At 47.0% G+C, this 961,125-nt stretch overlaps 7 protein-coding genes, 3 long non-coding RNA genes and 1 pseudogene across 41 annotated transcripts; 7 read left to right on the forward strand and 4 right to left on the reverse strand.

The window, feature by feature from the left end:
* Positions 1-72,190: 72,190 nt before the first annotated feature.
* On the reverse strand, positions 72,191-73,613 carry LOC127492313 (uncharacterized). Its single transcript, XR_016214176.1, has 2 exons — positions 72,927-73,613; positions 72,191-72,826 (listed from the first exon to the last, which is right to left on the reverse strand). It is a non-coding gene; the product is annotated as an uncharacterized LOC127492313 (long non-coding RNA).
* A 3,547-nt stretch (positions 73,614-77,160) lies between these two features.
* SEH1L (SEH1 like nucleoporin) lies at positions 77,161-95,814 on the forward strand. 2 transcript variants are annotated; one of them, XM_008261002.5, is made up of 9 exons: positions 77,161-77,403; positions 80,996-81,046; positions 83,395-83,541; positions 85,637-85,848; positions 88,106-88,204; positions 90,136-90,276; positions 90,999-91,156; positions 91,876-92,026; positions 93,020-95,814. In XM_008261002.5, the coding sequence occupies exons 1-9, from the start codon at positions 77,293-77,295 to the stop codon at positions 93,030-93,032; spliced, it is 1,083 nt and encodes a 360-aa protein (XP_008259224.1). In that variant the 5' UTR covers positions 77,161-77,292; the 3' UTR covers positions 93,033-95,814. The 2 variants fall into 2 exon arrangements, with proteins under 2 accessions (XP_008259224.1, XP_002713559.1); XM_002713513.6 differs by having other exon boundaries at positions 95,029-95,814.
* A 66-nt stretch (positions 95,815-95,880) lies between these two features.
* Positions 95,881-246,887, forward strand: CEP192 (centrosomal protein 192). 17 transcript variants are annotated; one of them, XM_089305389.1, is made up of 46 exons: positions 95,881-97,127; positions 97,906-98,076; positions 106,838-107,005; positions 109,404-109,529; positions 119,491-119,666; positions 126,645-126,700; positions 131,300-131,420; positions 133,215-133,363; positions 135,698-135,842; positions 138,382-138,497; positions 152,421-152,784; positions 154,951-155,094; positions 156,197-156,261; positions 158,007-158,216; positions 160,383-160,509; positions 161,225-161,355; positions 170,554-171,367; positions 171,459-171,585; positions 181,563-181,731; positions 184,230-185,154; positions 186,035-186,183; positions 188,517-188,747; positions 197,057-197,182; positions 197,360-197,503; positions 197,637-197,700; positions 198,111-198,250; positions 198,351-198,443; positions 199,295-199,413; positions 200,235-200,411; positions 208,690-208,780; positions 208,943-209,119; positions 214,187-214,447; positions 214,698-214,813; positions 216,213-216,322; positions 218,212-218,362; positions 221,548-221,726; positions 222,281-222,404; positions 224,894-224,999; positions 225,779-225,986; positions 227,824-227,903; positions 228,776-228,871; positions 236,458-236,577; positions 237,369-237,490; positions 240,581-240,710; positions 241,160-241,218; positions 246,458-246,887. In XM_089305389.1, the coding sequence occupies exons 3-46, from the start codon at positions 106,842-106,844 to the stop codon at positions 246,594-246,596; spliced, it is 7,641 nt and encodes a 2,546-aa protein (XP_089161515.1). In that variant the 5' UTR covers positions 95,881-97,127; positions 97,906-98,076; positions 106,838-106,841; the 3' UTR covers positions 246,597-246,887. The 17 variants fall into 17 exon arrangements, with proteins under 17 accessions (XP_089161515.1, XP_017199473.4, XP_089161518.1 ...); XM_017343984.4 differs by having other exon boundaries at positions 126,648-126,700; XM_089305392.1 differs by having other exon boundaries at positions 119,503-119,666.
* Positions 246,888-359,672: 112,785 nt separating this feature from the next.
* LOC127492483 (uncharacterized) lies at positions 359,673-509,469 on the forward strand. Its single transcript, XM_089304915.1, has 5 exons — positions 359,673-359,710; positions 359,835-359,896; positions 360,616-361,513; positions 418,820-418,906; positions 509,356-509,469. Exons 1-5 carry the CDS (start codon positions 359,673-359,675, stop codon positions 509,372-509,374), a joined length of 1,104 nt encoding a protein of 367 aa, XP_089161041.1. The 3' UTR covers positions 509,375-509,469.
* LOC149123810 (uncharacterized) lies at positions 462,663-480,384 on the forward strand. The gene is made up of 2 exons (XR_016214177.1): positions 462,663-474,293; positions 478,225-480,384. It is a non-coding gene; the product is annotated as an uncharacterized LOC149123810 (long non-coding RNA).
* An 18,680-nt stretch (positions 509,470-528,149) lies between the features above and the next one.
* LDLRAD4 (low density lipoprotein receptor class A domain containing 4) lies at positions 528,150-787,408 on the forward strand. Of its 9 annotated transcripts, XM_051852199.3 has the most exons (6): positions 528,150-528,290; positions 531,936-532,383; positions 589,708-589,848; positions 758,025-758,179; positions 775,581-775,634; positions 777,219-787,408. In XM_051852199.3, exons 2-6 carry the CDS (start codon positions 532,344-532,346, stop codon positions 777,750-777,752), a joined length of 924 nt encoding a protein of 307 aa, XP_051708159.1. In that variant the 5' UTR covers positions 528,150-528,290; positions 531,936-532,343; the 3' UTR covers positions 777,753-787,408. The 9 variants fall into 9 exon arrangements, with proteins under 9 accessions (XP_051708159.1, XP_089161527.1, XP_089161531.1 ...); XM_089305401.1 differs by lacking the exons at positions 528,150-528,290; positions 531,936-532,383 and adding an exon at positions 575,220-575,256; XM_089305402.1 differs by lacking the exons at positions 528,150-528,290; positions 531,936-532,383; positions 589,708-589,848 and adding exons at positions 673,890-674,063; positions 706,057-706,228.
* On the reverse strand, positions 570,725-573,549 carry LOC100348570 (E3 ubiquitin-protein ligase Mdm2 pseudogene; annotated as a pseudogene).
* On the reverse strand, positions 748,100-749,410 carry LOC138844060 (uncharacterized). Its single transcript, XR_011379452.2, has 2 exons — positions 749,217-749,410; positions 748,100-748,917 (listed from the first exon to the last, which is right to left on the reverse strand). It is a non-coding gene; the product is annotated as an uncharacterized LOC138844060 (long non-coding RNA).
* Positions 787,409-792,957: 5,549 nt separating the features above from the next.
* On the reverse strand, positions 792,958-829,479 carry MIMS1 (mitochondrial inner membrane structural 1). Of its 4 annotated transcripts, none has more exons than XM_089305407.1 (4): positions 829,352-829,479; positions 804,047-804,557; positions 797,811-797,922; positions 792,958-794,713 (listed from the first exon to the last, which is right to left on the reverse strand). In XM_089305407.1, exons 2-4 carry the CDS (start codon positions 804,520-804,522, stop codon positions 794,480-794,482), a joined length of 822 nt encoding a protein of 273 aa, XP_089161533.1. In that variant the 5' UTR covers positions 804,523-804,557; positions 829,352-829,479; the 3' UTR covers positions 792,958-794,479. The 4 variants fall into 4 exon arrangements, with proteins under 4 accessions (XP_089161533.1, XP_008259215.1, XP_089161532.1 ...); XM_008260993.5 differs by having other exon boundaries at positions 829,175-829,415; XM_089305406.1 differs by having other exon boundaries at positions 829,129-829,400.
* A 50-nt stretch (positions 829,480-829,529) lies between these two features.
* On the forward strand, positions 829,530-861,963 carry RNMT (RNA guanine-7 methyltransferase). Its single transcript, XM_002713472.5, has 11 exons — positions 829,530-829,563; positions 832,029-832,477; positions 835,032-835,167; positions 837,904-838,029; positions 841,715-841,827; positions 843,777-843,958; positions 844,515-844,679; positions 847,268-847,385; positions 857,035-857,136; positions 857,331-857,364; positions 860,779-861,963. Exons 2-11 carry the CDS (start codon positions 832,064-832,066, stop codon positions 860,814-860,816), a joined length of 1,428 nt encoding a protein of 475 aa, XP_002713518.1. The 5' UTR covers positions 829,530-829,563; positions 832,029-832,063; the 3' UTR covers positions 860,817-861,963.
* A 45,747-nt stretch (positions 861,964-907,710) lies between these two features.
* On the forward strand, positions 907,711-912,412 carry MC5R (melanocortin 5 receptor). 4 transcript variants are annotated; one of them, XR_016214180.1, is made up of 4 exons: positions 907,735-907,878; positions 908,956-910,041; positions 910,136-910,396; positions 910,803-912,412. XR_016214180.1 is itself a non-coding variant. In XM_008260992.5 (2 exons), the coding sequence occupies exon 2, from the start codon at positions 908,993-908,995 to the stop codon at positions 909,968-909,970; it is 978 nt and encodes a 325-aa protein (XP_008259214.1). In that variant the 5' UTR covers positions 907,711-907,878; positions 908,956-908,992; the 3' UTR covers positions 909,971-912,412. The 4 variants fall into 4 exon arrangements, 1 of the variants encoding a protein (XP_008259214.1); XR_016214179.1 differs by having other exon boundaries at positions 908,956-910,396; XR_016214178.1 differs by having other exon boundaries at positions 910,136-912,412.
* Positions 912,413-961,125: the final 48,713 nt, after the last annotated feature.

The raw sequence follows: 961,125 nt of genomic DNA on the forward strand, positions 1-961,125 counted from the left end.
TGATCATCTCCCATCACTGCCCGGGTTCGAGGGAAGGTTCCATTGTTTTCCATGCTGGCCTCAGTATGCCTTGGAGGACGGAGTGCTGCTTTGTCACATCTGTCCTAGGGTTTGGTGTTGGTAAATGACTAACTCAAGTATGTGGCAAGGCTCCCTAAGAACTCCTGCAACAGTGAACCCTGAGAAGTCTTAGGGCATTGGTGTGAAAAGACTTGAAACACAGGACCAAGAGCACAAAACAAGTGCCCAGGTGTCTGTGCTGTGCGTCCCATACCCCAATTTTCCCGTGACAGCTTTGCAAGCTCAGACTCACCTGGCTCCAAGTAGATCTGGTGATTTGGGGATGCTGGCCTGCAACTGGCTTAGACTTTCTTTTTATTTAAGATTTATTTATTTTACTTGAAAGTCCGAGTCACACAGAGAGAGGCAGAGAGAGAGAGAGAGAGAGAGAGAGAGAGAGGTCTTCCATCTGCTGGTTCACTCCCCAGATGGCTGCAATGGCTGGAGCTATGCCGATCCGAAGCCAGAAGCCAGGAGCTTGTTCCGGATCTCCCACATGGGTGCAGGGCCCAAGGACTTGGGCCATCTTCCATGGCTTTCCCAGGCCATAGCAGAGAGCTGGATCGGAAGTGGAGCAGCTGGGTCTCGAACCGGAGCCCATATGGGATTCCGGCACAGCAGGTGGAGGCTCTACCTGCTATGCCACAGTGCCAGCCCCTGGCTTAGTCCTTTTCTTAAGCTCAGGACTTCAGAAAGACCCCTCTGCCAAGAAAATATGCACACACTCAAAATTTTGCTTGGAATTTTAGGGTGCTCCTAGATTCTTCTCCACAGCGACCTACGTTCCCTATGTGAGGAAGCCCTGCTGTTGTCACCAGGCCCTGGTCTCACTCGTCTCCTTCCAGTCTGTGTCCTGGGGAAGACCACAGCTTACTGAGATAGCTTTTCCCTTCAAGCTAACTGGGGGCTTCCTGTTAAGGACAGAGTGCCCAATTATGTTGCTTCCTTAACCACGCATAACTGGGAAAAGGCCCACCATTTTCCCACTGAGCTTTGGGGTGGAACTTCCTGGTTTCCCTGATGATCAGCCCTTTCCTTAAAACCCAGACCAGGAAGGAGTGAGCCACTTTCTTATTTTGGCATGAATGAGATTTGCACTATTTGGCTTAGGCCCCAGGTTGGTAGCTAAATTGGGCCTTTTCCTTGCATATTCTGGACTGGTTAGGATGTAGTAGACCAGCCACAGGGTTTCTAGAAATACTGATTCTGATAGCAGTAGGTCTGATACTGCTTGTGTTTTTTTCAACAGTGTCTACCCCTAAATGGGCCCTCCTTTTGCTCCATTCCCTCTTAGCTGGACTTTTAAGCAGGAGGCAAGGATGTGCTGGGCCCAGGTTAAACTTGAAAATATGCTTGACCATTGTGTTCTCTGGGTCTTTAAGATCAGCATGGCTGCATGTTTTGGCTGTTGGGGCCCTGGAACATAGCTGTGAAATTGAGTTGGATGCCTTAAAATTGTGCCAGGATATGAGGTAATTAATTAGGTTGGTTGATTTCAGAGATCACCTGCCAGGGATAGACGTTATAGATATTACTCTTCTACTATAAAGCATTGTGAAACCAGATTACTCTAAAATGATGCATCACAAAGTCATGGAAAAATACAATTGTGCAGATTGAAGACTGGGTTTTGTATGCCAGATCTGTCTTATACTGAATGTGAAAACAGTGTTTCCTTGCTTACCTACAAAATAGAGCTAATGTCCTCCAGTCTGTCTGCTTCACATAGCTGTTAAAAGCACTAACTGAAATAATAATCTTTTTTATTTTTATTTTTAAGATTTATTTATTTTATTTGAAAGACAGACATACAGAGAGAAAAGGAATGAGAGAGATCTTTCATCCTCTGGTTCACTCCCCAAATGGCCACAATGGCCAGAGCTGGGCCAAGTTGAAGCCAGGAGCCAGGAGCCTCTTCTGGGTCTCTCTGCTACTTTCCCAGGCACATTAGCAGGGAGCTGGGTTGGAAGTGGAGCAGCTGGTACTTGAACCAGTGCCCATATGGGATAATGGCTCTGCAGATGGAGGCTTAAGCTTCTATGCTACAGCACAGGCCCCACTTATAGTCTTTTTTTTTTTTTTAAGATTTTTAAAAAATTTTTTTATTTGAAAGAGTTACAGATAGAGGAAGATACATAGAGAGAGAAGTCTTCCATCCACTGGTTCACACCCTAAATGTCCGAAACAGCCAGAGATGAGCCCATCTGAAGCTAGTAGTCAGGAGCTTCTTCTGGGTCTCCCATGTGGGTTCAGCAGGGAGCTGGATCAGAAGTGGAGCAGCCAGGACTCAAACTGGTGCCCATATGAGATGTTGGTACTGCAGGCCGAGGCTTTAACCCACTGCGCCACAGCCTCACCCCCCCCCCCACTGATATTCTTAATTTACAATTCTATATAATTAAAAGAGGTTATCATTAAGAAGAGGGAGGAGTGAGGAATGGCAAGCCATAGATAGAAGATATACAATAGACACTTGCAGTAACGAAAGCTAGCAAGCAAGTCAAGCCATGCTGAAGCATTCCAGAGGACAAAGGGTGGTGTTGCATTATGGAGCAGAGGACAAAGCCACTCTCTGTGATGCTGGCATCCCATATGAGTGCTGGTTCGAGTCCCGGCTGCTCTACTTCCCATCCAGCTCCCTGCTAATGCACCTGGGAAGGCAGTAAAAGTTGGCCCTAGCACTTGGACCCCTGCCACCCACCTGAGAGACCCAGATGGAGTTCCAGGATCCTAGGGGAGACCCAGATACAGTTTCAGGATTCTGGCTCCTAGCTTTAGCCTGGCCTAGCCCCAACTGGTGCAGCCACTTGGGTAGTGAATCAGCAGATGGGATGTCTCTCTCTCTCTCTGTCTCTGCCTTTCAAATAAATAAATAAATCTTAAAAAATAAACCTTTTGGAAGAGAAGCTGTCAGGAGGGCACAGATATGTAATTTACTACCTTATGAGGATGACTATCATGATTTTGCTTTGCTCAGTCATGCAAAAAGAATAAATAATGGATAAAAGAAAATGCTAAGTGACTTTGGAATTCTAAAATGATTCATTTTTGAAATTTTCATTACAACCATGTTCCCTTGTACATGTTGGATGGTCCTCAAGTCCCCTAAATTCTTGGAATGTAGAAGTTTTTATTTATTTAACTTTTTTTTTTCAGACATAAGCCAGTTTAATTAAGGTACAAGAGAAAAAGGAAATATGTTTTGGCTGTCAAGGTGGTAAATGGATCTCTCAGAACTGGAAGCAGGATCTTTTGGTTCATTGGAAGCTAGTGATCTGTGCCAAGAGTCCTCAATTACCTCTCAGGGCCTACCTTACCCCTCTCCACCTTTGCTCTACCTTGAAGACAGACCTGAAATGAATACAGTGAATACTCCCCTCCAACCCTCACCTCCACCCTCCAACTTACAATTGGATTTCAACTCAGTCAGTATGGAGCATTAGCAGAAAATCAGAAGGAAAGAATATGGCGCTATCAAGAAATTTATCCCCTTGGTCCACATCTTGCAAGGCCTCCATGAGCTAATTGCATCACCGCACTGAAACACTGCTCCTTTCAAGACCTTCAACCCCACGTGAACCTCTGCATCCGTCCTCTAGGAAACTGTTTCTGCCTGCATCCCTCCTTGCCTGGGTATGATTCCAGTGCAACTGGGACCAGCCCTATTTGTGTAACTTTAAGTTTGTATTTATCCGTGTCCCTGTGGGAAATAGGTGATATCCTCAAAAAGGATGATCAAAGAAAGTTTAAAGACAGCACGCTTTATGAAGTTGTGGGCAAGATTTTTTTTCAAAAGCAATAAAGCAAAAACAAAATAAATAAATAAATATCAATAAAGCAGGGTGAAACACCCCCTGTTAGTAACAGTGGAGAAATCCTACTTTCCCCAAGTCTGAAGGTGCAAGGGGCAGGAGCAGTTACTGAGCCCCAGAGAGGGACTAGCAAAACAGCCCCATGACTCCGTACCAGATCAGTTTCCTACCTCTGCTGTAACAAAGCGACACAAACTTCCTGACTTAAAACCGCACACATTTTTATCTCAGTTCTGGAAGTCAGAAGGCTGAAAATGAGGCTTTGGGGCTAAAACTGAGGTGTGGGTAGGGCTGTACTCTTCCTGGAGGCTCCAGGTGGGCAACTCAGTCCTTGCCTTCTCTGGGTTATGGAGGCTGCTTAGGTGCCTTAGCTAGGGCCTCTCCAGTAATCACATCACTCTGTCTTCTGTCACATCTCTCTTTTGAAAAACTTTCATTAATTTAGTTGAGAGGCAGAGAGAGAAAGGGAGAGAGAGACAGAGTAAGAGAGAGGGAACGAGCGCTCCACTAGCCACTCCTCAAATGCCCACAATCGGTAGGGCCGCAATCAAAGCTTGAACGAAGAACTCAATCCAAGTCTCTCATGTGGGTGGCAGGAACCAATCACTTGAGCCATCACCTCTGCTTCCCAGGGTCTCACTACCAGGAAGCTGGAGTCAAGAGCTGGATCCAGGAGTAAAACGCAGGCACTGGGAGATGGGACCTGAGTATTCTTAGCCAGCATCTAAGCAGCTGTGCCAAACGCCCATCCCTACTTCTCCATTTTGACTCCAACCTTTGGCTCTCTCTTCCCTCTCTTAAGGACCTTTATGATTACATTGGTGCCACCCAGATAATCTCTCCACCTCAAAATCTCTGGTTTAATAACATCTATATGTCCAGAAATATATTCACAAGTGCCTTCCCTCTAAACTTTTCAGGGTTGGTCTCTAAAACAGACTATTTCATTGGAGGACAAAGGTAATACTCAGAACAAGCCACAGCTGGGGTGGAGGGGTGGAAAGAGAAACAGCCCCAGAGTCACAGGCTCTGTACCAGGGTCTCTGCCCTTCTTTGGGATGGCCAGAGTCTTAGTCTGTCATCTGTTGCTTAACAGAACACCTGTGGCTGAGTAATTTCTCAAGAATAGAAGTTTATTTGGCTCACAGTGCTGGAGTCTGAGCCATCCAACAGCACGGTGCCAACATCTGCTTAGCATCTGGAGAGGGCCTCCTGCTGCACGGTAACATGGCTGAGGCATCACGTGTCTCTTCCTCATCTTATAAAACCCCGACAGTAGCCAGTGTTTGGGGCAGTGGCTAAGATGCTGCTTGGGATGCCCACATCCCATATTATGGTAACTGGGTTTTGGTCTCAGCACTACTTCCAATTCCAGCTTCCTGATAATGTGCACCCTAGAGTCAGTAAGTGATGGATCAAGTAATTGGGTCTCTGCCACCCATGTGGGAGACCCAGATTAAGTTCCTGAGTCCCAGGGCCAGCACTATGGAATAGAAGACTAAGCCTCCACCTGCAGTGTCAGCATCCCATATGGGCACTTATTGGGGTCTACGATGTTCCACTTCCAATCCAGCTCCCTGCTAATGCACGTGGGAAACCAGCAGAAAATGGTCCAAATCTCTGGGCCCCTGTACCCAAGTGGGATACGTAAATGGAACTCCTGGCTCCTGGCTTCTGCCTGGCCCAGCCCTGGCCATTGAGGCCATGTGGGGAGTGGGCCAGGGGATTGAAAAAAAAAAAAATTCCTGGTTCCTGGCTTTAGCCTGGCCCAGTCCTGGGTATTAAGGGCATTTGGGGACTAACCACAGTATAGAATATGTGTGTGTATGTGTGTGTGTGTGTGTCTTTGCCTTTGAAATATTTAAAAAAAAAATTTTTTTTTGACAGGCAGAGTGGACAGTGAGAGAGACAAAGAGAAAGGTCTTCCTTTACCGTTGGTTCACCCTCCAATGGCCGCTGCGGCCAGCCCACCGCGCTGATCTGAAGGCAGGAGCCAGATGCTTCTCCTGGTCTCCCATGGGGTGCAGGGCCCAAGCACTTGGGCCATCCTCCACTGCACTCCCTGGCCACAGCAGAGAGCTGGCCTGGAAGAGGGGCAACCGGGACAGAATCCGGCACCCCGACCGGGACTAGAACCCGGTGTGCCGGCGCCGCAAGGTGGAGGATTAGCCTATTGAGCCACGGCGCCGGCCCAAAATTTTTTATAATTTTTAAAAGATTTATTTATTTATATGAGAGGCAGAGTTACACAGAGAGGGAGAGAATCTGTTAGTTCAATCCCCAAATGGCCACAATGGCTGGAGGTGAGCCAATCCAAAGCCAGGATCCAGGAGCTTCTTCCTGGTTTCCCATGTGGGTGCAGGGGCCCAAGCACATGGGCCATCTTCCACTGCTTTCCCAGGTGGATCAGGAAGCTGGATCAAAAGTGGAGCAGCTGGGACTCAAACCGGCATCCATATGGGATGCTGGAGCTGCAGATGGCCGGTTAACTCACTGATCCACAGCACTGGTCCCTTTAAAATTTTTTATAAATAAAAATTTTTAAGGCCACCAATGCCATCATGGAGACCCCACCCTCATGAGCTCATCTAATCTCAATTACTTCCTGAAGGCCCCACCTCCAAATGCCATTAACATGAGTTTAGAGATTAAGTTTACAACACATGAATTTCTGTGGGACATGTTCAAACCACAACGCCCAATTATGTGAGCTAAAACATCTCTTTCTTGTTTAGACCAGTCTGACTTTGACTTCCTGCTATATATAGCCCACAGTATACTGGTTGATACCATGTTCTAACACCCAGTTACAGATCAAGACTTGAAATCTCACCCACCTAATCACACCTAACAAAGGAGAAAGATCACCTGTGGGTTTTGGGCAGAATGAGGCTCCAATATCTAAAAAGAACAATAAAGGAATTAATGTACTTTCTAAGCAAACTGAAGAGAGGTGCCCCATGGCTCCAAATATAAAATAATGACAAGGAGGGGAAAATGCTGATTTGTACTGACTTGATTGTACCTATCGTATTCAGATATTGGAATGTCACACTGTACCCTGTGGGGAGCAATCCGGACTGGACTAAGTTACTGGAATTAAGACTTATTCTATGCATCTGCTCTCCCACAATATGGCGCTGGGAGAGAAGAAAACAGCTTTTACACAGCTGCCTCCAGTTCAGTCAATAAACTGTAGGACTTGCTCCTGATTGGTGGAGAGCAGCGTACTCGGCGTGTGGGCAGCCGAGTTGGGATTGGCGGAGCAGGACTATAAAGGAGGAGAGAGACGGCATGCACCAGAAACATCTAAGGGGAACATCTAAGGGAACACCTGTGCAGCCCCCAAGAGAGCCGGCCGGCGGTGTGCTGCTCCCCCGTGGAAGTGGGGAAAGTGGCAGGGGGAACCGCCCTTCCACGGAGGTGGAAGGGATAGTAGCCAACCCGGGAAGAACCAGCAGCAAACCCGGGGAGGGCCGAGCAGACGAAAGAACAGCGCAGGGTCCTGTGTCGTTCCTCCACGAAGAGGGGGAGCGACATAATGGTGCTGTGACTCGGATATGAAGCCTAGGCAGGGCTTAGTGTCGTTCCTCCATGAAGAGGGGGAGCGACAGTACCCAGAAAATATGTACAATTGTTGTTAATCCAGAAATTTTTCTAATGCTTTAAAAGATATATTTTAAAAATCTGAAAAGAGGGGCTAGCACTTGTATGCCTACGACCCATAGCGGAGTCCAGTTCAAGTCTCAAATGCTTTGCATCTGATCCAGCTTCTTGCTAATGCATCTGGGAAGGCAGCAGAAGATGGCCCCAGTGCTTGAGTTCCTGCTACCAGCATCAGAGACCATGATGGAGTTCCTGGCTCCTCTGCCCTGGCTATTGTGGGCATTTGAGGAATTAGCCAGTGAATGGAAGAGCTGTATTTCTCTCTTTCCGTCACTCTGTTTTTCAAATAAATAAATAAATACGTAAATCTTTTAAAAATCTGGAAAAGGAAAAAATAACTGAAGTGGGGCAGACTTGTTCCGTGCCCTTAGGACTGCTTTGTGCTGCATTTCTTTCTTTCCCTTCCCACCTTTCCTCATTACCACAGAATTTCAGGCACGACAAACAGTCAAAGCAGAAATAAACTATCCTGGCGCCAGCACTGTGGCGTAAAGTAAAGCCGCTGCCTACATTGCCAGCGACAGTTCAAGTGCTGGCATCCCATATGTGCACTGGTTCAAGTCCCAGCTGCTCCACTTCTGATCTCTGCCATCATCTGGGAGAGCAGTGGAGGATGGCCCAAGTGATCGGACCCCTGCATCCGCATGGGAGATCTGGAAGAAGCTCCTGGCTCCTGGCTTCAGATTGGCACAGCTCTAGCTGTTGCAGCCATCTGGGGAGTGAACCAGCGGAGGGAAGACTTCTCTCTCTCTCTGCTTCAGCCTCACCGTAACTCTGCCCTTCAAATGGGTAAATACATAGGAAGAAAGAAAGAAAGAGAGAAAGAGAGAAAGAGAGGGAGGGAGGGAGGGAGGGAGGGAGGGAGGGAGGGAGGGAGGGAGGGAGGGAGGGAAGGAGAAAAGGAAAAGAAAGGGAAGGGAAGGGAAGGGGAGGGGAGGGGAGGGGAGGGAATGAACTATACTTCCCAAGCAGCAGCAGCAGCAGCAGCAGCAGCTTCTTTCCACGGTAGGGGAGGTATTTTAGGCAGAGGAGACATGTTAACCAATACCCTCCAGCCTCCCCAGAGTGGCCGAGTGTGGCCTGCCACTGAGATCTGGAGTCCTGGCAGCACCTTCCAGTTGTGTGAAAGTCAGCGGCCCCCAGCAGGGGGAAGGGAGCAGGGGCTGGAGGGAGAATGAGCAGGAAGAGAAGCATCCTTGAGATGCGGTGAGAGCAGTATGGGATGAGGGAGACCTGGAAACCTGGGGGGAAGAAACGGTCCTCAGAAGACTTCTGGGAGTATTTGCCCCGTGTCAGATGTTGTAAGAACTCCTGGAATAAGACATTAAAAAAAAACAAACAAGCAACAAAACAACGGATCCAGCACTGTGGCACAGCAGGTAAAGCCCCTGCCTGCAGGGCCGGCATCCTATATAGGCGTCAGGTTGAGTCCCAGCTGCTCCACTTCTGATCCAGCTCTCTGCTAATGATGGAAAAACAGTGGAAGATGGCCCAAGCGCTTGGGCCCCTGCACCCACATGGGAAACCTGGAAGCAAATCCTGGCTCCTGGTTTTTGCCTGGCCCAGCCCCAGCCGTTGTGGCCATCTGGGGAATGAACCAGTGGATAGAAGATCTCTTTCTCTCTGCCTCTCTGTAACTCTGCCTCTCAAATAAATAGTCTTTAAAATAAAAAGAAACTGTTAGAAAGACCAAATGTATTCTTCAAGTCTTCTGTAGTTGAATTTCTATTTCCTTTTTGAATGAAACTTCATACAGACAGTAACCAGAGGTCTTGGCTCATAGTCAAGTAGTATGAGGCCCCATAGAGGTTCAATGATGTTGAAGCAATCTATGAAAACTTCTCAAATTCATCCAGTCAGTATTCCAAATCTTATCTTTAAAACCTGCATTCTCTATCCTACTTAATAATATCACTCATTCATCTAAGCCACAAACCTGGAAGTCAACTTCAATGTCTGCCTCTTGGGGCAGGTGTTGTGCTGCAGGAAGTTAGACTGCCACTCTGGATACCTGCGTCCCTTAGCAGTGCCTGGTTTGTGTCCCATCTATTTGGAGCTTCCCATCCAGCTTACTTCTAACATATCTAGGAGACAGAGGATGATGTCCCAAGTGTGTGGGTTCCTGCCAGATGGAGTTCGTGGCTCCTGCTTTTGGCCGGGCCTAGCCCTGGCTCTTGTGAGCATTTGAGAAGTAAACCAGTGGATGGAAGTTATCTCTCAGATCTCTCTCTCTTTGTCTCTCCCTTCCTCCCTCTGTCTTTCAAATAAATAAATAAACATTTTTTAAAAATGTCTTTTATCTTGTGTCTGTAATAGGTGTTTTGCTTCTTGCCTTTTAAGAAATATCTCATCTATACTCTACTCTCTGTCTCCCCCTGCTGCTATCTTCATTCAGGATTCATTATCTTTCTGTCTCCTGCTCCACCAAACTCTGACATTCCATGGTATCCCAAGGACTAGAACACCACCCAGCATACATAGTAGGTGCAAAATCACTGTGACGGCTGAATGGATTCTTGTTGGACATTTTGATTGCTCTCAATTTTCCTTTTGCAAAACCTATAATATGTTTTTCAGATATATACTCTTCCATCCTTCTAAAGGTTTATTTCCTTTGGGTGACGACTCAGAAGTGAAATTACTGGGCTAAACGGTATCATGGTGACCTCCATTTGGGCTTTCCCAGAGGCAAACCCTGCGGTGGAGATTTGAATACTTTGTGTGGGAGGGGATGCCAGGAAACACTGGGAAGAAGAGGGAAAGGGGACTGGGGAAGAAAGGAAACCAGTAAAGGGTTTACTTAGTTTACTTTCAAGTAGTTTCCATGTGGGCAACTGGCTCTTGATCAACTGGGGAGCTCTGAGAGTTATTACAGAGCATAGGGTTTCATCTTCCAAGCCACGAGCAAAGAAGCTGGGGTAGCATCCACTGCCCCAGCTGTCATGGCTTCAAGTTTGCTTCTGGAACTTATTAGCTCTTTGGCACTCCCAGCTTGCCCTGTGTTTAAGCTGAGCTTGTTCCCGTGGCTAAAAAAATTAAACAGAAAGTAGTCTCTGGTTGTTGAGGTGAATGCCAAGAGTATATGGGGAAGGCATTTACAGTATCTGCTACAGATATTTTTATAGCTTTTGAAATCCACTGTTAAACTGCCTTGAAAAAGCCAAAGTATACTACAAGTACCAATTTGAAAACTATACGAGTTTGCCCACATCCCCATGAACCTTGGTGTGTAGAATTGTTCTTAACAAGCGGTATATCTGAATGCACTTCATTGCTTTTTATTTTTTTAAAAATTATTATTTTAAAGTCAGAGTTACAAAGAGAGGGAGATCTTCCATCTGCTGGTTTACTCTCCAGGGGGCCTCAACAACCAGGGCTGAAAAAGGACAAATCCAGGAGCTTCACCTGGGTCTTCCACGTGGGTGGCTGGGGCCCAAGCACCTGGGCCATCTTCCACTGCATTAGCAGAGAGCTGGATCGGAGGTGGAGCAGCTGGTTCACAAACTGTTGCCCGTGTAGGAATCCAGCATTCTATGTAGCGGCTTCACCTGCTGTGCCACAATGCCGGCCCCACCTCATTGCTTTTCTTTTGCTTTCTTTTATTTTACAACTACTCCTCTACTCCTACCATTTTATGCTTGTATGCATACTGAGCTGTTTCTATAGTGAAATATGTTTATGTTCACATAGAAACACAAAAGGGGCATTTGACCTAGAGGGTAAGATGTCCCCATTCCACATTGGAGCACCTGACTCCAGCTTCCTGCTACCACAGGTCCTGGGAAGCAGCAGTGGCGGCTCAAGTAATTGGGTGCCTGCCACCCACGTGGGTGACCTACACTGAGTTAACCTTTTCCTGACTTTGGCCCCAGCCAGGACCATTGTGGGCATTTGGGGATTGAACTACAAAGAGGGAGCTCTCTCTATATTTATCTATTTCTTTCTCTCTGTGTATTTTTGCCTCTCAAAAGAAACAAAAACATTTCAAATGTATACGCTTGCATTTGGAAAATGGTGGGCAGATACCACTGCTAGTTGCATCTGCCTCTGGGATATAGGATTGGGCGGGGGTGAACAAGTGGGAGAAATAACACTTGTTTTTCCTAAAGGTTTATTTGGAAGGCAGAGTTAAAGGAGAGAGAGAGAGAGAGAGAGAGAGAGAGAGAATATCTTCCATTTACTGCTTCACTCCCCCAAATGGCCACAACAGTCATGACTGGGCCAGGCTGAAGCCAGGAGTCTGGAACTCCCTCTGGGTCTCCTGGGTGGGTGCAGGGGCCCAGGAACTTGGGTCATCTTTCATCTTCCCCTGCTTTCTCAGGCACATTAGCAGGGAGCTGGACCAGAAATGGAGCAGCTGGGACTCAAACCAATGCTCATATGAGGTGTCCACGTTGCAGGTGGTGGTTTAACCTGCTACACCACAACACCACCCCTAATTTTTTTTTTCTTTTTTACTTTTTAAAAATTTTTTTAGAAGAGGAGCAACCGGGACTTGAACCGGTGCCTATATGGGATGCCGGTGCTGCAAGGTGTTGCAGGCAGAGGATTAACCTACTGCGCCACAGCACCAGCCCCCCCCCCTTTTTTTTTTTTTTTTTTTTTTTTTTTTTTTTTTTTTATTAATTTGAAAGGTAGAGTTGCGGAGACAGAGGTTCTCCCTCTGCTGGTTCACTCCCCAAATGGTCAGTCAGGGCTGGGCCACGCTGAAGCCAGGAGCCAGAGGCTTTCTCTTTGTCTCCCACGTGGGCCAGGAGCCCAAGCACCTGGGCCATCTTCCACTGCTTTTCCAGGCCAGTAGCAGGGAGCTGGATCATATGTGGAGCAACTGGGACTCAAATCTGCGCCCATATGGGATGCTGGTGCTGCAAGCAGCAACTTCACTTGCTATACCACAATGTCAGTCCCCCTTAAATGTTTTCTTGCTGATGTTTTTTTTTTTTTTTTGTGGGTTTTTAAAAAATGATCAGCTGTTATTTATCTAATTTTTAAAAGAACAAAAGAGGAAGACCGGCACTGTGGCCCAGTAGGTTAAGCTGCCATTTGGGACACCCATATCCCATATCAGAGTGCCGGTTCAAATCCCAATTACTCCCAATCCAGTTTCCTGCTAATGTAGCCTGAGAGGTAGAAGATCATGGCTCAAGTGCTTGGGTACCTGCCAGCCACGTGAAAGACCCAGATGGAGTTCCTGACTCCTGGCTTCAACCTGACCCAGCCTTGGCTGTTGCAGATATTTGAGGAGTGAACCAATGGATAGAATCTCTCTCTCTCTCTCTCTCTCTCTCTCTCTCGTCTCTCCCTCTTTCTTTGTTGCTCTTCCTCTCAAGGAAATGGAAATACAGAAATATTTTTAAAAATTTTAAGGGAAATATTGTGGCACTTCCCTTTGTGAAAAGCACAAGAAAAATTTAAAATAATGAATTTAAAGTAATGAACTTGAAAAATGTTTAAACCATGATGACAGATAATGGTTTAATTAAAAAATATCCTACAAATCAATAAGAAAAAAGAGTCATAAAATAAACACACACACACACACACACATGAATTAAGTGTCCACCAGTATTTGGGGAAAAGTTCAGCCAATGACATACAAATTTACAATAAAATACTGTTTTCAACCTAACATATTGGCATAGACAAGTAATAATACTACTTTCTATATTTAGGGGTGGGAGTTTTACAGTGGTTAAGCTACCTCTTCATATCCCACATCAGGGTGCCTGGGTTTGAGACCCAGTTCTGCTCTCTGTACCAGCTTCTTACTAATGCACACCCTGGGAGGCAGCAGGTGATGGCACAAGTGTTTGTGTCCCTGCCTCCCATGTGGGAGACCCAGACTGAGTTCTTGACTTTGGCCTTGCCCAGCCATAGCTGTTGCAGACATTTCAGGAATGAACCAGCAGACAGAAGATCTCTCTCTGACTTTCAAATAAGTAAAACATATTTTTAATTATTTAATGCTGTTTCTATATTTAGAGAATTGGTAGAAATAGGTATTGTCAGCCACTGCTTGTCTAAGTGTAGCTGGTCAAACTGAAGGCCATGTGCAGTGCACGTAAGGCCTAGGCACTCCATTTCTTGGAATTCATCTTCAGAAAGAGATCATGGATGCACTCAGAGATTTATTTCAAGGATGTTTGTAGTGTAACATACTGTAAACAATGGGGGAAATTATTAAATAAGCCACAGTTTATTTCATTCATAAAATAGAACATGTTGCAGTCATTAAAAATGATTGAACATTTAATGGTGTCTCAGGAAGATGCTGGTTGCTCTAAGCAAGGGGTGGAAGAGCTGTAGCTCCCTGATGACGGAGAACCGAGAGGAGCAGGCACACACATCGCAGTGAGATCCAAAGATATCCAAGAGGCTGCCTCTCTCCACCTGTGCTTCTGGGGTCCCAGGGTCTTTAACTTCTGCTTCCCTTGGGGCTGTCCTCTTCTCTGTCCAGTCCAGATTCCTCTGTGATGCTCTTACTTCTTACACGTGGCTTTGCGTTAGTTTGTTTTCTGTTGTGGTAGCAAAATACCCAAAGCTGGCTGGGTAATGTAAAAGGAAAAGAGGATTACATAGCTCACAGTGTAAAGGTCCAAGAGCCTGGTGCCAACATCTACTTGGCTCTCCTGAGGGCCTTCGGGCTACATTGCAACATGGCGAATGGCAACACAATGGGAGTATAAGCAAGAGAACGACAGTAGTCACCTGGTGAGTCAGGAAGTAAGGGAAATCAGGGACCAGGCTTGCTCCTTTTGTGACCTCTCTTTCTCTCTCTCTCTCTCTCTCTCTCTCTCTCTCTGATTTATTTTATTTATTTGAAAGGCAGAGTTACAGATCTTTCATCCACTGGCTCACTCCCCCAATGGCTGCAATGGCCAGGGCTTGGCCAGGCCAAAGCCAGGAGCCTGGATTTCCATCCAGGTCTCCCTTGTGGGTGGCAAGGGGCCCAAGTACTTGGACCATCTTCTGCTGCCTTCCTAGGCATGTTGGCAGGGAGTTGGATTGGAAGTGGAGCAACTGGGACTCAAAGTGGGGCTCATATGGGATACCAGTGTTGTAAGCAGTGGCTTAATCCATTGTACCACAAAACCAGCTCCCCAAAGTATAAATTCTTATCTCCCTTGGAAAAGCAATGAGTTCTTAGAATAGGACAGCTATAAGAGACCATAGAGATCTTACCAAAAAATACCACTCTGAGGCTTTTGGCTTAGAAGTTAAGATATCTATGTCTCATTCCATAGTACCTGAGTTTGACACCTCTGCTGATTCCAGCTTCCTGCTAATGTAGATCCTAGGAGGCAGCAGTGGACACCTATATGGTCCTGGCTTTGGTCCCCATCCATTGCAGGCATTTGTTCAGAGAACCAGCATACTTACTTTCTTTTTGCTCTCTGCCTCTCAAATACATTTTTAAAAATTAAATGCTATTTTATATCCAAACAATGCTGAAATTTATGACCAGAAATATAAACAGGAATTTTAAAAAAGATTTATTATTTGTTTGAAAGACAGAGTTATAGAAAGAGAGAGAAAGATCTTCTGTCCATTGGTTCATTCCCCGAATACCCACAGCAGCCAGGGCTAGGCTAGGCTGAAGTCTGGAACTTCATTCAGGTCTCCCAACATGGGTGGCAGGGGCCTATGTATTTAGGCCATCTTCTGCAGCTTTCCCAGGCACATTCGCAGGGAGCTGGATCTGAAGTGGAGCAGCCAGGACATGTTGAACTGTTGCCCATATGGGATGCTGGCATTGCAGGTGGAGGCATAAACTACTGAGTGACAATGTCAGCTCCTAGATATATTTTTTAAGATATCTTCCTGAAGGCATGGAAAATGCATCCCTACAGAATTCCAATATCCTTGATTCTTCCATGTTTTAACGTCACATGTTGCCTGGGACAAATTTGCAGCAAACATACAAAAATCACCACTGGTGTGGTGTCTCTTCATAATCCTGGTATAGCAAGAGGCTGAAGCTTAATCATCTGAAATGTATTCAAATTCTAAAGTTTTAGTTAAAATGTCAAAGCTCAATTAAAACTAATATTAATCAGGAAAATGAATAATCATTTGTAGTTCAGATGCATGAAGACGGGTGCTCTGGGGCTGTGAGAAGTCTGGGTAGCTGTGGCACAAGGCTGGCAGTCCTGGCTGTGGGGCTGTTGACATCAGAGCCGAGTTTAACTGGGGAATTAAGCAGCTCAGCGTGCGGGAATTACTCCCGTGATATCATCTGTGTTATGCTGCCAGTAAGTGCTCTGAAAATACTCTGCTCCGGAAAAGCTACGTCTGAATGAAAGAAGTCAGTTTTCCAAAATGATTCTCTCCAACTCCTGCCCCAAAACAACCAAGCGACATAAGCTAGGGAGCAGCAGACAAGCAGGATTTGCTGAAAGACATTCCTGAGGTGTCAGCCTGGAAGGGCTGTCTGCTTGGAATGCCATTTAAACGCAGTTGTCAAATGGATGTGGTTAGACAGGTGGCCTAAAATTGTGAATCCAGAACCTTCTATATTCTTTTTTCTTTTTTCTCTTCCCTGTCTCTCTTTTTTCTTTTCCATCTTTCCTCCTTGGAAGAAAATTAGAAGAGCAGAACTGCTTACATAAAGTTTTTATTTGAAAACTGATGCTAGAGTCTTAAAATTCAAGCTGGTAAAAGATTCAGAATTTTACTCTGTCTAAAATCTACGAAACGAAGAAATAATTATTGTTCACTCTCATAATATAGGGAAAATTTCCTATCAGCTTACAAGGAATAAACATTAGTTTAGAAAAAATTCCAACTCCTTCTTAAACAATCCTTTAAACCACACATTTTTGTTCAAGAAACCACTAGTCTTGCTTTAAAAGATTCCCAAAAATGCTATTGGGAGCATCTATAGAGCATTTTTCACAAACCTAGATTCTGAATTCTTTGTTTAAAATAAGTCATTACATATTTCCTGGAACTGTTACTTAAAAAAAAAAAACCATTCCTATCTATTTTGGCAAGCTCTATGAAAACATTAGCCTTCCTTGCTACAACCCTCTAACAAAAGTTAGTCTCAGAGTTTAGCAAAGGAAAGTAAAGGATCCAATAGTGTAAGAAGGAAATTTATAGCTAAAAAAATTAAGCATTTAAAGTTATTTTTAGTTGATGAGAACGGTGTGTTCCCCAACTTCCCCTTCTTCAGGCTATAAGCCACTACTGTGCTCTTGCCAACAATCTGGCTCAACAGAATGTTGAGCACCCCTGGTTGGAAAGCATAAAACTTTCCACATTTGCTCCCTACTGGTATTGGACCCACCACCAACGATGGTAATACAAACAGCTCCTCAGTCTCAGGACTGCGAAAGTCATCATTCAGTTGTTGCTGTGGGTGGCAGTCACAACTCTGCTTTCAGATACAGAGCCATACCTCAGAAGCCTGCTTTGTATTACCCTAACCAAAACTCTCATAGTCTCCCACGGGAGTTGGGCCAACTGAGTGGGCACCTTATGCCCACACTGGGGTCCCTCTTGGGTCTCAGCACCCATTTCTCATCTCTAGAACACACTCTGACCCCCCCTCCCTGAGTACAGCTCCCCAGTCCAAAGAGGTGGCCAGGGAAAGTGGGGCAGAGAGAACTCCTTGAGAGTGGGACAGTTCCAGGGTCTCCTGGCCGCTGCAGTCCCAGGAGGGGAGTAAGTGATGAGAACCCTTATTTCTTTCACAGAGTCTCAAGAGATTGGGCCACCAGTGTGGTTTGGTGATTCTCAACCACTTCAGACTCATGGCACGTTCGGGGCTCTGAGTCACTGATAGTTCATGTGTGTGGACCCATGTAACCCACCTGGGTTGGGTAGTGTCTGTGGTCAATAGGAGCTGAGGGCGGGGAAATGTTGCAGCAGTGTCCCTCACCTGTGCTCCCATCTCTGGCACACAAAGTGGTAACCTCAGCCCCTCTGTAGACCCCTTGCTGTCTCCTCTGGGGGTTTGCATGACCCATGCTATCCAACCCTGGCAGCAGGGCCTGCATTTGTCTTCACTTGCCTCCAATTACCATAGCCCTGTCTTGTTTTACCTGGTCAGCCTCAAGTCCTTCAGTACGAGTGCCTTGCCTACTCTCACCCTACTGGTGTCATGGTGTGGAAGGCAGAACTGGGTCAACGGCGACAGAATCACAAGACTGGAGTGATGATAGCCAAATGAGGTCAAGAGAAGACATTGCATCCATGGATGTCAATTACCCAGAACGTTTGTGTTGTCCATTGGTGAATGAAGAATGGGTTCTGTGGCCATCCTCCAAAATACTTAGAGTGGGAAGCAAGAGACATTTAGGGGGGCCAGTGCTGTGTTGTAGTGGGTAAAGCTGCCTCCTACAGTGCCAACATCCCATATGGGCACCAGTTCTAATCTCGGCTGCTCCACTTCCAATCCAGCTCTCTGCAATGGCCTGGGAAAGCAGTAAAAGATGGCTCAAGTCCTTGCACCCCTGCACCTGCATGGGAGACTTGGAAGAAGCTCCTGGCTCCTGGCTTTGAATCAGCACAGACAGCTTTGGCCATTGCCTGCAACTGGGGAGTGAACCAACAGATGGAAGACCTCTCTCACTCTACCTCTCCTTCTCTCTCTGTGTAACTCTGACTTTCAAATAAATAAATAAATAAATCTTAAAAAGAGAGAGAGACATTTAGGAAGTGAAGCACAGAGTCTACCCTGTGTGGCCACATTCAAAGCCTTTGTTGCCTGATGTAAGAGATAGGAAGCCCAAAATACAATTCACTCCCTATAAAATTTAGCCCACATCTAGAGCTGAGTTGTGTAGGGAGTAGACAACTAGTCCAGGTTGTCTGTCTTGGGGAGAGAAGGGGTTGACTTGAACATTCGTCCTTAGAAGATCTGAGGCCTTAGCCACTGTGCTTTCATTGGGCTGCAGCTGTCCATTTACCATTACCATTGGGCACAGGAGCACTAGACATTGTCCCAGAGAATCTCCTGGGTTTCACACGGTCCTCCCTGTGGCATTTTGTTGACTCAACCCTAGCTGCTCATGGTAGCCGGGTCAATGATCTCTACCAGGTTAGCAGCTTGCTTCTCTGCTGCAGCTCCACTGGCATGCAAAACACAAAGTAGTCTGTGATAGTTGTGTTTTTTTAAAGATTTATTTATTTACTTGAAAGTCAGAATTACACAGAGAGAGAAGGAGAGGCAAAGAGAGAGAGAGGTCTTCCATCCGCTGGTCCACTCCCCAACAGGCCGCAATGGCCGGAGCTGCGCCGATCCAAAGCCAGGAACCAGGAGCCTCCTCCGGGTCCCACACGCGGGTGCAGGGGCCCAAGGTTTTGGGCCATCTTGTACTGCCTACCCAGGCCATAGCAGAGAGCTGGATCAGAAGAGGAGCAGCCGGGACCTGAACCGGCGCCCATATAGGGTACGGCACCACAGGCAGCTGGCCTACCCACTATGCCACAGCACCGGCCTCAATAGTTGTATTTTTACATTCAGAGGAGCTGTTATTTTCTTCCTCATGGAAGCATTTCCTACCCTGAGGAGCCAAGACTTTTCATCAAGAATATCCATTGATTATGTATACAGGAGGCACACAAAATCTGTGCAAGCAGGTCATTGGAAATAATGGGGTTTGGGATGCCTGCACTCCAGCAGTTGAGGCACGACACCAGGTATCAGGTGGTGGTTCAACATTCACACCAAGTTATAAAGGACAGGGTTTCCATCCAGACTGTCATCCCCAAGGTGGCACCTTAAAAAAGACTTTACCAGGGCATTCTATTGTTTTATTTTATTTTTTAAAGATTTATTTATTTATTTGAAAGGCAATTACAGTTAGGCAGAGGCATAGAGAGAGAGAAAGGTCTTCCATCCACTGGTTCACTCCTCCAGATAGTCACAATGGCCAGCGCTCTGCCAATCTGCAGCCAGGAACCAGGGGCTTCCTCTAGGTCTCTCACATGGGTGCAGGGGCCCAAGGACTTGAGCCATCTTCTACTGCCCTTCCAGGCCATGGCAGAGAGCTGGATCAGAAGTGGAGCAGCCAGGACTCAAACCAGTGCCCATATGGGATGCTGGCACTGCAGGTGACAGCTTCACTTGCTGTGCCACAGCTCTGGCCCCAGATTCTATAGTTTTATATTAGATATATGGAAAGAACAGTGGACCCTGGGACCACTTGATCATTGCAAATCCTCCTTTACCATAGTGTGGATCCCTTGCAGGGTTTGAAGGACAACCTACTGACAGATGGGGTGTTGCTGTCCTGTCCATGCTGCAGAGTCCAGTGGAATAAAATTGCCATTAATTTCTGGCCAGGGTGTCCTCCTAAGACAGTGTTGCATTGAGAGCTCAGCACTGGCCTGCTTCTGCAGATAGGACATTCAGCGGTACAGAATGTAGCCAGGAAAGCCTTGGTGAGAAGGCTGTGCTTTGGGACCTGTCTGTAGCCTGCATTCCGCAAAGCCATCCTCTTTGTCAGTCTACTGAGTGAAGCCTGGAGTAACAGACCAGGTGTGGCTGTGAGTGCCTTTTCTCTCATAGATGTTGTCTGGTACACATTAATAGGAGGCAACTATCTGTACATGTTGGTACCCCTCCCTAACCTTTCCTGCCTCTGATCTTTGGATCTTACAGCTCCAAGATCCTAACAAACTAGCTAGCAACCAGCCAACCTATTGTTCACAGAGCTAGATTCAGGCCCCATTCTCCCTATACACAAATGAATGCCCAAATGCAATCCTTGCAGTTTCATGGACCAGGAGAATTTCACTTCACCTCTGTCCTCGACAAGGACCATGAGGCTGTAATGTTGCAGTGGCCCACTGACAGCTGGCACCAACATACCAGGCAGGCCTCCCTGTGAGCTAAGCCAAAGTTTCTTCCTCTTCCATCAGTTGATCATAGGGAACTCCCAGATGAGGCCAAAGTTGAAAAGAGAGGACGAGGCATTGCCATGAGAATTTAAGACACATGTGTATGCGACTGACTGTGGCGTCTTTCTTTCTTTCTTTCTTTCTTTCTTTCTTTCTTTCTTTCTTTCTTTCTTTTTTTTTTTTTTTTTTTTTTGTCAGGCAGAGTGGATAGTGAGAGAGAGAGACAGAGAGAAAGGTCTTCCTTTTGCCGTTGGTTCACCCTCCAATGGCTGCCACGGCTGGCGCGCTGCGGCCAGCGCACCGTGCCAATTCGAAGCCAGGAGCCACGTGCTTCTCCTGGTCTCCCATGGGGTGCAGGGCCCAAGCACTTGGGCCATCCTCCACTGCCTTCCCAGGCCACAGCAGAGAGCTGGCCTGGAAGAGGGGCAACGGGGACAGAATCCGGTGCCCTGACCGGGACTAGAACCCAGTGTGCCGGCGCCGCTAGGTGGAGGATTAGCCTAGTGAGGCGCGGCGCCGGCCGGTGTGGCGTGTTTTCTATCTGGACCCCTCAGGTCCAGCCTGGAATGTGCTTCTGGACATTCTGAATCCTAGGGTGTTATGCAGCCTCTGTTATGATGATTCTATAGCTCTGGAAATATTCATCTCGTGGTGGGCGGTCCTGTGGACACAGTCATTATAGATTCTATATTCATATGCTCCATCTTTATTAGAGCCAGGTAGCACCCTAGGATCTATTTTCAAAAAACAGGTAGAGGGGCCGGCGCTGTGGCATAGTGAGTAAAGCCACTGCCTGCAGTGCCAGCATCCTGTATGGGCACCGGTTCAAGTCCTGGCTGCTCCACTTCCGATCCAGCTCTCTGCTAAGGCCTAGGAAAGCAGGAGAGGATGGCCCAAGTCCTTGGGCCCCTGCACCCATGTGGGAGACCCCAAGGGAGCTCCTGGCTCCTGGCTTTGGATCAGCGCAGCTCTGGCTGTTGCGACCACCTGAGGAGTGAACCAGTGGATGGAAGACCTCTCTGCCTCTCTATAAATCTGCCTTTCAAATAACTAACTAACTAAATAAATAAATCTTTTAAAAAAAAGACAGGTAGATCTTCACAGATTCTCAGGTGCATGCCCCCAACTCTCCTTGTGGGGTCTGTCAGAGCCTTCAGATTGCATCATTATTAATTGTAGCTATTGCTAGCATAAATGGATCTTCTGAATTATGTCACCCATAATCCAAGCCACCACTTGGATTTGATGCTAAGCCCTGCCTTGCTCCACTCAAAACTGTAAATCTCCTGATGAATGAGTTCAAGTTGAATTTCTAAATGCAGTATATGATTCCTCCACATTTTAAAACAGCCACCAAATGCTTTGCTTCTAAGTAACTTGTACTTTCCTCTGGAATGTTTTTAAGACATCCCAGACCATCATATATTTTTTAAAACTTTAACATGTGGTGGACTTAATATTTCCAAAGCCTACCTCCTATGATCTGGTATCTGCATTTTACTAAGACAACCTAACTACTTGCTACTTTCTGCTCTCCAGGTCCAGTTAACATGACCAGATATTCTGCAGATGTCAAAAACAAAAGCCCAGAGGACAGAAAGGCCTAGAGCAAGATGGTAAATGTTTATTGCTGTTCATTCCAAGTAAAAACTACCTGCTTTTGATCCTCTTTATTGATTGATATCGAGAAGAATGGCATTAATGGTTCAATATTCACATAGCAAGTTCTGAAGTCTGTGTTGATTGACCAGTCCACACCACACTGGGCTTGGCACCCGTGAGTGGGGCTACTATTTATTTGGGCTATCAGCGGTTTGCCCTTGTCTGCCACGATCTGACTCTTGTAAGGGTCAGTCAGGTAAATTGGTGTGGACCACCACCCTCCATCTTGGAAGTCTCTTAGGGTGGTGCTAACCTCTGAAATTCCTCCTAGCGTTGCTTCTCATTTTTGTCTTCTTCCACATCCATCCTATTCTACATGTCAGTAAATAATTTTAAGGATTTTTCCAACAACTAAGTATGTGTCTACTCTAATTATACAAGTGGGAACTAAGAAAATAACCACAGGAAAGTTCATAGACCCAGAAGACCCATTTCAGGATGTACTTGGGTCAGAACTCCATTTATCATCTGCCCTTCATAAGCCCCCACACTAATTGGAGGAACAAATGGGATTTCAGGTCCTGTGGTATCTGTGTCAATACAGATTTTATATCCATTTCCTTAGGCATCATTATGCTGCTAAATGGCTATAGGTTCCACTAGGGAAGGACTGGGGTAATATTTATCACTCATACTTTTAGTGGTATTGCAGAATTCTTCATCATTGAGAACTGGCAGTCTTCCCTTGAATCAATGTGCTTTAGGTCTATGAACTGACTTTGCTTTGGAAACTGAATGAGGGATTGTTATTTTCCATTGCAGTGGCTAAATTCAAACATTAGCTTTCCATCACTTGATTTTGTTTTTCAATTGTTCAAGTGAAGTCACATCCTAATTAGCTGTATATCTACCTCACTCCCTAGAACAGAGCCCTGTGATTTCTTTTTATTATTATTATTTTATTTATTTGAAAGGCAGAGGGAGGGAGGGAGGGAGGGAGGGGGAGAGAGAGAGAGAGAGAGAGAGAGAGAGAGAGAGAGAGAGATTTTCCATCTGCTAGTTCACTCCTCAAATGGCTGCAACAGCTGGCATTGGGCCAGACCAAAGCCAGGGGCCCAAGCACCTGGACCATCCTCCACTGCTTTCCCAGGTGCATAAACAGGGAGCTGGATTGGAAGTGGAGCAGCCAGGACTCGAATCAGCATCCATACGGGATACCTAACCCGCTATGCCACAGCACCGGCCCCTAGCCCTGTGATTTCTTAGTCACCACCACAGACCCTTGCAGTCAAGGCAGTGGCATTGCTGGTCTGGCCTTACTGTCTATTGTGATAATTCCAATCCCCTGGGTTGCTACCTCCTCTCTGCTATTTCAGAAATGTTTCATCCCCATTGGTACTTGGCATCTCACTGGCAGTGCCTTCCACTGATCAGCTCTGGTATACAAAGGACACTCCCTAGCAAGCTTCTAAAAGGTATCCAGGCCTCCCCTACCAGTGGAGCTGCATCGATCTGAAGCCAGGAGCCAGGAGCTTCTTCGGGGTCTCCCACGAGAGTGCAGTGGCCCAAGGACTTGTGTCATCTTCTGTTGCTTTCCCAGGCACATTGGCAGAGAGCTGGATTGTAAGTAGAGCAGCTGGGATTCGAACCAACACTCATGCCGGAGGATGCTGGAGTCACAAGCAGTGGCTTGGCCTGCTGTGCCACAATGCTGGTCCCTAGAAAACTCTTTCTTTTCTTTTGTCTTCTTTCATTCTTTGATTTATTTATTTATGTGAAAGACAGAGTGACAGAAAGGAAGAGATGAAGAGAGACATTGTCCCTCTGGTGGTCACTCCCCAAATTGCCACAATGACTGGGGCTGGGTCCGGCCAAGGCCAGCAGCCTGGAACTCCATCTAACAGCAACCCCAAGCCCTTGGGCTGTCTTTCAGTGCTTTCCCAGGCACACTGGCAGGGGGTTGTATTGAAAGTGGAGCAGGTGGGACTCAAATCGGTACTCATATGGGATGCTGGCATGGCAGGTGGTGGCTTAACCTGCGGAACCACAATACTGGCCTCCTAGTGAATCGAATCTTTTCTAGTTCATTGAATCCTTCTTCTTTAGAGTCAAATCTGCTGTTAAATCTATTCAGTGAATTTTTAAATTTTTATATATTTTTTCATTTCTAGAATTTCCTATTATTCTTTGCAAAAGTTTCCATTTCTTGAAACACCCACATCTTCACTTGCATCTTTTCTGTAAATACTTTAGCATATTTATGATAGTTTTCTTGAAATTCTTATTTGCTAACTCCAAGAACCAATTATTTGTGGACCTGCATCTCTTCACTATGTTCTCTCTCTCTGAAAGATTTTATTTATTTATTTGAAAGGCAGAGTGAAAGAGAAAGAGAAACACACACACACACACACACACAGAGATGTACCAGCCACTAGTTCAGTCCCCATATGGCTACAATGACTGGGGCTGGGTCAGGGTAAAGCCAGCAGCATGGAACTTCATCAGAGTCTCCCACATGGATAGCAGGGGCCAAAGTGCTTGGGCCATGTCACAAGCATAGTAACAGACCGAGGCAGTGTTGGTTCCAATAAGGATTTTATTATGTAGTGGGGAAGTCACACATTCTAATTCACACAGCACACTGGGCAAACCGACCACCCAAGGTTCCCAAAATACCTCCAATGCTCCTTGCAATGTGTCTTAGCCAAAGAGGGTGAAGTCTCACAGCATTCCCACGGGTGGTGCCTCTGAGAAGAAGAACACAGATTTTGAAGGGCGAGTAGAGTGTCGGCTTCGGGCAAGCAGGGCTTCAACGTCAGGGAAGCCCAGAGCCTCGGCACTGGACAAGCTCGGGACTGGCTGGGAGATCTCTCCCGGGGGAGGTCTGGGTGCGGTGGGTCAACCTGGAGCTTTCACTCTGCAGCTCTCAGCAGAGTCTGTTCACAGAGTCTCGCTGGGCCTCTTCAGCCTGCAGTTTATATACACTTTGGGCAGTCAGTGGAGGGTCGATAAGGTCCCAGGGAGGGCGTGCGCAGGCCATGGGCGGTTCTTATCAAATCCATGCAGATCTCCAGTCAGCTTAGCTCTTGCCTATTTCTTGTTAATATTGTGGTAAAGCTGCTCAGTTTCTGCTCCTCACAGGCACCTTGTGCTGCCTTCCCCGGGGCATTAGCAGGGAGCTGGATCGGAGCAGAGCCGCAGGGACTTGAACTGGCATCTTGATTGTGTCCCAAGCAGCAGCTTAACCTGCTGTGCCACGACACCTCTCCGCTATGTTTTCTCTTAAGAATCACATTTTCCTTCTTCATGTATATAATAAATTTTGTCATATTCTTTACATAATGCCTAAAGGGAGGTTGCAGATAATTTTTATGGGTTATTTTGTTCTTTCCTATAGAATGCAAATCCTTTCTTGATCTGATTGTAAGGGCGGAGGTTGATCCTCACGCAGCTGGTTTTACTTGGCTTTGGGTCAAATTTCAATGATAATGAATTCACATGTGATCAGTATATCTGCACTATTCTATGAAGCAGACACTTTTAAAAAAAGTTATTTATTTATTTGAAAGGCAAAGCGACAGAGAGAGAGAGATAACGAGAGAGCAAGCTCTCATCTGCTAATTCACTTCCCAAATGGCTGCAATACCCAAGGCTGGCCAGGTCGAAACTGGGAGTTAGGGAACTCCATCTGATCTACTTGGTGGCAGGGACCCAAGTTTTGAGCTCTCTTCTGCTTCCCCAGGTACATTAGCAGAAAGCTAGACTGGAAGTGGAGCAGTGGGATTTGAACCAGCGCTCATATGGGATGCCAGTGTTGCAAGCAGCAGCTTAACCTGCTGCACCACAAGATTGGCCCCAAAAGACGCCTTTTTATTGGGTCAGAGTTGGACATGGAGGAGAATTGGACTCTAATTTTAGGTATTTTGATTCACCTTTTAAAATATTTTCCTTTACTAAGAAGTTTTTTGTTTGTTTGTTTGTTTGGTTGGTTTTTTTTTTTTTTTAAGATTAATGTATTTACTTATCTGAAAGACAGAGAGAGAGGGAGAGGCTGGGAGAGAGAGCTTCCATCCACCGGTTCACTCCCCAAATGCTTAAAACATCCAGGCCTGGAGCAGGCCAAAGCCAGGAGCCCAGAATTTCATCTGAGTCTATCACATGCGAAGGCAGCAGCAGGAAGCAGTTGGGCCATCTTCCACTGCCTTCCCAGGCACATTAGCAAGAAACTGGTCAGAAGTGGAGTGCCCAGGACTCAAACCAGCACTCCTATGGGATGCTGGCGTCATGAGCAGCTTAACCTACAGCCTCACAACACCAGCCCCGGATGCATCTTTTGTTTAACACCAGCAAAACCCCAGAATCCAAGAGCTGTGAAGGATGCATGGCTTGGGACTATATGATCACTCCCTGCCTCCTAGCCCTTTCTCCACTGCCCTTTATTTTCAAAATGTGGAGTCAGGGTAGAAGATTATTAAACCGAGTGGAGTCTATCCATGTTTGAGGAGGCTGTTACCGATTCTGACTGATCCCTCTAGCCCTGAATGCCACCTAAGGCTTAGCCAATTTCTCCTCTGCAAGTCTCGTCATTTGTAGCACGCTGATTCCTCTTGCTCACAGACCAGCTAGCTGCCTGCCTCCAAAATATGAGCCTTGATGCAGAGCTCTGGTGGCTGGTGACGACCTCTCTCAATCGGTTCACTGAGGCTCACTTCCACCATTGCTCACTAGTCTCATAGAAAAGGATTTGATTCATGTTTTTCTTGTTGTTACTATGACAAGTAGGGATTTTCATGTTCTTCTACATGCTAATTGAAGTCAGACATCAGAGTGTCTTGGTTTTCCTTGATTCTTTCCTTTCCTTCACTCCTCACACCCAGCTGCTCTGCAGATAACTGGCAGCTAAGTCTACAATGGAAATCCAAAGACTATCCACTACCCTGCATCTCCAAAGATTCTACCTCAGCCAGCCATGTTGCTAGCTTGGGTCACTGATTAGCCTACTGACTCATCCCCGTGTTTGCATTCTGGATGGATTTTCTCTCTGATCCGTTTCTCGCAGAGAAGCCAGAATGCTCATTTAGATGAAAATCAGATTCGTCTTCTCCAAACTAGCAAGGGTTTCTCCTGTGGCCAGACTGCGATCCAGACACCTTATCCCAGCCTGCAGTGCTCTACGTCATCTGGCCCCTGTCTCCATCTCTAATCACGTCTCATTCCACCCTTTTGTCACTCACCAAACTTCTACTTCCATCGGTTTCATTGTTTCTTTTCTTTATTTTATTTTATTTATTTGAAAGACAGAGTTACAGAAATAGGGAGAGAGAGAGAGAGAGAGAGAGAGATCTTCCAACCACTGGTTCACTTCCCAGATGGCTGCAATTGTGGGAGCTACTCTGATCCAAAGCCAGGAGCTTTTTCCAGGTCTCCCATGTGGGTGCAGGGGCCCAAGGACTTGAGCGTTCTTCTACTACTTTCCCAGGCCATCAGCAGGTAGCTGGATTAAAAGTGGAGCAGCCAGGACTCGAACCAACACCCATATGGGATGCCGGTACTGCAGGCTGAAGCTTAACCTACTGCGTCACAGCGCCAGCCCCTCCATTGGTTTCTTACTTTCCTATCACACACCAGGGTTTTTCATTTTGCTCCCCTACCCGCTAGCCTTTTTCTTCCAGTTACTTGCCAGGAAACTTCTTCCAAATCATCCCAGCGCTCAGATCCATTCTTCTCAAGGCCCACCCCCTTCCTCCCTGTATTGCATGGTAGTGAAATCTTCAAGCACATTTCCTGAGAATTCCCTTACCCGCTAGGTTTGGGCTAACTTCAGCCAAAGAGAGGCACTTGCGAGAGATTAACAGGAGGAAGAGGGGAGAAGGCATGGCATTCCCCTCCCCTCTCTGCTTCAGGAAGTGCCTGCAGCAGCGATTGCATCTCTTCTGCGGTCCCAGCTCTTGCCAGGCAGCGCCTGCCACGGGCTACGAGAATAATACCTCCTTTGTCTCTCTTGTGGTTAGGAGTGATTTCCTTCCTGCTCATCTCTGGGATGCTGTACCACACCCTGTTCGACTTTATGACTCTCCCAACACCCACATTAAGTTGCCTCTATGTAAGTACCTGGCATAAGTGGGGTTTTTCCTGCTGGAATCTGGCTGATGCACTTGACTAAATGTCATCGTTCAGATCGGAGCTCAGACACTACCTCTTCAGAGGAACATTCCCTGGCTACTCTCTCTACAGGAGTCTCCCAGTAACTCTCATCACATTGTGCTCACTTTTCTTCATTGTGTATGTGTGTTGTTGTTGTTGTTGTTTTAAGATTTATTTATTTGAAAGGTAGAGTTACAGGGATGGGGGTGGGGGGAAGAGAGAGAGAGAGAGAGAGAGAGAGAGAGAGAGAGATCTTCCATCCACAGGTTCACTACCAAAATGGCTGCAACAGCCAGGGCTACACCAAGCCAAAGCCAGGAGCCAGGAACTTCTTCCAAGTCTCCCACAGGGGTGCAGGGGTCCAGGTGATTGGACCATCTTTGGCTGCTTTCCCAGGTACATTAGCAAGGAGCTGGATCAGAAGTGGAGCATCTGGAACTTGAACCAGCGCTCATACGGGGTACTGATGTTGCAGGCAGCTTAACCCGCCATATCACAACACGAGCCCCATCATTGTCTATCTTCTCCCAATAGAATCCAGGTTCTCAGGGAGAACAGGTCCTGTAACTATCTCCTGGTGTGGTTCCTCATGCGGAGAATGGTGCCTGGAGCAGAGTAACAGCCCAATAGATATTTGTGAAAAAAATTAATTTTTCTAGTACTTTTATGATTCTGTTAAAATTTTAGTTCATCTAAAATTTATTTATTTAACATTTTATTTATTTATTTTCAGTTTATCTGAAAGACAGATCAGGAGGCAGAGAGACAGAGATCTTGCCTCCACAGGTTCTCTCTCTCTCTCTTTTTTTTTTTTTTTTTTTGACAGGCAGAGTGGACAGTGAGAGAGAGAGCCAGAGAGAAAGGTCTTCCTTTTTGCCGTTGGTTCACCCTACAATGGCCGCCACGGCCAGTGCTGCACCAATCCGAAGCCAGGAGCCAGGGCTTCTCCTGGTCTCCCATGCGGGTGCAGGGCCCAAGGACTTGGGCCATCCTCCACTGCACTCCCTGGCCACAGCAGAGAGCTGGACTGGAAGAGGAGCAACCAGGACAGAATCCGGCACCCCGACCCCGACTAGAACCCGGTGTGCCGGCACCGCAGGTGGAGGATTAGCCTATTGAGCCACAGCACCGGCCTTCCACAGGTTCTCTTTCCCAGTACAAAAAATAGCAAGGGCTGGGCCAGCCCGAAGCCAGGAACCTAGAACTCCATCCAGATCGCTCACTTAGTTGGCAGGGATCCAGCTACTTAAGCCATCACCTGCTGCTCCCAGGGAGGGTGTTATCCGGAAGCTGGAATCAGGAAAGGAACCCGGACTTGAATTCAGATACTGTATGTGGGATGCAGTGTCTTTTTTTTTTTTTTTTTAATTTATTTGACAGATAGAGTTAGACAGTGAGAGAGACAGAGAGAAAGGTCTTCCTTCCATTGGTTCACTCCCCAAATGGCCGCTACGGCTGGAGCTACGCCGATCCAAAGCCAGGAGCCAGGTGCTTCCTCCTGTCTCCCATGCAGGTGCAGGGCCCAAGCACTTGGGTCATCCTCCACTGCACTCCCAGGCCACAGCAGAGAGCTGCACTGGAAGAGGAGCAGCCGGGACTAGAACCCAGCGCACATATGGGATGCTGGGGATGCAGGCGGAGGATTAACCATGTGAGCCACAGCGCCAGCCCATGGGATGTAGTGCCTTAACCACACTTCCAAATGCTCACCCCTGTTTTAATTTTTTTAAAAAGATTTATTGACTTATTTGAAAATCAGAGTTACACAGAAAGAGAAGGAGAGGCACGAGAGAGAGAGAGAGAGAGAATCTTCCATCCACTGGTTCACTCCCAAGTTGGCTGCAACAGCCGGAGCTGCGCCAATCCGAAGCTAGGAGCCAGGAGATTCTTCTGGGTCTCCCACGTGGGTGCAGGGACCCAACGACTTGGGCCATCTTCTACTGCTTTCCCAGGCCATAACAGAGAGCTGGATCAGAAGTGGAACAGCCGGGACTCTAAACTATATGGGACGGCGGCACTGCAGGCGTTAGCTTTACCCACTATGCCACAGTGCCAGCTCCATGTATTCTTTTTTCTTTTTTAAAGATTTATTTATTCAGGCCGGCGCCGCGGCTCACTAGGCTAATCCTCCGCCTAGCGGCGCCGGCACACCGGGTTCTAGTCCCGGTCGGGGCGCCGGATTCTGTCCCGGTTGCCCCTCTTCCAGGCCAGCTCTCTGCTGTGGCCAGGGAGTGCAGTGGAGGATGGCCCAGGTGCTTGGGCCCTGCACCCCATGGGAGACCAGGAAAAGCACCTGGCTCCTGGCTCCTGCCATCGGATCAGCGCGGTGCGCCGGCCGCAGCGCTCCGGCCGCGGTGGCCATTGGAGGGTGAACCAACGGCAAAGGAAGACCTTTCTCTCTGTCTCTCTCTCTCACTGTCCACTCTGCTTGTCAAAAAAAAAAAAAAAAAGATTTATTTATTCATTTATTTGAAGGTCAGAGTTACACAGAGAGAGGAGAAGTAGAGAGCGAGAGCGAGAACAAGAGAGAGAGGTCTTCTTTCCACTTGTTTACTCCCCAGATGGCCGCTATGGCCGGTGCTCCGACGATCTGAAGCCAGGAGCCAGGAGCTTCTTCCAGGTCTGCCATGCAGGTGCAGGGGCCCAAGGACTTGGGCCATCTTCTACTGCTTTCCCAGACCATAGGAAAGAGCTGGATCAGAAGTGGAGCAGTCGGATGGGGCCGGCGCCGTGGCTCACTTGGTTAATCCTTTGCCTGCTGCGTCAGCATCCCATATGGGCGCCTGGTTCTAGTCCCGGTTGTTCCTCTTCCAGTCCAGCTCTCTGCTGTGGCCTGGGAAGGCAGTGGAGGATGACCCAAGTGCTTGGGCCCCTGCACCCGCCTGGGAGACCATGAAGAAACACCTGGCTCCTGGCTTTGGATCGGCGCAGCACTGGCCGTAGCGGCCATTTGGGGAGTGAACCAATGGAAGGAAGATCTTTCTCTCTGTCTCTCTCACTGTCTAACTCTATCTGTCAAATTACAAAAAAAAAAAAAAGAAGTGTAGCAGTTGGGACTCGAACCAGCACCCGTATGGGATGCTGGTACTGCAGGCGGCAGCCTAACCCGCTATGCCACAGTGCCAGCCCCATGTATTCTTATAACTTTGGTTTCAGGTAAGAGCCTTCCTCTCATTGTGTAATTTTCCTAGGTTGAGAGAGGGAAGTATGATGTTGTCTGAAGGTGGCTTCTGATTCCACGAGCCTGGAAGGCATTACTTTCTCAGTGTAGTGAGAAATAACAATAGAAATCTCACAATTGTGTGGATCACTCTCCAGACACGAAAGCAATTGCCTTTACCCTTAAGGGCTATTTTAAGGTGCTGAGGCTTTATTTCAAGCTGTCTCATAAACTTCATCTCTCTTCTTGATGTTTTTTCGGGACGTGCTAAGCCTGTTAGCAATGCCTCCGCTATGCTCTGGAAACTGCCAGCATCAGGCAGAAACGGTGACAGCACGGAGAGGCGGTGCCTCTGCTGGCACATAAAGCTTACGGGTTTCTTTCTTGCTCCTTCTGGCCCAATGCTTGCAGAAATTTTATCATTTCTTTCTTGCTTATAATAAAATACTTAACACCTGTTTTTCATAGCATGTATGTTACCAAAAAAAAAGGTGCTTTTTTCCCCTTGGTAATTATGATTATTCTTTCTTTAAGAAAATTCTATCCCAAGGATTATCTTTATGATTTCCACACATTTTTAATAATCTCAACTCAGAGTTCCTCCAAATGAAACTGACTTCACCACTCCTGTACGCGAATGGCTTTATGTAGATTCACAGGATTGGCTGGTGTTCCTGAATTCAGGCAGGTAGTGCTGCTGCATTGAAAGCCTGAATTTAGCTGATGGTCCTTCCAACTCACTTCGTTTGAGAATCAGTTAATAATCTGCCAGCTTGGTATAAAGTTTATAACATTTATTAAATTTAGATAAATAAAGTTAAGAGCACTGTTCGGTCTGGGAATTCACACGCATGCATAATCTATTACTAACGTAGAGAAAGGTGCAATGAATGTGATTTGGTAAGATGTTACAGTAAAGAATCCTGTATACATTTTGAGGCTTTTAATAAAAGCTCCTGGAGATCACTGACTCCTTCATAATGAAAGAGGTGTTGTGTCCCTCACGCCCATTTGCAAGCTTTGTGCCAACCTACATGTTAGCAAGAACAGTAAAGAAAAATTTCAGTGCCAAACCACAAGCCGTGCTCAGCAAGCATGAGACGGTAAGGTACAAAGTCAAATACAGCCAAACTGCCCAAGGCACTGTGTACCGGGAAAAGCTGCGGGCTGCAGCCAAACACACTTTCCCTTCCGTGGGCTCTTCTGTACTCAGGGACTGTCTTGAGAAGGAGGGTGTCTGGCCACTCAGGGCCCAGGCCCCGGCACTTCATGGCTGTGGGCAGCACAACAGAGGGTGTTGGGGAAGATGGAGCATGCATGTCACCATGAGTGGTAGCTGTTGACTTTCCTCTCTGAATCTGCACCAAAAAAGTCGCCCGGCTGCCTTCAGTGGTCTCTAAACGGTCAAAGTAAATGGTCAAGGAGAACAACCCGAAGTAACTACTTCCCTGATTTTGCCCAAGTCACATTTACAAGACACCTGATGTTGTGAAAGGGGTAGTAGTTCCCAAACAGGTAGCACTGATTAGGGAAGAAGAAAAAGACTCCATTTGTGCCAGCAAGTTGCCCCTTTTAGAATAGTCTGCGGGGCCAGCGCCATGGCGCATTAGGTTAATCCTCCGCCTGCGGCGACGGCATCCCATATGAGCGCCAAGTTCTAGTCCCGGTTGCTCCTCTTCCAGTCCAGCTCTCTGCTGTGGCCCAGGAGGGCAGTGGAGGATGGCCCAAGTCCTTGGGCTCCTGCACCCGCATGAGAAACCAGGAAGAAGCACCTGGCTCCTGGCTTCGGATCAGCGCAGCTCCAGCAGTTGCAGCCAATTGGGGAGTGAACCAACGGAAGGAAGACCTCTCTCTGTCTCTCTCTCTCTCACTGTCTGTAACTCTACCTGTCAAATAAATAAATAAAATCTTAAAAAAATAGATTTTAACAAAAAGAATAGTCTGCTAGATATTTTAAGAGTGAAATAGGGGATATTTACCAAGAAGTTTTCGTAAGGACATGAAATTCCACATTTTAGATGCTTAAGAATAAAAAATAACCATGGGAGATTTCCATGAACAGCAAACTTTTTTATTTTATTTTATTTTAAAAGATTTATTTATGTATTTGAAAGTCAGAGTTACACTGAGAGAGGCAAGGCAGAGAGAGAGAGAGAGAGAGGTCAGTCTTTCATTTGCCGGTTCACTCCTCAATTGACCGCAACGGCTGGAGCTGAGCCGATCTTAAATCAGGAGTCAAGAGCTTTTTCAGGGTCTCCCACATGGGTGCAGGGGCCCGAGGACTTGGGCCATCTTCTGCTGCTTTCCCAGGCCATAGCAGAAAACTGGATTGGAAGTGGAGCAGCTGGGTGGGATACAAACCTGAGCCCATATGGGATGCTGGCACTGCAGGTAGCGGCTTTACCCACTATGCCACAGCGCCAGCCCTAACTTTTTAATTTAATGACTTATTTTCCAAATTCAACATATCATTCAAGGAAGTGAAGTTTGCCATTATACAATTCAGGATCATATAGGAAGACCTGTACTTAAAATCAGTTTTCAAGGCCAGCACTGTGTGGGTTAAAACCTTCTCCTTAAGCACTGGTGTCCCATATGGGTGCCGGTTCTAGTCCCGGCTGCTCCTCTTCCAATCCAGCTCTCTGCTGTGGCCTAGGAAAGCTGTGAAAGATGGCCCAAGTCCTTGGACCCCTGTACCCATGTGGGAGACCTGGAAGAAGCTCCTGGCTCCTGACTTCAGATCGGCGCAGCGCCAACCGTTGCGGCCATCTAGGGAGTGAATCAGAGGATGGAAGACCTCTCTCTCTGTCTCTACCTCTCTACCTCTCTCTGTAACTCTGTCTTTTTTTTGGCCAGGCAGAGTTAGTGAGAGAGAGAGACAGAGAGAGAATTATAGACAGTGAGAGAGATACAGAGAGAAAGATCTTCCTTCCGTTGGTTCACTCCTTTAATGGCCGCTACGGCCGGTGCTGCGCTAATCCAAAGCCAGGAGCCAGGTACTTCCTCCCGGTCTCCCATACAGGTGCAGGGACCCAAGCACTTGGGCTATCCTCCCCTGCCCTCTCGGGCCACTGCAGAGAGCTGGACTGGAAGAGGAGCAACAAGGACAGAATCCAGCGCCCCAACCAGGACTAGAACCCCGGGTCCCGGTGCTGCAGGTAGAGAATTAGCCAAGTGAGCCACAGCACCAGCCCATAACTCTGTCTTTCAAATAAATAAATAAGTAAATTCTCCTTGGAGAGACCCACTGGTTAGGACATCCGTGTCCTACATCGGAGTACCTGAGTTTGATACATGGCTCCAGCTTCTGATTCCAGTTTCCTGCCAGTGTAGACCTGGGGAGGCAGCAGTGATTGTCAAGGAATTGTGCTGCTACCACCCACATTGGAGACCTGGATTGCATTCTTGGCTTCCATTGGCTTCAGTTCTGGCCATTGCAGACATTTAAGGACTGAACCAGCAGATCCCTCTCCCTCTCCCTCTCCCTCTCCCTCTCCCTCTCCCTCTCCCTCTCCCTCTCCCTCTCCCTCTCCCTCTCCCTCTCCCTCTCCCTCTCCCTCTCCCTCTCCCTCTCCCTTTCCCTCCCTCTCCCTCTCCCTCTCCCTCTCCCTCTCCCTCTCCCTCTCCCTCTCCCTCTCCCTCTCCCTCTCCCTCTTTCTCCCCCTCTCTCATATTGCCTTTCAAATCAATAAATCCCTTGAAGTGGAACAGTGATGCTTAGTGATGTAAAGAAGTGATTACTGAGGAGCCTGTGCTGTGGTGCAGGTGCTTAAAGCCATGGCCTGCAATGACCGTGTCCTATATGGATGCTGCTCCACTTCCACTCTTGTTCCCTGCTAATGTGCCTGGGAAGGTCAGTGGAGGATAGCCCAAGTGCTTGGACCTTCACCAGCGTGGGAGACCCAGAAAAAGCTCCTAGCTTCTGGCTTCAGCCTGGCCCAGCCCAGTTGTTTCAGCCATTTGGGAATGAACCAGCAGATGGAAACTCTCTCTCTGTAACTCTGCCTTTTAAATCAATCAATAAGTCTTTTTTAAAAAGTATTTACTGAAAAATATCACATGGAATGAATTTTTAAAAACTATTCACTTTTTAAAAAGATACATTTATTTATTTGAGAGGCAGAGTTACAGACAGAGAAAGGTCTTCCCATCCGCTGCTTCACTCTCCAAATAGCCACAACAGCTGGAGCTGGGCCAATCCAAAGCCAGGAGTCAGGAGCTTCTTCCAGGCCTCCCACGTGGGTGCAGGAGCCCAAGCACTTAGGCCATCTTCCACTGCTTTCCCAGGCCATAGCAGAGAGCTGGATCAGAAGAGGAGCACCTGGAACACTGAGCAGCACCCATATGGGATACCGGTGCCACAGGCAGAAGTTTAGCCTATTACACCACAGTGCTGGCCTCTATTCATATTATTTATAATACTAACTAATGGTAACCTAAATACCCATCAATTGGAGACTGGTTAAAATGCCTGGCAGATAGTAAATGATTATTAAATGCTTATTGAGTGATTGGTGTTGTGGCATAGTGGGTAAAGCTGCCGCCTGCAGTGGCAGCATCCCTTATGGCTGCCAGTTCGAGTCCCAGCTGCTCCACTTCCAATACAACTTTTTGCTAATGGCCTGGGAAAGCAATGGAAGATGGCCCAAGTTCTTGGGCCCCTGCATCCATGTGTGAGACCTGGAACAAGCTCCTGGCTCCTGGCTTCAGAATGGCCCAGCTCTGGCTGTTGTAGCCATTTGGGGAGTGAACCAGTGGATGGAAGACTCTCTCTCTCTCTCTGCTTCTGCCTCTCTGTAACTCTTTCAAATCAATAAATAAATTTTAAAAAATGCTTATTGAATGAATGTGTGAATGAATGCTACAGTTTCTACTGCCTCCAAATGGCTCTTGCATCCCACCTATCTTTCAGGTCAGATCTTCCAGCATACTGTTTTTCCTTGAACCCTTTTAGCTCTCTAATAAATTTTGTCTGTGCTTAAGATTGCAGCTTCAAAAACAGATGAAACACATTAAATGTGGTAAAAATCACTTTAAACCAAATTCCATCTATGGCAAACAGTATTACATTTCAGTTGTAGTATACTTATAAAAGTACATATGACTTTCAAATTGGTTTGGCCACTTGCTGATATATCAAATCCCACATCAGCCCCTAAGTGGTTTTAAAATAGAGTATCTCATCGCCTGACCCAGATATCAGAATGGGGCACCAGTAATTAGGAGGACTTCTTGGAAGTTATAGGCATCAACTGACAGAGATGCCCCAAATGTCCACAAAATGAATAAAGCCGCATCAGTGGGGGTGGGGGGATTGGTGCGGTGGTTAAGGCACTGCTTGGAAAGCTTGCATCCCATACTCAAGTGCCTGACTGAGTCTCAGCTGAGCTTCTGACTCCAGCTTCTTGTTCATGTGTACCCTGGGAGGCAGCAGGTGATGGCTCAAGTATTTGGGTCCCTGCCACCTGTATGGGAAAGTTCCTGGCTCCTAACTTCAGCTTGGCCCAGGCCTGGCTGCTGCAGGTATTTGGGGAGTTAACCAGCAGATAGGTGATCTCTGTCTATATGTCTGTCTGTCTGTCTGTCTGTCTCTCTCTCTCTCTCTGTGTGCCTCTCAAATACACAAATAAAAATAAAAATTAAAAAACAGGGCAGGGGGAGAAACCCAATCAAAATCAAAGTTATGGATTTGTCTTAGCTTGGAAGCCTACCAGGCAGAGGCTGAGATGAAGGCCACTGGGTTGTGTTCTCTTAGGGAGCCCAGTCCCAGGGCACAGGAAGGAAGGCCAAGGGCAGTGTGATGTGGTTTTTGAGCTAGTCGTGCTCCATCACACTGAAAGAGAGCTCACCTACCTTGGAAGTAAGGTCCTTATCCTCCAGGGTGTGCATATCTGGGCACTGAGGGCAAATTTTGCACATCTTCCACTTCATTGTCACCAAGGACTCTGGGCAAAGGGTGCATGAGGCAAGGTGCTATAAGTCTGCACTTGCGCATGGTCAGACTGTCTGAGACCAGAGAACAGAGGTGGAGCGGAGCAGCAGTAGTGCTCAGGAGGTGTCTGCCACAGAGCTGTGTGGCAGGGTCAGGAATCTCTTCCGGGTTTCCACTGTGTCTGGATAATGGCTGCATCTACAAAGGTGAAGGAGTTGATGGTGAGTGACCCAGGCTGTAGAGTCCAGGATCCAGGAGAGATTTTTAGCATATCAGAACCCCAGGTGTTATGGTTGGAACATGACTTGGTTCCCCGACTCATGTGGACATTTAAACCCCAAAGTCATGAGTTAATAGCACTAAAAGGGGGGAAAACTTAATCCAATTATGGTATTTGGAGATGGGGGTCTTTGGGAGGTGATTGGAATAAATGGGGTTGTGAGGGTATACCCCACATAATTACTGCCTGGTCACTTCAGGAGAGACCACATTGACATGGACTAACACATTCCCTCTTGCCACGTGACACTGTGCACTGCCTGGGGACTCTGTTAGCAAAAATGTCATCACCAGAGGACAGGTCAATAGGGCCTACCCAGTTTTGGATTATGAAGCTCCAAAATTGTGAATTAAATAAACCACTCTTTTCTTCATCCATAGCTTGTCTCAGGTATTTCATTACAGTGACCAAGAACTGACTAATACAGCAGATGAATTTCTAGTATGATGTAGGGCTTTCCAAAGTCTTATTGCTTCTATCTTGGAGGCACAAACTTTATGAATCGTTTACACAGGAGATTACAATTTACAAGTTTAGGATGAAGGAATATATGGGGCTGAATTTCATTCATTTATGATTTTTAAATTATATTTGTCCATAGAAACAAAGAATTATTTTTTAGAAGATATAGAAAGTCAGAGTTATGCAGAGAGAGAAGGAGTGGCAGAGAAAGAGAGAGAGAGAGAGAGAGATCTTCCATCCGCTGGTTCACTCCCCAATTGGCCACAATGGCCACTGGTTCACTCCCCAGTTGGCCACAACGGCCGGAGGTGTGCTGATCTGAAGACAGGAGCCTGGAGCCTCCTCCGGGTCTCCCATGTGGACACAGGGGCCCAAGAACTTGGGCCATCTTCTACTGCTTTCCCAGGCCATAGCAGAGAGCTGGATCGAAAGTGGAGCATCCGGGACTCGAACTGGATCCATATGTGATGCCAAGACTGCAGGCGGCAGCTTTACCCCCTACACCACAGCACTGGCCCTAAGAATTATTTTTTTGAAAACTTGTTTTTATTTATTGGAAAGGCAGAAGGACAAAGAGAGCGGGAGAGACACAAAAAGACAGAGATTTTCTGTCTGCTGGCTCACTCTCCAAATACCTGTAACAGTAGGGGCTGGGCCAGGATGAAGCCAGGATCCGGGAATTCTATCCAGGTCTCCTGCATGGGTGCCAGGGATTCAAGTACTTGAGCTGTCACCCACTGTCTCCCAGGGCGTGCATCTGCGGGAAGCTGGATTGGAAGCAGAGGTAGGACAATTGGAACAAATACATTTGCAGTTGCCAAAATGTATTAATTTGCATTTTCAAAATAGATGATGGTCTAGGAGCAGTTGGAAATGAACTCACTGGCCCAGAGCTGGGACACGTGCTTTCGTGTGGCTCAGCGCTAGGACAGTTGTATCTGGGTAGGAGCTCCTTATTCCAGACCCTGAGCCTGGCCATCCACTTCGATGGCTGGCAAAATATCCCTTCTCACCCTCATCTTCCGCCCAAGGTATATGTAGGGTTCCCACATTAAAAATGTTCTTAATGTAATGTGAGAAATAGAATAAGTATCATGATGGACGAATCAAAAAAAATGTAGGCTGAGGTTTACTTTTGAATTTAATTTCATTATTGCTGCAGGCTACTCAATGAATATTGAGTTATTATTCGCAAGTTCTGTGAGTTGCCTGGAAAACATCCATCACGAGGCAGTGCAGCCACAGTGGGCAGGAACAGGAGCTGCGGAGGAGAATCCTCTGCATCGTCCTCCAGCGTCACGGGAGAGAAATGACTGCCTGGTAATTCATTGTGAGGCCCGGGCTCCAGGAAGACCTTACAAGTAACGAAGTCAGCATATCCATTCATCACAGACACTGGCTAGTATGTATTTTTCATGCAACTTTCTAAGAATTAAAATGTATTCCGATAGAAAAAATACTGGTCATTTATTCTTGTTGGAGGTCTAATTTATAATCATGAAATCAATCATCTAATTTGAATTTACTTGCTCTTCTTACCATCATCTAAATCGTTATTAAATGAAATCCAGTGAGATGCTTCTCTTCATCTCTAAGTGGAAGTGCACATTCAATTTATTTTAAAACATTTTGCAAAGCAACATCACTTTCGGAAAACACTTAATAATTGCCTGGCAAATTATCCTCTGGGGCCCAGAGCTATTCTTGCTGTTTCCAGGAGTATGTTGACACAGGGAAACCTCAGGGGCCGGCTGAGCAACCAGGCTCCTTCCTCTCGCTCCCAAAACTTTCACCTTAAAATAGCTGAGCTCCCTAATTTAATTTGCCTGCCTCTCCATCTGCAAATGGCTTGGTTTGCTTCCCTTCTCTGTTGTACCAGGAGCTGAAGGTGCTCCCCACGTGCCATAGAGACACAGACATGGAGAGGCAAAGGGGCAGATGGGCACCCCCTGCAGGGGAGTCCAAGGCTTCAGCTACTGTGTGCAGGGCTGGTGCTCAGCAAGGCCTTTCCTCATTCAACCTGGAGCTGCTTGGCCTCCTTCTGCAACCCCGAACCTAGGGGAGAAATTCAAAAGATGCATAGGCCAGTCTGGGCTGGCACTTCCCAGCTAATGGCCAGCCCTGCTCAGATCCCTAACTCGCCTCCTGAGCTTTCCATCCACCCTGGTATCAAATAGCAGCCAGAACACACCAGGAGACGTGGCTAGGGCTAGAAATGTGGGAGCTGAGTCTGGTCTGGACAAATGACCAGGTAGGGTGGGCATCAAGGAAGAGAACAGGAAAAGAGGGAAGTGCCAAAGAAAGTAGAAAAAAAAAAAAAAAAACAACAGAGAGTGGGACACACACACACACACACACACACTCCACTGAAACATGCTGGTGGGCCAGACCTTCAGGGACTTCTCGGATCTGCCCTGGCTACTGCCAGACAGCTGCAGTTGGTCTGACTCAGCTGGCCGGCAGTGAAAGGGCTACTGTTTCACACATTGCACCTGGATGCACAGTCCCTAGGAACAGGCAGCAGTGGGCAAGGCAGGTAAAGCCTGCTCTGAAGGTCAAACGGCATGCTTCTGGTGCCTGACTGTACCCTCTTCTGGGAGGGGCTTTGCATTGGCAGCTGCGCATGCTGGGGAGGATTTGGGAATCTGCACATCCGTGTGTGGGAGGTGCCCTTGGTAGGGTCGTTGGGGATGGACAAATTCCTATTGCCTTTAGAGAACCCGTATGCCACTGCACTCGGCTTGCATCTTATTGTTGCTCACTCCCTGTTGTGACCCCAGCACTGTGCTGACACATTTAAAGGTAGGTTCCAGGGCGAGTGCCCTCCTGCCAGGCTGGAGAGACCACATCTTCCATATTACGTCTTCTCCCCTCCTGTGAGGAAGAGGCTGACTTACTCCATTCATCCAACCACTCCTCTTGGAGAATGATGGGATAGGGTGTTTTCTGGTACAGAGCACTCATGTACACCTCGACACATTCTGTGGCTGTGTCTCCCCTCGGTCATCCTAGGAAAAGAAGAGCGCAGCTCAAGGAAAACAAGCTGTGGTTTGGCTGATCAGTGGGACTTAACCTTGGATGGTGATTCCTGGCTGGAAGCCAACCTCTGAATGATTGCTGTCCAGAGGTCAGTAGTATGTCATGACGACTGTTGAAGAATGAGTGTGATGCAGTGCCTGGCCACTCAAAGTAAGGTGCATGCATCATAACACGGAAGCTAACCAAGAAACAGGAACTTGCCTTCTTCCCCTAGACCTACTGCTTGAGAATCCGCATTTCAACAAGACCCACGACGTGAGTCATTGATGTGCTCGGCAGTTTGAGAAGCCTTGGTGTGGTGGGTAAGGCACTGGACTCAGAGTTGGGAAATCCGACTTCTTGTGCCAGCTCTGAGTTTTACTGACCATCTGACCTCTGAGCCACTGCTTTTTAAGATTTATTTATTTATTTAAAAGGCACAGTGTCAGGGGAGGGGGAAGGAGAAAGATAGCGCAAGAGAAAGAAAGAGATAGACAGAGAGAACTTCCATCTGCTGGTTCACACCCCAAATGCCTGCAACCGCCAGGCCTGGGTCAGGTCACAGTTAGGAGCCAGGAACCCCATCTGGGTCTCCTATGTGGGTGCAGGGACCCAAATACTTGGGCCATCATCCACTGATTTCCCAGGGTGTGCATTAGCAGGGAGCTAAATTGAAAGTGGAGCAACCCGGGACTAGAACCAGCACTCTAATATGGAATGCTAGTGTCACAAGAGGTGGCTTAACTCACTGTGCCATATTGCTAGCCCCACCCCTCAGCTTCTTTATCAGCAGACTGGCCATGATCCTCTCCATTCTTCCCTCACAAGGTTGTTAAAAGAAAAATTAAATATACAAGATACAGAAAAGCATTCTGCAAACTGATATCACTCTAATTAGCACTGTAAGAATACGGCCACAGACATTTAACGTGGATTCTACTCCCGTATTGATGTTGCTGAAATCTGTATGTTGTCACAGACTTAGAAGTTGCCCTGCAGATATGAACCTTGATTCAAAAATAACCCAGGTATGAGAGTGAGGCAGTTTAGCACCACTGGGCACGTGATGTTCCTTGAGCCAATTTCAGTCTGGAACTTTTGCATTTTGAATTCTTGCAATGCTGGGCTTTTGGTTACTGTGAGTTGACAGTGCCCGCCCCCGTCTTTGTTCTTCACCTCACTTCCCTTTTCAGCTGAAGACCATCTGAAGCACAGGGCGTTAATAAACAATTCAAAACCCAGTGGAGGGGGCTCCCACTGTGGTGTGGAGCAGCAGATTAAGACAAAGTTTGTGACCCCAGCATCCCATATTTGTGAAGTCCCAGCTGCTGATCCAGCTTCCTACTGATGTGCCTGGGAGAGCAGCAAATGACCCCTGCTGCCATGTGGGAGACCCAGATGGAACTCTTGGCTCCTGGGTTTGGCCTGTCACAGCCCTGGTCATTGCAGCCGTTTGGAGATTGAGCCAGAGGATGAAAGATCTCTCTTTGTCTCTGCATATCTCCCTGTCTCTTTGTCACTCCGCCTTTTGAAAGAATGAATGAATGAATCTTTTTTTTTAAAAAAAAACAGCAACAGCAACTCAGTGGGGGATATTATTTTTAAGGACTTCCTAGTATCACTAAAGCTTTATAATAGATCCTTCCACCACCTACCCAGGGCTCTCAGCTGGGACTAAAACCAGGCACCCCAAAAGGGATTTAGGTTTCCTAAGTGGTAGAGTAACTGTGCCACAATTCCTGTCCCTAGTATGAGAAATTTTAGGGCAGCACTGTGGCATAGCAGGTAAAGCCACTGCCTGCAGTGCCAGAATCCCATATAGATGTGGGTTTGAGATCTGGCTCCTCCACTTCCAATCCAGCTCTCTGCTGTGGCCTGGGAAGGCAGTGGAAGATGGCCCAAGTGCTTGGGCCCATGCACCCGCATGGGAGACCCAAAAGAAGCTCCCGGCTCCTGGCTGTGGATTGGCACAGCTCTGGCTATTGTGGCCATTTGGGTAGTATGCCAAAGGATGGAAAATTTTCTTTCTCTCTCTCTCTCCCCCCCTCCCTTCCTCCCTCCCTCCCTCTCTTTCTTTCTCTGCCTCTCTAGAGCACTGCCTTTCAAGTAAATAAGTATTTGGAAAAAAAGAAAATTTAAATTGAAAACCTGATAATGTCCTGAAAATAGCATAATCCATTCATATGACCATACTGAAGATTCTGCTAATGATCACCTTTAATTTTAATAGTCCTATTTAAATAATTATTTTTTTAATTTATTTGAGAGACACAGAGAGAGAGACAGGGTTCCTATGCACTGGTTCACCCCCAGATGACTTGGCGTCAGGAACTCAATCCTGATCTCTTGGGTGAGTAGCAGAAGCCCAGTCACTTGAGCCATCACCTCTGCCTCCAGGCATTAGCAGAACACGGTAGTCAGGAACCTGAGTCAGGAATCAAACGCAAGTACTCTTACGTGGATGTGGGCATCCGAAGTGCCAGGCTAAGTGCTGGCTCCCCGTTCTATTATTAACTCCATTTTAGAGGTAAGAAAATGGCAGTATGGAGCTATTAAGTGACTTGCCTAAGGTCACCGAGAGGCGAATGTAGAAAAGCCAGGTCAGAGCCAGGAGGTTTGACTCCAAACCCTGCACACTGCAGCCCAATTTTTTCTTCCTAGGATAAGAAGAAAATAGGTACCAGGCCAGTGGTTTCAACCTTGGCAACACGGTGGAATCATCCAGAGAATACTAATGCCACGTAAAATGAGAAAATATATTCATACTAATTTAGCTGACGAAGTCTTGCATTCAAAATTTATAAAGAATTCCTACAAATGAATAATGAAGACAACCCAGAGCCAGCATTGTGGCACAGAGGGTTAACCTGTTGCCTACAATGCCAGCATCCCATATGAGAGCACTTCTTCCAATCCCAGCTGCTCCACTTCCAAACCAGTTCCCTGCTAATGTACTTGGGAGGGAAGCAGAAGATGGCCCAAGAGGCTGGTGCCATGGCATAGTAGGTTAAGCCTCCACCTGCGGCACCAACATCCCATATGAGTGTTGGTTCAAGTCCCAGCTGCTCCACTCCAATCCAGGTCCCTGCTAATGTGCCTGGGAAAGCAGAAGAAGATGGTTCAAGTTCTTGGGCCCCTGCACCCATGTGGGAGACACAGAGGGAGCTCCTGGTTCCTGGCTTCAGATCGGCCCAGCTCTGGCCGTTGCTACCACTTGGGGAATAAACCAGTGGATGGAAGACCTCTCTCTATCTCTCTCTCTCTGTCTGTAACTCTGCCTCTAAAATAAATAAATAAATAAATAAATCTTAAAAAAAAAAAAGGAAAAGAAAATGGCCCAAGTACTTAGACTTCTGCCACCAACATGAGAGACCTGGATGGAGCTTTGGCTCCTGGCTTCTACCTGGCACAGCCCCAGTTGTAGCAGGCATCTAGGGAGTGAACAAGCAGATCTCTTTGAATGTCTCTCTCTCTCTCTCTCTCTCTCTGTCACTCTGCCTTTCAAATAAATAACTAAAAGATGTTTTAGTGTTTAAAAACAGTCAAAAGTGGCTGGTGCTGTGGTATTGAGTGGATTAAGCTGCTGCTTACAATGCTGGCATCCTATATGGATGCTGTTTTGAGTCTCTGCTACTCCAGTTATGATCCAGCTCCCTCCTAATTCACCTGGGAAAGCATCAGAAGATAATCTGCGTGAGACACCTGGATAGAGTTCCCGGTTCCTGGCTTGGGCCTAGCCCAACCCTGGCCATTGTAGCCATTTGGGGACTGAAACAGCAGATAGAAGATGTCTCCCTGTCTCTCCCTCTCTCTCTGTAACTTTGTCTTTCAAATAAAAAAATCTTTAAATAATAATAATAATAAAAATAAAACAGGGATCTGTGTTGTGGCAGAGTGGGTTGGCCTGCTGCTTGTGAAGCCAGTATCCCATACAATGCCAGTTCAGGTCCTGGCTGTTCCACTTCTGATCCAGCTCCCTGCTAATGAGCCCGGGAAAGCAGCAGATGTCCCAAGTGGTTGGGCCCCTGTACCCATGTCAAAGACCTAGAAGAAGCTCCTGGCTCCTGGCTCCGGCCTGGCCCAGCCCCACACCCCAGTCATTGTGGCTATTTGGGGAGTGAACCAGTGGATGGAAGATTGATCTCTCTCTCTCTCTCTCTCTCTCTCTCTCTCTCTCTCCCTCTCTAAGTAACTCTACCTTTCAGATAAATAAATAAAATTTTAAAAACTATAAAAATAAAAACAGGCAACAGACTTGAGCAAAGGCTTTATAAAAGAAAATACTTCATGAAAGTACTTCATAAACTTCACAGTGTGTGTTTAGCCTAACAACGAAGATGCCCATGTCCCACATTGGAGTACCTGGATTCAGTCTCCAACTCTGGCTCCTGACTCCAGCTTCCCGCTAGTACAGACCTTGGGAGGCAGGTAATGACTCAAGTAACTGGGGTATTTTCTCCCATGCAGGAGACACAAATTGAGTCTCAGGCTCCTGGCTTTGGCCAGGCCCATACCTTCTGCTGTGGGGTTTTGGGGGGTAGATGGGAATTCTCTTTCTCTCTCTCCATCTCACAGCCTCTCAAAACATCTATTGTGGAAAAAAATGGAATTAAAAAAGTAAGTTCCTTTTGGTGCACAGATTTTTTCATAATTCGCACTCCATGGACTTTTTGAAGTCCCCTGTATAAATGGCCATTAAGCACAAGCAAAGATACTCAGCATCATTGGTAATCAAAAGGCTCAAAGTAATACAGCAATGAGATGTCTTTTGATAACACTAGGAGGGTTTGTCAAAGAGTCCAGTAACAGTAACGCTGGCCAAAATGTGGAGCAACTGAAGCTCCACAGATACAGATGCTGGGAGTGCAGAATCTGCAGGACGCCCACACGGGAGCACTGGGGCAAATGTGCATCCTGCAGCATTGACCTTCGACCTAGAAGTTCCACTCTCTGCAAAGGCTCCCAAAGGGGACTTCTCCAAGAATGCTGCAGCAACATAGCTCCAGTTATCCCATGTTACAAAGACATACCTCCCCAAAGTCAGGGGCAGGAAATTAACGGGTTTCATGCTCCCAGATTCTGAGGTCAGGAGAACTGGGAATGGACACAGTGGAGCAGCTCTTAGCTGCCCCAGCTAGTCCCAGACAGCTCATTCACTCTCCTGCCTGGCCTCTGGGCTGTGAGGTTGAAGTATGTACTCAGCGTGGCTTTCGACCTGTCTGTGGGCAGACTTTTTCCATGGCAGCTCAGTTCTGTCTCCCCTGAGAACTCTCAGCTCTCGGAAGCTGCCCTACCTTTTCTTATTTGCATGTTTGTGACAGCCCCAGAAGTAACACAGTGTCTATACTGTCTGCTAGGGCTGCTGTAGCCAAACACAGAGACTGGGCCCTTCAGCGGCAGGTGTTTGTGTTTTCACATTTGGGGAGGCTCAAAGGCCAAGATCAGGTGCTGGCAGGGCTAGGTTCTGCAAGGCACTTTCTTGCTTGCACTCACACAGCCTTTCCTCTGTGCATGAGCAGTGAGGGCAGGAGAGGGCTGTTGTCTCCTCCTTCTCCTTTTCCCCTTTTTAAAAAAGATTTACTTATATTTGAAAGACAGCAACAGAAAAAGAGAGAGAAAGAGAGACAGAGGGAGACAGAGACCTTCCAGCCACTGATTCACTCCCCAAGTGGCTGCAACAGCCTGGGCTGCTCCAGGCCAAAGTCAGGAGCCTGGAACTGCATCTGGGTGCCACATATACATGGCAGGGACCCATAAATCTGGGCCACCATCTGCTGCCTCCCAGGGTGCACATTAGCAGGAAGCTGGATCAGAAGCAGAGGTAGGACTTGATCCCAGGCTCTCAGACAGTGGATGCAGGAGTCCAAAGCAGCAGCTTCACCTGCTGTGCCACAATTTATGCCCCACCAAGTCCTACTACCTTAATCTCCTCCCTACAGCCCAATCTCCAAATATAATAACATTGGGGCTTAGGGTGGCAACAGTGGAATGTAGGGGGGCAATTCACTTCATAATGATGTTGCTTTCACTATTCTGTATTGAGGTGACCGCAAGCCTGATCGGCTCCAGTGGGAAGGGGCACAGAGACTAGCCTTGATAAAGGAGTGTCAACGGCTTTGAAATCACTATACAGCCTGACTCCTGATGGCCCCAAACTGTAAACAGTCCAAGAAACCACTGGCATCAGATGCATAAGTAACTGGTGATGCAGTCACATGATCAAATGCTACTCAATCATAAAAAGGAATGTACCACCACATGGATGGATCCCAAAAGCACTATTCTGAGCACAAGAGCCAGACCCACCAAACAAACAAACATGATTCCACTTATGTGAGGTCCAAGAACAAGTAAGACTCACCTATGATGACAAAAGCCAGCAAGTCGTTGCTGCCTACCAGGTGGAATTCCCTGCAAAGGGACATCACGTAACTTCCTGCTGGGACAGACGTGTTCTGCATCTTGTTTTGGATGCTGGTTACTGGGGCATGCACACTGTCACACCTCTCTGAACTCAATGCATTTTATTGTCATGTGGATTATGTTTCCATTTACCAACACAGTAAAAACAAGAAACAAAAATGTATGGTTCCCTGGGTTTCGCTTCTGGATATTCCTTTTTTGTTTCTTTTTTAATAAAAAATTCAGAAGTTTAAAATTTATTTTGGGGACTGGTGTTGTGTATAGTGGATAAAACCACTGTCTGCAATGCTGACATCCCATATAGGTGCCAGTTTCTGTCCTGGCCACTCAACAGCTGATCTAGTTCCCTGCGAATGGTATAGGAAAAGTAGCAGAGAATGCCTACCATCCACATGGGAGACCTGGATGAAGCTCCTGGCTCCTGGCTTTGGCCTAGCCCAGTGCTGGCTGGTGCAACCATTGGGGAGTGAATCAGTGGATAGAAGATCTCTCTCTCTCTCTCTCTCTTTCCCTTCTTCTCTGTAATTTTGACTTTCAAAATAAATAAATATTTAAAAATTTATTTTCATGTTATTTGAAAAGCATATAAATATATACATATATATGTGTGTGTGTGTATATATATATATATATATAGAGAGAGAGAGAGAGAGAGAGAGAGAGCAAATCTTCCATCTGCTAGTTCACTCCCCAGAATGTCCACAACAACTGAGACTAGGCCAGGCCAGGAACAAGAGTCAAGAACTCCAATGGGTTCTCCCATGTGAGAGGCAGGGACTCAAGTACTTGAGCCATCACCTGTTGCCTCCTAGGGTTTCCATTAGCAGGAAGTTGGAGTCGGGAGCAGAGCTGGGACGTGAACTAGGCACTAGGATATGGGATGGGGACATCCCAAGCAATGTGTTAACTGCTATACCAAACACCTGCCCTCCCCAGGATTCCAATTCAATTAATCTGGGCCAAACCTTGGGCAAGAGGATATTCACAGTTCTCCACGTGATTCTGATGCAAAGTGCAGTGAAGAACGATAGCCCAGGAGCCAGCCCCAGGTCCTCAGCCAGAAGGGAGACCTATGCATCAGCCTTCTTTAGAAACCAGTGCTTGCTGTATGACATGACCAAAATGTAGCTCGACAGAACTCAAGCTGATGCTCTCACAGTTCTGGAGACCAGAAGCTCCAAAGCAGTCTAAAGAAGCAAAACCAAGGTGTTGGCAGGGCTGTTTCCCTTCTGCAGGATCCAAAAGGAGATCTCTTCTGTCTCAGTGCATTACGGCTGCTGTAACAAAATACTATAAACTGAGTGACCTACAAGCAACAGAAATCCACTTCTCACAGTTCCGGAACTGGGAAGTCCAGGATTGAGGTGGATTCACTGCCTGGGGAGAGTTCAAGTTCTCACTGTGTGCTCACACAGTGGAGATAAGAGCTAGTCCTTTGCAAGGAGTCTGCTACATAGCACCTGATCCTAACCATGAGGCTCCACCCCCAGGACAGAACTGCCTCCCAAAGCCCACCTCCTACTACCTTCAATCTGTTAGTTAGAATTGAACACACAGGGGATGGCACTGTGGCATAGAGAGTAAAACTGCCCCCTGCACTGCCAGTATCCCATATGGGCACCGGTTCAAGTCCCAGTGGCTCCACTTCCAGTCCAGCTCTCTGCTATGGCCTGGAGAAGCAGTGGAAGATGGTTCAAGTGCTTGGGCCCCTGCACCTGCATGGGAGACCAGGAAAAACTTCCAGGCTCCTGACTTCAGATCAGTGCAGCTCCAGCCATTGTGGCCATTTAGGGAGTGAACCAGCAGATGGAAGATACATCTCTCTCTCTCTCTCTCTCTCTCTCACTGTCTCTCTTTCTCTTTCTCTTTCTCTCCACCCCCCTCCTGCCTCTCTGTGACTCTGCCTTTCAAATAAATAAGCTCCTGGCCCTTGGCTTTGCCTGGCCCAGCCCTGGCCATTGCTGCTATTTGGAGGAGTGAACCAGCAGATGGAGGATCTCTCTCTCTCTCTCTCTCTCTCTCTCTCTCTGTATGTCTGCATTTCAAATACATAAAATAAATCTTTAAAAAATAGAATTGAACACATGGATTTTGGGAAGACACAAACATTCAAACCATAGCATCTCTCAGTCTCCTCTAGTTTATAAAGGCCGTCCACATTGCTTCAATTTATGCTTCTCATCCCGTCATCTGCTCTTCTGACTCCAACCCTCCTCTTCCCCCATACAAGGGATGTTGTGCTACATGGAGCCCACCCAAAGGAGCCAGGACAATCTCTGCACCTCAGATCCTTCCCGTAATCCCTTCTGCCTCTGCACAGTTCCGTTACCATATAAGGTAACCTACTCACAGAATCTGAGGATTAGGATGTGGACATGTTGATGGGGGTGCTGTTTTTCCACCTACCACACTGTGCTGTTCAAAATGTACTTTTTCAGTTGCCAGAGAGAGGACTAACTCCTCACCTAGAATATTGGAGCCCAAAGGGCTTAGGAAGTTTCCACAGCCATCTTAATCTATTTCTTAAAACTGACCTACAAAAAATGTTCCAGGTCTCCCTAGATTATAGCATTACACATCAGCTGCCCCAAATAACCAGGCCCTTGGGTAGTGATCGCATTAACTGAAAACTCAATTTTCTTTCTCAGCTCCCAGGACAACAAGCCCCATTATGCTGTGAGAATTTGAGAACAGCAAGTGCCCAAGGAGGTGCAGGTGTTAATCACAAGGCAGTGAGGAGCACTGTGAGGTGCATATCCTCATCCCCTGCTTCACATCAGGATTGGAAGTGGGTACCAGCAGATTCTTGGAGCCGTCTGTGTTGGCAGGACCCCATCGTGAGACTCCTGCACTGCCTCTCTGCCCCAAGGCCTTTCCAGGAACTTACTGTTACCCAGCAAAAAGTGCTTGGAAAGACACAGCTCTTCCTTCCTCACTCTCGTTCTTCCTATTTCCTCTGGAGGAATGTTCCTTCAGCTGCGTTACAGCTGTTGACAGCTGCTTCTTTGCACGTGGGCAGATGCTGTTGTCGCTTGCTGTCCTCAGCCCACAGGAGAAAGATCAAGGCCCCAGGCTGGCACCTGGACTCCATGCAGCACCTCTGAACCTGGGCGCTCACAACATGAATCATGTGCTCCAGCTGCCAAACCAACCACAAGAAACCAAACCAAACCAAACAGGGATGTTTCGGTTTTTTCTATGGCATTGCTTAGGTAACCAAATCTTTCTGCAGGTCATAGTTGATGCTGAGCTGCTGGTTCCCGTGGTCACCACAGTGTGCGGTAGCTCGAGACTATCTCCCTGGCCAGGCCCTCATCCTTCCTCAACCTCAAGGGCTGCTTTCTTATACCTGGCAACAGCTGTTCATGCCGGACCTCACCGACCTCTTCTTGCCCAAAGTCCTTGACCACTCTGTTCTGTGATTTAACTGTCTGCTGGGAATGGTTTGCTTCTGGTCCAGTGACAAACTTCATTCAGCAGGCTCAAATGCATCACAGGAGAAGTTTGGACCCTGAAATCATCCATGGAGACCTGAGCATCCCACGGTCTCCTTTATGAAATGAATGGCATGGGGCTGGGACTGTCGCATAGTAGGTTAAGCATTCGCTTGTGGTGCCACCATCCCATATGGGTGCCAGTTCAAGTCATGGCTGCTCCACTTCTGATCTAGCTCCCTGCTGATGGCCTAGGAAAGCAGTAAAAGATGGCTCCAAGTGTTTGGGCCCCGTACCGCGTAGGAGACCCAGAAGTTCCTGGCTTCTGGCTTCAGATCGGCTCAGCTCTGGCTGTTGTGGCCATTTGGGGAGTAAACCAACAGATGGAAGACATCTCTCTGTGTCTGTAACTCTACCTCTCAAGTAAATAAATAATTTAAAAAAAGAAAGAAATGTTACCTGGCACATGACTATAGTTGGAATCACAGTGTGTAGCCTTAAAAAAAAAATAGAATCAACTGGCCTAGGCCATCTCTTTCTACCAACAGAAGTCTGTTACTCTGTAATTTCACTCCAAATTTGTCCTTTTAATACATAATGTAAGTTACAGTGGGAGGCAGAGATCCTAGGGAAGTAACCAAGGAAGATGTACCCTTCCCTTGTCCCCAGCCACCACAGGTGTCCCAAGCCTAAAACACACTCCTTTCAGCCATTCAACCCACAGTTACCCTCTGGTCCACCCCAGATGGTGCTGCTTGCACGCTGAGATGACAAGGGTTTCCCTGTCAGTATGAGTAGACGTATTCACCAAGCCTCAGTTGCACTGAGGTAGGAGCTGGCTGTCCGGGCTCCTGTACCTCCCTCCGTCCTTCCTGACGCCACTTCCGCCTACAGAAGAGTCATCCATCTCTTTCTCTGTCTTCTACCTCTCTTGGAGAGGAATCCTTGACTCAGGGCTGCCCCTGATTCGGGTAGGCCCTCCTGTCCAGACCTCAGGGGTGTGAGGCCAAGGATACCTGCCTGACAGCCTATTCCAGCACCTGTGATAGGGGTGTGAGAGGAGGAAAACCACGTCCCAAGCCCCAGACCCTCCATTACTGCCCTGTCTGTAGGTTCCTGGCCTGAGCAGCGGGTGCTCATCCTCAGAAGGCCCTAGAGAACTCTTTGTGGCCATCTCCTCCATCCTCTTTCTTCCCCACCAAGCAGGGGCCACCCTGCCCTCCACTCTTCCCTCTGTTGTGACATGAGTCTCCTAGGCCATCACACACCTGCATCTCTTACAAGTAAGACACTGCTTCTCTTTGTTCTGGATTATCTTTTTAAAAAAATTTATTGGGGCTGCTGTTGTGGCATAGCAGGTAAAGCTTCCACAAGCAATGCTGGCACCCCATATGGGTGCTGGTTCCTGTCCCAGTTGTTCCATTTCTGATCCAGCTCCCTGAATAGCCTGAGAAAAGCAGCAGAAGATGGTCCAAATGTTTGGCTCCTACCATCCATGTGGGGGACACGGATGAAGCTCCTGGCTTCAGCCTGGCCCAGTCCTGGTCATTGTGGCCATCTGGGGAGAGATTCAGAGGATGGAAGATCTCTCTTTCTCTCTCTTTCTCTTTCCATATGACTCTGACTTTCAAAAAAATAAATACTTTTAAATTATATTAATTTTTTAAATTTGAGAGGGAGAGAGAAATATGGAGAGAGAGAAAGAGAGTGCTCTCGTCCACTGGTTCACTCCCCCAAATGCCTGAAATGGCTAGGACTGGCCAGGCCAAAGCCAGGAAGCAGGAATTCAATCCAGGTCTCCCACATACATGGCAGGTACCCAGTTAAATGTGTCTACACCAGCTGCCTCTGAGGATATGCATTAGCAGGAAACTAGAGTCAGGAGCAGGAGCCAGGTAGTGATCCTGGGAACTGTGATGTAGGACATGGCATCTTAGCCCACATCTTAACCACTAGACTAAATGCCTACGTCCTGGATTATCTTATTAAGAATGCTGGTTAAGCTGCTCCTTACAATGTTGGCATTTACATTGGAGTTTCAGCTGTTTCAGGTCCTGGCTGCTCTCCTGATCTAGCTTCCTGCTAATGCACTTGAGAAAGCAGCAGAAGATGGCCCAAGTGCTTGGGCTCCTGTCACTCATGTGGGAGACCAGGATGGAGTTCCTGGCTCCCAGCTTTGGCCTGGTCAGACCTGCTGTTGTGGCCATTTGGGGGAGTGAACCAGCAGAGAGATCTCTCCCTCGATCTCTCTCTCTCTTTCTCTCTCCTCTGTGTGTGTGTGTGTGTGTGTGTGTGTGTCTTTCTCACCCTTTCCTTTTTGCCTTGCCTTTCAAAAAAGAAATCTTGAAAAAAAAAAAAAAGTATGGACCAGGCTTTGGTGCTGTGGTTGAGTTACTGTGTGGGTAGTTACTGTCTGGTAGGGCTGTAATCCCTACCAGAGTGCCTAGGTTCCAGTCCCAGCTCTGCTCTCCATTGGTTTCCTGCTAATGAGCACCTGGGAGGCAGCAGGCGATGGCTCAAGAAGTCAGGTCCCTACCATCCACATGGGAGACCCAGATTGAGTTCCTGATTCCTGCTTCACCTGACCTCGCCTTGGCTATTCCAGGCATTTGGGCAGTAAGCCAGTAGTTGGGAGACCTCTCTCTGTCTCTCTTTGTCTCTGTGTTTCTCTGCATTTCAAGTAAAATAAATAATTTTTAAAAAAATGCTTGTACAGTAAACAGCCTTGGAAAGATAAACAATGGTTTCTTTCTCCAAAGGGAAGAGCAATTTGCTTACATCCTCGGAAAACAGAGGATGGTCCTCTGGAACAAAGGAGTGGGCAGGCTTTGCCACCCATTGTCAGCTAGCCCAGGTTCCCAGGCTCAGAGATCCCTGTGAACTACTCACCACTACACATGCACATGCCCTCTGGCCCCATCATGTTGGGGTTCTGGGAGGCTGGGCAATCAAATGTGGGTCATCTACCTACTGCTGTTGTTGGGAATATTATGACCACTGCCAGCATCCACAAGGCTGAGAAGGCTCACTCATTGGCTGGAAAGCCAGGTGAAGTCTCAGACCTCTCCAGGCTGTCGGTAACTCCCCCGCTACTGAACTTGAGGAAGTGTGTGTGTCAGTGTGTAGGGATCTGTACCAACTTCTGTGCCCTTTTCTGCCTCTGTTCTGAGCACTTCAAGTTTACTGCGTCAACTGGCATCAGATTTAGTCATATAAAGGTTTCATTTCCGATTTGCCAGTATGTCGTCTGCTCTATTGCAGCTCCCTGCTCCACCCCCAATTGCAGACACTGCTGACACCTTGCAATCTACGGTCACAAGGCGTTCACAAGTTCTGTATGAGATGTTTTGGTGCCACCTACTGGCTACTGTCTAATCAGCAACACTAGACAACCTCCCTCGATTCCATTCATCAGTCCATTCAACTAAGCACGGACCAACTGAAAAGAGGAGTGAATCTCACAAGCAGAATGTAGAGCCCAAGGGTCCAGCGTTGTGGCATAGTGAGTAAAACCACCGCCTGGAATGCTGGCAGCCCATATGGGCACCGGTTCCTGTCCCAGTTGCTCGCTTTTTTTTTTTTTTAAGATTTATTTATTTATTTGAAAGGCAGAGTTAGAGAGAGGCAGCGGTGGAGAGAGAGAGAGAGAAAGACAGAGAGAGAGAGAGGTCTACCATCTGTTGGTTCACTCCCCAAATGGCCGCAATGCTTGGAGCTGGGCCAGTCTGAAGCTGGGAGGATGGAGCGTCTTCCAGGTCTCCCATGCAGGGGGAAGGGCCCAAGAACTTGGGCCATCTTTTACTGCTTTCCCAGGCCATAGCAGGGAGCTGGATTGGAAGTGCGGCCTCTGGGACTCAAACAGGCACCTATATGCAGGCAGCAGGTTTACCTGCTATGCTACAGCATCGGTCCCTGGCTGCTTACTTCTAATCAAGCTCCCTGCTAATGGCCCCGAGGAAAAGCAGCAGAAGATGACCCAAGTGCTTGGACTCCTGCTACTCACATGGGAGACCTGGAAGAAGCTCCTGGCTCCTGGTTTTGGCTTTGCCTGGCCCTGGCCGTTGAGGCCATCTGGAAGATCATCTGTCTTGCTCTCTTTCTGTAACTCTGACTTTCAAATAAATCCTAAAAAAAAAAAAAGTAGAGCCCAAGAAACTAGATGGAAAAAAAATCTATTACGCAATTTCAGCACAAAATCAAGTGAAACTATTTGTATCAGGGAAGCTTTTCTAAAAAAAAAAACAGAAGTTATAGGAAATATATAGATATATTTAAGATTTTAATTAATTTATTTGAAAGCAGAGAGATAGGCAGAGAGAGAGAGAGAGAGATTCCATTTGCCAGTTCACTACCCAAATGCAGGCAGTTGGGCCAAAGCAGGATCTCATTCTAGGCTTCCCACATAGGTGGCAGGACCCCAATCACTTGATCTGCTACTTCCCAGGTCTGCATCAGCAGGAAGCTGGAGTCAGGAGCTGGAGCCAGGCGTCAAACCCAGATATTCCAAAGTGGGACATTGGTGGCATCTCACCTGACCTATTTTTCAGGGATTTACTTGAAGGAACAGATTCATGTGACTGTGGAAGCTGGTGGGCCTGAAATCTGCAGCTCAGGCTGGGGAGCTAAAGATTCTGGCAGGATTTCTGCATCACAGCTAAGAACTCCGACAGAAGTCCTTTTTCCTGGGAAACCTGCTTCTCTATTCAGGCCTTCAATTGAGATGAGGCCTACTCCCTTGACCAAGAGTAATCTCCTTTACTGGAAGTCGTATGTATATGTTTTCACATCTGCAACATACCTTCACACCTAGACTAAGGTTTGAGCAAATAACTGGGCACCATAACCTAGCCAGGGTGACAGAAAATTAACCATCACTAGTCAATCTCTTGTTAAATAGGCACCTGTATGCCATACTTAATCTCCAAATAAAGGCAAAAACAAAACCACGCTTCCCCCTAACCTGCTACAACTGTGCTGGGTACGACAAATAATGCATCAAACGTTTCCCAAAAGATGATACACAGTCCTTGGGAGAGGGGTCAGCATTGTATGTACAGTGGGTTAAGCCCCTGCCTACAACACTGGCATTCCCTGTACAGTACCACTTCTGATCCATCTCCTTCCTGCCTACAACACTGGCATTCCCTGTACAGTACCACTTCTGATCCATCTCCTTCCTAACATGCCTGAGAAGGCAGCAGAAGATGCCCCAAGTACTTGGGCCCCTGCCACCCACCTTGGAGACCTAGATCCAGCTCTCTGCTATGGCCTGGGAAAGCAGTAGAAGATGGCCCAAGTCCTTGGACCCCTGCACCCATGTGGGAGACCTGGAAGAAGCTCCTGGCTCCTGGCTTCGGATCGGCACAACTCTGGCTGTTGAAGTCAATTGGGGAGTGAACCAGCAGATGGATGATCTCTCTTTTAAAAAAATTATTTATTTATTTATTTGAGAGATAGAGTTACAGACAGTGAGGGGGAGAGACAGAGACAAAAGTCTTCCATCTGTTGGTTCACTCACCAAATGGCCACAATGGCTAGAGCTGAGCTGATAGGCCATAGCAGAGCTGGATTGGAAAAGGAGCAGCTGGGACTAGAACCGGTGCCCATATGGGATGCTAGCACCACAGGCAGAGGATTAACCTACCACACCAAGCACTGGCCCCTACAGCCATTTAAAAAAATATATTTCAATTATTTACTTGAGAGGTAGAATTACAGAAAGAGAGAGGGAGAGACACATCTTCCATTCACTGGTTCACTCCCCATATGGTCGCAATGACCCAGGACTGGGCCAATCTGAAGCCAAGAGCCAGGAGCTTCTTCTGGGTCTCTCATATGGGTGCAAGAGCCCAAGCACTTGGGCCGTCTTCTGCTGCTTTCTCAGGTGCATTAGCAAGGAGCTGGATCAAAAGTGGAGCAGCCAGGACTTGAAATGGTGCTCATACAGGATGTTGGTGCTCATACAGGCAGAGGCTTAGGCTACTACACCGCAGCGCTGGCCTGTTACAGCCATTTGGAGAGTGGACCAGTGGATCTCTGTCTATCTGTATCTCTCTCTGTAACTGCCTTTCAAGTAAATAAATTAATCTTTATTTTTTAAGTCTTTAGGAGAGGTTTACCCTTCTCTTTGATATCCCATAACTTAGATACAAGGCTTCAAAACCAGTACATCTTACCTTATGAAGGGGAATAAACACACAATGTATGTATTTGTGAACCAAACAAGGAAGTATTCCTAGCCGTTACAGTCCTCATTTCTGTAATGGTCGTGGAGTCATAGTTGGCATCTGTAACTACCTTCTGCTATCACATACTCCATACTCCCTTTGCCCTCAGCAAGTATGTCAGCTGGTGGTGTTTCTTTATCTGGTGGGGTGACCCAAATCTCATTACTGAAGAGCCTGGACCATTAGTAGTCCTGCCTGAATTAGGTTGTTGTGGCTTTCCACTGACCTTGGTAATACTGGGAGATGTCCTAAGGGATCTCTTGTATCTGGACCTTCTCTTCCTTACCTGCACTGTTGAGGAGCAGCCCTATTTCTCCCTGGTGGTCTGGATCAATCACCCCAACTAGCAACCAGCACAGAAACTCCTTTCTTTGCCTGTTGACTCAGATCCATGAGGAACTGCGGACTCGTCCTGCAAGGCCCACGCTGTCGGAATGGTGGGGTGATAACGTTCTTTCACAAGAAGCATCAGAGACAAGTTTTGGTGAACATGTCCATTTATTAACAATCAAGCATGAGTTTTAGAGGGCAGGCAGGGGGGCTTAGCTAGTTCAAGGCAACGCTAATTCTACAGGATAAAGCCGATACTGACTCTGCTATGCTTTTCCCATCAGCTTGAAGGTCACGTCATGTAACCTACCTATGCAGCCTTCCAGGTGATCCTTAAGTGTTCACCTTATGCGTCTGGGAACTGTTTACCTGATAGACAGTTACAAGGCCCTTCAGCAGGAAGCAGGGGTGGGGGAAATGTGCCTGGGGCTCCTGCCACCTGCCAGCAGTCAGGTCATAGGATCCTTCCCGGGAGGCATGGTGTGCCTTGCATTGGCTAGGCAGGCAGTCTCTCAGCCAGGCACAGGATCACCCACAAGGAACCCAAAGTGTTTGGGTGCATCTTAACTCCCAGTTCAATGGAAACTTGTGTCATCTGGCGGAAGCATTCCTCCATCTAGTAGTATGACTGCTAGATCAAGAGTCTCAGGAAGCAAACATTTAGCTAGTGGATCACTAGGGATAATCAAGAGCAGTGCCACCCCCATTTCCACCCCTGGGTTCCTGGGCCCTTGAATCCTAGCTATGGGAGAAGCAGCACGATATACTGGATGCTGACTTAACGCACCTACAGCCTTGTGGAGATCCTTGTCCCAGACCTGCAAGGGTTTGTCACTTCTCTGGTGCTGTATCCGAGTTTTCAAAAGGTCACTCTGTTATTCTATGAAGCCAGCTGCTTCAGAATGATGGGCAACATGGCTGGTAAACATGTACATGGGTCCAAAAACCACACTTCATTTGCTGCGAAGTGAATCCCTTGTCCAGAAGCAATGCTGCGTGCAATAGAGCATGACAGTGGATAAGTCATTCTGCTAGTTCATGGATAGCAGTTCTGTAGAAGCATGCAGGGTAACTGTGTATCTCAGAAAGGACAAGATACTGACCCTACCATGATGAAAGCAGTGCTGTGTAATTGGCCTGCCACCTGCTGGCTGACTGATGACTCTGGGCAATGAAGCCATATCAAGGACTTGGTGCTGGTCTCTCCTGCTTACAGGGCATTCAGCAGTGCCCACAGCCATGTTAGCTTTGGTGAGCAGAAGTCTACGTTGTAACCTCCATCCTTGCTGCCATGCTTATGTAGTCATGAGCTCGTGGTGCAATGACAGGGGTGTCTAGGGGATGAGGTTAACTAGTATCCTTATAAGGGGTCCCTCCTGTCTACACAGTTATTAAAATTCTCCTCTGGTGAACATTCACAGGAAATGTAAATATATTCACATTTCTTGGCCATCGGAGAGATTTAATCACGTCACCGATTTTTCCAAAAATGTGCCTTCCAAGTCCATGACCATCAAGCAACTAACCATTCATGCTTGGGTATACAGTTCTACCTCTCTCCATTTCTTTCTAAGCAAAAGGAGACACCAGGTGCATGGCCCTGAGTCATCATTGTTCCCTTCACCACTGACCCTCAGGGCTATCTGAGAAAGAGACTGTAGAGGACCAGCCCTGTGACAAAGCAGGTAAAGCCACCGCCTGCAGTGGCTGCATTCCATATGGGCACCAGTTCAAGTCCTGACTGCTCCACTGCTGATCCAGCTCTCTGCTATGGCCTGGGAAAGTAGTAGAGGATGGCCCAAATCTTTGGGCCCCCTGCACCTCTGTTAACTCTGCCTTTCAAATAAATATGAAAGAAAGGAAGAAAGGAAGGAAGGAAGGAAGGAAGGAAGGAAGGAAGGAAGGAAGGAAGAAAGAAAGAAAGAAAGAAAGAAAGAAAGAAAGAAAGAAAGAAAGAAAGAAAGAAAGAAAGGAAGAAAGGAAGAAAGGAAGAAAGAAAGAGGCTGTAGTGGGGCAGCTGGTATGCACATTTGAGTGGCATCTGCATATTGGGCAGAACCATCTGTACTCCTGGTCTGAGTTATCTGAATTAGCTGATCATAGAAAACTTCCCAGAGTTACCTTTCTCGGTTAGCTGATTGTAGAAAACTCCCCTTGAAGTTATAGGTAGGAGCTGGAACAGAAAAGACAGTATAGTAGGACTGAGAGCAAAGGGCTCCACTCAAAATCAGCATCTTTTAAGGCCACTCAGTAGGTGGGCAGGAGTGACACACCCCAATGTGGAATGTGTTGCTTCCAAAATCCAATGGGGCCCAGGAGTCATTGTCCCTCTTTTTTATGGTTGTAGAAGCTATATGCAATAACATCCTTCACTTTATAGGAACTTTATTGTTTTAAAAAAGCAAATAGGGCCTGTGCTGTGGCTTAGTAGGCTAAGCCTCCGCCTGTAGCACTGGCATCCCGTATGGGTGCTGGTTGATGTCCTGGTGCTCCTCTTATGATCCTACTCTCTGCTTATGGCCTGGGAAAGCAGTGGAAGATGGCTTGGGCCCCTGCATCCATGCGGGAGACCTAGGTGAAGCTCCTGGCTTCCGAATGGCCCAGTTCCAGCTGTTGCGGCCATTGGGGGAGTGAACCAGAGGATGGAAGGCCTTTCTCTCTGTCTCTGCCTCTAAATAAATAAATAAATAAATAAATGCAAATGTGAATTATTTCTTTTAAGTGCTATTTATTTATTTATTTGAGGGGGGAAGGGGATGGAGAAGAGGGAGAAAGAGAGAGAGCTCCTATGTGCTAGTTCACTCCCCCGGTGCCCACAATGATCCCCAGCTGGAGCCAAAGCTCAGCGCCAGGAAATGAATCCACAGCTCCAGCAAGGATGACAGAAACCCAATCACTCAAGCTATCACAGCTGTCTCCAAGGATCTGTATTAGCAGGAATCTGGAGTGGCACTGAATACTGAACACAGGCATTCCGATATGGGGTGCAGGTGTCTGTCTTAACTACTAGGCCTAATGCCTGCATCTACAAGGGATTTATTGATGTGTCCCATACCACTGGGTTTTTAGCAACTTCACTGATGTAAAAATTTCCTTTATTTTAGTTGAATTTATTTCCTGCTCCCGATGTACAAATGTCTTACCAATTAGCCTAGAATAGTTGCTATTTCTTACTACCTAGGTCCAATCAGCTTAATGTCTTCAATGTAGTGGGCCAGTGTGCTATACTATAGAAGGAAAGGCAAGCAAGATCCCTGGAAACTAAACTGTGGGATAAGGCTGGAGAGCTGATACATCCCTGAGGCTGTATCATTGTTATGGACTGAATTGTCTTCTCCCAAACCCTTAGTCTGATGCCTTAACCCTCAATATGACTGTATTTGGGGCCCTGGCTTTGGGGGAAGGTAATTAAGGTTAAAAGGATGGGTGGGATCCAGATCTCCACTATAGCCTGGAAAAGCAGTAGAAGATGGCCCAAGTCCTTGGGGCCCCTGCACTCATGTGAGAGACCCAGAGGAAGTTTCTGGCTCCTGTCTTCGGATCACCCCAGCTCCAGCCATTGTGGCCATCTGGAGAGTGAACCAGCAGATGGAAGATCCCTCTCTCTCTGCCTCTGCCTCTCTGTAACTCTGCCTTTCAAATAAATAACTAAATCTTTAAAAAAAAAAAAAAAAAGGTAGGTTGAAGCCAAAAGGATGAATTTTTTTAAAACCATTTGGGCTTTTACTTTTTTTTTTTTTTTAAAGATTTATTTATTTGAAAGTCAGAGTTACACAGAGAGAAGAGAGGCAGAGAGAGAGAAAGAGAGAGGTCTTCTATCTACTGGTTCACTCCCCAGTTGGCCGCAACAATTGGAGCTGCGTTGATCCGAAGCCAGGAGCCAGGTGCTTCTTCCAGTTCTCCCACGCGGGTTCAGGGGCCCAAAGACTTGGGCCATCTTCCACTGCTTTCCCAGGCCATAGCAGAGAGCTGGATCGGAAGTGGAGCAGCTGGGTCTCAAACCAGTGCCCATATGGGATGCCAGTGCTTCAGGCCAGCCCCAAGCACAGCACCAGCCCCAAGGATGAGTTTTTGATCCAATAGGACCTGTGACCTTCTAAGAGGAAGAGATGCTAGAGATTTTTCTCTGCACACACATAGAAGAAAGACCACGTGAGGACATAGCAAGAAGATGGCTGTTTGTAAGCCAAGAAACTTAATCTTCTGACATCTCCATCTGAGATTTCCAGCCTCAAGAAGCGTAACAGAATAAATTTCTGCTCTTTAAGTCGACTAGTCTGTGAGATTTTATAAGGCAGCATGAGTAGATTAATACAACAGTGAAGGCTGACCTTGCAAATTACCTCTTGTAATCTTTACTAACAGGTATGAGGACAAAGTATTGGCAAGGGGAGCCAGTATTGTAGCATAACAAGTTGAAACATCGTCTGCAGTGCTGGCATCCCATATGGGTACCAGTTCAAGTCCCAGCTGCTCCCCTTCTGATCCAGCTTCCTGTTAATGTGCCTGGGAAAGTAGTGGAAGATAGTACAAGTGATTGAGCTCCTGCCTCCCTTGTGAGAGACCTAGATGAAGCTCCTGGCTTCCACCTGGCACAGTGCTGGCTATTGTAGCCATTTGGGGAATGAACCAGTGGATGGAAGATCTCTGTCTCTAACTCTGCCTTTCAAAAATAAATTGCCAGATTTTATTTTTTAAATATTTATTTTACGGGGCCAGTGCCGTGGCTCACTTGGTTAATCCTCCGCCTGTGACGCTGGCATCCCATATGGGCGCAGTCCTAGTCCCGGTTGCTCCTCTTCCACTCTAGCTCTCTGCTGTGGCCTGGGAAGGCAGTGGAGAATGGCCCAGGTGCTTGGGCTCCTGCACCTGCATGGGAGACTGGGAGGAAGTACCTGGCTCCTGGCTTCGGATTGGCGCAGCACACTGGCTGTGGTGGCCATTTGGGGGTGACCCAATGGAAGGAAGACCTTTCTCTCTGTTTCTCTCTCTCTGTGACTCTACCTGTCAAATAAATAAAAAAAAATTATTTTAAAGGCGGAGTTACAGGAAGAGAGAGAGAAAGAGATCTTCCATCTGCTGGTCTCCCCCGTCCCCTCAAACAGCTGCAATGGCCAGGACTGGGCCAAGCTGAAGCCAGGAGCCAGGAACCTCTTCCGGGTCTCCCAAGTGGGTATCAGGGCTCCAAGGACTTGGGCCATCCTCCGCTGCCTTCCCAGGCATATTAGCAGGGAGCTGTATTAGAAGTGGAGTAGCCAGAAGTTGAATCTGTGCCCATATGGGATGCCAGTGCCACAGGTGTCGGCTTAACCCACTGTGCCACAATGCCACCCTGTATCCTGGAATTAATGTCAGTGCAGAATCAGTGTTCAGTAATCCCTGAAAATCTTTATTATTTCCTTTCCCCAACATATAGTTATTAAGGCCAAAAAGAACCACACCTTAGGTTTCTTTGGAGAATGCTAAGTTGAAAATTAATAGTTCCAATTTTTGGCAGTAGAGTGGGCATTTAACTTAGCAGTTAATATGTGGGCTTTTCATATTGGAGTATCTGGGTTCATTTCCTGGTTCTAGCTCCTGACGTCCAGCTTCCCAACAATGAAGACCCCATGAGGCAATGGTGATGACTCAAGTAATTGAGTTCCTACCACCCATGTGTGAAACTTGGATTGAGTTCCCAGCTCATGGCTCCAGCCCAGTCCAGTTCTGGCCACTGTGGGCATCTGAGGAGTAAACCAATGGATGGTAGTGCTTACTCAAACTCTCTCTCTCCCTCTCTCTCTCTCTCTTTCTCTGATAAATAACACTTTGGTAGTGTAGCAGGCTTCTTCCTCAGGCAGACTTGGCTTCCCCTGCATTCCAGGGGTTCTGGGTCTATTCTGAGTGAACTGTGATTGTTTTTGATTCAAATTTGTCTCTTGTTAACTTGATCTTCCACTTATATAGATAAATCAGAATTAAATAGGCTAAATCATTTATTTTCTTCTAGGGACACCATGACCAACTAGCCAATGGCTTAGGTCTCCATCACTCAGAGAATTCTGACTACTGGTTTGACTCAGCTGCCTTACTGGTAACCACATCCACTTTGCCTTAAATGATTCAGTGCCACAACTTGTCTCCTGCCACCTGGGACCCCTGTGCATGCAGGGGCAGCAGCCCCCACTGTAATTCCTGACATACAAAGAGGAGCACCCACAGTGCCCTTCATGGATGCCTGGGCTCCCCTCATACATTTGCTTCTCACCATCATGATGAAAGCTGTGTCCTCTGCACCCCTGCAGACTGGGTGAGCAGACCTCCCACAATAAATCCACTCTAGCATTCCAGTCTCCCTAAGCCTCTGGGTCTCTTCCTCTGCAGTGAATTAAGGCCCTTTTGGCACTTCAACCTCACTCTGTGTTGGCCACCTTCTGGTCCATGTTTCAAGCAACCAACCAAATCAGCCCTCTCTAACCCCTCAAGTCACAACACAATCCAGAAGCTCTGAATAGGTCCATATTAATAAATTCAAATTGATCCAACTTCCTGTTCTTTCCCATATATGTATCTGTAATACATGGGAAATTATTATTATTTATATATGGGAAATAATTATTTATATATTATATATCTATTTATCATATATTGTGTATTTATATATTATTATATATAGTTATATATCTATTTCCCACTTATATATCTATATACTTATTATATATGGGAAATATACAATAACCTAACCTTATATAAACAGTTATCTTAATACTTATTTCCATACATATCCCACTGACTTCTGTCTGCATAAATTGAAACACTCATGCAGTTTTAAAGACAAAATTTATTTTTAAACAGATTTTTTTTATTTTTAATTGATGCATAGTAATTGTATATACTTCTAGGGGTATAATGTGACATTTCAATAGGCAGTTTTTCAGGGGGATAGCTCACCTTTCAGGGCCTGCAGGGACTTGAATCTTAGTTCTAGAAGCAAAGAGGGGTGGTGGAGGTAGGTCCCGAGGACAATCTGCAGTATCTTTTGAGGTGACAACCTCAGAAGAGGCAATTGCAGGCTTCTCAGGGAAAGCAGGGCTAACGTCCTCAGACACAGTGGAGGTGCTGCTTCTGCTGGCAGAGGAGGCTCAACAGAATTTGGGGATTCACTGACCCCAGCTTCCTCAGGATCTGCCCTTACTTTAACAACAGAGGTTTCTTGTGGGGCTGGAAAATCAATTTATATTCTTTTAAAAAAAAAATTTATTTTATTTATTTGAAAGAGTTAGAGACAGAAAGAGAGAGAGAGAGGTCTTCCATCTGCTGGTTCACTCCCCAGTTGGCCACAAACCAGAGCCAGGAGCTTCCTCTAGGTCTCCCACGTGGGTGCAGGGGCCCAAAGACTTGGGCCATCCTCTGCTGCTTTCCCAGGTACATTAGCAGGGAGCTGGATCAGAAGTAGAGCAGCCAGGACTCCAACCAGTGCCTTTATGGGAAGCTGGCACTGCAACCAGGGGCTTTAACCTGTTGTGTCATAGTGCTGGCGCCTCAATTTATATTCTAATTCACCACTTGCAGTTGAGACTCTAGATTTGATTTTCAGAAATTTTAGTTCCATGGCTTCAGGGGATATGTTTATCTTGGGGCAAATATAGACATTTCCAGCCAGTTATGTGGTAGTTGAGCTAGAAATTTGAAGCCTTGAGTTCATCTTTTTGTTTCCCCACATTGTCCAGCACATTTAACCAAACAATCTTAATATATTCATTAGTTTGACAATAACGTTCAAAGGTATTAAATATAAGGCCATTCAGAAATTTGCTGGTCATGAGTGTTTGAGTATGAGCATCCAATGGTGATATTTGGGGTTATTTGTCCATCATAGCATGTACTATCATTGCCCTGTTTTTATTATCATGACTGTTATTATTTATTTTGAGAAAGACAGGTTAGAGAGAGATCTCACCCATTGGATCACTCCCCAAGTTCCTATAATGGTTGAGGCTGAAGCCTAGAGCTGGGAACACAGTCTAGGTCTCTCACAAGTGTAGAAGGGATTCAACCACTTGAACTATCAATACAATCTTCCCAGATCTGCATTAGCAGGAGTTGGAGTTAGGTATCAAATCCAGGCAGTCTGACGTGGGACACAGGTGTCTTAACCACTAGGCTAAATGCTTGCCTTTTGCTCCCCCACCTCTTTTTTTTTTTTTTTTTTTTTTTGGACAGGCAGAGTTAGAGAGAGAGAGAGAGAGAGAGAAAGAGAGAGAGAGAATTATAGATAGTGAGAGAGAGACAGAGAGAAAGGTCTTCCTTCCGTTGGTTCACTCCCCTAACGGCCGCTACGGCTGGCGCTGTACCAATCTGAAGCCAGGAGCAAGGGTACTTCCTCCTGGTCTCCCATGCGGGTGCAGGGACCCAAGCACTTGGGCCATCCTCCACTGCACTCCTGGGCCACAGCAGAGAGCTGGACTGGAAAAGGAACAACCGGGACTAGTACCTGGCGCCCCAACCGGGACTAGAACCCGGGGTGCTGGCGCCACAGGTGGAGGATTAGCCAAGTAAGCCACGGCACCGGCCTTGGTTTCCACTTTATCACTGGAAATGGAGTCATTAGTGTCTTTAAATCTAACCAGAAATCAATTCCAGAAGCCAGAATCTATTCAGAAAATTCACCCTTAAGATTCTGTTCCTCTAGAACCATCAAGGCTCAAAATTTGAGTCTGGGTGCTCCAGATACAGAACAGATGATAACACATATCTCTTATCTATAGGGACACAAAAGGGATTTATTTTATGCAAGTGGCTCATGTCATTATGGTGCTGGTTAAGTGAACAATCCTAAAGACAAAGCAGTGGGCACTGATGCTGCAGTTTAGAGTCTAATCTACAGGGTAGACGGGCATGTTAGAAACTCAGGCAGAATTCCTTCTCTTTGCTGGGGATACCTGCGTTTTCAATCTTCAGGCCTTCAATCAAATGAATGAGGCTCCTTTAGGTAGAGACAGAATGACTGTAGATATTAATCACATCTAAATAGTGCCTCCACAGCAACATCAAAGTTGGTGTTTGAACCAACAACTTGCCACCAGAGTTTGCCCGGGGTGACAAAAAATTAGCCATCATATCACCCCATGGGCTTAGGAATGAGGATGGTGCTCACCCCTGGGGGCAGGAGCTTAATGACCATAAGTCCAAGCAGGACTTCGTGATCTGATGGTGGTTGGACAGTTGTGTTCAGTGTGTGAAAATCCAGTGAGTTGTGTACTTGTGAAATAAATACAGTTTGGAATGTATATTATATTTCATTAAGAATAAAATGTCAAGGAAAGAGGTAATAAGGGTGTTTAGCTTAGGTAATAAGGTGTTTAGCTTAGCAGTTAAAATGCTCATGTCTCAAATCAGAGAAGCTGAGTTTGATTCCCAGCTCTGGCTCCTGACTCCAGCTTCCTACCAGTGTAGAGGCTGGGAAATAGCAGTGATGACTGAAGTAGTTGGGTATCTGCCACCCACATGGGAGAACTGGATTGAGTTCCTAGCTTTAGGCTTCAACCTTAGTCCAGCCCTGGCCACTGTGGGCATTTGGAAATGAACCAATAGTTGGAAACTCTCTTTCTCTGCTACTACTTCTGCTTCTTCTTCTTCTTCTTCTTCTTCTTCTTCTTTTTTAAGATTTATTTACTTGAAAGATAGAGTTACAGAAGGGAGAGGGAGATAGATACCTTCCATCTGTTGGTTCACTCTCCAGATGGTTACAATGGCTAGGACTGGGTCAGGCTGAAGCCAGGGGCCCAAACACGGGCCATCCTCCATTGTCTTTCCCAGGTGATTGGCAGGGAGCCAGATTGGAAGAGGAATAGCTAGGACTTGAACCAGCACCCATATGGGATGCTGGCATTGCAGCCAGTGGCTTTATCTGCTACACCACAATGCTGGCCCCAATTCTCTTTTTCTAGTTAGGTTCTGCCTATGAGAGACACAGGTATGAGAATGGAATGTGGGAGAGAAAAACCTTTCCCCTCTATGGAACCACCTCAGAAAGCTGCAGTTGTGCTGGCAGTGGGAAAATGGCTTCTTACTGAGTGGTATTTTTTTTTTAAGATTCATTTATTTATTTGAAAGTCAGAGTTACACAGAGGAGAGGCAGAGAGAGAGAGAGAAGTCTTCCATCTGCTGGTTCACTCCCCAATTGGCCACTACAGGTGGAGCTGCACCAATCCAAAGCCAGGAGCCAGGAGCTTCTTCCGGGTCTCACACATGGGTGCAGGGGCCCAAGGGCCAAGAGCCATCGTCTACTGTCTTCCCAGGCCACACCAGAGAGCTGGATGGGAAGTGGAGCAGCTGGGACTAGAACTGGTGCCCATATGCCGGCGCCTCAGGCCAGGGCGGTAACCTGCTGCGCCACAGCACCAGCCCCGAGTGGTATTTAAAAGCAGCACCTAGCTCTGGCTTCAGCACAGCAGCAAAGCTCCAGGATTACCTGCTGACCAGAGCAGGTGGGCCCTTGCTCCTTTGTTACTAACTAACTCCTGGCTTCCTGTCTATTGGTGGTAAATGTTTCACTATCAGCAACCTGAGAGGGCCAGTGCTGGTTAGCCTTGGGTAAAACTATTTTCCATTTCATTCTGCCAGCATAAAGAGGTTGCCGGGGTGGGGGGGTGGGGTTCCTGTAGTTACTTATCTCTGGATAATCTCACATGATCTCTTTTTGCTCTTAGCTAACCCTTCCAATATATTTATAGCCAATTTTCTATATTAAATTATTTTAAATGGAGGGGATACTTATTAAAATTATTACTGACTGATACAAAGTATATTAAACATTATTTGCAGATGATATAATTTTTATTAAAAATGTTTTATAGGGGCTGACATTGTAGCATAGTGGGTTAAGCCACCTGCAGTGCCAGCATCCCATATGGGTGCCAGTTCAAGTCCCAGTAGCTCCATTTCTGATCCAGCTCCCTGCTAATGTGCCTGGGAAAGCAGCAGAAGATAGCCCAAGGACTTGGGCCCCTGTATTCATGTGGGAGACCCGGATGAAGCCCCAGGCTTTGGTCTGCCTAGCCCTGGCTGTTGCAACCTTTTGGGGACTGAACCAGTGGATGGAAGATTCTCTCTCTCTGCCTCTCCTCTCTGTTACTCTTTCAAATAAATCTCAAAAAAATTTTTTTTATATAATTGAGAGGCAGAGAAGGGGGGATAGGGGACTCCCAGACTCTTGTTCGTTCATCAAAGTGTTTGCAGTATCTGGGGCTGGAACAGGGCCAAAATTGGGAGCTGAAACCACAATCCAAGTCTCACATGTTGGTGGCAGGAACCCAACCACTTGAGGTATGAGTGGTGTCTCTCAGGGTTGCCCTGGCAGGAAGCTGCAGTTAGGAACTAGAGCCAGGAATAAAACTCAGGCTGTCCAATGAGGGACACAGGCATCTCAACCAGTAAGCTAAATGCCTGTGCAGCTGATAAAATTAAATAATAAAAAAAAAAAATCTGCCCAAGATAATCAATTCTGAAGCTAAGTGAATCAAATAAGGAAGAGATTAAAATGAACACAGATGCAAAAATCCTCCACAAAATACTAGCAAACTGAATCCAACAGTACATTAAAATGATTAGTTGCCATGATCAAGTGGGATTCATACTAGGATGAAAGGATGGTTCAAAATATGGAAATCAAGAAATGTGATATGCAGTATCAACAGAATGATCAAAATCATGTGATCAACACTAGGAATATTTATGGAAAATAGCAGGACCAAGTCATTGCTTATCAATAATAATCTTGAATGTAAATGGCCTAAGTTCTCCAAGTAAAATAGACTGGCTGAATAGATTAAAACACAAAACCTATTTATTTACTACCTACAAGAAACACACCTGATCAACAAAGATACACACAGACTGAAAGTGAAAGGATGGAAAAAGATATTCCATGTTAATGGAAAGCAAAAACGAACAGGTATAGCCACCCTAATATAAGACAAAATAGACTTCAACACAAAAACTATTAAAAAGAAACAAAGAAGGGCATTATGTAATGATTAAGGGATCAATTCAACATGAAGATGAGGCTAGAGTAAATGTGTATGCACCCAATGCCAGGGTGTCTGGCTATTTAAAACAAATGTTAATGGATCTAAAGGGAGACACAGATTCCAATACAAGAATAATGGGAGACTTCAACACCCTACTTTCATCAATGGACAGATCAACCACACAAAAATCAACAAAGAAACAACAGAGCTAATCTATACTATGGACCAAATGGACCTGATATCTATAGAACCTTTCATCCCATAAGTGCTGAATACACATTCTTTTCATTAGTGCATGGAACTTTATCTAGGATAATACCATAAGCTAGGCCATAAAGTGAGTCTCAACAAATTAAAAAAACTGAAATCATACTGTGTATCTTTTCTGACCACAATGGAATTAAGCTGGAAATTAACAACCTAAGAAACAATGTAGACTGAACAATTTACTACTCAATGAACAGTGGATCATAGAAGAAATCAAAAAGGAAATAAAAAATTCCTAGAAATGAATGAAGATGACAAACCAACATATCAAAACTTATGGAATACAGGAAAAGCAATGTTAAGAGGGAAGTTTACGGCAATTAGTGCCCATAAAAAGGAACTGGAAAGACATCAAATAAATGAATTATTAGTGAATTTCAAGGACCTAGAAAAAAAGAACAAATCAAACCCAAAATTAGTAAGAGGAAAGAAATAATTAAAATCAGACAATAAACAAAATTGAAATAGGGCCGGCGCTGTGGCCCACTTGATTAATCCTCCACCTGTGGCGCCGGCATACCATATGGGCACCAGGTTCTAGTCCTGGTTGCTCCTCTTCCAGTCCAGCTCTCTGCTGTGGCTCGGGAAGGCAGTGGAGGATGGCCCAAGTGCTTGAGACCCTGCATCCATGTGGGAGGACCGGAGGAAGCACCTGGCTCCTGGCTTCGGATTGGCGCAGCACTGGCTGTGGCAGCCATTTTGGGGGTGAACCAAGGGAAGGAAGACCTTTCTCTCTGTCTCTTTCTCTCTGTATGTAACTCTACCTAAAACAAACAAACAAAAAATTGAAATAATAAAGAATACAAAATATTGTGAAAAGAAGAGCTGTGGTTTTTTTTTTTTGAAAAAATAAACAAAAAAAGACACAAGTTAATAAAACCAGAGATGAAAAAAAGAGATGTTTCAATGAATACCACAGAAATAAAAATAATCATCAGGAATTTTCACAAACAGCTATGTGCCAACAAATTGGAACATCTGTAAGAAATGGATAGATTCCTGGAAACATACATTATACAAAAATGGAGTCATGAAGACATAGAAAACCTAAACAGACCAATAACCAATTTGAGGTTGAATCAGTAATAAAGACCCTCCCAACAAAGAGAAACCGAGGACTAGATGGCTTTACTGCTGAATTCCACCAAACCTTTTAAGCAAAGACTAATTCCAATCCTGCTCAAACTATTCAAAACAGTTGAAAGGGAGGCCATCCTCCCAAACTCCTTCTATGAGGCCAGTTATCACCTTAATTCCAAAGCAAAAAAAAAAAAAAAGATACAAGGAAAAAGAACTATAGGCCAATATTTCTGATGAACACAGATGCAAAAATCCTCAACAAAATAGTAGGTAATCAAATCCAACAACACACCAGAAAGATCATTCACCTGGACCAACTGGGATTTATTCTTACTATGCAGGGATGGTTCAACATATGCAAATCAATAAATGTGATACATCATATTAAAAAATTGAAGAATAAAAATAATAATTATATCAACAGATGCAAAGAAACCATTTGAGAAAAATACCTTTTCATGATAAAAACCTTAAGCAAATTGGGTATAGAAGGAACATTTTTCAACACAATCAAGGCAATATATGACAACCCGCAGGGGTCATCATACTGAATGAGGAAAAGCTGGAAGATCCAGAACCAGAAAAGGATACCCACATTAAAAAAAAAATACTTATTTGAGAGGCAGAGTTACAGACAGAGAGGGAGAGACAGACAGGTCTTCCATCCGCTGGTGCATTCCTCAAATAGCCACAACAGCTGGAGCTGCATCAATCCAAAGCCAGGAGCTTCTTCTGGGTCTCCCACATGGGTGCAGGGGCCCAAGAACTTGGGCTATCTTCCACTGATTTTTTCAGGCCACCAGCAGAGAGCTGGATCAGAAGAGGAACAGCCAGGACACAAACTGGCGCCCATATGTGATACTGGCACTGCTGGTGGAGGCTTAACTTACTAGCCACAGCAACCATGCCAAGGATGTCCATTTTAACCATCGATATTCAATATAGTCCTGGAAATTTTAGCCCAGAGCCATTAAGCAAGAAAAAGAAATCAGAGGGATACAAACTGAAAAGGAGGAAGTAAAATTATCCCTGTTTGGAGATGACATGATTCTATACGTAGGGGAACCAAAAGACTCCACTAAGAGACTATTAGAACTCATGAGAGGTTGGTAAAGTTGCAGGATATAAAATCAACACACAAAAATCAATACCCTTTGTATATACAAATAATGCAATGACTGAGAAAGAACTTACAATATCAGTCCCATTCACAACTGCTACAAAAAACATAAATACCTTGGAATAAATTTAACCACAAATGTGAAAGATCTCTACAATGAAAATTAGAAGATATTAGAGAAATAAATAGAAGACACACACAAAAAATGGAAAAATTTCTATAATCATGAGTTGGAAGAATTAGTATCATCCAAGTGCCATAGTACCAAAAGGCATTTACAGATTGAGATTCCATTCAAAATACCAAGGTGACTTTCTCAGATCTAGAAAAAATGATGTTAAAATTCATATGGAAGCACAACAGATCCTGAATAGCTAAAGCAATCTTAAACAACAAAAATAAAGCTGGTGGCATCACAATCCCAGATTTAAACATACTACAGGGAAGTTATAATCAAAACATCTTGGTACCGGCACAAAGATAAACATGTAGACCAATGGAACAGAATAGAAAACCCAGAAATTAATCCATGTAGCTACAACTAACCAATAGGTGACAAATTATCTAAAATCAATCCATGGAGAAAGGATAGTCTCTTCAACAACGGTGCTGGGAAAATTGGATTTTCATGTGCAAAAATATGAAACAAGACCCCTATCTTATACATTATAAAAAATCAACTCAAAATGGGTCAAGGATCTAAATCTATGACCTGATAACATCAAGTTACTAGATGAAAACTACAGGGAAACCCTGCAAGACACTGGCACAGTTGTATACGATCTTACATAAAGAAAACTCCAAAGATTTCATCAAAAAATTATTAGGTGGCTGGCATTGTGGTACAGCAGGTTAAGCCACTGCCTGTCACATTGGCATCCCATTCAAGGTGCTGATTCTAGTCCTGGTTGCTCAGCTCCAGATGTAGCTCTTCCTGCTGATGTGCCTGGAAAACAGAGGATAGACTCAGTGCCTGGGCCCTTGCCACCCATGTGGGAGACTCAGATGCAGTTACAGGCTCCTGGCTTTGGCCTGGAGCAACTCACCCTGCTGTGGCTATTTGAGGAGTGAACCAGTAGAGGGAAGATCATTCTCTTTGTTTTCAGTCATTCTCCTGTCAAACAGATAAATAAATCTTCTTAAAAATGTCGCTCCCCGTCTTCGTGGAGGAATGACACAGGACCCTGCGCTGTTCTTTCGTCTGCTCGGCCCTTCCCGGGTTTGCTGCTGGTTCTTCCCGGGTTGGCTACTGTCCCTTCCACCTCCGTGGAAGGGCGGTTCCCCCTGCCACATTCCCCACTTCCGCGGGGGAGCGGCACACCGCCGGCCGGCTCTCTCGGGGGCTGCACAGGTGTTCCCCTTAGATGTTCCTGGTGCATGCCGTCTCTCTCCTCCTTTATAGTCCTCCTCCGCCAATCCTAACTCGGCTGCCCACACGCCGAGTACGCTGCTCTCCAATCAGGAGCAAGTCCCACAGTTTATTGGCTGAACTGGAGGCAGCTGTGTAGAAGCTGTTTTCTCCTCTCCCAGCGCCATATTGTGGGAGAGCAGATGCATAGAATAAGTCTTAATTCCAGTAACTTAGTCTAGTCCGAGTTGCTCCCCACAAAAAAGATTAAAATAAATGGATTCAAGCAAATTGTAGGACACAATGTCAACATATATAATACTTACCTGGCAGGGGAGATACCATGATCATGAAGGTAGTTTCCCCAGAGCAAGGCTTATCTATGGCAAGGGTCAACATACAACTATTACCATATCCAATAGTGAGTTATCTTAAAAAGAAATCAAGAAAGCATTTCTGGCCGGCGCCGCGGCTCACTAGGCTAATCCTCTGCCTTGCGGCGCCGGCACACTGGGTTCTAGCCCCGGTCAGGGTGCCGGATTCTGTCCCAGTTGCCCCTCTTCCAGGCCAGCTCTCTGCTGTGGCCCGGGAGTGCAGTGGAGGATGGCCCAAGTGCTTGGGCCCTGCACCCCATGGGAGACCAGGATAAGTACCTGGCTCCTGGCTTCGGATGCGGCGGCCATTGGAGGGTGAACCAACGGCAAAGGAAGACCTTTCTCTCTGTCTCTCTCTCTCACTGTCCACTCTGCCTGTCAAAAAATAAAAAAAAAAAGAAAAGAAAAGAAAAAAACTGAAGAGATCACAGAGAAATGAAAAGGCATCCTATATTCATGGATTGAAAAAAAATCAGTAATTGTTAAAATATCCATACTACCCAAAGTGTCTTTTAGATTCCATGGAATCCTTGTCAAAATTATGACATTTTCCACAAAATTAGAAAAGTTGTATGGAACCACAAAATACTCCATTAGCCAAAGCAATCCTGACCTAAAAAAAAATCACACAGCATGTGGCATTTTACTATTTGACTACAATGATTAAAACTGCACAAAACTAATCTTACCATTTAATTCAGCAATTAGGCTTCTTGGTATTTAACCCAAAGGAGCTGAAAACTGTCTACACACACAAAAACAATTTTATTATTTACTATTAACTGTTTATAGCAGTTTTATTCATAATTCTCAAAACTTGGGAAGTGACCAAGATGTTCTTTAGCATGTGAATGGATAAACTGTGGTATGCAATTCAGAAAATATACTCAGCACTAAAATAAATGAGGGACAGATGTTTGGTGCAGCAGTTATGATGCTGGATAGGTTCCCTATGACCCATAGCAGAGTGTCTGGCTTTGAATCTCAGCTCCGCTTTCCATTCCAGGTTCCTATAGCTGATGGCTCAAGTAGTTTGGTCCCTGCCACTCATATTAGACCTGGATTGAGTTCCCAGCTCCTGGCTTCAATCTGGTCTTAGTCCCGGATTTTGCAGACATTTGGAGAGTGAACCAGTATACAGATCTCTTTCAAATAAATAAAAAAAATTTTTTTTTAAAAAGAGCTATCAGCCGGCGCCGTGGCTCACTAGGCTAATCCTCCGCCTTGCGGCGCTGGCACACTGGGTTCTAGTCCCTGATGGGGTGCCAGATTCTGTCCCGGTTGCCCCTCTTCCAGGCCAGCTCTCTGCTGTGGCCAGGGAGTGCAGTGGAGGATGGCCCAAGTCCTTGGGCCCTGCACCCCATGGTACACCAGGATAAGTACCTGGCTCCTGCCATCAGATCAGCGCGGTGCGCCGGCCGTGGCGGCCATTAGAGGGTGAACCAACGGCAAAGGAAGACCTTTTTCTCTGTCTCTCTCTCTCTCACTGTCCACTCTGTCTTTCCCCAAAAAAAAAAAAAAAAAGAGCTATCAAGAGGAGGAACCTAAAATGTATACCACTAAGTGAAAGAAGCCAATCTGAAAAGTCTACATTCTCCATGATCCTAATTGTATGATATTCTGGAAAAGGCAAAACCATGGAGACAGTGGAATCAGTGGTTGCCAGAGACTAGGAGAAGGATGTATGGGCTCATAAAGGAATTTCAGGGCAGTGAAACTATTCTGTATGATACTATAATGGTGGATACACATCATTATACATTTGCTCAAGTCCACAGAATGAACATCAAGAAAGAACTCTAGGGGCAGGTGCTGTGGTCCAGTGGGTGAAACCACCACTTGGTTTCACATCCACTGAGTGCCCTGCCCATTGAAGATCCAGCTACTCTGAAATAATGCACCCAGGAAGCTGCGGATGATGGCTCAAGTACTTGAATTGCTAGCTCCTTGTGTTGGCCTGGCCCAGCCCTGGCTGTTGGGGCCCTTTTTGGAGTCAACCAGTAGATTAAAAGATATGTCACTCTACTTTTCAAATAAATATAAATTTTTAAAATATGAACCCTAATGTAAACTAGACTTTGGTGATTTTGCGCTGTCAACACAGCAGTCAAAACAAACATACCACTCTGATGTGGAATGTTGATAGTGGATGATGCTGTTTGTATGTGTGTAAGTGGGATTGTACATGAGAACTCTATTCTTTGTACAACTTTGCTGTGAATTTTAAAGTGCTGTAAAAACTATTTTAAAAAAATGACATATATAACCTATGAAATACTCCATTGCTGCTCAGATAATGTCTTGGCAACTACTGATATGTTCACTGTCTCTGCTTAAAAATTTTAATTAAAATTTTTACAATATATTTTTTGTAGGTTGTTTGGACCTTGTATGAAATGAGCTTAGGTCACAGCTTATAGAAGTTAATTATCTCCAACTCACAGCTTTGGAGTCTCCTTTTTTTTTTTTTTAAAGATTTTATTTATTTATTTATTTATTTGAGAGGTATAGTTAGACAGTGAGGGAGAGACACAGAGAAAGGTCTTCTGTCCACTGGTTCACTCCCCAAATGGCCGCAACGGCTGGAACCACGCCGATCTGAAGCCAGGAGCCAGGAGATTCCTCCAGTCTCCCACACGGGTGTAGGGTCCCAAGGACTTGAGCCGTCTTCTATTGCTTTCCCAGGCCATAGCAGAGAGCTGGATTGGAAGAGGAGCAGCTGGGACTAGAACCGGCGCCAATATGGGATGCCAGTGCTGCAGGCGGAGGATTAGCATACTATGCCACAACACTGGCCCCCAAGGGGTCTCCTTCTAAACTAGCAACAGAACCTCAATTTTAGTGTAAAAAAAAAAAGCAAGAAAATTTCAGAAAAGCCAGGTTATCCCCCCCGCCCCGTTTTAGATTTATTTATTTAAAAAGTAGGGTTACAAAGAGAGGAGAGTGGGTAGACAGAGAATAGAAACAATGTCTTCCACCCTCTGGTTCCTGCTCCAAAGGGCCACAACAGGCAGAGCTGGGCCAGGCTGAAGCCAGGCGCCAAGAGCTTCTTCTTGGTTTCCCACATGGGTGCAAGAGGTCAAGAACTCGGGTCATCTGCTGTTTTCCCAGGTGTAACACTTCTTGATGCAACCCATCAGGAGAAAGATAGGACTAATAATTTTGAAAACTCTGCATATCCTCTCTTCTCCCTCAACCTCATCACCCCGATCTCTTTTTAAGGCCAATGAGCCTGGACTTGTGGCGTCATCTCCTAGTGTCTGCCCTTCGGTTGTCCCGACAGATCTCTGTTCCTGACGTTTTGACTTCGCCATTCGCTCCGTTCCCGAGGCACTTGTCTGGAGGGAAATACATCCAAATGTTCCCCCAAATTGATTCAGGGCCGAACACTGAGGCTGACACTTAAAACGTTTAAACTGTCCTTAATTTCCTCACTGCTTCCACTGCAGTTCAGGTAACGCCAAGCGCGCACAGCAGGATCTGCCGGCCGTTCAGCCTCCTCACGGACGCGCCGCGCAGACGCACTGGCGGCTTCGCGGGGCATGACGGGCAGGGGGCGGGGCCTGGCGCGCGGACAGCACGCGCCGTGCCCGTTCGGGCGGCGGGGTCTCGGCGGGCTGCGGGTTGCGCGCCACAGCCCTCCTCCGAGGCGGGAGGGGCGCACGGAAGAGGCGCGAGCGGGCGGCAGCCATGTTTGTGGCGCGCAGCATCGCGGCGGACCACAAGGATCTCATCCATGATGTCTCTTTCGACTTCCATGGCCGGCGGATGGCGACTTGCTCCAGCGACCAGAGCGTCAAGGTGCGCGCGGCGCCTTCGGTCGGGGCCGAGCCTCGAGGAGGGGGCGTGGAAGGGCTGCTCAGAGAACGGGCACTAGTCCCGATCTTAGGGCACGCCGCCAGGCACCAGGCCTTGAGCCAAACAGTCAAGGCGGGAAAGCCCCAGGCGCGAGGCCTGGGTCACTGGGTGGGGTGGCATGCGAGCACCCGGCGCACGCTGTCATCTCCGGGCGCCGGGAAAGCCCTGTCCGCCGTCTTATTGTGGGGTCACGGCTGTCTGGCGGGCCGCGCCCCCGTGTGTCTGCGCCGCGCCGGCGTCAGCCCGCGTGCGCGCTCCCGCCTCCTGCGGCGCAGGGTGCGTGCGACGGAAGGCGGTGGGTGCCGGCGAGGTGCGCCTGCGGTCGGTCCGCACCGCGCCGGGGAGTCGGGGGCTTCACATTCTGGGTGCCTGTGGGGTCCCCTCAGCTCACTGATTACGCGAAGAAAGAAAAATACAAATCGTTTTCATCCAACGGAGTTCTCTCGTTGCTATTAGGAATGGGAGTATTTGTTGCTTTAAGTTACTGTCAACGGCCGTAGGTTTCTGACAAGCGGAATGTCTTTGATAGGGGGACATTTAGGATTTAGACATCTAAGAGATACAAGATACGTGATAATAAACTTGAAGATGAAAACTGGAGTCTGGATTATTTGCATTCTTGACAATTCCAAAATAGCTGAACATCTGAAGGGTAGTTTTTTAATATTCAAGTTTGATACCAGTGATCCTTAAAAAACAATTACTATAAAAGTAAGTTACTGTTGAAAAACCATACTGTTGAGAGTAAATACCACATGAAAAAATTATTTCAACTACATAACTTTTTTTACAGTGTATAATTCTGTGACAAGTACACTATTTACCTTGTTGTAAACCTTTTCATCATCCTAAATAGAAACTACCCAGTAACCTATTCTTTCTTGTCAACAGCCCCTAGTAACCACTGTTCTACTTTCTATGAATTTACCTATTCTAGTTATCTGGTTTATTTCACTTAACATAAGGTTAAAGTTGCGATGGTAGCATGTTTCAGAATTTTATTCTATTTTAAGTCTGAATAGTATTCATTGTATGTACTTAACCGCATTTTGTTTGTGCGTTCATCCATATGCCCTTTTGGCTGTTGTGAATAAGGCTGCTACGAACATTGGTGTACAAATACCTGTTTGAGTCCCCAGTTTCCAATTTGGGGAAATGTTTCTTATATAGTCATATATGAAAGTCATAAATCGGATGATAGGCATGGTCTCAGTATATTGATTAAGTATGTATTTAATTTATACTCTATATAACAGCATGAGATGAGTTGTATTGATTTATAAAGAGGCTGTAAGGGAAGAGGTTTTATTCCCAGAAAGTTTATTTTTTAAAAGATTGATTTATTTTACAGAGAGGCAGAGGAAAAAAAAAGAGAGACAGAGGTCTTCTATATGCTGGTTCACTCTCCAAATGGCTGCAGTGCCTGGAATTGGGCCAATCCGAAGTTAGGAGCCAGGAGCTTTTTTTGGGTCTCCCACGTGGGTCCAAGGGGCTCCAGGACTTGAGCCATCTTCCACTGCTTTCCCAGGCCATAGCAGAGAGCTGGATCAGAAGAGGGGCAGCTGGATCTTGAATCGGGCCCATATGGGAGGCCGGCACCGCAGGTGTCGGCTTTACCTGCTGTGCCACAGTGCCAGTCCCCAGAAAGGTTTTTAAACTTAGAGTAATAACAAATTATATGTTTATATTTCATTAGTTTTTCTTCATTGTATTATGGCCTTATGTCCATTTCTTTCAGAGTGCTTTTTCTTACTAAAGAACCATGTACTTATTTTTACATGTGTGAATGTACACTTGCATTTGTACAATGTATATATATGTATTTTTCTGTTTATAAGTTATAAACTTTTCTACCATTTTAGAAAGAATTACAGGCTTATTTCTATCTTACTACTCATTAATGTTTATTGATTTCCTCTGTTCTTTTTCTTTTAGTGTTTTAAATAGTTATGGACACACACACATGTGATCCTCACATACAAAATTTTATATTGCTGCTGTGTCATAATGATTACCATTCCTAATGGCTTAATGTTTAATAATTGAACATACCACACTTTTTTTTGTTAGCTACCTATTACTGGGTCTTTTAGTTCCATTTGTAGTTAATGTCTGTCAGGAATAGCTTTGCAATGCAACTCTGCATTAATTTAATTTAGCATTTTATATGTTTTGAATGGTTTCCTTAGACTAAGGAATTGTGAGATTGCCTTTTTGTAGGTTGTACCATTGACACTGCCAGTGAGAATATTGATTTGATGTGTGATTGCCCATGTTGCACATTATCACCACTTTTTTTAAAATTTACTACCTTTTTTTAAAAAGATTTATTTATTTATGTATTTGAAAGGCAGAGTTAAAGAGAGACAGAGAGAGAGAGAGGGAGAGAGGTATTCCATCTCCTGGTTCACTCCAAATGGCTGCAATGGCCAGAGCTGTACTGATCCCAAGCAAGTTTTTTCTGTCAGTTGTGGATGTGTGCAGAATGATGACAGTTTGAGTAGCCAGACATTCCTTACCAGCTGAGGTGGAATAGGGTGGCTCTCTTATTTTAGCTCCACGGTTTTTGCATTTGATTCTTGCTGTTGATGATTTCACTGTTTAAAATGGTATTCAAGTGTAGTGCTAGTTGCTGTCTAGTGTTTGTAAGAACAAGAAGGCTGTGATGTGCCTTTCAGAAATAATGTGTTACATAAGCTTCGTTTAGAAGGTATAGTGCAGTTGGCTGTGATTCAGTGTTGATGAATCAACTATATATATTGAATAAGGTGTCTATAAACAAAGACACAGAAAATAAAATTATGTATTATTTGGTTGACAAAACTGTTAAACCAGAGGCTCACGGGCCCCAACTCTGTATTCCCCCAGGGTCAGTGTTTCAGTGGTCAAGGTGATTTAATAGAACATAGCCGCTGTGAATAACGAGACTCGACTATAGCTGTCATAATCTTTGTTACCTGCTAAAGTTTAGGCTCCTGGCTTCTTCAGTGCTTGGCCCAGTGTCCTTTACCTTTTTGAAGTTCTTGATACTTTAAAGTTGTTGTTGTTGTTTTTTATTTTATTTACTTATTTGAGAGGCAGAGAGAAAACACAGAGAAAGACACAGACACACAGAGTAGAGCTCCCATCTTTGGTTCACTCCTCGAATACGAGCAGTGTCCTGAATTGGGCCAGGCCAAAGCTGAGAACTCAATCCAGGTGTCCCATTTGGGTGGCAGAAGCCTACATATTCGAACCATCATTGTTTGTTACTAGTGTCTGCATTAGCAGGAAGCTGGAGTTCAGAGTCAGAGGGAAGTATTGAACCCAGGCACACTGGTACAGGGGACATGGTTGTCTTAACCAGCATCTTAACTACTGGACCAATTGCCCGCAAATTTAATAAATATTTGATTGAAGGAGTTTTTACCTACTGGTTATATTCTTTTGTGATTTTTACCTCCACTTTGCTCATATGCCCATTCATTCTAATATAGTTTCTATCAACTTATGGAAAGTTTTCTGTATAAAATACTTGCTTTTTCTTTCCTTACAGGTCTGGGATAAAAGTGAAAGTGGGGATTGGCATTGTACTGCTAGTTGGAAGGTTGGTATTTATCATTACAGTGATTTTTAAAAGTTAAAATTTTTATCATTTATTTGATAGTATTAAGGACTTGCTGTTCAGCTTTGAAGAAATTATGAAATTTATACTCTGGAAAAGTTCTAGAAAGGTATTTTATATATTTTTTGAGGATTTATTTTGTTTGAAAGGCAGAGTTAGAGCAAGCAAGAGAGAGATCTCTGTCCTCTGGTTTACTCCCCAAATAGCCACAATGGCTGAGGTTGGTGCTAGGTGGGGCTAGGCCAGGCAAGGCTGAAGCCAGGAGCCAGGAGATTCATCTGCGTCTCCCACATAGATGCAGAGGCCTAGGGACAAAGGCTGTCATCTGCTGTTTTACCAGATGTATTAGCAGGGAGCTGGATTGAAAGTGGATTAGCTGGGATTCAAATTGGCATCACTGTTGCACCACAACGCTGGCCTCTATTTTACATTTCTTAAAGTACAAATACATTTCGGGGAATTTTAAGTGTATGAAAATCTATAATTCTGTAGCCTAAATAATTATTAGCTTTTTAGAATATATTTTTTACTTTTTCCATTACATATATATATTTTAAAGATTTATTTATTTATTATTTGAAAAGCAGAGTTACAGAGAGGCAATGGGTAAAGCTGCCACCTGCGATGCTGGCATCCCATATGGGCACCAGTTCATGTCCTGACTGCTATACTTCCAATCCAGTTCCCTGCTAATGGCCTAGGAAAAACAGCAGAGGATGGCCCAGATGCTTTGGCCCCTGCTATCCACATGAACAACCTGGAGGAAGCTCCTGCCTCCTAGCTTCAGCCTGGCCCAGCTCCAGCCTTTGTGGCTATTGGATGGATGGGCCAGTGAATGGAAGACATCTCTCTCTCTGTGGCTCTTTCAAATAAATAAATCTTTTAAAAACAAAAGTTTATATATTTGAAAGGCGGAGTAACAGAGATGGGAAGACACATACACACACACACACACACACACACATCTTCCATCCAGAGAGGGAGAGGTCTTCCATCCGCTGGTTCACTCCCCAATTGGCCGCAACGGCTGGAGCTGCGCCGATCCGAAGCCAGGAGCCAGGTGCTTCTTCTGGGTCTCCCACGCGGGTGCAGGGGCCCAAGGACTTGGGCCATCTTCTACTGCTTTCCCAGGCCATAGCAGAGAGCTGGATCGGAAGTGGAGCAGCTGGGTCTCAAACCAGCACCTATATGGGATGCCAGTGCTTCAGGCCAGGGTGTTAACCTGCTGCACCACAGCGCCGACCCCTCATAAGTGTTTTTTTATGTCTTTAAAATAGCTTCATAAAACATCCTATAAAATTTGCTTAATGGGTCTTTTTGTTTTTTTTTGTGTTTTTTTTTTTTTTTAAGTTTTATTGATTTATTTGAAAGAGTACACAGAGAAAAGAAGAAGAAGAGAAAGAAAGGGAGGGAGAGAGAGAGAGAGAATTGATTTTCTATTAGCTGGTTCACTCCCCAAATGACCACAATGGGCCAGGCTGGGCATCCTGTGGGTCTCCCATGTGGGTGCAGGGGCTCAAGCACTTGGGCCATCCTCCTCTGCTTTCCCAGGCTTATTAGCAGGGAGCTGGGTATGGAAGTGGATCAGCTGGGACTCAAACCGGTGCCCATATGGGACGCCAGTGCTGCAGGCAGTTTCTTTCCCTGCTGTGCCACAGCTATAATTATCTACAATTTACATACTATAATACTTAATTAAAATGTGCCAGTTGGTGATTTTAAGTATATTCCCAAAGTTGTGCCACCATTGCAGCTTTCAGAGCATTGTCATCACCCAAAAAGGAAGCCCATTTAGCGGTCTCCTCCCAGTTCCTCCCCCCTTCAGTTCCTGATAATCACTAATCTACTTTCTATCTCTGGATTTTGAAGTGAATAATTTTGATTAATCTGATTTTACTTATTTTTTTAGGTTAATGTTTCCTATAGAAAGAATTTAAGAGTAAAAAAAAAAGTATGGACTCACAAGAATCTCTGTTTCAAAAGTTGATTAGGCTAAATTCTGAAGCCGGTGTCTAACTCTTAGTATTAGAAGTAATCAACTTTATCCTGCTGGGTTTTTCTTTATTAGTAAAAAGCTGGAGGAGCTTGACTCCAGAAGAGCCACAATCCTAAATATAAAATGACTTTGAAAGGCTGAAAAATTCTAGAATTGAACTTTTATTTAAATAGCTTTCCTTTTTGAAGTCAAAATATCTGTATGTTTCCTCAAGTAAAACCTTGTACATGTGAAATATAAGTTCAATGTTTGCATTTGTCGGGGTGTGGGGAGGGGTGGTGGTGAGAAGAAAAGCACTGGGATATTGATTACTTGTTTGATTTTTACTCTGCAGACACATAGTGGATCTGTATGGCGTGTGACCTGGGCCCATCCTGAGTTTGGACAGGTTTTGGCTTCCTGTTCTTTTGACCGAACAGCTGCTGTGTGGGAGGAAATAGTAGGAGAGTCAAATGATAAACTGCGAGGACAGAGTCACTGGGTAAGACATTTGTTAGTAGTCTGGGGTGGGTGGTGAGGTGGGGGCCACCTGAGCAGCCAAGGAGCATCAGTCCTACCAGTACCTCAGGCTCTTGATGCAGTGTCTGCTGCTACCTTCTCTTTTCTTTCTCCCTTATTGTTTTCTACTTGCCTATTTTATTAATTTGAAAGGCTGAGAGAGAGAGAGAGAGAGAGAGAGAGAGAGAGAGAGAGACAAACAGATAAACAGACACAGCAATAGACAGAAACCTTCTGGTCAGTCCCTAAATGCCTGCAGCAGTTGATTGGTCATGTAGAAGCCAGGAGTCCAGTTGACCATATAGGGAAGAATTATTTCTAGAATCTGTTCTATTACGTTGTTCTGTAAGTCCTTCGTGCCAATACTGCTCTGTTGTGAATACTGAGCTTTGTAGCTTGTGTGCTATTTATACTGTTTCACAACTTTTGTCTTACTTAGGGAGCAGTTAGTTTGATTGCCTTTGTACTGGGGAGTTTTTAAGGCTAACAGCTTCTTGCAAAGAGAAAAAACAGGAAACTGAGAAGGGATTTTTCTAGCATTCCGTTTGAGGTGTTTCAGTTTAATATTCTACAGATCGGGTTTAGGAGTCGTGGCATATAAAGAAATTTTCTTCTAACTTTAAGGTATTTATTTATATTTAAACAACTCTCATTAGTACATTTATTTCCTCAAAATTATGTTGATATTCTCTTTGTGGACAGAAAGTTTTCTAAGATTTTATCTTTGAAGTTTATGTGATACTATTTTTTGAAGATTATTTATTTGAAAGGCAGAGTTTCAGAGACAGAGGGAGAGACAGAGCGAGCGAGATTCCATCTACTGGTTCACTGCCCAAAAGGCCACAATGGCCAGGGCTGGGCCAGACTGAAGCCAGGATCCTGGAACTTCATCTGGGTCTTTCTCGTGGCTGCAGGTTTTTGCTGCTGCTCTCCCAGGAGCATTAGCGGGAAGCTGGATTGGAAATGGAGCAACAAGGAATTGAACCGGTGCTCATATAGGACACAGATATCACAGTCTGCAGTTTAACTTGCTGCTCCACAACACTAGTTCCATATATGTTATTGTTTTAATGTTGAAACTCCTTATTTTGGTAACAAAGTCAGTAAATTATTTGTAAATTTTATTGACATTTTCACTTAAATATCCTATATACTGCTAGAAAGTAGCTTTTAAATATGATGTTGGAATTCTGCAATTATTGCCAAAGCTGCTTTGTACAATTTTCTTGGTCTCTATTAAATGCCTTCATTTAAAAGGATAGTAGTGGTCCAAGTGGGATTAACTGACATTTTGTGCTTGAGAGAAGAGAAGTTAAATGCTCTCCATTTATCCATTTATTGATAAAGGATCTTAGTTAATTAAATATATTACGTGCAGCGTGCTTTGCATTACAGTTGCCCATAAGAAAATTCAAACATTTTCTGGTTTTGTGATCTATCTGCTTAAGAGAGGTTACTTCCATAAAGTTAGGTTCTTTTGTTTTTTTTTTTCTTTACAGGCAGAGTGGACAGTGAGAGAGAGAGAGAGAGAGACAGAGAGAAAGGTCTTCCTTTGCCGTTGGTTCACCCCCTAATGGCCGCTGCGGCCAGCGCACCGCGCTGATCCGAAGGCAGGAGCCTGGTGCTTCCTCCTGGTCTCCCATGTGGGTGCAGGACCCAAGGACTTGGGCCATCCTCCACTGCACTCCCAGGCCACAGCAGAGAGCTGGCCTGGATGAGGGGCAACTGGGACAGAATCCAGCGCCCCGACCGGGACTACAACCTGGTGTGCCGGCGCCTCAGGCAGAGGATTAGCCTAGTGAGCTGCATTATGTTAGGTTCTATTAGACTCACTTTCTTTAGCTTTAAAGGGAATACTTAATTATAGCTAACTAATTTTTAGTGGTTGCCCAGTAGATATGCAGTATTTTGCCATGAGCTTTGTAGAAATTGAGGCTTAGACAGATGTTAAGAAACTTTTTTGAGGTTATATACCTAGTAAATGGTTGTGTTGCTTCTGTGTGATTCCAGAGCCTATGTTCTTTCCACTCTGTTGTGCTTGCTTTCTGTACATAATTTAAATTGTTTATTTTTTTCAGGTTAAGAGAACAACTCTAGTGGATAGCAGAACATCTGTTACTGATGTGAAATTTGCTCCCAAGCATATGGGTCTTATGTTGGCAACTTGTTCAGCAGATGGTATAGTGAGGATATATGAGGCCCCAGATGTTATGAATCTTAGCCAGTGGTCCCTGCAGCATGAGATCTCATGTAAGCTAAGCTGTAGTTGTATTTCTTGGAACCCTTCAAGGTAAGCTTACATATCAAACCTCTGGGACAATATGATTCAAGTAAAACAAATTAGTAATTTTTTCTGAAATTTATTTATTTGTTTGAAAGAGTTAGAGAGAGGGAGAGATAGAAAGAGAGATCTTCCATCTGCTGGTTCATTCCCCAGATGGCTGTACTGGCCAGCCCTGGGCCAGGTTGAATCCAGGAGCTTCTTCTGGGTCTCTGGGAGTGGCAGGGGCCCAGGCATTTGGACCATCTTCCGCAGTTTTTTCCAGGCCATTAATAGGGAGCTAGTGGAGGTCATTAGTGGAGCAGCTAGGACTTGAACCAGTGCCCATATGGAATGCTGGCACTGTAGGCAGTGGCTTTACCTGCTATGCTGTGATGCTGGTCTCAAATAAGGAATTGTTAAGGTAGGGATTTCATGGTTTATTCTCAAAAATAAAATATGTAGAGTAAAACCTCTCCTTTTCCCAACCCTTTGTGTGTCATGTCTCACCCTATTTCCATTCCACAGAGGAAGCTGACCACTGTAAAAACTTTAGTGTGAACCTTCTGGGCATTTTCTGTGTATATAACTAAACATTTAATGTATTCATAAATGCACAGATAATATTCAGCTACTTCTAGGGTATATACTAACATGTATAGAGAGACACAGAACACACAGATGCATATATGCATTCATATTTTCATTTTTGAAATCTGCTTTGTTTACTTACAAGCATACTATGGGGCATTTTTCCATATATTAGTATAGCCAGCCCCATTACATTCCTTTTTGACTGCTATGTAGGGTGTAACTGTATTAATATAGTTGCTATTGTTGCTTTTTTTTTTTAAGATTTATTTATTTACTTGAAAGGAAGAGTTACAGATAGGCAGAGGCAGAGGCAGCAAGAGAGAAGTCTTCCATCTGCTGGTTCATTCCCCAAATGGCCACAATGCCTGGAGCTGGGCCAATCCAAAGCCAGGAGCCAGGAACCTTTTCTGGGTCTTTCATGTGGATGTAAGGGCCAAAGGACTTGGGCCATCTTCTACTGTTTTCCCAGGCCATAGCAGAGCTGGATCGGAAGCAAATCAGCCAGGACTTGAACTGGAGCCCATATGGGATGCTAGCACAGAAGGCAGTGGCTTTACCTGCTATGCCTCTATAGTTGGTATTTATTAGTCCATTTTTAAAGGGTCATTTGGTGAAAAAAATTGAAATTCAAAAGAATACAAAATGAGGGGCCGGCGCCGTGGCTCACTTGGTTAATCCTCCGCCTGCAGCACCGGCATCCCATGTGGATGCCGGGTTCTAGTGCCGGTTGCTCCTCTTCCAGTCCAGCTCTCTGCTGTGGCCCGGAGGGCAGTGAAGGATGGCCCAGGTGCTTGGCCCCCTGCACCCGCATGGGAGACCAAGAGAAAGCACCTGGCTCCTGGCTTTGGATCGGCGCAGCGCTGGCCGTAGTGGCCATTTGGGGAGTGAACCAACGGAAGGAAGATCTTTCTCTCTGTCTCTCTCTCTCTCACTATCTGTCAAAATAAAAAAAAAATACAAAATGAAAGAAATTTTGCCTATCTTGTAAAAACAAAATGCTGTTTATAGTTCTGTTTTTAGACTTTAATTATGATCATCCCGGTTGTATTTTTAAATGACTTATTCCTCTTGTTCTTACCATGTTATCTTTTTATTTTAAATATTTATTTATTTGAATTCAGAGTTACACAGAGAGAGAGAGAGAGAGAGAGAGAGAGAGAGAGATCGTTCGATCGATCGATCTTTCATCTGCTGGTTCACTCCCCAGATAGTCACAACAGCCAGTGCTGAGCCAGGCCAAAGCCAGAAACTGGGAGCTTCCTCTAGGTCTCCCATGTGGGTGCTGGGGCACTTTCCCAGGCACATTAGCAGGGAGCTATATTGGAAGTGACGAGGTGGGACTCGAACCAGTGTCCACATTTGATGCTGGTGTTGTAGGCAGTGGCTTTATCTGCTATGCCACATGCTGGCCCCAGTGACCAAATCTTTGAGAAGGAAAATTGCTAAGACCTCTCAGTTATCTTTCTTTTTAGGAAGATGAGGTTAAAAACAATCTAGAAGATAGTGTTTTCAGTTCCTGTGTGTAACGTTGCCAAGTACAGACGCTTGCAAAGGTGGCTGCATTGAGGGTGTGGCATCTCATTGTAGCAACAGGATGACTTACAGTTTGTCTCAGCTCCAGTGTTTAAATTGTCTGAATTAAAGGTATTGTGATTTTATAATTATGTAAACCTACTTTATTCTTCATTTCTAGCTCTCGTGCTCATTCTCCTATGATAGCTGTAGGGAGTGATGACAGTAGTCCAAATGCAATGGCCAAAGTTCAGATTTTTGAATATAATGAAAACACCAGGTTGGTACTGCTTTTATTTTGATTGTTGAGAACTGCATTTACTTTTTGAAGTGTTGTTTCTTTATTCAGTAACAATTCATTACATATTTACCAATTTCCTCTCATGTGCCAGGTTCTGTGCTGGGTTCTGGTAATACAGGGTTGATTAACAAAGAGGAAAGGATAATTGCTCTCTTAGTGTTTACCATCTTGGTAGGGAAGCCAAAAATAAAAAGTGAATTTTATGAACTCAGAGAATCAGTGTGTTGAGGAAGTTATATATAGGGGGACCACATCTAGTTTTGGGGCCAGGAAGGTTCATTTAGAAGATAGCTGTAGGACAAGTAGAAGTGAGCCAGAGAGGGCTGAAGCATTCCAAGTGGGTTGGGGCTGAGGTTCTGAGTTTGTCAAAAACTTCCAGACTGCTGGTTTGTTCCCCAAATAGTTAACTGGAACTGAGTGGATCCAAAAGCCAGGAGTCAGGAGCTTCTTCTGGGTCTCTCATGTGGGTGCAGAGGCCCAAGCACTTGGGCCATCCTCTTCTGCTTTCCCAAGCGCATTAGCAGGGAGCTGGATAGGAAGTGGAATAGCCAGGACTAGAACCAGTGCCCATATGGGATGCCTGCATTGCAGGCTGGGGCTTTAACCCACTGTGCCATAGTGCCAGCCCTCTACCTCCTTTCTACATGTAAGGTTATGTGCTTCTATTTTGTCCATGATATTCAATGGAAGACACAGAAGAACCTGTTCTAGTTATAGATCTAGAGCCTGAACTGTGGGATGAAATGGACTTCGGTATAGTTGCTTTTTATCACCACTTAACAACAAAATTCCTATTGTTATCATTTTTACTTTTCTGTTTACATTAAAATATTTTGGAAATTGAATATTCCTTTCTTAAAAGGTGGCAGTGGGCATAGAGAGAAGTAGACCATTTGAGAATCAGAAGTATTATCAGCAGATCTAGGGAATGATTGGGTGTGGACAGTGAGGGAGAAGGGAAAGGTATCAAAATGATTGCCAGGATTCTGACTTACTTCAATTGGTAGTATATAGAATAAATTTTGGAAATGGGTAATTTGGGTGGAATATGGCAGCATGTGGAAATCAATTAATTTTGTCATACCGATATGTAAGTTTGTGCAAAACCTGAGAGCCATAAGCATTGTGTCAGGGGTGCTTATTCTTATGGGAGAAAAGATGGATCAGCAGGGGAATCAGGTGGATTTCACAGGTGCTAGGTAGATTTCCTGGGTACTGGGTAAGGTAGGAAGCAGAGGAAAGGAATTAGTGCGATCCACAGCAATTTAGAATGCTACCATTTGGGTTTCCAAGGTGCTGTCCAGTAGAACTTGCTGTGGTGATGGACATGGTCTATATCTGTGTCATCTTATGTAGTGGCCATTAGCAGCTTGGATCTATGGAAACTTGAAATGTGGCCAGTGCAACTGAGGAACTGAATTTATTAATTTTTATCAATGGCAATTTAATTTTAAATAGGCACATGTGGTTAGTGGCTACTATACCGACCAGCCAAGTTCTAGAATATAGGAACCTCCTGTTAGAGCTCTGAGTTCTTCATTCTTTTTGGTATGAAAGCTGAGAGCCAGCATCTGGTGGTTCCAGGAATTTTTGGCTTGTGAGAGCATCATTCTAGTCTGTTTCTGTGTTCCCATGTCTACCTTCTCTTCTTTTTTTCTACTGGTCATTGATGATCTCATCCTGAGATCCTTAATTACATCTGCAAAGACCCTTTGTCTAGGAAAAAAAAAGTTAACATTCCCTAGTTCTGGGGGTGTGTACTTTGACATACCTGTTTTGGGGCCATTGTTCACCTCAGTTACTACTTGATTATGAGTAGTCTGAAAAATGACTTGAGGTACATTGATGGATGGATTTTTATGAATTTTGTTTCTGAAATTTTTGAGGCAAACTGTTGTTTTTTTCACTAGGAAATACGCAAAAGCTGAAACGCTTATGACAGTCACTGATCCTGTTCATGATATTGCATTTGCTCCAAACTTGGGAAGATCTTTCCATATTCTAGCAATTGCAACCAAAGATGTGAGGATTTTTACACTAAAACCTGTGAGGTGAGCTTTGAGGATTGGATTCTTTAATGAACATTTTGTGTATAATTGACTTTGCAATGGGAAATTAAGTACAGATTTATATTCTCTTGTTCTGTTTAGGCTAATACTAACCATGAATTGGATCATCACAATATAATTGATACTCTATAAATACTTATTTACATATTTATTATTAAAGATTTATTTATTTGAAAGGCAGAGTAACAGAGAGGGAGAGAGACAGAATCTTAAAACCTCTGGTTCACTTGTAAATGGCTGTAACAGCCAGGGATGGGCCAGGCTGAAGCCAGAAGCCAGGAACTCCGTCCAGGTCTACTACATGGGTGGCAGGAGAAATACACTGCTTTCCCAGGCATATTATTAGGGAGCTGGATTGGAAGCAGAGCAGCTGGGACTCAAACCAGTGCTCTAACATGGGATGCCAGCATTGTACATGGCAGCTTAATCTGCTGTGTCAGTGCTGGTCCCTTTTATTTGTTTCTGTCATGCAGCAGTCACTAAATATAATTTATGTGCTAGGATCACTCCAGGTCCAGGGAATCAGATAAAAAAGACACCATCCCAGCTGAAAGGCTAAGGGGTAGGGGAATCTAGATATATACGTTATTATAAAATAATGTGGTAACTACATGAGACTATTTGTATTTTTTACTTAGCAAGTATATATATTAAGAAAAAGAAACTTTACTTAGAATTCCTCAGAAAATTATTTTTATTAACAGGAAAGAACTTACTTCATCTGGTGGGCCAACAAAATTTGAAATCCATATAGTGGCTCAGTTTGATAATCACAATTCTCAGGTCTGGCGAGTGAGCTGGAATATAACAGGAACAGTGCTAGCATCTTCAGGAGATGATGGCTGTGTACGATTGTGGAAAGGTAAGATTTAGGAAAGGAGTGATTATTGCTTCATATTTCTACTCAGACTTTTAACTTAAATGTAAACTCTGAAATGTTTTGGAAAAACTCTTTTGCAGTTACTTTTTTCTTTGTTTAAGAAATTTTTGCAGTTGCTTTTAAATTAGTCTAATTAATTTATATTATGTTGAACATCATTTCACCTAGTTCATAGCAATTAAGGACTGTGTTGCTTTTCAAGTTTTGTATGGTGCAAAGGAACTTCTAAAACTAATTAACAGAATATGTAGTATCTTCCATAAAAAGATACCATTGCCCACATAGGCAACTAGAGTATCTGCTCTGCAAATTCAGGATAGGACTAGAGTCATCTTTTATTTTATCAAATAATTGCTTTAAAAAATCAGTTCTTAGTAGGAGACAGTGACTTCCTATTTTCTCTTTACAACTCCCTAAAATTTAAGAACCTTGGGGCCCTGATTGTAAGTTTCTTTGGATACCAAGCTGAGGCAGCAGTCTGATCAGCTGACACTGTGATCTCTGGCTTCTTGGTTCTGTACTTTTCCCTGGGTGCTTATCCACCACTGTAATGGGTGGGATCCTCTCCTTCCTATCTGGAATTAGAGCTAAGATAATTTACCCTGTGCAATTACTGTTTCCCAAGTGTAGTTTGGCTAAGCTTCAAGACATCCCATGTTCAATTCCTTTCCTGCTAATACATTTGACCATTTCCCTTTCAGCTAATTATATGGACAATTGGAAGTGCACTGGTATTTTGAAAGGTAATGGGAGCCCAGTCAATGGGAGTTCTCAGCAGGGAAATGTAAATCCTTCCCTAGGTTCAAATATTCCAAATCTTCAAAATTCATTAAATGGATCTTCTGCTGGCAGGTAGGCTATTTTGTGGGAAAATTAGAAATTATCCTTTCAAAATCATTGTAGTAGTTATTTTAAAGGTGTCTTATTTCATAAAGTTTAGGATGGAATGAAGAAATGTACCCATAATTATGACAGAATTAAAAATTTACTCTTACAACTCTGTATTTTGCTTACCTAATAATATTTCTAGGTTGAGATGTCATTAAGCTAAATTTTATTTTGAAATTTAGTGGTATAGAAGTTGAAATGTTTAACAGCCTTAAGATTTTACTTTGCTACTGCAGCATTGAGAAGCGGAAATGCAGTTTAATATTGAGGGTTTTAGTCCTAGATGAGCACTAGTGGTTTTTAGTGCTTCTGCTGTGTTCTGCATTAGGTAAAACTCAAATTTTAAATAAAGGCTTTGTAGAAGAGATTAAGTTAAATGATTTAGCTTTTGTGTTTTTTCGAGATTATAAAAAGAAATGATAAAATGTGAGATCTTGATTTTTAGAATATTTATCATGTTACATTCTTGTTTACAAGAATAAAGAATATTTGATGTGACCTAGTCATTCTTTTTGCTTTCATGTTCAACTTTAAAATATGTATTTGTGAGATAAAATTATTTTAATATGCCTTCATGAATAATTTGGAATAGACTTTAGGAAATTTAATAAACTGTCTTGTTATCTTAAGTAAAAAATTGTGTTTAAAATTTCTAGAACTAATTTTGTTACGTTTTTAGAAAGAAGGTACTACTTAGTTGATTTTGAGGTTTTAAGTATTTGTATCAAAACAATTTCACTTTACCATAGACGATACCAGATTATAATAATGGTTTCATGAAGCAGAGAATGTAGAGTTTATCAAATTTTTTTGTTTTTGGTTTTTGGTTACTGCCTGTACTGCACATTTTTCTAAGTAGCTTTGGGATTTTGATCTGTATTCTTACTGTGTGAATAACCATCTGTGTTAGCTCTGTGATGCATTTCCCTTCTCCATTTGTATTATGTCCTTTAACAGAAAGCACAGCTGAGTACAAGCTAACTGGAGTGACTTTGCTGTTTTGCTGCTTGTTGCATGCACACAGGAATGGAAAGCAAGCTCCTTTTCCCCTTCCCCAGCGCCGTTTGACCTCTCCCAAGATACACCAGCAGCCTGCTTACTACTAAACACAGTTCAAAAGGCCTTTAAACATGCAGTGGAGATAAATTTTTTTTGTACTAGTTTATTGACACTATTTGAAACTTTTGAGATATAAATGCAGAGGCTTTTTGTTGAGACATTGTCACCAAAACAATTTTTTGAAATGTTCTTGAAACTAACTTGGCTTAAAAATTAGAAGAATCATTACTATCCTTCTGAGTAGTGGGGAGGAAGGAAAATACCATTTTACTCCCTTTGGAGAATGTAGGCATGTTTCTTTTGTTTTCTAAAACAGCAAAAATGATGAATTTTTATAATTTTAATTTGAAGATTGAATAAATATCTTTCATAAAGATTGTTTTGAGTGCTAATTTATTTATCTTTTGTAGAATTGCTTTATACATATTCAGTACAACTTTGTCATTTCTTTGTAATATTTAAAAATATTAGTAAAAGAGTAATTAAGTAGTAGTAAGATGAAAGTAATTTGACTGTACAGTTTGTAGCCAAGGTAAGCGTTTGGCATTATTTCATAAAGAATTTGTTAGTAAAATGGAAACATCTTTATAAGTTTCAATTCATATTCACTAAGGAGATAAAAAGTTTATAATATATGCTTGTATATTTTTATGGTTTGATTCCGTAGCTTAATGTTACGTCAGATCAAAATTTGGAAACATAAGAGAAGCAGTCACAATTTTGCTAAAACTGTACATGCAGATTGACTTAACATTCTGTGTCTCAGGATTTTCTTTTTTTCTTTTTCTTTTTTTCTTTTTTGACAGGCAGAGTGGACAGTGAGAGAGAGAGACAGAGAGAAAGGTCTTCCTTTGCCGTTGGTTCACCCTCCAATGGCCGCCGCGGCAGGCGTGCTGCGGCCGGCGCACCGCACTGATCCAATGGCAGGAGCCAGGTACTTCTCCTGGTCTCCCATGGGGTGCAGGGCCCAAGGACTTGGGCCATCCTCCACTGCACTCCCTGGCCACAGCAGAGAGCTGGCCTGGAAGAGGGGCAACCGGGACAGAATCTGGCGCCCCGACTGGGACTAGAACCCGGTGTGCGGGCGTCGCAAGGCAGAGGATTAGCCTAGTGAGTGTGCCGGCGTCGCAAGGCAGAGGATTAGCATAGTGAGCTGCGGCGCCGGCCAGGATTTTCTTAATTTAGTTTGCTGTTTCAATTAGTTCATATCCTCAGCTCTGACCTTGATGACAAAGCTATAAATTCTTACGTTTGCTAAAATTCATTACGGGTAAGTTCTAAAATAGTAAAAGAATAATAGGGCGTAATAATTCTTTGAACCCTTTTACTTATCAAAACTGTAGCAATTCTAAGGTTTTGATTGAGGAATAAATATGTTCGATGATTGTATTTCTTCGGAGTGTGTTGGGAGAGCTAGCCATGCTATGTAGAAGTGTATTTCAGTTGGTTCTCAGTATCATGTATGCACTTAAAAAAAAAAAAAGTGCCAGCTGCTGCTACAGATGGAGCATTGCTCAAAATAAAAAGATCATTGGATTTGTAAATTTACAGAATAGCATCCAATATGTTTCTGAGAGATTACAAAACGTTTTAAATTTATCAGATTAATGTCTTTCTTTGTAACATTCATACTGATAATTTTTTTGACATTTTAACAGATTGTATTTCTTTCAACTTTTCTACACTTGCCTAAGCAATCTTGATTTGAGGCAGGGTCTTGATTTGTGCTATTATGTTCTGTTAGTTTGGCGTGAATATACTAAAGCTTTTTTTTTTCCAGCATGTGTTTTCTCCTTGGTTCTCTTTGTATTTACTACTTTTCTCTTTTTCTTGTGTTTCTTTTTTCTTTTTTTTCCCTGTTGTTTTTGTTTTGTTTTGGTGTTTTGTTCCTGTCTTCATTGTTTCAGGTATTTCTTTCCCCCTGTGGATTCCCCACAGGCTGGATCGAGATGGTCCAGTTATGCCCAGCTCCTTCCTCCTCCTCCTCCTCCTCCTCTGGTAGAGCACTCTTGGGATGCTGACACTGCCAACCTCCAGTATCCTCACCCTCGCAGACGATATCTTAATCCCTTACCTGAGAATGAAGGGGTTTAAAACACTGATTTAACATTAAAAGGCCTTATTCAGATGCTTGTAAATGCTTTCATTCCTGGCCAATTTTTGTTTTTCTTCATTTTCTTTTAGAAGAGTTTTCTAATTTAGAGTCTGTCTTGCATGTATTAGAAGCAGAACACAGCATTTGGAACCTAAACCTGTTTGTGCGTCTGCATTAAAGGCCAATTTGCCTCACTGGTTGCTAACCTTGATGATATGTACAAGTAACATTAACTGAGTTACACACAGTAGCTGACTTCAAAGTGCCTGTTTTGTAAATTTTATTTTGAACTGTTACCATAGTAGTCTTAAAAGTTTTTCATGCGTTATTGTACTGGTTAATGTGAAAGTATATCATTATAACATCTACTTGGCCTTTGAGACATAAGAAATGTTTTTAATTTTACAGGCTCATGTTGCAACTGACTAGTATGTAAAATAAATCATTCCTGTGTATGAAGCAGCAAAACATTAAATGGACTTTTTGGTCTTTTCTTTGTTTCCTTCTAAGTAAATTACCTTTCACTACTTGGAATTACTGTTTCAATCATTAGTGATTATTATCCAAGTAGGTTATTTAAATAAAATATATTTTAAAATTTGTGAATCTGTTCCTTTAAAAAATGGAATATACTTTATTTAAGATAGCTGGTGGGGTTTCCTCTCTTTAGGGCATGAGCAAGCATAACATTTATGTAGTCCATTTGTAAACTAACATCTAATCAACATTAGATTATTTTCTAGATATTTTAAAATTAGAATGCACTTGGTAGAAAAGGGGCAAATACTAAGTTTAGAGGCTCTCAAGAGAGAGAACTGCAAAACATTACTAACTTTGACAGTTAAGTCATTCCTGATGAAGTATGTTAAGTAATGCCCAGGACCAAGCTAGATCATGTTGAGTGAACAAAAAGGAGTAAAAATGAAGAACTGGAGGCAATTTTAGGAAGGACAATCAAGGAAGACTGGTGGTGTGTGTGTATGTATGTATGTGTATGGATGGATGGATGGATGGAGACGTGACAGCACTTTTATAGGCAAAAGGAAAAGAATCAGTGGAAAGAATACCCAGAACAATAGCTGAACAACTTGGAGAAGTCAGAAGAGTGACTAAAGAAAAGGACTTCTCCACTAGGTTAAAATTCAATAATACTGTTAAATTCAACTCTGTTAAACTCAAGTACCCCGCTATCTTAAATACTGAGTAACTGGGAATGAATGAACTTTGGGAAAGAGGGACTGCCATTGAGGCTACACGGAAGAGATTTTGAAATAAAGGACGACTGTACAGGAAAAATTTCTAGGGTAAATTCTGAGTGAAAGCTGTGAAACTGAATTATCTCTGCCCTCTGTAAAGTTGTAAAAGGCTGGTGCCAATGCAGGTGGCGCTGAGGGTGGTTGCGTATGGAGAATGAGAGGAGGGAGGAAGCTAACTGGGGAAACATGATGACTCATCTCACTTTCCCGACCAGGACCACGAAAGTAGGATCCCGAGGAATGATTCAAAGCCACCATGGCCCTTTTCAGCGTCTACCGCTCGGTCGTAGGGAAGGTCTCCATCTGCTCACCTACGGTACAAACAAGTCAGGTGGTTGTTGCACGAGAGCATTTCCCGTGTATCCGGCGACTTACGGTGCTTTGAGAGTCTCAAGCTAAGAAGGCAAGCGTTATTTTCACGTTTTGCGAAGCGGCTTAAAAAGGGACCTTGAGCTCAGCTGCCGAGCAATGCAAAGCTCTTCCTCTCGGTCCGTGAGGCCGCGGTTTTCTCGCTTCAAATCCAGAGACGCAACGTCCAAACCAATCACCGGGCTCCTGCCCTCTTGGTGCCTTCGCGCTGTCCAATCCAAAGCTGGCTTCGAGTTCCCGCCCCTCGCCTCGTGCCGCGAACCGACGTAAACCCGAGGAACGCGCGGTACGGCAGGATCGGGAGGCTGAGGGTGTGGGCGCTCGCGCATGCGCACTTGTAGCACGACCGAGGCTCCCGTTTACTCTGCGGGCTTTCCCGCTTCTCGGCTCCCGCGGCCGTGGTTGGGGGCTCGGTGAGTAAGGGCGCTGCTTGCTTGGTGTACTCTTGGGCAGCAGGCACGTGACTACTTTTGGCCAGCATTTCTGCGGCCGGGCGGGGAGGACCGTGACGGTTGGGCTGGGTTGGGGGCGCAGGCCTCGGGCTGGGGGCTGTGGGGCGGGCCGCCGCGCTGGGTCAGCTCCTCCACACCCACCCAGCCTGGCCTCTGAGTTGATTCGGATCGGTGAGGTTAATTATGTGCCTGTGTGTCCAAGGCTTTTGCCGGGCCAGACGGTTTAGACTTTGGGGGAGATCACATCCTTGTTTCCTCTCCTTCCACTCGGTGACTTATAACTCTTGAGCGAAGGGCGCTGTCCGTGTTTTGCTCTGGAGTTTTTCCTTGCAAAGTTCTGTGTTGACGCGTGGTGTTTGCTTTTTGTGCCTTTGTTGGACAGTTCTATTTTTCTTTTTGTTTGAAACTCTGACCCAGGAAGTTACATTGTTAACTTGATGCTGCGGGCTCTGCCGATGACACCATTCCTCCTGGTTTGCTTTCTGCTGGGCTGAGTTCACATATCTTGCTAATATCTTACCTGCATTCCTTTCTTGTGATTTCATTGTGAACAGAACGTGAAATGGGGTCATGTTTATTGTCAATCCACTTTTGCTTTGTTCTTCATTTCAGATGTTGTTTAGTGAAATATGAGGCCACTTTTGATGCAGTCGTTTGGAGAACAGCTGTTTATATAACAATAATTCCATTGGTGGTTACCATTTTGAGGTCATTCAACTAGTGTTTGTACTGCTCCAAGATCAACTTTTTCTCCAAATATCACTTCTGTGGGCAACGTTTAAGGTAAGCTTTTAAAAGTAATATACTAAATGCCTAACTCTAAAATATACAGTATCTAATGAGTTTTGGGGAAGTTTGACTAGGTTTTGGGTTGCTGACTTTTACTTTTGAATGTGTTTAATTGTGCACATAGACTTAAACTAGGACCTGCATCTAATAATCTTTTATATGCACAGAATTGTAATTAAGATAGTAATAGGAAACTCGTAAGTGAAATTTAAGGTTGCTGCTTCAAGGAAATAGCAGGAGAAATGGCAGATGACTCCTTAGTTATCTAGTGGAGAAATGGGTCACATTGCATTTCTCCAGCTGATAGAGGAGGAGTAGGTAATGTGATGCGGAGGGGAGCTAGGGAGCTTTCCCGTGAGCTGGTGAGAACAAGTGTGATCCTGTGTGGAAGCAAGGGAGAGGAGGTGCTAGGTTACATCTTGAGGAAGCTTCCCGTGGATTGTGTCACCCTCACACAGAGTCACGCTCTATCGAAGGACTCTGGTGATTAATAGTTACTGTTAGCTTCCTAAGAGGAACTGCCTTAATTACTTTTTTACATTCCTGGTGTCCTATATGATTTGCATTTGATAGTGACTGTTGTATAAATGATTGGTGCAAAATATCTGAGTTTTTTTTTGGAGTTAACCCCTTTAAAATAGAGATAATTGTTGAAGTTTGGTGTATATTTAAGGTGATCTGTGTGTCTGTGAATGAATGAATAACTTGGTAATTAAAGGCTAGGCTCAGGGAGGCTAGTGAAGAGTTGAGATTAAAATGTGATGTGGGTAGCTGGCGCCGCGGCTCACTAGGCTAATCCTCCACCTAGCGGCGCCGGCACACCGGGTTCTAGTCCCAGTCGGGGTGCCAGATTCTGTCCCGGTTGCCCCTCTTCCAGGCCAGCTCTCTGCTGTGGCCCGGGAGTGCAGTGGAGGATGGCCCAGGTGCTTGGGCCCTGCACCCCATGGGAGACCAGGAGAAGTACCTGGCTCCTGCCATTGGATCAGCGCGGTGCGCCAGCCGCAGCGCGCCTGCCGCGGCGGCCATTGGAGGGTGAACCAATGGCAAAGGAAGACCTTTCTCTCTGTCTCTCTCTCTCACTGTCCACTCTGCCTGTCAAAAAAAAAAAAAAAAAAAAGTGATGTGGGTCACAGCTCCAGCTATGTGTTTGAAGGTGGAAGCACTAAAGTTTGCTAAGAGAGCAGGAGTGGGATCAGGAGGTCCTGGTAGTCTAGCTTCTGCAGACAGGGAGTAGGGATGACTGTCAAGACTAAAGATAACAGGAAGAGTGAGTGGAGAGGAAGTAACAATCTGTTTTTTTATATTATTTTAATTTAATTTTTTTGAGATTTCAAAGTATTTATTAGACTCAAGGACCTCCAACCAGAGCAGCGTGGAGGGGGGTTTCCAAGAGAGGAAAACCCACCACTTTGGTTTTGTTTGTTGATTTTGCACTGCTGTCTGAGGTGAGGTGCAGCATTCAGGGATAAGAGAGATGTGAGACAGCCGTTTGGAAGTACAGGTCTGGAACAGGACAGAGGTCTGGGGAGTTAGAGCAGGAGAGAAAGAGAGAGAGAGGAAAGAAGAGAGATCTTCCATCTGCTGGTTCATTCTCCATATGGCCTCCACAACCAGGGCTGGGCAAGGTTGAAGCCTGGAGCCAGGAGCTTCATCCGGGTTTCCTATGTGTGTGCAAGGGCCCAAGCACTTTTCCCAGGTACATTAGCAGAGAGCTGGACTGGAAGTGGAGCAGCCAGGACTCCAGTTGTCACCCATATGGGATGCTAGTGCTGCAGTTGGCGACTTAACCTGCAGTGCCAAGGGCTGGCCCCTGGAAAAAATCTCTTCATTTTCTTGTTCAGCCTCAGTTTTCTTCAGAATAGGGACAGTGGCTACCTTACAGATTTGACTCAGGGATTTGAAAAATTGTATGTAAAACATTTAACACATAGGGCAGGCATTTGCTGCAGTGGTTAGGATGCCGCCCGAGATGCCCGCATCCCATATCTGAGTGCCTGGGTTTGAGTTTCATCTCTGCTCCCGAGTCCAGCTTCCTACCAGTGCACACTCTGGGAGGCAGCAGGTAACGGCTCAGTTAGTTGGGTCCTTTCTACCTATATGGGAGGTCTGGATTGAGTTCCAGGCTCTTGGGTTGCTTTGGCCCAGCTCCATTTGTTTTGGCACTTGGGGAGTGAACCAATGGATGAGAGATGAGCTGAAACAACATTTTCAACTGGGATGTAATAACCTGATTTGCATTTTCATTGCTGTGTGGAGGATTAATCATAGGGTGGCAAGAATAGAAGAATGGAGATTTGGTCCAGATGCTTTTCTCTGAGCTCAGCTTGTAATAGTAGACACAGGGAGATGTAGCAGAGACACAGATTTGTTTTGCCTTCTGGAATGGACTTTACCATGTTTTGTTTGGCAGCACTGTTTTTTTTTTCAAATTTATTTCCAGCTGACATTAGTCCTTCTAGTCCTGTTTTCCAACAGTACTCATAAATATGAATTTCAAAATTGTTTTCACCAAAATAAACTTATCTTTTTTTTTTTTTTTAAAAGGTATATTTATTTGAAAGAGTTACACAGAGAGAGAAAGAGAGGCAGAGAGGGAGAGAGGTCTTCCATCCGCTGGTTCACTCCCCAGTTGGCTGCAACAGCTGGAGCTGTACCAATCTGAAGCCAGGAGCCAGGAGTTTCTTCTGTATGTTCCATGCAAACGCAGGGGCCCGAGGACTTGGGCCATCTTCTGCTGCTTTCCCAGGCCACAGCAGAGAGCTGGATCGGAAGTGGAGCAGCCGGAACTTGAACTGGCACCCATATGGGATGCTGGCACTGCAGGTCGTGGCTTTACCCGCTGTGCCACAGTGCCGGTCCCAAACTTACCTTTTAATTTAATTTTCCATGAAATTTTTGAAGGCTCTTCATATTTACCTCTGAAGGCATTTGAGATTTAAATGTAAATTGCATAGTATAAAGTCTCTGAGGTCAGAATCTTGGGTAACCTCTAATGCAGGAAGAGAATGTCACATGATGTGGCAGTAGTTAACTCCAGAGTGTTCTCCTTGGATACTTGGCTGAGAAAGGAAGGCAAGGAGGTGCAAATGAAAGGTCAGGGCAGGTTGTTCCTCAGCTCCCCTCCTGATAGGGGGAAGCTTTGAACATGTTCATGGTAATCAAGAGAGAATAGCTAGAAATACCAAAGAGGAAATTGCTGAGGATTGGTAGGAGAGGAGGGTGCTCATATGTTAGTGGGTGATGAATTTGCTGTGTATTGACTAGTGTGAAAGCATTCATTCATGCATGCACCAAATGTGTTGAGGATCTGTACTCTGCAAGCATCGCACAGGAATGCAGTGGCAAACTAGCTTGGTGGAGTTCCTGCCCTCATGGAGCTGACATTCTAATGTCGGGGGGATAAAACAGATGAAGAGAAGCATGATAGGGGCCAACATTGTGGCGCAGTAGGTTAGGCCACGGCCTGAGATACTGGCATTCCATGTGAGTTCTGGTTCAAGTCCCAGCTGCCCCACTTCTGATCCAGCTCCCTGCTAATATGCCAGTGCTTGGGCCACTTCCACCAGTGAGGGAGACCCAGATGGAGTTCCAGGCTCCTGGATTTAGCATGGCCCTTCTCTGGCTCTTGTGGCCCTTTGGGAACTGAACCAGTGCATGGGAAATCTCTGTCTCTCCTTCTCTCTCTTTAACTCTGCCTTTTGAATAAATAAATCTTTAGAAAGCTGAATTATGTAGGCTGCCAGGTGGCAGTCAGTACTAAAGAAACAAGAAAGTAGCATAAGGAGGTTGGGAATGCCATGCCCAGCTCTGTAGTGAACATTTGCACAAAGATCTAAAGAAATGTAAGTGCAAGATAACTGGATACCTGGAGCATCAGGGACTCTGCTGATTTCAGAGCAAGGGCAAAGGCCCTGGGGTAGAGACTGTTCCATGTACTTCAGGACAACAGGGAGTTCAGGGTGGCTAGAATAGAGAAGAGTAGTAGGAAACAAGGTCAGAAATTATGTGCTTGTTGGCATAAGGACTGCAGATTATTCTGAATGAGGTAGGAACCAGTGGAGGGAGGATTTGAGCTAAGAAGTGACGGTATTTGACTCATTTTTCAGGGATAACTTTAGTGTAGAGAATAAGGAGGAAGAGTAAAGGTGTGGAGATAGTCGGTATCCAGGCAGGAGGTAGTGTTGGCTTGACCAAGTGACTACAGTGGCAGTCACGAGGAATAACAATGTGCTAGCTGCATTGTCAGTGTCAGGATTTGCTAAGGTTTTGCTTATGGCTGTGAGAGAACTCAGCAATGACTAATGACTAAGGGTTTTGGCCTAAGCTGGGTGTGGGGAACATCCAGCCTGCAGGCTGTATAAGGTCCATGAAAACATTTTGCTCTGGCCCTGACAAGGCAACTACAGGCAGGACTTGAAATTCAGTAAATCTATATAGCAAGTTAATTTCTTTTTTCAAAGATTAATTTATTTATTTGAGAGGTAGAGATACAGAGAGAGCGAGAGACAGAAAGGTCTTCCACCCGTTGGTTCACTCCCCAGATGGCCGCATGGCTGGAGCTGGGCCTATCTGAAGCCAGGAGCCAGGAGCTTCTTCTGGTTCTCCCATGTGGGTGCAGGAGCCCAAGCACTTGGGCCATCTTCTACTGCTTTTCCATATACATTGGCAGAGAGCTGGATCAGAAGTGGAGTAGCCAGAACACGAACCTGCACCCATATGGGATGCCGGTGCCTCAGGCAGAGTCTTAGCCTACTACACCACAGCGCTGGCGCAGCAAGTTAGTTTTTTTTTTGAAGATTTATTTTTTTGAAAGGCAGATATCTATATATCTCTATCTCTATCTCTATCTCTATCTCTATCTCTATCTCTATCTCTATCTCTATCTCTATCTCTATCTCTATATCTCTATATATAGAGAGATCTGCTGTCTGCTTGTTCACTTCCTAAATGGCCACAATGGCCAGCACTGGGCCAAGCTGAAGCTAGGAGCCAGTAGCTTCATCCAGGTCTCTCATGTGGGTGCAGGGGTCCAAAGATTTGGGCCATCTTCCACCGTTTTCCCAGGCTTATTAGCAGGGAGCTGGATTGGAAAAGGAGCAGCCGGGACTCCAACCAGCACCTATCTGGGATGCCAGAACTGCAGGTGGTAGCTTTGTGGGGAGCAACTCGGACTAGACTAAGTTACTGGAATTAAGACTTATTCTATGCATCTGCTCTCCCACAATATGGCGCTGGGAGAGGAGGAAACAGCTTCTACACAACTGCCTCTCACCAACTTGACAAGCTGCAGGAGCTGCTCCTGATAGGAGGAGAGCAGCGTACTCGGCGTGTGGGTAGCAGAGTTGGGATTGGTGGAAGAGGACTATAAAGGAGGAGAGAGACAACATGCACCAGGAACATCTGAGGGAACACCTGTGCAGCCCCCGAGAGAGCCGGCCGGCGGTGTGCTGCTCCCCCGCGGAAGTGGGGAAAGTGGCTAGGGGGAACCGCCCTTCCACGGAGGTGGAAGGGACGGTAGCCAACCCGGGAAGAACCAGCAGCAAACCCGGGGAGGGCCGAGCAGACGAAAGAACAGCGCAGGGTCCTGTGTCGTTCCTCCACAAAGACGGGGAGCGACAAGCTTAACCTTCTATGCCACAGTGCCAGCCCCTGCAGGCTAATTTTTAAGTGGATAATTTTGTGTAGCTTGTGAATAATTTTTTTTTTTATTTGACAGAGTTATAGACCGTGAGAAAGACAGAGAGAAAGGTCTTCCTTCCATTGGTTCACCCCCCAAATGGCTGCTATTGCTGGCGCTGTGCCCATCTGAAGCCAGGAGCCAGGTGCTTCTTCCTGGTCTCCTATATGGGTGCAGGGGTCCAAGCACTTGGGCCATCCTCCACTGCCCTCCTGGGCCACAGCAGAGAGCTGGACTGGAAGAGGAGCAACTGTGACTAGAACCTGGCGCCCATATGGGATGCCGGTGCCACATGCAGAGGATTAACCAAGTGAGCCACGGTGCCGGCTGTGAATGATCTTAATATCCAAATGGCCCTTGGCAGAAAAATGGTTCCCCACCCTGGCCAAAGCTACTAGGAACTGGGGTTGTCATTTTCCCTGGTGGTATGACTAAAGGGCAGACTTTTCCTGAGGTTGAGAGAGAAGTGGAATTAACATTTAAGTTTTAGATGTATTTACCAATACTCTAAGGAAGGCTTTTCACATCTGGCTCCAGTCTATTACTGTAGTTTCATTTGCCATGTTATTTTGTACATCATTGCTGTCGCTTCCCTACTCGCGGAGGAACGACACCGGACGCTGTTTTCTTTCCCTGCTCCTTCCCGGATTTGCTGCTGCTTCCCCGCCTCCGCGGAGGAGCGGCACCAACGAGCTCTCTGACCGACTCTCTCAGGGGGCCCCCACATGTTGTCTCTCTCCCTCTTTTATAGTCCTCTCCCACCAATCCGTGCTCTGCTGCCCATGTGCTGAGCACGCTGCTTTCTTCCAAACAGGGGTTGGGTCAGGAATCAGCTAATTAACGAAGCAGCTGTGTGTAAGATTTGTTTACTCTCTCTCAGCGCCATATGGTGGGAGATCAGAGGCATAGAGTTAGTTTTAGTCCACAGTCTCAGTACTTATTTGTCTCCCGGGTGCCCCGCCATGTTGTAGGAGACGGACCCTGCTCCCCACAATTGCCAAATCTGTAGTATTTGCTGCTGCCACTTAGCACTTAGAGTGGATTTTTGGGTCACACTTGGGTTTGAACTTAATTGTATAATCTTAGGGAGACTTAGCTAATTTAGTCTCTTGAGTTTGTGTTTATATATATATATATATATATATATATATATATATTTTTTTTTTTTGACAGGCAGAGTGGACAGTGAGAGAGAGAGAGAGAAGGTCTTCCTTTGCTGTTGGTTCACCCTCCAATGGCCGCCGCGGCTGGCGCGCTGCGGCCGGCACACCGCGCTGATCTGATGGCAGGAGCCAGGTGCTTCTCCTGGTCTCCCATGGGGTGCAGGGCCCAAGCACCTGGGCCATCCTCCACTGCCTTCCCGGGCCACAGCAGAGAGCTGGCCTGGAAGAGGGGCAACCGGGACAGAATCCGGCGCCCCAACCGGGACTAGAACCCGGTGTGCCGGTGCCGCAAGGCGGAGGATTAGTCTAGTGAGCCATGGCGCCGGCCTATATTTGTTTTTATAGATGTGTTTATTTATTTAAAATGCAGAGTTAAAGAGAGAGGGAGAGAGATCTTCCATCCACTGGTTCACTCCCTGCATAGCTGCAATGGCCACGTCTGGCAAGGCCAAAGTCAGGAACCAGGAGCTTCCTCCAGGTCTCCTTTGTGGATACAGCGGCCCAATCACTTGGGTTGTCCTCTGCTGCTTTCCCAGTGCCTATAGTAAGCTGTGGCTGCAGTGGCTCAAGCTACCATGCTACAATGCTAGCCCTCGTGTTACATTTGTAAATGAAATAATACCTATAATATATGGCTTTCTTTGGATCCAGTGAGTTAAGATAGTAGAAAGGTAGTGAATTTGAATCTTCTTCCCCCTTTGCTCATGTTTATTTTTCATCCTAAAAATGCCATCATACATACTCTGCCTGTAAAAGTTTTGCTCATTCTTTAAGATACAGTGCTCATATCTTTTCACTTTTAGAGCTTTTTCTGACTTAATTTACTTCTCTCTTTGTCATCCCTCTCATTATTTTCTTCACTGAATTCTACACAGTGCTTATATGATAGGCATTCTGAAAGTTTTTTGAGACTGAGTAGTGGCATCTCTTAGTATTGTGTTGTAGGTCAGGTTAAACTGAGAGGCCGTGTGGGCTTATAGATTCTTTTTTTGGTTTGTGTGCCACTTTTTCCATTTTTTTTTTTAACTCTGAAGTGTTATTTTATTTTTTAAGATTTTATTTATTTATTTGAAAGGTAGAATTAGACAGTGAGAGGCAGAGAGAGAGAAAAGGTCTTCCTTCCACTGGTTCACTCCCCAAATGGCCACAATGGCTGGAGCTGTGCTGATCCGAAGCCAGGAAGCCAGGAGCCTCCACTGGGTCTCCCATGTGGGTGCAGGGGCCCAAGCACCTGGGTCATCCTCTACTGCCTTCCCAGACCATAGCAGAAAGCTGGATAGAAGAAGAGCAGCCGGGACTAGAACCAGTGCCCATATAGGATGCTGGCACCATAGGTAGAGAAATTAACCTACTGTACCACAGTGCCAGCCACGACTTTTTCCATTCTTGCCATGTCTGTGTGCCAACTAAACTTCATTGAACTGGAATTTTTCTTTGAGTGGACTCACTTTTAAAACTATGTACTTGTCCTAATAATCTCTGAGATTAGGGGCTAGATTTTGCTAGTTCTACTTTTTTCTCTCCTGTGCTGGAAGAGTATGTAACTGTCAAATATTTCAGTACACCCTGAAATGATCTGGATATCCTCCCAGGAGTTTGCCTTTTTCTTTCTTTACTGGGTAAAGTGGTAATTGATATTCCTTGGTATACCAAGCCAAGGATAAGTTACATTTTATGGTATTTCATTATTATGTTAATTTTAGTTTAATGTTTGATGTTTATATTCTCAGCTGTAAAGTAGCAAAGTATTATGAGAATTACTTTATCTAATGCCAGTTGTATCCCCTCTTAGTGATATTCTAAGATTATTTTTTTTCTCAAGATTATCAGTTTTCTAAGACTGTAAGACTTGTAACTTAATCGTTTGGAAAACTTTTATAGCAGTGTTTAATTTGTCAATATACTTTCGTTACAGTGAGATGGAAGATTTTCGAGGCATAGCAGAAGAGTCATTTCCAAGTTTTTTAACCAACTCATTGCTTGGTAATAGTGGAATTTTGGAAAATGTCACACTTTCTTCAAATCTTGGCTTGCCCGTTGCTGTTTCCACACTTGCTAGAAATAGACCCAGCACTGATAACAGGTAAGATTTGTTTGAACAGAATCTTTTCAGGTTAAAAAAGTAAAACCTATACAGACTGTAAAGTTTCTTAGTCAAATAAGCTTCATCTATTATCTGAGAGGAAGATGGCCAAATGTATAAAAATGATTATAGAAAAAGGTGGAGCTTATTCTTTCTCATTCCATTGTCTTATCAAGGGATGTGTTGGCTGAGTTTGGAATTTGAACACCAGTGACCTTTTTTTGGTCTACTAATTGTTTTTTCTGTCTGTGGTGTTTTGGAATTGTATTAGTTCAGATTTACTAGTGGTTAGAAATATACCAGTTTGTGCTGGTAAAGTTCAAGAGGAAAATTAATCATGAGGTACAGCAATATCTTAGGAAAATCAAGGGCAGGATTGTGGAGCTGCGTCACAGGAAGGGATTGGAGTTGGGATCTGGGAAGCATGAGGACCTGGGTTTCTGTCTTCTCACTCCGCTTGTTGTGTCCGGTATGAGACCCTTCCCAAAACAGTTCACAAAAGGCAGGCTGGATGCAATAGCAAGAGGATTTTATTTCCAGCTAGCTGGGGCTCTTACCGCACATATGATGCAGTGCAGTGCTGAGGCGAGAAGCCCCGTCGCTTCCCCTCCCAGCATTTTATGCACTCGAGTAAAAGTACATACGTCACTACACACGCAGGCGAGTTCCTTATTCCTTATATGGCAATTACCTAAATTTATGCATTTTATTGGTGCATTTGAGCAACTTAGGGGCTAGGCATCACACAGGAAGGCGGAAAAATCTAAATTTCAGGCATAATTTCACTCCCGTACCCTTAGGCCTATCTTTTCTGGCTTAAAATAAGGCCTGTCATGGAGAACAGCGGTTCTCGTAACAAGTCCTAAAAGCTCCTAAGAACAGAATTTAGCTTGACTTTAATATGTTGCCCGATATTTTATATCATTTAATCTTAATATATTATACATTAAGTCTTAATTCCAAATGTATTTAATCTAAGTTAATTTAGGGTTTGAATTAATTACTTATAATTGAACTCCACACACTCTTTCAATATGCTTGTTTTATCTGCTTTTCTGTTCCATAGTGCACTGTGTGGCAACACAGACTCTGAAAAGATAACTTTGAATGTACATTTCTGGTTATACAAGGAGACTAAAGAACTGTCTCTTGGGGTCCAGTGTTGTGGTGCAGTGGGGAAGGCTGCTACCTTATATGAGTGCCGGTATGTGTCCTGGCTGCTGCTCTTTGATCTAGCTCCCTGCTGATGGTCTGGGAAAACCAGCAGAGGATGGCCCAAGTGCTTGGACCCCTGCCACCTATGTGGGAGAGCTGGATGAAGCTCCTGACTTCAGCCTGGTTCAACCCTCGCCATTGTGGCCACATGGGGAGTGAACCAGTAGATGGAACATCTCTCCCTCTCCCTCTCCCTCTCCCTCTCCCTCTCCCTCTCCCTCTCCCTCTCCCTCTCCCTCTCCCTCTCCCTCTCTCTCCTTCCCTCTGTCTCTGTCTCTCTCTCTATCTGTATCTCTAGTTCTCAAATAAATACATTATTCTTAAAAAACAAACCTGACTCTTAAAATCTTGAGTTATTGGTCCAGCTTGGGTTAGACACCCATCCTAAATGTAGTCAACTGTGGTGAGGGTTTGGGTTCATTTGGTATGTTTAGAGCATGATCTCTGTTGCTAACTCCTGAGTTTACTCTTTACTGGACTTGCATGGCTACCTGTTTCTTCCAGCCTTCAGTCTGTCATATTCTTCAGGAGTAGCTTGGTTTTACTCTGATAATAACTTTCATTTCCTAAAGTTAAGTTCCTTGTTCTAGGCAACTTATACCAGCTTTTGTTTTGTTTTGTTTTGTTTTGTTTTGTTTCAAGATTTTATTTATTTATTTCAAAGTCAGGAGTTACACAGCAGAGAGAGGAGAGACAGAGAGAGAGAGGTCTTCCATCTGATGGTTCGCTCCCCAATTGGCCACAACAGCCGGATCCGTGCTGATCTGAAGCCAGGAGCCAGGAGCTTCCTCTGGGTCTCCCACGCGGGTGCAGGGGCCCAAGGACTTGGGCCATCTTCTATTGCTTTCCCAGGCCATAGCAGAGAGCTGGATCGGAAGTGGAACAGCTGGGTCTCGAACTGGCATCCATATGGGTTGCCGGCACTTCAGGCCAGGACATTAATCCACTGTGCCACAGCACTGGCCCCTGAAAGGTCTTTACCCTTAAGATTTCTGTGTTGCTGAACATGGATGAACACCTCACTGCTAGTCACAGGTCTGAGCTTTGCACTGAGGATGGTGATGTTGAGAAGTGAGCTCCATTGTCTTTACCCTCTGGTGGTTGTTTCTACAGTTTATAGCTGTATGTCTTGGTGAATCTTAAATGTATGCAATTTAATTCTCAATAATTAAAATTTTTTTAGGTATCCTGATGTCCAGGCATCTTATTTAATCGAAAGGGGGTATTCAGTTCCAACTGAATCATCTCCCAGTTGCCAGAGTGATATTGAACTGAGAGAGAGGTTACATCTTAGCTTCCCAGATGAAGAGTAAGTATATCTTTTTATTTATTGAGCTTTTTAAAAAATTAAAAAAATATATTTATTTTATTTATTTGAAAGAGTTACAGAGAGAGACAGAGGGAGAGGTCTTCCATCTGCTGGTTCACTTTCCAAATGGCCACAATGGCCTGAGATGAGCTGATTGGAAGCCACGAGCTTCTTCTGGGTCTCCCATGCAGATGCAGGGGCCCAAGGACTTAGATCATCTTCCGCTGCTTTCCCAGGTGCATTAACAGAGAGCTGGATTGGAAGTGGAACAGCCGGGACTAGAACCATTGCCCATATGGGATGCCAGCGCTGTAGACTGGAACTTTAACCTGCTGTGCCACAGTGCTGACCCCTATTGCCGTATTTTATTTATATATATATATATGTGTGTATATATATATATATTTTAAAGTTTTTTATTTATTTATTTGAGAGGTAGAGAGGCAGGGGAGGTAGAGGGAAGGGGAGAGTGGAGCGGGGGCAGAGAGAGAGAGAATATATGAATCTTACATCCTCTGCTTTTCTACCCAGTTGTCTACAAGAGCTGGGACTGGCCCAGGCTTAAGCCAGAAGTCTAGGACTCAAGCTGAGTCTCCCACATGGGTGTCAGCAATCCACGTACTTGAGTTGTCATCCGCTGCCTATCTGAGTATGCATTAGCAAGAAGCTGGAATTGGGGCAGAGCTGAGACTCAAACTCAGGCACTCCAATAAAGAATACAGGCATCCTAAGTGAAGTCTTAAGTGCTGTGCCCAATTCCTGCCCCTCACTCTTTTTTTAATGGCTAAATAATGTTCTATTGTGTATAGAACATTCATTTGTCAATGGACACCTTGGTTGATTCCACATTGAGGCTATTGTAATAGTGCTATAATAAACAAGAGAGAGCTGATAACTTTTTGATACCCTCACGTTCATTTTTTGAAAATATTTATTTGAGAGGCAGCGTTACAGAGAGATAGGGAGAGAAACAGAGAGAGAGAGAGAGAGATCTACAGTCTTCTAGTTCACATGGCCGCAGTGGCCAGAGCTCGAGCTTCCTCTGGGTTCCTCATGTGGCAGCAGGGGCCCAAGCACTTGTGGTGTTCTCCGATGCTTTCCCAGGCCATCAGCAGGGAGCTGAATCAGAAGTGCAGCAGCCGAGACATGAACCAGTGCCCATATAGGATCCCAGCGCTGCAGCTGGAGGCTCAACCGATGACGCCACAACGCTGGCCCTCATGTTCATTCTTTTTTTTTTTTTTTTTTTTTTTTTTTGACAGGCAGAGTGGACAGTGAGAGAGAAAGTGACAGAGAGAAAGGTCTTCCTTTACCGTTGGTTCACCCTCCAGTGGCTGCTACGGCTGGTGTGCTGCAGCTGGCGCATCGCGCTGATACGAAGCCAGGAGCCAGGTGCTTCTCCTGGTCTCTCATGGGGTGCAGGGCCCAAGGACTTGGGCCATCCTCCACTGCACTCCCTGGCCACAGCAGAGAACTGGCCTGGAAGAGGGACAACCGGGACAGAATCCGGTGCCCTGACCGGGACTAGAACCCGGTGTGCCGGCACTGCAGGCGGAGGATTAGCCTAGTGAGCTGCGGCGCCAGCCTGTTCATTCTTAAGACAGGGAATATTGCCCTATTTTAAAAGCCAGTCTTCGTTTTATGGAAAATGAAATTGTGATGTGACTCTGATTAATTCTTAGAATATTTAAGAGTTTTTTAAAATGTATTTTTCTCAGAGATTTATTTATCTTAAAGGCAGAGTTGGATTGGGTGGAGAAAGATATTGCATCTACTGGTTCACTTCCCAAATAGCTGCAACAGTTAGGGCTGGGTCAGGCTGACGCCTCCTACGTGGGTGGCAGAGGCCTAAGTACTTGAGCTTATGTACTTATGCTGCTTTCCCAGGTGCATTAGAAAGGAGCTGAATCAGAAGTAGAGCAGCTGGGACTCAAACTAGTGCTCCTATATAGGATGCCATTGTTTCAGGCAGTGGCTTAACTCACCACAATGCTAGCCTCATTTTTATGTATTTTAATCATAGTTTTGTTATTTCAAAACATTTTTAAAAAATATTTATTTATTTGAAAGGCAGAGTTACAGAGAGGCAGAGGCAGAGAGAAAGAGAGGTCTTCATCTGCTGGTCCACTCCCCAGAAGGTCACAACAGCCAGAACTGGGCTGATCCGAAGCCAAGAGCCAGGAGCCAGGAGCTTCTTCCAGGTTGGCCACGCAGGTGTAGGGGCCCAAGCACTTGGGCCATCTTCTACTGCTTTCTCAGGCCAAAGCAGGGAGCTAGATTGGAAGTGGAGCAGCCGGGAATTGAACCAGTGCCCATATTGGATGTCAGCACTGCAGGCGGCAGCTTTACTCACTACGCCACAGCGCCAGCCCCCTGTATCTTTTTTTTAAAGATTTATTTATGATTTGAAAGAGTTATAGAGAGAGAGGGAGAGACACACAGAGAGAAATCTTCCCATCTGCTGGTTTGCTTCCGAAATGTCCTCAATGGCTGTGATTGGGCCAAGCCAAAATCAGGAGCATGGAGCTTTATCTGGGTTTTCCACATGGGTGCAGCAGCCCATGTGCTTGGGCTGTTTCCGCTGGTTTCCCAGGCGTATTACCAGGGAGCTGGATTGGAAGGGAAGTAATTGGGGCTCCAATTGACATTCACCTGGGATGCCAGCATTGCTAACCCACTGTACTGCAATGCTCACCCTTGTTTCGTTTCGTTTCTTTTTCTTTTCGTTTCTTTTTCTTTTCCTTTCCTTTTCCTTTTCCCTTTCCCTTTCCCTTTCCCCTTTCCTTTCCTTTCCTTTTCTTTCTTTTTCCTAAAAATATTTATCCATTTGAAAGAGTTACGCAGAAATAGAGATATCCATCTTTCATCTACTGGTTCACTCCACAGATGGCTGCAATGGCCAGCACTGTGCCTAGTCTGAAGCCAGGAACCAAGAGTTTCATCTGGGTCTCCCACATGAGTGGCAGGGATTCAAGTACTTGGACCATTGGACCATCTCTTCTATTTTTCCCAGGCTGTTAGCAGGGAGCTGGATTGGAAGTGGAGCAGCTGGGACTGGAATCAGTATGCTCCTGTCGCTCCCCGTCTTCGTGGAGGAACGACACAGGACCCTGCGCTATTCTTTCGTCTGCTTGGCCCTCCCCGGGTTTGCTGCTGGTTCTTCCTGGGTTGGCTACCGTCCCTTCCACCTCCGTGGAAGGGCGGTTCCCCCTGGCCACTTTCCCCACTTCCGCGGGGGAGCGGCACCGTCGGCCGGCTCTCTCAGGGGCTGCACAGGTGTTCCTTCAGATAGATGTTCCCCTTAGATGTTCCCGGTGCATGTTGTCTCTCTCCTCCTTTATAGTCCTCTTCCGCCAATCCCAACTCGGCTGCCCACACGCCGAGTACGCTGCTCTCCTCCAATCAGGAGCAGGATCAGCTCCTGGAGGTCATCACTCAAGTTGGCAAGAGGCAGCTGCGTAGAAGCTGTTTTCTCCTCTCCCAGCGCCATATTGTGGGAGAGCAGATGCATAGAATAAGTCTTAATTCCAGTAACTTAGTCTAGTCCGGGTTGCTCCCCACATGCTCCCAGGTAGTGGCTTAACCTGCTGCGCAACAATGCTGGGCATCCACCCCTATGTGGTTCTAAAAGTAATGTAAACTCTCTGGGGAAAAAAAAAAAAGGAGCATGCCTTTTGCCTGTGTCCCACATTGAAGTGCCTAGGTTAAATTCTTGTCTCTGGCTCCTGACAACAGCTTCTTTCTGATGTAGATCCTGAGAAGCAGCAGTGATGGTTTAAGTAATTGGGTCCTTATTAGTCATGGGAAAGACATGGATTATGTCCTAGCCATAGTTGTTGCAGTCCTTTAGGAAGTAATGTATGGGAGTTCTGTCTGTCTCTCTGTCTCTCAAAAATAAAAGAATTTAAAAAATGTTTTTAATAAAGACAAAAGTCGAGAATAGAATAATTATTAGGAAGGGGCCAGCATTGTAGTGCAAGGGTTAAGTCACTGTCTGCAACACCGGATCCCATATAGGAGATTTTGTTAGAGTTCTAGATGCTCTGCTTCTGATCTAGCATCCTGCCAACAGACCTGTGAAGGTCACCTACATGGGAGACCCTGATAGAGTTCCTGGCTTTGGCCTGACACAGCCCTGTCAACAGCCATTTGGGGAGTGAACCCGTGGATGGAAGATCTCTCTCTTTCTGTCTCTCCCTCTCTCTTTCTAACTCTGCCTTTCAAAGACATAAAATAATCTTTAAAAAAAAATCATTAGGAAGATGATAAAGGTCTGTAACTGCACTGACCACAGAATAGCCATTGACTACATTTTCATCTATAGTCCTCTAGGCTGAATACATACTTGAGTATAATGCAAAATGATGAAACTGTATATTATTGAAAAGAGTTACTGAAAGAGGAGGAGAGACAGAGAGAGATCTTTCATCTACTGGTTCACTGCCCAAGTGGTCACAATGGCCAGGGCTGAGCCAGACTGAAGCCAGGATCTTCATCTGTGTCTCCCCTGTGGGTGGCAGGATCCAGTGCACTTGGGTCATCTTTCACTGCTTTTCCCAGGCCATTAGCAAGAAGCTGGATTGGTTGCGGAGCAGCTGGGACAAGAACTCGCACTCATAAGGGATGCTGGCATTGCAAGTGGTGCTTTATCCACTGTGCCACAATGCTGGCCTTAGTATAACTTTAAAAAAATGTGTTTGTGGTTGGCATTGTGGTATAATGGATAAAGCTGCTCCCTGCAGCACCGGCATCAAGCATGGGGACTGGTTCAAGTCCTGGCTGCTCTGTTTCTGATCCAGCTCCCTGTTAAGGTGCCTGAGAAAGCAGCAAGCATGGGAGGCCCAGGTACTTGGGCCCCTGCCACCTGTGTGGCAGACCCTATGAAGCTCTTGGCTCCTGGCTTTGGTCTGGCTATTGCAACCATTTGTGGAGTGAACCAGTGGATGGAAGACCTTTCTCTCCCCTCTCTTTCAAGTAAATAAATAAATCTTTTTAAAAAATTAGTATGTTGTGTTCTTTCAATTACAATTAATATAAATATCATAATGTTAATGCCTCTATATTCCTTGGCAATTAGATTATTGCAGTTTTATTATTACAAATGTAATAACTTGTTTATACATATGCATTTATACATAGATTTTGCACACAAGTATATTATTTTGTTAAGATAAATTTAGGGTTTAGTGCAGGTTAAGCTGCTGTCTGTAATGCTGGTATCCAGTATGGGTGCTCCTTTGAGTCCTGGCTGCTCCACTTTAGATTCAGCTCCCTGCTAATTGCCTGGGAGAGCAGCAGAAGATAGTCCAAGTGCTTGAGCCCTTGCTGCACACATGTGGGAGACCCAGATGAAGCTCCTGGCTCCTGGCTTCAGCCTTGTCCAATCCTGGCCATTGTGGCCATTTAGGGAGTGAACCAGCAAATGGAAGATCTTTCCCTCTCTCTCTCTGTAATTCTGACTTTCAAATAAATAAATAAATCTTAAAAAAAAAAAAAACAAAAAAGAGCTGATGCCAACTAGGAATATCCAGTATGGATACAAGCTGGGTTTCTGGAATAAAATTACTGTAATTAGCATACCTATTTGCATCATACATCTGACACTTCCATAATTTCCAAATAGGGCATGGAAATGGGTGGTACTCAATCTCTGTCCCAAATTTCATCACCATTTGAATATTTGATTAGGCACTTCCCCAGACAACACCCCCATGCCTCCAGATCCTATAAAAGAATGGCCCAGGGGCCAGCATTGTGGCAGAGCAGTTAAGCTGCTGCTACCTGCAATGGCCGGAATCCCAAATGGGTGCAAGTAAGGGGAAAAAAAAGGTAAATTCATAGGATTTAAGTTATTGAGTTAAAAATATTTCATTTGGAACATCATTTTAAATTAACACATTATATTTAGGAAACTGGTACCAGTTTACTCCCACTGGATGTGTATTAGAATGCCTATTTCTGGTTGGTGCAGCAGCTCACTAGGCTAATCCTCCACCTGTGGTGCCGGCACCCCAGGTTCTAGTCCCGGGCGGGGTGCCGGATTCTGTCCTAGTTGCCCCTCTTCCTGTCCAGCTCTCTGCTGTGGCCCGGGAGTGCAGTAGAGGATGGCCCAGGTGCTTGGGTCATGCACTCGCATGGGAGACCAGGAAAAGCACCTGGCTCCTGCCATCGGATCAGCACGGTGCACCGGCTGCAGCGGCCATTGGAGGGTGAACCAACGGTAAAAGGAAGACCTTTCTCTGTCTCTTTCTCTCTCACTGTCCACTCTGCCTGTCAAAAAAAAAAAAATTAAAAAAAAAAAAAAGGAAGAATGTCTATTTCTGTGAGCCCTATCCAACATTTGGTGGTGTTATTTTTAATCCTTGGTTTTAGAGGTAAAAATAATTTATACACATGCATGTATGCATGGAAGAAAATCTGGAAGTCTGTTACTGCAAAAATGTAAATGATGGTTACTTCTTAACTTGTTCTGTGTTTAAATTTGTATCTGAGAGTCAGGTTTGGCTTAGTATTAAGCCACTGATTGAGATGTCCTCATTCCATATTAGAATGCTTGAGTTTGAGTTTTGGCACATTCCTGATACCAGCTTCCTGCTATTTTGTACCCTGGTAAATAGCAATTGATGGCTCACATAACTGGATTACTGCCATCAACTTGGGAAATCTAGATCTAGTTCCTGGCTTCCAGTGCCAGTTGGGCCTAGCCCTGGTGATTGTGGTTATTTGGGGAGTGAACCAATGGATGGGAGCTGTGTCTGTGTCTCTCTCTCAAAAAGAAAAAATACATAAATAAAAATTAAAAAAATTCTCCTATTTGAGTTGTTATGAGAGTGGACATAATTTAATGTCTAATTCATTACTTATATTTCTGTTGTGAATTGCCTCTTTCTTTCTGTATATTAAAGATGTTAGCCTGTTGTATACTCATCATTCAGTGTGTATTTTTGAGTGAATGCCTGCTATGTGCCAAGCATTTTTCCAAATCCTTAGAAGATAACAGTGAACAAAACAGTTGTTAAGCAAAAGGCATTAAAAAATTCCAATTTTATAGTATATTAGATGGGAAAGGTATTAGAAAATAAACATGATAAAGAAGAGTTATTAGGTGGGCCAAAATGATGATAAAGAAGAGATTTATTCAGCTGTGTCAAATAATGTGTTGACTGAAAATAGGCCGTTTAGGGTAACATAGAAAGGTCATTAATAACCTGACTAAAATAGTGTGATGGAAGTAGGGAGAGACACAACAGCACACTTAGAGTTTACGAGAGAATAGTGAGTTAATATTAGAGGCAGACTAGACAATTCCTGGAGTTTTGCTACAAAGAGAAATGGGCTTGTAATAGCTTTTGAATGAAGTGAACCAAAAGAAGTTTTACCTTTTTTGTGGAAGAGAAGTTGCCACATGTTTGCAGGCTGATAGGAACGATCTCCTGGGAAGAGAAAAGAATTGCTGGATCAATGTCTGCATAAACAAGAGAGGACAGGTTCTAGGGTGCAGTGGGGGGAATAGTTTACATGGGCAGGACCATGGACAACTCCTGAGTCTGAGTAGGTGGTAGGTATGTGTAGTGGTTAGAATCTGCAAGATGCCCTTTTCAGTTAAAATAGGCTCAGTCATATGAGTGTGTGGAAAAAGTGAATGGATAGGAAATATTAGGAATGCCGAACAGCTCAGCTTGAGGATTATGTCATGCATTTAGTGTGAGGCTGTTCAATGTGGTTGTGGTATTTTAGCCAATCAGTGAGTTGTGGGTATGTAGATGATGAGTAGGTAAGAAGTTGAATTTAAAGAGGATTGTAGTTTTTTCTTACAATACTTAAAGCGTAAAGTCCTCCCCCTTCCCCCCTTCCCTTTGCTATTTGAGACGCAGAGAGGTAGGTGGAGAGAGATCTTTTGTCCACTGTTTTAATCGCCAAATGCCTACAACAGGCAGGACTGGGCCAAGTTAAGACAGGAGCCTGGAATTCAGTCCAGGTCTCCCATATGGGTTTCAGGCGCCCAACATGTGGGCCATCATCTGCTGAACTCCTAGGATTCATTAGCTGGAAGTTGGATCTGATGGGGAGTAACTGGGATTCAAACTGGTGCTCTGATACGGGATGTCAGTACCCTAAGTGGTGGCTTATCCTCCTGTGCCACACAGCCTACCCCTCACTTTTAAATTCTGTGCTTAAGTGTTAATTCCATGAGTGCACCTTTGGTTTAAGCTAGTGGTTTTTTATGTACTATGGCCCCAATAAAGAGATGCAGAAACTGGGAAATAAATTGTATTCTTAGTTAGGGTTAGAGAGGTGCCTCAGGCTCAGAGAGTTGGGGTTTGGGAAATGTGGAAGTGCTGTTTTCTTTCCATTCATTCTGGCTGGAGTTAAACCTGGCCCTAGGTATCAGTTTGTGAAATGATGGGTTCGTTGCATTTGGAGGCTTTTCCCAACAGTCACATCCCTACTCCTTGGCTGTGGTAAGCCACTCTAAACCCAAGAGCTTACAATAGATTGGGAGAAAAATTGCTTTTAAGGAAATGTATTTCTTTTATGTGTTTATTGATTTTCAAAGAATTATTTAATTATTTGAAAGGCTGAGTGACAAAGAGATCATCCAGCTGCTGGTTTACTCCCCAAATGGCTGCAACCGCCAGCTCTGGACCAGGCTGAAGCTAGGAGCCAGGAATTTCATCTGAATCTCCCACATGGGTGGCAGGGACTCAGGTACTTGGACCGTCTTCCACTGCCTTCTCAGGTGCTTTAGCAGGAAGCTGGATTAGAGTGGAGCAGCAGGACTTGAACCGTCATTCTAATTTGGGATGCTTGCATCTCTAGTGACAGCTTAACCTGGTATACTACTATGCTGGCCTCTCTTTATTGATTTTTTTTTTTTTTTAACTTGTGAAGCATTAGAGAGAGAGAGCGTGAGAAAGAATATACGAGTTCCTATCTGCTGGTTCACTCCCCATATTCCTGCAGTGGCCAGCATTGGGCTGGACCTGAGCCAGGAGCCAGGAGCCAGTTCTGGGTTTCCCACATGGGTGGCAGAAACCTAATGACTTGAGGTACATACTGGACTAACAGGAAGCTATAATCAGGAGCTTGAGCTCAAACTCAAGGAATTTGAAGATCATACTCAAGCATAGCAATGTGGGATTAGGTATCTTAGCTAGCATCTTAACCACTCTCACTAGGCCAAATGCCTGCCCAAAGGAAAAATATTTTCATCTCTATATAAAACAGCATAGGTACTTGCAAAGATTGTAATAACATCAAAGGCAGGGGCAATAATGTAAAATGTTACCAAACTTTATTAATTCAGAGGTATAAGGTATTCTTTGAGTTTGTCTTGTTTTTAGAAAGCTGATGTTTTCAGGATCCTTTTTTGGAAAAGAAATAAGAACTCACTACTTGGGAGGCAGAGAAGTAATATATTTATTCTTTGCTTTTGGTGGACTATATATCCCTTGACCTAAATTGTTGAGCTTCCCAGAATTTGCAACAGTGTCACCAACTGTAATTTCTGGTTGGGCCCAGAAATCTTTTTTCACTGTTTCTATTTTTTTTTTTCTTTCTGGGAGAGGAAATACGTAACTGATTAATAGATATCAGGGTGGGTGTTGTACAGTAGATTAATCTGCTGCTTGAGACACCTGCTTCGCTTGTTGGGTGCCTGAGATCAAGTCCCACTGTTGTTTCCGTCTAGCTCTCTGCTCCTTGCATCTGAGGCAGCAGATGATGGCCCATGTACTTGGGTTCCTACCACGCACAGTGGAGATTCAGATGAAGTTCCTGGCCTTGGCCTAGCACAGCTTTACTGTTGTGGGCTGTTGTGAGCAAGCCAGCACATGGAAAATAGGTCTCTTTCTAGCTTTGTTTTTCCCTCTTTACCTTTCAAATAAATACAACTTAAAAATTAGACATTTTATAGATAAACCTGAGGTAATTAATTGTTCTATTCCTGTATATAATAAAGTTCTATCTCTAGGAAAAAGAACTATATGAAAAGTGAGCATTTGTCAAGTGGTCTTATGAAGCAGTCGGCTTTTGAAAGTGATACAACAAGAGCAGCAGAGAACCAACCTAAAACTACAAAATACTTTCAGAGCCAAGATCCTTTTGATTCAGTTTCATCACTTGAACAAGTGCAAGGTACTGAATTGTTAGACATTTATTTCTTAATGTATATATTTAATTTCCTTTTTCATTTCCCCATCTTTGGACTGGTATTTGTGTTGTCATATGGAGAACTGAAAATGTTTTGGCATGAACATAATAATAATACACTCACAGAACTTTTCTAGGAAAAGGTGTCCTGATTTCCTGCTGTCTTAACGGGTTTCAGCCAAAATCTTCTTTCCTTTAGCAGCTACGCTCTGGAGGGCCAGAGTATGCTGTTTGGAGCCTATTTCTGTTACACCTTTCATTTTTCCTCATACCCATTAATTTGTATTCTTATAAGAATAATTTTTATTCCTAAACTTATATAGCTAGTGAATTAGAAGTTCTAAAAGAAATTATTGTTTCTAAGAAAATGAAATTGAATGCTTTGGAAATAAAGGTAAGTCATTTGAGAAATTGCTCTCAAATTAGATATGGCCAGGACACTATATACATATGGAGGAAATTGTTAAAAAAAATTACAGGTTTGTGTTGATTCCTTTGAAGTACTGTACACTCTCTTTCTTCAAGGAAATCAAATCTGGAAATTGAAAACTATATGTTCCAGGCTTAGATATAGCAATGGTTTCATGTAACTCCAAACTGTAGTTCAGTACTTAGAAGATCTTGCTCGATCATCGGCTATAATATTGCTAAATGAATGCACATTTGTTTACCTAAAAAAATTGCTACAGGATATGTATGTTACCTTTGATGAAAAATACCAACTTTTTTTTTTTTTTTTAAGATTTATTTATTTATTTGAAAGTTAGAGTTACACAGACAGAGGAGAGGCAGAGACAGAGAGGTCTTCCATTCGCTGGTTCACTCCCCAGTTGGCCACAACGGCCAGAGCTGCGCCAGTCCGAAGCCAGGAGCCAGGAGCTTCTTCCGGGCCTCCCACATGGGTGCAGGGGCCCAAGGACTTGGGCCATCCTCTACTGCTTTCCCAGGCCATAGCAGAGAGCTGGATTGGAAGAGGAGCAGCCGGGACTAGAACCGGCGCCCATATGGGATGCTGGCGCTTCAGGCCAGGGCATTAACCCACTGCGCCACAGTGCCGGCCCCGAAAAATGTCAGCTATTTAAGAAAGTAGAAAGAAGAGTATTAATACCCAAACTCAAAAGCAATAAAAGAGAAAACATTAGATAAATGAGATTTTTATCAAAATTGAAGACATCTGGTTTCTGTGCTTGGCTTAGGAGCCAGTGAGACAGAACTACACTTTGTGGGATTATGTCTGATGCATCTTAGAACCCCGCTTGGGAAGAATGATACAGCAGCTCCAAGGAGATGCAGTTAGTCTTGGGTAGCTAGTTCCCTATGTCCCTGCCAGCAGACCTCTGTGCACTAGGACTTGGGGTCTGGTGAAGAGAGCTCTTTGTTTTGGAAATAGGGTACATCCAAAAAGGGGGCCGTCCCTCATCTGTCAAACAGAGCACATTTGTGGGGAATTTGGTGCTAAACCATTCCTGGAGGACCTGCTTCTGGTTTGGGTTTTGTAGGTAGCAGAGCAGTTCCCTTCCTGTGATCTATTGATAGCCACCAACACAAGCATTTGTGAAAATAACAAAGAAAAAAATCAAAACTTTCGTGTTTCAGATGATATTATTGGAGCTGGTGCTGTGGTGTAGTTGGCAAAGCCACCACCTGCAGTGCCAGCATCCCATATGGGTGCAGGTTTGAGACCCGGTTGCTCCACTTCCAATCCAGCTCTCTGCTATGACCTGGGAAAGCAGTAGAAGGTGGTCCAAGTCCTTGGGCTCCTGCACCTGCATGAGAGATCTGGAAGAAGCTCCTGGCTCCTGGCTTCGGATTGGCACAGCTCCTGCTGTTGCGGCCATCTGCAGAGTGAACCAGAGGATGGAAGACCTCTCTCTCTCTGCCTCTGTCTCTCTGTAACTCTGCTTTTCAAAGAAATAAATAAATCTTTTTTTTAAAGACATTATCAAGAAAGGGAGAAGACAACCCAAAGAATGGGAAAAAATAAAATATAATTAGAAATCATGTATATAAAAATGGACTTATGGTGAAAATATGTAAAGAGTTCTCGTAACTCAACATTAAAAAGACAGATTAGCAAAGAATTTGAATAGACATTTTTCTGTAGAAGTTGTACAGATGGGCAATAACCACATGAAAGGATACTTAATATCATTGGTCATCAGGGAAATGCAATTCAAAACCACAATGAAGTATCATTTAATACCCACTAGGATGACTAATCAAAAAGATGTAAAGCAGTGTTAATGGGGATATGGAGAAATTGAAACCCTCATGCATTGTTGGTGGGAATGTAAAATAAGCGCAGCTACTTGGAAAAGAGTTTGACAGTTTTTCAAAACATTAAACATAGAGTTACTAGCAAGTTCACATTTAGGTGTATACCCAAGCGAAAGGAAAACATGTACACAAAACCTTGGACATCAATGTTCATAGCAGCAATATTTGCAGTAGCCAAAAAGTGGAAACATCTCAAGTGTCCAGTTGCTGAATGGATAAACAAAATGTAGTATGTTCTCATGGTGAAATATTCATCTGTGAAAAGGAGCAAAGTGTTGATGCATGCTACAGTATAGATGAATCTGGAAACTGTTATGTTGGGACTTGCATTGTGGCAGAGAGGGCAAAGCTACTGCCTGTGATGGCTGACATCCAATATGGATGCTGGTTTGTATCCTGGCTGTTCCACCCTGTTAATGCACCTGGGAAAGCAGTGGAGGATGGCCCAAGTGATTGGAGCTCTGCCACCCAAGTGGGAGACCAAGTTGAGGCTCGTGACACCTGTCTTTGGCCTGGCTCAGCCATGCCTGTTGTGTCCACTGGGGGAGTGAATCAGTGGATAGAAGACCTTTCTCTCTGTCTCTCTTCCTCTTTCTCTGTAGCTCTGACTTTCACAATAAATAATTTTTTTTTTTTTTGGACAGGCAGAATGGACAGTGAGAGAGAGAGAGAAAGGTCTTCCTTTGCCGTTGGTTCACTCCACAATGGCCGCTGCGGCTAGTGCACCATGCTGATCCGAAGCCAGGAGCCTGGTCTCCCATGCGGGTGCAGGGCCCAAGGACTTGGGCCATCCTCTACTGCACTCCCTGGCCACAGCAGAGAGCTGGACTGGAAGAGGAGCAACCGGGACAGAATCCAGCGTCCTGCCCGGGACTAGAACCTGGGGTGCCAGTGCCGTAGGGGGAGGATTAGCCTAATTGAGCCGCAGCGCCAGCCCCACAATAAATAAATCTTTTTGGGGCTGGCGCTGTGGTGTAGCGGGTAAGGCTGCTGTCTGCAGTGCCGGCATCCCATATGGGCGCCGGTTTGGGACCCGGCTGCTCCACTTCTGATCCAGCTCTCTGCTATGGCCTGGGAAAGCGGTGGAAGATGGCCCAAGTCCTTGGGCCCCTGCACCCACGTGGGAGACCTGGAAGAGGCTCCTGGCTCCTGGCTCTGGATCGGCGCAGCTCCGGCCTTTGCGGCCATTTGGGGACTGAACCAGCGGATGGAAGATTCTCTCTCTCTCTCTGCTTCTCCCTCTCTCTCTGTGTGTAACTATGACTTTCAAGTAAAATAAATAAATCTTTAAAAAATAAAAAAAATACATATTTTTAAAACAAGTTAACGCTAAATGAAAGAATACATATAAAATATCACAAAATAGGGCCAGCATGGTGTAGCAGGTAAAGCAGCTGCCTTTGACCCTGGGATCCCTTATGGGTGTGGATTTGTGTCCCAGCTGCTCCACTTCCAATTCAGCTTCCTCCTAATGGCCTAGGAACAGCAGCAGAAGATGGCCCAAGTGTTTGGGCCCCTGCCATCCCCATCGAGACCCTGATGAAGCTCCTGCTTCCTGGCTCCATCCTGGCCCAGCCCTGGCAGTTGTGGCCTTCTGGAGAGTGAACCAGTGGATTGAAAATGTCTGTCTATGTTTCTCTCCCTCTCTCTCTGACTTTCAAATAAATAAATAAACCTTTAAAAAAGTCACTAAATGTGTGATTCCATTTATCTATAGGCCAATATATAGGTACAGAATAGGCTAATTCACAGAGACAAAAAGTAGAGTGATTTTCGTGGTTGGTGGGAGAGAAGACTAACTAGGGAGTGATGGCTAATAGATATAGTATTTCATGGTGAAGGTATTCTGAAAGTAGGTAATGGTGATGGTTGTACAACCTCAGTAATGCACCAAAAAAAAAACACTACTGAATTGTGTGCTTTAAAAAGGTGAATTTTATGGTGTGTGAGTTATATATCAGTTTAAAACTCCTATATATCTGTTAGTTTCAGTTGGCATAAGATTTTGTCATTTCTGCTTCATCTCCTTTTTTTCCTGATTAAAAGAAATTTCAGATGCAATTTTATTCCTCCATTTTTTATGATGTATTTCTAAAAATGGATTTTTTTTTTTTTTTTTTTTTTTTTTTTTTTTTTTTTTTGACAGGCAGAGTGGACAGTGAGAGAGAGAGACAGAGAGAAAGGTCTTCCTTTTGCCGTTGGTTCACCCTCCAATGGCCGCCGCGGCCGGCACGCTGCGGCCGGCGCACCGCGCTGATCCGATGGCAGGAGCCAGGAGCCAGGTGCTTTTCCTAGTCTCCCATGGGGTGCAGGGCCCAAGCACCTGGGCCATCCTCCACTGCACTCCCTGGCCACAGCAGAGGGCTGGCCTGGAAGAGGGGCAACCGGGACAGAATCCGGCACCCCGACCGGGACTAGAACCCGGTGTGCCGGCGCCGCTAGGCGGAGGATTAGCCTAGTGAGCCGCGGCGCCGGCTTAAAAATGGATTTTTTAAAGATTTATTTTATTTATTTGAAAGGCAGAGTTTTGGACAGAGAGAGACAGAGAAAAATGTCTTCCATTCCCTGCTTCACTCCCCAGATTCCCACAATGGTTGTAGCTGAGCCAGATGGAAGCCAGGAGCCAGGAACTTTTTTCCGGGTCTCCATGTGGGTACAGGGGAGGTGCCTGGGCCTTCCTCCACTGCCCTCCTAGGCCCATCAGCAGGAAGCTGGATTGGAAGTGGAGCAGTGCACATATGGGATGCTGGTACAAACGGGATGCCATCATTGCAGGCAGACTTTAGCTATTTGACAACACTGGCCCCAATGGATTGATTGATTTTTTTCAAGATTTATTTATTTTGGGGTGCGGGGCTGTAGTGCAACATGTTAAAGCCCCGGCCTGTAGTGCCAGCATCCCATGTGGCTGCCAGTTTGAGTCCTCGCTGTTCTACTTCTGTTTCAGCTTCCTGCTGATGCTCCTGGGAAAGTAGCGAAGGATGCTCAAGTGTTTGGGCTCCTGCACTCACATGGGAGACCTGGAAGAAGCTCCTGGCTCCTGGCTTCAGATCGGCTCAACTCTGGCTATTGTGGCCATTTGGGGAGTGAACCAGCAGATGGAAGACCTCTCCCTTTCAAGTAAACAAATAAATCTGTAAAAACAAAAGACTTATTTATTTCAAAGGCAGAGTTACAGAGCAGCAGGCAAGGGGGAAGACAGAGATCTTCCATCTCCTGATTTACTTCCTAAATGGCCACAACAGCCAGGGCTGAGTCTGGCCAAAGCCAGAAGCCAGGGGTTTCTTTTGGGTCTCCCACATGGGTTCAGAGTCGTAAGGATTTGGGCCATCCTCTGCTGCTTTCCCAGGCACATTAGCAGGGAGCTGGATTGGAGATGGAGCAGCCAGGACTCAAACTGGTACCTATATCAATGCCAGTGCTGCAGAAGATGGCTTAAGCTGCTGAGTCACAAAACTGGCCCCTGGATTTATTCTTTTTTTTTTTTTTTTTTTTTTTTTTAAGATTTATTTTATTTATTTGGCCGGCGCCGCGGCTCACTAGGCTAATCCTCCGCCTAGCGGCGCCGGCACACCGGGTTCTAGTCCCGGTCGGGGCGCCGGATTCTGTCCCGGTTGCCCCTCTTCCAGGCCAGCTCTCTGCTATGGCCAGGGAGTGCAGTGGAGGATGGCCCAGGTGCTTGGGCCCTGCACCCCATGGGAGACCAGGAAAAGCACCTGGCTCCTGGCTCCTGCCATCGGATCAGCGCGGTGCGCCGGCCGCGGCGGCCATTGGAGGGTGAACCAACGGCAAAGGAAGACCTTTCTCTCTGACTCTCTCTCTCACTGTCCACTCTGTCAAAAAAAAAAAAAAAAAAAAAAAAAGATTTATTTTATTTATTTGAAAGACAGGGTTACAAGAGAGAGGTAGAGACAGAGAGAGAGAGGTCTTCCATTCGCTGGTTCATGCCCTAGATGGTTGCAACAGCTGGAGCTGCACCGATCTGAAGCCTGGAACTTCTTCCAGGTCTCCCACGCAGGTGCAGGGGCTCAAGGACTTGGGCCATCTTCCACTGCTTTCCCAGGCCATAGCAGAGAGCTAGATTGGAAGAGGAGCAGCTGGGACTCGAACCAGTACCCATATGGGATGCCGGCACTTCAGACTGGGGCTTTAACCTGCTGCACCACAGCACCGGCCCTCCCCCACACTCCCAGATTTATTCTTAAACCATAGTGCTGTTATGCTGTTAGTACAGTTAGCAGCCAACAATTCTTATCATCTGCTGTGGCTGTCTATATTGGTTTGCTTGATTTGGGTCTGAGAAGGTTACACTATGATTGGTATATTTGTGTCTCTTATGTGAGTGCTTTGATGAAATGGGTTGGACCAGTGATTGTTGTTTGTCCTACTGTTTTCAGTATCTGTTTGATTACTGAGGGTATTATTGCTCTTATTTCTCTTTCCCACAGTTCCTTGCAAAGCATAAGTAAGCTTTAATGTTTTGATATATTCAAGTTTTTTTGCTTTTGTGTAATTGATTTTTGATTCCTCAGCCTAATATTTTAAAAAATTTAACTAACCATTGATGGATTTCTCTACCATCATTTAAAAATGCTTCTATTCTAAGCAATATGTTAACTTATTTACGATTTTTAGGTAGTTGGTAAAATAACCTAGTCCCTGAGTTTTTGTTTTTGTTTTTCTAAGCAGATTCATCTGTTGACTTTTGTTTACAACCTTGGATGAGTAACAAGGAAAACAAGGTAAACTTTATATTTTTTTTAGCAATTTTTAGAGTTTTGTGAGAATAAGTTCATATTTCACATATCCTATAAATGTTAAAAGGTTTCTATATAGGTATAGCAGAACTCCAACTGAGGTAGTTTCAGGAAAAATGGGAGTTTATGTCACGTTATGAGGAGTTTCAAGGGGGGGGGTGTTGTCATAGGGTGTGTGTATTCTTTTTTCCTTTTTTTGGGGGTGTGTGTGTGTATTCTTGGGATTGATGATATCATCAAGGCTCTCTGCATCTCTTTGTTCAGCTTCACTCTGTTCTGTCTCATCTAGCATGTTAGCTTCATGAAGGCAAAGATTTCTCTGTTTGCCCGTAACAGTTCTTGGTACATGATTTTCTGTTAATAATTTGTGAGATTGTTAGTGAGTTGTCTTCATTTGTAGAAACCCAAGTCTACACTCTTAACATTCATTGTCAAAAAAGAAGAGTATGATTTAGGATAAATGAGAAAGAGAGTTCTAATGGACTTACCCAGGTTATACATTCTTCTCTATGATAATCACTGGGCCAGTGATTGGGTTGGGATAGGTATAGATGTCCCTCAGTATCTGGGTGGGATTGGTTCCAGGACTCATGCAGATTCCCAGAATCTGCAGATGCTCAGCCTACCATGAGATGGTGTAGTGTTGGTATAGAATCTATGTACATCCTCTAGATTTCTTTTTTATTTATTTATTTATTTATTGGCAGAATGGACAATGAGAGAGAGAGACAGAGAGAAAGGTCTTCCTTTGCTGTTGGTTCACCCTCCAATGGCTGCCGTGGCCGGCGCGCTGCGGCTGCCGCACCGTGCTGATCCGATGGCAGGAGCCAGGTGCTTCTCCTGGTCTTCCATGGGGTGCAGGGCCCAAGCACTTGGGCCATCCTGCACTGTACTCCCGGGCCACAGCAGAGAGCTGGCCTGGAAGAGGGGCAACCGGGACAGAATCCGGCGCCCTGACCAGGACTAGAACCCGGTGTGCCGGCGCCGCTAGGTGGAGGATTAGCCTAGTGAGCTGCGGCGCGGGCCCATCCTCTAGATTTCTTATAATACTTAATATGTTGTAAATTGTATGTAAATAGTTTGTATTGCTTAGGGAATAATGATAAGAAAACAAATCTTGGGCTGGCGCCGTAGTTCACTAAGCTAATCCTCTGCCTGCGGCACTGGCACCTGGGGTTCTAGTCCCGGTCGGGGCGCCGGATTCTGTCCCGGTTGCCCCTCTTCCAGGCCAGCTCTCTGCTGTGGCCCGGGAGTGCAGTGGAGGATGGCTCAAGTGCTTGGGCACCTGCACCCGCATGGGAGACCAGGAGGAAGCACCTGTCTCCTGGCTTTGGATCTGCATAGCGCGCTTGCTGCAACGCACCGGCTGTAGAGGCCACTTAGGGGCTGAACCAACGGAAAAAGGAAGACCTTTTTCTCTGTGTGTGTCTCTCTCTCACTGACCAACTCTGCCTGTCAAAAAAAAAAAAAAAAAAAGAAAAAGAAAAAGAAAAAGAAAAACAAATCTGTGCATGTTCAGTACAGATGCCTTTGTTTTTCTTATATTTTCAATCCACACTTGGTTGAATCCTTGGATATGGAACCTGTAGTTACAGAGGCCTACTGTAATCTGATGTTGGATTCTGGATCTGTGTATGTGCTTGTGCATTGTGCATATGTGCACAGAGACAGCAGAGGGACTGACAGCTCTACCAGGACCAAGTCAGGTAAAAAGTGGTAGGTTCCTCCAAGGCAGCAGGGATGCTGAGGAGATCAGCAGTTTCTGTCAGCTTAAACAGCCTGGACGTGAGGTGTGTAGTCTCATTTTATGAGCCTTAAAATATATAATTACTTGTAAAACTTAGAGAAAGGGGATGAGATTTTAAAAATTTTACTTTTCATAAGGTTTTGGAGGATTATTTTTGTAAATGATTGCAAAAGGATCTAAAATAAAAGTTACTTCATGTGTCAGGGATTAGCAAACCAGAGCTCATGGTCCAAATCCCCTCCCCCCCCCCCCTTTTTTTTTCCTAACAGGCAGAGTGGACAGTGAGAGAGAAAGAGACAGAGAGAAAGGTCTTCCTTTGCTGTTGGTTCACCCTCCAATGGCCGCCGCGGCTGGCGCGCTGCGGCCGGTGCACCGCGCTGATCCGATGCCAGGAGCCAGGTGCTTTTCCTGGTCTCCCATGGGGTGCAGGGCCCAAGCACTTGGGCCATCCTCCACTGCACTCCCGGGCCATAGCAGAGAGCTGGCCTGGAAGAGGGGCAACTGGGACAGAATCCGGTGCCCCGTCCGGGACTAGAACCCGATGTGCCGGCGCCGCAAGGCGGAGGATTAGCCTAGTGAGCCACGGCGCCGGCCCTAAATCCCTTCTAATACCTGTGTTTGTAAAGTTGGGAACACAGCCAGGTTCATTTGTTATATTTATGGCTGATTTCATGTTAGAGCAGCAGAGTTGAGAAGGTTTGCTAGAGATTGTACAGCTCACAAAACCTCAAATGTATAACTCTCTAGTCCTCAACAGAAAACACATCAATTCTGCCCTATCCACTGGCCCCTGTATTTAAGTACAGAGAGTTTCAAGTGTGAGGGATGTTTTATAGAGGGAGTCCAGGTGTTGTGAAGTTGAAATTAAGCCAGAAAGCATGATTTCTTAAAACTTCAATCAAATTTTACAGAAATATACTTATTTTCAAAAAATAAAAAGTTTCTGAAGGAGAACATAAATTTTCCCTCTGGAAGATAATTTATTTTCATAGGATAGCTGATTGATTGACTTTCTAAAAGTATTAGAAGTAATTTGATAATAACAGTATTATAAAATTGGACAGCAACAGTTAGAGAGACATGAGATGCTCAACAAAAGGGAAAGAAGTGAGAGTATGGAGAAATAAATGGATTAGAAAACTGAGAGGCCGGCGCTGTGTCGCAGCAGGTTAACACCGTGGCCTGAAGCGCCTGCATCCCATATGGGCATCGGTTCGAGACCCGGGTGCTCCTCTTCCGATCCAACTCTGCTATGGCCTGGGATAGCAGTGCAAGATGGCCCAAGTGCCTGGGCCCCTAGAACCATGTGGGAGACCCAGAGGAAGCTCCTGGCTCTTGGCTTTGGATCGGCACAGCTCTGGCCATTGCAGCCAATGGGGGAGTGAACCAGTGGATGGATGACTCTCTCTCTCTCTCTCTCTCTCTCTGCCTCTCCTTCTCTCTCTGTGTAACTCTTTCAAATAAAAAAAAAAGAGAAACAAAACAAAAAACCAGGACTTAATGGAGCTACTACTGTGCTGTATTTTTGCTAGATCTTGTCTAACCTGTAGAAGTGTAACCACTTTAGCAGAAGAGAGACATTCTCTGGAGTCTAGCTTTAGTTGTCTAGTATGTAAGGAACCGAGTATGGTAGAGGGATAGGTTCTCAAAGCAGATGTGACTAAAAAAGCTGGGATGTTTCATGTATTATTTCTCATAGATTTTCCCCCCAGCTTATTATGAAAAATATTAAAACACAGTTTTTATATTACACAGCTGTCTTATTTTTCATGGACTATCTAGGTGAGCATCTAGTTTAAATAGTAGTGTGTCACAGTAGCCCCTTGGTGCCCCTGTGCCTTAGAAATATTTGCGACTAAGCACTAACCCTTTGTGAGGGTAAAAATCACTTTGAAGGTCCATGTTTTCATCTTAAACATTAGTGTACATTTTGCAGTCTAGTTCTTATGCACATATTGTTTTAGTGTGTGTTTAATATTAGTCTGAAATAAAATTGACACTTAAAGGGAAATGTTAGATTTTCATTCTGGTCCTTGAGCATCCTTAGCATACTGCTATTCACCCTTTGGAGTTCATAGTCACTGGGTTAAAAAGCAAAGAAATAAGTTGTTCCAGTATGACGATGAAGAATTACTTGGTAAAGCTTGCTGAGCCCAACTTTTCTATTATTTTCACTTTGTTCTCTGAGCCTTGTGTTGCTCAGATTCAGTTGTGTGAGAGTGAGTATACTAAACATGGTACTAGGTTCTCTACGTATGTGCCAACAATTTTAAGATTTTTTTTTTATTATTTGAAAAAGTTACAAAAACGCAGAGGCAGAGAGCAAGGGAGATAGAGATCTTCCATCCGCTGGTTACTCCCCAAATGGCCACAACAGCTGGAGCTGGGCCAATCTGAAGCCAGGAGCTTCTTCCCGGTCTCCCACGCAGGTGCAGGGGCTCAAGGACTTGGGCCATCTTCCACTGCTTTCCCAGACCATAGCAGAGAGCTGGATTGGAAGAGGAGCAAGCTGGGACTCAAACTGGTGCCCTTATAGGATGCTGGCACTGCGGACTGTGGCTTCACCTGCTACACTGCAGCACTAGCCCCAGTTTTCAGGCCCAGTTTTTAGGCCTTCAATTTTCAGGAGTCTCACTTGGTAAGAGGAGCAAGGAGATCTGGGAGCAGGAAGGAAGGTTATTAATACACCTACAACAAATAGCCCCTCATTGTCTGCATTGTGATTTACAGATGCTGAGCACATGGAAAGTTGAGACAGCTTTTTGGAGCCTTGTACTATTCTCTTCTAAGTAGTGAATGTGCTTCTCTTGTTCACCTCACTGTCGTCTTTCTTTCAGGTTGGTGTGCCTGGAGATGGAAAACATTTTGAAAACAAAATTCCCAACACTGATTTAAGCCATACTAGCTTCTTAGAAAATGAGAGACTTACATCTCTGACCAGCTTGGAAGATTCTTCTGGTACTGTAATTTGATTTGCGGTTTCCTGGTTCCTTACTTTCCACTCTGCTGCTGCTTTGCCAACTTTCTGGTTTTTTTTTTGTTTGTTTGTTTGTTTGTTTTTGTTTTTTGACAGGCAGAGTGGACAGTGAGAGAGAGAGACAGAGAGAAAGGTCTTCCTTTGCCATTGGTTCACCCTCCAATGGCCGCCGCGGCCAGCGCGCTGCGGCCGGTGCACCGCGCTGATCCGATGGCAGGAGCCAGGAGCCAGGTGCTTTTCCTGGTCTCCCATGGGGTGCAGGGCCCAAGCACCTGGGTCATCCTCCACTGTACTCCCTGGCCACAGCAGAGAGCTGGCCTGGAAGAGGGGCAACCGGGACAGAATCCGGCGCCCTGACCAGGACTAGAACCCGGTGTGCCGGCGCCGCTAGGCGGAGAATTAGCCTAGTGAGCCACAGCGCCGGCTAACTTTCTGGTTTTTTACCTTCACCTTTTCTTCCTACCTTTCAGCACTCAGATGGTCATTTCCTATAAGTGATGGGATTTAAAAACTTAATTCTGTATATCTTGATATGATTATTATCCTACAATTTAACATCATTGGATACAAAGTAGTCACCTAAAGGTGCCACTTAGTTAAAATTCCCGGTCGGGGCGCCAGATTCTATCCCGGTTGCCCCTCTTCCAGGCCAGCTCTCTGCTGTGGCCAGGGAGTGCAGTGCAGGATGGCCCAAGTCCTTGGGCCCTGCACCCCATGGGAGACCAGGATAAGTACCTGGCTCCTGCCATTGGATCAGCGCGGTTCGCTGGCCGCAGCGCGCTGGCTGCGGCGGCCATTGGAGGGTGAACCAACGGCAAAGGAAGACCTTTCTCTCTGTCTCTCTCTCTCACTGTCCACTCTGCCTGTCAAAAAAAAAAAAGAAAAAAGTACTATGTGAAGAAATTAGGTAGCCGATGACATAGTTAGCCTCTACTCTCTCCAGAACCTCATCTAAGAGCAGAGAATTGTGTAGCTAAACTTTAGATTGTACCTCAACAGTACAAGAATCCTCTGGCCGTGTGTAGCAGGTCTGCAGCACATGTGGGAGGCCCCATTGGCAGATACACTTGGAAAAGTAGCTGGGGCCAGCTCATTCATGGCTTTGAAGGCTGGGCTGTTGAGCTGACTGGGCAGATAGAAACCATAAAGAGTGTCAGGACAGGGTTTGCTGAAAAAAGACATTTTCAATTGTTTTTGGATTGTGGAATTGTGGATAAGGAATTACTGAATTTATAAGATTTTTTGTTTCAATAGGTTTCATTCTTAAAGGTGAAATTATTAAATCAAAGGCTTTTTCTGTTGATTACTAAATTAACCTCTAAAAAGTCTGTGTCAGTTTATTATACTACTACCGTTATGATATTCCTGGTTTTATCTTGCCCTTTCAGTGTCTCGTCTTCTCTCATTCATTCATTCTTTATTTTTATTTCTTCTATGATAGGCTTATCTACCCTGTTTTGACAATGTTAACCACTTGCCACACCATTTTATGAAGAGCCTCTTTCCCTTTGCTTTCTTATGCTACATTGTCACTTGATAATATTCCAGGGTCTGTTTCTGCTGTCCTTTCACAGAGGTTAAATCCTCAGCTTGTATTAAAATGTTCTTAATGACTTGCAAGTGACTGAAATATTAGTAATTTTCTCATGTCAAATGTGAAAACAAAAACCGTTCATTGAACCATTTGTATCTTTCCAGGTTTTTTTGATTAAAATTATTTGTAGTTGAGTCACTACCTCAAAATCTTCTTATATTTTTGTCTATTTTGTCAATAGATGATGATATCAATGATGAAGAGTTTTATGATGATCATTTGGAGGCTTATTTCGAACAACTGGCAATTCCAGGAATGATATATGAAGACCTAGAGGGACAGGAACCTCCAGAAAAAAGTTTTAAGTTACCTACAAGTGATCCATGTCAGGTATGTTTAAATCTTTATGGTATTTCAAAAGTCTGGCCTAGAAAAATTCCCATTCGTTTCATTGGCTGTTAATGTTAAATTTAAGCCTTTGGTTTTCTTTGGACTCTTTTATCCAAATAAGGGTTGATGAGAAATACCTGTTTGTTCCTAATTCTTCTTTCTTACCTTACTCTAATCTACAACAAATGAAAAGATAGTACAGTGAGGGCTGGCGCCGTGGCTCACTTGGTTAATCCTCCGCCTGTGACACCTGGCATCCCATATGGGCACCGGGTTCTAGTCCCAGTTCCTCCTCTTCCAGTCCAGCTCTCTGCTGTGGCCCGGGAAGGCAGTGGAGGCTGGCCCAAATGCTTGGGCGCCTGCCCCTGCATGGGAGTCCAGGAGGAAGCACCTGGTTCTTGGCCTCGGATCGGCGTAGCTCCAACCGTAGTGGCCATTTGCAGGGGTGAACCAAAGGAGGGAAGATCTTTCTCTCTGTCTCTTTGTCTCACTAACTCTATCTGTCAAATAAATTAAAAAAAAAAAAAAAAAAAGATAGTACAATGGATGTTTGTATACCTTCCATCCAGTGTTAACAAATTTTTTTTTAAGAATTTATTTATTCATTTATTTGAAGGGCAGAGTTAGAGAGAGAGAGAGAGAGAGAGATCCTCCATCTATTAGTTCACTCCCCAGATGACCAAAATGGCCATAATTGGACTGATCTGAAGCCAGGAACCAGGAGATTTTTGGGGTCTCCCATGTGGGTGCAGGGGGCCAAGTACCCAGGCCATCCTCCACTGCCTTCCCAGGCCACTAGTGGGGAACTGGACCAGAAGTGGAACAGCTGAGACTCAAACTGGCACCCATATGGGATGCTGGCGCCACACTCAGTGGCTTTATCTGGTATGCCATGGTTCTGGCCCCGGCCATTTTTTCTATTTTAAAGATTTATTTATTTATTTGAGAGAGAGAGAAGAAGAACCAAAGAGAGAGAGTCCTTCTGCTGTTTCCCTCCCAAGATGGTGGCAACAGCTGGAGCTGGGCCCAAATGAAACCAGGAGCTTCTTCGGGGTCTCCCACATGGGTGCTTGGGCCCAAGCATTTGGGCCATTCTCTGCTGTCTTTCCTGGCCATTAGCAGGGAGTTGGATTGGAAGTGGAACAGCCAGGAAATGAACTGGCACCTGTATAGGATGCCGGCACTGTGGGCAGCAGCTTTACCTGCTATGTCCCTAACCAGTTGTTAATGTTTTCCAGTTTTGTGGTTTTTTTTCTCTGTCCATAAATGCTTCCTCCCTGAATCATTTGAAAATAAATTGTGGATAGCATAATGTTTCCCCCAATAAATCAACATTTATCTCTGTGAATAAGAACATTTCCCTTCATAGTCACAATTCTGTTACTTAACTTTGACACACTTATGTCCTTGATTGTGTCTGATCCAGAATACGGTCAGAGATTACACTTGCCTTGGGTTGTCCTGTTTTTTGTTTTGTTTTGTTTTGAGATTTGTTTAGTTTATTTGAAAGGCAGAGTTACAAAGCGAGGGAGACAAAGAAAGAGAGATCTTTCATCCTGCTAGTTCACTCCCCAAATGGCTGCACTGAGACCATCTTCTGCTTTCCCAACCACATCAGCTCCCTGGATTGGAAGCTGAGCAGCCAGGACTTGCACCATCATGCTAGCTTCATAAGTGGTGGCTTAACCTGCCGCACTGCAACATGGATACCCTTTTTATTCTCTTTTAGGAGTAGATTTGGAGCAGTTCTTTCAGGAAATTAAACACTGTATATAGTCTTGACTTTTTGTCTTGTAGAATGATTCCTTATCTAGATATATGTGACTTTTTTTTCCTCCTGAATTAGATTAAACATTTTGTCAAAATTTCAAATTAAACTTTTTTCTCATGAGTGGATTCATATTAAGTACTGGGAATGTTGTATTACCTCACATAAGGAGAAGTGTAATCCTATTTGTCCCACTATTGGTAATTGCTATATTTGATAGTGTTGGTTAAGATATTAATGGCTTTGTATATATGAAATGCATGAAATTTGTATACCTTAAATTAAAAGTTTCTAGGACAAAAAAAGGTAGTACTGGCTACATGTCTCCTCATGAAAGCACATCTTCCACTTTGTTGTGAATAAGTCTACGGGGTGGCACAGGAAGATCGTGTGATCATCCTGCTCTCCTCAGCCCTCCCTGAACTGGTTATAGTATCTTTGCAGAAGCCTCCCTTCTGCTTTCATGACCTGGCTTCCTTCCAGGAAACAGCTGTTCTCTGCTGCCCATGTTTGCCCCCTCAAGATATATGATTTTAATGAATACAGCTAACATATTCTTTTAACAGGAAAATGAAAACAATGCTTTAACCTGTAAATTTCAATCAGAAAGTAACAGCTTTCTGATTTCCCATGGCTCACATTCTTCAGAAAATTCTGAAACAACCCACAAAGAGAGTGAGGAAGGCCATGCTGTTTGTCATTCTGGGATCAGTAAGTACTGAAATAGGATTCCTAGTTCTTTTTTTTTTTATTGTTGTTGTTGTTGTTGTAGATGTTATTTTTAAAGATTTACTTTATTTATTTGAAAGATACAGTTAAGGCCGGCGCCGTGGCTCACTAGGCTAATCCTCCACCTTGCGGCGCCGGCACATCGGGTTCTAGTCCCGGTCGGGGTGCCAGATTCTGTCCCGGTTGCCCCTCTTCCAGGCCAGCTCTCTGCTGTGGCCAGGGAGTGCAGTGCAGGATGGCCCAAGTCCTTGGGCCCTGCACCCCATGGGAGACCAGGATAAGTACCTGGCTCCTGCCTTTGGATTAGCACGGTGTGCCGGCCGCAGCGCGCCAGCCGCGGCGGCCATTGGAGGGTGAACCAACGGCAAAGGAAGACCTTTCTCTCTGTCTCTCTCTCTCTCACTGTCCACTCTGCCTGTCCAAAAAAAAAAAAAAGATACAGTTACAGAGAGAGAGAGATCTTCCATCCTCTGGTTTACTCCTCAGATGGCCGCAACAGCTGGAGCTGTGCCAATCCAAAGCCTGGAGCCAGGAGCTTCTTCCAGGTTTCCCACACGGGTTCAGGGGCCCAAGGACTTGGGCCATCTTCTACTGCTTTCCCAGGCCATAGCAGAGAGCTGGATCGGAAGAGGAACAGCAGATACTAGAACCGGTGCCCATATGGGATTTTGGCATTTCAGGCCAGGGCTTTAACCCTCTGCACCACAGTGCTGACCCCAGGATTTCTAGTTCTTTTTTTTTTTTTTTTTCTTTTTTTAAAGATTTTATTTATTTGGGCTGGCGCCGTGGCTCACTAGGCTAATCCTCCACCTAGCGGCGCCGGCACACCGGGTTCTAGTCCCGGTTGGGGCGCCGGATTCTGTCCCGGTTGCCCCTCTTCCAGGCCAGCTCTCTGCTGTGGCCAGGGAGTGCAGTGGAGGATGGCCCAGGTGCTTGGGCCCTGCACCCCATGGGAGACCAGGAAAAGCACCTGGCTCCTGGCTCCTGCCACCGGATCAGCGTGGTGCGCCGGCTGCAGCACGATGGCTGCGGCAGCCATTGGAGGGTGAACCAACGGCAAAGGAAGACCTTTCTCTCTGTCTCTCTCTCTCACTGTCCACTCTGCCTGTCAAAAAATAAAAAAAAACGAAAAAAATAAAGATTTTATTTATTTGAGAAGTAGAGTTACAGACAGTGAGAAGAAGAGACAGAGAGAAAGGTCTTCCGTCATTTGGTTCTCTCTCCAAATGGCTGCAATGGCCGGAGCTGTGCCGTTCTGAAGCCAGGAGTCAGGAGCTTCTTCTGGGTCTCTCATGCAGGTACAGGGGCACAAGCACTTGGGCCATCTTCCACTGCCTTCCCAGGCCACAGCAGAGCGCTGGATTGGAAGAGGGGCAGCTGGGACTAGAACCATCACCCACATGGGATGCTGGTGCCTCAGGCAGAAGATTAACCTACTGTGCCATGGCGCCAGCCCCATGATTCCTAGTTCTTAAATTGTGTATTTGACTTCACCTTTTTCTTTAAAACAACTTTTTCCTTAAGATAATTTATTTGAAAGACAGTGTTACATGAAAAGAAAGGGATCTTACATCTGATGGTTCACTCCCTTGATGGCCACAGTGGCCCAGGCTAGGCTAGGCCAAAGCCAGGAACCTGGAACTCCATCTGAGTCTCCTACATGGGTGTCAGGGGCCCAAGCACTTGGCTCATCTTCCACATTAGCAAAGAGCTGGATTGGAAGTGGGGCAGTTGGGACTCGAACCAATGCTCATATGGCAGTGGCTTGATTTGCTGTACCACTGCACTGCCTGCCCACCTGCTCCCCCACCCCCTTTTAAAAGAGATTTTTATTTGAAAGGTAGAGAGAGCGAGCGAGCGAGCGAGTGCTCTTTGATTTGCTGGTTCATCCCCCAAATGCCTGGAATAGCCAGGTTAGACTGGGCTGAAGCTAGGAGCCAGAAACTCTGTCTCAGTCTCTCACATGGATGGGAGGAATCCATGTACTTTGGCTGTCATCTGCTGCCTCCCAGAAGCATTTGCAGGAAGCTGGATTTTGAAACAGAAGCAGAAGTAGGATTCTGTCCCAGGCACTCCAATATGGGATGTGGCTTAACCCACTGTGCCACAATGTGCCCTCCCAAGATTCATTTCTTTTTTATGATTGATTATATATTAATCTTTCTATCTTTTCAAATTTTTAGATAGTTGAAAACTTTTCAGAAGCATTTTTGATAGTGTCTAAGTAAATTGGTATCATTATTAACACTGGCATATATTTCTTGGTTGACTAATATGAATAATTTTCCTCTGACAGTTGAGAATTAGAAATAAATTCTGTATGATAGACTTTGTCATGTTCATTATTGCTTCTTAATGCTGTTTTCTTTCATATGCAGTTACTGAAGTTGTCAATGAATGCCATAAATGCTAGTCATTTTGTTTATGTAAAATTTGACTATCAGTAAGTAGTTTTACATTAGATTACCCAAACTTTGACACTGTTCCACTTTGTTTCTTTACTTTTCGGGTAATTCTGTAGGATCTGGGAACAGTAGAACACATGTAGATGGTTCATCACAATTTCCTTCTAGTACCTGGAGAACTGAGAAAAAAAGGACAGAAAGTTTGAAGGGTATTGTTCCAGATCAGAGCAGGGTAAGTTCATATGCATTGTATTTAAATTTGCTGTGAAAAGAAATGAATCTTTTGTGTTGTATGATACCAATTTTTTTCAAATAGTAGTTATTGTTGACTTCTGGAGAATAACAGAATGCATTAATGTCTCTGATAATATTTGTGTGTATGTATCTTTGATAACAGTATTGTACAATTGTATAATTTTCTTGCATTTAAATATTTAATAACTTGAATTTAGATTATTCACCTAAAAAGTTCTTCAGTTAATGTTTGATCATTAAGGAAAAAGTGAACTGCTTTTATCTTACTCCAGCATATTTATTTTTGTTTTTTAGTGTTTCTATTTGTTAATGGTTAATGTTACCCATTTCTCCTATGGTTGAAGCTTGGTAGTAACTTTTGACACTCTTCTATCCCTTTTTTAGTAATATGTGGGTCAGGATTGTAGGATGGTTTTTACTGTTCAGGTGGAGTATGTATGTGCTTACTAAATATGTGGAGAAGACAGTCATTTTATTCTTAGAGCAGTCCTCTGAGTATATTACAGCAGCAGGTGATGGAATTGTCAGTTCGGAAGACTCATTCTTGTTAGAAAGTTCTCAGGCTTATGTCCTGGAGTTGTTCTCTCCTGTTTATTTCTTTTACCCCTATTCAAGTTCAAGGTACTTATTCTGTCATGTTTCCATCTGATCAGTTTTGTTGGCTTTTTTTTTTTTTTTTTTAAGATTTATTTATTTTTTTGAAAGGCAGAGAGAGAGAGAGAGAGAGAGAGATCTACCATTACTTTTGCACTTCCCAAATGATTGCAGTAGCCAGGGCTGGGCCAGGCTGAAGCCAGGAGCCAGGAGCTTCTTTTGGGTCTCCGTGCAAGTGCAGGGGCCATAAGACTTAGGCCATCCTCTTCTACTGCTTTCCCAGGCCATGGTAGAGGGCTGGATTGGAAGAGGAACAGCTGGAACTCGATCCAGGGCCTGTATGGGATGCTGGTGCTGCAGGTGGTGGCTTTAACTGCTACGCCACAGCGCCGGCCCTGTAGTGGCTTTTTTGTACTTAATATTCTGTCTGTTATCTATCATATTAATACTTCTTGAGTGCTATATAATCTTGACTCAATGTTATCTGTCTCTTTTACTCTTGTACATTTCTTCTACAAATCCTTGTTTCTAGTTTTTTTTTCCCCTTGCTTTCCTAATCCAGATTATGACCATCTTTCTTACTTTAGGTCATATACCTGGGTACTTTTAAATAATTGTAAACTATGTTTATTTGTCTGAACTCCTGTTATATTAATCATTCTACATATTTTACTTATCCAGAATTAGCTCTTCAGCAGATTCAAGAATTTGCAGCTCATTCCAGAAATCACTTAGGTACAAATAAAGTACAAAGCCCTTCTGTGGTCACCAGAACAGGTATTCTAGAATCTTTGGGTTTTTTTTCCTAGGACTGATTCGGAGAGAGATATCAGTGGTATAGACTTAAACAATTCTTTTTTTTTTTTTTTTTTTCCCGCAAGAGGAGCAGCCAGGACACGAACCAGTGCCCTTGTGGGATGCTGGTGCTGCAGGCAGAGCAGACTTAATGTAATTCTAAAATATTTCTGTTATCTAATATGTTTCTAGCCCTCATCCAATTGGAACTAACACATTAGGGGGAAAAAAGCAAGAAGAAACAACATTTATTAGTCCTTTTGACTTTTGTCAGAATGTGTTAGTTTATAAGTTTTATAAATATATCAATCTGTGGTATTTAATTTTGGGCTAGGGATTTTGTTCTGTTACAGTTTAGTAATCTTTTTTAAAAAAGATTATGTATATGCGAGGTAGAGTTACAGAAAGAGGGAGAGACAAAGAGAAGAAAGGTCTTCCATTTGCTTGTTTACTCCCCAAATGGCTGCAAATGCTGGAGCTGTGCTGATTGAAGCCAGGAGCTTCTTGTGGGTTTCCCGTGCAGGTGCAGGGGCTCAAGCACTTACACTGCTTTCCTATGCAGAGGAAATTTGTTTATGCTTTCTCATAAGCAGAGAGCTGGATTGAAAGAGCAGCAGCTAGGACTTTTACTCGTGCCCATATGGGATGCCAGCACTGTAGGCAGAGGCTTAGCCTACTACACCACAGTGCCAACTCCATAGTCTTCATTTAATAGTGACTGTTTGCCATTAAAAATGGAATATGTTGGGGCCAGCACTGTGCCATAGTGGGTAAAGCCGCTGCCTGCAGTGCTGGCATCCCATATGGGCGCCGGTTCGAGTCCAGGCTGCTCTACTTCCAGTCAGCTCTCTGCTATGGCCTGGGAAAGTAGTAGAAAATGGCCCAAGTCCTTGGGCCCCTGCACCTGCATGGGAGACCCGGAAAAATCTCCTGGCTCCTGGCTTCAGATCAGCACAGTTCCAGCTGTTGTGACCCACTGGGGAGTGAACCAGCAGATGAAAGAGCTCTCTCTCTCTCTCTCTTCCCTTCTCTGTGTAACGCTTTCAAATAAATAAATAAATAAATAAATATTTTAAAAATGGAATATATTGAAATTATTATTTATTTGAGAGGCAGGGCAAGCGTGAGTACCCACTTCTGCTGGTTCATTCCCCCAAATACCTTTAAAGGCTGGGGCTGGGACTGGGCTAGGGCTGAACCTAGGAGTTGGGAATGCCATCATGGTGGCAGGAACCCAGTACTTGAACCATGGTCCCTGCCTTCAGGGTCTGCCTTTGGAGGAAGACTCAGCAGCCCATGCCAGGAATTGAACCTAGGTACTCCAGTCTGGAGTGTGGGCATCTTAACTGCCCCATTTCCTTTTAATATGGGTAAGCACTCAGAAATTGCTGGGAACCTTGAGTAGGTCATTTCAGCTGAGAATTACTGGGGATCTTCTCAGTGAGAGTTAAGTACTTGATGCACAAGTCATGCAGAGATAATCCTCTTTACTTGGTAGGAAAATAAAAGAAGTACTTAGATAATTGTAAAGTAAAGCCAAGTCCTGTTAAACTGCATGGCACTTCCTGTAGGAAGCCCCCAAGTTCTGATTGTGTTGTGTTGCAAAAATTTTTTGAAGGTGGAAATTTTTCCTGTTGTAAGCAAAGACATGATCTGATGATTCATTTCTGGCCCATCTTCTCAGGAAGTATTGAATACCTAAGACAGCTGATTCTGTAGGAGCCTAGGGATTCTCAATGCTGAAACCCCACAGAGGCTGCTAAGGAGGCTGGTGCATATGGGACAGGATGTGTGAACTTGTTCTCACACTTCTTAAATGGGGAAGAAATCCCTGCCTGCAGGTCACCCTTCAAATACATTATTGCATGAAGTGTCCATAGTTTTTTTTGTACTTGGAGTAGTACAGTTTGTGTTACTGTGAAGCAACCTAGTGGTATCCTTCATTTGGCAAGATCTGCAGCCCGTTTTTTTCTGTTGTGTGAAGTCTGTAGAACACAAATACAAGCTACTATCTTGAGTTAATCGAATTCTTTCTGTTTAATATGTTACTATACAAGGGTACTTTTGAAAGTTTTAGGAAAAATTAAAATCTATGCATAATATTTTCATACTATACATCTCCATGAGCTTTTTGAAGAATTCGTATGCATGGATTTAAAATATCTTGCAGTAGGTATACTTACCTTTAATTCTATTTTCCACAAACTTTTTGAAGTACTGGCTTATCTTAGAAACAAATTGTTTTACCACTAAAATAGTGTAAATTTGGGGGAGTTGAAGGTGCATGGGTGCCATCTGGTGGTGAAAACTCTCCTTACCTAAAAAGGAAAAAATTAAAATAGCTAAATAAATAATTGAGGGTGTCAGCTTAACATTTGTTTGAATTCTTTTTATAGCTGGATTGTAAAACTTTGGGCCCTTTTTGAATCCTTTTATGTGTATCTTTTATTACATCCTTGTTCCCTGCACTGTTTATTACATCCTTGTTCCCTGCTCTGTTTCTTCAGTAATCAGGATATGTTTTCATGCTGTCCAGCATTGCTTTCTAATAATCTGGTAATTCTGCAAACCATGGTGTGAGTTTTGTATCTGGGATACTTTTTCTTTTTTAACTTTTATTTAATGAATATAAATTTCCAAAGTACAGCTTATGGATTACAATGGCTCCCTCCCCATAACTTCCCTCCCACCCGCAACCCTCCCCTTTCCCGCTCCCTCTCCCCTTCCATTCACATCAAGATTCATTTTCAATTCTCTTTATATACAGAATATCAGTTTAGTATATATTAAGTAAAGATTTCAACAGTTTTCACCCACATAGAAACACAAAGTGAAAAATACTGTTTGAGTACTCGTTATAGCATTAAATCACAATGTACAGCACATTAAGGACAGAGATCCTACATGAGGAGTAAGTGCACAGTGCCTCTTGTTGTTGACTTAACAAATTGACACTCTTGTTTATGGCATCAGTAATCATGGGATACTTTTTCTAAACGATACCCACCTTGCTTGCTCAGGGTGGGCATTTAGTATAGCAGTTAAGATGCTGCCTGGGACACTTAGGTCTGATATCTGGGTGCCTGAGTTCAAGTCCTGGCTTCTCTTCTAACTCCAATTTCCTGCTAATGTACACTCTGGGGAGGCAGCAGGTGATGGCTTGAGTAGTTGGGTCCTTTGTAACCAACCATGTGGTAGACCTGGATTGAGTTCCTGACTCCTGACTTCAGGCTGACCTAGCCAGGCTGTTGTTGGTGTTTGAGGAAGATGAAAGCTGATGGAAGATCTCTCTCAATATGTGTGTGTGTGTGTGTGTGTGTGTGTGGCTATTTGTCATCATCATTTTCTGATTTTCAAATAGAAGGAAAAGAAAAATAAAATTCTTTTTTTGCTTCTTTATGCATCTCTATTTTCATGTTTTATATTTTTAAAGTGTGATAAAATATATACAACATAAAATTACCATCTTAACCATTTTTAACCATTTTTAAATGTATAGTTCAGTAGTGTTAAGCATGTGTACATCATGCAGCCAATCTCTGGAACTCTTTTCACTTTGCACAAGTAAAACTCTATCCCCATTAAGCAACATTCCCCTCTTTCTCAAAACTCTGGCAGTTTGTTTTCTATTGCTATGAATTTGACTACTGCAGGTAACTTCATATAAGTGGAATCACAATATATTTAACTTTTCTGTTTCTGGTTTATTTCACTAGGTGTGATATTTTCAGTGTTTATTCATGTTGTAGCATGTATCAACATTTTATTTATGACTGAGTAATATTCTATTATAGTACATTTTATCTATATCCTCATTGATCAGTGGAATCTTAGGTGTTTCTGCCTTTTGGTTATTCAAAGTAATGATGTTGTGACCATTCCTGTGCAAATATTTGATTGAGTCTCTGCTTACAAGTCTGGGATATATATATCTAAGAATGGAACTCTTGAGTTATGTGGTAGTTCTAACTTTAATGTTTTGAGAATTGCCTTCCTTACTGTTCAGTGCCTCTTTTTGGCATTAAGATGATTATATAGTTTTATTAATGTGATGTAGTACATTGAGTTTTTTATATCAAACCAGCCTTGCATTCTTGGAGTACATCCCAATTGGTTATGGTGAATACTCTTATAATGTGTTGTTGGATTGAATTTGTTAGTCATTATTGAGGATTTTCCCTTTCTGTATTCATGAAGGATACTAGTCTAAAATATTCTTGTGATGTCTTTATCTTACTTTGGTATCAGAATAGTTGTGACCTCATACAGTGAGTTAGGAAACATTCCCTCTTCAGTATTTTGGGAAGAATTTGAGAAGAATTGTTTGGTGGACTTCACTAGTAAAGCCATCTGGTCCAGGATGTATTTGATTCTTGAACAGTTTTTGATTACCAGTTTAATTACTTTACTCATTACAAGTCTGTTGAGATTTTCTGTTTATCTGTGTTTTAGGAACTTTATGTAACTTAGACTTAATTCATTTCTTTTGGGTTGCTTGATTTATTGGCCCACACAAATGTGCAGAGTTCTCTTATTATCCCTTTTATCTTTGAAGGTCAGTAGTAATGTCTACTTCAATTTCTGAATTTAGTCACTTTTTGTTGCATATCATCTTTCATCTGTTTAGTGAATGAGTTTTCTATTTTGCTATTTTGAAAGAATCAGCTATTTTTCTCCATTTTTAAAATACTCTCTCTAATCTTTTTTTTTTAAAGATTTATTTATGTATTTGAGAGGTAGAGTTATAGACAATGAGAGGGAGAGACAGAGAGAAAGGTCTTCCTTCTGTTGGTTCACTGCCCAGATGGCTGCAACGGCTGGAGCTGAGTCAATTCAAAGCCAGGAGCCTGGTCTCCCATGTGGGTGCAGGGACCCAAGGACTTGGGCCATCTTCTACTGCTTTCCCATAGCAGAGAGCTGGATTGGATGAGAGGCAGACCAGACTAGAACTGGTGCCCAGATGGGATGCTGGTGCCGCAGGTGGAAGATTAACCTACTGTGTCACAGTGCCTGCCCTGTCTCTCTAATCTTTATCATGTCCTTCATTTGCTAGCTTTCAGTTTAATTTGCTCTTACTTTTTAGTTCCTTAAGACGTAAAGTTAGGTTATTCATTTGAGATTCTGCTTCCTTTATGTAGGCATTTACAACTATAAATTTCACTTTTAACACTGCTTTTGCTGTATCCCATTTTTTTTAAAAGATTTATTTATTCTATTTGAAAGGCAGAGTTAGAGAGAGAGAGAGAGAATATCTTGGATCTGTTGGCTCACTCCCCAAGAGGCCACTGAGCTGATCCAGAGCCAGGATCCAGGAGTTTCTTCCGGATCTCCCATGTGGGTACAGGGGCCCAAAACTTGGGCCGTCTTTCCCTGCTCTCCCAGGCGCATTAGCAGGGAGCTGGATCAAAAGTGGAGCAGCCAGGGCTAGATCTGGTGCCCATATGGGATGCTGGCACTGCAGGTGGTGGCTTTATTTGCTACACCACAGTACCGGCCCCAGCTTTGTAAGTTTTAGTATCTTGTGTTTCCACTTTCATTTCTCTTAAGTATTTTGTAATTTTCTTTGACCTATTGGTTGTTCAGTATTATGTTTAAATTGTATATATTTGTGAATTTTCTAGTTTCATTTCTAACTTCATCCTATTATGTTTAGAGAAGATATAGGGGAGTCTTCAACAAATTTGTGGAAAATATATATTATGAAAACTATGCATGGATTTCAAATTTTTTAAACAAAGTATTTTAAACTTAAACTTAAATTTCATTTTTCCATGAATTTTTTGAAGTACCCCTGTACTTTGTATATCTTTTAGTGTTTCTGAGACTTGCATTGTGGCAGAAAATATGATCTGTCCTGAAGAATGTTGCACATGTTCTTATGAAGACTGTGTCCTGCCATTGGTGGTAGGGTGTTTTGTGTATGTCTGTTAGGTCTAGATGATTTATTGTGTTATTTATGTCCTGTATCTCCATCCCTATCTTCTGGCTGACTATTTTATTTTTGAAGGTAGTATATTGAAATTTTCAACTAGAATTATAGAACTTCTTATTTCTCCCTCCAGTGCTGTTAATTTTTACTTCATTTATTTTAGGGGTCTGTTATTCTGGATGTAAATATTCATAATTGTTATATCTTGTTATATTGACTTACTAATATATGATGTTCTTCTCTGTCTCTTGTAATCCTTTTTGTTTGTATATCAATTTATTTGATGATATAGCTACCACCACTGTTTGGTTACTATTTCCGTGGAGTATTTTCTTTCTTTTTAATTTTTAAAATTATTCATCTATTTATTTGAAAGACAAAATGGCAGAGAGAGAGGAAGAGAGATTCCACCTGCTGATTCACTCCCTAAATGGTTACAACAGTCAGTTCTGGGCCAGGCTGAAGGCGGAGACAAGAACTTTATCCTGCTGAGTATCTCGCTTCCTCAGCAGACTCATAGAATGGCGGATGTCCTAAACAGCACTCTGGCCTCAGAATCAGCCCTAAAGGCATTCCAATCTGGCTGAAAAGCCCATGAGAGTATTTCAGGCATGGAAAGCCAAGACACTCTGGCAAAAAAACAAAAAAACAAAAAAACAAAAAAACAAAAACACAACACCTAAATGAAAGATCTCTGTGAGTGAGATCCCAGTGGAAAGAACGGTCTTCAAAGAAGGAGGTACCTTTCTCTGAAGGGAAGAGAGAACCTCCACTTTGACTATGACCTTGTCTAAATCATCTATTATTTTTCACTTTATGTTTCTGTGTGGGAGCAAACTGTTGAAATCTTTACTTAATGTATGCTAAACTGATCTTCTGTATATAAAGAGAATCAAAAATGAATCTTGATGTGAATGGAAGGGGAGAGGGAGTGGGAGAGGGGAGGGTTGCGGGTGGGAGGGACGTTATGGGGGGGAAGCCATTGTAATCCATAAGCTGTACTTTGGAAATTTATATTCATTAAATAAAAGTTAAAAAAAAAAAAAGAACTTTATCCTAGGTACTTGGGCCATCATCTGCTGCCTTCCCAGGTGCTAACATAGTAGGAAGCTGTATCAGAAGCAGAGTACCTCAGAGGAACTCCAATATGGAATGTCAGCAATGCGAGTTGAGCTTAACTCATTGGCTCCAATGCCAGCTCCTTCTTCAGTTCTTATTTTTAACCCTTTTGTGTCTGTATCTAAAGCAAGTTTCATGTAGCCAGCCTGTAGTTGTGTTATATGTTTTTTCTCATTCACTCAGTCTGTGTCTTTGATTGGAGAATTGCATCTATTTACATTTAAAATGATTACATATCAAGAGGAAATTACTTTTGTCACTTTGTTGTTTGTATTCTGTGTATATAAATTCTGTAGCTATTTTCTTTGTGGTTACCATGGGGATTACGTTTAACATCCTGAAGTTACAAAACTCCCATTTGAATTTGTACTAACCCAACTTCAGTCACAAACAGAAGGTCTGCTTCTCTGTGTTGCTGTTGATGTCACAGATAACATTTTTACACATTGTGTGCCCAGTGTCATAGATTAATGGTTTTTTGTGTAGTTGTCTTTTACATCATGTAAGAAATAAAAAGTGGAGTTCCAAATTAAAATTTCATTAATATTAACTTTTATTATTGCCTGTGTAGTTACCTATACTGAAAATCCTTGTGCAATTTTGAATTGCTGTCTACTTGTCTGATTCTGATGTTAGCTCTGTGTTCAAACTGTTTTCTGACTTCTAGTATGCCATGCAACTTTTTTCTTGATGTCTGGGCATGATGTTCCAAGTAAAAAGAACCGCTTTAAATTAGCCTTTAGTTGTGTTGTAACGGTTGAAGGGGAACAGAAGTGTTCTATAATTGGATGGTTAGATCTCACTGTTTTAGGGTGCCTGTGGCTGTAGACTGAATTTCTCAAGTGTTTCTCCGTGTTTCTCTTCTCCTTAGGCTGGCTGGGATAGGAAGAGGAAGCTGGGGTTTGGCATCTCCTGTTTCCCAGTTTAGTTTGGCTCTGATCAGACCCCTCAGGGTGAATAGTTTCTCTTGTGGGCAGGGTTTCTAGAACAGCTAGTCCAGGGAATTGTGAAATGCCTTCTCTCTCTTTTTTTTTTTTTTTTTTGACAGGCAGAGTGGACAGTGAGAGAGAGAGACAGAGAGAAAGGTCTTCCTTTGCCGTTGGTTCACCCTCCAATGGCTGCTGCGGCCGGCGTGCTGCGGCCGGCGCACCGCGCTGATCCGGTGGCAGGAGCCAGGAGCCAGGTGCTTTTCTTGGTCTCCCAGGGGGTGCAGGGCCCAAGCACCTGGGCCATCCTCCACTGCACTCCCCGGGCCACAGCAGAGAGCTGGCCTGGAAGAGGGGCAACCAGGACAGAATCCGGCGCCCCAACCGGGACTAGAACCTGGTGTGCCGGCGCCGCTAGGCGGAGGATTAGCCTAGTGAGCCGCGGCGCCGGACCGAAATGCCTTCTCCTAACTTCCCCCTGCTGGAAGCTCAAGAGATTGTTCTGTGATGCTTGATGTGAGAACCTGCTTGAGCCTCTGGAGGTAAAACTCAAAGAAGCATTGGTATCACACTGTGACAGAGGTCCCCCTTGAGTGTTCACCTCTTAGACTGTCCACACTGAGCTGTCGTTTCCTCAGTGACAGCTCCTGTTTCCTACCCTGGCCTTGGTTACCGCTGGAGGTTTGTGCTTAGGAATTGTATGCTTAGGTTTGCTATATCCACCCGTCTCCTGGTTTTGGAGGGAGTAGTTTCTCTATGCCATCATTCTGTTACAGATCTAAGAAGAATTCTTGATTTGTCTGTTTACTCATCTTTTGATTTGTTAGCACAGAGTGGTAACTTTGAAGCTTCTAATATATGGATCTGGAATCTGGAAGTCACATCTGCATTCTTGGTTCATGATTGTTATAAATTGCTCTATGCATGACAGAGCTGGTTTTCTTCATTCTGGTTCCTTTTTTTTTTTTTTTTTTTTTTTTTAATTTTTTTGACAGGCAGAGTTAGACAGTGAGAGAAACAGAGAGAGTTAGAAAGTGAGAGAGACAGAGAGAAAGGTGTTCCTTCCGTTGATTCACTCCCCTAATGGCCACTACGGCCAGCGCTATGCCGATCCGAAGCCAGGAACCGGGTGCTTCTTCCTGGTCTCCCATGCAAGTGCAGGGACCCAAGAACTTACTTGGGCCATCTTCCCCTGCCCTCCAGGGCCACAGCAGAGAGCTGGACTGGAAGAGGGGCAACTGGGACTAGAACCCGGCGCCCCAACCAGGATTAGAACCCAGGGTGCTGGTGCCCCAGGCAGAGGATTAGCCAAGTGAGCCACGACACTGGTCCATTCCGGTTCCTTTTAATCTTTGCTAATGTCATATACAAAAAGTAGTTCTCTATTTTTAAGTGGCATTCCTTTTTTTTTTTTTTTTTTTGACAGGCAGAGTTACACAGTGAGAGAGAATGAGAGACAGAGAGAAAGGTCTTCCTTTTTCCATTGGTTCACTCCCCAAGTGGCCGCTACGGCTGTTGTGTGCTGGTGTGCTGCACCAATCTGAAGCCAGGAGCCAGATGCTTCCTCCCAGTCTTCCCAAGCAGGTGCAGGGCCCAAGGACTTGGGCCATCCTCCATTGCCTTCCCGGGCCACAGCAGAGAGCTGTACTGGAAGAGGAGCAACCAGGACAGAATCCGGCACCCCGCTTAGGACTAGAATCCAGGGTGCCGGCGCCACAGGCGGAAGATTAGCCTAGTGAGCCTCGCCTCCAGCCAAGTGGCATTTCTTTTGTCTTTTTTCTATTGGGTATTCATATTTTAACTTGATTTTATAATGTCCTTTTGTTACAGAAATATATTGATTGATCTTTATGTGTTTTAGGCTTTTGTGTTTATGTTACTTTAATAGGGCTAGCAGAACAAATTATTACTATCTTGCTGATTTGAAACAATAGAATTACATTCTTCTGGTTTCTGGAGGCCAAAAGTCTAAAATCAGGGGTACTAGCAGAGTGGTGCTCCTGTAAAGGCTTTAACAAAGAATACTTCCTGCTCTTTCCCAGCTTTTGGTGGCTTCTGGTGTTCCTTGGCTTGTAGCAGCGTCACTGTAATCTCCCTGTGTTCACTGTTCTCTGTGTCTGAAATCTTATTTGTCTTATAATGAATTTAGTCAGTGTTCTTAGGGTCCACCCTCCCAGGATGATCTCATCTCAAGATCATTAAGTTAATTACATGTGCAAAGACTATTTCAGAGTAAGGTCATAATTTACAGGTACTGAGGTTAGAACTTGGATATGAACTCTCTTCTGGGGGAGGGGGACACAAATGAAGATACGACATATATGTTAGAAATTGTTTTTCTCTGAACAGTATGAAATTACTCATGTATATTTTCTTAGTACTTTCACATATAAATCTTTTAATTTATGTGGAGTTTATTTTGATAAAAGGTGGGGCCGGCACCGTGGCTCACTTGGTTAATCCTCCGCCTGCGGTGCTGGCATCCCATATGGGCGCCGGTTTCTAGTCCTGGGTTCTAGTCCTGGATGCTCCTCTTCCAGTCCAGCTCTCTGCTGTGGCCCGGAAAGGCAGTGGAGGATGGCCCAAGTACTTGGGTGCCTGCACCCACATGGGAGACCAGGAGGAAGCACCTGGCTCCTGCCTTCGGATTGGCGCAGCGCTCTGGCCATAGTGGCCATTTAGGGGTGAACCAACGGAAGGAAGACCTTTCTCTTTCTCTCTCTCTCTCTCTCACTGTCTAACTCTGCCTGTCTAATAAAAAAGGTAAAGATGGAAGTTTATTTTTATATTACAATGTTGACAGACCTTCCATTTAATAACTAGTAGCCGTAGGACTTGAACTTAGGTCTTTCTTATTCCAAAGTCATCATGTTTTAACTATCTCCTTTTAGTAGTCTTTTTTTTTTTTTTTTGGACAGGCAGAGTGGACAGTGAGAGAGAGAGACAGAGAGAAAGGTCTTCCTTTGCCGTTGGTTCACCCTCCAATGGCTGCTGCGGCCAGCGCGTTGCAGCCGGCGCACCGCGCTGATCCAATGGCAGGAGCCAGGTACTTCTCCTGGTCTCCCATGGGGTGCAGGGCCCAAGTACTTGAGCCATCCTCCACTGCACTCCCGGGCCACAGCAGAGAGCTGGCCTGGAAGAGGGGCAACTGGGACAGAATCCGGTGCCCCGACCGGAACTAGAACCTGGGGTGCCGGCACCGCAAGGCGGAAGATTAGCCTAGTGAGCCGTGGCGCCAGCCAGTAGTCTAACTTTTAAAATCTTTATCAAAGGGCTGATGCTGTGGTACAACAGGTTTAATATCCGGCCTGCATTGGTGGCATCTCATATGAGTCCTGACTGCTCCATTTCTGATCCAGCTCCTTGCTAATGTGCCTGGGAAAGCAGTGGAGGATGGCCCAAATGTTTGGGCTCCTGCACCCACGTGGGAGACCTGGATGAAGCTCCTAGCTCCTGGCTTTGGCCTGGCCCAGCACTGGTCGTTACAGCCATTTGGGAGTGAACTAGTGGATGGAAGACCTCTCTCTCTCAACCTCTTTCTGTAACTCTGCCTTTCAAATAAATAAAATCTAAAATCTATCAAGCAGCCTGTTTTTGGTATTATACATCTTACTATAGCAAAAAGGACTGCTGTTCTTGGTTTTATTGGCAGTTGAGATAAATGTCTTAAAACAAAATTGCAGGCATTTGAACCCCCTGTCAAGAGTGGTTGTTTTAGGAAGGAATAAGAAGTACTGTTTGGCAAGTGTAGTGGAAAGCATAGTTTTGAGGCACTGGCATAGTTTGCTGAGGCTGAACAGTTGAAAATGGACTCCTCAGGGCATTGTTAGTATTTGCTATCTTTTTTTTTTTTTTTTGGACAGGCATAACTAGACAGTGAGAGAGAAAGACAGAGAGAAAGGTCTTCCTTTTCTGTTGGTTCATCCCCCAAGTGGCTGGTACGGCCGGCGCGCTGCGTCGATCCGAAGCCAGGAGCCAGGTGCTTCTCCTGGTCTCCCATGCGGGGGCAGGGCCCAAGGATCTGGGCCATCCTCCACTGCCTTCCTGGGCCACAGCAGAGAGCTGGACTGGAAGAGGAGCAACCGGGGCTAGAACCCAGGGTGCCGGCGCTGCAGGCGGAGGATTAGCTTAGTGAGCTGCAGCGTCGGCCAGTATTTGCTATCTTAACTGCTATTAAAAGATATTTATGTTTTCATGAGCTGCTATTCATATTAATTTTATTAAGCTTGTTACTTTAATATGCTTACTACATTGTGGAGACTATTGGTAATCTTATAGTTTTATCAGCCTGTAATATAACAGACATAGAGAACCCATTTTAATATCTAAAATCTGATTATCATGTTAGAGAGTTTGGTTTTGGTGAGTTGCTTACATTGGTTTATATATAGTCTAGAATACAGTGATGTGTATGTAGGCTGTTCCTTCACATAATGAATACTTTTTTTATCAACTGCATGCTTTTTTTTTCCTATGAAATTTTTGAATGAGTTTTGAAAAACAAAGCTTACTGTTGGTCTGTTACTGATTTTTAAAGGAAAGCACAAGAGAAGGTGTTCTAATGAAGACTCTTGTGGCTACCAAAGAGAAACTTAACCCTGTTCATTCTCAAGATGCAAGTGCTGATGATAACAGCAGTTTTGACCTGAATGATCCTATAAAACAGGGTGCAGGGGCTCCTCAGCAAAGTAAGCATTTGGTGTCGGACTCAGAAACAACTCTGCACGTGGATGGGTGCTTAGACTCTGGGACTTCTGCAGCATCTGCTCAAAAGCCTATGGACATGGTGTCTTTGAAGCCTGTTAGTAACGATGGAATTAATTCCAATGCTATCCTCTGGTCACCAACTTGTGATCGGCGAACCTGTGCATTTTATGAGTCTATTGGAAAGAATAAAGATCGTAAGTGTACTTTTTTTCTTCTGATACGATTCAGTAATAAGATGTTTGTACATTTTGAATAGGATATTTTCCACATTGAACTTGCCAATATCTCTTGTTGAAATATTTGATGTTTCAGAGTTTAAAGATTTTTAAATATGTTGCAAAGAGAAATAATATCTATTTATTTGTAGTATTTTATTTTTTATTTTAAAGGCAGAAAGATAGAGTTCTTCCATCTACTGGTTCATTCCTGAAATGCCTGACACAGGTGGGACTGGGCCAGGCTGAAAGAAGGAGCCTGGAACTTGCTCCAGGTCTCCTGCATGGGTGGCAGAGACATAAGCTCTTGAGCTTTTGTCTGTTGCCTCCCAGGCTGCATGTTAGCAGAAAGCTGGATTGAAGGTGAAGGAGCTGGAATTTGAAATCAGGCACTCCAGTGTGGGATGTGGATGCCCAAAGTGGTGCCCCAACTGCTGCACCAAACACCCATCCCAGAAATAGTTGTCATTAATCAGAGATGTAGTAGAAGTATATATGTCTTTTTTTTTTTTTTTGCTTTTCTAAGATTTATTTTCTTTTTTCCCTTTTTTTTGTTTTTTAAGATTTATTTATTTGAAAGTTGGAATTACAGAGAGAGAGAGAGAGAGAGAGAGAGAGAGAGGTCTTCCATCCGCTGGTTCACTCCCCAGATGGCCGCAACGGCTGGAGCTGTGCTGATCTGAAGCCAGGAGCCAGGAGCTTCTTCCGGGTCTCCCACATGGGTTCAGGGGTCCAAGGACTTGGGCCATCTTCTACTACTTTCCCAGGTCATAGCAGAGAGCTGGATCAGAAGAGGAGCAGATGGGAATAGAACCGGCGCCCATGTGGGATGCCGTTGCTTCAGGCCAGGGCTTTAACCAGCTGTGCCATAGTGCCAGCCCCAAAATTTATTTTATTTTTTTGAAAGGCAGAGTTATAGAGAGAGATATCTTCTGATAGAGAGAGAGAGAGATCTTCCATCTGCTGGTTCACTACTCAAATGGCCACAACGGCCAGGCTGAAGCCAGGAGACAGGAGCTTCTTTCAGGTCTCAAGGGGCCCAAGGACTTAGGACATCCTCCATTGCTTTCCCAGGTACTTTAGCTGAGAGCTGGATTGGAATTGGAGCAATCAGAACTCAAACTGGTGCCCATATGGGATGCGAGCATTGCAGGCAGCAGTTTAACCCTTTACTCCATAACACCAGCCCCATAAGTATATATTTCTAAGTTTTTGTCTTCCTCCCCTTTATTCCTCATTCTCCATTATAGGCTTTTACTATGCATCAGGCTTGTTTTGTTTACCATTAGGAGATATTTTTCTTTTCTTTTTCTTTCTTTTTTTTTTTTAGCGGCAGAGTTAGACAGTGAGAGAGACAGACAGACAGAAAGGTCTTCCTTCCCTTGGTTCACCCCCAAAATGGCCACCATGGCCAGCATGCTGCACCAATCTGAGGCCAGGAGCCAGGTGCCTCCTCCTGGTCTCCCATTCGAGTGCAGGGCCCAAGCACCTGGCCATCCTCCACTGCCTTCCTGGGCCACAGCAGAAAGCTGAACTGGAAGAGGAGCAACTGGGACAGAATCCGGCGTCCCGACCGGGACTAACCCAAGGTGCTGGCTGCGCAGGTGGAGGATTAGCCTAGTAAGCCGCGGCATCGGCCTGTTTTTCTTTTATTTTAGGGAAATGTATTTTCCTTTCTCTCTCTCTCTCTCTCTCTCTCTCTGTCTCTGTCTCTCTTTTTTTTTTTTTTTTGGAAAGGTAGAGTAAGAGAGATCTTCCATTTGTCAGTTCATTGTGCATTCCCCAGATGAATGGCTTGGGCTAGGCTGGGTCAGGCCAAAGCCGGGAGCATGGATCTCTATCCGGGTCTCCTACATGTGTGGTAGGGGCCCAGGTACTTGGAGCATCTTCTGCTTCTTTCCCAGGCCCATTAGCCAGGTGCGGGGTTGGAAATGGAACAGCCATACATGAACTGGTGCCCACATGGGATACTGGTGTTGCAGGTAGCGGCTCAACCTGCAATGCCACAACGCAGGCCCCTTTCTGTTTTTTAGCCAGCTTTAGTACTATTTATAACTAAGGCAGTCGAATAAAATTATTTGAGAATACTTTATCATTTTAGTTGTTTAATATGCCATTGGCTATTTTGGGAATTTTATTTTGTAGAAACACATCTCTCCCAGAGTGTGATCTATCAAAATGAGGACGGTAAATGGGTCACTGATCTTGCCTATTATACATCTTTTAATAATGAACAAAATTTTAATATGTCTCTAAATGAGAAGATGAATGAAGACTTCAAATCTGGTTGTAAGTATATAGTTACCCAATTTTATTATATGGTTTCATTGTTTCTGATGATTGTCTGAGATTACTCTTTTTATATTGGTGAGGCACATCAGCGCCTTTCTGGAATATAATTGTATTCTGGAAATTCTTTGCTTGTTTTTGTACAAAGGTTTTTTTTTTTTTTTTTTTTTTTGTGGAATGAACTGGTCTGTTTCTTTCAGCAGGGACAAGGAATTAGACCAGCATTCCTTTTTACTTCCATTTGGGACCCATAGTATTGCTGGGTTTGAAGGTTACATTTAGGATTTATTTGGGTCACTTTTAATATTCTGTCCTGAGTAAAAAAAGTGTTCTGATAAGCCAGTCCATTTTGGAGGGTTTTCTACAGCTGGATTTTTTTTTTTAAGATTTTATTTATTTATTTGAGAGGTAGAGTTACAGAGAGAGGCAGACGCAGAAAGAGAGAAAGCTCTTCCATCTGCTGGTTCACTCCCCAAATGACCACAATGGCCAGAGCTGGGCCAATCCAAAGCCAGGAGCTTCTTCCAGGTCTCCAACATGGGTGCAGGTGCCTAAGCATTTGGGCCGTCTTCTATTGCTTTCCCAGGCTATAGCAGAGAGCTAGATTGGAAGAGGAGCAGCCAGGACACGAACTGGCACCTATATGGGATGCCGGCACTGCAGGCTGAGGCTTAGCCTATTATGCTGCAATGCCGTTCCCATATAGCTGGAATATTTTTGGGTGAACAGGTACCTGGGGTACCTTAGCAGACATCTTTGTGGTGATCTTGCATAGTGTTGGTAGTCTAATTGTTCAGGTGAAATTCCTCAAGTATTCATGGACATGTACCTAAACTCAGGTGTGTCAAGCTCTTCAAAGCTAAAATTAATTTGAAACTTTTAAAAATGACAACTTAAATTTTTCTTTAGTAAACTAGGACCAGTTAATAAGTGATAAGATAATCATAGCAGTGTGTTCGGACCTAAGTATTCAACATAGATGCATTTATAAACAGTGTATGTCCTTCATATTTCATTTTCTTAACTAGCTCAATTATGTTTGTGTGCTAGTGTTCAATTAGGCATTGGTGTAATTAGTTATATGAATTTATTGTTTTTTAAGCTGAAGCATTGGATTTGATTGCTCAAGATGAAGAAGAATTTAATAAAGAACATCAATTTATACAGGTTTGTAATTATTTCTTTAACCAAAGTTTTAAATTTTTCTGGGATGTAAGAAAAATGTTCATTCCTTTCTGAATAGAAAGAATTAATTAATATAGAATTTTTATTCTCAAGTGTATGCAACTTTTCTTTCATATTCTAAAGTATTAATTGCTTACTGAAATATTGGAATAAATATTTTTTAAAAATGATGTTTGTATTTATTTATTTTATTTTTTTAAAGATTTTTAATTTATTTGAGAGGCAGATTTACAGAGAAGGGTAAAGACAGAGAGAGGTGTCTTCCATCCTCTGTTCGTTCCCCAAATGGCTGCAATTGCAGGGTCTGAGTCGATCCAAAGCCAAGAGCCACAACCTTCTTCCAGGTCTCCTAAGTTGGGCTGTCTTCCACTGCTTTCCCAGGCCATAACCAGGGAGCTGGATCAGAAGAGGACAGCCTAGACACAAACCAGTATCTAAATAAGGATGCCACTGCTGCAGGTGGAGGTTTAACCTATTGTGCCACAGTGCTGGCCCCATGGGTTTATTTTCTTTTTAAAACTTTTAATTAATTTTTATTTATTTGAAAGACAGAGACAGAGATCTCCCATCCATTGGTTCCCTCCCCAAATGCCTGTAATAGTCAGGACTGGGCCAAGATAAAGCCAAGAACACAGAACTTAATCTGTGCACTCTGACACAGGCTGCTGGCACCAATACGTGCCATTGAAATAAGCCTTTAATTCACTTAAAGTAATTTTAATCGCTTTTACAGATAGTTCCATAGTTCTTAAAATATGTTTTCCTAATAAAATAATCCTGTTTGTTTTTAGTAACAGTATATCCATTTCTAAAGATTCTTACTTGTGACAACATTTAAGCAATATGTTAAGACAATGTTGGGGCTGGCACTGTCGTATATTGGGTAAAGCTGCCGCGTACAGTGCTGGCATCCCATATGGGCGCCAATTCAAGTCCTGGCTGCTCCACTTCTGATCCAGCTCTCTGCTGTGGCCCGGGAAAGCAGTATAGAAGATGGCCCAAGTCCTTGGGACCCTGCACCTGAGTGAGTGACCTGGAAGAAGCTCCTGGCTTCTGGCTCCTGGCTGCATATCAGCCCAGCTCCAGCTATTGTGGCCATTTGGGGAGTGAACCAGCAGATGAAAGACTTCTCTGTCTCTGCCTCTTTATTTCAAATAAATAAATCTTAAACAAAAAAGAAGTGCAATGTGTTTTATAGCTCAAGTTTTCAAAAATCACTTTCTTTTTTTCTGGAATTCATTAGCTTTAGTAGCTACTTATATTTGAATTTGTTCAATTATTTTTGCCTAACTTTTCAAAAATTGATTTTTAAGTTTTCTTAGTTAAATTTTTCCAAAAAATTTTATTAGAGAGGGAGAGAGGGAGGGAGGGAGAGAGAACCAGCTATCTTTTAATTCATTCCCCAAATGCCCACACTGCTCAGGGCTGAACCACGGCCAAATCCAAGAACTGCAAACAAAATCCAGATCTCCCATTTGGATGGTAGGATCCCAATTACTTGAGCCATCACTGTTGCCTCCCAGGGTTGGCGTCAGTGGGAAGCCAGTGTCAGGGGCTGCAGCCAGGTATTGAAACTAGGTACTCTGACGTGGGACAGAGGTGTCTTAATCAGCATCTAGCTGCTAGGCCAACTGTTTACCCTGTTACATCTTTCTAGGTTTTATATTAGAATAGAAATTAGGCTTGCTGGTGGAAGAAATGGAGTAATAGCTTTTTTTCCTTCCTAGGAAGAAAACATAGATGCTCAGAACACTTCTGTTGCACTAGGGGATACATCCTGGTTAGCTACAGTTAATTACAATCTGTTGAAGAAATCATTTAGCACATCTGATCTGAACAAAGATGATGCCAGTTATTTACGACTATCTTTAGGAGAGTTCTTTGCTCAAAGATCTGAAGCTCTTGGTTGCCTTGATGGTGGTAGCAATGTGAAAAGAGTAAGTATAAGATGTGTATAAGTTGTTAAAGTGATCAGATGTAGTAGTCCGTTTTGTGTTGCCATAACAAAATACTCAAGACTGAGCAAGTTATAAAGAAAAGTGGTTTATTTTGGCACAGTTTTGGAGGTGACAGTGATGAGGATTGATTGGGTGGGGTATCTGTGTTCTTGTGAGGTCCTAGTGTTGCAGAAACTTGTGTCAGAGAATCAGGTTTGTGCAGAAGGAGCACATGTGAGAAAGAGGAAGCAAGAGAATGCTGAAGAAACTAAACTTGCTCTGAAACCAGGTTGGGTGCTGTACCAGGTGCTGGGCGCCTTGGGCCACCAGCTGAGGGAGAATGCTCCAGGCCCATTCCCTGAAACCACACGGCCCTTCTAGGTCTCTAGGCCTGTGGTAAGAGGGGAGGCTTGGGAGCTTTGAGACAAGTCCCTGGGTTCTGATGATTAGTATCTTGCTCCGTTTTAGTCCTGAGCAAAGTGTTGCTTGCCAGTTTTAACATTCTCTGCAGAGTATGCTTTTTCACTCCGTACATGGCCTGATAATTTTTCCAAAAATGTTCAGTCTTCTTTATCTTTAAAATTGTTTGTTTTTTAATAGAATGTTTATTTTTTTACTTATTGTCATCTGCTTGAAAGGCAGAGGTACAGAGATAGAGAAGGAAAGATTTTCTACTGATTCATACCCCAAATGCCTGCAACAGTCAGGGCTGGGCCAGGACAAAACCCAGATTCTAGGACTCCATCCAGGTCTCCCACATGGAACCAAAACACTGGAGCTATTGTCTGTTGCTTTCAAGGATGTATTAGAAGGAAGCTTGTTTGGAATTACAGTAGCTGGGATGCAAAGTAGAACTCTGATATTGGATGAGAGCATCCCAAGTGGCAGCTAAACCTGTACCACAATGCCTACCCCTACCGTTTAAAATATTTATTTTCAACTTGGAAGGCGGAATCATACATACACATACATACACACGCATACACACAAAGTGTAGCAGGTAAGGAGAAAGATCTTCCACCTTCTGCTTCACCCCTAAATGGCCACATTAACCGGAGCTGGGCCAGGCTGAAGCCCGTAGCCTAGAACTCCATCCAGGTCTCGCACATGGGTGGCAGGGACTCAAACACTTGAAGCATAATCAACTGTCTCCCAGAATGCATTAGCAGGAAGCTGGGTTGGAAGCAGAGTGGCTGGAACTGGAACTGGAACTCTGATATAGGATGGGGCCTTGCAAGTGGCAGCTTAACATGCTGTGCCAAGATGCCTGCCTCTGCTTCCTTTTTACTTAAAAATTCTGCCTTTAGGTGATTCCTTTCCTCTCTTACCTTAGTGCAGCCCAAATGCTTTTCTACTTAGATAGTTCTCTTGCCAGATCCTTAGTTCATCAATCTTAAGCTTTTGAGAGAGGTGGGTTTTTGTGCATAGCTTGATTGGGATTCTTGAGATTGTGAGAGAAATTGAGAAGTGAGTGAATTATTTTAAATCAGATGAACTGGATCATGCAAAAAGAGATCTGTTATTCCGATTTTAAATTTTGGTATTAGTCATGCATTTTTACTTGCATTCAAGTTATTGGGCCAAGGAAAGAAATTCCCAAGTGATGGAGAGTAAAATTGATTTTATCAGGCAAATACACATTTTAGATCGCATATACGGAAGTTAAATAAGAAAGACAAGTGGGAATTTATTTCCTGTCCTTCAGCAGGCTCCTTGGATGTCACCTTGTCTGAAACTTTTGTACAAGTCAGTAGGAACATACCTAATCTTAAAACATATTTTCAAGGATGTGTTTAGTTTGTAAAATAAAATACCTTTATACTCCATAAGTTCTAGGAGGCAGGAATTTTTATATTTTTTCTCACTGAATGTCACTGATGATTAGAACAGTGCCTAACATTTAAGTATCATTTCTGTGTTGTTTTAAATCTGAATTTCTTAGGGCAATTTATTTGACAATATTAATTCTAATGATTAAAAGGTAGGTTGCATTAAGGAAATAAAAGTTTATACCTGGACTTTTTAAAGTACATCTTATAATTGGATGTTAAATGGGATAAACAGTTTTGATGAAGCCATTTATCTGTTTTTCCAGTATAAGATAGCCTAGAATTTCTCAAAGCAGTTGAGAATTAAGCAAGTAATTCACGTTTAATTATTTTGTAGCCATCATTTGGTTATTTTATTAGATCACCGGAGAAGACAGAACCCATTGCTTTAATAAGAAAGTCTGACCTATCAAGAAGTAATATGGAAAAAGAAATGACTCATCTTAACCGTGATCCATTTTCAGGTAAAGGATTAAATGCAAGAATTTTAGGAACCTTTATATTAAAACTTGTGACTTAGTAATTGTGTGATCATGTTCAGTATGAGTGCAAATATATATGCCACTTTGTGTATTTTCAATAATGGTGATAGATTTTACTCATATGTAAATCCATATTTCCTTTTCAATCTGAAGTAGAAACAAATCAGCCAATATCCTCCTAAATCCTTTTGTGAAAGCCAGAGTAAATAAAGTAATATCAAATAGTTAGTTAATTTTGGCCTTTTAAATGAGTGAATTAATTAGTCATAGATATTGAATTTATTATTTAGATAGACTTAAATAGATTTTTAAGATTTCAGGTATGATTGTCTAAATATGCTATTTATAAAAGTATTTTATTATGGCTGGCGCTGCGGCTCACTAGGCTAATCCTCTGCCTTGCGGCGCCGGCACACAGGGTTCTAGTCCCAGTCGGGGCGCCGGATTCTGTCCTGGTTGCCCCTCTTCCAGGCCAGCTCTCTGCTGTGTCCCGGGAGTGCAGTGGAGGATGGCCCAAGTGCTTGGGCCCTGCACCCCATGGGAGACCAGGAGAAGTACCTGGCTCCTGCCTTTGGATCAGCGCGGTGTGCTGGCCTCAGTGCGCCGGCTGATCATCATTTTGATTGGTCCTTATCCCACAGATGGTTTCTGTGAGAGAGTATATAATTTTAAATTGACTGTTGTATATTTTCTGCAGGAGATTTAAATGAACAGTCCGAAGCACAACTAAGTGAAGGATCAGTTACACTTCAGGTTGAAGCACTGGAGAGTACTTCACAAATGGATGAAAATGATGTGACATTAACTGCCAGTAAAAGCAAAACAGAGGTAGCTTAAGCTTTCATGAAAGAAATCTAAGATGATCTTGATATATTTTTTGTGTAAGATTGAAGTAAGATCACCTGAGCAAAATATACAGTTTCACATGGATTTTTTTCTGATTTCAATTTTATTGCAAGTATTCTTTAGAAGTGTAAAACAAAAAGCTATTTCATCAATGTAATTATACATACCAAAGAGTTTATAAAAGAAACAGATTTAATGAATGTTTATATATAATTTATACACCTGTGCACATCCCTTGTCAAGAAAGTATATTGCTAACAGCCCTGAAACTATTTTTTGCCCCCTCCCAAATACCATTTCCTTCATTGGTACCTTGACCTCAAACACTGTATTTATTTCATTTTTTGAACTTCATGTAAAAGAAACCATGTGATAATACTCCTTTTCTTAGACTTTTTCCTCTTCATCTTCTGTTAGATGAGTATGACAGAAACCTATTTCCATTACTGTATAATATTCCATTACAAATATTCTACAATTTACATATCCATCCTATAGTTGATGAATGTTTGGGATAGTCACAGTGTTGAGCAATTATAAAAGAATGCTGTCTGAACAGCCATCCTAGTACCCTTGTCTTGTTGATGTTGTCCACACATCCATGTGTCAGGTGTTTCTAAGAGTAGAATTGCTGGGTCATAGAGTTTGTATACCTTCACTTCGATAATTTTAACATTGTTTTCCCAAGTGTTTGTATCAATGTAGATTTCTTCCAATAGTGTATGATAATTCCTGTTAGTACATTTCCTCACCCATTCTGGGTGTTATTAATCACTCTGGTAAGTGTGTCATGGTATCTCCTTGTTTTAATTTGCATTTCCTTGACTGCTAATGAACTTGAGTACATTTTTAGTTTATGGTCATTTGGATAGCTTCTTTTGTGGAGTAGCTGTTCAGGTCTCCTCATTTTTCTAGTGGGTTCTTTGTCATACCGATTTGTAGTTCTTTATATGTGTTGGATAGGAGCCTTTTGCTAGTTACAACTGTTTTACGTATCTTCTCCCCATCTGTAACTTGCCTTTTTCACTTTTAATGGTATCTTAATGGTCCAATTAGGCCATGCTTTCTCCATTCCTCTAATACACCAACTTTGTCATTAATCAGATACCCGTGATTTTATATGTCTATTTGTAGATTCTCTATTGTGTTTCTTTGGTCTAGTTGTCTGATTGTGTCAGTATGGCAACGTTAAATATTCTGTCTTTGTAATGGGCCTTGCTATCTAGTAGAATAAGTCCTATAAGTCCTTCCATTATCATTTTTCTTAAGTATCTTGGCTATTTTTGGCACTTTTCATTTCCGTAACATCAAACCATCAGATTCTGCATAGCAACCAACTGACCTTTTCTGTTTAATCTGTAAAACAGCAAATTGACATCTGTGTGATCTTGAATCTTTTAAAGGTTATTTCATTTTTAATCAAAAGGCAGAGAGAGAGAGAAATCTTCCATATCCCTCAATTTGTTTCCTTCTCTTTGTGTTTTATGTTTGTGTGTGTGTATTTTTCATGTCTCTTGTTAGATTTCTTCCTAAATTATTGAAACATCATATTAATGTTATCTTTCTTCATTTTTTATTTGTTGTGGCTAAAGCAAAATGCAGTTTGTTCATATATATAAGTATATATACTCTATATCCAATAAATTATTAACTAATAATTACAGATTCTCTGCATTTCCTATGTATAATTATGTCATCTGGGAATAACAAGTTTTATTCCTTCATTTCTGTGTTTTGTTTCTTGTTTTGCCTTACTCAACTGGACTTCATAACAGTATTGAATTTAAGTGATGATACATTATTTCCCCAAACAGTGGGAAAGCTTTTCGGTATTTTTATCTTTACATTTGATGTATACTGTAAGTTTCTGTTTATCACTGAATTAGTAGAGTTCTCTTCTTTGCTCACTATTTTTTTGTTCTGTTTTCATTTTGTTTTTTGCTTTTAACATGTAAGGCAGTTGCCTGTTGTCACATGCTTTTCTGAATCTTTCAAGATGAATATGAGGCTGGCACCGTGGCTCACTAGGCTAATCCTCCTCCTGTGGCGCCGGCACACTGGGTTCTAGTCCCCGTTGGGGCGCCGGATTCTGTCCCGGTCGCTCCTCTTCCTGTCCAGCTCTCTGCTGTGGCCCGGGAGTGCAGTGGAGGATGGCCCAAGTACTTGGGTCCTGCACCCGCTTGGGAGACCAGGAGAAGCACCTGGCTCCTGGCTTCGGATCAGTGTGGTGCGCCGGCCGCAGCAGCCATTGGAGGGTGAACCAATGGAAAAGGAAGACCTTTCTCTCTGTCTCTCTCACTGTCCACTCTGCCTGTCAAAAAAAAAAAAAAAAAAAAGATGAATATGAACTATCTCTTATTTTGTGAATTACATTATATGGAATAAACCTGATTTGTCATGATATCTTACATTGGATTTGGTTTAACAGTTTGGTTAGGACTTTATATCTTTTAAGATTAATGCCTCCTCTTGGGGTATTATCTGGTTTTGATCTCATTTTTGCTATTTTCTGGTAGTTTTGATAAGATAGCTACTTTTAAAAAATTTTTGCTAGAATACCTTTTTGAAATCATCTGGAACTGGTATGTTCTTTATTTGGTGCTTTTTAATTGCAAATTCGATTTCTTTAATTGTTATACAACTCCTAAAAAACAAAACAAGAAAAAGTTATACAACTCCTGATTAAAATTCTTAGTGTCATGTCACTTTAAGTAAGTTGTAGTTTTCTAGGAATTATGATGTTTGCTCTTTACCTGAAAACCTATTGTAGTAACGCTGACTGTAATGTTCTCTTGTTGTCTTATGTTCTTTAGCTATGTCTATTTTGTTCTTATATTGACTAGGTCGCCTGTTTTCCTTGAGGTGTCTTAATTGTGTGAATTTATCAATTTTATTCTCTGTTTCTTCTATTTCATATTTTCTGGTCTTCATTTCTTTTAATTTCTGTGAATTTCATTTGCTGTTTTTCTGACTTCTTCAAATGAGTAGCTAGTTGATTTTTCTGTCTCCCTGCTTTTCTAATTTAATCAGGCATCTAGTGGTATTAATTTCCATAGTAGAATTTTTGTTGTAGTCCACACAATTTTTCATTTATTCCATATGTTTTGATATGCCATGTTTTCATTATTCATTGAGTATATTTTTAAATTTCTTTTGCTCATGAGTTCTTTGTTGTATTTATTTATTTATTTATTTGACAGGTAGAGTTACAGAGAGAGAGAGAGAGATACAGAGAGAAAGGTCTTCCATCTGATGGTTCACCCCCAAGATGGTTGCAATGGCCGGAGCTATGCTAATCCAAAGCCAGGAGCCTTTTCCTGGTCTCCCATGCGGGTGCAGGGCCCAAACACTTGGGCCATCCTCCACTGCTTTCCCAGGCCACAGCAGAGAGCTGGACTGGAAGAGGAACACTACCAGGACTAGAACCTGGTGCCCATCTGGGATGCCGGTGCCGCAGGCAGGAGATTAACCTAGTGCACCATGGCACCGGCCCCTCTTTGTTTTTTTTAAGATTTATTTGTTGGGGCCTGGCCCAGACCTGGCCATTTTGGCCATTTGGGGAGTGTACCATTACATGGAAAATCTTTTTTGTCTTTCCCTTTCTCTCTCTGTGTAGCTCTGCCTTATTAAGGCCAGGCTTCCAGCTCTTCCATGTCTTCCAGGTGGGTGCAGGGGCCCAAACACTTGTGTCATCTTTCACTATTTTCCCAGGCACATTAGCAAGGAGCTAGATTGAAAGTGGAGCAGCTGGGATTTGAATTGGTGCCCATATGGGATGCTTTTTTTTTTTTTTTTTTTTGACAGGCAGAGTGGACAATGAGAGAGACAGAGAGAAAGGTCTTCCTTTTGCCGTTGGTTCACCCTCCACTGGCCGCCACGGCCGGCGCGCTGCAGCCAGCGCACCATGCTGATCCAAAGCCAGGTGCCTCTCCTGGTCTCCCATGCGGATGCAGGGTCAAGGACTTGGGCCATCCTCCACTACACTCCCTGGCCACAGCAGAGAGCTGGCCCGGAAGAGGGGCAACCGGGAAAGAATCCGGCGCCCCGACGGGGACTAGAACCCGGTGTGCCGGCACCGCAAGGCGGAGGATTAGCCTAGTGAGCCGCGGTGCCGGCGGGATGCTATCTTAACCTGCTGCACCACAATACCTGCTCCCCTTGAGTGTTCTCCCCCTTGCCCTCCCCTTCTTCTTCCCTCTTCCTTTCCCAGTTACTTAACAAGTTAGAGAGAGAGGAGAGACAGAGATCTTTCATCCACTGGTTCACTTCCCATATGGCTGCAACAGCCAGGGTTGGGCCAGGCCTAAGTTAGGACACAGGAGTGTCTTCCAGGCCTTCCACATGGATAACGGACCGAAGCACTTGGGCCATCTTCTGCTGCTTTTCCCAAGGCATTAGCAGGATCAGAAGTAGATCAGCCGGGACACAAACTGACACTCATATGGGATGCTGTCGTTGCAGACAGCGGTTTTATCCACTGTAACACAGCACTGGCACCTCCCCTTGAGTTCTCTAAAAAACGTGTCACCTAGTTTCCACACATTTGAGATTTTTGGTTTTAGGCCTAGAGATTCTTTTTGTGTTTATTCTTTTGTCATTTATTGAGATATGTTATGTAACTCAGCGTCTGTACTGCTTTTGAAAATGGTCCCTATGCACTTGACGGAAATGCCTGTCCTGTGACTGGTGGCTGCACTCTTGTGTTTCTTTTCAGTGAGATTTGTTTAGATCAGGCCGCTCAAGCTGCTTGCATTCTTAGAATCATTGTGCTGTTGTTTCAGTTATTTAGGTTTTTAAATCTCCCACTATGATTGTGGAATTTCTAGTATTAATTATGAGTCTGTATATTTGCTAATTTTATTATGAGTTTATATTTACTATAAATATTTTTAAAAATTTTGAGGCTATATAAAGTCAATACAAATTAAAATTGTTCTCTCTGGTGAATCAAATCTTCTATCAGTCAGTATATGTCTTCCCATCTCTATTGATGCTTTTTTTCCCTCAGTCTTGTCTGACATGAGCATAGTTAACACCAGCTGTCTTTGATTAGGGTTAGCAGGTTATATCTTTTCCCATGATTTTCCTTTTAAGCTTTCTATGTCGTTGTATTTTAGATGTTTCTTTTGTGAGAACATGGAATTGTATTTTGTTTTTCAACCAATCTCACAATCATTCTTTCCACTTTTATTTAAGATAGTTACCAATAAATGACACTTTCACGGTGATGTCTTCATTTGCTTTCTGTTTCCTTCATTTAGACTTTATTCTTTTGCCAGTTTTTTGGAGTAAATATTTAAAATATTTTAATTTTTCTCTATATTAATTTGATTATACATAATAACTATATTCATATTAATGTAGTGGTTTCCCATGTATTATAATCTGTATCCTTGACTTACTAATGTTTAATAAAAATTATTTTTTGTTTTTATAAAAGTTCTTATTATACATAGTAAGGATAATAAAATACTCAATTTACTGCCCTCCAAACTTTAAAACTAATATTGTGTTAAATTTTAATTGTCTCTATATTTAAATACCATGTTATATGATGATAAGGATGGCTACTATTATCACATCCAAACAGTGTACATCTTAGCCCTCTCATATGAGGTTGATTTTCTTCTAGTTGAGGGATATCCTTAATATTTGTTTTAGTAAGGGTGTGCTAGTAATGAGTTTTCTTTTTTTTCTCTCCAAAAATGTCTCTGTTTCCCCATCATTCTACAAGTGTATTTTTCTTGGTAAGAGTTCTGTTGTGAACAGCTTTTGCACTTTAAAAGCTTTTGTTTCATTTTAAATGTTGACTGAGTCTTACTGTTAATTGATTAAAGATAATGATATCTCTGGCGGCTTTAAAATTTTTCCTAGGGTTTTTATTCATTTTACTGCAATGTGCTTAAATATCTTTTTTTTTTTCCCCTGAGTTTACAGGGAAAATTGTTGAAATAATTTGAGGCTAAGGGAGGTGCTGTCTTCCAGACTGATTTTGTTTGCCCCTGATAGGGAGTAAGGGGAACTGGCAACCTCTGTAATTCTGTTACTGGCGTTGAGCTGTGTAGAACCGTGCTCTGGTCCTTAACAGGCCAGTCCAGTGTTAGTTTACCTTTGCTCCCACCATGTGTCCCTTTGTGGTTTCTCCCTGAATCATTGAGGTTTTCTATGATGTCACTCACAAACACACTCACACCCAGGCAAGCCCTTAACCCCAAACCCCATCATTGTCAGACTCTGAACTCAATTTTTGTACTCTTATTTCTCACTTGAATAGCTTTGCTCAGCCTCCTGAAGCAGCAGGTCCTCAAAGGAGAAACATTCCCACTGTTGGGCTTATTACTCTGAGGTGCTTTCTTCTCTTAGATTTTAGCCCCATGTACGTGGACTGTCCTAACTCTCCAGTTGATCAGAGATGTTTTTGAAGATGCGTCCTGGTTCTAATTGCTGTTGGCAACAGGTTGTTTTGTATTACCTAATCTGTTACTAGAGGCAGAAGTCTTTACCTGAATTTTTTTGTTAAATAGTTTTATATTTCTTTGCTGTTGGGCCCATTTCAGTTTTTAATTCATGGTTCTGATTTAAATAATTCTAATGATTAATAAAAATGTTGAGAATTGTACTAGTAATCACAATGGCTAGCTACCTCTTCAATATCAGTAGCTTAGTTTTTTGGTTATAAATTATTCTTTAATTAAATTTTAGCATCTTTAATTCCTCATTTTGCTTTCTTTTTTAAACCTGACAATTTATATATAACCTGACACTGTGTGATTAAAGTTAATAACAGCTGTCTTTTTCATTAGGCTGTTAAACTGGTATACCATTCATTCCTTGGTGCTGTTATATCTTACATAATGCTTGTACATTAGTCCCTTCTTATCTAAGTTTTAGTTTCTGTAGTTTCAGTTTCCTGTGGTCAACTGTGGCTCTAGAACATTAAATGGCAAAAAATTTTTTAAAGATTTAATTATTTATTTGAGAGAGTGACCAAGAGATGGAGCGATAGAAAAAGAGATCTCGGGCCGGAGCCGCGGCTCACTAGGCTAATCCTCCGCCTTGCGGTGCCGGCACACTGGGTTCTAGTCCCGGTCAGGGTGCCGGATTCTGTCCAGTTGCCCCTCTTCCAGGCCAGCTCTCTGCTGTGGCCAGGGAGTGCAGTGGAGGATGGCCCAAGTGCTTGGGCCCTGCACCCCATGGGAGACCAGGAGAAGTACCTGGCTCCTGCCATCGGATCAGCGCGGTACGCCGGCCGTGGCGGCCATTGGAGGGTGAACCAACAGCAAGGGAAGACCTTTCTCTCTGTCTCTCTCTCTCTCACTGTCCACTCTGCCTGTCAAAAAAAAAAAAAAAAAGATTTCTCTGCTAGTTCACTCCTTAAATAGCTGTGATGGCTGGGGCTGGACTGGGCTGAACTCAGGAGCACAGAAATCCATCCAGGTTGCCCACATGGATGACAGGAGCCAAGTACTTGGGCCAACTTCTGCTTTCCCATGTGCATTAGCAGGGAGCTTGATCAGAAATGGAGCAGCCAGGACTCAAACTTGTGACCTGATATGGGATACCAGTGTCAGTGGTAGCTTAACCTGTTGTGTCACAACATTAGCCCCTAAATGGAAAATTTTGAGAGAGACTGATTGATTCACATAAGACGGGTAGGGAATGTATGGCCTGTGGGCCACATAAAGCCTATAGAATCATTTGGTCTGTCCCGGCTAAGGCAATCACAGGCAGGACTTGAAATTTAGTAAATCTATAGCAGGCTAATTCTTTTTTTTTTTTTTTTTTTTAAACAGGCGGAGTTAGACAAGTGAGAGAGAGAGACAGAAAGGTCTTCCTTTTGTTGGTTCACTCCCCTAATGGCCACTAGGGCCGGCGCTTTGCTGATCCAAAGCCATGAGCCAGATGCTTCCTCCTGGTCTCCCATGCAGGTGCAGGGCACAAACACTTGGGCCATCCTCCACTGCACTCCCTGGCCACAGCAGAGAGCTGGACTGGAAGAGGAGCAGCTGGGACTGGATCCGGCGCCCCGACCTGGCCTAGAACCTGGGGTGCTGGCGCTGCAGACGGAGGATTATCCTAGTTGCCGCAGTGCCAGCAGCAGGCTAATTCTTTTTTTGACAGGCAGAGTTAGAGAGAGAGGGAGAGAGAGACAGAAAGGTCTTCCTTTTTCCGTTCGTTCACCCCCCAGATGACTGCTACGGTGCGCTCTGCACCAATCCGAAGCCAGGAGCCAGGTGCTTCCTCCTGGTCTTCCATGCGGGTGTAGGGCCCAAGGACCTGGGCCATCCTCCACTGCACTCCTGGGCCACAGCAGAGAGCTGGCCCGGAAGAGGAGCAACCGGGACAGAATCCGGCGCCCAGACTGGGACTAGAACCCAGGATGTCGGCGCTGCAGGTGGAGGATTAGCCTAGTGAGCTGTGGTGCTGGCCGCTAATTCTTAAGTTGATAATTTTGTATGGCTCCCAAATGATAGTATAAATATCCAAATGGTCCTTGACAGAAAAAAGATTCTTCACCCCTGAATAAGACATTCACGTAACTTTTATTTCAGGGTGTTGTTTTAATTATTCTCTTTCATTGTTAGTTGTTCCTAGATTTTACTTTAAATTTTATCATAAGCATATATATTTAGGAAAAAACTTAGTATATGTATGGTTATAGGCATCCTCTGGAAGTCTTGGGGCATATAACCCATGGATAAGTGGGGGACTACTATAAATACAGATTAAACTAATATGTTCAGCTGGTGCTATGGCTCAGCAGGTTACGCTACTGTCTGTAGTGCCAGCATCCCATAATGGGTACCAGTTTAAGTCTTGGCTGCTTCATTTCTGATCCAGCTCCCTACTAATGTGGCTGGGAAAGCAGCGGCGTATGGCTTGAGCCCAAGTGCTTGAGCCCCTGCACTCACCTGGGAGACATGCAGGAAGCCTCTGGCTCCTGGCTTTGGCCTGGCCAAGCCCCAGCCATTGTGGGCATTTGGGGAGTGAACCAGTGGGTGGAAGAGCTCGCGCTCTCTCTCTCTCTCTCCCTCCCTCCATCCATCCCCCCTCCCTCCCTCCCCTTCTCTTTCTGTATTTCTGACTTTCAAATGAACTTTTAAAAAAATATGAACTAATATGTTCATGTCTCTGGAAATGAAGTATAAACGTATCTCTTGCAAATTTTTTCAATTCCAGGACACTTTCTTCAGGAACAACAAACTCCAAACAAACGATGAGATGTCAACTAGTGGTAGTGATTCTGTCCTTAGGATAAGCACCATTGCCTCAGCCATTGCAGATGCATCAGTCAGTACCGACCCTTCCCAACTTGTTGCCATGATTAAGGCACTTACAAATAAAAACAGAGACAAGGCTTTACAGGAAGATGATAAACGAGAGATCTGTTCCAGTGTATCCAATTTCTCACCAAATGATTTAGAAAAAAGCAGTGCATCTAATGCATTTGATATGGAGAAATATCTTACAAAAACAGAAGTCAATAGACAAGTAGGTAGATTGGAAAACCTTTCCAGAGCTGGTATGTCTGGTATCTGGGATTTGTCTTTGCCAAAAGAACAAAGTATTCAAGACATGAACTTGGGAACTACTAATGTAAGTGGAAGGGAACCAAGAGAAAATACAGCAGCTGTTTTTTATGGTGAAAATGGAGACAGTGGGAACCAGGAATCAGCTGGAGCAGTAAACTCTTCAAACTCAGTTCTTACAAATGTAAGAGAGAACGAAGGTGCAGTAGTGGATGTGAAGATACACACTGTTGACAAGGTATCAGGTGTTGGTGATAGTGAGAAAGCTACCTCTGCTTCCACTCCAACATCTCTTTCATCAGTAAGGAATCCCAGAATAACATCTGTTTGGCTGCTAGAAGGGCATGAAGAAACGGAAGATAATGGAGAATGCCGTAGACAAAGTGAACATGTTAGTGAAACAAGCAACAGCGAAAAGCATGTGACCTTTGGAAAACATTCCGTAGTCTCACCCAAAGCTGTTGGTAAGTGTCTGAGTAACTGATCACACTCACAAAATTATGCAGGTTTTTTTTTTTTTTTTTTCTATTCTCATTGGAAATACTTTCCTGATAGATTTGAAAGATGCCTCTCCTGAGCGAGGTGCACATGGCTCAGAGGAAGACCAGGAGAGCTTCAGACCTTCTACATCACCACTGAGTCACTCTTCTCCTAGTGAAGTTTCTGGAACCAGTTTATCAGGGTAGGTGCTTACCTCTTTTTAATAATAAAAGGATATGCTCAGTGTATAAAAACTGGTCAGAAGGTTTAAAGAAGAAAAATTATTAACCTACAGCAGAGGTGGGGAACTGCAGGCCTGTAGGCTGCATAAGGCCTGCAAAATCATTTGGTTTGGCCCTGTCAAGGCAGCTGCAGGCAGCACTTGAAGTTCAATAAATCTATAGCAGGCCAATTTAAAACAAATTTATATTAATATAAAGAAAATAGATTCCATGTGTTTCATAGATACAATTCTAAGAAGATAACCATACTTCCCTCCCTCCCTCAACCACCCTCCTTCCTACCTTTTTTTCCCTTTATTTTTTACAATAACATATTTTCAGTTTACTTTATAATTATAGGCTTCATGTACCACCAACCATAATGTTCAGCAAGTAAAAAATAGAAAGACCCCTGTTCTACAAGAGTATAGATAAGAATAGCACACTAATTTTTAAGTTGATAATTTTGTTTATTTATTTATTTGAGTGGTAGAGTTACAGACAGAGTGAGAGAGAGGAAGGTCTTCCATCCATTGGTTCACTTCCCCATAATGGCTGCAACAGCCAAAGCTGGGCCAATCCAAAGCCAGGAACCAAGAGCTTCTTCCAGGTCTCGCATGTGGATACAGGGTCCCAAGCACTTGGGCCGTCTTCCACTGCTTTCCCAGGCTGTTAGCAAAGAGCTGCATTGTAGAGGAGCAGCCGGGCCTCGAACCAGTGCCCATATGGAATGCTGGTGTCACAGGCCGAGGCTTAGCCTACTACACCACAGTGCTGGCCCCACGTTGATAATTTTGTATAATCCATGAATGATATTACAAATATTCAAATGGCCCTTGGCAGAAAAAATGTTCCCAACCATTGATCCATAGATTCATTTCTCAGAAGTAATCATTTTAAATACTCACTTTTTCAGAGCTGTTTTTCTGTGCAAATTTTTATACTCTTATTTACAATATCTTCTAAAGATTTGTTTATTTATTTGAAAGGCAGAGTTACAGAAAGGCATAAGCAGAGAGAGAGAGCGTGCGGTCTTCCATCTGCTGGTTCATTCCTCAAGTGAGTACAGTGACTGGAGCTGTGCCAGTCCAAAGCCAGGAGTTAGGATCTTCCTCCGGGTCTCCCATGCAAGTGCAGGGGACCAAGGACTAGGGCCATCTTTGCTGCTTTCCCAGGCTATAGCAGATTACTAGATCAAAAAGTAGAGTGACGGGACTTGAACTGCAGGTGATGGCTTTATCCGCTATGCCACTGCTCTGGCTCAAAGTTGGTAATTTTGATGATATTATAAATATTCAAATGGCCCTTGGCAGAAAAAAGTTTCACCACCACTGATGTATAGATTTATCTCTCAAAGGTAATCATTATAAATACTTATGTTCTAAGATAGCTGTTTTTCTGTGCAAATTTTTATACTTTTTTTTTCACTTAAAGTAATTTTCTGTATTTTTTAAAAGAAGCAAGCTAGCAGGCCAGTATTGTGGTACAGTGGGTTAAGCTGCTGCTGGCAATGTTAGTATCCCCTGTCAGTGTATCAGTTCAAGTTGCAGCTGCTCCATTTCTGGTCTAGCTTCCTGCTAATGCATGCGATGGCAGCATAGGATGGCTTTAGTACTTGGGTCCCTGCCATCCATGTGAGAGACTTGGATGGAGTTCTCGACTCCCAACCTGGGCCTGGCCTAGTACTGGCAGTTGTGGCTTTTTGGGGGCATGAACCAGCAGATGGAAGATCTTTCTGTTTCTCCCCTCTCTTGCTGCTGTGCCTTTTAAATGAATAAATAAATATATATTTTTTTAAAATAGCTGGTAATGTTACAGATTGTATAATGGGTCTGTTTTAGTTTATTTACTTGATGCTTCTTGGGGAAACTTAGTGTCTTACATGATTTCTATTTTAATACAACTGAAATGAATAACTTCACACAGTTTTAACTTTGTTTTATGACTTTTTATAAGAATTTCTTATGTTTCTTTATTGAAGTGTTATTAGGGAATATGAAAATTTGCCTTAACCAGTAAAATTGTCATAAAGATACAGATTTGATTTATTTCAAAATGGTATATTTTAGAATTACCTATTAACTTTGCTGTGCTGCCATTGAAGTGTTCCAGTTTCATCTGAAATGTGGTGTGGGTCACTGAGAGCTTGATATCAGCAGAGAGCTTAGTTCTTTCATGTATCATGGACTCCTTATAGATGCCTCATTTTAAAATAGCTTTTTGGCCGGTGCCACGGCTCACTCATTTACCAGTAGTACTGTATTCTAAAGGATATTAAAGGTCATTCACCGCAACCAAATTTGAAGGTCATCTGGCTCATGGCGTGTCGTAGTGTGTTTTCAATCTGTAACTTACACTTCTCCACAGAGTGTTGGAGAAAATCAGAGTCTACCTTAATTCTTTTTGCCTTTGAATTGACTTGATGTTTGTAAGATTTTGCTGAAGACTCTTCAGTTTTGAAGTTTACTGATTTTAGTAGGCTGTCGTTGTATCTCTGTTAACTCTTCATAGTTACTTTGCCCTATATACAGTATACCCATTCAACATTGTGGATTCAAGCATTCTTTTATTTACAGTAAGTTTTTTGGGGGGTTATTTCTGGAAATATTAATCCTACTGCATTCCCTTTCTCCCTGCTCCACTCTCAGAAGCCTTTGTGATACATATACAGGGCCTATTTTGCTTGATTTCTGCAATTTATTATCTCTTTAATCCTTTTTTAAAGAAGATTTGTTTTATTTATTTGAAAGGTAGAGTTAGAGAGAGGGAATGGTCTTCCATCCACTGGTTCAGTCCCCAGATGGCTGCAGTGGAGTTTCATCAGAGTCTACCACGTAGGTACAGGGACCCAAGCACATGGGCCATCCTCTGCTGTTTTCCTGGGTGCATTAGCAGGGAGCTAGATCAGAAGAGGGGTAGCCAGGACTCGAACTGGCACCCATGTGGGATGCAGGCACTGCAGGCAACTGCTTGTCCTGCTGCACCATGGCGCCAACCTCCTCTTTAAACCTTTCATAAAACATTTTTACTTTGGAAATAATTATAGATTCACAAGAAGTGTACCCTCACGCAGTTTCCCCAGTACAGTACTACAACTGTAGCTCAACGGGAGTACTATGTGTGGGTCACCATGTATTAGTAGAATTAATATTAATTATAGGTTTGCTTTGTGTATCTGCTCTTGAAACCAAAGCTCCTGAGCTGTTTCATCCCTACAATAGTCTGCCTCTTTCTTAATTTCTATCTTGTTTTGTTTATATTTCACATTTTTATGTGTCGATTCCTTCCTGGACAGTATTTTTTGCAGTGTCCCTTTCCTATTGTGTATTTTCCAATTTCATCTTTTGTTCTTTGGTTTTATTTTTTATTTTTTTTGCCAGGCAGAGTTAGACAGTGAGAGAGAGAGACAGAGAGTTACAGACAGTGAGAGAGAGACAGAGAGAAAGGTCTTCCTTCCATTGGTTCACTCCCCAAATGGCCGCTATGGCCGGTGCTACACTGATCCAAAGCCAGGAGCCGGGTACTTCCTCCCGGTCTCCCATGCGGGTGCAGGGACCCAAGCACTTGGGCCATCCTCCACTGCCCTCCTGGGCCACAGCAGAGAGCTGGATTGGAAGAGGAGCAACCGGGACTAGGACCCGGCGTCCCAACCGGGACTAGAACCCGGGGTGCCGGCGCCACAGGCAGATGATTAGCCAAGTAAGCCACGGCACTGGCCTGGTTTTAATTTTTTAAAAAATATGTATGAAGGCATTCAAATAAAAATATAAATACTCTATGATGACTTACTTTATTATAAGTTTCTCCTTCAAACTGTCCTTTACTGCATGGTCAGACCCCAAATATTGGGCTGATTGGTCTTAATCTTGAACCTACCAGTTTTTTTTCTTGAAGTCTTAAGATAAATATTTGTATGCTTATACATTCAGTGTAGGTAACATGCTTAAAGGGGAAATTGAGCCATCTCTTGATCATAGCATATGGCCAGATATTTTGAATGAGGGTCACTTTTCTAAAAAGTGACCATGAAATTGGTAAGCTCACACAGTAGTAAACTAGCAAAGTATCTGTACCTTCATTTTGTTGGCTGAGTCAGAACCATGGAACTTAATAAGAAAATAAGAAAAGGTTGACTTGTGAGAGTGTAAGTGTGCCATGAATTAAAATTGCTGGAGAATATGATAAAGAGAGTTAATTGTGTTTTCGAGTAGCTTAGCGTACACTTTATGCTTCCATATTCACTAAAGCAAATACAGTTGAAATTGCTTGATCAGTGTGTAGCATATAGATTAATCTGTGCATTCTTCAAGAGTAAGGTTTAGGGACTGGCGTTGTGACATAGCACATCAAGCCCATTGCTTGGTGATGCTGGCATCCCATACAGGCACTGGTTTGAGTCCTGGCTGCACTACTTCTGATCCAGCTCCCTGCTAATGCTCCTGGGAAAGCAGCGAAAGGTGACCCAAGTGCTTAGACCACTGCAACCACATGTTTAGACTGGGAAGAAGCTCCTGGCTCCTGGCTTCAGTCTGACCCAGCCCAGGCTGTTGTGGCCATTTGGCTAGTGAATCTGTGGATGAAAGTTCTATCTCTCTGTCTTTCCCCCTCCCTCCCTCCCTCCCTCCCTCTCTCTCTCTCTCTCTCTCTTTCTCTCTCTCTATCTTTAATTCTATGTTTCAAATAAATTAATTTTTTTTAAAGAGTAGGGTTTAGCCTACTAGCATGTTTATAGTCAAATTTTCTCCCCCTCCTAATCCAATTTTGCACTTTTCCAATATAAATTTTTTTAAAATATTTTATTTATTTATTTGAGAGGCAGAGTTACAGATAGAAAGAGGGAGAGACAGAGAGAAAGGTCTTCCATCTGCTGATTCACTCCCCAAATGGCCGCAACGGCCGGAGCTGAGCCAATTGAAGCCAGGAACCAGGAGCTTTTTCTGCGTCTCCCACATGGGTGCAGGGATCCAAGCACTTGGCCATCTTCCACTGCTTTCCCAGGCTATAAACAGAGAGCTGGATTGGAAGAGGAGCACCTGGGAATCGAACCAATACCCATATGGGATGCAGGCATCACAGCCTACTATGCCATAGCTCCAGCCCCTCCAGTATGAATTTTTTATTATGTTTTTATTGAAGTATAATTAACATACAGTAAAACACACATATCTTGGGGGTATCAGTGAATGAGTTCTATTTATTTATTTATTTAAAGATTTATTTATTAATTTATTTGAGAGTTAGAGTTACAGACAGTGAGAGGGAGAGAAAGATCTTCCTTCTGTTGGTTCACTCCCCAAATGGCCAGAATGGCCAGAACTGTGCTGATTCGAAGCCAGGAACCAGGTGCTTCTTCCCGGTCTCCCATGTGGATGCAGGGAGCCAAGGACTTGGGCCATCCTCCACTGTCCTCCCAAGCCACAGAAGAGAGCTGGATTGGAAGAGGAGCATCCGGGACTAGAACCAGTGCCCATATGGGATGCTGGCGCCGCAGTCAGAGGATTAAAGATTTATTGATTTGTTTGAAAGAGGTACAGAGAGGCAGAGGCAAAGGCAGGGAGAGAGAAAAGTCTTCCATCCGCTTCCATTGGGTTCACTCCCCAATGGCCGCAGTGGCTGGAGCTGTGGGATTTGGAGCCAGGAGCCTCCTCCAGGTCTCCCACATGAGTTCAGGGGCCCTTTTGAACTGCTTTCCCAAGGCATAGCGGAGAGCTGTATTGAAAGTGGAGCAGTTGGGTCTTGAACTGATGCCCATATTGGATGCTGGCACTACAGGCGACAGCTTTACCTGCTATGCCACAGCACCAGCCCCTGAATGAGTTTTTGACATATATATGGATGCACATAAAACATTTTCATTATTCCATCAACTACTTGCCTGCTGCTGGTCAATTTCTTTCCTTATCCTGGAACCCATTCTCTGTAATTTAGTTTTGTCTGTTCTTGGATTTTATATAAATGGAATCACACAGGATGTTGTTCATGTTTGTGCCTGGGTTCTTCCACTATACTGTTTTTGAGTTTCATTGCCATTGTTGCACAGACTAGCAGTTCATCATGTTTACTAAGTAGTACTATTGCATGAATCTACCACCTCCTGTTTATCTGTTCTCTGCAATACATAGTTTCATCTAAACCTAAACTGCTGGGTCCTTTTTATGTTGCTGTTGTTTTCCCTGTGTCAGCTGCTTTTGGCTAATTTTCCTGGAATATGGTAACCTCTGTATGTGCAGTTTTTTTTTCCTTAAGGTTTCATTTATTTATTTGAGAGGTAGAGTTACAGACATTGAGAGGGAGAGACAGAGAGAAAGGCCTTCCATCCACTGGTTCACTTCCCAAATGTCCACATCAGCCAGAGCTGAGCTGATAGGAAGCCAGGAGCTGGAGAAGCTTCTTTGGGGTCTCCCATGCTGATGCAGGGGCCCAAGCGCTTGGATCATCTGCTGCTGCTTTCCCAGGCCACAGCAGAGATGGATTGGAATAGGAGCAGCCAGGGACTAGAACCAGTGCCACATGGGATACTGGCACTGCAGGCGGGGATTAACCTAGTGTGCCACAGTGTTGGCCTCTGTGCAGTTCTTTTTTCTGCTAAAGAACGTTTTAATTTTTATCACCTTTCATTTGGCTGCGTCCAGCTTATTCTCACCTCCTTTTGAGTACACCCATTACCCTTCTCTGGTTATCTAAGACTGTTCCCTTTTTCTCATTTTCCTTTTCTGTCAACCTTCCTTCTGTATCAGGGATAGTTTTTCAGATGTTTATCTTCTGTACCAGTGATTTTCTACAATATTAACTGTGCTTTTCATTGCTATCAATGTGGGTTTGGCTTTAATTTTGTATTTATTATCTTTACTTAAAGCTTCATACTTTTTTTTCAGGTTCCTGGTGGTTCAAATTCTATTTCCTCCTGATGCCCTGTTTCTTCATCTATTTTTTACTTGCTAATTTATATTTCTCCTGTGTGATCATTGTTCATAGAGGTGATTGCTTCATTGTGTGTGTGTGTATGTGTGTCTGTGTGTGTGGTGAAATGTTGGTTGCAGTTCTACTAGTGGTAATATTTTCTGGCTATTATATTTGCTTGGTGAATTTTGCTGCTCCTTGGCATTCCTGCACATGGGTCTTCTGGCTCCTGGCTGGCTTTCAGCTGGTCCATGGAGCTGATGTAGAGTTTCTAATCTAGAACTGATTTTGAATCTTTGTGTGCTGTGTACTGCACTTTTGTAGTTTGACCTCTCAACTGAAATGTCTCCTTTTTTTCCACATGTGCTTTTGCAGTTCACTTGTTATTACTTGAAGTAATTTAACCTAAATGGATTTATTCCTGTCAACCAAAGGAACTGAATTAATAGAATACATCACTCTAGTGACCCAGAACTCTTTTTCATGCCTTTATCGTGGTTTTGTGTGTGTATAGCTATGTCCAAGCATGTATATATGTGCAGGAACCCTCTAGGTGCATGTCATGCAGTAGCCAAAATACAGAATGAAAGCAATTTGGTTAATAATATTTTGTCTATATTGGCTAGTATTTTACTAACTGATATTTTGACAATACTGTTTTGATTAGAGGCTTTTTACAGATCAGAATTCCAATTTGAATTTTCTGTGTTTTGTCCATTGCTAACATGAATGTTCAGAACTTTGTGTCAAAAATGATGGGGTAAGATCCTGTCAAGTTAGGGGCTAAATTGAAGCTCAATGGCAGAGCCTTCTGTAGTTGCAGAAATTATCGGCAGTGATAGCTCGGTATTTTCCTATTGCCTGTGCTGTCGGCACTGTGACTTTTGCCACTCACCTTGGGAGGTACTATCTGCTTCTCCTATCACCTACATTGATGGCCCTGAGACAGGTACTGACTAACAGAAGAAAGCAATAAACACTGAGCTCCCATACATATTGCACATATTTGCAGATGTGCAATATGTATGGGAGCTCACTGTTTATTGCTTTCTAATTTTTAAAAGACATTATTGATTTAAAAGAGCAACAGAGAGAGAGGAGAGACAGAGAAAAAGATCTTTGATTTATTGGTTCACTCTGCAAATGGCTGCAACGGTCCATGCTAGTCCAGGGTTAAGGTCAGGAACCTGGAACTCCATCTGGGTCTCTCATATGGGTGGCCAGGGCCCAAGCACTTGGGCCTTTTGCTGCTGATTTCCCAGGTGTGTTTGCAGGGAGCTGGTTTGGAAACAGAGCAGCTAGGACTCAAACTGGTGCTCCGATATGGGTTGCCAGCATCGCAAGTGGAAGTTTAACCTGCTTTCTTTTAACTTTTGTTTTATCTTTTAACTTATCATAGTTTTTTTTTTTAAAGATTTATTTTATTTATTTGAATATCAGAGTTAAACAGAGAGAGAGAAAGAGAGGTCTTCCATCTAATGGTTCACTCCCCAGTTGGCTACAACAGCTGGAGCTGTGCTGATCTGAAGCCAGGAGCCAGGAGCTTCTTCCGGGTCTCTCATGCAGGTGCAGGGGCCCAAGGACTTGGACCATCTTTTATTGCTTTCCCAGGCCATAGCAGAGAGCTGGATTGGAAGTGGAGCAGCCGGGACTTGAACTGGCATCCATATGGGATGCTGGCACTGCAGGCCAGGGCATTAACCCTCTGTGTCACAGCGCCGGCCCCATAGTTTTCAGTGGCTGCAGTGTTTTATTGTATGTTTGTGCCAGAATTTCGATAGCCTCGTTCTCCCTATATGACATGTGAGAGTTCCCACTTTATTATTGATAGTGGTGACATGTAGTTTTTGTGAACTGTTTATTGTTGATTTTTTTCTCCTGAGGATGAATTGCTAGATGCAAAATATCTGAGTCCAGGAGTTTTAAAATATCATTTGCTTTTATTTATTTGAAAGGCAGGGGGAGACAGCAAGAGAGCTTCTGTTTACTGGTTCGCTCTCTGAATGCCTGCAATAGCTGAGTCTGGGCTAGGCTGAAAGTAGGAGCCTGGAATTCAATCCAGGTGTCTCCTCTTCTGGTGGTAGGGCCCCAACTACTTGAGCCATCATTTGCTACTTCGCAGGGTGTGCATTAGCTTGAATTGGAATTGGAAGTGGAGCTGTGTCTGAAACTCAGGCACTGCATTATGGGATGTGGGCATCCCAAGCCTCCTCTTTACCACTCTGACCAATGCCAGCCTCTCACCGGGATTTTGACATGTACCACTTACTTACTTATCCAAAAGTTGTACTGCTTTACACTCCCTGTCATTGGTATGTGTGTATGACTATTCCCATTGCTTTGCTCTTTAGAGGCAGTAATATTTGAATGCTTTTATTCATTGCTCTTTATAAGGTACTCATAAGTTTTTATTGAAAGATACCATTGTCAAGTGTCTGTATGGTTTTCTTTTTTTTTTTAGTAAGATTTATTTATTTATTGGAAAGGCAGATTTACAGAGAGGCAGAGGGAGAGAGGGAGGGAGGGAGGGAGGGAGGGAGGGAGAGAGAGAGAGAGAGAGAGAGAGAGAGAGGTCTCTCATCTGCTGGTTTACTCCCCAGATGGCTGCAATGGCCAGAGCTGGGCCAATCGAACCCAGGAGCCAGGAGCTTCTGGGTTTGCCATGCATGTGTAGGGGCCCAAGAACTTGGGCTATCGTCTGTACTGCTTTCTGAGGCCATAGAAGAGAGCTGGATCAGAGGTGGAGCAGCCTGGACTCAAACCTGCACCTATGTGGGATGCCTGCGCTGCATGTGGTGGCTTTACCTGCTACACCACAGTGCCGGCCCCATGTGTATGATATTTATTAGTGAAAATGCTGTGACATTTTTATTTCACAAATAGCTTATTAGGTTCTTCATTCAATGAGAACCATTTACCATTTTATATAATTAAATGTAAATGATGATTCTGTGGTTATTTATAAGATTATAGACAAGCAGGAATGGCTTTTTGCTGATGCAGATAATACTAAGTAAAGGAATGGATCACTGTAGTCAGAACGTCTTGTCTTTTTCAGGTATGCCTTAGAATCTTTTTGCTCTACAGCTCAACAGAAGCCTCCCTGTGAGAATGAGCAGTCTCGGCTGGCCAGTTCACTTGCCAGTGTGAGCAGGCTGACTTACGTGTCTGAACCAGAGAGCACCTGTCCTACCACAGCCATGGAATATGGCCCAGAGGACCGTAAGGTGGGCAGACCTTTGGAATGTTTTTATAGTAAGAATTTCAGCTGTTGGGCTGGCGCCGTGGCTCACTTGGCTAATCCTCCACCTGTGGTGCTGGCACCCCAGGTTCTAGACCCAGTTGGGGTGCCGGATTCTGTCCCTGTTGCTCCTCTTCCAGTCCAGCTCTCTGCTGTGGCCTGGGAGGGCAGAGGAGGATGGCCCAAGTGCTTGGGTCCCTGCACCTGCATGGGAGACTGGGAGGAATACCCGGCTCCTGGCTTTGGATCAGTGCAGCGCTGGCCGTAGTGGCCATTTGGGGAGTGAACCAATGGAAGGAAGACCTTTCTCTCTGTCTCTCTCTCACTGTCTGTAACTCTCTCTCTCTCTCTCTCTCACTGTCTAACTCTGCTTGGCAACAAATAAAAAAATAAATTAATTAAAAAAAAAAAAAGAATTTCAGCTCTCAAGATAGGACTGTTTGATTCAGACTGAAGTTCTGGCCTGTGTACCCTCTGAATTGCTGTTTGTGTATGTGTACATATTAAACAGTGCTGATGCTGGAGAGGCACTAGAGTTACAAAGAGAAGTTTATCTCTGCCTAGTATAAGACATGCTAGATAATGAAGTGCATTGTAATACACCTATGGCTTGGGGATTCAGAGGGAAATGACCAAACGCTGGCTCTGAGGGGCGTTAGGAGATAGTTTAGCCAAGGCTAATGGGGACATTGTGAAATGGTGGGTTGGACACTGCATCAGAGGTATGCCAAGAAGTTCAGAATGGCTGTGGTGGATCTTGTATGTGGGTAGAGGAAATGAGGCTAGAAAAAGAGGAGGAATCAAACTGTGTGGTCTTGGCTGTAAAATATGACCATTTTCAGACTTATAAGCAGGACACTGACCTCATCTGATTTGGTGTTTTAAAAGCTGACTCTACCATGAGCATGAGATTTAGGGAACAATATTGAAACCCGGGGGATGACATGGGACAATAGCCATTTTAAGCAAGAGACAGTATGGGCCCTTACCAAGGTGGGAGCTGTGGAGAGAGAGAAGGAATTCTGAGAGATTTATGATGGTGAAGCTAGAGCATGTGTGTGAATGTGTTGTGTGACAGTGTGCAGTTTTTAGTGAGCTAAACATGACTTCCGTGGGTCTGCTCTGCAGGTCTCTTCCTGAGCACTAAGTGTGTGCTGTGAAGTCATTGAGCATGTGGTGCATTAGACAGAGTCTCACATCCATCCATGAAAGCTGTCTGGCAGTGGTGGTGTTAGACATTGAATCTCTGTTTAGTGTGGTAGGTAAGAGCTGAGTCAGTTACTTCTCCTTGCTTACTGAACCTCCATAAACCTGGTTCTTTGCACAGAGGAGTAGTGTATGAGGGCAGTGCTTGCCATCTGTAAGTCACCCTGAATACATACTATTTTTTACTATTCAAAACCAGCAAATAATCTGGTCTTTGTTTATTAATATCTTTGTTTCTAAAGCTTTGGTCCAGGGGAACCTTCCAGACAGACAAGTACTAGAAACAGTGAGGCTTGTATGTCTTACTTTTGTGCATCCCAGCTTGTCCCTCCTGCAGAGCTGTAGATGTTACCCTTCAGGTTATACACTATCAAGAAATGAGTATATAAACATTCACTAGGACAGTTAACAGTATTTTCATACTTACAAAAACAGAACCATACAAGCCAAGATACTGGAAAAGGCTTAGTACATATAAAAATCTGCATCTTTAAATTGTCATGCCTGTGCGGCAGTCTGGACATGTAATGGGGGTGGGAGGAGCTGGGAACTGACTTTGTATCTCCAACCTAATGTTCCTCTCATTTGAACGCTTACTTCTCCCCACTCCTTTGTTACTAATTTAGATTTCTATTACAAAGTTTACAGAAATAAATCTCCTAAATTTTCCAGAAAAAAAATCACATGATTGTAGTCTTGTATCTCTCTGAATTTTTCAGATATAATTGGTTTATACCTCCTATTTATTTTCCTCCTAAGTCTTTATAAAACTGTGAATGCAAATTTTCTAACATAAGCTTGCATTTCACAGCTATATAGTTCTTTTTTTGTGTGTAAACCAATTTTTTAAAAAAGATTTATTTATTTGAAAGTCAGTTACACACACACATACAGAGATATCTTCTATCCACTGGTTTACTCCCCAGGTGGCCACAATGCCAGGACTGGACAGGCTGAAGCCAGGAGCTTCATCCAGGTCTCCTAAATGGTAACAGGGGCCCAAACACCTGGGCCACCTTCTGCTGCTTTTCCCAGACCACTAGCAGGGAGCTGGATCAGAAATGGAGCAGCCAGAACATGAAGTAGTACACAAGTTATATGCTGGCATCAGTGACAGCTTAACCTGCTATGCCACAACATTGGCCCCATACCAATTATTTTTCAGGGAGATAATGTCATGGAACTCTTTATCTTTTTATGTGAGATTATACCAGCACAGGGTGAATTTGTTATATGCATTTTATTTATGGATTACTCAACATTTTTTTTCACACTCAGAGTGATATCACCAGTGAATTGAGCACCACAATTATGCAAGCCAGTCCAGCTTCATCAGAGGAACAAGCTATGGAAAAGCTGAGAGAAAAAGTTCCATTTCAAAATAGAAGACAAGGAGCATTATCATATATTATCCAGAGTACCTCTGATATGGAAAGAGTGACTGAACCTACTTCGATGAGAAGCAACCCTGAAGATGTAGAAACTAATTTTAGATCAAGTGAAGATCCTTCTTCTAAAAGTGAAGAAATATTGGAGACCAGCGAGGTAGGTTTGACATCAAACTTCAGTGAGTTGGACCCAATCCATCTGGCTCTGCTGAGCAAGTCAGATCTCAGCCATCAAGCCAGGTCAGCCACAGCACACCTCCCCGTGTCTTGCCGTGAGTCTGAGTCTGTGAGTGGAGGTCAGAGGATCACTTCTGAAGATATGTCAACTGGCAGCAGTGAATTCAGTGGCCATATTAATTGCAGCACCTCTGGAAACCAGCACATCCCTGTTCCTGGCATTCTGGTTCATGGTTCTGCTGCTGAGATGCAGAACATGCCTGCTGTGCTGCCTACACTCTTGCCTCGACCTTCTTTTAGCACAGCTCCCTTTGCCCAGCAGTATTTGGGGACTCTTCCTGTAGCTGGAAATGTTGCTGTGCCTCAGTGCTATGCTAGCAGCACCTCTGTCTGTGGATTCGCGGGATGCTATCCCTATCCTGCTGTCACAGGAGAACATGTTCAGAACTCTGTGGCCCTGGGGATTTGTCTAGGACCAAATAACAGCTCTGGATTGATGGGTACCAGCTCCCTGGGTAACCCATATTCTAATGCCGTACACCAGAACCTGCTAAACACAGCAAAACCCTTTCCTGCACAAACTGCTGCTGCAAATTGTGGAACTGAACCATGGGACTCAGGAATAACATCAGGATTTGGTAAGAGATTTTTTCTGTCATGTTACTGTTGCTTGCTATTATTTCAAAGTTGAATTTTCTCAAATGAGATCACAAAACGTGTTTGAAGGAAATATTGGTTGGCTTTAGGTGTTTGCAAGTTTTTTTCTGTGTTCTAAATTGAGAACACTGTAATGTATTTTCTGTGCAAGAGTCCCTGTAGTTACTTAGAAAAACACTAAAACTTACACAGGTAAAAAGCTCTCTGTGCCTTTGTCTTCCTTATCTTTCTTTTCTTGGATTTTCATTACTCTTTCATTTAGGAATATCCAGTTTAGAGTTGAATCCCAGGATGAATGGGTAACCTTCTACCTTCTGAGTCTTCAGGAGGTAATACTTTGGTGGTGACAGAGTGCTCATCAACTCCCACCTGTAGGGGCTGATCTTGTGCTACAGGTTGCACAGAGCTGGGTCCTCTACTTTTCCTGACCTGCACACCTGCTTGCTGGGGTGCTGTATTTGAGTCTGCTCTCGCAAGTATGGTAGTGGGAAGAGTGGTGATGGTGTTACAAGTGTACACCTATGGAAGGCAAGAGCCTCTGCAGCTGCTTTTTACCTAAGCTAATAGCTTGTTATTTGTGAAAGGAAAAAGAGGTTATGAACTGATAATACAAAAGATTTGGCTAGCTGTTGATTGTAAGTTTGGTTGGTTCTGTATTTTGTTCCTGGGCTGGGTGGAACAGGAATGAATTGTTAACAGGGCTCCACCATGGCTTGCACCACATTAAGGACTCCTATACATCTGGGTCTCTTACACTGTGGGTCTTGGGTCTAAACAGATAGTCTTACATAATGATTTCCATTTAGCAAGTTGTGCTTTTAATCAGTGTCGCATAGAGCTTCCTTTTGACTTCTTCCCCAGGGAATGTCAGAGTGCCTGAGGAGCTGAAGTTCCCACATGCGTGCTGTGTTGGTATTGCTTCACAAACCCACCTTAGCCTACTCAACCCGACTGAGCGTTGGCTGCAAGTCAGCATTGGGGTTCTCAGTGTTAGTGTTAATGGTGAAAAGGTAAGTTCTCATTTGGCTTAACAATTGCATTGTGATCAAGTGCTTGATTTCTGTGACCTTCTACACTCTCCCCCTCCACACACATATTCTCTGAATGACATCTCCTTCACTCCCCCTTTTGTTGTAGTATGTACAGTTTAAAAAGTAAAATTGAGGCCGGCGCTGCGGCTCACCAGGCTAATCCTCCGCCTGTGGAGCCGGCACACCGGGTTCTAGTCCCGGTCGGGGTGCCGGATTCTGTCCCGGTTGCCCCTCTTCCAGGCCAGCTCTCTGCTGTGGCCCGGGGGTGCAGTGGAGGATGGCCCAAGTACTTGGGCCCTGCACCCTATGGGAGACCAGGAGAAGCACCTGGCTCCTGCCATCGGATCAGTGTGGTGCGCCGGCTGCAGTGCGCTGACCGCAGCAGCCATTGGAGGGTGAACCAACAGTAAAGGAAGACCTTTCTCTCTGTCTCTCTCTCTCACTGTCCACTCTGCCTGTCAAAATAAATAAATAAATAAATAAAGTAAAATTGAGTGCACAAGTTATTTATTTTTAATTTATTAATCATAATTTGTTATTTGTGATATTACATAAATATGCTGATACTTTTCTGTGAGTCAAATAAGAACATATCAATTGTTTTTAAAACTAGCAGCAAATTTATATTCTGTTCTCTGCCAGTTTTTGTTTGTTTGTTTGTTTTTTGTTTTGTTTGACAGGCAGAGTTAGACAGTGAGAGAGAGAGACAGAAAGAAAAATCTTCCTTCTGTTGGTTCACCCACCAAATGGCCGCTCTGGCCGGCATGCTGCACCTACCCGAAGCCAGGAGCCAGGTGCTTTTTCCTAATCTCCCATGTGGGTGCAGGGCCCAAGCACTTGGGCCATCCTCCACTGCCTTCCCTGGCCACAGCAGAGAGCTGGACTGGAAGAGGAGCAACTGGGACAGAATCTGGCGCCCCATCCGGGACTAGAACCCAGTGTGCCGGCGCCACAGGCGGAGGATTAGCCAAGTGAGCCACGGCGTCGGCCCTGCCAGGGTTTTTATTATTATTATTATTTATTTATTTGAAAGAGTTATGGAGAAACAGAGGCAGAGAGAGAGAGAGAGAGAGACATCTTCCATCTGTTCGTTCGCTCCCCAGATGGCTACAAGAATCCAGGAGCCAGAAGTTTCTTCTCGTTCTCACACATGGGTGCAGGGGGCCCAAGGACTTGAGCCATCTTCCGCTCTTTTCCCAGGCACATTATCAGGGAACTGGATCAAAAGTGGAGCAGCTGGGACTCGAACCAGTGCCCATCTAGGATGCCGGAGGTGTAGATGGCAGCTTAATCCACTGAGCCACACCAATGGTGCCTTTCTGCCAATTTTGTTAAATGTGATGAAATACAGGTTACTGTGATTTATCTGGGAAAAAAAAAGTTACTCTTCATGTAATTTGTTTTTCATTTACTTAGGAGGGTATCATTTTGGCTAATTTATCTGCTCATTTTCTTTCATGATCTTTTGAAATATCTGGAAAAAGAATTTTAGCATTCTTAGTAGTGGCCCTCACACGTCAATTACCGCTGCTATAATTCTGGGCTCTACATCTCGTTTGCTGATTGCAGTGACCATTTGAACGGCAGAGTCGGGAGGGTAGGAAATACGATCAGCGGGTTTGGTTTTGAAATGCCCTTGCTCTGTGACTGCTCCTGGGAAGCAGCACTGGCTCGTGGGTTCGCTTTTCTTCTTCCCTGCTAGCAGCATTTATTTTGCCTGCTCTCCATTTCCTCGCTTTTCCCTCTGTATTCAGGTCCTCAGGTTGTGTTAAAGCAGGTGATTGAGGAAAGGGTTGAGGGTGGAAAGTGAGATTTGAGGATACTTTCAGGGACAACTAGAAGTGTGTGAATGAAGTAGTATTAGTGTTGTTTGTGGAAAGGGTGTGTAGAAAGAAGATCTTCACTTACTGTAAGGGGACAGGTGGTTGGGGCCACAATCAGAGGCTTTGGGACCTTTCGAGCACTCTCCCCTCCCTACCAGCAAAAAACACATCCTGGAGAGATTCCTGGGACTGTGAAAAGTGTTCTCAGTGCCCCTACTAAGAAAAATGAGGATATTGACCAGTATGTTTGTTTTAAAAATACTAGGAGGACACAATCTTTATGCAATGAAAACAGTTCAACTCACAGAACATTCTGACTGATTGTTCTTTGTAGATAATGTATTGTCAGATTTGGGTATTTCTGATCAATAATAAATATCTAGATTTGGTAGCTGAAGTGATTACAAAAAGGAATCTTAGACTAGGTGGTTCTACTTGATTTTCATTGTGAAGCCCTTTCTTAATGAATTATGTGGTTCTTTTTTAAAGGTGGATCTTTCAACATATCCATGTTTGGTTTTCAAGAATAAAGTCATCATAAGACCTCATGCCACAGAAGAGATAAAAGTGCTTTTTATCCCTTCCAGTCCTGGGATTTTCAGATGCTTATTCAGTATTTCTTCTTGGCCATTTTCGGCAGATGCTGAAACAATAGTGCAAGCAGAAGCCTTGGCAAGCAGAGTTGTGCTCACTGCTCTTGCTGAGGTCCCTGTTATCGAGGTAAGTATTTGTAAATGAATCTTTGTCATACCAGGGATTTTATATGGAGATTGTTTAACCTCTGAAGTAATAGTTGGAAAAGATGGATTTGGGAACACATGGTTTAAGTTCAAGCCAAACATTGATCTTTAATATCTTCTCATAGAAAAATTTAAAATATTTCTGTTGTTTCATGGAAACATAAATATACTTCCCAAGATGTTTATAAAGCAGAATAAAACATTAAACCCTGTCCTCCAACTGGTTTTCATTGTGTACTTATATATCCATTTAGGAAAGTACCAGTGATTCATATTCCTTTCTCTTTTCTATACCTTTAGATTAGATGCTACCTAGAAACATTTCTCTCTGCAGTCACCCATATTCTGAAAGCAAGAGAAATAAATTAGCCTAGCCTAATTAGGATAATAAGCATTCATTAGATTATTGCCCACTTGGGACAATGGCTCTCAACCCTGAGTGCATGATGGAGTAACACTGAGAACCTTTAATTCTATCCCAATCCCTGAATCCCACCGAGACCAACTGAATCAGAGTTGAGGGTGACTATGTATATCAGTAATTTTTAAATCTTAGATAATTTGAAATTACAATTTTAATTAACAACTGCTTTACAAGAAGTGTCTCTTTTTAGTTGATGGTAGGTGAAGTCAGAACCAACAGAGTGAAAAGAAAAGGAATATGGGGTAGTTATGAGGGAAGGTACAAAAAAGGAAAGATAGAATACCTTCTCATGATAGGTAAAAATTAGTTCATTTCTAACGCGAATTAAATCTAGGATGTTTATGCAAAATTAACAAGTGTTGCTGAGCTTTGACTATAAGGGTAGTTCAGAGGTGGATGTGGTGAAGGAAGGGCAGGGCAGCCTCCTTTGAGGCTGTGGAGTTTAGGGTTTTCCCATGGTGCAGTTGCACTAGGGGCCAGCTTAGCCACTTGGTGCATTTTCTGGAGTATAATAGAGGAAATAGAGTTTGTAGGTGTTCTTGTAGTATAATCTCTTAATAATCTTTTCCTTTTTACTGAAATGCCATTTTATGGACTGTTCAATGAGCTCTGCGGTGCTGGCTGTCTTCTAGAGCAGGGGTTTTCAGCTTTAACATCGTTGGCATTTGGGCTGGACTGTTATTTGGGGTGGGTGGGTGTGCAGGAGAGGATGTTTGGCAGCATCTGTGGCCTCCAACCACTAGATGCCAGCAACCCCTCTTACCCTGGTTGTAAAAACCAAAACTGCCCCCCAGATGTTGGCAAATCACTGTAGTTGAAAGCCACTGACACCCAATTTCAGTAATTTTCTGGATTTCAGTATGTTCCACTCTGGTCAGCTTTTGGACTCTGCCCTTAAAGAAGCTAACATTTTTGTTGCAGACATGAAAAATTTCAACTACTCAGTATTTGAAGTTGCTGTGTTGTGAGTGGCTAACATTCGTGAAACTTAGCAGGGTAAGGCAGTGGTTCCCAGTATGCTCATTGGAATCAGCCCACAGACTTCCAGACCTACTGATGTCTATGTCTGAACTTTGTGACAAAAATGAGCAAGTTTGGCAATCACTGGTGTTAAAGGGTCATTCAGTAGTAATTAGGCCAGTTACCTCCCGGAGGGATGAAACTTAAAGGTATTAGACCTAAAGGCCGGTGGGATTTGAGTGGGGAAAAGTATCCCCTGTATGACATAATGTAGGAATTTTATACAGATTTTTAGTAACCTACTGTAGACATCATATTTATCAGTGTATGGACCTTTGCTTTAGCTACATATTTCTAAGTTGTCTCCAGTTTATGTTCTTAGAAGAAATGGATAAAAGTTTATATTGCTAACACTTGTTATTATTAGATTTTTAATTGCTTGCTTATTTTATTTATTTATTTATTTTATTTATTATTTCTTGGATGCTGAATAACATATATTCTAATTTGCTTGCTTGGATCACTAGTGGTATTGAGCATCTTTTATATTTTTATTAGTCATTTTCTTTTGCACTGGCTGTTCGGACTTTTTTTTTTTTTCTCTGTTGTTTTGTGTATCTTTGGCAATTTTTGTAGATGTTCCTTATAATTCTGCATTTTAATTCCTTACTACTTATTATGCTTTGGGATTATTTTCTCCCATTACTTGGCTTTTTTCAACTCAGTGTTTTTTGTTTGGTTAGACAACAAAAAGTGTAACATAGATCAGACCCTGTATCCCAAGTATAAGACAAGGGTTGTTTTTCTTCCTCTAAAAAGTATCCCTCGGGAAAGAGGGAAGGGCCTGATACTATTCCCACAGATTCACTCCTTAGGATGAAGTGCTTGTCTGTAACTACTGCAGTGGTGTTGGTTTGGATGTTCTAAAAAGTCACTTGACTTAAGTGGTTTAAAAAAAGAAAACTAAGAAAAAAGTAGTTTTAAGATTTATGTATTTATTTGAAGTACAGAGAAAGAGAGGGAGAGCCAGAGTTCACTCCCTAAATGACTGCAATGGCCTGGCTTGGGCCAGGCCAAACCCAGAAGCTTCCTCTGGCTCTCCCACATGGGTGGCAGGGTCCCAAGCACTTGGGTCATGCTCCTTTGCTTTTTCCCATGCCATCAGCAGGAGCTGGATCGGAAGCAGAGCAGTGCCCACGTGGAATGCCAACATTGCAGTCAGCAGCCTTACCCACTATGCCACGATGCTGGTCCCAGAAGACAAATTTTTTTTTTTTTTTTTTTTTTTTTTTTTAAGATTTATTGCTTCCTGGCCTTTTGGCTAAGATCAAGTATTGTTACTTATTTGAAAGGCACAGTTAGAGAGAGGGAGAGACAGAGAGAAAGAGTGATCCATCTGCTTCTCCACTATTCAGATGGCCGCAATGCCCCTGGCTGAGTCAGGCCAAAGCCAGGAACTGCATCCAGGTCTCCCACATGGGTGGCAGGAGCCCAAACACATGGGCCATCTTTTGATTTTCCCAGGCCTTTAGCAGGGAGCTGGATGGGAATTAGAACAGTGGATCATGCCCATATGGGATGCCAGCATTTGCAGGCGGCCATGACTTTACTTGCTGTGCCACAACACTGTGACCCTAAGAACAAGAAGTTTAACCCAATTTAATGATGATTACTGGTGGTGTGTAAATATTAGATGTTATACATTAACCTTTTAAATATTACTTTAAGAAACTGTTAAGTGATTAGGTGGGGAAATCTTGACCATATGTGTACAGAATAAATAAAAACAAGTACTGTGTTACCTGGATGAGCGTTTTGGCTTCAGTGACTCAGTGGCAGCATCACATTAGAGAATTCATAAAGTTTGTGGAAAATAAAATTAAAAGCAGGAGTTTATTTTGTGCAGATTGTTTTTCATAACATGTGGCAGATGAATTAGGAAAAAAAGCTGTGAATTTAAAAAATGTTGTGCACCAAAATAAACTCATACTTTTTTTTTTTTAAAAAAAGTGTATTTCTATCTACTTGAAATTTCACTCTCCAAATGCCTTGCAACAGCAAGAGGTGAGCCAGGCAGAAGCAAGGAACCCAGAACTCCATCTGGGTCTCCCACATAGCGGGCAGAGCATCATCTCTTATCGCCTGCCCCCTGCCACCACACTAGCAGGAAGCTGAATGGGAAATGGAGTAGTCAGGGTAAGAATCAGCACTAAAATCTTATTCTCCCTATTTTTCCCAAACTTTTTAAATTGCCTTTGTGGATGAAAATTGCTATAAAATCAGTTTGGATACACATGAAGATAGCTTTTTGGATACCTGTCATAGCAGATCAGAAAGTATCTCTAGTGATGAAGAAGCCACTGATAGAATCCTCATCTGATTTTGAAGACTGTTGTTTACTGACTGAAATCTTTCTGCCAGGGGTGGCAACACTTCACTCTCATTTTCTCTGATCTCTGCTGACATTTAAAGAATGGAGGCCCCCAACTACCCTCTCCCCACATTCTCACTGCCCTTTGTCCTAATTCTCTGCTTTGTGCTTTTTGCCATTTATATGCTAAATAGCCAGTCTCTATTATTATTTGATCCTTCTTGCCCCCCTCTCCCCGCTACAGTACAGACCCCTTAGGTGCAACAGCTAGTCTGAAAGTGTAAGCAGGCATATTTCTCAATTAACATGGTTTTTAAAATTCTGTATCACATAACTGGTGCATAGGGAGATTACTGATGCCATAAACAGGAGTGTCAATTGGTAAAGTCAACAACAGGAGTCACTGTGCACTTACTCCTCATGTAGGATCTCGGTCCTTAACGTGCTGTACACTGAGGCTTAATGCTATAACGAGTACTCAAACAGTATATTTCACTTTGTGTTTCTATGGGGGTGCAAACGACTGAAATCTTTACTTAATGTACACTAAACTGATCTTCTGTAAAAAAAAAAAAAAAAAAGAAATTTTCAATTCCCAACTTGACTCTCACTGGGATTAAACATGACAATAGGTCTGATCTGATTTCATCATCATTTTAAAAAAATCATCTATTATTTTTCACTTTATGTTTCTGTGTGGGAGCAAACTGTTGAAATACTTACTTAAGGTATACTAAGCTGATCTTCTGTATATTAAGATAATCGAAAATGAATCTTGATGTGAATGGAAGGGGAGAGGGAGTGGGAAAGGGGAGGGTTGTTGGTGGGAGGGACGGTATGGGGGGGGAAGCCATTGTAACCCATGAATCGTACTTTGGAAATTTATATTCATTAAATAAAAGAGAAAAAAAAAAAAATTCTGTATCACATATATATGCACCAAAACCAGTAATTATAGTCAGTTAGGCATTCCCCCCCCCACATTGATAAAGGCTTATGTATTAAAGTTGGTCAAAAAAGACTTTAAAGTGTATCTGTAGTTTCTAAATGGGAGAGTTTGGCCTGTCTTTCTCTGCCTCACCCCCTCCCTTTCTCCCACTGCGGCCAGAGTAAGGGATGGAGATAGACTGTGTAGTCTAGTACACCTTCATGCTATGTTGATGCTCACTGTGTGCTTATAAAGAAGCTCTGAGTTACAGAGTTCTTATGTGCCCTTTTGCTCTGACTTATCACTCTGTAATTTAAATCTTCTGTGTAATTGCTGAGGTTTTACTTTATTATTACTAGTATTTTTGTTTGCTCATGGTCTTTCAGTGTCTGAGAGGTGGCTGCAGATGTGAAATGTCTTTAGTAGGGAGACTTACAGTGTAGCAGTTTTGTCTTGAGTGTTCTGCAGCTGTATTGCTACTTGTGCTTAGGCTCCCAATTGTTTTATCTTTTAAGTGAAATGTTTTATCTTTCAAGTAAGAATTCTCTTTATCCCTTTTGTCTTAGAGTCTGTTTTGTCTGGTATTGATATTGCTGTGTCATCTTTGTTTTGTTGACTAATTTGCTGGCATATCTATTTCCATCTCTTTGCTTTTCTGTTTTCAACATCTGTTTCATTATGATATCCCTTAAAAACTCAGCTACATTTTTCTCCATTTATTCTCCCCTCTTTTTTTTTTTTTTTTTTTTTTTTTTTTTGATTTATTTGAGAGGTAGTTACAGACAGAGAGAGGGAAAGAGACAGAGAGATCTTCCATCCGCTGGTTCACTTCCCAAATGACCATAATAGCCAGAGCTGAGGCGATCTGGAACTAGGAGCTAGGATCTTCCGGGTCTCCCATGTGGGTGCAGGGGCCCAAGAGTTTGGGCCATTCCCCACTGCTTTCCCATGCCATAGCAGAGAGCTAGATCAGAAGAAGAGCTGCTGGGATTAGAACAGGTGCTCATATGGGATGCCAGTGCTGCAGTTGGAGGATTAACCTATTGTGCCACAGCGCCACCGCCTCCCCTTTTAAGATTTATTTATTTATTTGAAAGGCAGAGTTACAGTGTGGGGAGGGAGATCTTCTGTGTATATTTTGGTTCACTCCTCAAATGGCTACAACAGTGAGAGCTGAGCCAGGCTGGAGCCAGGAGCCAGGAGCCTCCTCTAGGTCTCCTACACTTGATCTTAGCCAAAAGGCTGAGAAGCAGTCCTCTTCCAGGTCTCCTACATGAGTTCAAGGGCCCAACCACTTGGGCCATGTTCCGCTGCTTTCCTAGGCCATCAGCCAGGACTCATGGGATGCTGGCGCCACAGGTGGCAGCTTTACCCTCTATGCCACAATGCTGGCCCCTTCTCCCCCTCCTTTCTTGATGCCTTTTGGGTATATTACATTTTCTTTTTCCCTTTTGTGTTAGTTTAAAAGTTCCACATTTCCATTCCCATTTTTTTTCAAGTTGATTACCTAAGTCTAAAGTTAGTCAGGAATTCTGTTTCCAAGCAACACAGTAAGCTTTGATAATTTTTAAAAAAATTTTCATCTACTTGAAAAGCAAAGTGAGCAAGAGAAAGAGAGCGCACTTTTAGCACTTTTATCTGCTTGTTCGCTTCACAAATACTTACAACAGCTGGAACTTCAAGGCTGGAAGCTCCATCCAGGTCTCCCACATGAGTGGCAAGGGCCCAAGCACTTGAACTGCTTTCCAAGATGCGTTAGCAGGGAGATAGAATGGAAGCAGGACACTCAGGACTCAAACCAGCACTCCAGTATGGAATGTGGTATTGGCAAGCGGCTGTTTAACCTACTGTGCTAGCAATGCCTGCTCTAGCTTTGATCATTTTCATGCTCATCTTTTCCTTCCATATTATCTTTGACTAACATTTTATTTCACAATGGTTCTTAAAATCAACATTAAATTTTTTTTAAAGATTTATTTTATTTATTTGAAAGAGTTACAGAGAGAGGTAGAGACAGAAAGAGAGGTCGTCTTCCATCCGCTGGTTCATGCCCCAGATGGCCACAATGGCCGGAGTTGCACCAATCTGAAGCCAGGAGCCAGGAGCTTCTTCCAGGTCTCCCATGTGGATGCAGGGTCCCAAGCACTTGGGCCATCTTCTACTGCTTTCCCAAGCCATAGCAGAGAGCTGGATTGGAAGAGAATCAACCGGGACTAGAACCAACGCCCATATGGGATGCTGGCACCTCAGGCCAGGGCTTTAACCCGCTGCACCACAGTGCCAGCCCCAACATTAAATTTTTTAACAGATTGGTCTTTATCATAGTTCCTGTTGTTTTGCTCACCATTGCTTCATGCTTCATGAATCTTCTGCTTTTCCATCACTGACTCTATTTTCCTACCTGTATTTAAAATGAACTTACTTTGTAATAATAAATATTTCTGATTATTTCTAGTTCTTGGGTTACTAGTGCTTCTACTTGTTCCTTTTGCTTGGTTATCCTACTTATTTTCTTCATGTGATTTCTCATTTTTTAATTGATACTTAAAAATTTTAATTTGAGTTCACATTTTTCTCTGGGGACCCCATGTTTCCTGGATTTTGAAAGTGTCCCTAAAGAGTACATTACAGAATGACACTGAAATGCATTCCAGGCCCTGAAGGTTCCTTTGAGTCTCAGCTTGGGGCTCCTGTGCTTGACATGGCCTAGGCCTGGGCTTTCATGTTCTTGAATGTGACCTCTCCATGCCTCCACCTTCCTGTATAGGCTCCTTGTTGCCTGCCTAGACGTGTGAACAGAGTTTTTCCAGTTCCCTTTTAATTTCTAGAAAGGGCACTTTGAAATTTTGGACTTTCTGCATGGAGTTTAGATTCCATCTATCCTCACTCTGCCCATAACAAGCCTGACATCCTGTCTTCTGTTCACAGGAAGATGTAAACTTGACCTCCTTGGAGGCAAGTCTGGACACCAGACCTTCATGTGTCACCACCAAAGTCAGCTCCCTTTGCCAGTCTGCCTTTGACTTTCCTGTATTTAATATTTGGCTCAAGTAAAAAAAGAAAAAAGTTTGTGTGTGTAAATGTTACCCTACATTTCTGCATGTGTGGGTGTAGGAGCTCTGTTTTGTTGGTCTTCCAGGTTTACAGAAATCAGTCTTCTGTGGTAGTAGGCACTTACATTAAACCTTCTGATATGTCTATTTTGATATGATTTTAAACATTTTCAGTATTTTAGAAGTTTTAATTAGATATGAAAATAACTAAACATTCAGATTTCTTTTGAAGGCAACTGAAAAGTCAGTATTCTATTAGCAGAAGTATTGAAGGGAGATTGCATATTTTATGAATTGTCAGTTTATCCTAAGATCTATAGTCTTTTCAAAGTAGTGGCAGCTAAGATATTGCTTTATTTTATAATATATTTGGATATATATAGTACCTCAAAAGAAGAATTTAATGTTTGTTTTTGTAGAAGATAAACAATTGTAAAATAGTCCTACTGACTCTCAATTTGTAGTTAGTAAAGTCAATGATATGAATATAAGGTGAGATATTTACTAATATGTTGCTTTTCATAAATCCATCTCTTTTTCCTTCAATAATTAGGTAGAAACAGAAAAAAAAGATGTTCTTGATTTTGGTGACTTGACTTATGGAAGCTGGAAAGCTCTCCCGTTAAAACTGATAAACCGGACGCACGCCTCTGTGCCAATCAGACTGATGATTAATGCTGTAAGTACTAACATGCAGTGAGACACCATGGGCAGACTACATGGACTTGGAATTGTAGGCATTGCTAATATAATCCTTGGTTAATTTTTGTTTTCCTTATTTTCTTAAGGATTCTGTGAACAAATTTAACATTACACTATCAGCTTTACTAAAAGAGATTCTTCTGTTTCTGGACAGGATGCAGTAGCCTGGCGCTGCTTCACGTTTTCGAAGGAGCCCATCCATGCTTCTGTGAAAGCTGCTCCTCGTGCTGATGTGGTTTCTCAACTGGCAGCCCCTTCTGTAGTCAGTCACCTGATTCCTGCCAGTTATGATGGACAGGTAGGTCGGGCATTGTGAGGAATTGGCTTAGAGTTAAAAAGAAGGGAAAGTTTTCACACTGCTTTTCTTTCATTAAGATTTCAATCTTAATACCAGTATTCACTTACTAAAGAATTTTTTTTTTATTTTATAGGATCCAGAATTTCTGATAATTTGGGTTCTTTTCCATAGTCCAAATAAACTAATCGCTTCTTCAGGTATTATGTTTACATTGTCTGGGAATTGCTTTACTCAGCTAAATAAACTACAGACTTCAGGTTTATTTCTCTGTCAATAAATGTGCATACTTTGAATGATTTGTCACCTACTTTATGTTGTTTACAAAATGGGGTGCACAACATGCTGTTTTGGCGTGGGTAACCTGAGCAAACAACACAGAAAACCTTTGGAAATATTTTCTCATAATTGATCTTATCACATCTACCAGTTGGATGTTTCCCTTCTTTTTCCACCTCTCTCCACTCATTTCTGTTCCTCTTTTTATTCTTTTAAATAGTCTTACCTAAATTTTCTTGTGACTCCTTTTAAGGGTATTGTGTTAAACTGCTAGTGGCATTTAGAATTAAAATAACTTTGGTCTGTGAACTAAAAGAATGAACTTTTATAGAGATTCTAGACTCAGCAGAAGAATTCTTGGCAAGAATTGATATAGAAGTTGACAGCCCAAACCCTACACCAGTTCTTCAAAGTGTTGCTCTCCGAGCAAGAGCAGGAGTAGCTAGGATACATGCTCCAAGGGATTTACAGGTACCCTCACATGTCTCTTTGCCGTTACCATTTTGTGTTAAGATTGATTTCACTTTGTGACTTTTTTTTTTTTAAGTACCTGTATTGCTCCATCCTCTAGACTATGCATTTACTGTCCAGTGTGAATTCCTCAACACACCATCACTTACCTTTGAAAAATGCTGGGAATATTGAAGTTTATCTAGATATCAAGGTAAGAATTCCTGTCAGGGTGCTATAGAGTGGTCTCAGGTCATCAGAGTCTCCCCCTGTCTGGAGGCTGCTGGGCTGCCTGACTCATCAGAGCCATGAGGCTCCAGTGGAAGAGTCGCTGCCAGTGCCTTAATATCTGGATTATACATATACATGCTAGGGTGCTTTAATTCTTTTTTGTGTGTGTGACAGAGTTAGTGAGAGAGAGACAGAAAGAAAGGTCTTCCTTTTCCGTTGGTTCACCCCCTAGATGGCTGCTACAGCCAGCGCACTGCGCCGATCTGAAGCCAGGAACCAGGTGCTTCCTCCTGGTCTCCCTTGCGGGTGCAGGGCCCAAGCACTTGGGGCATCCTCTACTGCCTTCCCGGGCCACAGCAGAGAGCTGGACTGGAAGTGGAGCAACCGGGACAGAACCTGGCACCCCAGCTGGGACTAGAACCTGGGGTGCCAGCGCTACAAGCAGAGGATTAGCGTAGTGAGCTGCAGCACCGGCCAGGGTGCTTTAATTCTAAAATCTAATGTTTTGAATTTAGGCATCAAGTTCTATATTAGTTCCTGAGAAATGTGTATGTCATCCTGTGGCTAGGTAGTGTTGGAGAGGAGTGCTCTATGTATGTCGACAGTATTTCTGAGACCCAAGAGTGAGAGAGGTGTCAATGATGGGAATTGGGAAGGGGTGGGAGAAAAGGGGACAGACTATCCTTTCCAAGAGAATAGGGTGAGTTGGGATAGTGGTGGGCATGAGGAAGGGTTAAATACCCTGCCGTAGAAAGTGACAAGGAGAGAAAGAACTGGAGGGAAAGCTGTACTTGTTTAGTCAGTATTTAGTGATGCTTATGTGTCAATGTTTAGGTCTCAGTACCAGGAAGTCACTTTTCAGTGGATCCAGAGAATCTATTCCTTAAACCTGGAGAAGAGCATGAAGTTAAAGTTTCATTTACTCCAAAGGACCCCAAAGCCCGTGAGGAGAGGTAATTTGCAAATATTTATAGTGAGAATTGTAAATGAGAAGCATTCATTTAGATGTGCTTCACTTGCAGGCTCAATAATAAAGTTAACATGTTTTGCTTTACCTAATAGTGATAATGGTAACATGTTCTGCCTAATAACTTCTCTTCTTTTTGTTACTAAAAATCTTTCAAATGAGCTGGAGAGAAATTAAGAAATCACTATTTTTAAGTCTGTTCTGACAAGAGAAAATGATAAAACATCAATTTTGGTTTTTCTCCCAGGAAGCCTTAGTTGACCTTGTCAGTTAATTTAAAATTCTCTAGGCTTATGGTTTTTTGGCACCTGGATGAGAAGTGAATATGAACTTAGTCAGAACAGCATTGTCATTAGTATTTGAACTTGTTTGCCTCAACCTAACTTGAAGTACACCCTTCTGAGACCCCTATGGCTCTCTGCGCAGCCCAGGTTGCATAGGACACTCGTGTGCTTGGTCTGCTGCTCAGACCCTGCAGAAGAAGCCAGGAATCTGGCTGTACCTGTGCACGCCTTGTGCCGGAAATGCTTGCTCTCAGCGTGTCTGGGAGGCCTTCCTCAGCCCTTCCCAAATCTCTTGCAAATCGTGTTCTGTAGCACTGTGAACTTCTCATCCTTCCATGTGGATGTTATTCTGATCATTTTTTCCTTGACTGTTTTTCTCTGGAACATAAGCTCCAAGGGTGGGACAATCACTGGATCCTCAGCACCCAGTACAGTCTCTTGGACAAAGGAATCATGTAGGATATAGTTGCCAAAAGAATTTAATACAGCTGAGTTTTTTTCTTTTCTTTTTTTGCTTTGTTAGGGTCTTGACAATATTTGTGCAGCCGTTCGGACCTCAGTACGAAGTAGTGTTAAAAGGTGAAGTAATTTCTTCAGAAAGTAAACCTCTGTCACCTGGATCTTGCTTCTCAGATATTCCATCGATTTTGTCCAACAAGCAGTTTTTGACTTGGGGTGGTGTCCCTCTTGGTCGAACACAGTAAGTATACACACTGCAGCTTGGGGAGCTAATATTTTGTTATTTAATATTCTAATGTTACTCTCTGTTAATTGTGACCAAGTATTGATTTTAGATTGAGATAAAGCTATCTTACATGTGCTTAATCTTCAAATTGTGGATTTTAATTAAAAATTTCTCTTTTGAAAGTGTATCCTTAAGAAATAGGTTTCAGTTTTTCTAGACTCTTTGATGAATTCTCTATTGCTAATGACATTTAGGTAATTAAGGGGCTGGTGCTGTGGCATAGAAGGTTAGGCTTTTGCCTTCAGTGTACCCCATATGGGTGGAGATTCAAGTCCTGGCTGTTCCACTTCCAATCCAGCTCCCTGTTAATGGCCTGGAAAAGCAGCAGATGACTCAAGTGTTGGGTCCTTGCACCCATGTGGGAGACCTGGAAGAAGCTCCTAGCTTCAGATTTACCCAGCTCTGGCCGTTGAAACCATCTGGAGAATGAACCAGCAGATGGAAGATCTGTCTCTCTCTCTCTCTTTGTAACTCTGCCCTTCAAATAAATAAATAAATCTTAAAAAAAAAATTTTTAGGTAATTAAGAGATTACATTTTCTTGTGTTCTTCCTATGAAAAGTGTTATGGAAAGGTAGGAAGGAAAAATCAGAAAGCTTATTCCTTTTTTTTTAAGTCATATTTGTTTATATGAAAGCCAGAGTGGGAGCCAGGTAGAGACCAAGAGAAACAAAGCTTTCATCTGCTGGTTCGCTCCTCAAATGGCTGCAGTGGCTGGGGCTAGGCCAGGCCAAAGTCGGGAGCCAGGAACTCCATCCCTGTCTGTCTCCTGGATGGCAGGGACCCGAGTACTTTGGCCATCTTTTGCTGCAATCGGAGTCTATTAGCAGGAAGCTGAATCGGAAGCAGAGTAGCCAGGACTCCAATATCACAAGTCGTAGCTTAACCCGCTGCAACACCAAACTGTTCCCCGACCTTGTTCTTTTTAACACATAGTTGATCCTATAGTGGATCTGGTCCTTTAAGTCAGAGATACAAAGAAGCTGAGTCAGAACCACAGGCAGTCTTGTGTGGATCCTGACAGAACTGTCCGTGCTGTGACAAAATCTGTAGCAAATAATTAATACTGCAAAGATGGCTGTTCTTAAAACCCAGATGTTCCTTAGATGCCATATATCCTGAAATCTTATTTTCAGTTCATTATGAATCAAATTAACATGTGCTAAACGTTCTTCAAAAATTATATTAGGTAAATTGCATACAGGAACACTGTGATGCTTTTCGGCTTTATAGTGGCAAGGTTTTTTTTTCTTTAATTTGAAGAGAGTATGCTTCTATTTGCTGACTTACTCCTCAAATGCCCAACAGCCTTAGACTGGGAGCTTAAGATGGAGGCCTAGAAGATCCACCCTCAATGTGGGCGTGCACCATCCTAAAGTTAAAAACTGGAGGAGAGGCACTTGCTTGATCTTTGCTCCAAAGCTGGATGGTGCTGCTCTTCTGTCTTTGTCCCTGTCAACCTCATCTTTGGCCTTTGTTCCTACGGACTTTACCTGGCAAGTTCCCTGGCTCTCGGGTCTTTGACCTGGGACTGAGAGTTCTTTGGTTCTGAGCTTGCTCTACTTGGACCAAGATACGCTACAGGATTTTCTGATTCTCAACTTTGCAGAGGAGTGTCTCCTGAATGTCCGTCATATTGGCAGACTTTTGTATCCTGACACGGGAGCTTTTGCTCCAAAAGGCAGAGTGGACAGTGAGAGAGACAGAGAGAAAGGTCTTCCTTTTTCCATTGGTTCACCCCCCAATGGCCGCTGCAGCCAGTGCACCGCACTGATCTGAAGCCAGGAGCCAGGTGCTTCTGGTCTCCCATGCAGGTGCAGGGCCCATGGACTTGGGCCATCCTCCACATCCCTCCCGGGCCACAGCAGAGAGCTGGACTGGAAAAGGAGCAACCGGGACAGAATCTGGCGCCTCGACCAGGACTAGAACCCGGGGTGCTGGCACTCAGGCGGAGGATTAGCCTAATGAGCCACGGCGCCGGCCCAGAACAACTACTTTGTGACACTTGCCAGTATGTACTAAAGTGAACACAGGTAGAATGTTCACAAAGTTGATAAGAGACATGTATAATGAAAAACCATGTGTGAATTTCATTATTTTTTGCACCAAAATAAACTCATGTTTAAAAAAAAAAAAAAAAAAAAAGATGGGGTCCTAGAACTCAACCCAAGTCTCTGATGTGGGTGGCAGAAACCCAATCATTTGTGGCATCATGACTGCATCACAGGGTCTGTGTTAACAGAAAGCTGGAGTTAGGATCCAGAGCTGGAATTCTACCCCAAATACTCCAGTGTGGGAAGTGGGATGTGAGCATTTTAACTGCTAGATTAAGCACTCGCCAACCCATCAGGGAAATATTTTACCTCGTTTCTTCCTGAGTGAGGAAGTAGTAATTATATACTTTCTGAGTGACACATAGTAATTATACATACTTATGGAGTGTATTTCAGTGCATATAATACAATGAGTGAAGGTCAGATTAGAGTTACTGGCATAGACATAGATTTAAACATGTATTACTTCTTTGTGTTAGAGACATTAAAACATCTTCTCTACCACGTCTATGAAACACACGATTAATTGTTGTCAACCATGGTTACCCTACTGGGCCCTAGAACATTAGAAGTTCTTCCTCCTGTCCTACCGCACCCCTGTACCCATTGTCCGTCCTGTTTCCATCCCCTACCCCTATGCCCTCCCCAGGCTCTGGTAACCACTGTTCTACTCTTAACTTCTAAGAGTTAAGTTTATTTTGGAACAAAAATATCTTTAGTCTGTGGCTGGTTTCTCCATAGAACACATTTTCCATGAATATTTTGAAAACCCTTGATGTGAGAATATGCTGTATTTGTCTTTTTGTGCCTGACTTATTTCACTTAACAATGTCCTCCAGTTCTATCCATGTTGCTGCAAACAACCTCTATCCCTTTTTATGGTTTAATAATATTCCATTTTGTATATATACCACATTTTCTTTATTCAGACGTCAAAGGCCACTCAGGTTAGTTCCATATCTTGGATGTTGTAAATAGTGCCACAGTAAACCTGGGGGTGCAGACGTCTCTTTAACAGAGTGACTTAATTTCCTCTGGATACATACCCAGTAGTCAAATTGCTGGGTCATGTGGCAGTTCTATTTGTAGTTTTTAACGGAACCTCTATACTGTTTTACATAGACTGTCCTACTTTACATTCCTGCTAATAGGGTATGAACATTTCCCTTTCTCCACATTCTAGTCAGCATTTGTAATTTTTTTAAAGATCTATTTTATTTATTTGAAAGACAGAGTTACAGAGAGAGGTAGTGTGGGGAGCAACCCGGACTAGACTGAGTTACTGGAATTAAGACTTATTCTATGCATCTGCTCTCCCACAATATGGCGCTGGGAGAGAAGTAAACAGCTTCCGCACAGCTGCCTCCAGTTCAACCAATTAACTGTAGGACTTGCTCCTGATTGGAGAGCAGCGTACTCGGCGTGTGGGCAGCCGAGTTGGGATTGGCGGAGGAGGACTATAAAGGAGGAGAGAGACGGCATGCACCAGGAACATCTAAGGGGAACATCTAGCTGAAGGAACACCTGTGCAGCCCCCGAGAAGAGCCGGCCGGCGGTGTGCCGCTCCCCTGCGGAAGTGGGGAATGTGGCCAGGGGGAACTGCCCTTCCACGGAGGTGGAAGGGATAGTAGCCAACCCGGGAAGAACAAGCAGCAAACCCGGGGAGGGCCGAGCAGACAGAAAGAACAGCGCAGGGTCCTGTGTCGTTCCTCCACGAAGAGGGGGAGCGACAGGTAGAGACAGAGAGAGAGGTCTTTCATCCGCTGGTTCCCTCCCCACATGGCTGCAACAGCCAGAGCTGAGCCTATCTGAAGCCAGGAGCCAGCAGCTTCTTTGCGATCTCTGACGTGGGTGCAGGGGCCCAAGGACTTGGGCCATCCTCTGCTGCCTTCCCAGGTGCTTTAACAGGGAGCTGGATCAGAAGCAGAACATCCAGGACTCAAACTGGCACCCACATGGGATGCTAGTGCCACCGGCTGGGGCCCTAACCCGCTCCGCCATAGTGCTGGCCCCGAGCATTTGTAATTTTTTATCTTTTTGATAAAATCCATTCTAACTGAGATGAGATGCTATACTTTGCATTGCCCTAATCGTTGGTGATATTGAGCATTTTTTCATATATGTGTTGGCCATTTCTAACTTCTGTTTCTTCTTTTGAGTACCATTTGTTTAGCTCCTTTGCCCATTTTTTTGTTGGTTTTTGTTAAGATTCATTTATTTTGTTAAGATTAATTTTTTTGAAAGAGTTACAAAGAGAGACAAACACACATCTTCCATCTACTGGTTCATTCCCTTAGTGAACTGCACTGGCTGGGGCCAGGCCCGGCCAAAGGTAGGAGCCTGGTGCTTCATTTGGGTTTCCCATGTGGCTTCAGGGGTCCAAGCACTTCGGCCACCCTCCTTCCCAGGCCCCAACAGGGAGCTGGATGGGAAGTAGAGCAGCCAGGACATGAACAGAGACCCATATGGGACACTGGCATTGCAGGCGGTGGCCTAACCCACTGCACCACAAGGCCTGCCCTTTTTGCTCTTTTTTTTAATCAGTTTTTTGGGAGAGTGGGTTGTTGATTACTGTTGTGCTGTTTGAGTTCCTAATATATGCTGGATATTAATCCCTTACCAGATAGTTTGCAAATATTTTGTTCTATTCCCTGGGTTGTATCTTGTTGCTTGAGCTGGATCAGAAGTGGAGCAGCCGGGACTTGAACCGGTGCCCATATGGAATGCTGGCTATGCAGGCGGCAGCTTTACCCACTATGCCACAGTGCCGGCCCCTCATTTTTCTTATTTCGATCTCTCCTTTTCTCTTGATTAACCTAGCCAGAAGTTTGTCAATTTTGTTTATTCAAAAAACCAACTCTTCATTCCATTGATGTTTTGTTTATTTGTTTTTCATTTATTTCTGCTTTGTTTTTTGTTACTTCTAGTAATTTTGGGTTTGCTTTGTTCTTGTTTTTCTAGTTTCTTATGTTGTATCTTTATGTTATTTATTTGAGATCATCCTTCCTCCATTCCTTCCCTCCTTCTCTGTTTTCTTGCCTATTGGCTATAAACTTCCTTCTCAGTAGCTTTTGCTGTATCAAAGATTTTGGCATGGTGTAATTCTGTTTTCCTTTGTTTGAAGAAATTTTTAAAATTCCCTTTGGACTTTTTCATTGATCCACTGGCTGGATAAGAGCATATTGTTTAATTTCCATGTATTTGTAAAAAGTCTAAAATTCTTTTTGATATCTTGTTTTATTCTATTGTGGTCAGAGAATATGCTTGCTATGAAGTTGTTTTTTTTTTTTTTTTTTTTAATTTGTTGAGACTTTATTTGTGTTCTAACAGATATATTCATTCTATCCTGAGGGTGTTCCATGTGTTGATGAAAATGTATATTTTGAAGTGGTTGGATGAAGTGTTCTTTAATTGTCTGTTATGTCCTCACTTACTTCCTTATGAAGATTTCATCCAGCAGATGCCTGATGAGTCCCCGTACAGTGTAGGGAATTGATCTGGAAAGCCTGTGGTGTTCGTTATTTACCTTAGTCTATAGGAACTTCCAGTCCTGTGAGAACTACTCTGCCTATAGTTAGTTGATGGCACGCACTCCAAATGATGGTGAGAATTTAGCTTCTGAAAAGAAAATCCCGAAGCATTAAGTGGATTTTAAATATGCTTTTGTAGATACTATTGTGACTTGTTTTTTTATTCTGCTCATTCCTGTCTTGGTGGCCTGCCTAGAAAAATTTTTTCCATCACAAAAAGCTTGTACTCCTCTAAGTCTTATAGCAGAGTTCATGATAAAGGGGTACACTTTATGTTCCAAACAGAGTAGTCTCCACGAAGGCAAAGAGAGGGCTCAGAAACAGAGGGCCATCGTATCATGGGACTGCTGGGAACTGTCTGGGCTGTGCTTTCCCCTCTTGGCCTGCCTTGATGGAGAAGGGTGACTGATGCAAAAGGGAGATTTGAAGTGAGCAAAGTTCAGGCTGTGGAGTACAAATTAATGAATACATGATTTGGGAGTAGTACGAATTATTCTTTGAGTTTTGCTTTACTTACAGGCATGAATGATGACTGGTAAATTGTAGTTCTATTTTCCAAGTGTAAAATGATTCAAAATCATATTTTATTTCAACTTGAAATTTTTGGATTTCCAGTTGGAGTTCTATATTTTTCTCTCTACCCTTTTATTCATTCTAGTTTCTTTCTTATGCATTTACTTCTCTCTCTCTTTTTTTTTTTTTTTTTTTTTTGGACAGGCAGAGTGGACAGTGAGAGAGAGAGACAGAGAGAAAGGTTTTCCTTTGCCGTTGGTTCACCCTCCAATGGCCGCAGCGGCCGGCGCATCGTGCTGATCCGAAGGCAGGATCCAGGTACTTCTCCTGGTCTCCCATGGGTGCAGGGCCCAAGCACTTGGGCCATCCTCCACTGCACTCCCTGGCCACAGCAGAGAGCTGGCCTGGAAGAGGGGCAACCGGACAGAATTCGGCGCCCCGACCGGGACTAGAACCCGGTGTACCAGCGCCGCAAGGCGGAGGATTAGCCTAGTGAGCCGTGGCACCGGCCCGCATTTACTTCTATACTTTAGAGCTGTTGGTTAGGATTTTAGTATTTTTTCTTAATTTGTATGGACTAAAGATGTTAAAGTCTTTTTATTTTGTATAGTTCCATTTTAAAAACTAGAAACCAGATCAGCGCAGTGTGCTGGCCACAGTGGCCATTGGAGGGTGACACAATGGCAAAAGGAAGACCTTCCTCTCTCTCTCTCTCTCTCTCTCACTGTCTACTCTTCCTATCAAAAAAAAAAAAAAAAACACCTAGAAACCAGGCGCTGTCACCCCCATTTTGACAAGTCTGCTACTAAAATCATACCTATCTATTTACAAATTAAAAAATGAAAATTTCACAAAATGGTATCTCTTCCAGTCTTTCAAGTCAGTGTACCTATGGAAGGCTTTCTCCAGAGGTGCTGAAGCCAAAGGTCTTAGCTTTTTAAAAGATGGACAAAGCATAGATCACAATTGAAATAATTTATTAACTGATGATCTTCAAATTTGAATAAAATAGAGACTCCTGTATTCTATATTCTCCAATGAAGAGAGGACTCTCATACACTTACACCGTTTAAAAGAGATATCTGGCCAGCACAGCGGCTCACTTTGCTAATCATCCGCCTGCGGTGCTGGCACCCTGGGTTTTAGTCCCAGTTGGGGCGCCGGATTCTGTCCCAGTTGCCCCTCTTCCAGGCCAGTTCTCTGCTGTGGCCCAGGAAGGCAGTGGAGGATGGCCCAAGTGCTTGGGCCCTGCACCCACATAGGAGACCAGGAGGAACCATCTGGCTCCTGGCTTCAGATTGGCGCAGTGCGCTGGCCATAGTGGCCATTTGGGGAGTGAACCAACAGAAGGAAGACCTTTTTCTCTCTCTCTCTCTCTCTCACTGTCCAACTCTGCCTGTCAAAAAAGAGACGTCTTTGTAGGGGTTGGTATTGTGACGCAGTAGATTAAGCTGCTGCCTGCAATTCTGCTGTACCATATTAGAGTACCAGTTTATGCCCAGCCTCTCTGCTTCTGATCCAGCTTCCTGGAAAGGCAGTGGATGATGGTCCAAGTAGTTGGGCCCCTGCCATCCATGTGGCAGATGCCGATGGAGTTCCTGGCTCCTGCTATTGGTCTGGCTCAGCCCTGGCTGTTGTGGTCTTTTGAGGAGTGAATTAGCAGAAGAAAGATTCTCTACCTCTCCCTCTCTCTCCCTCTTTCCTTCTTGCCCTCTATCTGAGATGCTCTGCCTTTCAAATAAATAAATAAAGCTTAAAAATAAAACACCTTTGTGCAAATGAGCCTTTCCCCCTTGTTTACCTGAAAGCTTCTTGTTGAACTGTGTATTTCAGCTGGGTGTAGTATTGACTGATGACTTACTGAGTTTCTTCACCTGGGTTCTCATTGATTTATGCTTTTACAAGACAGCATACAAAATAAAGTCAGCTGAGGAGCTCTAATTCGAAAGGGATTAAACCAAAAAGCTTCTCTGCTAAGGTCAGTCTTGAGCTGATTTTTAGAAACAAAAGTCCTGGGACTGTGGAGAGGCAACTCTGGCTTCTCAGCTAGCATTGCAAAACACTGTGGTTGGTTTTGATTGGCTTTGTTTTTATAAGTTTAGCAATATCCACATTTACAATATGTAATTGTTTTTAGGCTTCAGAAACTAGCTTTAAGAAGTAGTTCTACATCTACAACCCAACACTTTCGACTCCTTATCAGAGGACAAGATCAGGATTGCTTTCAGGTTTGTAGAATGTGTAGTCTCTTGTTCTGATGTTTCGTCTGGGTCCACACATAACATAGGCAAACCATTTTGTGTTATTCATCATGTAAAGAGTTTGTGTTAACAGTACGTTTTATTTGTGCTACCACTTTGTTTTATGCAGTCAGTGTTTTTAAATTGTAGCTTCAGAATACTTTTGGTTCAGAAGAGCGATTGACCAGTAACTGTGAGATCAGAATTCGCCCAAAAGAAGACATTATCGTCTCTGTATTATTTGCACCTACTCGATTATCTTGTATGTTGGCTAAACTAGAAATCAAGCAACTTGGAAGTCAGTCACAACCAGGCATTAAGTTCATGGTAAGATTGTTTTATTGCCTTTATATATTGGTGTATATATACTCCCTTGGTATATATAATATAACAGTTGGTTAATGTTGGTAAATTATATGTACTCTAATTTTTATAAGTCAAAATATGATTATCTAGGCTTAAAAACAAGTTAGTAACTGTCAAGTTACAAAATCAACTATCATAGTATTATGACTAACAAAGTCTTTTATGTATTTTATTTTATTTGTTTTGTTTTAAAAGATATGTTTATTTCAAAGATGAATGAGAGAGATCTGCCATCTATGGGTTCACTCTCCAAATGGCTACAATAGCCAATACTGGACTAGGCCAAATCCAAGAGCCAGGAACTCCATGCAGGTCTCTCACATGGGTACAGGGGCCCAAGTACTTGGGCCATCTTCTACTGCCTTCCCAGTCACATTAGAAGGAAGCTGGCTCAGAACCAAGCAGCCAGGACTTGAACTGGCACTCTGATAGGGGATGCTGATGGCACAATTGATGGCTTATCCTGCTGCATACCAACTTTGACCTCTTCTGAAGTTTTTAATCTTCATTTCAGTTTGAAAATTTTGAAATGTTCCCAATGTTTCAGGAATTGATTTTCGGGTAAATCCAGGTAGAGCTGTTTAAGATACTGACTTTCCAAGCATTTTTTAAATTATTTTGAGCAAAAATATTGTATTACTCTTTTCTTTTTTTTTTTCTTTTTTTTAATTAATTAATTAATTTTTTTTTTTTTTTGACAGGCAGAGTGGACAGTGAGAGAGAGAGAGACAGAGAGAAAGGTCTTCCTTTGCCGTTGGTTCACTCTCCAATGGACAGGCAAAGTGGACAGTGAGAGAGAGAGACAGAGAGAAAGGTCTTCCTTTGCCGTTGGTTCACCCTCCAATGGCCGCCACGGCCAGCGCGCTGCGGCCGGCGCACCGCACTGATCCGAAGGCAGGATCCAGGTGCTTCTCCTGGTCTCCCATGGGGTGCAGGGCACAAGGCCTTGGGCCAGCCTCCACTGTACTCCCTGGCCACAGCAGAGAGCTGGCCTGGAAGAGGGGCAACCGGGACAGAATCTGGCGCCCCGACTGGGACTAGAACCCGGTGTGCCGGCGCCACAGGCAGAGGATTAGCCTAGTGAGCCGCGGCGCCGACCTTGTGTTAATTTTTTCAGTCTGCTATAACCTAGTTCCACAGATTGGGTAGTTTATAAACAGAAATTTGCTCACAATTCTGGAGGTTGAAGGTGCCCACAGGTTGTCTCGTGAGAGCCTGCTTCCTGATCATAGAAGGTTGTCTTCTCAGTGTGGAAAGGACAAGACACTCCCTTCATCCTCTCTTCTAAGAATATTCAACTCCATCCTCAAATGGCCACACCTCTAAACACTGTCACATAGGGGATTAAGTTTCAACGTGTGAACTTTGGAGAGCTATCAACATTCAAACTGTAGCAAATATCTGTTAATAGAATTTGCTAGATTCTATTCAGATACTGGAAATACAAAGATGGGAGTTTCATGTCATTTTCCCAGCATAATTTTTAAAAAAATATTTGAATACATTGCTATAGATACATTTGAAGCAACTAGAGACAAAAGTGCTTTCCACTGAGGAAAGGAAATAAGGGCAGGGTGGTCAAGTGAAGCTCATGCTCTGTAAAAGTGCATACCTTGGGCCAGCTCTGTGGCTCACTAGGCTAATCCTCCGCCTGTGGCGCCGGCACCCTGGGTTCTAGTCCCAGGTGGGGCGCCAGATTCTGTCCTGGTTGCTCCTCTTCCAGTCCAGCTCTCTGCTGTAGCCCGGGAGGGCAGTGGAGAATGGACCAAGTGCTTGGGTCCCTGCACCCGCATGGGAGACCTGGAGGAAGTACCTGGCTCCTGGCTTTGGATTGGTGTAGCGCCGGCCATAGCGGCCATTAGGGGAGTGAACCAATGTAAGGAGGACCTTTCTCTCTGTGCCTTCTCACTGTCTTTAACTCTCTCTCTCTCTTTCTCTCTCTCACTGTCTAACTCTGCCTGGCAAAAAAAAAAAAAAAAAAGTGCATACTTTGGACAACTGCACTGTTGCATGGCACTGTGGCCAGTAGTAACTTGGGTTCTGCTTCCTAATGTCAAAGAGGGAATGTGATACATTATAAAATAAACAATATCTAAAGGCTTTAAAAATAGATATTTATAGTAAATGTAGAAATGTGGCTTTATGTGACACAAGCTTGACATTTTCTCTGTGGAGCCATCCAGTCGGCCCCATGTGCTATGTTTAAGTAACTGATCATTTAAAAATCTAGCATCCTTATGTGAGCCCATGGGTACATAGCTCTCTGTTGATCTGGTTTCCTGTAAGGATAAAGTTTGGTTTGGGTGGAGGACTAAATGGACTATATCTCTCAGATGATTATGATTATATATATAGATTAGTTTCAGGTTTACTACCCAAGACTTGAAGTTATTGTTAAGGAAGACTTTCTGGAGAACTAGTAACTCTCTGGTGATTTAGGGTAGAACCATTTGATTTCACAAACAAGTAGAAGTTAAGGTTTGACATCTTCTGAGGACAAACCAGGCCCTTAATGTGATTCCTGCCTGTGTTGCTCTCTTTTGTGGTTTCTAGGGTGCTGCTTCTTACCTGCAGGGGACATCTGGCAATGTCTGCAGACATTTTTGGTTGTCATTGCTTGGAGAGGGGAGTGTTACTGGTGTTTAGTTGATTGAGCACAAGGGTGCTGCTAAATTTCCCACACTGCACAGGACAACCCTTTACATGCTTATCCAGCTCAAAATTTCAGTAGTACTGAGGTTATGCTCTAAAGCAAATAGTTTTTCCTCTTTAATCTTTGAATTTTTTGACATTAGATTGATTTTATTGAATCATTATTTTTCTTAACCTTTTTACTTAACTGTAATTTGTGATTCTTTAGGCTTTGAAAATACAGTTGATCCTCTGTATCTGCACATTGTGAATCAGCAGGTTCAACCACCTCTGGGTTGGAAATATTTGGGAAAAATAAGTAGAGAGTTTTTGTTCTTCGTTGTATTAGATATTATAAGTAATCTAGAGATGATGTAGAGAATATGGGAGGATGTGTGTAGGTTCTGTACAGAGGCTGCATCATCTTCTATGAGGGACTTGCGCATCCTTGGGTTTGGGTGTCTGAGAGGATCCTGGAACTGATCTCTGTGGATACAAAGAGATGACTGTACAGGGAGAATTCTTATATTGAGTGTTTTCAAAGCTACTTTTTTGTTTGTTGGTGTCTTTCTGTTGAGTGTGATACATAAAATTTACTCATAAGTCTCTGGGGGAAAAAAGAAAAATTACAGACTCTTTTGGCTATTGAAATTATCAGAGGTTACACTTTGAATGAGATAGGATTGTAAGCACTCTGATGCAAACCCTTTCAAATTGTCTTCAGTTATATCAAAAGGCAACCCAATATAGATTTATGAGGGGCCTATATTTAGTTTTTTAAAATATCATTGTAATTAGATATATAATTAAATAACTTGTAGATGTCTTCAAATCTACAAAGGATTCTTTGGAACCTATTTTAGTAACTAGGAATGAAAGATAATTTTTAAAGACATGTATTTTAAAGAGCATGAAAGTTAGTTTTCTAGCTGAGCAGATATTTATCTTCTTATGTATGGAATGTATTTTGTGAGCCCTTCTTTCCTGGAAGGGTAAAGGCCTGTGGAAGCAACCACAGACGGCCTCCCAAAGCGTGGTTCCAGCGTATTGCTTCTCCCACAAATAGTGTCTGTCCCTGGAGAGTTGTTTGAGTTCTTGTCTTCACTTTATAGCTTTTGGTATAGTTGTCTCTGACACTGGTTAGACAAATGCTATAGAAGATAGTAAGTAGTATATTTTCCCTAAAAAGCATTTTAGTTAGAAAATTTTCAGAATTACCACGTTCAAAGAAATATGCAGTAAACACCCACATACTCTATCACTTAGCTTCTACAATTCACATTTTGCTATATTTCTTTCACTGTGTATCTAACCATTCAACAATTAATTTTTTTTATACATTTCAAAGTAAATTAATAACAAATTAAATTACAAGTAATTGTAAAGTAGATTTCATCCTCAAAACTATTTTTTTAAGGATTTATTTATTGGGGCCAGCACTTCGGCACAGCAGATTAAGCCATAATCTGCAGCACCAGCATCCCATAAGGGTGACAGTTTGAGTCCTGGCTGTTCCACTTCTGATTTAGTTCCCTACTAATGTACCAGAGAAATCAGCAGCAAATAGCTCAAGTCCTTGGGCCCCTGCACCCACCTGGGAGACCCAGAAGAAATTCCTGGCTCCTGGCTCCTGGCTCCGGCCTGGTCCAGCCCCGATCGTTGTACCCTTTTGGGGGGTAAACCAATGGATGGAAGATCTCTTTCTTTATGTCCCTCCTTCTCTCTCTCTTTGTAACTCTGCCTTTCAGATAAATAAATAGATCTTTAAAAAAAAAAAAAAAGTCAGAGAAAGTCAAAGATAGGGCAAGAGACAGAGAGACAGAAAGATATCTTCTATCTGCTAGTTTGCTCCCCAGATGATAGCAACAGCTGGAACTGGGCCAGGCCGAAGCCAGGAGCTTCTTCTGTGTCTCTCATGTTGGTAGCAGGGGCCCAAGCATTTGGGCCATCTTCTGCTGCTTTCCCAGGCACGTTAGCAGAGAGCTGGATCAGAAGTGGAACAGCTGGGACATGAACCGACTCCTATATAGATGCCAGTGTTGTACATGGCAGCTTTACCTGCTACACCACAATGTTGGCCTCCACCCTCAAAAGTTCTTAAGCATATCTCTGTTAGCCTTTTTATTATTCCTCTCTCTTCAAAGCTTGGCTTATGTAACATTAAAATAATTGCTAGATATTGGAAGGTAGGTCATTTGCAGCTCTTTGGTTTGTTTTTCCTTGAAACAAAGTGTTTAATATAGCAATGGCCTGTGAGTGGGGATAACTATTAGCAGAAAAACAGAAACAGTAAAAGTTTAATTCTATTAAATATTTCTGTATTTTCTTCTGAGGCAAATTAATATCTTCTGCTTTCTTCTTATGTAAAAATGATTTTGGATGTGTCTGTTCTTTTAGATACCTTTGTCTGGATATGGAGGAACAAGTAATCTTATTTTGGAAGGTGTTAAAAAATTATCTGACAGTTACATGGTAACAGTGAATGGCTTAATACCTGGAAAAGAGAGTAAAGTTGTTTTTTCTGTCCGTAACACTGGATCTCGAGCAGCTTTTGTTAAAGCAGTAGGTTTTAAGGATTCTCAGAAAAAAGTTGTGCTGGATCCTAAAGTATTGAGGATTATTCCAGATAAATTTGTACTCAAGGAAAGAACCCAAGAGGTAAGTATAAAATCTCTACTATAAAAAGGAACTCATTTTTAGTTTAATAATTTTTAGTGTAATAATTATGTATCTTATGCCCTAAAACTAAAATTGTATTTGAAGGTAATGTGGAGTGTAAGTGCTTACCTGGGCTTTTTGGAAATGCTGTGCATATGTGTTTGTGTCTATATTAGATTTTAGAATCGAAGACCATTTATTCAAAATGAAATTACTCAGAGTTCACTCCTTTGTTTTTTCTTGGCATTAGGATGTTACTTTAATATATAATCCATCAAACAGAAAGAGCGATCATAAAAGTGCAACAGAACTATCAACTATATACTTCTTTGGTGGAGATGAGATTTCCAGACAGCAGTATCGAAGGTAGATTACTTACCTCAAATAATATTGGGAACTATTCCGTAGAACTAATAAAGACTTAAATAGTTTGAGAATTGGAATCTCTAGAACATGCTTCCCAATTTGTTAGTGACCTGGTAGATGAAAAGTTGTAAAATGAAAAGTTGTAAAATATGTGCTGATAAACTACCCTAATGTGTAGGAAACACACCTGTTTCCTCACAGTAGGCCTTCTTTTCTAGATGAATGTATCCAGTCTCTTTTCCTTGACTTAATTGAAGCATTGTCCTGCATACTAGGATCATATGTAGCTCAGTCTCAGAAAAACTCAAGAACTACTGTAACATTATATTGTATAAACCTGACTCATTTGAAATATTTAGGGAATGCTGTGAATTATTTGAAAAGCTCAAGTCATATTTTAGAGATGTGTAGGAAATTTAACTTGTAACTACTTAAAGCATGTACTTCTATACAATTTGTTATATTTAATTTACATGTTATAGTATAATAATGTACTGAGCTGTTGCCAAATATAGGATATTGATTTAGGTTTGGATGTTGTGTGTGTTGAATTCTGGATTCTTCTATCATAGAAGACCCAAGAAACTAATATAAGTGCAGCTGCGGAGGTTTTTCTGTTAGCAGGCGAGTGTTCACTCCATAGGGCGCAGGTCTGTCCTTTTGCAGTCCTTCCTGCTCTGCTAGGTTTTAGTCTGACACAGAAGTTGGGCAGTGGTTTAATTTTAATTTTTGAAGATCATTGAAATGTTTAAAAAGAGAGAATTTGATGATGACTGGCCGAACATGAAGAACTCATCTTAGTTACATGTTTTAGAAGAAGAAACTGACATTTGGAGAAATCAGAATACCAAGTTTCTAGGTATTTCTTTCAACTGGGATATAAAAGTCAGTATATTTTTTAGAAATCTTTTTTTGCCATATGCTTAAAATAATGAGATTTTCTACTGTGAACATCTGAGTATTGTAGAGAAATCTACATTTCAGTTTCCGCATCTCCGAGATCCTCTAGAAGAGACCCTGGTAGATAGTTATATGGTCATTTAGTTTCCTTTTGATGTCTTACCATTGTTTTATTAGCGTGTTCCTTTTTTTTTTTCTGAGACATTTGTAACTATGACCAAGTTATCAGAAGTAATGAACGTGTAAGACCTGAAAAGAATCTAACTTACTCTTGTATTAGGGAATTCTTTTTCAATAATATTGAACTGAAATTCCTGATTTCACTACCATGTGTAACTAGTAAGGGAACTTCCAAAAGAGGTTTCTTTTAAAAAGGACTTATGTCAGGGCTCAGGGCTTGAGATTTGTGTACTACTTGATTTGCTAAGTGGGTTCATGAAAATCTAATTAGTCATTTTTGTATATAAAATCACTTTTGACTAAATCTCTCTCCTGGCAGAGCCCTGTTGCATAAACCAGGGATTATAAAACAGATACTTCCAGAACATAGTGTGCTACAAAGTATTAATTTTGCTGAAGCATTTCAGGATGAGCTGCTAGTAACTGAAGGTAAGAATTTTGAAGGTATTCTAATATGGGTTGTGTTAACAAATCCAGCGTCTAGCTCCAGGAACCTACTGGGATCACCCCTGGAGATGGGTTGAATTGGGACTCAGGCTGGTCTTTGGGACACATGAATTCCTTCTTAAGGAGCACGGTGTCCCCTGAGGTGGGACATTCATTGTCCTCATGAATGAAAAAAAAAAAAATAGCTGTACTTATTTTGTGTTGATTAGTGCTATGGATCATATAAAAGAATATTATAGTTTAATTTTTTAATGATTATTTTGAATGACATTTGTGGCAGATATCTTCATAGTTCACTTAAAGTTTTACAGTTAGATGTCTTGATTAATATAAATGTAAACTTATGGGATTCTTTTAGAATTTCCATTAAAATATAATTCTTTTTTTTTTTTAAGATTTATTTGTTTGAAAAGTAGAGTTACAGAGAGGCAGAGAGAAAGAGAGAGAGAGATTTTTTTTTTTTTGACAGGCAGAGTGGACAGTGAGAGAGAAAGGTCTTCCTTTGTCATTGGTTCACCCTCCAGTGGCTGCCACGGCTGGCGCGCTGCAGCTGGCGCACTGCACTGTACCCAAATTTCTCAGTTGTTAACATTTGAACACATTTATTATTTTATTTTTTGGGATTCATTTATTTATTTCAAAGGCAGAGTGATGGGGAAAGCAGGGAGAGAGAAGAAGAGAGGGAAAAGAGAGAGGAATTGATCTTCCATCTACTGTTTACTCCCCCAAAAGCTGCCCATAGCCAGGACTAGGCCAGGCTGAAGTTAGAGCCAGGAAAGGCAGGAGCCAGGTGCTTCTCCTGGTCTCCCATAGGGTATAGGGCCCAAGCACTTGGGCCATCCTCCACTGCCTTCCCGGGCCATAGCAGAGAGCTGGCTTAGAAGAGGGGCAACCGGGACAGAATCTGGCACCCTGACTGGGACTAGAACCCGGTGTGCCGGCGCCGCTAGGTGGAGGATTAGCCTGTTGAGCTGCGGTGCCGGCCGAGAGAGAGATCTTTCATCCGCTGTTCACTCCCCAGATGGCCGCAACAGCCGGAACTGAGATGATCCAGAGCCAATAGCCAGGAGCTTCTTTTGGGTCTCCTATTCGGTTTCAGGTGCCCAAGGACATAGGCCATCTTCAGCTGCTTTCCCAGGTCTTAGCAGAGAGCTGGATCAGAAATGGAGCAGCCAGGACTTGAACCGGTGCCCACATGGGATGCCGGCACTGCAGGCAGCTACTTTACCCACTGTGCCACAGCACCAGCTCCTAAAATACAATTTATGTTTAGAATGCAAATGCTTGTATATTCTATGAGATTTCTTGTATGTACAGATTCAGATGGCCTACTCTAGGTTCTTCTTGAGCACTATTTTATTATCTATAATTATTTAGTTAATTATCAGTACCTAGTGTCTAGATTTGTTTAAATTGCACATCTATGAGACTGCCACGATGAAATTGTGTGCCCTTAACCTTTTGCTGCAGATTTCTCCTTTTTTAAGTATATTTACCTGTTTCAAAGAGGAGTTCTAAAAATTCGTTAATACATATTTATAAAGGATTAAAACAGTGCCTGGAGAATGGGAAGGCTTCTATTTGTTTATATCTTTAAAAAATTTCTTATTTTACAGCTCTCAGCAATCCCTAAGATAAATTGTTACTCCATGTTAACATCTAGAGAGGTTAAGTAATAAAGCTAGTAAGTGGTAGGGTAGTTCAAAATCATAGACCCTCAGCCAGTCAATGATAATAATAATCAAAATGTCACTTACCCTAGCCTAGTAAAATCATATTCTGCAGTAATAAAATACATAAATTTATCTGTTATCTTGTGGTGGTCTTATGTTGAAGATTCATGTGTTTCAAAACATTGTTTTCTTTTTCAGTATATGATCTTCCCCAAAGGCCTAATGACATTCAACTCTTTTATGGAAACATGCGTAAAATTATACTTTCAGTAATTGGTGAATTCAGAGAGTCCGTTTCTAGCAGAGAATTTCTTCAGCCTTCTTCCAAAGCTAGCATGGAATCTCAAAGGTAGTACAAACAAAAGTCTTTGAACAGATTTTAGGATTATTGATAAATAGTAGTGCTGATCTTTTTCCCGTGTACTTTATTATTAATTTTTCTCAGTGTTTTTATTCTTATTTTTTAGTTTAAGTTGAAATCATTTCAAACTTTCAAGAGAGTTTTAAAGTAATAAGAGAATTCCTGTAAACCCTGTACCCAAATTTCTTAGTTATTAACATTTGAACACATTTATTATTTTATTTTTTGGGATTTATTTATTTATTTCAAAGGCAGAGTGATTGGGAAAGCAGGGAGAGAGAAGAAGAGAGGGAAAAGAGAGAGGAATTGATCTTCCATCTACTGTTTACTCCCCCAAAGGCTGCCCATAGCCAGGACTAGGCCAGGCTGAAGTTAGAGCCAGGAATCCATCCAGGTCTCCCACATGGGTGTCAAGTGCCCAAGTACTTGGCCCATCTTCTGCTGCCTTCCCAGGGGCATTAGCAAGAAGCTGAATGGGAAACGGAGCACCCGGAACCTGTACAACACTGCAGTATTCAGGGATGCCAACATCACAAGCAGTAGCCATAAGGCCGGCCCCACTGCATTTATCTTACCATTTATTTCTATGTAAATTTTTTTCTGAATCATCTAAGTAAATTGCAGGCATGATGACTGATTAGCCCTAAATTTCCGAAAATCACTCCACAATGTGTGCATGGTAAACCAGTTAAAATTAGAACACTTAATATTCATTCAGTAATGCTAGTTATCCCACAAATTCCATGCATATTTTGCTAGTTGTTTGAATAATGTCCTTATAGTTAAACCGTAAAGCCAAAAACTTCCTCCCTGGGCTAGAATCTAATCTGTAAGTACATGATATTTAGTTAGCTTGTCTCTTACCCTCTCTCATTATAGAACAGTTCCTCAGTCTTATCTTTCATAAGTGAGGTGACACAGAAGATTGGGTTATCAAGTCAGAACCGCAGAATTAAAGATACTATTGAGAATCGAGCTTTGCTAGTAATTTCAGGTGAAACCAGGAACAATCTGGGATTGCCACATTAATTCTTGTGTTATAGCTTACACAAAAGTTGGAACCGTCTCGAGCATTGTTTCTAAGACCATCTCAGCTAGGAAATCTGTAAATTAATATATAAATCCACATGCATCTATATCTATTTCTGCTTATAACCATGAGTTTGCACTGATACCTCTTTACAGTTCTAATCTAACACCATAGAGTTGGATGCTTCTGCTCCAGTAGTGGGAATCTTGGCCCCATTATCTTTAATATGCTTGCATTTTTACTCAATCCCACCCATCCCCACCCTCCCCTTTTTAAGTAATCTTTCACCACACAGGCTGTCTCCCTGAGCCTGGTGCTCTGGCTCATGCCAACATTTCTTTTTCCTACACTTTTTTTTTTTTTATTAAAATTTATTTATTCATTTGAAAGGAAGAGTCACAGAGAGGCAGAGTCAGAGAGAGAGAGTTTTTCCATCCGCTGGCTCACTCCCCAAATGGCCCAACAGCCAGAGCTGGGCTAGACCGAAGCCAGGAGCCAGGAGCCTCCTCTGGGTCTCCCATGTGGGTGTGGAGGCCCAAGGACTTGGGCCATCTTCCACTGCCTTCCCAGCCCATCAGCAGGGAGCCGGATCAAAAGTGGGGTAACTGGGACTGGCACCAGTGCCCATATGCGATGCCAGCATTGCAAGCAGTGGCTTTACCTGATATGCCACAGCACCAGCCCCTCCTACACTTTTAATGTTGATCTTTCTTCAAACAGATTCAAAGAAATAATTAGAGTGTGTGTGTGTGTGTGTGCATGTAATCTTGAAATCACCTAAGTTCTGAGGAATTGGTTTTTAGCAAGAAAAGCCAAGAACCAACCTTTATAAAAAACATTTATTTCTGACTTCTGGTCCTCTTCTTTGAGGTAGTAGAGGTCTGACTTGAGGTTGAGAAGGCATGAGTGCCAGACAGTTATTTCTGTGTCTGCTTATCGTGGACTTGAAATAAACAATTATATAGCCCCACTGAATGTAGGAGAATTTGGCTACCACATAGCTAAATTTCCGTTTTCTCATGTGCTTTGGTGATGACGAAGTTCAGTTAAAAGAGCAGGCATTTAGCCCAGCAGTTAAGATGTCTATGCCACATTTTGGAGTGCCTGGGTCTGATACACGTCTTTGGTGATACCTCTTCAGCTTGTTCTATAATATGAACCCTGGGAGGCAGCAGGTGATGGCTCAAGTGATTGAGTTCCTGCCACCATGTGGGAGACTTGGAGTGAGTTCTTAGCTCCTGACATCAACCTGGCTCAGGCACAGTCTTTTCATTTTATTTTTATTTTTTTTAAAGGTTTGTTGATTTGTTTAAGAGACAGAGTTATAGACTAAGAGAGGGAGAGACAAAGAGAGAGGTCTCCCATCTGCTGGTTCATTCCCTAAATGGCCACAATGGCCGGAGCTCAGCCAATCTGAAGCCAGGAGCTTCTTCCAGGTCTCCTACGTGGGTAAAGGGGCCCAAGTATTTGGGCCATCCTCCACTGTCATGCACAGTCTTGATGGACATTTGGGAAGGGAACCAGTGGATAGCAGCTTTCTTTCTATTTTCTTTCTAATTTTCTGTGTCTCTCTCTGCCTCTGCCTCTTAAATTTAAAAAAAAAAAAGTAGAATTCAGTTGAATTATTATTTTTATAATTTAAGATTTATGAGAAAACACTTTGTTTTGACAATAAAACTCTTCCTAAATTTCTTGCTGTATGTAGTATTTTGCCCAGAAGACACTCTGGTGCCAGCATCATGAAACCAGTTATCATTGTGCAGATATAACTACATCAAATGTTTCATTTTTTTTAAATTTCTAATATCAGCCTGTTTCGTTTTAAATCTTTCAAGAGACTTTAGATGGCATGCATAAATCAAGGCAAAAGAACAACTTAAATCAGTGAATGTTGTAATTAAAATTCTTGTAATATTTTACCTATATTGTGTTGTGGTTTTTTTTGTCCACTACTGTTGAGTATACTCATACACAACATGAGGGGTTTTATTCACTGAAAAATACACGGATTGTAATGTACTTCTAGTTTCGTCTTTTTATTTTTATATTTATGAATAAATATCCAAAAATATATGACACAATCTGGTGCTTTATATTTTTAACTTCCCTCTCTGATTTGTTGAATTTTAAATCATTTTATTAGTGAATCAGGAGCTTGTGGAAAACACGGTGGCAATGTGTCTTTGGACGTCTTACCTGTGAAAGGCCCTCAGGGTTCTCCATTTCTCGCACAAGCTGTTCCCCTGCCTCAAGATGCGTCAGCTTCTGAAGAGACATGGACTGTTCAACCTGAACACCTGGTCTTGGTAGCTCCTTCTTCTTGTGAGTGTATCAGCCGCGAACATGTCACAAGTATATCCTGGAGTTGGGGTCTGTGTGCTCTCTGCCCTGTGGCTCTGCTAAAATGTGCAAATAGACTAGATGATTTTTGGCTGGTAGTTTCCACACCTCTGAGACTGGACTCAGACTTGCCTCGGGCTGTGTCATGATCCTGAAGCCACATTCCACAGCTGTGCCATACGCCTACGCAATTGCTCACTGGGCACGTGACCTCTTGTTATCCATAACACTGATATCATTGGCTCACAATGGCAGTAAATCTGGCACAGTCATACATGTCAGAGTTAAGACCAGGCAATAACGACGTTCAGGTGCCCATTTTTCTCCAACTGTTCACTATTGCCAGTGTCTTTGTAGTTTCCAGGGGTAAAGGGTAGGGTTGTCCTGTTCAGGATTTGAAATGCTTGGAACTGAGCAGTGTAGGGAGCAGATAAGGTTATATACCAGTGTCTTTATTAGAAGAGTTGTTTTTATGATTTACTAACTTTTTTTTCCACTATTGCTAAATGTAATATTCTATTTTTCTGATTCAATAGGTGATGTAGCAACACCTGGACGTTTTCAGATCATAAATAGTTCTGTTAGGTTACTGAAATTTGAGCTATACTGGCCAGCCCATTGCCTGACAGTCACACCACAGCACGGATTTATTGCACCAGAGTAAGTGTGATTTCTGTGTTGATTATTGGGTGTTTTTCAGATATTGTTGTGATCTTTTTTTTTTTTTTAGTATTTATTTAAAGGCAGAGTGACAAGGAGAGAGATCAATCAGTCTTCCATTCACCGGTTCACTCCCCAATATTGCCTCCACAGCCATGTTTGGGCTGGGCCAAAGCTGCAAGTTTGGAAGTCCACCTGGGTCTCCCACATGAGTGTCATGAACCCAAGCACTTGTGCCATCTTCCACTACCTTTCCAGGAGCATTAGCAGGGGGCTGAATTGGAAACAGAGCAGCCGGGACTCAAAGCAGCACTCTGATATAGCATGCTGGCATTGCAGGTGATGGCTTGACTTACTGTACCACAGTGCCAGCCCTATGTGGTGGTGATTTTTTTAAGGATCGAATAATACATCATTTTAGTTTACTCACTAAAGTTTTGCACTGTGCTGACTGTACAAAGCTTGTGCTTGGTTCTATGAGACAACAGTGAGTTCAGGACACACTCATTAGTGGAGAAGAGGTCATACACACATTCAGTTAGGGTGTGGCCCAGGACAGTGAGGGAACACAGAGTCTTCAGAGGGAAGACCTCAAAACATTTGCTGACGTCCCATCCTGCCCACACAATTATAAGCAAGGAATACAGCCAGAGCATGTGATAAAGTGGTCATAGTGGCTCTAAAGCCCCAGTGATTATGCAGTGTGTTTCCTTGGTTTGGATTGTATCCTGCTGATTTTGCGTAAAGGATACTTTTCAGACAGAATTTTCTGATTTGATGTTTGAGCCATAACCTACCTTCCCATTTTCTACATAGAATACTCTGGTACTAGGGCCAGCATTGAGGTGTAGCAGGTAAAACTGCTGCCTACAATGCCAGAATCCTGTATGGGTGCTGATTCAGTTCCCAGCTGCTCTATGTCCATTCCAGCTCCCTGTGAATGGTCTGGGAAAGCAGCAGAGGATGGCACAAGTGCTTGGGCCCCTGCATCCATGTGGGGAGACCCAGATGAAGGTCCTGGCTTCTGCCTGCCTAAGCCCTGACCATTGTTGCCATTTGGGGAGTGAACCAATAGATGGCAGATCTCTATGTCTTACCCTCCTTTTCTGTAACTCTGACTTTCCAATACATAAATAAATACTTAAAAGAAAAATGAGAATTCTATCAGAGGGAGCCTTTGGAGATACAGCTGCCTTTGATACACAACCTAGTTACTAAAAGAGGAATCCACAGCTCCCCAGCTTCCCAGGGGCTTCATCTGATTCAATGTAGACCTCTTACTTCTGGAAGTTGCTTCAGATTTGGGATTAGCTGTTTTGCAAAAGAACGTGAAGTTTCTTTACTTGTGCAATATGCTGAGTGTGCATTTAGGAGTGTGTACTTTAATGAGCCTATCAACCAACATACGTATGGTCAGGACCACTCCACGTAAGTATTGCTGGGACCAGAGTAGTCAGTTGACCAGGTACCAAGTGTGCAGCACTTTCAGCTAAGTTTGAAAGGATGGGGTATAATGGACCAGGTTTTTCTTAAATAACTTTTTCCATAATGCTTTTTTTTTTCCTTCCATAGCTATTAGCAGTGAAAAATAATTTTGCCTTGCCATTTTTGGCATGTATGACTGGTGATTTCTTTTAAGTCATATATCTGATCACACTGTCCACATTTAAACTTTTTTTTTTTTTTTTGACAGAATTAGACAGTGAGAGAGAGAGACAGAGAGAAAGGTCTTCCTTCCATTTGTTCGCTGCCCTAATGGCCGCCACGGCCCGGCGCACTGCGCCGATCCAAAGCCAGGAGACAGGTGCTTCCTCCTGGTCTCCCATGCAGGCGCAGGACCAAAGCACCTGGGCCATCCTCCACTGCCCTCCCGGGCCTCAGCAGAGAGCTGGACTGGAAGAGGAGCAACTGTGACAGTGCGCCGGCACCACAGGCGGAGAATTAGCCAACTGAGCTGTGGCGCTGGCTCACATTTAAACTTTCATTGGCACTCCATGGCTCTTGAAGAGAACATTCAGCACAGAAAATTTGAACTACTGGCTAATAAAAAATTTTTTTCCTTCATTTTTTTTGAGGCCCCCTCCAGCATTTCTTTCAGTTTCCTCCTTATCTGTTACACTCTGTTTGTATCATGACTGTATCATTCTTAATTATCAAGTTCCTTGGAGCTTTTATAGTATTAATATTTGCTCCAGAAATATCTATTTCTGCTTTCAGAATGATATTTCTATGACAGTTTGTGTTCGCATGAGTTTTGCTCTTAGCTTCCAGGGTTTGCGCCATTCAACTCTGTTGGCCACTGAGAGGGGACTTTGAGGCCAGGTAAAGTGTGTGTAGAGCTGTGTGGGAGGCAGTCGCTGTTCTCTACTGATTCTGAGCAGTAAGGAAATAGTTACTGGCTGTATTGTTCCAGAACAGTATTTATAGCTCTTGTGATTACTGCTATTATAGATTGTCCTTGGGTTTTATTGTTAAATTCTTTTTTTAAGGAGTAAGCTACAAATTCTTGTGAGTCCTAATTCGTCCTTATCCACCAAACAGTCGATGTTCCCATGGAGTGGTTTGATTTATATACACTGTGACGATGGACAGAAGGTATATCTTAAGTGTTGTTTTAAGCAACATTTCTTTTACTTTGTTGCATGATTCTTATCACTATTTATATTATAGAAATCAAGTGAAAGTGTTTTTTTTTTTCAGCCCGGTTGTGATTATTTAGTTAGAGCACTTAGTATAGAATTTTGCTGTGAATATCCTCTCTTGAGGAATGGGGGGGGTGGGCGGGGAATGGGCAAGTGGAGAGCAGGGCTTAGAAGCTATTGCTTATAGGCGAAATTTCACATAAAGAAGAAAAATAGTTAGGGGAGAGGAGAGGATACAGAGTCACAGTTTTACTTTGGTTTGAGATCTGAACAAAGCACTACATTCATTAATATTTCATTTGTCTGGAATTTGTTTTGTCTATCATGATTTAAAAACTGGAACTGGGGACCAGTACTGTAGCGCAGCTGGGTAAGCCACCATCTGTAGCGCCGGCATCCCGTATGGACACCGGTTCAAGTCCTAGCTGCTCCACTTCTGATCTAGCTCCTTGCTGATGTGCCTGGGAAAGCAGCAGAGGATGGCCCAAGTGCTTGGTCCCCTTCACCCACATGGGAGACCTGGATGAAGCTCTTGGCTCCTAGCTTCGGCCTGGTCCAGCCCTTGTCATTGTGGCCATTTGGGGTCTCTGTCCTCTTTTTTCTCTGTCTTTCCCTCTCTTGCTATAACTCTGACTTTCAAATAAATAAATATATCTTTTTAAAAAATAAAAACTGAGATTATTTCTTTTAAAATGGTAGTAACATTTGTGTCTTATCTCTGACTCATTTCAGAAAATTGTGAAAGTTCAAATTCGAGAAGATCTGGCTCAGGAAGAACTTCTGCCCCATCTCACCTCCAGCACATTTGGAATTCTTACCTCTGCCTCAGAGCCTTCAGTCAGTCATTTGGTAAAACCAATGACAAAACCACCTTCCACCAAAGTTGAAATAAGAAATAAGACTATTGCTTTTCCTGTAACAGAACCTGGTAAAACTTCAGGTATTGTATCACAAAAATTATGCAGCTGAAATGTCTGCTGTTACATTGAATCTAATGCTTTGTTATTAGTTAACCATTAATTAATGATCAGTGCACATTTTCCCCTTGATTGTGGAAAAAAAAAATACAGCTAGCCTCGATGACAGGCTGGATTTGGACATTTAACAATATTAAAATTTTAGACTGAAGCATATAGTAATTCTATATTTTCCAGGAATCTTAGATTTATATGATGACCTGAGCCATCCAGATCACTGACTGGAGTTATTAGTAAGTTGTAAATGAAGACGAGAGGCTGTGGCTGGAGCCTGGCTCCATCATAGGCTAATGTGACTTTGAGACTCATTTCTCCCTGTCACAGACCATTGAAATGAACTCTGTCCACAGAGGCTTTGAGGATAAGACTGATTCATGTATTCAGGAACAGTTGTAAAGTGTCTGTCATGTCACAGGCCCTCTGCTTTGCTCATATGTGTTCCTCAAAAGTCCTGCGATAATTTTTTGTCTCTGTCTCCATCCTTCTCTGTCCCTCATATTTTCCTCCCTCCTTGTCTGTCTCTTTCTCTGTCTCTCCTTCCCTCCTTCCCTGCTTCTGTCTCTCACATTCTATCTCTTTCTCCATCTCTCTGTCTTTTTGCTGGCTCAGGCTAAGTGTGTAGTGGTGCAGATGGGACTTATTAGAAGGAATTTGGCCCTCTAGCTCCTTGCAGGTCACCCCCAGGAGGCACCATGTTGTTGCTCTCAATTTCTAGCCCAGTGCTTCCTGACCAGCACCTTCTTCTCCAGCTCTCTTGGTCTCATGATTGGAACAGCCCTCTGACCTCATTGTGATCTTCAGTCTCCCAGCCCTGCCGCCTTTGCTGTTTCCACCACCTACTGGTGGCAGTCTTCTCTCAGAACCCCCTTGAGTCCTGTACTCCCTCATTTGTGATCACTGCCTCACACACTCTCCACATTCCTGCCTGGCAAGTCCACCTGGTGAAACCCACTGTCTAGGCACTGCATGTCGCCGTCCTAGCAGCAGTACTTTGCTGGACTGCCTTGTTCATGGGTTCATGGTCATAAATCTCACCATGAGGCTTTCTGTAGACCGCCTCACTGTGTCCACAACCTCCCCAGTGGTGTCCCCTTGTTGCTTACTGGAGCTCCCCTTCTCCCCTCACCTGTTCTTGACTTTGTCTTGTATAGGGAAAGTAGAGAAGGTATTAGAAATGGTGACTGTTTCCATCATAAGACAAAGCCCTCTGCTTGGAACATGGGCCCTCCTCACTCCTGGGCTCCCAGCCATCAGTTTCTCGTGTCTGCACACACAATGCTGTACCTTCACAGTTTAGGAAATACCTTCCTTTCTTGCCCCACCTGATTGTTTTATTTTTATTTTTTTAAAGAATTATTTTATTGATTTGAAAGAGTTAACAGAGAGAGGTAGAGCCAGAAAGAGAGGTCTTCCATTCTGCTGGCTCACTCCCCAAATGCTGAAACGGCCAGAGATTAGCTGATCCGAAGCCAGCAGCCAGGAGCTTCTTCCAGGTCTCCCATGCAGGTGCAGGGGCCCAAGGAGTTGGGCCACCTTCTGCTGTCCCAGGCCACAGCAGAGAGCTGGATTGGAAGAGGAGCAGCCGGGACTTGAACCGGAGTCCATATGGGCTGCCAGCACTGAAGGCTGGGGCTTTAACCTGCTGTACCATAGCACCAACCCCCTGATTGTTTTAGAAAGCACTATATTTCCAAGAGAGCTCCCGTAAGGGCCTCTCCCTGTGCTACAGAGGTGGGTCTGTCACAGAGGTCAGGTGAGTGGCCCTCTGTTGGGCAAATTGTGATGCAGTTTTCCTTTTAGAGAGCTGTCTGGAACTGGAGAACCATGGTCCCACAGCCGTGAAGTGGCACCTATCATCCTTTGCTCCGCCTTACGTCAAGGTCAGTAATGATTACCTCCCATATGTCTGTTTTAGTGTTTAAACATTATGCAAGATATTTAAAAAATTGAGTGTGGGTGTGGCCTGGTTTTGCTGGTTACTTGTTCTACCAGTTCATTTACTTGGATTTTCTGTGTAGATGGGGTAATAGAAGGTAAATTAGACATTATATGTAAAATCTGTGCTGCTTCCATTTAATTCTGTCCTCTAGACCTGATTTTCATCTGAAATAACTTTATTTTATTACAGAGCATTGTGTGTGTACATGCCCACATTCCTCTCTGTGTTCAGAGCGCTGCTGTGCTTTCAGCTGGGGTAGGAGGTGGGGTTGAGGCCTTCTGAGTGCTGCTTTCTGGCCACAGCAGGAGCCCTTGCTGGTGGCACCATCTGAAGTGAGCGTGCTTGTCATTTGTGTTACTTGGAACACTCCAGTCTCTCTGCTGTGTATTCAGTGTAAGGGTAACAGTGTTCAGCCAGAAAGTGCGTGCTAAACATGGTCGCTGGACCTACTGCAAACAAATAAAAAAAATGGTGTTACAGGATATGTGAAATGAAACCACACATTCAACAGTGTCCTCAGGGTCATTGAGGAAATGACAGCCATTTGACATTATGAGTAGCAGGTCGAAGCTCACTGTGGCCAGGAAAGTCAGAAAGATGAGCAAGCTCGCCTCTGCAGTGGTGGAGACAACGTGATGGGCCGCAGAGCTCAGGCAAGGGGCACCCCTACTCCTGAGGTGCTTTAAGCTCTCCCTGTCTGCTGCTACCTGGTTTTGGTGTGTCTCTCATAACCATAAAGCTGATGATGTCCCTGTGGAATTTGTCTGTTGTGTTACTGGTTTTAAGTTGATTGTTTGGATCGTTGCTTTGCAGGGAGTTGATGAAAGTGGCGATGTGTTTAGAGCTACCTACACAGCATTCAGATGTTCTCCTGTCACTGGAACACTGGGAAGTTGTGGACTCCAAAAGGTGAGTTCCAACATTTTTTCCACAGCCAGCTACAAAAAACCTGCTGTTTACTGTCTGGTAGTGCTTCGTTTGACTCCAACCAGTTTAGTGTCTCTCACCTAGCTCTGTGCTACACGCAGAGCCAGTCTGCTCATGAGACAGGTAGCCTGCCTAGGTGTGAGGCAGCATGCTCACGTTGCACTCAACAGAAAGTTTTGCTATGAATGAATTTTCAGTTAAAGAAAACACCATGCTTAGTGATAAAGGTTACAGGTGCCATTGATCCAGATGACAGTTTTGACTACCAGCTGGAGCTAGAAAAACTTACCACTGCTCAAAAGCAACTCAGTGTTTGTGGCTTATTCGATTATATTATCTTCATGGATGACAGATCCCTCCAGCTACTGTGACCCTCTTCGGTCTGGATTCGTTTTTAGGCCTGACAGTCCCTTTATTTTTTATTTATTTATTTTTTGACAGGCAGAGTGGACAGTGAGAGAGAGAGACAGAGAGAAAGGTCTTCCTTTTGCCGTTGGTTCACCCTCCAATGGCCGCCACGGCCGGCACACTGCGGCCGGCGCACCGTGCTAATCTGAAGGCAGGAGCCAGGTGCTTCTCCTGGTCTCCCATGGGGTGCAGGGCCCAAGCACTTGGACCATCCTCCACTGCACTCCCTGGCCACAGCAGAGAGCTGGCCTGGAAGAGGGGCAACCGGGACAGAATCCGGCGCCCCAACCGGGACTAGAGCTCAGTGTGCTGGCGCCGCTAGGCGAAGGATTAGCCTGTTGAGCCACAGCGCCGGCCCAGACTCCCTTTATTTGTCTCCTAGTGATACTCATCGTCCTCAGGGCCTCAGTAGTCTACTTCTTCGATCTAATTTGCCGAAAATCATCTAAACTGTAGCACTTACATGATATTGGCCCATTTTTCAGACTTTCAGGCTTCTAATAAGCTTTAGAGTATAGCTTTAACTTAGAACTGATTGTATAAACATGCTTTCAGGGTTTCAGATAGTTTTGCAAGTGTAGTTTATTCCATTATCCAAACCACAAGAGAAGCAAAGCAGAATAGGACACATTGCTCAAGAACAGTTTGACATATGAGGAGGGATTGCAGAATGAAGAAATCCTGCAGGAAAGACATCCCAGGTCTGTAGGTTGGAGACTGGATGTGTTGAGACAGTCCTAAACCTGACTTGACTCACAGGTTCGATAGAATCCCATCAGCCCCGGCTGGATTAACACCACCCGCCCATTTTGTTTGTTTTATTTTTATGTTGAAATTGGCAAGTTGATCCTAAGATTCATATGGATATACAAGGGATCCAGGATAACCAAAATAATCTTGAAAAAAGAAAAAGTTAGGGGCTGATGTCGTGGCACAGTCAGTAAAGTCGCTGCTTGCAATGCCAACACCAATATGACTGCTGGTTCGTGTCTTGGATGCTCCACTTCTGATCCAGCTCCCTGGGAAGGGTAGTGGAAGATGGGGCAAGTGCTTGGGCCCTTGCTACCCACATGGGAGACCTGGAGGAGGCTCCTGGTTCCTGGCTTTGGCCTTGCCCAGCCCTGGCCGTTGCAGCCATCTGAGGAATGAACCAGCAAATGCAAGATCTTTGTGTAGCTCTTTTCTTTTCTCTTCCCTTCTTTTCTTTCTTTCTTTCTTTTTCTTTTCTTTTTTTTTTTTTTTAAAGATTTCTTCCTTTATTCAAAAGTCAGAGTTACACAGAGAGTGGAGAGGCAGAGAGAGAGAGGTCTTTCATCCGATGGTTCACTCCCCAGTTGGCTGCAGCGCCTGGAGCTGCACTGATCCGAAGCCAGGAGCCAGGAGCCTGGAGCCTCTTCCAGGTCTCCAATGTGGGTGCAGGGGCCCATGGACTTAGACCATCTTCTACTGCTTTCCCAGGCCATAGCAAAGAGCTGGATCAGAAGTGGAGCAGACAGGTCTCGAACCAGCGCCCATATGGGATGCTGGCACTTCAGGCCAGGGCATCCTGGCCACCCACTGGGCCAGAGCGCTGGCCCCTCTGTAGCTCTTTCAAATAAATAAATCTTAAAAAAAAAAAAAAAGGAGAAGAAGAAAAAAGTAGTAGGACATACACTTCCCATTTCAAAACCTATTATAAAGCTATAGTAAAACTGCGGTATTGACATGAGAAAGACATACAGAATTCTATAGGCATGGAATAGTATTGAAAGTCCCAAAGTAAACACTGATATGTATGGCCAGTTGGTTTTTTAAGTAAGGGTACTGAGACAATTAGATGGGGAAAGAATATTTTTCAACAAATGGTGCTGAGACTGCATATTCATATGCAAGAGAATGAAGTTGTACCCTTATCTACATTAAAAACTAACTCAAAATGGATATTAAGTATAAGAGCAGAAAGTGTAAAACTCCCTGGAAGATGAATCTAGGAGTAAACCTTCATGACCATGGGTTAAGCATTGGTTTCTTAGGTATGACACCAGTAAATAAAAAAAAGCCACACAATACAAAATAGGCCAGTTGGCCCGCGCCGCGGCTCATTTGGCTAATCCTTCGTCTGTGCTGCCAGCACCCTGGGTTCTAGTCCCGGTTGGGGCCTCAGATTCTGTCTCGGTTGCCCCTCTTCCAGGCCAGCTCTCTGCTGTGGCCTGGGAGTGTAGTGGAGGATGGCCCAAGTGCTTGGGCCCTGCACCCGCATGGGAGACCAGGAGAAGCACCTGGCTCCTGGCTTTGGATCTGTGCGGTGCGCTGGCCGTAGCAGCCATTTGGGGGGTGAACCAATGGAAAGGAAGACCTTTCTCTCTGTCTGTCTCTCTCTCACTATGCACTCTGCCTGTCCAAAAAAATAATAACAATAATAATAGGCCAGTTACCAAATTTAAAATTTAAAAGCACTTGTACATCCACAAACACTGTCACAAAAGTAAAAACATTATTTACAGAATGGAAGAAATTGTCTTCAAATATTAGATGAAGCACTTGTATCTATAATATGTTAAGAACTTTTATAGCACCAAAAAAAAAAAAAAAAAAAAAAATGACTCGGCCAGCGCCATGGCTCAATAGGCTAATCCTCTGCCTTGCGGTGCCGGCACACCAGGTTCTAGTCCCGGTCGGGGCACCAGATTCTGTCCTGGTTGCCCCTCTTCCAGGCCAGCTCTCTGCCTAGGCCTGGGAGTGCAGTAGAGGATGGCCCAAGTCCTTGGGCCCTGCACCCGCATGGGAGACCAGGAAAAAGCACCTGGCTCCTGGCTTTGGATCAGCGCGGTGCGCCAGCCGTGGCGGCCATTGGAGGGTGAACCAATGGCAAAAGGAAGACCTTTCTCTCTGTCTGTCTCTCTCTCACTGTCCACTCTGCCTGTCAAAACCAAAACAAAACAAATGAATCAGCTTTAAAATTGAGCAAGATTTTAATAGATTCCTCCAAACAGGATATACAGGTGGCCAAAACACAGTAAAGATGCTTAGAATTCTTTTAGCAAAATCAACCAATACTGGAAATGACACATCAATTCATATACACTAAGATGACTGTGTTTTTTGTTTTGTTTTGTTTTTGTTTTTGTTTTTGTTTTTGTTTTTAACAAAATCACAGTGTTGGAGAGGAGATGGACAAGTTGGAACTGTCGTGCATTGCTGGTGGGAATGTAAAGTGGTGCAGCTGCTACAGAAAGTCCTCAGTAAGCTCAGCATAGAGTTCTGTGTGACCCAGCAATTCCACTTCTGGGTATAGACCTAAAAACTTACAATGGCTGTTCAAACAAAAAACCTCTACAAAAGCTTAATAGTAACATTATTTTTAATAACCAAAAAATTAAAAATGAATAGCTCAAATTCACTGATGAACAGATGAACAAAATGTGATATATCCATACAATGAAATATTATTTGCCCATGAAAAGGAATAAAATTACCAGTATATGCTCCAACCTGACGGATGAGCCTTGACAACATTATGCTAAATGAAAGAAGCCAGTCATAATAGACCACACATTGAATGACTTTAATGTGAAATATTTAGGATAAGCAAATCTGTGGAGACAAGAAAATAGATTAGGGACAGAGAGTAAGGGTGGAAAATGGGCAGTGACTGCTAATGGTTTAGAATTCCTTTTTGGGTTGTTGAAAGTATTAAGATGAGATTGTAGTGATGGTAACACAGTTATTTAAATGTACTAAAAACCAGTGACTGTGTACTTGGAACGGGCAAATTTTATGGTGTCTTAATTTCTTTCATGTGATGGTCAGTCAGGTGTAGCCACAAGAAGAGAAGCACAGAAAACAAAGTTTATTGCACTTAAGATTCCCCGAGAGGAGGAGACTGTCATATAGGATCACGGGGATGGTCAGATGGCAGAAGACAGGAATGAGGAGCGGGCTTAAGATTGTATCTTTTCTTGGTAGTCTCCTTTGGACGAGTAAGGCAGTTTCAGATTGGTGGATTTAAGCTACTGGAGAGGTATTTAGGCACCTTGTACCCAGCTTTGGGATGATTAAGTGAGAGAAACTTGGCTCCCTAATGTGGCAGGCCAATACAGTGTGACCCCACATTGGTGGGTTTATACATCACAGACCAGCTCCTGCCTGTTGTCTTTTTTTTTTTTTTTTTTTTTTTTGAATAGGTAGAGTGGACAGTGAGAGAGAGAGACAGAGAGAAAGAGAAAGGTCTTCCTTTGCTGTTGGTTCACCCTCCAATGGCTGCCGCGGCCGGCGCGCTGCAGCCGGCGCACCGCGCTGATCTGATGGTAGGAGCCAGGTACTTCTCCTGGTCTCCCATGGGGTGCAGGGCCCAAGCACTTGGGCCATCCTCCACTGCACTCCCTGGCCACAGCAGAGAGCTGGCCTGGAAGAGGGGCAACCGGGACAGAATCTGGTACCCCGACCGGGACTAGAACCCGGTGTGCTGGCGCCGCAAGGCGTAGGATTAGTCTAGTGAGCCATGGCGCCGGCCCCTGTTGTCTCTTAAGAATTAACTACCTTCACTGGCAAGTTTCATTCATTTATTTATTTATTTATTAAATTTGGAAGGCAGAGAAATATCTTCAGTCTTTGCCTCACTCCCCAAATGCCTACAACAGCCAAGGCTGAGCCAGAGCAAAATAAGGAACCTAGAACTCCATCCAGCTCTTGCTCATGAATGGCAGGTACCTAGGTACTTAAGCCATCATCTGCTGTGTGCTGGGATGGGAAGCATGGTAGCCAGGACTTGAACCTGTCACCCCAATATGGGATTCAGGCATCCAAAACGGCATCTTAAGCCACTGCATCAAATGCCTGCCCTCCAAAGAGATTTATGTTAAAATATGCACAGCAATGAAAGCTACATATAATACATACAAGGGATATTAAAAAATTATGGAGAAGATATATTAAAATGTGTATAGAGTAAAAAAAATGTAATGACTCATTTCTTTGAAAGGCAGACAGAAAGACAGAAACATATATCTTCAAATTATTGAGTCACTCTTCAAATGCCCACAATAGCCGGTGCTGCGCCCAGCCCAAAGCCAGGAGCCTAGAACCTAATGTAGATCTCCCGTATGTTTAGCAGGGACCCAACTACTTAAGCCATCACCATTGCCTCCCAGGGTGTCTGTTAGCAGGAAACTGGAGTCAGGAGCAGAGTAGCTGGTACTTGAATCAAACAATCTGATGGGAAGACAGGTGTCCCAAGAGTATCTTAGTTGTACCAAATGCCCTCCCTAGATTTCAGAGCGTTTTACACCGTAATAAGCTTTCCTTTTCTATTTTCATGAGGTTTTTTTTGTTTGTTTGTTTGTTTGTTTTTTGACAGGCTGAGTGGGCAATGAGAGAAAGAGACAGAGAGAAGGTCTTCCTTTTCCTTTGGTTCATCCCCCAAATGGCTGCTGCGGCCAGCGCACTGCGCTGATCCGAAGCCAGGTGCCTCTCCTGGTCTCCCATGCGGGTGCAGGGCTCAACTGCTTGGGCCATCCTCCACTGCACTCCTGGGCCACAGCAGAGAGCTGGCCTGGAAGAGGGGCGACCAAGACAGAATCCAGCGCCCCGACCGGGACTAGAACCCGGTGTGCCAGCGCCACAAGCGGAGGATTAGCCTATTGAGCCACGGCGCCAGCCCATTTTCATGAGGTTTTTAAAGTACACTGAAATGGTATATAGATTGTTTCTCAATAAAGCTGTTAAAACAGAAACAAGAGAGCAGGGCTAGACTGTCTCCAAAGAACTTCTCCTTTTTACAAAATACAGTCATGATTTTTTTTTTTTTTTGGTTGTGTGCATCACTGTAAATCCTGGACTGAACTAACTTTTTGCTACATTTTACATACCCAGTGTGTGAAATGTCTTTGTCAGATGAATTCTAAGTCTGGTTACTTAATTTATATCAGAAGCAAAAACCCAGAAAAACACATTATTCTGAGACCATTTAGAAAAATATTACCTAATAGCATGGTTAGTGATATATACAGTAGTAGCCCAGAAGGAAAACAGAACAGTTTCTTAGTTATAACATATTTATTAAAGTGACAAATGTACTCAGTAATTTTTTTAAAACATTGAGCAGTTTAGTAAGAAGAATAACCGAGATCGTGAACATTCACATTCCCAGTATGTACCTATTGTTTGATATGTGATGATAATGGATTTTTTCTCTCCTCTTTGTCTTGCTTTGTGTTCAGTGTTTGAAGGGCTATGATTGGGATTATGTGATACCATAGTCCCAATTGGTTCCAAATCAATGGTGTATTTTGCTCATGGATGCAGAATGTGGTTGTTTCTACCCTTTTCTTCCTTTATCATATCATGGCCCACTTAGTTAGCAGCTTAATTCCCTCCTCCTGATGCTCTCATCTCTTGTCCGGCCTTTGCCTTCAGAAGCTGTCAGCTCAGGCTTACTTGGCTTTTACTTCTTACTTTTCTGCCTGGGCAGAAATTAGGTCACTTGAGTTTTTTAACGTTTGAGTCCAGAATCACAATACTGACTCATAACCTAACTTGTGACTGGTAATCTTAACACTGAATTCTTTGATAAAGCTTAGACTCTTTAACACTGGTAAATGTTATAAAGTGCTATTTTTAAATATTACAGTTTTCTCATTACTGAGCTTTTAAGCACAGATTGTACACATGTATGTAACTTTGAGCTGTCTGGTCAGGGTGTAAGTAGCCCTCAGTAAGAATCTGAAGTTAACCATGATATGAGCTATGGTTAGTGTCCAGGAGCTTGTCCTGTTGTACCTCCTGTTACCACCACCCTCCTCCACGGTCAGCTTCCACAGCTTCCTCCTCTTACTGTGGCCAGTGAGGGGTCCGTGGTCATTGCCTCTGCAGAGTGGGTTACTTTCCTGCAGTGGGTCCTTCCTCATGTGGGCCTGTGCTTGACGGCTGTAGTACATTTTGACAACTTATTTTGTCTCCAAAAATATTTTACTGTACTTTTTAAGAAATATGTAAAATAAAGCTGTAAAAATGCATTTTGAATTTGGTATAGTTACAAGCCCATATAAATAAACTTGTTCAAATTCTTTTTCATTTAGTGTGAAAGCCAGCCAGTGGCAAAAGTCCAAAACTTTGAATTGGTAACCTGAGTACATGTAAACGATGATCAGTGTCTGAATTTCTCTTCTGCATGTGCATCGTAGGTCTCTGTCACGTTTTTGCCCAGGGAGAGAGGGCATTATGCCCAGTTTTGGGATGTTGAATGTCACCCTCATAAAGAGCCTCAGAGGAAACACACATTGAGATTTCAACTCTGTGGACAAGTGAGTATCACTTGGAATCTGAGTGAATTATTCTGTCTGTATTAAAAACACTAACACGGCCGGCCCTGCGGCTCACTAGGCTAATCCTCCGCCTTGCGACGCCAGCACACCGGGTTCTAGTCCCAGTCGGGGTGCCGGATTCTGTCCCGGTTGCCCCTCTTCCAGGCCAGCTCTCTGCTGTGGCCCGGGAGTGCAGTGGAGGATGGCCCAAGTGCTTGGGCCCTGCACCCCATGGGAGACCAGGAGAAGTACCTCGCTCCTGCCATCGGATCAGTGCGGTGCACTGGCCGCAGCGTGCTGGCCTCGGCGGCCATTGGAGGGTGAACCAACGGCAAAGGAAGACCTTTCTCTCTGTCTCTATCTCTCACTGTCCACTCTGCCTGTCAAAAAATTTAAAAAAAAATAAATAAATAAAAAACCCCACTAACACAATACAAAACTATTTCCTGAAAATACAAAATATTTCCCTATGTTCTTTTAGTTTTACTAATTTCATTGTCTAGCCCTTGATCATAATTTTGTTTGTCTCTATTGATTTGCACATTTGTGTTCTGGGTTTACTTCTAGTGTCCTTGCAACACAAAAAACCTACGTGTGAATTTACTATATAAGATTCTCTGAGGCTAGACAGTATACAGAAATAATATTTGCAGTTTGGGACTTAAAAATCTTAAGTCTTCTTTTAAAAATTTTCAAAAAGAATTGGTAAAATTTAAAAAGGTAGAAGTCCATATATTTTCTTAATGTTCATTTTGCCTTCCCCATTCTGGTGATTTTTTTTTTTTATGCAGAGCATCAGAGCAGAAAATGAGTCTGAAAATGCATGCACTTCCTCAGATGTTCTTGTTAAAATAGACAATGCGGCTACACCCCGAAGACGAGCTATGTCGGAGGCTTCTGCTCTCATACCTGGGTATGCTGTTTTTGTGAATTTTCTCCAGTGCTTAGTGAGGCGTAGTCACACTGAGTAAAATGCTTAGTGACTGCCTATGAGTGCACTTCGTTTACTGCCACTCAAGTCAGGGTGTTTCTCTCACATACCAGGTTCTTATGTGTCCCTGTGCAGTCTATATTTGTTCTGCTCTGATTTCATAGATTAGCTTTGCTTGACCTTCATATACATTATGCATTATTTGTGTCTGGCTCCTTTCAGCACAATTTCTTTTTTGTATCCATTCATATTATTGAGTCTGCCTATAGTTTGTTTTTAATATTTAGTATTATATGAACATATGACACTTTATTCATTTTCCTGTTGACCTTTGCATATCTTATAATTTGAGGCTGGTTTGAATTAAAGTGCTGTGGACATTATTTGTGAATTCCTGAGGACAAACATTTTTTTCATTTCTTGTTGAATCTGTCACATGGTAAGCATGTGTTTAATTTTAAATTAAGCTGCCAAATAGTTTTCCCAAAGTGACTGTGTCACTTTACCGTAAGTGATGCATGAAAGTAGATTTTTTAAAAAATATTTATTTATTTACTTGAAGGTCAGAATTACACAGCTAGAGAAGGAGAGGCACACAGAGAGAGAGAGTCTTCCATCCTCTGGTTTACTCCCCAGATGGCTACAACAGCTGGAGCTGCGCTCATCCGAAGCCAGGAGCCAGGAGGTTCTTCTGGGTCTCCCATGTGGGTGCAGGGGCTCAAGGACTTGGGCCATCTGCTGCTGCTTTTCCAGGCCATAGCAGAGAGCTGTAACAGAAGAGGAGCAGCCAGGACTCGAACCAGAGCCCATATGGGATGCAGGCACTGCAGGCAGCAGCTTTACCTGCTACGCCACAGTGCCGGCCCTGAAAGTAGAGTATTAAAAGCTTTAAAATGTATGGGGGTGGGCATTGTGGCACAGTGGATTAAGATTTTCCTTGGAATGCTACATTCCATACTGGAATGCTAGTTCAAGTCCCTGCTCTTCTGCTTCTGATTTAGTTCCCTGCTAATGTACCAGGGAGGCAGCATGCTGGCACAAGTACTTGGCCTCCTTCCAGCCACATGGGAGACCTAGATGGAGTTCCTGGCTCCTGGCCTCAGTCTAGCCTCGCCCTGTTGTGACATTTTGGGAGCAAACCAGCAGATGGACGATCTCTCTGTCTCTCTCTCTCTCTCTCTCTTTCTCTCCCTCCTTCTGTCATTCTGCCTTTCAAACAAATCTTTTTTTAAAAGCTCTAAAACATAAATTTTATACTAGCAGCTTATACAGTTTTAATGATAATATTTAACTGTCCTATCTAATGAAATGTTTCTAATAATCCTGATTAATAAGGTCTAATTTAATTCTGGAAGAAGATGCTTGAAAAAAAATACTCATACATGTTCAGTACTTGTTGAATTTAAGATAAATTTGGTCATTCCTTTTCTAATAGGAGCAAATAATGCATTTTGGAAGAAGAACTGTTTAAAGAGTATGTAGAGAAGCACAATGCCTCTCTATGCTGGCTTTTATCCATTAACCACATACTCAACAGGGGCTCAACTGTGTGCCTGGCTCTGGAGATAATCAAGTATGCAGGGCTGCCCTGGCCCTGTTTCTGGGGCCTCCCTTTGAAGAAGTCTCATTAGTCCAGACATTACACTGTGTGGATGGAAATAGGAGTTGTGGGAAAGGGTGACAAGAGGCAGCTTGATCTGTGACAGCTAGGCAGCACTACCCTATAAAGGGACATTTAAGTTGAGGAAGTTTAGTGGCATGGTCATGGTACAGAGGCTAACAAAGTTTCCAGTGGTGTCAAGAACTGGACAGCAAAGATTGCTGGCTCTTGAGGTGCCCAGTGACTCCCAAAGGGGTCCAGAGTGCAGCCTGGGAAGGGGTAGTAGTGTGAGCTGAGGCTGGGGAGGGAGGTGGTCAGATGGGAGAATTGGATCCTCTGGCTGCAGTATGGACTGACTAGAGGGGCCCAAGGATAGATGCAGTAACACAAGTCAGCACCTGTTTTTAAGTTGTCCAGGGGTAAAATCATGTTAAGAAATATGAAGAAAAATGACAGGCTCAAGAAGCGGACAAAGGGACCTGAGAGAGAATAGGGTGTCGCGGTGGCTCCCAGATCTGTCCTCCAAGATAGGACATGCAAGTGGAGGCTCAGGATTGAGGGAAAAGATCAGTTTAGCTTTGTATCTGTGGAGGTGAGGTGTCTTTGAGATGTATAGAGGAGTGGTTGTGTTGCCTGGAGGCAGAGGGAGGACTGCATAGGGAGAGTGTCAATGAGCAGTTAGGACATAGACGGCCAAGTTTTGGGGAGCAGCAGCAGACATGTGGGGAGTGGAGATGAGCCTTCTAGGCCAGGAATGCCTGAAGAAAGGAGTCACTGGTGGACCCAGAGAGGCCACAGTGGAGGAAGTGCTTATCTCCACCAGATGCTGCTAATGCTCACAAAGGCATCTATATCCCTGTAATGGTGCGGAGCAGTACAAAGTGTGTCAGAGGTGATAGACAGCCAAGTCCCCACAAGAGAGGGGAGAGTGCACAGCCTGGGGGGGCATCACCTCACCCTGTGCTCTTCACAAGAGTGTCCCTGCTGTTGTTCACATGCATTAGACAAATTGCCATGACAAAACCATTATTTAAAATAAATTATGGGAATGGTGTTATGGTGTAGCAGGTTAAGCTGCCACCTGCAATGCTGGCATCCCATATGGATGCCGGTTCCATTCCTGGCTGTTCCACTTAAGATCCAGCTCCCTGCTAATGCACCTGGGAAAGCAGCAAAAAATGGCCCAAGTGCTTGGGCCCCTGTACCCATGTGGGAGACCCAGGTGAAGCTCCTGGCTCCTGGCTCCTGGCTTCAGGCTGACTCAGCCCTGGCTGGTGAGGCCATTTGGAAGATTCTCTGTCTCTACCTCTCTCCCTGTAACTCTGTCTTTCAAATGAAAAAAATCTTAAAAAAAAAAAAATTTTGAGAGAAAACACAAATCATAGCACTACATAATTTAATGTATAAAACCAGTTTAAATTCAAACAATTAACTTTTTTTTTAAACAATTAACTTTAAGCTTATTCCCTAAGCAGGCAGCTTGATTTGACCCACCGTGGAATTTATGCCCCAGAAGACATGTACAGGTTTCTGCCAACTAAAGTTGGGGAATCAAGGACAATAAAAGTCAATCTGAGAAATAATTCTTTTATCACACACTCGGTAAGTTGGAAATATAAATGTGGGTTTTGGGAAATTAAGTGTATTGAACTGGTAACAGCTTATTCCTGCTGATTACAAAGAAGTGTTATATAGACTATATTTAAGTTGTAATAATGTGTTAATTTTTAAATGCCTTGTATTTGAAGAGAAACTCATTGAAAGTTCATGACCCTGTACTTGAAAATCACAAGTTTTATTTTCATATTTAATTTCTTTTTTCCCTCTTTTTTCTGTATTATTATAGTTCTAGATAACATTTACTTTATTTCAAATTACAAGAAATTTATGTTAAAATTCCCTTTAATGCATTTTTATTATGTGAGCATTTGTTCATAATTTTGTGGTATGCTGAAATTTATAAAATGTATGTTTAAAGAAATAGTGTGTTTTATATATACTATAATTCCTAATTTGTGTAACTGCATAAAGTGTTTCCTTTTAAATTCCAGCTGAAGTTTTTAAGTCCCAGAGAACCTTTCTACATCAAACATTCCAAATATTCTTTGAGGTGAGTTGATTGTAAATCAGTGTTCTCAACAGTGGTGCAGGCTTTATCTCTTGGGGATTTGGACTGAGGAGGTCTTCTCTGTTGCATGCACACTCCATTTCCCCAGCTGTTATTCCCATCTCTGTCTTCACTTCCGTCACCAAAGAGCATTACGCACGTGCATTCGCACAAGTGACCAAAGAGGCCCAGGAGCTTGAGGGGAAATAGTCCTTGACTATCTGCCGAGATTCCAGCAGTGTAGCAGCCCAACAGTGTTTGCACCTGGCTTGTGATTTCTCTTATCCAGGGTTTTTCCAGACACATAAATCCATTAAGACCTTAATCATCTTGTGATTAACTTCTAGAATAACTCCTGCCTCATGTGTTATTTTCAATGATATGTTCAAGAACTTAAATTTTCACTAATTGGGACAAAAACTTTCCCAGATTAATCAGGAAAATTTTTATTGTGGTATTTTTCAGTTGTGATTCTTTAAATATATTGTTCTTTAATTGGGTCTTTTTTTTTTTTTGTCCTTGCTAATTTTCTTTTCTCTGTGATGGACAGTTAGTTTGAAATCTCAAGCTGGGTTGTCATTGTTATTTAGAATTTAACAGTCTGGTTTTGTTGAGCTTCATGCTGATGAATAAATTTAACTCACCTTTGAATGTTTAAGCCCTTTAATTATTACAAGATCTTTCACTTTAGCTTAGGAGATGATTCCAGAAACGTGGGATAGTCTGAAAGTTTGTACCACTATGCGAACTTACTAAGAGAGATCAGTAGCTCTGTGATTTACATACTTCTGTTTCTGGAGCACTGGGAGGATGACTTGGTTCAGGGCTGTTCCCCAGTCTTTCAACCCTTTTATGTCTTCCATTACCCCTTCCTCCTGCTGTGTACTGTCAAACATATTACATGTTCCTGGAGGGATGAACTCTTCCTTCTCCTCCCAAGAGACTGACCAGAAGATGCAAACTGTAGATTTCATTTCTGTAAATTCAATAATGAGTATATCTAGAAAACTTTCACATACATCTAAGCCACAGTTTCTCTGTTTGTAAAATGGAAGTGCTACTGCTGCTGACAGCATAGACTCATGAGGAACATGTAAGAGACATGTGGTATCTGGTACCCAAACATGGTAGCAGGTGCTGGCATCTTGTGATCTCATGAGGTCTCTGGTAGGTGGCCCATATTGGTGACTTTATCCATACTACAGGTTGTGGTAAAAATCTGTCATATCAGTGCCTCCTGTTTCAGCCCCTTCAACAGCTTTGAAAAAGAGAAAGGCTCATGTATGAAAAGTAACTGAAAGTTTTCAACTTCTGTGCCCTGAGTTCTAGTTTGACAGTAGTCTGTGGCTCTCTCCAGTGAATGTGGGCTGCCCCTGCTGATGGAAGTGTTGCAGTGTGAGTTACGGGAGTTAGACCTAGTGCTTCTGAATACATGCGGCACTGTAACAGAGCAGTGATGTGTTCAAAAGAGGGCATTCGATTCCTACTTGTGTTCACTATTTATAGTAACTGAGTACAAACAGATACTGAATAAGTTTTCTAACCCAAACACATTTTAACTCAATTCAGAATTTATCATAACTGCATTATTAATTCTTCCTGTTTATTCTCAGACTGGTTCACACCCCTAATTTTTTTTTTTTTTTAAGATTTATCTATATTTATTTAATTGAAAGGCAGAGCCACAGAGAAGAAGGGAGGGAGAGAGACAGCTTCCATCTGCTGGTTTACTTCTCAAATGGCCACAACAGCCAGGTCTGGGCTAGGCTGAAGCCAGGAGCCAGGAATTCTTATCTAGGTCTCACATGTGGATGGCAAGGACCCTAGCCCTTGGGTTCACTTTTGCTGCTTTCCCAAATGCATTAGCAGGGAGCCGAATTGGAAGCAGAACAGCCAGCACTTGGATCTGGCACTCTTATAAGGAATACCAGTGTTACAAGCCTTGGCCAATGCCAGCTCCCACACCCCTAGTCTTTTTTTTTTTTTTTTTTAAGATTTATTTTTATTTATTTGAAAGGCAGTTACATAGAGGAAGAAATGGAGAGGAAAGACCTTCCAACTGCTGATTCACTTCCCAGATGGCCAGGAGCTAAAGCCAGGAGCTGCTTTTCAGATCTCCCATATGGGTGCAGGGCCCAAGAACCTGGGCCAATCTGCTGTTTTTCCAGGCACAGGAGCAGGGAGCTAGATTGGAAGTGGAGCAGCCAGGACTCAAACCATCGCCCATATAGGATGCCAGCATTGCAGGAAGTAACCTGCTGTGCCACAGCTCTGGCCCCACCCCTAATCTTAACTAGCTCTTTGCAGGTGTGTGTGTGTATATATATATATATATATATATTTTTTTTTTTTTTTTTTTTTTTGAAGGCAGAGTGGACAGAGAGAGAGACAGAGAGAAAGGTCTTCCTTTGCCGTTGGTTCGCTGGACTAGAAGAGGGGCAACCGGGATAGAATCTGGCGCCCCAACCGGAACTAGAACCCAGCGCCGCAGGTGGAGGATTAGCCTATTGAAATATTTCTTTATAAACTAGCATCCCCCGTCACACATTAGAAAGACTTCATATTTTTATTTCAAGGAGTTCCTATACAATAAGAAAAAGGGTTTAGAAAATTACTTTTTTAAAAATATTTTTTCTACACTGTGTTTAATATCTTTATTGCTTTTTTTTACAAAGATTTTATTTATTTATTTGAGAAGTAAAGTTACAGACAGAGGGAGAGACAGAGAGAAAGGTCTTCCTCCATTGGTTCACTTCCCAAATGGCCACAACGGCCAGAGCTGCACTGATCCAAAGCCAGGAGCAAGGTGCTTCTCAGTATCCCATGTGGGTGCAGGGGCCCAAGCACTTGGGCCATATTTTACTGCTTTCCCAAGCCACAGCAGGGAGCTGGATTGGAAGAGGAGCAGCAGGACTAGAGCTGGCACCCATATGAGATGCTGGTGCCGCGGGCGGAGGATTAACCTGTACCATGGTGCTGGCCCCTAGAAAATTACTTTTAAAAATCTTAGAAGCCGGCGCCGCGGCTCACTAGGCTAATCTTCCGCCTTGCAGTGCCAGCACACCGGGTTCTAGTCCCGGTCGGGGCGCCGCATTCTGTCCCGGTTGCCCCTCTTCCAGGCCAGCTCTCTGCTGTGGCCAGGGAGTGCAGTGGAGGATGGCCCAAGTGCTTGTGCCCTGCATCCGCATGGGAGACCAGGAGAAGTACCTGGCTCCTGCCATCGGATCAGCGTGGTGCACTGGCCGCAGCGTGCTGGCCGCGGCAGCCATTGGAGGGTGAACCAACGGCAAAGGAAGACCTTTCTCTCTGTCTCTCTCTCTCTCTCACTGTCCGCTCTGCCTGTCCAAAAAAAAAAAAAATCTTAGCGCCTAGTATCAACTTAAAAAAAGACAGTATTTAATACAAGTCAGCTATAGTTTTGGTAGAGAATCATTATTTTTTTTTTAAGATTTATTTATTTATTTGAAAGAGTTACACCGAGAGGGGAGAGGCGGGGGGGGGGGGGGAGGGAGGTCTTCCATCCGATGGTTTACCCCCCAATTGGCCGCAACAGCTGGAGCTGTGCTGATCCGAAGCCAGGAGCCAGGAGCTTCTTCCAGGTCTCCCACGTGGGTGCAGAGACCCAAGGACTTGGGCCATCTTCTGCTGCTTTCCCAGGACACAGCAGAGAGCTGGATCGGAAGTAGAGCAGCCGGGACTAGAACTGGCGCCCATATGGGATCCGGCACTTCAGGCCAAGGTGTTAACCCACTGCGCCACAGCACCGGCCCCAAGAATTTAAAATAATTGGTTAACATTGCTTATTAAATTGTGAACTGTCATTTGGTACAGCAATTAAGATGCCTGCAACCCATATTGGAGTGCCTGTGTTCATGTCCTGGCTCGGTTTCAGATTTCAGCTTCCTGCTGATGTGCACCCTGGGAAGCAGTGATGATGACTCTGGTACTTGGGTCCCTGCTACCTATGTGGTAGAGCCAGTGTATTCCTGGTTCCTTGTTTTGGCTTCACCCAGGCCTGGTTGTTGCTGGCATTCTGGGAGTGAACCAGTAGGTGGATGATCTCTCTCTTGCTCTTTGTCTCTCTGCCTTTCAAATATAAATAAATAAATATATAAATAAAGTGTTAATTAATTGTTCAGCTTTATATCACTGTTCTGCCTTTTATGACTAGAGGATAAAGTGGTCAAAACTTGATGGGAGTTAAACATTCTTTTTCCAGTACTTGAAAAGTCATCTGCTGCCTCCTTGGCACATTAGCAGGAAGCTGGTTCGGAAGTAGAGGCATGTACAATCTCAGGGACTCTGATATGAGATAATGGTTTCCCAAACAGCAGATTAACACTGTGTGCCACAACACCCTCCCCTAAATCTGCTATTTTCTTAACTCCAGAAATAGACTCTAAATCTGTTCCTTAACAGTCGTGGTGCAGTGTCTATTTCTGATACGGAGTGTGGGAATCAGGTCCTATGTTGGAGTGCTGATTCAGGTCCTGGCTACTCCTCTTCCAAAACAGCTTCCTGCTAATACACCTGGGAAGGCAACAGATGATGACCTAAGTACTTGGACCCCTGTCACCTCTGTGGGAGACCAGGTTGGAGTTCCTGGCTCAGCCCCAACTGTTGTAGGCATCTGAGCCATGAACTAGTGGATGATAGATCTCTGTCTTTTCCCCTGTCTCTGTCAGTCTGCTTTATCAAATAAATAAATTTTCTTTAAGCCCCCAAAATATTTTAACAAGGCACTCATTACTTGCCTCTATATAATCTGAAGGTAAAGTTTCAGGAAGACTTTTGACGAAAGTTTCATGAATTTTCAAGCAAAAACTGCAGTGTCCTGTTGAAGACAGGAATGGGACATGTGTTAATGTTCTTTCCAGTGGAGTAAATGAAGGAGGGATATTTGGGGCATTCTTCCACCCTTTCTCATTTAGATGCTACCTGCTTTTTGCAGATGTAATACAAATGTCTATATAAATAAGTCAGCCTCTTACTTACTTTTTCTGTTTTTATCGCATAGCCAGGAATATATATACAGTACTCTTTTAACCTAATTTTGGGTTTTTCTTCTCTTTGTGCCAGTTTCTTATTAAATAATACCATCAAAGAAATTAGAAATAGATTTAAGCTGCACATAACTAGACCAGATGTTCTCATCCGACCCTGTGCCAGTCATTGAACTGACTATAGCAGGTGGTCACTTGCTGCTGTCGTGTCACTTGCTGCTATTTCTTTCTGTTTGCAGAGCCCGACATTATATTCACATCCCTGTACACTTCAGACCAAAGTCGGTGGGCAAGTTTGAAGGTTTACTTGTTATTCAAACTGATGAAGGCAAGAGTGTTGCTATTCGACTAATTGCTGAAGCTCTTGAAAAAAATTAGCTAGACTACATTTTGTGTAAAGTAAATTACGTAAGTTATATTTTGGTAACTTCATTTTTCTACACTACAATTATGCTCTTGTACTTATTTTGTATGATAAATTGGCTAAGTATAACTGTAGATGTTTGGTTTTGAGAAGCTAATACCAAAAACCTAATATATCATGTAATTAGTAAAATATTAACTTTTACAGGAGAGAAGAGAGTTATATTTTTGCATTGATTATGTTTTTCTAATATTGTATATATTTTAATGCAATATGTCCAGAAATAAACTTAATTTTCCACTGTACTTGTCTTTTTATCTGATGTCATACAGAAGTTAGAATATCACCTTGTTCTGCCTTTTTCTTCATTCTGCTAATTGTCTTCAAGCTTCCAGGTCTGTTCTGTGATTTTTCTCCTCCATTACGGTTTCCTTTCCCCCAAGAAGTTCCTCCTCCTAGCTAATCGCCTAAAGGTCATCTTACTTAGTTGTTTTAATGTTGCCATTTGTCATTAAAGCTAGACAGGCCTTCTGCTCCAGAATCCAGTATAGAAGGGTCCTCTGTTAGCAGGAACTTGAAGACACAGGTGAGGGGGGAGGGTGGTGGCCTGCAGCGGGGGTTGGGCTGTAGCGAGCCATGAGTTGAAGACAGCCAGATGATTCCACACAGCAAGAGCCATGGTGAGTGGTTACTTCTCTGACATGACTTAAGAGTCAGGATGTTTTTCTCACATGAAGCAGCACAATCCTAGGCTGTGAAGTTGTGTAGTGGCTTATGGGGATCACATTTGGGTGTTCTGTTAATGGAGTAGAAGACTTGAGGGGCTTGGGAAAAGCTGTCCTGATGACAAAAACACAATTACATTTTAAAACCAGGGGCTCTGAGTCAGAAAAAAAACAAATATCTTCTTCCATCTTTACCTCATGTATCCTTTGCCTAGAAATCAAATTGTAAAAGCATTTTTCACTCATTAAACAGGTGGTGCTTTTGCTGACATCACCCAATTTCCGTGGTAGATTTTGTACATCACATGTGCCGTGTATTCAAGCTTGAAGGTGTATTTACTTGACAACACTTAGCCTCAAAAATGTTAGAGCGCTTTTCAAAAATGTTTGCCATTGTCTTTCAATTCCTAAGGGTTGTGATATTTCTGTTTCTGTGTAACAATTTCTTTGCCTTTGAAGTTATACTTAAAAGGTCAAAAAAAAAAAAAAAAAAGAAAAGAAAAGAAACAACAACCAAAGAAACACTTTAAAAAAAAAGTGACTCTCCTTCCATAGACCATGTACTTAAATTTTTTTTCTTTTTTTTTTTAATTTTTAAATTTGAGAGGCAGAGAGACAGAGAATGTGTAAGCTCCCACCCTCATCTGCTGGTTCACTCCCCAAATCCTCACAACAGCCAGGGCTGAGCCTGGCTAAATCCAGGAGCCAAGAGCTCAATCCGTGTCTGCCACGTGGGTGGCAGGGACCCAGGTATTTGATCCATTACCTGTTACCTCCCAGGGTCTACATTAGCAGGAAACTGGAGTCAGGAATGCAGCTGGGGTGCAAACTGAGGCACTACCTTGTGGCTTGTGCGTATCAAAGCTGGTTCTTCAACCACTGAATGGCTGCCCCGACGAGGTACTTTTTATGGATTTGTGTTCTTCTCCTGCCTCCGTGTTTTGGGAACACGATGCGTGGGAGCTTAAGAGCAAGTGGATGTGAGTGAGTGATTCCCTCAGGCAATCGTCACCAGGCCAGTGGCCTCTGTTCTGTCTGCCGATCTAGCAAGCGTGGAATAACACAGTTACAGACTAAGCTTTGCTCTAATCAGCTCTCCTTCTGGGAGCTGTTTCCTTCTTCCATTCCTTCCTTCCCCACGTGGACACCTTGAGTCTTATCTCTCCTGAGCTCCAGGCTCCTGTGTCCATCTGGACATTGTCACATGGTTGTCAGATAGGCATTTCTCTTGATTCTTGTCTGCTGCCAACCTGCTTTGCCTGTTTCCTTGTCTCAGTAGATGTCACTCACCAGTACCCTAGGTTTTGGTATCTTTTTTTTTTTTTTTTGACAGGTAGAGTTATAAACAGAGAGAGACAGAGAGAAAGGTCTTCCTTCTGTTGGTTCACTACCTAAATGGCGACTTTGGCCGGTACCGTGCCGATCCGAAGCCAGGAGCCAGGTGCTTCCTCCTGGGCTCCCATGCGGGTGCAGGGCCCAAGGACTTGGGCCATCCTCCACTGCACTCCTGGGCCACAGCAGAGAGCTGGACTGGAAGAGGAACAACCAGGTGCCTACCTGGGATGCCGGTGCCACAGGCGGAGGATTAACCAAGTGAGCCACGGCGCTGGCCCCGGTTTTGGTGTCTTTTAAACCCTCAACTCATATCAAGTTTCTCAAAAGGATATCTAAAATAAATCTTCTTAAGTCATTTCCCATAGCCTAGGCCTCCATCAACTCTCTAATGCCTTACCAGCTGCCTGTTCTGAGCTCTAGAACACCTCTGCTCACCAATAGGTAGAGCTACGTCTTTTAATATGCACGCTCCCTGCTTGTGCATCAATAGAGTTACCTGTTCTAAAGCCCATTCTCCTTGCACAGGGAGGCCCTGCCTCCTCTGGCCTAACGTCTGAGCACCTTCTCCCAGGCCAGTGCCTCCCTCTTCATGTCCTCACACTGGCTTATTTGCACTGCAGTCCTCATCTCCACTTTGTTTGTTTACTGGTTAGTAGTCTCCCTCCTGTAGCATGTGATGTGAGACCATGGTTCTGGCCCGCCCTGCCCTCCAGGAATCATCACTCCTAGACAGCACCTCCATGGCGTAGATCTTGCCACTGTTCCCCTGTGCGCTCCTGTTCTACAGGGTTCTCTGTCCACTACCCCAACACGGGTTTCTGGCTGTACTTCTTCCCATTCCCCATAAACAACGGGAAGCCCTGTCAGGAGAGCCTCTGTCCTTCTGCCAGAACTCCTTACCTGGTTCCTCTTGAGTCCCTTGCACACATTGCCTAGGAGGAAGAGCTAAACATTGAGTGCTGCCCATGTGCCCACTATTGTACTTCATTTTCAACAGCTTAAGAGAGATTAGCCTTTCACTGGGCAGGGCAGCTGTGGAAGGAGAGGAGAGACAGAGCTATTTGGGGGTGGGGGTTAAGGTAGGGATGGGGTGGGATAGTTGTGTAACTGTAGAAGAGACTGAGCTCACTGAGTGTAAGTAGTTAGCTGAAATGGTTTGAGCTGGGATTCAAACCTTGGTTTTTCTGATTTGGGTGCCCAGTTAGACATCATCGAAACTACTCTTGATGTAATTGGAGAGATGTATCAGTAGCATGTGGCTGCTTTTAAAGTTTGATTCCCTTGGGGCTGGCGCTATGGTGCAGCAGGTTAAAGCCCTGGCCTGAAGTGCCGGCATCCCATATGGGCGTCAGTTCTAGTCCCGGCTGCTCCTCTTCTGATTCAGCTCTCTGGTATGGCCTGGGAAAGCAGTAGAAGATGGCCCAAGTCCTTGGGTCTCTATACCCACATGAGAGACTCAGAAGAAGCTCCTGGCTCCTGGCTTCTGATCAGCGCAGCTCCTGCCGTTGAGGCCATCTGGGGAGTGAACCAGCGGGAGAAGACCTCTCTCTCTCTCTGCCTCTCCTCTCTCAATGTAACTCTTTCAAATAAATAAAAATAAATCATTTTTTAAAAAAAATTTGATTCCCTTTGATTATAAAGCAACCCTTAGATTGCAAACTAACATTTCCTGCTGGTATAGCTCGCTGGAGTCCACAAAAGTGACAATGTCTCTCTTTTCAAGCAGGTTTGAGTTTTTGCAGGTTTTGCATGGGGCTATGCAGAACTTCTTGCTGGAACCACTGTTGACTTCATTAGTCCAGACATGAACCTTGCTGAAAAGCATCTGTTTCTAGTCTTCCATTACACTTGGAGGTTGGGATGGCTTTATATCTACAATATAAATATGTATTCTCTGGGTCTATGAGTACCATTAAATTGGGCTGTTTCTCACAGTTATGAACTTTTTGTTTCTTAAGTGGCTTTCCTCCCTTCTCAGTTCAGTATTAATTTTCTAAATTTCAACACTACGCACAATATATTCTATATTTTTAGAGCGATTTGATAAAAACTTTGTTCTGAAATCAAAAATTATTTTCCCAGTCTCTTCCTAAATAGTGTTGTTTTTATGGATCTTTTCTATTCAGTGAAAGCTAATTTATGAACCCTCATGAAGAATCATTTGCTGTACGTTGCTCATTCTGAATGTCCCAGATGTAGGAGGACCATGCAGGTCTCATCTGGGTTCGTAGTCTCGTCTGGGTTCGCAGACTAGCGGCAGACTCCTTTGGCATCTGATCCACTTTACTCCTCAGTTTTTATGCAAGTTGTATCTTTTTAGGTTTGCTAGGTTGCTTTCATTGAATTTTAAAATGCCGCTTTGTGAAGTCCCACCATCCCAGGTCTCCCTATGTGGTTCTGTGCTGCCTTCCAAACTTGAGACTCCTTGCTCCCCAAATTCTCCCACAAAAATGCCACAGGACATTTTTCATAGAAAATCTGATGACACTGTTTCCTCTGGCGTTATTAACTGGGCAGGCCAGTGCCATGAAAGTAGTGAATTAAATGGGTCAAGTGTTAAATTTCTTTTTAGAGAAAGATGAGTTTACTTGTTTTGGATAGGAGAATAAGCAAATAATTTTGTAAATGTTCAGGGCTATGACATTTATATAAACAGTTTGTAAATGCATGTTATTAAAGAATGTGGTGGATGTAATAAACAATGTGTTGGCTTTTAAAAATGACTGAGACAAGGGAGTTTATCTTGCTCATGAGTTTATCTTGCTCATGATTCTGTAGGTTCAAGTCCAAGATCAGGAGGGCCGTTGGTTTGGCATCTGTTGAGGGCAACAGATGGCGCCGGCAGATCATGTGCAGAAGAATCCAATGGTGAGCCAGGAAGCAGAGTGAACAGCTGGGCCTGACGCAGGCTTTTACAACCAACCCTCTCCCAGGAACCGCCCAAGGGCATATCTGCAGTGACCTGAGGGCCTCCCACTAGGCCACCTCCTCAGTGTGATCATTGGCCCAAGCCTCCACTGTCCCAGTACCATTATGTTATGACTGGAATTTAAGGTCTTGTGTGAGTTCAGGAGCTAAACCATGTTCAGGCATAGCAGGCTATTCTAAGACTACCCGTAGTGCACTGTCCCTACTCCTAGTGTTCATCACTTTGTGCAAGCCCCTCCTCTTGAGTAACTTGTTTCTAACAGTAGAATGCCTCAACAACAATGGAAGTGTCATTTGGCTCTTGCCAATAGACTCCCTTGCTGCCTTTAATGGAACAAATCACCATTCTGGGGAAGGCCATGTGGCAAAGCATCAGGATAGCCTCTCACCAATAGCTGGCTATGAATGAATCTTCAGTCCAGCAAGCCAGAAGAGAGTCTGTCGCTCTCCCATTCGCGGAGGAACGACACTGGACCCTGCGCTGTTCTTTTGTTTGCTCGGCCCTTCCCGGGTTTGCTGCTGGTCCTTCCCGGGTTGGCTGGCAACCCCTCCACCTCCGTGGAGGGGCGGTTCCCCCTGCCACTTTCCCCACTTCCGCGGGGGAGCGGCACACCACAGGCCGGCTCTCTCGGGGGCTGCTCAGATGTTATCCGGATGTTCCCTTTAGATGTTCCCGGTGCATGTTGTCTCTCTCCTCCTTTATAGTCCTCTTCCACCAATCCCAACTCTGCTACCCACACGCCGAGTACACTGCTCTCCTCCAATCAGGAGCAGAATCAGCTCCTGCAGGTTATTGGTTGAACTGGAGGCAGCTGCGCAGAAGCTGTTTACTCCTCTCCCAGCGCCATATTGTGGGAGAGCAGATGCATAGAGTAAGTCTTAATTCCAGTAACTTAGTCTAATCTGAGTTGCTCCCCACAGGAGTCCCTTCAGGTGAGACCCCAGTCTTAGCCAACATCATGATTGCTGCCTTGTGACAAGCCCAGAGTAAGGATCCAGTGGGCCACCATAGAAACTGGAACAGCAAATGCTTGTTTTTTGTTTTTGTTTGTTTGTTTGACAGGCAGAGTGGACAGTGAGAGAGAGAGAGACAGAGAGAAAGGTCTTCCTTTGCCGTTGGTTCACCCCCCAATGGCTGCTGCGGCCGGCGCATCGTGCTGATCCGAAGGCAGGAGCCAGGTGCTTCTCCTGGTCTCCCATGGGGTGCAGGGCCCAAGCACTTGGGCCATCCTCCACTGCACTCCCTGGCCACAGCAGAGCTGGCCTGGAAGAGGGGCAACCGGGACAGAATCCGGCACCCCGACCGGGACTAGAACCTGGTGTGCCGGTGCCGCAGGCGGAGGATTAGCATATTGAGCCGTGGCGCTGGCTGCAAATGCTTGTTTAAAGCCGTGAAGTTCACAGTAATTTGTAATGCAGCAGTAAATAACTATTAACAATGCTTAATGGGGAAAAAATGTAACAAGCTCTTACAAGTCAGCTGCATCAATAAGTAATTACATACAAATGTAGAGACAGTTCAACTACTGACCTTTTTATGATTTAAAAGCTCCTTTAATCTTAAATGGACATTCCCCTTTTGTTTCATCTTTTAAAGTTTTAATTCTGTACCTAGTTAGAAAGCTAGGCATACTGGCTCAAAGAATCCTGTACATTAGTGTTCAGATGCTCACTAATTTACAGGATGATGAGCCTTTGGAGCTTGTTGGACACTAAGGGAATCAGCAGGAATGAGAGTAAATGACACTTCTGTGGACCTTGAGGATTGGCTTGTCTAGGCAGGAGGGACAGTGGGTACCAGTGCAAGCTCGCTGGCGAGCCAGTACCCTCAGAGCAGCAAGGTTAACGTTGTACAGCTATGGCCTTGAGTACGGCATTGAGGTGAAGGGTTAAGTGAGCAAAACTGTTTTCATTATCCTATATCCAGTGCCCACCCCCAGAAGCAGATGTGTGTGAATGTCTGTGGGTTGAAGGCTAGAAGGCTGATGTATACTCAGATAGCCAAACTGGGCAGCCTTGATGAATTTCAGACAGTGCAGGATGCTGCCAGCCACCACGTGGTCCAGTAGATTCTTTTCACCTTCAGTATGACCCACAGGGCTGCCCTTCTGTCCAGTCAGCATTAGTTACCATCTGGGCCATGTGAGAGACAGACGGATCCCTGAACTTTGAAGCAGGGCATGAAATCTCTCTGTGTGGCTCGCAATGGGCATCCTCAAAATGTGTCAAGGGTGGAAATGAAGATGGGGGTTTGGGGAGGGCATCAGCACGTGACCTTGCCATGGCTCAGTTTTGCAGAGGGCATCTGTGGCTCAGCATAGCACCTATATTTCCACTGAGAAGTTGAGCAGCTGCTTTGGGAGGGTCTTCATTAAGAAGTCCAGAGAGGTTAGTTTGCTCTGCCTGAGCCAGACTTGTCCTCACCTTGCCTCCCTCCAGCCTCACTCCTCCTCCCCTTACTCTCATGGCATGTCCTCTGGTCTCCTGGGTCCCCCTGCCCCTCCTCCCTCCCACTAAGACACTTTCCCTAGGATCTTAGGCCTCTGGGGAAGACAGTCCACTTGAGTGATAAGTAACTGGTGGATGATCCTGTTGAGGGCAGGAACTAGGCTGTGTTCCCCTCAAGCCTCTGTGCCTATAGGAGGCCAGTGGGTTGTAGACTCCAGTGTGTGAATGAACGGATGCCCCATCAGCTGCAGCTGCTGTCTTTGGTAAAGGGAAATATCCTGAATGTACGCACAGTATAACCTAGGGATAGGTGGACACTTTCTTAGCATAATAATTTCTCAAGTCAAAAGCAAACCAGGCTAATGAGCAGACACTGGAAGCATGTAAGTCAGGATCAGACCAGGGCAGTTCACCACAGCTGCATGCAATGTCAGAAGAGGGGCCTCCCGTGGCCACGTGGACAAGAGAAGAGACAGACTCATTAGATCCAAAATGTGGCGGCTGATATCTTACTCTTTATAGGTGGTCTAATTGTTGATAGAGAATTTCTTCTAAAAATTATAAACAATAAGGGAATTGCACCTAGTAACTAGCACTGGCTTCACATGGTGTGCTGTGTCACAATAGGTTGTGATGGTTCCAGCTGCGTTTGTCCTGTTGCTCATGAAGGGGTGTGACTGGGGCTTAGCAGTGCTTGTCGGGAATTCTCCACAAGCACAAGTCGACGGCAGCCACCACTGGTCTCTGCCATCGCTCCACTTTGAGCATGACTTACAGTGTCGGTCCACCCACAGTTTCTCTGCTCTTGTCTCAACCTCCCTGGAGCAACTTCCATCCATTTATCCACTCTTTATATATATATATATATATATATATATATATGATCCCTACATTTATCACATTTTTTTTAACTTTTATTTAATGAATATAAATTTCCAAAGTACATCTTATGGATTACAATGGCTTCCCCCCCATAACTTCCCTCCCACCCGCAACCCTCCCCTCTCCCTCTCCCCCTTCCATTCACATCTTTATTAGGATTTTACCTGTCTTTGTAATTGTCCTTTTGTGAACATTCACCTAGCAATTGTTCTTCAGTTCCGAGGTTGCATAGGTTTTGAGTAGTCTTCCCCAGACACTCCTTTGCCCATTAGCTCCTGTTAGTGGGGGAGTTGGGAGGCTTATTAGGAATGCATTATTTTGCATTGGATCAAAGCCTGGCTGGAAGAGCAGTTTATTTGGAGGTCAGCATGAGTTTGTAAGTCTGGAAGCAGAGCAGGCTGCTTGGCAAGCTTTTGTTTGGTTACAGGTTTTATACTCTTCCTTACAGGGTGGGGACGTGTACTGAGTAGGGTTTAAACAAGGCAGATCTGTGCCATGATCATGATTACATTAAACATCCAAGATTACATTAAACATCCAAGGATAGTAGTGACAGTTACAGACGTGGCTGCTGATCAAGGGGCTCACTACATTCCCACACTGGGTGTTAGCTCCGCGCAGCGACGGGCCAACGACGGATGTTAATATTCTTGTAATGGCCCTAGCACACAACCTGAGGGATTGAGGTCGGTGCACATGCGTGTGGTCGTCTAGAGCGCGCGCGGTCAGGGAAGCCCGGGCCCCAGTCCCCTGCCCGACAGTGTCGTGATGCTGCGCGAAGCCCGCGCTCCCGGTGAGGAAGGAGAGCCGGTCAGGGACGCCGACACTCCTCATAAACCAGACTCTGGAGAAAGTGCCTGCTCGGGACTGGACCAGGCTGAGCCCTGAGGAGGAGGAGCGCGAGGGTGCCCTGAGGCTCCTGGGCTGGACCCAGCCTTCGGGACTCTGCCCCTGATGCTTCTGGTCTGGTTCTGCCGTTTTCCATGGTCGCTTGGCGCCGGGGAGCCAGATTGAGTGCAAATCCCCACACTGCCTGAGCCCCTGCCCACAGCGGCACTGGGAAGGCGGAACCACTTTGGTCCTGAGGGAAGAAGTGCACGAAGCTTGAAGCTCAGGTGAGACTGCTTCGGAATGTATGGAAATCCAGGCTGTGGTAAATGCAGCATTTCAGGGAAAGAACTGGCAACCCCCCCCCGCCCCGCCCCGCCGTGGTATCCTTCAGATGGATCACGTGTTAAAGAGTCCCTGAAGAAAACGTGGAAAAACTACCAGTTACTCAAATCTAATTCGAAACTGCACGTTGTATAGGAAAGACTGATGATCAACCACATACAAATTAGATTTTTCTGGGGAGAAAAAAACAGAACGACAGTCAAAACACACCTGACACATGGGGAAGAATATTTGTAAGACAATGTAAAAGAACTTTATGAAAAGGAAAAATCAATAGTCCAATAGAAAAATAGTTAAAGCACATGAGCAGGGGCGTTAATAGGAAATACAAATAACCTGCGGTGCTCGGCTTTCAAGTCTCAACAGTCTTGGGTAAGTCCAAGGTGGCTGGAGGCGGCCTGGGTGCAGGCTGTGGCCTCTCAGGTGGCCTCTGTGTCGCCCATTCTTGGAGCAGTAGGTGTTTGGGTCCTGGCATTCTTAAGGGGAATGAGCAGCCCATGACTCTTTAGGTCTTTTTTGGAATCAGCATATGGTGATTTACACTGAAGCCGGAAGTGATTCACAGGCCCGGCCTGAGCTGTGTAAGCCACAGGGAAGGCCCAGAGTCTCTGGAGGAAGGTGTAATTCCATTACGGGAGGACACAGAATGTGGAAGAGCAAGGCAGCTTAGCAGAGCACAGCTCCTCATGGGTGGTTCATGCACATGGTATGAGAGCCACAGTGTGTGTGGTAACAACCTGTCCACTGACCTGGTGATCACTGTCCTCAAAAGCAAATGATGGTGCCAGTTCCTGATCTCTTCACTGAATGTGTGGTGTGTATGTGAGAGAGAGAGAGAGAGACAGGAACAGAGAAACAGGAAGGGGGGGGCTGTCACGACTAACACCCGATCCTCTCCACTTACCAGTTTTGGGCAGATTCGACCTGATCTTCATATTTCTCATCACTACATTAAGGATAACCATGCCACTTATTTTGTAGGTGAAAAATGACAAGATATAAAATGCTTATGACAGTGTATTTGTCACATAAGTTATATAAAAGTTATATATAAATTAAAAATTTATAACACATATCGGGGCAAGCATTGTGGTACAGTGGGTTAAGTTGCCACTTGAGATGCCTGCAGCTCATATTGGAATGCTAGTTTGAGTCCCAGATCTGTTTCGTTTCTTTTTTTTTTTTTTTAAAGATTTATTTATATATTAGAAAGGCATAGTTACAGGACAGAGATAAAGAGAGGTGTTCCATCTGCTGATTCACTCCCCAGTTGGCAGCAATGACCAGGGCTGGGCCAGGCCAAAGCCAGGATCCAGGCATTTTTTTCCCATTTGGGTGCAGTGGCCCAAACACTTGGAAGAGGAGTAGCCAGGACTCAAACTAGCACTCATGGGATACTGGCATTGCAGATGGCAACTTGACCTGCTATGCCACAGCACCGGCAGCTCCTGGGCTTCTAATCCAGCTTCCTGCTAACATGTCTAGTAGGCTCAAGTACTGGAGGCCCTGCCATCCATGTGGAGTTCTAGGCCACTGGCTTCAGCCTGGCCTAGCCCTAGCCATTGTGGCCATTTGGGGAGTGAACCAGCCGAGGGTATCAATCAATCTCTCTCTCTTCCCCTCTCTCCCTCCTCCCTGTCTCGTCTCCGTCACTCTGCCTTTCAAATAAACTTTAAAACATGCACATATGGGACCAGCGCTGTGGCACAATGGGTTAAGCTGTGGCCTGCAGTGGCAGCATCCTGTATGAGTGCCGGTTCCAATCTCGGCTGTTCCACTTCCAATCCTGTTCCCTGCTAGTGCACCTGGGAAAGCAGTGGAAGATGACCCAAGTTTCTGGGCCCCTGCACCCACGTGGGAGATCTGGAAGAAGCTCCTGGCTCCTGGCTTTGGCCTAGCCGAGTTCCAGCTGTTGCCACCCATTAGGGAATGAACCAACAGATCTCTCTGTCTCTCCTTTCTTTCTGTAACTCTACCTTTCCAATAAAGAATTAAAAAAAAACTTTAAACACGCACATATGTGTTAATATAATATACCTTGTTTTTTTAAAAACACTATATATCTGAAATCATTGTTTATTAGCACAAAAACTGCCTCATTATTATAAACGGCTGCCTTACATGTCGTTGTATGGCTGTTCGTTATTTAACAATCATTGTTTGGGCATGTTGGTTATCTCAGGATTTTTCTGTTGAAAAAAAAAAAAACTAAGACTAGATCCACCTTTCATATATGTTCAAGGATATTTGTAGGGTAAAATACTAGAAGTGTGGAATTTCTGAGTCGAAGACTATAAGCACTTTTAACTTTGACAGACATCGTCAAATTGCCCTCCATGGTAGATGTACAAGTTTTTACTTCCAAAAATCTGTGAGGCACACCAGTTTCTCTACATCTTTGGCAACATAGCATATTAGCAAACTTTTATTTTTTCCAACATAATATGTGAAAAATGGTATCTGATTTAATGTGCACAAACAGCTGTTAGCCCTCAGAGCAGAGCCACTGTTTGTAGGTCCTGTCACTTGCCCAGCCAGTGGCTAGTCTCAACACCTTCCTGCCCAGCCTTCCCTGCAAATGGGTTCTAGAGACTCCTGGGAATGAGTCCTCATCCTTCCTTCAGGCTTTGGATGCTGCTACATGAGCAGTCATCTGTGACATAAACGTGTGGCTGGCTCAGCCTTCCTGCTGGCCTGTCAGGATCCCCACACAAGTGGGGATTGAACATTGGAACATTAACTTAGCAATGTTCACGACAGCCTTATGCAGAGAGATTATTATCCCAATTTGCAGAGGCAGAGATAGAGGCACAGAGGGTTCACGTCGCAACCCAGCTACTGAATGGCAGATTCAAGATGAGGAGCCAGGCGGTCTGGCTCTAGCTCGGAGGCTGGGGAACTGAAAATCTTCATGGTTGAACCACTACTCATCAACGGGTCTGCTGCTTGAAAAGCAAGGCCAATCACTCATCAGAGAGAAGGAATTCAAAGCCACAAGAAGGGGAAAATTGGATCTTAGAGTGGCGTTTCAACTTCTCTGGGATTGTTTAAAACCCAAGAAGTTCTAGAAAACTGTCCAGTCTGCCCAAGAGGATAGCACGGTTGAGAAAGGCAGCTTCAAAAGAGCATGGCAGTACAGGGCTGACATTACTGAAGAACCACAGCTGTCGGTACAACACTGTGGACAGGAGGCCAAGGGAGACCGAGACCCAGGCAAGAGGAATGCCTACTTGTCACTGTTTTCTTTTTTGAAAAAAAAGAAAAAGAAAAAAAAAAGACCCTAGTTTAATGGGAATATAGACAATGGCTACAGACAATAATTGAATGGGAAAATGACCATTTCACCCATATACAGTAAATTTTAAAGTCACAATAGATCCTAAAAACTATAGTAGTATAACATTCTTAACCATTGGTTTGACAAAAGTGTTAAAGTTGCACAAAACTATATTTGCAGCAATACTTATGCTCACAGGCATTTCTTTCTTTCTCCTCCCTTCCTTCCTTCCTTCCTTCCTTCCTTCCTTTCTTCCTTCCCTCCTCCTTTTTAATTTTAGCTCCCACGTATAAGGGAGAACATGTGGTATTTATCTTTCTGTGTCTGGCTTATTTTATTTTTAAAATATTTACTTATTTGAAAGGCAGAGTTAGAGAGAGAGAGTGCCAGCCAGAACATGCTTCCATATGCTGGTTCACTCCCCGAAACAGCCAAGGCTGGGCCAGGCCAAAAGCAGGAGTCTAGAACTCTATCTGACTCTGCCACATGGGTGGCAGGGGCCCAAGCACTTGGACCATCTTCCTACTGCTGTCCCAGACACATCAGCAGAGAGCGGGACTGGAACCAGTTCTAGCCCAACCCACTGCACCACAACACTGGCCCCAACCACCTCCATTTTCTATTGTGTTCAACTATCTTTGTAATAAATAAATAATATTTTTCAAAGTAAACTTAAATGCAGTTGTTCTATCGAGAAATTTTAAAATCTGAACATCACTTTTTTTTTTTTTTTTTTGCTGAAATTCAGTGAGCTTAATGGCATGCGTCACTGTTAATGAAAGCACTTAGGCTGATTTATTGGGCAGTCCAATACTGCCTAATGGTGGTGGCATTTTTCAGAAGGCTTTAAAAGACATCTCCCAGTCAAACTTTAGGTCCATTTTCCCTTCTGAAGAGCTTGAGTTTGGGATCCCTAGATATCTTCACAGGTATCCCTGATAAACAGAAACAATTTTTCTTGCTAGGGCAGTGTGTGAATTCCCAGATGACAGACTTCACCAGGCAGCTTTATGTGGGGATGTATGTTGGCTTTGCTTATAAAGTGTTCTAGGCCGGCACCGTGGCTCACTTGGCTAAACCTCTGCCTGCGGCGCCAGCACCCTGGGTTCTAGTCCCGGTTGGGGTGCCGGATTCTGTCCCGGTTGCTCCTCTTCCAGTCCAGCTCTCTGCTGTGGCCCATGAGGGCAGTGGAGGATGGCCCAGGTGCTTGAGCCCCTGCACCCACATGGGAGCCCAGGAGGAAGCACCTGGCTCCTGGCTTCGGATCGGCACAGTGCCAGCCATGGCGGCCATTAGGGGGGTGAATCAACGGAAGGAAGACCTTTCTCTCTTGTCTCTTTCTCACTGTCTATAACTCTCTCTTTGTCTCTCTCTCACATTGTCTAACTCTGCCTGGCAAAAAATAAAAAAAAAAAATATATATATATATATATAAAGTGTTCTAATTTAGTGTTCACAGGAAGGAAACTGGGACTAGGTGATTTAGTTGCCTCCAGGCCAGTCCCCCTGTTATCTCCCTGTGAAAGAGACCTGGAAGGGCTTCCTTATCACTCCTAACACAGAGCTACTCTTGGGCACTTCCCCATCTCTGGGAACCTGAATTTGAACTATGCTGGGCCCCCTCAGTGAGTCACTGATAGTTGCCATGCTGCATTATAAATATGGTTTTCTCTTTTACCTTAGTATTGCTCTCAAGACCATCTAAGAGGTCTAAAGTGTTTCCACTTGTTCAAGGCTTTAGACCGTGAAGAAACCCAGTGTTTCCTGGGTGCTGGGCGGGGGCAGGAGGAGCCAGGGGCGAGTGCCATTCCAGAGTCCACACCTGAGCTCCCTCCCAAAGCTGATGGAAGATCAGTTCCCAGAAATGCCCACTGTGCAGAGATGGACTAGACAGGGTAAAAACCAAAACCATAAAAGAAAAATCATGAATACTGGATGTTAGCAATGGTGCAGAGACCATATGGGAGAACGTGCTTCCTTTGGGAAGGTAGATGGTTGGAATCTTTGCGCTCACAGGATGTCTTTCTGTCATGCTTGATGTTTGAATCATAAATATCATTTCTCTAATCTAAAAGAAGAATGGGGGAGAAGACAGAAGTCAGAGTTTGTAATAATCATCCCAGTGCTCTAGAGGCTGGGTAAGCCACCTGCCTGATGCCAGAGTCAGTTCTGATGGGCAGCACCCGGGCTGGAGCTCCAAATCCGGCTCTGTGGCTTTGGGACTTCTTTGTGGGGCCCAGTGCATGGGCAGTTTAGGGTATCTGCTGCTCACACAGCAAGTCCACAAGGGTTGCTGCACAGAGTCCATCTACACAGGGCGTGTGTACACGGCATGCACTGAGCACTGGGCTAGACGTGTGAGGCTGCTCACCCCGCCTAAAGAGAGAAGACAGGTGAGGCCACGCACTAGTCAGTTCCTCACTTCCCACTTTGTTGTGTAATGACAAACCTAGCAGGGGTGCAGATGTGTGGTATCTGGGCAAGAGTAGCCGAATCAGGTTGGCTGTGTGTGATGTCCCTGTTTCCTAGGCTGGGCCCTGAAGTTAAAGCCAGAGTCCCCGGGAAGGCCAGGGTGGCCGCATTGGGCCGCCTTGCACCTTACTGCCTGTTCCCTGTGCGGCCTGGGTGCTGAGACTCATCCCACAAAGGCCGTCCCACATTGTGGCTACCCTGTCTCCAGCCTAAGCTGTCAGGTATGTCAGTCATGCTGCTTTGTGGCTGTGTCACTGGCACAATCAGCACGATGAGGTGGCCACAAAGAGCCATGAATGAGGTGGTAATTGCGTTCAAGGGAAAAGAGCGTTAAAGAAAGGGAGACTTGCCTTTCTCACAGGTCCCGTGAAAGAAGTGACAGCTAATATTTTAAAGCTGGAACAAGATAATTGTGGTAAGAGATCTTTGTATGTTCTCGTAAAAATGCTGCATGCTCACAATAAATATTCAAATGCTCACTTTGTGGTGTGAATACCAGATTATGCCTACAGTGGAGCCACTTGTATTGGCCTATTTGAAACATCACACCCATCCCATGCTATGTGCTATCTGCCTGTGCAGGCCACGCAGCCCGGCAGGACTTGTACCAGGTGGATCACCTGCGTCTCCCTGTGAGAATGCACAGAAGCCTGGGCCCCTTTCAGGGACACCCCAGTGCTCCATGTGCAGATGTAACAGGTGCAGCTTCATGTGTGTGAACCCCGTGCCTTACTTCCCGCTTGGATAGAATCATACAAAATGCTCTGCAATCAGTCACCTTGGAGGAGAAACCCAATCAACTTGTTTTCTGGCATAAAATGAGTAAAATCATTCCCAGAAAGGTACCCCAATTTTTCAGTATAGAAGCTGTTCCCAACAGTGTCTCATTGAGATAAACCAGTCTGTTGCCTGGATTGAGGGATTGGCAGGCTGCGTCTGGTTCCAGGTGACATTGTCCCTGCAAGTAAATTCCAGCTGGGCTCACCGGGCCACCCTCTCTGCGTAGAAAGGAAAAACCCGATGACAAGACAAAACCACACTGAAGACCATTCAGCAAATTCTGCTTGCTTGTTTCTGTGCATTTTTTCTTCCTTTTTTTTCTGAACATCCTAAATTGAGCCTTTGGACACATTGACAGATGACAAATTTAGTTTCTCACATTTTCATCACAATCCTTTATCAATCCTTCAAAGTTTCTTTTTTATTTAGAGTTGGCATCTCTAAAGTTCCTGGTAACTAGAGCCATGCGTGCGTCAAAACCACACACAGACTTATTGAGCTTGTGAACAGGCTGCAAAGACCCCGTGAGTTTTACAAGCTTTTATGCTCCTGCAGGTTTCATAGACAAAAAACTACAGGGGTCCCATTTAGAGTCTTCTAGCAGCCTCAGATAGGAGGGGGCAGCTTTTCTAGCTGAAGTGCCCTCTTCTGAGCGCATTGAAGCGATCCCATGTGCTTTCCACTCCCAGGACTAGAAAATGCCCAGAGGAGACGGCCCTCCTGCAGCCTCTCCCATCCTCACGGAGGCTCTCATAGCTGCCCAGGGTGCCCTGAGCGCCTTCTGGGGAGTGTCTTCCTCTTTCTTTTCTTCTGTTTTTTTGTTTGTTTGTTTGTTTGTTTGTTTGTTTTAAAGATCGATTTGTTTGTAAGGCAGAGTTACAGGGAGGTGGAGAGAGAGAGAAAGAGAAAGATCTTCCATTCACTGGTTCACTTCCCAAGTGGCCATAATGGCCATGGTTGAGCCAGGTTGAAACCAGGAGCCAGGAGCTTCATCCAGGTCTCCGACATGGAGGCAGGGACCCAAACACTTGGGCCATCTTCTGTCGCTCCCCCTCTTCGTGGAGGAACGACACTAAGCCCTGCCTAGGCTTCATATCCGAGTCATGGCACCATTATGTCGTTCCCCGTCTTCGTGGAGGAAGGACACAGGACCCTGCGCTGTTCTTTTGTCTGCTCGGCCCTCCCCGGGTTTGCCGCTGGTTCTTCCCGGGTTGGCTACTGTCCCTTCCACCTCCGTGGAAGGGCGGTTCCCCCTGGCCACTTTCCCCACTTCCGCAGGGGAGTGGCACACCGCCGGCCGGCTCTCTCGAGGGCTGCACAGGTGTTCCCCTTAGATGTTCCTGGTGCATGCCGTCTCTCTCCTCCTTTATAGTCCTCCTCCGCCAATCCCAACTCGGCTGCCCACACGCCGAGTACACTGCTCTCCTCCAATCAGGAGTAGGTCCTACAGTTTATTGGTTGAACTGGAGGCAGCTGCGTAGAAGCTGTTTTCTCCTCTCCCAGCGCCATATTGTGGGAGAGCAGATGCATAGAATAAGTCTTAATTCCAGTAACTCAGTCCAGTCCGGGTTGCTCCCCACAATCTTCCACCACATTTCCCAGGCTACAAGCAGGGAGCTGGATGGGAAGTGGAGTAGCCTGGACTCTAAATGGTACTCATGTGGGATGCTAGTGTCGCAGGTGGCAGCTTAACCCATTATGCCAGAACACCAGCCCCGGGACAGTGTCTTATATTTGATTGCAGGATTAAGTGAGGCCCTGTGTCCATCTGCCTTTGTGTATTCTGAGGCAACACTGATGAGACCCTGTAAGGCAATGTGGAATCCTACACAACTCAGCCCTGGCTGGAGGTGCTTGGCCTCAAACTGGCTCCCACCCTGTGACCCTTTTCTTTTTCTTTCTTTCTTCTTTTTTTTTTTTTAGAATTATTTATTTATTTGAAAGTTAAAGTTACACAGAGAAAAGGAGAGGCAGAAAGAGAGAGACAAAGACAGAGACAGAGACAGAGAAAGGTCTTTCATCCGCTGGTTCACTCCCCAGATGGCCAGAGCTGCACCAATCCGAAGCCAGGACCCAGGAGCTTCCTCCGGGTCTCCCACATGGATGCAGGAGTCCAAGGACTTGGGCCATCTTCTACTGCCTTCCCAGACCATAGCAGAGAGCTGGATCAGAAGTGGAGCAGCAGGGACTTGAACCAGTGCTGGCACTGCAGGCAGCGGCTTTATTGCCATGCCACAGCGCTGGCACTGTGACCTTTTTCTTACAGAGAAACACAGTAGTACAGGTGGTTCAGGATTCCTGGGCAGAGACCCAGGCACAGGACTGGGGAGTCCTACCAGGTTCTAAATTTGCATCAGAGCCCCGAGCAGGGGAGAAGGGTGAAACTGGAAAATATCTTGAAGGGGACACCTGGAAGGATGGAGGTGGTGAGAGGAGCAGACGGTTGGGGTGGGGGAGGGGGAAGAAACTTCTACTTCATGGGCAAAATTACAAAGAAGCCCTGGTCATCACTCCAGAATTAGAAACTTGGAACATACTTCCAATCTGCTGCTTCCCCACCCTCCTTGCATTTTGAAAGAAAGGATAAGTGGACATATCTCTTGTTTACATCATATTTTAGCCAAAAGCATGCAATTTACATTGTGCAGGTATAGTACAGGCCCAAGTATTAGCAGGGTGAAGGTATTTTGCTGGCTGGTGGATCCAGGAGCTGGGGAGGGGCCAGAAGGTGTGTGAGCTACAGCTCCAGATCCTGAGCCTAGCCACCACTCCAGTTCTCCCGCTGCTCATTCCTGCTAAGTGAGCTTGCATGGGGAAGGGGCTGATGGATAAGACTGTGGCCTGCAGCACTCCCCGAGCCTCACACCTTGGCTGATGATGCCTAACCTGTCTGCTCCCCTCTCCCTTGCCTAGCCTCCCATTTCTCACCCCTGCCCTGTACCCTTTCCTCCCTCTCTCTCCTCCCCAATCTCCTTGATTTCTCCTCAGTTTCCCCAGGGGGCTGCTGATGCTCTGAGCCCTGAGATACAGGGTGCAGGACAGTGTGAAGAGGAGCAGCTCTGCACTGGCTTCCTGGGTTCTAGAGCTCACCCCATCCAACCTTGGGACCTTACAATTTTTTTTTTTTTTAATTTTTGGGCTGGCACTGTGGAACAGCTGGTTAAAGCCCTGGCCTACAGCATATGGGCACTGGTTTGAATTACCAGCTGCTCCACTTCCAATCTAGCTCTCTGCTATGGCTTGTGAAAGCAGCAGAGAATGGTCCAAGTGCTTGGCCCCCTGCACCCATATGGGAGACCTGGAGGAAGCCCCTAGCTCCTGGCTCTCTACCTCTCTCTCTAACTCTCTCTTTCAAATAAATAAAATAAATCTTTTTTTTAAAGGATTTTTTTTTTTTGACAGGCAGAGTGGACAGTGAGAGAGAGAGAGAGACAGAGAGAAAGGTCTTCCTTTGCTGTTGGTTCACCCCCCAGTGGCCGCTGCGGCCGGCGCACCGCGCTGATCCGAAGGCAGGAGCCAGGTGTTTCTCCTGGTCTCCCATGGGGTGCAGGGCCCAAGCACTTGGGCCATCCTCCACTGCACTCCCAGGCCACAGCAGAGAGCTGGCCTGGAAGAGGGGCAACCAGGACAGAATCCGGCGCCCTGACAGGGACTAGAACCCGGTGTGCCGGCACCGCAGGTGGAGGATTAGCCTAGTGAGCCGCGGCGCCGGCCAAAAAAGGATTTATTTATTTGAGAGGCAAAGTTAGAGAGAAAGGTCTTCCTTCCACTTGTTCACTCCCTGAAGTGCCACAATGGCTGGAGCTGAACCGATCCAAAGCCAGGAGTCAGGAACTTCTTCCAGGTCTCTCTTGTAGGTGCAGGGCCCAAGGACTTGGGCCATCTTCCACTGCTTTCCCATGCAATAGGTAGAGAGCTGGATCTGAAGAGAAGCAGCTGGGACACGAACTGGTGCCCATATGGGATGCCAGCAGTGCAGGTGGAGACAGCCCACTATGCCGTAGTGCTGGCCCCTCTGTCATGTGAAAAACAGAGCTCATAACAGCACTGACTTCAGAAGGGAAGCATCAAATGACTCTACAAGGAAACAGTCCCAGAAAGATTGCTGGGTACACTGTCCCAGTTGCACAAATCCTTCACTGTCATGAAAACATTTTAGGAGGGCAGGGTTAGGCCACCCAGGATTAGGATCTGCCTCTCTGAAAGTGTTGGTGCTATTTGTTTTTTTCCCATTTGTTTTATGGGAGTTGTATGGGAGGGGCGTAAAGTGATACAGACACTGCAGCCCAACCCCGTCCTAAGTTCTTGCACTGAGCATCTGCTTTGCAGTGAGTGCCGGTGAGCCCGGGTGTGTGGCCAGCCTGGCTGCCCAATGCATATGCATCATCATTCTGTTCAGGTGGAAATGAAGGTGCAGTCAATCCTGAGACTCTGTACCATGTGTGTGGTGGACAGGGTGTTGTCTCTGGTGTCCATGAAGTGGGTTGGCCCATGGATGGTGCAGGTGGGAACGCCAGCATCAGAAAGGTGATCAGCAGAGTGAACCTGGTTCAAAAGGGACGTAGGGACCCAACAGAACCAGCTGTGGAACCTTGTCTAGATCCTGGCTTGACCAAACCACCTGTAAAAAGACTTTTAAGACAAGGGCAACTGAGAAATGGACAAGGGATTAGATATTATGGGACACTGTTAATCCTGTTGGTATGATAATGATGATTTTTAAAAATTTTCCTAGTGGCACTGGTAAATAAGGAAACATTTATGTCTGAAATGCTATGCTATCTGGAATTTACTTTTTTTAAAAAATATTTATTTTATTTATTTGAAAAATTTACAGAGGGAGGTAGAGACAGAGAGAGGTCTTCCATCCGCTGGTTCACTCCCCAGATGGCCGCAATGGCCAGAGCTGTGCTGATCCGAAGCCAGGACCCAGGAGCTTCTTCCGGATCTCCCACATGGGTACAGGGGCCCAAGGACTTGGGCCATCTTCTACTGCTTTCCCAGGCCATAGCAGAGAGCTGGATTGGAAGAGGAACAGCCAGGACTCGAACCAGCACCCATATGGGATGCCAGAGCTTCAGGCCAGGGCTTTAACCCACTGTGCCACAGTGCCAGCCCCTGGAATTTACTTTCAATACTCTGGCAAAGCAATTGACAATAGCTGCGGGGGGGGGGGAGGGTAAATGAAGCAAAACTGAGGAATACTGATAACTACTGAAGATGGGTGATAGATATGGAAGGGTTCCTCTTGTCTCTCTTCTCTGCCTTTGTGTATGTTTTGAAACGTTCATAATCAGGGGGCAGGCATTTGGTGCAGTGGTTAAGGTGCCACTTCAGACACCCTTATCCCATATCAGAGCACCTGGGTTCCAGTTCCAGCTCAGTTGTCAACTGCAGCTTCCTGATCATGCAAACCATGTGAGGCAGCAGTGATGACTCAGTGCTTGGGTACCTGCCACCCACATGGAGACCTGGAATGAGTTCTAGGCTCCCAGCTTTGACCTGGCCCATCCCCAGCTATTGTGGGTATGTCCACCTGTCTTTAGCTATCTCTCTCTCTGTCTCTCTGCCTTTTGAATAATAAATGAATTTTGAAAAAAATATTTATTTATTTGAAAGCCAGAGTTACAAAGAAACAGAAGCAGAGACAGAGAGAGATGTCTTCCATCCACTGGTTCACTCCCTAAATGGCCATAATGGTCAGAGCTGAGCCAATCTGAAGCCAGCGCGAGGAGCTTCTTCCAGGTCTCCCATGCAGGTGCAGGGACCCAAGCCCTTGGGCCATCTTCTGCTGCTTTCCCAGGCCACAGCAGAGAGCTGGAATGGAAGCAGAGCGGCCAGGATTCAATCCTGTGCCAATATGGGATGCTGGCACTGCAGGCGGCGGCTATACCTGCTATGCCACAGCACAAACCCAATAAATAATTTTTAAAATGCCTATAATAGGGGCTGGTGCTCTGGCATAGCAAGTAAAGCTACCACCTTAGTGCCAGCATCCCATATGGGTGCCGATTTGAGTTCTGGCTGTTCCGCCTCTGATCCAGCTCTGCTGTGGCCTGGGAATGAAGAAGATGGTCCAAGTCCTTGGGCCCCTGCACCCACATGGGAGACCTGGAAGAAGCTTCTGGCTCCTGGCTTCAGATTGGCCCAACTCTGGCCGTAGCAGCCATTTGGGGAGTGAACCAGCAAATGGAAGACCTCTCTCTCTCTCTCTCTCTCTCTCTCTCTCTCTCTTTCTCTCTGCCTCTTCTTCTCTGTAGTTCTGCCTTTCAAATAAATAGTAGTTGGCTATGACTTTTTTTCTTCTATAACGCATACTAAATGATTCAGAGGCACCGAAAGCTGCTTCATCTGCCTGGGCAGTGAGCCCTCCCAAAGCTCCGGGCCGGCATCAAAACTTGGCCAGGAATGGTCTCACCCACGGCCCAGTCTGTGGTCTGCCCTCACCTTCCCCAGGTCTTTCCTCACATCTCTTCCTCATGACTTCTTTCCTGATTCTCCCCAGTGAATTAACAATCTCTCCCCACCCCCTTTCCTTTTATGCTATAGCACCTTTCACTCACTAATAGCTGTAAAGAATGAAAGTCCATGAGGGCAGGTTTTTGTTTCTTTCAGCCATGTGTGTTCAGAGCCTCAGCTGGCATTTGGCACATAACTGGCACCTAGTATGTATTTGCTGAGTAGGTAACAGAGTGGTTCGGGTTCCAAGCACCCAGGGTCTCTGAGTTCTATAAGTGCATGGCCTGCCAGCCTCGGGCATCTCCTTGTCACGCAGGAGCTGCCCCTTGGCCCTCGCTAGGCTTACAGGAGACTTGCAGGGCTGCGAGTGCATTGTAGAGCCAGAGAGCCCTAAGTCGTTTGGGAAAGGGAGGTCACCGTTACTGTCTCTCTCTGGCTGGTCTGACATGGCCATCAGTGGGTTGTGTCTCCAGAGCACCCATGCACTCGGGCAGCCCCTCTGGTGCTACGAGAAGTGTCTGCTCCATCACGGGCAGACTGACTCAGTGCTGGGGAGGTCTGCCTTTTCTGTTAGAGGACTGTCAAGCCTCAAGCCTGTGTGTTGTCGTCCGTGAAGCAGTCTGCCGGGAAGAAGCACTGGGGTTGTTTCAGAAGCCTTAGCCTGTGTAGGCTCCCTGCTCAGTGAAAGGAGGCTGAGGCTTCCACTGGGGCCCCCTGCTCTCCACTGGGCCACTCTTAGCTCTCCTTGTAGCTCGAGAATTCCCTGTCCTTCCCGCAGAGTCTTAGGAGGTAGGGATGTGGGGAGCAGTAAGGCCTGCTGATATGAATGTGGGTGTCTGGAACTGAGGGGACTAGAAAGCTGTACTCCCACCACACTCACACCTGGGCATTTCCTTTCAGAGTTTATCCTGCATAGATGCTCACACAAGCTCTCATGACCCACAAGGAACCTCACTGCAGCAGTGTGCACAGCCCCCAGACCCACAGAGGCAGCTACATGGCACTCCATGGGGTACAAGTGAAATGCATGATACTTCAGTACAACGAAATGCCACGCAGATGTCACAAAAGTATCAGTGGGTCTGTGTTTTGACTTCAATTTTTTTTTCTTCTGACAGGCAGAGTGGACAGTGAGAGAGAGAGACAGAGAGAGAAAGGTCTTCTTTTTACCATTGGTTCACCTTCCAATGGCCGCCACGGCCGGCGCGCTACAGCCGGCACACCGTGCTGATCCGATGGCAGGAGCCAGGTACTTATCCTGGTCTCCCATGGGGTGCAGGGCACAAGTACTTGGGCCATCCTCCACTGCACTCCCTGGCCACAGCAGAGAGCTGGACTGGAAGAGGGGCAACCGGGACAGAATCCGGCGCCCCGACTGGGACTAGAACCCAGCGTGCCGGCGCTGCAGGCGGAGGATTAGCCTATTGAGCTGCGGCACCAGCCTTGACTTCAAATTTTAGCAATAATATTAAATGAGAAACCCAAGTTGCCTACCAATGGGTAAAGCACATTTTATTTTATTAATAAATATACATCGAAGAAGAGAAGCATGTACAAGGGAACTTCAAAAAGTTCATGCAAATGCATATTATGGAAAACTGGATGATTTTCAAAAATTTTTAAAAAGATTTATTTATTTGGAAGGTAGAGAGTTAAAGAGAGACAGAGACAGAGAGATCTTTAATTCACTGGTTCATTCCTTCAATCCCTGTAACAGCCAGGGTGGGTTCAGTCCAATGCTGGGAGCCAGAAATTCCACCTGGTTCTTCTACATGGGTGGGAGGGACCCAAGAGCTTAGGCCATCCTCTGCTGTCTTCTCGCGCACATTAGCAGGAAGCTGGATTGCAAGCATTGCAGCCATGACTTGAACCAGTATTGCAATATGGCAATATGGGATTCTGGCATTTCAAGTGGCAGCTTAACCCACTGCACCACAACATTGACCCTTGAATTTCAAAATCTTTTGCTCCAAAGTAAATGTATGTTTTAACTCCATTTTCTATGAATTTTTGAAGTACTGTCTTATTTTTAGCACCTCACATTTAGGAATAAATCTAAAAAGTATGGAGTGGGTGTTTGGAGCAGTGGCTTAAATCACTTCCTGGGGTGCCACATCCTATATCAGAGTGCTTGGTTAAAGTCCCAGCTTCCTGCTAATTCACAACCTGGGAGACAGCAGATGACGGCGCAAGTACTGAAGTCCCTGCCACCCGTGTGTGGATTGAGTTCTGGGCTACTGGCTTCAGCCTGGCCCAGTCCTGGAGGCTGTAGCCATTTGGGGAATATATCAGCAGATGGGAACATGTTTCTCTCTCTCTTCTCCTCTCCCTCTCACCATCTCTCCCTTTAAGAATCAAATATAATAAATAAAGAATAAAATAATTAAATTAAATAAAAGAATAAATAATAAAAATTTAAAAATAACAGGTAATGCCAGCGCTGCGGCTCAATAGGCTAATCCTCCGCCTTGAGGCGCCGGCATACCGGGTTCTAGTCCCGGTCGGGGTGCCAGATTCTTTCCCGGTTGCCCCTCTTCCAGGCCAGCTCTCTGCTGTGGCCCGGGAAGGCAGTGGAGGATGGCCCAAGTGCTTGGGCCCTGCACCCCATGGGACACCAGGAGAAGCACCTGGCTTCTGCCTTCGGATCAGCGCAGTGCGCCAGCCGCAGCGCGCCAGCCGTGGCGGCCATTGGAGGGTGAACCAACGGCAAAGGAAGACCTTTCTCTCTGTCTCTCTCACTATCCACTCTGCCTGTCAAAAATAATAATAATAATAATAATAATAATAGGTAAGGACAGGGGGTGGATTCTGACATTTGGCATAGTGCTTAGGATGCCAACATCCTATATCAGAGTGCCCAAGTTCAAGTCCTGACTCCAACTCTCTATTCCAGCTTCCTGCTAATGAGCACCCTGGGAGACAGCAGATGATGGCTCAAGTACTTGGGTCCCTGCCATGCATGTGGAAGAACTGGATTAAGTTCCTGGCTCCTGGCTTTGGCCTGGCCCAGCCCCATTTCTATTGAGAATTTAGGGAGTGAACCAGCAGTGGGAGATTTCTATCTGTCTTTCTCTTTCTGTGCAACTAAAGTGCAATAATAAAACAAAATAAAATAACAAAAAATAAAGTAATAACAAATGAAATAAAAAACCAAGCCAAACAAAACAAAATGTAATAAGGGCCGGCGCCGTGGCTCAATAGGCTAATCCTCCACCTTGCGGCGCCGGCACACCGGGTTCTAGTCCCGGTCGGGGCGCCGGATTCTGTCCCGGTTGCCCCTCTTCCAGGCCAGCTCTCTGCTGTGGCCAGGGAGTGCAGTGGAGGATGGCCCAGGTGCTTGGGCCCTGCACCCCATGGGAGACCAGGAAAAGCACCTGGATCCTGGCTCCTGCCATCGGATCAGCACGGTGCGCCGGCTGCAGCGGCGGCCATTGGAGGGTGAACCAACGGCAAAGGAAGACCTTTCTCTCTCTGTCTCTCTCTCTCACTGTCCACTCTGCCTGTCAAAAAAAAAAAAAAAAAGTAATAAAATAAAACCTTAAAATTGAATATAACTAGTATAGTGGTGGCTCATTTTATTCATTGTTTCTATAGGGCCATAGAATAGGTCCAGATACCAACCAATTTCCTTGCATTCATCTCATTGTTTGTCATAGCTGAAAATTATGCCTCATATAAGAATATAGTTTTAAACAATAGTAAATTTTCTACTTTTTTTCTTATATTTTTCTTTTATTGTAGAGACTTTAGATTTCTGACTTTATTTTACTTAAAACTGAGTTGTATTCAGTGGGTTAAATATTGTGACAAATCTGGAGATGATTCTGAAGTTTGTCTCCTTTATAATTCATGAGATTGTTATTTAGGTGATTCTCAAAGACATATCAAATCCAGTATGACTCCAAAATGTGTTATTCTTCAGGGATAGTGTGGTCTTTAAAAATCCTAATTGCTCTTCTGAGTGCTCATCAAGTGAATGTTTCATTCTGGAAAAAAAATTATTAAATGTTTATACAAATTTAAGGCAGTGGTCATAGTCCCTGGAGGATCATAGTTAACTTATTTATTTAAGGTGAAATTTGCCTGATTAACATCTTTTCAGTCCATTATTTTTGTGTAGAAAAATTTGGTAAAACTCTAATTCTTTGTTTAAGATTATTTTAAGTTCAAATTACATTTGAGGTAGCTAATTATTTCTGCATGAAATAATAAATGCACCTGTTTAGACCTCTGTTTCACAGAGAAGGCAAACTTGTTCATTCAATGCAGTGCTCTTAATAGATTTATAAACTGTGCTCACTGTGTAAGAGTTTCTTTTCAGCAGAGAGGTCACTTTGCTCTGAATATCTATGGGAACTAAGCAACATGTAAATTTCTGTCTTCCTCTGATAACTTACTCAGTTTCAATATTGTACCAGGGATTCCTCAGGATTCCACTCCACAATTCTGTTCACCAACTCAACTTGGCATACCTAGTCAGACATAAGTTATGGAACAGAGATGTTTTATTGTGTATTCATAAATTTAAATAATGTTTTAAAAATTAATTGTTGAGATAGCATTTCAATGCAGAAATATTTAAATGAAGCAAAATATGTACAGGATATGTATGATGAAAACTATGAACTCTTTTTTTGTTGTTTTTGTTTTTAGGCTATATGCATATGGTTTGTTTTTTTTTCCCAGAGAAACCTTTTATTTAATGAGTACAAATTTCATATGTACAACTTTAGGAATATAATGATTCTTTCCACCCCCGCTCCCATGCCACCTCCTTCTCCCTATCCCATTACCAAATCCCATTCTCCATTGAGAGAAAAAAAAAAAAAAACTGTTCCTCCACAGTCAATACCAAGCACTGTTCAAGTCATTGCTTCTCTCTTTTTTTAAAAAATATTTATTTATTTGTTTGAAAGTCAGAGTTGCACAGAGAGAGGAGAGGCAGAGAGAGAGAGAGAGAGAGAGAGAGAGAGAAAGGTCTTCCATCAGCTGGTTCACTCCCCAATTGGCCGCAACGGCTGGAGCTGTGCCAATCCAAAGCCAGGAGCCAGAAGTATCTTCCAGGTCTCCCACATGGGTGCAGGGGCCCAAGGACTGGGGCCATCTTTTACTGCTTTCTCAGGCCATAGCAGAGAGCTGGATGGGAAGTGGAGCAGCCGGGTGTCGAACTGGCGCCCATATGGGATGCCAGCGCTTCAGGACAGGGTGTTAACCCGCTGCGCAACAGCGCAAGCACAGGCAAGTCATTGCTTCTCAAAGTGTCAATTTCACTTTTACAGATTTCCTTTTAGGTCCTCAATTAGTTCTCACAGATCAGGAGGGAGAATATATGTTTTTTTTTGTTTGTTTGTTTGGTTGGTTTTTTTTTTTGGACAGGCAGAGAGTGGATAGTGAGAGAGAGAGACAGAGAGAAAGGTCTTCCTTTGCCGTTGGTTCACCCTCCAATGGCCACCATGGCCGGCGCGCTGCAGCCGGCACACCGTGCTGATCCGATGGCAAGAGCCAGGTACTTATCCTGGTTTCCCATGGGGTGCAGGGCCCAAGTACTTGGGCCATCCTCCACTGCACTCCCGGGCCACAGCAGAGAGCTGGCCTGAAAGAGGGGCAACTGGGACAGAATCCGGCGCCCCAACCGGGACTAGAACCCGGTGTGCAGGCGCCGCAAGGCGGAGGATTAGCCTAGTGAGCCGTGGTGCCGGCTGAGAATATATGGTATGTGTCCATTTGGGACTGGCTTATGTCACTAAGTATGATGTTTTCATCCATTTTATTGCAAATGACCAGATTTCATTTTTTTTTTTACCACTGTGTAGTATTCCATAGAGTACATATCCCATAATTTCTTTATCCAGTCTTCAGTTGACGGTCATTTAGATTGGTTCTATGTGTTAGATTCACGATCATTAGCAACTGGCCAGGAAGCCAACGATGGGTTCAACAAAGGAGACTGAGAAGACTCAGGTACACACCTTAAAACTCTTTATTATGGCATCTAGAAGGAGAGACTACTCAGCCAAACCCCTGTGGGCACAAGGAGCTACAGACCAGGAGAGTCCCCGAGGGCACAAGGCGCTATGGACCGGGAGAGAGGCTGAGCAACCTCTGCTTACAGAGTCTGAGGGTCCACTTATATACAGTTTCTAAAGGTCAGCCCCGCCCAACCGCCGTCCTCCGAGGGTCTCGTAGTATGGTGATGCGGTTTTGCCTTTTGGCAATTTCCTCTTGTAGGGTCACTTAGAGTGTGGCTTCTTCGTCTTCGTAATTCCCTGACACTAGGTCTTACATTGTGAATTGAGCTGCAATAAACATGGGGGTGCATGTTTACTTGCTGTTTACATTTCCCTTGGGTAAATTCCCAGGAGTGGGATGCCTGGGTCATATGGTAGGTCTATATTCTGATTTCTGAGGTATCTCCAAATTGTCTTCCATAGTGGCTTTACCAGTTTACATCCCCACCAAAAGTGAATTAGGGAACCTTTTTACCCTCATCATCACCAGAATTTGTTGTTTGTTGATTTCTGTTTGAAAACCATTCTAACTGGGGTGAAGTGAAATCTCATTTTGGTTTTGATTTGCATTTCCCTGACAGCTAGTGATCCTGAAGATTTTTCCATGTGTCTATTGGCCATTTAGATTTCATCTTTTGAAAAAATGTCTGTTTAAGTACTTTGCCCATTTCTTCACTGGGTTGTTTTTTGTTGTTGTGGAGTTTCTTGATCTCTTTATATATTCTGGTTATTAATCCTTTATCAGTTGCATAGTTTGCAAATAATTTCTCCCATTTGTCCATTGCATCTTCACTCTGCTGAGTGTTTCTTTTGCAGCACAGAAACTTCTCAATTTGATGTAATCCCATTTATTAATTTTGGCTTTGACTGCCTGTGTCTCTGGGGTCTTTTCTAAGAACACTTTGCCTGTGCCAATGTCTTGTAGGGTTTCCCCAGTGTTTTCTAATAATTTGATGGTATTGGGTCATAGATTTAGGTCTTTAGTCCACCTTGAGTTGATTTTTGTGTAAGGTGTAAGGTAAGGGTTTTTTTTTTTTTTTGACAGGCAGAGTGGACAGTGAGAGAGAGAGACAGAGAGAAAGGTCTTCCTTTAGCCCTTGGTTCACCCTCCAATGGCCGCCGCGGCCGGCGCACCACGCTGATCCGATGGTAGGAGTCAGGTGCTTTTCCTGGTCTCCCATGGGGTGCAGGGCCCAAGCACCTGGGCCATCCTCCACTGCACTCCCTGGCCACAGCAGAGAGCTGGCCTGGAAGAGGGGCAACCGGGACAGAATCCGGTGCCCCGACTAGGACTAGAACCCGGTGTGCCGGCGCCGCAAGGCGGAGGATTAGCCTAGTGAGCCGCGGCGCCGGCCCAGGTAAGGGTCTTGCTTCATACTTTTGCATGTGGAAATCCAGTTTTCCCAGCACCATTTGTTGAAGAGACTATCCTTGCTCCAGGGATTGATTTTAGCTCCTTTGTCAAAAACAAGTTGGTGGAAGATGAGTGTATTCATTTCTGGTGTTTCTATTCTGTTCCATTGGTCTATTCATCTATTTTTGTATCAAAAATTTTGATTATAACTGCCTTGTAGTCGGTCTTGAAATCTGGTATTATGATGATCCAGCTTTGTTTTTGTTGTGTAGGATTGCTTTAGCTATTCGAGGTCTTCTGTGTTTGCATATGGATTTCAGCATTTTTTCTATATCTGAGAAGAATGTCCTTGGTATTTTGATTGGTATCACATTGAATCTGTAAATTGCTTTCAGAAGAATGGACATTTTGATGATCTTGATTCTTCCAAACCATGAACATGGAAGATTTTTCCATTTTTTGTATCTTCCTCTATTTCTTTATTTAATGTTTTATAATTCTCTTTATACAGATTTTTGACATCCTTGGTTAAATTTATTCCAAGGTGGCCAGCGCCACGGCTCACTTGGCTAATCCTCCACCTGTGGCACCAGCATCCCCGGTTCTAGTCCCAGTCGGGACACCGGATTCTGTCCTGGTTGCCCCTCTTCCAGGCCAGCTCTCTGCTATGGCCCGGGAGTGCAGTGGAGGATGGCCCAAGTGCTTGGGCCCTGCACCCCATGGGAGACCAGGATAAGTGCCTGGCTCCTGGCTTTGGATCAGCACAGCACGCTGGCCACAGCGTGCCAGCCATGATGGCCATTTTGGGGGTGAACCAATGGAAAAAGGAAGACCTTTATCTCTGTCTCTCTCTCTTTCTCACTGTCTAACTGCCTGTCAAAAAAAAAAATGCTTTCTCTGCATCTATTGACAGAATCATACGGTTTTTGTTCTTTAGTTTGTTAATATGATGTATCACATTGATTAATTTGTGAATGTTGAATCATCCCTGCATACCAGGAATAAATCCAACTTGGTTTGGGTAGATGATCTTTCTGATGTGTTGTTAATTCAATTGGCTAGAAATTGTTGAAGACTTTTACATCTATGTTCATCAGAAAAATTGGTCTGTAGTTCTCTTTCTCTATTGCATCATTTTCAGGTTTAGGAATTAAGGTGATGCTGTCTTCATAGAAAGAATTTGGAAGGATTCCCTCCATTTCAATTATTTTGAATATCTTGAGAAGAATTGGAGTTAGTTCTTCTTTAAATGTTTGGTAGAATTCAGTACTGAAGCCATCTGGTCCTGGGTTTTGTTTCTTGGGAGGCTCTTTATTACTAATTCAATTTCCATCTTGGTAATGGGTCTGTTTAGGTTTTCTGTGTTTTCATGGCTCAATTTATGTAGGTTTTATGTGTCCAGGAATCTATCCACCACTCCTTCTAGGTGTCCCAGTTTGTTGGCGTACAGCTCTTTGTAGTAATTTCTGATGATTCTTTTTATTTCTGTGGTATTTATTGTTACATTTCCTTTTTCATCATTAATTTTATTGATTTGAGTCTTCTTCCTCCTTTTTTAGTTAGTCAGGCCAATGGCGTGTCAATTTTGTTTATTTTTCAAAAAACTAGCTCTTAGTTTTGCTGATCTTTTGTATTTTTTTGGGTCAAATTTGTTGATTTCTTCTCTAATTTTAATTGTTTCTTTTTTCCTACTAGTGTTGGGTTTGGTTTGCTGTTGTTTTTCTAGATCCTTGACATGCATTGATAGCTCATTTATTTGGTGCCTTTCCAATTTCTTGATGTAGGCTCCAATTGCTGTAAACTTTCATTTTAACACTGCTTTTGCTGCATCCCATAAGGTTGTTTTTTGTTTTTTGTTTTGTTTTGTTTTGTTTTTGTTTTTGTTTTTTTTGACAGAGTGGACAGTGAGAGAGGAGACAGAGAGAAAGGTCTTCCTTTGCCATTGGTTCACCCTCCAATGGCCACTGCGGCCGGGCTGCGGCTGGCGCACCGCACTGATCCGAAGCCAGGAGCCAGGTGCTTCTCCTGGTCTCCCATGGGGTGCAGGGCCTAAGTACTTGGGCCATCCTCCACTGCACTCCCGGGCCACAGCAGAGAGCTGGACTGGAAGAGGAGCAACTGGGACAGAATCCGGTGCCCTGACTGGGACTAGAACCTGGGGTGCCAGTGCCATGGGTGGAGGATTAGCCTATTGAGCTGCAGCGCTGGCCCCCATAAGCTTTGATATGTTGTGTTGTTGTCTTCATTTGTTTCCAGAAATTTTTAGATTTCTCTTTTGATTTCTTCTATGACCCACTGTTCACTCAGGAGCATATTGTTCAGTCTCCATGTGTTTGTATATGCTCCAGAGATTCCTGAGTTGCTGATTTCCAGCTTCATTGCCTTGTGGTTCGAGAAGATGCATGGAATGATGTTGATTTTTTTTAATTTGCTGAGACTTGCTTTATGGCCTAGCATGTGATCAATCTGAGAAAAAGTTCTATGCCCTAGTGAGGAGTATGTGTATTCTGCTACTGTAGGATGAAAAGTTCTGTAGATATCTATTAAGTCCATTTGGTCTACAGTGTTGATTAACTCTGCTGTTTCCTTTCTGATTTTCTGTCTGATTGATCTGTCCATGCTGCAAGTGGGGTCGCAGTTCCCCATTACTATTGTATTGGAGTCTATGTCTTCCTTTAGATCCCTTAACATTTCTTTTAAATAGCCATGTACCTTGTAATTAGATGCCTGACCATTTACATTCAAAGCGACTATTGATAAGTAACAACTGTGCCCTGGCATTTTCCCAAAAATATTCCTATTTTTTACTTTGAATTTCCTTTGAACTTTTACTGTGAGATTTTCTTCCTTTAGCTTATTTTGTAATGATGACCATGTTTCTGTGTGTAGCACATCCTTAAGCATTTTTTGTAGGGCTGGATTGATGTTGACAAATTCTTTCAATTTCTCTTTGTTATGGAAGGTCTTTATTTCTTTTTTTTAACTTTGATTTAATAAATATAAATTTCCAAAGTGCAGCTTATGGATTACAGTGGCTTCCCCCCCCAAAAAAACTCCCTCCCATCCACACTCCTCTCATCTTCTGTTCCCTCTCCCATTCCATTCAAATCAAGATTCATTTTCAATTATCTTTATATACAGAAGATCAATTTAGTATATATTAAGTAAATATTTCAACAGTTTTCACCCACACAGACACACAAAGTGTAAAGTACTGTTTGAGTGCTAGTTATAGCATTAGTTCACATTGTACAACACATTAAGGACTGAGATCCTACATGGGGAGTAAGTGCACAGTGACTCCTGTTGTTGACTTAACAAATTGACACTCCTGTTTATGGCATCAGTAATCACCCTAGGCTCTTGTCATGAGTTGCCAAGGCTGTGGAAGCCTTTTGAGTTCGCCACCTCCGATCTTATTTAGACAAGGTCATAGTCAAAGTGGAATTTCTCTCCTCCCTTCAGAGAAAGGTACCTCTGGAAGGTCTTTATTTCACCTTTATTCATAAATGAGAGCTTTACAGTGTATAGTATTCTGGGTTCACAGTTTTTTTCTCTTACGACTGGAATATATCTCGCCATTCTCTCCTAGCCTGTAGGGTTTCTGATGAGAATTCCGCTGTGAGTCTAATTGGATATCCTCTGAAAATAATCTGGCATTTCTCTCATGAACATTTTAGAATCTTCTCTTTATGTTTAACTATGGTGAGTTTGATTACAATGTGTCGTGGTGAAGGTCTTTTCTTGTCTTGTCTATTAGTTCTATGTGCTTCCTCTACTTGGATGTCCCTTTCTTTCTCCAAATTAGGAGATTAAATTCTCCAAATTAGGGAAGTTTCCTGTTTTTATTTCACTAAAAAGGCCTTCTATTCCTTTCTCTCTTTCCACAACTTCAGGAACTTCTAGAACACGTATGTTGGGTCATTTTATAGTATCTTATAGATTCCCAACAGTGTTATTTAGTTTTCTGAGTTCCTCTTATTGTCTTTGGTTTGACTGTATAATTTCCTGTGCTTTGTCTTCTAAGTCAGATATTCTTTCTTCTGCTTCACTGATTCTTTTGTTAAGGCTCTGCACTGCATTTTTTATTTGTTTTATTGAATTCTTCATTTTATTTTGAGTTCTCTTTAAGATCTCAATTTCATGGGGGAAATTTTCTTTCATGTCCTGTATGGATTTTAGTAGTTCCTGCTTTTGCTTCTGATTAGTTTATGTAATCTTATGATCAATTTTTTGAATTTCATTTCTGGTATTTTTTCCATCTCATCATCTTCACAATCTAGTATAGAAGTGTTGTGTTTTCTTCTTTGTTTTTTCGCTGTGGCAGCTTTTATCTTTGTACTATGCCTCTGTAGATGAGTGGAGTGTCTGCTTTCAGTGAATATCTAGAGGATGGTGGTGGGTGTTGCCAGGGAGCTCTGTTCAGTTCTCCTGGGTGAAAGGCATGTGTAAGGTGACACACCTGAGTTTGGCTTGGTTAGTCTCATCTTTTTTTTTTTTTTTTTTTTTTTTTTTTTTTTTTTATCAGAAGGGGAGTTCATTCACTCAGCAGACCTCCTCTCCTCAAAGGAGACAAGTACCTGAGTGCTAGCCCCAGTGGGTATAATATTTGTCTACTCTATCCAGGACCACACAATGAATCTGTGCTGTCCTCAGTTTAAGCTCAGATTCATCAGCAATGTCGAAAATGGTGCCCACTCTTGTTACAGGGCACTGTTTGTAAGGTGTAAGGTGATTGGAGAGAGAGAAATATGTCCCTCCTTTTTTTTTTTCCTCCTCTAGTTTGGCTGGTACACTATCTGCCACAGGGCTCCAAGCTGGGTTCTCTCTAAGCTCTTCCTGCAGCTTTATCACTAGTGGGTTGGGCTGCTCCAGTCTGGTCTCACCTCACTCTCCAGTGCTAGTGCCCATGTAAACACTTTATAACATTACAAATCAATACCAACTTAAAAACTTTTAAAGAGACACATAAAAATGCATAAAAATAAAGATAAATGAAATGTACTCTGCTGAGTTATGGCTTAATACCACACAGGCAGAAGTTATTTCAAATGAGTATAGATTTCAGTAACTCAGTTGTACATCCTTAGGGGGAGATGCCCAGTGGGCAAAAATCCCATCAATAGTCATATTGTGAAAAATTGTATGTCAAGAGTATTACTAAATGATTGTTACTGCTAATGTGATTCAAAGGCTTTTATATATAATAAGATAAAACAAACAATTATATTAGGACCCAAGATTTTGTGGGTTATGCTGCTGCCTGGGATGCTCACATCCCACTTAAAAACAGGTTTGACTCTCTGTTGCTCTACTTACAATCCAGTTCCCTGCTAATATACCTGGGAAAGCAGCAGGAGATGGCCCTAGTGCCTGGGCCCCAGTTAACCACATGGGAGACCTAGATGGAGTTCCAGGTTCCTGGCTTGCGCCTGGCGCAGCCTGATTGTTGTGGTCACTTGGGGAGTGAACCAGCAGATGGAAGATCTCTCTGTCTCTGTCTTTCCCCTGTTTCTGTAACTCTACCTTTCAAAAACTAAATAAATCTTTAAAAACCCTTCAAAATTAAGTTTTAATTGGGAATATTAGAAAACCCTTATGATGTGTTCTTTTGAAAATATATTTCCTGGCTCTGACCACTGAAAAATACTGAAATCTCTATTAACCCAGTAGCTCCGTCTGGAGACAGGGCCAGAGCTCCCTGGAGAAATGTGCGGTCCAGGCCTGGGAGGGACATCTGGAAGAAAGACGCTGGAAGCTTCTCTTGAGATGCTGATGCGACCAGGTTGTCAGAAAGACTCAGATGCCCACACGAAGGAGTTTCTCCAGGACAAACTGTGACCATGTGAACATTAAGGGGAATAATAACTTTAAAAGGACACTAGCTGGAGTGGGTGTTTGGCACAGTGGTTAGGACGCCTGTGTCACACATTAGAATGCCTGGGTTCTGTCTTGGCTGTGTTCCTACTAATGCACACCCTGGGAGGCAGCAGTGATGACGCAAGCAGCTGGGTTCCTGTCTCCCCTGTGGGAGACCCACGTTGAGTTCCCTGCTCTTGGCTTCAGCCTGGAGAGGGCTGTTGTGGGCATTTGAGGATTGAATCAGCAGATGAGAACTCTGTCTCTCTGTTTCTCAAAAGAAAAGAAAAAAAACACTATCTGCAAAGGATTAAAACATAGGTGATACATCTAAATCCTTGGTCTCAGAATAGTAAAACACACATGCAAAACACAATTCACCTCTTCCCTTCAGATGATGCTAAGGAAGTTTATTTTTCTGAAAACTCATCAATAAAAGACTCATGCATTTATCTTTTTAAAAATATTTATTTATTCAAAAGGCAGAGTTACAGAGAGGGGGTGGAAATTGATCTTCCATCTCTCCAATGGACATAAAGCCCCAGCTGGGCCGGGCTGAAACCAGGAGCCCAGAACTCCATCAAAGTTTTCCACATGGGTGGCAAGGGCCCAAGTGTGGGGAGCAACTCGGACTAGACTAAGTTACTGGAATTAAGACTTATTTTATGCATCTGCTCTCCCACAATATGGAGCTGGGAGAGGAGGAAACAGCTTCTACACAGCTGCCTCCAGTTCAACCAATAAACAGCAGGACCTGCTCCTGATTGGAGGAGAGCAGCGTACTCGGCGTGTGGGTAGCAGAGTTGGGATTGGTGGAAGAGGACTATAAAGGAGGAGAGAGACAACATGCACCAGGGACATCTGAAGGAACACCTGTGCAGTCCCCGAGAGAGCCGGCCGGCAGTGTGCCGCTCCCCTGCGGAAGTGGGGAAAGTGGCAGGGGGCCCGCCCCTCCACGGAGGGGAAGGGACGGTAGCCAACCCGGGAAGAACCAGCAGCAAACCTGGGGAGGGCCAAGCAGATGAAAGAACAACGCAGGGTCCTGTGTCGTTCCTCCACGAAGACGGGGAGCAACATAATGGTGCCGTGACTCGGATATGAAGCCTAGGCAGGGTTTAGTGTCGTTCCTCCATGAAGAAGGGGAGCGACACCCAAGCACTTGGGCCATCTTCCATTGCCTTTCCAGTTGCATTAGCAGGGAGCTGACTGGAAGTGGAGCATCCAGGACTGGTGCTGGTGCTCATATGGGATGCTGGCCTCACATGGGTTGCTGGCTTAACCTGCTATTCCACAACACCGGCCCCTCTTGCATGTATCCTGCCTTGGTGTTATAAACTGTAGCTCAAAGCAATCAAATGGTTGATCGACAATTATTTCCTATAGAACAATTCTAGCTTATCATATATAATGAAGAAGGAATGAAAAATTAGGAATATTTTACAACCTTTAATGAAAGAATGGATGGAAGCAATTAATCATCAATGGTTGCTAGGTTAGTCTTAGTCTCATAAAAAGAAAAACAGATACTCCGTCATTTCTGGCCTGGTGCAATGGGAGGAGATCCACACAAATATGGCTTGGTTACTCCCCCTAAAAAATCAAGGGGAAAGTGTTTGGTGTAGTGATTAAGATGCTGCTTGGGACACCTGCATTCCAAACCAAAATGCTTAGTTTTGAGTCCCGGCTCCATTTCTGATTCCAGTTTCTTACGAATGCACATCCTGGGAGAGAACAGGCAATGACTTAAGTAGTTGGGTTCCTGCTACACGAGGGAGACCTGTTGAGGTTCCAGCTCCCAGTTTTGATATCTGGGGACTCTACTAGCATATGAGAACTTTGTCTGCCATCACTCTGCCTTTCAAATAAATAAATAGAAGTTTAAAAATAAAAATCAATCCTGAATGTACTCAAACCTCTAGAATAGTGCCAGATTACAGGAAACACAGGGATGTGTCATATGGCATTGTGGTAGGCCAAAGATGCCTACAGCCTTGCAGTGTCCCCTGAACCTCACATGGAAAAAAGAAATTTACAGATGTGATTAAAGTTAACACCCCAAGTCTTTAAAAGCAGAGAGCCCATCAAAGCTGTGGTCAGAGAGAGGCATCATCATGGAAGAGGGTAGGAGAGAAGCAACATGAGAGCCTTGGGCCTGATGGGGCTGGCTTTGAAGATGAAGAAAGAAGGCATGAGCAGTGGCTGTCAGTGGCCTCTGGAAGCTGAGCGAGGCCCTCAGCTGACAGCCAGCGAGGAGATGGGCTTTTCGGCAACCACAAGGAACTGAATTCTGCATGAATACACAGATCTTGCCCAGAGCTTCCCAGGAGGGACACAGCCTGGCCAGAACTGTGGTTTTAACTTGGCAAGGCCTATGCAAGAATTCTGGGCTCCAGAACTGTAAAAGAAGAAATTTGTGTTGATTTAACTGCTAAATTTCTGGTGGCTTCTCCCCTACCCTTTGTCACTCCCCTATTCTACTTTCCCCCTCCCCTTTTCCCAGGAAAATCAACTTTATTTACTACCAGTATATAAGTAATTTATACACAGTAATTCTTTTTTGTACACAAGCTGTTTTCTAGTATGTTTCTATTTTTATCCAATTAAAACATTTTTGGGTGGCCAGCATTGTGGTTCAGTGAGTTAAGTCACTGCCTGTTACACCAGCATCCTATATGGGATCCAACTCCCAGCTAATGTGTAGGAGGCCAGGATGAACCTGGCTTCTGGCTTCAGCCTGGCCCAGCCCCAGCCATTGTATCCATTTGGGGAGTGAACCAGTGGTTGGAAGATTTTCTCTCTGTAACTCTGCCTTTCAAATAAATAAATAAATTTTAAAAAATTTGTGTTGTATACAATTTTTAAAAAAGATTTATTTATTTATTATTTGAAAAGCAGAGTTACAGAGATAGAGGGAAGCACACACACATATACACACAGACACACACACACACACACACACACACACACGGGCTGGGAGTGTGGAGAGACAGCAATCTTTCATCCAAGTGGCTGTAATGGCCAGGGCTGGGCCAGGCTGAAGCCAGGAGCCAGCAACTCCATCCAGGGCTCCCATGTCGGTGGCAGGGACCAAAGTACTTAGTTCATCTTCTGCTGCTTTCCCAAGTGCATTAGCAGAGGGCTGAATTGGAAATAGAGCAGCCAAGATATGAACCGGCACCCATATGGGATGCTGATGTTCAAGATGGCGGCTTAACCTGCTATACCATGCCACCAGCCTCTGAAGTCTATTTTTCTGATGTAATTATGGCCACCACTTTCTCTCTTTTGGTTTTTCATCCTTGACTTTCAGCCCATGTATCCTTATATCCAAAATGAGTTTCTTATAGAAACATACAGTTGGATCTTATGTTTTTTACTTTTTTAAATTAGTTTTTGCCAAACTCAATGTAATTTGTAGATACAATTCTGTTTTTTTTTTTAAAGATTTATTTATTTATTTGAGAAGCAGAGATACAGACAGAGAGAGGGAGAGAGAAAGAGAGCTCTTCCATCTGCTGATTCACTCCCCAAATGGCCATAATGGCTGGAGCTGAGCTGATCTGGAGCCAGGAGCTTCTTCTGGGTCTCCCACGCGGCTGCAGAGGCCCAAGCACCTTGGGCCATCTTGTACTGCTTTCTCCGGCCATAAACAGAGAGCTGAATCAGAAGAGAAGCATCCAGGACTTGAACCAGCATCCATACTGGATGCTGGTGCCGCAGGCAGAGGCTTAACCTACTGCACCACAGCATTAGCCTTGGGTCTTACTTTTAAAATCTATTCGATCATTTTATGTCTTTTGGTTAGAGAGTTTAATCAATTATATGTAAAATAATTGCTCATAGAGATAGACTTACTATTGCCATTTTGTTAATTACTTTTTCTATGCCTTACAGTCATTTTGTCCTTCCCCTCTCTTTCTGCCTTCCTTTGTGTTTTGGTGATGTATTTGTATTGACATGCTTTGATTCCTTTCTCATTTTCTTCTGTGAATCTTCTCTCTATGTATTCTTATAGTGGTAACAAGCTATTTTAAAGTGATATAGGCTAATCCTCCACCTTGCGGCGCCGGCACACCGGGTTCTAGTCCCGGTCAGGTCGCCGGATTCTGTCCTGGTTGCCCCTCTTTCAGGCCAGCTCTCTGCTGTGGCCTGGGAGTGCAGTGGAGGATGGCCCAAGTGCTTGGGCCCTGCACCCCATGGGAGACCAGGAGAAGTACCTGGTTCCTGCCATCGGATCAGCGCGGTGCGCTGGCCACAGCGCGCCGGCCGTGGCGGCCATTGGAGGGTGAACCAACGGCAAAGGAAGACCTTTCTCTCTGTCTCTCTCTCTCACTGTCCACTCTGCCTGTCAAAAAAAAGAAAAAAAAAACACACAAACAAACAAAAAAAAAAAACAACAAAAAAAAACTTAATTTCAATCACATTTTGGTTGATTCCCCAGATCTGAGCCAATCTGAAGCCAGGAGCTTCTTCTGGGTCTCCCACGTGGGTCCAGGGGTCCAAGGACTTGATCCATCTTCCACTGCTTTCCCTGGTCATATGCAGAGAGCTGGATCAGAAAAGGAGTACCCAGGATTTGGACCATTCCCCACATGAAATGCCGATGCTGCAGGCAGAGGCTTAGCCTACTATGCCACAACTCTGGCCCCTCAATCATATTTCAAAACTCTACTGCTTCTCATCTCCTGTCCTTACTTTATGTTATTAATGTCACAAATTGTATTTAATTTTATATTTTGTATCCATTAGCGATTTTATAATTATAGTTATTTTTGTGCTTTTATCTTTTTAAATTCCATCCCAGAATTTGAAGTGATTTATGTACCATCATTGCACTAATACATAATTATATATTTGTTTGCATCTTCACCTTTAGCAGAGAAATTTATATTTTTGTATGCTTTCATGTTGCTGTCTAGCATCCTTTTGTGTCAACCTGAAGGACTCCCTTCAGCATTTATTATATATAGTTTTAAAAGCTTTCTCTTCTGTATTTGAAAGGCAGAGCTACAGAGAGAGACAGAGACAGAGAGAGAGAAAGAGAGAGAGAGAGAATCTTCACTCCTCAAATGGCTACAGTAGCCAGGGCTGGGACAGACTAAACCAGGAGCCAGGAGCTTCTTCCAGGTCTCCCAAGTGGGTACAGGGGATCCAAGCACTTGAGCCATCTTCAGTATTTTCCCAGGCACATTAGCAGGGAGCTGCATTGGAATTGGAGCAGCTAGAACTCAAACTGGCTTAATCTATTACATCATAGCGCCAGCCCCTTACCTACATCTTTTTTTTTAAAGATTTATTTATTTATTTGAAAGTCAGAGTTACACAGAGAGAGAAGGAGAGGCAGAGAGAGATAGAGAGAGAGGTTTCCCATCCGATGGTTCACTATCCAGATGGCAGCAACGGCCGGAGCTACGCTGATCCGAAGCCAGGAGCCAGGAGCCAGGAGCTTCTTCCAGGTCTCCCACTCGAGTGCAGGGGCCCAAGGACTTGGGCTATCTTCTACTGCTTTTCCAGGCCATAGCAGAGAGCTGGATTGGGAGAGGAGCAGCTGGGACACGAATCGGAGCCCATATGTGATGCCTGCACTTCAGGCCAGGGAATTAACCTGCTGAGCCAGAGCACCGGCCCCCACCTACATCTTTTGACAGTTTTTCTAGGTATAGTATTCTTGGTTGGCAGTATTTTTTCCCCAGCACTTTGAATACATCATCCTACTCCTTCTGACCTCCATTATTTCCTCTGAGACATCTGCTAATAGTCTCATGAAACTCTCTTTCATATAACAAGCTGCTTTCTCTTTATGCTTTTAAGATTCTTTAAATTTTGACATTTTTACCATAATATGTCTTTTTAAAAAAAAAAAGATTTTTGTCTTTATTTGAGAGTTATAGAGAAAGAGGGAAAGACAGAGATCTTCCATCTGCTGGTTCATTCCCCAGATGGCTACAACAGCCAAGGCTGAGCCAGGCAAAAGCCAGGAACCAGGAGCCTCTTCCAGGTCTCCCACCTGGGTGCACGGGCCCAAACACTTGGGCCATTTTCCACTGCCTTTTCCAGGCCATTGGCAGGAGGCTGCATCAGAAGTGGAGCAATCAGGACACTAACTAGCACCCATTTGGGATGCCAGTGTCTCAGGTGGCAGCTTACTCACTATGCCACACCAGCCCCCTTCCATAAGGTCGCTTAATCTGTGCCTCTTTGTGTTCATTCTTGTTGGAAGATGGAATCCTTTGAACTTCTTGAATTTGGATCTCTACTTCCTCCTCCCCTCCCCACTCAGAACCTGGGAGTTTTAAGCCATTATTTCCTCTAATAAGCTCTCTGCCCTTCTCTCTCTCTCTTCTCTGAGACTCCCATAATGCATATATTGATCAGATTAATGATTTCCCATAATTCCTGTAGGCTTCCTTTACTTTTCTTATTTTTTCTCTTTGTTCCTCTGACTTAATGATTTCAAATAACCTGTCTTCAAGTTTGCTGATTACTTCTGCTTGATCAGGTCTATTGTTGAATCATTCACTAGCTGCAGAATCTCTTTTTTTCCCCACACTTTGTTCATAATCTCATTTCTTTCATGCATTGTTTTCCTGATTTCATTTTTTTATGTTTTATTTATTTGAAAGGCAGAGTTACAAAGAGAGAGGGGAAGAGAGACAAAGAAAGATCTTCCATCCACTGGTTCACTTCCCAAATGACCATAATGGCCAGAGCTATACCAGGCTGAAGCCAGGAGCTCAGAGCTTCTTCTGGGACTCCCACATGGGTGCAGGGGCCCAAGCATTTGGTCCATTTTCTGCTGGTTTCCCAGGCACATTAGCAGGGAACCGGTCAGAAGTGGAGCAGCTGGGTCTTGAACTGGTGCCTGTATGGGATGCAGACACAGCAGGAAGCGGCTTAACCCACTCTGCCACAACACTGGCTCTCTCCTGATTTCATCTGACTGTTAATCTGTGTTGCAGCTCATTCAACTTTTTGTCAGGTAACTAATTGGTCTCTGTTTCTTCAGGGTTGATCTCTAAAGAATTTTTTTTTTTTGTTCCTTTGTTTCAGTCATGTTTTCCTGTTTCTTCATGTGCTTGCTGGGTTTTTGTTTTGCTGTGATTTGTGCTGCTGTCTCCCACAGTCCTTAAGGATAGGCTTCATAAGGGGAAGACCATCAGTCAGCCTGGCTACAGAATCTGGAGGGCCTCTCTGGGCTTCTTCATGTCATTTTCCGTTTAGAGAAGCTCATTGGTTTCTTTTCCAATTTGTAACAATCTCTTCTTCCCCCTGGTGGCTATCTATGGTACTGCAGGTTCTCTATTGCTGCAACAACTGGCTTCCAAGCATCCAGAGTATACCACTTCCGTCAGTTCTCCAAATCCTGCAAAACAGAAGCCAATAGTCTGGGCAGCCCCTGAAAAGTCTGAATGTTGTACACATGTTCTACTCTCCTGAAGGAAAAACTGTGCACTGGATACTTTCTTCTAATTGTGCTGCTTTGTGGAGTAATTTTGGAGTTGAAATTGCTTTTTAAAAATACTTATTTAGAGCCGGCGCCGTGGCTCAATAGGCTAATCCTCCACCTTGCGGCGCCGGCACACCAGGTTCTAGTCCCGGTTGGGGCGCCGGATTCTGTCCCGGTTGCCCCTCTTCCAGGCCAGCTCTCTGCTATGGCCAGGGAGTGCAGTGGAGGATGGCCCAGGTGCTTGGGCCCTGCACCCCATGGGAGACCAGGAAAAGCACCTGGATCCTGGCTCCTGCCATCGGATCAGCGCGGTGCACCGGCTGCAGTGGCGGCCATTGGAGGGTGAACCAACGGCAAAGGAAGACCTTTCTCTCTCTGTCTCTCTCTCTCACTGTCCACTCTGCCTGTCAAAAAAAAAAAAATACTTATTTATAGGGGCAGTGCTGTGGTGTAGTGGGTAAAACCACACCTTTAGTACCAGCATCCCATATGAGTGCAGGTTCAAGTCCTGGCTGCTCCACTTCAGATCCAGCTCTCTGCTATGCCCTGGAAAAGCAGTAGAAGTTGGCCCCAGGTCTTTGGGCCCCTGAACCTATGTGGGAGACTTTGAAGAAGCTCCTGGCTCCTGGCTTCAGATCATCACAGCTCTGGCCATTGAGACCAACTGGGGAGTGAACCAGCAGATGGAAGACCTCTCTTTCTCTTACTCTCTTTCTCCCTTTTTCTCTCTGTAACTCTGACTTTCAAATAAATAACTCTTTTAAAGATTACTTATTTCTTTTTATTTGAAAGGCAGGGAGAGAGAGAGAGAAAGACAACACTTCCATCAATTGGTTCACCTCCCAAATGTTGCAACAGCTGAGGCCTGAAGCTAGGAGCTGGGAACTCAATCCAGATCTCTCACATGGGTGGCAGGGACACAACTGGTTGAGCCATCACTGCTGTTTACCAGGAAGCTCTAGCTGGGAATTGAACCCCGATACTCTGATATGGAATGTAAGTGTCCTAACCAGCATCTTAATAGATCGGCTGAATGCCTGCTGCTAAAATTGCTTATTTTTACCCATTTCAATGTAGCTGTTTTTATTGTTTTGTTTTTATTTGACAGGTAGAGTTACAGACACTGAGAGAGAGAGACTGATAGAAAGGTCTTCCTTCTGTTGGTTCACTCTCCAAATTGCTGCCACGGCCGGTGCTGTGCCAATCCGAAGCCAGGAGCCAGGTGCTTCTTCCTGGTCTCCCATGTGGGTGCAGGGGCCCAAGCACTTGGGCCATCCTCCACTGCCCTCCCAGGCACAGCAGAGAGCTGGACTGGAAGAGGAGCAACCAGGACTAGAACCCAGCGCCCATATGGAATGCCAGCATCGCAGGTGGAGGATTAACCAAGTGAGCCGTGGCGCCAACCCCAATGTAGCTGTTTTTAGACTTGGGCTTGATAGGGTTCTGCAACTTTTTAAGTGGTTTCTGGAGATTTCACAAAGGATTTTTGGACTATATGTTGTTAAATTAGTATCTCTGGGGAGGAATATATCTGGGGCTTCCTCTCCCAACTGTTGTGATGTCATTTCCTTGTGACTTTTTATGATGCCAATAGAAACAGATACAGAAAATCAAGGACAAAAGTGACTCCCTCCTAAGGAGTCATGTCCATGGCAGGCCTGAGCTTCACCTCCCTCGTCACTGTGAACAGAAAAATTAGCAATTAACCAATATGCATTGAAGGCTTCGCTAATATAAAGTGCTGACCAAGGTGGTAGGGATCTCAGTCCCTGAATTCTGGCAATTGCAATATTGCCAGGGAGCCAAACAGTGCCTAGTTGTTAGAATCACCACTGGTGACAGGTGTCCCGACGACAGGGAGGCTGGCGTTGTCCTTGGCATGGTGCAGGCTGTGGAGGACTGCAGGAGGCCAGGACTTGGACCCCTGCTGAGAAACTCCAGCAGGGACAGGAAAGCTCAGGTTGGGAGGGGAAGGGGGGTGCTGTGTGTGTGTTAAAATAAACCTACTGTTGGGCTGGCACTGTGGCACGATGGGGTAAAGGCCTGGCCTGAAGCACCAGCATCGCATATGGGTGCCGGTTCTAGTCCTGGCTACTCCTCTTCTAATCCATCTCTCTGCTTTGGCCTGGGAAAACAGTGGAAGATGGCCCAAGTGCTTGGGCCTCTGTATTTGCGTGGAAGACCCGGAAGAATTTCCTGGCTCCTGGCTTCGGATCAGTGCAGCTCTGGCCATCTTGGCCATTTGGAGAGTGAACCAGCGGATGGAAGACCTCTCACTCTCTCTCTTTCTGCCTCTGCCTCTCTCTGTGTTACTCCGACTTTCAAATAAATAAGTAAATATTTTTTAAAGTGGTTTTGGTTTTGAAAAGGTGGTCCAGTGCTGGCTTTTTCAATGGCTCAATTACTAGAATCCTTTCTGAGAAAATAACTACAGGAGGGCTACCTAACAGGTAATAAACCTAGGAGCCATTGAACATCATTTGTAGTATTGGCTAAGAAAATAACAATTTTATTTGCCTATCTTGCTAAATGTATTTATCATCGTCATCATCATTATTATTCCCATTTCCCAGTTAAGGAAATTCAGGGTCAGGTTAAGTGACCTGCTGCTGTCACTGCACAGTGTGAAGCAGCTCTCCCAGGCCTGGAACCTAAGTGTTTGCAGCCTTTCCCTAGACTTCTCCTTGAGAGACAGCTGCCCCCAAAACTCTCTGTGTAACAAAATGACCTTCCCCAGGAAAACTGGATGCCAGGGCTGGTTAGCAGCAGGTGACAGCAGTGATGGGACTCTGAGCCACTTAAGTTGGACATTTTGTCCTTAAGTTATCCCTGCTTCTGTGCTAGCTGGCTGCAGGAACTTGGTTCAGTGCCAAGTAGAGAGGCATGAGTTTCACATTTGTGTGAATTCTGTTTGTTGGGAGGCACTGACCCTCCATTCCTGCCATCCGCAGAGAGGCAGTCTGTCTAGCGCTGATTGCCAGTGGCAAGATGGGCCCAGGAATCTGCACACCACAGTTGGCATATGGCAGTGGGGAACCCCAAAGTGTGAATGGCCTGCTGGCTAACATGCACTGAGCCAGAGAAAAGTCCCAAGAATAGATCTTGGAAGCCTGGAAGATGTGTGCAGCTCTGTGGGAGCTGAGAGCCACCATAAAGCTCTGTGGGAAGAGCTCCTTGAGGTCCCTTTGTGGAGGTCATGCAACTGGAATGTAGTCAGCCTGGCCTTGGGGCCGGACACACTCATGGCCATGTGACGCGGGTCTGTATGTCCAACCAGAGCTGGAGCCTGGCGGTTCTTTTTTTTTTTTTTTTCTTTCTTTTTTTTTTTTTTAAGATTTATTCATTTGAGGGTCAGGCATTGTGTGGCATAGTAATTATAGTAAGCCTCCGCCTGCAGTGCAGCATCCCAGACGGGTGCTGGCTTGAGTCTCGGCTGTTCTACTTCTAATCCAGCTATCTGCTATGGCCTGGTAAAGCAGGGGAGGATGGCCCAAGTGCTTGAGTCCCTACACCAACATCAGATACCCAGAATAAGCTCCTGGCACCTGGCTTCGGATCGGCGCAGCTCTGGCTATTGTGGCTATTTGGGGAGTGAACCAGCAGATTCTGTCTGTAACTCTGTCTCTCAAATAAATAAATAAATCTTTTCTAAAAAGATTTATTCATTTGTTTTTTTTTTTTTAAGATTTATTTATTAGGGCTGGTGCTGTGGCACAGCGGGTTAATGCCCTGGCCTGAAGCACCGGCATCCTATATGGGCACTGGTTTGAGACCTGGCTGCTCCACTTCCCATCCAGCTCTCTGCTGTGGCCTGGGATAGCAGTAGAAGGTGGTCTAAGTCCTTGGGCCCCTGCACCTATGTGGGAGACCCGGAAGAAGCTCCTGGCTCCTGGCTTCGGATCGGCGCAGTTCTGGCCGTTGCGGCCACTTGGGGAGTGAACCATCTCTCTGCCTCTTCTCTCTGTGTAACTCTTTCAAGCAAAAATAAATAAATCTTCAAAAAAAGATTTATTTATTTATTCATTTGGAAGGCAGTGATACAGAGAGAGAAGGGGGGAGAGAGAGAGAGAGAGATCTTTCCATTTATTGGTTCATTCCCCAAATGGCTGCAACAACCAGTGCTGGGCCACGACAAAGCCAGGACCCAGGAGCTTCTTCCAGGTCTCCCATGTGAGTACAGGGGCCCAAGTACTTGGGCCATCTTCCACTGCTTTCCCAGGCACATTAGCAGGGAGACAGACCAGAAGTGAAGCAGCAAGGAGTTGAACTGGCACCCATAAGGAATGCTGGCAGTGCAGGCAGAGGCTTAACCTTCTATGCCGCAGCACCAGCCTCAGACTTATTCATTTGAAACGCAGAGTTACAGAGAAGAAAAAGGAGAGATAGAGAGGACAGATAGACAGGGATAGAGAGAATCTTCCATCTACTGGTTCACTCCCCAGATGGCTGCAATGGCCAGGGCTGGGCCAGGCTGATGCCAGAAGTTTGGTACTTGGACCATCCTCAGAGTATCTGGCATACATAGCAGGAGAGAGAAAAGACCAGAAAGATCAGGTAGGGCCACATCACATAGTCCCTTGTAGGCCACACAAACCAGTAGGACTTCTGAACCTGTGGCAACTGAGAAATGTTCATTACTTTGTTTTAGAAGTAGAGACAGAGATAGAGCAGCAGAGAGAACTCCTGTCCACTCGTTTGGTACCCCAGTGCCCACAATTGCTGAGGTGGTGCTGAGCTGAGCTGAGCTGAAGCCAGGAGCAAGGAACTCAATCCAGGTTTCCCACATGGGTGGCAAGGACCCAGCTACTGGAGTCATCATGGCTGCCTCTCAGTTTGCTCACTAGCAGGAAGCTGGAATGGACAGCAGGGCTGGAAATCAAACCCAGGCAGTCTGATGAGGGATCTGGCCAAACACCCACCCCCTGAGAAAGAATTTTTATGAGGCAAATAGTATGATGCGGTTTGCATCCAGAAGCTGGTGCTTTGGGAGCCCAGGCACAGATGGCTGCAGACAGAGAGCCAGGAGGGAGAGGAGCAAGACTCACAGCAACAGAAAACAGGACCAAGCGGAGGTGCCTGACGGAGAATAGCACGGAGCAGGGGCCTCCCTGGAGTGTTGTCCGGGTTTACTGATGGGGATCACTGGGCGAGGTCCCTCCCCGCCTGGCCACCTTGGAGACATCTTTACCTCTGCCCTGCACCTTCTCTGCCAACACCACATACACCCCTCCTCTTCAGGTGTTCTCCAGGGGGAGGCCTTGGAGGCATGGACACCACATCTGAAGTTCAACCCTTGTTCCTCAGTGATAAGTTTATTGCATCCCATCAAACTAAATTATTCCCAAATAAACACCTTGGAAAATTAAAACAATTTGGTCACAAAATCAATTTTTCCAATTATATCCTGAAAGGGGTGGGTGTATGGCATAGACGTTAGGCTGCCACTTGGAGTATCCACATCCTGAATTGGGAGGAGCAGAGAGAAGTTGGCTGCACTCTCTCCAGGCCCTCAGGGCCCACACAGTGAGGACAGACTCAGGTGCCAGCTCATCCTCTCACTTCCTCCTCATGAATGCTGGCCAGCAGTGGCTCAGGCCATCCCAGACCCACAGGCAAGTAGTAGGAGCCTCCACGGACCTGTCCCCCGTACCTTCTGTCCATCTGGCACCTTCAAGGCCTGTCCCCCTCGAGTGTGGAAAGTTGAGCCTCTGTTTCCACAGCTGGGAGCCTCCTGTCCCCTAGACTAAGATTGTCTTAGCTGCCAGACTAGGCATGCCTTTGCCTTTTTTTTTTTTTTTTTTTGACAGGCAGAGTGGACAGTGAGAGAGAGAGACAGAGAGAAAGGTCTTCCTTTTGCTGTTGGTTCACCCTCCAATGGCCGCCACGGCCGGCGCGCTGTGGCTGGCACACCGCGCTGATCCGATGGCAGGAGCCAGGTACTTCTCCTGGTCTCCCATGGGGTGCAGGGCCCAAGCACTTGGGCCATCCTCCACTGTACTCCCGGGCCACAGCAGAGAGCTGGCCTGGAAGAGGGGCAACCGGGACAGAATCCGGTGCTCCGACTGGGACTAGAACCTGGTGTGCCGGCGCCGCAAGGCGGAGGATTAGCCTAGTGAGCCGCGGCGCCGGCTACTTTTCTATAATTTTAACTCCTGATTCCTTGCTCCGACTCCTGATTCCAGCTTCCCATCGGTGCAGATCCTGGGAGGCAGTGGTGATGGCTCAAGTAATTGTGTTCCTGCCCACCGCCATCCCCAGCACCCCCCCACACACACCCACACACACCCACACACACACACATGGGAGACACAGACTGTTTCTAGCTCTCAGCTTCAGCCCCACTGAGCCCAGGCTGCTGTGGGCATTTGGGGAGTGAAACAGCAGATGAAAGATCTGCCTGTCTGTCTCTGTCTACTTCTCTGTTTCTGTCTGCCTCTCAAAGAAATAAATACAAAATTTTAAAATAATAATAGTAAATTTTAGTTCCTAGGGTGAGTGTTTGGCACAGCTAATAAACAACACTGGGAGTGCCATCATCCCATATTGGAGTGCCAGGATTGAGTCCCAGCTTTGTACCGCTTCAAGCTTCCTGTTAGTGTGCATCCAAGTGGTCAGGTTCCTGCTGCCCACAGGGAAGACCTGAATTCCCAGCTCCTGCGTTCCACCTGGTCTGTTGCAGGCATCTAGGGAGTGAATGAGCAGACAGATAGAAATCTCTCTCTCTTTCCCTCTCTTTCAAATAAATGTAAAAGAAAATCAAATCCTGGTTCCCAACACATGTTCTCTCTCTCTCTTTCTCTCTCTCTCACACACACCACATGCCACTCACATACTCACATAAGTTGTTCAATTTTCTGTGACTTTGAACTATAACTAATTAATTTTTCTGGCATTTAGAATTTCAACATTGTTGTTAATTATCTATGTTGATGTCTTCTTGTTATAGTAATTTTTAAAATATTTATTTATCTATTTGAGAGGTAGAGTTGTATAGAGCGGGAGAGACAGAGAGAAAGGTCTTCCATTTGCTGGTTCACTCCCCAAATGGCCACAATAGCCATAGCTGAGCCGATCCAAAGCCAGAAGCCAGGAGCCTCTGCAGGGTTTCCCATGCGGGAATCTGGCTGCTCACTTCCAGTCTAGCTCCCTGCTACTAGGAAAACAGAGGAAGATGGCCATGTGCTTGAGCCCCTGAACCCACGTGGGAGACCTGGAAGAAGCTCCGGGTTCCTGGCTTCAGATCAGCCCCGTTCTGGCCATTGTAGCCAATTGAGGAGTGAACCACCAGATGGAAGACCTCTCTCTCTCTCCCCCTCTGTCTGTAACTCTGCCTCTTAAGTAAATAAATAAATCTTTTTTTAAAATATTAAATCCAGAGGATGGCATTGTGGTGCTATGGCTTAAGCTGCTGTCTTTGATCCTGGCATACCATATCAAAGTGCCTGTTCTAGTCTTGGCTACTCCACTTCTCATCCAGCTTCCTGCTGATGTGCCTGGGAAGGCAGCAGAGGGATGGCCCAAGTACTTGGGCCCCACGTGGAAGATCAGGTTGTTGTTCCTGGCTTCTGGCTTCAGCTTGGCCCAGACCTAGCTGTGTAGCCACCTGAGGAGTGAACCAGTGGATTTAAGATCTGTTTCTGTCTCTCCCTCTCTTTCTGTTGCTCTGCCTTTCAAATGAGTGGCTAAAAAATCTTAAAAAAAAAAATCCAACATCAGGGCTGGTGCTGTGGCGTAGTGGTAAAGCTCCAGCTGCTGCGGCCAACTGGGGAGTGAACCAGAGAATGGAAGACCTTTCTCTCTGTCTCTCCTTCTCTCTCTGTGTAATTCTGACTTTCAAATAAGTAAACATTTTTTTAAAAATCCAACATCTCAAATTAAGGAGCTTAGAAATTATATGTAAAATGACAGACCACAGAGTATAATTAATATTAATATAATGAACTTTATTGTTTGTTTGTTTGTTTGTTTTTTTGACAGGCAGAGTGGACAGTGAGAGAGAGAGACAGAGAGAGAAAGGTCTTCCTTTGCCGTTGGTTCACCCTCCAATGGCCACCGCTGCAGCCGGCGCACCGCGCTGATCCGATGGCAGGAGCCAGGTGCTTTTCCTGGTCTCCCATGGGGTGCAGGGCCCAAGCACCTGGGCCATCCTCCACTGCACTCCCTGGCCATAGCAGAGAGCTGGCCTGGAAGAGGGGCAACCGGGACAGAATCCGGCGCCCCAACCGGGACTAGAACCTGGTGTGCCGGCGCCGCAAGGTGGAGGATTAGCCTATTGAGCCACGGCGCCGGCCTCTTTATTGGGTTTTTAATTTATTTTAGTCGAATATTTTTTTTTAATTTTTATTTTTTTTGACAGGCAGAGTGGACAGTGAGAGAGATAGAGACAGAGAGAAAGGTCTTCCTTTTGCCATTGGCTCACCCTCCAATGGCCGCCGTGGCTGGTGCACTGCGGCCGGCGCATCGCGCTGATCCAATGGCAGGAGCCAGGTACTTCTCCTGGTCTCCCATGGGGTGCAGGGCCCAAGCACTTGGGCCATCCTCCACTGCACTCCCGGGACATAGCAGAGAGCTGGCCTGGAAGAGGGGCAACCGGGACAGAATCCGGCGCCCCGACTGGGACTAGAACCCGGTGTGCCGGTGCCGCAAAGCAGAGGATTAGCCTAGTGAGCCATGGCGCTGGCCGAATATTTTATTTTTTATCCAAGACTATACATGGAAGTAATATCTTCTTGGGTCAGAAAATCAATATAAGTTTAGAAAGATAACTATCTTCTAGACTATGAAGATAAAACAAAGACAAATATTTATTATGAAAAATAAAATGTCTTGATTATGTTATTCCCCCATATATAAAATCAAGAAAAAGGCATATTAGCTGTTTTTAAACCAAACTTATCAAACCAGTCTAATTCATTTAATATATTTGTTTGTGTTAACTTAATTTCTCATAGAAAATAATGCTATAAGAGGTAAGAATTTTGAGGAAAATTTTATTTTTTTTAAAGATTTGTTTATTTGTTTGAAAATCAGAGTTAGAGGAGAAGCAGAGAGAGAGAGGAGAGAGATCTTCCATCTGCTGGTTCACTTCCCATTTGGCTGCAATAGCCAGAGCTGCACGGATCTGCAGCCAGGAGCCGGGAGCTTCTTCTGGGTCCAAGGACTTTGGCCATCTTCTACTGCTTTCCCAGGCCAAAGCAGAGAGCTGGATCAGAAGTGGAGCAGCTGGGACTCGAACCAGTGTCCATATGGGATGCTGGCACTGTAGGCATTGGCTTTACCTGCTATGCCACAGTGTTGGCACCAAAGATTTTCTTTTTAAAAGCTAGCACATTTAAAGTATTAGAAGTGCAGTTTCCATATTTTCTGGAAACTTCAAGTGTATTAAAGTTAAATAAGCACTGTTAATTCTATAAGCCAATCAGAACAAAGCTGATTTATTATAGTAAACTTTATGGTCTATTAATAAACTCTTGATCTAAAATATGTTTCAAACCCAGGAGAGGAAAAGGCTTTCTCAGTCGGGAACACAGACCTGCAGAGCACTTGTGGCTTTTATCCCATCCATATCCACAGGTTAAACCAACACGGAAATACAACAGGTCAAGAATCCAGATCTTGGGGCCTGTGCTGTGGCCTACCAGGTAAAGCCACTGCCTGTAGTGCCGGCATCCCATATGGGTGCAGGTTTGAGCCCTGGCTACTCCACTTCTGATCCAGCTCTCTTCTATGGCCTGGGAAAGCAATGGAAGATGGCCCAAGTGTTTGGGCCCCTGCACCCACTTGGGAGACCTAGAGGAAGCTCCAGGCTCCTGGCTTCGGATCGGTGCATCTCCAGCTGTTGCAGCCAATTGGGGAGTGAATCAGCAGATGGAAGATTTCTCTCTCTCTCTCTCTCTCTCTCACTCTCTCTCTCTAAAAAGAAAAAGAAAAAGAATCCAAATCTTAACAACCCATTCTCTTTAACAAGGGGCCCAATATGTCCTTTTGATGGAGGTGAGCTCTTAAACAGAAAAAAAGGAATGAGCCAGGTCTTTTTGTCCTGCAAACAGAGCCCTCCATTCCCAATAGATTGATTCCAACAGGTAGATCAGAGAGCCTGGCCCTCAGTGCAGCTGCTGCCAGTGGGAAAGAAGTAGTAATTGGGGCCAAACCAGAATCTGCACCAAAGTTGGGCAAAATCCAGAAACAAAAACAGATGTTCAGACTCAGGATCAAAGGAGAAGCAGTGACAGTGACAGCGGCGGTCTCCTGCCCTTTGGAATTCGCTCTGGAGAGTGAACAAAAGATCTTTCTTACTTTTTTTAAAAAAAGATTTATTTATCTATTTGAAAGTCAGAGTTACACACACACACACACACACACACACACACACACACAGAGAGAGAGAGGTCTTTAATCTGTTGGTTCACTCCCCAAATGGCCACAATGGCCAGAGCTGGGCTAATCCGAAGCCAGGAGCCAGGAGCTTCCTCTGGGTCTCCCACATGAGTGCAGGGGCCCGAGCACTTGGGCCATCGTCTCCTGCTTTCCCAGGACTGGCGTCCATCTGGGATGCTGGCATTGCAAGTGGCAGCCTTACCTGTTATGCCATAGCGCCGGCCCCCAATCCATGTTTCTTTAGCCGTGAGCACACTCATCAGCAGCTCTGCTGGGTGAGTCGCGAGGCTTCTAGGTGGGGCATCTGGAATCCTCAGACTAATTTTCAGAAAGATTAAAAATGTAACTTTCCTTTAAATACAGTCAGCCCTCTGCAGCTTCTGAATCTGCAGGTTCGACCAGCTGTGGTTCGGAAATGTTCGTAAACCGAAGTTGTGTCTGTATGGAGTATGTAGACTTCTTTTTTTGTTGTTGTCATTATTCCCTAAACAATGGAGTGTTAAAGCTATTGCGTTAGATATTATAAGTAACCTAGAGATGATTTAATCTATATGGGGAGATGTGTGTAGGTTACATACAAATACTACTCCATTTTTTATAAGGGACTTGAGCATATTTTGGTATTTATTTATTTCATTTGAGAGGAAGAGAGACAGAGCTCCCATCTGTTGGTTCATTCTCCAGTTGCCTAAAATGGCAGGGGCTTGGCCCAAGCCAGGAGTGGAAGAACTCAATCCAGGTCTTCCCTGTGGGTGACAGGGACCCATCTACTTCAGCCATCAATGCTGCCTCCCAGGGCAGAAAGCTAGAATCAGTAGCAGAGCCAGTACTTAAACCCAGGCGCTCTGGTAGGAGACGTGAGTATCACTCCTGGTGGCTTAACTGCCAAGCCAAACAGTTACCCAGGTGTTACTGAACTGGTAAACGAGGGAGACAGGAAGGCGAAGCTGGTTCCCATGGTGCTCTTTTGAAATGTTTTTCTGCTGAGTGGGACTGCATCTCTTTGTTTATGCAAGAACAAGTCCTACAATCTGTATACAATGACAGAGCACTGGCGAACTCCTTAGCCACAGCTCTTGACCTGGGCCTACCAGTGCCCTTGATACAGTTAGAAACGAAGGATCGCACAGCCACTCTGAGGTTGCACGCACAGAAACAGCACGTGAAAACCAGCTGGTCACTGCCCCAGTTTTCTGAAGGCTGAGAGCCTTCCGGGGCTCATGTTCAGACATGGGTGCAGAGCCAAGGCTGTCCTTGAGCATCACCCACTCCCAGCTCCCAGGGACACTGAAGAGGTATCTCCATGCTTGCGGTGAGCTCTGCCCACAGCTTCACAGACGCCTTCTCTCCTGAAGAGTCAGCTCCGCTTTTTTTTTTTTTTTTTTTTTTTTGGTCAGACTTTATCTCATTGAACCAGTGCAGAGGTCTTTCTGCGTAACAGAACATTACCAAACTTTCACTGTAGATAAAAAATAAGAGCTGCCCACATCAACAATATGTTCCCCCAAGCATAGTTTGTTTCACAATAAGTAACAGCGCAGCCTCATGATGGGCTGCTGGACTGCGCTGATGGGACTTCTCATGGTGTGCACGGTGCACACGGGAGGCCACTGATCAATTCTCCAGTTCCTTTAGGACAGCGGGGTCTCCCAGCCCGTCAGATTTAGGGACCCACACAGTCCAGGACTACTGGTCTGTGGCATTTTCCTTTCTGGGGTTTCTGAGCTGCCCAGTTCTGTTCTTTGGTTGTTACAGATGATAAAGGTGCAAATTCTCTATTCAGATTGCTGCCACCTTTGCTTTGCACAGATGGGGGTTGGGGGCAGGAAGTGGTCTCTGGGCCAAAAGCAATAGAAAACAAGAAACACCGTTTCCTCTAGGGTGGTCTACTCTGAACTCTGTCCAGTGCCTCCCACAGCTGTTTTTGCAATTTGTCCCAAGTTCATGGTTGTTGCCCGAGGGTGGGTTTGTCAAGAAGATGCCACTCCTCCGTGGCTAGACAGCCCTGCAGGTCAGGACACTTGCAGTCATCAGGCTGAGGCTGGGAGCCCTTCAGCCCTTGGAAAGTGTCATTAGGATGGGAGGAGCGGCGTCTCAAAGCCTCTGAGCCCAAGACGACCTTTGTACCAAGTTTTCTTCTTTCTCTACATTAGCACATGTGCCAGCTTCTTGTTTTCAATCAAGTGTTTGTCAGACCTCCTGCTCGGCTCTCCCCTCCCTCCTCCCACTGCCTTGGGCCTCACCTTTAGAGAGCACTTTACACCGGACAAGGGCTTCCCCACAGATCGTCTTCATCTGGTGAAACTGCAGGGCAGACTTCACTGTGACTTGTCAGAGAGGAGCATCAGAGGTTGAGGGACCTGCTTGGGACTTGGGGGGATTTTCCCAGGACTGGTCTCAGGCCTCCTAACAGGGTTCCCAGCACCAAGAGGTGGCATTTTGTCCCAAGTACTGATAGTAAAAGACAACATCTGGGTCTGCATTAGAAGCACAGACTGCATTTTATCTAAATGCATTGCTCTTCACAAAGTTAGTATGTTGTTTGGACTTTAGCAAGGCACGTGTGAGTAGTGTTGTCACTACGTGAAGGCAGGGAGAAAGAGGAGCAAAGGAGCTGGAGGGGCTGCTGTAGCAGCTCAGGGATATATATATTTTTTAAATTTTTGTTTATTTGAGAAGTAGAGTTACAGACAGTGAAAGAGAGAGAGAGAGAGAGAGAGAGAGAGAGAGGTCTTCCATCCACTGGTTCACTCCACAATGGCCGGAGCTGAGCTGATCCAAAGCCAGGAGCCAGGAGCTTCTTCCAGGTCTCCCATGCTGGTGCAGGGTCCCAAGTGCTTGGGCCATCTTCTACTGCTTTTCCAGGCCACAGCAGGGAGCTGGATTGGAAGAGGAGCAGCCGGGACTAGAACCAGCACCCATGTGGGATGCTGGCGCTGTAGGTGGAGGATTAACCTTCTGCATCACAGCACCGGCCCCACTCAGGGATATTTGAGGCAGGACTTTTGGGAAACAAGCCACCCACATGGGAAACCGGTTCAGGGTGCCAGAAGTCTGAGGAGGACTTGGGTGCTGGTCTGTGTGGGAAACAGAAGAGGAATGCTTTAAGACTGCCCACTGCTGGGTCTGGCTGCTTGCTTCTCTGCGCTGCACAGGCGACAGCACCACAAATGTACACATGCTTCCTGACTTATACTTTTTGTGACTTCAACTTCACAGTGGTGCGAAAGTGAGTCCCGTTCATAGAAATCACCTTGAACAGTGGGTGTAGATGTTCTCGCGGGCCGGCGCTGTGCAGTCAGCTCCTCTCATGGGCAGTATTAAGTGCAGCTCCCGGTCAACTCTAGGTCATGAGGGGACACATGGCCAAGACTGCAGTGCACTGGGCTGCCAAGCTGGGTGCTTGGGAAACGTACTTCCCGCTTGTGATATTTTCGATTACAATGGTCTTATTGCGCTATGACTTCTCCTAAGTTGAGGAGCACCTGTCTGAAGGTTTGGTTTTGCTAGTCCTTGTTCAAACTGGCTTTTAAAATTCACTTACACATTTTGTAAGTTTAATCAAGATAAAGTCTTCATATATATATATATACACACATATTTAATATATATATTATTCTTTTTTTTTTCTTTGACAGGCAGAGTGGACAGTGAGAGAGAGAGACAGAGAGAAAGGTCTTCCTTTTGCCGTTGGTTCACCCTCCAATGGCCGCCGCAGCCATCGCACTGCGGCCGGTGCACAGCGCTGATCCGAAGCCAGGAGCCAGGTGCCTCTCCTGGTCTCCCATGCAGGTGCAGGGCCCAAGCAGTTGGGCCACCCTCCACTGCACTCCTGGGCCACAGCAGAGAGCTGGCCTGGAAGAGGGGCAACCGGACAGAATCCAGCGCCCTGACCGGGACTAGAACCTGGGGTGCCGGTGCCACAGGCAGAGGATTAGCCTATTGAGCCGTGGTGCCAGCCTATATATTCATTTTTTAAGAATTATTTTTTAAAATTTATTTGAAAGAGAGTTACAGAGAGAGGTAGAGCCAGAGAGAGAGAGAGAGAGAGAGAGAGATCTTCCATTCTGCTGGTTCACTCTCCAAATGACTGCAACGGCCAGATCTGAAGCCAGGAGCCAGGAGTTTCTTTTGAGTCTCCCACGCGGGTGCAGGGGCCCAAGAACTTGGGCCATTTTCTACTGCTTTCCCAGACCATAGAGAGTTGGATCGGAAGTGGAGCAGTTGGGTCTCAAACTGGCACCCATATGGGTTGCTGGCACTGCAGGCGGTAGCTTTAACCCACCGTGCCACAGCGCCGGCCCCATATATATATATATATATATATATATATATATATATATGTATTCATTTGATATTTGCGATGTGACTATATTTTCTTGATAACATCTTCCTATTTCTTTCTTTCTTTTTTTTTTTTTTTTTTTTTTTTGACAGGCAGAGTGGACAGTGAGAGAGAGAGACAGAGAGAAAGGTCTTCCTTTGCCGTTGGTTCACCCTCCAATGGCCGCCACGGCTGGCGCGCTGCGGCCGGCGCACCGCACTGATCCGATGGCAGGAGCCAGGTACTTCTCCTGGTCTCCCATGGGGTGCAGGGCCCAAGCACTTGGGCCATCCTCCACTGCACTCCCTGGCCACAGCAGAGAGCTGGCCTGGAAGAGGGGCAACCGGGACAGAATCCGGCACCCCGACTGGGACTAGAACCCGGTGTGCCGGCGCCGCAAACGGAGGATTAACCTAGTGAGCCGCAGCGCCGGCCTTTCTTTCTTTCTTTCTTTCTTTCTTTCTTTCTTTCTTTCTTTCTTTCTTTCTTTCTTTCTTTCTTTCTTTCTTTCTTTCTTTCTTTCTTTCTTTCTTTCTTTCTTTCTTTCTTTCTTTCTTTCTTTCTTTCTTTCTTTCTTTCTTTCTTTCTTTCTTTCTTTCTTTCTTTCTTTCTTTCTTTCTTTCTTTCTTTCTTTCTTTCTTTCTTTCTTTCTTTCTTTCTTTCTTTCTTTCTTTCTTTCTGTGAGAAGGAGAGAGACAGAGAGAAAGGTCTTCCTTTTCTGTTGGTTCACCTCCCAGATGGCCGCTACGTCCAGTGCGCTGAGCCGATCTGAAGCCAGGAGCCAGGTGCTTCCTTCTGGTCTCCCATGCGGGTGCAGAGACTCAAGCACTTGGGCCATCCTCCACTGCCTTCCTGGGCCACAGCAGAGAGCTGGACTGGAAGAGGAGCAACCGGGACAGAACCAGTGCCCCAACCAGGACTAGAACCCGGGTGCCTGTGCTGCAGGCGGAGGATTAGCCTAATGAGCTGTGGCACTGGCCATCTTCCTATTTCTACTAGAACTTCAGTGATCTTTTTTATTTTTTTATTTTTTTTTTTTTGGTAAAAAATTCTCTCTGCAGAATTACAGAGAGAGAGAGGGAGAGAGAGATCTATCCATTGTTTCACCCTCCAAATGGCTGCAACAGCTGGGGCTGGGCCAGGCAGAAGCCAGGAGCTTCTTCCAGATCTCCCAGGTGGGTATAGGGGCCCAAAGAATTGGGCCATCTTCTGCTGCTTTTTCCCAGTTGCGTTAGCAGGGAACTGGATTGGAAGTTGCGGAACCAAGACTTGAACTGGCACCCACATGGGATGCTGGTAATGGGGGCTGCAGCTCAACCTGCAATGCCACAGCACTGACCCCCAGTGATCCTTTTATTGCTCCTCAGGTGACCTATCATGTATACGTGGCTTCTTTTTTAAACGTATACACGTCTTTTGTCTTTTGTGTTGACTTACAAACTCAATGTGTGGTTATCATCAGAGACTGGTCATTTTGTTTCTGTGTTTTCCTGTCCTTGTGGAGTTCCGAATTATGTTAAATTTTTTATGCTTTTAAAAGTTTATTCTTTCATGAATTTAATTTCAAGTAGGACAAGAGAATTGAATCTACACAAACTATTTGGTGTTATCCATTGTTTAGAGTTCAATAATTGTCACCCATATGAAATGGTACAGACTTCATTGTTAGGTTGTGATTTGTTAGCCTTGGATATTTATGAGTGTTTTCTATTGCCTTTAGCCTTTCTAGCAATAAGAAACTATTGACCATGCCACATAGGAGGATACAAGATGTTACTAAAACTTCCAAGGGTTTATAAGTGCTGTGGACAGATATTTGTTTCCAGATTGAAGTCATTTCTTGTCTGCACATGAAAGTGGGGTTGACTTGAGTGTAAAGAGCTTAGTCTGGGGCCTGCTCTGGGTGTCCCCAGGGTAGGCCCACTCTAAGCTGCACACCTGGCTCAGAGGCACTACAGGCGATCTGCATGTTACACACTTTTTCTCCTCCACCCACCAGCACCTCCCCTCCAGGCTCCCGAGTGAGCCTCTCCCCATTTCTGAGGTCCATCCTCTACTCTGCTGCGGGGAGCCAGCCCGACATGACCACAGACATCTTGCCCACTAGTGACCTTGGCGGTCACCCCAAACCCTATGATAGGGTGAACAAAGTCATTAAGATAATCTGTGCACTTACATGACACCTGGAATGTCTCTTGTGAATGTTCCGATTTCTTCAAGAAGTCCAGATGCATTCCAGTTAGCCACGGGCCCCTCTGTCCATAATCCCCTTTTCTCCTGCCAGATGGTGTGCAGGCGAATGCGAGGCCTTGCAGCTGCCTCAAGCCCCAGCTTGTCCACAAGTTCCCCCAGTAGATTCCCTTGTGTGTAACCCTGGGCTTGCCCCTCTCTTGCTTCGGCGAGTGCACCTTCTGCTTTCAGCTGCCTGTTCTTGTGTACTGGGTTTCCCCAAAATACATGTCTAATTCCAAAACATTTTTTAGATATTTCTGAAACAATTTTTACAATATTAAGACACAAGGGCATAGCATTCTCACACAAAAGTATAGTACAGGCATCTTTTAGAAAGAGGGGATGTATTTATGACAAGGACTAATGTATCCTTGGGGAGGTGATCATTTGTTTAGACAACTTTATTAAAACACAGCTGCTAATACAGTTAACCCCACATAATTAAAATATGCTGTTTGATAAGTTCTGACATGTGTGTACGCTTGCATCACAACCACAGACCATCACCACATCAGAGCAATGACCACACCTATAAACCACAATTAACTCTCACTTGTTACTATTAGACAGCAGTTGAGGAAACACAGAAAAAGGAACGATTTTCAGGGCAGGAGAAACATCCACACAAGATGTGTAGTATGTGAGGAAAACAGACACTGATACCAGCAGGGAAATGCAAATCAAAGTCAAATTCAGTTATACCTACTAGAATAGTTGTTCCAAAAAATCAGATAATAGCAAGGGTTGGTGAGGATGTGGAGGAATTAGAACCCCCATACATTGCTGGTAGGAAAGTGAAAGGGTACAGCCACGTTGGAAAACAGTATGAAAGTTCCTCAAAAAGTTACACACAGTGTCACCAAATGACTCAGCAATTCCACTCCAAAGTAGATAGCCAAGAGAACTGAAAATGTACATCTATAAAGAAGTTTCCATCCAAACGTTCAAGGCAGCATTATCCATAATAGCCAGGGCTGGATCAACCCAAATGTTCATCAGTTGGTGAATGGGTAAATAACATGGGGTGTGCAAATGTGAATTTGATTCAAAAATAAAAAGGAACAGAGCCCTGGTAAATGCCATGCCATGAGTGAACCTTTAAAACACCATACTAAGTAAAAGAAGCCGCTCACAAGAGACCACATATGATTCTGTTTATGTGACGTGTCCAGAATAGACAAATCCCTGGAGATAGAAAGGAAATTTGTGGTTGTCAGGAACCAGGGGGAGAATGGTGAGTAGGGAGATGGCCAAAGTGTCAAGAATTCTTTTAGAATTCTTTTTTAAAGATTTATTTATTTTATATAGAAAGGCAGAGTTAACAGAGAGACAGAGTCAGAGAGAGAGAGTGTAAGAGAAGTCTTCCAACTGCTGGTTCCCTCTCCAAGTGGCTGCAACAGCCAGAGCTAGGCTGATCTGAAGCCAGGAGCCAGGACGTTCTTCCGGGTCTCCCACACAGATACAGGGGCCCAAGGACTTGGCCATCTTCTACTGCTTTCCCAGGCCATAGAAGAGAGCTGGATCAGAAGTGGAGCAGCTGGGACTCGAACCAGCGCCCATATGGGATGTTGGTACTGCAGGTGGCAGCTTTACCTGTTACACCACAGCACCAGCCCCAATAAAAATGTATTAAAATTGATTGTGGTGATGGTTGCACAACTTTGTGAATATGGTAGAAGTCAATGCTTTAAATGGGTGAATTCCATGTTATATAAATGATATATAAGGAAAGCTTTTATTTGCAAAAGTGATGATGATAATAACACCCACTAGTACTTGCAGGTCACTCTGTGAAGTCCTTTCTGTGCATAACCTCATTTAACACTTAGCAGTCCTAGATAGCAGGTGCTGTTATTTCTTTTTTTTTCTTTTCTTTTTTAAATATTTCATTTATTTATTTGAGAGGTAGAGTTACAGACAATGAGAGGGAGAGACAGAGAGAAAGGTCTTCCATCCACTGGTTCACTTCCCAAATGGCCACAACGGCTGGAGCTGGGCCGATCCAAAGCCAGGAGCCAGGAAATTCTTCCAGGTCTCCCACACAGGTGCAAGGGCCCAAATGATTGGGCCAACTTTTATTGCTTTCCCAGGCCATAACAGAGAGCTGGATTGCAAGAGGAGCAGCCGGGACACAAATAGGCACCCATAAGGGATGCTGGTGCCGCAGGTGGAGGCTTAGTCTATTACACTCAGCACCAGCCCCAGGTGCTGTTATCTCTAGGTGAGAAAATTAAGGCTTAGAGAGGCCAAGCGCTCACCCAACATTCCACCACTTAGCCAGTGAAGGACAGACCTGATTTAAGGAAAAAACAAGGAGTGGGCATTTGGCCTAGTGGTTAAGATGCCTGTAAAGACACTCACATCCACATTGGAGTACCCGGGTTTGCTTCTTGGTTCTGTCTCCTGATTCCAGTTTGATGCTAATGCTGACCCAGGGAGGCAGAGGTCATGGCTCAAGTGGTTGGGTTCCTGCCACCTGCACAGGAGACCTGGATTGAGTTCCTGGCTCCTGGCTTCAGCCTGGCCCAGCACAAATCATTGCGGCCATTTGGGGAGTGAATCAGCAGATGGGCTCACTTGCTCTCTCTCTCTCCCCCTCTCTCTCTTTAAATAGTACATTTGATGGGTTTGGGCCTGTGTGTTCACCTCTGAATCCATCACCATAATCAAGATAATGAACAAGTTCATTCTCCCCAAAAGCTCCCTCGTGCTCATCTCGTATCTTGTGCATTGCCCCACCTTTATCCCCACTCACTGATCTGCTTTTAGTTGCTAGAGAACAGTTTGCATTTTCTAGAGTTTTATATCAATGGAACCATGTGATATTTACTCTTTTTTGTCTGGTTTTCTTTGCTCAGCATTATGTGAATCCACAAAGTATTATGGATATGTAAATGATATGTAAATCCACAAAGCATTCATTTTTATTGTTGAGTAGTATTTCATTGTATCAATATACCACAATTTGTAATGGATTGTTCACAGTTTGAGGCTGTTACAAATGTGGATGCACAAGCCTTTGCAGGATATATATTTTCTTTACTCATGGGTAAATACCAGGGTGGAGCAACTGGATCATAAGGTGGGTTTATGCTTAACTTTTTAAGAAATTGTGACTGTTGGCCGGCGCCGCGGCTCACTAGGCTAATCCTCCGCCTAGCGGCGCCGGCACACCGGGTTCTAGTCCCGGTTGGGGCGCCGGATTCTGTCCCGGTTGCCCCTCTTCCAGGCCAGCCCTCTGCTGTGGCCAGGGAGTGCAGTGGAGGATGGCCCAGGTGCTTGGGCCCTGCACCCCATGGGAGACCAGGAAAAGCACCTGGCTCCTGGCTCCTGCCATCGGATCAGCGCGCTGTGCCGGCCGCAGCGCGCCGGCCGCGGCGGCCATTGGAGGGTGAACCAACGGCAAAGGAAGACCTTTCTCTCTGTCTCTCTCTCTCACTGTCCACTCTGCCTGTCAAAATAAAAAAAAAAAAAAAAAAGAAATTGTGACTGTTTTCCAAAGCAGTTGAACCATTTTACCTCCCTACCAGCAACATGTGAGAATTTGGAGCTTGATGGGCCAGATCCAAAGCCCTTGAGCAGCTGTCACCCGTGGAGTGGGAGTGACTGCTGCAGCTGTGTGTGCAGAACCAGCAAGCTCTGCACCTGCTCACTAATCTCACTAACACCCAGCAGCGGCCTCCAGGTTCAGAGAGGGCAATGACTCCCCTCTTCTCATTGCTCTGGCGGCAACTTTTGCTTGTCTCTTACTGACTACTAGAAAACAATAAAACCAATGAATGAACCAGCAGCAAATGAACCTGAGTTAAAATGAGAAATTCACATTTAGTGCGATGCTTTGTTATTTACCATTAAGTTATGATTATGACTTTATATTTCACATACATGATGTGCTGATCTTTGTAGATGTTCTTTTCAGAGCTGCACAATTCCTTGTATGAAGCCAGAGGTGGACATAGGGAGCCCCGAAGGCCTCTGGGGAAGGGAGTGAGCCAAGAATGGGAAGGATATGGTGCTGCCTTAGTTATGATCTGACAGCAGTGACTGAGTGCCCATGTGCCCCAGGCCCTGGGTTAAGTGCTGGAGATACAGAGACAAATACATATAATTCTTGTTTCATAAGTTATTAGAAAGACAGATGGTGAAAAGTAAGATAAATGGAAGTAGGTGCACGTGAAAGTAATTGCTACATAAAAGGGTCAGGAAGATAAAAAGATGAGACAGCAGTCTCAGGGCAGGGTGCTATTGTAATCTTAGTGGGACCATATAATTTATTTTCTAAACCGGAATGATTTTAAAAAGTTTTTGTTCATTTATTTGAGAGGAAAAGAAAGAGAGAGGGAGAGAGAGAGAGAGGGAGGGAGAGAGAGTGTCAGAGAACTCCCATCCATTGGTTCACTCCCCAAACTGGCTGGGGCTGAAGCTGGGAGTTGAGAACTCCATGCAGGGCTCCCACGTGTGTCAGGGACCCAGTTACTCCAGTCATCCCTGCTGCCTCTCAGGGTCTGTCTTAGCAGGAAGCTGCAGTAAGGAGTGGAGCTAGGAATGGAATTCTGATGTGGGATATGAGTATCTTAACCGGTTGGCCAAATTCCTAGAATAATTTTGCAAAAATGTGTATTTTGAGATAGTTGTAGAATTGTACAGTTGCAGGAATTAGAGCAGAAAAAGCTCCAGTTTAATCCAGTTTCCTTAAAGGGGACATCTCACATGACTAGTCCAGTGCCACAGCCAGGTACATCAACCCCCACCCCCACCCCCATCAACCTGATGCAGTTCTCACCAGTCTTACACCCAATCGTGACAACAGTGAGAGCCTAAGAGAACACACTATTGTGATTCTACTGAATGACAGATGTAAGCTGTGAGTGTCCTGGGCAAATAAGGGCCCATGATCTGCCTTGCTTTTCCTAGGCTCCTTTTTTTTTTTTTTTTTTTGGACAGGCAGAGTGGACAGTGAGAGAGAGAGACAGAGAGAAAGGTCTTCCTTTGCCATTGGTTCACCCTCCAATGGCCGCCACGGCTGGCGCGCTGTGGCCGGCGCACCACGCTGATCTGATGGCAGGAGCCAGGTGCTTCTCCTGGTCTCCCATGGGGTGCAGGGCCCAAGTACTTGGGCCATCCTCCACTGCCTTCCCGGGCCACAGCAGAGAGCTGGCCTGGAAGAGGGGCAACCGGGACAGAATCCGGCGCCCCGACTGGGACTAGAACCCGGTGTGCCGGAGCCGCAAGGCGGAAGATTAGCCTCGTGAACCGCGGTGCCGGCCCCTAGGCTCCTTTAAAACCTGTTCAGGGAGATAGAAAGGAAAACAAGACATGGCAATTCCTACCACCAAGGACATTCTGTCTGCCAGGAGGCAGCTCAGACAGCTCTGTACAAAGTGGGATGCATTAAGTGAAAGACCTGAGATATGGGGTGTGGACAGTGTTATCTCCTTGAAAGGCTGGGGAAGTGTCATGTCGAATAGGACAGTTGAATCACTCCTGGCCCATGGTGGCTGCCTCCCACAGCTACTTGCACAATACAGAGGTTATTGAAGAAACATGGGGTGAAATCTGGCCTTCCTCTTACTAGCTGTGTAATTTTGGGTACACGCATACCCTCTCTGTGTATCTCTTTCCCACACCTGAAGCCTATTGCACCACTAACTGGGCCTCTGGCACTCTTGAATCTCTTCATAGGCCTCAGTCTCCTCAGTTGTGAAATGGGGTTGATAATAAGAGTGTCCCTCCCTGTGGAGATGATGGGCAGCGAGCTGGGATAATGGACACAGCATGGTGCACATGGAGAATTTAGGACTGAGTGCTGGCTCTCACTATGCGTGTTGTGGTTCTGGGTGCCCCATTTAGCGTATGCTCAGCCAGAACTGAGTAGCTCTGCTTTAGCATCCTGATAAGCAACCTTCAACCCCACAGCTACCATGCGAAACTTCCCTCCTCAAGAATGAGGGCTGCTGAAGGCAAGGAGGAAAATTGAAGAGCAGAAGGCCTTGGCCGACAACGACCTTCACTTCAACAACAGACTCTGGGTCGACATTGACCAACACTGCAGCGGCAATGCTGAGCCCTAAGTTCAGCCTTCAACTCCTTTCCACACACACTCACCTGATCCAGCTGACCACTCCTCGCTACGCTGGGGCACGTGGCAGCCTCCACAGACGTCCCTGCTGAGACAGTTGCGTTTGCTCTGGGACTATTTTTAATTCTGCAACTTCCTATTCAGTGTTCAGTAGCTCAGGAAACAGGCTGACTCGACAAAGTACCTAGGAATGTGTAAGATGAGTAATCCTTACATTTTTTTTAACTTTTCTATCTATCTATCTATCTGACAGAGTTATAGACAGTGAGAGAGAGAGAGACAGAGACAAAGAGAAAGGTCTTCCTTCTGTTGCTTCACTCCCCAAATGACCGCTATGGCTGGCGCTGCGCCAATCTGAAGCCAGGAGCCAGGTGCTTCCTCCTGGTCTCCCATGTGGGTGCAGGACCCAAGCACTTGGGCCATCCCTCCCTGCCCTCCTGGGCCACAGCAGAGAGCTGGACTGGAAGAGGAGCAGCCAGGGCTAGAACCTGGTGCCCATATGGGATGCCAGCACCGCAGGCGGAGGATTAACCAAGTGAGCCACAGCGCTGGCTCACATTTTCACTATGCCTTCATTTCAAAGACTATGTTCATCCTAAGTTTTTCACTTTAAAAATCCAGTGATGTGAGGTAGGCATTAAGCCTACAGGTCTAGATGTCCATATCGCATGTTGGATTACCTGGGTTTGACTCCCAGTTCGACTCCTGATTCCAGTTTCCTGCTAATGTGTGTCCTGGAGGACAGCAAGGGAGAGGCCAAGCGACTGAGTCCTTGTCACCCTTACGGGAGATTCAGATTCAGTTCCTAACTCCTGACGGCTATTACGGGCAGCTGAGGAGTAGACCAGTGGATGGCAGCTCTGTCTGTCTGTCTCTTCCTGTGTCCTTGCTTCTCAGGAAAACAAACAAACCTCAGCGATGATATCAGAAAAATTACCTCTGCTGTTGAGATGAGGAATCCAAGGCTGAGATAGATGATGCGCTTTGAAGTCAAGCCACAAACAAGCCTGAAACCCACAGCCTTGCCTCTGAGTGAACTTTGCATCCCCTCCCCCAGCACACCCCAAATGAAGACAGTGTGCCCCTTCCAAAGCTGAACTGATCTAGGTTCACTTCACTCCTGCGGGCCGAACATGAGCCAGGTGATTTTGCCATGAGAAAATCACTCCCCCTGAACTTCGGTACCCTGTTTTGTTGTTGTTGCTCATAAATGTCACGTATGCCTGTGGGCTTCTTGTGCAATGACTCCATTGTGAAAAAGCTGCTGCATATTTATTTACTCATTAGTGTGCACAGGCCTTGTGCAGGGGGATATGGTGCCTGAAGGCCCACCATCAAAGGAACTGGAATTAATAATTCTTACATGTGTTTTTAAACAAAAGCCCATGGCGTAATCCACAGGCCAAAGGCCATCAGAGAAAGGAAAAAAAGAAATTCAATGAAACAGAGGAACAATACCATTTTCCAAGTTATGCTGTGAGCTAAAAAATTCCCTTTTATAATATATTCATAAAATGTAGAAATAGTGATGCAATGCCAAATATAAATACCATGATGAAGAATTTCATTCATACATATGCATTGCATTTTGTGAATTATATCATATGTGCTTTCTTCTTTGTATCTATAGCTCTTCAATAATTATTACCTGGCTTAAGGATGTGAATTATGTCCAAGTTGGAACCTAATTTCTTTTTTTTCCCCAGAAACCTTTTACTTAAGGAATACAAACTTCATACATTTCATAATCACAACTTTAGGAACACAGTGATTCTTTACACCATACCTGCCCTCCCAACCACTCTACCTCTTTCTCCTCCCTCTCCCATCTCCATTCTTATTTTTTACTAAGATCTATTTTCAATTAACTGTATACACATATGGTTAAAAAACTATGTGAAGTAAATAGTTCAACAAACAGTATGACAAAAGAGCTGTTCCTCAACCAACAGTTGAGACAAGAGCTGTTCAAAGTCATTACTTCTAAGAGTGTCAATTTCACTTCTATAGATTATTGTTTAGGTGCTGTATTACTTATAACAGGTCAGGAAGAACATACGATATATGTCCTTTTGGGACTATCTTATTTCACTAAGCATGATATTTTCTAGTTTCATCCATTTTGTTGCAAATGACCAGATTTTGTTGTTGTTATTTTTACCACTGTGTAGTATTCAATGGTGTACATATCCCATAATTTCTTTATACACTCTTCAATCGACAGGCATTTGGGTTGATTCCATATCTTAGTTATTGTGAATTGAGTTGCAAAAAACAAGGAGGTACAGAAAAACCTTTTGTTTACTGATTTCATTTCCTGTGGGTGAATTCCCAGGAGTGGGATGGCTGGGTCATATGGTAGGTCTATATTCAGATTTCTGAGGTATCTCCACATTGTCTTCCATAGCGACTTTACCAGTTTACATTCCCACCAAGAGTGGATTAGGGTACTTTTCCCCCACATCCTCACCAGCATTTGTTGTTTGTTGATTTCTGTAAGAAAGCCATTCAAATGGGGGTGACATAAAACCTCATTGTGGTTTTGTTTTGCATTTCCCTGATGGCTAGTGATCCTGAACGTTTTTTTTCATGTGACTGTTGGCCAGTGGATTTCCTCTTTCAAAAAACGCCTGTTTAACTCCTTTGTCCATTTCTTCACTGGGTTGTTTGTATTATTGCTGTTGAATTTCTTGGTCTCTTTATATATTCTAGCTATTAATCCTTTATCAGTTGCATAGAGTGCAATAGATTGCAAATTTCTCCCATTACTGAGTGTTTCTTTTGCAATATAGAATGTAATTCCATTTGTTAATTTTGGCTTAAATTGCCTGTGCCTCTGGGGTCTTTTCCAGGAACTCTTTGCCTATGCAAATGTCTTGCAGTGTTTCTCCAATGTTCTCTAATGATGTAATGGTATCGGGTCATAGATTTCGGTATTTAATCCATTTCCAGTGGATTTTTTGTGTAAGGTGTAAGGTACGGGTTCTGCTTCATACTTCTACAGTGGAGATCCAGTTTTCCCAGCACCATTTGTTGAAGAGACAGTCCTTGCTCCAGGGATTGATTTTAGCACCATTGTCAAAATAAGTTGGCTGTAGAAGCATGGACTGATTTCTGGCATTTCTATTCTGTTCCATTGGTATATTCATCTGTTTTTGTACCAGTACCAGTCTGTTTTGATGATAACTTCCCTGTAGTATGTCTTGAAATCTGGTACTGTGATGCCTCCGGCTTTGTTTTTGTTGTATAAGATTGCTTTAGCTATTCAAGGTCTCCTGTGCTTCCATATGAATTTCAGCATCATTTTTTTCTAGATACGAGTAGAATGTCTTTGGTTTTTTTTTTTTTTTTTTGACAGGCAGAGTGGACAGTGAGAGAGAGAGACAGAGAGAAAGGTCTTCCTTTGCCGTTGGTTCACCCTCCAATGGCTGCCGCGGAGGCACGCTGCAGCTGGCGCACCGCGCTGATCCGGTGGCAGGAGCCAGGAGCCAGGTGCTTTTTCCTGGTCTCCCATGGGGTGCAGGGCCCAAGCACCTGGGCCATCCTCCACTGCACTCCCTGGCCACAGCAGAGAGCTGGCCTGGAAGAGGGGCAACCGGGACAGAATCCGGCGCCCCGACCGGGACTAGAACCCGGTGTGCCGGCGCCGCTAGGTGGAGGATTAGCCTAGTGAGCCACGGCGCCGGCCTGTCTTTGGTATTTTGATTGATATCACATTGACTCTGTAGTTGCTTTTAGTAGTATGGACATTTTGATGATCTTGATTCTTCCAATCCATGAACGTGGAAGATTTTTCCATTTATTGATATCTTTTTCTATTTCTCTTTAATATTTTGTAATGCTCATCATAGAGATCTTTGACATCCTTGGTTAAATTTATTCCAAGGTATTCAATTTTTTTGTAGCTATTATGAATGGGATCGATCTTAGAAGCTGTTTCTCAGCCATGGCATTGTCTCTATTTTCAAAGGCTATTGATTTTGTGGGTTGATTTTATACTCTGCCACTTTACCAAACTCTTTTATGAGTTCCAATAGTCTCTTGGTGCAGCCTTTTGGATCCCCTATATCTATATATCATGTCATCTGCATATAGGGATAATTTGACTTCCTCCTTACCAATTTGTATCCTTTTGATTTCTTTTTCTTGCCTAATGGCTCTGGCCAAAAATTCTAGGACTATACTGAATAGCAATGGTGAGAGTGGGCATCCATGTCTGGTTCCGGATTTCAGTGGTATTGCTTCCAACTTTTCCCCATTCAATATGATACTGGCCATGGGTTTCTCATAAATTGCCTTGATTGTGTTGAGAAATGTTATTTCTATACCCAATTTACTAAATTTTCATTATAAAAGGGTGTTGTATTTTATCAAATGCTTTCTCTGCAGCTATTGAAATAATCATATGTTTTTTGTTCTTCAATACAGTGTGATGTATCACATTGATTTGTGAATGTTGAACCATCCTTGCATACCAGGAATAAATCCCACTTGGTCTGGGTGAATGATCTTTCTAATTTGTTGTTGGATTCTATTGGATAGTATTTTTTTGAGGATTTTTGCATCTATGTTCATCAGGAAAATTGATCTGTAGTTCTATTTCTCTGTTTTATCTTTTTTAGGTTTAGGAATTAAGGTGATGCTGGCTTCATAGAATTTGGGAGAATTTCTTCCCTTTTAATTGTTTTTAATAGCTTGAGAAGAGTTACAGTTAGTTATTCTTTAAATGTATGGTAGAATTCAGCATTGAAGCAGTCCAGTCCTGGGCTTTTCTTTGTTGGGTGGGTCTTTATTACTGATTCAAACTCTGTCTTGGTTATTTGTTTGTTTAGGTTTTCTGTGTCTTCATGGCTCAATTTAGGTAGGTTTTATGTGTCCAGGAATCTATCCATTTCTTCTAGGTGTCCCAGTTTGTTGGCATACAGCTCTTTGTAGTAATTTCTGATGATTCTTCTTATTTCTGTGATGTTTGTTGTTACATTCCCTTTTTCATCTCTATTTTATTGATTTGGGTCTTCTTCCTCAGTTTTTGGTAAGTTGGGCCATTTGTCAATTTTGTTTAGTTTTTTTTAAAAAAACTAGCTCTTTGTTTTGCTGATCTTTTGTTTTTGTATTTTTATTCAATTCTATTGATTTATTCTTTAATTATTTCTTTTCTCCTACTAGTTTTGGGTTTGGATTGCTGTTATTTTTCTAGATCCTTGAGATGCATTGCTAGTTCATTTATTTGGTGCCTTTCCAATTTATTGATGTAGGCACCAATTGCTGTAAACTTTTCTCTTAATACTGCTTTTGCTGTACCCCATTAGTTTTGATATATTGTTGTCTTCATTTGTTTCCAGAAATTTTTAGATATATCTTGATTTCTTCTATGACCCACTGTTCATTCAGGATCATGTTGTTCAGTCTCCATATGTTTGCATATGTTCTAGAGATTTCTGAGTTGTTGATTTCCGGCTTCATTCCATTGTGGTCAGAGAAGATGGATGGTATGATTTTGATCTTTTTGAATTTGCTGGGACTTGCTTTATGGCCTAGCATTTGGTCTATTCTGGAGAACATTCCACACACTGATGAGAAGAGTGTGTATTCTGAGACTATAGGATGGAAAGTTCTATAGATATCTATTAGGTCTATTTGGTATATAATGTTGAATAATTCTTCTGTTTCCTTCTGGATTTTCTGTCTGGCATCTGTCCATTGCTGAAAGTGGGGTATTGAAGACCCCCATTACTATTGTATTTGAGGCTATGTCTCCAATTAGATCCATTAACATTTCTTTTAAATAGCCAGATGCCCTTTAATTAGGTGCATATACATTTATAATAGTCATTCTTTCTGTTTAACTGATCCCTTAATCATTACATAGTGCCCTTCTTTGTCTCTTTTAACAATTTTATGTTGAAGTCTATTTTGTCTGATATTAGGATGGCTACACCAGCTCTTTTTTGGCTTCTGTTAGCATGGAATATCTTTTCCCATCCTTTCACTTTCTGATGTGTGTATCTTTGTTGGTGAGGTGTATTTCTTGTAGGCATCAAATCGATCTGTTTTGTTTTTTAATCCATTCAGCCAGTCTGTGTCTTTTAACTAGAGAATTGAGGCCATTTACCTTCAAGGTGACTATTGATAAGTAATAACTTTGCCCTGCCATTTTTCCATAAATATTCCTGTTGTTTACTTTAGAATTTCTTTGTACTTTTACTGGGATATTTTCTGCTTTTACTCTCTTTCTAGTGATTACCATGTTTCTGTGTTTCTGTGTGCAGCACATCTTTAAGCATCTTTTGTAAGCCTGGACGGGTGGTGACAAATTTCTTCAATTTCTGTTTGTTATGAAAGGTCTTTATTTCATCCTCATTGGTAATTGAGAGCTTTGCAGGGTGTAGTATTCTGGGTTGATTCAGTTATTTTCTCTTAAGACTTGGAATATATTTTGCCATTCTCTCCTAGCCTATAGTTTTTCTGATGAGAAATCAAGTGCGAGTCTAATTGGAAATCCTCTGAAAGTAATCTGGTGTTTCTCTCTTGCACATTTCTGAATCTTTTCTTCATGTTTCCTGTGGAGAGTTTGACTACAATGTGTCCTGGTGGCGATCTTTTCTGGTCATGTCTGTTGGGAGTTCTGTGTGTTTCCTGTACTTGAACATCCCTTTCTTTCTCCAAATTAGGGAAGTTTTCTGTAATTATTTCACTAAAAAGACCTTCTAATCCATTCTATTTCCATGCCTTCAGGAACTCCTAACACCAATATATTGGATCATTTGATAGCATCCCATAGATCTCCAACATTGTTTTTTAGTATTCTAATTTCTTCTTTTTTAATCTGACCGTAAAATTTCCAGTGATTTGTCTTCTAACTCAGATATTCTTTATTCTGCTTCAAGGAGTCTGTTGTTAAGGATTTCCACCACATTTTTTATTCTATTGAATTCATTTATAAGATTTTATTTTGATTTCTCTTTAAGATCTCAATTTCATGGGAGAAATTTTCTTTCATTTCATGTATGGATTTTATTAGTTTGTGGATTTCACAATAAGCTTCTGCTTATTTCTAAGTAATCCTACAATCAATTTTTTGAATTCCGTTTCTGGCATTTCTTCAATCTCTTCATCTTCACATTCTAGTATTAAAGTGTTATGTTCTTTTGGGGGTGTCATGTTATCTTCCTTATTCTTGTTTCTTGAGTTGCTGTGTTTAGTATTTGGCATTTGTGGAGATATTTGTGCTGCCACAGGAACCATACAAAGGACCTGTGCATCCTCAGTGTAAGCACGGATCCCACAGCAATGACCCTCACCAGGGAAGGAGGAAGCCCTGAGTGTGTGGAACTGCCCATGGTGATTGCCCAAAGTCCCATCCACACACTGCAACCTCCCACACAGCCACAGTGTTTTTCACAGTCCAGGCACATATGCCTTCCATGGTCACAAGCACCCAGCCCCCTGTCAGTTGTCCTAGCCAGACTCTGGTATCTCCGCTCAGCTGGTTGCTGGGCATGTGGACACAAGGGGGTACAGCTGTTATGTATGTCCAAAATGGCACCCGCTCTCTCTCAGCTTGTTACAGGATGCTGGTGCAGGGTGGTTGGGGAGAGAGAAACATGCACCCTTTTTTCTCCTCTAGTTTGACAGGTACACTGCCCCCCACAGGGCTCCAAGTCAGACTTGTGCCAGGCTCTTCCTGCAGCTTTATTGCCAGTGGCTTGGGCTGCTGCAGTCTGGTCTCACTTCACTCTCCAGAGCTGGTGCTGAGGCTTTCAGTTGCTGGGGTTCTGCTTGTTCATGGCCACACCCTCCACGTGGGTCCACAGTTTCCCTCTAATTTGCGTGGATTTTCCTCCACTGTTTTCTTTATAACTCTTCCCTGAAACTGCACTTTCTCCACTTTTTTTAAGATTTATTTATTTATTTGAAAGTTGGAGTTACACACAGAGAGGAGAGGCAGAAAGAGAGAGAGAGAGAGAGAGAGAGAGAGAGAGAGAGAGGTCTTCCATCTGCTGGTTCACTCCCCAGTTGACCACAACAGCTGGAGCTGCACTGATCTGAAGCCAGGAGCCAAGAACTTCTTCTGGGTCTCCCACATGGCTGCGGGGGTCCAAGGGCCATTTTCTACTGCTTTCCCAGGCCATAGCAAGAGCTGGATCGGAAATTGTGCAGCCGGGGCTCAAACTGGTGCCCATATGGATGCAGGCACTGCAGGTGGTGGCTTTACCTGCTACGCCACAGTGCCAAACCCATCCACTTTTTAAAAATCTATCTTCCCCTGTATTAGAGCAGTAAGCTCCTTCTCTATTCTGCTATCTTGGATCTCTCAGGAACCTAATTTCTGAATCTTTTCAGCTCACTTCTTATATTATGAGAGATGATTTTGTGTTTTGCCCCTGAGGCATCTCCCAGAGATGAGCCATCTCCACTCCACTCACTACCACACGAGATGACCCCAGGCCAGACTGGAGGCAGAGCACTGTGCCGCCTTACGTGCAGGATGATGGCTCCAGACCCCAGTGGGGAGCCAGGAAATTGTGCATTCTGTGGAGACACATTGAAGTTAAAGGGAAGAGAAAACATTTTAGGATATGTTAGTCTCTAAATTTTGAGATTCTTTTAGCTATCACATATTTTTTATTTATTTGAAAGATGGGGAGGGGATGGGAAAGAGAGAGAGAGAGAGAGAGATCTTCTATCCACTGGTTCATTCCCCAAATGCCTACAACAGCCAGGACTGGGCCAGGCTGAAACCAAGAACTGGAAACTCATTCCAGGTCTCCCACATGGGTGGCAGGGATCCAAGTGCTTTAGCCATACTTTGCGGCTTCCCAGGGTGTGCACTGCCGGAAGCTAGAATTAGAAGTGGAGCTGAAATGTGAACCCAGGTACTCTGATAGAGGATGCTGCTGTCCCAAGCAGAGTCTTAACAACTACACCAAATGCCTTCCCCTCTTTTAACTATTAGATTCCCCTAAATCTAATGTTAATAGAAGACTGTTCCAGGAATCTATTCTAAAGCTCATGGGCAAAAATGCAAGATAACTTGGGCACAAGCATATTTATTGTGGCATTATTTGTAATTATGATACCAACCCAAGGTCTTTTGACTCACACACAAAAATAAACGGACACAAGGCCAATGTGTAACTCGGGCGAGGTTTACTGGGGGCCTGTGTTCAAACACAAAGGAGACAGTGCAGCGGGAAGAGGTTCCAACCACTGCCTCGCCAACAGAAGCTGAACAGTTTTCTTAAATAGGGAGGCATGACTGTGTGTGGTCTCAGGCTCTGGCTTATCCCCCTTGGTACACAACACTTCAGCTTGCAGCCAGCCCGGTGTTCTGCCCAAGTGCAGTTGCTTCTTTTGCAAACAGACTCAAAATGGCAGTGTAGATCATTACACCCTGGTAGATCAATACACCCAGGAAGGCCATATCTCTGTGATACTCAGCTATCCTGGGTGGGTGTATGGGTTGGGCAAGTCCCTAATTGGGCAGTAGGGGATCTTTTGCAATTAGAGCCTGGATGTTCCTTGTTCCTGATGGGTTTGGAGATGAGTGGGGTGAGCTGTGGTGGGAGACGATCCACACTGGGTTCAGAGGGGCTTGATTTTGTGAGTCCTGGTTCCATCCGGTCTCAATTGCAAACGCTGTCCACCAGCAGATTTCTGGCAGAGTAAATCACGGTTTACCCACTGAGGATAGGAGAGGTTGTGTGCATGACTCTGACAGGAATACCAGAGCACTTGGTTAAACAGGACAATCCAGATGTATGCGGAATGCATGCTATGCTCACCTGTGTAAGAAAGCTGGAGAAACACGACTATGTGCCTATGAACCTGCTTGGATTTATGAAAAGGAACAGAGGAGGGTGAACTAAGAGCTGCAGAGGAACGAAGAGGCCAAGGACATGGAATTGAGGTTTCCCTTAACAGCATATGGTGCAGTTTGGGTCATGTAAATATCAAACAGTTTTTCAGTGGAAAAAGCAACAAAAGAAATCCTTGAAAATTAAAAACTGAAATGAATTAACCCAGAACACATAGCTGTTTACAGAGATCTTAGATAGGGCCAGCACTGTGGCGCAGCAGATCAAGCTCTCACCTGTGATGCCAGTGTCCTATCTGAGCACTGTTTAGAGTCCTGGCTGCGCCACTTACAATCCAGCCCTCTGCTAATGCGTCTGGGAAAGCAGCAGAAAGTGATGCAAGTGCTTGGGCTCCTGCCACCCACGTGGGAGATGCGGATGGAGTTCCTGGCTCCTGGCTTCAGCCTGGCCCAGCCCTGGGCTGTTGTGATCATCTGGGGAGTGAACCAGTGGAGGGAACATCTGCTCTCTGTCTCTCCATCTTTCTCTGTAACTTTACCTTTCAAATAGAAAAGTCTGAGAGAGAGAGAGAGAGAGAGAGAGAGAGAGAGACAAAAGAGAGAGAGACTTCAGAACCCAGAGTCAACATTGTCTATCTTCAATGGAGGATCTCAAAGCAGGGAGCTGCAAAGCAGTCTTCAACAGCACGCGGTCGTCCTACCATTCATGATGATGTGAGATTACTAACTGCTGAACCATTCTGTATGCACATGACGGAGACATCATTTTATACATAAAATATGTAGTGTAAATGTAGGTTTATATGTTTCTTAAATATAATTTTAAAAGCTTACACACACACACACACACACACACATATGGCTAAAGCAGATTAGTAATTAGGGTAAGGTTGTCAGCAACCAAGGCTTTTAAAGGATAAAATAGTTTAATACAAAGATAAAATCAAGGTTTTAAGTCCCTTTGAAATTAAATTGGAACTATTAAGTTGCAGTCATGATTTTTAAAAAAGATTTACTTACTGATTAGAAAGGCAGATTGCACAGAGGGAGAAACAGATAGAGCGATATCTGCTATCTACTGGCTCACTCAATCGCTCACAACCAGGGCTGGACCAGGCTGAAACCAGGAGCCAAGAACTCCATCCGTGTCTCCCATGTGGGTGACAGGATCCCAAGGATCCCAAGGGTCCCATGGATTTGGGCCATTATCTGCTGCATTAGCAGGAAGCTGGATCAGAAGCAGTGCAGCTGGGACTCAACCAGTCACTCTGATATGGGGATGTGGGTATCCCACGCAGTGGCTTAACCTGCTATGACACAACACCTGCCTAGTGATTTTTGTTTACAAATTGCTATCTTTGTCCACTGAAAATGCCCACAAGCAAGTGTAACTCGTTAACATTGGCACCCTTAGAAAATAGGTCTGATACATAGATATAAGTGCTATGTTTCTACACTTTTAGGTGTCATTTTTTTTAGAGATTTATTTTATTTATTTAAAAGACAGAGTTACAGAGAGAGGTACAGACAGAGAGAGAAGTCTTCCATCCGCTGATTCACTCTCTAGGTGGCCGCAACGGCCAGAGCTGTGCCAATCCGAAGCCAGGAGCCAGGAGCTTCTTCTGGGTCTCCCATGTGGGTGCAGGGGCCCAAGGACTTGGCCATCTTCTACTGCTTTCCCAGGCCACAGCAGAGAGCTGGATCAGAAGAGGAGCAGCTGGGACTCGAACTGGTATCCATATGGGATGCCAGCGTTTCAGGCCAGGGCTTTAACCCACTGTGCCACAGCGCCAGCCCCATGTTATTTTATTTTTAATCTTATCATATTATAATTAAGAAAATAAAAGCATGAGGATAATATTCTAGAGTTATAAGGTCATGTCTACAATATATAAATTGAACTGGATACCTGTAATTATTATAGTTTAGTCAGGGTGAATGATGGAAGTATCAACATACATTTTGTTTTATTGTTTTTATGATTAATTGTCATTCATTTTGGTTACGTAAGTACAAACTTTTAGAACAATACTCTGTTTTGCATATGTAGGAGAATGCAGGTTAATAATCTAAAGAATAACTTCACTAGGTACGATTTCTTTATTACTTTAAATTTTATTTATATTTCGTTATTTGGGAGATAAAGTGACAGGGAGAGTCAGAGAGAGAGAGAGAGAGAGAAAGCTCCCATCTGCTGGTTCACTCTTCATATATCCACAGTGACTGGGGCTGGACCTAGCTGAAGATGGTGAGCTGAGAACACAATTCAGGTCTCCCACATGGGAGTCAGGAACCAGAGTGGAGAATTGAACCTATGCACTCTCATGTGGGCCACAGGCATCTTAACCACTAGGCTAACCACCCACTCCCTAGCCATTTTAAGTGTACAATTTTAAGTGGTACCAAGTATGTTTACCTTGTGTAACCACCATTACCATCCATCTTCAGAAATTTTCCTTTTTCCCAACAGATGTATTTTTACACATAAGATATGATTTTGAAGAACAAAATATATTATAAGCAAAATCAAAAGATAAATAATGTGTTAAGTAAAAACTTTGCAACACTTGACATTGCTAGCACACCAAGTTCTACAAATTGGTAAGGAAAGGCAATGCAAGCAGAACAGTGGATAAAAGGGCATACACGCACACACGCACACAACTCTGGTGGCTAATATACATTTGGAAATTGGTTGACAACATGTAAATTAAAGCAATAATGAAATACAACTTATGGCCGGCACCGCGGCTCACTAGGCTAATCTTCTGCCTATGGCGCCGGTATTCCGGGTTCTAGTCCCGGTTGGGGCGCCAGATTCTGTCAGCTCTCTGCTGTGGCCAGGGAGTGCAATGGAGGATGGCCCAGGTCCTTGGGCCCTGCACCTGCATGGGAGACCAGGAGGAAGCACCTGGCTCCTGGCTTCGGATCTGCGCAGTGCCAGCTGTTGCGGCCATTTAGGGAGTGAACCAATGGAAGGAAGACCTTTCTCTCTCTCTTTCTCACTGTCTAACTGTGCCTGTCAAATAAATAAATAAATAAATAAATACAACTTTTATAACCCATCAGATTGACAAAAACTAAAATGTCTCTTACATCCTTACATTGCTAGTGAGTATGAATTAATAGAAATTAGTGTGAGGAATGAAAATTAAAGATACCATTTTCTGACTCATCTAATTGACAAAAGTTAAAATGAATGTATGAATGAAATATCATTATACTGCTTGTAGAATGATAAATAAAAAAATAAATAAATAAATGCTAAAGCTCTTGGAGAATGTAATATAAAGGGATGTGTTAAAAATTAAAGTTATTTGACCCAGATTCAATCAATCGAGTCTATTTCATAAAAGTTACAGCACTAGTATGTGTGCATGTTTCTGTATACAAGGATTGCAGCATTGTTTATAGTGGCAGAAACACCCCAAGCAGCTTGTCTACCAGTAGGACTATATGAGTTGGGATGTGCTAATTTATCCAAAAGGAATCATTGTGACAAACACCTCAGCACGTCAATGGCCCAGGACAGCAAAGATCTCTTTCTTGCTGACACTGCATGAACAACACAACCCTGCAAGAGAGCTGTGCTCAGCACGAGCTCAGGACGCTGGGCTGAGGGATCCTGGGATTGTGCACCACACCTGCCACAGGCAGGAGTCAGATGCTGCCGCAGGCAGGAGTCAGATGCTGCCGCAGGCATGGGCAGGCAGCACTTTGGAAGGGAAGCCCCTGGTTCCCTGTGCCAGACCTCAAGGCATGTCTGCACAGAGGCTAACAGGGTGCTGAGGAACTAAAAATCTCTGCTCCATAGGGAATGATTGCATAAATTATAGCTCCATCCAACTGTGCAATATTGTGCAGTCCTAACAAAAGGAGTTGGACTTGGACCTGGGGCCTGGGGCCTGTGGCCTGTAAGCGATCAGCAAGGGTCAGGGTAAGACGCTCAGTAGGATCCCAGCTTTCCAGAAACAACCAGCAGCAAGTATGGCCTGTGTGAGTGTTTACATTTATACATGTTTGTGTCAGCATTCAGAAATAGGACACATTGGTTACACTGGGAAGGGAAAATTGAATGAAGCCTGGAGAGTCTTTATTAATTTAAAAAATATATTTCTGAGTAGTTTCATATCAACATACATGACTTTTCTGATGTCAAAGAAAAGTTATATAAAGACTAAATAAATTAAGACAAAAATCCCTTAACATTTCTAGTTGACACCCTTTTTTAAAGATTTATTTACTTACTTGAAAGTCAGAGTTAGAGAGAAAGAGAGAGAGAGAGAGAGAGAGAGAGAGAGAAGAACCATTGACTCCCCAAATGGTCACAACAGCAGGGGCTGGGCCAAGCTGAAGCCAGAAGCCAGGAGCCAGGAGCTTCATCCAGGTCTCCTACATGGGTGCAGGGTCTCAAGCACTTGGGGCATCCTCTGCTGCTTTTTCCAGGCCATTAGCAAGGAGCTGGATCCAAAGAGGAGTAGCTGGGACTCGAACCAGCATCCATATGGGATGCTGGCATCACAGGAAGTGGCTTTACCTGCTATGGCACAATGCTTGTCCTCTAGTTGAGGCTCTTTTGACGCCAAGACCATGCTAATCAATAAACAGCTGGAGTCACTTCGTGGCATGTTCACTTGCATTGTGCACCTGCCACTCTTCCATCAGGCGGTAGAATTTACTTCTCTAATCTTAGCATATGGCAGAAGCAATGCTGTGCCAGGCCCAGGTACAGCCCTTAACTGGCCTCAGAAAAAGAAATGCAAATGCCCTGAAATCCTTTTGGGAAAAGTCTCATTCTGCTATTTCCTTAACACAATTTATTTCTTTTTCATTTAACACATTTGTGTGTTTTGCCTTTTTTAAAACCAAAAGTCTATATTCATTTATACAATCAATTTAAAATAGGAGACAAAAGAGAAAGTTAGGTTTTGTGTAGAAAAGTAGTACTGTTATGTTTGGGGAATAAAAACCATAGCCAGAGGCAACAATCTCCCTTTTACAAAAATAAGCCGCACTGCCTATTATTTTAGTAGGTAGTACAGTGTAATTGCTTTGGTTTTAGTTTCCTTGTACATGTTTTAAAACTCTGCCAGCAAAGCTTTACTAATCTGCTGACCAGACACTTTTCCTGTTTTGCTTGGCTGTGTTTGCTCTCTGAATTAAGAAAAAAGAGAAGGGAGTAAAGGTTCTGTTCATTCTTTTCTTTCTCTCCCTCCTCTTATTCTCACTCCTCCTACTTTCCACTTTCCTACATCCCCCTCCTGCTTCCACCCTAGTCCATGCATCAGAGCCCTTCTGTGTAAGCAACAGGATCTGACCTTTGCTCTCGTGGGAAGAAAGGACATTTATTAGCACATATTCTCTGTGTCAGAATAAGGAAGCGGTCCAGAGGCCAGGCAGGCCTCATCTGGGTCGAGTGTCCCATTGGATGAACTTGCCTTCCAATTGTTGCTACTTCCTTAAACCACACTGTGGTGTGGCTCCAGCTATGTGCTGTCTCCCTGTTGAAAGGAGGAGGAGGAAAGATTTCTAGCTGGAAGATTATCCAAAAGAGAGATGGAGTTGCTGGTAGGAAAGTTTTGGTACACACACGATCCCTGAAATTTAATTCCATAGAAATGAAACAACCAGAAATTGAAGATGAACTTATCTTAACACCCAGAAATCTCACCCTTACATGGGCACTAAGAACAAATCTCACACTGTATACAGAGACACTGTGATACTGTGGTAAGAAGTCCAAGAAATGGAAATATCTGAGTGTCACCAACAGGAAAATGGGTAAATACATTGGGATTTAGTCACACAGCGAGATACTATAGTCAGTTAAAACAAATGAATGGGGCCGGCGCCGCGGCTCAATAGGCTAATCCTCCACCTTGCGGCGCCGGCACACCGGGTTCTAGTCCCCGTCGGGGCGCCGGATTCTGTCCCGGTTGCTCCTCTTCCAGGCCAGCTCTCTGCTGTGGCCAGGGAGTGCAGTGGAGGATGGCCCAAGTGCTTGGGCCCTGCACCCCATGGGAGACCAGGAGAAGTACCTGGCTCCTGCCATCGGATCAGCGCGGTGCGCCAGCCGCAGCACGCTGGCCGCGGCGGCCAGTGGAGGGTGAACCAACGGCAAAAGGAAGACCTTTCTCTCTGTCTCTCTCTCTCACTGTCCACTCTGCCTGTCAAAAAAAAAAAAATCACCTTGGTAGAGAGAAAGGCACCACTACTGAGGTGTGGTTCTCCACTGGTCTTTACATGTCAGGCTGTCTTCAGTCCAGCTGCTGATGCCTTTGTCCCAGGACACCTGAAGAATGTTTGTGTGGTCACCAGGTGTGGAAGGCGCAAGCAGTGTCTCCTGTTGGAGCACAGGCCAGGCAGGCAAATTGCTCAGGGTAAGACTCACTCCCACAATCTAGGACTCTTTTCCTACAATGCAACGGGCTATGCATACAGATGTCATATGGCGCTCTTTGCTTTGTCCTGGGGGAAATGGGGCTCAGAATAGGGGTCCAAAAATGCTGATACTGCTATTGCGCTGGAACACATTGTCCCTAGTCTCTGACCAGAAGTCTCATGTCTTCCGCCAGCATCTAGAAAACAGTAATGTGCAAATATATTCGTTTACAAATGTGATAAAATTTCAAATTCATCATGGCTGTTGACACTACCTTCAGGAAGAGAGTTTTCATTAGGAGGAGGACCAGGGAGAAAACAAGGGGGTGGTGCTCAAAGGTGGGCCCCAGCATTGACTTTTTTTTTTTTTTTTTTTTTTTGACAGGCAGAGTGGACAGTGAGAGAGAGAGACAGAGAAAGGTCTTCCTTTTTGCCGTTGGTTCACCCTTTCACCCTCCAATGGCTGCCGCGGCCAGTGCAGCTGGCGCACCGCGCTGATCCGATGGCAGGAGCCAGGTACTTATCCTGGTCTCCCAAGCACTTGGGCCATCCTCCACTGCACTCCCGGGCCACAGCAGAGAGCTGGCCTGGAAGAGGAGCAACCGGGACAGAATCCGGCGCCCCTACTGGGACTAGAACCCGGTGTGCTGGCGCCGCAAGGTGGAGGATTAGCCTAGTAAGCCGCGGCGCCGGCCTAGCATTGACTTTCTTAAGAAAAAGCTCTAGGGGCCAGCACCATGGCATAACAAGTAATGCTGCTGCCTGCAGTGCCGGCATCCCATACGGGGGCTGGTTCAAGTCCCAGCTGCTCTACTTCCAATCCAGCTCTCTAATATGGCCTGGGAAAGCAGTAGAAGATGGCTCCTGCACCTGCGTGGGAGACCCGGAAGAAGCTCCTGGCTTCGGATTGGCCCAGCTCTGGCCATTGCGGCCATCTGAGGAGTGAACCTGGATGAAAGACCAATCTCTCTGCCTCTGCCTCTCTGTAACTCTGCCTTTCAAATAAATGAATAAATAAACCTTAAAAAAAGAAAAAGAAAAAGCTTCAAAGCAGATTGGCAGCGTGCTCATCTGGGTAAGTGCTACTGGTCGTGGAGGGCGGTTGCAGAAACAAGTTTCCTGGGTTCTTTTCCTCAGCTCAGTATAGAAATAAAAAGCCAGGAAACAATTTATAAAGAGGCAAATACTTTTATTTGATTGGCAAGCAACACAAAAAACATCTGATCCAAGTAGGAGACCAGGTGGAGTGCCTGGACACCGGCTTTCAGGAAGTGTCCAGGGTTTTCAAGGCATTCTATGGGGTGCCCATTGGTCGGGGGGTTTCATACTGTATGTTGATTGGCTTGCGGCTCAAGGGGATCGTGGGGGTCTCTTGGAGACAGCCTGTCTCCTCAGGGGCTTAGCCCCCTCCTCTGCTGGCTCTGGGTGGAAGGTTGCAACTAACTTGAAGGCATGGTTTAAAACCTCAAGGTCACGCATGCAGCGCAAGAAGCTATAGTTGGGAGAGACCGGCCAGTCTGGAAACAAGCTTTCCTGCCACAGCTGACAGCCTGCTTGTGAAGGACATTCTACCTGCATCTGAGGGGCCCACAGACCCCCAGCCCCACTGGACGGCCTCAGTAAGTGTTCATTATTTCTTTCTGCATGCCTAAAATATTTTATATAAAAAGAGAAAGTGCATTTTTGAAAAGAAGCATCTCAGAGAAACGAAGGCATCGTTTTTGTTTAACCGTGACTCTGCTTCTCAGGTAGAGTGGCAATCTTTGGTTTTCCCTGAGTATGAGCTACTTATTAATAGAAAAACAAACAAGCAAAATCATCCCTGCAGAAAATAGTACATTTTCGAGGTTGACTGAGGGTACTTCAAAAGGTTCATGGAAATGCAAATTATCTTTTAATTCCATATTTCCATGAACACTTTGAAGTACCCTTGTATTTCCCTCTGTTTTTTTGTTCCTAATCCATCAAATGAACATAAATGCTCCACCATAACAAGAAAAGGATCTGCTCAGTTTCTTGGGGTGGCTGGTACAGGAGAAGGACCTATCAGCAAACGATTCATACAGGAACCTGAGAAACGGAGAAGTTCAGGTGGGCTTTCTCTGTGCCTCAAAGGGCCGTTGCAAGCACACATTGCTTCCATCTCTGCAATTGCTTTTGAGCCTTGTTAACAGCACCTGATTTATACTACACATTTCTTTTTAAAATACACGATGATTTTTATTTATTTTAACACGTGCATTTATTTATTTTTACTTATTTGAAAGAGAGGGAAGGGGGGAGAGAGAGAAAGTCTTCCATCTGCTGATTTACTGTTCAAACACCTGTAATAGCATTGGTTCGGCCGGACAAAATAAGGAGACTGAAACCCCATTTGGGTCTCCCGTGTGGGTAGAAGGGACCCAAGTACTTGTGCCACCATCTGCTGTCTCCCAGGGTGCACTCTAGCAGGAAACTTGAGCAGAACTGGAGGTAAGAAACAAACCCAGGCATTCCAATATGGGATACAGGTATCCCAAGCGGCAGCTTAACTGCTGTACCATTCAACACCCATCCCTGCAAATTTCTTGTTCTTGAGTATTTGTATTTCAGTTGTAGTACAAATTTATAATACATTTATACATATTATGTGTTATATATTTAAATAATTCAAGAAGAATACTTGAGAAATCTATTTCCTGAACCCTTTTACAATACATAATAACTACTTGACTGGTTAAAGAATTCTGCCCGGGGCTGGTGCTGTGGCACAGTTGGTTAAGGCCCCGGCCTGAAGCGACGGCATCCCATATGGGCGCCGTTTCTAGTCCTGGCTGTTCCTCTTCCAATCCAGCTCCCTGCTGTGGCCTGGGAAAGCAGTAGAAGATGGCCCTACTGCACTTGCATGAGAGACCAGGAAGAGGCACCTGGCTCCTCGCTTTGGATCAGCGCAGCTCCAGCCATTGCAGCCATTTGGGGAGTGAACCAATGGATGGAAGACCTCTCTCTCTGTCTCTCCCTCTCACTGTCTGTAACTCTACCTCTCAAACAAATAAATAAAATATTTTAAAAAAATAGAATTCTGCCCTCTAAATCTCTGAACCTACTGTGCTGTTTCTCCTGAAACGTCATGCTGTGAAGAAGTCTGACACTACCCTGATTCTTACTCTTTTGTAGGAAACTAACTTGTGGCTCCCTGACTGTGTTCTTATAGAAGTTTTCTCTTTGTTCTTAAATGTAAAAATGTCATCAGGAAAAGTCCGAAAGGGGACTTTGCTCATGAACTTTACCTGGAATGTGCTTGGTGCTCTTAACCTGTGAATCAGGTCCTGTTTCTGCTGGAATTTTTTTTTTTAAAGATCTGTTTATTTATTTCAAAGGCAGAGTTAGAGAGAGAGAGAGGAGAGAGGAGAGAGAGAGAGATAGAGAGAGAAATTTCCATCAGCTGGTTCACTCCCCAAATGACCACAACAGCCAGAGCTGGGCCAATCCAAAGCCAGGAGCTAGGAGTCTCCACATGGATGCAGGGGCCCAAGGACTTGGGCCATCTTCCACTGCTTTCCCAGGTGCACTAACAAGAAGCTGGATTGGAAGTGAAGCAGTCAGGACTCAAACTGACACCCATATGGGATGCTGGCATTGCAGGAGATGTCTTTGCTTGCTACACCACAGTGCCAGCCTCTGGAATTTTTTTTAGCTTAAAAAAACCTTTTTTCTTATTGGTGTGATGATTTCTTATGGCTTATTCTTTCTTGGTTAGTTGTCAGAAAGCCTGTGATGTGGGTAGGCTCTTCTCCCATCTCCATGTTATTTTTCATCAAATTCATCTATGTTGTTTTTTTCTGCACATTCTCTTTTTTTTAAGTTGATTCAATTTTTTTACTGAGATGAAAGTTACATAAAGTTAACTATTTTAAAGTGAACAATTTAGTATCTTTTAGTACCTTCAAAATGTTGTGCAGCAACTGCATTTTATTCACACCCATAGCATTTCCATCTCCCCCAAAGAAAACCCAATGCCCCCGAGCGGCTTCTCTTCGGTCCTCTTTCCCCTACTCTGGCAGCCACCAGCGTGCTTCCTGCTCCTGTGGGTTTACGCACTCCAACAATGTCATACAGATGGTACTAAACCACATGTGTCCTTGTGCGTCAGGCTTCGTCCACGCAACAGAATGCTACCAAGGTTCATCTGAATTGGACTTAAATTGCTCTCTGGGACCACTTGCTTTTAGCCTGAAAGACTTCTTCAGTTGTTTCTTGCAAGGTGAGTTGGCTAGTAAATTCTCCCATCTTTGTTTAATTGAGAATATCTATTTTACCTGCTGTTTTGAAATACAGCTTTGCTGGATACAGGACTCCAGGTTGGCAGAGTTTTCCTTCAAGCACTTTGGAAATGTTATTCTACTGCCCCTGGCCTCCATTGTTTCTGCCAAGTCAGCTGTTCATCTTACAGGGCCTCCCTTATAATAAGATGACTCACTTTCTCATGCTGCTTGCAAGATTTTCTGCATGCCTTTGATTTTCAGCATTTTTAATGCAAAGTGTCTGTTTGTGGGTCTCTTTGAGCTCATCTTACGTGGAGTTTGATGATCTCCCCAGATATCTAGGTTAGGGTTTTTCAGTACATTTGGAAGTTTTCATCCATTATTTCTTCATATATTATTTGTGGCCTTTTCCCTCTCCTCTCCTTCTCATACTTCCATTATGCATTTGTGATGTGCTTAATGGTATTTGTTTTAGTCAATTTTCTGCTACTATAACAGAACACCACAAAGTGGGTAATTTATAAACAGCAGGAGCTTCTTTGCTCATGGTCTGGAAACTGGGAAACCCAAGAGCATCATTCTGGCATCTGGGGATGTGCTGAATCATCTCTGCTGTGTCATGTGCTAACATGGCAGGAGGACAAGTGAACGAACACACACAAGATGGAGGAGGAGCGTAGGGACTGAACTCACCATTTTCATTACTGTGACATTGGCCTTAATCCATTCATGAAGGTGATGCCCTTCTGACTTAATCTCTCCTAAAGATACTAATTCTTTTAAAAATGATTTGTTTATTTGAGATGGAGGGAGGAGAAGAGAGAGATAAACAGAAAGAGAGAAAGAGAGAGACAGAAATATCTTTCATCCACTGATTCACACCCCCAAGTGGCTACAACTGCCAGGACTGGGCCAGGTGAGCGTCAGGAGAAAGGAACCCTATCCAGATCTCTCAGGTGAGTGGCAGGAACCCAAGTATTTGGGCCATCATCTGCTGCTTTCCCAGGTGTATTAACCAGGAAGCTGGATCAGAAATGGAATAGTCAGGACTTGAACCAGCACTCTGATATGAGATATGGGAGATGCAAACAGTGGCTTAGTGGCTTAACCCACTGTACCACAAGGCCAGCCCTGGACCCACCTCTTAATATGGTCACAATGCCAGTCAGCTTCAGCATGAGCTTTGGGGGAAGGTTGCATTCAACCCATAGCAGTGTCTCACCTTTCTCTGAAGCTCTGTTCATTTTTCTTCATTCTTCTTTCTCTCCATTCTTCAGATTACATGATTTCTATTGATCTATTTTCAAGTTCACTAGTTCTTTTCTTCTGTCAGCTCAAATAGACTGTTGAGCCCCTCCAATGAAGTTTTTAATTTCAGTTATTGTATTTTTCAACTCCAGAATTATTTCCATTTGGTTGTTTTAAATAACTTCTATCTCTTTATTGCTATTCTCTATTTGATATGACATGAGTGTCACATCTACTTTTACTTTTTTAAGCATGGTTTCTCAGTTTTTTGGAACATTTTCTGTAGCATGCTTTTTACCCTACGTATGAGCCATGCTTTCTTATTTCTTTGCATGCTTCCACTTTTTTTGTAGAAACTGGGCATTTTAGGTAAGATGTTGTAGCAACTCCATACTGGTCCTTTCCCTCAGGGGTTCCCGTTGTTATTTGCTTGTCTGTTAAATGGCTGGCTGGATTACTTTAGTGGAGTTTCTCTCTCTCTCACGCACACACACACACACACACACACACAGTGCTAAGCCTCTGAAGTTGCTCCTCACAGAGGTGTGGATTTGGGTATTCCCAGTGTCATAGTCTGTTTTCTATTGCTATAATAAGACACCCGAAGCAGGGTGCACTCTAAAGAAGAGGTCTGTTTAACACAGTTTCGGAGACTGAGAATGCAAGGTCAGGCAGCCTTATTTGTTCAGCTTTTGGTGAGGACGCCCTGAAGCACATCACATCTTCACAGAAATGTGTGCAGGAAGGAAAAATCACCTGGTGAGACAGGAAGTCAGAGAGAGCCACTCACTCTTTTATAACAGTTTGCTCTGGGCCGGCGCCGTGGCTCAATAGGCTAATCCTCCACCTGCGGCGCCAGCACACCAGGTTCTAGTCCCGGTCAGGGAGCCGGATTCTGTCCCGGTTGCCCCTCTTCCAGGCCAGCTCTCTGCTGTGGCCCGGGAGTGCAGTGGAGGATGGCCCAAGTGCTTGGGCCCTGAACCCCATGGGAGACCAGGAGAAGCACCTGGCTCCTGGCTTCGGATCAGCCCAGTGCGCTGGCCGCGGCGGCCATTGGAGGGTGAACCAATGGCAAAAGGAAGACCTTTCTCTCTGTCTCTCTCTCACTGTCCACTCTGCCTATCAAAAAAAAAAAAAAAAATAACAGTTTGCTCTGGTGGGAACTAAATGTGGTCCTATGAGAACTACATTAATCCCTTCAGAACATGATACCCCAATGTTCTAATCACTCTCCAGTAGGCCCCCTCTTAAAACTTGCACCTCTCACATCAGCACACTAAGGACCAAGTTTCTACTACAGGGACCCCTGGGGCACACACCTGTACCACATCCAGACCATAGCACTGTCACTCTTGGCATCTTTTACCTACCACCTTCCTGTCTATTTTTTACTAAGCAGTCAGAGGAAAGTCATTTGACTGGAGTGCTCTATACCTTCCAGTAAACTCAAGATCCTGACTATGGTCTACAAGTCCTGGTTCTCCTGCCCCTGATATTTCTCCGGCTTCATCTTACCATCCTACGACACTCACCTCCACGTTGTCTCCACTGCAGTCACCAGCCCAGCTGCTCCCTGTACCCTGCCAGCTGTCTCGGTCCGCCATTGCTGCTTTAGTTAGCCAGCACGTATTTGGTGGCTTCAAACAGCACAACTTTATGGTATCAGGTTTCGGAGCTCAGAAGTGTTTGGGGCTGAGCTCTTTCTAAATGTTCTAGTGGAGAATCTGTTTCCCGCCCTTTCCAGCTTCTGGAAGCCTCCTGCTTTCCTTGGTTTTTGATCCCTTCCTCCATCTTCAAAGCCAGCCATGTAGCGTCTCCTGTTCTGAGCCTGGTGCTTGCCCTCTCATCTCTTTCTTTGAACTTGACCCAGACTCTAGCTTTCCTCTTCGAAGACCCTTGTTGTGACTCTGTTGTTCCTACATTGTCTGAGATAATCTCTTCATCTCCAAGTCCTTAACTTCATCACATCTCCAAAATCCCCTTTCCCTTGTGAAATAGCATACTCATGGACTTCGGGGACTAGGTCAAGGGCATCTTTCGAGACCCGGTTGCTCCACTTCCGATCCAGCTCTCTGCTATGGCCTGGGAAAGCAGTGGAAGATGGCCCAAGTGCTCGGGCCCCTGCACCCACATGGGAGACCCAGAAGAAGCTTCTGGCTCCTGGCTTCGGATCTGCGTAGCTCCGGCCGTTGCGGCCAATTAGGGAGTAAACCATCGGATGGAAGACCTCTCTTTCTCCTCTCTGTCTCTCCTCTCTGTGTAACTCTGACTTTCAAATAAATAAATAAATCTTTTTAAAAATAATAAATAAATTAATTAAAAAAGAATATAGATCATTGGGGTGGGTGTAGTGTTGCTGCAGGTTTAGCTGATGCTTTGGACATCCAATTCCCACATCAAATTGTCAGTTCAAGTCCTTTCCACTCCACTCCACTTTTTTTTGAAGATTTATTTATTTATTTTAAAGTTGGAATTACACAGAGAGAGAAAGAGAGGCAGAGAGAGAGAGGGGTCTTCCATCTGATGGTTCACTCTCCAATTGGCCACAATGGCCAGAGCTGAGCTGATCCAAAGCCAGGAGCCAGGAGCTTCTTCCAGGTTTCCCATGAGGGTGCAAGGGCCCAAGGACTTGGGCCATCTTCTATTGCTTTCTCAGGCCATAGCAGCGAGCTGGAATGGAAGTGGAGCAGCCGGGACTCGAACTGGCGCCCTTATGGGATGCTGGCACTGTAGGCGGTGGCTTTACCCGCTATGCCACAGTGCTGTCCCCTGCCCTCTACACTCCACTTCTGATACAATTCCTTGTTGATGTGCCTGGGAAGCAGTGGATGACGGTTCAAGTACTTGAGTTTCTACTACCCATGTGGAAGACCTGGATGGAGTTCCTGGTTCCTGGCTTCAATTTGACACATCCCTGGCTGTCATGGCCACTTGCAGAGTAAATGGCCAGATCTCTGTCTTTCAAATAAAGCTGCTGCTGCTTTCTCTTTTTTCTTTTTTCTTTACGGAAGAATACATATTAGGTTTGTGATAGGTTGAATTTGAAAACCGCAGCAACAAATCTAGCATTACAAGTGCTGAATCCAACATGATAAAATGACTATTGGTGATCTGGATGCCATTGGCCACACCCCTGAATTTGGCTTAGAGAGTAATGATCATCCCTGTGTTGTGTGGATAACTCTCTTTGATATTGGACATCTTTTAATTTGTAAATGTGTCTGCTAATGGAGATGTTGAATTAGTTTCCTGTCAGTCTGTTTTATGAGTTGGGTAGAAAGAACTTAGATTTATTTTAGTGAATAAACTTTTTTGTAGCACTTTCAGGTTTCCAAATTTGAGTGGAAAGCACAGAATATTCCCACATATCCCCTCACCATCCATTCCCTTCTAGTTTTCTGTGTTGTTAAGGTCTTGCATGAGTGTGACATTCTAGTGATACAGAGAAAGGACCAATACTAGTACTTCATGACTAACTCAAGTCCCCAGTTTACACTAAGGTTCACTCTTGGTGTTGCGCATTCTATGGCTTTGGACAAATATGTGATGCCCTGAATTCATCAAGACAGCATCACACAAAGTAGTTTCATGCCCTAAAAATCCTCTGGGATCCACTGAGTCACCCTTCCCACTCCACAGCCCCTAGTAGTCACTGATCATTTTACTATACTGGTATTTCTGCCTTTTTCAGAATGTCATAGAGCTGGAATAATATAGTATGCAGCTTTTCAGGTTGGCTTCCCTCATTGTATGGTATGCATTTATGTTTCCTCTGTATTTTTTCATGGCTTGAAAATTCATTTCCTCTTATTGTTGAATAATATTCCGTTATCTTAATATACCACAGTTTATTCATTCACCTACTGAAGGTCTTGGTTGCTTCCAGGTGCTGACGATGATGAACGAAGCTGTTGTAAATGTCCACAAGCACTGGAAAGTATTAAGAAGCATGCTACTGGACCGTATGGTAAGAGCTGTTTTCTGTTTTGTTTTGTTTTTTAAGGTTTATTTATTTGAAAGGCAGAGCTACAGAGAGAGACGGAGAGAGAGAAAGAGTGTCTTCCATCTACTGAGTCACCCCCAAAATGGCTGCAAGGGCCACAGTGGGGCCAACCTGAACCCAGGAGCATGAACTCTCTGCTGGTCTCCCTGTGGATGACAGGGGCCCAAGCACAGGGACCGCGCTCTGGGCTTTCCCAGGCACATTAGCAGGGAACCTGGAGAGAAAGCAGAGCAGCTGGGACTTGAACTGGTACTCACATGGGAAGCCAGCAGCTTAACCCCCACACTTGGCCATTTTTTAAAAATTATTTATAAAGATCTCATTTAGTTGTCATTTAGTGCACTTGTCTTTTGTCTTTTCCTTTTTTCTTTTTTTAGATTTATTTTATTTATTTGAAAGGCAGAGTTACAAAGAGAGGGAGACACACACACACACACACACACACACACAGAGAGAGAGAGGTCTTCCATCTGCTGCTTCACTCCCCAAAAGGCCACAATGGCTGGGGCTGCACCAGGCTGAAACCAGGAGCCAGGAGCTTCTTCCGGGTCTCCCACAATGGGTGCAGAAGCCCAAGCACCTGGGCCGTCCTCCCCTGCTTTCCCCATTAGCAGGGAGCTAGATTTGAAGTGAGCAGCTGGGACTCAAACCACCACCCACATAGGATGCAGGCACTGCAGGCAGCAGCTTCACCTGTTACGCCACAACGTCGACCCCTGGCGCACTTGTCTTTATTTTAGTTTTTGGAACATCTTGTCCCTTCATTGCTAAATTTTTTTTAAAAAATTGTCTTAAATTAACAAAGGACATAAACACTTTTTAAAGCTGACTCTGTATATCTTAATACTCTTTTTTGTTTGTTTGTTTGTTTTGTTTTATGACAAGCAGATTTAAACAGTGAGAGAAAGAGACAGAGAGGAAGGTCTTCCTTCAGTTGGTTCACTCCTCAAATGGCCGCCACGGCTGGCGCTGTGCCGATCCGTAGCCAAGAGCCAGGTGCTTCTCCTGGTCTCCCATGCGGGTGCAGGGCCCAAGCACTTGGGCCATCCTCCACTGCACTCTGGGGCCACAGCAGACAGCTGGACTGGAAGAGGGGCAACCGGGACAGAATCCAGCGCCCCAATTGGACTAGAAACCGGGGTGCCAGCACCGCAGGCGGAAGATTAGCCTAGTGAGCCATGGCGCCGGCTTAATACTCTTACATATTGTTTGAGATTGTTAACTTAGGTTTACCTGGGATTATCAGCTCCTTCCCTTCAGATTTATTATGACCCCCTGGGTTTTTTCAGATTTAATGTGTGTCAGTGGACATAGTGATCTTTTTTTGTGTATAATATGCAGAGCCTCACAGTCTGACCAGTGAGGATCCTGTTGTATTCACCAGTAGCTCACAGTTTGCAAAACACTCACTGACAGTCAAAAGATGTGCTGGGCCCATCTTGATTTTCCCTGTTCTCAACATGATATCAGTGACTTTCCAAGGATTTCTCTTTTTAAAATATTTATTTATTTATGGGGCCAGCGCTGTGGCTCACTTGGTTAATCCTCCGCCTGCTGTGCCGGCATCCCATATGGGCACTGGGTTCTAGTCCCGGCTGCTCCTCTTCCAGTCCAGCTCTCTGCTGTGGCCCAAGTGCTTGGGCCCCTGCATCCACATGGGAGACCAGGAAGAAGCACCTGGCTTCTGGCTAAGGATCAGCACAGCACCGGCCGTAGCAGCCATTTGGGGAGTGAACCAACGGAAGGAAGACCTCTCTCTCACTGTCTATATATAACTCTACCTGTCAAATAAATAAAAAAAAATTATTTATTTATTTATTTGACAGGCTGAGTGGACAGTGAGAGAGAGAGAGACAAAGAAAAAGGTCTTCCTTTTGCCATTGGTTCACCCTCCAATGGCCGCTGTGGCCGGCACGCTGCAGCCGGAGCACCGTGCTGATCCGAAGGCAGGAGCCAGGTGCTTCTCCTGGTCTTCCATGGGGTGCAGGGCCCAAGGACTTGGGCCATCCTCCACTGCACTCCTGGGCCACAGCAGAGAGCTGGCCTGGAAGAGGAGCAACCGGGACAGAAACCGGCGCCCCGACCAGGACTAGAAGCCGGTGTGCTGGTGCCGCAGGCAGAGGATTAGCCTATTGAGCTGCAGCGCCGGCCAAATATTTATTTATTTAAAAGCAGTGTGACAGAGAGACAGATGGGGGGGGGGGAGTATCTATCCACTTTTTCACTCCCCAAAGGGCAGTAAAGGCTGGGGTTGGGTCAGGCTGAAGCCAGGAGCCAAGAACTACATCCTATTCTTCCATATGGGTGGCAGGGACTCAAGCACTTGGCCCCAAAATACTTTGAAAATTAAATTTTATTCCTCTTGAACACATAGATTTTTAAAGACTAACATCTATCTATCTATCTATCTATCTATCTATCTATCTATCTTCTTATTTACTTGAAAGGTGGAGAGAGGGGGCCTTCACTGTGGTGCAGAGGGTTAACGCCCTGGCCTGAAGCACCAGCATCCCACACAGGCGCTGTTCGAGATCCAGCTGCTCCACTTCCGATCCAACTCTCTACTGTGGCTTGTGAAAGCAGTAGAAGATGGCCTAAGTCCTTGGGCCCCTACACCTGCATGGGAGACCCTGAAGAAGCTCCTGGCTCCTGGCTTTGGATCAGCACAGCTCTGGCTGTTGTGGCCAATTGGGGAGTGAACCATTGGATGGAAGACCTCTCTCTCTCTCTCTCTCTCTCTCTCTGCCTCTCCACTCTCTGTTTAACTCTTACTTTCAAATAAATAAGAAAGCAAGAAAGCAAGAAAGCAAGCAAGCAAGCAAGAAAGAAAGAAAGAAAGAAAGATGTAGAGAAAGAGAAAATCTTTCATTTGCTGGTTCACTCCCCAAATGCCCACAATAGCCAGGGCTGGGTCAGGCTGAAACCAGAAAGTAGGAACTCAATCTGTGTCTCCCTTATGGGTGGCAGGGACCCAAGTACTTGAGTGAACACCTGCTGCCTTCCAGGGTGCCATTAGCAGGAAGGTGGAGTCAGGACTTGAACCCAGGCATCTGTCCCTCCCATAGGTTTTTCAAAAGCAACCCCTACAAAATAAATTTAGAGGAGTCTTCAGTTAAGCATCTTTGACCACTTATTCCTTTGCCAGCTAATATCCATTCTACAACCTTGAGACTTTCAAGGTCAATTTTTAAAGCTTTAATAATTATAACAGACTTGCAGAAATCACACAGTTCTAAGTCACAGCTTATTGGCCAAAGGTACTATTAAAGCAGAGGGTTTAACGCGCAGATACTAAAATAGAATTACTCACAGTCAACAGTGATAATAGTCAAGCAGGGAGGCCATTAAAATGACATTTTCCTGTAATTGGTCTCCTTTGTGGTCTACAGGAAGGATTTAATCTCTGGGCTTGTAAATCTTTTCTCAGCTCTCTTCCTCCTCCTCTTTCTCAGTCGAGGGGAACTCTCGTTTTATGTGTGGGCAAGTCCCCAGTTGCTGGGAAACCTGGGCTTTCTTGGGGAGTTGGTGGAGGAGCTGATGCGTCGCCCACTCCTGTGACTCCTTTTGTATTGAATCTTCTATGCAAATCATGTGTCTCTTCTCATGCCTTGTGGCTTATTCTCATTTTCAGTCTTCCATACATCTAGTGCAACAAATCCTCAGGGAACATCCTTCCAGATTCATATGCTGAATTTTCTAGAAGCCCCTAGAATCCCCCAGCAGCCAACTATCAATGCCCCTGACCTGGGGGATGGGGCTCAGCCTCCTCACTTTCATGTCACTTCCCAAATACCATCATGCCATTGAGTTGTAGTGGACACGTGAATGGTTTGAATTGGTTTCTGTTGGAAAAGCTCTGCCCCAGAGTTTAAGGAAAGAAAATCTTCATTTTATTAAAGAAGCAGATTGTATTGTTGGGGGAACTATTTGCCAGGAAGGCACATTGGCAGCAGCTTCTTGGAGCCCCCCAAGTCCTGCCTTGGCTAGAACAGTCTGCGGGATGCGGCTCCCGGCATGAGACATGGCTCCTCTTGGAGTCCCCCACCTTGGCACAGGGTAAAGTGGCTGCCAGTCAAAGTGCTGGGCACTGTTCCTCAATGTGGCTCCTTTCTGTACAGTACATTCTGTGCCTCTTGCCTCAGACAGAAAGATGCTAGGATGACTATGGAAAGTTCATCTATGTAGGTTGAACTTCCCGTTTAATGTCCAATGTCCAAACCTGAATTTGAGATATTCCTCTGCTGCCTGGTTCTTCCCTGGTGATGCACTGGATGAAATGGTGGCATTTCCATCTGTTGGGCAAGTCAGAGGCCCGGAGGGCATCCTGTTACCCCTACCCCACCTCTGCCACCACCATTCCTGTCCGGTGTACCTTATCTCCACTGTGTTCTGGCCTTTCTCCCCAAATAGCTCTCAAGTGCCCCTCAGGGCGGGGATTTGGTGCATGGGTAAAGATGCTACTTGGGACACCTGCATCCCATATCAGAATGCCTGGGTTCAAGTCCCGGCTTTGCTACTTTTAGCTTCCTGCTAATGTATATCCTGGGAGGAAGCAGATGACAGCTCAAGTACTTGGGGCCCTGTCACCCACGTGGGCGACCCAGATGGAGTTCCTGCTCCTAGCTGAGGCCTACCTCGGCCCCAGCTATTGCAGTTATTTGAGGTGTGAACTAGTAAGTAGTAGATCTATCAAATCAAATAAAAATAAAAAAATAAAAATTTCAAAAATGCTATTCCTCACTCACCCACAACCCCTGTTCCCTTGGCTGCATTCTCACAACCTTGCACATGGCCCAACACCGTAGCCTTATGAAGGGCCTTCTGAATCCACAGGCAGTTACTGTGTGGCTTGAGGTGTTGGGCACACAGTCAGATCCTGAGGCTTCAGCTGCAAACTCTTGGCTCTGCTTTAGTGGAGGAAAGAGACTGACACCACGCATACGCTTCTGTGTCAGGTAGCGATGGTGCCATGTTGGGGATAGCACAGAGGGAGGGGGTGGAAGGGAAGCGACAGGAGTTGTGTGAGTGCTCTTTTACTTCAGCTGGTCACAGAGACCTGGCTACCGGAGTCAGCCTACTGAGCACTGCAGAAAGATGCCAGAGCCTGGGCACTGCAGGTGCAAGGGTGTGGCTAGGAGCTCGCAAGGGCCAGTGTGTGTCAGGGGGCGGGGTGGGAGGTGGACTGAAGGTGAGGGCAAAGGGGCAAGCAGGGGCTGTGCAGACCCTGCACATGATTTGGGGTTGGATTGCCAGTGCAATGGGAACCAGTGGAAGTTTTTATAAAAATATGTTTATTTCTTTGAAAGGCAGAGAGAGAGAGTGACCCAGGGAGATCTTCCTTCCCCTGGTTCACTCCCCAAATGCCAGCAATGACTGGCTTGGGCCAGGCTGAAGCCAGAAGTCCAGAAACCAGTCCAGATCTCCCACACAGTGGCATGGATCCAAGAACTTGAACCCTCATCTGTTGCCTCCCAGAGTGTACATTAGCAGGAAGCTAGAATCAGTGGAGCTGGGACTTGAATCCAGGCCCTTTGATATGGGATGTGGGTATCTCAAGCAGCATCGTATCTGCTATGCCCAATCCTTGCTCCCAGTCAAGGTTTTGAATCACTCAGGGGCAGGTGTTTGGCCTAGTGCGTAAGATGCCACAAAGGCTGGGGCTATGCCAGATGGAAGCCAGGAGCTTCTTCAGGGTCTCTCGTGTGGGTTCAGGGGCTCAAGCACTTAGGCCATCCTTTGCTGTTTTTCCAGGCACATTAGCAGGGAGCTGGATAGGAAGTGGAACAGCCAGGACTCAAACAAGTGCCTACCTGTATGGGATGCCGCCATTGCAGGCAGCAGCTTAACCCATTGAACCACAACTCTGACCTCAGACATGAGATCTTGAGAGGTCAGATGATTTGTTGCATTCCATTTAATGTGTGTGAGACCCAAGTTTGCTTTAAGGATGAAATTCGAACCTAGCTTCTCAGCATGGCAACTGTATCCTCATGGCTACTCAGTGAATTGCAACTGGCCCAGAATTACTTTAACCTAATTGGCCTATTCCTTCCTCTTGTAAATAAAGACTATTTCTAAAAATCCCAACTTCTACTTTAGTTTCCCACTGTTATTTTGAGACACTATAAATAATATGGAAATATCAACCACTCAGCTACCAGTCACTCTGGTCTTGAGTATGTATGGAGTTTTAGTACTGATTTGACAGCTTTCCAATCAGCTTATTGATGCCTGAAAGGTCAGAATCAGGGATTAATTTATGTACCTTTGTTTACTGCTAATTAATCTCCTTGGATTAAACCTTACATTCATATAGTGTGAGTGGTCTCATTAGCACTTTCTCTAAAAGGGAACGGGTGGGCAAATGGGTGAGCTGTGGAGGGGAAGTGGTGCTGGACCCAGAAATGGGGTGAATGATGGCATCTCCCCAAGCCACAGCGTTGAGGGGCGTGTCCTTTGGGAAGAGAGGAAGCTGTGAAGGCTCCTTTTGTAAGGCGCTGGTGTCTTAGCAACGTCGTTGAAGGGGGCGCTCTTAGCTCTCTGCTGTCAGGAGGCAGCGTGCCTGCCTTCCTGCCAGTGAGGACGCAGCCAGGAATCGCCATCTTCAAAGCTGAGCAGGCCAGCCCCAGGCACTGGGTCTGCCGGTGCCTTGTTCCTGAACTTCCCAGTCCCTGTAACTGTGAGCCATTCATTTCTGTTGTCTGTAAACTACCCAGTCTGTGGTGTTTTGTTTTAGCAGCTCAAGAGGATGGAGACATAAGGGTGCCACATGCTGTGCCTTCTCCCGACTGTTTTGTCCTGGGCGCTCTTATGTGAGAAATTACTTGCTCACAGCCTTCAGAATTTAAGTCTGGGGATTTCTAGTCAACATCTGCAGTTGTATTTTGTGCTTAGTAATCCAGTCACTGAGCTAGCTAGGATCTTGTTTATTTGTTTTGTTTTTAGATTAAAGCGACCACTTTACTCCCACAAAATGTAGAATGGAATAATCTTTCTGCAAAATCACTTGGTAATATACATCAAGAACTTTTTTATTTTTTATTTTAAAGATTTTGTTTATCTTTTTGAAAGAGAGAGCAAGCAAGCGAGCAAGCGCTTCCATCTGCTGGTTCCCTTCCCAAATGGCTACCACATCCAGGACGAGGGCAGGCCAAAGCCAGAAGTCTGGAACTCCCTCTGGGTCTCCCAGTTGAGTGACAGGGGCCCGAGCATCTTCTGCTGCTTTCTCAGGTGCATTAGCAGGGAGCTGAAACTCAAACTGGTGCCCATTTGGGATGCCAGCATCACATCGTGGCTTAACCTCTTGTGCCACAATGCCAGCCCCAAGAACTGTTTTTAATTTTTTTGAGAGGCAGAGACAAAGAGTGTGAATGAGCAAGTAAGCTCCCAATCACTGATTCTCTCCCCAAATGCTAATAGGTGAGACTGGGCCAGGTCAACGCCGGGAGCCCAGAAGTCAGTCTGGGGCTCTCATGTGGTTGGTAAGGATGCAACGACTTGAACCCTCATCTGCTGCCTCCCCAGGGTGCTCATCAGCAGGAAGCTGGTATGGGAAGCAGAGCCAGGACTTGAATCCAGGCCTTTCTATGTGGGATGTGAGTGTCCCTGGTGGCATCTTAATGGCTAGGCCAAATACCTACCCTTATATCAAGAACTTTAATATTTAAGAAATATTTTTTGACATATTTATTCAACTTGCAGAAGTTTCTTGTAAAGCAATATCAGAAATTAAAAAAATCATAGTAGTGTTTTTTATTTAAAGAAGAAAGCAAGCAATCAAGAAACAAGGAAAGATGATTCCTAACAACAAACAGTTAAATGAGTGATGCTTCCTCCATGAAACAGGGCACTACTTCGATTTGCAAATATGCCCTAAAAACTAAAGAGTTTTTGATGATTTGAAATATGTCTGCTGTACTCATAGAATGGCAGATGTCCTAAACAGCACTCTGGCCTCAGAATCAGCCCTTAAGGCATTCGGATCTGGCTGAAGAGCCCATGAGAGTATTTCAGGCATGGAAAGCCAAGTCTGGCAAAAAAAAAAAAAAAAAAAAAGGACCTAAATGAAAGATCTCTGTGAGCGAGATCCCAGTAGAAAGAATGGGGCCATCAAAGAAGGAGGTACCTTTCTCTGAAGGGAGGAGAGAACTTCCACTTTGACTATGACCTTGTCTAAATAAGATTGAAGTTGGGGAACTCAAAAGGCTTCCATAGCCTTGGCAGCTCATGACAAGAGCCTAGGAAGATTACTGACACTATAAACAAGAGTGTCAATTTGTTAAGTCAACAACAGAAGTCACTGTGCACTTACTCCTCATGTAGGATCTCTGTCCTTAATGTGTTGTCCAATGTTAATTAATGCTATAACTAGTACTGAAACAGTATTTTACACTTTATGTTCTGTGTGGGTGCAAACTGATGAAATCTTTACTTAATATATACTAAATTGATCTTCTGTATATAAAGAGAATTGAAAATGAATCTTGATGTGAATGGAATGGGAGAGGGAGTAGGAGATGGGAGGAGTGCGGGTGGGAGGAAAGTTTTGGGGTGGGGAAGCCATTGTAATCCATAAACTGTACTTTAGAAATTTATATTTACTAAATAAAAGTTTAAAAAACATTCTTAAAAAGAAACAAATAAACGCAAACACTTCACATGTGAAAAAAAAAAAAGAAATATGTCTACTGTAATGTTAAGCAGAAACAAAAAAGAGGTTACAAAGCACACTCCATCCTCTCTGTTGGCAGCCAGTGATCCCCTGAGGCAGGCACTGGTTTGTACTGCTCCTGTGCCCAAGATTGGCACCTGCAGAGGTCAGGATATGTACGTACATATGTCTGTCTGTCTGTATGTATGTATCTATCTATCCATCTAGAGAATCAGAGAGACAGAGACAGCAGAGAGACAGAGATACACAGAGAGAGGGGACAGAGGGGAGGAGAGAGCCCTCCCATCCACTGGTTTAACCCCTAAATTTCCCCAGTGACTGGGGCTGGGCCAGACCTAAGCCAGGAGTCAGAAATGTAATCCAGGTCTCCTATGTGGGTGGCAGGGACCCAAGCCCTTGAGCCGTCACCTACTGCCTCCCAGGATTCACTTTAGCAAGTTTTGGAATTAGAGGCTGCAGCAGCACTCAGACGCAGAGGAAATACTTGAATGAGCGGCCGACGTACTGGAGTGAACATTTACGGCTCCTGCCTAACTAGCTCCTTCTCCCCTCCTGTGCTTGTAGAAATGCTTTTTCCCCCAAGGAACCCGTGATGAGAAGGTGGGCTTGGGACTTGGCCCTGGTCCGCCAGAGTTCCCCGTGGTCCTGTGTCGGTGCCTGGATCTCAGGTGAATGTGGAATCCTCCGTGCTTGAGTTCTTCGGGGACCTTTCTGCCAGGCTTCTTGGCAAAGACGCACTCTTTGACTGCAGGAGTTGAACGGCCTGCAGGAGGGGTGGCTGGGGCAACTGGGGGCCCCATGGCAAGGACTCAACTGAGAATCAGGTCCTGATGAGACATGAGTGAGACAGATGAGGCAGGGGAAATCCTTAGAAAAATCTGGCTTGCTGCAGGCTTTTGGCCCCATCTGGGGTGCCCACATCCCCTGTATTAGAGTCCCAGCTCCTGGCTCCAGCTTCCTGCCAATGGGAGACAGCAGGTGATGGCTTAAGTGCTCCTTGCTTCACCCTGGCCCACCTCTGGGTGTGTTGGGGGCATTTAGGGAATGATTCAGCATATGAGAGCTGTCAGTCTCTCTGCCTTTCAAACAAAAAACAAAACAAAGCAAAACAAAAACAAAAATCCCCAGAGAGTCTGTCTGCAGATTGCCTAAATCCATAACCAACCCTTGAAATTCACAGACAAAGTAAACCAGGAAATTCCATTTTCTGTGGTGGTTTGAGCTGTGTTTTATCATCAGCAGTCAAAAGAATTTAGTTAGAAAAGGGCTTTGGGGTTTTGATGCTCTGTGGGAGGCTGCTACAGCAAAGTAATTCACGTTAGCTTGTGCTAACCACTTTGCCACGTCCATCAAGGCGACCCAGCTGGTTTAATCAGCAAATACCACACACAGCATCATCAGGCTTTCGGATTCCATGCTCTAAGGAAGGCTGGGCAGCCGGAAGTGTCCAGGAGACAGTGTCCAGGATTATGAGGGGACTCAAGCCTACAGCACGTGGGAAATGCTTGGAGGAACCATGGCTGTCTGGTTTGGAGAAGGCTTGCAGGACGGGAGAGCTGCCTTCCAAATCCTGTGGCCCAGGATTTGCTCTGCACATGACAGTGGGCTGTAGGAGGCAGCCTGCGGAGCCCAGGTCTAATTGACCACAAGAACGAGCTCCCGCAAGCACAGTGTGGTTCCCAGGTAGCAGAGGCTACCCATGGTCACGTGAGCTCGAGGAGAACTGGAAAATGCCCTGGCAAGGATGTCACGGGGAGGTTCTGAGCCCAGCTCACCCTTGCGGGCACTTCCCTTGAGATTCTGAGATTTATAACCATGATGAGCTATTGACAGTGCTCTCCTCAGGATAGCTGGCAGCTAACTGACAACAAGTTGCCTGCTTCTGAACTGTTTTGGCCTCATCAAGGGTTGGCCTTGCTTCTCAATGTTTTTATCACTCCCTCAGTAGCCAAGTGAATTGAAGGGAAGCGTTTGCCCGACGTGCTGAAATAGAATGAGCCACCAACCCTTTCCTCACAGCCCTTGTCCTTGCAAATCACCCGTGGCCACTCGGGCTCTCCTTTGTCATTTGTGACAGGCTGTGGTGTCGTAGGTCCCATCCTGGGGTTCTACCCAGGAAAGGCAGGATGGAGCCAGTGGGGCTGTGGCAGCCCAGAGCACTTGCTGACTTGCAAATGGGACCATTCTTAGCTGAGTCCTCGTTATGTCTGCACTGATTGCCAGAGGGTCTCATTCCCCATGAAATGTTAGCCCACCCACTGTGCCTGATTCACACCATGTCCCCAACACCTCTCACAGGCCAAGTGTACAGTAGGACTGCAAAAAACACGTATTGCATGAAAGAATGGAAGGTCTGAAATGGACCCTGAGGTCCTCTGATCTGTTTTTCATGTTCAGGATGAGGCGTTGTGACTCAGAGAGGTAAAGTGACTTGCCCAAGTTTGCACAGCTAGCTAGTGGCTGAGTTGAGTTTCCTGAATCTCAGTGTTCTCCATTGCACCACAGGATCTGAGATGGAATGGTGAGACTTACAGTCTTGCTGTCTGAAGCTGTAGTCTGCTTCTCAGTACCTCTGGCTCTGGCTCTTTCCTTCGGCAGCAAGATTCTGGGGCTCTGGGGCTCTGGTCGACAGCCCCGACCCACAGCCTGGCATCTCGGGCTGCATCCGTAGGCCTTTGCATCACCTCTCTTCCCTTTGAAAAATGATAAATGATTGTGTGTGTGTGTGTGTGTGTTTGGGAGGGGACAACACACACACACACACACACACACAAACATACACACAGGAGAGGGAGAGCGAGCGAGTACATACTCCCATCCAGTGAATTATTTTCCAAATGCCTGCAATGGTCAGGGCTGGACAAGGGCTACAGTCTGGAGCTGGGAACACATTCAGGCCTCCTGCGTGGGAGGCAGGAACCCAATCCTTTGAGCCACACTATTGACTCCAAAGGAAGACACTGGCAGGAACCTGGAGTCAGGAGCCAGAGCTAGGGATCAAACCTGGTACTATGCTGCAGGATGATGGCATCTTTTTTTTTTTTTAAGATTTATTTATTTATTTATTTGAAAGGCAGAGAGTTACAGAGAGTCAGAGAGAGAGAGAGAAGAAGAGAGAGAGAGAGAAGAAGAGAGGGGAGAGAAATGAAGTCTTCTAGCTGCTGGTTCACTCCCCAAATGGCTGCAATGGCCGGAGCTGGGCTGATCCAAAGCCAGGAGCCAGGAGGTTCTTCTGGGTCTCCCACACGGGTGCAGGGGCCCAAGGACTTGTGCCATCTTCTACTCCTTTCCCAGGAGCATTAGCAGAGAGCTGGATTGGAAATGAAGCTGCCGGGACTCGAACCAGCACTCATATGCCAGCACTGCAGGTGGCAACTTTACCCGCTGTGCCACACACAGCGCCGGCCCTAATGCTGGCATCTTAACTACTAGACTAAATGTATACTCTCAGACAATATTTCTATGTTAACATAGAACATATTGCATCTGTTTTCTATTGCTGAGCGACAAATTATCACAAACCTTGTGACTTAAAACAGCACCCATTCGTGAGTTCCCAGGGGTGTAGGTTGTGAGTCTGGGCAGGCATGGTGGGGGTCTCTACTCAGTCGTACCTGAGGCTGCAGTCCAGATGTCTGCAGGGGTGGGGGTCTGGAAGCAGACTTCCTTTCCCTGTGGTTATAGGATTGAGGTCAGCTCGGGGCTTCCCAGCTGGGTGGGGTTTTCTCAGCTCCCAGAGGTGCCCTTGCTTCACAGGGCCCCTCCATCCGCACAGGCAGCACCAGAGAATTCCCTCACCCTGTTGGCTTGTGTTTTAAATTTTATTTTTACTTATCTGAAAGGGAGCGATATCAGTCTTCCATCTGTTGGCTCATTCCCCAAGTGCATTCAACATCCAAGACGATGCCAAGTCTAAAGCACGGAGTTGGGAACTCAATCCAGGTCTCCTATGTGTGTGGCATGTGTTGTAGGGACCCAAGTACTTGAGTTGTCACTTCTACCTCCCAGGACACGCATGAGCAAGAAGCTGGATGGGAAGTGGAGTGGGGAATCGAACTAAGGGACTTTGATACGGGATGCAGGTGTCCCAAGCTTGTAACTTGCATCAGATGCCTGCCCTTCCCTTGCTTTGAAACACCTTCCTGTGGATCTCTGATTTCTTCTTTTTCCTGCAGCAGAGAAAACTGCATTTAAAAGGTTAAGATGCCCTTGGAAGGGCTGCCTTATGTTAAAGTCAAAGGTCCCTGAGTCACACGTGCTGTCTCACCTGAGCCCAGCCCCCGCCCCCCACACCATGGTACAAGGGCCCGGGTCATTTGGGTGTCACTTTAGCCCTCTGCCACCAGGCTTCTTTCACACACAGACTCCTGTGTTTTCTTCCACCCCTCGCCTTCATTCGGGCTGGTGATCTGCTTTGCACTTGCATGGAAACGCACGCAAGGCATGCGAAGTGTCAAGAAAAGCAAACATCCTGTGAGTGTTTCTTCTTGGCTTCCGTTTACAAAATTCCAGACCTCTGGGAGAGCAGGGAGATGCCTGGAAGAGGCAAAAAGGAGAAAGTGTGTGTGGATGAAGGCAGTGTGCTTAGAGACTCAGGAACCAGAAGGGCTTTCCCATCCGGGGAATACTGAGAGAGCTGTCCTGGGGAGTGCAGGTTATGGCAGATCACTGACGAAACACTGAGCTGCTGTGGTCACAGGTGGCCTCCAAGACACCGCTGCCACGTGGACAGGCTGTGGCAAGTGCTGTTCCCCAGGCGGCCACATGCACGGTGACACTGGACATCACAGCAGACGTGGGTGGTTTCCAGGGCAGTGTCCAGCCCTGGGAGGGGCAGTGCCAAGGAGTTGGTGCAAGATTCCCACCCGCTCTGCGGAGGGGAAGCACTGGTCAGAGATGACACTGAGTTACAGGAAATACTACCGTGTCGTTTGCACATCTGGGCTTGTGGACTGGGATTCACACCTCCCTACCCAAACCAAAAAGATAGGAGGGCGTTTTTGGGGAAAATGTGCTCATAATGGTGTATCGATGTGTAGAATCAGAAGGCATGTGTATGTTTGGATATAGTCCTCATAATAGCAATATGAATTCTCATGGGCGCGTGCACACACACACACACACACATGCTCACACTCATACTACAGTATTTCAAAAAGTTCATGGGAAGTGGAATTAAAAGATAAGTTTAGGGGTCAGCATTGTGGCGACCGCCTGTGACACCAGCATCCCATATGGGCACTGCCAGCATATCTCATAGGCACTGGTTCCAGCTCCCTGCTAATGGCCTGGGAAAAGCAGTGGAAGATGGCCCAGCCCTGTATGTGGGAGACCCAGATGATGCTCCAGGCTCCTTCCTGGCTTTGGCCTGGCACAGCTCAGGCTGTTGTGGCCTTCTGGGGGACTGAATCAGCAGATGGAAGATCTGTCTCTCCGTCTCTCCCATTCTCTCTGAAACTGTGAATTTCAAATAAATAAATAGATATATCTTTAAAAAAAAGAGGTACGTTTATCTGGGCCAAAAATTTTTGAAATCCTTGCGTAGTTTTTTCATAATATGAGTTTTCATGATATTTCGAAGGGCCCTCATATATCAGGGCTATGATTCGCCTGTTTGTGTCCCTCCAAGGTTCATGTTAAACTTAATCCCCCATGTGGCAATGTTAATGGCGAGGCCTTAGGGAGGGGATGGGGTCCTGAGGGCTCTGTCCCCATGGATGGGATCTGAGTTCAGCCCCTTCTTCCCTGTCCTCACGTGAGGACACGGGCTTTCTGCAGACACCACCTGCCCCTTCATCCGTGGGTTTCCGCTCTCCGGATCTGTAAGAGGTGAATTTCTGTTGTCTACAGCTTAATCCAGCCTAAGGTATTTTGTTATGGACTAAGACAATCAACACACTTACGTGTATATGTCAGCAGTGCTGGTGTACTCATATGTATCTGCACGTAGGCTCTTCACATTTTTTTTTTTTAACTCTAAGCACTGAATTTAATCACTGCCATCCAACAGCCAATTTATAACTACTGCTGCAATAGAACATCTGGTCCTTTAGCCTTGTAGTCTGAATCAGACACAGCAGAGAAACCCTGAGTGTGGAGTCTCAGACTCAGGCATGCAGTCCTACTCTGTGTTCCAAGTTCTCCAGGTGCTGTCAGGTTACAAGAAAATCCAGGGCAGCTCCAAGGAGGAATTATGGTATGGAGTGGGAAAGTGCAGCCCGGGGAGGGCGCAGACAGATGCTTGTCTTGATGCTACCCTGCGAGTGTCTGGTGGGCATGTGGGCTTAAGGTTGTTGTCAGCACTGGCTGGGCATTCGTAGGAGCCCATAGGAGTGAGGTGGGGTGGGAAGGCACCTTGCGAGGTATGTGGAGAGTAGGGTAGGCATCATTCCTCTCCATCCAAGAGAGGTGGACCTAGTTTTGAGTGACCTCACCTTGCAAAGGCCCTCTTACTTACAATAAATCCCCATTTTTCAAAAATTTTAAATTTTACTGTATACCCATACACAGCACACACAGACTTGTGTAATGAAGGGTCTTCAAAATGTTTGTGGAAACCACATATTATTAAAAAAAACTACGGGGGCCTACAATGTAGTGCAGCAAGTTAAGCCACCATATTGGAGTGCCAGTTCAAGTCCTGGCTGCTCTGCTTCTGATCCAGCTTTCTGCTCATGCACCTGGGAAGGTGGCGGATGATGGCCCAAGGGCTTGGCCCCTGCCACCCTTGTGAGAGACCCAGACAGAGTTTCTGACTCCTGGCTTTGGCCTGGTCCAGCCCTGGCTGTTGTGGGCATTGGGGAGTGAAATAGCAGATGGAAGATCAATCCCTCTCCTTCCCTTCCATCCCTTCTTCTCTCTGACACTCTGCCTTTCAAGGAAATAAATTAGTCTTAAAAAACTATGTATGAGTTTCCAGAATTTTTTTTTGCAGCAAAATAAACTTGCACTAACTTGTTATATCATGTCTAATGGGATCTAGTTTGAGGTAGTAAGTTGGATCAGACATCAGTTTGAAAACAGTCCTTACCAGAGCAACGCAAATTCTATAAGAATTGAAGCAAGAACAAACATCAAATTTGAAATTTGAATTGAAATGGAAAATTGAAGCTTGGATGGAAGAACGGTTAAATCACTGACAGCTTATGAAAAGTTTATAAAGACAGTTCCTGCCCCCCACATCAGCAGTTTACAGATGGATAACCAATTTTAAGAAGGGGTGAGGCAACGTTGAATATGAAACTTGCAGTGGCAGATCATCCACATCAGTCTGCAAGAAACATTTAATCTGTTCATTCCCTAACTGAAGAGGATGGAGGATTTACAGCAGGAACAACAGCCAGCACCACAGGCACCTCAATTCTGACCAAAAAATTAAAGAGAAGTCAACTTGCTGCTCATTGGTTGCCAAAACTGATGTGCCCAGATAAGATGCAGACAAAGCAGAGCGCCCCATGGAAATTTTAACAACTTCGATCAACGCATCAAGAGTTGAAACAGGAGATGAAACATGGTCTTACCAGTACAATCCTGAAAACAAAGCACAGTCAAAGCAATGGCTACCAAGAGGCAGAAGTGACCCAGTCAAGGGAAAAAGCAGATTGATCCAGAGTGAGGGTCAGGGCAACAGTTTGTGGGGTGCTCAAGGCACTGTGCTTGTTTACTTTCTTTAGGACCAAAGAACCATTATCATCTGCTTATTAGAAAAGTATTTTTGAGAAAGTAAGCAAAGCTTTCCTAGGAAAACACCTGGGGAAAACTTGCTGTAGTGTCCTTCTTCACCATGACAAGAGCCCGGATTATTCTTCTCCTACAACAAGGGCAATTTCGTGAGAGTTTTAATGGGACATCATCAGGCGTCCACCTTACAGTCCTGACTTGACCCCCTTCAACTTCCTTTTGTTTCCTAATTTAAAAAAAAAGTCTTTTTAGGGGCCTGCACTGTGGCATAGTGGGTAAAGCCGCCGCCTCAGTGCTGGTGTACCATATGAACTCTGTTTCGAGTCCCAGCTGCTCCACTTCTGATCCAGCTCTCTGCTATGGCCTGGGAAAGCAGTAGAAGATGGCCCAATTCCTTGGGTTCCTGTACCCACGTGGGAGACCAAGAAAAACCTCCTGGCTCCTGGCTTTGGATTGGCCCAGCTCCAGCCATTGCAGCCATCTGGGGAGTAAACCAGCAGATAGAAGATTCATCTCTCTCTCTCTCCCTCTCCCTCTCTCTCTCTCTCTGCCTCTGCTTCTTTGTAACTCTGCCTTTCAAATAAATAAATATTTTTTTAAAAATTTCAGGGCACCCATTTTTCTTCAGTTGATGATATTAAAAAAGTGCATTTGGGATCCAGTGCTGTGGTGTAGTGGGTAAAGCCAGCATCCCATATGGGAGCTGGTTCCAGTTCCAGCTGCTCCACTTCTAATACAGATCCCTGCTAATGTGCCTGGGAAAGCAGTGGAAGATGGCCCAAGTGCTTGGGCCCCTGCACCTCCATGGGAGACCTGGAAGAAGCTCCAGGCTCCTGGCTTCTACCTGGCCCAGCCGGAGCCGTTGCAGGCATTTGGGGAGTGAACCAGTGGGTAGAATACCTCTCTCTGTCTCTCTAATTCTGCCTTTCAAATAAAATATTTTTTAAAAAAGAGTGCATCCATATAAATTTCCTTCAGTTCTTTGAGGATGGACTAAATGGCTGGTAATATTTCCTACAAAGTGTCTTGAATTTGAGGGCGCTTCAGGGAGCTTATGTTGAAAAATAAATTTCATATTTTTCATTTTTATCCTTTAACTCCATTTTACCACGTACTCTTTGACATTCTCACATATGCATGCACGTGTGTAGTTAATTTGGTCATTGTTAATGTATAGTTACTGGATTCTTACATATGCATATATCCCTGAAGCCACACCAAGATCAAAATACAGATAAAGTTCTCTTTCGTCTTTCTCCACTTAATACCTCCAGAGGTTACCACTGTTCTGACGTCTACCACCGTCAACTGGCCTCTCTTGTTTTGGAGCATCACATAAACAAAATTGCATGTTGCTATTCAGCTGCACCTATTTCAATGCCATTCACTCACATCTTGTATGACAACAGATCAAAGTTTTAAGGCTGCTGGGTAGTCTTCCATTACATGGGTGTTCCAACATTTACTTATCCTGTATCCAATGACGGACATTTAGGTTGTTTCCAGGTTTTTTTTCCTCTTGAATTTCATGAAAACACTGGTATGACCATCCTTATACCTACCTTTTGCTGGACATTTGCACTGAGTTCTCTTGGGCCTTCTTGGTAGTGGCGTCTCTTGGTATGCAAGTTCCAGTGACTTACATCTTTGCTAATATTTAGAATTGTCAGTCTTTGACGTTTCAGCCACTACAGTGAATGTACTAGTTTGTGAATTCCATGAAGATTGAGCATCTTTTCATGTACTTATTGGCTATCAGATGTCCTTGCCTTCTGTGAGTACCTTTGCAAGCAGTTCTCCCATTTTCTCTGGGACTCCTCTCTTAAGAAAGTGAGAACGAGGATTTATGTTTTCTATGTCTGCACATCTCCCGCACCACAGAGGGCTACACATACACATGTACAAATCTGGGTCAGTCATCAGGGATTGATCAGAAAAGCAGAACACTTGTTAAGTGACAAGGAATGGAGGATTTCTTGTAGGCTGGTTAGAAGTGACTCGGAGGGGCCTGGCACTGAGGTGTAGTAGGTTAAGCTTCCGCCTGTGGCGCTGGCATCCCATATGGGCACTGGGTTGTCCCAGCTGCTCACTTCCGATCCAGCTCCCTGCTGATATGCCTGGGAAAGCAGCTCAAGATGACAAGTGATGGGGCCCCTGACACCTACCTGGAAGATCTAGATGGAATTTCTGGCTCCCGGTTTTGGCTTGGCCCAACCCTGGCCATTACGGTCATTTGGGGAGTGAACCAGCAGATGGAAAACCTCTCTAGATCTCTCCTTCTTTCTCTGTATCTCTGCCTTTCAAATAAATAAAAAAAAATCTTGAAAAACAAAAATCAACAGACTTAGGAGTCATAGGAGCTCCGAGATGACTGGTGAACTTTTCAGTAATTTAATATTTGTAAATGATTTGAAAATACATGTGTCACTGCTCTGTAATTACTTCTTCACTTTTTCTAGCTGGTTGTATTAGTCATTTTTTCATTACTATAATGCAATGCCCAAGACAGGTTACTTTATAAAGAAAAGAGGTTTCTTTTGCCCATAGTTCTGGAGGTGCAAGTCCTCAGGCGGCCCAGAGCATTATATGGGGAAGAGACAGGGAGCATTTGTGTCTGTGTTTCTCTCTGCTCTTCACCCTTCTCATAAAGTCACCAGGATTCAACCATGGGGGCTGTACCCTGATGCCCTCACCTAATACTAATCACTCTGCAAAGGCCTCACCTCTAAACACCGAAGTCTAGTGAGGATTAAGTTTTAACACATGAAGCCTTGGGGTACACAGCAACAACATCCCAACCAAGCACTGATGTAGAGAAACCTTATACACATGTTTCCAGATGGTTATCATTTCTTTTTTTCATTGCTGCATTTTTCCTTTTCCTTCACCCTCAGCTCTTTTAAGGAGAGAGCAGGCATTGTTTCTTGGCCAAGGAAAAGATGCAGTGAGGCTGAGAGCAGACATTGCCTGCAAAATATTTCCCTTTCTGTCTTCTGTGATCTTAAACCTGATTCCAAAGGAGGAGTCAGGGTAGTGGCTCCTGGAGCGGTGGGGGCAGCAGGATCCCAGGGAGGGCCAATAGATGCAGCCACCTTGTGACCAGTGTCCCAAGATCCCAGGAGGTGGACATTATTGTTGTCTCCAGTTTAGAGAACACGAAGGCATTATAATGTGGGGGAATAGGGTGCACACACCATGAGGCCATCCAGGTACTTGAGGCAGGCCCTGTCTGCTCCCCCGTGGGGTCTGGTCCTGGCTATCTATCTAGATAGGGGGTCTCTGTCTCCAGTACCAGGTGTTCCACAATGCAGGCTTCTCCTTCTCATTCCCACCTGTTGGCTTCTCTTGTGAATTCAAGTGCAGCACAGGATGGATCATTTTGGACGGCACAATTCTTATCTGACTTTATGTGTGGGATTCCAACAGCAGAAGGATATTCTCTGACTCCCAGGAGTCTGTGGTCAGTTGGGGCCCTGGGTTTTTTTAAACATTTGGTAGTGTTTGCCTTTTCCAGTTCCGTCTCCTCCAACAACTGACTGGCAGCCTTCTCTGCACTAAGTGTGGTCAGGTCTGACACCATGCACTCGCAGTGGAACTTTCCTCACGTCCCACTCCTTGAAGCCAACGTCAGCTGATTTCCACCCAATTTAGTGATATTTTATCTCAATTTGTTGCTCACTTGTCTATCCTACTCCAAGTTTCCATTCATTCCATAACAGTTTCTTAAGGGGCCAGTGCTGTGGCGTAGTGGGCTGAGTCTCTGCCTGTGGCGCCAGCATCCCATATGGGTGCTGGTTCAAGTCCCAGCTGCTCCTCTTCCCATCCTGCTCTCCGATAGTGCCTGGGAAAGCAGTAGAAGATGGCCCAAGAGTCTGGGCCCCTGCACCTACGTGGGAGACCCAGAGGAAGCGCCTGGCTCCTGGCTTAAGATGGGCCTAGCTCTGGTCATTTTGGCCATTTGGGAAGTGAACCAGTGGATGGAAGGCCTCTCTCTCCCTCTGTCTGTGACTCTGCTTCTCAAAAAAAAAAAAAAAAAAAAGAATAAATATTAAAAAAAATTCCTTGAGCCCTCGGGAAGTGTCAATCCTTGTTCTGTGTATGGGGGCTACAAATTCTCCCCTGGACTAGGTCTCTGCTCTCCTGAGCTTCCATCTGGGCCCTGGCTCCCATGCTGTAGATGGATGCTGTAGGAGGATGCTGGCACACCATTGTATTGATTTTACGGACAGCAGGTACACAACAGAGCTTTAGAAATTTCATGGAACATGGAATTAAAAGATAAGTTTATTTTAGTGCAGAAAATTAAAATCCATGCATAGTGTTTTCCTAACACACATTATCCATGAAATGTTTGAAGCCTCCTAGTATATCTAAGTGCCCCCCACTCTCCCATTGCTGTAGTATGTGTGTGTGTGTGTGTGTGTGTGTGAGAGAGAGAGAGAGAGAGAGAGAGAGACAGAGACAGAGAGAGAGGGAGAGCAGCTGAAGTGGAAAACAAATACAGGGAACAGACAGTGGAAAATCCTCTGATAGGTTCCTCCATGGCTGTCTTCTAGAAATGGAAACAGATCTGCAGTTTCTAGTTAAAATTAGAGAAGACAACAAGAAAAGACAGAGCCAGATTAATTGAGATTCATCACAAATGGTAAAATTGAGGTTATGATTTTAAAATTCAGCCCTTGACTTAAAGGAGTTAAGTTATGCACAAGGAAATCAGGCACAAGTGAAATGGAAGAGCAGATTGCTTTTTGGCCTTGGAAAAAACCTTTTCTTCTTCACTGCCCGTGGGGGACTTAGAAGGCAAAAGCCATTTTGCTTTCTACCCAAAGAGGGCAAAAACACAGTTGTCCAAGCCCACCCTCGCGAGCTGCTCTTAGCTAGCACTAGATGGACGTGACGTACTGGCGCACATTCAACACAAACCAGTAAGTACACGCTTATCAGATATCAGATGCAGGCGGCTGGTATTGAGCACTTACCAGTCCACTTCTCATTTTAAAATGTTCACCTTAGCAGCCAGATTCAGAGCCCCCCCCCCCGCTCTATTAGACCCGACTCAGCAGACGCTGCCAGTTGTGACTGGGCTGAGCTGGATGTCCAAGCTGCCGAAGGTAGGTGGCAGTGTGGTCTGCTGGTTCAACTCCCAGCTCCGTGTTTAGCCAGACCCTTGTCTGTGGTCTGGGGACAAATGACCAAATCTTCGGAAGCCTCCACTTCCTCCTCTGTAAAATGGAGACAAGCTCCCAGTTATTGTGAGGACCAAACAAGACAATGCACGCAGCGCTTCCTACACAGCTCTCAGCAGAGACTAGCTGCTATCATGAAATTACCCATGAGCACCGATAAAACGCAACAGCCATTATTACCGGGAGTGGAGGGAGGAAGCAAACTCAAGAGATGCAGAACAAAGCCGACATCGCACGAAATCAAGCCACTGAGGAATGAATCACAGGTTTCCAGATTCCTCTCTGATACGATGGATGCAAGAGCTGGGCAAATCTGGGGGGAGGTTGAGAGAAGTGAAAATTGTTACCACTTTGATTAGCTGCACCTCTGTTGACCGTGAAGCCCCGTGCACTTTGGTTAGTCCGCAGGTTTAGTTTTGGCAGAGGGAACTAACTGCGGCGACTGTAATGCAATTGGGTTACCATTCTCACACGCTAGGGCAGTCACCAGCTCCCATCCAGTACGGCTGCAGGGGCTGGTGTCAGTGCTGGCAGTTGTGCGGAACACAAGGGCGCATTGTTAAGGGGAGTCGAGTCCCAAGTGGCCCTTCAAGGAGACGGGGGCACAGCGCGCTAGGAAGCATCCGTCTCCTTCCCAGCCTGAGGGCGGAATCCTGAGCGCGACCTCGCAGGTCTCCCGAGATCCCCCGCCCTGCTGCGTGTCCCGTGGCCCTCCTGCCTGTGTCCGCAGTCCCTCTGCGCGGGGCAGACACGCCGGCCCGGTCCCCGGAGACTGCCCCCGGCTCGCAGGCGCCAGGTCGGCTCCTGCGGGGGGCGCTGTCGGCAATCTCCGCGTGGCCTGGAGTTCCCGGGGCTGCCGGCGGCGGCGCGCGCCCCGCTAGCCCGAGCCCGGCGAGCCGGGGGCCGCAGCCTGGGCGCCCGCACGCTCCCCGCCTCCGGGCGCGTGTGGGCCGGGCGCGCCGGGACCCCCATCGCGCCTCCGCCGCGGCGGCCCCCCGCCCCCCGCGGCCTGGCCTCGCGCCGGGTCCCCGCGGCGGAGTGGGGAGGAGGAGGGGAGAGACTGGAGGAGTTGGCGACAGACGCAGCCTCGGCGCGCACGGTTCCGGCTGCAGACAGACGGCGGCGGGCGGCGGCTACCTCCCCCGCACGGCCGCGGCACCGCTCCCTCGGCCCCCGCCCCCAGGCAGCGGACCCGGACCGGAGGGACGAGCCCGCGAACGCGGTGGGCCCGGCCCGCCCCGCGTGCCGCCGCGGCCGGCCGGGGATCCCCTGCGAGCCGGGGAGGAGCCGCCGCCACCGCCGCCGCCGCCAGACAGCCTGCGAGTCCCTGGGAAAGTGCAAGGGGGCGGGGAGCGCGGGGGCGGCGCGGGTGTCAGGTCCTCGGCTCTTAAAGAGCCCGGCGCGCTGCGCTCCCGGCCAGCCCGCCCGCGCCCCCCGCCGCCGCAGTCCGCGCCCCGCGCCCCTCCCCGCGGCCGGCGGGGCCGGGTGGCCCGCGAGCCGCACTGCGGGCGCTCCCCGCCCCGCTCGGAGCGGCGGCCGCAGGTGAGTGCGGACCCGGCTGGCTGCCGTGGTCGCGGCGGCTGGCCCAAGTTCACCACCGCGCTCGGGCGGGAGCGGTGGCCGAGGGGGCGGGGGACGCGGGGACTGGACGCTCCGGGAACGGGACGTCCGCGAGCCTGCGCCGTCGGAGGGGTCGGAGGGAGCGGCAGGCGCCACGCACCCTCCCAGCACGGCGCGTCCCCCGGAGACAAGGGCGCGAGGTCTGTGCGCCGGGTCGCGGGTGGGCACGGCCGGTGCCCCGGGGCGCTCGCCCAGGGAGGGGTGCTTGTGCTTGTAGCAGTCGTGTCGCTCCACCTTTACCCCCAGCCCGTTTTCTGTTCCCGGTGCCCTGGGCGCGGGCGTCCCGAGGTCGCAGGACTCTAATTCTGCAGCACTGGAAGCCAGGATGTGCGCGGGGCTGCCCCGGCAGTTGCCACCCCTTTAGGCCGCTCGCGGACCCCTGCGGGAAAGGGGACTGGAGGTCGGCGAGAAGCGGGAAGATCGCGCAGGACCTTGCCGGTAGTTTGCAGGGAGGAAGGGGGCGCGAGCGGCCCGCATCCTCGCCCTGCGTGCTGCCCCCTGCACCCCACACTCCCCAGACGCTCGGACCCGCCTTGCCCGACGTCCGCCGGGTGCCCCCGCACGCGTTGACGTCGGTCGCGGGGCCGCCCGCGCTCCCTGCATTGGCTGGGACGTGGATGTCTTGGTGGCTGCTGCTGTGCTCAGGCTGAGTCCAGAGCCCCGCAGGAAGCAGGCGTGTGCTGCATTTCTCGGTGACCCTCAGCGTGGAATAAACAGGAAGCGACGAGCACTCGGCAGGGCCGGCACTGGCCTTGTTGCGGGGTCTGCTGCCCCGCACGGCCGCCAGGAGGCTTCCTCGGACCCCTGCCCGGTGCGCAGCCCGGAGTGGGGCTGGGGCGCGCCCTGTGAGTACGCGGGCGGCTCTCAGTTGGCTCTGTGGAGGCTAATTTCGCGAGGACGGAGGGGAGGGCATTTGCCTGCTTTTAAACTTTTTTTTTTTTTTTCATTTGAAAAAGGAGGAGGTTTCCCAAGGAGGCAGAGGTTTTCAGGGCAACGGGGACGCGTGGGGCTGGGGGTGGTGGGCGGCACCTGGAGAAGGCGCTTCCGGGAGCGCCCTGGTCTCCAGGTTACCTGGCAGGGCCGAGGGTCCGCCTGTCAGGACTGGGAGAGGACTCTTTAAGGGAGCAGAGCTAACTGGGGGCTGCTACCAGGCACAGGAGTGAGTGCTGAATGGCAACGGCCACATGAAGCCAGCGTTAATTTTTGTTTTCCCCAAAGAATCTTTTAATTAGCTAGAATTGGATAATTTTGATTTGCTCCTCTTCTTTTCCTCTAACCTCCCCGCCCCCCATTCTAATTATTTTTGCCACATTCTTATCCCTGGACCCCTCAGGTGCAGGTCAGCCAGTGCTGGTTTCTCAACCTCCCTTACAGTTACTGCAGACCTACTGTGTGCTACGTTGTGGGCTGCAAGGTGGGGTTAGCTGTGTGGAACGTTGATTGCAAGAGCTTCTGTCACTAAGTTCTGAGCAGCAGAGATGACTACAGATGGTGTGCACAGCGCCGGCTCTTAAAAATAGGGTTCCGTGGCTGGCATGGAGGTTGGCGCCTTCCCGCAGAGCCAGCGCTGGGAAACTTCCCTTTAAAAATGGCCCTTTCTGCTAGTTTGGCTGGCCAAGAAGGGCATTCTCCTGTCTGTGTCTGCCCTGGAGCCTGGGCACTGAGTATTAAATTACAGGGAAGGCTCTGTAAAGTCTACACGGAGCAACTAGCACTGCATTAAGTCATGTCTGCACTCTGCAGATGAGGATTCAGTCTTCCCTTGCTCCTTAAAATTGTTTACTGTAAACTTGCCTTCGTTTTCTGTACAGTTCTCTCCCACTGTAGTTTTCGTGTGCAGTAAAGGATCCTCGTGTTGAGCTGAATTGATTGCATAGGCAGATGAGTAGATCTGAATGTCACCCATGTGCACCTACTGAATTGCGACATGTGGTTCATGATCAGCCCCTGAAATGTCATTTGATGGCCCTTGCACAAGCAGGTGCATTTTAAAACGTGGGGGTAAATGCCTCATGGTCTCTGAAAGCTTAATTCTTTTAAGAGCTCCACTTTGCTGTTGACATTGTACACACTGTTGGGAATCAGGGCTGAGACTGCGAATGCCAATAAGGGATTTGCTGTGATGGAATTGTAGCTACCTTCCCTCCCTTGTTTTAAAAGACCTTGCCAATTCCTTAACATCCTGCTGTTACCCTTGGAAGGGTTCGCCCTCCCTGGCCATGGGTCTCCCTGGGCTCGGCTTGCGTTTGCCTTGGAGAAGACTTTTCCCAGCAGTTTTTCAAGGCTGTCTCTTGAATCCTTGGGGGGGGGGGGGGGCGGTGGGCTCAGTTTGCATGACCACAATCCTGCAGTGGCGCCCAGCCAGGACCAGCTGCTTATTAAGGGATTTTGTGCCAATTTGTTGGCACATCATTTGAGATTCAACAGTCCTCACCCCCCCACACACACCCAAGTATATACATACATAGACAAATATTTATTTTCTCCCAACTGCTGACAGTGTTTTAAGAATAGTTTTCTGAGAGCAAGGTCCTTTCTGCAGAGGTGTTTACAGTTTGGGACTGTGCTGTATGTAGTCTTGGTTGACTTAGCAGCCTGGCAAGGCAGCCTTGCCTGCTCGGGAGATGCTGTCTTTCATCCTGGCTGCTAGAGGGGCGGCTCTCCAGCCTGCCAGGAGAATGTAGAGTCGGAGACTGACTTTGGCTCCGTGGGAGTAGTTTCTGGCTAGAGACCCCTGAGCTCTGGCCCCCTTTGCATTGACCCAGCATCAGGTCACCGTGGTGGTGCACCAAAGGTGTCACATAAAATTAGAGCCACTCAGGGCTCTGATCGAGCATCCTTGTCGCCGGTGATCCGGTCACATTTTTCTGGTCACCTGTGCCATGTTTCTTCTCACTCTTTGTCCAAATCTAGGCTTACCCAGCCTTCTCTGTGAGGAAACTGTCTTCAGAGTTAAGAGAGAAGAAATAAACCCTAGAAGCAGATCTGCCAAGGAAGAGCATACCGTTTTAACCTGGAAAAAAATTTTTAGAAACATTTAACATAATTTATGCAGGCACATGGATATTAAATGTGAACAGTGACAGAATTGCTATGTAATCCTCAACTGCTCTTTCCTTTCTTTGTTCCTCTCCTCGTCTCTGTTCCTTCCTTTTTTAGGTCTCAGAGAAATCTCCTGGAAGCCATTATTTTCTGTGTCAAAGTGACTTTCTGCCTACATGGGCTGTGTTAGTCTAGAATTACATCTTGACCTATATTATGGGTGCACATGGAAGGTGAATCTTGAGTTTTAAATTAGGAAGGTAGGGGTTCTGCCTCTGTTAGCGAATTCAGACCACAAGCCCTGCCACCTTTTAGGGAGGGGTGTGTGTGTGTGTGTGTGTGTCATTTCTTGCATCATTGTTAGGCAACCAAAGGAAAGAAGCAAGCACCTGTGCTATTAATTGCTGGAGAAATATGGGGTTAAGATCCCCAATTCATGTCATTATTTTTCCCTCTGTCACGGGAGGACTTGAAAATAATGTCTCTGTTGTCATGTATCCACGTGATCTAAGTGTGCATTGCTTTTCTTTGAATTCCCACTAAAAATGGTCCTCTGGCCTTTTGAGCTGTTTTTGTGCGGACTTTTTCTTTCCACTAAGCTTGCTTTCCAGATAGGTCTTGGAAATTACGAAGAACATAGCTATAATTTCTCCCATGATTGGCAGCTGAGAGCTTTCCCGGACAAAAATAAGGCTCCACCGTGCCAAATGGTTGACTTTTCTAGAATAAAAACTCTAAAGGGTATGCAAAAAGTCCTCTGGTTAATATATTGGCATTCCCAGAACCCACTAAAACTCCGGCAGCCTGCCAGACTCCACTTAATGAGGATGCAGAATGTCTGGCTCGAATCCCCACGAGCAGAAGGGGGTGGGGGCTGGATGTCCACACCCTTTATTAATTTTTAATGACTGTACTTTTGTTTTGCAGATTTTGCTCTGCACCCCCCCCCCGCCCCGCCCCACACAAGTGACCCCCACACCACCACCCCTCCCCCTCCCCCTCTCTCTCCGCTGCATTTATTTACTCATTTACTTGGTATTGGGAAAATGTTGAACTTCCAAGGTTAAGAATCCTGCCGAGGGATCCTTTCTGTTCGCATGGCTTCTTTTGTTTTTGGTTTTCTTTGTTTTTCCTCTTTTTTTCTTCTTGGAAGAGGAAGAGAGAAAAGGGAATAGAAGAGATGACAACTTCTTATTTTTTTTTTAAATGATGCTTTATTGTCTGCTGGAAAAAGAGAAGCATTTACGAAACTTTAAGTTTGTCAGACAGTTTATATGACAGTGCAAGTTGGTGCTTGCCAAGCTCCAGACAGATTGTTAATGTTACATGACAGGGATAAATAAATTACCGCTGTCTGCAGCACGCTTGCACTGCAGACACCCTCTGCAGCCGCGCTGCTCACCCGGGGCCTGCGGGGTGTGCAGCTGCAGGGGAAGGCCTGCGCTGCTCCTACAATGCTGGGACTCGGCTCAGAAACAAGGGTGTGTCTCTCGCTTTTATTTTTGGCTGTGCTGCGGGGCACAGAATCCACATAGCAGCTCTCTGTGTTTTACTTTGCTAGGCTGCTCTGCCTCCTTGGCTGTGGGCTGTGGTCCCTCCCTCCCCTCCCCCGACCCCCACACACAACCACATCCTTCCCCCACACCAGGGAACATGGCCCCCAGTCTCCTTCCCAGGAGACCTCAACTTTGTTCTTAGCGGCTCAGAGCCCGAGGTGTCTCAAAGCCAAGTTTCAGGCTGTTTACAATTGTGTTCTTTCTGCAGGTGCAGACACTGAGAACAAATTGTCTGCGCCAGATAAGTGTGTGCGGTGGGGAGGGGGCTGGGTGGCACTCCTTGGGCATAATGTACTTTCATCGCGGGCAGTTCGGAGACTCAGCTGGCAGAGTGACAGGTGTAATGAACTTAATGGTCCTGCTCTAGTTGTTAGTGGACACACCGCTCATATTACAAAGCCACCTCCTACCGGGGCCCCTGCCAAATGATTTGCTCTTCTCCCTGCATACTGCGACTTGGGGCCTGCAGGGCTCGAGTGACATTAAGGTCAGGAATGGCATGGGTGTGAGCAACATGTGTGTGCCTCATCTGCCTGTTTCTAAACGGACCCTGAGTTTCTCTTCAGAGTCCAGGGCCTCATGCTTCACGGTGGGTGCGGAGGGGCGGGTGTCTCCTTCCTGCCTCTGGGGTGGCAGAGCGGCTGGTTTCCTGCCGAGCCCCGTGGGTTCCTGTGCACAGCGGCCGGTGGGTGGGGGTGGGTGGGCGGCTGCAGCCAGGAGTTGTTCCCTTTGTCAGAGGCCTCAGAGGCCTTAGCCTGTGCCCAGAGTGGGGGCGGGAGCTCCCATGGTGAAGTCTCACCGCCGCCCCAGGCTGGAGCTGGAGCTGGAGTGTGGCCAGCAGGAGGCCGGACTTGCCTCACCCAGGGCACTGGGTCAGATAATAGGAACAGCAGTTCCGACAGTCACAGAGCGAGCGTTTACTGTATGCTGGGCTGTTAACTGATTAATCCCAACAGCAGCCCTGTGAGCTAGGTACCGCCGCCAGCACCGCTCCCCTCCCCGCCTTACAGGTGAGGCAGGAAGTCCAGGTCACACAACGTGGAAGTGGAGGGTGGCACTGTGGCCTGCCCGGTCTAGCATGAGGCTGCAGCCACGTGAGACAGGGCCTGGCGCAGACATTCATCACCAAGGACCCCTCACCAGCTGGTGACATGTCTCTCCTTGGCCCCGCGGCCAGCCCGCGAGCTCGGGGATCTCTCCCGCCCCTAGTGTGTGAGCTGCCCCCTGCTTTGAGGACAGCTTTGTCTTTGTTCACGTCGCACCTGGAGTTCCTTGGAGACAAGATGCACTAACAGTCAGCATTGTTGTGTCCCAGGCAGAGTTCATCTGCACGGTCCCCAGACCCCTGTGCTAGCATCCCCCCCCCCCCCCGCAGGGTCTCTGGGGGGCGTTCCGGGAGGTGGCAGGGCCGCTGCATTTGCCCCGCAACTCAGCGCCGCGGCCACAGGCTCCCTGTGACTCACACATTTGGAAAAAAAATGAGGAAAACAGCACAGCCCTATGGGGTGGGGGAAGATGCTCCCTCTGACCCCATGGTGGGGGGCATCTAATAATAAATCTCCCACATTGACGCACACTTCCTGTGAGGTTTTGTCCCTCTTCGACAAACTAAATGTCCCAGGCGATGGGACTTAAAGTGAGCTCCTGATGGATACAAACAGGAGATGAGCTGGCTGTGCGGGTCCGTTCCCTGCCCTTGGTAAACCTTCTGTGGCCTAAGCGCTTGGGTCCCCAGTAGGGCTTCCTGTGGAGACCCACGCGGGCCGGCCAGGCCTGGCTGGGACAGCTCTAGACGGAGACCCAGGACCCTGCAGGGTCCTCCGTGGCCCTGCAGCACCATCCGCACCTGGACTGTGGTGTGTGTGGAAGCAGCCACCTCTCAGCGGGGCAGGAGTAAAGCTCTCTTCTCCCAGTGGTATGTTTCCTGGAGGTGATTGGGAAGCCCAGAAAAGAACAAAGAAGGAAACAAAATGACTGAAATGACCTAGGATTCCACCAGTTGAGTAGGTTCTTTCCAGGATTAATGATTAGGTAATTATAAAACCGTATGTAGCCGGCTAATCCTCCGCCTTGCGGCGCCGGCACACTGGGTTCTAGTCCTGGTCGGGGCGCCGGATTCTGTCCTGGTTGCCCCTCTTCCAGGCCAGCTCTCTGCTGTGGCCAGGGAGTACAGTGGAGGATGGCCCAAGTGCTTGGGCCCTGCACCCCTTGGGAGACCAGGATAAGTACCTGGCTCCTGCCATCGGATCAGTGCGGTGCGTTGGCCGCAGCGCGCCAGCCGCAGCGCACTGGCCGCGGCGGCCATTGGAGGGTGAACCAACGGCAAAGGAAGACCTTTCTCTCTGTCTCTCTCTCTCACTGTCCACTCTGCCTGTCAAAAAATAAAAATAAAAAAAAAATAAAAAAAAACCATATGTAGAACTTATACACTTTAAAAAACCATTCTATCATGAACATAATTTCATTTGTTGAATATTATCTAAGGGTACCTCTTTTTTCTTTAAAGATTTACTTATTTATTTTGAAAGGCAGAATCATAGAGAAGGAGAGAGAGAGAGGAGAGAGCAAGAGAGAGCGAGCGAGCTTCCATCTCCTGGCTCACTCCTCAGATGGCCATAATGTCCAACACTGGTCCTGGTGGAAGCCAGGAGCCAGGAGTTCCATGTGGGTCTCACATGGGTGGCAGGGCCCCAGACACTTGGGCCATCTTCCTTTGCTTTTCCCAGGCCATTGGCAGGGAGCTGGGTTGGAAGTGGAGCAGCAGGGACACAAACTGGTGTCCATACGGGATGCCAGTGTTACAGGTCATAACTTTACCTATATGCAATGCCATCCATACGATACCACTTAAAAAATAAGCTTTAGAGTTTATTTATTTTTATTTATTTAAATGGCCAGGTGAGGGGGGATATCTTCCTTATAGTGGCTGATTCCTCAGGTGCCCACAATAAATGGGGCTAAGCCATTCAAAAGCCAGGAGCTGGGAATAGGAATGCAATCTGGGTCTCCCACATGGGTGGCAGGGAGCCAGGTACTTGAGCCATCGCTTGCTGCCTCCCAGGGTGTGCACTAACCGGAGCTGAATTGTAAGTGGAGAGGGGACTTGAACCAAGGCATTCCAGTATGGGTTTGTGGATAGCTTAACTGCTAAGTCAACCCCCTCTCCCCTCATTAGAAAAAAAAAAAGCTTTCTATTATTTATTTGGAGAGAAGGAGTTCCCATTTAGTAGTTTATTCCCCAATTGCCTGTAGTAGTGGGGGTGGTCTGGGGAGCCAGAGCTGGGAGCTGGGACCCCAATCCAGATCTCCCATGTGAATTCAGGAACTCAGTTACTTGAGCCTTCACTGCTGCCCCCCAGGGTGTGCACTGGCAGGAAGCTGGAGTCAGGAGTCAGAGTTGGGAGTCAAATTTAGGTTCTCCGATGTGGGATGCGGGCATCTGAACCAAAAGAGCAAATGACCACCCCAAGGTACCACTCGTGGTGACTCTGTGGTTACACTTTTTTTTTTTAACAACTTGTTTGAGGACAATGAAATGGTTACCAGTTTTCTGTGTTATTAATAATGCTTTCCCAGGCACGTTAAATAGTTTTATTACATCATTGGTTGTATTAAAAGGGAAATCGGTGTATAAGAACTTCCAAGTGCCCTCCAAAGGTGTTGCCAGATTGCTTTTCTGAATGGATGGAACAATTTATGCTCCACCCTTGTGAATACTGAATATTATTATTGTTTTAAAGATTTATGTATTTGTTTGAAAGGCAGAGTTACAGAGAGAGAGAGAGAGAGAGAGAGAGAGAGAGACATCACCCATCCAGTGGTTCACTCCCCAAAGGGCAGCAATGGCTGGGGCTGGATCTGGCCAAAGCCAGCAATCTGGAACTCCATCTGGGTCTCCCATGTGGGTGCAGGGACCCAAGCACTTGAGCCAACCTCTTCTGCTTTCCAAGACACATTAGCAGGAAGCTGGACTGGAAGTGGAGCAGCTGGGACTCAAACTGGCACCTATATGGGATGCCAGTGTCGCAGGTGACACTGCACTACAATGCTGGCCCCGCTGAATATTATTATGAAGAGAATCTTTGCAGATTGGATGGAAAAGTAAGATGACACTGAAATTTTCCTTCCCATCCTTACATATGAATGCCTGGGTTGTGTCACTTCGAGCATTGCTGTGTGCTGGAATGTTGTTGGCAAATGCAGAGGTGTCAGTGGATGTCTTCATCAGGAGGAATTGAGTCCTGTTTTAAATTTGAATTGAATTCTACTCAGGTAGGTTAAGGGCAGTAAATAGTCTCATTACATGTCTCTATAGGTAGACAGGTATAGATATTTTATTTGTTTTTATTTATTTGAAAGTCAGAGCAAGAGCAAGAGAGAGAGAGAGAGAGATCTTCCATCTGCTGAGAGAGAGACAGAGAGGTCTTCTATCCACTGCTTCTTTCCCAAATGCCCACAACAGCTTGGGCTGGGCCAGGCCAAATCCAAGAGTAAGGAGGTCCATCTGGGTCTCCCACACGGGTGGCAAGGACTGAAGTTCTTGTTGCTTCCCAGGTGCATTAGCAGGAAGCGGAATTGGAAATGGAGGCGAAACTGGATCCCAGCCTCTGATATGGGATCTGAGCATCCCAAAGGGTAGCTTAACTTGACCGGTCACCCCTGTATATGTATTTTCTGCCTCTGTTCTGACTGTGGGCCTGTAGGGGTACCCTTGAAGTCAAGATGGAGGAAGGAGGCCAGGAGATGTCGCATGACCACGGTGACAATTGCTTAGTTGTTTCTGTTCATTATCAATTGCTACTCTTTGGGATCAGACTCTTTTCTGGCCTTGTCCTCAAGTTGCACCCATAAATGCACTCTCATTGGTGTCTCTTCCGGGTCTTCATGTCCTTCCTTTTGCAAATGTTCTCCCATTTTCTGCTCACGGCCAAGGCCTCAGCCTTCCAGAGTTGCATGTCGCAGTTACAGCACCTGCCCTCTTAAGCTGGTTGATTGCTCCTGAAGTTTGAGAGGAAATGAAAGACCATCTTAGTAGGCTGTGATTCACTCTTCAAGGCAGTCCTTTTTTTTTTTTTTTGGAAAGTTGCAAATGGCGAAAGGGGAGAATGTTCACAGTGCTGGTAGGAGTGGGTCGGGTGACACCAGCCTCTGCAGTGTGGCTACAATCAGTGTGGTTGTAATTACCTGCACTCTTCCAGGCTGGGAGCCCCCATGTCTCTACAGGGGTTCGCGTGCTGTGTAGCTGTGTTCAGGTGCACTCCTCTGCCTGGTGTGACCTGGTGGTCAAGTTTTCTGTTCTTCCCTTTGCTCTTGCCCTTGCGGCTTGGCTTGCTGATGCAGTGTGTTGCTGAAATGCCTACTGCTTGTCAGGAAGGGATGGAGGGCCTTTGGGAAATAAATTTTGCAGGGTCTCCACATGCAGGTTATGTTGACAGTGGTTGACCTGGCCACTTCTACTGTTACAATGCATTTTGCACTCTTAAAACACTCAGCTTTCATTCTGTTGGTGTTTAAATGAGATTCAACTTTTTTTTTTTTTTAACTTCTAAACTAGAGGTCCTGGGATTTAAAGTTTTTTTTTTTTTCATCTGCAGAGTGATGAAAAAATCATAACCAAATATTGTATACATACAGTCACGCTAGCTCTCCGTAGTAAATTTAGTTTAGGAAAAGCGTGTTTGCTTTGTTAAGTGTTAAATGGAGGTGGAGCGCTGTCATTCAGTGAGATTCCTAGTGCATTGCACTGCCATGGGAATCCTTACCTCTTCACTGTCATAGCGAGGTTATATATTGGACATTAAGAATTGGGGCACATTTACATGCCTAGCAGGATGGCTGCTGTCCACCATCTGCATGGGGAAGGCTGTCCCCACTTGACCCACTGAGGAAGCCAGCTGGGGGTGGCCAGTACGGGCTGACTTGCTGTCCGTTGTCCATTTGGAAGTATTTGAGCGAGGGCCGGTTGTATCTGGATTTCTCAAAGGCCTGAGCACAGGCATTGTTTTGGTCTGCTGCCCCTACCTGTCTGTCCCTGGGTGTGCCCTGTCATGCTCGTCAGCAGCTCTGTGACCTTGGGGAGGACACGGGCACTCCAGCTTGCCCTTTTCTAAGATAACTGTTTGGCCGCCTCTTAGATTTCTTAAAAATAATTGTTTTATTTGAGAGAGAGAGAGAGGTAGAGAGATAGGGAGAGAGAGAGCCTCTGTCCACTGGTTTGCTCCCCAGATGCTTGGTCCTACCTGGGTCCTAGCTGCTTGGGCTGTCACTGCTCCTCCAAAGGTGTGTGTCAGCAGGAAGCTGGACTCCAGCGTGGAGCCAGGACTGGAACCCAGGCACTCTAACGTGTGATGTGGGCATCCAACCTGCATATCAACCACTGTGTCAGAGCCCCCCCCACTTAGATTTATTGGGAATAAGATAATGTGAATGTCAGCCAGTGGGAGAAGGCCACCATGCGTATTCTGCAAAAGGGAGCAATGAAAAATATAGGAAGGTACTTCAAAAAGTTCATGGAACACGGAATTAAAAGATAAACTTAATTTGGTGCAAAACCAATTTGAAGTCCATGCATACAAGATTTCTTCAGAAGGATTGCAGAAACGCATATTATGAAAAAAATCATGCATGGATTTCAAGATTTTTTTTGCACCAAACTTTGTTTTCTTTTAGTTCCCTTTTTCTGCAGAGTGTGTGAAGCCCCCTCATCTAAGTTACTGTGGACCACCTGCCCAGCACCTGCATGATGGGAGACCTAGTCCCTGGCCTTTGGGGACTTAGAGGCTATGGAGAAGAGGCAGTATATGTGGGGGAAGCAGCTAGCCCAGGGGCAGCGCCGTGAGGATGTCACAGCATGTCACAGCAGCTTTGTAACCCGCTCTCAGAATAAGCAGCTGTTCAAGACAGGCTGCCTGGAGGAGGCTGAGGTCCTGGAGCCCAAAGAGGGTGAACTCCGACAATGCCCTTGGTTCCTCCCTTTCCCTTCCTCGTTCTTGGGAAGCACTCCTGACATCCGAGCATGAGGCGTGGGGGCTCTGCCTCCAAGTTGGTGGGAGACAGGTGTGTACCTGGCTTCCCGATGGGGCTCAAGAGACAGGAGTCTCGGTCTACTTTGGTCAATCAAGGGAGGCTTCAGGATGGAGGTGTAATGCTTGTGGTCTGAATATTTATGTCCCTCCTGTTTCCCTTGTTCAGAAATTGAAACTAATTTCTAGTGCGATGATATTGAGGGGGGCTTTAGGCTATCATTAGGTCATGCAAGCACCTCCCTCATGGCAGGGATGAGTGCCCTTGTTCACACAGCGAGCACGTGAGGGCACGCACGAGGGTCACCTGACCCTGGGGCTGCTGGTGCCTTGATTTTGGAAGCGTGAGCAGTGCATTTCTGCCATGTATAAGTCACCCCATCTAAGGCATTTGGTGACAGCAGCCCCAGTGGGCTTGGACGCTGACTTTGCATTGGAACTTGGTGGAAGATTTGAAGTTTGCCAGTGGACAGTTGTGGCGAGGGTGTTCTAGGCCAGTGGATGGCTGAGAGAGAACACTAGAGCTTAGCTATTCATTTCTACTCCATTTTAAAAGCTTCTTTTGTGCATAGTGTGTCCAGTGTACTATCAGTCATAGCACCTACATGCTTAATGTCTCAGGGTGTGTGCACACCCACTGTTTTGCTCACAGGAGTGTATGCTTAAGGGAGTTGGGGGCCCACCGAAGGTGTGTACAGATGGAGGTGGGGGTGAGGGGTAGGTGCGTGGGTCTGTGGGTGGGGAGGGTGGAGGGACTCTGGTTATGCCACAGGTTGTGCTGGGATACGAAACTCAACTTCTCAATTATTCTTGAGGCTTTTGTGTGTCGTAAAATCAAAATCCATGTCCCACATTTTGCTGATTTGGGGCTCTGACTTTTGTGGCCCCTGTTCCTGAGCTTCCTGCCGTCTGGGTGCCACAGGATAATTCTGGTGCAGCTGTGGGTGGCAGTGGACGTGTCGGGCAAGGTGATACGACATGCTCATGGGACCGTTGTATTGGCCCAGAGAAGTGATTGTCGAGAAGTGGAGATGACTTATTCGTGCTTGGACCTTTTTGCAAGAAAGGTGAATTCTAATAAGGTTAAGGTTATTTCTGTATGTCCAGGGTGCTGCGGGGGCCACAGAGGGAGTGAAGGGTCCTTGCCTGCCATCAGGAGATGTGCATCCTGGGCACATGGAGGGGTTGGTGCACGAGGCAGAAGGTAGGATGTGAGGGAGCCCCGTGATGATGCAGGAGGCCTCTCTGAGGAGGATGGCAGGGCCCCTGGGGTCTGGACAGGTTGTGTAGGGGGAGTGACAGTTGCCTCATGCCCTGGATCAAAGCCCGGATGAAGAGCACCTTGAGAGTGTGAATCAGGAGGGGGAGGTGGGTTTGGCCAACATCAGCCGTGGGTCATGGTGTCGGTCATTCTGTCCGTGTCCTTGTAGCTTTGTGGCACCGGACGATGGGAGCACGAGGTTCGTTCCGGTGTGGAGCGCCAGGTGAACACCTTGCTGAGGTCATTTCACGGGAGCTCTGTCTCGGCCGTCCTTCTTTGATACTTGCTGTTTGTCCACATTTCACAAAATGCTGAAATTTCAGGTTCTGGGCGGTTCACGCCAGGAAGCCAGGTCAGTCGCTGTCCTCTGGGAAGAACAGTGCCTTCTATTGGTGAGACACTTGTGACTTTCCAAAGCTTTCCACAGACAGCCTCTAATTTCTTGTTCCTTGGTTTTAAGGAACAAATAATTCATGAAATGTCCATGGAAGTATAATTAATGGCTTTGTTCCTCCTTCTCTAGCGCGGCTATTAACCGGCAGTGGAATTCAGGTCAGAGTTTGTTTTATGTTAATGTGCCAAACCAAATTGGAGAGTGATGTCCCCCTGGGTTTCCAAGCCGCACAGCTGGGTGTCTGCTGAAAGCCACTGGGTTCAAGGCGGTGCCGCGTGGCGTCCAGGCAACATAATTCTGAGAGGTTCGGGTGCAGCTCGAGAAGTTGAATTTGAGAGTACAGATCATTCAGCAGAGATCTGGGGCGTGCCCAGCAGAGAGGACCCTGCAATGGCGGATGCGGCGCAGGCTGCGGGGAGTCCGGGAGGCTGCTCCCCTCCCACTCTGCGTTAGAGGATTGTTTGCTGGGGAGCTCTGTGGGACTTGGCAAAAATGATGTAGCTTCGACCAGGCGGGAAGATTTAGCCTCTGGCTGGTCCTGCGTGGGGGCTGCAGCCCAGCCTCTCCTCCCACGTGTGTCCAGCTCAGGGCAGCTGCCAGGCCCTGCCTTATTGTGTTTCGGCTTCATCGTGGTGCAGGGTGACCACTGCAGGTGCACGTTGACGCCCGTTCTCTTTCTCCCCCTTTAGCCCTGCGCGCCGGCCCGTTGTGGGGCTGCCTTTCCGGGAGCTGTTGCATCCCTTCCCTGCCCGGCTGTTTGCAGCTGTGAGCGCTTCTGCTTTGGGTGCCCAGTCTTAGGATCTACTTCTTGCTTTCCAAGGGGACAGCCTCAGCTCCGCCATTCACACAGCTTCCTGCAGAGAAGCGCTGCCTTCAACTAACGCCGCCTGCAGGTGCATGGCGAAGCCGCAGGGGTACGTGCTGGCTGCCCCCCCTCCCCCAAAAAAAACAACAAAACAAAAAAACAAAAAACAAACTGATGGTATGGAGACACAAGGCTCAGTTGCTCGCCTGCTTCCGCCGGCGTGGCGTCTCCTGGCTCCCGAAGGATATTCCCACCAAACAGTGTTTTAGATAGTGGTAGATTGGTCGGCTTGCCATTTACCTACTGCGCGGTTAGGTCTAGAATTTGTGATGCGGCTCCATCCCCGCGGAAACCGCGGATGAAATGTGCTCCGCGCATGTGCATAGGACCAGGAGCAGGCTCTAAGGAGGGCCCCCGTCGTCGTGTCTCCTGCACAGCCCAGGCGTGCTCTCTGTGTGACCGTAAGCTCACCTGCTTGCTTCCCCTACGAGAGATTGGCAGCGCTAGGGGAGTGCCTAGCAGAGCCCCGGGGAAGGACAGAAGAGCTGCTTTGGGAAGCTGGCCTCAGCATGGAGTGACCCCACCTGGCATGCCCTGTCCACCGTCACCTGCCCCTGTAGCCCCAACCTCCACCTGCCCGCACCGTCTGCCTGCCCCCAGCTGTCCCCACTGTCCCTCGGATCCTTACCTGCCCTGCACTGTCCCCCAGACCCCACCTGCCCTAGCTCTCCTCCTGCCCATCCTGTCCCGGATCCCTCTCTCCCACCCTCTCTTGTCCTGTTTCTGTGCTCAGCCTTCAGCCTTCCTGTCTGCCCAGCATTCCAAGCCTACTACATCGGACCATTCCTGTAATCCTTGTTGCCCCAAACCCTAACCTCTGAGTCAGAACTCCTGTATCTGCGCCAGCGTTCGCCCCGCATCCGTCGGCTCCCAGCACCCCCAGTGGCACTTCGTGCTGTCTTCCTGGCTGTCTGCCGGCTTCTCTGCCCTGCCCTGTGGTCTGGTCTGGACACAGCAGCAAGGGTTCTGAGACCCTGAGCCAATGGGTTGTGTGCTTTGTGCCCTCTGGTCCTGGGGTGTGGCCACCTCCTTCTGCGGTTCCTCACTCGTCCTCCTGTCCCGTGGGAGCCTTGCTCGACTTTCTGTCCCCTGGCTTCATTCAGGCTCCTGGTCAGCTGTCCCTCCTGCTTCACCTAGCCTGTGTCTCTCTGTCGCAGTCTAACGTAGCCTATAAGTAGTCCCTCCCTCGAGGGCACATGTCACCTCCCGCTCCTCCTGTCCAGCACGTGGCCGTGCGACGGCCCCAGCTCAGCCCAGGAGGGTCAGTTGCACAAATGAATGAGGGTGGCAGCCGGGGTGCCCTGCTGAGCGGGAGGACGGGCATATCCTCAGGACTCAGGCCAGTGAGGCGCAGGACAGAGCAGCCTGGGTGCTCCCTGCTGCCCAGTCCTGGCGGCTGCAGGGCTGTCCTGCCGCAGCTGCCCCAGGGCCGGTGGAAGCCTGTGTAGACAGACAGTCCTGCGGGACAGCTGGAGTGTAGCAGTCGGCACGAGAGGGTGCACACGGGAAGGCTGGCCCCCTGCTGCCACCGCCTACATTCACTGCTCGTTTGACTCTTTCCCCACGAAGGAAGCTACCTTATAGAGGCTAGGAGAGGCTGTTGGTTTCATGACTGACACTCCCCGCCTCTACTCCCCCCAGGAAATTCTGGTTGAATTAGAGATTATTTGCTAAAGCAAGTTTATCAAGTCGTAATAGGTCATGAGACTTATTAGTAAGTTTTATTAAAACCGTCATACGCAGATGTTTTTTTCTTTACACAAGATGTCTGTGTAATAACCTTGGTTCCCTAAGCTATTTTCCTCCTTTCTTGGGATCAGGGAAAGTTCAAAGTAGAGAAAATTATGGTGTGTGAATCTCTTCTCCATCTTGCAAAGAAGCCTGAGTCTCAGCGGTTACCTGGAAGCCTGACTCATCTCCCAGACATCTGACTGTGCTTTTATTCGGGCCTTAGGTACGTTTTCTCGAGTTGAGTTTGGTTGCCTTGGATTTAAAATCCACAAGGATTGTGAAAACCAGCTACCTAGTGGAACGAGGAAGGAAAAACCCGAAAAAGACACATTCCAAACAGCGATGAGTAATGCAGCAATTTATTTCTACCGATGGTTTTCAGCCCGAGTGTAATAGATCATCACGCCCCAGCCATGCCATTGCGTGAGAGCAGCCGAGACAAGGTGACTTCGTGTGCTCCTCTGGCCATGTGGGCCATCCTGTCCCAGCCAGGGGGAGGTCCAGCCTCAGGTCCGGCCCTTGCCAGCATTAGGACTCTCCGGTTGGTTGGCACAGGCATACGGACCTCACCTAGAAGGCACATACCAGACTAGTAAAACTAGGTGTTTTCCAGGGCAGTGCTCAGTCAGGGCAGTTTAAAGAATTCTGCCTTTTCATCTTTCCCGTGTCTTCCACAATGATCACATGTTACTGTTTTCATAATGAGAAAATTCCCAGTAGGTTGAATTTACCAAGGGTGTGGAATAAGAAGTCAGTTTCTGAAAAATTGTGGAAAACAATTTGATGCGTGTCTTTTCAGGCGTTTTGGAAGCAGGGATGAAGTTGCTATGGGGATGCGGAGGTTTGCTCTGAACAGAGAGTGGTTCCATCTGGCGCCACAGCGCGCCCGGGCCTGAGCCGGGCGGTCCCTGTAGAGCAGAATTCCTCCTTAGAGGTGGAAACAGTTACTCACAGAATCTCGGCTCCATCTTCCTTCCCCTTAAGTTAACCCTTTTGCTGTGATCTGACAATAGAACAAATTCTAGGGTCCTTCCTGTGGCCCACTGAGCCTGTGTGTGACTTGGTCTGAAGGGTGCCAGCCTCTGATCCTGGAGTGGATGCATTTTCCTGCACCTTGCGGACTGTGTGGTCCCCTCGGGTTGCAGGTGCAGCTGGGTTGCTTTGGCGCTGTTTGTGCCCCTCTTCCCTTCTCTTCGTGCCCTCTGTGTGGAACCATGTGGTCCCATCTGAGCCCGGCTGCCACGTCTGCCCCAGGGTGGGGTGGGGGTCTAATGCGTGCACACCATGCTCAGATAACGTTTGGTGGGGAAGGAAGTGTGGCTTACAGAAAGCAGTCGGCTCTCTCTGGGTCTCCGACTCTCGGTGGGATACTTGCTCACGGGGGGATGCTGCAGAGGTGGGACCCGTGGGCCCCAGAGGCTGGCTTCTCAGGGTCGGGGGCCCTGGAAGGCCTGGGTGCTGATGCTGTAGTCACTCGCTGACTGGTTTTCCCTCCCTTGGAAAGCGGTGGGCTGTGGCACTTGCCTGGCAAGTGGGGCTGGTGCCTTGTCCCGAAGGCTGGAGGGGCTTGGCACATCGCCTTCATCCTGACTGTTGCAGGGTCATGGCTGTCCTGCTGTGTCCTTGCCCGATTCCTCTTGTGATTTTTCTTTCTTTCTTTCTTTTTTTTTTTTAAAGATTTATTTATTTATTTGAAAGATGGAGTTACAGAGGCAGAGGGAGTGAGAGAGAGAAAAAGAGAGAGAAGGAGACAGGCACAGCACAGAGAGATATTGTCCATCCGCTGTTCACTCCTCAAATGGTGACAGTGGCTGGAGCTGGGCCAGACCGAAGCAAAGAGCCAGGAGCTTATTCCAGGTCTCCCACACTGGTGGCAGGGACTCAACTTCTTGGACCGTCTTCTGCTGCTTTCCCAGGCTCATTAGCAGGGAACTGGGTTGGAAGTGGAACAGCCAGGACTTGAACCGACGGCTATATGGGATGCAGGCACCTGCTACACCAGAACATGGGCCCCTCTTGCATAGTTTTACAAATTAAAATAATCTATTTATTTGGGAAACAGAGAGGTAGAGAGTGCATGAGAGAGCTTTCATTTGCTGGTTAATGCCCCGAATGCTCTCAGTGGAGATGGGGACTCAATCCAGGTCTTCTCACTGTCTTTTTTTTTTTTAAGATTTATTTATTTATTTGAAAGGTAGAGTCACACAAAGAGAGAGGTCTTCCATCTGTTGGTTCACCCCCGAAATGGCCGCAATGGCTGGATTGGGCCGATCTGAAGCCAGGAACCAGGAGCTTCCTCCAGGCCTCCCACGTGGGTCTGGGGGCCCAAGCACTTGGGCCATCCTCCACTGCATTCCCAGACCATCAGCAGGGAGCTGGATCAGAAGCAGGGCAGCTGGGACTCAAAGCAGGGCACATATGGGGTGCTGGCGCCCCAGGCAGGCTCTTAGGCCACTACCCCACAGCACCAGCGCCTCCACGCTGTCGTAGGCACCGTCCTCTGAACAGCTCAAGATCCATTTCCTCACAGGACACCGACGCATCACTCAAACTGGGTTCCCCAAAACCCCCTTCAGCCAGAATTGCAGGCTAGCAATTTTCTGTGTAATATTTCACTTGGTCCATTTAATTCATTTATGGGGTTGAGAACTGTAGTGATCATTCCCATTTTACAGATGAGGAAGCTGAGGCCTAGAGAATTTTAGCAACTTGTCCCAGGTCACACGCTGTTAAGATCTTGCCTTTAAAGTGAGAGGTTGGGGTAGAGCAGGTGGTCCCCAAGGCCCCTGCCGGTTCTCAGAGTCAACAAGTCTGCTTCCCCAGGGAGTCCCAGGCTCTTGGACTGATGATGAAGGAAATGGACAGCAGAGGGAAGGCTGTGTCCAGTCCATCCTCACCCACCAGGGCCTTACTCTGAAGGTCACCTAAACCCCAGGAGCCACTGGGAGCTGCAGACTCAGTGCCACCGCCCTGACCATCTGCTCCTCCTGGGTCTGGGGGCACAGCACCTGTGCTGCCTGTGCATTGGGGCAGACCCAGGCTTTCACTTTCTTATTGTCCAGGGTAGGAACTGGAGACAGAGCTCTCAACGACCTGACATGGTCTATGGTGAAAGGAGGCAGAACCACTGCTCAAAAACCTGCTGTCTCGCGGGTTATCCCTTTGCTCATATGGAACGACGTTAGAATTGCCCATGCTGTGCGATGTTTTACTTCTCCGCATCTGTTCTTGTTATTCCAAGCACTTTCCGATGGAATCGAAGCTGCCTTTCTTTGGGCTGCCCGTGTTCCCAGAGGAGGCAGACTTCGAGATCTCCCTCTGTGGCTCGATTTCTGTGATGAGCCACGCTGCTTTGGAGAGAAGGGTTAGCGTGAGAGACCAGCACATGTGGTGTTGTGCACGGGGAGGTGAGAGATGTTGTGCACAGATGTGGGCTTGGGAGCCCTGTAGCCTGGCTTCCGGTATAACCCAAGGTGTGTTACCCTTAGGGTCTTGGAGAGACTCACGGGGCCGCTGCTGGGGAGGGGCCAGCACGTGGGAGGCACAGTGGGAAGGGGTGGCTGTGCGTGTGACTTAGTGTGGACATCCATGTTTGTGACGTGGGGCTCTCAGGCCAGGCTCCCTGACGTGCACTCTGCTCCGGGAGCTGGCAGGCCACGGCGTTTCTGACGGGAGGCTTGGCGTGAAGGTTGCTGCTTGCCACTGTGGATTTTACGGACCGTTTGTGTCCTGGACTGAGCTTGCTGGTGGGGAGCCTGGGGTTGGGGGAGAGGGTGCTGGCAGTGTTAGTGCAGCTAATCCAATGAGATTAGCCCGCTGAGTGCAGGGATTTGCCCTGGACAAAGGGTATTGAAGGGACCACTTAGAAGTTTAAACAGACTCTCTCCCTTTTCACCTAAGTCTTGTACAAGGATTTCAATAGCTCCTAAATGAGCTGGTCTGAATGGCAGTGGCACCCTTTTAAATTCTAATTAGCTCATGAATTAACTAGTATGAATTTTGATTAGTCAGAATGAATTACAGGTATTAATGATTGTGCAAATGAAAAGTGGTGGTTATCCAAAGGGGACTTGGGCCGGCCATCCGGCCCCAGAGACTTCAAGTAGTCCAGAAAGGCTGCGCTCTCTTTCATGCTCCATTCTTCACTCTTGCAAAGCCCCCACTGGACACAGCGTGGGCTGGGGACAGGATGAAGACATCCCGGCTGTCCTTGGAGGCCCTAGGCGGCACCAGTTGGGGGCTGGCAAGCCTCTACCAGCAATAGTGGTCCGTGGTGGGGGCCCGATGTGTACACCCCGTGATGTGTACCCCACGGGAGGTGCCCCACGGTCTGTCTCTGCTAATGCGGGCTGTGTCAACTCTGTGACGCTGCCGAGCCAAAGGCTGAGACGGCAGCTGTCCCTGCCAGGGCCAGTCTCACCCTGCTCCTGGGGCAGCACATTGTTGTTTGCAGTAGGTGCTTCTGGGGACAGCCTGGCGGCGTGCTGGCCTGTGTTACCCTCCCCACGCCAGTCATCCAGGGTCCTGCTCACGACTGGCCGAGGAAGGGAATTGGTAAGTCTCTGAGTGTTTGTTTGTCATGTTTCAGACAAGCCTTGGGCGTAGAATGCCTTGCTCGATAGTGAAATCCATGGGCTGGTATTTTAAAAAGACTCAACCCCTGGCCCATTTCCACGATGGAGATGGGCATGGGCCTGGCCAGGGTGCTTTGGAAAGAGTCACAGGGTCACTTGTAAACAGGGCAGGCTGTGACATTCCTGGTCTGGTGGGGTCCAGTGCATTGAACGCTTGGCTGCCTAGCCTGGCAGGTGCTGTGTTTGCAGGCTCCGTGCCCCCTGGGTCCTTGTGAGCAGTAGTTGGAGAACTGGACGGGGCTTTCACACTGTCCCGCTCCTGCATGCCTGCTCTTCTTTGCCTACTGCAGCTGTGGACAAAGGAGCTGCTGCCTCACCTTTCCCCTCCCTTGAGGGGCTCTAGGACAGCGCCAGCACCTGCCTCCCGGGTGCTTCCTCAGAGTTTGGTCATAGTGTGTGGGTGTGTGCACTTGCCTGTGCACGTGTATATGCACACATGCACGCACGTGTTTGTATGCGCTACACGTGTGGCACTATTTTCTTATTGTGCGGCGACTGCCTCCCTTCTGTGCGTGAGCCCTGAGCAGTCAGGGACTGTACTGCCCACTTCTATATTACAAGTCCCAGCATAGCACCTGGCACATCCTGGCTTTGCAGGGACTTCTGGGGACACAGAGAAATGCAGCTCTGGGGGGCTGGGGCAGGTTGTGGTCTTGTTTCTTAGTGTTTGCCTGGGGAAGAATTAGCCCCATTTCAGGCTGGTTTCTTGTGCGTTGGACACCTCACGTGGCCCCTTCACAGGCGCTTCTATGTGAGGAGCTAAAGAAGCATCAAGTTCCAAGTTCAAGCTTGAAGCCAGCAGTCGGCCTTTGTGTGTACAGGAGAGTTCAGCCAGGATGCCCTTCAGGGTGACCTCCGGGAGATGCCTCAGCGGTTCTGTTGTTCATCATCACTCTGAGAAAATGTCTGGGTACTCAGGACTGAGACGGAGCCAAGAGCTAGTCTTCAGATGGGCAGCACTGCCTCGGCTAGGTTGACCTCAGTGTGGTGGAACCAGGGCATAGCTGAGGGGCAGTAGGTGAAGGCCAAGGCATTTGTGCCCCTACCTGTCACGTCCACGGGCAGCCTAAGCGCTTCCTGCTCCTGGCTGGCCAGCTGGCCAGGCAGGTCGCAGGTGTCCCCCCACCCCCCCACCCCATGCTGGAGGGTGCTCCCCTGTCAGCCACAAAAGTCTGCTCCTCCATTGTGCCCCGTGGATGAGCGGTCTGGACGCTGCTCTCATGGGGCCATGTGGGAAGCCCGGCCTCTCGCGTCTTCTGGCGCATCCAGTGCCTTTGACTGTGATCAGAAATAACCGCTGCGCCATGCAGGTGTCACATTCTCAGGTCCTGCCCTCCTGCCACCTGCCTGTTTTCTGAGCTGGACCCTTGTGCAAGGGAAAGGGCTCTGTGGCCCCGAGACTCGGGTCTCCAGGGCTGAGGCAGCTCGCACCAGTGTCTTCCAGGGAACCCAGCCTGCAGGCAGTCTCTCCTTGTGCACCAGCTGCATTGTATTCATTTTGTGTGCAGCCCTCGCTTCCTTCCAGAGGTGATTTGAAGATGACTATGAACTACAGACAGTGTAAGAGAATAATCCAAGGTGGGGGTTTGGGGAAAAAGAGAAAATTGGGAGTTTAACCCAGCGCTGTTAAATGAAGGCAGTGCTCTGGACAGGCCCACTCACTAGACTCCTTCATTTTCACACCCCCGGGAGAAAGTCCACCCATGAGAACAGTAGTGCTCTACAAGGAAGGTAACTTTGAAATGACCGATCCACTTTCTGCTCTTCTGTGTCTGCTTTCTTTAGCCTTTTCTAGCTGTTAACCTGGAGCTTTTGTGGACACATTGCCGAATTCTAGAATCTTTCAACAAATAGCACCCCCTTCCCCAACCCCAGTTTTATTTAGGATCCCGGGAGGGTGCTAGAGGTGACCCCAGCCTCGGCATCCAGCTGCTTGCCTTGGGCGTCCAGGTCTCGGGAGAGCCCTGGAGAGGCCGCTTACTCGCTGGAGCTGTATTTGGGTGATTCATGACATCTAATTAAGCGAGGGCAGCAACAGCTTTCTAGACTCTATTCTTGCAGAGAAAAAACTACCTTCAAGCACTTACTAATGATTTTCATTAAGAAGTGTTTTTTTTTTTTTGAACAACACAACACAGAATGAGAATGCATTTCCCTATAAAATATCATGTAGTCTGTACAGTATGTAGAAAAAGAAATGAGACTTGAGTGTGGCCGTGGTATTGTTTTGCTTCAATAATAGAAATTTTCAAGTCGTTTAAATCTCACCCAACAGCTTTATCTGGTCCTCCGCAGAGCTCCAGCTCCAGCTGTCCCAGCTGAGTTTCAGCCTTCAGCAACGCGGGGCCTCCTCACATCTGGGCAGCCCCCTGCCTTGCTGGTCAGAGCACCCCACCCCTTGCTAGGAACCCCCCCCGCCTCAGCACTCCCCGCTCTGCCTGGGTGCCTTTCTCCCAACTCCCTCGCTTCTGTTTCCCTGCTGGAGGGTCCTGGGCTGTCTTCTGTGCTGGAAGCACTTGCAGGAGTCTCTCTCTCCTTTTTTTTTTTTTTTTTTGACAGGCAGAGTGGACAGTGAAGAGAGAGACAGAGAGAAAGGTCTTCCTTTTCCATTGGTTCACCCCCCAGTGGCTGCTGTGCTGATCCGAAGCCAGGAGCCAGGTGCTTCCTCCTGGTCTCGAATGTGGGTGCAGGGGCCCAAGCACTTGGGCCATCCTCCACTGCCTTCCCGGGCCACAGCAGAGAGCTGGACTGGAAGAGGGGCAACTGGGACAGAATCCGGCGCCCTGAATGGGACTTGAACCCGGTGTGCTGGCACCGTGGCTCAATAGGCTAATCCTCTGTCTGCAGCGCCAGCCTTGCAGGAGTCTTTGTCTTTGACCCCAGCGGATCGTAATTTCTCAGTCAGGCCATGTCTTCTTCCGAGATCAGAGGAGAGCGGGCGCATTCAGGGTGGTGTGGCAGTAGACTGGGCCGTGTCTTCTTTGAGAGCACTTCACAGCTCCGCTTTCTCAGGGGTGTGGGGGCAGGGCCTCCAGAGGGGAGAGGTGAGGACCTCAGCTGTTCTTGGTCTCTGCCACTTTGGGCTTCCATGTTGGGCACGTTGCTGACTTCTCTCAAACTGTGAAGATGATTAATGAAAATATGTGGGTCAGGAAAGAGTTTTATAGACCTGATTTTTAGGGAGGAAAATTATTTTCAAGAAGAATTTTTATCAGCATCCATCCATTCATCCATCTATCCATGCATTCATGCATTCACTCCGCCTACTCATCTACACACCTGTCTCTCCATCCAGCCCCACTGCTCCCCCATCCAGCTGTCCCCCATCCACTCACCCAGCCCGCCCGTCCACACATCGCTTCATCTGGTCCACCCACCTAACCACCCCTCCATCCATTCCATCTCTCTCTCTCTCTCTGCCAAATATTAAACTTCATCTCTTAGACAAAATTAATTTTAGGTAGAGGCCCCAAATTTTCTGCTACCTATCTATACATCTTTGTTATTACAATTATTATTTAACATATGACTTTTTAAAAATTTTTTTTCTTAAAAATTTATTTATTGATTTGAAAGAGTTACAGAGAAAGAGGGAGAGAGTGCTCCATCTTCCATCCGCTGGTTCACTCTCCAAATGGCTGCAACTGCCTGGGCTGGGCCCAGACGAAGCCAGAAGCCAGGAGCTTCATCAGGGTCTCTCACATGCGTGCCACACTTGACCCAGTGCCAGTACAGGGTGGTGTCGCAGGCGGTGGCTCTACCCTCTGTACCACAACGCCCGCCCTTCCTTTGACATTTTAAAACCCATCCTGGATTCCCATGGAGTGTGTCATGGTTAATATTATAGACAATTACATTTTTACCCATGAGTGTTGCTATCAGAAGCTGGGGCTTGCCTCCTGGCTTGCCCTAACAGACGGGCGCACACGCAGGAGCACACACACCCGTGTGCACCCCCACGCCCACCCCCCAGGGCTTACTCCCGAGTGTCCCCCTGGGAAGCGTGAGCATTTGACAGAGTTTCTGGATGGACCCCGTGGTTGGGATTTTCTGTGTTCATGGATTGCACGAGTTCTCATTTTAAAGTGAAATTTACTAAATATTTAGAAAGCAGGTATCATATGCCTCATTAGCAACTGTGACAGGCACTCCGTGGGGGGAAACAAACAAGCGCCCGGGAATAACCTCAGGCAGCCTCTGTGGTTGGGGAGTTCCTTCTGACACTCCCAAGACTGCAAGAGATCAGGTTTTTTTCTGGCTACATTTGGTGGAGGCAGTGGGTTCCTCTAGGTGCGATTTATGCCTGCATCAGAGCCATGTGAGAACTGTGGAGCAGGGACCTCAGGGGTGACATCCTGCAGCCGCATCCACGCGCACCTACACTGGGAGGTACACCTACACTGCTGCAGGGGCCCAGTTCCTTAGAAGGTGCTTACTGAATGCCAGAGGGGGAGACTGGAGGTGTGAATTGGCAAGCGAGGGAGAGTCTTTTATTCGTGCAGGGGATATTAATGATGTCAGTTTGGTGGTGGTGGGGTTGCCTGAAGGTTTTTCTGAGTTTATTTTAGCAGGAAATACCATGGCACCTAATGAATTTTTGTAGAGGACTTTGCCAAGTGCTTATTAACGCCGGATGCTGTCGTTATCCTCACTTTCGGAATGTGGAACTGAGGTTCAGATAGGTTACGGGTCGTGCCCGGGTCAGCCTGGGTCAAGTGAATTGGGGTTTTCAAGCCCACATGCTTGACCCTGGCTCACTTTCTTGCTGTGGTCCACACGTCCTTAAGGGGATCTGGACATCAACTTTTTTCCAGCAGAGTGGACAGCAGCAGGCAGCAAAATTGTTTCTGCTTCAAGCAGGGCCCTGAGAATCAAAGTCCCCCAGGTCACTCTACACGGGACAGCAAGCTCCTGGCTCCTGCAGGAGGTGGGGGCCCGGGCTCTGCCACCTGCTATGTGAGAGTGGCCTGTCTTTGGCCTGCCTCCCCCTCAGTTTCCTTGCCTGTAGCTGACACTTGCCTGTGGCCTGGTGGAGATGATGGGAACCCAGCAAAGTGTTGAGCCAGTGTCTCCCGCGGAGCAGGGCTCAGGGCTCAGCACTGCGGCTGCTCCGGCTCGCTGCTGTAGTCGGTGTCTGCCTGGAATTATACGGCAGGCAATGACAGATGTATAAGTAGACACTCAAGAGCAAATTAAAAATGCATTGTTAAAAATGGATGCAATGTGTGAACAAAGATTGGCATGCGGGTTGGGTCCCTGTATTTTTAGAGGCTAATTAAAGTGCATGAACAGTGATAGATTCAGATAACCCAGATCCTCTGAAATCGCCCGAGAGCGCTCGCTGGGGAGCCGACTGCAGCTCGCAGAGGCTTGGATGGCTCCGCCTGCCACCACCCACGCAGGGCTCGCACTGTGCGCCCGGGGCAGTGGCATCAGCGGCGGTGGTGGGAGGGGTGCTGCTGCCCCAGTGCCTGGTGTTACTCATCGGGGTGCACTCCACATTCTGAGCTTGGGACAGGCCGGAGCACGTCAGGTTACCACTCAGCACGCCACCACACGCCACCTGTCTGAGTCACTCGCAGGCTCTGTAGTCAGGTTTCTGTAAACTCTTGGCTGGCACTGGGGAGAGGGCAAGCTGTCATGGGGAGCTTGCACTCGGGGCGGGTGCCATGCTCCACGGGGCCCCTGCCACCCTGTAAAGTGGACACCGCGGCTCCTGCTGGGGCGGGGCTCTGCAGAGAAACATGAGCCCCCGGGGTAGAATTCCCCGTTTTTTGTCAGTGCCCGGGACACTTGGCCTCTAGAGGTCACCTGTGATGTGAGCAGTGGAGGTTGTTGTTGGCTGGGTCGTGCTCAGCCAGTTCCTGTGAACCTGGTGGCCTGTACTCCCAGCTTCCCGATGCTTCTACTTAGGCCTGAGGATGTGCCATTAAAAAACCTCGGGGTTGGGACTGATTTTGGCATGGCTTGGGACCCTGGCATCCCGTATCCACGTGCCAGCTCTGCTTCCAATCCAGCTTCCTGTTAATGTGCCTGGGGAACCAGAAGATGGCTTAAGTCCTTGGCCACTGCCGCCCAGGGTGGAGTTCCTGGCTGCCAAGCTGGGCCTGGCCCAGACCTGGTCTGTAATGCCTTTTGTCTTCAAGTTTTTTACTTTTGCTATTTTTAAAAACTTCCAAGCGGTGAATATTCATTGAACACAGATGCAGTAGTGGTGTGAGAAGGACAGAAAAGACCTCTTTTTAAAAGAAAAAGATTTTTATTTATTTATTTGACAGGTAGAATTACAGACAGTTAGAGAAAGAGACAGAGAGAAAGGTCTTCCTTCTGTTGGTTCACTCTGCAAATGGCTACAACGGCCGGAGCTGCACCTATTCGAAGCCAGAAGCCAGGTGCTTCCTCCTGGTCTCGCATGTGGGTGCAGAGGCCCAAGCACCTGGGCCATCCTCCACTGCCTTCCTGGGCCACAGCAGAGAGCTGGATCGGAAGAGGAGCAACCGGGACTAGAACCCGGCACCCATATGGGATGCTGGGGCCGCAGGCAGAGGATCAACCTAGTGCACCACGGTGCCGGCCCCCCAGTCTTTCATATTGCAGCCCTCTCTGCTTGCTTTCAAGGTGCTGGGAGGTAGGAGATGTTATGGGCTGTTTTCAGGGTGGCTGCAGGATTCCACAGTCCTTACACTCCCCTTTCTGTCACTAAGCCATTCCTTTAAAAATCTTCATTTTAAAATAATAGGAAATTTACAGAAGAGTTGCAAAGATAGTGTAGAAATAAATCCCTGTATACCCTGTACGGCGCTCCACGTGATATTAACATCTTATATAACCTTGGCGTGCTTATGCAACTAAGAAATTAACATTGGAACAAAACTGCTAACGAAAACCACAGACTTGATTTGGGTTTTACTAGTTTTTCTACTGTGCCACATTGCATTGCATTTAGCCACTTCGCTTTAAGAAAAATTGCTTGAGGAGAGGGAGAGAGACAGACAGACAGATTTCGCTTCCTTCGTTGGCTGCTCAGATGCCCACTATAGCTCAGGCTGAAGCCAGGAGCTCACATCACCTTCCGATCACTTGAGCCACCTCTGCTCCCTTCCAGGGTGTGCATTTGGTGGAAGCTGCAGTTGGGAGCCAGAACTGGGGCTTGAATCCAGGTCTCTGACACAAGATGGAAGTGTCCCAGGAGGTGTCTTAACTACTACACCAAACGTGTATGATTTTTTTATTCTTCAAACACTTTGACTTTCTAATTTTTATTTTAGTAATAAAAACGATCGTGAGTCGCAGCTGATGGTTGCTTAGTTGATTATCAGCATGTGGTTGATCCCACTTCTTACTGGGCAAGGTGCCCCTGAGGAGTGACTGGGACCCCAAGCAGTGACTCCGTGCACGTGAGACTGCAGGGCATGCAGCATGGGGACCTTCTGCATGCTGGTCCTGTTTGCTGCTGTCTCTGCTCCGGAGCTGCCACTGCAGCCCCTCTAAGTAGAATCAGATCTTTTCCCTGCTTTCTGCAGCATTTTCCAGGCCGCAAGGGATCTGCCTTGGGGTTTGATGAAAAACTCAGCTCTGGGCCTTGATTCATCACTCCCAGTTGATGTGTATCACTCAGCTTGCCCTAGTGGTTCAGAAAACGTCTCCAACTCCACAGAGCCCTGCTTTTCTTGAGAAAATTTCTAACAGGAAAGAGACTGCTCCTTTGATTTTGTAATTCATTGTGAATATTTCACCACATGCCACTCTACCTAGGCACCCAGGGTTCTCCATCACCCCTGGGTGCCTCTGGGTTGGGGAGTTACCTGCTTACTTGTGATGTTGCCTTTCTCCTAGCAAAGCAATCTGGTTTCCTGCCTTTTGCCTTTTGTTGGGCTGCACTGGCACAGTGATGATCTCATTAGGTGTCCCTTGGTGACTGTTGAATGAGTGAATGGATGAACTAATGCACCATAGGCTCACAAGTTTATTACTTGCTTCACATCCAGGTGTTAGTAGCTCTTAGTGGTTTTCAGTGTGAACCCCTTGGGGTTACTTCCATTGTGAAGAGATTGTATCTTGGGGAACAGTTAGTTAACCCAGACAGAGTTCTTGCCAAGCTACTGCAGGAGGCTGTCGGATTCTTGCCCTCCTTGGTCTTCTGAAACCAGTCAGTGGCTTCTGCAGATGGAATGCGATGTCATTAATAACAACAAATACCGTTGTTGGAACCGACAAACTGTCTGCAGAATTGTCTCAGATCACAATAAGTCTCCTCGCCGTAAGTGAAGTTCTTAATGAAGACTTGACGTCATTCACATTCTGGCCGTCGGCAGATACTGCCCTGCCAGGTGCATCGTAGATGCTGGGGACCCAGGGCAGGGCCACAGTTCCATGTCTGATCAAGGGGACTAAGCTCGGGTAGCCTTTGACTCACAAATGATAAACTTCAGTAGTCATTGCTTATATCGTTACAACCGTGAGTAGACGCCACAGGACTGATGCTGGGGTTGCACTGCAGTTCTGCTGTCAGAACGTGGTGGGTCCCCAGCACGGTGTCTGGGATGGTGGAGCTGCCTGATGCAGGTGGCAAAGGGTCCATCCCTTGGCAACTGAGAAGCCAGTATGAGGACCTAAGATGCCTTTGGATGCTACTGTCAAGGCCTCCTTGTACAAAACATCTAGAAAGAGCTGCATTTGCTGTGCCTCCAGCGTGCCTGCAGTCGCTTCTGCATGGAGACCTCTGGCTCTGAGCCTCCCTGCGGAGCAGCGCGGTAGTGCCCTATTCTGGGGACAACGTCCACGGAGTCTTGCTCAGCTCTTCTGTTTATTTTGTGTCTTGGCATTTGCTAGTTTTCCAAACCACTGGCTGCACCACGAGGCTCTAGTGAACAGATGGCATGAGACAGACGCATGCTTGTGTGGCAAATGGGGCCCCGAGGGTCCAAGGTACAGCCTGCTTCCCTCTTGGCATGCTGTCCCCTGTTCCTGCACATACGTCCAAGGGGTTTGCTATGCCAGCCTGGGCTCCAGATGTGTGACCAAGGCTGGTTTCAGAGCAGCCCCTGGGGGTGGATGTCTACAGTCTTGGTGCACTGTCAGACCCCGAGCAGTGATAGGAGAAAGGGAGGAGCTGAGGAAAAGTGTCAGACATTGCACCTGCCCACACGCGGCCAGGGAGCTGCCGTGCTGGGGAAATGGCAGCAGGAGCCCGGCAGAGTCTCCACGTGACAGGTGGTTGTGGGAGAAGCTAGACAGCCTCCTGCTCTCTGCCACCCGTGGCACAGAGAACACCCTTAGCTTTATGCTAAAGTGCATCATCTCCAGTTCTTTCTGGAAGCTTAATGTGAATCCAGGAAGAGTAATGTTCTAAACATCCTTTCTTCCTTATCCCTCGTCTCTTCCCCTTTGAAGGAATTCCTAAGCCTGCAGGTAAACCAGCTTGGGGATGGCTAAGAGCTTTATCTTACGACAGATCTAATGCCAGCAGGCAAGGCTTCCTTCTTTTTGGATAGATCATGTTGCAGGGCACTGATGGGTTAATTTGTAATGGGAAGTGCAGTGTGTGACCCATCAAATTCTGCAAATGAAGGTGGGAGGGGGGATGTATCGAAAGAAGACAGAGAAGTCTGGAATTCAGAATAAACTGTTTGGTATTTACTTAAGGCATAACAATCAGAATGGATCACATTTTTATTTCTTCTCTTTACAATGGACACAAACTCTCTTGATTGGGGCATCTTTGGACACAGGCTCCTTTACACTCAGGTATCTCTGACATGAAGCTGTCGGTGAGCAGATCTCCCCTAGCAGGGAGACTGCACCTGCTCGCCCACACACTCGCTGGCTCTCTTAGCAGATGTTCCCCAGGTTGAGCACAGGCTCATACTGGAGATGAGGCCACGGAAGGTGTGTGCTCAGTGGTCTGTGTGAAGCCGGGGGGAAGCCAGGAATCAGATACTTCAAAAGGTTGATGGAAAATGGGACTAGAAGTGACTTGCTATGGGACCAGTGTTGTGGTGCAGTGGGTTAAGCTGCCTGTGACTCCGCATCCCATATGAGCACCAGTTCCTGACTGTTCTACTTCTCATCCAGCTCCCTGCTAACGCACCTAGGAAAACAGCAGAAGGTGACCTGAGTTCTTGGGCCCCTGTACCCATATGGAAGGCCCAGATGAAATTCCAGGCTCCTGGCTTTGGCCTGGCCCAGCCCTGGCTGTTGTAGCCATTTGGGGAGTGAACCTTTGGGTGAAAGATTTTCTCTTTCTCTCTCTCCTTCCATAACTCTGCCTTTCAACTAACTAATTAAATAAATAAATCTTTTTTTTTTTTTTTTTTAAGTAAGAGTTTACAGGGTGAACGTATGGTCAAGTGGTTAATACGCTGGTTAAAACACCCATGGCCCATAACAAAGTGCTTGAGTTGAATCTGGGTTCTGGTTCCTGATTCCGGCTTCGGTCAGTGCAGACCCTGGGAGGCAGCAGTGATTGCCCAAGTAGTTGAGGTCCTGCCACCCAGGTGGGAAACCTGGATTGGGGTCCTGGCTTCTTGCTTCAACCCCTGTTCGGGGCTGTTGTGGGTGTTTGCAGAGTGTTCTCTTTCTCTTTGTGTTTATCTTTCTTTCTCTCAAAAAGTGAAAAAAAAAAAAAAAGCATGAGTTTATTTTGGTGCAAGAAAAATTTTTGGTACATTTTTTTCCCATAACACATGAAAAATGCATATTATAAAAAACTACAGATTTCAGAATTGTTTTTTCACCAAAAGAAACTCCCACTTAAAAATTTTAAAAAATGTATTTGAGAGTCAAAGAGACAAAGAGGCAAAGTGTCGCTGGTTCACTCCCCCCAAAATGCCCATAACAGCCAGGACTGGACTGGGCTGAAGGAGGGAGCCAGAATCTCAATCCAGGCTCCTGTGTCGGTGGCAGGAGCCCACTCACTTGAGCCATCCCCGCTGCCTGCCAGGGTCTGCATTAGCAGGAAGTTGGAGTCAGGAGTGGAGTTAGGACCCAAACTCAGATACTCACACATGGGACATGGGCCTCCCAGTGGGTGTCTTAACCGTTAGGCTCTGTGCCTGCCCCTACTTTTAATTCCACTTTCCCTCAAAACTGTTTTTTTTTTTTTTTTTTTTTTTGACAGGCAGAGTGGACAGTGAGAGAGAGAGACAGAGAGAAAGGTCTTCCTTTTTGCCGTTGGTTCACCCTCCAAAGGCTGCCGCGGCCAGCGCGCTGCGGCCGATGCACCACGCTGATCCGATGGCAGGAGCCAGGTGCTTCTCCTGGTCTCCCATGGGGTGCAGGGCCCAAGCACTTGGGCCATCCTCCACTGCACTCCCTGGCCACAGCAGAGAGCTGGCCTGGAAGAGGGGCAACCGGGACAGAATCCGGCGCCCCAACCGGGGGTAGAACCTGGTGTGCCGGTGCCGCAAGGTGGAGGATTAGCCTAGTGAGCTGTGGCATGGCCTCCCTCAAAGGTTTTGAAGTACCCTTGTAGACCTGCACATGGGACGCAGCTGGGCCTGGGCCTGGGCCAGGGCCAGCATGTGGCTCCAGGGAAGCATGACTAGGAGAGAGGTTCAGGGCGTGGGGACGCTCGGGGATTTGCAGAGGCAAGCAAGGGTGCTGAGAGCGGCCAGGAGCAGGCAAGGGCGAGCTCCTTCTGGGCCATAGGAGCTGCCTGAGGAACCTTGGGGCTGAGGGCGTGGGGGAGTGAGGGTCGAACAGCTGCGGAGAGAGTTTCTTTTCTGAGACTTAGCTAGGGAGTCTTGCAGGTCCTGGGAAACCACTGGAGGGATTGACGCAGCAGGTGATCTGGTCTGTTTTCACCTGGCTGTAGTCTGGAGGCTAGCAGGGTGGTCCAGGGAAGGGCTCCCCCTGTGTGGGAGGGGAAGGCTGGGCACAGAGAGGCTGAGGCTGCTTCACAGTTAATCCAGGCCATGGCTGGGTCTGCTACTGCAGTGAGCTGCACATTTGCTCCTGCATATAAATTCAACATGGCTGTCCCTTCATGCCCATTGCACAGTCAGGAGTCTTCCTAGTTTGAAGCAGACTGAGTCTCAAGAAGCAAAAATGGGGGCCGGCACTGTGGCATAGTGGGTAAAGCTGCAACCTGCAGTGCCAACATCCCATATGGGCTCTGGTTTGTGTCCCAACTGCTCTGCTTCCTATCCAGCTCTCTGCTATGGCCTGGGAAAGCAGTAGAAGATGGCCCCAGTGCTTGGGTCCCTGCACCCGTGTTGGAGACCTGGAGGAAGCTCCTGGCCCCTGGCTTTGGATTGGACTAGCCCCAGGTTATTACAGGCATTTGGGGAGTGAACCAGCATATGGAAGATCTCTCTCTCTCTCTCTCTCTCTCTGCCTCTCTCTCTCTCTCTGCCTTTCAAGTAAATAAATAAAAGAAACAAAAATGTCCACCTGTTAACAGGCATTAAAGAAGTTAAACGTTTAGAGGGGCTTTGGGACTAGAAAGTAATTGGACGATAAGATGATAGCAGAGTGTACCAAAAAGTGTGTTGCTCATCCAGATGTGCTTTTATGGTATCACATCTGGAGACTCCGGCTAGCTTCTTTCATTCTTGTCTCCAAAGGCCTAGAGGGAGGGCCCAGAGTTCGGATTTGGCATTGAAGGTTTGATGAATGAACCCGTGAACAAGTCACTGAACCTGTGAAGAAGCGAGGGAGAGAGACACACAGCCAGCATGACTGGGTTCATTGGAAACCCCAGAATGCCCTGCAGGGTGCCAGGCAACCGGGTGCAAAGACAGATGCCCCCTGCACCTGCTTCCAGCCGCTCACACCCCTGGGAAGTGCTGCCAGGCAGAGAGGGCCACATTCCTTTTGGGTGCTAAGGTGTGCATTTTGAGAGACAGACAAGATGAGAAAACAACTCCACTCTTGGCAGATAATGGGGTTTAATGTATGGGGACAGGAAGGTCTCACAGATTGGTTGACAGTGGAGTGGGGATGACATGGGTGGGCAAGAGCTTGCCGAGTGTGTGTGTGTGTGTGTGTGTTTATATGATGCTCAGAGTGGTTGCAGGGTCACGTGCTTCCATCCAGGCCAGGGTGGCAAGGAGGAGGTGAAGGATTTGCTGAGGATGGATGTGGGCTGGGGAGGACCAGGCATTCCAGCTTCTGCTGAGTCCCTGATGTTGTATTTTATCACCGTGGAGACAGTTAGGGAAGGAGCTGAACATTGCTTTCCTTGTGAGGAGGCAATTTATTATTAATAATTAGTCATAATCATAAAACATAATTACATAAAATACAGTTCTTAATAACTAATGTTCTTCTGGCCTGACTTTGCTTTGCCGTTACCTTGCTTTCGTATAACTGTTGGGCTTACTCACCTTTTAGAAAGTGACACTCTGCTTCTTTAGGACCCTAGGAGCCTTGACTGTTGCCCAGAAATCAAACCGAGTTTCTTTGCAGGAAAGACTCGCTTTAAAGCACCCTAATTCTCCACGGGAACCTGTGCTGCTGTGCACACTCAAGATTTGAAGTCCATGTTATCCTCTTGAAAATTAAAACATCATTCTTGTGGACAGGGCTCAGATCCATGAAGTGCATTGGACATGGTGGGAAGTTTGGGAAGTTTGAGGTGGGTCCTCTCCACGTCTGGAGTAGAAGTAGCCACCTCTTCTACTTAGAGTCCCTCTCCTGGCTCTGCTGTCTGAGTTTCCCTCCTGGGAGCACAGCTCAGCCTTGCATCCAGGTTGAAAAATGCATTCTCAGCTCCAGCCCTGACCCCCGAGATCAAAACCTGCCTTTTAACAAGGTCTCCAGGGGATTCGTCTGCACTTTAAAGTCGGAGAAGCACTGGATCAGAGTAGTTTAGAGTTCCTGGATCCTTCTTGCTTCAGGATCAGCATTTTATTGGGGTGGCTGGGGTTAAGTTCGATGAACGCCAGCAGGTGTGTAGAGCTGGTGTGAAGGGTGCTGGGGACGTGGGTCAAATTGCAGATCAGCCCCTACAGCATCTCCCGCAATCTGGTACCTTACAGATGCTTTCTTAGAGAGCCCTTTGAAAACAAGACTGCCCCGACCAGTAAGCCAGCGTGCATGCTGGCCTGGGACAGAGGGCTTTCTCTTTTCTAAGGAGAGGCCAGCAGAGCAGGTGCACCTGCGGTGGGCGGCGGGGAGGAAGTTCACGTCGCTGAAATGAAGTAGCTGTTTGATGTAAGTTGGTGCACTTATTTGGAAAACATTGCCCCAAGATCTCAGAACTGTTTGTTGGCTTTTCCTTAAACATTTCTCTTGTCAGAATGATGAGAAAATTGCGTGTGTGGGAACTGGAGAAGTGCAAATTTGTTAATACCTCCTTTGACAATGGTGTGTATTCAGAGCTGTTTATGAGCTGTCACAAATCATTTCCAGTTAAAGCGTGCTGCTGTTAAATCACACAGCAGCGGAGGAGACCGGAGGACGGATGGCTTACAGCCTGGTGGCCGCAACCCAGCAGGGCCCAAGCACATATGGTGGCGGCAGCCCCGGTTTTGAAGTTGGTGAATTGAATTGTAAAGAGTGAACATGTTCCTGTGGAAAAGCTCTGTTTTGAAAATCTTCTCCCTTGTAATGATCTTCAGAAGCCCAATTTTAAGGCATACATTTGAGATGTAAGCGTTCCTTTGATGGCTTTTGTTCTTTTATGGTAATGTTTGCAGGGCGAGCCTCTTAGAACTTTGGTAGGACTCGTCTTTGATAGAACTTGGACGTGCAGTTGCTTCTCTGTAAGTTGTGGCGGGTCTCTCTGCCCTGTCTGTCTTGTGCTCGGGCACACGGGCAAGGTGGCAGTCTGGGGTCCTCGGATTGCAGCCCGTGTCCTCGGCATATGATCACCTGGGGTGCGTTTCTGGTGGCTGTAGCAGTGGTTCTCTTCCACGGCACTTTTGTCTCCCAAAGGACATCTGACAGTGTCCAGAGACATTTTTGGTAGTTACAGCTTGGCAGTGGGGGATGCTACTATGGGCAGAGACCAGGGAAGCTCCCTAGAGTCCAATAGGACACAGGCCAGCCCAGCCACAAAGAGTAGTCTAGCCCCAAATGTCAGTAGTGGCCAGGCTGAGAAGCCCTTAGCAATAGTGGAGTTTTGATAGCTGGATAAAGGTGACTAAGCAGTCAAAGGTGCACATCGTGGTTGATCAGGAGTCAGATCTCCAATGTCTGGTTCTGTGCCTTTTTCTTTTCCATCTACTTACTTAATATTCAGAAAATGAGTTCTGTTGTTCTAAATCCGTCTTTTAAAAACTTATTTGTTTGAAAGAGAAAGACAGAGACAGGAAGAGCTGTCATTCTCTGGTTCACTTTGCAAATGCCTGCAGTGGCTGGTGGCAACCTGTGGGGAGAGCAAACCCGGAGCAGGGAACTCAGTCCAGGGTGGCAAGAGCCCAGCCAGCTGAGCCATCTCTGCTGCCTTCCAGGGTCTGCACTGTCAGGAAGCTGGAGTCGGGAGCCTCACCTGGGATTGAAGTCAGCCTTTCCAAATGGGACGTGGGCATCTCAACCAGTATCTTTTTTTTTTTTTGACAGGCAGAGTAGACAGTGAGAGAGACAGAGAGAAAGGTCCTCCTTTTGCTGTTGGTTCACCCTCCAATGGCCGCACCGCGCTGATCCGATGGCAGGAGCCAGGTACTTCTCCTGGTCTCCCATGGGGTGCAGGGCCCAAGCACTTGGGCCATCCTCCACTGCAGTCCCTGGCCACAGCAGAGAGCTGGCCTGGAAGAGGGGCAACCGGGACAGAATCCGGCGCCCCAACCAGGACTAGAACCTGGTGTGCCGGCGCCGCTAGGCGGATGATTAGCCTAGTGAGCCGCGGCACCGGCCTCAACCAGCATCTTAACAGCAAGGCCACATGCCTGCTTCCAAATAAAGGAGACAAATAATAAAAAATGACAAAGTTCTCAGTGGGCACACACACTGAGTAGCCCTATTTGCCTTGCAGAGAATTTTTCTGGAAAGCAAAATAAATGCATGATAGGATTTATTTCTTCATCTTTGTCTTCTTTTTGAAAGATTTATTTATTTGCTTCAGAGTCAGAGTTACAGAGTGAGAAGGAGAGAGGAAGAGAGAGAGAGAGACTGAGAGAGAGAGAGAGAGGTCTTCAAGCCACTGGTTCACTCCCCAGATGGCTACAATGATTAGGGCTGGGACAGGCCAAAGCCAGGGTCCAGGAGTTTCTTCCAGGTCTCCCACCTGGGTGGCAGGGACTCAAGCACTTGAGCCGTCTTATGCTGCTTTTCACAGGCCATTAGCAGGGAGCTGGGTTGTAAGTGGTGACCTTTTGGCCATGCAGTCCATCGAGTCTCAGTCCCTTTTCTTTAAAATGCGTGCAACAGGATCTCTCCAATTTCTCGGGCATTAGGTGACATAGTGCATGTAAATTTTGTAGTGCAATGGGTGCTCCGTCTAGCTCTGTAGCTTATTCCTACCCAGAGAAGACTGTAATTTATTTCTATAATGGTGTTTATTGACGGCCATTGCTTTGACCTACTGCTTTTCAGTGGCAGCTGGGTGACCCATGTGCCATAACTATGACCCACGCCCTTTGCTGTCAGGAGCTGCTCTCTGGCTGGTACCCAGCCTGTCCTCTTTGCTGCCTGCCCCCTCAATGTCTGTGGACTCCGCCCCTTCTGTAGCTTTCCAGTAGCCCCGTGGAGATCCCTGCAGCCGTCCTTTGTCTCGGGATCCTGGCTCTCGAAGATTTTCTTTTGTGTACTGTCATAACTGACTTCAATGCATTTGCGTGCTTTGTAAATCTTTCTCTAATTCATTTGACAAATAGCTGAGTAGCATCGGCTTTACAGAACTTGGCAAAAATTTGTTGATGGGAGGGGTTACGGGGACATAGGACAATTGGCAGGAGATGGAAGGGTGCTGAAGTATAGCATTTCTCGGGCCCAGCCGATTCTTCCCCCTTGCTATTCCTTGTCCTACACTTTCCTTCCTTCCTTGCACCTGCCTGTCTTTCTAGAACCTTCCTTGGCTTCTTTGACCCCTGCCTCTGTCTTGTGGACAGTCGTGTGCTTGAATCTACACTGTTAGGTCAAGGAGCTAGCAGCTAGTGTGAACATCTTTAGGGGCAGGGAGCTAGCTCATCACAGCTGAATGCAGCCCATGTGGAGGGCAGTGTAGGAACCGTACTAGACACAGTCGAATTACAGTCGAATTGTGGTTGAATTGTGCCTCCCCAGGTCACGAGTCAGAGCAGGGCGCACTTTCCTTCCATTTGTTCCGTGGACAGCCCTGCCTGCAGCTGTCTCTGATAGCCCAGCTGAGCCTTCCCTCTTCTGGCTTCTTTGACATGGCGCCAGCACCTCTGTTCCCGTGTTCACCGAAGAGTGGGGGCAGCGCTTCCCTGAGCTCAGCTGGGGTAGACTGAGTCTTAGCCCTTCCGACATTAAGAAGGGATGAGCCCATCGGCCAGTGAGAGATGGCGCGGGCACATGGGTCCTGCAGACTAGTGACCAGGAGAACTCCGCCCCTGGTGTCCCCTTTGCTGCTGGACAGACAGACCTGTGGATTCTCGGCTGTTCTACTTGCTAGATGATGGATTTTCTTCATCTTGTTTACCAAGAAAGAATGTGGTTTCTTAGCCAAGGACTTGGATTCCTGGTTCCTGGTGAACAGTTTTTTAGAATGCTCTGAATCTCTTAATTTATAGAAAGATAATTTTGACAAAATGCTCAGCACAGTGCCTGCCTGGGACAGAGCAGATTTCAGCAAATGTGTGTAAAAATCCCAGCTTGGTTCATGTTGCAGGCTAAGACTCCTTGCTGTTGATTTTACTTTCTCAACCTCAGACCTTCATAACCTTCGGTGGTTATTGTATCATTCCCCTCGGCTGTGTCCTAAAGGCTGTCAGAGGCTCCTGGGGTTTTCTGGGCTGCGTTGCTGTCACCCAATCATAAACTGAAAATACAGTAGATTGAAGGTGCATTTAGTACACCTGGTGTACTGAGCACCCCAGCTCAGCTGCACAGCGCACGGCAGAGCCTGGCGTGTTCCCCTCTGGGACTGCGGGCTGATTAGAAGCAGCACTCAAATGCATTCAGCGCCCAGCAGTCTAGGAGAGGATGGGACCTCATATCACAAGTTTGGGAAGAGGTCCAAGTTCACCATTGCAAGTGCAGTTTAACTGTCCAGTGTGGATTGCTTTTGTTCCACTGTGAAGTCGAAAGCTTGTCAGTGGAGCCCCGCTGAGTTGGAGAGCGTCTGTACTGGCCTGGTTCTCAGGGCTGACGAGAAGCCCCCTTGGCCAGTCCACCTGGTGGTTAGAAAGCGTAGTCTTCCTGCCCTACCTCCTCTGTACGGAACACTGCCCGAGCCATGACTTACCTGGCTAGAGGCATCCTTCCAGGCCCAGGGATGCCGAGGGGGAGAGGGTGGAGGAAGCCACGGGGGTGGCGAAGCCCCCAGGCAGCTCTGTCCACAATAGCTGCAAGCCGCATGCCAGCCTTGCACTGGCTGTTGCAGGGGTGCTCCCAGCAGCCTGGTGCGGACAGCAGAGGCAGTCGGTGGAGAGACCAAGACCCACAAGGCAGCACGTGACCCAGGTAGGAGCTTTTGCTTACAGGAGCGAGGAATGGAGGTCTTGTTGCCCCTTGCACCTTCTCTGGGCCAGCCTCCCTGGGTCAGGTCCCGAAAATCTGCCCATTCCCAGCTGTGGGATCTGGAGTGCTTCACTCACCCATCCTGAGCCTCGCTCCCCATCTGTGATAGGCAGATCTTGGTAACAGTATCACTTGCGTCTTTCAGAGGTTGGAAAGATAGATCTGGGAAGTGGTTAACACAAGACTGGTCTCTCCTAAGTGTTAGTTGCAAGTGAGGGAGTCAGGACGGGGACCCTGGGCTATGTGGCCACGTGGCCCTTCCACCTGAAGGTCATCACTGGGTCATGGCTGGAACTTCGGCTTCTCCTGTATCTGTGGGCTTCTTTCACTCAATAAAGTACAGTCAGCGTAACAGGGCCCTGAAATGGGGCTGGAAAGTGGTGTTGGGTGCTGGATGGCCCCAGGAGGGGAGGGGCCGAAGGGCACTGAGATGAGCCAGGGGGAGACTCTGCCCCTCTGTCAGCCCCTGCAGCGGATTGCACTCCTCCCCCGCGCCAAGGCCCCAGCCCCCAGACGCTGTCCTTGGTTGGGTGCCCTTTCAAAGAACCAGGGCAGTGGCTGTGAAGGACTCCACTGCCGAGGGTGGGGCCTGTGAGCAGACCATCCTGCCACGTGCCACACTCTGCCCTAAAGGCCAGGGGGAGCCTGGAGGTGCTGGGTGCCTCCCAGATCCCCGGAGTAACATTTTCAGAGTGGGGCCTTGCAACCTTTCCAAAAGGAAGTTTCCAGAACGTTAGACACATGCCTATTTAATGATAAATACCACAACACTTTGTAAAGCTGGGGCTGGACTTTTTTTTTTAAGTGCTTGCCATTGCTCAGTGGTACAGCATTCCTCTGTGTGTATAGCTGATTAAAAACTGACGATTTTTCTTAGATACCCCACGCCCGGTAGCTTAGGTTAGTAATGTTCCCATGCCCAGAACCTTTCCCCTGTGTTCTGTGTTAGACATTGCACTGTGCTTCTGCCTTGTTGGAACTGTTATGAGCCTTCCAGCATTGTTTAATCCTGTTCTCCGCGCAGGGCCGTGCCTCGGATGAAGTCATTTCTCTGTAGCCTTTCCCTGTTTCCAAGACTTTGCATCTGGATTGATTTCTGTTTATAAAGCTTTCCGGGATGCACCGCTGCAAAGAGTAGTTGAGGAATGTATCTCAAGTAGGCGCACGGGGTGTGTCAGAACTGTGCAGTTTCATAAAAGCATTTAAAATACAACCTCCCCGAGTCTGGAAGATTCCGAGTTGGCTTGTAAACAGACTTGAGTGCTTCAGGGTTGAGGCAGACGCTGGCAAATGGATCCGCAGCATTATGTAAGAGTTCTCTTTTCCTTCACCTGATTTAAGGCTGAGCTGCCCAAGCCGCACACCTACAGCTGTTCTGAGCTCCCACCCCCGGCCTCTTGGCTTCTCCATGTCACCACACCCTCCGATTTTAAGTGTTTGTGCAGGAGACTTCTCCCCATCCCCGTTGTCATCCATCTCTGCTGCCTTGACTTTTGCAGCACCTCCACGCGGCTCGCCCTGCCTCCGGCCCCGCTTTGGCTCCCCTCTGCTGGTCGCCTGTGTCCCTCCCTTGTGCTTTAGATCAAAGGCTCTCAGACTGGAGGCACCGAATCACCCGCGGGGCTCCTTAACTTGCGACTTTCTGCTGGGTCGGGGCACAGCTGGGGATGCTCCTGCTGCTCTGGATCCTCCTCTGCCTCCTCCTGCCCCCCCACCAGGAACCACTCCGGTCACCTCCCTTCCTGGCCTCGGGAGGGGAAGGCTGGACGTGCCCGGGTGGGCTACCTTGGGGTCTGCAGCCTCCTCCCTCCTTGCCCGCCCACCCCCATTTCACTCCGTTTCTCTGGTGACAGCTGACAGTCTGCTGCTTCCCGGTGGCCTTCCCTTCCCACTCCTGTCCCTGGAGCGTGGCTGCCTCTGTCACGTGGCACAACCATCAGCTGGCCGAGGTGAGCGCTTTTCTGGGCTCACTGTTTTCTCCTGAAATGCGTAACAGGGGTGCATTGTTCCATTGTGCCCAGGAGCAAGACACGTTGCATCTCTTAACTTTTCCGTGGCAATTAAGTCTCATGTGAGCTGTGACTCCTCAGAAAAGGCCAGGTGGCTGATGTCAGTCATTTCAGGGATGGCCCTCCTGCCCCTGGGGTGTACACTGGAAGACTTGTCACTCACTCAGGGCTCCACCCTTCAGAACTTGGTTGGCTGTGGCTGCTACTTGCTTGGCTGGTGGCTAAGGGCTGCTAAAGTCAGCCCCCATAGGCGTGGCCCTGGACTTCAGCCCTGGAGAGCCATCCTTGGCGGCTCAGCCACTCTGAGCTCAGGCCCCTGTAGAGTCACCTCTGCTGCCCCGCTGGGCCGTGTCCCTTCTGCTTGCCGCCTGTCCCATAGCTGTCTGATCTGGGTGGACACCTCTGTTCTCCTGCTGTTGGCATGTCAAACATTTGCTCAGGGATTATCCTTCCTAAAGACCTTCTTAAACATGCACAGTCCTGGGGCTGGCATTGTGTCCCAGCGGGTTAAGCCACCTGCTGCCTGCAATGCCAGCATCCCATATGGGAGCTGGTTCGAGTCCCTGCTTCTCCACTTCCAATCCAGCTCCCAGCTAAATAGCCTGGGAAAGCAGCCGAAGATGGCCTAAGTGCTTGAGCCCCAGCTATCCACATGGGAGGCCCGGCTGAAGTTCTAGGCTTCTCACTCTAGCCTGGCTGTGGCAACCATTTGGGGAGTGAACCAGCGGATGGAAGATCCCCCCACCCCCACCCCTCCCTGCCCCGTCACTCTGTAACTCTGCCTTTCAAATAAACAAATCTTATTTTTTTAATTTTTTTTTGACAGGCAGAGTGGACAGTGAGAGAGAGAGAGACAGAGAGAAAGGTCTTCCTTTGCCGTTGGTTCACCCTCCAATGGCCGCCGCGGCTGGCACACCGCACTGATCCGATGGCAGGAGCCAGGTACTTGTCCTGGTCTCCCATGGGGTGCAGGGTCCAAGCACTTGGGCCATCCTCCACTGCCTTCCTTGGCCACAGCAGAGAGCTGGCCTGGAAGAGGGGCAACCAGGACAGAATCCGGCGCCCCGACCAGGACTAGAACCCGGTGTGCCGGTGCCGCAAGGCGGAGGATTAGCCTAGTGAGCCGCGGCGCTGGCTACAAATAAATCTTAAAAAAGAAGACAGCCTAGAGTCCTAACCCAACCCCAAGGCCCAGCTGCAAGAGTGCTGTGGGAGCGCCAGGCGCTTGGGGTCTGTGGCTTGCACAGCGAGTGTCGCTTGCCCAGCTCTTACAAAGGCTTCTTTAGGATTTGTTCTCAGGACTTCTCTTGACCCCTCCCTCGGGACCCAGAAGCACAGAGGGGCCTTCTGTCGCCAGTACCCTTCATGGCTCCCCCTGCTGCCCAATTCTGTGCTCAGAACCAGCCTGGGCAGGCCTCGAGGACAGGCTGTGCCGTGGGCATCCCGCACAAAGCCTGGGGCCTGGCCCTTGCCATGGAGCTGGTGGGCACAGTCTTGGGGATGGCCACACACAACAAACCAAGGTGGGCAGCACACACAGGGCTTGGCTTTTTCTTTTCTTTGTGGGGCCCTGAGGGAGATGGAATCTGGGATTTCTGAGGGCTGCCTCCCCTGGTTCTGAGCTTAGACCAGCCATGGCTGAGAATAGTATTATTTTTTTAACTGGCAAAGTGATCATCTTAGAAGTGGCTTTCACACTTGGCCGGTGGCTGGGGTGGGTTTCACCAAGAGGAGAAGGAATGGCTTTACAGCAGCTCAGTGTTCCTGGGCAGTTCATCCTGGGCAGGCCCCTGGCCACAGCTCCAGAGCCCCGTCCCCACCCCACCAGAGAGCTGTTAGTTCCAGCTCCCGTCACAGCCTCCAAGGGTAGCAAGTCACAGACTTGTGTAGAACTGCAGTGAACAGAAATCTGAGTGATACTCCAAGTGGCAATTTTTATATTCCAGAGTGAGATTAAAAAAACACTTTACATGGATTGATGTCAGAGATCGATGATGAAAAATGGGTGGATCCTCTTTCACAAGAAGTCTCAGCATAACAATATTGTTTTTTGTGTCCTGCCTTGGCTGGAACCGGCAGGGTGGCCATGGCAAGGGGAGGTTGGTTAGACTATTCTCAGCCTGCGGTTCTGTTATGCAGGGAACAGCTAACATGGCCACGGCCTTGGGTTATTTGCAAAAGGTACTTTTCCTTGCCAGGGCCAAATCATTGATTATATTAGGAACATTTTCTGGTGTAGTCATGTTGAGTCATGCACTGCACCCCATCCTGTGTACTTTTAAATTATGAGAGATGGGTTTGGTACTTTGAAAACTCTGCATCTGATTAGTGGGGCTGTGTGTGTGTGTGCGTGCGTGTGTGTGTGTGTGTGTTTCTCGTGTGTACACAGGCCTGTGGCTTTAGCATTTAGTAGCGGAGTAGTCTGTCCTGTTCGTTGTAGAGCCAGCAGCACCAATTCCACCTGTCAGATGTTGTGCTGAGGTTTGCGAGAATGAGGACAGCTTTAGCAGGATTGTGAAGCTGCCCAGCGCACTTCCTGCGGATGATAATTCACTTTCTGAAAGCAGCTTGTTGGCATGCTTGAGACCTGCTGGCTGTTTCGTCCGGACCCAGCCCCCACTGCTAGGTAACTTTGGGAGGCACAAGCCCCCTTTAGATGATGTTGGAAGCTCAGTGACTTCATGTGCTTTTCTGGAAGGTTTAAGCCAGCAGTAGAGCCACCTTGTTTAGATTGACTGGAAACTACCCCCATTTAAGTACAAGGGATTACTTCAAAAACTTCATGCAAAAATGGAATTTAAAGGTAAGTTTTTTTGGGGGGAGGGCAGAGATTTTTGAAATCCATGTATCGTTTTCTCATAATACACATTTTCTTAAATGTTTGGAGACCCCTTGTAGGTATGAATTTCAACAATTTTTACACTGAAATAAATTTGCTCTGAATGCCATTTTCCGTGAACTTTTTTGAAGTGTCCACAGCTTTCCTGGTGACAGCTTCACTGTGACAGGACTGACACTGACACAGACTGGGAGTCACCACCTGTTCCGTCTGAGCTCCAGCTTAAGGGAATGCAGGCAGAGCAGCTCCCTGTCTGAGTAGACTTGGCTGACTCCTCTGCTTTTTGAGATGTGCACAGAGTTTCCTCCTGAGGCTCAGACCACAGATATGTTTTTTGAAATGCAGGAAAACATGCAGAGAGAGACAGACAGACAGAGCTCCCATTTGCTGGTTCACTCCCTAGATGCCTGCAATGGCCGGAGCTGGGCCAGGTCGAAGCTGGGAGCCAGGAAAGCAATCCAGGTCTCCCATGTGGGAGGGAACAACTCAATTGCTTGAGCTGTTACCCTTGCCTCTCAGGGTCTGCACTGACAGGAAGCTGGAATTGAATCCAGGCACCGTGATAAGGAACCTGGGTCCCTCAACCAGCATCGTGAGCAGCAGGCCAAACAGCCCCCATGGAGCACAGTTAGCACTAGTTTGCGTTGTTTCCATTGGCACATGGCAGAGTATTTGCTGTCCCTTGATGGCCTGCAGATGAAGTTGACTCTTTCCCACCTACCCAGCCCCAGACCCTCCATACTTTCTCCTGGGCCCCAGTCTGTCCTTGGTGTCCCCTCTCCACTCTTGTCCCTCTCCATCCTCCCTCTTACTCCTCCCCTCTCCTGTTCTTCCCTCCGGGCCCTGACAGCCCCTAGTCATTGGAAGCTGGCTGACCACATCGTCTGTGAAGGTCTTGGGGGGTATGTGCACGAGTTTCCTTATGTTCTTAGCACAAAAGCTTGAGCTATTAGAATTTCCCAGCTGTGTGGTCGCTGGCTAAATGGCAGTGAATTTCCCCTGAGCATCTGAAAACATGGTGCTCATGGCTCTTTGTCTGCATATCTGAGTTTTTCACTGAAGACCGAGGCAGGAGACATGTTAGAAAGAGAGCAGATGCAAGATGTTAGGCTTTCAAAATTGGTCCTGCCGCCATCCTGAACCTATCTGAACATCTCATCCTGCCCTTCGGCTTGGTTTTCTCCTGCAATGTAGTGTTGTTGAGAGTCGCTTCAAGCTTTTCCCCCCTGCCTTCCTTTTCTCTTACCTCCTGCCATTAATTTCAGATTACCCTGCTTTGTTAAGGCTAAAGTAATGTGCAAAGTAAAACCCTAAAATGTTTAGAAGCTATGCAGTATTGTATCGTAAACCTGTAAAAATTCTTAGCTAAGTTAGTGGTTTGGAAGGAGTTCATGAGAACTCTTTCAGCTAAAAGGTAGTAAAGTAAATGCCTTAAAATAACTGAACTTTGGCTTATAACAAGGCCATTGTTTGGCAGTGTCTACCTTTTAAAAACTTTCCAGAACTTGGAAGAGGAAATGATTCTGAGACAAAGTAGTGACTTTAAAAAAAAAGACAACAAATTAGCGCTGACATTATTTGCCGACAATTGATTTCTTGTCTTCCAGTGTTTTACCCAACACATTCTGAGTACATTGGACCACGTGAAGAACTGGAAGATTAGCTTTGCTTTTTCTTTTCTTTTTTTTTTTTTTTAAATTGAAATTGGTTTTGCAGAAGTGGAAATTTGGCAGCAAGTATGGAAACTAGCAAGTCAGTTTACAGTGTTCTGTGCTTCGTGGTTTAATGAAACCCACAAGAATGAGGAAAGGCTGCATGGCTCTGGATAGGAGAAGGCTACGCTAGTACAGGGTTTGCCTTTTCCGGAAGTTCATTTTGCCCTGATTATTTTGGTAGCATTCAGAGTGGCCTGCTCAGACATTACCTGGTTAATGATGGCTTCCAGGATAGGCAGGATTTCCACTTCAGTAGTTATTTTTCGATGGTCTCATGGAGAAAGTGCTTCTGACAACAGTGTAAGACATTTCCAAGAACAGTGTAAATGAAGAGGAACTTGGTACTTTAAAAAAAATCTGTGACCCAACAGAATGACAGCAATTGGCTTACAAGGCAGTGGCCATCTTAACAAGTCAGATGCTGTGTTCTGAACTTGAGCTTGAATGACATGGTGGAAGCATATTTCTGTTTTTGTAGTGAGAATAGTTGGAGCATCTGTGTAGGGGAAGCCCATTTGAATGATGGTTTCAGCCAACATCATCATTGTGGGTTTTCCAGCTTGCTGGAGCCCTAAACCCATTTGACAAGCACGCTTCTGCCTTCCTCCAGCCCAGTGGGCAGTGCGGGAGTTCCTTCTGAACATGGCATCACCTCTTCCTTGGGCAGTTTCTGGGTTTCAGCACCAGGCCTGGTCCTGCTGTCCAAGTTGGTGTCCTCCAATGAGTTCCTCTATCCGACTCTTCCCAGATGGCCCTGTCTGTCACTACAGCTGATGACCCTTTCCACTGGCAGACGTCTACGTTAACATGCTCACCCACGCCACCTGAACGCCTGGCTTCATGGCAGGCTCTCCCTTCTGCGGGTTCGAATGTGCATTAGGGGAGTTAAGGCACCTTGATCTGCAAATGACCAAAGTGTCCAGCGTGCTTTGTTCCTGTGCCCCTGGTGGGGTCCCCTGGGAGCTTGTTAGGAATGCAGAGCTTTGGGGCTCACTGCAGTGTAATGATCTGAATGGTCTGTTCTGCGGTGCAGAGCCCTGCTCGTAGCACTTTGTGCCAGACTTATTGGGATGGCCACCGCCAGGTTTATCAAAGCAGTGGGAGCCAAGCAAAGATCTGCTGGCAGTAGAATGTATTTTCACTAAGTTGGAGCCCAGGCTTTATTTGGAAAGTTCGTGGACAGGTAGTACAGATGGGGAGTTGTGTTTGGCTCCAGCAGAGAACACTGAGCTCCTGCCTGCTCTCCAGTTAGTTCCTGAGGTTTGCAGGGCTGTGCTGTCCACGGCCGTCCTTCAGCAAACCTGAAAGCTCCATTGGGAGGCTAGAGCCTGCTTTCTCTGTAGGTCGAAACTCAGTGGTAGATGATGGACTCATCTTAGCAGATCACAGTCAGCGCTAATGAACTCATCTGCAGGGGCAGGTGTGGAGTCTCGTGCTTATGACACTGGTTAGGACACCTGAGTTCTACACTGGAATACTTTGGTTCGATACCAGGCTGCAGCTCCCGTGTTCAGCTCTCTGCTAAATACAGACCCTGAGAGGGAGCTGTGACAGCTCAACTAATTGGGTTCCTGCCACCATGTGGGAGAGCTGGATTGTGTCTCCTGGCTTTGGCTCTGCTCCTGTCCTGGCTGCCAGGAGCATTTGGGGAGTGAACCATCAGATGGGGGCTTTCTGTCTCTCTGCCTCTCAACTAAGTAAATGAATGAACAAATGAAAAGGTGATATACTATGGAAAGGAAGACGTATATATATATATATATGTATACACACACACACACACACACACATACTGTGGCTAGGTATTGTTTTTAGAAGCTTGAAGTCCATTACCTATGTGATGAGTGTGTGTGTGTGTGTGTGTGTGTGTGTGTTTAAATATTTCAACTGGCCAGCGCCGCGGCTCACTAGGCTAATCCTCCGCCTTGTGGCGCTGGCACACCGGGTTCTAGTCCCGGTCGGGGTGCCAGATTCTGTCCTGGTTGCCCCTCTTCCGGGCCAGCTCTCTGCTGTAGGCAGGGAGTGCAGTGGAGGATGGCCCAAGTGCTTGGGCCCTGCACCCCATGGGAGACCAGGAGAAGTACCTGGCTCCTGCCATCGGATCAGCGCAGTGCGCCAGCCGCAGCACGCTGGCCGCGGCGGCCAGTGGAGGGTGAACCAACGGCAAAAGGAAGACCTTTCTCTCTGTCTCTCTCTCTCACTGTCCACTCTGCCTGTCAAAAAAAAAAAAAAATTTCAACCACTGTGCATGTGGATATCTATGTGCAGGGAGACTTCAAAAAGTTCATGGAAAAAAGGAAGTAGAAGTAAATTTTCATGTAAAAATTTGAAATTAATGGATAGTTTTTATCATAATATGCATTTCCCGTGAACTTTTGGAAGACCCCGCATATCAATCTGTATATGTATATATGTAAGTCTACACATGGATATGTTGCATGAAAATGTTTGAAAGTACAAGGGGCCAGTCTTGTGGTACAGGGAGTTAGGGTACTGCCTGTAACACTGACATCCCATAAAGGTGCTGGTTCGAGTTCAAACTGCTTCACTTGCTATCCAGTTCCCTGTTAATCTACCTGAGAAAGCAGGGTGCCTTAAAAACAGCCCAGGTACTTGGACCCTTGACACCCATGTGGGAGACCCAGATGGAGTTCTAGGCTCTTTGCTTTGGTCTGGCCCAGCCCTGGCTGTTGTAGTCTTTTGGGGAGTGAACCAGCAGATGGAAGATCTATCTGTCTCTGCCTCTTCTTCTCTCTCTGTAACTTTGCCTTTCAAATGAATAAATGAATCTTTTTTTTTTTATTTGACAGGTAGAGTTATAGACAGTGAGAGAGAGAGAGACAGAGAGAAAGGTCTTCCTTCTGTTGGTTCACTCCCCAAATGGCCACTATGGCCAGCACTGCACCGATCTGAAGCTAGGAGCCAGGTACTTCTTCCTGGTCTCCCACACGGGTGCAGGCGCCCAAGCACTTGGGCCATCCTCCACTGCCTTCCCGGGCCACAGCAGAAGAGGAGCAACCGGGACTAGAACCTGGTGCCCATATGGGATCCTGGCTTAGCAGGCGGAGGATTAACCAAGTGAGCCATGGTGCTGGCCTAAATGAATCCTTTTTTAAAAAAAATGTTTGAAAGTACAAAATGACCAGCATCATGGGGACGTGTAGAGGAAATATTAAAAGACATGGTCCGTGGAGTTTAATGGAGAACAGTCAAGTATAGATGTTTATTATTGGCTTAGTTTCTTAAAACAATGAGCAAGTACGTATTTAGATATCAATAACCGGTAAGGATTTTGCCATTCAGAGAAGTTGGGAAGTAGTGTTTGGATTCTGAAGCCATTCTGTTGTATAATACCACCGACAGATTAAAATCATTAGATTCCAGTGAGGTATACTCAAAGACTAAATGGTTTTGCACCCAGTTTGGTTTTTTGCCACTAATTAGGGAAACCTTAGGACCTTTTATTTCTGTGGCATTATTAGGGTAAATGTTCAGTATCTGTGGGTAAGCAGCAGATGGAAAGGGATCCTCTGAGCTCACAGAATGCTCAATTTCAAGTTCTCATGTGAGGTTCTCCTGGTACTTGGTCTACTAAGTCTTAGTGTGCTGAGTGAAGACTGAGCGTCTGGTTTTCACCCCCCCTTCACCTGCTTCCTCTTCTGGCGTCCTTAGTGTCTGGCACGGTGCTTGCCTAGTTAGCACCCGTGTTTCATGTCGTTGAACAGACGCATGACCTCCAAGCAGTTCTTCATTTCTCTTTGAGAAAGCGCCAAGTCCTTACAGTTGCACACAAGGCCAGCGGGACCCGCCATGACCGCTGAGTGTGTAGATTCTCTCTGTCCATTCTTTGGCAGTCCTGCTTCCTTGTCGTTCCTGGAGTCGTCTTTCTCATCTCTCTGTGTCTAAACGTTCTGCACCTGCTGACTCAACCAGCCACAGAGAGACGACATTAGAAACCATAGTGTTTGCCCCGTCCTGAACATGTACAGACTTTTTTCCTTGTCCCTTTCCCCTAATCAAAATGACCATTTCCATAGCATTTACACTTACGACCACAATCTATGTAACGTTTGGGTTGCACTGAGTATTGTAAGTAATATAGAGATGACTTGAAGTACACTGAAGGACGTCTGTGGGTTGTGTGCAACAGTATACCAGTTTATATAAGGAACTGAGCACTGATGAGTTCTGCTGTCTGCCTGGGGGTGCTGGAACCAATGCCCCAGGGATGCCAAGGGCCAGCCCTGCTGCCTTCTCAGCGACACCCTCTGTGGCCGCTGCTTCCTGCAGCCCTGCACTGGCAGTCCCTGTGCCAGCTCTACTCCTGTGTCTCTATGCTGCCCTTAGCGCCTCCTGGCACACTCCTCACCTCACTGTTGTGTAGGTTTCTTGTTTGAGTCTCTAACCTTGCTTTCTAGCTCCTGGGGGTGAGCTCTTTGGTCTGCCATCAGAGGTAGCCAGTGCCTAGAGTTGCGTCTGGCACTCTGGCCACTCCCTGCAACTTGCTGGCGGGTCAGGTGAGTTCCAATGTGGATCTTGACACACTCCGGTTTTTTTCTGCATTGCATGATTTAGTTATTTCTCTGATCTCCTGCACTGGCTTTCTCCTAGTACCAGGGATTCGGCACACAGAAATGCAGCTCTCTGCAGAGTGCTGTGTCTGTATTAATGTTAAATATTAATAGGGGGTCAATAAAACAAACATAATTTTTTGTCTTTGGGTTATGAAAACAAGTCTTGAGATTTTGTTATTACAGCACAGACTTATTTTTCTTTGTCCTGTTTTCCTAATAAGTTTTAGGTTTTTAGAGAAATGACAATTTATTTTCATTTTCTTTTATGTTTTTAAAAAGCCAATTATTTCTTTATTTAAGAGGTGGGGTAAAAGAAAAAGGGAGACAGAGAGAGAAAGTGGGAGAGAGGGAGAGAGAGAGAGTGGGGGGGGAGAGAGAACGCGAGTGAGCACTCCCATTGGCTGGTTCGCTCCTCAAATGCCCACAGTGGTCAGGCTGGGGTGTGACTGAAGCTAGGAGTTGGGAACACAATCCAGATCTCTCTGTGGGTGTCAGGTTTATTTGGACCATTGCTGCTGCCTCCTAGTGACTGCATTGGCAGGAAGTTGGGGTCAGAAGCTAGAGTTGGGATTCCATTGTGGGATGCATACATATTAACTGCAGGGCTAACCACCCACTCCCTGTTTTATTTTCTAATAGTACTTGCTGGAAAGTTAGGGACATAATGAGTTTTCTGGAACCTTGCTGCTCTGCCGGTCTGCAACCGAGTTGTCTCAGTGCCTGAGACGTCCCTGTTGTGGCCTGTCACTGTGGCACAGTGTCCATGTTCATCTCTGTCCATGGGGATCTGGGTCTTCAAGAAGTCTGCCTGTGGGGCTGGTGCTGTGACATAGCGGGTACAGCAGTGCTGGCATCCTATATGGGCACTGGATTGACTCCCAGAGGCTCCACTTCCGCTCCAGCTCTCTACAATGCCTGGGAAAGCAGTGGAAGACAGCCCAAGGCCTTGGTCCCCTGTACCCACATGGGAGACCTAGAGGAAGTTCCAGGCTCCTGGCTTCGTATTGGCCCAGCCCCCCTCACTACAGCCATTTAGGGAGTGAACCAGCAGACAGAAGATTCTCTCTGCCTGTGCCCCGCGAACTCTGCCTTTCAAATAAATAAATAAATCTTTTAGAAAATAATAATAACAAAAAAGAAGTCTGCTTGTGGGTGAAGGACTTGCAGCTTTTCTCAAATGGAATAATAAAGTCTGAGTTTGGAGAAGCTCTGATAGATAGATACCTTTGGTTTCATGGTCATTCCCATGACCAAAGCATATTCAGTTTTGATAGCAGCCGGCAAAAACGGAACCATTTCACTGTTGCTTCTGCTTTGTAGAGGCCCCTTCGTTTCTATTTTGGGATAAGAAAACTCGAACTAAGCCAGACACCCAGCAGACGGAGTCTGGCTGCGGATCTCTCTCGCTCCTCCCGGCTGAGCTCGTGTCTGCCGGGCACTGCCTGGTGCCGCCCTATCTGGTTGGCAGGGCATTGGTGAAATGTTGCAGCGGCTTTGTTCGTACTGCACCTTTTTTTATTTTTTTTTTTATTTTTTTTTTATTTTTGACAGGCAGAGTGGACAGTGAGAGAGAGAGACAGAGAGAGAAAGGTCTTCCTTTGCCGTTGGTTCACCCTCCAATGGCCGCCGCGGCTGGCACACCGCACTGATCCGATGGCAGGAGCCAGGATCCAGGTGCTTTTCCTGGTCTCCCATGGGGTGCAGGGCCCAAGCACCTGGGCCATCCTCCACTGCACTCCCTGGCCATAGCAGAGAGCTGGCCTGGAAGAGGGGCAACCGGGACAGAATCCGGCACCCCGACCGGGACTAGAACCCGGTGTGCCGGCGCCGCAAGGTGGAGGATTAGCCTATTGAGCCATGGCGCCGGCCTCGTACTGCACCTTTGTGTGGTCACCCCACCGGGGTGGCCGTGGGCGGGGGCACGTACTGTGGCCCTCATGTGGGGAGATGGCTGGCCGTGCTTCCTGCTCTTCTGTGGCTCGGGCCGCCCTGACCCTCTGCTCTGCCCCGCAGCCCAGCTCAGTGAGTGTGAGAGCAGCTTCCTGGAGCTGAGGAGGTGTGGGTCCTAGAAAAGACAATGCTCCGTGCTTCCTATCTCTCGGCAGTCCATCTCCTCTGGGAGAGAATGGCCCCTGAGAGATAGGGACCCAATTGTGCTGCATCAGCCCATGAAGATGTCATAGAATCACCATGTGGCATTGACGGGTTGGATGAATAAGTGAACACACACAGGAGGTCCATGAAATGCATACCAAAGTGGGCCTGATGGATGGATTCCAGTGCATCCCTGCGCCTGGGGTGGGGGTGCAGGCCCATCTCCAGTATTCCCGGAAGAATAGCATCAAGCCAGACGGTGTTGGGAAAGATGCCTCTGTTTGCTGTTTCTTCCCCATAATCTCTGTAACACTGAACCTCACAGAGACTATTGTGTGTACTCCCCTCACCTAGGTGATAATTTTCATAAAATGGTGCTCTCTTCCTGTCTCTAGGCTGCCTTGTGTTTATTCGTTCTTAGGAGTTATTTATTAATTTGAAAGGCAGAGTGACAGTGAGAGAGACAACAGAATCTTCTATCTGCTGGTTCACTCCCCCACATGCCTGCAATAACCTGGGGCTGGGCCAGACCAAAGCTGGGAGCCTGGAACACCACAGGGTGGCAGAGACTTGAGTACTTGAGCCATCTTCTGCTGCTTCCCAGGTACTTCAGCAGGAAGCTGGATTGGAAGTGGAACAACTGGGACACAAACTCCCACTCCAGCATAGGATGCACATCTGAGGGGTGACTCACCTGCTGTGCCATAGTGTCTGCCCCTTCCTGGTGTTTGAAATGGGCCCATTTTCCAGACACCCTGTTCCAGAGAAAGGAAGGATGCCTGTGACCATGGTACTCTTTTCACCTTGGTCCCAGACACATTTTGTGTTTACCTGGGGTGTGAGAATGTTGTGGATATGGAGCAGGTGCACCTTGCTCCCCTTGGTCGCCGTTTGTCTCCTGCCACTCGTGCCTCCCTGTCCTGGGGCAAGGGCCATCGTTGCCCCGTGCTCCTTCTCAGGAACGCTGCCTGCTGCCTGCTCTCCTTCTTGCTGTGCCCTGCAGGAGCTCTGGGCTCCTAGATGCATCAGGAGTGTGTCATTCCGGAGATGGTTTGGGCTGTGTGCAGCCGCCAGCGCCCTGGAACTCTATCATCATTTTGGAAAGCCACGTGTGGCTTCCTCAGACCAGTCGCGCCATGATGTATGGGGCATGAGGGATTCAGGATTCAGGCAGCACCTCCTGGGAGTGTCTGTGCTGATTCACTCTCTTCCGTGCCTTTCTCTGGAGTGAACTGTTCTTCCAAAGGCTTCATTTCTTTTGTGCAGGCCCAGGATTCACAGGCAGACAGACTTTGTGCGAAGCACAGGGCTTTGTGTGGGGCTTGTGTTTTGTGAGCTTATGGAAAAGGCATGCACTTGCTGGAGCCGGGGGAGGGGGAGCTGCTGGGGGTGGTGGTGTCAGGTCTGCCACCTGGGGCCAATTATCCCTCCCCTGCCCGCTTCTTCCTCTGCACGAGGCCCCCTGCCAGGTCCCTGCTGGCCCCTAGGGAAAGGCTTCCAAGCTGAGGGGCCTTGGCTATTTTCACAGCTAGAGATGGGCTCAGGAGAGCTGCGATTCTGCTGGGAAGAAGGGCCGAGTTTGTTGAAATTCTGTGCCTTGTGTCGTGGAACTGCTGTTTTTAGTTTTTCTTGGCTGCGGTGTGAGACTCCTGCTGCCGGAGAGGCTGAGCAGAAGGGGATAAACCTTGGCGATGACGCTCACGTTCCCTGAGTGATTTATGAAGGAGCGAGAATCTGTAATAAATTCCTGAATATAGAATTCAGGGGAGCATGACAGGTTTCTGTAATGAATGAAGTTTTCATTTTGGACCCTTAAGTAATTGAACTGAGTTGAATATTTTAAAATATCCCTGTTATTAAAGCCAGTTCTTTCAAAATCTAAAATAGACACAACATTAGTCACAATATTCTTTGTAATAAAAACAATAATGTATCTCCTAACAGCAGCAGGAGAGGAATTCAACTTTTATTTTAAGCTAAAACCCTTGCCTAAAAGAATTAAAAATGATTATGTTAAAAATAAAAAAATCCTAAAGAACATAGGGAAATAGGTTGTACTGAGAGTTGGATTAGCATTTTGTTTTAGAGTTTTTTCATTTTGGTTGAGAATGAAACATTTATTGATCTGACTGGAAAGTTAGGACCGAATCACCAGTTCTTCCTTGGGAAACTTTCTCAGGGAATTTTTCGGTTTTGACTTTGAGCTGTGAGGCGGTGCAGGGGCCGGGGAACAGCACGGATATTTGGCTACAGTGGTAGTTACTGAGCAGCGTTTCCCAGCTCCTGACTCAAGTTCACGGGTTCTGGAGAAATGTGCATTCATGATTCGGGAGCAGAGCATGAGGCTGTTTGTCCACCTGTTTTGAAATTAATTTTGAACCTCTGAGCTCTGCTTTGAAGGCGTGAATAAATTCAGTTGCTGTGGCCTTCCTGCCATAACCAGACAGTGACAGACCCGAGATCTTTCAGTTTGGCTTAGGAAATTGCTCCCCCAACCCTGCATGCCACACAGCCCTGCAGAGTGTCCAGACGCCAGGGTGATGGCGAGGCGGTTCTCTACCCACAACAAGCTCATTGTTGACGAGGAGAAATGAATTTTCACTTCTGGTGGGTGAGGCAGGGAAGGGCTGTTCTGTTGGACCATCAGTGCATGCACCGAATATGTCCATGTATATCTTCTATCTCCCATATTTATTTATTACTAGTAAATTAAGTGTATTTGTTTTCTGTTACCACATCACAAATGATCATACACTTAGTCGCTTAAAACCACACCTTTTTTTTAAAAAAAAATTTATTTATTTGAAAGGAAGAGTTACAGGGAGGCAGAGGCAGAGAGAGAAAGGTCTTTTATCCGTGGGTTCACTCCCTAAATGGGCGCAGTGGGTAGGGCTGGGCTGATCTGAAGCAAGGTCTTCTTCCAGGTCTCCCACGTGGGTGCAGGGGCCAAAACACTTGGGCCATCTTGCTATCTTCTGCTGCTTTCCCAAGTCATAGCAGGGAGCTGGATTGGAAGTGGGGCACCTGGGTCTTGAACCAGTGCCCATATGCGATGTTGGCACTGCAGGCAGCAGCTTTACCCGCTACACCACGGCACTGGCCTCAACACCCATTTTCCCCCCCTAAAGAAACCTTTTATTTAAGGAATACAGACTTCATGCATTTCAAAAGTACACCTTTAGGAACACAGTGATTCGTCCCACCATACCCACCCTCCCAGCCCACTCTCCCACCCCTCCTCCTCCTCCCTCTCCCTTTCCCATTTTCTAATCTCACAGTTTCTGGCTCTCAGGGCTGTGGTGGAGGCACTGGCTTGGCTGTGTTCTCCCTGGAGGTCCGAGTGGGAAGGAGTCTGCCTTCAGGCTCATACTAGTTCTAGACAGACTTCGTTTGCTTCTAGCTGTAAGACAGATGTCCCTGTTTCCTTGCCCGCTGTCAGCCGAGTACTGACCTCAGCTACTGGAGCCCCCGTGGACCCTGGCTGTGTGGCCCCCCTCCCATGGGCTGGGCCAGAAGCCGGCAGCTCACTTCTTTAGAGCCACTATGGGAGCCCCTCGCCGACTAGCCGCAGATACGGAATTGTACACAGCAAGGCCTGAGCCAGGCGGTGGCCACTTTTGCCCTACTCTGTGGGTTGGCAGCAAGTCTCGGGTCCTGCCTGCACTTGAGGGTGTGATGGGTCATGCCTACTGGGTGATGCTTCTGGTTATTGCACTGACTTGTGTTCCCTGAGAGATCTGAACGTTTGAGTCCCTGGAAGACTGATGAGAACTATCCTGGTTGAGGAATCCAGACTAAGATCTAGAAAATCAGAAGTGCATTGTTTTCTTCTCTTAGTAGATAGAAAACAGGAAAAAGATGTCCGTGGAGCCACGATACTGATAGAAAGGAGTTGGGTGAAAACGGTCGGGTGCGTGGCTCATGGGGTTTGGGGTGGACGTCCATAGGAATCTCACCGGGTCCCCTCGCCGGATGTGGTTATTTCGCATCCTGGTGTGTTGGCGTTGGCTGGTGGTTCAGGAGTGACATATGGCAGGAACGTGCCTTGAGGAGCATGTCTCCTGGAGTGCATGAGCTAGACAGATGGTGGCTCATTCAACCTTGGGCACGAGCGTGTCCTCCACACCGGCGGTCTGGGTATCAGAGGCAGAGCAGTCAGCTGCTGAGGCCTGGCCTGGCCCCACCTGGGAGGCTGTGGCGCGCATAGAGTGTATGCTAAGTTGGGTTGAGGATGCTGGCGGCAAGTGGTGGGCACTGCACAAAGTCTGGAGCACCAAAGCGAGGGATGCCCCCGCAGAGTAGAGGCCACACAGGGTCACGCACACGACCCTCCTGGCAGGCCCTCTGCTATTGTAGGGATTGCTGCTCCCACCAGATGCATTTTGGGAGAGGAAGCAGGTGCAGCAGGGCCTGTCTCCCTGCAGGTAAAGATTGGATGGCTCCGCCTGCTGTGTTGTCTCAGAGCATTTGCATTGTTAAGAAAATGGCCTTTTCACAGACTGACTTGGGACGTCTGAATTAGCAAGAACAAGGTACCCACTCCACAAGGACGCTGTCCATTGGGTGTCCGTGGCCTCTCGCTGCAGGAAAGATGCATGTCTTTGGGGGAACGAGTGCGTGTCCTCTGACTGAAACGAGCACTCCATGGGGCCCTGTGGCTGCCAGCCGCCGGGAGGGGGATCTTGTCCCAGTTTAGTCACATCCCTTACCCCAGATTTTTTGCTATAATTATTCACTCGTCATTCCCTTTATTACTTGACGCCTATCTTTCTATTTTTATTTTATTCATCTTGATATTTGTGCCTTTTACTGGGACAGCCCTCAAATATATTTTTTGAAACTTAGGGAGGGTTGCTAATGCATTCAGGTAAACTGAAATCCCTTTTCTCTTCCTTTCCGGGCAGCTCCAGCTCCACGCTTGCGACCTCGGACCTCTCTGTCCCGTCGGGCGGATTTCAAGCTCTGACATCAGTCTTCCGGCCCTTTGAACGGTGAGTGGCGTCTGTGCCTCTCGGCTCCTCACTGCGCGCGCCTGTCCGGGAGAGGTCGCCTCCTGGTTGGCTGCGTCCGCGTTTGGCGCTCTCGCGCCTTTGTGCGCAAGTTTCCTTCTGCGGGAGGCTGAAGTGTACGTGGCGGAGGCTGAAGTGTACGTGGCTGAGGCTGTGGGTGTGTGGAGCTTAGCTGGCTAAGCCGTGCGTTCTGGTCACCTCCGGAGCCCACCGCAGGGTCAGCCCTAGGTCTGGGAGGGGTCCCGGAGAATCCTCCCGGCCCCCGCGCGTCCACCGTCCACTTTCCACATGAGGCACACCCCTTCCCCTCGCCAGGCCTCTGTTTGGTAACTCTTAAGTGATTTTGGTGATTCCTGACCTGCCTGATTAATTGTCAGGCTTCATTTGGTGTCAGGGAACGTCCAATTACAGAAATACACGAGAAGCTTCCAGAAGATAAGACATGCTATCAAGCATAAGATAGAAACTTTTTATAAATTGTTAACACGCCAGGTGGTATGACTCACGGTATGGCAACTCTCTGACTAGAATGTGAGCTTTATTAGTTTTATTCCCTCCTGTCACCCCTCCCCCACCTTCTAGAACAATCTGGCCGTGTCAAAGGAATTTCAGTTAAATTTTTGTCAAATGAAGTGAATTGATGAAGATCCCCCCTGGAGACCCTCAGGGCATAAGCAGGCCTTTCTTTTGTGGTTGCTGTTGGGGTGAGATGAGGCAGTTAGAGAAACATGGACAATTTAATGTGCATTTGCACACAGATCCTTGCAATTTAAAAAATTGTTGATTTATTTTTACTTATTTGAAAGGCAGAGAGGCAGAGACAGATAGAGATCTTCCATTTACTGGTCTACTCCCCAAATGCCCACAACAGCTGGGGCTGGGCCAGGCTGAAGCCAGGAGTCTGGAACTTCATCTAGATCTCTCAGATGGGTGGCAACGGACCCGGGTACTTGCACTGTCACTGCTGCCTCCCAGGGTGCACGTTAGCAGCAAGCTCATGAGAAGCAGAGCTAGGTCTTGAATTCAGACACTTCGAAATGGGGGGTGGGCATCCCCAGTGCTGTGCTCACCACTGCACCCAACACCCTCCCCAAACAGACCACATTCCGGGTCAGTGCTGGGTGCAGCTCCTCTGAATGGCTGAGCTGAGGTAGCCCCCGTTGTGTTTCACTCCTGAGTGGATTTCACTGTTGTGGGTCTGAAAAGTCGGAGTCTGTTTGATTGGTGTTCATGGGGCGTGTGGGATGATTTCACAGCAGTGTGCCTCACAGACGCTCAGTGAGCTGATAAGATACTCCTTGTTCATGGGATCCCCATGAGACTGGCAGAGCAGCCTGATGTTTGAGAATCCCGTATCGTGGCTGGCTTGGGTGTGGATGAACTGCAGTGTTTTTCATCCCTGGTTTGGCGCAGCCGCGGTGAGCACGGAGTGGGAGGCAGCCGCGCATCTCCACCGGGGCGGGTGAAGGTGGAGGGCAGTTGGTTTTCTCTGCCTCGCCTCTTGTGCAGTCCCCATTGAATTTACTCAGCCAAACCTAAAGTTGTCTCCAAGTGGAATGTTTTACTGAGTAGCTGAACATACCAGTGCACTCTGCCCCCGAGGATCCTGGGACTTGGTTTTCAAAACTTTGGGAAAAGCAAAAGTACTTCTTGCAAATTATATAAGTACCTGATCTCCCCCTCTTCTACAGCGTTGCCTCATTCTGTCAGCTATTTAAAGCAGCTTTTCAAACTTGGTAATGGAAAACTTTTCTTGACTGCAGTACTGTGTGTGGATGTAAAATTAACCACAAAGCTGCAACGCTCCTGCCGAACTTCCCCGTATCTGCAGGAAGGACCACGTGCCGCCTGGAGCATCACGGGTAATTTTCAGGCACAGACTTGGATCCTGAGGTGTTGCAAGAACTTTCGCACCTCTAAAATAGGCTGTGACAGCTGAGGGTCCTGGAATGTGTATTTGCTGTGTTCCTTGTAAAATTCTGTCCCTTAAACAGCTTGCAGCTGGACTGTGAGACATTCCTAAGTGCTGATAGAATGGACAGGTGGCATTACCTCGCTTCTCTGTCGGCTTGCCTGGGAAAGGCCTCGGGCATTCACCACACAGCGTGCCTGTTTCTTTATGGCACATTTATTTGGGCTTGTTTCTAAAATGAGGTTGGGTCTCTATATTTAGGGTTTTTCTTTTTTCTTTTTATAAGATTTATTTATTTTATTCAAAAGTTTGCATGACAGAAAGAGAGACAGAGAGGCAGAGACAGAGGTAGAAATATCTTCGGTCTGCTGATTCACTCCCCAGATGCCCACAATGGCTAAAGCTAGGGCCAGGCTGGAGCCAGGAGGCAGGGACTCCACCTGGGGCTCTCATGTGGGTGGCAGGAAACCAGGTACTTGAGCCATCATCATCTGCTTCCTCCCACGTGGTTTAGCAGGAAACTGGATCATAGGTGCAGAGTAGCCAGGACTGGAGCCAGCCCTCTGACATGGGATGCAGACCTCACAAGCAGTTACAACAAAAACCCCTCCACCCCCCATATGATCAGGTTGTGGCTGCATGTGTGTTTAGATTTTAAGATGTGCCCCCCCTCCTTTAAAAAAAGATTTATTTATTTTGAAAGGCAGAGATATATCTATCTGTGTGTATGTGTGTGTGAGAGAGAGACACCAGAAGCCTGGAACTCCCTCTGGGTTTCTCAAGTGGGTGACAGGGGCCCAAGTACTAGGGCTAAGTACTAGGGCCATCATCTGCTGCCTTCCCAGGCACATTAACAGGAAGCTGCATTGGAAGTGGAGCAGCCGGGAATCGAACCAGTGCTCCGATATGGGATGCCAGTATCACCCACTGCACGACATCACCTGCCCTGGCACAGCCCCTTCCCTGTACTGTGTCTGTCTGTAAGGTGCAGCCAGAAGACACAGATTTTGCCCAGTTCTTCCCCTGCCCCTTGGTCTGTTACCCTCTCTGAGTCTCAGCTTTCCTCCTTTGTAAATGGGGTACTGAGTTTCCTGTGGAATCATCAGAAGGTGCCTGATTCACCGCTGGAGGCCCAGCAGGTGCTGTGGGATGGAGGGAAGACTTTGAGAACTGTCTGGTGCAGTGGCCAGAGGGCCCTCAGGCTGAGGTGTGGCAGCTGGTAGGGAAGAATCCCCCCCACACTTTGGGTCTCCTTCAACGCCCTTAGGGGGCTGGAGTAGATGGTGCAGGCCGAGGTGTTGTTGAGTTTTCTGCTGAGTATGTATTTAGATTGGGCCTCCTCTCCGGTTCTGAAGGCACAGCCCCTTTGCTGTACCATGCTGTGCCCTTTGTCCCTTCATGTGAGACCTGGAGTCCCAGTGGAGAGTGCTCTGTAATGAAAATGTAGCCTAGACAGAGAGTGGTCTTCATCCGCTGTTTCACTCCCCCCATTAGCTGCAATGGCTGGAGCTGCGCCAATCCGAAGCTAGGAGCCAGGAACTTCTTCCAGGTCTCCCACGTGGGTGCAGGGGCCCAAGCTCTTGAACCATCTTCTACTGCTTTCCCAGGCCACAGCATAGAGCTGGAGTGGAAGAGGAAGAGCTGGGACACAAACCGGCACCCACTTGGGATGCCAGCGCCACAGGTGGAGGGTTAGCCCACCATGCCACAGAACTGGCCCCAGTCATGTTCTTTTTCCCTGATGTGTATACAAAGGTACAGTAAGAGAGATTAAATCATGAAAATGTGATCAGACCAGAGCAGTCGGAGCTGTGCTTTAAGTGACATCTTGTACCTGGGGTTCCTTGACTTGCAGGAGAATGTAAACTCCACCTTAATGTTAAGATGCAGGAGCAGCTGTGTGGTGGCGGGCGGAGCCCCTGCCAGCCATCTAGGTTGTCATCAGGGATGACAAGGCCGCCGGTGCTGGGAGTCCAGGGAGAGCCTGTAGGTGTGTTGGTTCAGGGGTTCCCTGGGTTCCTGAGCTTTTTGGGCTACAGTCAGATGCTCCTCTTCTCCTCTCCCTGCCTCCCTCCTGCCTGACCCGTGTCTGTGTTGTGTCCGGGGACTCAGCTCCCGAGCTGCATCTCACCACTTCCCCGCAAGCTTCCACTCCAAGATGGAGAAAAGACAGAAACAGAGCAAGGGTGTGCAGGGTGCTGTGTGAGCAGGCGTCCAGGCTGCGACAGAAACAACCTGCTATACAGATAAAGCCAGCAGGTGGGAACTCTCAGAGACTGGGGGGGAGCGTCTTCGACCCGGGGGCCTGGGGCCAGGGGAGTTTTCTCAGCGGGCGTCTTGGGTTCCGTCCTCTGTCGCGAGGTTCCGTTGCATTCCCGCGACGTGGATGAGCACCTTTGCATTTTGTCTTAAACTGAAGCGTGCTAGCAGTGTTGTCAGTCGGTGCCTAGCACAGTATTGTCAAACTGCTAAAAAGCCAGCGAATTTTCCACCTAAAAAATCTTGTGGGGGAGGCTTGGGTGGAGGTGTAGGGAGAATAGTATAAAAATAACCCTTTCAGAGATTCTGGGTTGCTCGGCAGTGTGTGTGTGTGTGTGTGTGTGTGTGTGTGTGTTTTTCCATGGTGCGGGAGGTTGGAAATAGCATTGCTTTTTATGGGATTCGCAGCAGCAGCTTGGGAGTTTGGCTCGCTCAGCTTGGTCTCTTTCTGTGGGTGAGGCGAGGTTTGCAGTGCTGTGTGGCACCTCCTCGGCCCCCACTCGGTGTCGCCCGATGCACAGCCCTTGAGCATAAAACGCGCTCTGCGAAGGTCAGGGTGTTGTGATGACCTCGCCTGTGGCCCCTGATGCCAGTTGTGATGTCCGACGTCCATCTCAGTGGTCCCGGACTCCGGAAAGTCACTTTCATGACTCTGGGAGGGCGGGCGCTGGGAGGGGCGGCTGGCAGAGACCCGGGATCCCCTCCCTCCTTGAGTCCTCCTGTGAGCCTGGTGCTTGGGGCACCCTTTCAAAAGGAGTCCTTGCAGATTCTTGGAGTTTGTCCAGTTACATAATGCTCACAAATAGGAGGCAGGTCGCCAAGAAGGTTTTCTCAAATCCCACACGGAAAGGCAGGGGTCAGGCATGGGGACTGGGATTTGTGAGCCTCCAGGGCTTGTGAAGTTTTGCCTGTTCCTGGGGGAGAATGTCGGCTCTGATGGGATTCTCTGTGAGGTTTTGACCTCCCAAAAGGTTAAGAGCACCGGCAGTACAGCACGAGGTGTGAAGCGCGTTTGACTTGGATTGACTTGGAGAAATCATTTTTAGTGATCGCCAGACTGGAAGTGTCAGGAGCGTGCAGGAGCAGGGGGAGGGGAGGAACTCAGCAATAAACAGGGCAACCTAACAACACAAAAAGGGGCCTGGAGGGGGGCTGCTGCACCTTTTTTTTTTTTTGGTGAGCTTCCTTGAACTTCATACAACATACGTTGTGGCAGGTGCGATTCTGCTGAAGGCTGCTTGGTGACGCTTGGTTAACTTGGCAGGCCCAGGGCTGGGCAGAGGTGCTCAGAGCTGGCCAGACATGTACGGGTATCTGGGGTGCATCTGGGCCCAGCCTGACAATTGGTACACGGTTGCCTGCTTCTTTTCCTAGGTCTGGTTTTCCTCCAGGAAAGTCAAGGTAGTGTACTTGTCCTGGAGACTGGGGATTTGGCTTTCACGGCCCACTGCAGGATTGGGGGCTGCTCCAGGGCCTTCAGTCTGACCAGGCCGGTCACGTTTGGGAGGTGGAATTGCTGACCATGTTTATGGATAACTTACAACTCCACAGTATTGTAGCTGCCTGGTAATCATGTTGGAGGTGCTTTGGGCAGGTCAGGAGTGGTACTGGCCCTGCATGGGCCATGAAGTCCATGTTGGAACAGATTTTCCTTTTTCTGTTGAGTCTACAAATGGAGCCCAAGAAAGCCGTGCTGCTGCCTCCTGGTCTTCCGGAGCGCAGAGCCGAGACCGTCCTTTGGAGATGGGGCGTTGGGTGGGGAGGACTTGGCCTCCGTGCTCTGCAGCTGAAGTCTGCATTTCCTTGTCAGGAGTTCCAAAGCTGCGACCTGTTCCGCAGGTGTGAACGTGTGACCTGTGCATTACGTTCCAAGGACAGTGCTGTGGTAGGCTTTACTTCTAGACATCTGTGGAGCAGCACTGACCCAGTGCAATGATGGGGCAAGGAGGCCCCTGTGCCTGTGGAATCAGTCTGGACACGGGGACACCTGCCCCCTCACCTACTGGGTACTCCTGCAATAACAAAATGTGCTGATATTCTTGAGTTGCTTGAGAAAAAAAATGTTTTAAGTGGGTTTGTGAAGTAGTTCTTGGTGCTTGGATGCACGGGTGCTTGTGAGCCATCATTAAAGGAACTTGTCACCACTTAGTATTGTGGCACTTAAGTCAGTTTTTTGATCTTTGATTGTCAGACTTCTGTCCCTCTTTTCCCCCATAACATTGTAGTAAAATATACACAGCACAAATAAACAGGAAGCCCTGTGTCTTGCTGGTGGAAATGTAAAGTGGTTCACCTGCTAAGGAAAACAGTATGAGGGCCAGGCGAAGCCTTCTACTTGTGGCACTGGTATCCCCTTTGAACACTGGTTCGTGTCCCGACTGTCCCTTTTCCAATCCAGCTCTCTGTTTGTGGCTTGGGAAAACAGTGGAGGGTGGCCCAGGTGCTTGGGCCCCTGCACCCATGTTGGGGACCTGGAGGGAGATCCTGGCTCCTGGCTTCTGATCAGCCCAGCTCTGGCCGTTGCAGCCATTTCGGGAGTGAACCAGTAGATGGAAAACCTCTCTCTCTTTCTCTCTCTCTCTCTCTCTCTCTGTGTATGTGTCTGTAGCTCTGCCTCTCAAATAAATAAATAAAACATTTAAAAAAGGGAGAAAACAGTGTGGCCTAGCCATTTTACAGGGTGTAGTTCTGTTGCGTTGAGTACATTCACATGTTGTACATCCATCACTACCTCCCGCCTCCAGAACTTTTCATTTTGCAACACTTCAGTTCAAAGCTCTGAACCCTTTGCATCCTGACTCCTCATGTGCCCTGCTTCCAGCCCCCAGTTGCCCTGGGCAACCACCATTCTGTGTTCTGTGTCCATGAACTTGAGCACAGTACCTCATCTATGTGGAACCGTGCACTGTGTGTCTTCTGTCAGTTAGTTAACTTAGCCTGATGTCTTGAAGGTTCATCTACGCTGCAGCTTCTGTCAGAGTCCTGCCTTCCCAAGGCTGAGTAACATTCAGTGTAGACAGTACAGTGTTTTATTTATCCATTTGGCCTCCCTTGGAGACTTGCGTTGCCTTTGCCCTTGGACTGTTGGGAACAATGCTGACATGGACCTGCGTGTCCAGGTGACTCTTGGAGTCCTTGCTTTCAAATGTTTTGGGACTCTGTCCAATTAGACACAGTTAGGAATCCAGAATAAAGGTGCTTGTGTTAGTGAACTTTCCATTGCTTGGACTAAAATACCCAGGAGGAGCAACTCAGGAGGGGAGGGGCTTATTTTGATTTACAGTTTGGAAGTTTGCAGTCCAAGATTGGATGGTTCCATTGGTTCAGGCATCTGGTGAGGCTGGAGGGTGGTGGAGGGGTGAGCACATGGGGACCAAGGGAGCAGAGAGGCATCTACCCTGCGAGAGTCCACCATGGGCCGTGCCTTACAACCCAATCCAACAGTCACTTCTCAAAGATCCCACCCTCACACGCTATCCTTGGGTCAAGTCTCCACCGTGTCCATCAACTGTTAATCCATTGACCATTCATTAATTTTGGGGTTTAAATGTCTAGATGAGTTTGGGCAGCCAAATCCTATTCAAACCATAGCAACGATCTACTTGAAACTGCAAGAATAGAATTGAGGGCTACACAGAGTTGTGGAGATAGTAAGTGGTTGCAGGGGCTGGCATAAACATTAGTATGCAACCTTTGCACGTGTTTCTGAGTGAGGTGTTATTCTTCACTCAAGGCTCCTGGTGCGGCCTGGCATCCAGCTCGCAGAAGCAGCCCACGTGACCCACTGTCCTTCTTGTATTATCAGGGCTGTTGATGGCAGAGACTGTTAGGAAATGGGTAGATGGGAGATGTCCAGGTCGATCTCTTGTTTCCCCTGAAAACTGGAAGCATTTGTAACAGTACACTCTTCACAATAAGAGTACATTATTTGCGGTGAGAATTCTGCAGGTTTTCTCTGGAATGACTCCTGAGTCACCGGCTACAGGAAGATCTTTGTGTTATTTGCACTGTCAAACCACTGCATTGCCTTCTGGGAGCTGGGGCAGCTCGGACCCTTGCAGCTCTACCTGCCGTGTGTCTGTGCTCTATAGTGCACGCCCTGCCCCATCACATCAGGAAAGAAAAACAGCTTGTGAGAGGATGGAGAAGTCTTAATCCTTGGCTTAAACCTTCCCTTTCAGAAATATGTGAAGAAGCTTGTAATTAGTCACCCACACAGTGAGACTGTTGCTGGGGGGGGGGGGGGCGCAGGCAAACCGGAAGGGCTGCTGCAACCAGCTGTTTGTGATAAAAATTTATCTCCAGTGTGCAACTACAGAGGTCTGGCTGTGTGCTGGGCACTCTGCCAGGGGGCTTGGGCACCAAATGAAGGGGAAACAAGCTCTGCCTCATGTGGGGCACTAGTGGTCTGCTGGAGGAGACCGCAGGGATGTCCTTGCTCCTGGTCCATGGTGGCGGTGCCCAGTGCAGGGTGCTGAGGGGACCCAGACTGGAGACCCCTGTGTCTCCTGCCTTGGAGCGTTTGTGGTTCTGTTCCCAGAGGTGGTGACGCTTCAGCGATGATGGGCAGCAGCAGCACAGAGAGGCGGGCCCTGAGCAGGGCAGTGTCGGGTGAGCCAGGCTGAGGACTGCAGATGGGAGAGTGGGGGCGGGGAGAAAGTAGGTTCCAGAGGGACCTGTGCATGCACAGAGACGGGCAGGGGAGGAGGCGGAGCTCACACAGGGTTGAGACTCCCTGGAGTGACACAGCTGGAGGTCAGCTAGACAGTGGTCTGGGCCTGGGAGAGACCCTGACTACAGATGGCGACCTGGGCGGGGGGTCATCAGCACATGGCACTCACCCCAAGAATGTGGAACAAGCAAGAGAGCCGGCCTTCGGGAAAGCATGTGAAGTCTGCAGCTACCTGGGTGTGTCTTGTTCTTTTGTTTATCTTAACACAAGGATGACCTGTTGAGTTGTCAGTTTTCTGTACGTCTGTCATGATTTGCCAAAAAAACAAAAAGCACCCAACACCACAGTTGCTAAGCTTTTTAACATTTCTTCCCCCCTTGGTGCGCCCATTACCCAGAGTATTTCCTGTACCTGTGGCTGTTGCAGCTTACCTGCTTGTGTTCATTATATCAAGGCATAGAGACAACTCTCATGTTGAAGTCAACCTTCAACTTGATTGAGTTTGGCCAGTGAATCCCTGGTTTCAAAATCCACCCAACCTAATGCTTGTCTTCTTCCTATAGCCAGTTAGAAGCACTTTACAATTTGTAAAATTTATTTTTATTTATTATTTTTATTATTTTATTTTATTTTTTTGACAGGCAGAGTGGACAGTGAGAGAGAGAGAGAGACAGAGAGAAAGGTCTTCCTTTTCTGTTGATTCACCCCGCAATGGCCGCTGTGGCCAGCGCACCGCGCTGATCCGAAGCCAGGAGCCAGGTGCCTCCTCCTGGTCTCCCATGGGGTGCAGGGCCCAAGCACTTGGGCCATCCTCCACTGTACTCCTGGGCCACAGCAGAGAGCTGGACAGGAAGAAGAGCGACTGGGACAGAATCTGACGTCCCAACCGGGACTAGAACCTGAGGTGCCTGTGCCGCAGGTGGAGGATTAGCCTATTGAGCCATGGCGCCAGCCTTATTTATTATTTTTAAAAAGGATTTATTTATTTATTTGAAAGAGAGAAAAAGAGAAAGAGAAGGCTTCCATTCACTGGTTCACGCCTCAAATGGCCGCAGTGGCTGGAGCTGGGCTGATCTGCAGTCAGGAGCCTGGAGCTTCTTCCAGATCTCCCTTGTGGGTGCAGGGGCCCAAGCACCAGGGCCATCATCTACTACTTTCCCAGGTCATTAGCAGGGAGCTAGATGGGAAATGGAGCAGCTGGAACTCAAACTGACGCCCATATGGGATGCTGGTGCCTCAGGCAGTGGCCTTTCCCACTACACCACAGTGCTGGCCCCTCAGAATTTATTTTTATTTACTAGGGGTGGGTGGGGGGAATGCAGAGAGAGAGAAAGAGAAAGAAATAGCCCATCCTCTGGCTCACTCCCTAGATGCCTGGAATGGCTGAGCTAGGCTGTGCTGGGCTGGGCTGTGCCAGAGCTGGGAGCTGGGGAACTCAGTCTGGTTTCCCACATGAGCAGCAGGCACCCAGTCACTCAGAAGTACTTTTAAGAATTTCAGCCCATTTCCCAGGTATTTGCAAGAATCTCACCGTTGATGCTTTTAGGAACTAGGAACCCTCCAAAGCTTTCTAGTTCATCTCCCTCACAACTCCATTTCATTAAGGATTACTTTATTCCTGGGTCAAAACATAAGGATAAAATGGACTTATTTAATTCTGTATCTCTTGGGTTGGAGCTGCTGTGGACAAGTGGGAAGCGACCCGGTGCGTCACTCTGGAGGGGGTTTGGGGTGCGTCACTCTGGAGGGGGTTTGGGGTTTGTCACTCTGGAGGGGGTTCAGGGGTGCATCACTCTGGAGGGGGTTCAGGGGTGCGTCACTCTGGAGGGGGTTTGGGGTGCGTCACTCTGGAGAGGGTTTGGGGTGCGTCACTCTGGAGGGGTTTGGGGTGCATCACTCTGGAGGGGTTTGGGGGTGTGTCACTCTGGAGGGGGTTCAGGGGTGCGTCACTCTGGAGGGGGTTGGGGGTGCATCACTCTGGAGGGGGTTCAGGGGTGCGTCACTCTGGAGGGGGGTTGGGGTTTGTCACTCTGGAGGGGGTTCAGGGGTGTATCACTCTGGAGGGGGTTCAGGGGTGCGTCACTCTGGAGGGGTTTGGGGTGCATCACTCTGGAGGGGTTTGGGGTGCGTCACTCTGGAGGGGTTTGGGGTTTGTCACTCTGGAGGGGTTTGGGGTGCATCACTCTGGAGGGGGTTTGGGGTGCGTCACTCTGGAGGGGGTTCAGGGGTGCGTCACTCTGGAGGGGTTTGGGGTGTGTCACTCTGGAGGGGGTTTGGGGTGCGTCACTCTGGAGGGGGTTTGGGGTGCATCACTCTGGAGGGGGTTTGGGGTGCATCACTCTGGAGGGGGCTTGGGGTGCATCACTCTGGAGGGGTTTGGGGTGCATCACTCTGGAGGGGGCTTGGGGTGCATCACTCTGGAGGGGGTTTGGGGTGCATCACTCTGGAGGGGGTTTGGGGGTGCGTCACTCTGGAGGGGGTTTGGAGTGCGTCACTCTGGAGGGGTTTGGGGTGCATCACTCTGGAGGGGGTTCAGGGGTGCATCACTCTGGAGGGGGTTTGGGGTGCATCACTCTGGAGGGGGTTCAGGGATGTGTCACTCTGGAGTGGTTTGGGCGTGTGTCACTCTGGAGGGGGTTTGGAGTACATCACTCTGGAGGGGGTTCAGGGGTGTGTCACTCTGGAGGGGTTTGGGGGTGCATCACTCTGGAGGGGTTTGGGGGTGTGTCACTCTGGAGGGGGTTCAGGGATGCATCACTCTGGAGGGGGTTTGGGAGTGCGTCACTCTGGAGGGGGTTTGGAGTACATCACTCTGGAGGGGGTTCAGGGATGCATCACTCTGGAGGGGGTTTGGGGGTGTGTCACTCTGGAGGGGGTTTGGGGTGTGTCACTCTGGAGGGGGTTTGGGGTGCATCACTCTGGAGGGGGTTCAGGGGTGCATCACTCTGGAGGGGGTTTGGGGTGGTTGACTCTTGGCTCAGGTGCACCCACTGCATCCTGTCTCAGGCCCTGAGGCCCTGACCACAGTGGTGCAGCTCTCCCCTGCGGGTGCATACAGCCTTCTGCACCTCTGCCTGCCTGTAATGGAGAGTGCCTGACTCCTCATCACTGTTTACAGTTTCCCGTGGAACTTAATGTATGTGAGTAGAGAGGGAAACACTTATCATGAGGGGTGGAATTACTCCAAGTTAAAATCTGCTAATCAAATACTTATTTCAGGGAAACTGCTAGTAATTAATGTAAACTTCCTGCAATTGAGAATGATTAATGGAAAACCAGTTAAAGAAAAGCTGATGGGCTGGTGTTGTGGCCCAGAGGGTTAAATGGTTGCTTGTGATGCCAGCATTCCATATTGGAGTGCTGGTTCAAGTCCTGGCTCCTTTGCTTCTGATCCAGCTTCCTGCTAGTGTACCTAGGAAGGCATTGGAAGATGGCCCAAGTGCTCACGCCCTGCCACCCACATGAGAGAACTGGATGGAGTTTCTGGCTCCTGGCTTCAGCCTGGCCCAGACCTGGTTGTTGCAGATACTTGGAGAGTGAACCAGCAGATGGAAGATCTTGCTCACCCCCAGTCCTGCTGCTCTGCCTTTCAAATAAATAAATCTAAAAAACAAAACAAAATAAAACCGTACTGATAACATCGGTTCAAGACAGAGAAAGATGTTATAAACCTTATTTCAGAGCACGCAGAGATCAAGGCAAAATGTAGCTGCATAACTAGGTTTAGTGAACATGCAATAATTTGGGTTTTTCGAAAAGCTCATGTAGACTTAGAAGCCACCAGATATGTGACCAGGTACTATCTGTCATCTCCAAAGTGATCAGTCTATTCCGTGAAGAAAGTAGCATGGGAATAATTGTAATTATAAATTTGCAGTCCTTTCACATTTTGAACTGGGGAATTCTAGTTGTGATCTGTGGGAGTTTTACAGTCATGCAGTTAATTGTAAGTGGAGGAAGGGCGTTTGGCTTAGTGGTTAAGATGCCCACGTCCCACATTTCAGGGCTTGGGTTCAAGCCCTGGCTCTGACTCCTGACTGCAGCTTCCTGCTCATGTGGACCCTGGCAGGCAGTGGTAACGGCTCCAGCAGCCATCCGTGTGGTGCACCTGGATTGAATTCCTGGCTCCTGGCTTTGGCCTGGCCCAGCCCTGCTGTTATGAAGATTTGGGGAATAAACTGGCTAATGAGAGCTCTCTCTTTCTGCTCCCCAAATAAATAAATAAAGAATACATAAAAGCAGAATATAACACAGAATAAAATGGACAGATACCCCACCCTCAATTTCAGATAAATAAAGTAATCTCTTGTAGCCACTTTCCATCAGCTTGGCCACAATTGATAAAGGTCTATTCCATATCTGTCTGGAGGATAGGGGTTTATTTAGAAACTGAGAGATTTATTTTCGCCCTCTGTATTAGAGTTGTTTAATGTTTGCAGCAAAGGAAAATCTAATTGATGATAAGACTGCATATAACGACGCTGGCTGTTTCCGCTCTGGCTGAAATAATACAATTCCACCAATCTAAAAAACAAGTCCATAAAGGCGTTAGCACAATATTGTGACTACGAATGAAAAGTACTTGAGAAGCCACTGCTACAAGGTGAATCAAGGGCTGTAATAACAATCCCAGGGACCTTGGCACTGCACTGCACCTTCTGCCGTCTGATGACACTGGCACCGCTTTAGGATTTACTGATACAACTGTCTCACTTAGGAGCATTTAAAACACCACCTAAAAAAATAAACAAGGATAGAACTTTGGCAGAAGAACTAAGACGCTGTGGAAACAGAGCAGCGTCCAAGCCTTTGGGCTTTTTGGCAGTTGGGGGGTTTTTGGAAATGGCAGTGGAGGCTCCCAAGGAACTGGGGCTCTGTTCCACTTTAACACCTCAGAGGGCTGCGCTCGTGGTATCGTCCACAGCACTGCCAGGGCCCCAACTCTTGACACCTGCGCGGTGGGTGCTCTGAGTAGGCACCGAGTGTGTGCCGTAGTCTCCCGAGTTCCGGAAGCAGAAGAGCCCCGTGCCGCAGAACTAAATCACGTGTCGTCATTTTTTCCTTTGTCTCCGTTGTATAGTTGGATAAACTGAGGGAATGAGAAATTACATGAGGCTTATAGCAGTATTTGTGATGAATCTTGGAAAGAATTAATGAGCATTGTAAATCCCAGGATGTTGAAATAATCAAGGGTTTATCAGTGTGTAAATATAAGTGGAGTTTGTATGAGATGGCCGGTTAATGGTCTAACTGTTTAACTTCAAGCCCTCTTCAGGAATGCCATCAGCTGAACCAAAAAAGCACTGATCTGTCTTTTGGAACCTTTAGTGGAGAAACCGTGAATAAGACTATGACGAAGAATCAGTAGTTGGCCACTGCAGTACTTGGCAGAGTAAAAGAGGAGTCACTGGTAGAATCATCTGGGGTCCTTCTGTCCTTGACTTAGAGAGCTCTGCTCAGCAGCAGAGCCAGCTGTGCCCAATCCCAGGTCCTTGAGAATGCCATGGAGAGCTGGGTGGATTGCAGGCGACCAGATGTCACCTCTTCCTTGCTGCACTTGGTGTTGGGCTTTCGAGGGAATGAAGACTCACGTTCTAGTACAGGCTCCCTCCTACCTCAGCAGTCACTGCGGCTCAGCCTTTCCCGTGAATGCTGGGGTCATGGGAGAGGGTCAGCAGCTTCTACGGGAACCAGAGGGAATTCGGGGTGTGTAGACCAGAACAACTGGCTCCCAGCCCTTCCCGTGCTCTGTTGTGTTTTTCTGCTGTGTGGGCAGACATGGTGGGCCAGGACATGGATATGGCTGCACTCCTGGGAAAGGCCTCGGTGCCCCTCCCTGAGCTTGCGAGGCCTGGATGGTTGGTGCCCCCTCACCTGGTCATCACAAACTGTGTGACTTGGTTTCCCTAAGATTCTCAGGGGTCTGTGACCCTTGGAGACAAAAAGGAGCTGTGTGGCCGGTGCCGCAGCTCACTAGGCTAATCCTCTGCCTTGTGGCGCCGGCACACTGGGTTCTAGTCCTGGTTGGAGCGCCGGATTCTGTCCCGGTTGCCCCTCTTCTAGGCCAGCTCTCTGCTATGGCCCAGGAGTGCAGTGGAGGATCGCCCAAGTGCTTGGGCCCTGCACCCCATGGGAGACCAGGAGAAGTACCTGGCTCCTGCCATCGGATCAGCGTGGTGCATCGGCCACAGCGCGCCGGCCGCGGCGGCCATTGGAGGGTGAACCAACGGCAAAGGAAGACCTTTCTCTCTGTCTCTCTCTCTCACTGTCTACTCTGCCTGTCAAAAAAAAAAAAAAAAAAAAAAAAAAAGCTGTGTATCCCTTCCTGTCCTTGGTTCTCCATAAAAACAGGTTAACCTTTTGGGTACCTAAGATGTTTAGCTTGCAGTGATTTAAGAATGTGTGGAACTTTCTCTTTGTTAACCTTGCTTTATTTCTAAGCATTCTCTGTCTTAATATAGTTAACTCACTCTGGGGTAGAACAATGCTGAAACCATTAGAACACCAAACCAGCTGATTTTTGTTTTGTCAAAAAGAATTCACAGCCATTTAAAAATTACTTATTTATTTATTTGAGAGACAGAGAGTGTTCCCATCTGCCGGTTCACTCCCCAAATGCCTGAAACTGAGGCTGGGCTGGGGCCAACACTGGGAGGTGGGAACTCAGTCAAAGCCTGAGGGTGGCAGGAACCCAATCCCTTGAGTTGTCACTGCTGCCTGCATCAGCAGGAAGCTGGAGTTAGGAGCTGCAGCCGGGAATCAAACCCAGGCCCTGTGATGGGAGAGGTGGGTGTCTTAACCATTAGGCTGCGTGCCTGCTCCCTGACAACTGTCTGACGTTTCCATTTCTTTTCTTTCTTCAGCTACCTATTTTTCTTTATTCATTCACTAAACAGATACTCTTAGAGAAAGAGGAGAAAGATATTTCTTTGTGTTAGGCTTTTTCCCCCACCTTATTCCTGTATCAGAATGTGCACGTTTCTTTTTTGATGAGAAGCAAAGTCAGGATATTTTGAAAGAGGTTTGCTCTCTGCTGTCAGTGTGATCTACTCCTTGCTGTGGCCAGCTGTAAAACATTTAGTGAGATAAAAAAAAAATCTAAGAAGTCAAACCCTGGATACAGTTAGAGCATACCAGAGAAGTAGAAAAGTCTTTAATCTACTAATTTAAATTACAGTTCAGGCCAGCATCATGGCACAGCAGGTTAAACTGCTGCCTGTGATGCTGGCATCCCATACGAGCAGCGGTTCAAGTCCTGGGTGCTCGGCTTCCCATCCGGCTCCCTGCTCATGCACCTGGGAAGGCAGCAGATGATGTCCCCAGTACTTAGGCCGCTGCCACCTACATGGCAGCCCTGGATGGAGTTCCTGGCTTCTGGCTTTGGCCTGGCCTGACCATTGCGACCCTTTGGGGAGCAAGCCAGCAAGGAAGATCTCTCTCTCTCTCTCTCTCTCTCTCTCTCTCTCTCTCTGTCTTTCCCTCTTTCTCTATAACTCTACCTTTCAAATAAACAAAAAATAAATCTTTAAAAGAAAATCACAGTTTTCTTGTCCCAAACCTTCACTTTGATGATCCTAGGCCTATAAAATCACGCGAGGATCCAGTCTGCCGGGCTGTCTTTGCCGGCTCATTGAGCAGAGCTGGGAGACCTTACTCTGTCCTTGGCTTCCTGAGAGAAAGGCAGCCCCAGGCAGGCCCCCATCCTGCCCTTAGGTTGTGACACATGGGGATTTTTAGCTTCCTGAGGCGAACCAAACTCCAAGGTGAACTCTTAGGTATTTTCTCTGTTTATGGGCAATAAAAAATGAAATGAAAGTGAAACAGACTGTTCAGGACAGGATGGAGTTGGGGCCTCTGCGACACGCTCCAGCAGTGTGTGTGTGCATGGGTGTGCACCTGCCTGCCCCCTCCCGTCCCTTTGCCTGCTGTGCTCGCTGCTGGCTACTCCTTCCCAGCCGAGGCAAAATGGTCAAGGGTGGAAGCAGCAGCAGCACAGCTCTGGCCCCCGGGGGGCACTCGGAAGGCAGCACCAGGTTTCTGTTTTTATTCAGCCATTTGTTCATTGATTCATTCATTCACTGAATACCTATTGCGTGCTTGTTGATTGGTCCTAGAAGAAGCCTTTACAGAGTGAACTGTAGGATTGGAGAAGCCCAGGTACTCACAGCTGCAATGATCTGGCTGTGATTACAGAACACCCAGGGGGGTCACAGTGCACCTCTCATCTCGTTCAGGCTCAGCCCTTCGTTCCACAGCAAACGCCGTGGCCTGGTCTGAATCACAGCCGAGTTCCTCTTTTTTTTTCTTAAAAAATTATTTTATTTTATTTGAAAGAGTTATAGAGCGAGGTAGAGACAGAGAGAGAGAGAGGTCTTCCATCTGCTGGTTCATTCCCCAAATAGCCGCAATGCCGGAGCTAGGCCGATCTGAAGCCAGGAGCCAGGAGCTTCTTCTGGGTCTCCCATGTAGATGCAGGGGCACAAGGACTTGGGGCATCCTCCACTGTTCCCAGGCCACAGCAGAGAGCTAGATTGGAAGTAGAGCAGTTGAGACTCAAACTGGCATCCATATGGGATGCCTGCAGGCCAGGGCTTTAACTCCCTGCACCACATCGATTTCTTAACCTTAGCCCCTGGGTAAGACTGAAGTACGAGGTCACACTCAGTGTCAATGTGATCTATCTTGATAAACTCCTGAATTTTAAAAAAGCCACTGCACGAGTAGTGTAATTTCATTTTATATTCTTAAATATGCAACTTTTTTTTAAATTGTGAATTGAGATTTTTGGGCTTCAGATTGGCCAGGTATCCTAAACAGATGCCACAGCACAGAGGTTGCTGTTTCCCAGGGAGTTATTGGATGCATTGATTAGGACCCTTTTTAAGCCAATCAAATGACATTTTGGAAAGCGACCCAGTAAAGCAAAATTTCCCCTTCTAGGCAGCTGAAGGGAAGTACCCGGCACTGGGTGTTTGCTCCTTCCTCACACACGTGTGTGCAGTTCAGCGGCTCAGGTGGGTGGCAAGGAAGTCCAAAGGGCTCAGAAGGCTCTTGGCCTCCAGGGGCTCACCAGCTATTTGGACGGCGAGGTGGATGGAGATGGTGAAGGCCTGTGTTTTCCTGGGTTAGTGTTGTCTGGGGAGTGTACGCAGCACACGGCAAGAGCAGTGGCGTTGGGTGCAGTTGATGGGCAGGTAGCTGATGGGGTAAAAGGAGAGGAGGAGGACGTTGTGGTTGCTGCTGGCAAGCTTTGCCTTGTTGACTGACTCAGCCGGTCTCGTGTGAGTGTGTGTGCTCGGTGCGTTCTCTAAATCAGCAGTCCGTGGCTGTGATTGTTTTATGGTTTCTGTTTCCCCTCTGCCGTCTCTGCAGATACTGAAATTATTTAATTAAGTTTAGATGCACGATGCAAACACCTACTCATTCGTGTTGACATTGTGCAATACGTGAACGATCCTCAGAGGAGCTGGCTGGGCGGGAACCTCACATTTCACCAGGCCTGATTCCCATAAGTACCTGTAGGATACCTTTTCTCTGAAAATGTCTGACTGCCTCACTGAGAAGTCTGGGGTAGGTGCCGCCTTTCCCTCTCCATTTTTGCACATAGCCTGTGAGTTGTCAGGTGACCGTGTCAGTCATTAGTCACCGTTACCTCCACTGATCACCCTTTGAAACTACTCGGAATCTTACCTTTAAACTTTTTTTTTAATACTATCTTTCACCTGGATTTCTGTTCCAGAAAATTGTTTGTGAATGGCACTGTCTGGAGCTGGGTGTGTCTTCTTGAGGTTCACAGGCTAGTGGGGGCCAGGGGAATCCTGTGGTACAAGTTTAGTGCAGATCCATACTAAGTTACTTCTGCGTTGCAATGATAGGCTTGTCCCAGTGACTCTCCTTTTAACTTCTGGCTGTGTAAGTCTATAAAGTGAGCTGAGAAATGTCCCCGCTTAGTGCAGTTTGTGCCCATGACAGAAGAGCTGATGCTCAAGGTGACTGTCCCTTTGCACTTCAGAGGGACTGACCAGAACAGCTTCCATTAGAGTCAACCGTGATACACGGCCCCTTCTCAAAAAGCCCTCAGCACTCACCCCGAGAACCCAGCAAAAGCTTTTTGTCATCAAAAGGATGAGATCTGTAGTCGCTTAAAATAAAGCTGTTGTTCTAGAAGAGCAAGTTGCATCTTTTTCTTTAGACCTAGAAGCAATCAAAGGTCTCGTAGTTAGAACCCTTCAGTCCACGAGAGGAAATATAGGGGCCCAGAGCCTCCCTGCCCGAGGTCACACCCTTTGTCAATGGGTGGGAGAGGGGGAGGTATGAAGTGGGCTCTCTTCCTGGCTGCCCTTTTCCTTTTTTCTTTTTAAAAGATTTACTTAGGGACATGTGCTGTGGCGTAGTAGGCTGAGCCTCCGCCTGCAGTGCCGGCATCCCGTATGGGTCCCGGTTCGTGTCCCGGCTGCTCCTTCTCTGGTCCAGCTCTCTGCTTATGTCTTGGGAAAGCAATGGAAGATGACCCAATGGCTTGGGCTCCTGTATCCACAGGAGAACTGGTGGAAGCTCCTGGCTCCTGGCTTCGGACTGGCCCAGCTCCTGCTGTTGCAGCCAATTGGGGAGTGAACCAGCAGCTGGAAGACACCTCTCTGTGTCTGTAACTCTGCCTCTCAAATAAATAAGTAAATATTAAAAAGAAAGAAAGAAAGATAGTGTAGGCCGGCGCCGCGGCTCACTAGGCTAATCCTCCGCCTAGCGGCGCCGGCACACCGGGTTCTAGTCCCGGTTGGGGCGCCGGATTCTGTCCCGGTTGCCCCTCTTCCAGGCCAGCTCTCTGCTGTGGCCCAGGAGTGCAGTGGAGGATGGCCCAGGTGCTTGGGCCCTGCACCCCATGGGAGACCAGGAAAAGCACCTGGCTCCTGGCTCCTGCCATCGGATCAGCGCGGTGCGCCGGCCGCAGCGCGCCGGCCGCAGCGGCCATTGGAGGGTGAACCAACGGCAAAAGGAAGACCTTTCTCTCTGTCTCTCTCTCTCACTGTCCACTCTGCCTGTCAAAAAATAAAAAAAAAAAAAAATAGAAAGAGTAATCACATGGCATTCCCCGGGGATCCCTACTAAAAAATATTTATTTATTTAGTTGAAAGGTGAGTGACTGAGAGTGGGGATAGGGGAAGACAGAGAGACAGATCGTTCAGCTTCTGGTTCACTGCCCTGAATGGCTGCAATGGCCAGGCTGGGCCAGACTGAAGCCAGGAGCCAGAGACTCTATCCTGGTCTCCCACATGGGTTTCGGGGCCCAAGTACTTGGGCCATCTTCTGCTGCTTTCTCAGGTGCTTTGGCAGATGCTGATTGGAAGCAGAGCAGCCAGAACTCGAACCAGCTGTTGCGTGTGGGATACCAGGTATGCAGGCATCGTAACACTGGCTCCTGCTCCTTGTCCCTTCCAGTGCTCTCTCTCTGCATTGGCGGTCAAGGATGCATAATGGAAGATGCTGCAAAGCCAGTTAGAAATGGTAGTCACCAGGAAAATTCTGGTTGCATGCTTCTTTACATCATACTTGATGTTAGGACAGCTGGCCTACTTGTTTGAGTGTCATTTGGTTGTGTAGAAAGTAAAAAAATAAAAACAAAACAAAACAAAAACCCCTCTTTGTACTTTGGCTTCCCACGTGGGATAGATCAGAGATTGTTAGTAGAAAAGCTGAGAGGTTGTCAGTACTCTCAGTGCACAGAGAAGTGAATTCTGTCTTTAGGAAAGGCGAAGGAGTGAAGAACTCAGGGGCTGGGGGTGGGGGGTCAGGCTTTAGAGACATGCACACATGTGCAGTAGTAGTCCAGCCTGGTGAAAAGCAAGCAGTTGACTTACAGGTATCCTAAGGGACAGTTAGGAAAATGTGTTGTGTTTTTCTTGCTGCAAAAGAAGTGAGTTGTGGAATCTTTGTTGTGGTGATCCTGTGTCTGGTGGGAGACTGCCTGCCTAGCCCATGCAGCAGGTTAACCCACCATCCCAACAGTGTGGGACTTGCAGGACAAGTCCACACTTTGTCAACTGAGAAACTGAACTCACAGCTTTCCTCCAGGAAGGCGCTTCCACAAACAGTATCAGCAGTGTTGAGACCCCTTTATCGGTATATGGGCCATGTGCAAATTCAGGATATTTTCTCTCTTGCTTGGAATTTTCCCTTAGGATTTGCCGTGTGCATCCCAACACGTGTATCCTCGCATAACGGGCTCACATATTGGAAAACAATGCTGGGCCCTGTGACAGAGGAAACCTCAGAGTTGATTCTTCCTTCAGTTCCTCCTTTAGAATAACTCCCCCATCGGTCACACGGGGCTTGAACCCTGGGAAAACCAGTGGCTTCTGCACTTGGAAACCTGGGTATGAATGTGGGGCTTCTCCATCTCCCCACCAGTCACCCCTCTTTTGTGCATGTCACCCAGTGTTAATAATCTCAGTAAACATAGCCACACGTTTCCAGATGGCTTGTGTACAAGCTCAAAGCTGCAGAGAAAGTAGAATGAGAGGATCAACTGGCACCTTGAAATTCCCGCATCAGATACTAAGTGCATTACAGAGGTGGTGGGGAAAGTATCTTCATGTTGTTGTTGCAAGTGATGCATGTTCTCCAATACCTGAAACAGATAATATAGTTGCTGTTGCTTAAATATGTATATTCCCATGAGGCCATAAGACTTCTAGTAGGAATTGCAATTATAGGGACTGGTGTTGCAATGGAGCAGGTTAATCCGCCACTTGCGATGCTGATGGTTCAAGTTCCGTTTCTGACCCAGCTTCCTGCTAATGGGCCTTTGAAGACAGCAGAAGATGGCCCAAGTGCTTGGGCCTTTGCCACCCAAGTAGGAGATCAGGATGGAGTCCCTAATTCTTGGCTTCAGTTTGGCCCAGCCCTGGCTGTTGTAGCCATTGGGGAATGAACTGGTATGTGGAAATTCTTTCTTTCTGTCTCTCCCCACTCTCTGTCACTCTGCCTTTCAACTAGCTAACTAACTAACTAACTCTTTAAAAGAGAAAGAAAAACTGTAGGATGAGTGCCATAGTCAGAGTCCAAATCCAAAATGCTCCAAAATTCACAATTTTTTCAGTGCTGACATGATTTGCTTTCTTTTTTTTCTAAAGATTAATTTTATTTCTTTGAAAAGCAGAGTTAGAGAGAGACAGAGAGAAAGATCTTTCTATCTGCTGGTTCCCTCTCCATATGGCTGCAACCACTGGAGCCGGGCCAATCCGAAGCCAGGAGCCAGGATCTTCATTGGTCTCCTTTGTGAGTGCAGGGGCCTAAGCACTTGGGCCATCTTCTACTGCATTCTCAAGCACATTAGCAGAGAGCTGGATTGGCAGTTCAGCAGCTAGGACTGAAGCCTACGCCCACATGGGATGCCGGAGCTGCAGGTGGTGGCTTAACCCGCTACACCACGAAAGCGGCCCCTGACGTGACTTTGAAAAAGTTCCAAGTTTTGGATCACTTTGGGTTTCAGGTTTTTGGATTAGGGATGCTCAACTGGTAAAGAGTATACATATCTTCTAAAACCTGGAAAAAACATGGAACTCCGGTCACAGCATTCCAGATGAGTTATTCAGCCTGCATAGGGTATATTTTGATATGAGTACTTTTATGCTTTATGAAGAGGTGGAGCACTGCGCGCCGACACAAACAGAATTCACAGAGTTGGAGTTTCAGAGTGCTAAGTACCCTCAGTGGTCATTGATTTTCCCTTTTGCATTGTACAGAGAGGAAAAGCCTGAAGCCTGCAGAGCCAGGTGCGGAGCCAGGCACAGAGGCAGCCCAGCAGCTGGCGCCTCCTCTGTCTGCAGCCCAAGTCTCCTCTGGGGAGCTGGGAAGCTGTCTCTCCTGCTGTCTGTCCAGCTCAGTCTCACAATGCCGTGCCCAGAGTAAACACGAAGAAGGGAAGGGCATGACCCTTGTATTACAGCAAGAATAGAATCCAGTAGATGCTTCTGCTTTAGCAAGAGGTGACTCCCAATCCAAACAGTGTTGTAATTTTTAAAAGATTTTTTAATTTATTTGAACGGCAGAGTTATAGAGAGACGGGGGAGAAAGAGAGAGAGAGAGAGAGAGAGAGAGGGAGAGAGAGAGAGAGAGGTCTTCTATCTGTTGGTTCACTCCCCAAATGGCCACAATGGTCAGGACTGAACCAGGCTGAAGCCAGCAGTCAGGGGTTTCTTCTGGGTCTCCCACATGAGTGCAGGTGCTCAAGAGCTTGGGCCATCTTCCACTGCTTTCCCAGGCACATTAGCTGGGAGCTGGATAGCAAGTGGAATAGCCAGGACTTGAACTGGTGCCCATATGGGATGGTGGCTTTACCTGCTGCTCCACAGCGCTGGCCCCGTAATTCTAAAATACAAGCCTGCAGCATGGTTTAGGGTTCTCTGTGTTAGATAGATTTGCTGTTTTAGTTTGCACTGACAAGGTGGCTTAAACAGCAGAGGTTAATTTTCTATTCCATTTGGAGTCTCGAAGTCCAAGATCAAGATGCTGTCAGGGTTGGTTTCTGGTGAGGCCTCTCTTTGAGGCTTGTAGCTGGCTGCCTTGTTCCTGTGCCCTCTTTGTGCACACTCAGGAGTGGGGAGAATTGATGCTATGATGTTTCTTCCTTTTCTTTCCTTTTTAAAAAGCTTTATTTATTTGAAAGATGGAGTTAGGCTGGCGCTGCGGCTCAATAGGCTAATCTTCCACCTGTGGCACCGGCACACTGGGTTCTAGTCCCGGTCGAGGTGCCAGATTCTGTCCCGGTTGCTCCTCTTCCAGTCCAGCTCTCTGCTGTGGCCCGGGAGTGCAGTGGAGGATGGCCCGAGCGCTTGGGCCCTGCACCCGCATGGGAGACCAGAAGAAGCACCTGGCTCCTGGCTTCAGATCAGTGCGGTTCACCGGCCGCAGCGGCCATTGAGGGGTGAACCAATGGAAAAGGAAAACCTTTCTCTCTCTCTGTGTGTGTCTCTCTCTCTCACTGTCCACTCTGACTGTCCAAAAAAAAAAAAAAAAAAAAAGGAGTTAGGGAGAGATCTTCCATACTCTGGTTCCTAACAGCCAGGACTGGGCCAGGCTGAAGCCAGGAGCCGGGAGCATCTTCCAGGTCTCCCACGTGGCATGTGTACAGGGGCCCAAGCACTTAGACTATCTTGCGCTGCTTTCCCAGGTGCATTAGCAGGAAGCTGCATCAGAAGTGGCGCAGCTGGGATTTGAACCGGCGCCAATATGGTAGGTATGCCTACGACGTCACAGGATGCAGCTTAACCCGCTACACCACAGCGCTATCCCCCCTTCCTTTTCTTAGGACAGCAGTGGGGCCGGCGTTGTGGTACAGCAATTTAAGCCACCTCCTGCAATGCCAGAATCCCATATGCACGACACTTCAAGTTCTAGCTGCTCCACTTTTAATCCAGCTCCCTGTTACTGCACCTGGGAAGGCAGCAGAAGATGGCCATGTAATTGGGCTCTTGCACCCATGAGGAAGTCCTGGCTAAGGTCCTGGCTCCTGGCTTCTTCTTGGCCCAGCCCTGGGTCATTGTAGCTATATGGGGAGAGAATCAGTGGATGGAAGATCTCTCTCTCTCTTTCTCTCTTTCCCTCTACATCTTTCTCTGCAATTGCCTTTCAAATAAAAATGAAATTAAACAAAAAGGGCATCAGTGTCATTGGATTATAGTCCTACCCTGTGACCTCCCTACATAATCCTAATTATCTCCCCAAAGGCCTTATCTCCAGAGGGATTAGGGCTTCACCCTATGAATTTTGGGGAGGGGTACTGTGGGGATATATTGCTAGTAAATGATGCAATAAGAGACAACTGAACAGCAAAAAGAGATGATTTCCTCGTCGTGTTGGCACAGGCACCCTGATCTTAGTGGTCAGCTGAGGCTGCCTCTCGACACGTCCTCTGCAATCTCTGGAGGGCTGGGACCTCCTGAGCACACAGTAGAAGGAGCAGTGTAGGGGGACAAGCAGCCCTGTTTCCCCATGCCCCTGCCTGTTCCCCCTGCACTGCTCTGACTCCGGCCGTGTGAGCAGGTGATTGCATTGAGGCCGAGTGCTCTGCAGGGCCTGGGAAAGTGAGGGGCAAACACTGCTCTGCTGGCCTTTTGTGTTAGGGACCTGACCTTGCCTGGGCCCCGGGGGTGGGGAGTGGGCCGTGGTGCAGGTGTCTGGTGCCGACACCATGCAGTGTCGCTGGCTTCTCTACTCAGCCTTCTTTCTCCTAAGCTTGTCCCAGAGAAGTTCCTGGAAGGGCCTCATTGCTTCTTTTTGGGAGGGCTAAGAAGAACCGGCCGTGAGGCGAGGGCTCCAGTGGCAGCAGGGTAAGGGCCCTTGGTGTGTTTATTGCAGCCACAGGTAGCCAAGGTCATTCACTCTGACCTTGATTGCTGAAGGGAGCAAGGGGCACGTACCCTGTTGCATTTTAATGAGGGCTCCAAACTGGTGGTTTCTCTTCGGAGATCTCGTTTGAGCTCATGTTCCTAAGGCCACAGACATCTCTTGTCATCAGGGGTGGAGTGTGCAGTGTGGGGAGGAAGAAAGTGTGGTGACCTGGGAGCTGGCCACCAGCACTCACTGCGAAACCAGCTGGTGGCCAGCTGCGCGAGGAGCTTACCTTTCAGCGTCTGACTCCTCCACTGTGTGTGCTGTGAGGAATGCGGGTGGTTTTTCTGATTTTCTGTCCTCAGGCTAGGCTGTGTTGGAGTTGTCCAACAGCTGAAGAGGAAGTTGGGTCCAGCACCTGGCCAGCGTGTTCAGAGGGAATTGGTGTGAGGGGGTGGGGGAGAGATCTTTTTTTTTTTTCTTTTCTTTTTTTTGACAGGCAGAGTTAGACAGTGAGAGAGAGACAGAAAGGTCTTCCTTTTTCTGCTGGTTCATCCCCCAAGTGGCCGCTACGGCCAGGTGCTTCCTCCTGGTCTCCCATGCGGGTGCAGGGCCCAAGCACTTGGGCCATCCTCCACTGCACTCCCAGGCCACAGTAGAGAGCTGGCCTGGAAGAGGGGCAACTGGGACACAATCTGGCGCCCCAACCGGGACTAGAACCCGGTGTGCCGGTGCCGCAAGGCAGAGGATTAGCCTAGTGAGCCGCGAGGCGGGCCGGGGAGAGATCTTAGAGGTGAGGCACCTGGCTTTATAAATGCCACCAGTTTCCTCCCTCTCTTGGGAATTCTTTTTTAAAGATTTATTTATTTATTTGAAAAGCAGAGATACAGAGAAGGGGAGAGAGAGAGAGAGAGAGATGGAAGTGAAATTGGAAGGGACCTTTACTCAAAATTTTGAGGGTCTTGCCGTATATTTAGCTAAGAATTCTAAGTACCGGCTGCTTATAAATGAAACAGGCAGCATGGTACAGTTTTTAGCATTTATTCAGTGAGAGAAATACGCAGGAAAGTGAGGGCTTTATTTAGGGGAGAAAGAAGTCTAGAAACTAAGTTGGGTCCACACCAGGCAGAGAGCAGGCCGGGAGCCATGTGGAACAAGCATGCGGCATGAAAAGCAGAGGCAGAGTGGCGCCAAAAGGCCTCGCGTCCGAAGGTTCTGGACAACAAGGGGGAGGGCCCACTGTGCCCCAAGAGTGGTTACGTAGTCTGATTGGCAAGTGGGCGCACAGGTGAGGCCAGGTAGGGGTGTGAGATCACAAAAGCGGCAGGGCAAAGGCCTGGTCTCCAGCTCACAAATCTAATCAGTTTAGTCCTGTCTGCCTGCCTGAATCAGAGGAAGGGGGAGAGAGAGACAGCTTCCATCCTCTGGTTCACTCCCCAGATGGCTGCAAGCCAGGAGCTGGGAGGTTCTTCCTCTGGGTCTCTCATGTGGGTGCAGGGGCCCAAGTACTTAGACCATCGTTTGCCACTTTTCTAGTTGCATTAGCAGGGAGCTAGATTGGAAGTGGAGCAGCTGGGACTCGAACCGGCACCTGTATGGGATGCTGGCACTGTAGGCAGATGCTTAACCTGTTACACCACAGTCCTGGCCCTGGGATTCTGTTCTTTTCTTTTTTAAAGATTTATTTATCTGAAAGGCAGAATCACAGAGAGGGAGCGATTAGGCAGGAAGAGAGCTTCCATCTGCTGTTTCACTTTCCAGATGGCTGCAGTGGTCGGGACAGAAGCCTGGAGCCAGCACCTCCATCCGGGTCTCGAACTTGGGTGGCCGGGACCCAACACTTGGGCCATCTTCTGTCACTTTCCCAGGTGCATTAGCAGGGAGCTGGATTGGAAGCAGAGCAGCTAGGATGCCAGCCTTGCAGGAGGTGGCTTAAGTGTTATACCATAAAGGTCCCCTCTTGGGGATTCTTAATGCACAATGTGTTGGAGACCTTAGGTCCTGTGCTCAATAAAACCTTAGTGTCCTTTAACCTAGAATTTCTTACACTTGTCTGAACCAAGAACACACTTTTCCCATAGATTTGTTAGGTCCCAAGGAACTGGAGCTGGTCCAGATGCCCTTGAAGGAAAGAGACCTCCTGCTGGAGCATGGGGGAGTTTGGAGAAAGGGGTAGTTTAGATTTGAGGTGGGGTGGGGGTGGGGGTGGGGGATTGTTCTTGAAACTGGGCTTCTACTCCAAATGGTAAAATTAAATCCTGTGGGCACCCTCTGCATCCACAGTGCAAACAGGGACCTGGGGAGAGATATTAACCTGCCGCCGCCGCACCCGCTCGTGTGAGAGAGAGGGTTACAACTTGTTCTCAGGGTGCCAAGGGCAGTGGCCTGAAAGGACCACACATCTTTTCCCTGTTCTTTCCTTAGCAGAGGGCAAGTTTCTTCAAGGCAATGTTCTTTCTAACCTAAATTTGTCAAAACTTTGTCCACATTGCTGCTGCTCATCCACCCATGGGGTGGTGCTCAAGAGGATGGATTTCCTCTGTCTCTTTCCTTGGGGTGTACCCAGTCACTAGGGGTCCCTGCTCTCATGACCCCCCACTCCTGTCTCTGACCCTCCTAGATAAGTACATACAAAAGTGATTATGTTTAGAAGCTGAAGCATTTGAATACATCAGATGCTTTTGCCCAGCCCTCCAATAAAGGCTGCAGTTATTTTAACAACAGCAACACAAATCCTGCAGTCTTCAGCTATTTCTGGCGGGGGACTGGTAATTAGCATGCCATTTGTAATTCATCACTGTCTCTGGCTGTTTGTTTCCTGTTCCAAGGCCGCCCAGTTTGGGAGACTGGGTTTATTTCATTTGGAAATGTGATTTTGTGGAGACCTCTAAAATGCCTTCATGGGATTAATAGTTTTTTTTTTTTTTTTTTTTAGCCAGAGTTTGCCCAGCTTGGTGTCTGCAGCTCAGCAATTAGTTTGCAGCAGTTCTGGGCAGGGAGGGTATCAGCTTGCTAGCATGGTGTTTAGTTTTGGCGAACACTGTTAAAGCCGCTACTTCCAGAAGGATTGACAGTTCCCCCGGGGAAAGTACTGCTCCGGAGGACCGAGAGGTTTGGGGACAGGTGGGAGACGTGGCTGGTTTCGCCTGTTCCAGCATTAGCCATAGAGGTATTTTCCATTGCTAGTGTACCTTCTTGTGTGCACAGAGGCCCAGTACAGATGAGGGCCTTTCCTGGAATTACGATTGCCCTTAGAGAAGGGAAACTGTTGGCATGGGTGAGTGGGAAGGCTCCCCGGCGGCCCCCCAGGCCCCCTGGGTCAGGCCTGGGCCCCTCTCCAGCTGCAGAGGAAGAGGGAAATATGCAGTCACCCTGGCTGTTCGGAGTGCGGGGCCTGCTGCTGACTGTAAAGTGAGACCTTGGCCGTGGTCCAAAAGGAAAGCTTTTGGTTCCTTCTTTTCAGAAAGATTTATTGGGGGCAGTCTTTAATGAATAGACTAATTTTCTAGATTTCTTCAGCGCCCCGGGATCGCCTCGTCCTAGCTGCTCTGTCGACCCCAGCCTTGCCAACCATGCAGGCACCAGGAGGGCTGGAGCGCAGCGTGGTGGAGCTGGTGCCACAGTGAAGTAGGCAGGCGTACAGGCTAAAATTGATTAGGTTTGGAGCTGGAAGACCACGCCTTCACCACACCCCTGTGTGACCTCACACCCTACCTGATACTTTCATCAAGCCCCTGTGTGACCTCATCACCCTACCTGGTCACACCTGGGTGCCCAGCAGCCAATCAGGTTAATTAACCACTCCCCTTTGGAAGTGGGTTAAAAGCCTGGGACACAGTGTGTTCAGCGCTTCTCTTTTCCCTGGCCTCTTGCCAGGAGGGGGCTTGCTGTAGCCCTGCGCCTCCCAAAGGCCACGTGCCCTAGGCTTCCTGGCCTAGTTGCTCCTCCACGTGGCTGGTTCCTGGTGCTCGGTATGAACCCAGATTTCCTCTGTCTCTTAAATAAAGCTTTGTGGCTGGTTCCTGGTACTCGGTATGAACCCAGATTCACCTCTCTCTCTTAAATAAAGCTCTCACTCTCCTATGCACCTTTTGCACTAAATAAAAGCTTAAAATGTACCATGCAGCCTTGTTTATCTGTGCTGGTATTTAGAATTCTTCTCTAAATATTAGGCAAAAACCCTCTTGGGCTTATTAATATTGGGGGGTTTATTAATAAGCATATGGTGAACTCATATGGCACCCCAAATTCCGGTAGCATATGTGGCATCCCAGATAGCACTTCTGGGGAACTCTAAGGGGCCACATTTTTGTATAAATTTTAGGGGGTCATCTCTGATTTCATATGGCGACCACGAAGGGACAGCATTCAGCACCTGGGCCCTTGGTGCTGGGTGGACCCAGGTGTCACCACTTACTGCCCTGTCTTCTTATTTGCACAGAGGGGGCAATAGATGAACTTAACTTTCTGAAGACTTTGCTTTTGAAGAGTAAAAATGGGAGCCATTATATACATGAGCTAAACCTTTTAAAGTTATCTCTTGACCTTCACTCCCCCAAAAAGAGGAAGCTAAAACAGTTATCATCCCTCCAACCCCCAAAATAAGGCTTTCTTTTGACGGAGAAGCTTGGGTATTTGTCGGTGGCTCTCTTGGCACAAGGGATTAGAGAGCTGGGCAGTTGGCTCTTATAGCTAAAGAATCAAAGTGATCCTAACTGACCCGCAAAATACAGAGATAAGAAGGAACCAGGGCTGGTGCTGTGGCACAGTAGGTAAAGCCTCCACTCATGGTGCTGGCATCCCATATGGGCAGCAGTTTGAGCCCTGGCTGCTCCATTTCTGATCCAGCTCCCTGCTGATGTGCCTGGAAAAGCAGTGGAGGATGGCCCAAGTGCTTGGGCCCCTGCACCCACATGGGAGACCTGGATTCTTCTCCTGGCTTCAGAATGGCCATTTTAGGAGTAAGCCAGCAGATGGAAGACCTCTTTCTGTAACTCTGCCTCTCAAATAAATAAATAAATACAATCTTTAAAAAAACAAACAGAAGGAACCAGCTTATATTCTCCCCCGGGGCCAAGGAGGGGTGCACAGACTGTGGTGGGAAGCAGTGAAAGCCACTGCAGTTTGTCACCAGGGGAGAAGTCATTTCTGGAAGCTGAGGCACAGTCAACAACTGGAAGGATGTGAGTGCTGTCCCTGCACCATGCAAGGGTCTACCAGGTCTGCCTTCCAGGAGGGCAGTGGTCATCCTGGTCTCTGGGACAAAGCATTTCCTGCCAGGACCTCTGGGCCACTCTGAGGCTTTCACAGGCAGGGCCAGTCTTGGTCAGGTCAAGGAATCAGACCTTCAGTGTTCCTGGAGGTCTGCTTCCTCTCATTATCCCCGCCTGGGGGCGACCCCTCTGTGTGATGGTGTGGGTGTGCGGAACAGGCAAGGAGAGAGAGGGAAGAGGAGGAGTGTGGTTTGCTAAGGCCTGCGGAGCTCCCAGTTGATCTGAACCACCAAGCACCACGTGGTGTAGACCACAGAGGTCGGGGCTGTCTCACTGCCAGGGCTGGATCTCTACTGACACTGGGCCTGCGCGGCAGGGCTGGTTTCCTGGGCAGGGGCCTGCTCATGCTCACCCCCGGGGAGCCCCAGGCGGGTTTGTGCTGCCCAGGCAGAGGGCCAGACCCCCTGCCAAAGTCCTAGGGGAGAGGCCTGGAAAGGTGGTTGGTTGCCTTTTAGGCAGAGTGGTGAGATCGTCTGATTAAAGCCAGAGGCATCTGGCCTCAGCAGCCGCCCCTTTTTAGGTTCAACCCAGCGCAGGTTTAGGAACACAGAATCCACCACTTTAGTTCCAGATCGTGACATTCTGGGACAAGTTCCAGTTTCTGGACCTGCTTGTCGTGGACATGCACTTGAGGATAGACGATTGTTCAGCCCAGCGCTGGGAGGGGATATTAAAGATCCTGCCTGGGGGGGGGGGGGGGGGGAGGGTATAGTGGGAAAAGGAATCAGCCAAGGCAGGCAGACTCGCAGGCCTTGCACCTTAGCTTGCTGGGAGAGTCTGGTAAGAAGGAACATGTTATGTGTCCTGCTGTTAAAAAATTACTGTTATTTCATTTTTTTGATAAATAGAAATCAGTTATGAAAAGGTATTGATTCATGAGTCTACTGTGGTGCACTCTCTCTGCAATCCTGTTCATTCCTCATATATCTTTTTAGAATTTCTATCTGAAAATTAAAAAATGTGTTATTAGCTATCCCCTCCCCCTCCCGCTTACCCGAAATATGTCATATCCATTTTCCTGCACTTGCTTTACTACTTCAAATGTCTTGGAGATCCTTCTACATCCTTGCCTCTTTCTTTACCATTGTCTGGTGTCCCACTTAATAGCTGTACCATCATTTATTTAAATAGTCCCCTTTGGTGAACATTTGACTTACTTCCGAATTTTGCTTTTACAATGAATAAAATATTTCACTTTTCACTTAATTTTAACACACACACCGAGCAAGGGTACCTTTAGGATAAGTGTATGCACTTGTAGCTTGGGCTGACGTTGCTGAGTTGGCCTTCCTCAGGTTGGACTGGCGACTGGTGAGGGGGCCTCTTGCACCACATCCTCACCTGTAGATCGTGTGACCACATTTCTGGAGTTTACCAACGCGCTGGGTAGAAAATGGTACCTAAGCGTGGTGTGAATTTGCATTTCTCTCAGTACAAGGGAGGTTGCGTGTCTCGTGTGATTGTGGACTGGTTAACTTCTCGTGGCTTTTCAGCTCTGTGTGTATTGGGAAAACAGACTTTGTGATAACACTTGCACATACTGTCTCCAAGTTTTTGTTAAGTTTGTTCTTGCATTTGTCTTTTAACTCTGATTTTTGCCAGGTTGAAGGAGGTTTTTGATGTTTATGTGGTCATATGTATCAGTCTTGCATTTGTGGTTTCTGGATGTTGAGTCATACTTAGGAATGGAGTTTCCAGCACAGCTATTAAACCAGATGGTTGTTTAGAATTCCCCAATTTTAAAGATTCTCTTGGTTTCTGTCTCTTAGATTCCGGAGACAGCTGGAAAAGGAAAGCCCAAAATGACACGTTATTCAAATTATATTTGCTTTTTGTTTCATGTATTTTGCTTTGATCCTGTCATCATGTCATTATTATTTTGTCCTCGTCACTGTTTATTTAAAATAATATGATGTACTTAACTACAATTTCCCATTTTTCGTAACTGGAAAGAGATTGCAGTGGCTGTTTCCAAAGAGGAAAAACTAAAGGCATTTTCTCAGTGAGGGTGGATGAGACTCCTCAGAGCCCTGCCCTTGGCCCTGGGGCCTGGGAGTGACGTGGCCCTGCTTTCCACGTACCCCTGGCACGGACCGTAGGGTGTTGTGGGAGAGACATTCAGCTTTGCTGGCAGGTGGGGCACAGCTCCCAGGGTGTCCGTCCGGAAGACCTCAGGATACCGGTAGCAGATGCCTGTCAGGTGGCCTTGGATGGGGTTGACAGGGCTAGTGAAGATCGAATTCTAAAGAGATTGTTTGCTGTGGACTCTGGTTCCAATTTCTCTTGTAAGTGATTTTCCAAGGCACAAGGCCTGCTATGTTTATTACTTCCAGAATTGTTTTTCTCTGTGTGAACTGAGGATTAGGGGGTTGGTTTGTGTTTGGAGAGGAGTCCCACAGTGCACAGCACCCCATCTCCCATGGGTGGTACAGCTCTCTTAATAGTCATGAATTAAAGATGTCAAAGATCTTTCTGTTTCTTTTTTAAATATTTATTTTATTTATTTGAAAGGCAGAGTTAAAGAGAGAGGGAGAGGGAGAGAGCGAGAGAGAGGGAAAGAGAGAGAGAGAGAGAGAGAGAGATCTTCCATCCTCTGGTTCATTCCCCAAGTGGTTACAATGGCCAGGGTCGGGCCGGGCTGAAGCCAGGTACCAGGAGCTTCTTCTAGGTCTCCCTTGTTGGTTCCAGGGCCCAGGTACTTGGGCCATGCTCTGCTGTTTTCCCCTGCACAGCAGCAGGGAGCTGGATCGGAAGTGGAGCAGCTGGGACTCGAACTAGCTCCCAAACAGGATGCTGGTGTTGCAGGCAGCGGCTTAACCTACCAAGCCTTGAAACCAGCCCCAAGACCTTTTCATTTAAGCAATTAGAGTCATCTGGTAAACTGCTTAGCGTGATCACTTAGAATGAGATTTTATGGTGGTGCGTCTTTGTGGAAGGAAGTACATGGCTGAGAGTGGGTCTGGAGGGCCTGGCGAGTGATGCAGGAGAGTAGGGAGAGAGGCCCTTCTGATGACTGCATTTAAGACAGAAAGTGCTGGCCGGGTCCCACACCTGTATTTCTGAAAACTGATTTGATGCAGACATGGTCTATCCTAGTGGAGCTGTTGTCCGCTTGTAGTCTGCTTGTACCGGGCATTATTTTCATTGACTGTAGTGAAGCTGTCTTGCCATGCATTTCTGTTAGCTGATGGCAGACTTACCTATATCTTTTAAGCAAATGCCGTGACAAAGGAAGTGAGGTGATTTCTCAGCCTTAGGCCTCGAAATCCTGCCGTAGAAGAACCAACACTGAGTACTGTGCACAGTTGGGTGTTAGCTGCAGAGTTGCTGGTTACACAGGCACGGGTGAATGGCCTGTGGGTTTCTACTTCGTCTTCTCTTCCTCCTGTCTTCCCACTGATTGCCATTCATCGTTCCTTCTCAGGTGAGAACATTCAGGTAAAGTCAGTAAAATTCAGGCCACATGATTTTGCTGAGGTTGGTGCCTTAGACAGCAACAGCTTTTAGGAGACCAGTGGCGGACGAGGTGATGACCTTTGTGGACATCAGGGATGATGGTCAGGGAGGGACCAGGAGAATGGGGCCTGGGCACTGTGGGGTGACAAGCAGGTGTTGTCAGTGTTTCTGAGAGGCCAAATAAGATGGGGATCGAATGATAGTCATAGGATTTGGAAATTAGGAGGACATTCTAGAACTTATTTTAGAATTTATTTTTATTAAAAAAATCTTTTTATTTATTTGAAAGAGGCAGAGACATTCAGAAATCTCCCATCTGCTTGTTCACTCCTCAGATACCTGCAACAGTCAGGACTGGGCCAGGCTGAAGCCAGGAGCCAAGAACTCAGTTTGGGTGGCAGGAATTCAACTACCTGAGCCATCGCTGCTGCCTCCTATGGAACACATTAGCAGGAGGCTGGAATTTAGGAGTGGAGCCTGGACTTGAACCCAGGCACTGTGATACAGGATGTGGGTGTTTCTAGCAGTGTCTTAACCTCTGTGCCACATGCTCTCCATCCGAATTGTTCTTTCTCAGAGTAGTTTAAGAAGCCCGGCTGTGGGCTGAGAGGTGAACATTCTGCTCAGATTTCGTGAGTTCCTTCCCCACAGACACTATTGAATGGGAAGGCCGACCCGCGGGAAACCGTTGTGCATTTAAGAGTTGTGTGTGCCCAATGACCCACCCTATAAATTGTCAGAAAAGTTGTACTTGTTGGATCTGCTGGTGTGATATGCAGTTCTTACATGACTCCCTGAACGACAAATGATAAAATGTAATTGTTTTATTTATTTATTTTAAAGATTTATTTATTTGAAAGTCAGAGTTACACAGAGTAAGGAGAGGCAGAGAGAGAGAGAAAGAGAGAGAGAGAGAGAGAGTCTTCCATCCACTGGTTGACTCCCCAGTTGGCCACAATGGTTGGAGCTGCGCCGATCCAAAGCCAGGAGCCAGGAGCCAGGAGCTTCCTCTGGGTCTTCCCATGAAGGTGCAGGGGTCCAGGACTTGGGCCATCTTCTACTGCTTTCTCAGGCCATAGCAGAGAGCTGGATAGGAAGTGGAGCAGCTGGGTCTTGAACCAGTGCCCATATGGGATGCTGGCACTGCAGGCAGCAGCTTTACCCATTACGCCACAGCGCCGGCCCCAATTGTAATTGTTTTAAAACAATATTTTATGCTGAGATATCAGGATACCCAGGAGTACATTGTTGAGACGGATGGTGGACATTGTCCTTTTGTGACTGAAGCCATGTGGTCTTTATTCCACAGGGTCTGCCTTCTCCAGAGAATTCCATCACTGAATTTAAAACAGTTGATAGGACAATAATGCAATCCTTTAATGGTGCATCAGGACAAAGGATAGAGCCGGGTGAATGGCTAAGAGTTAGTATTCGTAGTCTGGAGGCTGGCCTCCCACACTTCTTTAGTATCAGAGCCGAGAGAGGAGATATTATTGGTAGGCCTGCTTGGGCTTGCAGTTGGATAAAGGAAAAGAACAGAGCTGTGTTTAGTGTGATGACAGTGTGATCAAAAAGAAAAAGAAAAAAAAAAAAAAAACCATGGTTCTTGGGCTCAGTGTCGTCTGATCAGAGAAGCCCGCAGCACTGGTGTGCGGTAGCCCTCTCAGGCCTGGGCAAAGCCCATTTGTCCCCCTTTAAGGAGGGGTGGGGAGAGGGGAGGCAGCCGCAGCTGGGTGGGTCCTTTCTCAACCACTTGACTCCTCGGTCTTCTCCCCGTCCTGACCTTAGCTCCTCCCTGCTGAGTCTGAGCTTTCCAAGCTTCATTGCCTGTTTCCATCTGCAATAACAGCTTCCAGATGGGCTCTGACCTTCAGTTCAGTTTTGTGTTTTGTCATGTTTTGGTTTATATTATTTACAGTGGGCCGTCTGAGAAATATTTTCCTTTAATCTGCAAGTTAAAGTTATATTTACTTGTCCTTGCTTTCAAACTCTTCTTGGGCAATTTTGCAGAGTCAGACTTTGCTTAAGGAAATGAGTTGGAAGTATTGGAAAGACGCAGGCTCTAGAACCAGAGAACGCTGCTCCTTAGCATTGCTGTGGCCCTAGGGAAAGTCTTGGACTTACTGAGTGTCAGTTCTATTCTCTGCCTTCAAGGGCTATTGTAAAGGTAAGGATCACTTAAAAGCTATGGCTGTCACTGGGAAAAGCAGAGGATTGGTAGGATCTTCCTTGTTTTGTATTTCAGATAAATCCATTGATCCATCCACCCATTGATCCATCCATCCATCCATCCTTCCTTCCATCCATCCACTCACCTACTGAGTCAGCCAGAGCTTATTAGCTGTTTCCTGGATGCCAGGCTGTATAATGGGTAGGATATAAAAATAAATACAATTCCATCCCACCATCCATAAGCCACAGAACGAATTGACTTCAGTGTTTTTCAGGGTGGAGCAGCAGAGTCCTCGGGGCCCTCCTGACACCCTGCTTACAGATGCCAGCCTGCATGTGTCCTGGTGGCAGTGCTGGGAGGTGGCAAGAAGATCTGATGTCACCCCGGGTCTTGGCTTTCATGGACTTACAGGGACTGTGCTCTTTTTGGCTGTAGGTGGCATTGGTGGCACTGGCCAGCATCATCCTCAGAAATCCAGCCGTGTTGATGATGCTGTCAGCTGGTTATTCCAGTGTTCTGGGTGGAGAACTTTCAGAATCATTGTGACAGAGGTCTACAGAAGCCTGGCCATGCCCGCTGACTTCCTTGTTGTCCTTTTTAGGGAAGGTGGTGGATGATCCTGGATGTGGAGAGAGTGCTCACAGGTCTGAGTCCTAGGGGAGGTTCTTTTTTTTTTTTTTTTTTTTTTTTTTTTTATTTATTTGACAGGTAGAGTTAGTGAGAGAGAGAGATAGAAAGGTCTTCCTTTTGTTGGTTCACCCCCCAAATGGCCGCTACGGCCAACGCGCTGCACCAATCCGAAGCCATGAGCCAGGTGCTTCCTCCTGGTCTCCCATTCGGGTGCAGGACCCAAGCACTTGGGCCATCCTCCACTGCCCTCCCGGGCCACAGCAGAGAGCTGGACTCGAAGAGGAGCAACTGGGACTAGAACCTGGTGCCCATATGGGATGCTGGCGCCACAGGCGGAGGGTTAACCAAGTGAGCCACGGTGCTGGCCAGAGGTTCTGTGTTTTCACATGGCTTTCCACAAATCCCAGGCTCATCTGGCTCAGCTGGAAAGGAAAAATCCCGCTGTCACTGTTACATACTCAAAGGAGCCAGAGGAAAGCACCATTAGGAAAGGAATTCAAGGTTAAAGATAATTCTGCATAGTTTTCCTCCTACAATTATACAAATGAGATAGCTTAAATAATCATAAAACCAACCTTGTTAACCCGAGGCTGGAGCTGGGCTGCTTTCACAGCAGCTGTGGGACTAGGTTGACATAAGGAATTTTGCTAATCAGGTGTTAAAGAGGGTGACGTGCTGCATAGAATTTTGGGGCTGCCAGAAGGCTCTGTTATTTAGTAAATTTTCTTGTTGTCTGCAGCCTTTGGATGGAAGGACAAGCTTACAAAGACTTGTGCCTTTATTTGCACAGAGACCCATTTGAGTAGGGATTGTCTGTGACCTGTGACTGACCTGCTTGGATGGGGACCCTCTCGCCTTGTTCAGCCACACCGCACAGGCTGAAGTCAGTCAATTATTCCCTAGCCCAAACTGTCCAAGAAGCAGATCCCACCCCCAAAGCCATCTGAAAGTCAAGTCCTCTGGTACGTCAGCTGCCTCTGGTGAGCAGAGGGGACTGGGGCTTTAAGAGCCATTCAGTCCCGGGCCTGAACATTTCTTCCTGTTTCAAAAGTGCGAGTTCAGGTTGTTTTATTCCCGTGGTGAACCTGGTAAACAGTTATTCAGAACTGTAGCCCCCGGTCCAGAGCTGCAGTGCTTCCGCCCCCAGCAGCCAGCCCCCCCCCCCCCCCCCCCCCCCGGCACTGGGAACACAGAACTAGTCTTCTTGGCACTTACGTGTGCATTGTATTTGAACAAGAACATTTTGCACCTGTTGATGCAAAATGTTTTTAATTGTTCAAAGCTGTTTTCTTTGTTGATTGCCCCCTCCCCCAACTCCAGACTAAGTTGTCGGTGCTGCTCCGTGGACAGGGATGGTTTCTGCCTTTGCCTTCCTGCCCCGTGGCCGCCTGCCAACTAGAGCTCATCGACCCCTGCAGACCAAGTGTGTCAGAGGAGGGCCTGCTCACCGCCCTGGCAAAAGCACATCTTGTTGTTTGATCAAGGAGAATAGTTTTCTTTTTGCAATTCGTGCATTTTGAAGTCAGAAAGGAGGGAAGTAGGAGAAACTATTAATTTGTTGTGAATGAGATGGCGACCAAAACATCTTTCCCGTGATCTCAGCACATGCTTTAGTGAGATTGCCTGAAGACATTTAGCACAAAGTCAGTGTTTGGATGTCTGTTTTCAAATTATTGCTATCAGATGAAGAAGCAGCATCTTTAAGTCAGCCCAGTAATGAATTTGGCAATCAGAGGGGCTGACAGGTTTTTGTGGTTTTGGCATATTTCCTAATGGCTCAGGATTTCTCAGCGAGTGGTGGATCAGAAAGGAGACTTTGAAAGGGACTGTTTTGACCCAACTCCATGGAATATTTTATGAATTTTAGATGGAGCAAAGTGCTATGAGCTGTTTTCTGGAAAAGTTATAACTAATGTTTTTGGATGTCAAATGATTTCTTTAAAAAGTGATTTCTTAATTTTGACGTATTTCTGTGATGTGGTTGTTACTCTTTTTTAAACAAAAATATGTATGTATGTGTATAAGGATTACAAGTGACAACTATAATTTAAAAATTAACATAAAAATCACACATTTGTTGTAAAAGTGCCAACAACTACAGTTAGTAACCCCCTTGGCCAAGTGCATTTTAGAACTGCTCTAGTCATAGCTCAGGGAGACGACTGAGTTGGACACATTCTGGAGGATCGGGGAACCAGTGTTTCAACTTCGGATTGGAAGGTTTCACCTGCGTATCTAATCAGTAGACCCTTTGCTTGGTGGAGGGCACAGCTGACATTTTCTCTAAGCGCAGAGCTATCGCCCTTGCCAGATGCACTTAAAGCAGACAGCATCTCCTGCACTCAGAGGGCCTGGCTTGCAAGAAGAAAGTGTCTCCCACTTTCTCTTGTGCAGTCCCATGGTTTGTAAGGGCTGCTCAAGAGGCATAGGCCTTCAGCGCCCCGACGGCTCAACCCCCAGGTACCCCTCATTCTGTTTCCCATCATATACAGGGCCAGCTTGGCAGCCACAGCTGTGCTTGTGTAGCAAGGTGGGTTCATTGCCAGGGGAAACAGCAGTTCTGGAACAATGGGCCCTGAGGGTGTGTGCTCCTGGAGTCCATGTGTGGAAGAGGCCTTGCTTGAAGGGCAGTGCATAGTCAGCCTTGTGCCTTCCCCCCTCCCCCCGCTTGCCCCAGGAGTGGGTGGGACAGGCAGGAAACCACTGTCTAGAGTCGTAAAGGAAGCCTGCATCTGTTAACCCCCAGCCGAGACAGTTCAGCCAGGAATTTTTCCATCTGGATGGAATGGACTTGGATTCATGCTTAGTTTTAGTTTCTTCTCTTTGTTGTGTGTCCTAGATGACATTTTAGAAACCCTGCATCTTGCCCCCAGCCCCAGTCTTCCTCAGGCTCACCAGCACCTTCAGTGTTTTTCTGAACACATGTTGCCTTTCTGGAGCAGTGTTGCAGGGCTAGTGGCAGGAGGAGGCTGTGACTTGAATTACTCAGGTCCAGGTCTCATCCCCAAGAAATGTGGCAGATTCTTCTTTTCTCTGGGTGCTTTAGAAACAGCACAGCTCCCACATTATAGTGTTGCAGATTTGTGTTACAGCTCTTTAAGTTACAGCCTTTCCTCTCATTTTGGGTCATAGATTCTCTTCTCTGCTGAAGTCTTGTGCAGACTTGAGTTACAGCGTCTCTTCCATGCCAGGCTATTTGTCTTGTGATCATGAAGAATGAGGCACACAGACAAGAAACAGTGAGCAAGGTGAAGGAGGTTTATTTAAAGAAGCAAAGAAAGCTCCGGGCAGTTGGGACTGCCTGCCCCAAAAGGGGCTGCCCATGCTGCAAGGGTCTGCTTGTCAGAATGGCCTGGTTTGGATTTTTTTTTTAAGATTTATTTATTTATTTATTTATTTGAAAGTCAGAGCTACACAGAGAGAGGCGAGTCAGAGAGAGAGAGAGAGAGAGAGATCTTCCATCCTCTGGCTCCCTTCCCAATCAGCCACAACTACTGGAGTTGTGCAGATCTGAAGTCAGGAGCCAGGAGCCTTCTCTGGGTCTCTCCAAGGACTTGGGCCATCCTCCACTGCCTTCCCAGGCCTTAGCAGAGAGCTGTACTGGGAGCAGAGAAGCTGGGACTCGAACTGGCGCCCACATGGGATGCCAGCACTGCAGGCCGTGGCCCTACCCGCCACGCTACAGCACCAGCCTCCTGGTTTGGATTTTTATGCATTTCTGCAAAGGAAGAAGTTCACCTAATTGGTCGAGGTGTATGATAATGAGGTATTTTACGTGAATGTGATTGGTTAAGCCAGGAACCAATCAACAGTGTCCTAAGATGTTACCCAGGGACTTTAGGATGTCTGGTAGCTGCAGCAGTATCTGAAGATTACCTTGCATATGTGCCTCCCTTCTCGGGCTCCTGGAGGGTTGTATACCATCTATGTTTCTTCCTTTCCTTTCCAGGGGCCCCTGGAGTCCCTGTCAGTGGCTCTAAACTCTTAAGACCTTGCCTGCCTTGTCGTTGGCAATGATGAAGGGCTAATGACGTGGCCGACAGGAGGCTCCGGACACCTCTCGGGGTTGTTTGTCTGAAAGACTGCCCGGTTCAGCCTGTAACCATCTGGGGCTTCAGATTGTCTGATGGCTTCTCCTTTGCACATTGTTGCCTCTCTCTTGACCCCGCCCATAAGAAACATTTGTTTTCCTTTGGGATCCTTGCAACACACACATTTCCTCTCAGATAGAGGCCATTCAGGACTACACAGTTGGTGGTCTTGGGTACCAGTGTCGGGGCAGCAGCTGTGTCCACAAATTTACAGAATGTAGAAGTTGTCAAGGCCCTGGAGATAATGTTCTCAGAAGCGGCCATGTGATAGGTGAGGAGCCTGAGTGGTGTGCTCGGCGGGAGAGGAATGCGTGACAACTGCCGAGCGTAACTTGGCTGATATGAGACATCTTCTGCCGAGTGCCGGCTTCAGAGGAGCTGCTGACCCGTGAGTCAGCCTCCAGCCTACGGCTGACCCCCGGGAGGGGCAGCAGGACGTGCCAACCCCGTAGTGCCCATCTTGGGCCTCGCGTCACATTTGGTTGTGGTCCTTGGAGAAGCAGGAATGTTCTGTACCTTTGAGTGCACGTGTCTGTCTAACAAGGGCGCCCCAGAGCAGCTGGAGGCGTTCTGCCCAGGTCAGGGGGAGATGCCAAACTGCAGGGGACTGCAGAGACAGGGAGAGATGCTGGCGGTGGTTGGGAAAAGGTCTGTTCCGGAACCTTTACAAATGAGAACCTCAGAGAACTTTGATTCTGCTTCCTTTGAACTGCACCCGATTATATGGCAACCCTGGAAGGACTGACCTGAGAATCAGCCTTGCTTTAAGGGTTCTGTGCCTGCAGTCCCCCCACATCAGCTCTGGGCTGATGCTTGGTCATTTCTGGGTTACCTGACTTTTGCTGCAGTCTTCCCAGTGCAGCCGGCACGACAGCATGGCCTGCAGATCTGCTCATGGGAGGGCACGTTCCCAGCACCCCAGGGAAGCGGCAGCATGGCACAGAACTCTCAGGAGTCCTTCTGACAAAGGAGGGTCTTTGTCTCTGACAGCCGCTGTGGCACTGAGGACCTAAAGTCAGCTGGGGCTCTTGGGCTTAAGGAACGTACATCAGGGCTTCAAACGATTCCTGTCTGCAGCAAAGGCTGGGGCCGAGCTCAGCAGGGCTGCCCTTAATGAGATCTCTGCTGTTGGCATCAGCCTCCACACTCTGAGTGAGCAGCTTTGGGAAAGCCTGCAGTGGAGTGTGCTGCAAAAGGCTAGTCTTAAAAATCAAAAGAAATGGGGTTTAAGTTTGTGTGTTTGCAAGAAAATGTCATGACCTATTTGATGTAAATAGGGAAAATTTGGCAAATTTGAGAATGCAGTTGCTCTATAATATATAGGTTAAGATACTTCGTATGTTACAAATGATACAATCATTGTTATTTATTAAGCATCAACTGGGTAGTTTATTACATAAAGAATGAGACCACATATTTTCTGAGATAAAAATGCCTTTTGAAGGAATATGTTATAAATATATATAATTTATATAATAGAAGATAATGCTGGGGCCAGCGCCATGGCTCACTTGGCTAATCCTCCGCCTGAGGCGCCAGCATCCCATATGGGTGCTGGTTCTAGTCCCGGCTGCTCCTCTTCCGGTCCAGCTCTCTGCTGTGGCCCGGGAGGGCAGTGGAGGATGGCCCAAGTGCTTGGGCCCTGCAGCCGCATGGGAGACCAGGAGGAAGGGCCTAGCTCCTGCAGTGCGCCGGCTGTAGCGGCCATTTTGGGGGGTGAAACAATGGAAGGAAGACCTTTCTCTCTGTTTCTCTCTCTCACTGTCTGTAACTCTACCTCTCAAATAAATAAATAAATAAAATCTTTAAAAAAAAAGATAATGCAAAGTTATTTTTTATTTGGCTTTGGAATTCATTATGATTTTTTGAAGGAAAGAGTGTCTTTTTCAGTTGTTTATGGTTAATAATAATAAAAATACTTTTGTGTTTCTTTTATACTCAAGTTTGTGATTTTTTTTTTAAAAAGGGCTATTATTTATTTAACGTATATGAGTGAGAGAGAGAGAGAGAGAGATCTCCAATCTACTGGTTTAGTCTCCAAATGCCTGCAGAAGCTGGGCCTAGGTCAGGCCAAAGCCAGGAGCCAGGAACTCCATCTGGGTCTGCCATGTGGGTGGCAGGGAATTGAGGACTTGGGCCGTCACCTGCTGCCTCCCAGTGTGTGCATTGAAGGAAGCTGGTATTGGGAGCAGGTATACCTGATGCAGGCATTCCAAGTGTCTTCTTAACTGCACAGCAAATGCCCACCCCACTTACGCACTTTGAACTGACGAGTGAGTGGTGGAGGATGAAAAGCAAGGGAACCCCTGAACCTGAAAGAGGGGGCACAGAGGAGCCGCTTAGAGATGAACGTTTCAGTGTGAAAAATCTGAAAAGCAGCGAATTGTTACCCTGGTGTGTTAGCTTTTCAGTACTTTAACCTTAAAAAAGACTTTGCCTTAAAATACCCGAGAGGAGTTTAACTTAGAAGTCAAGCGGTTTACCTTGCCTCATAGTGGTGGAATTTCACAGTGAAAAACTGGGGAGCCCCATTGGTCTAGCATCTTACGATGGCAGTGGATGGCGGAACACGTGCACAGGGAGGATCCCATGGTGAGCTGGGAGGCAGAGAGGATTCGTGCTCGGCTCATAGAATCAGCCCTCAGATACCTGCTGGGGGCAAGTCTCCAGGGACCAAAAGGCCTCCCCCCAGGTGTTCTGCCCAGATGTCATAATTGAATAACACTTAGGTCACCAATTATTAAGATTAATTCATTTACAGTTAAGACTTTGGGGCTTAAACTTTTGCATGATTTTGGAGTGCCAAATTCTGTTCAACCCATAACAGCAGGTACCTGAGAATCCGCGCTATCCTTTCCAGAAGAGTTAGAGATGTAGCTGCTGACAGAAGATTGGTTTGCCTTTGGAGAAAGCTGGAATGCGTGGTCCCCCTGAGAGGTGAGACTGTCTGTGCTGTCAGAGCTCCTCAGTGAGACTGGGGAGGAGGAACACAAACACTGGGTTTGCTGGGCATGGGCCAAGAGCATAGGCAGATTCAGTGGGTAAACCTGAGGCCTCTGGGTCTGGTTGCATGGAGTAGTGACTCAGAAGGAAGAATTTTCTGTAGGTCAGAATAGGTTGGACCCAGACTGGGCCACCACGCGTAGTAAGAGGAACCCAGAAGTGGGATTTGGCAAATCCAAGTTGGTCAAAAACCAGGAAGTGTTCAGATTTACAGCAGGAGCAGAGGAGCCTATGTGGTGGGTAGGCAGAATTCTGATGGATATTTGGGATAATTGGATGCTGTTTATGTTGGCTTTTAAGTCAGCTGCCATTTAACTAAGTGCCTCTGAGGGCTTTTAGAGCAGCTTTTAACAAAAAAAGAGGAGTTACCCGGGTAAGATACAGGATCAAGAGATGAAAGCCGTAGTTCATTTTATCCTAAAAGGATTTTTGCTTTTAGTGAAAGTGGAGTAGCTTACAGACCAGTTTTCTGTGCAAAGTTTTAGAGAACCTGGACAAAGTGGCCAGGGCTGGAAGGACCAGGATCCTGAAGGAGAGGGGATCATGGATGAAGCCTGGCTTTCCAAGATGCCTTTCCCCTTACTCTGCTTGCTGGTTCCTAAGGGACTTGTGGGTGGAGAGGCAAAGACACTTTAACAAAAGTGGTGTCAGAAAATCTGAGACCATGCATAGAGCTTTGGGAGGATTTATGGAGCTGGGAGACAAAACTAGGGGATTTAGCTGTGAAGGCAGTGTGGAACAGGCAGCAGGGAAGAACACTAAGGTGAGCCTGCTGCTCTGCACTGCTGTTCTCTGTAGGGGATTCGCTGCTGAGTTGATATCTCAGGGGTTCTGATGCAAAGAGAAGGCCACTCTCAAAGCCTGGGAGACTGAACTGGCAGGGTCAGGGAGGAGCTGCGGGAAGCATCCTGACTTCTTATGAGGGCCTGGCCCTGACTGAGGAGTAGGAAATTTGAACCTGAAATGGGCAACCTTCCTAAAACACTGAAACACAGCTTTGAACCTGTTTACTTTAGTTCTCTAATTATTACTGTAGTAATTTGTCCTTGTACTGTTTATCAGAAATCAAAAGCAAATTCTCTCTGAAGATTGTAACATTTGCGAGAGCGTCAAATTATCTGATTAGTTTTCTTTTATTTATTTATTTATTTGACAGATAGAGTTAGAAAGTGAGAGAAAGAGACAGAGAGAAAGGTCTTCCTTCCATTGGTTCACTCCCCAAATGGCTGCTATGGCCGGCGCACTGCACCGATCTGAAGCCAGGAGCCAGGTGCTTCTTCCTGGTCTCCCATGCGGCTGCAGGGCCCAAGCACTTGGGCCATCCTCCACTGCCCTCCCGGGCCACAGCAGAGAGCTGGACTGGAAGAGGAGCAACAGGACTAGAATCCAGCGCCCATATGGGATGCTGGCGCTGCAGGCAGAGGATTAACCAAGTGAGCCACGGTGCTGGCCCCCTGGTTAGTTTTCTTAAAATTTTTAATTTATTATTTATTAGAGAGTTGGAGAGAGCGTGCTCCTGTCCACTGGGTTACCACCTCCCAAGTGCCCTCAATGGCCAGGACTGGGTCAAGCCAAAGCCAGGAGCTGGGAACATTCCAGTGCAGGTCTCCCATGTGGGTGGCAGGGATTCAAGTCCTTGAGCCATCACCTGCTGCTTGTGAGGGTCATACTGGCAGGAAACTAAAGTCAGAAGTGTAACTTGAGTGTCTCACCTGGAGTCTTAACCACTAGGCCAGTGCCTGCCCCACATCTCACTGGTTTAGATGCACACTGACTACTGTCCAAAAGAAACTTGACAAGAATGCCAGGAAATATTGCCATATCATTAAAATAAGAAGAAGAAAGGGAAAAAGCACATAAAAAATGATGATGGAAATGGCAGTAGGTGATGTAGACACTGGAATAGTTAGCTATGGATCTAAAAAGCATGGTCATTAATATAGTCAAGAAAGTAGATGACCAGATGGAAAATTTCCCAAGTAAAACAGAATGAGTAAAAAAGACTTAAGTGGAAATTCTGGGAGTGAAAAATACAATGACTGAAATGAGGAATTAAATAGATTGAATAGCAAATTGGACATAAGATATCAACAAACTTTTTAATCTAAGTAAATTTTTAAAAAGTAAGGAGTGAAACAGAGAAAAGAGAAATGGGGAAATAGAGAAGAAATAATAAGAGCCATAGAGACATGATGAAAAGGCCCAAATTCTGCAAATGAAGGGAACAGTGAGAAGTGAGAGGGCGAAGAGGCAGTATTCGAAATGATGCAGACCAAGGTTTCTCCCAAGAAGCTTTGCCAACTCTGGATGTGTTCAATACGGAGAAGACCACACCTGACTCATACATTGTGAAACTGAAGCACAAAGAGGAAGTGTTCAAGTCAGAGCAGAACATTGCCATCAAGGGATAGCTGGAGGACTGACCACTGACTTTTCAACAAAAACAATGGAAATCAGAAGACAATGAAATGACAGTTTCTGCAGTTACGAAAGAAAGTGATTGTCTACCTAGGATTCTATTTGCAGTGAAAAGATCGTTCAAAAATGAAAACAACCAAAGGAAGTTTTCAAGCAAACAAAAGCAGAGAGACCTTGTCTTCAGAAGACCTGCAGTAGAAAAAAGGCCAAAGGGAAGTCTTCAGGCCAACAGAAACATGGGCCTGGATGGAAACTTGAAATATAGGAAGGACAGAAGAGCAACGAAAGCAATAAAGGACATGAGCGCTGACTGCAGAACAACAGTGTCTGTGGGGGTGTGCTAGAAGTAGAAGTAGAAGTAAATTACATGATGGTAGCATGAGGGCTGGGGGTGGAGTGCAGATCCTACCACTGTCCAACAAACTGCTGATGAACTAATTTCTCTTAGACTCTGGTAAGTTAGGGGGCACGTGGTCATCTCCAGAGTCAACACTGCAACAATAGTCGTGTGTAATTAGCATTTTAATAGGAGGCGGGAGATTGAAATGATGAGTTACTCAGGAATCCAAAAGAAAATCAGAAAGGAGAGATACAGAAACACAACAGATAGGACACACTGAAAACAAATAGCAACACAGTCATTTTTCACTCATATAATTACATAAAATGCAACTGGATAATAATAGACAGAGGGTGTCAATCTGGATAGTTAAAATTGTCTGCTGCTTGCAGTAGACATCCGTTAGATGAAAGAATAGAGAAGGGGTGAAAGTAAAAGCATGGAAGAAGACACAGGATGCAAACACATCAGCCGAAAGGCAGCTGGGGTAGCTGTGATGCCAAACATCACAAAAGTAGACTTTAAAGCAAGGGTCAATGATAAAGATATTTATCATAATGACAAAAAGTCAGTTCTCAGGGAAGCAGTGTTCCTTAAATTGCCACCGAGAGATATTCCGTAAATCTCACCCAGATGTGCCCTAAGCCCTTGGGGAGTTTCAGTCGGTGGACTCCTGACTTCTACCCACAAGTGTGGTGTACATGTCCCCAAGAGATTTGATGGAAAGTGCTCACCTGATCAACTACTCAGATGATTGTTTTTTCTTTTTTTAAGATTTATTTTATTTATTTGAACGACAGAGTTACAGAGAGAGGTAGAGACAGAGAGAGAGGTCTCCCATCCGCTGGTTCACTCCCCAGATGGCCGCAACAGCTGGAGCTGCACTGATTTGAAACCAGGAGCCAGGAGCTTCTTCTGGGTCTTCCACGAGGGTGCAGGGGCTCAAGGACTTGGGCCATCTTCTACTGCTTTCCCAGGCCGTAGCAAAGAGCTGGATCAGGAGAGGAGCAGCTGGGTCTCGAACTAGCACCCATATAGGATGCCGGCGCTTCAAGCCAGGGCTTTAACCCGCTGCACCGCAGTGCTGGCCCAGATGACTGTTTTTTCTAGAAGAGTGTTTCATGTTTGTCTGATTTCACTTTGATGGATTTAGATGACATTTTAAAAATATATTTATTTATTTATTTATTTGAAAGGCAGAAAGACACACACAGATGGCAGAATCTCCCATCTGCTGCATTCCCCAAATGCCTCAATGGCCGGGACTGGGCTAGGCTGAAACTAGGAGCTCAGAACTACATCCAGGTCTCCCACATGGCTGGCAGGGGCCCAAGCACTTGGAGCATCTTCTGCTGCTTCTCCAGGTGCATTAGCAGGGACCTGGATTGCAAACAGAACAGCCAGTCTCGAACTGGCACTCCATATGGGATGCCTGCATTGCAGGTGGTGGCTTAACCTGCTGTGCCACAATGCCGACCCCATAGGTAGAATTTTTCACTGGAAGACATCCATCACTTAAACATTAAAAATTGAAATGGATTATCCTCCATCTTTTTAATGTGTGTGTAACACAGATTGGTTGAGCCACTGTTGCTATACCTGTATAGTTTCTCTGGTGCCTGTAGAAGAACTTGTTGAACTATATTTATTGAACATGGAAAATGTTGAATTAAAGAAAAGCAAGTTGCAAAACAGTGTGTACACTGTGATCCCACTTCAGTTGAAAATGTATATATTTATTCATATAGGAAAAAAATCTGGAAGAATATACAAAAAATAAGTAATGTTTCTGTCTGAATAATGGGATTATGGATGATTTTATCTTTTTTTCTTTTCTGTACTTTTTATATTCTCCAATAAACATTTATTGTACAATGAAAATAAAAGCTATTTAAGAATGAAAACTTCATTATAGGAAAACAGCTATTTCTTTCTGCCAGGGGAGTCTCTCTTTTTAAAGGCTTTGTGAGTGTACACCTGAATTTCATACCAGGTTTCGTGTTCTCCTCTTGATGTCATTTGGAGTTGACTTTTCCATTCTGAGATGTAGTGACTTGGTCACTTGGTCACTTGGTCAGTGAACCTTGCTATCCTTGTGTGCACTGTTAAGGCACTGTCAGCACTAGGCGTGTTCTCTCCTGCAGAGGTGAGGCCATACCACCTGGAGCCCCCTACCTGTGAGGCAGTACCACTCCCTGCTGCCACTTATGCCTGTGGCCAACTCTGATTTCTGGGAATGAGAATAAACTCATGGTGAACCACACATGTGTTCTCGAAAACTGAATAAATGCCCATTAGTGAGGCTACGCATGCGCGCGCGCGTGTGTGTGTGTGTGTGTTTCATTTGAATTTAACCTGGCACTGTATAACTGTGGGAACCTGAACACCACTTTCAATATGAGGTTAGGTATTCCGTGATTCCAGAGCCAATGGAGGAAGGGCCAGTGACATCTCCACGTATCTGTCTGTGGTGCTGTGGTGCTGTGGTGCTGGCTGTGCCACGGGCCCAGGTTTTGTGGGGGATAGGGATTCCCCAGCTGGATTTATTCCAACTTCTCGTGTCTGCCTCAGAGAGGAATTCAGAGCTGAGACATAGATGAAGTGCAGGAGCAGAAGCAGGATTTATTTAAAGAGATTAAAGGGATAGTACACGCTCAGAAGTGAATGCGGGAGAATCCCAGGCACCCGTGTGTGGCTGCCCCCTTTTTTGGGTAGGGGTCGTGTCCTCATTGAATATACAGAGGAGGTGGAGTTTGGGTGGGGTTCAGTGCACATGATGATCCTGGGAAGGATCCATGCAGTCTTCACATGAAGCGCAGCATACACGTGTTCATCATGGCGTCTTCATGGTGGAGGAGGCCCGGGTGCATCACGGGATGGTGGGTGTGATGAATTAGCGTGTAAGGGGGTGGACTTTTTAGCAGTGCAGAGCTGAGGTACAGAGGCTCTGGAATCCTGTTGGCTCCTATGTTCACTAACCCCCTGCCCAGCCCACAGCACAGGGAGGAACTTGGTGTTGAAGCTCCTGTCTGATGGGCTGTTGGTGAATATGAGTGACTCTGCAGTCACCCATGGTAGCTTTGTGGTAGGTTGTGTTTCCCCTTCCCTGTTGGCTCAGTGTCCCTGTTCTTCTCTCTGGGGCATTGGAAGCTTGCCATTTAGCCTCCTCTCTCCTGGTATCTCACCTCCTGGAGCAGGGGTTCACACTTAATCCAGTAAAGCTCTTTGTATGCAAATGATGGAGGAAAATCACTTCCTTTGTAAAATAATGGTTTTATTGATTAGGTAGCCTGGCCCTGGCTCAGCTGTGCATCCACCCTGGCTTGGAGTCCTGGGAGGACTCATCCATTGTACAAGGTTTTCAGATGCTGAGTGAGGAAAGCCTATGATTTCAGAGAGAAGGATGAATACTTGTAATAGGAACCCAGACTCTTCCTGGACTCAGAGCCTACTGCTTCTGTTAAGGCATCAGGCCATGAAGTGCGTGAACCCCTGCACTGCTCAGTTTTAAGAAATGCCACTGCGGCTCTTCCTGTGAAGCCCTTTACCCTGGGTGCAGACTTCCTGTGCATGGATCACTGCTCCTCTCTCTGCTACCACCTTCAGTCCACGTGGACTTTCCGGTTTACACAAGCACAGATTCCTTCTATAAAGAAGCCGCAAGAGGCGTCGTTCGTCCCAGTTCATCGGCAGGAAACAGAAGTGTTCCAAGGCGGAGCGGCCTGCCCAGGTCCACAGCTGCTGAGTGTGGGCCAGGGCAGTGCCCAGGCTTTCTCTTTGGTTCGATGGTATTTTGTTTGCAGCTGCCCCTCTGCTTCCCTGGCCTTTGGAGGATCAGGAAAGGTAGAGTTTTAGAAGCTGATGGAGCCAGGACTTGAAGTTTCCCTTCAGGAAATTATTGAGACACTTGTTAAGTTAAATTCAGTTTTGCTCCCTCAAGTTATTACAGGATGACATTTTCATTGTGGGTTTTTTTTTTTTAAGATTTATTTTATTTATTAATTTGATTTAAATTGGTTATCACTCCCCAGATGGCTGCAATGGTCACAGTTGGGCCAAGCCAATGCCAGGAGCCTGGAACTCTATCCTGGTCTCCCACATGGGTGCAGGGGCCCTGGCACTTGGGCCATCTTTCAATGCTTTTCCCAGGCCAGTAGCAGGGAGCTGGATCTGAAGTGGAGCAGCCGGGACTTAAACTGGCCCCATATGGGATACCAGCCTAGCAGGTGGTGGCTTAACCACCTTTTTTTAATTTTTAATTTGCTTTTAATTTATGACCAATGATACTGGCTTTCTGTTGATGGTAGTCATATAAATTGTCCTTTTTTTTTTTTTTTTTTTTTTTTGACAGGCAGAGTTAGACAGTGAGAGAAAGAGAGAGAGAAAGAAAAGTCTTCCTTCCGTTGGTTCACTCCCCTAATGGCTGCCACGGCCAGCGCGATGCGCCGATCCGAAGCCAGGAGCCAGGCCCTTCCTCCTGGTCTCCCATGTGGGTGCAGGGCCCAAGGACTTAGGCCATCCTCCACTGCCCTCCCGGGCCACAGCAGAGAGCTGGACTGGAAGAGAAACAACCAGGACAGAATCCAGCGTCCCAACCGGGACTAGAACCCAGAATGCCAGCGCCACAGGCGGAGGATTAGCCTTGTGAGCCTTGGCGCCAGCCATAAATTGTCCTTTTAAACAAACTTATTTTCAGTCAAAAGACTGACTTGAATTGTAGAAACATGATCAGTAAATAGCACAGAAGGCCTGTACATATCAAAACCACGAAGAAGGCCCTTTAGTGGCTGAAAGTCTGGAGACCCTGACTAAGATGGCCTTTCAGTGTGTGCATGATTGGCACCTGGCTCTGAAACTGGTGTGATTGCATGCTCAGGTCATGAGACATTCGTGATTTTATAATAAAAATCTTTTTGACCCAAATGCTCCCAAATGGAAGAAGGAATGAAAAGTAAAGCAAAAAAAAAAAAAAAAAAAAAAAAAAAAAAAAAAAAAAAGTATGATTCATTGACCATAAAAATGTTTTGCTGTGACTTGGAAACAATGTTTTGTTGTGAATTGGAAGCCAGTCACCTCTGACGGTGCTGAGATTTCAGCTGGGTGATAGGATGATGATGCATTTCATTACACATCTCATTAGAAGCTCTTCTGTAGCTTTACATAGCTTTTCTGTTTTCAAGAGAGGATGCTGTGCCTTTGATGGAAAAAGAATCGTTAAATCCTTAGCTGCATCTCTGACTTGGGCAACTCTGCTTTCAAGTTTATATTAATCTAATTAGGCGGAGATGAAGTCCTGTTTTGACATAATCTTTTTTTAAAGAAATTTTGAAAATGTTTATTTTCATCTACTTGAAAGGCAGAGTGACAGATAGATCTAATCTTCTGTCCACTGGTTCACTCCCATGCACAGAGCAGCCATGACTGGGCTGGGCCAAAGTCAGGAGGCTAGAACTCAATCCGGGCGTCCCACATGGTGGCAGGTGCTCAGGCACTGGAGCCCCTTCTGGTGCTCCCCTAGGGGCATTAGCAGGAGGTTGGATTGCAAGCAGAGGCTGCGGCAGGCCGCCATCCCAGGTACTCCAGTATGTGATGCGGGCATCCCAAGCTGTGGCTGAACGGGCTGTGCCACAAACCCTGCCCCTGTTGCGTCTTTATTTAGACTTGTCTGTTGCTTCTGGCCCGAGAGGGAGCCCTATGAACTAAGGCATCTCAGACGAGGGAGGGGTCTGCTGCTTGCCTTGTAGGATTGCACTGGGAACAGTGCTCCTGAACCCCTTCATGCAGTTCCTGGTGGATGAATGAATTGGCCAGGGGTGACCCTGACTGTGCCTGAAGCCTTCCAGGAACAGAGAACTCCCTACCTAAGAAGGTGGCACTGTCCTATTTCTGGACAACTCTAATTTTGGAAACCTCTTTATATGGAGCTGAAAAAATCCGTCTGCAAGTCGCGCTGCGTAGGCTCCGTAAAGGCTTGAGGAACGCTGCTCCCTGCTGTGACATGGCCCCGGTGGGAAGCAAGGTGATACTGAGCTGGTGGAGCATGTGTCTCCACCTCAGTGTGCTTTGGCGTTGCCCCCAGTGTCAGGTAGACTGTGTTCAAGTTCAGCTCGGAGATTCCAAGCCTAACAGGATGTTGTGGGTTCCCCATTGGGATTTCCTGCACATGGGCCCCTTTCAGTTGCTGGCCGTGCAAGCCTTGCTTGTGTCTGCAGCTGACCTGATTTCAGTGAATCAGTGGGGAAGAGTCAGTGGGAAGTAGTGAGTAAATGAACTGTTTTAGGGAGCCAGAACGAGTTTAGCGGAACAGGGCTTGAGATATACTTGATTCGGCAGCTGCTTTTTCATAGCCCCCTTTGGTCCTCCTCTCATCATGCAGAGGGTGTTCATTTCTCTTTCTTTCTTTCTTTCTTTCTTTCTTTCTTTCTTTCTTTCTTTCTTTCTTTCTTTCTTTCTTTCTTTCTTTCTTTCTTTCTTTCTTTCTTTCTTTCTTTCTTTCTTTCTTTCTTTTTTCAGGCAGAGTTAGAGAAAGAGAGAGACAGAGAGAAAAGTTTTCCTTCTGTTGGTTCACCCCCAAAATGGCCAATACGACCGTCGCGCTATGCCGATCCGAAGCCAGGAGCCAGGTGCTTCCTCCTGGTCTCCCATGCGGGTGCAGGGCCCAAGCACTTGGGCCATCCTCCACTGCCTTCCTGGGCCACAGCAGAGAGCTGGACTGGAAGAGGAGCAACCGGGACAGAATCCGGCGCCCTGACCGGGACTAGAACCTGGGGTGCCGGCACTGTAGGTAGAAGATTAGCCAAGTGAGCCGTGGTGCCGGTCGAGGGTGTTCATTTCTATCTACAGGATCCTCGGGGGTTCTGAGAGGGTGCACTCCCCAGTCTCGCCTGCCCCAGCAGACAGACTCTTCCCTGAAGGTCAGGTTCGTGTTCTGTTCCCACACCTCTGGGTCTGCCCACCAGGAGCTGCTTCTCATCTCAGTAGTCTGCTCGTGTGGTGGCTTCCTTCTGAAAGGTATCCCTGTGACTTCAGCTGTAGCAGCAGACAGTTCAGATCGTGTCTGTAGGCCTGGAAAAGTGTGATGCTGGAAAATCATCATTCATTTGGCCGTTAGCGGCAATTCAGTTTTTCTCTTTTGCACTCTATTAAGCTCCCTCAGTTTTTAAGTGCTTGTTGACTGCTCTGAAATAGTTTCTTTGTGTTTTCCAGGCGATTTTACAGCTGCTGTATTTGGATAATTACAATGGTGCCTCTTCTTCCAAAGATAATGTACAAGAATAAACACAGAAACTTAAAATCCTTATTTGCGAAGACAGCAGTTGAAAGTGCCTGTTGTTATATCTAGAAGGGTTTTTATATATATTAAAAAAAATACTAGCTGTGCTCGCTTCTTTTAGTGAAACGTGGGAGCATTGACTTACAGTATAGAAAAGTTTAAGAGGAAAACCAAGCGGTACAGTCAGATTCTGTGTTGTAGTCTCCACACTTAATGTAATCTGACAGTTACTGCTCTCTGAAAAATGCAGGTGTGTTTTCCTCTTTAATCTTTCTTTTATATAAGGAATTGTATTTCAAACCTGGTTTTAAACATGGCGCTCACTTCCTTTTGTACGCAGCTTTAGATATCCCGATCAGTTTGCGGATGATGTAAATTTGCATCCTGTCAAGGCTTCCACTCCCCGTGCTTCTTCTTCATTGTGAAGTCAGTAGCATCACCTCTTTGAATTGCCACTTTTCCGAAGCCTGCTTGTTGGGGAACCAGTTGGCAAGAGGAGCAGTAGGAAGAAAGCTCCTTTCCTTCAAAGGACAAAGCTTGGGAAAAGCTTTGCCTTTGTTCTTTAGAAATATATATATCTTTATACAGTTTAATGTCTCTGCATACATCTTCTTTGTGTGTTTGCCTTCGCCAGTGGAATGTCTTTCTTATGAGAACCTCCTGGAAGTGAGATCTTGCACCATAAAAATGGTGAAGGACTGGCAATCAGGAGAGGAATGGCAGCTTTAAACAGAATAATGATTTAATGCAAAGATTGTATGGCTGCATCAGTTTTTGTGTCCCAAGCAGGAAATAGAAAGTAAATATGTTAAAGCTTTTTTCTCTTCTCTTGCTCCAAAATCAGGCCCTCCGCTGGCAGAACCAGGACTAGAATGAGGTGCCACATTTAAGGAATAATCAAAAATGCAAAAACAAACCCCACAAATCCTCCAGTAGTTAAGGTCCACAATATTTTAATGTAATATCTTATAAAATAAAAAATCTGATAAAATTCCACAGCAAACAAAGTCTTCAGTCTTGGGAATGATATTTAATGTAGATAGGTGTGGGGAGCAACTCGGACTAGACTGTTACTGGAATTAAGACTTATTCTATGCATCTGCTCTCCCACAATATGGCGCTGAGAAGGGCGTAACAACTTCTATGCAGCTGCCTCTCGCCAACTTGAGTGATGACCTGCAGGAGCTGATCCTGCTCCTGATTGGAGGAGAGCAGCGTACTAGGCGTGTGGGTAGCAGAGTTGGGATTGGTGGAAGAGGACTATAAAGGAGGAGAGAGACAACATGCACCGGGAACATCTATCTGAAGGAACACCTGTGCAGCCCCCGAGAGAGCCGGTCGGCGGTGTGCCGCTCTCCCGTGGAAGTGGGGAAAGTGGCAGGGGGAACCACCCTTCCACGGAGGTGGAAGGGACGGTAGCCAACCCGGGAAGAACCAGCGGCAAACCCGGGGAGGGCCGAGCAGACAAAAGAACAGCGCAGGGTCCTGTGTCGTTCCTCCACGAAGACGGGGAGCGACAGATAGGATCTAAGAGTTTCCAGTGAGTATTTGAGAATAATTTATTAACCTTCTCCTAGTGTTGTCATTCCTTAGTGAGGTTTCCATCATATAGAAGAAAAGAGTCAAGTTCGGGGAAGGAGATAATCTTTAAAGAAATCATCCAAGTTAGTATACCATGTCTTGAAGATGAATTATATGTAATTAATCTCTGTTAACCATATTGGGTTCTCGTGTATATTTCTTTGACAAGGTTCTGGGGTAATTTAATTTATGGAGTATCTACTCTGTGTAAAGAATGCAAGGGCAGAAGTGGAGGAGACCGAGAAGCCTGGCTTTCGGTTTGAGCCTGCTGATTTTGAGTTGATGGTGGGAGTGGCACCCTCAGGTGGTAACAGAGCACAACCAGACGCATCTCCCAACCTGTGAAGTGAGACTCCCAGTCATGGGTGGATCTCCGTGGGAGATTGGTGCTAGAGTTTTGAGACTGAGAGCAAGACCTCAAGAGATGGAAAGATCTGGAGCATGCAGTAGGCCTGTGAGAAGGCTTTACTCAAAACTCAGCCCGGCCTAACCCAGCCCAGTGGAGTCGTAGGTCGCAAACCAGCAGGCACCAACTCCTCCCCTCATCCTGTGGACCACCTTGTTAAAAGAGAGGTTGAAGCACTCGCTGCGTGGCCTCATTCATGTTGACTTCAGCAACCGTGGACTTCTAGTTACTCTTCTTGAAACTGCTGGGTGCTTAGGGGCTAAGTGTAGTTTCCTTATCTACACAACGGAGATAGACAGTAGATTTTGCAGGGTTGCATGTGATTAAACGAGACTAAGCGGTTAAAAAGTGCAACACAGCAGGTGTTGAAGTAACAGGTAGAGTCTTATCTTTATCATTATTACTATCAATAATACACGGTCTCCTAGGTAGGTGCCCATTTCCACCTTTGTTTACTGGGGAATCATCTCCTGTTCTTGGAAGCCATCATCTGTTTTTTTTTTTGTTTGTTTTTTTGTTTTTTTTTTTTAAAGATCAATTTATTTATTTATTTGAAAGTCAGAGTTACATGGGGCCTGTGCCATGGCTCACTTGGTTAATCCTCCGCCTGTGGTGCCAGCATCCCATGTGGGCGCTGGGGTTTTAGTTGCTTCTCTTCCAGTCCAGCTCTCTGCTGTGGCCCAGGAAAGCAGTGGAGGATGGCCCAAGTGCTTGGGCCTTGCACCTGCGTGGGAGACCAGGAGGAAGCACCTGGCTCCTGGCTTCAGATCGGTGCAGCGCCGGCCATACCGGCCATTTGAGGAGTGAACCAGTGGATGGAAGACCTTTCTTTCTGTCTCTCTCTCTCTCATTGTCTATAACTCTGTCAAATTAAAAATTAAAAAAAAAAAAAAAGGAAAGCGTTATAGAGAAGAGAGGGAGAGACAGAGAGAAAGACCTTTTCATCTGCTTGGTTCGTTCCCCAGATGGCCATGATGGTCAGTGCTGGGCCAGGCTGAAGCCAAGAGCCAGGGGTCTCTTCCAGGTGTCCCACATGGGTGGCAGGGGCTCAAGTACTTGGGCCATCCTCCACTGTCCTTCCCAGGCCATCAGAAGGGAGCTGGATGGGAAGTGGAGCAGCTGGGACACAGACTGGCACACATGTGGGCTGCTGGCACTGCAGATGGTGGCTTTATCCTCTACACCACAATACTGGTCCCAGAAGCCAGTCCCTTGTGCCAGGTCTGTTGCTTTTCTGTTGTCCAGTGCAGAGGTCTCTCTCTCTAGACATCTGACTGATCATCCAGTTGTCATCTGAGCAAATGCTGATGACAGTGAAAGTGTCCAATCATTTTGTAAGTATTAATTCATGAATCCGCACACAGCTGGGTGAGGTTATTTCCTCCAGCACGGTGCCTGGCCCTCAGCTGATTCTAAGTGTCTGTGCCATTGAAGACCATAGTGCTGTGAAACTAAGGAAGCAACTTCAAGTAGTGCACAGGCAGCAGCCTCACTGTGCTGCAGGTTTAAAACTGGATAAGGACTGACTGAGAAAGCACCATCAAAATAGCAAGACGGAGTCCTTGAAGAGCACAATGTCAGGCAGGTCTTCATATCAAAACCGGGTGGCGAGGAAAAGAGATATTCATGTGGTGCGTGCGTTTTTTGTTAATTAGTTTGTTTGTTTTTAATTAAAGATTTGAGGGTCCAGCGTTGTGGTGCAGCGCTAGCATCCTATACAGGCACAGATTCCAGACCTGGCTGCTCTACTACTACTACTACTTCTTCTTCTTCTTCTTCTTCTTCTTCTTCTTCTTCTTCTTCTTCTTCTTTTTAAGATTTTATTTATTTATTTGAGAGGTAGAGTTACAGACAGTGAGAGAGAGAGAGAGAGAGAGAAAGGTCTTCCTTCCATTGGTTCACCCCCCAAGTGGCCACTACGGCCGGCGCGCTGCATCAATCTGAAGCCAGGAGCCAGATGCTTCCTCCTGGTCTCCCAGGAGGGTGCAGGGCCCAAGCACTTGGGCCATCCTCCACTGCCTTCCTGGGCCACAGCAGAGAGCTGGACTGGAAGAGGGGCAGCCGGGACTAGAACCCGGCGCCCATCTGGGATGCTGGCGCCGCAGGAGGAGGATTAGTCAAGTGAGCCATGGCACCAGGCCCTACCTTCAATTTTTGAAATATGACCTTAGTCAAGTGGTTGGAAAACATAAAAATATATAAAACGTAAAATATATATCTCTCTGTTCTCCATCTATCTAGTCCTCTCATTTCCCAATATCTAACCATGCTTAATATTTTCCTATTTATGCGTCCTCCAATTTTTGCTTAAAGATTTATTTATTTACTTGAAAGTCAGAGTTACACAGCAAAAAGGAGAGGTAGAGAGAGACAGAGAGAGAGGTCTTCCATCTGTTGGTTCACTCCCCAATTGACTGCAACTGGCGGAGCTGTGCCGATCCAAAGCCAGGAGCCAGGAGCTTCTTCCAAGTCTCCCATGCGGGTTTAGGGGTCCAAGGACTTGGGCCATCTTCTACTGCTTTCCCAGGCCATAGCAGAGAGCTGGATCAGAAGTAGAGCAGCTGGGTCTCAAACTGGCACCCACTTGGGATGCTGGCAGTGCAGGTAGTGGCTTTATCCACTATGCCACAGCACCGGCCCCAATGCCTCCCCAAATTTTAAGCATGTAAAATCAAATAAAAATGCATTTTTACTTCTGTGCCCAAAGTTTAGATTCTATACACCCTGTTTCACACGTTATTTCACTTAACAATTTATCTTAGAAATCTTCACTTACCAGTTTGGGAGAGCTGCATGGTTTTGACCAGATTCAATGAATAGATCAGCTCCCCCAAATCACATCATATAAATTGAATAACCATATGTAGACATATTTATCCACATGTGAACATACATTTGTAGGAAAAGTCCCCAGAAGTGAAATTGCTGGGTTAAGGGTATTGGCATTTGTAGTTTTGAGTTATTATTACCAGTGCTCACCCTCAGAGTGCACCAGTTCACATAATTGTCAGTGATATACTGTAGTCTTGTTTCTCTGTACCTTTGCCAACAGCGTACATTAGCAATTTGTTTTCTATTTCTATCAATCTACGAGGTGAAAAAAATGTAAGAGTAATTTAATTTGCATTTCTTTTTATTATGAGTGAGACTAAATGTCTTGAAGAGTTATTAGCAATTGATTTTCTTCAACTGCATGTTAATACTGTCCCTATTTTCCTGTTGGATCGTTGATCAATTTGTGGATCCTGTAGTCAAATTTCTCAAACTTTTGTGACTTCTGGTTTTAGAGTCTTAGTTAGGAGGATCTTCCATAGTTATAATGGAATTTCCTCACCCTATTGCAACTTTTAAATCTTTTATATACTTAGAATGTGTCATGCTTCAGTGTTACTGATCCAGTTTCCCCCCAAGATAGTTTTTTGATTCTAATATTACTTATTGCATAACATAACTCTTTAAAAATTTTATTTTCCTTCTTTGTAAGGCAGAGTGACAGAGCAAGAGAGAGAGAAAGAGAACATGTACTCCATAGAATACTATACAGCAGTCAAAAACAATGAAATCCAGTCATTTGCAACAAAATGGAGGAATCTGGAAAACATTATGCTAAGTGAATTAAGCCAGTCCCAAAGGGACAAATATCATATGTTCTCCCTGATCGGCGACAACTAACTGAGCACCAAAGGGGAAACCTGTTGAAGTGAGATGGACACTATGAGAAACAGTGACTTGATCAGCCCTTGTCCTGACTGTTGATGTACAATGTAATACTTTATCCCTTTTTGTATTTTTGTTGTTGTTGTTCTAGTTCTGTTGGTTGAACTCTGTAATTAACACATAATTATTCTTAGGTGTTTAAATTTTAACTGAAAAGTGATCCCTGTTAAATATAAGAGTGAGAATAAGAGAGGGAGGAGATGTACAATTTGGGACATGCTCAATCGGACTTGCCCCAAATGGTGGAGTTAGAAACGTGCCAGGGGATTCCAATACAATCCCATCAAGGTGGCATGTACCAGTGCCATCTCACTAGTCCAAGTGATCAATTTCAGTTCACAGTTGATCACACTGATAGGTCTAAGAGTCAAAGGGATCACACAAACAAGACTAGTGTCTGCTAATACTAACTGATAGAATCAAAAAGGGAGAGAACAATCCAATATGGGAAGCGGGATACACAGAAGACTCATGGAATGGCAGATATCCTAAATAGCACTCTGGCCTCAGAATCAGCCCTTATGGCACTGGATCTGGCTGAAGAGCCCATCAGAGTATTTTAGGCATGGAAAGCCAAGACACTCTGGAAAAAAAAAAGAAGAAGACCTAAACGAAAGGTCTCTGTGAGTGAGATCCCAGTGGAAAGAACAGGTCTTCAAAGAAGGAGGTACCTTTCTCTGAAGGGAGGAGAGAACCTCCACTTTGACTATGACCTTGTCTGAATAAAATTGAAATCAGCGAACTCAAAAGGCTTCCATAGCCTTGGCAACTCATGGCTAGAGCCTAGGGAGATTACTGACGCCATAAACAAGAGTGTCAGTTTGTTAAGTCAACAACAGGAGTCACTGTATACTTACTTCTCATGTGGGATCTGTCTTTAATGTGTTGTCCAATGTGAAGTAATGCTATAACTAGTACTGAAACAGTATTTTATACTTTGTGTTTCTGTGTGGGTGCAAACTGATGAAATCTTTACTTAATATATACTAAATCGATCTTCTGTATATAAAGAGAATTGAAAATGAATCTTGATGTGAATGGAATGGGAGAGGGAGCAGGAGATGGGAAGGGTGCGAGTGGGAGGGAAGTTATGGGGGGAAAACCATTGTAATCCGTAAACTGTACTTTGGAAATTTATATTTACTAAATAAAAGTTAAAAGAGAGAGAGAGTGAGAGAGATCTTCCATCTGATGGTTCACTCCGCAAATGGCCACCTTGGCTGGGGCTGGGCCAGGCTGAAGCCTAGAGCCAGGAACTCCATCTGGGACTCCCAGATGGGTGGCAGGGGTCCATATATTTGGGCCATCCACTGTTTCCCCAGGAGCATTAGCAGGAAGCTGGATCAGAAGCAGAGCAGCCAGGACTTGAACCGGCACCCATGTGGATCACCAGCGTCACAAGCAGCAGCTGAACTCGCTGCTCCAGGACTCCGGCCCTGCATAATCCTTTACCCACTGACTGGAAAAGTCACCTTTATCATACATTCAGTTCCCCATTTGCATTTGGATTTTGTTTTGGATTCTTTAGTCTAATTTGTGGGTTTATTCTTTTAATCATTATTTTTAATTAGTGTACAGTTAGTAAGCTCTTATACATGTATCAATATCTGAGATGACTTTCCACTTACCTTTAATTTCCTTGGTTATACTTTTTTTTTGTTACTCTTTCCATTTTCGTTTTAGAATAAAGCTTGTCTGGGTTTTCTCCTTTTTAAATATTTATTTATTTATTTAAAAGGCAGAGCTACAGAGAGGACGAGGGAAAAAGAGAGAGAGAGAGAAGGGATCTTCCATCTGCTCGTTTACTCCCCAAATGGCTGCAAAGGCAGGAATTGGGCTGATCTGAAGCCAGGAGCCAGGAACTTCTTCCAAGTCTCCCATGCAGATGCAGAGGGCCAAGCACTTCGGCCATTTCTGCTACTTTCCCCAGCCATTAGCAGGGAGCTGGATCAGAAGTGAAGCAGCTGGGATAAGGATTGGCACCCAAATGGGATGCCACCATTGCCACCATCGTAGACAGTGACTTTACCTACTATGCTGCAGTGGCCGCCCCAAGGTTGTCTAGCTTTAAAAGTGTATTTTTATTGGAATCATGATACATGAATCCATTTCATTTATAGTGTTGAGTCTTCCTGTCTTAGATCATGGTTTATCTTTCCACTTGTTAAGATTGTCTTTTGTGTTCACCATTTGTGTTTTAAAGTTTTTTGAAGAAAATTTTGCAAATCTTGCTGGTGTTTATTCCTGGAAGCTTAATCTTTTTTATTGCTACTGTAACTAGGACCTTAGTGTTTGTAGCATGCAATTGAGTTATTTGCAAATAGCCATCATTTTACCTATTGTTTATATATATACCTATTGTTTATATATATATACATATATATATGTATATATATATGTATATATATACAATTTCTTACTTGGACCGTTATCTGATCAATCATCTGGTTTCTCCAGCACAGTGTGATGGGGCTATACACGTCTTGTTAGTGTTTCATTTGGTGTTTCTTTTTTTAAAATTTTTATTTATTTGACAGGTAGTTAGACAGTGAGAGAGAAAGAGACAGAGAGAAAGGGCTTCCTTCCATTGGTTCACTCCCCAAATGGCCACTATGGCCGGAGTTACGCTGATCCGAAGCCAGGAGCTAGGTGCTTCCTCCTGGTCTCCCATGCGGTTGCAGGCACCCCAGCACCTGGGCCATCCTCCACTGCCTTCCTGGGCCACAGCAGAGAGCTGGACCGGAAAAGGAGCAACCGGGACTAGAACTCGCGCCCATATGGGATGCTGGCGCCGCAGGCGGAGGATTAACCAAGTGAGCCACAGTGCTGGCCCTCATTTGGTGTTTCTTTTCTTTTCTTTCTTTTTTTTGACAGGCAGAGTGGACAGTGAGAGAGAGAGACAGAGAGAAAGGTCTTCCTTTGCCATTGGTTCACCCTCCAATGGCCGCCGCAGCTGGCGTGCTGCGGCAGGCGTACCGCGCTGATCCGATGGCAGGAGCCAGGTGCTTCTCCTGGTCTCCCATGGGGTGCAGGGCCCAAGGACTTGGGCCATACTCCACTGCCTTCCTGGGCTACAGCAGAGAGCTGGCCTGGAAGAGGGGCAACCGGGACAGAATCCGGCTCCCCGACTGGGACTAGAACCCAGTGTGCCGACGCCTCAAGGCGGAGGATTAGCCTAGTGAGCTGCGGCGCTGGCCCATTTGGTGTTTCTTAATTAAGCATGGTTTATATAATTTATTATAGTACTGTGCTTCTGATACTGAACTGTTTGCATTTCCTAAATAAAGTTCTCTTGATCATTTTATACACGTAGTTAACTTTGGATTTTGCTTGTGGTGCTTTATGATTTTTGTGTTGAAAGTAAAAATTAATAGTATACCTTTTGGGGCCGGTATCTCATATGGGCGCCGGTTCTAGTCCCAGCTGCACCTCTTCTGATCCAGCTGTCTGCTATGGCCTGGGAAAGCAGTAGAAGATGGCCCAAGTCCTTGGGCCCCTGCACCCGTGTGGGAGACCTGGAGGAGGCTCCTGGCTCCTGGCTTCGGATCGGCGCAGTTCTGGCCGTTGCATCCATCTGGGGAGTGAACCAGTGGATGGAAGATCTCTCTCTCTGTCTCTACCTCTCTCTGTAACTCTGTCTTTCAAATAAATAGAATAAATCTTCCCAAAAAAAAGCACACCTTTTCTTTGCTCTGTCAGTCTCACATTTGTTTCATATACAAAATTAGAAGTTTCTCTTTTTCTTTCTCCTGCAGAAGTAGAAATGGCCTCAGCATAATTGCTAGTAGTTGACCACTGCAGCAAAACTCACTTGGCACTCCTGGAAGGCATTAACTCTTTGATAATATTTATTATTTTATCTGTGAGAATTAGTTCTTTCTGTTTTGGAAAATTCAATTTTTACTAGAAATTTTTAAGTCCATCCAGAGTTTAAAAATTTAATTGTAGTGTGTTGAAATTGTAAAAAAATCAACTTTTTTGGGAGCAATTTGAAATTCAGAGGAAAATTAAGCAGAAGCTACAGACTTTTCCACATACTTCCCTGCCCTCACATACCACTGCTTTCCCGGTTCTCAGTATGGTGCGCCAATCGACATTTATTTTACATTCTGTTAGCCTATCCAGAAACATCACCCAAGGCACGTAGTTTACTTTGGGTTTCGCTCTTACTGATGGGCGTTCTGTGGTCTTCAGCAAACGTGAGATGGCAGGCATCCGCCCTTGCAGCGTCATAGATAAGTTAGTTCATGCTCCTAAAATTCCTTTCTGTTCCATTCATCCATTCCTCTCTCCACTCAACACCTGGCAACAGTTAATTTTTTAAAAAAATATTTGTTTATTTGCTGGAAGGCAGATTGACAGAGAGAGGGAGAGAGAGTTCTTCCATCTGACAGTTCACTCTCCAAATGGCTACAGTAGCCAGGGCTAGGCCAGGCTGAAGCCAAGAGCCTGGAACTCCATCTGGGTCTCCCATGTGGGTGGCAAGGGCCCAAGCACCTGGGCTATTTTCCGCTGCTTTCTCAGGTGCATTAGCAGGGAGCTGGATCAGAAGTGGAGAAGGCAGGATTGAGACTATGCTCATATCAATATGGGATGCCAGTGTCACAAGCAGTGGCTTAATCCACTGCACCACAATGCCAGCCCCTTCTTCTGGGTTTTCTGAAGACAGTCTTGTATCTGTGAACACAGTTCTGTTTCCTTCCAAGTCAACATACTTTTTTTTTTTTTTTTTTTTGACAGGCAGAGTGGACAGTGAGAGAGAGAGACAGAGAGAAAGGTCTTCCTTTGCCATTGGTTCACCCTCCAATGGCCACCGCAGCCGGCGCGCTGCGGCCGGCGTACCGCGCTGATCCGAAGCTAGGAGCCAGGTGCTTCTCCTGGTTTCATTTTATTTTCTTATGGCATTAGCTGGGACGTACAATGTGAAGATAAAGTAGTGGTAAGAAGGGCATCCTTGCCTTGTTCTCACCAGGAGAGACTAGTTTCTCACATCGAGTATCGTTTTAGCTGTAGGTCTTTGGTAGATTTTTTTTTTAAATCAAGTTGAATAAGTTCCCCTCTAATCCTAGGGTCCTGAGAGTGGATTGAAATTTAGGTTCATGGTTTCCTCTGAAATTTTTTTGATTTGTGAATTTATCTCATTTGTGTGACTAATATGACAGTTCTGTTTGGTATAAATTCTGTCTTTTTTTTGGGGGGGTATAGTTTTCTTTAAGTCTTCTTCATTATTTATCTTATTTATGTTCTAGTGTTTTGTCTGGGGGGCTATTTTAAATTTATGTTTTATTTTTGATATTTGCAAATGTTTGTGTTTTTTCTATAGGAACCTGGTTGACCACACCTTTATGAATTCCTTAATGACCACACCTTTACTCCCCGGCTTGGTGGAGGCAGGCTCCTGCCCAGAGTCAGGCTCCTGCCCAGAGTCAGGCTGCTCAGCACCTGTCATCTTTGTCCCCATTCCCAGTCTACCCTCCCCTACTTGGTTTTAGTCTCCTTATAGGCTCTCGTTAGGATTTATCTTTGCACTGTTAGCCGTGTATGTATGTACTGCTCGTGTCTTCACACTTGAAGGATATCTTTTTTGATTTCCAGCTATGGGGGAGAAACAGCATTACCCTATCCCTTCCCTATTGCACCAGTGTTTGCTGGCTGCAGTGTCACACCTTCTAGATTTGGTTTATCACTTTAATTTTTGCATGTGCTCTCCGTCTTAGTTCTACAGCTAAATGAATGCATTCACCAGTTTGTTTTGCTTTTGTTTCCCTGATTGTGGGAATTCATTGGGACAGCCATCCCTGAAGGCCCAAATATTTGATTGTTAGTCGCTGGTCTTTCTACTTGAAAGAATGCCTGGCTGGGTAAGCAGTCTTTGGCTCATATTTTATTTGCTGAAATATTTTAAGTGTCTTAAAGAAATGCTGTGCTGAGTTAGGGCATGGGAAGTTACTGTGAAGAAATAGGAGTCCAGCTTTATGTATTCCGCTCTTACAGATGACTTGATTTCTTCTGCTGTTTGCCTAGCTATCCCGAGGAGTTGTCTGTTGTTTTTAATGCCAGATTCAGGAAGTCTGCTTGTGCTAGATTTATCTGTATGGCTATTCAGAGGCAATTTCCCTTGTCATAAGGGTGCCCTCAGCTTTTCTTTCAATATATACATTTAAATCTGTTGGCATTTTGGACATTTTTTACTTTAGAAAAAAAGATTTTATTTATTTATTTGAGAGGTAGAGTTACAATGAGAGGGAGAGACAGAAAGGTCCTCCATCTGCTGGTTCTCTCTCCAAATGGCCTCAACGGCCAGAGCTGAGATCCGAAGCCAAGAGCCAGGAGCTTCTTCTGGGTCTCCCATGTGGGATTAGGGGCTTGAGCCATCTCCTGCTGGTTTCTCAGGCCACAGCAGAGAGCTGGGTCAGAAGGCAGCTGGGACTAGAACCGGCACGCCTGTGCCGCAGGTGGAAGATTAACCCAGTTCACCGGCTCCTGGACATTTTTTCTTGAACAGTATCTCTAAATATTTGTTTCATTTCATTGCTTTTATTTTTGGGGAATTCCAACTGTACATGTGTTGGCCATCATCTGCTATTCTTCAGAATCTATGATTTTTTTTTCTCCCCAATCATTTCTCTCTCTCTCTTTTTTTTTTTTTTTTTTTTGACAGGCAGAGTGGACAGTGAGAGAGAGAGACAGAGAGAAAGGTCTTCCTTTGCCGTTGGTTCACCCTCCAATGGCCGCCGTGGCCAGCGCGCTGCGGCCGGCGCACCGCGCTGATCCGATGGCAGGAGCCAGGAGCCAGGTGCTTTTCCTGGTCTCCCATGGGGTGCAGGGCCCAAGCACCTGGGCCATCCTCCACTGCACTCCCGGGCCACAGCAGAGAGCTGGCCTGGAAGAGGGGCAACCGGGACAGAATCCGGCGCCCCGACCGGGACTAGAACCCGGTGTGCCGGCGCCGCTAGGCGGAGGATTAGCCTAGTGAGCCGCGGCGCCGGCCCTCCCCAATCATTTCTATCACTTTCTTTAGTTCAGTTTCATTTTCTTGGCTTTTCTAAACCATACCTCCACTCACCTTTGTTTTCTATGCTGTCTATTCTATTTCTGGCTCATTTCAACTTCATCTTCAATTCTAACTCTTTTTCCTCTAAAATTTCTTTCTTTTTTTTAAATGTTTTTTTTTTTTTTGAGATTTATTTATTTATTTGAAAGGCAGAGTTACACAGAAAGAGGAGAGGCAGAGAGACGAGAGAGAAAGAGAGGTCTTCCATCCATTGGTTCACTCTCCACTTGGCCACAATGGTGGGAGCTGCGCCGATCCAAAACCGGGAGCCAGGAGCTTCTTCTGGGTCTCCCAAGCAGGTGCAGGGGCGCAAGGACTTGGGCCATCCTCTACTGCTTTCCCAGGCCATAGCAGACAGCTGGATCGGAAGAGGAGCATCTGGACTAGAACCGGTGCCCATATAGGATGCTGGTGCTTCAGTCCAGGACATTAATGTGCTGCGCCACAGCGCTGGCCTCTCCTCTAAAATTTCTTTTCCGATTTCTTCCAGCCTATATTGTCCCTTCTTCCTTGAGTTCTTCTGTCTGTGCCTTGTGGTTATGTCTCTCTGTCTCTCTTTCCTTAGCGATGACTGCCTCCTCAGGTTTTAAACGTTTATGCCAAACATTTGGTCATAATTGTCATCTGCTCAGTTGCACTCTAGGGAGTTTCTTTGTGGGCTCATCTTATGAACCACATGTTTTTTCATAGAGGCGGTTTTCGTGGCTTTTTTTTTCTTTTGTTACTCAGCATTGCATGAGTTGGGTTTTCCAGAACCAGCTTTCCGAGAGGTGTTGTAGTGCTGAGAAGCTCCCAAGCGCTGCAGCTGGAGCCTCCCTGTGTCTCTGGCCCATCAGAGATACGGCTGTCCTGCAGCTGTGCTTCTTCCGTGAAGTTCTCTGAGCCTCTGACACTGTGCAGCTCCTTGAGGGCTCTACTTGCTGCAGCTCCTCAGTCCCTGCTGCACTGCGCCCTTGACCTTCCACACCCGCATGTCACCTGCAGGTTCCCTCTGTGCAGTCTCGGTGGTTTCTCCAGTTCTTACAGGTGTTTTGAATTGTTAATATTACATCTCTCTCTCAGTTCCATGGAAAGTGGACTTTGAAAATTCCATGGAATAGTTTTGTTGGCTTTTTACTTCTGTTTAACAGCCAGCGGGGACGGACACACTTCTGAGTCCATTTTTACATGGAAGGAGAGTAGCTTCACCAAGCTTCTTGCCAGGCGGAGCCTGCCTCCCTCCCTCCCTCCTTGCCTTATCTCTCGCCTCCCTGCTTTCCTTCCCTCCTGTGGGCAGACAGAGCTCTTTCTTGTCACCTGCTTGCTTTCTACTTCCTGAATGCAGTTTGTGTTTCAAATCATCCACCGTTTTTCTTCCTACTCTGCCTTGGTTTTTCCTTTTCAGAATGACACCTGCTGATATATGATATGGTAAGATATATGATATATAATATAATATAATATAATATAATATAATATAATATAATATAAGTGTTCTCACAAGGGGTCCTGTGGCCAGGCTCTTTGTGGAGGTAAGAGGGTGAAATGGAATTGCATCTCTCACCACGTCTGGCTTCACAGGTTTGTCGTGGTTGAGCTTCCAAGTGCAGAGAGCTCTAAAAGGAGCACCTGCTGGTGTTGACCAGGACAGAGAACCTGGAGCCCCTCTCGAATGCCACGTTGACGGATTTGTTTGTGAGCGGTCCTAAGAGAGCAAAGAGCACACATATGTTTATTCTGTAGAGATAAGGCTCTGATGACAATAAAACTGAACCGTGGTCTCCAGCTTGGCATTGCTGTCACGGGGACTGTTCTTCTGTATGAGAAAAAATAGGCTTAGTGGACACCACCTAAGGACTTGGCAGGGTCGCGTTTCATTGTTTGAACGTGTGAGTCTGTACCCAGATCCTGACCTGTGTCTGCTTTTTTGGTTTTAGCTGGGTGGATTTGTGGGGAACTCGGGTGGAGAGTCGAGAGAAAAGATGGTAGTGTTTTAAAAGGACTTCACTTTGCTTCCTCTGAAGAGGATAGTGTTGAGTCTAGGAGCTGTTGTTTTCCTGTTAGGCAGTAGGGGAGGGAAAAGATGTGTTTGTTTTAAAATTCATAAAATGAATTTTTGTTTATGCTTAGTTTATGATTTCAGAAATGTGAAATTTGATCAAAGGCGGCGTATTTTGGTTGGGGAGAGGGAGGCATTTGCTGGTTTTAGTTCTCACACTTTCGGGACCACTCTCCTTTGCAGTGTGAGAATGGCATTCACTGAGTCAAATACTGGCTTCTCAACAGATAGTGCATTGATTGTATGCTGAATGCATCACCTCTTTAACTCTGCCTTACTTCTGTGTATCTTTCTCAAGGTTGGTATCTTTTTCCTGTATAAAGGTAAAAAGTTAGTATAAAATATAAATAAATCTCGGACGGGCACCCTGGTGTAGTGAGTAAAGCCACTGCCTGCAGTGCCAGCATCCCATATGGGCGCTGGTTCGAGACCCAGCTGCTCCACTTCCAATGCAGCTGTCTGCTATGGCCTGGGAAAGCAGTAGAAGATGGCCCAAATCCTTGGGCCCCTGCACCATGTGGGAGACTTGGAAGAAGCTCCTGGTTCCTGGCTCCTGGCTTTGGATCGGCGCAGGGGAGTGAACCAGTGGATGGAAGACCTCTCTCCCCCCTCTCCTTCTCCTCTCTGTGTAACTCTAACTTTTAAAGAAATAAAAAAATCTTAAAAAAAAAAAAAAAACCCTTATCAGATGGGTATGTTTTGTAGACATTTCTACCATTCTGTAGGCTACCTTTAAACTTTCTTTCTTGGTAGCATCTTTTGTTGCTCAAAAGGTTTTAACTTTGATGAAGTTCAGGTTGTTCCTCTCTTTTTTTCCCCCGTCTGTGCTTTTGGTGTCATATCCAAAGAACCATGGCTTATCCAGTGTCATGAAGCTTCCTCTCCATGTTTTCTCTAAGAGTTTTAGCTTTTAAGTTTAGATCTTTGATCCATTTTGTCTTAATTGTTGTGTGTAGTGTAAATGTTCAACTTCATCCTCTCGCATGTGCATATTCGGTTTTTCCAACCCACTTGCTGAAGGGATGGTGTCTTCTTCATCGAATGGTCTTGGAACTGTTGGCCAACACTTGACTCAAGTGTTTGACACAGTGGTTTACGAAACTTTTTGGGACTCCCACATCTTGCATCAGGGTCCCTAGGATCGAGCCCTGCCTCCGCTTCCTAGCCATTTTCCTTCTTATACTCACTCTGAGAAGCAGAAGATGAGGGTTCAAGTGCTTGGGTTCTTGCCATGCTTGTTCAAGGCCTAGACTCTTCCAGACTCCTGGCTTCAGCCTGGTCCAGCAGGAATGAACCAGCAGATGAAAAATTGCCTGTCTATCTGCCTCTCTCTGCCTTCAAAATAAATAAGAAATTAAAATATATTTACAAAACTCATTTGGCCATAAATGTGAGGTTTCATTTCTGGGATCTCCTGTTCTTTTCTTACTATCCTGTATTTGTCTTTATGCCAGTATCACACTGTTTTAATTATTGTAGCTTTATAATAAGCTTTAAAATTACAAAGTGTGAGTTCTACAATTTTGTTCCTCTTTTTCAAGATTGTTTTGGATCTTCAGGGTTCCTTACTGTTTTAAATGAATTTTAGAATGGATTTTTTTCTATTTTGCAAAAAGAAAAAAGTTGGGATTTTGATGAGGATTACACTTATCTGTGTCCCACTTTCTAATTTTAGTAATTTGAATCTTCTTTTTTTTTCTTTTCTTAGTGTAGCTAAAGGTTTTTTAAAAATGTATAGGAGCAGCTCTCAGTTTGATTGATTTTCTCTATTATTTTTCTATCCCCTGCTTTATTTAGCACTATTCTAATTTTTACTATTTTCTTTCTTCCCCTAGCTTTAAGTTTAATTTTTCCCTTTTCTGGTCCTTAAGGTGTTAGGTTAGGTTTTTTCTTTTCTTACTTTTTTTGTTTTTTGAGATCTTTCTTCTTTTTAATGTGCATTTATAGCTATGAATATCTGTCCTAGCACTGCTTTTGCTGCATTTGGGTTGGTTTGTGTTTTCCTTTTCATGTGTCTCAAGATATTTTCTGATTCCCTGTGATTTTTTTTTTTGACCCATTGGTAGTTTAAGATTGTGTTGTTTAGTTTCTGTAAGTGGATTTTCCAGTTTCCCTTCTGGTATTGATTTCTAGTTTCATTACATTGTGATTTGAAATACTGCTTTATATTATTTCAGTCTTTTAAAATTTATTAAGATGTATTTTGTGGCCTAACAAATGGTCTGTCCTGTGTGGTGGGGGAATTGTGTGTTCTGCTGTTTTGTGGAGAGCTGTATATATGTATGTTAGGGTGCAGTTGGTCCTCAGTAGTTCAAGTCCCCTGTTTCCTTACTGGTCTTCTTTATAGTTAGAATCCATAATTGAAAAAGGGGTACTGAAGTCTCCTGCTGTCATTGTAGAGTTGTCTGTTTCTCTCTTTTCAATTCTATCCCTATAGCGTCATATGTTTTTGATCCCTCATATTTGCTTTAATGTATTCATACTTGTTATAGCAGATTGTATTGACCCTTTCATCAACATATAATATCCTTCTTTGTTCCTTGCAGTAGTTTTTGACTTAATACCTATTTTGTCTGATGTTAATATAGCCACCCTTGCTCTCTTTTCATTACTTTTTGAAATATCTTTTTCTACCCTTCCACTTGTCCTTAGATCCAAAGTTAGTTACTTATAGATGTAATATAATTGGATTTTTTTAAATTCCATCATGCCAATCTATAACTTTTGATAAGGGAGCTTAATCCATTTACATTTAATGTAATTAATGATAGAGGAGAACATATTTTTGTCATCATCCTAGTTTTTTTCTGTTTGAAAACTATTTTGTCTTTTGTATTCTTCATATTTCCTTTCAAAGTTGATTTTTTTGTGGTGACATACTTTGATTTTTCTCTCATTTACTTTTGTATATATTCTAGAGGTTTTTTTTTGTGTGGTTACCCTGGGTATTTTTTATAATCTTTTAAAAGTCATAACCGTTAGCAATTTAACAATAATCACCTAAGAACTCTACTTCTTTATGGCTCTATCCCCTGGTTTATGTTATTGTTGTCAGATTACATGTTTGTGAGCTGTGTATCTGTTAACATGCACTTATAATTATTGTATGCATTTGTCATTTAAATCTTTCGGAAGAATGAGAAGTGGGGCTCAGATCAAGATTACAATAATACTGGTTTTTAGATTTGTCCATGGAGTTACCTGTACTGGAGAACTTTTTTTTTTAAGACTTTATTTATTTATTTATTTTTGACAGGCAGAGTTAGTCAGTGAGAGAGACAGAGAGAAAGGTCCTCTTTCCGTTGGTTCACCCCTCAAATGGCACTACGGCCGGTGCTGCGCTGATCCGAAGCCAGGAGCCAGGTGCTTTCTCCTGGTCTCCCTCGCGGGTGCAGGGCCCAAGCACTTGGGCCATCCTCTACTGCCTTCCCGGGTCATAGCAGAGTCTGGCGCCCCAACCGGGACTAGAACCCGGGGTGCTGGCGCCGTAGGCGGAGGACTAGCCTAGTGAGCCGTGGCGCTGGATGGGGAACTTTGTTTTAATATGGCTTCAAGAGATTCTCTAGTGTCCTTTAATTTCAACTTGAAATATGCCTTTTTAACTTTTTTTTTTTTTGGTTGGACAGTTCTAGTAGTAATGAGCTCTCTCAGCTGTTGGTTGCCTGAGAATATCTTAATCTGTCCCTCATTTCTAATGGTAGTTTTGATGGATAGAGGATTCTTGGCTGCCAGTTTCTGGTGGTGGTTCCATTGCTCCTGGCCTGCCAGGTTTCAGCTGCACAGTCTGCTGATACACCACTGAGGACAGCGCCATGCGGCAGGTCCCTTCTCTTGCTGCTTTCAGTACTCTCTTTCAACAGACGTCTTCCGATGTGTGTTCGGATGGGTGTCTTTGCATTTTAACCTGTTGTGGAGTTTGTTGAACTTCTTGAATATGTAGATTTGCATGTTCCTTCAAATGTGGGAAACTGTACACTATTATTTCTTCAAATAATATCATTTCCTTTCTTCTCGGTTTGCGTCTCCCATAATATTTATGTTGGTTCACACACATCTCAGGATCTGCTCACTTTTCGTCATTCTTTTTTCCTTTTTGCTTCTCAGACTCAGAAGTTTTAGTTCACCTGTCTTCAGATTCTCTGATTCTCTCTTCTACCTGCTAATGCACTCGTGTATTTTTCAGTTCAGTTGCTATGTGTTTTTTCAGCAGTAGAGTTGGTTTGGTTTTATGTTACAGTTTTTGTTTGTTTGTCTTCTCATCTCATCACTTTTTTGATTGGTTCTTTTTTCATGTTTGTTTTTTGAGCTCTTAGAGCATATTTGAGACCCATATGGTAGAGTCTTTGCTAGTGCATCCAGTGCCCATTTTTCTTCAGGGACGGTTTCTCCTGCTGTGTTTCCTTTTTTTGAATAGGCGACTTCTTCCTTTGCTGTTGTTTGACTGCCTTATGTATGTGTGTTTATGTGCTGCTGTTGTTGAACATTAGGCATTTGAAAAAGATAGCTACTTTCTCTTTTCCTTTTAGAGTGGCTCTATGTCAGGGAAAACCTACACTGATCGCTTAAGCTTTGGACTTAAGCCCTTTAAGCCTTGGGAGGGCTTAAGGTGTTGCTAGTCCTTTTCTGAGCCTGTGTCTTTGTGTCTTGCCTCAGCCTGTTTATGTACTTTTTGATTCCCTCACATCCATGGTGGCTTTTTTTTTTTTTTTTTTTTTTTTTACTTGAGAGGCAGAATTACAGAGAGCGGGTGAGACAGAGAAAGGGGTCTTCCATCCATTGGTTCACTCCCCAAATCGCTGCAATGGCCATAGCTAAGCTCATCCAAATCCAGGTACCAAGAGCTTCTTCCAGGTCTCCTACATGGGTACAGGGGCTCAAGCACTTGGGCCATCCTCCATTGCCTTTTCTGGCCATCAGCAGGGAGCTGGATCTGAAGTGGTACAGCCAGGACTCAAACTGGCGACCATATGGGATGCTTGCCTACCACGCCACAGGACTGGCCCCAACATGGTGGCTTTTACTTAGTTTCTTTTCTTCTCTTTTTTTATTTGAAAGTCAGAGTTACACAGAGGAGAGGCAGAGAGAAAGAGAGAGGTCGCAACGGCAGGAGCTGCGTCGATGCAAAGCCAGGAGCAGGGAGCTTCTTGCGGGTCTCCCACGCGGATGCAGGGGCCCAAGGACTTGGACCATCTTCTACTGCTTTCCCAGGCCATAGCAGAGAGCTGGATTGGAAGTAGAGCAGCCGGTCTTGAACCGGCACGCATATGGGATGCTGGCGCTTCAGGCCAGGCTGTTAACCCACTGTGCCACAGCGCTGGCCCTGGCTTTTACTTAGTTTCCCTTAGTTTTTCCCTTGGCTCCCCAGCCTTAGGTATTCCCTTGTGTCCCTCTGGTTACAGTCTCTTGCCCTGGAGGGGGCGTCTGTGGGTCTCACTGTGCCTTTCAGTACTGCTTCCTGCTTCCTGAGTCTGAGCTCTGTCTTGGCAGACAAAGGGACCAACCTCAAAGCAGCTGGTGGACAGGTGAAACTGTTTTTTTTTTTTTTTTGACAGGCAGAGTGGACAGTGAGAGAGAGAGACAGAGAGAAAGGTCTTCCTTTGCCGTTGGTTCACCCTCCAATGGCCGCCGCGGCCGGCGCGCTGCGGCCAGCGCACTGCGCTGATCCGATGGCAGGAGCCAGGAGCCAGGTACTTTTCCTGGTCTCCCTTGGGGTGCAGGGCCCAAGCACCTGGGCCATCCTCCACTGCACTCCCTGACCACAGCAGAGGGCTGGCCTGGAAGAGGGGCAACCGGGACAGAATCCGGTGCCCCGACCGGGACTAGAACCCGGTGTGCCGGCGCCGCTAGGCGGAGGATTAGCCTAGTGAGCCGCGGTGCCGGCCAGGTGAAACTGTTACCAAAGAGATCAGCTCTGCTCCCTCCTGAGAGAGGAACCTGGGAGCTGGACCAAGGTCTCGCCAGGCTGGGACGAGAACGGGAGTAGAACACCAGGAAGTTGTGTGTGATTTGAATGCGGCCACTTGATTTGGCATTTTTGCTTCTCTGCTGTAGAACTTTGTTTTCCAGATGTCTTATAAAGTTAATGTGACCAGTCCCTAGTTGTTTTTCAGTTTCTCTGGGTTAATGAGGGCCTGGAGCCTCATGGTCTGCTGTCTTGCTGACATCACTCCCTACAAAAAATACTCTTTTTGTCCCTAGTTAATATAACTGTGATGTAACTCAGAGAATTAAAAATGTTTGCAGTTTAATGTCTTCAACTACTTTGAAAAATGCAATAAGAACTTGTCTTTTTTTTAATGCTGAAAAACCTCAAATTGAATTTGTTCTGATTCAGTGGCAGCGCGACGTTTTATTCATGAACAAGAAATCCACTCTTAGAAGCGCTGTGATCTTGGGGTGAACATCAAGGAGTGCACATCAGTGGGGAGCATTCCTTCCTTGCTGTTGGGTGCACACTCTTGAATTTTGACACAGACGCCTGTGATTCAGGAAGCACAACATTTGTCCCGCAGAGGGAAAGATGTTGGGGACTAGAGGCAGTCTGAGTGAACACAGAGCTCCTTAAGTTGGCATGAGATCGAGCTGGGCCTGAGAAGACACACACCTGCCTTGCTGGAGTTAGGGATGGATGATGACCGCCTGAGCCTCCTGGTTCTGAGTTTTGGAGGTGATCCAGCTGGTGTGCAGAGCTCAGAACCCATTCGTAGAGCTAAAGTAAACTTTCTCTTAAGTGCGTTCCAAAGTGGCTTTAAAGAGATTTGCCATCTGTCTCCTCGGTGTGCATTGTGGCCAGCATTGGAGGCAGGGGCATGTGTAGGCAGGTGAAGATGGATGAGCTGTGCACTTTCACTGGTTAAGGTAGACCTTGTGCCCTGAGGCCATCTCAGTGTCCCTAATGTCCACCTTCAAGGAGGCCCTTCTCTAGAACCTTCTGTCAACACACAGAGGCTTCCAGTTTGATACATGTAGACGTCTGGGAGGGAGGTGAGTGGGAAGAGGTGCTAGCTCCTGTCCTAGTTCCATGTCTGTTTGACACGTTGACAAACACAATGGACAGACAGATTGAAATTGTCACCCTGTGGCGAAGAGCACCAGGCACAAAGTCACCGAGGACCCTTCTGATGATTGGAATGCTCCTGCATGTCAGTGTTCATGGTCGGATTGTCCTTACTGGTGCTTTGAAACTTTGAGACCCTGACAGCGCTCAAAACCTAGGAAGAACTGAAGAGCTGATGCATGTGGGGATTTGGACAGATGCCCACTTTGTCTTTGTTTCTGGACAATGTGGTTGATTCCTGACTACAAGTCCTAGCAGTTAACTAGCAAGAGGAGACTAGGATCCTTTGCTATTTGTCCTTTGTAAGGTATAGCTGTTATAAGCCACCTTTAGAATCTTTCTTAGGAGGGAGTCAGTGGCTGATCCACATAAAGAAAAATAATATCTGGGGATGTGCTGATGGCATTTGGTGTTCCTCGAATGGCAAATGCCTGGTAATGGTGACTCTTTACTGATAGTAATTCATCTGTTACGCTAAAGTTGCTTTGGTACTGCAAAAATGCCCCTCCGCCTTCAAGAGTCTCAGGTGTTCTAGAAGGAGGACCTGAGGCTGCAGTCGGGTGCTGTGAATGATTGAGGATGTGGCTTTGGGGGCAGGGGATTGAGGACAGCAGGACTGGGTTGGTGTGGGGGGCTAAGCGAGTCGCCTCACTTCAGCACAGCCCGGGGGCGGGGGGCTCCAGAGCGTGGATTGCTCTATGGATTTGGTCTCACTTTGAGGGGTATCCAGTATTAGTCAGGGGGTGCTGGGCTTTGGGCAGGCTTTGGGCAGGCTATCGGGCATAACTTCAATGGGAAGGTGACTCCCATGCAGCTAATGGCAGTCTCCTTACGAGGGGGGCAGCTGTGAGCCTTTGGCAGCCAGCCCCCAGCCCAGCCCCCAGGATGTGTGCACTGACGCTACACCAGATCTGTAGTACCACATGCGTGCCTTGTTTCAAGCTAGCTGAGCTTATTTGATTTTGGGGGGAGTGGGAGAAGCCAAAGCTCTTCTTGTCCATTTTTAATATCTATCCCATTAAAGGTCATATGTGGAAGATGCAGATAGGAGGAAAAGGCAAGAAGTGTTTTATTTCAGGTTCTGAGTCTTCCTCTAGTCAGAAGTTTCCCCTTTTTATTGGAAGCATAAAGCGCAGATGCTGAAGGCACGTGAAACAGGCAATGCAGTGAGTGATTCTGAGGCACAACCCCCAGCAACCACGACTCAAGTCTGGCCTGCATGTGTGTCCTTTTCCCATCATAGCTCATTCTTCCCCCCGGCCTCCCCTGCCTCCCACGGTAACCACTGTCTGGACTTTGATAATAATGACTTCCTGACATTCTTCATGATTTTTGTCATCCTGATTTGATTATAGTTCAGTCTTCCCCTTGATATGTCGTATAGTTTATTATTATTATTATGCAGGTTTTCCTTTTTATTTCTGTCCTTTCCTTGAAGTTTATTTGTTAAAAGATGCTGGGCCTGTTGACTATAGAGTTCCTTCCCGCTGGGCTTTACTGATGACACACTCGTGCAGCAGTTCAACATGTTCCTCTGTCCCCTGTATTTCCTGTAAATTGGTAGCTGTATTTGGAGACTCGATCACATTTGGTCTCTTTAGCAAGTTTGGCATTTTTTTCATCAGAAGGCATGCAATATCTGCTTGTCTATGTGTTTTTTTTTTAAATATTTTATTTATTTATTTGAGAGTTGGAGTTACAAACAGTGAGAGAGAGAGAGAGAGAGAGACAGAGAGAAAGTCTTCCTTCCATTGGTTCACTCCCCAAATGGCCGCAACGGCTGGAGCTGCGCCAATCTAAGGCCAGGAGCCAAGTACTTCTTCCCAGTGTTCCACGCGGGTGTAGGGGCCCAAGCACTTGCGCCATCTTCTGCTGCTTTCCCAGGCCATAGCAGAGAGCTGGATTGGAAGAGGAGCAGCCAGGACTCGAACCAGCACCCATATGGGATGCCGGTGCCACAGGCGGAGGATTAACCTACTGCGCCACGGCACCAGCCCTCGTCTATATTTTTTTATTTTTTTAAATTTTTTGACAGGCAGAGTGGACAGTGAGAGAGAGAGAGACAGAGAGAAAGGTCTTCCTTTGCCGGTGGTTCACCCTCCATTGGCCACCGCGGCCAGCGTGCTGCGGCTGGTGCACCGCGCTGATCCAATGGCAGGAGCCAGGTACTTTTCCTGGTCTCCCATGGGGTGCAGGGCCCAAGGACTTGGGCCATCCTCCTCTGCACTCCCTGGCCACAGCAGAGAGCTGGCCTGGAAGAGGGGCAACCAGGACAGAATCCAGCGCTCCGACCGGGACTAGAACCCGGTGTGCCGGCGCTGCAAGGCGGAGGATTAGCCTAGTGAGCTGGGGCGCCGGCCTATATGTTTTTTAATGTTAGTGTCCTAGCTGTATTAGCTCATTAAGGATGACAGCCTGTGCCTTTGGAAATCTGTGATTTTGCTTTGGAATGTTCTCACAATCTAGCTGCTGTTTGGCTGCCCAGTGGTAGCGTTGGTGTCCATGCGTGGTGTGCCTTTTAGCTAACAAGTTTCCCTGCCATCTTCAAAAGGTGACTGTTTAATTTAACATGTTTGCTGGGCTTCAGGCCATTAAAATTGCTATTATTGAAGTTAAACTGTCCTGTACTTGACTAACGAGAGTCTCTCCCAGTTGTTAGTGGAGTAATTCTGACAGGATCCTGGTGGAGTTTGATGGCTTCTCTGCTATCTGCTGTGACAAGATGTTCCAGACTCATCCTGTATTTTTTCCACGAGACCTGAAGTCAGCTATTTTAAAAGAATATTTTGCTTTTGATGAGAAATGGCATTGTAAGAGCATTGTCTGAATACTAGAGATGTTCACTGATACAAATGTATTATTTCTACTTCTTTTCAGTGTACAAAGCTGGGAATGTGTGTTTCCCAAGTTAAAAGGTTTTTTGAAATCCAATTGAGGGGCTGGCGCCGTGGCATAGTGGCTGCAGTGTTGGCATCCCATGTGTGCGCCGGTTCGAGTCCCGGCTGCCCCACTTCTGATCCAGCTCTCTGCTGTGGCCTGGGAAGGCTGTGGAGGATGGCTCAAGTCCTTGGGCCCCTGCACACACATGAGAGACCCAGAGGAAGCTCCTGGCTCCTGGCTTCGGATCAGTGCGGCTCCAGCCATTGTGGCCAACTGGGGAGTGAACCAGCGGATGGAGGACTCTATCTCTCTCTGCTTTCCTTCTCTCTCTGGATAACTATTTCAAATAAATAAATCTTTTTTAAAAAAGAAATCTTATTGAAATATCCAATTCAAACGTGTTAACTTATGTATATAGTAAATCCTGGTTTTCAAGGACATGGTGATGATGGTTAGAATATCTCATTAGTAATCATTTGATTGATGCCATTTTACACGTACAGCAGAGTGAGGAGAAAAATACCATTACTGTCACCGCCAATTCTGATCTACCAAAGCATTTTTACCTCAGAGGAAGAGAGTCCTCTTTGGAGTTTTTCAGTAATCAATGTTTAAAAGGTTGGCTTATCATATTTCCAGCTAGAAACAATAAATATTTTATAACAAAATCATGATTCAGAGACATATTGAGGGGCTAACAAAATCAGTTAACACAAATATGAAATTTAATGAGGGTGAACATTTTGGTTCAGAAACTCAGTGTTACATAATTTCAGGATGGGAAGTGAAAAATTCTCTGGATAGGAAAAGGGTTGGTAGTAAAACAGACACAACAGGCCCCCGACTGTCATGTACACCCAGTGTGAGGCAGCTGAAAACAAACAGAACTCCTCTGCTGGATTTTCAGGCTCGCAGAGGACTGATGTTTACAAGGGCTCTGCAAGGTGTTCTGGAAGATGTGTACTAGGAAAATACCACTTGTGAATTTCAAAAAAAAAAAAAAATTTTTTTTTTGCACCAAGATAAGCTTATTTAAAAATTTTTTTAAAGATTTATTTATTTATTGGAAAGGCAGAATTTTACACACACACACACACACACACACACAGAGCGCGCAAGATCTTCTGTCCGCGGCTGGCACCGTGGCTCAATAGGCTAATCCTCCGCCTGTGGCGCCGGCACCCAGGTTCTAGTCCCAGTCGGGGCGCTGGAGGCTCCTGGCTTCAGATCAGCGCGGTGCGCTAGCCACAGCGCACTGGCCGCAGCGGCCATTTCGGGGTGAACCAACGGCAAAGGAAGACCTTTCTCTCTGTCTCTCTCTCACTGTCCACTCTGCCTGTCAAAAAAAAAAAAAGATCTTCTATCCGCTTGTTCATACCCCAAATGGCTGCAATCGACTGGGGCTGGGCCAGGCTGAAGCCAGGAGCCAGGAGCTTCTTCCAAATCTCCCACATGAATGCAAAGGCCCAAGCACTTAGGTCATCTTCTGCTTTCCCAGGTCATTAGCAGGGATCAGAAGTGGTGCAGCCGGGAATCCAACTGGTGCCCACGTGGGAGGCCAGCGTCCCAGGTGTGAGCTTGACCCACTACGCCACATCCCAACGCTGGCCCCCAGCTTACCCTTTAATTCCATTTTCCACAAATTTGTTGAAGTAGCCTTGTATCTGTGCTCATTTTCAGGATTTGTGCTAAAGTATGTACATTGACACACTAGAGATGGTTCAGAGGGAGGATCTCTGGTGGCTCAGAATCTAGACATTGCCACACAAGAAGCAGTTGTGGTGCTGAAGGTTGGCGAGGCCTCTGTGTAAGACAGAGGCCTTCAAATACATGGAGTGGCTCCTCCATGGAGGGCGCTGCTTGAGATGACCAGAGTAGGCCTACAGGTACCAAGTACAAGGAGGCAGCATCCCGTGCCATCATTGGACAGTGGTTCCTAGCATCTGGAATTGTTCAGCAGTGCGGCAGGCTGTGTTCAAGTCGTGAGCTTCCCCTTCCTTCTAGTTGTTTAAGGGAATTTGAAAGTTAAACTGTGTTGTTCGTGGTTACTTCCAATATTCTACTGTCTCATTTGAGATGTAATATTAGGAAGGAAGGATTGGAATTTTCTATGGCACGTACATGTGATTGTGAACTCATTCTGGGGAATTTCTTTCCCTGGGCGTTGCCTTTCATGGGGACCTGGTTAGGAGACATTGCCAGGGGATTAGATTTTGTAATCTCAAAGACGATGTAAGGTTTGAATCTTGGTACTTGGTAAGAAAGGTTGTTTCTGAGAATCAAACTGTGATGTCAGCTGCATTAAACTTGTCTTGATACAGCAGGAGTGGCGAAGATGCAGCCCATGGACTGTATAAGGCTCACAAAAGCATTTGATCTGGTCTTGCCAAAGCAACAGCAGGCAGGATTTGAAATTCAGTAAGTCTACAGCAGGCTATTTTTTAAAAAAAAAAAATTATTTATTTGAAAGACAGAGAGAGAGAGAGATTGATCTTCCCTCTGCTGGTTCACTACCCAAATGGCCATAAGAGCCAGGGCTGGGATGAAGCCAGAATCTCCATCCAGGTCTCCCATGTGGGTGCAGGGGCCCAAGCACTTGGGCCATCTTTCAGGTGCATTAGTAGCAAGCTAGAACATAAGTGGAGCAGCCAGGACTTGAATCAGCACCCATGTGGGATGTGGGCCTTGCAGGCTGCAGCTTAACACACTGTACCACAACACTGACCCCATATAGGAGGCTAATTTTTAAGTTGTTAATTTCGTATGGCTTGCAAATGACGCTATAAATATCCAAAAATGGTCCTTGGATTAAAAAATTTCCTCACCCCACATAGGCCAAATACAGTGATTGCAGAGGGCACTAATCCTTTCAGTAACACAGATCTTGGCTTGTGGGTTCTAAAGACTTCCATTCAACCATCAGACTTGTGAATGTGCTTCAAAAAATTCATTGAGTGGCTCTTGTTGTGGTGCAATGGGGTAGGCCTCTGCTTGCAATGCTCATATCCTATATCAGAGCGCTAGTTCAAATCCTGGTACACCACTTTTAATCAAGCTCTCTGTTAATGTGCCAGAGAAAGCAACAGAAGATGGCCCCTGCTACTCATGTAGGAGACTCGAATGGTGTTCCTGGCTCCTGGCTTCAGTTTGGCCCAGCCCCGGTCATTGCGGCCATTTAGGGAATGAACCAGCGGATGGAAGATCTCTCTGTCTTTCTCTCTATAACAGCCTTTCAAATAAACAGATAAATAAACCTTTTTAAAAAAGTTTATGGAAATGGATATTATCTTTCAGTTGCATTTTGCAAGAACTCTTTGAACTACCCTCACGTGGCAAAGGCACGGTTGGACATGGATTAGTTTTATCTCTGGGTATCTTTGGGTTTTGAAATCCATGCGATTGAGGAGTTTTCAGCCTTTGGTGGATGCAGAGAATGTGAACTGTGGGTAGGCCGTGGAGTGCAAGCATGCTAAGCATCATGCTGAAGCTTGGAGAACAGCCTTTCTTGAGTGATGGACAAGCGTGGCCACCGTGGTCTTGGCTTTCAGCTTTCCTGCTGGTCATTTTTCTTGTTATCCATGAAGACCAAAAATTTACATCTTGAGCTACTTTGTAAATAGGTTTAGTTTAGGGTCAGACACAGAATAAGTTCCTTTGGAGCTTTGTGTCTCAGAAAAATGTGCTTCTGCCCACAGAGAGGTTATATTCTGCTTTGCAGATGCAGCAAGAGGAATATAAGTAAGGAGATGCACATAAGTTGCCAGCATCAGCTGGGATGGTTAGTGATAATCCTGTTTAGTTTTTGCTCTCAATGCTGCCATGCATTTTTAAAAAGGATTCATTGTATTTGAAAAGCAGAGAGAGAAAGAGAGGGAAAGAGGGAGAGAGCGCAAGAGCGACCATCCCTCTGCTGGGTCACTTACTCCCCAAGTGGCTGTGACTGCTGGGGATGGGCCACCCGAAGCCTGGAACCTGGAATTCCACTTAAGTGTCCCACGTGGGGGCAGGAGCCCCAGTATTTGAGCCACCTTCTGCTGCCTTCCCAGGTGCATTAGCAGGGAGCTGGATTGGAAGTGGAGCAGCCAGCACTTAAACAGGTGCTCCAGGCCGGCGCCGCGGCTCACTAGGCTAATCCTCCGCCTAGCGGCGCCGGCACACCGGGTTCTAGTCCCGGTCGGGGCGCCGGATTCTGTCCCGGTTGCCCTTCTTCCAGGCCAGCCCTCTGCTGTGGCCAGGGAGTGCAGTGGAGGATGGCCCAGGTGCTTGGGCCCTGCGCCCCATGGGAGACCAGGAAAAGCACCTGGCTCCTGGCTCCTGCCATCAGATCAGCGCGGTGCGCCGGCCGCAGCGCGCCGGCCGCGGCGGCCATTGGAGGGTGAACCAACGGCAAAGGAAGACCTTTCTCTCTGTCTCTCTCTCTCACTGTCCACTCTGCCTGTCAAAAATAAAAAAAAAAAAAAAATTAAAAAAAAAAAAAAAACAGGTGCTCCAATATGGGATGCTGGTGTTGCGGGTGGTGGCTTAACCCACTGTGCCACAGTTCTGGCTCCTTTTCATTCATTCATTTTTTTTTCTGATTGGACCTTGTGCCTCTGTAATAAGTATCAGTACCGAAAAATTCAGTATGACAAAAGATCTCTGAATTTTTAGGTCATGAAATTTCCAAGACATGCATAATAACTGAATTAGCCATGGAAGGGACCTAAGTAAATACTTTGTTGATTTCTAATTTCTGCCACTTGCAAAGATAACTTGATTTTAAAATAAAGTCTCTAAGCATCACTTTTCAAAAGGTAAAAAAGGCCTCCCCAAGAGGTGGATGCTTGGCACAGTGGTTAAGGGACCACCTAGAGTGCCATCAGCCCATCTCCTGATTCCAGCTTCCTGCTCATGTGCACCCTGCGAGGGCAGCAGATGATGGCTCGAGCGGCTGGGTCTGTGCTCTCCATGTGGGATTCCTGGATTGAGTTCCCAGCTCCTGGCTTCAGTCTGGCCACCTTGGCATTTGGGGAGTGGGCCGCTGAGATCTCTGTGCCATTCCCCGATCTCTGCATCTCAAGTAAATGAGAAAAAAGGCCCTGGAGAGGCAAGGCACTAATGATATCTACTTAGAAATACATCCCTTTTTTTTTTAAAAAAAAGATTTTTATTTATTTATTCAAAAGTCAGAGTTACACACACACAGAGAGCGAGAGCGAGAGCGAGAGAGGTCTTCCATCCGATGGTTCACTCTCCAACTCCACAACAGCCAGAGCTGCACCCATTGAAGCCAGGAGCCAAGAGCTTCTTCCGGATCTCCCATGTGGATGCAGGGGCCCAAGGACTTGGGCCATCTTCCACTGCTTTCCCAAGCCATAGCAGAGAGCTGGATTGGAAGTGGAGCAGCTGGGTCTCAAACCGGCACCCATATGGGATGCTGGCGCTTCGGGCCAGGCGTTAACCCGCTGTGCCACAGCACCAGCCCTGAAATGCCTCCTACAGAGTGGAAACTGAGTACAGGAGGAAGACTGGTGTGCACACTGCTTTTTCACAGTAGAAGTAGGAGGGATTGATTGGAAGTGGTCTCATTCCTGCCCTTCCTTCCCCACCCTATTGATTTTCCAACTCATCTCCCCCCCCCCCCCCCAACAGAGAAGGAGACAGATGGGTGGGGACTGGTATGAAACTCCCTCCAAATTTTGCATGAAGAATTGCCTTGAAGGTTTGCACCAGGTATTTGGGTATGGAATGTGCCTCGCAGGCGTGAGCTTAGAAAGGCAGGGTATGGGTTCGTAGTACATCTACCGCGCTGTGTACCAAAGCAGCACCTGCGAGAGGGCCCCTTGCTCATCACAAAGACCCCAGAAGATGCTTTGCTCAGAACAGCTGTGGAATGCCGGTCGCTGGCTCCTGTTGTTCCCGTGTACACACTCGACCAGCTTTTGTCCTGGTGATTGCCAGTCAGGGAGAGATGCTGGCTTTACGGCAGACTGCATCACTCTTGCCTTAGAAAGTTGTGCATGCTTCTTATCACACCTCTCTCTAGGCGGTGGTTCCCCGGCTCTGGGCCCACACCCCCAGACGGGAGAGCCAGTTTCACCGTGGTTCTGAGCCAGGCTCGTGTTGCCCCGTGTGCTAGACGACAAGGTTGCCTGCCGGCCTTTTCATGCAGGTCCCTTCATTGGCTTAGGTGCCTGTCTTGTGGGCGGTCTGGCTGGCGTCATCCCTGCCCCCCACCCTTGCTGGCTCTTCCTGCTGGAGGTAAGACTGCACTGACAGAGCAGAGCAGAGCTGCCAGAATGAGAAATAATGAGTGGCATGTTTTCCATTGAGGGCTTGTCTGTCCTGGTATGATACCAACTACCCTCGCGCCGTCCTTGGTGGGATCTGCCCTCAGCCAGTGAGAGCAGGCTCACGGCAGAGCGAGGCATGCCTGCTCTGAATTCTGTTGGCATCAGGTGTGACGTAGGTGGCAAGTTTTGACTGTATGGTAATTTAATGGGAGCATAAACTTGTAATTGTTACTTATTCAGGTCTGTGGGCAAAGACGTGTTTGGAATGTGAGCAGAGGTGTGAGCGAGAGGAGAGAGGCTGTCTTTTAAATTTTCCATGGTTTCTTTGTTTTTTTTTTTTTAAAGATGTATTCATTTTATCTTACAGGCAGAGCAGCAGCGGTGGTGGGGGGGAGAGAACTTCCATCAGCTGTTTCATTCCTCAAATGTCTGAATCAGCCAGGGCTGGGCCAGAGCCAAGCCAAGAGCCAGGAGCTGTATCCGTGTCTCCCACGTGGGTGGCAGGGGGCCCAGGTACTTGGGCCATCTTTTGGTGCTTTCCAAGGTGCATTAGCAGGGAGCTATGTAGGAAGTGGAGTGGCCTGGACTCAAACTGGAGTTCTGATGTGGGATGCCGGTGTCACAGTTGCCAGTTTAACCCATCATGCCACATCAGGCCCTGTTTCTTTGTTTTATACACTGGTTTTCTGTTGAAGCTTGTTACCTGTTTTGCTACTTCTGTAGGAGTCTTTGTTCTAGAATGACAGCCTCACAACTAACACTGGGACAGCTCTTGGTTTTTCAGCATGGAGTCAAAATTGTACTTTTATACAATGGTATCAGTGTGTAATGACCTTACCATTCTAAGTCTTCTGCGGTTGGAATAGTCCTTGCGTGTGGAGCTTTGGAATATGCCAATGGAATCTGGAGATGGAGGGCATTGATAAGGAGGAAATCAAGGTGTGGTTTGGAGCAGCTGTTGAGTGTTCATAACAACAAGTATTGTGGCTGAAATAAAGTAGATTAAATAAAGTGGATAGGGGCCAGTGCTGTGGCATAGCAGCACCAGCATCCCATATGGGTGTTGGTTCGGGTCCTTGCTGCTCCACTTCTGATCCAGCTCCCTGCTATGGCCTGGGAAAGCAGTAGAGGATGGCCCAGGCCCTTGGGCCCCTGCACCCCTGAGGGAGGCTTGGAAGAAGCTCCTGGCTCCTGGCTCCTGGCTTCAGGTTGACCCAGCTCCAGCTGTTGAGGCCGTTTGGGGAGTGAACCAGTAGATGGAAGATCTCTGTCTCTCTCTGTCTCTGTCTCTCTCTTTCTCTCTCTGCCTCTTCTCTGTAACTCTGGCTTTCAAATAAATAAATGTCTTAAAAATAATGAAGTGGATAAAATAAGTAGGACACTCAAAAGTGAGGCGTGGAAACCACTGGCACAGCCATGAGAGGGGGAGGCAGCACAGGTCGTCCGCCAGGGTTCTGAGGGAGAGGTCGCCCTTGTTTGTGTTATGGGCCTGGAAGGGACTTGTGACTCTGGTGATGGAAAACCCCTGAGAAGGGAGGCAGAGGCCTAGATGGGGCCTTGCTGGTCACTTTTAACTTGACAACTCCTATAGTTTTTTCTTTGCTTGCAGTCTGAGAGCCTGACTCTTGGGAAAAACCCAGTCGTATTTCTAACCAGTTCTGTGGGCCGTAGTTATCAGGTTAATCATAAAAATGCCAACTCAAAGACTTGAGAAGAATAAGAACAGAGAACGGGGGTGGGAGGGTGCGCAGGCTGCTGGTCGCTTCCCTTCGTAACAGTCTTTAGGACTGCACCAGAGGAAGCGGGCAGTGGAAATTAAAGTGCAGATCGCTCAAGTGCATGTGTGTGCTGTCATTATTCCGGCGCTGGAAAGAACTCTGAGCAGAGCAGAACCTGCTCGGGCGTCGTGTCGGAGGAGTCTGAGGTGGGTTCTGCATTTTAACCATCACATTGTTTTTGGGTTGGCGTTGGCTGATGACCTTGGCTTTCAGGAGCTGTTTTGACAGCTGACAAAGATAATGTGAGTTCTCATTTCCATGATAAAATATGTAGTGTCAGGAGTAGTACTTTTAATAAAAGTGAAATAAATATTGATTGTGGTCTCGAAGATACCTTAAGTCTTTATAATTATAATCAGTCTCATTTTTTAAAACGTGAAACATTTTAATTGCCAATTTAACAGCACCAGAGCTCTCTGTTACGTGGGATCATAATACAGTTGACACTTCACTGTCAGAATTAAAAGCCTGTAAATAATTCTGAGTGCCGTGCGTGTATCTCTGCTGGGCCCAGTCTTCTTGGCAGCAAGTTGTAAACCAGTGATGGTGAGTTTTACCCTGAACGTCAAAGATTGGTCTCAAATAGACCGAATTTATGTAAGTGTTCTGTTCTAAAGAGCAAGTATGAGTTAGTCTAGAATGCATTTTAGTATACAAGAGTACTTCAAAAAGCTCATGGAAAGTGGAAATAAAACATAAGTTTATTGTGGTGCAAATATTTTTTGAAATCTATTCTTTGATTTTCATAATATGCATTTCCATGAACTCTTTGAAGACCCCTTGTATGTTAAATGAAAATATTGTGTGATAGGGTCTGTGATATGACAGTGGTTGTGATAGAGTTTATATGCATAGTCGTGTAATCTGAAGAATACATGCCAAAATAGTAATACTGGGTAACTTTGGCGAGGTGCTTCTGAGTAATATAAAATTAGTTTTAAAATTAAATTTTAATTAATTTTTCACTTGTCTATATTTTCTGTTCTTCTTCACAGTGAACATTATTCTGTTTAGGGAATGACAGGTATTGTTTGATGATTTTGTGTAGGGGCACGAGCCTTACAAACAGTAAGAACATTTTTTTTTGACAGGCAGAGTGGACAGTGAGAGAGAGACAGAGAGAAAGGTCTTCCTTTCCGTTGATTTACCCCCCAAATGGCTGCTACGGCCGGTGCACTGCGCTGATCCGAAGTCAGGAGCCAGGTGCTTCCTCCTGGTCTCCCATGCAGGCGCAGGGCCCAAGCACTTGGGCTATCCTCCACTGCCTTCCCGGGCCACAGCAGAGAGCTGGACTGGAAGAGGAGCAACTGGGACAGAACTGGCGTCCCAACCGGGAAGAACCCGGGGTGCCGGTGCCGCGGGTGGAGGATTAGCCTAGTGATTTCAAGGTCCGTCGTGGAGGCCCTATGGTGTTTCCCACCCCTCTGAAGAGGTGATTCTTTGAAAAGTATTATGTGCATAGGGGTCTTCAAGTGACCAACACACCCAGTGGGTAAGGAATGTTAAATCAGGTGTTTTCTGGAAAACCCAGGGTCCTCTGAAGTGTGTGAAGGGCTATGAGACGGTGGAGGCCAGGAGCATGGGACAGGGTCCTGGACCATAAGCGGCCTGCACTTGAGCTGGGAGCCAGGACCCGAGCAGCACAGGAAACAGGGAGGACAGCTCCTGCGCTGTGCACCTGTGCCCCGGGGCTGCAGAGGAGACGGAGGCCGAGCTGATTGGAGGCAGGGTCCTCGGCACTCTTCAGCGAGCCCGTGCTTCTGTTTTCCCTGGAGTGGAGCCGGCCCCTGTCATCAGCACTCTCCCATCCATCTTTTGCTATTTAACTTGAACGTTGGTCCTTTCAGGGGGACTAGGATAGAAAGCACTAGTAAATAAGTCTGGCCAGCACTTGGAGAACTTTTGCTTCTCTCATGGTCTTTGTTGACACCGCCCGATTGTAGAAGCTGGACCGAGGGGAAGAAGTGAGGGAGACGACAGCTGTGTGTTTGCAGTGCTCTGAGGCCAGTGGGGAAGTTCAGGACATAGAAGCTCTCCTTCCGCTCCTGAGAAAATCCGGCAGTGTCCTTGGAAGACAGCTGGTGCATGAGCCCCACCCAGAGACAGTTTCACTTCCTGCCTACCTCAAAGTCACCATGATTACGTGAGCACTGGACATTACAATTTTTTTTGTGACCAGAAGGGGACACTGATCTTTTGAAATTCGAAGTCCATATCTGTTTCTGTAAGTTCTGAACTCCCAGTAAAGGGCGTGTTTATCTCCCAGTCAGGAACATTCTGGAAGAGACCCCGGTGCTTCTGAGGAGGAGGCAGGGTAATCCAGGGCATGGCTTCCTCTTTCGCAGTCAGCGAAACAGGGGTCTCAGGGTTGTCTGTGAAAAATCGGCCTCGCTGGTATTCCGGCAAAATCGAGTAGTTATCTCCTGAAGGTCAGGATCTGGGATGTGTTTACATGATTTTTATCAAAAACACAGACCGAAAGAAAATCCTTCTGAGTAAACATGAAGGTCGTTTGATCTTTGTCATCTCATTTCTGTCTTTGGTCTGATGACTCGTGGAAACCCTCACGGCTCTCGGCTTCTAATAGCAGGGACACCTGGGTTCCATGTCCAATTTTTAAGGCAACATCGAGGAGCACCGGCCTCTGTCTCAACGGCTTCTGGGGGGCACTAGCTCATGGCTGGTGATTGTGGTTGGGCCTGGAAAGAACCGCTCCTCTTTGTGGGGTGTGTCCCTGAGGTCGCTGTTGGCAACAGGGCTCTTAGTGCGCTGCCCCAAGGGTTAACTCAGTGCCCAACTCCTGCTTTTGTCAAGGCCTTCAGAGGCGAGAGGGATTTCTTGGTCATCTCCTGTGGCCCAGGGGCTGCCAGCCTGCCTTCTACAGCGCAGGGATGGGAGTGTGTTCGGCGCCCGGCGCAGCAGCCCATTCCAATTTTGCCTGGCTCTTAATGATCCAAGAACCAGAAGAACACGGTCATGTTTCTCGCTGATGAGTGTGGGGGCCTGTATTTTTCACATGCTGGTCCTAGTTCTGACCATCAGACCAACATGGACCCACGTACCCTTGATGGAAGCCATTATAGCCCACCCCAGACCTGCCTCAGCCCCGTGGAGTCACAGTCTGGAGAGAGGGAACTTGGGATCTTGGCTTTGAATAAACTGCTCGTGTGATTTTGATCCACGCAGAGTCTGAGACCCGCTGTGTGGTGGAGGAGAGTAGGGGGTGGTGGCCACGTGTCAGTGGTGTGGGCGGCTGGTGCTGGGCAGTGGTCTCACACGTGAGGGCACGCTCCGCACAACATGTAGGAATGAGTGGGCGGCAAAAGAGTGGCAGGGTGGGGGTGGGTCTCAGGAACAGGCCCTGGTAGGTCATTCTGCAGGACATGAAGGAGCCTGGTGGGTTTGGGGGTGGCTGATTGTGGGGACCCGGTAGAGGGTGAACTGGGAAGCTGGAGAGGTAAAGTCAGATCCTCCAGGGCTCGGTGGGTCACATTCAGGGTTACTGAGGACACCATAGGCGCTGGGTGGGCGTGGATTCCCTGCAGGAGGGGAGCCCTGGGTGGGGGGTGTTTTAGGAGGGAGCTGTGGTGGCAGGAAGGGAGTGGGCTGAAGGGGGTTGCAGGGTACTCAGATGGCCCAGGGTGCAGGTGAGCAACCGCGGGGTCTGGGGTGACCACACCTTCTGTCGGAGGAAGGGGTTGTTTTTGATATCTCAAAATTGGGTATGTGTGGGCAAATGCAGGTGAGGCTGTCTAGGAGGCGACTAGACATCTGTCTACCCCTGAGAGCACCTCCAAGATGGGTTTTGCTGTTTCCTAGGCATGCAGCCCTCAACTAAGCCTTCAACCTCCCTGACTTTCCTTATTACCTGTCGGTAAAGGAGAGGCGTAAAATGACCTGACTGTGGGGAAAGACCAGCCTCATGATAGCTAAGCATCTGGAGCTCAGGGAGTGTTTGGGTCGTTAGCGCAAAATGGTTTTTGTGAAGATGGGTCGCCGTGGGGAGACAAGGTGAGCCAGGGAGGAAGAGGAGCAAGGAGAGGAAGAGGAACAAATGTGTCAGGTCAGGAGCAGTCCTAGAGAGTGCCTGTGGGGCAGGTGCCCCAGGCGCACGGGGAGGGCGGGGTGGGGCTGAGGGGGTTTGCCCCCCACCGCCCCCAGCCCTTCTTAGTTACGCCTGTTTCCTATTTAAGGAGCTGCAATTACTAACAGCCCAGAACTTCACTCTAAAAGTCACATTTGAACTGAGCAAGTATCTTACAACAGACACAGAAAAGCAGTCCTTGCACCTCAGGCGCCTCTGATTTTACCCACCTGTCCGTCTGTCTTCTCTGCAGGTGGGTGAGAGCCTGCCGTGTGCCAGGTGTGCTGTGAAACACTTCCGTTATGCTTACCTGCGTTCACTTCCTGTGCATGATTTCTCTAGGCCCTTGTGGGTACTTTCTGGGGCCAGGTTGTTTAGGGACACCTTGAGTTTTAGCAAGTGCTGCCCACCAAGGACCTGTCCCAACACTGTGTAGGCTACAGAGAGCCACCTGAATTGGTACCATTCATCGGCTTCCTCCTTGCTGCCCTGAGGGCTGAGATGTTCTCTGTCAGAAGTTGAATTAGTAGTCCAGGGACACGGGGTAGGGCGGGGGGAGCCCAAGGCTCCATGAACTACCTCAGCCTCACTGCTCACCAGCCGGGCACCATCTGTTCTCCTTCCTTCCGAACCTGACCTTGTGATTTAACTAAGCCCTGGGACACTTGTTAAGGCTCTCTCACATCTATTTCTGTTTTCACCTTTTCTGAACGCTAACTGGGAGGGATGGGAGGACAAACTGGCTTTCTTGGTCTGGTTGTGTTTCGTGTTCATCGTCGGTTATTGTAGGCACTGGGTCTGCCCGCGCAGCTTCTGGGCATGCATGGTTGCATGGCCCTGGCTGGGGTCAGGCAGAGAAGGGGACTCTTGTTGGTGGTGAGGATGTTGCATGGGGCTGCAGCCCTGGCCTGCTTTTCTGGAGAACCCCCCTTGGTGCAGCATGAAGAGGCTACCTTTCAGGTACCCCTGAGAGCACCTCCAAGATGGGTTTTGCTGTTTCCTAGGCATGCAGCCCTCAACTAAGCCTTCAACCTCCCTGACTTTCCTTATTACCTGTCGGTAAAGGAGAGGCGTAAAATGACCTGACTGTGGGGAAAGACCAGCCTCATGATAGATGAGAAGTATTACATTGTCAAGGTATGTGTGCACTTACCATTTGCTTTTTTGAAATATTGTTTGGAATCCCCATCAGAATGAAATAATGACCCTTTCATCTGTAGAGTGAATGAAAGGTGCAAGAGTTGGAAGTCCTGTGATTTGGGAAGGCAGGGGTAGGAGCGTCAGGGGTGACAGCAGGTACCAGGGAGGCAGGACTCAAAGGGAGCAGAGTTGAGCTCCTGACCTGGGGCAGGACTGAAACTCCACTCTCCACGGAGGAGGTGGAGAGGTTGTGAAAACAGTACATGTGGCAGGAAAACAGCTGCTCTTTGGGACACCAGGCACTGGCAGACGTGGGGTTGGGGTGTTGCAGTTAAGGGCAAGGGCAAGGCAGGGTTGGGACTCTGAAGAGGCCATCGGCCTTCCTGAATGTGCTGCTGCTAGTGTGCGGGAGAGACAAGCCTGTGGCTAGGCCGTCTCCTTGTGAAGCACCGACTTGTGAGGTTGCTAGAGTGCTCTGAGTTTGTGGCCGATCTGCTGCAGTGTGGGCACCGCGTGGGCGTCAGCTCTAACAATGGAAGCTCCCAGTCCTTCTGTCTCCTGGGGCTGGAAGGAATGTGCTGTGGTCCAGGGGATGAAGCAGGCGGATGTCCCTGTGGGGGTGCACCGGGCCAGCAGGTGGGCAGAGATGGTTTCCTGTCTCGCTCCGACGTTCTCCAGTTTGGGAGGAAAAGAACCTGGAGCCTGAGGCACCTCTGCTTTGTTTTTCTTTTTTCTTTTTTCTTTCATTTTAAAAAAATCTTTTAAGATTTATTTTTTATTTATTTGAAAAGCACAGTTACATGCGTGCACACACACACAGAAAGATCTTCCATCCAGTGGTTCCCCAAATGGCAGCAATGGCTGGGGCTGGGTCAGGCTGAAGCCGGGAGCCAGGAGCTTCTTCAGGTCTCCCACATGGGTGCAGAGGCCCAAGCACTTAGGCCATATTCTGCTGCTTTCCCAGGCACGTTAGCAGGGAGCTGGATTGGAGGTGGAGCCGCTGGGTCTCGAACCAGTGTCCATTTGGGATGCCGGCACTGCTGACGACAGCTTAACCTGCTATGCCACACTACTGGCTCCCCGGTGTTTGTTATAACTTCACAGCGGTTTGTGATTTGGGGGGGACTCATCAGTGATTTGAGGTGAACTGAGTATGTGTGACTTTCCTCCTGTATATTGGCTTAATCCCTCAGTACCCATGGGGATGTTCTCTGTGTGTGTGTGTGTGTGTGTGTGTGTGCACACTCACAGGCACCCTCTCTATAAACAAGTGATTAGGGTCTGGTATCATGGCCTAGCGGGTTAAACCATCACTGCCTGCGAAGCTGACATCCCGTATGAGTTCCAGTTTGAGTTCCTGGCTGCTTCACTTCCCATCCAGCTCCCTGCTAATGCGCCTGGGAAAGCAGCTGGAGGATGGCCCAAGTGCTTGGGCCCCTGCCACCCATGTGGGAGACCCAGATGGAGGTCCAGACTGCTGAGTTTTGCCAGGCCCAGCTCCAGCCATTGTGGCTATTAGGGGGAGTGAACCAGCAGATGCCTTTCCCTCTTTTTCTCTGCCTTTCAAACAAAAAAATTGATCTTTAAAAAAAAAAAAAAAGCCAGAGGGGACAAAGGTAGAAGCGGTGGGCTGGGGAGGGCACTGTTACGGTGTCCAGAGAGCAAGGAAGATTCAAGGCAAATAGCAGCAGAGATAAAAGGTGAGCAAAAAAGAAGAGTGATCGATGACTCATATATGGCAGATATGGTGTACACAGCTGGTGTTCACTACGCATTAATCTACCACAAGATGTGTTCACCTGGTGTTTGTAGCAGAACCTGCAGAGAGCATCCCTACCTGCGAGCTGCCTGCCCTCCTTCTTACCCTGCAGAGTTAGGGCTGTGGCTCTGCCTGAAGGGATGTGGGGCAATGCAGGAGCAGGAAGGCGTTACAGGCGGTCGCGAGTTTTCTGCCACTAGAAGCACAGTCAGTGTGTGCGTGTGCATCACCAGGGAGCTGGGCATGGGGTTAAGAATGGGAGGGCCAAGGCTGGCTACAGGCGACGCAGCCAACAGGCGACACGTGAAGTAAATAGGAATGGCCGTCCGCTCTGCTTCTGAGGGCAGTTTTGTCTTTTCTCCTTCAGTCAACATCTGTGGAGCAGCACCTTTGTGTGGTGCTGGAGGTACAGGAACGAAGTGCATTTTCTGCCCGCAAGGAGCTGCCCAGCCTGGTGGAGACAAAGAAGTGAAAATTGTGCCTAGAAAACAGGTGCTTTACAAGAAGTCTGTATATGGGCTGGCGCTGTGGCGTAGTGGGCTATGGCCTCTGCCTGCGGCGCTGGTTCCAGTCCTGGCTACTCCACTTCTGATTCAGCTCTCTGCTATGGCCTGGGAAAGCAATGAAAAATGGCTCAAGTGCGTGGGCCCCTGCACCACTGTAGGAGGAAGCTCCTGGCTCCTGGCTCCAGATCAGCCCAGCACCAGCTGTTGTGGCCATTTGGGGAATGACAGTGGATGGAAGACCTCTCTTTGTGTCTATTCCTCTCTCTGTAACTCTGCCTCTCAAATAAATGAATAAATCTTTAACAAAAGGTCTGTGTGTGACAGGTGCTGGGAGGGCCTGGGCCTAGGCTGGCTGTGGAATGGGCGGCCAAGGTCTTGGTGAGGATGCTCAGGTTGGCTGGAGCTCTGGATTCACCCTAGGAGAGGAAGGAGATGAGGAAGGTAAAGGAGGCTGTGACTGGTCCCTGGGAGGCCATGGGTGCTCCTCAATCTGAACTTCATCCTTAGGGCCGTGGGAGCCACTGAAGTGTGAGCAGGGAAGCAAGCGAATCAGGTTTGCCATCAAGAGAGCAGCTGTGGTACCACCACCGCTTTGACAGATGCTCTGCTAGCCTCTTCGTAAATACCGAATGTGACCTTATTTTTTGGATGCATTTCCTTTGCTGAGTGCCTTCTCTCCTGATGACAGGCTTCTGTTCAACACTGAGTGGGCTTCGGCAGTTAGCACCTTCTCTCGCATCTTCTGCTTCATTCACATGCAGTTGGGGTGATTGGGAGGTAAGACAGCCAGGCATTGCAGAGCAGGGGTTAGGGCAGCCAGGCATCAGGGAGATGGGACAGTCAGATATCAGGGAGGTGGGACAGCGAGACGTCAGGGAGGTGGGACAGCGAGACGTCAGGGAGGTGGGACAGTGAGACATCAGGAAGGTGACACAGGCAGACGTCAGGGAGGTGATACAGCCAGAGGTCAGGGAGGTGGCACAGTCACATGTCAGCGAGGTGGCACAGTCTGAATGTTGCCTGGCTTTGCCTGCCAGCCAGGACCAGTTGTGGGGAGCTTTTGAGTTGTTGTCACTAGAATGTTTCCATTAGCTCAAATAGTTTGTGCATGGTTCCAGTGCTCTGATGACATTCCTGGTGGCAGATGGCTCTTCACACAGGGAGGTCTCTTTTATTATTATTTTTAGTGATTTGACAGATAGACAGTGAGAGAAAGAGAAAGGTCTTCCTTTCATTGGTTCACCCCCCAAATGGCTGCCATAGCTGGAGCTACGCTGATCTGAAGCCAGGAGCCAGGTGCTTCCTCCTGGTGTCCCAAGCAGGTACAGGGACCCAAGGACTTGGGCCATCCTCCACTGCCTTCCCAGGCCACAGCAGAGAGCTGCACTGGAAGAGCAGCAACCGGGACTAGAACCTGGCGCCCATATGGGATGCTGGCGCAGCAGGCGGAGGATTAACCAAGTAAGCCATGGTGCTGGCCCCAGGGAGATCTCTTGATAATCTGTGCTGACAGCATAATATTTCTCAGTAAGAAATGGGTTTTGTGTCATGACCTTGACTCTCAGTAAGAACTCAGTGTTACGTGGAGAGCCACACGCATGCCAGTGCACGTGTGTATATCATGCACAGAAGGTCCTCACACTTCCGTCCTGAGAGGATCTGGCTATGACCCACCACAGCCAACTAATGACTTAACCATCCAGAGTTTGAAAAAAGCTATCCTGCAGGAACTTATCCTGTGGTCTCTACTCCTGTGCTGGGTGGGCACAGAGGGCCCAAGGCAAGGGGTGGTTGTATGGAACTGGTAGAACAGGGAGCCTTGGTTAGGATTCAGCATGCTCTTCTGCAAGCCCTGTTTGATATATTTATTTTAAAACTAGCCTATGGAGTGGGCATTGTGGCTCAGTGGGTTAAACCATGTCTTGGTTTCAATGGCATCCCATATCTGAATGCCACTTTGAGTCCTGTCTGTTCCACTCTGATCCAGCTTCCTGCTAATGCACCTGGGAGGTAACAGACAAAGGTCCAAGCACTTGGGTTCCCACCACGCACATGGAAGACCCAGGTGGAGTTACTGGTTCTTGGCTTTAGCCCAGCCCAGCCCTAGCTGTTGTAAGCATTTGAAGAGTGAACCAGCGAAAGGAAGATCTCTCTCACTCTGTGTCTCCTTCTCTGTCATTGTGCTTTTCAAATTTATAAATAAACTGTTTTTTTTTTTTTAAAGAAAACCAGCTTTCACTTTGCTTTAGTTTATATGAGCTGACCATGGTGATGTCCTTAATGTGTGACGACTCTGCTCATTATAATATTACAGCGCCTGCTGTGTCAGGACTTCACACAGACTCCAGGTAGTTTAGTGTCCCCATCACGCCCCTAAGGTAAGTTTCATTATTCACAGTAATAGAGACGCAGAAAATCATGCTCTTTCTTCCCTCCCTCCCTCCCTCCCTTCCTTCCTTCTTCCTTCCTTCCTTCCTTTCTTTTTTCTTTCATTTATTTATTTTTATTTGAGAGGCAGAATTACAGAGAGGCAGAGAGAGAGAGAGAGAGAGAGATGGCTTCCATCCACTGGCTCACTCCCCATATGGCCGAAAAGGCCACAGCTGTGCCTATCTGAAGCCAGGAGCCAGGAGCTTCTTCCAAGTCTCCAGCTGAGAGCTGGATCGGAAGTGGAGCAGCCAGGTCTCAAACTGACACCCATATGGGATGCAGGCACTGCGGGCGGCGGCTTTACCTGCTACGCCACAGCGCCGGTCCCCGTGCTTTTTCTACTTCTTGCTCTGCCAGAGTGGCTGAGGAGAAGGGCTTGGAAGCTCCTGGGTGCTGCTGTTTTCTGTACCCCTGGGCCTTTCATTGTTTTAGATGGAGGCAGTGTCACCTTTATGTTTCTTTTTTTTTCTTTTTTTTTTTTTGACAGGCAGAGTGGACAGTGAGAGAGAGAGACAGAGAGAAAGATATTCCTTTTGCCGTTGGTTCACCCTCCAATGGCCGCTGTGGCCGGCGCACTGCGGCCGGCGCACCGCGCTGATCCAATGGCAGGAGCCAGGTACTTCTCCTGGTCTCCCATGGGGTGCAGGGCCCAAGCACTTGGGCCATCCTCCACTGCACTCCCTGGCCATAGCAGAGAGCTGGCCTGGAAGAGGGGCAACCGGGACAGAATCCGGTGCTCCTACCGGGACTAGAACCCGGTGTGCCGGCGCCGCAAGGCGGAGGATTAGGCTAGTGAGCCGCAGCGCCGGCCACCTTTATGTTTCTTGATCTCTACCTTTTCTCACCAGGAAATGCTACCATGATTCTCAGAACAAGCCAGGGACTCTAAGAAGGTTTTGCTGTCTTTGAGCAAGTGGGTTCTAGTGGGAGAGGAGGCTCGAGGGCTCCATGAGGCAGAGGGAGGCAGAGACCACGAGACCACAGCAGACAGCACCTTGGTTGGGGTACCTGGCTCCAGACTTCCCTGCACTGCTCATCTCGTGGCTGGAGCTGCAGGACAGTGAGCTACAGAGCCCGTGAGCCTGAGGAACCAGGTCTGCACCATGTGCCTGAGACGTGGAAGGCTGCTGCAGGAAGTGCAATGATCCAGACCCTGCTGCTGCTGGTCCCCGAGGCACAAGCTTTATTTTTATTTTTGTAATTTTTACTATTTATGTGAGAGGCAGAGAGACACACAGAGAGATACAGACAGAACTCCCATTTGCTGGTTCACTCCCCAAATACCCTCGGCAACCATGACCGCTCCAGGCCAAAGCTGAACATTGGGAAACCCAGTCCTGATCTAATCACTTGGGAGGCAGGGCCCCAATGACTTGAACCCACTGCTGCCTCGCAGGATCTGCATTGGCAAGAACTGGTGTCAGGAACTGTAGGTGGGGCTCGAACCCAGGTTGCTCCCATTTGGGGTGCAGCGGTCTTGACCGGAGTGTTATCTCTAGACTGGCATACCAGCTGCGGGCAGGCACACACTTGAAATGAACTCTGCTGCCTTGTCATGGACGTTCAGCCTCTCTTGTGCAAACACTGTGCGTGCTCACTGGTGCACCTTCCTGCAGGAGGACTGAGCACAGCAGAACTCGAGTCAAGGGCTGCTGTTGCAGGGAATGAACACGTGCTTAGTTTACCGTATAGCTCATGGGACTTAGCCTCGCCACACGCAGTCCCTGCCCTCGGAACGCTCTAGTGACTGCGTTTGTTCCGCACTTTGCCTCCCAGGGGAGACCTGGAGACCTTGCTCTCTGCCACGGGCATGTTGAGGGTAGACATTAAGGATATATTACCCCCGTCTAGCTGTAATTTTGCCTAATTTTTTTTTAGAGGAAGGAAGGAAGTGCTTGTTGGCAATATCTTTTGCTGAACACTAAGCTAAATTTGGAGCCAACAATGCAAATAAGAGCCTTGCCCTTGGAGCTATCAGAATGAAGTGAGGGAGACAAGATAAACGCAAGAAAAATACAGAGAATGCAAACAGCGCGCAACACTTAATTATTAGGTATTGATTCATACCAGCTGCACAGAGCTGGTGTGTAAGTGCAGGGAAATGCTAGAATGACCAGGGGATTGGGAGCCCAGGGATCCCTGGGGTGGCTGAGAAATGGAAACGAGGCTGACCTTATAGTATCGTCTTATGCTTTCTCTGAAGTTGTGGAGTAGACGTTTTGGCTAGAGTTAGCGTCTTGTCTAGTGGTTGGCAGATTATGACTCATGAGCCGTATCCTGACCTGTGCAGGTTTTTTTTTTTTTTTTTTTTTTTTTTTGACAGGCAGAGTGGACAGTGAGAGAGAGAGACAGAGAGAAAGGTCTTCCTTTGCCGTTGGTTCACCCTCCAATGGCCACCACGGCCAACACGCTGCGGCCGGCGCACCGCGCTGATCCGATGGCAGGAGCCAGGTGCTTCTCCTGGTCTCCCATGGGGTGCAGGGCCCAAGCACTTGGGCCATCCTCCACTGCACTCCCGGGCCACAGCAGAGAGCTGGCCTGGAAGAAGGGCAACCGGGACAGAATCGGCGCCCTGACCGGGACTAGAACCTGGTGTGCCGGTGCCGCAAGGCCTAGTGAGCCACGGCGCCGGCCCCCATGCGGGTTTAATAAATAAAGTTTTATTGGAACTTGACCATGCTCATCCATCTGTGTGTTGTGTGTGGTGGCTGTCACAGCAGGGTCGGGGGTAGGGACAGAGACTTCGGGGACTTCCACAGAGCCCTTTCCCACCTGGCCCTTCATCCACAGTCTGCCAACTTTGTGTAAACACACACAATAAATGCCAACAACTGATTTTCTGGCTCGGGTCTCACAGACGAGCTGACTTCAGGGGAGCTACTTGTGAGCACATCTCAGCACCTAGCACCCATTACTCTATCAGTGTTGGGAGAGCCCTTGGCAGCTCATACTCCTGTGGCATCCTCTGCCACAATGGTCTAATTTGTTATCTTACACGTGTGTGTGTATGTCTTCTAAGCACATGTAGAACTCTCCTATTTTTATTTTATGTTCTTGTCATAGCAACTGTAGCTTCATTAGCTTTGGAACTCTAAAAAGCAACTGGGTCTCAGTATTAGCCCATGGATTTTGAGAAAGTTTGTATGTAACATCAAACACACACATATACAGATCTGTATGTATATTTTTGTTTTAGTGGAATGAAAAATGTACATACAGACACGTAGTTTGCTGTTTTTTGTTGTTGTTGTTGTTGGTTTTTTTTTTTTTTTTTTTTTTTGACAGGCAGAGTTAGACAGTGAGAGAGAGAAAGACAGAGAGAAAGGTCTTCCTTCCATTGGTTCACCCCCCAAATGGCTGCTATGCCCGGCGTGCCTCGCCGATCCCAAGCCAGGAGCCAGGTGCTTCCTCCTGGTCTCCCATGTGGGTGCAGGGCCCATTGCTTTTTTTTAAAGGTTTATTTATTTGAGAGGTCGAGTTACAGACAGAGAGAGGAAGAGACAGAGAGAGAGAGGCCTTCCATCTGCTGGTTCACTCCCCAAATGGCTGCAATGGCTGGAGCTGGGCAGATCCAAAGTCAGGAGCCAAGAGCTTCCTCTGGGTCTTCCATGTGGGTGCAGGGGCCCAAGCACTTGGGCCATTTTCTACTGCTTTCCCACGTGCATTAGCAAAAAGCTAGATTGGAAGAGGAAGAGCCGGGACTTGAACTGGTGCCCATATGGGATGCCGGTGCTGCAGACAGTGGCTTTACCCACCATACCACAGCGCCGGCCCCTGTGCTATACTTTGTGAAGAAGGGATAGAATGTATTTAATGGAACAAATTAAAATACCTTCCCTTTTACATATGCATTTTTATATATATTTAAATCTGTATATAAATGAAATGGTGATTTTTTTAAAATAGAAAGTAACTTGCTTCTGAGTAACACACTGGCATTTTTTGTGACTATTTTGCAGTGCAGTGTAGATATAAACATTACTTTTGCATTAGTCTGCATATTTTTGGCTGAAATGAGCCTACCTTCATTGTATACATTTTCTTACATGACTTTAAGGTGACTTGATTGGTTATTTTTTTGTAATAAATTCCAGAGTTTTCCAAAGTTCTTCATTGTTTGTTGCTGTAAAGTGATTTGACCCTTAGCCTTGTAGAATTTGTTTTTACCCTCCTTGGAGAATCTTGGAGAAATCATATTTGAAGGAGACTGTTGTGTTTACCCAGTGATCCTACATAAACCCGATGGTTCTGTTACTTTCTGACCCACACAAAGCTGTCTGTAGGAGCTGAGAGAACAGGTTGAGGAAGGGTGTTGAGAAACACGGCCTGACTCCTCTTCAGCCGCTCTTAGCAAAGCACTCTGTTTCAGAGGCCTGCCCAGCTGCTGGACTGATGGCTGAATGTAGGAGTTAACTGCTTCTGCAGAAATGACCACAGTGTCCATCTTCAGAGTGTGGAGAACGTACCGGAACCAAATTCACTGGACTCTAGAATCTCACTCTTGGATGGCTCCAAGGACCATCAGCATTGGTACCTCCTGGGAGCTGGTGTGGAATGCCCTGCCCCAGGTCTGCCAAACCCAAAACTGAAATTCACTGAATCCTCTACGTCATTTGCAGGCTCCCTGGGGCAGACATTTGGCATAGCGGCTAAGTGTTTGGTTCACGTCCCCCGGCTGCTCTGCTTCTGATCCAGCTTCCTGCTAATGCACACATTGGGAGGCAGTAGAAGGTGGCTCAAGTCACTGGGTCCCTGCCACTCACATGGGAGTCCAGATGGAGTTTCTGGTCCATGGCTTCAGCCTGGCGCGGCCCTGGCTGTTGTGGGGTATTTGGGGAGTAAACCAGTGAATAAAAGATGCCTGTCTCTCTACCTTTCAAGGAAAAGGAAAGAAAGAAAGAAAAATCCGGCGCCGTGGCTCAATAGGCTAATCCTCCACCTTGCGGCGCCGGCACACCGGGTTCTAGTCCCGCTCGGGGCGCTGGATTCTGTCCCGGTTGCCCCTCTTCCATGCCAGCTCTCTGCTATGGCCAGGGAGTGCAGTGGAGGATGGCCCAGGTGCTTGGGCCCTGCACCCCATGGGAGACCAGGAAAAGCACCTGGCTCCTGGCTCCTGCCATCGGATCAGCGCGGTGCGCCGGCTGCAGCGGCGGCCATTGGAGGGTGAACCAACGGCAAAGGAAGACCTTTCTCTCTGTCTCTCTCTCTCACTGTCCACTCTGCCTGTCAAAAAAAAAAAAAAAATTTAAAAAAAAAAAGAAAGAAAGAAAAAAAAGAATTCATGTGCATCTTACACTTTGGGACGTTATGGTCTAGATCATCACTTTCCCAGGATGGCTGTGCCGTGCAGCTACCTTTGCAACTTAAGAAATTCAGTGGAGTCTGAGTTGCAGCCCCCAGGGACTTTGACTCAATGGGTCTCGGGTGCTGCTGCTGCCCACCTAGATGTCTACTGAAACGGACATCTCTGGTTGGCTGAAGGTGACTCACCTGGCTCTGTTCACGTCCAGCCTGACCCTTGCTTCCTCTGAGACTCTGTCCTCGAGTGGACGCTTCATTCTTGGAGAACCCTGGGCCTGGCGTGGCAGCATCGGCTGGAGCCCGGTGCAGGCCGTCTAGCTACCCAGCCTCCCTGCCTCCCTCTTCCAGTTCCCATGGAAACAGATTGCGGGAGAACGGGCATGGTGCTATCTTTACCATGTTTTTGGCCGTCTGAGGTCCGTTTCCATGGGAACTAGGAGGGATAGGGATGGTCGTGGAGCATCTAGACTGCTTTTGAATTTCAGTGGCAGCCCCTCTGTCCTCACCATAGAACCCACTTTGCCCCAGTGTACCTCTAGGTCAGGGCGTCTGCGGTGCGCTGAGCGTGGTCATGACTCATCTGTGGGGAGGTGCGCAGAGGAGGCGGGGAAAGAAAAGAGCTCTTAAAATACCTTGAAAATGCCAATGATTCTCTTCTGCTCCAGGAAGCCATTTGTAGGTGTTGGTGTAAGTTATCTGAATACCATTTTCAGCTATTATTTCTCGTATGGGTTTATTGAACATAATAACATGTTTTTATTCAAAGGAAATGAGGGGATGAGTCATTTTAATAGGAGCAATCTCTCGATGTGGGGAATCCCGACAGTCAGTCGGTGCATGGTGGCCACTGGCTGGCTCTGGGTGCTGCGGGGCCGTGCGGGCTGGGCAGGCTGAGAGGGGTCTGGCTTTCAAGGACAGGGCGCACACTGGAGTGAGAACAGGAGGCTTTGGTCTGTGGTAAGGAAAAGGCAAAACCCCACGTGGTGTCAGCTTGTCTAAGTGATTATTTGAAGATGAAAATCTTCAGGTCTAATCTGAGCAGGCCCTGGCTTTCGCCCTGAGTGCTGTGCCACAGAGTGGAGTTCCCTGGCTCTGAGTACTATGCGCTCCTTTCCTTCCCTCTCTCCCCGGAGCACACGCCTCCTCCCGCCCCCAGTAGCCCGGCCAGCACCCCTCCACGGAACCCCCTGAAGATCTGAAGCCTCAGGCTAGCACCGCTGCTCTTAGCCCTGTTCCCTTCACTGCCCTGGCCGTGAATGGGGAGACTGTTACACAGGCTGGTGCAGGCTCACGCCTTCCGTGCCTTTTCTCAGTTAATCCACCCCGCTGTCCCAGTTTACGAGGACAGGCCTGAGGCTCAGGAAAGCTGGGTCACGTGCCTGAGCTGCTCGGCAAAGCTGGCATTCGAATCTCGGTCTTTATCCTCCGGAGCCAGGCATACCCTCCCCACTCCCACAGTGCCTCCAGGGAGCCAGGGACTGTGCCAGTGCCAGGGGGACTTGCAGAGCCCTGGCTGCGGGAGCCTGCCCCTCGTGGGAGCCCCTCTCAGCACCCCCCGCCTAGCATCCTCTCTGCTTGCTGTCTCCTCCAACCAGAGAACCCTTTCTCCTTTGTGGGTTAGGCTTGTGTGCATTTACCGGTGTGTATTTTCCTATTTCATATGATGTATGCATCCGTATATTTAGCTTTAGTCCAAACAGACAAAATGTGTTTTCTGGTCATTGCATGGGATGTCTGGGATATTTGGGGAACACAGGCCTGGAGCAAGGTTGTGGTGCAAAGCAGTGACAGCTTCCTTCCTTGTGAAGAGTGAGAGCCAGTGCTGGTCCTGGCTGTCCAAGGGGACTGCCTTCACTTCACTGGCCCACGGGAGGTGGGGCTGGGCCAAGGCCACTGCACAGGGCTGGCGTCCTCACCTGTCCTGCCTCCCACCTGCCCCTCCTTCCTGCCTCTCCCAGGGCTCTGGAGGACCTGGCCTCTGTGTGAAGAAGTTTGTGGAGGACTCCATGGCAGAGCAGGGGTTAGAATACGTAGATTCCTGCTTGTCAAGTCCAGAGGGGAAAGGGATAAATAAGGGCCAGGTCTTATTTATGAGCTGAAAAAGACAGGCTCTTCAAGCAGAGGAAGCTGCCCACGGTGACTCCTGCTCCCACATTTGGTGGCCGGGGGCTTCTTCCTGCTGCGGTTTGCTTTTTGGTGGCGTCCCAGGGGTTCTGTCACTGAGGTCTGCCGAGGGAAGTGAAGACAGGCATGTTCCCTGGGCACCAGGCATGTCAGTGACTCTTAGCCGAGCTGGGCGCTCTACACATGACAGGTGGTTTCTGTAGCCACAGCCCGTGCCTCTGAAGCTCTGGGAATTTAGCAGACACAGCATCGGGTGCTGCGAGAGACTGCCCTGATGCCCTGGGTTTCCAGAAGGCCTGCCTGTCCTCCACTGGCGGGACCTGTGTGTACAGCTTCCACTGTGAACAGTGCTCCTTTGTTGGCACCGTGGAAGAGCACACGCATAGGCCTCTGTGACCAAGGCAGTGGGATTTGGTCTAAGGAGCTCTTTCTGCTTGGCCAGAGCCCTCCAGGGCACACAGGGAGGGGGTATGTATAGTCTTATTGGTTCAAGACCAGGCAAGCCGTCCCCGGAATCCTCGACCAATCCTCCATAGCTGCAGTGCAAGATAGATTCATTTTCACAGCTGGGCCTCGGCCAGCCATCCAGGAAGACGGGCACCTCGGCCAGGGTCTCCCTAATGTGTGCACAACTGGGTCTCCTGGGTGGATGACACGGTGCGCAGGAGCCTCCCGCAGGTATGGTGCTCCTTACTCTGTGGGACCACACAGAGGGCCCACAGTTCCAGGGGCCGAACTCAGACAGTGTCAGGCAGTTTGGGATCATCCAGACATCTGCTGAAGCATACATCCCCTTGCATGTCTGGGATCAGGTTAAATTGTCCCACCAACATGAACTGTACTGAGACCACTTCTGCTTCCAGAACCTTGCAGAACCAGGTGTGCCTCCGATGACAGCATTGCCAGTGGAATCCCATGTGATTTTTGGGAGGCTGTCTGGAGATTACCTTGGAGCCCTGATGGGAGAACTTGTGGCTTCTCCAAGGTGGCAGCTGAGCCAGTGATCCTTCTAGGATGCTGAGAGATTAGCTGCATGTTGTATTTTCTTCCGGATCCCTTCGTTGAGGGAAGAAGCAACAGAGGGGTCGTGTGGAAGTTCTGGTTCTGGGAGGATGTGGGCTGAGTGTAACTGTGTCTGCAGCAGTGGGAACACCCCCACCCCACTCCCCCGCCCCCTGGAGGGAAGTAGGACTTCTCCTAAACTTTATTTCCCTGGCCACATCCAGGCTAGGGGGTGAGTCTGTGTGTGAGTGTGTGACCCACGGTCGCACCTACGTTACATTAAATTGAGCGATGGCTTCTACTGGCCAAGGGCACAGGCTTGCAGGCCTGGCGTGGGGGAGGCGCCCAATGCTGCGCGTCTCCCTGTTCCTGTGTGTGTTGTAGACCACACAGACTTTTCTTTGGAAAGATCTAAGAAAAACATGATTGCAGCATTTCTACCCACCACCACCCACCTTCAACTGGATATTGCGTTGTGAAAAATCATCCAGTGGAAAGTTTTTCTCTTTCCTAAAGGAGTGTTTGGTTCAGAAAACACATGTGAGCAAACAAGACACAAGTCCGCAGCGAAAGATCAGGCGTTCCCCGTGTGTTCTAGGAGGCAGGCACGCAGCAGGTCTGGGGCTTTGTAAACAAGGAACATTTCAGAAACCTTTGCTCACGCAAACAACTGAAATCAGGCAGACTGTTCGTTCCTGTCGGGAACACTGGTTGCTTTATTGGTGATCAATTTTTATTAGCTTTTAGGGGCTGGTGGTTGTGTTCCAGCACCTTGTGGCATGTAGCTGAGGGCGCTGGATTTACCCCGTCCTCTGAAGAGGTTGGGGGGACATTTGCTCTGGGTGGGTTCATTCTTGGGGGCTTGTAAAGGACCTAAAAGGTCAGCCCATGACTGAAGGGGGCAACCCAAAGAGGGGAAGGCGGGAAGACCAACTGGACCCAGCGTGATCATTTTCTAAAATGATGTAAAACTTTGGTTAAGTTTGTTAATTCTTTTCTATTGGCTGCTTTCTAAAATTGACATTTCAGTATATAATCATGAAAAAAGACTGGTGGGCTATCAAGCAGTTCTTTTTCCTTTTAAAGGCAAGTTTCTGTCTTATCATTTTTTTTCTCTTCTACTATTCTGCCTTATTCCATATCAAATACCACACCCACACATTTTCTCTAATTTTGTATTCTTTCGCCTGTTCCCCTCTGTTGTTAATTTTAGCTGATATGGAATGATGTTGAGCCTTGATTTTTTTTAACCTATTGAGAACATTTATTTACTTATTTATGTATTTTTAAAGATTTTTATCTATTTGAAAGGCAGAGAGAAAGAGAGGAGGGGACAGTGGGCAGAGAGAGGTTCCTTCCAAATGCCTGCAACAGCTAGGCAGCCCGGGCCAAGAGTCAGATCTCAATCCAGGTCTCCCACATGGGTGGCAGGGACCCAATGCCTGCTGCCTCCCAAGGTTCACATTAGTAGGGAGCTGGGATTTAAATCCAGGCTCTGATAAAACAAGATGTCGGGTGGGCATCTTAAGGGCTATGCCAAACGCCCACCTCCTACCTAAGTTTCTTGGGATGAAATCGGTTTTAAATGAGCATGACAGGCAAATAAGAAAGGGGTCACACCGGGGCCAACGAATGTTAGCAGAAAGGGAGGGGTCTGTCTCACTTTCTGGTGACAGTGGAAGAATCCAGACCGACAGGCTGTTTGTAGGAAACAAAGGTTGTCGCCCTGGCTGGCCACCCACCCCTGGCTTCTGTTGGACACCCATGCCTGGCCCATGGTCCTCCCTGCTGCTTTGACCTGTCAGGGTGTGACCACGGTCTGCTTTGGGCCTTGAGCAGTGGGGATTGTCTTAGTCTTGACTCCCAGCAAGCAGGTCAGTACTGGTACGCATAGCTCCTGACCTCGGCTGCACACGCACCCCCTTCTTTGGTCTGATTTGCATGTGCCGTGGAATTTGGAACTTGGGCCTGGATCCAGACCCCTGGCTGCAGTCCTGGCTCTGCATCTGTTGGCACACTCACCTTGCCTGTGTCCCTCTCCCAGAGCATCCACAGTCTCCTCCCCCAGCCCCCAGATGACTCGAGGGGTCCAATAGGTGACTCCTGGTGGCTTCCTCCGTAAGGATAGTATCCTATTTATTTATTTGTGTGTGGGGGGGGGGCTTTTGCAACTTAGAATGAGTGAAGCCTTAGCTCCTTTAGGCTTGTCAGGCATCGTATTTGGCAAGGTGACGTTACAAAGGAAGTTCTAATGTGACTGCTGCTGTTTCTCTTTCAGCTTCTCTCCGTGTTAGAATCTGATGTTTTGGGTTTTGTGCTTGTTTCCTAAATCAGCACCCTAAATCGAGGTCCTGCCTTTCTACTGAAAAAGTAAACCGAGTTCCTTGAAGAGAGAGACAGAGAGAGAACCCGGCCTATTGCCCAGGTGTGTGCAACAGTCCCAAAGCTGGGATCCTGGAACTCAATCCAGGTCTCCCACATGGATGGCAGCATCACAAACACTTGATCCAGCACTGCAGCCTCCCGGGGTGTGCACTGGTAGGAGGCCGCAGTCAGGAGCTGGAGCTTTGCCTGGAGCCCAGGTCCCCCAGTGTGGGACACAGGCATCTTTTTTTTTTTTTTTTTTGACAGAGTGGACAGTGAGAGAGAGAGACAGAGAGAAAGGTCTTCCTTTTGCCGTTGGTTCACCCTCCAATGGCCGCCGCGGCCGGCGCGCTGCGGCCGGCGCACCGCGCTGATCTGATGGCAGGAGCCAGGAGCCAGGTGCTTTTCCTGGTCTCCCATGGGGTGCAGGGCCCAAGCACCTGGGCCATCCTCCACTGCACTCCCTGGCCACAGCAGAGGGCTGGCCTGGAAGAGGGGCAACCGGGACAGAATCCGGCGCCCCGACCGGGACTAGAACCCGGTGTGCCGGCGCCGCTAGGCGGAGGATTAGCCTAGTGAGCCGCGGCGCTGGCCGACACAGGCATCTTAACCACCATGCGGAGACTGGCCTAGGATGACCCTGAGGTTGTCACAGATACTGCACATTGCTTACACGCCCACGTCACCAAGATGAAAGTGTGAGGAATCCCTCACGCTCTAGCGTGGCCCCCGGGTGCCACAGCCTCTGTCCCCTGCCTGTGTGAAGTCACAGCAACCTCTCTGTGCACCGTTCTCCTGTCTCCCCGGGTCAGAGTCTCAGCCATGGTTGGATGGGGTCCAAAATGAGGAGAGGAAAGGAAAGGAGGGCCTGAGAGACATGACCAGAAGAGGCCAGGGGTGGGACACCCACGGTGGGGTGGGGGTCTCCACCCACTGCTGCCTAGGGGGCAAGGCGCACGTTTTTTCTTAGGGTCTCCTTTTATTTTCCTGGTGAAAAAAGAGACTGAGTGCCCCTGGCCAGGGTGTAGACTGGCTGTCCACGAGGTGAGCGGAACTCATGTGTGGGCAAATGTGACATCTCTCTCCCAGGGGGACACCTGACTCCGGCTCAAGCCAGAAACAGATCCTCCGTTTCCTCAAGAATGTCTCCCCTTTGCCACTTCTTGGAACTTTTCAAAGTCCTTGCCGCTTGGTCAGAACATCATGGGAAGCAGTGCCAAGTCGCAAACGCCACAGCTGTTTAGTTTCTAAGTTCTGCAGCTCTCCCTTCCTCTCTCAATGCTGCTTTCTGCCTGCTCGTTCCTGGAGAGGAGAGGAGGAGGGATCCTCAGACCCGGCCGGCTTGGGCTGGGCCAGCCTGCGGGGCAGGAGCCGGGCTGCGCCTCGCCGTCTCCTAGGCAACCGACACTCGGCCAGCCAGACGGCTGTCTGCGCCGGAGAGGAGAGAGAGGGCACGGCGGCGCGGCGTCTTTATGCACCGCAATTTTTTTTCTTTCCTGACTGTTGCTTGATTTTGAGAAAAGGTTGTTTCACTTCCCTGTTGGGTTTTGGCCTCTGTGTCCGGTGTGTAACCCTCGCGTCTCCTGAATTGCATATGCGTATTTTCCCAGTGGTTTCTTAAAGAAAGCCTTGCTGTGAATGCGGTCAGGTTTCCATTCCTGAGTGATCCCTGGGAGGGCCACAGCCCACATAAGTTTTTATGGACAGTGGTAAGGCAAACAGAGTCTACGGCTTCCTCGGTTAGGCTCTGTGCACGTTCATGTTTTGTAAGCCGTCCCTTCCTGTGGGGGTGTTTTTCCGTTTCATGTGCTCTATTTCCTTAGTGACTGTTGCTCTGTTATGGGAGGGACTTAATGACATCTTTCAAGTGCAATATTGAATTAATTTATTTCCTGGTTAGTCCTGCCCATCTTTAGTATAAATAGAACATGTGTGTGTGTGCGTGCGTGTGTGTGCATGTGTGTGTACATGGCAGAGTGATGGTAGCGTCCAGGGTGGGCTCTTGAATGTTCGGCTCAGGCTGACTCCGTGACCTTGCGACCTGGTAAGTTAGCAGTTACCTTCTGTTTTTACTCTTCCTCTCTTCTTTCCCCTTTGGTTTTCCTGATTTGTATAATATCAGGTGAACTACTGGAGCCTTGGCAGTATGGTGGGCCAGGCTGTGGCCGGAAGGCAAGAGGCAGGTGCAGATTGGCCGTCCTGCCCGCCGGTTGTTGGCGCTTGGCTACTTCAGGCTGTGCGGTAGAGCTTTCTCTCTGAGGAGATGTGAATCAGTGACTCCTGAAGGCCTTTCCTAGAGAGGGCCTGCTATGAGGCATGACATCCCGGTAAGCGGAGGACCAGAGATCAGCAGAGCTGGGGAGCCAACCTGAGAAACGCCCCGTATCAATTCAGCGCCGGAGCTGGCTTTTATTTGTTGGTGTTCGCCGAACCTTCTCCATGCAACCTCTGCTCTCGTGCTGGACGCAGGCAGTAGTCCTGAGAGAAGCTTGACACAGTGGCTTCATTCACTTAACCCGTTCATCCAGGAAGGACATTTTTACTGAGCCCCTACCAGGTGCCAGGTGACGCCCTAGGAGCTGAGAAGTGCACAATCACAAGGGCCAGTCTCCGTCCTTGTCCTGGTGGTGCTTACAGTCTAGTGGGAGAGGACATCTGCCTGGAGCTGCAGCCACAGGGAGTGCAGGAAGCTGGCTCTTAGCGGGGCTCAATTTCTGGGGGACCATCACAGAGGCATCTGTGGAGGGTCCTTTGAGCTGAGCCTGGAAGAGCAGGTGGTGTGTCACAAGCTGCAGGCATGGAGCTCAGAGGACAGGAGGGCCATCAGATGAGGCACTTTGTTCACCTTTCCTGCAAAGATACACAGCATGGCCGTGCTGGTTGTGGGTTGGCTACTGAACTCTGGGTGCCATCAAAAGCAGAGCCAAGTTGCGTCTGCTGACCAGGCTGGTAGCTGGTGTTTCCTGTGGGTCCTGCTTGCCCGTCTCTGCCCAGCCAGGGGGTCAGTCACCTGACACGTGCTCCCGAGCGCTGATGGCTTCTGGCCCATTCCTGTTGGCCAGGCTAGCTCACCGAAGAGAACACAGGCTGCAGGTTCCGGCATCCCACGCCTTGTTGTTGTTTATGTCTAGAAAGGGCATCACATCTGTGTTGTTGGCAGTTGGGAAGAGAACATCTGAGGGTGCTTAACAGTTTCATTTTAAATTGCCTGAGGAGCGTCAGTGTGCACGGAGGCACAGGCGAGTCATCCATTGGTGCGGTGACATCAGCAGCCTCCCTCCTACCTCTAATGGGAACCCCAGCCCCTGGTAACCTCCATTCTGCTCTCTGCTTCTATGAGATAAACTTTTAAAAATTCCACGTAAGTGAAGTCAGAGAGTCTGATGCTTGGCTCATTCCACTGAGCGTCACATCCTCTGGATTCCTCATGTGGATTCCCACGTTTTCCTTGTTCACCCATCCGCTGGCAGACACTGAGGCTGCTGCCATAGCTCGGCTATTGTGGGTAAGTGTCGTGGTGATCAGCGGGGTGCCAAGGTCTTCTTGTCACTGATTGCCATTCCTGTGGCTATGACGTGGCTGGATCCTACGGCAGTTCTATCTTTAGCTTTCTGAGGAAGCGGTATCCCGCCTTCCACCAGGAGGGCACCGATTTAGACCCCACAGCAGGGTGCAGGGGTTCCCTTTCCTCCGCATCCTCACCAGCACTTGTTACTGCTCATCCTTCGGATGACAGCCATTCCACTAGAGAAGACATCTCAACAACGGTTTTAATTTGCATTTCCCTGATAATTAACACAGTTGAGCCCCCCCTTTTTTTTTAAAATTTCTTCATTGGCCATTTATAAGTCTTCTTTTGAGAAATGTCTGTTCAGGGTCTTTGCTCACTTTTAAATCAAGCTGTTTTCTTGCTGTTGAGGTGTTTGGGGAAAAATACTTGCAAACCACATATCTGATAAGGGGCTAAAGCAGGAACTCAAACCATGGGGTTATATCTTTTCTCTGTGCTTGTTTCCTTATGATAACTTGACTTTTAAAACAGCAAGGTAGCTTTACTTCTGCAATGAAACAGAACAAAATAAAAACCCCAGAATGAAACAACTGCATTTGAAAAGTCTCATCGCAGTTCATTTTTCTGAGTTCAGTGAAAGAGAACTAAAAAAAATCTAGCATTTCTAGCAGGGAAACCGTCATAGAAAAGGACAGAGAAAAATGAAAGTTTTAGGGTAGGTGGCGCTTGTTTTGTCTGGCAGGATACGTTCTGTTTCCTAAAACTGGTGAATATGTGCACTAGATCAGTTCACTGTAGAAGTTGGTATAGGACTTCGGGGTTCAGATACTGTGTGTGTTGGTTGTTTTTAGATGGGCTGTTTAAATTCTGAGGAAAAATGTTTTCTCACGTTTTTAAGCACTTCAGAACCACTATTTGCATAAATAATTGATTCTAAATTAAAACAAAATTGCATCTATTCATTAAACTTAAAGACTCCTACTGGGCTATTCCTTATTAACTGAATATCTTAATGTAATTAAGGTGCTTTATTAATTTGTAAGGTATTCCTTATAATTAGTCGATGTCAGTGATGTTTTACTTCATTACCTTGTGTTTACAGCAACAGGAGGTGTTAACAGTGGGTTTCTTTCTACTATGGGGTCTGTTTACTCAAGTCCTTTTTCTTTTCTGTAGGTTAGCAATAAATAAGAGGAGTAAAGTTACATTTTCTACAGAGTGTTGTAGCAGGAGCATCTGAGCGATTTAGACGCTCATGTCCCGGTATTGAAGTGCCAGGGTTTGATACTTGGCTCCGGCTCCTGACTCCAGCTTCCTGCTGGTGCAGACCCTGGGAGGCGGTGGGGATGGCTCACCTGACTGGGTTCCTGTCAGCCACACGGGAACCCTGGATTGCATTTCTGGCTTCCAGCTTTGCCCAGGCTTGGGCTTGTTAACTGGCATTTAGGGAGTGACCCTGTGGGTGAGAACACTCTCTGAGTCTTTCAGATAAATAGATGACATTTAAAAAGTATCAACTTAGAAAAATATTGGGCATAAAGTGAATAGGATGAAGTTTCAAGGGAAAAAGGGTTTCTTTTCCCCAGTATAGGAGATTGATATTCAGGGTTGGTTTCAGAACTCCAGGTCTTTGAGCATCTCACATTCTTGTTAGCATTGCCTCACATATGACGTTAAAATAAAACATTAAAATATCTGAAAAGTATTCTTTAAACTGTTTTCACTGTTATGCACTATATGGACCAATTTATAGATCAAATTTGTTTTGTCCTTCCCACCCACTCTCATTGAAAAGCTATGTGGGCCTTTGTCCCCCGCCCCTCTTAAGAGTCACTCTCACAGACTGCTGGGTCGAAGTCCGGATTTCTCCCTTCCGGTGCGCTGACGGTGGTGGGTCCACACCCCAGACTCTGGGACCCGCTCAGGAGATGGGTTTCTTCTGGGTGTCTGCGAACTCTCACTCTATGCTCGCTGCAGCGACTCCTAGGGGCTCCGAGGAATGCAGGTGGAGGTGCAGGTGGAGCCCCCCCCCCCACCCCCCATAGAGCTCTCCCAGTGCCATCGGTGGGGTCATGGGCATGGCTCTGAGTGGCTTTGTCTTTGTGGCCTCTCTAGCTCTGCTGGCGTTAATGCTCCTATAGGTCTTCAGGAAAGTGACCTCTTTCTTTTCAATTTCAGCAAAGGGAGAGGTGAAGTGCGGAGCGGCTGATCAGACGCGGCGGGGCTGCCTGGGCGCTGTGACTGCCGAGGGTGCCGGCTACCGCGGCGGCGGAAGAGGACCTCGTTCCGAGGTGGGGAGTAGGTCTCCGCGGGACAGCTTCTCCACGCCCCGGCTCGCCATGGCCTCTACGCTCTGGCTGGACGGCTGACGGACTGCGTGCACCGCTGGACTGCGTGCCGTCCAGGTCCTGCCTGCTCGCAGGGCGCGGGAGCCGGGCACGTGGGCATCCGATGCTCCCCAGAGCCGGACTGGCAGAGCGATGGACTTGCACAGGCTAAGATGGAAGTGACCTGAGGCCTCGGCCAGGCGGGTCCCTCGCGAAGGACAGCTTGAGAGTCGGCGCACGGGCTTGTCTGGGGAGCAGTATGCAGGAAGCTGGCTTTCAGGCCACAAATGCTTTCACAGGTGAGCGTCCACGTGCCTAAGTGGAGTCTTTGTTCCAGCTCTTAGCAGGTCTGTAAGGAAGCACCAACCACCTGCAAGGAGTGTGCACCCTAGGAGCGGAAGGCTGCGCAGCATCAGGGGCTCAGGCTGCACGGTGGCTGTGATTGCCACAGAACAGTAGTGCGTTTTCCTTCTCTCTGTAAATAGGAAATTGAAGTGTTTTATGTTGTATGATTCTGGCTTGTTTGTCTGCTTGCGTTATAGGACACACCCAGTATCCTGCAGTAAGTGTAGAGTTCCTCCAAGCCCCTGTGCTCTGGGGAAATTGTGGAGCCAGGTATGGGGGATTTTTGTTTCTTTTTTTTTTAAATTTATTTATTTATTCGAAAGTCACAGTTACGCAGAGAGAGAGAGAGAGGTCTTCCATCCGCTGGTTCACTCCCTGTTTGGCCACAACGGCCGGAGCTGTGCTGATCCGAAGCCAGGAGCCAGGAGCTTCTTCCGGGTCTCCCACGTGGGTGCAGGGGCCCAAGTCTTTGGGCCCTCCTCTACTGCTTTCCCAGGCCATAGCATAGAGCTGGATGGGAAGTGGAGTGGCTGGGGCTTGACCGGCGTCCATATGGGATGTTGGCACTTCAGGCCAGGGTGTTAACCGACTGTGTCACAGCGCCGGCCCTGGATTTTTGTTTCTTAGCAAAACTCTCCTGTGACGTCTCTGAGGGAAAAGTTACCGTTCCCTCCCTGGCATTGGTGTGTTCCTCAGATCCCTTCTTGTGAATGTGGGGGCTGGTGAGGGCAATTTGACTGAACTCACTCTGCCCCGCTCTTATAAATAAGCTCGTGGGAAGCTGGGCATGGCAGTGTGCTGTTGGTTTGGCCCCTGGCTGCCAGGTTGCACACTTTGCAAGGAACCACCCAGCCTGGCTGGTACCCAGCACGGAGGCTTTTGAATCTGACTCCTGGCTTTTTGTCTGATTTGCTTATCCTCCCAGGAAGCCACTTAATCCTGAGCCTGTGGCTCCCTGTTTACAGACCAGTAACGGTGAGGTTGGGGAACCTCTCGGAATCCAGGGCAAACATCTTGGCCTCAAAGAGGCTTTCTTGGTGTCAGTGTTTTTGTGTTTTATTTCACAGGAAAGATGGGAGAAATAGTCACGAGCAGTGACTGTCTTCTCTGATCCTGTGAGTTCTTAAAGTGGGCAGCTTTTCAAATTTTGCAGAGAGAGAGAGAGAAAATAGGCCAGGTTGTGGGGGTACCTGGGGTAGGAGGGTGAGATTAGACTTGGGAGCCACACTGGCTGGGACCGGAATCAGCCTTCTCCAGGAGTTAAGTCTCTGCTCTTTGATGGGTCTTTCAATGCCTGTCCATCTATCTCCTTTTGCCTGTTTGTAAATAAGGACGATCCCACACTTGTCTCCTGTGCCTCTCTGAGCTGCTGGTCAAGTGTAGAGCCCTGGAGTGCTAGGCCTGGCTTCTTGCTGTGTGGCCTTGCAGCGTGGAGTTGGGCTGCCAGGCCCAGTACTGGCTATGCAGGTCCTCCCCTCCAGCTGTGCAGGTCCTTCCTGTGGCCCTGGGGTGAGCTCTCAATTCTGTAAACACAGGAGCCTCAACGCTGGCACACCTGTGCTGGGCAGGGTGGTCTTATGGCCCAATGAAAATGGCCTCACTGCATGTAGGTTCAGAGGACACGTGAGAAAGTTGAGCTCTTGGCACCATCTCTGGATTGCCAGCCACTGTGGATGGAACCCCTGTGCTCTGACTCCAGATTGGGTACACTTGGGCTGTCTTGGTCCCATGAGCTGTGTCTTCCTGGCAGGGCCCCTCTGGGTGGTGGGTGGTGACACGAAGCCCCTCTGTGAGGTGGCGGGCTGTGTGCTGCTAGGCCTCTTCCTGTTGGTGCTGGGGAGGAGAGGCATCAAGAGGCACCCAAGTGAAGCTTTGCAAAGCAGATTTGAGAGGCGGGGGAACAAGCAGAGGAAGAGAGGCAGGAACAAAGAGAACCTTAGCCAGACGGGGCTCAGAGCTGAGACCTGCCCAGCCCCCAGCCCAGGGGTGAAAACTTCCTGCAGTTGTCACCTCCTCCCCTGGACTCCAGATGCTCCTGCCAGGCTGGGCGGTCAGCCCATCAGAGCCACCTGAACCTGGCTGCCCGGTGGAGGTGGCTGGGCCATCCCTCGAAGAGCCCAGACTTCTGAGCCCTGAGATGGCCACGTCCAGTCCTCAGCACTCTGTCCAGGCCAACCTGAGGCCCTGTTGGAAATAATCAGAATCCAGGTTCTGCCTGGAGAATTCTTGGTGGCAAGGCAGTGCTCTTGAATATTCAAGCCCGAATAAAAGACATCAGAATTGTGTTGATGTCCAGAGCTCATCGCAGCCAGCTCCGAGCACCATGTTCTTCTTTGTCGCACCCCTCCCTACTTTTCATAACCACCCTCTCATAACTCCTTCTCAGCTTATTTTTCTAACTTTAACTCCAGGTTTTCCCAGAAACTCGTTTTCTTACCATTTGGTGTGCTCCCGGTTGTGTCAGCCTACCTGAACAGCAGTCTTGCTGTTGGTCTAGTAGACATGGGGAACTGGTGTTTCAGAGCATTGCTGGTGTGCCAGGCCCATGCGCTGGTCTTGGGCTTCCTCTATGTCTGCACAAGAGCTCTGATGCTGGTGTTACCATGCATCTGTGTTACTGGGCCACAGAGCACACTCAGTATAGTCAGGGGCTGGCTGGTGCTGGTGAATCTTGGAGCTCCACGTGTAACCTCACCTGCCCACTGGGCTCACCTGGAGACTGAGACCTCTGTGTTCTGTAGATCTTCTGCAGTCAGGACCTTCATCTTGCCAGGATCCCTTGAGAGTCTGGGAAGCACTGAGGACCAGCACCGTCCAGAGTGCAGAGAAAGCCAAGGGTGGGTTGGGAGACTCAGAAGAACTGATTTCTACTCTCCTGCAGCAGGAGTGGTCAAATTCACTACTCTGCCCCTTGCAAGGAAGCTGTCAGGTGCTGAATGTCATTTATTTGTCACAGCCAGCACACGAGTGCCTGTGGGTGATGGTTTCAGCTTCCCTGCATCTCTCTGAGAAATGATGAATGGTAGTGTTAAGGAGAGGTGCACAGCTGGCCTCCTCCTGGTTGCCTGTGTGCTTTGCCTGCCCTTCTCATCTCTGTTTGTGCACATCATTTGTAAAAGGTGCCTGGGTGGGAGGCTGAAGGGGTGACTCTGGGTGAAGCTTGGTCTCAGAAGGTGGGAGCAGGAGCCTGGTGCCCACCCCTTTTGTGGGTGTCTTCTGTTTTCCTCCTAGCCTTCTGTTTTCCTCCTAGCCTTATTCCAAGACAACAATAAATGTGAACGTCTTAGTTTTTGGAATTGAAAATAGCAGAATAACAGTGTTTGTGTTGATTCTCTGAGCTGATATAAGGAAAATCTTGCCTAAAATAGCCCAAACAATGGAGGAATAGAGACAGTTTTTCTTGGATTTAAATTCTGTTTTAGGGCAAAGCAAAAGTCACTATGCAGTGACTGCCAATAAGAGCTTATGTTCCAAGTCTTGGGAGGTAGAGACTCAGGGCTGCTGTACCAGGAGGACGTAGGGTCTGCAGTCTGGCTGCTGAGGGGCTAAAAGACTGGTTGTGGAGCTGCCTTGGCAGGGCAGGCCTGCTGTTGGGTGGAGCTGTGGGACATTGGTGGTGGAAACTAGGAAGGCTGCTGTCCCCTGCCTGTGAGCCTTGCTGGCCTCCTGGGTGCTTAGAAACTCTGCCTTTGTATGTTGCTTCCTGGATGAATATCCAGATACCCACATAGTTCCATATTGCAGATTTAACTTCCTAATTGTGCTTTTCCTGGGACAGGAATTGATACATTGTTTTTAATTTTTTTCAGCACATAGAATTAAGAGCTGATTTTAGTTATTTAGATTCTACTTTGTAACAAAAAATCAATTTTCCCCTTTTACAAGGAACATGTGCTCATTATAAGAAAGTTTGGAAAGGACAAGAAGTCAAAGGAAGAAAAATGATTACCCATATGTAATCTTGCCATCTGAAGCTAATTTACATCCTTTCAATCTCATTCTCTGTGCAAATTTCTTGTAGAACTGTGTTCATAATATGCATCCTGATCATTCTCTTTTAACATTACCTGACAGACATTTCCTTTATAAATATGATTTTAAATTGCTACATACTAATCTTTGATGCACATATACTTGAATTTGTAAATTATGTTCATATTGTTGGATAGTGCAGTTTCTGACAGTTTTTACTGATAAATAATGCTCCGATGAACACCTCTGTGCGTAAAAGCTCTTCCGTATATTTGATTATAGGATAAACTCCCAGAAGCAGAATTCTTGGATCCAAAGATGTGAACTTTATTAAGGCTTATGATTGAATTTCCAAGGGGGATTGGTTGATCTTAACTTGTGAGACTTCACTGAAATCAATTTCTTTCAGCTGCCAGCTGCCTCTTCCTAGCCGTGTGTTCAGAAGGAGCGGCCCGCTCCCCAGTCAGCGGAGGGGTGCAGCGGCTGGTGTTTGTGAAGCTGTTTGCAACCTGCTGCCGCAGAGGCTCCCTGAGAGCCGTGGGGCGGGGGCGGGGGGGGGGTCTCAGTTTGCTGTTTTTGTGCTTCCAGGCCATCTTTCTGCTCGGCTCAGGTTCATTCAGGCAAAGCTGTAGATGCTTGAAATATCACTGTCGTTAAACAACCCCCGCCCCCAAGGCTGGGTCAGCCCTCATCCAGAAAGAGCCCCAGTGGTGTGGGGTTTTGCTGAGGTTGGCTGTACTTTGGGTGACTAGGAAGCACCTTGGGTGCTTCCTGGTTTGGAATTCTGCTTTTTCCCTGCCCTGACACCATCCTTCCACATCAGAGGTTTGCATGAGACATACTCATAGATTTGTTAAGTTGCTTCAGTGTTAGAAAAAACGTTTAACCTTGGATAACTAGGCAGGTGAATGTACAGCAAGTCTTTCTTGTGAAAAGGATAATCAGAGCCAATTTACAGAAATCTGGGTTTTTCACCGATAAAGGAAGGTGAGTGGACTTGCTAGCCTGCAGGCATCTGAAGGAGAGCTGTTTTCTGGGTGCTGGTGCCAGGTGTTTTGCAGCCACTGCTGACCCAAAAGGAAGAACCCCCTGAACTGGAGCATGGAGGGTGCCCTTTGCTCCCATGGACCCTGAAAGGGCGGGTGTGGTCTTAGGGGCGGGGTGGTGGGCTCCGCGTGTGCAGGACCCCCACGGCTCCCAGGACTCTCAGCCCCTTCCACCATCCAGGCCTTCAGCATTCAGCTCAGCACTGTCGTCTTCACAGTTGCACCCGCAAGCTCACCCATGGATGACCTTAGCCCATGCTTTCCAGGACTTCCCGGAGAACCCTTGTTGACGGGATGTGGAGAGCCGGTTCTCAAGAAAGGGGCCAGATGTCATGGCCAACTCCCGGGAAAAGATGTTTATAAACCACTGTCTCGACTGTGGAACTTTTCTAAGTCTTTCATAGGGGACTTTGCAATAGGAAGCTTGCAGATGGGCTGTCAGGGGACGGTGTTTCCCAAATGACCAGGCCTTGAAGACTCATTAGAAAGAAAGACCAATGGAGGAGTCTACCACTGGGGTGCAGCAGGCTCAACCGCTGCCTGCAATGCCGGCAGTCTCATAGCGGAGTGACAGTTCAGGTCCTGGCTGCTCTGTTTTTCTAATGCACCTGGCAAAGCACTGGATCCTGGCCCAAGTGCTTGGGCCCTGCCAGACCAGGGTGGAGTTCCTGGCTTTGACTTGGCCCAGACCTGCCTGTTACAGGCATTTGGGGGAGTGAACCAGCAGATAGAATTCTCTCCGTCTCCCTTTCTTTCTCTGTCACTCTGTCTTTCAAATAAAGAGGAAGGAAGGGCGGGCAGGAGGCAGGAGGAGACCCTTGTGCTGGGAGCAGCGGCTGGCTTCTGTGTGGTAGCCTCCTTGCTGCCTGGCCTTCCGGGCTGGTGCAGCACAGCCGGCTGCTTTTAGTGAGCCAGGATTGACCATGCTGTCCACACTTGCTTGTGAGCAGAGTCAGGTGATGGGAGAGGGACCATGGCCTTCCTGCCTCTACGCCTCCCTCTCTTGTTCCACCACTGTTTGTCCAAGTATAGTTGTGATGATAGATTTCCCTTGGCACCAAACTTGCGGTAGCTTCTTCTTGCTTCCTAAGAAGGCTCCAGACTCCTCAGTCTGGAGTTCAAGGTTCCCCAGTGTTGTCTCCCTTTGTTCTCTTGCTGTGACCAAAGTGCCAGCAAACCGGCCTGCTTGCCCAGCCCCAAGGAGTTTCTTGCTGCTTTTGCTATTAGCTTTTCATCTCCCTTTGGGGCTCTCCTTGTACCACCTTCCTCTCCATCTTAAGGCTCTCCCAGGTACATGGAATCTTTTATGATACATGTGCAAGTCCCGACAGTCTTCCCACTTGCAATTTAGTAGATGTGGAAATAATGACTTTTCATAACTCTCAAATGCTCTTGCTTGAGGGAAGTTAGATTTTCTAAACAGCCATCAGGACACACTGTGATATGTGTGTTTTTTATATTGTGCTATTTTGCCTGGCTTTGGACCCTCGGTTATAATCTTAACCACAATAATTTTGCTTCATTGTGTGACTAATACATAATTGATGTTGTTATTCCAACAAATCCCAAACTCATTTCCCTTTTAAACAATGTATTTATTTGACATACAGAGAAAGAGAGAGAGAGTGCTGTTTCACTTCTCAAATGCCTGCCAAGGTTTGGATTGGGTGAGGCTGAAGCTGGGAACTGGGAACTCAATCTAGGTCTCCGTGCGGATAACAGGAGCCACCACCACTGCCTCCTGGGGTCTGCATTAGTAGGAAGCTGGAATCAGGAGCCAGAGCCTGGGACTGAACCCAGGTATTCCCCATGTAAGACTTCCTGACTGACATCTTAACCACGAGGCTGAACACCCACCCTCTCATCTCCGCCCTCTTCCCTAAAATCATTCCAAGGTTTTCCTGCTGTGCCATATGTGATTACTTTTTTTTTTTTTTTTTGAGAAAATGTGGTAGCCTCATGTCTGAGGTATGTACATAATCATTTTAAATGAGGACAGTAAAGAATTTCTGTGTTGCCTGAAATCATATTTATTTTAAGGATACTTAAGTACGAAGTTTAAAATGCTTGTGGCAGAACAGAATCAGAAGACACGGCGTCCTTTTCCGTGAACTTTTTGAAGACCCACAATATAAAGCTAGTTATAAACACCTGGCTTTTATAGCTCTTAAAGAGCTGAAACATCCAAACAAATGAAATAGAAGAGCCGTAAAGCCAGAAGCATGCCAGTTGATGTTTAATCTTGCAGATGCGTTTGTTTGGACGGCAGCCTCCCATTTCCCAGCTCTTCCTGTGTGTGCTTAGAGCATCCCACAGAGGGACCTGCCATGCCAGTGGGGCCTCCTGGGCATCAGGGCTTACGCAGCAGCACTCAGGGCTGGTTTGAGTGCTGGCTCTGCCGTCAGCTCACTGTCAGCCCTGGGTTAAGATGAATCTCCTCTCACTGAGCCTCCAAGGTCAGAACGACCTATGGATCTCATTAGGTTCTTTGAAAAATATTGGCTTTTGTCCATCCTCCTTCTGCAACGTGGATGTTAGGGTCACCCCTGAAATGGAAGCCACTTAGCCCCAGAGAAATCAGACCTGTGCTTGAATACACGGCCCCTCTGGTGGTTTTCTTCTTGGGCCCTGGACCCTTGTTGTGTTCCTGCATGCAGATGTCTCTGGAATCCTTGCTGTTGGCTCCTGGGAGATCATGCCACAACCATGAAGAGCCCCAGAGGGACTGAAACAACCTGGGAGCTCACAGTCTAAAGTGTCCTGTGGGGTGCTGGAGCTGGGGGCGGGGCTAGAGGTTGCCAGCCACCAGGCTCTCAGCTCAGGGGAATCCCCAGGATGTGGGTTCCTCTCTCATTCATCCTATCCCATCCCATCCCAAAGGTCTGTCTGCCCTTGAATCCCTCCCCCAGCCTGAGCTGATGGCCATTGGATGGTGGTTTCTCCTCTAGCGTCCCATGCTGTCATCAGCAGTCACAAGTCCTCAGACGTGGCATGGGATAGAGTCTCAGTCTGTGTCTGCTTATCCCAGGACACTGTGTTTAAATATAGGAGCCTCAAACAAGATGCAGAAACAAGTTTAGCATCTGAATGGTGGCTTAGGGTCACATTTTTTCTAAAGATTTATTTGAAAGGCAGAGGAATGGCGGTGGGGGGATGGGAAGAGAGAGAAAAGGGGGGGGGCGTAGAGAGAGAGAAAGAGAGAGAGATCTTTCATCTGCGAGTACAGTCCCCAAATGACAGCAACATCCTGGCCTGGGCCAGGCCAAAGCCAGGAGCCAGGAACTCCATCTGGGTTTTCCCAGGTGCATTAGCAGGGAGTTCAGAAGCCAAGTAGCAGGAACTTGACCCAGCACTCCTGTATATGACGCAGGTGCCCCCAAGCTGTAGCTTAACCTCCTGTGCTGTAGCGCCCACCCTTCCATTTTAAAATTTTAAGCAAACAGTGAATATGTTAATGTGGATAGTTTTTTCCTTTCAGTTAACTTTGGCATAAGTAGAATAGTTCCAGATGGGTGTCGGAAGTCATCTCTTGGTTCAAGATTTGTTCGGGGTAATAATAGCAGTACTAGAAGAATGTGATGATGGTGATGGTGATGATCTCACTCGAGCTGGGCATTTAGCTCTGTGCTCTGTTACGATAGTACTGCTTTAGGGGCTGTACAGGAAAAATAACACACATGCAAGTTTTTGGGTGCCGTGTTAACACAGCCCTTCTCCAGTTTCTAAGGAGACCACTGCCTCCCCCCAGGGGACAGGGAGTTGTGCTGGCCTTCCTGTGGAGTGTTCGGTCTTCCTCAGGCCGGTCGGGGGTGCCAGCCCCAAGAAGAGACTGGCCTCAGCTGCCATGGGGTTTGTCTGACTTAGGGGAATCACACCGAGTGCAGTGCTTCAGAATCCACCATCTGTTTCCTGTTATCTTGTCTGGATGGCCCTGGAGTAACAGGACCCATGTGTGTCCTGGGAACTCCTTAGAATGCCTGCTCACCGCTTGGCTGGGTGCTGGGGACCAGCACACGGCCCCACAAACTGCTCAGTGCTCTTTCTTATCAGGAGTAGGATGGCAGACCCCAGTGGGCTTCGCACCTACACTTCTGTTTTTTTTTTTTTTTCTTTTGTGAAAAAATTTCAGAACGTTCGGGGTGTTTTCCTTGCCCTTTTGGAATGGCACAACCGTGGATCCCAGCATGTGATATTTCACAGAGCTACATAAGGAAGAAAGATCGTCTGCCATGCCAGGTGCTCTCGCATCTGTGCTCTCATGCGATCCTCGAGACAGCCCTGGCAGGTGTGGGCGTCGCCCGAGGTTTGTGGGTCAGCAATGGCGCAGGCTCGGAGAGGCGCTGCCCGGGGCTGCGTTGACGGCTGGCCAAGCAGTCCAGAGTGCAGATGTGGGTCTCCCGGCCAGGAAGTGTGGACCCGGGTGTCTCCTCACTGTGGTGTCGGGGGAATGGGAGAGAAAGGGCTGTTTTCCTTCAGAATCCAGCTCTAAATGCGAGGGCTGGACAGAAAAAGATACAGGAAGTTGGAGCTGCAGCTGAGCTCCCCTTTTAAGCATGTGTCTAAGAGTGTGGTCTGTGATCTGATCCAGAAAACAGACTTTCACGTGCTTCCTTCTTGTCGTAACCCTGCCAGCTTTTGTGTCATTCTGCTTTTAGAATGCCTTGGAGTAAAAGCGAACAGGACCCGTGGTGGTGATGGCTGCACCGCCGTGTGAGCACACCGCACACTGCAGAATCACCCTCCTGAGGGTTGAACGGCTGCATTTCATGTCATGGATATTTTACCACAATACAAATAAGCAGTTTGGAATAAAACTGAGCTTATCACAAGAGCTCATATTTGAGTGTGGGTCTCAGTTGAGAGAAGAGAGGGTAAAAGTGGGGGGGATGGTGGGAGAGATGGTGTGTGCGGGTGGTTGGGAGGGTGAGGGTCTTGTCTCAGCTTTGGGACGAGACTAAAAGGGCATGGGTGTCCCTCCTGCTGACACCTGCTTGTGGGCTTGGGAATCCTGCCCCCACGGCAGTGGTCAGGTGCTCCCTGGGTACTGGTGCCATAGGTATGTGTCTCCACTCTGTTAAGCAAAGGCCTTACAGGCGAGCAGAGACAGAGACAGGGAGAGGAGGAGGAGGGGGAGGGAGGAAATCCCTCATCTGCTGGTTCTCTTTCCAAAGGCCAGCACCAGCCAGGACTGAGCTAGGGCTCATGCTGGGAGCCAGAAGCTCAATCCAGGTCTGCCATATGGGTGGTAGGAATCCAGCTACTTGAGCCATCGCTGCTGCCTCCCCAGGGTCTCCATTGGTAGACGCTGTAATCGGGAGCTAGAGGCAGGCCTCACACACAGGATCTCTGAGCCACTAGGCCAATTGTCCACCCCTGAATCAGTCTTTCCCCTGGGACTCTTAAACCCAATGTCCTTGTTTGCACCCTGAACCTTGTGTGTGCCCTGGCTGCCTCTACGGCCTGGCCCATGGGTGTGTGGGGTCAGCCGTCTACAGTTTGCAACACCACATGTGCACGGATCCCTTCTCCCCTCCTTCTTGCAGCAAACTTCTGGGGACAAGAGTCCCCCTCACTCTCCTTCCGCTTCCATGCACCCTGAGGCCGCCTCTCTGCCTCTGGGCACCTCCTGTCGGCTCTGAGCCCCCCACCCCTTGTGTCTGCCACACGTGAGTTGAACTGCTGCTGTCCCTCAGCTGTGGTGCATGGCTGAGCTGTTTCTGCAGAGAATGGGGCAGCCCCTGCTGTCATGCGAACCCTACAATAACACCAACTCTGAGGCTACAGACAGCTGGCAGGAGCTACAGGCAGGAGAAGAACTTGGAAAGGGGAAACAACATCATCAAATAAGAGGAGTTACAAATTCAAGAGGAGAGCGGAAATTAAGTTCCTCTTGGAAAGTTTTCTGATGAGATCAAGCTACTCCTGCCCCTCTTTCTTGTCTAGGAGGTCTTCCCTGTTCTATCTGTAGCTGGTTAGGAAGAGAGCCCTTTCTCTTTCCTGCAACCTTCCTTGTAAGCCTCCACCTGTCCTATCTACCTTCTTCCCTTCCTCCCTCCCTTTCAGGAAAACCCTACTTTCTGCTCACATGTCTCACCCTAGGGGGCGATCCCTTTGCCTCTTGCGGCCGGCTGCAGGACCCCTGAACACCCTGTCACATGCACTGTTGTCAATGGCACAGGGTAGGTGGTGGCCCAAGTGCACTGCCCTTCAGGGGGTCTCAGCTATTGGGAGCTGAAGCCACATGCTGTGTTCTCCTAAGTCTTCATTTTCACCTGGGTCACGTCTGGACACAGGTGCATACACACTTGGCACATTTCCCAAGGTCCCCTGGGTTTTGGGTTCTGCAGGCAATGGATCCTGTCCAGATCCCCCTGCCCTGGGACCCCCGGGCGGTGCATCACCACGTGCCTCCTCTCAGTGCTTCATCTGCTTCCCGCTCACGTCCACAGCCTGCGGGCGCAGGAGTAGAGCAGCCTGTAGAGCAGAAGAGGCCTGCAGGAGCTTCACAGTGAGTTTGTTCTTTACCCTTGGCCACAGCACAGTTCCATCATATTTGTAGCCTCTCTGCGTCAAAACAGTTTCTCACCGGATATTTTTACCGGATAGTATTTCTCATTGGATAACGATTGGAACCAAAGGATCCAGCAGCTGTCCAGGGACTGTGCATAGCCTAAAACGGAGAGGCTTTGGACAGGACTCTGCAGAACATTGCTGATAAGGGAGAGCGTGGGTGCGGGAGCCAGCTCCTTGAGGAGAGTGTGTGTGCCTGGAAGGGAAGTGCCAGGATGTGTTCTGAAGTCTCAAGGAAGCAGACACAGGCAGTGTGCACAGCTTTTGGTAAAGAAATTTGGAAGAGGGAGAAAGGGCCAAAGGGAGGGAGGGTGCATGGAACAGGCTGCCTGAGATGTTAGAGAGAATCAAATGGAATAATGGCAGGTTGTAGGGGGGATGCATCCTCAGCTCAGTGGGATGACCGGGGCCAAAGCCATTGCTGTCTCCACAGAGGAGCTAGGGGATGGCAGTGAAGCCAGTGCAGGGGTCTGGATGCCCAGGAGAGGACTTGGGGCCAGGCAGGGTCCTGTTGCCTTCCTCCCGTGCCCAGAGGATCCGCAGGGGGAACAGAGGGACTGTGGGAGGGGAGGAGCACTTGAATCTAGACTTGAAAGCAAATTCTGGAAGCGCTGTCCTAGCAGACAGGCAGCGAGGGCGGGGGCAGCAGCAGGGGATTCAGCACGGGGGTGGCCCAGGCTGTCTTTTAAGTTAGCTGTGGGGTCCTGCCTCTGCAGCCATGACAGGTGCACACCTTGGCTTCCGGACCTCTTCCAGGGAGCTCCCCGCCTCAGACACTGATGTTCTCTTAGCAGAAGTCCAGCTTTACCAGTGCTGGAGCTGTGGGGACTCCTTGAGTCGGCTCCTTGCTTGGCGCTGGGTAGGAAGAGGCTTGGTTCGTGTGTCAGTAGTGACCACCTGTGCTGGCCCATTCCTGAAGTGTGGGTAGTGCCAGGGTGGTTGTATCTGAATCTGCGGAGCTGAGTCTGAAGGGCGTGGAGCGTGGCCCCCTGGGAGGGCCAACTCCTCTCTGTGCCCCTCCGCACGCCCCCTCAGCCCCCCACTGCAGCTCCCTCTCCCTGTCTCCTTCTCTCTCCTTCCCTTTCCCTGTTTCCCTCTCTCTCTCTCTCCCTCTTTCTCCTTCCCTCTCCCTCCCTCTCCCTGTCTCTCTCTTCTTCCCCCTCTCCCTCTCCCCCTCTCTCCCTCTCTCTCTCTCCCTCTCCTTCCCTCTCTCTGTCTCCTTCCTCTCCCTGTCTCACTCTCTCCTTCTCTCCTTTCTGCCCCCCCCCCCCCGCCAGTGGGTTTACGTGCAAGCCTGTGTCTTCCGCACTGCCTGGGCTCAGTCCTACTCTGCCCTGCCAGCCTGAGTGGACAGGGGAGCAGCTGAGTTCCTGGTGCCTCACTGTCCCGGTCCAGAACATGGGGAGGACGGCGGCAGTGAGAACTGCAAAGGGTCGCTGGGGGAAATGCACGCGTTGGTGCAGAGAAAGCACTGGAGCTGTGGTGGACCCGCAGTCCTGCAGTGAGTACCGTGATTTCCGGGCTGCTGCCGCCTCTCACAGCTGACGTGATGGCAGGGAGCAGGCGAAGGCCAGCAGCCCCCCTCGTTGTGATGACCTTGGCCCCCAGGGGATATTTGTGCCTCTGAAACCCCAGTCCTCTTGAGCATCCCACCCGTGGCTGGAGGGACTGAGGACGTTTCAGAGCAGCAGCAGCTGCCAGGCGATCTCAGGGGTGGCTGTGTCGCTGGGGTGCATGGCGTAAGCTGTGCCCTTCCAGTGCGTTTGTTAAACTGCAGCCACAGGGCATGAGCCTCTGCGTCTGGTCTCCCCGGTGTCGCTGAACTTGATGTTCCCATATGATGATTGCTTCTGAACACATTTAGCGAGGATCGATTTCTCTCATGGAGACAATCTTTTGATTTTTTTTCTTATTTGTCAGACATAAATTTTTTTGCTTTGTTTTATATCAAAGCAGAGATATAACTTATAAGTGGTGCTAAACAGTTCCTTGTCTTTGTGTTACTCTTTCCCCGTTGTCTTGCTTGATGGGACAGAGGAACGTTCTCAGGCCTGCAGAGCTGTCGGTGTCGACTTCTGTTGCATTTTACTCTAGGTACTGCACAGGTGCCAGGAGATTGCTTCTAAGACAGAGAAACGTTGCCTTGAGTAAGACAGCGTATGGTTTACCTGCGTGGTAGCTTCTTCAAGCGCATGTTCATGTCATGAATGTTGTGAAAATTAAGCTATTTTTTGGTGTTGAGGAAAAAAGAAAAGAGGAAAACAACCAAGATGTGATTTTATTTCTGCACATAAAAACGTGCCATTAGGGTGTTTTATGTCCCTCCCCATGTGCCTTTAAGATCCTAGAGGCCTGAGGGTATTTCTGTTTCTAGCAGACATTTGGGCTTGGGTCAGTGTAACAGGGAGCAAGGACAAGGTCCTGTCCTCTGTGGAGCAGGGACTCCTTGCTGCTGAGTGTGGAGCCCAGAGTTGCTGATACCAGGTGAATCTCAGTGTTGTGTGTGTGTGTGTATTTAACAGAGAGAAAGGGGGGGGGGGGGAGAAAGAGAGAGATCTTCCATCCTCTGGATCACTCCCAAATGGCTGCAACAGCCAGAGCGGGGCCAATCCGAAGCCAGGAGCCAGGAGCTTCTTCCAGGTCTCCCACATGGGTGCAGGAGCCCAAGCACTTGGGCCATCTTCTGCTGCTTTTCCAGGTGCATTAGCCGGGAACTAGATCAGAAGTGGAGCAGCCGGGACTGGAACCTGCGCCTGTTTGGGATATCAGTGGGCATTGCAGACTGCAGCTTAACCCACTAAGCTGCAATACCAGCCCCCAATGCTTGTGTTTTAAGGCAGAGAGACATAGAGAGAGAGATCTTCCATCTGCTGGTTCACTCCCCCAGATACCTGCAACATCCATGGCTGGGCCAAACCAAAGCCAGAGGCCTGGAGTTCAGTCTGGGTCTCCCACATGGCTGTCTGGGATCCAAGTACTTGAGCCTTCACCTGCTTCCTCCCAGGTGCACTAGAGCAGGAAGCTGGAGGGACCAGCATTGTGGCACAGCAGGTTAAACCTCTGTCTGTTACAATGGCATCCCATATGGGCATTGGTTCAAGTCCAGTTGTTTAACTTCTAATCCAGCTCCAGGCTAATGGGCCTGGAAAAGCAGCAGAAGATGGCCCAAGTACTTGGACCCCTGCTAAGCATGTGAGAGACCCGTATGGAGTTCCAGACTCCTCACTTTGGCCTGGCCCAGCCTTGGCTATTTTGCACTTAAGGGAGTGAAGCAGCAGATGGAAGATTCTCCTATTTCTCTCTCTGTCTCTGTCTCTGTCTCTGTCTCCCTCTCTGTGTGTCATTCTGCCTTTCAAATAAACAAATCTTTAACAACAACAAAAAGCAGGAAGCTGGAGTCAGAAGAGGAGCTGGGTCTTGAACCCAGACGCCCTGATATAAGATGTGGGTGTCCCAAATGTCTTCTTAGCTGCTGTGCCACATGCCCGGCTCAGGCATTCGTGTCTGTGAGGCCCAGGCCACAGGCGAGCAGCCAAGACTCTTGGAAGGAGGCCCTCCAGCATGGCGAAGAGAGTATTCCCGACTGGTGCCTGTGGCTGGGAAGGACACAGCGTGGTCACGAATCCAGCTGTGTCCGTGGTGGGTACAGTCAGAGCTGCGAGCACGTGTGTGGGAGCCATCTTCCCTTTCTCATGCATTCTGTGGAAACACTGGAATGGGAAGACTCCCTACTTTAGAGTAAGGATGGTGGAAGAGAGGACGTGGTTCATTGGTGGGTCTGTAGGTCCACTCCTGGTTGTGTCTATTTAACATACGTTTATGGAGCACCTGCTGTGTATCCAGCTCTGTCATTGGTATTGGGGATACCGGGGTGAACGAGACAGAGGACAGCTCCCATACTCACGGAGTTCACACAGTGGCCTGGGAGACAGATGATTAGATAAACAAGCAGAGCTGTGGAGTCTTACAGAAAATGACGTATGGGGAGAAGACGGGGGTGATGGAGCACAAATGCTGCCGACAGGGTGGCTGGGCCAGGAGAGAGCGCCGGGGCAGGGGAGCAAGAGAGGCCTCAGACTCGGCCTTGCAGCCAGGGCAGGGCCTGACGGCCACAGGCCCGGGGCAGCCGGCACATGGACAGTCACTGGGCTTTGGTCTTCTCCCAAGGGAGGGAGACCCTGGCTATCTAACTTGTAGCTGGGTCTATTTGCCATGTACTTAGCACATTTAAATTATGTCTTAAAAAAAAAAAAATCCTTGCTTTTGAACAATGTGTCCATTTCCCAGGCACTAACTCTGCTAGATGGGCTTCCATGTTCAAGGTCAGTTCAACTGCTGAGTTTTCTGTCTCTTTGTAAGCACATTGCTCACATGAGATGGTACAGGAGTGAGAGGAACAGCCCAGGCGGCCAGGGTGAATTCTCATTGCTTGTCACCCAGGGCTGTGACACAGATGGCCAGGCCGACAGGAGGGGAGGGGCGTGCTCCACGTGGGGAGCTCCTTGGGTCTGTGGACAGCTCTGCAGTGCTCTCTCCCACAGCATGGTGGGGAGGGAAAGAAGCCACAGAGGTTTGCACAGTCCTTGTCCCTCAGGGGCAGGCTGCAGCATGCCAGGGGAGGGGTGGGGGACAGGCCTGGCACGACTGGGGTCTGTTTTCAACCCCCCATGGGGGCTGAGCTCACGAACACTGTTGCTTGTTAAGCCCCCTGGGCACAGGCCACCCTCCCAGCAGACTTTATCCTCACGCCCGCCTTGGGTTTGTGGACTGACTGCCTTCCCAGGCACAGCTTCCCCGGGGCAGCTCGCCCTTCTCTCGGGAAAACCATGCAAGGAAACCGTGATGGGAACCAGCAGGGCACTTTGCCAAGGCAGTTTTTAATCTTGCCACACTTTGTCTCTTCTCACTTCAAATGAGAACATCTGATGCACTTTTCATGATATTTTCAGCATTAAATACCGCCTCTTAAAAAGACAGGAACCCAAAACGTGCTTTTTCCTTCTTTCCAACCTTCTTGGGCGCGTTCTGCCTCCGGCTGGTTCTTGCTTGCTTGTCTTTGTGGGTTTTCTTGTTTTTGCACCATCGAACACAGCCTGTTGTCCTTTCTTCAGACTCAAAGCTGCTGCTTTGGTTACAGGGCCTGAGTGCATGCGTTTATTACAAACAAACGTACTGCCTAACATTAATAGTTTCCCCATAGCTGGCTTGGGGATCTTCAATCATAGGACTTCTGTCTCCAGCAACTTGAACAGTTTTTATAATCTAGTACATTACCAAAGCAAATCTCAGTACTGCGGGGATTTTTTTTTTTTAATTAAAAACAGACATGAAGCCGGCGCCGTGGCTCAATAGGCTAATCCTCCACCTTGCGGCGCCGGCACACCGGGTTCTAGTCCCGGTCGGGGCGCCGGATTCTGTCCCGGTTGCCCCTCTTCCATGCCAGCTCTCTGCTATGGCCAGGGAGTGCGGTGGAGGATGGCCCAGGTGCTTGGGCCCTGCACCCCATGGGAGACCAGGAAAAGCACCTGGATCCTGGCTCCTGCCATCGGATCAGCGCGGTGCGCCGGCTGCAGCGGCGGCCATTGGAGGGTGAACCAACGGCAAAGGAAGACCTTTCTCTCTGTCTCTCTCTCTCACTGTCCACTCTGCCTGTCAAAAAAAAAAAAAAAAATTAAAAAAAAAAAACAGACATGAAAAAATTTAAAAGCTCTTAAGGTTTTTAAGGGAAAAATATTGCAGCTTTTGGGACTGAATAGATTTTGGGTGTGTTTTTGTGACTGAAGGTTATAAAAGTTCTCACATATGTAAGTATCACTAATACTTCACAGCCACTTTCAGAGCCCCTAGGTCAGTGTTGTTTAAATAAATAACCATTAGTATATATAATGAATGAATGGAGCACGAACATTTGTGATAATTTGAGGATCCTTCGATAATTTGAATTCTGAATTGGCAAATGCAAAGAATGGATGAATCACAACCAAGAGGGAACTCTGTAATGGATGTGGCTCCAGGCTTTTATCAAGAACACGGGGGAACAGATGAAGTGCCCGCCAGTCAGGTTTGCAGCTGACAGGGAGAAGAGGTTGATGGGATCGAAGCTTAAAAACAGCAATATTAACGTATGGTAAACTAGGTCTCAGACAACACAAGGCTAAATGGCAATGCTACACCCGTACTTGGATACACTTGCTGTAGCCATTAAAGTGGTTCTTTGAGAAAAGTATTTCCTGACCTTGAGAAGTGCTTTAATTTTAAAATGGAACAAAGTAGGTCATAAAAGAATACGAAGAAAATGATCCTTTGTTTAATAGTCAAACAACCAAGACTGTGTTGATAGATATAATGGCATTAAAAGTGAGTTTACTCTCTGTACTTCCTTATCTGTTTCTTCTAGTTTTTTTTTTTTAAGATTTATTTATTTATTTGAAAGGCAGAGTTAGAGAGAGAGAGAGAGAGAGAAAGAGAGAGAGAAATCTTCCATCTGCAGCTTCATTCCCCAAATAGCCAAAGTGGCTGGGGCCCGGCCAGGTGGAAGGCAGGAGCCAGGAACTCCATCTGGTTCTCCCATGTGGGTGCAGGGACCCAAGCACTTGGACCATCTGCTGCTGCTTTCTCAGGCACATTAGCAGGGAGCTGGGTCAGAAGTGCTGGCATAACAGGTGGCAGCTTAACCTGCTACACCACAGTGCTGGCCCTCAGCTTTTCTTTTTTAAGTAAAAAAAGTTTTATAAAACCCATAGATCAGTCACAATTGTTCATACTTTTGTGGTGAACAACAGATCGATTGCACATGTTCAGTCTGTGCACCTCTGGTATCACTGAATATATTTAATGTGCTGGGACTATGATTCACTATTGCCCTGTGAAGTCTCACTAAGAGTGCATCTGAGAGCAGAAAGTAAAAGCCATCCATTGGCTTTGGGAGGGAAGGACAGTGAGGTTGTTCTCTATACGGCTGTGTAAGCCTGGATGAGTTCGTTCACTGCTCTGTCCCTCAGTTTCTCTATGAGACCAGGAGGTAGAATGGTCTGTGAGACCCTTGCTGATGGTGACCCAGATGATGTGATGAGGTGCCCCTGGCCTCCAGCAGCAGGTGTCTGGCTGCTTTGCAGAGACCTCATGGGTCCCTGTGTCTTTCTAGGACCTATGAGCAAGCACACAATTAAAAGTGGCCCTAGTGTGTTTTTCCTCTAAAAGAAGGGCTTGAGTCTGTGGCCTTATAGTGCATTTCTTTTCCCTGTGGTCCACAAAACCCAGGATGATTGGCAAGTGGCAAGGGGCTGGAAGAAGATGCTGGGATGAATGGGAGCAGGGCACTCACACGCCCTGTGCCAGAGAAGCAGGCACACAGTCACGGGTGAAGGAAGGTGATGTCCAAGGGGAATGAGCTGCCCTGAGCTGAGCCAGTGTGAGATGGAGATTGCCGGTGCCTGACCCCTCCAGGGTGGTGTGGCTTGGGGAGTGACTTCTCCTTCTCCTTCTAAGGGTATTTTAATAAGAGGCTAGTGGTTAGCGAGGGGCCTTGGAGCCTGGAGTCTTGGCTTTGATGTGTAGTTGACACCCTGAACTTGACCCGGCTGGTCAGAGCGTGTGGCTTCCCAGGCCGCCCTTTCCTGTGGTAGCTTTGTCAATTCCGCATTTGCACTGAAACAGGCATCCAGCTGTGTGCAGGGTGTGCTGGGCAGGAGAGGGTGCCATGAACTTGGCCTGGGCTTCATGCATCCACAACACAGCATGCCACTGTACAACCGTCACACATTGGCACTGCCGGGTTCCCTGGTGCGTCCTCTATGCCAGGCCATGTGCTCATCACAGCCTGAGCAGAGCAGACACGACCCACATTTAACTTACAGAAAGTGCGAACTCCTGATGCTGCGCACGTGAGCTACTGCTAAGCAACATTCTGCAGCCTCCTGCCCCGAACAAGTATGCGTTGGTTGCTATTTTCAGTGTATGTTATGAAAATTCAGGGTCTCTCCATATCAGTTGTTTATGATACTTGAAAAACACGTGCAGAGGAACTGAAATCACAAAATGTGTAGGTTGTTTGAGTAGTGAAAGAAAAATGCAGTTTGAGCAAAAACCTAATGAGGAGCCGCGATCTGACGGCAGACGGGACGAGCGGCCTCTCTGAGCTTCTGCATCGTACTGGGTGCCGTGGGAAAAGCTGTGGATGTCCTAAGCAAAGCTTCAGATTTGTTTTCTCACGAACAAGTGGCAAGAATAGTGAACGCATGCAATATTGTTAGCTGCCATTCAGTGATTTATGTTCCATGGGTCGGTCACTGTTCCAAGCACTTTAGCATTTTTGGTTTAATCTTCACAACTTTAAGAGGTGAGCTTTAAACCCATCTCACACATGAAAAACGACAGCTGACAGAGACAACGCAACACAGCTTGTTTGCAGCAGGTTAGGCATTTGTACCAGGTTATCTGACTCCAAAGTTACGCCCTTAACCAGCATGCATGATCTCCAAACATCACGTTCAGAAGGGAGGAAGCAAACTAGCAAGTTCATTGCTACCATTTTTAAGAGCAAAAACTGTCAAAATAATTTGATCTTAGCCATAAGACTTTTTTTCCTATCTCACCTGTCAGTATCATGGGCCCAAAAATGAATTTGGATGCGAGAGAGAGCATGTCTGCCATTCGAAGGGTTTCGCTGTTTGGCAGTTCCTGTGCGCTGTGTGCGCTGCCCTGGGAGCCCTGTGAAGGAAGCGGGTGTGCGAACGAGAGCACAGGGCTCCAGGACCCTCCCTGCTTCCTGGTGAGAGGCAGTTCCTCGCCTAAGTCCTTTTCCTTGGGCTGAGAAAAGGTTTTGTGGCAGTTCTCACTGTGTGACTTCTCACATTTCTTTGTGGCTGATGAAGTCACCTGTAGTCTTGCAGCAGTCTTGTGCTGTGGTCTAGCCGAGCTGCGGCCCCACGTACCCTCAGAGAGGTGTGCCTGGGACTTCTGCATAACCCTGTCCTGGACTCTTGCTAACCAGCCCCCGGGGGAGGTGACCTTGGCACCTTCAGCAGGTGACAGTCTTGCGTCTCAGTGGGGATAGCGGTGCCAGGGTACCAGCTGCTGCTTCTTGCAAGTTGCTTGGCTTCCTGGCAATGATCGTGACCTATAGGCAAGAAGCTGGGAGCTGCACTTACTGAGAAGGGACGTGAGCAATGCTACATAAGCACTGTCCTTGTTCCAGAGAAGGAGGAGGGGCTGGCATCACGCAGAACCACAGATAACACAGTAAAGAAGACACATTCTCCTTTGCCCGTTACTGTTGGGGATGGAGGACGGTTTTGCTAACTGGGGACGATGCTTCCCCTTCACACTGAACAAGCCTGCTCCAGAGTTCTCAGATGTGCTTAATCATTCTGCCTGCATCTGCAAGCCAGACGGGCTTGGGGGTGGGCGGAGTGAGAGGCAGAGCCAGCCACGCAGCAGGCAGTGTGTGCGGGTGCTGGGAGGGGCCGGCGCTGTCTCCAGCCAGCGGGAGCTCGGGTTAGTGGTCCCCTAGCGCAGTGGATGAGGGAGCCCCACCTGCTTACAGGGCCGACCATCTGTGGAGCAGGAATATGATCGGCAGGGTTCAGGGTGGGGTGGTGTCGTTAATGGAGGTGAATTGGAGTTCTTGACCTTTAGAGCCCAGACACGGATTCATCAATAAAATAAAATGACTTTGTTAATGGTGAGTTAAGGCCGGGGCTGCTGGCCTCTGCCCTTTCATGTGTCCCCATCAGCTGAACACACTCTGACGGGCTGCAGGAGACAGTCAGGAGCCCAGTCCATGGTGGGTCAGGGGCGGGGCGTGAGAGAATAGGATTCAGGCTTTGCCTTCTGACCCTTGTGGTGAAGGCACACGTTAGCACGCGTGCCCTCCCGGTGTCACCACGCAGAGAGGTCCGTCTGCCTGTGGTCACAGACCTTCAATTCCGTTTCTTCCTGGAGACGTACGCGTGATCTGGCTTACAGGGAAATGTCGTTTTCCCGGGAGGACAGTGTGACTGCCACAAGTACATCTTACCCAGTGTTCTTAGAGCCTGGCGTTGGCACCGTGATCAGGTGTAAAGGTGAACGAGGCGCAGTGTCACCCCAGCGTCCCCTTAGAGGGCTTCACTGTACCCAGGTCGCCTGAGGGTACTGATGCCCAGGGTAATTTGTGCCAGCAAAGTCCATCCAAGACTTTTACCGGGCAGGGGTCAGAGAGCCACTGCCTGGCCCAGTGGCAGGGCTGCGCCCGGCTGGTGGCCCCAGCATAGCCTGTGTACCGTCAGGGCGCTGGGCCCGCAGACTTTGGCTTCTCCTCCTCACCATAGTCTCTGATGGTAATGTTTGTGAGTTTCTTTTCCTAGGGGTCTGTCCCATCGAGTTCCCGAGATCAGGACTAGTTCCCACTGTGCTCATTACTCTAAGAATTCTAGCCCGTCCCGCAGAGTAGGGGCTCAGTAAGCATCGATGATTGAGTGAACGAGGGCATTCTTTTCTGGGAGTAATTTGGCAGTGCGTATGAAAACACACAGCCGGCCGGCGCCGCGGCTCAATAGGCTAATCCTCCACCTACGGCGCCAGCACACCGGGTTCTAGTCCCGGTCAGGGCGCCGGATTCTGTCCCGGTTGCCCCTCTTCCAGGCCAGCTCTCTGCTATGGCCCAGGAGTGCAGTGGAGGATGGCCCAAGTGCTTGGGCCCTGCACCTGCATGGGAGACCAGGAGAAGCACCTGGCTCCTGGCTTCGGATCAGCGCAATGTGCCGTCCGCTGCAGCCATTGGAGGGTGAACCAATGGCAAAGGAAGATCTTTCTCTCTCTCTCTCTCACTTTCCACTCTGCCTGTCAAAAAAAGAAAACACACAGCCGTTGACTGTGACCTGGGGAAGGCCCTGTTATAGCATGGAGGGGTAGGAGATCAGAAGTTTCCAGCATGGGGCAGATGCTTTTCCCGGTCTCACCACCTGTGACTTCCAGGTGATCAGGTATTGTCACTTTAGACGCAACTGAATGTGGCGCAGTAAGAGAAACAGCAAGAGTAAAAGCGGGTGAACTCCTGTCCCTGGAGGGTGCACGGCTCACTCACAGCTCTTCTGGATTGTGAAGTTCAGGCTTCTTTTCTATGCACTCCCTCTTCTCCCTCCAACCTTGTAAGATTGATTGATTTGAAAGCAGAGTTACAGAGAGAGAGAGAGAGAGAGAGAGAGAATCTTCCATCTGCAGTTCACTCCCCAGATGGCTACTATAGCCAGGGCTAGGCCAAGCCAAAGCTGGGAACTCCTTCCAGGTCTCCCACATGGGTGCAGGGGCCTGAGTATTTGGGCCATCTTCTGCTGCATTCCCAGGCCATTATCACGGAGCTGAATTGGAAGCAGAGCAGCCAGGACTTGAACCAGCACCCATATGGGATGCTGGCATTGCAGGCTGCTTAACCCACTATGCTACAAAGCTGGTTCCTCCCTTTTAGCCACTTTTATTTCCTTTGATTTCTTTTTTTAAGGTTTATTTATATGAAAGGCAGAGAGAGAGAGAGAGAGAGAGAGAGAGAGAGAGGTCTTCCATCTGCTGGTTCAGTCCCCAGATGTCTACAACAATTGGGGCTGGGCCAGGCTGAAGTCAAGAGCCTGGAACTCCATCTGGGTCTCCCACATGGGTGTCATGACCAAGTACTTGAGCCATCTTCCAGTGCTCTCCCAGGCCTTTAGCAGTGAGCTGGATTGGAAGTGAAGCAGCCAGGACTTGAATCTGCATTCATATGGGATGTTTGCATTGTATGCAGCAGCTTAGCCCACTGCACCACAATGCCAGCCCCTGTTTCCTTTTCTTTATCTTCCCTTTTCTTTTATTTTTATAAAGTTTCTCTAGATTGTGTACCATATGGATTACTTTTTGTACTTACTGAAAGTAATGATTGCATTCATCTGTGTGAGGAGATTTCTGAAAACATTGCACTGAGAGTTCAGAGATGTGAAATTCTGCCTGCCTATGATGGACTATGTTCTGCAGGTTGTTGTCATATTTATTTATTTTTTATTTACTTAAGAAGCAGAGAGACAGATAAATAGACAGGGAGTGCTCCTATCTATTGGTTCATACCTTCAGTGGCTGGAGCTGGGCCAGGGAGCCATGAGTTCAACCTGTGTCTCCCACAAGGATGCCCGGGAAGCCACCATTACTTCCTCCCAGGGTGTGCATCAGCAGGAAGCTGGAACTGTAAGTGGAGCCAGGACCTAGTTCTAGACACCTGGATGTGAGATACAGGCATCTCCCACAACATCTGCTCCAAACCACACACACCTGCCTGTTTGCCACTTTACCTTTAGAACTGGGCCACTTCCACAGTACAGCTGAGACCCTGCCCCATGGTGAGTGACTGGGGAGAGAGGCCAGTGCCTCTCCTCCCAGGGAAGGGAACACTTTTAGTCCCCCAAGGACACTGTGTAAAGTGCTAGATTGCCCTCCAGGGATCTCTCCTTGGCTAGAGATGATTTTTCTTCACGTCGTGTGTGGTTACTCTGCCTATAGATTATTAAATAACCGTGCCTTTTATTTATTGCTAATACACACAGGAAGACTTTAAGCTATTGATAGGTCAGACTGTTAACCTATTGTATCATATATGGAACTTACATTCTTAATAGTCTCTGTCTGCAACCACTTTTTATCGTTTAGTTATAGAACGTATGCAGGTTTTTGCATTATGTATTACAGCGTGAATATTCTCTCAACTAATTCTTAATGGACTCTTTCATTCTTGGATTAGGGCCAGCTCGAGCCGTTCATAGGAATAAAAGCATTAGCGTGGAGGAGAAGGGAAAACTCTTCTTACAGAATAATTCCAGTTAATGCGTAGAATAATTGAGGGAAATAGACTCACCATGAGTAATAATACTCACCTAGTAATAATTGCTGTAGGGAAGATCTCTTACTGGGTGTTAAAATTAGTCAGTGACAGTTACAGAGAAACAGTATTTGAATGGTCCCTAAGACGCTCACCAAATAAAAATGTTGATTAATTACAGATAGCAAAGGCTTAGAGTGCAGGAACCTGGTTGACCTGGACCCTCAGGTCAGTGTCATCCGTGATGAGTCTGTGTCTGTGCCCCTGGAGCACTGAGAGGGGTTCCTCGCACTGAGCTTTCCTCCCCAGTGAGGCACCGAGTCATCAAAGCCCAAGGCTCTTCACTAAGCGCAGACAGAAGGACACTCTACAAAATACCGGGCCAGTACTTTTCACCAGGGTCAAAGACCTGAATGACAAGGAAAGGCCTGTTGGAGCACGCGGGAGACTAGGGAGGTGGAGCAACTGAAGGCACCGTGGGATCCTGCGCTGGATCTGCACTACAGGCAGGCAGGCAGGCCACCGAGAGAAACTGGGCAAGTCCAGTGCCGGTGGTCTGGGTAGTAGTGTTACGCCCACGTCAGTTTCTTAGTTGCTATGATTGTACTGTGGCTGTCGGATGCTAACACTAAGGGGGGTTAGTGTTAAAGATACACAGGAGCTTGGGGCTGGCACCGTGACTCACTTGGTTAATCCTCCGCCTGCGGCGCCGGCATCCCATATGGGCGCCAGGTTCTAATCCCAACTGCTCCTCTTCCAGGCCAGCTCTCTGCTATGGTCTGGGAAGGCAGTGGAGGATGGCCCAAGTGCATGGGCCCTGCACCCCATGGGAGACCAGGAAGAAGCACCTGGCTCCTGGCTTTGGATCAGCGCAGCGCTGGCTGTAGCAGCCATTTGGGGAGTGAACCAACGGAAAGGAAGACCTTTCTCTCTGTCTCTCTCTCTCACTGTCTAACTCTGTCAAAGAAAAATAAAGGATACACAGGAACTAGAGTATTTTTGCAACTCCTTCCGTGAGCCCAAGATTATCTCAGAATATGATGTTACAATAAGAAAATTATGGGTTTTTAATTGACACACAATTTTGCTGTCGTTTATACGGCCACACCTAATCTGCATTAGTGGATGGAGGACTAGCACACAGGAAGGCTGAACTTACAGCCAGAGGTTCCTCCTGGACTTGGAAATGTACGGTCTGGAAGTGCCCCACCAGATGTGCTTGTGAGTGGTAGCCTCACAAACGATGAGGTGAGGCCCGTTAAATCAGATGCTAGAAAAATTCATCAAACTGTTCAGCCTTTTTTTCCCTTATTCCTGAAAGCTCTATTTCCAGAAGGCTAGCTTGATTCTGATGGACGACTGGTAACTCCTGGGAGGTGGAGCCTCAGCTCCCAGTGCAGGGATAGATCTTGTGGAGCACAGCAGCTGCCCCTCCAGCTGTGAGACACACCCGGTGGGACACACCCTGTGGGTCACAGCCTCATGGCTGCACAGAAGGATGCACTGCACTACTCCAAGAAAATCCATGCAGACTCCTTCAAAAGCTGGAAAATCTTCATTAGTCCCCTTACATCACAGTTTTGACAAAACAAATGCCTAGTACTTGATTAAAGCATGACTAACACAGTATTTTTTTGGTTACTATAATGAAATGCCTGAAACGAGCTACTTATGAAGAAAAGAGGTTTATGTTGGAGGCTTACAGTCCACGATGGGGCAGTCCCATTGGTTCATCATCTGGTAATGGCATTCTTGTGGGAAGAGCCCCAGGGGGCAGAGGGAGTGTGGGTGGAGGAAGGATCATATGGTACACCAGGACACACACACACACACACACACAGGCTGGCCCCAACTTGGGATTTTATAACTGAGTCTCTGAGAAGAACTGTCTTGTGACAGCATGCTCCCAGTGATCTGAGGACCTCCCACTGGGCTCCACCTCTCATCACCATAGTTGGATTATTTCTACCTTAGTATAATTCACTTACGACTGAGCTTTAACATCTGCATGAAATCAGGAGGCAAACCTTGTTTATATCACAGCAACTAGTATGTTACTGCTTCCATGTAAAATACCTGATTTTTTTAAAGATTTATTTTATTTATTTGAAAGAGTTACAGAGAGAGATAGAGGCAGAGAGAGAGGTCTTCCATCTGCTGATTCACTCCCCAGATGGCCACAACCGCTGGAGCTGTGCTGATCCGAAGCCAGGAGCCAGGAGCTTCTTTTGGGTCTCCCACGTGGGTACAGGGGCCTAAGGACTTGGGCCATCTTCTACTGCTATCCTGGGCCACAGCAGAGAGCTGGACTGGAATAGGAGCAACCGGGACTAGAACTGGCGCCCATATAGGATGCCGGCGCTTCAGGCCAGGGCGTTAACCCTCTGTGCCACAGTGTCGGTCTCAATACCTGATTTTTTTTAAAAAACAAACATACATACGGGTCTCCTGAAGACGCATTGACTTCCAGAGCAGGTATTTCAGGTGCTTTCATAGGCCAGTGACCAGTATGTTTCTGTTTCGGTTGTCACTAGGAGACCCTAGACCTCACCCGAAGTCGGCCAAGTTCTTAAGTTAGTGTGGCTCAGGTAGCTTTCTAGTTCCCTGCCAGTATCTGATCTGTGCACAGCCCTGCCTCGGTTACTGCAGTGCCTGTATCTTCCTCGCACTTGGACTCCATCTGCCCACTGCTCCCACACTGTGCCGCACTGTGGTCTCCCAGGCCACGACTCGGCCTCTGCCCTTTATTATAGGATGCACCATGGTGTTCCCATTTGAACAAACTCAGTTCATTCATCCTCACATCTATTCATGCAACACTGAGTGAGTGCCAGTGATGGGCTGGGTACCTGAGGAAGTGGGGAGAGAGCAGCGATTGGACAGATGGGTCCCTGACTTCATGGACCTCCATTCTAGCAGGCGGGCAGACTTAACCAGTTACGTAGTTACGGTTGTGCACCGATGATCTGTTTACTTTGAAGGCATTCACTGTTGTCTTCCCGTTGCTCTATCCCAGGTGTGCAGAATAGCTTCCAGCAGTTATAGCACTCCATAAATGAACAGGTGAGCACTCCACGTCCCCATTCACGCAGCCTCATGTGGTTGATTGCTTTGCTCCGGGAAACTCCTCGGTTTTTGCTTTCGTCATCTGGGAACTGAGCTAACCGAAGGAAGACCGTGATCGGTCCCTCCCCTCATCTTTCCCAGAAGTGCTGTTTCCTTCTGGCAGATGGCGACAGTGGCCTGTGTGACAGGGCCGGGTCACGTCAAGGCTGTGCATCGGTCAGGACTCGTCATGCAAACGGCAGACACGGCCAGCAGCAAGGGCTCCTCGTGACCCTTGCTATCTCATATCTCTAGCTCTAGGTCAAGCCCCAGGTGGTACACCAGCTTGGGACTTGGGTCACTGGATTGCACTGTAGCTGCAAGGGAGGCTGGAACCCAGTGATATGTTTGCATTTTCTGTAGCAAAGGCACTCTCCTTCCCATAGAACTTAAGCAGTGAAGGAGGGAGTTTTTTTTTTTAATTTTTTTTTTTTTTTGACAGGCAGAGTGGATAGTGAGAGAGAGAGACAGAGAGAAAGGTCTTCCTTTGCCATTGGTTCACCCTCCAATGACCGCCGCGGCTGGCGCGCTGTGGCCGGTGCACCGCGCTGATCCGATGACAGGAGCCAGGTACTTATCCTGGTCTCCCATGGGGTGCAGGGCCCAAGGACTTGGGCCATCCTCCACTGCACTCCCTGGCCACAGCAGAGAGCTGGCCTGGAAGAGGGGCAACCGGGACAGAATCCGGCGCCTCGACCGGGACTAGAACCCAGTGTGCCGGCGCCGTGAGGCAGAGGATTAGCCTAGTGAGCCACGGTGCCGGCCGAAGGAAGGAGTTTTAAAAATTGATTAATTAATTTTTGAAAGGTTGGAGGGAGTTGGGGAAGAGATCTTCCATCTACCAGTTTATTCTCCAAATGCCTGCAACAGCTGGGGCTGGGCCGGGCCAAAGCCAGAAGCCAGGGACTCAGTGTGGGTCTCCTGCATGTGTAGCAGGGGCCCCAGTACCTGAGCCATCACCTGCTGCTTTCCATGATGCACGTTAGCAGGAAGGTGGATCAGAAGTGGAGGCGGCGCTCAATCCAGGCACTCTGATGGGGGATGCAAGTGTCCTGTGTGGTGCGTTAACACTGCATCAGATGCCTCAGGTCTGTGACCAGGAACTTGCAGTCATTTTTCAAGAACAAGGCCTTTTACAGGAAGCAGCAGGGAAAATGTAACTTGGGAAAAGGGACGGTGTCTCTGATAGAGTACAGAAATTATGTCTTTAGAGATCTGGGAAATGTGTTCAGTCATCTGACCCACACTGGATACCCAGTGTTCACTGCGCCCTAAAGTTTGCTGTGTTACAATTTGCATTATTTAGTAAGTTTTTCCAAGATATTTTGTATATTTTTGTAATTTTATTTATTTATTTTTGTTTTATTTGAAAGTCAGAGATATATAGAGAGATCTTTCATCTGCGGTTCACTCCTCAAATGCCTAAATGCCTGCAAAAGCCAGCACTCACCCAGACTGAAGCCAGGACCCAGGATCCTGGGTCCCCCACATGGGTGCCAGGGGACCAAGCACATGAGGCATCTGCTGGCCGCCCAGGGTATGCAGTTGCGGGAAGCTGGATCAAAAATCGAGGAGCCAGGCCTTGAACCAGGCACTCAGATATGAATGCAGATGTCCGGAGTGGTGTCTTAAGTGCTGCACCGAACATCTTCCCTGTATATCTGGAGTCTATGAAGGAACACAGTTAGCATGTGAAAAACTCTCAGCAGGATCAGATCGTTATGCAAGAGTGTCCACTTTTCTAGCCGCGTCCAAGGTCATGCAATGAACGGATGGTGTTGCTCTGCTGGTGTGCTGCGTGTCTTCTCTCAGACGAGAGTGGACTGTACGGTCGGCTGCCCTGCGTCCGGCAGATTCAGACTGGATACCTCCCTGAGGCCTGGTTCTGCGACAGCCACAGAGAAATCTGGAGATGAGCAGGTTGGGCTGTCTCCCGGGCGGATGGGCCTTGGAGCTGAGCAAAGCTGAGACAGCCTCTCCAGCGTCCCTGGTGTCATTGTTTTCAGCACGTCTTGTGGCCTCGTGGAGCCGGTTTCGTTCTGTCTTGGTGGGGTAGAGTCATTGACAACCACCTCAGTGGATTAAATGTGCCAACCACCTCAGTGGATTAAATGTGCCAGTGCACGTCCAGTTCAGTACCTTGCACAGCCAACATCATTGTCACTGTCACTGAGAGATCAGAGGGCAGGCGGGACTTGGTTCCTGAGCGTGCTCCCCACCAGGCTGTGGAACTTGCATTTCTCTGAGGGGCTTCGGGTTTCAGTTTCCTAATTGTGTGATTAACTGGGAAATGCGATGCAGTCCCCATTGACACCGTGTGACATTGCCTACTTATTTCTGTGTTTTTTGTGTTTCCTGCAGCCCAACAGGAGGTGCAGTAAACCAGAAGGCCTCATTATGTCCTGGGGACCAGAATGGGGGAGGAGAGGTGGGCAGGCAGGAGGCGGCTTTCAGACACCTGCCCTTGCTCTGTCCGCATCGGCAGTGTTGGGTGAGGTCATGGCAGGAGGGAGCCTGTGGGCAGTGTGGACTTTCTCAGCGTGGCCTCATCATGCACTGGGAAGTCACCTCCCTAGTGTCAGCCACATCTCTGTGCAAAGGGACATCCACACACTCCCTGCAAAGCCTGGGCAAAGGGTTTTTGAGGGGATCACCTTTGCTACTAATTTCATCTATGACCATGGATAATTGAAATGTGCCTGTGCTTCAAACTGGAGAAGAGATGTGTGGGGGACATCCCTTGCACAGAGGTCTCTGGGGTAGAAAAAGGTAGAACCTGGGGTCTCAGCAGTGATGGTGATTCCTCTTGGAACATTGTTTCCTTTTCTACCAAGAGATTACTCAGATTTCCCAAACATAGGCAGTCTCTCAGTGACCTGAGGAAATCTATCATTTGCATGTGCCTATTCAGATGGGCAGTAGGGGGTGGGCATTTGGTGCAGTGCTTAAGACACTGTTCGGATGGGGCTGGTGCTGTGGCGCAGCAGGTTAACGCCCTGGCCTGAAGCGCCAGCATCCTATATGGGCACTGGTTCTAGTCCTGGCTGCTGCTCTTCCAGTCCAGCTCTATGCTACGGCCTGGGAAAGCAGTAGAAGATGGCACCAACCCCACTGGCTGGGAAGAATAACCAGCCAGAGAAAGGTCACTTGAGTCTACTACCCATCTCTCTGTCTTTCAGACTTTTGTTCGTATTCATTTTATTTGAGAAGCAGAGAGACATAGACAGATGGAGAGAGATCACCCATCCACTGTGCCACTCCCCAAATGCCAGCAACAGGCATGGATGAGCAGAGCTGAAGCTGGAGCTGGGAACTCAATCCAGGACTCCTACGTGGGTGGCAGGGACCCAAGTACGTGAGCCATCATCTGTTGCTTCCCAGGATGCACGCGAGCAGGAGGCCGGGCTGAAGAGGAGGAGTTGCCTTGCTAATGGCCTGGAAGAGCATAGAGGACGGGCTCCTGCCACCCGTGTGGGAGACCTGGAAGAGGCTCCCAGGTCCGGACTTTGGCCTGGCCCAGGCCCTGCTGTTGTGGCCATCTGGGAAGTAAACCAGGGGATGGAAGATCTCTCTCTTTCCCTGTCTCTTCTGTCTCTGGATGTAGCTTTCAAATAGATGAATAAATCTTAACAAAGAAGGAGGGAGGGAGGGAGAGAGGGAGGGAGGGGGGAGGGAGGGAGGAAGGAAAGAGTTGAAACTCAAACCAGTCACTCTGACATAGGATGCAGGCATCCTGAACAGTGTCCTTTTTTTTTTTTTTTAAGATTTATTTCATTTATTTGAATGACAGAGTTACAGAGAGGCAGGGAGAGAGAGCAAGCAAGAGAGAGAGAGAGAGAGAGAGGTCTTCCATTCACTGGTTCACTCCTCAGATGGCTGCATCGGCCAGAGCTGTACCAATCCAAAGCCAGGAGCCAGGAGCTTCTTCCTGGTCTCCCATGTGGGTGCAGGGGCCCAAGGACTTAGGCCATCTTCTACTGCTTTCTTAGGCCATAGCAGAGAGCTGGACTGGAAGAAGAGCAGCAGGGACTAGAACCGGCACCCACATGGGCTGGTGAGAGGGTGTGATTCTTTGCGGTGATGGAAGGAGCGATAAAGGAGGCGGAGTAGGAGCAGGAGGGCGGTGTCCAGGCAAGCAGGGCTGTGAGCTGAGACAGGCAATGCTGTGGGTGCCCTTCAGGACAGAACTAGGGTGCTGATGCTGAGTGCCGTCGAAGGCTGAGTGTGAGGCGAGGAGCATCAGCAGCGTGTTCTGGCTCCATCTCCTCACTTTCCCTGCAGTCCTGAGAGTTTCCAGCCACACAAGCACCTAAAGCAGAGCCCGTACTGCAGCCTGGAGCCCTGACCCTCGGAGGTGGGCCTGGCCGCTGGCTGTCCTGAACTGGTAGGGCCTCGTCCTCAGCCTCTCCTTGGTAAAATGGGCCCTGGCATGGCCTCCCAGAGGTGCCTGCTGGGGGCCTGTTGGGAAGCCTCTGTGCAGTTACCACTGGAACGTGTGTGGCCGCCGGCTTTACCAGCCGGAGTAGCAGCAGCGTGGTTCCCTTCAGTGCTTGCTTTCTCTCAGTTGGGCTGAATGGGATTATCCCAGCATGATCACCTGTGGAAGCCCTGGTTTGGTTTTCCAATGACAACGGTAACTTGGTTTTTAGCGGTTTGTGGTTCCACCTTCACCCATGAGTCCATTATCTCATTTGATGCATGAGATCAGCAGAGCTCATTATCATACCCGTACCGCCTGGACAAATAATGAAAAGAGGCCTCATCAGAGATCAGTGGTTTTAATTAGACAACAGCTCAAGGAGGTCTGTCTGCCTCCGACGCCTGGATTTCCTGGCGGGATGCTGCCCCCCTAAACCATCTGTGCCTGTAGTCAGTAACACAGGCATCCATTCACTCACTTATCCAGCAAGCTTTTATTTCCTGTTTGCAAAAATGTTCTTTACTGGGGCCGGCGCTGTAGCTCTGCAGTTTGTTAAAGCCCCAACCTGCAGCACCAGCATCCCATATGGGTGCCGTTTCAAGTCCTGGCTGCACCACTTCTGATCCAGCTCCCAGCATATTTGCCTGGGAAAGCAGTAGAGGATGGCCCAAGTCCTTGGGCCCCTGCAGCCATGTGGGAGACTCAGAGGAAGCTCCTGGCTCCTTATTTCAGATCGGCTCAGCTCCTGCTGCTGCCACCATTTGGGGAGTGAGCCCGTAGATGGCTGACCTCTATCTCTGCCTCTGCCTCTCTCTGTAACTCTGACTTTTAAATAAATAAAATATATCTTTTAAAAAAAACATTTTTTACTGTAACAATAACAACAAAAGCTATTCTAAATGCAAAGGGGTAGAAGATATGGATAATACAAAACTCTTAATAAAGGGGAAAACATTTGTTATAGTTGAACATACCAGTAATTATAACATACACTTATATAGAACTGTCTATACCATACCATTCCTGGTGCTTTCTATTTATTTATTTCAATTAATTCTCACAGCAGTCATAGGAGGAACGTACTAATTCTAACATCTTTTTGTAGCTTAAGGAGCTGAAACACAGAGAGGCTAAGTGACTTGCTCAGTATTGCACAGCTAATAAGTAGTGGAGCCATGCTTCAAAATTGAGGCAGTCTGGCCGGTGCCGCGGCTCACTGGGCTAATCCTCTGCCTGCAGTGCCGGTACCCTGGATTCCAGTCCCAGTTGGGGCGCCAGATTCTGTCCCGGTTGCTCCTCTTCCAGTCCAGCTCTCTGCTGTGGCCCGGGAAGGCAGTGGAGGATGGCCCAAGTGCTTGGGCCCTGCACCTGCATGGGAGACCAGGAGGAAGCACCTGGCTCCTGGCTTCGGATCGGTGTGGTGTGGTGTGCTGGCCATGGTGGCCATTTGTAGGGGTGAACCAATGGAAAAAGGAAGATCTTTTTCAAATGAAACAAAACAAAACAAAACAAAATTGAGGCAGTCTTAGATGGCCGGTGCTGTGGCTCACTAGGCTAATCCTCCGCCTGTGGTGCTGGCACCCTGGGTTCTAGTCCCGGTTGGGGCACCCGATTCTGTCCTGGATGCTCCTCTTCCAGTCCAGCTCTCTGCCGTGGCCCGGGAGTGCAGTGGAGGATGACCCAAGTGCTTGGGCCCTGCACCCGCATAGGAGACCAGGAGAAGCACCTGGCTCCTGGCTTCAGATCGGCTCAGCACACCGGCCATAGTGGCCATTTGCGGGGTGAACCAATGGAAGGAGACCTTTCTCTCTGTCTCTCTCTCACTGTCTAACTCTGCCTGTCAAAAAAAAAAAAAAAATTGGGGCAGTCTTAGAGCAACGCGACCCTCACCATTGTGCTCCACTGCCGCACGGATTAATTGTTGCATTAGAGACATGAAGGCAGACAGTTCTGAATGGGGAATGGCTTGTAGCTGAAGCTTCCATAGTTCACGTCTGAGTGCAAAGCAATAGACCATGTCAAAATCTGGCCAAGATCTGAAAGCTGGGAAAAGTGTTTTAAGAAGATATTTGCATAAATTGATTGCTTCCCTCTCAAGTTTACCTGTCATAATTTACAAGCTCTGCACACACACACACAAATCATTGTAGGAATAAGGTGTTAAGAAAAACCAAATGATTTGTTCCACTTGGTGCAATGCTCCAAACTCGTCTCTTTATTTATTTGAACATATACTATTTGCAGTGATTTTATGGTTTGATATATTTCCAAGTGCATAATAACGCCCCCATTATGGTGACCTGGAGTTGTCAGTATTTCTTTTTTAAACATTTTGTTTATTTATTTGAGGAACAGAGAGAGAGAGAGAGAGAGAGAGAGAGAAAGCACACCTGCTCCCACCTGTCAATTCTCTCCCCCAAATGCCCACAGTGGTCAGGAAGCCAAAGCCAGGAGCCAGGCGCTCAATCCAGGTCTCCCACATGAATGGCGGGGGCACCTCAGCTCCTCGTGGAGGCCCTCGCATGCTGGGTCCCTTCTCCTTCTGTAGTCTCTTCCACAGTCAGGTTCTCTTCTAACTGCCAGCCCAACCCTGGCTGTGGAGGGCACCTGAGGTGCCTGAAGTAGGCCCTTTGTGCCCCCTGTCCCCTGGCACTGGAGCTGCACAGACCTGCCAAACACACCTGCAGTGCCTGCCTGTGCACTTGCCTCTGGGGCCTAGCTCAGTGCTGTCTGTTGCAAGTCTCGCGTGATTCTAGGAGCCCACATGTGTCTGTGATTCTGTCTTACTCAGCCCTGAGACACTGAGATTTCTTGCCAGGCCTATTCCAGATCATCTTTCTTGTCTGATGGGGCTTTAAACTGCTTGTCTCATTGCTGTCCTGGAGTCTCCTTGTGTTCCTGTATCTCCGGCCTCATCTCTCAGGGTCTCTGGGTCTTCATTCCATTGTAGACACTGTCCTCAAGTTCATATGCTCAGTTTTCTTTCTTTCCTTTTTTTAAACATTTAATAAGTCATTTATTTGTAAATCAGTAAATAATATTTAGACAATCTAGACTACACTGGTAATCCAGAAGCACACAGAGCGACTCCATGTGCAGAGCTGAATGTTACGTGGATAGCAGCTGTCGCATAGGTATATCCTAACAAATACCATCTAGCACCTCGTTTGTACCACCAACTCTCAGAGTGACCGTATACAGCTCTAGCTGAAGAATTACAAATCACATATTAATCAAGCTTTTTAAAGATAAAATACTGCTGGTTGTTTGCCTCCTATTTAGATATGCACATGTAAGTCATGATGAATGTGACTTCTGTTAATAAAGTTTATACCAACAACGTTCTGTTAGTAATCAGCTGTACAGATTTTCCCTCAGTTCTCAAACTTAGTTCAGTTGGTTTTATTGCCCTCGTCTGAATCTGCACAACTGTCACATATATGGGAGAAAAACACTGGGATCTTAAGTCAATAGTTACTTTGAATATTTGGTGGAGACTCATACTTAACCATAATAAGTTAGTCCACACAGTCTGAGAGAGATGTTATAATCCCGTGTTCTGACCCTGTCATTCTTAGAAGGAACATAATGAATAACTTCTGCGTAACTTAAAAATTACAACATTTCCAGCCAGTTTTTTTCTAAAGATTTATTTATTTATTTGAAAGTCAGAGTTACACAGAGAGAGAAGGAGAGGCAGAGAGAGAGGTCTTCGATCTGCTGGTTCACTCCCCAGTTGGCCTCAACAGCCGGAGTTGCACCAATCCAAAGCCTTCTTCCTGGTCTCCCACGCAGGTGCAGGGGATCAAGGACTTGGGCCATCTTCTACTGCTTTCCCAGGCCACAGCAGAGAGCTGGATCAGAAGTGGAGCAGCCAGGACTCAAAATGGCGCCTATATGGGATCCCGGCACTGCGGGCAGTGGCTTTATCCACTACGTCACAGCGCCGTCCCTCCAGCTGGCTTTAAAATGAATAGTTCTGTTTACCAAATTTTGGAATTCACTAGTTTGTAAAACTGGCATCGAGCAAAGGTCTGAAACCTAGGCAACTGCCAGGAAGCATGTACCCCAGCCCAAGAAGATCATTCAAATGTGTCTCAGACTTCTTTCCAATCTAGGGGAAACAAGAGAGCCCACTAAATGCTGAATGTGAGTGTGGAAAAGGCCTGATGCACCTGCTTACCCAGAACAATCACAGAGTCTACTGCAGAGGCTTAGAAAGTTTTGTGTGTCGGTGAATGAGGGCTGTTTTCTCAACTAACATCATTACCACAACTGCTCCTTACCACAAAGTTACACTGCAAAGACTAAGAACATTTTTCATTTACAGAGCACCAAATGTAGCTACCAACCTCTTTACCTGGAAAAAGTATTTTAAGTTCTGAGAGTAGAAAAACTAAGGCTCTGATGATTTAAGAGTGTTCAGAATTTAAATATTAAATCTTTCACAAATATTTTCTCTCCTTACACAAAAGATACTAAATCTACATTTCAGTGTCCTATTTATAGATCTATTTTTTTTTTTAATAAGAAACTTTCGGCCGGCGCCACGGCTCACTAGCCTAATCCTCCGCCTTGCGGCGCCGGCACACCGGGTTCTAGTCCCGGTCGGGCTACCGGATTCTGTCCTGGTTGCCCCTCTTCCAGGCCAGCTCTCTGCTGTGGCCAGGGAGTGCAGTGCAGGATGGCCCAAGTGCTTGGGCCCTGCACCCCATGGGAGACCAGGAGAAGTACCTGGCTCCTGCCATCGGATCAGCGCGGTGTGCCGGCCACAGCGTGCCAGCCGCGGCGGCCATTGGAGGGTGAACCAACGGCAAAGGAAGACCTTTCTGTCTGTCTCTCTCTCTCACTGTCCACTCTGCCTGTCAAAAATAAAAAAAAAAATAAAAAAAAGAAACTTTCATTTACATTTAGGAGAAAGTGGCAACTATTTAAAGTCAAGAGTAAGGGTAAAGGACGAGCCATAGTCATTTATTCAACACAAATCACATTAAAACCCAAATATAAAATGGAACAAAGTGAAATTTTCCTTTGAAAAAGTAAATATTCACTTTCCCCCTCCCAGAGTTAAGTTACACCATTAAGGAGCAATGTATGTGGACTGAGACAATGCCTCACTTTGATATATGTAAATAAAAATAGATCTCACTTTGATATATGTAGATAAAGATAGATCTCATGTTGTCTAAATTTTTAGGGCTTTATAGTTAGAAATATATGATTAAGAGTCAAAGGAATTACATAAAAAAGACTAGTGTCTACTAGTACTAACTGATATAATTAAAAAGGAGAGAATGATCCAACATGGGAAGTGGAATACACAGCAGACTCATAGAATGGCAGATGTCCTAAACAGCACTCTGGCCTCAGAATCAGCCCTTAAGGCATTCGGATCTGGCTAAAAAGCCCATGAGAGTATTTTAGGCATGGAAAGCCAAGATACTCTGGCAAAAAAAAAAAAAAAAACTAAACTAAATGAAAGATCTCTGTGAGTGAGATCCCAGTAGAAAGAACGGGCCATCAAAGAAGGAGGTTCCTTTCTCTTAAGGGAGGAGAGAACTTCCACTTTGACTATGACTTTGTCTAATTAAGATAGGAGTTGGTGGCCGGCGCCGCGGCTCACTAGGCTAATCCTCCGTCTAGCGGCGCCGGCACACCGGGTTCTAGTCCCGGTCGGGGCGCCGGATTCTGTCCCGGTTGTCCCTCTTCCAAGCCAGCCCTCTGCTGTGGCCAGGGAGTGCAGTGGAGGATGGCCCAGGTGCTTGGGCCCTGCACCCCATGGGAGACCAGGAAAAGCACCTGGCTCCTGGCTCCTGCCATCGGATCAGCGCGGTGCGCCGGCCGCAGCGCGCCGGCCGCGGCGGCCATTGGAGGGTGAACCAACGGCAAAGGAAGACCTTTCTCTCTGTCTCTCTCTCTCACTGTCCACTCTGCCTGTCAAAAAAAAAAAAAAAAAAAAAAAAAAGATAGGAGTTGGTGAACTCAAAAAGCTTCCATAGCCTTGGCAACTCATGACAAGAGCGTAGGGTGATTACTGATGCCATAAACAAGAGTGTCAATTGTTAAATCAACAACAGGAGTCACTGTGCACTTACTCTCCATGTGGGATCTCTGTCCTTAATGTGTTGTACAATGTGAATTAATGCTATAACTAGTACTCAAACAGTATTTTACACTTTGTATGTCTGTGTGGGTGCAAACTGTTGAAATCTTTACTTAATATATACTAAATTGATTTTCTGTATATAAAGAGAATTGAAAATGAATCTTGATGTGAATGGAATGGGAGAGGGAGCGGGAGATGGGAGGGTTGCGGGTGGGAGGGAAGTTATGGGGGGGTGGAAGCCACTGTGATCCAAAAGCTGTACTTTGAAAATTTATATTTATAAAAAAAGAATAAAAAAAGAAATATGTAATTCTATGACTGTGGACAGGTCAACCAGTTGAAATAAGTTAACACAACCATTTCAATTGGTCGTCTACATACTGGGCAGGGCTTGTTCCTTTTCTTTAGCTTTTTGGCACATGTGAAGCATGGCATCAGGTGTCCTGTTTGGCCATGAACAGTGCAACCATTTTTAGGTCGGCCTTGGCAAATCACACAAGGTTCAGCAGCATTGAGGGGAATGTTAGATTCCATACCTCTTGTGTTTCTTCCCTCTCAAACTCTGTGACATCTTCTTGGCTGCTATAAATAATGCTGTTAGAGGTTGACGGCTGAGAAAAGTCCTCACTTCGTTGTGACTGAGAGGCTTGTGTGCTTTTATCATCATTTGCCCCAGTACATGTCTCTCTGGAATCATCGGCGGTAATTTTTTTTACAATCAGGAACATCAAAGCCTTCTGTGTGTGTTGAGTTTCCTAGTTCGGCTTTCTCGGGGATTCCCCCTTTGTCTTTCCCCTTGTCTTCAGGAAGCCAGTTCTCACGGAGGGCCCGACATCTGTTGCGATGTGGTGGAAGGGGAGTGTTCATTTCATTGCATGGAGTTCACTTCCAATAGTCAGCTAAGGAAATTTCAGGATCTTCTTCGAATGAATCTGTCTCACTCTCCCCTGCCTGATACACAGTAACTCGATAGACCTCATCATCTTCGTCTGAGAGTTCTTCTCCTTCTTCACTAAGGCTGTAATCTTCTGGATCTAGGGATTCAACCTCAGATTCTGCACTAAACACATCAGAACCTGAATCCTGCCAGGCAGTCACCCGCGTGTTCACGGACACCATCATCAAGATCCAGATTTGATGGTGTCTGTCGACTCACTGCCACTGCTTCTTTGACAGCGCATCTCCCTTCTACGCACGGAGCCCGGCTTTCATCAAAGGAAGGGGAAATGCTCTCCGATGTGTGGCGCTTTCTTTGCTGTTCACCAGATAACTCATCTGGATTTTCTTCTGTCTCACTAATTGATCTCCCTCTAGCTAAGGTAGTTGGTCTAGAAACCATACTTGCAGATGAAGGTGTCTCTGCCTGCACTCTTGACCAGGGTCCCTTTGATCATTCCCACCTTCACGGTGACACCTGTTCTCACTCGCAGATGTCCCTGAGTCGGATGGTTCTGTGCTCTTTCACAGAGAAGCTTGTCACTCCAAACAGATCTCCAAGAAGACCATTTGAACAATACACAATATGTTGTTGCTTCTCATCATACAATCGCTTAGTCATAATGTACTGGCCAAGATAAAGTGGAACCTCTTTCATGATGTAAGTGTCTTTTTGCGCACCAACAGATGTTAGCAACAGCAGAGGCAATGGCTTTGGTCTAACCAGGGTCTCTTGTTCTGAAGCTGGAACCTGTGAGGTGCTTACAGCATCGTCAGTGGACAGAGACATATTGGTGCTGCATATTTACCTGGATCAGCCCAGAACACCTACTGTACTGCTATGACCACCCCCTATCTATCTCCTTTCGCCAGTGAGTGCAGCTGGGAAAAGTCAAGGTTTAAATGCCCCCAGCTGGAGACAAGTCAGGACTTAACTCCCTTAACTACAGACTCAGAATGTGTCCGAACTTGACCAGACTGTTAGGAAAAGCTGAGTTGACCTGCCGGCAGAACCAGCCCAATCTCGCCCAGACTTGGCATTGTGTTCAGACAGGCAAGCCGACAGGCACCTGTTTCTCATCCTGGCCCCCTGCTGGGAGACTGCCAGCGGCCTCACCGCCCCCGGTCCATGTGGCCTCCAGCCCGGGCTCCAGGGCAGACCTATATGCTCAGTTTTCAAATGACCTATATTTTGTACATTGCATCTGGAGGTACATAAACCACCTTTGGTGGGTCAGGTGCAAAGTTTTGAACAGCTAATGAATAGGCATTGTGGACTGTAGTTTGCTGGCACCACTGGCCAGCCCGTAAAGTAATTTCAGAAGCATTTGCTTATTCAGTCAACATTTATTCTGAAGTATTTATGTAGTTCCAGGTTCCTGGTTTCAGCCTGGCCCAGCCCTGGCTATTGCTGAAATTTGGGGAGTAAACCAGAGGGTGGAAGAGCTCTCTGTATCACTCTGCCTTTCAGATAAATAAATAAGTGGGTGAGAATCTCTGTGGTGTTCTGCATGCACTTTCCAAGGAGAAACAACTTTTGTCCCTTGTTAACTGCCTACCACACTTGATGATTTATAATGAAAACGAACAAACAAACAAACAAACAAGACACATGCAGTATTGAGACCCTTTAAAAGAGGCAGAGCACAGAATGTCTTTTTAACATCTTAATTAAAGATAAACTAAATGAAAGCCTATTTGGGGTTGGTTGCAGAATGTGTATAAGTGACAAAGCTAAGATGATTTCTTTATTAGAGACACAATAAACAGAAATATAAATAGCAAAGTCTGTATTAAAAACTGTTATTAGATTGGATAGAGCATCACACACTGATTGTTGCTGTTGCTCCTGAAACTTCACTGTAAGATAAAGAATAAGGGGTGCATATGCTCTTATCGAAGGAAACTGCCACCAATAAAGACGTGAACATTGCCGTTGTTTGGCAGTGAGATAAGCTGCTGCTGCAATGCCAGCATCCCACACTGGAGTGCTGGTTGGAATCCTGGCTGGTCTGCTTCCGGTCCAGCTCCTAATACCCCTGGGAAGGCAGTGGACGCTGGCCAAGAGCTTGGGCCCCTTCCATCTATGTAGGAGCCGAGAATGGAGTTCCTGGCTCCTGGCTTCTACTTGGCCCAGGTCTGGCTGTTGCGACCATTTGGGAAGTGAACCACTGGATGGAAGATTCTCTCTCTCTCTCTCTCTCTCTCTCTCTCTCTCTCTCTCTCTCCCCCCTCCCCCTCTCTCCCTCTCTCTCCCTCTCTCTCCCTCTCTCTCTCTCTCCCTCTCTCTCTCTCTCCCTCTCTCTCTCTCCCTCTCTCTCTCTCTCCCTCCCCCTCTCTCTCCCTCTCTCCCTCTCTCCCTCTCTCTCCCTCTCTCTCTCTCTCCCTCCCCCTCTCTCTCCCTCTCTCCCTCTCTCCCTCTCTCTCCCTCTCTCTCCCTCTCTCTCTCTCCCTCTCTCTCTCTCCCTCTCCCTCTCCCCCCCCATTCCCTCTCTGATCCTCTGCTTGTAAATAAGTAAATCTTTTTTAAAAAAGATGTTAACACTAATAACAGCTAGCACCTATGGGGCCCTCCCTTTGCCAAGGTGTATTTTGGGTGTTTCATGCACCTCATCTCCCTGTGTTGCTTCTGTGGGATATTTTACACATCAGGAAAATGTGGCTTAGATTTGCAGCCTGGGCTAGCATTTATTCATAGTGCAATCAGGGTTTAAACTCCAAGGCCAGCACTGAGCCCAGTGGTTGTCCTATGGGAGATGTCCAAGGTGAGCTGCTGCTCGCACTGCAGAGCCCAAGTGCGAGCCTTCTCACCTGGGTACTGACTGCAGCACTTCCCGAGTCTCCCAGCCCTGACTCAGCCCTGACTCAGCCCTTCCCGAGCCTGCCAGCAGGTGAGGGATGATCGTGCAGCCTGGTCTGGATGGGAAAGAAAGCTTCCATGACGCTCACAGGTGCAGGGAGTCAGCACGAGTACTGGCTGTGCCGTGCGCCCAGGGGGACCCAGTGCCGCTGGTGGGGCTTGCGTCAGCGAGGTGCCCTCATCCAAGAAGCTGCACGTGGCAGTGGTGGCGATGGGGAGGGCCCTGAGGCCTCTTCCTCCACAAGACACAGAGAAAGCTCACCTGGCTTATCCGATCAGATCATCGCTGCTCATTCAGAGGAGCAGCAAGCATCTTTCTGAGTTCAGAGCCAGAAGCTTGCTCTCAAGTCTTGGTCGAGCAGATCGCTGTGCAGAATGGGCTGTTCCAGCTGGTGCTTTAAACCCTTGCTGGGGGGAGGGGGGCGCAGGGAAAGTGTGGGCAACTGAGCTTTGCACCCTGACCCTTTGGGCTTCGTGTGCTGTGATTCTGACAGTGCAGGAGCATCCCTTCCTCTCCCTCCCCTGCCCACCACACACCACAGCCGGGGTGGAGGGGTGGGCCACAGGCCCAGGCAGAAGCGTGGGAGTGGGGGCCTGTGAGAAGCAGGTTCCTGGCTCCTCCCCAAGTGACCAGGCTGCTGGCTTAAGCCTTGTGAGCCCCAGCTTCCTTGTTTCAGCGCGTGTGTGGAGAGCCCCTAATCCAGTCCCTGGCCTGGAGTATTTGTTGGCTGAATGACAAATGACTGAATACATAGCAACAGGGGTGCCGGAAGGAAAGTTAAAGGCCGTCTCATGCGTGGTGGGAGGAAGTGGGGGAAGTGACTGCTTTAATTTTGATCAGTCTCATGGGGAGGCTGAAGCTGGTCCAAGACTGGGGAGAAACCAGTAGGAGGCCGCAGTACCCAGGCAGGGGTAAGCTGCCCACTCGGGAAAGCCCAGGTTGCTGTTCCCCAGTCCAGCCCTCTTCAACATGGGAGAGTCTCGAGGGGTCGGTGAGTCTTTGCAGGCCTCCAGTCTCTGAGGATGGGAACTTCTGGGATTTTCCTGCACTGGGTGCCTCGTCTCTGCCTCCCCTGCTGTTGTGTAGAGAGGCTGCTCGCAGCAGCCCCAGCACTTGTCTTCCCTAATTGCTGATTGAAAAATTAAGACACCTTGGGCTCTGAAGGGGAAGCAGAAATGCAGGTCTTGGCCGGCGCCGCGGCTCACTAGGCTAATCCTCCGCCTAGCGGCGCCGGCACACCGGGTTCTAGTCCCGGTCGGGGCGCCGGATTCTGTCCCGGTTGCCCCTCTTCCAGGCCAGCCCTCTGCTGTGGCCAGGGAGTGCAGTGGAGGATGGCCCAGGTGCTTGGGCCCTGCACCCCATGGGAGACCAGGAAAAGCACCTGGCTCCTGGCTCCTGCCATCGGATCAGCGCGGTGCGCCGGCCGCAGCGCGCCGGGCGCGGCGGCCATTGGAGGGTGAACCAACGGTAAAGGAAGACCTTTCTCTCTGTCTCTCTCTCTCACTGTCCACTCTGCCTGTCAAAAAAAAAAAAAAAAAAAAAAAAAAAAAAAAAAAAAAGAAATGCAGGTCTTCACAGGAGCTGCTTGGTTGCTGGGAAGCTCACTTTGCTGAGTGTAGTGAGGCCGACCTGCAGGTGCACCCGCAGCCTTGGTTCATGCACCCTGCAGTGACCTGTGTCATAGACACCTGCAAGTGCCTTGAAATAGTTGCTGACCTGGGGCCTAGGCAGTAAGTAAGGTGACCAGTTGGTTCTAATTAAATGCTGACCCAGGCTAAAAAAGAATGCTTATTTATTTATTTGAAAGGTGTGAGAGACAGAGAAACAGAAAGGTATCTTCCACCTGGCGATGCACTCCCCCAGTGCCTGCAACAGCCAGGGCTGGACTAGACCAAAACCAGGAGCATGGAACTCCTTCTGGGTCTCCCATATGGTGCAGGAGCCCAAGTACTTGGGCTACCACATGCTGCCTTCCAGCATGCATTAGCAGGAAGCTGGATTGTCAGCAAGCGGAGTACCTGGGGCAACTCAATCCTGGGCATTTCTATATGGGATGTGGGTGTCCCAAGTGGTGACTTCACCACTGAGCCACAGGTGCCCACCCCTGCCCCATTCTTTGGATGCTCAAACAAATTCTTCCCTTGCCTGTGCGGGAACTCGTTTCCAAACATGCTCATTTCTGTTGTGATTAACAAATTACCTGCTAATCTCTTGAGTGCTACTGAATTGATAGCAATTTTTTTCAACGTGTACATCCTTAATAATTCATTCCATTGTTTTATCATCCCCTTAGTCGTCAGGCGTTCACTATTATCAACAAGAAACTCAGAGCACAAGTCCCAGGGGAGGCTCGCACTGTGCAAAGTCAGCGCTGTGGGCGAGGGGGAAGGCAGACGGAGGAAGAGAACTGCTGATGCGAGCCTCAGCCTTGCAGGCTCCGAGACCCCCCAAAATAGACCCCCTCTCTCTAGCCCAGTAGGACCTTTCTATTTATTTTAATTAACACAGAATGTACATATTTGTGGGGTGCATGTGATCTTTCCATACATGGTACTAGTGTGTAATGATCAAATTGGGATAATTTGCATTACCATCTCCTTGTCATTTCTTTGTGTTTGGAGGCTTTAAGTACTCCCAGCTGTATTCTCAGATATACAGGAGGTTATTGTGCACTGTGGCCACTCCACTGTGCTAAAGACTGCTAGAGCTCTTCACTCCTATCTAACTGTGTGTGTGTGTTTTGAGTTTTGAGAGAGAAGGAGAGGCAGAGATAAAGATAGATCTTCCATCTGCTGGTTCACTCCCCAAATGGCTACAATGGCTGGAGCTGCACCCATCCGAAGCCAGGAGCCAGGAGCTTCTTCCAGGTCTCCCACACGGGTGCAGGGGCCCAAGGGCTGGGCCATTTTCCACTGCTTTCCCAGGACACAGCAGAGAGCTGGATCAGAAGTGGAGCAGCCGGGACTCGAGCCGGTACCCATATGGGATGCCGGCACTGCAGGTGGCTGCTTTACCCGCTATGCCACAGTGCCAGCCCCCAATTATCTTTTGACACCCGTTATCCAACCTCCTTCTGTCCGACCTCCCCCCACCCCTACCAGGGCCTTTGTAATTGCCACTTGCAAATAAACAGAGACACTGCTGCAAATGTATGTGTTTTAAAAAGCAAACACCACAAAACGATGCTTTCTGGCTTATCTCTAAGCAACATATCTATTTTTTCCTCTTCCGTCTCAGCAAGCTGTGCGCCAGGCCTTCTGTAATGAAAAGAGCACTCCAGTGTGTTGTTAGGCACAACTGCCTCAGTGCGCCAGGGCCCGGCTCCCCTTTAACTGGCTGTGCCAGGCTGTGGGCCAGAGCGGTGCCAGCGCAGCCTTGGTGTGCTCTTACCGTGCTCTCCAGACAGCGGAAGCTGAAAGCCAGTGTGGAGAAGGAGGGTGGCTTGGGGTTACTGACAGCAGCCTGGGGGTGGGGGTTGTAGCGAGTTTTAAGTTGAGGTTGCCCCTGCCCATCCTCACTGAACCTGCCGCCAGCAGTGGTGAGCGGTGGCCTGGGACCCCGGGGGTGTCCAGAAACCTTTCCTTTTGCCTCATTGGTATTGGTGTGATCATGAGTCAGCTCTTGTGTAGAACTCTGCAATTTTTGACTATTAGGGGGACGAAGTTTCTGATTTTTAAGGAGATTTAGAAAAAGCTCCATCTCTTCCATTTCCCCTTGAGCTGTGATTTCAGCTGCTTCTGGGAACTTGGAGGGCCGAGTTGTGCGTTCCCGCACGCACTCCTTCCCCCACCTGCATTTCTAGCTGCTGACTGATTGTCCTAATTTCACTACACAAGTCTTCGGTAGCCACTTCTTGCGTGGAGTCCTGTACACACAGTTCCTGTCACAGTCTCCGAGGACACCTGTGTACAATTTCTGTACAGAACCTGTCCAAAGGTCTCGCAGATGGGCATTTTCAGGGAAGGGGATTTCATACAGGGTGGGTGACGGTTAGAGGGCCCCCGAGAGGTACTCTGAGGGGCACCAGGCAAGAAAGCGAGACCTTCTCTGCCCTGACAGGAAGACAGTCAGCACCTGCCGGCGAGCGCTCTGTGAACTGGTGCCCACCTGCCTGCTGCGCCGGCTCTGACTTGGCCGAGTCATAAGGGAGAAGTCAGATTGTTCCCCTTGAGCTGAAAACCAGGACAGGTGGAGCAGTCAGTCGGTCTCCACGCCCGGTTCTGGGGGCGCTGGAGCTATGAGAGAAGGCGCTGGCTGTTTGCTCAGTAAACAGTGCTCCAGCCAGACAATGGGTTTCTCTCCCAAACATGCAGGTGCCGCCCCAAGAGAGAACATTGTGATTTAGGAGTTGAGCCAGACAACAGGGAAGGGCCAGATGGAAAAAGCCTAAATATTTATGACGTTGAGGACTAGCAAGGACAATGACATCGATGAAGACCACAGGTAGTGAAACGATCTGGCCGATAATTTTAACTAACTCCTTACAAAACCCTTCACAATTTGCTAGTGGTAAGTTTTCATTCTGTTCCTCGTTTTGTGTCCTTGACACGTCACTTCCCAGGTGAGCCCTAGCAAAGAGATTCGCTCAGCTAGACAAACCCGCACCACCCGCACGGACGGCACGGGGTGCTCACGGTTCATGTCTGAACCTCCCGACGAGCATCTACTTCTGGGCATGGACTTGCTTAATAATTGTGTACTGGAAGCTTATGCTCTGTACGGCTGTGTTGGAAACAGTGGGGAATTATCAGTCAGACACGGCAGACAAAATTCCTGCTCTCATGCCGTTGATGTTCTCATGGAGGAACAAAGGGCAAGAAGCAGGATGCGTGTGTTTAAACATGATGTTAGGTGGAAATAAAAGGAGTGGAGAAAAACAAAGCAGGAATGGAGCCCTAGATGGGCCAGGCACCTCCCGGGGGCGGCGGGCTGGGGGCGATGGTGATATTTGAGCCAAGGCCTGAGATGCGGGAAGAGAGGTCTCCAAGCAGGTGTCCCTGGGGAAATGCCCTCCAGATGGGGGAACAGCAGGTGTGGGTGAGCCTGTGTGTGCCGGGATAGCGAGGAGGACAGGGCACACTGGGTGACTAGGGAGGAGGTGCAGAGCCAAGGGGGCCACTCAAGGAGGGCTGTGTCAAGTTCACTAGATAGAAGGACCTTGAGTTGCCCTTGGAGGAAAGTGAAAGCTGTTGGAGAGTTTGGAGCAGAGGAGAGGCCTGACCTGGCTTCCGTGTCAGCCGTAACGTGTGCCTGCTGTCCTGTGAGTGGACTGTGGTGGAAGGAGGTGGTGGCAGGGCAGGTGGATGCTGGTCAGGACTCTGCTGACGTCGTCCAGGGGAGAGTTGATTGCACCTGAGGAGGGGGTGGTTGCAGTGGGATGGTGAGAGGGAGTTGACTCCAGATGTCGTTTGCAGCTGGAGCCACAACAGGCTTTGCAAATGGCTTGCAGGGCAAGAGACAAGGACAAGTTAAAGGTGACACCAGCCTGGTGAGCTGCAGCACCGGCCTATCTTTTTTTTTTTTTTAAGATTTTATTTATTTATTTGAGAGATAGAGTTATAGACAGTGAGAGGAAGAGATAGAGAGAAAGGTCTTCCATTCCGCTGGTTCACTCCCCAAATGGCTACAATGGCCAGAGCTGAGCTGATCCGAAGCCTGGAGCCAAGAGAGTCTTCTGGGTCTCCTATGCGGGTTCAGGGGCCCAAGCAGCTTGGGCCATTTTCTATTGCTTTCCCAGACCATAGCAGAGAGCTGGATCAGAAGTGGAGCAGCCAGGACTTGAACCAGCGCTCCTATGTGATGCTGGCACCGCAGTAGGAGGATTAACCCACTACACCACAGCGACAGCCCTTGCACGACTCTTATAGGATGAACTAACGCAGGGATGAGTAAAGGACCAGAGATAAGGCGCCTCGGGGTCTGGTCCGTGGCAGGCCCCGGGACTAGCATCCTTAGGTTGACCCTGCCAGTGGAGTGTGGTCCTCAGAACCCACATCCCTCAAGTATGTCTGCAAAGGACAAGTTGGTGACTATTTAGGGCTTTTCAGCAGAGCAAAGTCACCAGACAGTTATGCAAGGTTAGTCCCAATGAATTGTGCATGTTAAGTGCTTGCTGGAGTCAAGTTCCCATTACATCCAAATCTGTGTATTTAAAACCTTAACACAGCCTGTATGTGCATGGAGACATCCCATGGTACCCCGCGAATATTGACAGCTTTTTTTTTATCTACAGTTTTTATATGTTGGTTAAAAACTACAAAATCATTTTAAAAATTCAAGCCTATACATTGAGAGCTGTGAGTGATACCCAGCCAGGCACACAAGGCCTGTGACAGTGCAAGCTAGGGTACCCCAGAGCCCCTTTGTGCACTGCCTGTATCTGGGCCCAGTGCTGGATATCCTGGTGATTTTTTTTCTTTGCTTAAACTCATCAAGCTGGACTTTCTGACACACAATAACATACACACACACACATGCATGCTGTCCTGCAATAAAATTATGATTTCAACATCAGTGAGTTTATGTCCTTGAGCTCAAAACCCTTCAGTGCCTCTGGCCTCACATCCTAGCTGTAGTCTGCCCAGTGGTGTCAGCTCTGCAGGACCCCAGACTGGTCACTCTCCTCATCTCCTCCCTCTCCCGCTGAGTACTGTCGCTGTCAGGTGGGACCCTGTGCTCCCACTCCCCCCATGAGAGGTGCTCAATGCCTGTTTCTCGAGATGACAGGGAATGCATCTGAAATAGTGCTCATCCTGCTGGGCTTGGTGCAGGGTTCGGATTTCTGGAGGATGCAGGGCTGGGGAACTTTTTCTCTGCCAAGGGCCATTTGGATATTTATAACCTCATTCACAGATCATACAAAATTATCAACGTAAAAGTTAGTCTGCTGTAGGTTTACTGAGTTTCAGATCTTGCCTGTAGTTGCCTTGATAGGGTCAAATCAAATGATTTTCTGGGCCGTTTACAGCCCAGGATCTGGACATTCCCCACCCCTGTGGGATTAGGCACTTGGTCGGTGCTTTTACAATTAGGATTGTGGGGTCAGCTCTGTGGTGCAGCAGATTAAGCCCACCAGCATCCCCTGTGGGCACGAATTTCTGTCCCGGCTTCTCCACTTCTGATCCAGCTCCCTGCTAATGCACCTGGGAAAGCAGCAGAAGATGGTCCAAGTGCTTGGGTTCCTGCACCCATGTGGGAGACCTGGAAGAAGTTCCTGGCTCCTGGTTTCAGCCTGGCCCATCCTCAGTTGCGCCCATGTAGGGAGTGAACCAGCGGATGGAAGATGATCTCTCTCTGTCTCTCTCTCTCTCTCTAACACTGCCTTTCAAACAAAGAAGCAAATATTTTTAAAAAAATTAGGATTGTGATGTATTTAGAATTCTTCTTCTTGTTAAGATTGTTTATTTATTTGAGAGACAGAGTTACAGACAGAGAGGGAGAGACAGAGAGAAAGGTCTTCCATCCTCTGGTTCACTCCCCAGATAGCCACAATGGCTGGAGCTGAGCCAACCCAAAGCCAATAGCAGAGGCGCTTCTTCTGGGTCTCCCAAGTGGGTGCAGGGGCCCAAGCACTTAGGCCGTCTTCTACTGCTTTCCCAGGCCACAGCAGAGAGCTGGATTGGAAAAGGAGCATCGTGATAGGAACCCTCATGCATACAGGATGCCAGTGCCATAGGCAGAGGTTTAGCCTGCTACACCACAGCGTGGGCCCCTGTATTTAGAATTCTATAAATATTTGGTACTCACAGATGTTTTCCCTCTAAAAATAGACTTTTTAAGAATTTTTCCCAATTATATAATCACATGTAAAATTCCCAAAGAAACTGAAGTCCTCGTTGACCCAAGCATGCAGAGATAGCCTCTGTTCATATATTGGTCACATCCTTTTAAATGATTTCCTGATACAAATTGCTTGTGCTGATAGACCTTTTTTTGCTCCTCAAAGAGTTTTGAACATGATTCTTACCTACTTCTGGTCAGTATTGTTCTAGAATACCTCCTTACATTTGTGTACAGAAAACCACAGGAAAAAATTCATCCATTCATTGGTTTATTATTTTTTTAAATTTTTTGACAGGCAGAGTGGACAGGGAGAGAGAGAGAGACAGAGAGAAAGGTCTTCCTTTGCCGTTGGTTCACCCTCCAATGGCCGCCGCAGCCAGCGCCTGCGGCCGGCGCACCGTGCTGATCCGATGGCAGGAGCCAGGTACTTCTCCTGGTCTCCCATGGAGTGCAGGGCCCAAGCACCTGGGCCATCCTCCACTGCACTCCCGGGCCACAGCAGAGAGCTGGCCTGGAAGAGGGGCAACCGGGACAGAATCCGGTGCCCCAACCGGGACTAGAACCCGGTGTGCTGGCGCCGCAAGGTGGAGGATTAGCCTAGTGAGCCACGGCGCTGGCTGGTTTATTATTTTTTAAGAATTATTTATTTATTTGAAAGGCAGAGTTACTGAGAGAAGGAGAAACAGATCTTCCATCCTTTGGTTCACTTCCTAAGTGTCTGTATGGGTCGGTCGGGACTGGGCCAGGCTCAAGCAGAAGCCTGGAATTGCATCCAGGTCTCCCACATGGGTGGCAGGGGTCCAGGTGCTTGGGCCATCTTCCGCTGCTTTCCCAGGCTCATTAGCAGGAAGCTGGATTGGAAGTGGAGCAGCCATGGCTAGAACCACTGCTCCCACATGAGATGCCAGCGATGCAGGCAGCAGCTTAACCTGCTGGGCCACAGTGCCGGTCCCCGTTCATTGGTTTCAAACATACAGGAGAAACGGAGTGATCTGCCATTTCAGGTCCCAGCTTCAGCGACTCTGGAAGGGACTGGTGGTGTTCCAAAGGAAAGTGGGGTGGTTGATTCTTTCTGCTCTAAGAGTAATCACAGGACTCAGTGTCTAAAGGCTTGAGAGTGCTTCGGCCTTCTTCAGAGCAAATTGTGCATTCTTCCCTTACGATTCTCAGGGAATTTGAGACCCATTAAAATCATCTTTTCAGCACCATAATAGGAACGATAAATAGGAATGATAAACCATGTCATAAAATGGGTAGTTTTTTTTTTTTTAATGTTATTACTAACTTCAGTGGGAGGCTCTTCTTTGCTAATCCTATTACTTGGGCAGATATCCTTTTATCGTGTCCTAGTCATCTTTCTGAAGGACAAGTACAGTTTGAGTAGCACCACTTAAGATATAACTTTTATTAAATGCTCTGGGGTCACTTCCTTCATTACACAGCATATAAACCTTCCAATTAGATTCCCCTTGCTTCCAAGTTTATGACCAGGAACGCCAGGCTTGTCTTTGAGCGAGGCTAGGGTGTCATTCGTGACGCCCGTGCCTTTATTTCAAGTTCTGGCAGAGTGTGAATGCAGATGGCCACGTGGTGCCAGGTGACGGGCAGCAAGCTTCTTCTCCACCCGTTTCAGGTTTCCAGATACTGAGTCTCTTCCAGGTGACTCAACATTATCTATTTTGCATCAAAAACTTTCATAGTGGCCGGCGCTGCGGCTCACTAGGCTAATCCTCTGCCTGCAGCACCGGCACACCGGGTTCTAGTCCCGGTTGGGGGGCTGGATTCTGTCCTAGTTGCTCCTCTTCCAGTCTAGCTCTCTGCTGTGGCCCGGGAAGGCAGTGGAGGATGGCCCAAGTGCTTGGGCCCTGCACCCCATGGGAGACCAGGAGAAGCTGGTCTCCTGGCTTCGGATCAGCGCGGTGCGCCAGCCGCAGTGGCCATGGGGGGTGAACCAACTGCAAAAGGAAGACCTTTCTCTCTGTCTCTCTCTCTGACTGTCCATTCTACCTGTTAAAAAAAAAAAAAAAAACTTTCATAGCAAAATGTGTACACATGTCATCCTTATGTCATTCATGCACCGGCAAAAGCTGACATGGAAGAGAATCATTCTGAGGATGAACTCTTAACTCTTCGTTTCTGAAGACCTTCAAAGCCTTACCTTCATGATTAGCAGGTCAGCCTTTATAGAAACCACTCCGATATTCCAGCATCACTGAGGGCTCATAGAGGGGACAACGGTGTGGGCAGTCCTTGTCCATTTGATGCAGTTGATACCTAAGATAACCTCTGCATCATTGAACAGCATTGCTCCATGAGAAGAGTGACAGGCCCTCCCGGGTTAGAAGCAGAGAGTCTGTTTCTGATGAACTAGGACACTGACCATTGTGGGCCCACCTCTCCATCCCTTGTGGTGGTGTTCTTGGCTTATTTGCTTGGAATTCATTTAGTGACTGCCACCAGAGCTCTCTGCAGTCATCCTTTATCACCTCTTGTTTCACTGCATGCCTTGGTTCCTGCTTTCTGTTCACTGTTTTCCATCTTTGTTGAACTTTGCTTTTATTATAGGAAACCTTGTCCCCTGCAGGGGAATAGGCAGTGTGTCTGTGCATCAATAAAAAGGTTGTTGTGAACTCTATACTAGGATATGCAAACTTACACTGATTTTGATAGAATGATTTATCCTACTTTTAAAAGCCTGTTAGTTCTTTACCAACACTAACGGCTAAGTTCAACCTCTGGCTAATCTCAACAGAAGCACATTGAGAAGGCCCCATTGCTGAGAGCAAGTTCTAGATTTTAATGTCAGAAATGATGGAGCCAGAATCACTCTCAGTTTTCAGGTTTGTGAATGATAGAAGTGTGAACTAAATGAGTCAGTGTTGCTATATGAATTTTAACAGAAATAACTAACGTAGACTACTTTGCCAATTCACAAGAAAGGCTGATTTTACAGCTGAGATGGAATGCTGTATATAGGTCCTTATTTTGTGACTGAGATCATATCTGTGAAAACTAAGGCTTTAGCAGAGTGTAGGAAAAATCGAGAACAACTTTGTGTTGCCTTTTAACTAATAGAATGTTGACTCTACCAAGTGGATTAAATTTAGCCTCTGTGAGGCAGATTTATTCTTCTGGAATTCAAGACTGAGCATTTATCTTAGAATTTCATCCAAGTTTAGATTTAAAACATTCAAATTGTTAAGCTACTGGTCCTTAATTTAAAAAAAAAAGTATAGCTTTTTGTATATAAGTTTGGAATTCACAGAAAGCCCTAGGATATTCCATTTATTTCCTGGTTCCTGGGCTTTTAAAATTATTTTTTTCCCAAAGGTTAACAAAACACTGCGGCATTCTCTTACTCCTAATCGTTCTTTTTCCTTCTTGTCTCTCGTGTGGTAGACCCCAGCTACGTGGTATTAGTCTGTGCCTCGTTAGAATGATGTTCAGACAAAAAGGACTTTTTCTCTCAATTGGATAGAGATGTTGGGTTTTCTGTCCACACAGGGGATTTGTCCTCTGACTTTGGACGGATCAGGATTCCCCACTGGACCGTGTCCTGGACTGTGAGATGAGCGGCTGGTCCAGTGCACCAGTAGGTCCCTCTCAGTGTGAAAGCTTTGTGAATCTAAGAGAGTTTCAAAGCTCCAAATGATTCCTCAGAAGCTTTGGTGGAAATGTAGAGAAGCTGAAAAAGACTCCAGATTTGGAGAGATTTCTTTTCCTAGAAGCATATACAGGGGTTCTAAAACTTGTTATTGAGTCCGGCAGTTTTTTCTAATAAATCAAGTAGGGAATTGTGGCAGAAAGCAATGCCATTTTCTTCATTTAAAAAGTCTCAAGAAGATGAATTACTTAAATATTACAAGTGGTTTTAATAAGTCCATGGCTCCCAAAGGAAATTCTGGCCCCTGTGTCATTCCTTCTGTACTGCATTCCAGTATTAAACATCTGAAATCACCAGAATTCATGTCACCAAAACGTTTCTAATGTTGACCAGTCCTTGATTTCCCTCAATTTCTGGCTTGGCAAAAATATTTAACAAGTTCCATAAAAACAAAACAAATATAATGGAGAAAATGTTGTAAGAGAACATATTTTCTTTTTTTTTAAAAGATTTATTTTATTTATTTGAAAGACAGAGTTACAGAGAGAGGTAGAGACAGAGAGAGAGGTCTTCCACTCACTGAAGAGAACATATTTTCTTTATTCTTCTATCTTCTTTCACTGACTTCAGTTTTACTCTATTGAAGCCAGGTTCCTGGTTTTATGGACAAAATGTTGATTAGTGGTCAAAACTGCTTTGGAAAAGTTTCTGACATAGTTTAGTGATATAACAGAGTTGTAATGACTAGGCCCTATATCCAGGAGTTAAATAATACCTGTTTGTAATAAAAAATAAAAAATAAAAAAAAACCTGTTTGTTTTTACAGGTTATGTTTTTAGTCTTCTTCTTTTTTTTTTTTTTTTTTAAGATTTGCTTATTTATTTAGTTGAAAGGCAGAGTGAGAGACAGAGAGAGAGAGAGAGAGATCTTTCATGAGCTGGCTCACTCCCCAAATGGCTGTATCTTCCAGGGCTGGGCCAGGCTGAAGCCTGGAGCCAGGAACTCCATCTGTGTCTCCCCCATGGGTGGCAGGGGCCAAAGCACTTGGGCAACATCCACTGCCTTCCCAGCCACATCAGCAGGAAGCTGGGCCTGAAGAGGAGCAGGCAGGACTCAAACCGACTCTCTGATATGGGATGCTGGTGTCACAAGCAGCAGCTACACCCACTATGCCACAATGCTGGCCCTCCGTCTTTTTTACAAATTAGAAAATATCAACTAAACCTTCCAAAAAAGCTGGTAGGTAGTGAGAGGGCTCCATCTAAGTGAATGATCTACTTCTCAGAAGGCTGTGGTTGTCCAAGTTGGCTGCCTGGCAGAACCATTGTGAGGAGCCCCAGTGGCCGGGCTGCCACTCGGGCTGTGAGCGCTCGGCAGCCTGGGCTGGGGCTCCGGCAGCAGCAGTGGTGAAGACGCCCAGCTGATTCCCAGGTGCAATCTGAGGTGAGAGCCTTTCTTCTGGGATTATGAATCTGTTTGAAATACACAACAATCTACTTATTAGATGATCCAAAGCACTGGGCTTTTGGATAACTCAGAATCAACTTGGAAATCTGCCTCTGTCAGCACCAGTCTTGGTAACTTGGACAGATGTTTTATTCTGGTCTGCAGGTTCATTGCAGCTAGGCATGAACTTTTAACACTAAGTAGCATAAGGGTGATTTTCCATATCACATCAAGAAACCAGTGAATTCAAATTTTCAATCCAATCAATTTGATTTGAGTGGCTGTGTGATGGACAGACCTTCAGTTTGATGTCAGGCTAGTGACTCCCCGTTGAAGAGATGTAGATTTTACAAATTTGAAATTTCATGAATTGAGGTGGGTAGTCTCACTCTGTAAGGAGAAAGAACTCTCTGGGCAGGTCAGCGTTTCCTGAGTCATGTTAAGCCTACTTAGGAGATAAGCCTGTCTGAGAATTTGGTCATGCACTGTGGACATGTTTGAGTCTCACACATTCATGAGAACAGATTTGGAAACTGAGGCAGCACGTTGGAATGGGGGTCACAGGGGAATAACATCACCCCCTCACTTTTTCACAGGGTTCTTAGGAGGCTCAGCTTACATTATTCATTCATTCAGCAAACGTGGTGTTCACTGGGTGCCTGTTGGGGGCTGGGTGGCTGTCTGGCTGTGAAGGACATACAGAAAGGACATGTGTGGCCTTGGAAGGAGCCAGCAGATGCGTTAGTATGGCTAGAGTCTTTGTGTTGTGAGTTCTGTGCGGAGGCCTAGCACCTCACTCACTACTACTTCTGTCCCAGCACCACATGAGATAGAAGGGGCCACAGTGCTGGTTGTTGTGAATGAATGAATCCCATAACTCATCTGCTGGAAAATAGGTTGTTATGCTAGATCTGTCTCCCTTGAGCAAGCTGACATGAGTGCAGTTTGGATGTGGTTTCATTTCCGCTGGTGTGAAGATCCACACGAGCTTGAATGTGGCCGCCCAACCTTAGATCTTCGCAGACCGTAGCAGTGGTTGGTTTTCCAGTTAGAGCTGGACTCAACGCGGGGTAGTATTCCCTTTCGTTCCATCATCATTCCAATAACACCAGGAGCACCTGGTTTGGGCTGACATCTTGTTAGTGTTTGGTGTTAATCAGAAGCCTAGTATTTCTTCTGGAAAGGAAGATAAATTCTTTCCTTGACATCCTTCCCCTCCCATTAAAATATCTCTTCCTAAATGTGATTTCAAAGAGCTGGAGTTTAGCCTTGCCACCTCGGGGGACAGGCGGGTTTGGCTGCAGTGGTGCCGCTCCCCCGGGGCCAGGTCACACCCAGCATATAGATTTCCATCCCGGGATGGTGCAGCCGCCCGAGGTCATGGGTGTGCCTCCAGGCTGCATCCCAAGGTGTTCTAAGGCAGTTCCTGCTGCTTTCTTTTTCTGTACTCTCTTGGGAGAATGTGAACTGTTGAGTGGTGCAGTACCCCTCACACGTGTCCACAGAACTCCCTTGAGGGCTCAAGTTCTCTTTACAACACTTTATTCTCCTTGTGGGCTGCCGGCAGCCCCTCAGGAATGAGCAGGCTTGTCCAGGGCAGCCCCATGCGTGGATCGCACGGCTAGAGGAGGCCTCAGTGTGCCGATGCCTGGGCTTTGAGTTGAAGAGTGGAACTCTGGAGTTGAAAGGGCCCTCCATGCAGGGCCGGAGAGCTGTGCTCATCAGGGAAGGGATGGGGGAAGGATGGGGTGGGTACCTGAGATTCTCCCTGAGGCTCCGTCTAGTACTGAGTGGGACGTGCTGTGTGGACCCTTCCAATTCCTGGAAGAAAGAATGCAAGGTGGTGTTCACCATAACAGATGCTCCTGCATCCATGTAGTACATAGAATCGTGCGATTCCCTTTCTTTTCACTTGCTTCCATTGAGAGGATGTTAATTTGCGAGTTCAAAGTCCTTCCAAAGGGAATCCTGTGTTCAGATGTTGATTTGTGTTCTATGTGGCTATAGGCACTGGATGTGGGCCCCCTTCTGTGTCTGATTCACCATCGTGATGCTTGGCACGGCTGTTAGGTGGTGGAGGACACTGTGTGATGCATTATAGAGTCAGTGCCTACCCTTGCTTGGCGCTGCACCTGGGTTTTCTTGGGCGTGAGGTGAATGCAGAGTTTTGCCCAGAGTCACCACAAGACAGTGGAAGCTGGAAATCAGGTTGATGAGCCCCCTTTAGCCAAGCCGGACGCCTGAGTCCAGCCAGAGGCCCTGCCACTGCTGCACAGGCACAGGCACTCCCTAGCATTGGGGGTGCTGGGGGCGGGGAACTGCCAAGGATGTCCTCAAGCCCAATGACAGAGCCCCGCGGCCATGCCTGTCCCGAGCAGGTCATGGGAAGAGAGGGCAGCTGAGTTGCTCATGGTGCAGGTCAGGCTGGGGCTCAGAGCGCCCCTGTGCACTTCACCCAAAGGAGAGCGTTAGCCAAGGTGAGTCCCCGAGGCCCCAGACCATCATGGCACACAAATGGGGGGTGGGGGGAGGGCGTCAAACCGACAGGAACAACTCAAGAGCACCCTGCTGGCTTGCACTGACTGCCTCGTACTTCTCATGTTTTTTCAGAGTGCAAATTCACCTGCACCAGCGGTAAATGCTTGTATCTTGGTTCGCTGGTCTGTAACCAACAGAACGACTGTGGGGACAACAGTGATGAAGAAAACTGTCTCCTGGTGACTGAGCATCCACCTCCCGGCATCTTCAACTGTAAGTCCCCGTGCCCGCCTTGCTGGTGTTATATCTGGTCGTGTCTGAACCGTGGTTAGGAGGTGGGGTCACATTGTCTGGCTTTCTCGCGAAGGAGATGTTTTCTGTCTGGATAGAAAGATGGCATGTTGAAAGTGGGAAATCCGTTGTGTTCTCAGACGTGCCCAGCGGCGCTGTGTTTTGGAATGGCACTTTTGTAGCTTCTCTGAGAGGCACCGGGTGATTCCAAGCAATCATGTCTTGATTTATTATTCTTCCCACCACTGGTATTGAGTTTTGTTTTGCTTTTTTTTTTTGGAGTGCATCAGAAGTTACATAAGCAAAAAAGATATGTGCAGGGTCTGTAATTAATCAAGAAAGTGGAAACATCCGTGCGGGACTTTTCAAGGCTCTCACTGTGTGTTTTTCTAATAGATTCTGGATGGAAGCAACTGGAGTGGAGTCTTTAACGTTGGAGCACTTCTTACCTTGATAAGTGAAGTCAGCATCTGAACTTCACTTACTTTTTACGTGAGAAGGAAGGCAGCTCGGGGACACTGCCAGCCTTCTTACGGGTAGTGGTGGCCTGTTTGCTGTCGCCATGAGGCATGCAGGCAGAGGGTGAGGATCCCGCAGTGGGGTGCCTGGGCCAGGGTTGCTCCTGGTGTGGACCCGTTCCCCGGGGTCGGCTTCTTGCCTCAGTGCTACTGAAACGATTTTGGGGAGTGTTACTTGCTACAGATCTCACAAGGTTTTTTATGGAAATAAGACTGCATGAATGCCAGTGACACAAACGTGAGAATGGAGAGTACGTAATGAAGCCCTGGCCCGCTGGCCCTGCTGTGTTTTCATATTGAGCCCAAGCTACCCAAGCCCCAGTATAAAGTGAGTGTGCCCTGGCGAGTTCTGCACCTGCTGCTGATGCCAGCTAACTAAGCGTCTCAGCAGTTTTCCTTCACTTGTGTCAATTTGCATTTGCTTCTGCCGAGCATTCTTTTCAGTCTCATGTCTGCACTGAAGAAGCTGGCTCTCAGAGGTGCGGGCTGGGAGACTTTGGTTGGCTCTGGATCCGTGCTGTCCCCGGCTTAGCAGAACTGCAGCTCCCTCGCACAGGCCGTCGACTGTGCTGCGACTCTGGTTCTCTCCAGATCTGGCTTGGCCTCGATGCTCTCACTCTCCAATGTCCTCCCAAGTGTGCAGGAACCTACTCAAGTGGTGGTGGTGGAATTAGAAACAGAGCCAGGACTCAAACCCAGGCCCTCTGACATGGGCTGTGGGTGTCCCAGGCAGCATCTTAACCATTGTGCCAAATGCTGCCAGGTGCCATGAGGTTTTTATTTTTTAAATATTTTATTTATTTATTTGAAAGTTACAGAGACATCTGCCATCCACTGGTTCACTCCCCAGATGGCTGTGATGGCTGGGGCTGGACCAGGCCAGACTCCATCTGGGTCTCCCACCTGGGTGGCAGGGGCCCAAGTACTGGGCTCGTCTTCTGCTGCCTTCCTGGTTGCCTTAGCAGGGAGCTGGATAGGAAGTGGAGCAGCAGGATCTCAAACTGTTGCTCATACAAGATCCTGGTGTTGCAGGTGGCACCTTCACCCAGCCCTGGCCATGAGGGTTTAAATGAGATAGTACATGTGGGAAGCATAGTCTCCATTGTTGCTGTCGTCATCACAGCTCAAGCTTGGCCATTCCTTGGGGAGGTGATCCCCACGACTCTGTGATGTTTGCCTTTGTGTTGAGGTCACTCTTCACGTAGAACAGGGGTCCCCAAGTGTAGAGAGGTAAGTGCATCCCCAGAGGTGCTGAGATTTCCCCACCCTTTCTGTCCCCTGAGGAAGTCTCCCTGGGAGGCCTGCCAGCCAAGGTCGGCTGTTGTGACCTGGCCAGCAGCTGCCCCTGTGCTGCTTCCTCTGGGTTTCCACAGGCGCATGAGTTACGCTTCCTCTGGGTCTGTCGGAGCTGGTCTGTTCTCCGTGGTTAGGAACCTCCTTGCCCTTTGCTGATGAGTGGCTATTCTAATCCTATCAGGAGACAGAGATGGGGAAGAAAGGCCGTGTTCCTTCTTGATAATAGCTGCACGGCAAGCCGTAGACGAAGTAAGTGGGTTTTAGTTGATGATGCCTGTTTTCTGTTAGGTCCTCTACCAGTGCACCCCTCCCCTGTCATACAGATGGACACTGTGCCTTTCACAGAGGGCTAACGCTGACCCCAAGGTTCCCCCTCTTCTCCACCTTGAAGAAATCCAGTGTCATAGGAGTCCTTGCCTGCAAAATGCCACTCTCCAGAAAAACAAATAGTGCCTCTTCCTTGTGCCTGTTTGAGAACAAGATTGGCTTATTTGATCTGCTTTGTTCCTGCCTGAAGGAAATATTCAGTGCCCTGCTGTTTGAGTGCACTCAGGTTGAAGCAAGGTGGACGCTTCTGGATTTTCAGATGAGTTGGAATGAAGTTTCTGTCCATGCTGATGGCGCTGGGCACAGGCCATGGCTCAGATGGCCTGGTCATCTCTGTCTCTCATTTGATATTTGCTGCAGCTAGAGATCCTAATGATAGCAGAGGCCCCTGCAGGGACTTGAGTGACTCATTGTAGCTGGACAACACTCAGGGTGCCTTCATGGAGGCAGTGCGTTGGATGGCAGGAGGGAGGGATAGAGTGCCAGGGCCTGAAACAGCGGGAGTGTGGAGTGGCAGCGAAGATCGGCACTGTCCTGGGACAAGAGCAAGGCAGGCCAACCTGAGAGGAGGCGGGGGCAGCGTGAGATAGGGTGGGAGAGTGGTAGCACCGCAGAGGAGCCCTACCTCTGCCTCCAGGCCTGCTCTGCCAGGACACCTGGCCCTGGCATTGCCACACCTCGGCTCCCCTCCTTGACCGCTGCCTGCCATTCCTGCCCAGTCCCCAGTGCCCATGGTGCTGTATTTTCAAAGCCCCTTTGCCCCATGTTGGGGGGGGGGTGGTGGGCAGAATTCCTCCTGCTTCCCAGAAGTGATCATGGAGGAGTCAGTACAATTTGGGAAGAGCTGTGTGCGCCAAAAGTCTTGGCAGCCCCTCCCCAGGCACTCACTGCGGGGAAACTGGTGCCACTGGACCTCACTGGGGGAGCCCAGGGTTGAAAAGCAGCTGCTGGCGGTGGGAACAGCTCTGCACTTTCAGCTTCAGTGGAATTTCCAATTAGCTGGGAGGATCTGATTCAGGAAAGTGGGGAGTGGAGCGTGCGTGTCCTTGGGGGGGGGGGGGGTGCTGCTTTCTTCACCGGAGGCCTCATAAAGCTGATTCTCAGAATCAAATGAACTGGAGCTAATAAAGTGTACCCAATTAAGCTGGGATCTTAACTTTACGACTGTTTCCAAAAAGGAACTCTCTCCACCTCCAAAAGGTCATTTAGGGTAATAACCAAATCCGATACAGTCTAACGTATTCCAGTCTAAGCTGATGGTCTCCGCTCCCAGACCCTCCCGTCCCACCTTCCTCGTTGCCCTGGCAAAGGGTCACGCACTGCACTCATCACGGAGGCTCGAGACATGAGCCAGCTTTGGGCACCCCTCTGTGACTGCCCTCTCCTGCCTCCTTCTAGGTATTGGGAGCATTTTGGGACCCCAGGCTCCTGGCCACATAGGAAACCTCTGTGTGAGCAGGGCTCACAAATGCCAGACGTTTCCCTTCTTTGCTACAGGCATTTCGGTGAATGTTCTCAGGGATTCTCTACTGCCCTCAGATGACGCTTCTAGAGGTGGTTTGACTGTCTTGCAAGTGTGTGTTTTCATTTGCTGTGTTTGCAGCTTGCGTGTTTGGACCGGGATCCAGGGCAGTGCCAGGCACTGTGTTGGGATGATGTGTTCCTCCAGAGGGTTTTGCTCTAAAGCTTCTTCCTCCCTGTGTGCCTCTCTTCCCTTGGCTCTTCTTCCTCCTTCTCCCTTCCCGTTCTTCTTGTTTGTGGTGGAAGGACCTGGACTGTCTGCTCCACACTCTGTGCTTTGCTGCCTGCTTTCCCAGGGAGTCACCAATGTGCTCCTCTGTCCCCTTATTGCTCCTGCCACTAGGTCTAGAGGCCGGGAGAGATCAGGTGTGAATGTCGTGTGTGTGTGTGTGTGTGTGTGTGTTTATGACACACAGAGGGACAGAGAGACAGAGACACTACTCACCAGGTGCAGCCACCTGTCCTTAGGAGACATGTGGTCCTTTCTCTGCTGTGTGACATTACCTATGTCGGTCATTAGGGGCTTGCTTGCAAAACTGTCATACCCATTTCTCTTTACTACATTAACGAGTGGGAGGGTTTCTAAGGACAAACTTCCCAGGGCCATACTGGAGAAGGTCCCCATTCTGTGCTAGAGGGAGGACATGTTCTCCTGTGGATGCAAAGTAGTGAATACAATTAGGTTCCCAGGCTGTCAGCTGCAGTGTAGACGATTAGGTCCTGAGTTTCATTCCTGCAGCCGCTGCTTGCTGAGGCTGGGCCGGGGATGAGATGGGATAGGTGCTGGTGTTCGTTGTACATGCATGATTTTATCTCTCTCTCTTTAAAGATTATTTTATTTGAAAGAGTTACAAAGAGGCGGGGCAGGGAGGGTCTTCCATCCTCTGGTTCACTCCCCAGATGGCCACAATGCCCAGAGCTGCACCAATCCGAAGCCAAGATCCAGGAGCTTCTTCCAGGTCTCCCATATGGGTGCAGGGGCCCAAGAACTTAAGCCATCTCCCACTGCTTTCCCAGGCCATAGCAGAGAGCTGGATCAGAAGTGGAGCAGCTGGGACTCAAACCGGCGCCCATATGGGATGCAGGCACTGCAGGTGGCGGCTTTACCCGCTATGCCACAGTGCCGACCCCTCATCCCTCTTTCACAGCCATCCTGCAAGCTTTCCCATGAGCACAGTGCTCAGTGAGCTGAGGTCATTTATTTGGAGCCTCTGGCCAGAGCACACAGCTGCTGGGATATTGAACTCGGGCCATGAGTTTGAGTTTGGTTTTCCTTTGGGTTTTTTTGCTTGTTTGGTTGGTTGTTTTTTTTTTCTCCCATGGTATTTTTCTCATAAGCGGGGTTTGCTCATCAGTTTCTAAAAGGTTTTTAGAGTCAGGGTAGAGATCAAACCAACTGCCATCCTGAGAGGCCATGGAAACCAGTGCTCCAGGAGCGGTCCTCTGATTGATACCGAGATCATGATCGTCTTGGCTCCATGCTGGATTTTCAAGTAGATTTTGAAAGATTAGCTTCGGAGCCCGTGTGTCAGGGATCATTGATTATGCAGAGTTCCTGGAGGCTTCCTCTGCTAATTGATAAACCGTCTCTTCTTCTGTCTGTGCACATATTACCTATGTGATTGGGGGGAGGGGCACCCAGGCCCCCTCCGGCTCACCTTTCTCATCAGGAGGATGGGTGCAGTGACTTTGTGAAGCTGAGAGAACTGAATGACAACACTCCCCCTCCACCTGCCATGAGCAGCCAGAGCCTGCCCTGGCCAGACATCGGGGCTTAGCTCCAGACCCTCACTCCCCCTTGGCTCCCGTATGAGCTCTGCAGGCCCCTTGGGTCTGCTTCAGCTGTGCTAATAGAGTGAGTGCCTGCCTCCTGGGCCTAAGGCAGGGCGGGCTGTAGGATGAGGGTCTTCCAGTTTGTGGTGCTGTCGTGGGAGTGGGGAACGGGTGGGAGCTTGAAGCTGCCACCTGCTTCGTTCCCACTTGGTGGAGTACAGTGGCAGCGGCCACTGGTGTTGAATCAGGCTGTCATCCAGAGCAGGCTGTGTTCTTTTGAAAGGCTCCCCTGCCCCCTTTTGCAACTTAAGAGAAAAGAATCCGCATGGAAACACTCATTGACTAGTGTGAAAATGATCCGAGGTGGTATTTAAACAAGGTCAGGTGGGGCGGGGCATGCACGTCTGTGGGCTCCCTGGGAGCCCTGTGGGGTCAGGTTGCAGAGGGTTGTCATGGGCAACAGGCTTCCACCTGGGTGCCAGGGGTGGGGGGAGCCAGCCTGGCCCCAGCTCCTTCCCCACATCCTCCCCTCAGCCCCCTCTGCCCCCTCGCCCTGCCCCTTTTGTTTGCTGCCTTTGTTTCCCCGAGTTGCTCTTCGGATCAATTAAAATCTTGTAGGGGCTTGAACCGTAATTCTGCCTTTTCAAATAAACAAAAGCAGAGAACAAACGGGAGGGAGAGTTTTAATAAACCCTAGGCATCATTTCCTCCTGCTGTGACACTAAATTTACACAGATAAAAACAACCTCTTAGATTTACATTTTGATTTTGTGACTGCTTTCATGTGTGCAGGGCTGTCCCACTTCAGATGAAATTTATCCACTTCTTTAAATATTTAGTAGTCTAGCGTGGATGTTAATGAAAGTCTGGTGGTGCTATTTTGAGAATTGCAACAATGATAGTAATTTTCAGTGTCAGATTCCTGCTTTGCAAAGGGAAAAAGGGACGGGAGGAGGAGGAGGGAAAAAATGGTTTCAGTTCTAATAGAGTTTGCCATCCGCTGGGCCGTGCCAGACAGATGGGTCATGAATACTGTCTAGACGCTCTCTGCCTGAGCGGTGCCCCGGTCTCCAAGGACACGCATTGAGACGCCAGCGTAAGTAACTGGGGAAAGTCAGGGCAAGCTCTCCTGTAATCAGATAGAAATCAATGCCAATCCCGCCTCCTGGGGGAGGCAGCGGGGCTGGGAGGTGACTCAGGGAGGGGGAGTTCAGAGAAAAGGCCCTCTGTTACTGATCAATTTTGGTGCAAACTTGACAATTATTAGGCGTTGAGGAGAGTGTGAAAGGACTCAGTGGTAATATGGTAAAGCTCGTGATGCAATTGCGCCCCTCCACGGCATGTGCAACGCCGTGGTCCAGGCCTGGGCTCCTGCAAAGGGCTGTGGTAGGGAGGAGGGCGTTGGCATGTATCCTTAGAACAGGTACGCAGGCCAGCAGGTGACCTAGGTTAATGGTGTCTATTGATGAACCCAGTAATGCTGTAGTCGAAACTGCTGGGCTTGACTGTTCATTTCCTAGGGTTTAGTCTCTGGGTTTGGAAGCTCTCAGGCACCCATTGGCCAGCTTTCTCCTGCTAGGGATTTCTGAGAACTTCCTGAAGCTGAATTGCACCTGTAAAAGTCTCCTAAGTGCCATGCTTGGCTGCGCGTGGATAATCGTGACAATGCTGCTCATGATTGCCTGGGTGCCGGGAATGGAGCTTCCGCAACGTCATCAGTCGGTGTCTCCTCACAACAGCCCCAGCGTGGGGGTGGCTGGGGGTGGGATGTCGCCGTCAGGACAGTGGGGTGAATGGCTGGGGGCCCGCGGCCAAGGTGATGGGTCTTTGCGAATAAGATGGGGAGAGCTTTGTTGTTTGCTTTGATAGTCATGTGTTATGTGTGTGAATATGCCTCCAGAATTACCCAGAAGAGTACATAGTGAGGGACTCTGAGTAATTGCAAAGACAAAGCTACAATTCAGAGCCAACCCCAATGTGACATGCAGTGTGGAGGCACGGTGCTCCCCTGAGGGCCATCCTTCTGAATGGTGGCTCTTCCGGTCGGGTCCCAGTGGAGACGCTGGCATAGACTTCGGATATGGAAAGGCGGGCCCCTCATGTTTGGAGTGTTCATTCTTGTTGTGTCCCAAGAACTAGCAGCAGAGGGAAGAGGTGTTTTTGTTTGTTTGTTTTTGCGCCTCTTCCTTCCTAGGAAGAAAAGGGAAATCAGAGGCGACAAACACTGTGAACGTGGACAGTTACTGGGGAGGAAGGAAGATGCGGTATGGTTCAGGAGCCCACGGCTGTAAGCAGCGAGTGAGTCTGGCGCTGTTCCAGAGGCCCCCTCGAAAGCACAGTGGCCTTTCGGGAAGGTGTCTTCTGTCCCCAAGGCCCTTGCCCTTGGCTCTATTAGGATCACTGTAGAGCATACATGCTCCCACCCTCGGGATGACACACTGGGAGCAGTGAGGTGCTGTGCCAGGATGTGAGCTGGGCCCCCGGGCATGGACGGCCTCAGGAGCCACCTGCACAGCCAGAAGCCTACGCCTCTTGGTTGTTGTTAACTTGTGCGTGGAGGAGTATGAGGTGGAGCCGCCATGTCTGGCTCCTGAGATGGGGATGGGGTGAGCCCTGTGTGCCTCTTGGCTAGCAGAATACCATGTCCCCCGTGCCTCTGTGAGCAGGGCCCTGCCAGCAGGTGGATGCGTGCTGCTCCTTCCTCTTTTCATCTTTAGTTGGTCTGGGGTGTGTTGCATGGCTGTCATTTCATTCTCAAAATTGGGAGAGAAAAGAGCTTGAGCTGACCCTCTGAGCCTTTTTTTTTTTTTTTTAAGATTTTATTTAGTTGAGAGGTAGAGTTATACATAGAGAGAGAGAGAGAGAGAGAGAGACAGAGAGAGGTCTTCCATTTGTGGTTCACTCCCCAAATGGCAGAGTTGGCCCAATCTGAAGCCAGAAGCCAGGAGCTTCTTCTGGGTCTCCGACATGGGTACAGGGGCCCGAGCACTTGGGTTATCTTCCGTTGCTTTCCCAGGCCATCAGCAGGGAGCTGGATTGGAAGAGGAGCAGCTGGGACAAGAACCAGCTCACATATGAGATGCTGGCACTGCAGGCAGAGGCTTAGCCTACTACATCATAGCATCATACCCGACCCTCTGAGCCTTTTATGCCCAGGTGTCTCGGGAAGGCCGGGTAGGATTCCTGGCACAGTACAGGTGAAAGCTGGATGCCCAGCAGGCTTTTCTTGGCCCTGGGGACAGTGGTGAGCAAGGCAGGGAAGCCCATTTCCCTTCTGTCACTTGGGCTGAGTCTGACTTTGCATGGTTGTCCCTAGAACACAACCAAGGAGAATGCAGTCCACAGAGGTGCCTTCTTCCTCTTACCTATGCTTAGAAGACAGCTGTGCCCAGTGTGGCCAGTTCCAAGGAGAGAGGGGTTGGAAGAAACCAAGCTATTGCATGCCTGCCTCCTTTTAAGTGTCTTGATGGTTTCACACCTCTGGGTGTCTCCTGCTCGCCCCGCCGAGAGGCCATCAGAAGCCGGTGGTCCCTGCCTCCTCAGGCGGCTGTGGCCCCCTGTCTGTGCCCACGTTCTGATATTTTAACCGTAAATGACAGGAACTGGGGTCAGTGCCATTTGCTTCTCCTAGCAACAAACAAGACTTCAGGACTAATTCCTTGGAAGTTGTGGGAAGATAGAGTTTTGTTGAAAGTTAGTGTCTGGGGGACTGGTGCTGCAGTGTGTTCAGGTTAAGCCTCTGCCTGCGACACTGGCATCCCATATGGGCCCCGGTTCAAGACCTGGATGTTCCAGTTCCAATTCAGCTCCTTGCTGATGTGCCTGGGAAAGCAGTGGAGAATGGCCCAACTGCTCACGCCCCTGTACCCACGTGGGAGACCCGGAAAAAGCTCCAGGCTGGAGAGTGTCATAGTGAAAACATGAGTGGGGTGGTTAGGGCAGAAAGTGACATTCTGAAGAGCAGCAGAATGTCACTTGTTTACATCAGTTGCATGGAGGTGTTTTTGTGAGTGTTGACCCTGCGAGAGGCCCAGGGCTGGGCTAGGTGCATGGGTACAGAATGTGCAGGATGTCCACATGAGACCTCTGGCTTTTTCCGCACTTGAGATGATCCATGAACGTGCAGGTCAGGATAGCCATGCCCATGGGTGGCAGACAGGTGTGGACAATCTCTGGGAGCCTGGGTGTTCAGGAGAGACATCCTCGTGGGTGGGGGTGTGGAGGAGTCTCACCACCCCCCAGGCAGCATGGCAGGAGGGACAGGAGTCCAGCTGGGGAAACAGGTGAGCAGAGATGCCACAGTAGCAATTGTCACATTGTAGGGATTGCCATGGTGAGCCAGCTTACATGGAGATGAGACTGGTTTGGAGGGGCAGCCCCAGGAAGGTGGGTGGGGTCAGGGTATGCATAGCCAATGAGGTGATGCCAAACAGTATTTTTTTCTCCATCCTGAAGGAAGGTATTGAAGGGTTTTGAGCAAGAGGGTGCGGCAGGGACACAAAGCAGTGATGTGCTGGGAGATCTTTATGACCACCCCACAGACAAGGAAACGGGAACCTGGAGAGGTCAGATCACCTTCTCAAGGTCACAGCAGTCCTTGGCCGAGACTGTAATATGTGTGTGTGGCTGCGTCTGAGCTGCCATCACAGAACGCCCGAGACTGGGTGGCTTGCAAACGTTTGCCTCCCCCTCCCTGGAGGCTGGGAAGCTGGTGCGTTCAGGTCTGAGCAGGACCTGGCTTCTGCTGCATCCTCACGTGGGGGCCAGGTTGGGGAATCTCTCTGGGGTCCCTCTCATAAGGGCAGTGATTGCACTCATAGGGGCTAAAGCCCTGCCTCCTAGTACCGTAGCCTCCTTGAGGTTTGAAAATTTCAGTGTATGGATTTGGAGGGGGGCACATTGCCACTCTCACAGTGCTTCCCGTCTCCTAGGTCAGTCCTCTTCCCGCTGTCCTCTCACTCTCTCCAGGTCAGGCAGTGACAGAGACAAAAGAACTCATCCCTGTAGAACAGGCTAGGTGGCCTCCAGGTCAGCCCAGTGCGAGTATCCTGGGAGCGGGGAAGGTTGGCGGAGGGCCGTCCCCACCACCTGCACACGCACCAGGCGCAGCACCTTTTTAGCAAGGTTTAGAGGTCGTGTTGTTGCCCAGACCGATCGTGTCAGAGCGTGTCTAGAGAATCAGTGTGAGAGCCCTTCAGGAGAGGAACGGGGAAGAAGCCCGAGTGCACCTGTCTAGGAGGTGTCGCCAGGAGTGGAGCCTCTGTGGCTCCCTGGCCATCCCTCACTTCTGTGCTCTCAGGGCCCAGGCAGCACCTGGCAGCATGCTGGGGCCCTGTGCTTGGGAAGGAAGGCATCCCTGTCATCACAGCCAAAGATTTATTTATGTATTTGAAAGGCAGAGCAACGGGGGGGGGGGGGGGAGGAGAGGGAGAGAGAGAGAGAGAGAGAGAGAGAGAGATCCTCCATCCACTGATTTATCCCCAAATGGTTATAAAATTCAGGGCTGAGCTAGGCTGAAGTGGAGCCTGGAACTCCTACCAGGTCTCCTATATGGGTGGCAGTAGCCCAAGCACTTGGGCCATCCTCCGCCACTTCCCTAGGCATGTTAGCAGGAAGCTGGATTAGAAGTGGAGCAGCTGGGTCTTGAACCAGCACTCTGATAAGAGATGAGGGGTTTTGCGGGCACTGCCTTAATCCGCTGCACCAAAATGCCAGCTCCTGTACTTTGTAACTTTCCAAAGCCCTTTCTGTGCACTGGAACTTCTCTCCCGACAATTGTGTGAAGTTGAGATTTGCTGAGCGCTAGGGGCTTTATCTGATGCAGCTCAGTTAATTGTCACGACAGCCAAGTATTAGGGGAACTCGCGGTGTCCCCTCCTTACAGCAGGGAGAGCAGCAGCAGTGAGTCCAGTCTCGGCCTCTGGCCATGAGTGAGGGTGACCTGCATGAGAATGTCCAGAGAAGGCTGGAGGCAGTGGGGTCCCAGGTCCCAGTCAGCGATGGCATTGAGGTGGCTGTGGGGATGCCTGCCTCTCAGTGTGAGTGACCAGGGGCAGTGAAAGGGTTTTGGGATGGGATATTTCCTGAGGCCAGAGGTGGGGCCCCAAGGCAGGTGTGCAGAGGAATGAATGCATGTGTCATGGTTTTTTTTTGTTTTTTTTTTTTTTTAAGATTTATTTATTTGTTTGAAAGGCAGAGTTAGAGAGGCAGAGGCAGAGACGGTGAGAGGTCTTCCATCCGCTGGTTCACTCCCCAGATGGCCTCAATGGCTGGAGATGCCCTGATCTGGAACCAGGAGCCAAGAGCTTCTTCCGGGTCTCCCATGTTGGTGCAGGGGCCCAAGGACTTGGACCATCTTCTCCTGCTTTCCCAGGCCATAGCAGAGAGCTGGATCAGAAGTGGAGGAGCCGGGACTCGAACCAGCACCCACATGGGATGTCGGCACTTCAGATGGCAGTTTTATTGTGTGCATGTGGGGTTTTATTATGTGCATAAGAACAGCTGAGCAGCCAGGGAGTTGGGGTCTAGCTGTTAATGTCCTTTACAAATACAAAGTGGTGGCCTTGTTTTGCTTTGCTCCTGTCATTGGGTATATGAACACCTGCATGCCCTGTGGAAATCAGCAGGCATGGGAGTTGTTCTGGGGTCCACATGTGGACTTGGGGTGTAAGGCTGGGGGGTCGCGGTGGGACCCTTCATGGTATTTTTCTTGGAGACCCAGCACTGAAGCTTGTTTGTTTCGCTGATCACAGTGGAGTCTTGTGTTCGCCGTGTCACCAGAATGAGTTAAAATAAAGATGCAGCAGCTCTGCTCCCTGTGCAGTGACCTTCGTGCATTAACACTTGCGGCCTGGGTTTTCTCCGTCTGCCGGTGACGCAGGCAGGTTGATTCCCCAGAGTCCCTGGTGACTCAAGGACACATTCTGAATCAGTGACTTTACTGGTAGTAACTTTAATGAGATAAATATTGCACGCCACATTTAGCCAAGAGAGGTGTTTCTTTGTAAAGAACGTGATCATTTTCAGGTTTTCGGGAGAGGTATTCATCAGGGCACAAAGCGTCTACCAAGTAGTGGGAGCCTCCTCCGGCGCCCATCCCTTCCCCGCGGTGTGCCAGGCGCTCCGTCTGCCTTTCCCGCTGTTAACCCTTCTCACTGCCTCGCAACCCCATCCCCGATACTGCTGTGTCATCTGTTCACTGGGGACAGTAATGACGCAACGTGTGAATCTGGAGTCTGGCGCCTCAGAGCACCTCGGTGGGAATAAGAAGCTGCGATCGCAGCGTTGAAATGTGCGAACGGCTGTGGGAGCTCTCGGGCGGGTGCTGCAGATGTTCGTTCCTGCGCGACTACTGCGTGCACACGGCATGGTGGCTGTGCAGCTCGCCGCCGCTGCGTCCGGCTCCTCTCTGTTCCCTGCCTCCTGGCTCTCCAGAAGGGACATCTGCCTGCCGTCCTGAATGGACTGCTGTGCATGTGAGCAACCCCTGCAACCGGACTGTTGGCATGCACATGAGGACAGTGTTTATGCAGAGATGGTGGCATGCATTTTTTTTTTAAAAGATTTGATTTATTTGAAGGGCAGAGTGACAGAGAAAGAGGGAGAGACAGAAAGAGAAAGAGAGAGAGAGGTCTTTCATCCGCTGGTTCACTCCTCAAATGGCTGTGTCCGCTGGTGCCAGGCCAGGCAGAAGCTAGGAGCCCAGAACTCCATCCGAATCTCCCATGGAGACAGCAGGGGCCAAACACTTGGGCCATCTCCTGCTGCTTTCCCAGGTGTGTTAGCAGGGAGCTGGATCAGAAGTGGAGCAGCCAGGACTCAAACCAGCACTCCAGTATGGAATGCCGGTGTTGCAAGTGGCAGCTGAGCCTGCAGCCCCTCAATGCCAGCCTCAGATGCGGTTTAATATCTGATTAAACTCAATTAGATTGTGGGGCTGGCATTTCAGTTTTGTCCTGCATGGGTTTCCTGGCTCATATTGACAAATGACTCCATTCTCTCAATCATCCCTGCTCTTAATTAGTTCCAAAGCACTCCACCTCTGTATTTATGTGCTCTCACTGTGCAGAAATCAGATTGTGTGAAACACACAGAGTGAGTGGAGAAGACAGCCAGGTGCTTTCTGTGGCCGGGGCTGGCAGTGTCTTGCACGCTGCAGGGAGGGCGGGTGGCAGTACGGCGTGCCCAGCCCAGATGGGGAGTTCAGCTAAGCTCCAGGTCCAGGCAGCTGGCACAGGTGAGTGAGGAAGGGCCTGGCTTCATCCAGAAGGCACTGCGTTCCTGTGGCAGACGTCGGCACCCAGAAGGTTGGTGTTGCCTTGGGACCTGGTTCAACCCTGAGTCCAGGGAAACGGCCCATGCTGCTTCTGCCTTCATCCCTTCATCAGGTACCCGCGGAGGCGCAGGCAGGGCTGGATGTGGCGTCCTCCATCAGTTTGTTGAGTGGTTGAACACAGCATTCCAAGCAGTGTGAATTGTGTACCTCCAAAGGAAGTAGAGACCATGCTGGGAAACCTGAGCTGGGGCTGGAGAAGGGGAGCATTGCCTGGGAGGGACCAGCAGCTTGGCAGAGGAGCTGCAGTGCCAGTGCCTATCCTGGCACCAAGACCAGGGTGTTTGTTTTGGGAACTTTAGTAGGTCTCCCAGTTTTTTGAAGGCCTACACAAATATTATAGACCTGGGGAAAAAAAATCACACTGTTTCCAAGGTAGGAAGAGACAACTGCCAAGTTATAATGGACACTTTTTATGAAATCTGATCCAAATGTAAAAGCACAGGGACTAATGCCGTGGCGTAATAGGCTTAACCCTCCACCTGTGGTGCTGGCATCCCATATGGGCACTCGTTTGAGACAGGCTGCTGTTCTTTTTTCTATTTTTTAAAAAGATTTATTTATTTATTTTTTGAAAGTCAGAGTTACACAGAGAGACAAGGAGAGGCAGAGAGAGAGAGGTCTTCCATCCACTGGTTCACTCCCCAACTGGCCGCAACTGCCAGAGCTGTGCCGATCTGAAGCCAGGAGCCAGGAGCTTCTTCTGGGTCTCCCATGTGGGTTCAGGGCTCAAGGACTTGGGCCATCTTCTACTGCTTTCCCAGGCCACAGCAGAGAGCTGGATCAGAAGAGGAGCAGCCGGGTCCCGAACTGGCGCCCATATGGGATGCCAGCACTGCAGGCAGTGGCTTTACCCATTATGCTGTGGAACCGGCCCCTGCTGTTTTCTGATCCAGCTGTCTGCATATGGCCTGGGAAAACAGTGGAAGATGGTCCAAGTGTGTGAGTCCCTGCACCTGCATGGGAGACCCAGAACAAGCTCCTGGCTCCTGGCTTCCGATCAGCTTACTTCTGGACTTTGCAGCCATTTGGGGAGTGAACAGCGGATAGAAGACCTTTCTCTCTGTCTCTCCTTCTCTCTGTCTGTGACTCTGCCTCTCAAATAAATGAATAAATCTAAAAAAAAAAAAAAAAGTGAAAGCCCAGCCAGCAATTCACTGTGTTGTGTGTGATGTGGGTGCTTTTTACTGAGTTTGACATGATATCTGCAAAGCCCAGGACAGCCCTGAAAATGGACTGGACAGCCGAGTGAGAAGAGGTGCAGCCCACAGTACCACCTGCGCCTGACCAAGTAGGTGGAGAAATACGAGGAGCATCTCAGCATCCTTCCATGGCCCGGGCATCTCCCTCTGGGTTCAGGGACTCCTACATGTGCTTAAGGCTGGAGTACAAGAGCAGGGACAGAGTCACTACCTCTCCCTGTGACTGGGGCGGAGTGAACACCTCCTCCCCGCTGCTGTGTACCTCCAGGGAGGACGCCAGGAAGCCTGGCCACCAACTCCCTTTCTTCTACTGAGTGCCGACTGCGGTGATGTAATGTAAACTGAACAAATGCTGGTGCTGCGAAGATGAACGGATGATAGATTACAGCTGTGTATTTTCAAATGATAAAGCAAACATATTTGAAATAAGCCTATTTAATAAGCCTCCAGTATGTGATTCCTTTCATTTCCATGTGACGTGTGGACAGGTCCCCTTACAGGAGCACCTGTCCTCCCAGAGCCCTCTCCATTATTAGAAGGAACATGTTCTTGCTGGCTCCCACAGTGTGGGGAGCATTGAGTGTTTCACTGATGTGGGAAGAACCCATCTTCCATCTTGTCATGGACTCCTGGGCAAGACACTGGTCAAAGCTCCAGGTGGAAGTTGTGTCAGATGGTCACAATGTTGGGGAAGTGAGGGACTGGCATAATTTTTGCCTGGGAAGGGGGAGACTACAGAGTGGACACGAACACAACCCACCTCTTTCACAGCTGGCCTTTCTCTGAGTGTGCAGGCCCATGTGAGGTGTCGCCCCTGAGCCGGGGTGCTTATCCCCGCCAGCATCTGCTCTGAGCAGCTATGGGTGAGCAGTGCCACTGAGAAACCATGTGACCCAGCTACCCTGGCCTTTGGGCCGCCCTGGGTTCTTTTCTTTCTCCCTTGCTCCTCTGTCACCCCTTGCATTTCTCTGCCCGTATCATGTTGAGTTTGCTCAATTATTTCTCTCCTGCTAGATTGTGAATCAATCCTCCCAGAGCATGGTCTGTGTTTTATGCATTTTTTTTGGTCCCTCTGTGTCTAGCACATAGCCTACTACATAGTCGACACTCTGTGCATGTTGGTTTTTGATGTAACATTCATAATACATCTTGTGTGTCTGCTCACACGTACACTTGTAAATGAACACATACAGTTTTCTTTTTAAAGAAATCAGTGATATCCATGAGTTGGTACTTTATTTATTTATTTTTATTATTTTATTTATTTGAAAGGCCAAGTTACAGAGAGAGAGAGAGAGAGAGAGAGGTCTTCCATCTGCTGGTTCACTCCCCAGATGGAGGCAACGGCCAGAGCTGAGCCGATCCGAAGTCAGGAGCCAGGAGCTTCTTCCGGGTCTTCCACATGGGTACAGGGGCCCAAAAACTTGGGCCATCTTCTATTGCTTTCCCAGGCCATAGCAGAGAGCTGGATCAGAAGTGGAGCAGCCGTGACTAGAACTGGCGCCCATATGGGATGCCGGTGCTTCAGGCCAGGGCTTTACCCCGCTGTGCCACACAAACACTTATAAATCAGTTATGAACCACATACATTTGTTTTAATTTCACTTTATAAAAGCATTCCAAACATAAATGGGAAAACGTATTATATATGCATGAAAATACCTAGTTGGTGCTGTCGGTGTTGGTTTGGGTACACCTCAGGCTGAAGACAATAAATTGTGGGCTGGCAGGGCTGTGGCGCTCACTACGTCCTGGAGCCACGTGGCTTTTTCTGAATGCTGTGGCTCACAGCAGGACCTCAGATCACCTCTGCAGCGCCTGTGACTCTTCGTGGCCCAGCTCCAGGCCTTCCCTGGGGAAGCCTCCCCAGGACCCACCGCTGTATGAAGTGCTTGCTCTGCTCCATCGCGTGAGACTACACCCTCTGCTTTGCAGCTTGCTTGTTTCAGTGCTTTTTCGTGAGAAGTGTTCCAAAAATCAGTGCAGACTGTGAAAAAAAAAACACCTGTACATGGATTTCAAAATGTTTTGCACAAGAGAAAACTTGTAATTATGTCTTCCCACAGACTCTCTGAAGTCCCACATTACTTGCCCTAGTGCTGGGAAGCCCCTGAAGGAGGGAGCTGCACCGTGGGGGGCCTTCTGTCCTGCTGTGCTGCGAACTTGGCTGATGCTTAATCCCTTGTCTGTCAATTGAGTGAGCGGATCCATGAGCGTTTTTGACAAACAGTGTGTTCCAGCACCACAGCATTTGCTGTTAGTATAGGTTCCAGCGGTTGCTTTGCTTTCCCTCCTGGTGAGAGTTGTGATCCACTCATTACTTGTTGAAAAATGAAGCAGTGGAACTGAACCCAGACTGAACCCCAACTGAACCCAGACTGCAGCAGACAGAAGATGAAGGTCCTGGCTGGGAGGGTGCACGAGGGAGGGGTCTGGTGGCCGGGAGCAGTGGTACAGTTGTGCTGAATCTGTGTGATGAGGGATTCAAATGCCCTTGGTGCAAAATAACTTGAACATCGGAGAAGAAAAGCTGCACATTACTTTAACAGTGCCGTCTGCCTGTGTGTGTGGCGCAGGGCTTCACTTCACATCTGCAGCTGAGGGAGGGGAATGTGTCTTAGGCACGGATCATTCAGCCAGGTGTTGTCCTGAGCTTCCTACTGGACCAGACTCATCAGCAGGGACTGGGTGGGAGCTTGTGCCCGGTGAAAATCAGACACACATCCATGAGAGCAGTCCTGTGTATTTTGAAATACATGACATTTTTTTTTATTTAATCCCATAAGATGTGTCTCATGCCTTTTATGGCCCAAAGATATTCCTGTCTCGACCCCTGGAGCCCGTGAATATACCCTCTTACTTGGCAAAAGGGACTTTACAGCTATGATTCATGTTAGAGATCTTGACACACTGACCATCCGAGTAAGCCCAAATACAGGAGTCCTGCAAGGCTGGGAACCTTTCCTGGCCGTGATCGGAGGGGAGACGTGGAGAAAGGGTTGGAGAGATATGAAGTGGAGAGAGCGCCACTTCCCACTGCCGACTTGGAAGATGGAGGAAGGGGCCAGAGCCAAGGAGCGTGGGCACCTTCTGGAGGGTGGAGGAGGCCAGGAAACTGTGTCCCTGGAGCATCGGGAAGAAGCACCGTCCTGCTGACTCCTGGTTAGCCCAGCGAGACGCATTTCAGACTCCTCAACTCCAGAACTGTAAGGTCATCCATTTTTATGTTAAACCACTAGGTTCCTGTTCATTTATTTTAGCAGCAAGAGAGAGCTAGGTCCAGAGCCACAGCCCACATGCACAGGTGCCACTGCCAGTTTCTCAAGGGTCCTTTCAAAGAGGAGCACAAAGAGGGGGTGCTTTGCAAGGGTCTGGAATGCAGAGGAATGAGGTGCATTAAGATCATAGTTAACAGATGCTGTTTTTCTAAATGGATGGTTTTGGAGTAGTTCATCAGAGTGGACCCACATCATGTGCACTTTTTTTTTTTCTTTCTTTTGTATTTGCTGGGTTATTTGCTGCTGAGTAAAGAAAAAAGAAACAAAAATCTGTTTGTCTTGTGAGGCAATGCTGCTGTTACAACAAGAGAACCTGAGGGAGAACTGCTGATGAGAATTCATAGCCCCTGACTTTTTGAAACATGAGCCTCCTTTTTTAGTAAAGATCTAGGGGGTAATCCCCACTGGATGTGTATTCGGTTAGTTTAAAATTACAGACACGCAACTATTAATCCTACTGTGAACTTTTATAAGATGAATACAAAATTAGAGATTTTACCAAAGAGTGAGAGAGCAATCAGATCATTCTCACCTTTGCTTCTCTCCAAATGACTGAATCCACAGAGCCTGCGTTGCTCCTAGTGGCTCACTGTGCCACGGGAAAGCCCTCTGTCTGCTCGTGAGGCCCCCACTCAGCCTGTGGCGGCGCCGCCCTGGGCATCGGTCACTGAGTGACAGTTGCTCCTGTCATGCTGTGCCAGGTTGGATTGGTCCTCTTGTCTGCACAGGTCCTGTGAAGCAGAAGCTGACTGGTCTCACGCCTCCTGTATGTCACACACTTGTCCATAGAAGGTGCTCCAGGGACACCTGCCCAGCACTGAATGGATGAGCTCAGGACCACCCGACAGCTATCGGGAGCGCTCCGTGGCTCATGGCTGACGAGAACAGAGGACTGTGAGGAATACCCAGAATCTGAGGGTTGTAGGGGAGCATCCCGAGGACGGGTCAGGGAACATTGTGAACAACCGCACAGAGCAGGGGGAGACCTGGGGGATGGTGACAGTCACGTGGCTGAGGGGGAAGGGTCTCGTAGGGATGGAGATGACACTGAAGACGTCGTGGGGGGCTAGCTGGTTTGGCTGATGCGATTGTGTGTCATTCTGTGGAAATCAAGGTTTCTGTACAGCAGTTGTGAGCTGTCACGGCTACAGCGGCAACAGAACAGCTCAAGCTTGTGGAAGACTCACCGTCCTTACAGAAAGTAGACAGTCTTGTCCACAGTGGGTGTGATGCACACAAAGAGTATTATAGTTTGGAGGTCAGAGGTGAGGTGTGAAGCCAGCAGAGGCAGTGAGAGCAGGAGCACAGACAGGTGACTGTGGAGCTGCAGGGACAGAAGCCAGGTCTGAGTGTGCAGCCAGGGTGAACGGTGACGCAGCTCCAAACCACACTCAGGGGCAGGGTTGCTTACTGGGTAAGACTCCAAGTTAGGTCTAAGGTGACGTTTAGATAGGAGGTAGCTCTACTGTTAAGATTTACTTTTTTATTTGAGAGTCAGAGTTACAGACAGAGAGGTAGAGGCAAAAAGAGAGATCTTCCATCCACTGGTTCACTCCCCAAATGGCCACAACGGCCAGAGCTGGGCCATTCCAAAGCCAGGAGCCAGGAGCTTCTTCCAGGTCTCTTATGTAGGTGCAAGGGCCCAAGCTGCTTGGGCCATCTTCCACTGCTTCCCCAGGCTATTTGCAGGGAGCTGGATCAGAAGTGGAGCAGCCAGGACTTGAGCAGGTGCCCATATGGGATGCCAGCGCAGCAGGAGGATGCTTAACCTACCACACCACAGGGGTGGTCCCAGCAGGTAGCTCTTGGAACTGCTTTAACTGTCTGTGTAAAGGAAGCTGGGAGCTCCATAGTTAGGATTTGTCTTCTTCACTTAACTGATGCAAAATTCTTCATGATGGAAAGGCTCCCCAAGGAAGGGGCTCAGTCAGCACAGCAGGGAAGCCCAGATGCATGGAGCCCCATTGGAGAACGTTTTCTATAAAGAGGGAACCTGAGGGATTCGCCCTTTAGTGAGGAGCGGCTTTCTGCCCAGCCTGGAGGAGTGCAGTAGTGCTTTGGCGAGCAGGCGCATTGGCGGGAGACAGGGGCATGTTGGGTGGCCTTGCTGTGGCTGCCTTCTCTGGGCTCTTGGGGAAGACCTGACAGGCAGGTCCAGGCTGCCGGCGGCACAACTGTATGGCTTTAAAGGGAAGTGCAGCATTTTTCCTACGGGTGGCTGCTGTAGCAACCCCTTTCCTGTGAGTTGAGCGTTGGTGCATGCGTGTTGTGTGTGCGCTCTGGGAGGGGCTGCCCTGTGGGTCGGGCTTTCTTCCTGCCAGGGGTCTTCCCAGTGTGAGCCTCCCATTTCCCTCCTCGCAGAGGGCGCATACGACGGCCCATGGACCCAGGACCCTGCGGAAGAGAGCAGGATGCGTGCCTTTTGTTGCCCGGTTCTGTTATTTTTATGCTCCAGAAGCAGCCTTACAAACCGTTGGGAGCACAGCTCCCAAGTCCTCACTCCTCTGAGATGGCGGGGGACGCAGCACGCCTTCAGTCCATCCCACTCAGCCGGGTCCGTAGCCGCAACCTCCATAATTAACTGCCCGCTCCGATGCTTCAGGAGAGCTGGGCCTGGAACCCGGCGTGGGGGCAGCCGCCGCATCTCGGGCCATCTCGGCAGCCATCCCTTGGGCTAAGCCTTGCAGAACCAGAGAAGAGAGCCCAAGATTTCTTTGCTAAACATGCGTCTTAACTCGTTCTCTGGCGTCATTTCTGCATTTATGGATGGTGCTTCTCAGCCTTTCGTGAAATTTCTGCCTCTTATTTGTGGAAGAAAAACACAGAGGCTATTTTAAATGATAAAGGAACGCTTTCATCTAGCCCAGGAAACTAGGGGAAATAGACTTCTTTTCTCACTTCCAGCCCCATTTCCCTACCTAATGTTAAATATGGCTATTTCTCCCAATTTAGAGGGTTTGCTTTGTAGAATATGAATGAGCTATTTACTGGGTAACAAAAAGACAAGCCTTTCAAGTACAAATGGAGCTTTGGAGATCTCTCAGTTTGAAAGACTAATCTCTGCATAAACACAACTGTTTCTCCATATTGCTGGGAACACTCCATCTATGTGTTTGGCCACATTTTCTATTATGGTTTTTATAAAATGAAACTATGGCTAATAGCTCAGTAGAGAAGCCTTTGGGCACGGCAGCAATAAGGATGTGTTTACATTGCCTTAAACGGCATGGATGAGCAAAGAATAGTCATTTTCTATAGAAATTGCTCTAATCTGAAACATAAAATTAGGCATTGTGTATTTTCATTCCTGACATCCATCTGAGCTTGTGTCAACCAGTCACCTCATTTCAGTGTTTCTGGCTTTACTTATTAAATGTTTGGTTATACCTGTTGCCTCTGAGTTCCAAGTCTTATATTCAGGCCTTCCTTTTCTTTATGTCAATGAATGGCATCACAGAAGCACTGTCTGCCCCCGGGAGTGGTTTGACAGGTTCCTGTGCATCCAGCATCTCCACCAGGAAGTGTCCCTGGATAGAGAAAGCTACTGCTCTCAGAAATACCCTTTGGTGGTGCAGGGGCCTGACTGCTGTTGAATTTCCCCACCCTGTGGATGTGGCTTCTGAAATCCTCCTTCCCCTAAGCCCCCATGCCTACCCCCAGGGTTTGAGGACAAAACTGGATTAGTGAATTCATGGCTTGACAGACTGAACAGAAAAATGAGGCTCTGTGCTCCATATTCATGTGCATCTGCCCCTCCTGGTGCCATGCTAATTGGTTGGCCAGGGCACAAGAGGAGGAAGCACAGGTTTCCTGTTGCTCACACAGAGCTTCCTGTCTGCTCCGATGGGAGAAAGGCGAACACAGGAACAGGAAACCGTGCTCAGCCCAAGATGGCAGCCTCTCGGATACCAAGTCAAACAATGTCTTCTCTGGGAAGCTCTTTGTTAGCATTTGTGTGGTTTTAATGACCATACTGCTCTTTTGTAACCTAAATTAGGTCTTATTTAACCTTTGTAGTATTTGGTTTAGAAAGCCTACAGTATTTTCTTTTTATTCCTATGGTTTGGTTGCGTTGCGTTTAGTTGCTGTGTATGTATTAAAGTCAGGTTATGCTCTCTCTTCATTCTCATGCTGCATTCTCGTTCATTCTCAAGGTCAGACAAATAGGTTCAAATTCTGCCAGTATGCTGAAGTCAGAAAAGAGAAGACATTTCAGCCTCTTAAAGCTATTTAAAGAGTCAACAGTACCAGGAAATTTATCTGTAGGAGTTAAGGACAAATGCACATCCCAGCATCCTTTCAGCCCTCTAACAGACATAAAGAGGAGGCAGGTTAGGAAGGCAGTGTGTTGAAGCACTTGATATTGGGGTACGACTCATTGATCATCTGATGGAAGCCGCAGCCTTGCTCCGGTTCAAGAGGGCGGTCTTTGGGCCCTTTTCCACTCCTCGTTGGCTCATAGCACCTGAAAATCACACTGAATTTGGCATCGGAGCCATATCTGTTAATGGAGGCCACAGAGCCAAAAGGAAGTGGGATTTCCTGGTTAGGCTGTGGCTTGGCAGAGGATTGCTGTGGGAAGGGCACTGGGTCCATTTAGGCAACGGCTTCCTCTTGACCAGGAGGGCCTTCTTCTGTTTCTGAAACAGTGCTAAGTCAGGGACACAGTGCGAGCTGCAGGTGCTGTCTCGCAGCCTCCCTCTGCCCTCTTCCTGGCTTTATTGTTTTTTCTCATCACTTGTCATTGATGAACTGGCCATATATTTTGCTCATCTTGCTTATTTTCTTCCTCCCTTCCCAGAATGGTAGGACAGGAGGCTAGAGATGACTGTGTGGTTCACCGTGTACCTTCAGTACTTAGAATAATGCCTAGGAGCAAAAGAAAATATATTTTGAATGAAACCAATAACAAAGCATTAAAATGGTGCTCTGAGCATAGTTTTCACATATAATATATATTTTAAGCTAGTTGTCTTTTTTAAAGATGATGGAATCATGGGTCAGCATAAGAAAATCAAACAAGGCGAGACACCACATTAACAGAATGAAGGGGAAATGCATATTATTTCAGTAGGCATAGAAGAGACATTTGACAAAATCCGTAACAGTCAAAAAAAGAAAAAAAACTGGGAGTGGAAGGGAACTTCCCCACAAGATTAAAGGTACATTTTGGTCCATTGATGCTGCTTTATCAAAATAGCATAGAGTGGCCGGCGCCGTGGCTCACTAGGCTAATCCTCCGCCTTGCGGCGCCGGCACACCGGGTTCTAGTCCTGGTCGGGGCACCGGATTCTGTCCCGGTTGCCCCTCTTCCAGGCCAGCTCTCTGCTGTGGCCAGGGAGTACAGTGGAGGATGGCCCAAGTCCTTGGGCCCTGCACCCTATAGGAGACCAGGAGAAGCACCTGGCTCCTGCCTTCGGATCAGCGTGGTGCGCCGGCCACAGCGCGCCGGCCGCAGTGGCCATTGGAGGGTGAACCAACGGCAAAAGGAAGACCTTTCTCTCTGTCTCTCTCTCACTATCCACTCTGCCTGTCCAAAAAAAAAAAAAAAAAAAATAGCATAGATCAGATGCTTTTAAATGGCAGGAATTTCTTTCTCACAGTCTGTAGGCTGAGAAGTGCTTGAGAAGATCAAGGCGCTGCTCTGTTTGGGGTCTGGGGAGGGCCTGGGTCCTGGATGGTGCCTTCTGGTTGTGTCCCGTGGTGGAAGACCTGGCTGGCTCTCTGGACTCTCTTTCATAAGGGCACTAATCCCATTCACGAACGCTCTGTGCTGATGACCTAATCTCCTTCCCAGAGGCCATACTTCCTATTACTCTTTCATTGGGGATTAGGTTTTAACAGGAATTTTGGGAGCACCCACACATTCTGGTTATTAGGCATTTATGAAAAGCCTATAGCTAAGACCATGCTCAGAGGTAAAAGGCTGAAAGCTTTCGCCCCGACATCAGAATAAGACAAGAAGGCCCACTTTCACCACCATTCTTTGATGCTGTCCTGGAACTTCTAGCCAAAGCAACCAGACAAGAGTAAGAAAAGGCATCTAGACCCCAAAGAAAGAAAGAAAACTATCCATATTCATAGATGACATGCTCTTATGTATAGAAAAGTTCAAAGGATCCATAAAAAAGCTACCAGGTTTAATGAATTCAGCAAAATTGCTGGGAACAGGATCAACACACAGAAGTCAAGTGTATTTCTATATATACATATATATATATATGTGCACTGAACAATCTGAAAAGGAAATTAAGAAAGTGATTCCATTTAAAATAGCATCTAAAAGAATAAAATACCTAGGAATAAATTTAACCAAGGAGGAAAGACTCATACACAGAAAGCTACAAAACATTCCTGAGAGAAAGTAGAGAAGACTTAAATAAAGGGAAAGACATCTCATGTTCATGGACAGGGAGACTTACCACCATCACTGAGAGGTCAGTATTTCCCAAGGCAAACAACAGAGCCTGTGCAGTCCCAACCCAGATCCCAACAGCCTTTTTTGTGTGTTTGGAGCTGCAAATGCCAGTCCTCAATTCATATGGAATTGCAAGGACCCCGACTAGACCAGACGATTTTGAGAAAGGACACAGTCAGAGAACTCAACTTCTCAGTCTCACCATTTTCAGGGATGCAATAATCAAATCAGTGACATAAGGACAGATGTGTAAACCAACAGAATATAATCGAGAGTCCAGAAATTTGCGCCTCAACATTTATGGCCAGCTGATTTTTGACAAGAATGCCAAGTCCTTTCAGTGAGACAGAATTGAATTTTTTAACAAACAGTGCTGAGGCAACTGGATTTCCACACATCAAAAGAATGAAGATCTGTGTGTCATATCAGATACAAAAACTCAAAATTCATCAATGACAACTATTAGAGCTAAAGCCATAAACCTGGAGTGGGCATTTGGTCTCGCAGTTAAGATGCCCATGTCCCATATCCGAGTTCTCTGGTTTCCTGCCAAGGCTGACCCTGAAAGGCACCACTGATAGCTCAAGCACTAGGTTCTTGTCACCCATTTGGGCCCCCAGGATTAAGTTCCTGGCTGCAGCTTCAGCCTGATCTCGCTGTTGCAGGCATTAGGGGAGGGACCCAGTGGATGGGATGTAGTGCACTGTCTCTCTCTGTCTCTCTGCCTCTCAAATAAACAATGTAAAAATACTGACTAAAACCATAAAACATCTTGAGGAAAGCACAGGGTAAGATTTAGTGACACTGGTTATGGCAGTGGGTTCTTGGATATGACACCAAAAGTGTGACTAGGAAAGGGGAAACAAATATATAAATTAGATTGCATCAATTTAAAAACTTTTATGCATCCAAAGATGTTTTTAAGGAAAGGAAATGACATCCTACAGAATGGGAAAATATTTTCAAATCACATACCTGATAAGGGTTTAATATCTAGAATACATAAAGAATTACTAAAACTCAATAGCAAAAAGGCAACCCAATTTTAAAAAATGGCAAAATACACGAGTAGACATTTCTCCGGACAAGCAAATGGCCAATAAACATTTGAAAAGATACTTAGGATCTTTAGTCACCTGGGAAATGCAAATCAAAACAATGAGACCACTTTATACCTATTAGAGGGGCCACAATAAAAATTTGGAAATTCAGGAACATTGGCAAGGGCATAGAGAAACTGGAAGTCTTGTTTATTGCTGGCAGGACTATAAAATGATGCAGCTACTGTGGAAAACAGTTGGATAGTTCCCCTCATGCCTGACTGTAGAATTACCACATGACCCAGCAATCCCACTCCTAGGTTTATACTCACGAGAATCAAAAACGCATGTTTATACACCGGTGTTCATTATTGCATTCACAGCAGCCATTCAGCCTGTGTGCTGACAGCCTGTGTGTGTCAACTGATGAAAAGATAAACACTGTGCTATACCCATACAGTGAAATACAGTAATATTCAATAATATTCAACCCTCAAAAGGAATTTGGAAAACATGATGTTAAGTTAAAGAAGCCAGTGACAAGAACATAATATGAAATAGCTAGACTAGGCAAATCCAGAGAGACAGAAAGTAGATTGAATGGAGGCCTTTTTTTTTTTTTTAAGATTTTATTTATTTGAAAGGCAGAATTACAGAGAGAGAGACAGAGAGAAAGGCCTTCCATCTACTGGTTTGCTCCCCAAACAGCTGCAACAGCTGGATCTGGGCTAATCCTAAGCCAGGATCCAGGAGCTTCCTCTGGGTCTCCCATGTGGGTGCAGGGGCCCAAGGACTTGGGCCATCTTCTACTGTTTTCCCAGGCCATAGCAGAGAGCTAGATCAGAACAGGAGCAGCCAGGACATGAACTGGCGCCCATATGGGATGCTGGCACTGCAGGCAGAGGCTTAACCCTCTTGCCACAGTGCCCGCCCTAGAATGGGGGCTTTTGGCTTAATGGTTAAAGAGTTTCTCCGCAGTGTGATGGAAAAGACTGGGAAACGGGTAGTGGTAACAATTATGTAACAGTTTGAATGCAATTAATGCCACTGAATTGTACACTTACTGTGGTTAAGTGGGCCACTGGGTTGCTCGAAGCTGGTCCAAGATCTGTCAGTGCTGTGGTTACTCTGTGCGGTAGGTATTGCTTCTCAAGAATGGGATTTGAAGTGAGAGCAGTCTTAGGAGTGCATGCTGGGGAGTGCAATGACACTCCTCCAGTAATGGTGCTTCGTCTTTGCTGTTCTGGAGCGGCAGCTGCAGCTCACAGCTCTGTTGTCTTCCACCAGGAGGTTATCTCCTGCTTCCCCAGATGGTCTTCAGCCCTCGGCTGCACACGGCACCTTCCTCACTCCTCAGTGCTCTCCCTTGCCCTCATCCGTTTCCCCCGGTTTCTTTTCTTTCTTTCTTTCTTTCTATTTATTTATTTGACAGGCAGAGTGGACAGTGAGAGGGAGAGACAGAGAGAAAGGTCTTCCTTTGCCGTTGGTTCACCCTCCAATGGCCGCCGCGGCCGGCGCGCTGCGGCCGGTGCACCGCGCTGATCCGATGGCAGGAGCCAGGAGCCAGGTGCTTTTCCTGGTCTCCCATGGGGTGCAGGGCCCAAGCACCTGGGCCATCCTCCACTGTACTCCCTGGCCACAGCAGAAAGCTGGCCTGGAAGAGGGGCAACCGGGACAGAATCCGGCGCTCCGACCGGGACTAGAACCCGGTGTGCCGGCACCGCAAAGCGGAGGATTAGCCTAGTGAGCCGCGGCGCCGGCCTCCCCCAGTTTCTTGTGTGCTTGCCCGCCAACACCATTGTTAGTGACATATGCCAAGGCCTTCCTAATGGCCCCCTTCTTCTTCACTGGCCACCATTGACTCCACAGCTATACTCACCTCTCCAAGCTCAGACTAACTTGTTTAGAAGAAGCTTGCTTGCAGACGATGTGTTGGAATGTCATTACTGGGGTGTGTGTGTGTGTGTGTGTGTGTGAGAAATAGCAAACCTGGAGACCTTTTGGAAAATTCCTGGAGATGTTATTAATGCTGCTATAATGACAGTGCAGTGCTTTCAGTATGTCCCAGAGGTTAGTTCTACACTCTGACCTTTCTCACTGGTTTGTTCTGATTGAACTCCAAGCCTGCCTGGCCCTCTAAGACCAATGAATGCATTAGACTGAAGACTGCCCTTTGTAGCCTCCCAGTGGCCCAGCGTAAATAGGCATCTGTAAGAATCAGACTCTGGTTGGAGCTTTGTGTAGGTCATCATAGTAGTGACTGTGCCCAAGCCCTCACTCTGCTGTAGTGTCCTCTCACTGTGTGTCTGTTACACAGGGACAGGGATGAGTTCCTGGTGGCAGCACCCAGCAGAGGTCGCACAGTGTGTTTCTCACCCTTGGGAAGAGGCATAGTGTGGTTCTCCTTCTTTACTAGGACAAGGAGGGAGCAGAAGCCAGACCCGGGCAGCAGGCCTAAACTGTCGGTGCATAGAACCAGTCGGTCCTCTGGGCTGGTCTGGGAAGAGTTTGTGTTCTTACAAGTTTGCAGAGGGTGATGACCATGGTGCTGTTTCGGAGTGGAGGGCCTTGCAGTGAGCGAAGTCGGGGGCGCCTGAAGAGAAGGGTGGTCCAGGCAGCAGTGCATGCCCGCAGCTGTGCCTGGAGCAGCTCCGGTGGACTCTGGGAAGCTGCTCCTATTTCATGCTAATCACTCACTGGTGAAGCTCCATCTTTCTTAACAGCGGTTGTTTGTTTTTCTCAGGCTTGTATGATCTTTGGCACTACAGAAAAAGTTTACCAAATAATTGATAACTTTATTGTTCCAAGGGAAGATAGGAATCAGCTCGATGGTAAACACACTGATTGTGACCTTCTGTTCGGAGAAGCTGCATTCCTAGTTTTAGGCAGAGGACGTAGTTTGGGTGAATTCATCGTAGCCATGGACATCAAAGCAGCCTGTGAGGACAGAGGGTGGAAAAGAGCTGTTGGGCGAGGCCTGACTCTTCCATTCAGCCACTGCCAAGGCCACAGCCCGGCCAAGGGCAGCACTTTCGCCCTCACCCAGCCGTCTTTTGAACAACTGCTTTCTGAAGCCCCCGCAGCCACATCAGCCCTCTGCTCTCTGAGACCCTGGTGCTGCAGAAGTGGGACAACAGCGGCCTTGCTCCCTTTCACGCAGGCACTCGAAGGGGCCGGCCAGCGAGCCAGGCAGATCAAAGAAGTCATTTAGACTAGGTTTCTGATAAAAGACTCGAGGTTCATGAAACGTTCTGGCTGAACAGTGGAGCTTTTGTTCTGTGCTGCAAAACACATTAGACTAGGAACAAAGGAGCAGTGCCGTGGCGTCCACAGGAAGCTGACCCTCCGAGGCTGCGAGCCAGGGCTGAAGAGTGGGGCGTCCTCCAAGCTAATGAGAACTCCACCCAACAGCTCCTTCCTCCCACTCCTTCTCCTACCCCCGTCCTCTCTGTCTCCCTACCTTAATGTGCACCTTCCTGACCTTAAGCTTGGCAGAAGGGTCATAGAGAGACAGTTTCAGGTCAAGTGCAATAAAGTGGTTTCACTGATGAATCACATAGGCCCCTGGTTAAGGCACTGCAGAACTTCGTATTATCTCTTGAAGAATCGGGCTGCACAGACGTATTACCTCTTTGTTTGTAAATGAATGGGAAAGGGCAGGTTTCAGAGTTTACAGCGGGTGCATACAAGCCAAAACGCATGTCTTCTGCTTTAGTAATAAGTCAAGGAGACTTCGTGGGCGTGTGTACGTAGGGCTGCCTGTCTCCAACAAACTTTCAAAGCTAGCGTTGATTTTTACTCATAGTCTCAGCGTGCTGTGATCTTCCTCTGAGCAGCATTTGCTTGTAGAATCCACATTAATGAAGCTTCTCAACTGAAATGAAGATACTCTATGGAAAGAGAGTGAGCCCCTCCTCCTTCCCAGCACATCACGGGATTTAAACAGTTGAAGGTAGAACATGGTTCACAGGAAATGCATGCCCAGTTGCAGGCTAAAGGTGGACTAGCAGGTGATTTGTGTTCTCTTCAAAATGCAGACATTGAGAAAAAGTGGTTTCAGCCAGTGCCGTGGCTCGCTTGGCTAATCCTCTGCCTGTGGTGCCAACATCCCAGGTTCTAGTCCCGGTTGGGGCACCGGGTACTAGTCCCAGTTGCTCCTCTTCCAGTCCAGCTCTCTGCTGTGGCCCAGGAGGGCAGCGGAGGTTGGCCCAGGTCCTTGGGCCCTACACCGCATGGGAGACCAGGGGGAAGCGCCTGGCTCCTGGCTTCGGATCGGCGCAGTGTGCCGGCCGTAGCGGCCATTAGGGGAGTGAACCAATGGAAAGAAGACCTTTTTCTTTGTCTCTCTCTCTCACTGTCTAACTCTGCCTGGCAAAAAAAAAAAAAAAAAAAGTGGTTTCAGCTTGCCTGGACTCAGATCCAGCAAGCGAAGGGGAGAGCACGTCTCCTGGGCTTTCCATGCTGCGTGCAGCTTCCTCAGTTGTTCGTGGTACACATTTCTCCTACAGTCTAGCTGTTTCCAAGTGGATACTGTAGTGTAGGCAGACAGCATCAAAACCTCGGTGATGGGGCCAGTGCTGTGGCTTCAGAGCAGATAAAGCCGCTACCTCCCACATGGACACCGGTTTGGGTCCCAGCTGCTCCACTTCCGATCCAGCTCCCTGCTAATGGCCTGGGAAAGCAGCAGAAGATGGCCTGAGGGCTCAGGCCCCTGCACCCATGTGGGAGACCCAGATGAAGCTCCTGGCCCAGTCCCAGCCTTTGCGGCTGTCTGGGGAACGAGCCAGTGGATAGAAGATCTCTCTCTGTCTCTCTCTCTCACTCTCCCTCTCGAAACTCCGACTTTCAGATAAATAAGATCTTTAAGAAAAGAAAAAAGAAACACAACTCAGTGATGATTCCTGAGGTCAGGGTGGGTATCTGGCTCAGGTTTCCTGGAGACCCAGGCCAACCTGGGAGCAGGCAGAGCCCAGGGATTCCTGGCGGTAGGGTTGGCTGAGGGTTCATTGTCATGTGTTTGGGAGGTGCAGTGGTTCGTGGACCTAAGACAAATGCTGCAGGCTGCCAGAAACTGCATGTGGTTGGCAGGGGCTCAAGCACACGAGCCTCATCTGCTGCCTTCCTGGGATGCGTTAGCAGGGAGCTGGGTGGGAAGTGGAGGAGCAGGGACGGAGGCAGCACCCACAATGGGATGCGGTGTGCCACGCGGCAGCTCCCCGTGCCCCAGTACTCTCCCCAGAGGGCTAGTATTTCTGAATAAGGAAATAGAATGATGTGGAAAGCATTTAAATGAGATTAGACTATGCCTTGCATCAGAAAAGGTTTTCTGTTGACTGACATTTTCTGTTTCTTTTTGATGTCTCAAGAAGAGTGACTTCAATCAGTTTTCATAAGCATGTTTGAATTTGACCCCACCATGGACGAGGACTCGGAGTTTTGGTTTGAAAACAAAATCTGCCTATGTCAATTGTTTGCCTAAAGCCCTTGGCTGTCTGCACGTTGCCTTCCAGACCCATACAGGAGCTTTGGCAGTCCAGGCCCTGCTTGGCCCCCAGGCACTGCAGCCTCCTCTGTGAGGTCTGCAGATTCCTGTGTGGGACCTCACTTCTGCAGTGCTCTTCTCCCCTCCCCCGTGTGGCTCCCTGCCCACCCTTCCTTTAAGGCTTTGCTCAGACTTCCTTCGGTGAAGCATCACGCCGTCCCCACGCTCACATTCCCTGAAGCTGTCTCTCAAGACCCTTAGCCACATCGTTCTCCGGCTGTGCTGTGCCCTAGGTATGGAGCCAGACACGGGAGGTTCTCGGGGCGGGTTTGTTGCATGGATCAGTGGTGGTGCCAGGGGACTCTAAGAGGCCCAGCTCAGCAAGTGTGTTACTCTGAAGGTGAACGGGCTGCTTTCGTCAGGGATCACGGTTATAAAACGTGGCGACTGCCAGGGCCACCTTTTAGATCTTAAGCCCACCATCATCAGGTTTTAAGCCATAGGAGCTTGGAGGTCACTGATGTTGTCTCTATTTCTGCCTGATCAGCTGCCTGAGCCATTAAAATACCTCTGGAGGAGAACATTCTACAGCACATTTTTTTTTAAAAAAAAAGATTTATTTTATTTATTTGAAAGAGAGAGAGAGGGGTCTTCCATCCACTGGTCCACTCCCCAGATGGCCACAACAGCCGGAGCTGTGCCAATATGAAGCCAGGAGCCAGGAGCTTCTTCCAGGTCTCCCACATGGGTGTAGGGGCCCAAGGACTTGGGCCATCCTCCACCCCTTTCCAAGGCCATAGCAGAGAGCTGGATGGGAAGAGGAGCAGCCAGGACTAGAACCGGCGCCCATATGGGATGTCAGCGCTTCAGGCCAGGGCTTTAACCTGCTGCACCATAGCGCCAGCCCCTACAACACTTCTTACTGATGTGGGCCTGTGTTTCCTAAACAAGTTGCCTGAGTGGCCCACCAAAATAGGCAGAGCCCCTGTCCCCGACACCTGGGGCTCTTGCCACAGACTCTGTGACTCTGGAAAGTTCCGTGTCAAGTCTTACCGCCTTTGCTGACTTACACCTATTCATTCTGCTTTCACCCTTTTAGGAACAGAAACTTGGGCCTCCATGTTGCTGTAGATAAACGGGATTGGGGAAAGGAAAATACGTTGTAGTCGCTCCTCCCAGAGCATTTGCGGCTGTGTTTGAAATGCGGTCAGATGTGGCCGCCGGGATTTGGTGCTGGCTGGGTGCTGAGGAAGGAGAGGGTGAGGAGACTTGAATGTGCCCGGTGGCTTCAGGGCAGAATCTCTGCCCTCACAACTGGTGCCACAGCATTTGGGGAGCACAGGAGCAGGGGCATTCCTGGGAAATGAAAGAACACGCAAGGAGGTATTCAGTTGAATTACTTTTTTTTTTTTTTTTTCTTAAAGATTTGTGTATTTTGTTTGAAAGGAAGAGTTAGAGAGAGAGGGAGAGACAGAGAGAGAGAGAGATCTGCCATCTATTGGTTCACTCCTCAAATGGCCACGATGGCTGGAGCTGGGCCGATCTGAAGCCAGGACCCAGGAGCTTCTTCTGGGTCTCCTGAGTGTGTGCAGGGGTTCAAGCACTTGGGCCATCCTCTGCTGCTTTCCCAGGTGCATTAACAGGGATGCTGGATTGGAAGTGGAGGAGCCAGGGCTTGAACCAGCATCCATATGGGATGCCAGCACCACAGGTGGTGGCTTTATCCACTGTGCCACAACTCTGTCCCCAAATTACTCACCTGTGGTGCTGATATCCCATATGGGGACTGGTTCATATTCTGGCTATTCCTTTTCCAATTGAGCTCTCTGCTGATGGCCTGGGAAGGCAGTGGAAGATGGCCCAAATGCTTGGGCCTCTGCACCCACATGGGAGACCTGGAAAGAAGCTCCTGGCTTCTGGCTTCAGATTGGTCCAGCTCTGGCCATTCTGTCCATTTGGGGAGCGAACCAACAGAAGGAATACCTCTCTTTCTATCTATCCCTCTCTCTGTCTGTAACTCTGCCTCTCAAATAAATAAATAAATAAATATTTAAAAAAAAAAAAAGAGTGAAATTTATCATGCAATCCTCAGGATTTAAAAAGCAAAAGCAATTTTTAACCATTCCCACTCTCCCTGCAAAATCCTAAGAAGTTATTCTAATAAGCAGTGCTATCTTCACTTTAGGGAAAATAGTCTCACAACGAGATTAAGTTGTTGTCTTGCCCGTAGAATAATTCGTAGTGAAACATTAAGATAAACCATATAAGTACAGGCTTGGCTCTTGTCCTTCTGTGTTCTGGGTTCAGTTCACTGTGGGACAGGTCCATGGGCTGTTGCTTCACACCTAATGCTCTCTGGCAAGCTTCTGCTTCTAGGGTCAGAATATTCATTCTGTGTTCTTGTTGTGGTTACCTATTTCAATTTTAAATGTGTCTGATATATAACTGGGTAATCCTAATTAGGAAAACTGAGTAAGGGTTTCTTATTCTCATTAGAGAATTTTTGGTTGTATTAACAAAGGTTGGAAGATCATATGGAAAATTTTATAAAAGTAGTAAAAATATTTTAAAATATGCCATTATGTAGAAGTTCAGTATTTTCCTGTTTTCCTCTTAAACAGATACCAAATAAGTGATTTTAGCAAGGCTGTAGGATACCTGATTTAACATACAATTGCTTTCCTATACCAATGATGAATAAGTGGAATTTGAAATTTAAAATGCAAAGCCATCTACACTAGCAAGAGGAAACTGAATTATATATGTGTAACTCTAGTGGAATGTGTATAAGACCTGTATGAGGACAACTTCAAAACTGAGGAAAAAATCAAATAACTAATTGGAGAGATAGTCCATGTTCATGGTTGTTAAAACTCAGTATTGTCAAGATATCAATGCTTCCTAATTTCATTTGTGTATTCAATGCAGTCCCACCCAGAATCCCAGAAATTTATTTGTTTCTATCAACAAATTGATTCTGAAGTTTATATGAAGTAGCAAAAGACTCAGAACAGCCAACTCAGTATCGTAGACCAGAAGTAAGTGTGGAACTGATACTTCCTTATGTGGAGACTTACTTTCAAGCTACAGTAATTAAGCCAGTGTGGTGTTGACCAAAGAACAGACAAGTAGATCTAGAAAAGAACAGAGAGCCCAGGAATGCAGCCACATAAATATAGTCAGCTGGTATTTGAAAAGGGAGCAAAGGCATTACAATGGAGCAAAGATAGTCTTTTCAACAAGTGATGCTGGAACAGCTGGACATCTACTTGCAAAAAATACATAAAGTGACTCTAGACATAAACTTTGCACCTTTCACAAAAATTAACTTGATCTGCATCACAGACCTAAATGTAAAGCACAAAGTTGTAAAACTAGAAGATAGGAGTTTTAGATGGATGATATGGTGATGACATTTTAGATACAGCACCAAAATCATGATCCATGAAAGAAACAATTAAAAATTGTTGTTCTGCATAAGACATTGTCAAGTCAGTGAAAATACCACCCTCAGACTTGGGAGAAATATTTGCAAAGATATATCTGATAATGTACTGTTAATCTAAAATGCACATAGAACTCTTAAAACTCAACAATAAAGAAAAAGACTGATTAAAAATGGCCAAAGACCTTAACAGACACTTTGCCAAAGAGAATATGGAGACGGCAGATAATCATGTGGGAAGATAGTCCACATCATATGTCATCAGGGAAATTAAAGCAATGAGCCTTACTGTCCCTGGACTATCAGGGAAATGAAAACACCACTGCACACATAATCAAATGGCCAAAATCCAGAACACTGAAAATACCAAATGCTGGCCGGGATGTTGAGCAGTAGGAACTCTGGTTCCTTGTTGTTTGGAATGCAACATGGTACAGCCACTTTGGATGACAGTTTCTTAAGAAACGAAATGTATTTTCACCGTGTTAACCAGCAGCCACATTCCTTGGTCTTTGACCAGAGGAGTTGGAAGGCTCTATCCACACAGAAAACTCCTTGTGGGTATAGCAGCCTTATTCATAATTGCCAAACCAATACGCCCTCCCGTAAGTGAAGGATAAACAGTGATCTGTCCAGACCATGGAATGTTGAAAAGAAATGAGCCACCAAGCTGTGAGAAGATGTGGAGGGACTTTCACGTTATTAAGTGAGAGAAGAGCTCCACACTATATGACTGTATCCACGTGACCCTTTGTATCCATGAGACCCAGCTGCCAAGGACAGGAGGGGCTGTGAGACTGGAATGCACATAGAGGAGTTTATCAGGGACTTAGAGACAGAAGTGTGGTCTTCGGCAGCTGCAAGACAGTGGATCCCTGTGCAGCGAGGCAGGAGGAACAGGGTTTCATAGAGAACAGGTGGCCTCTAACAAACTGGACTTCCTCAAGCAATACCGGCACTCCAGGCTTCTGAGAAGAAACACAACAAACATCAGGTAGGAGCGGCAGGTGTTCATGCATTTGTTTATTCCACAAGACTTGGGGTACCTGTCAGGGCTGCTTGAGGGGCCAGATGCCAGCTGCTGCCAAGGTTGGTGCCATCATGTCAAACCTGGTCTTCCTTGACCTTCTGGAAGATAAAACTGTGGAGATAGTAAAGAGATGGGTGATGGGTGCCGACAGGGAGCAGTGGGAAGGAGGGGTGAATATGTGGAGGACTGAATTCGCAAAGCAAGATAAGTATGTTCTGCTTGGCAAAAATCAGCACTCTCACTGAGCAGTGTCTACTGCTCTATGCGTATGTGAGTTCTCTGTCATCTCCCCTCCAAAGCAAAAATAGAATTCCAGAGCCAAGTTGCTCAAAGGAGCAGGAGCACAGAGAGCCCTCGGGTGGCATCCTGTGGTGACCATGGCCACTCCCAGGCCAGTCCCTTGGCAGTTGGGAGACCCTCCCTCCACTCCCACAGTGTGCTGAGTCGATGGCTCCCACTGGGGATTGGTGACCAGGGGTTATGCAGCTTCTGCTGGGCTTTCTGGGCAGCCGGAGGTGATGAAGCGCTTGTCACTGACTCCTGTGAGGGCAGTGGTAATTAGCCTGGGCCAGCCTTCCTGTTAGGGACCCTCAGCTTGTGGGGGAAGCGGCTGTGGTGCCCAGCATGCATGAAAGGCTGAGTTGCAACACCCTGGGTCTCAGTGGGGAGAAAAGGTGAGTTGGAGCCGAGGGAGCTGGGGCAATGGTTATGGAAAGAAAGGAAGAGGAGGAGGGTGGAAGAGCCTGGCGCAGAAATGGTACTGAAAAGCACTTCGGCTTGTGCTTTAAAAGGATTTCCAAGGCCAAGGTCCTGGGCGAGGAGCTATGCCCCATGGAGGAGGCCCTCTCGACATGGAGACTGCAGGAACCCAAGGCAGGCAGGCTTTCTTTCGATGTGAGAGGTGCGTGTTTCCGGGTCCCGCTCCAGAAGCTTGTCTGTCTGCGGAAGTCTCCCCTGGTCCTCAGAACCACTGAGAGCCTTCGAAACGACCAGGACTGAGACTTCTGATTTCAGGCAAAGTGAATCCACTGTGCCCTAGTGATGAGTGGTGCTTCTGCCTTTCCAGTCGTTACAAGAGAATGCGTTGCAAAGGTTAAAGGTCTTCTAGGTGCTTTCTGATGGATCAGTGTATAGTTTCTTTACAAAGCAGAAGAACCAGGGCTCGGCATTGCTGGTGAACACGGAGCTGTGGATGGCCCTTAAGTGGTTGGGCACAGCTGGACCAATCCCCGCCTCCAGGGATATTTATATTTATTTTAAGACGTGATAAATACTATTTCGAAGCTCCTTGTCTGTTTTCTGCAACAGTGGTAGATGTGCGGTTGTATTGCAGAAACAATGTTTCCATTAAAGAGCTAACATGAAAGAGGTGACTGATGAAGTGGGTTGGCGGAGAGGGCAGGGAGTGGGCAGGATCAGAGAGAGGGAAGAGAGTGGGCTTTTGTGTAGAAAAGGTGCCATCCAGAGACTGGTGAAGAGAGAGCCAGTTATATTTCAGTTTTGTGGTGCTGAACAATGTGGGCTTCAGATTTTTCCTCTGAGTTGCGAGGTGGAGTTAGGGAGACATCTGAGCATTGACACCAAACACAGTGACATGTGAGCCCTGTAAGGCATCTTCAGGTGGAAATGTCACTCATTCATCAAACCCTGAGCGCCTACCATGGCCAGGCACTCTGCACAAAACAGACAATGCCTCCCCTCCCAGAGCTTACCCTGCAGTGCAGGGAGAGTTGGTGGACAGAACTGATTGAGTGGTTTGTTAAGGGGTGAGAAGTGCTTTGGAGGAAAATGAATCAGAGAAGGGTTGGTAGAAATGTCAGGATGTCCCAAGTGTAAATAGATGCTCAGAGAAGGCCTGGCCTCACTGAGGAGGTAACATTTGTGTGATGACCTGAGGGAGTACAGGGGAGTGCAGGAGTGACCCATGGACCTAGAGAGAAAGAATCCAGCCAGTGCAAAGGCCCCAGGAGCAGAGTCTTCCTGATGCAGTTGAGGGGCATTGAAGAAGCAGCTGTGGCATCCCGGGAGGATGGGGGCCAGATCACGTAGGAGGAGTTTTACTCTGCAGTGGGAAGCTGCTAGAAGGTTCCAAACACACATGAGATATTTTCTGACCCATGTCTTAAAAGACTTATCTGGCTGCTCTATTGAGCATGGGTGTTGGGGATGGGGGTGGGGGGCAGGAGCAGGGAGCCCAGCTGTCAGGCTGCAGGAGTAATGGGAGCAGATGATGGGGGCCCACGGAGTGTGGAGAAGGCAAGTGGCGATGTGTTTTGAATACTGTATCAGCAGGAGTTGCTAATGGCTGCATACCAGTTGCGAGAGTAGAAGAGCTCTGAGGTAGTTGGCCTGAGCTCCTGGGAGAGTGAAACGGCTGTTGACAAAGACATAGGGGCCACAGGCGTGGGCAGCTTGGGCTTGGCCATGCTCAAGTGCCTGCCCTGTGCGCCCGGACCTGGGGATCATTTTAAGCCGTCACGCAGTGGGGCTGGGCTGAGCCGCAGTGAATTGCCACGTGCATCGTTGCTGCTGCCGGAAGGTGGCTGGTGGGGCTTGGTGGTGGAGTGTTCTGCCTGGCTCTGTGCTTGGCAGTGATTTCTCCTTCAAAGCACACAGTTTTAAAGTTGCTCATGGTTTGTATCCAGGATGCTCTGTTTCTTCCTTAAGCCCCCCCAGCTGTTGGCATTTCCAGCAATGCCCTCCTTCAGCACAATCCTGCAGGACCCTAGCTCATCCTGCCCTGATTGTTCCTTAGCCCTCCTGCTGCTGGGTGAAGCAGCACCCAAGTCCCCTTCTCCAGGAGCAAACCCGTCACCCTTAGGACTTGCAGGATGCTTTTGCAGCCCTACTTATGATTTCGCCTCTGACTTCTTGTCTGTTGTGTGCCTTCGCCCCTCTCCTGGAGACAGAGTAAAGCCTTAGGCACCCCGAGGCCAGCATGCCTAGGAAGGAGACAGGCGGAGATGGCCTGAGTAAACTTCGATAGGGCTTTCTTAGCCGGTGGTGTGTAGCCTGAGGGGCCGGCTCCTGCTCCCTCTCTGCCGCAGCAGCCTCTGCTTTTCACTGCATCTGTAGCTGCTGTGCTGGAGGAAACAGGCTGATGAACCCTAAGGGCTGTGGGGCCAGGTGGCGAGCAGGTGGTTGGCCCGGAAAAAAGAAGAGGAAGAGAAGCGCCCCGGGTGTCTGGTTTGTCTGCTCAGGAAGCAGCAGCTCCTTCCTGCACGGGGAGGAAAGGCTATTGGAGAGACCTGGTGGCTCTCTTGCTTGAAGAGAGCTTTAAGCGCCTTGCCTAGGTCCACAGCGCCTATGGGTGGTGCACCAGGCTCTTCTCTGTGTCTCCGTAGCAACTTGCCCTGCGCGCCGTGGTGATGGGGGAAATCGGAGGAACCAGTCAGAGGTGTTGGTGTGGGGAGGCAGCCGTCACGGAGTGGGGTTCTTTGCACTTCATTTAGGAGGCCCTAAGGGCCTTCAGGGGAAGTTTTGGCCCCTAGGATGGAAGAGCGAACATCCCGGGCCCTCGGGCCCTGGAAGCCCTGCCCTGGTCTCCAGCCCGGGCCTCTCTCCTGGAGGGGATACCTGGGGCCCTGGTCCCCCTGAGGCTGAGTCTAACCAGACCTGCTTTGTCCAGGCAGAGCACGAGGGTCTTGTGTCTCCTGCACAGCCCCTGCCTGATGTGATCAGGGGAGGTAGATGAGACGTGTTTGCTGGGTGTGTTGTGTCACTTAGTCTTCCAGTGACTGTGAGGGCTGGTGTTATCCCCGTTTCACAGATGAGAAAACTGGGACTCTGAGAAACGAGGCCACTTACTGAAGCCTGCAGACAGGAAGAGGCTGGCGGGGTGGAGGAGGAGGGTGTCCCTGGGTCTCACCCGCACAGTGCTCACGCCCTGTCCATTTGGGGGCATTTCTCCCTGGTTCTGCAAAGATCATCCCGGGGCCTTCCTCCAGTCACAGACCCCAGATTAGCACCTTGCTCCATCACCTGCTGTTCGCCCTATGTCTGCCTCCTGGCTGAATCCTCGGGCCTGGCCACTTCTGACGGGGCCTGAAATGTCTGTGTTCCCTTTCACTGCCTTCATGGAGGGAGTTCTTGGTGAAAAATCCCTGTGATGCAGTTCAGGGGTGTGGAGGAGGGGAGCCCCCACTGGTGCTGGTCTTGCCTTAGCCTTCCTTCCCCTTCCTAGGGGGCATGGGTGGGGCATTTTCTGGCCCCAGAAGCAGCAGGAGATCTAATGGTTGGGAGGACAGACAGTTGGAGTGGGCAGAACCTGTGTTTTTGGAGTAGTTCTAGAAAACAGGTTCTAAACTATGATTTTTATGTTACCTCTAGAAGATACAAAAATACCTTCTTGCTGGTGAATTTTTTAAAAAGATTTACTTACTTATTTGAAAGGCAGAATTACAGAGAGAGAAGGAGAGAGATCTAACATCCACTTAGTCACTTCCCAAATTGCTGCAATGGCTAAGACCAGGCCAGGCAGAAGCGAGGAGTCCGGAACTCCATCTTAGTATCTGGGTCTCCTATGTGGATGACAGGGGTCCAATCACGTGGGCCATCTTCTGCTGCTTCTCCCAGGCCGTTAGCAGAGAGCTAGATCAGAAGTGTAGCAGCCAGGACTTGAACTGGTGCCCAGGTGGAATGGCAGCGTCACAGGCAGCAGCTTAACCCACTGTAGCACAACACCAGCCCTGGTGACTATTTGTATGAAACCTCCTTTCTTAGCAATAGGGTTGAAAAGCTGTGACTCCCCCTCCCCTACCCCCACAAGGAGACTCCAGCTTTAAGGCAGGTATCCGATGGAGGTGCCCTCTATCCTCTCTGATCCAAATTCAAATCAGTATCAGCTAATCTGATACTGATCAGTAAGCTTTGGTGGTTGTACAAAGTGGTTTAAGCTCAGCTTTGACCTTGGCTGTGGCAGTATTATTAGACAAATCTTAGTGTTTATGGTGGAAGATTGTTCTGAAATGTTAGAATATGTTTTTTTTTTTTTCTGTAGCTCTTTGAAAACCTTGAAAAGGCCCATGTCCAGTGGAGTGACACTGTGTGTATCTTCAGCCAGTCCTCTTGCAACCCCTCTTATTTGTTAAGACTTTGCTAGGGACTGGGGTATCTGAACAGAAAAACACAAACCCTGCTTGATGGAGGAGCTCATAAGCTGGTAGGAAAATTTCTAAGAACACATAGCACTGGCGCCATGGCTCAATAGGCTAATCCTCCGCCTTGTGGCACCGGCACACTGGGTTCTAGTCCTGGTCGGGGTGCCGGATTCTGTCCCGGTTGCCCCTCTTCCAGGCCAGCTCTCTGCGATGGCCCGGGAGTGCAGTGGAGGATGGCCCAAGTCCTTGGGCCCTGCACCCCATGGGAGACCAGGAAAAGCACCTGGCTCCTGCCTTCGGATCAGCGCGGTGCGCCGGCCGCAGTGCGCTGGCCGCGGCGGCCATTGGAGGGTGAACCAATGGCAAAAGGAAGACCTTTCTCTCTGTCTCTCTTTCTCACTGTCCACTCTGCCTGTCAAAAATAATAATTAAAAAAAAAAGAACACATAGCAGAAATGTGCTCATCTGATGGATCTGGTCTTTGGGCCTCCCCAGACCCACCTTTTGCCATGGAGACCCTCACAGCCTGTACTCAGAGGGTCTGTCCGCACTCCCGGCCTCATTCAGCTGTCCAGAGCTCCTTTTGGGGGAGCATCCACTGTGCTTTGCTTCATGTTTCTCTTGGCTGTCTAGCACAGTGCTGGCTCGGAAGTGTGCCCTGTGCCGAGCTGCCCTGAGTCCCTGAGGCTGTGATGTCTGTGAGTGAGGCAGTGCACATAAAATCACAGTTAGGAGTCCGGAAGACCTGAGTTCAAATCTTGGCCTCAACGATCCTGCCCAAGAAACCTTTGCCAGGGGACTTAGCTGCTCCCTTGCCCCTACTGAGGGAAATGATGGCTCTGCGTGCAGCTGTGCAGACGAGGGATACATATGTGACATTGGTTCCATGAACAAGAACATGCCAGTAGGGGCCGGCACTGTGGCATAGTAGGTTAAGCCTCTGCCTGCAGTGCTGGCATTCCATATGGGTGCTGGTTCAAGTCCCAGATGCTCCATTTCTGATCCAGCTCCCAGCTAATGACCTGGGAAGGCAGTGGAAGATGGCCCAAGTCCTTGGGCCCCTGTGGGAGACCCAAAAGAAGTTTCTGGCTCCTGGCTTTGGATTGGCTCAGCTCTGGCCATTGAGACCATTTAGGAAGTAAACCAACAGGGAGCATCAACTGTGGATTGACAGTGTAAAAGAGCAAAGCAGTGTTAATAGCTTTGTAAGGCTCCTATTGCCTTCTGTACTTCTGTTTAACTTACCCTCATTCCAGAGTTGCCTCTGCAGATGGGTTCTTGGTGACACCCACGGTTATGGGGTGCACCAGCCACTGGAAACTCTTGGGAGCTGGACACACACAGTACCAGAAATGGCATTTTCACCCTGGTCACTGTTCTCCACACACTAATTGGATGGGGTTTCAGAAACTAGCTGGTGAGCACACGTTGCAGTATTCAAACCATTGTTTTCCAAGGTCCCTGAATGCTGTTCGCTCAGTGGATGCTGAGCAGTGCAGGTGTTGAAGGGATCAGGGATACCTCCAGCTAGACGTAGTCCAAGTTCCTGTCCCCACATGTAGAAGTACAACCAGGGGGTATAGATAGAGGTGAGCGGAAGGCAGGATTTGTTGAAAATGGAAAGGGATAGTACACACTCAGGTGTGAGTGGAGGGAGACTTGCTCCCACCCAGGCTAGGATGGTTGGATTCTACAGGGTAAGGGATGGTGCTCTGTGCAGGGCCTGCTTGAAGACCCAGAGGAGGCAGCGTTTGGGATGGGGCTGCAACACACGTGCTGATCTCCGGGAAGGCGTCGTGGCGTCTGGAGCATGATGGAAAGTGAGGCTCAGCTGCATGATGAGGAGTGGGTTGGCTGAGCCTTCAGCTGTGTCGCATCTCCTCGGAAGGTGATGGGATTTGGGTGCTGCACGTGGCCTGGGTGTTGGCAGTCCTCAGCTCCTTGCTGCTTACCAGCTACCTGCATAGCCCCGCCAGCGAGCACGGTCTGTTGGAGATGTCATTCCCTGAAAATGCAACATGTTAGGCCATTCCCTGTGGGAGGCGTGTTCCACTCCATGCTTGCTTTTAGTTCACAACTTTTCGCCTTCCTGAAGGAAAGCAAGGTCCTTTGTCCAAAGAGTGGGGGTTGTCCTGGCTTGAGCAACTGTAAATACAAATCAACAAGTTACAACTTCAAAGCCATTTGGGAAGGCGCCTACTGGGTTTTGTCACTGGCATGGATAGCCTGTGACTCAGAAGAAGATGCGAATATGTATGATCAGAAGCAGCCAAAGCCCGCTCTGTCGGGAAGAGCGAGGAAGGGAGTAGAGACCCCAGGAGGAGGCGCTGTGCCGGCTCTTCTGTGCCCCCTTCTCTGCGGACAGAGCAGAGGTTCTAAGGAGGGGAGTCAGGCAAACAGTACGCATTTAATTTGGTCTTTCTGTTCATTGAAGATTTAGCTGACTTGGGGTATCCATTCAGAAAAGTGCATCCATCGAAAGCACAGTGAATTTTCTTTTAACACCCGGAAAACACCTGTGCCAAATGCCACTGAATTGTTCAAAACAGTTCATTTTATATTAGTGTGGATTTCACCTCTTAAAAGACCAAAAGGCAGGACTTGGCCAGCCCCTGCAGAACTCCCTCGGGCCACGCTGTTGTTGAAAATGTAGGAGTGGAATTGCGGGAGTCAACTGGTTCCCCATTTCCACTCCAGCCAGCAGTGTGCTGAAGGCTCTGCTTGGCCCACCCACTGGATACTGTCAAGCTTTCCGATGGGTGGGGAGTAGTGTTCCTGTGGGGCTTTAATTTGCATTTCCTTCCTGACTGTTGAACTGGAGCACATTTTCATGTTTGTCAATAATTCAGATTTTTGTAACTCCATTTTAAGTAGGGATTTCTTTTCCCGCAGTAAAATTTCTGTGAAGTGATCATTTCACCCAACTGATGCTTGCATTCCTCAATCCTAATCCAGTTCAGGAAACTTAAGAAATTAGCTGTTATCTCCAAGAAGCACAGCAGAAAACACATGCCCTGGCCCCCTGGCCAGGCTCATCCTTGCCTCCGTGTGTGGGATGCTGGTGTGCATTTGAGTTAGAGAAATTCTCAGGCCCTTGTGGTCTGGTTGTGGATGCATCAGAAAGAAGTAGAATGATGTGTGCTTCCAGGGAGCCTTCCTGACTTCCTTGTGATGGCATGTGATGCTGCGAGAGGGCCGTGGCTCCCTCTGACCAAGACAGAAATGCTAACCCTTCCCAAAGAAGCGAGCATGATATCAGCTTCATTTCTTTCCACTGTGGCTGAGAACTGGACTGTTGCTCAATTTAACTGTCAAGGTTTTGAATGTCCAAAGGTTGCTTGCGTGCATTAGCTAATTAATTTGTCAGTTTGTTTTTCATTCATCCAATAAATTTTTTTTAAGATTTATTGATTTATTTGAAACAGAGTGACAGAGAGAGGGAGAGAGAGCTTTCATTTGCCAGGTCATTCCCCAAGTACCTACAATAGCCAGAATAGGTCATGCCAAAGCCAGGAGCCTCCCACATGGGTGGCAGGAAGCCAGGGACTTGAGCCATCATCTGCTACCTCCTAGGTGCATTAGCAGGAAGCTGGATCAGAACCACCTGGGGCTTGAACCAAGCTCTCCAATGTAGGATGCAGCTGTCCCCAGCGACAGCTTAACCTATTGCTCTACAAAGGTAGTGTTATTGAACTCCTGCGCTGTCTTCAATGTTTGCCATAAAACTCCACATAAACAAAGCCCCTGCCCTCATGGAGACAAAGAAACAGTGAAACCATTATATGGCTGCATGCAGGTGCTATGGGCAAGAATGAGGGTGGGTGGGGTTGGAGAACCCTGGCTGCACAGTGGCTAAGGAAGGGTCTTGGGGAACCTGAACTTTGAGCCACACTGAACCAAGTGGAGGAGGGCAGTGTGGCCGTTTCATGGACGAGCACCAGGGAGCAAGACATAGCCAAGTGGAGGCCTGGGACAGGAGCATGGTGAACAAGGGACACAGATCAGAGACCTAGTTCGAACCGCACTGTCCAAAGACAGTGGGGAATCTGGATTTCAGTCCAAGTGAGAGGAAAGGCAGTCCAGAGCTGCAGGCCAGGAGAAGCGGGGGCTGGCTGGGCTCTTCATCCCCCAGCTCTGCTGCCTCCTGGAAGTCAGGAGCCTGTCTCCTTGGGTCCAGCACAGCGGCCCCTCTCCAAGCTCGTCCCATTCTCGCCATCAGGGACTTCGAGAGATGGTGCTGGCCTGTCACTATCATGCCTCCCTGTCTGCCCCCTGGCCTCCCAGCATGTCACTGCCCCTGCTTGAAATCTGTGCTCTATGTCCCTGTGGCATGTATACCTGCCCCAGGTGTGAGAGTATTCCAAGGCAGGGCTGGGGCTGCACTGATCTGGAGAGAGCCAGCTCAGGAGCTGCTAATGGAGAAGAGTTGACACCTCTTCTGAATGCCCCCATGCCCACCGTAGCCCACTGTCCTGCGGGGGAGAGGAGAAAGATTGCAGTAGGCCCCCTGCAGTGTTGTGGGGGCTTAAAATCTTTCTCCCTGCCATCCTCCCGGTGCGTTTCTGCTATTGGCTGTGTCACTGACCTGACGGATGGCACACACTTCCTTACTTCTTCTCACCAGCCAAGGTGAAAGTCAAGGTCTGGCACGTCCTGTCCCAGGCAGCCTGGACGTGAGAGGAGAGAGAGGAGACCTTGGGCTGGTCTTTGCTGCTAAGATGCTACTGCCTGTAACAGAATCATCCTTGCTCTTCAGTGCTTACAAGTAGTTGACGTGCTTTTGATCTTCCATTCTGTGTCTCCTGTGCTGCTACAGACACGGACATGCTCACGCTGCATTGGGAAATACACAAACAGAAAAAGGTTGTGGTAACTCATTAGTCAAAGCACTCAAATCCCCAGGGGTGGGAGGGAGCAGGTGTGGAGTTGCATCATAGCAACAGCCCTCCACCAGTGTGTGGGTCAGAGTCACAGTGGTAGATGTTAGAGAACTTCCCTCATTAAAGCGTCCTCCAGTGGCTGGTGCTTGGCCCAGTGGTTAAGATGCCCACATCCTGTATCAGAATACCTGGGTTCAAGGCCTAGCTCCAGCTCCCAACTCTAGCTTCCCACTAATGCAAACCCTGGGAGGCAGCAATGATGGGCCAGGTGGTTGGCCCCCTCTGAGCTGGATTGATTTCCCGCCATCTGACCCTGCCCTGGCCCTTGCAGGCATTTTGGGGGCATGAACCAATGGATGGGAGCTCTCGCTGCCTCCCTCTCCTTCTTTCTCTGTTTCTCAACCTCCACCACATCTCTAATAAAAATAAAATAAAACATTCCAGTGTCTGCTCCTTTTGGCACATGACTTAGAGAAACAGAAGAGGAAGGAAGAGGATATTATGATAGAAATGAAGAGAAATAGCTAACAGATGAATAAAGGTTTTAGACGGAAATATAGCTATAGGTAGGTATCTTTCTCCTTCTGTACATAATTCATGATAAAAAATAAAATCCAGGAATCCCCACTTGAAAGAGACATGGCCAAATGGAGTATATGCTTGTCCCCAACCCCTTAGTGGTCCTCACTGAAGCCAGGGTTTGTTCTCCCGAGATAGGAGGCTCCTGTTCTGGGCCCTGTATCTGCCCACGGGCACAGAGGTTACAAATCCCGTGCCCACATGACTCGCCGTGAGCTGCCACGGTGGAGTGCTTCCAACCCCTTAAGCTTACTTTATAACCTTGTCAAATCTGTCACGGAGTAGTAGGTAGCAAGAAAGTTACTTTGAAATGGAACTTTTCTTCAGTGTGTATATCGTTTTGTGAGATTTTTAGTTGAAAATAACACAGCCCAAGTTTTAAAAAGCCTACACAGGTCTTTGAGTTGGTGTAAACTAGGCTACGAGATGGTGGCTTTTCTCTGTATATATCAGACCTTGTGACTTCAATGCCATTTCAGCCTTACTTCATTGTAAGGTTTATAGAAGTTTCCAGAGGAACTCGGTTTTTATGATGTTTTCCAGGAAGGAAAAAAAAAAGGAATACTAAAAGCCAAAGGAAAAAAAAGCCACGCTTTCTGTTGTCTCCCTGACAGATGTTTCTGGTTGCCCAGGCTGGCCAGAGCCAGAGCCTGCCGGGGATGTGGGTATGTGCAGGTGGGGGTCACCCAGCGCCAGGGCCATGTGCAAGGAGAGGGTGGGGCAGGAGCAGGTCTGGGGCTTTCCTGTGCTGCTGTGAACGGAAGGTACTTTCGCCTTCCGAGAACAGACATAATACCCCTGTGGCCCTCCCTTCTTCCCCAGACACTGATAGACGGTTTGCACAACCAAGGGGTTTACCAGATGTTGGCTGCCCCAGGGTATGGAGTCCTTGAGTCCTAGGCACGGAGCAGGGAGAGGTGAGCTAAGGTTTCCCACACCACCCCATCCTCTCTTGTGACAATGTCCTGTGTCTCTACACTGGAACTCTCAGGTGTGGCTCCCAGGCTGTGGGAAGGACCTGGTCGATCTTGGTGATGAAGTGACTGCTCTCCTGCCATCACAGACCCACCCTGATAGAAAAGGCAGCGGAGCCCCTGCAGCCTAGGCAAGAGCCTGTTGTAGTTACCGTCTCATTAATAACTTGCCATACACATCTGCCTGTGAGGGAACTGGCATGTCGTCCCAGAATTATCTTTTCACTCCATAGTGCTAACTTCTGGAGCAGGTTCTCCATGCACTGATGGTGGCCGTCGGTCACCGGCTGTGTCACTGAGTGCCTCCGACAAGGCCTGGCTATAGACTGGCACCTATGTGTGTGACTCCAGCTTAGAGACAGAGGCTTTCCACAGAGATGACTTCAGTCGTGTTGCAAGTTGAGAGACGGGGGCCCGCACTGTGGCGTAGCTGGTAAAGCAGCCACCTGCAGTGCCGGCAACCCATATGGGCGCCAGTTCGAGTCTCAGCTACTCCACTTCCAATCCAGCTCTCTGCTAATGTCCTGTTGAAAGCAGTGGAAGGTGGCCCAAGTGCTTGGGCCCCTACACCCATGTAGGAGACCTGGAAGAAACTCCTGGCTCCTGGCTTTGAATCGGCTCAGCTCCGGCAGTTGGGGCTGTTTGGGGAGTGAACCAGCGGATAGAAGATCTCTCTCTCTTTCTTTCTCTCTCTCTCTCTCTGCCTCTCTGTAACTCTGACTTTCAAATAAAGACATAAATCTTTAAAAAAAAAAAAAAAGGTTGAGAGACAAAAATGGTACCTCAGACTTCTTAAGGTACTTCGTTTGTTCGAAGCTAAAGATGGCTGGTCCCAGTGAATCTTGTTTCCTTTAAAGAGTGTATGGAAAGTTGGTAATTGTAACTTTGTAACCCACACCAAAGATGCCAGCACAGCGCAAGAAGGGAAAAAGATGCTGTATAAAAGCAGTAATAAAGCTGAAGTCTAAAGATGAGTCTTAAGTCCAGTTACCAAGAACGTGATCCAGAACGAGAACCCAGCTGAGTGCTCCTCCCACCAGTGTCGGCACGTGGTCCATGCCTGGTCGGGCCAGAGCTTGGCCTGCTGGCCCAGTTGGACTGCTGAATTTGCAGGATGCCACAGGGAGGCTTGTGTTAATCACTGCGAGGGAAAGCAGAGGGTCGCTCGCATGGGCTTCTTGGATGACAGCCATGCTTGCTTTATTGTATTTCACGGGGCAATGCTGCATTTTATGGATGTCATGAATGCAAAAGGGGCAACTCATGTTGCTTTTTCTGTAGTTTTTGCCCCCTCCCTTCACTGTCTTGTCCACAACAAAGCTAATAAAGGTAGCTAGGCCTTAAGGCAGGAGCTCACAGTGCAGTTCCCCATTCTCTAGTATGTGAACCACCTTTAGAGTGTGGCCAGGGAAAGTGTCCTGTCCCGATGCTGCTCTTTGAATGGTCAGGAAGGGCGGAAACTGGGGAGTACAGGGCTGTGTGTGTGCCAGGGCTTGCTGGCTGGCGGTGGGGGGGTGTCTCTCCCGCCCACGCCCACGTTGGAGCAATGGCACTTCTGCAAATTTCCACACTCCTGGTGGAAGGGGCCCTTTAGAGAAATCTCTCGGTTCCAGGCTGCCCGTGCCTTTTACAGCCCAGGGTTTCTCCTGTTTTTGTTTCCCTGGTCCCTGGCCCTGCAGGGGGACGCAGGGGCCACATGGCACTGTCTGAACCCACTCAGCAGCGGGGTCACCACAGGCTGAGCTAACCTTGGGGAGATGTCCAAACCCTTAGCTATTTCCCAGGGAGACCCTGGGTGTGGCAAGTGGCCCTCCTGTGAGCCCCTCAGGCACAGTGTACGCAATCTGCACCTGCGGTGGGAGCATGCCCAGAATGGAGACGGAAGATGCTTAGCAAGGATTCACTGTTCCCCAGAAGACTGAGGGCTCCTCTGGCCAATCCTGAAGCCCGCGGGCCCTTTGGGAGCTCTGGGGAGCTGAGGGTCAAGCCACTCCTCCTTTCTTTCCTCTCTGCCGCAGCTCCCTGGCTCCTGCCTTTCCCTGCAGAAGATAAATGTGGGTGGGGCCAGCGTTATGACCCAGGGGGTTAAGCCAAAGCCTGCAACACTGACATACCATATGAGCACTGGTTCGAGTCCCAGCTGCTCCACTTCCTATCCAGCTCCCTGCTAATACTTCTGGGGAAGCAGTGGAAGATGGCCCAGATTCTTGGGCCCCTGCCTACCACCCATGCTGGAGACCCAGATGGAGTTCCAGGCTCCTGGCTTCAGCCTAGCTCAGCCCTGGCCATTTTGGAGGAGTGAACTAGTGGATGGATGATTTCTGTGTGTCTGTCTGTCTGTCTTTCAAATAAAATACATAAAGCTTAGAAAATCAACTGTGGTGACTAGAAGGGAGTCATTTTCTTTTTAATTTTTATTTACTTGAAAGACACATAAGAGGGAAAGAGAGAGAGAGAGAGAGGCAGGCAGAAAAAGGTCTTCCATCTGCTGGTTCACTCCAAAGCCAAGAGGAAAATCTTAACTACATGACCAGCCCCTTGCCCTCTAAGCACTTAGACCTGTGTGTACAGCCAGTTTTATTGTTCCAGGCCATTTTGAAACCATCTTCTGCAAGTCCACTGACACTGGCATTGTGCAGTGTAATGAATGCAAAAGACTCAGCCCGCCCCTTTCCAATTTGCAATGACTCAGCTTGCCCCTTTCCAATATGATGGTCTTTTTTCTTTTTCTTTTTCTTTTTCTTTTTTTTTTGTCTTGCACAAGCACATAGTTCTGTGTGAAATGTGTCTTGAAATGTTTTTGTGCATTGTTGTGGGTCCCTGGAGCATGGGGTCAGCTTTTAGGTGCAGAAAATAGTGAAAGGAAATAAACCTTCAAAAAAAAAAAAAAAAAAAAAAAAGGAGTAGCTATTGGGCCGGGAGCATTGACCAACACAGATTGTGTACATAAAAAGTGAATCGGCTTTCTTCCTTAGTATCATACACTCCCCACTGCTTCTGGCTTTGGCATCCTCTGAGGTTCTGACAAGAAAAGTAGGTGTCTGGAGTGGGTAAAGGCTGTGAGTGCTTTTGGAATATTCTCCAATCTTTCAGCAGTGTCCTTTTGTGAAGGTGTACAGAGTAGGCAGTGGGAGGCAGGTGAGGGTGGAGTCCGGCCATGCCCCTCCCGTGTGGTCCTGGTGGTTACACTGGGCCTTCCTGCTCCCTTATAGGCCCTTTGTTGCCTCCATCCATGTGTGTGGTGACCCGACAGGTCCCTGCTACCAGAGAAGGCACTGGCGATGCCCTACCAGCTGGAGGGCTGTGGCCCTGGACCCAGGAGACACAGTGCTGTGTCCTCCACGTGCAGTGGGTCCTAGGATCACCTTCCCAGCCATGGGTGGCTCGTGTCTCCCGTGTCTGGAGGACAGCTGACTGCAAACATCGCCTAGCAACTGAAAGAGCTGGAGCCAGCCGAGGACAGGCAGCAGGGGAAGGTTGTTATCAATCATGCTGAGATGATGCACTGTGGTTTAAAAATGGAAAAGGAAGACACAGATTAAATATTGACATTTGCCGTGTTCCAACTGTGTTACCTTTTGGCTTGTCTGACACAAAAGCCTATATTCGCCAAGAGGGGAAATAAAATCTTCGTCTGACTTCTGCCTCCGAGGGGCTTCTGTTTAAGGGAAACAAGCCAACCAGCCTCAGTAGCCGGGCTTTAAAGGAGGCCCTTGTAGCGTCTGTGGAAGCCGGCCCCTGGCAAGCTCCCAACGCTGCGTGCCCACTGCAGCCCTGCCCTCGCCTCCGCACTCCGCAGTCGGTCTCGGAGTTCCCTCAGACAGGTAAAATGTACCTCCTCTTACAGCAGCTTTGACACCTGCTCGCGTCAGCGAATATGCGTTACACAAATGACGTGTGGAGGTAACCTGAGGAAAATTTGCAATCGCTAGGAACTTGGGTGCCCCGTTCCCCCCAGGATATAGGCTGTTAAAACTGTGGCCAGGCCCGTCATTAGACAGAGCAGTTTGTCATTCAGTGTCTTTTCTCTGTACCTTTTGTTCCTCAAGGCCACTTTTTCCTTTGTCACAGTAAAGAAGGTGACCCTAACAGACTAGGTCTCAGCTCAGGGGACAGCTCAACCTGGTTCGACCTGATACTGCTGACTGCCTCCCGGCTCGGCCACTTGGATGACCCCCGAGGTCTTAGTTGGCTTTGAGGGGGAGATTTCCAGTTCACCAAATTTCCACAGTGCGTAAAGCCTTGCCTGAGAAAATGACCTGCGGATGTGGATGCATTTGGCCATTGAGAAGGGCAGGATTCTGAGAAGCACTGTTAAAGTCCGGCAGCTAGGGACTTCATCACAGGACTGAAGTCAGAAATCATTTGGTCGAATGGCCTTGTCTCATGGATTGAGAAGCAGTTTCCGTTGCAGTGTCTGAGAGGTGAACACAGGGGACGAGGGATGTTGCATCTGGAGTAGAAAAAGGAATCGAACCCAAATCCCTTTCATTGACAGATATCAGAGCTTAAAATCCTGCGGACAGACAGGATTGCAAACGTGTCCCCAAGCCTGCCTTCAGTGCTGTTTTTCAGCCTCAGAGACTGCATGGCGCTGTCACTCACAGGGAGTCCTTGCACCTTTCAGAGGAAAGCAGGCTATACGTCCCCCTTTCCTGATGGTTCTGTCAAAAGGGGTTATCACTGATAATGTGGCTTCATAAAAAAAAGAAGAAATCCATTGAGATTTCTTAAATCTTCCCTTAGTTGCTTCTCAGAATCTGGTTAATAACCTTTATGATAGCTAAGATTGACCAGGAGTAGGTTGATAAAATTACAGATTCTAGAACAAGATCGGACCTCAACCGCCTTTGGGCCCAGTGCTCCATCTTCAGGTAATTAAGTTAGTAATTTTGTGCCGAAATGACAGCACTCAGAGGGATTATATGCCCCACCTAGCTCCATAACAAAATCCTAGGTTCTGTTGTGTTTTCTCAAAGTTCCCTGAGCTTGAAGATTGTCTTCAACTGCAGGCCTCCTTGTGCAACGTTTTCCTCTTGCTTGTTCCATCCTGCCCCACCCTTTAAAAAATTTTTTTAAGATTTCTATTTATTTATTTGACAGGTAAAGTTACAGTAAGAGGGAAAGACAGAGAGAAAGGTCTTCCATCCGCTGGTTCACTGCACAAATGGCTGCAACAGCTGGAGTTGCACCGATCCAAAGCTGGGAGCCAGGAGCTTCTTCCACGTCTCCCACACAGGTGCAGGGGCCCAAGGACTTGAGCCATCTTCTAGTGCTTTCCCAGGCTATAGCACAGAGCCAGATTGGAAATGGAGCAGCCGGGACTAGAACCAGCGCCCGTATGGGATGCCGGCGCTGCAGGGGGAGGATTAACCTACTGCACCACAGCGATGGCCCCTTGCCCCACCCTTAACTCCTTTTACAATGCTGTCACTAGAGCAGGTGTCTGGTCCTGTGGTTAAGACACTTTGGGACACCCACATCTCACATCAGAGTACTTCAATTTGAGTCCCAGCTCTGCTTCCGATACCAGCTTCCTGCTAACGCACACCCTGGGAGGCAGTAGGTGATGGCCCAGGTACTTGAGTCCCTGCTGTCTCTATGGGAGACCAGGATTGAATTCCTGGCTTCAGCCTGGCCTACCCCCAGTAGGCATTTAGGGAGTGAACTAACAGTTGAAAGACCAGGTCCCTCTGTGTCTCTCTCTCCCTGTCTCTGTCTCTCCGTGTCCCTCTGCCTTTCAAATAAAAGATGAAAATAAGTAACATTGAAAAATGTTGACTAAAAAAAATTGACTAAATAAAGCAAACAAGTTCTGTTACAAACCGCGGGCTCTCTTGGTTCTCCTGCCACCCGTGTGGGCTCCCTTCTTTGCCAGGAGGAGAAGTGGCTGTGTTGGGAGAGCTGGCAGTCACTGTGCTCAGGGCAGGCACCAGCTGTTCTCTGTCGGCACCCGAGAGAGCCCGGGAGGAAGCGAGCGGCAGCGGGCGGCTTTAGAGATTTAGGTTAAGCACAAGGAAATGAATCCCAAGTCATGAAGACGGTTCGGAAACAGAGGAGATTGTTAAGTGAGATTGCAGCATCTGTTTCTCTGGAAGAGCAAAACGCACACCTTAAACATGCGGCGGCCCCGGTGCCAAGGCTCATGCTGCTGGTCCGGCTAGGGGTCAGCAGATGAACCGGATGACACCCCCCTTCCCTCTTGATTCCATTAAGGGATTTTTCAGGGATGAGTTTTCTACAGTCAGTAGTGCAGTCTAAATCTTAACAAATCTTTTGTTGAAGATTTTAATGCCATCTTTCATCTGACCTAAATCTTTCCTGTGGAAGTTAAGCCACATCCCCTGTGGAGATGAAGAACAGAGCAGATCAGCATTCAACCTTTAAAGAATCCCGTTAAATTTAGAGTCTGGAGTCGGGGAGGCTGGAGAGTCGGCGCTGAACTGGGTCACGGCGGTCGGTCGAGGGACGCATCGCCGTGCAGAAACAGGACTCATGGGGTCTTGGGGTTGGACTGGAAGCACCCATGCTTGAGGTTAAGAAAGGGATTTGGAGCTGGGAGGGTGTGGTTTCAAGGTCTGTGGCGGTTACCACAAAACCACTGTGGTAATGTAAACCAGCACTAAAACCACACCGTGTAAAATGTCCTGTTCACACGCTGATTCGTCCCAGTACACCTTCAGCAGGCCAGCCCCACGGCCAGCACGTCCGTGGACCTGAAGATCCCTCACCGAGCGGCGTGCAATCTCCCCATTAATAATCTTTAAAAATGTTGTCATGATTAGTTTAGCAGAACATTAGGACTGTGCGTGTATTCGGGAAATGCAGCAAGTAAGATGAATTAATGCATTTTAAAGCTATGATGTCCAATTAATTAGTCATTTCCATCCAATCTGCTCCCTGACTCATGAGGAGCAATCTCTGGTCTAAATAAAGTTTGACTGCTTAGTTCTTGAGGACTTTTTAAAAAAAGATTTAATGGTTTATTTATTTGAAAGGCAGTGTGACACACACACACACACACACACACACACACACAGAGGAAGAGGCAGAGAGAGTGAGGGAGATTAGTCTTCTGTTGGCTTCCCAGGTGCATTAGCATGAAGCAGAATAACCAGAACTCAAACTGGCACTCTGGGATGGGATACTGGCATTGCAAGCAGTGGCTTAACACACTGCACCATAATGCCAGCCCCTCGTGGAGATTTTATTTAGCTGCTTCTTTTTTAAAAATAATTTAAAAATTTATTTGATTTTAAAGGCAGAGTTAGAGAGAGAGAAAGAGAGAGATCTTCAGCCAGGAGCCAGGATCTTCCTCCGGGTCTCCCACATGATGCAGGGGCCCAAGCACTTTAGCCATCTTCCACTGCATTCCCAGGCATATTAGCAGGGAGCTAGATCTGAAGTGGAGCAACCAGGACTCTATCCATTACCCATATGGCATGCCAACATTGCAGGAGGCAAACCTTACTTGCTATGCCACTATGTCAGTCCCTGTTTAGCTGCTTCTTATTACAACTTTAAAAAGGATTCTTGGAGGGACCTGTGCTGTGGCATAATGGGTAAGGCCACCACCTGCACCACCAGCATCCCATATAGGTGCTGGTTCAAGTCCCAGCTACTCCACTTCTGATCCAGCTCTCTGCTATGGCCTGGGAAAGTAGCAGAAGATGGTCCAAGTCCTTGGGCCCCTGCACCCACATGGGAGACCTAGAAGAAGCTCCTGGCTCCTGGCTTCATCTCTCTCTCTCTCTTTCTTTCTCTCTCTTTCTCTCTCTTTCTCCAACTCCTCCTTTCAAATAAACAAATAAAACTTAAAAAAAGGATTATTGGAGCTGGTGTGGTGTTTAGCCTAATGGTTTAAGTGCCCATGTCCAGATTGGAGAACCCGGATTTGCTTCCTGGCTCCAGCTTCTTGCTAATGCAGACCCTGGGAGGCAATGGTGATGGCTTAAGTGATTGGGCTCCCACCGCCCACCTGGGAGACCTAGACTGCTTTTTTGATTCCCAGCTTCAGCCCCTGCCCAGCCGCAGCTGTGGCGGGTATTTGAGAAATGAACCAACAGATACGCATTCTCTCTGCCTGTCTGTTTCACAAATAAATGAATTAAAAATGTAAAAGGGTTCTTAGAGTGTTTTAAGAAGAGTGACTACTGTATGCTTTGATCCTTCTTAATTATTACCATTTTAAAACTCAGTTTCAGCCCTGTGAGTAGGCACAAGCGACTTTCACGTACTTTCAGCTCCAAACACTTTTGAAGGGGCCTTGGTGGTCTTATCTGCCACACAGATTCCTCCCTTTTGGGAGGGAAGAAAGCTGACTTCTGAAAACCAGTGCATGCAATGAGGAGAATCATGTTGCCATGGACAGAAGGTGAAGGTGGCGTGTGTGGGCAGCGGGGATGGACAGCTGTGACGGGGAAGACGCCAGGTTGAGAATGACAGTGAAGAGATCCCTCTGACCTCACAGCTGCCCCAGCTGTGGGATCTCACTCTCCCTTCTTCCTGTGTCTTGGACCTGCAACCAGGGGTCTCTCCACTCCCCTGACAACCAGCAGAATGCACGCCGCTGCCCAACTTCCTTCCCTCCCCAGGCCCTAAGCATTCCCTTTGTGGTTCAAAGGACGTGGCTTTCCTATCTAGAAGTGTGTATTTGGTGCAGACATATTGTCCCAAGTGTGGAATTTGCAAGTGTTAGGAATAACTTGAAACTCTAAGAATATTTAGCTCACCCCAAGGACTGCCTTGCTTGGCCTGGCCCAAGCCATGATGCAGGACCAGCGCCTGTCTAGACCTTCCCATGCTCAGCACCTTGGAGGCGTTGCCTTCCACGTCGCATCCCCTGGAGCACTGCTTCCCTAGCGGGAGGACGTTGGCCCCAGGTATGCTTTCATGTTGTTCACTCTTCACGCTGCTCAATGACGTCATCTTTTTGTTTTAATGCTCTACCCGGGCACCGTGCTTTCCTGCCCCCTTCTGGAGTAACGCCTGTGGGAGGGTGGCCTCATTCCCACGTCCTCAGCCAGCAGAGATCCCATCAGTGACAGTTCGTGACTGGCCTTGCAGGCGGCCCTTTGGGAACCCAACTGAAGGAAGGTCTGCGTTTAGTTCTCTGACTCCCAGAACAACGTCCTGCCTTTTTAATCGCACAGAGACTGACGTCAGAGGCCTCTCCTAGTAACAGCAGGGAAAGTCTAAATGGAAGGAAAGAAGCCCTGGGCATTTCTGCAAGTGCTTCTGGAAGATGATATGCGGCAACAGGAATGTGGGTTGTTGACAGTAACCACAGAGACGAGATCATCAAGGGGACGGCTGGGGAAACCTGGCAGGTCCTGGCACCGCCGCGCCTGTGATTTGTGGGGCCAGAGAGCACATCATCAAAAATAGATGGCTTGGCACATGCAGCATCGGGCTGTAGAAGGGAAAGGAAACCATCTGCAGGCTGACTAGTAAGCTCTACATTTCCAAAGAGTATACCTACCTGTTAAAGTAGCGTGCTGGGGGCTGGACTGGACCCCACCTTCCCTCAGTCTGCTTGGCATTATGAGAGGAGGGGAATCTGGTCAGATTCACAGCCCCCCGGGGGAGAGGAAGTCCCAGGGATCTTGATGCAGCAGCGGATGTTTAGAGGGGTTGCAGGGGGCTGGTGCTGCAGCGGTCACTGTGGGGGCTGGGGCCGGGTTGGGGCTGTGAGTAGTGGGGAGGGGCTTACCCCTTTCCTCCCACACCTGCTAGCAAGACTGCATCAAAAACTCTGCCTTCCTCATCTTCGATTTTAAACAGGTACTATGGCAAAGTATTAATATTAATGAGCATAATACCAATAATGAAACTGGCAGCGGCATCAAATGAATGTGGTCTCCTGCAGTAGAAATATTTACCCGATGTGTCCTGCCAGCTCGAGAGATTTTGGCATTAAACCTAGACATTACCTCATCCTCCTGGGCAGACAGCCGATTGCAATGCTAAGCAAGTCTGCAGACGTGAAGAGCTGAATACCTGCTTGATGAGCTGCGCAGCCCAGAGCCTGGGTCGGAGCTGTTTCCCTGAGCGTGTCTGTCTGTCTGCTTGTCTGGGTCTCGCCCTTGGCTCCTTTTTTTCTCCTCCCAGCCCTGCACAGGTCATCATGATCTATTTTCAAATAGTGTTGCTTTAAACAAACAAAAAAAATCCCATGAAGGGCACCCTGTGAAAAGGTCCGCCAGCCAGGTGGACAGGTACTGATGCATGGCGACCAGAAAGTTAGCGTTGAAAGGAGAGCGAAGTGCCTGTGTGTGTGTGTGTGTACACGCGCGTGTGTGTGTAACTCCCCCACACTCACATGCACATGGGCGGCCCTGCCCCTGAGAACCCGGGAGGGGACTTTGGCTTAATTCCTAATAAACACAAGGGGCATTCTGCAACGAAGGGGGTTCTACTTCAAGGTTTTTAGCAACGAAAATATTTAGAGATGTTTGGAATGGTGTGAAAGGTGTGGTTTTGATACTTTCGACCCAAGAAAACGTATCATTTAAAATCCTTGTATTGCACTGGCCTCCAACCTCCTTGAACTTAGTCCTGTCCATAGTGTAACACCTCCAAATAAGCAAATGCAGGCTGAAAAGTGGACTCTTTGGGGGTCGCATTGCAATGATCTAGAGACCTTGAACTGTCGCTAAGTACCAAAGACTCATGTCGTCAGTCTCTCACTAGGGTCTGGAAAACCCTTCCGGCTGCTCTGATGGCCCGAAGGCCCCTGGCCCTGATGCGTGTGGATGCTGCTCGTCTTACTGCTGTGTGACTCAGCGTTCTCAGCTGTCGCACCTGTTACAGTTCCACCTAGAATAAATGGCCTCCGAGTTGTTCCCTCCTGACGAACCAGCCCCTCAGCTTCATCCAGATGCATTTTGTGATGATTTTTTTCCCTAGGACACTCTCATGTGAGCTTGAGTGTTACTAATTCTTTTACACACTTAACAATGGAATGCTAATTATTGGGATGTGCATTGCCCGATTTTTGTGGATGAAGTTCATGCTAGCTACCAAGTCATTACAAATGAGCTTGTGGGTATAGTGTGGCTGGCCAATTAATTCCTAGTTATTTGTCAACTCTTTACAGAAGACAGAAACATGTCGGGCAGAGGTAAACAGCCTCCAGCTGGTGGCTCTGCAGCTCTATTGGAACACACCCTCAGCCGGCGTGGGGGACACGACCGCCTCCACTCCACGGGTCTGACAGGCAGCGGCGCCCACACCGGCCAGCCTCGTGAGCCAAGCCTCTGCAGGCGCTCTGCCTTTAAAGCAGATCGTCTCAGTGCTGTGGGCTGTGTTCTAGGCTTCCCGTCAGCTGTCCTCAGAGGCTCAGCTCGTGGGGCACCTGCGCAGGTCTGTGTGGTTGTATGGTCACCCACATGCTGTGACCAGGTCCCACCAGACACCTCACCACAGATTCATGCCTGTTGTAGGCCTGTGGGTGCAGCAGGTGTCTCTGTAATAGGGACAGTTTGAGTCGGGGGAACGCTCAAGGATGAAAGACAGAGAACAGGCTTCGTTACGGGAGTCAGGTTTGTGATAACATGAGCGGGAGATGCTGATGCCACGGAACTTTAAGGGTGTTTTTTGTTTTTAGTTTTTTTAAAGATATGTCTATTTGAAAGGCAGAGTTACAGAGAGGCAGAGGTGGAGGCAGAGGGAGAGTTCTTCCACCTGCTGGTTCACACCCCAAATGGCCACAACGGCCAGAGCTGAGCCAGTCCAAAGCCAGGAGCTAAGAGTCTATTCTGGGTCTCCCACATGGGTATAGGGGTCCAAGCATTTAGGCCATCTTCTACTGCTTTCCCAGGCCATAGCAGAGAGATGGATCAGAAGTAGAGCAGCCAGGTCTTGAACTGGTGCCCATATGGGATGCCAGCACTGCAGACGATGGCTTTACCCACTATGCCACAGCCTCAGCCCCTGGAACTTTAAGTTTTGATTATGGGTGAATTCTTCCCTTGTGGTTTATCTGTGACCATGATCAGCTGATAATGTGTGATGAAATGTTTCACATTTATTTGCCTGAAAATGCAGACTGATAGTAAAGGTGTTGAATTTTTTTTAAAACTTCCCTAATTTTCTTTTCTCCATGATATTTTTTTTCCTCCCAGTTATATGGAAGATGGCCCTAAGTACTGTTAAAATAGTGATGGGGGCAGTGAATGCATTTTGTAATCCAGGCCGTTTTCTCCCACGGAGACAGAGCTGCTAAGCAGAGACTGGTATTGTATGCAAATAGGAACAGAGTATATTTGACAGTGAGGGAATAAATATACATTGAGGCACAAGTGTAGGCTGCCCTACGTAGAGAAATACACAACATGAGTGAGCAAAAGAATTATCCATAAACCAGAGGGAAAAGAAAAACCAAAAAGGGTACCTAAAATTAGGAAGGTCTCTCCAAGAGTGGGTTATTGGGAGAGAGGGAAAGGCCCGCCCTGCTCCACTGTGAGACAGTGCACATGACAGCAGTACGTCCGTGGGCAGGAAATGGGAGCAGCACCTGTCAGCCAAGTCCATGGTGGAACGAGAGCAAACCTAGTGGTACTGATGAGCGGGGTCCGTGGGGAAAGAGACCTCTCTCCTGCCTCACACCTCTTTTTTTAAAAAGATTTCTTTATTTACTTGAAAATCAGAGTTACAGAGAGAGAAGGAGAGGCAGAGAGAGAGAGAGAGAGAGAGAGAGGTCTTCCATCCACTGATTCACTCCCCAACTGGCTGCAACAGCAGGGGCTGCGCCAATTGAAGTCAGGAGCTTCTTCTGGGTCTCCCACATGAGTACAGGGGCCCAAGGACTTAGGTCATCTTCTACAGCTTTTGCAGGCCATAGCAGAGAGCTGGATTGGAAGTGGAGCAGCCGGGACTCGAACTGTTGCCCATATGAGATGCTGGCATTGCAGGCTGCGGCTTTACCCACTAAGCCATAGTGCCGGCTCCTTGCACCCCTTTTTATTTTTAAAAATTTTTTTTTGACAGGCGGAGTGGACAGTGAGAGAGAGAGAGACAGAGAGAAAGGTCTTCCTTTGCCGTTGGTTCTCCCTCCAATGGCCACCGCAGCCGGCGTGCTGCGGCCGGCGCACCGCGCTGATCCGAAGGCAGGAGCCAGGTGCTTCTCCTGGTCTCCCATGGGGTGCAAGGCCCAAGGACTTGGGCCATCCTCCACTGCACTCCCTGGCCACAGCAGAGAGCTGGCCTGGAAGAGGGGCAACCGGGACAGAATCCGGCGCCCCGACTAGGACTAGAACCCGATGTGCCGGTGCCGCAAGGCGGAGGATTAGCCTAGTGAGCCGCGGCGCTGGCTTGCACCCCTTTTTATAAGGAAGGGGGTGGTACCCCATTTGGATATGTAAACTGTATAGGAGTCTTAGCATGCGCCCTGGTCCTGAATGTGACAGGTGCATCCTAGGAAGGTGGGTGTATCTAACCGACAGCTACAGAGACCTCATCATTTTGCAGGGACCATGCATTGCAGCTAATTACACGAAGCTAGCTTTTTGCCTGTTTATCCTGCATCTATAGCATCACTGGGGAATACGGCACTTTGTGCTTCAGCCTGATCTCTGTTCTGTGCAGCCTTTGAAGTGCCTCTTCTGCAGAGTGTTAGCCATTGGCCACATAGCAATATGTCTGATGTTCCTTCCTCCCCAGGAAAGTTACCCTAAAGGTCCTGAGTGTGGGAATTGAAACTTTTTCCGGCCGGCGCCGCGGCTCAATAGGCTAATCCTCCATCTAGCAGCGCCGGCACACCGGGTTCTAGTCCCAGTCGGGGCGCTGGATTCTGTCCCAGTTGCCCCTCTTCCAGGCCAGCTCTCTGCTATGGCCCAGGAGTGCAGTGGAGGATGGCCCAAGTCCTTGGGCCTTGCACCCCATGGGAGACCAGGAGAAGCACCTGGCTCCAGGCTTCGGATCAGCGCGGTGTGCTGGCTGCAGCGCGCCGGCCGCGGCAGCCATTGGAGGGTGAACCAATGGCAAAGGAAGACCTTTCTCTCTGTCTCTCTCTCTCTCTCTCTGTCCACTCTGCCTGTAAAAAAAAAGAAGATACTTTTTTCCAAATGTCTCTGCTTGAAAATATCAGACAATGGGAAAAAGATGGGAAAGAGACACAGGAAAACGGACCAAAGAGGGCTTCCCTGATATCAAAGCGACCTGCGCCTTCAGTTCACAGTGCTCAGTGCTAAATGAAAGGGCCCAGGTAGGAGAATGAGAGCGCGGGAGTGCTGGAGAGAGCCCAGTGCGCAGAGCAGCCTGCACGCTCACAGAGGCCCTTCTCCTGCACCCTGGAGGACATCCTGGGCTTCACGGAAGAGCATCTGTTGTCCCTCAATGAGCAATCCCAGGCCCAGGCAGGGCTGAGGAAGGTGGAACGTTGCTTTCCATATGTGTATCAGACACATTTTCTCTTCTGCAAAGGGCACAGATGTGGGTCGTGATCGTCGGCCATTGGTTAGCAACCCCTTGGCAGCATTCCCACAGAGGTACCCCCACTCCAGGCCACTGTTGCTGGTGTTAGGTTCCGATTTGGGAATATCATCGTTAGTGAGAGGCGCCATCTGCCCCACCAGAGGACCCCTGGGTGGGCTGCAGAGGTCTGGACAGAGTGTGGCCTGGAGGTAGGCACGCTGAATTTGGTTTCCAGCCCTGACTTGTGGCTTAGACAAGTCACTTTATCCCTACTGGAGGGGTTACCAGGACATCCTGTGCCATCGTCTCTGGCACACTGGGGACTCCCAAGACGTCATTGCTTCTGAACAAAGAAGGGTAAATATTCTGTTAATTCCTCCAGGCAGTGGGAGCTAGTTCCCCACAGGCTGAGCCTCAGTCCGATCCTACCCACAGTGAGGAGATGTCTAAGCTAGCCCCTGTAGGGACAGAACTAAGCAAAAGCAACTCTGTCCTCTGATGCTCAGATTATAATACATCCCTGGTGCTCACAGCCCTCCCTCTGGGCAGCCATGTGGGACTGTGAACTTGGCCCTGTGAGTTGAAACCATGCAAAATGATCTCAGTAGCCAATAGGAAAATCATAGTTTTCCCCTGGTCTCAACATATTTTGTCAAAGCATTAAACATTTTCTTACTGTCAATTATGAGTATATAGAGAAAAGGCAAGTAATAGTCGAATCCTATTTTTTAATATGCTTCATTTGCAACATTAGAGAGACAGTTATTTCTTTGTAAAACTTAGCAACCATAGTCGGAACAATGCCGGCTTTCTTCTTGCTGTGTAACTCAGAATACAGAGCAAGCGCCTTCGCTGTGCCCGGATGAATTGTCAGTTGTCCTTCTTGGTTCTGATCAGCATCGAGCCTGTTATCCTTTGTGCTCTCAATGTTGTAAAATATCTCTGAGAATTCCTCAAGTGTTCCTTTTTCCTTGCCAGCCTCACTTCCTGTGGGCTGCCCTCCGTTTCACCTCCGCTGTCCCACTCCCGTCTGTGGTGCAAGCTCACCATCGCGGCTGCACATCCGGAGACCTGCAGGTTGCCGCAGGGTCACCACCCACACTCAGCTGTGCCTTCCGTGTCTGCACTGACGATGCGGTGTCACCTTTTGCCATTGCTGCAGTTTCTTTGTTGGCCCGTTTCCTTGTCTTGATTACTCGTCTCTCTAAAATGTCACTTCTAGTTGCCCCCTGGGAGACAGGGAGCATCACAGCTCACACTTTGCTGTCTGTATGTGAGTGACAGCCACACAGGGACCCATCACCAGCAGACTTTGAAAGAAATGGTCTGATTGGCCACTGATGGTGGGGCTCACTTGTTACTTACCTGCTGGTCTGGGCTGAGGATGCGGCTGCCAGGCCTGCACTGTGGCACCTGACTTTGGAACCGTGTTATTCAGGACTGGTGTTCTTTAACTAAATGATGCCTTCAAATCCGAACTGTGTGAAGCGAGGACAGCCTGTCCGCGGTGAGATCTTGGACAGGAGAGGGACTGTGTTTCCACAGGGATCAGACCCTGTGATTTCTAGTTGCTATCAGCTGGGAGACATTTTGCAGGTCCGTGGGGTTCAGTTTCTGCTCTGTAAAAGCCTGGATAACCCTTGCAAAGTGTCTTCCAGCCCTAAAACCATTTGCTTCTATGATACGGGGGTACTTTAAAGAAAGCGCCAAAGAAGGTCAGTAAGATGACTGCAGGACGGAAAAACAGAAGCGGTCAACTTTCCTTTTGCAGCAGGGTCCCACCAAGCGCTGGGTATCGACTCTCCAAGTCTGCCGTGAGAAGAGGAGCAGGGAGTAGAACCTGAAAGGAAGAGGGACATACAGTCGGCAGGAACTAGAGGGTTAATGAGCTTGTGTGAGGGGGAAGAGGAAAACGGAACCAGACAGACGGGAGGAAGGGAGGAGGTGGTGCTGAAGTGATCTTTGCATCTCCTTGGAAAAAGTGGAATTAGATTCAGAGCTTAAAAAGTAATAAAAATAAAAAAGCTAACACACCGAGTCGGGAAGATGGACACGATTTCTGGGAGCAAGATCCTTTGAGCCTGGTTGAGTTGCCCAGGGAACGTGTTGGACGTGTGTCTTTACAGATGGGCCTGTGCATGACAGGAGGGCATGGGAGCGCTGCACCGGCTCTGGAACCTTTTTTCCATGGAGCCTCTAAGTCTGTTGCTGGAAAAGAAAAGCAAAATATGCTTAAAAAAATCACGCAGGTTACCAGTTTACTGCAAAATAGATGTGTTATTTGACAGTGTTGGCTAGCAAAAAGTATGAATAGTGTAATCTTTTTCTGGGGAGGGAAAGTTTCCTTAGCAGACCAAGTTGGAAATTCCGGGCCAAGAGTGAGAGTACTTGGTTTGGCTCCTGCTGGGAAAGGCTGCTGCCTTAGCAGCTGTTGGCTGTGCTGGGTTAGGAAACACTGGCTCTGAAGACTAGAGGTCTCTAACGCAAAAGGAGGACATTAGTGCCCCCTTTGTTGTTCTACTTAACCACCCCAAATCAGACTATTGAGAACCACCCCCAAGAACCCTGTTTTAGTGTCCTTGGTGATGGGCAAGCTGTCCCAGGGATTACAAAGATGCAAAGCACCTGGGTTATGCACATTGGGGTGACATTTCATGGTGAACAGAAATTAAGTGTAGGGGCCAGTGCTGTGACTCAGTGAGTTAAAGCTGCAGCCTGCAGAGCTGTGATCCCATATGGGCGCTGGTTCAAGTCTTGGTTGATCCACTTCCGATCCAGCACTCTGCTAACGTGCTGGGAAAGCAGCAAAGGATGGCTCAAGTCCTTGGGTCCCTGCACCCACGTGGGAGACCCAGAAGAAGCTCCTGGCTCCTGGATTTGGATTGGCTCAGTTCTGGCCGTTGCAGCCATTTGGGGAGTGAACCAGCAGATAGAGGACCTTTCTTTATCTGTAATTCTGTCTTTCAATTAAGTAAAAATAAATCTTTTTAATTAAGTGTTTAACAAGGAGCATTTATATTGCTTAGTTTAAGATGGGTTGGGAGGCAAAACCCAGTGTTTTGTTTTTAGATGTGATTTCCTTCCTGTTCTTTTGATGGCTGTCTCTTGCATATCCTGTAGGATGAATGTAGGCATTATAAAGAAATGCAGCCAGATTTTGAGCCCCTCAGCTGCACACCTTCAGTGGCACAAAGTTTCAGACTAACGTGAGGCATCTCCACCAGAGTCATGAGATCCGAATGATCCTGGTGGATCCCTGCACTGTTAATGGTCTCTTCATCACTCATGGCCTTGTCTCCTGTGGGGACAACTTTGTAGGAAATCATTCTGAGGGGCTTGTGCTGTGCTGCAGTAGGTTAGGTTAATCCTCTGCCTGTAGCGCCGGCGTCCCATATGGGTGCTGGTTCTAGTCCCGGCTGCTCCTCTTGCAATCTAGCTCTCTGCTATGGCCTGGGAAAGCAGTGGAAGATGACCCAAATGCTTGCACCTGCACCCACATGGGAGACCTGGAAGAAGCTCATGGCTCCTCCTGGCTTTGGATCGGCACAGCTCTGGCCATTGTGGCCATTTGGGGAGTGAACCAGAGAATGGAAGACCTTTCTCTCTCTCTCTCTCTCTCTCTCTCTCTCTGCCTCTGCCTCTCTGTAACTCTACCTCTCAAATAAATAAATAAAATCTTTCTAAAAAAAGAGAAATCTTTCTGAAAGGGGTACACACCATGCATGTTTTATAAGGCGCTTCTCTTGAGCTTTCTGGAGTGGGTGCCCTGTGTTAGTGTTGGGTTGATTTCGAATCTCAATGCTTTTGAACGGATCACAAGTCCCTGATAGTTGTGCTACTTTTGTCATTCACATGCTAGATTCCTTCTTCCTTAGATTCATTGACTAATGTTACATGGTTCATGCTACCTATGTTGGAGTGACTTGATCAATTCTTCCTTGAATAGCCTTGCAAAACTAATGATTACTCCATTTAATTTGAGGACACTGGAGATCGATTTTTCCTAGTATGCTGCTTCCTCCCACTTCTAGTTAACCCGAGCTGCATTTATGTGGAATTTTAAGTCTTCCATCTCTTTGGGAGGCAATTATTTGGGTTCAAGGACTGTCCTCACTATGGTTGGTCAGATTCCCAGTGGCTATAATATTTGGGAGTATCAGGTTGTACTTGAAAAAACCATTTGGCTGAGTTTGGCTTGCCGTAAGCACTGCACAGTGGGATTCTTTGGGCATGTTTTATGGACTGCTGCGGGGAGAAGATCCTGTCTCTCACCGCGTTCTGGGTTCAGAGATTGCCCTCTGAATCATCAGCTGGCAAGCACCGGGGGTCGTATTTGACACAGACACTGCTTGCCCAGCTCAGCAATTCCTTTCAACTGTGAGGGTCCAAAGTGTCCAGAGGCACCTGCTCAGCATAGACCAGGACATTGCATGCTGTAAGCTCCGTGAGTCGGGCCGGCTGGGTTCACAGCTCAATCCATCCACCCTAGGCTACAGCTTGTTGGTTTTTTTTTTTTTTTCCCTTGGATACCACTTGCCCCAGGGGTCACATAGGTGCTCGGGAGGGGTGGCTGTGTCTGGTCAACTCTCTCAGTGATCACAGCCCAGTGCCAGCACCTGTCCTCGGAGCTGTCTGATACATCAGAAAGCATTTAGACAGCAGTAGATGAACCGTTGTTGCCACATTACCACTGTGAGCAAACACGTGATGTTTTTCTGGGGTCTGCACTGTGGTGCAGTAGGTTAATCTTCCCTCTGTGGTGCCAGCATCCCATATGAGCACCAGTTCTAGTCCCGGTTGCTCCTCTTCTGATCCAGCTCTCTGTTATGACCTGGGAAAGTAATGGGAGATGGCCCAAGCACTTTGACCACTGCACCTACACAAGAGACCTGGAAGTCGCTCCTGGCTTCGGATCCACTCAGCTCTGGCCGTTGCAGCCATTTGGGGAGTGAACCAGCAGATGGAAGACCTTTTCTCTCTGTCTCTCCCTCTCACTGTCTGTAACTCTACCTCTCAAAGAAATAAATAAAATCTTTAAAACAAACAACAAACAAAAGATGTTTTTCTGGGCAACTTTTTCCTCTGTGGCCTTTATAATGGCCATACTTAACTGGTTAGGAAGTAATTAAGTTACATGCTTCTTTCTCTTCTTTCATTAGGAAAACTCAAACTTCAGGAGATACAGCTTTTTCCCTTAGGGAGCCTTGGGGAGCTGAGCCTGCTGCAGGGGCTCCACTCCTCACTTTCTTGCTCGCCAGTCCCTGGCGTCTCTATTTTCTGTGAGCGATATGGGCTTGTGCAGAATTTTCTTCCTATGTAGAAATCACCAGAGCTGTGGTCTTGGAGATCTGCTGGGCTTAGGTTTCATCGGAGCACATTAGAGTTGCTTACAGAACACCTGTTGGGCCGAGGTGAAAGTCGACACGGTGGGGCCTACGCTGGCACGTATTTTAGCCTGTCTTCTACGCTTGGAATGTGTAAGTGCATTCAGAGATCCAGGTGATGAAGGCTGATTTAGAGTCAGGACTCGGAGAAGTGCAGACAGATTGAGAATCCTTGGCAGAAGGGAATAGAGAGGCCTTATGTATTTATTTATTTATTTATTTTACAGCTAGAACTGTCAGAGCACATCATTACAGATAAATGCAGGGAAACATGGTCAAGGAAAGAGAGTGATTCAAATCGTCTCTGTAGGGCTGTGTCTCTTACCTGCATGCTGTTGACGATTTCGCCAGTTTCTAAAAGAGAGGTTGGAGAGATTGGAAATTGTTATTGTAAGATACTGCAGAAGGTTTGTAGGAAAATGGAATTAAAAGATATGTTTATTTTGGTGCAAAACTTTTTTTCAGTATGTGCATAGGTTTTTCATAATACACATTTCCCATGAACTTTTTGAAGATCCTTCATATTTCATTTGTAGTTTGTGGCGTATGTCAACACTTACATTAGCTTCTAATAAACTGTACATAGCTATTCTGTAATTCTTCAAAGAATGCTATTTTAATAAGCCTTGGAGCGCTGAATTCCTGGGTTGAATCCCAGCCCCCCTCTGTACTGAGCACGTGACCTTGGAAGACTCAACCTTTGTTTCTGTCAATCTCATTTTCCTGTTCTGTACCATGAAATAATAAACCATTCACCAAATTGCTCTGGGAATTAAATGAATGCAAACAATTCACCCAGCACAGTGTCTGGTATTTAATAGATACTCAACAAATATTAATTCCATTCCCTTTCTCCTTCCTTTATAAAGTTCAGAGTTAATTCATTCTTGTATAATTAGACACAGATCTCTGAGTCAGGTGGGCCTAGCTGACCAATGAGCCAAAATTCCAGGCCGCAAAATAAGAGACCAACCAGGTATCAAGGAAGCCTAAGAAGGTAGAACCAAGCTACCCCTAATTGGAGTGCTCCCTGGTACAGTCTCATAAACACAGGGACACGTGCTATTCAAACCCAGCGTTTGTGTCTATGTCTATTTATTTGAAGAAACTGTGGGCCCACTTGGCACTCTCAGTTCTACCTGGAACAGCTGAGGCTTTGAGCCCATTCCAGAATGACAGATTCAGGCAATGCCAATGGATGATCTAAGCTCACGCCCAAGCCCCACTGTGCTGCAGCAGCCTCTTCTCGTGTCCCAGGGAGCCCATGAGAGCATCAGGTCCAGTGTCTGCACTGCAGGCCTCCCTTCATGCCACTTACGGATGAGCAAGACATGGAGGTCCTTCAGAGCAGTGCAGTGGAGTGCTGCTCTGTGCTTTGGCTACACCCTAACTTTCCACTCTTATTTTCACAATCCTACAGTGGGCAAGCACTGAAGATACTTGGGTGGGTGAGCAACTTTTTTTCCTTCATGACTTTTTTTTGTTATACCTAAGTGGGAAGTAGTTAAATCACGTAAGTGTTACAAGGTTGGCTGTTAGGAAAAGGAATGTGAATGATAGAATACATGATACAGTCTGGTTTTGGAGAGAACACACCTTCCTTGTGTGGTCACCAGCATGCATTCTTTCTTCTGTCTGTGTCTAGTTACATTGTATTTTTTTTTTAACTTTGTTTAAGTTATACAAGTTCCATACATTTCTTATATACAGATTTAGGAACATAGTGGGATTTCGCCCCCCCCCCCACTCCAACCCCTCCTCCCCTTCCCTCTCAGGTTCCCACTCTTAACCTTTACCATGACCTGTTTTCAGTGTACCTAATGATCATATAGTTAACCCTACTTTAAGATGGAGCTCAACAAATAGTACGAAGAAAAAGAAAACAGAACAAAACTAAATAAAACACTGTTCCTCTATGGAAGAGACAAGGGCTGTAAACAATCATCGAATCTCAAGATATCTGTTTCAGATATTTTATTAGTTATATTGGATTGGGGAAACATATGATATCTGTCTTTTTGGTATTGGCTTATTTCACTAAGTGTAATGGATTCCAGTAGGGAGCATCTTGTTGTGGAAGACAGGGGTTCATTTTTTTTTTTTACAGCTGAGTTACGTTGGCTTTAATGGACCAAATCCTTGGTGAGCTACCTGGAAGGATAAGTAGTCCTGACTCTGCTTTTTGCAGCTCCCAAGTATTTGGCAAAGAACGGGAACCAAGGTTGTGCTCCTAGGAGTTGTGATGGTTCTTGCATTTCAATTTGAATGTAATTATGAAAACTAAGTTTCTCCTAGAATTACTGTGATATAACAGTTGTGCTTGAGAAAACCTGAGAGCAGGGGCTGGGTTGTGGTGCAGCAGGTTAAGCTGTTGCCTGCGATGCTGGCATCCCATGTGGGTGCTGGTTCAAGTCCCAGCTGCTCTGCTTCTGATCCAGCTCCCTGCTAATGCAGCAGAAGATGGCCTAAGTACTTGGACCCCTGTCATCCATTTGTGAGACCTGGGTGGAATTCCAGGTTCCTGGCTTTGGCTTCACCCAGCCCTGGTCCTTATGGCCATTTAGGGAGTGAGCCAGTAGATGGAAGATCTTTCTCTGTCTGTCTCTCTGCAACTCTACTTTTCAAATAAATAAATAAGTAAAATCTTAGAAAAAAATAAAACCTGAGAGTGCATACAAAGCAAGACGAATCAATAGACCTTAAATTGGCAGAAAAAGCAAGCAATCGATCAGCTGTTTAAGTGAGTTTTCAGAAAGGTATGGATGCCTGTAGTGATATATGCATAGCTTTCTTCTGTGACTTATCTCTTCAAGTTTTTTGCCCATTTTCTTTCAGGGTGTTTGTATTAAGAACTGAAGGATCTGAGATTTTGCTCTGTTTGCAAACTAACAACTTGGCCTGCCAGTTTTGAGGATATTGTTGGAAGAGATGAAATTGTTGGATTAGAGACAAAGGACTTTGTTACTCACAGGATCACAAGCAGCCTGATCGTCAGCAGATGCGCATCCATTCTCCTTGTCCTGTGTCCCACGGGCATGCACATGTGCCCAGGTGGATGCCTGGCCATGCACTGGGTTGAATTATAGGAAACTCTGAGTTTAGGGGACAAGTCTTTTGTAATGGGCCATAAGCATGTCTGTCCCCTGTTCTGGAGGAAAATGCTGCCTTTAATATACTGAAACTTGCCCTTTGCTCCGGAGGACAACACTGTATATATTTTCCAAGGCTGTTTGCTCTACAGGCATCTTTGAAATGATAAGCCAGACCCAAGGCTGGTCAGTGCCTCTGCTCACAAGCTATGCAGAAACACAAGAGACATGGAGAATTGTCTCCCAAGAATACCCACCCTTTGCTTCTGCAGAAGCTCAGCTCCCGGCAGCTTTTACCATGAGTTGACCATTGAGTTGGCCATGACAAAATCTTCAAATCCATTCACTTTGTCTCATACAGTATTCGATAGAGGTGATTATCAACAGAGCTCGAACAGAAAGAGGCTGACCTACAAACCATACCCCTGCCTCCAGGTTTCTGGACCAAGCCAGCTGAAGAAATCCCATAAACTGTTTCTTAGGAAGTCTCCTGATTCTTCCTGGCTTTCTGTTGGAAGAATGCAGGCTGTGTTAATAATTGCACAGACTGTATTGGCCCTCAAGGAAGTCAGCCAGGATGAATCTGGGTCCACACCGACCCCAGCCAGTTAGTTGAAGCTGACCTGAATGCCTTGCAGAGATAAGATATTGTCGTTGTCCATTATGTTGAAACAAGTGATCTTCTAATAGGATGACTCCCTTCAGGACGCACATAAATAATAACCAGCTGTCTCTCCAGGTGGCCCGTGAGAAACCAGTGGTGGCTTCATTGTGGAGCGTGTTCTGATCTACCTAGTGGTCGTGCCTGCTTGTGCGTTGGAATGTCTCTAGGGACCACCTCGCAGGTGGTATTGGGAAGGAATGCCTGACTGGGGCCCTGGAAAGAAAGTTGCTGATAGTTTATAACAGGGAGGAGGGTTCTTCTCTCTGGTTACTTCTAAGGTCTGTAATTTATATGATATTGTTCTCCCTATTATATGTCTCCATGTGGATTTCTTTTCTTTTTTAGCCTTATTTGGTATTTTGTGATTCCCAGGCTGTGGATTGGTGTTTTTCACCAGTTCTAGAAAAATCACAGCCATTACTTCTTCAAATATTGTCTCTGCCTTGTTTTCTTTATCTGCTCTGTAAGATAACGTGATCAGTATTAGACCTTCTCACTCTACCCAGTGTCTCTTATCTCTCTCCTGTATTTTCCATCACTTTGTTGTTACATTTTGAGTCATTTTTTTTTTTTTTTTTTTTTTTTTTTTTTTTTTTTTTTTTTTGACAGGCAGAGTGGACAGTGAGAGAGAGAGACAGAGAGAAAGGTCTTCCTTTGCCGTTGGTTCACCCTCCAATGGCCGCCGCTGCAGCTGGCGCACCGCGCTGATCCGATGGCAGGAGCCATGATCCAGGTGCTTTTCCTGGTCTCCCATGGGGTGCAGGGCCCAAGCACCTGGGCCATCCTCCACTGCACTCCCTGGCCATAGCAGAGAGCTGGCCTGGAAGAGGGGCAACCGGGACAGAATCCGGCGCCCCGACCGGGACTAGAACCCGGTGTGCCGGTGCCGCAAGGTGGAGGATTAGCCTAGTGAGCCATGGCGCCGGCTCTTGAGTCATTTCTTAAAGTCATTGATTCATGCCTCAGCTGAATCCAATGTGCTATTGAACCTGCCCAACTGGTTCATACTTCACTTACTATGTTTTTCGTTTTACATGTTTTATTCTTATTCTTTAAAAAAAAAGATTATTCATTTGAAAGGCAGAGTTACAGAGGACAAGAGAGAGAGAGAGAGAGAGAGAGAGAGAGAGAGAATCTTCCATCCTTTGGTTTATTCCCCAAATGACCGCAACAGCCAGGGCTGGACTAGGCTGAAGCCAGGAGCCAAGAGCTTCTTCTGGGTCTCTCACATGAGTGCAGGAGCCCAGGGATTTGGGTCATCCTCCTCTGCTTTCCCAGACACATTAGTGGGAAGGTGGATCAGAAATGGAGCACTTGAATTGGTGCTCATATGGGATGCCAGCGCTACAGGCCACAATTTAACCTGCTGTGCCACAGCACTGGCCCCTTATTTGTTCTTTTTCAAGTTGGATTGGTCATTTTAACAAATTGAATCTTGTACCTTATACAAAGATTTCAATTCCTTCTTTTTAATGTTTTAAACATGCTTACTTTTATCTTCTGATCCGGTAGTTTCTATATATGAAGTCTTCGCAAGTCTCATTCAGCTTTCTGTGCTTCCACTGGATTTCACTCATGGTGCTTTGTTTCTTGTTTAGTGCTTTTGTTTGTTTGTTTGTTTGTTTGTTTTTTTTATTTTTTGACAGGTAGAGTTACAGACAGTGAGAGGAGAGAGACAGAGAGAAAGGTCTTCCTTCCATTGGTTCACCCCCCTAATGGCCGCTATGGCCGGCGCCAATCTGAAGCCAGGAGCCAGGTGCTTCCTCCTGGTCTTCCATGCAGGTGCAGGGCCCAAGCACCTGGGCCATCCTACACTGCCCTCCCAGGCCACAGCAGAGAGCTTGACTGGAAAAGGAGCAACCGGAACTAGAACCCGGCGCCCATATGGGATGCCGGCACCGCAGGTGGAGGATTAACCAAGTGAGCCACGGCACCAGCCTGTTTAGTGCTTTTTTTTTTTTTTTAAATAGGCTTATGTTTCTTAGAGTTGTACTTCTGGGGATTTCTGGTTTAGGTCGAAGGTGGGTTCCTCAGAAGATCTGTGCATTATATCCAGCAGATGTCTTAGAAACCCTCATCTCCTGGCCATTTTCTGTTGTTGGCTTGGGTGTTTTCAACTCACCCAGGGAATATGAGTAGGTTGTATCCTTGCCTAAGGGTAGGCTTAATATTACAGGTTCTTATGGCACTGGATGTTTTTCCCCATCTATGCAAGACTAGTAATCTTCCTTGCAAACCAAAGAGTAGGCTGGCCATCAGGAACGGGTTTTTTCCAGTCCACCATGGTGTTGTGGATATAGTTTTTGGGAACCCAGCTTTATTGGGGCAGTGTTCCCTGTTGAGCTGCCACAGTGGGGAAGCCCTGGGCTTCATCTCCTGTCTGCTGCTCAGCAAGAGTCCATTAAAGTGGAAACTCAGATTCTTCGTTTTGGCAAACACTTTCTAGGTAAGACCTTAGTGCTCACCTAATACTATGAATTCCTGTCCTCATTTCGCTTTTGGCCTCTGCATCTGGCTTGCTTGCTTTTATTTATAAGGATTGTTTATCAGGTGTGATCTGCAGCTGCATTCACTGGATTTCCAGGGGTGGAACTGGTCATCCTGTCGTTCCAGAAACACTTGGAGTCACTGCTATTTGTTCTCCCTGGTGTTTGGAGGGAGTGGGGTCAGCTCTTCCCTTGTTTGCCATGGATTTTCCTTCTTTTGATTAATTTCCTCCATGGGCTCTTAGTTCATCTGAAGTGACTAAGCATCTTCCAAAACTTAGCAGAAACAAAATTTTCTGTAATACTTTGTATTGTCTCTGGCAATTCCCCCGAGTGCTGTGATTTGCCAGTTCATGTTGAGTTTTCATTTCTGTGAACTGTAAATTGTTTTGAATATATTTTATAACCAAGTACTAGGGTTTAAAATAGATGGTGCTACTTATGAAGGCCTATACACTTGGAAGTTACTAGGCAATAATTGCCCTAGTTACAGGTATATTTTAAGTAATGAAGAAACATGAAAAAGAGGGTAGAAGTATGTATGTGTGCATTTGCAAACAAAGAATAGCTTTTTTTTTTTGACAGGCAGAGTGGACAGTGAGAGAGAGAGACAGAGAGAAAGGTCTTCCTTTTCCCTTGGTTCACCCCCCTAATGGCCACTGTGGCTGGCGCACCGCGCTAATTCGAAGCCAGGAGCCAGGTGCCTCTCCTGGTCTCCCATGCGGGTGCAGGGCCCAAGCACTTGGGCCATCCTCCACTGCACTCCGGGCCACAGCAGAGAGCTGGACTGGAAGAGGAGCAACCAAGACAGAATCCGGTGCCCCAACCGGGACTAGAACCGGGAGTGCCAGCACCACAGGCGGAGGATTAGCCTATTGAGCCGTGGCGCTGGCCCAAAGAATAGCTTTTGATCATAAAGATCCTCTTTAGACCCTTACATTTGCCAGTTTTTAAAAAAAGATTTTATTTGTTTGAAAGGCAGAGTGACAGAGAGGTAGAGACAGAGAGGGAGAGAGGTCTGCCATCTGCTGATTGACCCCCCAAATGCTGCAATGGCCAGGGTTGGGCCATGCTGAGGCCCACAGCCAGGAGCCAGGAGCTTCTTCCAGGTCTCCCACATGAGTATAGGAGCCCAAGGACTTGAGCCATCCTCTGCTGCTTCCCAGTAGCCTTAGAAGGGAGCTGAATCAGAAGTAGAACAACTGTGACACGAACCAACACCCATATGGGATGCTGGCACTGCAGGTGGCAGCTTAACCCGGTAGCCACAATGCTGGCCCAGCCAGTTCTTTTTGATAATACACCTGCTAGGGGCTTGGGCAGTGGGGTAAGTTACTGGTGATCCCTCAGAAGAGTTCATGAGGACGAGTCTTATTTTCTTTGTTGTTTAGTTGGAGGCACTCTCCTCTAGCCTCACCAGGAAGTGGCCTACTTGGCATTTTCTGATGCAAAGAAATAGGAACCTTGAGGAGCAGTGGCGTATAGAAGAAAAACCATCACCTAAATAGTATTTGACATGTGCTTAATGTTCTGTTTACTCACATAGGAATATCTGTCTCTTGACAAAGGAAGTTGCGTATTCACACCAAGTGGGAGAGCACTGTGTGCGCTGCCCTGCTGCTCCAGAATGGCCACACAGGAAGCTCTTAGGGGCAGATATTCCTTAGGGAAGGTGACCCAGAGATGGCAACTTACAAATGCATTCACACATAGCTCAGGATGAAGAAGATAGCAATCATCATTGTCAAAAGAACGCAGGAAATGTTACCGATGGAAAATAGGTACCTACCCTTGGCCACTCCTCGGACCTGCCGCTTGAGTGTCTTCTGGAAGACTTGTCATTCCCATTAGCTTAATGATGCCTTGGAAAACCAGAACACCTGCTCAGGTGGGCAGGCTCCATAACCTGTTCAGCTACGGGATCCTTCCTGTTTTAAGAGCAAGACCCATTAGTGCTTTCAGAACACATTTGCTGCTCCGTGGAGACACGGTTCTAACCACTCTGCGTGTAACTTGGTGTTGCACTTGATGAGGCTGATTGGACTCTCTTTTCTTGGACATGGAGACTACAAATGAACTCAAATGTGAGAAGAAAAGTAATCTGAGGGCCGGTGCTACGGCTCACTTGGCTAATCCTCTGCCTGCAGCGCCGGCACCCCGGGTTCTAGTCCTGGTTGGGGCGTTGGGTTCTGTCCCGGTTGCCCTTCTTCCAGTCCAGCTCTCTGCTGTGGCCCTGGAAGGCAGTGGAGGATGGCCCAAGTGCTTGAGTCCTGCACTCGCATGGGAGACCAGGAGGAGGCACCTGGCTCCTGGCTTCGGATCAGCGCAGCACACCAGCCGAAACGGCCATTTGGGGGTGAACCAACGGAAGGAAGACCTTTCTCTCTGTCTCTCTCTCTCTCTCTCAGTAACTCTGCCTGTCAAGAAAGAAAGAAAGAAAGAAAGGAAGGAAGGAAGGAAGGAAGGAAGGAAGAAAGGAAGAAAGGAAGGAAGGAAGAAAGAAAGAAAATAAGAAAAGTAATCTGAGGCTCAGCAAAGTGCCCTGCACATGTAGGAGATTTTCCGGTGCCTTCACTTGGGCCAAACTTGAGCTAAGCACTCTGTTGTCCTCTGCCCTCCGCTACTCACACCCTTCTCCTGGTCCCTCTTGGTCTGCCTGCAGTGGGCCATGACTCCCCGTGGATCAGGCCCCTTAACCCTGTGCTCAGTGTTTTCAGATTCCGCTGTGTCTGCTCTCTTTCAGTAGAAAGTGTGCGTGTCCTGCAGTTTAACTCTGAAAGTTTTGTTGGTAGGATTTGATTGAGAAAATGAATTAGCTGGGGCCAGCGCTGTGGTGCAGTGGGTTAACGCCCTGGCTTGAAGCGCTGGCATCCTATATGGACAATGGTTCGAAACCTGGCTGCTCCACTCCTGTCCAGCTCTCTGCTATGGCCTGGGAAAGCAGTAGAAGATGGCCCAAGTCCTTGGGCCCCTGAACCCATGTGGGAAACCGGGAAGAAGCTCCTGGCTCCCGGCTTCGGATCGGCACAGCTCCGGCTGTTGCGGCCATCTGGGGAGTGAACCATTGGATGGAAGACCTCTCTTTCTGCCTCTGCCTCTGCCTCTGCCTCTCCTCTCTCTGTGTAACTCTGACTTTCAAATAAATAAATAAATCTGTTAAAAAAAAGAAAATGAATTAGCTTGTTATTAAGTATATTTAAACCAGAAACTCTCAAAGGAGGACAAATTGCCTTTATTGCTGTTCTCTTGGAGATCCTGTGCTGTGTATACTGGTGTAAACTGGCAGGGGTGGGGGTGGGAGGGTGTTGCACCGAAGCCACAGATTGCACCCTTTGTCACCGCTGTGTTCAAGGATATGAGCAGTGTGAGCAGGAAGGAGGGAGTGGTTGCTGTGTTTGACTTGGAAACCCTCATTGTCATAGGATCCATCTGAGGAACACATGACTAGGAGTCACTTGAGCTAAGTCTCAGCCCTGTTGCTCACTTGCTCCGTGTTTTGGCATCTAAACATTCTCTTATGGATGAGAAAGCTCTTAAGAGAGGAAAAACAATTAAATTATAGAATAGTAATAGTCATCACTGGAAATAAAATTTACAGATTTATTTGACAGGCAGAGTGACAGTAGAGACCAAGAGAGATCTTCCAGCTGCTGGGTAATTTCCCAAATGGCCGCAATGGCCAGGAGCTGAGCCCAGATGAAGCCAGGAGCCTGGAACTCCATCCGGGTCTCCCATGCAGGTGGCAGGGACCCAAGCATTTGTGTCGTCTTCCCTTGCTTTCCCAGGCGCATTAGCAGGAAGGTTCAGGTCCCATTAGAGCATTAGGAATGCTGATCGGACCAGAGCCAGCACTCTGATATGTGATGCTGGTACCATAAGTGGTGGCTTAACCCACTGCACCACAGTGCCAGCCTCTGGTAATAAAATTTAGTGGCTGTCTATGTTTTCGGAGGCTGGTGAGTAAGTAATCAGTTCTGATGCTTGATTTCCTTTCTGGGGTAAATTATTGAACTTGTACCCATATCTCCTGCAGATAGGTGGGAATAAAATACTTGTTCTGACTTCACAGAGTTATGGTGAAGAAATACCCTGGAATTGTAAGTTAACGGTGGACTCCTAGAATGTACCAAACAGTTGTCAATTATTGATTATGTTTTTTCCCCCTAAAAGCAGTATATTGGCACAGACAGGTATTTCTGATCTGTTTCTTGTGTTTGAAGTGGTAGTGCTTCTGTATTTCTGTCTGCTCCGCTCCTCAGCTGTGGCTGGGCCAGGCTGGGTTCTCACTCTCTGCCCAGCTGCTTCGATGGCCTTGCTGTTAGCTGGACCCAAAGGGCCTTTCTTCCCACCGCCTATGCAGCCACTTGAAAAACGGAGCATTATCCGTGAGTGATTCTAGAAAAGCAGCTATGATAGTCTAAATTTTGATGTCTGTGTAGCATTACTCTGCTAATTGTATACATATCTTAACAATGTATCTTTTATTGTATTCCCTCCTAAGATGCTTGGAGCTGCTCATGACTATACTGGTGGTCCTAAGGGCTTAATTCCCTTTCGAAAAACAACCGTGCCGATGAGATCTGTTTTCAGGGAGGTGACCAACTTGCCAAGCGTCCTGTTGTGGAGTATGGCACCTACTTGAAACATGGCTGGAGTCTTCTCTGTGTCATTCAAGTAGAAGCTGACACATTGTACTGAAAGAACTGGGATAATGTAACATTGGCCAGAACAGCCAGACCCTACATGTTTAGCATCTTTTTCATTTGGGCCAAATATAATTTTTTATTCCTTTAAATTAAATGAAATTTTAAAACCAGCTGTGAATCCTCAGATGTTTTGAGGGGTTGGGGGTCATCAACTTTTTTTAGAAGATTTATTTATATTATTTTGAAGGAGAGGGAGAGAGACAAAGAATCTTCTGTCCCCAAATGCCTGCAACATCCAGGGCTGGTGCATGCTGAAACCAAGAGCCTGGAGCTCCCTCTGGGTCTTCCACATGGTAACAGGGGCCCAGGTCCTTGGGGCTATCCTCTGCTGCTTTCCTGGGCAGATTTGCAGGGACCTGGATTGGAAATGGAGCGGCTGGGACTCGAACCAGCAGTCCCAAATGGGATGCCAGCATTGCAGGCAGCAGCTTAATCTGCTACCCACAACACTGAACCCCATCCTCAACTTTTTTGTAAATAGCATTTTATCACTATCTTAAATATACAATTAAAAGTATGTCAGTGTGTTCCTTAGTGCATTTATAAAGTGTGTAAACTGGACATGCCCCAGCTGTCACTTTAGCCTAGTGCTCCCACCTTTGCTATGCTTTCAGTCTGACCCAGATCAGCCTGTGCAGGAAGCAGGTGCACTGCCCCTGACTGCAGTGTCGTGTAAAGGCTCTGCACTCTGTGGGTCTCCATGCGTTCCTGGCCATCTGTTTTTGTTGCTCTCTTGGTATACTAGGCAGACTGCCACAATGGTTCCCAAGATGTCCACATCCTGGTGTGTGTGCCTGGTCTAGTCTCTGTCCCGTGGGTGGGTAGGTGGGAGCTGGGTATGTGATCAGATGGGCACTCCCGTGTTAGCTCCTGTTAGGTGGCATAGGTGAAGGCATTTGGCATATGTCATCCAGGTCCGTAGTCTGTTCATCAGAAGGAAGATGATCTCGGATGGGCCTGACCTTCACAGACAAGCAGCAGCCTGTAGTCCCTGCTGGCTCCTGCTGGCCTTTAAGCACTGAGCAGCCATGTGGAGAGAGGAGTGGGCCATGCAGCAAGCCAGTGGGGACCCCACTGGTACAGCAGCCAGAGCCTGAATCCTGCCAACAGTGTGGGTGAATGTGGAAGAAAACTCCAAACCCTGGATGAGAATGCAGCCCGGCTGACTCCTCGTGAGATGCTGAGCACAGAACCCAGCCACTGATCTTTCCTCCAGAGCTGTGCAAGCAGCGTGCAGGATGGTACACTGCTCCATGGTGTGTGACACAGCTCCACCAAGGCAAACACTGCACAAGTCAGGGTCTCCCCACTGAGCGGGCGTCCCTTTCTGCGTCAGAGCTGGGCCCACAGTTTTATCCTCAACATCTGAAGCTTTCAGTGGGACTTGGTCTTCTTGGTCTCAGAATGGAAAACCGAGTGAAGTTGGTTGGGTCCCTGCTATGCTGCCCCAGTTCTGCACTGAGGCTGCCCTAATTAAAGCTGCCTCTCTGCACTGCCCCTGCATGTGGGGGAGCCTGATCACAGCCTGCAGGAGGGGTCTGGGAGGCAGTGCGTGTGCCTTTGGCAATGCACTGCCAATGGTTGACGAGTCAGTAGGTGGGCTTGCATTTTGGGTCCTGAATCTTCCACTTGTTATTGTTTGGATATTCAGAAAATGATTTAACATCTAGGGGTTTTAGTGTCCCCACCTGTAAAATAGAGACATTGACCTCAAACTCTGTGTTTTGCTGGGAGAATGAAGAAGGTAGCACAGCCCCTGGGCATACAGGAAATGTTCCAGGCGCTTTGGTTTCATGCCCCCTGAGCCCGCCTTTTGGGATCATATGTTTATACATGCCGTCCAGGGGAGGTCTCGGGCTGCTCTCTCCAGCTACAGGGCACTGCAGCTGTCCAGACCTGGAGCTCCTTCCCCTACCCCTTGGCTTAGCCTCAGAGCTCCATGGAGGCCCCTTTTTAGCCCAGCTCTGTGTTTCAGCCCCACCCCCAAGATTCACAGCTTCTGGATCTTAGTGCTGCTGAAAGGCTGGAGCACCTGCCAGTCGGGATGCCAGGAAAGCAGAGGCACGCCCCTCTGCATGCGGACTGTGCAGCACTCGCACCGACACCCTTAATGTGCACACTTCAAGGCGGGAATCCTTTTCTGAATCTGTGTCAGCTTCATGTCAGGTAGGGTAGCCCGCAAGTGGCCAGTCCTCATTTGGCTGGAAGAAGAACCTGAGCGGGAGCCCTGTGCAGTGTGGGGAGCAGAGGGAGCAGAACTCAGGCTTAACTGGGCTTGAGTCCAGGGAGAATGATGCTTTATCAGTGAAAAACTCAAGATCTGTTTTGCCAAACCATGTGAGATACTGCTGTGACCACGCTAATGGGGTGGAACAACAGGAGGACTCTGGGCTATTGGGTTTGGCCACTAGGCAGGGTCAGGCTCTGATCCAGGAATGGCTGTGCCCAAGTTGCAACCAGGAATGAGGGAAATTCTCTCTCTCTCTCTCTCTCTCTCTCTCTCTGTCTCTCTCTCTCTCTCTCTTTGTTTTAAGGTGTATTCATTTATTTGAAAAGTAGACTTGCAGACAGAGAAGCAGAGACAGAGAGATCTTCCATCTGCTGATTCACTCCCCAAATGGCTGCAATGGCCAGGGCTGGGCCAGGCCAAAGCCAGGAGCCAGGAGCCTCCTCTGGGTCTCCCACATGGGTGCAGGGGCCCAGGGACTTGAGGCCATCTTCCACTGCTTTCCCAGGAGCATTAGCAGGGAGCTGGATCAAAAGTGGAGCAGCCAGAACAGGAACCCTTGCCCGGAGGGCTGCTGGCCCTGCAGGCAGCGGCTTAACCCGCTGCACCACAGCGCGGGCCCTGAGGGGAATTCTCAAGCAGGGACTGACTTCGTAGGGGCAGAAAGTCCTTTACCATTAGGACACAAAGCTCCGGAAGTTTCTGTTCATGTGACTTCATTTTCCTTCTCCTGGGGCTCTTGTGTATTTGGGGGTGTTTCCCGAGGCTGTTCCCCGACGTGTTCCCTAGTGAGGTCTTTCTGCACTGCCGCTGCCCCTCCTGGCCAGCAGCCCCCTGCTGTGCTGCCAGACCTGGCACCTCTCTGGGGCCTTCTCTGGCCCAAGCTGTCCACCCCCCCATACCTGTGACCTCCCCTGCCTTGGGCAAAGCCCAGGACCCTGAGGCTTGTCCAGATTGTGACAACACCTTTTATGACAGCATCACCTCTCGGCTGCTGGCAGTCACACCTCCCTGTTACCCTTATGTCACTGCTTCTGCCAAGGGCAGTCCTCGAAGGGCTGTCTGTGTCTCTGTGAGCGTGTGTTCTCTGTGTTTGCAATTTAAGCGACATTTTCCATTTCAGAATACTTTGTAAGTATTAAACATGCTTGAAGATCTCATGCACCCAGTTGCAGTTTGGCCATTTTATTTTTATTGTAGCGGGGAGAGGTGCCTGGGCATGACCTTTTCTTGTCCCAATTTAGAGGCACAGTGTCTCCGGGGCCTTCAGAGTCTGCAGGAGCCAAGGAGGCCCCTCCTGTCCCCGAGCCTGGGGTGCTTCGCGGCTCTGTGTGTGGCAGGAGAAGCACCCCAGCAAAGCTGGTCACATTATGAGGTGTGTGGGGAAGGGGTTTCCATCAGTGTAGCGTGTGCCCCACAGAGGCTGATGTGTGAGAGAGAGAGAGATGCGTCGGTGTGTGGGGGACGAAGTTAGCCACTGCAGGGAAGCCAGGCGTCAGGAAGCAGTGAACAACATGCACCCCTCGCTCTACCACGAGGCCACCTGTGATCAAGCCATGCTTTTAAAATAAGGGCCAAAGCATGCTCGGATGCCTTGCACATTAACCACCGTTTCCGTGTCACCTTCTGTCTTTTTGGATTTTCTTTTTTCCTTTTTGGTGTTATGTCATCAAAGTCAAAGAAGACATCAAGTGTAAATCTTCGATGAGGTGTAGCATTTGCAGCACTTCCCATCCGCTACCGCTGCCCCTTGAGAGGCATTCAGGACCTTGCTAAGGTGTTCCCATTCGCATGTGAGTGAACTGAGCCTCCTAAAGGGCAAGGAGTCTTGCTCACGGACAAAGCCAGAAGTGGAAGACATAGTTTGAACTAACAGTTCTGAGTCCTGGCCCAAGCTCCTCCCGCTATCCTCTCTGCCTCCCTCCCCCTCCTCCCCTCCTTCTTTCCTCCTTCCTGTCTTGAGTGGTGTCTGTTCTCTGTGTCACGAATATGGGTGGTGATCCCGGTGGGTTTTTACAGTGGGTGTTACTGTTGTGTTTGTGAAGAGCACCGCTGCCACCTGCAGCAGCCCCTGCTCCCTGAGGCTGCACCTGCTGCAGATTCCTTGTAAGACCCGGTGAAGGCCAAGGCTGACTCTTACTGAGCTCAGAGGACAGGGCTGTGAGGCTGAAAGGCCAAATCAATGAACCTACTAGAACCCAGAAGTGCCAGTTCTACAGGCAGTTCATGGCACCTGTACAGGTAAATCTCAGGAAGTAAATCAGGTGAATCTCAGATGCCTTCATGCTGCCGGCAGGGCTGCCATTGGCACTGAATTTGACCTTGAATGAGCCATGGTCTGTATGCAGCCTGGCCTCCGGGCTGAAGCTAGGCTTCCTCTGACCTTCTACAAGCTTGCCCTGGGAGAGGGGCTTCTCTCAGAGCTGGCCCCGTGCTGAGGAGCCGGCTGCCCAGAGAGCGTCTCAAAAATGCCTCATACTTCTTCCCAGCTCTCCCCGGCTGTGTCCCCAGACCCAATTCCAGCTTTGCCTCTGGGGTGCCTCTCTCTAGCCTGCCGTCTCTCATCCTGGGATCCTTCTGGCTCCTGACCTTGCTGTGGCCACTTCCCCCTCCCCAGAAACTGGGGGTGATCTGGCTACTTGCATGCTACTGTGGAAGAAGTAGAAGAGAACTCACAGAGGGAGAAGGGAGAGAGCATCGCAGGAGAACGAAAGAGGGAGAGGGAAGATGAATGTAAGTAGCCCTCCCGCACAGCTGATGGCGGCGAGAAGGCGCAGGGTGGGCCCTCATGGGGTCCTGCCCAAGTCTCGGGAGGGCATCTGTGGCCTTCACAGAGGCAGCACGTCAGGACTGGAGCCAGAGAGCCTCCTGCTGCTAGTCTCACAGCCCAGCCTGCCTCGCTGTGCCATCTTCTTGCTTTATTTCAGTGTGACATCCTGGACCAGCTGTCTCCACCCCTCTGCTGGCTCTTTCGGCTCAGTAGGCTGACACGTGCCCTCTGGCTTCCCTGTCTGTCTGCCTTTCTCCCCAGAGATGCAGCTTCCACACCTTTCTGCTTCACCGCCTGTTGTGCTGTCCTGGACCACACACCTGGCCTTTCCTGTAGTGGCCTGGTAGCAGATCCCGCACCTGCAAGCGCATTGGCCAAACCAGACTCACTGTCACCTGTGTCTTCCCGCACTCTCCATGGCCAGGCACTGCGGTGGATACTCTTCACCTGTTCGCCCAGCTTGATCCCCACAGCAGCACTGAACTGAGCACTCTTTTTAATATTATTATTATTATTACCTTTTTAAAACCCTTTTCCAGGGCCAGCATTGTAGTGCAACTGGTTAAGGCACTGCTTGCAACTGGCATCCCATATTGGAGCATCAGTTCGAGTAGCTTCAACCATTGTGGATATTTATGGAGTGATCCTGTGGGTGGGAAAATCTCTCCCTTTCTCTATTTATTTGAAAATAAGACTTACATAGATAGAAGGAGAGAGAGAGAGGAGAGAGAGAGAGAATCTTCTATCTGCTGGTTCACTCCCCAAATAGCCACAATGACTCAGGAGCTTCTTCTGGGTCTCTCACATGGGTGGCATGGGCCCGGGGACTTGGGCCATCTTCTGCTGTTTCCCTAGGCACATTAGCAGGGAGTTGGCTCAAAAGTGGAGCAGTCGGAACTCAAACCAGTGTCCATATGGGATGCTGGTGCTGCAAGTGATGGCTTAACCTGCTGTGCCGCAGCACCGAGCTCTAAATAAATCTTTATAAAAAAACCTTTTTTCCCAAGCAGTTAATATAACCCACCCAAGGTCATACCTAAATGACAGATTTATGCCACATCAAGAAGAAGTTTTCTTTCTCAGGACCAGCTATTGCTGTTGAGTTGGATTCTGCAAGGAAGCCTGTGGCTCTTGTTGAACACCAGTGGCTCCATATGACAGTGCTTCTCCAAGCGTGATATAGGAGAGTCCCAGAGATTTTGTGAAGATGCACACTCTGACTTGGAGGCCGTGGTGACGCTGCGAATCTCCTTTCCTAACAGGTGATGTGGACCGCACTTGAGTAGTGAGGGTTTAGATCCTTGGCTAAAGTTCTAACTTTACAGTGCTCTGAATTACAGGTGGGAAAGAGACATAGGACCCAGCTGAGACAGAATGACAGGGAGCTGACAGAGCATCCACTGCTTGAAACCCTTGGTTGGAAAATATAGAAATTCAAGACGTGTAGGGAGAACCTCGTTAAAGACCACTGTGTCTGACTGTGGCACTGAGTAGGCTACGGGCAGTCCCCACTTCCCCCCACACTTGGAAGCCCTGGCTCTGCAGGTGCCCGGCACTGGCCACATGCCCATTGTGCCACAGTAGTGACCTTTCAGGAAGAACTGGCTGCTTGGGGAGATTGACAGCTCTTAGTGATTTACTGCTTGCACGTTCCAAATAGAAAGGCATTCTGAGGATGGCCTTTGATGATACCAATGGATGGCGATTACTGCCAGCTACCTGGAATGCTGATTCCTTTTAAAAGGAGGTCATTCACGTGTAGAAGATAAGATGCAGATTGAGACCTTGGCAGCCTCAAAGGCAGGCTGTAGCTGTGCAGGATTTTTGAAAGCCCTGTGGGAAGCTGGGCAGCCACCAGAGTTCAGAGTCTATGAGGCACATGTAAATAATACATGCTTTTATGATGGAATCCATCGAGTTGCTTTGTGAAGTGTGTTTTTCATACTCAATGTGGGCATGCCAAGAAATGGGAATTGAACTGCTAGTGGCTCCAGTGTGAAAAAAAAGCACTGAGAGAGAAAACTTAACCTTTGGATCCATAGAAACCCTTTATGTGACTGAGAGCAGAGCATTTGAATATACATGTGCACAGGGGAAGACAGCGTACTGATGTGGTTACATTTGTCATGTTTGACCCACCGAGGCTTGTCCACACACAGGCATCCCATTGTGCCATGTTATTGTTGTTCTTTCAACACAAACCCAGGCACCATCCCACTGAGATGGAAGATTGCTTTTTTTTTTTTTTTTTTTGACAGGCAGAGTGGACAGTGAGAGAGAGAGAGACAGAGAGAAAGGTCTTCCTTTGCCGTTGGTTCACCCTCCAATGGCCGCCGCACCGCGCTGATCCGATGGCAGGAGCCAGGTACTTCTCCTGGTCTCCCATGGGGTGCAGGGCCCAAGGACTTGGGCCATCCTCCACTGCACTCCCTGGCCACAGCAGAGAGCTGGCCTGGAAGAGGGGCAACCGGGACAGAATCTGGCACCCTGACCGGGACTAGAACCCGGGGTGCCGGCGCCGCAAGGCGGAGGATTAACCTCGCGTTCCAGAGATAGTGTCTCAGATTTATTTACTATGTCCAATCATAAAATTCACATTTAAGTCAAAGAATGAGCTTTGCCCTGACTGTAATGCTGGCAGTGTATCCACAGGTTCCTCGAAGGGTGATTTCCATGCGTGGAGTCACCAAGCGGTTGCAGAGAAAAACACACAAGTCGATGAGGCACTGCTGGAATGTAGAGTGTAGCTGTAGACTTTTGTAAGAAGAGGGAGAAACACATCACCCACAAGAAGAACAGTGTTGGAGTCTACAGAGATTCCCCTCTTTTTAATTTCTGCTGAATCCTGCAGCTATTTAATTAAGGGCCGTCTTAGAAAAGATGATAAAAGAGGATGTCTGGAGCATTCTAAGACTTTGGATAGGGAGGAACACGATTTTAGCAGTGTTCTGCCAGTTGTTCCTAGGCAAAGTGTCCTTCTAGTTTGAGTCTGAAAAACACCCTAGCCGAAATGAATGGGATGTCTAGCTACATCTGCAGCGAGAGCAGATTAACCTGGGAATAATCTCTGCATGATCCCGTGGGAGGAGGTAGCCCGGGCAGTGTCTGCCGGTTCGTGGCGTGAAGCACCACGGGCTAAGTGAGATTTCTCACTCTCTACCTGTGAAAACCATGGGTTTGTAATTACAGTTGGGCAGCATACATAATGTGCAGGGGCTCTGCCAGGGCCCGGACCTGTGATTCCTGCTCTCTGGAAGCTCACAGTTGGGTGGGGAGGAAGAAGCAGACAGATCAGGATTATTAGCATGGTCTTGGTAGAGCAGCACAGACAGCCCCCAGTTGTATAGTCACATGGGCTGGCATGGTCTTGGGCAGTGCGTCTGTGCTCAGAAGGAGTCCCACTCAAACCCCTTCTGTGCTGGGGCCGGCGTTGTTACGTAGTGGGTTAAGCCGCCACCCATGACACTGGTATCCCATATGGGCACCAGTTCCTGTCCCAGCTGTTCTACTTCTAATTCAGCTGTCTGTTAATGCACCTGGGAAAAGCAGTGAAAGATGGCCCAAGTGCCACCCAAATAGGAGACCCGGATGAATCTTTGGCCTGGCCCAGACCTGGCTATTGTGGCCATCTAGGGAGTCAACCAGCAGATAAAGGATCTCTCTCTCTCTCTCTCTCTCTCTCTCTAACTCTGATTTTCAAATAAATAAATCTTTAAAAAACAGAAGTTCTATGCCAAGAGCTTAGAGTTAGAATAAAGTTCAGCTACCACTTTAAAAATTAATCTATCGATTAATTAATTTGAAAGAGAGAGCTGTTCCATCTGCTGGTTCACTCCCCAAATGTCCACAACAGCCAACGCAGGGCCAAGCAGAAACCAGGAACTGGGAACTCATCTGGGTCTCCCACATGTGTGACAGGGACCCAACAACATGAGCCATTACCTACTATCTTCTAGGGTGCGCATTAACAGAAAGTGGAATTAGAAGCAGAGCTGGAGCTCTGCCCAACCCTCTGACATGGGCAGCATCCCAAGGAGCACCTTAACTGCTGTGCCAAACACCTGTCCCAAGTTAAGCCCCCTGTTAACACAATCGTTCTCATTAGCTTCATCTGCTGACCACACTGTGCAACCTTCACAGCTAGTCAACAGTATCCACTGTACCCACAGTATAAAAAGCTAGATATTGACTTTGTAAAAATAGTTTGGATGAAGTCTAATTGATCTTTTTTTAAACAAATTTTATTTGTTTGAAAGACAGGCAGAGAGAGAACACACTGTTCCATCTGCTGGTTTCCCTCTCATATGCCTACCACAACTGGTGGTAAGCCAGGTCAAAGCTGGATCCTGGAACTCAATCCAGGTCTCCCACATGAGTGGCAAGGACTCAGCTAGTTGGGCCATCACTCATCGCCTCCCAGGGTATATGTTAGCAGGCAGCTGGAATGGGAAATAGAGCCAGGACTCCAACCCAGGCATTCTAATATGATATATAGATGTTCCAAGCAATGTGTTAACCACTGTGCCTAGCACCTGCCCCAGGTGTTAACGTTTCTTGACTCCAGGGCCTGTCTTGGGCTCAGGACTACTCCTAGAGGCAGGCTCGGAGGCAGGAGAGAGTCAATGAAGATCACACAGGAAGCACTACATGGCACCACTTCCAACTCAGGATCAGGCCACTTATTTGATTTTTTTTTTTTTTAAGATTTATTTATGGCCAGTGCAGCGGCTCAATAGGCTAATCCTCCACCTAGCGGCGCCGGCACAACGGGTTCTAGTCCTGGTCGGGGCGCCGGATTCTGTCCCGGTTGCCCCCCTTCCAGGCCAGCTCTCTGCTGTGGCCCGGGAATGCAGTGGAGGATGGCCCAAGTGCTTGGGTCCTGCACCCCATGGGAGACCAGGAAAAGCACCTGGCACCTGGCTCCTGCCTTCGGATCAGCGCGGTGCGCCGGCCGCAGCGCGCTGGCCGCGGCGGCCATTGGAGGGTGAACCAACGGCAAAAGGAAGACCTTTCTCTCTGTCTCTCTCTCTCACTGTACACTCTGCCTGTCAAAAAAAAATATTTATTTGTTTTGAATTACAGGGAGGAGGGAGGAGACAGAGAGAGAGCGAGAGAGATCTTTCAACTTCTGGTTCACTCCCCAGATAGCTGTAACACCCAGGGCTGGGCCAGGCCGAAGCCAGGAGCCAGGAGCCAGGAGCTTCATCCAGGTCTCTCACATGAGTAGCACTTGGACCATCTTTCACTGCGTTTCCCAGGCCGTTAGCAGAGAGCTGGATCAGAAGTAGAGCAGCCAGGCCACAAACTGGTGCCCATGTGGGATGCCAGTGTGGAAGGCAGCGCTTAATCTGCTTCCCACAAACTGGACCATTTGGTGTTTCTTCAGCGCAAAGACTTGTTAAGTACTGAGATAGGTATGTGACTATCTTGTGCAGTCAGCCTACGTAATCATTCTTTATGATATGATATTGTATGTTGTATGATAAGATATCATATGATATGGTATGCTACGACTGAGATGGAGAAATGTATAGTGAGAGGAGACAGACAGTTACTTTGCTGGCTAGTGAGTTAGAGAAAGGCAGAACTGCTGCTAAGCAGAGACCTGCTTTGTGGGCTGGAACCCTGATGGGCTTCCCGCAGTAGGAGAGGTCCTGGGCATGACCTGGAGATGCAGGGAAAAGGCTGCTCCTCTCTCCTTAGAGAACTCTGGAGTTGTGCTGGCCATCAGAGACAGTGTGAGGGTCACAGGGTGGCCACAGAGAGTGAGGTCTTGTGGGGCGAGAAGCCGCAATGTGCAGGAGGCCAGCCCCAGGTGTGAAGGATGGCCGGCTGGTCTGTGCCAGTGCACATTCTCCAGGACCTTTGGAGAGGGCGTGTCCTGTGCCACTTCATGGATTGCTGTGCCGAGCTGTGATGCTAACCCTAGCTCTGGCATTGTCTCCTGACTTGGGTAGGCTGTGGTCCCCGTCTTACAGTGGTTAGAATGTGGACCAAGTACAGGGCAGGGGGATGGGTCCTTAGAGATGGGAACAGGGCTGGGGACTGGGTGAATCCAAGCAGTAAATCAGATTTGGTAATGTGAGTGCCTGGAATTGTTGAAATCATGAGAGGATATGAACCTCCCACAGTGCATGGACTGGGAGAGCTCCTGATGTTTAATTCACATATTAAAAAGTGCTTGGATGAGGGGCTCCAAGGCAGCAGACTTCTGGATTATAAATTATCCCTCCCTCTGAGAAATCCATAACTATAAATTTAAATTTGAGGTCAAAACTTCTGTTGTAGTACTCTGGACCAAATATGTATTAAATTGATGATGATAAAATAGCTCTGCCAGTTACTGAGTTCGTTTCCATACAAGTCAGGCCAAATTACTACTCCAGGGATTGTGCAGTTGGCCAAAAAGAAATAGCGACACCAGTTGAGTCCCTATGTTCTGCATTTCCTAGAGAAATGTGAAGGGGGCGAGGGAAGACGAACGGCATTAGAATGGGAGCATTGTTTGTCTAAGGAATTGGGTAATCCAGGAAGGCAGATGACCTTGAGAACTAGTCTAATCTCACCCACAGTCTTGGGGTGTTTGCCATCTACCAATACTCTTATATACATGGAGAAGAATCTACTGTCCTAGATGTAGATGGAGCAGAACAGAGTAGATAATAATTTTTAATAAGGAAGTAATTATTTTTTTATTTTTTTGACAGGCAGAGTGGACAGTGAGAGAGAGAGACATAGAGAAAGGTCTTCCTTTGCCGTTGGTTCACCCTCCAATGGCCGCCGCGGCCGGCGCTCTGTGGCCGGCGCACCGCGCTGATCCAATGGCAGGAGCCAGGTACTTATCCTGGTCTCCCATGGGGTGCAGGGCCCAAGCACTTGGGCCATCCTCCACTGCACTCCCTGGCCACAGCAGAGAGCTGGCCTGGAAGAGGGGCAACCGGGATAGAATCTGGCGCCCCGACCGGGACTAGAACCTGGTGTGTCGGCGCCGCAAGGCGGAGGATTAGCCTAGTGAGCCGCAGCGCCAGCCAGTAATTATTTTTAACAGCAGCAGTGCTGGTAAAATTCTGTAGATCCCAGGCCTGGGAAGCCAAAGCCCTCTCTGCTATGTCCTGTTCCTGTTGTGTGACACATACCTGACTCTGGGCCCTCCGTGCTCTAAGCTCCAAAGTTGGGGTCACAGTGTGGCCCTTGGTCGGCAGCTGGCCAGAAAACAAGACAACATACAGCCAAATGGAAATGAGCCCCACCAGGCTGTAAATAGTGTGTACCATGGTTTACTTGGGTTTGGTTAGATAACAGCTATTAATTCATGCATTGTTTGCTATCATTTCATCCATCATACTTGCCCAGCACCTACTGTCTATCAAGGGCTGTCAAATAAGCCAGTAAACAAGACAGTGCTCCTGCCCCTCACAGCACCCTTTGTTCTAGTCATTGGGCCCAAGTTGAATGTCAGACAGAGGGCTTCTATCTGGACAGATTTATGTATGTTAATCTGCACACAGAGGGATTGTCCTTGTTACGACTGATTCTTCAGGCTGATAATCCCGTCACTTTGATACATTTCTGGTTCTCAACTATTGTCAGACCTTTCATTGTTTAACACCCCGTTGCTTTGAAAGAACAAGATAGGGAAGACAAAGGGAATAACACTGAAATATTGGATTGTGAAATATTTTGAGAAGAGGCTTACTGATGAGAAAAGCAGAAACAAAATTAAGGATTTATGTTTAGTTTATGATCTCAGCTTCTTAAACGCTTTGCATAAACCAGTACATTACCCACTGTGAGTGGCAAAAATCCAGTTTTAAATATGTGGACTTAAATACTAAACTTATTTATGAGCAGTGTTCCAATTGTCTGTTGTCATTGACATTTTGGAAGCAGTTATGTTGCTGCCTTCCCCATGACGGGTGGTGTTCTGTTTATCTGAATTGCATAACAAGGGTTTAAGACATCTCTATTTATGTCTGTTGCTAGAAGGATGGAAGGATGCGTGGCCAGGCATTTTTGAATTGAGTTCAGTGGCTCACCTCAGCAGGCAAATAGTGTTCTACTTTGAGAATTAAAAAGACTTCTGAATTTCTTTTCTTGAATATGATGTGCCTTTTGCTTCCGTGTGAAGGGCCTTAGCCAAAATGGGATGATACTGTGAAAACTGTTTGAAATGCATGGATGCAAAATGTAATTTTATGGGCAGGTTTTGTAGCACAGCGGGTTAAGCTACCACTCAGTAGCCTGCATCCTGTATCGGAGTGCTGGGGATCAAGTCCTGCCTCTGTTTCATCCAGCTTCCTGCAAATGTGCACCTGGGAGGCAGTAGGTGATGGCTCAAGTATTGGATTACTTGGATTTCTGCCATCCCGTGTGGGAGATCTAGATGGAGTTCCTGGCTTCAGCCTGGCCAGCCCCGGCTATTGGCTATCGCAGGCATTTGAGGACTGAACCAGGGGAGGGAAGCTCACTCTTACTCTCACTCTCACTCTCACTCTCACTCTCACTCTGTTGCTCTACCTTTCAAATAAATTTTTTGAAGGTTTTTAAAAATACAATTTCAAAGTCCCTTTTTTAAAAAAGATTTACTTATTTATTTGAAAGTCAGAGTTACACAGAGGAGAGAGAGAGAGAGAGGTTTTCCATCCGCTGGTTTACTCCCCAGTTGGCCACAGTGGCTGGAGCTGCACTGATCCAAAGCCTGGAGCCAGGAACTTTCTCCAGGTCTCTCACATGGGTGCAGGGGCCCAAGGACTTGGGTCATCCTCTATTGCTTTCCCAGGCCTTAGCAGAGAGCTGGAACGGAAGTGGAGCAGCCGGGACTCGAACTGGAACCCATATAGGATGCTGGCACTGCAGGCGCCGGCTCCCAAAGAGCTTTTAATGAGAATGGGTCATGAAGTGGTTGCCTTCCTGTTTGTATTCTTGCTAAGCTCCCAGGAACAGTCCTCAGGTGTGTCTCTTGGCGCTCTAAGCCGCCTGCCTTCTGGTGATTCCTGTGAGTTGTTGGGATCAGCTGTGTCCTGCCACGGAAACACCTGCTGGTTTTATACTTTGCTGCCGTCTTTAGATTTTCCAGACTATTATTTCAAGACAGATCTTATCTGCACTTCACTGTAAGCCTCTCTCTTTCTTTAATAGAGCATCCACAATAATACATCAACACTTTTTAACTTTGAGAGTGATTAGCTCGCCACACAGCCCAGATGAATTGGTTGTGGGTGCCTTGGTAGTGTTCCACAGGTGTCAAATTTTTATCTTCAGAAAGCTGATGACTTTACTAATGGGCCCTGTAGTTAAACCAATACTTTTTTTTTTTTTTTTGGTAAATAACAATGTGATTTACATTTGTGATGGAAATGAATGAGAAGTTTTGCTCCTATGTAGCATGGAGGAACTTGCAACAGGAAGGCTTCAGGAAGGAGCAACAGAGTTTATAATCTGCCTTGAACAATAGCAAGAATATTCTAGCAGAGCCACAGAGGGCTAGGCCAGAGTCTGGTCCCAGGCTCTGCCATGCTGCCTTACACACCTCCTGCAGGAAGCCAGGCCTTTGGGGCTTTTAATTTTAAGTTTGCTTTCACATTTTGGGACTTTGGGAGCTTTGCTTGCATCTCTCCTCCTTGTAGTTATGTGTATGTTGGTTCTTTGAAAGACGGGAAAGGCAGACAGAGGGACGAGCAGAGTCTATGGTGGTGGCTTGGGAAGCCAGCCTGCTCTCTGGAACTCACCCTGGGAGGGCTGTTTGCTTTGCTCTTGGCCGTGGCAACTGTAGCTAACCGAGCAGACTTGATTTTTTTTAATTTTTTGACAGGCAGAGTGGACAGTGAGAGAGAGAGAAAGGTCTTCCCTTGCCGTTGGTTCACCCTCCAATGGCCGCCGCGGCCGGCGCGCTGTAGCCGGCGCACCGCACTGATCCGATGGCAGGAGCCAGGTGCTTCTCCTGGTCTCCCATGTGGGTGCAGGGCCCAAGTCTCCTCCACTGCACTCCCTGGCCACAGCAGAGAGCTGGCCTGGAAGAGGGGCAACCGGAACAGAATCTTGTGCCCTGACCGGGACTAGAACCCCGTGTGCCAGTGCCACAAGGCGGAGGATTAGCCTACTGAGCCGCGGCACCGGCCGCAGACTTGATTTTAACCGCAGGTAGGACTGGGGCAGGCTGCACATGTGCATCCGCGTTTGCCACAAACACAGCACCGTGAGAAAAGAATACAGGGCAACAGATTCCTGTTGCACTTCATGTCTTAGATATCCTTGCTCACTACCTGCTTTATGGGACTGTAGCTGGGTTTAATTCCTGGTCAACCACTTCCTTTAGCCCTGTACTATCTTCTATCTGAATGGTTGTGAAATTTTTCCAGCTAATTTCTCAGCCCCTATATCCTTTGAATCATCAGGTAAATATTTTTAAAGCATAATTCTGATCATGTCATTTAAAATTAAACAGGGCATGTGATGTAGAGAGGGTAAAGCCACTGCCTATGACGCCAACATCTCATATAGGTGCTAGTTCAAGTCCCAGCTGCTCCATTTTCTCTCTCTTTTTTTTTTTTTTTTTTAATTTGACAGGTAAAGTTAGAGAGAGAGATAAAGAGAGGGAAAGGTCTTCCTTCCGTTGGTTCACCCCCCAAATCGCTGCTGTGGCTGGCGCTACGCCGATCCGAAGCCGGGAGCCAGGCGCTTCCTCCTGGTCTCCCATGCGGGTGCAGGGCCCAAGTACTTGGGCCATCCTCCACTGCCCTCCTGGGCCACAGCAGAGAGCTGGACTGGAAGAGGAGCAACTGGGACTAGAACCCAGCGGCCATATGGGATGCCGGCGCCGCAGGCGGTGGATTAACCTAGTGAGCCACAGTGCCAGTCCCAGCTGCTCCACTTCTGATCCAGCTCCCTGCTAATGTGCCTGGGAAAACAGCGGAAGATGGCCCAAGTGCTTGGGCCCCTGCACCCATGTGGGAGACCCAGAAGAAGCTCCTGGCTCCTTGCTTTGGCCTGGCTCAGCCCTGGCCATTGTAGCCATCTGGGGTGTTGAACCAGCAGATGGAAGATCTACCCCGTCTCTCTGTCTCTCCCTCTCCCTCTCCGTCTCCCTCTCTCTGTAGCTCTGACTTTCAAATAAACACATAAGTAAATCTTTAAGAAAAAATTCAAAAAGTGAAACTAGACAGATAGATGTATACCGAGACATCCACACATATTAAGTGGCTCCTCGGCCAGCCCACATTGCAGATACCCTACCTCCTTGGCTCTGCCTTCAAGAGCCCCCTGTGTTAGTCCCACCAGCCAACTTTGCAGCCCTCCCCTCCACGGATGTCATGTGTCCCACAATCCTTCGTGGCCATCCACACTCAGGGAGAAGACCTCACCCCATTCTGTCCGTCTCCATGGCCTTGGTGTGGTTGGTGGCCACAGTCATCTTTGCTTCTCTCTCTCTCTCTGTTTCTCTCTCTCTGTTTCTCTCTCTGCTTCTGCTCAAACGATTCTGAGCTTTGGTTTCTCATGTGATGTTGTCCTTGTTATCCTCTAATTCATCTTTATCCTCTGAATTTTGCAACATACTTTATCCCTCTAGTAGATCAATTACATCCTGTCTGCATCACCATCTTTTGTCCCTGTATTGATTGTAAGTATCTTGAGACAAAGAACAGCCCACGCATCTTGGAGCCTTTGCAACACTTAGCATCAGAGTAGTTGCTCGGTGTTGGTTGGATGAGGTGTATTAGTTTGTATTGTGTGTATCAGTTTGCCAGTGCTGCTGTGACAAGCGACTGCCTGCTTACTGGCTTAAAACAACCTTGATTTTCTGGAGGTCACAGTCTTGCTGGCCTACAGTGAAGATGTCGGGAGTGTGGTCTTCCTTGTGAAGGCTTTAGAGGAGACTCTGCCTCCCTGCCTTTTCCTGACTTGTGAAGTCACCTGCGACCCTTGGCTCACAGTCCCTTCCTCCATCTTCAAAGCAAGCCGTGGGGCGTCTTCAAATCTCCCTCCCTTTCTGACTCTGGCTTCTGTCATCTCTCTCTCTCTGACTCTGACCCTGCTGCATTCCTGTTAAGGACTCTTTTGTTGATCCTGGGCCCTCCTGGATAATATAGCTTCATCTCCCTCTCTCAGGATCCTTAACTTAATCTTATCTATGAAAAGACTTTACCCAAATAAAGTAACAAACCCACAGGTTCCCGGCATTAAGAGGTGGACATCTTTGGGACCCACAGCAGCATATGCCAGCTATTTAGAAAGGTCTGGCCTTTTCACCTGGAGTGGTCTTTGAGGTGAGACTTTATTGAATAGACATTGAATGAAAGGCATTATACCTGAAACTGGGAAGGAATAAGGGCAACATTCTAGATGGGCAAATAAATACAGGTTGAAATGCATAGCTGTTAATGAAATGAGCAGACCAGTGTGAAGCAAAGCCTTGTCTGTTCGAATAACAAATGCCTCTGTTGTCCTAACTGTGTCCCCATGCTTCAGGAATACTGCGTCCTCAGTTCTGTGACTGATAATCTCACACTGCCCCTGAGAAAGTCGGAATAAGCACAAGAAGAGATGGAGATTGCACTTGGTATTTGCTTTCTGACTGTGGAACGTGCTTTTTGCGTGCTTTATTGAGATATAATTTACATACAGCAAAGACTACTCATTTTTGATGAAGCGTGATAAATGTTGCCAATTACCTACAGTCATGTTATTCATACCGAAATCAAGTTTTGCAACAAACTAATCAGCCTGAAGACTTTGCTCATAGACCTTTCATACGCAAGTCCCAACCCTGATCCCAGGCTCCAAGCCACCCCTGATTTGCTTCCTGTCGTTTTCCTTTTCTAAGATGTAGCATAAATAACAGCATGCATTATGTAGTTCATTTTCAGTGTAGTGTTTCAGGGGTTCACCCTATTCTCCTGCTGAGTAGTGTTTTGTGGCATGGATATACCATCGTTTGTGTCCATTCTTCAGTTGATCAGCATTTTAATTGTTTGCAGTTGGGAGCTATTATGAATAATACTCTGAATATTCAGATAAAGGTCTTTCTGTGGACACATATTTTCATTTTTAAATACCCAAGGGTTGACTGGGTGGGTCATGTGAAAAGTCTGTTTAATTTAAAAGACAATGCCATACTATTTTTCCAAGTGACTGCTCAATTTTGTATTCTATCCAGCAGTGAAGGAGGGTTCTGGTTGCTACACACCGCTGTGAACGCATGATACCTTTTGAGCTTTAGTCATTCTGGTAGTTATGTGTTAGACCTCATTGTTGTGTTTTGTGTGTTTCCCTGACGACTGGTGATGTTGAGTATTTCTTTATGTGCTTCTTGGCTATTTGTGTATTTACTTTTGTAAAGTGTTTACTTTGGGGAAGTGTTGGTTCAAGTCTTTTGCCCATTTTTTATTGGGATGCTTATCTTTGTATTGATCTGTAAGAAATGTGTATATCTTCTGGTTATAAACTTTTGTTAGATAAATATATTGTGCAAACATTTTCTCTTAGTCTGTGACTTGCTTTTTTTGTTTTCTTAGCTATGTTTTGAAGAATAAGAGTTTTTAATCTTTAGGCAGTCCATTTGGTAGCTTTTCTTACACAGATTTGGGGTTTTGTCTCCCAATTAAGAAGTCTTTGCTTAAGGAGCAGGTGTTTAATCCTAGTTGTTACAACATCTGCATTCCAAGTCAAAGGACCAGGGTTGGATTCAGCTCCTGCTCCTGCTAATGCAGACCCTGGGAGGCAGCACTCCCCATTCAAGTGACTCCTGTGACTGGCTTTCTAAGCTTCCAGCTTTGACCCTGAGATGTGAACTAGCAGATGGGAGTGCTCTCTCTCTGTCCCCCGACCCTCAAGTAGATAAAATTGTTTCAAAAAGAGAGAAAGGAAGCTGTGCCTATATTAATGTCATAAAAATTTTCTCATGTTTTCTTCTATAATAAATAGTTTTGGCCTTAATTCTTCTGTGATTCATTCAAGTTCATTCTGGGGTATGGTGTGAGTTGAAAGTCAAGTTCACTTTTTTCCATAAAGATACAATTATTCCAGCACCATTTGGTGAAAAGGCCATCTTTTCCTCCATTGAATTACTATTGCCACCTTTATTGAAAATTAATGGACCATATAATGTTGAGTCTATTTTTGGAGTTTCTATTCCATTCCTTTGAACTGTGTGTCTCTCTTTATACTGATACCATACTCTTGATTACTGTGACTTTATAAGAATTTTGAATTAGATAATGTAAGTCCTCCAACCTTATCTTTTTTCCAGTCTGTTTTGGCTTTAGGTCTCTTCTTTTCCATAGGAATTTTTGGTTATTTGTCAATCTGTTAAAAAGACATGCTAGGATTTTAATTGTAATTGCATTGAATTTCAAGATTAATTTGGGAAGCATTGCTATTTTAGTTATATTAAATCTTTCAATCCATTAACACGGTGTATCTTTCCATATACTAAGGTCTTATTTGATTTTTTCTTCATAAAAATTTGTAATTTTCATTATTTAGATGGCTAAACTTATTCCTAAGGATTTTTCTGTGTTCATGTTAATGAAAGTATTTAAAATTTTTCATTTCTAAGTCATAGTTGCTAGCTTAAAGAAACATATTTGATGTTTATACATTAACCTTGTATCCTGTGACCTTGCTAAATTCACTTATTTGTTTTAGCAGCTCTTTTGTGAGTTCTCCAGGGATTTTTTCTCTACAAAATCTTGTCTTCTCCACAAACAGGATATTTTACTGCTTTATTTCCAAACCATATACTGTTGGTTTCTTTTTCTTGCTTAAGTGTGCTGATCAGAACCTTCAGTACAAACTTGAATAAAAGTGGTGAAAGATGGGCCACTCTTGGCCAGCGCCGTGGCTCAATAGGCTAATTCTCCGCCTGTGGCGCCGGCACACCAGGTTCTAGTCCCGGTGGGGGTGCTGGATTCTGTCCCGGTTGTCCCTCTTCCAGGCCATCTCTCTGCTGTGGCCAGGGAGTGCAGTGGAGGATGGCCCAAGTATTTGGGCCCTGCATGGGAGACCAGGAGAAGCACCTGGCTCCTGCCTTCGGATCAGCGCACTGGCCGTGGCAGCCATTGGTGGGTGAACCAACGGCAAAGGAAGACCTTTCTCTCTGTCTCTCTCTCTCACTGTCCACTTTGCCTGTCAAAAAAAAAAAAAAAAAAAAAAAGGATGGGCCACTCTTGCCGTGCTCCTAACCTGGGTTGAGGGGATGGGCCCCTCACTGCAGAATTACCATCTGTATGACTGTCATAGGTGCTTTCAGCCATCAGGTTCCCTACTCTGTAGGGAGCTTGTTTTTATATCATGAATGGATGCTGAAATTTGCCAAGTACTTTTTCTGCATCTACTGAAATGATCATATGGTTGGTTTAAGAAAAAATTTTATGATGAATTATATTGATTGATTCTCAGATATTAAACCAGCCTTCCATTCTTGGGGTAAATCCCAGTTGGCTATGATGTATTAGTCTTTTTTTCTTGTATTGTTGGATTCTGTTTGCTAGAATTTTGCCAAGGGTTCTTGCATCTGAGTTTGTGAGAGATAGTGACCTTTTGTCCCTTCTTTTTGTGATAGCTATCTAGTTTGGTACCAGAGTAATACTTATTTAGCTTCATAAAATGAGTTAAGAAATGGTTAATCCTATATTTTCTGAAATAATTTTGTAATATTGATATTATTTCTTCTTTAAGCATTTGACAGAATTCATCAGATAAACCATCTGGGCCTGGAGTGTGTATGTGTGTGTGTGTATGTGTGTGCATGTGTGTAAGAGAGAGAGAGAGAAAGAGACAGATTTAAATATAAATTGACGTTACTGAATTAATGTAAGGATCTTTGATTTTTCTATTTTTCTTGCATCCATTATTGTAATTTATGTCTTTCAGGAAATTTGTCCATTTTCAGCTAAGTTGCCAAATCTATTGACACCAAATTGTTCATAGTATTTATTACTATCCTTTAATATCTATAGGATCTGCAGTGTTGTTTCTTCTTTTGTTCTTGCTATTGGTACTGTATATCGTCTCTGTTTTCTTCTTGACTAGTCTAGGTAGAAGCTTGTCAGTTTTATTGATCTTGTCAAATAGACAACTTTTTTGTTACTGATTTTCTCTATTACTTTGCTATTGTTTATTGGATCCTGTTCCTATCTTTTTAAAAAGATTTTATTCACTTGAAAGGAAAAGTTAGAGAGAAAGAAGGTGAGAGGGGGTGGGGAGATATCTTCCATCGTCTGGTTCACTCCTCAAATGGCCACGTAGGCTGGGGCTGGGTTAGGCTGAAGCCAGGAGCCAGGAGCTTCATCCAGGTCTCCCATGTGGGTGGCAGGGGCCCAAGCACTTGGGCCATCTTCTGTTGCTTTCCCAGGTGCATTAGCAGGGAGCTGGATCAGAATTGAAACACTGGGGACTCAAACCAGCACTCATCTGGGAAGCCAGTGTTGTAGGCAGCGGCTTTACCCGCTAAGCCACAGCACTTGCCCCTGTTCTTATCTTTACCATCCCCTTAATTTACTTACCTTGGAATTAGTTTGCTCTTTTTCTAATTTCTTAAGAGGGGAATTTAGATAACTGATTTTATATCTTTTTTCTTTTCTAACACAAGCATTTAAACCTATAGACACCCCTCCAAGCACTACTTTAGCTATGTCCCACAAATTTGGAACTGGTTTATTTTTATTCTAATGTTGTTTCAAGTACAGGCTGCTTGCTACTTAATGCACCTGGGAAGGCATCAGAAGATGGCCCAAGTACCCAGCCCTGCCACCCATATGGGAGGCTTGGATGGAGTTCCTGGCTCCTGACTTTAGCCTGGCCCAACCCTGACCATTATGGCCATTTAGAGAATGAATTAGTGAATGGAAGCTTAGTCTCTCTCTCTCTTTCTCTCTCTCTCTCTCTCTCTTTTCCTTCCTTTCAAATTAACAGATCTTAAAAAAAAAAAAAATTGGATGGCTATGGAGAAAAGTAAAAGGTGTCTTATGGAAATAGAGACCAGCTCAGCCTGGAATAAGGGGAAACTGACTTAGGCAAAGTTTTGTATACCAAGTTCAGTGACACCTGACCCATAGAAGAAATCTGACTCTCCTGTTACTACATCCCTCCGTGCCTAGATTGCATCTGTAATCCTGATCACATTATTATTTTAAGGTTTAATTATTTATTTACTTTATCACAGTTAGAGAGAGAGAAAGAGAGCGTTATCTTCCATGCACTGGTTCACTCCCCAAACAGCTGCAAAAGACAGGGCTGGGCCAAGCTGAAGTCAGGAGCCGGGAACTACATCTGGGTCTCCCACATGGGTGCAGGAGCCCAAGCACTTGGGCCATCCTCTGCTGTATTCTCAGGCACATTAGCAGGGGGCTGGATTGAAATCAGAGCAGCCGGGACTTGAACTTGCTCATATGGGATGCCGGCATTGGCTTAACTCCCTGAGCACATAATTAATCCTGGACTTCCTCATCTGTAAAACAAGGATGCTGCTTTTGTACCTGTGATGAGTGTGGGTAGCTCTGCATGTCATAATGCACTGTTAAAGAGTGTCTTCGTAGGGGGTAAATGGTAGAAAAAGAGCAGCTTTGCATCCATAGAGTGTGTGTGTGTGTGTGTGTGTGTGTGTGTGTTAATGTGAAGGGTGTCATTTAACATTTCTTTGACTCCCTCACTGTCACTATGAAAACCATCCTGAGGGAAGTTGGCTCTGGCTGGGGCCTAAGGCTCTGGAGCGGATCTGCTTAATGAAGCCTTTGAAGCCGTGATGAAGCCTCCTTCTTGTTTACCCCTAGGAGGGAGATTGGGGCCAGTGTGTTTGCACCTCTTTGATTCTTAATGAGAAATTCAGTTTCCTTTGTGTAACTTTTGATTTTGGCTTCGGTTCCCCTCCCTTCATTACAAAGAAAAAAAAAACAAAAAACAAAAACGAAAAGCAAGTGGCTCCTGCCAGGCGCTCTGTCTCTCGGAGAGGAGTGGCTGCTCTTACAGACTTGTTGGGAAATCGTCCTCATGCCTTCCCAACAGCACTTTCTGGAGCCTCTGGGGAGACGTGGTGTCCAAGAAGTGGACTGAAGGAGCACAATGACCCCCAGTGTGGAGCCCCTGGAAGCTTGATTGGAGACTAAGCTGAAGGAGGATTTATTAGAGTGGTTTTTCAGTCACTAAATGTAATTCAACTTTATTTTGTTCTATTTGTGTAGAAAGAGAGCTAGAAGCTAATATTCCTGTTTTTCCAGTGGGAAAGTGGATTCTGAGTCCTGCATTACAGGAAATATTTTGTGTGTTGCAGATTCTAAAGAAAGATTATCTCCACCCTCTTTTTGCCACTTTAAACCATATGATCCACCACCACCCCCAACTCCACGCACTTATTCAGAATTTATCACTGTTCTCATATCTGTGTTTCCTTCCCTGCCTACGTGGGAATTACAGATGAAATAGATTTCGTGACAGCTGTGTCTTGGTGGAAGAATAGGAGTTACATCAGAAATTTGTGGGACTAACATCAGGGTCGATGTTTGTATATTTGCTCTCTTGCACCCTGGATCAAGTGTGTTCAACAGAAGCATTCATTATGTCAGATGCAGAGGGCCCTTGGAAGTCACTGTGGAGCCCACCGAAGCAGCTCTGGGGGTTCTGATGCCCTGGGTGTGGGCTGCGTGGTGGGCACCCACTAGCCCAAGAAGAAGGAAATGAGGAAGTCAGGCAGTCACAGCTACACAGCTGGATGCCAGCAGAGCTTGGGTAAAGCAGGGTGTCTTGTTTTGTTTGTTTTTGCACCAGGTCTTTCTGATTTACTTATGTTTGTCTTAAGTTTTAAAAAAAATTAATTCTAAAGAATAGGTATGAGATAGGGGCCAAGAAATTGAGATCTCCATAATTCTCTGTTTAGTCTCTAAGGCAAAATAGATTTGTATCTGAAATTAAACGGAGATTAAGTAAAGTCAAGGATGCCCTATTTGTGAGGGCACTGGTGTGTGCAGATGTCTTCAGTGAAGGGCAGGCCAAGGAAAACAGGAAGGACCAGGACTCTTGGAATTTTCTGGAAGAAATGGGCATTCCAAATGTCCAAATGCATTCTCTGGAGCCTTTTTTTTTTTTTTCCTTCAGACACTTTTGTGGCTCACGGAGTTTCTGAAAGGTGTTCCATCCTGGCTTCGAGCTGGAGCTGTGTTTATGCTGTAGGTTGTTAAATATATTTACAGCCTTTTCAAGGAGTTCAGTGGGGGTTCCACAGTGGTTATTTATTAGTCGGCTCCAACTGCTGCTGGCTGGAATTAAAGAAAATAATCTGTCCAGTGTGGTTCCCAGGAACATTATAAATCGCTTTGGCTCATAATGAGCAGTAGGAACAGTAATGTGAAGGGAACGCACACGTGTCGTTAGTCACAGCGTGGCAGGGTGAAGCGCGCAGATCATCAGTGTCTGCTGATAGCAGCTGTTAAGATGAAAGGCGTGGGTCTGCACTGCACTCGTCCCGTCTCTTACATCTGGGTCACCGGGCAGCCCACCTGCTCCAGTCCCATGGAGTCGGTTGAGGCCTCCGAGTGGAGTGGCCCCATTTCTGTGGGCATCGCCAGCATGAGTGGAGGTGGAAAACAGGGGTGTTTGGACTCCAGTATCCATGACAGAGCATCCAGCGCTGAGATGTGGCCTCATCAGGAGGCAAGGAACTGAGGCCTATCCCACACCTCCCAAACTAGTGTGGCCTTTTGTGACAGGTCCCCACCAGGGCATCTGTTGGCAGCACCCCCTGGACAGCTGTTGAGGAAAATTTAACAAAAATATGATGTGTGCATATCCTTCTACTCAACAGTGCAGACCAGTGTACAAAGATAAGTATTCAAAGATGCTCATTGCAGCCATGAAAGTTTTTCGTACTAATACTGAAAATCAGTGCCAACACTGGGGACTTGATTTTTAAAATTACAGAAAGGGACTCACCACATATCGCTGAGTGGGAGAGCAAAAGCAGTGAGAGCCATCTGAGCTCTTATGCTTGAATGAGATGTGCATGTGAGTGTACACAGATAACTGAAGGAGTAACCACCGTGATGTGAAAAATGTTCTCAGGTAGTGATGTTTCCAAGTTCCTTATTGAGGCTAGAACTGGTATTTCATTTTTTCCCCTTTGATTTGGAAGGTAGAGAGACAGCTCTTCTATCCACTGGTCACTCTCAAATACCTACACCAACTGGAACTGGACCAGGCCAAAGTCAGGAACCTGGAACTCCATCCAGTTCTCCCATTTGGGTGACAGGTGCCCAAACACTTTGAGCCATCATCTGCTGTCTCCCAATGTGTTCATTAATGGGAAGCTGGATCGGAAGCAGAGGAGCTGAGGCTCAAACCAGGAACCCCAGTATAGGATGTGAACATCCCAATTTGCTGTGCCACAGTGCCCAACCCTCGAACTGGTATTTTCACTTAAAGACTGTTAGTTACAATACACAGCAGCCTGCGCACTTCTAGTTAACACTGAATATGATTGCCAGCCACTGAGATGCTCAGGACCCTGTTCCAGCACCCCAGTGCTTGGGATGCTCGCTCTGGGCCTCGCCTGGCACCAGAAGTTCCGTGCACTGAGTGTAATACATGAGAAAGGCCATTTCGAGTTTGAGTTCTGCTTCCCTAACAGCTGTAAGCCAGCCCCTTCCATTGGGGATGCAGTGGGTGGTTTAAACAGTTGTGTCAATTCAGAGCGGAAGCCAGTGTGTTCTGGGAAGAGGTTACTTGGTATCCACTTTGGCACAGTAAATATTTGGTAGTTGTGTAATCTTGAGGAACACGGTCACAATAGGAGTCACCGCCCCTTCTAGCCTCATGTCTGATCCTGTCCTGAGTGGTGTTTTCCAGACCCTGGGCCCTTGCCTGCCCCCATGGCTGTGTTCCTGTCGTCTAACCTACCCAGGGGGCCTTTCTGCCTCAATCAGATGGCCATCCCCTCTTCAGTAAAGCCATTCCTGAGCCTCCAGGCAGAGCCTGCAGGTTTCTCCTCCAAGCTTCCCAGAGTTCTGCCATCCTGAGCACATGGTGTTCCCTGTTGGTTGATGCATCAGCCTCCCCCACCCTCCAGTGGTCTCATCTGGGGAGGGGCAGGTTCTTCGCCCTCCGGGTAGCAGCCCCTAGGGGTGAGGGGAGGAGAGAGGCAAGGGGGAGCAGTTCCAGAAGCTCACACAACTCCCCTCTGTTCTCTTTTCTGATGTTGGTTTTCCCTGTGAGTGCTTGGTGTTTTTAAACAAATCCTTTCCAAGGAGTTTGCTTCCCTGTCACTGAGGGCTATTTTGGGCACAGATCGGCTGGTTCTCGGTGTGTACAAAGGGGCCACTCATGGTGCAGGCAGCGCCGTGGGAAAGCAGGTGCCTCTCCTCTGCCTGCAGCCCCTCCTGCTCCTTCGGATGTGTTCCTTTTCCACCGTCTGCTGCCCAGTGGCCCAGGCACTGGGGAGAATACATCCTCCCGATACACATGGTCCCTGTGGTCTGTGTCTCAGTTCCTTTGCGCAGGCATTTTGCACAACCTTGTGATTGCACGTCTGTAGCACACAGAGGGCACCGTCAGCGTGCCGAGTCAGAGGATGCTCACACAGCCCACTGAAAGGTGATTTGGAAATCACTTGTTTAGATGTGTGAAGGACTTATTGAACACGGTTCTTGTGATCCAGGCCTTCCAGTTAAATCTAACTCCTGCCCAGAAAGCTGTCAGGTGTGTGTGAACAGGTGTGCAGATGAGCAGTCAGCTCATTGTGCTCTTTAACAGCTTCCTGGGGCAACCACAGGCTGAACACCTGAAGCCCCCGCTCCTGAAACCATCCTCACCCGTCTCTGCGGCTTCTCCTGCCGGTTGCTCATCCCCAGCCAGCCCCTCCTGGGTGCCGGGCGTTCTGAGCACCGAGGACATCAGAGTTTTACCTCACACCACCATCGCTGGCCGAGAGACAAGGGGCACCGTGGTCTCCAAGGTTTCAGAAACTGCAGGAGGTTTAACAAAATGAACTGAAGAATGAGACCTTTTTGAATAACAGAATTTTCACTGTTAAGATTATCATCTAATCTACTGATAATTATTGATGTATTATCTTTATACTCTTACTTCCCTGGTCTGTCTAAAAGATGGGTTGGAGTCACGTGGAGCTCCTTGGGCTCCTGGAGTTTGGCTGACCTGTGGAGTTCACCAGACTCCGGCTCAAGTTCACATTCTGTCCTTTGTCTTCTTGGTGCCCCTGGGAGGAAGTCGGGTCCTTTCTAAACCACAGTTTGTCCAGGAGGACCTAACAACTATCTGAATCAGGGCTTCCCTGGGAACTCACTCAGGAAATGTCCATGAAGGAAGGAGACACAGGCTGTAGTGTGCTGCATGCGTGCGTGTGTGTGTGTGTGTGTGTAGGGCGTGCCCAGAGACAGCACATCCACACGTGTGCATCTGTGTGAGTCGCCTGCACCTGAGGCTCTCATTCAGGGATGCTTAGTCCTGGCTCTGTTGTGGAAGGTCGTCGTGGGCCTGCTATGAAACCCTGCTGCTTTTCAAAAATAGCTGTCAGAGGCAGGCTTGGGAAACTTGAGTGAAGCTGCGATGATTGCCCCAGGCACAGCTCTGCCTCCGGGCTGTTTTCCTGGAGTGTTATTTCCCAACCAGGGTGCTACAGTGGGCCAGGGACATTTTTAGGGTGCCATGGAGCCCAACTGTTGATTTTGTTAATAGGGTAAACAAACCTTCTTTGACACCATAAATAGCAGAAGCTGTGCTTTCCTCCCCACCTCCTGAGCAGGGAAGGTATTTGAAACTGCAAGGAATTGAGCCCTGAGCTTAATGCAGTTATAGACCCAAAAGAAAAAAGAAAAAAAAAAAAAAACAGAGATGTATACAGAGATGTGTTTTCTGGAGACAGAAGGTTGTGAAATCCGTCTAGCAGTTAGCTCGGAGCTTGGTTTACCTTGAGTGGCTTCTGGAAGCATTGATGGTGATGATGGCTGCCTCCCTGAGGGCTGTGAAGGTCAAGTGTGTTACAAAACACTACTGGAAGGCCGGCGCCGCGGCTCAATAGGCTAATCCTCCACCTAGCAGCGCCGGCACCCCAGGTTCTAGCCCCGGTCGGGGCGCTGGATTCTGTCCCGGTTGCCCCTCTTCCAGGCCAGCTCTCTGCTGTGGCCCGGGAAGGCAGTGGAAGATGGCCCAAGTGCTTGGGCCCTGCACCCCATGGGAGACCAGGAGGGGCACCTGGCTCCTGCCTGCGGATTGGCGCAGTGCGTCGGCCGCAGCGCGCCAGCCGTGGCAGCCATTGGAGGGTGAACCAACGGCAAAAAGGAAGACCTTTCTCTCTGTCTCTCTCTCTCACTATCCATTCTGCCTGTCAAAAAAAAAAAAAAAAAAAAAAAAAAAAAAAAACACTACTGGAAGCACATCATTAAGTAGACCAGAAAGGAGGGTGATCAGAGTTCTTAGGTGAATGGAACAGGAATGTAAGCTGAAGTCTGAGCACGCCAGTAAGCTCTCAGAGGAAGGGCAGCAGCCATCTGCACAGCAGTGATGTCCTGTGGCCCACGAAGAGGTGTGGCTCTACGGGTTCCAGTGCCACCCAGGTACAGGGTTCGACCCCCTGAAGCACTTCATAATGTTAGACCTGGTGTGCGGGGAGCTGACATCTTGCGGCTCTCTTCTTCATGTCCTCTGTATTTTCCAAATTTTTCTGTAGCGAGCACATAATACTTTTGTACCTGAAGGCAGCATTAGACAAAACAGAATTTTTCTCAGGCTGTAAATAATAGTCAGACGGGTCAGACCCCTCAGTGGGTTCCCCAGTAGGGCCTCAGCTGAGGGGAGAGGCACCTGCCTTGTGCTGGTCCTGACTCCACCAGGCAGAATGGACTTCGTGGGCACTGCTGGTGGAGGGTAGGTGAAGACGGCTCCAGGACTGCAGAGGTCTGTGGATGTGACTCAAGGCTCCCCCCCCCCACTCAGTGTCTCTTTCTGATACTGCTGAGTTGTCCACGGGCTATGCAGGTTCATGTCCTAGACAGAAGAGAATGAGGTTCTTCATAGTCATTGCTCTTGGTTGTCCAAGTCACACAGAAGTGAGTCCTTCTCACAGAGCCCAAATGCGTGCCAAATATTAACTTGGCAGATTAGCGCCTGTTCCGTGGCCCCACGTGTCGCCGTGAGTGAAGTCTTCCTGCGTGATTTCACCTTGTCCATGTTGGGATTCATCAGGAACTTTCTCTTCTGCACAGTGATTGGGTTAGTTACACGAGCAATTTCCACTGTTCCACCACAGCCAATTGCAAAGGGGAAGGAGGGTGGGAAGGCTGATGGGGCAGGAAAGACACAGGACCTATTACGGAGCCAGAAAATCAAATGTTCAACCCAGGTGGGCCGAACCCCTGCTGTGCCCCACAGAGGCCATACACGTAAGCACTTTTTGAAAGACTGGGAGGGCAGTGAAGAACCCCATAGGCGCTGGCTTCGTCTGGGAAGTCACAGTAGCAGAGTTACCCCAAACCAAAGCTGAGGGGGGATTGCTGAGTACATCAGCGAGTTGTTGGCGTTCTGGTGCCTTGTGTGTAATCGGGATGGCCAGCACATTGCTTCCCCTGTGTGGCCTCAGTCCCCTCACCTGAAAAGCAAGAGCAGCCAGTGCTGTGCCTGGAAGCCTTTCAGGGTTGGGTTGAGGCAGAGAGTGAGGCTTCTGAGAACAGAGGGCAGCATGGGTGCAGTCAAGCTCTGTGGGTTGTGTGGGATGGGCAGGTAGGGGTGCTGGGCTGAAGAGGTAGTGAGTGGAGCCCACCATTCCCTTGCCATGCTGCTCCGGGGTCCTGCGGACATGTCTCGGTACTGAATGGCTGAAGATGGTGACTTTTTTTTTTAATACCCCACAGACTCCATTACCGTTTGTAAAGTATTGGTGGGTTCCTCAGCATCCTGTAGTGAAAGCAATGAACTTTTCACAGCTGACGAGGGCCATTCCCCACTAGCTTGTTGGTTATTATAACAGCAGTTATAATGCAGCTTGGGACTGCTTGTGGGGAGCAACTGAGACTAGACTAAATTACTGGAACTAGGACTAATTCTATGCATCTGCTCTCCCACAATATGGCGCTGGGGAGGAGCAAACAACTATGCACCTGCCTCATCAGTTTGACTGATAAACTGCAGGAGCTGATCCTGCTACTGATTGGAGGAGAGCAGCGTGCTCGGCGTGTGGGTAGCAGAGTTGGGATTGGTGGAAGAGGACTATGAAGGAGGAGAGAGACAACATGCACCAGGAACACCTGAGGAACATCTGAGCAGCCCCCGAGAGAGCCGGCCGGCGGTGTGCCACTCCTCTGCGGAAGTGGGGAAAGCGGCGGCGGGGGGGGGGGGGGGTGCCGCCTCTCCATGGAGGTGGAGGGGCCGGCAGCTAACCCGGGATGGCGTCGTTCCTCCGCGAGTGAGGGAACGGCAGCTAACCCGGGAAGGGCCAAGCAGACAAAAGAACAGCGCAGGGTCTGGTGTCGTTCCTCCGCGAATGGGGGAGCGACAACTGCTGTGTCCCCAATCAGAGTGCCTGGTTTCAGTGTCTGCTACTCCACTTGTGATCCAGTGCCCTGCTAATGCACACCCAGGGAAGGTACCAAGTGTTTGAGTCGCTGCCTCCCATGTGGGAGACCAAACAGTGTTCAAGGCTCCTGGCTTCAGCCTGGCCCAGCTCCAGCTAGTGCTGGCATTTAGGGAGTGAACCAGCACCTGGAAGATGTTTCTCCCTATGTCTCTCTGCCTTTCAAATAAAATGAAAATACATAAATGATTTTTTTTAAAGTGAGCTTATCAGCCTGATGCTGTTGAAGACACACGGTTCTCCTCCACTCTCCTGCAGCTGAGTGAAGGCAGTGCGTGGTGCAGGTGCCCCTGCCCTCCATCAGTGACAGGCTCACTGTAGGGGGCTTCTGGCCAGGCGAAGGGCAAACTCTTCCTGACTCTGCTGATGTGGAGAAGCACTTCACAGCGTCCCCTTCACAGAAACACACTCTGCCCAGCCTCCCTTCATGTGTGCCACTTCAAAGATAACCTTGGAGGAGCCAGCATTGTGGCCTAGCTGGTAAAGCTGCTGCTTTTGGTGCCGGCATTCCATATGGGTGCCAGTTCAAGTCCTGGCTGCTCCACTTCCTATCCAGCTGCCTACTAATGCGCCTGGAAAAGCAGCAGAAGATGGCTCAACTGTTTGGGCCCCTGCACCTACGTGGGAGACCCGGAAGAAGCTCTCCTGGCTCCGGATCGGTACAGCCCTGGCCGTTGAGGCCATTTGGGGAGTGAATCATCAGATGGAAGATCTGCCCCCATCCCACCCCGTAGCTCCGCCTTTCAAATAAATAAATAAATAAATCTTAAAAAAAAAAAAAAAAAACACAAAGATAACCTTGGAAATTTTGGTTGGTGAGGTAAGGCTGAGCAGCTGATGTCACTTTTTGCCGTCCTGAAGTTTCTTGATGCTATGTAAGATGGCAGTGGGCCTCGGTGTTCTGCCACAAGAACTTTGCACCTCCCTTTGTTAATCTGCATTCTGTTACCTAGTGATCCTTTGAGGTGGAAGGGGAGATGTGGCATGAAAGGGGAAGTGAGCACATTATCCCTTCCCTGAGCAGGTGTCCATCGGATCACGTGAAACTGTTTGCAAACCTGACAAACTTCTTGGGACGAAGAACAGTGTCTTCAACTTGTTGGAAAATCTGACAGTGTGCACCCGGGGTGGGCTCACTTTCTAAGACAGCACGGTACAAGGAGCACTGTTTCCATTTTACCATCTCAAGGGGGCTCCCATAATTGTTTCACCAGTCCTAAAGCAACTTCTCGAACCTACAGCTCCCCCAGCCGGTTCCGGCAAGGAGTGGTGTCCCACTTTGTTACAAGTGGGGGCTGGTGTGGACCTCATGCAGAGGCGGCGTCCGGTGCAGCGTGGGAAGGGGTCAGTTGGGCTGACATTAGGATGTTTCAGAGATGTATAAAGATGAGCAATGTTTGCATCCCGACTCCGAGGGAGGCACCGCGCAAGCATCTAATTTGCCAAGCTCCCTGCTGGCAGTTTTTAACGCCCTGTTAATTTTATTAAACATTCTTAATAAGAAGTTGGAGTTTGTTGAGGCTAATCCGTAATGACAACAGCTGTCTTCCTTCTTTAGAAACAGTGCAAGTGTGCAATGGCTGAGGAGTCCACACCGGCTGGGGGAGCCTGTCCTGGCTACAGGCCTCTCAGGAGCAGCCTCTCGATGGGGCTGGGAGACAGCCAGGCAGGGTGCTGAAGGGGCCAGGTTTGTGTGGAAGGTTCATAGAATGGTTCTGTAAGTTTATTTAAATCCCCACAGAGCCATTTAAATCAAATTCAGAAGCCCAAGAAACTTGGGCAGGTGTTTTCTTTTCTCTACATTTATTCCATAGAACGGTGAAGATGATCCTGCCTTGTGACATATGAGTATAATAATAATAATGATAATAATATGTTAGTACCATGAAAAAAGAGTCCAATGAAATGTAGCAATTCTAGAGGGGGAATAAAGGATGGCTTCATAAGGAGTATAAAAATACAGAGCCTGGAGCAGCACTGCACTTCAAATGTAATAGGAAAGTGGTTTCATTCACAGAACTGTTTAATTTCTGGAACAGAGTGCAAGGAAAGCTAGTGGAAGAAAAATCTTCAACTGATTGGTGTTATGCAAATTGCAGTGGAAGAAAACACAATTCCCGAGCCTGTAAGGGACCTGCGGAGAGCTTTAATGTTGGCAACTACAAAGGGCTTAGAATAAATCCAGGCCCGGGGTAGTGAGCGTGACTGTGATGGCTTGTTACCGCAACAGTGCGCCGTGCTAGCGAGAGAGAGGACGAATGCTAGCTGATAACAGAGGTAAGGAAGGTGCTGGGTGTGAGCAGTCGACCTCCATGGAGTCTTGTTCTGGAGTGTGTTTGAGTGACTGCAGCCATACTAGGGTTAAGAACAACCAGAGAGCCAGGAGCCGGCCAGAGACAGGTGCAAGCCAAAGAGTGGTCTGGCTGACGGTCCCCTGCAGCCGCACACATGAGATTCAGGCGCTACAGAGAACCCTGTGCGGAGCAGGGCCCTGCATCTTTTGAGCCAGTGTGAGTCCCCTCCTTGATGTCCAGCCTATACTGCCTTCCAGTTTGATTGTCCTGTTCTTTGTTTCCCTTGAGCTCCTGCCGATGTGTGTAGATGCTGTCCCCATGGGCCGGGGACTCTCGTGCCACACGGCGCCCGCTCAGGCCCCAGATGCTGGTTCTCCTGCATCCGAGCCCACGAGTCTGACTTGACTCGGTCCTCACTTCCACGTGCCTCTCCAGCGATGTTCTGTGTGTCTCTAAATGCTGCCACCAACATTGCTTTCCCATTCGTAGCAGGACTCAACATTGTATTTCACCCGTCATGATTGTTGGCAAAGCATCACTGTGCTGACAGCAGCCCTCGGCCATCCCACTATAAACAGTGTCCGTGCCTGGCTTGTCTGGTAGAGGAGCAGCAAGCCTGCCACCCAGCCCTGGTATAGCTGTGTAGACCTTCCCATTAGGGTCACTCTGTGAAGACACATAGATGGAGTGCTCCTGGTGCATCTCCTCCAACAAAGGAGCTTTTTCGTGTTTAGCTCCTCCTTCCCTCCCACCACCAGCACAGAGGAAAGAGTGAGCTCTGTAAGGTGCCGAAGCCTCTGCTGTCATAGGGCGTGTGTGATAGAGCAGAGGGCAGGGAGGTGATGGGGAGGAGGAGGGGGAAGAGAGAAGTAGGGGGAGAAAGAAGAGAGAAGAGGGAGGGGAATAAGAGGGAGGGAGAGGGATAAAGAGATAAAGGGAGGGAGAGAGCGAGAGTGAAAACGAGAAAGAGAGAGAGGCAGAGATGGACCACAAGTAGCTGAAACAAGTCCCTGCTGCTCTGCTTCCAATCCAGCACCCTGCTGATGCACCTGGGAAAGCAGTGGAAGATGGCCCAAGTACCTGGGCTCCTGCCCCCCACGTTGGAGACCCAGATAGAGCTCTGGGCTCCTGGCTTTGGCTCGGACCAGCCTCGGCCATTGTGGCTATTTGGAGAGTGAACCAGTAGATGAAAGATCTCTCTGTCTCTCTCTCTCATTCTCTCTCTCCTCCTCTCCCTCCCCGCACCTGCCCACCCATAACTCTACCTTTAAAGCAAATACTTGTTTAAAAAAAGGAGCTGAAACTGTGTAGAACTGGGAAAAATGATGTTAGATGAATGGACAGGACAATATCATAGGGTGCTGGACGCTGGAGGCCGGGCTGGCCATAGTAACAGGAAAGGCCCTCTCCAAAAGGGAAAAGTGGGGGTATCCAGGAGGAGACCACATCCAGGGACAGACAGAGAAGACCCTGCCCTGAGCTGCATGTGGGCCAGTGAAGTGTGCGGAGGAAGCAGAGAGAGGGACAGAGAGGTAAAGTGACTGTCCTGCCGGTAGAGCCCGGCGGTGTGAAGCCAGGGTGAGCGCCGAGTCCTTGTGCTTGTCTGCCAGCCCTTTCCATCACACCTGTGTTTCCTCCTTGCTGGCGGAGAGACCACTGGGGATGCGGCAGGCTTGCAGAGCTGCTGGAAGAAAGATCAAGCAGCTCCTGGGCTAGGCCTCCTGCACTTCTCTGCCTGCTACAGATCGGGGAGGATGGTGCTCTGTCTCTAGAACTGCATTGGTGCCTCTTTGAAGGTACTGTCAAGGGTCGTTTCGTCCCCAGGGGTCACGATTCTGCCTCCTTCCCCGCTGAGTCTCCCTCTCCACGGCCCCTTCCTGGGGCCCTTGGTGCAGTTTGCTTTGTGCCTCTGGTTGGTGGTCAGGGGCTCCTCCTTCCCTCCCACCACCTGACATTGGAGGTGGCTTGTTGAGGTGGCTTCTGGAGAACTTTTGCTCTGCGTTTTTCCTTCCCTTTTGTACCCTAACTTTAGATGACGCTGTTCTCCGGGAGGGTTCAGGAAAGGCTGCAGAACCTAAAACTGTTCCACTGCACTGTTCATCGGCTGCCGTGGTGGCAAATGCGTGTGCAGGGTCACTCACTCACGTTCTGTTTGCTCTTGAACTTCCTTTGCCTGGCTGCATTTCTCTCTTGTTAGGAAAAAGTCAGTATTTGCATATGCCAAAAGGGACCTAGAGTCAGACTGAAACTAACCAAAGATCGTTTATTTGGTTCGTTTACTTTCTTCATGATGTCGCTTGCCATAAGGCTTCTCCCATGATCTCTGTGTTCTTAAGGACGGATCTGCAAAATGATAACAGGTTAGTACTTTGTTATTGTATATCTGTAGTGATTGCAACATTTTGGTTGAGACTAAATATATGTAGACCTGGAACAGTGTTAAAAATGTTTACAAGTGGGAAATAGGTGGAAATAAATTTAAAAAAAACTCACACCTTGTGATTTGTTCAGTATCACTTAGCAACATCAATATTTTTGTCTACAAATAAAGGTCTCCTGTTTGGTGCACGTTGAAAATATTTGTACGCTTGCGTGTTTGTGACCTTGGGTGCACATTACCTAAAGCAGAAGGATCATTTCCGTTGTTGCTGGGCTTACAGTACTTAATTTGGGTGTCTAGACACTGGTTATAGTGACAGCAGAACGTCTAAAGATGTGAGACAAGATTTTACAAAGTAGAGTTCTTAAAATATGTCTGCACATTGCTTCTGAGCACAGAAATACATTAAATTATAGAGTCAGAAAAGTCTTAAATGAAAAGGATTTGTTTCCTCTAAAATAATTAAGTTGCACGATTTGAATGTCAGTTTTTTCCTCTTCAGAAGTCGAAACGTTTTGTCCCCTGTGCTGTGCCAAGAACAGGGGGTGCTTACCATGAATAGCTGTGGGCCTTAGTGCATCTTTGGGTACCTTTACTATCTAGATCTCCACCAGCTCAGTCTCCTGGTCCCCATTTCTGCTGCTGATAAAAGCGTCTGCCTTCATACAGGAACGGTAGCCTTGGCCACGGCCAGCAGGTTGTGGTCTATGTTTCATGTGCTTTCCTATTTGATATCAGCATTAGGAGCCATCGAGCTGATCTATGTGTGTATTGTGACCTGGGAGCAGGTGCGGTCAGCCGAACCACCTGTTTAATAAAGTATTAACTGGTGTTTGTTCCCTGAAGTTGGTATTTAAGCAACAAGTTAGTGGAAAAGTCTCACCATCCAAGAGTCTCTTAGTCTAGGTTCTCTGTCTAACCCATTTTCACTGTTTGCTGTATTTTTTGTCGTTATTCTAGTCACATACCTGGGATTTAATCCCATTATTCCACTTGTTGTCTGCTTTGGGCTTGAGTAAATAATATAATGATCTTGCTTTTCTCTGCTTCCTCGCTGCCTTGGAATCCTATTACTTCAACACTGTCTGTATCAGTCTGGAACACAGAGTGTTAACTACAGTTGTAGATAGGACAGACGTGGAATCCTTTTTCCTTTCTTCCTTTCATCTTCCCTTCTTTGTTAGAAACAGGGTTAGTTCATTTTCTGTTGTTATAATAAAATATCTGAGACTGGGTCTTCTCTCTCTCCTTTCTTTCTCTCTCTCTCGCTTGCTTTTTCTCTTTTTCCCTTTCTTTCTTGAATTTATTTGAAAGGTAAAATGTCAGAGAGGGAGGGAGAAAGAGAGAGAATCTTCCATCCACTGGTTAACTCTCCCAATGGCTACACTAGCCAGGACTGGGCCAGGCCAAAGCCAGAAGCCAGACCAGGAGCTCTGTCCCGGCCTCCCACATGAATGCCGGGGCCCAAGTACTTACACTGTCACCCTCAGCCTCCTCAGGCACTTTGGCAGGAAGCTGGATCAGAAGCGGAGCTACTGGGACTCAATCTGGCACTCTGACATGGGTTGTGGGCAGCTTAATTGCTAGGTCAAATGCTCACCCCTAAATGATGGTTTTTATAGGGAGAAGTGTTACGTGAATTAAAAAATGTCAGACAGTTAGCATCTGGCATGCAGTAATTGCTATGTAAGTTGTAGCTGCCGTTGTCATCATTGTCGTTGCTGTTGTCCTGACTACTTGCATTGAATAGCTGAAGTACCAGTAAGGAATCCAGTATATCCGGGTCGCTGATGGCCAATCTCATTATTCTCATTTGAATTTACGTTAGAAAAGTTTTCGGCTGGTGCCGCGGCTCACTAGGCTAATCCTCCACTTAAAGGCACCAGCACACGGGGTTCTAGTCCCGGTCGGGGCACCGGATTCTGTCCCAGTTGCCCCTCTTCCAGGCCAGCTCTCTGCTGTGGCCAGGGAGTGCAGTGGAGGATGGCCCAAGTGCTTGGGCCCTGCACCCCATGGGAGACCAGGAGAAGCACCTGGCTCCTGCCATCGGATCAGCGCGGTGCGCCGGTTGCAGCACACCAACCGCGGCGGCCATTGGAGGGTGAACCAATGGCAAAGGAAGACCTTTCTCTCTGTCTCTCTCTCTCTCAGTGTCCACTCTGCCTGTCAAAAAAATAAAAAAAGAAAAGTTTTCTAAAAGACACAGCACAGAATTAATCATTTTTTCAAAACACAAGGAAATTTCACATATTAAATGGTTTTACAAGCTTTGATTGGCACTTTAAAGGGTGTTGGAGTCGGGTGCTCTGGGAAACTGCCTATTGATTGCACTGTTGTCAGTTCCTAAGCAACCATTGCCAAATTTATCTTCATGTCACATAACTTGTGTGTTTATCCAAGCTGGTTGAAATTCTTACCCTTGTGCAAAAATAGACCAGAGTGAATACTGAGTAGGACTGTACCACAGAATGGACTGTGTCCGCACATACTTCCCAGTAGGTGTCACTCTGGCAGAAGCAAACGAGAGAGAATGGGTTCTGAGGAGCAGGCAGACATCCCTAGGGGACCTGCCCAGGTGATATGGGAGGCCCACTGGTGCTTGCTTTAGTTCCTCTCTGCTCCCTGGGCTTCTCTGACCAGTGGATGTGGTCGTCAAGGCAACACAGAGGAACATTCTTGGAAGACACTGTTCTAGACCCTACACTTTGGCCACAGACATCCGAGCTTACTCATAAAGTATTAAAGCAGTAATAAAAAGCAAAGGTCTATCCATGTAGATAAAACCTGAATACTGGCAGGACTTGCTGGGATACAGGTGGCAAATTAGGGTTTCTAGTGGGGTAGGTGCATAGAGGCTAAGTGGAAGATGCCTGCAGAGACTTCACATGTTTCTGAGTGATCTTCCACAGCAGTTACTGTTTGCTCAGAAATGTAAAATGATTCAGATGTCCCTTAAATATAACTAAGAAAAGCATGTGACAGCGAATACTTGTGCCCTTGTTACTTCCTATTAGCAGGTACACTTGAGAGTGAACCATGAAGTATAACTTCTACTTCCCCTGCTCGACCTCGAGAGAAAGTCACCAGTGAGCCCCTCCAGGAGCTCGGGCAATCATAGGATGGTGCAGCACAACACCTCCCTGGGAATACTTTTCCTCTCAGCAATGTCTTGCCAGTTTTCAGCAGGTGGGTATGTCACGGGGCATGTCACAGCTACCATGACAAAATGTAGTAGCACCCACCGTCTGCACAACCAGTGTGAAACTGCATTTTAGACAGATGTCAGTACTGAGTCCTGATTGATAATAACTGATCTTTAAGGAAAGAAGAACTCTCTCATTGTTTTCCCCAACAAGTAATTATTGGCTGATAACAAAGGGATAACTGGTAGGTGACTAGAACCAGCTGTCTGTGGCCACTTCCTCACGGGGGCCTCTGAAATGTCATTCATCCCCTTTACCAACAAACAAGCAAACGAAGTTAAGGTAAATGACAGTGACCTAGAAAATGGTGCCTGCCTTGAAATAGGATTGTGGCAAATGTCTGTAGATACTTAAGCTATTTTTATAATTTGTAAATTACATATTAAACTTAATACACTAAAAAAATGCAGTGGGATTATTAGCCTATTTATCTAGAATTGGAATTTCTAGAAACATAGATATGTGCATATATATTTATATATGTGATCATATATATACATGAACATTTATGTATATATACATATTTTGGTGTGTATACATGTGTGTATAGGAATTTTCAAAAAGTTTGTGGAAATTGTGTATTAATTTTAAAAAGTGTGCATGGATTTAAAAAAACTTTGCACCAAAATAGATATCTTTTAATTCTTTTTTTCCACAAACTTTTTTTGGAGTACCCTTATAGATGTGTGTGTGTGTATAAATGTAGGCTGTTGGTTATTTCCTCAAGATTGAGCGGCCAAGGTCACACTACTTTGGAGTTAAAAAGCCAGATCTGGGTAGCAGCTCTGCAAATGGCTTTTCAAGTGACCTTGGCTGAGTCAGCTCCCCTCTGCTGGCCTCAGCTTCCACATGGCAGGAGCTGGCTTGAGATCTGCAGGGCCTCTTCCAATTCAGAGACTACACAGGTTACAGATTTCTGCATGTGCCCTGTCACCCTCTAACCAGGGGAGAGCCAAACCCCACAGACATGCAGCCCAACAGGGTTCTGAGTGACTCACTTAAAGACCTTTTTACACTAAAGTGATTATATTTTAAAAACACAAGTTTAAAGATTTATTTATTTATTTGAAAGGCAGAGCTACAGAGAGAGGGAGAGAGAGAGAAAGAGACAGGTCTTCCTTCTGCTGATTCACCCCCCAAATTGCTGCAATGGCCAGGGTTGGGCCAGGTTGGAGCCAGGAGCTTCAGCCAGATCTCCCACATGGGTGCAAGGGCCCAAGCACTTGGGCCATCTTCCTCTGCTTTCCAAGGCACATTAGCAGGGAGCTGGATAGGAAGTGGAGCAGCCAAGACAGGAACCAGCACCCAGATGGGAAGCCAGCGTCCCAGTCTGCGACTTAACCCACTGCACCATGGCACCGGCCCCTCATTCGTGACTGTTGAAGTTAATCTTTTCCTTTAAGACCAGATATCAGAGATCACCGTCCCAGCTTGTCTGTGGAAAGGGTCTTGCTGGGCTCGAGCTTCCTTCCTCAGCCTCAGCCCTTGAATAATAATGAAAGAAGAATTCAACATCAGGGATTCAGGAAGCTGTAGCTCCTGTCTGCGTGGCTGATAAGAATGGAGAATGTGCAGGGCCAGCGCTGTGGCGCAGCGGGTTAAAGCCCTGGCCTGAAGCGCCGGTATCCCATATGGGCGCTGGTTCTAGTACTGGCTGCTCCTCTTCCGATCCAGTTCTCTGCTATGGCCTGAGATAGCAGTAGAAGATGGCCCAAGTCCTTGGGCCCCTGCACCCACGTGGGAGACCCGGAAGAAGCTCAAGGCTCCTGACTTCAGATCAGTGCAGTTCCGGCCATTGCAGCCATCTGGGGAGTAAACCAGCGGACGGAAGACCTCTCTCTCTCTCTCTCTCTCTCTCTCTCTCTGCCTCTGCCGCTCTGTAACTCTGTCTTTCAAATAAATAAAATAAATCTTAAAAAAAAATGTGGAAAACAGGGCTGTTGAGGACCCCCGTGGAAGGGGCTGGGAGCTGGGAGCCAGACCGCCTCACCCAGAAAGCCCACCAGTCTGTGACATACAGGAGAGCAGCGAGCCCAGCTCTGAGCTTTCCACAGGCAGCCTGGGCAGGCTTGGGAACATCTCCTAAGCGCTCTGGCTCTCCCTTTGCTCACTTGTGAAACGGCTAGCATTGTGTCACATGGGGGCTCCCCACACTGTAGCCGTCCTTCGGATTCTGTGTTGGGAGCTTGAAAGATTCTGCGACTTTGGCTTGAAGTGAATAGATGAACTTCTCTTGGGAGACAGTGTGTAAGTAGTTTGCTCCATTTGTACGTTGTCCAAATGGGCTGTAGACGGATTTCATGGTCCTTGTGCCTTTTCTGAGCACTACAGGCAGTTAATATTCCTCAGGTCGTAGAATGCGGACTTTTGGAAAATCCTCAATGAGAAACAGACGCACGCTTTGCGACTCCTTCAGATCCTGCACTCGTAATTAAGTTTTTGAGCACCATTTTTATATGGGGGTAGATGAGATAATTAAGAGATAGTTCAAGGAAGACAAGTGCATGGGAAAATAATGGTTTCTGCTATGTGATTAAGCGGCGCGGCTGGGCCCCTTGATGAGCCGTCGTGAACTGCAAGTGTGCTTCATCACCACGAGTGGCTCCCTGATTAGAGTTTAAGAAACGCGTTCACAGCGGGCAAGAGCACGCGCTGCCATTCACAAACCCCGCGCCGATCGACACGAAGTCCTGGGACTTGTGCTGCAACCGCCCTGAGGGGACCCCTGCAAATCTGAAATTGGGGTTGACAGAGCTGACCCTGAAAGCTTTCCTGATTGTCCAATCTTCCAGCCATTGTAAATAATCATTCTCTTGTGTACATTATAGAGGAAACCTAGAAGAGAAACCCAAGTGAAAATGAAAAAGATAGAAAGCCTAGAATAGCCGACAAGGCCTGATGGATGCTTGGATGCTTGGTCCATAGCCCTGGAGCCCTCCCCTCACCTCCGGGTGGCGGAGGATGGGGGAAATTGTAGTCACGTGGGTTCAGGCCTACGTCACAGCTCTGTCGCTCTTTATGATGGGTGCCCTCGGACTGGAGGCTTAATGTGCCTCAGTTTCCATTTCTTCCTCTGTGAAAAGGTGATGACACCTTTCCAGAGGTGGATGTAGCCTGTGGTGAGAGCGGGCAGCAGTGTGCACTGTGTTTGGGAGAGAGAGTATTGGGTGTCCCAGATGTTTCCTCCTGTGCTGTCCTGGTCCTCCACCCCTTTCACCAGGTCCTCTGCTGCTACACTGCTTCCTAATGAACTTCTTTAAAAAAAAAAATGGGGTGGGGGCAGCACTGTGGCTCAACAGGTTAAGCTGCCTGCAACAGGGCATTCCATATAGAGTGTCATTTTGAGTTCTAGCTGCTGCACTTCCAATCCAGCTCCCTACTAGTGCACCTGGCAAAACAGCAGTAGATGGCCCAAATGCTTGGACCCTTGCTACTCATATGTGAGGCCTGGATGAAGCTCCTGGCTCCTACCTGGCCCAGACTTGGCCATTGCAGCCATTCATGGAGTGAATTAGTAGATGGAAGCTCTCTGCCTCTCCCTCTTTCTGTATATAGGTCTGCCTTTCACATAACTACATATTTACATTTTTTATTTTTAAATACTTAATTGACAAAGATTGAACGTGCTCAGAGTGTGCAAGATGAGAATCTGAGGTATGCACGTACGTGGTGTAGTGAGTACCGTACTCAAGTGCATCAGTCACCATAACCACTGCCGTTCTGCTCTCTGCTTCTCTGGGTTTTACTTTTTTGGATTCCACATCTCAGGGAGATTAAAAAAAGCCTTCAGCCAAGGCTATTGATAGGATGTTGATGAACTTGTAAGACACGTGGGTTCTGAGTTGGCGCCTGCTCTCCTCCCACCCCAGGAATCCCTGTGCTTCCCAGGCTGCACCCTCCTGTACGGTCTGAAGTGAGGAAGTGGCCTCCTAAGTTTTGGAAACATTCAGCTGCCAAGTTTCCTCTGCTGCAGGCTTAAAATAGCTCAGACTGAGAAAGGAAGGCAGAGCTTGAACCAACGGTCGCCCTCTATATTCAGACTGTTTTTGCTCGAGCTGGTGGAAGCAGTCGAGCTGGTGGAACCGAGTTCTGTTAGGAGTGGAAAGAAGGTGAACCTCCTCCTTCCCATTTCCCTTTCCATGGTGGACACCTGATGCTTTGCCACACACGCACCTAAAGGTTTATGATTTCTTGTCGCGGTGTGCTTTCTAGTGAAATGTGCGTTTATCTTTGGAGGTGACAGACGTCTTTGTTTCAGGGATAGCTAACAATGGCTTTTGAAACCATGAGCATGTTCACAATGCTAGGTTCACCTTGAACCCGATGTTCATAGTGCCTGGTCTTAGTCTGAGGATTGGACCCAGTTTGATTTTGGGTGGGTGGTGGAAATACAGAGACTCCTTGCAGGCACCACTCCAGATGAAAACCTTTCAGCCAGGCCTGTTGGTGACAATAGGAAGAAGGGGGTGGATTCTGCACGGTGGGACCAGAGCCAGCTTGGAGACTGAGTGCTGAGAATCCCAATCCCCCTTCCCCCAAAAGCTGTGCACACAGGAGTGGTTTTCCAGCGATAGTGACATGAAAGAGGACTGGTCCTCACTGGGGGAAGAGCAGAATGAGCAATTGCTATAGATTTTCCACATCACTCCAGCTCCACAAAGGAGACAGAGGGTGTGGAGCTCATTTTTTGCAGAATGCCTGGACAGTTCCAGCATTGCCTCATCACAGCTTCTGATTGCTAATAAGCAGAAGGAGCTCCAGTTCTCCTACATCAATAAGCGCTTTAAGTGACTTTCAGATGCCTGACCCCACGGGAGACACAGAGGCCACCAGTGGACCTGTTTTCAAGGATTTTTACCCAGAGGGGCCCTCAAAGACCACCCCCTACCCCCAACTCCCCCATTGAGCCTCTGCACTGTGGTTTTAAGCCCCTCGGCTGGGTCATGGCTGGGCCATTTTCGGACTATCAGATTCCTCCCGTGTTCATGCTTTGGCTGCTCATTATAGAATTTCGTTTTCCTTTGCTCCACTAAACAGAGTTCAAACAGTGCTTGTTGGAAGCAAGCCTAAGTAGTTAGGTCTGAAGGTAAATTGAACATCTCTGGCGACTTCCCCGGCCCCTGTGTGAACATAAACAGTTCATTTCTGTGTTCCTGTTTTCTTCAAAAAAAAAATCAAGCAAGCCTTTGTGGGGACCAGGTCAGTGTGTAGTCCCCGCAGGTGAGGGGCGCTGAGACCCCCAGCGGCCTTCCCTCTGCTCCTCCCCGTCTGCCCCATCCGCCTCCACTCCCCTTCTTCCAGCTGGGGCAGGCTGTCTGGGAAGCGAGTTTCTTTCATCACAGTGGCAGCTCTCCAGCCTTCCCTTGCTAATGTCCCTCTGGCTTGTAGCGGTCCTTACAATCCAGAGGCAGACTGGGCACAGCTGAGGGTTCAGTCTCCTGCCTTCTCTGCAGAGTCTTGTCTCTGCCGTGCCTCTGCCCGCGACGCCTGCCCTGCCAGACAGAAAAAAAGACACACTGATAGCAAGGCTGGAGGATTTCCAGTCACAGGGAGCGCTGGCCCCTGCCTGTCACTTACCCTTAGAGTGCAGTGTGGGAACATCCTGTGTTCATTTTACCCTGCATACTCTCCCCTGAAAAGGAAAGGCAATTAAATCTCGTTATCATGATTTGAACTCAAAGCAACTTTGTAAAACATGGCCATGCTGCCAAAGAAATAGATCTCCTGTGATTATAACTCCCAATAAAACATCAGATATCCCCAGCTAGTTACGGCCTCAGAGGGTTTTTTGCAAAATAACAATGCATTGTCTTTTCGTTCTGCCAATTGTCTAATAGAGGCATAAGCAAGGAACATCCAGGAGTGGGACCCAAGCCACGGCCAAACCCGAAGAAGAGTGCCTTCCCCGGTCCCAGACAGCCCCTCTGACGGCTCTTTGTACTGCCAGGACCGGAGAGCACAGGGAACAGAGCCGCTGCAGTGCCAAGCGGTGCTGGTCTGAGAGCAGCCTGGGCAGCCCTCCAGGGTCCAGACAAAGGGGACACTGCAGGTCCCCGGCCCCACAGCTACCCGGCGGCGAGAAAGAAAGCCTCTTGTAGTAGAGGGCCGTGGCATTGGCCTGAGCTGCCCCTCACAGCTGGACCACCCTGGCGCCCCAGCTTGGGCCTCTGGAGGGAGCCAGCCCAGCTGCACTGAAATGCACATTTCTCCTTTCTTGCACCCCCTTGTCAACAAGCAAGCAAACAAAAGCAGTGACAGGCCCGTCATGGCTCATGCAGCAAGTGGACCCTTCTCAGCTAGGGAAGGCCCAGCTGTCCTCACTGGTGACAGAGCCGGCACCTACACTTCATTTTTGTGTAAGGAGGGGAACATTTCGCTATTCTTTATTTTTATAATCTTGTTACTTGTACGGTCACACGTTTAAATGGAGCCTTCCAGGGTTTGGGTTAACGTTAGGGACTAAAATTCCATCCATGTGGATACAACAGGGACCTGAAGAACAGGACATTCTGGGGCAGCCTTAGAAACAAGCCCTGGCCGGCGCCATGGCTCAATAGGCTAATCCTCCACCTTGCGGCGCCGGCACACCGGGTTCTAGTCCCGGTCGGGCGCCGGATTCTGTCCCGGTTGCTCCTCTTCCAGGCCAGCTCTGTGCTGTGGCCAGGGAGTGCAGTGGAGGATGGCCCAAGTCCTTGGGCCCTGCACCCGCATGGGAGACCAGGAGAAGCACCTGGCTCCTGGCTTCGGATCAGCGCGATGCACCAGCCGCAGTGCGCCGGTGCGGCGGCAATTGGAGGGTGAACCAACGGCAAAAGGAAGACCTTTCTCTCTCTCTCTCTCTCTCTCACTGTCCACTCTGCCTGTAAAAGAAAGAAAGAAAGAAAGAAAGAAAGAAAGAAAGAAAGAAAGAAAGAAAGAAAGAAAGAAAGAAAGAAAGAAAGAAAGAAAGAAAGAAAGAAAGAAAGAAAGAAAGAAAGAAAGAAAGAAAGAAAGAAAGAAAGAAAGAAAGAAAGAAAGAAAGAAAGAAAGAAAGAAAGAAAGAAAGAAAGAAAGAAAGAAAGAAAGAAAGAAAGAAAGAAAGAAAGAAAGAAAGAAAGAAAGAAAGAAAGAAAGAAAGAAAGAAAGAAAGAAAGAAAGAAAGAAAGAAAGAAAGAAAGAAAGAAAGAAAGAAAGAAAGAAAGAAAGAAAGAAAGAAAGAAAGAAAGAAAGAAAGAAAGAAAGAAAGAAAGAAAGAAAGAAAGAAAGAAAGAAAGAAAGAAAGAAAGAAAGAAAGAAAGAAAGAAAGAAAGAAAGAAAGAAAGAAAGAAAGAAAGAAAGAAAGAAAGAAAGAAAGAAAGAAAGAAAGAAAGAAAGAAAGAAAGAAAGAAAGAAAGAAAGAAAGAAAGAAAGAAAGAAAGAAAGAAAGAAAGAAAGAAAGAAAGAAAGAAAGAAAGAAAGAAAGAAAGAAAGAAAGAAAGAAAGAAAGAAAGAAAGAAAGAAAGAAAGAAAGAAAGAAAGAAAGAAAGAAAGAAAGAAAGAAAGAAAGAAAGAAAGAAAGAAAGAAAGAAAGAAAGAAAGAAAGAAAGAAAGAAAGAAAGAAAGAAAGAAAGAAAGAAAGAAAGAAAGAAAGAAAGAAAGAAAGAAAGAAAGAAAGAAAGAAAGAAAGAAAGAAAGAAAGAAAGAAAGAAAGAAAGAAAGAAAGAAAGAAAGAAAGAAAGAAAGAAAGAAAGAAAGAAAGAAAGAAAGAAAGAAAGAAGCCCTGGGTGCTGCCGACTGCTGAGCTGGGCCTCGTTTCATGCACTGGTCACTTGGCAGCCCCTGGTCCTGAATGTCCCCAAGGACATGCATCGTCTCATTAGGGGGATACAGAAGTAAACTTCACAGTCCCAGCTCCCGGAAGTGTGGCACCCGGTGGAAAGGGGCAGGTGTCGACAGCAGTCACAAGCTCATCGATGTGCTGGGAATTGACGGAGACTGAGGGGCACTGGGCAGGGAGAGCAGGCTGTCCCGCGGCTCCCTTGTTCCCTGGCCCTGGAAGCTCAGCGTCCTGCAGGGGCCCAGGACCGCTCTTCTGCTCAGCATAATAGGCTTGGGTTTTTTTTCTGCTTGCAGCAGTGTGGGGAGTGTATCTTTCATGCTTTGCACCTGCTAAGTGACCACAGGTATGGCCTGGCCCAGTGAAGCCACTAGTGTAGTGTTGCAGTGTGCTCTTGCTCTTAGAACTGTGTGTTACTGCCGTGCACGAGTCTGCACTCCCCTCCCCGAATGAAGAAGAAGGGCTTAAACATTTTAAACTATTTATAAACCTCTGTCTGGAAGGGTATGAGAACATCATGAAAGCAGAAAGCAGCTCGGGCTTGTGGAACGTCTGCTGTGTGCTGAATTCCGCGCTAGAAGCTTCGTCAGTTCTGTTCCCCTCTGCAAAGAGTGTTACTGCCGAACAGAGGAGAGCAACGTAGCCCAGCGCGGCTGAGTGCCCTGCCCACAGCCACACAGCTCATGGGGAGCAGCCAGACAGAAAACCCAACTGCTGAGATCAAAGTGAAGTCTTCAGATTGCAACTCTTCAAACACACGTTTTCAGCCTTGCGCTTCTCAGAAGGTTTGAAACGTTATAAAGTGCCGAAGCAAGAGTTTCCTCCTGGCTCCTGTCCTCTTTCCACTGAATGCAGAGGACCTTCTTCTGCTTTCTACCCACCTTCCAGCTTATAATTGTTACATTGGTAAAGCAAACTTCTCTCTTTAAATTGGAACTATGAGAACTTTTTTTTGCCAGAGATATCAGAATATTTGCTAATTTTATAGAATCACACAATGATAGCTGCTACATCTAAATTCTAGCTATCAAGTGTCCTAGTTCATTGAACAAAATGTATTTAGTGCAGTGGATTTGCAGTTCTGTTGGGTGTAGCTATCTGGACTTGTGAGCCATAGATATCCGACTATAGTGCCTTGAACCATGGGCATGCATTCCCTCACCTTGAAGGCAAGTCTGGGAGGCAGCAGCATGGGCTGGGGTAGTGGCTCCACTGAGTACTCAGGGACCCAGGCGCTTTCTCCTTTTGGGCTGCAGCCTCCCAGCACTTAGCATTCAGCCTCACAGCTGCTTCATGGTCCAGAATGGCTGCTGGAACTCCAGCCATGGTATTCACATTGCAGGCTGGCCAGCAGAGGAAGAGTAGAGGTCCAAAGTGTACACTCCAGCTGCCTTTAAAGGCCCTTCCTAGATGCCTTCCCCACTCCCTCAACTTGTCCCACCTCTGTCTCAAGGCCAGAACCCCACCACATATGGGCACAGCCCATTCTTGCTAAGGAAGCAGTGAAAACGAACATCCCACATCAGAGCACATTTTTTTTTTAAGATTTTATTTATTTATTTGAGAGGTAGAGTTAAGGAGAGAGGGAGGAGAAACAGAGATAAAGGTCTTCCATCCACTGGTTCACTCCCAAAATGGCCACAATGGTGGGAGCTAGAGCCAGAAGCCAGGGGCCTCTAACAGGTCTCCCATGCAGGTGTGGGGCCCCAAGCACTTGGATCATCCTCCACTGCTTTCCCAGGCCATAAGCAGAGAGCTGGATTGGAAGAGGAGCAGCCGGGACACAAACTGGTCCCCATATGGTATGCTGGCACTGCAGGCAGAGGCTTAGCCACAGCGCCAGCCCCAATTATTATTTTTTCACCTTGAAAGAAAGAGAGAGGAAGAGAGAGAGAGAGATCTTCCATCTGCCGATTCACTCCCCCAAATGCTGGCAGCAGCCAGGACTGAACCAGGCTGAAGACAGGAGCCAGGAACTCCATCCAGGTTTTCCAAGTGGGTGTCAGGAACTCAAGTACCAGAGCCATTCCCCTGCTTCCTCTCAGTGTGCACATGAGCAGGAAGCTGGGTAGGAAGTGGAGTGGAACTAGACACTGAACTAGGAGATGCTGTTGTCCAAGAGGCAGCCTGAGCTGCTGGGCCTAGTACTTGTCCAGGACATGTGATTCTGATTATGACTTAGGGCTCACGTGTTGTAGTAGAACACGTGTTTGGAGGCCAGTTGGGTCATGGTTTCAGGTTAAATTTGCAGTGACTAGGCGTGTCTGTCCAGGAGGCATAGTTGTCGCGATGATGCATGTACAAAGGCCCTCGGACCCTCCTTGGTGAAGACCCAGGCCGCAGGGATAGCAGCTCCACTCACCCTGCACCCTCTACTCCAGGCAGTTCTGTTTGTGGGCACTCAGAATATAATCATTTTATGGATGAATTTATTTCAGTGGAATGACATGAGCATAAATTGAAAAAATAGCGTACTTTTAAAAAATGGCTATAATAAGGTAAGAGAAGTTGTGACAGTAATCCAGTGTTGTCTTGAGATTCTCAGATGGTGTCTCATTTTCAAGAAGCATACACATGGTGGAAACCAGAGAGAGGCTGTCTTCCCTCCCCCCGCCCTCAGAGCCTTCACCTCGTGCTGTATAGGCCCTGGCCCAACCCACTGCCCTCCTAGGGCTGCCCTGTTCTCCTGCAGGCTCGGGGCCCAGGCTCAGAACTATTAGCTCAACCCCAGCGCTAAGCCACCCCGGAATGAGCTCCTGTTTCTGTAGAAAAAAAAATGTGTCTCAGCTGCAGGATAAGTCAATTATAAATGAATATTTGGGAACCAAGCTAATTCACAAGTTGATGCTGTTTATCTTCACCTTATTTTAAAAGAATTTTTAAAAGTGTCTGTTGAGGAAGCAAATACTCTGAAAAATCTGCAGTGCTAGTGATTAGCATTACTTTGGGATAATTTCCCTTTCACTGTACACTGATAATTGTACCAACAACTTGGTTGAATTGTATTAAATTTCCCTTAGGAGAATAATATACTATTTATATTTGTTTGCTTGTTTTCTTTATCATGCGCAAGGGAGGGAGGCAAGACAGCCTATCTCCATCAAAATTAAGCTGCTGAGCTTAGCAATTGGTTTTTTGTTTTGTTGTGTTTTGGGTGGAAGGGGCTGCTTGTCTGCTTGTGTATTCCTTGGCAGGTGGTTTTGTTCCGTTACAGGAACTCCTTAGGTCTTGGAGGCACAGACATTTTTCAGTCTGAGTGAAGCCAAGACAGAAGAAGGGCATGGGAGACGACTTCTCCTCCTAATACTTTGTATCGTGCAACAAAGGACGGCAGTCACAAGAGCGGCCCCGGGGAGGCCGAGCGATGGCCTGTGGGAAGCCAGGCTCTAGCCGCGCGTCCGCCCTTCAGCCGGCAGCGGTCTCCTGAAACACCGCTGCGTGGCTCGGGACACCACGACCTTGTCCCGCAGCTCGTTGCCTAGACTACTGCCAGGCAGGAGCTCAGACGCACCGGTCCGCTCAGGCTCAGGAGAGAGGCAGAGCCCCCAGTGAGAACGCTGAGTTCGCAGCACTGCCAGGGCTCCGCCAGGCAACTTCCTGCCTCCTGGGCACTGAGGAGAGGCAGGAGCCTGGTAGTTGGGCGGCAGCACGGTCTGGGCCAGGCATCTCCGCTGATGGTCACAGCTCCAGATGCACTTAGAGGGCGTGGTTTTGATTTACAGCTGGGAAGGTAGATGGGAGCCCTGGATTGATCTGGAGACCCAGCAGGCCTCCTGTGCCCAGGACTGCCCGGGCCATTCCACCCTGCTGGCCGGGAGGCACGGTCCTCTGGCTGCTGGTCTCCAATGTGCACCAGTGAGTGAGTTCTCTTTTTCTTGGGACAATGCAGATTCTCATGGAGAATTAGGAAAGCAAGTGCCTCTGTTGTCAAGTGTCCAGGTGTGTTGCCTGCCGTCTCTGCTCTGACTCGGTCCCTGCCGCTGCAAGCTGGACACCTCCAAGTTTCGATGGAGCTGCCATTTCCTTGTCAGTCTCAGTGTCTCCAGGAACCTTATACAAAGCATAGGAAGGCAGAGACAGCCCCTTCACACCTGTGTCTGCCCTCTCCACCCACAGCCCCTGGGTGGAGGGGTTCCTAAGAAGCCATTCCTCCTTATACCACGCCGCTGTCTGTAGTAGCCAACGAGATCACCTGAGTCAGTCTCCAGCAGGGTCGGAGGCACTGTGCGTGGTTTCCTGGTGCGGGTCACATGCCAGTGTTGCTCAGAATTCTGAAAAAAAAAATACATAGGGCGATTTTTCATAAACTGTTAGTTATCAGTCGTTGCTAACCTGGGTGGAGAATATTCAGGATTTAATCTTTGAGCTGTTTGGGGGCTAATGAAAAAGGCTTAAGTTTACAGCGCCTTCTTGATGGATCTCAGGTGACAGAAGTGAGGCCTACTGTTGGGTCCCCATTCCAGTCCCCTTCTTTGGTACCATTCTGTGGGTGCTCAAGGCTTAACGATGATTCCTCCAGTTCTCCCCACTCTGCTCAGTGATTCAAATGCAGAGGATCATCTTGCAGCCTGGCCTTGGAATGGAAGGAGACTCTGGATTAGTGCATAAAGAGAACCCTTCAACCCAGCCTTTTCTCTACTTTTTTGTGTTTGCCTTTGAAGATGTGTGTGTCCCCAGGCCTTGGCAAGAAGATCCCTGAATATTCTATTGTGCTTGACAGGTGAACAACCAGTGGGAAGAAGGTAGATTTGCTTACAGTTGTCTTCTTTCTGCCATGCCTCTTGCTAAACGTTTCTCAGTGCCCAGAACTCGCTGTTGTTTGGCTAAACTGGGGCTACTCAGTGCTGGCAAGCAGCAGCAGGTGCTTAGGACCTGTTTGAGCCATCTTTTTTCCAGAAGTGGTCATTTTTCACATGGAGCACCTCACAGAATAGGAATTTTTAGCACTTCCAGTGGGAAGCGTCGCAGATGAAGGACTTGGCATTGCCCTGTTGTAGGAGTGCGGGGGTCCCAGACAGCCTGGATGAGACCGCAGAGCCAGGCTCACTCTGTGTGGCTCCCTCCTGCCCCAGGCGACTGGGAGAGGATGCTGAAAAGCAGCAGTGTTCGCTGGGAAAGCGTCCTTGCTCGGAACCACTTGTCTCGCTGTGATTCCCCTGTTCAGTTCTTTCTCAAAAGCTTCAAAGCAACCTTAGATCTGTGCTGGGCTAAAGTTGGAGGTGGCACGAATAGGCTGACAAAACATACACAGGGCGTAAGGAAGGAAGTCTTGTATCAGAATTCATTTTCTGCCAGATTGGGGAGGAGAGTCAGAGCTTTTTGACAGAGTTAGAGAAGCAGACTCCAAGAACTGCCTGGGTGGAGAGCCTGACCTCAGACTTAACTTGAGATGTTTAGAAGCTTCTCGGGCCGTGGAGGTTAAGACCCCAGGTTTAGATCTGCAGGAGAGACTACAAGCCACGTATCATGTGCGTCACTTGCTCGTGTCTTCTTCTCAGTACGTCCTGGTCAGGAGCTTCCTGCAAGAGCAGTTGTGTTTCTTCCAGGCTGATGTCTGTCACCAGCTGTGTGGGCTTGGTGAACAGCTCTGATGAATGAAGACCCCTTGGGCTGTCGATGAAAACACTGAAGTAAGTCTACCTTGTCCAGGGCTTCATGGAAGTCTGTAGCTTTCGCTTTCAGTCCTAAAATGTGTTCACTTCTCTTCTTTGATGACTGAGAAGGCAATAGGGTGACTAGGTTTGTAAAAAGTGCGTATGTTATCAAACTTAATAGGGACTGTTACACCATCAGTTATTTTTACTGATTTGAGAGGCAGGAGAGACAGAGAGCAGTTCATGTTCACTGGTTTACTCCCCAGATGCCCACAAGGACAGAGGATTGGCCTGGGCTGAAGCCAGGATCCAGGAACTCAATCCAGGGGCCCTATGGGGGTGGTAAAAGCTAGTTCCATGAAACATCACCACTGCCTCCCAGAGTCTGCACTGCTGGAAAGCTGGGCCAGAAGCCAGAGCCTTGGGCTCCTGCACCTGCGTGGGAGACCCAGAGGAAGCTCCTGGCTCCTGGCTCCCAATAAGCTCAGCCTGGCTGTTGTGGCCATTTGGGAAGTGAACCAGAGGATGGAAGACCTCTCTCTCTCTCTGTGTCCCTCTATGCCTCTCTGTAACTCTGCCTTTCAAATATATAAATAAATCTTTGAAAAAAAATAAAAAGAAGCCAGAGCTGGAACTCACCAGGCACTCCAATGTGCAATGTGGGCATCTTAACCACTAGGCCCACTTCCTGTGACTTGGGTTGTGTGTGTATATCGGGAAGTCTAATAGGACAAAGACAGCCTGTGCCTGAGCTACAAATCCCAGCTGAAGCCACAAAGGCAGCACCTCTCCTGTGCTGTCCCCAGTTGCTGGCAGAGGAGCCACTCACTGTGCTGTCCACAGCATGCTGTCCGGACACCTATGGACATTTTACTACCACACCAGCTTCCTTGAGCCATGAGCTATGTCCTGTACCCCCAGCACCAGGTATCTAAGAAACAGCAGAAACATTTTCCTGGCACCCGCAGTCTCGTTTCTAACTCTCTCTCTCTCTCTCTCTTTTATTTGAGATGTAGAGTAACAGAGGAGAGACAAGAGAGAGGTCTTCCATCTGTTTACTCCCCAAATGGCCACAACAGCCGGAGCTGGGCCAATCTAAAGCCAGGAACCAGGAGCTTCTCCTAGGTCTCCCACACAGGTGCAGAGGCCCAAGCACCTGGGCCATCTTACATGGCTTTCCCAGGCTACAGGCAGAGAGATGGATGGGAAGAGGAGCAGCTGAGACACGAACAGCGCCCATATGGGATGCTGTGCTGCAGGTGGAGGCTTAGCCCACTGCGCCAGAGTGCCTTCAGGGCTGACTTTGTCTGCTGTCTGAGAGCCCAGGTTCTGGCACTGCAGGGGCCCTGCCATGGGGTGTGAGCTCCTCACACGTCAGCTCCTGCTTAGGCTGTTGAGTGCCGCAGCTGAGAAAGGGTGGCCTGCTGTGGACAGTGTTCTCAGAGCCCACTGATAAATTGCTGTGAAGTTTTAGGAACAGAGTGTCCTGCTTCTCTTGAATCCAGTTCTTCCTGGCTCTAAGCAGTAGCCAAAGGGAAATCAGAGCTTCAGAATCGCATTTCTGATGGGACTATCTGAATTGGAGACTCCTTCCTTTTTGCCTCTTGCTCCTGTATAATACCTCCTCAAGGCGTGAAGCTGTTTTAGTAGAAAGGGGTATGTCATCCTATTTATTTTCCTTCCCCAGCTGAGTCACTGATTATTTTAAAAAAACTGTCAGAGGGGCCAGTGTTGTGGCACAGTGGATTAAGCGACTGCTTGTGACTCCAGCATCCCATATCAGAGTGCAGGTTTGAGTCCCGGCTACTCTGCTTCTGATCCAGCTTCCTGCTAATGCACCTGGGGAAACAGCAGAAAATGGCCCAAGTGCTTGGGCGCCTGTCATGCATGCATGCGAGAGACCCAGGGATGGAGTTCCAGGCTAGTGGCTTGGGCCTCGCTCAGCTCTTGGCTGTTGTGGTCATTCAGGGAAGGAATCAGCAGATGGAGGCTCTCTCTCCATCTTTCCCTCTGTCTGTTGCTCTGCCTTTCAAATAATTCAAGAAAGAAAACTCTCAGAAATGCAAAGGAAATGTTTAAAAGGGGAGTTATTATGAAGCAAGTCTTTGGGGAGGCTGTTTTGTCTGCTAAAAGTTACTACAAATGTCGAGAGCACAGATTCCTCACCCAGTTTCTTGCCTGGCTTATCATTTCATGTTTGCCACTCACACTCTGGTTTTTCCATGTTAAACTCGTGGGATGAAAAGGTGTTTTAAGTAAACGTGTGAACTGGACGGTAAGCGCTGCCCTGGGTGAGTGACTCAGCTCCTCGTTCTCCTCCCCGTACCAGCCCGTGGAGTGTCAGCTGCGTGGGCGAGGCAGCAGATGCGTGAGTCCAGGCCTCGTGCCCAGACGCAGCAGGAGGATGCAGGCTGGCCGTGTGCGCTGGAGCATTCTGGGAGGGTCTCCCAGGGCAGGCAGCACAAAGGGCAGATCCCAAAGCTCCCCCTTAGGGGAGCAGGCTCAGCGACTGACCAGACCTGGCTTTGAAGGTGGAAGTCACAACATTCAGCAAAATATTATTTAGTTTTCTAGGGAAAGGAATCCTTAACATACGTTTTTAAAAATGTCGTCGAATGTCTTGGCCTGACACTTAGCAAGCAATGTTGTTAGTCTAGTTTAATTTCCTGGTGACATTTTTGTTTTGCTTTGTGGTTTGGCAATTTTTTTTCCAAGTATCGGAATTTGAGAGACGCTGGCTTCATATTTGGGCCGTTCTCAGCCCATGTGATGTCAGGCAGGTGCGACGGTGCACACGAGCGGGGCTCACGGTGGCAAGTGAAGCCATGGACATGCAAGGAACTCTGGTTGCTCTGGGAAATGAGTCTAAGACTTCAGCGGTTGTGTCGTGAGCCAAAAAGGGCATGTTGGGCCTTTGAGAACTGAGACAGCTGAGGTTTCCACGCTCCGCGGTGGCAGCACTGAGAACCTCAAAGAGCGGGCCTGTTGTGTTGAAATCGGTTTGCAGGCTGCTGCTGGGAGGCACTCGGAGATGCCCGTGGTGCTCCCTGGTGTGCCCAGGCCAGTCTGATGTGGTGGTGTTAGAACACAGGCCAGTACGTTACGGCTCAGCTGATTGTAACTAGGAAAAAGAGCAATCTTCGAAGAAAACCCTGAGAGAAAATATCAGATATGGAGACGTTCTTATTCCCCAAAAAATTGAGATGTGAATTTATTTTTAAAGTAAACATGCTATTTTCTTTTTTTTCTTTAGACTTATTTATTTATTTGAAAGGCAGAGTTACAGAGAGAGAGAGAGAGAGAGTAAGGGAAAGACAGAGAGAGAGACCTTCCATCTGCTGGTTCACTCCCCAGATGGCTGCAATGGGCGGGACTAGGCTGATCTGAAGCCAGGAGCCAGGAGCTTCTTTCGGATCTCCCACGTGGGCGCAGGGGCCCAAGCACTTGGGGCATCTTCCATTGCTTTCCCAGGCCCTCAGCAGGGAGCTGGATAGGAAATGGAGCAGCCAGGACTTGAACTAGTGCCAATATGGGATGCCAGCACTGCACGCAATGGCTTTATGCACTGCACCACAGTGCTGGCCCTGTGAATTCATTCTTGCTGATGGTGAGGAGGGGAGAGCAATTGGAGCAGTCTCTGGGTGTAACATGTAACAGCATTAGACAGTGCCTGCATGCTGAATCAGGGGAACCTTAGTGGGACAAACCACCAGCTGCATTCTCAGCTGCAGATGGGTTTGCTGAAGGCTAATATTTCACATAGTGAGGCCCATCCCTTTACCAAACAAAATCAGGTTATCTGAAAATGGACCCTTACTCTTCAGGTGAAAAACGCACTCAACAGCATAGCAGAGTTTATCCTGAAAATGTTACTTGCTCCAGCACTGCGGATGTGTTTCTCTGCTGTGAGCTCTCCAAGTGAGCTGTGGCTCCTCTCTTTCCATCGACACTATGCCTGCATTGCACACCTGTGGGAGGCTAGGGTTGGAATAAGGGAAGGGAGATCAGCGCCTTCGTACCTCTGACTGGTGGGGTGGAGCAGCGAATGGGGAGAATCCATCTCTAGTAACCCTGACCTGGGAGAGCCTCCTCTCAGACTTGGCTATACCAAGTCTCACGTACAGTTAGGAGTCCGCAGATCTCTGAAGCCCATCAGTGGAGTCTCAGTCAAAGGCATTTGCTATAAATTCCATCACTGCCCCGCCACAAACAATTGGTTGCATCATTTTTCTGGTGAATAATCATCTCACCATTATATTTGCTAATTCTTTTTTTTTTTTTTAATTTTTTTTTTTGACAGGCAGAGTGGACAGTGAGAGAGAGAGAGAGACAGAGAGAAAGGTCTTCCTTTGCCGTTGGTTCACCCTCCAATGGCCGGTGCACCGCGCTGATCGCAAGGCAGGAGCCAGGTGCTTCTCCTGGTCTCCCATGGGGTGCAGGGCCCAAGCACTTGGGCCATCCTCCACTGCACTCCCTGGCCACAGCAGAGAGCTGGCCTGGAAGAGGGGCAACCGGGACAGAATCCGGCGCCTCAACCGGGACTAGAACCCGGTGTGCCGGCGCCGCTAGGCGGAGGATTAGCCTAGTGAGCCGCGGCGCCGGCCTATATTTGCTAATTCTAACAGCTATTTATATTCCTTTGAGATACCTTGAAATGTTCCTAAAAACGAGATGGAGTAATCTGGGTACTCACATGTCTCAAGATGTGCGAGTGGTTTCCCAGCACATACATCTTCATCATCACCATCATCGTCATTGCCATCGTCATCCTCACCATCAGAACTTTCTCCTTCTCTCTGTGCTTTTCCAGGCAGTGCTGGCCCGGTGTGGTGCTGGATGCTAGAGAATGAGCTACAGGGTGTTTGCCACGGAAGGAGAAACACAGCCAAGTGTCGGCCCTCTTTTGAAGGTGCCTGCACACGTGGTGTTTGTGGGCACGTGTTGCAGGTGTGCAAGCAGCTGAATAAAATGCTGATGCTGGCTTATTAACCAACTGAATTCTGTTTTGCTCCGAGCGACTTTTGTCTTTTGAGGGAAGAAAAACAGCCTGGAGCTAAGTGGGGACAAATACAAGAGATCAAAAGAGAAACCAGGAAAATGGCAGTAACCAATTTAAAATATGTCAAGCCCCCCACCTTTTTTTCCTGAGTGAAAGGTCATGGTGGACCACAGGTTGTTATGAATTGGTAATATCATACTATTTAGAATGATTTATGAATGTGATAAGTATCCAGAAATTGCATATAAAAGAAATAATTACCAAGTTCCAGTCATATGATTTTTTATAAAAAATCTCATCAAACAGTATCATTATCATCAAGCAAATCTTGTCAAGCAATGGTCAAGTTACAGTCATCTGGTTTTTATACACAGCCGTCCATCACATTGTACGTGGAAGGTGTTTAAGTGAGCCTCTTTTCAGAAGGAAGTTACTTCTTCTCTACTCACTAAGCCCAAAGCTCTCCAGCTTACGTGGAGCTGGGAGATCCCTTCCTTCATCATGGCTGGCAAGGCCAGAGAATTCCTGGTGTCCACACGATAGCAAAATGGTATTCTTGTGGCTGTGGCTGCGGTGGGTGGGAAGTGCCAGTACAGCCAGAGTGTTCCTGGGATCATCCTGGTGTTTAAACTGGTGGAGACAGGATAACCTAGGACTTAGGCTCCCAGGCACAGTGCTCTGAGAGTCTGTAAGTAGAACTGAAATCTGATATTTGCCTGTAGCATTTCAGTTACAGATGCATTAGAGACTTTTGTGCGGTATCCTAGCAGAAGTAATATTTTCTTCCTATGGGAGAATTAGCTCTGCTTCCTAAGTAGCTGACTTTTGCATGAACTTTGGGAACATCATCCATCCATCATGTGGGGGCCATTGGGTATGTGTGGGGAGCAACTCGGACTATACTGTTACTGGAATTAAGACTTATTCTATGCATCTGCTCTCCCTCTGTGGGGAGCAACCTGGACTAGACTAAGTTACTGGAATTAAGACTTATTCTATGCATCTGCTCTCCCACAATATGGCGCTGGGAGAGGAGAAAACAGCTTCTACACAGCTGCCTCCAGTTCAACCAATAAACTGTAGGACTTGCTCCTGATTGGAGAGCAGTGTACTCGGCGTGTGGGCAGCCGAGTTAGGATTGGCGGAGGAGGACTATAAAGGAGGAGAGAGACGGCATGCACCAGGAACATCTAAGGGGAACATGTAGCTGAAGGAACACCTGTGCAGCCCCCGAGAAGAGCCGGCCGGCGGTGTGCCGCTCCCCTGCGGAAGTGGGGAAGGTGGCAGGGGGAACTGCCCTTCCACGGAGGTGGAAGGGATAGTAGCCAACCCGGGAAGAACCAGCAGCAAACCCGGGGAGGGCCGAGCAGACGAAAGAACAGCGCAGGGTCCTGTGTCGTTCCTCCGCGAAGAGGGGGAGCGACATAATGGTGCCGTGACTCGGATAGGATACCTGGAACGGATAGGAAACCTAGCTCGGATAGAAAACTTAGGACGGATAGCAAACTTAGGAGGGAAGAAACGGGAAGAAGCAGGAAAATACTGGAGAGAGAGACTAGCGAAGAGCCTAGGGGAAAGCCGGACGAGAAAGGTGCCGGAAGAAGCTATTGAAAACCTAGGCATAGACTTGGATACGGACTGTGGGAAAGAAGTTAGGATTGAAAGCGAAAGTGAAAGCTTTCATAGACTCGGATGCGGACTATGGCGGGGAAGCTAGGAGATTGAAAGCGAAAGTGAAACCTGGAGGAGGCTTGGACTCGGATACGGACTGTGGGGAGTAGCCAGGAGAAATGAGAGGAATATTGTTGGAAGAAAACTTAAGGAAACATACCGGGTAGAGAAAAACGTTAGGGAGGATGAAGCCGCGAGTGCAGGCCGAGGCGGAGATATAAGCCACCTTGGAATTCTTCAAGTCACCCCGGGGAGCAAGAGGCGAAGATCTGGAACCAGAGGCAGAGACGTGGGCCGCCAGGTTGGAATTCGCCAGGTTAGTCCGGGGAACTTGGACTGAATGCCGGTGGTGGCGGAAACATTCGCGGAAGCCGCCGCGTGCAGAGAGAGCACGGGGCGTGAATAGATGGGGAACGCCGGGGCTGGCGCGAGGCCGTGGTGCGGGCGCGAAGTGCGTGGAGACTGCGGAGCGTGCGCGCAGAGCCGGGAACCCGCCGGCGGGGCGAGGCGCCGGGAAGCCGCGCAGAGCCGTGAAGCCGCCGCGGGGCGGGCGCCGGCGGGGCGAGGCGCCGGGAAGCCGCGCAGAGCCGTGAAGCTGCCGCGGGGCGAGGTGCCGAGAAGCAGCCTCGGGGCGAGCGCCGCCGGAAAGCCGCAAGGATAAGAGAAACAGAAGTTTTAGAAGTAAAGTGAGAGAAATAGGAATGCTGGAAGATAGAAGTAAAATGGGAGAAATAGGAATGCCCGGAGATAGAGAAATAGAGAAATAGAAAGGCCTCCCTACAACACTGCAATGTGAGAGCTTGGATTCGGTCTGCCTGATTAAGTGAGGCGATGAGCACCTGGGCGGCTAGCAGCTTATGCGCCGCAGGTCACCGAAGACAGGCACGAATTAACATCAGTAAGGCTTCCCCACAATACAACAATGAGAAAGCTTGGATTCGGTCTGCCTAATTAAGGCGGTAAGCGCCAGCAAGCAGCTCGACCAGAGTATGAGCTGCAGGTCACCGAAGATAGGCACGAACCAACACTAATAAGTCTCCCCCACAATATGGCAATGAGAAGGCTTGGATTTGGTTTGCCTGATAGGGCTTGTAAGCCCCTGCAGGCAGAGCAGAGCATGCGCTGCAGGGCACCGAACACAGGCACGCATCAGCGCCTAAAAACCTCCTCACAACATGGCGAAGAGAGGACCCGGATTCGGTTTGCCTGATTGATAGGACTTGTAAGAACCTGTGGCAACTCTAGCAAGCAGAGCAGAGTGTGTGCCGCGGGACACCGAAGACAGGCGCGTATCAACGCCAAAAAATAAAAAGAAAGGGGGATCTGTGGGGAGCAACTCGGACTATACTGTTACTGGAATTAAGACTTATTCTATGCATCTGCTCTCCCTCTGTGGGGAGCAACCTGGACTAGACTAAGTTACTGGAATTAAGACTTATTCTATGCATCTGCTCTCCCACAATATGGCGCTGGGAGAGGAGAAAACAGCTTCTACACAGCTGCCTCCAGTTCAACCAATAAACTGTAGGACTTGCTCCTGATTGGAGAGCAGTGTACTCGGCGTGTGGGCAGCCGAGTTAGGATTGGCGGAGGAGGACTATAAAGGAGGAGAGAGACGGCATGCACCAGGAACATCTAAGGGGAACATGTAGCTGAAGGAACACCTGTGCAGCCCCCGAGAAAGCCGGCCGGCGGTGTGCCGCTCCCCTGCGGAAGTGGGGAAGGTGGCAGGGGGAACTGCCCTTCCACGGAGGTGGAAGGGATAGTAGCCAACCCGGGAAGAACCAGCAGCAAACCCGGGGAGGGCCGAGCAGACGAAAGAACAGCGCAGGGTCCTGTGTCGTTCCTCCGCGAAGAGGGGGAGCAACAGGTATGTGCCTGGTGGGAGTCAGACTTGTCCCCAGTGCTGTGTCCCAGGCAGCATGACCACAGGTTCCACCGAGTTCTCCCCCTGTAGGCCTCTCAGCCCTCTCCCTTCTCTTCCCTTCCTTTGGCTCACTCACGTTAGCCACGTACGAGTCTGCCTTGTTGAAGCCGTGCTTTCATCGGAGCTCATGAGTTCCTCATTTCCACTGACGCCTTTCCATGGATGACTTCGGGGCCTCCTGACCACTCTCCCCTGGTTCTGCTCAGGCCGTTCCATTCTGTGCCAGGTGTGTGCCCAGCCCCTGCTCCAACACCTGCCGCGGCTCTTCATTGCCCATGACTTCTCCTGGTTCCCCAATGTGCCCCAGCCAGTCTCTGTGCTGCTCCAGGGAGCTAGACTGGGTTTGGACTCAGCCATTTCATCCCTACCTCAGCCCCTTTGCTTGGTTTCCTGTGACCTGTCCATCGTCCCTGACCTTGGCAGTGATTGCTAGTCCTCTTATTTGTGTTTGTTGGACTGCTTGTTCCAGGGGTTGGCAGTAACCAGCTCATTCCAGTCCTTTGGGGTCAAGGACTCTGCCTCACCCTACTAGGTTCTCCAGCATCCCCTACATGACTTAAGCTGGTTCTTGGTGTGTGCTACCTGCTGATGAAGAGGCTGTTCTTGGATAAGCTTGAATGACAATAAGAGCATCCCGCCTTAGCTGTTGAGAGGATTCTTGTGGACTGTGAGGGTGACCCGTGCTGTGGCAGCTGCTAACAGAGGCACAGGTGACTGTGCTGGTCCCTGGATTTCTCCTGGGAGGGACTGTCAGCCACCTCCTCCCCTTGTTCACTAGGTTATAGCCTTGTCCAGAGGCAGGGCTCTGGACTGTAGAATGGTCACAGACGTAGGTCTTGTATTTTCCTGGTTTATGAAGCCATAGGAATGTCTTGGAACTTACAGCTGTGTTTTAAAGTCAACCTTTGGCCGAGGGAAAAGCGTCATCACTTAATGATTACAAGGTCACCCTTTTAAAATAGCTCTTCAACTTTAATTTTTGAAACTGGATAATGACAGGGCTGCTGGGAGGTTGGTACCTGGGTGTATATTCTATGTAACATTTCTGCTGGCTGTTTAGTTTTTTTTTTTTTTTAACACTTGTAATGCAGCCTTCACAGAGGCCTGTCTCTCATTTTCTGTCTCCCCGCTGAACTGTCTGGAAACAGTCTAGCATGTTTCAAACAGTCGAGCTGCTTGCATTCTGTCTGCTCTGGATAGATTCTCCTAAATTCTTTGGAACCTTCTCTTTGGGAACATGAAAAAGGGATGCATGCAGTTATAAAAAGAACCGAGAGATCACCCAGCCGTAAAATTGCATCTTAGCATTAGCCCCTGTTTTGTCTACCATGCATTTTCTATTCATCCTGCTCTCAGGTTTGTCCAGCAGTTTGAACCTCATAATTTTAGTTCTGAGATATCTATTGGCTTCTTTTTTTAAGATTTTACTTATTTATTTGAGAGGTAGAGTTACAGACACAGATTGGGAGAGACAGAGAGAAAGGTCTTCCATCCACTGATTCACTCCCCAGATGGCCACAACAGCCGGAGCTGAGCTGATCTGAAGTCAAGAGCCAGGAACTTCCTCTGAGTCTCCCACATGGGTGCAGGAGCCCAAGCACTTGGGCCATCTTCTGTTGTTTTCCCAGGCCATAGCAGAGAGCTCGATGGGAAGAGGAGCTGCCAGGACTTGAACCGGTGCCCATATGGGATGTAGGCACTGCAGGTGGAGGCTTAGCCCACTATGCCACAGTGCTGGCCCCACTATTGGCTTCTAAACCCTTACCAGTGGTTAAAAATACAAAGTGCAGATCTGTCTTGGTGGACATATGTGTAGACCGGCCACGGGCTTACCACACTGCAGGGTCTGACCAGGACTCTGTGTGTGTGCATGCACACTTGCATATGTGTGCACCTGTGAGTCCATGTGTGTATGTGAGGGCACATGCACATGTGTGCTCGGGAAGCTGTGTGCCTGCATGTGGTGATGGGTGGACCACAGCACTGGATGTTTTAGGACCTTCTTAAAACATGTGTCTACCATCCCCTGAAGTATTCCTGACTGTGACTGTGAAATGGGCACGGTCTTTGAAGCCTTCCCAAGCCAGGACTGGAGGTAGTCACTTGCTAACTGTGCATCTTGAGTCGAGAAACAGTATCCTGCTCATCCTCAGGATCTTCCTCTGTGAAAAAGGCCAGCGTGCGTGCCAAAAGTGAGGTAAGAAGCCGGCGCCGCGGCTCACTAGGCTAATCCTCCGCCTAGCGGCGCCGGCACACCGGGTTCTAGTCCCGGTTGGGGCACTGGATTCTGTCCTGGTTGCCCCTCTTCCAGGCCAGCTCTCTGCTGTGGCCAGGGAGTGCAGTGGAGGATGGCCCAGGTGCTTGGGCCCTGCACCCTATGGGAGACCAGGAGAAGTACCTGGCTCCTGCCATCGGATCAGCGCGGTGTGCCGGCCGCAGCGCGCCAGCCGCGGCTGCCATTGGAGGGTGAACCTTGGCAAAGGAAGACCTTTCTCTCTGTCTCTCTCTCTCTCACTGTCCACTCTGCCTGTCAAAAAAAAAAAAAAAAAAAAAAAAGGTGAGGTAAGAAAACCAGAGCCCTGAAAGCAGTCAGCTCAGTGCTTGTCGCAAAAGCCTTCGGCCATGGCTGGCTCCCTGCACCTTTGAACTTGGAGCTGTCTGCAAAGGAAGGAGGCTAAGGGGAGAGGCCGAGCAGGGGTTTGTGTCAGGTGTGTGTCAGGCACTGTGCTGGGGCCTACGGGGACATTCTGGGCAGCATGATGGTAGTGACACCGTCAAGTAAAGAATAGAAACTGGCCTCTGAGTGTGAATTAACTGTGACAGTCGCATGCCACCTGTAGTCCTCTCAGTGTAGCCATCCTGAGGCCAGTGGTCAGGCTTGGCGAGGCTGCAGGAGGGTAGCCCTGTCTCTCCAGCTGATGCGCGCAGCTCTTTTGCTTGGTCCACTGTGATCCCTTTGAATGGCAACACGTGGATTTCCATGCTGTGCACCCACCAGGGCCGGGCAAGGTGCAGCATGACTGTCAGCAGGCATGCCTGGGCCCTCCCTGGCCTTGCCTCCGGGCTCTGCTCCCTGTGGCCTGCACCCTGGGAAGCTTCACTGCTTCTCAACACTCACCTAAAGCAGCCTCAGCTGATCTTCACACCAGGGAGCTCTCCTTTTAACATGCGGGTCTTTTAAAGCAGTTCACCTGTAAGGTGAGACTGTGAGTTGTAGCTCTTGTTTTAAGGCTGCTGGCCTGGGCTAGCTCACTGGACTGGGCTAGTGACCATCCTAAAGGTCGCTACTTTTGCAGTGTTATCACAGAATCATAAATAACGCATGGTTTAAGAAGTTAGTTTTTTTTTTTTTTTCTAAAAGCAACACTGTGCACATAGGCAGTGCAGGTGCCGGTGAGAGGGAGGAGCAGAAAGCATGGCCGACTGGCTGGAGGGTGGCCTGCTGTGGGGGGCAGGCTGGACCCGCCATGTGTCGGGCAACTGTGCAGGATTGGGAACTTAAATAACTCGTAAAAATAACAACCTGTACTAAAGTTCCAAACAGAAGGCAATTAGTCTGGTCCCTAAAATATTCAGGGGAGCTTGATTCTCAAGGGACGTGAGGGCCACGGGGCTCCCCTGGCAGACCACACCCTGGGGCCGGGCACCGCTTCCCCGAGGCCTTGCTGGCAAAATTGGTCCTCGTGTTCCTGGCTTTGCCCTTAGCTTTCTTTGGGGAGCTCCTTGACTCCACGGTTGTGGTGTGTGACTGGGCTCAGGGGAAAAGACTGAACTTAGAACCACTTGCCACTGTTCTCACAATTGGGGGTAACCCCTCAGCCCTTCTCCTCCACTCACCCATCCCCAGGTCTGGGGCCTATCATTGTACATCCAGTGTAGTTCTGCGGCTTCTCCACCCGTGGCTGGTGGCTTCAACTCTCACTTCCTCGGGTGCTGCCACACAGCCTCCTAATGCATCCCCCTCTTCCTCTCATCTGCGTCCCACAGCTAAGTCCGCCTGGCCTGAGACCCAAACATCACATCACCCCACGCCTTCAGTAGCTCTCTGACCCACAGGGTCCAGTCCCATGTCAGGAGCCTGCCTCCACCTCCTTCAGTCTCTGTGCCCCAGACACAGCGTGCTCTTCGTCGTGAGCCTCTCCCCCTTGGAATCCAGGCCCCTTCTCCACTCCCCTCTGGTTGATTATCCCTCACTCCTTGGGGCTCCAGTTGGTGGCTGCCTCCTTCTGGAACCTTCTCCCAGCTTTGTTTCTCCACCATCTGGCACACCTTAGCCTCTGCCCCAGGGGGCTGTACTCGTACGACCTGCCAATGGCTGTGTAGCTGTCATTCTGTCTCTCCCTTCTTCCCCCTGTGGTGGAGATGTTCAGGACCCCAGTGGAACTCATTCCAAGATCCTTGTCTTGGCCTAAGAGATGAGTTCAAGGCAGAGACATGGATAGAGTGCAAGAATGGGAGCAGGAGGCATTTAAAGAGATTGAAGAGATGGCCCGCACTCAGAAGTGGATGCCAGCAACCCAGTGGGGAGAATCACACCCACTGCAGTCCAGCTGCTGCCTGTATCGGGTTGGGGGTGGAGTTTGCATGGGGTTCACTGTGTGCGATGATCTCTGGGGTGGTTTCATGGCAACTCCATATGGAGTTCAACATACGTGTGTTCATCATGGCATCTAATGCAAGGTGGGGAAGTGGGTGTGTGGATTTGGCGTGGAAGGGAATGGAGATTTTAGCAGAGCGGGGCTGTGGCACAGAGACTGCAGAAGCCTCTTAGCTCCCTGGCCATCAGTAGCTCCCTGCCCAGCCCACATCACCCCCAGCCAACTCCAGGCTACTTGAGAGCGGGAATTTCTCTTCCTTGTCCTCTTCCATGACTGCCATTGGGCCTGGCACTCATGAGGATTTAATAAATGGTGGCTGACGAGGAATGGCTGCAGAATTCATCTCTCCCTCCTCGTACCCGTTCCTTGTTCACACTAGACAAACAATCGCAGGCCACCACTTCTTTTAATTGTGTTTAATCTTGGGGTGAATTCAAGAGACTGTAGAGGGAAAGAGCGGAGTTGTTTGAAGATAATCCTGCAGTGAGTACCTGAGGACCTGCCTCCCGATTCACTGTAGGACCAGGATAAGTCATCATTGTCTGCCCAAATCCCTCTGAGCTCGCCTTCCCAATGAAGTGATTAACTTCTGCCGTAGACTTCCTCTTGTGCAGGCTTCAGGCTTTCGTGCGCATGTGGGCGATTAGGCTGTCCTGATCCTTTGGTTCCACTGCCTGGTGAAATATTTGATAACGAGGAAAGTGCTTATCTTACACGCGTCTGGGCTGACAAATATGGCAGCCTTTCAGCAGAAAGGCAAATGCAGACGAGGCCCCTGCCCTGGCTGGAATAAAAATGAGCCCTGTGCTTGTCTGGCCCCGTTGCCGATGGTCAAATGCACTCGACATGATTTCCATAACACCCAGACAGCCTGAGTACCTAATATCTACCTGTCTAGTCAGTGCATCAGCTTCGCTGCCGAGAGAGCAGGAGTCTGTCACTGGGGGCTCGTTGCTAATGCATCAGGAACGCATCTGTTACCAGCTGTCTTTATGCAGGCGTGAATACTGTACGCTGCATTATTATCTTTGGTGATAAATAACGGTGCCTTCTGGGTTTTGTTCTTCAAAGAGGTCTTTTCGAAGCCTTTCATACTGAGGGGGAGGAGAGGAGCAGAAGTGGGTTCTGGCTGACCGTGGGGAGTTAGCAGCCTGCTGCAGGTGAGGGGTGTCCACACTTAGTCATGCACTAATGAGCACCCAGGGTCATTTCGATGCTCAGTGATTTTCGCGACATAACTTCTGCCCCAGACCTGATTAAGCCTCCACACAGACTTCCTCTTCCAGGAGATTATCCTCTGAAAGCACATTTGGTTTCTCTCCCCTTCTGCAGCCCATTAGGAAAATTAAAGCCCTGAATTCTAGTGATGAATTGTAACCGATGCGGACAACTACTTTACCAGATTTCTCTCCAAATGTGAGCACACTTGCTACATCAACCAAAATATCCGTCACTTAGCACGGACTGCAGATTCCTGGTAATGCATTACAGAGTAATAGGCCCTGTGTTGGAAGACAGACGTCGCAACACTGAACCAAATCAGCAGGGGGACCGAGAGTCAGCTAGCGTCTGCAACAGATCGTGTCCGCCAGACCCTCAGAATTCCCCAGCTGCAATGTATTGAAGTGAATGAACGTTGCAGGTGTGGCAAAGTCCTTGAGGCTGAAATTACTGTCGCCTAGGAGCTGGGGGAAAAAAACAGTAAAGAGCAGAATCTGAGAAGGGCTCTGATTCATAGCTGGCTTTTTGTGTTTCTGCCGTTGGCCAAATGAGGTCAGATCATAATAGCGGCTGTTCCACTGGAAGCGGGGCCTCAGAAGCCCCCAAAGATGAGGGGTTTTCAAAAAGTTAATGGAAAATGCATATCATTAAAAGAAAAACTATGCATGCATTTCAAAAGATTTGTGCACCAAAACAAACATCTTTTAATTCCATTTTCAAAGAGCTTTTTGAAGTCCCTTTGTACCCTCTCCTCCCTGAACACCCCCCCACACACACACATACACACTATAATACTCACAGACCAAACTTTCTGATGAGTTCATCTCAAAACAGTCTGGGTGCATGCCTTAAAAATTAGGGTGGAGGACTGGCGCCGCGGCTCACTAGGCTAATCCTCCGCCTTGCAGCGCCGGCACACAAGGTTCTAGTCCCGGTCGGGGCGCCGGATTCTGTCCCGGTTGCCCCTCTTCCAGGCCAGCTCTCTGCTGTGGCCCGGGAGTGCAGTGGAGGATGGCCCAAGTGCTTGGGCCCTGCACCCCATGGGAGACCAGGAGAAGTACCTGGCTCCTGCCATCGGATCAGCGCGGTGCGCCGGCCTCAGCGTGCAGGCCGCAGCGGCCATTGGAGGGTGAACCAACGGCAAAAGGAAGACCTCTCTCTCTGTCTCTCTCTATAACTGTCCACTCTGCCTGTCCAAAAAAAAAAAAAAAAAAAAATAGGGTGGAGCAGAGCTGGCGCCGTGGCTCACTAGGCTAATCCTCCACCTGTGGCACCGGCACACCAGGTTCTAGTCCCGGTCGGGGCGCCGGATTCTGTCCCAGTTGCTCCTCTTCCAGTCCAGCTCTCTGCTGTGGCCTGGGAGGGCAGTGGAGGATGGCCCGAGTGCTTGGGCCCTGCACCCGCATGGGAGACCAGGAGAAGCACCTGGCTCCTGGCTTCGGATCAGTGCGGAGCGCTGGCTGTAGCACAATTTGGGGGGTGAACCAATGGAAGGAAGACCTTTCTATCTGTCTCTGTCTCTCTCTTTCTCTCTCTGTCTCTCTCTCTCACTATCTATAACTCTACCTGTCAAATAAATTAAAAAAATAAGCGTGGAGCAATATGGGCATATGTCCTCAGAACCTTACACTGTCCCTGCAAAGATGAAAGGGATTGCAGTCAGAGTCATGAGCTTGCCTGGGAAGCTGGAGGTGTCAGAATATCACCACGTGTGTATTCATTTTCCCCTTGGAGATTTCCACGCTTGAAATGCCACCACGTCCCTAGGTCAGTGGTTCTCAAAGTCTAAGCCCTTTAGGGTTCCCTGGAACCAGGCTGCTGGCCCCACTCCTGGAGCTTCTGACTCAGTGGATCTGGATGGACCTAGAAATTTGCATTTCTTTTTTTTTAAGATTGATTTGAAAGTCAGAGAGAGAGAGAGAGAGAGAGAGAGAAACAGAAAGGTCTTCCATCTGTTGGTTCACTCCCCAAGTAGTTGCAACGGCTGGGGCTGGACCAGGGTGGAGACAGAGCCAGGAACTTCATCCAGGTTTCCCCTGTGGGTGCAGGGGCCCAAGCACTTGGGTCATCCTCTGCTGCCTTCCCCGGTGCAGTAGCAGGGAGCTGGATCAGAAGCAGAGCAACTGGGAGTAGACTGGCATCCATATGGAATGCTGTGGCACAGGCCTTTACCTTCCATGTCATAGCGCCAGCCCCAAAATAAGTCTTCTTAGAAAAGAAAAAAAAAAAAAACAAAAACCTCCTAATGCTGTCTTCCCCAGAAATGATGTTGCTGGGAGGGGCGCGGGGCCGGGGGACGGGATGCCTGTGTTTTTTCTCCAGTGACTTGGAACTATTGTTTATAACTGAGCTTTGACATACTCATAATCCTGTCCAGTCGTGTGGACTCTTTTGTGTGTTTCCTGCGTCTGTGGAGGGGGGTGGTCACCCTGAACCTTGAAGATCTAGTTCCAAGTCCCAAGATAATTTTAAATAATAGCTGATCTTGAGTTTTTTCATATACATTGAATGACTGCGTCTCCAACAACTTCTTTGTTTCGGATTTAGACACCCACAGCTGGAAACAGAAAGCCCTTTTGTACCAGTTCCATCATTGCTAGGTTCCTGCAGAGGACAGTATTCATATGGGAAGAAATGTTCTCACAAGAGGGATTTCCTCCCATCCCATCCCAGTGAAACTTGGAGAAGCTTCAGGAAAAGACGGACTCGTTCCTACTTGAGATTAAGGTCCCTGGTTCTTGGGGCTGGAGGTGAGGCACCACAGCCTGAGCCAACACAACTCGCGACCTGTATCAGAGCGTTCATTCAAGTCTCGGCTGCTCCACTTCCTATCCAGCTCTCTGCTGATGCACTTGGGATGGCAGCAGAGGATGGTCCAAGAGCTTGGGCCCCGGTCACCCATGTGGGCAACCTGGATGGAGCTCCAGTCTCCAAGTTTCAGCTTGGTCCAGACCTGGCTGTTCTGGGCATAATAAATAAATCTTAAAAACAAACCAGCAACCAACCAACCCTGGTGCCATCTACCCTGGAAGTATTGCTGTGTGGGGGGAAAATGCTCATGGCTCCTCTCTCCCCTGCTTGGCACATGCCGCCTTCCAGTTCCCCTTTGCGGTAGTTAACATTTTGAGCTCCTCTGCTCAGAATGAACCAGTTAGAGCATTTCATTTTATACAGGGATTTTATAGATCAAATTTAATTTTTGGAGCCTGGGAAATAAATCTATGTATTGATTTCTCCATTTTCTGAAAATGGAATTTTTTGAATAGAATATTAAAAATAAGTTCACAGTTGGGGCTTCGAGAAGAATGGTGTGTTTTCCAATACATTGTCAAAGTAGTGCATTATTCTTACATTTTCAGTTTTCCTCTGTAGTCTTTAGAAATTTTTTTTAAGTGCAACATACCTGATCGTTAGCTCACTCGGCAAAGGAGCGAAAAGTTCCCTTCCTCCCTGCCCGTCTCACCTGGGGTTTTGTGCAAGCAGCTTCACTTTCAGAAAACACTTCTCGGGTCTGCCGCCTCTGTGTGCTCAGCACATTGTACTCACAGAGGATATATGCTCACCACTGGTTTCTCTAGACTCTTAAAAAAAAGATTTATTTATCTACTTGAAAAGCAGAGTTACAGAAAGGGAGAGACAAAGAAAAATCTTCCTTGTGCTGTTCACTCCCCCGAAATGGCCTCAATAGCCAGGGCTGGGCCAGCCCAAAGCCAGGAGCCTGAAACTCCATCCAGGTCTTCTACATGGGTGGCAGGGGCCCAAGCACTTAGGTCATCTTCCACTGCTTTCCCAAGGTGTGGTAGCAGGGAGCTGGATGGGCAGCAGAGTGGCCAGAACTCCAGCCAGCTCCTGTCCAGGCAGCTTATCCCACCGCGCCGCAACACTGGCCACTTTAAAATCTCTCGAGCCTGTTTCAGAGGACACAGCTTCCCTAATCTCATAGCCCAGCAAAGCCTTGTGTTTCATGGCACCCTTGTTCAGCCGTCTGCTCATCCAGGATGCCCAGCCAGGTCGTCCATCACGCCTGGTTTCTCTGCCTGGTCCTGCCTCCAGGATCTTATAATCAGTTTCACGTGTGATGGGAGTCGGCGGGAGACACATTAGCTTGGGCGCTCAGTGCACCTGTGTGGTGGCTCCTGCGGTGTGGAACGGGGCGTGGGCCCCAGGGCACAATCAGCTTTACATAGGTCCTTGCCTGTACACCAGTGGCAGAGACCCAGAGCTGTGTTTCTTGTCAATCAAGTGCTTGTGCTGCATGGCCACTGGCTCCTCTGGCAGCCTGGCTTGTTTCTATGTGCCCTTTCCGGAGAGCAGAGGATGGCACCTGGCCGTGTCCTCTCTCACACACCCCACTGGTCCAGAGAGAGGCAGGGGTCGTCTCGGACAGATCTGTTACCCAGACTCTTACAGCTGTTTCTTCCCTGCCGTGGGCCTGTCTTTCCCCACTCCATCCCGTGCATAACCACAGCTGAATGTCGGGTGCATTCAGTCAGTCCATAGTGAAGCTAGAAAGAAACAAAGGGGTGGGAAAGGAGAGAAGAGAGGAGAGAAAGTGTTGAGAGGTGAGGAAAGCCCCAGGGGCTGGTGAGGAGGCCAAGGCGTGAGAGACACAGGGGACGTCCCCAGCCGCTGGGGGCCCTGGCCTTCTCACGACAATAAATCATGATGCACAGGAGGAAAGCAGGGTCAAGAGAGAGAGAAAGAGCGAGAGAGAGAGATGTGAATGTGAGAGTGTGTGTGTGAGCGAGTATGTGTGATTGTGTGAGTGTGTGAAAGTGTGTACTCATGTCATTGATTATGTGAGTGCATGTGTGTGAAAATGAGCAAGTGTTGAGTGTGTGTGTATGAATGTGAGTGTATGTGTGTGCAAATGTGAGCAAGTGTGAGTGTGTGTGTATGAATGTTAGTGTATTTGTGTGAGAATGCATGTGTGTGATTGTGTGAGTGCATGTGTGTGTGAGTGTATGTGTGTGTCAGAATGTGCATGAGTGTGTGATTTTATGTGCATGTGTGAGAATGTGCATGTGTGTGAATGTGTGTGTAAACAAGTATATTGCGTGTGATTGTGTGAGTGTGTATTTGTGGGGGGAGTGCAAATGTGTGAGAATGTGAGCGAGTGTGTATGTGTATGAGTGTGTCTAAATGTGTGTGTGTGAAAATGTGCATGAGTGTGTGATTCTATGTGTATGTGTGAGTGCATGTATGAGAATGCATGTGTCTGAGCAAGTGTATGTATGAGTGATTTGTGAGAATGTGTGTGTGTGCTTATGAGTGATTGTGTATGTAAGTGCATGTGTGTGAGAATGTGCATATGTGTGTATGAATGTGTGAAAATGTGCGTGTGTGTGTAAATGCATGTGTGAGTATGTGTGTGTGAGAATGTGCATGTGTGTGTGTAAGCGAGTGTGAGTGTGTGTGTTGAGAGTCCACTCAAGTGCAGCTCTCCCCTTCTCTCTCAAGGCCAGATAAGAAGGAAGCATTATGATTAGAGAAGTAAATGACTTGTTTTACACAGGATTTCTATGTTGTAGGCCAAAGAACGGTCAGTATTTCATAAGCTGTGTAGGAAATATTACTGCTTATACATCTGGTGGACCTGGCACTGTGTAGTCCATCAGGCTTTTAGAAACCCTTTAAGGGCTGACGCTAAGCCTCTGCCGGCAGTGTCCCAGCTGCTCTCTGCTATGGCCTGGAAAAGCAGTGGAGGATGGCCCGAGTGCTTGGGCCCCTGCACCCCCGTGGGAGACCCAGAAGAAGCTCCTGGCTCCAGCTCCTGGCTTCGGATCTGCTCAGCTCTGGCTATTGCAGTCATTTGGGGAGCGAATCAGCAGATGGAAGGCTTTCTGTCTTTCCCTCTCTCAGTCTGTAACTCAACCTTTCAAACAAATAAATAAAATCTTTAGAAAAAGAAAGGAAGAAAGAAGGACCCCTTTGGAGGAGAATTGTTACACAATGAAAATTGTAGATATCATTTTTTTCAAGGAGTAATAATAATAGTACCTTAATTTAATAATAATAAATGTAATACCTTAAATTTTTTTAAAACGTCTTATTTATTTATGTGAAAGGCATGGAGACACAGAGATTGGACTCTGTCACCTGCTGATTGACTCCCCCACATGCCTACAATGCCTGGGACCGGCCAGGCCTAAGCTGGGAGCTGGGAACTCAGCATGATAACTTGAACCATCACTGCTGCCTCCCAGAGTCCACGGCAGCAGGAAGCTGGGGTCCACAGCGGGTATCCCTAGCAACATGTCAACAGCTGTATCGGACACCCAAACTCCCTAGCAACGTGTCAACAGCTGTATCAGACAACCAACCCCCCCTTCATGTTTTAATGATGCATTTAACTTTTGGAATCCGGGGTGAGAACTAGGGATATGGAGAAATATAATATAATAAGCAACTTTCAGATATTTTATGAAGGATTTCTACTTTATTTTCTGTAAGTTTTGGCTATCAATTGAGGGGAGGAGGAGGAGTGGAAAGAGCCCCAAATTTTAAAATTTTAAAATTTTAAAAATTTTAATTTATTTGAAAGAGATAGAAACAAAGATCTTTCATCTACTGGTTTACTTCTCAAGTGCCTACAACAGCCAGGGCTGGGCCAGGAACCCAAAACTTGATATAGGACGTGTGCATCCCCAGGAGACTCCTATCCCCTCTGCCAAATGCCTACCCACTAAATGCTTTCTAAAAGTTTTTGTTTCGTTTTATTTGAAAGGCACAGAGACAGAAACAGAAAGAAAGAGAGCTTTCATTTTCTGGTTCCCGCCAGACACGTAGGAGGCCTGAGTGCAGTCCCTAGCTCCAATCCTGGCTGTTACCAGCATTTGAGGAGTGCACCAGTGAATTGAATATCTATATCTAGAATTGAATATCTGTATCTATATCTGTATCTATATCTAGAATTGAATATCTATATCTCTCCCTCTGTCTCTTTGCTTTTCATATAAAGAAATAAATTTAAAAAATAATATTAGTAATTAAATCATTAGCCATTAACTTTTATGTTTATTCACATTTTCAATTTCTTCTTGATTCAGTTTGCTAGTTTGTGTCTTTCTAGGAATTTTCTTATTTAGTCTAAATGGTATAATCTTGGCATACAGTTGTTCACAGTATTCCACTATAGTTCTTTTTTAAATGTTTATTAATTAATTTATATTTATTTGAAAATCAGAGTGAAAGAGGGAGACAGAGCAGATTTTGCGTGCACTGGTTTGTCCCCCAAATGCCCACAACAGCCAAGACTAGGCTAGTCAGAAACCAGGAGCCTGGAACTCCATCCAGGTCTTCCAGGTGAGTGGCAGGGATGCAGATACTTGCACCTGCAGCCTCCTAGGATGCTCATTGGCAGGAAACAGAATCAGAAGCAGATTTTGGCCGGCGCCACGGCTCACTAGGCTAATCCTCCACCTTGCAGCTCCGGCACACCGGGTTCTAGTCCCGGTCAGGGCGCCAGATTCTGTCCCGGTTGCCCCTCTTCCAGCCCAGCTCTCTGCTGTGGCCCGGGAGTGCAGTGGAGGATGGCCCAAATCCTTGGGCCCTGCACCCCATGGGAGACCAGGAGAAGCACCTGGCTCCTGCCATAGGATCAGCGCAGTGCGCCGGCTGCAGCGCGCCGGCCACGGCGGCCATTGGAGGGTGAACCAACGGCAAAGGAAGACCTTTCTCTCTGTCTCTCTCTCTCACTGTCCACTCTGCCTGTCAAAAAAAAAAAAAAAAAAAAAAAAAGAATTCCTCCTCAGAATCAGAAGCAGAGTAGCTGGGACTCAATTCTAGGCACTCCATATGGCATATGGTGTCCCAAGCAGTGACTTAACCCGCTGTACCACCACACTCCGCGCACTCCTTTTTATCTTTGTAAGATATGAATGTTGCCTTTTGATTCCTAATTTTAGTTATCAAACTTCTCTCTTTTTTTTCTTTGCCAGTCTACTAAAGATTGTCAATTTTGTTGAGCTGCTCGAAAAACCAAATTATGTTTTGTTGGTTCTCTGTATTTTACTCGTCATTTCATTACTTTCGGCTCTAATCTTTATTTCTTTTTTTTTTCCTTTTTTTATAAGATTTATTTTATCCATCTGAAAGAGTTACAGAAAGAGGTAGAGCCAGAGAGAGAGGTCTTCCATCCGCTGACCAAATGACCGCAAAGGCCGGAGCTGAGCTGATCTAAAGCCAGGTGCCGGAGCCTCTTCCAGGTCTCCCATGTGGGTGCAGGGGCCTGAGGACTTGGGCCATCTTCTGCACTGCTTTCCCAGGCCATAGCAGAGAGCTGGATCGGAAGTGGAGCAGCCAGGACTCAAACTGGTACCTATATGGGATGCCGGTACTCTTTTCCTTCTGACTTTAAACTTTTATCCCGGGTTTTATGGTGAAAAATTAGGTTATTGATTTGCTATCTTTGTTCCTTTTTAAATATTTTTTCAGCTATAAATTTGCCTCCTAGTACTGGTTTAGCTGCATCATACAAGTTTTGTCCTCAGTTTCATTAACCTCAACATTTTTTTTTTTCTAATTTCCCTTTTGAGGAAGAGATTTTCTTAGTTTCTTTTTTGACCCATAAGATGTTTTAGGTGCATGTTTCTTCTCACATATTTTTGAATTTCTCTGATTAACTTCTGTTTTGATTTCTCATTTATTCTGTTGTGATCACAGAACATGCTTCATGAGTCCAGTTCTTGTTTTTTCCTCAAAGCTTTTTTTTTATGATTCTGGCTCTTTTAAACTTATTGAGGTTTGTTTTATAGCCCACCATATGTATATCCTTGAGGATGTCCCGTGTGTATGTGAGAAGGTTGCATATTCTCTGTTGTATAATGTTCTATAGATGACTGTCTGTTAGGTTGTTTGGCTTGCACTGTTGTTTAAGTATTTTATTTCCTGATTCACTCTCTACTATAGTGTTCTCTCCATAATTGAATATAGGGTATTGAGATACCCAACTATTTTTCCTTAGTTGTCTGTTTTTCCTTTCAATTTTGTTTTCTTCCGGCATGTTAGGAGTTTGTTGTAAACTTGGATTTGTGTTCATTTCCTCATTACGGTATGCACAAGTCACCATTTCACCGAGCCCTCAGCTTTCTCATTTAATCCACATGAAGAATCTGGAGTACACCAGGGCTTCTGAGACTTTGATTTTAACTTTCCTGTTAAAATGCATGCTCAGGTTTAGTCCTTCTGGACTGGGTTCCAGACCATGCATTTCTAACAAGCCCCCAGAGGCTGCTGCACCCTGTACCTCACTCTGAGTAGCGGGGCTCAGGTGTGTTACCTCATCCTACCACCCACCCTTTGATACATTAGGGGTTAGGAATTCTTAGCCTCATTTTACAGATGAGGGAGTGCACCCAGCTCCAGGTAATGCAGTTAGGAGGCAAGGATGGAGCCCACACTTGCATCTAACTGGTTCCTGAATGTAGCCACTATAAAAACTTCAGACAGCCCTCCACTTCATTCCTTCTGCTGGAATAGAATGGAGTGTGGAGGAGTACCTAGTTTAGGGATGTCTAACATGCTTAGTAGAGAAATGTCTACGACCACAAATGTAGAATGCTGTATACTGTTTTTCCCCATAGAAGCAAAAAATACTACAATGGCATAGATTATGTGTAAGTAAGCTTAACTTCAGAGCTGTTAATACAAGGAATATTGCCGTATATTAGAACGCTATGTTAAAGCTTTTAAATTTAGACGAAGCTGCTTAATAAGCTTTTGATCCACCGTGTTGGCTTGCTAATCCAGTGTCAGACACCAGCATTTCCACTGGGGATGGAGGGCACTGGAGCCCTTGCGGCGCGTTTACCTGTCTGCATACAGACCTCTCTCTGTCGCAGCTTTGTGAGCACCGAGTATACATTAGTAAGTTATTCCGTGCTATAGGCTAACATCCACAAATACCTAACTACCCTGTGTTTTGAGTCTGTGGGAACATAAAGTTTGTGTTCTTTTAAAAATCCTCATTCATGACTTTAAGCATAACAAACTCACTTAAAATGTACTGTTTTGTTTTCTAAAGGCTAAATTCCAGGGCTTAATTTTATGTGGAAAATTTCATCTCAGAGCAAAGTTTTATGGTGTAACCATAAACCTCAAAGAATGGGGATTTCTAATGGACAGAGCTGTGGATTCCTAGCAGGAACTACAGGGTCGAGTGCGTGAGACGCATGAAATGGCTCCAGGAGCCTCGTGACAATGTGTGCAGTTAGACCATCTGTATGTGGATTTGATGTTAACACCTCCACTTAGAGCCAAAAGAAATTGGGGAATCAGGCTAAATAGGTGGAAGTAAGTCCCTGTCGATCCACTGACACCCTTTGGCTCGCTCTGGGGACTGCCCATGAGGTGGCTGCTGGGTAATTCTAGGTTTACCACCTGTTGAGCCACTCCATGGTGCTTGGGGCCAGGGGGCCTGTGAGCCAGGCTTTCTCAGGGTGCAGCTCCTTGCCTGCGTCTTAACAGACCAGCCTCGGACCTTGCACGAGGGACCACCCTCTGGGAGCCTCAGTTCCCTCATCTGTAAAGTGGGAATGAGAAAATGTGCCTCCAGACCGGCGCTGTGGCACAGTGCGTAAAGCCACTTCCTGTGGCACCAGCGCCCCACATGGGCGCTGGTTCAAGTCCCAGCTGTTCCACTTCCAATCAGCTCCCTGCTGATGGCCTGGGAAAGCAGCAGAGGGTGGCCCACGTGCTTGGGCCCCTGCACCCACATGGGAGACCCAGAGGAAGCTCCTGACTCCTGGCTTTAGCCTTGGCCCAGCCCTGGTCATTGAGGCCATTTGGGGAGTGAATCAGCAGATGGAAGATCTCTCTCTCTCTTTCTCTGTCTGTCTGCCTCTGCCCCTCCCTCTCTGTAACTCTGACTTTTTAAAGAAAACAAAGAAAGAAAATGTGCCTCACATGGTTGGTGTGAAAATAAAAGATGCAAAAGGCTTGAAAGTGGGTAGGACATTCTAGGGGGCTTCGAAAAGTTTGTGGAAAATGTATGTTATGAAAACGCAATGCATGGAGCTCAATTGGCATCAGAATAAACTCATTTTTTAGTTCTGCTTTCCACAAACGTTTTGAAGTGCCCTGATCCAATATTTATTAATGTTTGTATATACTGACTTTCTGCCGCATAACCATTGCAAAACTGTCTGTCACACTTCAAGTGATCTTTGTGAGGATTTGCTGTGAGTGAGGCACCCATTAAGAGCAGGGTACAAGAGGTGAACCTCTGTCAGAGTACTTGAGACACCACTTGGGACGCCCATATCCCACAGCAGAATACCTGGCTTTGGGTCCAGGCTCTGCTTCTGATTCCAGCTTCCTACTGGTGTGCACCATAGGAGGCAGTGGTGATGGTTTAAGTAGCTGGGTCCCTGCCACCCTAGTGGGAGACCTGGATTGAGTTCCTGGCTTCTAGCTTCGGCCCAGCCCAGCTTTGGCCATTTCAGGCATTTGGGGAATGAACCATGAACCAGTGAGCAGGTAGGAGATTCTCTCTCTCTCTCTCAATCCCTTTCACATACATACACATAAGAGGGGGAGTAGCAGCAAGAATTACCAAGAATCCCTTGGTGATTGCACCAGAGGATTGGGCCAGGTTAGATGCTAAGCAGGGTTAAATAGGACAGAGCACGCCTCTGGTATAGCAGACCATGCCTCGACCTCCCCTCAGAGACGCTTTTCTGAGGGTTAGGAGCTCTGAGCTGCTAACTTAGAGCTATCAGCTTAGAATACTTGGAGTGGTGAGATGAGAGCTGAAGTAGGAACCCAATCAGACCCCTGCCCTGTGCTCCCAGCCACCCCAGCGTGTCTTGTTCAGATCCTGGCTGGAAAGCAGTCCATAGAGCCTGATTGGTTCCTTAAGTAAGCAACTACCTGCACGTGGACCCTAAGAAGGGTTCATCCTGCAGAAATTCTGCTTCTTTGAAGGACCCCCTTGAAGGTCACGTGTATTTCTTCCTGGGGACTGTCAATGCTTAGCTTTTGTCGGGTGGATTAATGAAGACCTGTACGGAGGAATCGTGCAGATGTGGTCAGAGGGAGCTTGCCAAGCGCAAGGCTCTCACGTCTGGTTGCTGCCGACAACCCTTTGTGGAGAGGTCTGTCTGAGGGGACCCAGCCCGCACAGCCGTCTCTGTGCACAGGAAAACCTCATGCAGCTTTGAGACATGTTGTGTACCATGCAAAAACTCACCCGAGCAACACCGGTTAGCCTATCAGAGTGCTCATTTTACAGACACAACGTAGAGATGGGGAGAGAGGCAGGAGTTCTTGAATGCAAATGTTTTTTACACTTTCCCACGTGTGTGTTTCTGTTCAGCACAGCTATTCTCTCCCACACCCTTCTGCTGTGTGTGCTCCATTTTCCCTGAAACACTGGCACTTTGTGGTTTGAGAGCCTTGTGGTTCACAACGCACAGGCAGGGCCAGCTAGAGTGACATGTCAATCAGGGGTGAGCACCTGAGTCACGTGCTGACCTCCAAACTTGCTTCCTGAAGCATCCTCCAACTAGGCAGTGCTTCAAAGGGAATAAGAACAAAACTCAGCACCACCCCCAGGGGACTGTGCTAGATGACCCGCCGGTGAGTGCTGTCATGGGGCACCGTGGCCCTGCTGTGCTAAGCAGGCAGTGGGGCGCACACCCTAAGCACTGCGACAGCAGCTGCAAGCGTGCATCCCACGGAACATGCGTCCCACGGAATGCTTGGCAGCCAGCAGTGTGCACGCGTGTGTGTATGCGAGATGCAGGCAGTGGTTTAAAAATAAACGTGCCTGCAGAAGTCAGAAAGTTTGTAAAGTGATTTTTGCATAAGTTACAGTGAGAACATTGAACAGCATGAAGAAGGAGCTCATTGAGGACCGGCGAGAATGAGTGGAGGGAGGAAGGCAGCCAGCCACAGTAAGCGTGGGGGCCGTTACAATGGAAAATGTGTCGGCTTTGTTTATGAAATCTTCACTTTAAATAACGGTAAACCCCAGAGTGAGCCAGCAGTGTCAAAGGACAGAAGAGTCTGCAGGTCCCATGGAGTTGACAAAATCCCTGGTTTTCCAGGCATTCAGGGAGTGTTCCTCTGTAGGGACCGGGTTTCAGAGCGGATCCGTGAAGCTGAGTGAACTGCGCTCTGCAGGGTCATCCCCAAGGGCAAGGAGCCCTAGGGCCCCAGGGCAGGAGAGAACAGAAGGCCAGGGAGGGCCTGGCTGGCAGCAGGGGAGCAGCTTCTGGCTCTTTCTGAAGCTGGTTCCACTCCCTGAGGACAGTTCCTCCCGAATCTCCGGAGAGCCTCCTTCCCCTACACCATGACCTTGAGAAGAAATCGGGGAAGAGCGTTCCACAAGGAGGAGGGCAAACATTTTTGGTTTGGAAATCACTCAAGGAAAACCACGCCGCCGTCGTGGTTCTCCCATATTCAGCTTTGCCTTTCCTTGCTGCAGGTCCCCTGGCTTTCTGTTTTGTTTTAATCCATGTGAGAAGTCTCAGCCACTCCTTTGCTCCTGTCCCGTGCACGCCACCCCAGTCGTTAGGACCGGAGAGAGAGACTGCTCTCTGCAGGCCAGCCCCCAGGGCCGGTGGGGTGATGTCAGGGCCTGTCCCTACTCTCATGCCCCAGGTGACGTTTCCCTGCTGCTGATGTAACCGTCTCTCATTTCGAATGCTGGCAGGAGCCGCCAGAGTTTCGTTTTGCTTTGACAACTCCTTCCATAGCCACAACTATTGTTACGGCCCACATGTCATTCTGGTTGACCCTAAATAAGGAGAAATGAACGCAGGCTATTCTGGGCCCCGAGCGGGGCCTGTGGCCGGGGTTATTTGCAGTGAACGCCGTGGCACGCTGCCCTTCACACTGTGGCCGTCTGTGATTTTTTTGTTTTTTTCTGAAAACAGTGACAAACGCGCTGCCTGCCCTGGAGTCTCTGCACATAGCCTCAGGGAGTGAGAATGCACAGGAGATGGTTTATGCACACATGAAACAAACCGTTCAGCCCTCAGGGAGGGGGAAGAGAATGTGCTTGCACAGAAGGAACCAGGAGAAAGCCCTCTCCTAAGACAGGTCTCTGCTTCAGAGTTGGAGTTGCATTTTTCCGTTATCTGGGGTTCTTTTCTACACTTTCTAAACCTTATAGGCTGAACACTGCATCGGAAGATTGAGAGCCTTGACTTTAAAGGATATTCTGTTGTGTGTCCATGCTGCCATGCACTAAGAAACCACGAAAGGGAGAGGGAGAGGAAAAGGGAGAGAAGGGGAGAGGGGGTTGGGGGGAAGAGAGTTCAGCTGCAAGAGCCGGTGTGAGCTACTCCCGTCAGTTAGAGACTTGGGGAGAGGAAAATCCAGAGAGCGTGACCGGCAGCCTGGCTCCCGGCATAAGGGACGCTGGAGGTGCACCTGTCCACGTCAGAGAAGCCCGCGGGGCTGATGTCCCTGTCTGTCGCGTGTGCTGCCTCGGTAAGTGCTGTCTTCATTTCTTCAACTCTGAAAGCTTCCAGCAGAGATCAAGGGAGGAAGTGTTGTGTTGAGATTTGCAGGATCTCCCCGTCTGCTTTGCCTGGCTTGATACGTGCCTGTTGGAAGGATTTTTGAGCCTCACAGGACAAGGCACGCTGTCTCGCTGCATCCCTCTCGCCTGTGTGTGTAACCTGTCTGGGTGCGAAGCCGAAGCAGAGAAACGCAGACTAATCGCTGCCGTGCGCGGCTGCAGACAGCGCGGTGTTCAGCTGGTCTTGGGCTCGGAGAGCCTGGCCTTAGTCTCTGCTCCGTGACACCAGCGGCTTCCTGCCGCGCAGTCCCTGGTTTCTGTTGATGGCCGTTGATAATTGGTAGCCACAGTCCGCGGTCGCAGCCACAGCGTTTGAGTCTAGCACCTGGGCTGGGCCCTGCTGATACAGTAGAGAGAGAGAGTGAGAGGGAGAGAGACAGACAGAAACACACACACACACACACACACACACACCCACTCTCACACACTCTCCCACACCCCACGCCAGCTATAACTGCAGCTCTGAGCTGCCTGGAGAGGAGATTGCCTGAAGCTGAAGGGATGCTTTGAACTCGGGAGGGCCGCGTCACGGGTGGACTCCCCCGCTGCCAAGGACTTGATTATGTCCAGTGACCATCTGAACAACAGCACACTGAAGGAGGCTCAGTTTAAAGACCTGTTCTTTCAAAAAGGTACCTTGCCAGTGGCCGGCTGCGGACTGTGCATGCTCTTTAGGGTTCGTTTGGCTCTCCTTGGAGTCCAGTCTGAGGTCGGAGCGGAGAGGAGCACAGGCTGTGTCTCAGCAAGTTTGTTTCTGCCTCGGAGGGGTCCTGGGAACACTGCAGCGTGGGGCTGGCGGTGGAAGTCGGGTCTCAGGCGTTTTCCTCTCCTCTGGAGGCTGCAGTGAGTTTGCTGCCCTTGAGCCGTGGTGCATAAATACACAGGGTTGTTGCTGGGGAGTGCTGTGTATTCAGTGCCTGAGACCTCCCTGGAGACGCGGTTCCTCCCCGCCGGGCACTGTGGTTTTGGAACGTTGGCTGGCTGAACAGCACCGTAGGTCAGCATTTTAAAGGACAGGTGGGTTTCTCGCGGTGTGGCTGGTTCGTTGGGTAGTTTCTCAGGTCATCGGTGGAGTAGCAGTTGGCTATCAGCGGAGAGGAGTGTGACTCCGAGGGAGACACAGTCAAAGGAAGTATCAGGCAGCCAGCTGCCTGCTAGGCGGGGAGTGCCGGGAGCTGCCGCTCCTGGCTGCCTAGAGACGGTACACGTGCGGAGGGCGTTCTGGGATCCACTTTCCGAGATTAGCCGCGTGGAGGTGGGGTGAGGGTGGATTTTAAATGGTTCCTATAGGTGGAATTAGGGTTTTCTCTATGTACTTTTTTTTTTTCCGTTTATAGCGTGGCAGAGGGGTAGACTTTTAAAAGATTTGTAATTGCTCTTACTCCTCTGCTTTTTTTTTTTTTTAATTTTCCAGCAAATCCTGTCAGTCATCTTCGATCAGAGCACATTTAGGTAAATTTCTTTCTGAAGTGATCACAACACCCTAGATTCTAAGTTACATGGTACGAAGCCCTTGCATTGGATGAGTGCATGGGCCTCAGTCACTTAAAAAGTTGTCATCCCAGCTGGATGGGCGCGTGGTCTGCTGGCCAGGACTCTTCAGGCAGGCGGTGTCACCCACAGCCCCCGCCTGCCCCCACCCTCACAGGCCCCTGGCCCTCCCGTCTGTCTCTGCTCCTTGTGGATTGTGGGCATCATCTCCCAATCCCATTAACATGCAATATGTTTTATGTAAACACATGAATATAAATAGGCTAGCTAAAACAGGGAGTTTATGGCAACCTCGAGGCTCTTTTTCCAGTGACACCTTGCATTCTCTTAGGGTAATTGTTGGGTAATTATTGCAGAACCTTTAGCTAAGCTTCAGCACCATTGAAATCATTCGTAAGTGTTTGGCATGGGACATGGTCCCGCACCAGACACTGCATGCAACAGGTTAGGGTCTCGTCCTTCTAAGGGCTTCCTCATCAGCTTATATGTGATACTTCAAAATATTTTGCAGAAAATAGAATTAAAAGGTAAGTTTATTTTAGAACAAAAAAAAATTTTTGAGATCCATGCATAAGAGAGCCAGAATGTGTATTTGCTATGAGCGTTTTCAAGTTCTCTCAGGTATATGATGAGCATCAGCTTTCTGCCAGGCACATGCTCTCTGCCCAGAATGTTTTGGATGGACAAGGAGTGTTTTCCGAGGGTTCGTTCTATGGAAGAAGACCAGAGAGTGGGCGCTAAGAAGACAGTGATACATTCAGGTGCAGAATCAGATGTCACAGGGAGCCCCTGAGGGTACGGAGCCAGGTTAGGGAAGAGCTTCTGAAAAAAGAGAAAGCCAGCAGGTGACCCAGAGTCCAGGCATTTTGGGGTGAGGAGGAAGCATTGTTCGACTTGTTGTGGGGTACATCAGAGAAGCCAATCCACCTCCAGGGAAAATATATAATACAATCAGGATGATTCTGGTTCTTGTTGTACCTTCTAAGCGTTCAGCTGTGAAGTCATTCTGATAACACAGGCTGAATTTCCTCCTCACCCATGGTGTTTAATGAGTGCAAATTTTCATTCAACCATTAAAATCTCCAGGAGTATTTTTATACCAACAGTTCACAAACTCGAGGCAATTATAGTCTAAGTAGATTCCAGCTCCTCCCCCCACCCCCACCCGTCTTCCTGCCACCGCTGCCGCCGGTCTTCGTAGGATTTCGGAAAGAATTTCCCGGCTTTAGGAACATGCAGCGCTTTAAAAGTGTCCCAGAGCCATAAATAAAGAGTAGGACACCCCCAAGGCTGTCTTCTCGCCACACCCATCTCTGCCCAGGAGGACACAGACAGGAAGGAAATGCAGACAGGAGTCTGAGAGCAGAAGCCAGATGACACCAGCCAAGTGGTGGGGGTGGGGGTGGGGGTGGGGGCGGCGGGGAGCCGCTAAGCCTGAGCCCGTGGCAGGCCAGCTGTGGTTCAGAGCGGCAGATAGAGGAATGGAGCGGGGAGGGGAGGTGAACCACTCTGGGTGGAGAGCAGGGGCCAGTGGCCATGGCCAGCCTTGTCGGGGACATGGCAGTGTTGTGTGTACGGCAACCTGTGTGAATGTGGCCAGGATGCTTGCTTGCCCCCTGGTGAAAGGAAGGAGTTGCTGAGGGTCCCAGGCTTTGCCCCCAGCCCCTTACAGGGCGTGTGTGGGCAGACGTTGCACACCTGGAGCTTACAAATAATCACACATTTGGAAAACAGGGCCTCTGGGGAGGATGGTATATTAATGGAGGCAAAGACCAAGTGGAAGATGGCGTTAACCACCCCACAAATAGACACGAGTGTGATGTTAGAACCTAAGGTGGCACGACCGCACTTCCCTGGAGTTCTTTAAAAATAGTGCAGACGCTCGTGGCTCTGGGATGATTCAGCGAGCTTCGCCCCCGGCCAGGGAACAGAGCAACAGACTTCACACGGTTGCCTCGGTCCCTGTCATCCACCACAACGCAGCTCGGAGTTTCTTGGAGATGTCGCTATAAAAATAGAGAGATGCCGTCACCACTGTCGTCACTGTCACCGCTTTACAATAATGAAAGACGGGGCTGCGATGCCTTCCTGTAAATTGTAGACTCGGTTTATTATAAAAGTACCTGATGTTTGGATGGCAGTGACTCACTCACTATAGCATTATGAACTATAGCCCCATAAAAGGAGAGGGAACGTGGAAATTCGCCTTTGGCCATAACTTCTTTCCCTGTGTGGCCTGGTTTTTTTGGCACTGCCCCATTGGTGCCAACGGCTGCTGAAATTGAGGGGAACCGCCCAGTGGGCCTGGTTCAGAGTCCATACTGCGTACCAGAGATTTTGCAAACCCCAGAGTGCCCTGCACACTTCATAGAAACCGCTCTTCCTGGGAGGGGTTGGTTGTTCATCTTCCTGTCTTAACAGTTCTTCCAGACTCATTCTCTTAGCCTTCCCTTCCCAGCCCAGCCCCAAAACCATGACCGAAACCACAAGCACAGGCATCTGTCCCCTCTCTGCATGACAGACTCTGTCATCATTGCACCTGCCCTCCGCCCCACCCATGAAAACTGCTGTGGGGATTTTGGTAAATTTCTCCCTTTTCAAATGAATGAGGGAGCGTGGGAGGACAGGTGTCTCTGTTGGGAGTGGGGTGCTGCCTGTACCCCTGGTGAGCCTGAAGGGTCTCCCAGGGAGAGCTGACCTGCACTGCAGCACTGCTGGGTGTGAAGTCGTTGTGCTGGTCCCCGAGCACCCCCTCTCTGTGACTGCAGGTTTTACTGTGAGAATCTGCGGGAGCCCTCTGGGGATAGCATTTGTAACCCTGCAGGAGTAAAACCTTCCTATTTTTCGCCTACTGTTCTATCTCCTGTGACTTAAAAACAAGAAGGCAACCTGTTTTCATGACTATTTTGCTCAGAGCTCAAGATGAGGGTCCACTTCCTGTTTGGCTATAGGTACAGCTCTGCCCTGGACCCCACTCACAGGGACCCTGATGTGGGCAGAGTGGGGTTTCAAGGAGCACCACAAGGGACCAGGTAGCTGTGCAGCAGGCTGCAGTTCAGTTGTTAGCATGGGGTCCCCTAGGGTCCCTGTGTCCCCGGGGTCTTTCTCACCTTCAGGGAGAGCTGCTTCCCACTCCTGGGTGGGGTGCTGTGGTAGCTCAGGCTACCGTCGCCCTAGGGTACCAGCTGGGCAGCACTGCTGGGCTGCGCACTTCTGCATGCATCATCCTGAGACCCTGTGCCTGCTGCTGTGTGTCCCTGAGGGTGCCTGTGACTTCACTCTGCCCTGAGTGAGTTCTGTGCTCTCCAGTGTCCATGAGCCCCCGGAGTTGCTGTGTCCTGGGTTCTGCACTTGCCCTGACCATGTTCTTACTCAGGCCTGAAACTCCAGGGTAACGGCGAGGTGCAGGTGTCTCAGCAAGGACAGAGGGCAGCTCTGTGCTCTGTGGGCGGGTTTATGAGAAAGCTGGGGACATTCAGCCTAAGAGCAAGCAGTCCCTGTTAAAGAAAGACGGTGAGGATTTTACTTCTAAAGAGAAGCTGAGATCTTTCCCACCTTGCCTTGTATTTTGAATAAGATATTATAGATCAGGAGAGGTGTGCCTTTCAGACAGTATACGATGTTCTGTGTGCTCTCTGAGACTGAAACAACAAAACCCTGAGCAAATAAAGATCTAAACATAAAAATCCAAACTACACAAATCTTAGACAGAAATGCACTTTTAGAATATTGAGGAAGGCCTTCATAGTCAAACAGGAAACTTAGACACCATAAAGAAGAAAGACAGCTTGATGGCAAAAAATTTATATCACAGAGAAGCTCACAGCAAAGTTTAAAGGAAAGACAAACTGGAGGAATATTTGCAGCACATGCAGCAGAGGAAGGTTTGTAGCCGTACCATTAGGTAAAGATTTCTTACCAAATGCATGAGAAATAAATGAGAAAACTACAAATAAGCCAGGAGGATTGCGAAAAAGGAAAAATACAAATTACCATAACCATAGGGGGAGATCTAAAATGACGAGTAATTGGGAAAACACAGATTGAAACAAGGTATGGATTTTTGCCCATCAGATTGGTGCAAGTGGAAAGTTCGAGTCTCCTGGGTTAATGAGGATGCAAAGGACCTGTCCTTTTCCCAGAAAGAGCCTAAGCTAGCACCGCCTTTTCATTAAGCAGGCTCTCAGTAACCATAGACTGAACACGAGCGGGCACGCATTTTGGCGCTGCTTGGGACACTGGAAGCCTGTATCCATGTCTGTGGGTTCAAGTCCTGGCTGTCCCCAGTCCCAGCTTCTTGCTAAGCTTGGGAAGGCAGCTCGACTAGTTGGGTCCCTCCCTTTCACCTGCTGGGAGACCTGGATGGAGTTCCTGCCTCCTGGCTTTGGAGTGGCCCAGCACCAGCCATTGCAGACATTTGGGACGAGAGCCAGCACATGGGAGTGTGCTTACTCATCCTCTCCCTCTCTCTCTCCTTGTCTCTCCGCCTCTCAGAGAAATAAAATAGATAAGTTAAAATGATTTTAAGAATGATGATGCCCTTGACCCAAAAGTTTCACTTTTTAGGCCTCTTCCCATAGATACACATACACACACTCACATACATACAGTCTTTTGGTCATAATGGACAAACGAAGAAAAGCAAAGCAGCAAACAGCCCTCAGGGTCCGGCCCAGAACATCTGTGCTGTGGGGCAGAGAGCCACTGCAGGGGACCAGGTCAGCTTCTCGGTGTTTACAGATGTCTGTGGTGTGTGAAGTGAAACAATAAAGCAGAACGAAGCATTTTGTACGATGCTTCTGCTGCTGCACAGGCAGCCTCACGCGGCAGAGACAGACCCCACTGCGAGTGCGTTTTCCTCAGGGCGGGCTGCAGACTGGGAAAGCAGAGCTTGATGCTACACTCTGCTTCCTTCTACAATGTTTAAATGCTCACGTCTACAGCAGCACTCCCTTTCAAGTGAAATGCAAATACACCAAAATACCCATAGCGTCATGAAAACAGGATTCGACGTGCCTTGCTGCCAAGGGCTGTCTGCGTGGCTTGCTGTATTTCAACAGAAGGTGACCCATGAGAGCTTCCTGCAGGATCCCTCACTGCCACCTTTGCTTCCCACGTCCATAAAGCAATGACGTTCTCTCGACAAAAGAAAATGTTAGTAAGCCCCAGGGCAGGCTTTAATGGGAAAGGCACACTCCGCCGTGTATCCACACATAGAAATCAGGGTTCGTAAAATAAGGCACTGTTTGGGATTCTGTCTTCATCACTGTGTTCTCTGCCTTGAATCGGAAGTGGAAGTAGCTCCCTGCCCTTTCATGTTGTTGGCTGGTGCAGCCTTGCCTCGGGTTGTAGCTGCCCCTCTGCACTCCTGTGTGGTACCCGCATTGTTCTCTGCAGCCTCCATCCTGCAGAGGGTGCACCTGTGCAGATGGGAAGAGCCTTCTCCACCAGGGTGATCTCCAGGGTCACCCATCGGCTCACCTCTTCTCCCTCCCAGCTCCGCCTGGTGCTGGACACCAGGACTACCGTGAAATAGCGGTGGGCTCGCGATGCAGTTCCGTGTGAGAAACAGGTTGAAAAAGTATGCAGGGACCTCTCTATCGGAAGTGATCAAGGAGGGCCTCCAGATGCATGGCCAGGGGCTAGCGTGGTCCTGAGGCACAAGGTCAAGGCCAGGTGTCAGACACGGGACGGTGCTGTGCAGAGGCATTGCTGGGTTCACACGCGTGTCACCCCCGCCCAGCCCACACTTACATCTGTACCCCAGTTGCAAAGGCCCCAAGCACCCGCTCCCTGACTGGAGCCATTTCACTGTTTCTCACAAGCTCCAGGAGACACATGGAGGTCCATCAATGTGGTGGCCCCCTCAGCAGATACTGGGACAGGCCATCCCCGTCAGCCATTAAGCCTTAGGGGATGTCCCAGAGCCGCTTGGAGTGGGTGTTCAGTGGGGATAGCAGCACCAGGCATTGCCGACTGCCGGCCTTCAGCGCCACTCAGGGCATTGCTTCCTGAGGCTCCCCCAGGCACTTGTGTCCACTGGGTAGGGTGATGTTCACTCTGACCTTTGATTGCCAGCTAGGGGTGCCCCTAACAAATCTGCCTGGCCCTCGGAGCTCGCCTGGCTGTGGCTCAGCAGTGTGGTTCCCTCACCCTCTGCTCCCCATTCTCCAAGGTGCAATTCAGGGCCAACCCCCTTCTCCTAGAGGCCCCAAGGCCAAGATCTGTCCAGCCCAGTTCAATGGGCACATTTAAATATCTTTGTCCTAGGGTGTGGGGGGTCAGGGGGTGGGAGTGGAGGACGGTGCCAATGGGTAGCACATGGTAGGATCCAAGACGATCCTCAGTCTTTCTTCAGCCCAGCCCTGCCTGCTCCCAGATTGTGGGTGGCAGGTGCACAAAGCCATAAATACGGAGGAGGGGGCAGTTTGCTGCTCAGTCCATTCCCGCATCATCCCCAGTATGAAAGCGTACACTGAGAGGCCGTGGCCCCGCGTCCTGCTGCAACCAGAGGATATCCACACACGTGTGCACATGTATATGTGTGTGCTTATACCTATGTGTGTGCTGTCAGTTCAAGGCAGTGCTGTAGTTGACAGAGCTCTGCCCTCTGCCTCCTGCCTTTTGTTGTATCCCACACTCCCACCTCCCACTAAGTTGTGTACCCAGTACTTAGCCCCCTCCATCTGCACCCCTCGCACACCAACAAGCCCTTTCAGCATGGGGAGATGCCCAGCCACGACCTGGAAGGCAGCAAGACTGGGTTCTAGAGCTGGCCTTGGGCCCTGAGCCTGCCTCCCTCCCTGCACAGCAGGGCTGTGAATCCCCTGCCTCTTCCCACCCTTGTTCCCCATGGTGCTGTACTCATGGGGGAAGAAGGCTGGCAAAACCATCCTGGTGATGGCATCATGGTGATGCCAGAACCTCAGAAGGGACCTGACCACCCATAAAACACGGTGCCCACACGACTGGAAGCAACAGCCATGGATTTCTAACTCATTCACAAAGTCAGTGCCTTTGAGGAAAGGGGGCTAAGAGCCACCCTTTTAACATTTACCAGAGATCTTCAAAAAGTCCATGGAAATACATATATGAAAAAAAATCAAGCACGAATTTCAAAAATTTTTTGCACCAAGATAAACTTCCCTTTAAGTTCCATTTCTCCATGAACTTTCTGAACTCCCCTTATCTTTCCCCTTCAGCATACGGTTCCTGAGTGAATGTGCTTGCAGACGCCACTCAACCACCAAGTTGGGTCGAACTTTCTAGTTCTTTCTAGAACTTTCTAGTTTGGGAGAAATCATACCCATGTGGAGAGCCTTTCTCAATGCCCCTTGGGCAGGGGACTGGGGGCTGCCATTGGCAGGGGAGGAGATTAGGTGACAGGTGAGACCCTGGGTTTTCATACCTGAGAGAAGGAGGTGCCCAAGGGTCCACCCAGAGTGTGGGGTGGCCACGCAGCTGGCACACTGGGCTGGACTTGGAGCTCCTCTGTGGACACTGGGCACAGTCACAGCCAGCAGAGTGTGTTTTCTTCCACCCTTCTGACTACAAAACTGCAGAGATGGGGTTTGTGGACTGCATGATGCCGAGTCCCAGAGGTCTGCTGGAAGAGCCCCTCTCAGGTCCCCTTTCCTCAAGATGTTAGAAGGTCAAGGTCTGGCAGGGGCCTTGGACCGCAGGCCTGGACCCAGTGTCACGTGTGGCCAGAAGCATAGGCTTGACCGTCCGTCAGCCCTGGACTTGACTCGCAGCCCAGCCACGAGCTGGTTGTGTGCCTGTGCCTCAGTTCCTTCCTCTCTAAAGTGCGGTGATCGTGTCTGTCTCCTGAGGTCCCGTGAGGACTGGGTGCGTGCAGGAGGCCTCTCCCCTCCTGGTCAGTGCAATGCCTCAGGGGTGGGGTGCAGGCGCAGGGGCACCAGTGGCTCACGCTCTTTCCTCCTCTTCTCACAGCGGAACTGGAGTTTGCCCAGGTCATCATCATTGTCGTGGTGGTCACGGTGATGGTCGTGGTCATCGTCTGCCTGCTGAATCACTACAAAGTCTCCACGAGATCCTTCATCAACCGCCCAAGCCAGAGCAGGAGGCAGGAGGACGGGCTGCAGCCGGTGAGTGTGGGCCTGGACCACCCATCCGGGGAGACCTTTCTGTCCTCAGCCTGTTTGAGGATCTGCAGTTCCCGAGAAGGCTGGGGAGTGGTGAGCTGGGCAAAGCTAAATTCTCAGAAGCGCCGGTGGGCAAAGCAAGCAGAATCCTGCAATACTCAGTTTGCTGGGCGGTAGGAGATGCTTTGGGTGATGTGTCTCTGTGGGACAAGAGCTGAGCAGTAGCTGCCCCTTCCTGACTGAGGGAGGCCACAGTGGTGGTGGGGTAGGTACTGTGGCGTGGTAGCCAGGCCCAGCACCCATGGGGCCCCTCTCTGCGGGCAGGTGAGCTGAGCGTTGCTCAGGGAGCTACGGACTTGGTTGTCCCACGCGTGGAGTTCAAGTTTGCTTGGGTGCTCTGCAGCTCCCCACAGGTAGAGAGGAGAGGGGAGGCCCCAGTGCCTCTGTGTGTCTGCAGCTTGTGGCCTGGGCTGTATGGGGGCCAGAGTCAGCCCCAGCACGCCCTTCTCCCTCTTTTCTTCCTGCACCCTCTCCTGCTCCATTTCGCTCTCCTGGCCTCCAAGCCCCTCTGGCCCTGCTGCATGGCCTGTAGGTTGTTGCCCTTGGACAGCTGTGTTACGTGAAGGAGCTGACTAACTCTTTGGAACTTCTGAACACAAAACACACAGACTTCTCCTGAGTTGAAAGAGAGGGGCCAGGGAGAAAGGCCTCATCCCAACAGCAGTTCTAGAGCTGCCACGCTTTGCTTCCATGCGAGGGCTGTGACAGTGACCCCAGTTCTGGTGGACACAGCGGGGCTCTCCTGGGACATGGTAGCATCGGGCCACTCCCATGTGTCCCCAGAGGCTACCCTAGCCTCCTTATCATGCTGTCCATTCCAGTACCCCCAAATGCTTGAGATCCTTGCAAGCACCGACACAGAGCCTCTCCCAGCCCCCAGCCTGGCCCCCTTCTTCCTCTCGGACTTGGGCATAGCGTTCTTCTTTGCAGGGGCCAGATGCAGGCCCAGCCCACCGTGCAGTCACCGTCCCTAGTGTGTTGTGCCCTGAGCATCGGCACACAGTCTCCCCCACGCCAACCAAGGGGCACAGCAGGAAGATGATGTTACAAAGGCAGCCAGCGTCTTCTGTTGCAGGTGGGAAGCCCCTCCTCGCAGGGAGCAGCTGGGCCACTGGCAGGAGGCGCTGGCTGGCTGACCAGCAGGGCCTCTCCATCTTGAAATCGGAAAGTGGCCAGCGTGGGCCAGCGCCATGGTTCACTTGGCTAATCCTCTGCCTGCGGCTGCAGCACCCCAGGTTCTAGTCCCGGTCGGGGCGCCGGATTCTGTCCCGGTTGCTCCTCTTCCAGTCCAGCTCTCTGCTGTGACCCAGGAAGGTAGTGGACGATGGCCCAAGTACTTGGGCCCTGCACCCACATGGGAGACCAGGAGGAAGCACCTGGCTCCTGGCTTTGGATAGGCGCAGTGCCGGCCATAGCGGCCATTTGGGGGGTGAACCAACGGAAAAGGAAGACTTTTCTCTCTGTCTCCCTCTCTCACTGTCTAACTCTGCTTGTAAAAAAAAATCAGAAGGGATGAGAGACAGAGAGGCCCCTTGCTGTCTGCACACAGTGTGGCTGTGAGCACAAGCAGTTGCAGTGTGCAGTGTGTGCACCGAGGTCTTATCCCCAGGGCTGAGTCCCAGTGCTGAGCTGGGCCTGCCCAACTCCTTCACAGCCAGCCTGTGTGTGCTGTCCTCCCAGTGACCCAGAACTGGGTACGCGTTGTAGCACAGACCAGAGGCCATCCCGTCCCTGTTCTTCGATCCATTTCCCCTCCAGGACTGTTGGCCTTGTGTGGAATCCAAGGAGAGGGAAGCGTGGGTGAGGATGGAGCCCTGCTTCTCTCCTGGACACAGGTGCGAGCCTGGAGAACTCTGTGGGTGTGGTCACCCCATGCATGGGGTCCTGTCCCTCTCCTGAGGGTCCCCAGAAGTCCTCTCCACCAGCAGTGCTGCCCCAGGCTTCCTGCCTGCCGATCGCTTCCTCCTCCTCCTCTTCTTCCTCCCGCAGGCCTTTGAAGAAATACCCATTCCGTTCCCTTTACACTGCTCACCCTCACCAGAGCCGTTTTACCCCCTAGGGGCTTCTGATCATGTCAGGAGGCATTTGTGGTTGTCAGAGCAGGAAGTGTGTGTGGTGGGGGTGGGGGTGGGATCTGGGATGCTGTGAACCTCCCATAACACACAGGGCTCTCCCCGCCCCAACACGCAGTCATCCAACCCCCAACGTGAGCCTACCTTGGGCTGAGCTGAGCACTGGTCCTTGGGGACCTCCCCCACTGCCCGAGGGTCTGCAGAGTCAGGAGGGATACTTCCCAGCTGTGTGGGGTGGGGCGGTGGGGCCTGGCCTGCGACTCTGCTCTGGGAACCCTTTCCCCGTGACTTCTGCAGGCTTCCTGGGTATGGGGGCTTCTGTCTGCGTTCATTCACTGGCCCCACCAGGAACCTGGCTCAGCCAGAGAGCAAGGGATCGAGACCATGCTCTGCCCTCAGTGCAGCAGGCCCACCTGCTGAGGCTCAAGGCCACTTAGTCTGTGGGTGGGGCTGTGTGTCAGGAAGTGTTTGGGAGAGGCTTGAGGAGCCATCGCTGTCCACACTCCATTGCCCGGCCTGGCTTTGCTGATGTACCCTGGCACAAGGCAGTTTCCAAGTTGTCTTCCAGCCTGCCTCTCTCGGCATCCTGGTGGCCTCCTCCCCTGAGGGGTTAGAAGGAGCTAGGCAGGGGCCTGGCTGGAAGTCCCAGCATGGTGGTAAGGGCTGTGCACCTACTGACCACGTGTGGCAGCCCTGGCCTCCTGGCTCCCCAGGAGCTGGACCGATGTGAGGCCCTGGAGGGCAGTTGGTGGGCGAAGGAGCCCGTGTTTGCACTGCTGCTGTCCGCAGGTCTCACTTCCGTCCTCATAGCACTGGCGAGCTCCCGAGGCCCCTCCGTGTTGTCAGCACTGAAGTCCCAGGCTCTCCTACCCAGCACCCATGTGGCTGTGGCCTCTGCACCCTGCCGGGTGGCAGTTTACAATTGAGGGTGCCCTCTGGTGGCTTCTTTGTGGGGAGCGTCTCTTCCTGAGCCTGCAGTCCCTGGGGCCTCCTGCCTCCAGGGGGTTTTGGCCAGCTTGGTAGGGACCCCACAAGGTCTCAGGAACGTGTTAGCAAGAACCATGCTTGTTCTACAAGGGCACCTGATTTCCTGACACTGGTGGTTCCGTTTGTGTTTCTGCAGAAGCCTCGGCACTAAGGTGGGGAGATCTCGGGACGTACCTGGGCAGGGCCGGAGCCATGTTTGCCAGGCAGCGGCTCAGCTGTTGGTATTGGGATTTGGTTGAGGAAACGCCGCCCCTCTGGTGTGATCTGCCCTCTCCTTGGTAATGGACTTCCACTTGACCTAAATTAAGAGTCAGACGGAGGGTGGTAGAAACAGGCTGTTGGCAGTTCTGCTCGTCCCTGGTCCCAGGGAAGAAGCCTTTTCTGCAAATCTGTGGTTGGCCAGGGGCTGGCACGAGCCCTCTCTTTGCTGGTCCCTCTCTCTGTCCAAAGTGTTGTGTGTTGCCAGGGCATGGTAGGCGCCTGTGCGCCCTGAGGCCACCCTTCCGTGGTTCCCATGGTATCTCAGAGACACCATGTGTCCCATGGGTGATACTGTCCTGAATTTGGTAGAAGCAACCACTTCTGGGTGAAAAAGAAGAACAGCCACCAAGGTTAAGTTCAAAGACAGAAAAAGTCAATGTGTACCGACAGCCGCGGTGGCCTTGTGAAGCAGTCCTCATGTGTGCATTCTGAGGTGGCCTCCGCTTGCTGTCTGGAGCCTGGTGTGGGCGGTTCCAGCGTGTGGAGACTGTCTGGATTTCTTTGCATTGCCTTCTGACGAAGGGGAGTAAATGTTCTCGACTCTGCCCTGAGGGAGGTCAGCACCACGTTTGAGGAGACCCAAGCAGCCCTTGCTTGTAGCCTGCAGCTGCCCTGGGGCCATGGGCAGTGTGTGTGCAGACTGGCACAGAGGACAGCAGCGAGCACCTTGGCTCAGTTGGAATCCTATGAATTTGTGGGTCTTCAGCCATTTTCGACCAATGAAAGCAGCCAATTACAAGTGAACAGCGCAAGTCATGGCAGGCATTTCTTCATCAGCACCTGCTGCTGGGATTAAACCAGTCATGCACCTGCAGGAGCCTGAGCTGCTCCAGCTCTATGGGAGCTGCAGGTCCAGTGTGGGGAAGCAGGCCACTTGCTTGTCCCCTGGAATGGAAAGGAGGATGGGGACTTGGCTGTCACCTCTGTTGGTGCAGAAACTTCCTGAGATCCATCGTGCCCTGGGCTGGAGTGGGTCCCAGTGGGTGCATATGTGGCCTGGAGTGTGGCCAGTGTGTGTAGTTTGCCATTTGGGGTGTCCTAAAAAAACTTCATTCACATTTTATTTTATTTTTATTTTAAAGACTTATTTATTTGAAAGGCAAAGTTACAGAGAGAGAGGGAGAGACATTGACAGAGAGATCTTCCATCCACTGGTTCACTCCCCAAATAACTGCAACAGCCAAGGCTAAGCCAGGCCACATCCAGGAACCAGGAGCTTCCTCCAGATCTCCCACATGGATGCAGAGACTCAAGCACTTGGACCATCTTCTGGGCCTTCCCAGGCGCATTAGCAGGGAGCTAGATTGCAAGTGGAGCAACCGGGACTCGAACCACTACCCATATGGGATGCTGGCACTGCAGGTGGTGGCTTTGCCCACTGTGCCACAGTCCTGGCCCCTTGATTCACATTTTAGAAGATGGGAGACTTTATCTAAAAATTAGAAATTCTCTAGAAAAGGCAGCATCCCGGGCCACCCTGGCTTCTCTTCTGGCCTGACACCCCCAGGCTGCGGCTTAAGGCAGCTGCCACTCAAGTTGCGCCTCTGCTGGGCTCTGGCTGTGGGCCCATCTCTGTGTCCCTTGACACCAGGGCTGTCTCATCACCACTTAATGTTTTGCATCTTCAGAGGAGATATTCTGCATTCGGATCTCTACCACAAGGGTGAAAATAAAGGTAGAGAGGACCACTTGTTTCCAGAAACATGGTGAACACGTCCTTGTGGCGGCGAAGATCCGGGACACAGACATGTGCCTGGGTCCAGTACCGTGTGTTCTGCACTTGGCCTGATGTTGCGACTTGTGACCCCTGCCATCTGGTCATCTCCCTAAGGCAGAGCCCCGCTCCCTGTCGCTAGAGTCTGTGCCCAAGAGGACAGATACGCTGTGGGCTCCCAGGTCTGCTGTGTCAGCCCTGCCACCAGCAGCCTGCCTCTCAGGTGGCCTTGGGAGCAGGGGTGGCCAGCGTACGGCAGTTCTGGACAGGGGGCTTCCATCTGGGACACCTCTGAGGGCTCAGGAGCCCCTCTGTCTGCCCCGTGCTGGGGCTCGGAACTTGCAGTGGCGCATCCAGTGTGCCCGGGCGCCTTTCTCAGCCTAGGCTCAGAGGCACTGAAATGTGAAAGAGGCCACATTCTGGGGTCCAGCAAAGGGCACAGGGAGTGGAGCCACCACCCCAGTGTGGGTCCTACCATGATTAAGAAGCTGGGTCATGGTGCACCTGCCTCTTCGCACACCCACCTGCACCAGACAGGGTTCACAAAAGCATCTATCACACCAGGGCAGTGGACTGTTTCCATCAGTGCAGTTGCCAGGGCCTGTGTCTGACACAGCAGCTAAAGACAAGAGAGCTTGGCTGGTCATTGTTGCTGGGGTGAGAGGGCAGCGGGCTTTCTCTCTCACTGAGGCAGCTTCCTGCTGCACCTTAAGACCACACGTAAGGCCAGCGCCGCAGCTCACTAGGCTAATCCTTCGTCTGTGGCACCAGCACTCCAGGTTCTAGTCCCAGTCGGGGTGCCGGTTCTGTCCAGTTGCTCCTCTTCCTGTCCAGCTCTCTGCTGTGGCCCGGGAGGGCAGTGGAAGATGGCCCAGGTCCTTGGGCCCTGCACCCGCATGGGAAACCAGGAGGAAGCGCCTGGCTCCTGGCTTCAGATCAGCACAGTTCGCCAGCCGTAACAGCATTTGGGGGGTGAACCAACGGAAAAGGAAGACCTTTCTCTCTGTCTCTCTTACTGTCTAACTCTGCCTGTTAAAAAAAAAAAAAAAACACGTATCATTACTTCATGAGTTCAGGAACTGCATTTCCAGGTGCCGGGTGGACAGCCAGGGACGGGGCTCCCAGAACTCCCAGCCCAGGTTTCTTGCTGCCAGTCACTCTACTCCTCTGATAGAACCCCGAGCCCACAAGTAACCAAGCTGCCAAGGTGGCCCTTCACAAGGTTCTGCACTTTGTGTGCCCAATCAATGGATAATGTTAACATTAGGAATGGAGAAGTTTAACTTTGCTTCAAAATGAGAATGTCTCCCTTCGAGTAAGAGAAACTTGAGGCCAAGTGGGCTACTTAAAAATTGGATATGGAAGGCAGAACATAACTCCCATGGCAGGTTTTCCTCATCTGAAAGGCAGAGGCAGAGAGAGAGAGAGAGAGAGAGAGAGAGAGAGAGAGAGGTCTTGCATCTGCTGGTTCACTCCCCAGATGGCCGCAATGGCTGGAGCTATGCCAATCTGAAGCCAGGGGCCAGGAACTTCCTCCAGGTCTCCTACGCGGGTGCAGGGGCCCAAGCACTTGGCCCATTTTCTGGGGCTTTCCCATGCTGGATCAGAAGTGGAGCAGCCAAGACACAAACCAGCATCTGTGTGTATGTGGCAGTGCAGGCAGCAGCTTTACCTGCTACGCCACAGCGCCGGCCCCCTTCATCTGAACCAGAGTAGCTGGAGCTTTTGAGTAGCCCAGGTTTGTTTTCACAGCAAGGTGAGTAGCATGAGCAGCACCCCCGCTGTTGCTGCTGCTCAGAACAGCCATGGAGTTACCTTGAGAGCTTGCAGATTTTTTTTTTAATGTCAGGAGGAATTTTTTTTTTAACTTCTCCTATCTGTTTTTAAGGATAGAACTGAATTTTGGGGCCAGCTAATTTTGTCCATCTAGAGGTAGGCCTTAGGAGTGATGTGGATCATCAGGATTTGGGTGACTGATGTTGTGTGAATGCCAAAATGATGCCGAAGGAAGGACTCCCAGCACCGGATGCTACCAGCTGGGGGTATCCACAGAGAGACCCTGCCTGTGTCACTAAGGCTCTTTGGTGACAGCGTCTGCATGGGTGACTTTTGCAATTACAGACATGCTCTGTTCACACAAACTGATGGTGCAGGCAGTTCTAGGCATGTGTCGAACATCTGTAGGCTCCCAGGGCAACTCGTTGGACCATGGTTTGTTCCATGGCAAAAAATAGGCTAAAATAATACTTGGCAATAAAATTGAAGAAGCATCGTATGAACACACTTGCAGTAAGCTCTAAAATATGTAAGCGTTGGCATTACAAATCTAATAGTCAAGTTTGATTTTTACTGAGTCCTTGAAAGTTTCATTCGGAAATTAAGAAAATTGCAAAGTCTGTCCATTCTTTACATCTGGGGACCCTCTGGCTCCATGTCACTCCTCTACCAGCCCCGTGGCCCTGGTGAGACAGCGTCTGTGCCTGGGCCGATGGCAAGACCCTGCCCAGCTGGGCCCACTGTCCTGTTGCCCTGAACCTGTGCTCCCCAGGGCTTCCCCCTTGCAGTGTAGTCCTTCACCTTCCCTAGCAGCCATCTCGTAGCTGTTTCCTCCCTGTCCCGTTGTATTGTTCCAGAAATAGAAAGGATTCCCTTTCATTCCTTCCCAGCAGACCTTTCTGGGATGATTTGTCTTTTCTCTTAAGGGACGTGCCCTAGATTGAGTGCTGTTGGGCGGGAACTACTGAATCTTGAGAAGACTGGTGACAGACTCCCAAGGAGGAGCTAAAGAGGGGAGATGCAGGAGAGAACACACCGGCGCCTGGAGCTGCCGGCGTCACATCCAGGCTGTGACTGCCACCTAGAGTGGGAAAGGCAGCCACAGTGCAACTTGCATGGTGGAGAGGTTGCAGGAAAGGGAGGAGAGAACGTGAGCTGTATCCCAAAGCAAAGGTGCTGCCTCTTGAAAGTCTCATCCTGCAATAGCGAAATAGGTTTGCAGCCGTCTCAGGCTGCCCAAGACAGTCATTCCCCGGGGAGCCGTTATTAGAAGCCAGAGGCCCAGCCGCAGCCCTGCCATGCCGCAGGCTGCCTGTGTCACCTACGATGGTCATGTACCTTCTTTGGGCCTCTCTTTCCTAACTGGAGCAGGTGTTTGGCATAGCAGTTAAGATGCCACTTGGGACTCCCACATTCCACTCACAGTGCCTGGGTTCAAGTCTCAGCTTTGCTCCAGATTCCAGCTTCCTGCTCATGCACACCCTGGGAGGCAGCGGGTGATGGCTCAAGTGCTTAGGTCCCTGCTGCCCACATGGATTCCAGGCCCCCGGCTTGGGCCTGGCCCAGCCTCAACTGTTGCAGGTATTTGGGCAGTGAGGCAATGGGTGGGAGATCTCTCCTTTGCTGCCCTGACCCTCGTGTGTATGTGTGTGTGTGTGTGTGTGTGTGTGTGTGTGTGGTTCTCTGTTTTTAGAACAAAACAATAATAAAATAAATAAGCTGAGAGTTAATTGGCTTGTATCAGAGCCTTTCAAACTGGTTTTGGTCATGAAGAATGAGAAACACGTTTTACGTTGCTACTCACCATTTTCACATACACAGCTAAGGAAGAGGTTTCATAAAACAATAGTTACAGACAGTACACTCAGATCCTTTCTGTTCTGTCTCACTTTTTGGAATAGACTGTGACCCACTTCAGTAGATTTTCCAGCTTTCTTAAGAAGTTACAAAACAGTCCCTAGACTGACAATCCTGTGGTTCTCTGTGTGTGGAAAGGAGAGTTTAGCTGAAAGTACGAACCCAAGGAGGTGTGTGTGGGGAGGTCCTTCTCAAAACTCTTCCAATACACTGAAGAAGTTGGAGCACTTCTTTTTTTTAAAAAAAAAAGATTTATTTATTTATTATTTGAAAGGCAGAGTTACAGAGAAACAGAAGCAGAGAGAGAGAGAGATAGAGAGAGGTCTTCCATCTGCTCGTTCACTCCCCAAGTGTCCACAATGGCCAGAGCTGTGCCAATCCAAAGCCAGGAGCCAGGAGCTTCCTCCAGGTCTCCCATGCAGGTACAGAGGCCCAAGGACTTGGGCCATTATCTGCTGCTTTCCCAGGCCATAACAGAGAGCTGGATTGGAAGAGGAGCAGCCGGGACTAGAACCAGTACCCATATGGGATGACAGCACCGCAGGCTGTGGCTTTATCTACTATGCCATGGTGCTGGCCCCTGTGGGAACACTTCTAATTCATCCTGTGAGGCTAATCCTAAAGTCAGATGAAGACACGACAGAAAAAGAAAATGATAGACTAACATCCCTTATGAATATTAATGAGAAAGTCCCCAGAAAAATACTAGCAAACTGAACTCAGCCACACCTTGAAAAGACTGTACCGTCACCAGCTGGGATTATTCCTGAAATGACACAGGGATGGAAGCAGGTACGAAAATCAGCGCATGCACCACACTGGCAGAACGGAAGGGCAGCCCCATGGTCGTCTCAGTTGACACAGAAGGGTATTAGACGTAGTTCAGCATCCTTTCATGATAAAAATGCTCAACAAAGTAGGCTAGAAGGACACTGCCTTTACGTCAGGAAAGCCCACAGCTGACATCATACCCAGCAGTGAAAGACTAAATTCTTTTCCTCCAAGTTCAGGGACAAGACCAAGATGCCTGCTTTCATTGCTTCCATTCAACACAGTATTAAATCAAAGTTCTAGCCAGAGCAATTAGGCAAGAAAATAAATTAAACACGTTCTTAATTGGAAAGGAAGAAGTAAAATTATCTATTCATAGATGACATGATCTTATATATAGAATACCCTGAAGACTCCACCAAAAAAAAAATCCTATGGGTACATAATTTCAGCAAAATAACAGGATATAAAATCAGCATGTAAAAAATCAGCTGCATTTTTGTATGCTAATAATGAACAAGATGATAAGGAAATTAAGAGTAAAATACTCAGATACAAACTTAACCAAGGGAGTGAAAGATTAGCACACTGAAAACTATAAAACCTTGCTGAAAGAAATTTAAAAAGAAACAAATGAAAAGACATTCCATGTTCATAAAAGGGAAGATTTAATATTGTTATGATGTCTGTACTATCCAAAAGAGTACACAGATTCAGTGCATTCCCTATCAAAATCCCAATGGTGCTTCTTGCAGAAATAGAAAAATTCATTCTGAAAATTGTGTTTTCTCAGGAGACCCGGACTAGCCAAAATAATATTGTAAAAGAATAACAAATTTGGAGGTCTCACAATTCTGGATCTCAATACTTAATAGCTACAAAATTTTAATACTCAGAAAGGTGTGGTGCTAGTACAGTCATATAGGCCAGTGGAATAAGATAGAGAGCTCAATAGTGAACCCTTGTAGTTATGGTCCAGTGACTTCACAGGGGTTCTAGGACTGTTCAACAGGGAAGGAACAGTCAAATGGTCCTGCATTAACAGGATACCCTCATGCCAAAGGACAACATTGGAGCCTTATCCTACAGTCTATGCAGAGATGAACTTAGGATGGATTGAAACAAACAAGAGCTAACACTATAAAATTCTTAGCTTGTCTGATGGAGCAAAGTCCTGGATGACTTACCCACAGAAGACACTGATTCATCACCATTGTGAAAGTGGAAAGCGAGAGCCCACGCTGTAGCATTGCTCAGCTCCAGGTGCGGGCCTTCTGAGGTTGTGATTCTGACCTCTGGGTCCTCTGTGGAGAGGGAGCCAGCTCTCGTGCCGTTCATGAGGACTCCCCCTTGTGACCTAGTCACCTTCCAAAGGCCCCACCCCACGCTGGGGGCACTTCCCACTCCACCCCCAATTGCCAGATGGTCAGATATAAAGGAAAACCACTCAGTCAAGTGTTCCGGGTCTGCCAGTAACACAGCTTGATTCTTGACATCGTAAAGATGATCATTTGGAAAATTGGGAGGGTTTTTTTTTCTCCTCTTTAAATGCAAATGTTTAATTTTCCTGATCATAGACCACTCAGAAGAAAGAAAATAGGAAACAGATTCCTCTTCAAGGCTACAGGCTTTGGAGCCGTCCCGTGTCCCTGTTCCACAGGTGTAGAAATAAAAGTCAGGACTCAGTCACCCTCTACATGAGCAGTCAGCTTCTCAGGGATGCTGAGGGTCTGGGTCCCAGACCACAGGCAACTTCCAGGGCCAGGCCAGAGAGTCCAGAGCAGCAGAGTTTATGATTCGAGTGGTGTACTTAGCATGGAAGATAGCCTGCATGTGTGTGTGTGTGTGTGTGTGTGTACCTCTTGTGGAGAGAGGCTGGGGGCACTGTCACAGGATGCCTCTCCTTGGTGCATTTGCTGCATCCAGGCTCTGCCTACAGCCTTGCAATGTCTTCCTCCCACTCAGAGCTGGTCAAACATGAGGGAGCATATAACATTGGCTACTTAACCAGAGAACAGCAAATAACAAGGTATGCATTCATAATAAAGAATTCATTTCAGAGAAGAAAGAGACCCAGGAGAAAATAAGCTCGTCTTCACAGCGACTGTGTCAGTGGGCAGCTTACTGCCAGACTGAGCCAGACTTTGAGATCACAGATGAGGGAGGCGTCTGGCACAATTGTTAAGATGCTGTTTGGTGCATCCACGTCCCACATTGGAATGCCTGGGTTCAAGTCCCTGCTCTTCCACTTCCCATCCCATTTCACGCTAATGCACACCCTGGGAGGCAGTAGATGATGGCTCAATTACTTGGGTCCTTGCCACCATGTGGGAGAACTGAGTGATAGAGTTTCAGGCTTTTGGCTTCGGCCTGGCCCAGCCCTGGTTATTGCAGGCATTTGGAGAGTGAGCCAGCATATACAACATCTCTTTCCATCTTTTTTTCTGCCTTTCAAATAAAATAGGGGAAATTTAAAAAAAAAAATGCACAGATGATGCTACTGCAGCTGTGGGCCTATGTTCTGCGTTACACCTGGGATTTGGCTAAAACCAAGTAGTCATAGTGGGAAGTCATGGAGCAGGGCTGGAGGGGTCTCTGGGTCTCCCAGCCTTAAGAGGAAGCTCCTGAAGAAATCGGAGGTCAATGCAACTTTGCTTAAGCTGCCCTCATTCCCCCTGCCTTTCCGTTCAGCATACTATCTTTAGAATGTTGTCTAAAAATAATAGGGAAGCTTCAGTGAATTTATTATGGCAAAAGGGATACCTTAAATGGGATAATGGAAAATTACGCCCCTTTTAATTGTGCCTAACAACAGCAGATCAATCGGGAGGAACCATTTGCCAAATACCTCTGGACAATGCACTGTGCTAAGAAATTTTCACATAATATACTCTGAATCTCACAGCAACCTCCTTTTACAAATAAGGAAACTGAGGCTTGCAGAAATGAAACCAAGTGCCCAAGGTCACAGACTGAGAACTGGCAGAGCCCCGGAGGTTCCAGCCTCAGAGCCCACCACCCCTACTGATCTATATCTGTAGTGTAACGTTAAGTTGTCATCAGATATTCAGTCATTTCCTTTCTTAGTTGTTACCATCTGTGGTCCAGGAAGAGAACTAAATAGGAAATCACTCAAGAGAACTTCAAAATGTTTATATGAAACAGAAGTTAATATTTTTTTGGTACAAAAAATTTTGAAATCCATGCATATATTTCTTCATGTTACACATTCCCATCAACTTTTTAAAGACCCCTTGTACATGCAAAGCACTGCACTCAGACACGCCCCCCCTCACCCCCAAGAGTGAAAGCCTTCTTGTAGGTTTCCTGGAGCAGAGCAGCAGTCCCTGCTGTGTCTCAAGGAACTGGTACTAATACTAGATAAAATATGAGGGATTTGAGAGTAATGGACCTTAAAAAAAAAATAAAGCCTTAGAGTTCATTTAGAATGATCCTTGGAGTAAGGTCCCCTAACTCACTTGCATCCCAGAATGCTTTCCTGGGTGAAAACAGGGGTTAGAATCACAGATGGAACCTGGGAACTGGACAGAGCCCCTGCCTGGATCCCACCCCCTTCCCACGGCAGCCGGCAGCACTGGTGCCTGTTGGGTGTGTACCCATGGTCTCCATGTTGCCACGCACAAGGGTTGAGATCCACTGCAAGGGAGCATTCGGTACATGTGTGACGAAGTAATGGAGGCGCAGACGGGCAAGTGTGTTCCCTCCTTTTTAGTGGTATCTTACAAGGACACAGCCTGCAGAGAGAATGCACTTAGGCCTGTATAAAAGCGTTAACGAATTTTGTTTCTGCTGCTCCCATTTCTGTGAATTACCTTGGGCATTATTTTATCTCACAGCTTATTCTCAGTGTAACACAATGTAACAGTGTAAGCAGCACTTCCAAGAACCTAAGAGCCTTCATTGTTGAGGGTAAAATCGATTTTAAAAGGGGGTCCAGAAATGGCTTTTGAATAGATGCCAGCCATGGATTAAGTCCCCTTCCCCAAAAATGTGCTCCCTACAGTTTGGAGCTGCAGAAACTGCAGGATCTAGACAAGGAGGACCCCAACTCTGTCCTCAGCTACCCACACTGCAATGGTGCAGGGCCCTTGGGACCCTGGGCACAGACAGAATCAGAGGACTTTTCCACTCCACCAAGGGTGAGCAGGAGTCAGTGGGCTCCACCAGTGGGCAGCATGAGAGGCTTCAGTGCTAATGGGGCAAACTTGTCCACCATCAGTGGATAATGGCAGTGGGTTGGGGTGACTGGGATCCAGCCCTTATAGAACTCTGGTCACTCTCCCAGGTCTGGGTTTTCTGCACAGCTTTCCTCTGTTGTGAGGTCTGCATGTATCCCGTGCACCGACGGAGGGCTTGTGAAGGAAGTGTCTAAGAATGTAAATGAATTCAGGCAGAGGACAGTTGAATGCAAGTGAAGAGTTAGATTATTATGTGGTCGATAAAAGAGTATGGGTGCCAATAATTTTTACTTGTCAGTTACAGCTCAGTAAAGCTGGGGGAAATGGTGGCAGTAGAGGGAGGCACTCATGGTGGACTGTTGGAAAGCACTTGCAAAAAAGAAAACAGTTCAAGAATTGGGATGGTGGGGTTTTAGATGCATCTCTTCCTATTTTGTATTTAAGTGTTTATTTTAATGTATTTATTTGAGAGGCAGAAAGAGAGCTTGCATCCACTGGATGCTCTCTAAATGCCTGCAGTGGCCAGGGCTGGGTTATGCAAAAACTAGGATGTGCAATCTAGGTCTCCCACCTGGGTGGGAGGGACCCAGCTGTTTGAGGCATCACGGGTGCCTCCCAGGGTGTGCACTGGCGGGATGCCGGAGTCAGAAGGTGGAGGTGGGTATCCAACCCAAGTGCTCTGGTATGGGATGTGGACACAAACACCCGCCCCACCATTTGGGGTTTCTATTTTGCTGTTACAAGAAGCAAAGGCCAGGCAGCAGGTGTTCCAGTCTCCAAGCCATCCCAGCTTCCAAGTGCGCAGTGATGTCCCAAGGTGGAAAGGGCCAGAATGCTTCACCCGTGGCGGGGGAGGGGGATGCTGGACCCTCCCCCTGCTCCAGGCTCTGCCTTCCAGCTCCCGGACCTCAGGGAAGGACACTTGTTTGCACGTGAGATAGTATGGAACACAGTTTGTTCCTTTGCCGTGAATGGCGGGAGCAGGTGGGCCACCAGCCCTTACGTGTGTGGGACACGCGTGTGTGTATGGCCCAGGGAGCGGACCTGGGCTCCGCAGTGGCTGCATGCTTGGGGGATTGTGAGGGGGAGGGGCCAGGGACACAGCCCACAGCCATGCCTTCTACTCAGTGCCAGACACTCGTTTCCTGGTCTCGGGATCTCTCTTCCGTAGGAAGTGGCTGGGGAACTTGCTGTGTTCCGCCCCCCGTCCCATGCCTTCCCTTGTACCAGGGTTCTCCCCGTGAGGACTGCCTGTCGTGACTGAAGGGGTTCAGACAGAGAGTGACTTCTCTGAGAAGGATCTTGGCTGTGGAGCGACAGGCACACAGGCACTGGCAATGCGCTGTGGAAAGGCAGCGCCTGGGAAAGCCTCCCCGCCAGCTGCCGCAGAGCCCGAGGAAGGCAGGCTGGGGTGCAGCCCTTGTATGAGTCCCGGGGAGCAATATGCACGTGTGTGTGTGCAGTGTCTAAAGCACCCAAGCAGAGAGCGCGGGGAAGCCAGTGTGACTTGACGCCAGCACCAGTTGCTGGATACGGGTGCGGGAGTTGCCTGGAGAGGAGGGGGATCCCTGCCCTTGGGGAAACCATAGAGGCCCAAGGGCCTGGGCTGACAGTGGGCACGACCTTCACGTGGTCGTGCAGAGCAGGGGCAGCAGGAGAGCCGGCTGCCCTGCTACTCAGAGTGGCAGCTACAGAAGGACCCTCAGGAGACGGGGCGTGAATGCCAGGAGCTCAGGCAGGACTGGTTGTGGTGCGGTCAGGGAGTGTGGCCGCCCCCCCCCCCCGGAAGAGAGGTTTGGGGAGAAGCCGCTGAGCTGTGCCATGGACTGAGCAGTCTCCTTGTCAGTGGTGGCCACAGGGCCTTGTGGTGTCAGATGGCCAGGCCCTGCACTGAGGAGCACACAGGGTGCCAAGTGGTGAGGGTGGGAGCCCAAGGACAAGAAGGCAGGGCAGCCAGGAGCCAGTGTGGGGCCCTGCGCAGGTTTTTTTTTTTTTTAAGATTTATTTATTTACTTGAAAGTCAAGAGTTACACAGAGAGAAAAAGAGAGAGAGGTCTTCCATACGATGGTTCACCCCCCAACTGGCCACAATGGCCAGAGCCGCACCAATCTGAAGCCAGGAGCCTCCTCCGGCTCTCCTACATGGGTGCAGGGGCCCAAGGACTTGGGCCATCTTCTACTGCTTTCCCAGGCCATAGCAGAGAGCTGGATTGGAAAAGGAACAGCCGGGACCAGAACTGGCGCCCATATGGGACGCCGGCGCTCCAGGCCAGGGCGTCAACCCGCTGCGCCACAGCGCCGGCCCCCAGGTGCGGTGTTTTTGACCATCACCCTGCACCATGCTCTCTCTGTCACGTGTGCCTGTGGCCTGGTGCCTTCTTGGGAGCGAAAGGTTGGAACTGGACACTAAAGTCCCCAGAAGAGCAGTGACAGTGGCCCACAGGCAGGCAGAGCTGGGAGCCTTATAAAGACGTCCAGGAGAGCGCTGGCCGTGCTGTTTCCAGAGTGAGCGTGGCTGCAAGCACTAGCAGAGACCTAGCTCTTGGTCTTCATTCTGGCCACAGGGGCAGGAGCTCAAGGGGCAATGCCAGCAGCTTGGCCGTGGGGCGTGAGGGACAGCCGTCATTTGATTCTCTCTGGGCCTTCACCTGTCACCAGGCCGAGCTGTAATGGTCCATTACATAATGCTATAGTCAGACCCTTAAGCCCACACTTCCTCTTCACACAGCTGGCTCAGTTTATATTTTTGCTGTTGATTCCATGATGTCCTAGGGGTATCTTAGGAACGGATTGTATGTGGTAGACAAACACCCTGTTTAGCACCGAAGGGGGTATTTATATTAGCACGCTTACCCACAGAAAAGAACAGGGCGGACCTTTCATCCGGAGAGTTGGGGCGTTTTGCTGCCGAGACCTGGACCGAGCCTCAGTGCTCTCTCCCAAGGTCAGATGTACATTCTTCTGGGAAACCAAAAACAAGGCGTCCGGCCCCCGCTCGCTCCCCGCACAGCTCTTTACTGTGGTAACAGGCCCTTAGCTGACAGCCCACCCGACATCCGGGTTCACCAGAGGCAGCCCGAGGGCACGGTGTGAGGATTGGCCTGGAACGCTGCCCGTCGCTGGCCAGACAGTTCTGAAGAAGGACACTCGGCAGCTAGATGGCAAGTGACTCATGCCCTGGCCGTCTGCAGAGATCAGTTCACGAGAAGACGCCGGAAGGGCACTCGGCTTTGGAAACTCGGTTTTGAACTTGTGAGCTGGCCAGGGTGTGGGCGGTGCCTGGCTGCCACTGCTGCTGGCAGCGGGGCCCAGGCAGGCCTTGGGGTGCACATTTATGTGGGGCTGGTCTCTGCTCCAAAGTTGAGCGAACCCTGAAACTATCAGATAGTGGTTGAGTACGGTTGTTCGAGCACACACATGTGTAGAAGGAGCGAGTGATGGACCGATTTCCAGTCCTCATGGCCAGGATCTAAACGTTCTGATTTTCCCTTTTTGGTCACCAGCCCTTCCTCCCGGCTTCAGGCAGAGGGTGCTAAGGAGAGGATTGCCCTGTGCTTTAGGCAGATCCGCTGCTGTCTAAGGAACAATGTGATCTTTTCTAAAAGTTGTAGCTGATGTCTCTGGGTGCTGCTGCTGCTGTTACTGCGTGACACTAATGATTTTCCTCTGTTTCTTGTTCCTCCCTTCTCTCCCCTTTGCCATGCCAGGAAGGGTGCCTGTGGCCTTCAGACAGCACCGTGCCACGGCCGGGGACCTCGGAGGTAAGGGGCGGCCAGGGCAGGGCCCACCATAGTGCAGGCATGGGACCCATTGTCAGGCCCAGGAGCAGTACCTTATGGGTTAAGTGTTACCTATTGCTCAGGTTCAAGAGAGGGATTTTCTCTAGGGTCTTCAAGGGGCTGTCTGTGCCCATTTAAGATTTCTTACAGAAATCAGGTGGAGCATCACTGATCTTTGCATGATCCCCACAAAGCTTGGCGAGTGTGGGCAAAGTTCTACACACCACAGCGTGAACCATCCCATGTTTCATCCAAGTTTCACAATCTGAGACTTAAAATTGCATAGTTTGCAATTTTTTTTGCTTTGAAAGGCAGGGTGACAGAGAAAGAGAGAGATTTTCTGTCAGCTGCATCAGCTCGAGCTGAGCCAGGCTAAAGCCAGCAGCAGGAACTCCGTGGGGGTCTCCCGTGTGGGTGGCAGGGATCCAAGCACTCGGGCCATCTTCTGCTGCTTTGCCAGGCACATTAGTGAGGAGCTGGACTGGAAGTGGCAGCCAGAACTCGAACCTGTGCTCCAATGGGATGCTGGCATCATAAGGAGCAGTTTAACCTCCTGTACCACAACCCTGGCCCCCAAATAACAAATTTTTTACATTGAAAAAATATCATGTGATACAATTCAATGGCTATATATATGTGAGTGTGTGTATACATGCACATACATGTATATGCACATATGATCTGTCTTTTAGAAGAAACTTAGATGGTGGAATAAATGAGAGGATTTGTAAGAAATATACTACCTGGATTAATTTTGAAAAATCTTTAATCGAGTTCTTTGATTATAAAACATTTGACATATGAGTAAAAATAGCTATAGGAACTTTTTGTCTAGAATCGAAATAACTGGAAAAGTCTAAAGGCCAGAAAGGAAAATGAAGGTAATTTTTTGCTAGATTTTTTTTTAAAGTAACAGATGGGGCACCAGGCTTCTGTAAGTAATTAATGAATTGACCCACTGCCTGGACCTGCTGCCGGTACCGCTGTGTGACGTTGTACCTTACCTCTACTGCGTGCAGCCCCTCCTGCACTGTGCTGAATTGTAGGTTCCCGGGCTTACAGGGATCTGAGGAAGCAGGCAGCCCTGTCCTGTCCTCACACCTTAAAAAGATGTCGTGGCCTGGCCAGGTCACTTGGTAACCGGATCTGAGTACCAGCTGTGTGCTGGGCTTTTGCTCTGTGGTGTGTTTTCTGCACTCTTGGAATTACTGCCGGATTCTGTGTGAACCCTTGAGGAGTGTACACTTAGCACTCACAGTGACTCCCCCTAACCCACATTTTCCTCCAACCACAAGCCTGCATTGCTCGGCCCTGCTGGATGTACTGTGGTCTGGCAGGGTGAGTGGTCTAAGTCATGAGACCAAAGAACACTAAAATATTGTAGGATTTTGGGATTGTGTGTGTGTGTGTGTGTGTGCGTGTATTCTTTTTCTATTTTGTCTGGGAAAACAGTGTTCATTCAGAGTGGTAAGAATGCAGACCAAGCATGAATTCCCTTGAGTCTGTCACATTCCTAGGCATCAGTGTGCCAAGAGCATCTTCAGGCCTCTCCTCTTTGCCTTGCAGATCATGTATGCCCCGCGGGCCAGGGACAGGTTCACTGCCCCGGCCTTTATCCAGAGGGATCGGTTCAGCCGCTTCCAGCCCACTTACCCATATGTGCAGCACGAGATCGACCTCCCTCCCACCATCTCCCTGTCCGACGGTGAAGAGCCGCCTCCTTACCAGGGGCCCTGCACCCTGCAGCTCCGGGACCCTGAACAGCAGCTGGAACTCAACCGGGAGTCCGTGAGGGCCCCTCCCAACCGAACCATATTTGACAGTGATTTGATAGACATCTCCATGTACAACGGGGGCCCGTGCCCGCCGAGCAGCAACTCGGGCATCAGTGCAACCACGTGCAGCAGTCACGGGAGGCTAGAGGGGCCGCCCCCGCCCTACAGCGAGGTGGTGGGCCGCTGCCCAGGCGCCTCTTTCTTCCATCACCAGCACGGCAGCAACACGCACAGGGGCAGCAGACTGCAGTTTGTGCAGAACAACCCAGAGAGCACAGTAGTACCCACCAAAGGCAAGGATAGGAAGCCCGGGAACCTGGTCTGATCGCTTCCAACGGTGCACTTGACTCGAGGAGAAAGACACCGAGGCAGGAGGAGGCCGCGCTGGGCCCCTCCTGTGCACAGTGTTGTTCAGTTTTACGTGGTACAACTAAGTAAAACCAAATGTGCAAACACAGTCTTTGTTTCTGAGTCCTTTCAGGGGAATTGCATGTAAACTACACTGAAATAATACAAACTTCCATCCGGTTTGACCGCGAACAGTGTTTATTTGGGGGCGGGGGTTGGGGCGGGAATGGTTTTGGCACAGGGTGGGCAGGGGGGAAAAGTGAGAAAGGGATGCTGTGAAGAGAGGGTGAAATTGAACCTGCAGAGGCATTTGAATGATTTAATTCTGAAAGGAGACTGCGGATGAGTGAGGCCACAGTGGCCGGTTTTATAATTCATGGAATCAAAAAGGAAGCATTATTATATATTATCGGGAGGAAGAATCAGCCAGTCTGCTTTTTCCTCCAAGGTGTGGAACTTTTCTTTTGTTTTAAGAGTATGAGTCAAAATTCCTGTTTTGTGTGCCAAGGTCTAAAGTGGAGAAGTCGGATGAATGCAAGGAACTCCTCTGTGTTGTGCTGCTGTGTCTCAAAGCTTGCACTACCTTCATGTTTATCTAGGAGGGCACTGTTTGCACCTGGAATTCTGTGTGTTGTCTCTTCACCTGTGCATTGTTCCTAGGCCCAGGGGATACCCCAGAATGTTCCCCAGAGTCCTGCAACGAAAGGTATTTGAGGATATAGCCTGGTGTTCACCAACTTAGGCAAATAAAGGAAAGCTATCCCTGCTGCTAGAATTCACATCAAGTAGCAGTGTGTCCCTGAAGCCTCTGAAACCCTTTTGGGTGAGAGACAGGAAACACCAAGTGTGGCATTTCAGGCTTGTTATCTGAGTTACTCTGAGCGTTCTCAGCCACATATTTTATAAAAAGGAAACGACACATGCATTTATGTATCCAGTACCACGCGGCGCTGCCCTCCCCCTCCGCTAGTGCCGTTCCTCCCGTAATTTAGATTTTTTTTCACTGTAGCATGAAATATATTCAGATACATATTTTATTTTATGCAATAAATTGTTGAAAGTGCAAGGTGGCTATTTGAGTACTGTTGAAATATGTGACTTCTCAGTGTGCCCCTCACCGCCTCCCCCCACTTTCCTGGAGACTCAGAGCAGGCCTTCTGCAGGGACAGTCGCCCCCACATGGCCTTCATGGGCGAGCCATGCCAACAATGGCTTCTGACACCTAGGAAGAAGCCCAAGGCGGTACACACAGCCATGGCGTCTCTCGGGCATTGGCGATACAGTCTGAGAGGATGCGTGCCCTGGACGCCCCCACCCCTGGCGCCACGCCTTCCTGCGGGGCTTGGCCCCCTCCCCCCCAAACCCTCAGGAAGCGTGGTCAGCAGAGGAGGGGCCGTGGGGGATGATGTTAAGAGCACAGGATAAAAAAGCACAACTTGCAGTTAAAATGCAACTAGAAAATGAATTCTAAATATTCTCAGTTTTAATATTCCTAATATTTACAAACATTCATTCTTACAAACAAACAGAAAAACCTTCTGTCTTCTGCAGATGTAAGTGCTGGCTTTTGTGCCAGCAGCAGCCAGTACTCGCGGTGAGTGCTGCACCGAGGTGGCATGCCCAGGGGCGGAGCCTCTGCTCAGAACGCACTGATTCCATGCCCACCATCCATGCAGCTTTCGCGCCAAATCAGCATGTATGCACACGTGCACGCGATGGCGTCTGCCCGTGGGTCTCGGAGGTGACGCTTCCTCTGTGAGGTGCCCTTAAGCTGAGGGCTGGAGAGGCTGGTTGCTGAACCCAAGTCCTATCTCACCCCAGTCTGCTGGTTTCTGCTTCTCATCTTGGTAGGTGGGTAGGTCACTGGGCTTTTGTTTGCCTGGAGGACTGGGGTTGTCATTATAGGCAGATGACCCTGTTTGACGTACACTTGAGGGACGCAGTGGAAATTCGGAGGCTGGACTCAGTCTTGTCCCAGTGGAGCTCAGGGGGCTGTCAGGGCAGAGGTCACCCCGGTCAGAGCTGGCCTTTCCCGCTGTTTTTCAAGTCTGAACTTGAGAGCAGCTGGGACTGCCATGACCCAAAGCCTCCCCCTTGTCCTCCAGTTGAGACCTCACTTTTGGGGACCCAGGTGGACTGGCCAGGGGAGAGGATCATCATCAATCCAGATGTTAAATCAGGTGACCTCTCCTTCCAGCTCCGACTCAAGACAAGTTGCACAGTCCTTACTTTCCTGCCTGCTCTAAGAATGAGTGAAGATTTCCAGCAGGGACTGTGGTGCTGGGAGAAACATCTGGAGGGAACAAGCACCCCGGAACGCCCCCAGGGACTTCTCTCCCTTGTCCCGGGGGCTTCCAGCAGTGTGAAGCACAAGGCATGCTGAATCCCATCTGTGAGAACACAGTCTTCTGGCACAGATTTGCTTTTCAGAAATCCTGGCGGTCCTCACACACTAAAGCAATCGTTAATGCAAAAGAGATTGTGGAACCAATTTTGCTTTTAAAAGTTGATCTACTTTTTATTGATAATGAAACCAGACCACCCTCCCATACCTCAGGCACGCATGCAAACACACACACACACACACACACACACGGACACATGTCCAGCCTATAAGAATGCCCAACATAGCAGGGGAGACTATTTAAAAGTTACAAAAGTTTATCACAAGGACTGTTCTTTTATTCACTAATTTTAGCTCAAACTGACAAGAGATGAAACAGGAACCAGCAGAAATGGAGAGGTCGCTTGACACCTGCATAGGAACTGGGTACACACATGAGTGATTCTTGACTTTCTAAGTTTCTCCATTTGATCGTCTTTATCACAATGAGAAGGACTTAACAGGAGGTGCTTTAGACAGTACCTCTGACCTAGAAGAATCTGTTCAGATCACTGATTCTCCCTCAGAGCCAGTGGTTCCCCTCTGGGACCTGAGTGACTTCCCATGTTGCACCTGATTGTTCTCTGTAAGACTCCTAACTGTGTCCTCACACCAGACTTGGGCTGATCTACAGAGACTGCCAGCGTGCCACCCATTGCTCCCCTCAAAAGAGAGCCTGCTTGCAGGTGCGTGCTGAGTTGTGCTACTTAGGGAAGCAACACTCATTCTAGTTGCCTGCCATGCATTTTTCTTAGACCGTCCAAAGCTCCACAGTGTATGAGGGAAAGCTAAACTGGGGAGGGTACTTGGTTCCTGTTCCCCTTTGCTTTTCTTATCTAAGTGATTAGAGCCAGTGCTTGGTGCCACTCCTGGGCCCCAGTAACACGGTTGCAGCCCCTCCCCTTGTCTGCACCAGCGGCTGCCCAACCTTTATGTGCGAGCCTGAGCCCCTCCAGACCTTCCTCTGCTCCCCTTGACTGGGGGCCGCATCCTCAGTGAATTTAGGAAGAGCAAGTTGTCAAGGGAAGCTGTCTCCCTTCTGTAAAGTGGGGAATCACACTCTGTAACGGTGACAGGGGACAGGAGACGTTGCATTCACCCCAGGTCACAAAGGAGAGGTCTCAGCAGCTGCACTGCCCACAGCATAAAGCACTCTGCACCATGCAGTAGCCCACGTTGTCTAGGAATCCAGATGTCATTTACCCTATGTTATTTCTACACCCATAGCGCCGCATCTCTCACGTTGTTCAGGTTTGTGTCACTGCCAGGGTGGGGCATTCATTTGCTTGCTGCTGCTGCTTCTGCCCCCACTGCAGGAGGCTGCTGTCCGGGAGCCTAGGATGACTTGCTGGGACAGCACCGTCTTCCTTCCTCCTTGGCTTGCCTCCCTCGGCGTGTGCTTGTTTGTGTGCATCGCGGTAGGAGTCAGAGGATGTGGAGAGCACATCCCGGCTGCACGCGCCTGTCGCAGGCGCCCTCTGCTTGCAGAGACCGGCGTGGCAGTTTTCAAGCCACTTAGGCACCCGGTGTTCCCACTGCAGCAGAAATGGGAACAGAGCCCCCTCCTGCCCTCGATGCGCCCACCTTTGCTGTGCCTCACTTGCAATGGTGCTTTCTCAGTTGTCTGTCTTTTCTTAGGTTTTTATTTGTAAGGTGCTGTACATAAGTTGAATATATTATGCACATATCCTACCCAATGGGTAGAACAGCAAATTGTTCATACTGTAAAATAATGTACAGATCATACCAATTTTAACAGAAAGGGCATAGAATTTGTGAATGCCTATGTGCTTCGTCCTCTTTTGTAAGGAAATTTGCAAATGGATGCATACAGATAAAAGTCTATGTAGTTTATTTTCCTATTAAATATCAATATTATAACACAAGGGAAAGAAGTCTGAGCAAGCAACAGTTTATGACCAGCATATATATTAGCAATCCAGAGTTGCGTCTTTGCTGTGAAAACACTTAAAGTCAATTTGGAAAAGCCCCACGGCTCTGTGGTTGCCACCAGATGCTTCCGATTATAATCATGTTCGTTGTGCTCATTTGGACCAGTGTTTGTTCTGTTTGAGTCCGGGAAAAATGTGGACTTTTCAGCTTGCTTTTTGAACTCACAGGATCCCATGTTGCAGGACAAGCAAGGTGTCCAGCTTCAGTGCAAGGTGCACCTTTTTTGTTGTTAAAACTGTCAACCCTGAGTAACTCTGCCTGCAGCAAGGGGCACTGCTTAGCTACAGGGGCATTTATGCCCACGTGGGCCCCAAGTCTCTCTGTGCCTTTTTCCTGTATGAACTGAAGCTGTGGAGCCAATGAACTAACAGTAGAGCTGGGAGGGAAAGCCAAGTGCATTCAAGAGAAGAGCCTGGTCTGAGGAAAAAAATGTGTATGGGTTACACATTTTTAGATGGGAACTGGCTGCCTGCCAGCCACGTGAAAACTGTCCTGTCCATTCCTTCTGGTGTCCCCTCGGCAATCCTCATCCCTCCAAAACGAGGTTCTGCCATCGGCCAGAGACGACGCATTCAGCTGTGTGTTAAGTTACACCTCCCTTCCAGCTCGGTTGTTAGTGTCCGATTGTGACCACTGTATTTTCTCCACGTGTTCTAATATTTTGTTAAAGGAAGAAAGACTTGTAACACCATGTTCGTGAAAAGCAGAGTTGAATCCAGGGCATGGGGACCCCTGATTGTTGTCCATAAAAATCAGTCCATAGAAGTTTGCCTGCCAGATCCCTATTTGCAGTTTTTAATTCCCATAAATCCCATGTGTTTTCTTTGCCGTGGCATATGTGCCACTTCTGGAACATCCCAAAAGTCAGACCTGTCACTCCTGCGCTCCTCCGTAAGGTGGAAAGGCCCCCATGGTGTCACTGTCAGTGCTGAGTGGGTGAGGTCAGCCCTTCTTCCAGAACCCATCTAAAAGGGCATTGGATGACCCTCTCGCATGGGCATTGCATGGGGGCCCCCTCTGCACACCGCAGGGTGCACCCGAGGGACCCAGCATTAGGACAGAGGTGCGTTACTGTCAGACACGAAGCTCCCTCTACTAAGTTTGACCTCTTGGGAGAACCAGCGAGTGTGAGAAGGTTCTGAGCTGTGTGCCTGTACCAGAGCTGAGGCTTAAACTTCACTGACAGTGAAACCGGCTCATTTTAACCTGCTTGTTAGCATACTGCTGTTTTTCATTCTGTGGCTTTCAAAAATCACATTTTCTCATTGTATGCTTGTCTAGTTTAAAGCTGTTTTAAAAATATGTACAATACTATTCACGGCATTTCGGTCATTTAATTTTTATTGCAAGGCAATCTATTAAGAAAGTACAAATGTATTTGAAGTTTTCATTATCTGTTTGTGAGCTATGATAATCAGAAGTCATTAAAGTCTTTTTTAAGAACCACTTTGCTTTTCAGCTTGATTCCCAGTTACATAGAGAAAGATTTCCACTGTCGTATATCTGCCCCTTTGAACTGAGCGCCGGTACAGAGTTCTGAGGCCTGAGGTCTGTAACAAACACTTTAAAGAAAGATGTTGCTCTAAATGCTGTTTTCTTAGTCATGAAATCAAGATTTTTCTGCTTGTTCTTAATGCTGTGGCCAGACCATACCACAAAATCATTAAAAATAAACAGTGACAAACATTTGTCCCCCGGGTGTTTCTTTTGTTTTTATGTGTCAGCAGCAAAGCACACACATGGGAAAAAGTGACGAGTGTTTAACACCTGTCTCAGGAACGCACTTCCAGTGGTGCCCCAGCTAAACTTTCCACTCAGCTGTCAGTCACTCTGGCTTTTCAAAAGTCATTACTTCATATTTGGCTCGAAACAGCTCTGGTGGGATCACATCGCAGGATTCCTTCCCCGACTCTGGGCTCCACATGGAGCGCTGGGGGTGGGGGTGGGGGTGGGGTACCCAGAGCACTGTTGGCCATCTGAGGGCGCCCGGGTTCTGGAGGGCCGCCATGCTGCCAGGGAACCCACGACAGACGCATGCAACTCCTAGGCCTCAGAGGGCTTCAGATTCTAAGTGGCCTGCATCAACACGTCAGGATATCATCCCTAAGCTATCACTACCTGTGTCCACAGGTGACCTGATTTTCCACGCACAGGCCCCGCACGATCTACCAAACTAGAATGCGTGAATTCAGCAAGAACCTCTCTTTTGCGTTTCTGCATCCTTGTAATGGAACAAATGGAACCTGTAATTTCAAAACTTCTCATGTAAGTAATTGGGAGGGCCCGAAGTTCTTGTTGTCACACCCACTGATTTAATGTCTTTTAAGATTATTTTGGAAAGAGGATTAGAAAATAGCACTAAGGAAAAGAGCAATTAAGGAAAGGATTTCTTCCTCTTAAGAGAGTCACTAATAAGCTCTGGAAGAAATGTTGTAATCTCTGAACTCAGCAAATCATTAGAGAAATTGTAAGGAACGGGCTCCAGACTTGCTAGCAGTGACATCAGGAAGGAAGGGGGCGCGGGGCCACGTCAGGGCTGCGATCCCTAATTGGTGTGGTCTGATTCAGCAACCCCGACGAAGCAGGGCCCTCCCCACCCTGCCACTGCGAGTCTGCGCCACTTGTCACTTCAGTAGCTGTCTCGTGTGGATCCCCCTGGAAGCAAAGGACTAGTCCAGGATCCAGGAGCTGCTGAGAGGAAGCAGCTGAGAGGAGTGAATGGGAGGGAAAAGCGTGAGTCGTGCCTCTGAACGACTCCTGGCCGCACGCGCGCGCACACACACACACACACCACACCCATTTCTGCAGCCTCTCCTTTCCGGCTGTACCACCGCTTACTGTCAGATGCCCCTGGCCTTGACAACAGTCCCTCTGCTGTCCTGGGCTTCCTGACCTGGTGACATCGGGGACTTCTCCACTTCATTGCTGCTTGTCACCAAACCCCTCTAGTTTCTGAAGCTGAGCAATTCCTGTCTGTCTTTGACCAATTTATTGTAAGCACTGGCTTGTTTTTGCAACGCAGAGCTGTTACCTGCTAAGCAGAAATCATAGCCAGCAGGCTGCCCCAGCCCCCAGGGAATCCTTCAGGGCTCCTGCCCCAAACACCATGCTTCCCCTACTCTCCCTGTGGTGACGCCTGCCCCGGGGCACCTGATTCCGAGTCTTCCCCTTGGAGCAGCATGGCCAGACTGCTCTCAGGAGCTTCCGTTCATCTGTTTTGTTCAGATGGATTCACATTAAGATGCACGTTTTCAAAACAGCAGCCAAAAGGTAAGACCTTCGCATTTGTACAGCTCTGTGTTAATGCCATGTTTCTGTCAGCTTTGGCCCTTAATGATGCAAACGCCATTCACTGTACTTCACACTCTCCTTTGCAAAGAGACGGCTGTGGTGGTTTGAACACAGCCAAGTGGTGACTGAAAGTACAGGCTCCAGCAAGCACGCACATTTAAGACAAACAAGCTGCAGGCCGCAAGGACTCTTCAGAAAGTGAGTGGGAAACGTGAAATAGAAAAAGAAGAAACCAGGTGTCCTGTCCAGCCTCACCCAAGTGCATTTGTTTCAGTGCCATTTTCCATGAACTGTGGAGTGCCCTGGTGGCAGTGGCTCCGGCACAGCTGAGCCTGCCCACGAGGCCACTTCCGTTTGTGGAGTTGCGTTCGTCCCTCCTGCTCGCACGCAGCACTGGCGGCAGCGACGTGATGGAGGTGCTGCACCCCCACCCCGCTGCCCCAGCTAAGTGGCGGCCCCATTTCTCCTGCCTGTCTTTGGCCTGGGGTCAGAGGTGACGTGGCTTCCTGCATATTTCCGACTCCAAAGGGCAGCGCAGGCCTTGTGCTTAAAGAGGCCGGGATGGTTCAGATCCTCGCTTCACCCGAGTTTTAGGTCTCATCTGCGAACGGCGCCGCGACACGTGCTTGGCAGCGCGCGCGCGGGGATGTGCTCGTCCTACAGCTCCTACAGCTCCTCAGAGACGGCGCCAGTCACTGCCCGGCCTTTCACTGGACGTCAGTAAGGCGCTTTCACTCTTGTGACTAGCGACTGCGGCTTCAGATGCCATGAAAACGACGCTGATTTTCCGTCCCTGCAGGGAGCGCCGCGCCGGCTCCCAGCAGCCCGCCTTTGGAGAAGAGCAAACGGCCAGGCCCAAAGCCTCCAACAAAGGTTTTCAAGCACGCACACGTGGCTCCTGGCACCAGCTAGCTGCACCACTAGCTGCGGAGGCTGCGTCCCTGGACGGCGGTGCACGCACACCTCCGGTTCGGGGTGGGGAGGTGGAGTTTTGTTTTTGTGTGTGTGTGTGTGTGTGTGTGTGTGTGTGTGTGTGTGTGTGTTTTAACAACCATATAGTAAGACGTTAACACCCACAAGGGTTTCCTTAGAAGAAAGGGTTCAACAATCATTTCCTTTCTGGCTCTTGATGAGCAGGTGGGTGCGAGCCAGCGTTGATGAAACAGGCCCCATGTGGCGCCCCCTGCCGGTCGGCCTGCCCGTTCTCTGCAGGCACCTGGGCTTTGCCCTAACAGATGTACATGACCGCGTGTCCACCTTCCTCACTCTGATACCTCTCCTAGTTGCTGTCTCTGCGTGTTTTGGACAAGCAGAGACGGGAGAGGCTGCCGCCCAGACCATCCTTGGCGTCCAGAGGGGATGCTGGGCAGCGGACCAACCCAACCTGGGCCACAGGAAAGCCCAGCCTGTCAGGCTCACCAGACGCGGCACTGCCCGGGCACAGCTCTGCGCGGCAGCCAGGTCCCCGTGCGCACAGCCGCCAGCTTGCGGGGCACATTGCCTGCGCTGTTCAGTTACTGTAGCCGGAACATGTAGCATGAGATCGACCCTCTCAACAGATTTTTGAGTGTGTGATACAATACAAGTGTTGGTTTAGGGTTAAGAATTTTCACAGGACTCAAGAGAGGCCAACTTCTGTATTCTGGTGAAACCCAATAGTTTTTTTTTTTTTTTTTTGGACAGGCAGAGTGGACAGTGAGAGAGAGACAGAGAGAAAGGTCTTCCTTTGCCGTTGGTTCACCCTCCAATGGCCGCCACGGCTGGCGCGCTGCGGCCTGTGCACTGCGCTAATCCGAAGGCAGGAGCCAGGTGCTTCTCCTGGTCTCCCATAGGGTGCAGGGCCCAAGCACTTGGGCCATCCTCCACTGCACTCCCGGGCCATAGCAGAGAGCTGGCCTGGAAGAGGGGCAACCGGGACAGAATCCAGCGCCCCGACCGGGACTAGAACCCGGTGTGCCGGCGCCGCTAGGTGGAGGATTAGCTTAGTGAGCCGCGGCGCCGGCCCCAATAGTTCTTAATCAGGGGTATTCTAAACTGCTCAGCACTAGAATTTTCCACTCATGCCAGCTCCCCATCACTTCAGATGTTCCAGTGATTGGCAGCAATTAAATGGAAAATTCCAATCTGTGCTGGCATTGACCACGCCAGATACAAGCTCTGCAGCAAGCAGGAAACACAGACTCGTTTGGTACCGAGGGGGCATTGGGATTTCCTGGAGTCAAGTCCTCTTTGGGTGTGTCAGGTACTTAAGGCTGATACAGATATATAATAACTACTTAGTTACAGAACCTCTCAGTACTAGCTCTCAAGTATGGATTTGGGAGTTTAAAAATAGCTGCTAAGTGCTTTGCCGAGGCTGGCTCACCCAGATGGTGACAGACGACAGCCCTGAGCTGGCTCGCACAGACCTCCTGTCCCACTGTCCAGTGCAGGCTGAGAGGAAAATGAAGCTAGAATGCGAGAAATTCACGCTTCTTTCCTGCAGTCAGAAACTGAGGTCACAGAGCATGACTGTCGCCCCTCCCCATCACTCTGCAGACACAGAGCAGCATCTCAGAGAATGAAGAGTGACAGAAAGCCAACAGAAGGTGGGAGGTACCAGCCGGAGACAGGGTAGGGAGTCCCAGTGAATTGGCTTGATCGAAGTGCAGCAGTCCCAGAGTGTGTTCCAGCTGCCCGGTGCCTGGCACGCAGGGAGGAGCTGACCTGGAAGCAGGGGGTGAGCTTCGGACCCTGCTCTTTCGGTTGCGGCTCTCTTCGTGTGTCTCTGTGTCCTTCTGCGTCCAACAAAACATCAAATCCTACAGCTCCGCCAGCAAGCCTGGGACTTATGACTCAAGAACTATTGATCTGAAATGCTTGCCAAAGAATGAAATGAATGAATGGTCTTGGTTTCTCAACAGAAGGTGCGCTAGGTCATGGGCACATCACTTACTTGAGGATATTTTTAACTTTGTTTTGGAAACTGAGACTTGTCTTTCATTTCTGGACTAAAAGAAGAACGCATGTCATGTACCACCACGGTCTACTTTTCATTTTAAAGGTTTATTTATTTGAAAGGCAGAGTTAGAGAATCTTCCATCTGTTGGTTCACTCCCCAGATGGCCCCAACAGCCAGGGCAGGGCCAGACTGACGCCAGGATCCTGGAACTCCACCTAGGTCTCCCACGTAGGTGCAGGGGGGCCCAAGCACTTGATCCATCTTCCACTGCTTTCCCAGGCACATTAGCAGGGAGCTGGATTGGAAGTGAAGCAGCCAGGACATGAACTGGTACTAAGCCAGCATCATATGCAGCAGCTTTCCCCACTGAGCCAGTGTCAGCCCCTGCATCTTCTCTAACAAGGGCTGAAGAGTGCGTGGTGATAGGACCCCATGGCTCCACCCAGACTGCAGCAGCAGATCGATCAGCGCTGTGGGTTGGAGCCCTTAGCCTAAAAGAACCAAAGTAGTGGTTTTCTTACATAAGAAAATAAAATACTGACTCAAATTCAGTAAAATACAAATTAGTCAAAACATGCTTTGGTCATTGCAGAATCTCAAATCTGGCATGTAGAGGAGCATATGAAGCACAAATGCATAGAGAGAAAATGCTGTTTGTGGCTTTAAAGAAATATCAGGTTTTATGGAGTTACACGTCTGATTGGTATGAGGGAAGATATAGAATCACCATGATTCTGTATATCAAATGGTAGAGCTGCCTTGATGAAAGTATCAAAATAGTCTAAAAGGTTGGCTTTCACCAGGTATGAGTACTCCAAAAAAATTCATGGTAAAATGTAATTAAAAGACGTTTCCTACCAAAAACTTTCATGATATCCATGCATATGCTGTCGCTCCCCGTCTTCGTGGAGGAACGACACAGGACCCTGCGCTGTTCTTTTGTCTGCGCGGCCCTTCCCGGGTTTGCTGCTGGTTCTTCCCGGGTTGGCTACCGACCCTTCCACCTCCGTGGAAGGGCGGTTCCCCCTAGCCACTTTCCCCACTTCCGCGGGGGAGCGGCACACAGCCGGCCGGCTCTCTCGGGGGCTGCACAGGTGTTCCTTCAGATAGATGTTCCCCTAGATGTTCCTGGTGCATGGTCTCTCTCCTCCTTTATAGTCCTCTTCCACCAATCCCAACTCTGCTACCCACACGCCGAGTACGCTGCTCTCCTCCAATCAGGAGCAGGTCCTACAGTTTATTGGTTGAACTGGAGGCAGCTGTGTAGAAGCTGTTTCCTCCTCTCCCAGTGCCATATTGTGGGAGAGCAGATGCATAGAATAAGTCTTAATTCCAGTAACTTAGTCTAGTCCGAGTTGCTCCCAGTTGCTCCCCACATATGCGATCTTCAAAAACTTCATGAAAAAATGCTGCATGATTTCAAAATGTTTTACACCAAAGATAAACTTTCTCCATAAACTTTTGTATCTGGTCAAGGAGAAATTCATATTACCAAAATAAATAGCATGGAGGTTGTTAGGCTGTTGCCCCCACATGAGAGCCTGTAATGCTATTCATCAGGCCCAGCTGACAGCCCATCCTGCTCTCACTGAAGCATGGGCCATGCCTGCCCCAATCCTGGGGACCCAGAGGCAAAACTGCACCCCCCAGCACAGACGTGCCCAGCTGGTGCCAAGACGTGTGGGCAGCAGGCGGGGTCTTCCTGGCCCAGAGGGGACTCGGGGTGAGAAGGCTTCTCTGCGTGCACCTGCTCTCCTGGGGCCCTTCCTCTCCAGCACCGTCCAGTTGTCATCAGGAAGGGACAGGATTCAACACTGCCCTCTGCAGTTCTGAAATCAGAACCTTCTTTCTACCAGGACGATCAAGCTTAGCAACCAGCCAGATAACTGCCCTAGAGTAATTGGGGCCCGTGGTTATTACTGTCAGTGATGCACAGGGAACTCAGCTGGATTTTCAAAGCCTAACCTCCGAGAAGCAAGACAATCAGAAGCTTGTTTTGACTAGTTAATGTGAACAAACTTAACACAGAAGCCACAAAGGCACAAAAATGTCACTGGAGGAAAACCTAGTCTACAGGCCTGACTCAGCATTTCTCAAGTAAGTTACAAGCCTATGTGTAGGGAAAAATCTTTAAGAACTGGAGGAGCAAGCCAAAATTCCTGGCTGATCATGTATTCTGGGTTCTAAAAGCACCCCATCTCCTCCGTGAGGGAAGAACGCGGTCTTTGACCCCTGCTGTCTCTTCTAGTCAACTCCACTTAGGACCAACCCTACCCATGAGTATGTGATATGCAAATAGGCCCGAGACCAATTTTTTTTTTAAGATTTATTTATTTATTTGAAAGTCAGAGTTATACACAGAGAGAAGGCGAGGGCGGGGAAGAGAGAGAGAGAGAGAGAGAGAGAGAGAGAGAGTGTCTTCCATCCACTGGTTCACTCCCCAATTGGCCCCAACAGCCGGAGCTGTGCCGATCTGAAGCCAGAAGCCAGGAGCTTCTTCCAGGTCTCCCACGCGGGTGCAGGGGCCCAAGGACTTGGGCCATCTTCTACTGCTTTCCCAGGCCATAGCAGAGAGCTGGATCAGAAGTGGAGCTGCCGGGACTCGAACCAGCACCCATAGGAGATTCCGGCACTGTAGGTGGTGACTTCACCCGCTACACCACAACGCTGGCCTCCCAAGACCTAACATTTGCAGAGTAAATAAAATGCATGTGTGGTTCTGCAGTTCTCTGGTTTTGAGGGTTATGCTGCCAGTGCTGAGGCCTCTACTTCCCTCTCTGAATGTCCACCACAGCCCTGTGGGCATCTGGGCCAATGCACTGAAAGACCCTGGCACTGATGTAGGCAGTTAGTAATGAGCTTCTCAAACCAAAAAATACTTTAAAGGTTGGGGGGGGGGGGGAGGTCTGAACAGGTGAAAATTATTTGAAAATACTTCGCCTTTTATTTTAGACCTTTGGAAAATCTGGATGGTATTCAAGTCAGAAAGTGAAAACAAGTCTGTTACCCCACCATGGGCTACCTGAGATGGACTCCTTTAGTAATTCAGAAATCAAAAGTACCTTCTAAAAACGTTATTCCAGATGTGCTCATTTTCCTTCTGCCTCATCTGTCCCTTTCACTACTGATGCTGCGTTCTGCTGAGTCCTGGCTCACATCTGGTATGAAATACTGGAGATGGCCTAACCCAGTGCCAAGGACGAGAAAGTAACTCACTGTGTCTCACACATCTCCTCCCTTCCTTTCTCCAATCACCTCCTGTGAGGTAGGCATCAACCACTCCTGGAATCACTCACGGGAGCCAGCCAGGGGCGCCCTCTCATCTGGAGCATGAGCAGTGCATCGCCGTCTTTCATTTTTGAGTGAGTGGGGCAGCTTCTGTGACAACCAAGAAACACACGATTACACCTGAAGGCATCCTTTTATTTTCACTACGGGGAGGAAGTAATCTTTGCAAAATGCTTGCTTTTCTCCTTTGCTGATCTTGTAAGCAGCATTGCTGTAGGCAGAAGCTGTGACAACAACAGATGTCATCTGATGTGGTTTGTTAAAGGCTGGTTCTGCTGTCACTCTTGAATAAGCTAAGTCTCCTGTCTAATCCATTTCTCATTTGAATGATCAGTCTGCTGAGCACACCTTTCTGTCCATTTTCTTTAGGCAGCGCTAACTCCTGGCTCCCTTTCCACCATCAACGCATCTCACAGAAATGCAGGAGCAGCTCTGCCTCCCTCACAGGCCCCAGAAGCTATGGGGGAATAAACCCAGAGTAAGCCTTAGTGTAAAGGTGATGAGGATTAATATGTGTATCTATCTATCTGTCACGTATTTTTGAGGTTTTAATTTGACATGATTATATTTTGTTGGCCTGCTATTAATATCCTAACCTCAACATGTTACAGTGATCTATTTATTTATTTTGAAAGTCAGAGCTACACAGAGAGGGAGAGAGATCTTCTATCTGCTGTTTCACTCCCTAGATGGCTGCAATGGACAGTGCTGGGCCAGGCTGAAGGCAGGCCAGGAGCTTCCTCCAGGTCTCCCACGTGGGTGGCAGGAGCACAAACCTTTGGGCCATCTTCCGCTGCTTTTCCCAGGCTATTATCAGGTAGCTGGATTGGAAGTGGAGCAGCCAGGACATAAATCTGCACCCACCATGGGATGCTGGTGTGGCAGGTGGCAGCTTTACCCAGCTGCCCCCTATAGTGATCCTTATAAGCTATTCGTACTTCGCCTTAAGTATTAGGCTAGCAATGTGCTGGCAAGAGTGTTTCTGTGCAATTCCTGATGCCAAATAATGACAAGAGCACTACAGCATTCCAAAGCACTCACGGGCAGTACCTCCGCGTCTCTAGCTGGAGAAACACAGCACAGTCACACTGCTGCATGGCAGCAGCACTCCAGGGACTGAACAAAAGAAGTCTAGCAGAAAAAGCAAACTTTGGTCTCAATATTATTAGTATCACTAATAATAAACTAAGAACACTCAGTTTATCTCACTGGAAAATATGCTCTGTGTGATAGAAAAAGTAAAAAGAAAATAGTTTTAGAAGCATTTCATATAGCCCAGGATTTCATAGGCAATCTCAAATGACTGAGAAAAAAAGAAACAAGAAATCTATTAATATCTTAGCATTTAATAGCTGCAAAAATGTGATTTAATAAATGTACTACAACACGTTAATGATCAGACGTGCAAAGGGGTGGCTGGGGTGGAGAGGGCATTCCCGCTCGGCAGCCGGAGACAGCGGCACAAGAAAGCACAGCCAGCTCCTGCCCTCATCCCCACTCCATCTCCACAGAGATGCCAGCTGCAGCGCGCTCGCTGAAAAAGTACTCCAACATAGCACACGTGAATCAAAGGCATTTCTCCCCTTTAAACCACTCTTTAAAACTTTGGCCTAACTAAAAATTTGGTTGAAAAAACAATCCTGCCAAATAGCAGGGCTCCCTGCAGGACCGTGTGGCAAACCCACCAACACTCTGTCATATTAGCAGAGAAGGCAAAGCAGACACCATCAAGAGACTACTTTCTCCTCCAACTCCAGCTCCCTTGTTGCAATGGAAGTAAAAGCTGAGAGAGCAAAAGGAAACAGACACACGCAAACTCACGCGTGCCACTGTCAGGGCAGCTCTTGTGTCCAACAATGGCCAGACATCATTTCAAAAAGGTCATTTAATGACAATTTTGCTATTTCAACAACAACAAAAAATCAGCAGCAACTTAAAAAATTTGCTCCATGATGCAATCAACATTAACACTGAAAGAAAGACACTGGTTTGCTGCACGAGCTGTGCGGGCTCCATGAGGAGACAATGGAGGCCACCCTGTCTCCCGCGCCAGGCAGCTGTGCAGGAACACGTGGCCTCACAGCACACCCACAGGGCAATCATATCACTTGTCTTCTGAGACACGAGTCAGAGAGGACACCCAGGACTCACAACCATGTTTTCCATCCGCTGATCACCACCAATGCACGGCTTTGAAAAGGTACTATGGCCATAGAGATTGCTTTAAAAATTTTGATAATGATGAGCTTCAGGTAAAAATCAGTTTAAAGGTCCATTTCCTATGTACATATAACCAGTACATCTCATTTACAAATATATGACTGAATTTTTATTTGCCTTTCTTCATCTAATAGGGTCTATACTTTAATGCGTAGGTAACTGTTAAGATAATTTTTTATAGAAAGACTAACTCCCCGCTTATTCACAGGCAGTTCTGATGATGCTAGTTTGTCTCCACAGGGAAAATACAGTTAAAACCTTAGTGGACACATGAGCGTTAGCAGGGTTAACAGTTATCTGAGGAGTCCAGCACAGCCAGTGAAAGCTGCAGCAAACAGGACCCTGAAGAGCCTCACAGGGAACTCTGATGCCTAAGACGGCAGCCACTGCTTATGGCTGCTGCTGTGAGAGACTTATACAGGGTTCATTCTTTCCTTTCAAAAAACACTGATTTTTCTTGTGATATTTAACTGTACAACAGTATCTGAATTCTTTAGCCCTCAGACTACTACAATAGTCAGGCGACTAACCACCAACAAAAACAAAAATATAAAACAACCCAGAAGCACACATCTTTGCCCAGTCCCCAAAGGATCGGAGTACAGGCGTTTGCTGTCGTGTAAGGACCCTACTCCACTTTCTTCTTGAAAGAAACTTTCTCTTTGGTTTCCTGGAGCTTCTCAGTGAGCCTGTCCTTGGTCTCCTCCATCTTCTCGGAGAGCAGCTCCTTGGTCTCCTCCATGCGGTCCTGCAGGTACTCCTTCACGGGCGGCGGGGTGGACATGTAGCCTCGGCTGCGCAGGTACTTCACAGTGAAGGACGTCCCTCCCAAGGTCACTGTGTACCGGGCAGGTGTTGCAATCTTCAGAAAAAGAGCAAACAGGCAGATCAACACCAGGTTAGGACTATCATCTTATGCAAACCTGGGCTGAAATTAAAGTTCCTGGGACTAACCAACCAGGATAAATGAATGCTTCAACAGGCTGAAATCTAGCATAACTATCTGTGTGGTTATGTTCATAATATGCGCTTTTCATGAACTATTCTATGTCCAGGGATTAAAAAAAAAAAAACACAAAACTTCTGCACCAAAATAAACCTAATCCTTGCATTCCATTTTCCATGGTTTTTCTGAGGTACCCTTGTGTATCTGGAGCTAAACCAGAACCAAACTTCTCCAGATGGCAAGAGACAGAGCAAGGCAAACATTTACTCTTAGTGGGGTTAGCTCCACTTCCAAATTCTTTTCCTTGACTTTTCTGAGCCTTATGCTATCTATCACAATTCACTCTGGGCCTGGCATCCCAGCTGGGAACTTCTATGAGGTCAAAAGTGGTAAAATGGTGGTGCCCACGGTACTGACAGGTCACAGCTCCACCTCTGACCAGAGATTTATATACCAGGACCAAAGGGGAGACGACTGGCCACAGGGGGCCTTGACAGGAGCGAGGCTGCACTGCATTCTGAGTGTGACTGCTGGGCTGCTGTTCACCAAAGCCCTTGCAAACGGCTGGCTATGCTCACTCCAGCCTCTCTCCAACTTACTCCAACAAAGTTTTCACGCTAACCCCTTCATCAAACTGCTCATCAGAGTCGCAGGGACTTCTAGAAAAACACATCCAGCTGTCAATCTGTACCCTGCCCCAGAACGATCAGAGCCACACGATGGAGCTCCTGCTGTCCCCAACACTCCCTGCACCCGGTGCCAGGATAGACCTGCCCCTCCACACCTCTGCCACTGACCACAGGACGACACCTGGCTCCTAGACCTCTTCTTATGCCATCCCCTCCCTCCCTGGTGGTTCTCCCATTTCTTGTCTCTAATGCCATCGACACATGGATGGTTGTTACATTCAGATCTCTAGACCTGAAACTTTTCCTGGAATTCTAGCCATTGACAGCCATCTAGTGACCTTCACTTTCCTTCCCAACAGTTACTTAGTTCAAGGCTGACCTCCTGCCTTACCTGTCCCACTGCAGCCTGCTCCTCTCAAAGTCCTTCCCATCGCAGCAGGAACTCTACACTTCTAGTACCTCAGGCTCACAACCTATGGTATGGCTTCCAATCCTCTTTCCCTCACGTTTATATCCACACCATTAGAAAACCCCATCAGACTCCAGCTACTTCTCACCACCATCCTGCAACCACCTGGGTCCTTCCTTAGGCTACTGTGATAACCTCCTGCCAGGTAATTTGTCTCCCACCCTTGCCCTGCTACTGTTTGTTCCCAACATGGCAGCCATAGTGACTGTGTCGAAACAGGTCAGAGGCTCGAAGCACCCAATGGCTCTACATACATTCAGAGCAAAAGCTGAAGTCCTTACAAGGGCTGACAAGGCCACTGAGCTGGCTCTCCCCCCTCCACTAGCCCTGAATACCCCATACCCTGGCCCCTGGTGTCTCTGCTTGGAACACTCTTTCCCCAGGAGCAGCCCAGTCAACTCTCGCCTTCTCAGAGGGGCCTTGGCTCTCACACTGCAACCTCCCTGGAATGCTCCATAAACACACCCCAGCCCTAGTGCATTCTCTTCTCAGCACTGAACATCTGAATACACTCACTCTGTGTGTACATTTTTAATTTGCTCTTCTTTTTCTCTCCAACTGTCTCTTTGCCCCATGCCATTCACCAGAACATAGCGCCTGGGTGGGTGGGGGAAGGGGAGCAGGTCCCATGCACTGTGTATTTGAGTAGCATATTCCCAGGACCTAGGGTGGTGCCCAGCACACAGTAGGGATGAGTACCAAGCACACTGCAGCAATGTCATGGGGTCACACCACCCAGCAATTTTCTCATCCCTGCCACGCCTCACTTTGGGGCTTTGCCTCCAGGAGGTAATAAATCTGTGTCATTCTACTTGAGAAATCATGGGTTACAGAAAACACACAGGAGGATTTGTACCCACCCCGCCCTTTCCCACCTCATAGCAAACAGTGAGGGGTACCGCAACTGGCACTGATCACTGACCTGCCGTCAGCACAGTGTCAGGTTTCAGTCCCAGCTCCACAGACAAACCACCCCAGGCAGAGGAAAAACCCAGACAAGGAAGATTCCATTCTAAAGTCCATGGAGCGCATCATCGAATAAAGCAAACACTAAACAAATCCAGAGCCACCAGAGCCACGTGGGAGAAGAACACGTGATTTATTAAGCTTACCTTATTCCCAATGTAACTAGAAACGTCATAATGTATGAATTTAGTATGCTTTAATTAGAAAAATTCAGCAATTAAGCTTTAGTCCTCTAGCCAAAATTACAGTAAAAGATTTCACAGGATTCTGGTAAGGATGACAGAACACAGTACTATGCATAGGACTAGGAAGCCATGATTCCAGGTATTTTTGTGTAAGCAGAAGTAAAATAACATTTTCTACCCATTTTTTCTTTGGTAGATGCTTCATAGAATCTCATAAGAATTTGTCAATTGAGAAAATTATATCAATATGGTTAAATCTTATAATTTACAGTGAGTCTTCTCTTCCAAGGCCCATGGGTATAGAAACTATTTATAAAAAGAATGGCATCTGAATCCAAAGAACATCTAAAACAAGACAAATAACTAAGCCTGATTTACCACATAAAACAGTTTGGGTTAAACCTTACTATTTCACCTGCTAGGAAAAGGTGAGCTATCATAAGCAGTAAAATAAATGCTACGTTTCAGCAGTAAGTCAGGTAGCACAAAGATCTCTGCAGAGGGGAGAGGAATTGGTGAGTCTCATGTTGACCCCAGCAAGCCAGGAATGATCCTCTACTCGTGAAGGCACTTCTTCCTAAAGCCATCGTCTTATTTACACTTTACAATTCGATAACCTTACTTTACTAGACACAGAGGAGATGAAGCACAAGGGTTTCAGTTGTAAAGGACTCCTGGGAGCGAACGGGGAGCTTTAAGGAGAGTAGGCAGGTCAGGGGTCAGGTCTGCGAGTACCAGGGCAGCCTGTGTGGAACAGCACCCACCTTAAACATGGCATATGCTGTCAGTGCATTTCCACTCTGGGAATTTTTCAGGATGTTTACTATGCTGTCAGGTAACCCAATGAGTTCTAGAAAAGGAATGACATTCACTCCTCTATGAAAAAAACAAAAAGCAATTTACATATATATAAACTTTGTAGGATATTTTCAAAAGATTATCTGAAAACACCAAAACCACAATTTACTATAATCTGTATTAATCAATTTTTGTTTTTCAAGTTGATTCTGCATTGCCAAGCACTTGAATTTCACTCTACTTACATCTGACTCGATGCACAACACACAACACACACACACACACACACACACACACACACCCCATCACTGTCGTGCTGCATCTTACCGTCCGCAACTTCTAGTTTGCTTCTGCACGAGGCATCCTGATCAGTACATTCAGAAAAGAGTAGTGATTAGAACAAAATGAACAGCTTTAAGGAAACCAAGAGATAAGAATTGGAATCATCTGCCTGATCTTACATTTCCTCAACCAAATCCCACTTCCTTAGAATGCTCCAGCTCAAATTTCAATACCTGAGTTTTTGCCTTTAAAATTACAAGTCAAACTATCCTATTATTGTAGGATAAAGCCTCACTTACTGTGCTATTATGCAAAGAGTAAATGATTCCAGAGGTTTGATTAAAACTTCAATTCTTCTAAAAGGATGCTTCTAGTCTATTAACAGACTTAAAAAGCAGATGAAGAGGCAATTAGCATAAACTGCAATAAGATTTTGGATGGAGGGCGAGAGAGAAGGCAGACCAAGTCTCCACCAGGAGCCGCTAAGACCTGCTTTATTTTTAGTCTCCTGATGAACAACACTTTGCTACTCCTGCTCTCCCGTTCCTGCTCCCTCAATCTCTCCCTGTGCGGTTTTACAGTCCCTGTGGCTCTTCACTCCTAAACCAAAACAAGGTCATTCCCCTACATAAAAATAATTATCACATACAGGAAGCTGAGCATATATTAACAAGTGATTTAACATACCATCTTCAGTAAAGTGCCCTAAATTGCCCCAGGATGTCCCTTACTGCTATCCTTGTCTCTCCTGGCCCCTTCTCTCCAGAAGTGCTTCCCAGCAGGTCTCCTTGGGAGGAGGCTGGAATGTCTTCCCTGACACTGATATCTTAAGGTATCTAGGCCAGCGGCATGGTGGGACCTCTCTCAACATGGTTTATCTGTTTCCTCATGACTGGATCCAAGATAAGTCGATGCTGTGTCCATCTCAGAGCACCAGAGCAGGGGCCTCATAATACGGTTCTCTGTCGCATGCCGGTATTCCTAAGCCTGCCTCTCGGTTGTGGCAGGGCCATCCATGGGTCACTCTGCTGGGAGTACATCTTTCCCTTTGCCATTAGGAAAGGGAAGTGGGCTTGGGGAACAGGCGTTCAGCCTAGTGCTGGCTAAGATGCCCACATCCTGCCTGGCTGCACCTGGGCTTTGCACTTGCCTCCAGCTCCTGACACCAGCTTCTTGCCAATGCCGACCTCAGTAGAACCATGATGGTTCCAATGGTTGGGTCCCTGCCACCCGCATGGCAGATTTAGATTGAGTTCCTGGCTCCTGGCTTCAGGCTAGTTCAGTTCCAGCCATTGCAGGCAACTGAGGGGTAAACCAGCAGATGGGAACTCTATCTCTGTTTCTCTACACCCACACCCCCAATTTTTTTTTAAAAGTGAACTCTATGGATTAATTATTATTATGGAAAGTGTGATCTCTTAATTTAAATATTAAAAAATAATTTGGAGGGGCCAGCAATGTGCCAAAGCCAGCAAGGCTGCTGCTGGCAATGCCAGTATCTCATTTGGGTTCTGGTCTGTGAGCTGGCAGCTCTGCTTCTGATCCAGCTCCCTGGCTAACGGGCTGAGAAAAACAGCAGAGGAAGGCCCAAGCTTTTGGGCCCTTGCCATCCACATGGGAAACCGTGATGAGCTCCACACTTCTGGTTTCAGCTTAGCTCAGCCCTGGCCATTGCAGCCCTCTGGGGAGTACACCAGAGGATAGAAGATCTCTCTCTCTGTCTCTTCCTCTCTCTAACTCTGACGTTCAAATAAATGAATAAATCTTTACCTCCCCCCTAAAAAAAAACCCCAAAAAACAAAAAAACAAAACTGGGGCTGGCACTGTGGCGTAGCCAGAAAAGCCACCACCTGCAGTGCCAGTATCCCATATGGGTGCCTGTTTGAATCCTGGCTGCTCTACTTTTGATCCAGCTCTCTGCTAGGGCCTGGAAAAGCAGAAGATGGCCCAAGTCCTTGGGTCCCTGCATGCACATGGGAGACCTGGAAGAAGCTTCAGATCAGCCCAGCTCCAGCTATGTAGCCATTTGGGGAGTGAACCAGTGGATGGAAGACCTCTCTCTCTCTCTCTGCCTCTGTAACTCTACCTTTCAAATAAATAAATAAATCTATAAAAATACAAAAAAAATCAGAAAAAAAAATAATTTGGTTAATTGGGAAAGGGTGTCTAATTAACCAAAGAAATCAAGGAGGGGCTGGCGCTGTGGCACAGCGGGTTAATGCCCTGGCCTGAAGCACAGGCATCCAATATAGGCGGCGGTTTGAGACCTGGCTGCTCCACTTCCGATCTATCTCTCTGCTATGCCCTGGGAAAGCAGTAGAAGATGGTCCAAGTCCTTGGGCCCCTGCTCCCGCAGGTTGACCCGGAAGAAGCTCCTGGCTTTGGATCGGCATAGCTCCGGCCGTTGCAGCCAACTGGGGAGTGAACCAGTGGATGGAAGACCTCTCTCTTTCTGCCTCTCCTCTCTCTGTGTAACTCTTTCAAATAAATAAATAAATCTTAAAAAAAAAAAAAAAAGAAATCAAGGAGTATTCTCAATAGTTACCACTCATCACCATCAGAGAATAACCATTACAATTACTGATTGCCTAAAATAAGAGGAAACCAGAAGAACTCAGGGAGCATTAATTAAAAACTCAAATATAATACATTCCAATTCAACTATGATCCAACCTGGTTTATCTCTACTTCTTAATCTTTTCCAACTCTCTATTATTTATTTTTATTATTTTTTATTCTTTTAAATATTTATTTATTTATTATTTGAAAGGCAGAGTTACAGAAAGGCAGAGGCAGGGGGGAGGGGAGAGAAAGAGAGAGGTCTTCCATCCACTGGTTCACTCCCCAAATGGCTGCAAAAGCCCGACCTGGTCCAATCTGAAGCCAGGAGCCAGAAGCTTCTTCCCAGTCTCCCACATGGGTGGAAGGGCCCAATGTCTTGGGCCATCGTCTACTGCTTTCCCAGGCCATAGCAGAGAACTGGACAGGAAGTAGAGCAGCCAGGCCTCTAACTGGCGTCTACATGGGATGACAGCACTGCAGGCAGTGGCTTTACCTGCCAGGCCACATCGCCGGCCCCTCTCTTTCTAGATAAAGATACAATCCATTAAAGTTCAGATCTGGAGTTAGTCATTCCATGGTTCTAATCAACTCACTAAAATAATCAAGTAATGTTCTGCTAGTTTTATCTTCTGGTACCAACATGGTTATGAAATTATTTCATTAATCATTTCCTTCTCCCAATCAAGTCCAGTACATAAAATCAATACATTTAAAAGCAATCACGAAGGGGTCAAATACAAAAGTTAGTGATTAAAGAAATAGGCATCTAGTTCCTCTTCTAAATTGTTGACTTGATTTTCTTAAAAAAAAAAAAAAAAGGCTCATTTTGTTTGGAATTGCTAAATGGAAGGTCTTAAGATCTGTGCAGTGTTTGTGAGACAGGGATGGAAACAGAGCTTAGTTTAAATTAAAATCTATCCATACGCACAATTTAGATCTCCCTGAAATAAGAATTAATAGAATACAAGGGGACACTTTGCTCTGGTTCAGAGGAGGCAGTCAGGCTGGCCACTGGGTGCTGCCGTGAGACATCAAATACCCATCCTTCTAGCCACAAACGACTTTTCCTTTCTTTTGATAGTAAGTAGGCAACAAGAATTTTTTCCAATTTGAAATGCTAACATATAGCAACTATCTTCTTGTTAGTTGCTTTTAAAAAGCTATATTTAATATAAAGAACTTCAATTTTACAATAAAATCGTCTCACAGACACTGCCATTTGAACATAGCCTACCTTCCTTTTTCTTTCATCCATGAGTTCTATTTCCTAAGTATTACTGGTGATAAAGGTCTTCACTTAGAACACATCAGTTCCTCAAACTGAAATATTACAGATCTACTGAAGACAAAAGGAGTGCTGCTTAGGAAGCAGCAGGTTCTGTGCTACACAAATCAGTGGCACGATACTGTAACCCAGCCAGCCAGGCAGTCCTGCCTGGGCAGCCGGGGAGCGGGGGAGGGGGCTCATGACCAGTTCTCAGCCCCAAGTCAAGTCGTGCAAGGTAAGGGACATGAGTTTAAAGTGCAGTCTTCCACTGGATTCAGCCACAAGCATTCTACAGGAAAAAAAGCGGGGGAGGGTAAAACTAAGAAAGCTGCACGTCACAGCAGAGGGCAGCCACCATCCAGCTCAGGTGCCAAGAGCACACTGTCACCTCTATCACTGGGTCACTCTGCATCTCCTTTTTTAGTTACAGAACTCCTTCACCAAAGAAGGCAAGGGAAAGTAAAAGGAACAAAAACATTCTTTTTAATAGTCAAATTAAGGGGCCAGCATTGTGGTACAGTGGATTAAGTTGTTGTACGTGATGCTGGCAAACAGTTATCAGTTCAAATCCAGGCTACTCCAATTCCTTTCCAGCTCCTTGCTGGTACTCCTGGAAAAGCAGTGAATGACGGCCCAAGTATTTGGGCCCCTGCTCCCCAGATGGCAAATGTGGGTGGGGTTCTGGGCTCCTGGCTTTGGCCTGGCCCAGAACTGTCTGTTGTGGCCATCTAGGGTGTGAACCAGCAGATGGAAGATTCTCTCTCTCTCTCTCTGTCACGTTTTCTTTCTTTTTTTTTTTTTTTCTTTTTTAAAGGTAGCCCAAATGAGAGACTCATATTCAAATTAATTAAAAACAGATTTCTCCTTCTAAGGCCAGGATGCTGAAGGCATATTAAAGGCAACATAAGAAGAGCAAAAGAAACAGGGATTACTCAAATCACTTCCACAATACTGAATTACAGGAATCCTCAATGGCTCAGAAAGGAAAGTCTAATATGTAGAAAGCCATTCATTAAATAGCAGGACTAAATTTCTAATAATTTTTATTCAAAAATGTTTTTGTTCTGTCAAAAATTAAGGACAATTTTGAAGACTTCTATAAATACTTAACATGTCCGGAAGATGTCATTAATAAACAAAGAATTCCACAAAGCACAGATACAGGATCTGCTGGAAAGAAAGGCACAATTCTTAAAGAAAATCAGCCACTGACCCAATGCTTGCAGCCTAAGACTGCCGCCCAAGCTCTGCTGCACCAGGCCAAGCTGTGTAGAGCAGGCATGTGGCCTTCCTCATGGCAGAAGCACTGGTCCTCCTGCTGCTACAGCAGTGACACTGCAACTCAGCTTCAAAGGAACAGTATTTAACAAGGATGCATTTAGAAATTCTGCCCTACAACAGAGTCCAGGCTCTTCCACACACAGTTTAGAACAAAAGGTCATAACATCAGCTGGAGGTAAGTGACATCACAGCATACACCTGCAATCGGTATGTGTCTACAACTGACAGTGGCCTGACTCTCGCCAAATATTTTAAGAATTTCCCACCAAAAGCATACAGCCAGCAAAACAGTTGCCTTTTGTTACATTTATAAACACCCTAGGAAACACATAAGCAGAGGACCCATGGTGCTGCCAAGTTTCTGAAACCTGCTATTTTATCTCCAGGCTCTCCTGAATGCTGGCTGAGAGCAGCACAGCAATGAAAAGCAAGGGCCGTGAGATCAAACAAACCTAACTGGGCTTTGGTCCAGACTCCACCTCTTACCAGCTGAGTTATTTTACTTCTCCTTGCCTAATCTGTTTTCTCAATGATAAAGTGAGAAGAACTGTTACTACTGACTTCATATGGTAGCCCTGAGGATGAAATGAGTTGATACAGGTTAAAAATTTAGCAAAATGCCTCCTGCACACAGTAAGCAAACGTTAGTGGATATTCCCAAAATGTGAACAACAGCTATGAAGAGTAGTCACTTTCTGCCAATCAGACATTCAAGCATTTTAAAAACTATTTAAGGCTACCATTAGTACAATTAACAAGGTTAACATTCTGAGAAAACAAGGAAAGAGGTCCAACCAAGCGAAAACTTACTTGATGGCTGCATAATAAAATGTTCCAAACCACACACCAGAAGTTATTAGATGCACTGGAATCAAGACTTTCCCATATTGTCTAAATGTTCTCTTAAATCGCTGATAAAGACTAATGGATTTGTCTTGTAAAGGATCAGGCTCTTCCTTTTTTTCCGAAGGAGCTCCTTGGGCTGTGGCCTTGGATGATAAAGCCCTCTGGAATAGAGTGGCTTGCTCCCATGGTTTATGGTGCAGGGTCCCGGGTTGGGGGCGATGAGCAGCCAAAGGCTTCCTCTGTTTTGCAACACACTGGGTAGCAGGTAAGTGCAGCCACTGTTTTTGAGGGCCTTGTGCCAAAACCACTTTGGATTCAGCATTAGACAAGATTAATGGTCCCTTTATGGCTTGACAGTGTCCCAAGAGACCAGCTTTCTGTGGTTCCAGGCACGTCCTGTGTGCCAGTCGAGATATAGTCCTTGGTATGTTCCATTGCATTTTGAAGGATGGTGACAGACTTCAGCGTCTAGAGCCTAGATTAAAAAATACCAGATTATACATAGGTTTCCATTTTAAACCAACTGACCATTAACTATCAGGAAGAAAAAGACTCTTAATTTCTTACTTACCCAATCCACAGAAATTAATCACAGTACATAGCTTCAAAACCGTAACAGTAAGATTTAATTGAAGCACATCATTTAAACATGATAAAGTAACCAGACCGGGAATCACAGAGGGCGCTGTTTTGAGGCTATCCTGTAACTACAAAAGGGATGTTTCTATTATTCTACAAAGAGAATAAACCTGGAGAGAAAAAACCTGGATTCTCCTGTTTTGGAAACATAATCCCACGGAATTCATTTCCAGACTCCAAGCCCACCAGGAAAATGAGGATGACTTCAGTTACAAGAATGAACCTGCTGACCTAAAGGTGCTTTTGCAACCCACGAAACACCACACAGGTGCTGGCTATTACTACAAATGTCAGGGTCTGAAGATGACTGGACATTGGTGAAAGGAGCCAAGAGCCACCATAAAAAAAATGGGGCTCTTGAGACAAACCGTTCCAGAGACGGCCTTGGGAAATGGGGAGTAAACCGGTTCACAGAGAAAGCAGTCAGCTACTAACCAGAGATACACAGAACACCTGCCTTGTAGATAAGCCCCTTCCCTACGCTTGCTCAAGGTTAACAAAGAAAGCTACAAGGCACATAGCAACCTATTCCTCACTCCTAGAAACCCCCTCCCCTAATGTATCCCTTTGACCTAGTACTTTTCCACCGACATTACCACTTTAGACTGCCATACAAGGCCCGCTACTGAAAATTATCCAATGAACTTATGCCAGCCTATAATATGTTAATTTTGTGGTTTTGCCCTTTAAAAGCTGTGTGAGATAGCTGCTCGGGGCTCCTCTCACTTGCTTGCTGCTTGCAGCAGTAGGGGGCCCATTTGTACAAATGAAATAAATTACCTCCTGTTCTATTGCATCGTCTGGTCCGGAGTCTGTGTTTCTGGGGTCGTCACAAGAGGACACCGCTTTTGGGGTCCTACAATTGGTACCCTTTGCTGTGTAATACCTTTGGACTAAGTTGTGGAAAGGTATAAATCGTGTCTCCAATTGGTCACAAGAGTTGGCCGCTTTTCCCTCTGAATCAAAGGTGGGGGAGTATAAAAGGTATACAGTGGGGTCTAATTTGGCATCACTGTGGGATTACAGTATATCAGTCTTTTCCAGACACCTAAAACTTTTTTTCCAGAAAGGCAATATAATGTAATTTTATGAGTTAACAATATTATTTTGAGCAAATTACTAGGCCTCTCAAGATAAAGGTCTCCCTGGCGGGAAGCAGAACTACAGCAGCCATTACTAAATGGTCAGTTTGTCCTCAGCAGCAGGCAGTACCCCTGCTCCACAGCCATACAACATCAGCTACCCTTACTACTTCTACATTGAGAACAGATGATCTTATCTTTTAAATTGTATATTGAAACAGTAAGGTTTGAATTAGAGTCCATTTTCCATGAAGACTCATTATCCAGGATACAAAGTTGACTGGGGAAACAGAAACTGTCACTGTAGAAAAGCACCCATTAATGAACTACCCACCAGTAGGATTATTTCCCTCCACTACTCCTTGCCTAATTAGTAATTAACACCAGGTTCTAATAGTCTCTCACAGTTAATCCAACAACACAATGCAAATGGTGAGTTGCTAAGTGAAACTGAGAATCTTGCAAGATAAATAGGCTCCAGGAAGCCTTTAAAAGCGACACAATTGATACAATCAGAAGCAAAAATCAGTGCCGTGAAGAATCTGAAGAATCAGACCAATTAACAGCCAAAGGGAATGGTGAGCCCTGGGGTACAGGGGTGAAGCCTCTGCTTGGGAGGCTCACATCCTTTATCAGAGAACCTAGGGTCCAGTCCTGCCTCTGCTTCTGACCCAGGTTCCTACTAATGCACTCCCTGGGAAGCAGCAGAGGATGGCCCCAGTACTCAGACCCCTATCACCTACGTGCAGAACCAAATGGAGTTCCTGGCCCAGCCACGGCTATTGTAGGCATTTGGGAAGTGAACGTTGCTGTTTTTCAAGTAAATAAAAATAAACATTAAAAAAAAAAAAAAAAAAAGCTAGAGATAATGACCAGTGCTTCAAGAATGCTTTAAATATGGAAAAATTATTATTTTTACAAAACTGACCCTCCTGTGGCTATTCACTGTGCAAGTCCAACAGGAAGCAAAGCTATCCCACGGTGTTCTCCTGTGGCCTGCATCTTTAGCTCCATCTGTGCTATTCTCCGTACACATGGGGCCTCTGCCATCAAAGAGGACTCTCCACAGCTCAGCTGGAATGACAATCTACCCACCTACTTAGAAATACCTCTTGGACCACAGGAAACTCAAACTGAGGATAATACTCCAGCTACAAGTACGCTTCTTGGATTGTAATCAGTATCACAATGGACAGCCTTTGGTTGTCCTGCTCACTGCTCCCGTGCAAGCTTATGGCAGTAGCCACTCTAAGAAGGGACCCCTGCAACAGAGTACCCTCAGATTACAGTCTGTGTTGCAGCAGTAGTCATAGTCAGCCCCTACCTGTTCTGCTTGGCTGTTGCTTCCCTGCAGTGAGTGTGTTCAATAAATCTAGCCCTGCTTACTCTATCTGTTCTGCTGAATTCTTTCACTGCCTGCGACCTGCAACACCAGCCTCCAGTGGTTGCTTCCCATGATGTGCACATTATCAGAGGCTGGAATGGGGAGCAGAGCTAGGACTGTGATACAGGATGCAGGCATCTTAACTGATAAGACAAATACCACCTCTAAATCTATCATTCAATTCTATTTTGCAGGATTTTAAGTGCTGTTATTTGGTTATTCTGAGAAATTGCTGACACAGGAATGGCTCTGAAAGCCTGCCCCTAGTAAAGAAAATTACATTTATAAAGGCCGTCTAACTCAGAGAAGTAGAAAGTGAGCAAACGTCAACAGCTTGCTGTTATCTCCATTTCTGCCTAGGAAAGATCTTTTCCCAGGAAGAGATCCCTGACTACTTGGCTGCTGGGGGATGGGGAGGGAGGGTGGGAACAACTTCCCCTGCAATACAAGCCAGGTCCTGCTCCTGTGCCTCTCTTGTCCCCAGCCTTCTGTCGCCAGAGATGCATCAGTGGTCCTTGTCTTCACACAAGAATTTCAGATATGAGCCAGAGTAGCAGTCAGCAAGGTAGCAAAGTTCAAGGAGAACACACCTGATGGGCCAGGCAGGCATCTTAGCAAATAACCTAGAGCCCAGCCTGCACTCAGCCTGGGGTTTCCTAGCTGTGGACCATCTGTTTCTCCTCCTCCCTCCCTCCCTCTGCGGGATGCTGCTGGCAGAGGCACAGAATGAATGGAATTCCCCCAGGACTTTATCAGACACGGTGGTGTTGGCCCAAAAAGCAGCCCCCCTCCCGCACACACATACACAGGGCTGGGAAGAGTCCCCTAAGCTGTCCCCGGGGAGGGCTGGGATCCAGCTAATAAGGTGATGTGGCAAGGGCAAGACTTTAGGTGTACAAATGCTGGTCGACTTCCAAGGGGTGTGTCTGTGCTTCTTCCCTCATTCAACTGCATGAAATTCCCAATCTTGTCCTTCAGCCCCTCTCACACACCTGGACTTCTGCTTCCACAGCCTGCACCAAGAAGACAAACCCCACCCCTTTGTATGGACTCTGTGCAAGCTTCAAATGTCTGGCTCTGCTTTGCATTTCATTCTGTATGTGTATGCCTCCTGTGTTTAGGCACACTAATAAAATTTGTTATTTTTCTTATTAATCTAAGGTCAGTTTTTTAAAAAAATATTTATTTATTTACCTGAAAGTCAGAGTTGCAGAGAGAGATACCTTCCATCCTCTGGTTCACTCCCCAGAATCGCAACAGCTGGGGCTAGGTCAAGACAAAGCCAGGGATGCTGACATTTACCCACTACACCACAATGCTGGCCCCTGGTCCATTGATTTATAACCTAAAATTATCAGGCCTTCAGAGGGAAAAATCACATTTATATTCCCCTAAAGCTAATCCCCCCAAATCTGGTTTTATTTATAAGGAAGGCCTCGTTGCCTTGACTTTTACAAGAAAAGTAAGTTTGAAACAAAAATTTGCCTTTTGTTGTTTCTGCTTTCCTTAGCTCTTTCCAGTTTATAAAACCAAAGGAGCACCAGTTTGTGTCCCATCTGCTTCTTTGATCCCATCTCTCTGCTTATGGCCTGGGAAAGCAGTGGAAGATGCCCCAAGTGCTTGGGCCCTCCACTCACATGAGAGATCCGAAAGAAACTCCTGGCTCCAGCACTGCAGCTCACTAGGCTAATAATCCTCCACCTGTGGCGCCGGCACTTGGGGTTCTAGTCCCAGTTGGGGCGCCGGTTCTGTCCCGGTTGCTCCTCTTCCAGTCCAGCTCTCTGCTGCGGCCCGGGAAGGCAGTGGAGGATGGCCCAAGCGCTTGGGCCCTGCACCCGCATAGGAGATCAGGAGGAAGCACCTGGCTCCTGGGTTCGGATCAGTGCAGCGCGCCGGCCATAGCGGCCATTTGGGGGGTGAACCAACGGAAGGAAGACCTTTCTCTCTGTCTCTCTCTCTCTCTCACTGTCTAACTGCCTGTCCAAAAAAAAAAAAAAAAAAAAGGAAAGCAAGCAAGCAAGCAAACAAGCAAGCAAACTAGCTCATGGCTTCAGATTGGCTCAGCTCCGGCCATTGCAGCCATTTCAGCAGTGAACCAGCAGACAGAAAACCTTTTTCTGTCTCTCTCTCTCTCTGTAACTCTGCCTCTCAAATGACTAAATAAAATCTTAAAAAAAAAATCAACCTCCTGTGCTCAGTCTATCAGATCAGAGCATACATTCTAAAAGCCAATGAAGATTTGTAAACTAAACTGGTTTTAACTACTTTTTGACAATAATATCAATATAATATACAGAAGATGTAACAATTGTAAACATGCATACATTTAATGAGAAGGTCCAAATAAATGAGGTGAAAACTGGCAGAATGGAATGAAGAAAGAGATGATTCTCCTGCTACATTTAGGGAATTAAACTCAGCTGGCAGAAAATCACTACGATCTGTTAACAACACTGTTATCAACAATCTAAATGAGATTATTATAGAGTATTTCCTTTAGCAAGAGTAAATGCACAGTCTATTCAAGCTTGCCTGGAACATTCAACAAGACAGACCACATTTCTGAGACATAAAATATACCTTAACAAATTTAAAAGAATGAAAATCTTGTAAAATATGTCCTCATACTACAACAGAATTAAACTAGAAATCATTAACACAAAGATAGGTGGGAAATCCAAACATCTGGAAGTTTTTAGCCTACTTTTTAAATAACTCATCAAAGAAGTTTAAAAAACATTTTTAAGTAAATGAAAACGTAACATCAAAATTTGTGGGATGCAGCAAAGCAGGGCTCACAAGAAAATTCCAAGCTTTGATTGCACTTTTAGAAAAGACCTAAACTCAGTAAAGACACCATTCTTTCTCCTTAGAAAACTAGAGAAAAGAATAAGCAGAGGAATAGAAACCAGAACAGAAATCAATGAAATGAAAAAGGGAAAACAGAGAGTATCAGTGAATCCAAAATCTGGTTCTTTAAAAAAAAAAAAAATGAAATTAACGACTGAACACAAATTATCAGTATCAGAAATGAAAGAGGAATAACTACCAATCCAATAAATATTAAAAAGGTAGTTAACTCTATTAACTTAGATGAAATGGACAAATTCATTGCAAAACACAAACTACCACAACTCATACAAGGGGAAATAAAAGACCTGTATTTAAGGAAACAATCAGAAATTAAAAAAGCAACAGGCCCAGACAGTTTCACAAGTGAACTCTACCAAACATTTGAGGAAAATAATACTAAGCACACTTCCTTCCAGAAAATGGAGGCAGAGGAAAGACCTCCTAACTCATTTTATGCGCTTGGTATTTCCCTAATCCCTAAACCACCTAAAGATAATCCAGGAATGGAAGACCACAGACCAACATTCCTCATGAAAATAGAAAGTTACGTCTTCAACAAAATATCAGCAAATCAAATCCAGTAGTGTCTAGAAAGAATCATATATCCTGACTAAATGAGATTTTTAAAAAAAAAATTATTTATTTATTTGAAAGTCAGCATTATACAGAGTGGGAGAATAGCGAGGGAGGGGGAACAGAGAGAGAGACAGATCTTTCATCCACTGGTTCACTCCCCAGATGGCTACCATGGCCAGAGCTTAGCCAGGCCAATGTTAGGAGCTTCATCTGGGTTGCCAGGGACCCAAACACTTGGACCATCTTCTGCTGCTTTTCTCAGGCCATCAGCAGGGAGATGGATTGGAAGTGGAGCAGCCAGGACAAGAACTGGCACTCATATGGGATGCTGGTATAATAGGCAGCAGCTTTACCTGCCAACCCCAATGCTACCCCAAATGAGATTTAATTTAGCTATGCAAGGATAGTGCTATCATTTAAAAACCAACCCATCATAACAACAGACTAATGAAAAAGTACATAAACTAATGGAAGAGAAGCATCTGGGAGAAAAAAAAAGCCACACCCATTTGCAATTTAAAGAAAACAAAGTACTTTCTGCAAACTATGAGTGGAGTGAAACTTTTTCAACTCTACAAGGAATATCCATAATGGGACATCTTCCCCTAAGACTGGGAACAATGCAAGGAGGAGCTCTCTCACCACTCCTATTAAGCAAAGATGGCACTCCAAGTCTTAGCTGGTATAGTCCTCCAGTGAGGTAAAAATTTAAAAGTACATAGAAAGGAAATTAAGAAATAAAACTGTTTTTCTTTGCACGTGGCATAAGTGTCTATGTAGAACATCACAAAGAATCTACAAAAAGATTCCCGGAACAAATAAGCCAAAATAGCAAGATTACAGGGTACAGTCAATGTATAAAAGTCAACTGCTTTTGTATATACCAGCAATAGTAACCAAAACCAGTTAGAATGGCACCCCCCAAAAAAAATCACTCCAAGAAACTTAAATATAAATGTAGCAAAATACAAGTATGTACAAGATTTATCTGAGGAAAACAAAACTCTGAGAGAAGTCAAAGATATAAATAAATGGGAAGATAGTCCATGTTCATGGACAGAGAGATTCATCATTAACACTTTTTGTCAATATGATCTATAGGTTCAAAATTATAATCCCAGTCAACAGATTCTAAAGCTTGAATTCATTTACCATAAAGCTGCAGGAATCAACAGGCTTTCATAGTGAAAAAGATTCATGGATTGTTGACAAAGGACAAAGGCAGTTCAAAGGAGGAAGAATAATCTTTTCAACAAATGGTGCTGGCTGGACAGCTAGATATCCATGTGTAAACCAATGAAACTTGAGACTTTTTATATCTTTCACAAAATTTAATTCAAAATGAATGACAGGCCTAAATATAAAATGAAAAACTATAAAATTTCTAGAAGGAAATCTAAATGACCTTAAGTTGGCAATGACTTTTCAGTTACACCACCAAAAAGCTACCATCCATGAAAGAAAAATTTGATTAAGTGGGACTTCATTAAAATTTAAAATGTCTATCTAGTCCATGACACTGAAAAAATGAAAAGATAAGTCATATACTGGGAGAATATATTCACAAAATTTATATATGATAAAGGACTTATAACCAAAATACACAAAGAACTCATAAAATTCAACAGCAAGAATACAACCCAGTTACCAAATGGGATAAAGATGTGACCAAATCTCTCACTAAATAAAACAGACAGATGAAAAGATACTCATCAGCATGTCACCAGAGAACTGGAAATGAAAAACAATGGACACCATTATACAGCTATTATAACAGCAGAAATCACACCACCAAACACTGTGAGGATGTGGAACAACAGGAATTCTATTTTGGAAGAGATCTTGGCAGTTTCTTACAAAGATAAACTATAAAATCTTAGAAAGGCATACTATAGGATCCAGCAATTACATTCCTGGGTATTTACTACTCAAATGAATAGGTAACATGTCCACATACAAACCTGCACAGGGATGTTTATAGGAGGTTTGTTTACAACTGCCAAAATCTGGAAGCATTCAAGACATCTTTCAATAGGTGAATGGATAAACATGTGATTCCTCCATAAAATACAGTATTAGTGATAGTAGTATTAGATTTTAAAAATATGAACTATCGATCCCTTAAAAGACATGGAGAAACCCTAAGTGTATATTGACCAAAGACAGTCTGAGAAGGTTTTGCGGGAAAACACAGTCTCTGTACCTTTTCACATAACACTTCTGATGACAACTTTGCAAACAGTATTCTCCTACAACTCTCTCACAATCCAGCACACTTGTGACCAGATGTGAAAGGAATTTACCCACAAACAAGCAACTCTTCACATCTCTGGAACCTGCTGAGTGGCCTACAATGTAATTCTGATACTTCTACCTGGGCATTAGAGCCCACAGGTTAACGGCTCATTTTCACCAAACTGCTCCCAACTCTAGATGTCCATTCAAATCCCAGGAGGTGACCAGTGCTTCTGGCTGATGAGCTATCAATCAAGATTCCTGGAACTCCCACTGCCCTCGGGTTTGGTAATTTGGTAGGATGTTCTCAGAACTCAGGGAAACATGTTTTGGGGATTATTATGAAGGATTCAATTAGTCAGATGAAGAGGTACCTGGGGTTAGATCAGGAAGAGTCCCAAGAGCAGGAGTTTCTGCATCCCTGGAGTTGGGTCCACCAGCCGGGAAGCTTACCAGCTCTGCAGGTCAGGAGCTTTTATAGAGCTCCACCTCCAGCCCCACCTGACACATCCTTTCCTGAGACTGGCTGATGGGGTTCAAAGTTCAGATCCTTTACACATTAGGTAGCCTCATTAGTATAAACTTAGGTGTGATCTTCAGGGCTTGTGAATACAAAAAAACACACAGAAAACAAAAAAAACCTCACACTTATTACCTAGGAAACAAAGTTAGGAGCTTTGTGCCAGAAATTCCTGAAGGGAACCAAAAACATGCAATCATCCTCCATATCTATGGATTCTACCTGAAAAAAATTAGGGAAAAACTGCATCTAACCCGAATGTATATAGAACTGTGTTCTAAATATTCCCTGAACAGTACGGTATAACAAGTACTCACCCTGTATTAGGTACTATAAGTAATTAGACATGATTTAAAGTAAAGGATGTATGTAGGTTATATTCAAATACTTTGGCATTTATAAAAGGGACTTGAACATCTGTGGGTCCTGGAAGCAATCCCGCATGGATACCAAAGGATGAATATACTCCTTACTACAGTATTATACTGTATGTTTCCAACTCTATGACATCTTAGAAAAGGCACAACTACAGAGATAGTAAAAACACATTTGTCAAGGGTTGGAGGGTGGGGAAGAGATGAACAGGTAGCACCCAAGGCACTGTTAGGGCAGTGAAACCATTCTATATATACTAGAATGGTGGATACATATTTGTGAAACCACACAAAAGTATGCAAAATAATGAGAACGCTAATGTTAACTATGAGCCTTAGTAAACAATAATAGGGGAAACCGTAGGGGTAAGAGTGTTATAGATAAGGAATTGTCAGGGACTAGAGAAAAAGCCAGAGGAAATGTCACCACATCTTTCCCCAGAGCTGCCGCTAAAAAACCCCTCCAATGGCCTGCAACCTAAAAATCTCTACTGCAGCATAGCTGCCACCCAGAACCATCCTGCTGAAAATATCCAACATGGCTGCTGACTGCTTCATCACAATGACCTCTAGACTATTATATCATTATAAGACTTCCATGGCTGACACTCCCACTCCCATCATGCTCCTTAGGCCATGACACTGCCAAGACTTCCTAAAAAGGCCAGAAAACAGGCAAACAACAAATTCCTAGAAAGCTCTGCCCCCCCCAACCCCCCCCACCTCGTGCCTCTGGATTACATAAAGGGATGATCTGCACCCCAGTGGGCTGCAGCTTACTACGGAGTGTGCCCACACTCACTTTGAGTGTGCACTTTTGCTTTGCCAGTAAATCTTACTTCTCTGCTAACTTTATCTACAACTTTTCCTTGAATTCTTTCGTGTGTCAAAGAAAAGACCCTCAGCTCCCCAACGTGAGGGTGGGTCTGTGGGAACGCCAATATCTCTGCTCAATGTTTCTGTAGGCCTAAAATTAATACAGAAAATCAAGTCTATTAATTCCTTTTTAAAAAGCACACTGTGGTCTTGCTTAATAAAACTGACAGTGTATAGCCTTGCCCTGAAACACAAGTATGAAGCACTCTGAAAGCTGAAACAGAATAAAACCAGCAAGTGAAGAAAAGAATTTCCCCCAGTTATTCAAGCTCTTCCAAGTCACCAAATAGGATGTAATTCAAATTTTCTTCAACAGATTAAGAATATCGTAAGATATTAAAGATTTATTTCTTTAATTTCTTATCACACCTTCACTGATGGTTAGTCAAATTCAGTTTGCCTATTAGAAAAAAGGAAGGCATGCAATGGTTTCAATTTAATTTCTTTCTTTCTCTCTCTTTTTTTTTTTTGACAGGCAGAGTGGACAGTGAGAGAGAGAGACAGAGAGAGAGGTCTTCCTTTGCCGTTGGTTCACCCTCCAATGGCCGCCGTGGCCAGTGCGCTGCGGCCAGCACACAGCGCTGATCCGAAGGCAGGAGCCAGCTACTTATCCTGGTCTCCCATGGGGTGCAGGGCCCAAGCACTTGGGCCATCCTCCACTGCACTCCCGGGCCACAGCAGAGAGCTGGCCTGGAAGAGGGGCAACCGGGACAGAATCCGGCGCCCCGACCGGGACTAGAACCCGGTGTGCCAGCGCCACAAGGCGTAGGATTAGCCTATTGAGCCGCGGCGCTGGCTCAATTTAATTTCTAATGTATAATCCATCTCCTTCAATCTATTCTGTATTGGGTGCTTTCTGATACCAGAATGAGCCACAAAAACAGGCTGTGCTAAGGACGGAGCAATGGCTTAAATCTTCAGGAAAGGTTATTATGCCCCCTAGTGAAGTCCTATGGAATTTCCCTAATAATTCAATGATTTCTAAAACAGTCAAATCTATCTTTTAAGAAGTCAATGATTTTTCCCAAGTTACTAAAAATATTTATTTGTCAAGATGCTCAGATCTTTATTTCCAGAAGACCCAAGTTCCCGGGCAAGCCAGAGGGGTCTGTGATGGTAACACAACTACAGAATCCACATGGCCCACTGCCACTCACCTGCTTTTCAGTTCTGGCAGTTGTTCTCTCCGTGCAACCTGACAGGAATGGAGGCATTCCTATCACAAAGACCAAAGCTCTTTCTTGGCTCTTTTCTTCATCCCTCAAATACAGTTAAATGCTATTTTTTTATATGGTATTTTAGTGTCTGGTGTGAAAACAGAACAAAAAATCACAATGAAAACAACACTGAACTTTTCAAAATGGACTCAGGAGGCCTCCAGGGGAGCAGGATTTATGCACATCTCCTGTCGGCTGCCTGGGAATGGGAATCTTGGTTACCTTTACCAAACATCTGGAACTGATAACTATATTGTGTCCAGAATAAAGATGCATATAAGAGGTTACCAGACTCTCACTATATGAGTATTTTTATTAAGTACTCATATATACATTCATTATCTTTTGTTTTCCCGCAGCCATTGTTCTTTCTCAGTATCTAAAATTTCCTACAAAGAAAATGTTACTGCTTTGTAACACATCAGCACCATCTCTCTGTCTTCTTTGGAACACCGATTTAAAGCAAATCTGCATTTCCTGAGTTCCTAAAACCCTATATAAAACTCTTTTACTTTTATAATTTCTGAATGTAAATTGATTGACATTAGCACTCTAAGTTATACCAATACTTACTAGTGCTAGCTTCCCTTCTTCATCTTCCTATCCAGTGATCTGGTCAAACCAGGCTCATGCAGTAGGGTCTTCGATCATCTAAACTTTGGCCATTAATTCAAGTAATCCTAGTGTAAGGGAAAAAACTGTTTCCCCTCTACTCTCACAATACATAATACCTTTGTAATCAAATGTAGAGATCCCCCCTCACACCATAAACAATTCTCTCGACACTAAGTGTCTCACATTCACTCCATCAAATGCTACCTATCTTAAGACCTTGAGTCAAATCTCACAGGTTCAGGGTGTAGTCCTGACTACTTCCTATTTCAGATGCAAATCACAAGTGAAGGTGGTCACCTACACTTCTGACTTGAATGGCTAGAACTTGGGAGTTCCCATCTTGGGTTCAATTAATTCCATAAATCCTCCTTGGGTTTGACAAATTTGCTAGGAAGACTCACAGTACTCAGGAAACATTTATTTGTATTTACTGGTGTACTATAAAGATATTATAATAGATACAGATGAAAGCCAAAAGGAGACAGAAAGGGTGAGGTATATGGTGAGGGGCTCCTATGGTTTTTCTGGGCACACTACCCTTCAGGCACATCCATGTGTTCGGCACCTGAAAACTCACTTTATCTTATTGTTCAAGGGTTTATATAATGCAAGTTCTCTGATCTCTAGCCCCTTCCCAGAGGAGGGAGGGTGGGACTGGAAGTTCCAATCCTATAATCCCTTTCTGGAGACTAGCCCCCAACCTCACTAGCATAATTGCACACATTATGGAGGGACCTCATTTTAAACTTCAAAAAAAAAAAAAAAAAAATACTCCCATCACCCAGGAAACTCTAAGGATTTTACAAGGTCTATGACAGGAACCATCTGTATTTCATATTATTCTACACCTAGGTTCTTGAGAAATCATTTCTAGTCATGTCCTTAACCTTGAAATCACCTGCTAGCTCTTCACAAATTAAATCCTCACAGCTGCACTATCCCAGTCTGCAGCTACTTCTATTTCCAGCCTCCACTCTGTCATCCACAGCCTCCTCCTAGCGTCCCCTCCCCCGCTTCCCTTTCCTTTTTCAAGTCTAGCGGGTCCTCCTTGTTTCAGCCTGAGGTCTTCACCAGCTTATCTTCTACTGCACATTCCTGGAATCACCGCCTTGTCCTTCTGCCACACCATCCCACAAAATCCAACTCTGAGACTGTCCAGCTGTTTTTTTCCACAATTACATCTCAACAGTTGAGCACTGCTCCTGAAGTCTATACAACTGAGTAGATCAGTAGCAGCACATATAGACAGTATTCAAACATCATCCTATCTCGAAAGGCTCTCTGTTTGCTATATGACAATTCATGGTTTCTGGTTGGCTCTCTTCCACATTCCCCTCAAGGACTTTTCTACACCTTGCCCAATCTCTCCAAGCATCTTACAACTTACTTTTGTCAGACGATAAATTTAAGTCAGATGATGACCCTCCTGTTTAAAAACTTCTCTTGGAGTGAGAGCCTAGTCTGTACACCTGCTTCCAAAGCCATACCTAATCTCTTCCCTCACCTCACCTATTTCTTCCTCTCATTCTAGTCTTCACTGACTCTGCCCTCCCCCGCTCCCTTGCAGCTCTGTCATCATGCTAAAAAGGCCCCTGCCTTAAAGTTACTGCACCAGTTGTTTTCTCCGATTGGAACAGTCTTTTCCCGATATCTGCAAGCCACCTATAAAGACTACTTTGACCATACTACTTAAAACTGAAACACTACTGCATTCTCATCTTCCTTAATTTGCTCTTAGTTCCTTTTGTTCAGAGCATTCATCTTGCAACATTCTGTATAATTTAACTGCTTATTATGTTTACTCTTTAACGGTCCCACAAGGATCAAGACAAAACAAAGACTAGCTGACACACAGCAGCGCTCATTAAATATTTGTTTAATGAATAATCAGATAAAACTATCATCTTCCTCCTTTTATAAGTGAACCAAAATTATCATTGACTACATTTTCCTCACATTTATTTAACTGCCATTTCTCTCTCTTTTATCTTCAACTGCCCTCTCCATTGGATTCTTTCCTTTGACATATAGATACAAACCAAGAAAATAGATCTGTCATATCTGCCCAATTTCTTCTCTCTCTTTGACCAGCAGTTTCTTAAAAACAACAGCTGCTTCTTTTTCACATACATTGCCCTCCCACCACAAACCACTCAATGAGTTCTGACTCATACCTGTTAGGCCTTTCATTCTGTTGCAGAGTTGTTCTTACCACTTGCTTCCTACTTGTTCAAAGACTTGTTTCTATGCCTCCAGTTTTCTTCCGCCATTTTATCATGGAGTTTCCTTCTCAGCCTCATCCATAGACTTCTCTTTAAGTTTGAGCTCTTTGACTACTCTACACACCTTCTATGAGTAAACTGTTTTGCATCCATTAAAGTGATGGACCCCGAATTTGTATTTTCTATCCAGATCTTTTTTCAATTCTTGTTTCTTTGAAATGCAGAAGGGGTGGAGCTGGTGGGGGGTGGGGAGAAAAAGAGAAAGACAGCGAGAGAGAGAGATCGAGAGAACCATCCTCTGGTTCACTCCCCAAATGCCCACTAACAACCAGGGCTGGGTCAGGAGGAAGGAATTCTATCTAGGTCTCTCATGTTGTGGGGAGGGACTCAAAAACTTGAGCCATCATTTGTTGTCTCCCAGATGCATTAGCAGGAAGCTGGATTGGAAGGCAGAGGCAGGACTCATCCCAGGCACTCCAATAAGGGATGTGGGTGTCCAAAGCAGTGGCTTAATCTGCTGTGCCACAACACCTACTCAGATCTTTTTGTCTCTCAACCAACCTGGACTGCCCAAATGTTTATTCTGGACACAAAGCACCTCATAAGGTACTCATTAATACCTAGTCTTCCCAATCCCATTTGGTGCCCAAGACAAAAAGCTACATGGAAGTCAGCCAGGAATCTTCCTATCACTTCAGTTCTTGCATCCAATGTTTATCAAGTTTTACCAAATCAGTATTGTAGAGGGGCAAATTAGAGGAGCCGCATAAGAAAGAAGAGAAATGGTCAAGGAGAAAGAATGACCAAAAGAAGACAGAGACTCAAAAGAGATCTTAGATTCTCGAAAATGAAATTAAAAAACATAAAAACAATAAGAATATAAAAAAGGTCTGTCAGTGCAAAACCAACAGGCTGTTGGCCCTTTACCATGTGAGGTTCTAGTGAAAAAATGGCTGTCAATGCACCAGCCCTCACCAGACACGTCATCTGCTAGCAACTTGACTGTGGACATCCTAGTTTCCAGCACTGTGAAAAACAAAATTCTGTTAAAGTCACCCAGCATGTGGTGTTTTTTAAAAGATGTCTTTATTCGAAAGGCAGATTGGCAGAAAGAGAGGGAGACACAGAGAAGGTGGTGTTCCATCTGCTGGCTTCACTCTCCAAATGCCTGCAATAGCCAGGGTTAGGTTAAACAGATGTCAGGAGCCAGGAACTCCATCTGAATATTCCACATGGCCCAAGCGCTTGAGCCAGCATCTGTTGCCTCCCAAATGCAAAGGCAGGAAGCAACCGTGACATGAGCAGGGACTCCAATACAGGATGTGAGTGTCCCAAGTAGGGACTCTACCCAGGGGTCACAATGCCTAAACAGACTTAACACAAAATACACCCTTCTGAAAATATCATCTCCACTGATGAAAAAAGGAGTCAAAACGAAGAACTTGAGAACGTGAGAGTTGAGGGATTAAAGTCTCACTATGGTCCGCTGAGAAAGCGCAGGTAGTTCTCATGGACTTAAACCACACAGATCACCTGCTGGGTGGCTCATCTGGTGTCAATGACTTTCCTCAGTCCAGCTCTCTTTCCTTGTTAAAAATGCCAGAGATGTCAACAGCTAAGATGTTCAGATCTTGAAAGAATGACTTGGTTATAATCTTTTCTATAATTACAAGTTTGAATTACACAGTTCTAATAAAGCCTTGTTCCTTAGAGCACAACTCTGATTATAAATTTAAACTTCTCAATGTTAAAACCAGTAACTTCAGCCGGTGCCGCGGCTCACTTGGCTAATCCTCTGCAATGTGGTGCCAGCACCCCGGAGTTCTAGTCCCAGTTGGGGCGCCGGATTCTGTCTTGGTTGCTCCTCTTCCAGTCCAGCTCTCTGCTGTGGCCCAGGAAGGCATTGGAGGATGGCTCAGGTCCTTGGGCCCTGCACCCACATGGAGACCAGGAGGAGGCACCTGGTTCCTGGTTTCAGATCGGTGTAGCGTGCCGGCCATAGCACCCACTTGGGGGGTGAACCAACAGAAAAAAGGAAGACCTTTCTCTCTGTCTCTCTCTCACTGTCTAATTCTGCCTGTCAAAAAACAAACAAACAAACAAAAAACAAACAAACAAAAAAACAGAAACCCAGTAACTTCCCCACAAAACCATTTTTTCTTGAAGGACAACTTAAAAAATTTTGGCATTCTTGCCTGATGTAAGTCTACAATGTATGCTGATAGAAAACAACATGACAAAAGCTTCAACACCAGAGGTAAGATTTGACATTTTGCAACCACCATCTTTTAAGTTTTTTCTCAAATTACCATGATTTACTCTTTCTATTTTCAGCCCCCTTCTTCCTTACCACCAATTTAAGATCTCCAGCCTTCAGAGCAGTTCTTTCAAAAAGCAATTTATTTATTTGAAAGGCAGAATTACAGAAAAAGGGAGAGACAGAGAGAGATCTTCCATTCGCTGGTTCACTCTCCAAGTGGCTGCAACAGTCAGGGCTGGGTCAGGTCAAAGCCAGGAGCCTGGTCCAGGCACTTGGGCCATCTTGCACTGCTTTTCCAGGTGCGTTAATAGAGAGCTGGGTTGGAAGTTGGAGTGCTTGGGGGGTCTCAAACCAGCACACGTATAGGTATCACAGGTGGCCTCTTAACTTGCTGCAACAATGCCAGCCCCCATAGCACTTCCTAAACTAGTAAACCTTGCACTAGAACATAAAAGCATCCCAGGGGTACCAATATGTATACAGTCTTGAAAATATTTAAACATGTGAATTAGCACAGACTTGTAATTCCAGTCAACCTCTGCAGACTGGCAGATGATGCCTGAGGCCAGACTCTACCAAGGCTTCAAAGGTCAGGAGCAGTGAAGGACTTGACTCTGAAATATTCACTGACCCATCTCCTAGCTGCTCAACACTACTCCAGGAAACTTAATTCACTGTTTTCTCAACAGCATTAGAACTTCTCAAGGGGGTAGGAACCAGAGTATTTTCTTCTGCACCTTCAGATCAGGTACAGCAGACCAATGTAAAATGGTTATAAAGCGGGGCTGGCGCTGTGGTGTAGTGGGTAAAGCCGCTGCCTGCGGTGCTGGCATCCCATGTGGGTACCGGTTCGAGTCCCGGCTGCTCTACTTCCAATCCAGCTCTCTGCTATGGTCTGGGAAAGCAGTAGAATATGGCCCAGGTCCTTGCCCCTGCACCCTCATAGAGACTCAGAAGATGCTCCTGGCTCTTGGCTTCAGATTGGTGCATCTCCGGCTGTTGCGGCCAACTGGGGAGTGAACCAGCGGATGGAAGTCCTTTCTCTCTCTCTCTCTCTCTGCCTTTCCTTCTCTATGTAACTCTTTCAAATAAATAAATAAATCTTTTTTTTAAAAAAAATGGTTATAAAGCAACAACAGAGTTTTTCACTGACCAACTACCAAATGCTTGACATCACACACAATTGTAACCCTTCTGGCACTTGGTATATGTGCAAACAGTCACTGCCTTCAAGTAAAGACTGGAATTGTAATATATTTATGAAATTGTAAAGGATTTAAGAATTCCCAAGTAAAGAGCAAGTGCAAATTACTTTACTTGGGAAAAGTGACATGCAGCAAGAAGGATAAAGTGAACTTGGTGGCTTCTGTTTTTCATGCTGTAATCTGCCCCAAACAATTATCTAACTAACTGGTCTTCTCTGACCTTTGGCTTTGTATACAGGAACCAAGAGAGAACTAAACTCCCAAGTTTAACTTAGGATCCCAGATTACTGCTTTCTGAATTACATGTAACTGTATTCTTTACTATTAGCTTATATCCACATCAATGAAGAGTCACCAAAAGTATGAATCTGGAGAGCTGGATAACAAAGAGTTCATCCTCTTGAAAAAACAAACTCATAACTGATTCAGCCGGTTGCCAACTATGTCTGCACAAATTTTGCATTCCAACACTGGGGAAATAATCACAGGGTGGCACAGGTACCTACTGACCCACTGGGGTGAACCTGAGCTAAAATTCCACTGACTACCTGAGCTGCATAAACCGCTACTCTGAACGGTGGGCCACAACATTTTGGGTCATTCTGTCAGTTCAGTCAGTGTTCGGTAATCCTGGGAAAGTCTGATTATTTCCTTTTCTCCACAGCATAGTCACTCTGGCAAAAAAAGTCACAGGTCCCTCTGTAAAAGACTAGGGAAAAAGCTAACGGTATAAATTTTTGGCAGAATAGTGATGTCGTGTCTCAAAAGGGCCCAGCTGGGGCTGGCGCAGTAGGTTAAGCCGCTGCTTGCCATGCGGGCATCCCATATGGGCACCAGTTTTAGTCTCAGCTGCTCTACTTCAGCTCCAGCTCCTTGTTAATGGCCAGGGAAAGCAGCAGAGAATGGCCCAAGCACTTGGCTCCTGGCTCCTACCTGGATCCACCCTGGCCATTGAGGCCATTGAGGGACTGAATTAGCAGATGGATGGTCTCTCTTTAGCTGTTCTTCTTTCTCTCTCTGCAACTCTGCCTTTCAAATAAATAAATCTTTTTTTAAAAACAAGGAGGGGGTTTCAAAAGTCTCCCTTCATTCAAAAAGCTATATCTGTAAAATGACTCATATTTGGGAATTAAGAGAATATCACTGTTTTGGTCATTCAGGTTATACTTCACTTGACTTAGAACTCTTCTGTTTAGGGGCTGGCGCTGTGGCGCAGCGGGTTAAAGCCCTGGCCTGAAGTACCGGCATCCCATATGGGCACCGGTTCTAGTCCCGGCTCCTTCTCTTCTCAACCAGCTCTCTGCTGTGGCCTGGGAAAGCAGTGGAGGACGGCCCAAGTCCTTGGGCCCTGCACCCGCATGGGAGACCAGGAGGAAGCACCTGGCTCCTGGCTTCGGATCAATGCAGCTGCACCCAGAGTAGCCATCTGGGGAGTGAACCAATGGATGGAAGACCTCTCTCTGTCTCACTGTAACTCTCAAATAAATAACATAAATCTTTAAAAAAAAAAAAAAAAAGAACTTCTCTGTTTAAACAGATGAAATCAGAACTCAGCAGATTGTCCATTTAGTTCTCTTTAAGGGACACCATGATCAACCAGCCAAGATTACAGGTCTCAGTGAGCTTAAATAGTTTGCTCCATTATAGTACCATGCCTGCTTAGTTTTTGGTGATGAAGTGCTGCCATCTGGTCCCTCCCACCTGGGATCCAATAACTCCCACTCCATGTAAGGGTTCCCAGTACAGCGGCAGCAGCCCCCACTGTAATTTCTGATCCACACAGAGGAGCACCAATAGTGCCCTTCACAGATTCTAGGGCTCTCCTAAAACATCTGCCTCTCACCATCATGATGAGTTATCAAAGTGTGTCCTCTGCACCCCTGCAGACTGGGTGAGTAGACCTCCTGTGTTAAACCCACCCTAGCATTCTGGTCTCCCTAAGCCTCTGGGGCCCTTCCTCTGCAGTGAACCTCCTGGCACTTCAGCCTCATTCCATGTAGGCTACTTTCTGGTTCATGTTTCAAACACCTGCCAACCAGGCAACCAGATCAACCAACAAAACTGTTAAGAGCGCTCTCTAATTCCTCAAGTCCCAGGACTGACTCCAGAAGCTCTGCTGGATCAGTCGGTTCACCTGCTCCAGCTTCATGTTCCCTCCATGATTACCCCACACCCTTAAAACCCATTCCCAGGCACATTCCCTAGATTTCTGTCTGCATAAATTAAAAAAAAAATGCAGTGTTTTTTTTTTTTTAAAAGGATCCTCCTCATGGATCACACTTTATATCTTACCCTTCAGGATTTGCTGCATTTGAGTCTTGTAGTTCAAGAAGCAAAGAGGAGAAGTGGTATGTCAAGAGAACCGGCAGTGTCTTGCAGGGCAACTAACTCAAGGGGAGTCCTGACAGGTTCTTTAGGCAAGGCAGAGGAAACCTCCTCAAATAGGGGTGGAAGGACTGCTTTTACTTGCAAAACAAGACGAGAGCAGAATTTAGAGGTTTACTATCCCAACCTTCACCAGGATCTGGATCTTCTCATAGGTTCCCTTTTGGAATTTGAGGACCCATTTCTCCTCAGTCAATGCCCTCATTTAAACAGCCTGTACCTTGTGATGCTGGGAATCTATCAGCATTGTAATTCAGTCATTTTCAGGATAAGACTCTGGGTTTGGGTTTCAGCAACCTCCCCTAATCAGCTACGACAAGGTTTCTGTAAGGCAGCCACAGAAATTCTTAGGTGAGTTATATGGAGCTTAAGCTGGGAATCCGAAGCCCTGAGTTCACCCTATTCTGTTCTGGTTTATCCAGCACACTGAGGACCAACCGGCCAATCTCATCAATCTGAGAAAAATGTTCTAGGATCATTCAACCCCTTGCCTTCTCCAGGCATTTGAGCAGGAGTACCGAATGGTGATGCTCTGCATATCTCACTGCCACACCCACACGATGAACACAGTGTTCTCTACCACTGCAGTCAGCAGTGCCTTCAAATCTAACCAGACTGGAAATCCAATCCCAAAAACTGCAGACCAATTCAGAAAATTCATCAAGATTCTTTCCTCTACAGTAACTCTTGGTTTCCAAATCTGAATTAGCCAGGGTTCTGGAGAGATACAACGCCAACTGAATGAAAATATATATAAATATCTACATCTATATGTAGATTTAGAGAGACTGTTATTGAGGGCACTCTCCAAGTCAACTGATTGTGTTAACCAGATCTTCATAATACCATCACAGAAACACCTAAAATCATATTTGATTAAATAAATACTATAGCCTAGCCAAGTTGACATATAAAATTAACCATCACATATAACAAACTTACAGATTTTTCAATCAAATCTTACTTTAAACTATAGGATAAAACCTTTTAAACCTTAAAAAAAAAAGGGTATTTTATGTGCTCTAAAAGACAGTAAAATTTCAGTATGGGTAGTTTGTTGATTGTCCCTCCTAGACTATTTGGAGGAACAATATCAATAAACTACCTCTACTTCCTGCCTAACCAGATCATTATTCTTAGGAAACTGAAACATTGTATCCACATTGAAAAAAAATCTATTACAGGAGGCATGGCATAGTGGCATAACGGGTAAAAGCCGTTTCGTGCAGTGCCAGCATCCCATATGGGTGCTGGTTTGAGTACCCACTGCTCCACTTCCGATCCGGCTCTCTGCTATGGCCTGGGAAAGCAGCAGAAGGCGGCCCAAGTCTTTGGGCCCCTATATTTGTGTGGGAGACCTGGAAGAAGCTACTGGCTCCTGGCTTTGGATCCGTGCAGCTAAGGCCATTGCGGCCAATTGGGGAGTGAACCATTGGATAGAAGACTCTCTCTCTCTCTCTCTCTCTCTCTCTCTCTGCCACTCCTCTCTGTGTAACTCTTGACTTTCAAGTAAAATAAATAAATCTTAAAAAAAAAAAAAGTCAATTACATAATTTGAGAGCAGACAGATGCAGGAGAGAGCTAGCTTCTGTGTGATGGTTGACTCCCCAAATGTCCGCCATGGTCATGGCTGGGCTATGCCAGAGCCTGGAACTCAATCTAGGTCTTCCACGTGTATGCAGGAAGCCATCACCTGTTGCCTCCCAAGATGTGTCTTAACTACTAGGCCAAATGCCTGACCCTGCATTCACATTTAAAAAATAATTTTTATATTTCAAAAATATTTTCATCTTTATAATAGAAACACTTTAATATTACACCTCTTAGAGAAGTGCTCTCATTTCCTTATAAATTAATTGAAATAAGTCCTGTATGCCTTTAAAAAAATTACGAATTAAAAAAATTTCTTGGGGATTCATTCACTCAGTAAGTACCTGGCATGTGCCAGGCATCTGGGTTTAAACATTGAACATGATGGCCCCTGTATTGCTGGAGCTCACATTCCAGCAAGATAACATCCCTTCCCAGCTACCAACTCTCTGTACATAATTACCCCAGCATTATGAAATATCAAAACACTTTCCTAGAACCCCTGTGGCAGGCAGCTTTCAGTTCTGAGTACACCTTCTCAGTGGGCACAGTTTCATTATTAGCACAGATTCTGCACCATGGGTTTACCACCTGACCTTGGACAATTTACTTTGTCATCTGCAAAAAAAAATCATAAATATCCCCACCAGATTATGTAACAACTAAATGAGGGTATAGTCAGTATTAAAGTATCAGCTATATCAATATTTTAATTTTCAGAAAAGCAGAGATTTTTTTGGAAGCAACTAGAGAAAACAACATCAACAGTAACTTTTTAAGAGATTTATTCATTTATTTGAAAGGCAGAGTTAGGGGGAGAGACAGAATCTGGTTCCCTCTACAAATGGCCAGGATGAAACCAGGAACCAGGAATTCCCTCCGGGTCTTCCCCATGGTGGCAGGAACCAAAGCGCTTGGGCCACCTTCTGCTGCTATTCCTAGGAGCAACAGCCCAGTGCTGGATCAGAAGTGGAGCAGCTGGGGCTAGATCCAGCATTTAAATAGGGTGCTGATGTTTGTAGGTGGCAGCTTCACTCTCTGCATTACAACAGCAGCCCCCAACACAAACTTGGAAAACACTTGCATCTGGCTCACTTACTTGATACATTACTGCTTTCAAGTATTCTTTGCCCGTCCTCAATTGATTTTACACGACTTCTATTTAAGTTTCACAAAAACCTAAAGGGATCTCCATATATCCCATTGCGGAGTTTCTATAAACGTGTAATTAAAAGCTTTTAATTTAATGAGAAATTTTTATAAAAGTTGGGGCAGGCGTTTAGCATAGTGGTTAAGACAACACTTCGGACACCAGCATCTCCTATCAGTGTCTGGATTTGAGTCCCAGCTCCACTTCTGATTCCAGCTCCCTGCTAATGCCCATGCTGGGAGGCAGCAGGTGATGGCCCAAGTTCTTGAGTTCCTGCCACCCATTTGAAAGACCCAGATTGGGTTCTGGCTCCTGGCTTTGGCCTGGCCTGGCCCAACCCAGGGTGTTGTGGACATTTGGGGGAGTGAACCAGTGCATGATAGATCTCTGTCTCTCTCTTCTGCCTTTCAAACAGGTATTTTTTAAAAGTGAAAATCAGACTTGTTTTCTCTCAAATTGCAATAGCAATTATTTCATGACTTTTAAGCATCAGAACCAGCAAATACAGGTCACCTAACTGTCTAGTGCTAATGTTTGCATTTGTGAGCAGTACTTCCATTCCCCAGAAACTGGTATCTTTGCAGTTGTCCACACTCATGAACCAAACATATAATGAAAAATATAGGTGCTGATGCTGTGGCATAGCGGGCAAAGCTGCAGTGCTGGCATCCCAAATGGGAGCCTTGTTGCTCCACTTCTGACCCAGCTGTCTGCTGTGGCCTGGGTAAGCAGCAGAGGATGGCCCAATTCCTTGGGCCCCTGCACCCACTTGGGAGATCCTGAAGAAGCTCCTGGCTCCTGGCGTCGGATTAGCACAGCTCTGGCCATTGCAGCCATCTGGGGAGTGAACCAGCAGATGAAGAACTTTCTATTTCTGTCTCTGCCTTGCTGTAACTCTGCCTTTCAAATAAATAAATCTTTAAAAAAAATACAGGCCCATTTATTTGAAATTGATGGCTCATTTTCATGTTAAAAAGAGGCCTCATTCTTGGTTCCAAGTTTATGAAGGGTCAACAACCTCAGAAGGGCTGATGCCTACAATTCTGAAGTGATTAGCCTGGAAGGCATGAAAACAAAGTTTGTGGAAAATGCATATAATTTAAATAACAATGCATAGACTTCCATTTTTTTTTGCACCACCATATACTTTTAATTCCATTTTCCCACAAACTTTATTAAATACTCTTGTACCTACACCAAACGTTGCTTTCCCCAGAACCAAGTCTATGAATTACCGTTGTTGTGCCTAAAAATAAGAAGGCAGACTGGTAAACACATTTTCAAACCTGCTTCTAAAAGAATCAATTTTAGCAAAAAGTATTTCAACATGATCAGTTTTACCCCCTAAGGCGGAGAGGCACTGAGACGCAGCAAAGTAACTAAGTGCTCGCACCAACAATCTATCTTAAGTCTAGCAATACAGAATAACGCTCCCGTCGGTGCTCTCGGGAACAAGTGTGGGCTGCCACCGTCCCCCCAGACAAGCATGGCTCCCCCGGCGGGAGGAACGGCACGGCCTCCCAAATACGGCCACAGGGAACGAGCTGCCAGCCCCCAAGCTCATTCTTAGTGGAGTGTAGACGGCGGACGTTTCCCGGCCCCACGTCCCCTGGCTTCCGACGAGGGGAGGCGCAGCCCGCTGACGGTGAAGGGCTACAGCGCAGCTCCGAAACACTCCCAAAGGCAGGACTTGCCGGAGATACTGGCACGCACGACTAGAGCCAGGGTGACCTCTCTCGGCCTCCGGGGACGGTGGGGCCGGCCAGAGAGGGTGACCTCGTCCCAGCAGGCGCACCCGCACAGCCCGAGGGGCCCCCCACTTGCCGGGCAATTGCCCGGCACGCGCCCCAGGTACTTGCTGACCTCTGGACCCCCGCAGTACAACACAGAAGGCTCCGGCCCAGGTTACCTCTTCGTACGTTGAGGCCGCTGCCACTTCCCGCCGCGCAGGCCGGACCAGGCTTCTCGCAAGCAACGGCCAGGTCACTCGGCGGAGCGACTTGCCTGAGCGGCAATCACGACACCCAACCCGCGATGCTCACGCGGACGCTCACCCCCACCGCCCCTGCCCCCCAGCCGCGCCCACCAGCAATGTGCTCCGCCGTCCGTGCCCGCCCTGCGCGCCCGCTGCACGCCGCGCGCGTGGCACGACGGGACTCGTAGTTCCTGGGTGGGGGACACGAGCCGCTTTCAGCCGGAGCAGCGCCACGTGACTGCGCACTTCCGGAAGTGACGCAACAAGACAGGCGGGCCGAGCAGCCGGCGTTTCCGCAAACAGAATCGTGAATGGTTGAGCTGGTGAGTGTGGCGGCTGGAGCTCAGGCCGTTCTTTGTGTTCAGCCCCTCTGGCTCTGTGTGAGGGGGTGGAAGGGGGGCTCCGAGTTCTGATGGGAATGCTTCCTGTTAGCCTTCTGCTTTCAGGTCCTTTGCGTGGGGTTTGTTGAGAAAAGCAGTCCAAAGAGCTGCTGCTCGTCGTGTCCCAGGGCCGCGCTGAGCGCTGGCCTGGGGGATCCAGTGGGATCCACAGAAGCGTCTGCCTTGGGCGGCGTGTCGGAAGCCCGAGCCGCGACGGAAGGGGCAAGCTTGCCTCGGGAGCACGCCCTCCGGGCCTCCAGGATGGCGGGCTGGCTCACTGATGGGGCCGTGGGGCTTCGGCGGGCGGGCCTGGCGCCCTGCGCTCCGGAGTCTGGAAGGGCGGGCAGAGATAGGCGCGCCTGGAAAGCCGGGTGGACCTGCCGGTCTGGACGCGCTTCGGAGATCCGTGTCCGAGTCGGCGCCGCGCTCCTCTCTGCTCGCTCTGCCGGGTTCTGAGGCACGGCCTGCTCCCACGTGGAGTGTTGTTTTAAGCATTCTTTGCCGTTTCTGCGGCCGCCTGGAATGCAGGGTCGTTTATCCTGGCTAATAGGTTATGGTTCTAGGATAACACGTCTGTGGATGTAGTGGCCCATATAAATAAAATTCACACGTTAACTCCTGAAGTAGTAGTTTTAGGCGATAGCTGAAGCTAAAACTATATGTGGCATAACTTTATTATGAATGTAAAGCGGATTTCTGTTTCCTTTTAGGAAATAACAGAGAGGGAGAAATACGAATTTCATAATTCAGTGGCCGGTTTTATGCAGTTATTCTGAAAATAACCTTTTGGGGTGATTTTCGTTTCGTTTTGTCCTCTAAGTTTGGCATTGCTTGGTATTTTGCAACCTCAAACAGTGGTAGTGAAAGCTAATATCCCTCGAATCCCTCCCAGACTCACCCATATGCTTAAGAAACTTGATTTCTTATTCTTTTTGTTCACATAGAAAGTTTTTTTTTTCTTCATAATTTGCAGGTTCTGAATCTGCTGAATCTCACTAGTTTTTTGTTTTTTTGTTTTTTTTTTTTTTGTCTTTGTCTTTTGCTTTCTTTCTCTATTGGATTTGATAAGACAGCCTAACATTTTAACAGGGGTCTGTTATGTTGTAAGCCTCTTGTAGACCTCATTCATATTAAATTCCTCTGTAGCTGGTGGAATGTTGAATGACTTAAGAAGTGGACCATCTTAATAATTCCCAACAGACTGGTCAGTTCCCTTTCCCTTCCATGTTACACAGAGGTCTAAGCGTGTGAGTGTCTGAAAGAGAGTTGCTGGGTATTAAACTAAAGGCTGCCTTGAAATTTGTCCAAAGTCATTTCCACTCTGTTCATTTACTACCTAATTGGACCGGCCCCTCTTCCCCATGAAATAAGGATTTCAGAAATCCTTACTGAAGATTCCCAGGTGTTTTCTGTTCTAAGATACTGTTAGTATTCCTAGGCCAAAGTAGAAAACTGATAATTCCATTTATTAAGTAGCCCAGACATTATAACAAGTACTTATGCCTTAAATTTGTGTTTTAAAAAATTAATATCCATAGATTGGCAGAGATTGTACACCTGTTGGGTGCTGTACAACTTTTCAGGTCTTGAAATGAGATTAGACATCAGCAGCCTAATTTCCTGTTCCACCTAGATGTTCTGTAGTACCCCCAGTCTCAGCCTCACACTTATGATGTCGTCAGAAGCAGTGTGTGCAGTCAGCTGAGTTGAGACTGCACTGCCTGAAGCTGGTGGTTCTTGTGAGATCTACAGTCAGATCTGCTGTGCCTGTCAAAGTGCCCAGCTCATGATTTGGGAACTAAAGCTGTAGAGAAAGAATCACAATACAAATGGAATCAGTACTTATATATTCCCAGCTCATTTTACAGTTTTAATGCCAGTAGTGACTTATCTGAAGAAGACTGCAGAAGTTTTTGGGAATTGTAATTAGTACTACCATATACTTAGAAATTCAAATGTAATATGTATTAGATCCATCATTTGATCTTCTCTCGACAAAGAGATTTTTTTAATTAAAAAAAAAAGATTTATTTATTATTTTAAAGGCAGAGCGAGAGAGATAGAGACCTTCCATCTACTGGTTCACTCCCCAAATGTCCACAGGAGCCTGGAACTCCATCCAGGTCTCCCATGTGGGTGGCAGGGGCCTAACACTCCAGCCATCTTCTGCTGATTTCCAAGTGCTTTAGCAGGGAACTGAATCAGAAGTGGGAAAGTCAGGACTCAGACCAGCGCCCATATGGGATGTGGGTGGTGGATTAAGCCACTCTGCCACGACACTGGCCTCTACAGAGATTTTTTTAAAAACTCATTGATCACTGAAATTAAATAGCTAGGTTCTAGTTAAAAATATTTTAAAGTGTTAGCATTAGTGTTTAACAAGTAATATTAAAATTTTGCCATTCTAGTGTTCATGAAGTTTTATCAATTCAAGTAACCAAAAATGGAAAATTCTACAAACATAGAGGAATGTGAAAAGCTGCCTCTTGAACAGGCAGAATCTTCAGTAAATTCTGAACCAGAATCTTCCCTTAGTGCTGGTGAAAACTCAACAGCTTCTGGCACTGGGCTTTCTGAAAAGACTCTTACCTGTGAGCAGATAGACACATCAAAAAAGAGAAAAGAGTGTGAAGATGATCTTGTAAAGGAAAGCTCCAGTTGTGAGGAAGACACTCCTTCCAAGAAAAGAAAACTTGATGCTGAAATTGCTCCAGAGCAGAAAGGTTCTGGTGACGATGAAAACATTTCAAAGAAAAGAAAAACGGGGACTGATGATGATACACATGAACCTTGCCCTGGAGATGGTGCTCGGAAAAAGAGAAAACTAGAACTTGAAGATGTTCCTGAAAAGCAGAAGGTATGTTGAATGTATTTCTTTTTATTTGCAATACAGTATGTGAAATGGAGATGTGGAGCAGCTCTGGAATTATGTTGAGTTTTACATAATCTTAGAAGCTTTAAGAGTATTCTATTTTTAATACATATAGTTTTATAAAAGAGTAGGTTTTAACTTAATTTTTATTTGAAAGGCAGCATTACAAAGGAGGGAGATACAGAGATCTTCCATCTACTGGTTCATTCTGCAAATGGCCACAATCGTTGGAGTTGGGCCAGGCCAAAGCCAGGAGCTTCTTCCCAGTCTCTCATGCAGTTACAGGGGCCCAAGGACTTGTATCATCTTCCACTGCTTTCCCAGGCACATTAGCAAGAAGCTAGATTGGAGCTAAAGCAGCCGGGACTCAATTGGGCACCCATATGGGATGTTGGCATTGCAGGCTTAACCTGTTACGCCACGGTGGCAGCTCTTTTACTCTTAATTTTTATATAATTGAAACTTCCGGTATTTTTTGTTGTTTTAGAGCACTAACTTGATGAGAAAATTAAAATCCGGTTTTACAGTTTCTGTTTCTTATTGTTTCAGAAAAGTAGGTTGAAGTCCAAATGGTTTAATTTTTTCCTTTTTTATTAGATGTCCATCTCTCTTTCTCTTTTAATTAATTAATTTATTGGAAAGGCAGAGAAAGAGACAAAAAGCTTTTATCAACTGGTTCACTCCCCAAATGCCTGCAACAGCGGGGGGTAGCCTCTGCTAAAGCCAGGAATCTCCTACATGTGTGTCAGGGCCCAAGCATTTGGATCATCTGTTGCCTCTCAGGGTGCCCATTAGCAGGATGCTGGATCTGAAATGGAGGAGATCCCAGAACCCAACCAACACTTCAGTATAGTATGCAGACATCCCAAGCAGTGGCTTGTTGTACTGGATCACAACACCTGCTTTTTATTGCTGCTGTTTGTTTTGTTTTGTTTGCAAGTAGTTAAGATTGTCATTGATAAATGTAAAAATGATACTCATCTTTATATTCCTTTAAATTGAAGTTGTTTCCAACTCTTTAAAAATTTTTTTCAGTCTTTTTTGTTTGTTTGTTTTAAAGATCTGTTTATTTATTTGAGACCCAGTGTGGCAGAGAGAGAGAGAGATCTTGTATCTGCTGATTCATTCCACAACAGCCAGGGCTGGGCCAGGTTGAGGCCAGGAGCCTGGAGCTCCATCCTGGTCTCCCACATGGGTGGCAGGGGCCCAAGTACTTAGCAGATACATCAGCAGGGAGCTGGATGAGAAGCTGAGCAGCCCAGCACTATGATCTGGGATGCGAGTTTGGCAAGCAGCACCTTAACCTGCTGTGGCACAATGCTGGCCCCACCAACTGAAGTTTACATACAGTTTTCTTTAATTGACTACAGAAGCCTGGTGTTTAGCAGGGATATTACAGAGCAAGGGAGAGCAAGTCATTTTCCTCTCAAATACTATTTTAGAAAGGAATTTGGGGGCTGGCGCTGTGGCATAGCTGGTAACGCCAATTCTTGTAGTGCTGGCATACTATATGGGTGCTGGTTCAAGTCCCAGCTGCTCCACTTCCGATCCAGCTCTCTGCTATGGTCTGGGAAAGCAGTGGAAGATGGCCCAAGTCCTTGGGTCCCTGCACCCACGTGGGAGACCCTGAGGAAGCTTCTGGCCCCTGGCTTAGGATCAGTGCAGCTCCAGCTGTTGCGGCCAATTGGGGAGTGAACCAGAGGATAAAAGACCTTTCCCTCTGCCTCTCTTTCTCTCTCTGTGTAACTCTGACTTTCAAATAAATAGATAAATCTTTATAAAAAAAAAGAAAGAAAGTTGAGGTAGAATCTGTAATTGGATGGAAAGAACACTTTAATGAATAGGTGAAATTCTGCCATCAGCCCGGAAGAGGAAACCAGCGGATAGGCCAGGCCTTTACATTGGAGGAGAATGAGTCCTTGTAGCCAGGACTGGGGGCTAGTGTTTTAAACATACTTTTTCAGACTTTTACCAGCAATATATTCCTTTCTCCAAGTGAAAATCTTGTACTTAAACCTGATAGATAAAATAGGTAAGTAAGAGGCACTTTACTGAAAAGGGAGGTGGGAGGGCTCTTAGTGCCCAGGGGGTGGCACAGACTGAAAATTGTTGGATTAGATTAGTAATAGCATGTACTGTTGAATGTAGCCAAATGAGTTCTAACACTTATATTTGTTTAATCTTCAAAATAATTGTATAATAATATGTATCATTATAATTTATTCCTATTTTATTTCCTTAGAGGAACACCATCTACTGACATTTACTGTTTTGAATAAATGAGGATCCTGAAACTGTGGGTTCTATAATGACATTAATACTAAAATTATTCAGATGGAAAGATGAAAATGGAAATTATAAATCTAGAGTTTTTAAAAATAAGAAAATAAGTGTCTGGGAGAATTTAGTGGAGTTTCTGTGGTTGATACCATTGCTTAGTGAAGTTTAACAGTTTCAGTGGCTTCATACATTTACAGGTCAGATGCTCTTATTTTTACCATGTTCTGATCCTTAATTTTATTCCATTCTTTATTTTCAGAACCTAGAGCATGGACATGGCTCAGCAGTAGCTGCCCACTATAATGAACTTCAGGAAGTTGGTTTGGAGAAGCGTAGTCAAAGTCGTATATTTTACCTAAGAAACTTTAATAATTGGATAAAAAGTGCTCTCATTGGTATGACTTTTTTTTTGCCATTTCTTTGTTTAAATTGCTTCATTTTTTTCTCCATACAGCAAGCTCAGAGTCTTACTCATTTAATTAATCAAATCTTGATTAAGGTAGAACTAAAACTTGGCCTTCAATAAATTCTTTTTTTTATTACTTAATTTTATTTGAAAGGCAAAGAGAGATATCTCCCATCTGCTAGCTAACTCTCCACGTGAGTAAAATAGCTCACACTGGGCCAGGCCAAAGTGCCAGGGCATAGGACCTCTGTCTGAATCTCCTACATGGTGGCAAGGCCCCAGGTTCTTGAACCATCACCTGCTGCCTTCCAGAGTACATGTTAGAAGGAAACTAGAATCTGAAACTCAGGCTGGACTCAAACCCAGGCACTAAAATATAATATGCAGACATTCCAAATGCCTGCCTCAGATTATTTTATTATTATTTTTTAAAGATTTACTTATTTATTTGAAAGTCAGAGTTAACACAGTGAGAGGAGAGGCAGAGAGAGAGAGAGATCCTCCATCTTCTTGTTTTACACCCCAGTTGACTGCACAGCTAGAGCTGCACCGATCTGAAGCCAGGAGGCTCTTCCCTGTCTCCCGTGCAGGTGCAGAGGCCCAAGGACTTGGGCCATCTTCCACTGCTTTCCCAGGCCATAGCAGAGAGCTGGAAGGGAAGTGGAGCAGCCAGGTCTCAAACCAGCACCCACATGGGATGCCGGCACCACAGGCAGTGTCTCTACCTGCTACGCCACAGCTCTGGCCCCTCAAATGATTTTTTAAAAGACTTATTTATTTATTTAAAAGCTAGAATTACAGAGATAGAGGGAGAGAAAGAGTGATCTTTGATCCACTGGTTCACTCCCCAAATGGCCTCAATGGCTGGAGCTGGGCCAAGCTGAAACCAGGTTAATTAATGTAATGGCATGTTCAGCCTCCTCCTTGTAAGTTCTCTCTGGACCTTATTCATGCTAATTTGTTTTTAGCTTATCTCTTTCTCATTATCCTCAATAATACAGATATATATATATTTACAATGTATCATTTATTTTTTCATTGGTTATATATTTTAGAGTCATTATTTTTCACATTTTACATGCATTCTGTGATTAAGAAAGAATGTAGATGTTGAAAAGTCTGAAGTCAGACTTAACAAAATGTAATTTCCTTCTTCAGCTGTCCCAGCAACTCTCTCAGTGAGTGGTTTGCTATCTGCAGCTGTCTGCCTGACCCTAATGCAATCAGTCAGGTCTCTGCCAAGCTCCCTTGTTGGCTTTTTCTGTTCTCTTCTCAACACAGTATCCTTCCTTCCTTCCTTCCTTCCTTCCTTCCTTCCTTCCTTCCTTCCTTCCTTCCTTTCTTTCTTTCTTTCTTTCTTTCTTTCTTTCTTTCTTCCTCTCTCTCTTTCTCTCTCTCTCTCTCTCTGGCATTTATAGCTTAGTAAATAGTTTGGGTACAATTTTTGAAGGTGATGAAGGTAACTTTGAAAATAACATAATATATCTTGATTTTGTAATTACTCGTTTTTGCTGTTTTTGGTATTTCTTGTGCCGTTTTCTTAATATTCATGATAGAGAATGAGATATGGAACACTTGTGCTTCTGTTGAACTTATGTTAAGTTCTTGTAGACAGTGAAAGACAGAGACCTAGTATTTGTACTGTTTTCACTGTCAAAATAGTACATGCATGAACTAGAAAGTATTAAACTCAGAATGGTAAGGACAGGGAGATGTGGCTCCAGGATTCAATGTTGTGACAATTTTAAAATTGCTGAATGCTTAAATTGAGAGTTTTAATATCCTTTTAACTAATATGTAAATCATTTGATTGTTGATGTATAGAAATCTAATTATTTATTGGCTACTAATGTGGTTTGATTGATTGAAGTGTTTATGAATTTTAATTATTATAAAACTATAATTTTTTGGTTTCTTGTATTTCTTTTGGTGGTAAGCATGACATTTTTTATGAAAAGTCAAGCACTCTTGTCATTCTGTAACCAACTTGATTTTTTTTAGGTACATGATAACTTAAACACCAAGCTGTGGAAAGAGAAAGCTACAAAAAAGGTTATGAAAATTAGATTTTTGGGGCCGGCACCGTGGCTCACTTGGTTGATCCTCTACCTGAGGCGCCGGCAGCCCATATAGGTGCCGGATTCTGGTCCAGGTTGCTCCTCTTCCAGTCCAGCTCTCTGCTGTGGCTCGGGAGGGCAGTGGGGGATGGCCTGAGTGCTTGGGCCTCTGTGCCCACATGGGAGACCAGGAAGAGGCACCTGGCTCCTGGCTTCAGATCAGTGCAGCCCAGCCTGGTGGCCATTTGGGGAGTGAATGAACGGAAGGAAGACCTTTCTCTCTGTCTCGCTCTCACTGTCTATAACTCTACCTGTCAAATAAAAAAAAAGGAAATGAGATTTTTGCTGGTCATGAAGAAGTGTTGGGTCTTCTTATATTATAGAATGTAGCATATCCTATTTAATATTGAGTGAAATTCTGAAAGCAAACCTTCAAGAAGTTGTCTTAACTTTCTAAAATGTCAGACACAGTTTTTAATCTTTAATGTTGGATCAAGTTAACTAACTCATAGTTGTATTTGGAAACCCTTACCTAGAGTTAGAAATTAACTACATAAATGAATGTGTAATAACATATCACATATCAATCAGGTTAGTAGGTTACTAGAGATAGCAGTTTATGTTTCATAAAATTGATGACATCATTTATTATGACATTTCTCTTTTAGGGGAATTTTTAGAAAAGACTCGACAGAAAAAAAAACGTGAAATTGCTGTTTTGGACCTGGGCTGTGGTAAAGGTGGAGATTTGCTCAAGTGGAAAAAGGGAAGAATTCACAAGCTTGTATGTACTGGTAAGATGAATAATGGTATTAAAAAGAAGAATGTGATCTTAGTCAGGATACTGTAAAAATGAGAAAATTCTCTTTGTCAACCTAGTGCTAGACTATGCCGTGGCAAGATATCTGAGGACTACAGAGGAGATGAGTGTTTGCGAACGTCATTTGTAAGACCTTCCTGATGGCTTTGTAGTATGGTTAATGAGCACGGAATAGCTTGTCCTTTTGTAAAGGAAGGAAACCGTCAAAGGTAGTCAAAATCATTTAGAAGGGACAGAATTGGACGTTTCCGTTGGGCAAGATAGGTCAATTTGAACATCAAAAACAGTAGTGGTTAAACCGTTCAAATAGAGGGGAGAACCTTCATTGTTCACCCTTGGAGGTTGCTAAGAAGCTTACTATTCTGAAACTCATAGAATAACTGCAAGGGTCAAACATTTTCTTACCTCTCTAATATGAGCAGAATTTTAAGGTAAGCAGATAGTTTAAAGGGAAATTCCTTTTAAAAAAATTACAGCAGATACATGAAAGAGGAAAAACAGTACTTCATTCAGTACTGTTTTTTTCACCCTTGATGAAATACTAGACCCTGGCAGCAACCTTTTTTTTTTTTTTTTTTTAAGACAGGCAGTTAGTGAGAGAAAGAGACAGAGAAAGGTCTTCCTTTTCCGTTGGTTCACCCCGCAAATGGCTGCTGCAGCCGGCGCACTGTGCCAATCCGAAGCCAGGAGCCAAGTGATTCCTTCTTGTCTCCAATGCGGGTGTAGGGCCCAAGCACTTGAACCATTTTCCACCCTGCTAGCAATCTTAAAGAGACTGAAACTGTTAGGTAAAAGATTGACAGGAACTTTATAAATGAATACACCTGAGCCCAGCCTTTGGTCTTCACTCTGAAGAGGGAGAAGCAGACCTCATGTTCTTTCTGATGAGACCAGTTAAAGGGGGTAAAACAGCAATCCTTCTGAAGTATTTCCTAAATCGGCAGTTCTCAAGTTTTTCATTGATGAGCTCTGACCCAGCAAGGCTGTTACGAGCTAATAGCCATTGATATTTACACATTAGAAATCAAAGCTCTGAGATGTTAAAAGATACTGAATTCAAAATAACAGAGTGAAGACTGGTTTGCTTTTTTTCTTTGTTTTTCACATTTTTGCAAATCCCTTTAGAGTCTGGAATAATAGGAAACTTCTAGATTCTCAAACTTGTTTTTTTCTCTTTAATATTTATTTTATTTGTTTGAAAGATAGAGTTACAAAGAGAGGTAGAGACAGAGATAAGGGTCTTCCATCTGCTGGTTCACTCCCTAAAAGGCTGCAACAACCAAGGGTGGTCCAGGCCTAAGCCAGGAGCCAGGAGCTTCTTTCAGGTCTCCCATGTGGGTACAGGGTCCCAAGCACTTGGGCTATCCTCCACTGCTTTCTCAGGCACATTAGCAGGGAGCAAGATTGGAAGTGGAACAGCCAGGACATGAGCTGGCCCCATCAAACCTTTTTCTGTATTCAGTATGTTATTTTGATTAAGTGCTTGCAAAACAAAGGAATATTTCAATAATCTTTACAGAGAATAGTGGACATTTTTGGCACAAAACTCAAATCAGTGACAGTTCCATAAAGGTTAGTTATAAGATGATCTTTTTTACTTTGTTATATTAAAAATCTGCTGGTCTATCTTACATTTCATGGTTTTGTAATATTTAGAAAATACAGTTCACTAAAGTTATGCAGATCTTCCAACTGTTGACACCAAGAAATAACATTTGTTTAATGTTATCACTAATCAGAAAATCTAAATATTGGGAATATGTCCAACCCTTTGTGGTTGATAGAATGTTCTCAGAGTTGTAATTTTCACTTGAAAGTTAAATTTTGCCCTTGGCCACAAATACAGTTTGTTTTTTTCCTTGATAGGGTCATTGTTCATTTTCAAGAAAATACATACCAAGTGCTCAAGTCTGAATAGCCATTTCAAGTCAAAATGAGTTTCCCCAAAAATGTGGTCAGTGCAGCTCACAACTGAAAACACTCAAATCAGTGCTATCTTTAAGAAGGCCATCAAACTTTGTTATGTAGCAGAAATCTTTTTGTTACTTCCTGTTATATCACACAAGATTTTTTTAAGTGTGTTTAAGAGGGGGCTGGTGCTGTGGTGTAGTGGGCTGAGTCTCCACTTGTGGTGCCGGCAACCCAATGAGTGCCAGTTTGTGTCCCTGCTGCTCCTCTTTGATCCAGCTCTCTGCTGTGGCCTGGGAAAGCAGTAGAAGATGGCCCAAGTCCTTGGGTCCCTGCACCTGTGTTGGGAGATCCAGAGGAAGTTCCTGGCTCCTGGCTTTGGGTCAGCACTCCATCTGTTGTGACCTTTAGGGAGTGAACCAGGAGATGGAAGACCTTTCTGTCTCTTCCTCTCTTTGTCTGTAACTCTACCTCTCAAATAAATAAATCTTTTTAAAAAATTTATGTTAAAGAACTAAAATTTAGGCTAGCGCTGCGTCTTACTAGGCTCATCCTCCACCTTGTGGCACCGGCACACTGGGTTCTAGTCCCGGGCGGGGTGCCAGATTCTGTCCCAGTTGCCCCTCTTCCAGGCCAGCTCTCTGCTATGGCCAGGGAGTGCAGTGGTGGATGGCCCAAGTACTTGGGCCCTGCACCCCATGGGAGTGCCAGGATAAGTAGCTGGATCCTGCCTTCGGATCAGCGCGGTGCGCCGGTCGCAGTATGCTGGCCGCGGCGGCCATTGGAGGGTGAACCAACGGCAAAGGAAGACCTTTGTCTCTCTCTCTCTCTCTCTCTCACTGTCCACTCTGCCTGTCCAAAAAAAAAAAAACCGACTAAAATTTAATCAAATAAGATTTTGCTGCTTTATTAAGGATATTCTTATATGAAACTGACTCCTATATCCCCCATTAGTGTATAGTGGTGAAGAATATGTGAAGTATTCCCCATACCGCTCAGTGCCTCTACATTGTATTCTTGGTAAGGAGCCAGAATTTTACCTACTGTTGCACCTCTCAAAATAGGGAAAAGAGCAGGTGACATTTTATTATGAAAATAGAAACTTGGCTTTTCCAAAAGTTGCTTTATCTATAGTGTTAAATTTTAGAATTCAGGCTGGCGCCGCGCCTCACTAGGCTAATCCTCCGCCTGCAGCGCTGGCACCCCGGTTCTAATCCTGGTTGGGGCACTGGTTCTGTCCTGGTTGCCCCTCTTCCAGTCCAGCTCTCTGCTGTGGCCTGGGAGTGCAGTGGAGGATGGCCCAAGTCTTTGGGCCCTGCACCCACATGGGAGACCAGGAGAAAGCACCTGGCTCCTGGCTTCGGATCGGTGCAGCACATCGGCCATAGCCATCTGGGAGGTGAACCAACGGAAGGAAGACCTTTCTCTGTCTCTCTCTCACTGTCTAACTCTGCCTGTCCAAAAAACAAAAACAATTTAGAATTCAAACTGGAGTCCACACTTTGTGATTGGATCATCATGTTTAGATCATGACAGTACTTTTATGGAATTTATAAGAGAAAGCTTTGAGTTCTTTTTGAAAAATAGGGCATTTGTATGAGAACAAAGACTTTTTATTTTGTTTTAAAGGAAATGGATCCTTTTTGTTGCTACTAAAGCTGAATTTCCTGCCCAAGTTTGTCAGTTGAAATCAATGTCTAGGTTAGTACCATTGCATACAGACTGTTACTAACACCCTTCCACCCTTCCAGATATTGCTGACGTTTCTGTCAAACAATGTCAGCAGCGTTATGAGGACATGAAGAGTCGTCGTGATGGTGAATCTCTTTTCAATGCAGAATTTATTACTGCTGACTGTTCAAAGGTATGGATATTTTCTTGTATATGGGTTTTTCCTTTTTATTTTAATGTTGGTCAGTTGGTTTTTTACATTTTTTGTTCAGATAAATGATACATTAAAACTTACAACATGCATTTTCAGTTTCTGCTAGGAATTCCATTATGATAAATTTCCTTAAATGAGTGAATACTTCTGGAAATTTTTGGCTTTAATAATTTGTTGTGTCACCTGTTGCTTTTTTGTTCAGACAAGATTTAATTTCTAGTGTAGTCATCTCTTGGTACTCTCAGGAAACTGTTTTAGGACAAAATCCAATGATGCACAAGATGCACAAATCCCTTCCTTATATGATATGGCATAATATTTGCATATAACCTGCTCTCACAGACTTCATAGCATCTCTAAATATTAAAGCACTTAATACATTGTGAATGCTATTTAAATAATTGTTACTCTGTATTGTTTAGAGAATAATGACCCAAAAAATCTAAATTCAGTACAAATGCTTTTTTTTTTTTTTTTTTAATATCTTGCTCTGTGATGGTTGCAGAACCTGTGGCTGTGGAGGGCCAGCTGTGTTTTGAAGTAGAACTGAACTTAGTTTTGTTCACATTGTAATTTATTAGGATAGTTTTACAACATAGCAAAGGCTGTTTGCTTTTTCCACCTTCCACCTCAGTTATGAAGTTTTAAAGAATTCCAGAGGCATTTGAGGTAAAAGTCTCAATTTGAATTATGTCTGACTTTTTAGCTTTATTAAATTATTATAGTTACTTCAGTTGTACATATTTTGTGTGTAGCTTTCAAAATAAGAAAGGTGGTAGCATATTGCCATAAAGTTGGAAACCTTTAAAACACTTCTGCATTTTTATAAAATGCCAAAAGCTAGATATCTTTTTTTAGCCTAAGCTATTGTTGAAGGGCATTTTACTTTCTCAAGTGAAGCCAAGAAAGGATCAGCTGTGAATGTCATATTTGATTGATATGTTTTTAAACATCGTGTCGGAATCCTTTAGTTTTTAAATTACTATGAAAATAGAATTCAGATTGTTTTGTTAAAACAGGATAAAGAATGATTTCTTAGGTGCAGAAATTTGGTGAAGTGGTTAAGATACCACTTGGGACGCTTGCATCCGGGTTGTAGTGTATGGGTTTGAGCTCTTCCCATTCCAGCTTCCTTCTAATGTGCACCCTTCGGGGCAGCAGGTGATGACATGAGTACTTGGTTCACTACCACCCACTTGGGAGACACAGATTGAATTCCTGGCTTCTGGCTTCAGCCTGGCCCAGCCTTGGCCATTGTGGGCATTTGGAGGGGTAAATCAGTGAATGAAAGATCCATATCTCCCTTTCTCCCCACCTTCCCCCTTCCTCCCTCCTCTCTCTCCCTCTATCTCAAGTAAAATCAAAAAATTTTTTAAAGAGAATTCTTTCTGGGGCCGGCGCCGCAGCTCAATAGGCTAATCCTCCTCCTGCGGCGCCGGCACACTGGGTTCTAGTCCCTTTTGGGGCGCCGGATTCTGTCCCGGTTGCCCCTCTTTCAGTCCAGCTCTCTGCTGTGGCCTGGGGGTGCAGTGGAGGATGGCCCAGGTGCTTGGGCCCTGCACCCACATGGGAGACAAGAAGGAAGCACCTGGCTCCTGGCTTCAAATCAGCACAGTGCGCCAGCTGCAGCGCACTGGCCGCTGTAGCCATTGGAGGGTGAACCAACAGTAAAGGAAGACCTTTCTCTCTGTCTGTCTCTCTCACTGTCCACTCTGCCTGTCAAAATAAATAAATAAATAAATAAATAAATAAATAAATAAATAAATTCTTTCTGGCTTTTATTATGTGTAAGGAGGGAAAGCACAAGTTGCAGATCATGAGGAAAAGGATACATTGGTGTCAGGATATATCTAAATTTTAAAAAATTAATTTGGTAAAAACGTTTTAGTCTACGTTGCAAAATCTTAACCCCTTTTAATTTGTTTCAGGAACTTTTGATTGAGAAACTTCGTGATCCAGAAATGCACTTTGACATCTGCAGTTGTCAATTTGTCTGTCATTACTCATTTGAGTCCTACAAGCAGGCTGACATGTTGCTTAGAAATGCTTGTGAGAGGCTTAGCCCTGGAGGCTATTTTATTGGTACCACTCCTAATAGCTTTGAACTGATGTAAGTAGTTTTCAATGTATTGTGGTTTACAAAGTATTCATTATTAAGCTGACAATATCAAGAAGCAAATGCTGATCAGATATAGAGTATATAAAACATGCTGTGTTAGCCTCAATAAGTGCTGAGCACTTTGATATTGTATTGGAGTAGATATTCACAGTTTAAGTTCAAAAGACAGATTTACAGATGAGCTTTAAAAACCCATTTATATAATTTAGAGACTGAGGTTATGTTGAGGAGGAGGAGGATATATTGGTAGACAAACTGCAGGTCAGATACCAAGGCCCATAAACTTAACCAGTTGTTACAAAGTGATACCTGTTTCTAGTTTAGCTTTGTTGGTGAGACATTGTTTCTTTTAAGTAGCTCAAAGTGTATTATTTTCTAAACCTAGCTCAAATCAAAGTATATTATTTCTTAAAAATAGCTCAAATTCAATTAGGAAACTAATTAAATATCTTAAAATTGTATTATGCATTTTTTTCACTTATAATCTGATCAAACTATTTATTCACAGTTTTAATCTTTTATTTTGGTTGTGTGATAACCCTGACAGAAAACGCCTTGAAACATCAGAAACAGAATCATTTGGAAATGAAATATATACGGTGAAATTTCAGAAGAAAGGAGATTATCCCTTATTTGGCTGCAAATATGACTTCAACTTGGAAGGTGTTGTGGATGTCCCTGAATTCTTGGTCTATTTTCCATTGCTAAATGAGTAAGATTGTTACTTACCTGTTACTGTTCTCTTTTTGTCTTAAGAGAAAAAGAAAAAGGGATGGGGATTAATACTTCCAGTCAATTCATTTTTAAAGTGAGACCCTGAGGCATATATCCCTTGTAAAAAACAGACTGTGCCTAAGTCCCGGGATTGGTGCTGTAAGTCTCTTACAGCCACCCTTGTTCATTCATCTGTCATTGCTGGGTGAGAAAAGGAGCCAACTGCCTCCCTTGTGATAGAAAAATACGTGACATTGTTCAAGTAGCAAACATTTTTGTGTGACTGCTAATCAATTCTGTAATATAAAGTGCATTTTCATAAATCAGAAGATCTTCCTTTTGATATGATAGGTATTAAAGTTATTTACATCTCACTATGGGTTTGAAATTACCTATGTCTCACAGGCTGTGTTGATAATAACATCTTGATTCAGGAATGGATTCCCCTTGGAAATTCCTCCTGAATTCTAGGAGTCCTGCAAACTAAAGAGAGGACAAGTCAAGGGATGCAGGACTTATGAGGTCAGACTGCAAGGCCTTGCTGCGCACCTGGGTCTCAGGTTTCCCAGATTAGGAGAGGATGAAAATGAACTGTGAATTGTATACCATGTCACTTTTGACTGAATTTGATTTGCTATTTTTTATTTTATCATTATTATTTATTTGAAAGGCAGAGTTACAGAGGTGGAGTGGGGGGAGATCTTACATCTGCTGGTTCACTCCCAAATGGCCACAACAGCCGGGGCTGGGCCAGGATGAAGCTAGGAGCCAGGAACTTCATCCAGGTCTCTGTGCGGGTGAAGGGCCCAAATGCTTGAGCCATTTCTTCTGCTTTCCCAGGTACATTGGAAGCGAGCTCCATCAGAAGTAGAGCAGCCAGGAGTCTCTGGTACCCCTATGGGATGCTGGCATCACAAGTGGCAGCTTAACCCAATATACCACAACACTAGCTCCTGATTTACTGTTTTTTTAATAGTCTTTTATTTTGAATAATAACTAAGAAAAGGCTGTATTACCTATTTATTTTTGGCTGGTGATTATTTGAATTATGATTCAGTTTGTAAAATTATGAGTATAGGATTTTCAGGAATTCTTAAATACTAATTTCATACAGTAACACAGGAAAGTCAGTAGTGTGACTGAACATGAGGAAAATAATATGAACACTTTTATAAACTAAATTTTTTATTAAAATTAGTGAATGTGGGCTATATGTTAGTGCTTTTCAACCTTCAAAAGAAGAAATTAAAAAAATTGTTTTTAGTATGTTTTGTTGGTGTAGTATGTTAGCTTGGTGTTTTTGGTTAACAAAGTTGGTAATTTTAGGAAACCCAAAGAGACAAAGTATAAAGCAAAAGTTTTAAATACTAAGCAGGCACTGGCAGTCTTTTCTACTTAATTCCTTATTGATGATAAATCCAGTATGCTACAATTCATCACTTCAAAAAAATATTGTAACAGTTTTGGTGAAGTGAAATCTGAAATTGGATAGGGGTTTTATATCCTTTTGCCATCTCATTAAGGAACTGAACAAAAATACAGTTAGCTTTTATATGGTAGAACCCTATTCAAAGTGGCCAAATTGGGTTTAGTCGTTTGTAATTATAGTTTTTTAGGTGTAAAATCTGGATTTATTTCCAAAGACATATTTTGAAGATTCATGATAGAAAATGAATTACCTGCAGTAAAAAAGATTTATCTTTGCTCATTTAGGGAGATCTGATTCGAGCAACTGAGAATCCTGTTTTTATATATGCCTCTAAGTCCCAGTGGCCACTGGTGTTTCTCTTTCCCTATCCCATCAGTATTAATACTCTAAAATTTAGAAGTTTGTTAATAAAGAAACTGGCAAAACAAAGAAGCAGCCTAAGGTGTATGATAAAAATGAGACGAGTTTTGAGGCAGGTTTTGGCACAGCAGTTGGGATAACACACCCCACTTTGGAGTGCTTGAGTTCGAGGCCCAGCTCCACTTCTCATTCCAGCTTCCTTCTCATGTGCACCCTGCAAGGCAGCAGGTGATGGCTGAAGTACTTGTATCCCTGCCATCCATCTGGGAGACCTGAACTGAATTCCCAGCTTCTGGTTTAGGCCTGGCCAGTCTCTGACTTTTGTAGGCATTTGAAAAGTGAACAAGGGATGGGAGCTAGCTTGATCAGTCTCTCTCTGCTTTCAAATGAATAAATTTGAAAAATAATTGACAAAAAATCCAGGAGATTAAAGTGAATCTTTTAAGAATGAGGTTGGCGGCCCTTTTTAATGCTGCTATGAAGGATCAAATAAAATAAAATGGAATCAGTACAAAACTGTTCTCTTTAGCTCTTTTTCCCCATCTCACAGCCCTTGAAATACTTTTTTACTCATGACCTATTTGGTAGCTAATAGAGCTGTCTGTAATTTAGAATGTATATTTCTTTACAGGCGTGGTTGTTGCTATGTTACTCTTAATTTGTTTTGCATTACTCTCGGAATTCATGGAGGAAATGATAGCTTTTTAGTTTCAGCCCAGAAGATGTCACTGTTGTACAAAAATGAAGAATTACAAACATTTTAGAATCCTTTTCATTAAGTAATCTTTTCTGGACAGAATGGTGAAGAAGTATAATATGAAGCTAGTCTACAAAAAAACATTTCTGGAATTTTATGAAGAAAAGATTAAGAACAATGAAAATAAAATGCTGTTGAAACGAATGCAGGCTCTAGAGGTAAGTCCTTGAAAAGTTATAAAAAAATCCCAAGAACTTGTTTGGCTGTTTTTGAGATCTTTTCAGAGCCATATAGACACCATAGTGTGTGAGGCATCTTCGGAATGTTTGTGAAAAATGTGTGTTATGGAAAAATGTGCATGGTTTTCAAATAATTTTTTGTACCAAAATAAACTTGTACTAACTTGCTATAACAAGTCTGAACAGGATCTGGTTTGAGAAGGATAAGGCATGAGTTTGGAAAGAGCCCCTATCAGGGCAAAACGAGTTCTACAATTGAAGCAAGAACAAGCATCAAGTTATTGTAGAACTTAGGTGAAAGAATAATGAAATAGTTGATGCTTTACAAAAGGCTTATGGGGACAGTGCCTCAAAGAAATCAGTAATTTATTAATGGATAATGCATTTTAAGGAAGACTGAGGGGCCAGCATGTGGCACTGCTGATTGAGGCACTTTCTACAATGCTGGCATCTCATATGGGCACTGATTTGAGACCCAGCTGCCCCACTTTTGATCCAGCTCCTTGCTAATGCATCTGGGAAAGCAGCGGAAGATGGCCCAAGTACTTGGGCCCCTGCCACCCACATGGATGGAGTTGCTGGTTCCTGGCTTTGGCTTGGCCATTGTGGCCATTTGGGGAGTGAACCAGTAGATAGAAGATTTTTCTCCGTCCAACTCTGCCTTGCAAATAAATGAAATCCATTTTTTTTTTTTTTTTAAGAAAAAGGAGGACTGAGACTTTTGAAGGTGAAGCCTGCAGCTGCTGACCACCCATATCAATTTGTGAGGAAAAACTTAATCTTGTTTATGCCATAATTAAAGAGGACCAGTGATCAGTAACAGCAGAAACAGTAGCCAACACTATAGATACCTTAGTTGCTTCAGCTTACACAATTGTGACTGAGAAAGTAGAGCAGACACTGTTCCCTGAATACAAAACTGTTGGGATACAGAGATCAGCTACAGACAAGAAAAAACTTTTAAAGGAACTTTAAACAAATAGGATGACGATCCTGAAGGATTTCTATGAAGAACTGCAATGGAGATGAAACATAATTTTAACAATATGATTTTTGTCTTGAAGACAAAGCCCAATCAAAGCAGTAGATACCAAGAGGTAGAAGAAATTCAGTGAAGAGAAACATGGACCAATTGGAGCAAAGGTCATGGTAGAAATTCTGGGAAATGCTCAAGACATTTTGCTTGTTGACTTTTTGGAGGGCCAAAGACCAGTTAACATTTGCTCATTAGGGAGAATTTTTGAGAAATTTACCTAAAACATTAGCAAAAATAACCTGGGAAAGCTCTACCAGGATCCTTCTCAACCACTGCAATGCTTCTGCTCATTCCTCTTAAAATAAGAGCACTTTTGCAAGAATTTTGCTGGGAAATCTTAGGCATCCACCTCAAAGTCCTGATTTGGCTCCTTCAAACTTCTCTTCTTTTTTTTTTTTTTTTTTTTTTTTTTTTTAAGATTTATTTGCAGGTAGATTTACAGAAAGAGAAGGGGAGACAGACAGAAAGAGATCTTCCATCTGTTGGTTTACTCTCCACATGACTGCAATAGCAAGGGCTGGACCAGGCTGATGCCAGGAGCCTGGAGCTTCATCTAAGTCTCCCACATGGGTACAGGGGCCCAAGTGTTAGGCCATTTTCTGCTTTCCCAGTCACATAAGGAGGGAACTGGTTTGGAAAAGGAGCAGTTAGGACTTGAACCAATGCCCATATGGGATACTGGTGTCGCAGGCAGTGGCTTAATCTGCTGTGCTACAATGCCATCCTATTTCCTGCTCTTAAGGGACCTCTAAAGGTCCCATTTTTCTTTAGTTAAAATTGTAAAACACAGCATTGACATAGTTAAGTTCCCAGACCTTTTAGTTCTTTAGGGATGGTCTAAATGACATATAACATTATTTAACAAAACTGTCGTGAACTTGGTGAAGCTTGTATTAAAAAATAAAACTTATTTTAAATCTTTATTATTTGTCTTTTAATTCTATTTTTCACAAACTTTTTTTTAATTTTTTTTTATTTTTTTATTTTTTTATTTTTGACAGGCAGAGTGGACAGTGAGAGAGAGAGAGACAGAGAGAAAGGTCTTCCTTTGCCATTGGTTCACCCTCCAATGGCCGCCACTGCAGCCGGCGCACCGCGCTGATCTGATGGCAGGAGCCAGGATCCTGGTGCTTTTCCTGGTCTCCCATGGGGTGCAGGGCCCAAGCACCTGGGCCATCCTCCACTGCACTCCCTGGCCATAGCAGAGAGCTGGCCTGGAAGAGGGGCAACCGGGACAGAATCCGGCGCCCCGACCGGGACTAGAACCTGGTGTGCCGGCGCCGCAAGGTGGAGGATTAGCCTATTGAGCCACGGCGCTGGCCCCACAAACTTTTTGATGTCCCCTTATATTATGCAGATTATTTATAACTACTCTAGATTTCAGCAGCTAGGACAGAACTTGAAACAGGTACTTCCTGTGGAGGGTGCTCAATAAATATTTGCTTTGGGGTCCGCACTGTGGCATAGCAGGTAAAGCCGCTTCCTGCATTGCCAGCATCCCATATGGGCATCAGTCGAGTCCCAACTGCTCCACTTCTGATCCAGCTCCCTGCTAATGTGCCTGGGAAAGCAGTGGAAGATGGCCCAAGTCCTTGAGCCCCTGCACCAATGTGGGAAACTGGGAAGAAGCTCTAGACTTCTGGCTTCGGAAAGGCTTCAACCACTGTGGTCATTTGGGAAGTGAACCAGCAAATAGAAGACCTCTCTCTCTCTGCCCCTGCATCTGCCTCTCTGTACAACTCTGCCTTTCAAATAAATAAATCTTTTTAAAAAAGATGCTTATACCTGAATGAATAATGTGGCTTTCAAGTTCTCTTTTCTAGATAGTACTGCTTTAAAATAGGATTTATTCTTTTTTTTTTTTTTTCCCCTAAGATTTATTGAAAGAGTTGCAGGGAGAGAGGGAGAGGAGAGATAGAGTTCTTCCATCTGCTGGTCCATTCCCCAAATAGCTGCAATGGCCGAGGCTGAGTCAGGCTGGAGACGGGAGCAAAGAGCTTCATCCTGGTCTCCCAAGTAGATGTAAGGGCCCAGGTCCTTGGTCCAACATTACTCTGCTTTCCCAAGCACATTAGCAGGGAACTGGATGGGAAGTAGAACAACCAGGACTTGAACCAGTGCTCATATGGGGATGCTGGTATTGCAGACAGTGGTTTAGCTGGTTACATCACAATGCAAACCCTTAAAATAGGATTTCTTGGGGCCAGCAGTGTGGCACAGCAGGTTAAGATGCCGTCTGCAGTGCCTGCATCCCGTGTGGGCGTTGGTTCGTGTTAAAGCTGTTCTGCCTCTGATCCAGCTCCCTACTAATGCACCTGAGAAAGCAGCAAAGATGGCCCAAGTCCCTGGGCCCCTGCACCCATGCGGGAGACCCGGAAGAAGCTCCTGACTTCCTCCTGACCCAGCCCTGGCTATTGCGGCCATTTAGGGAGTGAAACCGGATGGAAGATTGTTCTCTCTCTCTCTCTCTCTCAACTCAGACTTTCAAATAAATAAATAAATCTTTAAAGAACACACATACACACACAAAATAGGATTTCTTAACCTTGGAACTCTTGACATTGTGAGTGGGATAATTCTTTGTTGGGAAACACTATTCTGTGCAGTATAGGATATTCAGTGGTATCACTGACTACCCACTAGATGCCTGCTAGTAGCAGCACAGTACCCAACTATTATGAGCAAATATTCCCTATTGAGGAATTTTTTCAGTTGATAAGCACTTGTTTATTAAAGATTTATTTATAGGCCAGAGCTGTGGCCTACTAGTAGGTAAAGCTGCCACTTGTGGTGCCAGAATCCCATATGAGCATCAGTTCGAGTCCCGGCTGCTCCACTTCTGATCCAGCTCCCTGCTAATGTGCCTAGGGAAAAGTAGCACTCACACACCTGAAAAGGAGACTTGAAAGAAGATCTTAGCTCCTAGCTTCAGTCAGTTCCAGCTCCAGCTGTTAGGGCCATTTGGGCAGTGAACCAGTGGATGGAAGATTTCTCTCTCTCTCTCTCTCATACATCTTAAAATTATTTATTTATTTGAAAGAGTTAAAGAGATCTTCCATCTGCTGGTTCACTCCCCAAATGGCCACAGTGTTTGGAGCTGGGTGGATCAGAAGCCAGGGCTTCCAGGGGCCCAGGTACATGGGCCACCTTCTGCAGCTTTCCCAGGCACATTAGCAGGGAGCTGGATTGGAAGTGGAGCAGCTGGGACTTGAGCCAGCACTGATATGGGATGCTGGCACCACAGGCCCCGATAGATACTTCTTTACAATGACCTGTGGTTACATCAGTAATTTAGAACCTTCTTGACCAGAGCCCAAGACAAGCTCTTACCAAGTGACTATCTAGTGAGATCCCAGTTTTCTAGATTACAGTAGCATCACCCCCTTAACTGAAGTTTTGCTTTCTGTAGTTTTATTTGCCTCTGGTCAGCTATGGTCTAGCAAGCAAATGTAGTATAATAAAATATTTCGAGAGTGAGACCACCTAGTTTTTATTAGTTTATTTTTTAATTGAGGGGCTGTTTAGTGGAAACAATATGTTATTTGTTGATCTTTTTCTATTAGTGATTGTTATTAATTTCTTACTGTGCCTGATTTGTAAATTAACCTTTGTCATAGGTATGTATGTATAGGAAAAAAACATAGTATATATAGGGTTGGTACTGTCTTTGGTTTCTAGGCATCTATTGCAGGGTCTGGAAAATGCATCCTCAGCAAATAAAGGGGGGCTGTCTGTGGTAGCTGAGACCTGTTCTCCTGCTGAGATCCTGTGTGTTCCCAGTGCAGCAGGGAGGGCAGTCTGTATAATCCTTAAGTGTACTGGACAGCCATCGATAGTTTTTCCTTTATCAGTGTTTCATTTGATGAGTTTTTTTTGTTGTTGTTATTGTTGTTAATCAGCAGAATCATTTGTATCAATTGGGCATTAAACTTCAGAGAGTTCATTCAATTTAGAATAATCAGATTTTCTTCAGTTTTTCTAGGTAACACCCAAACAAAAATGTCCTGTGGAAGTTGTATCCATAGCCCTCCCACACAATTTTGAATTTTTTTAAATTCTTAAGTTGTCTTTTGAAATCCATAATCAAGAAAATGTTGTTCTTTATATTTCCTGTATGTTAGAAATACTTTTATTTGCTGTACCTTAGGAAGTGGGTCTCGTTTGTCTCGAGAGGAGAAAGCTAGAAAGTCTGTTCACATCTGCATGTAAACACACACCTTAAGTGCATTACCTCAGTTGCTGCTTTGCATGCACAATGATGAGTTATCTAGACTTTCTCTCAGCATATAAATAATGAATTTGTTTATATAACTTATTTAAAGCTGTCCTTAGATAGTTGGATATGGGATAACAGGATCTCCTTCTTTCAAGGATCTTATGGTATGTTGAGACCATAAACATACAAGCAAATTAATTCAGTACAATGTGAGGGTTGCAATAATGAAGAAACATTCCAAATGCATTGAGTGTAATAGGGCCTTCTGGGAAAGAAGCAGACTGTAAGAGTAAAGGCAGAGAAGCATGATATGGAGCAGTAGATGCTTGAGGAGGTACCAATAACTTTCATATTGCTTTAGCATAGTTGCTTCTTGCCCAGAGCTGCCATTGGTAATGTGAGTTACTACTATCGCTGTTTGGCATCATGAGCAGTAATACCATATAGCACCTTGAATTCCTTTGTATTTTTTCCTACTGCTTGACCAAGTCACATCTGTGGCCTGCCATGAACTTGGAGCAGAAGGGGATGTGGGCTGACAAGAGTTAGGATGGCATTACGGAAGACCATTTGGAGGGACACGTCCCAGAGGTAGAGGGAGTGTCAGCATGCTACTGCTTTAGTGCCAGGCAGAGATAGAAGCAGTTCTAGTCCTTCATACTCTCCATAGGGAACTTTTTCCTAAAGTGTTTGGCCTTTAGCTGGCCAGGGTTTCAGCACTCTAATCAATCAGACTTTGCTCTGCTTTCCTGGATCATTGCATCAGGGAGAAGAAGGCTGGAAAGATGTAGGTCATGGAGCAAAACTGTGATTATGAAGTCCTTATACCTATCTTGTTTTCACCAATGAATTTACCCCTGAGAGCAGTTTTGGAAAAGTAACTTCTAGAGGAGACTCTGGGATATATAGTATACCTTTCAGTAAGTTTATTTATTTATTTATCTGGAAGGCAGAGTTATAGAGAGATCTTCCATCTGCTGGTTCACTTCCCAAATGGCTGCAATGGCCAGGGCTGGGCCAGGCCAAACCCAGGAGCCAGGAACTTCTTCCAGGTCTCCCATGTATGTGGCAGGGGCCCAAAGACTGGGGTCATCCTGTGCTGCCTTCTAGACACATTCGCAGGGAGCTAGATTGGAAGTGGGGCTGCTGGAACGTGGACCAGCGCCCATATGGGATGCCTGTAGGCAGGAGCTTAACCCGCTGTGCCACAGCACCCGCAGTATGTGGTATTGAAGTTTAAAAACCAGTTGATTATCTCTTGTGCTAAGCTGTAGAAGTGTAAGTAGCCAGTGCTAATGATGCATAGTCTTAGAAAGCTGAGTGCTTTCTAATCAAATAGCATGATTTCTAATGTCTGTGAATGTTGCAGGATATTTATAAAGAAGAAGGAAAAAAATAACAAAGTTATCTTCAGAAATAATTTTCTTAAAAATGTGTTAGGGAGATCTAGGTTTAAAGTGGTTCCTTGCTGGCTGATTCACTGCAGTAAGTTAAAGGTATTGTAAACAGTAGGTAACTTCTGTAAAGTAAATGGTTTTTCCATTAAATACTTCATGTAAGTGTGTTTTGATTTGTACATACTAAAATGCAAAATTACTTCATAATGTGAAGAGTCACTACCTGAAATGGATTAGAAATAGCTTGCGGTAATTTGAATATAAATTTGGCTAGTTCCCCTTAAAAGCACAGCATTTTTTTAACCCTTCTTCAGATTTTTATGGGCACATGGGAACTGCCTTAATATTAGACACTAGATTATTTTCCTTACCTTCTCTTGGACTCACATCTTTTGTTGTCTTAAACAGGGTTCTCTGTTGACTTTTACATTTGCATTATTTCTAACCACTATTTATGCTTTTCCCATAGGTATTAAATTGTCATCAAATAATATTTAGCTTTTTGATAACACCTTTTTGAAGCTCTGTTATAATAGAAAAAGCTCTTTTTAGCAGTCAAGACAATGCATGTTTTTGCTACTAAATGGTCCTTGGTAGTGATTCAGTCACATCCAGCTGTGAATTTTCTTAAGATTGTGGTAAAAGTCGACCATGATAGCTACTGCCCAGGGCCTTGCATTGTGGCTTAGCAGGTAAAGCTGCTGCCTGCAATGCTGGCATCCCATAAGGGCTCCAGTTCATGTTCTGGCAGTTCTACTCCCCCCACCCCCCCCACCCCCAAAGAAGCCTTTCATTTAAGGATACAAACTTCATACATTTCACAAGTACAACTTTAGGAATACAGTGATTCTTTCCACTATACCCGCCCTTCCACCCACGCTCCAACCCCTCCTCCTCCTCCCTCTCTCATTCCCATCCCATTCTCCACTAAGATCCAATTTTGATTAAATTTATACACAGAAGACCAACTACTGAGTTGAACGATTTACACATACACACACAAAAAATTGTTCTCAACAGTGGAGACAAGGGATGTTCAAAGTAAAAGTCATTGCATCTTGAAGTTAATTTCACTTCTTTTTTTTTTTGAAACTTAATTAACTTTAAAGAAGCACCTAAGAATGATACATCTTTTGCAAGCACTTAGACATAATTATAATACAACTCTTTGAGGTCAGAGGTCCTGCCTGGGAAGTTAGTACACAGTGACTCCTGTTGTTTATTTAACAGTTAACACTGTCATTTATGGTGTCAGTGATCATGCGAGGCTCTTAATGTGAGCTGCCTAGGCTATGGAAGCCTTTTGAATCCACAAACTCCGTCAGTATTTAGACAAGGCCATAAGCAAAGTGGAAGTTCTCTCCTGCCTTCAGAGAAAAGTACCTACGCCTTTGATGACCACTTCTTTCCACTGGGAAAGTTCCTTCATGTAGGACATTTTTTGGCTGCTCCACTTGTGATCCAGCTCCCTGCTAATGGCCTGGGAAAAGCAGGGGAAGATGGCCCACGCAGCTGGGCCCTAGCACCCACCGGGGAGACCCCGAAGAAGCTCCTAGCTTTGGCCTGACTCAGCACCAGTTGTTGTGGCCATCTGGGGAGTGAACCAGCACATGGAAGATCTCTGTTTCTCCCTGTGTAACTCTAACTTTCAAATGGATAAAGTAAATCTTTAAAAACAGCAACTACAACAACAAAAACAGGCTGGTATTGTTGTGTAGCAAGTTAAACATGCAGTTCCAGTCCCAGCTGCTCTACTTCCAATCCAGCTCCCTGCTAATGTGCCTGGGAAAGCAGTGGAAGATGACCCAAGTGCTTGGGCCCCTGCACCCATGTGGGACACCCAGAAGCAGCTCTGGGCTTCTGGCTTCAGCCTGGCCCAGCCCTGGCTGTTGTATCCATTTGGGGAATGAGCTAGTGAATGGAAAATCTGTCTCTCCCTCTCCCTCTCCCTCCTCCCACTGCTTGTCTTCCTTTATAACTGCCTTCCAAATAAATAAAAAATGTATCTTGTTTTGTTTTCCCAAAAACCTTTAAGTTATACAAACTTCATGTATTTCATAATTACAAATCTGTAGGAACATAGTGATTCTTCCCACCCTACCCACCTGCACTCCGACCCTTCTTCCTCTTTCCTCTCTTAGTCCCATTCTTAGTTTTTATTAAGTTGTATTTTCAATTAATTTTCTAGGCATACAATTAACCATACACTGAACATAGAGTTCAATAAATAGTATGAAAAAGAAAAAAAAAAACAAAACCCTGTTCCTCAACAGTTGACAAGAGCTGTTCAAAGCTATCACATTTCAAATTGCCAATTTTGCTTCTATAGATTACCTTTTAGGTACTCTATTACCACAATTCAGGGAGAACATATGGTGTTTGTCTTTTTTGGGACCCGCTTATTTCACTAATTATAATGTTTTCCAGTTGAATCCATTTTGTTGGAAATGACAAGATTTTAAAAATTGCCTTCCTCTGCCTTTTTTATTTTAAAGATTTATTTTTATTTATTTGAAAGAGTTCAAGAGAGAGGTGGAGACAGAGAGAAAAGTCTTCCATCCGCTGGTTCACGCCACAAATGGCTGCAATGGCTGGAGCTGAGCCGATCTGAAGCCAGGAGCTTTTTCTGAGTCTCCCATGTGGATGCAGGGGCCCAAGGACTTGAGCCATCCTCTGTTGCCTTCCCAGGCCATCACAGAGAGCTGGATCAGAAGTGGAGCAGCCGGGACTTGAACCAGCTCCCATATCGATGCCGACACTGCAGACTGGGGCTTTAACCTGCTACACCACAGCTCTGGCCCCAGTCTGGTTTTTTTTCATGTTACTAAAATATGTTTAGTTTGTATTCTTGAAGCAATAGTGAGGGATGATGTTCCTAATTATTTTATTCCAGTGATTTAATGTATTTATTTGATTCTGCGTTGTAAATGCTAATGTAGAGTTGTTGATGTTAAGCAGGAATTTCATTTGTTTCCCCAGCCGTATCCTGCAAATGAGAATTCTAAGCCTGCTTCTGAGAAGGTGGATGACTACAGCCATGCTGCAGAATACATGGAGAAGAGTCAAGTGAGGTTACCTTTGGTGAGCTTTTATTCTGCAAGTATTTTATAGAAAATAAGGAGAAAGCATGCATTATGTGAAAATCAACTTGCATCAATTGTATATATATTTAGAGTGAAGTTATGGGTTTTGGGGCACCTCTGTCCATTACTGAAAATAAGTATGTGTTTCCTTCCATACTGAATCTAAAACTTACTTTCTTTTTTCGATTTTAGGGAACCTTAAGTAAATCAGAATGGGAAGCTGCAAGTGAGTATATCATCAGTGTAGGTTAACTGACAGTTTCGAAGATTGTGCTTCAAAATGCTCATTAAGATCTGAGAATTCCAGAGTTTTCCTGACATGTTTTTGAAATATACCTGTTTCCCTATGTATGATGAAGCCCCTTTCTTGGCACAGCTGTTGAACGCCAGGAGAAAATGAATGTAGGATGTTGCTCAGTATAAATGCACCAGCACACCAACAGTTTCATTACTTGTTACAAAATAGCTTTCTCTGTTTCAGTCTTTACCAAAGATTTCTATTAGAGTTTTTGGCTTATATGATACATTTATGTATTTTGTTTGATTCTGGCCACTCTGGTGTTGACAGTGAGGGCATCACGCTAGTGAGTAAAGCAGCAGTGAGCAGGGTATCTTAGAGGGGTATGTGATTGGGAGCAAGCATGATGCATAGACATTCTGAGTGAGGTTCCTGTCGTCAGAAAGGAGCCAGAGGCCTGGCACATCTGTGAAGTCCTGTTGATCTTCAGCAGGTGGATAGATGTGCAGAGGTCAGTTCCAGAGCCTCACTGTCAATGATAAGAAATCCTTTACATGATTGCCCTGAGAACTCAATGGTAGTTTCCACTGTTGGTTTAAAAGTGTTCATTATGTTGAAAGTATAAGAGGTCATAAGAGTCCACTTGGTAAACACTGAGCACTGACTTAACGTAATTCCTCTGAAAATACTTTGGGAACTAATAAGTTAAATCTTCTCCTCCTAGAAGTATACAATCTAATGGAAGGTACAGACAGAAATGCATGTACTACAAAATTACTGTAATCAGAAAGTAGGTGAAAGAGAGGTTAGTGGAAACCAATGAAACCTGAGAAACAACAATAGATGATATTGACTCTGAAACATGTACCCAGCACTGTTCTAAGCTTGTCTTGTACTTAACTCATTTAATCCTGACAACTTTGTTGGTATTCTGTGACTTATTATCTCCTTTTCACAAATGAGAAAGCAGTTAAGTAATTTGGCTAAGATCACAGACCTAATGAGATCAGTGAACCTGAGTGGTCCATGCTTTTAGCCATGGCCTCATGAAAGCCCCTGCAAAACAAGAATACCAAGCTTGCTGAATTAACTGGAGAGGAAGAGCAAAAAAATAAGTAGGGCCAATGTGTTAAGCCTGTTTCTCTTTAATATTGATACCGTTAATAGAATCAGGATTGGAAGATGCTTTGCAGACATAATCATCCTTGAAAAACTGGGGAATGTGGGCATAAAACTAAAACTACCTAGTGCTTTTTCCCTGCAGTAGAGATTGGCCATCTGATATCCTGCCAACCCCAAAATGTGGCATAGGTTTGTTCAAAGGCCATGCAGTATTTTGCCATAGTTTTGGATTGTATTTTATATGAAGTATGGAACTTGGTCATAGCACCCATTCATTTGAGGAAAGGATGGGATAGACTTGTGAAAAGCCATGGGAGGGCCAGTGGCCGAATGGCAGCCGGGACCTAACATCCCACGGTGAGTGGGCTCTGGTGGATTACACTTCTCCAAATTGGAGGCTTTCATGGGCTCGAGAGAGTTTTGTTGACCTCAGAAATTACATTCTAGCTTCTGGTTTGATCTCTCTCACCAAGGCCTGCTGTTGCTCAGGAAGGTGTTTCCTAGGGGAAAGGAACATAGAGAATTGGTGTTGATTTGCTTTTGGAAATAAAAGTAGTCCAAAATTTGTTTCTTTGAATCCCAGTTGAAATGCCTTCATAGAAAGAAGGCATTTTATATAACCCGTAGGACTTTCAGAATTTTTTGAGTTAGAAAGGAAAGAAAGTGGATAATTGCATATCTGAAGTAAGCCTTCACGCTGTTAGTGGTTTTAAATGATCCTGAATTTGAGTAGGACAGGACTGAAGGGTTGTTTGCAGTTAGTGTGGGTGTATGAGTTGGGATCTGGCAGCTGTGGACTGTGGAGAACTCACTTGGAGTAGGGATAGAGTAAATGGTGCTGTCAGCTTTGTTTCCTCACCCTCCACGGTGGTTGGAAACAAACAGGGTTGCCTGTTTTCTGTCTGTATACTATGCTGACAACCACATTTCATTTCTGCTGAAGGAAATCAGAACTTAGTAAATAAGGTTCAGGAGAATAGCATGACCAATGCAGTACTTGGGGAGGACCAGTGTGCTTTTCCTATACAGCTTGGGTTGAAAGCACAAAAAGCTGGTTTGAGGCTTGGGACGTAGCCATGGTCTGCTGATGCTCAATGCCCTCTGCGCACAGTCAGCTCAGGGAGCACGGTCTTCACCTTCCACGACCTGTCTCTTATCCAGGTGCATGAAATAGCTTTACATTCTTTGAAATTTGTCACCTTTTCAGATATTCTCTTACCATAAAATCCACTGCTGTCTTTATTAGATCAAATAAGTTTGAACTTCAGTGTGATTCAGAACAGGGAACCATAAATTAATTTAGCTCTCTTTGCATGAACACACATCAAAGCAGGAAACCTTATGGGACTAGGTGAATAAGAAATACTGGTGCTGGGCCAGATAAATACTGTCTCTTTCGGTCATCATGTGGCTTTTGACTCAGTTTCTTTACTAAGCCCTACAACACAAGAATTGGATAATCAGATGGATTTTAAACATGTCAAGTTACAAATGTTCCTTGTATTTCTTCTTAATAGTTGTGTTATATGTTTCTTATATTTCATCTTACTCATTTTTTGTTTTATTATTTCTGCATAGAAAACCTAGAGTACCACTGCCACTAGTACTTAATGTGGTGTAGCTACTTGATTACCTTGTTCTAGGTAAAAAATACTTATTTGAAAGGCAGAGCTTCAGAGAGAAAAGGAGAGACCGACAGAGAGATCTTCATCAGCTGGTTCACTTCCCAAATGGCCACAATGACTAGGGCTAGCCAAGAGCCCAGGAGCTTTTTCCAGGTCTTCCACATGGGTACAGGGGCCCAAGCACCTGGGCCATCCTCTGCTGTTTTCCCAGACACATTAGCAGGGAGCTGGATCAGAAGTGGAGCAGCCAGAACTCAAACCTGCACCCATATGGGATGCCAGCCCTGCAGGCTGCTGTTTAACCTGCTGCACTGCAGCGCTGGCCCCGTTGTCATTTTCTTTGCCTTTCTACTTTCAGTTTTGCTTACCTCAGATGGTTTTTTGAGGCTTTTAAAGCTGTTGAATTGTTTTTCCTATGGACTGTAATGTTACCATTAGAATAGGTAGATTTGTTTCCAAGTAAGCATATCCCATATCTGCCTGAATGTGACTCAAATAATAGAGGAACTCCTAGAACCGGTGGCTTTTTTTCCTCTTCAAAAGCTGCTTGAGAGCCTAAGAATTTTCACCAAGTTAGACACAGGACTAAGTGTTGCTTTGTTTACCCTGAGGGTGTGATAAACTAAACTGTGTCTTTCCTTTATTTCCTCTTCAGGTATTTACCTGGTTTTTGCCTTCGAGAAGCAGCAGTGACCACTTGGGCAGTTGCCCCTCAGCAGCTGTGCTCTGCCCTGCACAGTCGTGAGCAGCCATCGCCTGTAGAGCAACAACCTTCTGTTTGTTTTCATTCTAAATGTGCAGGATGCTACCAGGAACTCCAGTGTATAGATTGAACACTTGCTGTCTGTGACAGATGAACTTTCATGTGTATATAAGAAGGGGTTGGGACCTTTGTCTTTAAAAATCTATTTTTAAGTAATGTTCTGAGAATTCCATTTACCTCTACTCTCTTTGCTCTTAAAATTTATCATATGACTTCTTAGGCAGCCAGACTGTTTCCACAGTGTTCTTATTTGTTCAATGTGTATTCACAGTATTAAATTTATCACATTTGTAGAATGGTGAAGAGAGCATACTGATTCAGCAGTATGCATGCTTATTTCCATAGTTTTGTTATATGGTATTTTTCAAGCTTAAGTGGGTTGTGTATATATAATTAAAAAAAACTGTTCACTATGTGTTGCTAAAGTTACAAGTTTAAAATTCAGTTTTAGATGATCATAAAAGTTCCCTAGACAGAATTTTAACAGTTCATTGCATTTCACTAGAAATAACTAATTTTGCTAATGTGCAGCAGTTCTGGAACTTTTCAGAACGTTTAGATGGCAGCATAAAGTCTTCGTGAAAACTTCCAGTCATAACAATTAATAGTTCCAGTTTTCAGATCGTATGTAATGAGACACATTTACCCATCTTCATTGAACCATGGGCCGTAGTTATTTTTCTCAAGATTAAGTCAAAATCCCTGTCTTGTGAGACAGTTGTACGTTGTTTTCAAATTTGTACACAGAACTGCAGTAGGAGGGTAAGGATTATAAAGAATGCAGACAGACTTCAGATTAATTCTCACTGAGGTTATCTCTGGGTTATTGATTACTTCAGCCTATAAGTAGACAGTACTTCTCCATAGTAGGAGCCATTGTGTCATCACCTTTCAATATTTTTGTTTTTGCCTTTTCAGAATCATCATGATTGTCATTTTAGCTGATGCCTATGTGAATTATTGTCCTTACTTTATGGCACTGCTTAGAGAACTTGCCAGCTTTTAGATATGTTTAAAAACTGAAAAGCGCAAAGCAAAGCAATTGCATATTCTTTTAAATAAAGTCATTTACTCTGAGCATGGTTTACAAGGACATTGCTTTCTCTAATTGTCCAGAGTACTTGTTTTAAAAGCACAGTCTGAATTAGTTTACATCTGTTGATTGTTCATAGTTAAGAGTAGGGAACTTTCTAGCAAGAGAATGTGGGTTTCTGCATTCTGCAGTAGTCATTTGGGAAATGAGTAAGTACATCTGACTAGTTGCTGTCATTAGCTAGGAAAGGTTTGGGAATGGTGCTGGGTTGATAGCTTTGGTAGGTATAAAAGGCTTTGTCATCCTTTCCTAGCATTTCTTAGTTAACAGGTGACAACGATTCATGTATTCTTGGCGTCCTTCATTCCTTTCCCCTGCATGTGTAATTTTGGGGAAAGAAGAATTCTCCCAAAGGATGGAATAAGTAGTGATGATACAAAAGAGAGAGAAAAGAAAAGTGGAGTTCCAGGGCTTCCAGTGAGGGAGAGGGAGAGGGAGAGCGAGGTCAGCCTGGAGGGGGCAGTGAGCTGCGCCAGCTATTGGAGGTGCAGGGTCTCACACAGCCACACCCACAGGAGCTACCTCCTTCCATGTGCTTTGTTTGTCTTGTTGCCTCTCTGTTCTTGCCCTCCTGCCCTCCTTGCTGCAACTAAGTGGGCAGTGACTTGAGGAACTGTCAGGGAAAGAATTGGAACATGAGGGTGACTGGGACACCCCCGGACCTGTGCTGTTTATCCTCTGGGGAAAAGACCAGAAATGGAGATCAAAAATGAATCACTTGGAGAAATGGAACAAGCTGCGGTTGTGGTGGTTGGTTTGGGAATGTGACTGCACTATGGTGTAACCAGAAACACTGGCAGGGAGCTCTTTGGGCCTAGAATCCATTCAAGGAGCAGCAGCAGTGGCCACAGTGTTGACGGGGACAAGTGAGCAGGGTGCAGCTACAGCTGAGGGGCAGCACCCTCCCCTACATTGGGTGCAGACTGTAGTAGAGTGACTCAGGGGCTATCGGCCTGTGCCTTCAGCGCCAGCTACCCAGGTCCAGTGTGACTCCCCACGCATGTTTGCTTTCAGTGAGAAGGCACTCAGGGAGGCCCTAGCTTAGGTCAGTCACTTGTGCCCCCTCATCATGCTTGGAAACTGAGGAGGTATGATTGCTGTCTGACTTCTGGTGCCAGTAAGGAGTCAGCAGAGGGACACCGGGTGACGTGAACTTTGGGGTGGGATGCAGTAGTAAAAAGCAGAAAAACTGTCAGCCATGGGAGGTTGCTCTTTAGGGATTCCCTGCCTTTTTTGCTGTTGTGGGATTTTGAAATGCATTATCTGATATGTAGGTCTGCCTACAGTGTAGAAGTGCCAGTGTGAACACTCTGGCTACTGAAACTTCATTATTTTTCATTATTGGTAAACTGACTTTCTGTTGTCAAATTCAGGCTTTGAATTTTTTGGTTATCTGAAGCCAGTCACTGCAAAGATCTCAGTGTGAAGAACAGAGGCCAGATCCAGGGACCAGGGTCATACAATAGAAGTTTTACCCAAAGGCCCATGGAGCATACTGGCCTGTCGGTCAACTCAGAAGCATCGATGAGTGTAGTCTCAACCTCTCTAGTTGCTGTTTGCTCAAAACTGCTGGTAGGTATTTTCATTTCCCAGCAACATGCCTGATTCTTTGCCAGCAACCAGGACAGTGGCCACTACACTTTCTTACTGATAGGCATAATTAATAGCAGATACCCATGGGGCTGGGCCCAGGAGACTGTCAGCTCTTCCCCTCATGGACATCTTCCTTTCTGTCTGCCTCTGTTTGGGCCTGGGGAACATGAACTTCCTGCTCCTCACTATGGTGAAGAGGAGGTTTGGGACATCAGCAGTCCTGCCCACAGTTGGAGGATTCCAAGGTAAGCCCCAAGCCCTTGGCTGTCTACACTGCCTTAACCTAGGCTTTGGTTTGTTGGGGGCCACATTCCTAGGACAAAGCTGAGTAGAGAGCTACCATTTTATTTAGCTCCTGTCTAAAGGCCAGTTTTCTAAATACACTTAGTGATAACCCCTTCTGATCCTTAACTCCTTATGGAGTTGGTAAGCACCGTTATCCCGATTTGAATGATAGGGGAGCCAAAGAGAGGATAGAAAGTTGTCCAAGAAAGCTGGCCTTTTTGTGTCCGCCTCCGTGTTAGATACCTCCTGGGGCATGGGGCCCAGGTGAGTCTGCACCCATTCACAGTATGCACCTTGAGATGTTAACCATGGGAGCTCCGTCCTTTTTGATTCCAAACTTTGGTATTTAAACGTGCTCTTGAGCCAGAGCATATGTGACCCACTGGCAAGAAGGCAAAAGTAGACCTGGGTTTCGCAGTCTGGGTCTGTTGACCTCAGAGCACAGTGTGAGTGTAGTCCAGAGGAGGGTCAGCTGGGTGTCCAGGCAGAGGCGACTCATTTGTTTTGTAACTTTATTGTTTTGTAACTTTAGATTGCAGTGTACTAACTGTGCAGTGATGTTTCACCCGAACCTGTTGTAAGCAGTCATACCCTAGGAGCCTGCCCTCTGCTTCCTTCCAGTCACTGCCTCCCTGAGGGTGACCACTATCCTGAGTTCTAAGAGCATAGATTAGTTCTGTCAGCTTTGGATGTTTTGTGAATGGAATTAAACATTATGCATTTCTTCTATCTGGCTTCTTTTGCTCAACACAGTGTAAGATTTTTGGTTGCATGTGTTTGTACATGGTTCATTCTCATGCTGTATAGTATTTCATCAGGTAAATAAACCACATATTATTTATCCAGTGAGCGTTTGGTTCATTTCTGGTTTGGGAATTACTGGTACTGCTCCAGATACTGGAATGTGTGTATTTCAGCGCACAGAGCCACACGTTGCAGGGACACAGTACAGGTCCCTTGTTCTGCTTTATCAGTTACTGCCAAACAGCCCTCCCAAGTTCCCTTGTCCCATATCCTTACCAGAGTTGGAGACAGTCTTTTTCATCTTTTTCTGGTGGGTGTGCAGTGGTGTCCTGTGGCTCTAGGTTTCATGATACTTGATTATTAACAAGATGGAGCACTTTTCCTATGCTTGATAGCCTTTTGCAGTTCCTTATGGTTTTTAAAATCAGAATATAGAGCCATCTTCATAAGACATTTTCCCCAACTACTATTAAATTCAACAATCATGAATGAGGGGCCAGTGCTGTGGTGCAGTGGGTTAAGCCACCGCCTGCAGTGCCAACATCCCACTTGGGTACTGGTTTGGGTCCCAGCTGTTCCACTTCTGATCCATCTCCCTGCAGTGGAAGATGGCCCAAGTCCTTGCGTCCCTGCACGCACGTGGGAGACCTGGAAGAAGCTCCTGGCTTCGGATGGGCACTGCTCCGGCTGTTGTGGCCAAGTGGGGAGTGTTGTGGCCAATTGGGGAGTGAACCAGTGGATGGAAGATTTCTCTCTCTGCCTCTCCTTCTCTCTCTGTGTAACTCTGACTTTCAAATAAATAAATAAATCTTTAAAAAAAAAAAGAAATAGCAAATCTGTTCAAGATTCATCTATTTGTTTATTTGAAAGGCAGAGCCACAGAGAGGCAGAGGCAAAGAGAGATAGAGAGATCTTCCATTTGCTGGTTCACTCCCCAAATGGCTGCAAGGCTGAAGCTGCGCCGGTCCAAAGCCAGGAGCCAGGAGCTTCTTCTGGGTCTCCCACATGGGTGCAGGAGCCCAAGGGCTTGGGCTGTTCTCCACTGCCTTCCCAGGCCATAGCAGAACGCTGGATAGGAAGTGGAGCAGCCAGGACTCAAACAAGTGCCCATATTGGATGCTGCCACTGCAGGTGGTGGCCTCACCTGCTGCACCACAATGCCAGCCCCAAAATAGCAAATCTGAAAGGTCTTACAGCTAGGAAAGAGACTGAATCAGTTATCAAATATCTGACAGAGGCAAACTCTGAACATGATGGCTTCACTGGTGAATTTCATCAAACATTTAAAGAGATACTACCAATCCTTTTCAAACTTTTCCAAAAAATGGAAGATGAAGGGCTACACTGTGGCTTAGTGAGTAAAGTTGCCGCCTGCAGTGCTGGCACCCCTTATGGGCACCGATTTAACTCCTGGCTGCTCCACTTCCGATCCAGCTCTCCGCTATGGCCTGGGAAAGCAGTAGAAGATGGCCCAAGTCCTTGGGCTCCTATACCCACGTGGGAAACCCGGAAGAAGCTCCTGGCTCCTGGCTTCCGATCCGCCCAGCTCTGCCTGTTGCGGCCATTTGGGGAGTGAACCATCGAATGGAAATTTCTCTCTCTGTGTCTCTGTCTCTCTGTAACTCTCTGCCTTTCAAATAAAATAAGCATACACAAAAATAAACAAAAGACTAGAATTTGATGAAGTTAGACATATACATATAAACAAAAAACCTAGTTTAAAAAATGGAAGAGAAATGGATACTTCTTAACTCATTTTATGAGGCTAGCATTGCCCTGATACAAAAGAAAGTGTGAGAAAACTGTTGAGCAGTTCTCAGTCATGAAGATTGGTGCAAACGTATTCAACAAAATAGAAGTCAACTGAATTCAGCAGCGTTTTAAAATGATTGTATGCTGTAGCCAAGCAGTGTTTATTCCTGGGATGTAAGGATTGATCTACATTCAAAAACTGTCGATTTAATGCACCACACTAACAGAATGAAGAGGTGAAAAACACATCATCTCCTTAGTTAATAGAGAAAAACGTGCTTGACAAAATTCCATGCCTTTTTATGATAAAGACACTTAACAAGGTAAAAATCAAAGGAAAGTATCTTTAACATAATGAAAGTCATGGGGCAGGCGCTGTGGTGTAGCAGGTGAGGCCGCCGCCTGCAGTGCCGGCATCCCATATGAGCCCCAGTTCAAGTCCTGGCTGCTGCACTTCTAATCCAGCTCTTTGCTGTGGCCTGGGAAAGCAGTGGGAGATAATCAAGTCCTTGGGCCCCTGCACCCACGTGGGAGACCTGGAAGAAGCTCCCGGCTCCTGACTTTGGATCAGCACAGCTCTGGCCATTGCGTCCATTTGGGAAGTGAACCAGTGGATGAAAGACCTCTCTCTCTCTGCTTCGGCCTCTCTGTAACTGCCTTTCAAATAAATTTTTTTAAAAAAATCATAATAAAAGTCACAATAGTGAACATCATACTCAATGGTGAAAGCCTGAAAGCTTTTCCTCTAAGGAAAAAAATCAAGAATGACTCATTTTCACCACTGATAGTCAAAATAGTACTGAAAGCCCTAGCCAGAAATGAAAAAAAAAAAAAAAAAAAAAAAAAAAAGACATGGAAACTGGGAAAGAAGTAGTTGAATTAATCTCTTTTCACAGATGATATGATTTTATAGATAGAAAACCTTTAAAGTTTCCACCAAACAATTTAGAACTAATGAATGAATTCAGCAAAGTAGCAGAATACAATGCCTTTACACAAAACTGATTGCATTTCTATACACTGAAAATGAACAAACTGAAAAAGAAATTAAGAGAAAAATTCCATTTAAAATAGTGTCAAAATGAATAAAATACTTTGGATTTAGCTTAACCAAAGAAGTGAAAGACTTTTATAATGAAAACTTGATGAGGATAAGTAAGGAAGCTGTGTTCATAGATTGGAAGAAAATATCATTAGCAATAGTACTCCAAGTGCTTTGCAGTCAAATCTCTATCAAAATCCATTTTGCAGAGGTCAGAAAACTCATCCTAAAATTCATATGGAATCTCAAGGGGTCCCAAATAACTAAAAGCCTTGACACAGAGGAGAGCAAGCTGGAAGACACACACTTTTTTTTTTCATCTTTTTAAGGAATACAAATTTCATAAGTACAACTTTAGGAATAGTTATTCTTTCCTCCATACCTGCCCTCCCACTCCCACTTCCACCCTTCCTCCTCCTCCCTCACCCCTTGCCAGTCCCATTCTCCATTAAGATTCATTTTCAATTAACTTTGTACACAGAAGACCAACTCTATACTGAGGAAAGATTTCAACAATTTGCACACACACGCAAACACACACACACACACACACACACAAACTGGGAACTAGTTTTACAGTTAACTCTCATAATACAACTCATTGAGGAGAGAGGTCCTGCATGGAGAGTTAATGTACAGTAATTCCTGTTGTTAATTTAACAATTAACATTCTCAGGCCGGCGCTGTGGCTCACTAGGCTAATCCTCCACCTGCAGCGCCGGCACTCCAGGTTCTAGTCCCGGTTGGGGCTCCGGATTCTGTCCTGGTTGCTCCTCTTCCAGTCCAGCTTTCTGCTGTGGCCCAGGAAGGCAGTGGAGGATGGCCCAAGTGCTTCGGCCCTACAACCGCATGGGAGACCAGGAAGAAGCACCTGGCTCCTGGCTTCGGATCAGCACAGTGCACCTATTTGAGGAGGTGACCCAACAGAAGGAAGACCTTTCTCTCTGTCTCTCTCTCTCTCTCTCACTGTCTAACTCTGCCTGTCAAAAAAAAAAATTTTAACATTCTTATGTACGACGTCAGTGACCACCCAATGCTCTTGACGAGAGCTGCCTAGGCTATGGAAGCCTTTTGAGTCCACAAATTCTGTCAGTATTTGGACAAGGCCATATGCAAAGTGGAAGTTCTCTCCTCCCTTTAGAGAAGAGTACATCCTTCTTTGATGGCCACTTCTTTCTGCTGGGGTCTGATTCACAGAGATCCTTCATGTAGAACATTTTTGCTACAGTGTCTTGGCTTTCCATGCCTGAAATGCTCTCAAGGCTTTTTAGTCAGACCAGGAAGTCTTAAGGGCTGATTCTGAGGTCAGAGTGTTACGTAAAGTGATTGTCATTCTATTAGTCTGCTATGTGGACTGCTTCCCATGTTGGAACATTCCTTTTTAATTCTATTATTATTACCAGGCACTTGGTCCTTTTTATATGATCACTTTAACACTTAATCTTATCTATACATTCACTTTAACACTAACATGATCACTTTAACATTTAAGATGACATTTTTACCATGGAGCTTAATGGGATTTGGAGTCCCATGACAAGTTTTGAAACTATATAGCTTTACAGTTACTTCTTCCTTCCTCTCTTATTCCCACTCTTATTTTTTACTGAGATCTATTTTCAACTGCCTATATACACAAATGATTAAGTAAAGAATTCAAAAAGTAGTATGAAGAAAAGACCAATGAAACAACAACAACAAAAAAAAGGAAACTATTCCTTGACAGTCAAGACAAGGGCAGCTCAAGTCATCCCTTCCTAAAGCATCAATTTTACTTCTACAGATTTTGTTTTAGGTGCTCTATTAGTTCTCACACATCAGGGAGAATATATGGTATTTGTCCCTTTGGAACTGGCTAATTTCACTAAGTATGATGTTTTCCAGATTCATCCATTTTGTTGCAAGTGACCAGATTTCATTTTTTTTTAATTCTGTGTAATATTCCATAGTGAACATATCCCGTAATTTCTTTTTCCAGTCTTTGGTTGATGGCCATTCAGGTTGATTCCATGTCTTAGCTATTGTGAATTGAGCTGCAATAAACATGGGCGTACAGATAACTCTTTTGTTTACTGACTTAATTTCCCTTGAGTAAATTCCCAGGAATGGGATGGCTGGGTCACATGGTAGGTTTATTTTCAGATTTTTGAAGTATCTCCATACTGTCTTCCATAGTAGCTTTACCAGTTTACATTCCCACCAACAGTGATTAGGGTACATTTTTCCCCACATCCTTGCCAGCATTTGTTTTTTGTTGATTTCTATATGAAAGCCATTCTAACTAGAGTGAAGTGAAACTTAATTGTGGTTTTAATTGCATTTCCCTGATGGCTAGTGATCCTGAAGTTTTTTTTCATGTGTCTCTTAGCCATTTGGATTTCCTCTTTTCAAAAATGCCTATTTAAGTCCTTGGACCATTTCTTAACTGAGTTGTTTGGTTTGTTGTTGTGGAGTTTCTTTCTTTCTTTCTTTCTTTCTTTCTTTCTTTCTTTCTTTCTTTCTTTCTTTCTTTTTTCAGGCAGAGTTAGTGAGAGAAAGAGAGAGAGACAGAGAGAAAGGTCTTCCTTCCATTGGTTCACACCCCCCCCCCCCAAATAGGCGCACTGCGCTGATCTGAAGCCAGGAGCCAGGTGTTTCTTCCTGGTCTCCCATGCAGGTGCAGGGCCGAAGCACTTGGGCCATCCTCCACTGCCTTCTTGGGCCACAGCAGAAAGCTGGACTGGAAGAGGAGCAACCGGGACAGAATCCAGCGCTACAGGCAGAGGATTGGCCTAGTGAGCTGCGGCGCCAGTCCTGTTGAGGAGTTTCTTGATCACTTTGTATGTTGTGGTTATTAATTGTTTATCAGTTGAATAGTTTGCAAATAATTTCTTCCATTCTGTCAATTGCCTCTTCACTTTCCTGAGTGTTTCTTTTGCCATATAGTAACTTCTCAGTTTAATGTAATCCCATTTGTTAATTTTGTCTTTGACTGCCTATGACTCTGGGGGCTTTTCCAAGAACTCTTTGCCTATGCCAGTGTCTTACAGGGTTTCCCCAAAGTTCTCTAATAATTTGATGGTGTCAGGTCATAGATTTAGATCTTTAATCCATGTTGAGTGGATTCTTTTGTGTAAGGTGTAAGGTAGGGGTCTTGGTTAATACTTCTGCATGTGGAAATCCAGTTTTTCCAGCACCATTTGATGAAGAGACTGTCCTTGCTCCAGGGATTGGTTTTAGCTCCTTGGTCAAATATAAGTTGGTTGTAGATGTTTGGATTGATTTCTGGTGTTTCTATTCTGTTCCATCGGTCTATCCATGTGCTTTTGAACCACTACCAGGCTGTTTTGATTATAACTGCCTTGTAGTATGTCTTGAGATCTGGTATTGTAATGCCCCCGGCTTTGTTTTTGTTGTATAAGATTGCTTTAGCTATTGGAGGTTTCCTGTACCATCATATGAAATTCAGCTTCCTTTTTTCTAGATCTGAGAAGAATGTCTTTGGTATTTTGATTGGTATCACATTGAACCTGTAAATTGCTTTTGTAACAATGAACATTTTGTTGATATTGATTCTTTCAATCCATGACTATGGAAGATTTTTCCATTTTTTGTATCTTCTTATGTTTCATTCTTTTGTGTTTTGTAATTCTCATCATAGAGATCTTTGACATCCTTGGTTAAATTTATTCAAAGGTATTTGATTTTTTTGTAGCTATTGTGAATGGGATTGATCTTAAAAGCTCAATCTCAGTGCTTGGCATTGTCTGTGTATACAAAGGCTGTTGATTTTTGTGTATTGACTTTATATCCTGCTACTTTACCAAACTTCTATGAGTTCCAATAGTCTCTTGGAGGAGTATTTTGGCTCCTTCTATACCCAGTTTGCTTAGAGTTTTCATCATGAAAGGGTGTTATATTTTATTAAATGCTTTCTCTGCCTCTATTAAGATAATCATATAGTTTTTCTTCTATAGTTTGTTACTGTGGTGTATCACATTGATTTGCAAATGGCGATACATCCCTGCATACCACGGATAAATCCCACTTGGTCTGGGGGGATGATCTTTCTGATGTGTTGTTGGATTCGATTGGCTAAAATTTTGTTGAGGATTTTTGTATCCATGTTCATCAGGGAAATTTCTGTGTAATTCTTTTTCTGTTGCATCTTTTTCAGGTTTGGGAATTAAGGTGATGCTGGCTTCACAGAAAAATTTGGGAGGGTTCCCTCCTTTCAGTTATTTTGAATAACTTGAGCAGGATTGGAGTTAGTTCTTTAAATATTTGGTAGAATTCAGCAGTGAAGCCTTCTGGTACTTGGCTTTTCTTTGTGGGGAAGGCCTTTATTACTGACTCAACTTCTGTCTTGGTTAGGGGTCTGTTTAGGTTTTCTGGGTCTTCATGTTCAATTTAGGTAAGTTGTATATGTCCAGGAATCTATCTATTTTTTCTAGGTTTCCCAATTTGTTGGCATACAACTCTTTGTAGTAATTTCTGGTGATTCTTTTTACTTCTGTGGTGTCTGTTGTGACATTTCCTTTTTCATCTCTAATTTTATTGATTTGGGTCTTCCCTCTCCTTTTTTGTTTAGTTGGGCCAATGATGTGTCAATTTTGTTTATTTTTTCAAAAAACCATCTCTTCGTTTTGCTCTTCTTTTGTATTTTTTGATTCAATTGTGTTGATTTATTCTCTAATTTTAATTATTTATTTTCTTCTACTAGTTTTGGATTTGGTTTGATGTTGTTTTTCTAGATCCTTGAGATGCATTGATAGCTCATTTATTTGGTGCCTTTCAATTTCTTGATGTAGGCGCCAATTACTATGAACTTTCATCTTAATACTTCTTTTGCTGTATCCCATAAGTTTTGATATATTGTGTTGTCATCTTCATTTGTTTCTAGAATTTTTTTTCATTTTTTTTTATTTCTTCTAAGACCCACTGTTAATTTAGGAGCATGTTGTTCAGTCTCCATGTGTTTGCATATGTTCTAGAGATTCCTGAGTTTCTGATTTCCAGCTTTACTCCACTGTGGTCTGAGAAGATGCAATGTATGAATTCCTTTTTTTTTTTTTTTTAATTTGCTGATATATGCTTTATGGCCAAGTATGTGGTCAATCCTAGAGAAAGTTCCATGCACTGGTGTGTAGAATGTATATTTTGCAGCTGTAGAATGAAAAATTCATCTGTTAGGTCCATTAGATATCGTTAGGTCCATTTGGTCTATAGTGTTGATTAAATCTGCTGTTTTCTTGCTCATTTTCTCTCTGGTTGATCTGTCCATTGCTGAAAGTGGAGTATTGAAAGTCCACATTGCTACTGTATTGGATCTAATTCTCCCTTTAGATCCCTTAACATTTCTGCTAAATAGCCAGGTGTACTTTATTTAGGTGCATAAATGTTTATAACAGGTACATCTTCCTGTTAAATTGACCCCTTAATCATTACATAGTGCTCTTTGTCTCTTTTAACAGTTTTTATGTTAAAGTCTATTTTGTCTGATATTAGGATGGCTACACCAGCTCTTTTTTGGTTTCTGTTGGCATGGAATATCTTTTTTAATCCTTTCACTTTCAGTCTGAATGCATCTTTGTTGGTGAGATGTGTTTCTTGTAGGCAGCAAATAGATGGGTTTTGGTTTTTTAAATCCTTTTAGCTAGTCTGTGTCTTTTAATTGGAGAGTTGAGGCCATTTACATTCAAGGTGACTACTGAGAATTAATGACTTTGCCCTGCCATTTTTCCAAAAATATTCCTATTTTTTGCTTTGAATTTCCTTTGAATTTTACTGAGAGATTTTCTTCCTTTACCTTCTTCTGTAGTGATGACCATGTTTCTGTGTTTCTGTGTGCAGCTCATCCTTAAGCATATTGTGTAGGGCTGGATGTATTGTGAAAGATTCTTTAAATTTTTGTTTGTTATGGATGGTCTTTATTTCATCTTCATTCGTGAGAGCTTTGGAGGATGTAGTATTCTGGGTTGACAGTTTTCCTCTTAAGAGTTGAAATATATCTCTCCTTTCTCTCCTAGCCTGTAGGGCTTCTGATGAGAAGGCCACTGTGAATCTAATTGGAGATCTTCTGAAAGTAATCTGGTGTTTATTTCCTGCATATTTTAGAATATTTTCTTTATGTTTTACTGTGGTGAGTTTGATTATAATGTGCAGTGGTGAAAATCTTTTCTGGCCATGTCTATTAGGAGTTCTATGTGCTTCCTGTACTTGGATGTCCCTTTGTTTCTCCAAATTAGGGAAGTTTTCTTTTATTATTTCACTAAAAAAGCTTTCTAATCCTTTCTCTCTCTCCATGCCTTCAGGAACTCCTAGAACCCCTATCTTGGGTCTTTTTATAGTATCCTGTAGATTCCCAACAGTGTTTTTTAGTTTTCTAATTTCCTCTTCTTGTCTTTGGTTTGACTGTATAATTTTTTTAGAATATTTTTAAAAATTAATTTTATTGGCCGGCGCCGCGGCTCACTAGGCTAATCCTCCACCTTGCGGCGCCGGCACACCAGGTTCTAGTCCCGGTCGGGGCGCCGGATTCTGTCCCGGTTGCCCCTCTTCTAGGCCAGCTCTCTGCTGTGGCCAGGGAGTGCAGTGGAGGATGGCCCAGGTGCTTGGGCCCTGCACCCCATGGGGGACCAGGAAAAGCACCTGGCTCCTGGCTCCTGCCATCGGATCAGCGCGGTGCGCCGGCCGCAGCGTGCCGGCCGCGGCGGCCATTGGAGGGTGAACCAACGGCAAAAAGGAAGACCTTTCTCTCTGTCTCTCTCTCTCACTGTACACTCTGCCTGTCAAAAAAAAATTAATTTTATTAATTTTAGAATATTTTTAAAAATTACAGACAGTGAGAGGGAGAGACAGAGAGAAAGGTCTTCCTTCCATTGGTTCAATCCCCAATTGGCTACAATGTCCGGAGCTGTGCCAATCCAAAGCCAGGAGCCAGTTGCCTCTTTCCCAGTCTCCCATGTGGGCCCAAGTTCTTGGGCTATCTTTTATTGCTTTCACAGACCATAGCAGAGAGCTGGATCAGAAGAGGGGCAGCAGAGACTAGAACCAGTGCCCATATAGGATACTGGTATCGCAGGTGGAGGATTAACCTACTGCACCATGGCACCAGCACCTGACTGTATAATTTCCTGTGCTTTGTCTTCTAAGTAGGATATTCTTTCTTCTGCTACACTGAATCTGTTGTTAAGGCTTTCCACTGCATTTTTTATTTGTTTTATTGAATTCTTCATTTCATTTTGATTTCTCTTTAAGATCTCAATTTCATGGGAGAAATTTTCTTCCATGTCCTATTAGGATTTCAGTAGTTCATGCATTTGCTTCTGATTACTTCTATGTAATTTTAAGATCAATTTTTTGAATTCTATTTCTTCCATCTCATCATCTTCACAATCTAATATTGAAGTCTTGTGTTCTTTTGGAGGTGTCATGTTGTCTACCTTATTCTTGTTTCTTTAATTGGTGTGTTTGTTGTTCAACATTTGGGGAGATACTCGCTGGTTTCTTCTTCTTCTTCTTCTTCTTTTTTTTTTTTTTTTTTTTTTGCTGTGGTGGATTTTATCTTTGTACTATGCCTCTCTATATAAGTGGGGTGTCTGCTTTCAGTGAATATCTAAAGGCTTGTAGTGGGTGTGGCCAGGGAACTCTGTTCAGTTCTCCAGGGTGAAGGGCATGTCTAAGGTGACACACCCAGGTTTAGCATGGTAAATCTCCTCTTTTTTTTTTTTTTTTTTTTCATCAGTGGTTAGTTTATTCTGCTCAGCTGAGCTCCTCTCCTCACAGGAGACCAATGTCTGAGTGCTAGCCCCAAGGAGCACACAAAGGATCTGTGTAGTCCTCAGTGTAAGTTCAGATTCCCCAGCAGTGTCCCTCACCAGGTAACCAGGAATCCCTGAGAGTGTGGAGTGTCCCACAGTGACTGTCCAAAGTCCCGGCCATATCATGAGTCCTCCCACACTGCCTCAGTTTTTTTCACAGTTTCAGCACAGAAGCCTCTCATAGTCACAAGCTCCTAGCTCCCTGTTAGTTCTTCCCACCAGTCGGGAATCGCCACTCACCTGGTTGCTGAGCATGGACAAGAGCTGGCACAGCTGTTATGTACGTCCAAAATGGCGCCTGCTCTATCAGAGTGTTACAGGACACCATTGTAAAGTGATCAGGGAGAGAGAAGCGTGCCCCTCCTTTTTTTTTTTTTTTTTTTTCCTCCTCTAGTTTGGCAGGTACACTATCCCCTGCAGGGCTCCAAGCCAGTTTCCCTCTAGGCACTTCCTGCAGCTTTAGTGTCTGAGGCTTGGGCTGCTTCAGTCTGGTCTCATCTCATTCTCCAATGCTGGTATGTAGGTTCTTGGCTGCTGGAGTCTTGAGTGTCCACACCCTCCATGGAGGTCCACCATGTCCCTCTAATTTCTGTAGAGTTTCCTCTTCTGTTTTCTAACTCTTCTATGAGACTGCACTCTCCACTTTTTTAAAAAACTATCTTCTGGAGTAGTGCAGTAAGCTCCCTCCTGACTCAACCATCTTGGAATCTCCTTGACACACATTTCTTGATTTCAAAACACATTACAAAGCACCAATAACCAGGCTGGCGCCATGGCTCACTAGGCTAAACTCTGCCTGTGGAACTGGCACTCCGGGTTCTAGTCCCGGTTGGGGTGCCGGATTCTGTCCTGGTTGCTCCTCTTCCAATCCAGCTCTCTGCTGTGGCTCCAGAGTGCAGTGGAGGATGGCCCAGGTCCTTGGGCCCTGCACCCCATGGGAGACCAGTGTAAGTGCCGGGTTCCTGCCTTCGGATTGGCGCAGCACACTGGCCGCAACGCTCCAGCTGTAGCAGCCACTTAGGGGGTGAACCAACGGAAAAAGGAAGACCTTTCTCTCTCTCTCTCTCTCTCGCTCTCGCTCTCACACTGTCTAACTCTCCTGTCAAAAAAAAAAAATTAAAATAAAAAGACTCAAAGCATCAATAATCAACACAGTTTGGTATTGGTGTATGACCTATGGAATAGAATGGACAGCCTAGAAACAAAACTTTGTATAATCAAACACTTCTCGACAAAGGTATTAGGTCACTATAATGAGGAAAGGATAATCTTTTCAACAAATGATGCTGGATAAACAGGGCATTCACATGCAAAGCAATGAAGTTGGGCCCTACTCAAGCACCATATTAAAAAATTAACTCGTTGGAACAGAGTTATGGTAATCTTAAATGTAAGATGTAATACTTTGCAACTCTTAAATGAAACTATAGGGCAAAAGCTTCATGACATTGAATTTGGCAATGATTTATTGAATGTAACACCAAAAATAAGACAACAAAAGAGGGGCTGGCCCTGTGGCACAGTGGGTTAATACCCTGACCTGAAGCACTGGCATCCCATATGGGCACCGGTTAGAGACCCAGCTGCTCCACTTCCAATCTAGCTCTCTGCAATGGCCTGGGAAAGCAGTAGAAAGATGGTCCAAGTCCTTGGGCCCCTGCACCCAGGTGGGAAACCCCGAAGAAGCTCCTGGCTCCTGGCTTTGCGGCCAACTGGGGAGTGAACCATTGGATGGAGGACCTCTCTCTCTCTTTCTCTCTGCCTCTCCTCTCTCTGTGTAACTCTAGCTTTCAAATAAATAAAATTTAAAAAAAGACAACAGAAGAAAATATAGAAAACTTGCATTTCATTAAAAAGTTGCACATCAAAAAGTAATATCAACAGAACAAAACAGGAAATTTAACCTCATCAGACTGATAAACCTATTTTGATAATCACAATAAAAGAAAAAGGCAATGGTTATTATGGTAAATTTTATATTGTTGTTTTGTTTTGTCTAGGAGTTTGGGGGGATAGTTCACAGACATACATACACACACACAGAGGTTGCATCTGCTCGTTCATTCTGCAAATGCCCTCAATGTCCAGGGCTGGGCCAGGATTGGCACCAGGAGCTGGGAACTCTCTGCAGGTCTCCCTGCTGGGTGTAAGAGACCCAACTACTTTAGCTATCACTTGCTCTCTCCCAGGGTCTGCTTTAGCAGGAAGCTGGAGTCAGGAGCCAAGGCAGGTATTGAACCCAGGTATTCCAGTCTAGAAGGCAGGCTTCCTAACCACTGTAGGCCAAACACCTGCCCCATAAATTTTATGTAATCTTTATTTTATGACAATAAAAACAATGGGGGAAGTGCAACAGAGACTGTACATAGCCCACAAAGCCAAAACTATTTACTGCAGCTTTGACAATGTGGAGAAATTGGTTCTGTGAAGAGATTATTCTAGAAGAACCCAGTTCCTGTTAATAGCAAACTTATAGTTTGTACAATGAAACCTAGAAGTAGACATTTGAACTATGTAACAATTTGAGTACATAAGGATGACTTGCTTCCAATACTCTTGTAAATTGCTCTGGCAACATAAAACCTAGAAGCTGATTTTAAAATAAATGATGTGAGAGTTCACTGCAGACGGTGACAAGACACAGATCAGAGCACTCCTGCTGCCCGCTGTGTCTCTCCATGACCAAACTAACTGAATCCATACAAACGATGTTGCTCCATCTGCTCTTGAGATCGAAGGGAATGAAAGTGCATTTAAGGACTTTAAGCAGAGGTCTGCCACCACAGGTTATTGCGATTTCATTCATTATCCTGAGAAAATTAATTATCCTGGAAGGCTAAAAGGATACAGTTTCTGTAACATCTCCCATTGTTGGATCCATGCTGTTAGGTCTCCATTAGCCATTGGCTGAAGCTTTTGATTTATTTATCATCGATCTTCTCTGTGTTGTGCCTGAGCTAGTGCAAAATAGAGGAGCAGCACGCACTGATAAAACTGGACAGTCCTTTATTGCTGGTGGTGGAGAGTGGGCTCACGCCCTAAAGAACTATCGACCCTGAAGCTCAAAGCAAAACAGCAAAAACCACAAGGAGGGGTGGGGAAATACATGGTTACAAGGGTCAAGCTGACCTAATGTATATGCGAAACTACTATCAATCACAGTCTTGACAATACCAATTACAATCTTGACATTAGTCTAGGTACTGACCTAAATCATATGTGGGATATAGACAAATTACAATCTTAATGTTAATCCAGGTGCAGCCTTTCTGTTTAAGCTTGAGCAATCATGCCAGAGGATTTCTATGTTTTGCCAGGCAGGATGCAGTGTGCTGTTGATATTGGCCAGCTTATTGATAATTTTTTTTTTTGACAGGCAGAGTGGACAGTGAGAGAGAGAGACAGAGAGAAAGGTCTTCCTTTGCCATTGGTTCACCCTCCAATGGCCGCTGCGGCCGGCGTGCTGCGGCCGGCGCATCGCACAGATCCGATGGCAGGAGCCAGGTACTTCTCCTGGTCTCCCAGGGGGTGCAGGGCCCAAGCACTTGGGCCATCCTCCGATAATTTTCAATATTAATAATCTTGCAGGTTCTTGCCATGAATTCAGAGAAGAATTCCGAATACTGGCTCAAATAAACCAGACAACATGGTAACTTTTTAAGGATTTTATTCAGTGAGAGAAATGTGCAAGAGAGTGAGGGCTTTATTTAGGGGAGAAAGAGAGGTCTAGAAGCTAAGTTGGGTCTATGCCAAGCAGAGAGCAGGCCAGGAGTGAACCATGTGGAGCAAGCGTATGGTTATGAGCAGCCACAGGTAGCTTAGTGTGGCAGCAAAGCAAAGGCATGGAGCAGACCACAAGCCACGTGCAGCAAGCATGCAGGCAGTGCGCGGCTGAAGGCCACGCACCCATGGGGCAACAAAAGGGCAGGCCCACCGAGGTCCAGGCCTGTTATCCACTTCCAAAGCGGAGTGGTTACATAGTCTGATTGGCAGGTGGGTGTACAAGTGGGATCAGGTAGGGGCATGAGATCACACAGGACACAGGGAGCGTGGTCTTCCAGCTCACAAATCTAATCAATTTTATCCTGTCTTCCTGCCTACGTCACTGTTATTGTCTCAGTTTTAGACCAGTTAATTTCAGAACATAGTCTCACAGTGGGGGTGCTTTCTCAAGAAGGAGTCTTGGGTGCTCTAAAATGGAGTCCCTCTTGTCAGTCAGGGTGTCACTTCATCAGGAAGTGTAGACAGTAAGTCCCAGACTTAGCAGTGAGGGGAAATGTCAGTGCTCTGATCTAGGCTTCCAGGGGCATGAGGTCGTTCCTGGGGAGGCACTTGGAATTCTGGAGCACGGAGTAATTTGGGTCCTTGCACCCTGGGGACATTATGGGACAGTGAAGACATGAGCTTCCTCCATCCAGAGTCTCTGCACAAAATTGGAACATTCATCCCAGGATGGCTTTGGGGGGCCCCGTTTCCATATCCCCCGAACACCTCTTACCCGGCTTACCTCCTGCCTGCACTGCCCATCAACCATCTCTTTCAAGGTGTGGTAGAGCATTTTGTGTTCTGATGGAAACTATGCATGTGCTTCCAGGTTATTAAATTCTACTGTGTATTGTCTTGGAGGAATTTAGTAACTCCTTGTGAATTGTGATAATGGACAGGGAGGCAGGCTGTGTTGCTTGGGGAAGGTTTAGTGGACTCCCTGTTCTCTCTCCATTACAGATACCTATAAATTGGATCAAATCATAACACCTTTCCCAAACAGTTCATTTTCACCTGCTTTTCAGTATTTGACATTTTCTTCAATATCTTGCGGCAACCCTCCAAACAGCTGCTTCTCAGTTTGCTCCCTCCTGCCTGCCTGAGAACTCAAACCTGACTGTCCTGAAGCCTATGGAGGCCCCCCGGCACAACCACATGGACTGGACGTCTCCCTGCACCAGCCTGTCTGAGCCCCGAGCATGTCTGGTGAGGTGCTTGGGCCACTTGTGCCTTCAGAGAAATGTGAGATAAGCAAGTCTACGTGCATCACCAAAAGCTCAACATCCAGGAAGGAAGGCCAGTGTGCTGCATTGGAACAGCGGATGGCACTTGGTGTGGCTCTGACTCCAGAGCGTTCGTGCCACAGTCCCAAGCCACTGCTGTGCACATCCCTGGAGTGTCTCAGACGCTTTGGCACCACCAACCCCGTTCCAGACACCAGGGAAGGAATTCTCTGCATGGCCAAGTGCTTCCAACTCCTCCAGTTAAAGGTTTCCTTCCAGCACCCTCTAACTCACGAGCTGCTTGCTCTCAGGGTTCAACTCCTTTACACCTTTCTCTGGGATATTTCCCTTGTCAGGCCTGATCTCCAGGACCCTGATGTAGCCGGCTTTTGCCACCACCTCTCAACAAGGCTTCAAGTGTGTTTTTTTTTTTTTTTTTTTTTTTTTTTTTTTTTAGCACCAGCAGCCAAAGCATAGAACTGCCTGGGGGTTTGGGCAGAAAATCTGCTCTGTAGAATGCCTAGTGGCATTGTCCTGGGAGAGGGAACGCCTGCAGGACCCCAGAGCAACCGCGCTCTGGCAGCCTACAGCTCAACACCCAAGAGAATTGCTACAAGGGCCAACCCTGGCAAAGCCACTGAGGCAGAACGGCCCAACCTGAGGGCCCAGATCCCACAGTGAGTCCAGGAGGCAGCACATGGATTGAAAGATTCCTCTGAGACTTACTGTCTGCCATCTTGCGCCGTGGACTTGTTTAGGGTCTGTTACCCCTTTCTTCTTTGGCCTATTTTGTTCCTTTTGGCATGGGAATGTCTAATCTATGCCCGGTCTGTCATCCTATCGTGGAAGCACAAAGCTCGTTTGGACCTTGCAGGCTCACAGCTGGACTCTGGACATCTGAGTTGGTTCTGGAACATGTTAAGGCCTCTGGGGATGGTTGGGAAGGAATGCTTGTGTTTTGTAGGTGACGAGGACATGAGCGTGGGGGCCAGGAGAAGGGTGCTATGGTTTGAGTATGAAACTCCTGCTGAGATGTGACCGGCTTTGTGGCAGTGGCCTTTCAATGGTGATGAGGTAGTTAAGTGAAGGTGGCCTTTAAGAGGTGCTTAGGTGGTTAGAAGGGACTACTGCCTCTCTTGCAGGACAGGAATGGGTGAGCTGCCTGGTAGGACTGGATCACTCACTGCACATGGTTCTGAAGTCAGGCTCCCGTAGGTTTCGCCTCTTCTGTAGGCTCTGCTAAGTTACCTAGTACTACAAAGCCCTCGCTCGATGGGGCCACCCCACTGTGGACTTCTAGTTCCTAGAACTGTGAGCCAAATGAAGTTCTCTCCTCCGTGAGTATCCAGCCTCCAGTGTCCTGCTGCAGCAACAGAACATGTACTAGGGTGCGGGGCACAGCTCAGCTGGGCCCAAACCAAAACAAAACCCACAGTGTGTTGAGGAGAAGCTCACTGTTGATGAGAACGTGTGACTATCAAGGAGCAGATTGCTTCTTCCTGGGCAGTAACTGGATCTTACTTTAGGAAGTGCTGTGGTGGCCTCTGGGGGTGAAAGGTGCATTCCTCTCCTCCCTGGCGGGTTAGGGAACATGAAGGGAGAGTAGAAGTACGTATTTTTTAAACCTTTTTTAAAAAAGATTTTATTTATTTATTTGAGAGGTAGAGTTACAGACGGGGGGCAGGGAGAGGGAGAGAGAGACAGAGACAGAGAGAGAGAATCTTCCGTCTGCTGGTTCACTCTGCAGATGGCCGAAATGGCTGGGGCTGGGCCAATCCGAAGCCAGGAGCCTCGAACTTCTTCCAGGTCTCCCATGTGGGTGCAGGGGTGCAAGGACTTGGGCCATCTTCCACTGCTTTCCCAGGCCACAGTAGAGAGCTGGATCAGAAGTGGAGCAGCCTGAATTTGAACCGGTACCCATATGGGGTGCTGGCACTGCAGGTGGCTGCAGCACCAGCCCCAGAAGTATAAAAGGAAGAGAAGTTAGCCCCCAGGTGCTAGTGAAGGGAACTAAGGGGCAAGTCAGACAGGCAAAGCTGGGGGAGATGAGAGAGAGGATCCAGTGACCTGGCAGGGGCCCAGCTCAATTCCTGGGGCTGAGAGCAGCCACATCTCTTTGCAGAACAGAAATGTGATCTCAGGGTTCGTTTTCAATTCTGGATCTTCCACTTTTGGGCCAATGGCACCAGGAGAAAAGTTAGGTCCAAGAAGCTGTGCTGTTTGCCACCAAGAAAAGAAAATATCAGGGAAATACAATGCAAGTGGCAGAAGCAAGCAGGAGCGAGAGGCAGCGGTGGGACTAACACTCCATCAGGCAGCGGCCAGGCTCTGGGTGACGAAGGATCTCCGACCCACATCCTCTTGGCTACCTGCCCCAGAAGCCAAACCACAACCTCCGCAGTCATTACCCCAGAACAGCCAGAGCTTGCTCAGCAATCACAGCCTCTGTAGTATCCCCTACCTGCACTCCAAGAGCAACCAGAGAAAACCAAATGTGCTCCCCAACCAATCATGGACGATGCCCTGCTTCTAGTTAGCCTGCCTCCAAACACAGCACGCCTGGATCCTTCTCTCTCTCTCATCTCCCTTTCCTCCTGCCCTCCTACCGCCCCTCCCACGCTCCTTCTCCTCCCTCCCATTGTCTTCCCCTCCTCCCCTTCTCTTCTCCTCTCCTATTCGCAGTCTTTGCCAGACAAGGTAACAGTGATTGACTCTCTCCCTGTATCAATTTGAAATAAACTCTTCTTATTTGGGTTCATTTATTTCCACAGCTCTGAGGGACTCATGGATTTGGGGGAATGTTACTATCTTCTCATGTTATTTGAGATGGTATTTGAACCACACATATATTTTTAAGACATTTGTTTATTTGGAAGGCAGAGTGACAGAGAGAGAGTAGCTGAGACAGAGATCTTCCTTCTTCTGGGTCACTCCCCAAATGTCTTCAATAGAGGGGCTGGGTGAAGTGGAAGCCAGGAGCCTGGAACTCCTTCCTGGTTTCCCACATGAGTGACAGGAACCCAAGTATCCACTGCCTTCTCAGGTGCATTAGCAGAGTGCTGGATTAGGGGCTGGAGCTGTGGTGCAGTGGGTAGACGCCCTGACCTGAAGCACCAGCATCCCATATGGGTGCTGGTTTGAGACCGGCTGCTCCTCTTCTGATCCAACTCTCTGCTATAGCCTGGGAAAGCAGTGGAAGATGGCCCAAGTCCTTGCACCCCTGCACCCACGTGGGAGACCTGGAAGATGCTCCTGGATCCTGGATCCTGGATCCTGGCTTCAGTGCAGCGCAGCTCCAGCCATTGTGGCCAATTGGGGAGTGAACAAGCAGATGGAAGACCTCTCTCTCTCTCTCTGTTTCTCCTCTCTCTATGTAACTCTGACTTGAAAATAAATAAATAAATCTTTAAAAATAAAAAAGAAGCAGAGCTATGGGGGCTTGAACTGCTGCTCTGATATAGGATGCTGGTGCTACAAGCAGTGGTTTAACCCATTGCACTACAACACCAGCTCTTCAACAAAATTTAAACATTAAAGAAAAGGTGGATTTCTAGTTTCAGCTTCAGGATATGAGGGTACGTCAAAAAGCTCATGGAAACTGGAATTAATAGATAACTTTATTTTGGTGCAAATAAAAATAAAAATCCATGCAGTCTTTTTTTTAGGATTTATTTATTTGAAAGTCAGAGTCACACAGAGAGGCAGAGAGAGAGAGAGAGAGAGGTCTTCCATCCACTGGTTCACTCCCCAATTGGCTGCAACAGCCAGAGCTGCACTGAACTGAAGCCAGGAGCTAGGAGCTTCTTCCAGGTCTCCCACATGGGTGCAGGGGTACAAGGACTTGGGCCATCTTCTACTGCTTTCTCAGGCCATAGCACAGAGCTGGATCGGAAGTGTAGCAGCCAGGACTCGAACTGGTGCCCGCATGGGGTTCCAGCACTGCAGGCGGTGGCTTTACCCGCTATACCACAGTGCCGGCCCCATGCGGTCTTATAATATACACTTTCCATGAACTTTTTGCAGTTCCCTTGTGTACATGAATTTCAATTATTTTTGCAACAAAAATAAACATCTTTTAATTTCACTTTTCTCCAAACTTTGGGGAATAATTTTGTCCAAGTAACTTAGCCCACCCTGGCCTCCTCTTAGAAGCACACTTGGGACTACTTTGAGCCCATCCAGTTAATCAAGGCTAACTTCCCCATCTGCATATTCTTAATTGCAAGGTAACACATTCCCATGCTCTCAGGATTAGACCACAGAAATCTCTGGGGAGTGACATTAATTATTCCACCTGCCACAGACCTCTGAGCTAATAGTGGTTAGTGCAATACAAAGAGAATCTATTTAGGACTGGTGCAGGGCACACAAGGGGCATGAGGAAAGCGCATGTGTGGCTTGGACAGTAAGTGTGGGACTCTCTCCACGTCTGTTGTGAGGTTGGCTGTTTGGCTGTGGAAGAAGCCACCTGCTGTGTGCCTGCTGGTCTGCAGGGCCCTCCCCTCTTGGGGCCTCCCTCCCTACTTCAGTCACATGTCCAGGAAGCAAGGCCCTGCGTGCACCTGCCACCCCTTCGGCCAGCTCCTGCGCCTGCTTTCTTCTGAGATGTAGTTCCCCATGGCACCAATGGCGGCCCACCACGAGCATGCGCCTCTCCTGACCGTGGACAGTGCTGAGTATTTACTGCTGTGGCCTTGTGGCCTAGAACAGCGCCCAGGTGATCCATGCACATTTTCAGGTGCAGGTGTATCTCTTACTCTGTGTCCAGAAGCTTTGTTTTCCTTGAGTTTGTCAAGAGAGTGTGCCCCTCCCCAGGCTGAGAGCCACTGCTTTATCTGGGATCCGCTGCTCCAGGTCCAGTTCTCCCTAACTGGTGTCCTCCATGCCACAGTTCAAGGGACGTAGGCTTCCCCAGCTTGGTTTCTGGAGAGCGGAAGAGTACGTGAGTAGAGGCCGGCACCGCGGCTCACTAGGCTAATCCTCCGCCTTGGGGCGCTGGCACTGTAGGTTCTAGTCCCGGTCGGGGTGCCAGATTCTGTCCCGGTTGCCCCTCTTCCAGGTCAGCTCTCTGCTGTGGCCCAAGTCCTTGGGCCCTGCACCCCATGGGAGACCAGGATAAGTACCTGGCTCCTGCCATCGGATCAGTGCGGTGCGCTGGCCGCAGCATGCTGGCCGCAGCGGCCATTGAAGGGTGAGCCAACGTCAAAGGAAGCCCTTTCACTGTCCACTCTGCCTGTAAAAAAAAAAAAAAAAAAAAAAAAGGAGTACGTGAGTAGAATCAGCTAAACACAGTAGTGGAGTCCCAGCCATCCCTAGGAGGGAAGGAGAAAAAGCCACCTGGGCCCTGAAAAAGAGGCAGAAGGAAAGAACAACGTGCTCGGCCCCGCCTGGGGACGGAGGCCCTGCCATGATGAGGGGCACAGAACGGAGTAGCGGGGTGCAGCAGCCGTGCGGGGTCCCTCCAGGGCTGGGGCTGGAGCATACCCAGGGCACCTGCAGGGCTGGGGCTGAGCACCTGGAGACATGGGTGGAGTAGGTGCCGATCTGATCCTCCAACCCCTGCCTCCAGTGAAGTGCCCTGGGGGCACGTGGGATCCAGGGAAGGATCCAGATGGGCATGGAAACAGCCCAGGGGGAAGCAGCAGGCTAATGGGGGCTGCAAACGACTGCAGGGAAGCAGACTAGAGACAGTGGTGCAATGACTTCTCTCTAGCCTGCTCTGGTCACCAACCCTCTGGCTGGCCCTGTAGGTGCCAGGCTGTTTCCTGGAGTGTAAGGTACGCCTGTGTATCCTTGGCTCAGTGTGCAACTGAGGCAGCAGTGGCCCTGGAAGGGGCCTGTTTCTGAGCTGCCTTTGGCGTAGGCCTGCCTTGGGGCTGCCTTCTCCAATACCCAGCAGATGGGACAAGTAGAAACAATGATTTGGACTAGAAAAGTGGCAGATTGTCCAACTTTCCACAACTTCTACATCGAATCAACTTCTACATTGAATCAACTAGTCTGTTTCTGTTTTGAATTCAAAATCATGTTCCAAATGTTTGAACAGAGAAACCTCACTGTGAACACACTTTATCATAACTTTGGGGGATTTTTTGCCTATCATAGGAGAGAGAAATATTTTATATGTCTAGTCAAGTGAAAGATACATATTAATCACCCATGTATCTCTCTCCTGCCAGAGTTCTTCTGAGAGTTCCTGGAATACTCCTGTCAGCCTGGAGCTTCTTGGGTTTTTGCAGCCAGGAAATAAGGTAGTTACAGCATTGCACTGCCTGGAGGGAGGGGAATAGGGGAGTATTTATGTCAGACACTTGAATGTAGTCCAGTACCTAAAAGGGACTCTGTGTTTTGAAGCTTGATTCCCTTGAGGCAATGTAAATGGGTTCTTTTTTTAAAATTTTTTTTAAAAATTTTTTGACAGGCAGTTAGACAGAGAAAGAGAGACAGAGAGAAAGGTCTTCCTTTTCCGTTGGTTCACCCCCTAAATGGCTGCGGCAGGCGTGCTGCGCCGATCAGAAGCAAGGAGCCAGGTACCTCCCCCTGGTCTCCCATGTGGGTGCAGGGCTCAAGCACCTGGGCCATCCTCCACTGCCCTCCCGGGCCATAGCAGAGAGCTGGACTGGAAGAGGAGCAACCGGGACAGAATCTGGCGCCCCAACGGGGACTAGAACCTGCAGTGCCAGCACCGCAGGCGGAGGATTAGCCTAGTGAGCCATGGTGCCGGCCATAAATGGGTTCTTTAACAATTTATTTTTTTAGTTATTTATTTTAGAAGCTGAGAGAGAGAGAGAGAGAGAGAGAGAGAGAGAGAGAGAACTCCTAACTGCTGGTTCACTATCCAAATACCCACAATGGCCAGGACCAGGCCAGTTCAAAGCAGGGAGGCAGGAACTCAACCACTTGAGCCTGTCAAGGTTTGCCTTGGCAGGAAGCTGGAGGCAGGAGCTGGAGCTGGTTGTGGAACCCAGGGCATCTTCACCCCTAGGCTATGCACCTGCCCCTGGAGGTGTGTTGCTAATAATATGGAGGCCAGCAGAGGGCGATAGTGCTTCCAATCTTCACAGGTAGTTAGTCAATATCTTTGTAAAATTATTAACAAGATATTCTACATTCTTTTATTCCTACTAATGTTTTGAAATCCTGTGTTTTATAGCACATTGAAATTTGAATGTTAAATATTCATGATACATATTTGATCTTTATTTACAGTTCATAAAATTTACAGTTGGAAAAATAGATTCACCTACCCAACTTGTTCCAAATATACTTAAGGTTTCCAAACACTGAATTGAGTATCAATTTTAAAAGTTAAATTGATTAAGATGAAATCAAATTAAGAATATCCTTCCTCTTGCTGCATTTCATGAGCTGAATGGCCACAGGCGGCTCCCAGCTGCTGAACTGGACAGTGCAAATCTAATCTGTTAAAGTCTCTAAGTTGATTTCCTGCTCTCAGAATTACTCTCCCTCCCATTCTGTCGCATGCACAGTGGTCACTTTGCTGTGTTAACCACAACCAGGACACAGGAAAAAAATAATCAGCAATGCTGACCTTGCCTTTATTCCAAATTTTGATATTTTGTTCATCACAGACTTTTTGCATTTACTTTGACTTTTTAAAGTACTGAGTTAAAATATTTTTTACCTTGATTACTGATGTTTTTGGCATTCTCTGTGAGACTGTGCCTGGGGTGTTTCCTTCATTTGCTGGTCCTATCCCGGTCCTCTGTTCCCTGTGGCTTCTCTTCTGGCTTCCAAGGTCCTGTCTGTAGTGATTGAGCTCCTGTGGCCCGGAGCCTGGGCCCGCTGCTTCTGCAAAGGCCCTTGTCACCATGACCAGTCCCTAAAGAGAAGCCTCTCACTCTTCTGCCTTTATCCATGCTGTTTTCTGTGCCCGAGATTCACTCTTCTGTTTTCTTTGTCCAGTTAATTCCTGCTTGAGCCATCGCCACTACTTCCCAGGGTGCACATTAGCAGGCAACTGGAAAAACCAAGATGAAACAGGAGCCCAGACACTCCAATATGGGATGCGGGCAGCCCAAAGGGCACCTTCACTGCTGCAAACACCCACTCTGGGCTGGGTGGGCTGGGACTTTGGCCAGTACATTAGACCTGGGCCTGTTGCCTTCCCGGCTCTTATAATTATCAGTGCACTGATCTCTTGTTGAACTTTGAGTTGCAAAATTGTATTCTGGGCATGTCACTTTCTGCCTCACTTGACTGTGATCTCCCTGGGGACGCAGGGGGATCTTACTCTTCTGTGTGTCCCCATGGAACCCAGCCCTGGGCTGTGCACCTGGAGCAGATGAGCATTGATGTCATCCCATTCACAGAGAAAGGCAAACCCTGACCCAGTGGCGGGGCCGGCGGAGAGCTGTGACTTCCCAGAGAGCATCCATGAGACCAAGGGCTCTGACGGCATTCCCAAGGGGAAGAGGTTTCACTATGAGGAAGCATTTTCTAAATATTACTCCTTTCTTGTTTATTCTAGAAATATCTTCCTCTTAAACTCTATTTTCTAAAAATAGAAGTTCATGTCAAGATGCTTCATTGTTCAACCAAGAAGCCTCTGGTCACTTTCCCGCACAAGAGGGCCCTAAATGTCTGGAGAAGGGCATGCCATTTAAGTTCCCAGCCACAGCGGAAAAGCCTGTTTCTGTATGGAGGCTGCTGCCGTGGCTTCTGAGATGCCATGCTTCATTTAAAAGCAGTTTATTCAGAAGAATGCAAAACAAAATAAATAAATAAATAAAAAAAAATGGAAAAGATGAGGAAGGCCCAAAGTGAAGATCTCCAATGCATCCTTTTAATTTTTTCTTTCTTGGAAGCTGCTTGCTGGGGTTGGCATTTGGCCTTGTGGGTAAGATGTTGTCTGTTAAATACATTTTCAAAATTTGGGAAAACACAAGTCACTTTAGAATTTGATTTTTAGACTCTTAGAGCTACCACATCCTAACTATCTAGGCCATATCCTAACAGTCTTGGCCATATTATTTTTTTTTTAAAAAGATTTATTTATTTATCTGATAGGCAGACTTATAGAGAAAGGGAGATAGAGGGAGATCTTCCACCTGTTGGTTCATTCCCAAAATGGCCACACTGGGTGGATTTGGGCCAGGTAGATGTCAGGAGCCTGGAACTCCATCCGGGTCTCCTATATGGGTGGCAGGGCACAAGTTCTTGTGCCATCTTCTGCTGCCTTCCCAGGGAACTGGGCCAGATATGGAGCAGCTGGGACTTGAGCTACATGATATAGGATGCCAACATCACAGGCCTTGCCTTAACCTCACTGTGCCATGGCACCAGCCCCGGGCATGTCAATTAATTACATTAAAACAGCCTCTCCACATACAAAATGGGGCTAATATTGCTATTCTTATATATGGAAGAACGTATGCACCAAGCATCTAACACGTACTCACTGTAGAGTTGTTTTCAAACTTGAGTTGCCTAAGAAGAGGGGCTTGTTGAACTCATGCAGTCCGAGGCCCCTTCGCTCAGCAGTTCTGCTCTGGCGTCTTCTAGTGAGTTCCCCAGGTCACTCAGATGCAGAGGGTTCCTGAGTTGCCCTCTAGCAAACGTGTCCCTGCATGCTGTGTTCTTTGGGAGACAACCATGCTGCTGGGAGTCTCGTTCTTCCCAGGCCATCTGTCACATACGTTATATAACATGGCTTTGCAACATCATCAGACTTTCCCTGCCACTTCGAGTACAGCATCCTCGGTGTTCCTTCCTCTCTTGACTGTACAAGGTGACTGGACGCTGGGTCTTCAAGTCCTTTGATTGGATTCAAAGCCCCAAAGACAATCCATTGGCTGTCTGTATCAGAAGCTACTTCCCCTGTAAGGGAAGGAAGATCTGTCCCCTACGTCTCCTCATTACAATCTGGTTGTTCTGTGACAGCTGGATCAAGGTCCACATCCTCCACTACTAGAATAAAACACTGGGTCAGGGACCGGTGGGGGGCGAGCACCAGGGGAGGAGCACGTGTGCTGATTGGCTGTTACTATGTTGCTGTCAGTGCACACGCCATCCCCAGCTGCTGCCCCCTTCCTCCTCCACTGGATTGTTCAGATAGTCTTCATGCCAAGGAGGCATATTTGGGGTGGCATATTTTTTAAGTTTATTCATTTTCATTTATTTGAAAGGCAGAGAGAGAGAGAGAGAGAGAGAGAGAGAGTGTTTCCATCTGTTCACTCCACCAAATGCCTGCAATAGTCAGGGCTAGGTCTCCCACATGTATGGAAGGAGCCCAAGTATATGAGCCGTTATCTGCTGCTTCCCAAAGTGCATTAGCAGGAAGCTGGCTCAGAAGCAGGGGTGCAGAGGAGGGGCTCAATCCCAGGTACTCCCATAAGAGATGCAAGTGTCCCAAGAGGAGGCTTAACTGTGCCACAACCCATCCGGCGTGGAATATTTTTGGTTCCCTACAGTGGAATTTCTCAGTCTCCATAACTGTATAAGCCAATCCCTCATAATAAATATCTATCGTTTATCTATCTGTCAATCATTTATTTCCTATTGGTTTGGTTTCTCTGTAAAACTCTTATAGTGCAGTCAATGAACTGATTCCGAAGTGTATATGAAGAGGTGAAGTACTTAAATTAGCCAACCCAAAAATGAAGAAGAACAATTTCAAAGAATTGATGCTACCCAATTTCTAGACTGATTGTAAAGCTACAGTGATCAGGGCACTCTGATATTGAGGAAAGGGTAGAGAAAGAGATCAGTGGAACAGAACAGAGAGCCTGGAGATAAACCTATACAAAATGCATCCAAATGTCTTTGATAAGTGAGCGAAGGAATAGAGAAAGGATAGGATAATATAGGATAATATTGCAAATATGGTACTGGAGCAACTGGATATCCACATTTACCAAAAGAAAAGAATCTAGACACAGATCTTATACCTTGCACTAACTAAAAATACATCATATACCTAAAAAGTAAAATGAAAATCAGTACTTCTTATAGCAGATAACATACCAGATTACCTAGGTAACCTTGGGCTATAGCAGTGCATTTTAAGATATGCACCAAAAGCACAATCCATGGAGGAAAAAATTGGCAACTTGGCATTCAATAAAATTAAAAATATCAGCTCTGTGAAAGATGCTGTTAGAATAATGAAAATACAGGCCACAAACTGGGAAAAAATATTTGCAGGACTTGTGTCTGATAAAAGGCTGTGTCCAGAATATGGCAAAAAGGCTCTTCAAAAATAAGACAAACATCCCAAGTGCAAAATATCTGAGCAGACATCTCGGTAAAGAAGATATACAGATAGCAAATAAGTAAAAGCAGCTCAACATCATAGTCATTAGGCAACTGTAAATTAAAACAATAAGATACTACTACACACCAATTAGAATGACTAAAATTCAAAGCATCCACAGTGAAATGGCTGTGAGAATGTGGAGCAATCATTGCTGGTGAGAATGCAAATGGATAGGGCCACATTACAGTCATTTCTTGCAAAGCTAAATGCAGGCGTACTATAAAAGTCAGCAATAGCATACCTGAGTATTTACCCAAATGAGGTGAAAACTTTGTGTCCACACAAAACCTTCATCTCAATGTTTATAGCAGTTTTATTCACGGTTGGCAAAATTTGGAAGCAACCAAGATATTCTTCAATCAGTGCCTGGGTGAACAAACTAGCAGATCTATACAATAGAGTACTGTTTGTTGATAAAAAGCAATGCACTATAATGGCTTGGAAATACATGGAGGAAACTTAAATGCATATTGCTAATTGAAGAAAGGCATTCTGAAAAAGATTTTACATTGTATGATTCCAACTCTATGACATTCCAGAAAAGGCGAAACTGTTAGGACAGTTAGGATGTTAGGACAGTTAGGAGAGCAGGTGTTGCCATAGCTCAGGCAGGGGAGGAATGGGTGAGTGGCCCACAATACATTTGTGGGGGTCTGAAGACATCCTGTTTTATACTGTGAGGGGCACACATGTCACGGTACCTTTGTCACAACCCCTGGGACATCTAACATGATGAACTCTGATGGAAACTATGTGTTTAGCTACATTAAGATATGTATCAATATTGGTTCATTAGTTGGGACAAATGTTCCAGTATATGTTCTGGCTCTGGTATCACTCCCTATCCTTCGTCAGCCAAAAAAGCTGGCTGCATTCTCAACCACAATGCTGCAAAACGTTAATAGGGGCTGGCGCTGTGGCGCAGTGGGTTAAAGCCCTGGCCTGAAGTGCCGGCATCCCATATGGACGCCAGTTCGAGTCCTGGCTGCTCCTCTTCCAATCCAGCTCTCTGCTATGGCAGTAGAAGATGGCCCAAGTCCTTCGGCCCCTGCACCCACATGGGAGACCCAAAAGAAGCTCCTGGCTCCTGGCTTTGGATTGGCACAGCTCCGGCCATTGCAGCCATCTGGGGAGTGAACCAACGGATGGAAGACCTCTCTCTCTCTGTCTCTACCTCTCTCTGTAATTCTTTCAAATAAATAAAAATAAATCATAAAAAAAGACAAAATGTTCCTAGAGGGCAGAGGAGGAATACGGAACTCTGTCATCCGTGCACTCTTTCTGTCCATTCCAAACTGCTGGAGAAACTAAGTGCAGTATGATTTTTTTTAAGTGCAAAGGACTCCTAAGACTGTTCACGACATGGCCACATGCGACTTGCTATCAAGGGAACAGGCATAGCAGAAGAGGGGGAGGGAGAAGAACGAATGGGCAGAACACTCCATGTGGGCTCCAAGCCTTTTCTGGGCTGTGAACCCCTGTGATTGGTGGGGGGAAGCTTGCCTAGGATAAGTCTCCCACCATTTCTGGAGCACGCTCTTATGCCCTGCTGTCAGGCTGTCTAACTGGTCATGCCAGATTAAGTCATCTGGTGAATCATCTGGCCCCGGGTGCCGCAAGGGGATCTTGAACTTTAAACAGTGTATTTCAAATCCTTGATTAACTCACTCGTCCTTATCTTGGTCAGAAGTCAGTTCAGACTTCCAGATAATTCCAAGAGCCATGTACGGGGCTGCCTTGGTGCAGCTTAGACACCTTTTTCTTTCTTTATAACAAAGCTCTTCTTGGAGGGTGGGGGGCCGGCACTGCGGCGTAGTAGTCTAAGCCTCTGCGGTGCCAGCATCCCGTGGTGACCAGTTCATGTCCTGGCTGCTCCTCTTCCAATCCAGCTCTCTGCTATGACCTGGGAAAGCAGTGGAAGATGTCCCAAGTGCTTGGGCCCCTGCACTCTCATGGGAGAGACCCGAAGGAAGCTCCTGGCTTCTAGCTTTGGATCAGCTCAGCTCTGGCTATAAGGGCTGTTTGGAGAGTGAACCAGTAGATGGTAGACCTTTCTCTGTCTCTTCTCTGTCTGTAACTCTGTCTCTCAAATAAAGAAATAAAAAATCTTAAAAAAAAAGCTCTTCTGGAATAAAGCATTTTCGCTCCCTGTTCTTTGTCCTCTAAAGTGGCTTGATGCAGTTCTCCACCCTTGTAATGGAAGAGACCTGAAGTCACTCACACCAAAGCACCACAACCCTTCCGGTACAGAGCACTGCTCCCCTCCTACCTGATCACGTCTTGTGGAGTCGCATATGAACGGGTATAGGTATTTGGGGATCCTGGAGAATCAGTGCCAAGAGCCCAATAATCCCTCCTGGCTCTGGTGAATTCCTTTCAAATTACACTGAAGGGTCAGCACTGTGGCATAGCAGGTAAACCAGCCTTTGACACCAGCATCCCATATGGACCCTGGTTCCAGTCCTGGCTGCTACACTTCTAATCCATCTCCCTGCTAAGGATTTCCTGGGAAAGCAGTGGAGGGTTGTCCAAGTACTTGGGCCCATGTACTCATGTTGGAGACCCAAAAGAAGCTCCTGGCTCCTGCTTCAGCTTAGCCCAGCCCTGACTGTTTTGGCCATTTGGGGAAAGAACCAGTGGATGGAACCTCTCTCTCTCTCTCTCTCTCTCTCTCTCTCTCTCTCTTCCCCTCTCTGCCTTTCAAATGAATAAATAAAAAACTTAAGAAAAAGACATTGAGAGTAAATACAAGGGTACTTAAGAAATTCCATGGGAAAATGGAATTGAATTTGGTACAAAAAATATTGACATCCATGTGTAGTTTCTTTATATAAATTATGAAAAAAAATCAGCAAAATTAATTTTTAATTCAATTTTCCATGAACTTTTTGAAGCATGTAAGTACATGAATGCCTGCCGGTTCAGAGGCAGTGCACCTAAGTTTCTGTGGCTGCAGTTCAGGCACACAGTTCCCGCAGAGATGGGATCCTGCCTGGGTTCAATTGCTTAGTATTTAGTAATGACACATTGTGTTACAGATGATCAAGGGGCACCAGATGTTGGGTCAACATCTGGAATTATCTCAGACACCCCGACACTACAAGAAACATCTGATAAATAACCTGTAGAGCCAAGTTCCACTTGAATTGTCACATTCAACTTCTTGAAAGTCCTAACTTGAGCTCTTGTTTTATATATATATATATGTGTGTGTGTGTGTGTGTGTGTGTGTATATATATATATATATATACAGGTATATTTACTTAAAAGGCAATTACAGAGATGGAGAGATAGATGGGATTTTCTACCTGTTGGTTCCAATACATCTGTTTTGGGGCTGGCATTGTGGTGGTACAGCAGGTTAAGCCACTGCCTGTGCTGTGGGTGCTGACCTGGCTCCTGGCTTCATCCCTGGCCCAGCCTGGCCAATGCAGGTGTTTGGGGAGTGAATCAGTGGGTGGGAACTCTGTGTCTCTCGCTATCTGTCTCTTGAATACATTTAAAAAAGAAAAGAACACTAGAGTACAAAAACCTCTGGGGAAAGAGCCCTGCTCATTTGGACGAATTCCATGGCAGCACAAGGACTAGCTTGAGCACAGGAAATAGACCCTATCGAATGCTGAGGGGGTTGCGTGGAGCAGGGCTCAGCGTCAGCTGAGCTGAGGCAAGTTAGACTCCCAGGTGACGTGCAGCCCTCTGCTCTGCCACAGTCAGGAAGATGGCCCCAGCCCCAGCCCCAGCCCCAGCCCCAGCCGTCCTGGAGATTCATGCACACTTGGGGGCTCCCAGGAGAAGAAGAAATTCTTTTTGTTGCTCTTGGAGGAGAAATCATCCACACAGGCCCTTTGGCAGGTTCCCTCCCATTTTGTTGATTAGAATTAGCAAATCCAGCGAGTCCCACCGTGACATCTGCATGTGCTGGGTCATGCAGTGGTCAAGCGAATGGGGACAGGTCCCTGGACACAATCTAGCATCTGTAAGGAAGGGAGAAGGAGGATCCCCCCCCCCCCCCCACGTCGGGACAGCCCGAGATGCTGCCATGGAAGCTTCCAACCCCAAAGCTAACCGGGTCCGTGATTGCTGTCATTCGCTTCTCATCACCTTTTATGCTCGGCGAAGTCTGTGAAGACTGGCAGAGCCTGTGATGGCGGGGGCTGGACGCTGCTCTCCACCTGCACACGTCACAGATCCCAGCGCTGGAGCTGAGCTGATCTGTATTTGGGGCAGGTGTCTCTCCTTTGTTCTTAGGACCAGTTAGCCCTGACTCCTGCTCTTACACGCGCTTCACTGTCCTAGGAGTGCTGAGACAGAGGCAGAGCATCGTCTCCCATCGGGACGGTCTTCACGAATGGGTGGACTTAGTTTCTGTGAGGTGTATTGAAAGAGCATCAACATACCCTCGAAGCGTTTGGCACCCCGTGGGCAAGGCCTTCCAATATCTGCGATTTCCGCCCATCTGACATTTGTGAAATCTGAGGACAACTATATGGGCTCCTGAAAATTGCATCTTGGATAATCCCAACAGTTCCGGCTATGCCCGTCTGAGGCGATGCCAGTGATGCTGTTATGGCTAAGCAGACGCCCAGATGGCAGGGGTGCCGCGTGCGCCTGGTCCGTGCCTCTGTTTCGTCTAAGATACAAGAAGCCGGTTCCGGCGCATGAGTTCAGAGCCAAGGTCTTCAGGGGCTGTTCGGAAGCGCAGAGTGGCAGACTTTCACGGAGCAACCGACGGAGTGCCTGGGATCAGCAGGGGGCAGCAGAGAGCCACCTGCGTCAGCCCTGGGCCAGATCCGCTCAGGAATCAGGGCAAAGTTCTAGCCTGAGGAAGGAATCCAGGGCGGTCTGGAGGGGAAGCAGGGAGCCAAGTGCATGTGTGTTGCACAGAAGTTGGAGTTAAACTCTGCCGTGTCGACCGCGGCTTGCATTCCCAGAAGAGAAACAGCGGTGCGCACTTAGGCCTATTTAAGGGAGAGTCAGCGGCTGGGCGTGGGTCAAGAACTACACAAGGCTAATTATAGCCATGGCTGGATGAGAAGTACCGTTTCTCTATTTTAAAAACAATATTTAGGGCCCAGCGCTGTGGCGTAGTGGGTAAAGCCGCTGCCTGGAGTGCCGGCATCCCGTATGGGCGCCAATTGGTATCCTGGCTGCTCCACTTCCAATCCAGCTCTCTACTATGGCCTAGGATAGCAGTAGAAGATGTCCTTGGGCCCCTGCGCTGACGCGGGAAACCCAGAAGAAGCTCCTGGCTCCTGGCTTCGGATCAACACAGCTCCAGCTGTTGCGGCCAATTGGGGAATGAACCAGCAGGTGCAAGATCTCTCTCTCTCTCTGCCTCTCCTCTCTCTGTGTAACTATCTAAACAAATAAACCTAAAAAAAAAAAAAAAGAAAGGCAGGGAGATGGAGAGATGCAGAGATCTTCCATCCACTGGTTCATTTCTCAAATGCCCACAAGAGCCACTGCTGGGCCAGGCCAAAGCCACCAGCTAGGGACTCCATCCAAGTCCCCCATGTGGGTGGCAGGACCCACATGCTTGAGTCATCACCAGCTGCTGCCCAGGGTGCACATCAGCAGGAAGCCAGAATTGGAAGGCAATCTGGGACCTGAACCCAGGCACTCTGATATGATGCGAGGGTGTGCCACACGTGTCTACACTGCTGTGCAACACACCCAGCCCTTGGTCTACCTTCTAACAGTCGTATCTCTCTGTCAATCATCTGTCTTCCTCAGCAAAGTTGGGATAGTACATTGAACCACAGGCCACCCATATTTTTCCTTAATATGATAAACTTGTCTAAAACATTTAAAAAGCTGTGCACAATGTTCTGTTAATGGTATACCATTTACCTTTTTGCAAACATTTTCTAATCTTAGAGGGACCAAGTCATCCTGCTGGAACTTTGCATTGACTGATATCAAACTTTACTGTACTCTGTTGATAAATTCCAAGTCTGGGAGAACAGTTTCCCTGTTTTATTTATTATTAAACTAATAATGTCTGAGCCCAGTATATCCTAATCCACTTTTATTTTTGCTTATTCCCTTCTAGCATCTGTCAAATGCCTAAACATTCTCCTATGATTACAACCATAATAAACATTTGTGTCTTATATTATAAATGTTTTGAAGTTGACTAATGATTTTCATAATCTTTATTATGTGGGTGATATTCCTGCCAGTGAACATATAATGAACTAACTTGTCATTACCCTACTGTCACTTTTTTTGCTATTAAATATAATTCTGTAATACACCTCTTTATGGGTGTAGTTTTCTCCCTCAGTTGGGCTATTTTTTTTTTTGACAGGCAGAGTGGACAGTGAGAGAGAGAGACAGAGAGAAAGGTCTTCCTTTGCCGTTGGTTCACCCTCCAATGGCCACCGCGGCCGGCGCACTGCGCTGATCCGATGGCAGGAGCCAGGAGCCAGGTGCTTTTCCTGGTCTCCCATGGGGTGCAGGGCCCAAGCACCTGGGCCATCCTCCACTGCACTCCCTGGCCACAGCAGAGGGCTGGCCTGGAAGAGGGGCAACCAGGACAGAATCCGGTGCCCCAACTGGGACTAGAACCTGGTGTGCCAGCACCGCTAGGCGGAGGATTAGCCTAATGAGCCACGGCGCCGGCCCTGGGCTATTTCTTTAGATTAATTCTTAGAAAGGGATAATAGAGTCTACTTAAACTGGAACAGTAATGTGAATGCCAGTTGCTTGTTTTATTTTTTCAGGGTGGATTTTTCACTGATTCTGTTATTGGGTTATTTTTAAATTGAATCTCATTCTTTTTACTAGAAAGCATATTGAACTGAATAGTAGTACAATTTAGACAAGAAATTGGTAGATTTTAAGTGAGGTAGTGCTTCACTTTTGAAGCAGTGTTTCTGATAAATGCTACTTTTCCTCCAGATCTCATTCGTATACAACTGTAGGAACCCAGGAAAACAGGCATAAGAAACTGATTTAACAACATACCCAGCACAGCTTCTTCACATGAGTAGGCTTTCATGGCTATGTAAGTTTTTGAAGACCAGCGCCTGTTTTATGTAAGTAAGTAAACACAAACATATAAGTAAGAAGTAAATGGAAATCTGTCCTGAGATTCCACTGTCTCCACTGGAACTGTAGATTCAGGGCAGGATGGCGGGGTTCTCAAGGCTAGATCCTGGTGGCCTTTGTGCCAATGCAGCTGAGCCACCACTGAGATGCTCATCATAGTGCCTGGGTTGCAGCCCCAGCCCCAGCTCCTGACTCCAGCTTCTTGCTAACGCACACCCTGGGAAGCAGCAGTGATGGGTCCCTATCAAGGATTAGGTTCCAGGCCCCTGGCTTCAGCCATCTCAGCCCTGGCTGTTCCAGGCATTTGGGGAGTAAACCAGCAGATGAAAGATCTCTCTGTTTCTCTCTCTCTGTTGCTTTGTCTTTCAAATAAATATTTTAAAAATGATTTATTTACTTATTTATCTGAAAGGCAGAGTTACAGAGAGACAAAAGGAGAGAAAGAGAGAGAGAGAGAGAGAGAGAGGGCGGGAGAGAGGTCTTCCATCCGGGTTCACTCCCCAGATGGCTGCAATGGCCAGAGCTGGGCTGATCTAAAGCCAGGAGCCAGGAGCTTCTTCTGGGTCTCCCATGTGGGTGCAGGGGCCCAAGCACCTGGACCATCTTCCACTGCTTTCCCAGGTGCATCAGCAGAGAGCTGGATTGGAAAAGGAAGAGCCTGGATCAGAACCAGTGCCCATATGGGATGCCAGCACTGCAGGCACTGGCTTTACCTGATACAACACAACACTGGCCTCTAAAAGTAAATAAATCTCTGGCCGGCGCCGCGGCTCACTAGGCTAATCCTCCGCCTAGCGGCGCTGGCACACCGGGTTCTAGTCCCGGTCGGGGCGCCGGATTCTGTCCCGGTTGCCCCTCTTCCAGGCCAGCCCTCTGCTGTGGCCAGGGAGTGCAGTGGAGGATGGCCCAGGTGCTTGGGCCCTGCACCCCATGGGAGACCAGGAAAAGCACCTGGCTCCTGCCATCGGATCAGCGCGGTGCGCCGGCCGCAGCGCGCCGGCCGCGGCGGCCATTGGAGGGTGAACCAACGGCAAAAGGAAGACCTTTCTCTCTGTCTCTCTCTCTCACTGTCCACTCTGCCTGTCAAAAAAATAAAAAAAAAATAAATAAATAAAAGTAAATAAATCTCAAAAAAAAAAAGCTAATATCTTTACAGATCTTTTCCCCCTGAAAGGACTAGAATGGAAGCAGAAGATGTGGCTGCAGCAGGGAGCTGGTGTGCCACGGGCTCGTTGCTGTTGGTCATACGCTCTCTCACAAGAGTGACTGTGAAAGAGTCACAGCTGTACTTTGTGAACCGATAAAGATTCTAAAATATAAAATATACAAAAGCAAACAGCAACAGGTTATACCCTGACATCAGGATCACTTGCTGTGGAAACTGACAAGATATAATCTCCTCCACTGCAGGGCATCAGAGCTCACTGTAGTTGGTGGGCAGCTGAGAGATTCTTATTGCCATTGTCATGACATTGAGGATGTCGCTGACCCGATAGACCCTGACTGACCTCTTTTCCCCTCTCATGTGCTTCCTCTCCACATCTGAAGAAGCCATACTGGGAAGAAAGAAAAGAGGGGAAATCCTATTTAATTTGCCCTATGTTTATTCTTCAAATATTGATTTATTTAAAATAAAGCATTGTATAATTCTTTTTCTTTCTTTTTTTAAAAGATTTTATTTATTTATTTATTTGAGAGGTAGAGCCACAAACAGTGAGAGAGACAGAGAGAGAAAGGGAGAGAGAGAGAGAGAGAGAGAGAGAGAGGTCTTCCATCCACTGGTTTACTCCCCAGATGGCCACAACGGCAGGAGCTGCACTGATCCGAAGCCAGGAGCCAGGAGCCAGGAGCTTCTTCCCGGTCTCCCACGTGGATACAGAAGCCCAAGCACTTGGGCCATCTTCCACTGCTTTCCCAGGCCATAGCAGAGAGCTGTATTGGAAAAGGAGCAGCCAGGACTTGAACCAGTGCCCATATGGGATGCCGGCACTACAGGTGGAGGATTAAACTACTGTGTCAGAGTGCCAGCCCCTATCTTTCTTTTTTCTTTTTAATTTGAGGAGAGAGAGAGAGAGGGAAAGGGGGGGAGAGAGAGGGAGGAAGAGAGAGAAGAGACAGAGGGGGAGAGAGAGAGAAGGAGAGAAGGGGAGAGAGAGAGAATAGAGAGAGGGGGAGAGAGAGAGAAAGAGAGAGAAGGAGGGAGAGAGAGAAGAGATAGAGGGGGAGAGAGAGAAGGAGAGAAGGGGAGAGAGAGAGAAAGAGAGGGAGAGACAGAGAGAGAATGCCCATCTGGTGGTTCACTTCCTAAATACCTGGCAAGGTTGGGGCTGGGCTGAATCTGGGAGCTTGGAATTCAAGCCAAGTCTCCCATGTGGGTGACAGGGACCCAACTACCTGAGCCATTTCTACTGCTTCCCAGGGTCTGTGGCCAGGGGTGGAACACGTGACAACCCTACCTGACATCGTCAATTGACCCATACATGAACTGGGCCAATGAGACGATCTCTTGAGAATGCAAGCACAGACCAACTGTGGTAGCCTGGGTCATTGCTCAGCCCTGATGAGTGTTTACTGATTTCTCTCCTCATCCTGATGGGGGGCACTTCTCTGCCCCCTGCCATTGGGCTTGGCCCTGCCATTGGCTTTCGCAGATGAAGTGGTAGCTGGTGGTCCCACCACTGTCCTTGAGGATGTTTGTGTGGCTCAACTTGGCTCTTGTGCTCTGGTGGTCTCGCACGAGAATATGGCCACTATCCTTTCACCTTGAGCCTAGAATGAGCTAAGGAGCTGCTGTTCAGTAGCCATTGGAGCAAGATCTGAATAGACCTGAAAGAGCCTTCAGTGTGGAGTCTGGGGGCTACAGTCCAGAGCAGCCTGAGTTGCACTTGAATTGAGCATGAGAACAAGTTATTATTTTTTTAAAGATTATTTATTTGAAAGGGTTACAGAGAGGCAGAGAGAGAGAGAGAGAGAGAGAGAGGTCTTCCATCCGCTGATTGGAATGCAAATGGCTGCAATGGCCAGAACTGGGCTGATCCAAAGTCAGGAGCCAGGAGCTTCTTCTTCTGGGACCCAAGGACTTGGGCCATCTACTGCTGCCATAGCAGGGAGCTGGATTGGAAGTGGAGCAGCTGGGACTTGAACCAGCACCCACATGGGATGCCAGCACTGCAGGCAGCAGCTTAACTTGCTGTGCTACAACACTGGCCCTGGGGAACTGGCTCTTAGTCAAATGTGTGGTATGTATTTTTTCCCAATGTCTTGCAACTTTTTTTTTTGGAAACTGTAATTTTATAATAAGGAAGACCAATATCTAGAATAAATTGTGCTGGTAATGCAGGGACAATGGAAAGTGGTCCTGGATCTGAGCATTCATAAACTCGAAGTGGTTTCATTACCATGCAGTCACCATGTAAAAATGAGAACCAAGCAAAAGCTGTTCCATTTGTTGACTGCTCAGAGAATATTATCGACAATGCAGAGTGTGCAGAAGTACAAATGGACTTTCTGGAAGTTTATGGAAATGGAGGAGGATATTTGCAGACCCAGGGGCCTGCTGGTTGAATTGAAAACAAGGTGAAGGAGCAAGATGTAATCCCAGCTGCTGCTGCTGACTTGTAACCGAAGATTTATTTTATTTACTTGGAAGGGGGAATTACAGAGGGGGGGAGAGAGAGAGAGAGAGAGAGAGAGAGAGAATGAGATTTTCCATCAGCTGGTTCACTCTGCAGATGTCCACATTGGCCAGGGCTAGCTCAGGCTGAAGCCAGGAGCCTGGAACTCCCACATGAGTAGCAGGGACCCAATCACTCAGCCCATACTCTGCTGCTTTCCTGGGCCATTAGCAGGGAGCTGGATCCAAAGTGGAACAGCTGAGACTAGAACCAGTGCTTGTATGGAATGCTGGCATTGTAGGTGGTGGCTTAACCCATTATGCCATGACTCTGGCCCCATAACCAGCATCTTCTTGATGAGAAGAATTGGATTTTTTTCTTTTCATAAAAAATTTGTATCACTTTGCTGGTTAATGCTCAGTTTATTTCTGTTTTTAAATAAAATGTGTCAAAATAGCCAAATTTTTGCATCAGGAGGTAAGCATTCAGCTTGTTCTACAAGTCTGTGATACAAAAGGATAATCAAGAGAAGAGAGGTCTGCAGTCAAATTCTGAGACCTTCTCAGCTGCAGGTATAAGAAAACCAAATCAACCTGCTGACAGGATGAAGGGAGCTTATTAACTCAGGTAACTGAGGAGTCCATAAAACGTCAGGCTTAAAGAGGCCTGGGCCTTGTGGGACAACAACACCAATCAGGTGTGGCTTTATAATTATTATTATTTAAGGATTTATTTATTTATTTGAAAGGCAGAGGTAGAGGGAGGGAGGGAGAGAGAGAGCGGTATCTTCCATCTGTTGGTTCACTCCTCAAATGGCTACAATGACCAGGGCTGGGCCAGGCTGAAGCCAGGAGCCAGGAGCTTCATCTGGGTCTCCCACATGGGTGCAAGGGCTCAGGCACTTGGGTCATTTCCTGCTGCTTTCCTGGGTGTATTAGCAGGGAGCTGGATTGGAGTTGGAGCAGCTGGGACTCAGACCGGTGCCCTTGCGGGATGCTGGATTTGCCAGTGGCAGCTTAACCCACTTAATGCCACAACACTGGCCTTATTAGTATTATTATTAATTATTATTATTATTTAAAATTTCTTTTTATCTGAGGGGTGGAGAGGAAACAGAAAGACAGAGACACACAGAGAGAGAAACAGAGAGAGCACTCCCATTGCTAGTTCATATTCTAAGGCCCACAGTGGCTGGGGCTGAGTCAGGGCTACAGCTAGAAACCTAGAACTCAATCCAAATCTCCCACATGGGTGACAGAAACCTAACTACTTGAGCCATTCCTGCTGCCTCCCGAGGCCTGTATGGTAGGAAGCTGGAGTCAGGGGCCGGAGCTGGGAGTTGTGGAATATGGGCATCTTAGCTGGTGACTTGACTACTAGGCCAAATGCCTGCTTGCAGGTCTGGCTTTGCTCCAAACTTTGGGCTCAGGCTCCCGCTGCGTATGTTAGCAAACCTCACGCTGTCTGTTCTGGGGGTAGCAAGTTGGTGGTTAGCAACAATTAGAGCTCCACACACCTTTAAATCACACTTAGTGGGTGAGACAGAGGTCACTTTTGAGGTAGCTACCGCCAAAAAAAGATAAAATGCCCTTCTAGTAGAAATTTCTAGGAAACATGTGCTTTTGTCTGTCTGAACTGCATCACATGCTTATCCTCAGACCATGGGGAAAGCGTCAGCCCAGTGCTGGCCACTGCGGCCACCGGGGTTCACTGTCTCTGGGGCAGGGTTTCAGGCAGGCAGGTGATGCTGGTGCAGTGAGGTAAGAGGATGGACACACCGAAAGGGCAGCCACTCTCAGCAGGTGTACGCATGGCTGCGAGAGTCCCAGCAGGGCTGCAGACCTGTGCTGAAGAACAAATAGGAGTTCAGTGGACAAGGGAGAAGGCGAGAAGGAAAGAACCTGGGGTAAGAAGAACATCACGTTATAAATAAAAGCAGTTTTATCAGGAAGACTGTAGTGACAAGCAGCACAGAAGTGTCTTCTTTCATAAAAATTGTCACACGGCGGTAAGGAAAGACTTCAACACTGGCAGAGAGAACTTTCTTTCCAGATCTTGGGGCTGACTTTGCACTGAGTATCTGAATGCTGTGCTGAGCAACTTGAGCGTCCCTCCAACTCCTTCAAAAGGATCACGGTGAGTTCAACCTTGGCTTCCTAGGATTTCTGTGCTTCTGGGAGGAAAGGACTCTTGCTATTCCCACATTCTTAGCTTTACCCCAAGCACGAGGGATGCCTGTTGCATCCTGTTCAAGTTGGAGTGGGGCTAAGTTAAACAATCCTCACATAGACTTAGGCACCCCCTTGGCTTGTGTAGTGGGCTGTGGCATGCCTCACAGAGGGCATGTTTTTCCTGTGGCCAAACCAACTGTTAAAGACAAGCAGAAAACCATATAAAAATTTTGGAAAGACTCCCAAACCCCACAGCAAAGCTCCAAGTCTTTGTCTTTCTCCTGTAGTGCTGATGTGGGAACAAGCTCATAGGCCAAACGGCACAGGTAACCTATTTGTTCACGGTACTTTCATATTTTCAGTCTTGATATTCAGGTGTTCCCCGGGAGCATGGCTTTGTGTAATTTCACTGCCGCTGGCCCAAGCATGGATTGGCCAGGTCCCTGCATCCTGGGTGGATGGACGGAGTCAGCCAGGGGCCTGTTTTCAGCTGTGAAACTCTGCTCTGGACCAGCAGCCGTCTCCACTCTTGAGCTCCTTCAGTTCTGTCCCTTGATCTCAGCCAGACTGAGCTTCTGAAACTACAATTCTGAAAGGTTACACCCTTGAGTGGGCTCATCTACAAATCTGAAAGATTGCACCCCTGTTAAAACCTTGCAAGGCTTCCCCTGGTTCTCAGCATGGAGCCTGGTATCCTTCCTGTAACCTACAGTTAAAGTTAACCACAGTTTGTGTTCCGGCTGCTCCACTTCTGATGCAACTCCCTGATAATACACCTGGGAAAGCAGCAGAACATGGCCCAAATCCTTGGGCCCCTACACCCATGTGGGAGAATCCGGATGGAGCTACTCCTCCTGGTTTCAGCTTGGCCCAGCCCTGGCCACTGCAACCTTTTGGGGGAGTGAACCAGTGGATGGAAGATCTCTCTCTCTCTCTCTCTCTCTCTCTCTCTCTGCCTTTGCCTCTCCCTCTCTGTAACTTTGCCTTTCAAATAATAAATACATTATTTATTTATTGAATGCCCTGCCCTGCATCTCATCCTTCAGCCCTCAGCTTCCCACACCCTGGGTCATGCACCCCCCATCTCTGCCTCTTCATCTCTCACCTTTTACTTCTCATCCTCCCTCTGCTCCTCCCCTGGCTGCCCTGGGAATCAGTGAGCAACCTCAGTTTCCTCCTCTATGGCAGTGTGGTCAAGGCAGGGGATTTAATACCCTAGAATCTGCCATAGGCACAGATGCTGCTTAGAAGGCTGGATTCAGATCCTGATGGTATTTTCACCACTAACTGAGAAGTCATGACTGCCTGGAGCCTTGGCTTCTTTGTCCTGCAGATGGAAGAGGAAGATTGACCTTCTAGGGCTATGGGGAGAATTCCCAGAAGCTCTGGACCATGTTGGGTATTGCAGGCTCCCAACAAATGTTCATCCCTTCCGGTTTCTCTATGGTGAGGCAGGAAACTTAGTGCATCCCACAGGTGGCTGCTCCAGGCAACCGCTCCTGGGCAGAGGCCCAGGGGGCTGCCCGGGGTTCTTCCACTTCTTCCCTCCTGCCTTGCCCTTGCCCTCCTCAGATGCTGCCCCCCAGTGGCTTCCTGTGGCATCCTGCACTTTGAGCTCCTCTCAGTGCCTGCATGGCAGAGACCTCAACCTGGGACACAGGTGTCCAAATAGATGTCACCCTTGGAAGCTGCCACCACATGACTCCAAGTGTTCATTCCGTGCATTTGGTCTAGGATTGTCTCTGCTGTCCATGTTCAAGAAATAAATCAAAATAAAGCACTGAGTTTGTGGCATGGTTCTTTGGCCTTCAAGTGAGAAGAGAGTATTCGAGAGGAATCTGGGGGCTCTTAGATGGCTACCTTCTTGTGTTTGTGTTATGCATTGTTCTCACCATGCTATTTGAGAGACAATGCTTCCAACGACAGAGCTGGTTGGGGAGCTCAGTGTGTATTCTCTTAGCTCCTTTGACTTCAATTATTTTCCTGCAAGAAACAAAGAATTCCAACTGCACTTACACTGTTTCAGAATAGAAAAGCAATTAAAACATCTCCCTCCTTTTTCTAAATAATTCAGGGAAACCTAAATATGAAATTTCATAAAGGCAGTAGGAAGACAAACCCACTGCGAATGAAATTGGCAGCATTTTGAAAGGAGTGTGCTCCACCCACTGGGTCTCCCCAGAGAGGCCTCGGTGCTGTGCCAGGTGAGGCAGTGGGCCCTGCAGCCAGGTTGCAACTACCAGCCCTGCTGCTGCCCAGCGCTGGGAACCTGGCTTTGCCACCTGACCTTGGTAAGTGTTGGCCCCCTCCTTTGTGGGGTGGTAGTGATGAGTACCCACTTCCTAGGGTTTTGAAAGAGTAAGAGAACTAATTCATGCATAGCACTCGGTAAAGCACCTGCAGGCAAGCTGAGAGATGCACACCTCCATGGTCAGTGCCAGGGAAGCCCAGTACAGCCCGGGTGTGCACAGCAGCCGCTGTATTTAGTACTTTATTGGGGTGTTGGGGGGTAACCAGAGCCTCTTGCAGGACCCCCTCTGATCTCGAGCATGAGAAGTAAACAGGGGGATGCTTGAACATCGGCAATTTTTCTAGCAGACACTTCTTTCGTAAGAACACAGCACCATCCTCAACACGGGAAATCACAGAATTCGGTCCTGTGGTTCTCACCTTGGCACGGGGACCCTCCACCCTTCCCCGGGGTGGGGTTCATAGGACCACGGGGATGGCGGCATCCGTTGCTCACCTTTACTGGAAGCACCGTCTGAGCCTGTGTGGGGCCCACAGAAAGCGATAATGGCAAAGCAGCCTTGTGCATTTTGCCCTGGGTAGGCCAACATGAACGTCCCGGGGACTGAAGGTCAGAATTCTGGGTGTCAGAGAAATGGGAGGGTATTCAATCCCAGGGACTCCTCTTTTTCTGCTTAAGTGACAATAAAGGCTGCCGTGTGCGGGAGCTGCAGCCGCAGCCAGCTAGCAGGTGTGCGGTGTGGCAGAGTCCGGGCGGCGGCCGTGACAGAGAGCTTCAGGGTGCACCAGTGGTCGCGGTCGAGGAGAACCGTAGCGAGAGTCGGCTTTGAGCACTTCAGTCAGTGAGGAAGAGGAAGACAGGGAGAGGAAGAGGGGAAACGGGAGAGGGAGAGGATAGAGGAGAGAGGCGAGGAAAAGGAAAACACTGAAGACACAAGACAACCCGCTAGAAAGAACCGACACGTGCGCGCCCTTCTGGGGAGGGCGCCGCGGAAGCCGAGCGCGGGGCAGTGCGGGGCGGTGCTGCGCCGCTAGGGGGTACCGCGAACCCGGCTCCCCAGTAGCGCCTGGCTGCGGAGCAGGTGCGGGGCGGGGGCGGCCGGGGCGGCGGGGGCGGGGGCGGAGGCGAGGGCGGGCCCCGGGCTGCGTAAAGGCCCGAGCGCGCGAGGAGACCGCGCCCTGCGCAGGCCTGGAGGAGCAGGTCCGGCGATGGCTCAGAGTTCCCGGCAGCTGTCAACGCGCGGGGACATCGGGTGCCCAGGCTGAGAGAGTCCGAGTCCCGGGAAGGCGCGAGGCGCCCTGCGGGCGGGAGCAGGAAGAACCACGGTGAGTAGCCACACAACTTTGCATTTGCTTGAAGTCGCCGGGAAAGAGTGCGAGATCGTTCCTTTCCTTCGTGGGAACTGGAACGGAGAGGTGGCAGCCAGCTTGCCCAGTGAGTTTTGAAAACGTCTTGCTCTGATGGTTAATGTGATAGTATGATAGACCTGGACATAACTTGAAAATAGACGCTCCTTGGTCATAAATATGTAAGGATGAGCTTTGATGGCAGAAATCCCAACTCTCCAGATATGCTCTGAGTTTGCAGGGCAAAGGGATTTTTGAATATAAATCGCGAGGGACAAATTGTGCAACAAAGCAGTAAATTTAAATTGCGTGTTTCTTCATTCTCTGCTCATGTGGGACTTTTTAAAGTATCTACTGATGAGACTTCTTGGAATTTCAAATAATGCAGAAGTCAGGGGAAAGTGTTTATTGAGGGGAAAGTGACATTCTGTTTTCTTCAACTTTAACATGTATGTGTAACCCAGGCTTTCAGATGGAAGACAGTCACCTTTTATATGTGGTTATTCCAAAGAAGCAGGCTGCTTTGTTAAAGTCTTCGCTATACGTATCTGTGAAGACTGAGTGTTGCAGCTTTGAGAGGGTTCGGGACGAATGCTCAGAGTGCACCTGTCTCTCTGAAGAGAATAGGGATCTCTCTGTTGAGAAACCTGAGGAAATCAGGATGCTGTAGCCTTAGGGTTGTGAACACTGGGTGTGGGGCTGGGATTTTGCAGGTTGTGTGCAGGGGACACGTTGGAGGGTGAGCTTGGGCACCAACTAGGACAGCAGGCAGAAGGAAGGAAGCTATGCTAGGCAGGGAGAGGGCACTGCTGTGCTGGTGAGGAGCGGAAGGATGGGATCTTGCAGGGAGCAGAGTTTTCAAGAGGCTGGTGGGAGTTTAAGCCTGAATATTGGAGGGGCGGTGCTCCAGGGGGCAGGACTGCAAGCCAGACTGGCCAAGCCTGGCTCTCGCCTCTGCCGCAGCCTTTGTCAGCTTGCACTTGCTGTTGGCGTGCTGTTGTGTTTCTTTGGGACACTACTAACCTCTCAGGATCATGAGAAAATCCTATTTTACAGTAATTGGCTGCCAACAGAGGAGCACTTTTTTCGAGCAATGAATTCCTCATCTCACCTGCCTTTTGTGGACCTCAACTTGAATGCCACAGAAGGCAACCATTCTGGACCAAATGTCAAGAACAGGTCTTCGCCGTGTGAAGACATGGGCATTGCTGTGGAGGTGTTCCTGACTCTGGGGCTCATCAGCTTGCTGGAGAACATCCTGGTCATCGGCGCCATCGTGAAGAACAAGAACTTGCACTCTCCCATGTACTTCTTCGTGTGCAGCCTAGCAGTGGCTGATATGCTGGTGAGCATGTCCAACGCCTGGGAGACCATCACTATCTACTTAATCAATAATAAGCACCTGGTGATCGCGGATGCCTTTGTGCGTCAGATTGACAACGTGTTTGACTCCATGATCTGCATTTCCGTGGTGGCCTCCATGTGTAGTTTGCTGGCCATTGCGGTGGACAGATACGTCACCATCTTCTATGCCCTGCGGTACCACCACATCATGACAGCGAGGCGCTCTGGGGTGATCATCGCGTGCATCTGGACCTTCTGCACCGGCTGCGGCATCGTCTTCATCATTTACTACGAATCCACCTACGTCATCATCTGCCTCATCTCCATGTTCTTCACCATGCTCTTCCTCATGGTGTCTCTGTACATCCACATGTTCCTCCTGGCACGGACCCATGTCAAGCGGATAGCGGCTGCACCCGGGTATACTTCCGTACGGCAGAGGACAAGCATGAAGGGCGCCATCACACTCACCATGCTGCTGGGTGTGTTCATCGTGTGCTGGGCTCCCTTCTTCCTTCATCTCATCTTAATGATTTCGTGCCCTCAGAACCTCTACTGCTCCTGCTTCATGTCCCACTTCAACATGTACCTCATCCTCATCATGTGTAATTCCGTGATCGATCCTCTGATATATGCCTTCCGCAGCCAGGAGATGCGCAAGACCTTTAAAGAGATTATTTGTTGCCATGGCTTCAGAATAGCCTGTAGGTTCCCTGGCAGATATTAAACACGAAGTTCTCCTCTCTATGGCTTTCTTCTTCCTCCTCCTTTACAGGGTCGGTCAGCCACAGCCAGCAGGTAAGCAAGAGCCCTAGGAATCCAAACTGGGCATTGCCTTGGTCCCTGTGCCAGCTCAGACCTGTGCTGAAGATGTGTTCCTTTCTCCCTGCAGTGATCATTTGTGACAAGCATGCACTTGTTGCTTCTCCATTTGGAGAAAGAACTGTGACACTTTCCTATGGTTCTCGTTCATCCCATTGTGTCTCTGCTCCAGTCCACATCTGGGGAGCCCTTCCTTTTTGCACTTGGCAAGGGTGTGCTCAGGGAGTGGACAACATCCTGGATGATTTTCTATGCATGACTGGGAGCTGGCTGTTAGTGAAAGGAAAACCACATAGCTACACCACATGTTGCTCTTCTGCCCTGGAAGCAGGTTTGTGCTTTGCTTGATGCACCTGGGAGTGGTGCCTGTCTTTCAAGGAAGAGCCGGGGGGTCAGATCCTTTCCCTTTGCGGTTTCCCGCTCATCTGCTGTGGGTGCCTCTGCAGTCTCCTCTCTTGAACCCTTGAATCTCTGGCCTGTGCTCACAATTGTCCCAGGGTGGCTTTTCTTTAATTCTGTTTCTGCAATTACGGTTTTGCACTGACCCAGACATATAACTTTATGCAGCAAATCTTGCCTCATGTGCTGTGAAAGCCTCTGTGACTCTTTCTTACTATGTTCTTCTGCTCCAGTCCAGGGTCCCCCAGGGAGCGTTTGGGGGCTTAGCAGGGGCTGCTCCCTGTGCTGTATGTAGTGCTTACCCAGAGCCAACCTTTCTTCGACCCTTTTTGCACAAGGTCTGCTTTAGTGCCTGAAGCCCTGCCACGGTGTGCTTTGCAGCATCTTGACCTGAACTGCCACAGCCAGCCAGGGTCTGGGGCCCTGTCTGCTTCTTCAGTCCAGAACAGAGGGAGAAGACCTAACACTGGTTGCTTCAAGTTCCACACCCGGGCTGATCTCCCAGGATGCTCATGAGCACTGCAAGAGAACGTGGAAGGATTTCTTGTAAATTGACAAAGCAACATAAGGGATTTGCTTTTCATTTTTAAAGAAATGACTCAGCGGGGGCAAATAGCAAGGAAGGACCCAGGAGCCGACCATGGTCGGAGCGTGGCCTGGAGCAGCAGTGTGGCACCCTGTCCCAGGGCCCTCACCTGAAGGGAAGGGCAGGAGTTCCCTTGGGTTTTCACATTCCATTCTTTCAGTCTTGCTGGCGTGAATATTTTCTCTTTTGTTTTGGACCTCTACTCCCAGGTTGCTCCCAGTGAAGGGGAAAGGATACATAAGGCAGTGGACTGTCAGGGTCGCACCACAAGCAGCTATTGGGAGGGAAGAAGGGCCATTCCTGTCGAAGTCAGGGACCTCCTGGGGAAGTGACTTCCAGCTGGACTCCTACCCTTGGGACTGCAGAGTCCAGGAAAAAAATGGTGCTGGCTAAACAGAAGTGTACCCCAAATACCCACATCTTTTGAAACTGGCAAATTAACAGGGGCGGCTGACCATTCCCATGTCTTCTGTTCCCTGAGCTGCACGTGTATGTGAGGGTGAATGGGAGTGGGTGATCCCAGTGACAGTGCTGTGGGAAACCGGGCCAGCATCGCTGTGACGCGTCTCACAGGATTCCGGGCTCTGTGACACCTGCCTCCCGGCTTCCCATGTCCCTGCGGCAGTCCCTTGCATGGAGTCGGCACACACTCAGTGTCTGTAACGTGCTGACTCTTCTGCCCACTAGCCCTGAGTATGAGAGACTGCTAGAGTTCCAATCATATGGGGTGAATAAAATTTCGGCCCTTGTGACTTATGCTGGCTCCATCTGGGAGTCGAAATCTCATCAGGGTGAGCCTCTGCTTGAGGTGCTTCATGACTTAGTACAAGCTCTGACCTGTTTTTACATAAAGGTCTTTGAGGAAATTCTCCAATGTCTTTTAATCACTCTATAAATAGTACAGAAATAACCCAAGTGTTTAGGCGCCTCTTTGGAAAGAATATGTGTGTGTAATAACTTGGTAAATATCTATACCCAAGTTGGACCCTGGCATCCAGCAAAGTCTCTGCCCCCCTTAATAAAACCCACAGAACTTTTGAATATGATATGACATTGTATATTAACATTCTGCTTCTGTAGGGACTTTATTTTGTGTAAAAATATATTCAAGAAAATGATTAATGAAATGGGAAGACCAACCCACCCCTTTGGTCATTCTGATGCTTTGTTGCTGTCTTGATGTGATATATGAAAAGATATACTCAATGCTTTTGATCTTTCTGCCAGTTTGTCAACAGCTTCTGCAAAATGAGAGGGCACATCCAGAGGTGAATTGTGATAAAGTTCCCTTAACAATGTTTATTCCAAGATGGCCATTTCTTAGTTCAAAATGATATAAATAAAATAAAATTGTACACACATGTGACTTTATATACTGTGAAAAGTCTGTGTCCTAGTAAACAAGTGTTTGGGGGTATCACCTATTCTGTGCACAGAATGGGACTAGAAGCAATGGCCAGCAGAGAATCTTTGCCATCTAGTTGCTAATGAGCCATGGATTATTTCAGGACATGGCTAGTTCAAGGTAAGTGGGAGTATTGTCCACAGTTCCAGCACTACATGTAATTAAACATAAACCCGTGGACATATTGTAAAACATTTTGTAATATTTTACATCTTGTTACTCCATACTCTGACTCCTGTAAGAGCAGTCCTCACTGCCGCCAAGTCGGGGTTTGTATCTGAGCTGTGGCTGAGGGAGTCCCTGAAAAAGATCCCGGACAGCCTCTGCATTTTCAGACCCACAAACTAAAAAGACAGCATACCAGATCCCATCCCTGAGCCAATCAGTCATGGTGGGACAGGGGACCATGCAGGCTCTCCCATCCACAGATGGGCAGAGGGGAAGGCACATAGCAGCACGTGGCCAGGGGATACCTCGCTGTACACTGCAGAGCTACACCCAGTCCTTAAACTCACCACATAGTTCCCCTTTTTGCTCCTTGTCTTGATTGTGGAAACAGGAGCCTACTGGACTTGGAAGGAAATCTTGCCTTGATTTCTTTTCCCTGAGACATTTGATCCAATGGAAAGAATTCAAAGGACCATTTTAGTGCATCCTTTCACGACTTTCCTCAGAGTCTACTCTGAAGATTTAGTAGTGATGATGAGAACATCCCCTTGAATTGCTTTTAGTGCCAACTCAGCTTTTATGTTTTAAATTAATTAGGGAGAGGGAGAGAGAGCAAGAGCGAGGGCTCACATCCACTGGGTTACTCCACAAATGCCTGCAGCAGTGGGGATGGGAAGTCAATATGAGTCTCCCAGGGACGGTGGGGAGGAACCCAGTTATTTGAACCATCACCTGCTGCCTTCATGGTCTGAGTTAGCAGGAAGCTAGGGTTAGAAGCCAGAGCCAGAAGTGAGTTTTAATTGGTCTGTGTTGTTCAGCTTAGTTTCGACTTTTCTCATTGGCCTGGGAAGAACTGTTTCTCCCCACTCTGAAGCCCTTTGATGCTAGATTTTCTTGAATTGTTTTTTCCTAAAGATGATTTCCAGTTTATCACGAAATAATTCAATGCATATATTTAACATTGTGATAAGACACATAAGTGTTCAGTTTGGCCGTGTTGTGCCTCCACGTTGGTGGAGGTGGAGCCCCTCTTGCAGGCAGCTAAAACTTTCCCCTCTGGTAGGATTCATTAGGTGCAGGCAGCAGTAACCAGTGATGTTGTTTTCCAACCTGCATTAGTCAGATTTTCGTGACTGCAGCTCACGCTTATGAAGGAAGGAGGTTTCCTTTGGCTCCTGGTTTTGGAAGTCTGCAGTCTTACTTAGGCAGCTGCATTGGTTCAGCCACATGGTGAAGCTGCAGGACGATAGTGGCTGAGCGTGTGGGGAGGAAGAATGATCCTGTGGTGAGCCAGGAAGCACAGGTACAGAAAGAATGAGTGTGTTGATGTTTGTGTGGTCTTTGCTTATGAAGCCACCGTGATTTGGTCATGGGGACTGTGCCAACAACCTAATCCAATCTGGTCACTTCAGCCACCACGATTGGCTTTCATACCCTCAATCCATTAACCATTAGCAAACTTTGGAGACCAAGTCTTTGACACAAACTAATAACCAAACCACAGTGCAACCTCTCCACATCGTTATACACGTTTGCTGTCTTTCAAGTGACTGCGTTTCCATCCTTCCTGGCCAATGTGCACCCATTTTAGTGCTGATTTGGCCTCTTGAGTAGTCACAATTTCTGTATTAGGATAGTCAAGGCCAGTGCCTTTCAAACTTTAATAACAATGGGACCTGAGAGGAACTTGCTAAAATGCAGGTGCAGGCTTGGTGGGGCTGGAGCTGGAGCTGAAACTTTGCATTGCTAACAAGCTCCCAGATGCTGGGGCTTTGCACCAGGGCCCCACTTTGAGAACCAAGGTTATCCCAGAGAATCAAAGAGCTCCCGAGTCTCAGCCACTTAACCTCACAAAGGTTGGTTTCTCTGTCATGGTACTTGCTCCACACAGGTTAGCTGTGAGCCTTCCTGTGGCTACTCAGGGGCTTGGGCTGATGGGGCCCCTTACACAGCTCTCCAATGAGTTTCTGGGTGCACTCACATTTTGCTCATCAGGCTAAGTCACACTGGCTTAGAAATCCAGCCCTAGGATGCACCTGGATGTTGTGTGTGGCGCCCACTGTGTGCCCAGCATGATGCTGAGGGTGGAGCTGTGCCGTGTCTTGGTCCTCCAGGAGCTTACACAGGTCAAGGGCCCTCATTCTAGCCCATGTGCAGGAGATGATCTGTGTAATGAAGAATGGACTTGGGAGGTGGGCTCTACACACACTTCCATAGCAAGGATCCCCACAGGGGGTGCACTGAAGACTAGGGACAAGGGGACACATTTGGAAAAGTCCCTGTGGTTGATCAGGATGTCCTCAGGTATGTTTTCTTCCCCCACTGAGAATCAGTGGTGCGTGCAAAATTTCAGAGAGGAGATATTGGAAAATACAGTAAAATCAGGGGGATAAATCACAATCTTAGAGGGAAAGGCCTGAGCACCGGCAGGAGCTTGTGAGTGGTGACAGCCAGCCTCTAGCAGAGAGTGTGTGTTAGGGCGAGAGGGGAGATCGCTGAAACGTGCTGGAAACCGCAGGTGAGCATGTGGGCCTTCAGGAGACACACATACTAACATCCAAACCAAGCACAACAATTAATAATGAAGTTGTAATGTACACCAATACACCGTAGTAAGGGTTCTATGACTGTGGCCTGTGTCTCTCTCTTTCAAAACACCTGATTGTGGGGCTGGCGTTGTGGCACAGTGGGTTACGCCCGTGCCTGCTACACTGGCATCTTCTCCTTTTCCTCTCGCTAACATCCATCCATTATTCTGACGTGTGACTCCTGGCTCTCTGACTCCGAGCCTTACCTTGTCTTCTGAGCTTCTGCCCCGTGTCTTAGGGAGATGCACACCAGGTGGCCCAGGGTTCCCCCCAAGGCTCCTCCTTCCCACTCATCCACGGCAACCAAGTTGCTTCCTTGGTCTGCAAGTGCAGAGAGACGCTGGGGCCGTCCGGGCCTCCTGTCTCCCCGGACGTCACCGCAGAGTTAGGCAGGAAGCCCTGTAGGGCCTCCCCAGCTGCCTACATACCTTAGCGCCCTCTGCTGTGCAGGGTTTGCCTCCTTGCCTTTCAGCCTGGACTCTGGTGGTCACGTCTAAACCACCTCCATTTCTCCCTGCATCGACAGTGTCATTCCCTCCGTGACGAAACCTGCGGTGATGCCCCAGCCCCTTTTACCTCCAGTCGTCTCCAGCGCACCAGCAGGCCGTCCGGTCATCCTCCACACTCAGGCAGCCGGACTGCTCTGAACGTGGCGTGTGCTTTTCCGTGTCCAGAGTCTGTTTATGTTTCACAGTGAGCAGGGGGCACCCTCTGCATCCCTGAGCTGTGCCAGGCATTTCAGAGGGCGGACGGCTTCTCTTTCCTTCACCAGAGTGTGAGAATCTCCGTGAGAAGGGACTTGAGTCAGGTGCGACAGTGCTACCCAGTAGAACCTGGGACACAGATGGGAATGTTCCCTGTCGGTCCTGTTCACCACCGCACCTTCTAGTGACACGTCACAAGTGGACACGTGACTGAGGCCCTGGCGTTTATGTTTTGGTCTAGTCCACTTAGGTTTACTTATAGGACTACCCTATTGGACAGCACAGAGTTAGGGTTTGGCTTATCACATGTGAGTTTAACAGAAAACTTGCAAAAAAACTGGCCTAAGGTGAAAGGTTTTATTTTGGTGACATTTTATTTTGCAGAAGAGGAGCGTGGGTGTTGGGGGTCAGTATTTCAAAGCTAGAATGGGGCTTGATGTCTTTTTTTTTTTTTTTTTTTTGACAGGTAGAGTTACAGACAGTGAAACAGAGACAGAGAGAGAAAGGTCTTCCTTCCGTTGGTTCACTCCCCAAATAACCACCACAGCCGGCGCTATGCCGATCCGAAGCCAGGAGCCACGTGCTTTTTCCTGGTCTCCCATGTGGGTGCAGGGTCCAAGCACTTGGGCCATCCTCCACTGCCCTCCTGGGCCATAGCAGAGAGCTGGACTGGAAGAGGAGCAACTGGGACTAGTACCCGGCGCCCCAACCGGGACTAGAACCTGGGGTGCTGGCGCCGCAGGTGGAGGATTAACCAAGTGAGCCATGGTGCTGGCCCCCTCAATGTTGTCTTAATGAACTATGCTTCTGCCATTTGTAAGGCTAATTTGTGGCCCAAGCGCTGGCCATCATAGTCCAATTACAGGCCAGGCCAGGCTGAGAGGCAGTTGGCAATGCGAGCTTTCCGTCACAGAAGTGTGTCTTCAACTCTGCACACCTGTCCCCTCTTACTTCACTGAGCGTGTTTTTCTTTTCCTTTTTTTGGTAATTCCTCCCAGTCAATTGTTGGCTGCCTGGGTGGATCCTTTGTGTCTCTTAATCTTCCTATTCATAGTTCATGTTTTCTTCCTCTTGTCTTCTGTCTCTATGCATTAAGTACCACTTCAGCCTGGTGCCCCTATCCTATCTCTCTCACTGAATTTCTAAATCAGAAATTATTATTTTAAAGATTTATTTATTTATTTGAAAGGCAGAGTTACAGAGAGGCAGAGGCAGAGAGAGAGGGGGGGAGAGAGAGAGAGAGAGAGAGAGGTCTTCCATCTGTTGGTTCACTCCCCAAATGGCTGCAATGGTTGGAGCTGTGCCAATCTGAAGGCAGGAGCTAGGAGCTTTCTCCAGCTCTCCCATGCGGGTACAGGGGCCCAAGGACTTGGGCCATGTTGTACTGCTTTCCCAGGCCATAGCAGAGAGCTGGATCAGAAGTGGAGCAGCCGGGACTTGAACCAGTGCTCATATGGCTCATATGCCAGCACTGCAGGTGGTGGCCTTACCTGCTATGCCACAGCACCGGCCCCCAGAAATTATTATTTTAATGTCTATGACATTTTATGTGTCTTCCCACTGCTTTTTTTTCATGGCAAGCTGTTTTTGAATTCTTGTATCCATATCTTGTCCAATTTTTCTGAAGACTCTAAATACATTTTTAAAAATTCTGTCCTCTTGGGGCCTGCGCTGGACATAGCAGGTAAAGCCACTGTCTGCAGCACCATTATCCCATATGTGTGCTAGTTCAAGTCCCAGCTGCTCCACTTCTGATCCAGCTCCCTGATAATGCACCTGAGAAAGCAGTGGAAGATGGCTCAAGTATTTGGGCTCCTGTACCACATATGAGACCCAGAAGAAGCTCCAGGCTCCTGGCTTTAGATCGGCCCAGCTCTGGCCATTGTGGACATTTGGGGAGCAAACCAGTGGATGGAAGACCTCTCTCTCTCTCTCTCTGTAACTCTTTCAAATAAATAAATATTAAAAGAAATTTCTATCCTCTTAACTGAGTAATGTGTTCTCTCCAAAGTTGTACTTTTGTGCATTTCCCTGTTGCGTGGTTTGTTTTCCTCCAGTGCTGGGTGACCCCACTTCTTGTGCATCCTTGTGAACAAAGCAGAGGGTTACAGTGACTTGGAAACTGCATGGGCTTCCCTGCAGCTCTGCTGAGCAAACGAGGCAGCTGGGGTGCTGTCTGTGAGTGGGCAGGTGCAGGTGCACCAATGGGCAGGCTACCTGAAGCATGTTCAGGTGTGAGCAGGCCCGAGGGCTCTGTATACTCTGTTCCCCCTGAGCTGAAAATGGAAGGATATTTACCCCCGGGGGGTCTGCTCCTGCCTCAGGGAACCCAGCTGCTCCTAGCCCTCCCTGGGAAGGCCCCTGGTGGTGCAGCGTGGAGGAGGCCAGGCCACAGTTCCACAGGTCTTTCCCATAGGGATAGTCCAGCTCTTCTTCCTGCCATGCTGGCCTCCCATCCCGCCACCCTGCTGGGCTCCCTTCTGGGTATCTCACGTATCCTTCCAGTCTGCTTGTCCGGCCACCTGCCTCGTATGCCTTTCAGCTTCATCCTAACTTTTAAGATTTATTAAAAAGTATTTGTTTATTTGATAAGAAGAGAAACAGACAGGTGGACAGAGGGGGCAGACACACAGAGAGCTCTTATTCGCTTGTATACTCCCCAATTATTTGCAACAACTGGGGCTAGACTAGGCCTGAAGTCAGGGGCTAGGAGTTCCATCTGGGTCTCCATGTGGGAGGCAGGAAGCCAAGTCACTGCTGCCTCCCAGGGTGTGCATATCAGGAAGCTGGAGCCAGGAGCTGGAGCCAGGAATCAAAGCCAGGCACTGGGGTGTGGGACACACATTCCTTAACTACCAGGCTAAGTGCCCGCTCCTTACCCTGTTTTAGTCTTGACATTTCCCCTCCTATTCTCAGCACTTTAATGAAGTGTCCCCTTTTATCCATTTCTGTGGATTTTCAGGAAGAAGTAGAGATAGAAACTTGCATAATCCACTCTCTTGGGTGAGGATCCTTTCCAGCATGCGGTTAGAGAGCTTGGGAGGCAAGTAGGACCTGTCTCCTCAGAGGAGCAGAAAGGCAGGAGGCTGCCCGGAATCCAGGCCTCGTCCTCACCTTGCTTCTACTGACCCTCAGCCTCTCCCAGGCCAGAAGCCTTTGCCAGTGTCGAGTCAATGAAGGCGTCTTAGCTCACCCTGGCACTTTGACCCATCTTTCTTGTCTCGGCTCCTAACTCCAGAAAGTGAAGCTCTTAGTTCACTCAAGTCAAGACAATAACCTCAGCCAGAGGGGCCTGCAGACAGTGCGATGTCTCTAAGTCCCTGCTGTAGGACGCCCATTCACGTACTCAGAGGTCTGTGGTCCTTTGACGTTGATGGTCACGGGGCAGGCCATAGTGTGGCCTATGTTGGAGCATCTGGATTCAAGTCCTGGCTATTTTGTTTCTGATCCAGCTTCCTGCTAATGCGTGCCCTGGGGGGCAGCAGGTGATGGCTCAAGTACTTGGATCCCTGCCACCATGTAGGAGACTTGATTGAGTCTAGGCTCCTGGCTTCAGCCTGGCTCCATCCTGGATGTCTGCAGGCATCTTGGGGGTGAACTAGTGGATACAAGACCTCTGTCTCTCCCTGCCTTTCAAACAAATAAAATAAATAATTTACAACAATAATAAAGTTAATGGTCAGACTTTTTTTTTTTTTGCCAGCAGGTGGCAGTGAACTTACCTCTAAATTTTTGTTCTGTCTTCCACTTAACCCTCTGACCAGTTAATGAGTTAAAGTAGCCCTTGCTGGGAATTCTTCCCAAGACCTCATTCCTTGAAAGTTGCACAAAAATTTTGTGTGTGAAAATTGCGATGTCTTGTTTATTTCAAAAGGACAATCTTATTTAATCCTCCTCCACCTGAAAATAATTGGTTGGGGGCCGGCGCTCTGGCGTATTGGGTAAAACTGATGCCAGCAGTGCCGGCAACCCATATGGGTACCAGTTTGAGTCCCAGATGCTCCTCTTCCGATCCAGCTCCCTGCTGTGGCCTGGGAAAGCAGTGGAGGATGGCCCAAGTCCTTGGACCCCGCAGCCACGTGGGAGACTCAGACTCCTGGCTCCTGGCTTCTCTGGGTGCAGCTCTGGAGATCTTCCACACACTGGCTTACTCCACGAATGGCCATCACAGCCAGGACTGGGCTAGGCTGAAGCCAGGAGCCTGGAATTCCATCTAGGTCTCCCACATGGTGGCAGGGTCCCAAATACTTGGGCCATCTTCTGTTATTTTCCCAGGAGCATCAGCAGGGAGCTGGATCAGAAAAAGAGAAGCTGGGACTTGAACTGGTGATTTGATGTGGGATACTAGAGTCACAATCACTGCTTAACTCACGGTGCCACAATGCCAGCCCCCATGGTTGTCTCTCTCTCTCTCTCTTTTAAAAGATTTATTTATTTATTTGAAAGGCAGAGTTACAGAGAGGCAGAGAGAGAGAGAGAGAGAGAGAGAGAGAGAGAGGTCTTCCATCCGCTGGTTCAGTCCCCAGATGGCCGCAATGGCTGGAGTTGTGCCCATCTGAAGCCAGGAGCCAGGAGCTTCATCCAGATCTCCCAAGCAGGTGTAGGGCCTCAAGGACTTGGGCCATCTTGTACTGCTTTCCCAGGCCATAGCAGAGAGCTGTATTGGAAACAGAGCTTGGGGCCAGCACTGTGGTGTAAAGGGTAAAGCTGCTGCCTGCAGTGCCGCATCCCATATGGGGACCGGTTCAAATCATGGCTGCTCTAGTTCTGATCCAGTTCTCTGCTATGGCTTGGGAAAGCAGCAAAAGATGGCCCAAGTCCTTGGGCCTCTGCACCCATGTGGGAGACCCGGAAGAAGCTCCTGGCTCCTGGCTTTGGATTGGTGCAGCTCTGGCCGTTACAACCACCTAGGGAGTGAACCATAGAAGAGTTCTCTTTCTCTGCCTCTGCCTCTCTGTAACTCTGCCTTTCAAATAAATAAACTTTTTGTTTTAAAAAAAGGAAGTGGAGCAGCCGGGACTCGAATTGCCACACATATGGGATGCTGGCACTGCAGGTGGCGGCCTCACCCACTACACCACAGCACCGGCCCCCCATCCCATAGTTGTCTCTTAATTCAGACTTTGGGGCTTCATGAAATTGCCACATTGCATTGTTGTTTTAAGTCCTTGGCTGGCTTCGATTTCTTTGGCTTCCTGGTGCTCTCTGCACAGGCCCACACTCCTCCATTAGGACTCTGACATTTGTGTGCATGTGAGTGAAGTGTGTATGGAGGTGTGCCTGTGTGGGTGGGGTGTGTGTGAGTACATGTGCACATGTGAGTATGCACATGTGTGTTTGTACATGTGAGAGTGCGCACATGATGGGTGCATTTGTGCCTGTGTGGGCTTATGTGTACTTGCACATCTGTGTATATGTATGTGTATGTGCAAGTATGTGCCTGTGTATATATGTGTGAATATATGTGAGTTTTTATGTCACATGTCTGCATGCATTGTGTTTGTATATGTGTGTATATGTGAGTGTGGGGTACGTATGTGTTGGTGTGTGAGTACATACATGTGTGCATATAGGCATGTGTATGCCTGTGTGTACATGTATGTATGTGTGTTAGAGAGTGTATATGTGGGTATGTGTGTATATGTGTGCATGTGCATGTGTGGGTACATATGTAGCAGGGCAGAGACAGCAAGGTGTGGTAGGTGGCCAGGTTTCCAGTCAGCAGTGTGCTGGGAGCAGGAGCTGTGAAGGTTCTGGTCTAAACCCAAGGATCTCCAGAAGCTGGTGTGAAGGGCCAGCAGCTCAGGGCTCTGCATCCCGAGGGGGTTCCTTGTGCTTAACTGTCGGGGATCACTGTGGGCTGTGACAGGCATTGCTGTGTTGCCCGACAAACAAAACTCTCATCTGTGGGCATCTTCATCTCTCTTTCTCTTCCCCCTTCTCAAAACCCAGAGCTGGGAAGGCAGGTGTGTGAGTGTGCACAAGGGAGTCGGTGGCCAGGTGTGTCCTAGGGGTTTCCTGTTTGCCCTTTCCCCTGCAGGTGTCCTTGTCCCCCACTGGTTTGGTGTGAGCTGCAGCTGCCTGCTTTCTCCTCCAGCCTCACTGGATGTCAGAATCACTGAGGAGCAAGGGAGAGGGAACTGGGGCTTTGTGGGATTAGACCGGGAAGACGACAGCACCCACAGCTCTCTGACGTTGCAACGAAACAGAATGGTTCAGCGTGGTCCTCGCTGCCTCTGCTTACATCCTCACAGGAGCCAACATCATCTCCTGTGACTTCCACTCCTCCGTGGCCACTTGTTCCCAAGGCCACACACCAGCCAATCCCAGGAATTTTTCCACCTGCAAGATCCACCCTGACCTCAGAATTCCCTACGTGCCTTTCAGTGCTCTCCACGATTTTCCTTTAGCTTCTTTCTTTGCCTTCACGTCTCACCGCTCTGCTGTCTCATGTCTCATACGTTTTGCTCTTCTTCTGCAGAACCGCTTTTGGTCCTCAGTTGAACTGTGTTCTTCGTCTTTTACCTCCAGGCCTTTGCCCTCGGGTGGAAGAAATTATGTTCTCCAGGCCAGTTCCTCTTGGCAGCTTCCTGCAATTAACTGACACAAATGCCTTCAGGAAGCAGGGCCTCATCCAAGATCTAATCCTCAACCCTACCTGACCTACTCTGCGTTCCATAGTACCCTGCACCTCCCCTATCTAGGCACTTATCACACAGGCTTGGCATTGCTCTCTTTAATTGTCTTCTTGGAGCACTGTACTCTCAGCTGCTGGAGAGGAGGAGCGATGTCCTCACTAACTGATCTACTCAGGAGAGATTTGAATGACTACCATGTGCCAGGTGTGCTGCTGGGTGCTGGGTGCACAGTCGTGAACTCGCCTGTCTTCTACAGAGATGCACTTCATTTCTTGGCTCTGGCTTGTAGGAGCATGCATGTAGTAGATATCGATGGATTCAATGAATAGATTTTCCCGATCAAGCTGACTTAGATCTGCTTCGATGCTTTCATATAAAACATATTTCCTTTATGAAATGCAACAAAAGTCAAGGCTCACAAATCTTTACCTAATCACAGTACCTGGCACATATATCAACAAATGTACCTCCAGGACCAGGCATTTGGGTTAGTGGTTAAGATCTAGTTAAAGGCTGGCATCCCATGTGGAAGTGTCTGGGTTTGATACCAGGCTCTTCTCTTGTTTCCAGATTTCTGCTAATGCAGGATGGAGTTCCTGCTCCTGGTTTTGGTCTGGTCCAGACTTGGCTGTTACAGCCACTTGAGGAGTCAAACAGTGAATGAATGACCTCCCTCTTAATTAATCAATCAATTAATCCCTCTCTTTTAATAAATAAAAATAAATTTTAGAAAAGAAAAAAATAACACGATTAGGCCATTATTTAACACTAATAGGGCCTGCGCTGTGGCTCACTTGGTTAATCCTCCGCTTGTGGTGCCGGCATAACATATGAGTGCGGGGTTCTAGTCCCGGTTGCTCCTCTTCCAGTCCAGCTCTCTGCTGTGGCCCGGGAGTGCAGTTGAGGATGGCCCAAGTGCTTGGGCCCCTGCACCTGCATGGGAGACCAGGAAGAAGTACCTGGCTCCTGGCTTCGGATTGGCACAGCGCCGGCCATAGTGGCCATTTGGGGGGTGAACCAACGGAAGGAAGACCTTTCTCTCTCTCTCTCTCACTGTCTATAACTCTAACTGCCAAATTAAAAAAACATTAATAACATTGAATGTAAATGGATTTGATTTCAGAACTAAAATATACAGGCTGCTGGTTGGATTTAAACAGTAAGCTCTGAAGATACGTTGCCTACAAGAAACTCACATCACCAGGAATGACATACATAGACTGAAAGTGAATGGACGGGAAAAAAACCAAAAGCGAGCAGGAGTAGCTACATTAATATCAGACAAAATAGACTTTAAGACAAAAATCTTCAAAGAGACAAAGATGGTCACTCCATAAGGTTCTAGCCACTGTCAGTCTGTGCATCCCAATTGTGTTTGCTTCTATTATCCTGCTACCACAGACCTGTGGCCCCTTGGTCCCCATGGGGTACCATGCTATACGCTCTGGATTATTCACACTAATAGTAGAGTTTCTAGTTTTCATTCAACTCATCTGTCATTATTGATGCCTAGGTATCTTTCTAAGATGAACACTAGTGAAACCACATTTCCCTCTTTCTAAGAATTGGAGGCACAGGCTGCCCAACATGAAATCCATCTCCCAATGATGTCCGCAGTAGGTATAAATGGCAACACTGAACATCAGCTATAGTAGTACCCGAACGAAAATCAGTGTGGGGTGGTGGAGAGCCAAGTAGGCAAGATGTTTGGTAGCAAGTGGCCTAGAGTCAATTCCAAAGGGGTTTCCTCCACTGTAATCTGCTACCCTTTCCATTAAAGCCAAAGAGTTCTAGCAAACCCAATTGCCATGCCTGTGGAGGACATTTTAGAGGCAACAGATGGCAAAGTGTGTTCACATGCTACAGTTTTGCATAGAAAGTCACAGCTGAAATAAGCCTTTCACGAAGTTTGGCTCCTGTGCAGCAGCTGTGAGGAATGAAGACAGCCCAGGCTGGGAGAGTGTGCAGTTCCCTTGTGAATGCCTATACTTCAGATGTAAGACTTTGCTTATAAAGAGTTGGTGATTCGAAAGTTTGATATGAGAATCACCAAAATAAGTATGAAACATCACAGGTGAGCTGCTTTCTCCTTTGTAACCGGAGCTCATGAGTGGGTTCGTCTTGTGTGAACTTGCATTTTTGAACTCTCTGAGTTTATGCAAACATTTATAATCTCGCCTAGGTCTGGAGGTCAGAGTGGGTTTGGTATTAGGTTCAGTGGAAGTTGGACTCAGTCCACTGGGAGGTCTCAGGTCAGGGAGGTTTTGAAAAAACAGGGAATCATGGGTCAAACGGAAGCCCAGGGGCCAGGACTCTCATTGGAGACTCCAGCTAACTTCATGTAAATAAGCTATGGACAAAGAACTTTGTGTTTTTCTACAGAAATGACTGAAATTCACCAAAGAAAATTTAGACTTGTGGTGGCTAACGTGGCGAATTATCAGCCTGGACAAAAATTACTCACTTACGCAGTGCATTGGGGAAGAAGAATCCCAAACAGCTCTGAGAAATGGGACGTGCTGTTTGATTGGCAGAGGCTTCTAAGACACTAAATGAGTCAGAAATTGCCTAAGAGACTCGTTATAGAAGGTGGGTGAAAAGTGTGAGCAGCTAATTCATGAGAAGATTGAAGAAGATTGTATGTAAGGGTAGGCATTTAGATAGCTGATTAAGAAGCCTACATCCCACCTGGCTATGATAGCCGCCTCTGGCTCCTGGCTCCAGCTTCCTGCCAGTGTGTGAGAGCAAGCAGGTGATGGCTTAAGTACTTGGATCTCTGCCACTCATGTGGGAGACCCAGTTGGACTTCCTGCTCCTGGTGTTGGCCTGGCCCAGCTCTGGCTGGTGTGGGTATTTGAGGAGAGGAGATTTTTCTGTGTCTTTCTCTCTGTCCTCCTGCCTCTCAAGTTAAATAAATTAACACAACAAGATTGTACATTGATTGAAGTGACTCCAACTGGTGTCTTCTTGCTGTGCTCCTCTCTGCCATCCTTTGCCTAATTGTACTGAAACTGCCACCCTTTTGCTCAGTTACCTTTCCACCCCAAACATGAAAGTAAAGTTAGACCAGTGCCTCGCAACGTCAAGCCCCTGGAGAGCCAGGTGGGCTTCTTTAATCCCCTTTAGACCTTGGTAAACATCTAAGCTCAGAGCAACAGTAAGAGAGTTCTTGAATCCCCAGACATTTGTTGAGCAATTTAGAATTGCTGACCGGTGCCGCGGCTCACTAGGCTAATCCTCCGCCTTGCGGCGCCGGCACACCGGGTTCTAGTCCCGGTCGGGGCGCCGGATTCTGTCCTGGTTGCCCCTCTTCCAGGCCAGCTCTCTGCTGTGGCCAGGGAGTACAGTGGAGGATGGCCCAAATGCTTGGGCCCTGCACCCCATGGGAGACCAGGATAAGTACCTGGCCCCTGCCATCGGATCAGCGCGATGCACGGGCCGCGGCGCACTGGCTGCGGCGGCCATTGGAGGGTGAACCAACGGCAAAAAGGAAGACCTTTCTCTCTCTCTCTCTCACTGTCCACTCTGCCTGTCCAAAAAAAAAAAAAAAAAAAGAAAAAAAAAAGAAAAAAAAGAATTGCTGTAGGAACATATGATCCAGGATTCCATGATCTTTTTTTTCAAGATTTATTTATTTATTTTAAAGACAGTTACAGAGAGGCAGAGGTGGGAGAGAGAGAGAGGGAGAGGGAGAGGGAGAGGGAGAGAGAGAGAGAGAGAGAGAGAGAGAGAGAGTCTTCCATTTGCTGGTTCACTCCCCAAATGGCTGCAACAGCCAGAGCTGGATGGATCGGAATCCAGGAGCCAGGAGCTTCTTCTGGGTCTCCCACGTGGATGCATGGGCCCAAGGACTTGGGCCATCTTGTATTGTTTTCCCAGGCCATAGCAGAGAGCTGGATCAGAAGTGGAGCAGCCGGGACTTGAACCAGCGCCCATATGGGATGCTGGCACTGCAGGTGGTGGCTTTTAGCTCAGGATTCCCTGACCTTACCAGTTTATTCATATGATACTGGTGCTGGATGAAGCCCACAAATGACTGTTGCCAAATGGGGAGAACCTGGAGATCTTAAGGACCCTTTGTTTCACCCAAATTTGAAGGATGGACTGAAAAAAAGAGCCAGAGGAATAGCAGAGACTCTTTTGAAACCAATCCTTAAGATTTTCCCACAAAATCCAACTTCTCTGTGATACAAGCTTGTAAAGAGAAAAAGGGCAAATAGATCCCGGACTGCAAGGTTAATGGGAGGTTTTTACAAAGCATTCTGGAGTTGCCGTAGAAAATTCAGGTGTAGTGAATTTCTTGTCTGCTGTATTAATTAATGGACTTCATCGTGAACTAAGGACTCTAGCTAAAAACACAAAGCAGGTTGAGATGTTGCTGAGCTCACTGAATTAATAACCTTAGCTGAGCATTTTGGAAGTGGAGCAGCCGAGGCTCCCATATGGGATCCTGGCACTGCAGGCCAGGGCTTTAACCCACTACGCCATAGCGCTGGCCCCTAGCACTTGGGCCATCCTCCACTGCACTCCCTGGCCACAGCAGAGAGCTGGCCTGGAAGAGGGGCAACCGGGACAGAATCCGGCGCTCCAACCGGGACTAGAACCCGGGGTGCTGGCGCCACAGGCAGAGGATTAGCCAAGTGAGCCGTGGCGCCGGCCCGGACTCTTTTCCCATTAGAGGAAGAGCTTAGGTTTGATTCTCAAATTAATTCTAAATTCTGATGGAGTGGGGCTAGATTTTCTGGTAAACCTTTAAGTGAACAAGATGAAACTAAGATTACGATGAAGGGGGGATCTTGTAAATTCTTAGTGGTGACCAGAGTCCTTTCATCTCTTAACCCACCCTCACACTGCAACCAAAAGAATATTCTGGGGTGAGGATTTCAGATCAAGTCCTAAAGGTCCCCGTATCCATTTCTGTCCAATTGACACTAGGAATATTTTCAGAAAAACTTGCATTTACCTTGTGCTACTGTCCTGTGATTACTGGGACAAGACCTGCTCCCCATGATAGGAAACCTCATGAAATTCTCCCTGGAAGCAGAGAGGATCTTAGAGTTTCCTGACCCTTCTGGCCTGCACTGCTCTGCCCACAAGAGGCAGACATGGGTGACTCAACCCTATGAAGCCCCTGACCTTGGGAAGTATCTGAGTATTTGTGAACCTCCTCCTTAACTGACAGAGGAGTCTTTAAATGCTGAACTCACAAAAATCCAAAGACATCATTCTAAGCTATTGCCCAAATTCCTCAATACCCAGTAAAACCAGAGGCTACTCAGGGACTCTCACCGACTGTACTGGACTTAGTTAAAAAAAGGACTCATAATTCCTTGCATTAGCCCTTGTGACCCTCAACCCTGAAAAGCCCAGTGGAAAAGGTTGTGGATTAGTTCAAGACCTTTGAGCAGTAAATAAGATCGGAATACTAAAATTGTTTCCGGTTGTTCTAAATCCTAATACCTTGTTTCCTAAAGTGCTCACCAGTTCCAAGTGATTGACAGTGGTGGAACTTTGCTCAGTTTTCTTTGCATTTCAGTTGATAAAATAAAGTCAAGATTTCTTTGTTTTCACTTGGAACTGGAACTGTCATGACACAGGGGCTGACTGACCCAGAGCCCGGCTTATTTTTCTGACATTGCACCATGATCTGGCATAACATACAGTTCCCTGAGCGTTCAGTTCTGATTCAATTCGTAGACAACCTACTGCTATGCTCTCCTAGGGAAGATTCAGAAACAGATTGGATTTACATCTTGCAACAATTAGCTTAGAAAGACCTTAAGGCCTCCATGGGAAAATTCTAATTTTCCAGAGCGAAGATCTCTTATTTAGGATGGGATCTGACTGCAGATGGAATCTGCCTGTCATCTGAGAGTAAAACTCAGTCGTCCGGAGCCATGACTAAGACTCGATTGAGGAGTTTCCTCGGACTCGCAGCATTTTATAGGTATCGAGTCCCCAGTTTTTCTTTGCTGGTATCTCCCTGAGTGAATTCACGGAAGACTCTGTCCCAGAGCCTTTGCTTTGGAAGGATAACCATGATAAGGCCTTCAGCCAAGTAAAACTGGCTCTACAACACCCTCCAGCCTCAGGACTTCCATATTGTGCAGCACCTTTCACTTTGTGCATTAATGGATGTGAAACGGCTTACTCAAGAGTCCTTCCTCAAAATCATGGAGGAAATGTGGACCCATTACTTACTATAGCTTGCAAGTGGATCCAGTGGCTACAGTATGTCCAAACTGTTTAAAGGCAGCAGCAGTGACAGCCGGATGGGTGGAAATCTCCTCTGCATGGTGTTAGCAAATACACTCTACAGGTTCCACACACTGTAGAAAGTCTGTTGAAATCAGATCAGACCCTACATTTTTCAAGGGGAAGACTAATATCTTACAAAGTCTTCTGATCTCTGTTTTTAAAAAAGATTTATTTATTTGAAAATCAGTTACACAGAGAGAGAAGGAGAGGCAGAAAGAGAGAGAGAAGTCTTCCATCTGCTGGTTCACTCCCCAATTGGCCACAATGCACAGAGTTGTGCTGATCTGAAGCCAAGAGCCAGGAGCTTCTTCCGGGTCTTCCATGAGGTTGCAGGGGCCCAACGACTTGGGCCATTTTCTACTGCTTTCCCAGGCCATTTGCAGGGAGCTGGATCAGAAGTAGAGCAGCCAGGACTTGAACTGGCGCCCATATGGGACGCCGGCACTGCAGGCAGCGGCTTTACCTGCTACGCCACAGGGCCGGCCCCAAGCCATCTGCTCTCTGTCTCAGGTATTATAATCTGCCCCACTACCTATTACTGTTGCCTGACGACAGTGTGGACCACAACTGTGTGAATGTGATAGCACAGCTACTGACCCTTTGCATTAATTTACATCAAGCTCCAGTTGGCAATCTGGAGCTAATACTTTTTTTTTTTTTCTTTATGAGTGTTGTACCAAACATGCAGACAGGAAATCACCCTCTGGCTTGTCTTTGATGTATTTGATTTTGGTTGGTTGAGTTTGTAGGAACTGTGGCTAAGGAGCATTCTCACATCCTGGTATTATCTTCCTGATGATCACTGGGTAATGCTCTGGTGTGCTGGATTCTCTCAAGGGTCTCAGAAGCATGTTTGCAGCCATCAGTGATGTACTAACTGGTTTCATGGTGATTAGAGTAACAAAAACGGTATGAATGACAAAGGAACATTTCTGCAATGATCCTGATGTTGTGATGTGGGAGTAGCACATTGGGACAAAGATATGCCAGTCATGTTGGTGACAGGAAGTGGTGCTATGCCTAATTGCTGGTCAATTTCTTATGCCCAAGAAGCTGACCAGAAGTGGGAGATCGCTTGGCAGTTTTAAACAGGAAAGCCATTAGATGGAAATGGCTCTAGTTACTTAGGTTCTTATGTAAGCAATTGAAGCCCAGTGCGAACAGTAAGATAAAACCAAAGACTTTACCAGCCAGAAACCACCAACTAAACTCTAACTAGAGATTTTACCCAGTCAGAAGTCACCACATAATCTCTAAGTGGACACCTTACCAGTGGAAACTACCAGATAATCTCTAACTAGACAATTTAGCCATCAGGAATCACTAGTCTCTAACTAGAGACTCTACCAGTCAGGAACCAACAAATAATCTTTAACTAGAGGCATTACTGGTCAGAAACTACCAACCAATCTGTAACTAGGCACTTTCCACTCTGTCCAATCAAATGTGTTCTTTTTGTGTTGTTTCCATGAATACCCCATGATAGCTCCCTGCCCCCCCCCCCGGGGGGGTGGATGGGGTGAAAAACTGCTGTGGTTTGGTGCTGTCTTGTGTGGTCTCTGTTCAAATAAGCTCTGTAAAATTTTAATGTGTCTAAATATGTCGCTCCCCGTCTTCGTGGGGGAACGACACTAAGCCCTGCCTAGGCTTCATATCTGAGTCACGGCACCATTATGTCGCTCCCCCTCTTCGTGGAGGAACGACACAGGACCCTGCGCTGTTCTTTCATCTGCTCGGCCCTCCCCGGGTTTGCTGCTGGTTCTTCCCAGGTTGGCTACTGTCCCTTCCACCTCCGTGGAAGGGCGGTTCCCCCTGCCACATTCCCCACTTCCGCGGGGGAGCGGCACACCACTGGCCGGCTCTCTCGGGGGCTGCACAGGTGTTCCTTCGGATGTTCCCCTTAGATGTTCCTGGTGCATGCCGGCTCTCTCCTCCTTTATAGTCCTCCTCCACCAATCCCAACTCTGCTACCCACACGCCGAGTACGCTGCCCTCCTCCAATCAGGAGCAGGTCCCACAGTTTATTGGTTGAACTGGAGGCAGCTGTGTAGAAGCTGTTTCCCTTCTCAGCGCCATATTGTGGGAAAGCAGATGCATAGAATAAGTCTTAATTCCAGTAACTTAGTCTAGTCCGAGTTGCTCCCAGTTGCTCCCCACATAAATACTCCTTTTAACTCCAGCGTGATACCTAGATTGGCCAGACGAGGTAAGTGCCATGCTTGAAGGCAACACTAGCAAGGTCTTTTCCAGTTTAAAAGACACTGCATAATCAGTTATTGCAATACTTGCTTTCTTAAACATCTAATGATAGAAAAATGGTCATAGTAAATGAGACAAGAGTAAAGAATGTAACGCTTTTATGAAAAAAATTTGACTCATGCTCATAGCTGCAAGTATGCCCATCCTGGTAGCCAAGTCCACATTCATCCCCGTGTGTGTCCTTGCACTGCCTCATGTCTGTATCCATACCCGTAACTCACCCCCAGCCTCACACCCACATGCATACCTGGATCTCTCTGTGTACATAACAGACTTACAGATGTCTTCCAAGCCATGTGTGGATGCAGCCACAAGTCCTAGATGGCCAGGAAACAGAGACAGACTGCCTGGAAGCATAGCTCCCAGGACTTCTCATTCCCTTCCCAGACACCGGATGCTGGGGACACAGGAGGGGCCCCTAAGCTGAGGGTATGTTGGAGCCACTTTCCATGGGAGGCCGGTTCTTGAATAGCTGCAGGAAAGAGAGGCACCTCCCGCTCGCTCCGACCCTCAACACTGAACGGTGGCCTGAGATGGAGCTGAGGCTCTCCTGTGTTACATTACCTAGATTTGGGGGTGTTAGTTACTCTAGAAGCCTCTCCTAATATATGAGTGGGAACAGAACAGAATGCGGATAGTGTATATCTGGGTTGTAGGATTGTGAACAATTTTTGCTTTTGCTTAGATTTTAATGTATTTTCTAAATTTACCAAAATAAATTTGTGTTAGTTTTTTTTTAAAGATTTTGTTTATTTGAAAGGCAGAGTTATAGACAGAGAGAGAGAGAGAGAGAGAGAGAGAGATGTCTTCCATCTGTTGGTTCACTCCCCAAATGGCCGCAATGACCAGAGCTGAGCTGATCTGAAGCCAGGAGCCTGGAGCTTCTTCCGAGTCTTTCATGTGAGTCCAGGAGCCCAAGGACTTGGCTGTCTTCTACTGCTTTCCTAGGCCAAAAGCAGGGAGCTGGATCGGAGGTGGAGCAGCTGGACATAAACTGGTGCCCATATGGGATGCCAGTGCCGCAGGCGGAGGCTTAACCTACTATGTCACAGCATCAGCCTCTAGTTTTACTTTTGTACTAAAACGCCTACTGTTTTACATTATCAAAATTGTTAACCATTTTTAAAATATTTTTTAGTTTCTTTGAGAGAGAGAGAGAGAAACTCCCCCATTCACTGGTTCCTCCTGAAGTACCTGCGGTGATTGGGACTGGGCCAGGCCAAAGCTGGGAACCAGGACCTCAATCCCAGGCTCCCTTGTGTGTGGCAGGGACCCCCTTACTTGAGCCATTCCCACTGCCTCTCAGGCTGTGCACTAGCAGGAGCTGGAGTCAGGAGCTGGGGCCAGGTGTTGAATCCCGGCACTCTGATGTGGGCCCTGGGCATCTCCACCTGCCATCTTAACTGCTGGGCCCCAATCCCACCCCCCAAATTGCTTACTCTTAAGGCAAAACTCTTTTTTTGTCTTCATTTAATTGTGTTTGTTCTTAAAGCTCTGACTTAAATTCCAGCGTCTCATCCTCACATCTGTATTCTCAGCGTTGTCTGCCAGAAACAAACCCTTTGTTGCTGTCACCAGTGTCTGCCGTCTGAGGAAGGCTGGGCACAGCCACTCTGCCTTCTTGTGTGGTTTTGAAGGCTTTACTAAAAGCTGGTGAAAGACACTGGTTTTTATGTGATTTAAAAATTTTGGGGGCTGCAGGGAGGGAAGAGTAGAGGGAGGTTGGATAAAAGAATCAAATCACAATTAGAATAAGTTCTCAGGGGCTGGCACCGTGACAGGGCAGGTTAAGCTGCCCCTTGCAATGCCAGCGTCCCTTATGAGCGCTGGCTCTGCTTCCAATCCAACTCCCTGCTAATGTGTCTGAGAAAGCAGTGAATGATGGCCCAAGTACGTGGGCCCTGAGACTCATGTGGGAGACCTGCCTGGAGTTCCAGGCTCCTGGCTTTGACTTGGCCCAGCCCTGGTTGTTGTGGCCATTTGGAGAGTAAACAAGTGGTTGGGAGACCTCTCTCTCTCTCTCTCTGCCACTCTGTCTTTCAAATAAATAAATAAATAAATAAAATTAAAAAATATCCTTAGTAAGTTCTAGTGTTCCCTGCACAGTGGGGTGACTACAGTTCACAATAATAAACTGTTCTATATTTTATGAACAAGTAGAAGAGAGGAATTAAAATATTCCAAACATAAAGATAAGGGGAGGAAAATGTTAATTACCCTGATATGCTCAGTACACATTCTTGAAATATCACACTTACCCCATGAATATCCACGGTTAGTGTTAATCAAAAAAATTTAAAAATTACATAAAGAGATGAAAATGCGAACTAATCTGTTGTGATCATCACTTGTTGAACAATGTATTGAATTACTACACTGTACCTGTAAAAATGTACAATTAAAATAATAAAACACACAAGAAAACACCAGCAACAGCAGAACCCTTTGGGTTAGTTTGCTGTGAAAACTTAGCGTAGGTGCTTGATAGGCCAGAGCTCCGTGCCTCGCGAGGTTTTTGCTTTTACTCTGCCCCTTTTATGTCCTTTTTGTGCCATCTCTGCTAGGGTTGAGAAGAGGGAGCAGTTCCAAAATGATGATTTGTTTTAGGAATATTTTGTTACTGATTTGTTGTTAGGCTTTGAGATAAAGAAAGGTGAAAACATTGATTAAAATGAAGATTTTGAATCACCTGTGGCTTTCTTTCATCCATATCATCTCTGTTTTAAGTGGTGCATGATTTTTTTTTTCACATGAAATGTGAAGAAATTCAATAAATAAGAAAAGACAAGCATTTCTGGTTGACACGGGACAGGATCGAAACTCCTGAGGGTCTGGTCTGGCTCTGTGTGCCCCCTCCCCTCCCAGTCCCAGGACTGGAACACAGTTTCAAAACGGTGACCTAGAAGCTTGAAGACTAAATGGATTCTCCAGCATACACAAGGGGAAAAGAAACAACAGCAAAAAACTGATCTCGGGAGGACTTGTCTCCCTGTGGTCCATTGGCTGTGTGGAAAGACTCTGGCCAGAAAGTCAGAGCCCTGGCCTGCTGCCTGTGGTGGGAGACCTCACACAGGAGACCAAAGTTCTCTCTCTCTCTCCCTCTCTCTTCTTAAAGAGTTATTTATTTATTTGAAGGACAAAGTAGAGTTAAATGGGGAGATATAGAAAGATGATACAGAAAGATAATAAATATTTTCCATCTGCTGGTTCATCTCTCAAATGCATGCAACAGCCAGAGCCAGGCCAGGTTAACACCAGGAGCCAGAAACTCCATCCTGGTCTCCCATGTAGGTGGCAGGAACTCAAGTACCTGAGTCAACAGCTGCTGCTTCCTAGGGTTGCACATTAGCAGGAAGTGGGATTGCATATGGAGTAGCCAGGACTCCAACCAGGCCCTCCTGTGCAGGATGTGGGTGTCCTAAGAGGCGGCTGAACCCTCTGCACCACAAAGCCTGCCCCATGGCCAAAGTTCTTGTTTCAGTTTTCTCATCTGCAAAATAGATGCAGCTTTCTGATGTGTGGTGTGAAAACAGTTTCTCACTTGTCATTGTAGGGATAAGATAAAACAAAGCATGAAAGAGCCAGACACATGGACAATTCCTAGCTAATAGAAATTGTAACAAGGGTTCTTGACACAATATTCATTAGCTGACATTTTGCTCACCTTGGGTCATCTCGAGGTTTTGCACTTAGGGTCCCGCAGGCATGAACAGAAAGCGAATGTACGTTCCAGGGAAAGCCAGTTTGATGAGCTTCCGGGTTGTACCTGGTGGGTGGGTGTTCTCTCTCAGGGATCTGATGCGAGAGCAGGTGGGATGAGCTCATGGACTCCCCTGGCCTGGCTGGGCAGGCAAGGGAGGGTGGATTTAGAGCACACCTGCCCCAAGGCTGGGAACGAATGCGCCATGAGCCCTGTGAGTCACAGAGGCAAAGCTGTCTAGACAAAAGCAGTGAAAGCAGCGTGCTTCCTCCGTAACCTTTGCTGAAAATGTCAGCCAGAAAATTGTACAAATCAGCCTGGAGGTAATCACCGCATTGGGAAGGACTGCAGAGATCTCATCGCCACACACGGCCTGTGCTGCCTGGTAGCAGCCACTGGGAGTTTGGGGCTTGAGACACTGAGGGAGGCGGTGCGTGCGGCGAGACTGTCACTTTGCAGTAGGCGTGGGAAGCTTAGCGTCCCTGATCGCCTGTGCTGGCTGAGGACAGAGTCCGCACTGTACAAGGGAAAGCCTGCGCTGGGGCTGGGCTCACTCTGCAGGGACATTCCTGGAAATACCTGCTCATTCTCCGCGCGCGCAGAATCAGCTGCAAGCTGTTGAGCAGGGACTCAAACAGGAGCCTCCTGTGTGGTCCTGACGAAGTTATGCGGGAAGCCATACGGACAGAGGCAGTGACCGAAGATCAGGGACCAGGATGTCACTGAGTGCTGGTGACAGCTGTGGACAGGCCCTGAGCTGCCACTGTGGGAGGAAGTGGCGATGACAGGTAGGGCAGAGCCACAGACCTCAATGAGTCTGAAGTTGCAGTGATGCACACGTTAGCGAGTTGCCCAATGTAGCTGTGAAGAACCATACTACATTTTTGTATCTGACATAATAAGCATGCACTTGGGAGTTAAGTTTAGTTAAAAAAAAAAGACAGTTTTTACAGATGTGAAGGGATGAACAACCACTGCTGTGAAATATGAAGTCCATTAAGCAGTCTGTTAATTATCACCTGGGAAAGTCCTACAAGGTGTCATGAAGGTGAAAATAACAAGAGAGAAGCAAGGGTGAATTTCCACATGTGCTTTGCCTCAGTGAAGTGGCCCCCGGGGCACAGAGTGGAGGGAGCTTGCCCTTGAGCACAACCACGGCAGTTTCGGTCCCGCTGGGAACCCCATGATCCGTCCATGTTTGGCATCTTCTTTGAACAGCGTTCAAATTTAAGTCTGATCAGCAACAAAATGCTTCTTTCTCCAAGCTGTTTTGGAGTGTGTCTTTATAGAAGGCAACGGGGCTCTCCGGAGCCACAGGACAGCCCTAATGGGAACCAAGGGCTCTGGCCACTGCGGATCAGCCACTGAGCCCAGCCAAGGGACTTAATGATATTCCATCACTCGTTTCCCTCCTCATCTGGGAAACGGGGGTCAGAACATCAAAGTGCTCTGGGTACTTGGAGGATCACATTAAACTAAATGAAATAATGCAAGGCAACATGGCTGGCTTAGAGTAGCTCCTCAAGGCTGTGGAGCACTGCGGCACATCTTGCTTTTCCATGACGAGCCCATCACTCTTTTAGCAACAGCTGTGCAGCAGGTAGTAAAACCCCCCGTCCCGGCTCCTGGCAGACTCACCATGCCTGTCAGTGCACTCCTTAATCCCTTACTGCTCTCTGGGCTTCTGCACATGAGTTTGCTGTCACTCACCAGCATGAGGTGCTTAGTCTCAAACAGCATAGAAATCTCATCAGGGAAAATCTCGTCCTGCCTTCTATTTATGATTTGGTGTGATAGCCACCTTTGTTTAGCTTCTGATGGTTCTTTGGTTTATTCATTCCTCTCTGGTCACACGATTTTGAAGAGATACTTGCATTCTTTTCCTCTGCAGACTCTTTGTATGGTGAATGGATCTCAGCTGTTTATTCTGGGTTTTTGACCAAAAAAATCTCCATTATTTGTTTGAACCAATACTTGCTCTATCAAAATTCCTATAGCTTCAAAAATGATAGTTTAGTATTTCACTGCTACAAGATGCCATTCACTATAAACTTACTTTGAAAGCATATTCAAAATGAAATATTTGAGTGGTTGCATAAAATTTATTTAGTTCATGGTAACACTTAAGACTAGTAGTGGCCGGCGCCGCGGCTCAATAGGCTAATCCTCCACCTTGAGGCGCTGGCACACCGGGTTCTAGTCCCGGTCCGGGCGCCAGATTCTTTCCCGGTTGCCCCTCTTCCAGGCCAGCTCTCTGCTGTAGCCTGGGAAGGCAGTGGAGGATGGCCCAAGTGCTTGGGCCCTGCACCCCATGGGAGACCAGGATAAGCACCTGGCTCCTGCCTTCGGATCAGCGCAGTGCGCTGGCCACAGCACGCCAGCGGTGGCGGCCATTGGAGGGTGAACCAAGGCAAAAGGAAGACCTTTCTCTCTGTCTCTCTCACTATCCACTCTGCTTGTCAAAAAAAAAAAAAAAAAAAAAAAGACTAGTAGTGAGGCTGGCACCGCGGCTCCCTAGGCTAATGCTCTGGCTGCGGCGCTGGCATCCCGGGTTCTAGTCCCAGTTGGGGCGCCGGATTCTGTCCCAGTTGCTCTTCTTCCAGTCCAGCTCTCTGCTGTGGCCCGGGAGTGCAGTTGAGGATGGCCCAGGTCCTTGGGCCCTGCACCCACTTGGGAGACCAGGAGAAGCACCTGGCTCCTGGCTTCGGATTGGCGCAGCACGCCAGCCGTAGTAGCCATTTGGGGAGTGAACCAAAGGAAGGAAGACCTTTCTCTCTCTCACTGTCTAACTCTGCCTGTCCAAAAAAAAAAAAAAAAAAAGGACTAATAGTGAAAAAGGTTGACAGGAAACTAATTTCTGTATATACTTGCTGTGAAGGCTGAAATTCAGTAACGAAATCCTACTGTTGGCCAGCACCGTGGCTCAATAGGCTAATCCTCCACCTGCGGAGCCGGCACACCGGGTTCTAGTCCCGGTCGGGGCACCAGATTCTGTCCCGGTTGCCCCTCTTCCAGGCCAGCTCTCTGCTGTGGCCCGGGAGTGCAATGGAGGATGGCCCAAGTGCTTGGGCCCTGCACCCCATGGGAGACCAGGAGAAGCACCTGGCTCCTGCCATCGGATCAGCGTGGTGCGCTGGCTGCAGTGCGCAGGCCTCGGAGGCCATTGGAGGGTGAACCAACAGCAAAGGAAGACCTTTCTCTCTGTCTCTCTCTCTCACTGTCCACTCTGCCTGTCAAAAAAAAAAAAAAAATCCTACTGTCGATATTATCTCAAGACTGTCCCTCCCTCTGTTAGCTAAACAGGGATGTTATTACTGGTCTGTCTGTGGCAGTGAAAAGGCAACCAACCAACCAACCAACCAACAAAAACCAGGTAGTGGGAAAGACCAAAATGCAAAGAAAAAAACTGTAGAAGGGAAGATGGCTTCTATTTGTAATAAGAAAACATTTTCTACATGAATCTGAAATGAGTCAGGGTCACAGGATCTCTGAACATGAAAGTTTCTAGGCCTCTCCCTCCCCTCTAGGTGTCTGACGGGCCTTTGCTTAAGTGTTTCCTTAAAGACAGTGAGGACACGTCCTACTTAAGGGATAGAGGGTAAAAGCAAGACCGGGGTCCTCTTTTTCATGACTAAGAATGCTGACTGTCTTCATCAAATATCTGCGGAAATTTGGTCTCCTCTGACTACAACTCTCTAGTCTTAATCACGGCGTTGTGAGGGACCTTGGAGAGTGGTTAAGAGAGCATTCTGAATTTACAAATGAGCAAGCCTTGCACCAAGCCACACTCCTGGTTTATCATGGAGCGTGTTCATGGACACATTGGTCATGTGGGGAGGCTCCATGGACCGGAGTGTGGGAGCTGCCACTCTGGTCTTACAAAAGGAGCTGGAAACTCCTTGCCATGAGACTGGTCAGTCACAATGGCATTGCTTGTGTTGTCAGTGAGCGTGGGGATTATGGCTTCTTAACATTATTTATGAGGCCGTCCAGTGGGGCTGGGGGTCTGTGGGCCCCTCAGATGCAGGTAGAATGTCCTTCACAAGCAGGCTGTCAGCTGTGGCAGGAAAGCTTGTTTCCAGACTGGCCGGTCTCTCCCAACTATAGCTTCTTGTGCTGTATGCGTGACCTTGAAGTTTGAAACCATGCCTTCAAGTTAGTTGCAACCTTCCACCCAGAGCCAGCAGAGGAGGGGGATAAGCCCCTAAGGAGACAGGCTGTCTCCAAGAGACCCCCGCTATCTCCTTGAGCCGCAAGCCAATCAACATACAGTATGTGAAACCCCTGACCAGTGGGCACTTCATAGAAGCCCTTAAGAACCCTGGGCACTTCCTGAAGGCCAGTGAGTGGCCCATTTGGGCACTCCGGCTGGTCTTCTCTTGGACCAGACGCTTTTCTGTCTCTTGCCAATCAAATAAAAGTATCTGCTTCTTTGTAAATCATTTCCCAGCTTTTTATTTCTATACTGCGCTGAGGGAAAGCACCTATGAAACTCACTCCTGCAACTGCCCTCCCTCTGCGACCAGTAACAATTTAATAATTTCATTGAACTATTTTCATTTTTGTGTTGATATTTCAACATATGATAGAGGTGTAAAAGAGGATTTTGAAGGTATATATATATATATATATATATAGGCCAGCGCCGCGGCTCACTAGGCTAATCCTCCGCCTGCGGCGCCAGCACACTGGGTTCTAGTCCCGGTCGGGGTGCCAGATTCTGTTCCAGTCGCTTCTCTTCCAGGCCAGCTCTTTGCTGTGGCCAGGGAGTGCAGTGGAGGATGGCCCAAGTGCTTGGGCCCTGCACCCCATGGGAGACCAGGAGAAGCACCTGGCTCCTGCCTTTGGATCAGCGTGGTGTGCCGGCCGCAGCGCGCCGGCCTGGTGGCCATTGGAGGGTGAACTAATGGCAAAGGAAGACCTTTCTCTCTGTCTCTCTCTCTCATTGTCCACTCTGCCTGTCAAAAAAAAAAAAAAAAGATATATATATATATATATTCCATTCTAATTCTGCATACAAATGTTTTTTTTGAGTTTTATTTGAGGTTTTGATGCTTTCTGGAAGATTCAGATTTCAGTCAGATGGACTAGTTTTCAGGTGCTGTCATCTTTGGTGTGTGATTTAACTTCTCCCAGCCTCAAGTTCCTCTTCTCTAAGTGTGTTACTACAATGAATGTGTTAGATGTGAATAAAATCATAGGGGGGTGATCATTTAGCACAGCCCCAGAATATGGTCCCGATCAATGACCCAATGTTATTTGTGATCCTTTTAAGTAAACATAGTATTGATGTATTTTTTATTTTTTAAGATTTTATTTATTTATCTGAGAGGTAGAGTTACAGACAGAGAGAGGGAGAGACAGAGAGAGAGGTCTTCTATCTGCTGGTTCATTCCCCAAATGGCTGCAATAGCCGGAGCTGTGCTGATCCAAAGCCAGGAACCAGGAGCTTCTTCCAGGTCTCCCACTCAGGTGCAGAGGCCCAAGCACTTGGGCCATCTTCTACTGCTTTCTCAGGCCATAGCAGAGAGCTGGATTGGAAGAGGAGCAGTCACGACATGAACTGGCACCATATGGGATGCCAGCACTGCAGGCAGAGGCCTAGCCCACTATGCCATAGTGCCAGCCCCGTAGTACTGATTTAGAGATATGTAAAAAAGCATGCTGTATATTTTGTTCATTTGTAGCCTTCTAACACAGATGCAAGAATGATTTTTAATAACAAGTATGCAAAATGGAATCTTTTTGGTTATTCCTTTAGAAAATCATTGCATATGTTGTATTTAAAAATGTTATAACTCCTTGTTAACTTTGACTACTGAGGACTTTCTAGACTGAAGTATCTGTTAGGAGCCAATGATGGGAGATGACATTTGAACCTTTCTATAGATGACATGCTGGTTTATTCATTCCACAACTATGCCTTTACTGTCACTCACTTAGTGACCACACAGTAGCTGAGCACCTACAGCTGTTCAGACACTGAGCTGAACACTGGGAATGCCAAAATGACAGAGGTAAGTTCCTCTCCTGGAGGGGATCGCAGTCTTAGGGCGGTGGAGCTATTCACAGGAATAATGGGCTCCCCCGAGGGAGCCACAACCCTGACTGGAAAGCTTCCTGGAGAAGGAGCCTGCAGGAAATCCTGGAGACAGTGGCGGTGACCGAGGGTGGAGGGACAGCATTGCAGGCAGCAGCGACACAGGAGCAAACGCAGATCAGAATCCTGGAGGTGACCAAGGTGCAAGGGAAGCCAGCTGGTGACCTGAGGAACACTCCGCGAGAGTGCATGATGGGAGTGCCCAGAGGCGCTGCTGGAGGGGTGCGGTCTTGCGAGCTGTGAGTACCACACTAAGAAACCCGCGCATTCATTTTCCTAGGGTACTCCAAAAAGTCCATGGAAACTGGAATCAAAAAATAAGTTTGCTTTGTTGCAAAAAAAAAAAAAAAAACCTTTGAAATCTATGCATGGTTTTCTTGTAATGCACACTGTACAGGAATTTTTGGAAGCACCCTCATATAGGCATGGGGGATTTTAAAAAGTTTAAAGCAGAAAAATGATGATCAGATGTGGGGTTTCTGAGGAGGCCTCTGGCTAATTTGGGAGGGAGAGGCTCAAGGGGAAGCTGGCTTCCAGGCCGGGAGGCTGTGGTTATGCTCCTGCTTAGACTGGCTGCTGCCTGGGGTGAGATGGTGGGAGTGCAGGTGGAAAGACTGGATATTTTCGAGAAAGCCTGGGAGGCGAAATCCCAGGAATTGGTGCTTGCTGGACCGTGGCAGTTAGGAAGACGGCGAGAGAAGAAAGTTTTCACAGGGTGACAGAAAAGGAAGCACAAACTTAAGGAAGTCTATGGGCTCCCCTTGGGGCTGACCGTGTTTGTGGGACTTCAGTGAGGATGCGTTCAAGAAAGAATCCAACGGAAGTCTAGGCTGGAGATGTGTATTTGTATCTCTCCAGATACGGGTAGAAATGAAACCCAAGATCTGATGTGATCACTCGGTGAGGCTGTCTGGAGTGAAGAGAGGCTGGTGACTGAGCCTTGGAGGTAACACAGCATCACTTCTGCCATAGCCTGAATGTGGGAGCAGTCGCATCCCAGGGTCAGAGGGAGGTAACATTCTTCCGTGAAAATTGGTGGGAAAGATTGAATGTCAGGGGCCAGCACTGCGGCGCAGCAGGTTAAGCTGCTGCCTGCTGCCTGCAATGCCAGCATCCCGTATGGGCTCTGGTTTGAGTCCTGGCTGCTCCATTTCTAGTCCTGGTTTATGACTCCCCCAAATGGTGGCAACAGTCAGGAGCAGGCCAGGCTAAAGCCAGTAGCCTGGAATTCCATCTGGGTCTCTCATATGGGCAGCAGGGACCCAGGTGCTTGAGCCATCTTCTGCTGCTCTCCCAGGTACATTAACAGGGAGCTGGGTTTAAAGTGAAGCAGCTGGGACTTGAATCTGCACTCTGATATGGGATACTGGTGTCACAGGCAAGAGCTTAATATGATGAGCCAAAATACCAGTCACTGTTATTTATTTCTTTAACAGTGTAGTATTTTGAGTTCCCTTTAAAAATAGAAAAACGTGGGGCCAGCGCTGTGGCGCATGCCAGTTCTAGTCCCGGCTGTTTCACTTCCAATCCAGCTCTCTGCTATGGCCTGGGAAAGCAGTGGAGGATGGCCGAAGTCCTTGGGCCCCTGCAGCCGTGTAGGAGACCCAGAAGAAGCTCCTGACTTCTGGCTTCACATCGGTGCAGCTCCAGCCATTGTAGCCATTTGGGGAGTGAACCAGCGGATGGAAGACCTCTCTCTCTCTCTCTCTGCCTCTTCTCTCTCTGTGTAAATCTGCCTTTCAAATAAATAAATCTTTAAAAAAATAGGAAAATGTGAATCAGATGATCACCTAGTTTTTCACTGATTTTGTATACAGAAATGTTGAGGATGAACACAGCTATGATCATAAAATCTGCGACTTACAACTTTCAATAACTTCAAAAATATTCTTGTATTTACTGTCACTTTTCAAGATGAGCTTATTTATTTCTACTTTTGTGACTAGATAATTGTAAGAAAATTGATTTTCCCTTTTTCTTTCTTTGAAATACGTTGTTGAAAGCAGTGTTTCATTCTAAATTGCTCTAAATTGCTTTGTGATGAAAGTGGCTGGAGCCCCAATTAAGAGAGTTACCAAGCTCTGAGCCTTTTCTGTGCTGGAAGAAACTGACTGTGGTGATGAAAGTCGATCAGATTTCTTAGCAAAGTCGAGCAAGGGTAGGCACTCTGCCTTCTTTGAGAATCAGGACCTGCCACGCTCCCATGAGGGCTGTGCACAAGAGTTCTTCCTGGTACTTAGACGAGTTTGGTGCTCTCCCGTGGGCTGAGTAACTGGGAGACAGGTGTATGGAAACCATTCAGGCTTGCGGGCCATTGATAGGCCAGAAAGGAAAATGCAGAGGGCACGTGGACTGCTGAGGCTTTTATGGCAAAGTCAAGGGGCAAAGGTCACGAATGATGTGATCCTTCAGTTTCTCAGCTGTAGGATGCTGCCTTCATGGTGCCCTGTGCCTGCAGAGGGAGGGTTTCTGTGTGCATTTGCTATCATTCTTAGGAGAGATCACGAAAAAAAATGTTACAGTGGTACAAAATTGGCAAGACAACCGAGGTGTCTAAAGCCATCTTAGAATTATTTTTTGTTAAGATTTATTTATTTATTTGAAAGTCAGAGTTACACACAGAGAGAAGGAGAGGCAGAGAGAGAGAAAGAGAAGTCTTTCATCCACTGGTTCACTCCCCAATTGGCTGCAACAGCCAGAGCTGCGCAGATCCAAAGCCAGGAGCCAGGAGCTTCTTCCCGGTCTCCCACGTGGCTGCAGGGGCCCAAGGAGTTGGGTCATCCTCTACTGCTTTCCCAGGCCACAGCAGAGAGCTGGATCAGAAGTGGAGCAGCCAGGACTCGAACTGGTGCCCACATAGAATGCTGGCACTGCAGGCAGCAGCTTTACCCTCTACACCACAGTGCCAGCCCCCATCTTAGAATATTAAGAGGTGACTGTGGGCCCTGGAATTCTGGCCTTACTATCTAGAGACATAATTTAAATCGTTGAGGAGAAAAAGCGTGTCCAGAAAACTCATGCTACTTGAGAATGTTCCCTTTACACATTTTTACATCACTTTACTGTGACGAATTTAGTCTTTAAAAAGCTTAACAACTATGGTTAAGTTTTTCTGACAGATTTCTTTCTTTTCTGCCTTTCTGAGGAGCAAACAGGATGTGTAGGGGTGTGGCTGGGTCAGAAGCCTGGGTGGGCGACTGTGTGAGGAGGGCATTCTGCACCCAAATGGGAAACCCTGAAGAAACTCCTGGCTTCTGGCTTTGGATCAGCCCAGCGCTGGCCATTGTAGGCATTTGGGGTTTGAACCAGTGGATGGAAGATCTCAAATAAATAAATAAATCTTTAAAATAAAGTAAAACAGTAGTTCACAATAAATTTCAAAAACAAAGATAACTGAACAAACAAAAGAATCACATTCCTGGGGCAGTGATCTGGTGACCTAAGGGTCACCCACTGTACCCCACCTCCCAAAGGTTCTGGCAGTACCTCTTTGGGAATCAAGCTTTCAATCACAGTGGACCTTTGTGTTGCGCAAACCATATTCTGTGGCTTCAACAAATAGAGGATCAAAAATGTCAAAAAAATTTGCATCTGTATTGAACAAATACAGTCTATTTTTCTTATCATCACTCCCTAAACAATACTGTACAGCAACTTTGTGATAGCTGTTATAAGTAATCTAGAGATGAATTAAGGTCTACAGGAGGGTGTGCACATATTTTATGTAACTATTACACTGTTTCGCACTAGGGACCAGAGCATCTGCAGGCTTTGGGGCCTGAGAGGGGTCCTGGAACCAATCTCCCCATGGGTACAGAGGGGCACTTGCACTTTTTTGTCACCTGAGGTCACTGTGTCTTCTGCTTCTTTTGTCAAAGCAGCACTAACCCAGGTCTGTGTGTCAAGGCCAGGTTGTATGGGCTAAGTGGGAAGCTTTACAGCATAGTGTAGAAGAGGAAATGACTTGAGGTGAATACTGATAATTGTAAGGAAATTGATTTCCCTTTTTCTTTGTCTGAAATACATTGTTGAAAGCAGTGTTTCATTGCTCCAAATTGTTTTGTGATGAAAGTGGCTGGAGCCCAATTAAGAGAGTTACCAAGCTCTGAGCCTTTTCTGTGCTGGAAGAAATTGACCACTGATATTCAGTTAGGGATTGTAATTTTTAAAAAAGATTTATTTATTTATTTGAAAGTCAGGAGTTACAGAGAGAGAGAGAGAGAGAGAGAGAGAGAGAGAGGCCTTCCATCCACTGGTTCACTCCCTAAAAGGCTGCAATGGCCAGAGCTGGGCTGGTCTGAAGCCAGGAGCCAAGAGCTTCCTCTGAGTCTCCTTTGTGGATGCAGGGGCCAAGGACTTGGGTCATCTTCTACTGCTTTCCCAGGAACATAAGCAGGGAGCCTGATTGGAAGATAGCAGCCAGGACTCGGACCAGCACCCACATGGGATGCCAGCACTGCAGGCTGGGGCTTCACTCATTACTCTACAGCACTGGCCCAGGGATTGTCATATTTGTAAAGTCCTTGGCCATCTTTGTCATGAAAGGATGCATCTCACTGACCTCCTTCCTCTAAGGACATGGCTGTCCGTGGTTTCCAAATTCCACTCTTCACCCTCCTGGTCCTGAGCCTGCCTATCACTGCCTTGCCCCCTTGCCTCTGGCCACTGCTTGGAAACGCGAAAGTGCTGTCAACCTTACTGTGCCGATCATATTAGCTCTTTTCCCCCTCACTTGGATTATTATTATTTAAAAATATTAAAACAAGAGCATAATAATGATCCTCTAAATAAATCTGCTGTCTTTCTGGGTGGGATCATTCTTCACCCACAAAGAACCAGCAGAAGCTTTGAAAATGCAGGACACTGTAGCCTGCACCTGTGAAGGTGGTGCATCCTTGAGAATGGGATCTCTCGGGGTGGGGAGTGGGGGGGGGTGGGAACAGCAACTTGTTTTCCTTCTATCCAGAGAAAGCCATGAGGATGTTTTATTTTAATCTTTCTTCCTCCTTCAAGCTTCTTTTTAAAGTTTTTATTTATTTATCTGAGAGGTAAAGTTACAGATAGTGAGAGGGAGAGACAGAGAGAAAGGTCTTCTTCTGTTGGTTCACTCCCCAATAGCCGCAACGGCCAGAGCTGCGCCGATCTGAAGCCAGGAGCCAGGTGCCTCTTCCCAGTCTCCCAAATATATGACAGAGGCCCAAGGACTTGGGCCATTCTCCACTGCTTTCCCAGGCCACAGCAGAGAGCTGGATTGGAAGAGGAGCAGCCGGGACTAGAACTGGTGCCCATATGGGATGTTGGCGCCACAGGCGGAAGATCAATCTACTAAGCCACAGCACTAGCCCCCCTTCAAACTTCTTTTTAAAGGTGAACTTATGTATCCTTTTTATCTTTAGCAATCTATCAATCAACCCACTTTTGTGACTGAACTACAATGTTTTTGCTTTATTTCTTATTTATTTAGCATTTTTGTCATATATTTGTTGTCTGCTTTTTTAGAAAGCTTTTATTTAATAAATATAAATTTCATAGAAACAGCTTTTGGAATATAGCAGTTCTTTCCCCAAAACCTGCTCACCCACCCCTAAACCATCCCACCTTCTACTCCCTCTCCCATCCCATTCTTCATTAAGATGCATTTTTAATTATCTTTATATACAGGAGATCTACTCTATACTAAGTAAAGATTTCAACAGTTTGTACCCACATAGACACACACAGTATAAAGTACTGTTTGATTACTTGTTTTACTGTTAATTCTCATAGTACAACTCATTAAGAACAGAGGTCCTACATGGGAAGCAAGTGCACAGTGACTCCTGTCATTGATTTAACAATAGACACTCTAATATTTATGATGTCAGTGATCACCCAAGGCTTTTGTCATGAGCTGCAAAGGCTATGAAGCCTTTTGAGTCCACAAACTCTGTCAGTATTAAGACAGGGCCATAAGCAAAGTGGAAGTTCTTTCCTCCCTTCAGAGAAAGGTACCTGCTTCTTTGATGGCCCCTTCTTTCTACTTGGATCTCACTCACAGAGATCCTTCATGTAAATCATTTTTTGCTACAGTGTCTTGGATTTCCATGCCTGAAATGCTCTCATGGGCTTTTCAGCCAGATCCAGATGCCTTAAGGGCTGATTCTGAGGCCAGAGTGCTATTTAGGGCATTTGCCATTCTATGAGTTTGCTGTGTGGCCTACTTCCCATGTTGGATTGTCCTCTCTTTTTAAATTCTATTTGTTATTAGCAGACACTTGGTCTTATTTATGTGATCCCTTTGACACTTAATCCTATCTATATGATCAGTTACACGCTTAATATGATCACTTTAACTAGTAAGATCTCATTTGTACCTGCCAGCTAAATGGAATTTGGAGTCCCATGGCAAATTTTAAGCTTTACCTTTAGGTGTAAGTCTGAGGGAACATGTGCTGACCTGTACATCTCCTTCCTCTCTTATTCTCTTATTTTTTATAGGGATTAATTTTCAATTGGATTTAAACACCTAAGAATATTTCTGTGTTAAGTAAAGAATCAAACAAATGGTATTAAGTAGAAAAAGAATAAAATAGTAAGCTGTTCCTTGACAGTCAGGACAAAGGCTGATCAAGTCACAACTTCTCATAGTGTCAGTTTCACTTCTACAGGTTTTCTTTTAAGTGCTCAGTTAGTTGTCACAGATCAGGTGGAACATATGATATTTGTGCCTTTGGGACTGGCTTATTTCACTCAGCATGATGTTTTCCAGATTCCTCCATTTTGTTGCAAATGACCGGATTTCATTTTTTTTTACCGCTGTGTAGTATTCCACAGAGTCATATACCATAATTTCTTTTTTTTTTTTTTTGACAGGCAGAGTTAGACAGTTAAAGAGAGAGAGACAGAGAGAAAGGTCTTCCTTCCGTTGGTTCACCCCTCAAATGGCTGTTGCGGCCGGCGTGCAGCGCCGATCCGAAGCCAGGAGCCAGGTGCTTCCTCCTGGTCTCCCATGTGGGTGCAGGGCCTAAGCACGTGGGCCATCCTCCACTGCCTTCCTGGGCCACAGCAGAGAGCTGGACTGGAAGAGGAGCAACCAGGACAGAAGCCAGTGCCCCAACCGGGACTATAACATGGGGTGCCAGTGCCGCAGGCAGAGGATTAGCCTAGTGAGCTGCGGCACCAGCCCATAATTTCTTTATTCAGTCTTCTGTTGATGGGCATTTAGGTTGATTCCATGTCTTAGCTATTATGAATTGAGCTGCAATAAACATGGAGGTGCAGACAGCTCTTTTATTTGCTGATTTAATTTCCCTTGGGTAAATTCCAAAGATTGGGATGGCTGGGTCATATGGTAGGGCTATATTCAGATTTCTGAGGAATGTCCAAACTGTCTTCCATAGTGGCTTTACCAGGTTGCATTCCCACCAGCAGTGAATTAGTAAGCCTTTTTCTCTACATCCTCACCAGCATCTGTTGTTTGTTGATTTCTGCATGAAAGCCATTCTGATGGGGAGAGGTGAAACCTCATTGTGGTTTTGATTTGCATTTCCCTGATGGCTAGTGATCCTGAACATTTTTTCATGTGTCTGTTGGCCATTTGGATTTCCTCTTTTGAAAAATGTCTGTTTAATTCCTTGGCCCATCTCTTAAGTGGGCCTGCGTCAGGTTTTTCATTATATTGGTGCACCACTGAAAGCCATGCCTTCCTCGATTTTGCTCTGTTGTGACCTACGACAATCATGATGCTGAGAAAAAGCACAGCTACGATAGTAGAAAGAAGTGTAAATACTTTGATTAGGAAGAAATATTCTTTCTGTAATCGACAATGCTCAGAAATTGTAATCTTACAGGCTTTGCCTCTGTTGAAATGTATAAATATCACAGAAATTGTATGACATTCTGAATACCTGTGAACAGTGTTTTACCCAACTCAAGGAAAAGGGCAGATTTTTTTTAACCAAAATCTGAGATTTTATAGAAGCTTTAATTTTTAATTCTACCAACTATAGAGAAAAGAACATCAGTCCCTTCAGTTGTATCTGCAGCTTTCTGTTTTTCGTTTCGGTTTTATCAGATTTGAAAATTGGTTGTTGGGTGCATAAGTGTTCAGAACTAGAGTGTCTTTCTGAAGGCCTGATCCTGTCCTCATCGTGTAAGGTCCCTCTTCAGCCTTCGTAATAGTCCGTCTGTTCATTTCTACTCTCTAACATAAATGCAGTCCCTCCATTCTTTGACTAGTGTTCGTGGAATAGCTTTTCCCTCCATTTTACTTTTAGCCCTGCTATGGGGTGAATGTGTCCCCCAAAGTGCCTCTGTTGGAAACCTGATCCCCAGTGCAACTGTGCTGAGTGGTGATTAGGTCATGAGGTCTCTGTTCTCACAGGTGGATTCAAGCAGTCATCCTGAGAAGGGGCTCCTGAGGAACAGGTTGGTCTCTCAGCACCACACCTCCACTGTGCTGTGATGCAGTGAGAAGGCCCTCACTAGCTACAGCCTGCAAATAAACGTCTACTGTTTATAATTTACCTGGTCTGTGGTGGTGTGTTCCTGCAGAAGAAGATGGGCATGGCAAACCCCTCTATGTCTTAATACTCAAGTTGTATATTTGGATCTTGCTTCAGTTTCACAAACTTCACTATTTAATTTTATTGTTTAGATTATTTAAATGTGATACATGTATTAATGTGGTTGAATTTAAGTTGATTGTATTGCTAATTATTTTCTCTTTGTTTTATCTGCTCTACTCAATTGGTTTTTATTCCATTCTTAATTAAATTGTCTTATTAATTATAACTTTTTTCCTGTGATTGTTCTAAAGTTTGTGGTATATATTTTTAATTCTTTACAGTATTTCTATATGTAATTAATTTAAAAAATTTATTGGGAAACAGAAAAAGAGAACTCCCACCTACTTGTTCACTCCCCAAAAGCCTGCAGTGGTCAGGTTTGGGCCAGAGCTGACATCAGGAGCTGGGAGAGTCAGAGGCTCCCACGTGGATGGCAGAAATCCAACCACTTGAGTGTCACTGCTTCCTATCAGGGTCTGCCTTAGCTAGGAAGCTGAAATCCAGAGCTAGAGCCAGGAATCAGACTTTAGCCCTTCAATACGGGGTACAGGTATCTTAACCACTAGGCTAAGTGCCTGCTTCTCATGGTATCTCTCTTTTTAAAATTTTTTAGATGTGATTTCATTTTGTTTGAAAGGAGAGAGAGAGAGAGAGAGAAGACAATGAGGGGGGGGGAGAGATCTCTTCCATCTGCTGCTTCACCCCTTAAATGCCTGTGATAGCCAGGATTGGGTGGAGGTGAAGTCAGGAGCCTGGCATTCCATCTGGGTCTCTCACATGGTGGCAAGGATCCAAATACGTGGGTTATCACCTGTCGCCTCCCAGGATCCTCATTAGCAGGATGCTGGATTGGAAATGGAGTAGCCAGGACTTGAACCAGGCACTCTGGTATCAGATGTAGGTGTCCCAAGTGACAGATTAAGCCAATGTGCCAAATGCTTACCTCGCACCCCATAGCATCTCTTTAAATAATATTTTATCACTTCACATAGATTGCATAAATCTGCGTCCTATAAATTTTTATTTAAAATAGCATCTTTTGTGCTATTTTTGTCATATATTTCATTCCAACATGTTATAAATTACATGAATTATTAGTAATTAACAACAATTAATGTTATTTTCATTTTAAACAGTTACCTTTGGGGGCTGGCGCTGTGGCATAGTGGGTAAAGCCTGCAGTGCCAGCATTCCATTTGGGTGCGGGTTTGTGTCCTGGCTGCTCTACTTCTCATCCAGCTCTCTGCTATGGCCTGGGAAAGCAGTAGAAGATGGCCCAAATCCTTGGGCCCCTGCACCTGCGTGGGAGACTGGGAGGAGGCTCCTGGCTCCTGGCTCCTGGCTTCGGATCGGTGCAGCTCCGACTGTTGCGGCCATCTGGGAAGTGAACCAGCGGATGGAAGATCTCTCATCCCCACACCCCACCTCTGCCTCTCTGTAACTCTTTCAAATAAATAAATAAATCTTTAAAAAAAACCCAGTTACCTTTTAAATTACCTTTTCATCAGATCTTTTTACCTTGAAAGGTAACCACATACAAGAAACTGCAAAAGAAGTAGAATTTCTATGTCCCTTTACAGGTTGATGGTAGTGACTCATGCAGCCATAGTATATTGTCAAAACCAGGGGATTGGTATGGACTTTAACTCACATATCATGTGTATAGTTCTATGATATGCTATCACATGTGTAGATTTACATAATAATAGACACAGTCAGAACACAGAGCTGTTCTATTACCACGAACTCCCTGGTTTATTCTCTAATCGCCTTTCCTCTGGCAACCAGAGGAGATTTTACAGTGCATGTTAGCTGTTGATACATGCTTGCAAGTTTTGTTTTCTGAAATGTTTGTATTTTACCTTCACTTTGAGATGGCATAACATTAAACATTTATTACAGAGAGAAGTCTCTCCACTGGCTCACTCACCAAATGCCCACATTGGTCAGGGCTGGGCTTAAACCAGGAGCTTGGAACTCAAATGTAGGTCTCCAATGTGAGCAGCAGGAGCCCAACTACTTGAGCCATCACTGTTACCTCCCAGGGTCTGTATTAGCATAAATTGAACCCAGGTGTTCCGTTGTGGCTGTCTTAACCACTAGGCTATTTAACCAGGCACTTGGCTGATAGTGTTTTACTTTCAGTAATTTAAAGTTGTCTTGTGCTGTGCATGGTTTCCTACAGGAAATCTTATTCATTTTCTTGATTGTCACCATGTAATGTTTATTTTTTTTTACCACCTTCAATATTCTCTATCTTTGGTGTTTTTTTTTTTTTTTAATGTGTCTGGGTGTCTTTGATGGTTATCCTTCAGTAATTTTGGATACTTCTTGATGATTATCTATTACCATATTTCTTCTGCCTTCTTTTCCTTCTGGGAGTCTTAAAATATTTTAATTCATGCTTTTCTTCTGGAACTCCAATTACCCATTTGTTAGATGTTTCTTACTGCACCACAGATGTTGGTTGTTCTGTTTTATTTTTTTTTCTTAGTGTCTCAGTTGGGATAATTTCTGTTGACTATATTTGAATTGACTGATTCTGTCTTCAGCTGTCTCCAGTCTGCTGGTAGACTTGCTGAAGAAATCCTTTAGTTTTCGTTGTCTGTCATGTATTGTGTTCTAACATTTCCGTTAGAATCTTAGCTTTTTCTTTAAATGGACTTTCCTCAAATGTTTGTCTATGCTGTCCGTATTTTCCCTGCTTCATATGTTTTGACATAGTTATCATAGTTATTTCAAAGGTCTAGATTTTAAAATACAGTTTTAATGTTTTTTATGTCTGAAAAATTTCACGATAAATGTGGGTGGCTACAATACAGACTAAACTCTATGAGGCTGTCTGATTCCAGAAGTGCAGTACAGTTGGCCTTTCTGAACAAGGAAGACCCGCCTCAAAGGCCATTCAAAAGAAAACAGTCATTGGATGTTTAATTTCATGACTGAGGCCGGCGCCACGGCTCACTAGGCTAATCCTCCGCCTTGCGGCGCCGGCACACCGGGTTCTAGTCCCGGTCGGGGTGCCAGATTCTGTCCCGGTTGCCCCTCTTCCAGGCCAGCTCTCTGCTATGGCCAGGGAGTGCAGTGGAGGATGGCCCAAGTGTTTGGGCCCTGCACCCCATGGGAGACCAGGATAAGTACCTGGCTCCTGCCATCGGATCAGCGTGTTGCGCCAGCTGCAGCGCGCTGGCCGCGGTGGCCATTGGAGGGTGAACCAACGGCAAAGGAAGACCTTTCTCTCTGTCTCTCTCTCTCACTGTCCACTCTGCCTGTAAAATAAATAAATAAATAAATAAAAATAATTTCATGACTGACAGGTCCTAAAGGTCCAACAGAGAGTGGATGAAGACACTGGCCGCAGAGGAAGTAGGAGCCACCCAGGGGAATTCCCAGCTCTCTCCTGGCTGTCATTAGCCTGCAGAGTCCCTGCCTGACTTAAAGGTAGAACTGCTTCTATGGAGAAGAATTTTCTTTGGTTTCAGACTCCTTTTTAAAAATTAATTAATTTATTTGAAAGCCAGAGTTAACCATGAGAGAAGGACACACAAACACACACTCCATCCGGTGGTTCACTCCCCAGATGGCCACAGCACCCAGGGCTGGACCAGGCCCAAGCCAGAACCCAGGACCTCTATTCAGGTCTTCTATTTAGGTGGCAGGGACTCAGACACGTTGGCCATTTCCACTGCTTTTCCCAGGCCTTGAGCAGGGAACTGGATCTGAAGTGGAGCAGCAGAGACATGAACTGGTGCCCATGTTATGTTAGTGTCATGGGCGGCAGCTCTACCTGCCATGGCACAATGCTAGCTCTGGCTTTAGATTCTCTCTTTTCAAGTAACAGGATGTTAAAATATTGCCAGGAGTCCCTAGAAAGCTGGGTAAGACAGCAGCAGTTTCATGTCACTGTACTAAGCACGTCAAATAGAATAGAATCCTTGTTTTCAGTGTTGAACTAAACTCTTATCATCATGAAGCCTTAGAGAAATATTCTCTGTAGAATGAATAGTCCCTTTTATCATCAAATTTCAATGAGTAGAGATTCCAATTTTAAATGACCTTAAACAATACTGAGAGGAAAAGCATGTGACTAATCTGAAAATAGGTTGTTTTTTTTTTTTTTTTTTTTTTTAGGACAAAGATCAGATTCTGTGATGCCTCCAACTTTATTCTTTTTGCTCAAGATAGCTTTGACTGCTTGGAGTCTTTTGTGGTTACATATGAATTTTAAGATCTATTTTTTTCTTTCTATTTCTGTGAAGAATGTATTTTTTTAAAAGATTCATTTTATTTACTTGAAAGGCAAAGTTACAGAGAGACGTAGAGACAGAGAGAGAGGTCTTCCATCCGCTGGTTCACTCCCCAGGTGGCTGCAACAGCCGGAGCTGTGCCGATCCGAAGCCAGGGGCCGAGAGCTTCTTCCGGGTCTCCCACGCGGGTGCAGGGGCCCAAGGACTTGGGTCATCTTCCACTGCTATCCCAGGCCATAGCAGAGAGCTGGATCAGAAGTGGAGCAGCAGAGTCTGGAACTGGCACCCATGTGGGATGCCGGCGCCCCAGGCCAGGGCGTTAACACTCCACTGCACCACAGTGCTGACCCTGGAGATGAACTTTTCTACTAGGAGTGTTTCTACATATTTGTAGTTAGTGATGAAGAGAAAAGAGTGGGAAAATTCAAAGTCCTTTGTAGCTAGAGCATCAAGAGGGAAAGCAGTGGATGAAGCAGCATTTTTTAAAAAGATTTATTTATTTATATGAAAGGCAGAGACAGAAAGAGAAAGAGAGATCTTCCATCTGCTGGTTCACTCCCCAAATTGCCACAACAGCTGGAGCTGGGCCAATCCTAAGCCAAGAGCTAGGAGCTTCTTCCAGGTCTCCCATGTGGGTGCAGGGGCCCAAGGTCTTGGGCCATCTTCCATTGCTTTTCCAGGTGCATAAGCAGGATTGGAGCTGGATTGGAAATGGAGCAGCCGGGACTTGAGTTGGTGCCCATATGGGATGCTGGCACTGCAGGCAGCGACTTTACCTGCTATGCCATAGCACCAGCCCCTGAAGCAGCATTTTTATGCTGTGACTTGTCATCTGCTCTGGAAAAAGCTATGGTCTGAATGCTTATATCTCCCCAAGGAGATGGGCCTTAGGAGGGTGATTAGGCCAGGACAGTGGAGCTCTCGCGAATGAGATTTGTGCCCTTATAAAAGGTGCCCAGGAGGGATTCTTTGCCCCTTCCACCAACTGAAGGCACTGAAAGAAGGCACTAGTTGTACTAGTTGACAGCACCTTGCCCTTGGATTTCTGTGCTTCCACTGCTGTGTGGAATAAATTGGGAATGTTTATAAGCCACTCAGTCTATGGCACTTTATCATAGCAGCTCAGCCCTAAGACCAAGGTTATTCATAAACACTGACTTTCAGTAAGCATTTACCATGACCCAGACATCATGTTGAGAACTAACTATGGATTTCTTATAACAACCTGTGAGAGAGCTAAAATTATTCCTTTAGAACTGGTGAGATTATAGAATCTGGTTGAAATCAAATATCTTGTCCAAAGCTATTTTATAGAAGGCATGGAACTGGGATTTGAACCCCATGAACTGATACTGTATCACCTTTCCTAACAGTATTCTTGTTGGGATTTTGTCCTTATCTATAAAGGGAAGCTCTTGCTTCCTTCTAGACGTATTCCATCAAGTTATTTGGTCAACATTCTCAGCTTTATTGGTGTTGGGACAATTTTTCATGCATCACAGCTCTTTAGAGTTCATGTCATCCATGAGGCAAGCTGATGCAAGGAAGCAGGAGAAGCATTTTTAACACTCACTCTTCAGTAGGGCTGGGGGGCCATCACCGAGGTCTTTGTACACTTGTCTGGTTTTACAACAAGTACCTGGGGAAGCTAACTTTATAAAAGTAAGGTGTATTCCTCTGGAAGTTCATGTGGAAGGTCTGGTGGCCCCAGCGGTTTGCATTTTGTGAGTGTGGGGGATGGTAGGGCACAGCGTACAGAGGAAGGAGCAGTGATGCGCCAGAATGCAGAGGAAGTGGCGGGGCTCAGACTCTGGCTCCGCTGTCCTGTCCTACGCTCTTCAGAGCTACCTTCTGAGGGCACATCCGCAGCAGCCTGAGGACCTGCCACCAGGTCCTTAACGAAACACTTCTTGAACACCGTGTTTGGATTAAGCTTCCACCATCTTTGCCTCACTACCTTATGATTTTGATGTATAGATGTCTGTAGGAGTCTGGAGGCCAAATCACATTCAAACTGTAGCACTAAATAGCATCACATCCCTGTTCAGCAAATTCCACACCACTGAAACTAATAGAAAATTGAAAGGGACAAACCGAGGACAAAGAGCATAAAGACTTCTGGTGGGTTATAAGTTCTCAGAGGTTGTTACTTCAGAAGGTGATGTTGCTTCTGCCAATATAACACCTTCTTAAAGAATTCAATTGGGTGAGTATATTGACAACTCAAAGAAGAAGAGACCCTTGCTATTCTGTAGTGTGTTACTGACCTTCAGTGGTGCCTCCTGCCCCTGTGCTCCCTACCCCAGCAGAATTTTGGGGAATGTGGCCAAAGTCTAACTGGGGAATGTTAGGGAATAGAAAGAAAGATTCACGCCTTCCATTGTAGCACTTGCTTGGCAATGAGTTTGTCTTTCTCATGGCAGCAGCAGGGCCCGGTCATCCTTACTACTTTGCAGATCTACACCTCACCCAAATGACTCAGGTTCCACGGCCAGAGACAAGACCTTGAGGCGCCTCTCCCACCTGGCAGATGGAGTTTCCTCCTTCTTTTAAAGAAATCATTGAGGTATTTGTGACATTTACAGTGATTCACATCCTTTTGCTTCAGATACACCATCAGTTGTCTCTCTCTATGAACTCTAAGCATGCTGGAAACCCCTGTGCTCTATGAGTACTACAAACTCTTAAACTTCCAGCTTGTCACTGAGCCAGGCAGTGATCCTGCCCCAAGGTGGGTCCCTTGCTGGGCTCTAACATGAGGGCCTCTGACAGCTGCTGGGCACTTGTAGCTGCTGGCTAAGTTGATGGAGAGTTTCATTCAAAATACATATGCGTGTATTTGGAAGCTCATAAAGACATGGTAATAAACTTTCCCTTTTTTAAAGATTTATTTATTTTTATTTGAAGGAGTTACATAGAGAGAGGAGAGGCGGGGGTGGTGGTGGCGGGGGAGGTCTTCCATCCACTGGTTCACTCCCCAGTTGGCCACAATGGCCAGAGCTGTGCCGATCCAAAGCCAGGAGCCAGGAGCTTCCTCTGGGTCTCCCACATGGGTGCAGGGGCCCAAGGACTTGGCCATTATTTACTGCCTTCCCAGGCCATAGCAGAGAGCTGGATCGGAAGTGGAGCAGCTGGGTCTTGAACCGGCACCCATATGGGATGCTGGCGCTTCAGGCCAGGGCATTAACCCACTGTGTCACAGCACTGGCCCCACACTTTCAAAATTTCCAGTTATAATACAAATTATTTTTTTTTTGACAGGCAGAGTGGACAGTGAGAGAGAGAGACAGAGAGAAAGGTCTTCCTTTACCTTGGTTCACCCTCCAATGGCCGCCACGGCCGGCGCACCGCGCTGATCTGATGGCAGGAGCCAGGTACTTATCCTGGTCTCCCATGGGGTGCAGGACCCAAGGACTTGGGCCATCCTCCACTGCACTCCCGGGCCACAGCAGAGAGCTGGCCTGGAAGAGGGGCAACCGGGACAGAATCCGACACCCTGACCGTGACTAGAACCCGGTGTGCCAGCGCCGCAAGGCAAAGGATTAGCCTAGTGAGCTGCGGCACCGGCCACAAATTATTATCCGTAAAGGAATGTATTTTCAAACAGGAATAATTGGATTGTTTGCTCAGCGTGCATTGCAAATAATAGATCTTAAATACTTAGTATATGTTGGCAAAATATTTAACAATTGTTAGCCACTTCATCAATGACCAATAACAATGTCAGCAGGAGGTTGGTACCCTTGAGAGTGAGTCTCAGTAACTGGCTGTGTGTGCAGCAAATATGCATCTGCCTCAGAGAGATGGAATGCTAGCATTAAATATAGGTAAAGGAGTAGCTATCTAAAGAGTATATGGAGAATTTCTTCTTTCTCCTTTGTCTCCTCTATTTTACAGGGAATGTTTATGAAAACCATTTTTTAAAAAGTTTTATTTATTTATTTGAAAGTCAGAGTTACAAAAGAGGAAGAAGGAGAGAAGGAGAGAGGGGAAGGGAGAGAGAGAGAGAGATGGAGACACAGGCACGTGTACACACACACACACACACACACACAGAGAGAGAGAGAATCGATCTTCCATTTGCTGGTTCACTCCCATTTGCTGGTTCACTCCCCAGAGGGCCACAACAGCTAAGTAGAAGCCAGGAGCCTGGAGCTTCATCTGGGTCTCCCATGTGGGTGCAAAGCCCCAAGGACTTGGGCCATCCTCTTCTGCTTTCCCAGGCACATTAGGAGGGAGCTAGTTTGGAAGTGGAGCAGCCAGGACTCAAACAAGTGCCAATATGGGATGCCAGCATTGCAGGCAGCAGTTTAACCTGTTACACCACAACGCCAACACTGAAATCCATTTTTAAAGATTTATTTATTTATTTGAAAGTCAGAGTTACAAAGAGAGAGTGAGAGGCAGAAAGAGAGAGAGAATGAAAGAGAGAGAGCTCGTCCATCAGAGAATGTGAGAGAGAGTGAGCGAGAGAGATCGTCCATTCGTTGGTTCACTCCACAAATGGCTACGCTGGCTGGGGCTTAGACAGGCTGTTTCCTGGAACAGGGAATTCCATCTGGCTCTCCCATGTGAGTGGCAGGGGCCCAAGCACCTGAGACATCTGCTGCTGCTTTCCCAGGCACATCAGCAAGGAGCTGGATTAGCACTGGAGCAGCCAGGATTCCAACTGGCACTCATATGGGATGCCAGTGTTGCAGGAGGCAGCTCAACCTGCTATGTAACAATGATGGCTCCCTCTATCTTGAATTTCAATTTTTGCCATCATTCCTGTTTCTCATATAATTCACTGAAGGTCATTTGTGAAACAAATTATATCAGTATAAATAATTTCAAATAAATAAGTATATAATTTAGACTAAATCTTTTGTCAAACAATGTATTATAGCTTTGTAAATACAGCCAAAGTTGATATAATACATACCAATCTTTATTTGTAGTTTGGAAAGATAATTCAGTATTAAAAAACCATTAGTGTAATAATCCCATTATAAAAGAAAAAAAATGACCAGCTAATGGATGCTGAGGAATAATTAAATGAAATTCAACATTCATTTACCACAAGCATCCTGCTGGGAAAAGAATATCTGCAACTTGATAAAAGGTAGCCTTCAAGAAACAAACATCATCTTGGTGACATTTTGAAAACATTCCTATTTAATTTTAACAAAAGCAAAGGATTCCCTCAACCCTTCTTTGCTTCTTTTCACCATTGTACCATTGGTCCTAGCCAGAAATGTGAGAGAAGTAAAAGGAAGAGTCGTGTTTGCAAATAGTATCAGTAGCTACAGACAAGCCAATAAAACTAATAAATGTCAACAGCAAGATTTCACAGACCACAGAATCTCAACAAATGTGCTGTGCTCAGCCTCATTAGTAAGCCAGTGTGGCACTGGGCATCAGTCAGATTGACAGGAGTCTGAGGGTATTGCTAACAGGAGAGGATGTGGTGAACAGGAATTTTCACACACTGGTGGTGGGATTGTGAATTTGCACAACCATTTGGGAAACGGTTGTACAGCCTGCGTTTGTCTGGTTGTCTCGGACCTGGTGTCAGGGATGCAGATCTGGTGTCTTCTCCCCAGAGGGACAGACCCCCTCTTGGTTTTGTGGTGCCGGCCCCTAGGAAACCACAGACTGTGCATGGGCATTCCTCCCAGGTGGTGGGACAGCATTGTTAGTTTGGGCTGTGAAGGGCAGCATGTGGAGTAGGAAACACATGTGGCCATGTAAGTGCTGTGCTGCAGTATGGATCTGGTCTGACCCCCTAGGGTTCCTGTGTTGGAGGACTGGTCTGCAGTGTGATGGTGCTGAGAAATTGGGCTTTACAAGAGGTGGAGCTTGGTGGGAGGCTCTTAGGGGCATTGGGGGTGCTGCCCTGGGAAGGGAATGCTGGCCTCCTGGAAGTTCTGTGAGAGCCTGGCCCTGGCCCACTCCAGTCCCTGGCTCTCGGTATGGAGGTGTGATCCTTTGCTCCTGCCATAGTGGTCTGCCCTGATTGACATAATCAAGAGAGGCCTCACCAGAGCTTAGCAGGTGCCAGCACCATGCTCTTGTTCCCCAAGAACTGTGAACTAAAGAAGCCTCATTTTCTTTATTAGTAGCCCACCTCACATACTTTGTTATAGTAATGCAAAGCTAATACCATAAATTGCCTGTAATTCTCCAGTAAATTGCCTTCCCCAGGCTTCTCCATGTCCATGGTGTGTCCTAAAGCCTTGATTGTAGGATAAGCAGAAGGCTGTGTAGGAGTCAGCAAGGCCCCAGGCATTGCCTACATCTTGTTGCTACAGGTAGTTTGCTCCGTGAACATTGTGTGGGAAAAGCTGTACAGTTCTTGCTGTGTAAGCCTGAGTCTGGAGACTTACTGCCAAACTCCTTCTCCTACCATTTTTACAACCATTTTAAGGGCCATAAACATATCTGTGTTGCCCTTCTATGTGTGCAGGACCCTGCTTGAATTCAGCAACAGAGCAAAGTATGAGTAGAAGGTACTATAACTTAAGCACCCACGGAGCAGTTTCGCTTTTGCCTTCTCACGTGGCTGCCAAAGTACATTGGATCTTACTTGCGAATTAAAAATCATGGCCATCATACCTAAGAATATTGGACAATGATTAACCAATTATTTGTGCCCTGGAGAGCAGGGGAGCCTTGGATCACATAGACCAGCTGGTGTTTAGCTGCTCTCAGGGAGGCTGCCTATTCAGAATAGAAGGGTAAGTCCAGGACCCCCTAGACAGGTCCTCCAGGGGCTTGTGGGACTCTCCCTGCATATTGTAAACCATAGGCTTGGTCAAACTCTCATTTGCAGCAAGCTCTGGTACAAGGCAGTTACATAGTTTAATGATCAGGACATGGTTTCTCAGGGCTCACACAGTTCTTCCTGTAAAGTGAGGAAAAATAGGTCTTGTCTGGTTGTTGCTATTTTGAATAAAAAGGCACTGCTTCCTGAGCTCACTGCCTCAGCCCTCACGCCAGCAACGGGAAGGCTTTAAGTTGTGCAAGACACTGGATCTTGCACCAAGGAATGCTGCACCCACGGACAGCCATGCCTTGGAACTGGACCCAGAGTAGGGCTCCCTGGGGCGGAGATGGGCCAGGGAACTCCTGGGAATGTGGTGGTTTCTTCATAATCTTGGGGACTGAGAGAGCAGGAGGGACTTCTGGCTCATAAGAATCTGGGAGAAAGAGAGAATGGGGGTGAGCAGTAGGAATGGAGCAAAGTCTGCCAACACCCCAGCCCTGGTGCCGAGTTCTCAGGGTGGGAGACAAGGAGTGTGAAAGGGTTGGTTTCCAGGCTCACTGGTGAGTCTTTGGCATAAGGAGTGCAGGACAGAACCCATGGCTGTCGCAGTCTCCCACGTCTGCACAGACAGAATCTTCCCTGCAGCTGAGAATTGCAGCTTTGGGAGCTTTTCCAAGGATCTAGAAGTTTTCCAAACTCGGTCCCCTGCCTTGT

Source organism: Oryctolagus cuniculus, chromosome 10, assembly GCF_051225735.1.
Source record: "Oryctolagus cuniculus isolate XC-2025 breed Fujian yellow rabbit chromosome 10, ASM5122573v1, whole genome shotgun sequence".
NCBI lineage: Eukaryota > Metazoa > Chordata > Mammalia > Lagomorpha > Leporidae > Oryctolagus > Oryctolagus cuniculus.

Coding starts and splice junctions, on each gene's coding strand:
- SEH1L (XM_002713513.6), top strand. CDS start 77,293: ATGTTTGTGGCGCGCAGCATCGCGGCGGACCACAAGGATCTCATCCAT. Junction 77,404..80,995: donor CCAGCGACCAGAGCGTCAAG/GTGCGCGCGGCG, acceptor CTTTCCTTACAG/GTCTGGGATAAAAGTGAAAG. Junction 83,542..85,636: donor TGCGAGGACAGAGTCACTGG/GTAAGACATTTG, acceptor TATTTTTTTCAG/GTTAAGAGAACAACTCTAGT.
- CEP192 (XM_089305389.1), top strand. CDS start 106,842: ATGGAAGATTTTCGAGGCATAGCAGAAGAGTCATTTCCAAGTTTTTTA. Junction 135,843..138,381: donor TGTTTGTCATTCTGGGATCA/GTAAGTACTGAA, acceptor GTAATTCTGTAG/GATCTGGGAACAGTAGAACA. Junction 161,356..170,553: donor CCAGTAAAAGCAAAACAGAG/GTAGCTTAAGCT, acceptor TTTCAATTCCAG/GACACTTTCTTCAGGAACAA.
- LOC127492483 (XM_089304915.1), top strand. CDS start 359,673: ATGGACGTGACGTACTGGCGCACATTCAACACAAACCA. Junction 359,897..360,615: donor GGATGTCCAAGCTGCCGAAG/GTAGGTGGCAGT, acceptor TCCCAGCCTGAG/GGCGGAATCCTGAGCGCGAC. Junction 361,514..418,819: donor GCTCGGAGCGGCGGCCGCAG/GTGAGTGCGGAC, acceptor CTTTCCGGGCAG/CTCCAGCTCCACGCTTGCGA.
- LDLRAD4 (XM_070050535.2), top strand. CDS start 748,231: ATGCTGCCATGCACTAAGAAACCACGAAAGGGAGAGGGAGAGGAAAAG. Junction 748,490..758,024: donor CTGTCGCGTGTGCTGCCTCG/GTAAGTGCTGTC, acceptor CTCTTCTCACAG/CGGAACTGGAGTTTGCCCAG. Junction 775,635..777,218: donor CACGGCCGGGGACCTCGGAG/GTAAGGGGCGGC, acceptor TTTGCCTTGCAG/ATCATGTATGCCCCGCGGGC.
- MIMS1 (XM_089305407.1), bottom strand. CDS start 804,522: ATGCAATGGAACATACCAAGGACTATATCTCGACTGGCACACAGGACG. Junction 797,923..804,046: donor TTTTATTATGCAGCCATCAA/GTAAGTTTTCGC, acceptor TTTTTTTCATAG/AGGAGTGAATGTCATTCCTT. Junction 794,714..797,810: donor CAGCATATGCCATGTTTAAG/GTGGGTGCTGTT, acceptor CTTTTTCTGAAG/ATTGCAACACCTGCCCGGTA.
- RNMT (XM_002713472.5), top strand. CDS start 832,064: ATGGAAAATTCTACAAACATAGAGGAATGTGAAAAGCTGCCTCTTGAA. Junction 843,959..844,514: donor CCTAATAGCTTTGAACTGAT/GTAAGTAGTTTT, acceptor TAACCCTGACAG/AAAACGCCTTGAAACATCAG. Junction 857,137..857,330: donor GTCAAGTGAGGTTACCTTTG/GTGAGCTTTTAT, acceptor TTTCGATTTTAG/GGAACCTTAAGTAAATCAGA.
- MC5R (XM_008260992.5), top strand. CDS start 908,993: ATGAATTCCTCATCTCACCTGCCTTTTGTGGACCTCAACTTGAATGCC.